Here is a 1153433-nt window from a genome sequence, read left to right as displayed (position 1 = left end):
ACAGATACCATATGGTTTCACTCTTATGTGGATCCTGAGAAACATAACAGAAACCCATGGGGGAGGGGAAGGAAAAAAAAAAAAAAAAGAGGTTAGAGTGGGAGAGAGCCAAAGCATAAGAGACTGTTAAAAACTGAGAACAAACTGAGGGTTGATGGGGGGTGGGAGGGAGAGCAGGGTGGGAGGGAGGGCAGGGTGGGTGATGGGTATTGAGGAGGGCACCTTTTGGGATGAGCACTGGGTGTTGTATGGAAACCAATTTGACAGTAAATTTCATATATTAAAAAATAAAAATAAAAAAAATAAAAAAAAAATAATAAAATATTGAAATATTAAAAAAAAAAAATCAGCAGGCTTGGTTCTAGGAGAACCAGGAGAGCAAGAGGGAACTGAGTCCCCACTCTTAAAGAGATAGCACATAGAACAGCCCTAGAGATACAGCATAGAAGCAGAAGTTGGAAAAGAGCCTGAGGTATGCCCGAGGGAGATTTGTTTACTATTCTCATAGTGTGTGCTGGAAGGGCAGGGATTATTAGGAGAATTCTGGAGGAACAAAGGAGCTGGCTGGAGCCATTTCCCTCTCCCACCCCTCGGCCTAAACACATGGCCACCTGTAGGAACCACTGTGGCATTACAAATTACTACCTAACTTGCTAACAGCATACCCCACGCACATGTTTTCCTGAGGACACACATCCTCCAGTCAGCCCTCCACTCCAGGCTTCTTCCCATAGCAGACCTGTGCAAACCTTGATAACACTGCATCCCACCACCACATGCCTCTGCAGATATTCCCCTTCAATAGGCTCTTGGCCAGAGCCCATCCAAAGTGATGCCAAAAATGTGGAAGTGTGCAAGCAGCCTCTAAAGGAGCCAGAACCACTAAAATGACTGCTGGCCCAGGGAAAGAGAAAGACGACGACACACACCAGTAAGACTGCAACCCAAGCAGTGGGCTGGGGGAAGACAGCTGGTCTGACTGTATTCCCACCCACCAACAAAAGCTTCTCAATGTATAAAAAAGGGAAAGCACTCTGAGGTTTGGTGCTACTCTATCTCCAGCAAATTCCTGGTTTGACTCAACTCAAGCCCAAGGCACTCCAGACTGACCACTAACAATGCAGAGACAAAACCCTGCCCACAACAGGCAAAGAGAGTCAATGCAGATGACTGGACTGCGGAAAAATGTGGCTCAGCCAGAATGGTAGGGTGCATGAAACACACATAGGAGACACCCCTGAAGCACTAGATTCTGGCAAACAGGAGACATGCACTGCAGGGCACTACAGGACCTCTTCTTCATAAGGCTGCTACTTCCAACAGCAGGATATGTAGCCGGCTTTCCTAACACAGAGAAACAGACACAGAGAGTTAGACAAAATGAGGAAACAGAGGGATATGTCCCAAATGAAAGAACAGGACAAAATCATGGCACAAGAGCTAAATGAGATTGTGATAAATAATATGCCTAATAGAACATTTAAAGTAATGGTCATAAAAGTACTTACTGGATTTGAGAAAAGAGTGGTGGACCTCAGTGAGGCCCTTGACAAAGACTCAGAAAACATAAAAAAGAACTAATCCATGATAAAGAACTCGATAAATGAAATTAAAATTACACTAGAGGAAATGAAGAGTAGAATAAAGGATGCAGAAGAATGGATCAGTGATCTGGAGGACAGAATAAAGGAAAGCAATCAAGCTGAACAGATGAGCAACTAAAAGTAATACAAAATGAAAATAGACTTAGAAAACTCAGCATCACTATCAAGCATAATAATATTCACATTACCGGGATCCTAGAAGAAGAGAAACAAAAGGAGGCAGAAAGCATATTTGAAGAACTAATAGCTGAAACAGAAATCCAGACCCAGGAGGCACAGAGAGCTCCCAACAAAATCAACCCAAGGAGGTCCACATAGTATGGTCCAAGACACATAGTAATTAAAATGGTAAAAAGTAGTTATAAAGAGAGAATTTTAAAAGCAGCAAAAGAAAAGAAAATAGTTATATACAAGGAAAACCCCATAAGGCTATCAGCTGATCTTTCCACAGAAACTTTGTAGGCTAGAAGGGAGTGGCATGATATATTCAAAGTGCTGAAAGGAAAAAACCTGCAGCTAAGAAGACTCTATCCAGCCAGATAGAGTTCTATCCATTCAGAACATAAGGAGAGATAAAGAGTTTCCCAGACAAACAAAAGTTAAAGGAATTCACAATTGCTAAACCAGCCTTATAAAAAAATGTTAAAGGGGACTCGTTGAGTGGAAAGGAAAGACCACACAAAGGAGTAATAAAAGTAGAAAGCACAAAAGCAGTAAAAAAAAGTATATTTGTAAAAATTAGTCAAGGGATTCATAAAATAAAAGGATGTAAAATATGACACCATATACCTAAAACGTGGGGCTGGGGAGAGCACAGAAAGGGTTCAAATTTCAGTGACCATCAACTTAATGTGGACTGCTATATGCAGAGGATGTTATATACAAACTCAGTGGTAATCACAAACCAAACACTAGTAATAGGTATGCAAAAACTAGAGGTGCCTGGATGGCTCAGTTGGTTAAATGTCTGACTCTTGATTTTGGCTCAGGTTGTGATCTCACGGTTGGTAAAATCAAGGCCCGAATCCAGCTCTGCACTGATAGTGCAGAGCCTGCTTGGGATTCTCTTCTCTCCCTCTCTCTCTGCCCCTCTCCTGCTCATGCTCTCTCCGTTTTTCTCAAAATAAATAAATAAACATTAAAAAAAAAGAGATATGCCAGACAAAGGGCTAGTATCCAAAATCTATAAAGAACTCACCAAACTCCACAACCGAAAAACAAGTAATCCAGTGAAGAAATGGGCAGAAAACATGAATAGACACTTCTCTAAAGAAGACATCCAGGGGCGCCTGGGTGGCACAGTCGGTTAAGCGTCCGACTTCAGCCAGGTCACGATCTTGCGGTCCGTGAGTTCGAGCCCCGCGTCAGGCTCTGGGCTGATGGCTCGGAGCCTGGAGCCTGTTTCCGATTCTGTGTCTCCCTCTCTCTCTGCCCCTCCCCCATTCATGCTCTGTCTCTCTCTGTCCCAAAAATAAATAAAAAACGTTGAAAAAAAAATTAAAAAAAAAGAAGACATCCAGATGGCCAACAGGCACATGAATAGATTCTCAACATCACTCCTCATCAGGGAAATACAAATCAAAACCACACTGAGATACCATGTCACGCCAGTCAGAGTGGCTAAAATGAACAAATCAGGAGACTACAGATTCTGGAGAGGCTATGGAGAAATGGGAACCCTCTTTCACTGCTGGTGGGAATGCAAACTGGTGCACCCACTCTGGAAAACAGTGTGGAGGTTCCTCAAAAAATTTAAAATAGATCTACCCTATGACCCAGCAATAGCACTGCTAGGAATTTACCCAAGGGATACAAAAGTGCTGATGCATGGTGGCACTTGTACCCCAATGCTTATAGCAGCACTTTCAACAATAGCCAAATTATGGAAAGACCCTAAATGTCCATCAACTGATAAATGGATAAAGAAGTTGTGGTTTATATACACAATGGAATACTATGTGGCAATGAGAAAGAATAAAATCTGGCCATTTGTAGCAACGTGGATGGAACTGGAGAGTGTTATGGTAAGTGAAATAAGTCATACAGAGAAAGATAGATACCATATGTTTTCACTCTTATGTGGATCCTGAGAAACTTAGCAGAAGACCTGGGGGAGGGGAAGGAAAAAAAATTAGAGGGGGAGAGAGCCAAACCATAAGAGACTCTTAAAAACTGAGAATAAACTGAGGGTTGATGGGGGGTGGGTGATGGGCATTGAGGAGGGCACCTGTTGGGATGAGCACTGGGTGTTGTATGGAAACCAATTTGACAATAAATTTCATATTTTAAAAAAGAGATATGCAAAACATAATTTGAAAGGAATCTGAATATACCACTAAATAAAGCTAACTAATTGTGAGAGAAGAGAACAAGGGAAGCATGGAACAGAGAAGAACTACAAAAACAACCACAAAACAAGTAACAAAATGGCAATAAATACACAATTATCCATAATTACTTTTAATGTAAATGGATGAAATGCTCCAATCAAAAGACATAGGGTGATGAATGGATAAAAAAAAAACCAAAATCCATCTACATCTTGCCTACAAGAGACTCATTTCAGATCTAAAGCCACATGCAGAGTGAAAGTGAAAGAATGGAGTAGTATTTATCATGCCAGTGGATGTAAAAAGAAAGCCAGGGTAGCAATACTTATATTGGGCAAAATAGCCTTTAAAACAAAGACCGTAACAAGGGACAAAGAAGGATACTAAGTAATCATAAAGGGAACAATCCACCAAGAAGATATAACAATTGTCAATATTTATGCACCCAACATGATACACCCAAATACATTTAATAACAAACATAAAGGAAATAATAGTAAAATAATAATAGTTGGGGGGCAGAGCTTTAACACTCCACTTACATCAATGGACAGATCATCCAAACAAAATCAAGGAAACCATGGCTTTGAATGATATACTGATCCAGGTGGTACTAACAGATATATTCAGAACATTCCATCCTAAAAGAGCAGAATATACATTCTTTTCAAGTGCACGTGGAACGTTCTCCAGAATAAATCACATATTAGGACAGAAGACAGGTCTCAACAAATTCAAAAAGATCAAAGTCACACTATGCATCTTTTCTGACCACAATGCTATGAAGCTAGAAATCAACCACAGGCAAAAATCTGGAAATAGCACACAAACATGGAGGTTAAATTACACGCTACTAAACAATGGGCCAACCAAGAAATCAAAAAAGAAATAAAAAAGTATGGCAACAAATGAAAATGAAAACACAAAGTCTAGAAGCTTTGGGATGCAGCAAAAACTTCTAAGAGAGGTTTATAACAATACAGACCTATACCAAGAGGCAAGAAAAATCTCAAAAAAAAATGTAATCCTATACCTAAAGGAGTTAGAAAAACAAGAAAAAACAAACCCCAGGGGTGCCTGGGTGGCTCAGTCAGTTGGGCCTCTGACTTCAGCTCAAGTCAGGGTCTTGAGTTTGAGCCCCGCGTTAGGCTCTGTGCTGACAGCTCAGAGCCTGGAGCTTGCTTCAGATTCTCGGTCTCCCTCTCCCTCTTCCCCTTCCCTGATCACACTCTGTCTCTCTCTCCTTCAAAATAAATAAACTTCCAAAAAAAAAAAAAAAAAGAAAAAAAGAAAAAAACCCCAAAGCAGTAGAAGAAAGGTGATAATAAGGATAGAGCAGAAATGAATGACTGAGGAACTAAAGAAACAATAGAACAAGCCAATGAATCCAGGAATTAGTTCTTTGAAAAGATCAACAAAACTGATAAACTTTTAGCCAGACTTATAAAAAAAAGGAAAGAGGACCCAGGTAAACAAACTCAGAAATGAAAGAGGAGAAATAACAATAATACCACAGAAATACAAACAATTGTAAGATAGTATTATGAAAACCTGTATGCCAACAAACTGGATAACCTAAAAGACATGGATAATTCCTAGAAACACACAACCTCCCAAAATTGAAGTAAGAAGAAATAGAAAATTTGACCAGACTGATTACTAGCAATGAAATTGAATCAGTAATAATAATAATAGTAATAATAATAAAATCCTAACAAAAAAAAGTCCAGGACAAGATGGCTTCATAGGCTAATTCTACCAAACATTTAAAGAAGAGCTAATACCTAGTCTTCTCATAGTATTCCAAAAATTAGAAGAGGAAGGAAAACTTCCAAATTCATTATATGAGGCCAGCATTACCCTGAGACCAAAACCAGATAAAAATACCACAGAAAAAGAGAACTATAGGCCAATAATTATCTCTGATGAACATAGATGCAAAAATCCTCAACAAAACACTATCAAACCAAATCCAACAATACATTAAAAAGTAATTCACCAAGATCAAATGGGATTTATTCCTGATGCAAGGGTGGGTCAATGTTCACAAATTAAGCAACATGATACAATCACATCAATAAGAGAAAGGATAAAAATGATATGATCATTTCAATACATACAGAAAAAGCATTTGACAAGGTACAACTTCCATTCCTGATGACAACCCTTAACAAAGTAGGTCCAGAGGGAACACATAACAACATAATAAATGAGAATAATTTTATGAAAATAAATGTAAATAAATAAATGTAAAATAAATAAAAATAAATGAAATAATTATATGAAAAACCCACAGCTAACATCATACTCATTGGTTAAAAAGTGAGAGCTTTTCCCCTAAGGTCAGGAACATGATAAGTAGGTCCACTCTCACCATTTTTATTCAACATAGTTCTGAAATTCCTAGCCACAGCATTTAGACAACAAAGAAGAATAAAAGGAATCCAAATTGGTAAGGAAGAGGTAAAACTTTCACTATTTGCATATGACATGGTATTATATGTAAAACCCCCTAAAGACTCCCCCCCCCCAAAAAAAATCACTAGAACTTATAAATGAATTCAGTAACATCTCAGGATATAAGAACTATGTACAAAAACCTGTTGCATTTCTATGCACTAATGATAAAGGAGCAGAAAGAGAAATTAAGAAAACAATTCCATTACAGCCCATGAACTTGTCAGGGTGCTGATGGGCCACATGGGGGCCAGTCTGTTATGCACTTTGAGGGGGTGTCAGAGGGGCCTCCCCTGCCTGCACTTAACCTGATGATTCAAGGGCCCAGGGGTTGACATGTGTATTGTGTTTGCAAAACTCAGGTGTCTTGAGTCTGGGCTGTACCAGGCAAGGGGAAAAAATTAAAGATTTGAGTTTTTCAGAAAGAGAGAGAGAGAGAGAGAGTGAGAGAGAAATAAAGAAGAAAGAGAGAGAGAAAGAGAGGAAGGAAGGAAGGAAGGAAGGAAGGAAGGAAGGAAGGAAGGAAACAATTCCATTTACAATTGCACCAAAAACAATAAAATATCTAGGAATAAAGTTAACTAAGAGATAAAAGACCTGTACTCTGGAATTTGCCTTTAAAGTGGTTGAAGGTTCCTTTTTCATAGGAGCTACTTTACTTTATGACTCTGATACCAGAGTAAATTCTCCATCATGGATGGGAGCTTTTTAGGCTGTGCCTGGGTTAACAGATGTTCATTAATCTGGGTAATTAAGACTAAGGGAAAGAAAGCTGACCATATGTCCAACTTGAAACATATTTCAAGTTTCTCTAAATTCTCCCGATTCTAAGCCCACTCACTGGATTTTGTCTCTTTTCCATAAACAGTAATCACAGTGGCTTAAGCCACATTCATTGTACATGGAGAGGAAAGGCACTCATATTTTTGCCCAGAGGCCCTACTCAGAAATAATGACTTTTGTAGAGACCAGAAGCCACCTCATGTGGGGAGAGATAAAGAGGACAAAACATGGATTTGGGTAGATGAACTTAATTATTTGTTTAAAGAGTTATTCTGGATTGTCTGTGTCAATTGGCTTCACTACCACTCCTAAGATAGGGGAATATATTTTCCAGAATCCTCTTTGCTGTATGATTTGGGTTAGAACTTGCTAAAGGAGAGGTACTCCTGTGACATTTGAAAGGTAGAAATGAAAGAAGTTATAATTATTAGGCTGTTGTGGATTGTAGATACCACAGTTTTGTTATATACAGTGGATTTTCCTGATTTGTTAGCTTTACAGATCTTTCCATGAGATCCCACTTTGGTGATTAGAATGGTGGTTTCTGGGATGTTCTCACTTCCTGCTTTTCAGCCCCCTTCACCAACTTCAATGTCAGTCGTTTGGCTACAATCTCTTAGAGATCTTCACTCTCTCAGAAAATCCCACATCTGTATAAATCTTGATTTCCATGTTAAATTCCCTATTCTTGTAATAAATGTGGTGCCTCTGTTTTCCTAACTAAGCTCAGACTGGTACAGGAGTTCTTGAATTTATTGAAATTTTAGGGGATTAGAAATATATTTAGTTGTTTTTGATGGGGTTCACTGGTGGGGAATGGTTAGTATTTTTCCTGTTCTCTCCCATTTTATCACTCTTCTGATAGGGCAGATATGTCACAGATTGGTTTTGTGAAGAAGTAGACTCTGAGATTGAGTTTAATGTGCAGGACATTTATTTAAGAGTGTCCTTGGAACAAATATTTGTGGAAAGGAGAGGATGGAAGCAGAATTGAGTAAAGAAGTCAACTTCAATGCAGGTACAAGAGTAGGTGTGGCCAGCTCCGTGGGGAGGTCTGCAGGGTATATGACCATTCATAGTTGTCCCTGTTTGGGTGAAGATGGCCTGACCTTAATATTTTAACACTGATTAGTCATTGGATATAGGATACTGCGAGAAGGAGCATTAATTTGTGTGAGGATGCTCTTTTCAGGTGAAGCAGTCCCTAAAGGGACTTCGAGCCGAAGGTTGTTACAAAAACATTCCCAGAAGTTGGGGCAATGAGGGCTTCCTTGAAGGGGGATTTCACCCAAGAAGTAAGCTGGGCTCTGTTATGAGTCAATATTAGAGCTATATGTAGTTAAGTATGAGGAAAGGAGATTTGTGGTAGAGGGAGCAACATGCCTAAAGGCCTAAAAGAGAATGCCTGACATTTTGAACAATAAATAGTCCGTCTGACTAAAGTATGAGGTAAAAGAGATTTGATCACATTCCAGAAAGATGAGATGACTCTTGGAAACTCAGAGTCTAGATAAACATGTTGAGCATATCTGTGGTCAACTTGCTCATGGGACACTGGAGTAAAAGTTAAGTCTTTCTGGAGGCCAGTCCAGACCCTGAGGACCATCTTTGTCAGCTCCAAGCTTTTCATATTACTCAGCTCTCTTTGCCAGGGTGTAAAGTAGGCACAAGACTACTACTTTGGGTTAATTTCTCTAAATTCAATGTGTTTCTTTATCTGTCTGATGAGCTACCTGTCTCTGACGCTGTGCTTCCCAGTAGAGAACACTCCGGGATGTGGCTCTTATGTGGCACATCACAGGGCTTCCCGGGCTACTTTTTTTCAACATGTGCAGGCTTCTTTTCTCTTTAATACACTTTGGTTTAGCTTTTGATGGCAACCACTATTACCTTTAATTATGTTTTTCCTTGATGCAATGCAAGCAGTCACACCTCCTTGCTTGCTCTAAGCCATTTCTACTTTCCCTTTACTTCATTCATTTCCTTAGACATACACGCTGTGTGATGTAGTGGAAAGAACACAGGATTTAGATTCTGGCAGAATTGAGCCAGAATCCAAGGAATCTCACTTTCTACTGATACAATATTGGGCAATTATCCTAATCTCTCTCAGCATCAGTTAATTTATTTATAAAATTGGGAGGGATGTTGCAAAGATGAAATAAAGCCATGTGTGCAGGCATTTGGCATAAGGTAGGCACAGAATATGTTACTGTCCCTTTCCTTTTCTATCTGGGGATTTAGAAATTAACTGTGAACTTCAGCTAGGTGAGGAGGGGTCCTTCTTCTTTGAGAATTATTTGCCCTGCTGGTTCTGTCTTGTTTATTTTCCTTCTCTCACTGTCCACTGGCAGAGATCACTTTTTTCCCCCCACTGAGATCATATGACTAGTTTTTTGACCTTAGCTGCATCACTGAACTGGCTTTATTCCCTAGTTCAGTTCTGCTAATAGGATTACTTTAAGCATTTCCTAATCTGGATGCCTGATCAACACCTCTAGATACAAGCAACACTAACCCTCCAAATGAGACAGGCACTACCCAAGTAGCATTTCAGGTCTCATGGAATGAGAAAGAACATGTTTGTAGTCCATGGGCAGATAATCCATGGTGGTTCTAATTGGCCCTCCTGGGTGTTCTTGCAAGCTAATGTTCTTCAGAGTGCTGCCGAATTACAGTCTAATTTAATTTCCCCTCTGATCAGTTTACAGATCTTTATGAACGCAGTCCAGACAGATCAATGTTAATAGCCGCTGGTGTTTTGAAGCTAGACAAGTTGGGAAAACAAACTGGAGCTTTACTTTTCAAGGGCATGGTTTATATTTCCCAAGTGCCTTCCAAAGGTTGCTAAAGCTCCAAATGAACCATACTTCTTGCTGCCTGTATTAATCAGGGTTTTTCAGACCAATAGGATAGATATAAAATAAGGAATTGGCTCATGTAATTATAGAGGCTGAGAAGTCCCAAGATCTGCAGTTGGCAAGCTGGAGACCCAGGAGAACTGATGGTATACATTCCAGTCTGAAAGCTGGTAGGCTCCAGACCAAAGAAGAGCCAAATTTTTAGTTCAAGATCAAAGACAGGAAGATATTGATGTTCCAGCTCAGTAGGCTGACAGGAGGAGTTCCTTCTTACTCTGCCATTTTTGTTCTATTCAGTTCTTCATTCAGTTGGATGAGATCTACCCATATTAGGGAAAGCAGTCTGCTTTACTCAGTCTACAGATTTAAATGTTAATCTTATCTAGAAATACTCTCACAGACATGCCTAGAATAACGTTTGATCAAAAGTCTGGGCAATCCATAGAGCAGTCTAGTTAACACATAAAATTAATCATCACACTGTCCCACTCCCACTCCCCAGGATTGACAATTGCTTATGGAAACTGGTCCCAGGCAAAGTCTTTCCCTTAAGTCACGAGTGGCTTAAAATTAAGCTTATATTTCATATGTTCTTTTCTAATTAGACTTGAACCAGCAATATCATTTGTATGCTAACTTATGTTAGAAGGGATGACTAATGCTTGTCAATTAGATAGACGGCTTGGACTCTCTATCAGCCAGTGTTGTTTTTCTGTTTACCTGTCTACTGTGAAGATTGCATATTGGGAGTGATTATAATTCAGTTTATTCATTCTTATCATAAACATAACCATCAATAATATATTTAAAGCCAATGGTAACCAAAAAATTCCAGGTGTAGCTATACTTTTTTCAGACAAAATATCTTTAAAGTAAATATGTTAAACAAGACCAAGAAGGTCATTATATAATGATAAAGGGGTCAATCCATCAGGATAACATTTGTAAATATTTATGCACCCAAAATCAGAGTACCTAAACATATAAAGCAAAAAATTAACAGAGCTAAAGGGAGAAATAAACAACAATGCAGTTATATTTTGGGACTTTACTATCCCACTCTCAACAATGGACAAATCATCCAGAGAATCAGTAAGGAAACACTGATGCCAAATGGACCTAGTAGACATATACAGAACATTCTATCCAACAACAGCGTAATACACATTCTTCTCAAGTGCACATGGAACATTTTCTAGGATAAATCATATGTTAGGCCACAAAACAAGTTTTAGCAAGAAGAATAAAGAATAAACCTTCTTTATTCAAGAAGGTTTAAATAATACCAAGTATCTTCTCTGACCACAATGGAATGAAAATAGAAATCAATAACAGGAGGAAAATTGGAAAATTCATTAGTTCATGGAAATGAAACAGTACTCTCCTGAACAAACCATGGATTAAAAAAGAAATTAAACGGGAAATAAAAAAGTATCTTGAGACAAATGAAAATGGAAACACAACATACCAAAACTTATAGGATGCAACAAAAGCAATAGTTCATAGCAATAAACACTTACATTAAAAAACAAAAGAGGGGTGCCTGGATAGCTCAATTGGAAGAGCATGCAACTGGATCTCCACATCATGAGTTCGAGCCCCAAGTTGGGTGTAGAGGTTCCCAAAAACAAAAACAAAAACAAAACACCCAACCCCCCAGAACAAAAACAAAAGCAAAAACCAAGAGAGATCTCAAATATACAACCTAAGTCTATGTCTTAAGGAACTAGAAAAAGAAGAACAAACTGAGCCTAAAGTTAGCAGAAGGAAGGAAATTATAAACTTAAAAGCAGAGATGAATGAAATAGAGAACAGAAAACAATGGAAAAGATGAACAAAACTAAGAGTTGGTTCTTTGAAAAGATAAATAAAATTGACAAATTTTTACCTGGGCTACGAAGGCAAAAAGAGAGAGGACCCAAATCAACAAAATTATAAACAGAAGACATTACAGCTGAAACCACTGAAATACAAAGAATCATAAGAACCTACTATGAAAAACTATATGCCAACAAACTGGACAATGTAGAAGAAATGGGGAAACTCTTAGAAACATACAACCTACCAAGACTGAATCATAAAGAAATAGAAAATCTGAACAGACCAATTACTAATATGGAGATTGAATCAGTAATAAAAAAATCTCCCAAGAAAGAAAAGCCCAGGACCAGATGGCTTTACTGATGAATTCTACCAAATATTTAAATAATTAACACCAGTCCTCTTTGAAGTTTTCCAAAAAATCAAAGAGGAAGGAACACTCCCAAACTCATTTTACAAGGCCAGCATCACCCTAAAAGCAAAGTAAGAAAATGACATATAAGAAAATAAAACTATAGGTGAATATCTCTAATGAACAAAAATGCAAAAATTTTCAATAAAATACTAGCAAACCAAATTCAGCAGCATATTAAAAGGTTTATTCGCCATGATAAAATGAGATTTATCCCTGGGATACAAGATTTGTTCAACATCTGCAAAACAATAAATGTGATACATTATGTTAACAAAATGAAAAAAAAGATCATACGATCATCTCAATAGATGAAGACAAGCATTTGACAAAATTTAACATCCACTCATGATAAAAGCTCTTAATAAGTTAGATATAGAAGGAATGTACCTCAACAAAAAAAGTACATATATGACAAGCTTATTGTACTCATGGTAAAAGACTGAAAGCTTTCTCTCTAAGATCAGGGACAAGGATTCCTACTCTTACCACTTCTATTCAACACAGTACTGGAAGTTCTAGCCAGAAAAATCAGACAAGAAAAATAAATAAAAGGTGTGAGAATTGGAAAGAAAGAAGCAAAATTGTCTCCATTTGCAAATGTCATAATTTTATATATAGGGGCACTAAGGAATCTACTCCTGAAATCATTGTTGAACTATATGCTAACTAATTTGGATGTAAATTTTAAAAAATAAAAAAGAAAAGAAAAGAAAATCCAAGACTCCACCAAAAATCTGTTAGATCTTATCAGTGAATTCAACAAAGTTGTAGGATGTCAAATTAACATACAAAAATCAGCATTGTTTCTATACACTAACAATAAATTATCTGAAAAAGAAATAAATAAAATGATCCCATGTACAATAGCATCAAGAAATTTAAGTAAAGTATTAAGGAATAAGTTTAACCAAGGAGGTGAAAGATCTCTACACTGAAAACTACAAGACATTGATGAAAGAATAGAAAACAACACAAATAAATGGAAAAGTATGCCATGTCCATGGAGTGAAAGAACTAATATTGTTAAAATACCCAGACTATCCAAAGTCATTTGTACATTCAATGCAATCACTATCAAGATTTTAATAGCATTTTTTACAGAAGTAGTAAGATAATCCTGATATTTACATGTGACTACAAAAGATCCCCAATAGCCAAAGAAATTCTAAGAAAGAGCAAATGGTAGCACACTTCCTGATTTCAAGCTATATTATAAAGCTGTAGTATATAAACCTGTAGTAGTCAAAACATTATGGTGCTGGCATAAAAACAGACACATATATCAATGGAACAGAATCAAGAGACCCAAAATAAACCCATTCATTTATGGTCACTAATATTTGACAAGGGAACAAAGAATACTCAATGGAGAAAAGACAGTCTCTTCAATAAATGGTGCTGGGAAAATTGGATATTCACACATAAAAGAATGAAATTAGATCCCTATCTTACATTACTCACAAAATTAACTTGAAGTGAATTAAAGACTTAAATATAAGACCAGAAACCAAAAGACTCCTAGAAGAAAACATACCAAAAAAAGCTCCTTGACATGGGTCTTAGCAATGATTTTTTGGATATAACAACTGAAACATAAGCAACAGAATAAAAAAATAAACAAATAGGGCTACATCAAATTAAAAAGCTTCTGCAGATCAATAGAAATCAACAAAATGGAAAGAAAATGTATAGAATGGGAAAATATTTGCAAACCATATATCTGATAAGGGATTAATATCTAAAATATATAAAGAACTCATACAACTCAGTAGCAAAGAAAAAACAAGCAAATAGTCCAGTTAAAAAAATGGTCAAAGGACTTTAATAGACATTTTTTTCCAAAGAAGGTATACAAATGGCCAACAAATACACAAAAAGGTGCTCAACATCACCAATCAGAAGGGAAATGCAAATCAAAACCACAATTTGATATCACCTAATGCCTATTGGAATAGTTATTATCAAAAATACAAGAGATAACAAATGCTAGCAAGGTTGTGGAGAAAAGAGAACACTGTTGGTAGGATTGTAAATTGGTACAACCACTATGGAAAGATGTATGCATGTTCCTCAAAAACTTAAAAATAGAATTACCATATGATTTAGCATTTCCACTTCTGGGAATATATCTGAAGGAAATGAAAACATTATGTCAAAGAGATATCTTCATTCCCATGTTCATAGCAGTGTTATTTGCAATAGCCAACATGGAAACAACCTAGGTGTCCATTGATGTATTAATGGATAAAGAAGTTACAGAATGGAATATGAAAATGGAATATTATTCAGCCATAAAAAAAGAAAAACATCCTGCTATTTATGACAACATGGGTATGCCTCGAGGGCATTATTGTAAGTGAAATAAATCAGGCAGAGAAAGACACATACTGTATAATCTCATATGTGGAATCTAAAACAAAAGAAAAGAAAACAAAACCCCCCACTAAACTCATAGAAAAAGAGATTGCATTTGTGGTTGCCAGAAGTGGGGGGGGGGGGAAGAGAATTGGTTAAAGATCAAAATGTATAAACTTCCAGTTATAAGATGAATAATTTCTAAGGATGTAATGTACATCATAATGACTACAGTTAACACTGCTGTATGGTATATATATTTGAAAACTGTTAAGAGAGTAGATCCTAAGAATTCTATCACAGGGAGAAAGTTTTTTGTATCTATATGAGATGACGCTAACTAAACTTATTGAGGTAATCATTTCACAATATATGCTAAGTCAAATCATCATTCTGTACACCTTAATTGGAAACAGTGATGTATGTTAATTATATCTCAATAAAACTGGGGCAAAAAGAAATACAACCATCAGTGTTTCCTTTGAGCTTAACTGCTGTTAGGGTAGCTTCAGGTGGAATTGGGGATGTGCTAGATGACACTGATAGTCCTATTTTTCACCCTTTTCTGTATTCATGTCCTTTGGCATGCACCTTTGCTATTCCTAACATTAGAGTCAGAATTTATTTCCCTACCCTTTGAGTTTGATCTCAGTTATGTGACTTGCTTTGGTCAGGAGAATGAAGTAGAATTGATGATGCCCTAGTTTTGAACTCAGGCCTCGAGTAGCTTTGTGTGTTCCTGGTGCCTCTCGTGCACTTATACCTTTACTGTGAGAAAGACATATTCAGGCCATCTGATAGACTCAGGAGGCAAATGATAGCCATGTAGAGCAGACATGCGGCCTAAGACGTTCAGCCTAGTGCACCCTAGTGCAGAGCTCCCAAATGACCTGTAGACAACTCAACAGGCCAGCCAACTTGCAGATGTAAATGCATGGCAAGTCCAACAAAGGTCAGATAAACCCTGGCCTACCCCTTATCATGTGAGCTGTAATAGTAAGTAAATATTGTTTTAAGATACTCAATTTTGGGGTGGTATATCATGAAGCAATAGCTAACTGATACAGGAGGACTGTTTTAGACTTTGTGCTTTAAGAGTGGGGATTTTAAGTCAGTGTGCAATGGTCAATTTTCCTTTCATTTTGCTTTTCTGGATTAGACACATGTCTATAATACTGCATCAAAAAAATCAGTTGTGGCAGAGACTGCTGCTTGATCATCAGCTTTATTCTCTCTCTTTCTCTCTTCATCCCTTTTATTAATTTTTAATTTTTGGGCACTAATACTACATTTCTGTATCCTTCTTTGTAGTTAGGTGTTGTTATGTGATGAGTTCGAGTCAGTGGAATATACTTCTCTATCAAGCCTAATCATATAAATTTCCCAAGTGTTTCCCTCCCTCCCCCACCCCCTTCTCATTCTCTCTCTCTCTTTCCTTTCTTGTCTGCATGTCTGGATATTGATACTCAGGGAGACCTTAAAAGCCATATGTAAAAGATGGGATAGTCTATATTAGCTTGCTCCTGAATGACTGCCCCCAGTTGCCTAGAAGAAATAACCACATTGATCTACTATGTCAACAAGAACTAAATTTTACGATGTTAAGCCATTGAAACTTTAGGATTTATGTGTTACCTTTACTAATTCAAACAGTTAAATAGGTACACTCAGAAAAACTTGCTTTTTCACTTTTATTTCCCTCCTCCTGCCATTAGTATTTTATACATGAATTTTGTATATTATTCAATATATTGATGTCCATACGCTGATGGGGAAGGATGGACATGAAATCTTTAGTATCAAAATCTTGAATTATAACCAGACCTTTCTCTGGTTATATACTGAATATGTTTTGGGTCCTAAATGTTATGGGGTGCTGTCTTGTTCAGTTTGGGTTGCTTTAACAAAAGCACACTGAATACCATAAACTGAACGGCTCAAACAACAGAAATTTATTTCTCACAGTTCCAAGGGCTGATAATTCTGAGATCAGGGCACCAGCATGGTCAGATTCTGGTAAAGGCTCTCTTCCTGGTTCACAGAAGGCTTTCCTTTTGCTGTGTCTTCAGATGCAGAGAAATCATTTCTCTTGTGTCTTTCCTTACAAGAACATTAATCTCATTCATGAGGGCTCTACCCTCATGACCTAAGGCACCATGTCCAAGTATCATCACATTGGGGATTATGGTTTCAACATCTGAATTTTGGGGAGAAACAACATTTGGTCCATAGCAGACATCAAGGGCTCATGAGCGGATGATGTTCCCTCAGGGAACAGGCATCTCTGAATTAGAGGGTGACACTAAGTTGACACTTTTCCTAATAATTCTGTTGTTCTGGGGTTGGAAGGAGAATGGAGCTAAGGGATTACAAAACATGGCAGCATGAGAAAAGGTTTTTTTTGTTGTTCAAGCGGTACTCCTTTGAATAAGCTTGCAAGTACTCCTAATCTTGATCCCTTAATGTGCCCAATAAGACAATTTCTAAGTTGTGCACTGCAAGCCAGACTGGATTCTCTTTTCTCTCCAGTTCTGCAAGATTTCAAGGTGCTTCTCAAAGGAGACTCTGTCTCCAGAGCTTATTGGCTTATTGGCTTATTGGCTCTGGAATGAAAACAGAAAACTTCCTCTGCCTTTAACAAAAGGCCTGTTTTCCTTGCCTTCCTCTCTTCATTAGAAAACACCAGATGTGCATGAGGCAGTGGGAGGTCCAATTCAGTTCTAGGCTGGTTGGTTATTGGAAAGAAGTGAAAAGGATTCTGAAAACCCAGCTCTTCAAAGAATCCCAAACAAAGCCTTTGTGTTATTAACTGCAAAGCTAAGTTAATTTCTTACCAGATACAGTTGTAGCAGTTTCCAATTAGAACTACAAGCTAGGACACTCAAGGCCAACTTTGGTGTGCATTTGTGGGAGATGGTGGTGGAGCCACCATAGCTTTGTTATTAAAGTAACTTTACCCTACTGGAAGTGAAAAGACACATATGCTTAGGAATAATGTATGGAAATTTGTCATATCACTGAGAAAAATTCATACTTTTACATATCAGTATAATTGCTATCACTTTCACTTTGTTATGTTCTTTTTTTAAAAATAAAAATGTTTACTCATTTTTGGGAGAGAGAGCATGAAGAGGGCAGGAGCAGAGAGAGAGAGGGGAACAGAGGATCTGAAGTGGGCTCTATGCTGACAGCAGTGAGCCCAATGCGGGGTTTCAACTCGTGAACAGTGAGATCATGACCTAAGTCTGTCGAATGCTTAACTGACTAAGTCACCCAGGTGCCCCTCATTTTGTTATGTTCTTTATGGGTAGTTGAAATTTAGTCAAATTCTAGTTATGTTTGCCCACCACTGTATGGTTTTCAAAGTGCATTCTTACACATTTTTACATAATTCTCACAACTGGAGAAAGTTTTCACCACCTGTTACATATAAGGAAACTGAGACTGGGGTGGAAAAAAACCCCTCATGGTCAGTGTTGGTAATGAGGCTGGAAATTCACATCTCCTCAAGTCTACATCTGGGGCTCAAAACACCGTGGTTCTTTTTACAGGATCAAGGATACAGCATTTAAGGTCTAGATTTCCTGTGTATGTATGTGTGTGTTATGTGATGTATCTAGAAAAATACCTTCTTGTTCCTGTTAATCAAGATATTGTCAGGGAATTATTCAGCTATTACTATCACCATTTTATAAGCTTCCTTTATCACCACTTTCATATTGAATGGTATGTAAGGGAGGGTGGTCATAAAGCCTCTTAAACTCAGGCTTTGAAGCCATGTTACTAGCTATGACGTATTTTTCTCATCAACAAAATGGGATAATGATAGTATATTAGTTTGCTATTAGTAATATTAGTGTATTAGTATATTAGTAATCAAGTATCACAAACATAGTGGCTTAAATTGCAGAAATTTATGGTCTCAAAGTTCTGGAGGCTAAAAGTCCAAGATGAATATGTTGGCATGACCACACTCCCTCTGAAGCTGCTAGAGAAAGATCTATTTTAGGCTTTTCTCGTAGCTTCTGGTAGTTCCTTGGCTTGTGGCAGCATAACTCCAATCTTTATGTGGTGTTCTCTCTGTACCTGTATATCTGTCTCTTCATATGGTGCTCTTTTTATAAGAACATGAAATCATATTGGATTAGGGGCCCACCATACTCCAGCATGACTCATCCAAACTAATTATATCTGCAACAAACCCATTTACAAATAAGGTCACGTTCTGAAGTACTGGAGGTTAGGACTTCTACATGTAAATTTTTGAAGGGGACACAACTTAACCCATGAAAAACAGTATCTATCTCATTAGGTTATTGTGAAGATTAAATGAAATGATGTCTGAAAAATCCTTATCATGGAGTTGTCAATGGAGTGCCAAAGTTCAGAAATATTTGCTGTTATTATTTTTGTTGTTGAGAGTTTGCATTTCTTTGACTGAAGGTAGCAGAAAGTACAGTTTTAGTCTTTTTAGAAAAATAAGCTAGTTGGCATCTTTCTCCTCAACCTTAACTGCCTATCCTTTCTGCTGCTCCAAGTCAGTGAGAAAAATAAGGAGCCAGGGACAGTTCTCTCTAGGTGGGAATCACCAGACATGCAAGAGGATGCACTCTTTCTGTTCATTATTTTTTGAAGGGAATAGATACAAAATGACCATTTGAGATGAAACCCACTTCAAGTTTGGCAAACTGATTTCTATTTGCCTCTCACTATACATGACCTTGAGTGAATTAACCAACCCCTAAAAGTCCTAGGAAATCATAATGACAGAAGGTAAATCAAATAATAAGTTATATTCCAATAAGTTTATGTAGGTCCACAGTCATACCACCACAGACAAATAAGAGTGTTATTTTTTACAAAGTCTAGAGAAGGAGATTTTGTAACTTTCTCATTGTCAGCAAATATTGGATTTGATCTAAATCCAACAAGCTCTAGTTTAAGCCCAGTTTTGTTTGTTCCCAGTATATAAACAGAATAACTGGCCATTGTAAATTATATTTAAAAATCCTTTAGGTATATGAGTTGTTTCTTCTGCCTTTGGAGTTCCCTCTCTTTTTCACACTGCTGACTATCAGTCACAATTTACATGTATTTATGGGTTATACATCTTCATTTCCAGGCTTGAAAATTTCTCCTTTCTTTTAGTATCATTTTCCCCTTCTGCCCACAAGCAATATCCATTTGGACATTCCTCAAGTCCTATGCAGTTCTTCTTTCTCAGATTCATAACACTGGAGCAAAAGCTTTTTATCTTCTCTTTTTTCCTTAAATTGATCTCCAGGTACTGTAGATTCTGCCTACTTTTCTTTCATTTCCTTACCTTTTTCATCATCAGTGCTGAAATCCAGGGGTTGTTTCTGCACTCAGGCAATAGTTCCTGGTTGTCTCCAAACTTCCCATCATCTTACCATACTTTCCAGGTATCTTTGTCCAGAATCCTGGCTTCTATTATTGTGAACTTGCTATAATTCCGAATTGCCATGCATAAGTAAGGCTTCCAAGGGTAAGATTACCCAACATCTGCACACCAGCAATACAATTCAATTATTGAGAGCAATAATTAAGCAAATATTTATTGATCATGTACAATGTTCCAGGTTCTGTGCTACGTGCTGGGAAGGAGGTTGATAATGGAGGACTACCCTAGTTTCCTTGTACATGTGACTCATTTGTTTTCCCATTCAAGCCTATGCAGACGCCAATGACCATACCAGAATGGCCTTCCTCCTCTCTGAGAGATTGTATCATTCATCCCTTAAATTCATTTCCTTCTCCAAGTTTTCTTGAACTAACTACACAGCTTAGATTACTCCAGCCACAGCTGGTCCCAATTACTGAAACATCTGTAGAGCTACCCTTAGTAATATGCATGTTTTATAAATACACATGGTTTCATTTATTTGTTGCATCTCCTTATTTAGAAGCCCAACTGTTAGAACTGAACAGAGTGGCCTAGTATGTCCTATTAATATGCTCCTCACCTTTTTCGAGACTAAGTTCTCTGAGTGAATCTGTCAGTTTTAGTCAGGAGACAAAAAACACATTAGCTGTTTCAACAGAAAGAGTTTAATATAACAAATTGTTAACCAAGTGTTGGAGATCCAGAAAGGCAAAAGGTTACAACTGTAATAAACTGTTCCTACCTCTAGGACTGGGAAATACAGAGAAGAGGTTGGGATTATTAAAATTTAGTAATTTGGAGGAGGGGGTACTGCTCAACTGGTGCTGATATCTTTGGGGAAACAAATGCCAGTGCCATGGTGAGGAATGCTTACATGAACGATGCTGACAGAGACAGTGAGCAAATGGGGATAAGTTCACTCTCCCTCCACCATCCTCACAGACTCTCTCATGCGCTCCCTATTGGCAGAGTCTAATAGGGCAAAGCTGACCAAGGAGAAAAGTGTCTGGCTGACTCTCAGCTCCTACCTCAGAGAAAAGAACAGAACAGGGCAGGATGGTTTGGAGCTGAGAGAGAAAAGCTTTATAACCAAGAAAGTCACTTGAGAAAATTCTTTACTGTGCAGTTGACCATGGAAATCTAAAAGTAGACATTTAAACTGAATCCCACCCTTCACCCATGACCCTAACTCATTTTCTGTACATTTTCTCCCCCAAAGAAAGCCATTGTGTTTGCATTTTAAGAGAAGGAGAGCAATATTTAAAATTAGCACACAGTAGCAAACTTTAAGAATTTGTTAATGGGGTTTTCATGTGTTTTCAGGAGCAGAGTCAGTGGGGGATATTCTGCAAAGCGTAGCCTTGCCTGCTACACTGCACCACACAGATAACGATGTCCTGGGTGAGCTTGGGAGAGGCTGGCTGGTATCACCTCGCTCCAGTGAGCCTGTGACCAGACATCTTAAGCCAAGCAACAAAGAAAAAATGTGTGCTTTCCTGCTGAGCTGAAAGTGGCTGTTGGAGAATTTCACTGAGACTTAATTTGCTGGAAGGCCTTTTCATCTTTATGCTATGTGTTGAGGGAAGGTGATGATTGTTTATTCTTTGTAATTTCTTCCATTTCTGGTTATGCTCCGCTCAGAAGACTGTAGCTTTCAATTACACAGGTAGAAGGTCTTCAGATTATTTTTTAAAAGACTTTTTTCCCCTCAGAATAAAAGGGATACATGCTCACTGTAGATAATTTATAAAACACAGTCAAGCAAAAAGAAGAGAATCTAAAAATCACCTGTAATTCTGCTTTCCATAGATAACCACTATTAATATTGTGAACGTTGTGTTACATATCGTTCTATATGTATATATATGTATGTTTTTATATATACACACATATTTTAAAATATGTACTTTAAATGTGTTTATACTTAAAGGAAGTATATGTATATTATAAAAATAGTTCTTTGCTGTTTCTTTTGGAATCTTCCATTTAACAATCAATTTACCTCTTGTAATAAAATTTCTAAATTGTTCTCTGTAGTATGTATTTTTCCTGTTCAATTCTTCTGGTTACATCCTGCTGGCTGCAAAGTGGAAACAATTTCACATGCTGGTCATGTGTATTCCCTAGTTGCTTATATATATTTGCTTCAAAAATTGTCTGCATATTCCATACATGACATGGTATCCCAGAAAATGAAGGGATATGTAGATAGACAAAAATTTTCAAAAGTACCGAAGCATAACAAGTTGGTCTTAAACCCTTTCCTACTAGTCAAGATTCTACCCACTTCTGATCTTCACAAAGATTTCTCTATTTGGGAGTGCACTTGTCTAAGCAAACAGTGAATCAGCAGGTAAGTTTCAGTTTGGGCAACTTAACTTCAAGATAACATGACTGCCTTCCTATTTCAGTTCATTATATATCTCTATATGCAGAATATTGCTCCCAGTATTTCCCTTAGCCATATAGATCATTGAAATTAATTATTACCAAGAGGAAAAGGAAAGAGGTCAAATGAACTTAAATGACATAATTTATTTAACCTAATAAATGAAAATATTATCATTTCTACATATAATCAAGATGAAAAATATATTGTTGATATGTGTTATATTATTTTTTCATATTAGTCTTTGAAAATTGGTGTATGCTTTGTACTTACAATATATCTCAATTTGTGAGCTAAATTTTTATTGGGAATAATTGAACTGGATTTAGATTTCATATAATTTTCAGTTGAAAAAGTAGATTCACATACCTAAGTTCTTCCAAACATACTCAACAGTTTTTCAATAACTTAAATCAAGCAAGTACCATAAAAAATCATGTGCCTTTACTATTTGCATCCACATTGACAAAACTGGTTTAAAGCTTTTAGAAGCAATGATTTGATTTGAATAAAAAGCATATAAATTTCAAAACTATATCTTCCCAAGTTAACTAAATTCACTAAATATTGTGTCAACTCAGTGAGATTAACAGGCTCAAAGAAATATATAAATTGAAAAACAAGTCAATTAACCAACATAAGAAAGAGTTTTTTCAATTTTTTCCTGTAGTATTTTTGTAGTCAACTTATATAATGTTATCAATTATAAGTGCATCTTCTACATATCATTTCACATTAGAAAACACAGGGAAAATGCCCTGCAGTTTGGTGCTACTGCATCTCTGACAAATGCCTGGTCTGACTCAACTCAAGCCCAAAGTGGGCCCAGACTGACCAACTAATGGCACAGGGACAAAACACTGCCCACAGCAGGCAATGAGAGTCACTGCAGATGACTGGACTGAGAAAAGCAGCTAAGACACAATAGCAGGGCATAGGAAACACAAATAGGAGACACCCCTGAAGAGTCAGGCTCTGATGAACAGTGGCATTGCACTGAAGGGCACTAGAGGACCTCTAATTCATAAAGTCATTACTTTCGAGAGCAGGAGACATAGCTGACTTTCCTGACACATAGAAACAGACACAGAGATTTAGACAAAATGAGGAAAGAAGAATATATTTTAAGTGAAAGAACAGGTCACAGCAAGAGAGCTAAATGAAATGGAGATAAGTAATATTGCTGACAGATAATTGAAAATAATGGTCATAAAGATACTCAGTGGATTTGAGAAAAGAGTGGAGGACCTCAGTGAGACCCTCAACAAGGAGACTGAAAACCTAAAAAAAGAACTAATCAGAGATGAAGAACACAATAAATGAAATTAAAAATACACTAGGATAGAACAGATAGTAGACTAGGGAATAAGAATAATGCATCAGAGTACTGGAAGACAGAGTAATGGAAAGCAATCAAGGTGAACAGGTGAGATGATAGATAGATAGATAGATAGATAGATAACTCAGCAGTACCATCAAGTGTGATAACATTCACATTATAGGGATCCCAAAAGGAAAAGAGACAAAAAGGGGGCAGAAAATTTACTTGAAGATATAATAGCTGAAAACTTCATGAATATGGGGAAGGAAACAGATACCCAGATCTAGGAGGCACAGGGAGCCCCTAACAAAATCAAGGAGATGAACATCAGGACACAGTAATTAAACTAACTAAAAGCAGTGATAAAGAGAGAATTTTAAAAGCATCAAGAAAAAAGAAAACAGTTATTTATAAGGAAAACCTAATAGGGCTATCAGCATATTTTTCAGCAGAAACTTTGCAGGCTAGAATTTTGAAAGCAGCAAGAGAAAAGAAAACAGTTACATATAAGGAAAGCCCAGTAGGGCTATCAGCAGATTTTTCACCAGAAACTTTGCAGGCTAAAAAGGAATATATATTTTAATCATGTATTCAAAATGTTGAAAGACAAAAACCTGTAGCCAAGATTATTCTATCCAGCAAGGTTATCATTCAGAATAGAAGGAGAGATAAAGAATTCCCCAAGCAAACAAAGTTAAAGGAATTAATGACCACTGAACCAGCCTTACAAGAAATGTTAAAGGGTACTCATAGAGTGGAAAGCAAAGGCCATAAGGAGTAAGAAAAGTAGGAAACATAAAAGGGATAAAATTAAAGCATGAAAGCAGTAAAATAAAGTAAAAAAAACTCTAAAAATTAGTCGAGGGATTCACAAAATAAAAGAATGTAAAGAATGACACCATATACCTCAAACATAAGGGTAGAGAGGTGTAAAAATTTAGTGCTTTTAGAATGAGTTCAAACTCATGTGACCATCAATGTAATATGATGCTATATGAAGAAGACGCTATGTATGAACCTAATGGTAACCACAAATGAAAAACTGGCAAAACTGGCAATAGATATGCAAAAAATAAAGAGAAAGGAGTCCAAGTGTATCACTAAAGAAAGCTATCAAACCACAAGAGAACAGAGAAAGAGAAGAAAGTAACAGAGAAATACACAATAATAAAGCAAGTAACAAAATGGCACTAAGTACATACCTATCAATGGTTATTTTTAATGCAAATGGACTAAATACTCCAATCAAAGGGCATAAGGTGATTGAATGGATTAAAAAGCAAGACCCACTGGGGAGCCTGGGTGGCTCAGTCCATTACGCATCTAACTTTGGCTGAGGTCATGATCTCACAGCTTGTGAGTTCAAGCCCTGCATTGGGCTCTGTTCTGAAAGCTTAGAGCCTGGAGCCTGCTTCAGATTTTGTGTCTCCCTCTCTCTCTGCCCAACCCTGCTCACATTCTGTCTCTCTCTCCTTCAAAAATAAATAAACATTAAAAAAAAAAACAAGACCATACATGCTGCCTATAAAAGACTCATTTCAGACCTATAAACACATGCATATTGAAAGTGAGTGGTTAATGAAGCATTTATCATGCAAATGGATGTGAAAAGAAACCTGAGGTAGCAAGAGACAAAGAAGGACACTACATAATCATAAAGGGGAAAATCCAACAAGAAGATATAATTATTGTCAATATTTATGCACTCATAAGGAAGCACTCAAATAAATAAAGCAGCTATTAACAAACATAAAACAAGTAACAGATAGTATGACAATATAGTAAAAGACTTTAACACCCTACTTACACCAAAAGATAGATCATCCAAACAGAAAACCAATAAGGAAACAGTGGCTTTGAATGACACACTGAATCAGATGGTATTAAGAGATGTATTCAGAACATTCCATCCAAAAAGAGCAGAATACATATTCTTTTCAAGTGCACATGGAACATTCTCCAGAATAGATCACATATTAGGCCACAAAACATGTCTCAACAAATTTGGAAAGATAGAAGTCATGCCATGCATCTTTTCTGACCACAATGCTATGAAACTAGAAATGAACCACAAAAAAATCTTGAAAGAACTATATACATAGAGGTTAAATAACACGCTACTAAACAATATATGGGTCACCAAAAATCAAAGAATAAGTAAAAAGTATACATGGAAACAAATGAAAACAAAACACTCTGAAATCTTTGGGATGCAGCAAAAGTTGTTGCAAGAGGGAAGTATATAGCAATAGAGGCCTACTCCAAGAAGCAAGGAAAATTTCAAACAACCTAACCTTAGACTTAAAGAAGTGGGAAAAAGAAGAACAAACAAAATTCAAAACCAGTAAAAGGAAGGAAATTATAAACATTACAGAAGAAATAAATGAAATAGAAACTAAAAGAACAATAGAATTCATCAATGAAACCAGGAGCTCTTTCTTTAAAAAGATCAACAAAATTTATAAACCTTTAGCCAGACTTATCAAAAAAAGGGGGAAAAGACTCAAAAAAATAAAATCAGAAATGAAAGAGGAGAAATTACAACCAACATTACAGAAACACAAAGGATTTTAAGAAAATATTATTAAAAATTATATGCCAACAAACTAGACAACCTAGGAGAAATGGATAAATTCCTAGAAACATATAATCTCCCAAAACTCAATCATGAAGAAACAGAAAATTTGAACAGACCGATTACCAGCAATGAAATTGAACTTGTAATAACAAACTCCCAACAAACCAGAGTTCAGGACTAGAAGTCATCACAAGTAAATCATACCAAACATTTAAAGAAGAGTTAATACCTATATTTCTCAAAGTATTCCAAAATGTGGAAGGGGAAGGAAAGCTTAAGAATTAATTCTATGAGGCCATCATTACTCTGAGATCAAAACCAGCTAAAAACACTACAAAAAAGAGAATATCAGGCCAATATCTCTGATGAAGATAGATGCAAAAATCTTCAACAAAATATCAGCAAACCAAATCCTACAATACATTAAAAAAATCATTCACCACGATCAAGTGGGATTTATTTATGGGATGCATAGATAGTTCAATATCTGCAAATCAATCAATATGTTAAATCATATCAATAAGAGAAAGGATAAAAACCATATAATCATTTCAGTAGATGCAGATAAAACATTTGACAAAGTACAATATCCATTCATGATAAAATCCTTCAAAAAGGTTTAGAGGGAACATATTTCAACAAAATAAAAGCCATATATGAAAATCCACAGCTAACATCATCCTCAGTGGAGAAAAACTTAGAGCTTTTCCCCTAAGATCAGGAACAAGACGAGGATGTCCACTCTCACCACTTTTATTCAAGATGGTATTGATTGTCCTAGCCACAAGAATTAGACAACAAAAAGGAATAAAAGGCATCCACATTGGTAAGAAAGAAATAAAACATTTGCTATATAGAAAACCCTAAGACTCCACCAAAAATCTACTAGAACTGATGTATTAATTCAATAAGATCACAGGATGCAAAATCAATATACAGAAATCTGTTGCATTTCTATACACTAATAATTAATTAGCAGAAAGAGAATTAAAGAAAATAGTCTCATTTAAAATTGCACACACACAAAAAATAAAATATCTAGGAATAAACTTAACCAAAAAGTGAAAAACCAGTACTCTGAAAATTATAAAACAATGATGAAAGAAATGGAAGGTGACACAAACAAAGGGAACATAATCCATGCTTGTGGATTGGAAAAACAAATGTTGTTAAAATGTCCACAAAACAACCTATGGATTTAATGCAATTCCTGTCAAAATACCAATAGCATTTTTCATGGAATTAGAACAAATAGTCTTAAAATGTGTATGGAACCACAAAGGACGCTGAAAGGCCAAAGAAATCTTGAAAAAGAAGAATAAAATTGGAGGTATCATAATCCCAGATTTCAAGATATACTACAAAGCTGTAGTAATCAAAACAGTATAATACCATCAAAAAAAAAAGACACACAGATCAATGGAACAGAATAGAGAGCCCAGAAATAAACCCACAATTATGTGGTCAGTTAATCTTCAACAAAGAAGGCAAGAATATGCAATGGGAAAAATACAGTCTCAGCAGCAAATGGTGTTGTGAAAACTGGACAGCATAATGTAAAAGAATGAAACTGGACTACTTTCTTACACCATACACAAAAAATACAGTCAAAATTGATTAAAGAGCTAAATGTGAGGCCTGAAACCATAAAAATCCTAGAGGTTAGCACAGGCAATAATTTTTATGGCATCAGCTGTAGTGACATTTTTCTAGAAATGTCTCTTGAAGCAAGGGAGACAACAGCAAAAGGAAACTACTGGGACTACATCAAAATAAAAAGTTTCTGCACAGAAAAGGAAACAGTCAATAAAACAAAAAGCCAACCCACTGAATGGGAGAAGATATTTGCAAATGACACATCCAATAAAGGGTTAGTATCCAAAATATATAAAGAATTTACACAACACCCAAAATCAAGTAATCCAATTTAAAAAAAAAGGCAGAAGAATAAACAGATATTTCTCCAAAGGTGATATAGATGGTGAACAAATACATGAAAACGTGCTCAGTATCACTTATCATTAGGGAAATGCAAATCAAAACCACAATGAGATAATCACCTCAAATCTGTCAGAATGGCTAAAATAAAATTTAAAAAAGCAAGAGACAATAAGTGTTGGTGAAGATGTGGAGAGTCAGTGAAATCTCTAACAAAATAACAATGGCATTGTTCACAGAACCAGAGCAAATAATTCTAAAACTTGTATGAAACCATAAAAGACTCTGAATAGCCAAAGAAATCTTGAGAAACAACAAAGTTGGAGGTATCACACTCCTATATTTCAAACTGTTCTACAAAACTGTAGTAATTGAAACATTTTTGTGTTGTGGCACAAAAATAGACACACAGATCAATGGAACAGAATAAAGAGCCCAGAAATAAACACATTAGTATATGGCCATTTATTTACAACAAAGGAAGCAAGAATATACAGTGATGAAAAACAATCTCTTCAATTAATGGTGTTGGGAAAACTAGACAGCTACATGCAAAATTATGAAATTGGATCACTTTCTTACACTAAACACAAAAATAAACTCAAAATGGATTAACTTTAATGAAAGATCTGAAACCATAAAACTCCATAAAAAAACATAGGCTGTCAATTCTTAGACATCAGCCTTAGCAATATTTTCTGGTGTGTCTCTCCAGGCAAGGGAAACAAAAGCAAAAATAACAATTGGGACTACACCAAACTAATGGGGATTACACTTTTGCACAGTGAAGTTTGAAATTATCAACAAAACAAAAAGATAACCTACTGAATGGGAGAAAATATTTTCAAATGACATATCTGGCAAGGGAGTATCCAAAATACATAAAGAGCTCATACAACTCAACATCCAAAAAATTAAAATAATCTGGTTTTAAAAATGTGCAGAGAACCTGGAGAGACATTTTTCAAAGAAGACATACAGATGGCCAACAGACACATGAAAAGATGCTCAAAATCACTAATCTTCCAGGAAATGCAGCTCAAAGCCACAATGAGATAACATCTCATACCATTCAGAATGACTAGTATGAAAAAGACATGAACTAACAAGTGTTGGCAAAGACGTGGAGAAAAAGAAACACCCATGAACTGTTGGTGCAGCCACTATGGAAAACATGAAGCTTTCTCAAAAAAAAATTACAAATGTAAATACCATACAACCCAGTAATCCTACATCTGGGTATTTACCTGAAGAATATTTAAAACTAATTTGAAAAGATATATGCATTCCTATGTTTATTGCAGCGTTATTTATAATAGTCAAGATACAGAAGCAATCTGTGTCATTGATAGATAAATAAAGATGTGGCATATACACAGTGTAATATTACTCAGCTATAAAAAAGAATGAAATCTTGGGGTACCTGGGTGGCTTAGTCCTTTAAGTGTCCAAATCTTGATTTTGGCTCAGATCATGATGTCATGGTTCATGAGTTTGAGCCCTGATTTGGGCTCCATGCTGACAGTGCAGCGCCTGCTTGGGATTCTCTGTCTCTCCCTCTCTCAGCCCTTCCCCTGCTCATGTGTGTGTTCCTTCTCTCTCTCTCTCCCTCTCTCTCTCTCTCTCTCTCAAAATAAATAAAAACTTTAAAGAAAAGAATGAAATCTTGATGTTTGAAACAACATAGATTGGCTAGGGGGAAATTACACTAAGTGAAATGAATCAAACAGAGAAAAACAAATATTATATGATTTCACTTATATGTAGAACCTAAAAGAAAAAACAGATGAAAAACAAAGAAACAAAAAACAGACACAGACTGATAAAAACAAAGTACAAACTGGTGGTTGCCAAAGCAGATGGGGGTGAAGGAATGGGTGAAATAGTGAAGGGAATTAATAGGTAAAATTCCTGGTTATAAAATAAATAGGTCATAAGGATGAAAAGTACAACATAGTACAAGTAGAATACAGTCAATAATATTGTAATAACTTCTTATGGTTACAGATAGTAACTATCCTTATGATGAGCATTTCGTAACATATTTAATGGTCAAATCCCAATGTTTTACACCTGAAACTAATATAACATAATTAAACATTTTTTAAAAGCTTTATCAGAGCAAGTTTTCTGTGCTTACTAGAATTAAATTAGTATTTATCTACCCCCACCCCCCAAATAATAACAGTGTGGGTGGATTTTCAAGATGGTGGCAGAGTAGGAGGACCCTAGGCTCATCTCAATCGATGAACACAACTAGATAACTATCAATTCATCCCAAATACCCCAGAAATAGCCTTGAAGACTGATGGAACAAACTCCACAACTAGAGGGAGAGAGGAGGTCACACTGAAGAAGGTAGGAAGTGCAGAGATGTGGTTTAGGAAAGAAACAGATTGTGGGTATTGTGGAGGGGGAGGGAGCAGTGGTCACAGAGAAGGGCAAGAAAGAGAGAAACAGGAATGAACACACAGGGGAGTTCACAAGGAAAACATTTTCCTAAAGCCATTGGCTTGGAAAACAAGAGGTGCTGAATTCCATGATTTCTTGAAAACAGCAGGGCTTAAAGGCTCGAGTTTTAAAGGTCAGGAGCCTTGGCTGGGATAGAGCCCAGGGGGCACTGCACTGCTCCTAGAGAGAAGGTAGGCAAATAACCTGGGGACAGACAACATGGAAATAGTGATCAGAAGTGTGCCTAGGGCACACATGGGAAGATATGTACTCTTCTCGGAGCATGTCCCTGAGAGGCAGTGTTAACAGAGATGTCTCTCTGGGAACAAAGGAACAGGCTGATGCCATTTCCCAGCCTCATCCCTCTGCATAAATGCAGAGCCACATGTGGGAAACAGCTCAGCTAGGACAATGGCTTCCTAACTTGCTTACACCAAGCAAGTGCAGAGCCTGCACTCTGGTGGAACTGCCCTCGTCAGTCAAGCTTGCCCTAGTCCCAGCACATTGGGCCCCTACCCCAGAACACCAGCACAAACCCGTGCCCGCACAACATCTCCTGACCAGAGAGTTCTACAGGGCCATAGTTCCAGTGGAGTTGGTATCAGGTCTCATGTCACAAGCAGACCAGAGCACACCTAGTTAAAACTCACCACATTCAGGCCAAGGACTAAACACTGCCCAAAGAAGACAAGGAGAGCCTATGAAAATGACTGGCCTGAAGGACAGAGCAGACCAAACACAACTACAGAGCACACCCAGTACACACCAGAGACACTCCCTGAAGTGCCAGGCCATGGGCACTACCAAATACCTCTTCTAAATAATGCCATTACTTTTAGGAGCAAACTTAGTTTGCTTTTCTAACACACAGAAGAAGGCAAAGACTTAGACAAAATGTCAAGACAGAAAATGTATCTCAAATGGAAGAACAAGATAAGACCAAGGCCAGAGATCTAAGTGAAACATATATAAACAACATGCTTGATGGAGAATTTAAAGTGAGAATCCTAGCTAGAACTAGAGTGTATTATGCTAAGCAAAATAAGCCAGTCAGAGAAAGACAAATATATGACTTCACTCATGTTTGGAATTTAAGAAACATGACAGATGAACATAGGGGAAGGGAAGGAAAAATAAGATAAAAACAGAGAGGGAGACAAACCATAAGAGACTCTTAAATATGGAACATAAAGTGAGGGTTGCTAGAGGGGTGTTGGGTGGGGGGATGGGCTAAATGGGTGATAGGCATTAAGGAGGGCACTTGTTGCGATGAGTACTGGGTGTTATATGTAAGTGATGAATCACTAAATTCTATTCCTGAAATCATTATGACACTATATATTAACTAATATGGTTTTAAATAAAAAAGAAAGAAAAGGAAAGAAAGAAAGGGGGGTACCAAGATGGCAGAACAGCATGGAAGTTTTTTGTGTGTCTCACATCCATGAAATACAGCCAGACAAACAATAAAACATCTTGCACACCTAGAAAACTGATCTGAGGATTAACACAACAATCTGCACAATCTGAACCACTGAATTCAGCAGGTGTGTGGCACGGAGAGGTGAACGTGGGGAGTGAGAAGCTGCTGCATACGGGGAACCACTTTTGTGTGTGGAGAGAGGACAGAGACAGAGGGAAAATATGGGAAGAGCATCCCTCCCCAAAAGCAGCTGGAGAGAAAGTGGAAAATTGGAAACAGCCACAGGGACTAAACTAAAAAGGGAGGAAGGATAAAGGAGAGGGTTTAAATTCCATTAAGACTGTAAACAAGGGGAACACAGAGTCTGCAACTCCACAGCTCCATACCTGGCGGTGCTCTGGTAGGAGAGGTGGATCCCCAGGAACAGAAGGGGTTCTGGGAGGTTCTTAGGCCACATGGGGAAAAAGCTGTTCCACTGCTGGAAGGACATTTGGTGGAGACTGTTGAGGCCACCTGGTCCCAGCAGACCCCAGAGAAAGCCCACATTCGCTGGTGCTGGAACAAGGTCATTAAGGGTGAAGCCTGGTGCCAGATGTGTGTTGTGATTTTTCATAATCCCTGAAATGCTGCTGCTACACTTTCTCCCACACTTTTTCTGGGGCCGGCTGGCACCTGGCCACAGACTTGGGGCACTGTCAGCAGCAGGGTCCAGCAAGCATTCCTGGGTGAAGCCGGCATTCAGCCATTGCTCAGTGAGACCCTCCTGTAGAGGGGCTGAATCGGTCAAAGCTGCAGTCCTTCAGAAGTAAGTGGCCAAGGAAAACAATCGCATCAGAGACAAAACTCGGAAGAGAGGTACTGCCTGGGGCTTGGTCACGGGCAGTGAAAAAGCAGGGAGTGGACGAAAGCTGAAGAAAGAGGACAGGTGCACAATTGCTGATCAGGGAGAACAGAGTTCCGATACTAGAGACTGGATAGCTAGGTGACGCCATTTTCACTGCTCCCGCGCATGTATATACGCACCTACAAACTCCACAACAATCAACCCAAGTAGGCTAGCAGCGCCATCTACTGGAGAACAGAGCCGTTACACTAAGCTCTGCCCAACTGGGCCAACCTCGCTCTTCAGGAACACAAGTCTCACCGGCTGCTTAGTTTATGGACTATAAAGCGCTTCATGGTCCTATTTCAATCTGTTAACAATTCCATCTATTCAATTTTCTTTTCTTTTTCTTCTCTTTTTCACTTCTTATCTTTTTCTTGAATACAAAAGGAGGAAAAATTCATATTTATTTTCAATTTTTATTAAAAATATTTTTCTTTAATTTTTTACTATATTTTTTAGTTTTATGTAAATTTTTTCAAATTCTATTTTACTTCCATCATTTTATTTTAGTCTACTACACTGTATTCACTTTTCCAAATTTTGAAACAATTTCCCCGACTTTTCTTTTTTTTAACTTTTTCATTTCTTTTTCTTGAATACACAGAGAAAAAATTCATTTTTACTTTAAATTTTTATTAAAATATTTTTCTTTATTTTTCTACTATATTCTTTACTTTTGTGTAATTTTTTCAAATTCGATTTTGCTTTCATCATTCATTTTAGTCTACTGCAGTGTATTCATTTACTTTAAATTCTCAAACAATTTCCTTTTCTCCCTTTTTTTCTCTAATCTATCAAACCACTTTCAACACCCAGACAAAAACACACCTAGAATGTAGCATCACTTATGCGATTTTCCTTGTGTGTGTGTGATTTTAATTTTTTAATTATAATATTTTTTAATTGTAATTTTTTAATTTTAATTTTTCTACCTCAATAATTCCTTTTCTCTCTTCAAAATGACAAAACGAAGGAATTTACCCCAAAAGGAAGAGCAGGAAGAAACTACAGCCAGGGACTTAACCAACACAGATACAAGCAAGATGTCTGAACCAGAATTTAGAATCACGATAATAAGAATACTAGCTGGAGTCAAAGATAGACTAGAATTCCTTACTCTGGAGATAAAAGAAGTAAAAACTAGTCAGAATAAAATAAAAATGCTATAACCGAGCTGCAATCATGGATGGATGCTGAGGCATCAAGGATGAATGAGGCAGAACAGAGAATCAGTGATATACAGGACACACTTATGGAGAATAATGAAGCAGAAAAAAAGAGGGAGATGAAGGCAAAAGAGCACGATTTAAGAATCAGAGAAATCAGTGACTCATTATAAAGGAACAACATCAGAATCATAGGGGTCCCAGAAGAGGAAGAGAGAGAAATAGGGGTCGAAGGGTTGCATGAGCAAATCATAGTGGAAAACTTTCCTAACCTGGGGAAAGACACAGACATCAAAATCCAGGAAGCACAGAGGACCCCCATTAGATTCAAAAAACCTGACCATCAACAAGGCACATCATAGTCAAATTCACAAAATATTCAGGCAAGGAGAGAATCATGAAAGCAGCAAGGGAAAAAAAGTCCCTAACTTACAAGGGAAGACAGATCAGGTTTGCAGCAGACCTATCCCCAGAAACTTGGCAGGCCAGAAAGGAATGGCAGGATATATTCAATGTGCTGAATCAGAAAAGTATGCAGCCAAGAATTCTTTACCCAGCAAGGCTGTCATTCAAAATAGAAGGAGAGAAAAAAAGTTTCCAAGACCAACACAAATTAAAGGAGTTTGTGACCACTAAACCAGACCTGCAAGAAATTTTAAGGGGGACTGATTCTCTGAGGGGAGAAAAGATGAAAATATAAATAAATAAATAAATAAATAAATAAATAGATAAATAAATACCAAAATCAACAAAGATTAAAAAGGACTAGAGAACACTAGCAGAAACTCCAACTCTATAATCCTCATAATGGCAATAAATTCATATCTTTCAGTACTCACTCTAAACGTCAATAGACTCAATGCTCCAATTAAAAGACATAGGGTAAAGAAATGGATAATAAAACAAGATCCATCTATATGCTGTTTACAAGAAACCCATTTTAGACCTAAAGACACCTTCAGACTGAAAGTAAGGGGGTGGAGAACCATCTATCATGCTAATGGTCAACAAAAGAAAGCCTGAGTAGCCATACTTATATCAGACAATCCAGACTTTAAAATAAAGACTGTAACAAGAGATGCAGAAGGGAATTATATCATAATCAAGGGGTCTATCCACCAAGAAGACCTTACAATTGTAAACATTTATGCACCAAATATGAGAGCACCCATATATATAAATCAATTAATCACAAACATAAAGAAACTCATTGATAGTAATGCCATAACTGTAGGGGATTTCAACATCCCACTCACAGCAACGGAAAGATCATCTAATCAAAAAATCAACAAGGAAACAATGGCTTTGAATGACTCACTGGGCCAGATGGACTTAAAAGATATATTCAGAACATTTCATCCTAAGCAGCAGAATATACATTCTTCTCCAGTGCACATGGAACGTTCTCCAGAATAGGCCATATACTGGGACACAAATCAGCCATCAACAAGTACAAAAAGATAGAGATAATACCGTGCATATTTACAGACCACAACGCTATGAAACTCAAAATCACCCACAATAAAAAATTTGGAAAGGTAACAAATACTTGGAGACTAAAGAATATCCTACTAAAGAATGAAGGGGCTAACCAAGAAATTAAAGAGGAAATTAAAAAGTATATGGAAGCCTATGAAAATGATAACACCACAACCCAAAACCTCTGGGATGCAGTAAAGGTGGTCATAAGAGGAAAGTATATAGCAATCCAGGCCTTCCTAAAGAAGGAAGAAAAAGATCTCAGATACACAACCTAACCTTACACCTTAAGGAGCTGGAAAAAGAAAAGCAAATAAAACCCAAAACCAGCAGAAGACAGGAAATAACAAAGATTAGAGCAGAAATTAATGCTATCGAAACCAAACCAAACCAAACCAAATGGTAGAACAGATCAATGAAACAGAAGCTAGTTCTTTGAATGAATTAACAAAATTGATAAACCACTAGCCACTTTGATAAAAAAGAAAAAGGAAAGGACCCAAATGAATAAAATCAAGAATGAAAGAGGAGAGATCACAACCAACACAGCATAAATAAAAACAATAATAAGGGAATATTATGAGCAACTTTATGCCAATAAGATGGGTAATCTGGAAGAAATGGACAAATTCCTAGAAACATATACACTACCAAAACTGAAACAGGAAGAAATAGAAAATTTGAACAGACCCATAACCAGTAAGGGAATTGAATTAGTAATCAAAACTCTGCCAAAAATCAAGAGCCCAGGGCCAGATGGCTTTCCAGGGAAATTCTACCAAATATTTAAGGAAGAGTTAACACCTATTCTCTTGAAGCTGTTCCAAAAAATAGAAATGGACGGAAAACTTCCAAACCCTTTCTGTGAAGCCAGCATTACCTTGATTCCAAAAGCAGACAGACCCACCTAAAAAGGAGAACTATAGACCAATTTTCATGATGAACATGGATGCAAAAATCCTCAACAAGGTATTAGCCAACTGGATCCAACAATACATTAAAAAAATTATTCACCATGACCAAGTGGGATTTATACCTGGGATGCAGGGCTGGTTCAATATCTGCAAAACAATTAATGTGATTCATCACATCAATAAAAGAAAGGACAGGAACCATATGATCCTCTCAATAGATGCAGAGAAAGCATTTGACAAAATACAGCATCCTTTCTTAATAAAAACCTTCAAGAAAGTAGGGCTAGAAGGATCATACCTCAAGATTATAAAAGCCATATATGAACGACCCAGTGCTAATATCATCCTCAATGGGGAAAAACTGAGAGCTTTCCCCTAAGGTCAGGAACAAGACAGGGATGTCTACTTTCACCACTGTTATTCAACATAGTATTGGAAGTCTTAGCCTCAGCAATCAGACAACACAAAGAAATAAAAGGCATCCAAATCGGCCGGGAGGAGGTCAAACTTTCACTCTTCACAGATGACATGATACTCTGTATGGAAAACCCAGAAGATTCCACCAAAAACTGCTAGAACTGATTCATGAATTCAGCAAAGTTTCAGGATATAAAATCAACGCACAGAAATCGGTTGCATTCCTATACACCAACAATGAAGAACAGAAAGAGAAATCAAGGAATAGATCCCATTTACAATTGCACCAAAAACCATAAAATACTTAGGAATAAATCTAACCAAAGAGGTGAAAAATCTATACACTGAAAACTATAGAAAGCTTATGAAATAAATTGAAGAAGGCACAAAAAACATGGAAAAAGATTCCATGCTCCTGGAAAGGAAGAACAAATATTGTTAAAATGTCGATACTACCCAAAGCAATCTACATATTCAATGCAATCCCTATCAAAATAACACCAGCATTCTTCACAGAACTAGAACAGAATAATCCTAAAGTTTTCATGGAATCTGAAAAGACCGTGAATAGACAAAGCAATGTTGAAAAAGAAAACCAAAGCAGGAGGCATCACAGTCCCAGACTTCAAGCTATTCTACAAAGCAGTAATCATCAAGACAGTATGGTACTGGCACAAGAACAGACACTCAGATCAATGGAACAAAATAGAGAACCCAGAAACGGACCCACATATGGCCAACTCATCTTTGACAAAGCAGAAAAGAATATCCAATGGAATAAAGACAGTCTCTTCAGCAAGTGTTGCTGGGAAAACTGGACAGTGACATGCAGAAGAATCAACCTGGACCACTTTCTTACATCATACACAAAAATAAACTCTAAATGGATGAAAGCCCTCAATGTAAGACAGGAAGCCATCAAAATACTTGAGGGGAAAGCAGGCAACAACCTCTTTGATCTTGGCTGCAGCCTTCTTACTCAACACATCTTCAGAGGCAAGAGAAACAAAAGCAAAAATGAACTATTGGGACTTCAAAATAAAAAGGTTCTGCACAGTGAAGGAAATAATCAGCAAATCTAAAAGGCAACCAACAGAATGGGAGAAGATATTTGCAAACAACATATTAGATAAAGGCTTAGTATCCAAAATGTATAAAGAACTTATCAAACTCAACACCCAAAAACCAAATAATCCAGTGAAGAAATGGGCAAAAGACATGAATAGACCCTTCCAAAGAAGACATCCAGATGGCCAACCGCACAGGAAAAAATCCTCAACATTGTACATCATCATGGAAATACAAATCAAAACCACAATGGGATATACCACCTTACACATTTCAGAATGGCTAACATTAACAACTCAGGTAACAACAGATGTTGGTGAGGGTGTGGAGAAAAAGGGTCTCTTTTGCATTGCTGCTGGGAATGCAAGCTGGTGCAGCCACTCTGGAAAACAGTATGGAGGTTCCTTAAAAACTTAAAAATAGGGCACCTGGGTGGCTCAGTCGGTTAAGCGTCCGACTTCAGCTCAGGTCACAATCTCACGGTCCGTGAGTTCGAGCCCCACGTCGGGCTCTCGGCCGATGGCTCAGAGCCTGGGGCCTGCTTCCGATTCTGTGTCTCCCTCTCTCTCTGCCCCTCCCCCGTTCATGCTCTGTCTCTCTCTGTCTCAAAAATAAATAAATGTTAAAAAAAAAATTAAAAATAGAACTCCCCTACTACCCAGCAATTGCACTATTAGGTATTTATCCAAGGGATACAGGTGTGCTGTTTTGAAGGCACACATGCATCCCCATGTTTATAGCAGCACTATCCACAATAGCCAAAGTATGGAAAGAGCCCACATGTCCACCAATGGATGAATGGATAAAATGTGTGTATATATATATATATATATATATATATATATATATATATGTGTGTGTGTATATATGTATATATATATATATATGTGTATATATATATACATATATACATATATATACATGTGTATATATATGTGTATATATATATGTGTATATATGTATATGTATATATATATGTATATATGTATATGTATGTGTGTATATATATATGTGTCCATATATATATATGGATTATTACTCAGCAATCAAAAAGAATGAAATCTTGCCATTTGCAACTATGTGGATGGAACTGGAGGGTATTATGCTAAGCGAAATTAGTCAGTCAGATGAAGACTAATATCATATGACTTCACCCATATGAGGACTTTAAGACACAAAACAGATGAACTTAAGGGAATGGAAACAAAAATAATATAAAAACAGGGAGGAGGACAAAACATAAGAGACTCATAAACATGGAGAACAAACTCAGGGTTACTGGAGGGGTTGTCAGAGGGGGAATGGGCTAAATGGGTAAGGGCACTAAGGAATCCACTCCTGAAATCATTGTTGCACTATATGCTAACTAATTTGGATGTAAATTATTAAAATTTTTTTAAAATAAAATAAAAAAATTAAAGAGAAAAGTAAGAAAGAGAAAGAGAGAAAGAAAGAAAGAAAGAAAGAAAGAAAGAAAGAAAGAAAGAAAGAAACCTAAGGATTCTCACTGGGCTTGAGAAAAGAATGGAAGACATCAACGAGACCCTTACTACAGAGGTAAAACAATTAAGAAAGAATCAATCAGAAACGAAGAATGCAATAAACAAATTGGAAACAGGCTTGATGCAATGAATAGCAGGCTGGAAGAAGCAGAGGAATGAATTAGTGACATAGAAGACAAAGTAATGGAAAATAACAAAACTGAACAAAAGAGAGAAAGAAGAAGTGTGCAATGCAAACCTGACTTAGGGAACTCAGTGATTCCATCAAACATAATAACGTTTGTATTATAGGAAGCCAAGGAGAAGGAGAAGAAGGAGAAGAAGAAGAAGACGAAGAAGAAGAAGAAGAAGAAGAAGAAGAAGAAGAAGAAGATGAAGAAGACAGAAAAGGGTACAGCAAACTTATTTCAAGAAATAAGAGCAGAAAAGTTCCCTAATCCAAGGAAGGAAACAGACATCCAAATCCAGGAAGCACAGAGAAATCGAATCAAAATCAACAAAAGGATACCAACACCAATACATATTGTAATTAAATTTGCAAAATATAGTGATAAAGAAAAAATATTAAAAGCAGCAAAACAAAAGAAGTCTTTAACTTGTAAGGGAAAAGCCATAATGCTAGCTGGAGATTACTCAACAGAAACTTGGAAAGCCAGAGGGCATAGCATGATACATTCAAAGTGCTGAATGGGAAAAATCTGCAACCAATAATATTCTATCCAGGAAGGCTATCATTCATAGTTGAAGGAGAGATAAAGAGTTTCATAGGCTAACAACAATGAAGGGAGTTCTTGACCACTAAATCAGCCCTGCAAGAAATATTACAGGGGACTCTGTGAATACAAAGGAGAGGCCAAAAATGACAAAGACAAGAAAGGATCAGAGAGAATCTTCAGAAACAACAAGAAAACAAGTAATAAAATGGCAATAAATACATATCTATCAATAATTACTTTGAATGTAAATGGACTAAATGCACCAACCAAAAGACATAGGGTATCAGAATGGATAAAAAAACAAGACCTATCTATTTGCTGTTTACAAGAGACTCATTTTAGACCTGAGGACATCTTCAGATTGAAAGTGAGGGGATGGAGAACTATTTATCATGCTATTGGAAGTGAAAAGAGAGCTGGAGTAGCCATACTTATATCAGACAAACTAGACTTTAAATTAAAGGCTGTAACAAGAGATGAAGAAGGGCATTATATAATAATTACAGGGTCTATCCATCAGGAAGAGCTAACAATTATACATGTCTATGCGCCGAATATGGGAGCCCCCAAATATATAAAACAATTCATCACAAACATAAGCAACTTTATTGATAAGAATGTGGTAATTGCAGGGGACTTTAATACTCCACTTACAACAATGGATAGATCAGTTAGACATAGGATCAATAAAGAAAAAGGGCCCTGAATGATACATTGGATCAGATGGACTTGACAGATATATTTAGAACTCTGCATCCCAAAGCAACAGAATATACTTTCTTCTCGAGTAGTGCACATGGAACATTCTCCAAGATAGATCACATACTGGGTCACACAACAGCCCTTCCTAAGTATAAAAGAATTGAGATCATACCATGCATACTTTCAGACCACAATGCTATGAAGCTTGAAATCAACCACAGGAAAAAGTCTGGAAAACCTCCAAAAGCATGGATGTTGAAGAACACCCTACTAAAAAATGAATGGGTCAACCAGGCAATTAGAGAAGAAATTTAAAAACACATGGAAACCAATGAAAATGAAAATACAACAATCCAAACACTTTGGGATGCAGCGAACACAGTCCTGAGAAGAAAATACATTGCCATCCAGGCCTATCTCAAGAAACAAGAAAAATCCCAAATACAAAATCTAACAGCACACCTAAAGGAAATAGAAGCAGAAGAGCAAAGACACCCCAAACCCAGCAGAAGAAGAGAAATAATAAAGTCGAGAGCAGAAATAAACAATATAGAATCTAAAAAACTGTAGGGCAGATCAAGGAAACCAAGAGTTTGTTTTTTGAAAAAATAAACACAATTGATAAGCCTCTAGCCAGGCTTCTCAAAAAGAAAAGGGAGATGACCTAAATGGATAAAATCATGAATGAAAATGGAATTATTACAACCAATCCCTCAGAAATACAAACAATTATCAGGGAATACTATAAAAAAATTATATGGCAACAAACTGGACAACCTGGAAGAAATGGACAAATTCCTAAACACCCACACACTTCCAAAACTCAAACAAGAAGAAATAGAAAGCTTGAACAGACCCATAACCAGCGAAGAAATTGAATCAGTTATCCAAAATCTCCATAGGCTCCATAGCTCCATAAGAGTCCAGGACCAGATGGCTTCCCAGGGGAATTCTACCAGAAATTTAAAGCAGAGATAATACCTATCCTTCTCAAGCTCTTCCAAAAAATAGAAAGGGAAGGAAAACTTCCAGACTCATTCTATGAAGCCAGCATTACTTTGATTCCTAAACCAGACAGAGACCCAGTAAAAAAAGAGAACTACAGGACAATATCCCTGATGAATATGGATGCAAAAATTCTCAATAAGATACTAGGAAATCAAATTCAACAGCATATAAAAAGAATTATTCACCATGATCAAGTGGGATTTATTCCTGGGCTGCAGGGCTGGTTCAACATTCCCAAATCAATCAATGTGATACATCACATTAATAAAAGAAAAGAACCATATGATCCTGTCAATCAATGCAGAAAAAGCATTTCACAAAATTCAGCATCCTTTCTTAATAAAAACCATCGAGAAAGTCGGGATAGAAGGAACATACTTAAACATCATAAAAGCCATTTATGAAAATCCCACAGCTAATATCATCCTCAATGGGGAAAAACAGAGCTTTCTCCCTGAGAACAGGAACACAACAGGGATGTCCACTCTCACCGCTGTTGTTTAACATAGTGTTGGAGGTTCTAGCATCAGCAATCAGACAACAAAAGGAAATCAAAGGCATCAAAATTGGCAAAGATGAAGTTAAGCTTTCACTTTTTTCAGATGACATGATATTATACACGGAAAACCCGATAGACTCCACCAAAAGTCTGCTAGAACTGATACATGAATTCAGCAAAGTTGCAGGATACAAAATCAATGTACAGAAATCAGTTGCATTCTTATACACTAATAATGAAGCAACAGAAAGACAAGTAAAGAAACTGATCCCATTCACAATTTCACTAAGAAGCATAAAATACCTAGGAATAAACCTGACCACAGATGTAAAGGATCTGTATGCTGAAAACTATAGAAAGCTTATGAAGGTAATTGAAGAAGATATAAAGAAATGGAAAAACACTCTGTGCTCATGAATTGGAAGAATAAATATTGTTAAACTGTCAATACTACCCAAAGCTACCTACACATTCAATGCAATCCCAATCAAAATTGCACCAGCATTCTTCTCAACGCTAAAACAACTAATCCTAAAATTTGTATGGAATCACAAAAGGCCTGAATAGCCCAAGTAATTTTGAAAAAGAAGACCAAAGCAGGAGGCATCACAATCCCAGACTTTAGCCTCTACTACAAAGCTGTCATCATCAAGACAGCATGGTATTGGCACAAAAACAGACACATAGACCAATGGAATAGAATAGAAACCCCAGAACTAGACCCACAAAAGTATGGCAAACTCATCTTTGACAAAGCAGGAAAGAATATCCAATGGAAAAAAGACAGTCTCTTTAACAAATGGTGCTGGGAGAACTGGACAGCAACATGCAGAAGGATGAAACTAGACCACTTTCTCACAAAATTCACAAAAATAAACTCAAAATGGATAAAGCACCTAAATGTGAGACAGGAAACCATCAAAACCCTAGAGGAGAAAGCAGGTAAACACCTCTCTGACCTCAGCCGCAGCAATTTCTTACTTGACACATCCCCAAAGGCAAGGGAATTAAAAGCAAAAATGAACTATTGGGACCTCATGAAGAGAAAAAGCTTCTGCACAGCAAAGGAAACAATCGACAAAACTAAAAGGCAACCAACAGAATGGGAAAAGATATTTGCAAATGACATATCAACAAAGGGCTAGTATCCAAAATCTATAAAGAGCTCACCAAACTCCACACCCAAAAAAAAACAAATAATCCAGTGAAGAAATGGGCAGAATACATGAATAGACACTTCTCTACAGAAGACATGCAGATGGCCAACAGGCACATGAAAAGATGCTCAACTTCGCTCCTCATCAGGGAAATACAAATCAAAACCACACTCAGTTATCTCCTCAGGCCAGTCAGAGTGGCCAAAATGAACAAAACAGGAGACTATAGATCTGGAGAGGATGTGGAGAAACGGGAACCCTCTTTCACTGTTGGTGGGAATGCAAACTGGTGCATACACTCTGGAAAACAGTGTGGAGGTTCCTCCAAAAATTAAAAATAGACCTACCCTATGACCCAGCAATAGCACTGCTAGGAATTTACCCAAGGGATACAGGAGTGCTGATGCACAGGGGCTCTTGTACCCCAATGTTTATAGCAGCACTCTTAACAATAGCCAAATTATGGAAAGAGCCTAAATGTGCATCAACTGATGAATGGATCAAGAAATTGTGGTTTACATACACAATGGAATACTACATGGCAATGAGAAAGAATGAAATATGGCCTTTTGTAGCAACATGGATGGAACTGGAGAGTGTTAGGCTAAGTCAAATAAGTCATACAGAGTAGGACAGATTCCATATGTTTTCACTCCTATGTGGATCCTGAGAAACTTAACAGAAGACCATGGGGGAGGGGAAGGGAAGAAAAAAAAGTTAGAGAGGGAGGGAGCCAAAACATAAGAGACTCCTAAAAACTGAGAACATACTGAAGGTTATGGGGGGGTGGGAGGGTGGGTGGGTGATGGGAATTGAGGGCACCTGTTGGGATGAGCACTGGGTGTTGTATGGAAACCAAGTTGACAATAAATTTCCTAATTAAAAAAAGAAAGATATAGGGTATCAGAATGGGTTAAAAAACTATATGCTGACTACAAGAGACTCATTTTAGGCCTGAAGTCATCTACAGATTGAAAGTGAGGGCATGGAGAAATACTTATCATGCAAATGGATGTCAAAAGAAAGCTGAAGGAGCAGCACTTATATCAGACAAATTAGGCCTTAAAACAAAGACTGTAAAAAGGGAGAAAAAAGGGCATTATATAGTCATAAAGGGAACAATACAACAAGAATATATAAAAATTGTAAGTATTTATGCCTCCATCATGAAAGCACAAAGATATATAAAAAAACAATTAATTGCAAATAGAAAGGAATTAGGAGGGGACTTTAACACCCTAACATCTAAACAGAAAATCAACAAGGAAACAATGGCTTTGAATGACATGCTGGACCGGATGTTCTTAATAGATATATTCAGAAGATTTCATCCTAAAGCAGCAGAATACAAATTGTTTTTAAGTGCACATGGAACATTCACCAGAATAGATTACTTACTGAGTCACAGATAAGGCTTCAAACAGTGCAAAAAGATTGAGATCATACCATGTATATTTTCTGACCACAATGCTATGAAACATGAAATTGACCACAAGAAAATATTTGGAAAGACCACGAATACATGGAAGTTAAACAACATGCTACTAAACAATGAATGGGACAAACAGAAAATCGAAGAAGAAATTAAAAAATACATAGAAACAAATGAAAATGAAAACACAATGATCCAAAACTTTTGGGATGCAGCAAAACAGTCCTAAGATGGAAGTATATAGCAATACAGGTCTACCTCAAGAAACAAGAAAAATCTCAAATAAACAATCTAAACTTACACCTGAAGGAGTTCAAAAAAGAACAAGAAATTAAGCCTAAACCAGCAGAAGGGAGGAAATAATAAAGATTAGAGAAGAAAAAATTATATATAAAATAAAAAAATAGGAGATCAATGAAACCAGGAGGTGGTTCTCTGAATAAATCAATAAAATTGACAAACCTCTAGCCAGACTTATCAAAAAGAAAAAAGAAAGGACTCAAATAAAATTACAAATGCAAGGATAAATAAGAACCACACTACAGAAATACAAACAATCTTAAGAGAATCTCATTAAAAACTATATGCCAACAAATTGGTCAACCTGGAAGAAGTGGACAACTTCCTAGAAACACACAAATTACCAAAACTGAAACAGGAAGCAATATACAACCTTAACACAGTGATAACCAGGAAAGAAATTTCATCAGAAAGCAAAAAACTTCCAACAGTCAATAGTCCACGACTAGATGGCTTCACTGGGGATTTCTACCAAACATTTAAAAGAAGAGATAATACCTGTTCCTCTCAAACTATTCAAAAATATAGAAAAAGAAGGTAAACTTCCTAATTAATTATATGAGGTCAGCATTACCCTGATACCAAAACAAAATGAAGACTCTACTAAAAAAGAGAAGTACAGGCCAATATCCCTGATGAACATGAATGCAAAACTTACCAATAAAATACTAGCAAACTGAATCTAACAATACATTTTAAAAAATCATTCATCACAACGAACTGGGATTTATTCCCCGGTTGCAAGGGTGGTTCAATATTTACAAATCAGTCAACGTGATACACCACATTAATAGAAGAAAGGAGAAGAACCATGTTATCATATCAATAGATGCAGAAAAAGCATTTGACAAAGTACAACATCCATTCATTATAAAAAACCCTCAACAGACCCAAGACTTAAGATGGCAGAGAAGTAGGGTGACCGGGATTTTCCTTGTCCCTCAAACATAGCTGTATTGAGGTCAAATCACTTGGAACACCCAGGAAATCGATCTGTGGAATGGCAGAAAGATCTCCACAGTTGGAAGGAGACAGCTTGGTAAGATCGAGGTGTGTGTATGTGAATTGGGAGAGATAAAATGGCATAGGCACAGAGGAGAGGGAACCCCTTCTGTGGAGAGACAGAAGGTAAAGAGTGAGGGGTTGTGAAAGTGCAGCATTGAGTTAGCACAAGAGGAAAACCTCCCTGGGCTACAGACCTGGGAACAAGAAATACAGAGAGCACCATTCATTCATGCATTCATTCACTCATTCATTTATTTATTTACAGCCTTTGGAGCTGGAACTCAGAGGTTTCAGAAGTGCATGACTTTATACAGAGCAGAGGGACCAGCCCCAGAGTGCGTAGCATGGTGTAGTGAGTTCAGGGGTGCCCTGGGAGAGAACAGTCCCCTTCCTGGAGTACTTTGAGAAGAGGGTCTATTGCCACCCCAAGGACAAAAGACCCTGCTATCTCAGCCAAGGGTCTTTCATTGGTAGGGTAGAGAGGCTGTACTCCAGAGCAGGAGAGAGGAGCTGCACCAGGCTAGATCTTTTATTTATTTATTTTTTTAAATTTTTTTTTAACATTTATTTATTTTTGAGGCAGAGAGAGACAGAGCATGAACGGGGGAGGGGCAGAGACAGAGGGAGACACAGAATCGGAAGCAGGCTCCAGGCTCCAAGCCATCAGCCCAGAGCCTGACGCAGGGCTTGAACTCACAGACCGCGAGATCGTGACCTGAGCCGAAGTCGGACGCTCAACCGACTGAGCCACCCAGGCGCCCCAGGCTAGATCTTTTAAATCATCGGGTTTTGAATCCCAGCCGAGCACCAAGAACGCTTTGGAGAACTGTGGAGCAGGGCAAGCTGACCACCCTCATTATTCTGTGAGGGCTGCTGAAGAGTGTGGCTTGAGATACCTGGTCCAGGGAGGAGAGATTGGGGTGATGCCACTTTCCCCCAACACCAACATGGTGGGACTTCAGAGAGCAGCGCAGTACCCGCCCAGTGGAGGCAGGGCACACTTATACCAAACCCCAAGCCTCTGTGCCTGGCAACTGCTTATTTATTGGAGCAAGACTGACTGACCCAAGACAGCTAGCCTCTCCTCCAGATCAGCACAGCCACCAGCCCCAGGCGCCAGCAGACAACTATTTCTTTTTTTTTCCTATTTCTTTCTTTTTTTTCTTTTTCTTTCCTCCCCCTTCTTTTTTCCTTTTGGAATCAGGCTCATAGTTTCTGATTTATTTTTTGTCAATTCTTATTATATATACATATATAATATACGTATTATATATTAATATATAATATATAAATATATATTTTTTTGATGAGTCACTTTTATTCTATTCTTTTTATGTCTTTTTTCTTTCTTCCTCTTCTATATTTTCCTTTCTCTTTCTCTGGAATTAACCTTATAGCTTTTTGATTCTCCGTTTGTTTTTCTTTTCTCCCCTTTTCTTTTTCTTTTTTTATGGGATCAGGCTTCCCCCAACCCCACCAACCTTTTTTCCCTCAGGGTTACTTCAGCAAACAAATTAAAGCACACCTAGTTAAAGGCCCAAACACTCCACCAGTACAAGCAAGGAGGAGTTCTGCAGAGGACTGACCAGTAGGATGGAGCAGCCAAAACGCAACATCAGAGTGCATGCAACACACATCAGAAACACTTCCTGGAGTGTCAGGCCCTGGAAAGTGCCTAGACTTTTTAATATAGTAGTACTCTCAGGTGCAGGACACATAACAAGCTTTTAAAACATGCAAAAGGAAGAAACTTAACCATAATGACAGGACAGAGAAATTCTCCCCAAAATAAAGGTCAAGAAGAAATCAGAGCCAGAGAATTGCTCAATACAAATATAAACAATATATCTGAACAAGAATTTAGAATAACAGTCATAAGACTAATAGCTGGGCTAGATAAAAGCATAGAAGACACCAGAGAAACCCTTGCTGCAGAGATCAAAGACCTAAGAACTAGTTAGGATGAATTTCAAAATGTTATAACTGAGATGCAAAATAAACTGTATACAGTGGCAGCAAAGACTGAATAAGCAGAGAAAAATATAAATAAATAGAAATAGAAAAATAGAAAATAAAATTATGGAAATAATGAAGCTGAAAAAAGAGAGGGAAAGGAAATGACTAGATCATGAGGGGACAATTAGAGAAATAAGCAATTCCATGAAATGAAACAATATCCATATCATAGGATTCCAAGAAGAAGAAGAGTGAGAAAAAGGGGCAGGAGGTTTATTTGAACAAATTATAGCTGAGAACTTCCCAAATTTGGGGAAGGAAACAGGCATCCCAGTCCAAGAGGTGCAGAGAACTCCCTTGAAAATCCGCAAAAAAGGTCACCATAACATGTAACAGTAAAATTGGCAAAATACAAAGATAAAGAGAGAATTCTGAAAGCACTAGGGACAAAAAGTCTTTAACCTACAAGGGTAGGCATATAAGGTTAGTACTACAACTGTCCACTGAAACTTGGCAGGCCAGAAGGGAGTGGCAGGAAATATTCAATGTGATGAATAGGAAAAATATGCAGCCAAGAATCCTTTATCCAGCAACACCATCATTCAGAATAGAAGAAGAGATAGGAACTAAAGACAAACAAGAACTAAAGAAGTTTGTGACTACTAAACCAGCCCGACAAGAGATCCTAAAGAGGACTCTGTGAGTGGAAAGCAGGAAAGACTAAAAAGGGCCATAGAACATCACCACAAAATGAAAACTACAGATAACACAATGTCACTAAATTCATATCATTCAATAATCACTTTGAATGTAAATGGACTAAATGTCCCAATCAAATGACAATGGATTTAAAAATGGATAAAAAATCAAGATCCATCTATATACTGCCTACAAGACACTCATTTTAGATCTGAGGACACCTGCAGATTGAAAGTAACGAGATGGAGAACTATATATCATGCTAATGGACATTAAAAGAAAGCCAGAGTAGCCACACTTATATCAGCCAAACTAGATTTAAAACAAATATATAAATTGATTAATCACATACATAAGCAAACTTATTGATAATAATACCATAATTGTAGGAGACTTTAATACCCCATATCCAACAATGGACAGACCATCTAATCAGAAAATCAACAAGGAAACAATGAGTCTGAATGACATATTGGACCAGATGGACTTAACAGATATATTCATAACATTTCATCCAAAAGCAGCAGAATACATATTCTTCTTGAGTTCACATGGTACATTCTCTAGAATAGATCACATATTGGGTCACAAAACAGCCCTCAACAGGTACAAAAAGAATGATACTGTACCATGCATATTTTCATATCACAACAGTAGGAAACTTGAAATCAACCACCAGAAAAAATTTGGAAAGCCCTCAAACATGGAGGTTAAACAACATCCTATTAAACAATGAATGGGTTAAGCAGGAAATTAAAGAAGAAATTTAACAATGTATGGAAGCAAATGAAAATGAAACATGACAGTCCAAAACCTTTGTGATGCAGCCAAGGCAGTCCTAAGAGGAAAATACAATGCAAATTTAGGCCCATCTCAAGAAGCAATAAAGGTCCCAAATATACAACCTAACTTTACGCCTCAAGGAGCTAGAAAAGGAGCAGCAAATAAAGCCCAAAGTCATCAGAAGAAGGGAAATAATAAAGATTAGAGAAGAAATAAACAATATAGAATTCCCCCCCAAAAAAACAAAAACAAAAACAAAAAATGGCAGAACAGATCAATGAAACTCAGAGCTGGTTTTTTGAAAGAATAAACAAAATTGATGAGCCCCTAGCCAGACTTCTCAAAAAGAATAGAGAGGACCCAAATAGATAAAATCACGAATGAAAGAGGATAGATCACAACCAACACCACAGAAATACAAACTATTAAAATAGAATACTATGAACAATTATATGCCAACAAACTGGACAATCTGGAACAAATGGACAAATTCGTAGACATAAACTATCAAAACTCAAACGGGAAGAAATAGAAAATTTGAACAGGTCCATAACCAGGAAAGAAACTGAATTGGTTATCAAAAAACTTCCAACAAATAAGAGTCCTGGGCCAGATGGCTTCCCAAGGGAATTCTACCAGACATTTAAAGCAGGGTTAATACCTATTCTTCTCAAACCGTTCCAAAAAATATGAGTGGGAAGAAAACTCTCAAGCTCATTCTATGAATCCAGCATTACCTTAATTCCAAAACCAAACAAAGACTCCACTAAAAAGAATTATAGGCCAATATCCCTAATGAAACTGGAAGCAAAAATTCTCAACAAGATACTAGCAAATAGAAATAGAAAACATAGAAATAGAAACAGTACATTAAAAAAATTATTCACAGTGATGAAGTGGGATTTATTCCTGGGCTGCAGGGCTGGCTCAATATTCTCAAATCAATCAATGTGACACACCACATTAATAAAAGAAAGGATAAGAACCATATGATCATTTCAGTAGATGCAGAAAAAGCATTTGATGAAATAAAGCATCCTTTCTTGATAAAAACCCTCAAGAAGGTAGGGATAGAAGGAACATACCTTAACATCATAAAGGCCATATATGAAAGGCCCACAGCTAATATCATCCTCAATGGGGAGAAACTTAGAGCTTTCCTCTTCAGATCAATTACATGACAAGGATGTCCACTCTCACCACTGTTGTTCAACAAAGTGTTGGAAGTCCTAGCCTCAGCAATCAGACAAAAAAAGAAATAAAATCCATTCAAATTCGCAAGGAATAAGCCAAATTTTCACTCTTTTCAGATGACAGGATACTTTACATGGAAAGCCCTAAAGAATCCACCAAAAAACTACTAGGGCTGATACATGAATTCAGCAAAATCACAGGATATAAAATCAATATACACAAATCGGTTGCATTTCTAAATACCAATAATGAAGCAGCAGAAAGAGATATCAAGGAATAAATCCCATTTATAATTGCACCAAAACTATCAACAATAGCTAAATTATGGAAAGAGCCCAAATATCCATTGACTGATGGATGAATAAAGAAGATGTGGTATATATATACACAATGGAATTTGCAACAACGTGAATGGAACTAGAGGGTATTATGCTAAGTAAATATGTCAGTCAGAGAAAGATATATATCATATGATTTAACTCACATGTGGAATTTGAGAAGATCAACAGACAAACATGGGGGAAAGGAAGTAAAAATAAGGTAAAAACACATCAGGAGGCAAACCATAAAAGACTTAAATAGAGAGAACAAACTGAGGGTTGCTGAAGGGGTAGGGGCGGGGGCATGGGTTAAATGGGTGATAGACATTAAGGAGGGCAGTTTTCAGGATGAGCACTGGGTGTCATATGTAAGAGATGAATCACTGGATCCTACTCCTGAAGCCAAGACTACACTGCATGTTAACTAACTTGAATTTAAATTTTAAAAAAGCTCAAAAAATTAGGTTCATAGGGAACATACCTCAACATAACAAAGGCCATCTATGAAAAACCCACAGCTAATATCATCCTTAATGGGGGAAAACTGAGAAATTGTCCTATGTGGTAAGGAATAAGACAAGGATATCCACTCTCACCAATGTTATATAACATACTAGTGGAAGTCCTAGCCATAGCAATCACAAAACAAAAAGAAATAAAAGGCATCAAAATTGGCAACTAGGAAATAAACCTTTCACTATTTGCAGATGACATGATAGTCTAGATGGAAAGCCTGAAAGACTCCACCCCCAAAACTGCTAGAACTGATAAATGAATTCAGTAAATTTGCAGGGTACAAAATCAACATACAGAAATCTGTTGCATTTCTCTATACTAATAATGAAGCAGCAGCAAAGGAAATTACAAAAACAATCCCATTTACCATTACACCAAAAACATTAAGATATCCAGGAATAAACATAAATGGAGAGGTAAAAGACATGTACTTTGAAAAGTAGAAAATGCTGATAAAAGAAATTGAAGATGACACAATGAAATGGAAACATATTCCATGTACATGGATTGAGAGAACACATATTTTTGAAATGTCTATACTACTGAAAGCAATCTACACATTTAATGCAATCTCTATCAAAATACCAACAAAATTTTTCACAGAGCTAGAATAAACAATCCTAAAATTTGTATGGAACCACAAAAGACCTCAAATAGCCAACCTTCAAAAAGAAAAGCAAAGCTGGAGGCATTCTGGACTTCAAATGATATTACAAAGCTGCAGTGATCAAAACATTACATTTTGATTATTACTGGAATAAAAACAGACACATAGATCAATAGAACAGACTAGAAAACCCAGAAATAAACCCACAACTATATTGTCAATTCATGTTCAAAGAGGAGGCAACTATATGCAATGGGAAAGACAGTCTCTTCAACAAATGGTGCTGGGAAAACTGGACAGCAACATGCAAAAGAGTGAAAATGGACCACTTTCTTACATCATACATAAAACAAATTTAAAATGTATTAAAGATACAAATGTGATACCTTAAATAATCAAAACCCTAGAAGAGAGCACAGGCAGTAACCTCTTTGACATTGGCCATTGCAATATCTTTCTAGATATGTCTTCTGAGGCAAAGGAAACAAAAGCAAATATAAACTATTGGAACTTCATCAAAATAAAAATCTTCTGCACAGTGAAGGAAACAGTCAACAAAACTAAAAGGCAACCTACAGAATGGGAGACTATATTTGCAAATGACATATCAGATAAAGGATTAGTATCCAAAATATATAAAGAACTTATACAACTCAAAACCTAAAAAATGAATAATCCAATTAAAAATGGGCAGAAGACACAACTAATCTTTGACAAAGCCGGAAAGAATATCCAATGGAAAAAAGACAGCCTCTTTAACAAATGGTGCTGGGAGAACTGGACAGCAACATGCAGAAGGATGAAACTAGACTACTTTCTTATACCATTCACAAAAATAAACTCAAAATGGATGATGGACCTGAATGTGAAACGGAAACCATCAAGACCCTAGAGGAGAAAGCAGGGAAACACCTCTCTGACCTCAGCCGCAGCAATTTCTTACTTGACACATCTCCAAAGGTAAGGGAATTAAAAGCAAAAATAAACTGTTGGACCTCATGAAGATAAAAAGCTTCTGCACTGCAAAGGAAACAATCAACAAAACTAAAAGGCAACTGATGGAATGGGAAAAGATATTTGCAAATGACATATCAACAAAGGGCTAGTATCCAAAATCCATAAAGAACTCACCAAACTCCACACCCAAAAGACAAATAATCCAGTGAAGAAATGGGCAGAATACATGACTAGAAACTTCTCTAAAGAACACATCCAGATGGCCAACAGGCACATGGATAGATGCTCAAAGTCACTCCTCATCAGGGAAATACAAATCAAAACCACACTCAGATATCACCTCACGCCAGTCAGAGTGGCTAAAATGAACAAGTCAGGAGACTATAGATGCTGGCGAGGATGTGGAGAAAAGAGAACCCTCTTGCACTGTTGGTGGGAATGCAAACTGGTGCATACACTCTGGAAAACAGTGTGGAGGTTCCTCCAAAAATTAAAAATAGACCTACCCTATGACCCAGCAATAGCACTGCTAGGAATTTATCCAAGGGATACAGGAGTGCTGATGCATAGGGGCACTTGTACCCCAATGTTTATAGCGGCACTCTCAACAATAGCCAAATTATGGAAAGAGCCTAAATGTGCATCAACTGATGAATGGATCAAGAAATTGTGGTTTATATACACAATGGAATACTACATGGCAATGAGACAGAATGAAATACGGCCTTTTGTAGCAACGTGGATGGAACTGGAGAGTGTTATGCTAAGTGAAATAAGTCATACAGAGAAAGACAGATATCATATGTTTTCACTCTTATGTGGATCCTGAGAAACTTAACAGAAGACCAGGGGGGAGGGGAAGGTGAAGAAAAAAAAAGTTACAGAGAGGGAAGGAGGCAAAACATAAGAGACTCTTAAATACTGAAAACAAACTGAGGGTTGATGGCGGGTGGGGGAGAGGGGAAAGTGGGTTATGGACATTGAGGAGGGCACCTGTTGGGATGAGCACTGGGTGTTGTATGGAAACCAATTTGCCAATAAATTTCATATAAAAAATAAAATAAAAATGGGCAGAAGACATAAATAGCCATTTTTCCAAAGATGTCATGGAGATGGCCAACAGATACATATAAAGATGCTCAACATCACTGATCATCAGGGAAATACAAATCAAATTACAATGAGATATCACCTCACCCCTGTGAGAATGGCTAAAATAAAAAACTCAAGAAACAACAAGTGTTGGCAAGGATGTGAAGAAAAAGGAACTTTCTTGCACTATTGGTGGGAAGGCAAAGTGGTGAAGCCACTCGGGAAAACACTATGGAGTTTCTCAAAAATTAAAAATAGAACTACCCTACAATCCATCAATTTCACTAGTAGGTATTTACCCAAAGGATACAAAAATACTGATACAAAGGGATACATGCACACTGATATTTATAACAGCAGCATCTATAATAGCCAAATTATGGAATCAGTCCAACTGATGAATGGATAAAGAAGTGGTATGTATATACAATGGAATATTACTCAGTCATAAAAAAGAATGAAATCTTGCCATTTGCAAGGACATGGATGATGCTAGAGACGATTACGCTAAGTGAGATAAGTTAGGGAAAGACAAATACAGTAAAACCTTGGATTGTGACTTACTTATTCTGCAAGTGTTCCTCAAGACAAGCAAACATTTCTAATAAATTTTAACCTGATAATCAAGCTATGTCTTGCAATATAAGTAGTACATGATGCCAAAGATCACATGATCACAACTGAGCCAATGGTTTTTCTCTCTCTCTCACTGCAGGATTGCTGGTGATCATCTCCCATGCTTGGATGCTCAGTCTCAAGGCATGGTGTTTGGCAGAAATCAGTGATTTTTCAGAACATTGAAAGGTACCCACAACTGGTATTAGTGTATTTTTTGTCACTTCAAATCACCTACGGATAGTCCTTTGCTTTTCCATACAAGAGTAAGCTTAAGAATGCTTTGTTTCATTCTAGGTTCGGCTGCCTACAGATAAAGACCCTTTCCTCTGCTGCTTTATTGCCAGTTACATTAAATAGAGTATATGACAAGAGTTTGTTAATACTGTAGTATAGTCAACATCCCATGCAATTGTATACAATGGCCCCCATGCAGAAAAAGGTTGAAAGAAGGGTGGTAAGAAGAATGGGGATGATTACAGTGGAAGTTAAGAAGGAAATCATGGAGAAGTACGAATGAGGTATGCAAGGGGCCAAAATTGCAAGATTTTATAAGAAATCTCCCTCTGCATCTCGTCTGCAGAAAAGGAGGAGAAAAAGGCAGAGGAATTCCTCACTTCAAATGAGATTAGGGAGACGTGTAAAATGTAGGAAACAGTACAAAATTTTGTAGAAAAGCAGCACCTGAATAAGGCTGTAGCAGTGCAAGTGATGAATCTCTTTAACAATAAAAATGATTACATTTCCATAAAATCTCCAAAATGAGGTAAAAGCAAGTGTCATTGGATAGGTTCCTTGTTAAAGTTGCATGAAAAGAAAGATTCCATTGAGCCAATAGATAGCAGTGATTCTGTTAGTGATAGTGAAAGATGTCCTAGACAATAACCCTCTTCTTTCTTGTCTCCCCCACACCAACCCCGAAGTTTTTCAAAGGTAACCGCAGATTTATTTTTCCTTATATTGTGTATTTTCTTTATTATTTTGTATTGTATTATAGTATTTTAATCATTTTTATATGAATCTTTTTGGGTTATGGAATGAATCATCTGAGTTTCCATTCTTTCTAATGGGAAAATTCACTTTGATATACAAGTGCTTTGGATTACTAGCATGTTTCTGGAACAAATTATGCTTGCAAACCAAGGTTTTACTGTACTCATATGTGAATTTTAAGAAACAAAACAAATGAGCAAAGGGGAAAAAAAAAGAGAAAAACCAAGAAACGGACTGTTAACTATAGAGACCAAACTGATGATTTCCAGAAAGGGAATGGGTATGGGGGATGGGTTAAATAGGAAATGAGGATTAAGAAGTGCACTTGTGATGAACACCAGGTGTATTGTATGGAAGTGTTGAATCAATATATTTTAGACCTGAAATTAATATTCCACTGTATGTTAACTAAGAGGAATCTAAATTTAAAATCTAAAAGGAAATAACGTTGGCAAGGATGTGGAAAGATGAGACCTCCACATATACTGCTAGTAAGAATTTAAAATAGTGGAACCACCTTGGAAAAGAGTTTTGTGGTTCCTTATAAAGTTATCATATGGCCTAGCAATTCCACTTTTAGGTATACATATAAGAGAAATGAAAACATACATCTACACAAAAACTTGTACACAAATATCCATTGCAGCATTATTTATAATAGCCATAATGTGTAATCAATACAAATGTTATCACTGAGGAATGGATAAATAAAATGTTGCATATTTATATGATGGAATGATATTCATCAATAAAAAGAAATGAAGTGCTGATACATGCACACCATGGATGAACATTGAAAACATTATGATGATTGAAAAATGTCATAAAAGACCACAAATTGTATGATTCCACTTATATGAAATGTCCCAAACAAGCAAATACATAAAGACAGAAAGTATACTGGTGGCTGCCAGCAGCAGATAAAAGGGAGAAAATGGGAGGGAATTGGGCAATAACTGCTAACAGATATGAGATTTCTTTTGGGGTGATGGAAATGTTCTAAAATCAGATTGTGGTGATGACTACACAATTCTGTGAGTATGCTAAAAAATCATTGAACTGTACCCTTTACATGGGTGAATTATATAGTATGCACATTATATTTCAATAAAGCCAGGATAAAAACTTTAGTGTATTCATGTGCTGTTTGATATCAGTGAAGAAATGTAAATCCCACATCCATTTTTGCCGTTGGTTATTGACTATTTGGCAAGTGTTCCTTTGGCTTTAAGAAAACCTTGAATTTTATTTAAAAGTACTGTACAATAAATCTTTTCAAAGCTCTTCTGCAACTCAGCCAATAAGTATTGGCAAAGACCAGACGATCATTGTCTTCTATTTCTGTAAACAGTTCCATAAACTGGCAATGACTCATAGCATTTGCATGTGTACCAAACAATTTTAATAACTGTATCCATGACACTTTTCTTAGGTTTGCTTCAGAAAACTGAGCACAAATATTTTCAATGTGCATTATACAGTGGAACAAAGCAATAAGGGAAACATCAGTCTTTTGTTTAAAAATTCAATAAATCTGTATTTTCTAAACTAACATAGCCAAAGCATCATCTGTTATGATAGAAATTATTTTTTTCTATTTTTTGACAGATGTAAGAGACTTAAAAATATTTACACCATAAATTTGATTTTTAGGCTGTTAATTGACATAGTTTCTTTATAAATTCATAAGTCCTTTGAAACAAAATGTACCCAAAGTATTATTGGGCAGTGCCACTCACACTGCATAATTAATCTAAAGCTACAGAAAAGTACATGCAATTTTTCAGATTTTGAATCAATTGATCTTTGAAATTGTTAGAAAATTCTTGTATGCCACAGGTAATTGTTTGCTGGTATAACTGACTTTCACTTTGTAAAATATCATTTAAAATCTTTTCCTTATAAGTTTCTAACACAATTTTCATAACTGAAATGAAAAATATTTTACTGTTTCTATAAGTATGAGTTTCTTTTTTGTTCAGGAATCCAAGCCATTCATTTTGAAGCTAGCCAAGGTTATGAATTACTTTTTAAAAATTTGTTGGACATTTTATTCTGATTTTAAGTGACCCATTTCATTGGGTTTTTTTTTGACTATTGATACAAAACTTATCAAATTCACTATGTATTTGCTGAAAGTGTCTCTTAATATTTTCCACTTAATTTTTTTCTAAAGTGTTTTACACACAGATAGCTTTTTCATTTTGTTCTGCTGTCACAAATTATGATTGCCATTCATTGTGAAGATTGTGGCATACCTTCTTCCAATTTGCTTCTTTCCTGTTCTGGTCATAGTACTAATTTCTGCTTCTCCTCTCAATTCTGAATCAGTTGTATGCCTTCATTTTAATTTAAACAAATTTGTTTATAATGATTTTTGAAACTAGAAGAGTAATTTAAATATATTATACTTAAAATACGTATTTGAATTATCAATTATGATTTTCATAGATATTACTGTAACTCGTGGTATCTCCATAAAATATTCAAATAAGTATCACCATGATACATTGGTGTGTTCAAATTCTATCAATTCATTGACACTGACTAGATCAATGATATGTTAATGGGTAAAACTAGAACTGGGACACATACCCACCATGTGCACTACATAACCATAATAGCTTATATGATGCAATGTTAAAGTGAAACAGAGTATTTTGCTTTCTCTATCTCATTGCTGGTATTATCATTCTTCATCTTTACTTGGGATACTTTTTATTCATCTGTTAACCCTCAGGCTGTGTGTGACTTCCTGTAGGATGCTTTCTTTATTTTTTCCACTAGGCTGCACCAGACTGCTTAAATATTATAAGAATAGCAAGGGTTCTAGCTTGAGTCTCAGAACGTTGTAGAAATACTTAATCATGACTTCCCAAATGGTCAAGAGGCCCTTTTGTGAGCCAGATCACCCTGAAGAAAGAAAGAGGCAGGCCCAATAAGGGTGGTTCAATAAGTAATAGCTAAGAAACTCCAAGGGCATGGGGATTTTGAGTACAGCATGGTATTTGTCATTTAGATTTGTCTCTTGAACTAGTATAAGGCCCATAGGGAGAAAAGGGCTTGCATGACAATTGAAAAATAGAATACTTAAATATCTGTAAAGATATTTGAAAACTCAGGATCCAATGTAACAGAAAGTTCCCCAAAAGGGATGCACTATTGAGCACTGCCCATAAGCACTCCCATTCCCTGGGTCAGGACATAGTGGTTCTTGGTGACAGTACCTGTCTTCACAAGTATATGTGAGATATCCCATGGGGACTTCCAGAGATCTTCAAGGTATACTTTTTTTTTTTTAAATAGTCATAAGTGTTTTATTTATTTATTTTAATATATGAAATTTATTGTCAAATTGGTTTCCATACAACACCCAGTGCTCATCCCAACAGGTGCCCTCCTCAATACCCATCACCCACCCTTCCCTCCCTCCCACCCCCATCAGCCCTCAGTTTGTTCTCAGTTGTTTTTAAGAGTCTCTTATGCTTTGGCTCTCTCCCACTCTAACCTCTTTTTTTTCTTCCCTTCCCCTCCCCCATGGGTTCCTGTTAAGTTTCTCAGGATCCACATAAGAGTGAACACATATGGTATCTGGATGGCCAACAGGCACATGAAAAGATGCTCTATGTCGCTCCTCATCAGGGAAATACAAATCAAAACCACACCAAATATCACCTCACGCCAGTCAGAGTGGCAAAAATGAACAAAACAGGAGACTATAGATGCTGGACAGGATGTGGAGAAACGGGAACCCTCTTGCACTGTTGGTGGGAATGCAAACTGGTGCAGCCGCTCTGGAAAACAGTGTGGAGGTTCCTCAAAAAATTAAAAATAGACCTACCCTATGACCCAGTAGTGGTACTGCTAGGAATTTACCCAAGGATACAGGAGTACTGATGCATAGGGGCACTTGTACCCCAATGTTTATAGCGGCACTCTCAACAATAGCCAAATTATGGAAAGAGCCTAAATGTCCATCAACTGATGAATGGACAAAGAAATTGTGGTTTATATACACAATGGAGTACTACGTGGCAATGAGAAAGAATGAAATATGGCCCTTTGTAGCAACGTGGATGGAACTGGAGAGTGTTATGCTAAGTGAAATAAGCCATACAGAGAAAGGCAGATACCATATGTGTTCAAGGTATACTTTTAAAAAGTCTGAGGTTTTCAATGAGTATGTGGGGGTAAGACCCAGTTGAATCTGTACCACTGTTACTATGGCTCCCTTTGAACACTGGCTTCACTCTTTAATAACAGATTTGCAATGTATATGTGTGATCAGACATGGGGACACCTAAGGCTCTAACTACTTATATGTATCTTCTCTACTTGACTTTTAGTTCCTTTAAAATAGGGATTCTTTTTTTTTCCTCTTTTTTCTTTTTTAAAAATTAATCTTGGTATCCTTATTGTCAAACACTGTGTCAGAAACACAGTAAGTATACAATGAATAGTTAATTGAATGAACAAATGAGAACATGTTAATTGGCACCACTTGAGTGAATATCCAGCTTTATTGTTTAATCCCGAGAAGCCACTTTCATGGTATGCAGGAAGAGAGATTATTGACATGATATACCAAGAGATGGATATATATTTCTACAAGACAGATTTGCCTCATTTCAGAAAGAATATTGTCTATATCTATAAGTTTTCTCCCTACACATATACAGCTATCCATGACTCTTAATGAACAAAGGGAAGATGGCCCTTGTGTGTATTTTATGTACCAAGTCTGTTATCTGTACCAAAATGCTTTGTTTGAAAGAAAAGGGACTCTATCTACCTTTAATTTTTTTTTATAAATTTTATAAATTTTATATTCCTCCTAGTATGAAAGAGCTTTAGAAAAGGCCAAAAGCAATAAAAAAGAGTCTTATTTTTCATTTCATAAACACTGCAACAGGGGACAGTCACAGTTCCTGTATAATTTCTTAGCCTACCTGTGAATGTGCTTGAATGACAAACTCTAAAAATTGACTCAGTAACAATCTCAATTTCAAGGAGAATTCATCTGTGTGCTTTGCATTGAGGTTGTAAGAGACTTTCATTCACAGAGATGAGTTTGGTGATAGGATTGAAAAAGGTATTTCCACAGGAAACAAGTCTGGTTCTACCAATTTGAATCCCAGGTCTTGACAGCTGCCAGATGGTAACAGCTGTGGCTTCCTCCTAACAATAAAAATGGAGAATTTCTGCAAAGCTGCTATGGATTATGAAGCAGACTCCTTTTCCACTGCTTCTGTCATTGAGGGCTTCCAAATTCTCTGTGGGTGTTAGAGCTTCTGTCTCCTAATGGTTGAGGAGAGAATGTTTTGTCTTGTCAGAATTAGATTTTGTGGGGGTTTTCAAATACTCAGCTTTGAATAGGTTAGGAAGATAAAACTCACCCACTGCACATGCTCAGAATTCTTGTGTTCTCTGGGTTTAAGTTATGGTTCCTTTGAATTCTTTGTTGGCCTCTCCCTTTCAGGTAACAGTATTCTGCCAGAACATCACCTGCCCAATTAAATCTAATTAATATTTCTTATCTTTTTATGTGACCCATCATTCATTCATCCATTCACCCACTAGATAGTTATTAATACTTATTGTGTGTAAAGTGCACTTGGATCTCAAGATGTATTATATATAGTCCCAACCTTCTACTATTTTGAACGCCAGTGGTCATATGTCTGTATGCACAATATGTATTGCAGAAAACTGAATGAAGTAGGGTAGAATTATTTCTGGTTAGGAAAACAGAAAAGCTTTGCATAAAAACTGGTATTTGAAAGGTGGAAGAATTCCAGTCAGATAGAATGGCTTGAGACATTGTTCAGGAAGGAATATGTAATGACTGGTTTGATTGATATTTAGATTTGATGCTATGCTGGAGCTGACTGGTGCTGGTTATGAGTATACTCTGTGCATCTCTTCCCAATTTCATGTTCTGTGATGCCATGTTGGTTGCTTAAAATCAACCATGGTGGGAATATTTACACCATGGAAATCAGTAAATACTATAAATCAGGGTTCTTTTTGTTTGTTTTGTTCTTGTTTGCTTTTTGAAAGCTGGTCTACCAGCACACCACTATGTATATTGCGTTATGATTCCTATTATCTCAACTCTCCCTAAATCTATGCCCTTTGTCCTGAGACTTTGAAATTCTTTCCACTAGAGGCAAGTGATATTTTACTGCCCTGCTGATCTTGGGTTTGGCCAGGTAAGGTGCTATGACCAATGGAATGTCAGCAGATGTGACATAATCAAATACTTGAAATGTACTTACCTATTTAGACTTGTGGTTTGCATCCTTTTATTTCAACATGAGAAAGATATTTTTTAGGAAACTTGCTGTTTCTGGAACAATGAGACGTAACGGAATAGAGGTGAACTGAACCAACAGTGGGCAGCCAGCAGAACCCAGCTAAGACCAGTAGAGCCTGGCTGACCTGTAGACATGTGAGCCAGAGGTAAATGCTTATGTTTGTATGCAACTGAGATTTTGTAGCTGTCATTTATGGAGCAATTGCTAATGAATTGTGTTAGATTTGTATTACTGCTACAACAAATTGCGACAATTTTAGTAGCCTAAAACAATACAAAGATCAGAAGTCCAAGATGAACCTTCCAGGACTGAAATCAAGATGTAAGCAGGGCTGGTTTCTTCTAGAAGTTCCAGGGAAGAATCTGTTCCTTGCTTTTTCCAGTTTCTACAGACTGTTGGCATTCCTTGATTCATGGCTGCATCACTTCAATCTCTGCTTCTGTTGTCAAATTGCCTTCTCCTCCCTCTGACTTCCTGTCTCCCTCTTATAAGGACTCTTGTGATTACACTGGACTCACCTGGATAATCCATGATAATCTTAGATCCTTAACATAATCATATCTGCAAAATCCCTTTTGTTATGCAAGGTAACATATTCATATGCTCTGGGGATTATGGTGTAGACATTTTTAGGGGCCATTACTCAGCCTACCACACAAATATAATCGGAGAAAAATATACATTTGGAATGGTGGAAAATATGCTGGAGAGATAAGTTGCAGTCAGCTGGCAGGTCCTCTGAATACACACTTTGTGGAGTCCATGATGGTTTTATCTAGGAGATGGATATACTCAGTGTCATGCTTGAGGAAAATTAATCTGGTGGACTTGAACAGGATGAATTGAATTGTGGAGCAACTAGAAGCAGGGAGACTAGCAAGAACATTAGTCTGGGAGGATATTAATAAGGATGTGAACCAGAGGCATGGCAGTAGAAAAGGAAGGGAGGGATGCTTAATTTTAGAAACTTAATAATAAATCTAGAATTTTAAGCTTGGGTTAATGTTGATTAACTGGAGTAGAAATAGGAAAATCAGGAAGAGGGGCTAGGGCAGGTAGGAGTTGGGAGAGATATGAGGATTAAAATACATGAATTTTTTTTAAATGTTGATTTAAGGTGCTTGTAAGATATACATTTTCCCTTAAGAGCATAAGCTGTTTCTGTTTGGTGGCCAGTATTATTAATTTTTGTGCCCTCAGTGTCTAACAAAGTAATTAACATTTGTTAAGTTCTCAGTACATATTTACTGAAGGATGGAAGGAGGCGGGGTGGGGGTGGGGAAGAAACAAAGAAGGGAAGAAGGTGTTGAATGTCAGTTCTTCTCCCACTCCTCACTCTGGCTGAGCCAACCCAATGGGTGGTTGCAGGGCAGGGGGAGCAGTCTGAAAAGCAGGACCTCCAGTTGCTCTGACGCCAGTCTGGGAAAATGCTTTTCTGTCTTTTTTTTTTTTTTTTTCCCAGACCAACATTCCTCATAGGCAGCTAGGCCAATGAGTAAAAAAAATGAATATGCAACCAGATAATACTTTACCAACACTGACTTTACCAACATAGAGGTAGAAACAGCAGGAATGTACTGGTCCCAGAAGATATAGGAGACTATAGAAGATATAGGTGTGTAGGTCCAACATGATCTTTATGTATTTAATCCATTTTTTTTTCTCTTGTGATCTGTCTCATCCTTTGTCTGAGGCACAGACCCTACCCAAACTCCTTTGAAACCACTCCTGGCTTTACCTTTAATTATCCTGTTTTTTGTATCTTTTAAAAGTCAATATGATGGCACTACTGAAAGGTAGGTAGCTCCAATGCCAGGGCATCTGGGGTTGGTACATATATATTTCAGCTTCCGCTGGGACCTGACTTTACTTGGTTACACTCCCATTCTGTTTTTCTTCTTTTAATTTGCCTATATGTCTTCGACAACTCACTCACCAAAACATATTCCCTCTAAAGGTAGTTTTGTCTCATTTTATTTCTAACAATGTTTTCCCCTTCTTCCAAATGAGAGGCCCTGATAGTTCTATACTCTGACCAGCGGTGCTGCTGATGCAATAGGATGAAGGTACCAGGATAATTTAGCAGTTTAGATGATACAGAACAATATCAATGTTAACAATGTCAAATATCGTGGGTAAATGTCAATAAGAATGACAACTGAAAACACACCAAAAGATCTTGTTAGTGGCCGAGGAAGGCCAGCCATTCATTAGTGACCTTTAGGAATGCAGTTTCAATGGAGGTAGAATTAAAAATTGACTAATAAAGAAGTGGAAGTCAAGGGGAGAAGATACTCTTCTGAGACATGTGATGTTCAAAAATAAATGAGACAAGATAGTAGTTTAAAGTTGTAGTAAGATAGCTGAAAGACTTTTGGGGGGCAGTTCAAATCAGTTTTATAAATATTACCCAATTATGTAACCAAAACCTTTAACTCATTTGATAACAAAAGAATAAGTGGAATTGATTGAGTCTCAAGATGAAGTAATTTGGGTCAACAATAATTTGTGTATTGTTTGTTATGAAATACAAATATCAGAACATTTTAAACCAGATGTGATTATTGTTATTGTTATTGTGGTTATTATTTCCCATGTAAAATAAGTTTTGAATTAAATCATATCCATCTCTTAACCTTTACATAACTCCACATCTGTTTTTCAGCAATGGAGGACTGAGGTAACACAAAAATATTTATTTGTACACACATGACAGATGTAATTCTTCTTCAAAAGCTTTAAACAAAATAAAGTACAAATTAATCTTGTTATTTTTTGTTGGCTTTATAACTTGAAAAAAGAACAAATAAATACCATGTTTATTATTCTCTACTGTTTCAAAGAGAGTTGGTTCCTCTGATTTAAATCTAATTGAAGATTAAATGAGAATGCAACATAAGATTGAATTTGTGAGGTTTTCATCAAATTAGCTGTATTCTACCACAGAAAAGTCCCTCGATACAATATAATTGCCAAAAGAAGTTATAGTTGGCTTCATGTTAAGAAAGAAGAACATTAATTAAATATTAATGTTATAAGGAATTGAATACTGATATTAGATGAATATTTTCTTTCTGGAAAATACTATTTAAATAAACCGTCAAGTCTTCTCACACTATTAGCTTGTGAGAAACTTCATGAGACTTGAAGCCCAACAAAGCTTTAGGATTATGCAATGTGGTGAAAAGAGTAGGGCCTGGGCATCAAGAAGCTAAGCTCTTATTCTGACTCTGCTGTTTGGGCAAGTAATTTTTCTGAGATTCATTTTCTACATTTTCAAAATATGGGAAAAGGAGTAGCTAATCTGTAGATTTCATCCCAGGACTAAGCCCTTAACTTTGAATTATTCATTTGTTACCTGGTAAAGACAAACTGTTAGGAAACATCACTGTCTCTTATTTTTCCCTTAGAATTCTTGGTAGAAGGAGTGAAATATCAGCCTGACACATGCAGCTGAATATAAAAATGGAGCCATTATAGAAATATCAATAACAATTAGAATTTCTGCTTATACTTGCACTGTTATGTCCACATCAAATGAGAATGAGGATTATAATTTTAGAAAGGATAACATCTCCATTTTGATTAAAGTCAATAAGAGGAATTTGAATTTGATTGAGAGCTGTTTTAAACATGGTTCACTTTGATTGGACTCAGACATAAGTAAAATTAACAACAACAACAGCAACAACAAAGATATGCTAGCTAAGAGAAGTTTATGTTCTGAGTTCACTTATCCACAAGGAAAGTAGTATGCTTTGGACACATTTCCTTGAGGGGATTCCACACCCCCATCCTCAATTGCTTGTTTCATTTGGGACGGAATCCGATGGTATTTGACAGTGGTTCAGAAAAAGAGAAAATGATTAATTTGGAAGGGAAACTACTTTGGGGTGGGCTCCTTATTTTCCACTTTTATTAATAAAAGAACTCCAAAAGTGAAATAAGTCAGTCAGAGAAGGACAAATACCACATGATTTCACTCATATGCAGAATTTCAGAAACAAAACAAATAAAAAACAAAGAAAAAAAAGAGAAAAAAACATACCCTTAAATACAGAAACCAAATCTGTGGTTGCCAGAGGTGAGGTGAGGGGGTGATGGGTGAAATAGATAAAGAGAATTAAGAACACACTTATCTTGATGAGCACTGAGAAATGTAAAGGATTGCTGAATCATTACACTGTACACCTGAAACTAGTATAACACTGTATGTTAATTATACTTGAAAAATGAAACCCAGAAGACATCCTCAAACATTAAATAACAACAATTTTGGAAAATCACTAACATACTTTTAACACACAGTCCAATTGGATTTCCTCACATGACTTTTCTTATATCTGGAATACTATTTCCTTTATAAGCCAGGTTCCTTCCCTCTCTTTCAAATTGTTTTCAAGATACATTTCCTCTCTGAAATCACATTGCCAACCTTGAACAACATCTCTCTGCTTCTGTCACTCACTTAGTTGTACATCTTTTAGATATACAGGCATTGTCTAATTGTGCGTATGTGTTCAGACAGCAAAAACTGGTTTTTATCTATGAGCCATCATGGAGAACACTGGGGCTATAAACAGTAGCCCCTAGCACTGGGATGGCAGGTTTCTTAGCCCCTTCAAATTCTTCCTAAGGAGTCAAATGGCCATATGAACCTTTTTTTTTTCAAAGTGAAAAGGTGTTTTATGAGAAAGTATTTTTTAACAAAGGTCATGATTCTTAGCTATCCATATACAAACAGAAAAAAAAAATAGAAGAAAAACTTTAATCCATAACCTGCATCATGTAAGTATATTAACTGAAAGGTTCAGGGACATGAATGTAAAACCTAAATATATAAAATTTCCAGCAGGAAACAAGAAGACAATCTGTTTGATCATTTTGTTTGATCATTTTTTTTTCGTTCTTTATTTGGCCTTTTCTTTCTCATTTCTCCCAACCTCATTAAGCAGTTTCCAGATTGCTCCTATGTCTTCCTGTATTCCTTCCTCAAATCCAATAAGCCTCCAAGTTGTGTTGAGTTTAATACTCATGATCACTAGTTTCCTTCTCTTTCTTACCATCTCCATTACTTCCACTCCGGTCTAATGTACCATCACCTGGATTATTGTTACAACATCCTTTATTTGCCCCTGCATTCACTATTGCTCTTATTTATTCTCTGTACACAGCTAAAGTGCTATTAAAAATAATCATAGTAAAATATAATTATACATTTCCCCACCCTTAATTTAAAATCATTCAAAAAAAAAAAAATCATTCAATGACTTCTTATTGTTCTTAGGCTAGAGAATGAATCCTTTATAAGGCCTTACAAATTAGTCATCTGTCCCAGTTTACCCAAATCAATACCTGTTTATGCCTGTTCTCCTGGTTGAATTATTATCAGCACACATTTCACTTTGAAAAGTATGCTGATTGGCTGAGATGTCATGTGACCCCTGCCAACCACCCCTACCTCTTTGCATGCCACTTTCCTTCTCACTCACTGTTCTCTAGCCGCACCAGCCTTCCCTCAGTGGTTTAGATTCCCTTCCCTTCCCCTTTTTCCTTCCTTCCTTCCTTCCTTCCTTCCTTCCTTCCTTCCTCCCTCCCTCCCTCCCTCCCTCCCTCCCTCTTTTCTTTTCTTTTCTTTTCCTTTCTTTTCTTTTCCTTTTCTTTTCTTTCTTACCTCAGAACATTGGCACACGCCTCCTTGAAATGAGTTTTCCTTTTCTCTTTGCCAAGGTAACTGTGACTCATCCTTCAGATCTCATTTGATCTCATTTTAAATGTCAAGTCCTCCTATTATATGCTTGGTACTTTGCTTCAAAGCACTTGCCACCTTTGTAGTCACATATAAATGTATGCCATTAGTTAAATAATATCTGACACCCCTTTCCCTCCACAAGACAGCAGAGGAAGTATCTGTTTTGCTCTCATTAAATTTCCAGTATCCTCCACAGAAACTGGCACAGAGTAGGCTATCAATTATGGAGTGAATAAGCTGCTGAATATGCTCATGGCACTCTGTACATAGCACCTCCTACAAGGTCTAGACCAAGATTGAAATGAAATGATTGCAAATATTATTCATGTCTTATATGATGTCTTTTTTGCAGACCAGAATATAAATTCCAAGACAACAGACCAATAGAGGTTAGGACTCCTTAGAAGGCAGCACATTGTAGAGTTCAAATCCCAGCTCTAGCCCTAACTATTTGTATGGCTATGGGCAAGTCTCCTAACCTCTGCTTTAATCTTTAAAAGGGGGCTGACAAGCATATGTATCTAATAGGGTATTGTGTGAATCTTGGAAAGTAGAATAGTGCCTGGTACATTGTCAGCACCATGGAAGAATGCATTCTTTTTGTTATTAAACACTATATCTTTGGTATTTATCACAGTATCCTGCTGACATATGTATATGTTCAATAAATATTTATTAAATTATTTGATGGACTAAATTCTCTGCTGTCTGATGTGGTTATAGCCACTCTTGCATTTAATCACTCATTGAGCTGCAGTGGGAGCAAGAACAGTCTCCTACTTAGGTTTTATTTTTATTATGTCTTAAGACAGCTCTGCATTGTTCTTGGAGGGTTTTAGAATCACACCAGAGAATCAACTCCCTTGTCTCATTCACTATCCTTTAAGGTGTCCTTTGCTTGGAATCCTGGTCTGGGCCCCAATGTGAGATCCAACATAGAAGGCATTTTGAGGATTATTTGGCTAGGGGGTACCCCATCTCTCTTTCCAACTGGCTACAACCACTGTTCTTGGACCAAGAACATTCCTCAACTCTCTTTCATTGTTTTTTTTTTTTTTTTTTTTTTTTTTTTTTCTGGAGACACTGGAAAACACTTAATCTTGGGATTTAAGGGATTGTTCTTGGTGTTTGGTACCTTTGCAGAAAGGGTGAGAACTGTACACCAGACTCTCCTTTTCAAACATTGCCTTGCCTTGAGGATCTCCAGGCCCTCAGACAAAGACCTACAAGTGGCCCCCTCAAGTGGTACCTCACATATTAGTGCAACTACCTACATGGTAATGATTATGTCATAGACCTATGATATTATATATTACAAATAAATATCACATTATAGGTCTTCTGAATATATATCATAATTATATTTATCTTCTATAGAGTAAGGCCAGTATTATTTCTATGATTGCTCCCACGTATGAAAAATACCAAATCCTGGTTGGTATGCAGCATGTTGCTTTGAATTGTGTGAGAGGAATATAATCTTACATTAAAAAACAAATTTTCATTGCCTCTTCTAACCTAAGACTCTTATAAAGACATAATCTTCTTTGGATATATTATATTTAGAGATCATCATCTTTGTATTGAATTTCCTTAATTGTTTACACTGTTCTGATTGGACCCATTAGACAGAAAAAGTACTTTTTCCATGGAAGAGGTGCATCTTGGGAAAAAGCTATAATTACTAACCATCCTTTGTCTGTTATCTGGACTGTCCTTGACCCTGTTGCAGTTGGCAGGAATAACACACCACAGATCAACCTTTGATGCTGACCATGTGTGAAAGTGAGTAGAAGTTTGTCTTGGTTGGGTTTTCCCCTGAGGCAGAAAATTGAATGTATGTTACAGAGGTACATTGTGGGAATGAGGAACTGATATAGGGAAGGGAAGACAGTTAATAAAAGGTGCTTTTTAAAAAAGTGGACAAATTAAGTTTATTCCCATTGGGAAACTTTGGAAATGGGATAAAACATGCATCACAGCATAACCCACCCAAGAAGCCAGATACCTAAGACATTTGTGCCTCTATAACCATCAGCCATTTGTTCAAGGCTGTCCCTGGAGGAATATTAATCTTAGGCACTGTTGTGTGTGTGGGCAAAGTTTGTTCCAGCAGCCCCAGGTCAGTTTTCTGGCAAAGGCACATGCAATGGCTATTGGAGTTCAGGCTGGTATACAATGTATGTGGTAAGTAGATCAAAGAGGACATAGGAGGAACATTGACAGCATCTACTATATAATTGAAACTATCCTCAATTGTATATCTGACTAATGAATACATTGTAGAGTGGATATAATGTGACTGTGGCAGACAAACCTCTTATTCTCAACACTATTGTAAAACCAGTCTTTTAAATTTCTAGCTTGTATTGTATAGCGTTTATTGTGCTTCTTTCCTCACTGCCAACTGTCTTTTACCCCTTTATTCCACTCTCAAATCCATATGCCCTGTTTTTTTCCCACCCCTACTGGCATACCCATCCTCCTTACATCACCTTTCTTCTCTAAGTTTTTCCCAAATGGAAACCTCAAGCCTTCTGAGTCTTCTCTCAGAATAAACACCATTATCATGGGTGATAACATGACTATTATTGCAGTGATGATAACATTTGTTGACTGAATGCTCCACTGGTCACTGCTCCCAGCTGTCAGAAAGATGGCTGAGGAGCCACTAAGTTAGGATAATGAATAATAAAACTGAAGGGCTCTTTTCAGCCCAGCTTCCCTTATGCCCAGGCAGCTATTGGCCCAGTATAACTCTGCTCTGGATCCATGCTGTTATGCCTCATCTATCTGGCATTGCCTGGGGGAAGACTGCCTCTCATGTCAGATGATTCTTAGGAAAGTAAGATTCCTGAATGATTAGGACACTGAGGCCCAAGTTCATATCTGATACTCCTTTAATCAGGCCATCTTATCCTCATTCTACTTTCAGGACTACGACTTCTGTTAAAACACCCTTGGGTTTGATTTTTATCATTTAATCATGCTTTCATAACTGTTTACTCAAGGATGCTGACATTGTTTAGAAATTACAATGCAATTTTACCAAATACACATACAAATATTCCACTAGGACCAGTACTCATGTAAGTGGAATGCTGTGATGTGATCACATGGATACTGGGCTCACCACAATTATATAGTGCTTACTTGATTCCTAATGCCTGACATTTCTTAACAAGGAATAAATCACTTCAGGTTACAACTAGGGGGTGGAAGAGAATCCAAATTGTAAAGGGATACTTCTCAGAGAAGTAATGTGTTGTTGATCTGCCTGTATTTTTATTTTTACCAATTTAATAGATGTATTTAATTTTAAAAAGTAAAATTAGCACTAAAACTTATAAGAAAATACATCTACTGCCCTACTCCTCCCTACCCCCCAAAACCACTCCTCAGAGAAAACTAGCTTCAATTCTTGTAGCTATTTATTCTATTTATGTACCTAATTATACACAAAATGTTTATACTGTGATTTCTTATTTACCTATTTTGCACATTATTTATTAACTTCCTACAGTGAAAGATTAGAATTTAGTACACTTATACACACCCATATGGTCCCTCTCTTCATCTTTCCAATATAGTTGTATCATAATTTTTGGTTAAATGAATATCTTGTGTCAAACACTATTATGACTATGTAAAACTGTTCACACTTGAGGCATGTAGTATGCAATAATTCCTTTACTGTATATTTTTTCTATAGGTAATAATTGCTTTTTCTTTATGTTTGTTTAGTTTTCTGTGAACCAATCGCTAATTATTCCCCAACTCTCCCATAGAGTTATAGATGCTTCTCAATACCATCAAACACATCTGGTAACCTATCAGCTCCATCTCCTCTCCCTTTCCCCTGGAGACATCTGTCCTAGAGTCTCCTGTTATTCTGATTCAATCCGATTTAATTGTTCTTTAGACCAGCTTCGTGGCTGTCCTGTCACAATCCTCTGTTAATAAAGGAATTCTCTTTCTCTCCTGTGTTGACTTCTCTGTCTTCTGGATCATAATCTTCCACTTTGTAGGTTCACTCCCTTAAATTAGTGAAGCACATTCTGGAGTAGCTTTCTGGAAATACATTTTAAAATTCTCTCATGCCTGAAAATGTTCTCTCACTCTTGAATGTTAGTTTGGCTGCATGTAGAATTCCAGAATGGAAATAAACTTTAATGAAAATATTATGGGCATTGTTCCAGTTTCCAGTGTTGCTGCTGGAAAGTCCAATGGAATATTGATTCTTGGTTCTTAGTGAGGAAACTTAATTTTTATTCTAGGAATTTTTAGGCTTTCTCTGTATCTCCCTGTTATCCTAACATTCAAAATGATGTATCTTGTGGACGGGTAGTTCTTACTTTCTACATTTTATTTAGCATTTAATGAGTTCTTGCATTCTGAAAACTCATTTCTGTAATTTCTAGAATATGTCCTATTGCCTCTTTTATAATTTATTCACCACCTTTTAACTATTTTTATTTTGAAATTGCTTTTTTATATTTATTTGTTATTTATTTATATTTTTGAATTCCACTTTAATTAATGTACAGTCTCATATTAGTTTCAGGTGTCCAACACAGTGATTCAACAATTCTGTGCATTACTCAGTGCTCATCATGATAAATGTACTCTTAATCCCCTGCACCTATTTCACCCAACCCCCTACCACTTCCCTTCTGGTAACCATTAGTTTGTTATCTATATTTAAGGGTCTTGTTTTTAGTTTGTCTTTTTCCCCCTTTGTTTTGTTTTCTAAATTAGACATATGAGTGAAATCATATGGCATTTGGCTTTCTCTGACTGAGTTAATACACTTAGCATAACCCACTAGATCCATCCATGTTGTGGAAAATGGCAAGATTTCATTCATTTTCATCTCTTACTAATATTTGTGTGTGTGTGTGTGTGTGTGTGTGTGTGTGTGTGTGTGCATACCACATCTTCTTTATACATTCATTTATTGATGGCCACTTGGATTGCTTCCATAAATTAGTTATTGTAAATAGTGTTGCAGTAAACACAGTGGTACATGTATCTTTTCGATTTAGTGTTTTTGTATTCTTTGGGTAACTATTCAGTAGTAGAATCACTGGATTCTATGGTAATTTTATTTTTAATTTTTTGAGGAAACTCCATACTGTTCTCCACAGTGGCTGCATCAGTTTCCATTACCACTGACAGTGCACAAATGTTCCTTTTTCTCTATATCCTTGTCAACACCTGTTGTTTCTTGTGTTTTTTTATTTTAGTCATTCTGACAGGTGTAAGGTAATAAATATTTCATTGTGGTTTTGAACTGCATTTCCCTGACAATAACTGATGCTGAGCATCTTTTCGTGTGTCTGTTAGCTATCCGTATGTCTTCTTTGGAGAAATGTCTATTCATGACTTCTCACCATTTTTAAAAATGTTTTTACTATTTTTTTTTGAGAGGAGGGGGAGAACAAGTTGGGGAGGGACAGAGAGAGAGGGAGACACAGAATCTGAAACAGGATCCAGGCTATGAGCTGTCAGCACAGAGCCTGATGCGGGGCTTGAACCCATGAACCATGAGATCATGACCTGGGCCGAAGTCGGATGCTCAGCTGACTGAGCTACCCAGGTGCCCTGACTTCTGGCCATTTTTAATTGGATTATTTGCTTTTGGGTGTGGAGTTGTATACATTCTTTATATATTTTGGATACTAACCCATTATTGGATATGTCATTTTCAAATATCTTCTCCCATTCAATATTTGTCTTTTCATTTTGTTGATTGATTCCTTCACTGTGCAGAAGTTTTACATTTTGATGTAGTCCCAATAGTTTATTTTTGCTTTTGTTTCCCTTGTATCAAGACATATACGTAGAAAATTGTTGCTATAGCTGATATCAGAAAAAACACTGCCTGTTATCTCTTCTAGGATTTTTATGGTTTCAAGTCTCACATTTAATCTTTAATCCATTTTGAGTGTATTTTTTGTATTTGGTGTAAGAAAGTGGTCCAGTGTCATTCTTTTACATGTAGCTGTCCAGTTTTCCCAATGCCATTTGTTAATAAAAATGTAGCTTTCCCATTGCAAATTCTCACCTCCTTTTTTTTTAAATTTTTTATTTTTTAAAATTAACATCCAAATTAGTTAGCATATAGTGAAACAATGATTTCAGGAGTAGATTCCTTAATGCCCCTTACCCATTTAGCCCATCCCCCCTCCCACAACCCCTCCAACAACCGTCATTGTGTGTTTTTAATTTTTAATTTTAATATTTTTTTAATTTTAAGTTTTTTTAATTTAAAATTTTCTACCTCATTAATTCCTTTCCTCGCTTCAAAATGACAAAATGAAGGAATTCATCTTGTCTCCTTTTAAAAGATTAATTGATCACATAATTATGGGTTTATTTCTGGTCTCTATTCTGTTCCATTGACCTATGTGTCTATTTTTTGACAGTATCGTACTGTTTTGATTACTACAGCTTTGTAGTATATCTTGAAATCTGGGATTGTGATACCTCAAGTTTTATCCTTTTTTCAAGATTGCTTTGGTTATTCAGGTTTTTTTTTTCTGGTTCTAGACAAATTTTAAGATTATTTGTTCTTGCTCTGTGAAAAATGCTGTTGGTATTTTGATAGGGATTGCATTAAATCTGTAGATTGTTTTGGGTAGTATGGACATTTTAACATTTGTTCTTTCAATCCATAAGCATGCATTATATTTCCCTTTGTGTCATCTTCATTTCTCTCATCAATGTTTTATAGTTTTCAGAGTACAGGTTTTTAACTTTCTTGGTTAAATATCTTCTGAGATATTTCATTATGTTTTGGTGCAATTGTAAATAGGATTGTTTTCTTAATTTCTTTTTCTGCTAGTTCATTATTAGTGTATAGAAATTCAACGGAGTTCCTTATATTGGTTTTGCATTTTGAGATCTTATTTAATTATATATTAGTTCTAGTACTTTTTTGGTGGAGTCTTTCAGGTTTTCTATATATAGTATCATGTCATCTACAAATAGTGAAAGTTTAGCTTGTTCCTTACCAATATGGATGCTTTTTATTACTTTTTTCTGTCTGATTGTTGTGGCTAGGACTTCTAGTACTATGTTGAATAAAAGTGGTGAGAGTGGACATCCTTGTCCTGTTTCTGACCATAGAGGAAGAGCTCTAAGTTTTCCCCATGGAGTATGATATTAGCTGTGGGTTTTTCATATAAGGCCTTTATTATGTTGAGGTATGCTCCCTCTAAACTCACTTTGTTGAGGGTTTTTATCACAAATAGATGTTGTACTTAGTCAAATGCTTTTTCTGCATTTATTGAAATGATCATGTTGTTTTTTATCATTCCTCCTGTTGATGTGATGTATCACATTGATCAATTTGAGAATATTGAACCACCCCTGCATCCCAGGAGTAAATTCCACTTGATCATAATGAATTATTTTTTAATGTATTGTTTGATTTGGTTTGCTAGTATTTTGTTGAGGATCTTTGCATCTATGTTAATCAGAGATATTGGTCTGTAGTTCTGTTTTTTGGCAGTGTCTTCATCTGGTTTTGGTGTCAGGGTAATGCTGGCCTCATAGAATGAATTTGGAAGCTTTTTTTCCTCTTCTATTTTTTGGAATAGTTTGAGAAGAACAGGTATTAACTCTTCTTTAAATGTTTGGTAGAATTAACCTGTGAAGCTGCCTAGTTCTGGACTTTTGTTTCTTGGGAATTTTTTGGTGACTGATTCAATTTCTTTGCTGGTAACTGGTCTGTCCAAACATTCCATTTTTTATTTTATTTTTTTTATTTATTTAAAAAAAATTTTTTTAACGTTTATTTATTTTTGAGACAGAGAGAGACAGAGCATGAATGGGGGAGGGTCAGAGAGAGGGAGACACAGAATCCGAAACAGGCTCCAGGCTCTGAGCTGTCAGCACAGAGCCCGACGCGGGGCTCGAACTCACGGACCACGAGATCATGACCTAAGCCGAAGTCAGCCGCTTAACCGACTGAGCCACCCAGGCACCCCTAAACATTCCATTTTTTAAATGAGTTTGGGACATTATAAGTTTCTAGGATTTTATCCATTTCTTCTAGGTTGTCCAGTTGGCATATAATTTTTCATTACATACTCATAATCCTTTGTATTTCTGTGGTATCAGTTTTGATTTCTTCTATTTCATTTCTTATTTTATTTGAGAACAACTTTTTCTTCTTCCCCCTTTTTTGGAGGGTCTGGCTAACAATTTATCAATTTTCTTGATATTTTCAAGGAACCAGCTCCTGGTTTCATCAATGTGTTCTTTTGCTTATTTTAGTTTCCATTTCATTTATTTTTACTCTACTCTTTATTATTTCATTCCTTCTGCTGGTTTTGGACTTTGTTCTTCTTTTCCTAGCTCTTTTATGTGTAAGATTAAGTTGTTTGATTGAGATTTTACTTGCTTCTTGAGGTAGACCCATATTGCTATAAACATCCTCTGTAGAACAGCTTTTGCTGCCTCCCAAAGATTTTGGACTGTTGTGTTTTCATTTTAATTTGTCTCCATGTATTTTTTTTGCTTTCCCCTTTGATTTCTTGGGTCACTCATTCATTGTTTAGTAGCATGTTATTTAACCCCCATGTATTTAGTTTCTTTCCAGACTTTTTCTGGTGGTTGATTTTTAGTTTTGTAGCATTGTGGTCAGAAAAGATGCATGGTATGACCTTGATCTTTTTGAATTTGATGAGACTTTTCCTGTGGCCTAACAAATGATCTATTCTGGAGAATGCTCCATGTGCACTTGAAAAGAATGTGTATTCTGCTGTTTTAGGATGGAATGTTCTGAATATATCTGTTAGTGCCATCTGCTTCCATGTGTCATTCACAGCCGCTGTTTCCTTGTTGATTTTCTGTTTGGATGATCTATCAATCGATATAAGTGGGATTTCAAAGTCACCTACTATTATTTTATTAGCATCTATTACTTCTTTTGTGTTTGTTAATAGCTGATTTATGTATTTGGGTTCTTACATGTTGGGTACATAAATATTGACAACTGTTATATCTTCTTGTTGGATTGTTTCCTTTATGATTATGTAGTGTCCTTCTTTGGTTTAACATCTATTTTGTTCTAAAAGTAATTCTACCCAGGATTTCTTTTCAAATCCATTTACATGATAAATTCTTTTTCACACTTTCACTTTCAGTCTGCATGTGTCTTTTGGTCAGAAATGAGTCTCTGGTAGGTAGCATATAGATGGCACATGCTTTTTTATCTATTAATCACCCCATGTATTTTGATTGGAATGTTTAGTTGATTTACATTAAAAGTAATTATTGACAGGTATGTATTTATTGCCATTTTGTTACTTGTTTTATGTTTGTTTTGTGATTCTTCCCTGTTTCTTTCTTCTTTTGCTCTCTTCTCTGATAATTAGTTAGCTTTCTTTAGTGATATACTTGGATTCTTTTCTCTTTAGTTTTTGCGCATCTATTACTGATTTTTCGATTTATGGTTACCTCTAGGTTTATATATAACATCTTCTGAATATAGCAATATATATTACATTGGTTGCTTAAGTTTGAACCCATTCTTTACCCCCCCCCCCCCCAACACACACACACATTTTAGGTATATGGTGTCATACTTTATATCCTTTGATTTTGTGAGTCTCTTGACTGATTTTTACAGATATACTTATTTTCACTTCTTTTGTACTTCCTACTTTTCTTACTTTTAGTTTTTCCTTCCCACTCAAAGAGTCCCCTGTAACATTTCTGGTAGGGATGGTTTAGTGGTCATGAATTCCCTTAACTTTTATCTTTCTGAGAAACTCTTTATCTCTCTTCCTAGTCTGAATGAGAGCCTTTCTGGATAGAGTATTCTTGGCTACAGATTTTTTCCTTTCATCACTTTGAATATATCATGTCACTTCCTTTTGGCCTGCAAAATTTCTGCTGAAAAACCAGCTGATAGCCTTATGGGGTTTCTCTTTATGTAACTCTTTTCTTTTCTCTTGCTGCCTTTAAAAGTCTCTCTTTATTACTACTCTTTGCCATTTTAATTACTAGGTGGCTTGGTGTGGCCCTCCTTGGGATGAGTTTGTTGGGGGCTCTCTGTGCCTCCTTGATCTGGATTTCTACTTCCTTCCCCAGATTTGAGAAGTTTTCAGCTATTATTTCTTCATAAATTATCTGCCTCCGTTTTCTCTCTTTTCCCTCTGGGATCCCTATGATGCAAATGTTATTATGCTCAGTGGTGTTTCTGAATTCCCTCAGTCAAGTTTTCTTTATTATTACTACTTTTTTCCCCCTTTCTCTTGTTCATCTTAATTGCTTTCCATTACTCTGTCATCCAGGTCACTGATTCATTCTGCTTCCTCTAGTCTGCTGGTATATTTTTAATTTAAGTTATTGAGTTCTTCATCTCTTATAGTTTCTTTTTTGTGTGTTCTATCTCTTTGTTGATGGTCCTACTGAGGTCCTCCACTCTCTCAAGTTCAGTGAATGTCTTTACAACCATTACTTTGAATTCTCTATCAGCGTTATTATTTATCTCTGTTTTGCTTAGATCTCTTGCTGTGATTTTGTTCTGTTCCTTCATTTGGGACATATTCTGCTGTCTCCTCATTTTTCTTGTTATTTTTTTAATGCTTATTTATTTATTTATTTATTTATTCATTTTGAGGGAGAGAGAGACAGAGAGAGAGAGAGAGAGAGTATGAACAGGGAGGGGCAGAGAGAGACAGAGAGAGACAGAGAATCCCAAGCAGGCTCTGCACTGTCAGCACAGAACCTGCTGTGGGGCTTGAACTCACAAACTGTGAGATCATGACCTGAGCTGAAAACAAGAGTCAGACGCCTCAGTGACTGAGCCACCCAGGTGCCCCTGTCTCCTCATTTATCTCAATGTCTGTGTCTATTTCTATGTGTTAGGAAAGTCAACTATGTATCCTGATGTTGAAATTAATGGCGTTATGAAGTAGTAATCCTGTAGTGCCCTTCAATGCAATGCTCCTGTTCATCAGAACCTGGCACCTCAGGGGTGTCTTTGATGTGTGTTGCATGTGCTCTGCGGTTGTGTCTTAGCTGTTTTTCTCAGTCCAGTTGTCTTCAGTGGCTCTCTCTGCCTGTTGTGGGTAGTGTATGGTCCCTGTGCTGTTAGTTGGCCAGTATGAGCCCACCCTGGGTTTGAGTTGAGACAGACAACACATTTACCAGAGATGTAGTAGCACCAAACTGAAGGGCACTTTCCCTGTGTTGATCTCTGATAGGCTTTCATTGGTGGGCAGGGCCTGTGGTTAGACCAGCCGTCTTCTCCCAGCCCACTGCTTGGGCTAAAGTCAGATCTTTCCCTCTCCTCAGGGCAGGAGTCACTTTGGAGTAGTGCTGGCCCCTGTAGGGCTGCTTGTACACTACCAGGCTTGTGATACACAGCAATGAAATGAAGAAATTATAACTATATGTAAAAATACATAACAGATAGGTGCAAAAAATCACACAAGTGTAATAATGAGCAAAAGAAACCAGACCCAAAAGACTACACACAGCACAATTCTATTTACATAAAGTTCAAAAACAGGCAAAACAGTCTATGGTATTTAAAGTCAGATAAGTAGTTACCTTTGCTGGTAGAGGTCAAAGGGTGGAGTGGGGTGTAAGTGAATGGAAGTTGACATGAGCAAGGTTTCTGGAAGTACTGGTAATGTTCCATCTATATGGATGTTGGTTATATTACTGGTGTTCAATTTGTGAAAATTCCTTAAGCTGTGTATTTCTTTTTGTGCTTTAATTTCTATTTTAAATTCAAAAGAAATTAACCCCTGACTCTATCCTCCCACCCTCAAAATTCAAAACCCTTTCCAAGGCTACTGATAGTACAGCTTTCTTTCATTGATTATTCTATCAATCACCTACTTAAAAATTACTTCATGAGAAACTGGGATGAAACGAGTTTTTCCACCAATAAGAATTTAGCAAAATTCCCTCTCCCTCAACCAGATGTGTATCTCCCTTCCTTCATGTTGCTCCATATGAGGACAGAAAATAAAAATTGAAAACACGAATGAGAGACTTGCACTTCACAGCATCTTTAGGGAAAAATGAATACCTCTGGCAAGTTAACCCTAAGGGGCAGGCTTGGAGAATGAGCCACTCAGTAAGTCACACGTCAGCATAAAGCAAAGAAGCAATGTGGGTATTAAAAGGTTTTTTTACACTTCAGTTTGTTTAGGAAAAACAATCACTGATCTTGGCTTGCCTCCAATGGTAAGTAGTGCTCTCCATATTGAAATACAGTTTCCAAAAACCAGCAGCGACCACAGCCATCAAAACAGTCCAAATTTTTTGATACATTGAAACCAGAGAACAGCTGCTTAAAATAATTTGAAATGTGTTGGTCTTTGAGTACATGTTTATATTCATTAATTAAGCAAGTTAAACCATAAGACAAGAGAATAGCCAGCTGAATAACCAATTTTTCTCTTTGGATGCTTTAGGCAATTATGTTTTCTTTTACTTACATGGAAAAGCAGTTCATTTTGGGATTGCAACTCACCCATCATTATTTATCATTCACTATTACTATATGCTAATTTTCATAGGTACAGCAAAAGTTGCAAAAATCTCTGATACTCCTTTGCTTATGCTTATCAGAAGAAATACATTTGTTGTCTCCTTTAGACATATATGAATTCTGCATACAATGTGAGCTATCTGATCTCAAAGCAGAGAGTAACTGGATACTAACAGAGGAATTATTTAGTGTCTGGCTAACCATAGTGTGGCTCTTGGATAGCAAAGTCGGCTTTGCCCAGGAGATTGTTAGAAAAGCAGACTAAGTCAGACTGAGAAAGACAAATACAATATGATTTTGGTCATATGTAGAATCTAAAAAATTAAACAAACAAAAGCAGAATGAGACCTATAAATGTAGAGAACAAAATAATGGTTGTCAGAGGGTAGAGGGATAAGAGATGGTCAAAATGGGTGAAGAGGAGTGGGAGATACAGGCTTCCAGTTATAGAATCAATAAGCCATGGGAATAAAAGGCACAGCATGAGGAATATAACCAATAATATTGTAATAGTGATGTATGGTGACAGATGGTAGCTACACTTATGGTGAACACAGCATAATGTATAAACTTGTTGAATCACTATGTTGTACACCTGAAATTAATGTAATGTTGTGTGTCAGCTACCAAAAAAAAAAGAAAGAAAGAAAGAAATGTAGTCACTCAGGCCCTGCCCATACCTACTGAATTAGAATCTGCATTTTAACCTTGTTTCCAGATGATACTTATACACATCCATGTTTGAGAAGCACTGCTACAGGGTGTATAGAAAGCACTAATTTTGAGTAGTAGACAGAATTTTCCCCATTTTGTATTAAACATAGAATGTTCTTTCTTATATCAGGTAAAATAAGTATCAATTTAGAGACTGTGGTCAAACTCTCTCCAAGCATAGAAAAGAGATGCTACTATAGATGTTGCTGACAGTTTATGAGTAGAAAATTACCTACGTGGCTGGAAGCCTTATCTGGTTATATCTATGTTTCTGTCAAAGGAAAAAGTGAATTTTTCACAGGGAATCTACACATTCGGGGACCATGGGTTATAATGGTCAGTATAGCCCACCCATAAGCCCAGGGCAGCAGATATTTAGAAGTGCACATGCTGCTGACCACATGTCCATCTATGGAAGACTTGGGCTTTGTGGACAGGTGAACCACTGTAAAGTGGAATGGCATGACACTATTCCTATGTGTGGCAAAGACTGCTTATCATCCTCCCTTCCCTTTCTCCTTTTCCTCCTTTTAATAAGCACCTCCCCACACACATGGGTTTTATCAGGATATATAGCTGGCTAGCTAGAGACTACATTTATCATCCTGCCTACAGGTAACTGTGGCCATGATATTGAATTATCCCAATGGAATGTGAGCAAGGATACAAAGAGGCATATGTATAAGTATATATACATATACATATACATATACATATACATATACGTATGCACTTTGTACTTAAAAGGAAACTGTTTGGCCTACCCCCCTTCTTCTCTCTCTCCTAAGGGCAGAAATGCAAATGTAGTGCTGGGAAAACAGCTTTGCCCATCTCTATAAGGGCAACTCTCTAGAATAGAAAGCTGAAACTAAGTGTCTACAAAGAGAAATGCCAACAGTAAACAAGCTAATTTGCCCTGTAGAATCCCAGAAATGGTGAAAAACAGACACAAAAATACCTCATAAGTTTTAGTGAAATATAGGAAAACTTATTGAAATTATATAGGGGAAAGTTAGCACCCCCCCTTCCCAGTTTCTCTCTATAACCCTGCCCAGCCAGCTATCACTTTGCAACTCAACAGGGGCCTGGAACAATTTAGCCCGAAAGGCTCCAGATCCTGGCAAGGTAAAGGGTATGGAAGAGAAGCAGGTGAAATTATTAAATTATTAAAGTTCCTGTCCTTTCTTGACTTCTAGAACCCTAGTAGTTAGACTTCTAATAATCCAGGCAGGAAATTGGAAGAGTCTTTTCTGAAGAAACAATTTGAAGAGGAAAACACTTGTAGATGCTAAAATTGGAGGGTTCCCCCCAAAAATGGTTGGGTCCCATCCAATCATGCAGAGCTTTTAACTAACTTTTCAACGTTTTATGCTTAAATATGAAAAAACAGTCCAAAATGATCATTCTAGATAGCCTGAAACATGACTGTCATAGACCAAAACAAATAGACCGAAAATAAATGGAACAAAAAAAAGTTAAAATAAAACAAAAATATTTTTTAAAAAACAGGAGAAAGTAAGAGAAAACCTTGCATCTGTAAATCAATAATAGGATGTTATAACAAAGGAATAATCAGAAAATACAAAAGGGCTTTTGGAGTTTAAAATTATGAAATAAAAAATATTCAACAGTTGAAAGATAAACATGAGGAAATGTCTTATAAAGGAAAACAAAAAGATATAGAAAGTGGGAGAGAGAAGATAAGAAATTTATACCATTAGCTTGGAACATCCAAAATCTGACTTATATGAATTTCAAGGACTTCTGAGGAATAAGGTGGGGTAGGAGGATCCTAAGTTCACCTGTCCCACTGATACACCTAGGCAACACCCACATCAGTGTAAACAATCCAGCAAAAATGACCCAAAGACTGGCAGAACAAAGTTTCCACAGCTTACTGTAGACAACAGGCTACACTGAAAATGGTAGGAAGGATGTAGACATGGTGGGGAACCAAACTGACCTGTGAGAATGTACAAGAGAGGGAGGATGCTGAGGGCACAGAGATGGGAGAAGAGAAGACTCTGTAAGAGGCACCCAAGGCATGGGGGACCTGCGCTGGGAAGACAAAACTGATAATATTTGGCTTTGAAAAACAGAGTGACTTAACTTTTTGAGTTCTTATAATCAGTGGAGCTTACTTACCACCTGGAACCTTAAAAATCTCTGGGCTTGGCTCTGGGACAGCCAGAGGGCGATAGGAAACCAAGTCCCTTCCTTTAAAGAAAAGCACAACAAATAGCCCAGCTGACATAAAATACAGAAGCACAAGTTTGAAAAACACCTAGGGGCATTCAGGAGGGGGATTTGTTTACTAATCTCAGAGCATTTGCTGGGGCACAGGATCTTTGGAAAACTTCTCCAGAAACAAAAGAGCTGGCAGGAACCATTGCCTCCATTGCCCGCCCAACCCCCCCACCTCCAGTCTAGATACATGGACACCTGTGGGAACCAAAATAGCACAAACACTTTCCACCTAGCTTGCTAACAGCCTACACTGCTCCCATACTCTTCTAAGGACCTTATCCCTTCAACCCACTCTCTGCAGTTCACCAAAGCTTCTCCAGGTGCCCTTCCAATAACAGACCAGAGCAAAGCTTGCTAAAACCATGTGCCTACCCTTGTGTTCTCCTGTGGACCCATTCCCTCCAAAACTTCATCAGGAGGAATCCACCCAAAGTGGTCCCACAAACATGGCAATGAGAAAGTAGCAACCACAGGGGCCAGCACCACTCCAAAGTGACCCCTGCCCCAGGAAATAGGGCAGATAACTACACATACCAGTTCCATTGTGGCACAAACAGTGGGTTGGAGGCAGAAATCTGGTCTGACTGCAGTTCAGTCACCAACATAAACCTTCCAAGGGACAACACAGGGAGAGCACTCCGTAGTTTGGTGTGACTGTAGCTTGGGAAATGCTTAGTCTGACTTAACTCAAGCCCAAGGTGGACCAGACTGGCCCAATAACAACACAGTGGCCAAACTCTGCCCACAACAGGCCAAGAACCATTGCAGATGGCTGGACTAAAGACAAACGAGGCTCAGCCACAAGAGTAGTGTACATACAACACACAAAGGAGATACCCCTGAAGCACCAAGTTCTGGTAAACAGGGAGCATTGCACTGCATGGCGGTATAGGAACTCTTTTACATAGCACCACTACTTTCAAGAGCAGGAGATGTAGTTGACTTTCCTAATTCATAGCAACAGACACTGAGAGTTAGACAAAATGAATAGGCAGCGGAATATGTTCCAAATGAAAGAACAGTAATGGCAAGTAATCAAGCTGAGCAGGAGAGCAAAAAAATAATCAAAATGAGAATAGATTTAGGAAACTCAGCGACACCTTCAGGCATAATAACATTTGCATCATAGGGATCCCAGAGGGAAAAGGAGAAAATGGAAGCAAGAATTTATGAAGAAATAATACCTGAAAACTTCCCAAATCTGGGGAAGGAAACAGAAATCCCAATCGAGGAGGCACACAGAGTCTCCAACAAAATCAACCCAATGAGGTCCACAACACGACACATAATAATTGAAGTGACATAAAGTAATAATAAAGAGAGAATTTTAAAGGCAGTGAGAGAAAACAAAACAGTTACATACAAGGAAAGCTATCCGTTGATTTTTTTTTTAATTAATTTTTTTTAACATTTATTTATTTTTGAGACAGAGAGAGACAGAGCATGAATGGGGGAGGGTCAGAGAGAGGGAGACACAGAATCTGAAACAGGCTCCAGGCTCTGAGCTGTCAGCACAGAGCCCGACGCGGGGCTCGAACTCACAGACCGCGAGATCATGACCTGAGCCGAAGTCGGCTGCTTAACCGACTGAGCCACCCAGGTGCCCCTATCCGTTGATTTTTTAGCAGAAACTTTGAAGCCCTGAAGGGAGTGACTTGATACATCCAAAGTACTGAAAGGAAAAAACCTGTAGCTCAAAATACTCTACCCAGAAAGTCTCTCATTCAGACTAGAGAGATAGAGTTTCTCATAAAAACAAAAGTTAAGAGAAATCATGACCACTAAACCATTCTTATCAGAAATGTTAAAGGGGACTCTTTGAGTACAAAGGAAAGACTGTACGTAAGAGTCAAAAAAGTAGTAAGTACAGAAGCAGTGAAAATAAGTATAGAGATAAAAATAAGTCAAGGGATTCACAAAATAAAAGTATGTAAAGTATGACACCATATACCAAAAATGTGAAGGGGGAGGGGAGTATAAAATGGACTCAAACTTACATGACCATCAACTTAATATGGACTGCTATATCCAGAGATGTTATACACAAACCTAAAGGTAACCATACATCAAAAATCAGTAATATACATGCAAAACATAAACGGAAAGGAATCCAAACATATCACTAAAGAAAGCCAACTAATTGTCAGAGAAGAAAGTAAGAGACGAAAGGAAAAGAAAAGAACTACAAAACAAACCTAAAACAAGTAACAAAATGGCAGTACGTACATACCTGTCAATATTACTTTGAGTATAAATGGACTAAATGCTCCAATAAAAAGACATAAGGTGATGGAATAGATTAAAAAGCAAGACCCATATATGCTCCTTACAAGAGACTCATTTAAGACCTAAAGACACATGCAGATTGAAAATGAAGGGATGGAGTAGTATTTATCAGGCAAATGGATGTGAAAAGAAAGCCAGAGTAGCAATATTTATAATTGGGCAAAATAGACTTAAACACTGTAACAAGAGACAAAGGACACTATATAATCATAAAGGGAACAATCCAACAAGAGATATAACATATATATAACATATAATTGTCAATATTTATTTACCCTACATGGAAGCACCCAAATACATAAAACCGTTAATAATAAATAAAGGAAGTAATCAAAAGTAATACAATAGCAGTAGGGGACTTTAACATGCCACTTCCATTAATGGATAGATTACCCAAACATAAAATCAACAAGGAAACAGTGACTGTGGATGACACATGGGAGGTATCATAATTCTAGATTTCAAGTAATACTGCAAAGTTTTAGTAGTCAAAACCACACGTTACTGGAAAAAAATAGACAAATAGATCAATCGAACAGGATAGAAAGCCCAGAAGCAAACCCACAATTATATGTCAATTAACCTTCAACAAAGGAGGCAAGAATATGCAATGGGAAAAGACAGTCTCTTCAACAAATGGTGTTGGGAAAACTGGACAACTACATGCAAAAGAATGAAACTGGATCACTTTCTTACACTATACAGAAAATAAATTCAAAATGGATTAAAGACTTAAATATGAGACCTGAAACAATAGAAATCCTAGAAGAGGGCACAGGCAGTAATTTCTCTGACATCAGCCATAATAACATTTTTCTGTACATGTCTCCTGAGGAAAAATAAACAAAAGCAAAAATAAATACTAAGACTAAATCAAAATAAACAGCTTCTGCTCAGCAAAACAAACAACAAAAAAACCTAAAAGACAACCTACTGAATGGGAGAAGATATTTGCAAGTGAGATATCCAATAGTGGGTTAGTATCAAAATATATAAAGAACTTATACAATTAATTTAAAAATGGGCAGAAGACATGAACAGACATTTCTCCAAAGAAGACATACAGATGGCCAGCAGACACATGAAATGATGTTCAACATCACTCATCCTCATGGAAATGCAAATCAAAACCAACATGAGATATCACCTCACACATGTCAGAAGGGCTAAAACAAAAACCTCAAGAAAGAACAAGTGCTGGTGAGAATGTGGAGAAAAAGGAACCCTTGTGCATTGTTGGTGGGAATGCAAACTGGTGTAGCCACTGTGGAAAACAGTATGCAGTTTCCTCAAAATATTTAAAATAGAATTATTATAGGATCCAGTAATTCTGATATTCTGTGTTTACCCAAAGAATATGAAAACACTAATTTGAAAAGATATATGCACCCCTATGTTTATTGCAGCATTATTTACAACAGCCAAATTATAGAAGCAGCCCAAGTGTCCACTGATAGGTGAATGGATAAAAGAGATGTGAGATATATATATCCAAAAAACAGACTTTTAATTATAGAGAACAAAAAGATGGTTACCAGAGGGGAGGTAGGTGAGGGGATGGGTGAAATAGGTAAAGAGGATTAAAAGTACACTCATCTTGATGAGGACTGAGTAATATATAGAATTGGTGAAACACTATATTGTACACTTAAAGCTAATATAACACTGCTAACTATACTGGAATGGAGTGTTAACTATACTGGAATAAAAATAAAAACTAAAATTAAAAAACAGGTTAAAAGCTAAGCAAAGTTTAGTATACATATATAATGAAATACTACTCAACAATAGAGAGGAATGAACTATCGATTCATGCAACAATATGATGAATTTCAAATACTTATGGTGAGTGAGAGAAGGTAGAAAAAAGAGTTACACTGTATGATTACATTTATACAAAATTCTAGGAGATGTAAACTAATAAAGAAATTTAAATTGATCTATAGTGACTGCATATTAGTGGGTGTTTGAGACTGGTGTGAAAGGAAAGATGTACTGCAAAGGTGCACAAAGAATTTCTGGGTGGAGATATGTAAATTTTCTATATCTTCATTATGTTGGTACTTTCATACATATGTATTATTGAAATTCATGAAAATATACATTTTATTTTTTTCTACTTATTTTTATTTTTTGAGAGACAGAGAGAGAATCTTAAGCAGGCTCCACACTCAGTGCAGAGCCCAACATGGGGCTCGATCTAAGGACCATGAGATCATGACCTGTCCCGATATTAAGAGTTGGATGCTTAACCAACTGAGCCACCCCAGGCACCACAAAAATATACACTTTAAATGGGTGCAGTCTATTGCATGTAAACAATAACTCAATAATGTTGTTTTTTAAAGCATCTCAGGAGCCCAGAATTAACCATGTATTCCAATGCACCATGTGGCAGAGCTATTGCTACTCTCATGCAGACTGAGGGTGCCAATTCTATTAAGGAGGCAAGCTTTTTTGCATTATGGCATTTCTTTTCAGATGCCTGCCTCAAAGAAGTCTCCAGCTTCTGATAAGGAAGCTTACCTTTCTAAGTAAACAAGAAAAGAAAAGAGGCACTTTCTGAGATATAATTCATGGTTCTGTAAAGTAGTGCCTAATGTTTGCATCTTTATATTCTTTTCTGTGAAAGAGAAAAACTGATTGCAAGTGTCCCCATGCCCATGTGTATCCTTTGACCTCTAATATTTATATATATATGCTACACATTATTATTTTCCCAAGGGTAAGCAAAATGCTAGAATTCTTCCACATATGAAATTCAAATTAGTTCATAAATATTGCATTCTGAATTAGGTACTTTACTCTAAGTAACTTGTGGTTTTTTATGGCTTACATTGAAAAAAGATGAACAGTGATGCTGGATTCCACATATAAGATAAGCATAGGGTATTTGTGCTTCAGATTCTGTGAAAAGACAGTTGAAATAATGCTTTTCTTCCCTTTATGTCCTGTCTAGAACAACTGCCATATGACTGCCATTGTAGTTTCTCCTTAAATATTGTGAAAGGAAGGGTTAAATCCACAAAAAAATGAAAGGAAAATGAAATGTATTGAGAAGCTATTAAGTACCAAGCATCAAATTATATATTTTATAAAAGTTTTTGCATTCAAGTGTTCCAACACTGTAAGGTGTGCAGTATTAGCCTCGTTTTACAGGTGAGGAAACTGTGGTTCAGAAAGGTACTTATCAAGAGCCTCTGACACATTTGCCAATTTGAGGGTAGGGGTTGAGAGGCTGAGAAACTGAACAGAGTATTTAGGAATCTCATAGGTTTGGGGAACAAACCTGGAGTACAGGGCTCTATAGTGAGGAGGGACCCTTGCAAATACTCATGAGTTTCAGCTGGAAATCTTGAAGGACTACAATTTAAGTGTAAGTATGAACTGGTACATTAACAAGATGGTAAAATAGGAAGCTCCTAATTTTCTCTCTCCCCATAGACATGCTGAATATAAAGCTATATAGCTACACATGGATCTATTCATTCTGAGAGAAATCCAGAATCTAGTTGAGTGACTCCTACACAGCAGGAAACTGAGAAAATACCCACATAAAAATGGATAGGAAAAGCTGAGACACACTTATGACATAAACCCACTCTTGGCACAATGCCTTAGAATTGGGAGAAAACTCCCAAATTCCAGCTTCTCCTTGAGGAGGGAAGAATTTTTACCACACATCTAGACCCCTAACTTTTATGGCTGCCACCTAAGGGACTAGCTCCCAAACCACCTAGCTCAAAAAGCCAAAGGGGCTTGGCATTTGCCAGTCTCTCAGGACCGTAATAAACAAAGAAGCAGTTTTTAAACAGCCTCTTTTAAACAATTAGAACAAACACTCCCACAGCTATTCCCCTGGGCACAGTGTAGAGGGAAAAGGCAAAAATGCCCAGCTTCTGGTTTCTACCTGGAAGGGATACTTTCCCAGCTGCTGACCTCAGGCTTGCATCTGGGAGCTGATGGGGCTTCTGGAACCTGGAGGGTTTGTGGGTGCTCCCTATACCTTCTTCTCCCAGCTTACTCCAACAACAAACCCAAGTCTCCAACTTCTCTCTGAAAGGAGTTCGTTGACTCTTCTAGCAGGTGTCATCTGAGGGACTGGTTTCTAAATTACCTAGCCCTGGGAACTAATAGGACTCAGCATTTGTGAGTCTACCAGGATCACAGAGAACAAAAAGCTGTTTTTTAAGGGTGCACAAGTTCTCCTAGCAGCTATTCCTTCTGGATCAGCACAAAGCAAATAGGCAATACCATGCTGCTTCTTATCTTCCCTAATATTCCTGATAGGAGCAGACTGCCTATCTAACATCCCAACCCTCCCAGAAACTACCTGAAGGTCAGACTTCCAATTAGCTCACATCTAGGACCTGACCAAGTAATTAATAGTTCTGAAGGAGCCTGAATAGGCATGTGAGTATTTCCTGCACTTTTGTGGCACTATTGGGACTTCACACATCTTAATCTCCTGGGAACACTAACAACAAAAATGGTGGTATAGACAAGCACAAATTTGACAGGCACCCAGAGTTTTGAGCCAGTTTGAGAGGTGAGTTTTACTTCCTACACAAGGTTAGTTTGTCAAGACTGGAAGAGGTGGTTGTTTTATCTAATGTGCAAAATCTAACACAGAGAATCAAGGAAATTGAAGAAATAGGGTAATATGTTCCAAGCAAAAGAACAAGATAAATCTAGACAGTGACCATAATGAAAAAGAGTTAAGTGATTTACCCAACAGAGAATTCCAAATAATAGCCATAAATATGCCCCCTGAGGTTAGAAAAACAATTCATAAACAAAATGACAACTTTAACAAAGAGATAGAAAATATTAAAAACTATCAAATATAAAAAAATAATCTGAAGAATATAATAACTGAACTGGAAATACTCAATTGAGGGGTTCAACAGCAGACTAAACCAAATTAAAGAAAGGATCATCAAACTCAAAGATAGGTCAGTGGAAATTGTCTAATTAGAGAAATAAAAAATGAGTGGAAAAAAATGGTAAGATAGTTTAAGAGACTTATGGGATATCATCAAAAGGACAATATACATATCATAGGAGTTTCAGAAAGAGAAAAGGGAGAGAAAAGGACAGAAAGCTTATTCAAAAAATAGTTTAAAAAAAGCTCCCCAAATCTATGAAAAGAAAATGACATCCAGATACAGGGGACCCAAGAACACTAAATTGGATGAATCAAAGATACTCACACCAAGACACATTGTAATAAGACACATTGTAATAAGACACATTGACAAAATTTAAAGACTGAGAATTTTCAAAGCAGCAAGAGAAAAGCAACATTTTATGTACAAAGACACTTCCATAAGACTATAAGAAAATATTTCAACAGAAACTCTGAAGACCAGAAAGGAGTGAGATGATATATTCAAAGTGCTGAAAGAAAAAAAAAATACTGCCAACCAAGAATATTTTGCACAGCAAAGTTGTGCTCCAGAAGTGAAGGAGAGATGAATATATTCTCAAACAAAAGCTTCAGGAATTCATCACTAGATCAGCCTTACAAGAAATGTTAAAGGGAGTTCTTCAAGCTAAAAAAAAAGGCCAATGAATAATAACATAAGGACACAGGAAAGCAGAAAATTCACTGGAAAAAAATGAATATATAGTCAAATTATCTAATATTGTAATGGTGGTGTGTAAATACTTTTAACTCTAGTATAAAGGTTAAAACACAAAAGTATTAAAAATAACTGTAGCTACAATAATTTTTAAATGATGTGCATTATAAAAAGATATAAATTGTTACATCAAAAACATAAAGTGTAAGAGGGAGTAAAAGCGTAGAGCTACTGTACACTATGGGAGTTAAGTTGTTATCAACCTAAAATAGACTATTGTAAGACATTTTATGTGAGCCTCGTGGTAACTACAAAGCAAAAACCTTTAGTAGATACGTGAAAGATAAGGAGAAATTAATAAAAGCAGAAAATGATCAAATAACAAAGGAATACAGCAAGAGAGGAAGAAAGAAAAAAAACCTACAAAATACCCAGAAAGCAACAAACAAAATGGCAATAGGAGGCCCTTACCAATCAATAATCACTAAATGTAATAGGATTAATTCCCAAAAGACACAGAGTGGCTGAATGGGTCTTATAAAAAAATAAGACCCAACTATAGGCTGCCAACAAGAGACTCACTTCGTCTTTAAGGACACAAGTAGAATGAAACAGAGCAATATAAAAATATATTGCATACAAATGGAAGTGAATAAAGAGGGGGCAGGTATACTTATATCAGACAAAATAGACTTTTATTCAAAAATAGTCACAAAGACAAAGAAGGTCAGTATATAATGATAAAGGGGTCAATTTATCAAGAGGATATAGGAATTACAAAAACTTATGTACTCAACATCAGAGCACCCAAACATATAAAGCAAATAAAACACCCGAAGGAAGAAATCAACAGCATTATAATAACAGTGGGGAACTGCAATACCCTGCCTTGAACAATGGATAGATCATCTAGAGAGAAAGTCAATATGGAAATATTGGTCTTGAAATACACTTTAGATCAAATGGACCTAACAAATATGTACAAAACATTCCATCAAATGGCAGCATAAGATATATTCTTGTCAAGTACACATGGAACATTATCCAGCATAGATCATATGTTAGGCCACAAAACAAGTCTTCACAAATTTAAGATTGAAATCATATTAAGTATGTTTTGTGACAACAATGGTGTGAAACTAGAAATCAATAACAGGATGAAAATTGGAAAATGTGTAAATATATGAAAATTAAACAACACACTTCTGACCTATCAATGGGTCAAAGAAAAAATCAAAACGGAAATCAAAAAATGAGATAAACTAAAATGGAAACATAACATACCAAAATTTGTGGGATATACCAAAAAGAAATTTATGGTGATAAATCCCATGTAAAGGAAAAAAAAGAAAAAGAAAAAAGAAAGATCTCAAATAAGCAATTTAACTTTATACTTAAAGGAAATAGAAAAATAACAAACTAGGGGCACCTGGGTGGCTCAGTCAGTTAAGCATCTGACTCTCGATTTTGGCCCACATTATGATCTCACAGTTTGTGAGTTCGAGCCTTGCATTGGGCTCACACTGGTGGTGCAGAGTCCGGTTGTGGTTCTCTCTCTCTCTCTGCCCCTTCAGTGCACTCTCTCTCTCCAAATGAATCAACTTAAAAAATAAAAATAACAAACTAAACCCTAAGTCAGTAGGATGGAAATAACTGATCAGAACAGAAATAAATGAAATAGAGACTAGAAAGACAATATAAAAGATCAAGGAAAATAATAATTGCTTTTTTAAAATAAGATAAACAAAATTCACAAACCTTTAGCTAGACTAAGAACAAAGGAAGACTCAAATAAATAAAATCATAAATGAAGAGTAGATATTACAAAACTGACACCATAGAAATACAAAGGATCATAAAAGATTACTATGAACAATTACATGCCAACAAATTGGATAACCTAGAAGAAATGCATAAATTCCTAGAAATAGACAACTAACTTAGGCTGAATGATGAAGAAATAGAAAATATGAACATACCAATAATGAGTAAAATTGATTAGCAACAAAAAAATTCCCAACAAAGAAAATATGGAACCAGATGACTTCACTGGTGAAATATACCAGACATTTAAAGAAGAATTAATACCAATCTTTCTTAAACTCTTCCGAAAAAATTTAAGGTAGAACTTTTTCAAAGTCATTTTACCAAGCCAGCATTAATTATTCTGGTACCAAAGTCAAACAAGGAGACTACAAGAATAGAAAACTATAGGCCAATATCATTGATGAACAAAGAAGCAAAATTCCTCAACAAAATATTAGCAAACTAAAGTCAACAGATCATTAACAGGATCATATACCATGATCAAGGGGTGTTCATCCCTGGGAAGCAAGGATGGTTCAACATACACAAATCAATCAATGTGATACACCACATTAACAAAACAAAGGATAAAGTGTATATGATTAGCTCAGATACAGACAAATTTGACAAAATTCAACACCCTTTTATGATAAAAGCTCTCAACAAATTAGGTATAGAAGGAGTGCATTTCAACATAGAAAAGGTCATATATTACAAGCTCACAGCTGAAATTATACTCAGTGTTGACAATCTGTAAGCTTTTCCTCTAAGATCAGGAGCAAGACAAGGATGCCCACTCTCATCACTTCTATTTAACATAGCACTAGAACTCCTAGACAGAACAATTAGATAAGAAAAAGAAATAAAAGGCACACATATTGGAAAGGAAGAAGTAAATTCAAGTCTTTTTGTGGATGACATGACCTGATATATAGGAAACCCTAAAGACTCCACCAAAAAACTGTTAGAATTGATAAACAATTTCAGTAAAGTTTCATAATACAAAATCAACATACAAAAATCAGTTCAATTTCCACACATTAACAATAAACTATCCAAAAAATTAGGAAAAATATCCTATTTTCAATAGCATCAGAAAGAATAAAATAGGAATAAATTTAAGGAAGGAAGTTAAAGATCTATACACAGAAAGCTATAAAACATTAATGAAATAAATTAAAGAAGACCTAAGTAAAAAGAAAAATGCCCTGTGTTCATGAGTTGGAAGAATTAATATTATCAAGATGGCCATAATATGCAAAGTGATCTACAGACTCAGTGCAATCCTTACCAAAATTCCAATGGTGTTTTACACAGAAGAAGGAAAAAAATCCTAAAAATTCATGTGGAATCAATAAAGGACCTCAAATGGCTAAAGCAATCTTGAATAAGAAGAGTAACACTGGAGACATCACACTTCCTGATTTCAAACTATATTACAAAGCTATAGTGATGAAAACAATGCCATAACAACAGACACATAGATCATACTGGAACAGAATCAAGAGTTCAGAAATAAACACACACCTATACAGTCAACCAATATTTGACAAAGGACCCCAAAATACTCAATGGGGGAAAAGATAGTCTCTTCAATAAACAGTGTTTGGGAAACTGGACAATCACATGTAGAAGAATGAAATTGGACTCCTATTTTACACCAGTCACAAAAATTAACATGAAATAGAGTAAAGATTTAAATATAAAACCTGAAACCATAACCAAAAACCACAGGAAAAAACAGGGTAAACCTCCTTGACACAGGTCTTGTCAGTAATTTTTTGGATAAGACACCAAAAGCACAAGTGACAAAAGTAAAAATAAATAAGTGGGGTTATATGAAACTAAAAAGTTTCTTCATAACAAAAGAAAAAATTAAGAAACTGAAAATTCAACCTGCAAAATGGGGAAAAATATTTGCAAGCCATGTTATGATAAAGGGGTATATCCCTAATATATAAGGAACTCATACAACTCAATAGCAAAAAACCAAACAATCCAATTTAAAAAATGGACCTGAATATACCTTTCTCCAAAGAAGACATCCAAACAACCAATGGGGACATGAAATGATGCTCAGCATCACTAATCATCAGGGAAATGAAAATCAAAACCACAATGAGATATCACCTCATACCAGTTAGGATAGCTATTACTAAAAAGTCAAAAGATAACAAGTGTTGGCTAGGATGTATCCAAAGGAAATAAAATAACTATCTTGAGATATCTACATTGCCATGTTATTGCAGCAATATTCACAATAGCCAAGATATGGAAACAACCTAAATGTCTGTCAACAGATGAATGTATAAAGAGAATGCGATACACATACATACACACATGTATGTGCACATGCATCCTTCCATTTGTGACAATATGCATGAATCTGAAAGACATTATGCTAAGTGAAATAAGACAGATACAGAAAGAAAAATATTGCATGATCACACATACATGTGAAATATACATACATGGCCAAGCTCATAGTAACGGAAAATAATAGAATAGTGGTTACCAGAGGCTGGGGCATGTGGGAAAAGGGAGATTTACAAGGGGAAAGAGGGGGGGAGGGAGATTTACAAGGGGAAAGAGGAGAGAGGGAGAAAGGGAGGGAGGAGAGAAGGAGGGAGGAAAAGAAGAAAAAAAAGGAAAAAAAAGAAAAAAAAAGAAAAAAAAAAAAGAAAAAAAAAGAAAAAAAAAAAAAAAAGGAGAACGGTTTCCAGACCTGAAGAGAAGGTGTCATGGGGTTATTGTTTAATGGGTACAGCTTCATTTCTGTAAAATGAAGAGTTCTAGAGATGGCTGGTGGTTATGGTCACACAACAATATAAATGTACTTACTACCACTGAACCATACATTTAAAAATGGTTAGGATAGTAAGTTTTATGTTGCACGACTTTTGCCACAATAAAAAAAAGTGAACTTTAATGGACCATCTCTCACAAAAATTTAAACAAAGCTTCAAATCAGCTCAATCCCAGCCAAAATAAGATAAATCTCCTGTACCCTAACTTTCTGCCAGAAGCAAAAGTAGCCCATGTCTGGAGGATGATTTAAAGCCTCACATTAACTTTTACCATTTTTTAAACACAATGTCTAGTGTTCCGTTAGTAAAACTTAAACCAATTGTTACAAAAGACACAATTAATTTAAAATGCAAATGAAATCTCAATCAAAATGTTAAAAAAAAAAAAACAACAGATGTGGAAGAGCCTGCCCAGGAAGTGAACCAAGTTAATTTGTTCACATTCACTTGGCCAGAACTCAGTCTTCCTGGCACATTTAACTGCAAAGGAGGCAGGGACATGTAATTTAGAGGGAATAGGATGGAGAACGGACTCTCCAGTGCGAAGCACAGAAAAGAGGCCTATGGAAGAGGGTAGGAAGGGCAGAGACGCAGTGCATGCTACATGGACTGGTGGGAGGGAGCTGGGGAAAAGGAGGGGCAGCCTGCTCGGCAGGGGAGAGCCCCCGAGTATGGCTTGCAAAAGCGGAGGGGCCAGACTGATTGAGTTCTGACAGCCAGGGGGACTTAACCTCTGGAATGTTAAAAGACAACAGCTCTGCTCAGAGAGCGGGAGGGCGAGAGGACCCTGGGAGGTAGAGGTGTTGAGCCCTAGAAAACAGAGCTCAGCTCAGCGGGGAACAAAGGCTCTGGCAAGTGCCATCTCCCTCTCCCATCCCCCAGATGAAATCCCAAAGGGAACCTGTTCCCATCACCATACTTGCTTCCACCACGCAAACAACCAATGCTGTGCTTCTGTGGATCCATCCCTCCAACGGATCTGCCTCCCTCCCAGTGCTGCAGGGCCCCTCCCGCAGGGGACCATTGATGGCAAAGTGAGCTAAGCCTACCCCACCCAACCCTTGTACCTTGTGGATCCAACCTGGCTAATACACCCATAAAAGCAGCACCACAAGCTTGGCAGTGTGCAAGTAGCCAAGACAGGGGCCACATCACTCCACAGTGAGTCCTGCCCCTGGGAGAGGGGAAGATAGGTACACACAAGTCTGACTGTGACCCCAGTGGTGGGCTGGGGACAGACATCAGGTCTGATTGCGGCCCCGCCCACCAACACAAGTTACTCCAGACAGCACAGGGGAAGTGCCCTGCAGTTTCAAGCCACCCCAGGGACTACCCAAAATGAAGAAATGGAAGAACACTCCTCAAAAGAAACTCCAGGAAGTAGTGACAGCTAATGAATTGATCAAAAACGACTTAAGCAATATAATGGAACAAGAATTTAGAATAATAGTCATAAAATTAATCACTGGGCTTGAAAAAGCATAGAGGACAGCAGAAAATCTATTGCTACAGACATCAAGGGACTATGAAATAGTCATGAGGAGCTAAAAAATGCTATAAAAGAGGTGCAAAATAAAATGGAGGCAGCCATAGAATGGATTGAAGAGGCAGAGGAGAGAATAGGTGAATTAGAAGATAAAATTATGGAAAAAGAGGAAGCTGAGAAAAAGAGAGATTAAAAAAAATCCAGGAGTATGAGGGGACATAGTGAAACTGGCAAAATACAAGGATAAAGAGAAAAATCTGAAAGCAGCTAGGGATAAACATGCTCTAACATATAAAGGGAGACCTATAAGACTCGTGACAGATCTCTCTACTGAAACTTGGCAGGCCAGAAAGGAATGGCAGGAAATTTTCAATGGGATGAACAGAAAAAATATGCAGCCGAGAATCCTTTATCCAGCAAGTCTGTCATTTAGAATAGAAGGAGAGATAAAGGTCTTCCCAAACAAACAAAAACTGAAGGAATTCGTCACCACTAAACCAGCCCTACAAGAGATCCTAAGGGGGATCCTGTGAGACAAAGTACCAGAGACATTGCTACAAGCATGAAACCTACAGACATCACAATGACTCTAAGCCCATATCTTTCTATAATAACACTGAATGTAAATGGACTAAATGCACCAACCAAAAGACATAGGGTATCAGAATGGATAAAAAAACAAGACCCATCTATTTGCTGTCTACAAGAGACTCATTTTAGACCTGAGGACACGTTCAGATTGAGAGTGAGGGGATGGAGAACTATTTATCATGCCACTGGAAGCCAAAAGAAAGCTGGAGTAGCCATACTTATATCAGACAAACTAGACTTTAAATTAAAGGCTGTAACAAGAGATGAAGAAGGGCATTATATAATAATTACAGGGTCTATCCATCAGGAAGAGCTAACAATTATACATGTCTATGCGCTGAATACAGGAGCCCCCAAATATATAAAACGATTCATCACAAACATAAGCAACCTTATTGATAAGAATATGGTAAATGCAGGGGACTTTAATACTCCACTTACAGAAATGGATAGATCAGTTAGACACAGGATCAATAAAGAAAAAGGGCCCTGAATGATACATTGGATCAGATGGACTTGACAGATACATTTAGAACTCTGCATCCCAAAGCAACAGAATATACTTTCTTCTCGAGTGCACATGGAACATTCTCCAAGATACATCACATACTGGGTCACACAACAGCCCTTCCTAAGTATAAAAGAATTGAGATCATACCATGCATACTTTCAGACCACAATGCTATGAAGCTTGAAATCAACCACAGGAAAAAGTCTGGAAAACCTCCAAAAGCATGGAGGTTAAAGAACACCCTACTAAAAAATGAATGGGTCAACCAGGCAATTAGAGAAGAAATGAAAAAATATATGGAAACAAACGAAAATGAAAATACAACAATCCAAACGCTTTGGGATGCAGCAAAGGCAGTCCTGAGAGGAAAATACATTGCCATCCAGGCCTATCTCAAGAAACAAGAAAAATCCCAAATACAAAATCTAACAGCACACCTAAAGGAAATAGAAGCAGAACAGCAAAGACACTCCAAACCCAGCAGAAGAAGAGAAATAATAATCAGAGCAGAAATAAACAATATAGAATCTAAAAAAAAAAAAACTGTAGAGTTTGTAAAAAAAAACTAGAGCAGATCAATGAAACCAAGAGTTGGTTTTGTGAAAAAATAAACAAAATTGATAAACCTCTAGCCAGGCTTCTCAAAAAGAAAAGGGAGATAACCCAAATAGATAAAATCATGAATGAAAATGGAATTATTACAACCAATCCCTCAGAAATACAAATAATTATCAGGGAATACTATGAAAAATTATATGCCAACAAACTGGACAACCTGGAAGAAATGGACAAGTTCCTAAGCACCCACACACTTCCAAACTCAAACAGGAAGAAATAGAAAACTTGAACAGACACATAACCAGCAAAGAAATTGAATCAGTTATCAAAAAATCTCCCAACAAATAAGAGTCCAGGACCAGATGGCTTCCCTGGGGAATTCTACCAGAGGAGTTAAAGCAGAGATAATACCTATCCTTCTCATGGGGCGCCTGGGTGGCTCAGTCAGTTGAGTGTCCGACTTCGGCTCAGGTCATGATCTCACAGTTTGTGAGTTTGAGCCCCGCGTCAGTCTCTGTGCTGACAGCTCGGAGCCTGGAGCCTGATTCGGATTCTGTGTCTCTCTCTCTGCTCCTCCCCTGCTCATGCTCTGTCTCTGTCTCTCAAAATAAATAAATGAACATTAAAAAAATTTTAAAAAAAAGATAAGACCTATCCTTCTCAAGGTTTTCCAAAAAGTAGGGAATGAAAACTTCCAGACTCATTCTATGAAGCCAGCATTACTTTGATTCCTAAACCAGACAGAGACCCAGCAAAAAAAGAGATATACAGGCAAATATTCCTGATGAATATGGATCCAAAAATTCTCAATAAGATACTAGCAAATCGAATTCAACAGCATATAAAAAGAATTATTCACCATGATCACATGGGAATCATTCCTGGGCTGCAGGGCTGGTTCAACATTCGCAAATCAATCAATGTGATACATCACATTAATGAAAGAACCATATGATCCCATCAACTGATGCAGAAAAAGCATTTGATAAAATTCAGCATCCTTTCTTAATAAAAACCCTCGAGAAAGTCGGGATAGAAGCAACATACTTAAACATCATAAAAGCCATTTATGAAAAGCCCAAAGTTAATATCATCCTCAATGGGGAAAAACTGAGAGCTTTCTCCCTGAGAACAGGAACACGACAGGGATGTCCAAACTCACCACTGTTGTTTCACATAGTGTTGGAAGTGCTAGCATCAGGAATCCGACAACAAAAGGAAATCAAAGGCATCAAAATTGGCAATGATGCAAACTTTCACTTTTTGCAGATGACATGATATTATACATGGAAAACCTGATAGACTCCACCAAAAGTATGCTAGAACTCATACATGAATTCAGCAAAGTCACAGGATACAAAATCAATATACAGAAATCAGTTGCATTCTTATACACTAATAATGAAGCAACAGAAAGACAAATAAAGAAACTGATCCCATTCACAATTGCACCAAGAAGCATAAAATACCTAGGAATAAACGTAACCAAAGATGTAAAAGATATGTATGCTGAAAACTATGAAAAGCTTATGAAGGATATTGAAGAAGATATAAAGAAGTGGAAAAACATTCCATGCTCATTGATTGGAAGAATAAATATTGTTAAACTGTCAATACTACCCAAAGCTACCTACACATTCAATGCAATCCCAATCAAAACTGCACCAGCATTCTTCTCAAAGCTACAACAAGCAATCCTAAAATTTGTATGAAACTAGAAAAGATGCCGAATAGCCAAAGTAATTTTGAAGAAGAAGACCAAAGCAGGAGGCATCATAATCCCAGACTTTAGCCTCTACTACAAAGCTGTAAACATCAAGACAGCATGGTATTGGCACAAAAACAGACACATAGACCAATGGAATAGAATAGAGACTCCAGAATTGGACCCACAAATGTATGGCCAACTAATCTTTGACATGGTGGTGGGAGACATTCGCTGGTGCTGGGGCAAGGTCGTTAAGGGTGAAGACTGGTGCCAGATATGTGTTGTGATTTTCCATAATCCCTGAGACGCTGCTGCTACCCTGTCTCATGAACATTTTCTGAGATGGGCTGGCACCTTGCCACAGCCCTGGGGAACTGGCAACAACAGGGTCCAGCAGGCATACCTGGGTGCAACCAATATTCTGCCATTGCTCACTCAGCCATTGCTTGGTGAGACCCTCACACAGAGGCGTGGAACGGGTGAAAGCCGCAGTCCTTCAGAAGTAAGGGGCCGGGGAAAACAGCTGCATCTGAGACAAAACTTGGGAGAGAGGTACTGCCTGTGGCTGGGTCACAGAGAGTGAAGAAGTGGGGAGTGGATGAGAGCTGAAGACGGAGGAAGGGGGCACAATTGTTGATCTGGGAGAACAGACTGGGTAGCTGGGTGGTGCCATGTTCAATGCTCCCGTGCATGTGCATATGCACGTAGGAGCCCAGCAACAATCCACCCCAGTAGGCTAGCAGTGCCATCTAGTGGAGAGCGGAGCTGTTACTCTGAGTCCCACCCAACTGGGCCAACTTTGCTCTTCAAGAACACAAGTCTCACTGCTGGCTTAATTTATGGACTATAAAGAACTACATAGACTGACTTATAGGGGAAAACGAAGAAATTTCAGTCGTACTTAAATCTGTTAGCAGGTTCATCTATTCAATTTTCTTCTTTTTTTTTTCTTTTTCCTTTTTCTCTTTTACAATTCTTTTCTTTTTCTTGAATACAGAAAGAAAAAATTCATTTCTATTTTCAATTTTTTAAAAAATATCTTTCAATTTTTAAATTTTTTTAATGTTTTATTTATTTTTGACAGAGAGAGAGAGCATGAATGGGGGAGGGTCAGAGAGAGAGGGAGACACAGAACCCAAATCAGGCTCCAGGCTCTGTGCAGTCAGCACAGACCCTGAAGCGGGGCTTGAACCCACAGACCACGAGATCATGACCTGAGCTGAAGTCGGATGCTCAACTGACTGAGCCACCCAGGTGCCCCCTTTAATTTTTATTACTGTATTTTTTACTTTTGTGTAAATTTTTTCAAATTCTACTTTACTTCCATCATTTTATTTTAGTCTACTTCAGTGTACTCACCTTTTCAAATTTTCAAACAATTTCTTTTTCTTCTTTCTTTTTCTTTTTTTCATTTCTTTTCTTTTTCTTGAATGCAGAAATAGAAAAACTTCATTTTTACTTTCAATTTCTAATGAAAATATTTTTATTTAATTTTTATTACTATATTTTTTGCTGTTATTTAAATTTTTTCAAATTCTATTTTACGTCCATCATTTTGTTTTAGTCTACTACAGTGTATTCACTTTTTCAAATTTTCAAACGATTTTTTTCTTTTTTTCTTTCCTTTTTTTACCGTTCTTTCTCTTTTTTGTTTCTTTTCTTTTTTATTAAATACAGAAAATGGAAAAAATACACATTTATTTTTAATTTTTATTACAAATATTTTATTTAATTTTTTCTACTATATTCTTTACTTTTGTGTATATTTTTTCAAATTCTATTTTAACCCCATCATCTCATTTTAGTCTACTTCAGTGTATTCATTTTTTCACATTCTCAAACGACTTCCTTTTCCCCTGCCCTCCTTTTTTCCCTCTCATCTACCACTTTCAAGACCCAGACCAAAACACACCTAGGATCTAGCATCATCTATTACATTTTTGTGTGTTTTTTTAATTTTTAATTTTAATATTTTTTAATTAAAAATTTTTTTAATTTCAATTTTCTACCTTATTAATTCCTTTTGTCCCTTCAAAATGACAAAACAAAGGCATTCACCCCAAAAGAAAAAGCACGAGGAAACGACAGCCAGGGATTTAACCAACACAGATACAAGCAAGATGTCTGAACCAGAATTTAGAATCACGATAATAAGAATACTAGATGGAGTCAAAAATAGATTAGAATCCCTTTCTGCAGAGATAAAAGAAGTAAAAAATAGCCAGAATTAAATTAAAAATGCTATAATTGAGCTGCAATCATGGACGGATGCAGCACCGGCAAGGATGGACCAGGCAAAACAGAGAGTCAGCAATACAGAGGACAAACTTATAGAGAATAATGAAGCAGAAAAAAAGAGGAAGATTAAGGCAAAAGAACATGATTTAAGAATTAGAGAAATTAGTGACTCATTAAAAAGGAAAATATCAGAATCACAGGAGTCCCAGAAGAGGGAGAGAAATAGGGGTAGAAGGGTTATGTGAGAAAATCATAGCAGAAAACTTTTCCCAATCTGGGGAAAGACACAGACATCAAAATCCAGGAAGTACAGAGGACCCCCATTAGATTCAACAAAATCTGACCATCAACAAGGCACATCATAGTCAAATTCACAAAATACTCAGGCAAGGAGAGAATCATGAAAGCAGCAAGGGAAAAAAAGTCCTTAACATACAAAGGAAGACAGATCAGGTTTGCAGCAGACCTATCCACAGAAACTTGGCAGGCCAGAAAGGAGTGGCGGGATATATTCAGTGTGCTGAATCAGAAAAATATGCAGCCAAGAATTCTTTATCCAGCAAGGCTGTCATTCCAAATAGAAGGAGAGATAAAAATTTCCAGGACAAACACAAATTAAAGGAGTTTGTGACCACTAAACCAGCCCTGCGAGAAATTTTAAGGGGGACTTTCTGAGGGGAGAAAAGGTAAAAATATATATATTTTCATATATATATATTTCACATATATATAAAAATATATATATTTATATATATATAAAAGATGAATATATATATATATATATATATATATATATATATATATATATACATACATACATACATACCAAAAGCAACAAAAGATTAGAAAGGACCAGAGAACATCACCAGAAACTCCAACTCTACAAGCAGCATAATGGCAATAAATTCATATCTTTCAGTACTCACTCTAAACGTCAATGGACTCAATGCTCCAATAAAAAGACATAGGGTAACAGAATGGATAAGAAAACAAGATCCATCTTTATGCTGTTTAAAAGAGACCCACTTTAGACCTAAAGACATCTTCAGATTGAAAATAAGGGGATGGAGAACCATCTGTCATGCTAATGGCCAACAAAAGAAAGCTGAAGTAGAAGGACATTATATCATAAGGGGTCTATAGACCAAGAAGACCTAACAATTGTAAATGTTTATGCCTCAAATGTGAGAGCACCCAAATATATAAATCCATTAATCACAAACATAAAGAAACTCATTGATAGTAATACCTTAATAGTAGGAGACTTCATCACCCCACTCACAGCAATGGACAGATCATCTAATCAAAAAATCAACAAGGAAACAATGGCTTTGAATAACACATTGGACCAGATGGACTTAACAGATATATTCAGAACATTTCATCCTAAAGCAGCAGAATATACATTCTTCTCCAGTGTACATGGAATGTTCTCCAGAATAGACCATATACTGGGACACAAATTAGCCCTAAGTAAGTACAAAAATATCGAGATCATACTGTGCATATTTTCAGACCACAATGCTATGAAACTTGAAATCAACCACAAGAAAAAATTGGAAAGGTAAAAAACACTTGGAGACTGAAGAACATCCTACTAAAGAATGAATGGGCTAACCAAGCAGTTAAAGAGGAAATTAAATAGTATATGGAAGTCAATGAGAGTGATAGCACCACAACCCAAAACATCTGGGATGCAGCAAAGGCAGTACTAAGAGGAAAGTATATAGCAATCCAGGCCTTACTAAACAAGGAAGAAAAATTTCAGATACACAACCTAACCTTTCGTCTTAAGGAGATGGAAAAAGAACAGTCAATAAAACCCCAAACCAGCAGAAGACAGGAAATAACAAAGATTAGAGCAGAAATTAATGGTATCAAAACCAAACCAAACAAAACCAAACAGTAGAAGAGATCAATGAAACCAGAAGCTGGTTCTTTGAAAGAATTAACAAAATTGTTAAACCACTAGCCAGTTTGATCAAGAAGAAAAAGGAAAGGACCCAAATGAATAAAATCAAGAATGAAATAGGAGAGATCACAACCAACGCAACAGAAATAAAAACAATAATAAGAGAATATTATGAGCAATTATATGCCAATAAAATGGGGAATCTGGGAGAAATGGACAAATTCCTAGAAACATATACACTACCAAAACTGAAACAGGAAGAAATAGAAAATTTGAACAGACCCATAACCAGTAAGGGAATTGAATTAGTAATCAAAAGTCTGCCAAAAAACAAGAGCCCAGGGCCAGATGGCTTTCCAGGGGAATTCTACCAAACCTTTAAGGAAGAGTTAACACCTATTCTCTTGACGGTGTTCCAAAAAATAGAAATGGACGGAAAACTTCCAAACACTTTCTATGAAGCCAGAATTACCCTGATTCCAAAACCAGACAGAGATCCCACTAAAAAGGAGAACTTTAGACCAATTTCCCTGATGAACATGGATGCAAAAATCCTCAACAAGATAGCCAACTGGATCCAACAATACATTTAAAAAATTATCCACCACGACCAAGTGGGATTTATACCTGGGATGCAGGGTTGCTTCAATATCTGCAAAACAATTAACGTGATTCATCACATCAATAAAAGAAAGGACAAGAACCATATGAACCATATGATCCTCTCAATAGATGCAGAGAAAGCATTTGACAAAATACAGCATCCTTTCTTGATAAAAACCCTCAAGAAACCAGGGATAGAAGGAGCATACCTCGAGATCATAAAAACCTCATATGAACGACCCAATGCTAATATCATCCTCAATGGGGAAAAACTGAGAGCTTTCCCACTAAGGTCAGGAACAAGACAGGGATGTCCACTCTCACCACTGTTACTCAACATAGTATTGGAAGTCTTAGCCTCTGCAATCAGACAACACAAAGAAATAAATGACATCCGAATCAGCCAGAAGGAGGTCAAACTTTCACTCTTTGCAGATGACATGATACTCTATATGGAAAACCCAAAAGATTCCACCAAAACTGCTAGAATTGATTCACGAATTCAGCAAAGTTGCAGGTATAAAATCAATGCACAGAAATCAGTTGCATTCCTATACACCAACAATGAAGCGACAGAAAGAGAAATCAAGGAATCCATTCCATTTACAGTTGCACCAAAAACCATAAAATACCCAGGAATAAATCTACCAAAGAGGTGAAAAATCTACACACTGAAAACTATAGAAAGCTGATGAAATTGGAGAAGACACAATAAAATGGAAAAAGATTCCATGCTCCTGGATAGGAAGAACAAATATTGTTAAAATGTTAATACTACCCAAAGCAATCTACATATTCAATGCAATACCTATCAAAATAACACCAGCATTCTTCACAGAGCTAGCACAAATAATCCTAAAATTTATATGGAACCAGAAAAGACCGAGAATAGCCAAAGCAGTCTTGAAAAAGAAAACCAAAGCAAGAGGCATCATAATCCCAGACTTCAAGCTATACTACAAAGCTGTAATCATCAGGACAGTATGATAATGGAACCAGAACAGACACTCAGATCAATGGAACAGAATAGAGAACTCAGAAAGGGACCCACAAATGTATGACCAATTCATCTTTGACAAAGCAGGAAAGAATATCCAATGGAATAAAGATAGTCTCTTCGGCACATGGTGTTGGGAAAACTGGACAGTGACATGCAGAAGAATCAACCAGGACCACTTTCTTTCACCATACACAAAAATAAACTCAAAATGGATGAAAGACCTCAGTGTAAGACAGGAAGCCATCAAAATCCTTGAGGAGAAAGCAGGCAAAAACCTTTTGATCTTGCCCACAGCAACTTCTTACTCAGCACATCTCCAGAGACAAGGGAAACAAAAGCAAAAATGAACTATTGGGACCTCATCAAAATAAAAAGCTTCTGCACAGTGAAGGAAACAATCAGCAAAACTAAAAGGCAACCAACAGAATGGGAGAAGATATTTGCAAATGACATATCAGATAAAGGGTTAGTGTCCAAAATCTATAAAGACCTTATCAAACTCAACACCCAAAAAACAAATAATCCAGTGAAGAAATGGGCAAAAGACATGACTAGACACTTCTCCAAGGAAGACATCCAGATGGCCAACCGACACATGAAAAAATGCTCAACATCACTCATCATCAGGGAAATACAAATCAAAACCACAATGAGATACCACCTTACACCTGTCTGAATGGCTAACATGAATAACTCTGCCAACAACAGATGTTGGCAAGGATGCGGAGAAAGAGGATCTCTTTTGCATTGTTGGTGGCAATGCAAGCTGGTGCAGCCACTCTGGGAAACACTATGGAGGTTCCTCAAAAAAAAATAGAACTACCCTATGACCTAGCAATGGCACTACTAGGCATTTATCCATGAGATACAGGTATGCTGTTTTGAAGGGACACATGCACTCCCATGTTTATAGCAGCACTATCCAAAATAGCCAAAGTATGGAAAGAGCCCAAATGTCCATTGATGGATGAATGGATAAAGAAGATGTGGTATATGTATACAATGGAGTATTATTCAGCAAACAAAAAGAATGAAATCTTGCCATTTGCAACTACGTGGATGGAACTGGTGGGTATTATGCTAAGTGAAATTAGTCAGAGAAAGACAAAAATCATATGACTTCACTCATATGAGGACTTTAAGAGACAAAACAGATGATCATAAGGGAAGGGAAACACAAAGAAACAAAAAATAAATGGTGTTGGGAGAACTGGACAGCAACATGCAGAAGAATGAAACTAGACCACTTTCTTACACCATTCATAAAAATAAACTCAAAATGGATAAAGGACCTGAATGTGAGACAGGAAACCATCAAAACCCTAGAGGAGAAAGCAGGAAAAAACCTCTCTGACTTCAGCCACAGCAATTTCTTACTTGACACATACCCAAAGGCAAGGGAATTAAAAGCAAAAATGAACTATTGGGACCTCATGAAGGTAAAAAGCTTCTGCACTGCAAAGGAAACAATCAACAAAACTAAAAGGCAATCAATGGAATGGGAAAAGATATTTTCAAATGACATATCAGACAAAGGGCTAGTATCCAAAATCTATAAAGAACTCACCAAACTCCAAACCCGAAAAAACAAATAATCCAGTGAAGAAATGGGCAGAAAACATGTTAGACACTTCTCTAAAGACATCCCGATGGCCAACAGGCAAATGAAAAGATGCTCAACATCGCTCCTCATCAGGGAAATACAAATCAAAACCACACTCAGATACCACCTCATGCCAGTCAGAGTGGCTAAACTGAACACTATGGATGCTGGAGAGGATGTGGAGAAATAGCAACCCTCTTGCACTGTTGGTGGGAATGCAAACTGGTGCAGCTGCTCTGGAAAACACTGTGGAGGTTCCTCAAAAAATTAAAAATAGATCTACCCTATGACCCAGCAATAGCACTGCTAGGAATTTACCCAAGGGATACAGGAGTACTGATGCATAGGGACACTTGTACCCCAATGTTTATAGCAACACTTTCAACAATAGCCAAATTATGGAAAGAGCCTAAGTATCCATCAACTGATGAATGGGTAAAGAAATTGTGGTTTATATACACAATGGAATACTACATGGCAATGAGAAAGAATGAAATATGGCCTTTTGTGGCAATGTGGATGGAACTGGAGAGTGTTATGCTAAGTGAAATAAGTCATACAGATAAAGACAGATACCATATGTTTTCACTCTCAGGAGGATCTTGAGAAACTTAACAGAAGACCATGGGGGAGGGGAAGGAGAAAAAAAAGTTAGAGAGGGAGGGAGCCAAACCATAAGAGACTCTTAAAAACTGAGAATACACTGAGGATTGATGGGGGTTGGGAGGGAGGGAAGGGTGGATGATGGGTATTGAGGAGGGCACCTGTTGGGCTGAGCACTGGGTGTTGTATGGAATCCAATTTGACAAAAAATTTCACATTTAAAAAAATGCATAGAGTCAGAACTGACAAAATAAAGAGGCAAAGATACAAATTCGCAATCATAGGTGGAGAATTTAATACTCTATTTTCAGGAATTAATAGACACAGTAGACAAAAAAAAAAACCAGTAGGGATATAGAAGATTTGTATGATACCATCAATAAACTTGACCTAATTAATATTTATAGAATATGTACCCCCAAAGTACAGAATACACATTATTTTCAAGTGTCTGTGAAATATTCGCAAGGTAGACCATATCCTAGGCCATAAAAATGATTCTTAATTTATTTCAAAAGACCAAAAATCCTATACTGTATATTCTCTGATCATAATAGAAGTAAACTATAAATCAATACAATATGAAAGTCATTAAATATTAGGAAATTAAAAAACAAAGTTTTAAATATAGTGTGGGTCGAAAAAAGGAATCCCAAGGGAAATTAAAAAATATTTAGAACTAAATGAAAGTTAAAATATATTATACCAAATTTTGCAGCATATTACTGAAATAGTATTCAGTGGAGAATTCATTGCTCCAAATGCTTATATTTGAAATGAGAAAGGTTTAAAACCTAATTCAAGTTTCCTCCCTAAAAAAGCTAAAGCAAGAAGAATAAATTAAATACAAAATAAATACACGAAATTAAATAATAAAGATAAGGAAAAAAGCAATAAAATAGAAAACAGATAAACATAAGAAAATTAACAAAGCCAAAAGGTGATTCTCTGAATACATAAAATTGCAAAAGTCTAAGAGGATGATCAAGGAAAAGAGAAACACAAATTATTAATACCAGGAATGAAAAAAAGGATATCACTAAAAATATTATAGATGTCAAGATGATACTATGGCAATATCATGTACAAATTCATCCCAATAAATTCAAAATTTTTGAAAAAATGGACAAATTTCTCAAAAAATGAAAACTACCAAAATTAATAAGAAATAGAAAATCTTAATTGTACTATGTATTAAAAATTAAATTCCTAATACAAACTCTTCACATAAAAAACTACAGACCCATATAGTTTTATCTGTGAATTAGATCAAACATTTAAGGATGAAATATTACCAATAGTTTGTAAATTATTTCAGAAAATAGAAGTATGGAGAACACCTTTCAACTTGGTTTTATGAGACCAGCAAAATCCCAACATCAAGACTTGACAAAGACATTAAAATAAATTTACAGATTAGCTCCACATCTGTCTCTGTGCTGTCTCTCTCTTCCTCTCTCTCTGCTCGTCTCCTGCTCTCTCTCTCTCTTTCAAAATAAATAAACTTAAAAAAGAAACTTACAGGTTGACATGTGCTATGGACTTAGATGCAAAATTCCTTAACAAACAATAGTAAATTGAATCCAACAATATATACAATGGACAATACATCATGACCAAGTAGGATTTATCTAAAATGTAAGGCTGGTTTAATGTTTAAAATCAATGTAATTAACCATTGACAGAATGGGAGAAAACCTTAATATTATCTCAATAGATGAAGAAAATAATTTGATAAAACTTGTACATCCATTCATGGTAGAAACTCTCAGAAAACTAGGAATAAAAGAGAACTTTCTCAACTTGAGTAAGAGCATCTACAAAAAAAAAAAAGCCTACTGCTATCCTCATCCCTAATGGTAATATATTGAATGTGTTCCCATAAGTTGGAACAAATCAAAGATGTTTTTTCACCACCTCTATTCAACAATGTACTAAAGATCCTGCCTAATGTCATAAGGCAAGAAAAGAAGGTGTATAAATTGGAAAGAAAAAGTAAAACTATTTTATTTGCAGATGTGATTTTTACATTGAAAATCTTAAGGGATGTAAAAACAACTACTAGAAATAATTAGTGAATGTATCAAGGGTATAGGATACGGGGTTAATATAAAAATTCAATTTGATTTTTAAATACTTGCAGCAAGTAATTGAATAATGAAATTTTAAAATTCTATTTTTAATAGTGTCAAAAACATAAATAGTTCTTAGTGCATTTAACAAATATTCCACACTGAATACAAATCGACCTCTACACTGAAAACTATAAAATATTGCTGAAAGGAATTATAAAAGGCCTAAATAAGTGGAACAATATACCATGTTTAATGGATTGTAAAACTCGATATTGTTAAGATGTTGACTGTCTTCAGTTTCATCGACAGATTTGGTACAACCCCAGTCATAACTGTACCAGGCTTTTAAAAATAGAATTTGATAAACTGATTCTAAAATTTATACAAAAATGCAAGGGACTGAGAACAGTCAAAATGATCTTGAAAAAGGCATAAAAGCTGGGCCACTTGCACCACCTAACTTAAGACTTACTATAAATCTACATTAATCAATACGATGTCATATTGGCATAAAAGTAGACAGATAGATGGAGGAGAATAACAAATGCAGAAGTAGACCTGCACTTGTAAGGTTAATTGGCTTTTAATATAGGCACTAAAGCAACTCAATAGGAAAGGACATTCCTTTCAACATATGAATATTGACCACCTGGATATTCATACAGAAAATAATGAACATTGATGCCATATGCAAATATAAACTCAAGCTGTGTAATAGGTATGAATGCAAAAGCTAAAACCATAAAACTTCTAGAAGAAAGCTACTAGAAAATATCTTTGCTATAAAGGACTAGGCAAAGATATCTTAAATGGGGCATAAAAATCAATAAACATAAAGTAAAAATTGATGAATTAGACTTCATGAAAATTTTAAACTGCTTATTAAAGTAGATGATTGAGAAAATTTGAACGCAAGCCATAGACTGGCAGAAAGTATTCGCAAAACAGATAACTGACAGATTCTTTGTAGTAAAGAAATACAAAGAATGTTTTTAATGCAATAATATAAAGGCAATAAACTCAACTTAAAATTATAAAAAATACTTGAACAGTTAAGAAAATAAGATATAGTAATGCCCAATATAAACATAGAAAAGTACTTAAATTTATTAGTAATCTAGTAAATAGAAAAGAAAACCACAATGATCTATTAAAACAAGTGCTCAACCACTAGAATGACTAAAATTAAAATGACTGGCAGCACCAAATTTTGTCAAGGATATGGAGAAAGTCATATATTTCTGGCAAAGTGGAAATGATACAATCACTTTGAACAACTGTTTAACAAACTTTTGTAGTTAACTATACAGTTACTATGTGACACAGCAATCCCACACCTGAGAAAAATGAAAGCATAATTGCACAAAACCATTTGTATAAGAATGTTTATAGTTGCTTTATCATCATGGCTCCAAACCAGAAATAACTTAAATTAGTGGTTTCATATAGTGGAATACTGCTCAGCAATAAAAAAAAAATAGTGAACAACTGGTACATAAAACAGCATGAATGAGTTTCTCAAACCATTATGTTGAGTGAAAAAACAACACATACTTTATGTTTAGAATAAGCAACATTAATCAATGATGATAAAAATCATAATAGTAATTGCTTATGGGAATGTGGGAATTGATTCAAAGGGGCATAAGCGAATTGTCTGAAGTGATGGGAATGTTCTGCATTTTGATTGAGGCATTGGTTACAGGTTTGTGTACATCTATTAAAAGTAGTCAAGTTGCATCCTTAATATCTGTGCATTTCACTGTATGTAAATTTTACCATAATTTAAAAAAGATCTAAGGAAAAATTATTTTGGGGCCATATAATGATCAAACCTGCAAGCCTGGTTAATGTTTGGAATTTATCCTGCATGCAACAGGACTTTAATAGAGATATTTAACCAGGAACTGAATATATTTATTTTTTAAGGAACACATTTCTGACAAAACTGTAAAAGACAGATTGGAGAGGGGAGTATCTGGAGGCTATTGCAAGTCCAGCCAGTATGGGATGAGGCATGAAACTAGGGCAGTGGAAGTGGGTGTGAGGGAGTTAACAGATGGGAGAAACATCAGAGAGTCAATACCAAAAGAAACGTGTGCTGGGGTTGCAGAAAGATAAGGAATTGAGGATAGTTGCTATTTGCCAAGGTAAAGACTATAGGTATGTTTTTACTGGGGAAAGGGAATGAAGGGCTAAGGGGGCAGGAAATAGGTTCAGTTATAGATGAGGTCAAGCTGCCTGCAGGACATCTGTGTGGAGTTATCTAGTCAGCCCTTGGAGGTATGGATATGGATCACTTGAAAATGACCAGAATGGGAATCAGGGCTAGATATAAAGATTAGGTAGCCTGAGAAAATAAGGAGAGTGAGAGTTAAGAGGGCTAAAAGGCAGTGCTACAATACGGATCTCAGACCTGATAGGTTACATCAACTTTGTGAGTCAGAGCAAATGTGTAGAGCTTCTGAACACCAAAATATGACCTATTCACTTTCACAAAACCCTAAATGCCCTCATGTCTTAATCCTACAGACTTCCATCATTTTTCCCCATACTGATAACACATAAAGAGAGACAAAGGTGGGTAGGTTTGATGATAACTAACTGGTGCGAATTCTCAACACCCTGTCAGGAACCTTTGCTTGAAGAATTGTAGTAGAGATCACAATACAGGGCAATACAAATAGTACATTTAAGCAACTTTGGGAGTTTGTAGCTGAGAGTTGTAGAATGCTAAATTCTAAGTAGCATTCTGTAATTCTCCTATTTTAGTGACATTTAATTAGTCATTTGACTATCAGGTGAAAACCCACATAAAAACCTTCTTGCTTCTTCTGTTGATGGTTGTGCCAGCAGGTGGTGGTAGTGAGTCCTTAAAGTGACATTCATGATGGCAATGGTTGCATATGTCCCTGAGCTCCCCAGGGCTTTCAGGCAGTCACCCTCCTCATGGCTTTAAGTTGATGAAGCATCCAACAGACAGAATATACAGAATAGCTAACTTTAAGATAAAACCAGGGAAGAGGACCTAGTGAAGCTTAGAGAGAAGGGATGGGAGGAGAATGAGGAAAGAAAAGCAGCCAAGGGCTAGGAAAGAGAATCAATAAGGAATGTGCTCAATAACATTGAATGTTGCCAAGAGGTCAGCAGGATGATTACTTGTAATTGGCGATTAGTTGAAAATTAGCTTGTCATCAGAGAGAATTTTTAAATTATTATTGAAGTATAATTGACATTCAATGCTATATTAGTTTCAGGTATGTAATATATTGAATCAATAATTCTATACATTATTCAATATTCACCATGGTAAGTGTAGTTACTACCATCTGTCAGCATACACTATTACAACATTATTGACTATATTCCCTATGCTGTACTTTTCATCTCCATGACTTATTTATTTTATAACTGGAAGCTTATACCTTTTAATCTCCTTTATTTCACTCATGCCCCCACCTACTCTCCAAGTGAATCAAGGACCATTTCCCAAAGAGTTATGAAAGCCAGATTACAGGGAGCTGAAGAGTAGAAGAATAAAGTGTAGACATCAAATACATCTCTTATTTTGCAAAAGTTACCAAAAAAAAGAATGTGTGTGAGGAGGTGGGGGCAGTAGCTTGCAGAAGAATCAGAACTCAGGAAGATTTATTTAGGCAATGAAAACTTAGGCATGCTTGATGGATAAAGGAAAGGGTCAAGTGGAAAAAGAGGCATAAGCTGAAGAAATAAAGGATAAATAGAAATGAATTAGGCAAGAAGCAGGAGAAAGAATATGAGAGGCAACATATAGTCTTCCTCAATATTCCAGGCACACCATGGATCAGCAAAGGCATACCATGGATCAGTTATACCTGTGTGGTCCACATATATACTCAAACTCAGCATACTCATAAGTCAACAACTCATTCTTTCCAAAAGTTTTTTTCTGTCATGCTTTTCATATTTCATCTAAGGACATCTTCCTCCCTGCACTGGTAAATAAGGCCCTGCATCTGTATGTGGCACACCAGGAGTAATCAAGGTTAATAAGAAAATACAGGACTTCAGTTAGATCATAAGTATCCAACAGCTCCTGGGGACCAGGCCCTCTGATTTATCCATCTGGTCTGTAACAACTCCCAAGGAGCCTGTTTCCAAAAGTCTGGAGCCTAGACTCTCTGCTATGGAGCTTCATAATCAATGAAGACCTCAGCCTAAACCTCTCCATAAGCTGGAATCTTTCCCATTGACTTGAGCTGTCTTGAAAATGCAAACCATATAGATCTTGGTTGATGCTTGAAAGGCCTGAATGCTCATCCAGTCCACCAGTGGAATGATTAAGTTGGCAGAACTATGGACAGCTGAATCCACATATCTCTTGTCTCTGATACCCTTGGTAACCTTCCAAATCTATGAAGCATCAGGTCTTCTGACCATTCTCCACCACGTTCACTTTTCCAGAATGCCCTATGCATTCTCATTCCCATTCAAAACTTTCACTGATTCTCACTCCAAAAACTGTCATGAGTCCCCAAGAACTCCCTTTTCAATGGTTACAAACTTTTCATATTCTCATCCTCTTCTTGGAGATTCCCTCCATCTCCTTGTTGAAACTAAAAGCCAGGCCTCTCCCCAAAGACTCAGCTTCACCTAAAACCCTCTTAAGTGGGGTAATACTCTTTTCCACACCTCTTTAGTTCCTCCTGCTACTTTCAGGACATTGTTCTTCAATCTTATTGGGAAAAAAACACCCCATTGATGTTCATGCCATCAGCTCATTATGGAAGATTGAAATTCAGCCTCATTTTCAGTTATTATGTATGTTCATTTAGTTATTTTACATGGAAAATAGCTTTTACACAAAAAGTCTTTAGACATGTTCTTAGTTCTAAAATAATCTTCATCATCTTTTATACTGGCTAAGTAATTAAAACTAGATCAGTGCAGTCATAGTAAGCAGGTTAATTATCCCAAGAATGATGAGTAAGTTTACCTCCAATGGTTATCAGTGTTAAATGCAACCTCCATAGATTACATAAATTCAGTCACCGTAGTTTACGATTTTAAGTCAACAAACCCTGCTTTCTATGCAAACATCTTAGCAAATGTAGTTTCTGATAATAAACATCGACAATCTCAAAGTGACAAGTGAACAGTTCTTAGAACTATTTTTAAAAAATCTCTCTATGTTAAAGAAAACTTCTCTGCCATTTTTAGTAATTAGAACTAGACAGAAATTTAACTTCATGATAAAAATATATTGCATAAATATAGATTTAACTCAGATTTTGTGCTAGCTGGTATGTAACTCTTCCCCAAACTTCATTCTTCCCTATCTAATTAAAAGCTAATGGCTAAGCTGGTGCATTGTCTGCACAAACTACTTGTATCCATAGCTTCTTTCCTTAACGTTTTCCATTAAGAGGTTCTAAGGACTTGGAGAATAATTTTCTACAGCTTTAATCAAGTTAATGCAACAATTATTCATTTTAATTCCCAGAAGTTAAACTACTCTTTCCCCTTCCTCATTGCTGTCTTCTATCAAACCCCTCCTCCTCCCCCTAATCGATTTAAAACATTACTACAAGCATCACTGATTTCTTGTGTAGCCAAACATCTGCCATAATCCTGAATACTATATTGGCCTCAAACATTCAGTGTTATGGGCTGAATTATGTCCACCTAAAATTCATATGTTGAAGTCCTAACCCTCACTACCTCAGAATGTGGCTATATTAGAAAATAGCATCTTTAAAGAGGTATGTAAGGTTAAATGAGATCATTAGGGTGAGCCCTAATCCAATGTGACTGGTGCCCTTATAAGGAGATGAGGACATAGACACATGGAAAGAAACTCATGTGAAGACACAGGGACAAGACAGCCATCTACAAGCCAAGGTGACAAGCCTCAGAAGAAGCCAACCTTGCTGACACCTTGATCTCAGACTTCTAGCCTCCAAGATCATGAGAAAATGTATTTCTGTGATTTAAGCCACCCAGTGTTTAGCATTTTGTTATGGCAGTTCTAGCAAGCTAATACACACAGTACTTACTATGTGCCAGGCATTATTCTAAGTAATTTACCTCTATTAACTCAATTAATCCTTACAGCCTCTGTATGAAATTTGTGAATGAGGAAAGTGACATGCAGGGAAATGAAATAACTTGCTAATCTTACACGGGTTAGGAGAGTCAGAAGCCAAGTGTCCAATTGAAGTCAGGTTGTTCAATTACCCACCATATTCTTCTCTACTGAGTGACATCAGTATTCATGTAGATATTTAGCCCCTCAATTTCATGACCTTGAGTCCACCTCTGGCTGCTATCCTATTATTCTTCTCCCATTCAGTGCCAAAGAACTTTAAAAGTTATTCTCACTAGAATGTCTCTATTAACTTCAGTGTTACTCTTTAATCCACTGCAATATGATTCCTATGCTTACCATGTCTCTGAAGCAGCCACTACTAAGGTTATTTGCAACCTCTTTTTTCTCAATACAGTGAAAAGCTTTCATTTTATTTGGTTTTGTAATTTTCTTTTTTTTAATGTTTACTTATTTTTGAGACAGAGAGAGACAGAACGGGAGCAGGGGGAGGGGCAGAGAGATAGGGCAGACACAGAATCTGAAGCAGGCTCCAGGCTCCGAGCTATCAGCACAGAGCCCAACACAGGGCTCGAACCCACAAACTGTGAGATTATGACCTGAGCTGAAGTCAGACGCTCAACTGACTGAGCCACCCAGGCACCCCATTGTTTTCGTAAGTTTCAATAGGGACTATATACACGTGAAATTAATGTTTTAAAAGTTCAAAAAGGTAGAGTAAAAAGAAAGTCTCTGTCTCCAACCCATATTTTCTAGCTTAGTTTCCTTCTCAAGAAGCAACAGCTATCACCAGGTTATTTTGTTTGTTTCCTTCTAGAGACATTTTATGCAAAAATGAGTAAAATAGTCTTAAAGGTATTTTTAAATCATAAATTGGAGCATATGAAAAACACTGTTCTGTTCTCCTGATGTTTTCATATAATGACAGATAGTAGATATCTTTCCATATCATTACATAGAGAGCTCACTCATTCCTTTGAACAACTGCATAGTATTGCATTAATTTTATGGCATAGATGTATCAAGGTTTATTTAACCTATTCTCTATGACACTTATTTTGTTTCAGTATTCACAATCAATGCTGCAATATGTTTCCTCTAACACATATATCAAGAATATGTTGCATAATATGTAGAGGTGGAATTGCTGAGTCAAAGCAATTTTTGATAGATGCTGCCACATTGAGCTCCATAGCTGTTGTACCAATTTACGTCCCCACCAGTAATGTTTGAGGGAACATTTCCTGATGTCCTCTCCAACATGGTGTATCAATTGTGTCTTCTTGAAGTTTTAATTTGCATTTTAAAATTTTTAAGTAAGATTAAGCATCTTTCTGTATATTTAAAAGTCATGTATGTTTCCCTTAAACTGGCAGTTGCTAGCAATGAACACTTTTTGAACTTTATCTCATATGACTCCTGTTTAGAGTTGGATGATGTTGACCACTGCTTTCTTTTCGATGTGCTCTCTTTTCTTGTCTTCCGGAACACCTCTGATGCAGCTTCTCTTCTTCCTCTCTGACACTTTCTCAGTGCCTCCTGAGGGGTTCTCTCCTTTTGCTTATGTCTTAAATGCTGTTTCTCTGGGCTCTCTACTGTACATAATGGGAAATAGGGTGAAGCAAACAAGGTGCCTAGGGCACAAACTAAGGAGGTGCTCACTCTCAGGATCATGCAAATGCAGAGTCAACGCTTGTATGATCCTGAATGTGAGTGCATGGAGGGTTAGATAATCATAACAGTATGCATGTTCTGGCAATTGTTTGAAAAATTTACCCTTCTTTTTGTTGCCTTGAATATTTCCTTAAAACTGTTTTGTTGTTGGGGTGCCTGGATGGCTCAGTCAGTTGAGCATCTGACTTCCACTCAGGTCATGATCTCGCAGTTAACGAGTTCGAGACCCGCATCGGGCTCTGTGCTGACAGCTCAGAGCCTGGAGCCTGCTTCAGATTCTATGTCTCCCTCTCTCTCTGCCCCTTCCCTGCTCATGCTCTGTCTCTCTCTGTCTCAAAAATAAATAAACATTTAAAAAAATTTAAAAAACTGTTTTTTTGTTGTTGTTTGCTTTAAGCAATAAGCACTTTTGGGATCAAGGAGAAACTGAGAAATTTGGTTTCCTGAGGACTAAGTATTATATAAATCTAGGTGAGTCACTGTTCCGTAGTAAAGGAGGCAAGTCAAAGCTTATTACAGGCTGTCAAGGGTGGCAATAGGTGAAAATGATAACACAATTCCTCTTCCTCTTTCCATTTGTGAGAAAGGGAACATATTATGATATGATATGGCACATAAATTTGAAATAATTTAATTCTTGAGTATGTATTTGCTAAAGAGCTCAGAATATACATTTACTAATTACCATATTATGTCATGTGGTTTTATAATGTCGTATGTTTATAATGTTGTATGTAGGGTATGTTTCAAATCGTAGTTTCCCTCCATTGTTTCTGAACACTACAGGTTCTATAGTTAATAGACAAAGCTGAAATAGAAGAAGAAAGTAATTGCCCTAAAATCTCTTATGGGATTTTCAGAGTAGAAGCTTACATTCAGTTTGTCTATGATTAAAACAGTATCGGATTGAAAACTATGTATGGGCTGAATACAAATCATTAAGACAGTTTCTGGAATTTGTCTTTATTTTATAGGTTTGGACTCTAAAGGATAATATTTATGCTACTGTTACATTTTCTTAGGCACCAGAATGACCAAAATTTGGACAAGTTGTCATAATTCTGCTAGGATAACAAAATTCAAAGGGTCAGATTTTCCATGACTTTGGTAACTAAATTGTCAGATTAGACCATATATTTCATATACCTGTGCCTTTTATAAAATATGGTTTCTAAAATCCAAATAGCAAGGGGTTAGTATTTAAAAATTAATTAGTATCTATCATGAAGCATTTGTTATAATTTTATAACTTGAACACCTTTCGGTATTTTTATTACTACCCATTAGCTACTAAAATCCATTGCTTAATTTTATCCTGATTCTCTCTCCAAGGCTGCAAAAACAAATAAAAAGTGAATATTTTCTTTGAGTCAGATGGCTCCCAGGTCATACACATGCCTGACTCTGCTTTTTTCAGGGTTTCCAAGATGTTTGATTTGAAATTTTTTGCAAGTGTGTTCACTTCCTTTTAAAATCTTCTCAATTCTGCAAGTTTATCTTGTATAATTTGATTTATTATAAATAATTTTCATCACATTCTTTCTTATTTCATGGGTACACTATCTTATTTCTCTAAAGATATTTACCCGATTTTGAAAATAATTTGAATATAGAAATCAGAACATCAAGTTGTACACCTTAAATATATATAGTTTTTATCTGTCATTTATACCTCAGTAGAGCTGAAAAAAATGTGCTAAAACAGTTTAATACCTATATGGAAAAATAAAATAAAATTGGATCTCCTTTCAACCAACAGTTCCAGATACCTTAAGAATTTAAAACTGAAAGGCCAAAATCTTACACTAAAAAATAAAAGATTTTTAAAAATAAAAAAGAATTTGAATATTGAAGAGATAGACCAAAACCAACAAATAAGAAAGTGCAACCAGATAAAAGCATATGCTATGCAAATAGAATATAATTCAACAAACTTGTTGAAAATAAACATTACAAAATAATAAAAAATTTAAAAACAATTCAATAGATGATTTTGTAATGTTTATTTATTTTTGAGAGAGAGAGAGAGAGAGAGAGAGAGAGAGAGAGAGAGCGCTAGTGGGGGAGGGGCAGAGAGAGAGGGAGACAGACTCCAAAGCAGGCTCCAGGCTCCAAGCTGTCAGCACAGAGCCCAATGTAGGGCTCGAACTCACAAACTAAGCTGGAGTTGGAGGCTTAACTGACTGAGCCACCCAGGTGCCCCTTAATAGATGATTTAATAGCACATTATACACAACTGAAAAGAGAAAAATAAACTGTTAGATATATGAGAAGAAAATATCCAGACTGAAGCATGGAGAACAGAAGGATAAAACATTCAGACAAAAACAGAAGAGATATATGGAACACAATGAACTAGTCTGACTTTTCACTGATTTCATTTTCAATTAATAAGGATGATTTAAGTTCCAGAAAGAGAAGAGAAAGCAGATAGAGCAGAAACAATGTCTGAAAAGATGATTTTTGAAAGCAGACAAAAGACATCAGGCTACATATTCAAAAAACTATAAAAGTCCAAAGCAGGAAAAATACAAAGTCATACGGAAGCATATAATAGTAAAACTGCTGAAAATTAAAATCCATGAGAGCATAATGTTTGATGTGACTTAAAGTATCATTAGAATTAAAATATATAACAACAAAAAAGGTGAAAAGGGGGTGAATAAAATAAAAGAGTTCCATGGTCTTTTCATTTTTTGGGAAGTGGTACCACTTTTCATTACACTTTAATAAGTCAAGGATATATGTTATAATTTCTAGGGTAAACACTACAGAGTATGAGAATAATGCATTGATAAAAAGCAGTAAAAAAAGAGAATAAAAATAATATAAAAGAAGGGGATAAAGAGAAAAAACATCAGAGACAATAAGGAGGATTAGACACTTAGGCTCATGTTGCCATCTTCTCTGGAAGCTGAGCTTGCTTTTGATGGAAACCTCTGATACAACTTTATTCTTTTATTAAAAAAGGATTTTTTTTACTTCACATTATCTCTAGAACATTTGTATAGTTACATAATTATTTGATTATAGTTATTTGATATTTATTGGTAGTTTTTCTCTGAATACTCATCATACTCAGTTTTAAAAGAAAGTAGTAGAAAATAATTTTAGTTTTTAACTATATATTTTTTGAAAACCAATTTACTTTTACTTAAAAAGGATTTTTTAGGACCCAACTGTTACCTGAAGCTGAAGGTATGCTTTTTGAGGTTTCCATGTAGGCCAAGTATTCATAAAATTATCCCTCATATGGTCTGGATCAGGTTTATTTTGTATGCTACATTCTGACATTTCCCTATCAGTATTCTATAAGCTCCAACAGAACTTATGGAAATGGTTTCTCTAATTGGAATTTATATTTTTACTGGTAACCTTGTAAGAGATGTGTTTAAAATAGTTCTTTAAGATCCAAAAAAAAATTCCTTATGGTTGTAACTTTCTAAGGAAATCAAATGTACTCAAAAGTTATACAGCTGTTTTATTATAATTACTCTGTAAAAACAGGTGTATGTAGTATGGAGTCATCTGTTTTATCCACAAAGCTACAAAACAATGAAAATTGTTATTTGTATTAATGACTCTGAAGTCATTTTGAAGAAAAAAGTTAAAACATGTTATTTTTTGTTTTAGTACTCAATGTATTTTGTTGTAGGATAATTATTTTAAAATTGATAACCCAGGATGTAACTATTATGCCAAAGACTTAATTTTCAGAGCACATTCTATACCCCAGATTGTACTGCACTATCATTTGCTGTTCTTTTTGAGGTGCTGGCAAAAAGGAGCCTTTTTTTTAAACCTTGGGAATCTCCTATTTATCCAAATACCATAAAAACCATCTCAGTAGTCTAGAATAGGATTGATATTCAGTTATCATACACTACAGGGTTGTATTGATTGTTAAAATAGTGAAACATTGCCCTACTGGTTAGTAAATGACTTTGGCTTAGAAAACCAGCTGCTGTTACCTCCACAACTGCCTTGGACCCACCATTCTTGACATCTTTCAGGATCCTACTCCAAAGTTTGCATTGTTGCAGTAGGTAAATGTTTTAGTAACTTCCCATATAAAGATACTAATGTTGCTCCAGATAGATCATAAACTAATTTTAGCCATTCAGATAAGCATATATAACAAGAGGAGGCACCTGGAGACTTCTCCCAGGGTTCTACCTCCTCTCTCAAATTATAGGTGCACATTTTAAATGTAGCTGTTTGTACTAGTCCTAAAGATTTACTTGGTCATGCAGTTCATTTGTAACTTTAGAAATGGTAATTTTGGTTAGTAAATTTGGTTAGTAATCGTAATTTTGTTTTAGTAAGCCATCATAATTTGTATTCCTCCACAAGTACAAGGATTGTGGCACAAATAGCTTATTTGGAAGGTGGCCTGGAAAAACATCAATAAAGGAGTAGGGAAGTGAGACAGGGAAGGAAAGACAGCCAACAGAGTGTTTTTTATCAAGAAAGATCCCACTGTGGGAAACTAGTGCTTCATTCTGTAGGAGAACTCTGGAAACTATAGGAGACACACCTTAGAGTCATACCACCTAAGGTATTAGATATCTGGGGAATAGATACTCCAAGTCCTGTTCATCATGGTTTGAGGACTTCTCCAAGGGGCATTAATTCTCTAGTACTTTTGATCTGCTGTACATTAGATGGAACTGTCCCAAACTGCTAGAGAAAGCTCTCTGGCAAAGAGATGCAGGAGCTGGTAATGGAATTCATTCAGGCAGGATTGCACTAAAAGAATAAGGTACAAAAACACCAGCTAATCTAGACTTTAGCCAAGAGATGCTCATAGCAAACTCCTACTGGCTCTATCATTACCAATTCACCTTAGTCTCAAGATGAAGAAGTGTGTTGAGGACTGATCAACTTCAAGGGGTGTGATTTCTCATCCAGACACATTTTCCATCGTGTGAAACCTTAGGAGGGAAGAAATAAATTAACTTGCATTGGAGTAATAGGTCCCTCATATTTTAAAATAATTTTCTTCTAGATATCTTGGCAAATGGGCTGGGGCTGCATTCCTGTTGGGGGAAATCTCAACCATCATTTTGTTTTTGGATCCCCATTTCAGCTCTTCAAAAGCATCTTCTTCCTTGGAGCAGTAGGGGTCATGGGGACTAAGGATGCTACCACTTGGGAAAAGACTTAGCCATCTCTTTCTCTCTTTGAATCCCTTTACTCCCTTATGTCTCCTTGTTGTGGGGAAGGGAGGAGGACAAGAAGCCTGCATCGCTTTGCTAGACAGCTTAGGGGCAGCAGCTCCACTCTGGAAAAGTCTGGAGTAAACTATCTATACAAACTCTTTCTAGATATTGGGGCACTCTCTTCTAGATCTATGCCCTTAAGTTTGTAATATTTTTTTTTATATTGGCCATCCAATTACTAGTTTGTGATTTGGCTATGATCTTTGTGGAAAATTTAAAAAGTGAATCATTTGACCTGCTTTGACTTTAGGCCTTTGGTTGACCTGTAGCTTAGATAAAATAATATGAATAAGAACTATTATTATTATTAGTAGTAGTAGTAGTAGTAGTAGTAATAGTAGTAGTAGCAGGAGGAGGAGGAGGAGTAATAGTGGTAGTAGCAACAGCAGTAGTATAATTTGCTGTGCCCTAACTCTGTGGTCCAGTGGTATGTGGTTTGCATAGATGAGTCATTTAATCCTTATATTAACTTTCTGATGTAGCTACTATTATTATATTTATATTATATACAACTGCTTCCTTGGGTCTACCAGATCTCTCCAATCAAAGGAAAACCTTTCTCTTTACAACTACCAAGTAATCCAAAGTGGGGGGAGGATTTCAACACCATCCAAATATTTTGTTCCCCCAATAACCCTTTACCCAGTAGCTTTAACATTCTTGTACCAACCAATTATTACATTATGGATGCAAAAGAGTGATTCATTATTTTTGTCAGTCCTTCTATATTTGTTAGCTGACATCTTTCTGTAGAAAAGAGCATTTCTTTTTTTTTCCCACTGTCTTCTTTTCCTTGAGCAACACCTGGACCCAGGGAGTTTTATGTATTTAGCATTGTAATAATTTATGGCCATTATTCCTTTTGATATTCAAATTGTCTAAATTTACCAAGTAGGAACTCCTTCAAATTGGCTTTTATGTCCTTCCAGCACTCTTTGAGTGCTTTCTTACTTTCTGGCATGGAAAAATATTTCAGGCTCACTCTCTTACTCTTCCTGCCCCTGACCTATAAGCATTTCTCTAAACATTTCTACAAGCGTTTCATTTCTCAAAGGAACTCTGTTTCCTTTCAGAGAGAAATGGTATCTAGACACCAAATCTGTGTTCACCGCTGTTCAGTGTCATTGTCTCCAGACCCCTTCATTGAACAGAACCAGAAAAGATATTTTTTCAAAAAATAATGAATTCATTTTGCTCTTCCCATTTTCATTATTCTGATGGATAACCAAAAGAAGAACTGGATTTGCAGCTGTGCCTTCTGTGATATGCCCTTTGTGAACTGTCTTCTCTCTGTTGGCTGCTGGAAGGTGTTGCTAGCTGCAATTTTACCTCTCTCTCTTCCAGACTTACTAACACCTTTGGTTCCAGAAAAGACTTTAGTGACTGTTTTCTAGGCTGGCTTTTTTGCTGCTGTTCTTTGCCCCCATTTCACAGCCAGGCTAGGGCTGAATACCAAATAACATTGTGCCATCTTACTACATTACATTCCTAGTTGCCAAGAGAACATCACATTTCAAGGACAGTTTGGCTATTTGAAAGCTGTGTAACCTTCGTTAGCTTTCAGCCAGAATTGTTTTCTGTTCAAAGGCAAGATAACACCCTATTATCCTCAAGGATTCTCTTATAAAGCTTCACCTTCTCCAGACTCACCTTATCTTGCTTTTGTTTTTTGTAGACATCTTATTTGCATTTGCAAGTTCATTACCAAAAAGGGGTAAAATTAATTTAAAAATATTGTAAAGTATCTGTCATGTTTATGGTGCTGTGTTTATTTAAACAAGGTTTATAATTTGTACAGTAGTGATAATGACAACTAGATATGCATTAGCTCATTTAGAGCACTTATTTAGATCCCATTGTCCTGGTAGCTTCTCTTCCTACCTTGTCTTTTCCCATGGTGGCAAGAAAAGGAGTTAGATAATTATGTGTTCTCTTTCCCTACATTGGTGTGTTTTTTTTCTTCTTCCATTTGTTCAAAATATCTGGAATCCTCAAGTCCAATCCACTGCTCAGAGATCTTTTTCTATCTTCTTCTCACATTTATTTCTTTGTCAACCTCTTATCTTGTATCCCATCAACTATCACCTCTTTCCCTCTTTAGCGTGGTGGTTAAGAGCACGGTTTCTGGAGATAGTTTCTAGTTATGTAGTTAAGTACCCATAGGCAGGCTACTTAATTTTTCTGTGTCTTAGGTTCCTTATTTGTAAATCAGGGATAATAATGGCACCTACCTCATAATCTTGTTGTGAAGATTAATTGAATAATATGTGTAAATCATATAAAATGGTGTTTAGCATTAAGAATAGCTTCAATAAATGTGAGCATATTTTATTATTTATTGCATACACACCATCACAAAAAAGACTTACGTCTATCCGTCTCCAGGATCAAATGCTTGTCCCTCATCTTTCCACAAATAAACTGAACAGGGTCTCACCACCTGCATCTTTCACACAGAAGGCCAAAGTGTCTGACTCAAGTAAATGAGAAGTGGGAGATATAGGTAAGGAAGGAAGAGGGGGTAATACAAGTGTACACTGTTCTCTCCTATAGAGGTTGACTTTATTGCATTTCTCTGTCATGTCTCTCTGAAGGTAAGGTTACTAGATAAAACACAAGACATCGAGTTTAATTTGAATTTTAAATAAACAACAAACCATTTGCTGTATGGACATAATATAGTACAGTGTAAACATTTTTAATTTTCTATATATTATGATGTTTTGGCATCCTAAAATAAAGACAAAACCTTTCTGGCTAGAGAGCAATTACCCTTCCCTGAGCTAGCCAATTCTTAGAGATAGCAAAGGGCCTAAGCAGAGCATGTTTTTAATGTGCAAACTAAACAATCAAGGGCTATACTTTCTTTATCTGGCCTGTACACCCCACAAGACCATATTACTCTGCTTTAATAATCCCAGCGCTAGATGCCAGGTAACTAGGGAGCATCCCTATAGTCTAAAGCCTGATAAAATTATTCAACCTAACCAGTCCTCTGCCCTGCCTTGTGGAAATCCTAGTAAAGACAGTGGCCCAAACTTTTCCCTTATTCCTGACTTCTGTTTCCTGACCATTCTGGTATCTTTGCCATATGACCCTGAACAGTGTGCCATGCTCCTGTGTCTAGGATCTGTGAGTATAATAAAATTTGCTTTTTCTGGAGCCTCTCCTCTGTCTCCTCTTGCCACATCTGACTGACAATCTCATAAAAGAATACAAACATAAACTAATAAATTATTTGTTGCTTATTTGAAATTTGCATTTAACTATGTATCCTGTATTTTATTTGTTAAATTTTTTGACCCTAACTGGAAGCCCCATGACAAAGACTAGTACAACATTCTCGGTCTGAAGATATCATGATTAGGTACAAACAGGAGCTGTAGCAGATGCTATCAGTCTGCTGCTCTTGTCCTTGGACCTGGCTGGCTAGCATGCTCCAGCCCACATCTACCTCCAATGTCTGCATCTCTGGGCCTGAGGGTTTCTTCTGAAACTTGCAAGGCAGATGAGAAATGTTGATGAAATAATTTCTACCCTTCCTCTACCTCAGTAGCCCTCAACCAATGACTGCCTGAGGTTGTGGTATAATTGCTTCAGCTCCCTTGGTCTCTGGGTGGGATAATTCTGAGGCATATATTTTATAGAATTTCCCAGAGTTTTCTCTCAGGATTAAGCTTCATTTGTCCATTGTAGTGACTGGCTTAATAACGGACCCTGTCGTTGAAAATGTTGCCTTCCCTTTCCCTTATTCTTTCCTTACTATTCCATTGGTGGTACCTGTGCTTCCCAAATACACAACTGGCAATAGAATCCTGATGACAGGGTCTGATTCTTGGAAATCCAATTAAGATAGCAGCTCTTAGTTTCTCCTTTGTTTCCAGCATCTTCTTGATGATGTCTGTATTGTGTTAGTTCATTTGCTACTAGTAGTTCATTGAACTAGTAGTTCGATGCTACTACTTGAGTGGATTAAATATACAGAGTTTCTTAAAAAAAAAAAAAAAAACAACTCTCCAGTTGCTATATTGTTTCACAAAAGTAATTCTTCTTTCATTCCTGGCTTGCATTTTAGTAATTGTCTGGTCTGCTTTTTTGACAACTAATAATCTGTTTCTTTTTCCAGGATGCCAAGAGATTGGTTTAGAATTGGGTATTAAGACCAGTTCTGGCACAACAAATGAAAAGTCTTCCATTGCTGCTTGTGAGGAACTCTAACAAAGGTAAGATAATATGTAGCAAAATTACTTGCCTCTTTGAGCTGGCAAAGAATATAATTTTTAAAAAACTGACATCTTATATGACAGAGTCTGAGTAGGAAGCATAGCATTTATCACCTCCTGTTCACCAGCTTTTCTTTGGGGAAAAAAAAGTCAGTAAGATTTTATCTTGGATGACGCCTACTCACCTGGCTTGGCTTAAACTAAAAAAACATGAAAATGGTGGAGTGTGAAATAACATGCTAGGTATACAATTTAGCCATGTTATGGCTTAAACACTAAAAACAAAATTTACTTTCCCAGAAAAGGGATGTTCAGTAAATCTACACTATATATTAAAAACTAATAAAGGTGCAATCATTGTTAAAGAAAATGGGGCATGGATATTTGTCAGTGCCTAAGTGTGGGGAGAAATAGCAATGTCTGTCCTTTAGGATTATATCAGGAAAGCCCTAAAGGCTGAAACTCAATATGTATCCAGATTCTTAGGAACAAACTTACTGCATGGAGCAGGGTATATGTGAATGATGAAGCTGGTTATATAGGTGTACTGTGTTTATCTTGTAATAAATATTTTTATCTTCAATAATTACCCTTAAAAGGAAATTTCCTGAAAACATTGACCAGACCCTCCACTGATGAGTAAGAATTAGATCTGCTGAACTCTGGAGTCTTGCAGAAGAACATGTCTAAGAATTCAAGGTCCCTCAAATCTAGGCCTCATTGCAGACCACGGCATCCTTTCTTTCCTAAATACAGTCTCTGAGTGGGAGGTTCTCAATGTAGTACTGACGTAGGTGTGAACATTTAGTATTTAAAGTCATGGGAAGCAACTTAAATTAAATTGCGTTGAAGTTTTCAAGCTTTGAAATTTCTATTTTGGATATTTTTTAAAGGAGGTGTGGGGAGAGAGAGAGAAACAGCTTGTTCACTGGGTAGCTTTGTGTCCACCCGCCTCACCCTGCCTGCAACCCTCTGGAAATCAACAATCATTTTATTGGCACCAGTACAACAAGTCTGTCAGTACTGGAGAAAATGTACTTTTTTTGTGTATGCTTTTTGTATTGGTCTTCTCTTGTACCAAGTAGAGTCACAGCCACCAACAAGAGAAGCTATATTTACAAAACCATGTTCCCTTGCAATCTTGCTTGTACAATCTGCTCCTGAACATTCCATCTGGCATGGATTGAAGAGACTCAAGACATGGGCTTACTTAAAGAAATATTTTTTTTTTTCCAATCAGAGATTCATGTTCTGAGGAGTGAAAGGAATAGATTCTACTCCTATTTCTAAAAAGTTTTCAGAATTTCTTAATTTAGGTTATTGATCTGAATTGATTTTGGTGTCCAGAAAAGCAGCAATGAAGATGTATAATAAAAAGGAAAATAGTTCTGAGCTGAAACTGGCAATCAACCCATCCATAAAGGATGTTTTTCAAAAACCATATTTGCTAAACCTCAATATTATGTGGGTTATTATTTATATTTTGATTCTGCTGGTTGCTTTTGCTTATGGTGATTGGTAGAGGCAGACTGGTTTAGTCTCCTTGAGTTAATAAGATTCATTTAAAAAGTGAATAGCACCACTATAATGTCTGGCAAGTAGTGGGTGCTAAATGAATATTTGTTGAATGAAAGAACACTTTACATTTTAGTAGCATAATGTGGTTTTTCAAGCGCTGCAATAATCGTTGTTTTATTTGATTCTCTCAAGTAGCTAGAGAGGAAACTTCAGGATCACAGATTCTATAGCCATGACTAAAGTCACCCAACTGGAAAATGGATGAGTTAGTATTTAAACTCAGATTATATAAATGAAAGATCATACCTTGACTCCTCCAGGCATGGAAGCATGGAATACAAGGGACTTTTGGGGAAGAACTAGCTCATTTTTATGCCAGTTAGGGCATGTTATTTAAGGAAATAATAGTATGGAATGGTAAATTTGGTCTACCTTCCAGAGGGTCTTGAATGGGAGGCTAATGTGTTTGGACTCTACTCCAAAGGCAGTGCGAAACCATCGGAAGTTTTTGAGCAAGGGATTAGTGTTGTCCTTTAGGCATATTATCTTTTCCCATGATGGACTGGAGCAAGACAAGAGCAGCAGAAAACAGAGATGTTTCCTCCTCGGAAACAGATAAAAATAGAAGAGGGAAAGAGGTAGAGGGAAAGTTAGGATGCTGTGCTCAAAGGTATTTGTAGGCCTTTGTAGTCTTGAGGTATGATTCCTAGTGTGGGTGGAATTAGGATAGAATTGAATCTTTATGGAGGTACTTTAGAACTTCTCATTATGAGCAGAAAATAAAAAAAGCTTCTAGACAGCAAGTAAGGCTTGCCTGAGACTAGATGCCATGAATTGTGGTGGACCCAAGTGACAAAGTGCTGAACCTTTGAGCAATAGAGCCTGTAGAATTGGAAAACCAGAAAACACAGCGATTAAAAAATAAGGCATTATACATTTGGGAATTTTGCACCTAGGACATGTTCAGTTAAAGTTGTTAACTAAAAATTAGGGTGACAAGGTAGAAGAATTGGAAAGGATAGAAGACCAGGAAATACTCATGAGGAGATTAAATATCAGGCTCATTATATGTGAGGATGTAGAACAGGGAATTGTAGAGCTAAAGGAAGAGATTTGAGGGTTTGGGTTCTTAGATATTTGTTGAGAAATGACAATTTCAGAAGTACAATGAGTGACTAAAATGCAATGAAGATGGAGGTTACTATGGTTTAGAAAATCAGTGTTAACAGAGAACAGGGTAATAGGAGAGTGATCAATGATGGTGACCTCACTGGGGAGAGTATAAAGCAAAGGGCCAGAGAAGAAATACTGTGAAGCTGAATTTGTATAGAAAGACTTTATGAGATCAAAGACAAAATTAAATTGAATCTCTTCATATCTGACTATTCATTTATCCCCCTGCCCCAACCCACCCAATTGCAACATTCATTGCCAAGTTGTAGGTCTTCCATAAATAAAAATTCACTCTTAAACATGGTCTTTAAAATAATAGGAAAGCCTTTTTACTGTTCATACGGGAGAAGAAAAGAAAACTTCCCTGTTTCCATGAATGAATAGAACCAAGTTAAAACAGGGCACTAATACAATTCTTGGCAGGGAAGAAATAGGTATAGCCAACAGCTGTGAAACTAGAGTAAGCACAAAGATAGGGAAGGTTGCCAAATGGACTGGACAAACTCATTTAGACTTTCCAAGAAAATGCCAATGGTTATTTCTACGAGTAAATGTAAACTTGCTTAAAATTCATTTGAGAGGAAATAATAGAAGTGTAGGAAAATCATAAATAATATGCCCAGGGTGGCTAGAGAAAATCTCAAAGTGTAGATAATAATTCTACTACAAATTAATGTGAGCTGCCATTGAGGTCTTTGTTTTCTAGCAGGTCTTTCACTAATATCAGTGGCAACCTCCACAGTGCCAAGTCCATTTCATTCAAGTCCTGGACTTCTCCTTCCTTGCTTCCACTGTTTCCCCAACACATCCACTCTTATCTGACTTTGTTGTGAAAGAACAGAAATAATATGCTATTATCTTCTTCAGCTTTCCTCTACTCCACTTCATATTTTCTCTGTATCTTCATCTATCTTCAACTTCTTCCCTCCCTTCCATTTCAGAGACAGATGTAATAGGGAACAAAGTAGAGGGGGCTAAGGCTCACTCTGCCATGTATGTCTTTGTTACCTCCTTTCAAGGTGCTTCCATATTCATCAGCAAGTTCCTCACTTCAGAACAGTCTCTTCTTGTGCCACTTCATTCCATTCATCCTATTAAAGTAAGTGTCTCAAGTATTCCATATATAGTAACCCTACTTCCTTTCTATCATTCACTTTCCAATTCCTATATATTGGGTTATGGCCCAAGGAATTCTGACATGCCAGTGACAACCAAATCCAACAAAGTCACAACTAACATTTGAAGGTTGTATAGTTTCCTATTAAAATATAGAGACCAACTTTGCCCAAGATAACTTTTTGCTTAGTTTGAATTTCACTTCAGCTTTGACATCTGAATCACTCTGAAGAACATTAGCCTTAAGCTGGAAAAGTCTTAATTGCTTTTGTAAAAACTTAGGTAGTCCTGACAGAATAAGCCCTCAACTCTCTGGTAATTGGAAACCAGAAGTAGTTTCCACATTGCAGTAAGAACTGTTTCCAAAAATCCTATTCCCAGAGATTGGAGGTAAGACACATTGGGGGAAGGATGGTTAGATGTGTGTTTTGTTTTTGTTTGTATATGGAGTCAGACCAACTGATATTTCACACTTAAATACCAAAAATTTTGGAGGTTTTTTTTTTGATAAGTGGTAAGCTTCCTTACCACTAAAGTTAGAATGACATGATGATGGCAAACATATTTTTGATCTGGTAGACAGTGAAAACCAGAAATAAAAGACTATATAGCAGTTTTAGGAGCAGAGGACAGTGCTTTCAAAACTTTTTGAGATTTTTCTTTGTTTTTTTTTCAAACTCATTTAATGTAACCAATTAAAATTACTAAAATCAGATGATGCAATGATAGCACTAGAGCACCTAGCAGATTGATTGTATAAATATGTGGAGTGATACTAATGTTAGATACCATTAGTTAAGACTGGATAAAGGGAAATTACATACAATTCAAATGTTTAAGTCACATTGTTCTGACTAATCTTATTTTGGCCACTCTACAATGTGTCTGTACTTATTTATCTCTTAAGGGTGTCCATTAATGTTGATGTGCCGTCTGATTTTTTTTTAACATTTTATTTTGAACTAATTTTAGATTTACAGAAAAGTTGCAAAAATAGTAGTGTTCCCATATAACCCTTGCACATCTTTCCCTAATGCTAACATCTTATATAATCATGGCACAATTATCAAAATGAGGAAGTTAACATTGGTATAATATTATAAACTAAACTGTAGATCTCATTCAAATTTCACAAATTCTTCCACTAAAGTCCTTTTTATGGTCTAGTATTCAATCCAGTATCCCACATATCATTAAATTTTTATGTCTCCTTAGTCCCCTCTAAATTGTGACAGTTCTTCAGTCTTCCCTTCTCTTTCATCATGACCTTGACACTTTTGAAGAATATTGACCAGTTATTTTATAAATGCCCTTAAATTTGTTTTTTTCTGATGCTTTTCATGGTTAGACTGAGGTTAGCATTTATGGCAAGAATGCCACAGCATGATGTGCTCTTCTCAGTGTTTCATGTAAAAACGTACATGATGTCAATATGTCCCATTACTGGTAGTGTTAACCTTGATCACCTGGTTAAAGTGGTGTCTGTTGGGTTTCTCCACTATACAGGTGCCATCATTACCTTTATAGTTAAAAAATACCTTGGGAGACCAGATTTTTAAGAACAAAATAGGAGAAGATTGTTCACACGTATCAAATGACTAAGCAACTCTGAAGGGTGGGAAGACTAGTAACATGACTTTGAACACAGACAAATTTGTTATAGAGGAAGAAGTAATTTCCACTACTCTTTGCTGCTAATTAATTTATTCAGGGAGAAAAAAAAAACCTTACATATTCAACCCCTATTTAGGGAAATGGTAAGTATCTAATTTATTTTGGTTCTACTGCTATGCATTTCAGATATGGCATCAGATAGAAGCACTTAGATGTCCTTGGGGTTAGAGATTTTGATTGTCTGTTTCTATTTCTTACTCATTGTTTCCTGAATGATCTCTTTTCCTGTGTGTGTAGGGAAAGAGAGTCTTTACAAAGTCACCAATATTTATTTTTAGATAATGGATAAATCTGATCCTAATTAATTATAACAATACTAGTCACATGACCAAATATTAAAAATCTTTTGCAATAAAAATAGTGGAATGGCATGAATCCTCCAAGTTACACTTTCAAGGTTAGCTCTGTCATTGCTTTGTCCTATTCTTTAACTTCTCCAAATAATTTGTTTGTTCATTCATCAATTTTTCACTCACTCATACATTTACTCTATTGGCTGAGTACAAACTAAGTAAAAGGCATTGCACTGAATGATTCAGGAGAAATGGAAAGGAGTAAGAGACTGTGTCCACCCACGGGAAATTTACTATTCTAGTAACATGAAGAACTATAATATACTATTATGTTATAACTATTGGGGATTCTCTGTTTCTCATGCATGGGCAGACTCCCCAAAGGGAAAAAGCTATGGATTCCATCTTTCCATCTGTTGTTCAAATTCCTTGGAACAAAAGTGATGACATATTCTTCAATGGAAATGAGTCTTTATGACTAAAAATAAAGGAACTGCATAAAAGAACAAAATAGATGACTAGGAGATCCCTTCCTTTTTTTCCCAAAGTAGTTGGGGTCTCAGCAGACAAAACTTGAGACACCATTAGAATAATCAGAGAGATTCTGTCTGTTACACCATGAGCTCCTTGAAGGAAGGGAGCTTGTCATCTGCAGCACTGTATCCTTAGTACTTGGCACCAGGCCTGGCCTGCAGAGAGGGCTCAGGAGAGGTCCCATGAATGGGCAGCTTCAAGCTTTTATAAACTTATGGGGGACTTTTATACATGCATAGTGTGGATACAGTTTTCATAGATGTTATTTGCAATTGAATAATTTGCTTTCTGAAGCCCCAAGCTGTGTGAATATGAGTGGATTCCTCTGGGATTTCCAGAACAATGCATTTTCATCTAATGGGACTCAAGACAAGTGAAGTGTAGGTCAAACCTCAAGTCATATAACTTGATCCCTGTTGACCAAGGACAGACATTACTGACCCATTAGACTAGGTTAGAGACATGACCTTTTAGGCACAACCATAATATCTTGTGTTTTCTCTTTTACAGAATTCATTATTTTTGTAATTCTTTCATTAATGTCTATATTTCCTGACAGAATAAGAGCTTCCAGGGGACACAGACCTACAGAATTATTTTAATTAATCATCCCTGGAACATGCCACCTAGCACATAGGAGACATTTAATAAATAATTGGTGCATAAATGAACAAAGAAAAGGTACAAAACACAGAATAAGATACGTATAACAAGTAAGGTGTAGTTAAAGGATTATGGGTAAATAGGGAAAGGGGAAGTTATATTTATCCAGAAAGGATATCAAGGAGGTGCATTTAAACTGACTCCAGAAGGATGAGGATGATTTAGAGCTCTGAAGATGAGAGTGCATAAAAGGAGTGGTGGCAGTAATGCAAGGAAAGCCTTTCAAATGAAGGAGCCACAGCAGCAGCAGAAATGGAGTTTGGATAGTTGGGCAGGAAAGTAGTGGATATGAAAGTGAGCAGGCAGAAATAGGATTGGAAATAAAGTAAACCAATAGATATATGTGTGATGGGTTGAGAATTTAAATAATGAAAATATAATTATGAAAATATATATGATTGTCATTATCATAGTTCAAGTATAGGATGATTCTCATTACTTTTTATTATTATTTACTGTCATATTTTGAAGGCTTCAGTGTGTAGTTCTATTCAGAAAATGTATAATAGGTTCTTTTAGAGAGGAGTGAAATTGAGGCATGATACATTTTACTGTAATATAAAATCAATTTAATAATTTTACTTGCCATAAGTATGATGAAAAACTCAGAGCAGGATGGTTAATGGTGAACAAAAGGTTGTTATACTTGTTTGAAATAACTATTTCTGATTTGACCTCATAATATTACTTCCTTAATATGACTATACACTAAAGTCTCAAAGGATAAAAGTAATTTGAGATGCTTTCTAGACTATCTCTGACTAGTGTCTCAAATTGACAGCATGGGGGCCATCTTCCCCTCCTTAGGCTCTCCAGCAAAATATCCTATTTGAGAAATCTTAACAAGTTAATGGGTTTTTAAAAAATATATGTGAATTAAATACCTCTTTCTATGCTTTATGCTACATTTTAAAATTGAGATATAATTGACATATAACATTGTGTAAGTTTAAGGTGTATAATGTGTTGGTTGATAGATTTATGTATTGTAATATGAATATCACTGTATTGTGAGGGTGGGAGGTGAGGGAATTACAGAGATGTTGGTCAAAGGTATAAACAAAGTTAGAAGATGAACAAGTTCTGGAGACGTATTGCAGAGCATTATGATTATAGTTAAATTTTTTTCCTTCACTTGTTCAGGAAGATGGAGGGTCATCATTTTACAACTGCCAATAGTGTTGTTTTCCACTTACATGTTGACTCTGTACGCAATTACCCATATCCCATCATACAACCTTCCAATGTTAAATAGCCTCTTAATTTAAGAGATTCCTGAGAGAATCAATATGACTTCCTGTTTTCATCTCTACTTGCTTCACCTCAAAAATGTGTCAAGAAGTATAAACTTTGTATAGATTCCCATCACAGCATGTAGAGTTTAATACCCACCCGCCACCCCACCCAAAAAGGTGAATAGCCATACAAGGAAATGGAATAAGCCACTTAGCATCACTCTATGAGCGGTTTAAAATGACAGCTTTGCAGAACATATGTGAGCTCAGAATAAAGACCCTTGGTAAATTCATGCAATATGCTTTGTACACTAATAAAATTCATCATAGTCTCTTGGAATGCAACAATTATTCATACTCTCCTCACTCCTTTTTTTTTTGGAGAAGAACAAACTGAAATAGTTCTTTATAGCAGCATGTTGGGATGAAAGCAAGTAGGATGTGATTTTTCTCAGGTGTGTAGTTCAGCGAGAGAGAGCAGCCTGACTATGAAGGTTGGTAGCAGTATTGCTTTTTCCCATCAAACACTGGAATTAAGTGAAATGGATTTGAAATAGAAGAACATATTGTACTGTACTTCTTATGGAAGAAAACATATCCCTATAACACTTTGTACAAGCTAACATTAGACATGGTAATTAAATTCAGTGGTTGTTCCAAGATTAATAGATGCTTTACTTCAAGTACTTTGCTAGCAGAACAGAATCAGATAGAAGCAAAATGAGAGAAAAACGAATCTTATCCTTTTCAATTCATTGAGCTACAGGAAAGCACTTCACAGCTAACCCTTCTCAGAGACCCAATATATAATCTCATGAGGTGGTCCCCTTTCCTTCTGATAAAGGTGATTCCCAAGCACATTGACTGTAAAGCAATATCCTTTGACCACCAGCTAAGTTCTATCCAGGTCTTTGACAGGATATATCATCATGCATATTAATCATCAAAGTAATCTAAATCTGAATTTGAAACTCTCAGCTTGTGTTAATAAAGGTGATATTCCATAGGTTATCTTCACTACGAATTTACTTTTTCTTTTTAAAGAAAATACTGTGTGTTTAGGTCAAATCAACTTAAATTTTTGCTTACTTATAAAAAAGCACCAAAATTGATCAGCACATTGTATTGATTTGGGTGAGATTGCTTTTACTCGATCTTTTTTCTAGTGAAGGTATTCTCTAATCACTCATAAAAGGACAAGATAACATCATATACATCCTGATTGAATGTATTGAGAAGGGCACATTACTTTTGTGGCATTCCTGTCAAAACTATATAATCTGAATATAATCATTAGAAAACATCAGACAAATCCAAATGGAGGGTCTGTAGTAATTCTTAGAGGAGACTACAACAATAAGACAACTAAATGTAATTTGAGGGGCGCCTGGGTGGCTCAGTCAGTTACGCATCCGACTTCGGCTCAGGTCATGATCTCGTGGTCAGTGAGTTCCAGCCCTGCATCGGGTTCTGTGCTGCCAGCTTGGAGCCTGGAGCCTGCTTCAGATTGTGCGTCTCCCTCTCTCTCTGCTCCTCCCCTGCTCACGCTCTGTCTCTGTCTCTCAAAAATGAATAAACATTTAAAAAAATAATATGAAATCCAGGACAGGATCTTAGACTTTAAAATAATAGTTATAAGTGGTTTTATTCAATTGGCAAAATTGAAATATGGATTACAGATTAAATAATAGTATTGTATCAATGTTAAATTTCCTTATCTTGATAATGTGATTATGTAAGAGAATATTCTTGTTCTTGGGAAATACATATTTATATGTCTAGGAGTAAATGGACATAATTTCTGAAACTTACTCTTAAATGATTCAGAAAAAAATATATCAGTGTTTGTCTGCCTATCCAGAGACAGAGTGATAAAACAAATGGGAAAGAATATTAACAACTAGTAAATCTAGGTAAAATGCACATGGAAATTTTTCATACTATTTTTTTAAAAGATTAAAGTTTAGTTATTTTGAAAAAGAGAGAGAGAGAGAGAGAGAGCAGGGGAAGTGCATAAAGAGAGTTAGAGAGAGAAAACCCCAAGCAGGCTCCACAGTCAGCATGGAGACCAACATGGAGCTCCAACCCACAAACTGTGAGATTATGACCTGAGCCAAAATGAAGAGTTGGATGCTTAACCGACTGAGCCACCCAGGTGCCCCAAAGTTTTCATACTATTTATGTAACTCTTATGTAAGGTTGAAATAAAAAGTTTTAAAATACTTTAAAAAGATATTATCTGTACTTTCCATTGAGTATGAATAGTCTCAAAAGTCTTGTCTTGCCTGGCTTTCATCTTGTATGCAGTAAAATTATTAGCAATGACACAAAAATTCTTAACTATTAAAGAACTATAAAAAATGACCTGTTTTAAATTATGTAAAACTCACTTAAAATCTGTTGAATTTGAAATAGGATTCATTCGTGTCAACTTCAGATCCATTGCTTGAATGTGAGTTTCACACAGAGACTAAATTTATGTACCTATTCAGTGGATATTACAAATATTCTTTATTATTGTTGAGTGAGAATTTTCTACTTGGTTCTGTATTTTAACTCAATGTGTCCCATTTTGAGGAACAATAAAAATGGAAATATTTCATCTAAATATCATGTTTTTAAATAACTTTTGATTTGATTATTTTTAAGTGACATCATTTGAGACAATTGCTATTTTTAAGGAAATGTGTAGGTGTAAGTATGATCCCAGTGTTTTGGGGAGGCATTATTGACATGTAGTGGGAGGAAGTCAGAATTGAGAGAGAATGAGTGGGACAAACCTAATCCATGAAAAGTTTTACTTCCTGCACTGCCTTCAAGTGTCCCACTGGACATTCATGTTGTTAAAAACCTGTTAATAATTAACAAATATAAAGCATAATTACATTTTTTAAATTAAAAAAGTATCTTGCACAATTCTAATAATCATTATATTTTCCAGGAATGTAAATGGCACTATCATATGCATTGAGGAAAGACTGAATTCATTTTGTTTAGAATTTTACTAGAAACTTTACTAATCTGGAAAATCATGTCACCAATGGCAGTGTCACTCATATTTGAATAGCTGAATCAGCCTGTATTATGTAACTATCCTCATTATGGAGATTCCAGGAATATACATATATACATAAGTGTAATTATCTACCTTTTAATTCAAAATTTAAAAAAATTAAAGTTTCAAGAATATTCAATTGTATATTGTCTTATTTCTTTTTTAAATTGAAAATTACCTGATTTGGGCCCTTGACTATTATTATTATTATTATTATTATTATTATCATCATTAACTTTATTTTTTAGAGCAGCTTTAGGTTCACAGCAAAATGAAGCAGAAAGCACAGAGCATTCTTAAATACCCCCTCCCCCAGACAGCCTCACACAGTATCAACATCTTGCACCAGTATGGTAGATTCATTATAATCAATGAACCTACACTGATGCATCATTATCACCCCAAATCCTTAGTTTACATTAGGATTCTTGGTGATGTACATTGTTCTATGGGTTGTGACAAATGTATAATGACTTGTACCCACCATTATGGGATCATACATAACAGTTTTACTGCTCTAAAATCTCTCTGTTTTCCACCTTCATTCTTTGCTCTTCCCTAACCATGGACAGCTGCTGATCTTTTTACTGTCTTCATGGTTTTGCCTTTTCCAGAATGTCATATACTTGGAGTGAGAACCCTGCTAATACACACTGTATGTAGCCTTTTCAGATTCACTTCTTTCACTTAATAATAAGCATTTTAAGTTTATTATTTCTTTTATTTATTTTTTTAACATTTATTTATTTATTTTGAGAGAGAGCATGAGCGGGGGGGGGGGGGCAGAAAGAGAGGGAGAGAGAAAAGCCCAACAGGCCCTGCTCTGTCAGCACAGAGACTGACACGGGACTCAGTCTCACGAATCTTCAGATTATGATCTGAGCGGAGAATAAGAGACGCTTAATTGAGTGAGCCATCCAGGCACCCTTATTATTTCTTTTACATCCAAATTTATTTATTATGATTAGTAGTAAGCATCTGACCCTTTCTTTTGTGATTGTGCTCAAACACATTTGAAATATAGTTTATATTAAAAATTACTTTCCTTTCATTTTTCCTTTATATCACTGGATATTATGTAGAATTGCCCACAGCAGGCAAGGAGAATATCTGCAGACCACTGGTCTGAAGGATAGAGCAGACAAAATACAACAGCAGAGTACATGTAGCACACACCAGAGACATTCCCTGAAGCACAAAGCCCTCCCTGGGTACTATATGACCTCTTCTTCATAAAGCCTTTACTTTTGGGATTAGGAGACATAACTGACTTTTCTAACACAGAGAATAAGGCAGAGGCTTAGACAAAATGCCAAGAGAGAGGAATTTCTCCCAAGTGAAAAAAAAAAAAAAAGATAAAACCACAGCCAGAGATCTAAGCAGAACAGATATAAGTAACATGCCTGATGGAGAGTTTAAAGCAACAATTCTAAGGATACTCACTGGGCTTGAGAAAAGAACAGAAGCCATCAGTGAGACCCTTACCACAGAGATAAAAGAGTTAAAAAAGTCAATCAGAGAAGAAGAATGCAATACACGAGATTGGAAATGGGCTTGATGCATTGAACAACTGGCTGGAAAACACAGAGGAATGAATCAGTGATCTAGAAGATAAAATACTGGACAGTAATGAATTTGAACAAAAGAGAGAAACAAGAATTATGCAACACGAGAATAGACTTAAAGAACTCAGTGACATCATTAAACATAATAACATTCATATTATAGGAATCCAAGAACAAGAAGAGAGAGAAATGGGGGCAGAAAATTATTTCAAGAAATAATAGCATAAAACTTCCTTAATCTGGGGAAGGAAACAGACATCCAGATACAGGAGGCACAGAGAAATCGTAGCAAAATCAACAAAAGCAGGCCAACACCAAGACATATTGTAATTAAATTTTCAAAATATAGTGATAAAGAAAAAAATCTTAAAAGCAGCAAGACAAAAGAAGTCCTTAAATTGCAAGGGAAATCCCCTAAGGCTAGCTGGAGATTTCTCTACAGAAACTTGGCAAGCCAGAAGGGAGTGGCACAATATATTCAAAGTGCTAAATGGAAAAAATCTGTAGCCAAGAATATGCTATCCAGCAAGTCTATCTTTCAGAATAGAAGGAGAGATAAAGAGTTTTTCATATAAGCAAAAACTAAGGGAGTTCATAATTACTAAAATCAGCCCTTCAAGAAATATTAAAGGGGACTCTGAGTGCAAAGGAGAGAACAAAAATGACAAAGACAAGAAAAGATCAGAGAAAATCTCCAGAAATATGACAAAAGAAGCAATAAAATGGCAATAAATACATATCTATCAATAATTACTTTGAATGTAAAAGGGCTAAATGCTCCAATCAAAAGATGTAGGTGTCAGAATGTATAAAAAACAAGATCCATCTAATACACTGCCTACAATAGACTTATTTTAGACCTAAAGAGCCTGCAGATTGAAAGTGAGGGGGTGAAGAAACATTTGTCACACAAATGGATGTCAAAAGAAAGTTGGAGCAGCAATATTTCTATTGGACAAACTAGACTTGTTATTATATATATTTTTTCATTCTGCTTTGGTATCAGGGTAGTACTGGCTTCATGGGTTGATTTTTAATGTGTTCCTTCTATTCCATTATTTGTAGGAATGTGATAAAGATTTTAATTTACTATTATTTTTAATGTTTTAATGTTCATCAATGAATCCATGTAGCCTTGGGCTTTTCTGTGCTGGGAGATTTTTGGTTCCTAATTCAACCGTCATTCTTGGTTTTGCTCTAAGATTTCCTTCTTCTTAGATTCAACAATCATGATTCAGCCTTCGTAACTTGTGCATTTTTAGGAGTTATCTGTTTTATTTCTAAGTTATCTGATTTGTTAGTATATAATTATTCATAGCAATCTGTTATCATACTATGTATTTCTGTGGTTTTTGTATTGTTTTCTCTTCCATTTCTCATTTTTTTGAGTCTTCCTATTTTTTTCTTAGTTAATATAGTTAAACCATTGCCAATTTTGTTTATTTTCTTGGAAAAACTGGTCATTACTTTCCATGTTATGTTATTGTTTATTCTGCTATTTATTTCTGACTTTTCTTTGTTACTTACTTCCGCTACTAAATTCAATTAAGTTTCTATTTATAGTTCCTTGTGGTGTAATGTTAAAGTTGTTTATTTGAACTTTTTTTCTTAATACAAGCATTTATAGCATAAATTTTACTCTAACATCTGCTTTTGCTGTACCCATAGGTTTTGGAATTCTTTTTCTTTTGTTTTGAGACATATTTTGGCTTGCCATTTGATTTCTTATTTGGCCTATTGCTTGTGCAGTAGTGTGTTGTTGAATATTTACATATTAAATATTTAATATTTACATTATAGATTCCAGATTTGTTTTATTGTTGATCTTTAGTTTTGTACCATTGTTGTTGGAAAATTTACTTGGTATGATTTCAGTCGTCTTAAATATGTAATATGTGTTATATCTGTTTTTATGCGATTTAACCAGAGGATCTTCAGTGTGTACTTGAAGAAAATGTGTATTCTATTTTTCTTGGATGGAAGGTTTTATATATCTTTTAGAGCCATGTATTATGAAGTATGCTTCCAGTAAAAAAATGTTCTTGTTGAAAAAACATAACTTTAACTGAGGATACTTGTCTAAAATAAAGCATATCAGAAGGGAGGCGGGTGGGGAGAAGAGTGAAATAAGTGAAGGAAATGAAGAGTACACTTATCATGATGAGCACTGAGTCTACTCAGAATCGTTGATTCACTGTACACCTGAAACTAATAATATAACACTGTATGTTAACTATATGGGAATTAAAAAACTCAGTAGAAAAATTTTAAAAATTAAAAAAAATTACTTGCAAAGACAGGCTATATTACCCTTGAATTTCATCTCAGTAGAGCACAGGGGATGATACAAAATATTTCTTTTCCTTTTTAAAATTTAATTTATTTAAAAATTTATATTTGAAAAAATTTCCAGCTTTATTGTGGTATAATTGACAAATAAAAATTCTATATATTTAGGTTGCACAACGTGATTTACTTTAAGGTATACAATGTTATGTGGAATCTAAAAAAGTTGAAATCATAGAACCAGAGAGATGAGAGATTAGAGAACCAGAGATTAGAATAGCTGTTGACAGGGGCTAGGGGTGGGGGACATGAGGAGATGTTGGTCACATGGTACAAATTTTCAGTTACAAGATGAATAAATTTGGGAGATCTAAAGTATGGCATGGTGATTAGAGTTAGGAACACTATAGTTTATAGTTAATATTAGTAACAGAGTACAGATCATAAGTGTCCTCACCACATACACAAAAATGATGACTATGTGAGGGGATGGATGTGTTAGTTAACTTGATTGTGAAAATCATTCACAATGTATACATACATCAAGCCATCATATTATAAAATATTTCTTTAAAAATGTAGTGTGTGTAGAACTGATACATGAATTCAGCAAAGTTGCAGGATACAAAATCAATGTACAGAAATCAGTTGCATTCTTATACACTAACAATGAAGCAACAGAAAGACAAATAAAGAAACTGATCCCATTCACAATTGCACCAAGAAGCATAAAATACCTAGGAATAAATCTAACCAAAGATGTAAAAGATCTGTATGCTGAAAACTATAGAAAGCTTATGAAGGTAATTGAAGAAGATATAAAGAAATGGAAAGACATTCCTTGCTCATGGATTGGAAGAATAAATATTGTCAAAATGTCAATACTACCCAAAGCTATCTACACATTCAATGCAATCCCAATCAAAATTGCACCAGCATTCTTCTCGAAACTAGAACAAGCAATCCTAAAATTCATATGGAACCACAAAAGGCCCCGAATAGCCAAAGTAATTTTGAAGAAGAAGACCAAAGCAGGAGGCATCACAATCCCAGACTTTAGCCTCTACTACAAAGTTGTCATCATCAAGACAGCATGATATTGGCACAAAAACAGACACATAGACCAATGGAATAGAATAGAAACCCCAGAACTAGACCCACAAACGTATGGCCAACTCATCTTTGACAAAGCAGGAAAGAACATCCAATGGAAAAAAGACAGTCTCTTTACCAAATGGTGCTGGGAGAACTGGACAGCAACATGCAGAAGATTGAAACTAGACCACTTTCTCACACCATTCACAAAAATAAACTCAAAATGGATAAAGGACCTGAATGTGAGACAGGAAACCATCAAAACCCTACAGGAGAAAGCAGGAAAAGACCTCTCTGACCTCAGTCGTAGCAATCTCTCACTCGACACATCCCCAAAGGCAAGGGAATTAAAAGCAAAAATGAATTACTGGGACCTTATGAAGATAAAAAGCTTCTGCACAGCAAAGGAAACAACCCACAAAACTAAAAGGCAACCAACGGAATGGGAAAAGATATTTGCAAATGACATATCAGACAAAGGGCTAGTATCCAAAATCTATAAAGAGCTCACCAAACTCCACACCCAAAAAACAAATAACCCAGTGAAGAAATGGGCAGAAAACATGAATAGACACTTCTCTAAAGAAGACATCCAGATGGCCAACAGGCACATGAAAAGATGCTCAACGTCGCTCCTTATCAGGGAAATACACATCAAAACCACACTCAGATATCACCTCACGCCAGTCAGAGTGGCCAAAATGAACAAATCAGGAGACTATAGATGCTGGAGAGGATGTGGAGAAACGGGAATCCTCTTGCACTGTTGGTGGGAATGCAAATTGGTGCAGCCGCTCTGGAAAGCAGTGTGGAGGTTCCTCAGAAAATTAAAAATAGACCTACCCTATGACCCAGCAATAGCACTGCTAGGAATTTACCCAAGGGATACAGGAGTACTGATGCATAGGGGCACTTGTACCCCAATGTTTATAGCGGCACTCTCAACAATAGCCAAATTATGGAAAGAGCCGAAATGTCCATCAACTGATGAATGGATAAAGAAATTGTGGTTTATATACACAATGGAATACTACGTGGCAATGAGAAAGAATGAAATATGGCCTTTTGTAGCAACGTGGATGGAACGGAGAGTGTGATGCTAAGTGAAATAAGCCATACAGAGAAAGACAGATACCATATGGTTTCACTCTTATGTGGATCCTGAGAAACTTAACAGAAACCCATGGGGGAGGGGAAGGAAAAAAAAAAAGAGGTTAGAGTGGGAGAGAGCCAAAGCATAGGAGACTGTTAAAAACTGAGAACAAATTGAGGGTTGATGGGGGGTGGGAGGGAGGGGAGGGTGGGTGATGGGTATTGAGGAGGGCACCTTTTGGGATGAGCACTGGGTGTTGTATGGAAACCAATTTGACAATAAATTTCATATATTGAAAAAAAAATGTAGTGTGTGAAGTGGTTCCTAGAAAATTTAAATATTGAATTATTATATGATCCAGCAATTTCATTTCTGGGTATATACCCAAAATAATTGAAAGTAGAGTCTCAAACAGATGGTTGTACACCCATGTTCATGGGATCATTATTCACAATAGTCAAGAGGTGGAAGCAACCCAAATGTCCATTAACAGATGAATGAATAAACAAAATGTGATATATACATACAATGGAATATTATTCACCTTTAAAAAGGAAGGAAAGTCTCACATATGCTACAATATGGATGAAATTTGAGGACATTAAGCTAACTGAAATAATCCAGTTATATAAAGACAAATACTATATGATTCCACTGATATAGGTACCTAGAGTAGTCAAATTCATAGAGACATAAAGTGGAACAATGGTTGCCAGGAGCTGGAGGGAGGATTGGGGTGTTATTTTTTAATGAGTATAGAGTTTCAGCTTTGCAAGATGAAAAGAGTTCTGAAACAAGACAAGGATGTCCACTCTCACCACTTTTATTCAACATAGTACTGGAAGTATTAACCACAGGAATCAAATAAGAAAAAGAAATAAAAGGAATCCACATTAGTAAGGAAGAGGTAAAATCGTCGCTATTTGCAGATAACATGATACTATATATAAAAAACTCTAAAGACTCCACCAAAAACCTATTAGAAACAATTAATGAATTCAGTAAAGTTGTAGAATATAAAATTAATACACAGAAATCTGTTTTGTTTCTATACACTAATAATGAGCTAGCAAAAAGAGAAATTGGGAAAATAATCCCATTTATGAGGCAATAAAAAGAATAAAATATCTAAGAATAAATTTAACCAAGGAAGTGAAAGACCTGTACTCTGAAAACTATAAAACAATGATGAAAGAGGGTAACTGGGTGGCTCAGTTGGTTAAGTGTCTGACTCTTGATTTCGGCTCAGGTCATGATCTCACAGTTAGTGAGTTTGAGCCCTGCATCAGCACAGAGCCTGCTTGGGATTCTCTCTCTTCCTCTCTCTCTCTCTCTGCTCCTCTCCTGCTCACACGTTCTATAAATAAATAAATAAATAAATAAATAAATAAATAAATAAATTTATTTAAAAATTGATGAAAGAAATTGAAGAGGACACAAACAGAAAAAATACTATGCTTATGTATTTGGAAGAATTAATATTGTTAAAAATGTCCATACTACTCAAAGCAATCTACAAATTCAATGCAATCCCTATCAAAATACTAATGGTATTTTTCACAGAACTAGAGGAAATAATCCAAAAACTGGTATGGAACCACAAAAGATCCCAAAGAGCCAAAGCAATATAGAGAAAGAACGACAAAGCTAAAGGTATCACAATTCCAGATTTCAAAATATACTACAAAGCTGTAATAATCAAAACAATATGGTACTGGCACAAAAATAGATACATAGATGAATAGAATAGAATAGAATAGAATAAAATAGAACAGAATAGCATAGCATAACATAACATAGCATAGCATAGCATAGCATAGCATAGCATAGCATAGCATAGCAAGCCTAGAAAGAAACCCACCATTATATGGTCAATTCATCTTTGACAAAGGAGGAAAGAATATATAATGGGGGAAAAGACAGACTCTTCAATAAATGTGCTGGGAAAACTGGACAGCTACATGCAAAAGAATGAAAGTAGACCACTTTCTTACATGATACAGAAAAATAAACTCAAAATGTGTTAAACATCTAAATGTAAGAAGAGAAACCATAAAACTAAAGGAAAACATAGGCAGTAAGTTCCTGGACATAGATCTTAGCAATGTGTTTTTGAATCTGCCTTCTCAGGCAAGGACAACAAAAGTAAGAATAAACAAATGGGACTACATCAAATTAAAAAGCTCTTGAACATGGAAAGAAACCATCAACAACAACAAAAAAGGCGACCTATTGAATGGGAGAATATATTTGCAAATGATATATCCAATAAGGGGTTAATAACCAAAATATATAAAGAACTCCTACAACACAGCACCAAAAACAAACAAACAAACAAACAAACAAACAATCTGTTTAAAGATGGGCAGAAAATCTGGATAGACATTTTTCCAGAGAAGACATGCTGATGGCCAACAGACATATTAAAACAATGCTTAATATCACTAATCATCAGGGAAATGAAAATCATAACCAAAATGAGATATCACCTCTCACCTGTCAGAATTGCTAGTATCAAAAAGACAAGGAGCTCCCGGGTGGCTCAGTCACTTAAGTGTCTGACTCTTGATTTTGGCTCAGGTTATGTTCTCATGGTTCATGGGTTTGAGCCCTACCTTGGGCTCTGCACTCACAGCCTGGAGTGTTTGGGATTTTCTGTTTCCCTCTCTCTCTCTGCCCCTCTCCCACTTGTTTTCTATCTCTCTCTCAAAATAAGCATTTAAAAAAAATACAAGAAATAACAAGTGTTGGCAAAGACATGAAGAAAAGGAAACCCTCATACACTGTTGGTGGAAATGTAAATTGGTGCAGTCACTATGGAAAAAATGGAGATTCCTCAAGAAATTAAAAATAGAAATACCATATGATCTAGTAATTCCACTTCTGGGTATTCACTAAAAGAAAATGAAAATACCTATTAAGATATATGCACCTTTATGTTTATTGCAGCATTATTTATAATAGCTAAGATATGGAAGCAACCCAAGTGTTCATCAATAGATGAATGGATAAAGAGAATATATATATATATATATATATATACACATATATATATATATGTATATGTATGTGTGTGTGTGTGTGTGTATATATATAATGTAATTTTTACTCAGCCATTAAAAAAGAATAAAATTTTGCCATTTGCAACAATATGGATGAACCTTGAGGATATTATGCTAGGTGAAATAAATCAGACAGAGATAAGCAAATACCACATGATTTTACTTATATATGGAATCTAAAAAACAAAACAAAACAAATGAACAGAAACAGACTCATAAATACAGAGAACTGGTATTTGCCAGAGGGGAGGAGGGTGGAGAGATGGATTGAAATAATTGGAGGGGGATAAAAGCATCCTGGAGATGGGTTGCACAACAATGTGAATGTACTTAACACTACCAAACTGTGCACTTAAAAACGGTTAAGATGGTACATTTTATGTTATGTATATTTTACCACAGTTAAATAAAAAACAGAATGGAAGGGCGCTGAATATTATCGAGTTGAGATCCACTACTCTGCAGCTTTGAAGGAAAGGCATGGTCTATGGTCTATGACCCCACTTCTTTTTCCCAGCATGTTACACATCCTCCAGTGGAGGCAAGAAACTGTGAAAGGGATAAGTCATCTCCTCATATGATCACCAATGACAAGTCGATTAAGCCCACTGTATAGTTTTTCACTGAGCACTCATCTTACCGTCAAAAGATTCAGTGTGAGTAGGTGATGATCGCTAAAGAAGGAATCACCTCTAAGCCGCTCCCCGGGAGACTTAGCACAGCTACTAGCTTACTCTCAGCTGGGTCTTTCACCACACCCACATCCATCACTTTCCTCTGAGCGAAATCCTAGAAATTTGGCAGCCTGTCTCTGGGACCTGTTGTCACAGGAGGGATTCATCTTTCCATACCCTTCAGACAGTGAAAACTGGGAACTTGAGTGAATCAGGATTTTTTTTTTTTTTTGTAAGAGATCTTGTCTTTTACATCTCCCATTTTTCTCCATTACCTATGGAGGCAAAGCAATACGTCCAATGATAAAGACATCTGCTCTCCCTTGTGGATATACCCAAGCATGGACTAGTTTTCTCAATATTGGAGGAATAACCAAGAGAGTGACTCCCTCCTGTCATCCCTCAGGAAGGTGAGGTGAAGGGATAATTTCCTTTTAGGAGTATAGGAGGAACACAGGACTACAGGAAAAATGTATTGTCATCTCTCCATTTAATGTACCCTAGGCATGCTCCCCAACATGCTGCTCTCCTCCTTTACATGCCCTTAGTTCTCTTTATAGAAAATGCCAGGAGGCATAGAATCTTTGAGTCAAGAACCAAGCCTCTTTAAATCCAGTCTGGGAAAATTTATCTTTGTTTCAAATAAGGCTTGATCTCAGTTACAATCTCTGCTTTATTCTTTAATCTCTGGAAAAGGGAAAAAGTCTCAAACAGTCCCTCATGGAACTCTGTCAGACAAGCCTTACAAACAGTGCTTTTATTGCAAACAACCACCTGCACTCTCCTAGTTATACTCCTTCATCCTATATGTGCAAATTCTTGTTAGGGCTGCCTGAATTTCATCCTCCCCCCACAGTCATGTCTTGGCTTTCACAGCTTCCTACTCCAATTCTGTAGTCTGATCTTGCTTTGGACTTTGGTTTCCAGCATTGATTCATTCATTAATTTAGTGAGAAAAAAACATTAAGCATCTTCTCTGTGCCAAGCCTTCCCAAAGCTGATGATTCTACTGCCTGTGGAAGTCATTAAGACCTCAGAGAAGAAACTCATTATTCCAACTCTGGCCCTCATAAACCTCTCCATTCAGGTTAGCACCAGTTCCTGGAACACCACTCTCCACTCCCTACTACCAGATTCGGTATCTTTGGTGGGAAAATCATTACTACCTTGCTTAGGGTTTATGAGTTTCCTAATCTGAAGGGATACTTTTGCTCTTCGAGATCTTCTGCCACTTCCTGATATTCTCCTAGCAATGGCTAGATATTTCCAAATCATGAGAAACCACTCTTTCTATATCAAGTAACTGCTGAATAACAAACTACCTCAAAACTCAGTGCAAAACACCAGTTATCATGTATTATAGGACATACATTCTTGTTTTGGATATGCTTTGCTCTAGGCTAGCCAGTCTAGGGTACATTAGTTGTAACAGCTCTGATTCACACACCTTTTATCTTGCCCTTGGGAGCAGAAGACTAAGATATGCATGTTCTTTTCACTTGGAAGGCATAAGAACAAGAGTCAGTGAGCCCATTTGTGCAAGCAGTTTTGAAGACTCTATCACATTTGCTAATTCCATTGTCCAAAGCATGCAATTGTGACTAAACCCAAGATCTCAGAATTATATCCCACCTATGTTGGAAAGGACTGAAAAGGTACATGACAAAGGATAGGGATCCAGGCAGAAATGAAGAACTGGGGTCATTGATGCAACCTTTTGCACTTCTTATGCCCCCGACTCCCACTCATCATTTTTCCCATAGTCTTTCCCTTAGATTGCATTCACATATCTTCCCAAACCACACTTCATTTTGACATGCCTTTTAGCATTATTAAAGATGCCTTTCACTGGAAAACTTTTAATTTGCATTTAGGCTGCTCAAATTCAGTTTGTTGACCTCATAGCCATATTCACATCTTTGTCCTACATAGTGACATGCCAAAATCTAGTACAAGAAAATTATTAATACACCTAAAATTATTTTTAAACCAGAAAGCAGCTTGTGAAAATATGATTATTAGAGACATATGATTATTAGAGAATATCTCAGATCTGAATTTTAAAAATTGTTTCATGTGCTATTTGATTAAGAGATGGCCTTCTGTACAAGTCTACACCATGGAGTTAGCTTTGAGGATGCAAACAAGCCCAGGAAATGCAAGGGGATGCACCAATTTAGATGATGAGGTTTAAAAGGACACATGGCTCCCCATGTATTCTTTCATTTGGTAGAAATGAAATAACTGGTAATTCTGGGATGATGTTGACATAAGCTTGAAATCTTATCTCTTGCAGGCTGGTTCAAAGAAGTTCACAGAGCAACAGGTAGTGGTTGAACCAAGTGTGACCTTAGGGCAGCATGATAAGACAGAAAGATCACTAAATTGGCAGCTTGGAACTCTGAATTCTAGACCCTAATAAGCCACCACAATAGCTAAGTATACTTGGATGAGTCTGTTAACCTCCCTGAATCAGCTTTCTCATATGCAAATGTAGGTTGATATTAGGTATTCTTAAGGCTTTGTCCAGCTCTAATATTCTATGATACTAAGAAGTAACATTACCTATTTAACAACTGGAATTCCTTTACGATTGGTTCTAAGCATATCATAGCTGCTAAAGGGAAATGTAGGGATTTGTCTGAGTTTTATCCCCCTATTTATTAACTATATATTATGAAAAGATAAACTGTACCATAGATAATGTTTCCAGCCCTGCTGTATCTTGAATCTAGGCAAAAATATATAACTTACTTAAAAAAAAAAAAAAAACAACTCATTTTAACTACTAGAGAAACAGCTCAAAATGTATGTCTTACTGATAATGGGTTAGCATTATCATGTTTATATGTAGAGAATCCTTTTCCCCATTTAACAAATTCATGCTCTAAATGATATAATGAAGGCCTTGCTGATGAATGGTGACTGGGGTGTCTTTTACCACTTCAAGAATGGATTTTAAGCAATCAGTGATGGATTATTTTTCAAATTCCCACTGCTATTATTTTAGTTACATGCAGAAAGGAATCACAAAGGTATTGTAATTGATTTGCTGTCAAGTTTACAGCCTCTATCAGTGATTTATCAAGTTTATACAGATCCCTGTGAATTTCAGCAGCTAGAGTTATCTACTTATTATTTCCAAGTGCATTAGGTTGGTGGTATGATAGGCTGTCTTCAGATGTAGGTTATGTCTTCCATCTACTTCTCTCTACCATTAGCAAGTTAGATGGTTTTAGACTATAATTACTGCCACTTGAGCTCTTGGAATCAACACGTTCACTCAATAGTTCAATAGAGCTCTATTCCCAAAAGCCAAATATTTTGGACACCTGGGAGTAAGCAGTCATTATGAAAAAAAAAAAAATAAGTTCTTTCTCACATTACTCTATAAATTGATGAGATAATTCCAGAGCACTTTGTACATTGTAAAATGCTATGCAAAAGCATGTTATAATTCTTTGTATTTTTCATCTACTTTTTGTTTTCCATAATGGTAAAATTAACAAAATATTTGTCTATAAGTGATTAATAGCTACTGTAATTTTCATCACCAGTACAAAGTCCCTAATTTCCATCTTTATTTAAAACAGGAAGTTGTGATATTTACTCTTTTACACTCCTCTCCTTCTTTATTTCATCTCTTTTTATGTGTGCATCTTTATAAACAAGTACAAGTTTCATAATGCAAAATAGCCACCATCTCCTGATCACAGCCTTTTTTTGTCCTTTAATTAAATCTCACTATATGAAGGAAACAATCAACAAAACTAAAAAAGCAACCTATGGAATTGGAGAAAATATTTGCAAATGTCATATCTGATAAAGGGTTAGTATCCAAAATATATGAAGAACTTATAAAACTCAAAACCCTGAAAACAAATAATCCAGTTACAAAATGGGCAGAAGATATGAGTACACATTTTTTCCAAAGAAGATATACAGATGGGTAACAGGCACATGAAAAACTGCTCAGCTTCACTCATCATCAGGCAAACACAAATGAAAACTGCAATGAGATACCACCTCACACCAGTCAGAATGGCTAAAATTAACAACACAGGAAACAACAGGTGTTGGTAAGGATGTGGAGAAAGTGGAACCCTCTCAGACTGTTGGTGGGAATGCAAATGGGTGCAGTCACTCTAGAAAACAGTATGGAGGTTCTTCAAAAAGTTAAAAATAGAACTACCTTATGATACAGCAATTGTACTACTAGATACACAAAGGATACAAAAATACTAATTCAAAGGGATACATGCACCCCAATGTTTATAGCAGAATTATCAACAATAGTCAAGTTATGGAAAGAGGCCAAAAGTCCATCGACTAATGAATGGATAAAGATGTGGTGTGTGTGTGTATGTGTGTGTGTGTGTGTGTGTGTGTGTGTGAGAGAGAGAGTATTACTTAGCCATGGAAAAGAATGAAATCGTGCCATTTGAAACAATATATGAAGCTAGAGAGTATTATGTTAAGCAAAATAAATCAGAGAAAGTCAGATACCATATGATTTCATTCATATTTGGAATTTAAGAAACAAAATAAATGAACTTGGGGGGGGTGGGAAAGAGAGGCAAACCAAGAGACAGACTCTTAACTATAGAGAACAAACCGATGATTACTGGAGGGGAGGTGAGAAAGGGGAATAAGTTAAAGAGGTAATAAGTATTAAGGAGGGCACTTGTGAAAAGCACTGGGTCTTGTATGTAAGTGATGAATCACTAAATTCTATACCTAAAACTAATGCACTATAAGTTAACTAGCTGGAATTTAAATACAAACTTGGACAAAATATAAAAGCATATGGGAATGAAAAACAAAAAGAAACCCAAAATGAAATAAAATAAAATAAAATAAATCTCACTCTAATCCAATCTACTGAGTTTTAAGTTCGTCTTTTCTTGTCTCTTGAATTTTAAATGATCAAAAGATACATCTGTGGAAACACTTTATTTTGTTTTATTTTATTTTTAAATTTATTTATTTGTTTATTTATAGATTTTTATTTAAAAAACATTTTTTTAACGCTTATTTATTTTTGAGACAGAGAAAGACAGAGCATGAATGGGGGAGGGTTAGAGAGAGAGGCAGACACAGAATCTGAAACAGGCTCCAGGCTCTGAGCTGTCAGCACAGAGCCTGACGCGGGGCTCGAACTCACAAACCGCCAGATCATGACCTGAGAGGAAGTCGGACGGTTAACCTACTGAGCCACCCAGGCTCCCCTATTTAATTATTTTGAGAGAGAGAAAGAGCAAGCAGGGAAGGGGCAGAGAGAGAGGAAGAAGACTGAATCCCAAGCAGGCTCCTCACTGACAGCGTGGAGCCCAATGTGGGGCTCGAACTCATGAACCATGAGATCATGACCTGAGCCAAAACCAAGAGTCAGACACTTAACCAACTGAGCCACCCAGGTTCCCCTGTGGAAACACTTTTTTAAATTTAGTCCTCATAAATGCCCAATGCAATATGACTTTATAGCCTTGCAGTCAATTCTAGAAATTGTTTAATATTTCATTAGGGTTGGTTCCTCATTCTCTATTTGGTAAAATCCTTACATTTGAATAGCTCTAAGATGATGTTCTAAAATCACTTCTAGCTTTTCATGTTTCTTTAAATTTATAAACAGACAGTGTATTAGAAAAACATACTGTGGCACCCAGTTCCTTTTATCATTTCTATGTTAAGGAAAATACACTTCTACATCTGATACCTTCAATGATTCTATTATAGAATAAGCAAAATCGATATCTTAATTTATGCCCATCAGTTTAGACTAGGATTTCTCAACCTCAGCACTATGTATATTTTTGGCCAGATAATAATCCGTTGTGGGGGGCTGACCTGCACCTTATAGGATGGTTAGAAGCATCCATGGCCTCAATCCACTAAATGCTAGTATCATCTCCCTGAAATTGTGACAACCAAAAATGTCTCCAAATGCCCCTGAGGGACATTTCCCCTAACTGAGAACCATTGGCTTAGATATACCAGTCAAGGTATTTCTCAGCTCAGTTTTTATAATTTAAAGGGTGGAAGCTTTGATTTGCTCAGTTTAATCTGCAAGTATGATCATTCTCTGTTACTAACACTACAGGAACTGTTCTATGCCTGGAGCTAATTGTTCATCCCCAGTAGAGACCACCTATTTACACTGGCATACTGTGTGCTATTTATGCTACTAAGTACTATTTGTATAGTATTTCATTTACTTCTTCTGTTTCACCTATGAAGAAACTGGGGCAGGAAGTCAAATTTCCTAGGAACTTTTTATCCAGATTCTAGATAAAGCAAATGTTCTAGTCCTTTAAAGCCTCTAAACTGTTTTTGCATTCTTGACTATGCTCATTTTGTGACCTTAAAGAACTTATTAAACCTCAAAATGTTTTCATTTTTGTCAATAGTGTTAGTTATTATCATCATTACCTGTATAAACTACAGTTTGAGAAAAACAATTATTCTTTAGTTTAGAATTCTACTTGAAATCTCCATCAAAAGAAACTGGATTTCCATGTAGCTTGTTGATTTGCTATTTTGCAATACTAGAGTTGTTCCTTTTGTTTCCCCTCTCTTTGAAGTATCAGCCATTCTGGACACATAGACACTCAATAAGTCCTTGCCAGCTGACTGCATAAACAACCATGAATAAATACAAATTGATTATCTATAGAAATTCAGAGTATTTTTCCCCTAAGATATTAACCCTTTATATCCCAGCAGTTGATGATCCACTGTGAATATTTGTGTGTATTGGTATATTCTAGTAGTGGTATGAGGCAAATGAGGTATTTCTATGTCACCGACTGGTGAATGGATGGTCACAGGAAGGCAAACAATGGCCAGCAGTATTGGATACTACTTAAGAATTGATAAATGAGATTAAGTGTTTTCTTTTCTCTGAAAGATGAAGGGTGACGTGACTAAAAGGCATTGGTAGGGCAGGTAAACATCAGGAAGCAAGGGTCTGAATGAAACCTTAGGACTAACTTATGCAGGAAATGAGTTTTGCTGCAGTGATATCCATTTTTGACAGTGCCTGCACAGCATGTGCCTCATACAGCACCTGGGGAAAGAAAACATTTTGACTGTATTTCTTTGAAGAAATGAAGGAACAAAGACCATTAGATTGCATTCTCAAAGGTAGATCTGCAATCTGTCTCCTCAGAGGGTTTAATATGTAAATGCTTTTGGTTTTACTGCATTTGAGTCTCAGCAGCCTATTTTCATGTTTTCACCTTGATTATTAAGTATTATTTCTGTTTAAATGAAGCTACCTTTTATAACTGCATTGTTAAATCTGTATTTCCAGATATGGACACTATTCATTCAGAAGAGCTATGAGGCTTTGGTCCTCAAATCAGTTCATGTTGTCCCTTAACACTCACAAGAATAAACCATGCAAAGTTAATTGAGATAGTGTCCACTTTTCTTGTACAAGCAAGCAGAGATTTTTGTAGTCAAGCAAATGAAACTTATTCTCTCTTATATTATAGCAAAGAGATAGACCAAGTCTCATTTCCAATAACTCTCCTTCAATGAATACACTTATAAATGGAAACACGAGCTCAAACATCTATTGGATGAAAAATGGTCAAGCTTTCTGGTAAGGAGATGCTCACAGATATGTTTTCATGTTAAAACCAATTGTTTGTTAAGACACCTCTTGCAAACATCTTGTAAATTAATGTTTAAAATCCTTGCAAGAAACACCATATGCCAGTCAAAGCTTCTCCTTAGGTGGCCTAAGAAGCCAGCTCTGAAAATAAAGCCAACATTGGTTAAGCCAAGAAACACTACTGGAAATGTTTAATAAAACATTAAATACAAATGCTAAGATTGATCTATAGAACAATCAAGAGCTAAAGAAATTTTTGTATCTATAAAGTGAGAGAATTTTAAAAGATAAAATATAGAATGCTGAGCACATGGAATAAGAAATGCTCAGTTACCTCAGAATCATTTTTGCTTTCTTCCCAATATATGGTACCTCATATACATTTATATAAACGTAAGTATATATGTATATATAAAAATACACACATATGCATAACTTTTGAAGTTGTTCCTGGGACTATAAATATTTATTATCTTTTAAAATTAGTGTATTTCCTTGATAGTTATTGTTTTTTGTTTTCATTTTTTAGAGAAAGAACATAAGCAGGGGAGAGGGGCAGAGGGAGAGAGAGAAGAGAGCATCTTAAGCAAGTTCTAAGCTCAGTGCAGAGCCGACGTGGGGCTCCATCTCATAACCCCGGGATGATGACTTGAGCCACAATCAAAAGTCAGACACTCAACCGACTGAGTTACCCAGGCGCTCCTATTTGATAGTTTCTTAAATTTTTTAAAATATTTATTTATTTTTGAAAGAGACAGAGACAGAGTGCAAGTGGGGGAGGGGCAGGGAAACACAGAATTTGAAACCGGCTCCAGGCTCTGAGCTGCCAGCACAGAACCCAACACAGGGCTCAAACCCATGAACCAGGAGATCATGACCTGAGCTGAAGTCCGAGACTTAACTGACTGAGCCACCCAGGCACTCCTGTTTGGTAGTTTCACTTAAGAAATTTTGGCTATTCTTTACTAAGAGATGCATTATATTTATATTGATTTAACTTTTACTAAGGGATCTGAGAGGTAGTCTATGTTACTCTAAAAGAGAAATGTTTTAAGGCAAATTTCCAAAGCAATAGTTCCCAAACCACTGGTATTCTCAAGTTATCACTATCAAGTTAGTGATAATCATGTGTCAAAAACTTGGTGTCATTTTTTTTAACTGAGGTGAAATTGGTATATAGCAATATATTGATTTCAGGTGTACAACACAAATTATTCAATCTTTGCATACACTACAGTGACTACCACAATGTCTAGTTCCTGTCACAATAAAATTGATCCCCTTCACCTTTTTCTCTCACCCTTCCAACACTCTTCCCCTCTGATAACATCAGCCTGTTATCTGCATCTAAGAATTTGGTTTTGTTTTATTTGTCTTTGTTCATTTGTTTTGTTTTGTTTACATATAAGTGAAATCATACTGTATTTGTTTTTGTCTGTTTAACTTATTTCACTTAGCATAATACCATCTAGGTCCATCTATGTTATCAAAAAGGGCATAATTTCATTCTTTTTTATGGTTGAGTAGCATCCCACCATATATGTATAAAATATATAATATATACATACATATATGCATATACATACACACAACATCTTATTTATACATTCATCTATTGATAAACACTTAGGTTGCTTCCATATCTTGGCTATTGTAAATAATTTTGCAACAAACCTAGCAGTACATAAATCTTTTTGAGTTAGTGTTTTCATTTTCTTCACCCAGAAGTGGAATAGCTGGATCATATGGTAGATCTGTTTTTTCAGGAACATCCGTATTGTTTTCCATAATGGCTGAACCTATTAGCATTCCCACCAATAGTGTATGAGGGTTCCCTTTTCTCCAAACACTAACACTTGGTATTTCTTGTCTTTTTAATACTAGCCATTCTGACTAATGTGAGGTGATATCTCATTGTGGTTTTGGTTTATATTTCCCTGATAATTAGTGATGTTGAACATCTTTTCATGTTGGCCAGCTCTATGTATTCTTTGGAAAAAATGTCGATTTAGATTCTCTGTGCATTTTGTTATCAGCTTGTTTGTTTTACTATTGAGTTGTTTGGGTTCTTTAACCATTTTGGAAATGAACTTTTTATCAGACATATGATTTGCAAATATTTTCTCCCATTCAGTAGGTTTTCTTTTCATTTTGTTGATGGTTTATTCAACTGTGCAGTAGCTTCATAGTTTTTGCTTTTGTTGTCTTTTTTTGAGTCAGATCCAAAAATTCAATGCCAAGACTGATGTCAAGGTGCTTACCACCAATGTTTTCTTCTGGGAGTTTTATGGTTTCAGATTTTGCATTCAAGTCTAATACATTTTGAGTTAATTTTTGTGTATGGTAAAAGATAGTGGTCTAGTTCAATTCTTTTGCATGCCCAGTGTTCTGAACATCTTTTATTGAAGAGATCCACTTGTTTGAGTGTTTTTTACCACAAATGAATGTTGAATTTTGTCACATATTTTGTCTGCATCTGTTAAGACGATCTTATAACTTAAATACTTTATTTTGTTAATGTGTTCTATCACATTAATTGATTTGCAGATGTTGAACACTCCTTGCATTTCTGGAATAAATCCATGGAATAAATCATGGTATATGATCCTTTTAATGTATTGTTGAATTTGTTTTGCTAATATTTTGTTGATGATTTCTGCATCCATGTTTATTAGGGATATTGGCCTGTAATATTCTTTTTTGTGGTGTCTTTGTCTGGTTTTGGTATCAGTGTAAGGCCAGCCTACAATGACTTTGGAAACATTTCTTCCTTCTATTTTTTGGAAGAATTTCAGAAAAATAGGTATTAAATCTTCTTTGAATGTTAGATAGAATTAACCAGTGAAGCCATTTTGACCTAGACTTTTGTTTGTTTGAAGGTTTTTATTACTGATTCAATATCCTTAACAGTAATTTGTCTATTCATATTTTCTATGTCTTCAAGATTCGGTCTTAGAAGACTATTTCTAGAAATTCATCCATTTCTTCTAGGTTGTCCAGTTTGTTGGCACATAATTGTTTGTACTATTCTCTTTTGATCTTTTAAATTTATTTGGTATTGATGACTCTAGCTAGAGGTTTGTCAGTTTCGTTTATCCTCTCAAAAACCAGCTCCTAGCTCCACTGATGTTTTCTATGTTTCTCTTAGTCTCTATTTTATTTATTTCTGTTCCGGTCTTTACTTTTTCCTTCCTTCAACTAACTTTGGGTTTCATTTGTTCTTTTCTATAGTTCCTTTATGTATAGATTTAGATTGCTTATTTGAGATTTTTTTTTCTTGCTATGAAATTTCCTTTAAGAATTGCTTTTGCTTGAGGCACCTGGGTGGCTTAGTTTGTTAAGTGTCTGACTTTGGCTCAGATCATGATCTCACAGTTTTTGGGTTTGAGCCCCGTGTCTTGTTCTGTGCAGACAGCTCACAGCCTGGAGCCTACTTTAGCTTCTGTGTCTCCCTCTCTCTCTGTCCCTCCCCTGCTCATGCTCTGTCTCTATCTCTCTCTCAAAAATGAACAAACATTAAGAAAAAGAATTGATTTTGCTCTATACCATAGATTTTGAATTGTTGTATTTCCATTTCCATGTGTCTAAGGTATTTTTGGATTTCTCCTTAGACCCACTGGTTCTTAAGTAGCATGTTGTTTAATCTTCACATATTTGTGATTTTTCCAGTTTCCTTTTTTTTAAAAAATAAACTTTATCCCCAACATGGGGCTCAAATTTATGACCCAGAGATCAAGAGTTGCATGACCTACTGACTGAACCAGCCAGTTGCTCCATCAGTTTCCTTCTTGTGATTGATTTCCAGTTTAATACCACTGTGGTCAGAAAAGATGCTTGACATGATTTCATTATTCTTATACTTCTTGAGACTTTTTTCATAGTGATCTGTTCTGGAGAATATTTCATGTGCACTTGAGAAGAATGTGTATTCTGCTGCTTTTGAATGGAATGTTCTGTATATATATCTATCAAGTTCATCCAGTCTAATGTGTCAGTTAAGCCCAATATTTCTTTATAGATTTTCGTCTGGATGTTCTTTTCATTAAAATTTTTTTAATGTTTATTTATTTTTGAAAGAGAAAGAGAGACAGAGTGCAAGCAGAGGAGAGGCAGAGAGAGAGGGAGACACAGAAACTGAAGTAGGCTCCAGACTCTGAGCTGTCCACACAGAGCCCGATGAGGGGCTTGAACTCACAAACCATGACATCATGACCTGAGCTTAAGTTGGACACTTAAGCAACTGAGCCACCCAGATGCCCCTTCTGTCTGGATGTTCTATCCACTCATGTAAGTGAGTATTAAAGTCCCCTATAATTATTGTAGTATTGTTAACTTCTCCCTTTAGGTCTGCTAATATTTGCTTCGTACATTTAGTTGCTCATCAGCTGGGTGCATAATCATTTGCAAATGTGACATTCTTTTGTTATATTGACCCCTGTATCATTATGTAATTCCCTTCTTTGTCTTTTATTACAGCATTAAAGTCTATTTTGTCTCATATGAATATAGGTATACGAGGTTTTTCAGTTACATTTTTTTCCATCCTTTCACTTTCAGTCTGTACTTAGATATGAAGTGGGATTTGGTAAGCAACATATAGATAAGTCTTATTTTTAAGAATCCATTCAGCCACTCTTTTGATTGGAGAATTTAGTCCATTTATATTTAAATTAATTGTTGATAGGTATGTACTTAATGCAATTTTTTCATTGTTTCCTAGCTATTTCTGTAGTTTCTCTTTCTTCTTCTCTTGTTTTCTTCCCTTGTCGTTTGATGACTTAATTTATTATTATATTTACATTTCTTTCTCATTATCTTTCGTGTATCCACTGTAGGATTTTGCTTTGTGGTTACCATGAGGTTCACATATAATGGCATATATATATATATATATATATATATCCATTTTTTATAACAATTTGAATATAAATGCACACTAAAACCTTCGCATTTTAACTTCCTTCCCCAACATTTTTCATTTTTTTTCAAATTTTTATTTAAATTCCAGTTAGTTAACATACAATGTAATATTAGTTTCAGATGTAGAACTTAGTGATTCATCTCTTATATACAACACTGGTGCTCATCACAAGTGTACTCCTTAATACCGATCACCCATTTAACCCATTCCCCCGCCAAACCCCTTCTAGCAACCTTCAGTTTGTTCTGTATCTTTAAGATAGAGATGGCTAACAGACACCTGATTTGAGTCTCTTTTGTTCCTCTATACTCATCTGTTTTTTAAATTCCACATATAAATGAAATCACATGGTATTTGACTTTATCTGACCGACTTATTTCACCTAGACTAATACTCTCTAGTTCCATTTATTTCGTTGCAAATGGCAAGATTTCTTTCTTTTTATTGCTAAGTAATACTCTATTGTATATATACGCCACATCTTTATCCACTCATCAGTTGATGGACATTGGGGCTTTTTTCATAGTTTACTGTTGTTGATAATGCTGCTGTAAACATCAGGTGCATGTATCCCTTCGAATCAATATTTTTGAACCATTTGAGTAAATACCTTGTAATGCAATTACTGGATAATACGGTAGTTCTATTTTTAATGTTGTGAGGAATCTCCATACTGTTTTCCAGAGTGGCTGCACCAGTTTGCATTCCCACCAACATTGTAAGAGGGTTCCCTTTTTTCCACATCGTCACCAACACCTACCTGTTCTTTCCTGTGTTGTTAATTTTAGCAATTCTGACTGGTGTGAGGTGATATCTCATTGTAGTTTTGATTTGTATTTGCATGATGATGAATGATATTGAGCATCTTTTCATGTGTCTGTTAGCCATCTGTATGTTTTCTTTGGAAAAATGTCTATTCATGTCTTCTTCCCATTTATTAACTGCATTTGTTTTTTGGGTGTTAAGTTTTATAAATTCTTTATATACTTTGGATACTAACTCTTTATCAGGTATGTCACTTGCAAATATTTTCTCCCATTCCGAAGGCTGTCTTTTAGTTTTGGTGACTGTTTCTTTTGCTGTGCAGAAATTTTTTATCTTGATTAAGTCCCAATAGTTTATTTTTCCTTTTGTTGCCCTTGCCTCAGGAGACATATCTAGTAGGAAGTTGCTATGGCTGATGTCAAAGACGTTATTGCCTGTGATCTCCTCTATGATTTTGATGGTTTCCATCTCACATTTAGGTCTTTCATCCATTTTGAATTTATTTTTGTGTATGGTATAAGAAAGTGGTCCAGTTTCATCCTTTTGCATGTTGATATCCAGTTTTCCCAACACCATTTGTTGAAGAGACTGTCTTTTTTTTTCCATTGGATTTTCTTTCCTGCTTTGTTGAAGATTAAATGACCATATAGTTGTGGGTTAATTTCTGGGTTTTCTATTCTGTTCCATTGATCTATGTGTCTGATTTTGTGCCAATACCATACTGTCTTGATCACTATGGCTTTGTAATATAACTTGATGTCCAGAATTGTGATGCCTCCATCTTTGCCTTTCTTTTTCAAGATTGCTTTGGCTATTCATGGTCTTGTGTGGTTTCATATAAATTTTAGGATTGCTTGTTCTAGCTCTGTGGAAAACGCTGTTGTTATTTTGATAAGGATTTCATTAAAAGTGTAGATTGCTTTGAGTAGTATAGACATTTTAACAATATTTCTTCCAATCCATGAGCATGGAATGTTTTTCCATTTCTTTGTGTCATTTTAAATTTCTTTCATCAGTGTTCTATAGTTTTCAGAGTACAGATCTTTTACCTCTTTGGTTAGGCTTATTCCTAGGTATCTTATGGTTTTTGGTCCAATTGCAAATGGGACTGATTCTTTGATTTCTCTTTATGCTTTTTCATTATTGGTGTATACAAATGCAACAGGTTTCTGCACGTTGATTTTGTATCCTGTGACTTTACTGAATTTGTGTATCAGTTTTAGCAACTTTTTGATTGTGTCTTTTGGGCTTTCCATATTGAGTATCATGTCATCTGCAAATAGTGAAGGTTTGACTTCTTCTTTGCCAATTTGGATTCCTTTTACTTCCTTTTGTTGTCTGATTGCTGAGACTAGAACTTCCTGTTATATTCAAAATAACAGGGGAGAGTGGACATCCCTGTCTTGTTCCTGAACTTAGAGGAAAAGCTCTCTGTTTTTCTGCATTGATGATATTAGCTGTGGGTTTTTCATATATGGGCTTTATGATGTTGAGGTGTGTCCCCTCTATCACTACTTTGTTCAGCATTTTTATCATGAATGGATGTTATATTTTGTCAAATGCTTTTTCTGTATCTACTGAGAATAGTGAACGATCCCTGCAATCCAGGAATAAATCCCACTTGATCATGGTGAATGATTCTTTTAATATACTCTTGGATTTGACTTGCTAGTATTATGTTGATACTTCTCACATCCACGTTCATCAGGTATATTGGCCTGTAGTTGTCATTTTTAGTGAAGTCTTTATATGGTTTTGGAATCAGTCCTCATAGAATGAATTTGGAAGTCTTTCTTCCATTTCTATTTTTTTAGAATAGTTTGAGAATGATAGGTACTAACTCTTCTTTAAATGTTTGATAGAATTCCCCTGTGAAGCCATCTGGCCTTAGACTTTAGTTTGTTAGGAGAATTTTTTATTACTGATTCAATTTCTTTGCTGGTTATCAGTCTGTTATTGTTTTCTATTTCTTCCTGTTTCAGTTTTGTTAGTTTATGTTTTGAGAAATTTATCCATTTCTTCCAGATTGTCCAATTCTTGGTATATAATTTTTTCATAATATTCTCTTCTAGTTTGTATTTATGTAGTGTTGGTTATTATTCCTCCTCTCTCATTTGTGATTTTATTTATTTGGGTCATTCCTCTTTTCTTTTTGATAAGTCTGACTAGGGGTTTATCAATTTTATTAATTTTTTTCAAAGGCCAGATGCTGGTTTCATTGATCTGTTTTACTGTTTTTTATTTGTTTGTTTTTTAGTTTCTATGTCATTTATTTATGTTCTAACCTTTATTATTTCCCTTCTTTTGCTGGATTTAGCTTTTATTTGTTGTTCTTGTTCTAGTTCCTTTAGGTGTAAGGTTAGGTTGTTGATTTGAGGTTTTTCTTGCTTCTTAAGGTAGGCCTCTATTGCTATATACTTCCCTCTTAGGACCACTTTTTTGCTGCATCCCAAAGGTTTTGGACTATTGTGTTTTCATTTTCATTTATTTCCATATATTTTTTAAAGTTTTTGTTAATTTAAATTCAAGTTAGTTAATATACAGTGAAGTATTATTTTCAGGAGTAGAACCCAGTGATTCATTACTTACATATAACACCCATTGCTCATCCCAACAAGTGCTGTCCTGAATGCTTATCGCCCATTTAGCCCATCCCTCCATCCACATCCCCTCTAGCAACCCCCAGTTTGTTCTCTGTATTTAAGAGTCTCTTATTTTTTGCCTGCCCGATTTTATCTTATTTTTCCTTGCCTTCACCGATGTTCATCTGTTGTGTTTCTTAAATTCCACATATGAGTGAAATCATATATTTGTCTTTCTCTACCTGACTTAGACCACAAATATATGGAGGTTAAAGAACATCCTACTAAAGAATGAATGGGTCAACCAGGAAATTATTTCAAATCCAGTGTTTCCTTATTGATTTTCTGTTTAGATGATCTGCCCATTAATGTAATTCGGATGTTAAAATCCTCTACTATTTTTTTATTATTATCAATGAGTTCCTTTATATTTGTTACTAATGGTTTTATATATTTGGGTGCTTCATGTTGAGGGCATAAAAATTTACAATTGTTAGATCTTGTTGGATAGTGCCCATATGATATAGTGCCCTTCTTCATCTCTTGCTACAGTCTGGTTTAAAATCTAGTTTGTCTGATATAAGTATGGCTACTCCAGCTTTCTTTTGACATCCATTTGCATGAGAAGTATTTCTCCATCCCCTCAGTTTCAATCTGCAGATGTCTTTAGGTCTAAAATGAGTCTCTTGGAGACAGTATATAGATGGGTCTTGTCTTTTTTTAATCCATTCTGACATCCTATGTCTTTTGATTGGAGCATTTAGTGATTATTGATAGATTCATTCAGAGTAATTATTGATAGATATGTATTTAGTATCATTTTATTAACTGTTTTGTTGTTGTTTCTGGAGATTTTCTCTGTTCCTGTCCAGTCTTTGTTGTTTTTGGTCTTTCTTTCCCACTCAAAGAGCCCCCTTTTATCATTTCTTGTAGGGCTGGTTTAATGGTTATGCATTTCCTTAACTTCTGTCTGAGAAATGCTTTAGCTCTTGTTATCTTCTGAATTATACCCTTGCTGGATACAGTATTCTTGGTTGCAGAGGTTTCCCATTCAGCATGTTGAGCATATCATGCCACTCCCATCTAGCTTGCCAAGTTTCTGTGGAGAGATCTGTAGCTAGCTTTATGGGTCTCCCTTGTAAGTTAGGGACTTCTTTTATCTTGCTGCTTTTAGGATTTTTTTCTTTATCACTATATTTTGCAAATTTAACTATAATATGACTTAGTAGTGGCTTTATATACCCTACATATGAGTCCTTTACCAGATATAAGGTTTGCAAATATTTTTTTACAGTCTGTAGGTCATCTTGTCATTCCCTTAACAAGGTCTTTCACAGAACAAAAATTTTAAATTTGGAAGTCCAATTTTGATTTGGTTCTTTTATGAATTATGCTTTTAGTGTCATGCCTGAGAACTTCTCACAAAGCCTTAGATCTCAAAGATTCTGTCCTGTGTTATATTCTAAAAGTTTTATAGTTTTAGATTTTATATTTAAGTCAATGAGTTAATTTGAATTAATTTTTGTATAAGGTATGAGATTTAGGTTGAGGTTCACCTTTTTGCCTATAAATATTCAATTATTTCAGTACCATTTGTGACAAGACTATTCTTCCTTCATTGAATGCCATCACAATTTTTCAAAAATTCAATTGGCTATAGTTTTGTGGCACTATTTTTGGTTTTTAAATCCTGTCCCATTGATCTCTGTGATTTATGTGTCTATCCTTTTACCAATATCAACACAGTCTTGATGACTGTAATCAGGTAATGATTCCCAAAATAGGATAGATTGATTCCTCAGTTTATTCTTCAAAATAATTTTTTTAAACTAGTCTATTCCGTCAGTTGTTCCACTTGAATTTTAGAATAATGCTGTCTATACCTACAAATAATGTTATGCTGGGATTTTGACAGGAATTGGTGTTCCACCTGTATATCAACCTGGGAAGAATTGACTTATTTTTTGTCCATTTTGAGTCAGCCATATCATGAACATGGTATGTTTGCCTCTTTATTTGGATATTTGATTTCTTTCATCAGCATTGTGTAGTTCAGCATACACAAGTCCTGTACATGTTTTGTTAGATTTACACTCATATATTTCCTTTTCTTTAGAGAAATTATAAATTGTTTTATATGTTTTATTTTGCCTTTCACAGTTCACTGCAAGTTGACAGACAGTTAATATACATTAATCTTATATTCTGTGGTTAGGATATTTCTTGTAATTCTCTGCAAATTACTATGTAGACTATCATGTCATCTACAAATAATAAGTTTTATTTCTTTCTTTCAGATATGCATGATATTTATTTCCCTTTCTTATCTTATTGTGTGGGCTAGAAATTCTAGTAACAGGTTGAACAGCAGTCGTGAGAACAGACATCCTTGCCTGTTCCTCATCTTAGAGCAAATTATTCAGTCTTTCAAAATTAAGTATCATTTTAAATGTATACTGTTTTTATTTTGTTATAGATATTTTTTATCGAGATGAGAAAGTTTTCTTCTATAATTAGCTTCCTGAGAGTTTTTATCCTGAATAGGTGTTGAATTTTGTCAAATACTTTTTCTGTGGTTGGTATGATATTTTTTCTTCTTTAGCCTGTTAGTATGGTTGATTCCATTGACTGTTTTTTGACTACTGAATTAGCCTTGCATCCCTGGAATAAACAATTTGTTATGGCATATAATTATTTTAATGTATTAATAAATGCTATTTTTAAATATTTTGTTAAGAATATTTGCATCTCTATTCATGATGGATATTAGTTTGTAATGGTTTGGGAGGTACTGTCTTTTTTGGCATCAGGTTATTTCTGGCTTCATAAAATGAATTTAGAATTGTCCTCTAGAGATTTCTTTTTAAGGAATTTTAAATTATGAATTCAATTTCCTTAATAGCTTTAATATGTCAAATGACCTATTTCATATGGGGTGAATTGTGACAGTTTAAACTGTTAAAAAATTTGGACCATTTTGTCTAAATTGTCAAATTTATATGAGTAGTGCTTTTTACAGTAGTCCTTTATTATCCTTTTGATGTACATTTCTGAGGTTATTAATTTGTATCTTCCTTCTTTCTTGATCAGTCTTGCTAAAGGTTTGTCAATTTTATTGTTCTTTTCAAAGAATTAGTTTTTTCTTTCATTGTTTTTCTTTATAACTTTTATGTTTTCAATTTCATTGATTTCTGCTCTTATCTTTATTGTCTCTTTCCTTCTACTTGCTTTGGGCTTATTTTGCTCTTATTTTTCTAGTTTCTTGAATTAGTGGCTTAGACTATTGATTTGAGGCTTTTCCTCTTTTATAATGTAAACATTTAGTGCTATAAATTTCCCTGTCAACACTACTACAGATGCATCTCACAAATTTTGTTATGTTGTATTTTTATTTTCATTTACCTCAAAATATTTTAAAAATTTGTGGTGAGATTTTCATTTTGGAAGCATGGTTTATTTAGAAGGGTGCTGTATAACTTCCAAATATTTGGAGATTTTCCTGTCCTTTCTGATTTCTAGTTTGATTCTATTGTGGTCAAAGAAGGCACTCTGAATGGTTTAATTCCTTTAAATGTTTTGAGGTTTGTTTTACAGATCAGAATATATTATATCTTGGTATATGTTCCATGGGCTCTTGTAAAGAATACACATTCAGTTGGTGTTAGATGGAGTGTCTTATAAATGGTAGTGAGATTCTGTTGGTTAATGGTGTTGCTAAGTTCTATAACCTTGATTTTTCTCACTAGTTGTTCTATTAATTTTTGAGAGAGAAGTACTGAAGTTTCTAATTGCATTTGTGGATTTATCTACTTCTTTCAATTCTGTAAGTTTTTGCCTCACATATTTTGAAGTTCTATTGTTTGCATATATATTTAGGATTACTATGTTTTCTTGGTGGATTGACCTATTATCATTTTGTAATGTATCTCTGTGTCCCTGGTAATTTTCTTTGCTCTGAAGTTTACTTTAACTGATATTAATGGCCACTTGTGCTTTCTTTTGATTTTATTTGTATGATGTATTTTTCCATCATTTTACATTCAACCTACCTATTTCATTTTATTTGAAGCAAGTTTCTTGTAGATGGCATACAGTTGGGTCATTTTTTAAAGCCCCTCCAATCTGTGTTTTTTAATTGGTATATTTAGATCATTTATAATTAATGTAATTATTGTCATTCTAGGACTTTAGTGTTCCATTTTATTTTGGAGTTTTGTTTTTTTCTTTGTTCTCTCTGTTTTACATTTCTCTGTTTTCTTTTTGCTACTTTTTTGTGGGTTACTTGACCATTTTTTATAATTCCATTTCTATCCATCTAAAGTTTTTCCAGTTTATTTAGTTTTAGTTTATCTCCTTATATAGCTTTTTTACTAGTTGCTTTAGGTATTTATGTATCTGTCTGTCTATCTATCTATCCATCTATCTATCTATGTCTATCTATAGATATATCAATCATCATATATCTATCTAAACTCAGTCTAGTGGTATTATGGACTGAATGCTTGTGTCCCTCCAAAATTCATATGGATGGTGGTGGTGACTAATTTGTCACTGAGACTCTAAAGAGACTATGGGAGCAGCTTGGAAACTGAACTTGAGGGCTGAGGCCTAAAACAGGTAGGCAGTACAGGGCTCCCTGTAATGGGACTTTAGGATTACTAGAGCTTGATAATCAGTTTTAAGTGTTCTTTTTTTCTGTATTGTAATTCATTTAGAACATCCTGAAAACTTCATTAGTTTGGAGTCAGCCTTGTGTTTTATTTGTGATACTTAGGAGACTCAGAGGAAGGTGTTATAACTACTTTTTTTTAATCATCCAAAAAGAATTTTCTGTAGCTTAATACTTCCTTACCTTTTAGTTTACCTTATTGTCCATGTTGTTGGTTACAATACAGTAAAACCTTGGATTGTGAGTAACTTGTTCAGTAAGTGTTCTGCAAGATAATCAAACATTTATAATACATTTTAACTTGATAAACAAATTATGTCTTGCAATACATCATTGCAGTAGTATGTGATGCCGAATATCACATGATCACAACTGAGCCAATGGTTCTTCTCTCTCTCACTTGCTGTGGGATTGTGGGTGATCGGCTCCCATGATCAGATGCTTGGTCTCAGGCTGCAGTGTTTGACATAAAGCAGTGATTTTTCAGAATGTTGGAAGGTGCCCACAACTGGCACTAGTATATTTTTTGTCACTTCAAAGAACCTATGGGCAGTCCTTGCTTTTCCATACAAGAGTAAGCCTAGGAATGCTTTGCTTCATTCTAGGTCAGGCTGCCTGCAGATAGAGACCCTTTCCTCTGCTGCCTTATTGCCAGTTACATAAAATAGAGTATATGACAAGAGTTTATTGCTGGTGTACCATAGTCAATATCCGTGCAAGTGTATACAGTGGCCCCCACGCAGAAAAAAATTCCATTAAGCCAACAGATAGCACGTATTCCGTTAGTGATAGTGAAAACTGTTCTACACAATAATCCTCCTCTCTCATCTCCCTCACAGCAGCCATGAAGGTTTTCAAAGGTAAGTGCAGGTTAATTTATTTTTCTTTATATTTTGTATTTTACTTATTATTTTTCATTATATTACAGTACTGTAATCATTTTATATGAATATTTTTGGGGTTACAGAAGGAATCATCTGAGTTTCCATTATGTCTTATGGGGAAATTCACTTTGATACTCAAGTGCTATGGATTACAAACATGTTTCTGGAACAAATCACAAACCAAGGTTTTACTGTACATACTTTATTCAAGAAGGCTTATGGAACTTTATAGCTGTCCATTCTTTGGAGATATATATGCACACATTTTTGGATTATTTTTATAGTCTCCATTAGTTCCTAATCATTAGTGATTTTCTTCTTGGATTATTGAAGGGGAAAATTTTCAATTTTTCCCAGACTGCTATGGTGGAGAGATCACAGGCACTGGATGTAAAAGAACCTGAATCAAATTTGGCTGACTGATCTTTGGCAAATCCATTTGACTTGACATTGACTTTATCTTCTGGCTATTCTCACCTTAAGCATCATTCTCGAACTATTCTCTAAAACATCAATTTGCTGCTTAATGGTGGGAAAATTAGATTTGCCTTTTCAAAGTACAGTTTCACTGTTTGTGGAAAAGATAAGATTCTAGAGAAAAGGCTTTGAAATAAGGAGGATGTCAGAAAATTCATTCTGTGAGCCTAGAAATCACACTTTAAAATGCTTTCAGTAAAATAGTCATCTGGTAATAATATATAAACACTCCCTCTAAAGACTTCCTTACAAAGTCTATGAGAAAGTTGAAACAAGAAAAATTCATCTGTGTTTAAAAAATATGAGCCTTAATTGCAAAACCTCTCTCTGCCCTTACTAAAATGTAACACCCTCCAAATAACAGCCATATGAAAGTAAAATGTTTGTTTGTATCAATAGGTGGTTTGGTTTAGAAGCAATATGGCTAAATAATTTCTTTAAAGGCTGCAGTGCCTGGTTTGAAATGTTGGAAATCTTATTTGGGGGGACTCTGCATGGTAATCAGCTCTAAGGATGACATGACATCGTTAATAATGAAGGTATTTAAAATAGGACTTAGGCAAGGCTGACTATTTACAGAGCTGCCTGACTGCTGTGAATCTGCACAGACCTATTTCTGGGCCTTTGTTTGCAATTCATGGTAATTTACACAGTAAATGCCTTAGGATTTGCAAAATGGAACAACAGCCTATATAGATTCAGGGGACTAAATGGAACTTTTCCTCTTTGACACAAGGAAATCGGTATATGATGAATAGCTGGTGGCTGGGTTTTCATGCTCTTGCATGAAATTCAGTTTAATTTCTTTGGGTTTTAAATCAACTCATTGATAATGTGGGAAAATGAATAAAAGAGAACTTATTTACTCTTTAGTAGATGCTATTTAATAGACAAGACTTAACTTATTTGCAATAATGAACTGTTTTCTATGACTATCATATCCACCATTACTGTAGTGCAATATAGTGGAAGCAACACTAAAGTAAGTAAATATGTGCATACAATATAAAAAGGGTACACTTATTGAGCACCACTAGGTGCCTTAGGCATTGTGCTAAGCAATTTATATTCATTATTTTTTTCACCTGTATTCCAGCTCTCTTTCCACTTACCAGCAATTCTCCCCTAAGCAAATTATTGAACATCTTTGAAAACATTTTTATTTTGTCTCATCTCTATTGTAGAAACCTTAATAAGTGTCTTGCTTTCTCATTCACTTATCTATTAATGCAACAAATATTTACAGAGTGCCTATTACATACCAGTAGTTGTATTAGGGGCTGAGGCTACAATGACAAATAAGACGTTTTCCCTGCCTAAACAGAGCTTATAGTTTAGTTTCCTACACATGATGTATGTAGAAATGTATTTTTTCCAACACTTGTTCAAAAAAAATAAAAATCTTTTAAGGTGGTACATCTAACAAAGTTGTTAATTTGGATCAAATGAAATAATGTACATGAAAAGTACTTGATAAATGATAAAAGGACATAAACCTACTTTGATTGGAAACTGGTCTTAACAGTAAGTCAATAAATTCCTTATGGATAATAAATACTTTCAGGCTGATATTTTAGATTAAACTCTGGAAGAATGTATTTTTTTATTTAATTAACTTGAACTGCAAACTATTGTTGGAATAATTAAAATATGCCTAATACTCATCAAAGACTGATTCTCAGTAAGATTATAATGTGAAGATGATGTTAAAACTGGTCCACCTTTACAAAACAAACTGGACTTGATTGTCAGGTTAGTTAAAGATACCATCCAAATGAAGAAGCTTGTGTTAATTTGAATGAAAGCATCTTTATTCAAATAAAGCTAATAATGCTGAATGTCAAATTCTTTTGAAAGGAACATTTGACTTGGAATAGGTACTACCAAAAATATAAATCGATTGATTGATTCATTCATTGCTTCATTCGATAATAAACTTCCTCACTCCACAAATAATTTGGACCCCAACTAGTGACCTTATATCTTTCACTTTTAATGGCAGGTAAAGGAAGTACATGAAAGCTGGAGGCAGTTAGAAGATATAGCAAAATGAGACCATCTTTTTTTTTCTTTTTTAACAGAAACTAGATCTTCAGTTTTCCTTTGTTTCAGACTTTATTTTGTATTGTTTTTCTTAATTATCACCAATTGGTTGTTTTTCAATTCTTAAATTTTGATTGCTTCTCCTGATGTTTGCTCTTGAGACACAATACTGGGGGAACATGAGTAACCAGTGAATTTTTCTCCAAAGTGAAGTTTTTGCAAATTAGAGCCTTCATATATTGAATTTCCCTTAAGATAAATAAGGCTGACAAGCTCCAACACAAAATAGCTATAAATTAAAGTAGGTAATGGCAAACTGGCTCAAGGGACAAATTTCGCCAATTGCCTATTTTTGTAAATAAAGTTGATTGGAATATGGCCACTCCCACTCATTCGCATAATTTCTATGGCTGCTTTCACACTACAAAGGCAGAGCTGACTAGTTGTAACTAAGATTTCATGGCCTGCAAAACCAAAAATATTTATTATTGAATTTTTACAGAAAAAGATTGTCAACACCTAAGCTAAACAGTTAACTCACTTTAGATATACATGACCGTTTTACAGATGTATACTGGGTATAGCACTTACATAACCATCGTGGTTAATTATATGTTTACATTCTTTTTTTAAAAATTTTTTAACATTTATTTATTATTGAAAGAGAGAGACAGAGCATGAGCAGGGGAGGGGCAGAGAGAGAGGGAGACACAGAATCCGAAGCAGGCTCCAGGCTCTGAGCTGTCAGCACAGAGCCCCATGCGGGGCTTGAACCCACAGACCGTGAGATCATGACCTGAGCCGAAGTTGGACACTTAACCGACTGAGCCACCCAGGCGCCCCTATATGTTTAGATTCTTAAATAAAGTTATTTGTGAGAATTATTTTTAAAATATCTAAGTGGGCATTTTTCCTTCAAAGGCAGAATTCTATCCTCTTCCCTCCCCCAACTTTTTCTACCATTACTAAAGCAGCAGGAGTGCTGGTTATTTAAACATCTTAATTATAGTGCTAAAGAAAGAAGACATGATCATTTCTCCCCCAATTGTTCAGCAAAATCATTGCCTTTTCAACAAGAATACTAAAGGAATAGCTACAGAGTGATATAAAAGAGCTGTTGCATGATATCATCAAATTAAATTATATATTTCATAATTTTAGTATAACTCAACCTAAAGTTTGATATAGAAACCATGCCTTAACTTTGAAAACCCCAAATCTTATAAGGGAAAGGATCATTTTCATTAAGAGAATGTAATTATAAAATTTCCACAATAATCACAAACTATTCTGGCTGAAAAGTACAGCTCTATTCAATGCTTTTTAAAGGAGAAATGTCAGATCTTTCTCTTCAGACTATAGCTATTCCAAAGATATTAATTTAATATGGCAAAAGCAGAGTTATTTTAAAAAGTGGGGATGTTATATTTGCCAAGTGAATCAATGAATCATAACACCACTTAGTTTAGGTAATTCACAAAGTAACTGCATCATTTGTTTACAGGGACATGAAGACTACCTTTGTTCTGAAATATTTTCTGATATATCTCTGAACCCGAGTGTGGGTACACAGGGAGTAGACATTACCCTCAACGAAATGAAACATCCCCTTGACTTTGGTCCACTATGTTTACTTAGTTATCCTTCCAAATCAATAACTTGTTCCTCTTTGCCTTCTGTACCTATTTGTTTTCCCCCTCTCTTTTCCTAAATGTAGGCATTCCCCAAAGTGCTTCCTCAGCACTTCTTCATAAACACACACACACAAACACAAACACACACACACAAACTTTTTATTTTGCTATCATCTCAAGCTTAGAGGAAAGTTACAAGAATAGTACAAGGAATTTATAGTTTGCTCTATTTGCTTTATCAGGCTCTCTCCTTGCTTCCTTCTGTCTCTCAACCTTCCTCCCCCACCACCTACCTATATATCTCTATCTCTATCTATCTATCTATCTATCTATCTTTATCTATCTATCTATCTATCTATCTATCTATCTATCTATCTATGTGTATGTATACATATGTAGGTGTGTGCATATTATTTTTTGATCCATTTAATAGCCTTGTACCCCTTTACCTCTAAAAATTTCAGTGTGTATCTTCTAAGAACAAGTACCTTCTCTTACATAACCACACTATAGCTATCAACATCAAGACCTTCAACATTAATCTACAGTCCATATCTAAATTTTATCTATTGTTCCAAAAATGTCCTTTATAGCTATTTTTTCCAGTATAGTATCCCAATCCAGGATCATGCCTTTCATTTAGCCATGGTGTCTCTAATTTCCTTTAATCTGGTATAGTTTTTCAGCATTACTTTTTGTTTCTTTACCTAGACATCTTAAAATAATGTAGGCTAGTTATTTTATAGGAGGTCCCTCAGTTTGCTTTGTCTGATGTTTTCTCAGCAGCTATCATTTTATTCTTTCCCAATCAACCTATCTTCTGGATCTCATCCAATTCCCCAGCTTCAACATCTTCCTGTCTATGTCATTAGTTCTCTTGTCTCCTCTTGTCTTAAAGATATACCATGACTTCTATTTCTGGCAATGCAGAAGAGTAGCTATTTTGGGGAAAAAATAAAGCCCTCAAATGTAAAATGTCTTGATGTGCTGGAATAACATTATTTTAAATGCATAATTGAGCCTACAAAAAAGTTTTAAATGCCCCAGGGGACAAAAATACAATGATAGCCAGAAACTAGGGTGGTAAACTATCTCTGACGATCTGCAGGGTAAGATTTGGGTCTGAACTGAGATTCCTCAAAAATACAGTATATGGGTACATAGAGAAATGGTGAAATAGAATAAAGAATCTACCAGCAAAAGAAAATTACAAAGAAATTTGTTTGCATGACAAATTGATCTGGGTTCTGGATACAAAAACAAAATAAATTTAAACCCCTCTTCCCTGAGAATTGTAGACCCTAGGCTTGCTTCTTGCAGATTTGGGGTTCAAATTTAAACAACTTCCATATTTTAAGAAGCCCTAAGTCAATGTAAGAAGTTAAAGTGGTCTTGAGTTTGTCTGGCAGAAGCAAATTCAAATCTTAACAGAAGAGTCACATTCCAGTCCTTACAGGATTCCCTTAGATAAAGACTAATCAAATATGAAGTCATAATCCAAGGTTAGAAAACACATGGAGGAGAAAACCTATCATGAATAAAAATCAGAATTCAACCCTCCAAAAATTCAGATGATAGAATTATTGGTATATACCAATAATACCAAATAGGTAGACCTGAAGTGATTAAAGAATAAGAAGATACAAGTAAGAACATGACTCAGTGTAAAATATTACCAGGCAGATTTTTAAAAAAAACTAAATAGAACTTTTAAGAATAAAAAAACATAGTCATGAAAGTAAACAAAACCAAATAAATAGATGGTTTAACAGCAGATAAGATATGAAAAAATTATGATTTCAACACAGAGATGTAAACAGCAAATATAAAAGAGATCAAGAGACATAGAGGACAGAATAAGATCTAACATATTTCTCAACAACAACGGATTAATATCTTTTGTATGCTGAGAGAAAATAACTGTGAAACTACAATTGTAATATATGATACATTATTATTCAAGAATAATGGTGAAATATTTTTCAAAACTGAGAGTTTACCTGCAAAGTTTCATTAAAAGAACTTCTAAACTAGATGCTTTAAGAAGGAAAATGATCCCAGAGAAAGGAATGAATTAAAGATAGTGAACAAAGAAATTGAAAAATATGTGGGTTTAGAAAATCATGCAATAACAGTAACCTTAATTTGAACACATCCTAACTTGCTTAAGTTTGGCATACTCATTTCCTTTTACAGTATCCTGAAATTTCACTAAAGCAAAGACAAAGAAAAATTTTTAAAGGCATGAATTCATTATGGAAGATGGAAAGCAGAGAAGAAAGTATTCACTAATTTAGCAAACCTGAGAGAACCTAGAGCAATCTGATTTGTATCAAGAACTCTGAATTGGAGGTATGAGTTACCTCTGGAGTTCAAAAAAAGAGGATTTATTGAAAGTTTGTTTAACAAGCAAACTCTCATATCCCCCTCCTCCTATTACTCAGCCAGGCAACTACCCCTCTGAAAGCAGGGTCTTTTTTTTTTTTTTTTTTTTTTTTTGAGAAAGTAAAACAGAGGTTCTGGACCTGCAAACCCAAGAGTATTGTATTTAAAAAGAAGATCAAGTCTAAATTTACATACAAAAAGACATCAGCTTTCGTCTTTCACCTAGAACCAAGAATGCTAACAAGCAGCCTTGTACCATCCAGTCAAGGGTACTGAAGTTTCTTCTCAGGATTATCTAACCAAGCTGAGAGAAAAGGCCAAAAGATAATGACACAAAGGACTCTTCAAGGAAATGGCTCAGCCAGATTATCCTAGAATGAGTTTAAGCATATTGAAAAGAAATGTATATAACAAGGGGAAAGTTTGGGCTTGAATTTGTAAGTATGTAGACAACTAGGTAAAACACAGTACAGAACAAAAAAGCAAAAACCCTATTATCTTCAGAGAAAACAAAACCTTTTCCAGGAAAGCAAATGTGACCATGGCCTGCTATCTAGCCTCAGATGAATTATTAGCATTTGTGTAGTCATAATAACATAAAGTTGAATATTGGTGTAACATCCTGTCTTTTACAGTGGAAGGACCAAAGAATCACTGAAGCCAAAGAATCAAGAAGTAGCAGTATTTCTCTATTTTTTAATGTTTATTTATTTTTGAGAGGTGGGGGTAGGGGCAGAAAGAGGGAGGCACAGAATCTTAAGCAGGCTCCAGGTTCTGAGCTGTCAGCAAGGAGCCCGACGTGGGCTTGAACTGAAGAACTGTGAGATCATGACCTGGGCCAAAGTCGAAAGCTTAACCAACTGAGCCACCCAAACGCCCCTTTATTTTTTTTTTAATGTTTATTTATTTTTGAGAGAGAGAGAGAGTGTGTGCATGTGAGTGAGCAGAGGAGGGGCAGACTGAGGGAGACACAAAATCTGAAGCAGGCTCCATCCAGGCTATGAGCTGTCAGCACAGAGCCCCAAGAAGTAGCAGTATTTTTCAATATTTATTTAGAGATACGGAGGTAAAACTGGGGCACCTGAGTGGTTCAGTGAGTTGGGCAACAGACTTTGGCTCAGTTCATGATTTCACGGTTCCCGGGTTGGAGCGGTGAGTGGGGCCCTGTGCTGACAGCTCAGAGCCTGGAGCCTGCTTCCGATTCTGTGTCTACCTCTCTCTGCCCCTCCCCGACTTGTTCTCTCTCTCTCTCTCTCAAAAAAAAATAAACACAAAAAAATAGAAAAAAAGAAATACGGAGGTAAAACCAAAAGAACAATTTTTAACAGCACTGAAAAGTAGTCGCTTTGGGGGCTCAGAAAATGATGGGGAGGGATAGGGCATGGCATCGTTTCCCAGGAACTTTATAGGTTTTTTGGACTCTAAGCCATTTTACATGGATAATGTTGATATCAAATAAGACAAATTAGAATATAATAATACAAAACCAATTAATGGCCTAATTTGGATATTAACAAGATAGAAATAAAATACTGGAGAAAATATGTAAGAAGAAGGGGTTGAGTGGAATTCAAATATTCATTATATAGTAGGAGATATTAAGTTTAGTTTTTTTGATGATGTATTTTTTTTAATGTTTATTTATTTTGAGAGAGGGAGAGAGTGAGAGAGAGAGAGAATGAGCACGTGAACAGAGGACAGGCAGAGAAAGGGAGAAAGAGAATCCCAAGCAGGCTCTGCACTGACAGTGCAGATGCACGACTCGATTCCACAAACCATGAGATCATAACCTGAGCTGAAATCAAGAGTTGGATGCTTAACTGACTCAGCCACCCAGGTGTCTCTTTAATGGTGTATTTTTAAATTTTAAGAAATTTGAGATAAAAAGTATAATCTCCATGTCAACAGAAGAGAAAAATTAAATTTACCAAGTGCATAAGTATATTAAAATACATATAAAGATATAAGTATAGATGGGTAAGATAGAGATACAGGAGATATACAAGCACTGCTATCACAAAGTAAGGACTTCTATTACAATATCCAATATTTGAGTCATCTTCCAATTTCTTATTAACCAGTTAATTCTAAATTTTTTTTTCAGCTGAGACAAAGATAGACTAAGTGGACTATTACTATAATTTTTTTATAATGATAATAATAGCTGTGAGTTGAGATATTTGTTTTAAATTTGCTTCAAAGAAGAATAAGAGACTTTTAAAATAAGTGTGTACAATATGAATATGAGTAAAAATATCCCTAAATTAAGCCATAGGCTCAATCTAGCCCCTACTGAGATTAGATTACATTTGAATAAAAAATAGATATCAGATGAACCATGCCCCATATATGCAGCCTCCAACTGAAGGAAAGCAAAGATTTTTGTTGTTATTCTGTCATTAGAAGTTACTGTACAACAAAATCCTATTGAATAGTGGGACTATTTCCAGAATAATTCATCAAATCATCTATTTTAGTTCTAAGATAAATTTTAGAATCATGATGAAAAGTATTGGAAGGGAATGTTCTATGTATTTTTAATACAGAATCCACCAAAACTGGTATATTTTATGATAGGACCTACTAGCAAGATAGGAAGCCACTTGGGAACTTTTGTTTTCTTTTCTACTTTTGTTTTAATGGATTAAATACAGAAAACAGAAGCTGAAAGAGTAGGTCAAGCAGTACAAAACAGAGAAGTGATTGCATCTGTATTTTATGCCAAGGGTAATGTGAACACAAAACAGTCTCATCATTTCTAATTTGCAAGTTGCCTAAAATATTAGACCAAATTGAACAAATTGTTAGAAGGAAAACAGGATGCATTTCGTAGCATTGTTTTATTTTTTCATTAAGATTCTGACTACATGTCACTCAGTGCTTTTTATAAGTGGTATAAGGCTTATCACATAGCAACCATTTGTCCAGTTTTACTTCAACCAGTGGTTCTTAAACCTGACTGTAACACTGGAATTGCCTGGGATACTTTAGAACCTGCTGACACCTGGGCCCCACTCCCACAGATACTGTTGTAATTGGTCTAGAGAGCAATGTGGGCATTGGTTTTTTTTTACTCCCCAGGTGATTCTAATATGTACCAAAGAAATGCTGAGAAACAATGAGTTGGAGGGTCCAACTTAGGCTTCACATAACTTCCAAACCCCTGGGTTTCTAAGTGCTTCATAAAATTAAAAGTTCATTTCTTTGGTCAAAATTATTAATGTTAAACAAAAGGTCTCCTTTTTTTCCTTCCTTTAAAGTTAATGAGGCCTGTAACTCCTCTCTCTCTCCCTCTTCTTGTTTCCCACCCACTCTACTTTCCCAACCATTTAATATTTGCCATGATCCCAGGCAGTACAAAGAGTGGACACCCAGCCCCACTTTCCACACCATGACTCATCCTAAAAGCAGTTTGCCAAATGGCTCTGGTTTTTGTTTCAGACTTCGTGCAGGGGCATCCACAACCCTGTACAACAATGCTTGTTCTTGCTCTACTCCCCCTCTGTCCCCGCCCAACCTCCTACTCTCTATTTAAAACCATACCAGAAGAAAAACAACGCATTTGTCCCCAACAGTTTGCAAACCAGTCATGCTTTTCTAACATATGCAAGGCTAGCATTCAACAATCCAGGATTCATGAAACTAGTTTCCTAAGCATCTATCAAATAAACTTGGAGATCTCTGAGGACATTCAGAATTTCCTGCCTCCAACTAAGGATGGGATAGGGCTTTCACAATGCTTATTTTAAAAGATTTATAGGACTCCTGTATATTCTCATATCTCTAGGCAGCATATAGAGGCCCCTTTTAGAGTATTTGCTGGGCATTTGCACCAAACTCTCCTATGAGAGCTCTATTTGCCTGTGTTATATATAGAGAGTTATATATTTACTGGTTAACCACAGAGGAAGGCATGATGAGGATTTGGGACAGAGAGATAGAGCTAGATCTACCCAGTGGACCACAGTGAAGATTAATAGCTATTGTAATTTTCATCATTACACTGATAGGTGAACTCTAGCAACCAGAGGGTGACTAAGACACAGTGGATGGTAGTCCCGGCCTGACATGGGAACTAAAAGGAAGAAAAAAGGCTGACAGATGTCTGAAACACAACAAAGAAGAATCCAGCCCTAACAACCTTCTGAGATCCAGGAAGGCCAGCAGTCACTATTGGGTCAATCTCTTGATGACCCTCACTCCACTCCTTGAGAATGAGATGGAGTATGAAATGGTTTAAGGTGGCAGTAGAGTAGAATAGTGTACAGTAGGGTTCTAAGTCTCTAGGGAACTGGACAGGGGCTCTGTAGGAATCATCATTAGTCTGTCTTTTTTTTAAAAATTGAAATATAGTTAACTCAAAATGTTATGTTAGTTTCAGGTATACAACATAGTGATTTGACAAGTCTATACACAATGCTATGCTCATCACAAGTGTAGTTACCATATCTCAGAATACAATGCTATTACAATACCATTCACTATATTTCCTATGTTGCACACTCTTTATTCCCATAACTTATTTATTCCATAACTAGAAACATGTATCCCCCATACCCCCTCAGTGACTTTGCTCACTTCTCCACTCCCCTCACCTCCAGAAATCATCAGTTTGTTCTGTGTATTTATAGGTTTGTTTCTGCTTTTTGTTTGTTTTGTTTTTTAGATTCCACATATAAGTGAAATCATACAGGGTTTGTCTTTTTCTGTCTGACTTATTTCACTTATATCTAAGTCCATCCATGTTGTCACAGATGGTATGATCTCATCCTTTTTATGGCTGAATGACTATTATTCCATTGTGTATACATATATGTGTATATATATATATACACACACATTATTCAATTCTGTATAAATATATGTGTGTGTGTGTATATATATATATATACACACACATATATATACACACACATATATATATACACACATATAAACACCACTTCTTTTTGTATTCATCTATCGATGGACAGTTGGGTTGCTTCCATATCCTGGTTATTGTAAATAATAGAATAAACACAGGGGTGCATATATCTTTTAGAATTAGTGTTTTCATTTTGGTGTGTGTGTGTGTGGGAATATCCAGTAGTAGAAATACTGGATCATATGGTAGATCTACTTTGAATTTTTTGAAGAACCTCCATACTGTTTTCCAGAGTGTCTGCACCAATTTACATTCTGACTAACAGTGTACAAGGGTTACTTTTTCTCTACATCCTTACCAATACTTGTTATTTCTTGTGTTTCTGATTCAGGCCATTCTGACAGGGGTGAGGTGGTATTTATTTGCATTTCGCTGATGAATAGTGATAATGAGAATCTTTTCATGGGTCTGTTGGCCATCTGTATGTCTTCTTTGGAAAAATGTCTATTCTGGTCCTCTGCCTACTTTTTAATTGGATTTTGTTTTCAGGGTGTTAACTTGTATAAGTTATTTATATATTTTACATATTAACCCCTTACCAGATATATAATTTGTGAATATCTTCTATTAACATGTCTTCTGTCTCAGTTCAAGATATAGCTATGAGAGAAAAAACATCATGTGAAGGCTCAGAAAATGGTGGAGTAAGAGAACTCAGCTCATTTCTTCCCAAAGATACAACTAGATAACACATCAGAGTAAATAACCCAGAAAATGACCCAAAGGCTGGCAGAACAAACTCCACAACTAATAGTTTTGAAGAGGCCACATCTGTTCAGCGTGCTGCATTGGAAAAATATGCAGCCAAGAATTCTTTATCCAGCAAGGCTGTCACTCAAAATGGAAGGAAAGATAAAGAGTTTCCCAGACAAACTAAAACTAAAGTTCATGACCACTAAACCAGCCCTGCAAGAAGTTTTAAGGGGGATTCTTTGAGTGGAAAAAAGATGAAACAAAACAAAACAAAAAGACCAAAAGCAACAAAGACTAGAAAGGACTAGACAACATCACCAGAAATTTGAACTATACAAGCAACACAATGGCATTACATTCATAACTTTCAGTACTCACTCTAAACGTCAATAGACTAAATGCTCCAATCAAAAGACACGAGGTATCAGAACAGATAAGAAAACAAGACCCATCTATATGCTGCTTACAAGAGACTCATTTTAGACCTAAAGACACCTGCAGATTGAAAGTAGGGGAATGGAGAACCATTTATCATGCTAATGGTCATCAAAAGAAAGCTGGAGTAACCATACTCATATCAGACAAACTATATTTTAAAATAAATACTGTAACAAGAGATAAAGAAGGGCATTATATCATAATTAAGGGATCTATACACCAAGAAGATCAAACAATTGTAAATATTTATGCCCCCAACGTGACAGAAACCAAATATATAAATCAATAATCACAAACATAAAGAAACTCATTGATAATAATACCATAATAGGAGGGAATTTCAACACCCCAGTTCCAGCAATGGAAAGATCATCTAAACAGAAAATCCACAGGGAAACAATAGCTTTGAGTGACACACTGGACCGGATGGACCTAACAGATATATTTAGGACATTTCATCCTAAAGCAGCAGAATACACATTCTTTTCGAGTGCACATGGAACATTCTCCAGAATAGATCACGTATTGGGACACAAATTGGCCCTCAACAAGTACAAACAGATAGAGATCATACCTTGCATATTTTCAGACCACAAGTTTATGAAACTCGAAATTAACCACAAGAAAAAATGTGGAAAGACCATGAATACTCAGAGATTAAAGAACATCCTACCAAAGAATGAATGGGTTAACCAAGAAATTAAAGAGAAAATTAAAAAGTACATGGAAGCCAATGAAAATGAAAACACCACAGCCCCAAACCTCTGGTATGCAGCAAAGGTGGTCATAAGAGGGAAGTATATAACAATCCAGGCCTTTCTAAAGAAGGAAGAAAGGTCTCAGATATACAACCTAACCTCCCCCCCCCCAAAAAAAAACTGAAAAAAGAACAGGAAATAAATCCCAAAACCAACAGAAGAAGGGAAATACTAAAGATTAGAGCAGAAATCAATGCTATTGAAATAAAAAACAAAACCAAAAAAAAAAAAAAAAAACAAAACAGTACAACAGATCAATGATACTGGGAGCTGGTTCTTTAAACAATTAGTAAAAGTGATAACTCCATAGCCAGATGGATCACAAAGAAAAAGGAAAGGACCCAAATAAATAAACTCACAAATGAAAGAGGAGAGATCACAATCAACACCACAGAAATACAAACAATAATAAGAGAATAGTATGAACAATTATATGCCAACAAATTGGGCAATCTGGAAGAAATGGGACAAATTCCTACAAACATATAAACGACCAAAACTGAAACAGGAAGTAACAGAAAATTTAAACAGATCCATAACCAGTTAAGAAGTTGCATCAGTAATCAAAAATCTCCCAACAAACAAGAGTCCAGGGTCAGATGGTTTTCCAGGGGAATTCTACCAAACATTTAAAAAAGAGTTAACACCTATTCTTTGAAGCTGTTCAAAACCACAGAAATGGAGAAAAACTTCCAAACTCATTCTACGAGGCCAGCATTACCTTGATTCCAAAACCAGAGAAAGACCCCACTAAAAAGAACCATAGACCAATTTCTCTGATGAACATGGATGCAAAAATTCTCAACAAGATACTAGCAAACCAGATCCAACAATACTTTAAAAGAATTATTCACCATGATCAACTGGGATTTATTCCTGGGCTGCAGGGCTGGTTCAATATCCACAATCAATCATGTGATACATCACATTAATAAAACAAAGCATAAGAACCACATAATCCTCTCAAAAGATGCAGAGAAAGCATTTGACAAAATACAGCATGATTTCTTAATAAAAACCCTCAAGAAAGTAGGGATAGAAGGATCATACCTCAAGATCATAAAAATAATATACAAAAGACCCACTGCTAATATCATCCTCAATGGGGAAAACCTGGGTGTGTTCCCCCTAAGGTCAGGAACACAACAAGGATGTCCACTCTACCACTGTTATTCAACATAGTGTTGGAAGTCCTACCTTCAGCAGTCAGAAAACACAAAGAAATAAAAGGCATCCAAATTGGCAAGAAAGAAGTCAAACTTTCACTCTTCACAGATGACATGATACTCTATGTGGAAAACTCAAAAGACTCCACCAAAAGACACTAGAACTGATACATGAATTCAACAAAGTCACAGGATGTAAAATCAATGTAAAGAAATCGTTTCCATTTCTATACACCAACAATGAAGCAGCAGAGAAATCAAGGAATCCATCCTATTTAACAAAAATGCATCGAAACCCATAAAATACCTAGGAATAAATCTAACCAAAGAGCTGAAAAATCTATACACTGAAAACTATAGAAAACTTATGAAAGAAATTGAAGAAGATATTAAAAAATGGGAAAACATCTTTTCATGTGCCTGTTGGCCATCCGGATGTCTTCTTTAGAAAAGTGTCTATTCCTGTTTTCTGCCTATTTCTTCACTGGGTTATTTGTTTTTTGGGTGTGGAGTTTGGTGAGCTCTTTATAGATTTTGGGGACTAGCCCTTTGTCCGATATGTCATTTGCAAATATCTTTTCCCATTCCGTTGGTTGCCTTTTAGTTTTGTTGGTTGTTTCCTTTGCTGTGCAGAAGCTTTTTATCTTCATAAGGTCCCAGTAATTCATTTTTGCTTTTAATTCCCTTGCCTTTGGGGATGTGTCGAGTAAGAGATTGCTCAACGTCGCTCCTTATCAGGGAAATACAAATCAAAACCACACTCAGATACCACCTCAAGCCAGTCAGAGTGGCCAAAATGAACAAATCAGGAGACTATAGATGCTGGAGAGGATGTGGAGAAACGGGAACCCTCTTGCACTGTTGGTGGGAATGCAAATTGGTGCAGCCACTCTGGAAAACAGTGTGAAGGTTCCTCAGAAAATTAAAAATAGACCTACCCTATGACCCAGCGATAGCACTGCTAGGAATTTACCCAAGGGATACAGGAGTCCTGATGCATAGGGGCACTTGTACCCCAATGTTTATAGCAGCACTCTCAACAATAGCCAAATTATGGAAAGAGCTGAAATGTCCATCAACTGATGAATGAATAAAGAAATTGTGGTTTATATACACAATGGAGTACTACGGGGCAATGAGAAAGAACGAAATATGGCCCTTTGTAGCAACGTGGATGGAACTGGAGAGTGTGATGCTAAGTGAAATAAGCCATACAGAGAAAGACAGATACCATATGGTTTCACTCTTATGTGGATCCTGAGAAACTTAACAGAAACCCATGGGGGAGGGGAAGGAAAAAAAAAAAAAGAGGTTAGAGTGGGAGACAGCCAAAGCATAAGAGACTCTTAAAAACTGAGAACAAACTGAGGGTTGATGGGGGGTGGGAGGGAGGGGAGGGTGGGTGATGGGTATTGAGGAGGGCACCTTTTGGGATGAGCACTGGGTGTTGTATGGAAACCAATTTGACAATAAAGTTCATATATTGAAAAAATAAATTAATTAATTAAAAAAATGGGAAAACATCCCATGCTTGTGGACTGGAAGAACAAATATTGTTAAAATGTCGGTACTACCCAAAGCAATCTACATACACAATGCAATCCCTATCAAAATAACACTAGCATTCTTCACAGAGCTAGAACAAACAATCTTAAAATTTGTATGGAACCAGAAAAGACCTGAATAGCGAAAGCAATCCTGAAAAATAAAACCAAAGCTGGAGGCATCATAATTCCGGACTTCAAGATGTATTACAAAGCTGTAATCATCAAGACAGTATGGTACTGGCACAAAAACAGATGCTCAGATCAATGGAACAGAATAGAGAACCCAGAATTAGACCCACAAACATATGGCCAATTAATCTTTTACAAAGCAGGAAAGAATCTCCAGTGGAAAAAGACAGTCTTTCAGTAAATGGTGTTGGGAAAACTGGAAAGCGACATGCAGAAAAATGAACCTGGAGCACTTTCTTACACCATATACAAAAATAAACTCAAAATGAATGAAAGACCTAAATGTAAGACAGAAAGGCATCAAAATCCTAGGGAAAAAACAGGCAAAAACCTCTTTGATCTTGGCCACAGCAACTTCTTACTCAACACATCTCTGGAGGCAAGGGAAACAAAAGCAAAAGTGAACTACTGGGACCTCATCAAGATAAAAAGCTTCTGCACAGCAAAACTAAAAGGCAACCCATGGGATAGGAGAAGATATTTGCAAATGACCTATCAGATAAAGGGTTAGTATCCAAAATCTATAAAGAACTTATCAAATCCAACATCCAAAAAATAAATAATCCAGTGAAGAAATAGGCAAAAGACATGAATACACACTTTTCCAAAGACATGCAGATGGCTAACAGACACATGAAAAGATGCTCAACATCACTCATCATCAGGGAAATACAAATCAAAACCACAATGAGATACCACCTCACACCTGTCAGAATGGCTAACATTAACAACTCAGCCAACAACAGATGCTGGTGAAGATTCAGAGGAAGAGGAATCTTTTTGCACTGTTGGTGGGAGTGCAAACTGGTACAGCCACTCTGGAAAACAGTATGGAGGTTCCTCAAAAAATTAAAATTGAACTACCCTATGACTCAGCAATTGGATTACTAGGTATTTATCCAAAGGAGACAGGAGTACCTTTTCAAAGGGGCACATGCACCCCAATGTTTATACCAGCACTATCGACAAGAGCCAAAGCATGGTAAGAGCCCAAATGTCCATTGACAGATGAATAGATAAAGAAGATGTGCACACACACACATACACACACACAATGGAATATTACTTGGCGATCAAAAAGAATGAAATCTTGACATTTGCAACAATGTGGATAGAACTAGGATGTAATATGCTAAGTGAAATAAGTCAGAGAAAGGCAAATATCATATGACCTCACTCATATGGAATTTAAGATACAAAACAAATGAATATAGGGGAAAGGAAGCAACAATAAGATAAAAACAGGGAGGCAGACAAGCTCTAAGAGATTATTAAATACAGAGAACAAACAGGATTGCTGGAGGGGTGTTGGGTGGGGATGGGCTAAACGGGCAAGGGACATTAAGGAGGACACTTGGTGGGATGAGCACTGGGTGTTATATGTAAGTGGTGAATCACTAAATTCTATTCCTGAAAACATTACACTATATGTTAACTAACTTGGATTTAAATTTTAAAAAATAAATAAATAAATATTTAAACAATAACAAAAAGAGAAGGGGCCACATCAAAGAGGGTAGGAAGGGTGGGGATGCAGTGGGGAGCTAAATGGACCACAGTGGGAAGGTAAATGGCCCACAGTGGTCTGTATAAGGGAGGAAGCCATAGGGGCAGAGAGGGAGGAGAAACAGACCCTCAAACTGGGGAACCTACATAGGGAAGAGGAATCCCTATAATATTTAGCTTTGAAACCGAGAGGGGCTGAATTTCATGAGTTCTTACAATCAGTGAGACTTAAAGCCTGGATTTTTAAAAATCAATGGGCTCAGTTCTGGGAGAGCCTAGAGGATGATAAGAAGCTAAGCCTCTGCCCTTTAAGAGACAGCATGACAAACAGGACGTGGAGATATAGAATAAAAGCAGCAATTTGAAAAATGCCTGGGATATATTGGGGGGAGGCTTATTTACTCATCTCAGAGCATGTTCTGGAGGGGCAGGGTTCACAGGGAGACTCCCCCAGGAACAAAGGAACTGGCAGATGCCATTCCACTCTTCCGCTCCCCTGCCAGCACAAACATATGGCCACCTGCAGGAACCAGTATAGAACATTCACTACTTAACTTGCTTATACCAAGTCCCATCCCATGCACTTGGTGAATCTGCCCTTTCTACTCACATTTGTCTCAGTGCCACCACGACTGGTCCACTCCTAGAGAAGGCCAGCACAAACCTTGCCAACACCACATCTCCCAACACGTGCATTTTGCAGGGCCTCAGTCCCCACAATGGTGGTGGTAGTTCCTGTAGGAGCCCTACATGCACCTTGTTAAAATTGCCTGTCCCTCAAAAAAATTGCCACCCTTCCACAAGTGCTTTTTGGATCTGCCTAGGCCAGCTCCAGTCCCACAAGTGGTGCATGGTCTCATTTTCCAAGCAGACCACTGTGCACCTTGTTAAAACTGGATTCCCAACCCCAGCTGGGAACTAAACACTACTCACAGCTGGCAAATAAACCTGCTTCAGATGACTCGACTGAAGGAAAAGTTGCAGGAACACAACAGCAGGGTGCATGCAACACACATAGGAGACATCCCTGAAAGGCCAGGTTCCAGTGCAGAGAGGACACTGAACTGCAGGACACTATAGGACCTCTTCTTCATAAGGCCTACTATCAAGAGAAGAAGATGTAGCTGACTCTCCTGACACACAGAAATAGACACAAAGAGTTAGACAAAATGAGAAGACAGAAGAATATGTCCCAAATGAACAGGACAAAACCAGAGCAAGAGACCTAAGTGAAACGGATATAAGTAATATGGCTGATAGAAAAGTTAGTAATGACCATAAAGATACTTACCAGACTTGAGAAAAGAGTGGAGGACATCAGTAAGACCCTTAACAAAGAGATAATAAAAAAACAACCAATCATAGATGAAGAACACAATAAGTGAAATTAAGAATACACTAGATGGAATAAACAGCAGGCTAGAGGAAGCAGATGAACGATGTAGTGACCTGGAGGACAGAATCATGGAAAGTAATCAAGCTGAGCAGGAGAGAGAGAAAAAAAATATGCAAAATGAGACTAAACTTAGGAAACTCAGCAACACCATCAAGTGTAATAACATTTGCACTATAGGGATCCCAGAAGAAAAAGAGAGAGAAAAGGGGGCAGAAAATTTACTTGGATTGCTTAAAATGTCCTTAACCTGGGGAAGAAAGCAGATATCTAGATCCAGGAGGCAAAGAGTTTCCCACAACAAAATCAACCCAAGGAGGTCCACACATAGTACTTTAAATGGCAAAAAAAGAGTGACAAAGAGAATTTTAAAAGAAGCAAGAAAAAAGAGAATAATTACATGCAAAGGAAACCCAATAAGGCTATCACCAGTTTTTTCACCAGAAACTGTAGGCCAGAAGGGAGTGGAATGATATATTAAAAGTGCTAAAAGGGAAAAACCTACAGCCAAGGATATTCTATCCAGAAAGGCTATCATTCAGAATAGAAGAGGAGATAAAGAGTTTCCCAGACAAAAGGTAAAGTAGTTCATGACCACTAAAATAGCTCTAAAAGAAATGTTAAAGGGGACTCATTAAGTGGAAAGGAAAGGCTGTAAGTAAGAGTAAGAAAAATAGGAAGCACAAAAGCAGTAAAAATAAGCATATCTATAAAAATCAGTCAAGACACTCACAAAATGAAAGGATGTAAAGTATGACACCATATACCTAAAATGTTGGGTTGGAGGGAAAGTGCAGAATGGGTTCAACTTAAAGAAATACCAAATTCATATAGACAGATGTATGCAGAAGATGTCATATACAAATTAAATGGTAGCCACAAATCAAAAACCAGTAATGGATGAGCAAAAAATAAATTGAAAGGAATCTAAGTATATCACCAAATAAAGCCAGTCAAGCATAAGAGAAGAGAGCAAGAGAAGAAAGGATAAGCGAAGAGCTACAAAAACAACCACAAAACAAGTAAAAAGATGGCAATAAATACATACCTATCAATAATTACTTTGAATGTAAATGGACTAAATTCCTCAGTCAAAAGACATAGGGTGACAGAATGGATAAAAAGCAAGACCCATCTCTATGCTGCCTATAAGAGACTAATTTGAGACCTAAAGACATATGCAGATTGAAAGTGAGGGGGTGGAAAAACATTTATCATGAAAACGGATGTGTTAAGAAAGCCAGGACAGCAATACTTATATCAGGCAAAACAGAATTTAAAATAAAGGATAACAAGAGACAAAGAAGGACACTATATAATAATAAATGGGACAGCTCAACAGGAAGATATAACAATAGTAAATATTTATGCATTCAATATGAAAGCACCCAAATATATAAAATAGTTAATAACCTCCATACAAGGATTAATCTACAGTAATACAATGATAGTATACGACTTTAACATCCCACTTAAATCAATGTATAGATCACGGAAACAGAAAATCAACAAGGAAACAGTGTATTTGACTGACACACTGGACCAGATGGATCTAATAGATATATTCAGAACATTCTATCTTAAAACAGTATAAGACACATCCTTTTCAAGTACATATGGAAAATTCTCCAGAATAGATCACGTTAGGTAACAAAACAACTCTCAACAAATTCAAAAAGACTGAAGTCATACCATGCATCTCTTCTGACCACAAAGCTATGAAACTAGAAATCAACCACAGAAAAAAATCTAAAAAGAGCACAAGTTCATGGTGGTTAAATAAAATGCTACTAAACAATGAATGGATCTACAAAGAAATCAAAGAAAAAATAAAAAAATCACAAGTAAACAAATGAAAATGAAAACATAATGGTCCAAAATTTTAAGGATGCAGGAAAAGCTGTTCTAAGAGGGAAGATCATAGCAATACAGGTCTACCTCAAGAAGCAAGGAAAATCTCAAATAAACAACCTAATCTTATACCTAAAGGGGCTAGAAAAAGAAGAACAAAAAAGCCAAAACCAACACAAGGAATAAAGATTACAGCAGAAATAAATTAGACAGAAACTAAAAAAAATATATATATATACAAAAAAACAAAAACCAGAACGTATCAATGAATCCAGGAGCTGATCCTTTGAAAAAATCAACAAAATTGATACACCTCTAGCCAAACTCATCAAAAAATAGAGAGAGAGAGAGAGAGAGAGAGAGAGAGAAGCAGGACTCAAACAAAATCACAAATGAAAGAGGAGAAATAACAACCAACACCATGTAAATTCAAATGATTGTAAGAGAATATTATGAAAAATTACATGCTAACAAATTGGACAACCTAGAAGAAATGGATAAATTCCTAGAAACATATAACCTCCCAAAACTAAATCAGGAAGAAATAGAAAATTCTAACGGACCAGCAATGAAATTGAATCAGTAATCAAAAAACTCCCAACAACAAAAAAGTCCAGGACCACAAAGCTTTACAGGTAAATTCTATCAAATATTTAAATAAGAGTTAATATATATTCTTCTCAAACTATTCCAAAAACTAGAAGAGGAAGGAAAACTTATTTATTCTATGAGGCCAGAATTATTCTGATACCAAAACCAGATAAAGACACCACTAAAAAAGAGAACTACAGGCCAATATCTCTAATGGACACAGATTCAAAGATCCTCAACAAAATACTAGCAAACCAAACTGAACAATACATAACAAAAATCATTCACCACAATCAGATGCGATTTATCCCTGGGGTGTAAGGGTGGTTCAATATTCACAAATCAATCTATGTGATATGTCACATCAATAAGAGAAAAATAAAAACCATATTATCATTTCAAAAAATGCAGAAAAAGCATTTGTTATAGTACAACATCCATTCATGATAAAAGCCCTCAACAAAGTAGGTTTAGAGGAAATATGCCTCAACATAATGAAGGCCTTATATGAAAAATCCACAGCTAAAATCATCCTTAGGGAAAAACGGAGTTTCTCCCCTAAGGTCAGGAATAAGACAAGGATGTCTACTCTCACCACTTTTATTCAACATAGTACTGCACATCCTAGCTACAGAAATTAGACAATGAAAAGAAATAAAAGGCATCCAAATTAGTAAAGAAAAAGTGAAACTTTCCTATTTGTAAATGACATAATACTATATATAGAAAACCCAAAAGACTCCACTAAAATCTACTAGAACTGATAAAGAATTAAGTAAAGTTGCAGAGTACAAAATCAATGTATAGAAATTGTTGCATTTCTATACACTAGCAATGAGGCATCAGAAAGAGAAATTTAAAAAATCCCATTTACCACTGCACCAAAAATAATAAAATAACGAGGAATAAAGTTAACCAAGGAGGTGAAAGACCTGTCCTCTGAAAACTATAAAACACTGATGAAATAAATTGAAGAAAACACAAAGATATGGAAACACATTCCCTGTTTATGGATTGGAAGAACCAATATTGTTAAAACGTCTATGCTACCCAAAACAACCTACAGATGTCGTGCAATCTCTATCAAAATACCAACAGCATTTTTCCTAGAACTGAAATAAACAATCTTAAAATTTGTATGGAACCACAAAAGACCACGAATAGCTAAAGCAATTTTGAAAAAGAAAAACAAAACCGGAGGTGTCATAATTCCAGACTGCAGATAATATTACAGAGCTGTAGTAATCAAAGCAGTGTCATACTCACACAGAAATAGACACAAAGGTCAACAGAACAGAATAGAAACCCCAGAAGAAACTCACAATTATATGGTCAATTAATCCTTAACCAAGGAGGCAAGAATACACAATGGAAAAAAGACAGTCTTTTCAAGAAATGGTACTGGGAAATCTGAACAGGTATATGCAAGAAAATGAAAATGGACCACTTTCTTACACCATACACAAAAATAGACTCAAAGTGCTTTAAGGACTTAAATGTGATATCTGAAACCACAGAACTTCTAGAAAAGGGCATAGGCAGTAATTTTTCTGATATCAACCATAACAACATCTTTCTAAAAATGTCTTCTGAGGCAAGGGAAACAAAAGCAAAAATAAACAATTGGGGTGACATCAAAATAAGAAGCTTCTGCACAGTGAAGGAAATAGGCAACAAAAGTAAAAGACAACCTACTGAATGGGAGAAGATATTTGCAAATTACACATCCAATAAAGGGTTAGTATCCAAAATACACAAAGAACTTATCAAACTCAACACCCCAAAAACAAAGAATCCAATTAAAAATGGGAATGAGACATAGATATTTTTTCAAAGAAGACATACAGATGGCCAATAGACACATGAAAAGATGCTCAACATCAGTCATCATTAGGTAAGTGCAAATCAAAATCACAAGGAGATACCACCTCACACCTGTCAGAATGGCTAAAATCAACAACACAAGTAACACAAGGTTTTGTCGAGGATGTGGAGAAACACAAGGTTTTGTTGAGGATGTGGAGAAAAGAGAACCCTGGTGCACTGTTGATGGGAATGCAAACTGGTGCAGCCACTGTGGAAGACAATATGAAGGTTCCTCAAAAAAATTAAAACTAGAACTACCCTACAATCTAGTAATCACACTACTGGGTATTTACCCAAAGCACACTAAAAACACTAATTCAAAGGGGTATATGTACCCCTATGTTTATTGAAGCATTATTTACAATAGCCAAACTATGGAAGCAGCCCAAGTGTCAGTCGATAGAGGATTGTGGTATAATATATACAATGGAATATTAGTCATAAGAAAGAATGAAACCTTGCCATTTGCGATGACATGGATAGAGCTAGAGAGTATAATGCTAAGCAAAATAAGCCAGTCAGAGAAAGAAAAATACCGTATGATTTCACATATGTGGAGTTTAAGAAATCAAACAAAGGGAAAAAAAGAGACAATCCTAAAAACAGACACTTAACTATAGAGAACAACTGATTTTTACCAGAGTGGAAGAGGTTGGGGATGAGTGAAATAGGTGAAGGAGATTAAGAATACACCTATCTTGATGAGCACTGAGTAACATATGGAACTGTAGAATCACTATATTGCACACCTGAAACTAATATAACACTGTATGTTAAGTACACTGAAATTAAAAATACACACACACACACACACACACACACACACACACACACCTAGGAGTACTTGAGAAGTGACTTAACATTTTGAGCCTCAACTTTGTCAACTTTAAATTGGGTGAAGTAATACTTCTCAGATCAAACTTCTCAAGAGCTTGATAAAGATTAAATGGCATGATCAATGTACAGCAATTAAATGGCATTTGTGGGGTGCCTGGGTGGCTCAGTTGGTTAAGTGCCTGACTCTGATTTTGGCTCAGGTCAGGATCCCAGGGATGTGGGATCAAGCCCTGTGCTGGGCTCCATGCTGGGTGTGGAGACTGTTTGGGATTCTCTCTCTATCCCTCTGCCCCTCTCTCCTGCTCACGCTTTCTCTAAAATAAAATAAAGAGATTTAAAAATATACTTAAAAATAGCATTTGTAGTAGATTTTATATAAAAATGGCCTCAACTATCCCTTTCTTTGTATCCATACCCCATTGTAATGTGACTTTGTAGTTCTTTATATTAAGAGATGAAGTCTCTCTCTTCACCCCTTGATTCTGGGATGGTCTTGTGACTTGCCTTGGACAATGGAATGTAACATTAGTGTTCTATACCTGGGCCTCAGAAGGCCCTCTTGCTCTCTTGGAATGCTGCTGCTGCCATGTAAATAAGCTCAGGCTAGCTTACTATAGGACAACAAAAATGTGGCCTCATTACCTGGAACATCTGAGAGGACAGCCAGCCAACCCCCCCCCCAGAGAATAACCACTTAGCCAACTGAAAGTTAACCTTAGATATATCAGGAAAACAGCCAAAGCCAGAAATGCCCAGCTGAGCCCAACCTCTGTTGCAAACCCAAATTTTGAAATAAATAAAAAATTTTCACTTTAAGCCATTGGGGTGGTTTTTATGCAGGAAAGGCTAACTGATATAATACCTGCAACAGATTAAGAGCCTAAAGATGATAGCTGCTGTTATTAATAATAATATTAACTGAGTACAAGATGGGAGACTTAGAGTCAAATGAAATTCACAGATGTATATTGTGTGGTCTAAACTGGTGGCTATACATTGTAAGCTTTTAAAATTCATGGTAATATTTTAAAATTGGGAGCCTTTACATCTTTACATAAAAAATTGGGTAATCTAGGTCTCCTTCCTTGGGCAACAACTGCAAGTTCTGAGTAGTTGCTGCCCCTTGAAATGGGGCAATTGTACCCTGGATGCTCCAGTTTTCACCATTTCCCATTGTTTCTAATACACAATTAGTCACTCAACAAATATTAGTTCAGTTCCTAATATGTGCCAGACATTGTTCTAGGGTCTAAGGATACATGACAAACAAGAAAACAAGCGTGCTACTTAACCATGGAGTTCATATGTGTGTAAAAGTTCATATGTGTTAAAACACAAAGAAGTCCATAAGTGCTATGGACTTGGCTGGAAGAATGGAGGTTGTATAGTGGCTTGGAAATAGATCAGAGCTAAGTCAAAATTTTTTTAATGTTTATTTATTTATTTATTTTGAGAGAGAGAGCATAAACAGGGGAGGGGCAGAGAGAGAGAGAGAGAGAGAATCGCAAGCAGGCTCTGTGCTGTCAATGCAGAACCCGACATGGGGCTCAATCCCACAAACCATGAGATCATGACCTGAGCCAAAATCAAGAGCTGGATGCTCAATTGACTGAGCCACCCAGGTATCCCTAAGTCAAGTTTTTCATTATGCCAAAAAAAAAGCCAAAAATAAATAAATTTGTTCATTATTTCTACAAGCAAGATAGCTTAGAAAAGAAAGAATAATAACAAATCATTTGCTGAACCAGAGATGGTTTGTTGAGAAGGGTATTGTGGCCTCATCCAAACTTAAAGCAGCGTTTCTCAACTGAGGCTACTGACATTTCAGACCATATAATTGTTTGGTAGGGGTGCAGTCTGTGAATTACATGATATTTAGCAATATCCCTGGCCTCTACTCACTACATGACAGTAACACTCTAGACATTGCCAAATTTCCCCTAGTGGAGAAAATTGCCCCTGATAGAGAACCACTGACATAGAATGAATGAGTAATATGATGGACAAGAGCTGAAAAAGTAAAGGTCCATGTTTTCCATCTGCATTGGTTGGGATAAAGCTAGCTGCTATAACAAATAAACTCTTAAACTTAAATATCATGGAAATCATTTCTTGCTCACAGAACAGTTCAATATGGAATTCCTGGAGAGCAGACAGTATAAATGGCTTTCATGTTCATTTGCATCAATTCAGCAAATGAAGAAAGAATATAAAAAATAGCACATGGGGTGTTTTATGGGTAATGCCAGAGGTTGTGTATATCAATTCTGCTTATATTCTATTGGCTAAGATTCAGTCACATGGTTTCACAGGAAGCTGGAATAAGTTAGTTCTAGTTATGTGCTCAGAAAGAAGAAGAAAGAATTTTGGTAAACAGTTTTCGATTTTCCCCATCATTCTTACACTAGACTATATAGGACACCATATAGAAAACACTTCTATAGAAATTATAAATAGAAATCAATAAACATTGAGTCTTTCACTGTATTCTTCATTTTAAGGAGATTTACTGACCTTCATATTAACAACACACTGCTAATCAAGGTTGTTGGTCCAAGTCAGATGAGACCAATTTAAAAGACAAAATGAAACAAATAAGAGGCACAGCATAGGGAATATAGTCAATGATACAATAGTGTTGTATAATGACAGATGGTTAGTATAGTAAAACCTATAGAGATGTTGAATGACTATGTTGTACACTTGAAACTAATGTAATATTGTGTGTCAACTATACTCAAGTTAAAAAATTAAATTAAAAACAAATATATTCATATATACAAATCTCAGAACCAAGCATAAAGACTTCCTTTCTGAAAGCAACAGCATAAAATTAAAGAAGCTAGAAAGGCTATTGACTTATTTATGGAGGGGGATGATAGCATGTTATTGTTGGCCAAGAGGATAACAATGAGATTTCTATATATTACCCTTGGATAAAACGCCTATGTGATGGTTGCATGACTACATACTTATTCTATGACACTTCTACATACAAAAAAAAAGGCTTCTTTTATCTAAGTCTTGCTGGGAAAAATGACTGTAATGTGAGTAAATTAAAATTCTAACAGCTTTCGCAACACCTTTTGTCCCTTTCTCCGGGTCTCACAGGTGTAGGCCATGCAGAACTGAGAAGCATTCTGTGCAAAAAAAGTATATCAAATGGATGTGCAATTTGAGATGTGAGTACCTGTCCTTTTGCTGTGTTTGATATGGAATCTGTCCCATTTTTATAGCATCTTATTCTCATTACTGTCATTTATATTAAGTATAGAAATGATTTCTCACATGATGATGTTTCTCTTCCTCTCCTCATTCTGGGCTGTGGGGGGGGGGGGGGTGGGAGCAATAAATATGCTTACTCATTTTCAAATCCCTTTAATTTTGTAATTCACCCATCTCACCAAACTGGAACTAGATTTTTTTAAACAGCTGCTGTGAAATCATTTTAATATCTACAAAATGAGGCTCTGTGCTTTAAAAAAATCACCTTTTCCTGGTTGAGTTGAAGATCTGTTCTTCATGTTGTTTTAATGTTGATGTGCAATCATCCCCTCTAATTTTGTCACACAGTGTGCTCTACAGGAAGCCCCCATTGCAGGAGATTTATGTGATACCTGGTGAGGGATTTATCAGAAACTGGAGAATGTAAATGAGCAGTGGAATTGGTGTTGTCTACTTTACTTGTTTATTAGAATTTTCTTGAAAGATCTCTTACTTCAAGTTTCCATATTACACAAGAAAAAAAAAAGAATCAGGGGTTTCCTGGATTTTATGATTAAGAAAAATCTATACTGCACTAACTCTTTTTAAAAACCACCCCTTTCCACTCCTAAAGTAGTTTTATAAGTTCAAATACCCTGGATAACAATTTAGCAGAAGTTTTCTTTCTAGTTATACTGCAGGAGCTTCTCTCTGCTTTACTCACCTCTCAAGAATGGCTCCGAGAGAGTCTAACCTGAAAAACTATGATGCAACATCTTAACTATAAAGCTGTAAAGGATAATGCTATCTACCTTTCACTAAGTTCCTACTATAATACACACTTTAGTAGGAACATTATATCTATGGTAATTCTTAGAACAGCCCTCTGAATTTGTTGGTATTATGTGTATTTTAGAGGAGGAAATGGAGGTTCAGTGAAATGAAGAAACTTGGCCAGAATCACACAGTGGTCATTTGGTGGCATAAATCTAGGTTGATCGCCTGCTAAGACCTATGCATTTTTCAGTTGTCCACTAATGAAGAAGCTCCTATCTTTCTTCATTTAAGGATATTTGGAAGTAAGCCATTGAGTAAACCTTGAGATGTTAATGGGTAGTGCTGAAAATGATGGTGCTTCCAACAGCAGGCTTTTCCTTAAGCAAGGGTTATCTCTAGAGGCTACTGTTGCTCTTTAGGTATTCTACAATGTTATCATTCAAAAATAGCCATCTCCCTGTTTGAATGTCTCTTTGTCTGAAGGAGTAGGGGTCAATTCCCATCCTAGGTTGACATTTTGCAGAATGCTATGAGGAGCTCTTCTACTCAATGCTTTCACCTTAGCTTGCCACTTTTTTTGTTTAAAAAAGGCTCTGAATATTAGTCACTTTATTAGTTGATTGATATCTCATTTTTATCTATCTAATGTTTATTAACACTGGACTAAAAGTTAATACCTGCTAATGCACATTCAAAAATGAAACTTTACTTTCTTACTAGCATTTTTAATTCATACAACCAGGGATACCTTATGTTGATCCTGCTATCAACATAATCCTTGTCTATTTCTTTACATTGAAGTCCACCATGGAAATACACCCTCATAATATCAACAACAGACATAATTTGTAAAGAAAAAAATTATTCAGGAGCAGCAAACAATAGTTTCTCTTGTGGGAACAATTTCTTCTTTCCCCTAAATCTTGAATGAGCTGTAGTCAAGCAAATTTCAATTAATTACTATGCAGAAGAGTTAACATAGCAGGCCTATGACTACCATACTTTAAAAGGCTTGCTTGCAAGGTTGGTCCTTGGCTGGCAACAGCGAACTTGGATTATGGGAGTGTTCCTATCACCCTAACTAATAAGAGTGCCTAGATGTGCATAAACTTTATGCAGAATACCTGCTTTCCTTCTGGGAGTCTGATATTTTGGTATGTCCTGGACATAGGGTGCTGATGTGACATTTCTCCAATAAAAACCATGGGTGCTGAGTCTCTAATGAGCTTCCTTGGTAAACAACATTTATATTAACCTGTTTTTAAGCCCATGGAGTCTGTTTTCAAATATGTCCAGTCTACTGATGGTTCCATTGAGGGAATTTTTCACTGATGTTGGTTGATCTTCGGTGGGATTTTCCTGGGCCTTCCTCAGTGGTAGGCAAACTCTGGTTGGTACTGGTGTAGGATCCCAGGCCCAAGATCGTTTTCTGCCATACTCCAGGGGGAACAGATTTTTTTTCCATATTTTCCCCAAGTTGTAAGGTTTTGAGGGCAGAGACTGTGCCTAGCTAGTCTTTGCATTTCACATTGCTTAACACACAGCAAGATCTCAGTAAGTGACTGTTGGATAATGAGTAGTTTTATCAGCTACCTATCATGTTTCTAAAATAATGTCAAGAAGAAAAACAGAGGATAATCTGAAGAAAAATAGTCCTATGATCTTAAGAAATGTGTCCTATTGATAGACAAATTAAGAGTACATTAAACATTAAGACCAATTAATTCAGTTTGCCTTGCAAAGTAAGATTTTCTCAATATGTTAGTTCATTGTTAGTGTGGTACTTTGACAAAATATCAGCTGATTATTTCTCCAAGAAGTATAATAGTTACTGATCTTTAAAATTGTGCCTGGAACAGTGGACAATATTTTATACATTACAAAGAGTTTTAGCTAGAATTGAGAGTTCTTAAAATTAGGAATACATCATATTATTGGCTCATTTTCTCAACTACTGTTTCACATTCTCCAAAGGTTTTTTAAGTGCACAAATTCATTTTGCCAAAAGGAATATATATCTCCTTTTAAAGGAGCATATTTTAACCAAATTAATTCCATAAATAGCAGGGCAATTTATAATGCTTCTTTTTATAGATAACATTTTTTCTACCACATAAAATGATTTGCATTTCCAATCTCCTCAGTTATCTTTGGCTTTGTAACAAACGACTCCAAAACTTAGTGGCTTAAAACAACAACAACAATCTATTATTTATGAAGGTTCTGTGTGTTGATTGGGCAGTTCTTTTGCTCTGTGTAGTGTTATCTGAGCTCGGTCATGTGATTGAATTCAGCTGGTACCTGATCTGATCTACAAGGGCCCTGAAGGCTTCTCTCTCATATCTGGGGCTTGCTGCTGATCATCGCCTGTGGTACTTCAGTTTTACCCCATGTGATCTCTCTCTCCACATGGCAGCTTATTCTGTAGGGCCTTGCCACACGTCTTCTATCTCCACCAGGGCAACTAGGTTCTGATGAAACAAAAGTATAAGCTGCCCCCTGGCACAGTAGCACTTTTGCTATATTCTATTGGTCAAAGAAAGTCATTGACCAGCCTGTATTCAAAAAACAACAAAACAAACAAAACAAAACAAAACAAAACAAAACAAAACAAAACGGAAAGCCTGACCCTTGATCTTTATGAGAGGAAAAGCATGTAATTACAGGGAAAGGAGAAATTTTCACAAACGTCTTTAGAGAACATCTACCATAATTCACTCTTTAGCCACAACAATTCACATCCCTTCCTCATGAAAAATACATTGAACATCCTCAAAAATGCCATACCATTGTAGCATTAGCTCAAAGTCCAGCATCTTATCATGTAAAAAATGTTTAAATATGGACCCTCATGTGTTTTGTGTGTGTGTGTGTGTGTGTGTGTGTACATGCAGATGCTTCAGTATAGTTCCTCTCAAATAAGAAAACTGCAAATTAAAAATATAATTTATTTGTCCCCCATATACTCACTACACAAAAGTGAGACAAGGATAGGAAAAATCACAATATATACCTCCATCCAAAACGGAGGAGATGAAAGGTACAGCAGTCACTGGACCATAGTAATTCTGAAATCCACCCAGCCACATGATGTCAAGGTCCCCTACTCTGGGAAACCTGTAGTTTTTATACTTAATCAAATATTAATGTATTCCATTACAATAAAGCCTACAATTTTTTGCTTAATGGGCTTTCTCTACACTGGACTATGGTTAAAGTATTATAGGACAATGCCATTATGGGTTTTAAAAGCCCCTTTGTCTAGCTGATAACAAGATTTTTGAGGTACTTGATTAAATGGTTAAGCCTCACTTTTGATTTGATCTTGACCTTGAGGCTATAGACTATTGGTAGCATTCTGATATTCATATTCTCCCTGTGTCCATTTTGAACTGTTTTCTCACTGTTTGGCAGCTCATCTACCATTTGAGAAGACTGTCTTGAGCACTCTATATTACCTTTAAATTCTTATTAAAAACTTCAACAGTTTCTTCTTTAGCTTATCTTTTTCTCACAATATATTATACAGAGCTTAGAGAAGCCAATTGTCATCATTGACATTCTTCCTGGAAATTTAGCCAAATAACACAAGTTCATTAGGTTTCATCCTATCTTCCAAGGTACTGCAGGCAAGCATCTTGCCAAATATTTTGCCAGTGAATAGCCAATTCCCTATTTTCCAGCCTCCAGTAGCAAATTCCTCACTGCTTTTCCACCCTTTACCTTCTGCCAAGTCTCAAAGCCAATGTAACATGTCAGAATTATCTTTCCTTTTTTTTTGTCTCTGCTATTTATTGATAGGTAACAAACCACCCCAAACTTAATGGATTAAAATAATAACAATTTTTTATGTATTATTATTATGTGGATTTAATGGTTCCACATTATGGAACATAAATATTATAAAATAGTGGGATCATACATGTGGTTGCATTGGCTGGGCTTGAAGGTACAAGATGGACTTGCACTTCTGAGGTCTCAATGCTGACTGTCATTTGAGTCCTACTCAGTGTGTCCTCTCTCCATATGGCAGCACATCCTCCTCATTCTGTAGGGTCTTTCCTAATGTTTTGTCTCTCCATCAGGACAGCTTGGACTTCCTTACAGAATGACAGTTGGATTCCAAGAAAGCAAAGGTGAAAGCCATTTTTAAAGGGCTAAGCCTGGAACTGGGAAATTCACCAGTCACTCTACATTTAAGGGAAGGAAAATAGATTCTATGTCTTAATGGGAGGAATAAGAAGAGTATCTACATATAGGTTGGGAAGACATTGCTGGCAACCATGTTTGGAGACTGTCTACACACATTCTTTAGCATGTAGCCAACAAGGAAAGATTTAAGATTTTCAAGTTTTAAGTTCAACTTTAAAAAAACCTGTAAACATATAATGTATTGCTTCTAAGTAGAAGCAAATATATATATTTATTTATATATTTATAATATTAAAATATAATAGATAATATATAATTATATATATTATATATAACATATATAATAGAATAATATACAATATATTATAATATATAAAATATAATATATATATATGTATATATAAATGCCTTTAGGTAAATCTTATAATATGCTTAAAATTATTCTTTCAGTTGGACATTTTATTTTATTTTATTTTATTTATTTATTTTTTTTTATTTTTGAGACAGAGAGAGACAGCGCATGAACAGGGGAGGGGCAGAGAGAGAGGGAGACACAGAATCAGAAGCAGGCTCCAGGCTCTGAGCCATCAGCCCACAGCCTGAGCGGGGCTCGAACTCAGGGACCGCGAGATCGTGACCTGAGCTGAAGTCGGACGCTTAACCAACTGAGCCACCCAGGCGCCCCAGAGATGGAGATTTTAAATACACAAAGCAGGAAGACATGAAAGTTTGACTTTGACCTTGGAATTCAGTCAATTTCTTGTTCTCAACTTGTGCTTTGACTGTGGCCTTTGGAAAGCTAAATAATCTCTTGCCTTCTCTAACATCAATTGAAGGATTGTAAATTGTCATTACATATACTTAGTGTAATAGTAATAGTAATATAAATAATAACAGTACAATAAGATAGATCATCAGGATTTATTGTTAATTTTTGATATTCACTTACATATAAGCATTCTAGGTATAACATGGAGTTAAAATCTCCTTGTGTACTTTAATTGTTGAAATCCTAACAGTCAATTGTAGCATAAATATGTATTTATTATTGTGGGATTAAAATGCTATAATAATTAAGGATAATGGTGAAAGCCATTAATTTTTATGTACAAGACAGTTATTAAGACCTTTCAAATAGTTAAATTAATAATGAAAAGATGGACAGTTTTTGTATATAGTATTAAAGTGCATGAGGAAAATAACTTAGAAATAACTTTTTTCTTTTTGACTAATAACTTTTTATATAATTTGAATAATAATAAAAGACTGAAGAATACATATTCAATTACATATTAACTCTAAATCTGTGGAATTGTTTGGTATATTAACAATTATAACATCAAATAAAATAATCTTTTAAGAATTTTATTTAAATGTAGTTATTTACTTCTATTTAGGGAGAGTACTTCAAGAAAAAAATCCTGAAATGATTCATCACATCTTTGGAGTATGATTTCAAATTTAATGTCAATTTTGCCACCTCAAATTATCACAAGCAGAAAAAACTAACAGATAAACTAAAAGTTAATTTAATAAATGACTTTTGATTCTATTATGATAAAGTATATAAAGAATATACAGAAGGAAAATGTTAGAAATAAAGTACCCCAAACCTATTTTTTTCTTACCATCAAACTTTAAAATAATAGATTTTTAAAGAATACACTTTAAGAAGACAATCCTTTATAGTTTTAAGTATTCAGAGTCTAAAACTTTTGGGTTTAAACTTTTAAACAAAAAACTTATTTACATTATCCCTATAGAGTGCCAATCACTTCTATGAGTTAAAGAGAAAGGAAATCTGAGCTCCCTAAATTTGGACATTAAAAAAATCCCAGGTACAAATTTCATCTAGAAAACACATTACTGAAAGAAATTTTTTTCTGAATTATGTTCTATCAATAAGTCTAGTGGTATTATTGAATGTGTAATGTCTGCTGTATTTTGTATCAGACAACTGGTAGTTCAGAAATCAGTAGAAGTCTCTTAAATTTAACAACTTGGTGGATCAAGGATGAATTCAACTGTGCTTCTGCTTTACTTGCTTGTCAAGGGATTTCTAGGTTTTACACAACAACTAACATAACCCATTTTACTGAAAAACTATTTGTAGGATAGAGAATCAGGGTATAAAATTATCATGTAATTGTCTTCATGAATTTAACAAATATAAGGTTATAAATCATTCAGGATCTGCAATCATACAATGTTTTGTCCACTCACTTCACTTGTGTGTTCAGAAAGAAATTATAGGACAGCAGAATAGTGAGATACCTTTAGCATTCTTCAGCAAGTGACAGATTCCTCATCATAAAAGAGATTTTGGAGTGATATGTTACATAGAGTTTCAAGCTATGTTGGAATTGTCTTGTCATGTGTTTTATGTGATGTCCAAATGTAATGGAAGGACCACTACTACGTGCCTAAAAAGGCAGCTTGAATATAAAAATGCCTTAATGCCATACTTTGGAAATAATAGCAACATTGCAGTGCTTAATAAAAACTGATGGTTGCTTGTGGGGAAAGTCATTACGTTACTGGAACCTGTTGGAGACATAACATTGTGTCTTGAGAATGAAAGTATTTCTTATATGATAGCTGATGGAAAGACACTTCTATGATTCCTCTCTAGTCAAGATGGATATCCTGGAAATGAAATCTAAAATGCAGATGAAAATTCAGGGATGACTTTATCTTGAAAGTTAACTACTTAATTCAAAAGCCAATTATTTTGCCCCATTGCAGATTTAAGGTACAGAGACTTTTTATAAGTTATTGTTTCAAGTAGCAAATGCATGGAAATATTAGAAATAAATAATATAGTGGGGACATCAACTGCATCTTTGCCTCTAAAAGTATTTAGAAAACTTCTTTAAATAGGGCACAATATTTCCATTTGTGGGATTACTTTAATGCATTAGCACCATCACCATCAACCAAACATCATGACTGGGAGTTAAAAAGGAGAAGTCTTTATCTTATCCATTTACTATTAGAGAGGAAGTAAAGTATGAAAACTTGGTGGCATCATCACCATTAGTATCTTACACTGGCAAAGCTAGCAATGATGATCTTGTTCCTTTACTACTTCAGTTGAAAGGAAGAGACTATTTATTTTTTTTTTATTTTTTTATATGAAATTTATTGTCAAATTGGTTTCCATACAACACCCAGTGCTCATCCCAAAACGTGCCCTCCTCAATACCCATCACCCATCCTCCCCTCCCTCCCACCCCCCATCAACCCTCAGTTTGTTCTCAGTTTTTAACAGTCTCTTATGCTTTGGCTCTCTCCCACTCTAACCTCTTTTTTTTTTTTCCTTCCCCTCCCCCATGGGTTTCTGTTAAGTCTCTCAGGATCCACATAAGAATGAAACCATATGGTATCTGTCTTTCTCTGTATGGCTTATTTCACTTAGCATAACACTCTCCAGTTCCATCCACGTTGCTACAAAAGGCCATATTTCATTCTTTCTCATTGCCACGTAGTATTCCATTGTGTATATAAACCACAATTTCTTGATCCATTCATCAGTTGATGGACATTTAGGCTCTTTCCATAATTTGGCTATTGTTGAGAGTGCTGCTATAAACATTGGGGTACAAGTGCCCCTATGCATCAGTACTCCTGTATCCCTTGGGTAAATTCCTAGCAGTGCTATTGCTGGGTCATAGGGTAGGTCTATTTTTAATTTTCTGAGGAACCTCCACACTGCTTTCCAAAGCGGCTGCACCCGTTTGCATTCCCACCAACAGTGCAAGAGGGTTCCCGTTTCTCCACATCCTGTCCAGCATCTATAGTCTCGTGATTTGTTCATTTTGGCCACTCTGACTGGCATGAGGTGATATCTGAGTGTGGTTTTGATGTGTATTTCCCTGATAAGGAGCGACGTTGAACATCTTTTCATGTGCCTGTTGGCCATCCGGATGTCTTCTTTAGAGAAGTGTCTATTCATGTTTTCTGCCCATTTCTTCACTGGGTTATTTGTTTTTCGGGTGTGGAGTTTGGTGAGCTCTTTATAGATTTTGGATACTAGCCCTTTGTCTGATATGTCATTTGCAAATATCTTTTCCCATTCCGTTGGTTGCCTTTTAGTTTTGTGGGTTGTTTCCTTTGCTGTGCAGAAGCTTTTTATCTTCATAAGGTCCCAGTAATTCACTTTTGCTTTTAATTCCCTTGCCTTTGGGGATGTGTCGAGTAAGAGATTGCTACGGCTGAGGTCAGAGAGGTCTTTTCCTGCTTTCTCCTGTAGGGTTTTCATGGTTTCCTGTCTCACATTCAGGTCCTTTATCCATTTTGAGTTTATTTTTGTGAATGGTGTGAGAAAGTGGTCTAGTTTCAACCTTCTGCATGTTGCTGTCCAGTTCTCCCAGCACCATTTGTTAAAGAGACTGTCTTTTTTCCATTGGATGTTCTTTCCTGCTTTGTCAAAGATGAGTTGGCCATACGTTTGTGGGTCTAGTTCTGGGGTTTCTATTCTATTCCATTGGTCTATGTGTCTGTTTTTGTGCCAATACCATGCTGTCTTGATGATGACAGCTTTGTAGTAGAGGCTAAAGTCTGGAATTGTGATGCCTCCTGCTTTGGTCTTCTTCTTCAAAATTACTTTGGCTATTCGGGGCCTTTTGTGGTTCCATATGAATTTTAGGATTGCTTGTTCTAGTTTCGAGAAGAATGCTGGTGCAATTTTGATTGGGATTGCATTGAATGTGTAGATAGCTTTGGGTAGTATTGACATTTTGACAATATTTAATTCTTCCAATCCATGAGCAGGGAATGTCTTTCCATTTCTTTAAATCTTCTTCAATTACCTTCATAAGCTTTCTATAGTTCTCAGTATACAGATCTTTTACATCTTTGGTTAGATTTATTTCTAGGTATTTTATGCTTCTTGGTGCAATTGTGAATGGGATCAGTTTCTTTATTTGTCTTTCTGTTGCTTCATTGTTAGTGTATAAGAATACAACTGATTTCTGTACATTGATTTTGTATACTGCAACTTTGCTGAATTCATGTATCAGTTCTAGCAGACTTTTGGTGGAGTCTATCGGATTTTCCATGTATAATATCATGTCATCTGCAAAAAGCGAAAGCTTGACTTCATCTTTGCCAATTTGGATGCCTTTGATTTCCTTTTGTTGTCTGATTGCTGATGCTAGAACTTCCAACACTATGTTAAACAACAGCGGTGAGAGTGGGCATCCCTGTCGTGTTCTTGATCTCAGGGAAAAAGCTCTCAGTTTTTCCCCATTGAGGATGATGTTAGCTGTGGGCTTTTCATAAATGGCTTTGATGATCTTTAAGTATGTTCCTTCTATCCCTACTTTCTCGAGGGTTTTTATTAAGAAAGGGTGCTGGATTTTGTCAAAGGCCTTTTCTGCATCGATTGACAGAATCATATGGTTCTTCTCTTTTTTTTTGTTAATGTGATGTATGACGTTGATTGATTTGCAAATGTTGAACCAGCCCTGCATCCCAGGAATGAATCCCACTTGATCATGGTGAATAATTCTTTTTATATGCTGTTGAATTCGATTTGCTAGTATCTTATTGAGAATTTTTGCATCCATATTCATCAGGGATATTGGCCTGTAGTTCTCTTTTTTTACTGGGTTTCTGTCTGTTTTAGGAATCAAAGTAATACTGGCTTCATAGAATGTTCTGGAAGTTTTCCTTCCCTTTCTATTTCTTGGAATAGCTTGAGAAGGATAGGTATTATCTCTGCTTTAAACGTCTGGTAGAACTCCCCTGGGAAGCCATCTGGTCCTGGACTCTTATTTGTTGGGAGATTTTTGATAACCGATTCAATTTCTTCACTGGTTATGGGTCTGTTCAAGCTTTCTATTTCCTCCTGATTGAGTTTTGGAAGAGTGTGGGTGTTTAGGAATTTGTCCATTTCTTCCAGGTTGTCCAATTTGTTGGCATATAATTTTTCATAGTATTCCCTGATAATTGTTTGTATCTCTGAGGGATTGGTTGTAATAATCCCATTTTCATTCATGATTTTATCTATTTGGGTCATCTCCCTTTTCTTTTTGAGAAGCCTGGCTAGAGGTTTGTCAATTTTGTTTATTTTTTCAAAAAACCAACTCTTGGTTCGTTGATCTGCTCCACAGTTTTTTTAGATTCTATATTGTTTATTTCTGCTCTGATCTTTATTATTTCTCTTCTTCTGCTGGGTTTAGGCTGCCTTTGCTGTTCTGCTTCTATTTCCTTTAGGTGTGCTGTTAGATTTTGTATTTGGGATTTTTCTTGTTTCTTGAGATAGGCCTGGATGGCAATGTATTTTCCTCTCAGGACTGCCTTCGCTGCGTCCCAAAGCGTTTGGATTGTTGTATTTTCATTTTCGTTTGTTTCCATATATTTTTTAATTTCTTCTCTAATTGCCTGGTTGACCCACTCATTCTTTAGTAAGGTGTTCTTTACCCTCCATGCTTTTGGAGGTTTTCCAGACTTTTTCCTGTGGTTGATTTCAAGCTTCATAGCATTGTGGTTTGAAAGTATGCATGGTATAATCTCAATTCTTGTAAACTTATGAAGGGCTGTTTTGTGACCCAGTATATGATGTATCTTGGAGAATGTTCCATGTGCACTCGAGAAGAAAGTATATTCTGTTGCTTTGGGATGCAGAGTTCTAAATATATCTGTCAAGTTCATCTGATCCAATGTATCATTCAGGGCCCTTGTTTCTTTATTGACCGTGTGTCTAGATGATCTATCCATTTCTGTAAGTGGGGTGTTAAAGTCCCCTGCAATGACCACATTCTTATCAATAAGGTTGCTTATGTTTATGAGTAATTGTTTTATATATCTGGGGGCTCCGGTATTCGGCGCATAGACATTTATAATTGTTAGCTCTTCCTGATGGATAGACCCTGTAATTATTATATAATGCCCTTCTTCATCTCTTGTTACAGCCTTTAATTTAAAGTCTAGTTTGTCTGATATAAGTATGGCTACTCCAGCTTTCTTTTGGCTTCCAGTAGCATGATAAATAGTTCTCCATCCCCTCACTCTCAATCTAAAGGTGTCCTCAGATCTAAAATGAGTCTCTTGTAGACAGCAAATAGATGGGTCTTGTTTTTTTATCCATTCTGATACCCTATGTCTTTTGGTTGGCGCATTTAATCCATTTACATTCAGTGTTATTATAGAAAGATGCGGGTTTAGAGTCATTGTGATGTCTGTATGTTTTATGCTTGTAGTGATGTCTCTGGTACTTTGTCTCACAGGATCCCCCTTAGGATCTCTTGTAGGGCTGGTTTCGTGGTGACAAATTCCTTCAGTTTTTGTTTGTTTGGGAAGACCTTTATCTCTCCTTCTATTCTAAATGACAGACTTGCTGGATAAAGGATTCTTGGCTGCATATTTTTTCTGTTTAGTACACTGAAGATCTCGTGCCAATCCTTTCTGGCCTGCCAAGTTTCAAAAGAGAGATCAGTCACGAGTCTTATAGGTCTCCCTTTATATGTGAGGGCACGTTTATCCCTTGCTGCTTTCAGAATTTTCTCTTTATCCTTGTATTTTGCCAGTTTCACTATGATAGGTCATGCAGAAGATCGATTCAAGTTACGTCTGAAGGGAGTTCTCTGTGCCTCTTGGATTTCAATGCCTTTTTCCTTCCCCAGTTCAGGGAAGTTCTCAGCTATAATTTCTTCAAGTACCCCTTCAGCACCTTTCCCTCTCTCTTCCTCCTCTGGGATACCAATTATGCGTATATTATTTCTTTTTAGTGTTATCACTTAGTTCTCTAATTTTCCCCTCATACTCCTGGATTTTTTTTATCTCTCTTTCTCTCAGCTTCCTCTTTTTCCATAACTTTATCTTCTAGTTCACCTATTCTCTCCTCTGCCTCTTCAATCCAAGCTGTCGTCGTTTCCATTGTTTTGCATTTCGTTTAAAGAGCTTTTCATCTCCTCGTGACTGTTCCTTAGTCTCTTGATCTCTGTAGCAAGAGATTCTCTGCTGTCCTCTATACTGTTTTCAAGCCCAGCAATTAATTTTATGACTATTATTTTAATTCACTTTCTGTTATATTATTTAAATCCTTTTTGATCAGTTCATTAGCTGTTGTTATTTCCTGGAGATTCTTCTGAGGGGAATTCTTCCGTTTGGTCATTTTGGATAGTCCCTGGAGTGGTGAGGACCTGCAGGGCACTTCCCCTGTGCTGTGGTGTATAACTGGAGTTGGTGGGTGGGGCCACAGTCAGACCTTATGTCTGCTCCCAGCCCACCGCTGGGGCCACAGTCAGACTGGTGTGTGCCTTCTCTTCCCCTCTCCTAGGGGCGGGATTCACTGTGGGGTGGCGTGGCCCGTCTGGGCTACTTGCACACTGCCAGGCTTGTGGTGCTGGGGACCTGGCGTATTAGCTGGGGTGGGTAGGCAAGGTGGACGGGGGCAGGAGGGGCAGGCTTAGCTTGCTTCTCCATAGGTGATCCACCTCAGGAGGGGCCCTGTGGCAGCGGGAGGGAGTCAGATCCGCTGCCGGAGGTTTGGCTCCGCAGAAGCACAGAGTTGGGTGTTTGCGCGGAGCGAGCAAGTTCCCTGGCAGGAACTGGTTCCCTTTGGGATTTTGGCTGGGGGATGGGCGGGGGAGATGGCGCTGGTGAGCGCCTTTGTTCCCCGCCAAGCTGAGCTCTGTCGTCTGGGGGCTCGGCAACTCTCCCTCCTTTTGTCCTCCAGCCTTCCCGCTTTCTGAGCAGAGCTGTTAACTTATGACCTCCCAGACGCTAAGTCGCGCTTGCTGTCAGAACACAGTCTGTCCGGCCCCTCAGCTCTTGCCAGCCAGACTCGGGGGCTCTGCTTGGCCGGGGAGCCACCCCTCCGCCCCGGCTCCTGGAGAGACTATTTAGTATCATGGGAACAAACCAGTAATAAGCACATTATTGTTCTTGCCCTGTATTATCAAATATTTAAAATATAACCACTAAATTTATGTGGGGGTGTAGTTTACATGTTTGCATAGCAGAGTACCAACAAGGCTGTATTGTTTTTCCTAATTACAATAGTGAAATTTATTCTAAAGATCAGACTTCACATAGTATTTGCAAACTTCTGGTTATCTTCCCACCCAGAGATAACCACTATTTACAGTTTAGTGTTTATTTATTTTTTTAATAAGGTGCCCTGTCATTGGATATAAACCACTTGCTGAACACTACCAGTTCTATGCCTAGTCCCTATTATCAAATGTGGGCAGTCAAAGATCATACTGGGGTATGAGGGTGGAAGAGGATTTGGAAGTGACCACCTAGCTGGGACTTGTTCAGTTCAATGAGAATATTTTTTACTTTTAAAAAAATCAACAAAAGTATCAGTGTGAAGCTTTCTAGTGGATGGAGACAGCCACCATGTCAACATCAGTCTGTCCTAGGATCCAACTCATATACAGAACCTGGCTCATCTCCCTTTCCTTCCACCCCTACCTACTTTTATGCTCATCTCTGCCCTGTAGTTGGTCCAAAGCATCTTGTTGCTCAGATTTCCTTCCCTTTTTTTGGACTAGACCAAAAAAGCCAGCACAGCTGCCTGCCTAGGAACCCCATTGGGGCAATACCACCTTCAGGTCTTGGATGCACAAGCTTGAACCAAGTTCTTGGAAGATTTTTTTAAAAATTTGTTTTCATTGTTTGTGGGACTTAAGAAACAAAACAAGCAAGCAAAGGCAACAAAGAGAGAGGGAGAAACCAAGAAATAGACTTAACTATAGAGAACTTACGGTTACCAGAGGGGAGTTGGTTGGGGCGGGTGGATGAAATTAGGTGATGGAAATTAAGGAGTGCACTTGAGACGAGCACCAGGTGATGTATGGAAGTATTGAATTACTGTATCATACATCTGAAACTAATATAATACTGTATGTTAACTATTCTATAATTAAAATAAAAAACTTTATGGGACGCCTGGGTGGCTCAGTTGGTTAAGCATCTGACTACGGTTTAGGTCATGATCTCACGGTTTGTTAGTTGGAGCTAGGTGTCAGGCCCTGTGCTGGCAGCTCAGAGCCTGGAGCCTGCTACATATTCTGTGTGTGTCTCTCTCTCTCTGCCTTCTCCCCATCACACACACTCTCTCTCTCCCTCTCTCTCTCTCTCTGTCTCTCAAAAATAATAAATAAATATTAAAAAAATAATAAATAAAACAAAAAACTTTATTGGGGCACCTGGGTGGCTCAGTTGGTTAAGTGTCTGATGTCGGCTCAGGTCACAATCTCACAGCTCATGGGTTTGAGACTCTCATATGGCTTTCTGCTACCAGCACAAAGCCTGATTCAGATCCCCTGTCCCCCTTTCTCTCTGCTGCTCCCCTGCCATGCTCACTTTCTCTCTCTCAAAAATAAATAAACGTTAAAATTTTTTTTTAAAAACCTACTTTATTAAAATCTGGTTTTTGGAGTGCCTGGGTAGCTCAGGCGCAGGTGCTTAAGGGTCTGACTCTTGATCTCAGCTCAGGCCATGATCTCATGGTTTGTGGGTTTGAGCCCCACATTGGGCTCTGCGCTGACAGAGTGGAGCCTGTTTGGGGTTCTCTCTCTTCCTCTCTCTGCATTTCCCCCACTCATGCTTTGTCTCTGTCTCTTTCCCTCTCAAAATAAATAAATAAACCTTAAAAAATTCTGGTTTACATCAATCTTGCAGTGATGCAACCTTCCATTTTATGGGATGGAAATTTTTTGACTCTATTTATAGCATTATGGTAGAGTTTGCTGGTAGTCCAATATTTACTAGGAAGTCATCCATTTCCTTTAGATTTTCAGTTTTGTTGCCATGGGCTTCCATATCACCTCTTATAATTTCTTCAGTATTTTCCATTTTTGTTGCTATAATATCCGTTATATTCCCAAACTGGCCTTCAAAATCTCCTTTGAGGAATTTATTAAGGACTTCTCAGTGTCCAATAAATAATTGTTTTTGTAAGTGTTATATCACAAAATAAATGAATGTGGACTTAAGTTTCTTATATTATTCTAATGTTGTGCCTTTACTTTTTGCCAATTTAATTTGCCAAAATTCTGGAAGAATATTTAATCCTTTTATCATTATTGTGCTCTTTTTATAAAGAACTTGTATTTCTGAGAGATTTTGTTGCCTGTATCTGGCTTCTGTGATATTTGGTGCATATTCTCTCATGAAGCAAAGCTGGTATTGTTATAAAATATCCTTTGTTTTCAAAGTTTAATTCTTTTTTTTTCCTGTAAAGTATTTAAAGTTGTTTATTAGTATTTAATTCTTTGTGTGACATAAGGATGTATGTCATATTTTGTAATCAAAGATGGAAAGATGATTCATGTCAGAGCTAAAGGTGTTTTAAATTTTCTCTTTCTCAAGGCCTCATCACAATTAGAAGTTTATAAATTATCTGTGTATAATTTGTTACACTCAGTGTAACGCAAAGGAGATGAGCTCATCTTTCTTTGTCAGCACTTATTATAAAACAGTATAAAGACAATGCAGCTGAACTAATATTTAACAGATATCTACAGTATTTGCCTGTTTTTGTTTTCTCTTTTTTCTTTTTACCTTTGAACTACCTTCACCTATTTCTCTAGCCTCCCACCTCCTGCTTTTGGCAGCCAACAGTCTGTTCTCTGCATCTTTAAGCTTTTTTTATTTTAGATTCCACACATATGAAAGATCATACAGTTTTTGTCTTTCTCTGACTTCTATCACTTAGCATACTGCTCTTGAAGTCTATCCACATTATCACAAATGGCAAGATTTCATTCTTTTTATGGCTGAAAATTATTCATATATATGTAAATGGAATATTATACACACACATACATGTATGTCAAGGGACACTTAGGTTGTTTTCATATATTCTCTATTATAAATAACGCTGCAATGAACATAGGGGTGCATATATCGTTTTGAGTTAGTGTTTTTGTTTTTTCTTTGGATGAATACCCAAAAGTGGAATTGCTAGATCATATGGGAATTCTATTTTTAATGTTTTGTGGAACCTCCATATTGTTTTCCATAGTGACTATACCAATTTACATTGCAACCTTCAGTGCACATGAGTTCTCTTTTCTCCAAATCCTTGTCAACACTTGTTATTTTTTTGTTTTTGTTAATAGTGATTCTAACAGGTGTGAAGTGATATCTCATCATGGCTTTGATTTGCATTTCCCTGATGATGAGTGATGTTGAGCATCTTTTCATGTATCTGTTGGTCATCTGTATGTCTTCTTTGGGAGAATGTCTATCCATTTCAGCCCATTTTTAATCAGATTATTTGATCTTTTGCTATTGAGTTGTATGAGTTCTTTACATATTTTAGATATTAGTGCCTTATCAGATTTATGATTTGCAAGTATTTTATTGCATTTAGTAGGTTGCCTTTTTATTTTGTTGATGGTTTCCTTTGTTGTGCAGAAACTTCTTAGTATGATATACTCTTGCTTATTTTTGTCTTTGTATCTTTTGCTTTTGGTGTCAGATTTAAAAAATCATCACCAAGGAGCTTACCACTAGTAAGGTCACAGGATACAAAATCAATATACAAAAATTTGTTGTATTTCTGTACACAAATAATGAACTATTAGAGAAATAAAGAAAATAATTCCATTTACAATTGTATCAAAAAGAATAAAATACCTATGAATAAATTTAACCAAGGAGGTGAAAGACCTGTATGCTGAAAACTACAGGACATTAATGAAATTGTTGAAGACACAAGTAAATGGAAAGATATTCTCCCCTCATGAATTCAAGGAGTCAATATTGTTCAAATGTCCGTACTACGCAAATCAATCTAGAGATTCAATGCAATACCTATCAAAATCCCAACGGCATTTTTCAAAGAAATAGAACAAATAATCGTAAAATTGGTATGGAACCACAGAAGATCCCAAACAGCCAAATCAGTCTTGAAGAACAAAACTGCAGGCATCATACTCCCTAATTAAAACAGTATGGTACTGGCATAAATAGAAAAACACAGAGATCAGTGGAACAGAATAGATAGCCTAGAACTAAATGCATGCACATATGGTCAATTAATTTATGACAAGAGTCAAGAATATACAGTGGGTAAAGAGCAGTCAGTCACTTCAACAAATGGTGTTGGAAAAACTGGACAGCCACATGCAAAAGCAGGAAACTTAACCATTATCTTAGACCACACACAAAAAATGAACTCAAAATGGATTAAAGAATGTATACCTGAAACCATAAAACTCCTAGAACATAGGTAGTAAGCTCCTTGATACTAAATTTTTAATGATAAAATTATAATTTTATAATTGTAATAATTAACATCTATCCCAGAAGGTAATTCTATGATGATGATATTCAGCTTTAGGTGAATGTTTATTTTAGAATTTGGCATTTGCCATTTTGCAAGATGTATATTTAGGGCATCTCTAGCAAAAGACTAATCATGAAGGTATGGTGAGTTTCTCAGCACAGAATGTAGTCACCAAAGCAGAAAGTGATAAATCAAGGATCCAATCATTGAAAATGAAAATGCAAATCAGAGTGAGCTACTGGAAAAGCTACTACATGTACATACTACACAATGTTGAACACCTGCCAAGAAGTTCCTTAATCAACCTTCCCACAGGCCCAAGTAGATTCAGAGATCAAACAGAATACACAAAGTATTTGGGGGACTGTATCAATTATCTATAGCTGCATAACAAGCCATCCAAAACATAATGGCTTAAAACAACAATCATCTGATTGACTTAACTCAAGATTCTGTGGGCCAGCAAGTTAGCTTGGGTCAGCCAGGTGACTCTGATTCTAAAGATTGTCTGTTTGTTATCTGTGTGGTCTCTCATCCTCTAGCAGTCTACCTGATTCTTGCTCACATGTTAGCTAGCTGGATTCTAGTTGGTGAACTAAATTCTTTTTCTTGATGGTAGGAGATACAAATTCACATTGTAAAGGGACTGAATACAAGGAGGGGTGAAGAATTTTGGCCATTTTTGTAATCAATCTACAACAGGTCCATTGGCTACAAATGTGAGGACTGGAGGATCTGGAGACAAGGATGGCCAGGTAGTTCTTTATAAGACATCAGCATTTAAATTTTTTCCCAAAGTAGCTGAAATGTTTTAATGAAATCTGTTCATTTTGAGTGGAAAATTACTTCAAAATCATCCTTTAGTTAATGTCTTCAATTGTGAAATTATCTTATTCATGCTTTTGAGGCTCCTCTCATAATTAGTTTATTGGAACATCACAAGTGCTCTGCTGAGAATGTGTTGTTACACTTATTTTCCCTTTGAGGAAACAGAACCCAGAATAGTGGTCCTCAAAGTTTGCATTAGAATCATTTTCACAGGCTGTTAAAAATAGAAGTTTCTGGTTTACACCCTAGACCTGTTCTATTAGTTGACATTTTGTGTTGCAAGCAACAGAAACTGTGTGATATAAGCAAATATCAGATGCATTGGTAAGTCAATAGTAGCTCACAGAGCCAGGAGGAAAGAAGAATAAGGTATAGAAAATGGGCATTCCCAAGGGAGGCTAAGGAGGTATCTGAAGAGGGCACCACTGGGGCCATTGCCAAATACTGTACTCAGGAGTCTACACCACTGCCCCTGGAAATTTTACACACTGGGTACCACCACTGACCCCTCCCTCTTACAACAGCTTCTCTGGAGATAGCGCTGCCACCACTACCAGCCAATGCCACAAGATTTAGTTTTCTATTAACCCAGCTTCATTGTGTTACTTGCTCCAGATTCAACATCTCAAGCAAGAGCATGTGATTGTTGGGAAAACTACCTTCAAAAGAGGCTTGGAAAATGAGTATCTCCTTTTCTCAGCTTCAATTCTAGAAGGTGAGCTCTGTTCCTTCCCAAATTTGTGGGTTAGGGAATTCTTCAAACATAGAAAGGTGGTCTAAATTCTAGAGAGTAAAGAAAAAAGATTAATGTCCATTCTATCTTGTGGATACAAAATTATGGTTGGAAGATATAGCACACATTATTGTGCTTCATTCTTATCCGCTCAGCTCTCCCCTTCACATATCATCAAAAGCTGCTTTACTTCAATATTCATTACTCTACCCAAGTACTGCTTGTCTGCCCAATGGCAAGCCAGAGTGCCTATAGTTTATGGCCCCAGCAGTAGTCATTCCACAGAGAATGGACAAGGAGTTAGTAGATTAATACTCCAACTAACTCACACCTCAGCTGAGATAATTCTGAGGCATATTCTTATATTAGCCCCCGAGTCCCTTAGGAGGATGCAGATACAGTTTCCCACAGTGATGGATGTTGTGGTAACATACTACGTATAGGATTTCTTCCTTTTGCTGTCTCACTTGCTGGCTTCTTTACCAACGTTTCCTTCTATCATGCTCCAATCACACCATTTGCACTTACAATTTGGTCTTAGGGTCAGTTTCTGGGGAAACTCAAACTAAAATATGGGTACATGGTATTTGAAAGTTTTAAAAAGTGATTTATATGATCCAAAATGTGTTCTGAAACCAAAACTTTGAGAACCAATTAACCTGACAGATGGAAAGGCTTGCCTAACTTTCCATTAATGGTCAGGATTCTATATCAAATCTTAAAACCAACTCTCTTCCTTTTTAGTTCTTCGGCCAGTTCTCTCATCACTAAATTATATTCATGGCAAAAAAAGTAGACTTTTATTTCCAGATGACTTTATGTGAGGAGGGATTTATGAGGCAACCAACATAACCATGCCCAGATTTCAAGAAATAGATAATGTCACTCTTGACTTATTCTTTTTAAAAATATAATAACAGTCGTTCCTCTTTGTTTCTTTTTTTTTAATGTTTCTGCCTTTGAAAATTCTTTGCATAGAATTAACCTCCAATATTATTGTTTTGATTAACAATTTTATTTCCATTTTAGAAAATCTGAAAGAGACAAATATAAAATGAAATACTCATCAAAGAATGAACCTTTATTTTTAAAAAAAGAACACTTGCTTTGTGATGTTTATAAAGAGAAATGTACTTGTTATTATTGTACCCTAATGTTAGTGGCTTGTCTTTATAAATGGTATTGTACAACAATATTTTTGAAGGGGGAAACAAAGGCAGAATGAAATACACAGTGGTGGCCCACAATGATTTATGAGTAATAGTATAAGAGGAAAAAACCCTATATATTAAATAAAATTGAGATGGAGCCAGAGATAAATAATTAGAAACCAAATGTGAGAAGAAATAACTACGATATATCCTGAGAGTATGGACAGAATATGTTTAGGGTTGTTCTTTTCATACATCAATTAAATAGGGAAAGTAAATTAAAACCTTCAGTAGGAATGAATGACTCAGTTGTTTGGCTTAGTTGTTTCTATTAGATTATATTTTTCTTAAGCTATTTTAACCAACTTCCCAGGGATTTCCATCCATTTGAACCATGTCCTCATTTGCTTATACCGAAGGTTTTCTCAAATGTTCCAGTATGGCACTGGGGCATACATTTCTAATCTTTTATGGGATTGTAACTAGTGTCAGGACCTACCAGTAAATTTGATCTTGGCCTAGAATCATACAATTTCTCAGAACTTTGGTGTTTGCCTTTTAAATGACCATATACATAATAGTTTCCATTTTGCAAAGGTATTGTATGAACCAAATGAGATAGTATCTGTTCAAATACTTCATAAAATACCATACACATATTATCATTTATTGTTTTATTATTATTAGCAGTCTTCCTTGGTTGATGTATCAAGTACATGTTTACAGCATGGACTATGGGATCTGAAAGGCCTGGAAAAACCTTGATTCTTACAAGTACTAGCTGTGTTGTCTTGGAAAAATTAAACATCTCTTAGCCTCAGCTTTCTTATCTGGAAAATGGAGATAATAATGTTTTTCTTTGAACATAGGAAGTGCTCAAATAGAAGAGCAGATCAGTGATGATGATGATGATTATGATGATGGTGATGATTTGCCATAACTTAGGGGCTTTTTATGTATTTTTCTACTCTCATTCCCCACTATTTCTTGGATCATTTTTCATAAGTAGTCATATTCAAAGTCAGATAACAATATTCAGGGCCAAAGTATGCACTTAAAGACTTATAAACTATTAGCTTAATATGTTAGCACTGGACATCAGTTTGTACTTCTGCAAGGTTATAAAAAATGGTGGTATCCTCATCTCAGAGTTCCCTATAGTTCATCATTATCAAAAGTATCAGTAAGCTACAGCCATAACAGTGCTGCATAACAAACTGCCCCCAAATCCTGAGATCTACAGTCATTGGTGTGTGTGGTGGTGGGGGGTTCTCTCTTCCAAACATCTCTCATCCACTCTGGACCAGTGGGATAGTTGGTGGCATGTACTTCTTATAGCACTGATAGAGGTGAATTATGTGAGTAGAAATATGTGTGATTTCTTAAGGTCTAATCTCAGACCTGGCACTTCATCATGCCTGTGCCATTACATTGACCAAAGCAAGTCACATGGCTGAGTCCAAAGTCAGGTGGGAAAAGGAAATATAAACTCTTTCTTTAGGGGTGCCTTGTGTGGCTCAGTTGGTTGGGCAACCAACTATTGATTTCAGCTCAGGTCATGATCTCACAGTTTGTGAGTTTGAGATCCACACTGGACTCTGCACTAATAGTGCAGAGCCTGCTTGGGATTGTCTCTCTCCCTCTCTTTATCCCCCCCTCCTCTCTATCTCTCAAAATAAATAAATAAACATTAAAAAAATTGTTCCTTTAGTGAGAGGGATAGCAACATCACATGGCAAAGGAACTGAATGCAGTGAAAAGTAAATAATCAGGGCAATAATGGCAATCAATAATAGTTATAAAAGACTAAACTAAAGTCCTTGAGAAGAGTTCAAGCCTTGTTCATCAATGAACTGGTGTTTCTAAGCATTATACTAGAGCTGAGAATATGCAGCCTAGAAGAAAGACCCCTCACCCCATATAAATGAGTTCAATGAAGAGCTATAGAAGATTGTAATTAAAGCCCATATAGGTCTTTGTAGTGAAAGAAGTGGTAGGCACATGTAATAGGTACCAAATACCTATTCATGCTACTAGGTTTTGAGAAAATAGTTTTGTAGAAATCAAGCAAGCAGGGGTACCCCTATGCAATGAGGGGTAAGAGTGGTAAAAAGCTATCATTTTTTTACTTCTTTAGAAAGGACTTGAAATTCTTTCCTATTTATGGGAAATCCCTACATATGAGGACTACCACTGAGTTTTCCTACCACTACAGAAGCCAAAAATGCTAAACACTTTTCTAACCTCCTTGGCTGGTAGAGTGTGGCCACACGATTCCCAATCATTTGTACCCTCTCCAGATTCTGAAACTAATGGACAAAGAAGCACGGCCAATAGGTAACTCATTCATGTGCAGACAAAGCTACATCTACTTTCCATGGGTAGCTGTAGTCATAGCTCCAAGCAGTAGTGTAGTGTCCAGAATTGGTGATTTTGGCTATGCAATCCATTGTGCCTGAGTCCTGTGACAGTAATAACTATATCTTCACAGGGCCAATTCTGAAATTTTATTTTGGACATTGATCTTGACTCCAAACTGGGTTCTCCAGCTCTCATGGAAAATTGCAATATCTTTAAATACATTGCTTTGCTGTCTCAATTAGTCAATTTTTTTTCTTTCTTGCAGCTAAGACTGACATATCAGAGGGCTAGAGTAGAAATTGATAGAAAAGTCGAAGTCAGTGAAAAGGTAAAGTGAGATCAATAAATGAAAGAAAGATGAGATGGTAAAACCTCAGGCAAGTAATGATTGAGTTGGAAGAACCCTAAGAAACCAATGGGAGAGGAGTTGCAAGTCTTTAGCTTCTACCACAAACCATAACTTATATCAGTTTGGCAGCCTTGGCTGAGCTTTGAATTACTAGGTAATTTTTAAAAATCCCAATGCCATCACATCCCAGATAACTTAGATCAAAATCTCATATAATAGTATTTTTTAAAGCTCTCCCAATGACTAAATGTACAGCCAATGTGCATCCAAGGCTGATATAGGATTAGAGGAAGCTAGAACCATAGATGGAGAATAAAACAGGTGCTCCTGTCTGGAGTGAGGAATGAAAAGGAGGAGGCATAACTGATAATGACACAGGATGAACACACTGATTGGATGCATTGAATCATATATGGTGTCTAATACAAATTGCTGACCTCATCATGTCCCATCGTTTTTAATTCTACAGTGTATATCCAAACCACTCTTTTCTTCAAATCCACCTTCTGCCCTCTGGTCCCCCCTCTCTCTCTCTTATCATCTCTCATGTGGCCTATTGCTACCACCGTCCAGTTGGCTTTCCTGCCTCCACTCATCCTTAACTCCCATTCATCTAATACAATACTACCAGACTATAATAATCTTTATAAAAGGCAAATCTGATTGTGTTATTATACAGGGTAACCCAGTACAAGAGATTCCCCAAATACTTCCAGATAAAACCCAAACTTTTTAGTATGGTTTAAGAATCTTTATGCTTTGTCGCTACTTAAGTTCCCAGCCTCATCTTCTGCCTCATCCTTGATCTCCAGCCATCCCAGCACTCACTTGTTCCTAAATATATCATCATCTTTCACATCTTCATGTCTCTTTGTTGATATACTTATTCTTTCATTGAATTGGGTGTGAATGTAAGATTATCTTTTATGCATTTGTGGTTTACTATTTAGATTTTTTTAATGTTTATTTATTTTTGAGAGAGAGAGAGAGAGAGACAGAGTAAGAGTGGTGGAGGGTCAGAGAGAGAGGGAGACACAGAAACCAAAGCAGGCTCCAGGCTCTGAGCCATCAGCACAGAACCCGACACAGGGCTCAAGCCCACAAGCCATGAAAACATGACATGAGCTGAAGTCGGACACTTAACCAACTGAGCCACCCAGGTGCCCCACTATTTACATATTTTGATCCATGTAACAGCATTCACTGAAAAGGTTAGAAGTTTCTAGAATGCATAAACTCTGCTTTCTGATCTATAAAAATATTTTCTGATGATTCTGATGTGTTTAACAGTGATGAATTTGATGATGAAGGAAAATGGTACAATAGATGTTACGTGTTTTAAAAAAGGTCAGGATGAGGGGAAGTTGACTAATTTTTCATGTCCCAGGGAAAATGTGAATGAACCTTTAAGGAATAGAGAAAATGAAATAATTTTTGAAGTTGTAATAATTACATTATTCACTTATTGCCATAAAATGCCAGAATGGGTGATCTTTTATGTCTTCTGAAATAGATTATTTCACCAATGTGATTATTCCACCCATGTTTTTTTCCACTACTAAAATGATGTTCTAGCTCAATGTTTTATTTATGTTAAATCTGAAAACATCAAGTTTAAATAGCTTTGACCAGCAGGCAAGAGGGTTCATATATAATAAATATCTGATTTGGAGTGATATTTTCCAGTTTAAAAGAAATTCAGAGTTTTATTTCTTATAAATCATGAAAGATCCTAGATTCAGCAATGTTGCCTCATTTCAAAATGTTTGTCTTCACCTATGCACTCAGTCTTCACTATCATTTCCATTTGGTTTCAAAGGAAATTTTTAAGTGCCTATATATGCTAATATTAATTTATGTATTAGAGTAATTAAAATAATTTCTATATGTATGGAATTGGAAAGTGTCATTCTTAACTATTAAAAGTATCTAATTTTTAATATTTAATCCCCAGATTTGTATGCAGTTTACTTGCTTAGAACTCTAAGCGCATGTAGGATACAATGACACATGGGGACCAAAAAGTGTAGGGCCACAACTGATCTCTGGTTTGCCAGCTCTATTGTCTATGCCCTAAGTGTCTTGTAATTCCATACTTATAACATTTTTTATTTTAAAGGAGGGTTTTCTCATTTTACAATTCTATTGTTCCAGTGTAGAATACCTAGCCGTAGGTTCAATTAAAACTGATCAATTTAGCACTTCCACATGTGAGGAGGCCTCAGCTGTAAAGTTCTCTCCTGAGAAATAGACCATGCTAAAACCTTGATCTTGTATTTCCCAGCCCCATAAGTGTGAGAAATAAATTTCTGTTGTTCATAAGCTCCTCAGTTTATGATAGTTTCTTACAGCAGCCTGAATGGACTAACACAAAAAGTTGGTACCAAGAAGTGGGGTTGCTATACAATAATAATGAAGCAGCAGAAAGAGAAATTAAGAAAACAATCCTATTTACAATTACACCCCAAAATAATAAGGTACCTAGGAATAAACCTAACTAAAGTGGTTAAAGAAAGAGAAAAGTATCACAATTCCAGACTTCAAGTTATATTACAAAGCTGTAGTAAACAAAACAGTATGGTACTTGCATAAAAATAGACATGTAGATCAATGGAAAGAATGAAAAACCCAGAAATGAACCTACAACTATATTGTCAATTAATCTTTGACAAAGCAGAAAAGAATATCCAATGGGAAAAGGACAATCTCTTCAACAAATGGTGTTGGGAAAACTGGACAGCAACATGCAAAATAAAGATATTGGACCACTTTCTTACATCATACACAAAACAAATTCAAAATGGATTAAAAACATAAATGTGAGACCCAAAACCATAAAAATCCTAGAAGAGAAAAGGGGCAATAACCTCTTTGACATCAGCTGTAGCAACTTTTTTCTAGACGTGCCTCCTGATGCAAGAGAAAGAGAAGCAAAAATGAACTGTTGGGACAACATCAAAATAAAAAGCTTCTGCATATCAAAAGAAACAATCAATAAAACTAAAAGGCAACATACTAAATGGGAGAAGATATTTGCAAATTATATGTCCAGTAAAGAGTTAGTATCCAAAATATATAAATACTTATAACTCAACACTCAAAAAACAAATAACCCAATTAAAAAATGGGCAGAGGACATGAACAGACTTTTCCCCAAAGAAGACATATATAGATGGCCAACAGACACATGAAAAGATGGTTAGCATCACCCATCATCAGGAAAATGAAAATAAAAACTACAATGAGATATCACCTCACACCTGTCAGAATGGTTAGAATCAAGAACAGAAGAAACAGCAAGTGTTGCTGAGGATGTAGAGAAAAGGAAGCCTGTTGCACTGTTGGTAGGAATGCAAACTGGTACAGCCACGGTGGAAAACATCAAAGAGGTTACTCAAAAACTTAAAAATAGAACTACTCTATGATCCAGCAATCATACTACTGGGTATTTACCCATAGAATACAAAAACACTAATTCAAAGGGATGCATGCACCCCAATGTTTATAGCAGCATTATTTACAATAACAAATTATGGAAGCAGCCCAAGTATGCATTGACTGATGAATGGATAAACATGATGTGATTATATATATATATATATATATATATATATATATATATATACACACACACACACACACACACACACAATGGAATATTAGTCATAAAAAAGAATGAAGTCTTGCCATTTGCAACAACATGGATAGAGGTAGAGAGTATAATGCTAAGCAAAGTCAGTAAGAGAAAGACAAATGCCATATGATTCCACTTATATGTGGCATTTAAAAAACAAAACAAGTGAGCACAAGAAGGAAAGAGGAAGAGAGAGAAACCAAGAAACAGACTCTTAACTATAGAGAACAAGCTGATGGGTTACTATAGGGGAGGTGGATGGGGGGGGTGAGTGAAATAGTTGATGGGGATAAAGGGGTGCAATTGTCATAATGAGCAATGCGTGATGTATGGAAATGTATACCTGAAACTAATATAACACTCTATGTTAACTATACTGGAATCTAAATTTTTTAAAAAAGAGTCTGCTTCTGCCAGATGCCACCTCACATGAAGGCTCCACTCCCTGAATTCTAGCACCATATACCTGACCACCTCAGGTGCAGGTTTTGCTGTGCCCAGCAAAGCCCCAGGGTATGGCTGTCTCAATCTGGATTTCAAAAGATGGAGCTACACAAGTCTGCAGTCATACAACACTGGCAGAGAGTTACTGTGGGGGCCAGGGTCACCACAGAGAGCCCCCACTAGGGCACAGTGGATCCACGCAGGTGGGGCCACCCTTGAGACCTCAAATCTGTAGAGCCACCTGTGTGATTGCTCCCTGAGAAAGCCACAGGCACCGGACTCCAACACAAGACCAGTATGTGTGCCCAGCAAAACTTGGGTGTGGGGCCAACTAAGAACCCTGGGGGGCCCAACTCCCACCTCCATATATCCAGAAGATAGGAGTGCAGCCTCAATGAACCTTAAAGTTTTGGACTTGTTCAGGACCTGTTACCCCTTTCCTCTTCCCCACTTCTCTCTTGTGTATTTTTTTTTCACTTTAAAAATTATTGAAATATATTTTACATATAATGTTGTGTGAGTTTAAGATATACAACATGTTGATTTGATACATTTATATATTTTAATACAATTGGCATTGTGGTGTTAGCATTTAAAAGCTTTCAGAATGAGCTTTCCTAAAATGTGTCACTTTGGCATGTAGATTACTTTTAGCTGAAGTCAATCAAGCCTCAAAAGAATCAACAAGAGGTTTTATTTACCCCTTACCTTTCTAAAATAATTTAAATAGCCTGGTCTAAAAAGAAAACTATCACCAGAGATATAACTACAAAAAATATGGGCTAGGTGCGGTAAGCTTTCTGTGTTCCATTGTCCCTGCTTGGCATGGCAAATATTTACCAAACATTTGTTCTTCCCATCTTCCTGTAAATTTGTCATCCTACCTACCCTTTGAAATCCCAGATCTCTACCCACTTCTTCTTAGCTCAGGATGGCATATAAACCTCAATTGCCTCACTGTGTATGGGTCCTATTCTTTTTTTATGGGGCTCTCATACATGTGTAATTCAAATGTTCTCCTATTAGTCCTTTGTCAATTAATAGAATAGCCAAAGGGACCTAAAAATGTAGATGAAAACCTTTTCCTCCACTATAATCTTTATCATATCTTATAATTATTTATTTATTTTTGTGTGTGGTGGGAATACTATTTATCCTTTTTGGAATTGGAGTCGTTATCCTACTCCTATCCCACCTTTGTATTTTGGAAGCACACAGCATGTTTGATTTCACAGGTTCACACCTGGAGAGCAATTTGACTTAAGATGAATAGTCTCAACCATATCTGATTTTGATGATATTTAGTTAAGACTTTAGACTTAGACTCCAGTTGGTGACATGTGAGAAGAACATGAATTTCAGGGGGCCATGAGTGGAGTGCTATGGTGTGAATGTATCTCCCTAAAATTCATATGTTGAAATCTTAATGCTTAATGTCATAGTATTAGGAGGTGAGGCCTTTAGAAGGTGATTAGGTAGTAAGTGTTGCCCTTATAAATGGGATTAGTACCTTTATAAAAGAGGCTTCAGGGACACCTGGGTGACTCAGTCAGTCAAACGTCCAACCTCGGCTCAGGTCATGATCTCATGGTTTGTGGGTTTGAGCCCTGCATTGGGCTCCATGCTGGTGATACAGAGTCTACTTGGGATTCTCTCTCTCTTCCTCTCTGCCCCTCCTCAACTCATTTTTTTCTTTCTCTCAAAATAAATGAATAAACTTTGAAAAAATAAGAGGCCCCAGAGCGATCCCTTGTCTTTTTTACCATGTGAAGACACAGCAGGAAGTCCCTGGCTATGAACCGGGAAAAGGGCTCTCACCAGAATGTAACCATACTGGTATCTTAATCTCAATTTTCCCAACCTCCAGAGCTATGAGAACTAAATTTCTATTGTTTATAAGGTAAAAAGGTAAAACTGACCAAAATAAGAAGTATTAATGCCAGAAAAGGTGTGTGTGTGTGTGGGGGGGGAGGTGGAATTTGACATAGGAAGAGTTTTACATGAAAGGGAATTTAATCATTGCACATTTCTTGGTTCAGATGTGAACACTCTTTACAATGTAATAATTTTTAAAATATAAAATATAAACTTAACTAAAAATTGTGATATAACTAATTGCAAGCAGGAGAGGAGACAATGCATGATGAGAAAGAGATAAAATCCTCATCTATTTCAGAAGGAAGTCAATACCTGTAGGAGGTCTTCTATTGCTACTGCAACAATTTTACCACAAATGCAATAGCTTAAAACAACAAAATTTATTATCTTACAATTCTAAGCTCAAAAGTCCAGTATGGGTCTCAATGAACTAAAATCCAGGTATTAGCAGGCTACATTTCTTTCTAGAGGTACTAGGGAAGAATCCATCTTCTGCTCATTTGAGTTATTGGCAAAATTCAGCTTCTTGGAATTACAGAAGCAAGTCTCCTGTTTTCTTACTGGTTGTGAGCTTAAGACTGTTCCCACCTTCCAGAGGTCACCACATTCCTTGGCTCATGGCTGCCTCTCTCTCTTTTCAAAACCAGCAGTGGTGTTTTGGGGAAAATAGAGGGTAGAGGTAGGGGTTCTTTCTCATATCCATCTCTCTGATACCCTCTTCTGCCTTCCTCTTACACTTTGAGAGACTCATGTAATTAGATTGGGCCTACCCAGATCATTCAGGATAATCTCCCAATCTCAAGGTCCTTAACCTTTATGACATCTGCAAAGTCCCTTTTGCCATGTAAAGTAACAAATTCACAGGTTCCAGGAATTAGGACATGATCATCTTTGTGAGTTCATTATTTTGCTTGCCATGATATCTAGTGTCTTACATGGATTAATTTTAAAAAAAATATATACATATTATTTCCAAAGGAGAAGAAATAGCAAAAAAAAAACTGTAAAAAGTTTGCTTCTATAAAATGTGACTGCCTTGTGTGCTTGTGGGTGTGGACAGGAGGTTTGAAATAAGGTAGTAGTCTTTTTTTGTTAAAAATCCTCTATATTTTCATTTTTTAATGTTTATTTTTCAGAGAGAGAGAGAGAGAAAGAGAGACACAGAGTGTGAGTGGGAGGGGCAGAGAGAGACACACACACAGAATCCAAAGTAAGCTCTAGGCTCTGAGCTGTAAGCACAGAGCCCAATGAGAGGCTCAAACCTGTTAACCACAAGATCATGACTTGAGCTGAAGTTGGACGCTTAACCGACTGAGCCACCCACATGCCCGTGTTAAAAAGCCTCTAAATGCTACTTGACTTGTTAAATCATGTGCAAGTACTACTTTGATAAAAATTAAATGCAATTTTAAAATAAAATAAAGATTTTCCAATAACTGTTTTAGAAAAAAGGAAATCAGGTTTGCAAAGAAGGATGTAGTTTAGGAAAAGGTACTCAACAGCTTCAGTTGTATATAATGTCCTTGCTAAAACTTAGGAAGGTGCAGACTTCTATATTTCTCTATGGTTTGCAGGGAAAATCTGTTTCCTGGTTGTCCGATCTTTTAAACGTAATCATACTTTTGAGTAAAATGGGGTGTTTGGGCCTACATGCCATAAACTAATGTGGATTTCAAAAGAACACACGATTCTTCACTCTTCTGGTGTCCTCAAAGTGAGATTTTTGCAGCTGTTCCTACTAAGACATAGAGTCTGTTTCCTCTCTCTCTGAACCTGTAGGCTTGGGATGACTTCCCACTGGGATGAAGTAGGAATGACAGTGTGTCAATTCTAAGCCCAGTGCCACAAAGGGTCTTGCTTCTGCTCTCCCTCTCAGGCTTAAGTCTGCAAAATAAAAACATACCTAGGCTACACTGCTGAAAGATGAGAGATTACATAGAACAGAGACAAGCCATCACAACTCAGGCCATCTTAGACCAGCAACTCAAGAAAAAAATGCCATTTTTACTCCTGAAATGTTTTTTTTTATCAATATTTTATTTCTGATAGCATTCTATTCTTTTGTGAGTTTCTAGAACAATTTTATATACTTTTATGACAGTGCTTTTTCTACCCTCTAGAATCCTGTTTGACTTCCAAAATTGGAAACTCATATTCAAGAGATAGGGATTAAGAGGACCTTTTCCTAGGATAAAGCACAGTATTATGAGGGCAGTAGAAATATAAGAAATGCTTATTTCTATAACCATATAAAGTAGCAACATTTAACTCAAAGAGAAATTGATTTTTCCTTACAATGTGAGGAAGAGTTAAAGAGAGAAAACAGAAAGGTTCTTCCAGTGTTTTTTGTAGTACTTTTTAGAAAATAATATTATTACATTCCTAGAGAAACATAAAGAACAACATAACAGTTGCTTATAATCCTGTTTCCCAGAGGTAGTTAATATTTTAGCACATTTATTTCCATGTTTTGGATATGATTTTGCATAGCTTTAAAATATTTTATAATGCTTTATATGCTTTTTTCCATAAAAATAAATTTTAAGCAGTTTCCTATTAAATTTTTTCTCTAAAATAATTTTAATACACATATAATATTCCATTGGGTCCAGTTTATAACCCAATAAAATTATTATAATTTAGGTTCCCTTGCATTGTAAATTGATATAAATACTATGTTGATGAACATTATTATGCATAACTCCTGAATATATGTTCAGAAAATATGTTTCTAATTATTTTATTAGGATATACACAGAGAAGTAGAATCATCAGGAAAAGAGGAATTAATATTTTTAAGGCTCTTGTAACATATCAAATTGTCCTCCCAAAAAGGTGGCAAAAGTCCCTACTTCTAACTGCAGTGAATGAGAGCTTCTTCACTAGTATTAAGTACATGCTTATTTAAAATTCTGGGATATTTTGAAAGAAAAAAATTACTGCTTTAGTTTACATTTTTATTACCAATACCATTAACTAGTTTTACAAAAAATTATTACTAATTTTCATTTTCATATTGGAAGAATTTCAAAGTATATTTCCTTCATTTATTGAAAGCATTTTAATTCCTGTGAGCTCTTTGTAAATTGAAAATTTTAACCTTTTTTTCTCACATTTCTTGCATATAGTACTCTGGTTTACTGTCTTATTTCTAAATTTGATGAACAGAAGACTTACATTGTTATGTAGGCATATCTATTGCAATTTCTACTTCATTTTTTTTACTTTCAAGTTAGAAAACTTTTATTTATCCCAAGATCAGATAATTATTTGGCTATTTTCTTCTATGCTTTATATGTTTTAATTGGGGAGGGGAGCTTCTGAATATTTAATCAGTGGGTAAATGATAGCTGCTAATAATTATGTGTTTAGGAAAAATGAATCACCCCAGGAGATCTGTAGTAAAGGAATCTTTCTTTCTCCTCTTTTAGGAAATATACACTTATAAAATTGTGATGAAGTTAAAAGATATTTAGTTTAACTTAGTAGAACTTTTTTGTCATACAGTTGGGCTTTTTCTCTCTAATCCAGAGAGATGACCTAGATTCATTATGTTTAACAGAAGCCAGTTGAGAAAAAAGTAAGATCTGTTTCCACATCAGTGATCAGTCTGACCAATGTGAAGAGAAATTGGGAACACACATACATTCAGGAGGATGGATGGACAATATAGTCTGTAGGAAGTTGGCCTTGATGTTTTTTGTCTTAATAAAATCACTTCCTCCTCTTAATTGCTTCCTAATGACTTCCTAATATAACAAATAATTTTATTTGCTCAAAATATCAGCTAAATCCATACTTTATTGCAATATGCTTGGATATCATTGCAATAAAATTTGAGCTAGAGTAAAATAACTTATTAGCAGCTTTGGAGGTTTTATAGAAATTATGTATCTCTACCTACTCCCATCTCTAGAACAGTTTACAGAAGTTTAGATACTATGAATTCAACAAATCTATAATTATTAAAGGGGAAGTACCAAGTAATGAGAAAAAAGGGCTGGGAAGGAGATGAAAAAGACAAGAATGTAGTAACTAAGGTAAAAAAGAGTCAAAGGAAGCTATATTTAATAAATTAAGTAACCCTAAACTTGCTGGAAGCCAAGGGAGAAAGAAAAAATATAAGGGTTACAAATATAAGGGTTATCTAACACAGGGAGACACACAAAATAACCAAGGGAGACCAATGGTAGCTCAGAACTCTGAGAGAAACTGAACACATAAATAGGGAACTAAACAGTGTAATGAACTCAACCTTCAATAGCAATTTTACAACTATAGAGACCTTCATATGCCCATTTTTACATTGGTTCTATGTAAAAAACGAAAGCATAATGTTAAAAGTGATTTTGTGAAGGCATTTCTTGAAGAATCAGTTGAGAAGATAATATTGAGCAAAGGGAGGATTTACAATGAGGATCTATAGCACAAAGAATGGTCGCAGGTATTGGGGCTAGTTAGTAGAATTGGGATTTGGGAATTCAATCAATTCAGCAGCACATGTACATGTTAGTTGAACATCATGGAAAGAGACAAAAAGCCAAGTTGGGGGAGAAGAGAAACGGTAAACTATAGGAAGCTTGTATTTTGGCTGCAGTATCCACTGTCCACCGTGTTCTTTCATGTGGTTCAAGAATCTGCATTATTAATGGGTACCTTTTTACTTCCCACACAATAAAGAGGTAGATTCTCTTTTTCTAGCCAGTGATCAGGATACAGAATTAAATTGAACTTAGATGTAAGAGAAGTTATTTATGAAAATGATCATCTTTTGACAGAGTTGACATTTTTAACTTGGGACCCTCTCTTCTAATTTCCCTGGATTCTTATATAAGCCCACTTCTATCTATTTCTCCCTTATTTTCTGGCAAAATTAGGCACATTTTTTACTAAATATATACAAGAATGAGAGAAAATACATATTCGTAGGTACATGACTTAAATACAATTCTATATTCAATTTGGATAATCTCTTCATACGAATACCTTTTAAATTTCTTTTTAGGGAAAATTTCAAACACAGAGAAAGTACAGGGAAGGGTATAATGAATCCATTAACTACCCCCTTGCTGCACCAGTTATTGACATTTTTGTCAACTTTATTTCACCTCTCCTATTTCTAACTTTCCCCAACACTATTATAAAATTTTCAAATATAGAGAAAATTAGAAAAAATTGTAAAATGAATCCTCCTATGTCCACTACCTAGAGTCTACATTTTTTCTTATACTTGTTTCATATATATCCTTCCTTTCATCTATCTGTCCACCAATCTCTCTTATAGTTTGATGTATTCCTTTTTTTTTAACATTTCTTTATTTATTTTGAAGGAGAGAGCATGTGGGAGGGGCAGAGAGAGACAGAGACAGAATCCCAAACAGGCTCTGCACTGACAGTGAACACTGACAGTGCAGAGCCCGATGTCGGGCTCGAACTCATGAACTGTGGGATTCTGACCTGAGATGAAATCAAGAATTGCACGCTTAACCAACTGCATCACCCAGGCACCCCTAGTTTGATGTATTTCTAACTAAGGTGTACACATCAGTATATCTCTCCAAAATACTTCAACTAGCATATTAGTAATAGAGCTTAGCATTTGTTCACAGTTCCTTATTTTGAGGTATATTTTACATACAGTGAAATTCACAAATCTTAAGTTTACCATTTGAAGAGTTTTGACATATGCATACACCCATGTAGCCCAAACTCCTAAGACATAGAACATAAACTTCACCCTAGAAAATTCCCTCATGCCCCCTTTCCAGTCAATTCATGTCTCCACCCTGAATCTAAGAGACAACTACTTTTCTGATGTTTTTCACCTTAGATTAATTTTCCCACTTTTACAACTTCATGTAAATGGGATCATGTAGTATGTGCTCTTTTGTGTAAGTTTTCTTTTGCTCAGCACTAGGTTTTTGGCATTTATCCGTGTTGTATGTACAAGGAACTTATTTCAATCCCCTTCCTAAAAAAATTTATTTTGATGAACTATTTTAAAGAAACCCCCAACATGATGTCCTTTTGCCCATCAATGCTTCATTTCATCTGAATTCTTGTTTGCACATAAGTGTAGTCTGCCTCCTTTTTTTTTTTTCATTATAATCTTTTCACTTACTTCCTTCTGGGAAGCCACAAGTCACCCAATAGTTTTGCCTGCATAGACTCCATGGTGCTGACATACTTAGGTTACTAGACACTTTCTGATAATAGCATGATTAAGGAAAATGTAACACTTTTTTCTTGCTGTTAACATTTTTTGCTATATTATTCTTTTAAATTTTCCAGAGAACCATTTCTTTTACTTCCCTAGATCTTTCAAAAAAACTTTCTGCCAACTTAGTTTTCCCACTCCCATCTCTGTGTGCATCACATCCAAATCACAGCATTATTGCACTCATCTGTGCTCTATAACAGGAACTCTTTTACATGAATGATTCTATTCTCATGGATCCTTTGCTTCTGTCATCCATAGATAGAAAAAAACCACAGCAGTTAGAGTACAGAATCATGGTGGGCTAAAAGTGTAATTTTTACTCTACCTGAGAGCCCCTCCTTTTCCTGAATATTTTGGTAAAACTTCTAAAGATATTGTTTTTTACTTTGTTAATTTGAAATAGTTTACTCTCAAATTTCAAGAGATAAGCTTCTGAACTGAACTACCAGCAGTTTAATTGTGGGACTGAGAATGAACAAGGTTAGTCTATGTTCCGCTTCACCACAGATGTCAAGTTAATTAGTAAAAAGCCCAGAAGGAGCAGTTTGGGGATTTGATTTTCATCACCCAATGGAGAGAAAAACATCAGCTACTGAAAGAGTGTTTTCAGTGTGTCTGCACCCTGTTATTCGTCCACTTAAAATTTGACATCCAGAATAAAATGCACCCTCTTGGGGGATAACATGTGGTGGTAAACACATTTGCTTCTTCTTTTGTGAGAAGTAGAAAAATGCAAGTGACTTACTTACTTCTAAAATATACTGGCACCTAAAATTTTAAGCAAAAATAAAATACAAAAATCAAGATTTTATATATTTTTAATGTTTATTTTTAGAGAAATAGAGAGCATGAGCAGGGAAGAGGCAGAGAGAGAGAGGGACAGAGAATCCCAAGCAGGCTCCACGCTGTCACCACAGAGCCTCACATGGGGCTCAAACCCACGAACCATGAAATCATGACCTGAACCAAAGTCAAGAGTCTGACACTTAACTGACTGAGCTACCCAAGCACCCCCAAGATTATATTTTTTAATATCTCTTGTATAATTATATAGTGTATTACATGGTACAATTAATACATACTTTAAGCAAAAAGTAAATAGTATATTCTTTGAAAAATAAAATAGCTTGAACCAACTTACCATAAAACATGTTAAAATGTCTAAACTGGAGACAATTGTAAAAATGAGTGTCCCAGGACTTGGTAGATTTTCCCATCCTTTATTTAGAAATGGCCACAACAGGGTGTGTAATAGCACAAAACTGCTATGATAATGGCATTCCACTTTGGCATAAAAAGAAATGTCTGTTGAAAATAACATTTCTCCTCCCTTTTCCCATGTTTCTATCCTCTTTTCCCACAATGTTTCTGTTCTGTACCTTAACAAATGCTTGTTGAAACAATAAGTATAAATAAGTAAAAACTGTATGGACAGAATAAAAGAATAGAATAATAAAAGCTGGCAATTAACTGGATCTATCATTGAGGGGGTCAACAGACTATGCTTAAGTTCATTATCATTTTTGATGTGTTCAAAATTCATGAAGTATACAGAGTAAATGAGGCTCAGTAATGTAGGCTCAGTAATGTTCACTGATTTGTCCAAGGTCACAGAACTGTGAGAATCAGAACTCTAACGTTGGTCAACTGAGCTTACAATCTAATTTCCTTCCTCTTATATCAGACATTTCCTTTAAAGATAGAAGACATATACACACACAAGTAATTATGATACCAGAGACAACAGATAATGTATATGCAATATAGAATTCCACACATCATGTTCAGGTAGGATTAACAGTAAGCATCTGGGATGACATTACATCAGTCCTTTCTTATTGAAGAGATAGGCTGAATTTCTCTCCCATTCCAAAACACTTATGGTTTCTACATTTCTATTTAAATGAAATGTGCAAATGTTTGTGTGTCCTTTATAAACATAACTTCCTGTTGGATTTTAGGAAGATTCTAAAATGACTTAAATGACTTCCTGTGTATTAAATAGCTCATGAAGAGCAAGATCTTGATGAATTATGTGTAATCAAAAACACAAATTCAAGACATGAATTTTAAAACTCCCCTAAGACACACATGCTTCAAAGAAGCAGAAGGGAAGATTAGCTCACTAAAAAATGTTATGGGGTTTTCCCACTTCTTAAATGGTCACAAATCCCATAAAAGTTCAAAGGTCTAACACAATATTGCCTGTTAGTACATTTTGCCCTCAAGCTCACTTTTGGACACATTTTTAATCCTTTCAAGGCTTTAAGGCAAATGATAGCTAGACATACACTAGAGAGGCTGAGAAGTCTGCATCAAGTCCTCCCTTCCACAATCCATGATCTGATGGTTATTGTGGGATATTGGCCTTCAGAAAGTGAGGTCACTGGACTTCTTCAGCCAGTGTCCCGATTTTGTACGTTTCTATATGGAATGGCAAAAGAAACAAGGACACAGTACCACTAACAGAAAAGCAATGTTGTAAGCCTGGAGTTGTGGTCAGAGGAAGTTTGCTTTTATCACCTCAGTCTCCTCAAATCACTACTCATGGTCCTTCTGTGTTCTCTACACCCTCAATGGGGCTATTAAACACCATGAGAAATTAGTTCCCTTCCTATTAGTTCAAACAGTCTTGGCGTAAAGGCCCCTGAAAAACCCTTCCTTCCTCAGCATAACAATGCCCCAGGAACAACCCAGACTTCTCAACTCTCCACATTATTTCTATCAGATGTAGCTGTGGTTCTTCTGCTTCTTCTGTGGACTTCTGTGAAGCTTGTGAGTGCTGGCAGTCACTGTCCTCAAGCCCCTAATCCAAAGCTGGTGCACCAAATATGGAAAGTAAGATCCAATAGTTAGGAAAGAGAGAAATTGGAAACAGTTAAAGTGATGTAGGAAAATGGCAAGATGAGCACAAATGTCAAGATGTGAGTGAGAGGAAAGGAAACAAAGAGGCTTATGTGGAGAGGAGGAGATGACACACTGCCTCCTGAGAAAATGTTCCTTGCTGTATGAATTCTTCAAAGCCTTTGGGGATGCTCAGGAAACATTTACTGAATCACAAACCTCAATGGAAGAATTTTAGAATATTTATTCCACTTATATTAGGAAAAAATAATCTTGGGTATGAAACTGATCAAGCTTCTTAAGTCAACAGGCCAGCTTTTTGCAACAGACAAGTATACATTGTATATAAGGAGTATGTACTAAAATACATACTTTTATGATAATCAAATTCTAGTATTAGATGTCCACCGTTTTTCTTATAATAAAAATATAATAAAGTTGGTATTTTTCAGACTCCATACTTTCCATATTTTTAATCATCTTTATCAGGTTTAATCATCTTGTGGCCAATATTATTCTCTAGTCATCGTAAAGCCAGACAAAGAGTGAAAATGATATTATATATTTGCTGATCTTTGTAACTGGTAGATTTTGTAGGTGTGAAGATGTCAGTATTTATAGGTTAATTGTTTTAAGGTTGAAGGCATCTCTCTACTTAACATTTTGTATGAGAGGAGAAAACAGGCAAAAACCTCTTTGACCTCAGCTACACAAACTTCTTACTATAGTTATCTCTGGAGGCAAGGGAAACAAAAGCAAAAATGAACTACTGGGACCTCATCAAGATAAAAATACTTCTGCATAGTGAAGGAAACAAGCAGCAAAACTAAAAGGCAACCGGTAGAATAGGAGAAGATATTTGCAAATGACATATTAGATAAAGGGTTATTATCCACAATCTACAAAGAACTTATCAAACTCAACACCCAAAAAACAAATAATCAAGTGAATAAATGGGTAAAAGACATGAATAGACACTTCTCCAAAGAAGACATCCAGATGGCTAAGAGACACATGAAAAAATGCTCAATATCACCCATCATCAGAGAAATACAAATCAAAACCACTATGAGATATTACCTCACACCTGTCAGAATGGCTAGAATTAACAACTCAGAAAACAACAGATGTTGGTGAGGATGCAGAGAAAGGGGAACCCTTTTGCACTACTGGTAGGAATGCAAAGTGGTGCAACCACTCTGGAAAACAATATAGAGACTCCTCAAAAAATTAAAAATAGAACTACCCTATGATCCGGCAATTGCACTACTACTAGGCATTTATCCAAAGAATACAAAAATGCTGTTTCAAAGAGGCACATGCACCACAATGTTTATAGCAGCACTATCAACAATAGCCAAAGTATGGAAAGGGCCCAAATGTTCACTGACTGATAAACGGATAAAGAAGACGTGGTATATATACACAATGGAATATTACTCAGAGATCAAAAAGAATGAAATCTTACCCTTTGCAACAATGTGGATGGAACTACAGTGTATTATGCTAAGTGAAATAACTTAGAGAAAGACAAATATTATGTGACTTCACTCATATGTGGAATTTAAGAAAAAAGAAACAGATGGACATAGGGAAGGGAAGCAAAAATAAGATCAAAACAGAGAGGGAGACAAACCATAAGAGACTCTTAAATACAGAGAACAAACATAGGGTTGCTGGAGGGGTGTTGGGTGGGGGGACGGACTAATGGGCAAAGAGCATTAAGGAGGGCACTTTTTGGGATGAGCACCGGGTGTTATAAGTAAGGGATGAATCACTAAATTCCATTCCTGAAATCATTATTGCACCATATGTTAACTAACTTGGATTTAAATTTAAAAATTAAAAAAAAAATAATAGCAATTAATACCAATTATAATAAAAAAATTTGTATGACCTCCTGCAATACTACAGTAGAAATTTACATTCTTGATTTTCCTCAGTATTTGCAATGAAACTATTATGGTCTTGGAGAAAACCAGTTTGGGTTTCTCATAAACCCGACTTAAATCCAATCAAGATAAGAGGTGCCTGGGTGTCTCAGTTGGTTAAATGTCTGACTTTGGCTCAGGTCATGATCTCATGGCTCATGAGTTTGAGCCCCATATAGGGCACTGTGCTGACAGCTCAGAACCTGGAACCTACTTTTTATTCTGTGTCTCCCTTTCTCTCTGCCTCTCGCCTGCTCGCTCTCTCTCTCTCTCTCTCTCAAAAACAAATAAACATTAAAAATAAAACAATGAAAATCATGTCTGTAAAGGTGAAAGGACCAGAGAGGATTGAACACTTACTTACTCTGAGCTAAGTGCTTTCATACAGATTTCCTTTAATTCATAAAGCAATCTCTTCCAGTTAGCTTTATCCTTCTTCACTTGAGAAAACGGAGCCCCACATTGCAAAACAGTCACAGAACCAGTATCTGAAGTTGTATGTCTCTAATTCCAAGATATATTCCTCTTTCACTATAACCTATGATCTTGTTCTATAAAACAGTGTACTATTGGTCTTGTTTAGAAAAGAAATTATACACTACGCCAAAATATTCCTTCTTTTGGATCTGTCCAGCAGAAGGGGAAGATGCAGTGGGTGTGTTCTGTAGCCCTTCACGAATTAACTCCTGTATATACTTCTATGGAAAGTTAAATGGCCATTTAAAGCTTTCAACCATTAACTATTACTTCTAAAATGATTTTTCTTTCATTGTATTTAACATCCCTGCATAAAACGTTAACAATTATACCGTTATTCAGAATTCACATTACAAAGTATATTTATACATAGTAAAGTATTGTGACTGAAGATTTTTATCAGTATTTTGATTTTTGGTTATGACTTGTTTTGGCCCCATGGGGTCTCCTTTTATGAGAGCACAATTTGTATTGTTACCCATATTTGGTATTAAATGGTACATAACTTTTGAGGGGTTGCCCTGCAGTAAGGTTTCCACAGAGATTTTATGGAAGAAATAAGCTGCAAGTAAACTGGAATACTTGTAATCCTGAACGTTGCAACCTTAGATTTAAATTAAGCTTGTACTTAATGTAATGACTATATTACTTAATAGTAAATTTTTAAGTAAATTTTACTTAATTTAATTTACTTAATTTAATGACTATAACGGACAACTTAATAATGATAGTGTTGCACTTTAGCTAAAAGTCCAGAAATATAAAAATAAGAAACATCAGGACTTAAGGAATAAATCTAAACTAGTTAGAGAAACTGCCCACTCTATACCATTTCACTCCTAAAATTGCCTTTATATGCATAACAAGTTGTAGATCTTTCTTCTTCTCTAGGGAAACCTACTTTTCTCTCACAACAATTCTACAAAGCTAATTACTGCCACAAAGATGTATAGTGCAGAGAAAGGTATTGATCTTGATAATCCTGAGAAAAATAAAACACTGGAAGTATTTTGTAGAAAACTATTGGTTTGGGTCAATTTTGTGTGAGAACATTGAAATATACATATATGATGCAAACAGGTAAGCATTTCTTGACTGTTTATGTATCAAATACTTTGAAATAGCCAGTTGCCCACTTTTGAGTTGGAAGACATAATATGTCCTTTATGAGACAGAGGGACATTCTGCAAATAAAAAATAATTTCTCAAGTGTTATAGGTGGACATATGGTTGCATTGATCTAAAAATGCTTAACTGAATTAGACATCTAGAAACTGGGAAAATAATTATCCTGGTCAAAGGTTAATATGTTGCACTGCAATACTTGGCACCAAGAAGTACATTCTAATCATTTTTGGTACCACAATTGAGTATCAAGTCCAGTAGTGGGTGTGCAGTTGATTGTATGCCAGTGGCAGGCTGCTGAGATGCTATTTTAGTTGGGGCCAGCTTGCAGTTATTATAATGATTTGACACCTCTGCCCAAATTTAGTGTCAGAAAAGTTGAAATCTCATTTCTGAGGAAGAGTATCTGAGGTATGGGGGTTGTGCTTTCTGAATATGACTTGTTCAATTTAATTTTAGAACAAAAGCCACATAGTTATTCCAGTTGTATCAATTTGATCCAAATGCTTATGAAGCGGTCATATTCAACACACAAAGTTTCTGGCATTTTTTTGTTGTTGTTGTTGTTGATGAGGGGCTCCTTTTGGAAAGTGATGAAGAAAAGATTATATTAGCTTGTACAGATCTTGGATTCTATCACTGGTGATTTTGGGGGGTGCCATTTCATCTTCTTACATTTTCCCTCCTATTTATAAAATAGTGACAATCCACAGTCCTGAAACTTTATAAATTTTCTAAGACACCATCTTCCAGTGTAATTTCTATAGTGTAAACTAGAACCTATCTTACTTGACAAAGTTCCTTTCCCTGAATTTGTGTGTGTGTGTGTGTGTGTGTGTGTGTGTGTGTGTGTGAGTTGACTACCAAATTAAGACTACAATGTATCTGTCCTTTTCCTCTCCTTTTGGTCCCACAGCATGCACTCTTACATTCCTCCCTGCAGCCACTTTCCACTTAACCTCTCAGGATATTCTTATAAAAATGCAAATCTGATTATATTCTCTTCCCCTACTTTCCAAGCACCAAAGCCCTCCTTCCAAGACAGAGGCTGGGGAGATGGATGGCCTTTGTCTAATAGCTAATTGGAAATTTTCAAGAGGCAATTTCAAGCTTTAACCAGGTCTTTCTGTAGCTAACTGAGTGGTCATTAAGAGGTATATGGCTTAGTAATAGGCCATTTCTTATTCTTGGCAGGCTCAAGCAGGTACAATTTGAGAGAAGGGGATAATAGAAAGGAAATAACACCGCTTTGCATAATTATGTACTGTACTAACTCCATTGTGAAAGATGTGACCTTGTAAATTATGGAAACTTAGGGAATTATATTGCCTTTTCCTTCTTATAGGGCTTGTTTGTACTGTCTCCGCCAAACAGCATTTGTCCTCTGAAGACTATAGGTGAGTGTATGTGAGTACACATAAGTATGTCTTCCAACAGTTAACCATTGAGCAATCGGAAAAGTAGAGATTTGTATGCAACTCATGCTGGTGGGAGGAGCTCAAGTTAGAACATAAGAGTGGTGCCAATGCGCACCTGGATGTTTCTATGGGATGTAGAATGTCAAAGATTACTATGGATTGTCCTGCAGGACCTTTGATCACAGTTACAGATTTAATAACTCATATTTAGGGAAACTGGTAGGAGCAGAGAGATATATCCTGAGTTGAGAATAAAACATGTGTGCAATGGAAGGCTGTCCTGAAAGGTCAGTAAAGATTTGCAAATGGATATTAGAAGGTTCTCTTGAAAAAGAAGTGAATCTGAGAACATGGGTGTGGAATTTGGACACCCTTCCCCATATACATACTAGGTGCTTTCCCTTTGGGTTATATAGGTAAACATATTTGTTGTGCTCTTTTAGATTTTTTCTTTCCTGCTCCACTATAATTCTCAACCATTAAAGAAATTCTAATATTCATATAGATTTAAGGGGTGGAACTATTGGGATAATTGGACAGAACAAAAGAGGAAAATGTGTTCTTCCTCATTTCTCTTTCACTGGGGCCATTTGAAGGTGCTGCAGCCCATCAGGGAATTCTGCCTAAAGTCCAAGCTTTAACTGCAGTGGAGTGAGCACAAGTGAGGCAGCACAGAGAAGTGGCTTGCAATTTACAACACTGAGGAAACTTGTATGTGGACCAAGTCAGAAGCCAAGTCAGAAAAGCCCTCCCCTCTCTCCAAACTGCAGAGGAAGTAAATGCTTACTAAAGATGTCAACTGCCATTTGCGTTGCTGATTTCGTTACTGTCTGATCAGACTCTTCTAATAGCTTCCTACTGCCCTTAGAAAAATGGACAAAATACTTGGTTGTCTATAAAGCTTTACAAGATGGTGCCCCCACCTTCCTTTCACTCCACCTGTTCTACATGTGCTAAGGCATCATTTTCTCTATGTTAGGACCTTCACACGGACATGCCTTATTTCTCTCCTTTCAGTAAACAAACTCCTTCTTAGTCTTTAGGCCCCAGACTAAAAATAACCTCTTCAGGAAGGTCTTTTTTATGGTCCTCAGATTCTGTTAAATCCCCTAGTTCTGAACTCCATAATTCTGCTTAATTAAGATCTATCGCAATTAGTCAATGTTTCTCATCTTTGCTAGACTCTAAGCTCCTTGAGACAGCTATTATGTCTGAAGAAATCAAAATATGGCACCCCCAAATATGCTACTTTGGCAAAAGGATTCTTTTGAACGAAGGTAATTAGCTCTCTGCCCTCCCCCTTTCTATCTAAAAGTAGGACATAAATTTTCATTTGTAAAGGTGTATCCATGTCTACCAGGAAGAGAACAACTACAGAGATAACTGGTAGCACCTGAGATAACTCTTACCTGCATAACAAACCTTAACAAACAACCCTTATTTACCATACATTTCCTCCCCAGACCTTCCCATAATTTATCTTCTGCCCTCCCACCAGGAATCCCCAAACCTCTTTTCTTTTTTCTAGCCTAAAATGGTATATAAGCCCCAAATTCTAACACCTTATTGAGCCAAATTTCTTTGTGAGCTCCCATAGATACATATGTAATTAAATATTTTTTTCTCCTGTTAATATGTCTTTCATCAGTTTAATTCATAAGGTCCACTATTCCATTCCTATTTATGTCTTGTTCACTGTCTTGTACCCATCCCTCAGTGTCTAGTCAAGTGCCTAAAATCTAGCAGGTACTCAAAATTATTTGTTAATCAACTGAATTAATCAGAACAACAAACAAAAACATATGTGAAAAATTATAGATTTTATTATTAAAATTTTTTTAATGTTTTATTTATTTTTAAGACAGAGAGAGACAGAGCATGAGTGGGGATGGGGCAGAGAGAGAGGGAGACACAGAATCGGAAGCAGGCTCCAGGCTCCGAGCTCTGTCAGCACAGAGCCTGATGCAGGGCTCAAACTCACGAACTGTGAGATCATGACCTGAGCCGAAGTCAGATGCTTAACCAACTGAGCCACCAAGGCGCCCCTATAGATTTTATTATTTAAAATAACAAAGACTTGGATATATTATACATGTTTAACATTGGATAAGTGACTAAATTATATGCATATGCTAGAATATTATTTGTTTACAAACCATTTTTAGACTATCGATAAAGATCATTTCAAAGTTTCTTATTTCTGCAAATATATTAAGAGTGTATTAAGTATTAAAAACATAACTGCTTTTCATCCCTTTTCACCATCAAGTACAAATATCAGTGTCAGACTTTTAAAAAGGTTCTGACTTTTTCACCTCCCATTCATTTCAAGATATACTACAATATGCAATCGGCCCCCATCACTTTTATCATCTGCAACGTCCTTTGAACTATTTATTCTATTTGATTTCTGCTGAAGTTGATGCCATTGGGCAGTTTTACTTTCAAAACTACCATTGTACAAACTACTACAATAATTCTGGAGGTCAAGGGAGGGGGACTAAATGGAAAGGAGCAGGAGAAAACTTTCTGTGGAGATAGAAATGTTCTTTATCTTGATTTGGGTGATCAAGATAATATTTGTACATTTTACTCTATGTTAATTATACATCAAAAAGTCTTGCCATTATTTGTTTATTTATTGTACATGAATGCTCATAGCAGCTTTATTTTATTTTATTTTTATTTTATTTTAATTCTAGCCTAGTTAACATACATTACCTAGTGCTCCTCATGATAAGGGTACTCTTAATATCTTCCATCTATTTCACTCATCCATCCTACCACCTCCCCTCTGATAACTACCAGTTTGTTCTCTAAAGTTAAGACTCTGTTTTTGGTTTGTCTCTTTTTTCTTTGTTTGTTTTTTAAATTCCACAATCCAAGTGTTGATCGAAAGATGAATGGATAAGGATAAAGAAGAAAAGGTGTGTATGTGTGTATACATTGTGTGTGTGTATGTATGTATGCACACTATTACTCAGCCATGAAAAAGAATGAATTCTTGCTATTTGAAACAATATGGATGGATCTAGAAGGAATAATGCTAAATGAAATAAGTTAGTCAGAGAAAGGCAAACACCATATAATTTCACTCACACATGGAAACAAAACAAATACAAATGAATAAAGAAAAAGTGAAACCAAAAAAAAAAAAAAACAGACACTTTTGTATAGAGAACAAACTGGTGGTTGCCAGAGGGGAAGTAGGTGGTGGTGGGGGGGGTCAGGGGTGGGGGGGTATAAAATAGGTGAAGAGAATTAAGAGTTCACTTATCTTAGGGGTGCCTGGGTAGCTCAGTCAGTTAAGCATCCAAATTCAGCTCAGGTCATGGTCTCACAGTTCATGGGTTTGAACCCTGTGTGGGGCTCTGTGCTGGCAGCTAAGAGCCTGGAGTCTGCTTTAGATTCTGTGTGTGTCTCTCTCTCTGCCCCTCCCTTGCTGGCACAGGGGCAAATGAATAAATGAATAAATGTAAAAAAAATGAATAAATGTAAAAAAAACCTTTTTTTTAATTAAAAAAAAAAGGAGTTCACTTATCTTTATGAACACTGAGTAATGTATAGAATTGTTGTTACTATATTGTACACCTAGAACTAATATAACACTGTATATTAATTATACTGAAATTTTAAAAATAAAAAAATTTTAAGAAGAAACAATAAGCAAAAATGCAGTGATAAAAAAGTTCACAAAATAGGATTTGATACTCTTGTATACTTTGGATAAATTCCTAGTAGTGCTAGGGGCACACGTACCCTAATGTTTATAGCAGCACTTTCAACAATAGCCAAATTATGGAAAGATTCTAAATGTCCATCAACTGATAAATGGATAAAGAAGATATGGTTTATGTATACAATGGAATACTACTTGGCAATGAGAAAGAACGAAATCCTGCCATTTGCAGCAATGTGGATGGAACTGGAAGGTATTGTGTTAAGTGAAATAAGTCAGTGATAGAAAGATATCATATGCTCTCACTCATATGTGGAACTTGAGAAACTTAACAGAAGACCATGGGGGAAGGGAAGGGGAAAAAGAATAGTTACAAACAGAGAGGGAGGGAGGAAAACCATAAGAGACTCTTAAATACAGAAACAATCTGGGGGTGGGGGAGAGGGGAAAATGGGTGATGGACATTCAGGAGGGCACTTGTTGGGATGAGCACTGGGTATTGTATGTAAGTGATGAACCATGGGAATCTACGCCAAAAACCAAGAGACCACTTTACATACTGTATGTGAGCTAATTTGACAATAAATTATATTAACAAAATAGGATTTGACATAATAAATAGATGTTATTTTAAGATGATATGTGATCATTTATAAACACCAAGGAAAAATAATAAAGCATTCCATTCATTCCTTAAAAATAAAATAAAATTTCCAACTCTGATTTTTTTTCCATTCTCCCTCTTAGTTCTCTAAGTTTTTTTTTTTTTTTTCGTATAGTAAAGCTCTGTTATTAGATAGAGGCACATTTAGGATTGTTAAGCCTTCTCAATATATAGACTATTTTTCTATTTCTTCTTTTCTTTTAATATTTTTTCATATTTGTTTATTTATTTTGAGAGAGAGAGAGAGAGAGCATGAGCAGGAGAGGGGCAGAGAGAGAGGGAGAGAGCCTCCCAAGCAGGTTTTGTGCTGTTAGTGTTAGAGCCCAACATAGGGCTCCATCTCACAAACTGCAAGATCATGACCTGAGCCCAAATCAGGAGTTGGAGACTTAACTGACTGAGCCATCCAGTGCACTTTTCTTCTTTTGTTTTAAAATATCCACTTTATCCCTGGTAACACTTGTAGTCTGCTTTTTCTTAGAGAAGTCTACTTTGTGTGATGTCAGTATAGCTTCATCAGCTATCCTATGCTTCCTGTCACTTTTTGTTTATTTTTATTTCTTTTCATGGCCAAAAGTCCTAGAAAAGATGCTTTGCTTATCCTATAAGATTTATTGAGCAGTATCCCCTAGTAGCTCTTGTTTTAGATGGTACCATTCAAGTCATTAGAACACCATAGGATTGTTTTTCCCCAGCATTCAATTGAGCTTTCCATTCAGTGCCTCTCTTAGGCTGTGTTGAGCCTTAACATGGTGACTACTTTACACCTGAATGATGTTTCATTTCAATAATATAATATTCTAATCAAGATTTAAAGTGAATCTAATAAAAAATGTACATACACAGAACAAACTGATGGTTGATGGGGGTGGGGAAGAGGGGAAAGTGGGTGATGGGCATTGAGGAGAGCACTTGTTGGGATGAGCACTGGGTGCTGTATGTAAGCCAATTTGACAACAAATTATATTTAAATAAATAAATAAATAAATAAATAAATAAATAAATAAAGTACATATGGTTTATGGTGAGATTCAGCACCACAAAATGCACCACAGAATAATCCTCCTTGTTCCCAGTTATTTTGAACAAACAAATGCTATTATGATTTGAGGAGATTGGTGCCCAAGAAAGTGACTCCAAGAGGTCCTAGGGGAAGAAAAGTTTCAACATGCATGCATGCTTTGAATAATGGAGAACAATGTTGTGGATGTTAGGTCACATACTTGAGCGTGGTTTCCTTCTGCTTAGGCTAAGATAGCTTAAAATCAGATCTGTTGTAACATAACTGATGATGTGGCATTATAATATAGTTTGCTCACAACTTATATACTCATTGATGCATAGACACAAGTGAAGGACTCTGAATTGTGATGGCAGCTTTTTATGTGAAAAATCTCTCAGGAATTTAAATGAGAATGCATTATATATTCACAAACTCCAATTGGTGCTAAACATCCTATAACAAACTAAATCTATAAGTCTAGTGACAAGTAAGACACAACAAGCCGTAGAAGAAATTTTTAAATATGTCCACAGTTGTACAGGTGAAAGAAGAATGGTTAGAAGCATAAGCACTGGAATAAGACAGAAATGGTTTGCAATCTGGTTGTGTGCTCTTAAGTACGTTTCTTAATCGAAGATTCAGTTTTCCTATTTGTAAAATAGAGATAATAATGGTAATCTGATAGATTTTTGGTGAGGATTAAAAGAAATAATCCATTTAAAATACTCAGCACAGTTCCTGACACATGGTAAACATGCAAAAATTTGTAATTTTTTATTATCGTCATCCCCTTATTATTATTGTTATTATTATTATTACTGTTACTAGTACTATGTTTTAATGGTCTAATCACCAATGACATCATTAAAGGAACTTTTACTTCCAGGAAAAGGAAAATGAACACAGAAGTAATGTATGAGATGAAAGAAAGAATGCTGAGCAAATAAAATGGTCCATACATAGGTAAAATTAAGCACATATTGATATCAATAGTATATAATTTTCAGAGTTAAAGACAAAAATAGAATTATGTGGTTGTAAGGTCAATAAAAGCATAGGAGTTGTGAGTAGGGAGTGATTAGCATTTAAGCTTTAATGTACTTGAATTATTCGGGAAGATAACATTATTGATTTACTTTAGACTTGATAAATAAGCATATGAAAAATTCTAGGGTAATCACAAAAAGATTAGAAAGAGTATGTTTTCCAATCTAGTAGAAGTGAAAAATTGGAATCTGAGAGAATAAAAGCAAAAACTAAAATTCAATCAATGCATAAGGAAGTAAGAAAGAATTTGAAGGCATTATGCCTATGTGTACTACTTCAGCCAGATGGACAAGATACTCAATAAAGGTTACATTTTTTTTGATAGAGTAGGAAAATACTGAATAGGTTGGCTTGTTTCTGAAGTTCAAGAATGAAATGGCTTATATAATCCAAATACCTGGTTCATTTGCAAATTAGAACATGGGCAATGATGTCCTGCTCCACAAGTTCTCCTTGACCTACCCATCTGAATTCAACACATCTTGCTTTGAAGGAATCAGACTAAAGTGAGTTGGATCCAAGTGAATCTGAAGCAGCTAAGAAAGTCTGACTAGGCTTAGACCAGAAAATCTCATACTCTTAGATCCTCTGTATATTAGGAGTTACTCTTAAGATCCTGGCTAGAACCAGCTCCTAATTCTACACTACAGAAGATCTAAATTATTTCTTGACAGATTTCCAGGTCTTTACAAGTCAGCAGACAGGTGGTAAGCTAAGATCCCCTAGTTACCCACTAGAATGTAAAACCTATGAGAATGAGAATTTTTGTTTCATTCACTGGCATATTCCCAGTCTATGGATAAGTGTCTGATACATAGTGGGTTCTCAATAAATAGTTTCCCAATTAATAATTTAATAAATGATACAGTTAGCATTCTATGAAAGGTGACACCATGGGATGCTAGAACTAAAAGGATCATAGAGAACATCTTGTCCAACACCAGTAGTTTACTTTGCCAAAAAGTTGGCCAACACAGTCTCCCTGGACAACTTCATTCTGTATAATTGTTCCGAGAGCCACATGGACAATGAAACACTTATGTGTTTCTCTAGCACAGGCCAATTTCTGGAGCATCAAACTCATGCATAGAAATATTATTGATATTTCTAGTTAGATTCCTACAAACACCTAAACACAACATTCCAGTCAGGCTCATTAACTCCTGCTTTTGAGGGTAATGATTATAAAACTGATGTATAGCAGAGTCGATCAACTATACACCAAATAATTTTTTTTCATTTTGGCTTCCAGGGTAGCAGCTGCTCATGCCCCAAAAGTTTGGTTTATTTATATCTTATTTACATTTTAGCCCATATTTCCTAATCTAATTTGTATTCTCCCTAGTCCTAGTGCTTTATTTCTTATTTATTTAACTACTTTTTTCCTGCGTATTTTCTGCAAGCCACTTCAAGTCCTTCATGGTATTCAATAAACTATGAATTAAAAAAAAACAAACTTACAATCTCTTCCTGAAAATTTGTTCCCCTTCATGTATTCTCTACTATGGATTTTCCAGGCATCTCATTTTTCTGGCTCTATCATACGAGCTTCTCCATTGGTCCTCCTGTCTCTCTTGAGTCTTTCTCATACCTGGTTTATATTCCATAAAGTTGCCAGAAAAAGCTTTCTAAAACACATCCTTGGTGATATTCCTTGCCTGTTCTAATCCTTTCATTAATGATCCTCCACTCCCTAGGAATGAAATCTAGATTCCATTGTATGAAAGTCAAGGCCAACCTTTGAAGATATGCCTCTGAATGCAAATTTCTTACATCTGCCAGGAATTCCCCATGCTGTTCTACATCCACATACCTCTACATAAGCTGTCTTCTGTGTTTAAGCACTGCTTTGACTAATCAAGTTCTACAGCCTTCAGGACTCAGTTCAAGAGTAACTAATATCTCTTGGGGAGACTTCCCTAAACCCACTTTATGCTATTTTTTATAGAACCCATGTACCTTCTATTTTCCTTTCATATAGCTCTTATCCCACAGTTGCACAATTATTTATATCCATCCTTCTCTATTGTTCTATAAGTTCCTCAACCACACTGTTTTCCATTCATAGTTTTCACCCAGAGCACTTAGGGCATTGCCTGGCACATAGGAGGTGATCCATAAATTAATACTGAACACAATAGCCAACATTTATGAAAATATACTATGGAGCAAGCCTTATTCTACTCATAATAACCACAGGAGATATTATTATTAAACCCATTTTGTAGATAAAGAAACTGAAGCAAACATATAAGTAACTTACCCAAGGTCACACAGTAAGTCCTGGGGCCAGGATTCAAACCCTACAATGTGGCTCCAGAGCCACTGTTATTAAATACAATGAGATACCCATATAGTAAATGATTCAAAATGAACAAAACAGAGCTGCAGAGAATTTAAGGGACATCTCTCAAACAAATAATAAATCAGTGGTAGGTATTCTAAGATAGACACATATTAATTTTAAAGATCAATGATGTTGTTGGATGATAGTTGATAGTAGGCTTCAAGTTCTGACTCTGCCAGAGTAATCAGTAGTTTTGACTGTTGTGTTATTAGCAGACTTCTTCAGGAACTTCACTAAAAATGAAATAAATCTTAATAGAATTTTAGTTTAGGTTTCAATGGAACCCCTAAATGACAGCCACAGGGAAAATGCTTTCTTCAGGTTCCAGGTCTGCACCTGAATTGTGGCAAGTGTGTGATTATACACATTACTTAACCTTCAATGTCTTGAACACATTACAAAATATTTGTGTTAGTTTGGGTCTTTTGAGGAATAGATGCCAAGACAAGATTAAATGCTCAAGAAATGTATTAGGGGACATGCTTCTGACAGAAAATGGAGGGGCAGCTGGGAGAGACTGGAAGAGTCACTAGACTGCAATGCAGGTCTGAACCCAAGGGAAGGACAGAGTGAAAGAAGGAAGTTTGAGTGGAAGCATCTTAGTCTGCAATGGCAGTTCTAAGAGAGTCTGGCAATACTATAAAGGAGTCCGTGAGCCTAAGTCACCCCTGAGAGGAGTCCTGCATCTTCCAGGAATGTGCTTGCTTTAGTACCCTTGCTGCACTCTGTCATTAGCTGGGGATGGCCCTGCTAAGCTGTCATTGACTGGGAAGTGTGGTTTTGGAGCAGAATGCAAACAGATTTCATAATGCAGCAGCTAGGGCAACAAGGAAATGGAGCTCCGCAGAGTAGAAGATCCAAGAGGCATTCTCATGGCCACCACACTATTTCATTAGCCTTCTGTCTTTGAAATCGGCTAAAATCTTTGTTAAGTTTTGCTCTTGAGTTACAAAAGTGACTTACCAGCCTGATTTTTGCAAGGACCACAGGTTTTTAAAATTCTGGTGAAAGGGAAGAATATTATAATACTGTTTTTATTCATAACACATTAAAATCTAAGGAACTGACTTTACAAAGGACAAAAGAACCACTATTTCAGAAATTTAATTTGTGTGTCTTTAGGTAAGTTACTTAATATATTTTATAGTATGTTGTTGGATTTCTATTTAAGTGAAATTATTAAACGCAAATTTGCTTCTAACAGTTCCTAAGGTGGAGGAAATAAGTGAAAGAATGGCTGTAGAACATTGGGAACCAGGTGCTTTCACAAACACCAAAGTAAATATTAGCACTCTTCTTCTAAACTAGACTATCTTCTGAGACTTGACTTCATCTTCCTCTCTCTAATTCCATATTTTATTTCTTCACTATATTATTATGTTCTCCACTATATAAATTTGGAGAATGTTTTTAGAAATATAGACAATCAAATCAATCAATATTAAAACAATATAAAATCCCATGATCTAAAGATAATTACTGTTGACATTTTGGTATAATCTAACATTTTCCAATGAAAATACATACATGTAAAAATTATAATCATACTATAATTAGTATTATGTAATATAATTTTCATTTCTCAATTACAAATGTTTTTCTATTGAGTAAATATGGATATGAGTCATCATTTTTGATGGCTGCATGGTATTCATGCTTTGTATTATGTACTCAAAAATATTGGGAGCAATTTCCTATTGTAAAACATTCAGACATTTAGTTTGTTTATGGTTCTTCACTATTAATAAGTAATGCAGTAAAATATCTTTATGTATGTGTCTTTTTAACTTGTCTGATTAGTACTTTAAGATTAATTCCTCAAAATAGAATTGCTGGTTCAAAGAGTATGAAATTGGGGCACCTGGGTGGCTCAGTCGGTTAAGCGTCCAACATCAGCTCAGGTCATGATCTCACAGTTCATGAATTCAAGCCCCGCATCAGGCTCTGTGCTTACAGCTCAGAGCCTGGAGCCTGCTTCAGATTCTATGTCTCTCTCTCTGCACCAGCACCACCCACCCCACATCTGCCTTGCTTGTGCGCTCTCTCTCTCTCTCAAAAATAAATAAGCATTAAAAAATTGTGTTTTTTTTTTAAAGAGTGTGAAATTATTTAAGGAAATGTGTTAGGATATAAAACACCTTAAAGTTATGTCTTGAGTGGTGGTCAATATTAGCAAGAAAAAGCTTAGTTTTAACTGTATATTTCCCATTTTTTGAGGAATCCAAAAGATTTAGGCCTGCTTCTTGTCATTCCAAATAATGGTCTCTTTTTCCTTTTTGGTGGCACCAGGGGAGGATTCTGAGAACCTCAAGCAGATATACAACCTCTTCAGGATAGAACTAGAATGCTAGGGAAGAAGAGACATGTAGGAAGTATCAAAGTGACCATAGAAAAAGGGACAAAAGATTGGGGGAACAGAGAAAGAGATGATGAGGTCTCTAAGATGCCATATGAAGTATATTCTGTATATACTGAAAGATAACCTAAAGCAAATGAACATTTTACACATCCTGGACTCTCTGTATGTGTGACCATATAATAGATAAATAGGATTTTTCTTCTAGTGATTGTTCCTAAATAAACTGCCAAACATTAATAAGCATAACAAAAGTATTACAGATTGTACAAGACACTGGTTATTTGCTCACCAATCCATGTTCTCTTCCTTCTGGTCACATGACTAAACTACTTTTCCCAGAATCCCTTGTAATTGAATTCTGGCCAAAGGAATGTGAGCAGAAGTGATGTATTTTACACCAGCCTGACTCCGAAATCTTCCCATTGTTTTCCATGTTCTCTTCTTTTGTCTGATGCTGGAGCTACATGATAGAAGAAGTCATTGGTCCATTACACTCCCTGTAGATGATGATTTAAAAGGTGTTCTCATAGCTACCATAAGAGAAAATGGGGGGACATTCTTGGCAATTCACTAGGTCAGTAGGTGTAAATGAGGGCTGTTCTAGTAGAAAAATGACATAAGGATACTTTCTTCATGGCCCACACTTTAGAAACCTAATGGTTAAGAACATGAGCTTTGTAATGATGATAAATGAGATTGAAGTAGTTTTCAAACTAGTCTCTCTAATTTAAATATCACTGGTTCCTTGGGAAACCTAGTTAACCTCACTAAAATTCAGTTTACTCAATGGTAAAATGGGAATATAACTAATATAACTATTGCAGTTTGTTGTGTGAAGAAAAAAAGCATAAAGCAATTAATATAAAAAGGGCTCAATTAATGATACTGTTAGTATTTTTCTAATTTATCTGAAGAGACCATGTACACTAAAAAATATTGTTCATGCCTTCCAGCTCCAATTTACACAATGCAACCAGCCCATGAGGTGTCAGCATTGCAGATCTCAGGACTGGATAGTGGCAGACAGACCTCTGAATCAGAAATAACTGGGTAGAAGAGTTGACATTTGAACAACAATTAGTAGAGCAACCTCACCTCTACGGGGATAGCATTGTTTAAGGAGATTGATTAGCTCTTTAACAAGACAGGGATGGATAGATTCTCCAAGTTAGGTCAGAATTTTTTCTAGCCTGATATAAAAGCCACTAACTGGCATTTTAATAAAACCCTTTCCTCTCCTTCCCATGTCTGAGCGCAAGAGACAGCAATTCTTACACCTACAGAGTATATAAAATGGTTTCAGAGAGTAGGCATTTTTAATCCTCTTGCAACAATACACAGAAACAAAATTAATGGAATTAGATATAACTCTGTACATTAAATTAAGGATACAGGTTATAAACTAGTCAGATATGTCTGAGGGAATTTTTTTTTTGCTAATATGCATCATTTCAAAGGAAACACTTAAAACTCTTAATTCTTTTAATTTACAAGTTTTCTTTTGGCAGTAATGTTATAGATAAGCCCACTCTGTAAACATATATCTACCATACTACTAAACCTGACAGATTTTTATAATCATAATTAGCTAAGAATGCCCTTTTTGAACTTGGGTTGATTCCAGCTATTAATTTACTCCCTGGAGAGTAAACCTGCCCAACATTCTCATTACCTGTCCTTGTGAACAAGTAATTTACCCACTGGCACCCCCAGCACTCTTCTCTACAAGCTTTTGGCCTCTTGTCTCTCAATGATCCAAATGTGTGTCATGATAGAGGAATTTTTTTTTCTCTAATAGATGATTTTTTATTAGTCTTTTTACAATATATATATTGAGATATAATTCACATACCACACAGTTCACCCATTTAAAGTGCACAATAAATGATATTTAGTATATTCACAGAGTTGTGCATCTATCACCGCAATCAACTTTAGAACATTTTTATCACTCTAAAAAGAAATCTTGTACCCCTTAGCTATCAGCCTCAATTTCCCCATCTCTCTCAGACCTAGGCAATTACTAATCTACTCTATATATTTATGGATTTTCTGATTATTTACATTTCATACACATGGAATCATACAATATGTGGCCTTTTGTGATTGGCTTCTTTCACTCAGTATAAGTATTTTCAAGGTCCATCCATGTGGTAACATGTACAAGTACTTCATTTCTTTTTACTGCTTAATAATAATCTATTGTGTGGATATGCCATATTTTATTTAACCATTCATCAGTTGAGGGACATCTGGGTTGTTTCCACTTTTTGGCTTTTATGAATAATGCTGCTGTGAACATTTGGGTCCAAGCTTTTATGTAAGCATGTTTTCATTTCTCCTGGGTATATATACCTAGGACTAGAATTGCTAAGTCATACGGTAACTCTAAGTTTAGCCATTGAAGGAATTGCCAGACTGTTTTCCTAAGTGGCTGAAACATTTTACATTTCAACCAGTGGTATATGAGAGTTCTAATTTCTTCACATCCTTGCCAACGCTTGCTATTAGCTGTCTTTTGGATTATAGCCAATCTAGCGTGTGTGAAGTGATATCTCATTGTGAATTTAATTTGTATTTCCCTGATGATTAGTGATGTTGAGCATTTTTCCTTGTGCTTATTGGCCATTTGTATACCTTCTTTGGAAAAATGTCTATTCAGATTATTTGCTCATTTTTAGATTGGGTTGTTTGTCTCTTATGATTAAGTTGCAAGATTTTCAAAATATATTCTAAGTTTTTTTATAAGATATATGATTTGCAAATTTTTTTTACCTACTTGTCGCCTTTTCATTTTGTTAATAGTGTCCTTTAAAGCACAAATTATTTTAATTTTGATGATGTCTAATTGTTCTGTGTTTTTCTTTTGTTGCTTGTTTTTGATATTGTACCTTGACTAATCCAAAACCACAAATATTAATACCTGTTTTCCTCTAATAACATTATAGTTTCAGTTATTACAGTTAAATCTTTGACCAATTTTGAGTTAATTTTTATATATGGTAATGAAGTAGAGATCTAACTTCATTATTTTGCATGTGGATATCCAGTTGTCTTGCAACAGGTGTTGAAAAGACTATTGCTTCCCCTAGTGAATTATCTTGACACCCTTGACAAAAATCAGTTAACTATAAGGGTTTATTTATCAACTGTAAATTCTATTCCATTGGTCTATCAGTCTATCCTTATGCCAGTACCACATTTTGTTGGTAATTGTCGCTGCATGATAAATTTTGAAATTGGGAACGTGAGTCATTCAACTTTGTTCTTCATTTTTGAGATTGTGACTATTTCGGGTCTCTTTAATTTCCACATGAATTCTGGGATAAGCTTGTCAAATTCTGCAAAGTTGGCTGGAGTTTTGATAGGGATTGCACTGAGTCTGTAGATCACTTTGGGGAGTATTGCTATCTTAACAATGTTGAGTCTTCCAATTCATGAGCATTAAATATCTTTCCATTTGTTTAGATCTTCTTTAATTGCTTTCAACAGTATTTTGTAGTTCTCAGAGTATATGTTTTGTATTCCTTTGTTAAATTTATTACTAATTATTTTATTCTTTTTGATGCTGTTATAAATCTAATATTTTGATTTGTGAAAGTTTCACAAAAAGCTATTTCTTTGAACTTCAGGTTGAAACTTTAGAAGTAAAAAATTACTACAAACAATAGAAAAATCTCAGTTCTAGCTTACCCCTTACAAAGGGATGCTCAAGCAGAGCAATATGCTGTCACATTTAAGACATGGCACACTGTTCTAGTTGCTAAGAGTATCTCTATCAATTACTGTTTGCAAGGAAGCTTCTATTAATAGGTTGTTTAAAAAACAAACAAACAAACAAAAACAACATGGGGCTCAAACTCATGACCTTGAGATCCAGAGTCTCATGCTCTAACAACTGAGCCAGGCAGGTGTCCCAAGGCAGCTTCTCTTCAGACTTAGGAAGAGATGAGGTTTGCGTTGAGCTTCTCAACTCCTCTTTCTTTAGAACCTTATCCACACTTCTCGAGAGTCTCTTAAGTCATGCCAGCTTTCTCAGTATTCCTTTGTTAACCAGTGGACACCAATGTGATCTCCTACTTAGGCTCGCTTTTGCTCACCACAATTCTGAACCCCCCACTACTCATTCTACCAGTTCCCACTTTAAGCTTTCTGTGTGATATTCTTCTTAGCATAGAAAGCAGCGTATTAGAGGGTTAATGTATTGCTTTCCAGAGGTAGCGGAAGACAATGACTAGGGGATAATAGGGGCAGGAGATGTGGCCACAAATGCAGCATCATAGGCCAAGTGATGCAGGAAGACTTCAGTGATAGATGCATTCACACACGCAGAGGGAAGATACAAGAATAAGGTCATGGAAAAATGGCCACAAATAGGAATCAAGGCAGCAATAGTCAATAGGGAAGGCTGAGATGTCATCAAGTGCAGGGGTGAGGGCAGGCTAAAAACATAAGTCTTTGAACAAAGGATAGGAGTCAGCAATGGAGCCAGACCTTGAGACACTAGCAAAAGAAATGACTATCAGGTCTAGGCTGCTTCCCTTAGTTACTATCAGTTAAGTTCCTTTCCCTTGAGGTGCTCCTCCAAGTTCTTACAGAACCCAGGCTTCTAGTATCTGTCAGGTTTTGATATGGAAAGCCTAATCAGTAGGCAATATCTATCCCTTTCTCCATCTTTATCACTCTTTTCCTATTACTATCTCTATCTATAGTTACATTTATGTATTAATATCTATATCTATGGATAGCAATATTAAGGGATTTATTATAGGAATTTTACCCTATGGACTTATGGAAGCTGTTAAACAGCCCATGTGAAGCTGTTGCTTTTGACTCTCATGCTGGAGTGCAAACTCCCAGGGCCAACATTCAAGAAGGGAAGACAAACGTGAAGGAGGAGAAACAAAGATAAATTAGAACCTGTAAGGCTGAGATGAAACCTACACAGATGAACTGGAACCATGTTGGTCTCTCACCATGACCTTTAAGCCTCCATCTTTGATGATGGGGGTGGGTTGCTTACTCCCATCTCAAGCTAAATCTCAAAGCTAAATACTCAACTGTCCCAGGAGTTGGAAAAGCCATACAAGTCAGGAGCTAGAGAATCTGTGAGCTCAGCTACTGCCTCACATCAACAGGGTGAGGCAGATAAGAGAGAACCTGTGTGGGAGTGGCTGGGTGGCTCAGTTGGTTAAGCATCCAACTTAGGCTCAGGTAATGATCTCATAGTTCATGAGTTCAAGCCCACATCAGGATCTCTGCTTTCAGTGCAGAACCACTTTGGATCCTCTGTCTCCCTCTCTCTCTGCTCCTCCTCCACTCTCTCTCTCAAAAATCATGAAACATTAAAAAGAGAGAGAGAGAACCTGTGTGACCTGCAACAACACCTTGCACACTATACTGATCTTTCAGGATAAGAAGATGGGTCTGCTTCATTTGTATTTTCCTAATCTGATATAAAATGTCTCTTGTGGCCCACCCTAATGCAGAACCACACAGGGAAGGAAATTCTGGAGAGATGTAGTTCCAGCCTAGCTAAGTTGACACTGAACAAATCTACAATTCTTGTCAACACAGATGATTTTCTCAGTGAAGAACTCCTCCTCATTCTTCCAGGAGCATTTGATGTCCCATCTTCAGAAAAGAACCCTCACTCTGTGGAGCTCATGTTCCTGGTACATGAGTAGGAACTGCCTCAAGGCCTTTTGGGGTGAGAATTGTGGTAGCTGGGATCTTAACTAAAGATCTAAGAAGCATTTTCCACTTAATGAGCTACCTTGAAAGACTGAAGAAATATAGCTAAAAGGATGGATTTTTTCAGCCAAATGATATCAAACAGGTATATAACTCATAAAGCTAGACCTTTATGTTCTCATGGATTATGGTACAGTCTCACATGCATTTTAACCACAAGCTGTCCTGTGACATTTGCTCTTAAATAATGGGGAATGAAGCAGGTGAAGAGGGAGAAGGGGTTGCTTGATATTTATAACTGGTCTTATTTAATGGATGTGACCATAGCTCTCTAAATAGGACTAAGAGTGTCTTGTTGAAGAACAAACAGATGTAGAGTGGAGACACTTCCCACACATTACGTTAGACAAATGAATTTCCTTCCTTCAGGCATTGATTTCAGATATCTTTACACTGTAAAAATAAATGCATCCAGAATCATGCATTTAATTTTCTTTATTGTTTTGTTTGTTGTCATCATTAATGAATGAAGGTAGAAAATCACAACAAAAAGAAAAAAAAACTACTGGTTTTGGATGGTTATATACAACCAGTTTAAACTTTGAAGGGATTCTAAGAATGAAAAGATTTATAGGTTAACTTTATAAATTGTCAGTTGTCCTGGGCCAAACATGACTTATGTGTACTGTAAAGGTTTCAGTTTATTTCTTGTTCTGTCTTAAGATTACATTTTCCTTCTAGTAAATATGACATCCTCCCTCCATACACATAAATATATCCCCATCCCCAGTAATTTTAAAAAATAAAAGCAGAGTTTTGCCTTGTTTGGATACTGGTAAATTTTATATGCTTATTTTCAATAAATGATCTGTATAGGTTTTTCCAGTAAACTACAAACCAAACATATTTTGTTTTCTTCAATAGGGAAAAATCTCTTCTTAAACACAACTGAACAAGATCATGATTTATTTATCTAAATTAAAAAAATACATTCTTCACCAAAATCTATAACTTGCATCTTTCTGTGGAGTAAGTAGTTATGATAACTGAATACCTGTATTTTTTCTTTACTTCTTTGCTACATAATTCTCCTTGTTAGGAACCTTTTTGGAACCAGAATGTTCTATATTCTTAATGACTTAGAGAGCCAGAATTATCCCTCTAGTTTCATCCCTGTTGAAATACCATTAGAAAACAACGGTCTATTGTTACATTTCCACTGCAAATTGCACACCTGATATTTCAGGACATTTAAAAATTAAATGAACAGCATGACTCTCAAATAACTATAAAACAATTTGACGTCAATTGACAAAGGCCTATACTTTAGATTCAACAGCTTCCAATCTAAGAGAAAAAGGTGCCAATAGCCATCAAAGAATTAGGTGGAGAAAGATACAACTGAAATTATTGTGGTTTGGGAAAAGACAGGCAATAAGAGTACAGGCCTTCCCTAAAAGTCTCTCATAATTGGGAACTGGGAATATTTTACACAGTGATTGGGATGGTTGTCCCATGCTCATGAAATGTGTCATATTTTAGTAGCCTCACCCAATACCACTTTTGATCCAATTTTGGGGGAGGGGTGTTTGTTTTATTTTGTTTTGTTTTGCAAATCCAGTGTCTGATGAGAAATAGACATGGTTCTTATCTTTAGAAAATACATAGTCTAAAAACTGGGTTAATGGACAGTCAAGGATAGTTAGAATCAGCAAACAAGTCATTAGCCTTTCTTTTTTTTTTTTTTTTTAATATATGAAATTTACTGTCAAATTGGTTTCCATACAACACCCAGTGCTCATCCCAAAAGGTTCCCTCCTCAATACCCATCACCCACCCTGCCCTCCCTCCCACCCCCCATCAACCCTCAGTTTGTTCTCAGTTTTTAACAGTCTCTTATGCTTTACTCATTAGCCTTTCTAAACTGATGCTAAATTCATACTGACTTTCCTCTATTATTCCCTCCAGGCCTGTGTATTTTCACTCTCCATTGTAAAAAATACTTCTGATTTCATTTTCTTTAGGCCTGAAATAAATGAGCCTTGGCTGGTTTGTGGGTTTTTCCCCAAGAGCAAAACTTTACTTGTCTATATTACAGTCTTGGATAATCCAAATTATGTCTGTAGGTATGAGATTTCTCATCAGGAAAATGGGGATGGTCTTTGCTTGGACTGTTTCTTTGTATTCTGATGGCCTTGTAAAGAAGAAAGTATTTTCCACATTCAGAGCATAATGTGTAGCTAAGATGTTATAATGTGAGGCTGCATGTGGATGACAAGGCCATTGGGAGTCAGGAACATCTCATGATGAACAAATCTTTGGCCATGGTTTTCTCTAGGTTGATGGTTCTCAACCCTACCTGCATATTGGGGAACTGCAAAAATTACTAATGCCTGAGTCCTACCATCAATGACTCTGATGTCATTGGTCTAGGGTGTGGCAAGGGCATCAGGATTTCTAAAAAACTCTCAGATGATTCTAATGTGTAGCCAAGGTCAAGAAATAATCGCAGAGTAAGGATTTTTAGATGACTGGTTCCTGCCTACACCTTGTGCTGCTTGTCTGGCATAAATGTAGACATGGAGAGATATCCTCCCAAGGCTTTGTTGGACTCAGCCATAGATCCATAGATGAATCACTGGGATAGGATCTGAAAATTTGCACATGAGTCCTGGATGTGTCATCTTTAAGCTGGGTGATTTGGGAAATTCATAACTTTGCCAATGATAATAACAATAAGAGAGCTAGTATTTATTGTGCAATGACTATGGACTAGTAATTAGACATTGTAAACATGTCTAGTCCCCAGTAACAACCCAAAGTGTGCATTATTATCCCATTTTACAGCAGAAGAAACTAAGGCTTAACCATATTCAGTGACTTACTCTCATTTTTCCTTATTTGCAAAGTGGATATAACAATAACCTGTCATACGTAATGATCAGATGAAATAATATACGTGGAAGTTCTTTGTAAACTAAATCATTGTACAGAAATTCAGCAGACATATAGGGATATGGATAAAACATGAGATTTAGCTTCAGATGGATATGGGCTTCTATCCCAGTTCTCTCCCTTTAATAGCATTGCAACCTTAAGCAGTTTACTTAGCATCCTTTTGACTGTGTTTTTAAAACCATACAATGGAGATAATAATACTTCTGTAGGATTGTTGCAGATTACAGATAATTTACTTAAAGAGCAATGCATAGTACCTGGCACTTCAGCTCAATAAAAGCAGCTATTGTTATTTCCAACTGTTTACACCTCTGTAAGATCAGGTGGTTCTTGTTCCCAAACCTAAGATTAATAGTTATTGAATCTGGAACTCATTTTTGTTTTTGTTGTTTGTATTATTGGAATTCTATTTTTTCTATACTCCATTCTGAAATCATTAGGGTTGGGCTTTTGTCTTTGTATATACTCTACCTAAAAACCTGGTCTATCTCTACAGTTAAACAGAGCCTACCGTTTGGTCAATGACTTATTAGTAAGAGAGGACTGATGGTGCATCTCTACCTTCATTGTGGCAGGGCCTGAGAAGTCAGTGCACCTTGGCCATAATCCTCATTGCTTTGGTCAGAGTATCCGCTAGGAGCTTCAGGATTTACATAGAAATTTTCAGACACCAAGTCTCAGCTCCATTCTGCGTGGGAGGATTCAAATTATGTCTAATAGTTATTACAAGGAAATCTGAGCCCTTTCCCCACTTCTGGCTTTAAAAAATGAAATAAACTTTTAAACTGTTTCAACTAATTGAGACAAATTACTTCACCAAAAACATTAAAAAGTTCTAGAAGCCAAAAGGTCAACACTGTAAACTATCCAGTGGATAAGCAACTGTCCCCTCATGTTGCTATGGGGTGAGGACTCATACACTTCTGCATGATTATTTAAATATTTTCTAACATATACATTAAACAAGAAGAACAAGGAGCATGATGTGTACCTACTCCTGCTTAAAGAACCACCATGAGATTCTGTTCCTAGCAAAGTGTGACATGACATTTTACACAACTCATATGCTCCTTTGGTTCCATTTCATCATCCAGTATCTCTATACTTACTATAAATGCAACATGTAAAGGATATAGATGCCATGTACAATGTAATCCTTCTCAAGAAGTATGTAATTTATTCAGAAAGACAAGATTTCACATAGAATACAATTCAAAATAGGTACATAATTAAATGATTGCTTGTTTAGTACTAATGAGGTAGAAGTGCTGTTTGAATTTTTATGAATGTGACATCAATATGGGACAGGATGACTTGAGAAGTCTGTGTGGAGATGACAAAATGTGAGATGGATCTTGAAAGAATGGAAACATTTTGGTAACAAGGACAAAACATTCTAGATGACAGGAATTCTATGTATACTACAATAACTATACGACTACTTAGTGTTCCAAGTAAGTATTTGCTCACTCTTGCTCTTTCTCCTTCCCTCCAACCTTCTCTTATTCTCCTCTCTTTTTTCCCCTCTCACAGGACAAGACCAGTTACTAAGCCAAATAAAACTCTGAAGAGAATCAAAACATTGTTAACTATTGCTTCTAAAGGGGTCTGCCCTACTCTGCAGAGATACACTGGCCTTCTAGCAGGTATCTGCCTTCCTCACAAAGATATTTATAACAAAGCAGAGGATAGATAGCTACCATGCTAGGGGTCATGTTACTGTCTATCATAAAACTACTTACCTTGAAGTCTATCATAAAACTACTCATGATGTAGGGTCTCTTAATACTGTACCTTCATATCTTGGTTGTTCCTTGTTTCCTTGTAGGTCAGATAATATGCTAGTTACTGTGCTCTTCTAAGTACTCAGACCACACCTTTAAATGTTCTTACATCAACAGCATGGAAGCTTGTATAGTGACCATTGGCCTCTGCCCTGTGTTCCATTCTGGCCTTGTGCAATCAGTGTAGTCCACTAAATGCATGCAAGCTGTTCCAGCTTGGCGTAAGCACATTGCCTATAACTCTGGCTTTGCTTCTGTGTCCAGAGAACACACACTCTCCCTTTTTACTACATTGACTTCTCTAATCTCTAGTTGTGTCTATTTTCTTGGTCATTCACTTTTCACTCAAAATTGTACCCATGGCTTTTCTGCTACCTCCATACTGGCCATTCTCAAGTTTGGGTCTCCATCCCAAATCTCTTCCTAGTTCCAGATTGTAGAGATGACTGTTGGCTTTATATCTCTATCTATATTCAATTCAACATCAACCTATCCAAATTTATAGTCTTCCCCTCTCCCAAATTTGTTATTCCTTTCATTTACTTTCTCAATCCATACTACGACCATCTGCTTGATTATCTGTATTAAAATTTATTGTGGCTATGAGTGACAGCAACCCAAAGGAATGGAGGCTTAGATAAAACAGAAGTTTATTTTTCTTGCATGTAAATGAGAGTACTTCAGGGCTGAATTGATTCCATTAAGGATTCAGCCTAGAAGTTTTACATACCACTTTCATTTACAACCACTGGTCAGAACTTGGTTACTTGGCTATAAAAAACTCCTGGGAGTGGTATTAAGCCTACTTCTCCTTAAACTTACCCTATGCTCCAGTCATAGAAAATATGCACTTTCTGGAAGACATGACATTCTGCCCTGTCCATTACCTTTTCCATGTGGTTCCTTTTGCCTAGAATATTCTTCTTTCCTTGTCTTAACAAATAAACACCTACTTCCCTGACCAGTCCCAGTGCAGACTTCACCTGCTTTGTAAGGTCTACTGACTCTCCCAGGCTAGACTGCCTGGCCTCATAGCACCTGCGCCAACCTCCATACAAGCACATTGTCTTGGAATTGTAGGCTTACATTTCTAGAATGTGAGCTCCAAGGCGGTGCCTTACTTATCTTTGAATCCTTACCCTCCAAGAACAGTGCCTGGGGTTCAATGGATGTTTACTGAATAAGTGAATAAAAAAACCAAATACCAAACTCATTAGGACTGTGTGCCAAGTTAGAGTACATAGACTTTGAATGAAGGCTTGAGGAGCTTTCCTATATATGAAGTGAATAAACAGTATATAGACTCAAAGACAGTTTTTGGAGTTTGATCCTTTTGAATTGCTTTCTGAAACTTAACTGTGCTATGGACAGTTGATACAATTATATAAGTGACTTCTCAATATGGAGTGTTATTATAACATGCTCAAAAACTCAGCATAAGGAATGCAGCACAAAAAAGAATAAAAAATGTAATTCTTGGGGCGCCTGGGTGGCGCAGTCGGTTAAGCGTCCGACTTCAGCCAGGTCACGATCTCGCGGTCAGTGAGTTCGAGCCCCGCGTCAGGCTCTGGGCTGATGGCTCGGAGCCTGGAGCCTGTTTCCGATTCTGCGTCTCCCTCTCTCTCTGCCCCTCCCCCATTCATGCTCTGTCTCTCTCTGTCCCAAAAATAAATTAAAAAACGTTGAAAAAAAAAATTAAAAAAAAAATGTAATTCTTACCTTGAAGTCTATTGATAAACATCCTGGACAGGAGTCAGACAAGCTCCCTCCTGGTACTGGGTCAGCAACTAGCTTGGACAGGTCAATTAACTTTTCTGGGTTTCAGTTGCCTGCAAATGAGAGATTTGAAAAAAGATGATGTCTAAGTTCTCCTTAAGCTCAAACATATTATAATTATATAAAGCCATGGTCTGAAAAGAAGGTTGATGTGTTTTGCATTACAGAGCATTGTCTGCCCTCGGTATTTTATTCTGACTTGGAACATAAACTCTGGATCTCTTAAAAGAAAGATTATGAATGCAGGGGAGTAATGTTCAGGTAAAGATGGTCTTAAAACAGGAGAGCAACAGAGTGGAGGTGGAAAATGAGGTTTGTGACCCAGCCACTCTTTTATCCCTCTAGCCTCACACTGTCCTATTTATTTTTTAGGGCAAGAGATAAAAAGTAGGTTGGACAGCAAGGGGGATGGGCAAAGGGGCATCCTGCAGTTGCAGTTTCCTTTCATGTTCCCCTTAAACCTGGTGACAGGGTGTAGGAAAAGCTAATTGAGGTGGGATAACTTCTGATGTGCCTGAGGGTCCTAAATCCTTTCATCTCCCCTTTCCTTATGAACCTTTCAAGTATGCATAATGACAAACACCAAGACTGCAATCCTGACAGGAGTGAGCTGAGAATTTTCAGCTAAAATATATGTACTTTCTAGACTCTGGGGCCTAGGGGGTTTTATGAAGGGAGACTGAGGATGTTGGCTGCCTCTCTCTCTTCCAGATGAAAAGGCACCTGCCTTTGGAATTTCTGTGTTGCTGACTTGACAGATATGAAGGTGGAAATACCTGTGATTGAGAAAACAAATGGAGAAGCTGATTTCTCCTAAAAGAGATGGGAACTGAACTCTCTGAGGAATGCACTGTGACGTGGGAGTGTCTGAACCAGTCCCCAGAAGGTTCTAACAGGATTCCCTCCTTCAATAATGTTTTTAAGCCCTGAGGCTCTGTCATACAAGGCTATGTTCTGCTAACTGAGTGTGCTCCTGAGGTGGTTAACAAATAGCTCTGTTCTTTGCTCTTAGCAGGCAGGAGTTTTTAGTTCAGCACTTACCCCTTAGCCTCTCTCCAGAATGTTTGGATTCTTGGTTTTGTTTTGTTTTGTTTTGTTTTGTTTTGTTTTGTTTTGTTTGTTTCTGATAGTTTAGGTGGTAGATGAATGGGGTAGTCCTTGAAAAAGACCTCCCAAGCTTCCAGTTTCCTTATGAAGTTGGGGAACTTGTCCATTGTTAAGAGGAGCCATTAGCTCTACCAAATAAGTAGCTATGTCCTTTGTAATGGGCTTTACTGTAGATAATTACCCCTGACCTCCTCACTCCAGACTGTATCAATGCCATATTGTTTGCAAGGTCTTTCTCAAGCCCTAATTTCCTTGCACATGGCACTTGGACAAATGCTGTAGTAAGTAGCAGGGCCAGTGGATATATTCTCACCCTCCCCAGTACCAGTTCTCTCTATGCGGCTCCCAAGAAGGGTGAGTTACCTTCCAAATGCCCTTTATGTTCACCTGGTCATTTTCCCTCTAAGTTTTACATTTTGCTTGATTTATGTATTTATGTATGTATTTATTTATTTATTGGATGGTTACTAAATTTCACATGGCACGAAATGAAAATGGTTTAAGAGTATTTGGTTAAAAGTTTCTCTCTTACTCTTGTTCCGCAGCCTACCTGTTCTCCCCTTTAGATGCAACTAATGTTATTAGGTTTTCTGAATCCTTCTAAAGATATTCAATACTTATACAAGCAACTATGTATACAGGCTATTTTTATTTCTTTTTTTAAATGTGTATTTATTTTTGAGAGGGGGGAAGGACGGGTACAGAAGAGCCAAAGCGGGTTCTGTGCCGACACCAGAAAGCCTGATGTGGGGCTTGAACTCATGGACTGTGAGATCATGACCTGAGCTGAAGTCAGATGCTTAATGAACTGTGAGCCACCCAGGTGACGCTATTTTTATGTCTTTATAAACCCGAATGGTAGAATGCTATCCACAGTTGGCTCCTTCTTTGACTGGCTTAAGAGCTTTTTCCATCATTAGTCCATATACACGTACCTCATTCTTTTTTTTTATGGCTCCACAGTATGACATGGCATGGATGGGACATAATGTATTTAAAAAAACACTGCTACAGCAAATAGTATTATTGCAGTTTCCTCATGCCCTGCTAGGGTAAGTTATGTGGTATCTGTCTCCTTCCAGGGGCACTAAGTTTGGTGCTAAACTTCACCATAGCCTGAAGCATGCACAGCCCCTCATCTCTCTGCCATGAGACCCTTAATACCTAGAATTGTTTTCTTTGCTCAGTGAGAAAACTGGATTTCTGACCTCTCAACCTAGACTATTTTATTAGCAATACTACTTTCATATAGTTTCTATTATTATGCTCTAGACTTGGGAAAAATTTGTTTCACCATTTCCAGGCCACTTAAGACTGCAACATGTCACTAGGATGTCATAGCAGATAATGGCCATGTTACCCTATCCCCTAGTGTTATACACATATGTCATCAGGCGACTCTACTGTAGCCAGACACATGTCACAGGTTACAGACAAATCACTGGAGCCCCCAGATTTGTTCTAGTAGTTGAATAATGACATTCTTTAAATATAACAATCTTTATATTGAAATGTGTTTATTAGTTCCTTTACACAATTTAGCAATATATACAGGGCCCAGACTGAGCTTCCTGGTATAGGAATCATCTTCCTTATTCATCTTGTTTCCCTCAGGGCCTACCACAGTGCCTGGCATCTAGTAAGTATTTACCATACACTAAAGTATTTGGGTATTTGGAAAAAATATTATGAAAGATAAATCATGTTGAGTTTTACACAAGGTCCTTGAATATTTTGGGATTTGATCAGAGAAGCAAAACCTTAAGCAATTACATAAAAAGAAAAGATTTATTATAGGAATTTGACCTCATACAATCAAAGAAGTGGATTAAATAGTTTTTGTGTGGCTGTTGCTTCTGCACCAGGCCCGGGATCTGAAGTCAGCAGGATAGGCAGTTGGAGAGAAAAGATGGATTCAAGGACAAGCTAGAACTTGTATGAGTCTAAGTGCCCCCAAGGCTCCAGTTCAGTGGTGCAGTGACAATGGAGAACCTGGCACCCTTCATTACAAAGCTAAACATGGATTTGACACAGTAGTCAGAGAAGCTGAAGATATAGTTGGAGCTCTACAGAACTGATTGCCACCTCAGAAGGCGCATGTATTGGCATAGGAGTTGGAGAAGCTGTAGAGGGTCTGGCAGGAATTAGAGCAGCTGTGGGTCCAGCTGCTGCCCCATACCAACAGGGTGAGCTAGCACATCACCAACAGCATGTGGGAATTACAACAGCATCAGTAATCCTGCACTGTCCTTCCAGGTATAAAAAAAGAATATGGATTTTGCTTCACTTCCACCACTCAGATCTTACCCAAAATGTCTCCTGTGGCCCATGTTAACCAAAAACTATGCAGAGAAGGTAATTCTAGGATATGTAGTTGCAGGTTAGCTAAGTTGACAGTACAAATCTACCACAGATCCATCGGTAGTTTTTATTATCTTCTGATATTACCACAAATCATATTCTCTAAAAAGGAACATTCACATACTATAAACTAGCTTCCCAATTTAATCTTCAATATCTATGGAGAGGCAATGAAGAATGCTATATCTTCCTACTGCTCCCTAAAGATAGTATTTTTATCCTCATGGGAAAGTCATGATTTTACTGGGAATACAATAAACACTCTGAAAGAATCTACTTTGCAAAAGCAAAGGTATTAATCTCCAGAATATATCATAGAGAGCAGTATAGGCAGGAAAAAAAGACAATCATGTTTTTTCAGTAGCTAATTCTTATTAGGTATTTTTCTCAGCCCACTCAAGGTTAAAACAATGTGCATTTGAGCCCCTTTTCTCCCTTTCTTGAGTTAATTTTTATTTTATTCTTAAATTTTCTAAAATCAGCAAAACATCCAAAGAGTAGATTTCAGAGAATCTATTTATGCTTTAAAGTTGAGATATTTTCAGGCCATTCCAAAGTTGTTCAGTTCTACTTACATGCTGTGGGAGATTGAACAATTAGTCCCAATTACTCACTCCTTGTATCACATCTTTGCTTTGTGCCTTTGGAGTTCCTCTGATTATAGGGACAAAGTGTATTTCCTCACTGCTTGACTTAAGTGACTTGCTTTGGCCAATGGCATGTTGGCAGAAACCACAGTGGCCAGTTCTGAGCCTCAACCTTGAGTGACCTTGAATCTCTTACTTGTCCTCTTATAATTCTTCCATCCCATGAAAATAGCTTGTCGGGGGGGGGGGGGGGGGGTAGAACCGCTCAGATTGGTCCCCAAAAAGAGTGAACATGAAGTGGAGCTGATCTAGGTGACCCAAAGATTTGTAAAAACAAAGGAATGCTGTTTGAAGCCCATGAGTTTTTGGGTGGTCTGTTACAAAGCATTTTAAAAAATTGTTTTTTAATGTTTATTTATTTTTTAGAGAGATAGAGACAGAGCATCTCTGCCCAGGGGAGGGGCAGAGAGAGAGGGAGACCCAGAATCTGAAGCCGGCTCCAGGCTCTGAGCTGTCAGCCAAAGCCTGATGCAGGGCTCAAACCCATGAGCCATGAGATCATGACCTGAGCTGGCTGGACACTTAACAGACTGAGCCATGCAGGCACCACTGTTACATAGCATTTTTATGGAAGTACTTGTTCTAGTTATCTTTTACTTTGTAATCCCCACTATTACTATAAAACAAAACAAAATTTAGTGGCTTGCAACAGCAACAACCATTTATTTGCTCATAGATTAGCAATTTGGGCAGAGCTCTGCAGGGAAGACTCATCTCTCCTCCATATGGAGCAGCTTGAATGGGGCTGGAACACCCACTTCCAAAAGACTTACTCACATGACTGGCAAGTTAGTACTGGCTGCCAGCTGCAGCTCATTAGGGTCTTTCCACATGTACCTCTCCTTAGGTCTGCCAGCTTCCTCACACATGGTGGCTACATTCCAAGAATGAGCATCTCAAGAAACAGAAAGTAAAAGCTGTGAGTTTTTAATGCCTAATCCAGAAATTGGCCCAAGCTATCAAGCATTCCCAGAGCCTATATTCAATGATAGGGGATTTAGACTTTGCTTCTTGAGAAGTATCAAAAAGCTTCAATATTAGTTGGAGCTCTCATGAATGGAATCAGTGCTCTTATTTAAAAAAAACACCCCACAGAATTCCCTAGCCCCTTCCACCAGGTTAGAACATGTCAAGAAGTCAGCAGTTTGCAAGCTGGAAGAAGGTCTTAACCATGTTCTAAAATTGCCATAATACATAACTGATATAGATTCCTTTAGACATAAACCCTTCAACCAACAATGGAAAACACATCTTTGAGGGTAAGAAATGAAAAGGATGAAATAAGGAAAACACAGAAAAGGTATGTGAGAAATATTACCTATCTTATACCTTTTTTTCTTAGAAGTTTCCCAGTTTTGAATCTAGCAACAGAGCAAAAGAAGAGACCAGTATTTACGTGGCCCTCTTGACAATTAGAAACATTAAAAGAATTATGGACTCAAGGAGTTACAGTAGGAATTTGAGAAAACTCCTACTTGAGTAGCCCAAATTGAGAAATTTGGGCTACTGTGAAGTTATGGATAGAAAAAGAACTTTAATCACGTGATTTGACTCTGTCTTTATTCTGCACTGCTTTAGTGTGACCTCGGGAACATTACTTAACCTCTGGGTCTCAGGTCTTTCATCGGTAAAATCAAGTGAACAGGGTGGTATTTGAGATTTCTTCCTGTTATGACAGTTTATCATTGTCATTTTCTTTATGATTCTGACATCCAGATGATGACCTAAACTTTCTATATTTAACTCCTCAGAATCTATTTTTGCTATATGTCCTCAATAATGAATGGCATTCCTTAATAAAACCAAACCTTACAAGGTCGGCACAATAATGAGCTTCAGAATAATGATGGCTGGGCTGAGTGGGGCAGTCACATTCGTGGCTGAGCACTTACTTCTCCCTACAACTGAAATAAAATGAAAATATTTATTCTTCCTCCACTTCAGCATAGAAGAGGCAGACTAATACTTTCAAAGAGAAGTTTACTAAAAAGTAGGGAAACAAAATAGAAATAATTGCCCCCCAAATAAAAGTAATGTAACAATATCCATTTCTAAATAGAGGAAACAAGCAATAAAGAGTTTTCCTGAGCTTTAAATTATTTTTTAAATTTACATCCAAGTTAGTTAACATATAGTGTAATAATGATTTCAGGAATAGAATTTAGTGATTCATCACTTACTTATAACATGCAGTACTCATCCCAACAAGTGCCCTCCTTAATGCCCCTTAGCTCATCTTCCACCGAACACCCCTCCAACAACCCTCAATTTGTTCTCTGTATTTAAGAGCCTCTTATGGTTTGTCTCCCTCTCTGTTTTGATCTTATTTTTGTTTCCCTCTGCTTATGTTCATCTGTTTTGTATCTTAAATTCCACATATGAGTGAAATCATATGGTATTTGTCTTTCTCTGACTGAATTATTTCACTTAGCATAGTGACCTCCTTTCCCTATGGATTAATTCTGATAAGACCTGGGTTCAAATCCCAGCTCTGCCATTTATATCTTTAACCTGGGCTAAATTACCTTAGCATATTAAGCCTTAATTTATTCATCTCTAAAATGAGGATAATCATACCTGCTATGGACTGAATGTTTGTATCCCCCAAAATTCATATGTTGAAATCCTAACCCCCAAGGTAATGCTATTTGGAGGGAGGGCCTTTGGGAATTATTTAACTCGTGAGGGCAGAGCTCTCATGAATAGAATTAGTACTCTTATAAAAGAGACCCCCACAAAGCTCACTAGACTCTTCCACCATGTGAGGACATAGCAAGAAATTGACAGTCTGCAATTCAAAAGAGGGCCTTCACTAGAATCTGACTATGCTGACACTTCTGACCTCTAGAACTGTGAGAAAAAAATTCTACTGTTTATAAGTCATCCAGTCTGTGATATTTTGTTATAGAAGCTCAAACTGACTAAGCAATATCTATTGCTCACAACCGTTAATATTAGATTAGATAATATAGGCAAAGCAACAGGCTCATAGGTTGACTTGGCTTGGGGTCCATGAAAAGCAGACCCAAATTAAAGTATTCCAGTGCATGTGGTTTTTTGGGGAAGTACAGGGAATATAGCAAGGGAAGTAGGGGCATGAAGGAAGAAAAGGTGGCCAATAAAGAGCATGATTTTTAAGACACATACCAGAGGGGGTGACTAAATCACACTGGGGAAGTTCTAGGAAGTGGTATAAAACACATGCTTCAGGTAACCCTGCTCAGGAATCAAGGAGGCTGGGATATTTATGCACCCACTTCTGTCAGTTATTGGTTGAGAGCTGCTCCTGGAATTGAGAATTCCCCAGCACTTATGGCTTGCTGTGAAAAAGTAGAGTGGTGCTCTGGAGAAAGCCCTCAGGCAGAAATGAAAATACTGGCAGGTGTAAGTTGTCTAGAGCACATTGATATGTAAGGTTCAGTGAGAATGAGTAGTTTGTGGATAGCATCTGCTGCAAAAGTACTCACCAAATGTTCATTCCTCCTTTTCCCCCAGTTCCTAACTCAAATTGATAGCACCAAGCTCAATTTCCTTTCCTCTAGATTCTTAATTTTATTTTATTATTAGAGAGGCATTTCTGATTCACAACTTAAAACACAACAGTGACTAACACCAATGCATTGAAGTTAGGTATAAAAGCTGCCATCATGGACTCCTTTTCCCTCTTCCCACTTCCTCAGCCCCAGCGCCATAAGCTAGAGACAGCTGAACTTCCATCTGAAGACTGATACCTATAACTTCCCAAAGAGCATTGTTAAGGGAGAGTCCTAATAAATGTCATTAACCAAGCCCAAGTGTTCCATTTTCAATACCAAGAACTGTGGAGTCCACCATGCTTCTCATATGGTCCACTTTATCACCCAGATGCAAATCTCTCTACCCTTTAATTCCCATTTATACTTCTTTAGGTATATTTGTCCTGCTCTTCCTTTGCTGCTCTAGTTGCAACCTTTCCTTCCAAATCATTTAGCTGTATCCTTTGGAGGCACCCAGTAGCCTCTAATTTATCACCTCCTTGCTTTACTAGAAACTTCATTCTTCTTGTCCTATAATTGGGAACACTGTAGTATTTCATTTCTGAATCTCTCCCCAAAATCCTCTAAGCCTGAACTGCATCATCACTGAACTTACCACGAAACCATGTAGATTGGCACGGCTCTTAATTTCTGGTTTTCAACATTAAAATATGAAGGGAAATAAATGCAAAATTAAACTATTGGGACTCTACCAAAATAAAAAGATTTTGCGTAGTGAAGGAAACCATCAACAAAACAAAAAGACAACCCACAAAATGGGAGAAGATATTTGCAAATGACATATCCAATAAAGGGGTAGTATCCAATACTCACAAAGAACTTGTACAACTCCAAAAAAACCCAAAATAAACCAATTTAAAAATCGGGAGAAGATATGAACAGGCTTCTCTTAAAAGAAGACATACACACGGCAAACAGACACATAAAAAGATGCTCAACATCATTCATCATCAGGGAAACACAAATCAAAACTACAGTGAGATATTACCTTACACCTGTCACAATGGTTAAACTCAAAAACACAAGAAACAAGTGTAGGTGAGTATGTGGAGGAAAGAGAATCCTTGTGCACTGTTGGTAGGAAAGAAAACTGGTGTAGCCACTGTGGAAAACAGTATGGAGGCTCCTCAAAAATTTAAAAATAGAATTACCATAGAATCCAGTAATTCAGCTACTGGGTATTTACCCAATGAATAAGAAAACACTAATTCAAAAAGATATATGCATCCCTATGTATCTTACAGTATTATTTACAATAGCCAACATATGGAAGCAACCCAAGTGTCCATTGATAGATGGATAGATAAAGATGTGTTATATACATGCAATGGAATATGAATCAATCATAAAAAAGAATTAAATCTTGCCATTTGCAACAAAGTAGATGGATCTAGAGGGTATAATGCTAAGTGAAAAAAGTCACAGAAAGACAAATATCAGATCATTTCACTCATATGTGGAATTTAAGAAACAAAACAGACAAACATAGAAAAAAGAGACGAACAAAAAAACAAATTCTTGTGTGTAGAGAACAAACTGATGGTGGGTGGTGGATGGTTCAAATAGGTGAAGGGGATTAAAGGTATACTTGTCATGATGAGTACTGAGTAATGTATAGCAGTGTTGAATCACTGTATTGTACACCTGAAACTAATATAACACTGTACGTTAAATATACTGGAAATGAATACATAAATACATAAATAAAATATCAAATAGATCCTTAGGTCAGGCATCCCTGGTCCATGGCCATTATTTCCAACATTGTCCATACTGCTCAGACTCCTGAGTCTCTCCTGGGCCATCATTCTCAGCAAATGATTTTGTTTCCTACTTCATAGAGAAATTAGAGACCATTAGTGAAGACTTTCTTATGTGTCCTATCATCAAATCAGTTCTCATCCTTTCATTTTTCCTTCTTTTTATGTTGGAAGAGGCTAATGCCTTTGTTCCCCTGTTGTCTGGACCCATCCCTTCCTACCCTACCTTCTCAAGAATCTTGCTATCTTAACTCTCATCCCATCTCATCTCATCTCATCTCATCTCATCTCATCTCATCTCATCTCATCTCATCTCATCTTATCTATCTAATCCAAACAAGTAAAATTCGCCCTCAACTTCATTGTATAGTAAAGAATTTGGCCTTTTCAAAGAGGATTATGGCCTTTATCCTTGGCTCCTCAGGGGTAACCTTTGAACCCTTGGAATTTCCCAAGGGATAAGAGTATCTATGCTATTCAAGGTGGGTCCCTAGGACCATGTGATTTCAGCCCAATCTCCAAGGAAGGGGGAGCTGAAGACAGAGTTCAATTACATGGAAAACCATCCAATCAATTGTATCTATATAAATAAAGTTCTAGTAAACACTCTGAACACTACAGCATGGGTGAGCTTTTCAGGTTGGCAATACTATGTATGTATTTTCACACATCAATACTGGGAGGGTAATGTATCCTGAATACAATGGAAGCTTCACATTTTTAATCCTCTCAAACTCTGCCCTACCTGTCTCTTACTTTGATTAGAATTTATGTACTTTCCTTATAATAAACCATAACCATGAGTATAATAGGTTTCAGTGAGTTCTATGTCTTTATAGTGAGTTATTGAAACTGAGGTTGACTTGGGGAAACTCCCAAACTTACAGTTGGTGTTAGAAGTGAATAGGTATAGACTCTCCCCTCTAATTTTGTAGTTAAGCCCTAACTCCTTGTATTTGGGGTCAAAAGTCTTGGACAGACTTGACAGTCTGAAGGACTATGTCCTCAACATTGCAGTTTGCTTACCTATGGCTATTCACATTCCTCTTCCAGATAGTATTGGTGTTTCTTTTCCTTTTTATAGTAAATTTTTTTAAGTTATACACAAAGCCCATCTTCATTGCCTTTCCTATTCATTCATAAACTCACTGCAATTGATTTGTGCTCATATGGTTCTAATATTACTCCCACACAGCTTACCAATGTCCACTTTGTCACTAAATACAATGGACAGTAACTTTCTCCTTTGATATGTCAGGGACATTCACCAGTCTGTCTTTGAATCACTCTTATCTCTTGGCTTCTGTGACACCACAACTCCTGATTTTTTTTAAGTTTATTTATTTACTTTGAGAGAGACATAGACAGCACAAGTTGGTGACGGGAAGAGAGAAAGGGAGAGAGAATCCCAAGTAGGCTCTGCACTGCTAGCACAGATCCTGACTCGGCACTTGAACTCACAGAACAGAGAGATCATGGCCTGAGCCAAAACCAAGAGTCAAACACTTAACCAACTGAGCCACCCAGGCACCCCTATCCTGATTTCTTTCTTACCCCTGGCCACTATTTCTCACCTTTCTTTTTTGGTAGCTTTTCCTCAACCTGCCCCACACATACTGCTATATTCTAGAGACTGCCTTGATGATTTCATGCTCTGGTGATTCCCAATCCTATATCTTAGCCTTAAATTCTCTCCTTAGCTTCATTCAAATATTGACATAATCTACTTGAATTTAAGCTACACTATATTCGTTGCTCTATTCCCAAAATATAGCATAGTGCCTGGCATGTAGTACACATTCAGTAAATAACTGTTGAATGAATGAATAAATAAATTAGTGTATTATGTCTCACAGGCACCTCAAGCTCAATATGTCCATAACTGAACTCAATAGACCCCTAAATCTACATTTCTCCTGAGTTCCCTGTCTCAAGTAAATGGTTCTGCCATCCTCTCAGTTGCCTCAGGTAGAAATCTTGGGAGTTATCCTTGACTCTTTGCTCTCATTCACCTCCATATCCCATCTATCAACAAGCTCTGTCAATTCTTACTTCCTAAAAATCTTTCAAATCCATCTACTTCTTTCTCTCTCAATGGCAATACATTAGTCAAGTCACTATCATCCAACACTAGGACTACTCCAGCAACTTCCACAGTGTTCTCCCTGTCTTAGATCTTGTTCTTCCTACTCATTCTTCACACTGCAGCCAGAGTGATGCTTCCAAATACAATGTTGATCATGCCATTCCCAAACATTTACAAGCATTTTTCTATCCTCTACAGAAAGCCCAAATCAATTAATTACAAGGGACCACCTAGATACCACCTTGGCCTTATTTTTAATCCTTCCTTTTACCTTCCCCCTCAATTTATGTTCCAGGCTTACTGAAGTTATTCAAACCCATCACACTCTCTCCACCTCTCACTCAAGGTCTTTGCATATACTGTTCTCTCTCTGGCACAGTCTGCACCCTTGAGGAATAAACAACTTTACCTTTCTGACCCCACTGACCGACTTTTACTTCCACATCCATCTTTCCCTCTTCTCATCCAGGTTTAGGCGATGAAACTCTCTCTTTCCATTCAAAGTCAGTGTCTCCACATCTACTCTTGATTTCAGTTTTTTCTATTTGCTCCAATGTCTTGTTTAATCATTTATTTTTCCTGTCCTATACCTTCAATTTCTCCCTCCCTGATGGCTTTTTCTCTCCTACCTATAAAGAAGTTTGGGTTCCTCCCAACTTAAAGAAGTTCTGCTGATCCTAGATTCCCTCTCTGACAACTGTAATAGTTTTCTGTTCCTCTGAACCAAGCTTCTTGAAAGATCACTATACACTCACTGTCTACATTTACTCACCTTCAATTCACTCCTCACCCTATTGATTCATCACTACTCCTGTGAAATGACTTATACAAAAGCCATCAATGACACCCATGTAATCAAACCAATAGACATTCCTCTATTATGTACCCCTGGACCTCTCTTCTACATTTAACCTGTTGAGCTCAGATTCCTTGCAACTCTAATTATCTTTTTCTATATGCAGTGATTTTCTCCCAATTACCCTTTAAATTCAATAAATTATCAACTCCTGCCAAACTGATACCCAGCATACTTTTGAGCCTTTCCTTTCCCCCTCCATCCCTCCATACTGCCACTGCCCTGATTTAATCTTTTACCATTTCTTACATGGACACTACAAGAGCTCTCCAATAGACTTCTTTGCTTCTAGTCTTGCCTAATTAAAAATTTATCCATTCTTCCACCATGGTCAGAAATTCTATCATAACATTTGACTGCATCACTTTTTCTCTAATACCCCAAATATTTCTCCATTTCTTATAAAGTTTAAGTTTCTCAGTATGGCATCTAAAAACTGCCATGACCTAGCCTCTGACTATTCTGCAAGCTTATCCCATCTCTTACTTCACACTTTGTCCTTTAATAGAACTTAATGACTTGTAGACACATACACACAATACTTCCAATCCATGCTGTGCACTTCACAGCTTTGATAACTCTGTTTCCTTTGTCTACAAAGCTTTCCCACCTTTATTGTTTAAAGGCTACTCGTCTGAGATCCCATAATATCCTGGAAATGTCCCATATATGATCACTTATCATTATATTATAATACCTATTGTAATATTTGTCTTTCTACTGGAATATAAGTTCTTTAAGGACAGGGACTCTATCCTCATCAGCTAGCATGTGCCTGATGTGAGCTGAGATTCCAAATTCTTGAGGAGTTGATTATTGGAAAGTCGGTTCTCTGACATTTCAGTTAACTGAATCAGTGACTCTTGCAGTTGGCAGGAACCTTTTGGGTCATTCGGTCAAGCTTCTCTTCACAGGAGACCCCTCTACAATAGGGGCCAAAATAATTAAGTTACATATGATAAAGGAATGCCAGCCTTGGACAGCTCTTATTTCCATACATATGGTCCCTTCTGGTGAGAGTGGAAATTGATACCACTTTTTAAGGAAGCAATTTAGTAACACATATAAATGTTTATATGTGTTTATATTTTTATATGTTTGTTTAAATTTTTATTCTCTTAAGTATTTCTATCTTTGTTCCTAGCAATGTTTCTTTCAAAAATTGCTTCTCAAAAAATTATGCATACATATGGGGGAAATTTATTAGATAATAATTTTCATCATGGAAATATAATAGAGAAAAATTATAGATAGGCAGAAGTTGGAGAATTATTAGGTACATTATGGTGCATTCATGAAATAGAATTTAGTTTATGATGTATTTTTAAGTGAAAATTCAAGATACAAAATATAATATTAACTATACAAAAGTGTTCAGAAAAATTCTCATTTTATCTTCCAAATTTTCTATATATGTATATATTTTTTAATTTTTTTAATGTTTATTTAGTTTTGAGAGAGAGCAACAGAGCATGAGTAGGGAGGGGCAGAGAGAGAGGAGACACAGAATATGAAGCAGGTTCCAGGCTCTGAGCTGTCAGCACAGAGCCTGACACGGGGCTCAAACCCATGAACCATGAGATCATGACCTGAGCCAAAGTTGGACACTTAACTGACTGAGCCACTCAGGTGCCCCTATCTTCCAAATGCTCTATAGTAAGCATGGATTATTTTTATTATAAGAAAAGTGGAGGGCGATCAAGATGGTGGAGCAGCATGGAGACCCTCAGCTTGTCTTGTCCCTGAAACACAGATAGATCAGCACCAAACCATTTTGCACAACTAGGAAACTGACCTGAGGATTAACACAACAATCTGCACAACTTGAGTCACAGAGCTCAGAAGGTATGAGGTGCAGAACAGTGAACTGGGGGAGAGAAAAGTCATGGAGGGTAGGGAGCTGGTTTTGTGGAGAAAGGGCAGAGAAAGGAGGACAGTGACATGCATCAGAAGAGTGCAAGAAAAACAGTACCTCAAAAGTAGCTGGAGAGAAAGAGAGAGAAAGATTGAAAACACTCACAGGGGACTGAACAAGAAATCTGTTCACCAAAACCAATGACAGGAAGAAAGGAGAGGGTTTCAATACCACCAGGATTCTATAAACAGTGGAGTGCAGAGTCTGAAATTCTGGAGCTCAGTGCCTGGTGGTGCTCTGGTGAGGAAGCAAGGTGAATCCCCAGGAGCAGGCAGCAGGGTCTAAGGGGTCTGTGTGCCACATGGGGAGAAGCAGTTCCCCTGCTTGGAGAGCATTTGGTAGAGACCATATGGCCTTCCCACAGGCAAAGGTCCCAGTGGACCCTGGAGAGCAGCCACATTTTCTGGTATTAGAAAAAAGACACCAGAGTTCAGTGAAACCTGGCACTGTCTGTGTATTGTGATTTGCCATAATTTCTGAACCTCTGCCTCTGTGTGACCACATGAATGTTTTCTGGGGCAAAGTGGCACCCGGCTATTTCTCAGTGAGACCCTCCCCACCTAGAGTCAGCATGGGTCCAAGCACAGGGGTCTCTGACATGTGGGGTTTGAAACACAACCCCATCTGAGATAAAATTCTGGAGGGAGGTGTCTTCTGGCCAGTGGACAGCTTGGACATGGACAGGGTAGAGGCAGGAAGTGAACAGAGGCCTGAGAAAAAGGAGGGATGCTTGATCACAGGTCGATGAGAGCACAAAGTTCCTGTGCCAGAGACTAGGGAACTACGTGAAGCCATTTCCACCTCTCCCATGCACGTGCATGTGTGCACACAAGCATGCATACCACACAGATCCACCCAGTAAGCTAAGCAGTGCCTCCTAGTGGAGAATGAAGCCATTACACCAAGCCCCACCAGCTGTGCCCTCCAAGCACATACTCTAGAAGACCAGCACAAGTCCTTCCACTTACTTAGTGAACAGATTATAGAGTGCTTCATAGTATCAGTTCTAAGGGAAACTGAATGTAACTTCATCTGGATTTCATTCTGTTTGCTGATTTATTTATTAGTTCATTTTTTTCCTTCTGTTTTCACTTACATTTTTTTCTTTTTTTCCTTTTCTTTTTCTTGGATACAGAAATAGAAAATTTTATTTTCATTTTCATTTTCATTTCTTTATTCTTAATTTTCAAATTATTTTTATTGTTTTTTTACTTCATTAAAAAATTTTTATTCTATTTCATTTGCTTTTTTAAATTTCATTTTATTATATACATTTTTTTAATTTTTAAAAATGTTAAACTTTTTTTCCTTTCTTTTCTTTCCTTTTTTTCTCGATTCTATCAAGCTTCTGTCAACAACAAGAAAACACACCTAGGATCTAACTTCCTTTATTTTTTCACTTTCTCCTTAATATTTTAATTTTTAATTTTATTACTTTTTTTCTTCCTCCCAAATGAGAAAACAAAGGAATTCACCCCAAAAGAAAGAACAGGAAGAAACAAGAGCCAAGAAATCAACAGAGATAAACAAGATGTCTGAACTAGAATTGAAAGCCATGATATTAAGAATACTAGCTTCAGTTGAAGAAAGCATAGAATCCCTTTCTTCAGAGATACAAGAAGTAAAATCTAGTCAGGATGAAATTAAAAATGGTATAACCGAGATGCAATCTCTAATGCCACGACAGCAAGGATGGATGAAACAAAGCAGTGAATCAGCAATACAGAAGACAAAATTATTGAGAATAATGAAACAGAAAAAGAGGAAGACAAAGGCAAAAAAGCAATACAAGACTTAAATAACTCAGTGACTTATTAAAAAGGAATAGCTTCCAAATCATTTGAGTACCAGTAGATGAAGACAGGCAGAAGATGAAAAAGGTGCAGGTTTATTTGAGCAAATTATAGCAGAAAACCTTCCTGGGGAAGGAAACAGACCTCAAAATCTAAGAAGCACAGAGAACTCCCATTAGATTCACCAAAAATCAACCATCAACAAGGCATATCATAGTCAAATTCACAAAATAAACAGGCAAGGAACAAATATGAAAGCATCAAGGGAAAAAAAGTCCTTAACTTTAAGGGAAGACAGATAAGATTTGTAGCAAACCTATCCACAGAAACTTGGCAGAACAAAAAGGAGTGGCAGGATATATTCAATGTGATGAATCAGAAAAGTATGCAGCCAATAATTCTTTATCAAGCAAGTCTGTCATTCAAAATAGAAGGAAAGATAAAGAGTTGCCCAGACAAACAAAAAATTAAGGGAGTTCATGACCACTAAACCAGCCCTGCAAGAAATTTTAAGGGGGACTCTGAGTGGAGAAAAGATCAAAGCAAACAAACAAACAAAAAAGACCAAAAACAACAAAGACTAGAAAGGATCAGAGAACAACACCAACTCTACAGGCAACACAATGGCACTAACTTTATATATTTCACTATTCACATTAAACGGCAATGGGCTAAACACTCCAATCAAAATACATAGGGTATCAGAATGGGTAAGAAAAAAAGACCCATCTATATGCTGCTTACAAGAGACCAATTTTAGACCTAAAGACAACTGCATATTGAAAGTAGGGGAATGGAGAAATATCTACCATGCTAATGGTCATCAAAAGAAAGCTGGAATAGCCATACTCATATTAGAAAAGTAGATTTTAAAGTAAAGACTGTGACAAGAGGTGAATAAGGTCATTATATCATAATTAAGGGATATATCTACCAAGAAGATCTAACAATTGTAAATATTTGTGCCCCCAATGTGAAAGAAACCAAATATATAAATCAATTAATCACAAACATAAAGAAACTCATTGATAATAATACCATAATAGTAGGGAACTTCAACACCCCAGTTCCACCAATGGACATATCTAAACAGAAAATCAACATGGAAATATGGCTTTGAATGACACACTGGAATGGATGGACTTAACAGATATATTCAGGACATTTCTTGAAGCAGCAGAATACACATTCTTCTCCAGTGCACATGGAACATTCTCCAGAATAGATCACATACTGGGACACAAATCGGCCCTCAACAAGTACAAAAAGATAGAGATCATACCTTGCATATTTTCAGACCACAAGTCTATGAAACTTGAAATCAACCACAAGAAAAAAATGTGGAAAGACCATGAATACTCGGAGATTAAAGAACATCCTACCAAAGAATGAATGGGTTAACCAAGAAATTAAAGAGGAAATTAAAAAGTACATGGAAGCCAATGAAAATGAAAATGCCACAGCCCCAAAACTCTGGAATGCAGGAAAGGTGGTCATAAGAGAGATGCAGATAGCAATCCAGGCCTTCCTAGAGAAGGAAGAAAGGTCTCAAACAAACAACCTAAACTTACACCCAACACAGCTGGAAAACGAACAGCAAATAAAGCCCAAAACCAGGATAAGGAAAATACTAAAGATCAGAACAGAAATCAGTGATATCAAAATTAAAAAAAAAAACAACAGTAGAACAGATCATTGACATTGGGAGCTGGTTCTTTGAAAGAATTAACAAAATTGATAACTCCTTATCCAGATGTATCAAAAAGAAAAAAGCAAAGGACCTAAATAAATAAAATCACAAATTAAAGAGGAGAGATCACAACCAACACTGAAGAAATACAAACAATAATAAAAGAACATTATGAGCAATTATATGCCAACAAACTGGGCAATCTGAAAGAAGTGGACAAATTCCTACACACATATAAACTACCAAAATGGAAACAGGAAGCAATAGAAAATTTGAACAGACCCATAACCAGTAAATAAATTGAATCAGTAATCAAAAATCTCCCAACAAACAAGAGTCCAGGGCCATATGGCTTTCCAGGGGAATTCTACGAAACATTTAAAAAAGAGTTAATACCTATTATTTTGAAGCTATTCCAAAAAACAGAAATGAATCAAAATTTCCAAAGTCACTGTACAAGGCCAGCATTACCTTGATTCCAAAACCAGGCAAAGACCCCACTAAAAAAGGAGAACTACAGACCACTTTCCCTGATGAACATGGATGCAAAAATTCTCAACAAGATACTAGCAAACTGGATCCAACAATACATTAAAAGAATTATTCACCATGATCAACCGGGATTTAATCCTGGGCTGCAAGGCTGGTTCAATATTCACAAATCAATCAATGTGATACATCACTTCAATAGAAGAAAGGATAAGAACCACATGATCATCTCATTAGATGCAGAGAAAGCATTTGACAAAATACAACATCCTTTCTTGATAAAAACCCTCAAGACAGTAGGGATAGAAGGAGCATACCTCGAGATCATAAAAGCTATATATGAAAGACCCACTGCTAATATCATGCTCAATGGGGAAAAACAGAGCTTTCCCCCAAGATCAGGAACACAATGAGGATGTCCACTCTCACCACTGTTATTCAACATAGTGTTGGAAGTCCTAGCCTCAGCAATCAGACAACACAAAAAATAAAAGGCATCCAAATCAGCAAGGAGGAAGTCAAATTTTCACTCTTTACAGACAACATGGTACTCTGTGTGGAAAATCCAAAAGACTCCATCAAAAAACTGCTAAAACTGATTCATGAATTCAGCAAAATCACAGGATATAAAACCAATGCACAGAAATCAGTTGCATTTCTATACACCAATAATGAAACAGCAGAAAGAGAAATCAAGGAATCAATTCCATTTACAATTGCACCAAGAAAACCATAAAATACCTTGGAATAAACCTAACCAAAGAGGTGAAAAACCTATAGAAAACTTATGAAAGAAATTGAAGAAGATACAAAAAAATGGGAAAACATTCTATGCTCATGGATTGGAAGAAAAAATATCGTTAAAATGTCAATACTACCCAAAGCAATCTACATATTCAATGCAATCCCTATCAAAATAACACCAGCATTCTTCACAGAGCTAGAACAAACAATCTAAAAATTTGTATGGAACCAGTGAAGACCCAAATAGCCAAAGCAATCTTGAAAAAGAAAAGCAAAGCTGGAGGCATTACAATTAAGGACTTCAAGATGTATTACAAACCTGTAATCATCAAGACAGTATGGTACTGGCACAAGAACAGACACATAGATCAATGGAACAGAATACAGAAACCAGAGGTCAACCTATAAACATATGGCTCACGAATCTTTGACCAAGCAGGAAAAAGTACCCAATAGAAAAAAGACAGTCTCTTCACCAAATAGGGAAAACTGGACAGAAACATGCAAAAAATGAACCTGGACCACTTTCTTACACCATACACAAAAATAAATTCAAAATGGATGAAAGGCCTAAATGTAAGACAGGAAGCCATCAAAATCCTAGAGCAGAAAACAGGCAACAACTTCTTTGGCCTTGGCCCTAGCATCTTCTTACTTGACATGTCTCCAGAGGCAAGGGAAACAAAAGCAAAAATGAAATATTGGGACCTCATCAAGATAAAAAGCTTCTGCACAGCAAAGGGAACAATTAGCAAAACTAAAAGGCAACTTAAGCAATGGGAAAAGATATTTGCAAATGGCATATAAGATAAAGGGTTAGTATCCAAAGTCTATAGGGAATTTCTCAAACTCCACACCCAAAAAACAAATAATCCAGTGAAGAAATAGGCAAAAGACATGAATAGACACTTTTTCCAAAGAAGACATCCCGATGGCTAACAGACAAATGAAAAGATGCTCAACATCACTCATTATCAGAGAAATACAAATCAAAACCACAATGAGATACCACCTCACATCGGTCAGAATAGCTAAAATTAACAACTCAGGTAACTACAGATGTTGGTGAGGATGTGTAGAAAGGGGTACCCTTTTGAACTGCTGGTGGGAAAGCAAACTGGTACAGCCACTCTGGAAAACAGTATGGAGATTCCTCAAAAAATTAAAAATAGCCCTACCCTACGACCCAGCAATTGTACTACTAAGTATTTATCCAAAGGATACAGGAATGTTGTTTTGAAGGGGAACATTCACCCCAATGTTTACAGCAACACTATGGTAATACCAAGTTATGCAAAGAGCCCAAATGTCCATTGACAGATGAATGGATAAAGAAGATGTGGTGTGTGTGTGTGTGTATTTTATATATATATTTTATATATTTTTTATAAAATACACACACACCACATCATATATATATATATTTCATATGTATATATATACACATATATACATATATATATGGAATACTACTTGGCGATTATAAAGGATGAAATCTTGCCATTTCAACACTGCTGATAGAACTAGAGTGTATTATGCTAAGCAAAATAAGTCAGTCAGAGAAAGACAAATATATAATTTCATTCATATGTGGAATTTAAGATACAAAATAATGAACATAAGGGAAGAGAAGCAAAAATAAGGTCAAAACAGAGAAGGAGACAAACCATAAGAGACTCTTAAATACAGAGAACAAACTGAGGGTTGTTGGAGGGGTGTGTTGGGTGAGGAGGATGAGCTAAACAGGTGAAGAGCATTAAGGGGGGCACTTGTTGGGATGACCACTGGGTGTTATAAGTAAGTGATGAATCACTAAATTCTATTCCTGAAATCATTATTGCACCATGTGTTAACTAACGTGGATTTAAATTTTAAAAAATAAAATAAAAAGAAATTTTAAAAAAAGAAAAATTGAAGGTTTTGTTTTATTTTAAGTTTTGATGTTATTGTTTTTTAATGAACTATTACACTTCTAAGAAAAAAGTCTCTGATCTCTGAATTCTCTGGCTTCTGCTGAGTGCTTCCTTCTTGCTACTGTGTTTCCGCAATTTATCTCCTAAGCACAGCCCAACACACCCAACACAGTTCATGTCTTAAGACCAATGTAGTAGATATGTGTGTTCCTTTTCTTATTCTTGTTTTGTTCATGCCCTTGTCACTCTCACCTCACAGCAATTGAGACTGTACCATCCCCATCCCTTCTTCCACAAATATGCGTATGGTTTTATGCTATCTCTTCCACCTCCCCAGCAGAGTTGTATAAGTTATAGTCTCTGACTTGAAGGTTTTCATATCCCTTGTAAGAAAGTTTGTTATGTATGGTAAGTAAAGCAATAAGGGTGTTCCCAAGGTAGGGGAAAAAAAAGAGACTGATACTTTCTGGGGGTATCAGAAAGGCTTCTATGGGCACAGGATGCCATTGGGACAAGATTTTCTCCCTTAAAAATCACAATTTTACAGTCAATACAGAGTTATTGAGAATTTAAGAGAACACTTTCCAACCCAACTTCTTATTTTACAAATGAGAACATTAATGGTACTCTGAATTAAAGTGATGTGGTCAAGGGTTCATAATGAATTAGTAACAGATCCTTGACTAGAACTCAGGCCTTATGGCTACCATGACCACACTTTCCAGTGTTCTGCAATTTAGTCAACTAAAGACAGGACAGCTGCTTTCTTAAGTTTTTAGAGCCCTTAGCACAAAGTAAAACAACAAAGCAAAACAAACAGCAATAAAAACAAAGTAGGATCTGCAGGAATGAAAACAAAAATACCCTAGTTTCTGTTTTGGGATAAGATTTAGGAACTCTGAGAACTATTTTGACCCTGAGGTTATTCCCAGGGGGCATATTAGAAAAACGAACAAGAGTCCATTACATTTGACTCCAATAATCTGGGGGGGGGGGGGAAAGTTTGAAAACATTGCCTCCTTTCTTTTCTTTTCTTTTTTTTTTTTAAATTTAATGATTAATTTTTATTTTTGAGAGAGAGACAGAGAGTATGAGCCAGGGAGGGGCAAAGAGAGAGGGAGACACAGAATCCGAAGCAGGCTCCAGGCTCTGAGTCTGCAGCACAGAGCCTGACATGGGGCTCCAACTCACCAACTGTGAGATCATGACCCGAGTCAAAGTCTGAGGCTCAACCTATTTGCCACCCAGGTGCCCCCTCCTTTCTTTTCTTGAATACTGTTTACTAAAGGAGTTGCTGATTAGAGCTGTTATTTGGGAATGCTGATCAGCTCCAGGCAAGGACTCTGTATTCCAAGCTGACCCTGCTCCACCAGGAACAACAGAGTGAAAAGAGGTATTGAGCACACATTCCCAACTCTTTGCTACCCTCTGGAAAACAGTGTGTTTACTGAGATTGCTATAGAAGGTATTTATCTAATTAGAGAGCATTTCCCCCCTTTTATTAGTAAGCAATTAGACCACACTTTAGTACATTAAGGAGGTTTTGTAAATCCAACTGCAAACATATAAATTCTGTAATTGTGTAATTGTATATTGGGCACAAAACCACAGAGTTTCTTCTATTTTGGCTTGACCATTTTTTAAAGCAATTTAGGGTTTTCTAAGCTAATGCTTATGTGGTGAGTGTTTTTTAAAGCCTAGGCTAATACATATAATTTAGCCATTCGTTGGTCTTAAACCCAAACCAGAAAATGACACAAAATCCACACAAACATGTATCAACTATTTGTTTGTTCTTCTTCATCTTGAAGCCTGGGAATAATTCTTTTGTTTCACAATGTTTTAAAGTACAATGGTAGCATAGAAACCACAGAATTCCAAATAATTCCAGAAACTCTCATTTAAACATCTGTAGCTCATTTATATGTGATTCAATTTATCTTAATTAAATTATGTTTGTAAGACAGGAGTGGGAAAGAAAAGTAAAGATCATATTAATTTGAATTTTTGCTTCATTAGGTTAAATATGATAATAAGTGGAACTATATTAACAATGCCAACATTTGACCATCTTTTATTTATGAAAATAGTAATTTTCTGTGGTTGAACTTCTATTAGGTATGTTGTCTCCAGTTTTCACAGGGACATAGTAAATACCAAAAATGGAAATTATAATTGATTTACACCCTTAATGAATAATTCATCTACTTATAAAAGGTGTCAAAAGAGTTTATAAGATACACAGATTAACATATATTACTACCATTTTACTACTAGATGCCTGTGGGACCTTGGGGAAAACATTAGGTTTTGGGGACCCTTTGTTTCCTTCTCTGGCAAATGAGTGGATTGTACTAGAACGAGAAAAAATTTAAATTTTCATAAAATGCATATCACTAATCAAAATTAGGACTGTAAATAACTGTAAATAATTAGGACTGTAAATAAGGCTATTATGTTAAGCAAGTTGAGATCTATGTCATTATGGAAACATATCATAGTATTACATTTTTATATGATGTAAGAAATCTTTCAGTGCACTGAATTAGATAATAAAGAACTGATTCACCTATTGATTGAATGAAAATAATTAGCAATACTAATGAGAATAACTACCATTTACTGAGTACATGAGACACACACTTAAGCACAGTTTACATATTATTTCATATTAATTCTTACATCACATACTTGAGCAGTGATGTAGAGATAAATGTTTATCAACTCTTCCAGGGGACAAAAAGCCCTGATTTGTAGTGTTTGCTGATTTACATGGTGTAAATTTCCAGCTACACCATGTAAATTTACATTGGATTTACATTGGTTGATTTCCAGCTACCAACCTGACTTCACTGAACTTGGTGGGGGTGATGGAGGGAGTGGTGGTGGTGGTAAGGGGTGTCCTAGAAGAGATGTGCAGTAGTACACTCTTATATACCATGCTGATAGAGTAGACAAAAATAATCTCAAGAACACAGACCATAATAAAATGTAGTAAGCTATTTAGGAACTGATGAGTTTGGGGTATTTATTATTTTTGTTTTAATATAATTTTAAGAGTCAGTTTATATAGTTTAATTTTTAATAATGGCTGTGTTTGATAATCAACTCACAAAATTCCTGAACATTTAGCAGTTTTTGTGAACTGAGGGCACTACTGTATGTGAGGTTGATTTCACTACCCACTTTCACTGAAAATAGGGAAGAGTAATATAAAAAGGATTAAAAAATTTGCCCAGGTTATCTATCCATTAGTAAATTCAAATCCCAATTTGCCATACAATAAGCCTTAATTTCTTAATTTTGAGGAAGCTTATACAATGGATTTTACAACATAACTTTGATATAATCCAAGAAATGTGTTTTTGATTATAAATGGAAACTAAGCAAGGCAAAAAGTGAAAGTAGAAAGCAAGATGAGTATTTAAAGCACTACCTTCTAGAAGAGGGCCTGTTGAGAGAAAAGGTGTAGGTCATTGGTGACAGGTTTCTGTTTTGTGACATTTTTTAAGGCTACTAAGAAAGAATTAGTAATTGAAAAAAGAGAAGTCAGAACAGTGAGCAACCAATCTGTTCTAAGATATCATGAAGGGGTTACTGAGGTATGAAATTCTTGTGGGAGGGGTTCACCAGTCTGAAATGTTTCAAGGAATGTGGTTTCCTTTACTTGCCTGCACTGGAGTTCCTACAGACTATGACAGATACCACCATACTTTCCCCCCAATTATTTCAGCCTATTTTCTCCAGATAAGAGAAGGAAAACTCTACATTCATATTGATAGCTTTTTGATCCCTAGGTAATTTCCACTATAGTTTATAAAACAATTTAAACAAATTTTGTTGCTATAGCATTCCATCTATTCAGAAGTTTTAAGTATTTTGATTAGGCAGTACTTCACTGGTACCATTGGCTAAGTACTCTGTGCTGAGTAGGAATGTGCCAAACTTTCACACCTTTCATGAAGACTCGGGTTTACTCCAACACTTAGTTACCAAACACTAAGATCAGGGTCTGCCCAGAGTAAGTGCTATACAATCATTAGTTATTAGCATTCTCATTCTTTTTATTATTATTCAGAACTGCTGGATTTCCGGTGAGCTCCAGGTTCAGGTTGTGGGCAGAATTTTCTCAAAATGCTTCCACCCAGATTCTCTTCATAAGCAATATATTAACCATGGGTTGCCAGAATTTGTTCTTTCCTAGGCTGGTGTGGCCAATGTTAGCAGTTGGTCTTTGGTGCACCTAGAGTTTTGGTGATAGAAATGTTTCATTTACCACTTTTGGGGGCCCTTTGTAAAAGCAACATTTTCCTCCCAAAGAGGTTCAGCTCCAGTTGTCTTATGATTTGGGCTCATAATATATCTGGATGATATTGGGTGATGTTCATTAATGTGAAAATTATGCTCTTGAAATGCAGCCAATGTATCTTTTGACCAGGACTGAGGTGAAATTAACTTCCTCATAAGAGCTGGGAAATGAGTTAGTTGATGGTCAACTCTTGCTTTGCAGTGGCTTCTAAAAGTCATTGAAGGGCTATGTGAACAAATTCATACTGCATCTTTTAGTGTTTACAGAAAACTGTAAGTTAAACTTATGAGTTTCATTACTATTGATAAATGGAAATGGTCTTTTTGTATAACGGATAGTGAGAACAGTGAGCAGTCTAAGGAAATCCTCCTTCTCAGTCTTTCTGCGTGAAAGCTAGATCCTTCAGATTTATCTCATACTTTACTATTAAGTCTTACTCTTGCTTCCTGTAATTATATTGGATTCATGCTTATTAATTACTAGATTTGTAACAGCCTTATCAGAAATATCAGCCACCTGCATAACTTTATTTCTTTGAACATCTGTAATTTTTTCACCATCACAGCAGTCACTTCAAAAGAAATCTTTTTTTTTTTTAACGTTTATTTATTTTTGAGACAGAGAGAGACAGAGCATGAACAGGGGAGGAGCAGAGAGAGAGGGAGACACAGAATCCGAAACAGGCTCCAGGCTCCGAGCTGTCAGCACAGAGCCCGACACGGAGCTCGAACTCACGGACCATGAGATCATGACCTGAGCCGAAGTCGGACGATTAACGGACCAAGCCACCCAGGCACCCCTCAAAAGAAATCTTTTAAAAGCTAGTAAAGGACTTCAGATTCATTTGTTTTAAATTTCTTATTTTACAGTTGAGGAATCAAAAGTCCAGTGAGGTTAAATGCTTTGCCCTAAAACTCAGCACATCAGCACCTTACTAGTTTTGAACTTGCAGTTTTAAATGAATTATAAGTGTTGTGTGGAATATCATCCATTTGTAAAACGAATAAATTTTCTTTAGCAATTTTAACATCCTGGAAAGATGTTTCAAAAGGACATAATACAACATCATTGGAATCAATCATGTTGTCTTGATAGTTAATAAAACTTTAGGTGGTTACCCCTGAAGACACAAGATGAGTAAGGGTGGGGCACCTAATCTGTGTTGCTCAGTACAATAGCCACTGAGCACATGTGGATAATTATAATTTTAAATTCAGTAAAAGTAAATAAAATTCAAAATTAATGTCCTCATTCCTACTAGTCACAGTTCAAGTGTTCAATAACCACTGTAACTAGTGACTACAGTATTAGCATAGAATAGAACATTTCTGTCATCCCAGAAAGTCTTATTGGATAGCACTAGAAGGAGGTTTGGACTTCCACTGAGCTAATTTTGTTGGGGGCTTCCAAAGTGGGAAGGTCCTTCCTTCTTGAAGTAGATGTCAATCTTGTCACCAGATAAATCTCTCAGGAAACAGACAAAGGCTTTCTGGAGTGATAATCTACTCAGTTCCTAAACTGTACCCCTCCTCCTTGATAAAAGAGTGAGACTCCATATCCCATGCTCCTGGCCCATCTTACCCCTGCCTGGTTTTGGGAGTGAGGGTGCAGGAATATGCATGAAGAAGAGAAGAGTGAAGATTTAGCATTTTGGAGGCATATCCAAAACTTTCTGAATCTTGTTTAACTTTTAACTTTTTTACTTCCTTTTACCAACAATTCCCAAACCCTCCAATCTCAGGAGATGACAGAGGTGTGGCTTTGATGAGGTCCAGCTACTGTCTGCCCCTTCAAAGTTAGAGGAAGTATTTAGACAGATGCATGGGAAAGAGATGAATGAAGATAGGAAACTCAATCAATCCCTTGCCAAGTTTGCAGTGGTCCTCAGCATGCGTAGCCCAGTCAGCTCCAATTATTATGTAGCATGCAATGGAAATTACTAAGAGAGCTGAAAGCTATCAGTAGAAGGGGGAAGGGAAAGGGACAGAAACAGGGAAGGAATATGTTTTGTTTTGCAGAGCCAACAGTTCCAGCCAAGGGGGTGCCCAACTAGGTCTTTCACCTGCTAGCCCCTTACCTGAGCCAGTTTGACCTGGATTAGAACTGGGGACCTGTGCAGAAGCCCCCTGAATTGTCCTAAAGTCAGTTTTACCTCACTATAATACTCAGATCTCCTCCTATAGGCAGAGTTTCCCCCATTTTTTGAATATATGATGTATGCACTAGAATGTTGACATGCTAGGCATGCACAATTGAACTGAAGTGCTTATGCAAGCTCCCTGTCTTGCCCCCTAATATACTGAATAAAAGCTTCCTGTACTAACCTTGTGGAGAGAAAGTGCATTGAGAGCTATCTCCCTATCTCTTTACTTGTAACAAGTAATAAAAATTTCTTTGCTTTCAACACTTCCTTGGGTTCTGTTGAATTTGATGCACCCCAAGGAGTGAACCTCTTGAGTTTAGTTGCATAGTGAGCATACAAAAATGGCAAAAAATCGCTTTATAGGGACTCCTTTCCCAGAGGCCCTTTTCATTTTCGGCTCCCCAAGCCTAATGGCCTGAGACTGGGACTTACTGTCAAGACCACCCCCCCCCCCCCACTGCCACACCTTGGCAGTTCCTTGGTCCAAACCAAACAATGGATCCTTCTCCATCCTAAACTGGAAACACCATAGTAGTTCACAATAAATGATTAATGACTGAAAAATGTGCCTTGCCAGAAGAATTTACACCTCCACACCCTTCTCCTTTCCCTCCTCCCACTCCTTGTTTACTGCCCAGTAAAATGAGGGGTTAGAACTAACTGATTTCTAAGTCCTTTCCAAGCTTGTAAGTTTCAAGGCCTGTTGTTTCTGGGGGATGCTCTTGCCTTATCACAAAGGAAGTCTTGCCCCTGGGATAACTCCTGGCAGTTTAAGTGTCTTCTTACCTCCATTCACATTTTTCCTCAAACTGTATTCTTATTTACTCCCTCTTTCTTCTTGTTTATGTAAATTCCCAAGTTAGAAGAAGAAAAAGCCCCCCCCAGACACTCTCATGGTTTGGATTGTTAAATATAACATACTGGGGGCACCAGGGTGGCTCAGTTGGTTAAGCGTTCAACTTTGGCTAAGGTCATGATCTCACAGTTCATGGGTTCAAGCCCCTCATCGGGCTCTGTGCTGACAGCTCAGAGCTTGAAGCTTGCTTCAGATTCTGTGTCTCCCTCTCTCTCTATTCCCCTCCTCCACTCTTGCTCTGTCTCTCTCTTTCTCTAAAAAAAAAAAGAAACAAAAAACAAAAAAACCCTGAGATCCTGAAAATACCTGACAGAAGTCATAAAAGATGGAGAAGCTGTCTCCTTGATCATCACCACGCACAAAGTAAACCATGGGTTTGAACAATGTGATTCTTTAGAAACCTCTAGCATAGAGCTTCTTCTTCAGAAAAACACTAAAACCTTAAGTGTTTCTCCTAGATAATAACAGTAGCTGCCATTTACTGAGCAACTATTATACACCAGGCATGACTCTCTATATACACTACCTCATTTATCCCAGTCCTAGTACAATCTCCATTCTGCAGATGCAAAAAAAGTTCACAGTCCTGGTAATTTACACAGAATCAAACAGCTAATATTCTGGAGCCAGAATTAGAATAAGACTTCATCAATTACTACAGTCCATCTATTGTTGAACCAACAATATGTATGGATCCAAACACAATACTCTTCAAACTTTTTCTAAACACCCTTTAAATAGGAAATTGGGAAGATATAGGAAAGTTATGGTGACAACTAAATTAATGGTAGAAACAAAAATAGGTTACAGGATTTCCTTTCCTTTGCTATTATAAGGGTTTTGTTCTAATGTTCTAATAAAACATTCACTCATTTAGCCAGGGGTAAGGAAAATAGATTCTATTATTTGGTGTTAACTTATTTAAAGTTTTATTTTAAAAATGAGATCAATAAGCACGATTTATAATGAATATTTGACTTTCAGATAATTTTTCTTTGCTTAGCCCTGGATAGAGAATCAATTTTTCCCCAGAGAAAAGGAAAAAAAAAAACACCCCAAATTAATCAAGAACTAATAGCAACTTCATTTAATGCAGTTTCCATTAGAGTATAAAAACACTCAAATTCCACACTTTTGAATTTAAATTCAGGAACAGAACATTCTTTCATAAGAACAAATAATATTATATACTTCCTTTCCTATGAAAGCTGAACCTTATGAAGTACAAGATGTGGTAAGAAAAATATTCGAAGAAAAGCAGAGCTGTTTAAGAGACACTATCTCTGACAAGCTGTGAGTGGGCTGTGAGTTCTGGGTTATTTAGCTATATGAGCCTGAACAAACTATAGAGAATTAGAAACTACAGAAAACAGAGGTTTTCTACTCTGAGAGCATCATATTACTGTTCTGTGCTTCACTCAAATAAATTCTAGGTACCTCAGTTTCCTATGCTGTAAAATGAAGGAAGATGAATAAGAAGTAACCTGATACCATGGAAGGAACACTTGACTTGAAGATTGATATCCTGGATTTGAGCTCCCTTCTCCAATACCCACCCATTGACTTTAGGCAAGTCTATATCTCTTGTTCAGTTTTCACAAATTCTAAATTTGAAATTAAAATTCTGTCCAAATTTTATCACAGAGGTGTTGAGAGAAACTAATAAAACAATGTATAGGCAAGTACTTTGAAAACAATGAAACATTTCAAGGGAGCAAAGGAATTACAATAGTGGTGATGATGATAGTGATGATAATTAAGTACTTTTGCTCTCAAATTCTAGTTGAAAGGGAGAGCTTGCATTTGGAATAAGTGGAAAAGGTTATATTGGTAGAATGAGGGCCAAATTATGGAGACTCATAAATGACAAGGTGTGAGTTTACATGGCTTTTAAAAAGTAGAGTGCAATTGGTAGGATTGCCAAATAAAATATAGAATATTAATTTTTTTACATTTTTTAATGTATATTTATTTTTAAGAGTGAGCGAGCACATGAGCAGGGGTGGGGCAGAGGGCCAGGGAGACACAGAATCCTAAGCAGGCAGTCCTATTCAGTTAAATTTGAACTTCAGATAACCAACAGAAAATTTGTCAGTATAAATATGTCCCAAATATTGCATGGGACATATTTATACTAAAAAATTATCTGTTGTTTATCTGAAATTTAAATTTGATTGGGCATCTTCTATACCTTTTCACTACATAAGGCAACCCTAACAATTGAGGGATTTCTGTGAAGGGTAGCAAGCGATGTATGAAAACAGTGGTTCAGAACTGTTGTAGAAATACGGGGTTGGGGTGGGTGTCTCCCTCTCCCTCTCTGCCCCTCTCCTACTCACGTTCTGTCTCTCTCTCAAAAATAAATAAACATGGGGGGCCTGGGTGGCTCAGTCGGTTGAGTGTCCGACTTTGGCCTAGGTCATGATCTCAAGGCTGCTGAGTTTATATCCCGTGTCAGGCTCTGTGCTGACAACTCGGAGCCTGGAGCCTGCTTTGGATTCTGTGTCTCCCTCTCTCTCTGCCCCTAACCCACTCTCATTGTGTCTCTGTCTCTCTCAAAAATAAATAAACATTAAAAAAAATTAATAAAATAAATAAATAAACATTAAAAAATTATTAAAAAAAGAAATATGGGGATCAGGAAGGAGTGGAATCAAAGAGACTGTCTTGATGTGAGTTTCGTTAAACACAGACACTTATGAAAGGAATTTATATAGGAAGTGAGGCTGTGGTAGGGTCCCCTCCCTAAGGAAAGAAAAAAATAACAAACCTCAAGGCAACCTGGCTGTATGCTTACATGACAACATCCATCATGACCTTGTAAGATGAGACCACTTAGTCAGACTACATGTTTGTGTGTTACCAAATAGGAGACAAGTAAAAAATATATTAAAAAAACTATGCCACGAGGCATTCGGGGCTCATTTTTTTGGGTATGAACCCAACTGAGTGGTGCCAGCAGGAAGAAAGTTGCTTCCTGGAAGGAAAAGCTTCGGTGTTATGACTTTGTGTGAGAATCCTGCTACAAGGCCAGGAAACTTGGTAAGGAAGAAAGGAAAGTGAGAATCACTCTAAGGGTGTATTATATAAGTCGTTGCTGAAGGCAGTGGGAGCTAGAGTCCACAGGTTTCAATGAAAAGCCTACACAATGCCTCCTAGAAGGGAGGCTAGGACATTTGTCCATTAGCTTCTAGCTCCTATTGATTAAGGGTTGCCCCTGTGGAGTGAAAGGGATCAGAATATGGTGCCCCAAAATATTCTTCTTTGGCATAAGGATTATTTTGAGCTGAAGACAACTGAAAAACAACAGACACAGAAAAAAGTGCTCTACCCTCCCCCATTTGCCCTAAAGCAGGGCATAAATTTCCCTTTGTGAAGGTATTCCCCCTCCCCTCTCTCAACAGGAGGGGCAGAACTATGCTTAATCACTGGAGATGACTCTAGACTCTTACAGTTCCAATGAAGACACCAAGAGGAATCTGTGTAATAAACCTTATTAAAGAAACCATCTTGCATTAATTTTCCCCATACATTTACCTTCCTACAATTTACTGCCCTTAGAAGCTCAAAACCCTTTTATTTACTTACTTATTTTGAGAGAGAAAGAGAGACTGCATACCTGTGTGAGTAGGGGAGGGGCAGAGAGAGAGGGAGAGAGAGAATCCCAAGCAGGCTCTTCACTGTCAGTGTAGAGTCCGATGCAGGGCTTGATCTAACGAACCATGAGATCATGACCTAAGTCAAAATCAAGAGTCAGATGCTCAACCGACTGAACCACCCAGGCAATGCTCAAAACCCTTTCCTTTTGTCACTTCTCCAAATTTATGTAACTTTGTTAAAATTGTATATAAGCCTCCAGGTCTCACTGCCTCTTTGGAGTTTTCACTTCCTGCTCTTGTGAGACCCCCACACCATGTAAAAATATTAATATTAAACAAAAATTGTATGACTTTTCTCCCATAAATTTGTCTTTTGTCAATTTAATTTGACAAATTAATTTGACAAATTAGCATCCAGCAAGGCCCTGGATGCTAAACTAAAAGGGTAGAGAAAAAAGGTTGTTTCACCAGTACACATCTGGGATGCATACACCCTTGGCATGAACAATTTCTAAAAGCTTCAGAACAATACGGAGGCATTTAGGCATGGAGAAGTTCAGGGCACCTGAGGTGGGATGTGTTGGCAGTAGTCTGATCCTACACTAACTATCCAGCACAGCTGTAACTGAAATAAGAAAAGAATAGAGGGAGTGTGATGCAGCACATCCAGAACATCTACAAAGAGGCCACTGATGCAGTGAAGAAGTGATAAAGTCTTGGACTAGGATAACTTATTCATTTGTTCCAAAAACACTTAATGAGTACCTAGTGTATGGTAAGTGTGTTCTAAACAATAGGAATCCAAAGAATAATACAGTTCCTACAAGGGATTTTCAGTCTAGTAGGGTAAAAAAGTAAAAAATAAATACAGTAGTTAGAATTTAGTGCGCTAAGTATTATCAAAGAGATATATTTAAGTATTATCAAAGTAAGAACAAGTGCCCAGAAAAAGATAGTGAAGGACAGAAATAGATTTTAAGGACTAATCAGTCAAATAAGGTAAATGAGTAACTCTCCCCTGTCTTTCACATCCAGCCTCCAAATGTGAATCCAAGATTTTGAATGAGAGTAACTGAGAAATGATAGAATCAATAGAACTAGGAAGTTAGAAAGATGAGCTTGTTTTATAATGAATGATAATGAAGTTATTTCTTCACTCTATTAAGTTGGAAGTGGTTAGGACCTGCAAAGATATCTTGGAGGTCCTTTAAGATAAAGTGCAGATGTCTGCTTTAAAGGCCAAGGCTGGAAATCATCTGAGAAATTGGTAGGCTTAGAGGACATTGAGAGCCATGGGCAGGGGATGCTCAATAAGTAAAATATTAATGAGAGAATCAGGTCAGTACCAAGGATGGTGCCTCAGAGAACATCTGTGTACTAGAGATCAAAAGAGATGACATAGAGGCTGAGACAGAGTCAGGCATGTGGCAAGCCAAGGGAGAGTTTCTTTTTTTTTTTAATTTTTATTTATTTTTGAAGGAGAGAGAGACAGAGTGTGAGTGGGGGAGGGGCAAAGAGAGAGGGAGACACAGAATCCGAAGCAGTCTCCAGGCTCTGACCTGTCAGCACAGAGTCCGATGCAGGGCTCAAACTCACAAACCACGAGATCATGACCTGAGCTGAAGTCAGACGCTCAACCGACTGAGCCACCCAGGTGCCCCTCAAGGGAGAGTTTCAAGAGGGGGACTGAACAGCAAGAAGTCAAGCAAGGTTAATTGGTCATTCAGTAAACACCAAACTGATTTGATTGTATTGACCATGAATGGACAATAGCTTACTTGCAGTGTATGAATATTTATGGACAATTCAACTATCAGCCTTTGCAAATTAAGCAGAAGGAAGTTAAATGAAAGCAAATACGGCAAAAACACATGATTGCTAACACTAGCATAAGCCATAACCTACCAGAAGTTAAGTAGGTCCAGTGAGTCTCAGGCACATTTTTTTTTTTCTGGGCCTGGGACACGTATCCGTTCTTTGAATGGTCCCAGTAATTATGTGTGGTGGGCATTCTCCTGCACCCTCCTGATTCCCCTTAGATGAAAAACTTCTTGCCCCAGCTGCTAAGGAACACTAATTGAAGAAATCTTTCAATTGCCTCCTTAGGGACTGCCTTAGCTGTAGAGAGTCCCTAGGCCCCAGGTTACAGCCTTCTGAGGGGGCATACATTCCAATGTCTAATGGAAATGGAGGTATAAAGACTTGGCTATCTAAGCCTAACTAGAACCTCTCCATGAGGTCACCCATGACTGTCACTGCCTACTTCACAGCTTTACTTAGCCCAGTTCTGTTTCTTTTTACTCCTTTCCACAAGATACTGCTTAAGAAACTTCCTGTGAAGTAAACTCCAACTCTGAATCTACTTCCATGGGAAACCACCCTGTGGCAATCTACCTTATCAGTTAAGGGCTTGCAAGTAACAGACAACTCCATTTCAACTGGTTTGAACAATACTGTTATCTCACATAACCTGAAGTCCTGAGATGGGGTTGTTCCAGTTAGTTAATCCAGTAACTCACTAAAACTTTCAATCCTTAAGGTTTTTCTCTTTCTGCTCTCTCATTCTCAATATGGTGGCTATGTACCTCAGGCTAGCATTCCTCACAGTCACAGGAATGCATGGCATCACATATAGGTGTGAAAATGCCCTAAAAAAAGGAAAAGGACTGATACTTCCCATGGGGAATATTTTTTAAGAACAAGATACCCTTTCTTAGAAGCTCTGTGGCTGACCTCCCCTCAGTCACTGGCAGAACTGGGGCTCACACATTCCTCCAAAATAATCACTGACAAAGAAATGGGATGACCAAGACTTGCAGAAACCAACAAAAACTTGCTCCTGAATCTTCTGAGGGATGGACATATCTCTGAAAAAAACCAGGGTTACTACATTGCCACATCCTTAGAATGTGTTTATTCAGCATTTTCCTTCCAAGTAACTAATTTTACATAACTTAAAATCTAGGTTAGGTAGCTGGAGGGAAATGTTATTTTTATATAAAGCACCTGGATGGGCCTTCTGTGAACCTTCTAGCAAGGACAAGGAAATTACTTTTTTTTTTTTTTTGCCAGTGGTAAGATATGTGGTAGTGTTTTCTAAACATCAGTGAGCTTTCTATGCATTAGATATACATGCATTTTTACCAGAGCCTGAGTTCAGCAAAAAGCAGCAGCACCTGACATGCTGCACCAATTTTAGAGAATTTGAAAGAAGAGTTAAGAAGCACATTTCCAAATAAGCCAGTCAAAAAAGGACAAATACTAAATGATTGTGATTACATAAGATACCTAGAATAGTCAAACTAATAAAGAAGAAATAGAATAGTGGTCGTCAGGGTTTGGGGGTTGCAGGGAACAGGAATTTATTGTTTAATGAGTATAGTTTTAGTTTTGGAAGAAGATAAAAGTTCTGGAGATGCATGGTGTTCATGGTTGCCCAACAATGTTAATGTACTTAATGTCATTGAACTGTATACTTAAAAATGGTTAAAATGGTAAATTTTATCTTATGTGTATTTTACCTCAATTAAAAAAAAAAAAGAAGCATATTTCCAGAGAACACCTGTTGGAAGAAAACCCAATAGCTGAGGTCTAGAAAAAAATGTCTTACTAGAAAAACCTTAATCACTGGAACTGCTTTAGCTTATAAACACCTATTGTAAGCATATTTTATTGTGTTGTATTTGTAAAATGGCTTTGAGGATTTTAAATGATTGTGGCTGTTAGCTCATCAGGTAGTAAAATTAAATCTAAACAGACATTTGATTCAAAATGGTTAATTATTCCTAAATAAAGTCCCATTATTTTAATAATAGACTCCAACCATCCTATTCAGAAGACAAGATGAGCGGCTACTTATTTAAATCTTATTTATGTCCACATTCATGTTATTTTCTGAATTAAGTGAATATAATAACTGTGTTGAGGAAAAAAATGATCAAAATTGGATGAACATACTAATGTATTTTAATAGCTTGACTGGGAGTTTCAGAAACCTCATCCCTAACCAAAGTATGTCACTATAAATGAATTCCAATTTATCTCCTGCTCAGAAAAAAATATTTCACAGAAATACTTTTAGCTACTTAAAGCCAAAAAGGGATGTCCATCTATTGATGTAGAGCAATTTTTTTGCACTAGGGAGAGGCTGTGTTAGATAATTTCTAAAGGCTTTTTCAACTCCATGATTCTGTGATATGATGAATCTTTGAAAATGACTCTCAGAAAGGGAGTAAGTGACTTTAACAAAATGGCAGTATAAGAATTTCCAGTGCCCACCCCCTCCCAGCAACATCAATTTAAGCAATTATCCACACACAAAAGTACCTTTACAAAAGATAAGGATTCCAGGTAAGGTATTAACACACCTAAGTGAAGCATAGACATAAAAAAAGACACATTGAAGAGGGAAGAAGAGATAGATTCCCATTATGCTATCACCCCTCTCCCAAGCACAGGCAGCTAAGCATGGAGAGAGATACCCTCCCATGGGAGAAGAGTAAAATAGATGCCCAGCTTCAACACAGACCTCAGCACCAAACCAGCCCCCATAGACCCATAGACCAGCTCCTGAAAACCAAGGTTTCCAGGTGGCCTCCATGGGCACAGCCTCCAGGCCAGCTACTAAGAAACCAGTTCTCCTCTACTGGCCCCCAGGCACCAAGATACTGGGCCTCAGTGGTCTCCAATGCCTGGTTGGCTCCTTTGGACCCAGGATTCAGGTCTACCCACACAGACTGAGATCCCAGTCATATCACTACAGACTCAGGTGTCAGGTCTCTCCCAGTGAACCCAGCTTCAGGCCCCTGACCTGCTAACCCAGGAACCAGAATGGCCCCTGTGTACCCAAGCACTAGGCCTGCTAGTCTGCTGACTCAGGCACCAGATCTGTCCACCCAGGAACTCCAGCAAGCCCATCCACAGACACCACCGGACAATTCACATAGAATCTCTGAACAGGTTGACTGGGGAAGGGTTTTGCCTGCTGAAGCCAGTGCATAAAAACTGGAAGGGGTTCCTACTTCTTCAAATGTGCAGATACCAATACAAGGTCACAATTATTGTGAATAATCAAGGAAACATGACACCACCAAAGGAAACAAACTCCAATGACTGACCCTAAAGAAATGGAGATCTATGAACTGACAAAGAATTCAGAATAATCCTTTTAAAGAAATTGAGTGAACTACAAGAACACACAGATACACAATCATATGAAATTGGGAAAACAATGCATATACAAAATGAGAAGTTCAAAAAAAGAAATAGAAACCATTAAAACAAACCAAACAGAAATCCTAGAGTTGGAGAATACAATGACCCCTATCTTAACATCATTCAAAAAAATTAACTTGAAATGGATTAAAACATTAAATGTAAGATCTTAAACTTAAATGTAAGTACTAGGAGAAAACATAGAGAAAAAACTTCTTGACATTGGTCTTGGCAATGATTTATTCTACATAATACCAAGAGCATAAGCAACAAAAGCAAAAGTCAACAAGTGGGACTAGGTCAAAGTAAAAGCTTCTTCACAGAAAAAGAAGCAATCAACAAAATGATAAGGCAACCTATGGAATGGGAGAAAATATTTGCAAACCATCTATCTGATAAGGGGTTAATATCTAAAATATATGAGAAACTCATACAACTCAATAGCAAAAAACAAACAATCAAATTTTAAAAATGGGTGGAAGACTTGAATAGACATTTTTCCAAAGAAGACATACATGTGGCCAACAGATACATGAAAATATGTTCAATATCATTATCATCATCATCAGTCATCAGGAAATGTCAATCAAAACCACAATGAGATATCACCTTACACCTGTTAGAATGGTTATCATCAAAAAGTCAAAGGATAACAAGTGTTGTCAATGAAGAGGAGAAAAGGGAACCCTTGTGCACTCTTGGTAAGAATGCACATTGGTGCAGCCACTATGGAAAACAGTATGGAAGTACTTCAAAAAATTAAAAAAAAACCAAAACTACCCTATGATCCAGTAATTCCACTCCTAGTTATATATTGAAAGGAAATGAAAACACTATGTTGAAGAGATATTTGCTCTTGTATTATTTATAATAGCCAAGACATGGAAACAACCTATGTGTCCATTGATGGATGAATAGATGAAAACATTTTGTATACATATACAATGGAATATTATTCAGTCATACAAAAGAAGGCAGTCATGCCATTTGTGACAACATGGATGGACCTTAAGGGTATTGTGCTAAGTGAAATAAATCAGACAGAGAAATACAAATACTGTATGATCTTATATGTGGAATCTAAAAAAACCTTTTTAAAAAACCCCAAGCTCATAGACAAAGAGATCAGATTTGTGGTTAGCAAAGATAGGGATGGAGGGAACGGGGAATTTGGATAAAGGTGGTGAAAAGGAAGAAAACCTTCAGTTTTAAGTACTACAGATTTAATGTACAACATGGTAACTGTAGAAACAGTGCTGTATGATATATTTGGAAGTTGTTAAGACAGTTAATCCCAAGAATACTCCTCACAAGGAGAAAACTTTTTCCCCCTTTTTTCTATCTATATGAGATGATGGATATTAACTAAATGTGTTGTGGTAATCATTTCATAATATATGTAAGTCAAATCATTATGCTGTACACCTTAAATTTGTACAGTAATGTATATCAATTATATCACAGTAAAATGGCAGAAAAAATAGAACTACCATATGACCTAAAAATTCCACTTCTTGGTATATATTAAATGGAAGTGAAATCACTAATCTCAAAGAAATATCTGCACCCCTATGTTCAGTGGCATTATTCCTAATAGCTAAGACATGGAAACAACCTGTTTATACTGATGGATGAATGAATAAATAAAATTAGTACACACAAACACACACAAACAATGGAATATTTTTCATCCATAAAAAAGGAAATCCTACCTTTCACAACAACATGGATTGACTTTGAGGGAATTATGCTAAGCGAAATAATTCAGACAACGAACAACAAATACTGTGTGCTCCCAATTATATATGGAATCTAAAAGAGCTGAACTCTTAGACAGTAGAATGGTGGTTGTCAGGGGCTGGGGCATGGGGTAAATATTGGAAATGTTGGTCGAATGGTACAAACTTCCAGCTGCATTGTCTACTTGAATGTTCTTAATCGAGTAGATCTTAAATGTTATCACTACAAAAAATGGTAATTATGTGAGGTGATAGAGGTGTATCAAATTGTCACATTACATATGTTATATGTCAATAATATCTCAGTAAATCTGGAGGAAAAGAAAAATAAAAAGAAAATAGAAAGTAAAAATGAGTGATAGGGTGGTAAATTTTTAATAACAGGCCTTTGGGAAAAAAAGAGGCCTGAATCATCATGTTTGTCAATTAAGATGGTATAAATACTCCCAGTATGGTCAATTTTATGCTACTAACGTGATGTCACTGAACAAAGAGTGGAAGGAAAAATGTGCAAAATTGGCTCTCAAAGCTCTGGCCCTAGCACATTACCAATAAACCATCCTATTTGCTCATGGATGGAGCTAACCATCTCTTGGTAATGGGCAAGATGTCTTCTAAGGTAGATTGCCAAATAGCAGAGTGGGTAGGGAGATGGAACATTTCTATATAATAAAGTGTTATGGTTCAGTTGCTTCTATAACAGTGGATGTTATAGAGTGTAGTATTCATATTATGTTGATGAGGAAATCTTTTATGGTGGGCTAAAGATAAATGAAAGTTTGAATAAAGATAGGCCTCAATGATGGACAAATTTTGTCAACCCACCCAAAAAGTGGAATTTAACAGTCCAATATTAGATTTGCAGCTAACTTGATCAGAAACCATTATCCATGTTGTGAATATACATCTCCATTTTTTTTCTTATTTTAGTTTTTAGTTACAAACAATAATGTAAGATAGTTTATTTTTCTACCATTACATATAGACAGATTTCACTGACAAAGAAAGCAAATATTCTATCCTACTTTTTTTTAAAAAAAAAGAAAATGACTCTCATCAGCACTGAACTAATAGAGATATACATTTGAAGGAAATTTCAACATCACTATGGTTCATACTAACAAACCAGTGTTTCTCACATATTCTATAAATTAAGAGGCCACTGTTGTGGGGTCAAATGCCCCTACTAAAGTGAACTGAACTAGTTATTTCCATTTTCCCAGTTAAACTCATAAAATCTGATAGTATGACAGATGCTCCTCAGTATTTTGGGAAGGCAAGAATGAAATATGTAAGTTATTGGGTGCTGTCACAGGCAATTTCTGTAGCAGTAAAGTGAAACACATTGAGACTACTTGAAACATGATCAATATAGGTTCTATCAAGGCCCATCTATATCATTTTAGCACTCAGTGTTCCTGTCAATGGTGTCTTAATTCAAGTACATGGGATTATCTGTCTCAGAATTTCCTCTGGCCACAGGAGCATGCCCAGTCCACATAAGGGGCAGGCCAGAAGTGCCAAGGAATTAACCGTCTTGGGAGCAGCCATCTACCAACAATGATTGAGAGTGGTGAATAAATATCTCAGCTTCCTTTCCCCTTGTGTTGTCCTTTACACTGTCTTCCAGGGGTCCGCAGCATGTTGAGTCCCTGTTTCCTATAGCAGTAATATTAATGCTCAAAAACATACCTCTATTGGCTTCCTTCCCTTCTCTGTCTCAATTCTCCACCCCTCTACCAGTGCTTCTTGGGATCACTTACCAAATAAACTACCTGTACTGAAATTCTTTTACTAAGATCTGCTTCTAGGGAAACTTCAACTAGGATGATCAGTAACGGACAAAGGATTTCATAGGAGTCCACGAACTGGCACTGGAATGAGACAGTCTCATGGCAGATAGGTTTGGCATTGGGATCTTATGATTATTCACTATGAGTTTCCATTATTACATAACACATGTTGCTTTTCTTTATAAGTCTTTTCTCCCCTCTCCTTCAAACTAATTTCTCACCCTCTATTTTGCAGATTTTTTCTTAACTTTGGAGCTCCTACTTATTCATAAATTTGAGTTACTCACAATGTTGACTTACCCATGGCATATCCTGACCCTCCCACTTCTCTCTACTTCATGAATTTTCAGTTTCAGGCTTCACTGTTAATCACAGGAGTCTAATTTCATTTTTCAACTCAAATGGTAGAGAGTGAAAATCTAATATACTTAATCTTTGAGCAGGGCTAATTACAATAGATTAATGATGAGGAGTTAAGTATTATCCAATCCAGAACACCAGATTGCCTCTTCCACTCTGTGAAAGAGGCACTGTTGATAATTAATCCAGGACAGTAGGTACAAACTAGGACTATTCTGGGAAAATTAGGTTGTATGGTCACCTGAGCATATGACACTAATCAATTTATACTGACTTTTCTAGGATTGGTTTCTCAGTGATTGTCACATTAGTTATGACCTTTATGTGTGTACAGGGAGTGTGGGGGGTGACTGGCACATGATCATTCATTAAAGAAACCACTAATTTTCTAAATAAATAAAAATATGGTCACTGTTAAGTTATAGAACATTCATACTATAGGACAATGAGAACTGTTATGGATTATCAATGATTCTCATACCAAGCTTCACCAAAATTATCCACTCTTTGATGCACTATCAGTGCACATTCTAAGGCTCAAAATAACTTGGCCATGAATTCAGCTATGACCTATTTTGTAGATATGTAAAGCCATTGGTAAAACATCATTCCACAACAGAACACTTAAAATAAGTATTGATGAAGTTAGAGCATGAAATCCTACTGTATCCACTCAGCATTAGGATTTATTAAAATTAATGATCTTGGTAGCCATTGATGTCTCAGATGGAAATTATCAGTTGGGATATAATTGAAATTAAAACATTCAGAACTATATTCACAGGTGTTTCAGATACAATGCATAGAAAGGTAAGTTCTTGATATTACAAAGGAAGTAAAAAGTTTCTTTCAATATCTTACCACTCTGAAAATTAAGAAGTTTGTTCAACCAATGGTTTACATCAATGTATTACAAAAGATTTATCTTTCTAGGTTGAACTTGTAAAAATAGTTTCTAAAATTATTTCAGAAAGATTTCAGAGAAGATCTATTTCTTTCTATGGAGTTTCAGATACACAAGGTACCTGACCTTTTTTTCTACTACGGGATAATAAAAAGATATAAGCTTTCAATATTCTCTTGGTATGTTGAGCAGTAACTAGATGAGATAGTAGTCAGGAGTCCTAGGTTCAAGTTTCATCTCAGCTACTTTTGTATCTAAATCTCTTTTTTCATCTGAGAAATGAGCAGAATGAGCTAAATCAGACTTTCCAACTGGGGCCTGCTGGTCTACAGAGTTCCATGTGTCACATTCTCTCTTATGTGCTTCAGCTACTTGAGTCTTCCTTTTGGGTCCTTGTACATGTCACTATCACTTCTGCCATAGGACCTTTGCATGAGTTATCATCTGCATTTGAAATGCTCTTTCTTCTACATCCCACCTCCAAACACTTTGCTTGGTGAATTCCTACTCATCATTTTGATGAAGTCAAGCGTTGGTTCCTCAGGGAAACTTTGCACAATCCTCATTTTGGGTCAGATTCCTGTTATTTGTACTTTTATAACCACATTCTATTCCTTATTCACTCAGTTCACTAATTTGTGTGATTATTTTATTAATAAATAAATTATCCAGTAGTTCTAACTCTGTAAGAACAAGTCTATCATAGATTGTATTTTGCAAAGATGGTTGCAATAATATTACCTATCCCACATGGCTTTCTACAATGTGACCTCGTGATTTTTCCATGAAGTGGAATTTAATTCCTCTCTCTGAATTGGGGCAAGCCTATGACTACTTTGTGAATAGAATACATCAGAAGTGACACTTCATGACTTCACAGGCTAAATTATAAAAGGCAATACAATTCCCTCCTTGTTCACTGGAATACTTGCACTTTGAACCATGAAGTACCATGTATAAAGTCCAACTACCCTGAAGCTCCTGTGCTTAAAGAAGCCAAGTACTCCAGTTGGCAGTTCTAATCTTCATATTATTCCAGCCATATGCCAGACATATGAATAAAAAGTCTTTGTTAATTCCAATCTCTAGCAATCAATTTGCCTCTAGCCATTGAGACTTCCTAGTTGAGGTCCCAGACATCAAGAAGCAAAGACAAACTACCCTTCTGGTGGTACTGTCATAATTACTAACCCACAGCATCCATGAGCATAATAAAATGTTTGATTTAAGCTGCTAAATTTTGAGTGATTTGTTACTCAGCAAGAGGAAATGGAACAGAGGGTTGTGTCTGCCTTTCTTACAGAGGTGTCCCAATTGCCCAACACAATGTCAATGATACCTAGTAGGTGCTCAGTATATATTTACAGAAAGAATAAATAAATGCCCATGCCTTTGAATTATTCTCCCAACACCTTACAGAAAGTTCTTTTCCCTCCTCTGTTATGAAGTCATATACAGCCTTCAGTGGCCAATCATGGAACTTTTAGTCAACAGTTTTAGTGAGTTCTGTATAAAACTATACATAATATAAAATCTCATGAAAAGCAATGAGCCAAAAACTGTTTGGTTTTTAAGAATTCTTCAATTAACTCATCTCTCTTCATTTCTATTATAATTATTGTTTCATCTTTACTAACAGCTTCTTTATCAGCTTATCCATCTCTTTATCCCTATCAAGGACTTGGAGGTTTTAAAGTGATATTGGCAAAATCACTATCTTTATGTGCTAAGAGCAATGGGAATTTGAATTTATGAATTGACTGTATCAGAAGGAAATTAAGCTGTGGAGACTGGGAGATCCTTACCGCTAATTTATTAAAGGCAAGGTCCAGTGAAGATGCAGAAGGGAGCATCTGAGAAAAAGTAGAAACAGACTTTGCCATGTGGACAGATAATCTTTTAAGCTGCTAGAAGGTGACACATTTAAGGAATTACTGGTAGCTTTCCTTGTATATTATTATATTAAAAAACAAAATAAAATATATCAGTTCTGTCTGATTACATAGTGATACTGTATGAAAAGAGGCTCTAGGACCAAAAATAGGCAACTCAACTGTGGTTTATTAAAAAAAAAAAGCCTGTTTTGCAGAAAGAAGAGAGAAAAAACTGAGCTATAACAGCTCTCCAAGAAGTTGTTTGGAGCGGACAAGCCTAACACTAAACAAAGATCTCAGTGAAAATTATCAGCTTCATGAACAGCTTTTACCAGTAAGAAAGGTGTGAAATGTGTCTGCATTTCTGGGTGCCATGTAATATAATTGTAGAGCTACCATACACGGGGAAACTATTCAAGAAAGGTTAATCTATTACTCACAAAATTAAGTTTCTGCTTTGTACTCCTTGTTTTTTCTTTCTAGATTGTACCTCCCTTTTAGATGAGACACAAAAGTGCTGGACTAGTCTGGTAATTCAGCAGCACACTCAGCATTGATGATCTAATTGTGTTTGCATGTGAGTTTCACATATATTTACATATGAAACATATATGGGCAACTATATGTATATATTATACTATATATTACATTATATATATGTGTATATATATATATGTGTGTGTGTGTATATATATATATATATATATATATATATATATATATGGTATATATATATACCATAAATACATATTGAGCACCTAGTAGGTATCATTGTCATTATGTCAGTGATACCTATTAAGTGCTCAATATATATTTCTGTAATGACTGAATAAATGCCTATGTCTTTAAGTTGCTTTCCCCAACACCTTGCAAAAAAGTACATGTATTTCTCTTTATCTTTAATCATATACACACAGACGCCACACATTTACTCCTTCCTCATTTTGGCAAACTATTCTCAAATATATAAGTTCAAAAATGCACAGATACCACTAGAGAAATTAACAGTAGGATTTTCAAAATGTAGAAGGAAGGTAAATATCAAATTCATTTCCAAAGGTGTGTGTGTGTGTGTGTGTGTGTGTATGTGTATGCGTGTGTAGGTTGCCATGCCAGTTATTTGCCTGTTTATTCTCAGATCCATTTCCTGCCCTTTTCTGCCTTTCTCTGTAGAGAAAGGAACCATGTGTCAAGAAAGGAATATGTGTAAAGGAACCACATATTCCAGACTCCATTGTTGACTGGATCCCAAGCATGATAAACCAAGTGGAAGCTCTGATGGAGGACTAGATAGTGGAAGGAAGGGAGAAGGAAGAGAATATCTCACCCTCTTTCTCTGTTTTTGTCAGTGTTTCTTCCATGGCTCCAAGTCCTGATACACAACCTCTCCCTCCCCAGTCCCAGCTTCCCCTGGTCAGACACGCCCTGATTAACTTCCCTTGAACTTCTCTGATTCCTGGGCTCTGGTAATACCACCTCCTCTGTTTTCCTTTCAAACCTTAGATGGGTAGTGGTATTGTGCTGTCACTAATCTCTGGGTTAGCTACCTGTCTCCTGTTTGGTTCCTTAGATCTTTATCATCTTTATGATAAGCTTCCTAGAGTAAGTTCCTCCTGTTTGAAATATTTAGCATAGTTTCCATCTCTTGACAGCTCTCTGATACAGTTCTTGGTATGGGGTAGTCCCAGCCCAGACCCTCAAAATGAGACTCTGTTTGGGGTTAAACACAATTATGACTTCCCTGTGGGTGAAAAATGGGATATCAATAAGCCATGATCCTAGTAGACCATGACATCATTCATAACTTGAATGAAGAAAAATCTTGCTAGTTGTAGTAATATAGGTCAGGCATGTTTATGATGACACAAATTAATATAGATACTTTGTGTTACAAGTTTTAAATGAGCCTTTAGCTTGTGCTTCATTAAAACAATTCACAGCTGCTTGCTTTTTTTCTTTTTTAACTCTTCAGTCAAATGCTTTAGGTAAGAGATGATGGCATAGTAAGGGAAAAATTATTATTCTTTTAATAATTTTTGAGGGTTGTTTTTAAGGGCTTATCTCTATTCCCACTCTAACAGAAGACCAAGCCCTTACATCACAAGCATGAGCTGCGGAAGTGCAAGGGAGTAGAAAAAACATGTACTACAGAATCATGAAAGTATTTGCTCAAAACCTCAAATTTCGAAATCATATAGTACTGAGGAAATCTTTTTAGCCCATACATGTTTTTAAAACAGGAATATAGACTGAATAGAAGATTCACAGTCTAAATCCTTTGGAACATCTACTTTTAAGAACTATATCCTATATGTGGTCCTAGAAAGATAAGATAGTTAACAAAACATTCCCTAAATACAAACACATTGATCCAATGAATATATTTGAAATGGAAGAGTTAAATATTTGGAAATCCCTAAAGTTGGCTTTCTTGATCATCTGGAAAAAATGACATCCTTTATATCAGGAATGGGGTGTTCCTATTAATCACTGGGCCTTAGAAACCATCAATTCTGAGTCATGATAAATGACTTCACTCTTACTGAAAAATGATTCACAAACAACTTAGAGCCCAAGAGATTACTTTGTAAGCTATATTAAATCATTTGGGGGCGCCTGGGTGGCTCAGTCGGTTAAGCGTCCAATTTCAGCTCAGGTCATGATCTCACGGCTTGTGGGTTCGAGCCCCGCCTCGGACTCTGTGCTGACAGCTCAGAGCCTGGAGTGTGCTTCAGATTCTGTGTCTCCCTCTCTCTCTGCCCCTCCCCTTCTCACGCTCTGTCTGCTATCTCTCTCTCTCAAAAATAAATAAACATTTAAAAAATTAAAAAAAAATCATTTGGGGGCACCTGGGTGGCTCAGTCAGTTGAACGCCTGACTCATGATTTCGGCTCAGGTCATGATCTCATGGTTCATGAGTTTAAACCTTGCACTGGACTCTGCACTGACAGTGCAGAGCCTGCTTGGGATTCTCTCTCTCCCTTTCTCTTTCTGCTCCTCCCCCACTCGTGCTCTCTCCCTCTCCCTCTCTCTCTCTCAAAATAAATAAACTTATAAAAATTCATTTGGCTACTTTTCTTATTTAAAAATCAATACATATATATGAGCCTATAGATAAATACCCTTCCAGAACAGGTGATATCAACAAGTAGTCCATGAAATTCAAATGTTTGTAAGTCACTTTAGTATTACACAGAAGATTTTGTTGTTACTGTGTGGCCTCAAATTTTGTGAAACTGTAACTGCCTCTAATTTTCTTATTCCCCCCCTTTGACACTCAGAAATTGACAGAAATTGGAAGAATAACATAAAATATTCCATGAGACCATTTTTAGATTATTCCCTAATTTAATTTAATACAGGCAAAGGATGCCATATAGAGCTTTATTTTCTGTGCTGTAATATATATTTATGTGTACAGAACTATTCCAGGTGTTAGATGAGAAGAGCAGCAGGAATTACCCATTAATCTATTGTCTTCAAGGTTAATCAGAACAGAAAAATAAAAGGAAACTATCTCCAGGTTTGCCAAAAGGTGAAAAAAACATTTTAAAGTTTAAACTTACATGATGAGATTTACAAATATGAAAAAGACTAATAGGATTCAGTGTTGCCAGAGATGGAGGGAAAAGGACAACTGCTCTTCCAAAGGGCATTTTGAATCAGCAAATCAATTTTTAGAATTTTGTCTTAAGGAAATGATCACATAGGTATAATAGGCCCAAGGATATTAATCAGAGCATTAAATAAAGGAAGGGTAATGAAAACAAAGTTAATATTTATAAATAGGGCACCAGCCAAGTAAAATATGGCAGTGTATGCCTTAGTTTGGTTTCTCTAGACTTGTGTTATCTAAACTGGTAGTCACTAGCCACATGTAACTAATAAAACTTTGATATGTGGCTAGATATACACCCAATGTCAAAGATGCAATATGAAAAAAGAATGTAAAATATCTCATTAATAACTTTTGTTTTGATTTTCTGTTGAAATGAAAATTTTTATGTATTGGGTTAAATAAAACATTGAAATTAATTCCATTTGTTCCTTTTTACCTTTTTAATGTGGCTACTAGAAAATTTTAAATCATATATATGACTCACATTTGTGGCTGAGATAATATTTCTAGGAATTGCACTGCCTAGAAGCAAGGCTTGAGAGAAGAATTTACATACAAGTAATTTATTAAGGAAGAGAATCTAGGAGAAACTAGTAAAAGATCAGGAAAAGCAAGATAGGGAATCAGAGGAAGCCGAGCCAAGATGTCATCAGATGAAGTCTCAGTCTCAGCCTATACTGCAGAGAGCTCTAGAGCATAGATTACATCTCAGAGTTTGTCCAACTTTGAGGGAAAAGAGGTGGGCTTTCATACCTTCGTATCAGTCACATCAATCCTTAGCTATGGGGGCACCATGAAGGTGTGTAAATACTCAGGAATTTCTGTCTCTCTGTGGCTTTGAAGCAGTTCCAGTAGCACAAGGGACACCCTTCTAAAGCTCACAGGTGCAAGTCACTGGAAGCAAAGCATATAGGAACTGGGGGATGGGGACACAGAATAAGTTATAGGGATCTCAAGGGTATAAAAGCAGGCCACTGACAGTATCAGTTACACTTTATACAATGGAATTCTATGCAATAATTTTGTAAATTTAGATTGTAGACATATAAAACACCAGTAACATAGAGTGGTATATTAAAAGCATGTTAGCAAACATATATAGTATGATCCTATGTATAAAATTATATACATATTCATATCTACATAAAAAGATGTTTGCAAGGATCTTCCACCAAAACATTAGTATATTTTAAGTCTGAATTGTGATGTTTCACTGTTATTTTATTTTTTATTTTTATTTGATTATTTTTAAATAACACATATGTTTCATATATTAGAAAAATAATAAAACTATTGAAGGCATTAATAACATGCAAGTGATAAGTAAAGCCTAAGATTTCAGATATAGGAACATTTGAAATTTTAATGGACTTATGCCTCGATTATCTATCAAATTTTTATACCTGGAATGCATTTGGTAATGTGATCATGGCTGACATGCATCTGGTATGTACTTGTATGGTCAAATGGCCAGCATCTATTCTGGTTGGCCAATGTGTGCTGTGCTGATCAGTAACTTGATGAAGAGAATCTATAAGACATAAGTGTATATGGTCAAATCAGCCTTGGGTTAACTAGAGGATAAAAAAGGATGCTAGATCAGAGGACTCAAGATTCAGTACAAATTAAATAATATAAACAAACATCTTGAGTGACTACAGAACAAAATATCAACATTTTAAATAAAGATAGGAAGGGCACCTGGGTGGCTCAGTCTGTTAAGTGTCTGACTTCCACTTAGGTTTCGAACTCATGGTTTGTGGGTTTGAGCATCATGTGGGGCTCTGTGCTGACAGCTCAGAGCCTGGAGCCCGCCTCAGATTCTTTGTCTCACTCTCTCTGCCCCTCCCCAACTCACACTCTATCTCTCAAAAATAAACAAACACTAAAAAAAATTTTTAATAAATAATAAATAAAGATAGGATAAATAACAGTGCCTTGCAGAGCCATATTGAAGCCTGAGGCAAAAAGAAAAATCAGTAATACTTTGCTAAAAATGTTTACATTTTGTTAATGGTGAATTGTTGCATGAATTTTGATTTTATAAGGTATTACATTAAAATATTAATTATTTTGACTACTAAGGTTTGTGATGCCCCCATAAATTCTGCACCCTAGGTAAGTGCCTCACTCAACTCATTCACTCACTAGACTCTCCCTAGTCCAGTCCTGACTTGGTATCTTGAAATAACTTTAATCTAACTAATCATTTGGTATGTAAAGCCATCTTCTGCCATGTTACTTTTGAGATTGAGCTGGCAGAATGACATCTTAAAAACTTTGCTGTAAACCTTTCCTTTCATTAATGGTAATCTAACACTGTCTTTACCTAAATTACAAGAAGAAAAGAAAAAAATATTTTATTTTTTAATGTTTATTTATTTTTGAGAGAGACAGAGTGCAAGCTGGGGAGAGGCAAGGAGCAAGGGAGACACAGAATCTGAAGCAGGCTCCAGGCTCTGAGCTGTCAGCACAAATCCCAATGTGAGACTTGAACTCACAAACCGCAAGACCATGACCTGGCCCGAAGTTGGAGGCTTAACCGACTGAGCCACCCAGACACCCCAAGGTAAAAATAGTTTAACTTAAGAAGTCTCTACAGGCATTTGAATAATTCCATGTATGTTTTGTTATGCTGCTGAGATACAAACCTTTCCAGATCTGTTTGGGAACCACTGACAAAGCAGTAAATAATTGGATTGTGATGAGGAGGTGCTAACATTTATATGTATGTTAATACAAAGAAAACAAAAGTAAAAAAGAAATACAAGGGAAAAAATTGTTCAGACAGGCACAAAAATGATTATTAAAAAGGACACTCATAGGTCAGAATTACAGAGAAATAACCTCCAGCAAAGGATCTTTGGCAGAAATTCCAAATTCATTCTTGGCTCCATGGGATCTTGCACGAAGATGAATGGAAAGATGTGCAGGATCTTGTTGCAGTGAATTTTTATATTATTTGCCATTTTGTTTGCTCCCAGATATTTAGGTTCCCTGAGTATGCAGTATGTTGAGAGCATGGAAATATTGTAAATTGGTGACCTCACTCTCTTTCTCATTTACTTTCACATATACCTTTCATAAAACCCTTCTTTAAATAGTTGGCACTATAATGGTAAAAATAGAAATGTTGATACTCAAAGTTATTTCTTGGTGGTAGTTTTCTACTTAAAGATTTGTATTAAGTTTTGTATGCATTCACATGTTTATTCTTTTCCCAATATAGGTATGCCACTATGGTGTTTAATTTTTCCTCCTAACTTTACAGAACTGCATATTTTCTAATTACATTTCTAGTGTCGATCCCAAACCTTACAAGAATCCTTGTACTAAAAAAAATAGTGATTTATACTCTTGTTTAGAAATAAAATCTCAAATAGAGCTGATTAGTCATCTATGAAGCAGTTTAGAATTAATGCTTGATAATTTTCTTAATACCACATAGTTTCTCCACAGGAGAAAATATATATGAAATGTTTGGTTACTTTTGGGATACTTGATTTGTACTGTGAAAATCAGATCTTTAAGGAAATCCTTAAGAATTAATTAGCACTCAAAACCAAAAAATACTGTATGTCTATTTAGGAAAATCAATACAATATGAGTGGTAGGTAATGCTTAAAAATAAATATGTGTGATAAAATGTACAGGATGACTGACTCTTTTACATGATCATTTTGAAATGGGCTGAAATGAAAAAGAACCTGTACAGCAGGAAATGAGCTCTGTAGCAGATGCTGTTGGAGCTCTGACCATATATCTCCTAGGCACACACTGTTCCAAAATATGTTGAGGGCACTGGAGGGAAAATAAATACCTCAGTATCCTTGCACTTTGTGGGGTAGAAAAGGGAGTAGACAGATCTTAGCTTGTTCTCCATTGTCTGCCAGATTTGCTCAGTGGAACTGAGCCCCATTTTCTAACAGTGACAACATGTTTGATAAAGCTCTCTGCATTGGCTTCCTTCCCTTCCCTGTTTCAATTCCCCCTTTCATACCAAGGCTTCCTGGGATCACCTTCCAAACAAACTACCTGCACTTGAACCCTTGGTGCAGCATCTGCTTTTGGGAGGATTCCAAAGGAAGATAATCTCCATGGAACAAATTAATGAAGAAATGAGTCTAGTAATTAATTCAGATTGATCACTCCATCAACCCCGAAATCCTTGAATTTGATGAAACTTTTCTGGTGTCTTTTACAAAAAAAAAAAAATAAATAAATAAATAAATAAATAAATAAATAAATAAATAAAGAAGTGACAAGTATCTCATTTTGTAGACTTCCTTCCTCTCTTCCCAAAGTGCATCATGCTTGAAAACAACTTTGCATGGGCAGGAGTGTACAATCTTGATGTAAAAACATTAGGCACATAATAAAAAATGAATAATTTTGAACTACTGTCCTCAAAGCCTCTGTATGACGACAGCTTTTATGGCTCAGTGTTGATAAATGACAAATTCAGGCCAACTGTGTACATCCACAGAATAAACTATTGAACAGCTTCAGGGGTAGAATGTTTTTTTACAAATGAAACAGGCCTAGCTGAACAGAATTTGTTCAAAAGTCATTAGCAACCTTTAGCATTTCATTTGGACTTCCATACGGTTGCTATTGGGGCTACATTAATATTTGAACATCACACTAACAAAACACAGATGCATCAAGGCAGTGGAAAGACAAGTATAAGAAATGTCTTCCACTCTACCCAAATAAATCAGCAGGATAATACTTAGGATCCTACATATATCTGTGTCCTTTTAGAATATACAACAGAGAGACAAATGAGGTATGTTGCCATAAAGAGCAGGGGTCTTTGCATGTCCCAAATTGAATCCTTTGTTCCCATGTTGGAATCTAAATGTCCTGCCCTTTTATAATTGTTTTGTATCATTTGCCACTGGAAAATAGTGTATTATACAGAGGTCAGTCCAGTAGTATTTTAATTCACACCTGAAAATCCCAGACATTCCATATGTGAATGCTCATAGCTATATTCATGATAGCCAAAAAAGTGTACACAACCCAAATGTCCATCAACAGATGAATGGATAAACAAATCATGTTATATACATGCAATGAAATACTATACAATAGAAAATAACAACATAGATGAATCTCAAAAACATGAATTAAGTGAAAGAAGCCAGACACAAAAGGGTATATACTACATGTTCCATTTACATGAAATTCTAGAAAAGGGGAACCCAATCTATAATAGAAAGCCAAAGAGTGGTTGCCTGGAGCTAGGAGAGGATTGACTACAAGGGGACATGAGGGAATTTTTGAGGTGACAAAAATTTTCTGTATCTTGATTGTGTGGTAGTTACATGAGTATAAAAATATGTCAAAATGCACACTTAAATTGGTACATTTTTGTATGCAAATTAATCCTCAATAAAGTTAATTTGAAACGAAACTTATCTGCATCTTCCTCTACCAGAATTTCAACTAACAAACCAATTAGTATCATGTGGATAAGAGACTGAGGACAGTTACATTTTGCCAGGGGTTCAGACAGAATTGATTATCACCTTGCATTATAGGAGCCTAGATGAGCTTGGGACAAGGAAAAAACAAAAACAAAATAAAAAAAAATACCCTGATGCCTTAAGGGCATCTCCTAGATGAATTCTAGGAGAGGTAGAAGGGAGATAGGTAGACAGAGAGGAGAAGGAAGGAGTAGAGGAAAACAAAAGCACATTTGATGTACTTCAGAATTTCGTCTGCAAACAATACTATTTCTTTATCATCATCCTGACTTCCCATGCACAAGAGTACCATTTTGGTGGTAGGGGTGTGGTATTGAGGAGGGCAAAAGGTGTTAAAGTATGGGCATGAATCTCTTGGTGATACCTTGAAGTCCAAAATTTGGGGATATGTTTTAGTGTGAACCTGACCTAGATCAATGTTTCTCAAACATTAGTGAACATCAGAATCATGTGCAGAGCTAGGAAACATGAAGATGTCTGGTTCCCCACAGAGATCCTGATGCAACAGGTCTGGAGTGGGGCTGAGATTTCAAATTTCTAGCAAGCTTCTGGGTGATGTTGATGCTGCTGGTCAAGTGACTACACTGTGAATAGACTTGATCTAAAGCCCTAGAGGGATTCCAAAGCAAGAATAAAATTCCATACTTAATTATTGCTGAAAAGTTTTTTTCATGGCTAAGGCATGTAGGATCAGAAGTTTTGTAGTATGGAGGACTTACTCCAGAGAGCTCTGAGAGCTCCTTGCTCCAAATTTGGTCAGTTTTCAGTAAGAAATCTTTTAGTTTGTTGATTAGCGGAGACAAATTAACTTTTAAAATAGATCCTGGTCACTTACCATTTCTTTCTTAGAAAATTCACAGTGCCATTTGTAGGTATGTGAAGGGCCCTCTTGTCCTGCAGTCAGGATGCAAGAGCTCATTGTCTGGGCCATTTCAGATGGAAGTTAATGGTTTTGTGGTCCCCAGAATATATAATTAGTAAGTTTCACTATACTGATATTTTTAATGTCAACATCACCAACATCAGATGGGAGATGTCTGCATTGGGTATCTGCTTCCAGTTAAGATCTTTAATATATGATAAATTAATATATTTCAATCATGTCTGCCTTGCATTCAGTGTATGCTTGGTTGATCAACTATAAAAGATGCCAGGGCTGTTTTGGCACACAATGAGAGACTGAGTCAGATCACAGAAGAAGGCTCACTATTTTTATGGCTCCTTAAATAATTATATTAAACCAGAAAATTTCAGAAAAGGGTAATAAATGAGATTTATGGTTCTTTTCCATATATGTATGCAAATATTTGGAAAATAGTGGTAAAGGTGTTTGTAGATATCACCACCCTAACACAAACCCTAATAGCATTTAGGTATTTTCTCCCAGTCTTTGGACTATGCATAGAATCATTTAGAGTGGTATAATTATATATTGATTCCTGAATTGTTTTTCACCTTATATATTCCAAGCTTTACTATCTCCGTTTTTATGTAGTCTATTCCAATTATCTACTGCTGCATAGCAAATCACTCTGAAACTTGGTGGTTTAAAACAAGAAGATTAATTTGGATAAAGCATCTTTGATTTGGGCAAGGCTTGGCAAGATAGCTCAACATGGGTTATCCTAGCATTAATGTGGGTATTTCAAACGCTGGGGCTGGAATTATCCAATGACTTGTGCACTTGCATGTCCCTTGACTGATGATGGTTGTTGGCTTAATTAGGGCTGTCAGCAGAACCATATGTGATCTCTCCAATTGCTTGGACTTCCTCAAAAGATGGTTACTAGATTTCAAGGATGAGGTACTCATGAGAGTGAACCAGGTAGAAGCTGTATCATCTTTTATGAGCCAGCTTCAGAAGTCATACAGCATGGCCTCCATCACTTCTTATTCATTAGAAATGAGTCACTAAGTCCAGCCCATATTCAAGGAGAAGGAAATTACACTCCAGCTTTTTTATGGAGCATGGAAGAATTTGCTGATCTATTTTATAAAATGATGGCATAATATTCTATCAAGTTAATATACCAAGTTTAAATATTTCTTCTATAGTTACACATTTAGGTTGTTCCCATTCTTAGACTGTGATTAACATGTTTATTCAGCAGGTCTTCTAGAAGTAATTATATATTGCACTATACCAACTAGTTTCCAAAAGAGAATTTGTGTACCCTTGCGAACACTTTTCATTTTGATTTTTAAAGGTCTAACTAGACCTTAACTAAAATAATATTGTTTTAAGAGCTAGGGCTATCTTAATAGGTGATAATCTTATAAAGAGATGAGAAAACAGACAGAGGCTCCTACCTTATAACTACCAATAAAGCTTAATACCTCCCAAACTATAAATTCACACTTCAAGTCATATCATTTTCCAATTTAAGATGGACTGTCAAGGTCAGTGTTCCAAGCTTATTTGGCATTTGCAGGTATAGGGGCTAAACTGGTATGTCCCATGAGATGGAGGTCCAAATGTTGATTGACAAACACAATGTCTCTTCTAGGGTATATGGAAACACAAGCAAATATTTTTTAGGGTCTGTGTCTATATAAACAATTTAATTTAAAAATGTATGACAAAATTCATGGGCCCATTGGATTTGATAATGAATATTTAGAATATTGGATAGAGAAGAGGCATTTACATATTTGTTTATTGTCCAGTCAAAGCACATAAAGATTCTTTTTAGTGTCTATGTACCTACAATCTCTGCTTGTTCAGATCCAGAAACCATATCCTCATGCTCTTTAATGTCAAATGTGCCATTCCTTAATAATTTCCTATCTCCTACCAGAAGAAATGGGTAATAAAACTGTTATTATTACAGCACCTTGACTCTTCATAAACCCTGTATTGAAATAATATAGATATTGTTTCTGTAGTTCCCTAATATCTTGTATTTAATGGTAGTTACATCATTACTCATGATTCTACATCTCCATCATGCTGCTTGTGAATACTGGCTTCCAGTGATTCTCTCAAGTGTTGTTACTGCGCTACATTGATGATGACCACACATACAAATCTTACCCAGAATATGCAGGAAAATATGAACAATTCATTTTCTGGTCACAATAAACTTACATTTCAGAATTTTACAGAGTAAATGTAGAATAACTCGTATTTCAGTCATGTATTTTCTTGAACCCCTCATTCCACAATTATTGCATTTCTAAAATATGATCTCTCTCAGTCTTGACTGCATCCCTTCCTACCACACATCAGCACCAATGGGGAGGATAGGGATCTTTTAGCAGAGTGAGAAGAGCAGAAATAATATTCATTCTGGGTCTGGTCCAGGAGTGGCCCTCCCAGAAAGAAACTGCTGTCCCTGCCAGTTGCAGCCACCACAAGGCATCTTGGAAATTTTCAAGGAAGGTATTATAAAGCATGAGGCCCTTTGTGTAGCCTGGACTTAGGGGCCTGGGGCAGGGTTTCAGTTTTCCCAGGTTTAAGGACAGTTTTGAACACAGCTGTAGATGACAGAAGGAAGTCCATTGTTACAGATCAATGCCTTAGGGGAGAGTTTGGTAGTGGGTGTTACATTGTAGGATAGAAGAGTAGCCAGCATCAGGGCAGTCTTCAAAAGTGATAGGGAAAAAAAAAGCAAAATTTTATTATTAGCAAAAAAAAATTTTTTCATGATGCGTCATATGGAAGTGGACTCTATGAAGAGATTCAGACTAGAAAAGACTCATTGGATTTTAGTTTCATAGTTTTAAAACAGCACCGCAAGTTCTTCTACAGAGTTTTCTTGACAGTCAATTCTCAATCTTATTCTTTCTTAACCTATCAGTAGCATTTGACACAGTTTATTATTGTTTCTACCTCAAACATTTTCTTTCCTTTGCTTCCAGGACATCAATTTCACTTATTTTTTCTCCCAACTCTCTGGATATTCTTTCTTTCTCTCCTGCTGATTATTCTTTGCCTCATGGAACTCTAATCATCAGATATTCCAGAGCTCGGTCCTTGGACTTAATCTCTTTTCTATTTATGATCACTGTTTTGGTGATCTTACCCAGTTTCATAGGTTTAAATACCACTTAAATGCTCTTGACTCTCACATTCATAATATTCATATATCCATTCCAAATGTCTTCTCTTAACTTCAGCAACACATGTCTCCACTTGGATGCCTAAGAGACATCCCTAACTAATATGTCCAAAACTGAACTCCTTGTATTTGATTCCCCCAACGTGATTTTATTTGATGATGATACCATTACTCCAGCTGCTCAAGAAATAAAAAATTGAGATCATCCTTTACTCCTCTTTTTCTCTTAATAACCAGTGTTGTCCTGGGGCTGGCTTGAGCTGACATATAAGAGCCAACTGTGGAAATCTTTGCCATCTCTGAACTTAGTACCTCCAGCACCTACAAGAGATCCTGACACATAAATATGTGCTCAATAAAAATTGTTCAAATAGACTTTATATAGCACATATGGGGAAAGGGGCAGGCCAAGTGGGCAATGTTCTGTGCTTTTGGGCTCTCAGTGAACCATTCAGCTCCACATTTTACATATTAGCCCCATTTGTTTTACATATTGGGTTGTTCATATAATTCTACTTGTGAAAAAAAAAGTTTGTTGCATAAATAATAATAATACAGTTGACCCTTGAATAAAACAGTTTGATTGTGTGGGCCCATTTATATGCAGATATTTTCCCCACAAATATAGTACAGTACTGTAAATATATTTTATATTCTTTATGATTTTAACATTTTCTTATCTCTAGCGTATTTTATTAAAAATACAGTATATAGGGAGGAGGGGCCAACATGGTAGAGAAGTAGGGGGATCTGAATTTCCCTCGTCTCTCAAAGCAGTGTTGAAGCCAAAGGACTTTGAACTCCAAGAGTCTAGGAGGCAAAGAGACAGAGTCGCTTCCAGGGACCCACCAGCACAACCTGATGGGCTATAGGTGCATGATTGCAAATTGGGAGAGATAAAATTAACAGAGGGAAGGGATCCACTTCTGCTGAGAGACAAAGGGAAGAGAAAGAGAGACTGGGGAAGCATAGGACTGTATCTGGATAAGAGAGAAAAACCACAGACCGGGACAGAGAAAGATACAATCTCTAACTGAGGAGCTTTCCCTGGACTCGGGCCAGCAGCCCTGATCACACACCTGGGGAGGAGAGGAGCCAGTCCCAGGCTTGGTGGCTACCTCAGGGGTGCAGTCCACAGTGGGAGAGAGTGATTCCCATCATGGAGTGCTGTGAGAGGAGGGTTTGTATCCACTCAAAAGACAAAGACTGCTTGCACCCACCAGCCAAAGACCATATATCAAGCGGTGTGGATATATAATAATTACAGGTATATAATAATTACAGGGCCTATCCATCAAGAAAAGCTAACAATTACAAATGTTTATTCGCCGAATTTGAAAGCACCAAAATATATAAAACAATTAATCACAAACATTAAGAATCTTATTAGTAAGAATGGGGTAATTGCAGGGGACTTTAATACCCCACTTACAGGATTAGACAGATCATTTAGACAGAAAATCAATAAAGAAACAAAGGCCCCAAATGATACACTTGACCAGATGGACTTGACAGATATATTTAGAACTTTCTATCCTAAAGCAGCAGAACACACATTCGTCTTGAGTGCACATGGAACATTCTCCAAGGTAGATCATATACTGGGTCACAAAACAGCCCTCAATACATACAAAAGAATTGAGATCATACCATGCACACTTTCAGACCACAATGCGATGAAACTTGAAATCAACCACAGGAAAAAGTTTGAAAAACCTCCAAATGCATGGAGGTTAAAGAACATCCTACTAATGAATGAATGAGTCAACCAGGCAACTAAAGAAGAAATTAAAAAATATATGGAAACAAATGAAAATGAAAACACAACAATCCAAACACTTTGGGATGCAGCGAAGGCAGTCAAGAGGAAAATACATTGCACTCCTGCCCTATCTCAAGAAACAAGAAAAATCCCAAATACAAAACCTAATGACACACCTAAAGGAACTAGAAACAGAACAACAAAGAAACCCCAAATCCAGTAGAAGAGGACAAATAATAAAGATAAGAGTAGAAATAAACAATATAGAATCCACAAAAACAGTAGGACAGATCAATGAAACTTAGAGTTGGTTTTTTGAGAAAATAAACAAAATTGATAAAACCCTAGAAAGACTTCTCAAAAAGAAAAGAGAGAGGACCCAAATCAATAAATTCAGGAATGAAAATGGATTTATCACAACCAGTCCCTCAGAAATACAAGCAATTACCAGAGAATACTATGAAAAATTATATGCCAACAAACAGGACAACCTGGAAGAAATGGACGAATTCCTAGACACCCACACACTACCAAAACTCAAACAGGAAGAAATAGAAAATTTGAACAGACCCATAATCAGTGAAGAAATTTAATCAGTTATCAAAAATCTCCCAACAAGAGTTCTGGACCAGATGGCTTCCCTGGGGAATTCTACCAGACATTTGAAGCAGAGTTAATACCTATCCTTCTCAAGTTGTTTCAAAAAATAGAAATGGAAGGAAAACTTCTGGACTAATTCTATGAAGCCAGCATTACCTTGATTCCCAAACCAGACAGAGACCTAACAAAAAAGCAGAACTAGAGGCCAATATTTCTGATGAACTTGGATGCAAAAATTTTCAATAATATAGTAGCAAATCGAATTCAACGGCATATAAAAAGAATTATTCACCGTGATCAAGTGGGATTCATTCCTGGGCTGCAGGGCTGTTTCAATGTTCACAAATCAATCAGTGTGATACATCACATTAACAGAAGAAAGGATAAGAACCATATGATCCTGTCAATAGATACAGAACAAGCATTTGACAAAATACAGCATCCTTTCTTAATAAAAACCCTCAAGATAGAAGGAACATACTTAAACATCATAAAAGCTATATATGAAAAGCCCACAGCTAATATCATCCTCAATAGGGAAAAGCTGAGAGCTTTCCCCCTGAAATCAGGAACACAAAAGGGATGTCCACTCTCACCACTGTTGTTTAACATAGTGTTGGAAGTCCTAGCATCAGTAATCAGACAACAAAATGAAATAAAAGCCATGAAAATTGGCAAAGAAGAAGTAAAACTTCCAGTTTTTGCAGACGACATGATACTCTACATGGAAAACCCAAAAGACTCCATCAAAAGACTCCCAGAACTCATGAATGAAATCAACAAAGTCACAGGGTACAAAATCAATGTACAGAAATTGGTTGCATTTCTATACGCCAATAAAGAAGCAACAGAAAGAGAAATAAAGAAACTGATCCCATTTACAATTGCACCAAGAATGATAATATATCTAGGAATAAATGTAACCAAAGATAAAAGATCTGTATGCTGGAAACTACAGAAAGCTTATGAAGGAAATTGAAGAAAACAAAAAGAAATGGAAAAACATTCCATGCTCATGGATTGGAAAAATATATATTGTTAATGTCAATACTACCCAAAGCAATCTACACATTTAATATGATCCCAATCAAAATTGAACCGGCATTCTTCTCAAAGCTAGAACAAACAATCCTAAAATTTGTATGGAACCATAAGAGACCCTGAATAGCCAAAGTAATTTTGAAGAAGATCAAAGTGGGAGGCATCACAATCCCAGACTTTAGCCTCTACTACAAAACTATAATCATCAAGACAGTATGGTATTGGCACAGAAACAGATGCATAGACCAATGGAATAGAGTAGAGAACCCAGAATTGGACCCACAAATGTATGGCCAACTAATCTTTGACAAAGCAGGAAAGAGCATCCAATGGAAAAAAGAGTCTCTTTAGCAAATGGTTCTGGGAGAACTGGACAACAACATGCAGAAGAATGAAACTAGACCACTTTCTTACATCATTCACAAAAATAACCTCAAAATGGATGAAAGACCTAAATGTGAGACAGGAAACCATCAAAACCCTAGAGGAGAAAGCAGGCAACAACTTCTCTGACCTCAGACGCAGCAATTTCTTACTCAACACATTTCCAAAAGCAAGGGAATTAAAAGCAAAAATGCACTATTGGGACCTCATCAAGATAAAAAGCTTCTGCACTGCAAAGGAAACAATCAACAAAACTAAAAGGTAACTGATGGAATGGGAAAAGATATTTGCAAATGACATATCAGATAAAGGGCTAGTATCCAAAATCTATAAAGAATTTACCAAACTCCACACCCAAAAAACAAATAATCCAGTGAAGAAATGAGCAGAAAACATAAATAGACACTTCTCTAAAGAAGACATCCAGATGGCCAACAGGCACATGAAAAGATGCTCAACATAACTCCTCATGAGGGAAATACAAATCAAAGACACAGTGAGATACCATCTCACGCTGGTCAGAGTGGCTAAAATGAACAAATCAGGAAACTACAGATGCTGGCACAGATGTGGAGAAATGGGAACTCTCTTGCACTGTTGGTAGGAATGCAAACTGGTGCAGTTGCTCTGGAAAACAGTGTGGACATTCCTGAAAAAATTAAAAATAGAACTACCCGGGGTGCCTGAGTGGCTCAGTCGGTTAAGCGTCCGACTTCGGCTCAGGACATGATCTCATGGTCCGTGAGTTCGAGCCCCGCGTCGGGCTCTGTGCTGACAGCTCAGAGCCTGGAGCCTGTTTCGGATTCTGTGTCTCCCTCTCTCTCTGACCCTCCACTGTTCATGCTCTGTCTCTTTCTGTCTCAAAAATAAATAAACGTTAAAAAAAAAATAGAACTACCCTATGACCCAGCAATAGCACTACTAGGAATTTACCCAAGGGATACAGGAGTGCTGATGCATAGGGACACATGTACCCCAATGTTTATAGCAGCACTTTCAATAATAGACAAATCATGGAAAGAGCCTAAATATCCATCAACTGAGGAACAGATAAAGAAGATGTGATTTATATATACAATGGAATACTACTTAGCAATGAGAAACAACGAAATCATGCCATTTGAGGCAATGTGGATAGAATTGGAAGGTATTATGCTGAGTGAAATAAGTGAACCAGAGAAGGAAAGATGTCCTATATTTTCACTCATATGTGGATTGAGAAACTTAACAGAAGACCATGGGGGAAGGGAAGGGGAAAAAATAGTTACAAACAGAGAGGGAGGGAGGTAACCCAAAAGAGACTCCTAAATACAGAGAACAAACTGAGGGTGGATGGGGAGGTGGGGAAGAGGGGAAAATGGGTGATAGGCATTGAGGAGGGCACCTCCTGAGATGAGCACTGGATGTTGTATGGAAGCCAATTTGACAATAAATTATATTTTTAAAAAACAAAAAAACACAGTATATAATACATATATAATGTATGTGTTAATTGACTGTTTATGTCATTGGTAGGGATTCTGGTCAACAGTAGGCTATTAATAGTCAAGTTTGGGTGGAGCCAAAAGTTATACTGAGTTTTTATACTATAAGGGTGTTGGCATCTCTAAAACCTGTATTGTTTGAAGGTCAAGTGTAACGATAAGGTTTGAAATACACTTTCTAGTCCAGTACTCTCATTTTTCCTGTGTCAGAAACTGAGAATGACAGAAGTAAAATGCTTGCCTAAGGTCTCACAATTCTACCTTTACCTCCTACGCCTACTCTTTCATACAACCAAAATGGAGTGGAAGGAAAGGATTGCATAAAGTTGTGACTTTTTCACTCCACCTGAGTGGGATGAAGAAGCATGTATGGAATGAACATCTTCAAGTAGACACAATTTAGGAATTATATTAATTACATTACTAGGAACACATAAGTACACCGATAGCTTATTGGTAATTAGATGAAGATAAGTGACTTTTCTAATTAAGAAAACAATAGTAATGGGGCACCTGGGTGGCTCAGTCAGTTAAGCGGCCGACTTCAGCTCAGGTCATGATCTCGCAGTCCGTGAGTTCAAGCCCCGCGTCGTGCTCTGTGCTGACAGCTCAGAGCCTGGAGCCTGTTTCGGATTCTGTGTCTCCCTCTCTCTGACCCTCCCCCATTCATGCTGTGTCTCCCTCTGTCTCAAAAATAAATAAACGTTACAAAAAAATTAAAAAAAAAAGAAAATAGTAACAAGACATAGGAAAAACATAACTTTATTAAAAAGTCAAGATTTAAATGAAGTAATATGTAGTATGAAGTAATATGTAGTATGGAGATAACAAATAATATGTAACAAAGTTACACATTCACTAATCAGATAACCCAGGAAGGAAGAAAGGGCCATCTGACTCTCTCAATTCTTGTATAATCTCTTTGGGGTTACATTAAATTATAGTTCTATCCATTTATGCATGGTGTACTTGTTTATCCCTGGAAGTTATTTCCATTTTATGGTTCATTTTAATTATCAGCAGTTCTTCCCCCAAATCATCTCCCAATAAAATCATCTTAAAAGTAGGTTTTGGGGAGCTCCTGGGTGGCTCAGTCACTTGAGTGTCGGACTCTTGATTTTCTCTCAGGTCATGATCCCAAGGTGGTGGGATCAAGCCCCGGGTCATGTTCCATGCTGAGTGTGGAGCCTGCTTAAGATTTTCTTTCTCTCCCTCTGCTTCTCTCTCCCTCTTGTGCATGGTCGGTCTCTCTCTCTCTCTCTCTCTCTCTCAAATAAAAAGAAAAAAAAACTGGGGTGCCTGGGTGGCTCAGTCAGTTAAGCATCTGACTTCAGCTTAGGTCATGATCTCACAGTTTGTGAGTTTGAGCCCCACACCAGGCTCTGTGCTCACAGCTCAGAGCCTGGAGCCTGCTTTGGATTCTGTGTCTCCCCTTCTCTCTCTGCCGCTCCCCTGTTCACACTCTCTCTCTTTCTCTCAAAAATGAATAAACATTAAAAAAACTAAATAAAATAAAATAAATTATAAAAGTAGGTTTCAGTAAATTCAATCTTCAAAAAAGTTATGACTTGGTTTGGTGTCATCTTGATGCTTTTTGTTACTGGTGTTTTCAAAATTTTTATAAGACAGTTGGCTTTTTAGGTTTTATAAATGTAAACTCATGCATATGAAGTTTCATGAATTTTTCTTTTTTTCAAAATCTAATAAAAATCCACTTTTTCATATTCACAATTTTTACTATTAAAGAAATCACTTAAAAGATATTGCTTTGGGTACCTATGTGGCTCAGTTGGTTGAGCATCTGACTCTTGATTTCAGTTCAGGTCATGATCTTGTGGTCATGGGATCAAGCTCCAAGTGAGGCTTCACACTAAGTGTGGAGCCTGCTTGGGAGTCTCTCTTGCTCTCGCTCTTTGCTTCCTCCCTCCCTCCCCCACTCACATGCTTTCTCGCTTGCTCAATCTCTCTCTCTCTCTCTCTCTCTCTCTCTCTGTCTCACCCTCAAAAATAAGTAAAGGGGTGCCTGGGTGGCCCAGTCAGTTAAGCGTCTGACTTTGGCCCAGGTCACGATCTCATGGTTCATGGGGTCGAGCCCCACATCAGACTCTCCGCTGTCAGCACGGAGCCTGCTTCAGATCCTCTGCCCAACCCCCTACTCCTATCCCATTCACATGCACGTGTGCATTCTCTAAAATGAATAAACATTAAAAATAAATAAACATCTTAAATTAAAAAAAGAAAAGAACAGATATTGCTTGTTTAATTCCTTTAGTTTCACTTTAGTTGACTGTCTTCTGGTTATAGTCAATTAAAATTAAAGTTCACAATTTCTATATTTCTATTTAAAATATTAGCAGTGATAGTGCTGGATGGTAGAATTGTTTTTTTTTTTAACTTGAGTATAGTTGACACACAGTGTTCTATTAGTATCAGGTGTACAACATAGTGATTCAACATCTGTATACATTATGCTGTGTTCATAAGTGTAGCTGTCAACTGTCACCATACATCGCTATTACAATACCATTAACTATATTCCCTACGCTGTGCCTTTTATTCCCGTGACTTATTCATTCCATAATTAGAAGCCTGTATCTCCTATTTCCCTTCAGAATTGGTTTAACACCTTTTCATTTCCCCAAATTGTTTTCTAATGAATACCTATTAATTTTATAATCTGACATTTACAAATTTTATAATTTTAAATAAGAAAGAACCAATTTGATTAAATCAAATATATGCTCAAATGTGCCCATACATATCAATAAGAAATTAAAATTTAATCTGTTTACCTCTTAAGATTTTTATCTAACAAAGAGGCTCTAACTTCAGCAATGACCTTTACTTCATTTAAGGATAGACAGTAACAGAAAGGGTGGTTCTTCACAGAAAAGGCTAGAACTTTCCTTTCTTGCCACAAGAGCTAATAAAAACCATAAACGGTCCTGTTTGATGTGATGAGCTCATTCACCTTAATATTAGCAAGATGGAAGAAATTGGGGGAAGTATGCAACAACAGCAGCAGCTATTGCTGCTCCCTCTAACACTGGAAGGAAGCAGTACCATTCTTTTCAGTACCCCTCCCCTCTCTCCTTTCAGTTATTAAGGCCCCAGACTCACCTCTTCTTGAGGTAAAATTATCAGGGCCTTGAACTCAGCAAATTAAGGCTAAAGTGCTACAACATTATTAATCCCAGAGGTATTTACCTCTTACCATTCCCTTCTTTATTTATAATTTACAGTCTGATGACTCCAGGAAGAGGACTTACAATGTAGCATTTCAATAGGGAATCCTTGAGGACTAGAAACTCCAGAGGCTCAAAGGAATGCATTTCCAATGAGGAAATTTCTAGTATGATGGGCTTTGGTTAAGGGGACTGTTCTGGGGAACTCATCCCATGTAGGTAGTTGTTGGCCTTCCCAATCAGCAAAACTGACCCTGGAAATATTTCATAAAAATATAAAATCTCCTAGGGGTGCGTGGGTGGCTCAGTTGGTTGGGCATCTGACTTCAGCTAAGGTCATGATCTCGCTGGTCAGAGTTCAAGCCCTGTGTCAGGCTCTGTGCTGAAAGCCCAGAGCCTGGAGACTGTTTCAGATTCATTCTCTTTCTCTCTCTCTCTCTCTCTCTCTCTGTATATATACATATACACACACACACACACACACACATATATATATATACACATATATATATAATAAACATTAAAAAAACTTTTAAATATAAAATCTTCTAGATTCATTCCTAAATCATTTTATATCCAAACCAAATATGGAAACAAAATAGTGGAAGATTAAGAGTGGGGCAGCGCTACTTGTGGATATATTGAGGAAGAAGAATGATTGCTTGGTGGATTTTGCTCTGTTTTCTTACAGTGTCTTTCCAAATATGTTTTATGTTTTTTAAAAATGTTTCCAGGGTCAGTTTTGTTGATTGGGAAGGCTAGCAACTACCCATGTGGCATGCACCCCTATGTTTATAGCAGCATTATCAACAATATGCAAATTACATAAGGAGCCCAAATTTCCATTGACTGATGGGTGGGTAAAGGAGATGTGATATATATATATATATATATATATATATATATATATATATATATACACATACACACACACACACACATACACACACACATGCACACACAATATAATATTAATCATCCATAAAAAAGAATGAAAGCTTGCCATTTGCAATGACATGGATGGAACTAGAGAGTATTATGCAAAGCAAAATAAGCCAGTCAGAGAAAGACAAATACCATATGATTTCACTTATATGTGGAATTTAAGAAACATAACAAATGAACATAGTGGGGAAAGAAAGAGAGGCAAACCAGAAAACAGACTCTTAACTACAGAGAACAAACTGAGGGTTGCTGAGGGGAGGTGCAGGGGGGCTGGGTTAAATAGATGATGGGTGTTAAAGAGGGCACTTGTGATGAGCACTGGGTGTTGTATATAAGCAATGAATCACTAAATTCTACACCTGAAACTAATATTACACTGTTAACTAACTGGAATTTAAATAAAAACTTGGGGAAAAAAGGAATGAATCCCATTTCTCTTTTTGCTCTGCTTCTAATCTGGATCCCTTGCGCTTATTTTTACGGATCATGCAGATCCATGTTTGACCCCTATGGTTATTAATAAAAATTCACCCTCAAGTGTTGGAGGCTGACAGGCAGAGGCAACATACAAATGTATGAGCCTGCAGGCCAACAGGAAACAAAACTTCTCAGTTTGTTAGAAAAGATGTTTGCCTTGTAAAAAAGTTTTGTTTACCATGTGGAATTTGCAGGACCTCAAAATTAGTTATTATTTTTGTTATTTTCTGTCCCACAAATAGCTTTGTAAAAAATTTATATTTCTTTCTGAAATTTAACATGGAATTAGTTTGCCTCTCTCAACTAGGACTGAAAAATGTTGAATTATGGGAGGAGAGGAGAAAACAGTATAAATTAGAAGGGCCCAGTGGTCCAGGAGAGATCCCAGGTCTGACTATGTAGCACAGGAATGCAAACCTCAGGTAAAGATTTATTAGCTGGTCCTGCCACAAAGAAGGCCTGAAACTGTTCTACACCAACTCTCTCTCATAAACACATATAAGATGAGATATTAACTTATAAAAAATATTTCCTTGGGGTTTAATCTAAGAAATATTTTGAATAATAAATATATCAAATTATAATTTGAACACTTATTTTAAGTTTTTAGAAATCTACCAACACTTAATCTTATATTTAATGTTCATAAATGACAATATTTTTAGTTAATATAATTTTCCATGAATTACTAAAGGCAAAGAATTTTTTTTTAATTCAGATTTCTATAGATAAGAAACTTACATGAATTGGCAACTCATTTCATAATAAGAAATGCTTTCATTAAAATGGTTCTGCGAGGCTGCAAGATTCTGAGTCTACAAGTTAAACTGTGTTCAGTACAATGTTAGTGCTATTGTAGTTGGATATTTCTAATTGTTAGATATTTTATTGTAATTTAATTCTAATCTACACACTGTTTATATATGAGATACATAGTAACTCAGAGTTAACCAAAACATCCCAAAATTCTATAATTTTGTCATTTCAAGAATGGCATCATATAGTGTTAACCTTTTGGGATTGTTTTTTTCTTCCACTCAGCCTAATTCCCTGGAAATTTCTCCACTTGTTACCGATAGCTCTCATTCTTTTTTATTGCTAATTGGTATTCCATTGTATGGATATACCAGTTTGTTTAACCATCACCTGTTGGAGGACATCTGCATTGTCTGCAGTTTGGGCTATTTTGAATGAACCTATTATAAACATTTACGTACAGGTTTTTGTGTGAAAATTATTTTTGTTTCTTTGTTATACAAGAGTGTAATTAGTGGGTCATATAGTAAGTTCATGTTTAGTTTTGTAAGAAACCACCATACTTGTTACCAGAGAGGCTGTACCATTTTACATTCCCACCAGCAGTGTATAATTGATCTAGCGTGTCAACATTCCTGTAGCATTTGATGTTATCAGTAGTATTTTAGCAATTCTGATAGGAGTGTAATGATACCTCATTATGATTTGAATTTTCATTTTCTTAATGGTTAATAATGTTAAAATTCATTGCACGTGCTTACTTTTGGCATACCTTCTTCAATGAAATGTCTGTTCCTGCCATGTGCCCATTTTCCACTTGAATTGTTTGTTTTCTCCCTGTTGAGTTTTGAGAGTTCTCTATATATTTTAGATACTTGTCCTTTTTTTTTTGGAGACAGGGTTTGAAAATATCTTCTCGAAGTCTCTGGCTTATGTTTTCATCCACTTCACCAGGTCTTTTGCAGAGAAAATGTTTTCTATTTGGATGAGGTCCAATTTATTAATTTTTCCTTTTATAGATTTTACTTTTGGTATTGATTCTAAAAATTCTCTTCCTAACCCATGGTCTCAAAGATTTTCTATGTTTATTTCTTGAAGTTTGTAGATTTATGCTTACATATAAGTCCATAACCCATTTGAGTTAATTTTTGCATAAAATATGAGGTCTAGGCTGAAGTTCTTTTTTCCTTTTTTTGCCTCTGGATAGGGGTGCCCAATTGTACCAACATCTTGTTGAAAAGGTCATCCTTCCACTGAATTGCTTTGTCAGAATCAGTAGGGTAGAATAGACATTTTTCCAAAGAAGCTATATGAAAGGCCAACAGGTACATGAAAAGACACTCAACATCACCAGTCACACGAAAAAACACAAGTTAAAACCACAATGAGATATCACCTCATACATGTGAAAATGGCCATAATCAAAAAGAGAAGAGATAACTAAAGCTGATGCAGGTGTGTAGAAAAGGGAACCCTTGTGCATTGTTGGTGGGATTCTGTACTTAGTACAGCCACTAGAGAAAACAGCATGAAGGCTCCACAAAAAAATAAAAAATAAAACTACCCTGTGATCCAGCAATTCCACTTCTGGGACTGTATCCAAAGTAAATAAAAATACTAATTTGAAAATATATCTGTACCTTCATGTTCATAGCAGCATTGTTTACAATAGCCAAGACACAGAAACAACCTAAGCGGCCATTGATGGATGAATGAATAAAGAAGGTGGGATGGATATATATATATATATATATATATATATACACACACACACGCACAATGGAATATTATTCAGCTATAAAAAATGAGAAAATTCTATTTGTGGCAACATGGATGGGCCTTGAAGGCATTATGCTAAGTGAAATAAGCGAGACACAGAAAGATAAATATTGTATGAACTCACTTATATGTGGAATCTAAAATTAACAAACTCATAGAAAAAGAGATCAGACTTGTGGCTATCAAAGGCAGAAGGTAGAGAGGGGGAAAATGGAGAAAGGTGGTCAAAAGATACAAACTTCCAGTTATAAGATAAATATTAGGAATGTAATGTACAACATGAGTAATATAGCTAACAATGCTGTACAACATATGAAAAAGTTGTTAAGACAGTAAGTCCTAAGAGTTGTCATCACAAGAAGAAAATTTTTTCACCCTTTTTCTTTTCTTCTTTCTTTTTATTGTATGTATATGAGCAGATGGATATCAGTTGAACCTATTGTGGTAATCATTTCACAATATATTTAAACCACACCCTCATGCTGCACACCTTAAAATCATGCAGTGATGTATGTGAATCATTTTTCAGTAAAACTTGAAAAAATCAGTAGAGCATATTTATATGTGTTTAGTTCTTGGCTCTTTGTTCTATTCCCTAAATCTATGTGTCCCATCATTCTATTAATGCCACATTGCTTTGATTATTGTAGCTATATAGTAAGTTTTAACATCAGGTGAAGTGACTCTTCCCACTTTGTTATTCATTTTCACAATTTTTAGCTCTTCTAGGTACAGGGATTTCCCTTATAAATTTTAGAATAAGCCCATATTTGTCTACAAAAAATGCTGTGGATATTACAGTAAAAATTGCATTAAACCTGCATATCAGTTTAAGAAAAATTGGTATCTTTCCTATGTGTAGTCTTTCAATCCATGAACACAAATGTCTCTCCATTTACTTAGGTTCTCTTTAAATTATTTCATTAGCATCTTGTAATTTTCAGGATACAGATCCTATACTGGTTTTGTTAGATTTATATCTAAATATTTTTTATTAAGCAACTGTAAGTGATATTTTGTTTTTAATTTGTTTCCAATATTTATTCTTAATGTGAAGGGGGTCCACACAGGGAAGCATCAGGTTTGGTCAAGAGGTGTGGTGGTGGAGAGGAAGATATGGGTATGAGCCTTAATTATGGTTTTTACAGAAAGGAACAGATAAGGCAGGGTAAACAGGTTTAGGATTAACTAATTTGAATAATTTCAGTGGGCTCTGGGGTAGAGGGGCTGTCCTTAGCTGACTGGCACCTGGCCCTGGGGTGATTAGGCAGGGGAAGAGTAGCTCTGAATGTGATCCCTCAATAAAGGAGGTCAATGGGTATGGGTTCCTGATTGGTTGGTTTGCACAGGAAAGTTACATTTGCAGGCAAACCATTTACTATATCTAGGAATTGGCTGGCCCTGGGGTGTGGGCAATTCCTCCACAGTCATGAAGTCCCCAAGATGTTAAAGCATCAAATACAGAACCTAGAAAATGTGATTATTACAAAAATTCTCCAGTAATATATTAAATTAAAATGGTGAAAGTGGACATCCTTCCCTTGTTCCTGTATAGAGAGAAAGCATTAAGTTTTTTTGTAGATGTTTTTTTAACAAGTTCAGTGAGTGTTGGAGCTTGTCATATACTTTTCTGCAACAATTAATATGATCATATAAATTTTAATACATTGCTTGATTAGATTTACTGATGTTTTATTGAGGACTTTTACATCTAAGTCCAGGAGAGATATTTGTTTATAGTTTTCTTTTTCTTTTTCTCTTTCTCTTTCTTTCTTTATTTTTCTGGCATGATGTTTGTACAGTTTTGATGTAAGGGTAATACTAGCCTTGTAAAATGAGTTGCAAAATGTCACCTTCTCTATTCTTTAGAATAAACTGTATAAACAACTGGTGCTAATTCTTCTTTAAATGTTTGGTAGAATTTTCCAGTGAAACCAATCTGGGTCTGGATATTTTTTGTCTTGAAAGAATTAAAATTATAAATTCAGGAAGAAGAGAAGATGGCAGTGGAGTAGAAGGACCTTGTCTCACCTTGTCCCGCAAATACAACTAGATAACTATCAAATCATTCTAAACACCCCCAGATATCAACCTGAAGACTTACAGAACAACTCCACAACTAAAGGTAGAAAAGAGGCACCATCAAAGAAGGTATGAAGTGCAGAGAGGAGATTTTGGAGAGAAACAGATCCTGGCGGCTGCAGAGGAAAGGGAGCCATAGTTGTAGAGAAAGACGAGAGAAAGACTAGCACACAGGAAAGAGCATGTGTAAAGCAAATCTCCATAGCATTTGGCTTGGAAAGTGAGAGGGGTCTAATTTCCTAACTTCCTGCAACTAGTGGGACTTAAAGCCTGGAGTTTTAAAGGTCATTGGACTTGGCTCACATAAAGCCTAAAGGACATTGGGGCTGCTCTTGGAGAGAAGGCAGGGCAAACAGGCAGCGGACATAAAGTACAGAAACAGTCATTTGAAGAGTGCCTGGGGCACACAGTAGGGAGGTTATTTGTTCATCTTGGAGCATATCCCAGACAGGCAGCATTCATGGAGAGAACCCTCTGGGAACAAAGGAACTGGCAGGCATCATTTTCTCTCCTCCATCCTTCAGCATAAGCACAGGACCACTTGCAGGAATGAGTGCATAGCAGACACTTACTACCTAACTTCCTTACACCAAGCACCATGCCCCTGAGCTCCAGTGAACCACCATTCCTAGTCATGCTTGTCTTACCCCCAGTATGGTGGCCCCTCTCCACTAAAAGATGGACCCAAACCCTGCCAACAGTGCATTTCCCAACCCAGGAGTTTTGCAGAATCGTGGTTCTGGCACTGGTGGTGACAGGTCTCATTTCATAAGCAGACCAGAGCACACCTTGTTAAAACTCACCACATTCAGGCCAGGGACCAAACACTGCCCACAATAGGCAAAGAGAGCCTCTGAAAATGACTGGCCTGAAGGATAAAGTAGCCAGGACACAACAGCAGAGCACACACAGCACACAATGAAGTCACTCCCTGAAGCTCCAGGGCCTGGGAAATAGGGAACAATACATGGCAGGGCACTACAGAACCCCTTCTTCAAAACACCATTACCCCCCAAGAACAGGAACTATAGCTGATTTTCTTAACACAGAGAAGCAAGAACAGAGACTTAGACAAAATGAGAAAACAGAAATGTGTCCCAAATGAAAGAACACGACAAGGCCACAGCCAGAGAACTAAATGAAACAGATATAATTAACATGTCTGAAAGAGAATTTAAAGTAATGATCATAAAGATGTTACCTGGACTTGGGAAAAAAGTAGAAAGTATTAGTGAGACCCTTAATACAGAGATAAGGACTAGCATAGCAAAAATAAAAGGGCTCAATAAACAAAATGAGAAACATGCTTGATGGAAAAAACAGCAGGCTAGAAGAAGCAGAAGAATGAATAACCTAGAACAAAGTAATAGAAAGTAATCAAGCTGAAAAAAGAGAGAAAGAAGAATCTCATCAACATGAAAATAGACTTAGGGAATTCAGATATAAATAGACTTAGAGACTTCCCTCTCCCTAATCTGGGGAAGGAAACAGATATCCAGATCCAGGAAACACAAAGAACCCCCCAAAAAAACTTTAAAAAAAAGGCAGATTCACACCAAGACATAATGTAATTAAAGTGGCAAAATATATTGATAAAGAAAAAAAATTAAAACACCAAGACAAAAGAAGACAATAACTTACAAGGAGACTATCAGGGGATTTTTTAGCAGAACCTTTCCAACCCAGAAAGGAGGGGCACTGAATGGGAAAAATCTACAGCCAAGAATACTCTATATAGCAAGGGTATCATTCAGGATAAAAAAAACCAGATAAACAGTTTCCAAGACAAACAAAACTAAAGGAGTTCATGACCACCAAACCAGCCCAGGAAGAAATATTAAAGGGGACTCTTTGAAAAGAAAAAAACAAAAAAGACAGTATGGAGGTAGTAAACACAAAAGCAGTAAAAATGAATATTTCTATAAAAATCAGTCAAGGAATTCAAAAAATAAAAGGACGTAAAATATGACACCATATACCTAAAACATGGGGAGGAGAGGAGTAAAGAATGGGTTCAAACTTAAAAGACCATCAACTTATTACAGACTGCTTTATGCACAAGAGGTTATATACAAACTTAATGGTAACCACAAATCAAAAACCACAAATAAACATGCAAAGAATAAAGAGAAAGAAATCCAAAGATATCACTAAAGAAAACCAGCAAAGCATGAAAGAGAGAAAGACAAGAAAGGATCAGAGGAAATCAGAAACAATCACAAAACAAATAAGAGAATGGCAATAAATAAATAAATAAATAAATAAATAAATATAAATAATTACTTGGAATGAAACTGGACTAAATGCTCCAATCAAAAGATACAGCATGACAGAATGGATAAAAAAGCAAGACTCATCTATATGCTGCCTACAAGAGACTCATTATAGACCTAAGACACCTGCAGATTGAAAATGAGGGGATGGGGAAACATCTATAATGCAAATAGATGCCAAAAGAAAGCCAGAGTAGCAATACTTATATTGAACAAAATAGACTTTAAAACAAAATCTATAATAAGAGACAAAGAGGAAAACTATGTAATAATAAAGGGGAAATTACAGCAAAAAGATATAACAATGGTAAATATTTATGCACCCAAGATGGAAGCACTGAAATGCATAAAACAGCTAATAACACACATAAAGGAAGTAACCAACAATAATACAATAATACTAGAGGACTTTAACACCCCACTTATAGCAATACACAGATCATCTAAACAGAAAATCAATGAGGAAACAATGCTTTGAATGGCACACTGGAAAAGGTGGATTTAACAGATATATTCAGAACACTTCATCCTAAAACGGCAGAGTACACAATCTTTTCAAGTGAGCATGGGACATTCTCCAGAATAGAACACATATTTAGGCCACAAAACAAGTCACGACAAATTTTAAAATCTCAAGGTCACACATGTATCTTTTCTGACCACAACACTTTGAAACTAGAAGTCAACCACAAGAAAACACCTGGAAGGAACACAAATATATGTAGGTTAAATAACATGATACTAAACAGTGACTGGCTCAACCAAGAAATCAAAGGGGAAATTAAAAAGTACATGGAAACAAATGAAAATGAAAACACAATGGTCCAAAACCTCTGGGATACAGCAAAAGGGGTTCTATGGGGAAAGTTTATAGCAATACAGGCCTTTCTCAAGAAGCAAGAAAAATCTCAAATAAACAACATAAGCTTACCCCTAAAAAAGTTAGAAAAAGAAGAACAAACAAAACTCCAAACCAGTAAAAGGAAGGAAATAATAAATATTACAGCAGAAATAAATGATACAAAAACTAAAAAAACAATATTACAGATTAAAGAAACAAGGAGCCATTTTTTTCAAAATCAATAAAATCCATAAACTTTTATCCAGGCTTATCAAGAAAAAAAACCAGAAAGGACTTCAGTAAATAAAATCACAAATGAAAGAGGAGAAATAACAACCAACACTACAGAAATACAAACAATTCTAAGAGAATATTATGAAAACCTGTATGTCAACAAATTGGACAAGCTAGAAGAAATGGATAAATTCCTATGAACATATAAACTACCAAAACTGACACAAGAAGCAAGAGAAAATCTGAACAGACCAATAACCATAAAAGAAATTGAATCAGTAATCAAAAACTCCCAATAAACAAAAGTCCATGACCAGAAAGCTTCATAGATGAAATCCACCAAACATTTAAAGAAGACTTAATACCTACTTTTCTCAAACTATTCCAAAAAAATAGAAATGGGAGGAAAACTTCCAAGTTCATTCTTTGAGACCAATATTACCTTGATACCAAAATCAGATAAAAACACCACACAAAAGAGAACTAAAGGCCAATATTTCTGATGAACATAGATGCAAAAATCCTCAACAAAATATTACCAAACCAAGGGGTGCCTAGAGGGCTCGGTTGATTTTGGCTCAGGTCATGATATCATGGTTTGTGGGTTTTAGTCCTGTTTTGGGCTCTGTGCTGACAGGGGGGCCTGCCTAAGATTCTTTCTCTCTCTCCCTCCCTGCCCCTCGTCTGCTCATGCTCTACCTCTCTCAAAATAAATAAATGAACTTAAAAAAATACTAGCAAACCAAACCCACAAATACATTAAGAAGATCACTTAGCACAATCAAGTGGGGTTTATTCCTGGGATGCAAGGGTGGTTCAATATTCACAAATTAATCAGTGTGGTACATCACATCAATAAGAGAAAAGATAAAAAGCTGAATAATCATTTCAACAGATGCAGAAAAAGCATTTGACAAAGCACAACATCTATGATAAAAATCATTAACAAAGTAGATTTAGAGGCAATATACCTCAGCACAATAAAAGCCATATATGAAAGACTCACAGCTAACAACATCCTTAAAGGGAAGACTGAGAGCTTGTCCTCTAAGGTCAGGAAGAAGACAAGGATATCCACTCTCACCACTTTTATTCAACATAGTATTAGATGTCCTAGCCAAGCAATCACACAACAAAATGAAATAAAAGGCATCCAAATCATTAAGAAGCAAAACTTTCACTATTTGCAGATGACTTAATACTCTATATAGAAAACCTGAAAGACTCTACCAAAAAATTGCTAAAACTGATAAATAAATTAAATAAAGTTGTAGGATACAAAATCATTGTACAGAAATCTGTTGCATTTCTATACACCAATAATGAAACATCAGAAAGAGAAATTAAGAAAATAACCCCATTTACAATTTCACCCAAAATAATAAAATACCTAGAAATAAACCTAACCAAAGAGATGAAAGACCTGTACTCTAAAAGCTATAAAATATTAATGAAAGAAATTGATGACACAAAGAAATGGAAAGACATACCATGCTCATGGATTGGAAGAACAAATATTGTTAAAATGTCTATACTACTGAAAGCAATCTACACATTTAATTTTTTTTTAATGTTTATTTATTTTTGAGACAGAGAGAGACAGAGCATGAACGGGGGAGGGTCAGAGAGAGGGAGACACAGAATCTGAAACAGGCTCCAGGCTCTGAGTTGCCAGCACAGAGCTCGATGCGGGGCTCGAACTCACGGACCGCGAGATCATGACCTGAGCTGAAGTCGGACGCTTAACCGACTGAGCCACCCAGGCGCCCCAGCAATCTACACATTTAAAGTAACCCCTATCAAAATACCAACAGCATTGTTCACAGAAATGAAACAAACAATCCTAAAATTTGTATGGAACCACAAAAAACACCAAATAGCAAAGCTATCTTGATAAAGAAAGGTAAAGCTGGAGGCATCACAACTCCAGACTTCAAGTTATACTGCAAAGCTGTAGTAATCAAAGCAGTAGGTTACTGGAACAAAAACAGACTCATAGACCAATAGAACAGAATAGGACATTCAGAAATAACCCCACAATTAGATGGTCAATTAATCTGCGACAAAGAAAGAAACAATATCCAATGGGAAAAAGTCTTTTCAACAACTGCTGTTGGGAAAACTGGACAGCAACATGCAAAAGAATGAAACCAGACCACTTTCTTACACCATACACAAAAATAAACTCAAAATGGATTAAAGACCTAAATGTGAGACCTGAAACCATAAAAATCCTAGAAGAGAACACAGGCAGTCACTTATCTGACATTGGATGTAGCAAATTTTTTCTAGATATGTCTCCTGAGGCAAGGGAAACAAAAGCAAAAATAAACTATTGGGACTACATCAAAATAATATTCTTCTGCACAGTCAAGGAAACAATCAACAAAACTAAAAGGCAGGGTGCCTGGGTGGCTCTGTCAGTTAAGTGTCCAACTCTTGGTTTTGGCTCAGGTCATAATTTTGCAGTTTCATGAGTTTGAGCCCCACATCAGGCTCTGTGCTGGCAGTGTGGAGCCTGCTTGGGATTCTCTCTCTTACTCTCTCTCTGCCACTCATCCACTTGCACTTTCTCTGTCTCTCTCAAAATAAATAAATAAACTTAAAAAAATGTTTTTTAAAAACTAAAGGGCAACCTACAGAATGAGAGAAGATATTTGCAAATGACATATCCAATAGTGGGTTAGTATCCAAAATATATAAAGAACTTACACAACTCAACACTCCAAAAATTAATAATTCAATTAAAAAATGGGCAGGAGACATGATCAGTCATTTTTCCAAAGAAGACATAGAGATGGCCAACAGACACATGAAAAGATATTCATCATCACTCATCATCAGGGAAATGCAAATCAAAAAAAAATACAATGAGATATCATTACCTCACACTTGTCAGAATGGCTAAAATTATAACACAAGGAACAACAGGTGCTGATGAGGATGTGGAGAAAAAGGAACCTTTGTGCACTGCTAGTGGGGATGCAAACTGGTGCAGCCACTCTGGAAAACACTATGGAGGTTTCTCAAAAAGTGAAAAATAGAACTACCCTATGATCCAGCAATCACACTACTAGGTATTCACCCAAGGAATATCAAAACACCAATTCAGAGGGATACATGCACCCTTATGTTTATAGCAGCATTATTTACAATAGCCAAATTATGCAAGCAGCCTAAGTGTCTAGCAATAGATGAATGGATAAAGAAGATGCGGTATATGTGTACAATGGAATAGTATTCCAGAATAAAAAAGAATTAAATCATGCCATTTGCAATGACATGGATGGAGCTAGAGAGTATAAGGCTAAGTGAAATAAGTCAGAGAAAGACAAATACCATATAATTTCATTCATAAATGAAATTTAAGAAACAACAAAGTTGGGGTGCCTGGGTGGCTCAGTCACTTAAGTGTCTGACTCAAGCTCAGGTCATGATCTCATGGTTTGTGAGTTTAAGCCCTGCATCGGGCTCTGTGCTAACAGCTCAGAGCCTGGAGCCTGCTTCGGATTCTGTGTCTCCCCCTCTCTCTGCCCCTCCCCCGCTTATGCTCTGTCTCTGTCTCTCTTAAAAATAAGTAAACATTAAAAAATTTTAATTATGTTAAAAAAAGAAACAAAACAAAGGAGAAAAGGGAAAAAGGAGAGAAAGACAGCCAAGGAACAGACACTGAACTATAGAGAACAAACTGATGGTTACCAGAGGAGAAAGGGATGAGGGTATGGTGATACAGGTGATGGGGATTAAGGAGTGCACTTGTCATGATGAACACTGGGAAATGTGTGGAATTGTTGAATTACTATATTGTACACCCAAAACTAACATAACACTGTATAGTAACTAACTGGAATGAAAATATAGACTTTAAAAAATAAAAATAAAATATATAACAGGTGAAAAAATAAAACTATGAATTTAGTTTATTTAATGAGTATAGAACTATTCAGATTATTTCATCTTAGTTTATTCTGGTAATTTGTAGTGATTTTTTTTTAGTGATTAACCTATTTTTCCCTAAGTTTTAGAATTTGTTTATGAGTAAAAATTTCTTTGTAGTATTCTCTGCTGAGTCAATAATGATATTAACTGTTTCATTCCTGAAATTGGTGATGTTTGTCATCTTACTTTTTGTCATTATTAATCCTCCTGGAGGTTTATCAGTTTTACAGATTTTTTTTTCTAAAAACCAGCTTTTTGTTTCATTCCTTTTTCACTATTCTTTCCCTGTTTTCAAATTCATTGATTTCTGCCTTATATTACTTACTTATGCTTGTTTTGGGTTTATGTTACTCTGTTTTGTAGGTTCATGAGATAGGAAGTTAAATTATTGATATGAGACTCTTCTTCTTTTCTGATATGTACATGCAGTGTTATAAATTTCTCTCTCAGCCCTCCTTTAATTGTGTCCCTCATTTTGATATGTTGTATATTCGTTTGCATTGAGTTCTATGTATTTTTAAATTTTACTTTAATACTTCCTTTTTGATATATGGATTATTTAGAAGTATGAACTTACACAGCCTCATTTCAAATGAATGAAGTTGAAGTCCAGCTGCTCCCTTGGCCCTGCTTACACTTATTGTCACAGGGTGAGGACAAAAGCTCAGCTCCCAGCTGGGCCTCACTGAAACTGTCAGGTGGATGTGTACAATTCCTCACTGATGTTTAGCCAGAGTAGGGCAAGTATTGCTAAGAAGTTTACTGTTGTTAGCACATTTTTTCCCAGTCCTTTGAATAAAGGGAATAGGCTTTTCTTAGAGCTTTTTTTGTCTGTGCCTATTGGTGGGCCTGGGTTGGAGGTTTCTGTATCATCTGAGATATACTTGAAGCGATATGAAAACCCAAAGAACTTCACCACTGTGTCTTTCCATCAGTCCCAAACTCCGTAAGTAGTCTGCCTTCTTTCCACTTTTCGGTGTTTTCCTATGTTTGTTTATTATGTTATATCTAGGGAATTTTTGGTCATGGAACTGGGAACTGGGAAGAATGGGGCTATTCCATCTTGACTGGAAACAGAAGACTATGGTAAATTTCTTTTTTTTATATATTAGAGAGAGAGAGAGAGAGAGAGAGAGAGAGAGAGAGAGAGAACACAAGCAGGAGAGAAGGGGAGAGGGAAAGAGACAGAATATCAAGAAGGCTCCATGCTCAGTGTGGAGCCTGATGCAAGGCTCAACCCCATGGCTCCGAGATCAGGACCTGAGCTGAAATCAAGAGCTGGACACTCAACTAACCCACTGAGCCACCCAGGTGCCCCTATGATAAGTTTTTGATACTAAGAAGAGTTCTCATGCATGGAAAGTTGGGAGCCACTGCTATAGTATATTTCTTGTCAGATATTTTTGCATGTATACATTTTTGTGTATTTCTTGAAAATTTTTATTATACTATATATACTACTTTTAAATGTGCTTTTACTCTTAATATTATACCGGGCACTTTCCCCATTCTATCATAGCCTCCTTGTGAACATAATTTTAATGGTTTATTGAACTATTCTCCTAGTGTTAGTTACATAGATTGTTTCTAGCTTTGTATCATTATAAATAATACTATAATAAACATATATGAGCATAACGCTTTTTTCTAGTTCAGATTATTTGCTTCTATTTTATAAATGAAATTACTATGTCCAAGAATAAACATTTTGAAGTCAATTAGCATAATAGATGGTTTTAATTTTTAGTATATTTTGACATGGGAGGGTACCTTTCTCACCTAAAACCCAGCATTATCTAAAGCCCAATTTAAATGGTCCTTTTGAACTGAGAAAAAAAAATATTTTATATGAACTACATTGGAAAAACTGATATGAAATGTAGAAAACTGCCTTAATCCAAGAGAATCATTATGTATTTTTAAAAAATGTGTAGATACTTGAGAACCCTAAGGAAATATGCCTGAGAAGTTCTTTGAAGTAATCCAGATCCTGTAACATATAAAACAATAGCTGGCTGTGTTATTTATGGCGGCTGTTACTGAGGAAACCGAAGCAATGCCTTGTGAAATCTGGGTTTGTTAGGATACAGAGCTAGTCTGATGCCATTTCTAGTTCCTAGTCCCCAAGACAACCAAGCATCATAGCTATACAGACATCAACATAGACAGGATTATCTCTGCCCCCAGTTACGGGTTCTGTATTGTTCTCTTGGAAGGTCTCACTACAGCTTGTTCTTTGGCACTTCAGCAGCTTAACCCTGCCTAACTAGTCAACTTTCATCTTTCTTTCAGACTTACACAATAAAAAACACAAAATATTGCTGGAAGAAATTAAAGAACAAACAAATAAATGGAAAGACATCCCATGTTCATGGGTTGAGAGACTTAACATTGTTTAAATACCATATTACCCAAAGGGCTCTATACATATTCAATGTAATCCCTATCAAAATACCAAAGGCACTTTTTTTTTGCAGAAATAGAAAAAAATAATTGTAAAATTCATACGGAACTACAAAGAATACCAAAGAGTCAAAACTATCTTGAGAAAAAAGAATCAAGCTGGAGGCATCACATACTATGTTTTCAAAACATATTATAAAGCTACAGTAATCCAAACAATATGGTACTGGCATAAAGACAGACATATTGACCAGTGGAACAGAATAGAGAGCCCCTAAATAAACCCATGCGTATATGGTTAACTGACCTTCAATGAGAATACCAGACTACACAATGGCTAAGAGATAGTCTCTTCAACAAATGGTGTTGGGGAAACTGGATATGCACATAGAAAATAATGAAATTGCACCCTTACCTTATACCTTACACAAAAATCAACTAAAAATGGATTAAAGACTTGAATGTAAGACCTGTAACTGTAAAACTCCTAGATGAAAAAATTGGGGAAAGCTTCATGAAATTGGTTTTGGCAATTATTTCTTTAACATAACACCAAAATCACAAACAACAAAAGCAAAAATAAACAAATAGGACTACATCAAACTGTAAAGCTGTGCAGAAAAGGAAAAAAAAGTTAAGAGTGAAAAGATAATCTATGGAATGGGAGAAGATAATTACAAACAATATATCTGATGAGGTCAATATCCCAAAAATACATAGAACTCTTACAAATCAACAGTAAAAAATACCAAATAACCTGATTAAAAATGGTTAAAGGACTTGATTATACATTTCTCCAAAGAGACATACAAATGGCCAACAAGTTTATGTTTAGATGCTCAACATCACTAATCATCAGGGAAATGCAAATAAAAATCACAATGAGATATCACTTCACACCTGTTTGGATGGTGATTATAAGAAAAAAAGAAAAACAGAAAAATAAGAAGTATTAGTAAGGATGTGGAGAAATGCACACTCTTTTGCACTACTGGTGGGAAAGAAAACTGGTGTAGCCACTGATGAAAACAGCATGGAAGTACCTCAAAATACTTAAAGTAAAACTACCATATGATCTAGAAATCTCACTTGTAGTATTTATCCAAAAGAATTGAAAAAAATATCTTGAAGAGACATTTGCATTCCATGTTCATTGCAGCATTATTTACAGCAGCCAAGATGTGAAAATAACTGACATGTCCATTGACAGATGAATGGATAAGTGAAATGTGCCAGTCTTAGAAGGACAAATATTGCATGATTCCATTTATATAAAGGTATCTAAAGTAGTTAAACCTGTAAAGGCAAAAAGTAGAATGGTGGTTGCCAGGGACTAGGAGAAGGGTGAAATAAGGAGTTGCTGGCTGTTCAATGGGTATAGAGTTTCAGTTAGGCAAGATGAAAAAGTTCCAGAGATCTGCTGTACAACATGCATATGGTTAGCAATACTGTACTATATACTTTAAAATATATTAAGAAGTTAGATTTCATGTTGTATGTTTTTTTACCACAATAAAAAAATCCTCACCTCTCAGCACTATAGTGCTAAAAAAAATCTTGTTTTTTGAAGCATTTCATGCTGATATATTGGCTTACCATCTTTTTACATATAAACATCAAGAGAATTACACAATATTGCTCTCCTGCTACTGAATAAAGCTAGCTCACATTGATTGAACATCTACTGCTGTGTTATTTATAAGCTGTCTTATTTAGTTCTCTAAAGGAATCCTTCAAAATCAATATTACTTATGCATTCATTGATTCATTTAACAAATATTTTTGTGTATTTGCTATTTGCCTACATTGTTTACGGCACTGGAGATGCAGCAGTGTGTAAGACAAGCAAATAACCTGACCTCATGAAACTTAGGTTCCAGGGAAGGATACAGAAAATAAATAAATAGTTACACAAATTTTTATAAGTAGATATAAAAGTATGATACAATTTAATATAAAGTAATATAATACAATATAATTCAATATTATGTCAAGCTGTTAAAAGTGTTATGAAAAATAATAAAGCAAGATGAAAAAATAGAGTTAGGAGCTTATAAAGGTCAGAGAAGCCACTCTGAGGAGGTAGCATTTATTTTATTTTATGTTATTTTAAATAATTTATTGTCAAGTTAGCTAACATACAGTGTATACAGTATAGTCTTGGTTTCAGGAGTATATTCCAATGATTCATCACTTACATATAACACCTAGTGCTCATCCCAGCAAGTGCCCTCCTTAATGCCCATCAACCGTTTTCCCCACCCCCATCAACCCTCAGTTTGTTTTCTGTATATAAGAGTCTCTTATGGTTTGCCTCCCTCTTTGTTTTTATTTTTTACTGGTTTGGAGTTTTTTTGTTCTTCTTTTTCTACCTCCTTCAGGTGTAAGGTTGGGTTGTTTATTTGAGATTTGTCTTGTTCCGTGAGGTAGGCCTGTAATTCCTATAAACTTCCCTCTTAGAACAGCTTTTGCTGTATCACAATATATTGGATTGTTGTGTTTTCATTTTCATTTGTCTCCATGTATTTTTTAATTTCCCCTTTTATTTCTTGATTGACTCATTCATTGTTTAGTAGCATGTTAGTTAACCTCCTTGTATTTGTGTTCTTTCCAGGTTTTTTCTTCTGGTTGATTTCTAGTTTCATAGCATTGTGGTCAGACAAGGTACTTAGTATGACTTCAATCTTTTTGAATTTTTTGAGACTTGTTTTGTGGCATCATATGTGACCTAGTCTGGAGAATGTTCCATGTACACTTGAGAAAAATGTGCATTTTGCTGTTTTAAGATGGAATCTTCTGAGTATATCTATTAGTGTCATCTGGTCCAGTGTATCATTCAAAGCCACTGTTTTCTTGTTAATTTTCTGATTGGATGATGTATCCATTGATGTAAGTGGGGTGTTAAAGTCCCCTGCTGTTATTATATTACTATCAATTACTTCCTTTATGTTTGTTACTCGCTTCTTTATGTATTTAGGTGCTCCCATGTCAGGCACATAAATAATATTTACAACTGTTATATCTTCTTGTTGGATTTCTCCCTTTATGATTATATAGTGCCCTTCTTTGTCTTTGTTATACTCTTTCTTTTAAAGTCTATTCTGTCCTATATTAAGTATTTCTACTCTGGCTTTCTTTTCATACCCATTTGCAAGATAAATGCTTTTCTATTCCCTCACTCTCAATCTGCATGTGAATTTAGGTCTGAAAAGAGTCTTGTATAGGCAGTATGTAGATGGGTCTTGCATTTTTATTCATTCAATCACCCTGTGACATTTGATTGTAGCATTTAGTCCATTTATATTCAAATTAATTATTGACAGGTATGTGCTTATTAACATTTTGTTATTTGTTTTCTGGTTGTTTTTGTAGCTCTCTGTTCCCTTTTTCTGCCCCCTTTCTCTCTTCTTCTTGGATCCCAATAATGTGGATATTATTATGCTTGATGATATTGCTGAATTACCTAAACCTCTTTTCATATTTTATTATTATTTTTCTCTCTTTGTTGTTCAGCTTGATGGATTTTCTTTACTCTGTCCTCCAGGTTACTGATCAGTTCTACCGCTTCCTCTAGTCTACTATTTATTCCATCTAGTGTATTTTTAATTTCAGTTACTGAGTTCTTCATCTCTGATTCTTTTTTTATCTTTTTTATCTCTTTGTTGAGGGTCTCACTGAGGTCTCCCACTCTTCTCTCAAGTCTAGTGAGTATATTTATGACCATTAGTTTAAATTCTCTATCAGGCATATTACTCACCTCCATTTTGTTTAGCTGTCTTGTTATTTATTTGGCCTATTTTTTCATTTGGGACATATTCCTCTGTCTCCTCATTTTGTCTAACTCCCTGTGTCCATTACTACATATCAGGAAAGTCAGCTATGTCTCTTGCTCTTGAAAGTACTGTCCCTATGAAGAAGAGGTCCTATAATGCCCTGCAGTGCAATGCTCCCTGCTCACCAGAACTGATGTTTTGGGGATGTCTCCTATGTGTGTTGCATACACCCTGCTCTTTTGGCTGAGTCACTTTTGCCTGCAACATCTCTCTTTGCCTGTTGTGGGCCTGGTTTGGTCCCCGTATTGTTAGTGGACCCATTTAGGCCCACCTTGGGCTTGAGTGAGTCAGACCAGGTGTTTGCCAGAGATGATGTAGCACAAAACTGCAGCCACTTTCCTTGTGTTGTCTCCTGAGAAGCTTTTGTTGGTGGCTAGGACCTCAAGTTAGATATGATGTCTGCCCCCAGCCCACTGGTGTCACAGTTCGACTGGTGTATGTGTGGTTCCCTTCCCCTCTCCCTGGGGTATAAGTCATTTTGGCTTGGTACTGGCCCCAGTCAGGGCTGCTTGCACACTTCCAGGCTTGTGGTACTTCTTTGGACGGGCTCCCGCCAAGGGTGTATTAGAGGAGGAAGTTCATAGAAGAACATGAGGGCAGGGCACTCAGTGATAGCAAGGTCCATGTTGGCTTGCTAGGGAGGGGACATGTAATTGCATGGGAAAACTGCTCAGGCTTGGATAGAGGGGGCATTTCAGCAGGATAATGGTGGGGGCAAGGTGTCTTACTAGCAAGCTAGGTGGAGAGTATTAGCACTCTGCTGTTTCCTGCAGGTGTCCATGTATCTTGGCTGGGGTGTTGGGTAGATAGATGGAACTCACCAGCTTTGTTCTTGGAGAAGTCTCCCCAAAATCTCTGCTCCTCCAGCGCATGCTCTGAGATTAGTCAACAAATCTCCCTCCTGCTTACTCCAGGCAGTTTTCAAACTGTTGCTTCTATACTGTATTTCTGTGAGCTATTTGTTGTGCTATCTCTTTAAGGGCAGGGATTCAGTTTCCTATTAACCTCCCAGCTCTCCCAGAGCAGAGCCAGTTGATTTTTAAATTCCAGGTGTTAAGCTCTGCTTATTGTAAGAACTCATGAAATTATGCCTCTCTGGTTTTCTTACAGGTTTCCCATGCCTCGGGTCCTTGGTATGAGGGTCTGGTCCTCTCCCCTCTCTGCATGAGTGGCATCCTTCCCTCCCACAGACAGTCCCATAGATCCATTTAGGTCCTGACCATGTCTCTGCCCTTCCTACCAGTTTCCATATGGTCTATAGTCTCCATTTAGCTGTAGAGAGTCTGTTCTGCCAGTCCTCAGGTCATTTTCCAGGTTATTTACACTGATGTGGGTGTTATCGAGTTATATCTGTGGGACACGTTGAGCTTAGGATCCTCTTACTCTGCCATCTTCCCTGGTAGTCTTAAGTTTTTTCTTTTTTTTAAAAAAAAAAGAAGTTTATTTATTTTGTGTATGTGTGTGAGAGAAAGAGCATGAGCACAGGAGGGGCAGAAATAAAGGGAGAGAGAGAGAGAATCCCAAGCAGGCTCTGAGCCATCAGTGCAGAGCCTAAAGCAGGGCTTGATCTCATGAATCGTCAGATGCTTAACTGAGACACCCAGGCGCCCCTTAAATTTTCTTCTTAAAAAAAAGCCAACACTATTTGCTATTCTTATTTCTAGTGTCCTCTTACTAAATGAAGGATACCCTTAGTCATGTCATGAAAAATCCATAATTTTCAATTAAGAGTGAAAGCAAAAACTGTCTACAAATTTTAGGCCTTCAAAGAGTTAGGAAAAGCTGACATGTAATATTTACTGGTGTTTTCCTACTACAAAGTTGATGAGAAAGGAAAATATTACTTGAATATTCTGGCTGTCTTATTTGAGACTCATATTTTTCACAAAATTGCCATCTGGAGTGGAGAATAAAGTTCGTAAGGTGCCTTAACCACCTCAAGATGTGTATCAATAAAAATACAACATTTATGTTTATTTAAAAATTTTCCATGCACATCACTTCATTTACATAGCAAATATGCTAATCTCTTAATGCAATCTCTACAATATCTCATGAGAGTACTATTGAAGACCTTAAGGAATTTAATGGCCTTTTAGGAAACTTAACTTTTTAAGGGACAGATTAGAAAATTAATATTTCTGACCAAGTGTACATTTCCATTTTTTAAAAGAAATATTTGAATGAAACTTAGAATCTAAGATAAATAGGGTAAAACCATTTAAAAAATATATTTCAATCATGGTGATTCATGCTAACAGCAAAAATTTTAAATATGTCTGCCCAAGAAAGATCCAGGCAGCTAAAGACTAGTACAAATATATAGATTTCCTTAATGGCAACTAGAAATGTTTCTATGTGATTTCTTTTTGAAGGAAAAATAAATAGGCAACTTTTATGGTTTTGCATATTCTATATAAATTCCCATCTATCAGTGTCAGTCTACTATTTTTACCTTCTTTTGAAGAAAGCTATCATTAAAACTCACAAATATGGACCAAGTTACAAGAGGGCTACAAAAAGACAATTTATTGTTTTCAAATTATAAGTAAAAAAAAAACAACAGAGAAAATTACCTTATAAAAAGGTGCCTATAGGGCTAGAAAAGAAAAAAAAAACAATCCACCTGAAAAGGAAACCAGGAAAATTGCATTTTCCCCATTGAGGATGATATTAGCATTGGGTCTTTCATATATGGCTTTTATAATCTCAAGGTATGCTCCTTCTATCCCTACTTTCTTGAGGGTTTTTATCAAGAAAGGATGCTGTATTTTGTCAAATGCTTTCTCTTCATCTATTGAGAGAATCATATGGTTCTTGTCCTTTCTTCTATTGATGTAATGAACCACATTAATTGTTTAGCAGATATTGAACCAGCCCTGCATCCCAGGTATAAATCCTGCTTGGTCGTGGTGAATAATATTTTTTAATGTATTGTTGGATCCAGTGAGATAATATCTTGTTGAGGATTTTTGTGTCCATGTTCATCAGGGAAATTGGTCTATAGTTCTCCTTTTTAGTGGGGTCTCTGTCTGGTTTTGCAATCAAGGTGATGCTGGCTTCATAGAAAGAATTTGGAAGTTTTCCTTCGATTTCTATTTTTTGGAACAGTTTCAAGAGAATAGGTGTTAACTCTTCCTTAAATGTTGGTAGAATTCCCCTGGAAAGCCATCTGGCCCTGGACTCTTCTTTTTTGGCAGACTTTTGATTACTAATTCGATTTCCTTACTGGTTATGGGTCTGTTCAAATTTTCTATTTCTTCCTGTTTCAGTTTTGGTAGTGTATATGTTTCTAGGAATTTGTCCATTTCTTCCAGATTACCCATTTTATTGGCATATAATTGCTCATAATATTCTCTTATTATTGTTTGTATTTCTGCTGTGATCTCTCCTCTTTCATTCTTGATTTTATTTATTTGGGTCTTTTCCTTTTTCTTCTTGATCAAATTGGCTAGTGGTTTATCAATTTTTTTAATTCTTTCAAAGAACCAGCTTCTGGTTTCATTGATCTGTTGTACTGTTTTTTTGGGTTTTGATAGCATTAATTTCCGCTCTAATCTTTGTTATTTTCCGTCTTCTGCTGGTTTTGGGTTTTATTTGCTGTTCTTTTTCTAGCTCCTTAATGCGTAAGGTTAGGTTGTGTATCTGAGATCTTTCTTCCTTCTTTAGTAAGGCTTGGATTGCTATATACTTTCCTCTTATGACTGCCTTTGCTGTGTCCCAGAGGTTTTGGGTTGTGGTGTTATCATTTTCATTGGCTTCCATATACTTTTTAATTTCCTCTTTGACTTCTTGGTTCACCCCTTCATTCTTTAGTAGGATGTTCTTCAGTCTCCAAGTATTTGTTACCTTTCCAAATTTTTTCTTGTGGTTGATTTCGAGTTTCATAGCATTGTGGTCTGAAAATATGCACGGTATGATCTCGATCTTTTTGTACTTGTTGAGGGCTGATTTGTGTCCCAGTATATGGTCTATTCTGGAGAATGTTCCATGTGCACTGGAGAAGAATGTATATTCTGCTGCTGTAGGATGACATGTTCTGAATATATCTGTTAAGCTCATCTGGTCCAGTGTGTCATTCAAAGCCATTGTTTCCTTGTTGATTTTCTAATTAGATGATCTGTCCATTGCTGTGAGTGGGGTGCTGAAGTCTCTTACTATTATGGTATTACTATTGATGAGTTTATGTTTGTGATTAATTGATTTATCTATTTGGGTGTTTCCACATTTGGCACATAAATGTTTACAAATGTTAGGTCTTCTTGGTGGATAGACCACTTAAGTGTGATATAATGCCCTTCTTCATCTCTTGATACAGTCTATTTTAAAGTCTAGATTGTCTGATAAAAGTATGGCTACTCTGGCTTTCTTTTGTTGACCATTAGCATGATAGATGGTTCTCCATCCCCTTATTTTCAATCTGAAGGTGTCTTTAGGTCTAAAGTGGGTCTCTTGTAAACAGCATAGAGATTGATCTTGTTATCTTATCCATTCTGTTACCCTATGTCTTCTGATTGGAGCATTGAGTCCATTGATATTTACAATGAGTACTGAAAGATATGAATTTATTGCCATTATGATGCTTGTAGAGTTGGAGTTTCTGGTAGTGTGCTCTGTTCCTTTCTAATCTTGTTGCTTTTGGTATATATATACATATATATTTTTTTTTCATCTTTTCTCCCCTCAGATAGTCCCCCTTAAAATTTTTTGCAGGGCTGGTTTAGTGGTCACAAACTCTTCTAATTTTTGTTTGTCTGAGAAACTTTTTATCTCTCCTTCTATTTTGAATGACAGCCTTGCTGGATAAAGAATTCTTGGCTGCAGATTTTTCTGATTCAACATAGTGAATATATCCCACCACTCCTTTCTGGCCTTCCAAGTTTCTGTGGATAGGTCTATTGCAAACCTGATCTGTCTTTCAGTAGTGGTAATTCCCCTGCAGTATGCCTGCCCCTTCGCAATGTGACCTTGCTGTTCTTTTCACCTAGAGATTCAGTCTGTTTCTTCACCCCCATGAATCTGGGCTGCACTTGGGACTTGCTTTCACCAGTCAAATGTAACAGAAGTGACATTCTGAGTTCCAAAGCCTAGGCCTCAAGAGGTCATATACCTTGCACCTCTCCATCTCAGTCACTGCCCTGAAGGAAACCACAGTTTAGCCTACTAGAAGATAAGAGTCCACATGGAGGTTAAGAGACCAGTACCAACCACCAGGCATATGACTGAAGACATCTCAGACCTTCCTGACCAGCCAATCTTCCAGCAGAGCGCCACTTCAGAAATGAGTCCAAGTAAGACCAGCAGAACAACCCAATCAACTCATGGAATCATGAAAAATAACATATCAATGCTGTTTTAAGCCAAAAATAAAAGGAAGTCTTCCATTACTTTCCCTCTTGCTGATATTTTTAGGATAAGATCCAGGATCATTAATTTGGTTTCTGAGGTCCGCCATGACATGGTACTTTATCATATGGGTCATAAAAATTTCCACTAAGAGCCTAGATTCCATATATGATCATTGGAAATGTTTGCCTATTTTCCTTAAGGAAGAGCTGGAAAACATGGGAAGCTGTTTAGGCTGCTGTCACCATTTTATATAATTACAAAACTCAACAAAATAGCTGCCAGTGTGCAAAACAGCTGCCAATGTGCAGAGTCTGAAAAGGGAGCCTATCACACACAGGCTGTTTTCTGGAGAATTCACAGAGAGCTATGCTGTGGTATGCAGGGCAGTCTGCAATTTATGTCACAGGCTATTGCCAACAGCTGTCATTGCTAGAATCCATGCCTGCAATCACACACACACACACACACACACACACACACACACACGCACGAGAGAGAGAGAGAGAGAGAGAGAGAGAGAGAGATTTTTTGTTTCCATAGAGAGAGGCTCTTTATTGAATTAATTTTGGTTTAAAGATTGTTTTAGAAAATGTCTTCAAACTAACTTCTTAAAAAAGATCACAAGGTAAAAATTCTACAAATGCCACTCTTCACACTCATAAAACCCTGTTAGCATCCATTTGGACAATTATATTTCCTTTCTGAGATTTCCTTTTCTTATAAAAGTAAGTCCCACATGAAAAGGAAAAGGATAAATTCCCCAGAGAAGAGCCAGAGACCTCATGGATTGTTGGGTGATACTGCTTTCTTCTGCCATCGTTTTCCTTCTTCTCACACAGTTAAACCCAAATCCAGATGTATGCTTGCTTTATGCCACTTCTTGCCAATTTGGGGCTATTAGAAGATAGTTTATTGAATGATGGTTGGGGATAAATACCAGTAATCAAGATCCATCACAAAACTTGGGGATTATCAATAGAGTGATTCACATGAAACAGTGTGAGGAATGAAAGAAATGTTTTTCTTCTTTGGAGGTATCTCTGTTTATCTCCCCAGCTTTGTCTCTAGCCACTCCTTCTTTCTCAAATCACTGAACTTCTAGTGCACTAGCTACAATGTACTTCATTGTTTCTTATATGGTGTTAAGAGAAATATCATGAATTGGACCAGGGCAGCTTGAAGCCATAGACAAAACCCCAACCCTGGTTTAAATCCATTGTGTCACCTTTTCATGCCCCCCACCTCACTTTCTGAATATGAATGGAAAAAAGGTATGGAGATGGACTCATTTTAGATTTATGACTATGAGCTACACATGGATCTTCAGTGCTGTCTGGCAGTGCTGTTATACTTTCCTATGATGAAATCATTCTCCCATTATCTAAGATGATTAAGTTACATGGTTGCCTCCTGCTTCAAAACTCCACTTTTTCCCACTCCTCACTTTTAGCTGATGAGTACACTTCTTGTTTCACTGAAAAATCAATTTTAAAAAGTTGTAACTTCCATATCCTTCACCATCACATCTTCCAATCTCATTGCATCTGCACCCATACACTTTGCCTTCTCTCCAATTACAACAGGTAAACTGCCTGGCTCCTATCTTTATGTATTGTCACCCATATCCTTCTCACTACCTGAAGAACAATGCCTCTGTAACTGTCCCTCTTTTCTCCTGCAGCATCTATTTTGCTATCATTTTCATTAGCACACAAGTAAGCTGTAATAGATCCAATCACTAAAAACACTCCCTTGTTCCAATATTTTCAAAACTTCATTACTCCATTTTAATAGCCAAAGTCTTTGAAAATGTTGCCTATACAAACTTCACTTCTTTCCTTCCAACTGTTCCTTGAATCCACTACAACATGATTTTTGTCATCAACACTCTATTGAAATCTGCCTCTTTAAGTCACCTCCACATTTAAATCCAATCCTCATTTTTATATTCCTTGAGCTCTTAGCATCATTTGTCAAAGTTGATCATTCTCTCCCTCATGAAACACTTTCTTCACTTGGCTTCCAGGAACTGGTTTAGGTTCCCTTGATGGCTGCCTCTTCTGAGTCTCCTTTACTATCTTCTTGTTCCATATGTCTATGTATCATAACGCCCACATGTCAGTCCTCATACACCTTCTCTTCTCTATCTACACTCTCTAAATTATTTCATTTTGCTTTAAATACAATTTAATGTCTCCAGCTCCAACCTCCCCTGAATTCCAGCCTTCTATCTCTTACTCATTCTTGGATTTCTATTAAATATCTCAAAATTAACATGTCCAAAAATGAACCCTAGATTCACCCCCTTCTTGCTCCTTCTCCAGTGTTTACCATCTCAGCACATGTTTCCCAACTCAAGAAATGGGACTTCTATAAACTCAATGTTTGTATCTGTTTCCCAAATTCATGTATTGAAATCTTAACCCCCAGTGTTATGGTATCAGAAGGTGGGACCTCTGGGAGGTAATGAAGGGATGAGAGTGGAACCTTCATGAATGAAATTGGTACCCTTATAAAAGAGACCCTGGGAATATCCTTCACCCCTTCTGTCATGTGAGGACATAGCAAGAAGACAGCTACCTATGAAATAAGAAATGGGCCATCACTATTGTTTGGAATTTGAAAAACAAACACTGAATCTGCCAGTGCCTTGATCTCAGACTTCCCAGCTTCTAGAACTATGAAAAATAAATTTTTGTTATTTATAGGCCACCAGTCTAGGGTATTCTGTTATAGCAGCCCAAACAGATTAAGACAGGCACCATTATTCATACATTTGCTCAAGTCATGAAAGTTTTAGTCATCTTTTATTCCCTCTCTTACAAACTACATTTAATCTATTAGCCAATCCTATAGATTCTACTCTCACTCATCCCACCACTTCCACCAGTACTCCAGGTCCCAGCCACCATGATCTCTCATATTTTGGATTACTACAGTAGCTTCCAACCTTGTTTTCTACTTTTCACTCTTATCTCTCTATAGTGCATTCTGCTAGAGTTTTTAGAATGACCCTCAAAAAATATGTCATTACTATGTTCAAAACTTTCCAGTGGTTTCCCATGACTTTTAGAATAAAACCTAGTCTTTATTGTGGTCTACTGAGCCCTTCACTTTGTGGCCTTTAGCTATTTCTCTGGCCTCATTTCCTACCACTAGCTCTCTTTTTAACCAAACTCAAACCACACACTGACCTCCTGCTCTTCCTCTAGCACAGCAAATATATTCCTACCTCAGGACCTTTGCACTTGACATTCTTTCCTCTCTCAGGAACTATCTTCCCTAATATCTTCACATGACTCACTCTCTCTCTTCATTTAGGTCTCTGCTCAAATATATCCTCTACATTGAGGTCTTCCCTGATCACTCTACCTTAAATGCCATCACCCATACTTCTATTCTAATGCACTGATTAATTTCCTTTTCATAACACCACTAGCATCAAAATACATATCCACTAATCAACTTTATTCTGTTTCCTGCTGCATATTCAGTATCCAGAACAGTGATTTAACCTAGTAAGGCCTCAGTAAATACTGTTGAATTTATTAATCAATAACTTCCTGAACAACCTTGAGAAAGAGGACTATCTGATCTTGTCTTAATAGGGTATCAGTCTATGGAGGAAAGGTGAATGAGAATGTCTATTTTCTTTAAATAGTAGATTCAAATCATAATGGGAAAGTCTAGGCACGAGCAAGGCTTTATTTACAAGGATCTTTGTAAATTAATTATAATATGTACACAACAAAATCTAGAATGCTTGGGCATTCCCAAGAATGCCCAAAATCAGAGAAGTTTTTCTGATTCCTGCTTGATACAACTATCTGAATGTGCCTTGTGGATATGCCATTTCAAACTTAGTTCACAGGACATTATGTATTCCAAACAGTTTCTGATTTGGATTTTAAAACAGCATTTCTTTTTCCTAAGTGAAGGAAAGTTTTACCTAGTACTTGAAAATACAGAAGTTCTCACCAATAGGCCAGAAACTTTTTAAATAAAGATTCATCATATTGATTAAGGACTGTTTAAAGATGTTTCATTCTTCTGAGTAGAGCCACTAGGAGTTTCTCTTCAATGTGCTATTTGCTTTGCACCCCAGGAATTTTTTTCCCCACCAGACTAATTGAGGGTTTTTCAACTAAACTCCAATATTGGTGCTCCTTCTTCAATTCACAGGGGGGAAAGTTAGACTAAAAAATGGGAACTTTTCAATCTTATAATTCCATCAATAAATTCTTCTCACACTGACTGCTGGAAATGATAGCAAGTGACATTATTATTAAAGTGGCAGCAAATGCAGACTAGTGGAGTAATTCAGAAATGTTTTATTTGCACATGTGATTGTGGTTATATATTTCAATCATAGGCCAAATTTACTTTGAGTAAAACTGCTCCTAGTTCATAAGATTGAGTAATATATGTCAGAATTTCATGGTGTTTCTCAAAGAGCACTATGATTCTCAGATGCTTCACCATCTAAAACAGATTGGCAAACTTCCCTTACAGATAAATAAAGTTTACCGAGAGTATGCTTTCTCTTCTTATTTAAATTTTTTAGTTTTTGAATTGCTTATGACAACCACATTTTATAGATACGGAAACTGAGGGTTTAGAAGAATAGATTATCTGTTTCAAGTCACAAAGGTGTAAGGGATAGAGAATCCACTGTGCAAACACATATAGATAAAAATCTATACTGAAATAGCAGCTACTTTGTGAGACTGGCTTATGGGTATCAGTACAATGCTGAAGTAGTATACTCAGCACTCTTTTCCTAAACTTAATATTTCAAAAATACAAAAAAGAAAATAATATAATGAATACCTGTGTATCAACTATCTAGTTTATGAAATAAAATATTATAAAAGAATGGAACTTCCTAAATATTCCTTTTCCCATTTCCCCCACCCCAGAATTTAGGTTTATTATTCCCATAGATGCCTTTTGATTGTGATTGTTTTAAATTCTTAAATTCATTTTGGGACAATTGGAATATTTATGATCATTGAATCTTCTCCATAAACATGGTACTTCTCATCATTTCCTTGAGTTTTCTTTAGTCTTGTAATAACAGTTTCTACTTTTTCTCCATTAAGACTGTACATATCTTTTGTTAGATCTATTAGTGGGTATCTTTTTAAACTGCTGTTGAAAATGGCACCTTTCAAAAATTACATTTTCTAATTTTTTTTTTACTGATGAAATACAATAGATTTTCACATATTTAACTTTTTCCCGCTTTTTAATTTAAATTCCAGTTAGTTAATATTCAGTATAATATTAGTTTCAAGTGTAGAATTTAGTGATTCAACACTTACATACAAATCCTGGTGCTCATCACAAGAAGCACACCCCTTAATCCCCATCACCTATTTAACCCATCTCCTCCTTTTGGTAACTGTCAGTTTGTTCTCTATAGTTAAGAGTCTGTTTATTGCCTTTCCTCTCTTTTTTTTTCCCCCATGTTTGTATGTTTTGATTCTTACATTCCACATATGAGTTTCACATATTAATCTTATCTTTTGTTAATTTGCTGAATTTTCTTATAACTTCTAATAATTTTCTATAGTTTTTCTTGGATCTTCTCTATAGACAATTGCATATTCCATAGATAGTGTTAGTTGAATCCCTTGCTTTACTTTTCTAATACATTTTATTCTAATTTTTTAATTCTTGTCTACCATACTGGACAGAATTTCCAGTGAATGTTGAAATGAAGTAAAACCAATGGTATCCTTGCCTTGATCCTTATTTTTTAAAATAAGGCTGCTATGATGTTTACTATGCAAGTTTTTTTTTTATAAACACTATTTTTTTTAGATAGATTGCAAGCACAAAGGGGGAGGGGCAGAGGGAGAAGGAGAGAATTTTAAACAGGCTCCATACCCAGCCCAGAGCCCGACACAGGGCTTAATCTCACAACTGTGAGATCATGACCTTAGCTGAAATAAGAGTTGGATACTTAACCAACAGAGCCACCCAGGTACCCTTAATCAGGTTAAGTAATACTTTTGTATTGTTAGTCTGTAAGAGATTTCTAAGTCATAAACATATACTGAATTCTGTCAAATAATTCTTCTTCTATTGAGATAAAATACATTTTTGTCCTTTATTTGTTTATTGTATTGAATTACATGAATGAATTTTCCTAACAGTAAGCCAACCTTGTGAAACAGGATTTTAAAATGAAACTATTTCAGTCTCAATGTTGGCTGAAGCCCAAAGACAATAAACAACACATTCCAATAGGAGGTGTGAGACCACCATGCTGGTCTTGTAAGGGAGGTAATTTCAAACTGGTTTTGTGACCTTAGCTGACCACCAATTTCCAAAACTGAAAGAAGCTGGAGAAGACAAGAAAAGGTTTGGAAATTAGGAGAGAAATTGGAAGAAAGCTGTAGGCATTCTGTGTATCTAAAGCTCTCTCAGTGAAAGGTCTTGGGAGAAGGGCTTACATTTACCTTAGGCCTAAGGAATGGAGCTTCACTGGAAGCACTTGAAGGTTTGATATGCGCCACCCAGATCCCAGGAGACACAGTATATTGGTTGTCAACTCTGCCTGAGAAATAGGAGGGACAGAAAGGTCTCAGAAAAGGCCATAAAAATATTCCATAATAAAACAAATTGTTTTCTTTAATGTTCATTTATTTATTTTGAGAGAGAGAGAGAGCATGAGTTGGGGGGGGCAGAGAGAGAGAAGAGAGAGAATCCCAAGCAGGCTCCACACTGTCACCACAAGTCCACTACATTAAGGCTCAGTCCCATGAATCATGAGATCATGACCTGGACCAAAATCAAGAGTCAAATATTTAACCAACTGAGCCTCTCAGGCACCCCGAAAACAAATTGGTTTTAACGTTTTTGTTTTTGTTTTTTTTTTATTTATTTTTGGGACAGAGAGAGACAGAGCATGAATGGGGGAGGGGCAGAGAGAGAGGGAGACACAGAATCGGAAACAGGCTCCAGGCTCCGAGCCATCAGCCCAGAGCCTGACGCGGGGCTCGAACTCACGGTCCGCGAGATCGTGACCTGGCTGAAGTCAGACGCTTAACCGACTGCGCCACCCAGGCGCCCCACAAATTGGTTTTAAACATGAGCTAGATTCAGGCAATGCTGATACTGGTTCATGGAAGTATTAATCAAGAAAAAACTTATTTTTCTTCCTCTTCTCACCTATCCCCTCCTCTGGTGCAATTCCAGAGGGATCACAAAACCTCATAAGCAATATGGAGGAAAAGGGTTAGAAGTACTCTATGGAGAAAGTTAAGAAGATACTGGCCACATCTCCTTCCTTACTTCTGCTGCCTAGCCCACAGTATGCCTAAGATGAAATGGAGGAAGATATAACTTTAAAGAAATATTGAAGCTTTAATTATGATTGATATTTTAATTAAACTGAGACTCTTCTGTGACAAAACATAACCAAAATGCTCAAGTGTCATGGAACTGCCTGAGCTTTGATCACAACAAAAGAAGATCTAATCCCACAGAGTAGACTTAAAGTGGCAATAGGGGAATCAAAGTTGTTTTCTGATTATACCCCATGAGTCCCACTTATTCAATTTACTAGTTACACTTTCTTTTTAATTCCAGTATAATTAGCATACAGTGTTATATTAGTTTCAGGTGTACAATATTGTGATTCAATAATTCTATACATTACTCAGTACTTATCACAGTGTACTCTTTAATCTCCACCACCTATTTCACCCATCCCCACACCCACCTCCCCTCTGGTAACCATTTGTTTGTTCTCTATGGTTAAGAGTCTCTTTTTTGGCTTGTCTAATTTTTTCTTTATTTGTTTTGTTCCTTAAATTCCACTTATGAGTGAAATCATATGGTATTTGTCTTTCTCTAAACTAGTTACACTTTTGTGCTTGAGTTAATCCTAACTTGGTTGTATTGCATATTTTAAGACATTAAAATGCAAACATACTAAATGAAATCTTATTGGTAATATTTTTATAATTATTGGAATACTATTGATAATATCTTATTTAGGATCTTTTGTTTGTGTTAACTACTGAGATTAGCCAGAAATTTTCCTTTCTTAAAATGCCCATGTCTATTTTTATTATATTAGCCTCAAAAAAATAATTGAGCATTTCTTCATTTTCTAATAACTGGAAAATCTACAAATTAAAATTCTATGTTCCTTGAATATTTAGTAGAATTCCTCCATTAAATTAGTTTAACCTAGTGTTTTGTGCTCATGTAGAAGTGAATCTTTGGCAACTGACTCAGATTCTTTAGTGATTATATTTATTCAAGTTCTCTGTTTAGTAAGTTTAAATGTTATATTTTTATAGGGAGTTGCTTGTTTTATCTAAGTTTTCAAGTTTATGATCATATAAGTTGATTATAGAATCTCACATTTTTAATTTCTGATGTATTTAACTTCCAATGTTTTGTGTCATTCTTATTCATAATATTGTTTAATTGTACCTAACCTTTTTTTCATTTTTGATATTTTATTCAAATAAAGTTATAAGAAATGGATATAGAAAGATACCATATACTCTTCACCCAGTCTCCTCTAATGGCAACATCTTGCATAACTATGGTACCATATCACAACCACAATATTGATATTAATAGAATCTGTTTTATTTAGATTTTATTAGTTTTTCATGCACTCACTTGTGAATATATCTATATAGAGATATATATTTGTATTTATTCAGCTCACTGCAATTTTATCACATGTGTAGATCCATGTGTGAAAGCCTTCACTCATGCACCATAAAGTATGAGGTTAGGGATTGATTTTTTTTTTTTTTGTAAATTCTGTTTATCAATTTGAGGAGGTCTTCTCTATTACTAATTTGCTGAAAGGGTTTTGTTTTTTTCATGTATGATTGTTGGATTTCTGCAAATGCTTTTTCTGCATCAACTGATATAATTTTTGTTCATTAGCTTAATGATATGGTGGATTACCTTGATTGATTTTCAGATATTAAACCAGCCTTTCATACCTGGACTATTTTTGATACCTCATCTAAGTGGAATTATGCAGTATTTTTCCATCTGTGACTGGCTAATTATACTTAGCACAGTGTTCTCAAGGTTCATTTATGTTGTTGCACATAACAATATTTTTTAAGCCTGTGTGATATTCCTTTGTATGTATAAATCATATTTTCTGATTTCCTTCATCCATTGATGGATATTTAGGTTGTTTCCACATTATGGTTCTTTTGAATAATGCTATAATAACCACAGGAGTACAAATATCTCTTCAAGATTCTGTTTTCAAATCTTTTGAATAAATACCCCAAAATGTGACAGCTGGATCATATGGTATTTCCATTCCTTTTGTGTGTGTGTGTGTGTGTGTGTGTGTGTGCAGAATCCCTATAGTGTTTTCCATAAAACCTACATCATTTTTACATTCCCACCAATAATGTATTAGCATTCCAATCTCTCCACATCCTCACTAACATTTCTTATCTTCTATTTTTATTTTTATTTTTGTTTTTGAAAGTGGCCATCCTAATAGGTATGAGATGGTTTTTCATTGTGATTTTGATTTGCATTTCCCTGAGGATTACTAATGTTGAGCAACTTTACATATAATTGTTATGGTTCTATAGAGAAATGTCTAATCAAGTTCTTTGCCCATTTTTAAAAAAAAATGTTTATTCGTTTTTGAGAGAGACAGCATTAGCAGGGGAAGGGCAGAGAGAGACAGGAATGGAGGATCTGAAGCAGACTGTGTGCTGACAGCAGCCAGCCCATGGTGGGGCTCGAACTCATGAACTATGAAATCATGACCTGAGCTGAAGTTGGATGCTCAACCAACAGAGTCACCTAGGCATCTTCTTTGCCCATTTTTTAATCAAGCTATTTGGAGTTCCTTTCCCTTCTTTTCTTTATCCTCCTTCCTTCTTTCCTTCTTCTTTCCTTCCTTCCTTCCTTCCTTCCTTCCTTCCTTCCTTCCTTCCTTCCATTGAGTTATAGGAATTCCTTATAGTTTTTGGATATTAGCGTCTTATCACATATTTGCATTATTTTCTCACATTCTATATAGGTTTCCTTTTCATTCTGTTAGTTATTTCCTTTGTTGCAAAGAAATTTGGCTTGATGTAGCCCCACTTGTCTATTTACTCTTTTGTTGCCTATATTTTTGGTATCATATTCAAGAAATCATTGTTAAGACCAATTTCATGAATCTATCCCTTACAGTTCCTTATGGGTGTTTGACAATTTCAGTTTGAGGTCTTACAATCAAATCTTTAATCCATTTTGAGTTGGATTTTGTGTATGGTGTAAGATAAGGGTTCAATTTTATTTTTTTCCATGTGGTGATCCATTTTCTCCAACACCATTTGTTGAACAGACTATCCTTTCCGCATTACATAGTCTTTGCACCCTTGTCAAAGATCAGTTCATCATATGTATGTGGGTTTGTTTCTGGGGTCTCTATTCTGTTCCATTGGTCTGTTTGCCTGTGTGTTTTGTTGATGTTTGTTTATTTTGAGAGGGAGTGTGTGTGTGTGTGTGTGTGTTCATGCAGTGGGGGAGGTGAAGAGAGAGAGGAGGACAGAGGATGTGAAGTGGGCTCTGCGCTGACAGTGTCGAGTCCGAGGTGGGGCTCAAACTCACAAACCACGGGATCATGACCTGAGCAGAAGTCAGACGCTCAACCAACTGAACTACCTAGGTGCCCCTGTATGTCTCTCTTTAGGCCAATACCATCTTGTTTGGATAACTGTAGCTTTGTAATATGAGTTGAAACCATAATGTATGATGTCTCCAACTTTGTTCTTCTTTCTCAAGATTGTTTTGGCTATTTGGTATCCTTTATGGTTCCATATTAATTTTAGGATTGTTTTCTCTATTTTTGTACAAAAATGCCACTGGTCATTTTATATAGACTTCATTGAATCTTTATATCACTCTGGGTGGTATGGACATTTAACAATATTAAGTCTTCCAATCCATGAACACAAGATATCTTCCCATTTACTTGGGTTTTCTTTAATGTCTTTAAAAAATATTCTGTAGAAATACAAAACTGAGGTTTTTATGGAGAAGAAATTCTGTCTCAAGACTGGAACATCAATTCCTGCCTGAGTTTCCAGCTTACCAGCCTGCCCTATAGATTTCAGACTTGCCAGCTCCAACAATTGGATGAGCCAATCCCTACAAAGAAATCTCAAAAACCCTAATTTTCTCTTCCCTCATTTAACAATTCATGCCATCAACTTCCTAGTCTCATAAAACCACCTCTTCTTCATCATCACTATTAGCAACTTATTTTTTACATAACTTTCCACGTATTAAAGACTGGCTCAGTCTTTACAAATCCCAGTGTCATCATGGATGACCCATCCAACAGCCTATCCATTTCTTGACCCTTCAGTTTTAGTGACTTCTATACTTCATATACACACACCCATGGTCATAACTTGAACTATTTGTATCCTCACTTCAAGGAATCTGGGTCACCATAGTAATCAACCCCAAAATTTTCAGTATTGTCAGATATGAATAGGATGGAGATATCTGGCACAATGCCAGAGTAAGCATGGGAGGGAGCAATTGCTACTTTTCAACTTATATCAAAGAAGTAGATAAGTGTTTATACCTAAGGAGGGAATTCATACTGGGCAACTTGGAGACCCGATGTTTTGGGAGACAGAAAACATTTATTTTATTTTATTCTTCCTTTTCCATCTAAACGAGTTATTGCCTCTGTCTTCTCATTTCCAAAACTAATTATTTTCATGTAAATATATTTCCTATTCTTTTTTTCTAGAGGCTTTCCCTTTCATCTGATTGTAAATTCCTGAGTGGGACTCCTCTTTCTCCTTTCTGGAAGATTTGCAATTTATATGACATAGCACCCAATTCAACATCATAAAATTACAAATATCACAAAAATTGCACTGAAACTAGGGGGAAGTTCTTTTTTAAAAGTAAGAAAATGCAAGGTCATCAACCACTCTGGGAAATTTTGTTGAAATTCATACTTTCTTGTCGATTATAGTTGACAAGAAGGAAAAGGAGAAAATAATTTGTTTGCTAAAAGGATAAGAAGAAGTAATGGGGCTTGGGACTTGTGTTAAATCCTTAGGAAGAGAAAAAATAAAGAGATAGCACATTGCTTCTAAAAAGGGCCTAGGATAGTGAATAGTCAAAGGCAACTAGACAAACTCAAACTCATTTTGCTTTAAGCAGAAACAAATAAAAGTAATCGCTTATCTTTTCCTCTTCATCCCCAGAGAGTTAGAGAACTTGCAAAGGTAACTAATTCCTCCCCTTTCTAAGAAGTAAAGTGAACATGTGTTTCTAGAAATTTCACAATGACTATTCTTCAGCACCACTTTCAGAAAGCTAAAATAAAAAATACAAGAAACAAGAAGAGCTATTGAGGATGTGGGGGGAAAAAAGGAACCCTCATGCACTGTTTGTAGGAATGCAAACTGGGAAGCAGCCACTGTAGAAAACAGTATGGAGTTCCTCAGAAAGTTAAAAATATAACTACCCTATGAGTCGGTGCTTGCAGAACTAGATATTTACCAAAAGAATATAAAAATACTAATTCAAAGAATACATGCACCCCAATGTTTATAGCACCATTCTCTACAACAGCTAAATTATGGAAATAACCTGTGTCTACTCATTGATGAAGGGATAAAGAAGATTTTGGTGTGTGTGTATGTGTATGTGTATATATATATGTACATATGTGTGTATGTATATATGTATGTATGTATGTATGTATATATATGTGTGTGTATGTATGTACATATATGTGTATGTATATATATATATATATATATATATATATGTATATATATATATATATATATATGTATATGGGAATATTACCCATAAAAAAGAAAGAAACCTTGCTATTTGCAAAGACATGGATACACCTAGAGAGTATACTGTTAGGTGAAATAAGTTAGTTAAAGACAAATACCATATGATTTCACTCATGTGGAATTTAAGAAACAAAACAAACAAGGGGAATAAAGAGAGAGAGAGAGGCAAACCAAGAAACAGACTCTTTTTTTTTGTAACTTTCATGTTTATTTATTTTTGAGAGAGAGAGAGACAGACAGACAGACACAGAGGGAGCAGGAGAGGGGCAGACAGAGAGGGAGACACAGAATCCAAAGCAGACCCCAGGCTTTTAGCTGTCAGCACAGAGCCCGACATGGGGCTCAAACCCACAAACCATGAGACCATGACCTGAGCCAAAGTCAGACGCTTAATAGACTGAGCCACCCAGGCTCTCAAAGAAACAGACTCTTAACTACAGAGAATAGAGTGAGGGTTACCAGAGGGGAGGTGGGTGGGGGGATGAGTGAAACAGGTGATGGGGAGTAAGGAGTGCACTTGAGATGAGTACTGGGTGATATTTGGGGAAGTGTTGAATCACTTTATACGTACAACTGAAACTAATATAACACTGTATGTTAACTGTACTGGAATTAAATTTAAATTAAAAAAATAAAAAAGCATATCAAGTGGATTATGATTTGGACACCAGGGAACTTAGCTCCTGAAATGGATCTATCATTCCTTGAATGTTCTAACTATACAAAACATTTTCTAAGAATGCCCTGGATAAAAGAACCACAGCACAGCTCTCTCATGGCTACAGACTAGGACACTGCACATGCCTCCAAAGCATGTTTGCTTTAAAAGTAGAGTTCAGAAGAATTAAGTTTGTCAATTTCTCCACCCCTTAGGAAATAACAAAATGCTAAGTTAACATGTTAAGCTATCCCTTCTCAGGGTCGTTTGGTGGGGGATGGATAATAATACAGTTTCCCAGGCTCTAAACTTTTAAGCTGCCTTTGATACCCTTCTCTCTTCAGCCTCTCCTCAACAAGTCCTTTTACTACTTCTTCCTTTACACCACCCCTTATAATCCTGCCCTTATTTTCCACGTTCACTGCCAGCACCCTGGCTCTATAACACACTCTCTCAAATCTCTCTAGAAATGTTGTACTAATACCTCAGCAGCCATATTCCTACATTTATTCTTTAGTATTCCTTCCAATTTATTATTCCCACAGAACAGAAATTCACATTTCTAGAAGATATCATGGCAGTCCCACATTCATAAACATTTAATGACTTCCCTTTAAATACAAGGTAAAGTTCATACAAATTGCAAAATGGTTTCTTGACTAACTTCAATAATTTACAAACAGCCTAATATTTCGATTTTCCTTAGCCATACCAGTTATTTTCAAAAGCAAAATAATTCTAATAATATTCTGCCAAAAAACTCTAATTCACACAGAAATATTGGAATTATCTGATTTTCCAATTTTAGGAAACTTAGAGAACTTTAAAAAAAATATATGTTTCAAATCTCTCTTTATCAATCTGGCCCTAACACACTTCAATTTTTTTTCACCTGGCATTCCCTCAGTATAGTTTAAATGAGCTAACATATACACAGAGCTTAGAACTGTGCCTGACACACAGAAGTCCTATCCAAGTATTTACTGTAATTACTATATAGTTAGTAACGGGAAGCATGGAGTTTCTGGATGAAGACAGACTTAGGTTTTTGATTCTATGTCTGGACTCACTAGCTAGGTGATCATGGGTTAATCATTTAGTCTTTATGGGCCTTGGTTTCTTCTTTTGCAAAATTGAGATAATAATGACTACCATGAAGAATTGTAGAATAAAAGATAATGAAGCCAAAATGCCTAGTATAGGACCTGGTACATAGCAAGCACTCCATAAGGGGAAGTTTTTACTATTATTATTCATTGCTGTACTTTGCTCTCTCCCTTACTTCTCTCTCTTCATTTGAACCCTATTCACCATTTCCTAAGAAACCAGACACAGAAGACTCATCCTTCTTTTCTCCCACTAACCATTTACCAGCACAGCTCATTTGGCTCATGCATGGCAAGCATATTCCATAGTAAGAACTTGATTCCAAATTTGCCAGATATCAAAGCCCTTTTTTCAAACAGCTTTACTGAGATATAATTCACATGCTTCAAATTTATCCACGTGAAATATGCAATTCAATGGATTTTAACATAATCATAGTTGCCCATCCATCACCACAATCTTTAGAACATTTTCATTACCCCAAAAAGAAATCCCAGCCCCCCCTTAGTCAACAAACCCCCAGATCCCCCACCCTCCAAAAAGCCTAGGCAACAACTAACCTACTTTCTGTCTCTATAGATTTCCTTATTCTACATATTTCATATAAATGAAATCATATAATATATGATTTTCTGTGACTGGCTTCTTTCATTTAGTATAATGTCTTCAAGGTTTGTCCAAGTTTTGCCATATATTTATATTTCATTTCTATTCATTGCTAAATAATATTCCAGTGTGTGATTATAACATATTTTAAATTGTGCTTCTCATTGCCATGTGCTGCCTCTCAGAAGACACTCTCCAGACCCAAAAGATTTTACATGAATGCCTATACCAGGTGGTTGTCTAGTACATGTCATGTATAAAGGCATTCAAATATTGCCACCCAGCAACACACATCTTCAGGTAAAACTCATCCACAGCCCACTAGTTTGCTGCCTACTCCAATAGGCATAAAAGGTAGTATAATAATATAATCATTAATTAATTTGAGCACTTATTGAATGCTTCATATCTTAGTTTGAGTTCCCCTAGGAATAGCCCTTGAAACAAGAATTTGAGTGAAAATGGTTTTCTTGGGAAGTGATCCCAGAAAATACAAATGGGGAATGAAGGATGGAAAGTGAACCAGGGAAGGGAAGACAGCTAATACAAGATAGGTGTTTGAAGTGAGTCGCACTGTTGGCAACTATAGCTTACCTGCACTGAGTAACTCTAGGGGATAATGTAGAACATGGAACTTAGAGTTATACCTACCAAAGGGGGAGAAAGCTGGAGTTTTAATCCATGAACTCCATCAATCAGCCATTAATTGTGGGCTCCTCCAAGAGAGTGCTAATTCTCTATTCTTTTGGCCTGTCAGGTACTGTAGAGCTGAATGGGCTCTGAAGGCCAAAAGAAATCCCTTAAGCAAAAAGATGCAAAATGCTCACAGTTGGAGGTCAGGCTTGTATTCTTGGGAGGAGTAAGGGCTGAGGGGATGTGGGGTGTGTGGACAGTGTCTGCTGTACTTCCTATCTGGACTGCCATACAAAATGAAACAAATATAACAAATACTAATTGAGTTTCTCCTATGTGCCAGACAGTGTTCTGGGCACCAGGGATACAGCTGTGAACAAAAAAGGAAAATCTCTGCCCTCTGGTAATTTATATTCAGGTGATAGAGAAACAGTAAACAACATAAATAAATTACAGAATCTATTGGTAAAGGATGAGTACTAGGGTGGGGAGCAGGATAAGGAATCTGGGGAGTGGTCTCCTAAATAAGGTGGTCACTGGAAAAGTGACATGGAGCAGAGCTCAAGGGTCTTGTTCCACCCTCTATGTTCCCCCTGAAAGATGCTTAAGGATAATCACCAAGTTTGAAGGTTTTTAATATCAATTCCAGATCCAACATTCCAGAGGAAGAGCTTTTGTTAGTACTCAAAGACTCTCAGCAATCTTGCCCTCTAAATAAGCTATGAGATGGAGACAGCTAAGAAAACACTAGAAAGGGAAAATGGAAGCCTATTGTGGTGAGTTCTGAAGTTGGAAAGCAAATTCCCCACTCCTAATACCTGCCACCATCCCATGGAGCAAAATGGGCATGTTCACTGCAGCCTCCCAATGGATACTGCGCTCATTTCCAAAGCTTTTCCTGGCACCAGCAGCAAGAACCCACTGAGAGGAAAAATGAGCAGGCACCTCCAAGAAAAGCCTCAGTTAATGGAGAAATTCTTACCACATTTAGAACCAAATAGGAAGGCAGCCTCTCTTCCTCTCTAAAGAACTCTTGCCAGCTAAGGTCATGGCATGTTTCAAATGGTGTGTTTGCTCCTGGCCCTGGGGGAAACAGTGTCATGGCTGATATATCTACTGTGCTGTAATGTATAAATCTGTACAGTGAAACAAACTCCAGGGGGCTCTTGCCTCTAACACCTAATGCAAATTCTTTACCACTCTCTTTTGCCTTCTTTTTCAGTATCATCTCTTGCTGCTCCCCAAGGGGCTGCAGGGTTTGATATGGGAGATGCTGCTGACACACAGGACCATCAACTTTTGGAATATACCACCTCTGTAAAACCTTCCAAGATTATCCTACCGTCCTCCTCCTGGATCTTCTCACACACTTCTGGAGCAAAATCATTAGCCTCTCCCATTCTTTGAAAGATTCTTTATAATAATGTTTAGCGTTTAGCTCATTGTGTTGAAATTAATTTTACACCTCTCTTATAGCAGCTAGACTGTGAATATCGCATCCTTATTATGGCAACCAGAACAGTCTATCCCCTTCCTTCTTACACCAACACTTACTTCTTTCTACCACAAGTCCTTTATTCTTTTGTCCTCTTCACTTCCACCTAACTTGAAAATGCTATGATCATTACTGCCTTATATTATGGCTCACAAGTGATAATTATTGACATTCCATCCTTCTGAATTTTGAACCAATTGATAAACAGATATAGGAATGTAATAGGGGTCAAAATACCAACTTCATTGCTACCAAAACTGCTGTAGGGGCCAATGGCAGTCTGTCCCAAAATGTGGCATTTTGGCATACTGATTATTTTAAATATAAGTTACTTAAAAGACAGCCCATGCAAACACAATCAGACCCGTGTGCACCTGAAATTAGGAAAGAAATTTCCCATGTGAAAGGTACCACACCTGTACCAGGAGGTAAAGAGACATCCTTATCATCATCAGAGATGGGAAATTTAGAGCCAAAAAGTATGTATAAAAAAAAACCTTGCTACTTTATACTAATTTACTAAGCCAGCCTAATCATTTTTAGGTCTCAATTTCATTGTTGGGCCTCCATGCCCGTGTGATAAAACTTTGAGTTATTTTCTCCTGTTAATCTGTCTCATATAAATTTAAATCTGAGTTCATTTGGAAGATATTGAGGGTAGAGAAGAATTTTTCCTTCCCTTTAGTTGGCATAGTCAGCAGGATGCTTGACACACTTGCCCTAGACAACGCTGCAACTAAGAGATTCTGGGACATCAGACATACAGTCAACAGAAGAAAAGATTTCCCACCAGGTCAGCCTCCTGTAATCTCTGCCTGCAGAGTTATATGGAGCAAGAGTGGTGGGAATCTTTCTTTCTCTCTCTGAATTTAGATTAGCAAGAGAAGATAATGTGGAACTAGTTCCTTGGGCTTGGAGACTCTTGGTAAAAATTTGGTAGAGTAATTTTTGTTTTCTGACCCATTACTCCCAGAGATGGTCTTTGTTTTTCTTTTTCTCTGTCTTTTGTGCCATTTGTCATAAAAAGGAATTACCATAGGGCAGAATTCAGGTATAGGCTCTATAAGCCTGTTGTTCAAGCCAGACTCCAGACTGGTGAGTTCATAGTTCTCATCAGACCATTGTCTGTTTAGACAAACTTTGCTGTGGGATAATGCACACATGAGGTAAAGGCTATTGCTAAGGGACATCTTGGAAGCCAAAGCTACAAAACTGGTGGGCCTGGATGAAGCATTTAAAAGCTATTAGACTGTTTGCCACCTAACTCAAAGAGTCCCATATTAGGATAAGTTGGCCACAGAACATGTTAAATTGACACTAGGTCACCTGCCAACCTCAAGAAAACTTCTGTGCAACAAGGTACACTGTAAAGCAACACACCTCCCTATCCCTGAAGCACATCCCTTCTACATATTAGTGTGGCTCCAAGAGATGCAAGACTTAGCCTAAGCTGTTAATGTGCATATAAGAAAAACTGAGTGAGGTTTTTCCTTTCATCTTGTTCTGTGTCCTAACAGCTTAGTTTTATGACTAGTGAGAACATTCTCTCTGGTCTCTGCTATTCAAAGGGTACACTTACCAGGGTGTCCTTGGTGGCCAAATAGACTGGGGATCCAAGACACACAGTTACAGATAGCACACTCCTTGTCCAGCCGTGCAAACTCTCAGGGGACTAAGTCGTAAGAGGCCTCAGCCCACAAGGGGCCTTTGTTGTCTCAACCTTCATTGCTTATCACTGCTGGAAAAAGTGCATTCCAGTAGCACATGCCCAGTGCCACAGATGAGCAGGTCTGTAAAAGAAGGTATCTCATGATTTCATGCAAGACTGGAGACACTATACTTACTATACTATCCTTACCACCTGTGCAAAAAAGGTCTACACTTTCTTAGACTAATTTTGGGAATGAACATTTGAATCATGGGGGTTCATCTATGCCCTCTGTGGATGCCTCTTCAATCTCTGGTTAAAGCATTAAAAGGCTTATTGGTTTGAGTCACTATTAATAGGTACTATTCACAAATAGCCAACAATGGCCAGACAATGGATCCTTTAAATTGGCTACATTTGAAAAAAAAGATTTTATAAAGATCTCTCAGTTGTCTTATTAGAATACTAGCTAGCCTTAGGGACTCCCTTTATAAGATAAAAGAATAAAATTAGACTTAAGACAGGGGAAACTGGGTAGCACAGTCAGTTAAGCATCTGACTCTTGATTTCGACTCTGGTCATGATCTCACCATTCGTGAGATTGAGCCCCACGTTGGGCTCTGCACTGACAGCGTGGAGGCTGCTTGGGATTCTCTCTCTGCCTTTTCTCTCTCTGTTTCTCTCAAAATAAAATAAATAAACTAAAAAATACATATTAGACTTAAGACAAATAAATGTCCACATCCACTGAAAATTCCCCTTCTTAAAATCCAGTTCCATCTGCCTGTTTTAACTTCCCTCTCCCTATAAGATTTTCAGAAAGCACTGTGGCCTAATCTTAAGGTTCAACATATCCAGGCTACACTTGTAAATACTGAAGGCCAAAACTGAATTTAGCAAAAACACCTGAGACAGGCAGTATGGCTCAATTTGCTCTCTAATCAGGCTCTGGCAACTTCAGGCATCTCTATGCAATAACTTTCACAGATGTATCCAAACCCCACCGACACTACAAAGAATTCATATCCCCTGAACAGCAGAGGATCTTTTAAATTATAAAGCCCTTTTTCCTCCACTTTCAAAAGATCTGACCAAATTTAGAGAATAATTGGAGATTAATTGCTATTCACAACCTCATTCACAGAGACCTAGACTAGCTGCTAAGGGGAGTTCTTCCAGCCCAAGATTATATTATGATTATTAGGAAGTTTAGACTGCCCCCTGAAAAACCCCCTTCACAGAGGAAACATGATCAAAATTTCTCTTAGCCTCTCCTACATATGAACTGCAAAAGGTCAGTATTCAGAGAGTAATAGAAGCCAAGGTTGAATTGTGTACCCAGAAAGAAGGCTTTTGTTAAATTCATTATACAGATTTTACAAAGGCATAAATCTTCTGATTCCCATTTTAGTTAAAAATCTCCCTGACATAAAGAAACAAATTTAGTTGAAACTGTGGGTCAGTCCCTTGATATTCAGGCTGTAATCCAGTTTGGGGGGGGTAATTAAAAACAACTGTCTTTGTCTTACAAGTATCTACAAAACTGGAGATGCAACTCTAAAATCAATTCAAAGCCCACCACCCATCTTTATAAATCTTACCTATTACTCTCAAAATGTTTGTGGATATTATAAAAGATCAAAATACTGCAACACAACTGTCTTATATTTAGAAAAAAAATCCTTTCTTCCTTTCTCTGTTCCTTTAAAGTTACAAATCTTACCATATTGTTGAAGTGTAAACACAGCACTTAGTCCACTTGAGACTAAAGAAAAAAAAGGGGGGAGGGGGAAAATACAAACTGCTTTTAAAAAATAGAAACTGCTGAAAGGGCTGTTAAGCCCAGACTCTAGCATCTCTCTGATAACAGGCAGATATGCTCCAAATCTCCACCTTAGAGAAAACTTGGATACTTTCTCAGTAAACCCTTCTACCTCTATCTTCTCTAGGACCTATGAACCGTTCTTTGAAGGCAAACTTTAAGGAAAAGTTTTTCATTAAAAGGAAGAAGAAGAAGAAGAAGAAGAAGAAGAAGAAGAAGAAGAAGAAGCAGCAGGAGGAGGAGGAGGAGGAGGAGGAGGAGGAGGAGGAGGAGGAGGAGGAAGAGGAGGAGGAGGAGGAGGAAGAGGAGGAGGAGGAGGTGGAGGAGGTGGAGGAGGAGGTGGAGGAGGTGGAGGAGGAGGTGGAGGAGGAGGAGGAGGAGAAGAAGAAGAAAAAGAAGAACCAGCAGCAGCAGCAGCAGGCATTTGGAAATTGGGCCTATAATGTACTCTGCACAAATATTAATAAAATAAAAGCTATAAGAGTTTGCTTGCCTCTTGTTTGTATATTTGTATATGTGTCCATGTCTGCTGTAAATGTGAGATATTTTATCTACCTCCAGATGCTAATGCAAAAATTAATTTGTAAAAAAGCTCTGTTTAGTTGGTTTGAAGACAAGCACTTGTAAGGATTGGGCATTCTAAAACTCACAGAAAGACAGAAACTAACCCAAATATTTTACAAGTTCATGTTATCTGGGAAAATATTCACTATTAAAGCTAATTTAAGGTTGTTGGTTTTAATTAAAATAGACATGTCTTTAAGTTATTACATTAAAATTAAAACTTTTATTCTGCCTGTGTTTACTTAAGTCAAATAAGTTATCTCTGTCACAAACTGTTTAAAATAGTAATAATTGCTTGAAAGGATGACTGACTTTGAGGTCTCTTGAAGTTTTTATGGGTAATCTAAGCATAATTTTTAAGAACAAATAAATAAATGTAAATAACATTAAAAGTTTTCAGATTGGGGCGCCTGGGTGGCTTGGTCGGTTGGGCGTCCGACTTCGGCTCAGGTCACGATCTCGCGGTCCGTGAGTTCAAGCCTCGCGTCGGGCTCTGTGCCGACAGCTCAGAGCCTGGAGCCTGTTTCAGATTCTGTGTCTCCCTCTCTCTGTGACCCTCCCCCGTTCATGCTCTGTCTCTCTCTGTCTCAAAAATAAATAAACGTTAAAAAAAAATTAAAAAAAAAAGTTTTCAGATAAACTTCTAAAAGTTTCTCCAAAATATTTCTGGTAACCTGAAACCTTAAAATTTTGCTAAATTAAATGATAAATTGGGTTGAATTCATTAAATATTTAAGTCATTTCCCAAAAAGATAAAGTTATAAACACTGAGTGTTGAGAATTTTGTCTTTTGTCTTTTTATAAAGAAATGGTTAGCAAAACATGTTTTGTGTTTTATTGGAAAATTGTACTATGAAGAAACACATGTTTCTAAATTATGAAATGTATTAATAAATTTGCCAATTTAAAAATTCTGGCATAACAGTTCACAGTTGCTTACTATTTAGTTTGGACACAAGAAAATGAAGAATTAATTAAGAATTCTAATAAATGTAATTAAGACTCCTAGAGACAATAAGAGAAACAACTCTGAATACAAGGAAAGTAAGATAAGAAAACATTTTAGAAACAGAAATACATTTTTATTGGGGCACCTGGGTGGCTCAGTCAGTTAATTGCCTGACTTGATTTCAGATCAGGTCATGATCTCATGGTTCATGTGTTTGAGCCCCTGAGTCTGGCTCTGCACTGACAGTGCAGATTTCTCTCTCTCCCTCTCCCTTTCTCTCTCTCTCTCTCTCTCTGCCCTTCCCTGGCTCATGCACATGCATGCTCTCTCTAAAAATAAATAAACTTAAAAAAAAAAATACGGGTGCCTGGATGGCTCAGTCATCTGACTTCAGCTCAGGTCATGATATTGCAGTTCATGAGTTTGAGCAATATGTTGAGCTTTGTGTTGACAGCTCAGAGCCTGGAGCCTACTTTGGATTATGTGCCTTCCTCTCTCTCTGCCCCTCCCCTGCTCTCTCTCTCTCAAAAAATAAACATTAAATAAATAAATAAATTAATTAATTAATTAATTAAATACATTTTTGTTAAGGAAAAGAATTGCCCTAAAGTGAGGCTGGTTACTTAAAGAGGAAAAATTTAGGATAAAATCTGAATGTAAAATATAGAATTATAAAACATTCATAAAAAAAAGAACCTTAAAAAATTAATTTTATGTATGGTTGGTAATGGCTAAGATTAGAATAAATTTATTTAAAATTAGTTTTAATATCAACAGCACACTGGTGCAAAATTATAGTTTGTTTTTTCTCTGTTAAAAACCAAGGTTTTCTTAGATTCTAATTTCTTTTTTTTATTTTTTTTTTAGCGTTTATTTATTTTTGAGACAGAGACAAAGCATGAACGGGGGAGGGTCAGAGAGAGGGAGACAGAATCTGAAACAGGCTCCAGGCTCTGAGCTGTCAGCACAGAGCCCGACGCGGGGCTCAAACTCACGGACCGCGAGATCATGACCTGGGCCGAAGTCGGCCGCTTAACCAACTGAGCCACCCAGGCACCCCAGATTCTAATTTCTTAATAAGAAATGGTAAACAAAGTTTTCTCTACCTTTAATGTAATCTGCCTAAAAAACAAAAATCCTATGTTTTCTCTTTATCAAAACATTCATTATTCAAGAAAACTGAAACTTCTTAATACTAAAAGATCCAAGTTTTGTTCACAACTATGTAACCTTTTATATTTGCCTTTAAAAATCTTCTATTGTCACTTTGGTTAAATAGATAAATAGTGTTTCATAATGATCTGGGATTCAATTTAATCAAATGTTCAAACCTTTTAATATTTTTTTTACATATTTCCCCAAATGAGATTCTAAAATGATATATTTTGACCACAATCTAACTGAAGTGCTCTAGAGACCTCCTGGAACATTTCAAAAATATTGTGAGAAATCAAACTAATTAGGCTTATTTGTTATGTTAAATTACATGGGAAGCATCATCAAATAAGTGATACTAAACACTCTTAAATTATATTTGGGTAGATATATGTTATTAAAATAAGTGTTCTACCTGGGGGCAGACAGTATGAAAAACGCCTGGGGCACACAACAGCGAGATTATTCACTATTCTAGGAGTGCTTCCTAGAGAGACAGCCTTCAGAGAGACATGCTCTAGAAACAAGGGAGCTGGCTAGTGCCATTCTCCTCCCCCACTCATCTGCTAAGCATAGAGCCACCTAAGGGAAGGAGCTCAGCACTGAAACTAGCAGTTTTACTTGGTTACACTAAGCCCCACCCCTTGGCACTCTGGCAGGACTGCCTTTCTCAGTCAAGTTTGCCTCAGTCCCAGCACAATGAGCCCCTCCCCAAGAAGACCAGCACAAAACCCTGTCCACATCATACCTCCTGACCAGAGTTCTTAAGGGCCTTAGTTCTGGTGGAGATGGTGACAGGTCTCATTTCAGAAGTAGACCAGAGCACACCTAATTAAGACTTGCCACATTCAGGCCAGGAACCAATCATTGCCCACAGCAGGCAAGGAGAGCCTCTGCAGACCACTGGACTGAAGGATAAAGCAGTCAAAATACTATCGTAAAGCACATGCAGCACATGCTGGAGACACTCCCTGAAGTGTGAGGCTCTGGGCACTACTTGACCTCTTCTTCATAAGGCCATTACTTGCAGGAGCAGGAGACATAACTGGCTTTTCTAACACAGAGAAGAAGGCAGACTTAGACAAATGGCAAGATGGAGGAATTTATCCCTAATGAAAGAACAAGATAAGACCAAAGCCAGATATCTAAGTGAAACAGATATAAGTAACATGCCTGCCAGAGAATTTAAAGCAACAATCCTAAGGATACTCATGGGGCTTGAGTAAAGAAGACATCAGTGAGACCCTTACCACAGAGATAAAAGAGTTTAAAAAATCAATCCGAGATGAAGAATGCAATAAGCAAAATTGGAAACAGGTTTTATGCAATGAATAGCAGGCTGGAAGAAGCAGAGGAACAAATTAGTGACCTAGAAGGCAAGATAGTGGAAAATAATGAAGCTGAACAAAAGAGATAAAGAAGCATTGTGTAACAAGAGACTAGACTTAGGGAACTCAGTGACTCCATCAAACATAGTAACATTCGTATTATAGGAGTCCCAGAAGAGAGATAAAAGGGTGCACAAAATTTATTTCAAGAAATAATAGCATAAAACTTCCCTAATCTTAAGAAGGAAACATCTATCAAGATCCAGGTGGCACAGAGAAATCCCATCAAAACCAACAAAAGCAGGCCAATACCAAGACATATAATTACATTGAAAAATATAGTGATAAAGGAAAACTCTTAAAAGCAACAAGAAAAAAGAAGTCCTTAATTTACAAGGTTAAACCCCTAAGGCTAACTGGAGATTTCTCAACAGAAACTTGGCAAACCAGAAGGGAGTGGCATGATATATTTAAAGTGCTGAATTGGAAAAATCTGCAGCCAAGTATATTCTATCCAGCAAGGCTATCATTCAGAATAGAAGGAGAGATAAAGAGTTTCTCAGACAAAAACGAAAGGAGTTCATGACCACTAAACCAGTCTTATAAGAAATATTAAAGGGAACTTTTTGAGTGCAAAGGCAAGACCAAAAGCAAGAAAGATAAGAAAGGATCAGAGAAAATCTCCAGAACAATGACAGAACAAGTAACAAAATGGCAATAAACATAAATCTATCAATAATTACTTTGAATGCAAATGGACTAAATGCTCCAGTCAAAAGACATACGGTGTCATAATGTATATAGAAAAAAGACCAATCTATATGTTGCCTGTAAGAGACTCATTTTAGATCTAAAGACACCTCCAGATTGAAAGTGAGGAGGTGGAGAATGATTTATCATGCTAATGGATGTCAAAAGAAAGTCAGAGTGTCAATACTTATGTGGAACAAACCAGACTTTTTTGTACTTATATTGTTTTTATCCTGCTTTGGTATCAAGGTAGTACTGGAATCATGGAATGATTTTGAATGCATTCCCTCTATTCTATTGTTTGTAAGACTTTGATAAAGATTGTCATTAATTCTTTTTTTTAATGTTTGGTAAAATTTACCAATGGATCCATATGGTCTTGGGCTTTTTTTGTGCTGGGAGATTTTTGCTCCCTTGTTCAACTTTCATTCTTGTTATTCTTCTAAGATTTCCTTCTTAGATTCAAGATTCATGATGCAACCTTGGTAATTTTTGAGTTTTTAGGAATTATCTGGTTTTTTTCTAAGTTATCTGATTTGTTAGTTTATCAATATTTATAGTAATCTGTTATCACACCATGTATTTCTGTGGTTGTTGTATTTTTTTCTCTACCATTCTCATTTTGGTTTTTGAGTCTTCTCTCTTTTTTTTCTTAGGTAATGTAGTTAAAGCATTGCCAATTTTGTTTATATTTTTGGTCAGAACTTTCAATGTTATGTTATTGTTTATTCTTGTCTCTTTATTTCTAATTTTTCTTTGTTATTTCCTTCCTCTACTAAATTCAGCTAAGTTTCTTCTATTTCTAGTTCCTTGTGGTGTAATGTTGTTTATTTGAAGTTCTTTTTTTTAATACAGGCATTTATAGCATAAATTTCACTCTAACATCTGCTTTTGGTGCATCCCATAGGTTTTGGAATACTGTGTTTTCTTTTTATTTTATTTTGAAACATATTTTGATTTACCATTTGTTACCTTCCTTACATTTGGGGAAGGCTTTTTCCTGTACCCCCAGGACAAAAAACTCTCCATCGTGATGTCAAAGGTGCTCCAGTATTGAGGATCTTCCTCCTGACCTAATGCGCTTTCTTTCCACAGAACTCAAGCCATCTCACAATGACTTATTCTCCAAGGAGTTAGTTTAAAGGCAATTTTTTATGTCCACCTCCTATTACCCCTGAAATTGACCCATCAAAATTGAGAAACTTTAAGAAGTTTTACCTTTGGGTTGTCTTCATTGCTCCAAAAAGGCTTCTTCCTTTCTCCCAAAGACTATGTCCATTTCATATATATATGTATGTCTATATATATATATATATATATATACACACTATATGTATATATATTTGGACACAACATACACACACACACACACACACACACACACACACACACACAATCAATGCTGAGTCTCTTTCCCAATTAGAAATTTGGTTTCAGGCTCTTTTCAAATTACATGTAAACAAAATATGTTATAAAACATAATCAAGATAAGTTAGATTTTTAAAATAAACTACCTAGTGTTACAACTCTCACTTGCATCACTGTACATAATAATATCTTGGTAGGAGAAAGTACCAAAGGTTGCTTAGAATCCAAATTTTTGTATGCAAAAACAATGTTGGTCTATATTGTATAAGTACTTTGAATTAATAATGGTCCATGTCCTTCCAGAATCTTTACCCATCAGGAGAATAGTAGTGAATACAGAACTGTTTTGCCACCTAACATGGTTATCTGGATATAGGAAGTGGCTACTTTTCATTGTCAGCTGTTGTATGGCTCTGTTAATGTGATGTTACTTATTAAATGTCTCTGCTTCACTTCCCACTGCCTTTGCCTGCTCATTCAATGGGGCCTACCAAAGCTGACCAAAAAAAAAAAAAAAAAAAAAAAGAAGCAGAAGCTACACATACAAGCACATACTCAATCTGCTACAGAGACCTTTTTTCATCATGGTTTCCCAGGAGTTCACTGTCCAATGACAGCCAGTACTACCAATGTAGATCAAGGAATACCAAATGTGTAAATAGTTCAGCAGGAGGAAAAGAGCCAGGAAGAGCTTCGGAATCATTCTTAACTAAATGTCGTGAAACGAGACAGGCTATAAATTGCTATTGGACCTGCAAAAATAATTTCCAGTTTATAAAGTTTTTGCTAGTCTTCCCCAGTTATCCATATGAACAGTAGTACCTCCTGAAGGTAAGCAATGTCAATGGGCTACAGAAACGAAAGTTTGAAGGCATTCACCTCCTACAATCTCCTGTTACTCTACACACACAGTCTCCCCAAAAGTGCTGTGGTCTTTTACTCACTATACAACATACAAAGTCCAGTTGGGGACATCCATATAAGAAGGTTGTGGTGGGCATAAAAATGTCTTTTCCTTTGCCATGGCTATGGTGAGAATTTCTTTTCCTTACCTTTTACTGTAGGGCAGGGATAAGCAAATTTTTCTCTAAAGGGCCAGAAACTAAAAATTTTAGGCTTTTCAGGCCCTATGAGACCCTTGTTGCATATTCGAAGTGTTTTTTTAAATTTTTAAACAACCTTTTAAAAATATAAAAATCTTTCCTAGCTCATGAATCTAAAAAAATAAGCCATGGGCCAGAATTGCCTCACTGGCCATGGTTGGCCAACCTCTACTCTAGATGACTAGCTACCTAGTATATTACTTTGCTATTGACACATAATGCTATATAACAAACTACTCCAAAATTCAGTGGTATATAGCAATAAGCATTATTCCTCTTACTCATAGGTCTGTAGATCAACTAGAGTTGCTCTGTTCATTTCTCAGCCTGAAATAATACATGTGTATCCTAATTTTATTTTACCCATAGTCTCTGTTTTTAAAGTAATTTTGATACAAGAGAATATGGCTCTGTTAGAAAAATGCATCCTTATTTATAAAGGAAAGTTACTAAAGTTGAGAGATTTCTGTATTGGAAAGGAAACATCATGCTGGCTGTATTTTATCTATATTTGCCATCTGATTTACTTTAAGTGATAAAGTATCTAACATTTATTAGCATATACTATGGGTTAGGGACAATTTTAGCCTTATAAACATATTAACATATTTAATCCTGCTAACTGTTATTCCCAAGCTAAGGACACTGCCCGAGATCATACTTCTAGGAAATAGAGGAGTCTGTGAATCACCAGATTATATTGGCTCCCAGAATTTCCTTAAGACCTACAATAATCTTGGCACTTCTGCTGTATAGAATAATAAGACAAATAAAAAACAGGAGCCTATATTCAGATTTTAAGTCTTAAAATTATTTTGTTCATAAAACTAACTCTCCTTGGATGCAAGATAAGTGTTCTTATGAATTAGACTTACCGTGTTCATTACACTCACATCAGTTTATAAAGCCTTTAAACTACTTGAACAAAAGAATAACTGTATAATCATCAGCCATTTTTGTTATGCCAACCAATTAAGTCTTCCAAAGGCTGACTATTTTAGACATGCACATGTGTTGAACATTGAAACACATCTGGCTTTATCCATTTGAATGTAAATGGCTTAAATAAAATTGCTTCTGTGTTTGTATGACAGTGCATGTTGGAGTTAATTTTCTCTGGGATAAACACAGAGTAAACTATGTAAAATGCACCAATCTTAAGTATGCAGCAGGTAATTTTTACTGTATGAGTACACATTCCCCCCACCCCTGCAACCTTCCTTTTCCTCTTCCTATAACTATCACCCAGATCAAGATATAGAACATTTCCATTACCCTCCTTCTTTTTCCCAGTCTACACTCCCATACACATTGACCCCCCCCCGCCCAGGTAAACAGCATTTGGTCTCCTGTCTTCGTCAAGTAGTTTGCCCCTTCGTGGATTTGATATAAACAAAATCATACATATGTACTCTTTTTATTTGGCTTTTCTCACTCAACATAATCCACATGGGGTTCATCCATGTTGTTATGTGTACTAGTAGCATGTTCTTTTTATTGCTGTGTAGTTTTCCACTGTATAACTATACTACCATTTATCCATTCTTCTGTTAACAAGCATTTGGCTTGTTTCTAGCTTTGGCTATTATGAATAAAGCTCTTATGAATATTCTTATGTATGTCTTTTCATGGACATATGCACTCATTTTTCTTGGGTATGCTGAAAAGTGGAATTGCTGGGTCATAGGATAGATGCATGTTTTGATTTATTAGAGTTTTCCAAACTGATTATGTGGAGTGACATGTTGAAATACCTAAGCAAGATGTGTAACATTGCTTAATGGTAATGCTCTCTTTAATGGTTCATTTGCAAATAAGGTTTTTACATTACACATACATACACAATCATATTAAATCTTCTGATGCAATCTTCTGATGCAAAAAAAAATTTTTTGACAGGGTGATTACTAAGTTTGGCAAATATGCTTGGGTATTCCATCTAATATCTCTTCATTCTCTAATTATGTACCTGATTTGAAACGAACCTCTCAAAAAGTAATTGCATAACACTCACTTTTCTGAGCCCAAGAGCTAAATTCTACTAGAACTTTTCTGTGTGATCCATCAGTCAGGGCACATTTCTGTTCTCTAGAGTCATTATGCAAATCTAAGAGGAGAAACACCAGGAATTTCTAGGAATAATGTATTCCATTTAGTTGGACAGCAAAACTCCTTGCTTTTGCTGAGTTAGACCTGGGTGTTCCAAACTGAGGAAAATTTTGAAATTCTCTTATTTCCCCCTGTTGTTCTTCAGAACAGGCTATTTCGATTATGGCCTGCTAGATTAGGAGAAGCAAGAAGTAGACAAAAGTCATGACCTGGGAGGAAATTCATTCTAGAGAGGAAGTGAAGGCTATAGGTGGCAGAGCAACGAGGAAGACCTGACATGATATAAAAAGTTGTGCTAAACTTAGTGGTAACAACTACTATCTAAAATTTTAGATTGTCAGACCCTACTGGAGACCACCTTTACATTTAAGCCATTTGGTTTAGCCTTGGTCCTACTCTTATTTCATCAACTTTCTGTAACTGAAGCACCAGTCTGTTTTAAAGTTAAACCCCCATAGGTCACTGTGAGCCACACATGAGTTCGTCCTGAGACAATCACATTCTAGGCTCATTTGAAGACCAGGATCCCTGAGAAACAATGTGGAGGCCTAGATCTATTTTCTTTTTCAGGTTTGGTTTACTAGATAGCTTTAATCCAAGCTTTGTCACTGCTATGAATCCCTCCCCTTCTCCACATTATGCTATGATTGACACAACTTGCAAAACTAAACTTTGCTCAAAAATCACAGGATGGGGCGATTATGAAGCTGAGGAGCGTCAGTTAATTACTCTGAGAAGCTTGGGAAGGCCAAAGATAAAGAATAGAAGAGAGATAGCAACAACTAGGAAAACATGCAGATCAGGTCTGGACACATTTCAGAAAAGCAGCTAACCAGGAAAGACACTTTAGCTCAGGTCAGGCTGAAGCTTAGTAAAGCAGGAGTCTCATTCAATAAAATTTGTAATAGTGAGAAAGATCCTGGGAATTTTTATACACAATAATGCTCCCAAAATGTATTATATATAATGGCAAAGGGTACTAAAATGTCAATGCCAAAAGAAAGCAAGGCACTGAAGAAGTATCAATGAAGTAGAAGCAAATGTCAAAGCCAAAGAAGATAAATATTCATAGCACAGAAGAACAATGACCAGCCTCTCTTGAATGTGTCTGCATATACTTCACTAATTATCTAAAAGCAAATGAAGAAACTACACTCTCTAGTGAGAAGTAAAGACTAGTTCAAGAGAATAATACTCCCTAGATACAAACACAAGTTTTTACCAACCAAGGAGAAAAGTTACTTAAAGTAGGTAAATAATTAACTCTAGGAAATAATAGAATAGTACACGGAGTTTATGTATCTGCTGATTGTTCTTTAATTCAAAGGTTATGTTGGGATGAGCACTGGGTGTTGTATGGAAACCATTTTTACAATAAATTACATATAAAGTAATAATAATAAAATAATTCAAAGGTGAGATATCTTTCTCTTTATCATATCTTATATGGCTGCATATAAGAATTTTAGGTGAGTGGGTGGGAGCGATGGTCTTTAAAAAAAGTGATGCCTAGACCCCACTGCATACCAAGTAAGTGAAACTGGGGATGAAGCCTCAACAGCATCCAATCCAAATATTTGTTTACATATAGTCTGCTTTGTTCGTTAAAGGGTTTGAAGTGCTTCACAATTCTTAAGATAGAATTTAGTCCAACACAAATTTACCTTACTTGGCTTAGTTACTTCCACAATTTAGGCTATATATGGCAGGCATTAAAGTTGAGGCTTCAAAGCACTGATTGAACACAATAAGGAATATACAAATGATTTAGATATTCTTGCTCTCATAAAACTCACATTCTAGTAGAAGGAGAAAAAAAGTGGTTAATAATCATAATCTAATAGTAAATACAACATGTAGCAATGGAAAAGGTACTCATGAAGGCAATTCAAAAGATAAAAATATCACAGATACTTCCAGAGATCAGAAAAAGCTCCATAAAAGCAGGTGACTATTCTTTCTAATGAGTGAAAATTTATTGCTTTTAACATAAACAATGTACTCTTAAGATCGACTAACAAAAACAACTAAACCAGTCAATATTTATATGATGGTTAAAGGTGTCAAACTATAAACAACAGGACTAGTTTAGCAGTTAAGACAAGCTATGAACAATATATTTGACATCTGTACATATAGTTTGCTACCCACACCAGGGGTCTCTGATATGCAATCAAATTCCCACATAATTCAAAATATTTTCCAGTAGTTTCCTAGATGATTTAAAATGTCCACCTTTACATTCATCCTTCGTTTTAAAAGCAAGGTTTTTAAAGTAATGGTCTATGAGAAACTATGTCCCACAAAATGTAGAAAATCCATTCCCAGATCTGCCCCACAAGAATATCTAAAGGTAACAAACAAGCAAACAAACAGGTGACCTATAATACAAATGTAAAAGGATAGCTAGTTCCTGACAGGCAGAGAAAGAGGGAGGAGTATTCCAGAATGCAGGAACAGCATAATCAAAAAGTGAAGACAATAAAGTGTGGGGTGTTTTCCAGAAGCAGCAAGTAATACATTCTAGGCAGGTAGAAAGAAGGAAATAATAGACAGATGATAGTAATAAGAGAAATAATTTCAAATATAGTATATGATAAAATTATGCAGGACTTCTAAAACTAAGAATAAAAATCTGAACTTCATTCTGTAGTAGGGAAGGAGATTTTTTTTTTTTTTTTTTTTTTTTTTTTTTTTGAGCAAGGGAAGCCAATCTCAAAGGAGTTCTTTGGAAAACTAATGTGGACATTGATCTATAGAATTCTTTGGAAGAGAAGGAATTTGGTGGTGGGATGAATAGCAAGGAAAAGGCTATTACAAAAACCTAGGTGACTAATAATGCCAAAAATTAGTTTAATGTCAGTAATCATGAAGGAAGAGCAATGGATTTGAGAGTAACTATAAAGGTAGATTTTGCAAAGCAAGGAAATTGTTTACATCGGTTTAGGATAAGGCTGAGGGAGAGGTCAAAACATGAGCTTGTGGTTTTGAACGAAATGAATGATATCATTTATAAGGAAGAAGAATAATAATAACACAATCCAGCATTTATTGAGCACCTATGTATATCAGTCTAAGTGTTTTATATACTCTATCTTATTTAATCCCCTAACAGTCTTTTGAGGATTAAACAAACAAACAACAAAGAGAAATAGACTCATGAATACAGAGACCAAACTAGTAGTTGTTTGGGGGTGGGGGGTGGTGGGTAATAAGCAAAATAAGTGAAGGGGATTAAGAGATACAAACATCCAGGTATAAAATAAATAATTTACAAGAATAAAAGGTACAGCATATGGAATATAGTCAATAATATTTCAGTAACTTTGTGTGGTGACAGATGGTGACTTACTTATTGTGAGCATACTGCAATTTATGTAATTGTTGAATCCCTATGTTGTACACTTGGCACTAATATAGTATTGTGTCAACTGTACTTCAATTAAAAATGTAAATAAATTGGGGTACCTGGGTGGCTCAGTCAGTTAAGCATCTGACTCTTGATTTCAGCTCAGGTCATGATCTCACAGTTTGTGAGATCGAGCCCCACATCTGTCAGCACAGAGCCTGCCTGGGATTCTCTCTTTCTCTCTCTCTCTCTCAAAATAAATAAATAGTTTTTAAAAATGTAAACAAATATATAGTGAAGATAAATCGAAGTGTAGAGAAGTTAAAAATTTGCACAAGATCACCTAGCTAGCAAGTGGTGGGAGAGAATGATATAGGAGATGTATGTAACTAGTTTAGTAAACACTCTGAACTCAAGAGAGTACAAATAGAAAATGACTTTATTTTTCCTATCCACAGACTTAAGGCATTTGTCCAATATCTCATTTTCTACCTCTTTTTGACATGTCAGGCCACTATTAAGTTTTCCAGTCCCTTTCAGTCTTAAGAACAATTCCAATAACTATAAATTGCTCTAGAAACTTAAAAGATATAAATCAAGTCTAGCTAGTATAAATGAGAACTGTAATATAATGTCCAAATCAAACTTCCTCTCTTCCTCCATTTCAGGCCTGATCCATGGTCCCACATCAAGAATTGGGAATACTTGGTCCATTCCTTTTTTCTCTGTTAGCTCTCTTCTTTTCTGCCAAATATCATAGATTACTCTAGCCATTGTCTTGCTTTTGGAAGCAACTAAGTGAGAAGAAAACTACAATCTTTTTGATAATATATTCCCTAAAATCCTACGGGCCAATACCAAACTCTCCTAAGAAATATCCACATGGGTTCCTGAGTGGTTCAGTTGGTTAAGCACCTGACTCTTTATCTCAGCTCAGGTCATGATCTCAGGGTTGTGAGCTCAAGCCCTGCATTAGGATCCATGCTGGGCATGGAGGCTACATAAAGAAAGGAAATATCCACAGAAATATTCTGTGCTATTATAGGCCTATGAGTTTTGCATCTCAGTAAGCATCCAGTTGGGAGTGATCTGCCAATCACTGCTTTTTTCCCCCGCTGACAACACCACTGTCTTTAGAGTTCTCTCAAAGAAAACCCTGAGATAAGGATTCAAGTCCAAGTAGTTTATTTGGAAGGTGATTCCAGGAAACATTGGCAGGCAAGAAGGTAAGTGAGACCAAGAAAGAAAGGAACCCAAAAAGGGTATATAATTAAGAAAACTACATCAGTGGGCAACTGGGGCTGGGGAAACTCAGGAGCTGATATAAAATATCAACTTCAAAGTTCTATATGAGATTCAAAGGAGTTGAGGTATTTAATACACAAGTGCCAGAGAGTCATTGAGGGCTGTGTCCTCAATATGTTCAGCTTGCCTTATACTGAGGTAGAGAAACTATCTTCAGCTTCAGAAAAACACATGCAGGTGAAGAGTATCAGATATGTAGTTGAAAACAATCCAGTGCACAAGACAGAGAAAATTCCTGAATGTATCTAACAAGGTCAACAATTTACTAAAATCTTATGAATAGCCTCTTTTATGGAATATCTTTCTTTAGTTTGCTCTCCTCAAATTACTAAGCTTTCTTTATGGGTTTTATGGGGTCATAGGGATGAGGGTCTACATCTGGTTAAATCTTGAGAGTATGTCTGGCATTATCTTGGCCCTGATGTTAGAATGGGGGATATTTAATACCTGTTGTCCTCAGTTTGGGAACTTCAATGGAAATTCAGACAACAGACAAATTTTCAGCCTCCTATTACAGAGCCTTTACCATATAGAAGTAGGAGGAGGACAAGCTTGACAGTGGTCCAAAAGAAGAGAGAATTAAAATACATGTGCAAGAAAGTAGCATTGTTTATCACTGTAAAAAAAAAAAAAGAAAAGAAAAAAGAAAAAAAAAACAACCTAAATGTCCACCAATAAAAGAAAGGTTAAAGAACTATTGTGTCCCTACTTTTGGGAACATATTAAGTATGTAACACTTTCAGAAAATAAGTCTGATCTATCTGTACTAACTTGGAAAGGCTGCTAAGCAAAACATCAAACATCACATTACAGAATATAGAATAGTTTTAATTATTATATCTATGTATGTATATAACACAACTCATGTACACACATATTTATACTTTGATACACCACACACACACACACACACACACACACACACACACACACACACATATATATAATGTAAATATATAATCCACCTCTGTCCCTCTCCCACAATAATTTTCCCTTTCTAAGGAGGATTTTTACTTGTTTGTGTCTCTCAAATTCTGGGTCTTGGTAGCACTGTTCAGAGATAAAAGGAGGACATACTAACTTAGCATAGATACTTTCATTTGATTCATATTCAGCAGAGTGTGATGCTACCTGGGGAAGAAATAGATGGGCTGTAGTTTCCAAGAGAAAGAGATGTCATGGTGACCTGAGGGAGAGAACTGTTTAAAGAAGAAATTTTGGAAATTTTGCTGTTTGTGTAAGTGTTGACTGGGCTGTTATATCCTAATTCCCATTCTCTATTCAAGAGGTTTTACTAAAAGCATACATTAGAGTTCAATGTTTTAGGAAGTTAAATTTGGATTCTTTTAAATATGGCGTTGCCATGAGATCAGTTTATGGTAGTAGAATAAAGGCCTTGTCTTATTTGTAGGATATATATGTTATATATATATATATATATATATATATATATATATGTATACATGTACATGACATATGTACATATATACATACATATATGTATACATATACATGACATATATATGTATATGTATAATATATAATATACATTTCATATAATACATATTTCATATATATGAAATGTACATTATATATGAAATACATGTTGTCCCATATTACATATTATAGTATATATTATATAGGGTTAGGGTTACTATAGTACTTTTTATTTATCACATGTATTTTTCTTTCTTTTTCTTATTATTTTTTTAATATGAAATTTATTGTCAAATTGGTTTCCATACAACACCCAGTGCTCATCCCAACAGGTGACCTCCTCAATGCCCATCACCCACTTTCCCCTACCTCCCACCCCCCACCAACCCTCAGTATATTCTCAGTTTTTAAGAGTCTCTTATGGTTTGGCTCCCTCCCTAACTTTTTTTTTCCTTCCCCTCCCCCATGGTCTTCTGTTAGGTTTCTCAGGATCCACATAAGAGTGAAAACATATCATACCTGTCTTTCTCTGTATGACTTATTTCACTTTAGCATAACACTGTCCAGTTCCATCCACGTTGCTACAAATGACCAGATTTCATTCTTTCTCATTGCCAAATAGTATTCCATTGTGTATATAAACCACAATTCCTTTATCCATTCATCAATTGATGGACATTTAGGCTCTTTCCATAATTTGGCTATTGTTGAAAGTGCTGCTATAAACATTGGGGTACAAGTGCCCCTATGCATCAGCACTCCTATATCCCTTGGGTAAATTGCTAGCAGTGCTATTGCTGGGTCATAGGGTAGGTCTATTTTTAATTCTGTGAGGAACCTCCACACTGTTTCCCAGAGTGGCTGCACCAATTTGCATTCCCACCAACAGTGCAAGAGGGTTCCCGTATCTCCACATCCTCGCCAGCATCTATAGTCTCTTGATTTGTTCATTTTAGCCACTCTGACTGGCATGAGGTGACATCTCAGTGTGGTTTTGATTTGTATTTTCCTGATGAGGAGTGACGTTGAGAATCATTTCATGTGCCTGTTGGCCATCTGGATGTCTTCTTTAGAGAAGTGTCTATTCATGTTTTCTGCCCATTTCTTCACTGGATTATTTGTTTTTCGGGTGTGGAGTTTGGTGAGCTCTTTATAGATTTTGTATACTAGCCCTTTGTCTGGTATGTAATTGGCAAATATCTTTTCCCATTCCATCGGTTGCCTTTTAGTTTTGTTGATTGTTTCCTTTGCAGTACAGAAGCTTTTAATCTTGATGAGGTCCCAATAGTTCATTTTTGCTTTTAATTCCCTTGCCTTTGGAGATGTGTCAAGTAAGAAATTGCTGTGGCTGAAGTCACAGAGGTTTTTTTCCTGCTTTCTCCTCTAGGGTTTTCATGGTTTCCTGTCTCACATTCAGGTCCTTTATCCATTTTGAGTTTGTTTTTGTGAATAGTGTAAGAAAGTGGTCTAGTTTCATTATTCTGCATGTTGCTGTACAGTTCTCCCAGCACCATTTGTTAAAGAGACTTTCTTTTTTCCATTGGATATTCTTTCCTGCTTTGTCAAAGATTAGTTGGCCATACATTTGTGGGTCCCTATTCTATTCCATTGGTTTATGTGTCTGTTTTTGTGCCAATACCATGCAGTCTTGATGATCACAGGTTTGTAGTAGAGGCTAAAGTCTGGGATTGTGATGCCTCCAACTTTGGTTTTCTTCTTCAATATTACTGTGGCTATTCAGGGTCTTTTGTGGTTCCATACAAATTTTAGGATTGCTTCTTCTAACTTTGAGAACAATGCTGGTGCAATTTTGATTGGAATTGCATTGAATGTGTAGGTAGCTTTGGATAGTATTGACATTTTAACAATATTTATTCTTCCAATCCATGAGCATGAAATGTTTTTCCATTTCTTTATATCTTCTTCAATTTCCTTCACAAGCTTTCTATAGTTTCCAGCATACAGATCTTTTACATTTTAGGTTAGGTTTATTACTAAGTATTTTATGATTCTTGGTGCACTTGCGAATGGGATCAGTTTCTTTGTCTTTCTGTTGTTTCATTATTAGTGTATAAGAATGCAACTTATTTTTGTACATTAATTTTGTATCCTGCGACTTTGCTGAATTCATGTATCAGTTCTAGCAGACTTTTGTTGGAGTCTATCAGGTTTTCCATGTATCATAACGTATCATCTGCAAAAAGTGAAAGCTTGAATTCATCTTTGCCAATTTTGATGCCTTTTATTTCCTTTTGGTGTCTGATTGTTGATACTAGAACTTTCAACACTACATTAAACCACAGAGGTGAGAGTGGACATCCCTGTCATTTTCCTGATCTCAGGGGGAAAGCTCTCAGCTTTTCCCCATTGAGGATGATATTAGCTGTGGGCTTTTCATAAACGGCTTTGATGATGTTTAAGTATGTTACTTCTATCCCGGCTTTCCCGAGAGTTTTTATTAAGAAAGAATGCTGAATTTTGCCAAATGCTTTTTCTGCATCTATTGACAGGATTATCTTTTCTTTCATTAATGTGATGTATCATGTTGATTGATTTGCGAATGCTGAACAAGCCCTGCAGCCCAGGCATGAATCCCACTTGATCATGGTGAATAATTCTTTTTATAGGCTGTTGAATTCGGTTTGCTAGTATCTTAAAGAGAATTTTTGCATCCATATTCATCAGGATATTGGCCTGTAGTTCTCTATTTTTGCTGGGTCTCTGGTTTGGGAATAAAAGTAATGCTGGCTTCATAGAATGAGTCTGGAAGTTTTCTTTCCCTTTCTATTTTTTGGAAAAGCTTGAGAAGGATAGGTAGTATCTCTGCTTTAAATGTCTGGTAGAACTCCCCAGGGAAGCCATCTGGTCCTGGACACTTATTTGTTGGGAGATTTTTGAAAACTGATTCAATTTCTTTGCTGGATATGGGTCTGTTCAAGTTTTCTATTTCTTCCTGTTTGAATTTTGGAAGTGTGTGGGTGCTTAGGAATTTGTCCATTTTTTCCAGGTTGTCCAGTTTGTTGGCATATGATTTTTTATAGTATTCCCTGATAATTGCTTGTATTTCTGAGGGATTGGTTGCAATAATTCCATTTTCATTCATGATTTTATCTATTTGGGTCATCTCCCTTTTCATTTTGAGAAGCCTGGCTAGAGGTTTATCAATTTTGTTTATTTTTTCAAAAAAACAACTCTTGGTTTCATTGATCTGCTCTACAGGTTTTTTAGACTCTATATTGTTTACTTCTGCTCTGATCATTATTATTTCTCTTCTTCTGCTGGGTTTGGCATGTCTTTGCTGTTCTGCTTCTGTTTCCTTTAGGTGTGCTGTTAGATTTTGTATTTGCGATTTCTCTTGTTTCTTGAGATAGGCCTGGATTGCAATGTATTTTCCTCTCAGGACTGCCTTCGCTGCATCCCAAAGCGTTTGGATTGTTGTATTTTCATTTTCGTTTGTTTCCATATATTTTTTAATTTCTTCTCTAAGTGCCTGGTTGACCCATTCATTCTTTAGTAGGGTGTTCTTTAACCTCCTTGCTTTTGGAGGTTTTCCATACTCATTCCTATGGTTGATTTCAAGTTTCATAGCATTGTGGTCTGAAACTATGCATGGTATGATCTCAATTCTTTTATACTTATGAAGGGGTGTTTTGTGACCCAGTATGTAATCTGTCTTGGAGAATGTTCCATGTGCACTACTCGAGAAGAAAGTATATTCTGTTGCTTTGGGATGCACAGTTCTACATATATCTGTCAAGTCCATCTGATCCAATGTATCATTCAGGGCCATTGTTTCTTTATTAATCCTGTGTCTAGTTGATCTATCCATTATTGTAAGTGGGGTATTAAAGTCCCCTGCACTTACCACGTTCTTATCAATAAGGCTGCTTATGTTCGTGATGAATTGTTTTATATATTTGGGGGCTCCCGTATTCGGTGCATAGACATTTATTATTGTTAGTTCTTCCTGATGGATAGACCTTGTAATTATTATATAATTCCCTTCTTCATCTCTTGTTACAGCCTTCAATTTAAATTCTAGTCTGTCTGATATAAGTACGGTACTCCAGCTTTCTTTTGACTTCCAGTAGCATGATAGATAGTTCTCCATCCCCTCACTTTCAATCTGAAGGTGTTCTCAGGTCTAAAATGAGTCTCTTGTAGACAGTGAATAGATGGGTCTTGTTTTTTTTTTATCCATTCTGATACCCTATGCCTTTTGGTTGGACATTTAATCCATTTACATTCAGTGTTATTATAGAAATATATGGGTTTAGAGTCATTGTGATGTCTGTAGGTTTCATGCTTGTAGTGATGTCTCTGGTACTTTGTGGTCCTTGAAACATTTCACTCACAGAATCTCCCTTAGGATCTCTTGCAGGGCTGGTTTAGTGGTGACGAATTCCTTCAGTTTTTGTTTGTTTGGGAAGACCTTTATCTCTCCTTCTATGCTGAATGACAGACTTGCTGAATAAAGGATTCTCGGCTGCATATTTTTTTCTGTTCATCACATTGAAGATTTCCTGCCATTCCTTTCTGGCCTGCCAAGTTTCAGTAGATAGGTCTGCTACTATTGTTATGTGTCTACCTTTGTAAGTTAGAGCCTGTTTATCCCTAGCTGCTTTCAGAATTTTCTCTTTATCTTTGTATTTTGCCAGTTTCACTATGATATGTCGTGCAGAAGATCAATTCAAGTTACATCTGAAGGGAGTTCTCTGTGCCTCTTGGATTTCAATGCCTTTTTCCTTCCCCAGATCAGGGAAGTTCTTAGCTGTGATTTGTTCAAGTACACCTTCAGCCCCTTTCTCTCCCTCTTCTTCTTCTGTAATTCCTATGATACGGATATTGTTTCATTTGATTGCATCACTTAGTTCTCTAAAACTCCTCTCATACTCCTGGATTTTTTATCTCTCTTTCTCTCAGCTTCCTCTTTTTCCATAATTTTATCTTCTAATTCACCTATTCTCTCCTCTGCCTCTTCAATTCGTGCTATGGCCGCCTCTGTTTTGTTCTGCACCTCATTTATAGCATTTTTTAGTTCCTCATGACTATTACTTAGTCCCTTGATCTCTGTAGCAATAGATTTTCTGCTGTCCTCTATGCTTTTTTCAAGCCCAGTGACTAATTTTATGACTATATTCTAAATTCCTGTTCCATTATATTGCTTAAATTGTTTTTGATCAATTTGTTAGCTGTCGCTACTTCCTGGAGTTTCTTTTGAGGAGAATTCTTCCGTTTCGTCATTTTGGGTTGTCCCTGCAGTAGCTCCAAACTGCAGGGCACTTCCCCTGTGCTGTCCGGAGTAACTTGTGTTGGTGGGCCCGGCTGCAGTCAGACCTGATATCTGCCCCCAGCCCACCATTGGGGCCACAGTCAGACTGGTGTGTACCTTATCTTCCCCTTTCCCAGGGACAGTACTCACTGTGGAGTGGTGTGGCCCCTGTGTGGGCTACTTGCACACTGCCAGGCTTGTGGTGCTGCTTCAATGGGATCTGGCCAAGGGCGTATTAACTGGGATGGATCCGCAAGGTGCACAGGGTGGTTGGGGCAGGCTTAGCTTGCTTTGCCATGGGGAGGGGCCCTGCAGCACTGGGAGGGAGGCAGGCCCATTGGAACGATGGCTCCACAGAAGCACAGAGTTGAGTGTTTGGGCGGTGCAAGCAAGTTCAGTGAAGGGAAATGGTTCCCTTTGGAATTTTGGGCTGGGGGATGGGAGAGGGAAATGGCACTTAATCAGCTGAGCTGAGTTCTGTCTTTCGGGGCTCAACAACTCTCCCTCCCTGTGTCCTCTCACCCTCCCCGCTCTCTGAGAGCAGAGCTGTTGACTTAACATTCCAGATGTTAAGTCCCGCTGGCTGTCAGAACTCAACGAGTCCGGCCCCTCTGCTTTTGCAAGCCATACTTTGGGGGCTCTGCCTTGCTGGGCAGGCTGCCCCTCCACTGCCGCAGCTCTCTTCCACCAGTCCGTGTGCATGCATCACTTCTCTGCCCTTCCTACCCTCTTCTGTGGGCCTCTTCTCTAGGCTTGGCTCCAGAGAGTCCATTCTGCTAGCCTTCTGGTGGTTTTCTGGGTTATTTAGGCAGATGTGGGTGGAATCTAAGCGATCAGCAGTACAAGGTGAGCCCAGCGTCCTCCTACACTGCCATCTTCCCAGGTCTCCCTATCACATGTATTTTATATGCATACAAAATATCTGTAAAAATCATCTAACAAACTGTTGATAGCCAGAAATAGTTATTTCTGTATAACTAGATTGGGTGGGGATGTTGGATAAGATCTGAAATTTATATTTCGAATTATAGTTTCTTCTATACAATATGAATTTTTCACAAGGCTACATTCCTTTTACAATAAAAAAAAACAGCAACAAAGAAAACAGAAAAGCATGACCTTTTCTGAGATCAACTGGTAGAGCAGTTGTGTGGCTGGATTCTAAGTTCTTGAGATGGGAGGAATGTGTTAAGAGAAGACTAAAAATGGTAAGGCGAAAAGAGATTGTGTACCTTCATCTGCCTCATGAAGGGCTGTGAGCTTAACCCTGTTGGTAATAGAGGGCTTTTAGAGGATATTTTACCCTTGTATCATTTCATCAGAGCTGTGATTTCAATAGAGGGTAAAATTTCCCTTCACAATGATTTTCTAACATCATTTTACTTACTACCTTTCCAATTCTTTACTTCTTTCCTTTGTGGCTTATTCTAGGTTTTCTAAGTAACTATCTCATAAACACATTAACTTGGGGGTCACTTGAATAAATTATGTGTAGTAAATCCTGTAAAACATATATACATGTTATTTTATTATCATTATCTATAATTATTATTACCATATCATCCAGCCTTAATTCATGTCTTATGTATTTAAATCATAGTTTCCTGATTTATTTCCAGGTTGCCAATTATGTATTCTTTTTTTGGTATCTCTCAGTTTAGTCTTTAATTCCAATGAAATTTGACAGGAAGTGTGGAGATGAGTGAAATAGGTGAAGGGGATTAAGAATTTCAAGTTTCTAACTGTAAAATATATGTGTCAGAATGTAAATTACACCATAGAGAATATAGTCAATAATATTGTAATAATGTTGTATGGTGACACGGTAGCTAGACTTATTGTGGTGATTTCGTCATGTATATAAATACTGCATCACCATGTTGTATACCTGAAACTAACATAATATTATATCTCAACTATACTTCAATAAAATTGTTTTCAGTTGTCTGGAGTTTTAAATAACATATCTATCCCCATTTGCTTATTCTTTCAAGGGCTATGCATAGCTCCCCTTTCTGCTTCATGTACTACTATTTATTATTTTTTGTTCTCATCATTTTTTATAAAACAAATGCTCACTTTGTCAGAGGAAGAGGGAATTCCCAAAGATCAGAAGGTGCCCTCTGATATATGCTATCAGAGGCTTGTGCCAGGAGAAAGAGGGGATTCAGAAGAAGAGCAGATTTGTGAGTAGAAGTGAAGTAATTGAAAGGCCTATGTAATGAAATAGGTATTTTCCAATCAACTGAATCTTAGCAAGCCTTCCAGTACCTTCCAAAACTCAGTGAAAAGAGAATATTAGGCATTAATAAATCGAATTCCTAACATATAGCAATAAGTAACCATGTATCTGAGGCCAGAGGAAACAAAAGCAGAGGTAGCTCAATCTGTTTTAAAACATGAATAAACGGGGCGCCTGGGTGGCTCAGTCGGTTGAGTGACCGACTTCAGCTCAGGTCATGATCTCGCGGTCTGTGAGTTCAAGCCACATGTCGGGCTCTGTGCTGACAGCTCAGAGCCTGGAGCCTGCTTCTGATTCTGTGTCTCCTTCTCTCCATGCCCCTACCCTGCTTATGCTCTGTCTCTCTCTGTCTCAGAAATAAATTAACATTAAAAAAATTAAAAACAACATGCATAGACTCCTTTTTTTCTATGAGAAGGGGAGACCATTTTAATAAAAACATTAATCAAACTCCCACCCTTTTAAGAAAAGAAAGATCTACAGAAGCCAAGACTTGAGCTACTTAAGAAGAAGCTGTTTTCTCCCCTCTTGAAGGGCTTAATGGGAATTCGTTTCACCTTCAAGTAAATCCGACCTCAGTGCTTACTGCAGGCCAGAGGCTTATCCTAGATAACAATTCAGAGAAGCAAACAAATTTGCTGGATTCCCCTGTTAAGAAATTTTATTATCCTGGAGAAATCATAGGTGGATTACTTCCAGAGAAACATAAATGATGGCACTGTGGTCCTCATTTGCCTTCCTAGGTAAGGTGAAGCTAGAGACTCCTTGCTGCTTTATTCTGTTGGTTGTACAAATGTTCCTGTTTGAAAGCTAGCAAAGGTTTTTCTATTCAGATTTGCCTGTCATGAAATTTGTTTATGCTCATATCAACTTATTTGAAAGTCTTTTTAGAATTGTCAGTATGGTATTTTACACATTGCTCATGGATATCCATTTCATCTTCAAATGAAATCATGTAGCTCAAGTTTTTAGGGGCACAAAATTTGAACAAGGAGAAGTTAGTATTTAAAACAAAACTGAGTAGAATAAATGCACTGCTTTGTGACTCATGAAGTTGTGTGTGTATGGGGGTGGTTTATGGTATTTTCTGGAAGGCTAGAGATTACAAAACAGATAGTTTAAAAACATATATAAGAAAACTTGTAAGACTTCCATTCTGGGCTGTAGGTGAGATTGTATATAGCATGAATTACCCTCTCTACCAAAACACTAAAATGCTGGATAAAAGAAAGTTCATCGTCATTGTTGTGTTCAAATAAAAGTAGAAAATTAAGGGAGCTCCCCCTTCAAAACAAGTTAAACCAAAATTAGAGGCAGAAGACATGGGCAGGTGGGAAGTGGAGTGCCAAAGCAGCTTTAAACCTTGGGTTTTTGTCAAACCTTGCAAATTTTGAGCTTCTTCCTTTCATAACTGCACGAGGTATGGAAGACAGAACCAGTATCATTCCAAGTGGAGTCTGCAGTAAGTCATCCCGCACATAAAAATGAGGCTACACAGGACCACACCTAACACATACACAGAATAAGGGTGAATGGAAAATCATACCCCACCACAGAAGGAGACAGAAAACTTGCTTCTCTTGATCCTAATAGAGGACAATAACATGAAATATCCTCTGAGAATTCACAATCATGAGAAAGTTCTCTCTAGAGTTTACAGTTTAAATTCATACTACTTATATGGTCCAAAAAACCTCAAGCGGAAAATTAAGTCTAACATAGTCCAGGTTTAGTACCACTCCCAGCAGACTGCAGAAGCAAATAGAAATTTGTTCTGGAAGACCATGATTTCAATCAAGACATTAAAAATTAGCAAAAATAAATTTCTAAGGAAAATGAGTATCTCAGAGGTAAAAATTACAAAATACATCAGAAATAAAGCACCATGAGCAAGAACCAGAAAAACTAACAGCAATAGAAACAGATGCATAAAACTTGAGACACTAGAATTATCAGGTACAGAAGAGAAAATACTTATGTTTATAAAAATAAAAGAATAGGGTGAAAGCAGACATGAAAATAGTCAACTAGAACTTCTGGGAAGGAAAAACATAATATGGATTTCTCGTAACTTTTCATTTTAAATAATTATATATTCAAAGGAAGTTGCAAAGGTAGTACACAGAGGTCCAACATATCCTTCACCCAATTTCACCCAATGGTACATCTTACATAACTATAGTACAAAGTAAAAAATTAGGAAATTGACCTTGGAATAAATTGTGTATACAGTTCTATGTCATTTTATCAAATTAATACATTCTGTAACCACCATGAAAATCAAAATACAGAACTATTCCATTACCACAAAGATCTCCTTTATAATTATATCCATCCATTCAACCTCCACCATCCTTAACCCTTGGAAACCACTTAATCTTCTTTCCTTCTCTATAAAATTGTCATTTCAAGAATGTCATAAAAATGGAATCATACAGTATGTGACCTTTTGAGTTTGGTTTCTTCCAGTAAGCATAATGCTTTTGAGATCCATCCAAGTTGTTGTGTACATCAATGTTTGTTCCTTTTTTATTGCTGAGTAGCATTCAATAGTATGGATATACAACAGTTTGTTAAACGATTCAGTGACTGTAGGACAATTCAGTAGTTTCCTGCTTTTGACTATTGCAAATAAGCTGCCACGAACAATCGTGTACAGGTGTATGTGTGTATGTGTGCATGTGTGTGTGTTGTGTAGATAAAGGTTTTCATTTTTCTAGTGTAAATGCACAGGTCTGTGGTTGCTGGGTCATATGGAACAAGTATGTTTAGTTTTTTTAAGAACCTGCCAAACTGTTTTCCAGAATAGCTGTATCATTTTACATACCCATATTTTCCCACATCCTCACCAATATGTGATGTCATTATTTTGTCATGAAAATGAAAAATAAGCATTTATTTTAGGTTCATTTGCAAACAAATATTATCTTCAATGTGTGTCCAAGTGTGATCAATACCCATGGGAAACAGCACAACAGCAAGATGAAATGGGAAATCCAGATTCTACAGTTAGAAAACCCGAGTTCAAATCCCAGCTCTGTCAATTAGCAGTAACTGAGTAAACTTAATATCATGAATCCACATCTGTTTCTCATCTATAAAATATAAGTTTTCTCTATGCTCAGCAAAGGGAGATTTGAATACTTTATCCTACATTTTACAACACTGTTATAAGGCAAGAATTATAGTTTCCATTTTACAGGGAGATTTCTGACTTCTTTATTTAAACAATAACTTCAATTTACACTCCACACTTCCTTTTGACCATAATCCTTCTTTATTGTTCTCCACAGCACAACTCACCATCTGATATACTATTTATCAACCTGCACGTTTAAACTGAAGTATAATTGAGATACACTATAATAGTTTCAGGTGTATAACAATCATTTGACATTTGTATACACTGCAAAATTATCATCACATTAAGTCTATTTACCATCTGTCACCATACAAATTTACAACGCTTTTCTTTTAATGAGAACCTTTAAAATTTACTTTATTAGCAACTTTCAAGTTTGCAATACAATATTACTGACTATAGTCCCCATGCTGTACATTACATCCTCATGACTTATTTATTTTATAACTGGAAGTTTGTACCTTTCAATCCCCTACATCTGTTTAACCCACTCCTGAACCTTCTTCCTCTGGCAGGCAACTAACAATCTGTTCTTTGTATCTATAAGTTTTGTTCTGTTTTGTTTGTTCATGTTTTATTTTTTAGATTCCAGAAACAAGGAACATCATACAGTATTTTTCTTCCTCTGTCTGATATCATTTAGCAAAATGTTTTTGAGGTCTATTTATGCTATTGCAAATGGCAAGATTTCATTCTTTTTTATAGCTTAGTAGTATTCCAATGTGTGTGTGTGTGTGTGTGTGTGTGTGTGTGTGTGTACATCTTCTTTATCCATTCAACCATCAAAGTCCATTTAGGTTGTTTCCATATCTTGGCTATTGTAACAATGCTGCAATGAACATGGGGGTGCATCCTTTCAAATAAGTGTTTTCATTTTCTTCAAATAAATACCCAGAAGTAGAGTTTCTGAAACATATGATAGTCCTATTTTTAATGTTTTGACGAGCATCCATTCTGTTTTACACAGTGGCTGCTCCAGTTTATATTCCCACCAACAGTACAGAAGCATTCCCTTTTCTCCACATTCTCAGATAACATTTGTTATCTCTTGTCTTTTCGATAATAGCCATCCTAACAAGTGTGAGGTGATATCTGATTGTGGTTTTGATTTGCATTTCCCTGATGATTAATGATGTTGAGCTTATCTATTGGCCATCTGTATGTCTTCTTTGGAAAAATGTCTATTCAGATCGTCTGTACTTTTATTAATCAGATTGATTTTGTTATTATTAAACTGTAGTTCTTTATGTATTTTAGATATTAAGATTTTACCAAATATATGATTTGCCAAGTTTTTCATCCATTCAGTAGGTTGCCTTTTATTTACTTTTATTTTTTAAGAAAGAAGCACAAATGTTCCAAAAGGATGGGAGGGCACAAAGAAGAGGATGTGGATGAGAGGCTTTAGGGTTAGGGGTAAGTGCAGAGTCCCCTGACATGCAGAAGTGGGAAAGATTCAGCACCTAATCAGCCAGTGCTCTCCTCTGGCCTGGGAGCTCCTCTTTCAGAGCCTTAAAATCCTGCAGTGGCCCACTGTGGGCCCATCATGGCCCAGAGCCTAGACCACAGTGGGCAGGAGGTGCCATGTTCACCCAGGGCTGCACTTTAGTAGGTTGCCTTTTAATTTTGTTGATGGTTTCCTTCACTACACAGAAGCTTTTCAGTTTGGTGTAGTCCCATTTGTTCATTTTTGCTTTTGTTGCCATTACTTCTGGAGTAAGATCTAAAAAGATATCACCAAGACCAACATTAAGGAGATTACCACCAATGTTTTCTTCTAGAAGTCTTACGGTTTCTGATCTTACATTAAGTCTTTAATTCATTTTGAGTTAACTTTTGTGTATAGTGTAAGATAGTGGTCCGGTTTCATTCTTTTATATCTGGCTGTCCAGTTTTCCCATCACCATTTATTAAAAAGATTGTCCTCTTCCTATTGTATATTCTTGCCTCATTGGTCATAAATTAATTGACCATATATGAATGGGTTTATTTATGGGCTCTCTATTCTGTTCCACTGATCTATATGTCTGTTTTTATGCCAATACCATACTGTTCTAATTACTATAGCTTTGTAATACAGTTTGAAATCAGGGAATGTGATGTCTCCAGCTTTGCTCTTCTTTCTCAGGATTGCTCTAGCTATTCAGGATCTTTCATGGTTCCATAGAAATTTTAGGATTGTTTCTTCTCTTTCTGTGAAAAATGTCATTGGTGTTTTGATAGGGATTTCAGTGAATCTGTGGATGTCTTTGAGTAATATGGACATTTTAACAGTATTAATCCTTTCAATCCATGAGCATGGAATATATTTACCTTTATCTGTGTCATCCTCCATTTCTTTCAATCAGTGTCTAATAGTTTTCAGTTTACAAGTCTTGTCAACTCCTTGGTTGTATTTATTCTTAGGTATTTCATTATTTTTGATGTAATTGTAAAGGGGATTGTTTTCTAATTTCTATTTCTGATAGTTCATTGCTAGTGCATAAAAAACACAACAGGTTTTTGTATATTGATTTCGTATCCTGTAACTTTCTGAATTCACTTTTTAGTTCTAACAGTTTTTTGGTAAAGTCTTTAGGGTTTTCTGTATATATTCTCCTCTCATCTGCAAACAGTGACAGTTTTACTTCTTCATTTTCAATGTGGATGCCTTTTATTTCTTTTTCTAGGCTAACTTCTCTGGCTAGGACTTCCAATACTATATTAAATAAAAGTGGCAAGAGTGGTCATACTTGTCTTGTTCTTGATTTTAAAGGGAAAAGTTTTCAGCTTTTTACCATTGATCAAGATGTTAGCTGTATGTTTGTCATATATGACCTTTATTATGTGAAGGTACATTCCCTCTATATGCACTTAATGGAGAGTTTTTTATCACAAATAGAAGCTGCACTTTGTCAAATGCTTTTTCTGCATCTCTTTCTTGAGGTGATCATAGAATTTCATCCTCCATTTTGTTAATGTGGTGTATCATGTTCATTGCTTTTTGGATGTTGAACCATTCTTTAACACTGGACTAAACCCCACTTGATTATGGCATATGATCCTTTTAATGTATTATTGAATTCAATTTGGTAATATTTTGTTGATGATTTTTTCATCCATGTTTATTAGGAATATTGACCTATAATTTTCTTTTCTTGTGGTGCCTTTGTCTGGTTTTGGTATCAGGGCAATGCTGCCCTTGTCAAATGAGCTTGGAAGCATTCCCTCTTCTTTAATTTGTAAATGTCTCATAAATAACCCTGAAAATACAGTAGTGGAATACCTATAAATCATGATAACAGTTCAATTAATCCTAAACTTAAAGTGTCATATTCCTCTCAGGATTTCTGAGTCTCCCTTTGACTACCATGTCAGCCTACAGTCTGGGATTAATCAGGACCTAAATGCAGAGCCAGATGATTACAACCACAGAGACCTGAACTAATTCTTTTGTAGTAATCTCTTTTAGAGAAAAGAAATCTGTATTACGATTGTGCTCAGAAGGAGAGAGCAGTAGAAGAAAGAGAGAAATATGCTTAATGAAGCCAAGAACAGGGTTAAGAGACAACAATAATCACACTTCAGCTTTGTGAATGGTACTGTGATTGGTGAAGCAATAAATAATATCTAGTCCTGATCCTCATAAAGTATATAATCTAATTAGGAAAATAAGAACTACTAAGTATTTTGAGGGGGATTAAATGATTCCCTATTACATACATAAACTAAAAATAAAAAATATAAGAAAATTCCCAATATACCATCTGATTTTTAACCAGTTGAATATAATTCAGTAAAGTCAGAGGAACTCCAAAGATGGAGCTTTTTTTTTTCATTATTGAAGTATAAATGACATACAATGTTATATTAGTTTCAGGGGTACAACATAGTGAGTCAACAATTCTATACATTACTCATTGCTCACCACATCAGGCTCTGCACTGGCAGTGGAGCCTGGTTGGGATTCTCTGTCTACCTCCCTCTCTCTCTTTCTCTCTGTCACTCCCCTGATTGCTCCCTCTCTCTTTCAAAATAAATAAATCATAATTTAAAAAAATTAACACATTTGTATTGTTCCGGTAATCTACTAATATTTGAAAGTCAGGATGTTTGGGGATTCTCAAACTCCATAAGAGTAATAAAACTGTCTCCCACTACTGCTACACACATACTTGAGGACTCTTATTATGGTTGCATTGTAACTGTTATTTTAATTTTTTAATGACTAAGGATGGAGATTATTATTTAAATGCTTCAATGTGTCACAATTAAAACTGTCGCCAAAAGCAATGGTTATAAGGGCTATCATGCTCTGTGGAGTAAACACATGGGTTAGCACATGACACTATGAAGGGTTAGATGTCAGTCAAGGTTTGTAGCCATCTGGAATATTTTCTTTTGTTGTAATTTAGTTTTCTTTAGTTAGCCAGTGCCACATTTCCAGTTTATTTTGTCTTATAAGTCAGAGTTTATTCTCAAGTCTATATCAGCTATAGTTTCAATAAAAAATACGCTGGGGCACCTGGGTGGCTCAGTCAGTTGAGCGTCTGACTCTTGATTTTGTCTCAGGTCATGATCCCAAGGTTGTGGGATTAAGCCCCACATCAGGCTCCACGCTGAGTGTGGAGACTGCTTAAGATTCCATACTCCTGCTCCTCTCCCCTTCTGACACACTTTCTCTCCAAAATAAATAAAAATAAAAATTAAATAAAAATAAAAATATGCCAAGTCATATCATATTTTGGCTCCAACTAATAACTTTGGTCCAGTGAAGTGCTCTGGAAGATGAATGGAATGACAGAAGTGTCAAGGAATGTACAGACATAAAGAAGGCAGGATGGTTACACACAGAGGTACCAAGACAGGCTCATCTTGACCAGATGGTGATTGCAATTTGGTTAGACACACAGTGGAGAGTGACATGAGAATCAATCAAGAAATCACATTTAGATGTGAGTGATCAGATCCCCTGTGCTGGGCACAAGTCAGAGACATTCAGAAGCTATCATATACAGGAAAGGAAACATAATTATGTAAGAGGAGAATCATTTATTCAAAACAGGGCAGGCCTCAAATTCTATGGCTGACAAAGTGGGGTTTAGTAAATAAATATATTACTATTACAAGGCAAAATGTACTAACTGTATTAAGAAAAATTCAGCCACATTTCCATAAGGATTTATATTTATTTGGTTAAGTCAGAAAAGGGTTCCTCCCATATGTGACCTTGAGATGGGCAGGATGGTAAGGCCTTGAAATTTCTCTTTTTAAGAAAAGTTTTGCAATACATTCCATAATCCTTTACCATTAATACTCTATTTAGAAGTCTAGTGGGAGGTCATGGTTTGAGAAGAAATGGTCAGAGAAATATTCTTTATGACAAAGTTGGTGGAAGCACATTAAGACCTGGAATTTCCAGTAGTCCAATGTTTGGGCAGGCTGTGTAATAATGTAACCATCCTCTATCCTCCCCAAGCCTTAAGTTAAAGAGTGATACAGGCAAAAACCTTCATTCACAGTTGTTTTGAGGAATCAGGAACAGGGTCAGTGGTTCATGGTAGGGTTAGCAAAGAGGGAAGAGACCTATCATTGGAAATAAGACATGAGAATATAGAGTTGTGCTATACAGTACATTAACTACTACCACATGTGGATACTGAACACTCGAATCATAGCTGGTGCCACTTGTTGAAATAATATTTGGACATACTGGGTTTTAAAAGATATTAAAATTAATTTCATTTGTTTCCATTTTGTTTTCATAACATGGCTATAAGAAAATTAAAAATTATATATGTGGCTTTCATTACATTTTTGATGGACAGTATTAGAGAATGTAGAGAAATGTAGGTATTAGAGCAATAGATGACTAGGAGAAACATATGCTTATGTAAGAATTCTTAGAGACGCCGAGAAATGCTAAGTCTCTCACAATATGGGATGTAAACTCAAGTCATTTTATTTAAGTGTTAAATTGAGACTATCCTCCCAAGATTGAGTAATATGGGACTATACAGTTAAGGGAGTACATAAATGAAAAATTTTAATCCAATGATTTATTCATATTTTAATAAATTATACCATTTAAAATTTACTAATGAAAATTATAAATAATTTAATTATTTAAAAAACTGTATATTCTCATGAAATATCATGTTGTTCACAAGAAACTTCACTGTTCTAAGTGTAAAGATGTTAAAGATGTTCCCAGTTTTCTCTTTATAGATAGCAAAATTATCCCCTCACATAATATCTCTGTAGGACAGAAATGACAAGAGGCAGTCAATAAAACAGCTTGATAGGTAGAATTGTCCCTGCCTTTCCCCCTACCTTCCTGAAGCAAGAGGTACTAGAAAAAACTGTATAGTAGAGTTAGCCCTTAGTTCTATAGAAACTAAAAAATCATATGATTGCTGCTTGTGCCTCTGCTTCCTCTCACCTGGATACAGCGGTAAGTAGCATCTGTTAAAAACAATGCCATTCTATCTGGGGAAACTCTGAGAAAGAGGTTGTGAAATGATGTTCCAATGTATCTTCCCTGCAAAATAGCACTGGTTTTTGTATACAGAGATGAGGAAAAGGGATATAGAACCAACATTGTAACTATAATGTAACTCCCCTCAGAAAAGTTAAAAGAAATGAATGTGGAATTGTGGGATTTTAAGTATGGTGCAAAAGCTACTCTTATTTACAATTAATCTATGTGAAAACTGATCACTGGATAATGCCTCCAGATTCATTTGGCCCACCTTCAGTACTTCAGATAAAACCACACCCCCTAGGCTGGACAAGTTGTTACTTACAGAAACATCCAATGTAGATTCTAAGATAACCAACTTGCACTGCTTGGGAATTCTTTCTTATATCTAACCTTATAGGAAGGTACTGTGCAAAATAATGTATTTCATTTTCTTTGAGCTGTTAGAATGAAAAATGTGCCTTTCAGTAAAAAGAAGTTACTGGAAAGCATGCTCAACACTACAATTAGAGTTCAGAATGCATAGCCCTTGTTTTTTATGGGATTATAACCAAGGTCCTACTAACATCATGCATCTCTCTATCCCTCCTTCTTGTATGATTGTCTTTGACTCTTTTATTTTTTGATCAGTTTCTCTCTCTTCCTCCTCCCAGGACCAAATACTCTCTCATAATCCTCAGTCTCACAAAAATATTTTCCTCTTCTTTGGCAATGAGTAACCATGACACCCATTAACTATCTTAAATGGCAATGATGTGTGTGTGAACTATTTAAATACCACTGGTATTTTTCCAAGAAAGTGACTGTAGCATCCAGTTTGGGTAGCCTCCCCAGGAGACTTGCCCCCTTCTTCCTTTCAAACACTATAGGACTACATGGCTCCTCCATGTGGTTCTTCAGTACTTCAGGGAAGGCTGGCTCCATCCCTAGCTTAGTGGGTGACTGGTCAGTGACTGGACAGTGAGATGTGAAAGGAAATCTTATCTTCTGGTCAGTTGTAGGGGGATACATCCAGGAAATGCTTCTTACAAGAAATAAGAAACATAAGAGCATTTTTATTTTTCTTCCTTTGAACTTAGGTATACAAAAAGGTGATGGTGGAGCTACCACAGCTATTTTACAACTATGAAGGGGAAGTACCATAAAGAACATAAAGATAGAATGATAAAATAAATTATTGAACAATTAAAATAATAAATAATAATAATAATAATAATAATAATAATAAACTGTGGAGTATCCTACCTCTGGACTTTTTTTTATGTGAAATAATAAATACCCTGTGGCTTAAGTCATACTGAGATGGCTTTTTGGGGATGTGACAATGTAGTACATAACTTTGAAAACTGATGCTGGTTAAGTAACTCTATCTTTGCTTATATGCCATAATGATATTAATAGCTCTTGCTTTCCTCTAGTTTACAAATGGCCTTAGGAAAATCTCTGACTTTGGGTTTAAAATGGATAATCCAATGAATAAATAAAAATTTAGAGACTTTTAAGGTAGGGACAACAAACTGCTCTCTTTCTCTCTCTCATCATAAGTTTTATCATTCATTTTCTCTGCCCAAACATCTTTTCTATTTCCCCCACACTACAGGATTTTAAGTCCATTCTCCTGACTGCTTAATCACTCAGAGGCCTACTTGCCTAGACCCCTGACAGCTGCACCAAATATAGGCTGACCAACATGAGTAGTTGTAGTGGCAGGAACAACTGCTGCAGATGCTTTCCAGGAAATAGAACAAAGAATCAGGGTTGACTATTGGGAAAATTGAAAGCCAAGCTTATATGTAATGTCTGAATTGTATCTATGAAGAAGTCGCTTGTGTTTATAAAGTGTGCGATTCAGAGGGTAATATTTCATTTAAAAATTATCAAGTGCAAACAGAACTCAAAGGTAACTATTTGAGACTTCTTAATTCTTCTTCAAAATTTGTCCTTAGAGGAACAAGTCACTTGGGCAAGAAAGATTTATAGTTAAGCAATTCCTTAACCTACAGATTTATTTCAATTCAACAAGCCTTAATTGAAAGCCTAGTTAGAGCTCAGCCCTGTACTAGGCAGTTGTCATGAGCATGGAAGATAAGAAAGAATTAATCTCTGCTCTCAAGATGCTTCAACTTCATCTTTAATCTAGCTAAAAATTGCTAAATTGAGGTGTAAATATGGTTCTTTATAAGCAAAAAAGGGTGCTGACTGGGGGACCAGAGAATATATGACAACAGTGGCATTGGAACTATATCATAAAGGATGAGTAAGATCAGTAGGGAAGAATAGAACCCAGGTAGGTAGATTGAGTTGTGCAAAAACCACTCCTGTAATGACAATAGAGCTGCAATTATGTTGTATGGTTTTTATGACTTCGTATTTGGAAGTTAGATAAACAATTAGACTCATTTTTTCATCTTCCTTTCCCTCACTTGCCAGCTGTTAGGATTTCTCCCATCTTTGGCTATTGTTCAGCTCCTCATTCTGAGAGCTGCAATTTCAGTCTTAATGTCTGCTCTTTGTGTGACAGTTCTTGCATAAAACACATTCTCAGTCTCTTCCATGGTATTTATTCTTGAGGTAGGCAGCAGATGGCAGAAGCCAAAGTTGTTTCTCTTTATGGACCATTCAAGATGTGTTGGACATAGATGTTGTGACATATGACTGTTACAGACATTTTACATTGTTTTTACTTCAGTTATTTTCTGGTTTTTAAGAAAAAATAGCTATTTTTCCTTATTTATATTTGAACAAAAAAGCAGAAATAACCATCTATTCTCAGTCTTTTCCTAATCAGCTTTTCTAGATTTCAAATATGATGGTATGATTTAACTTAAAAAAATTTTTTTAATGTTTATTTATTTTTGACAGACAGAGCACAAGCAGGGGAGGGGCAGAGAGAGAGAGGGAGACACAGAATCCGAAGCAGTCTCCAGGCTCTGAGCTGTCAGCATAGAGCCCGATGAAGGGCTTGAACTAACAAACTCAGATCAGGACCTAAGCTGAAGTCGGACACTTAACTGACTGGGCCACCCAGATGCCCTGGTTTAACTTTTCCTACAGATTTAATGGCTACATTAAATTGTTCTTTGGCATTTTCTCAGTCTCATCCTCACAGATACTGATTTCTTCTACATATAATATACATATGTTAGGCACTACTGTTTGTTTGGCCGACGAAATACAAAAATGACTTCAGGGAGAGAAAGGACATTAAATACACTTAAGTAATATGATGATAATAAGCACTGGTCTAGATAAGACACAAATTTGGGTTCAAATTTGAGATCCGCTACTTGATAGCAGTGTTATCTTGAGTAAGTCATTGCAACTCTCTACACCTTAATATTCTGATGTTTAAAATAGAGATATCAATACTTAGTTCCTAAAATTACTATACAAATTGCTTAATATAATGTATGTATAGGACTTAACACAATGTCAGGCACCGAATAAATGATTACTACACTTATAATACACAGGATGCTATGCTCGTAAGGTGGCCTGGTAAAATTAAGAAAAGCCTCATAGAAGAGACATTATTTATATTAAGACTAGAAGAATAAAGAGGGCTGCCTAGAGGACAGAGACATGAGTTTTCTCAGCAAAAGGAGCAGCATGTGAAAAGGCATGGGAACAAAAAAAATGGCTTCAGGCCATTTGGTGAAATAAAAGTATTTTGGTATGACTAAAACCCAGGATGAATTTAAAAGAACAGGATTCAGGAGAGGGGAGTAGGTAGATGAGGCCAAAGAAATAGGTGAAGGCCAAACACAAAAGATTTTGTATGCCATTCTAAGATATTCAACAAATGACTGATCAAGAATAACAGAAGATTTTTAAATAGGAGAGTGACATGGTCATATTTTCATTTGGGGTCAAGGTGGTAAATGTTGAGGGGAGTGTAATTATCAGGGAGGATGATAGAAGGAGCAGAATGGCCATTAGAATCTAGCTATTGCAATAATCCAGTAAAGAAACTACAAGGGACTGAACTGAGATAGTTAATAGGGATCTACAAGAGGAGAAGGTTATGAATCAGCAAGGTCATCAAAGGCAGAGTCAATAGGACCTTATGAATTGGTGAGAAGAGAGAAACATATAGAATATCTCTAATCTTTTTAATCTTGAAAACTAGGTGGTTTGGGAGGTCATTCACTTACATTACAATAAGAACTCAGTTTTGAACATGTTGAACTTGAGGGCTCTGGCACACATGCAAGTAGGAAGATCAATCTGGAAGTCAATAATTCAGAAGAGACAAGTGGACTGAATTTGTGGATTTTAGTGGTCAAATATAAATTAACTATGACTTAATCATGATGGTAATCTGTAATAAAGAGTTCAAATCCATTTTTTAATAATTTATTTTTTTTATTTACATCCAAGTTAGTTAGCATATAGTGCAACACTGATTTTGTTTGCAATCTACTCCTTGTTAAGGAGTAGATTCCTTAATGCCCCTTACCCATTTAGCCCATCCTGCTTCCCACAACCCCTCCAGCAACTCTCTGTTTTTTCTCTATATTTAAGAGTCTCTTATGTTTTGTCCCCTCCCTGTTTTTATACTATTTTTGCTTCCCTTCCCTTATGTTCATCTGTTTTGTATCTTAAAGTCCTATTATGAGTGAAGTCATATGATATTTGTGTTTCTCTGAGTGACTAATTTCACTTAGCATAATACCCTCTAGTTCCATCCACATAGTTGCAAATATCAAGATTTCATTCTTTTCGATTGCCAGGTAATACTGCATTGTATATATATACCACATACTCTTTATCCATTCATCCGTCGATGCAATTTGGGCTCTTTCCATACTTTGGCTGTTGTTGATAGTACTTTTATACACATTGGGGTGCATGTGTCCCTTCAAAACAGCACACCTGTATCCCTTGGATAAATACCTAGTAGTGCCATTGCTGGGTCATAGGGTAGTTCTATTTCTAATTTTTTGAGGAACCTCCATACTGTTTTCCAGAGTAGCAGCACCAGTTTGCATTCCCACCAGCAGTGCACAAGAGATCCTCTTTCTCTGCATCCTCACCAACATCTGTTGTTGCCTGAGTTGTTAATGTTAGCCATGCTGACAGGTGTGAGGTGGTATCTCACTGAGGTTTTGATTTGTATTTCCATGATGATGAGTGATGTTGAGCATCTTTACATGTGTCTGTTAGCCTTCTGGATGTCTTCTTTGGAGAAGTGTCTATTCATGTCTTCTGCCCATTTCTTCACTGGATTATTTGTTTTTGGGGTGTTGAGTTTGGTAAGTTCTTTATAGATTTTAGATACTAACCCTTTATCTGATATGTGATTTGCAAATATCTTCTCCCATTCCATCGGTTGCCTTTCAGTTTTGCTGATTTTTTTCCTTCGCCAGGCAGAAGCTTTTTATTTTGATGAGGTCCCAATAGTTCATTCTTGCTTTTGTTTCTCTTGTCTCCAGAGACGTGTTGAGTAAGAAGTACTGTGGCCAAGGTCAAAGAGGTTTTTGTCTGTCTAAGTCCATTTCTGATGTTTGATTGCTGACAGCTTTGAAATCCTGCCACACGCTCTTCCCTTACATCTGAACAAGTTGGTAAAAGGCCTTGATGCTCCCTACTTTGGTGCCAGGGGGAAATTCAAACTATGCAAGCCCCAGCCCATGCAAGGAAACCCTTCAACCCAGCCACACCCACTACCTTACCACAATAAATCCAAAGCCAACCACCCCTCCCTGTTCTTTCAAACCATTTTTGGATCTGCTTGGGAATCCACCTTTATTTCCCCAGAAAGTCTTATTATGTGGATGATAAATCTCTTTCATACACTCTTGGTGTATATGCGGTATCATCAGTCTCAATATCCAAACCAATTATAGGTGACAGGGGTTCCATTACATCTCTCATGTATGATAACAACAGGGCCAAACCTTGTCCATTATTTAAAAGTCCAAAATTGGTGTGTCTTTCTCATAATATGTAGCTTTGGGGTACCTAAGTGATTAAGATCATGGCAATGGAATCACCTAGAAATGGAATCACCTAGATAATGTATATATATGGTTTTATATGTATATTTATATACAGTATGTATATATATAGTTAAAAGAGAAGTGGTCAAGGCATAGAGAACCTTGGAAGAAAACCAGCAATTAAACATGAGGCAGAAGAAGAGAAGTTCATGAAGGAGCCTGAAAAAGACTTGGCTGAAAACTAAGAGAAGGAATTCAAACAAGGAAAGCATTTTCAGAAGGGAAAAGAATTCATCAATATCAAATGTTAAACAGGATTCAAATCAGTTTAGAAAAATATTATGGGTTTAATATATACCAGGAAATGACTGGTAAAAAGAAATTACTGGCTGATTTACAGAACATCTCCATATGGGAAGGAACAACCTGTCCCTTGAAGTTTGGCCATTATTAACATTGGTCCATTTTCCTTTTGGAGAATTGGGTAACTTCCATCAATACAAGCATGTAAGCTGCTCTCAGTTTAACACCCCAGATAAATACGGATATTTGGCTCTCTTCCTAAAAATGATAAAATAACTGAAGAAGTTATTTAAACCATATTTCACTTAAAACTCAAAGATAACAAAGGACAAATAAACACAAAGCATTATGAAACCAGAATATCTGGCTCAGAAGGTATGCCTTGTTGGCCAGAAATCATAGCTTCTTTCCTGTCCTAAATTCTAGTCTATTCCAAGTACTCAGTACAAGCTTAGGATCCACCTAGGTATCTTCACTTAAAAAATTCTAGAGCCAGTAGAACCAGCATAAACTTGCACCAGGTTTGAGAGTTAAGAGCTGCTGTAAGAGTGTAGTTTCATGATCTATGTAGGTCCACGAGTTCCAGTTTCATATTATCTTCCATTCTGAAATCAGTATCAGTGGTTGCCTAGAGTTCTAGGTTGAAGAGGATGCTAATGTCACAATGGAGTGTGCTGTGATTTCTGACTTTGACTTTTCCACAGTGAATAGGGATTGTTTCTATCATCTATTGAGTGACCATAACTATATCTTGCAGTACAGGTTGGCTCATAGCTCAACACTTAAAAAGCTAATCTGTTCCCTCTCCTGTTTCACAGCTATGGGATCTGTGTATCCTAGTTTATCACAAAGCTAGTATGTAGTTTCTGGTATTTACACAAAGTTCTGTTTTATACATTCTTGAACTGTGTAAGAAATAGGCAAAATTGTGATGTTAGGTTAAAGTGCAAGTTCAAAGTTGTTTGTCTTTCTTGTTATAATATATAGAAAATGTTTAGTTTTGCAGGTTAGGATCATTGTATATGGAATCAAGTAGACTTTTGTTCAAATCCAAGGTTGACCACACAAAAGCCACGTGATCCTAAGTGACATATTTAACTTACCTGAGATTCGGTCTCTACATATATAAAATAAGAATTAAAAAATACCTATCTCAGAGTTACAAGTGTGTCTCAGTATGTGTGTGTGTGTGTGTGTGTGTGCGCACATGTGCATGCGTGCACTTATGGTTAGTGCAGCACATAGCACAGAAAAACACCTTACAAATGACAAATATTATAACATGAAAAACATAGGTGATAATAGCTAACATTTATTAGACTGACTTTATGTATTAGGAGTCTAAGGTTTGGAGAACACAAGCAAACTTCCTAAGGCTATGCAGTAAACTTACTAAGGTTGTGCAGCTAGGAAGCAGTGGGGTTGAGATTCCCAATTGCATCATTTGATTCCAAGGCACAGAGAATTCCCTTCAAAATGAACAAAAACATGTCAACACCACAACATATCATAGTGAAACTGGCAAAATACAAAGATAAAGACAGAATTCTGAAAGCAGCTAAGGACAAACAGGCCTTAACCCACAAGGGTAGACACATAAAGGTACTTGCAGACCTTTCCACTGAAACTTGGCAGGCCAGAAGGGAGTGGCAGGATATATTCTATGTGCTGAATAGGAAAAGTATGCAGCCAAGAATCATTTATCCAGCAAGGCTGTTAATCAGAATAGAAGGAGAGATAAAAGACTTTCCCAGACAAACAAAAATTAAAGGAGTTCATGATCACTAAACCAGCCCTGCAAGAAATCCTAAGGGGGACTCTCTGAGTGGAAAGCAGCAAAGACTACAAAGGACCAGAGGCATCACAAGAAACATGAAATCCACAGATAACACAATGGCACCAAACTTATATCTTTCAATAATCAGTCTGAATGTAAATGGACTAAATGCCCCAATCAAAGGACATAAAGCATCAGAATGGATTAAAAAAAAATGAGATCCATCTATGTTCTGCCTACAAGAGACATATTTTAGACCTGAGGACACCTACAGATTGAAAGTGAGGGGATGGAGAACCATGTTTCATGCTAATGGATGTCAAAAGAAAGAGAAATCATACTTATATCATACAAACTAGATTTTAAAACAAAGACTGTAACAAGAGATGAAGAAGGGCATTATATCATAATTAAGGGGTTTGTCCATCAAGAAGAGCTAACAGTAGTAAATATTTACACCCCTAACGTGGAAGCACACAAATATATAAATCAATTAATCAGAAACATAATCAAACTTATTGATAATAATACTATAATTGTAAGAGACTTTAATACTCCACATACAACAATGGAAAGTTCATCTAGAAACTCAGTAAGGAAACAACAGCTCCGAATGACACATTGGAGCAGATTGATTTAGCAGATATATTCAGAACACTTCATCCTAAAGCAACAGAATACACATTCTTCTCCAGTGCACATGGAACATTCTCCAAGACAGATCACATACTGGGTCACAAAACAGCCTGCAATAGGTACAAAAAGACTGAGATCATACAATGCATATTTTAGAATACAACACTATGAAATTTGAAATCATCCACAAGAAAAAATTTGGAAAGCCCCCAAATACATGGAGGTTAAAGAACATTATACTAAAGAATGAATGGCTTAACCAGGAAATTAAAGAAGAAAATAAAAAATACATGGAAACAAATGAAAATGAAAACATGATAGTCCAAACCCTTTGGGATGCAGCAAAGGCAATCCTAAGAGGAAAATACATTGTAATTCAGGCCTATCCCAAGAAGCAAGAAAGGTCCCAAATATACAACCTAACCTTACACCTGAAGGAACTAGAAAAGGAGCAGCAAAGAAAGCCCAAAGCCAGCAGAAGAGAAATAATAAAGATTAGAGCAGAAATAAACAATACAGAACCATCCCCCCCCCCCAAAAAAAAACCTGTAGAACAGATCAATGAAACTAAGAGCTTGTTTTTTCAAAGAATAAACAAAATCGATAAATCCTAGCCAGATTTCACAAAAAGAAAAGAGAGAGGACCCAAACAGATAAAATCACAAATGAAAGAGGAGAGATCACAACCAACACCACAGAAATACAAACAATTATAAGAGAATACTATGAAAAATTATATGCCAACAAACTAGATAATCTGGAAGAAATGGAAAAATTGCTAGACAATCAATAACCAGCAAAGAAATTAAATAGGTTATCAAAAATCTCCCAAAACATAAGAGTCCTGGGCCAGATTAAGAAAATGTGGTATACATATACAATGCAATACTATTTGGTGTTGAAAAAGAATGAAATCTTGCCATTTGCAACAACTTGGATGGAACTGGAGGGTATTATGCTAAGTGAAATAAGTCAGAGAAAGACAGCTATCATATGATTTCACTCATATGTGGAATTTGAGAAACTCAATAGATAAACATAGGGGAAGGGAAGAAAAATAAAATAAAAACAGAGAGGGAGGCAAACAATAACAGACTCTTAAATACAGAGAACAAAATGAAGGTTGCTGGTGGGGGCTGGTGGTTAAATGGGTGATGGGCATCAAGGTGGGCACTTTTCAGGATAAGCACTGGGTATCATATGTAAGAGATGAATCACTGGGTTCTCTTCCTGAAACCAAGACTACACTGTATGCTAACTAACTTGAAAATAAAAAAAAAAAAAAAGAAAATAACAGAACATCCCAAACTAGTTTAAACAAAACAAACAAACAAAAAAGGAATTAAAAGAATAAACTGATTCACATAACAAATCCAGAGACAGCCTGATCCAGAGGCAGGGCTGGCTACAAGGCACAGCTGGAGTCAGTGCTCAAAAGTGTCATCAAGATTTGGTTTTTCTCCATCTCACTACCTCAGGCCCCCTATTTTATTCTCTTCAGTCTCAGGCTCCTTGTTGTAGCAGTATAAGGGTAGTAATACAGACTCTACAGCTCCTTATGTTCAAGTAAAGTAGGAAAGAATGAATGTCTTCTCCCCAGAAGCCCTGGGAAAGCCTCAGTGGGATCATGGGACCATCAGTGAACCAATCACTGTGTCCTGAGGAAATGCAATGGGTGGATTGACTTTGTTTCAGTCCCTTTGGTCTGCTATAACACAATGCGACAGACTGGGTGGCTTATAAACAACAGAAATTTATTTCTTGCATTTCTGGAAGATGGGAAGTCCAAGACCAAGAGGCCAGCATGGTCATTGTCTGGTAGGCACCATTTTCCTGGTTCATAGCTGGTGCTTTCTCAGTGTCTTCACATGGTGGAAGTGATGAGGGGTCTCTGTGAGGTCTCTTTTTAAGAACACTAACCCCTTTCATGAGGGCTCAACCTTCATGACCTAGACATCTCCCAAAGGCCTCACCTAATACCATTGCATTGGGCATTAACATTTCAACATATGAATTTTCAGGGAACACAAATACTCAGATTATATCAGGCTTAATATTGGCTATATTCTTCACCCTCGTGTTCCATTCAGATTCATGGGCTATAAACAGGAGACAGGTGAATCCCCAAATACCTTCAAAGATAGGATGAATAGATATCCAGCCACCAAAAAATTTTACCCTCACTTCTTTATGCTCTCCCATGAGTATCTTTAATGCACCTCTCCTCCTATAGGGAGGTCATGAGGTAAAGAATATTATCTCTAAATTCAATTTCTGTTAACAGGTATTCTTTAAGGGAAAAAATGCCCAAGTAGCAACTCCCAGAATACATATTGTAGGAGTTGGCTAATAAGACTCTTCTGTATTCTTCTGCCACCTGTCATCTTGGGATCTCTCACCATTCATTATCTGGTAGCAGGCTTGCAGTGTACAGATGGAAAAGTCACCCCAGAGGGAAGAGAGCTGTTATACTCTACCCCCCTTCTGGTTCCACTTCTGTGCAATGCTAATTTAATCGGACACATGATTCACTCACTCACCTTAAACTCAAGCCAGACCTCATTCTATTTTTAATGCTTTAATTTTATTATTCACCCACAAATGTATCTATCTCAGCTTAGGTATATTTTTAAACAGTCAGAAATATAAGCTAAAGGAAAAGGGCTTCTCTTGTCACTCCTATTCTGTCCTTCCCAAATCATTCCAAATACTTTGTTCTAAGCCATGTATAAGATAAATACTTTGAAAGCATTAAAAGTTACCTTGAAGCCAGTAGTGGAGTGAGTGAGTAGCATACTGATTGGAAATCCAAGTGAACCTCCAAAATGGCCCTTTACAGCAATGACACTGGAAACAAGGGCCAAACAAGAGGGGAAATGAGGAGATTCACATGGGGCCAGGTGGGCATGTTTGAGTTACCATTCAGAAACTGAAAGCCTTTGGTTCCATTATCAGATTTGTTATGATAAATCTCATAGTTTACAATGTAGGTAGAGAAGTGGTAACAAGAGAAAGGAAGGTGGTCAAAGCCCAAGAAAGTTGTAATCACTACCTTTGTCTAATACAAATTCCAAAGCAAGAACCTAGGAAAGCTTTGAAAAATAAGAGAGCTGACTTGCAGGTCTATTTGACTGAGGTCTCCCAAAGCTAATTAAAATTCCTTTAGCCACAATAGTGACTGTGGGTGGGCGAGGGGTTATAATGTACTGCTGCTAATTAACCATTAAAACTTGGTCAATATCTTATGAGTCACCCTATTTCATTTTATAATAACAAATTATATTTGATTCAGTTATAAAGAAATGCTTAGCTGCACCTGTGAAATTCACACTATATAGATAAATGCTTCAATTTTATTTTCAACTTGAAGATAAAGATATGGAAAAAATATGATAATATTATTTGCTGTCACATATTTGCATGGTAAACTGGGTTCTGGTTATCTTTACAGTATTCTGATTTATGGAAGGAAGAGAAGTGAGGCTGTGAAATATGCAAGATAATAGTCATGTCTAGCAGCAAAATTTACATGAGACACCACCATGTAAACAACATTCTGAAAACATCACTCTTCAAAGATAGTCCCCTGCATGATAAATAGTTCTATGCAGAATCAATAATTACTTGAAGCACTAAAAATCATTTTATACATATCCTAAAATTCCATTACAACCTGTGAAATATCCAATAATGAAAGTTGTATTTTAATGTGTTTTACTGTATGCATTATAAATTAGCTAATTAAGGAAGTTATTTTAGGAAGAAAAATATAGTGTGGATTTTTAAGTAACTAATAATTTTTAAACATCTCATTGTAAATTTTCACATCTGATAACAGCAGTGTTTTAGCCTTACTATCTATTCACAACGAAGATATTAAATTTTCCATTCTGTGAAGTTTTCAATAGACATGGAAAATATGATTGAAGAGTTTCAGCATTTAAAGCTGTTATCTATATATCTTCAACATAATGAGAAACATTATTATACAACATTTTTCCCCATTCAATTAAACCAACAGTTATTGAATGCCTGGTATTTGGAAAGCAAATGACTAGGGGCTGTGGGAGATATAAGAGCATTTGGGATGCTTAGAAATTAGTATGAGAAAACAGACAAATGCATAAATAACACTTAAAACAAGGCAATGCTATAATAGAAATGCCATTATTTTAAACTTAAAGCAGAGAAAATAATATTCTTGTATTTAAGTTGAAATAATTTAAATGTTTATTTTTCTAGTTTGTCATTAACACTATCAGACATCCTTCTAGATGATGGACAATATTAATGGCCAACTAGAAAAATACTCTGGAAGCCCTTAAATGAAAAGTAGTATAGTATGATCCAATGGTTCTCAAATGTGAGTATGTGTCAGAATCAAAAAGGACTTGCTAAAATACAGATTATTGGGGCCCACTCATGGTTTCTGATCCAGTAGGTCTAGGGTGGAATCCAATAATGTATATTTCTAACAAGTTTCCAGGTGATGTTCATGCTGCTGGTCTGGAGGACCACACATAAGAACCACTGGAGACCTCTAGTGCCAGATCACCCAAGTCTGAGTCCTGGCTCATTATTTATACCTGCATGATACTTGGAGTATGCCCCCATAATCTCATCCAAAAAATCTGCATAATGAAAGCACTGTGGTAGAAACTGCTAGCCAATGACCAAACCTTTGTTCTCTTCTTCCTGGGCCTACAGCTACACAACTGCTCCCAGCATCCCTTGATATAAGTTAGGTGTGGATCTGTGACTGAGATTTAGCCAAGGAATATGAGCAGAGATGATATGTATCACTTCCAGGCCTGAGTCCCACATAAGTCCTTCATGCCCTTTCCATGACTTCTGGCTTGCCCCAAATGAGCATGGAAAACTTTGAAACTATAAGCTGAACACAGCAGAACTATGAGATAGAAGAAGACTGGGTCTATGAACCAACACCTGGAAGAGAATGGCTCACCAAACAGCAACACCTATTTGGGCTTTACATGAGGGAAAATTTGAGCTATTCTTCCTGGTATCCCTGACAGCTAGCATGCCATATCAGACAGAGTTACTCAATAAATAATTGTTGAACTGATAAAGACAGAAGGAATGGATCAGTCTAACAGCAGACATGATGGGAAGTAATAAGCTCCACAACAATGGAGATATTTAAAGAAGACTAGATGGCTGCCATGAAAAGTTCTATAGAATGTGTTCCTCAATTGGTAGATGGTTATGTAAGATCACCTCCAAGGACCCTTCCAAATACAATATTCTATGATATTATGCCCTAAATTTAAATGAATAGGATGCAACTTTTGAGAGCTATATTTTTGTCTCCAGCTCCATTATGTTCCACTCCTTTTGTTTTCTTCTTTTCCAAATGTTTAATCTTTCCTTGTTAATTAATTAATCAATCAGCATTCACTCAGCATGTAAAATATGCCCAGGCCTATCCACAAGGTACTTGGCATCTAGCAGGGGAGAGTGCTTATGAAACAGCAACACATTTGAAACAATGAGTAAACAATATCAAAGAGATCATTAAATGCTACGATTAGAAGTTGTTGAGGTGTGCCTGGGTGGCTCAGTTCTTTAAGTGTCTGACTCTTGATTTTGGCTCAGGTCATGATCTCACAGTTCCTGGGTTTGAGCCCCAGGTCACAGGGCTCTACATGGACAGTGCAGAGCCTGCCTGGGATTCTCTCTGGATTCTTTCTCTCCCTCTCTCTCTCTGCCCTTTCCTCTAAAAATAAATAAGCATTTTAAAAAAAGTTGTTGAGGGAGTTGCTTCAAGTGTGTTACTATGCATGTGAAAAGCATGTCAGCCACAGACAATTAAAATGCTCAAACTCAGTTTTCTTTTTCTGTAGATAAGCTGTGCAAACGTGGGCAAATCATTTAACCTCGCTTCTCCCTTCTACAAAATAAAAATAACAATTCTGCCCAAATACTAAGGAGCAGGATGAAAAAAAAGAACTGATTAACAAATTAGAAAGTATGATCTTTTGGAATGCAGTGCTCTATTTTGGAACCTTATGTTTCAATTCATCTTTATTTGCATTACTTGTTTTCTTTCCACATGTAATCAGGATTTTTGTTGTTAGTGATGGTTCACCTAAGAGTCCTTCATTTCACCTGCCTGTAGTACCCAGAAAACTCCATCTTTGATTATGTTAGAAAAGCACAATAGGCCTTTTGTCCTCCACAGCAAGGAATGGGATTAGAGTTCTTCACTTTGAACTTATGCCCCCTTCAGCAGCCAGTTGTTATCACTGTTGTTGACCTGCCACCTGCTTGAGTTCAGCGTGGAGACAACAAACTCAAATGTTTCAGCAGGACTTGTTAGGCCAGCTGCTGCTGACCAAATTGGAGATTATATTTCATGGTTATTTCATGTTCTGGTGGATATACTAAATATCCTTTCATATATAAAGAGATGGCAAAGAAAAGTTACAAAAAGGAACATTTAATGGTTTTCTAAATGAATATAATGTAATAATAATTGAAGTAAAATTAGGCAAGTTTGCCCTAACTAAACTTCTTCCCTGCCAGCTGTAAATGCTGCCTCCAGCTGCACTCTTTTCACGGGAAAACAGTTCAGTGTTGTACATTTTACCAGACTCATTTTAAAACCATTTCCAAAATGTTTTCCTCTAGTTCTGTTTTGAAGATTTTTGCATCTGTGATATACTTCTTAGATATTTTTCTCTAATTAAACCCTTTGAAAAATAAATGAATGAAAAGCTCTATTTCAGCTTTTCCAAAGTTTGACTCTAGTTCAGATGGCCCCTTTGGCCTCTGTGAGCTGTATTTATGAGAGGTCTTTTGTCTGGTAATTGTCTTTTGTATCCCAAACTGGTTACAATGTTATTAGTACAAGAACAGAGAGTAAGAGAAGAAAATTCAGTATCTTGCTGTTCGGTGTTTTTAATCTGGCTATAGGGGAGAGACTTTCCCACAAATGCTGTAAATCAGTGCCTCCTAGATTCTATTATATGTGATTCACTTTAGGATTTTGTTAAAATGCAGACTATTACTTAGGTGTTCTGGGGTAGGGTCTGAGATTCCACATTTCTAACAAGTTCCCCGATAAGCTGATGTCGCTGGTCCAAGGTTCTAAATTTTTAGTCAACTTTCATCTTCTTATTGCCCAGCCACGATACGTTCCATCCGTGTCTCAACAGATCTTGGGAAGATCTGTGATATTCAATTAAGGAAAGAAAACAAATCTATTCTGTATGGCATTCAGAAGTAGAGTAAACAAAATATTATTAGAGGTTGTTTTGTAAAGATCTATTCTGTTAGGGTTGGTACAACTTCTGGGTGAAATCTTTTCCCCAGGATACCAAGAAATATCCTCCACTAAAGTCTGGCTTCCTATTGAATTTAATTACTTGCTCAAGAGTGTAAACATAAACACAATGGTGCCCTTAATCTTTTTAATCCAAGAAGCTGTCTGGCCTTTGTCTCCCAATTTAGGAATCTCTTTCAGCAAATCTACAGATTGCTACAAATGAAAGTACTTAGTGTTTTATAATACTGTTATAATATCTGTTATAATATCCACACTGAAAGAACAGAAGTACTTTTCTCCAATCTCTGCCACTGGTGTCATTAGATGCCCATTTTCACAGATATTATCCAGTACTTTAATAACCATCAGTCATTTCCCAAGCAGATTTAAGTTTATTAATTATGGGAGTGCATTCCACAAGACTATAACCCCAGAGGGCAAGACAGCTACCTAAAAAAAAGAAACCATAATGATAAAAGGGATGTAATAAAGAGTTGATAGAAAATGAAGTTAATGGCTATTTTTCTTATTTACCCTTATTTGCAGATACTGCTCATACCCATCTTTTTTACCAAATGGCATGTAGAAAAGGAAAATTAGAAGAATCAAATACTTCATCCTACCTATGTTTTCTATTACCTCTATTCTTTCTGCTACTCTTTTATTCTTTCCTTTTGTTTTAGCATAATTATGCAATCAGGTTCTATGTTATTACTAATTTTATAGACCCAACGGCTAGTGCAGTGCTATGACATATAATGGATGCTCAAAATATTTGCTAAGTGAATGAATGAGCATATTACACATATGGTAATTCATTATTTAAACCTTTTTGCACCTTTTCCTGACTCACTAAGAAAAAGAAAAAATACACATTGACATTTAAATACATATGTACACTGTAAAGTTGGAATGAGTAATCTATTTGGTTTTTATTCACAGTAAGGGATAATTTACTTACTCATTTATTTTTATTAATCATTTATTTTTGTTAATTTTCCTAATATTAATTTTGTTAATCAATTATTTTTATTAATTTTCTGAACAATAAGACCAGTGAAATAACTTCTCATACTTAGCAGAATCTCCTAGATATTTTCCCCAGGATGTGGTTTATAAATCAGAAAGAAGTTTTCCTAATTTAAAAATAAAAATCAAATCTCACTTATCTGACTTTGGACCTCTTGGTACTTTGAAACCCTTACTATTTGTGGTAGAAACTATGGTGTGCCATCCTGACTTCCTTTGAAAGAAGGACTTGTTGCCCCAGTTGCTGGCAGTGTTCTTAGCAGGCAACCTTCAGCTGTCAGCCCCTTTGTGGTTGCCTCAGCTGCAAAGAGCAATCTGGCCTAATATCAGTCCCCTAACCTGATGACTCACATCAAATGACCGATCAATGCAGAAATAAAAAGACCTAGCCATCTTGACCCAACTTGAAACAACTCTGAAAGGCCTTCTAATTTTCAGAGCTTTCTATGGGGTCAGCCATGGCTGTTGTTGCATCTAACTTGTACTTCAACCTATCCATATTCCCAACCCTGCTCTCTTCCCCTATTGCCCTAAGGGCACTCCCTAATAAATATTTTGCATGTTAAACTTCATCTCAAAGTCTGCTTCCTGAGGAGCTCAACCTATGATATTATTATTTCCATGCTACTTTTATACATAATACAGAAAATGTTTATAAGAATTCATTGAGAAAAAATTGCTGCATTTTATGCAGTTTATTCTCTGAAAAGACACTTATTCTAGGTCAGAGCTGTTTGACAAAAATCCACATTGTCAAGGTTACTGTTCCCTACAACTTTTTGACTTCATTATTGTGTTGATGACACAGGGGAGTAGACCAGGAGTTACAGTGCCATGGTAATTCCCCTGCAGTGAAAAGAACCAGGGTTAGAGTTGGTGCAATGGTTTCTAAACTGAGTCTCCTCCAACTAGGACATCCTGACATGAACGAAGCATTCAGAAACCTGTGACTTTTGAAGACGAAACTTAGAAATTCTCTCTGGATTGTTAAGTCATCCCATCACCAGTCATTCTGGAGCTCTAGCTTGCTTGCTTTGTAGTTGTCCCTCCCAAATTTATTTCTGTATCTGTTTATGTGATATACAGATAATTTGAGACAGAGATGGGTAAGAAGAGGTCTCCATGGTAAGAGTTTTTTCAGTTGTCTCCATGGTGATCCCTGCATAGCTAATAAATCCACAACTTAATTTCATTGCTTATCTTGAAATTACAAAGAGCTTAAGCTTTAGAATATGTGTGGGAGAAGCCATCAGGGCTCATACCACAATTTGTAAAGCAGGTAGTGCCAAGCTTCACTGGAGACTCAGTCTCTCTTTTCTATGTCTTTTTTACCTTCCTTAGGAACCCTAGGTCCTCATATGCTTTGTAGTTTGTTTCCTATTTCTTTCTTTATAAAAAGGAGACTAAGGTATAAATAAGTGATAAAGCAGCATATTACCTTCCTCTGGGAGAATGCTTTTTAAATGTAAACAAGGAGGGGTACCTGGGTGGCTCAGTCAGTTATGTGAATGAATCTTGGTTTCAGCTCAGGTCATGATCTCACGGTCATGGGATGGACCCCCACGTCAGGCTCTGTGCTGACAGTGCAGAGTCTGCTTGGGATTCTTTCTCTCCCTCTGCCCCTCCCCCACTCACTCTCCTCTCTCTCTAAATAAAGAAACATTAAAAAATAAATGTAAACAAGGAAATGAATATCTAAGAAATTTTATAAAGTGAGAACGTCTGTGAATGGGAGAAAATAGCAAGAGGTTAAGGAACAAAGTCTATGCATTGATTACTCTGGTGTTCCATTTTCCCCATCTGTAAAAGGGAAGAGTAATTCCCCATCTGTAAAAGGGAAGAGTAATATTATCTACCTCTGAGGGTCATTGTGTAGATTAAATAAGATGTGACAAGTAAAATGCTTGGAACAGTGTTTCACTTGCTCAGTTACTTCTATTTTTATAATATTGTTTTTTACTCATAAGGACAAATTAGGAAATGTTCCCTTCTGCACCTTTAACCTGAGGTATTAAATTACCAAAGTCTGACCTTTCCCTTTAGGGGGAAGCTGTAAAACCTTGCTATTCAAACAGTGGTCCAAGGACCAGAAGCATCAGCCACATCATAAAGCTTGTTAGAAATCCATAATCTCAAGCCCCACTCCAGACATACTAAAGCAAAATTTATATTTCAACAATATTTCCAGGTGATTTCTACACACATTAAAATTTGAGGGACCCTGAAGTAGATACAGGGGTCCCAAATAGGGGCTTTGAAATCAAAGAGACTCAAGCTCCAATTTGCTAGCTGTGGGACTGTGAGGAAATTATTTAATTTCTCTGAGTCTGAGGTCCCTCTTGAGTAAAATATGGGATAATCAAATCTATTTAGTAAGGCTGTTGTAAGGATTACATATGAAAATATGCAAAGAATTTACTGATGGGCATGCTGGGAAACTACCAAGTGTCTTATGAACTGTGGCTATAACTACTCTCAAAACAATTGGTAGTTTTTTGAAACATGTAGTTTCAAGCTCCCAAGGACAAAGAACTTGATTTAACTCAGGGCAGGATTGTTCATACATTTATATAATTTTTAAAATACAAAAGGAATATTAGGGATCATCTTAAATAAATAAAAAATGGTTAGGTCTATTTTGTATTTGAAGGCTTGGCTGGTGAAGAAAGGATTTTCCTTCATCTCCCTAAATCTTCCATTGCCTTGCTGTGTAAGATACCATCAGGTTAGACACAAAGGTGATCAGCTGCCCATGACAGGTAGAGAAATACCAGCATTTCTAGTCAAGCGTTTGAGTCTTTTAGACATAATTCTTCCTGCCAGTGAAGGTGACTATCTTGCTCATGTCTATGATACTAAAATGTAGTGATCCCCAAAACTCTAAAGACTGGAACCTGAAGTTGTTGAATTTGGATTGGCAAACACAGGTTCTATATTCTTAAATGCATTTCATATTCATCTTATGTTTAAGAGCAATGGCTCAAGCACCAAATCCCCAGGGTTAAAATTTTATCACTCGTAAAATAGAGATTATAGCTCCTCTCTCTAAAGATGTTTAGGAGAATTGAATGAGATAATTGATATTAGCACAGTACGTGGCTTACAGTGAACACTCAATAAAGGTAAGCTCTTGTTGTTGGAATTATCATATTTGCTGCAGCTGCTTTCCCTAGAATCCTGCATTTCATATATCTGACTCCAGCCTATTTTCTTGACCTCAACACTGATTTGGGGGCTACACCTAGCCTCTAACTAGATCTATTGTAATAATTTGGTTGGAAGAATTAGAGTTAATGTCACAACATAACAATGGAAATGTGACATTACTTTGTAGAAGATTTCCACATAGGGGCATTTCCTAGATGACTGGGCATTGGGAGAACTAATTTCAGTGTTGTTGAAATGCTAGTGTAGCCAGGCTGTAAGAGACTGTCAGCCATTTTCAGGCTTTTAATGAGTTCCCCAAGGAGAAGCAGAAGTTACCATCCCAGCAAGCCTTTCCCCATGCCCGTATTCTTTTTCATTCAGTTGTTGGTGCTCTAGAGACTAACATATTGGTACCCTTTGCTGCAGAATACTGAAACAATAAAATGTGACAAATTCTTGATCAACCAGTGCTGGAAATGCAGACTTATTTGGAAATGGAATGGAGTAGATAATGTGAAAACTTGAACTATATATCTACTGGAATTCCTGAAATACAATTCAGTAAGGATTTGAGAGACTTCAGTCACCTGAACCAATCAATTTAAACTGGGCCAAATGACAAGGTTTTGAATGAGCTTCTACAGCCTGATTGAAATATTACTTTGATTGTAATTAGTACTAGACATCAAAGGGAACGCATCAAAGGATTTCTGTGGTTTGGAAAGAAAGCTCCACCCCTCCTGCCTCCGTTTTCCATATTGCAATTCATTAATATTCCACCATACCTCCACAAAATAGTCTATGTATTCTACCTAACAAGAGAACCAACCTCATCTTGGGGGTATGAATCACAAAGATGAGAAAAAAGGAGTGAAATGTAAAACATGGACTAAAATTCTGAAGAGCTTGTTCAGTCTGGCATAACTAGATTTAATAAAGTTTATAAGTTTTTAAAAGTATTTATAAGTTTAATTTAAATGGCATTTTTTGATGACAAAAATAATATATGCTCCTTGCTGGAAAGAGAATAGTATTAAAAAATTTTAACTACTCATAATCAAATCACCTGAAGTCATCATTTTGATATATATTTTTTTTTAATGTGCATTTCCGTATCATCAGTTCTTTTTTTTTTTTTATTTTTTAATATATGAAATTTACTGTCAAATTGGTTTCCATACAACACCCAGTGCTCATCCCAAAAGGTGCCCTCCTCAATACCCATCACCCACCCTCCCCTCCCTCCCACCCCCATCAACCCTCAGTTTGTTCTCAGTTTTTAACAGTCTCTTATGCTTTGGCTCTCTCCCACTCTAACCTCTTTTTTTTTTTTTTCCTTACTCTCCCCCATGGGTTTCTGTTACGTTTCTCAGGATCCACATAAGAGTGAAACCATATGGTATCTGTCTTTCTCTGTATGGCTTATTTCACTTAGCATCACACTCTCCAGTTCCATCCACGTTGCTACAAAAGGCCATATTTCATTCTTTCTCATTGCCACGTAGTATTCCATTGTGTATATAAACCACAATTTCTTTATCCATTCATCAGTTGATGGACATTTAGGCTCTTTCCATCATTTGGCTATTGTTGAGAGTGCTGCTAGAAACATTGGGGTACAAGTGCCCCTATGCATCAGTACTCCTGTATCCCTTGGGTAAATTCCTAGCAGTGCTATTGCTGGGTCATAGGGTAGGTCTATTTTTAATTTTCTGAGGAACCTCCACACTGCTTTCCAGAGCAGCTGCACCAATTTGCATTCCCACCAACAGTGCAAGAGGGTTCCCGTTTCTCCACATCCTCTCCAGCAACTATAGTCTCCTGATTTCTTCATTTTGGCCACTCTGACTGGCGTGAGGTGATATCTGAGTGTGGTTTTGATTTGTATTTCCCTGATAAGGAGCGACGTTGAACACCTTTTCATGTGCCTGTTGGCCATCCGGATGTCTTCTTTAGAGAAGTGTCTATTCATGTTTTCTGCCCATTTCTTCACTGGGTTATTTGTTTTTCGGGTGTGGAGTTTGATGAGCTCTTTATATATTTTGGATACTAGCCCATTGTCCGATATGTCATTTGCAAATATGTTTTCCCATTCCGTTGGTTGCCTTTTAGTTTTGTTGGTTGTTTCCTTTGCTGTGCAGAAGCTTTTTATCTTCATAAGGTCCCAGTAATTCACTTTTGCTTTTAATTCCCTTGCCTTTGGGGATGTGCCGAGTAAGAGATTGCTACGGCTGAGGTCAGAGAGGTCTTTTCCTGCTTTCTCCTCTAAGGATTTGATGGTTTCCTGTCTCACATTCAGGTCCTTTATCCATTTTGAGTTTATTTTTGTGAATGGTCTGAGAAAGTGGTCTAGTTTCAATCTTCTGCATGTTGCTGTCCAGTTCTCCCAGCACCATTTGATAAAGAGACTGTCTTTTTTCCATTGGATGTTCTTTCCTGCTTTGTCAAAGATTAGTTGGCCATACGTTTGTGGGTCTAGTTCTGGGGTTTCTATTCTATTCCATTGGTCTATGTGTCTGTTTTTATGCCAATACCATGCTGTCTTGATGATGACAGCTTTGTAGTAGAGGCTAAAGTCTGGGATTGTGATGCCTCCTGCTTTGGTCTTCTTCTTCAAAATTACTTTGGCTATTCGGGGCCTTTTGTGGTTCCATATGAATTTTAGGATGGCTTCTTCTAACTTTGAGAACAATGCTGGTGCAATTTTGATTGGGATTGCATTGAATGTGTAGATAGCTTTGGGTAGTATTGACATTTTGACAATATTTATTATTCCAATCCATGAGCAGGGAATGTCTTTCCATTTCTTTATATCTTCTTCAATTACCTTCATAAGCTTTCTATAGTTTTCAGCATACAGATCTTTTACATCTTTGGTTAGATTTATTCCTAGGTATTTTATGCGTCTTGGTGCAATTGTGAATGGGATCAGTTTCTTTATTTGTCTTTCTGTTGCTTCATTGTTAGTGTATAAGAATACAACTGATTTCTGTACATTGATTTTGTATCCTGCAACTTTGCTGAATTCATGTATCCGTTCTAGCAGACTTTTGGTGGAGTCTATCGGATTTTCCATGTATAATACCATGTCATCTGCAAAAAGCAAAAGCTTGACTTCATCTTTGCCAATTTGGATGCCTTTGATTTCCTTTTGTTGTCTGATTGCTGATGCTAGAACTTCCAGCACTATGTTAAACAACAGCGGTGAGAGTGGGCATCCCTGTCGTGTTCCTGATCTCAGGGAAAAAGCTCTCAGTTTTTCCCCATTGAGGATGATGTTAGCTGTGGGCTTTTCATAAATGGCTTTTATGATCTTTAAGTATGTTCCTTCTATCCCGACTTTCTCAAGAGTTTTTATTAAGAAAGGGTGCTGGATTTTGTCAAAGGCCTTTTCTGCATCGATTGACAGGATCATATGGTTCTTCTCTTTTTTTTTGTTAATGTGATGTATCACGTTGATCAATTTGCGAATGTTGAACCAGCCCTGCATCCCAGGAATGAATCCCACTTGATCATGGTGAATAATTCTTTTTATATGCTGTTGGATTCGATTTGCTAGTATCTTATTGAGAATTTTTGCATCCATATTCATCAGGGATATTGGCCTGTAGTTCTCTTTTTTTTACTGGGTCTCTGTCTGGTTTAGGAATCAAAGTAATACTGGCTTCCTAGAATGAGTCTGGAAGTTTTCCTTCCCTTTCTATTTCTTGGAATAGCTTGAGAAGGATAGGCATTATCTCTGCTTTAAACGTCTGGTAGAACTCCCCTGGGAAGCCATCTGGTCCTGGACTCTTATTTGTTGGGAGATTTTTGATAACCGATTCAATTTCTTCGCTGGTTATGGGTCTGTTCAAGCTTTCTATTTCCTCTTGATTGAGTTTTGGAAGAGTGTGGGTGTTTAGGAATGTGTCCATTTCTTCCAGGTTGTCCAGTTTGTTGGCATATAATTTTTCATAGTATTCCCTGATAATTGTTTGTATCTCTGAGGGATTGGTTGTAATAATTCCATTTTCATTCATGATTTTATCTATTTGGGTCATCTCCCTTTTCTTTTTGAGAAGCCTGGCTAGAGGTTTGTCAATTTTGTTTATTTTTTCAAAAAACCAACTCTTGGTTTCGTTGATCTGCTCCACAGTTTTTTTAGATTCTATATTGTTTATATCAGCTCTGATCTTTATTATTTCTCTTCTTCTGCTGGGTTTAGGCTCCCTTTGCTGTTCTGCTTCTATTTCCTTTAGGTGTGCTGTTAGATTTTGTATTTGGGATTTTTCTTGTTTCTTGAGATAGGCCTGGATTGCAATGTATTTTCCTCTCAGGACTGCCTTCGCTGCGTCCCAAAGCGTTTGGATTGTTGTATTTTCATTTTCGTTTGTTTCCACATATTTTTTAATTTCTTCTCTAATTGCCTGGTTGACCCACTCATTCGTTAGTAGGGTGTACTTTAACCTCCATGCTTTTGGAGGTTTTCCAGACTTTTTCCTGCGGTTGATTTCAAGCTTCATAGCATTGTGGTCTGAAAGTATGCATGGTATAATTTCAATTCTTGTAAACTTATGAAGGGCTGTTTTGTGACCCAGTATATGATCTATCTTGGAGAATGTTCCATGTGCACTCGAGAAGAAAGTATATTCTGTTGCTTTGGGATGCAGAGTTCTAAATATATCTGTCAAGTCCATCTGATCCAATGTATCATTCAGGGCCCTTGTTTCTTTATTGTCTGTGTGTCTAGATGATCTATCCATTTCTGTAAGTGGGGTGTTAAAGTCCCCTGCAATGACCACATTCTTATCAATAAGGTTGCTTATGTTTATGAGTAATTGTTTTATATATCTGGGGGCTCCGGTATTCGGCGCATAGACATTTATAATTGTTAGCTCTTCCTGATGGATAGACCCTGTAATTATTATAGAATGCCCTTCTTCATCTCTTGTTACAGCCTTTAATTTAAAGTCTAGTTTGTCTGATATAAGTATGGCTACTCCAGCTTTCTTTTGGCTTCCAGTAGCATGATAAATAGTTCTCCATCCCCTCACTCTCAATCTAAAGGTGTCCTCAGATCTAAAATGAGTCTCTTGTAGACAGCAAATAGATGGGTCTTGTTTTTTTATCCATTCTGATACCCTATGTCTTTTCGTTGGCGCATTTAATCCATTTACATTCAGTGTTATTATGGAAAGATACGGGTTTAGAGTCATTGTGATGTCTGTATGTTTTATGCTTGTAGTGATGTCTCTGGTACTTTGTCTCACAGGGTCCCCCTTAGGATCACTTGTAGGGCTCGTTTAGTGGTGACAAATTCCTTCAGTTTTTGTTTGTTTGGGAAGACCTTTCTCTCTCCTTCTATTCGGAATGACAGACTTGCTGGATAAAGGATTCTCGGCTGCATATTTTTTCTGTTTAGCACACTGAAGATCTCGTGCCAATCCTTTCTGGCCTGCCAAGTTTCAAAAGAGAGATCAGTCACGAGTCTTATAGGTCTCCCTTTATATGTGAGGGCACGTTTATCCCTTGCTGCTTTCAGAATTTTCTCTTTATCCTTGTATTTTGCCAGTTTCACTATGATATGTCGTGCAGAAGATCGATTCAAGTTACGTCTGAAGGGAGTTCTCTGTGCCTCTTGGATTTCAATGCCTTTTTCCTTCGCCAGTTCAGGGAAGTTCTCAGCTATAATTTCTTCAAGTACCCCTTCAGCACCTTTCCCTCTCTCTTCCTCCTCTGGGATACCAATTATGCGTATATTATTTCTTTTTAGTATATCACTTAGTTCTCTAATTTTTCCCTCATACTCCTGGATTTTTTTATCTCTCTCTCAGCTTCCTCTTTTTCCATAACTTTATCTTCTAGTTCACCTATTCTCTCCTCTGCCTCTTCAATCCGAGCTGTCGTCGTTTCCATTTTGTTTTGCATTTCATTTAAAGCATTTTTCAGCTCCTCGTGACTGTTCCTTAGTCCCTTGATCTCTGTGGCAAGAGATTCTCTGCTGTCCTGTATACTGTTTTCAAGCCCAGCGATTAATTTTATGACTATTATTCTAAATTCACTTTCTGTTATATTATTTAAATCCTTTTTGATCAGTTCATTAGCTGTTGTTATTTCCTGGAGATTCTTCTGAGGGGAATTCTTCCGTTTGGTCATTTTGGAGAGTCCCTGGAGTGGTGAGGACCTGCAGGGCACTTCCCCTGTGCTGTGGTGTATAACTGGAGTTGATGGGCGGGGCCGCAGTCAGTCCTGATGTCTGCCCCCAGCCCACCGCTGGGGCCACAGTCAGACTGGTGTGTGCCTTCTCTTCCCCTCTCCTAGGGGCGGGATTCACTGTGGGGTGGCGTGGCCCATCTGGGCTACTTGCACACTGCCAGGCTTGTGGTGCTGGGGATCTGGCGTATTAGCTGGGGTGGGTAGGCAAGGTGCACGGGGGGCAGGAGGGGCAGGCTTAGCTCGCTTCTCCTTAGATGATCCACTTCTGGAGGGGCCCTGTGGCAGCGGGAGGGAGTCAGATCCGCTGCCGGAGGTTTGGCTCCGCAGAAGCACAGAGTTGGGTGTTTGCGAGGAGCGAGCAAGTTCCCTGGCAGGAACTGGTTCTCTTTGGGATTTTGGCTGGGGGATGGGCGGGGGAGATGGCGCTGGCGAGCGCCTTTGTTCCTCACCAAACTGAGCTCTGCCGTCTGGGGGCTCAGCAGCTCTCCCTCCCTTTGTCCTCCAGCCTTCCCGCTTTCCGAGCAGAGCTGTTAACTTATGACCTCCCAGACGCTAAGTCGCGCTTGCTGTCGGAACACAGTCCGTCAGGCCCCTCCGCTTTTGCCAGCCAGACTCGGGGGCTCCGCTTGGCCGGCGAGCCGCCCCTCCGCCCCGGCTCCCTCCCGCCAGTCCATGGAGCGCGCACCGCCTCGCCGCCCTTCCTACCCTCTTCCGTGGGCCTTGCCGCCCTTCCTACCCTCTTCCGTGGGCCTCTCGTCTGCGCTTGGCTCCGGAGACTCCGTTGTGCTAATCTTCTGGCGGTTTTCTGGGTTATTTAGGCAGGTGTAGGTGGAATCTAAGTGATCAGCAGGACGCGCGGTGAGCCCAGCGTCCTCCTACGCCGCCATCTTCCCTCCCTTCCCTCATTTTGATATATTTAATTCTGGACAATTTTCTCTGAATGTTGATATTAGTTCTAATTAACATAACTGGGGTTATTTGGAAATATGATTATTAATGGCTATACAATAATACATTAGGTGCTGCAATTCCAACATCCGTGGGCATTTATTTCCCAAACTTTTGCTATTATAAATAATACTACAAAAGATATCTTCTTTTGTAAAATTTTGCCTGGATGTATGAATGTTTCCTTAGATAGGTTCTTAGAAGTTAAATATTTCAGGGGCACCTGGGTGGCTCAGTTGGTTAAGTGTCTGACTTCAGCTTAGGTGACGATCTCACTGTTCGTGGGTTCAAGACCCGCGTTAAGCTCTGTGCTGACAGCTCACAGCCTGAAGCCTGCTTCAGATTCTGTGTCTTCCTCTCTCTCTGTCCCTCCCCCACTTGCACTCTGTCTCCCTCTGTCTCAAAATAAATAAACAGTAAAAAAAAAAAAATTTAAGTTTAATATTTCAGTTAAAGGTTGGGAATATATTTAAGTTTCTCAGTACATTTACTAAAGTGCTTTTCAAAAGGATTATCTCAATGTATCCTCCCATGAGCAGTGCATGAACATATCATTCTAAGGGCACCAGTGACTACTTGAGTGTTATGTTGGATCATTATTCTCTAATTTCATGTCAAAAATGCTACCTTATTACCTTACCATTTTTTAAGATGTAATTTATCATTTTACACATAAATATGTTGACCATTTTTTTTCTTTTCTTATTTGTTCATAATCATAGCCCATATCTTCTACTAGGCAGTTAGGTTTTTTTTTCTCATGGTTTCATTAGCATCTTTATATGTCAAAACATATTAATTCTCTACTATGTTTTTTGCATTTATATTTTAATTTGTGGTGAATTTTCATTGTTATTATTATACAGAAATTCGGAATTTTCATGCAGTCAAATCTATTAACCTTATCATTTATGACTTTTTTCACATTGCTTTTATTAATGTAAATCTTTCCCCATTTGGAGAACAAGTGAGTATTTACCCATATGTCCTCTTAACCAGCAAAACCAGTTTTACTAAATGTAAAAAAGCTTATTTTAAGGAAGAATGTGGTCAGAATGATTTCACTCACCACAACTAAGCAATTTATAAAGCACATGAATTTGGAAGCACTCATGAAATGAATACAGATATCATATTCGGACTTAAATGAAATTACCTCTAAGAAGATTATATAAAGTAGTTGAGAAAAAAAAAAGAGTCAAAACCATGTCAGGGAAGACTAATAACTGTTATAAAAGTGAACTTGAAACTAGATGTTTTAGAGAAGTTCCATACTTCTGATTCATTGAAGGAAACACTTTCATATTATCCTTGTTTTCATTGTTAGCTTCATTTGCAACAAATATTTAACAAGTACCCAAATACTCAGATATTGTATTACAGTAGCAACATTGTCTAATACTGATTGACTCTGCAAAGACCTTGCTTACAACAGAAAAAAAAACATACTTCAAATTAATTGCAATATTACTACTGTAAATTTGTTAACAAATTTTATACCAATAATCCATGTTTCCATAACAAATACACAAATAAAGAACACATAAACTCTTTATAAAATAAACACATAAAAGGAAGAGAGGGGTGGAGAGAGGAGCGGTGGTAAGAAGACAGCTGAGAAATCAGTTGCATTCCTATACACCAATAATGAAGAAACATAAAGAGAAATCAAGGAACCAATTCCATTTTCAATTGCACCCAAAACCACAAAAAACCTAGGAATAAACCTAACCAAAGAGGTGGAAATTCTATAAACTGAAAACTATAGAAAGCTTATGAAAGAAATTGAAGAAGACACAAAAATATAGAAAAATATTCCATGCTCCTTGATTGGAAGAACAAATATTGTTAAAATGTCAATACTACCCAAAGCAATCTACATATTCAATGCAATCTCTATCAAAACAACACAAGCATTCTTCACAGAGCTAGAACAAACAATCCTCAACTTTGTATGGAACCAAAAAAGACCCCAAATAGCAAAAAGCAATCTTGAAAAAGGAAACTAAAGCAGGAGGCATCACAATCCCGGACCTCAAGATATATTACAAAGCTGTAATCATCAAGACAGTATGGTACTGGCACAAAAAAACAGACACTCAGATCAATGGAACAAAATAGTAAACCCAGAAATGAATCCACAAACATATGGCCAACTAATCTTTGACAAAGCAGGAAAGAATATCCAATGGAATAAAGACAGTCTTTTCAGCAAATGGTGCTGGGAAAAGTGGACACCAACATGCAGAGAAATGAACCTGGACCACTTTCTTATACCGTATACAAGAATAAACTCAAGATGGATAATGGACCTAAACATAAGACAGGAAGCCATCAAAATCCTAGAGGAGAAAGCAGGCAAAAACTTCTCTGACCTCAGCCACAGCAACTGCTTATTCAACACGTCTCTGGGAGCAAGGGAAACAAAAGCAAAAATGAACTATTGGGACCTCATCAAAGTAAAAACTTCCACACAGTGAAAAAAACAATCAGAAAAACTAAAAGGCATCCTAAGGAATGGGAATATTTATTTGCAAATGACATATCAGATAAAGGGTTAGTATCCAAAATGTATAAAGAACTTATCAAACTCAACACCCAAAACACAAATAATCCAGTGAAAAAATGGGCAAAAGACATGAATAGACACTTCTCCAAAGAAGACATCCAGATGACTAACAGACACATGAAAAACTGCTCAACATTTCTCACCATCAGGGAAACACAAATTAAAACCACACTGATATTCCACCTTATACCAGTCAGAATGGCTAACATTAACAACTCAGGCAACAACAGATGTTGGCGAGGATGCAGAGAGAGAGGATCTCTTTTGCACTGCTGGTGGGAATGCAAACTGGTGCAGCCACTCTAGAAAACAGTATAGAGGTTCCTCAAAAAGTTAAAAATAGAGCTACCCTATGATCCAGCAATTGCACTACTAGGTATTTATCCAAGGGACACAGGTATGCTGTTTCTAAGGGGCACATGCACCCCAACGTTTATAGCAGCACTATTGACAACAGCCCAACTATGGAAAGAGCCCAAATATCCAGTGATGGATGAATGGATAAAGAAGATGTGGTGTATATATACAATGGAGTATTCCTCAGCAATCAAAAAGAATGAAATCTTGCCATTTGTAACAACATGGATGGAACTAGAGTGTATTATACTAAGCAAAATTAGTCAGCCAGAGAAAGACAAATATCATGACTTGACTCATATGAGGAATTTAAGATACAAAACAGAAGAACATAAGGAAAGAGAAGCAAAAATAATATAAAAATAGGGAGGGGGACAAAACATAAGAGACTCTTAAATACAGAGAATGAACTGAGGGTTGCTGGAGGGTTTGTGGGTGGAGGGATGGGCTAAATGGGTAAGGGGCATTGGGGAGGACCCTTGTTGGGATGAGCACTGGGTGTTATACATAGGGGATGAATCACAGGAATCTACTTCTGAAATCATTATTGCACTATATACTAACTTGGATCTAAATTTTAAAATTAATTAATTAATTAATTAAAAAAGAAGACAGCTGATAAAAGTCTGAAAATATTTCCACTCAAATTTATTCTTTGAAAAAGTGAAAGTGATGTGTAAGTCTGTGCCCAAATAAAGAAGTCACAACACAAAAAAGCAGAATCTACACTGGAGAGGAGGAGAGAAAAGCACAGGGTGTCAGGAAGTTGCAACAGTCTCTAAAAGTACCTTATCAGTGATAGTTGGTTTGCAAAAGGTTACCTTCAAGGAACTGTTAATCAGAGAATAATGGGGACAACAAAAGGCAATGCTTCTCAACTATTTAGCACATTACTAGCAGTAGATTCTTGTGGTATATATACTACATATATGAATAGTGTGCTGGACAATATGCTCTCAATAAATATATAGTAGACTGCAATAGACTGTACTAATAGCCCCAATTTTTCATGTACCCTTGTATCCATGCCCTATGACAGTGCCCTCTCACACTGACTCTGGGCCTGGCCATGTGACTGCTTTGGACAAAGGAATAGTAACAAACTTGACCTAAGGAGAGGTTTGAAAAGGCATTTGTGTAGTTCTTTTTAAAAAAAAATTTTTTTTAAACGTTTATTTATTATTGAGAGACAGAGAGACACAGAACATGAGCAGGGGAGGGGCAGAGAGAGGGGGAGACACAGAATCCGAAGCCAGCTCCAGGCTGTGAGCTGTAAGCACAAAGCCCAATGCAGGGCTCGAACTCACAAACTGCAAGATCATGACCTCAGCCGAAATCAGTTGCTCAACCAACTGAGCCACCCAGGCACCCCGCATTTGTGTACTTCTGATTTCATTCTTAGATCCTGTGACTATCAGGAAAACAGGTCCTACCTAGTCTGCTGAAAGATGAGATCACATGGAGCAGAACCAAGTTGTCCTAGACAAAGCCATCCTAGACTAGCCAGCACTAGCCAAACTGTCTGCTGACTACAGGTGCATGACCAAGCCCAACTTCGATCAGATGAGTTTGGCCCAGCTCATGAGAACCTCTTAGCACACCCTAGACTCATGAGAAACAATAAATGGTGGTGTTTTCAGCCTCAAAGTTTTGGTTGACTTGTTCCACATTAATGGCTAACTGATACAACAATTAATAAGAGAGTAGGGGCCTAGGATGTTAAAGGGCAAAAATGTAGTTACCAAAGGCACTTCCATAGAGAAGCGCAGAAGCAGGGTAGGGTTAAGGTAATAAGCCACCACAAGTACCTATGTAACCTCTCCCTAACCTGATTGAAAATTTCAGTTCCATGGGGAGGGCTTCAGAACCTTCTATCTTCTTTAGGACAGAAGCACAATCAAAATGCATTCAACCAAAAGCTGATTTTCAGGAACAAATTTCTTGACCGTGGGAAACTCAAGGAGGAAACAAATAACTGCTTCAACCTGCAAGTTGCACTGGGACGGTAGATTTGACCTCTGTCTCCAAGGATTTTACAGAAACTTCAGCTAGCACCAAATGAAGTGACACGAGGATCTAACATGTTCCCACAAACACTTTTGTTTTGCTTCTGTCTTCAATGCAAGTTGCTGAATTTGGTTATTAAGAACTCTCTGTGACTTGAATTATGAATGCATTATAGGTTTTCCATCTTGTTTTATATTGGTCTGTAAAGGGAGATGAGATTTCTGGAGCATCATTCCTAATAACATTTGCTATAAAGAGCAATGGCTTTGCACCAGAAGTATGGATCGAAATTATAAGTGACATTTAATAAAACACCCATGTTCCTAGGTCTCATCCCTGGTGTGGTAGATGCACTGCTCAGACTCCACCTCAAGGAAGGGCTTGCTGCCCAGCTATCAGAAGTAGGGTTGAGAGCCTCCAGCAGTCAGTTCCTTCAGGGTCTGTCTCAGCTGCAGAGAGAACTTTGACTCTAGGTCACATTGTTCCCAGGGCAGCCTTTTTCCAGTGACTGAACAAGGCAGAAGTATACAAGCCATTTCAGCTCAATGGGCACTGAAAGGCCATACTTACTCCAGAGCTCCCTGCTGTGCTGGCTAAGGTTTGCCTGACCTACATTGCAGCTGTACTTCTCCTTCTGCATAATCTCATTTCCTACCCCTTCCTTTTACAGATATCAATCTCTAATAAACATCTTGCACTCAAAACTCCATCTTAGCACCTGATTCTGGAAAACCCAACCTAACACATGGAGAATCTCATTCGGTAGGTCTGGGATGAGCAGGGCTCAAGTATGTACATTATGAAAAAACTCCTTAGGTGACTCAGATATATACTCTCTTTTAAAATTTTTGACTTAGAATGTTTCAGAAACCCTGAAGACTGAACACATCTCAGGATTTCTATATAGTCTTAACATATAATTACCTGGGAGAACTTTTCATAGACATAGATTTTTAGATACTGAAAACACTTGAAATTATCCAAACTGTAGCACTAAGAAATAATATAAATTGTTTAAAACATGCAATTTTAGAGCTAAACATGTACCTAGAAACCCAACCTAGTTATTTTGCAAAAGAGGAAACTGAGTCCTCCTTAGGGAATAATGCTGGCACCAGCGCCAAATCCCAGAGCCCTTAGCCTTTTTGCTCTATCATAGGAAGTCTAAAAAGTTCATTTTCAAATATTAGTTTTAATGTCCTCTATTATTACTTCTCCATCAACTCTATTAACTTAATTAAAATAATTTGAGATTTATCTCCTTTCATTTTCTCTTTCCACTCAGAAGTAAAGATGTTAATAAGTGTAAAATGGTACAGATGAGTGTCTTCTAGTGACAAGAAGGAGGAGCAAAAATAGGACTTAGCATTTATATGCAGCCATAAGCTACACAAAGTTTTGGGAGGAAAGGGTTTTAGACAGAGGAAACAGCATGTACAAGGCCCTGAGGCAGGACTAAGTTTGGTATGTTTGGGGAAAAAAAAAAGAGGTTTATGTGACTTGAGTGAGGTAAAAGAGGCAGAAAAATAAAGATGATAAGAGAAAGATTAACAAGCCCTGTAATATAGTTATTTGGGTTTACCTCCCTCTCCCACAAGAAATTACTTGCAAGGTCTTTGATAATCACATAGTTTTCTAGAAAGAAATTTCCAATTTCAAGTAGTGGGAGACTTGGTTATTCTCACCTCTCCAGAGGAAAACAATGAAAAATACTGAGTGAAGAGTTTTTAAAAGCCTCTTAAAAATTAAAAATAGCTGACAACAAAAAGAAAATAAATCAGGAATTCAGATGGTTAAGTGAACAAGGAAGCCAATTTTACCCCTGGGGCATTGGATATTTCCCTAAAATACAAATATTTATTCTGATGGTCTCAAAGGAATAGTGGCATAGAGATCAAAGCCCCAGGCTCAGAGAAGATGGGAAGTCTATTCAAGACTTTCCCCACAAAAAGCTATGACCCCAAAGAGATACACCTTCAAGGAAGGGGTATGTGGTGCTTCAGCCTCAAATCATGTCACTTTTGTGGTCCAGGTAACTTAAAAACTAAAAATGAATTAAGGTGAACCTAGAGTGGTAGTAATTCCAGGGATTTGGTAAAAACAAATGCAAGTTCGTTCCAAGAAAGATACATTCATCCTATGATTTCAGTTACTCTTTCCGATAATTTTCGGGCACAATGACTACCAAATGCTCAAGGGCAACCAGGCACTCAAGGTAAAAAGTACACATGGGCAAAACCCAGCAGAATCAATAAACAATAGAAATAGACCCATAATGACTTTATATATTGGAATTATCAAATATAGACTACAAACAATGTTTACTATAAAAATTTTCATAGAATATTTGACACAGGAACAACTATATTTCCATCTTTGTAATCCCCACAACAATTACTATAGTATTTTATACATAAGAGGCATTAAATGAATGGTTGTGGATTTAACTCAATAAATATCTAGCCTTTTCCATGATATCAACTATCACTTCATATTTTCATTCACTCTTATCCAACAAACATTACTCCCTATTCATGGTGGTCCATACACTGTTTTAAGTATGAAGAATACAACAGTAAAAAAATATGTACACAGAGTATTTGTTCTCAGAAATTCTCATATCTAGTATGGAAGACATATAAATAGAGAGCCAATTATAATCTGGTGAGATTAGTAATCCCTCAAGGACTACAACATGACTAGATAATTATATGTACTCACAAGGCTCCCAAGAGTCTTCCAAGTGCAGCTCTCAAAGGTCCTTCTTATTCATCCAAGGATGCAAAAGATTTGTGTAATAAGTCTTTGTTTAGGGAGAGCTCCTAAAAGTTTCCAGCAGATTCTTCTATGATCCCCTAGACACATAACCACACCAGACTCTAAATGGTTACACCAGGTGTAAGGCATGAATAAATAGCTCCTAGATCAGGAACAAGACAAGGATGCTCACTCTCACCACTCCCATTCAACATAGTACTAGAAGTCCTGGCTAGAGCAACCAGGCAAGAAAAAGAAACAAAACGGATCAGAATCAGAAAGAAGTAAAACTTTCTCTATTTACAGATGACATGATTTTATATAGAGATAATCATAAAGCTCCACCAAACTATTAGATCAACAAACTCAGTCAAGTTTCAGGATACAAAATCATCATTAAAAAGTCTGTAGTATTTCTATACACTAGCAATGAATTATCTGAAAAAGATGTAAAGAAAACAATGCCATTTATAATAGCATCAAAAGCTGAAATACTGACTTCCAGGGAATATGGTGGACTAGGAAGAACCTAAGCCACCGTGTCCCATGTATACAACTAGATAACCCCACATCAGTGTAAATAACCCAGAAAACAACTGGAAGACTGACAGAACAGACTCCCCACTGCTAAATGTAAAGAAGAGGCCACATCAAGAGGGCAGATATGCAGTCAGGAACTAAATGCACCCGTGGAACTCACCATAGGAGGGAGGGACACTGTGAGCACAGAGAGGGAAGAGAAACAGATTTTCACACCAGGGAATTCACAGGGGGAAGACACATCCCCATAACGTTTGAATTTGAAAACCAGAGGGGCCTAATTTCACAAGTTCTTACAATCAGCAGGGCTTAAAACCTGGACTTTAAAAATCAGCAATCTCATGAGAGAGCCAGGAGGGTGAGAGGCAACTAAGTCCCCACCCTTAAAGAGACAGCACAAAAAACAGACCTGCAGAGATAGAGATAGGATAGGCACTTTGAAAACCAATTGAAGTATTTGGGAAAGGGGAGATTTGTTTACTAATCACAGAGAGTGTGCTTGATGAGGAAGGATCCTTGAGAGACTTCTCCAAGAACAAAGGAGCTAGTGGGTGTATTTTCCTCCCCTGCTCCACAGCCTACTCACACCTGCAGGAACCACTGTTGTGAAACACTCACTACCTAACTTGCTAACTGCACTCTGCCCTAACTTGCTAACTGCACTCTGCCCATCCATTTTCCTGTCACCATGTCCCCTCCAGCCAGGCCACAGCTCCAGGTCCCCTCCCACAGCAAACCTGTGCAAACCTTGCTACCACCTGGCATCCCACCCCTGTGCACTTCTATTGATAAGCTGTCCTCCCACCCAAACTGTCTTGGTCCCAGGTGCTATAGGTCTCCTCCCACCAGAAGAGACCATGCTGGTACCATGTGCTGAACCCCCATGTTCTCCTGCAGTTTGGTGCTACTGAACCTCTGGAAAACACCTGGTCTGACTCAACTTAAGCCCAAGGAAGTCCCAGACTGACCCACTAACACACAGGGACAAAACACTGCTCACAACAGGCAAATAGAGTTATTGCAGATGACTGGACTAAAGGCAAATGTGGCTCAGGGACAAAAGTAGGGCACCCACAACACATATAGGAGAAACACTTGAAATGCCAGGTTCTGGTGAACAGGGGACATTCACGACAGGGCACTACAGGACCTCTTCTTCATAAGGCCACTGCTTTCAAGAGCAGGAGATGTAGCTGACTTTCCTAAAACACAGAAGTAGACACAGAGGATTAGCAAAAAATGAGAAGACAGAGGAATATGCCCCAAATGAAAGACTAGGACAAAATCATGGCAAGAGAGCTAAACAAAATGGAGAAATGTAATATGCCTTATATAACATTTAAAGTAATGATCATGGGAGGATCCAAGATGGCGGAACAGCATGGAAGTTTTTTTTGCATCTCGCATCCATGAAATACAGCTAGATCAACACTAAACCATCCTACACACCTAGAAAACTGATTTGAAGATTAACACAACAATCTGCACAACCTGAACCACAGAACTCATCAGGTAAGCAGTGCAGAGAGGTGAACTGGGGGTGAGAGAAGCCATGGAGGGCAGGGAGCTGTTTTTGCTTGCAGAGAGAGGATGGAGATGGGGGGGAGAGTACAGGAAAAACACTCTCCCAAAAAGCAGCTGCAGAGAAAGTGGAAAAGTGGAAATAGCCGCAGGGACTGAACTAAAAAGGGAGAAAGGAGAAAGGAAAGGGTTTAAATTCCATTGAGACTCTATAAACAGGGGGAGCACAGATTCTGAAACTCTGCAGCTCAATAAGTCATGGTGCTCCGGTGGGAAAGGTGAATTCCCCAGGAGCAGAGTGGGGTCTAGGAGTCCTCAGGCCACATGGGGAGAAGCAGTTTCATGGCTAGAAGGACATTTGGTAGAGGCTGTATGGCCACCCAGTCCCAGGAGACCCCAGAGAACAACTACATTCACTGATGCTAAAACAAGGTCATTAAGGGTGAAGCCTGGGGCCAGATGTGTGTCGCGATTTTCCATAATCCCTGAAACACTGCTGCTACACAATCACATGAACTTTTTCTGGGGCAGGCTGGTACCCAGCTGCAGTCTCTAAGAATCGGCAGCAGCAAAGTCCTGTGAACGTTCCTGGGTGCAGCTGGCCATTGCTCAGTGAGACTCTCCCCCATAGGATATGATTGGGTCAAAGCCGAAGTCCCTCAGAAGTGAGGGGCTGGAAAACACAGCCACATTTGAGATAAAACTCAGAAGGGAGGTGCTGTTTGGCAACCTGACAGCTTGGTCACAGACAGTATAAAAGCGGGGAGTAGACGGAAGCCACAGACAAAGGACAGGTGTGCAACTGCTGATCAGGGAGAACAGAGTTCCAATACTAGAGACTGGGTAGTTGGTTGACTCCATTTTCAGTGCTCCCGTGCGTGCGCATACACACAAGCGCCACAACAATCCACCCCAGTAAGCTAAGAAGTACCATCAGGTGGAGAATGGAGCTGTTACACTAAGCCCTGCCCAACTGGGCCAACCTCACTCTTCAGGAACACCACAAAACTCTCTGCCTGCTTAGTTTACGGACTATAAAGTACTTCATAGTTTGACTTCTAGGGGAAAAGGATGTAATTTCAAGGGTATTTCAGTCTGTTCTCTGGTCCATCTATTCAATTTCTTTTTTTTCTTTTTCACTTCTTTTCTTTTTCTTGAATACAGAAAGAGAAAAAAATATATTTTTATTTTCAATTTTTATTACAAATATTTTTTCTTTATTTTTGCTACAGTATTTTTTACTTTTTTGTAAATTTTTCAAATTCTATTTTACTTCCATCATTTCATTTTACTCTATTTCACTGTATTCATTTTCTCAAATTTTCAAACATTTTCCTTTTTTTTCTTGTTTTTCTTCCCTCCCCCTTTTTTTTCCTCCCTTTTTTCTCTAATCTATCAAACTCCTTTCAATAACCAGACCAAACCACATCTGGGATCTAGCATCCTTTATTTGATTTGTGTGTGTGTGTGTGTGTGTGTGTGTGTGCTGTTTTTAATTTTTTAATTCAAAAATTTTTAATTTATTAATTCCTTTTCTTCCTTCAAAATGACAAAACAAAGGAATTCACCCCAAAAGAAAGAGCAGGAAGAAACGACAGCCAGGGATTTAACCAACACAGATACAAGTGAAATGTGTCAACAAGAATTTAGAATCATGATAATAAGGATACTACCTTGAGTCAAAAATAGATTAGAATCCCTCTCTGTGGAGATACGAGAAGTAAAACCTAGTCAGGATGAAATAAAAAATGCTATAACTGAGCTGCAATCTCGAACAGATGCCACGGCGGCAAGGATGGATGAGGCAGAGCAGTGAACCAGCGATATAGAGGACAAACTTAGGCAGAATTATGCAGCAGAAAAAAAGAGGGAGACTAAAGCAAAAGAGCACAATTTAGAATTAGAGAAATCAGTGACTCATTAAAAAAGAACAACATCAGGGGTGCCTGGGTAGCTCAGTTGGTTAGTCGTCTGACTTTGGCTCAGGTCATGATCTCAAGGTTTGTGAGTGTGGGCCCTGCGTCAGGCTCTGTGCTGACAGTTCAGAGCCTGGAACCTGTTTCAGATTCTGTGCCTTCTTCTCCCTCTGCCCCTCCCCTGCTTGTGCTCAGTCTCTCTCTGTCTCTCATAAATAAATAAATAAATGTAAAAAAAAAAAAAAAAAGGAACAACATCAGAATCACAGGGGTCTCAAAAGATGAAGAGAGAGAGAAAGGAGCAGAAGGGTTATGTGAGAAAATCATAGTGGAAAACTTTCCTAACCTGGGGAAAGACATAGACATCAAAATCCAGGAGGCACAGAGGACTCCCATAAGATTCAACAAAAACTGACGATCAACAAGGCATATCATAGTAAAATTCACAAAATACTCAGGCAAGGAAAGAATCATGAAAGCAGCAAGGGAAAAAAAGTCCTTAACCCACAATGGAAGACAGATCACGTTTGCACCAGACCTATCCACAGACACTTGGCAGGCCAGAAAGGAGTGGCAGGATATATTCAATGTGCTGAATCAGAAAAATATGCAGCCAAGAATTTTTTATCCAGCAAGGGTGTCATTCAAAATTGAAGGAGAGATTAAAAGTTTCCCAGAAAAACACAAATTAAAGGAGTTCGTGACCCCTAAGCCAGCACTGCAAGAAATTTTAAGGGGGATTCTCTGAGGGGAGAAAAAGATGGGAAAAAAGACCAAAAGGAACAAAGAGTAGAAAAGACCAGAGAACACCATCAGAAACTCCAAATATACAAGAAACATAATGGCAATAAACTCATACCTTTCAATACTCACTCTAAACGTCAAAGGACTAAATGCTCCAATCAAAAGACTTCGAGTAACAAAATGGATAAGAAAACAAGATATATCTATATGCTGTTTACAAGAGACCACCTTTACACCTAAAGACACCTTCAGATTGAAAGTAAGGTGATGGAGAACCATCTATCATGCTAATGGTTGCCAAAAGAAAGCTGGAGTGGCCATACTTATATAAGACAATCTAGATTTTAAAATAAAGACTGTAACAAGAGATGAAGAAGGGCATTATATAATAATTAAGGACTCTATCCACCAAGAAGACATAACAATTATAAACATTTATGCTCCAAATGTGAGAGCACCCAATACATAAATCAATTAAACACAAACATAAAGAAACTCATTGATAATAATACCATAATATAAGAGGACATCAACACCCCCACTTACAACAATGGACACATCATCTAAACAGAAAACCAACAAGGAAACAATGGCTTTGAATGACACACTGGACCGGATGGACATAACAGATATATTCAGAACATTTCATCCTAAGGCAACAGAATATACATTCTTCTCCAGTGCACATGGAACGTTCTCCAGAATAGATCACATACTGGGACACAAATCAGCCCTCAACAGGTATAAAAAGACTGAGATCATACCGTGCATATTTTTAGAACACAATGCTATGAAACTCGAAATCAACCACAAGAAAAAATTTGGAAAGATAACAAATATTTGGAGACTAAAGAATATCCTACTAAAGAGTGAATAGGCTCATCAGAAATTAAAAAGGAAATTAAAAATTACATGGAAGCCAAAGAAAATGATAACACCACAGCCCAAAATGTCTGGGACAGAGCAAAGGTGGTCTTAAGAGAGAAGTATATAGCAATCCAGGTCTTCCTAAAGAAGAAATGTCTCAGATACACAACCTAACCTTACACCTCAAAGATCTGGAAAAAGAACATCAACTAAAACCCAAAATCAGAAGAAGACAGGAAATAATAAAGACTAGAGAAGAAATCAATGCTTTAAAAAAAAAAAAAGGCCAACAAAAACCAGTAGAACAGATCAATGAAAACAGGAGGTGTCTCTTTGAAAGAATTAAAATCGATAAACCCCTAGCCAGTTTTATCAAAAAGAAAAAGTAAAGGACCCAAATAAATAAAATCAAGAATTAAAGAGGAGAGATCACAACCAGCACTGCAGAAATAAAAACAATAATAAGAGAATATTTTGAGTAATTATACGCCAATAAAATGGACAATCTGGAATAAATGAACAAATTCCTAGAAACATATAAACTACCAAAACTAAACAGGAAGAAATAGAAAATCTGAACAGACACATAACCAGTAAAGAAATTGAATTACTAATCAAAAATATCCCAAAAAACAAGAGTCTAGGGCCAGATGGCTTTACAGGGGAATTCTACCAAACATTTAAAGAAGAGTTAACACCTATTCTCTTGAAGCTGTTCCAAGAAATGGAAGGAAAACTTCCAACCTCTTTCTATGAAGCCAGCATTACCATGATTCCTATCCAGACAAAGACCCCACTAAAAAAGAGAACCATAGACCAATTTCCTTGGTTAACATGGATGCAAAAATTCACAACAAGGTACTAGCCCACTGGTTCCAACAATACATTTAAAAAATTATTCACCACGATCAGTGGGATTTATACCCGTGATGCAGGGCTGGTTCAACATCTGCAAAACAATCAATGTGATTCATCACATCAATAAAATAAAGGACAATAACCACATGATCCTCTCAATAGATGAAGAGAAAGCATTTGACAAAATACAGTATCCTTTCTTGATGAAAACCCTCAAGAAAGTAGGTATAGGAGAATCATACCTCAAGATCATAAAAGCCATATATGAAAGACCCACCACTAGTATCATCCTCAATGAAGAAAAATCGAGAGTTTCTAAGGTCAGGAACATGGTAGGGATGTCAACATTCACCACTGTTATTCAACACAGTACTGGAAGTCTTAGCCTCAGCAGTCAGACAACACAAAGGAATAAAAGGCATCCAAATAGGCCAGGAGGAAGTCAAACTTTCATTCTTCACAGAGAACATGATTCTCTATATGAAAAACCCAAAAGATTCCACCAAAAAACTGCTAAAACTGATCAAGCAATCAGCAAAGTCACAGGTTATCAAATGCATGCACAGAAATCGGTTGCATTACTATACACCAGTAATGAAACAACAGAAAGATCCCATTTACAACTGCACCAAAAACCATAAAATACCTACCAATAAACCTAACTAAAGAGGTAAAAACTCTATACACTGAAAACTATAGAAACCTTATGAAAGAAATTGAAGAAAACACACAAAAAATGGGAAAAATATCCCATACTCCTGGATAGGAAGAACAAATACTGTTAAAATGTAAATACTACAAAAAGCAATCTACATATTCAATGAAATCCCTATCAAAATAACACAAGCTTTCCTCACAGAGCTAGAACAAGCAATCTAAACTTTGTATGGAACCAGAAAAGACCCTGAATAGCCAAAACAATCTTGAAAAAGAAAACCAAAGCAGGAGGCATCACAATCCCAGACTTCAAGATGTATTACAAGGCTGTAATCATCAAGACAGCATGGTACTTGCACAAAAAAGAGACACTCAGATCACTGGAACAGAATAGAGAACCCCGAAATGGACTCACAAATGTATGGCCAACTAATCTTTGACAAAGCCATAAAGACTATCCAATGGAATGAAGACAGTCTCTTCAGCAAATGATGCTGGGAAAACTGAACAGCGACCTGCAGAAAAATGAACCTGGGCCACTTTCTTACATCATACACAAGAATAAACTCAAAATGGATGAAGGACCTAAACATAAGACAGGAAGCCATCAAAATCCTAGAGGAGAAGGCAGGCAAAAACCTCTTTGACTTGGGCTGCAGCAACTTCTTACTCAACACGTCTCTGGAGGCAAGGGAAACAAAAGCAAAAATGAACTATTGGGACCTCATCAAGATAAAGAGCTTCTGCACAGTGAAGGAAACAATCAGCAAAACTAAAAGGCAACCGATGGAATGGGAGAAGGTATTTGCAAATGACATATCAGATAAAGGGTTAGTATCCAAAATCTATAAAGAACTTATCAAACTCCACACCCAAAACACAAATAACCCAGTGAAGAAATGGGCAAAAGACATGAATAGACACTTCTGCAAAGAAGACATCCAGATGGCTGACAGACACATGAAAAGATGCTCAACATCACTCATCATCAGGGAAATACAAATCAAAACCACACTGAGATACCACCTCACACCTGTCAGAATGGCTAACATTAACAACTCAGGCAACAACAGATGTTGGTGAGGATGCGGAGAAAGAGGATCTCTTGTGCACTGCTGGTGGGAATGCAAACTGGTACAGCCCCTCTGGAAAACAGTATGGAGGTTCCTCAAAAAATTAAAAATAGAACTACCCTAGGACACAGCAATGCACTACTAGGTATTTATCCAAGGGATACAGGTGTGCTGTTTTGAAGGGGCACATGCACCCAAATGTTTATAGCAGCCCTATCGACAATAGCCCAAGTATGGAAAGAGCCCAAATGTCTATCAATGGGTGAATGGATAAAGAAGATGTGGTGTGTGTGTGTGTGTGTGTGTGTGTGTGTGTGTAATGGAGTATTACTTGGCAATCAAAAAGAATGAAATCTTGCCATTTGCAACTACGTGGATGGAACTAGAGTGTAATATGCTAAGTGAAATTAGCCAGTCAGATAAAGACAAATATCATATGACTTGACTCATATGAGGAATTTAAGTTACAAAACAGATGAACATAAGGGAAGGGAAGCAAAAATAATATAAAAACAAGGAGGGGGACAAAACATAAAAGACTCTTAAATATAGAGAACCAACAGAGGGTTGCTGGATGGGTTGTGGAAGGGGAGATGGTCTAAATGGGTAAGGGGCATTAAGGAATCTACTCCTGAAATCATTGTTGCACCATATGCTAACTAACTTGGATGTAAATTAAACAGTAAATAAATTTTTTAAAAAAGGAATCTACTCCTATAATCATTGTTGCACTCTATGGTAACTTGGATGTAAATTAAAAATAAATAAATTAAGTAATTAAAAAAAGAAGATATTATATACAAACCGAACCATAGCCACAAATCAAAAACCAGTGATAGATATGCAAACAATAAAGAGAAAGGAAACCAAATGTATCACAAAGAAGCCAACCAACCATGAGAGAAGAAAATAAGAGAAGAAAGGAACAGAAGAACTACAAAAACAATCAGGCAACAATTAACAAAATGGCAATAAGTTCAAATCTATCAATAATTACTTTGTATGTAAATGGAGTAAATGCTCTAATCAGAAGACCTACGATGACATAATGAATAAAAAAGCAGGTCTTATGTATATGCTGCTTACAGGAGACTCATTTCAGATGTAAAGGTACATTCAGATTGAAACTGAAGGGATGGAGAAGCATTGATCATGCAAATCGAAGTGAAAAGAAAGCTGGCATAGCAATACATATATCCAACAAAATAAATTTTAAACAAAGAATGAAATAAGAGACAAATAATGACATATATAATCATAAAGGCAACAATCCAACAAGATGTAACTATTTATACACTCAACATGGGAGCGCCCAAATACATAAAGCAGATGTTAACAAATAAGTAACAGATATTAAAGCAGATATTAACAAACGAAGTAAATGATAGTGATACAATAATAGTAGGTAACTTTAAAACCCCACTTAAATCAATGGATAGGTCATCCAAACATGAAATCAACAAGGAAACAGTGGCTTTGAATGATGCATTGGACCAGATGGCACTAAAACTTATATTCAGAAAATTCCACCCTAAAAGAGCAGAATATACATTCTTTTCAAGTGTACATAGAACATTCTCCAGAATAGATCACTTGTTAGGCCACAGAACAAGTCTCAACAGATTCAAAAGGAGTAAAGTCATATCATGCATCCTTTCAATTCACAATGCTATGGAACTAGAAAGCAACCACATACACAAAAAAATCTGGACAGAACACAAATATATGGAGGTTATATAACATGGTACTAAACAATGAATGAGTCAACCAAGAGATAAAAGGGGAAACCAAAATACACATATAGACAAATGAAAATGAAAACACAATGTCTAAAATCTTTGGGATGCAGCAAAAGCTGTCTTAAGAGGGAACTTTATAGCAATCAAGCCTTATGGCAAGAAGTGAGAAAAAACTCAACAGCCTAACTTCACACCTAAAGGAGCTAGAAAAAGAACAAACAAAACCCCAAAGCAGTAGAAGGAAGAAATAATGATCACAGCAGCAAAAAAACAAAACAAAAGAAAAACAAAAACAAAAACAAAATGGAATCGAAACCAAAAAACCAATAGAACATATCAGTGAAACCAGGGGATACTTCATTGAAAAGATTAAAAAAAATTGATAAAACAAAATTGATAAAACTTCAGCCAGACTCATCAAAAAAAAAAAAAAAAAGAGAGAGAGAGAGAGAGAGGGCTCAAATAAATAAAATAAGAAATGAAAGAGGAGAAATAATAACTGACACCACAGAAATACAAAGGATAGTAAAAGAATATTATGAAAAATTATATGCCAACACTTTTTTTTGTACTCAACCTGGGAGCACCCAAATATATAAAGGAAGTAATTGATAGTGATAAAACAACAATAGGTGACCTTAACAACCCACTTAAATCAATGGATAGATCATCCAAACAAAAAGTGAAAAAGAAAACACATCAATCAACATGATATATCACATCAACAAGAGAAAGGATAAAAACTATAGGATCATTTTAATAGATGCAGAAAAACCATTTTACATAGTACAACATCCATTCATGATTAAAACCCTCAACAGAGGTTTAGAGGGAACATACCTAACCATAATAAAGACCTCATATTAAAAAACCCATAGCTTATATCATCCTTAATGGGGAAAACAGGAACAACACAAGGATGTCCATTCCCACCACTTTTATTCAACATAACACTGGAAGTCTTAGCCACAGCAAACAGACAAGAAAAAGGAATAAAAGGCATACAAATTGGTAAGGAAGAAGTACAACCTTCATTATTTGCAGATGACATGATACTATATATAGAAAACCCTAAGACTCAGTCAAAAGATTACTTGAACTGATAAATGAATTCAGAAAGATTGTGGGATACAAAATCAATGTACAGAAATCTGATGCATTTCTACACACTAATAATCAAGCAGAAATAGAAATTAAGAAATAATTCCATTTATAATTGCACAAAAAATAAAATTCCTAGGAATAAACCAAGTATTTTCAAAGGTTATTCCAATAAATAACCAAGGAGGTAAAAGACCTGTACTCTGAAAATATTAAAACACTGATGAAAGAAACTGAAGACTACATAAACAAATGGGATGATAGTCCATGCTCATGATTATAAGAAGAAATGATGTTAAAATGTCTACACTACCCAAATCAATCTACAGATTGAATGCAATCCCTGTCAAAATACCAACAGCATTTTTCACAGAACTAGAACAAATAATCCTAAAATTTGTATGGAACCACAAAAGACCCTGAATAGCCAAAGCAATCTTGAAAAAGGAAAACAAAGCTGGAGGTATCACAATCTAGATTTCAAGTTATACCACAAAGCTGGAGTAATCAAAACAGTATGTTACTGGCACAAAAAGAGACACATAGATCAATGGAACAGAATTGAGAACCCAAAAATAAATCCACCATTATAGGGGCACCTGAGTGGCTCAGTCGGTTAAGCATCTGACTTTGGCTCAGGTCATGATCTTGCAGTCTATGAGTTTGAGCCCCATGTCAGGCTCTGTACTGATGGCTTGGAGCCTGCTTTGGATTCTGTGCTTCCTCTCTTCCCCTCCCCCACTCATGCTCCTGTCTCTCTCTCTCTCTCTCTCTCAAAAATAAACATTAAAAATTTTTATTAAAAAAACACCATTATAAGCTCAATTAATCTTTCACAAAGTAGGAAAGAATATGCAATGGGAAAAAGACAAAGTCTCCTCAGCAAATTGTGTTGGGAAAACTGAACAGCTATATACAAAAGAATGAAACTGGACCACTTTCTTACACCATACACAAAAATAAAGTCAAAATGGATTAAGGACCTAAATGTCAGGCCTGAAACCATATAAATCCTATAAAAGAGAACAGGCAGTAAATCCTCTGTCTACATAGGCTGTAGTAACATTTTTCTAGATATGACTCCTGAGGCAAGGGAAACCAAAGCAAAAATAAACTATTGGGACTACACCAAAATAAGAAGCTTATGCACAGCAAAGGAAACTATCAATAAAACTAAAAGACAACCTACTGAATGGGAGAAGATACTTGTAAATGACATATCTGATAAAGGGTTATTATACAAAATAAATAAAGAGAGAGAGAGTGCAAGCAGGGGAGGGGCAGAGAGAGAGGGAGAGAGAGAGAATCCCAAGCAGGCTCCACGCTGTCAGTGCAGAGCCCACTGTGGAGCTTGAACTCATGAACGGTGAGATCATGACCTGAGCTGAAATCAAGGGTCGGATGCTTAACCGACTGAGCCACCCAAGTGCCCCTTATTTTATATTTTTTAAAGATTTTATTTTTAAGTAATCTCTACATCCAACGTGGAGCTCAAACTCACAACCCTGAGATCAAGAGTCATACTCTCCACTGACTGAACCAGCTAGGCACCCCAAGATTGGGCTCATTTTGGATCTGAAAGGCAAGATTTATTCTTATAATAACAAAAGTTACCTTTTAAATTTCTATGTGTTAGGTGCTTTAAGTGTGTTATTTGATTTTGACAATCGCCCTGTGAGGTACCTATGTTTTGTATGACTTGTAGACAAGTCACAGACTCAGAGAGGCTACATAAATTGTCTAATAAGAAATAAGCACCAGGGGCACCTGGGTGGCTCAGTTGGTTAAGTGTCCAACTTCAGCTCCGGTTATGATCTTGCCGTCTGTGAGTTTGAGCCCCACAGGCTCTGGGCTGACAAATCAGAGCCTGGAGCCTGCTTTCGACTCTGTCTCCCTCTCTCTCTGCCCCCACCCCCTGCTTGCCCTCTCTCTCTCTCTCTCTCTCTCTCTCTCTCTCTCTCTCTCTCTCTCTCTCTCAAAACTAATAAACATTTAAAAAAAAATTTTTAAAGAAGTAAGCACCAAATTCATATCAACCTAAGTCCACAGACACTCCTCTAAGATTACAGCAGATGTTGTCACATCCCAGTCATATCTCTTCAGCACCTGTCAACTACTCCATGCACATCAATAACATTCTACTGCAAGGACCCATGATTCTCTATCTGCACAGGGCAGACCAGGAAAGCTGGGGACTTAATGTCCCAGAGAACAGTCCCCAGCCAGAAGAGACGACAATGAAAGACAGATGCCCTTGTTTCTTTACCCCTTGGGTAGGACAATTCTGAACTGCATTCCAGAAGTTCCTAATAAGACTCCTATCACAAACCACTTGCATTTAACTCCTTGACTGCGAGTCTACTTCAGGTGCAACCCAGATTAAGACCCTTGCCTTCCCTTTCAGCCTTAGTTCAGAAGTAATCTGTAAAGTTATCTAGCTCAGTCTCCCACTCACTGTCATTTTCTACCATATCATTGACAACCATCAGACTCTGCTTATAAAATTCTAGGAAAATAGTGCTGAATATCAGCACAACAATCTATATGAAATGAGGATAGTGCTAGGTGTGAGCTAGTTCTTACATTTATTGAGTTGAGCTACTCTTGCATGTAACTTAAAACTTCTCATTGTAGGTCAGTCCTCTAGAGCTAGGGCAAGGCTATTTCCTCTTCCACTTGCCAACCTTTTGCATATTTGAAGCTATCCAGTCTTCCCCCAAATCTTACTTATTCTATATTTTCAAAGTTCAATTTTCAATTTAAATCGATTAAAAGAGAAACAAAACTCTCAAAGCAACTTTTAAGAGTTATCTGTCATAGTCCCCTTTCTTAAATCAAGGCTAGATCTAAATCATCAAAGACAGATGGTAAAACTATGTAAATCTGTGCTCAATATAAGTTTTTGCACTTTTTTTCCTGGCCACTGTCCAGAATTATGTCCCCTTTTCCCCCACCCGCAGCTCCATTTCCTACATATATAGTACAGAAAGAAGGCTAATTGGAATTCATCTATGGAATAGCAATTTGCAGTAAAATATTAAAATTCGTTTTTATAGGATTTTCAATTTTAGGGTTTGGCAATGATGAAAAGCACACAGATCCTAGGGAAAAAAAAGAATATGATTGCTATCTAATTCTATGATCTTTCTAAGAGTAGAAAATGTATTTTTTCCTTTGGAAAAAAAACTGTCCAGATTTGAAGAACTCAAAATTAACATGCAACTACTTCTTTCATAAGTGTTAGCATTAACAGCTTTCAGAAAAATGAACTACTCTCCATCATTATGTACAAATTTACATCATTATGTGAATATCATCTATCCATCTCCTAAGCTTTTTACAACAAATTCATCTTTTATTCATCCTGTGGTTGTGTGTTGGGCATTGTGTGCCATGTCCAAGATAGTCATTTTTGAGAGGAACATCTTAAGAATTTTGCTTTCTTGGCTTTCTGTTAAGGCTTTGTAAAATAGTTGGACTTACCTCATGTAACTGCAGTGTCCATTTCATTAACTTTCCAAGTATGTGTCTCTTAGGCTTATTCTAGCATTCCTCTTCTATTTAAAAATAGGTAAACTGTTAGTTTTTTATTAAACTCAACCCTTACTGGGAATGTGAAGAATGTACCAAAATGTGCCCATTCCTTCTGGGAGATGATGCCTCCTTTCCCTATCATGGACATTAGGTACCTTCTTACTCTCTCCCTTCTTACCTGTTCTTACTAAATTTTCTTCTATGAACCACTCACATCTTGGACATAATAAAAGAAAAAAAAAGCTTTTTACTTGATGTGAATTGGAAGGTCTTATCCACCTACAAATGTATTATAAAAATCAACCCAAAGTTAGTGAAGATATTTGGGAGGCACGAGTGTTCTTCTCCCTGCTCTCAAAATCACCTATGATTAGTCAGACACATACACAGAAAGAAGGTCCTGTTTTATAACCTCTGTGAACACTGGAAACCTCTAAGGATGTTCACAACACCAGTGCCAGACTGACCACATCAGTATTATGGGAATGTTTACAAAACTGAAATATTTGGGGTGCACAACTGGAGATTCTGATTCTGTAGTCTGGGTAAAGAATCAAGGGATGGAGAAAAGGAACAAGAATGTGAACAAATAATTGTGATTAACTTCAGGTCCAATCTTTAGTAAGGATATGTGTGTCAAGCTTATGAAATTTCCTCCTTCAAAGCCTGTTCTGTAAGTTCATCTGCTTCCATAAAAGGCTGTTCAGAATGCCAGAAGTCTCCTCACTGTAACAAGTATGCCTATTTGAGGGTGGAGGGAGGTAAGGATGAAAGAGAAGTGTGATAATCATCCTGCATCACAGAAAGCCAAGTATAGTGTTTCCCCAAGTCAGCTACCATTATAAGTCCAGTGGTTTCATATTTAAACCTAGAATTCATAAAATTAACATAACAATTAAGACCCTAACTATAGTTTTTAATCTTCATTCTCTCCCAAATGGACATTTGTTGAAGTTTCTCTGGAGTGTCATATCAGGTGGATTAGTTATGATGCTTTTGTTATAGGATTTCCCAGATACTCTTGGAAAATGAGCAATAATTGGAAGATTGCAAAAAGTTTTCCACTGGGGATCAAGGAAACTCTTTGCTGTAAGAGAGCTGAAGATTTAGGCCTAGAGGTCTTCAGTCCCTTTCTGTTCCTCAACTCATTCCAGCTCTGCCTGACAGTTCCAACCAGATGTACACAAAGACATCCAACTAGAACCTTCTAATTAGAGACATAGCATGATCCAAGGCCTATTTTTGTGTGTGAAGCACATGCTATCTTGTCTCTAACCCTGCAGAGAATGTTCCCCTGTACTGATGATTAAAATCCCTTTATACTCACAAATGAATTCTGTGGGTAAGCTTCATCATTACCTCCGCCTCTTGGTGCTCTTCTTCCCTTAGTGTTTTCCTCTTTGCACTTCTCTTTTTCTCTTCACCCACTTGTGACTCTGTCTTATTTTTCTGACATTCTTGCTGCCTAATGCTGTCTCCTTCTTCTTCATAGATCTCTCATTCCCCACCCCCACAAACATATCTCACATCTTCATATAACTCATTTTTTTCCCCTTGGTCTTCCAGACTTTCCAAAGGAAATCACTCTCACAGCTGGGTGCCCGGCTGTTCTCTCACCTCCAGTTTTCCCTGTGAACATCTAATATAGGAGTGTGTCATAATAATTTCGTTCTGTGTAATTTAGCCATACTATATTTTCTTTAATTAAATCAAAATGCATTTTACACCATCTTTTTATTTTCTAATATTACAAACACAGAGGCAGAAAAATAAACTGCAGTTTCCCTTCATCCAAAAAGAGTCCAGAGATGATAGCATGAAAGATTCAGTCCAATTTAAGTTCTATAGAAAGTACAGTGTAGGCTTGTGGTGTTCTATAAATAACAGTCACATTTTCCAAAGCTGTCCATCGTTTATACAGAGGACCCCAATTAAACTCAAAACAGCTAAAAAAATAAACCTGTCAAAGAAGATGCATTTATAGTGTACCAGGCAGGTTAGACTATGGAATAAGTCAAACAAGTCCTAAGTAATAAACTCAATTGATTTCACACACTCATACAAACTTTTTATTTTACAGGTGCTTTATAGTATTTTTTTAAATTAATTAATTATTTATTTCTTAATCTGCATCCAATTTAGTTAGCATATAGTGCTATAAAGATTTCAGGAGTAGATTCAAGTGATTCATCCCCTATGTATAACACCCAGTGCTCATCCCAACAAGTGTTTTCCTTAATGCACCTTACCCATTTAGACCATTCCCCCACTCACAACCCCTTCAGAAACCCTCAGTTTGTTACCTGTATTTAATAGTCTCTTATGTTTTGTCCCCCTCCTTGTTTTTATATTATTTTTGCTTCCCTTTCCTTATGTTCATCTGTTTTGTAACTTAAATTCCTCATATGAGTCAAGTCATATGATATTTGTCTTTATCTGACTGGCTAATTTCACTTAGCATATTACACTCTAGTTCCATCCACGTAGTTGCAAATGGCAAGATTTCATTCTTTTTGATTGCCAAGTAATACTCCATTACACACACACACACACACACACACACACACACACACACACACCACATCTTCTTTATCCATTCACCCATTGATAGACATTTGGGCTCTTTCCATACTTGGGCTATTGTCGATAGGGCTGCTATAAACATTTGGGTGCATGTGCCCCTTCAAAACAGCACACCTGTATCCCTTGGATAAATACCTAGTAGTGCATTGCTGTGTCCTAGGGTAGTTCTATTTTTAATTTTTTGAGGAACCTCCATACTGTTTTCCAGAGGGGCTGTACCAGTTTGCATTCCCACCAGCAGTGCACAAGAGATCCTCTTTCTCCGCATCCTCACCAACATCTGTTGTTGCCTGAGTTGTTAATGTTAGCCATTCTGACAGGTGTGAGGTGGTATCTCAGTGTGGTTTTGATTTGTATTTCCCTGATGATGAGTGATGTTGAGCATCTTTTCATGTGTCTGTCAGCCATCTGGATGTCTTCTTTGCAGAAGTGTCTATTCATGTCTTTTGCCCATTTCTTCACTGGGTTATTTGTGTTTTGGGTGTGGAGTTTGATAAGTTCTTTATAGATTTTGGATACTAACCCTTTATCTGATATGTCATTTGCAAATACCTTCTCCCATTCCATCGGTTGCCTTTTAGTTTTGCTGATTGTTTCCTTCACTGTGCAGAAGCTCTTTATCTTGATGAGGTCCCAATAGTTCATTTTTGCTTTTGTTTCCCTTGCCTCCAGAGACGTGTTGAGTAAGAAGTTGCTGCAGCCCAAGTCAAAGAGGTTTTTGCCTGCCTTCTCCTCTAGGATTTTGATGGCTTCCTGTCTTATGTTTAGGTCCTTCATCCATTTTGAGTTTATTCTTGTGTATGATGTAAGAAAGTGGCCCAGGTTCATTTTTCTGCAGGTCGCTGTTCAGTTTTCCCAGCATCATTTGCTGAAGAGACTGTCTTCATTCCATTGGATAGTCTTTATGGCTTTGTCAAAGATTAGTTGGCCATACATTTGTGAGTCCATTTCGGGGTTCTCTATTCTGTTCCAGTGATCTGAGTGTCTCTTTTTTGTGCAAGTACCATGCTGTCTTGATGATTACAGCCTTGTAATACATCTTGAAGTCTGGGATTGTGATGCCTCCTGCTTTGGTTTTCTTTTTCAAGATTGTTTTGGCTATTCAGGGTCTTTTCTGGTTCCATACAAAGTTTAGATTGCTTGTTCTAGCTCTGTGCTTGGTAGTAATTTTTTGATGAGGTCACCCATTTAGAACAATCACTATAAATAAAATCTCATCTCCCAAACCCTGAAAGTAAAAATCCAACCTATTAACTCTTATTTGATAATTAATACATGAACCTCAACTCCCTATGTTAATCTTTGTTTCTATGTTTCAAAATATTATAGTAGGACCCAGGTCAAAAATAATGTGCTAAGTTTCCAACCCCCAATTCCCTGGTATGTCTAGGTTAGAGTGTGGGGAAGAATGTGGGAGATGACAGCAATGAACACCTAGTGACTCTTGACTTCCATGAGCAAGTTTATATTCTGATTTACTGAAAGTAGGTGGTCACAAATAATGGAGAAGAAACGTGGTAGCAGTGACTGGCTGACCTCTCAATGAAATCCAGCAAAGGCCAACATTAGCCTTAGCAGGCTGGGGTGTTCCTATTTACAGAAATGCCCTGATTTGACATATCAATTCCCAAATTAGTAACCAGTTTTTTGATAAAACTATCCCTTTCTCTAGTTCTAGTATAAGGAGTTAAAAAATTCTTTTGCCTCTCAGCAGAGGCTGAATAAGAAAATTCTGTCTTTTAGTTAACAGGACAAGTTCACTGAGTGATGTTCTGTATAACAGAGTACTTGAATCATTCTTAAACTTCTGAGTATGATTCCTAACTAATATTAGGCATTTACACAAGAACTTGATCCTTCCTTCGAAACACAATCTCCTCCTCTTCCATTTGCTTTCCTGGGTTTATCACACAAGAATATTGGCAATAAAGAGGTGGAAGTATTAAAATTGAATAGTTTTGTTCCCTAGCATGATACCATCCCTGCTACACCCACTTGCATGCCATCTTTTAAACCAACACTGATATTTCAGGAAAGCATGCTGGACAACCTTCTAAATCTGGTGTTGAATTTGTTTTAAGAGCAGATTTTCCAAAACGACCTCAGAGAAGGGGCTGCCAGTCCTTCCTACCAATTAGTATTTGTGTTCAGAGTCTTGAAAAGAAATTTGCCCATTTTACCAATTAGTTCACACTCATTTGGACACATATCAGACAGGGAGAACAATGTCTTCTAATCCACTATAGTTGAAAGACCAAATGCAGTAAAATGCAATAAAATTCAAGTTGTGAATATTTTGGAACTTGCTGTGCAAATTATTTCTTAGTAGTCATTACAGCAGTTTTCCCCAAAATATTTAGTTGGCAAATATCACAGTCAGTGACACCTGGCCCTCTATGTTCATTTACATCATTTCATTAATTTGTTTCATCTAACTGTGTCTATCCCTTTCATTTTGGTTCTACTAGACTACTGAGCTTTTTCCTGCATTTTATCTAGCTTCCAGACAATCAGCATTAATCCTTTATCCATTCAATCACCTTATTAGGTTCTGGGATGATATCTCTGCCTTCAACTTCCTTTTGAAACACTTACTGCTTTTCTCACTGTTTCTGATATGCACATTTAGCCTGAGGTAGATGAATACAGTTCAGTAAAATAAAACAACAGGGTATGACAGTTCTTTGAAAAAAATAAAGTCCTTTGAAATGAGCTCTCCTAGGAATCTATTAACTCTTCATTCATATCTCTGGAATATTCTATATAAAACATAGTGCACTGCTGATAATAATCTCTGGACTGTTTCATTCTTTAATGAACAAAAATTAAAACTAAAGCTTATTTCTTTATTTTTGAGAGAGAGTGAAAGCATGCATGCTCATGCACAAGCAGGGGAGGGGCAGAGAGAGAGGGAGAAAGAGAATCCCAAGCAGGCTCCATGATGTCAGCACAGAGCCCATATGGGGGCTCGATCTCACAAACCATGAGATCATGACCTGAGCCAAAATCAAGAATGGGATGCTTAACCAACTGAGCCACTGAGGTGCCCCAAAAAACTAAAACTAAAGAAGGAGAGAGATTATCCTACAGAGGTGATATTTGAGAGCATAGCTAACACTTTAATTTCTAGGCACTGACAGGTTGCCTGTATATGGGGCAAGTGGTTTTTAATTCATTCATTTATTCATAATGTTTGAGCCCCAATCTGAGCCATGTACTGTACTAGGCACTGAGGTACACAATTATTAAAGACAACCCTTCACTTAGGTAGTGTCTGTAGCTAGTGCAGAGAGACAAGAAAATAATTATAATACCACATGTTGTTACAAGTTCAGAACAAGCTAAGGACTACGTGCCAGTTTAGGTGTTGAGGAAAGGTCTCCTCAAGACTGAAGAAGTAGGAGTAAGGTAGGTAAGAGAGGAAGAATGATATTCCTGGCAAAGGGAACAGTATTTGCAAAGGCATAGATGGTAAAGGATAAATTGTATGTATGGGAGTAAATTTTAGGATGGCCTCCATCCTCTAGGATGCTTAGAATTGCAACTGGTATGCTTGCCTCAGGTTTCCCAAATAATTTACTTATAATATGGACCAGTGTTAAAATTATGTATAACAAACTAGTATACCAAACAGGCTTTTTACTGTTGGCATATACGGATCACATTAAGCTTTATATACTTGACTACTCTCAAGTGGTACTTGTTTGTAGATGCATTTGATAGGAATAGACAAGAAGGTTATTTATCTGATAAACCAGGTTCAAATTATCAACTCAGGGGAAAAACATATATTCTTTAGAAAAATTATTCAGATAAGACCTTTGTCTTAGACCAGCAGTTCTCAAACTCAAATGTATACCAGAATTCCCTGGAGGCCTTGTTAAAATACAGACTGACAGGCCCCAACCCCAGAGTTTTGTTTTATCAGGTCTGGGTAGGGACTGAAAATCTGCATTTCTAACAAGTTCCTAGGTGATGCAGATGCTTGAGGCCCACAACTACACTTAGAGAAACACTTGTCTACAGACTTCGTTGAAGACACTTACAGTCATAGGGCTGAAAATACCAAATCACATGAACTATGTGTTAACCATAAATCAGAGTTTAAAGCTCCCAAAATAACAGATTGCACCCAAGACGTTTTCCAACTGAAGACTTTAAATCTCATTCACTCCCCAGGCCCCCACCTCCTTAGCTTTGTCCTCTGGGCTTCAGGAAGCAATGTGATTTAAATAATTTATTCCCATACTAAAAGCCTTGTTTTTAACAAGGGCTCTCTCTCCTGCACTCTGGTGCTTTCTGAAATATTCTGTTATGTAAGGAACAAATTACTCCCAAATTTAAGCAGATGTCAATGGCTATTACCCTTGTGAAAGCTGCTTGTGAAAGTGTGGAGAGTGATCTTTAATGTTTTCTCTTTCTGGTAAAGGGGAAATCAAGCAAAATAAATGTCAGTCTGAGGGTCCAGATACTTTCAGTTGAATTTAAATAATGAAATAAAATGTCAATATTTTCAGGGAACATTTGTCTTCCAAAAAAAAAAAAAAAAGGTTTTCTTCACTTCCCAAAACATATATGGCATTTTGGCTAAATGAGCTTGGGTTAATATATCCACTGAGCACATTCACAGAAACCTTCAAGCAAAACCAAGGTTCAGAGTAGCCCCAGGTTTTTTAAATGACAAAATGGCTGCGGTTAAACAAAACATAGGTGGTAAAGCTTCATTTTCACCCAGAAGAGCCTGTTTCCCACTTGCCTTGTTATGAAACCCTACTGGCTGAGGGAGCCTGTGGTACAGTGACTCTGCAGTTATTTTAAGTAGCCATGTGGGAGGAATGGGGAATGGGATGGACACAAGGTTGATAAATTCCCTTACCTACCTCTGGAGGAGAGGAACGTTGGGACCAAGGCCATCTTATTTACCAGGCAAAAAGTGTCATTGATTATATTTGGCCTAGGGAAAGGTGGGGGCAGGATAAAAAGGAAAAAGAGAACACTAAATTGAAAGTATTTATTTCCATTTGTCCATATTTTTTGAAGCAAAACCACATGGTAAGCAATAGAATATTAAAAAAAACATTTTTAATTAACATATCACCATTCATTCATCTTTTTTCCTGTTTCAGTGTTCTTGATAAATTGAGCTGAAATATCTGTGTAGCTCTTTTCATCTGTGCACAATTGGGGCTGTCAGAGGCATGATTCAACAGCAACCTAAGCCAAGCCAAGCCAGAAGCAACAGATTTCATGTTGGACAACATTTTCTTTTTACCTAGAAAACACTTACATATACTATATGTGGATCTTTTGGTGAGGTGATTTCTCCTAGGAAACTTGCTCACATCAGAACTTCCCTTAGTCTAGCCACTTGCAGAGGACATCCCTCTTCCTCTCCACTACCCTCATACCAGGTCAGGAGTCTTGAGCTTTGAGCTTTTCTCCAAGCCCCTCCCAGAACATCAGATGAGAGAGGGCAAGAAGAAATGAAAACAAGTGAAATAGCCACCTTCTTAAGTGTCAGCACCCTGACACTGAAAACATGTAATTTAAATGTAGCCTCATAAATTTCAGACCCAAGCCATAATACCTAAAGAGTACCATAATACTGTAAATGCCATAAAACTTAAAGACAATGCCTTAGATAACAGAGAAGACATTTGTCAAATGCATAACATCAAAAAGAAATGAAGCATATATATGGATTAGTATGAGTGTCCATGCTATAGAGTTTGAGAGAATCTAGCCCCAAATAATGATTTCTGTTTTTTAATATACTGCAAGTTATCCATAACTAATGGCTTTATAGAATAAATCCTATTGATATGAAACCACAATAACTGTGGCATTTCATAAATTGTAAGGTGCAGTATTTTACACATTTTCATATCTAACAAACCAGGATGCATCTTACAGCAAATAGTATATCATGATTTCACTGGCATTTAAAAAAAATTAGCGGGATCCTGGGAAGATGGTGGCATAAGAGGACGCTGGGCTCACCACGCGTCCTGCTGATCACTTAGATTCCACCTACACCTGCCTAAATAACCCAGAAAACCGCCAGAAGACTAGAGAACGGAGTCTCCGGAGCCAATTACAGACGAGAGGCCCATGGAAGAGGGTAGGAAGGGCGGCGAGGCGGTGCGTGCTCCACAGACTGGCGGGAGGGAGCTGGGGCGGAGGGGCAGCCCGCCGGCTGAGCAGAGCCCCCGAGTCTGGCTGGCAAAAGCGGAGGGGCCAGATGGAGTGTGTTCCGACAGCAAGTGGGACTTGACATCTGGAAGGTTATAAGCTAACAGCTCTGTTCTGAGAATGGGAGGGCTGGAGGACAACGGGAGGGAGAGTTGTTGAGCCCCGGATGACAGAGCTCAGCTTGGCGGGGAACAAAGGCGCTCACCAGCGCCATCTCCCTCGCCCATCCGCCAGCCAGAATCCCAAAGGGAACCAGTTCCTGCCAGGGAACTTGCTTGCACCCCGCAAACACCCAACGCTGTGCTTCTGCGGATCCATCCCTCCGCGGGTCTGACTCCCTCCCGCTGCCGCAGGGCCCCTCCCGAAGCGGATCTCTGAAGGAAAAGCGAGCTGAGCCTGCCCCTCCCGCCCCTGTGCACCTTGCCTATCCACCCCAGCTAATACGCCAGATCCCCAGCACCACAAGCCTGGCAGTGTGCAAGTAGCCCAGACGGGCCATGCCACCCCACAGTGAATCCGGCCCCTAGGAGAGGGGAAGAGAAGGCACACACCAGTCTGACTGTGACCCCAGTGGTGGGCAGGGGGCAGACAACAGGTCTGACTGCGGCCCCACCCACCAACGCAAGTTATTCAAGACAGCACAGGGGAAGTGCCCCGCAGTCCCGCACCACTCCAGGGACTAGCCAAAATGACCAAACGGAAGAATTCTCCTCAGAAAAACGTCCAGGAAATAACAACAGCTAACGAACTGATCAAAAATGATTTAAACAATATAACAGAAAGTGAATTTAGAATAATAGTCATAAAATTAATCGCTGGGCTTGAAAACAGTATAAAGGACAGCAGAAAATCTCTTGTACAGAGATCAAGGGACTGAGGAACAGCCAGGAGGAGCTAAAAAATGCTATCAATGAACTGCAAAATAAAATGGAGACAACTACAGCTCAGATTGAAGAGGCAGAGGAGAGAATAGGTGAACTAGAAGATAAAATTATGGAAAAGAAGGAAGCTGAGAAAAAGAGAGATAAAAAAAATCCAGGAGTATGAGTGGAAAATTAGAGAACTAAGTGATGCACTAAAGTGAAATAATATATGCATAATTGGTATTCCAGAGGAGGAAGAGAGAGGGAAAGGTGCTGAAGGTGTACTTGAAGAAATAATAGCTGAGAACTTCGCGGATCTGGGGAAGGAAAAAGGCATTGAAATCCAAGAGGCACAGAGAACTCCCTTCAGACGTAACTTGAATCGATCTTCTGCACAACATATCATAGTGAAACTGGCAAAATACAAGGATAAAGAGAAAATTCTGAAAGCAGCTAGAGATAAACGTGCTCTAACATATAAAGGGAGACCTATAAGACTCGTGACTGATCTCTCTACTGAAACTTGGCAGGCCAGAAAGGAATGGCAGGAGATCTTCAATGTGTTGAACAGAAAAAACATGCAGCCGAGAATCCTTTATCCAGCAAGTCTGTCATTTAGAATAGACGGAGAAATAAAAGTTTTCCCAAACAAGCAAAAACTGAAGGAATTCGTCACCACGAAACCAGCCCTACAAGAGATCCTAAGGGGGATCCTGTGAGACAAAGTACCAGAGACATCCCTACAAGCATGAAACCTAAGCACATCACAATGATTCTAAACCCATATCTTTCTATAATAACACTGAATGTAAATGGACTAAATGCGCCAACCAAAGACACAGGGTATCAGAATGGATACAAAAACAAGACCAATCTATTTCCTGTCTACAAGAGACTCATTTTAGACCTGAGGACACCTTCAGATTGAGAGTGAGGGGATGGAGAACTATTTGTCATGCCACTGGAAGTCAAAAGAAAGCTGGAGTAGCCATACTTATATCAGACAAACTAGACTTTAAATTAAAGGCTGTAACAAGAGATGAAGAAGGGCATTATATAATAATTACAGGGTCTACCCATCAGGAAGAGCTAACAATTATAAATGTCTATGCGCCGAATATGGGAGCCCCCAAATACATAAAACAATTACTCACAAACATAAGCAACCTTATTGATAAGAATGTGATAATTGCAGGGGACTTTAACACTCCACTTACAGAAATGGATAGATCATCTAGACACACGGTCAATAAAGAAACAAGGGCCCTGAATGACACATTGGATCAGATGGACTTGACAGATATATTTAGAACTCTGCATCCCAAAGCAACAGAATATACTTTCTTCTCAAGTGCACATGGAACATTCTCCAAGATAGATCACATACTGGGTCACAAAACAGCCCTTCATAAGTATACAAGAATTGAGATCATATCATGCATACTTTCAGACCACAATGCTATGAAGCTTGAAATCAACCACAGGAAAAAGTCTGGAAAACCTCCAAAAGCATGGAGGTTAAAGAATACTTTACTAAAGAATGAATGGGTCAACCAGGCAATTCGAGAAGAAATTAAAAAATATATGGAAACAAACGAAAATGAAAATACAACAATCCAAACGCTTTGGGATGTAGCGAAGGCAGTCCTGAGAGGAAAATACATTGCAATCCAGGCCTATCTCAAGAAACAAGAAAAATCCCAAATACAAAATCTAACAGCACACCTAAAGGAAATAGAAGCAGAACAGTAAAGACACCCAAAACCCAGCAGAAGAAGAGAAATAATAAAGATCAGAGCAGAAATAAACAATATAGAATCTAAAAAAAACTGTAGAGCAGATAAACGAAACCAAGAGTTGGTTTTTTGAAAAAATAAACAAAATTGACAAACCTCTAGCCAGGCTTCTCAAAAAGAAAAGGGAGATGACCCAAATAGATAAAATCATGAATGAAAATGGAATGATTACAACCAATCCATCAGAGATACAAGCAATTATCAGGGAATACTATGAAAAATTATATGCCAACAAACTGGACAACCTGGAAGAAATGGACAAATTCCTAAACACCCACACTCTTCCAAAACTCAATCAGGTGGAAATAGAAAGCTTGAACAGACCCATAACCAGCGAAGAAATTGAATCAGTCATCAAAAATCTCCCAACAAATAAAAGTCCAGGACCAGATGGCTTCCCAGGGGAGTTCTACCAGACGTTTAAAGCAGAGATAATACCTATCCTTCTCAAGCGATTCCAAAAAATAGAAAGGAAAGGAAAACTTCCAGACTCATTCTATGAAGCCAGTATTACTTTGATTCCTAAACCAGACAGAGACCCAGTAAAAAAAGAGAACTACAGGCCAATATCCCTGATGAATATCGATGCAAAAATTCTCAATAAGATACTAGCAAATCGAATTCAACAGCATATAAAAAGAATTATTCACCATGATCAAGTGGGATTAATTCTTGGGATGTAGGGCTGGTTCAACATTCGCAAATCAATCAATGTGATACATCACATTAATAAAAGAAAAGAACCATATGATCCTGCCAATGGATGCAGAAAAGGCCTTTGACAAAATCCAGCAAGTTTCTTAATAAAAACCCTCGAGAAAGTAGGGATAGAAGGAACATACTTAAAGATCTTAAAAGCCATTTATGAAAAGCCCACAGCTAACATCATCCTCAATGGGGAAAAACTGAGAGCTTTTTCCCTGAGATCAAGAACACGACAGGGATGTCCACTCTCACCACTGTTGTTTAACATAGTGTTGGAAGTTCTAGCATCAGCAATCAGACAACAAAAGGAAATCAAAGGCATCCAAATTGGCAAAGATGAAGTCAAGCTTTCACTTTTTGCAGATGACATGATATTATACATGGAAAATCCTATAGACTCCACCAGAAGTCTGCTAGAACCGATACATGAATTCAGCAAAGTTGCAGGATACAAAATCAATGTACAGAAATCAGTTGCATTCTTATACACCAATAAGGAAGCAACAGAAAGACAAATAAAAAAACTGATCTCACTCACAATTGCACCAAGACGCATAAAATACCTAGGAATAAATCTAACCAAAGATGTAAAATATCTGTATGCTGAAAAGTATAGAAAGCTTATGAAGGAAATTGAAGAAGATATAAAGAAATGGAAAAACATTCCATGCTCATGGATTGGAATAATAAATATTGTCAAAATGTCAATACTACCCAAAGCTATCTACACATTCAATGCAACCCCAATCAAAATTGCACCAGCATTCTTCTCGAAGCTAGAACAAGCCATCCTAAAATTCATATGGAACCACAAAAGGCCCCGAATAGCCAAAGTAATTTTGAAGAAGAAGACCAAAGCAGGAGGCATCACAATCCCAGACTTTAGCCTTTACTACAAAGCTGTCATCATCAAGACAGCATGGTATTGGCACAAAAACAGACACATAGACCAATGGAATAGAATAGAAACCCCAGAACTAGACCCACAAAAGTATGGCCAACTCATCTTTGACAAAGCAGGAAAGAATATCCAATGGAAAAAAGACAGTCTCTTTAACAAATGGTGCTGGGAGAACTGAACAGCAACATGCAGAAGATTGAAACTAGACCACTTTCTCACACCATTCACAAAAATAAACTCAAAATGGATAAAGGACCTGAATGTGAGACAGGAAAACATCAAAACCCCAGAGGAGAAAGCAGGAAAAGACCTCTCTGACCTCAGCCACAGCAATTTCTTACTTGACACATCCCCAAAGGCAAGGGAATTAAAAGCAAAAATGAACTACTGGGACGTTATGAAGATAAAAAGCTTCTGCACAGCAAAGGAAACAACCAACAAAATTAAAAGGCAACCAACGGAATGGGAAAAGACATTTGCAAATGACATATCGGACAAAGGGCTAGTATCCAAAATCTATAAAGAGCTCATCAAACTCCACACCCGAAAAACAAATAACCCAGTAAAGAAATGGGCAGAAAACATGAATAGACACTTCTCTAAAGAAGACATCTGAATGGTCAACAGGCACATGAAAAGATGCTCAACGTCGCTCCTTATCAGGGAAATACAAATCAAAACCACACTCAGATATCACCTCACGCCAGTCAGAGTGGCCAAAATGAACAAATCAGGAGACTATAGATGCTGGACAGGATGTGGAGAAACGGGAACCCTCTTGCACTGTTGGTGGGAATGCAAACTGGTGCAGCCGCTCTGGAAAACAGTGTGGAGGTTCCTCAGAAAATTAAAAATAGACCTACCCTATGACCCAGCAATAGCACTGCTAGGAATTTATCCAAGGGATACAGGAGTACTGATGCATAGGGGCACTTGTACCCCAATGTTTATAGCAGCACTCTCAATCATAGCCAAATTACAGAAAGAGCTGAAATGTTCATCAACTGATGAATGGATAAAGAAATTGTGGTTTATATACACAATGGAGTACTACATGGCAATGAGAAAGAATGAAATATGGCCGTTTGTAGCAACATGGATGGAACTGGAGAGTGTGATGGTAAGTGAAATAAGCCATACAGAGAAAGACAGATACCATATGGTTTCACTCTTATGTGGATCCTGAGAAACTTAACAGAAACCCATGGGGGAGGGGAAGGAAAAAAAAAGAGGTTAGAGTGGAAGAGAGCCAAAGCCTAAGGTGCATCCCAAAGCACCTTTTGGGATGAGCACTGGGTGTTGTATGGAAACCAATTTGACAATAAACTTCATATATTGGAAAAAAAAATAAAATAAAAAAATAAAAATATATTAGCAGTCCATAAGACAACAATGCAAATTATATTCAATGGTGTCTTTGCTTTGGTGATACTTGTAATTACCTATGATAGGGAAAAACTTTAGCATGAAGCATTTCAACTAACAAATCATATTCTGAGTGAGTTACTATATGTACAAGGCATTGAGTTTAGGTTATGAGAAGGCAAAATTACATAGATTGCATCCCTGGTTTCAGAGTTAACAATATAGTAAGGGAAAGCCACAAACCACTAAATAAGTGCAAAATTTAGTGCTATGAGCACAAAGGAAGGAGAAAATCATCCTAATTAAGGGATCAGAGAAGGCCCATGGAGGAGGTGATTTTTGACACGAGTCTTGAAGGAGAGAAGGCTTCTGTCATGCACATTTGATGCAGGTGAATACAGATGCAGAAAACTGAAGAAGTAGGATCTAGCCCAGAGAAGAGGAGAAAAAAAATCTGTACAGTATGGAAATTGGTCAAGAAATATCAGAGAGTTTGTGATATCAACTGACTAAGGAAACCAACTGGCAAGCCCAGTTTGGGCAGCGGTGATAGTAGAATTCAGATTGTTTGGGACATGTAAGTTTGAGGTATTTATAGGACACTGTAGAATGGAAAAGTGAATGTAAGGAATGGAATAAAGGAGTCAAAACAAATGAATTGAATAGTGTTCACCTAGAATGAGATAAAAGGAATTTCAAGAGTAATTAATCATTAGGATTACATGACTTTTGCAAACATACTTGAGAGGTTCGAAAAGGTGAGTAAATGAATAAGGGAGTGTACCCAAAGCTGCAGATTGCCCAGGCTGGTTGGATGATCAAGAGAGTAAAGAACTTTGGGGTTCTATTGAGATTTATACAGATGCACACTTGAAATCTAAGCAAGACCATTTACTTTGACATAAAATTTAGTATATTAAAATTTACATGAGCCTCTATCCCTTATTTAACACACAAAATATGTGAAATCCATACTATCATGTTGAAATCCAAAAGAATTCAATGACAGATAATGATGACTCAGAGGAAGAAGCTGTGGTTTTAAACCAAGAAATAATTAGAAGTGATTAGACTAGTGGCCAGAGGCCTAAATAATTAATTTGGTAATTCATCTTTCCTGTTTTCAGACAGACCGCATATCAGGTACTGGCCAAAACATACAAATTTGGATATAGATAAAAATAATCCCAATAAATACAGAATTCTAATTGTATCAATTATCCCTTTTCTAATTTAACAGGGAAAGGAAATTTCTCAAACATTGGTCAAGTTGATACATTCGTTCCCTTCTCCCAATTCAGATCTCTGAAGTCTCAAACTTCCCAATTATTTCTCAAACTTCATTCTAGCTACAAACTACTTCATAATAAATGTTATTCGTAACAATATTTATTTTATTTATTTTTTTAAGTAAGCTCTATGCTCAATGTGGGCTTAAACTCAAGACCCCAAGATAGAGTTGCATGTTCTACTAAATGAGCCAGGCAGGTGCCCTTATTTGTGAAATTAAAACAAAACAATGTTTCTCCAGAAAACCATGGTCTTGAGCTTTGTACTTTATGTTCTTTGAAATGTTCTCTTTTGACTTCTAGGGAAGGTGGTGGAGTAGAAGGACCCTACGCTCACCTCTTCCCATGGATACAACTAGGTAACACATCAGTGTAAATAACCCAGAAAACAATCCAAAGACTGGCAGAATAAATTCTCCACAGCTGTATGTAGAGAAAAGGCCACATCGAAGTGGGTAGGAAGGGTGGAGTTGCAGTTGGGAGCCAAACAGACCAGTAGGGTGGTCTGTCAAAAGGAGGGATGCTGCAGTTGTGAAAAGAGTTAGAGAAATGGATTATCATACTGAGGAGCCCACATGGGAAGGAAAGACGTATCCCTATAACATCTGGCTTTGAAAAACAGAGGGGTAAAATTTCATAAGTTCTTACGATCAGCAGACTTATAACCTGGAACTTGTCAAATCAGTGGACTCAGCTATGTGAGAGCCAGGAGACTGAGAGGACACTGAGTCCTCGCCCATAAAGAGACAGCACAACAAAAAGCCCACAGAGATACAGCATAGAAGCAGCAGTTTGAAAACTGCTTGGGGTATATGGCAGAGGTGGGGGGCGGGGGAATTTGTTTACTAATCTCAGAGTGTGCTGAAGAGGCAGGGATAAAATCCAGTTTTGTTTTGTTTTGTTTTGTTTTGTTTTGTTTTGTTTTGTTTTGTTTTGTTTTACATCAGCTCAATCTATATCCTGTCACGTTCTCCACTTGGGCAGGGCCTCCTCTCTGCCCACCTTGTTCTTGAGGTCCCTGGGTCCTAATTCAGTGTTTTGGATACACCAGCTAAGCTTTGTCCCTGAGGAGGCCAATAACCCAAGATTTTTCTGAAGAAAATGATTGAGTCTGTTGCCTGAGAAAGGAAGGTTACTGAGAGCCAAATGTGTGGGACCCCTATATTTGGCATTAGAAGTTTCACAGCCCATACTCTAGCAATATTTTGCCCTTTCCACCCCAACCTTTTTGTTTCTAAGACTTTCTTCTACCCTAGCCTCTGGCAGTTGCATTTATGCTCTTAGTGTCCTACTATCAGTGGAGAAGTGGTGGACCCAGGTTTTGTGGAGCCCTGAAACTTAGATATTTTAGGGACCCTCTTTAACAAAGAAGTTACAAAACCACAAATGCAAAACTAGGCACATGGCCTAAGAAAAGACCTATGTAATCAAGGTGCCCTGAAGCTTAAGTTCTTTTCAGTATATCTGTTAAGCTTATATAATAGGGACTATGGTACTACAGAAAGAGTGTTATATTTGGATTATACTTCTAGCCCCTTATCTATTACTTGCCAGCCTAGAACACTGCCATGGTAAGAGAAGCTAGGGGAAATGGAAGACCCCAGCAACCTAGGCACTCAGGTATCTCCACCAGAACACCATCTTGAGAAGGTTTGTTTGAGAATCTACTATGACAGTTGATGTGAAGGGACTTAATAAACTGAAGAGTGCTAATAAAAATATGAATTGCAATTTTATTATACTCTAAGAAGTCTGGTTCCAGAGAAGTCTCTCTTTATAGCTCCCTGGCCACGAGACAATACCTCAGAGAAGATAGTGGTAGAAGTTATGAGCATTGTCCTACCCCCTTGGCTGGACCATGATGAGAGTCAAAGTCACCACTCCTTTTTTTCTTGATTTGCACCCCGAATGATCTCTATACTAACCAAATTTTAATTAAAAGGAAGTGGAATAGTAAGATATAATTTTTCACCTATAAAATTAGCATATAGGTGGGAGTATTATAACTTTCTTGGAAGGCAATTTGAGAAGCTGTTAAGAACTGAAAAGATGAACATGGATAAAAATGTTAAGGAAATAAGTGGCCAATGAATATTTTGACAGGGTTATTTACCATTCTGAATAATTGGAAACCTAACTGCACAATGTCCAATATTAGGTGAATGAACAAATAAATTATAGTATACAAAAATAATTATAGTGTATTCAGATAATGGGCTAATATGTATCCACTTAAATAATGCTTTAAAATAATCCTTTAAATGAGTAAGTTTATAATATAATGTTATAAAAATTATGCTCAGAGTAAAATCTCAAGGTTGAAAGAAAATATGGTAAAAGGTTAACACTGGTTATCTGTAGGTATTGGGTTTTGAGTAATTGTTACTTCCTTTCTTATTTTATGTATTTTCCAAACTTTCCACAATAGATACATGTCATTATTATAATCAGGAAAAATTTAATTTAAAAACATGAAAAAACTTCACTGAAAATGGAGATACCTATTGCTCATAAGAAGCTTGGTTTCAGATGGACTTCATTACCTGTATCAGTTAACAAGACTAAGACTTTGCTGGCAAGTGCCTGGGATGGGGTTTACTAGAATTTTAAAAAGGCCTCTGTCTGAGGGCAGTAGACAGGAACAGCTTAGTTTTATGACATGGTAAAAGAATGGGCAAATGGAACCTGCTTCTACCAGCCTGTCTGCCTTTGAAATTGTGTGATATTTGTATAACTGCTCATGCTTGGTTGACAGATCAAGGGGCACCCTGCAGATCCTCACATGGCAAGAACTTAGATGGTAATTTCAGGCCACAACAGATGGGAACTGAAAGAACAGAAGGTCATTCAAAATATTAGTTGCTTTATCTCTGTAGAGCAATGAAGAGAGGGAAGAGGTTACAGACCTGCCATAAGATAGTGTACTTGGTTCATTCCAGAATGCTCCTATCAGTAGGTTCAAAGGGCATAGCACACACCAAGGCAGACATTCAATTAAGGCACTCACAAAAGGCCATTGGGACCAAGCACAGAGAATAACAGTCTGGCCAAAAGTTAGAAAAAAAACATTCAATTGTGGGTTTTCATGTAAATATAACATCAGAAATGGCTCTACAAACACAAAATGTATGTTGGAAAATGCATGTTACACTGTTGTTCTACTTAGCAGTTCGGGGCCTTAAATAATTCAGGATGAGATTTAAGTGAAAAACATTTAAAATATTGGTACATAATACTCAACGTGCTCAAATTTGCTACTGAAAATTTCTTTAGAGATGAATTTTCCTTTTTAGGATTAAGATGGTGCCAGATTTTATAGGCAACAAAAAAGTGTTTCAGTGGTGGAGTTAAAGTATGAAAAATGTTTTCCAGATCTTAATAAGATGATTGAGTCTATGAATAGGATACTTTTAAATGAGTAAAAAATGATGAAGTCATAAGATGTGAGTTAAATTTAGAATACATGAAGCCAACTGGGCTTTGAGGATCATGGCTCATATATTTCCCCCTGCCTTTAGCTGAATTTAATGAAGACCTTTGAAATTTTCATACCTCTATCATTCAAAAGGCCTTTCAAAAAATGCTCCATTATAGAAAGGTGACACCACCATAGTCATATAATTAGATTAAGGAGAATAAAAACTGACAAATAGAACTAAGAGAAAAGAGAAGTAAAAATAAATAATTTAAAAGTTTGTAGATCCTTCTTTTTAATTTAGGATAAATTTTAAAAAGTTATTAAAGAAATATAGGCCAGGCTTTTATAAATAAAAATGCTTACTTATATATTTTTAAAATTAACATCTGATGTGTTGACATTTGCTATTTGATCTTCTAAATGGACTTTTCTTTTTTTAAATATAATTTATTGTCAAGTTAGCTGACAAACAGTGTATGCAGTGTGCTCTTGGCTTCAGGAGTAGATTCCATGATACATTGCTTACATACAACACCCAGTGCTCATCCCAACAAGTGCGCTCCTCAATGCCCATAACCCATTTCAAAATGGACTTTTCTTAAGCCTTAATGTGATATATACAGAAAATCTGGACTGTGGATATATTTTTAGGACTATACTCCACAAATTTGAATGTTGGAACTTACAAACTATACAGAACACTCCCTTGAATAAAGTGATTGTAAAACATTTTTAGACTTGGCCTTGGCTTTTTTGACCACTCAAACACTTTAAGTGACATTTGTTTTAAGTGTGACACAAATACAGAATCTGGACTATGTACCTATGCTGTGAAGTTGAGTAGGGAGAGAGAGAATTTCTAAATATATTCCTTCTTTCGAAGTGTCTGTTTAACGTAGTAAATGTTTGTTTGGGTGCCTACTATGTGCCAAACACTGAAAGATGATGATAAATAAGACAGAGTCTACCCAAGCTGTTCAAAGGTCATGTTGACCTGCCTCACCCCCAAACAAGATATATAAGAAAAATGATGGTCTCCTTTGCTAATCATTGCTTTACTTGATTCTCAACTTAATATGCTCCATGACTCAAACCCATGGCCACAGATGATTAGACCACAGATAAATACATGGCTCAGGGTGGGCCAACCAAATTCTATTCTAAGCATAGGAATTAAAACTCTAATTAGGGATGGTGGGGACTTGAACAGAAAGGACATGTAAAGTTAGAACTAGAGTCAGTATCTGGGTTATGAAGCCTCTAGAATCAAGCCCAAAATTAATGACCTGACATTGCTTCCAACCAAGACATCCTGACTTCTCAAATCATGCTACTCCCATTAACAGCTATGTCCATTTATATTTATGGGTTTTTACTCACTTTTTCTCCCATTACCTTTTTCTTTCCAAGTAAATCAAAAGTTTTCCATCTTTCAAGAACAACTTTAAGCCCTATGTCTTGGCCATTCTGGACAATTTTTTTTCTCAAAAACTCCAGTACTAGTGGTAATCATAATTACAGTAACGATGGCAATAATAGCCAGCCTTTATTGATCATATACTATGTTGAGGCACTGTTTTAAGCTCTATACACATATCATGTATGTATGTATGTATGTATGTATGTATGTATGTATGTATGTATGTATTTTGAGACTGAGAGAGCATTGTGGCAGGGGCAAAGAGAGAGAGAGAGAGAGAGAGGATCCCAAGCAGGCTCCACACTCTCAACACAGAGCCTGATGTGGGGCTGGAACACACGAAACATGAGATCATGACCTGAGCTGAAATGAAGAGTTGGATGCTTAACTGACTGAGCCACCCATGTGCCCCTATTACTTAATTTATAATAACCTTGCAGGCACCCCTATTACTTAATTTATAATAACCTTGCAGGCACCCCATTACTTAATTTATAATAACCTTGTTCAACTAGTACAATTATTATCACCATATAATACATGAGGAAACTGACGCAGAGAAAGCAATTTGCCCACTAAAAGATGATGCAGTACCTAAAGGCCACACATTAGATTTTATATATTGTCTCACCTTTACATATAATCTCTCCTTTAATCTTTACATGCAACTCTACTAAATAGGTTTTACTATCCCCCTGTTGAATATGAGAAAACTGAAGCCCATAGAAGTAAATGACATTATTCAAGGTTGCACAGAGAGTATGAAGCAATTCAAAATTAAAATCTAGATTACATACCTACAATACATTCCTTTGATTCCTAAGCACTAGACTACTTGTAAGATTCTGAGGATCAGGGATACATGTTATCCTTTTGGACACAGTGCCAACAAAAGAATGCAATAAACAGAAACTAAGATACTCTAAAAACATTTGTTCTAATAAGGGACCTAAAAAGAAATACTGGATTAAGTTAGCCAAAACAATAACTGATTTTTTTGCTTATGATGAAAATGAAAATTATACCTTCTTCTGAAACCATAAAGCTCCTAAAAGTTAATTAGCTTTGTGTTAATATTTTGATGCATCTCTGCACTTGTTAATCTAACTGCAAATTATTATTACATCAGCCATTCTGTCTGTGGCAAAATGAAGAAGGATAGCACAGCCCCCAAGGTTGCTTGTCCTTGAAATATTTTCAGCTTGATAGTTTGCTTTTTGTTTCTTGGCTTATTTCAGCCAAGATAGAAAGAAAGGAATGATTATTGTGTGGGTGTTTTTGCCTCATTTCCTTGCAGTAGAACCATATTTCATCCACCTATCAAGGGGTGATAAACCTCAGCTTAGAAAAGGAGGTAAACACAACCCATTTTCAATAGAAAGAAAACAGATCAAGTTATATCTGACATTCAAAGAGCCCAAGGGAGTCTAGTATCCACCAATTAGAACAAAATTGAGTCTAGTTCTTTCTGCAGCTATTCTAAAGAAAGGTTTTGGGGTGAAGTTTTCTGAACCTTCTGTTCTGTTGATGAATGATGGGAAGCCATTGTTGATATCAAGGGATTAGTGGAAATGGAAATGAAGTACTGAGTCTCAAGTTTGAAGGGAACTTGGCAGTCATTTGAGTTTAAGTATCTTCCACAACTGGTCATTGCCTATACTTAAAATCATTCCAGAGAATGCTTGGATTCCAGAGTTGACTCATTCCATCTTTGGGTGGCTCTTGTCATATTGGAGTGAAATGTTTCTTCCTCTCCAGTCTCTCCATAGTAATAAATTATTACTCTAAGTTTTCCATAACTACATTTTATCATTATATGTATTACTGTTTTATACTTATATAAAATAATATCATAGTTGTATCTGCTAACAAGATATTTGACAAGTACTTCCCACACATAGAAAATACTATGTTTATGGAGCCATGATGATAACAGTTCATAAACATTAGTCATTTTATTGTTATTGAGCACTTAGGGGATTTTTGAGGCATAACACTAAGCACATTATAGATACTCATGAAATCCTCACAATGATATTATGAGGCAGATGTCATAATCTCTGTAATGCAGATGAGAAAGTTGAGACTCAAAGAAATTCAGTCTTTCTCAGTCATATAGCTAAATGGTTGAGCCAGGTTTTTTTAGGTCCTAAGTAGGTACTCAAAAAAAAAAGTAGTCTGTACCACCTCCCAAATCAAGATACTAACTCTATACAAACTCTATGCAAACTCTTCTGTTTATTGGAGTTACGTCTGTCCACAAGGCTTTACATAGTATCAGATAGATTAATAGCATGTGTATTAAATGCTTCTGTATGTATGTATGTCTAATGGCAGCCAAGTACTTAGAAAAAATAAAAACCTCACGTCACAAAAGCAGATTATTTTGCCAATGCTGCTAGAAATCACTAACTAGGGACATGTCCTCAGTTCACACTTGTCTGCCATATTGGCAGACAAGAATATGTCAGTATTGTATGTCAACTACACATCAATTTAAAAAAGAAAAAGTCATAGCTTTTATGGCTGTGGTGACTATCCTTTGTTTCAGCTCGAGTACATTCCAAATCCTTCTTTTCTACTTTCTCTGTGCTAAGGGGCAGAGAAACATTGATTTGACATGAAGTCAGCGCAATATATCCACCCAGAGTTGCATGTAGCCTCAGCCTTACAAACAGAGAATAATATCTTAAAGTAAAAGAAAATAAGAAAAAGCTCATGTTTCATCTTATAGCACACAAATATACTTTTTTGCTAGATTTTGAAACTCTATTAAATATGTAGTGGTTCATTTTGATGTTGCTTCAGGTATTCTTCCAGCCACTATTGTAATAATCTTGTCTCTACAGGAATCATATGTTTTAGTTTCCAATTCTACAAATCTCTAACCAGTGTCTTAAGTCAATTTTTTAAAATGTGATTACTTATTGTGTTACTGTATTGGCTCTCATCTATAAAGTTTGTTTAGTTGTCTACTATGAATGTTTGCTTGAATGAATGTTTGTACTTGAATGTTACATGTAGCCTACTGAAAACCTTGCAAGTTAAGGCCAATTCTTGGCAACAACATTACTCTCCAAGGATCTTGCACACACAAAAATACTGTCCTTTTGAGATTATAGGAAAATTCCACCAATAGTATCTTTAGAGCTAAGGATTGAGCACAGTATCCAAAAGTATGGTCCATCACCATTGTCTAGTCACATCTCACTTTCACGAGGAAGCCTGGATTAGAAAGTTGCTCTTGAGGGGTTTCTGGGTGGTTCAGTTGGTTAAGCATCTGACTCTTGATTTCAGCTCAGGTCATGATCTCACAGTTCACAAGATTAATCCCCACATGAGGCTCTGCACTGACAGTGCTTGCTCTCTCTTTGTCTCTCTCTCTCAAAATAAATAAATAAACATTAAAAGAAAAAAGAAAGTTTCTCCTGAACCACTTCACACCTATGATACTGGCTATAATAAAAACAATAGGAAATAACAAGGGTGGGAAAGGATGTGGAGAAATTGGAACCCTTGTACATTTCTGGCAGAAAAATAAAATGGTGCAGATGCTATGAAAAACAGTTTGGTAGTTCTTCAAAAACCTAAGCAAAAAATTACCATAGGACCCAGCAATTCCACTCCTGTGTATATACTCAATGGAACTGAAAGCAGGGACTAAAAGATATACTTATACACTAATGTTCAGTGCAGCATTATCAACAACAGCCAAGAGGTGGAAACAACCAAATATTCATCAACAGATCAATGGATAAACAAAATGTAGTGTATCCATACAATGGAATATTATTCAGCCTTAAAACATGAAGTACTAACGTATGTTACAGCATGGATGAACTTCAAAAAAATTATGTTCAGCGAAATAAACCAGAAACAAAAGGAAAATGCTGCATGATTCCACTGATATGAGGTATCTAGAATAGGCAAATTCATAGAGGCAGAAAATAGATTAAGATTAACAAGAGCTGGGGAAAGGGGAAAATAGGGAGTTACTGCTTAAAAATTTCAGAGTTTCTGTTTGGAGTAATAAAAAAAAAACTTTTGGAAATAGTGGCAAAGGTTGCACAACACTGTAAATACACTTAATACTATTTAATTATACATTTAGAAATGGTTAAAAATTCAAGTTTTATGTTATATAGACATTTATCCACAGTTTAAAAATATTGATAATGTAATATACCAAAAACCATTGAATGGGTGAATTATATGTTATGTGAATTATATCTCAATAAAGCTGTTGAAAAAATGCTACTGAATTAGCAATGGTAACTGTGATGACGATGACAAAGATGATAATTCTAATAAAAGCAATAACTACCATTTGGCAAGCATCATGCAAGAGCTTTACAGGATTTTGCCTTACAATAGTTCCTTAAGTTAAATATAATAATATCGTCTCACATTTCACATGAGGTGCAGGGAGCTCAGGTAGCTGATACAACTTGCTGAGGGTCAAGAGCTGATAGTGGTGTTGCTGGGATTTAAATTCAAGACTGAATCAAAAATTCCTTCTCAAACTACCTTATCAGACCCATATACCTTGAAATTTTGAGTATTTGGTAAAATATATTCCTATAACTCCATTTTTGGGAGGAATAAAAAAGGAGTCCCACTCTTTCATTCTAATAAAAGGAAGGCTAATGCCTTCATGTGGGCATTTCAAACTCCAGAATGTTGCTGATCTTAAGTCACATACATTTCTGAGACAAAATTTGAGTTGGGATGAAAGATATGGGGATGACTATAGGTATGGTAGCCTAATAGGGACTAATTAGGGTGGAAGAATGCTGTTGAAGTTAGGAACTTGGGTTCTGCTGACAAATAGACTTGGATTTCAATCATGTGTCTGCCACCTTCTAGCTGTGTAGTTTTGTGCAAGTCACTAAACCCCTCTGAGACTCAGTTATCTCATCTATAAGATGAAATTAATAACTCTACTTCTTAAGTCTGATGTGAGGATTAAGGACAGTAATTTCTATAAACCATTTGGAACAGCACCTGGCAGAGAATCAACACTCCACACAGGGCACCTCTTAACATTACAGTAGAGGATGGGATGGGAACTTTAGTAAAATGAAGAGGCAGAAAGTGTATTAGTGAAGTAAGACACAGAAATTAGAAGATGGGATAAAGTCAATATAAAAAGAAAAGAAAAGGAGTGTTTTTCTTGTAAGTGTTTTGATCTAAAGAATGGAAAGAAGTTAAAGTCATTCTCCAGAGATACACAGGACTAGAAGAATCTGAAGTTGCCTTCTGAGGATACAAATGAAAACATGGTGGGAGGGCATGGAGTTGGAGAAACTGAAAGGACATGGGGGAGGAGAAAAGGAGCAGAAGCCATAGCTGTAAGGGTAACGTTGTGTGGACACTTAGGACTTTATAGTAACAGTACAAAATTGTCTTACCCCAGCTTCTACACAATGTATATAGTGTATATTGAAAGTAATTTTATAACTTTATCTCCCCCCCAATTTTTAATTTTTAGCAATGAGCTGTAAGTACATGTCATCCCAAACATTAGAGACATAACTAAGAGATATCTGAAGGGTTACCGATATTATTAATAGTAGAGAGCACCCAGTTTCCAAAGATGATATAGGCCCTCCTCAAGTGGTTCCCATGTCTCCTAGTTATCTAGGGATGAAATGAAGGGGTTTAGGAAGGACACTGGCAAACCCTGTCCTGTCTCACTTTTTGAAATTACAAATATAACATTTACATATGGGAATAAAAATTTAAACCATACAGAGGGAAATAAAAAGAAGTTTTACACTTTTTCTCCTTCCCACCTCTGTGCCACTCCCAATCATAATTTCCAATTATATTATGGATTTTGCTATATTTTTATGTTAATCTTAATGATGTTGTTTATTTCCCTTACTATAAATCAGTGGTTCTCAAATTGTTGTGTACATAAAAACTACCTGAAAATCTTTCTGCCTGCTTAAAAAGATTACTGGGCCTCACACTCAAAAGTTCTGGAATATAGCCAAGGAATCTGAATTTATCAAAACTACCCACAGTGTATTTGATTCAGGTAGTTTATGGGATAAACTTTGAAAGAAAGTAAAAATATAAGAAGGGAAAGATTGAGAAGATTGAACCATGCTAAATTCCTGGAAATAAGAAAGGTATGAGGGGATGAACTTACGGAAAAAAATATATATTTCCAAGAACTTACGTTGTCTTTCTCCTTTATGTTACAGAAGATTTATTATTTTATTCCAGTCTTTTTATTCATTTTATAATTTGGGCAATAATATTATGAAACTCTATGTCTCTCTTCTTTGTATTCTGATTACTCTTTTATTTTAGCAGGTGAATTTTATTTTGTATATAGAACTTCTTCTCAAATGTCTCTGAGATAACTCATTAGAATTTTTTTAAAATTCTCTGAGCTGATTCTACTATAGATGTATTTGCTCTGTTTATTCATTTTTGTGCTGTTGGCTTTTTCCAAATGTAGGATAATCTTTGGTGTTCTTTAATTGTCCTCCAAAGCCACTTCTTTTTTTTTTAATTCATGTTAGCTAACATATAGTGTAGTAGTGGCTTTAGGAGTAGAATTCAGTGATTCATCACTTACATATAACACCCAGTGCTCATCCCAACAAGTGATCTCCTGAATACCCATCACACACTTAGCCCATCCCCCACCCAACTCCCCTCCATCAACTCTCATTTTGTTTTCTATGTTTAAAATTCTCTTATGGTTTGCCTCCCTCTCTGTTTTTTTTTAAATTTTTTAACATTTATTTATTATTGAAAGAGACATGCAGAGCATGAGCAGGGGAATGGTAGAGAGAGGGGGAGACACAGAATATGAAGCAGGCTCCAGGCTCTGAGCTGTCAGCACAGAGCCCAATGCGGGGCTTGAACTCACAAACTGCGAGATCATGACCTGAGCCGAAGTCGGTCACTTAAGCGATTGAGCCACCCAAGTGCCCCTTCCTCCCTCTCTGTTTTTATCTTATTTTATTTTTCCTTCTCTTCTCCTATGTTCATCTGTTTTGTTTCTTAAATTCCACTTATGAGTGAAATATGTTATTTGTCTTTCTCTCATTGACTTATTTTACTTAGCGTAATATACTCTAGTTCCACCCACATTGTTGCAAATGACAGGATTTCATTCTTTTTTATCAATGAGTAATATTCCATTATATATATAATATATATTATATATATATGTTATATGTATAATATATATTATACACACACACACACCACATCTTCTTTATCCATTCATTAGTCGATGGACATTTATACACTTTCCATAATTCAAATCCACTTATTTGAATAAGAGAGCTAACTAACAACCTTCAGTTGTGATTAGGACACCATTAAATGGCAGCCCTCACTTCAGGGTACAGAAGCAAGGTAGCAGAGAGGCAGGCTGCCTGCCAACACTTTATCAAATAAATTTAGGGGTTGACTTTCAGGTAAACTGATTAGATTGTCATTGTATTTAATTCTTAAAGAATTAATTTTCTTTTTGTTCATTTGTACTTGAATTGCTGTTGTTATTCTTCACAGAAATCTTTTAAGCTATTTGTCAATTTTGTGAGAGTCACCTTGATTATGATAGGTTAATATAGAAATTATAATTGGGGGCACCTGGGTGGTTCAGTTGGTTGAGCATCCGACTCTTGATTTTAGTTCAGGTCATGATCCCAAGGTTGTGGGATCAAGCCCCACTCAGCGTGGAGGCTGCTTGGGATTCTCTCTCTCCCTCTGCCCCTCTGCCCTGCTCATGTGCTCTCTCTCTTTCTCTCTTTCTCTCTAAAAAAAAATAAAAACAAAAATAAGGAAATTATAATTAGAGCACACTTAAAGTACAAGCTATCACAGTATGCTGAATATGAACAGATGAGTGAAGTTCTTTCTTAGTTTGGGGTCCCTCAGAAGCAGAGCCCAAGTAAAGGATTTGAATGCAAATAGTTTATTTGAGAAATGATTATAGAACACTCACTAAGAGAGAGAGGAGATAGCAAAGGGAAGAAAACCAATAAAGCATACATTATCGAGCAACTTACCACTGTGGGTGGCTGGGACATAATCCTGCTAAGTTCTTGGGGACCATGTAGGTTATCTTTTAGGGTTATATACTATACAATTTAGAGTGTCTACTCACTGATACTCTGGTTTTCCATTTCCCCTTCATTTTTGATGCTGAAGGATTTCCTTCACTTACTTGCAATCTCAGCTATGACTTGAAAGATGTTTGTAATAGTTTATCCAGATTTTCTGCTATGTTGTGGGAGAGTTTTCAGTTTATTTAATTTACCATATTGTTTAGTTGTCCCCAAATAGAAATGTTAGGAAAGATAAAAAGTCAGAAAATATGTATTAAAAGATGTAAATATCTTAGAAGAATGCCTAGCATACTGTGAGAGCTCATTAAATGTTAGCAATTGCTAATACTGGAGATAGTAGTAATATAAGTCATAGAAGTAGTGGAAGAAAAAGAGAGAGTGGAAAACTGATGGGGCTATTCTCGATGCTCCTGAGAGGAAGAACAACAAGGTTTGTCCCAATAGTGTTCTATTTCATATTATCCTCACTAAAGTCCCATTCTCTGCACATCTCAGTTTGCAACATTGAACTTGAAGAACACATATGAATTATGTGAGAAAACATTTTATCTTATTAGAAAATGGTATGAGAACATCTTTGTAGGAAAAAAAGTTATATTCAAAGAGGCTTTGATAAGCTCACTGTGAGGTAGAAATAATTCTTAGATTGCTCAAGTTTCATCAGAAATGAGAGAGGGTCACTGCATAATAAGTAAGAATAACTTTGGAAATTTTCTGTGGGAAAGATCAAGGAGATAAGGCCCCTGACTGTCAGAACGTCTAAAGAAAGATTTTTGAAAGAATGAAAGCATTAAATGGAGACTTGCTTAAATATCCACTGTGTGTTGTGAATTAAAAACCCTCTCCTAACAGTCCCCTTTGAAATCCTTAATACAACTTTCATTATTCACTAATAATTTTATGTGAATGGAGCTTCAGTTCAGAGGAGCTCAAAAAGAACTACCAAGGGATGGTTATATATCTGAGTTACAATAGCACACCCCTCCTCCTTAGGAGTGGAAACAATAAGATATTCTATGAGCTGCCCCTCCTGACTAAAAGATAAAGCAGAGGGGAAAGGGCATTCTGGGGATAAAGAACAGCATGAGCATCTTCTTGGAACTGGAAGCAGATCAGTGAAGGTACCTCCCAGGCTACAGGGTGGTGGTTCAGCAAAGAGGTATGACCAAAAGTGATGGCAGGGAACAGACTACAAAGAGCCTTTAGTGCTGTGCCAAGGGTGTAGAATTTTTAATATAGATGATGGTGATCACTGAATAGTTTTCAAGACCAAAATCTATTCCCATTTAATATTGTGGAAAGATACTTATTGACAGTTTGGGATAATGCTTTGGAGGGAAGTAAGACCAAAGGCAGGCTAGGAAGCTAATGTGGGACTACTGCAGAGCCTCAGCCTAAGGAGAGTGAGAACCTGGATAAAAGAAAGGGCAGCTGAGCTGAAGGTGAAGGGGAGAATTTGAGAGCTACCTATAAAACAGAAATGACTAACGTTGGAACAGCAATGTATTCATTAGGTAGGCTAAGCTGCAGTAAAAAATGGACCTGAATACATATAATAGTTCAAACAACATAAAAGTTAATTTCTTGCTCACATTACTGTCCAAGGAAGATGTTCCTTGACAACTGGAGGCTCTCCTTCATTTGGTGATTCAGGAATCTGGGTTCCTTCCATCTTATGGTTCCACTATCCAGTAGAACTTCATGACAGAAGGGAAGAAAGAGTATGAAGGGGGAACATGTTCATTTTAAAAGCTTTGGTCAGAAGATGGCTCATAATACTTCCACACACATTCTATTCACTAGTACTTAGTACCATGGCCACATATTACTGTAATGGAGGCTGGGAAATGTAGTATAGCTCCACACCAAAGAAGAAAAAGAAATGGATTTTGGAAAACATCTAGATGTCTCAGCACAATTAGTAAGTAAAATAAAGGATCTTGAAATAATTCCTAATATTCAGATTAGCTAACTGGATGAATGGTGGTAACATTAAAGATTATAGGTTTGCTTGGGCAATGAGTTCAGTTTGGAACATGTTGAGTCAGAGATGCCTATGAAATATCTGTGTGGAGATATCCATTGTATCTGTCTATGCATATCCTTATGGATTAGAGACATACAACATTGACAATTATGCTAATTTACTAAGTTTAATATAAGGTTTAAATGTGCATGCAACATATACATGATTTATTTGAATCAAATCTCTGAAAGCTCTGCCATTGAATCCTTTGTTGGTCTATACTCACAGGCACAGATGGGGAAAGCATAACTTAATATTATTCCAAAGCAGGAAGCAAATTGATTTCCCATGAAAGCTAAACAATATGTTCTATTCAGAACTGAATTATTACATGCTGCACAGCCATCAACAATGAAAAAAAAAGAGATTGGGAGCACTGTCCTGGTATGGCTGTGCTTGCTTTCAAATCATGGGGGACAGGCAGAGTTGGGATTCTTTGCTTGTTTATTTTTCATAGATATCTTTTTTTAAATATGCCCCATGCACCTGAGAAAGGTGAAGAGGAGCTATTAAAGTATCTGATTCTTGAGAGTAGGCTCACTTCACTTCAGTTCTGATTCCCTTAAAGTAAATTGCCTCAACGTGAAATCAACTCTCAGGTTCTATAGTAAGCATATTCTCCCTATCTGTAAGCCACCCATTAAGACAAATCTGAGTGTTCTTAGTACAACTTGGTAAATAACTAGGGTTTCAGTGTCCTTGATGATTATCTTGTGGTCTGAAAGCGCTTTATCACCTGCAAGACAGATTTTTCACTTGAATGATCCCGGTGACTGGATGAATTAAAATAAAATATTTCCATCTCTTTTTTTTTTTTTACTTTTAAGAAAATAATAACAAAATATATTTGTTATTAATAAACCTGGATAATAATACTTAAGATTTTTTATTCATTTGATGTGTCAAACTTTGTTTCGGTGTTAATTATGTGATAACAGCACAAGGTGGTGAGGTGGAGGCATTAAATGTCTCACTGAAATCATCACAAAACAGGTAGTTAAATAAGTCTATATGTTTCAACATATTCAGTCAGAGTCAGCTGGGGTATATGATTCATTAATAAATGGCTATAAAACGTGCTTAAGAACTGTCCAAAATGTTATCATGTGAAATGTAGAACAATGAGGCAAAAAAACAACTATAAAATAGAAATCCTAGGAAAACCTAGATAAAACAAAATATACCCAAGCAGTTGAGATGGGGGCAGGTGACAGGGAGCGGGAGAGGGAGAGAACATGTATATAATGCTTTTTGCCCTTGGGAGAAGAAACTCTGGCAGTATAATAGTTGGAGTGTTAGAAAAGACCTCAGCACAAACTGCCATAATGATATAAATGAAAATGCCTCTCTTGCTTTTCTTCACAGAACAAATATTTTTCTACTCGTACCAATGAAAACCCCAGACGCTACACAGTCAGCCAATCTGTGTTTACTTCTCCCTGTTATGTAACCTGTCTTTCCCCTAACTCTCATACTCCACAGGGGAGTCAGAGTTCTACAAACAGCCTAAGATGAAATCATCATTATTATGGCTTTTGCATGCCGAGCTGTGGCTTGGTCCCATAATTCCAAGGACTAAACCCATAGAGACGAAAAAGATTAGCAAAGGCTCTTTGCCACTCTAGCTGCAGGAGTCCACTTGGAGGGCTTCTCCACTGACTAACCCCCATGGAAACGCAGTGCCAGATTCTGCATCACTACAAAACACAAGGCTGCATTACATACTTCTTTATGTGGATGCCAGATGGAGCTGCCAGTAGGGGAAAATGACTAGATCTTGAATCTATATTTCTTCTATGATTCGAGGGAAAAAGGAAAACCCTTCACATATCAGTTGATAATATGCCCTCAGTCCTTGTACTTCTCCCTCATTGGGAGTTCATTGCTTCAATTAATTTCTATCTCAATTAATATTCACCAAGTATCCACAGTGAACTAGGCCCAGCTGGGGGTGGGGAACCAAATAAGGATAATCACTCCCTCTGTCCATATTTCAAGTGTGGAATGTATTCATCAATATGAAAATTTCCAGCACCCCCACTGACCTTGAATAACTGGACTTCACGAACTCTTCAGAAGTAATTATTAAGCCATCTGCCTTATGTAGACATATGTGACCCTAGAGGAATTCCAGTACAAGTAAGAAGTACATCTGTCTGATACATCTGCCTTTGTCTGTGCCAAGGACTTTTTTATACAGCTCTCTGTAATACGATGTTTAGAGGATGTCAACAAAGTACAATCCTAACTATAGAAAAAAAAGGTACATTTAATTTTTGTTTGCAAAAAAAGAAGAGTAATAATATTGATATTTAGAATGTATTCAGCCAATAGCTTCAGATGAAACTGATTCCCCACCCTCCCCCAGAAAAGGTATAAAGAGATAACCCAGTGTCTTTCCAGTTCTCTATAAAACAAAGCTAAGTTAAAGGATTTCCAAATGTGAAGGGATGACAATTTTCAGTTTCCTTTGCTCTGAAATTTACTGCTTAATATTTCTCACTGGCAGGCACAGGCAGTGGTAGTGCCACATATACTTTTCCAGATAACACAGCAAACCTGAATTAGAACCAGTATGTTAGCTTTAGTGCTATCTATGTATGCAAATAAACTTTTACCTGTATTTTCTATATTTGAAAACTTACACAATGATAGCTAGACATGAAGATTGGTATATAAGTCCACAATAAGTCTGAGGCATTTTAAGGCTATTCTGAACCATTCTAAATTATTAATTCTGGCTTAAAAGAAGTAATAAAAATTATCCAGTAACCACATGAAATTAATTTTTCTACCTTTCTTACTAATAAAAGAAAAGCTCTCTGGGATCTAGTGTTTGTCTAGTACCTTCCAAAATGTCCATTGTTTATTCTGCTTGTCTCGAATTGAAGGTAAAAGTTTGCATTACCAACAGTCCTTCTTCACAGTTAATAGGCACCTCAATTTATCTTAAATAGCATACAATAGTATTCCATACTGGAGCTGTGCCCGCCTTTGTATAATATTCCAGCCCTTCATAGCTTTGGGATAACTAAGTCATTTACTGATATCTGGGGCTTAGAAAGTCAAATGTCCATTTCTGGTAATTTAACTTGTTGATAAACATAATACAGTAAAAGGTCAATTATCTGACATACTCAGAGCCCATTATGGTGTGGTGCCAGTATGGGTTCCTGCAGAAAGAGATGACACACTCAAACAAGATAATTAAGGAGAATTTACGAGTTGAACCATTTACAAATGTGTGGGTAGAGTTTAGGAAAACTAATATGGGATACTGCAATGCCCCCAGAGCTAGCAACATTAGAAACTCTAAGGCCTGAAGAAACAAGGGAAGGGAGCCATTACTAGAAGCTGGGGAGAGTAAGCTATATAGATTCAGCTGTGGCCTTCAGTTAAAGGGAAGCAGTAAACTCCTGGTGAACAGACAGAGAGGGAGCCACAGGATAAACACCCACTCTTATTCTTAACCACCTTTCTATTTCATGCAAGTGCCTACCATTGGCTAAATGGGAAGCAAAAGGGCAAGGGAGCCTAGTGAGGTAGTCTGCAGAGGTCAGCCTCCTCAGGCAAAGAGTGATATAAAGTAATGGGATAAAAAGGGGCACATGTAAGACATTCAGCCTAGAAGCCCTGCCTCATTGTTGGATGTTTTTGGACTCTGCTCTAATGATAAACCCACAATCTTTTTATGTCACATTGTGAAAGGCAAGATTAATATTGCATGTACTGTACCATGAATATAATAATTTAAGTAAACTACATAATAAGTAGTATATTGTAAATGCAATAGTCTGTAGTTATGATGTACTAATAAACTGTTATCTGAAAATTCAGCATCCCAGAGGTATACTGGTTCAATAGCTTGAAAGTAATTACCAGTAACATATGAGAGATGCATGAACTGAAATAATATGTTGTAGGAGATTGATGTGAAGTTCTAAGTCTATACTAACATACTTTGAAAAACTTAAATATATTTGTAATGTAATCTTTAATTTCTTTTTATTTTCCCCAAAGTTTCACTGTATATGTAGTAATTACAACTTGGATTTAATGCATTGTTCATATCAACACAACTGGTTTAGTCCTGAATACAAAAATTCATAATATAACAAAAATGTTCCCTTAACTCTAGATGATGTCATTACCTGAATAATCAAATAAATACTCCACTGGAGATTTTTTTTCTCTGTAGAAATGATTACAAACACTATCTAGATGCAGTATTTCTGTTTCGTTAATGACTTTTGGATTCAACATACTCAACTAAGTCACAATGTTTGGGTTGATTTACTTTTTTTTTTACTTTTTTTTTTAGTGTTTATTTATTTTTTAAGAGAGAGAGATAAGGTGTGAGCGGGAGAGGTGTAGAAAGAGAGGGAGACACAGAATCTCAAGCAGGCTCCAGGCTCCAAGCTGTCAGCAGAGAGCCTGATGCAAGGCTTGAACCCAAAAGCTGTGATGTGAGATCATGACCTGAGCTGAAATTGGCCAACTGAGCCACCCAGGCGCCCCTGAGTTAATTTACTTTTAAACTTTTGTCTTTCTCTTCTATTTCTTGAGGCATTTCTAGGTGAATAATATTTTGAACAACTCATTCACCATTTGGCTCTTCTACTACTGTAAGGCCTTCATTAGTATCAGTTGATTCCCATTTCCTCTTGTAGAACTGAATGAGGGGTTTCCATCTATAAGAGCCCAGCCATCCCTTGAAATAATGTTTATTATAATAAATCCTTCAGTGTCCTCTGAAGAGTGCTAACTCTTCAAGTACTCCTCAAACAGAGCATTTGGCTGCTAATGTGGTTTTACCCAGGGAGTCTTTAATGGCTGGCCAGGGAACCAGCCCTCTTGACTGATTCACTCTGCCAATCCACCACTGAAATTTCTCACAGCATTCTGTTTGTGTACTGAGGCAAAGTCCAGATGCTAGGTAGCCAGGATTTTGTAGTCCTTCACAGAGTATTTCTCAGCCTTTTTTTGATTACCAACCCTCACCTATGTAGACTTTTTAGATATATTTTCCAAATAACCTCCACACACCATGAAATTTTAATACCACAGATTCACTGTATATCTGTTTATGTACTGTGTAGCCCTTTGGAGGGCCACAAATCATTATAAATCTCCAAGATTTTTTGGCCTGACCAAGAACCAATATGTACCTCCTTGAAAGTGATAATCACCTCTGTTGAGAAGGCATGCCTGACTTAGAGGACTTGGAGGACTTGAAGGACTACTTGGAGACCTCTAAATTACAAGATATTGGTTTACTGGATTTCTACTTTATCTGGAAGTGAAGGATAATGGTGGAAAGGGGATGAAAATAAAAGACTATCATGACTTCGATGTAAGGTCCTAATCAATTAATCAACAAGAGATTTACTGAGTTCTGACTGTGCTAACTATGCAGATATAAAAGATACAGGGTACAGTGCTTTTTTTCTAAAGGTCCCATTCTTTAAATATCTACTCCATATGCACAGTCCATCTTCTGATGTGCCTCATATAGTTGCCATGATTTTCAAACGTAATTGAATTACTACTTCATTCTCTGGAGGGCACTTCTGAAAAATACTTCTTTATATACAGATATGCTTACAAAGATGTGAAAAATCTCAAAAATGCAATGAAAACTCAGCCTTAGTTGTTTTGCTAGAGTCAGGGGAAGGAATGCATGATCAGCTTTCTAACAGGAGCCTCTAGGTTTGGTGCCAACCCAGGAAAAAGTAATTGCTACGCTAGTAATACAATTCCCTTCATTTCCAATTTAGTAGTATAAATATTCCTATTAATGCTTGCTCTGTCACCATAGTAACAATGAAGTCTTCCTGGACCTGAATTGAAAATGAGTAACTAATAGCACTTGGGTACAGAGATATGTTCTAGAAAAGCGATTCCCAGACACAGGTCAGTTGACCTCCCACATCTGAATCACCTGCAGAGCTTGTCAAAATTACAGATCGAAAGGTTATAGCCAGATTTAGTGGAGAAGAATTTCCAGAAGTGAGGCCCAAGGATCAGCAAAGTATTTTTCAAAAGCACTTCAGTTGATTCTAATTCACAGCCAGGTTTGGAAGGCACTGCAGGATAGTCAAAAGCATTTGCTACAGAAACAAATAAAAAAGGTTAAATAGTGCTCTGATTCAGATTTTGCTGGTCACCAAATTTGTGTTCTTGAGCTAAGCACTTAGAATTTCCTCAACTTTACCTTCTTCTCTGTATGTTTTCCAGTTCCCCCTTATTCTTAGCTTCCTCTCATTCATAAGTCCTTTCAAATTCAAGTTGCCTCAGGGCCTGTCTTAGGCACCTTCTCTTTATATATCTTTCAGCTTCTGCTGTCATTAATAATTTCCTTGCTCTTCCCTTTTGTTTCTTACTCCGAGTACCTGAAGGAAATTAAATTGATTCAATCCACCATTATCATCCCTGATGGGCAATGTTCTCATAGGCCACTGGACCACTAGACAGCCTGTAGTTTGGCTGCTTGACAGTTGGACACTCTCCCCAGTCCAGTCAGCTGTGGCCTGAGTTATTGGGATCACATGGTACAGAACAAGGTCATCTCAGTATCTGGAACCACTTAGGGCAGTTTTCCTCAAAAAACATTACATTTATGGTCATAGTTGCCAATCAGAGGCACTGACTACAATGGTTCCTTTCTTCTTTAAAATTCTATAATTTTATTAATAAATAATATCCCAGCCAAGCATGTGGATGATGACAGGTGTATACATCTTAATTCAGTGTTATATTCTAAATAAGTCATCTATTTCTTAAATGCCTTTGAGGAACCGTGAGGCACCCATGTTGGTTTTTGATTAGGGGCTGTCCTTGCTGTGTGGCAGTCTTTTTTACTTATTCCTTATTAAATAAAAGGTTATTAAGGTATCACTCATGAATATTTAAAATAATTACAATTACCTCTTTTTCTTTTGCCTCTGAAGAGGGGAATTCCTACACCATCCAAACCTAACTCTTACACATCTGTCATGGATTTCACTTCTTCCTATCAGCTTCAGGACCTGAACTCACGGATTATCCTTAACTGTCTTTATCTTCAACTTTTCTTTTCCCCTACTTCCTTCCTCTCAGTTTATTCCCATGTACACTTCACTCCCATTTTCAAAAGAAATCTTTCTTTAGACCAAAATCTCAATATGGGTGATGAGCCCCTATTTTCTTCTTCCCTGGATTCTGAAAATGAGTGGTTTGCTCTCATGATGCCCCTTCTGAATTTTACAGTCACTCTTTAACCTACTTCTGCCCTAACCATCCATCTGAAATGATTTTGTCCAAAGTGACCACTGCCTGCCTACTTTCTGAGCCCTCTCATTATATTTTTTGTCCTTTTCTTATTTGAAATTTGACACTGCTGATCACTCTTTCCTTCTGAAAACTATCTCTTACCTTGGCTTCCATGACATTATTCTTTTGTGGCTCTCAACTCTTGATATTTTCTTTTATTTTCTTAATGTTTATTTATTTTTGAGAGAGACAGAGACAGAGTGCAGGGGGAGGGGCAGAGAGAGAGGGAGACACAGAATCTGAGGCAGGCTCCAGGCTCTGAGCTGTCAGCACAGAGCCCAACACAGGGCTCGAACTCACAAACCATGAGATCATGACCTGAGCCAAAGTTGGACACTTAACTGATCCATGCAGGCACCCTTTAACTCTCCATTTCTAATGGATCATCTTTATAGACCATTCACATATGAGACACTACCCTTTGACTACCATCTCTATTCATCTCATAGTCTGAACACTGCAAACAGATATTTCAAATTGTTTTCTCTAATATTTTTTTCACTTATATCTATGTCTTGACAAGAATTTAAAGATTCCTTTTGGGACAATGTAGTTAGGGGCAGCGATTGCTTTTCTTGCTTCCTCTTTCCTCCTAAGCACTTATTCTCAGGTCAAATGCATCAACCAGATCTAGCACAAACTTGAAGACAGTTCTTTGGATCCATTCTGAGTACAGTAGATAGTGTGTTTTGCCATCTAGGTCCCTCTTCAGGACTGAAGGGCTCATTCCCCCAGCTTCCGGTAATGCAGCCAAGAAACTGTCCTCAGCTATCAGCCCTCTCCAGAAATTACCCTCAGCTGAAAAGAGCTGCTTCACATAAGGGCATGGGTATTTTCCAGGGGCAACCTGCATCCAATAAGCATAATGGAGAAGTATAAAGATATAGCCCCTATGATGCAGTAGTCTCTGTAGAGTTGGTTGAAGCCTCTTTGGGGACTGTATTTTTTTATTTTTATTTTTTACATTTATTTATTTTTGAGAGACAGAGTGAGACAGAGTACGAGTCGGGGAAGGGCAGAGAGAGAAGGAGACACAGAATGTGAAGTAGGCTCTAGGCTCTGAGCAAACATTCAGCACAGAGCTCGATGCAGGGCTCCAACCCATCAATCTTAAGATCATAACCTGAACTGATGTCGGACACTCAACCTTCAGGGACTGTATTACCACCCAACTTCTCCCTCTGCTTTGGTATGCTTCCTTCCCTGACCCTCCAGGTATTGATATGTATAGCACCCTTCCCCAGTAAATCTCCTGCATGCTAACCTCTCTCTCTGAGTCTGCCTCACAGGGAGGCCAGCCTGAAACTCTGAGTCACCTAGGTATGCAACCTGATTGTTCACTATGTCAGCTGATCACCACTACATGAATGCATGCACTTTGTATTTCAATATCCTCTATGCTGCCAGGCCTCATAGAAGCCCACCTCTCACTTGGTCCCCCACAATTAAAGCTGTGGATAATAAAATTCAGTGCAGGGGGGATTATGCATGCAGAACACTTCGAAGTCATAAAAGAAACTTGAAAATATTCTTATAACTTAATCAGGAAAACAAACATATATCAATGGCCACCATTGAAAAACACAGTCTCTGACAATATAAAACTTTTAAAAATTACATAAATGATATATATTCATTGTAGAATATTTTAAAATACATGTAAGTAATAATTACTGTTTAACATTAAACAGGACTTATAAGCACTGTCAACTTCAGGCTGTTGCATACCTATATGAAAATTCTATTTTCTAATCCCAATGTTATAATGCATTAGTGTTCTTGCTGCTTCCAGATACAAAAAGGAGTCTGAGAGATAATTTGAATGCTTAAATTTTGAGAATTTTGGACAGTTTGATGGTTAATGGAGGATCAACAAGACAAAATATATAAAGCCAGAACAGTCTTATAAAACTCACTGTGTGGTTATCCCAGTTACAGAATACTGTAGTGGACTATTCCTTTTTAAAACTTTACTTAATACAGATCTTTATTTCACTTTACCTTTCTTACCTTTGATATGTTTACTTTCCTAACGCATTTTTTTAAAATATGAAATTTATTGTCAAATTGGTTTCCATACAACACCCAGTGCTCATCCCAAAAGGTGCCCTCCTCAATACCCATCACCCACCTTTCCCTCCCTCCCACTCCCCATCAACCCTCAGTTTGTTCTCAGTTTTTAAGAGTCTCTTATGGTTTGACTCCCCCCCTCTCTAACTTTTTTTTCCCCTTCCCCTCCCCCATGGTCTTCTGTTAAGTTTCTCAGGATCCACATGAGAGTGAAAACATATGGTATCTGTCTTTCTCTGCATGACTTATTTCACTTAGCATAACACTCCCCAGTTCCATCCACGTTGCGACAAAAGGCCATATTGCATTCTTTCTCATTGCCAAGTAGTATTCCATTGTGTATATAAACCACAATTTCTTTATCCATTCATCAGTTGATGGACATTTAGTCCTAATGCACTTATAAGAATATTTTCAGAGTTGTTTTTATGCCTTTTCAAAATGGTCCACATATATTGCCTCCATGTGATCCTCTGCAGTGCCGTCAGTCATTTGTAACACCAAATAGAACAATTAAATTACAACTTTGTATTGTCATTTAAAATACCCATTTGCACAGCAGTGCCTGAGAAAATAAATATGGTAAATCAGTATCATGGCAAATCACACATAAGGCCATTAAAATGGCATCTAAGAATATGTATTATAAGGGGAAATGTGCATAATATATTAAAGAAAATGATACAAAACTGTATGTATATACAGTGTGATGACTTTCATTTTAATTGCATACATATGTAGGAAAATTGCAAGAGGGCAGTGAGATTATATGCTTCTTTACAATATTCTGTATTTTGCAAGTTTTCTATAGTGAACATATATTCTAGTTTTAACTCAAAAATAATAGTTTATACATTGTACAGCCAAGGTCAGAAGAAAATAGAAGAAACCCTCAATTGTGTACACTATCCATGGTGAGCCTTGTACACATCCTAAATTTATCTAATTTTCATTAAACTTATGGTGCATACAACCATTTAACCAATCCTGAAGAGTAAAGTATCTTCCATTTCATACCTTTTTAGAGATACATTTCAAATGACACAGTTATACCACTTGGAAAGATCTCACTGAAACACAAGAGAAAATACAAAACAAAGAGATATAAAATATTCTGCTTACAAAATTATGAATGTGGAAATGTATTACCAGTCCAAACTACTAAGACTTGGAAATTTACACTTCATTCTGCACTTGTTATATTTGTTGTAAATATGAGAGAGTGGAATGTCATTTTTTTGAGATGGCTTAACCTGTTAAATTCATATCCCCATTTCAAATGACTTATTTGGTGAGAGCAACAGTATCACATGCCAAGGTGAATAGAAAACAGGGAGTATATATAAAAATGGAGAAGATGGAAGCATTTTATAATTTATCAATATATGAACGCTTAATATTAGTTTTTATTTAAAAATAAGCACTAGAGGAATGAATGCATGCTGGGAATATGTGGTCGACTGAGGCAACAAAGAGTTAGATGGATACCTGGGCTATAATAATGAATCAACGATTTTGGTTGTGAGTCAAAGTGTGTCACATCTAACATCATGTGTAAGTAGAAACACAACTTTTGTGGGCACCTGGGTGACTCAGTCATTAAGCATGTGATTTCAGCTCAGGTCATGATCTCACGGTTCATGACTTTGAGCACGACACTGAGTGAACTCGAGCCCCGCTTTGGGTGAGCACAAGCCCCGGACTGGGTGAGCCCGAGCCCCACATCAGGTGACCATGAGCCATGCTTGGGGTAAACTCAAGCCCTGCTTTGGGTGAGCATGAGCCCTGCTTTGAGGGAGCTTGAGCCCCAGTTTGGGTGAACTGAACCCCACTTGAGATAAAAGCACAAGCCCTGGTTCAGGTAAGCCCCGCTTCTCTCTCTCTGTCTCTCTCTATCTCTCTGCCCTTCCTGGGATTCCCTCTCTCTCTCTGCCTCTCACTCACTTGTGCCTTCTCTCTCTCTCTCTCTCTCTCTCTCTCTCTCTCTCAAAAGAAAAAGAAAGAAAAGAGAAGAAAAACAACTCTTGTGTTTCACTCTTGTCTTGCATTGAACTCATTTAATATGTCTACCAAGTACTATAAAGGCATATTTATGTATTTTCCACCAAATAAATGCAAATAATTATAAATTCCAAAGGCTTGTGGGGATATTTTTTCAGTCAACAAATGTATGCATTTACTATAATTCATAGAGAAAGCACCTCTTGGTTTTCCTTGTGCTTATCTGACAAGTGTTCAAATTCCTTTACAAGTGCATTCCTTCTCTTCCTTCCCCTTTAAATTTTGCTGCTCCCACAAATCCACACTCGATCCTATTCTCCTTTCACTATGGATAATCTTTTTGGGAGGTCCCACCTTCAGCTATGGTCACCAATAACAATGACTAATGATTAATGTCTATGTCACCAGCTCAAATACCTCTCCTGTGTTTCAAACCCACAAATCCAACAGCCTCTAGACATCCCATCCAAATGTACCAGAAGAACTTCAAACTCACAGTCTAACTGATCTCATCACTTTCACAATCAAACACGCTATAACTTCAGCTTCAAGCCTTCTCTGTTTCTTGCCCTGATTATAAAGACATCTAAACTACTCTCTCCACTTCCAATCTTGCCAACTTTCAAGTATTCAATTCAACATTTATGAATTAGGAGGGAAGCGGTTCTTTGTTTTAAAATTCTTCATTGTCTCTCTATTATCTTCAAGATAGTTATCTAATTCTGCCTAGGTCTCCAGTCTTGTTTCTTACTTCAGTTTCTTACTGAACCACTTGCAATTCCTTGGACACAGGTTTGTTGAACCCTTTAGGTTATAGGAAACATACTTAATTTAGTTATCTAAGGTAGTCAGAATTTATTGCAAAACTTTATAAGTTAATTTAGGAGAAAAAAATCTCACACAAAACCAAGAATAGCTGCCACTCAGGACCCAAAGCATCAAGCCATTTGGCCAACACTTAAGCAGGATTTCTATAGAACTTGGAATAAAAATAATCTATATTTTCTTCTAGAAACTTTATTTTACCTTTCAGATTCAGACTTACAATGAACGTGGAATTGATTTTTAGTTTTGGTCTGAAATAGGGGCAGAGTTTCTTGGATATATGGTTATTTGGATATATGGATATCTAGTTGATTCGGCACCATTTACTGACAAGATGGTCCTTTCACCAGTGTTCTGAATGGCCATCTATGTTTTATATTAAGTATTCATATACATGAGTCAATTCTAGATTCTCTATTCTGTTCAAATAGTCTATATTCTGGCACTAATACCAAGCTTAATTAAGGTAGCTTTAAAATAATGCTTGATATTTTATGAAGCAAGTCCTCTAAATTTATTATTCTACAAATTGTCTTGGCTACTTCTGGCTTTTGAATATTCATGTAATATGTCAATTTCAACATAAAAAAATATTGCAGGGCACCTGGGTGGCCCAGTCAGTTAAGAGTCCAACTCTTGGTTTTGGCTCATGAGCTCACAGTTTCATGAGTTCGAGCCCCATGTTGGGCTCTGCACTGACAGGGCAGACCCTGCCTGGGGTTCTCTCTCTCTGCCCCACCTGTTTGTGCTCTGTCTCTTTCAAAATAAATAATAAATTAACTTAAAAAATATTCCAAGATGTTCATTGGAATTAAATAGAATTTTATGTCAATTTATCAATTTTGAGATCAGTGACATTTTTGTGTTTTCTTCCAATCTATGAATGGTGTTATATTCAACTTGTTTATATATTTGTTAATTTATTTATTGAGAGAACTTTTCAATATTTTGAAGTTTTCTGTGAACTGGTCTTGAACTTCATTAGACTTATGCCTACCTATTTAATTCATCTTATGTGACTATAAATTATATCATTTCCATTTTCATTTTAATTATTTATCAAATAATTAAATACAGTTCATTTTTATATGTGGACTTGTATTCAGAATCTCTAAATTTATCAATTCTAATAATGTGCTCATTTAATTTTCAAATTTATTAATATAAAGTCACTTTTAATGTTTCTAGGGTTTTTGTTGATAACCTCTTTTTCACCCCTACCTATTGGGAATTTTTTTTTTTTTTTGCCTTCTATTTTTTTACAGAATCCTGCAAGAGAGAGTATCAATTTTATTAATCTTTTCACAGAAATAAATTTGGTCTTGTTAACAAGAGTTGTTAGCAAACTCATGTTTGTTTTCTATTTTACTAATTTTTGTTCTGGCCAGCATTAATTATTTTCTTCTATTTTCTTTGTGTTTACTTTTCTGTTATTTTTCTGATTGCTTGAAATGGATGTTAGATTACTGATTATAAGACTCTTTTCTTTTAAACATATGCCATTAAGGTAATAAACTTTATTTTAAGCCTGGCTTTAGCTGCATCTCACAAATACTGATATGCAATATTTTTATTATCATTCAGTGAAAATATTTCCTAATGTCCATTTTGAGTTCTTCTTTAATGTAGTGTATAAATTATTGAGAAGTACATTGATAAATTTCTGAATGTATTAGTATTGTGCAATAATGTTTTTCATTATTAACTTCTATCTTAATTTTACAATAATAAGACAATATAATCTATGATTTCAATCCTTTAAAATTTACTGAGAGTAGCTTTATGAACTAGCATTGGCCAACACTGGCAAATATTCCATGAATGTGTCCCTGAAAATTTTTTATTTACTCTATAGTTTGGGGGTACACTGCTCAATATACAAAAATTAGGTCTAGTATATTAAGAATGTTATTTAAAACTTCTATGTCACTGCTGGCTTTTTTAACAGCTTTAGTGGTGTCTAATTAACATACAAAAATTACATATATGTAAAATATATAAATAGATAAGTTTTTATATTCATATACATATGAGAAACCATTACCACAACAAAAATAATTAATACATCCATCTGTATTAGTTTCCTGTGGCTGACATAATAAATTACCACAAACTCAGGGGCTTAAAACAACATGACAGTTCTCTCAGAGTTCTGGAAGCCTTAAATCCAAAATCAAGACATCAGAAGGGCCACACCCCTTCCAAAGAGTTTAGGAAAGAAGGCTTCCATGCCTCTTGGAGTTTGTGATGTTTCCTGGTGTTTCTGGTCTTGTGGAAGCATAGTTACAATCTATGCCTCCATCTTTACATGGCCTTCTACCTGTATGTATCCAATCACCCTCTCCTTGCACTTTTAAGGATACCAGTCATTGGATTTAGGGTCCACTCTAAATCTAGGATGACCTCTTCTCAGATTCTTAATTGCATCTATAAAAAACCTATTTCCAAATAAGATCACATTCATAAGTACTAAGGGTTAGGACTTCTATATATCTTTGTAAGGGACACAATTCAACCAACCACACCATCATACCCACCCAAAAGTTTCCCTATAGCTCTTTGTAACCCCTCCCTGTTGCCCCTCCCTACCCTATCCCTAGCTATTAGTGATCTTTTTTCTATCATTACATACTATACTAAATTTCCTAGGATTTTACATAAATGGAATCATAAAATATACACCGTCTTTTGTTCTGTATTCTTTAGCTCAGCATAATTATTTTTATATTTATTCACAGTGCAAGATATATCAATAATCAATTCCTTTTCATTGCTAAGTAGTATTCCGCTGCATGGATATACTACAGTTTATTCATTCATCTGTTGACAGACATTTGAGTTCTTCCTATTTTGAGGAATTACAAATAAACATCTATAAACATTTATTCAAAAGCCTCTGGATGGACATATGCTTTCACTTCTCTTGAGTAAATACTGAGGAGTGGAATGACTGGAAGATACAGTAAGTACATGTTTAATTTTTTTTATAATTTTTTTTAATGTTCATTTATTTTTGAGACAGAGAGAGACAGAGCATGAACAGGGGAGGGTCAGAGAGAGAGGGAGACACAGAATCTGAAACAGGATCCAGGCTCTGAGCTGTCAGCACAGAGCCCAATGCAGGGCTCAAACTCACGGACCGTGAGATCATGACCTGAGCCGAAGTCAGATGCTTAACCGACTGAGCCACCCAGGCATCCCTAATTTTTTTTTTTTAAAACAATACCTATTTTCCAAATTGTGTTACCATTTTTTCAATCATACTAGCAACGCATTACAGTTCCAATTTAATTACATCCTAGTCAACACTTGGTATGGTCAGTCTTTTTACTCTTAGTTATGAGAATGAATAGATATATAGCGGTATCTCACTATAGTTTTAATTAGCATTTATCCAATCAATTCTGATGTTAACCATCTTCTCATGCACTGATTTGCCATTGGTATGCTTTCTTTGGTGAAGAATCTCTTCAAATTTGTTCATTTTCTAATTGGGTTGTTTGCTTTTCAAGTTTTAAGAGTTCTTCATACGTTTTACATATAAATCCTTTCTCAGATATATGGTTTGTTAACATTTTGTGTAAATTTTATCCCAGTCAAGGGGTTATCTTTTCATTTTCCTTACAGTGTCTTTCAAAAAAGAAATGCTTTTATTTTTTATTAAGTCCATTTTATCAATTTGCTGCTTTATGTGTCATGCATTTGGTACTATATATAGGAAACCTTTATCTAACATAAGATCACAAAGTTTTTCCTTTATGTGCTCTTTAAAAAAATGAGTACAGGAGCCTAAGTGGCTCAGTTGGTTAAGCGTCCAACTCTTGATTTCAGCTCAGGCCATGATCTCATGATTCGTGAGATCGAGCCACACACTGGGATCTTCTCTGACAGTGCAGAGCCTTTCTCCCCCTCTCTCTCTGCCCCCTCCCACTCGCACTCACACTCTCTTTCTCAAAATAAATAAACATTAAAAAATGACTTTTTAGAGCAGTTTTAGGTTCACAGCAAAATTGAGAAGAAAACACAGAAATTTCCCATACAGAATTTCTCCCCTTACCTGTAGTTTTACTTTCTGAGGTTTAAATTACCCACAGTCAACCACAGTCCAGAAGCAGGTAATCCTCCTTCTGACATATCGTCAGATCAATAGTAGCCTAAAGCTATGTCACAATGCCCAAGTCATTCACCTCACTTCATCTCATCATGTAGGCATTTTATCATCTCACATCATCACAAGAAGGAGAGTGACTAGAGTAAAATAAGATATTTTGAGATAAAGAGAAAGAGAGAGAGAGACACCATGCTCATATAACTTTTATTACTGTACAGGCATACTTCAGAGATACTGAGGGATCATTCCAGACCACCAAAATAAAGCGAGTATCATAATAAAGTGAGTCAAATGAATTTTTGGTTTCCCAGTGCATATAAAAGTTATGTTAACACTATAATCTACTACGTGTAAAACTGTTTTATGTAAAAAACAATGCACATACCTTAACTAAAAAATAGTTTATTGCCAAAAAAATATTAACCATCATCTGAGCTTTCAATGAGTCACAATTTTTTTTGCTGGTGGAGGGTCTTGCCCAGATGCTGATGGTTGCTGACTGATAGGAGTGATGGTTGCTAAAGGTTAGTGTCGCTACAGCAATTTCTTAAGATAAAACTACAGTGAAGTTTCCCATATCAATTGACACTTCTTTTCACATACAATTTCACTGTAGTATGCAATGTTTGGTGGCATTTTGCCCACAGCAGAACTTCTTTCAAAATTAGAGTAAATCCTCTCAAACCTTGCCACTGCTTTATCAACTAAGTTTATATAATATTCTAAATCCTTGGTTGTCAGTTCGACAATCTTCACAGTGTCTTTGCCAGGAGTAGATTATATCTCAAGAAATCACTTTCTCTGCTCATCCAAAAGAAGCAACTAATCATCCATTAAAGTTTTATCATGAGATTGCAACAATTCGGTCACATCTTCAGGCTCCACTACTAATTTTAGTTCTCTTGCTGTTTCTACCACATCTGCAGTTACTCTTCCACTTAAGTCTTGAACCCCTTAAAGTCATCCATGAGGTTTGGAATCACTTTCTTTAAAACTCCTGTTCATGTTGATATTTTGACCGCTTCTCATGAATCACGAATGTACTTAATGACATCTAGAATGTGAATCCTTCCCAGAAGGTTTTTAACTTACTTTGCCCAGATCCATCAGAGGAATCACTATCTATGGCAGTTATAGGCTTAAGAAATACATTTCTTAAATAAGACTTGAAAGTAAAAATTCCTCCTTGATCCATGAGCTTCAGGATGGATGTTATGTTAGCAGGCATGAAAACAACATTAATCTCATGGTACATCTCCATCAGAGTTTTTGGGTGACCAGGTGCATTGTCAATGAGCACGAATATTTGGAAAGAAATGTGTTTTTCTGAGCAGTAGGTCTCAACAGTGAGGTTAAAACATTCAATAAACTATGTTGTAAACAGATGTGCTGTCATCCAGGCTTTGTTGTTCCATTTATACAGCACAGTCAGAGAGGATTTATAATAATTCATAAGGGTCCTAGGATTTTCAGGATGGTAAATGAGCATTGGATTCAATTTAAAGTCACCAGATACATTAGCTCTTAACCTGAGAGTCAGCTTGTCCTTTTGAAATTTTGAAGCCAGAAACTGAATTCTCTCTAGCTAAGAAAGTCCTAGATGACATCTTCTTCCAATAGAAGGCTGTCTCATCTACACTGAAAATCTGTTGTTTAGTGTAGTCACTTTCATTGATTATCTAAGCCAGATGTTATGGGTAACTTACTGCAGCTTCTACATCAGCACTTGCTGCTCCATCTTGCACTTTAATATTACAGAGATGGCTTCTTTCCTTAAATCTCAGGAACCAACCTTTGCTAGCTTCAAACTTCATCACATCTCTCAGCCTTCACAGAATTGAAGAGAGTTAGGGTCTTGCTCTGGATTAGCCTTTGGCTTAAGGGAATGTTGTGGCTGGTCTAACCTTCTATCCAGACCACTAAAACTTTCTCCATATCAGCCATAAGAACTTTTTGCTTATCATTTGTGTATTCACTGGAGTAGGATTTTTAATTTCCTTTAAGAAGTTTTCCCTTTATTCAAAATTTGTCTAACAGTTTGGCACAAGAGGCTTAGCTTTTGGCCTGTCTTGACTTTCAACATGCCTTCCTCACTAAGCTTAATCATTTCCAGCTTTTGATTTAAATGAAGGATGCACAATGTCTCCTTTCACTTGAACACTTAGAGGCCACTGCAGGGTTGTTAACTGGACTGATTTCAATATTGTTGGTCCCAGGGAATTGGGAAGCCCATGAAGAAGGAGACAGACAGGGGAGTGGCTGGTCAGGGGAGCAGTCAGAACACATACAACATTTATCAATTAAGTTCACCATCTTGCGTTTTTTTTAAAAAAAGCATTTAAGTTCACCATCTTGTATATGAGCACAGTTGGAGTAGCCCCCAAACAATTCAATAGTAACATCAAAGATTACTGATCACTGATCACCACAACAAATGTAACACTAATGAAAAGTTTGAAATATTGCAACAATTACCAAAATGTTACATACAGACATGAAATGAGCAAATGTTTGAAAAATGGTGCTGATAGACTTGTTTGACACAGAGTTGCCACAAACCTTCAATGTGTAAAGCAAAACAAAACAAAACAAAACAAAACAATATCTGTGAAGCACAATAAAACTAGGTATGCCTGCATAAGATAATACTATTGTATCAAGGATAAATGTCCCCAATTGAATAATTGTTGCAATGTAAAAGAATATCTTATTCCTGGGAGACACATGCTAAAGTATTCAGGGAGTTAAGAGATAGCACGTCTATAATTTCCTTGCAAATGATTCAGCAAGTATAACAGTTAAAATACAGATCAATTTATTCTTGCAATCTTTCTGTGGCTTTGAAATTTTTCAACATAAAAAATTAAAAATGATAAAGTAAATAAAGGGGCTAATATAGAGAAACTCTTGCACTTGTACATCAGGAGATATGTATATGTTCACAGCAGCAAATGTGCTCTCATACTACCAAAAACTTAATCCAAATGTCCTTCAATAGCAAAATGAATAAACAAAATATGGTACATATATAAAGTGGAATACTACAGAGCAGTAAAAATGAATCAGCTACAGTTACACATCACAACATAGATGAATTTCCAAAGTATAATAGAGAATGAAGGAAGTGCAAAAGACATCATGCAGTATGATTCCAGTTATTTACAGTTCAAAAGCAGACAAAACTAAACATAACTATCAGGTAAAACGTAAGAAAAGCAAGGGTAAAAAGGTCATTAGTATAATATATAATCTACCATCTGAAAAAATTTAGTAGCTTTATTTAAAATGAATATCTTGCTGCCCTTTACCAGTTTTGCTCTTCCTGTTAACTTATTATAGGACTCTACACAGGAAGCTTTATAGATCATGGTCTCAGAGGAGTTAAGATGGCAGAGAAGTAGGGGGACCTGGGCTTTCTTGTCCCCCCCACACACAGCTGGATTGAGGTCAGATCACCCAGGAAATTGATCAGTGGACTGGCAGAAGGATCTCCATGATTGGGGTACACAGAATGGCAGGTATGAGGTGCATGGGAGTGAACTGGGGGAGAGAAAAATGGTGGTGCTATGGAGGAGAAGGAACCCTCTCTGTGGAGTGAGAAAAGAGAAAGCATTGGGGGGACTGAAAGAGTGCAGAATTGGGTTCACAAAGAGGAAAACCTCTCTGGACCACAGACTAGGGAGAAGGAGGTATTGAGTGTCACAGGTTTTTTTTGCAAACAGCGTGTGGAGCTCAAACTCTGAGGTTCTGCAAGTGTGTGACTTTCTTCAGAGCTGTGACCTGCACTCCTGGGATGAAGGAGGAAGCTGGCCCTGGCATGCAAGCATGGTGTAGAGATCTCAGGTGCACTGGAAGAGAACATTCCCCTTCCTGGAATACTTTTGGGAGAGGGTTTATTGCTTCTCCAAGGACAAAAGACCCTGTAGGCACCATTGAAAGGCCTTTCATTGGCAGGGGACAGAGGTACACACAGAGCGCATATAATTTTGTTGCTTTTAGCAGTGTTGCACCAGAGATTCCACACACTGCACAAGTGTAGGACTGTTTTTCTGGGACAGAGGTCATCAGACATAGCATGGAGAAGCTCTACTCCAGAGGAGGGGGGCAGGTCCCTGTAGTGCCAGGTCCTTTAAGATTTTAAGTTTTGAGAACCAGTGACAACCAAAGAAAAAATGCAGGAGAGCTGTGGTGCAGGGCCACCTGACTGTCCTCCCTATTTTGTGAGGGTTGCCTGAACAGCAGGGGGTGAGATCCCCTGTCTGGAGTTGAGAGACTGGGGTGGCACCATTTTCCCCCCAACATCAACAGGGTGGGAGTTCTGAGAGCAACACAGCAGCCCCCAGTGGAGGCAGGACCCACTTACACCAAACCTTGCCCCTATATGCCTGGCAACTACATATTTACTGGGGCAGCTGACTCAGCTAGCGCAACAGGCATCTTCTCCAGAAGACCAGCGCTGGCAGCACTGCACCAAGTACACTGAAAAATTAAATGCTTCAAAACGACACCTGCAGTTCTGCTGGAAATAGGACCAGGCTTACTTTTTTTCTTTCTTATTCTTGTTTTCTTTTGGAATCAGGCTTATAGTTTTTTGTTTGTTTGATAATTTGTTTCATTACCTGTTCTCTTATTTTTTGGATCAGTCTTCTTTTTTTTCTTTTTGTTTTTCTTTAGAATAAGGCTTATAGTTTTTTGATTGTTTGCTTTTTTCATTTGTTTTCCTTTTTTCTCTTTTGGTGTGGGATCAAGCTTTTTTTATTCTTTATTCCAGGCTTATTTTAACAAACAAATCAAAGCACACCAGATTAAAGGCCCAAACACTCCATACAGCAAGCAAGGAGAAGCTCTGTAGAGGAATGACCAGCGGGAGATAGCAGACAAAACGCAACAGCAGAGTGCACAGAGCATACACCAGAAACACTTCCTGGAATGCCAGGCACTGGACAGTGTATGACCCCTTTCTAATATAGCATTACTCTCAGGTGCAGGAAACATAACAAGCTTTCAAAACATGCAAAGGACAGAAACTTAGCCAAAATGACAAGAGGAATTCTTCCCAAAAGAAAGGTCAAGAAGAAATCACAGCCAGGGACTTGCTCAAAACAGATATAAGCAATATATCTGAATAAGAATTTAGAACAACAGTCATAAGAGTACTAGCTGGGCTTGAAAAAGCATGAAGACACCAGATTAACCCTTGTTGCAGATATCAAAGACCTAAAAACTAGTCGGGATGAAATTTAAAAATGCTGTAACTGAGACACAAAACTGACTGGATATAGTCACAAAGAGGACTGAAGAAGCAGAATAGAGAATAGGTGACATAGAAGATAAAATAATGGAAAATAATAAAGCTGGAAAGAAGAGGGAAAGAAAACTATAAGATCACAAAGGGGAACAGCAAATAAAGCCTAAATCCAGCACTAGAAGGGAAAAAATAAAGATTACAACAGAAATAAATAATATAGAAAGAAAAAAAAACAGTAGAACAGATCAATGAAACCAAGAGCTGGCTCTTTGCAAGAATAAAGAAAATTGATAAACCCCTAACCAGATTTATCAAAAAGAAAAGAGAGAGGACCCAAATATATAAAATCATGACTGAAAGAGGAGAGATCACAACCAATACCACAAAAATACAATTATAAGAGAATACTATGCAAAATTATATGCCAACAAACTGGGCAATCTGGAAGAAACAGACAAATTCCTAGAAATTAACAAACTACCAAAACAGAAACAGGAAGAAATAGAAAATTTGAACAGACCCATAACCAGCAAAGAAATTGAAACAGTAATAAAAAATTTCCCAAAAAAACAAGAGTTATAGGCCAGATGGCTTCCCAGGAGAATTCAACCAGACATTTAAAAAAAAGTTAATACCTATTGTTCTCAAACTGTTCTAAAAAATAGAAATAGAAGGAAAACTTCCAAAATCATTCTACAAAGCCAGCATTACCTTGATTCCAAAACCAGACACATACCCCACTAAAAAGAATTACAGAGCAATATCCCTGATGAATATGGATGCAAAACTTCTCAACAAGATATTAGCCTATCCAATTCAACAGTACATCAAAAGGATTATTCACCATGATCAAGTGGGATTTATTCCTGGGCTGCAGGGCTGGTTCAATATTTGCAAATCAATCAACATGATACACCATGTTAATAAAAGAAAGGATAAGAGTCATATGATCCTGTCCATAGATGCAGAAAAAGCATTTGACAAAATACAGCATCCATTCCTGACAAAAATCCTCAACAAAGTAGGGATAGAGGGAACATATCTCAACATCATAAAGGCCATATACAAAAGACCCACAGCTAATATCATTCTCAATGGGGAAAAACTGAGAACAGTTCTTCTGGGGTCAGGAACAAGGCAAGGATGCCCACTCTCACCATTACTATTTAACATAATAATTGCTTAGCCTCAGCAATCAAACAACAAAAGGAAATAGAGGAGATACAAATTAGCAAGGAAGAAGTGAAACTTTCACTATTTGCAGATGACATGATACTTTATGTAGAAAACCCAAAGGACTCCACCAAAAAACTAGGTAGAACACATGAATTCAGCAAAGTTGCAGGAAATAAAATCAATGTGCAGAAATCTGTTGCATGTCTATACACCAATAACGAAGCAGCAGAAAAGGAAATCAAGGAATTGATCCCATTTAAAATTGCACCAAAAACAGTAGGATACCTAGAAATAAGCCTAACTAAAGAGGTAAAAGATCTTTACTCTGAAAACTATAGAAGACTTATGAAAGAAAATGAAGGGGACACAAAGAAATAGAAAAGACTCCCATCTCATGGATTAGAGGAACAAACATTGTTAAACTGTCTATATTACCAAAAGCAATCTACACATTTAATGCAATCCCTATCAAAATACCACCAGCATTCTTAATCTCTATCAAAATAACAGTGGTATTCTTGACAGAGCTAGAACAAACAATTCTAAAATTTGTATGCAACCAGAAAAGACCCCAAATAGCCAGAGTAATAAAAGAAAACCAAAGTTGGAAGCATCACAATTCCGGATTTTAAGCTGTATTACAAAATTGTAATCATCAAGATAGTATAGTAATGGAACAAAAACAGACACATAGATCAGTGGAACAGAATAGAAAACCCAGAAATGGAGTCACAAATGTAAGGCCAAACTAATCTTTGACAAAGCAGTAAAGAATATCCAATGAAATAATACAGGCTCTTTAGCAAATGGTGTTGGGAAAACTGGACAGTGACATGTAGAAAAATGAACCTGGACCACCTTCTTACACCATACACAAAAATAAACTCAAAATGGATGCAAGACTTAAATATAAGACAGGAAGCCATCAAAATCCTAGAGGAGAACACAGGCAGCAACCTCCTTTACCTCAGCCACAGCAACTTCTTACTAGACATATCTCTGGAGGCAAGGGAGACAAAAGCAAAAATGAACTATTGGGATCTCATTGTGATTAAAAAGTTTCTGCACAGTGAAGGAAACAATCAACAAAACTAAAAGACAAATGACATAATGGGAGAAGATATTTGCAAATGACATATCTGATAAAGGGTTAGCATCCAAAATCTATAAAGAGCTTATCAAAATCAACACCCTAAAGACAAATAATCCAGTGAAAAACTGGGCAGAGGACATGAATAGACACTTTCCTAAAGAATACATCCAGATGGCTGACACATGAAAAGATGCTTTCCATAGCTTATCATCAGGGAAATACAAATCAAAATCACAATTAGATACTATCTCACACCTATCAGAATGGCTAAAATTAACAACACAAGAAACAACAGGTGTTGGCAAGGATGAAGAGAAAGGAGAACCCTCTTGCACTGCTAGTGGGAATGCAAACCAGTGAAGCCAGTCTAGAGAACAGTATGGAGGTTCCTTAAACAACTAAAAATAGAACTACCCTACAATCTAGAAATGGCACTATTAGGTATCTGCCCAAAGGATACAAAAATACAGAATCGAAGGGGCACATGCACCCCATTGTTTATGGCATCAATGTCAATAATATCCAAAGTAGGGAGAGAGCCCAAATGTCCATTGACTGATGAATGGATAAAGAAGATGTGGCATACATATACATCAAATATCACTCAGCCACCAAAAAGAATGAAATCTTGCATTTGCAATGACATGGATGGAGCTGGAATGTATTATGCTAAGTGAAATAAGTCAATCAGAGAAAGAAAAATACCATATGATTTCACTCATTTGTGGAATTTAACAAGCAAAACAGATGAAGTTATGGGAATGGTAGGGGAAGAGAAGAGGGGTAATCAAACCACAAGAAACTCTTAATGATATAAAACAAACAGGGTTGATGGAGGGAGGTGAGTGAGAGATGGGCTAGATACGTGATGGGTATTAAAGAGGGCACTTATTGGGGTGATCACTGGGTGTGTACTCAAGTGATGAATCACTGAATTCTACTCCTAAAACCAACATTGCACTATATATTAATTGACTAAAATATAAATTAAAAAAGTAAAATTATTGTCTCATTACTGCCTGTGTTAGCTCAGATAGCTATAGATAGATATAGATATAGATATATATAGATATAGATACAGATATAGATATATAGATATATAGATATTCAGTCTCAGCACTGCAAATAGAATATACAAGATCATAATAGCTATTTGTCCCTAGGATGCTTACTTCTTTTTGCACTTACCTTTTCTATTCAGTGTCATTGCCTTTTCTTCTAGCACTATATAAATTATAATATGAAACATCTACCATTCACTGTCAAACAGTGCCTCCCCTCAGCAGAACAGAAATAACAGCATGCTCACAACCACAGCTAACATAGCCATTAATAAGCACCAGGAGAAACACTTCGAGCTGGGGATAGAGACAAACAGACTGGAAGTTAACATATCCAAAACGATACCATACGAGAAACTTTATTTATTTATTTATTTATTTATTTATTTATTTATTTATTTATTTTAATATGAAATTTATTGTCAAATTGGTTTCCATACAACACCCAGTGCTCATCCCAACAGGTGCCCTCCTCAATACCCATCACCCACCCACCCCTCCCTCCCACTCCCTATCAACCCTCAGTTTGTTCTCAGATTTTAAGAGTCTCTTATGTTTTGGCTCCCTCCCTCTCTAACCTTTTTTTTTCCTTCCTCACCCCCATGGTCTTCTGTTAAGTTTCTCAGGATCCACATGAGAGTGAAAACATATGGTATCTGTCTTTCTCTGTATGACTTATTTCACTTAGCATAACACTCTCCAGTTCCATCCATGTTGCCAAAAAAGGCCAGATTTCATTCTTTCTCATCGCCAGGTAGTATTCCATTGTGTATATAAACCACAATTTCTTTACCCATTCATCAGTTGATGGATACTTAGGCTCTTTCCATAATTTGGCTATTGTTGAAAGTGCTGCTCTAAACATTGGGGTACAAGTGCCCCTATGCATCAGCACTCCTGTATCCCTTGGGTAAATTGCTAGCAGTGCTATTGCTGGGTCATAGGGAGATCTATGTTTAATTTTTTGAGGAACCTCCACACTGTTTTCCAGAGCGGCTGCACCAGTTTGCATTCCCACCAACGGTGTAAGAGGGTTCCCATGAGAAACATTTTTAAAAAATATTTATTTTTGAGAGAGAGCGTGCGCACAAGTGGGGGAGGGGCATAGAGAGAGAGAGGGAGAGACAGATTCCAGAGCAGGCTCCAGACTCTGAGCTGTCAGTGCAGAGCCCAACGCAGGGCTCAAACTCAAGAACCATGAGATCATGTTCTGAGCTGAAGTCGGATGCTTAACTGCCACCCAGGCGTTCCCACATGAGAAACATTTTATAGAATTTGGCTATTAAGCTCTAGAGAAGGATGTGGAGACAAGACACATTTGATAACTAAACTGAAATATCTAAAGAGGTATTACACATGGAAGCTGGATTTGAGTTGTTCTTTATTACCCCAAGGGTTAGAACTTCAGGGGACCGGATGTGAATCAGTGTAAGGGACAGCCATGCAGTTATATAATAGCTTCACAGTCAAGTGAATAGAATATTTCAAGAAGCATTCTAAAAGAGGTTAACCAAGCAATGGGATGGGATTGTGGAGTAAAATGACTGGGTTCTGAATGTCTGGTTTCTGTGCAGATTCTAGGTATGAGGGAGGATGTTGAGCTAGTAGTTAAGAGGCCTGAGTCACTGTCCTTGCTCACCCACTAACCAGCTGTATAACCACCATTGGGGGACTTAATTTTTCCTCTTTTAATGAGGCAAGAGTATGAGGAGAAGTTGATAGTAAAGGCAATGTCTTGACAGAGTCAACAACAACCCCAAATCAGGTTAGTTTAATACTGATGTCAACCTTATGGTAGCAAATCAATTGAGGCCAACCTAATTTACTAACAATGGGACTCTTACATAGACCAACAAATTTTAGTGGATTTCTTCTCTGGGGAAACAAGAGTGAATGTATAATGCACATATCACCACCATGGAATTAAAAACAGATTTAATCAAAGAGAAAGATTACATGAGAGCTATGGTTGATGCTCAAAGAGAATCAGTTTGCCTTTGAGAGGAATTACCCTTCAAGAGTATCTTTATCTTTGGCTTCTATGTAATATCACTATATTACCTGGAACTAAATACAACAAACATTTTCTTTTTCATTAATTTATTGTATTACTAAATAGTACATAATGAGCAAAGTTAATTGGTCACATATTTCTCACATTCTGAGTCTTTATAAGAGTACAGAGGGGATGCCTGTGTGGCTCAGTCAGATGGGCATCTGACTCTTGGTTTCAGCTCAGGTCATGATCTCGTGGTTTCATGGGTTCAAGCCCCACATCGAGCTCTATGCTAGCAGCTTGGAACCTTCTTGGGATCCTCTCTCTCTCCCTCCCTCTCTCTCTGCCCCTCCCCCACTTGTGCTGTGTCTCTGTCAAAATAAATAAATAAACTTAAAAAAATAAGAGTAAAGAGGAATAGCTTATCACATACTCAACATCCCAGGAACCAGAGAAGTCAGCTGTGTTTGTATTATTATTATAAATATTACAGAAGAGGGAAAATTATTTTTCTTGGTACTTAGACCCAGGACTATGGACAGGAAAGAAGCCTCATTTCCTGTCATACTGTTTCCATCACAATATTAGGAATATAGTCACCCATATCTGCTTTTCAGCTGTTTGGCAGTTTTTAGCAATTGTAATTCAGAAGTGTATCAGGGTTCCTACAGGAAATAGAATTCTACTCAGATAATTCAATTAAGACATTTTCATAAAGGACTGCTTACAGATGTATGAGTAGGGTTGAGGGAAACAACAAGAAAGGTTGAGAAACCAAGAGATGAGTCATAGCTGGAAGCCATTACCAACCCTAGGATTAAAAGGGAAAGGGGAGTAAATAGTGTTACAAAAACCAGTAAGAGCTGGAACCATGAAGGAAGAGACATACAGTAGAAGCTGTAGTCAAGGAGAGACTCAACCACAGCCAGAACCAAGGCATGAAGCCAGGTGGAACAGGGAAGAGATATCCCAACCTCTCTCTCTCTCTTCATGTCCTATAATATTTAGCTGAGCCAATGAAGCAAACTCAGGAATTCAATACATGTTCAAAATTATTTGCTGAACATCTCCTAACTCCTATTTCAGATTTCTTCCCAATAGTAGCATACTCTCATGGGGATGTGGTCTAGAAATGTTTGGTGATGACCACCTAATCTGTAAATATGTCCATATGCCACTTGGAAGAGAAAAACGATGCATGGGGTCACATTTATTAAAATTTAATCTTCATTAGAAAATTAATTCAGCCTCTACTATATAGTGTTGGAGACAAAAATGGTCTCAGACCTCATGGGTCTGGTCTTCTACAAATATTAAAATGTCCAGAGATATGCTCAGCAAAAAGAAGAGAGGATACAGACACTACACACAGATATAAGTTTGACCATATAGACATGTGTATCTAAGGTATGGGTACATGGGCATATGTGTGTGTGCCTTTAGTGAGTATGTATATATGTATACATATATATGTATATATGTTCTGGATACCCTCCACTTCCCTTCCCCAGTTGCCTTCCAAGATTCACTCTCCAGAATTCTCCACCTGCTTTGTATCCTGGGACATGACCTATGTAAATTACATCATTGAGTTTCCTCACCCTCTGGCTTCCTGTTAGGTTCAGACAATGGGAAGAGCACCATCAGAAGATCAAAGGGCAGGAAAAGAGAAAGATATTTATCTCTTTGACTCCTTGTGGGGTCACTATGGCTGGCCACATCCTCAACTAAAAATCACAATTTCTATCATGCAGTTCATCTTTCTCTCCAGATTGCAGTTACTGTTCTCTTCCTTTATCCTTTCAGTGGTGATAGCACCTTGTTGTGACCATCTGTAAATAGTACCTTTACTAAACTCTTTACAGATTACCGAATTTGAATGCCATCTGTTTCCAGCAGAGACTCTGACTAGTACAATATGCCCTGACAACTCACAAGGATTAATAGTGTTCTTGCAGTCTAATACAACATTCTGGGCTTTAAAAAATAATATATTTTGGTAGCAGTCTAGGTCTATTAGACTGTAAGATCTTTAAGAGCAGGGATCATACCATACACATGTTATAACATTTGCAGGCCTAACTAGCTCCTGCCCCATAGCTGACACCCAACAATTATTCTGAGGAATTGAGTTGAACTAAAATACAATACAGCTATTCCTAGGCTATGATCTTGAATGAACAAGATAAACATTATCTTAATCATGACATAAAAATCACATGATCCTAAAGAATGTGGGAAATGTTAAGTTGCTGAACATAATATCCATTCTAATGTCTTCTTCATGCAGAAATAAACGGTGTTTAAGGGTATTATACAGCCTGCTGTGTAATTACATTAATCAGAGAGTGCCTGTTCTGCTGGTTCCTTTGCTGTTGCCATGGTAGCAACCGCATGTTTGCAAGTAGAGAGCACACATAGAACCCATTCTTAATTACACATGTAGCATTACATTTCAGAGAACACAATAAATATGGAGGTCAAGGAGTACGTGGAAAAGAGATATGATGAAAAAATATTTTCTCTCTGGTTTTTCTCTCGATAATTCCTAAGCCCTTTATTAGTATGACTCCCTATTACCCTTTCTCTTTCACTGCAGTAAAAAGGCCTCGGCAGCCACCCACCAAATTATAATCCTCTGCTCCTAAAATGATCCAGAACTGTCTCTAAAAAAAATGTCAGTAGGAAATTAAGTCCTATCATAACAAAACTAGAGTGGAGTGAGTGTCCGCTGACAATTTTCTAAAAAAAAAGTGACACCATCTTCTTTTTTTGTATCAGAGCAAAGCACCAAAAGCCTCCCTTTCTACAGGGCGCCTGGGCGGCTCAGTCGGTTAAGCATCAACTTTGGTTCAGGTCATGATTTGTGGGCTGGAGCCCCACTGTGCTGACAGCACAGAGCCTGGAGCCTGCTTGGGATTCTGTGTCTCCATCTTCTCTGCCCCTTCCTCACGTGCACATGTACGCATGCTCTCTCTCTCTCTCAAAAATGAATAAATGTTAATTTTTTTGTAAAAAAGCCTCCCTTTCTAAACAGTCTTTATATTACTAAGAGTTCTTAGTTGTGCTTAAACACCTTGCTTGACTGGGCAGTCTGGGTAATAACTTTTGCCTTTTACAAGGATATTGCCAAGATCAATTACCGCACATTTTACAAATAAATCAAAAAGAAAATATCAAGTCTAAAAAGAAATTTTCAATCAAAAGTTTTTTATTCAGTCAGGGTTAAATGATACTTTTTCTTTCTGTCCTACTTTTCAGACATTTCTTAAGGAAGATGACACATTCTTTGGAGGAATAAAAGGTAGTCAGTCTTTCCATAATTCTAATTAAGTCTTTGCAAAGAAGAACCATATGCTAATTCAATCTAGTTGAAAAACTTATTTATTTTAAATAGTCCCACAGTTTTTTTAATGTTTATTTATTTATTTTGAGAAAGAGCGAGAGCACATGTGTGTGAACAGGGGAGTGGCAGAGACAGAGAGGGAGAAAGAGAATCCCAAGAAGTTTCTGCACTGTCAGTGCACAGCCTGACATAGGGCTCAATCTCATGGACCATGAGATTATGACCTGAGCCAAATCAAGAGTCAGATGTCTAGCTAACTGAGCCACCCAGGTGCCCCAGTCCCACAGTTTAATCACATATTTTAGCATTACTTTTGTCCATCAAAAATTAATCTTATAGTGACAAAAAATTGTCATTGTGCAACAATGCATTTCTTTTTGTCTCCTTTTGATCTTTATCTCATCACTGTTGTTCATTTGTTCATTTATCCTTTTTATTAGCATTTTGCTAACTACTTATCATGAACTTAACATTTTCCCAGACTCAAAGGATACTGAAATGAACAGTCCCAACTCTCCAAAATCTCATGTCTAAAGAATGAGATAGATAGCAAGTCAACTTCCAGGCCAGCTGTTTATGGTCTATAAAAGTCTTAGTGGGAACCACTTAGTTCTGTTCTCTCCACTGGTTCATTTGCCAGCAGCTTAGCCTGAGATAGTTTTCATGGAAAGGGTAGAGAAAGAAAAGGACAGAAAGTACATATGTACTCCTGAGGCCTAAGCTTTAAACTGGACCACTGTATCCTGTTGGTCAAGGCAAGTCACAAGTCAAACCCAGATTTAAGGGATAATTATATAGGTTCCACCTCTTGATTAAAGGAGCAGCAAAGTAACAGTGCAAAAAGTAAGTTTGCAGAAAGGAGTAGACAAATGGGGCCATTTTTGCAATAGTACCAAATGTTTGGTAAGACAACAAATCCAACCTAGCAAGAATCAGGAAAAGCTGAATATAGTCTTTTTTTTTTAAGTTTATTTATTGAGAGAGACAGAGAAAGAGAGAGAGAGAGAGAACCAGTGGGAGAGGTGCAGAGAGAGAAATGGAGACAGAGGACCTGAAGCAAACTCTGTGCTGACAGCAGAGAGTCTGATGCAGGGTTCGAACTCATGAACCATGAGATCATGACCTGAGCCAAAGTTGGATGCTTAGCCAAATGAGTCACCCAGGTGCCCCAAAGGCTGCATATAGTCTTAAAAGATGAGTAGGACTTGTCAAAAAAATATGCATTAAAACACAAATCAATACTTAGTATAAAACAAGGAGTCCAAAACATACAATTAAGGAATATCTTGAGTGAAGTGTTTTCTTGTTACACTTCTCACTTAGCTACACTTCTAAAAAGTAAAGTAAGACATTTTCTCCCCCGAGCTTTAGCTAAACTAAACTCTGATCAAAATCAGTTCAGGTCTAAGATTCCCAGAACCACTTCAAGACATACAAATTCTTGTCTGTCAACAACTGGAGAACCACAAAATTGCAGAGACTAGCTTACAGTGAATGCCCCATAAGTATTTCTTTGCTGAATTAATTAATTAAAGAATGAAATAAATAACTTTCAAAGGCTTTAAAACCTTATTAGGCCAGCGAGGCAGAACCAACAGAGATGTTCCATAATAAGGAGCCCAACCTGAGAAAGCTCTTTATCCCCAAAAGTTTGAGACTGACTTTCCTCTCCCAAGAAAAGAAACTGGACAACCCAACCTTGGGACACTCCATCTTCTCAGGCAGCACCAGCGAATACCAGTGGGAGTCTCAGTGATCCTAGATAAATTGAACAGAACTGTAAATAACTGTAAAAGCTCTGAAAATTAAATTGTCATTAGAACCGCAGACCACAAAAGTAGACCAAGATCCGTGTGCTAAACCTAAACAGGATGAGTGCCTACTAAAATAAAAGATTTAAATAGGATTCTAGGTTTCCTACCATAATAACAAAATGTGCAGTTAGTGTGTGAAAAATCACCCATAATTCCAAGAAGCAAGAAATCACAACTTAAATGAGAAAAGATATCAACTAACACCAACATCAGAGTGAGTCAGACATTGGAATTACCAAAGAAGGATGTTAAAGTAGCCATCAAAAAAAGGCTTTAAAAATCAATTACAATTTCTCTTTTAAAAAATGAAAAAAAGGGAAAACTTCAACTTCAACTTATCAACTTCAAATTCTATTATTCTCACATGAAGAAAAACTAAAAGGATTTCTCATTAGTAAATTTACCCTTACAGAATAGCAAAAGGAATTGTTTCAAACAAAAAGGAAATCATAAAAGAAGGAATATTAGAGCATCAAGAAGAAAGAAAAGTGGAAAGAACAAAAATATGGGTATATAAAATAGATTATCCTCTGCATGCATTTTATAAATCCTCTGCATGATAATAAAAACAAGAATTATAATGCCATCTGATACTCAAGACAATAATATTAAAAAGTGGAGGAGCAAATGAAATGCTAAATGGAACAATGCATGGAAGAATGGTTTCATATTTCACTAGAAGTGATAAAATGTTAATACCAGTAGACACCATATGTATATATATACACACACACACACACACACACACACACACACACACACTAATACTCATATAAATTACTATAAAAACTAAAAATATATACATTCAAAAATGCTACAAATAAATCAAGATTAAATTCTAAGACATATTCAAGTAACCAACAGGAATGCAGGAAAGAAAAACAAATGCACAAGAACCAGTGAAAACAAATAGAAAAAAAAATAAAATGTAATACTTAAGCTCTAAAATATCAATAATAACCTTAAATGTAAATGCCCTAAATAAACTGACTGAAATACCAACTGATAGAATAGCTAAAAAGTATGACCCAACTATATGGTATATACAAGAAAATGACTTCAAATTCAACAACACAGGTGGGTTGAAAGTAAAAAGATGGGGAAAGATACACCATGCAAATATCAAAAACAAGCAGAAGTGGCTCTATACATATCAGATAAAGTGGACTTCAAATAAAACTACAAAAGACAAAGAGGGATACTACATAAAGACAAAATGATTAATATACCAGGAAGATAAAATGATACTAAATATGTACATACCAAACAAAAGAGCCTCATAATATATGACGCAAAACTAATAGAGCTGAAAAGAAAAATATACAAATCCAAAATTATAGTTGGATACACCAAAACTTCCCTTTCAACAACAGATAGAACTAGTATAGAAAATAATCAAGGATATGGAAAATCTGTACAACACATTCAACCAACAGGACCTAATTGACATATATAGAATATTCCATCCAACAACAGCAGAATACTCAATTTTTTCAAGCACCAATATAACATTCAGCAGATATACTATATCCTGGGCCATAAAACAACCCTCAACAAATTTAAAAGAAGTGAAATCATACAGACTATGTTTTTCCACCATATCAGAATCAAGCTAGATAACAGAAAGACAACAGGAAAATACTAAATATATAGAAATTAAACAATACACTTTAAAATAATCCATGGGTCCAAGAGGAAGCCTAAAAATATTTAAAAATAAATAAAATTTAATTCAAATGAAAATACAACACATCAAAATATATGTGATGCAGCTAAAACAGTGCTGTGAGGGGAATTCACAGTATGAAATGCTTAAATTGAAATGAGGAAAAATAGCAAAATAATTAATCTAAGTTCCCACTGCAAAAAACTAGAAAAGGAAGAGCAAACTAAATCCAGTGCACTCCAAAGGAATAAATAAATAAACATAAGAGCTGAAAATAATGAAGGTGAAAATGGGAAACAAAAGAGAAAATTGAGGTGCCTGGGTGGCTCAGTCGGCTCAGGTCATGATCTCGTGGCTCATGGAATGGAGCCTCATGTTGAGCCCTGACAGTGCAGAGCCTGCGTGGGATTCTCTATCTCCCTCTCTCTCTGCCCCTCCCCACTCACGTGCATACATGCATACTCTCTTTCTCTCTCTCTCAAAATAAATAAATAAACATTAAAAAAAGAAAATCAATGAAACAGAAAGCTGGTTCTTTGAAAAAAAATCAATAAAACTGATAAACCTGTAGGAAGACTTACGAAAAGAAAAAACACAATCATCAATATCAGGAATAAAATAGAGGCTACCACTAGAGATAATGAAGTCATTAGAATAATAAGAGAATAATACTGTTATGTGCTCCCCCACAAAAGATGTGTTCAAGTCTAAGCACCAAGTATCTCAGAATGAGATGTTTTTTGGAAATAGGATCTTTACAGAGTTAATCAACTAAAATAGGGTCATTAGGATGGACTCTAATCCAATATGAATGATGTCCTTATAAAAAGGACAAATTTGGACATAGAGAGAGATACACATAGAGTACAATGTGAAGAGGCACAAGGAAAATGCCATGTAAAGATAAAATCAGAGATTGGAATTATGCTGCCATAAGACAAGGAACAACTGGGGCTACTAGAAGTAGGAAGAAAGAATCAAGGAGGGATCTCTGTCAGAAGGAGCAGAGGGAGCATGGTCCTGCCCATACTTTGATTTTAGACTTATAAATTTCTGTTTTTCTAAGTCACCTAGCTTGTAATTCTTTATTATGGCAGCCCTAAGAAACTTACAAATACAAACAACAATATGCTCATAGCTGTGACAACTTAGAAGAAAGGAACCAAATCCTACCAAAACTCAATTAAGATGAAAAAGATAATCTGAACAGTCCTGTTCAGGAAACTGAATCTATAATTTAAAAGCTCCTGGGGTCACCTAGATGGCTCAGTCAGTTAAGCGTGAGATCGAGGACCCATATCAGGCTCTGTGCTGACAGAGAGGAGCCTGCTTGGTATTCTCTATCCACCCCCCTCTCTGCCCCTTCCCTGCTCTCTCTCTCTCTCTGTCTCTCTCTCAAAACACATAAATAAACCCTTAAAAATATAAAATAAAAGGTCCTGCAAAAGAAATCTCCAGGCCCAGATAGTTGCACGGGGGAATTGTGCAAAACACTGGAAAAGATTTAACATTAATTTTACACAAACTCATCCACATAACAGAAGAGGAAAGAACACTTCCCAACTTATTCTGTGACACCAGTACCACTCCTATACCAAAACAAATATAAGACAATACAAAAGAAACTTACAGAAAAACATCTCTTACAAACTTATACATAAAATTCTCAACAATACATATTAGCAAATCAAATCCAAATATGTACAAAATATTTATATACCATAACAAAGTAGAATTTGTTCCAGTTACACAAGGATGATTTAACATTTGAAAATCAATGTAATCCACTTTACAAACAGACTAAATAGGTAATATCGTATCGAATGATACAAGAAAAAAACATTTCACAAAATGCATTTCACAATACTTATGATAAAAAGTCTCAGCAGCTTAAGAATAGAGGGAAATTACCCCAACTTGAAAAAGAGCATCAACACTGGGGTGCCTGGGGTGCTTAGTTGGTTGGGCATCCAACTTCGGTTCAGGTTGTGATCTCACAGTTTGTGAGTTCGAGCTGCTTGTTGGGCTCTGTGCTAAAAGCTCAGAGCCTAGAGCCTGTTTCAGATTCAGTGTCTCCCACTCTAACCATCCCCCACTTGCGCTCTGTCTCTCTCTCTCAAAAATAAACAACAAACATTTAAAAAAATTTTTAAAGAGCATCTACACAATAACTCGCTAACATCACACTTCATGGAGAAAGATTAGGTGCTTTCTCTCTGAGTTTGGTAACAAGTGAAAAATGTCCATTCTCACCACTCTTATTCAAAATAACTTGAAGTTAGAGTCACTGTAATAGGACTACTACTAATAATAACAATAATAATAATAAACCTACAGTTTGCAAAGGAGAAAATAAAACTGTCCCTATTTGTGGACACATGATTATCTATGAATAGAGATAGGAGATAGGAGATCCCAAGAAATCACCAAAAAAACCCTAGAACTAATAAGGGACTTTGGAAAGGTCACAAAACATCAACACACAAAAAGCAATTGCATTTTTATATACTAACAGTGAACATACAGAATTAAAAACAAAATTAAAAACTTGATATTCTTTACAAACTCTCCAAAGAAAAGTAAATACTTAATTCCACATTTACCAAAACATATACAGGCTTTGTATGCTGAAGATTGCGATATCCTGATGAAAAAAAAAATCAAACATGATCTAAATAAATGGAAGACTGGGGTGCCTGAGTGGCTCAGTTGGTTAAGGGTCAGGCTCTTGACTGAGCTCAGGTCAAGATCTCACGGTTTGTGAGCCCAAGCCCTGTGTCAGGCTCCACCATGCTGCTATCACAGAGCCAGCTTGGGATTCTCTCCCTCTCTCTCTGCTCCTCCCTTGCACATGCACTCTCTCTCTCTCTCTCTCATAATTAATTAATTAATTAAATTAATTAAAAATAAATAGAAAGACATATCATGTATGTATTAGAGGAGTCACCATAGCAAATATGTCAATTCTCTTCAAATTAATTTATAGGTTTAGTATCTAATTCCTATCAAAATTCCAACAATATTTTTGTAGATATAAGATTATTATTCTAAAATTGATATAAAAAATTCAGGCTATAGAATACTTAAAACAATCTTGTAAAAGAAGAATAAAGTGGGAAGAAGCTTACTATATAGATAACATAATCAAAACAATGTGATATGAGCACAGGGATAGACACATAAATCAATGTATAGAATGGATAAACTAGAAAAAGTCCAAATCAGTATGTTTATTTAATTGTTTTTACAAAGGTGCATAAGCAAAACAATTCAAAAGAGGAAAGACACCTTTTCAACAAATGATACTGGAGCAATTGAACACAAATGAGGGGGGAAAAAAAACCCTTGACTTAATTAGTCTTAACACATAAAAATGTAATTCAAAATGGATAATGTACCTAAATGTAAAACATAAAACTATAAAACTTTCAGGAAAACACATAGGAGAAAATCTTTAGGATCTAGGGCTAGGCAGAGTTCTCATATTTGACACCAAAAAACACAATCCATAGAAGTAGAAACTTGATAAATTTATTCAAATAATCACATCACACCAAGTACATGAAAAAATATTCAACACCATTGATAATGGGGAAATGCTAATTAAAATCATAATGAGGTATTACTATACACCCATTCATATAACTAAAACCCAGCAATAACACCAAACACTGGTGAGGATGTGGAGAAAGTGGATTACTCACACACTGCTGGTGTAAATGTAAAATGATACAACCACTCTAGAAAACACTTGGCAGTTTCTTTAAAAACTAAACGTGCGGGCGCCTGAGTGGCTCAGTTGGTTAAACATCTGACTTCGGCTCAGGTCACGATCTCACGGTTTGTGAGTTCGAGCCCCACTTTTGGGCTCTGTGCTGACAGCTCAGAGCCTGGAGCCTGCTTCAGATTCTGTGTCTCCTTCTCTCTCTTCCCCACCCCCACTTGTGCTTTGTCTCTGTCTCTCAAAAAATAAATGTAAAAAAAAAAATTGAAACAAACAAACAAAAACTAAACGTCATTACCACACAAGGCAGCAATTGCACTCTTGGGTATTTATCTCAGAGAAATAAAAACTTTTGTTCACACAAAAACCTATACCCAAGTGTCCACAGCAGCTTTATTCATAATAACCAACAACTGGAAACAATGAAGATGTCTTTCAACAGATAAGTGATTAAACAAACTATTATATATCCATACAATGGACTACTACTCTGCAATAAGAAGGAATGAACTATTGATACACCAAACAACTTGGATACATTTGTAGGGAATTATGCTGAATTTAAAAAGTCAATTTTAAAAGGTTACATGCTATTCATTCAATTAATAACATTTTGAAATGACAAAATTACAGAAATGGAGAAAAGATTAGGTATCAGGATGGGGGCTGGGTGAGATCCTTGTAGTGAATAAACTGTTGTTGTTTTTTTTTTTTTCTTAACTGTAGTGGTGGTTCATGAACATGTGATAAAATTATATTGAACTAAATGCACACACACACACACGCACACAAGAATGGTGGTAAAACTGGGGAAATCTGAATTAGATTGGTAGATTATATCAATGTCAATATTTTCTGTGGTACTGTACTATACCTTTTAAAGATGTTATCACATGGGGAAATTGGGTAAAGAGTACACTGGATTCCTCTGTGCTATTCTTACAACTGCATGTGATATACACTTATCTCAATAAAAATTTTCATTAAAAAAAGGCTACCCTGAACTCACTGAGAACAAGTAAGAAGTATTCTAGGCATTCTTAATCCTCCCTTAAACAGAGATCTGTATTTTTGGTATATCTTTAGGACTTTAAAAACCTCTCCTGTGGCCACTTGTGTTTTGCCAGCACCTCCTCTATGAATTAAAATGTACAGAGGTGCCTGGGTGGCTCAGTCAGTTAAGCACCCAACGTCGGCTCAGGTCATGATCTCAGGGTTCGTGGGTTTGAGCCCTGCATCGGACTCTGTGCTGACAGCTCAGAGCCTGGAGCCTGCTTCAGATTCTGTGTCTCCCTCTATCTCTCAAAAAAAAAAAAAAATTAAAAAATTTTAAATGTACATAAGGCTTTGAAATACTACAATCTCAAAGTAATAGTAGCAGAAAGAAAAATATCTTCAAATACCACGTCAGAGTGGAAAGTAAAGGGTTTGAATCAAAAGTCCATAGTTTCTCAGCAAAATATCAAAATTTCAAGGAACAGATTAGGTAGCAGTTTTAAGAGAATTTTTTTTCCCAGGATAATTCAATTCATTGATTAGAATTTAGAATAAAAAAGACAAAGAACAAAAGATGAAAAGACTCAGGATCTTTGACTCAAGTGTCAAATCTGCTACTGCCTGTGTGACTTAGGGCACACCAACTCAATCTGTTTGCATCTCAATTTCCTGGTAAAAATTAAGCAATTAGACCAAACCCCAAGTTCCCTTCCAGCTTGAAAATATTCTATGATCCCATGAAATCTGAAATGTTGATGAAAGTTGATAATGTTTCAACCCTTTCCTTCATTAGAATTAATTTAATAAGGTTCTCCATGGTAACTCCCATTGGCAACACAAGCATTCCCTTCAGCTGTGTAAATGATGCCCTTAAGTCCGACATAACTGTTCAGGTTTCCTTACCAAGTCTCTAAGTGCTAATTAACTTTGAAGCAGCTCTCCAATACTGGCTCCATTACAATTCATACCAAACTGCTTCTAACTGCTTCAGATTTTTCTCCTTAATTTTTTTTCCAGACACATGGAGTATAATTTTACTGCTATTTCTATCCGTTTCCTTTAGAGCTCTTTTTCATTCGTTCCACTGAATGAATTTTAAAGTGTAAAGAGACTGGATGGCATATCAATCATACAGCAGCTTCAAGGCTTACCTGCTAATGTTTTGGGGAATCCTGCCCAATAGTCTTCTGGGGCTCAGATCTCACCAGTCTCAAGATAAGTTACCCTTGATACACTGCAAACTGTTTTTCTTATGCAACTCTTGCTTTAATAGACCACTCAGTTCGAGAAAATCTAGGCTAGGAAAATTCTCAGGGGTACTGATCTCTTCTTACCACCTGATACCCACCCCCTTCCAAAAACCTTAAGTACCTTACTGAATCACCAAGTCAGAGCCTATTTTTTCAAGGGACAAACCTGGCTGTTGACCGTAACTCAATGTATGGTGTCTCTATTCATAATGTTGTGAGATGCCTACTATGAAACTGTCTGCTGTATTAGTCAGTGTTTCTACATTAATTCTGCTTAATAAACAAAGACTTTTCCCTATTTCTGAAAAGGTCCTATTCCATTCTTATTTAATGTTTAATTTTTGTGATTATTTGGATTAAGATCATTGTTTTGGAAAGAAAGCATCTTTATTCTATCCGATTCATCCTATATGAGTTTCACCCCAAATTATCTTCCTCTACACCAGCCAAATGTATTATATATGGTAGGTCAAATGTTAAGTACTGGGTAGGAGGGAGGTAAAAAATTAATAATCTCCATTTGAGCTTTCAAGGACTTTAACCTCCTGATTACACCAATGTGCACTCCCTTTTCTTAACAAGAAAGAGAGAGAAGACAACAGTACTTGTACACATAGCAATGTCATTAAAAGCCCACACACCAGCACATCAGTTTCTCACACACTTTTTAGTTCTTAGTATCATGGTATGACATTTTCAGAAACTCAGTAGAACCTTAAAAAATAAAAGGAAGAGTGTCTGTTAAGTGTCCAAACCCAGCACTTTAAAAAATGGAACTATATGCCATGAAAATATTGTTGAATAGAATGAGTTGAACTGCTTGGGTCTTTTGTTCAAATTGCCATTGCTTTACTTCTCTGCCTATTTGCTGTTTAATGATTATATATAAACCCAGGCCAAAGACATAAGGTTAAAATAATAATTATTGCCTAGGGGTGGGGAGAGGTTTCAGTTTTGTAATAAAACAAATAATGGGTTTATAAAGATTACCCATATATGTCTTTGTCTGGAATTTATGCCTTAGTCCAATTTATAAGCAAAAATTCTGTCATCTTAACAGACGGCCCTATGTGTAAAAAAACAAAAGAACAGAAAGAATTGGTAGAGTATTACTAGGGTTCCTATATAATGGCATGCTCAGAAAGAAAGAATAAAGAGCAATTATATAAGCTCAGAGACTAAGAAAAGCATCACTGTATTCAGTATATATTAGAATATCTGAAGAGATTAAAAAATCTACACCAATGATTTAAATTAGCTAATCTGGGGAGTGGCTTGGGTACTGGGATTTTTTTTTTTTAAAGCTCCCCAGTTGATTCCAAGATACAGCCAAGGTTGAGACCTACTGCACTAAACAAAATGTATAGCTCAGGTCTATTACCAATCATATTTAACTGAGTATTTAAGGTAAGTTATTTGAAAGATATTTTTCTCAAAGAAAAAGGCAATTCTGTCAGTATAACAAAATATTCTTCATAGCTGTAGATAATAATATACAGTTTCTTCCTGACTATTGGTAATAACTCATTTTATCAAGATAATTTTGGTCAAAAAACTATAATTTATAACATATTTCTTTCTATCCTCATTTTTTAAAAATATGACATAGACACATTTAATTAAATGCAATAAAAACAGGTACTTCAAATTGTCAGTGAGTTGCTAAAGTTCCATTATTATGCTATAACTCTATGCATAATTCTAACTGCTAAAACTTCTATGGACATATTTTATGCTTAGAGCTTAGGCAAGGTTAGGAAGGACAGCAAATGGTATCAGGGCTTTCTTCAAACTATTTAGATGACTGACATAATAATAAAGCAATTTTTTACTTTTGTCTCATTACCCAAATTTATGCCAGTTTATTTATTTTTTTTAACGTTTATTTATTTTTGAGACAGAGACAGAGCATGAACGGGGGAGGGTCAGAGAGAGGGAGACACAGAATCTGAAACAGGCTCCGGGCTCTGAGCTGTCAGCACAGAGCCGGACGCGGGGCTCAAACTCACTGACCACGAGATCATGACCTGAGCCGAAGTCGGCCGCTTAACCGACTGAGCCACCCAGGCGCCCCTTGTCAGTTTAAAGATTAGTCATGTTAATAGCTAAGTAAAATCTTCTTCATACAGGATGTCTAAAACAAAGGCCATTCCAAGTGAGGGAATGAAATAGTTGTGATGTATGCAATTCTACTTCAGTTCACCCCTTACTGACTCACTGAAAGCTACATCACTATAAGTCTATGCTAATAATTTGAATGGTCTGAAACAAGCAGCATCAGCATTGGTTGGGAGTTTTTTAGAAATGCAGACTTTCAGGCCCCTCCCAGAGATAGAGACTCAGAATTTGCTTTAACAGGATCCCCAAATGATGCACACTAAGGTTTACATGACCACTTTGGGTGATTAGTACTCACATGAAAGTTTGCATGACCACATTGCCAAATTTTCTAAATTTATCAAGTTACCAAAAGCATGTTTTAAGGAATAGTGTTGAATTTACCTAATTAATATATTCAATACCTATATTCTTCTTAGCAGCATTTTAAGTAATGTTCAGTTAGTCAAAACCTAAGGGTCATTGAATAGCATAGTCTTCTATGAACCTATTCTTTCAAACAACACATTCATAAGGAAGATAACTATGAATAAAATGAAGTAGTTTAAATATATTCTCAAATATATCAATAAAGTATACAATCATAAAGGTATTCATTTAATGTATATTCTTAGTCTTTGAAAACAAATCATATTTTTTGGTAAATTGCTAAATTTGGTAAATTTGGAAAATTGGCCATTTGGTGAAATGGTCATTTGACAAATTAAGCTTTAGACTAAATGGCATTTGGTAAATTGATTTTCAGTGATCAGTCTGATTCCAGTGGATAATACCCAGCATGGCAAATCTATAAGTATTTTTTCACTGTGATTTTAAAACCACATGAGTAAGCTTATTGATATTCAGGCAATATTAAGTAGGATTAAGAGCAGACCTGGGTTTGAGCACTCCACCCATTCCCTGTATGATCTTGATTAAATTATTTAATTATAAATTATAACTTATTTAACTATGTAAGACTATGTTTCTCTAGTCCACAGGGCTTTTGTGTAATTAATAATAATACAGAAGTTCCTAGCGTGTATTATTCTCAAGTTTGTATTTAAATTCCAGTTAGTTAGGATACAGGGTAATATTAGTTTCAGTGTGGAATTTAGTGAATCATCACTTACATAAACACCCAGTGCTCCTCACAAAAATTGCCCTCCATAATACCCGTCACCTATTTAACCCATCCCCCCAACACCTCCTGTCCAGTAAACTTCAGTTTATTTTCTATATTTTAAGTATGTTTCCTGGTTAACCTCTCTTGTTTTTTATTCCCCTATGTTCATCTGTTTTGTTTCTTAAATTTCACATATGAAATGATATGGTATTTGCCTTTCTCTGACTGACATATTTCACTTAGCATAATACACTCTAGCTCCATCACCGTCATTGCAAATGACAAGATTACATTTTTTTTTATGCCTGAGTACTATTCCATATATACACGCATCCACAGATGCGGATCCACAGATCCTTCGAATCTGTATTTTTGTATCCTTTGGGTAAATACCTAATAGTGCAATTGCTGGATCATAGGGTAGTTCTATTTTTAATGTTATGAGGAACCTCTATACTGTTTTCCACAGTGGCTGCACAAAGTTGCATTCCCAGCAACACCTGTTTTTTTCCTGTGTTGTTGACTTTAGCCATTATGACTGGTGTAATGTGATATCTCATTGTAGTTTTGATGTGTATCTCCCTGATGATGAGTGATGCTGAACATCTTTTCATGTATCTGTTAGCCATCTGGATGTCTTCTTTGGAAAAAAATTCTATTCATGTCTTCTGCCCATTTATTAACTGGATTATTTGAAGTTCTTTATATATTTTGGATACTCTTTACCAGATATGTCACTTGCAAATATCTTCTCCCATTCCATAGGGTGCCTTTTAGTTTTGTTTCCTTCCTTGTGCAGAAGCTTTTTATTTTGATGAAGTCTCAATAGTTTATTTTTGCTTTTGTTTTTCCTGCCTCAGAAGACGTATCTAGAAAGAAATTGCTATAGCCTATGTCAAAGAGGTTACTGCTTGTGTTCTAGAATTCTCCCTAGAATTTTTATGGTTTCAGGTCCCACATTTGGGTATTTCATGCACTTTGAACTTATTTTTGTGTATGGTATAAGAAAGTGGTCCAGTTTCATTATGTTGCATGTTGCTGTCTGGTTTTCCCAACACCATTTGTTGAAGACAATGTCTTTTTTTCACTGGATATTCTTTCCTGCTTTGTCAAAGATTAATTGACCATACAGTTGTGGGTTTCTTCCTGAGTTTTCTATCCTGTTCCAATGATCTATGTGTCTGTTTTTTGCCAGTACCATACTGTCTTGATAACTACAGCTTTGTAATATAACTTGAAGTCCAGAATTCTGATGCGTCCATCTTTGCTTTGCTTTTTCAAGGTTTCTTTGGCAATGCAAAGTCTTTTGTGGTTCCATACAAATTATAGGATTGTTTGTTCTAACCTCTGTGAAAAATGATGGTGTGGGGAATAAGCTTAGGAATTCCCTGAGCCTGCACTGATGGGTTAACAAGGCATAAAGAATTAGAAAGCCATAGGATGAACACACCTAAGTTTGCGTAAACAAGATTAGGTAAATAAGATTAGATAAACGGGGCAAAAGCCCCCAGTATAGGACAAATGGGGCAAAGGCCCCCAGTATAGGACAAAAGTAAAGGACAATAGCAGAAAGCTGCTTTCACAGGAAGGAAGGACCAAATCAGACAAACAGGTAAATAGGGCTATAGACAGCAACAGGGCAAAGTTGCCCAGAGGGGAGCTAATTAGCAAAAGAAAGATGCCTTGTTGACCCTGAGGTAGCATGCTCTATATTTCTTGTCCCCTAGGACAGTTTAGGTAAAAAGAGGTGGGGCATCGTGTTTGCTGTACACAACGTTCCACCCAGCACCAGAATCTTGTTTTGTATTGACCCAAACTCCTAACACCGCCTATCTCAAAAAACCCCTTTCCCCCATGCCCATGAGTTAATGTTCCTAGTTTCATTGTCTCTCTATGCATGCCCATCACGCTTGTAATCCTTTTGATCCTAATAAAAACGGAGTAAGGACCCTTACTTGGGCCTCTCTCGCATCTTTAATCCTGCGTTCCACTCTCTTGTTGGATAAGAGAGAACATGAGACCTAGAGTCTAGGATAGATGGGTGTTCATCCTATGGTTTTCTAACTCTTTATGCCTTGTTAACCCATCAGTGCAGGCTCAGAGAATTCCTAAACTTATTCCCCACATGATGGTGGTATTTTGATAGGGATGGCATTAAAAGCATAGATTGCTTTGAGTAGTGTAGACATTTTAACAATATTTGTTCTTCCAATCCATGAGCATATGATGTTTTTCCATTTCTTTGTGTTACCTTTAGTTTCTTTCAACAGTGCTTTATGGTTTTCAGAGAATAGATCATCTACCTCTTTGGCTAGGTTTATTCCTAAGTATCTTAAGTTTTTTGGTGCAATTGTACATGAGATTGACTCTTTGATTTCTCTTTCTGCTGCTTCATTATTGATGTATAGAAATGCAATAGATTTCTGTACGTTGATTTTGTATCCTGTAACTTTACTACATTCGTATATCAGTTCTAGGAATTTTTTGGTGGAGACTTTTGAGTTTTCTATATAGAGTACCATGTCATCTGCAATTAGTGACAGTTTGACTTCTTCCTTGCCAATTTGGATGCCTTTAATTTCTTTTTGTTGTCTGATTGCTAAGGCTATGACTGTCAATACTATGTTAAATAACACTGGTGAGAGTAGACATCCTTGTCTTGTTCCTGACCATAGAGGAAAAAGCTGTAGCCTTTACAATGCTGTTATGTTTCTTCTATTCCTACTGTGTTCACAGTATTTTTTAATCATGAATGGATGTTATACTTTGTCAAATGCTTCATCTGCCTCTATTGAAAGGATAATTTGGTTCTTACCCATTTATTAATGTGGTGTATTATACTGATTGATTTGCAAATATTGAAACACAGTTTGCAGCCCAGGAATAAGTTCCACTGCATTGTGCTGAATAATTCTTTTAATGTGCTGTTGGATTCAATTTGCCAGTATTTTGTTGAGAATTTTGCACTCATGTTCATCAAAGATATTGGCCTGTAGTTCTCTTTTTTAGTGGAGTCTTTCTGGTTTTGGAATCAGGGTAATGCTAACCTCAGAGAATGGATATGGAAGACTTCCTTCCATTTCTATTTTTTGGAATAGTTTCAGAAGAATGGGTATTGACTCTTCTTTAAATGTTTGGTAAAATTCAGCTGTGAAGCCATCTGGCCCTGGACTTCCATTTGTTGGGAGATTTTTGAATATTGAGTCAGTTTCTTTGCTGGTTATCAGTATGTTCAAGTTTTCTATTTCTTCTTTTTTCAGTTATGGTAGTTTATATGTTTCTAGGAATTTATCCATTTCATCCAGATTGTCCAATTTGTTGGCATATAATTTTTCATAATATTCACTTATAAGTGTTTGTATTTCTGTGGTATTGGTTGTTATTTCTCCTCTCTCATTTGTGATTTTATTTTTGTCCTTTCTCTTTTAAAATCTGGCTGGGGTGGGGGGGGTAATTTTATTAATTTTTCCAAGGAACCAACTCCTAATTTCATTGATCTCTTCTGTTTTTTTTTTTCTTTTTGTTTCTGTATCATTTATTTCTGCTCTAATCTTCATTATTTCCCTTCTTCTGCTGGCTTTAGCTTTCATCTCTTGTTCTTTTTCTAGCTCCTTTAGGTGTAACGTTAGGTTGTTTGAGATTTTTTTGCCCCTTGAGGTAGACCTGTAGTGCTACATATTTCCCTCTTATGACCACCTTTGCTGCATCCCAAAGGTTTTGTTTTTAGTGTTTATTTGTTTATTTATTTTTGAGAGAAAGAGAGAGAGACAGAGTGTGAACAGGGGAGGGGCAAAGAGAGGGAGACATGGAATCTGAAGTAGGCTCCAGGCTCCGAACAGTCAGCACAGAGCCTGACATGGGGCTTTAACTCACAAACCGTGAGATCATGACCAAAGCAGAAGTTGGACACTTAACCAACTCAGCCATCCAGGCCCCCCATCCCAAAGATTTTAGACTGCTGTGTTTCATTTACATTTGTTTTCATGTATTTTTTATTTCTTCTTTCAATTCCTGATTTCCATTCATTCCTTAGTAGCATGTTTAACTCCATATATGTACTAACCTGATACCGAAGCAGGATAAAAACAATACAAGAAGAAAAAAGACTAGTTTCTACAAGGTAATATTGCTACTCCGACTTTTTTTGACATCCATTTGCATTACCAATGTTCCTTCACCCTCTTGCTTTCAACCTGCAGGTGTTTTTAGGTCTAAAATGAGTCTGTTGGAGGCAGCTTATAGATGGGTCTTGTCTATTTATCCATTCTGACACCCTATGTCTTTTGACTTGAGCATTTAGTCCATTTACATTCAGAGTAATTATTGATAGATATGTACTTATTGCCATTTCATTACTTGTCTTGTTGTTTCTGGAGATTTTCTGTGATTATTTCTTCTCTTTGTCACTTTTGGTTTCTCCTTTGCACTCAAAAGGTCTCCTTTAATATCTTCTACCGGGCTGGTTTATTGGTCATGAACAACTTTTGTTTTTGTTTGTCTGGGAAACTATCTCTCCTTCCATTTTTGATAGCCTTGCAAAATAGAGTATTCTTGCCTATAGAGTTTTTCCATTCAGTACCTTGAATATATCATACAACACGCTCTGGCTTGACAAGTTTCTGTGGAGACATCCACGGCTAGCCTACAGGTCTTCCCTTGTAAGTTAGGGACTTCTTTGTCTTGTTGCTTTTAGGATTTTTTCTTTATCATTGTATTTCACAAATTTAACTACAATAAGTCCTGGTGTTGGCCTGCTTTTGTTGATTTTGATGAGAGTTCTCTGTGCCTCCTGGATCTGGATGTCTGTTTCCTTCCCCAGATTAGGGAAGTTTTGTGCTATTATCTACTCAAATAAACCTTCTGCCCCCTTGTCTCTCTCTTCTTCTTCTAGGACTCCTATGATATAAATGTTATTACATTTGATGGAATCACTGAGTTCCCTAAGTTGATTCTCATAATCCATAGTTCTTTCCCCCTTTGTCCAGCTTCATTGTTTTCCATTATTTTATATCTATATCACTTATTCATTCCTTTGCTTCTTCCATCATTGTGGTCATTACATCCCGATGGTTTTAAATCTTATTTATTGCATTTTACATTTCTGTTTTTCAACTCTTTTGTCTCTACACTAAGGGTCTCTCTGATATCTTTGATGCTTTTCTCAAGACCACAGAGTATACTTGTTGCTTTAAATTCTCCATGAGGTATGTTACTTATATCTGTTTCTATTAGATCTCAGGCCAGGACCTCTTTTTGTTCTTTCTTTTGGGATGAATTACTCCATCTTGGCATTTTTTCCAGGTCTCTGTCTTCTTCTCTGCATTAGAGAAGCCTGTTATGTTTCATTTTCCTGAGAGTAATGGCTTTATGAAGAAGAGGTCATATGGTGTCCAGGGCCTGGAGCTTCAGGGACTGTCTCTGATATGTGCTGCATGCACCCTGCTACTATGTTTTGGGTGTGTTATCCCTCAGGTTAGTCTTCTGCAGAGGCTCTCTTTGCCTGCAGTGGGCAGTGTTTGAATCTTACTGAGAGTGTGGTGAATTTTAACTAGGCGTGGTACAGTCTGCTTGTTAAACAAGACCTAATGGTACTTCCACTAGAACCGAAGTCTTGCAGAACTCCATGGTTGGTAGACATGGTGCTTGTGGGGGTTTCTGATGGACTTCTGGAAAAGAGGCCCACAGCGCTGGTCCTTAGGCACACTTGCCTGAGAAAAGCAGAACCAGCAGAGTGTTGGGTGGCAGGACTTGGTGTAAGCAGGTTAGGTAGCCAGTGTTGGGGCTGTGCTATTTAATGAAGTTGATTTACAGTGAGGAGCAAGGGAGGTAAATGTGCCAGCCAGCTCATGTGTCCCCAGAGAAGGGACTCCCATGTTTGCTGCTGTCAGGGAAGCACTCCCAGAAGAGCGAACAATTTCCCCTCCCCTGACCCAGGCATTTTTGAGATTGCTGTTTTCACACTGTCTTGCCTGGAGGACAGGTTGCTTGCCTGCCTGGAGCAGCACAGTTCACTTTGGGCTCTTTCCCAGCCTAGCCTGTTGACTTTTAAAATCTCCAAACTTTAAGGACCTGGTGTGACAGGGACCTGCACTGGTCTTCTGGGGCAAGATCTCATTGTACTGGGACTGATGCAGGTTTGACTGAGAAGGGCAGTAGCCCCAGAGTGTAGGGGCATGGGATTTGGAGCAAAGCATGAAAAACAGCCAGGGTCTGGTTTAGCTGCCCTCAGAGGTGTCTCTGTGCCTATGCTGAGGAATGGGTGAGGGAAATGGTACCTGCTGGCTCTTTGTCTGCAGGGAGGCTTCTCTGAAAATTCCACATCTCACAGATGCAGGAAGAGTGAGCAGTCTCTTTCCGTGTGCTATAGGCTATCCTCAGATAATTCAGTCAGTCCTGGGGTTGCTTGCCTGCCTTCTCTTCAGGAGCAGGGCAATGTTCTCAGGGCTCTATCCCAGCCAAGCCCACAAAACCCTAAAACTCCAGTCTGTGAGCTCCTCTTGGTCACAAAAACTCATTAAAATCAGTCCCTTCATTTTCCCAGCCAATGGCTTTGGGGAAGTGATCTCCTTATGAATATCCCTGTGCACTCTGCTCTCTCACCTTTGTCCACAAACAGGGCTCCTTCCTCTCTACGGCACCCATAATCTGTTCCTCCCCCAAACCACATCTCTGTACTTCCTACCTTCTGCAATGTGGCTTCTTCTCTCCCTCTAGTTGTTCAATTTGTTGTGTCACTCCTCACATCAATTGATTGGATACTCAGAATGATTTGATAGTTATGTAGCCATGTTCAAGAGTCAAGGCAAGCCTAGGGTCCTTCTACTACGCCACCATCTTAGCTCCCCTCATGTTTATTAATAATAATAAGAAGAATAATAATAAGTCCCATATTAATCACCAATTTTTGTTTTAATCATTCTATCATCAAGATATTTTATTTGTTTTTCATATGAAGAAAATAAGCAAAAGTCACACTGTTATTTTTCATTTCCAAATATGGAAAAATGCATGAATATTTGCTTCCCCAGAAAAAAATACTGGCAAAGATGTTTGATGACCTAGGTCTTTTACCTTGTTTTTAATTTATTTGGTTTGTATCGATCCTTGCTCCAGATGAAACATCTCTTTTCAAAGAGACTGTCAGTCATTCTAGAATGCAGAAGACAGTGCTGTTTGCTTTTAGAACCCTCAGTACCCAAAAACAGAATATTCTACAGAATCTTAGCAAACAGAACAATGGGGCCAAAAGGGATAAACAGTTTGAGGCCAATAATGTGACTAAGGTATCATTGGAGTACAAAAAATTCTCAGAAAATTTCCTTTCCTAACTCAAATGTGATAATTTACCACCTCCCATGCATCTTAATAGGGAAGAATTCAAGTATATAAGACATTCAAGTTATCCATAACAGTATATACTATAACCAATTCATTACCTGTGTTTTCTTAGATGGGAAAAAAGTGAAGTGAGATTTCCCACCATGTGGAAATAAAATTGTTACCCACCTCCAGAAAGCAAATGATATGTTAAGATCAGCTCTGGTGTTAGTTGCAAATTAAAAGTAAATTATGGAGGGGCGCCTGGGTGGCTCAGTCAGTTAAGCATCTGACTTCAGCTCAGGTCATGATCTCACGGTTGGCGGGTTCGAGCCCCGCGTCAGGGTCTGTGCTTACAGCTCAGAGCTTGGAGCCTACTTCAGATTCCCTCCTCTCTGCCCCTCCCCAACTCATGCCGTGTCTCTTTCCAACTCTCTAAAATGAATAAAGGTTAAAAAAATCTTTAAAAATAAAGGTAAATTATGTAGACTCAGTGAACTGGCTGATACTCTGTGTTCACATAATACTTTATATAATATGCTACATCAAAGGCAGAGAAGTAAATTACCAAGTCATGTTTACTCTTTGCTGGGTACTTTACACAAGTTATATCATTTGCCATAGCTCTGTGAAGTAGATGTTATACCACTGATAAGAAATTAAGATTGATAATTCAGCAAAGTTGCAGGATATAAAATCAATGCACAGAAATCAGTTGCAATCCTATACACCAACAATGAAGCGACAGAAAGAGAAATCAAGGAATTGATCCCATTTACAGTTGCACAAAAAAAAAAACAAACATAAAATACCTAGGAATAAATCTAACCAAAGAGGTGGAAATCTATGCACTGAAAACTATAGAAAGCTTATGAAAGAAATTGGAGAAGACACAAAAAATGGAAAAATATTCCATGCACCTGGATAGGAAGAACAAATATTGTTAAAATGTCAATACTACCCAAACCAATCTAAATATTCAATTCAATCCTTATCAAAATAACACCAGCATTCTTCACAGAGCTAGAACAAACAATCCTAAAATTTGTATGGAACCAGAAAAGACACCGAATAGCCAAAGCAATCTTGAAAAAGAAAACCAAAGCAGGAGGCATCACAATCCCGGACTTCAGACTGTATTACAAAGCCATAATCATGAAGACAGTATGGTACTGGCACAAGAACAGACACTAAGATCAATGGAACAGAATAGAGAACCCAGAAATGGATCCACAAACGTATGGCCAACTAATCTTTGACAAACCAGGAAAGAATATCCAATGGGATAAAGACAGTCTCTTCAACAAGTGGTGCTGGGAAATTGGACAGCGACATGCAGAAAAATGAACCTGGACCAAGTTCTTACACCATACACAAGAATAAACTCAAAATGAAGGACCTAAATGTAAAACAGGAAGCCATCAAAAGCCTTGAGGAGAAAGAAGGCCAAAACCTCTTTGACCTTGGCCGCAGCAACTTCTTAGTCAACACGTATCCAGAGGCAAGAGAAGCAAAAGCAAAAATGAACTATTGGGACCTCATCAAAATAAAAAGCTTCTGCACAGCAAAGGAAACAATCAGCAAAACTAAAAGGCAACCAACCGAATGGGAGAAGATACTTGCAAATGACATATCAGATAAATGGTTAGTATCCAAAATGTATAAAGAACTTCTCAAACTCAAAACCCAAAAACCAAATAATCCAGTGAAGAAATGGGCAAAAGACATGAATAGACACTTCTCCAAAGAAGACATCCACATGAGAAACCAACACATGAAAAGATGCTCAACATCACTTGTCATCAGGGAAATACAAATCAAAACCACAATGAGATACCACCTCACACCAATCAGAATGGCTAACATGAACAACTCAGGCAACAAGAGATGCTGGAGAGGATGTGGAGAAAGAGGATCTCTTTTGCATTGTTGGTGGGAATGCAAGCTGGTGCAGCCACTCTGGAAAACAGTATGGAGGTTCCTCAAAAAACTAAAAATAGAACTACCCTATGATGCAGCAATTGCACTACTAGGTATTTATCCAAGGGATACAGGTATGCTGTTTCTAAGGGACACATGCACCCCCATGTTTACAGCAGCACTATCCACAATAGCCAAAGTATGGAAAGAGCCCAAATGTTCATTGGTGGATGAATGGATAAAGAAGATGTGGTGTATATATATATATATATATATACACATACATACATATACAATAGAGTATTACTTGGCAATCAAAAAGAATGAAACCTTGCCATTTGCAACTACGTGGATGGAACTGGAGGGTATTATGCTAAGTGAAATTAGTCAGAGAAAGACAAAAATCACATGACTTCACTCATATGAGGACTTTAAGAGACAAAACAGATGAACATAAGGGAAGGGAAACAAAAATAATATACAAACAGGGAAGGGGACAAAACAGAAGAGACTCATAAATATGGAGAACAAACTGAGGGTTACTGGAGGGGTTGTGGGAGGGGGGATGGGCTAAATGGGTAAGGGGCACTAAGGAATCTACTGAAATTGTTGCACTATATGCTAACTAATTTGGGTATAAATTTTAAAAAATAAAACATTAAAATAAAAAACTCTATTTGGCTTTATTGGCTTTTTCTCTTTTTATTTTATTTTTAAATTTCCTTTTAAGTTAACAAACCATGCAATATTGGTTTCAGGAGTAGAATTCAATGATTCATCACTTATATACAACACCCAGTCTTCATCACAACAAGTACCCTCCTTAATATCCATCATCCATCTAGCCCATCTCCCTCCTGCGTCCCTCCATCAACCCACAGTTTGTTCTCTATTAATAAGTCTCTCGTGGTTTAGTTTCCCTCTCTTCTCTTCCACCCCATCATTTGTTCATCTGTTTAGTTTCTTAAATTCCACAAATGAGTGAAATCATATAGTATCTGTCTTTCTCTGGCTTAATTATTTCACTTAGCATAATGCATCCTAGATCCATCCACGTCATTGCAAATGGCATTAATTTCATTCTTTTTATGGCTGAGTAATATTCCATTGCATACAGATACCACACCTTCTTTATCCATTCATGAGTTTGATGATGAATGATGTTGTGCATCTTTTCATGTTTCTGTCAGCCATCTGGGTGTCTTCTTTGGAAGTCTATTCATGTCCTCTGCCCATTTCTTAACTGGGTTGTTTGTTTTTTGGGTGTTGAGTTTGATAAGTTCTTTACAGATTTTGGGTATGAACCCATTATCAGATATGTAGTTTGCAAATATCTGCTCCCATTCCCTAGGCTGCCTTTTAATTTTTTTAATTGTTTCCTCACTCTGCAGAAGCTTTTATGTTGAAGAAGTCCCAATAGTTCATGTTTGCTTTTATTCCCTTACCTTCATCAATGTGTCTCATAAGAAGTTACTCCTGCCGAGGTTAAAGAGCTTGCTGCCTGTGTTCTCCTCAAGGAATTTGATGGTTTCCTGTCTCACATTTAGGTCTTTCATCCATTTTGAATTTATGTTTGTGTATGGTGTAAGGAAGTGGTCCAGTTTCATTCTTCTCCATGTCTTTGTCCAGTTTTCTCAACACCTTTTTTGAAGAGACTTTTTCCTATTGGATACTCTTTCCTGCTTTGTCAAAGATAGTTGACCACATGGCTGTGGGTCCATTTCTGTTCTTTGTTCTGTTCCATTGATCTATATGTCTTGTTTTGTGTCAGAGCCATACTGTCTTGATGACTACAGGTTTGTAATATAGCTTGAAATCTAGAATCATCATGTGTCCAGTTTTGTTTTTCTTTTTCAGGATTGCTTTGGATATTTAGGGTCTTTCGTGGTTCCATACAAATTTTAGGACTATTCGTTCTAGCTTTCCAAAAAATGCTGGTTGGTATTTTGACAGGGATTGCATTAAATGTGTAGATTTCTTTGGGTAGTATAGACATTTTAACAATGTTTCTTCTTCCAATCCATGAACATGGAATGCTTTTCCATTATGTTGTGTCCTCTTCAATTTCTTTGATAAGTGTTTTTACAGTTTTCAGAGTAGAGATCTCAAAGGATATTTTTTTAAATGTTTAAAAAAATTCCAACACAGATAGAGTCTGCCCTAACTTAGTCTCTAGCTATCAAATACACAAATAGCTATTTATAGCAAGTTGGGTTGCACCTTAATTCTATGGTACTAATGAAGCTGAAATTTCTTCTCAGAATAATAATAATAATAATAATAATAATAATAACTACCATTTATTCAAGGTCCCTTTGAGGGAAGATGCTTTGTCTTCATCATGTCATTTTAATGGCTTATACATCAAATTCTTTTTGTAATATTTTATAGATATTGATTCAGCACAAGAATTTGATAAAGGTAGTAAGATACAGAAGGTAGGAAGTTTTACAGTCTCAAAATGTGCAGCAGATTCTGTCTTGTACAGTGCCAAGTCAAGGCAGAAGTACAGCTTTATTATGAAGACAAATAATATGTCTACTTGGCAATGTTTTATGTCCACTGACAATTCTCTTCTGATTAAACTGTAAAAATTTTCATGCATTTAATAGATGGGTTTTGCCTGTGATGTATGAAAACCATTAAAAATTTACTTAATCCCTGGTTAACTGACCCTCCAAAACCATAGCCCTGAGTAAAGTCATTTCTACAGAACAGACAGTCTTGGAATCGAGTGAACAGAGTCACTCTTGTTTATGTCATAATTTTTTAAGCTTGAAGCTGCCACCACATTCCCTTGATGAAATAGCAATCAGCCAGTTCCTGCCAAAAGGAAAAGAATTAGTTGCACGCAGCAACCAACATAGCATTAAACACTGTACATGGTAGAACTGATAGATTTGCCACTCACTGAGTCAGCAAGATGAGCTGCATACCTGGGTTAACAAATTTAAGGTTTTCAAAGTAATGGTTAGAGTTCATGGAGTATAACAAAATGGATACTCTGTGAAACTGAAGGCAGCTAGAAAGATTTTTCTTTTATTCCCTTTGGAAAAAAATAATTCATAAAAAGGATGACATCGTGTAGAAAAGTTTCTTTTAAGAAAAACATTTATTTCTTTTCAATGGAAAACTTCCTATACTGTGTACTTGTGGAACTTGAATATATTTCCCTTGTGTTTATCCAATTAATGGACATATATACAGGGCCAGCTAAACAAAGCAGACAAGACCTTGTCCTGCCTCTCAAAACCACTGCTCCCACCAACCTAATGAAGGGATTGAAATTGCACTAATTCTCCCTTTGAGTTAAAAAAAAAATGTTATCTTCCATGAACTGCCTAACATAACTTTAAAAGGTTAAAATATTAAGTCATTAACAGTCTTTACTCCATAAACCCATATAAATTAATGAGTTAAATTGTTCCAGTAAGATATAGGACATAGAACAACTAATTCTGACAAGAGAAGGTCAATAAAAATATGAAGCCAAGTGCAAGGGCTGCAAGTTAGAACGGTATAATTTAATGGAGAGATTCTGGCAAACAAGGGAAAGCATGAATACCTATATTTCCACTGGCAAAAGAGAGGTATGAACAGGAAGAAAGAAGGAAGATACATGTGAGCTGTGCCTATATTTCAATTCTGCCTTAGGGAAGTACTGGTAATTTTGTTTGGATGTATCCATACCACTGTATTCTGATTTGCATTTTTTAATTTAAACTTTCTTATGTGAAAATTCTGGCCTTTCTAATTTTTCAGTATGATATGCAGAATTAATAATCCATACTTATTTTACAATATGGTTATGAAGGTACCTGGGGAGCTGAGGGTCCAGAAGAGAGATGGCATATAAAATGGTATAGCTGCTGTTTAGGAAGAATAGATGAAGATAACCATTGGCAGTAGAAATCTATTTTCTCCTGCCTTTCAAGGGCATAAATGTGAATGCCCTTAGCTCTTGAGCAAGCCTTTGGGGGTCTCTATAAGCAGTTTTTAGTGGTGAACCACTGGGAACCATGAAAGAGACATCAGATTCAGTTCTTGCTCTTAAAAAGTTGTTCCCATATGGGAATGTAAGCTGGTGCAGCCACTGTGGAAAACAGTATGGAGGTTCCTCAAAAAACTAAAAATAGAACTACCCTACGATCCAGCAATTGCACTACTAGGTATTTATCCAAGGGATACAGGTGTGCTGTTTCAAAGGGGCACATGCACTCCCATGTTTATAGCAGCACTATCCACAATAGCCAAAGTATGGAAAGAGGCCAAATGTCCATCGGTGGATGAATGGATAAAGAAGATGTGGTGTATATATACAATAGAGTATTAATCAGCAATCAAAAAGAATGAAATCTTGCCATTTGCAACTACGTGGATGGAACTGGAGGGTATTATGCTAAGTGAAATTAGTCAGAGAAAGACAATAATCACATGACTTCACTCATATGAGGACTTTAAGAGACAAAACAGATGAACATAAGGGAAGGGAAACAAAAATAATATACAAACAGGGAGGGGGACAAAACAGAAGATACTCATAAATATGGAGAACAAACTGAGGGTTACTGGAGGGATTGTGGGGGGGGATGGGCTAAATGGGTAAGGGGCACTAAGGAATCTACTGAAATTGTCGCACTATACACTAACTAATTTGGATGTAAATTTAAAAACAAAAAACAAAAAATAAAATTAAAAAAAATTTTAAAAATAAAAAATAGTTGCTCCCACAGAAGACTTGTATATGTCATTACAGATACTCACAGGGCATTTGTCAGTTGATTACAGCTATTTTAAACTCCTCTAAAGGGTCCTGTTTGATTCTTTCAGAAAGGTTTACATTCTGTGCTTGGTTTTGAGTAGCTTTCTACTATAGGTGCAATATAAACTGACCTGTTTTAGCCATGGTTGCTTTTACTAGGGCACTGGCAAAATACAATAAATTAACTGCTGGTAAAAAGTATGTATGGTGGAAAAAAGTACAAAGGGTGGAAAGCAAGGGACAATCAGCAATGTACCAAGATTAGGAGTAACTGTCTTTTCTCAAAAACCAAAAAATACACAGGTCATGAAACATGATTTTTGCAGAATATCTCCTGTACTTTAGATCAAGTCAACAACTGTTAAATCATTAATTTAAAAGTCAACTACTTAAAGTGAGTGAGGACCCCAAATTTCAAGAAGTTCATAGTGCACAGCCTGTGGCCTCCAGAACAACTGGTCCTCCACAGTAACCACCTATCCTTTGCTTTTCTTTCTAAAAATGTGGGGTTTATGTGGTGAACATGAACTAAGGGTAGAGAATTTGTGAAATATATGGAATTGATAGCTATATATTCCTTCTGTTAATTGTTTTTCAATCTTCTTGAACTAAGAATGTCAGTAAGCGTGTTTGGCCATTTCTTTGTCCCATGTAGATTGAAAATTCAGTATTTGCCAGTATAGGGGTTACTGGCCTAGAAAGTTTTGTGAGAAGGGCATTCTGGGTATATTTGTTACCATATGACATTTTTATCCATGTTTTAATTTAGATATCTTAAATCTTTCTGGAGCAAGACAGGGAAGGAAGGAAAGAAAGAAAGAAAAGAATAAAAAGAGAAAGAAGGGGAAAAGAGAAGATGGCGGCATAGGAGGATGCTGGGCTAACCGCGCATCCTGCTGATCACTTAGATTCCATCTACACCTGCCTAAATAACCCAGAAAACCACCAGAAGACTAGCAGAACGGAGTCTCCGGAGCCAAGCACAGACGAGAGGCCCACGGAAGAGGGTAGGAGGGGCGGAGAGGCATTGCGCGCTGCATGGACTGGCGGGAGGGAGCCGGGGTGGAGGGGCAGCCTGCCAGCCAAGCAGACCCCCGAGTCTGGCTTGCAAAAGCGGAGGGGCCGGACGGAGTGTGTTCCAACAGCAAGCATGACTTAGCATCTGGGAGGTCGTAAGTTAACAGCTCAGCTCGGAAAGCAGGAAGGCTGGAGGACAAAGGGAGGGAGAGTTGCTGAGGCCCTGGACAACAGAGCTCAGTTTGGCGGGGAACAAAGGCGCTCGCCAGCACCATCTCGCTCGCCCATCCCCCAGCCAAAATCACAAAGGGAACCAGTTCCTGCCAGGGAACTTGCTCGCTCTGCGCAAACACCCAACTCTGTGCTTCTGCAGAGCCAACCCTCCGGCAGCAGGTCTGACTCCTTCCTGCTGCCACAGGGCCCCTCCTGAAGTGGATCACCTAAGGAGAAGTGAGCTAAGCCTGCCCCTCCTGCCCCCGTGCACCTTGCCTACCCACCCCAGCTAATACGCCAGATCCCCAGCACCACAAGCCTGGCAGTGTGCAAGTAGCCCAGATGGGCCACGCCACCCCACAGTGAATCCCGCCCCTAGGAGAGGGGAAGAGAAGGCACACACCAGTCTGACTGTGGCCCCAGCGGTGGGCTGGGGGCAGACATCAGGTCTGACTGCGGCCCCACCCACCAACTCCAGTTATACACCACAGCACAGGGGAAGTGGCCTGCAGGTCCACACCACTCCAGGGACCATCCAAAATGACCAAACGGAAGAATTCCCCTCAAAAGAATCTCCAGGAAATAACAACAGCTAATGAACTGATCAAAACGGATTTAAATAATATAACAGAAAGTGAATTTAGAATAACAGTCATAAAAGTAATTGCTGGGCTTGAAAACAGTATAGAGGACAGCAGAGAATCTATTGCTACAGAGATCAAGGGACTAAGGAATAGTCAGGAGGAGTTGAAAAACGCTTTAAACGAGATGCAAAATAAAATGGAAATGACCACGGCTCGGATTGAAGAGGCAGAGGAGAGAATAGGTGAACTAGAAGATAAAATTATGGAAAAAGAGGAAGCTGAGAAAAAGAGAGATAAAAAAAATCCAGGATTATGAGCGGAAAATTAGAGAACTAAGTGATACACTAAAAAGAAATAATATACGCATCATTGGTATCCCAGAGGAGGAAGAGAGAGGGATAGGTGCTGAAGGTGTACTTGAAGAAATAATAGCTGAGAACTTCCCGGATCTGGGGAAGGAAAAAGGCATTGAAATCCAAGAGGCACAGAGAATTCCCTTCAGACGTAACTTGAATTGATCTTCTGCATGACATATCATAGTGAAACTTGCAAAATACAAGGATAAAGAGAAAATTCTGAAAGCAGCAAGGGATAAACGTGCCCTAACATATAAAGGGAGACCTATAAGACTCGTGACTGATCTCTCTTTTGAAACTTGGCAGGCCAGAAAGGATTGGCAGGAGATCTTCAATGTGTTGAACAGAAAAATATGCAGGAGAGAATGCTTTATCCAGCAAGTCTGTCATTTAGAATAGAAGGAGAGATAAAGGTCTTCCCAAACAAACAAAAACTGAAGGAATTCATCACCACTAAACCAGCCCTACACGAGATCCTAAGGGGGATCCTGTGAGACAAAGTACCAGAGACATCGCTACAAGCATAAAACACAGACATCACAATGACTCTAAACCCGTATCTTTCCATAATAACACTGAAGGTAAACGGATTAAATGCTCCAACCAAAAGACATAGGGTATCAGAATAGATAAAAAAAACAAGACCCATCTATTTGCTGTCTACAAGAGACTCATTTTAGACCTGAGGACACCTTCAGATTGAGAGTGAGGGGATGGAGAACTATTTATCATGCTACTGGAAGCCAAAAGAAAGCTGGAGTAGCCATACTTATATCAGACAAACTAGACTTTAAAGGCTGTAACAAGAGATGAAGAAGGGCATTATATAATAATTATAGGGTCTATCCATCAGGAAAAGCTAACATTTATAAATGTCTATGTGCCGAATACCGGAGCCCCCAATTATATAAAGCAATTACTCATAAACATAAGCAACCTTATTGATAAGAATGTGGTAATTGCAGGGGACTTTAACACTCCACTTACAGAAATGGATAGTTCAGCTAAACACACAGTCAATAAAGAAACAAGGGCCCTGAATGATACATTGGATCAGATGGACTTGACAGATATATTTAGAACTCTGCATCCCAAAGCAACAGAATATACTTTCTTCTCGAGTGCACATGGAACATTCTCCAAGATACATCATATACTGGGTCACAAAACAGCCCTTCATAAGTATACAAGAATTGAAATTATACCATGCATACTTTCAGACCACAATGCTATGAAGCTTGAAATCAACCACAGGAAAAAGTCTGGAAAGCCTCCAAAAACATGGAGGTTAAAGAACACCCTACTAACGAATGAGTGGGTCAACCAGGCAATTAGAGAAGAAATTAACAAATATATGGAAACAAATGAAAATGAAAATACAACAATCCAAATGCTTCGGGATGCAGCGAAGGCAGTCCTGAGAGGAAAATACATTGCAATCCAGGCCTATCTCAAGAAACAAGAAAAATCCCAAATACAAAATCTAACAGCACACCTAAAGGAAATAGAAGCAGAACAGCAAAGGCAGCCTAAACCCAGCAGAAGAAGAAAAATAATAAAGATCAGAGCAGAAATAAACAATATAGAATCTAAAAAAACTGTAGAGCAGATCAACGAAACCAAGAGTTGGTTTTTTGAAAAAAATAAACAAAATTGATAAACCTCTAGCCAGGCTTCTCAAAAAGAAAAGGGAGATGACCCAAATAGATAAAATCATGAATGAAAATGGAATGATTACAACCAATCCATCAGAGATACAAGCAATTATCAGGGAATACTATGAAAAATTATATGCCAACAAATTGGACAACCTGGAAGACACGGACAAATTCCTAAACACCCACATTCTTCCAAAACTCAAGCAGGAGGAAATAGAAAGCTTGAACAGACCCATAACCAGCGAAGAAATTTAATCGGTTATCAAAAATCTCCCAACAAATAAGAGTCCAGGACCAGATGGCTTCCCAGGGGAGTTCTACCAGACGTTTAAAGCAGAGATAATACCTATCCTTCTCAAGCTATTCCAAGAAATAGAAAGGGTAGGAAAACTTCCAGACTCATTCTATGAAGCCAGTATTACTTTGATTCCTAAACCAGATAGAGACCCAGTAAAAAAAGAGAACTACAGGCCAATATCCCTGATGAATATGGATGCAAAAATTCTCAATAAGATACTAGCAAATCGAATTCAACGGCATATAAAAAGAATTATTCACCATGATCAAGTGGGATTCATTCCTGAGATGCAGGGCTGGTTCAACATTCGCAAATGAAACAACGTGATACATCACATTAATAAAAGAAAAGAACCATATGATTCTGTCAATCGATGCAGAAAAGGCCTTTGACAGAATTCAGCACCCTTTCTTAATAAAAACCCTTGAGAAAGTCGGGATAGAAGGAACATACTTAAACATCATAAAAGCAATTCATGAAAAGCCCACAGCTAACATCATCCTCAATGGGGAAAAACTGAGAGCTTTTTCCCTGAGATCAAGAACACGACAGGGATGCCCACTCTCACCACTGTTGTTTAACATAGTGTTGGAAGTTCTAGCATCAGCAATCAGACAACAAAAGGAAATCAAAGGCATCCAAATTGGCAAAGATGAAGTCCAGCTTTCACTTTTTGCAGATGACATGATATTATACATGGAAAATCCGATACACTCCACCAGAAGTCTCCTCGAACTGATACATGAATTCAGCAAAGTTGCAGGATACAAAATCAATGTACAGAAATCAGTTGCATTCTTATACACTAACAATGAAGCAACAGAAAGACATATAAAGAAACTGATCCCATTCACAATTGCACCAAGAAGCATAAAATACCTAGGAATAAATCTGACCAAAGATGTAAAAGATCTGTATGCTGAAAACTATAGAAAGCTTATGAAGGTAATTGAAGAAGATATAAAGAAATGGAAAGACATTCCCTGCTCATGGATTAGAAGAATAAATATTGGTAAAATGTCAATACTACCCAAAGCTATCTACACATTCAATGCAATCCCAATCAAAATTGCACCAGCATTCTTCTCGAAACTAGAACAAGCCATCCTAAAATTCATATGGAACCACAAAAGGCCCCGAATAGCCAAAGTAATTTTGAAGAAGAAGACCAAAGCAGGAGGCATCACAATCCCAGACTTTAGCCTCTACTACAAAGCTGTAATCATCAAGACAGCATGGTATTGGCATAAAAACAGACACATAGACCAATGGAATAGAATAGAAACCCCAGAACTAGACCCACAAACGTATGGCCAACTCATCTTTGACAAAGCAGGAAAGAACATCCAATGGAAAAAAGACAGTCTCTTTAACAAATGGTGCTGGGAGAACTGGACAGCAACATGCAGAAGATTGAAACTAGACCACTTTCTCACAACATTCACAAAAATAAACTCAAAATGGATAAAGGACCTGAATGTGAGACAGGAAACCATCAAAACCCTAGAGGAGAAAGCAGGAAAAGACCTCTCTGACCTCAGCCGTAGCAATCTCTTACTCGACACATCCCCAAAGGCAAGGGAATTAAAAGCAAAAGTGAATTACTGGGACCTTATGAAGATAAAAAGCTTCTGCACAGCAAAGGAAACAACCAACAAAACTAAAAGGCAACCAACGGAATGGGAAAACATATTTGCAAATGACATATCGGACAAAGGGCTAGTATCCAAAATCTATAAAGAGCTCACCAAACTCCACACCTGAAAAGCAAATAATCCAGTGAAGAAATGGGCAGAAAACATGAATAGACACTTCTCTAAAGAAGACATCCGGATGGCCAACAGGCACATGAAAAGATGCTCAACGTCGCTCCTCATCAAGGAAATACAAATCAAAACCACACTCAGATACCACCTCACGCCAGTCAGAGTGGCCAAAATGAACAAATCAGGAGACTATAGATGCTGGAGAGGATGTGGAGAAACGGGAACCCTCTTGCACTGTTGGTGGGAATGCAAATTGGTGCAGCCGCTCTGGAAAACAGTGTGGAGGTTCCTCAGAAAATTAAAAATAGACCTACCCTATGACCCAGCAATAGCACTGCTAGGAATTTACCCAAGGGATACAGGAGTACTGATGCATAGGGGCACTTGTACCCCAATGTTTATAGCAGCACTCTCAACAATAGCCAAATGATGGAAAGAGCCTAAATGTCCATCAACTGATGAATGGATAAAGAAATTGTGGTTTATATACACAATGGAGTACTACCTGGCAATGAGAAAGAACGAAATATGGCCCTTTGTAGCAACGTGGATGGAACTGGAGAGTGTGATGCTAAGTGAAATAAGCCATACAGAGAAAGACAGATACCATATGTTTTCACTCTTATGTGGATCCTGAGAAACTTGACAGAAACCCATGGGGGAGGGGAAGGAAAAAAATAAAAGAGGTTAGAGTGGGAGAGAGCCAAAGCATAAGAAACTCTTAAAAACTGAGAACAAACTGAGGGTTGATGGGGGGGTGGGAGGGTGGGTAATGGGTATTGAGGAGGGCACCTTGGGTGGGTATTGGGATGAGCACTGGGTGTTGTATGGAAACCAATTTGACAATAAATTTCATATATTGAAAAAAAAAAGGGAGAAAGAAGAAGAGATGAAACGAAGTTGGTTTACAGGAAGGCTATGGTATTACAGTATAACCATTTTACCTATTTTTCAATAGTGTAATTTTATCTGGAAAGAGGAAGTTAAACAGAAGAGAGTATCTCCAATGAAAAATAGTGTCTTTAAAGTAAAAACGAAAGTAGATTTCTACTCTCTAATGTTAAAAAGAACTACCCAGTCTTCCATTTCATTTGCAGTTGACTCATGTCTTAGATCAGGGTCCTAGAAGCAAAGCTTATGGTAGAAATTCTTGTGGAAGTGATTTACTGAGGGACCGCTCTCAGAAAGATCCTGTAAAAGAATAAAGGAACCAAGATAGAGCAGAGGGAAAGCAAAGGGAAGATGTGGTGTCAGCTGGAGACTAGCTTCAGCTTGATCTCCTGGGGAGTTCCAAAGTTTGATTTTCCCCTCAAGACATGATGGCCAGTCTTTGGTACCTCAGTTTCAATCAGCCATTGCCTGCAGACTGTCCCATGCTCCACAGTAAGGGGTGCTAATCTCCCACACAAACCAGTTCCCCTCTCTCAAGATCAGTTGTTTCCAGAGAAGGGTGTAGCTGTGAGCCTTGAGCACCTGACATTCACAGCAGGTAGCAAATGGATGTATCAGTACAGTAAACAGAATGCGAGTGAAGCAGTATCTACTACAAGCCCTTTAACTCTAATACCAGAAAGTTAGATGGCACTAAGATTTTAGACCAATACAAACAGCCTTATCACAGGAATCCTTTTGGACTAAGGCTGTTACCTAGTTTCCAGGGCTCTTATTTGAGTCCTTATATGGAAAAACTTATGAGAAGTTTCTAGGAGTTATTATGTGCCATAATGCCATAATATGGCATTTTCTTATTAGCCATACCTCTGCAGTTCATGCTTTGGAAGAAGTTCCTTTCTTTACTTTTATAAAAGTTTTTTTCTTTATTTTATTTTATTTTTTGTTTTATCTTATGTTTGTTTTAGTTAGCTAATACACAGTACAATATTGGTTTCAGAAGAGGTTCCTAACTGCAATCCCACAGGTATAATCTTAAAAGTTATGGGGCACCTGGGTGGCTCAGTCAGTTGGGTGTCCGACTTCAGCTCAGGTCATGATCTTACACTTTGGGGGTTCGAGCCCCGCGTCAGGCTCTGTGCTGACAGCTCAGAGCCTAGAGCCTGTTTCAGATTCTGTGTCTCCCTCTTTCTCTTCCCCTTCCCTGCTTGTATTCTGTCTCTCTCTCTCTCCCAAAAATAAATAACCATTAAAAAATTATAATATAGTTTTGAATTGTTCTCCATAAGCCCTAATAGGAATACTCAATAAGGATATGAAATTATACTTTGAGATCCCTTTTAAACCAAGATATAAGAACAAAAGATTTTGTTGTTTTGTTTTGTTGTCTATCTAATAGATTTTATTCTTGAAATAAGGGCTCTGCATTTAATATCCCTGGTTTGTATCATTTCTGAAAAGCCTTTTAACGATGTTGAAACTAAGATTGCGATTTGATTTCTCTCCCTTAGCCCCTATACTGTCAATTCTGAGTCTTTCAATGAGAGAAATATTTCCCCCATTCATTCTTCCCAATGGGCAGCTGTCACTAATCTCATTCTTTCTCTACATTTGTTTTTTCTTATTTACCATATAAAATGTGAATAAGAAAATATTACATATGACTGTGAGGAAGGCATGAGTAAGACAACCTTAATTTATTGAGATGATCCTCCTCCTCAATTCCTAATAGTTTCAGATACCTGTTGCTATGTTTTACTTAATCTTTAATACATTTTAATTAAAAAAAAAAAACACTGATTTTGGTCTGAAGTGATCCCTCTCCTGAAATGTCAGGTGCTAACTGAAATTCTCTCTTTGAAACAAAACCCCTGAATGTTTAATAATAAAAATGAGAACTAGCTGCTATTTACTCCAAATCAGCTAACCTAGGGAGAGAGGCCTTTTTTCATAAAAGTGGTGTGGTAGACAAACTTCTAAGATGATCCTAAATTATCCCTGCCTCCTCCATACTCTTGTGTAATCCTTTCCTCCTTGAGAGCGGGCTGGACCTAGTGACTCACTACTAATGAAGAGAATATAACAAAAGCAACAGTATGTCACTTCTCATATCAGGTTTCATAAAGATTCTGGCTTCTGTCTAGCTTTCTTTTTCTCATTCTTTTACTTGTTTTCAGAGATGACTGCTGCAATGTTATGAAATACTCTATTGAGAAGATCATGTGACAAGGAACAAAGGGAGGCCCCTGGCCATCTACCAGTGAGGAACTAAGTCTTCAGTCCAATGGCCAGTAAGAAACTTAATCCGAGATTGTTGGGAAGATGGCAGAATAGGAGGACCCTAAGCTCACCTCATCCCACAGATACAACTAGATAACTTTCGTATCACTGTAAATAACTCAGAAAATTACCTTAAGACTGGCACAACAAACTCCCCAACTAAATGTAGAGGATAAGATGCATCTAAAAAGGTAGGAAGGGTGGAGACACAGTCTAGAGGCAGATGGACCTGTGTGGGCTGTCCACAGGAGGAAGGGATACACCAGGACAGAGAGGGGAGAGAAACAGACTGCCACAGTGGAAAGCCTGCATGGGGAAGATGAATCCCCATAACACTTGGCTTTGAAACCTAGGAAGCCAAATTTCCTGAGTTCTTACAACCAATGGGACTTAAAACCTGGAATTTTAAAAATTAGTAGGCTTGGCTCTGGGAAAGCTTGGAGGTTGAGAGGAAACTGAGCCCTACCCTTCTTAGGCAGCACAAGAAAGAGCCCATAGAGATAGAGCATAAAAGCAGCAGCTTGAAAATGCCTGAAGCATCAAGGAGGGAGAGATTATTCATCTCAGAGCATGTTCTGGAGGGAAAGAGATCCTTAGGAGACTGCTCCAGGAACAAAGGAGCTACAGGCACCATTTCTCTCCCCTGCTCCCCAGCATAAATACATGGGGCCACCTGCAGAAACCAGTGAAGCAACTATACTCCCCACCTAACTTGTTAAGCCTGGCCCCTGCGTGCTTTGGTGGATCCTGCCTGAGGCCTGGTTATAAAGGTCCCTTCCCCCAGAGGACCTGCACACAAACTTTGCAAACATTTCGCATCCCACCCCTATGCACCTTTCAAATCACCCTCCTCTAATAGGCTCTTGGCTGGAGCCCTCCATAGGGGGTACCACAAGCTGGGCACTGTGCAATCAGCCTCAACAGTGGCCAGAACCACTCCAGAGAGGCTCCTTCCTTGGAAAGAGGGAAAGATAACCACACACACACAATGGTCAAACTGTGGACCCAGCAGTGGGCTGAGGGAAGATAGCTGGTCTGCCTGCAGGACCCACCTACCAACAAAAGCTTCTCAGGGAACAACACAGGGAAAGCACACAACAGTTTGGTGCTACTGTATCTTGCACATTCCTGGTCTGACTCAACTCAAGCCTAAGGCAGCCCCAGAATGACCCACTAACAAAACAGGGACCAAACACTGCCCACAGCAGGAAAGATAGCCACTGCAGATGACTGAACTGAAAGAAAAAGCAGCTCAGCCCCAATAGCAGGGTGCACAAAACATACATAAGAAACACCTCTGACTGGCAAGTTCCATTTAACAGGGGACAATGCACTGCAGAGCACTACAGAACCTCTTCTTCATTAAGCCACTACATTCAAGAGTAGGAGATATATCTGAATTTCCTAATACAGAGAAAAAGAGACAGAGTTAGACAAAATGAGGAGACAGTGGAGTATGTCCCAAATGAAAGAGGACAAAATTACAAGATACCTAAGCAAAATGGACAAAAATAATATGCCTGGTAGAGAATTTAAAGTAATAATCATAAATATATTCATTGAAAAGAGTGGAAAACTTCAGTAAGACCCTTAACAAGGAGATAGAAAATAACCAAGAGATGAAGAACACAATAAATGAAATTAAAAATACACTAGATAGAATAAATAGTAGACTAGAGGAAACAGAAAAATGGATCAGCAGAGGACAGAATAATGGAAAGTAATCAAACTGATCAGGTGAGAGAAAAAAAATTGTGCCAAATGAGAATAGATTCAGTGAACTCAGTGGCACCATCAAGTGAAATAACATTTGTATTACAGGGATCCAAGAAGGAGAAGAGATAGAACAGAGGGCAGAGAAATTATTTGAAGAAATAATATTTGAAAACTTCCCTAATCTGGGGAAGGAAACAGAAATCCACATACATAAGTCAAAGGGAACCACCAACAAAATCAACCCAAGGAAGTCCACACCATGACACACAGTAATTAAAATGGCAAAAAGTAGTAATAAAAAAGAGATTTTTAGGAAGTAAAAGAAAACAGTTACATACAAGGGAAACTCCATAAGGCTATTAGCTGATTTATCTGCAGAAACTTTACCGGTGAAAAGGGAGTAGCATTATATATTCAAAGTACTGAAAAAAAACTGCAGCCAAGAATACTCTATCCAGCAAGGCTATCAGTCAGAATAGAAAAAGAGTTTCCCAGACCAACAAAAATTAAAGGAATTCATCACCACTAAATCAGTCCATAAGAAATTTAAAAGGGGAATCCTTGAGTGGAAAGACCATAATTAAGAGTAAGAAAAGTTGGAAGCACAAAGACAATAAAAATAAGTATATCTGCAAAAATCAGTCAAGGGATTCACAAAATAAAAGGATACAAAGGCCTTTCCAATGTAAATTTAGGCAGTTATGGGGGAGGCAGAGAGCTTTTCTTGCATCTGCTGGGTTTTTAATGCTTTTAACTCAAAATAATTTTTATGCCAAAGTGGCACATTTTGAGGTGTCTCATCCTACAACCCTTCACTTACATACATACTCAGGTTCCTTCCTATGACCTTCTTTGTACTCCCGGTTCCCCTAAATCTCCACTGCAAAGCCAAAAGTTTTTGAGCTCCTTTCCTGCAGCTGTAGAAGCACCATTTCCAACTCAGTTCTGCTAGCTCCCTGCCTCCAGTGTCCGCCTCATCCTGGACCCATCTAGGCAGAGACGCTGGGGTATGGGCAAGACCAGAAAGAGCCCAAAGGCAGGCAACAAACCAGAGCCTTCAAAGAGTTTGTTCATTTTGCACTGACATTTCTTGCTGTAGTTGGCAGCAGGAAAACAGAGCAGATCACCTGGATGTCCTCTGGAATTCAGCACTTCATCAGTACCAGTATGGGCCCTTTGTGCCCCTCTGCCTTCTCAGCCCCTCAGAGGTGTATCTGCTATAACATCACCTACACCTACTGTCATGGACAATGTTTATTCATCTCCCAAAGAAGAAAATATTCCAGATTGCTGAACCCTGGATTTTCATATTGCAGATGAATTGACCCTCTCTGAACAGACCAGGAACTCCCTTACTCTGAGCCAAGGACGCAGTGTCTTATTGTTTTGTTGTTTTAAGTTGTGGTTAAAAAGAGGTATCACCCACAATTTAATAATAATAATAATTATTATTATTATAATTATAATTATAATAATTATAAGATATATAGTATGATACCATATACCTCAGCACGGAGGGAGGAGTAAATAATGTCTTCAAATGTAAGCAACCATCAACTTCATATAGACTGCTATATGTACAATAGGTTATATACAAACTGAATTGGAACCACAAATCAAAACCAGTAATAGATATGAAAAACTAAAGAGAAAGGAATTCAAGTATATCACTAGAGAAAGCCAACTAATCATGAGAGAAGATAGCAAGGGAAGAAAGGAACAGATAATACTACAAAAACATCCATTAAAAACTGCAATAAATACATACCTATCAATAATTACTTTGATTGTAAATGGACTAAATGCTCCAGTCAGAAGACATTGGGTGACAGAACGGATAAAACTGTAAGAACCATCTATGTGCTGCCTACAAGAGACTCATTTTAGACCTAAAAACATGCAGATTGAGAATGAAGGGATGGGGAAGGATTTATCATACAAATGGAAGTGAAAAGAAAGCCAGGGTAGCATTACTTATATTCAACAAAATAGATTTTAAATAAAGATGCAATATGAGATAAAGACAGACACTATGTAATCATAAAGAGAAAAATCCAACAGGAAGATATAACAATTTATTTATGTACCCAACATGGAAGCACCCAAATACATAAAGCAAATAGTAACAAATATAAAGGAAGTAATCGATAGTGATACAATACTAGTAGGTGAATTTAACATCCCACTTAAATCAATGGATAGATCACCCAAACAGAAAATCAACAAGGAAACAGAGGCTTTGAATGAAACCCTGAACCAGATGGCACTAACAGATGTATTCAGAACATTCCATCCTAAAACCACAGAATATACATCCCTTTCAAATGCACATGGAACATTCTCCAGAACAGATCACTGGTTAGGCCCCAGAACAAGTCTCAACTGATTCAAAAAGACTGAAGTCATATCATGCATCTTTTCTGACCAAAACGCTGTGAAACTAGAAATCAATCATGAGAAAAAAATCTAGAAAGAAAACAAATATATGGAGGTTAAATAACATGCTACTAAACAATGAAAGAGTCACCCAAGATATCAAAGGGGAAATCAAAAAATACATGGAGACAAATAAAAATGAAAACACATGGTCCAAGATCTCTGGGATGCAGCAAAAGCTGTTCTATAGGGTATGTTTATAGCAATACATACCTACTTCAAAATCAAGAACAATCTCAAACAACCTAGTCTTACACATAAAGGAACTAGAAAAACAGGAACAAATAAAACTACAAACTAGTAGAAGGAAGGAAATAATAAAGATTACAGCAGAAATAAAATAGAAGATAAAAAAATAGAACAGATCAATGAAGCCAAAAGCTGGTATATTAAAAAGATCAACAAAATTGATACATCTTCAGTGAGACTCATAAAAGAAAGGAGACAGAGGACTCAAATAAACAACATCAAAAATGAAAGAGGAGAAGTAACAACTGACACCACAGAAATACAAAGGATTGTAAGAGAATATGTTTAAAAATCATATGTCAACATATTGAACAAAATAGAAGAAATAGATAAATTCCTAGAATCATATAAATTCCCAAAAGTGAATCAGGAAGACATAGAAACTTTGAACAGACCAATTGCCAGCAATGAAATGGAATCAGTCATCAAAATACTCCTAACGAACACAAGTCTGGGTTTCATAGGTGAATTCTACCAAACAGTTAATACACATTCTTCTGAAACTACTCTAAAAAAATAGAAGAGGAAGGAAAACTCCCAAATTCATTCTGCAAGGCCAGCATTAACCTGGTACCAAAACTAGAAAAGATGCAAAAAAAAGAGAACTACACGCCAATGTCTCTGATTAACATAGATGCAGAAAATCCTCAACAAAATACAATATTAGCAAATAGAATCCAAAAATACATTAAGATAATCACTCACTATGATCAAGTGGGGTTTATTCCCTGGGTGCAAGGGTGGTTCAATATTCACAAATCAATCAACATGATACATCATATCAACAAGAGAAAGGATAAAAACAATAGGATCATTTCAATAGTTGCAGGAAAAGTATTTGACAAAGTACAACATCCATCCATGATAAAAACCCTCAAAAAAGTAGGTTTAGAGGGAACATACCTCAATGTAATAAAGGCCATATATGAAATCCCACAGCTAACATCATACTCAATGAGGAAACTTAGAGATTTTTCCCTAAGGTGAGGAATAAGACAAGGATGTCCACTCTCACCACTTTTATTCAACATAGTATTGGAAGTCCTAGCCATAGCAATCAGACAACAAAAAGAAATAAAAGGCATCCAAATTGGTAAGAAAGAAGTAAAACTTTTGCTATTTGCAGAATACATGATAGTATATACAGAAAACCCAAAAGACTTCACCAAAAAACTACCAGAACTGATGAATGAATTCAGAAAAGTCACAGGATATGACCTTTGTTATACCTCTATGCTATTACCTTTCTATTTCTATTACTGTTACATTTATATATACTACTAAAGAATCAGCAGAAAGAGAAATTAAGAAAACAATCTTATTTACAACTGCACCAAAGATAATAAAATATCTAGGAATAAACTTAACCAAGGAGGTGAAGGAACTGTACTCTGAAAACTATAAGACATTGATAAAAGAAATCGAAGATGACACAAACAAATGGAAAGATCAAGGAACTGGAAGAACAAATATCATTAAAATGTCCATATTACTGAGAGTAACTTACATATTTAATACAATTCCTATCAAAATACCAGCTGCATTTTTCATAGAACTAGAACAAATAATCCTAAAATTTGTATGGAGCCACAAAAGACCCCAAATAGCCAAAGCAATCTTGAAATAGGAAAACAAAGCTGGAAGTATCACAATTCCAGACTTCAAGTTATACTACAAAGCTGTAGTAATCAAAACTGTATGCTACTGGCAAAAAAAAAATCAATACACAGATCAATAGAACAGAATACAGAGCCCAAAAATAAACCCACCATTATAAAGTCAATTCATCACAGATGAGGCAGATAAAGACAGTCTCTTTAACAAATGGTGTTGTGAAAAGTGGACAGCTACATGTAAAAGAATGAAACTGGACCACTTTCTCATATCATACACAAAAATACACTCAGAATGGATTAAAGACCTAACTGTGAGACCTAAAACCATACAAATCATAGCAGAGGGCACAGGCAGTAATTTCTCTGATACTGGCCATAACAACATTTTTCTAGCTATGTCTCCTGAGAGGAGGAAAACAAAAGGAAAGAACAAAAACAAAAACAAAAACAAAAAAACTATTGGGAATATCTCAAAATAAAAATCTTTTGCATAACGAAGGAAACAATCAATAAACAAAAAGACAATCCATTGAATGGGAGATGATATTTGCAAATGACCTATCCAATAATAGGTTAGTATCCAATATATATAAAGAACTTATATGGGCTCCTGGTTGGCTCAGTCAGTTAAGTGTCCCACTTTGGCTCAGGGCATGATCTTGTGGTTGCTGAGTTTGAGCCTCACACTGGGCTCTCTGCTGTCAACACAGAGCCTGCTTTGGATCCTCTGTCCTTCTCTCTGCCCCTTCCCCACTCATTCTCTCTCTCTTTCTCTCTCAATCTCTCTCTCACAAAATAAATAAATGAACTTTCAAAAAAAACTTATAGAACTCAACACCCAAAAAAAACCAAATCCAATTAAAAGTGGGCAGAAGACATGAACAGAGAATTCTCCAAAACAGACATACAGATGACCGACAAATGAAAAGATGCTCAACATCACTAATCATCAGGGAGATGCAAATCAAGACCATAAGGAACTATCACCTCACACCTGTCAGAATGGATGAAATAAAAAACACAAGAATCAATAAGTATTGGTGAGGATGTAGAGAAAAAGGAACCCTGGTGTACTGCTGATGGGAATGCAAACTGGTGTAGCCACTGTGGAAGATAGTATGGAGGTCCCTCAAAAAATTAAAAATGCAAGTACCATAGGATCCAGTAATTCCACTACTAGGTATTTACTGAAAGAATATAAAAACACTAATTCAAAAAGACATGTTCCTGAAACCAATATTGTACTGTATGTTAACTAAGAATCAAATAAATAAAAAAATATATGCACCCCACATATACTCATATATATATATATATCTCCATTATATATATATATATATATATATATATATATATATCTCCATTATATATAGATATATATCTCCATTATATATAGATATATATCTCCATTATATATAGATATATATCTCCATTATATATATATATATATATATATATATATATATATATATATAATATATACTCAGCCATAAAATATGGCTGAATATTACTCAGCCATAAAATAGAACGAAATCTTACCATTTGCAAGAACATGAATGGACCTAAAGGATACAATGCTAAGTAAAATAAGTCAGTCAGAGAACGACAAATACTATTATTTCAAGCGTATACAGAATTGGAGAAACAAAACAAACAGGAAAATAGAGACAAACTAAAACACAGACTCTTAACTATAGAGAAGAAAAAGATTGTTACCATAGGGGAAATAGGTGGGAGGGATGGGTGAAATAGGTGAAGGGGATTAAGAGTACACTTCCTTGATGAGCACCCAGTAATAAATAGAATTGCTGAATCACCAAATTGCACTTGAAACTAATTTAAGACTGTATGTCAACTATACTGTTATTAAAATAAAATATAAAAAAACAAAAACAAAAAGAAGTACAAGGAAAAAAAGAACTGAATTCTATCAACAACTATTTCAGCATGCTTGGAAACATGTATCCACCCCCAGTTGAGCCTTAACATAAATTCAGCCCCTGCCAAACACCCTGCTGCAGCCTTGTGAGAGACCCTGAGACAGAAAACCCAGTTATGTCCAGATTCCTGACCCACAGAAGCTATCAGATAATAAATGATGTTATCTTAAGGCATGAATTTTTGGACTAATTTGTTATGGAGCAATAGATATTTAACATTAAAGGCTTCAATAGTTTTTTTTTTTTTTCTGTTGTAAATTTGTCCCAAATCCTTCCTTCCCTTCTATCCTTAAAATGAAGTGAACAGGTACTTCACAGGTATTTTTGGCAGGTGGTAATATAAATGTTGGCAGTGATTGACTCTCTGGATTTAAATTACCATCACTATTTTCATAAGGATTACAGGAGTTTTATATAAATGTATGAAAAAAGAGCCTAAATTTGATATAGAACATTCCCAAAATGTGAATTGAGAGCTCTTTTCCCTAAAATACAGATAAAGCAGTGTTCTTTTATGCTGTCTTAAATTGTAGTGACTTTTATATTTTTACAAACTTGTGAGCATCAGTGATAATATATTCATTTTTTTCTCAAAGAAATCCTGATGAAGCCTTAAGCATTTTCACAATGGTAAAAAAATAAAAATCAAATATTGCTGAAAAAAAACCCAAAAGGAATATAAGAGGCTAAAAAGCAGAATAAGTGGAATATTTGCAAGTCTTATATACCAACTATCTTAGTGTCTATCACCATGTGTCAAATATATACGAGTCCTTGCGATATTTTAAAAATTCTTCTTGAGGGACTTTTAAATGCATGATTCATGGAAGTTAGCTTGATCCTTAATAATGCGAACAGTTTTTTTAAATTGCTTTGGAATTTCTCTAATCCTGGTTTCAGCCATTCAAGAGACAGATTTAGATATAGTCAACAATATCCTCTAGCTTCAGAACGCAGACCTAGCTTCTAGATTATTTATTCCCCTTCCTACACAGTCATTCCAAAATTAAACAAAAGAAAGTGCCTACCCTATAAGAAAAAAATTCCAGAATTGAAAGTACTCTTACATAGGCTCTCTAATCCTGTCCCCTTAGGCTATATTTTTGGTGGCTTTAAAAGGCATATACCTGGGGCACCTGCGTGGCTCAGTTGGTGAAGCATCCGACTTCAGCTCAGGTCATGATCTCGCCGTTCCAGAGTTCAAGCCCCACGTTGAGCTCTGTGCTGACAGCTCAGAGTCTGGAGCCTGTTTCAGATTCTGTGTCTCCTTTTCTCTCTCTGCCCCTCCCCCACTCACACTCTGTCTCTCAAAAATAAACATTAAAAAATTTTTTAAAAATAAATAAAAAATAAAAGGCAAATACCTTTTCTAGGGACTTTCAAATGGCAAGAAATAGGTTTTATTTGGTAACATCATGACTATTTGAGACAAAATGTCCTACCATAAAATGAAATAACTAAATGGACAGGCATTCTAGTACCATGTTGTACACAGAGTGGGTACATTTTGTTGAAGACTATTATGTCTAGGCACTGAAATTACAAAGATGAATAAGATATTTGAATAGACAGCTATAATGTTAAGTATGTGTGCAAAGGTATGCACAAGTAGTTATACAACACAGAAGAGGAAGTCTTATTAAATGAGAAATAATTATCCAAATAAATATGTGTGTGTGTTGGTTGGGGGTTTGGGGTGGCGGGTTGAGAGAATTCCAGAAAGAGTTGACTGCATGAGCTTTAAGTTTCAAAAGCAAGAAACTATATGGTATGTTCCAGGAATCTACATCAGACTAAATAACAAAAATCTCCTAGCAACACTGGCAAATAATTTTCACTCATTACCAAAGAAGGACTAAAATATTGCACCCAAATCTCCACCCTATATGCCCATACACCCATTAAAGTTGATTATTTATGGTGAAATTCATTATATGAAAAAATATACATAAACCTCATATAATTCAGAGTTTGATAATTTTCAACAACATTTTTATTATATCTATAAAGTCTTGAATTAGAAAGCATCTTCACAATTAATAGATTAATATCTAGACTGAGTCAACCCTATCTGAATGTTCTAATCATGAATAAGGAGCCCTTAGAGGTCCGAACCAGGTAAACATCAGCCACTGAAGAATACTTCAGCAAAGGTTCCTTTTTTATTTCTGGGTGTGATATAGCATTTTCCTTATTCTACCCCCAATATAGCCACTCCTCTCCAAGTACATTTTTCTAAGGCAAATTATACCCAAAAGATATTTCCTTAGCTGTTTAATTATTTCTTTGCACCATTTATTATTTATATCACAGCCTTTCAACTCTTAGGTCATACTTCATAATGTTGTGTTGGGGACAGGCTCTCCCTGGCCCTGTATCTGGCACAGACAATAATTTTATGACAAGAATGGAAGACAGAAGTGAAAGATATAAATGAAATATAATTAAAATACCCCACATTGTTTGTTTATAGTAATCTCCTTGATTATTTATGTATTTTTGTCACTGGCCAAAAATATTAATAGCCAATTTAGTTAAAGAATGGTTGAGCACATTTTTTTTATTATTCATTAACTATCCAGTAATTCATTTTTCTGCTACAGAAAGATTTTATCATTACTTTAAAACATTCTACCTATAGATAGCAACTATGTAGTATTTCAAATGCACTTTCATTAAAAGTACTATTGTAATATAGAGATTATAGTGATTCTCCAAATTGTTAATAAGACATCCATGTATACTTTAATGACTTATAGTTAATTTAATTACTAGCATATTTCATGGACTGGAAAAAAACAACAGTACTGTTTCTCTCATAAAACTCACAATATTTATTTCCCTTTAAATTGAAGGTGTCAAATGAATATTGATGATCTCTTCAATAACCTATGATGCTTAAGTTTGTAGAAAATAAACTTTGCTAGCCTTATATTTATTTTCCCTTTTGATTTTCAAGAAATTTGGAATTGAATTTATGAAAGCATTGTATCTTACCAGGCTGGAAGCAAAGTAATAATAAAGGTAATGTATTTTAAAGGGGATATTTATTCCCTGCCTGGGATGTAATACTAAAACTACCAATGAAATACTACAACAAAGTATAGTTATATTTAATCAAGTACTACTCTTAGATTTAATTTCTCATTATAAGCTCATTTTTATAGGTAGATGGGAACATTTAGATAAAAAGTGTAATTTTATTCCTTTTTCCATTTGAGTTTTTATAAAAGAGAACTTAAGAATTTACTATAATTCAAGGAAAAAATATTAACAAAATAAGAATGTTTTCTATTTAATTGCAAATTATGTGATCATAAAAATGACAGTATATAGACCAAATACACTTTGGAACTGACTAATTATGCCCTAAACAAATTAAAAATGTGGCAACACTCTGAAATCTGTACCTTCACATCAGTTTTATAAGGGGCTTCTACTGTATTTGATGGGGATTTACTCAAAAAGGAAATTATAGTTCATCCTTAAGACAAGTATCATTGATCTTACTAGTCTCAGGAGAAAGCTTTAACTTACCCTATATATTTGCATGATTAAAATTTCCAAAGTAAGCATAAATTACCATACATTTCTTGGAAGGTCAATTGTACTACTGAATTACTTGGGACTGTACCACGAGTGCATATTTGCATAATTTCTTTCTAAGAAACCTATAGAAATGAAGAAACTAAAAATGAGAAGAAAATTCCATTGAAAATAAGGCAATGAACTCCGATCCACCCTCCCACACAGTCACACAATTCCCTTGTCACTGATTTTGGAGAAATATCTGTCATATACAATAAAATTTGAATCAAATTAAAGGAGGTCTCCAAGATTCATACACTGTATAGGGTGAAGTTATCAGGTAATAAATGAAAGACTGGTGGAGAGTTATACCAAAATCCATGAAGATCTGAGGAATGTTAGCAGGCCATAGTGGAAGCATTCTAGTAGGAGCCAGTTTCCATACAGCAGTATTACGAGACAGACCTAAAGTAAAGCCCAACATGTGTTTAAATATCTTCATTTTTCCATATTCTGCCTTTGAGCTAATCAACATTCCATGGAGATGAAGTGGGAGAAAAAAAATTGTAAACAGCAATGTGCTATTCAGGTAAAATATGGTTAAGGCAGAAGGAAACGAGTGACTTTGTAGTCAAAATATACAGCTGTTTAACACAGTTCACTGAGTAAAGGTAAAAAAAAAAAAAACATCAAACAAACAACAAAAGAAAGTTTTTGAGCATAAAGTCCTTACACATGAATCAAGAGAAACAAAATTCTCTTTTTCATCCCGCACCTCCCTCAAATAATAATCTAGAACAGAGAGTAGAAGACTCCAAAAATTTGGTGGGGAACCTTTAAATCACAGCAGCCAACTGTCTGTTCCCTCAGCTCACCAGCACTGCTTTTCAAACAATTGGATGACTATAGTGAAAAATACATACCTCCCAGCTCAAGGTCTGAAAGAATGATTCAAGTAGTGCCTGGGAAACAATGGTAGGATTCAGTCGAATTATCCATTTATTTTTCAGTGACTAAAGTGTTTGGTACTATTGCACCATTATAAAAAAAATAATAAGCTAAAAAGCCATAAATCCTTTTCAAAAGTATTAATAAATACAAACTATACACCAATTAGAGGAATAATTATTCAAGGAAAGTAGAAAAACAGACCAAAATTCTTTTTCACTATTACACAAATAAAAAACTCTTTGAAAGAAGAAATCCTCCAAAAATGTACGAATTAAGATATCAAGACACTAGATTTTTTAAAAGAAACTGATAAACTCAAAGAAAGCAAAAAGAAAAATATCATCATTAAAAACTGAAAATTGCATTACAAATAAATAATCTACAAAAACAAAAATAAATTATGGACAAATGAATTTACCCCAGAAATGAAAGATTGACTTAATATTAGAAAACTGACTAGAAGACTAATATTTAACTATACATTTTCATTTCAATTGATGTAGAAGGCACAGATATTAATATTCAATATCCATTCAAGATAAAACCTCTAAGCCAAAAGTTAAAAGTTCTAAAAGAGAAAGGAACTTAATGTGTTTAAAACAACTATAGCAAATAGGGGCTTCTGGGTGGCTCAGTTGGTTAAACGAACAACTATTGATTTTGGCTCAGATCATGATCTCATGGTTAGTGGGATCAGGCCCAGCATCAGGCTCTGCAGTGACAGTGTGGAACCTGCTTTGGATTCTCTCCCTCTCTCTCTCTGCCCCTCCCCAACTTTCTCTCTCTCTCTCTCTCTCTCTCTCTCAAAAATAAACATTAAAAATAACTATATTAAGTATCATACTAAATGGAAAAACAATAAATCATTTCACACATAGTTAAAAGCAAAAGGAAAATATAAACGAATACCAGAGTAAATTGAGACCAACAACATTCATGCATCAGATAACTGAAAATTTAGAATCTTAATTCTTTTTATACTGATGATCCATAACCTTAATAAAAGTTCAATCAAAATAAAATTAAGTGTTTTTATTTGCAGAACATGACAAGTGTATTCTAAAATTGGTAATGGATAGAAAAGTACTAAGAATAGTCCAAAATCAAAAAACAAACAAAAACTTCTTGAAAACAAAAAACACACTGGAGAATTTGCCCTACCAAATATCAGTAATTTTCATAAATCTAGACTAATTTACATGTTGTAGCATTGGTTCACAGGCAGATACATAAAACAATAGAACAGATCCTCACACACATAAAAACCTATATTTGATAAACTATCATCACAGATAACCAGTAAAAGGAAGTCTTCTTCTTTTTTAATGTTTATTTTTGAGAGACAGAGAGCATAACTGGGGGAGAGTCAGAGAGAGGGACAGAGGATCTGAAGTGGGCTCTGCGCTGACAGCAGTGAGCCTGAGGCAGGGCTCAAACTCATGAACCGTGAGATCATGACCTGAGCCAAAGTTGGATGCTCAACTGACTGAGCCAGCCAGGCACCCACACAAGAATTTTCAATAACTCATGATGGGATAGTTATTCACATAAGAAAAATGAATTTAGATCTCTTATAAAACATAGCACACATAAAAATCACCTCCAGAAATAGTAAATATTTAAGTAAGAAAAAAATTTAACTTTTACAAAAAATTTGGGGATATATCATAACCTTGGGGTAAGGAAGAATTCCTTAAACAACTAAGGAAAAGTAATAAACCATAAAGGAAAAAATAATAAATTTTATTACATCAAAATGAAGGGTTTCTTGCAAATCAAAACCAAAATGAGATATCACCTCACACCTCTAAGGATATCTAGTTTCAAAAACACAATAAATAACAAATGTTGGTGTGGATGTGGAGAAAAGGGGACGCTGGTACACTGCTGATGGGAATATAAATTGGTACAGCCATTATGGGAAATAGTATGACCGTTTCTCAAAAAATTAAAAATAGAACTACTATATGTTCTAGAAATTCCGCTTCTACATAAGGAATAAAAATCTAGATTTCAAAGAGATACCTGTACTTCCATGTTCATTGCAGCATTATTTCAAGAGCCAAAATGCGTAAACAACTCAATGTCCATCAACAGAAAATCGGATAAGGAAATTATGGTATTTACATATACTGGAATGGTTTTCAGCCTTTAAATAGAAAAAAAATTCCTGCCATTTACAACAACAAGGATGGACCAGAAGTACATTATACAGACACAAAAAAATAAATACTATATAATTATATGTGAAATCACAAATATTTAAACTTACAAAAGTAGAGAGCAGAATGTTGGGTTGCCAGCCTCTCAAGTAGCAATAAATGGGGAGGTGATCATCACAGGGGACCATCAAAGGGGAACAAATTTTCAGTTATGCAAGACAAATAAGTTCTAGAGGGGCCAAGATGGTGGAGCGGCACAGAAATTCTTGGCTTCACTCGTCCCTGAAAGGCAACTAGATCAGCAAAAAAAACCCCAAAAACAAAAACAAAAAAAACATTTTGCACACCTAGAAAATTGATCTAAGGATTAACACAACAATCTGCATAACCTGAGGTGCAGAACTGGTAAGGTACTCGGCACAGAGAGATGAACTGGGGGAGAGAAGCCACGGAGGGTAGGTAGCTATTTTTCTTTGCAGAGAGAGAGAATAGAGGGGGGTAGAGTACAGGAAAAGCACTCCCCACCAGAAGCAGCTGGAGAGAAAGAGAAAGTGGAAGTACCCAGATGCATCTGGATGAGAAAGGGAGAAAGGATAAAGGACAGGGTTTCAATATCATTAGGACCCTATAAACAGGGGAGCGCAGAGTTGGAAACTCCCCAGCTTGATACGTACCAGTGCTCTGATGGGAAGGGCAAATCCCCAGGATCAGACAGAGAAGTCTGAGGGGTCCTTGGGTCACACAGGGAGGGGCAGTTCCCCTGCTGGGAGGACATTTGGTAGAGGCCGTGTGGTCTCCACATAGGAAAAGGTCCCAGTGGACACTAGAGAAGAGCAACATTTGCTGGTGTTGAAACAAAGACACTAGGGTTCAATGAAACCTGGTGCCAGTTGTGTGTTGTGATTTGCCATAGTCCCCTGAACTGCTGCTGCTACATGACCACACAAACTTTCTGGGGCAGGCTGGTACCTGGACACAGTCTCTGGGCCTCTGAAGTAGTGTGGTTGCGTGAGCATTCCCAGGGGCAAGCTGGAACCCTGCAATTGGTCAATCAGACCCTCCACCAGAGAGTCAGAGTGGGCAACAGCCATAGGGCCCTCAGAAGTGAGGGGTTTGGAAATACAGCCTCATCTGAGATAGAATTCGGGAGAGAGGTGCTGCCTGGCAGTCTGATGGCTTGGTCACAGACAGTATTGAAGGAGGGAGTGGAGGGAAGCCAGAGACAAAGGGGTGCCTGATGGCCAGCTGGTGAGAGCATAGAGTTCTGGTTTTTTTTTAATTTTTTAATTTTTTATTTTATTCTTTCTCTTCCTCCAAAACGATGAAAAGAAGGAATTCACCCCAAAAGAAAGAACAGGAAGAAGCGACGGCCAGAGCCTTAACACAGATATAAACAAGATTTTTGAACTACAATTTAGAATCATGATAATAAGAATACTAGGTGGGGTTGAAAAAAGCATAGAATCCCTTTCTGGAGAGATAACAGAAGTAAAATCTAGTCGGGACAATATTAAAAATGTTAAAACTGAGATCCAATCTTGAATGTGCCATGGTAGCAAGGATGGATGAAGCAGGGCAGCAAATCAGAGATATAGAAGAAAAATTTCTGGAGAATAATACATAAAAAAGAGGGAAACTAAGGCAAAAGAGCACGATATAAAAATTAGAGAACTCAGTGACTCATTAAAAAGGAATAACATATGAATAATAGGAGTACCAGAAGTTGAAGAGAGACAAAAAAGGATGGAAGATTTATGTGAGCAAATCATAGTGGAAAAATTTCCTAACCTGGAGAAAGACAGAGACATCAAAATCCAGGAAGCACAGAGAACTCCTTTTAGATTCAACAAAAATCGACCATCAACAAGGCATATCATAGTCAAATTTACAAAACAGACAAGTAAAGAATTATGAAAGCAGCAAGGGAAAAAAAGTCCTTACCTACAATGGAAGACAGATCAGGTTCTCAGCAGACATATCCACAGAAACTTGGCAGGCCAGAAAGGAGTGGCAGAATATATTCAATGTGCTATTTCTGGAAAATATGCAGACAAGAATTCTTTACCCAGCAAGGCTATCATTCAAAATTGAAGGAGATATTAAAAGTTTCCCAAACAAAAAGTAAAGGAGTTTGTGACCACTAAACCAGCCCTGCAAGAAATTTTAAGGGGGACTCTGATGGGAGAAAAGACGAAACAAAACAAAATAGACAAAAAGCAATAAACTCTAGAAAGGGCCATAGAACATCACAGAAACTCCAATTCTACAGGCAACATAATGGCAATAAATTCATATCTTTCAGTACTCACTCTAAATATCAATGGACTAAACCCTCCAATCAAAAGACACAGGGTAACAGAAAGGATAAGAAAACAAGATCTATCTATATGCTATTTACAACAGACACATTTTAGACCTAAAGGCACCTTCAGATGGAAAGTAAGGGGATGGAGAACCATCCATAATGGTAATGGTCACACACACACACAAAAGCCAGAGTAGCCATATTTATATGAGACAATCTAGATTTTAAAATAAACTATAACAAGAGATGAAAAAAGGCATAATACCATAATTAAGGGGTTTATCCACCAAGATATAACAATTGTAAACATTTATGACCCCAATGTGGCAAAACCAAATATATAAATCAATTAATCACAAACATAAAGAAATTCATTGACAATTATACCATTATAGTAGGGGAAATCAACACCCCACTTACAACAATGGACAGATCATCTAAGCAGAAAATCAACAAGGAAATAATTGCTTTGAATGACACACTGGACCAGATAGACTTAACAAATATATTCAAAACATTCCAACCTTAAGCAGCAGAATACACATTCTTCTCGAGTGCCCATGTAAAATTCTCAAGAAGAGATCACATACTGGGACACAAATCAGTCCTCAACAAATACAATGATCAAGATCATACCATACATATTGTCTAACGACAACATTATGAAACTCAAAATCAACCACAAGAAAAAATTTGGAAAAACAACAAATACTTGGAGATTAATGAACATCCTACTGAAGAATGAAATTATTAACCAAGAAGTTAAAGAGGAAATTAAAAAGTACATGGAAGCCAATGAAATGATAACACCACAACCAAAAATCTCTGGGATGCAGCAAAGGTGCTCATAACAGGGAAGTATATAGCAATCCAGGGTTTCCTAACAAAGGAAGAAAGGTCTCAGATACACAACCTAACCTTCCACCTTAAAAAGCTGGAAAAAGAACAGCAAATAAAGCCCCAAAACAGCAGAATATGGGAAATAAAGATTAGAGCAGAAATCAATGCTATCAAATCCAGAAAAACAGGAGAACAGATAATTGAAACCAGGAGCTGGTTCTTTCAAAGAATTAACAAAATTGATAAACCTCTAGCCAGTTTGACCAAAAAGAAAAAGGAAAGGACCCAAATAAATAAAATCACAAATGCAAGAGGAGAGATCACAAACAACAATGCAGAAATACAAACAATAATAAGAGAATATTATAAGCAATTATATGCCAATAAATTAGGTAATCTGGAAGAAATGGACAATTTCCTAGAAGCACAAACTACCAAAACTAAAACAGGAAGAAATAGAAAATTTGAACAGACCCATAACCAGTAAAGAAATTGAATTAGTAATCAAAAATCTCCCAAAAAACAAGTATCCAGGCCCAGATGGCTTTCCAGGTTAATTCTACCAACCATGTAAAGAAGAGTTAACATGTATTCTTTTGAAGCTGTGCCAAAAAATAGAAATGGAAGAAAAACTTCCAAACTCTTTCTATGAGGCCAGCATTACCTTGATTCCAAAACCAAAGGCCCCACTTAAAAGAAGAACTACAGACCAATTTCCCTGATGAACATGGATGCAAAATTTCTCAACAAGATACTGACCAAAGAGATCCAACAAAACATTAAAAGAATTATTCACAACCATCAAGTGGGATTTATACCTGGGACGCAGGGATGGTTCAATATCTGCAAATCAATCAATGTGATATATCACATTAATAAAAGAAAGGACAAGAACCACATGATTCTCTCAATGGATGGAGAGAAAGCATTTGACAAAATATAGCATTCTGGAGGTTGCCAGGGTGGCTCAGGCAATTAAGTCTCTGACTTTGGCTCAGGTTAGGATCTCATGGTTCATAGGTTCTTGCCCTATATTGGGCTCTGTGCTGACAGCTCAGAGCCTGGAGCTGCTTTGGATTCTGTGTCTCCTTCTCTCTCTGCACCTCCCCCTGTCATGCTCTGTCTCCCTCTCACTCTTTCTCAAACATAAACATTAAACAAAAATTGAAAAAAAAAAAACCAAAATACAGGATCCTTTCTTGATAAAATCCCTGAAGATGGATAGAAGGATCATATCTCAAGATCATAAAAGCTATACATGAAAGGCCCACCACTAATAACATTCTCAATGAGGAAAAACTAAGATCTTTCCCCCTAAGGTCAGGAACATGACAGGGATGTCCACTCACACCACTATTATTCAACATAGTATTGGAAGTCCTAGTCTCAGCAGTCAGACAACACAAAGAAAGAAGGCAAGGAGGAAGTCAAACATTCATTCTTTGCAAACTGCATGATATTCTATAAGGAAAACCCAAATGATTCCACCAAAAAACTGCTAGAGCTGATTCATGAATTCAGCAAAATCACAGGATATAAAACCAATGCACAGAAATCAGTTGCATTTCTATACACCAATAATAAAGCAGCAGAAAGAGAAATCAAGGAATCGATCCCATTTACAACTGCACCAAAAACCATAAAATACCTAGAAATAAACCTAACTAAAGAGGCAAAAATCCACAAACTGAAAACTATAGAAAGCTTATGAAAGAAATTGAAGAAAAAACAAAAAAATGGAAAAACATTCCATGCTCATGGATTGGAAGAAAAAATAATGCTAAAATGTCGATACTACCCAAAGCTATCTACATATTCAATGCAATCCCTATCAAAAAAAAAAAAAAAAAAAAAACACCACCATTTTTCACAGAGATAGGACAAACGATGCTAAAATTTATATGGAACCAGAAAAGACCCCAAATAGCCAAAGCAATCCTGAAAAAGAAAACTAAAGCTGGAGGCATCACAGTTTGGGACTTCAAGCTGTATTACAAAGCTGTAATCATCAAGACAATATGGTACTGGCACAAAAACAAACACTTAGATCAGTGGAAGAGAATGGGGAACCCAGAAATGGACCCACACACATATGGCCAACTAATCTTTGACAAAGCAGGAAAGACTATCCAGTGGAATAAAGACAGTCCCTTCAACAGGTGGTGCTGGGAAAACTAGAGAGCGACATGCAGAAAAATGAACCTGGACCACTTTCTTACACCATACACAAAAATAAACTGAAAGTGGATGAAGGACCTAAACGGTCCTTAATGACAGGAAGCCATTAAAATCCTATAGGAGAAAACAGGCATAAGCCTCTTTGACCTCAGCCGCAGCAACTTCTTACTTGACACATCTCCAGAGGCAAGGGGATCAAAAGCAAAAATGAACTATTGGAAACTCATCAAGATAAAAAGCTTCTGCACAGCAAAGGAAACAAGCAGCAAAAGTAAAAGGCAACTGACAGAATGGGATGACATTTGCAAACGACATATCAGATAAAGGGTTAGTATCCAAAATCTATAAAGAACTTAGCAAACTCAACACCCAATAAAAAAATAATCCAGCGAAGAAATGGGCAAACGGCATGAATAGACACTTCTCCAAAGAAGAAATCCAGATGACTAACAGACACATGAAAAATGCTCGACATCATCATCAGGGAAATACAAATAAAAACCACAATGAGATATCACCTCACACCTGTCAGAAAGGCTAAAATGAACTCAGGCAACAACAGATTTTGGCAAGGATGTGGACAAAGAGGAACCCTTTTGTACTACTGGAGAGAATGCAAACTGGTACAGCCACTCTAGAAAACAGTATGGAAGTTCCTCAAAAAAATAAAAATAGAACTATCCTATGACCCAGCAATGGCACTACTAGGATTTATCCAAAGGATACAGGTTTGCTGTTTTGAAGGGGCACATGCGCTCCAATGTTTACAGCAGAGCTATCGACAATAGCCAAATTAGGAAAGAGCCCAAATGTCCATCGACAGATGAATAAAGAAAATGTAGTGTGTGAGTGTGTGTGTGTGTGTGTGTGTGTGTGTGCGCGTATATATATATTTACGTGTGTGTATATATATATGTATATATATATATATATATATATATATATATATATATTTACAATGGAGTATTACTCGTCAGTCAGAAAGAATGAAATCTTGCCATTTGCAACAATGTGGATGGAACTAGAGTGTATTATACTAAACAAAATTAGAGAATGACAAATATCATATGACTTCACTAGTATTTGGAATTTAAGATACAAAATAGATGAACATAAGGGAAGGGAAACAAAAATAATATAAAAACAGGGATGGGGACAAAACATAAGAATGTTTTAATTTCATTTAAGACTCTTAAATATAGAAAACAAACTGAGGGTTGCTGGAGGGGTTGTGGCTGGGGGGATGGGCTAAATGGGCAAGGGGCATTAAGGAAGACACTTGATGGGATGAACACTGGGTGTTATATGTAGGGGATAAATCACTGGATTCTACTCCTGAAATCATTATTGCACTATATGCTAACTAACTTGGATGTAAATTTAAAATAAATAAATAAATAAATAAATAAATAGTCTCCCTCAAAATAAATAAATAAATACTTAAGTTCTAGAGATCTACTATAATGCACAGTGCTTATACCTATCAATACTGTATTGGATGCTTAAAATGCAATATAAAAAGTAGATTTTTTGTTAAGCATTCTTTACATACACACAAATATAATAACATAAAAATAATAAATGGGTGGGAGGAAACTTTGGGAGAGGATAGAAATATTTAAGGTCTTGATGGTGATAATGGTTTCACAACTCTACAATCTCAGAGACTTGCATACATTAAATATGTACAGTTCTTTATATGTCAATCATATCTCAAATTGGATAAAAAATAAACTATAAAAAATATATGTATGTATACACACACACACACACACACACACACACACACACAAAGAACCCTTAAAAAGCAGTAAGCCAATAGAAAAGAGGCAAACATTTTTAAGAGACATTTTACCAGAAGAAAATATGTGTAAACCAGGTCTTCCTCAATTAAACGCAAATGTAAGCCAGAATGATAAACTATTTCAGATCCAACACTGGAAAAAAATGAAATTTATAATACACCAGGGTTTGCAAGAGAAAAGGAGAAAAAACAGTTTTTATACTCTACTAGCTGAAAGGTAAATTACTGTGACCACTCTGAAAAATAACGACATTATCTGGTAAACTAGAAGATATACATACCCTATAATCCAACAATTCTATTCGTACATATATTCAAGACAAAAACTGTAATAAATTTGTATGAGGAAACATACAAAGTTCTTAATTTTATAATAGATAATTAAAATGTTTTACAGTAAAATGAACAAACTGTCGTATACTCATACAATGGAATGAACTACTACCAAGTATATGAACCTGGGTCAATCTAAAAAAAAAAATGTCATTGAATGAAGAAAAAACAAGATGTAAAAGGATACACAGTAAGTTATTATTTCTTCAAAGTTCCCAAACCAGTAAAAGTATATATATATATTTTTTTTCAGGATTTCATATATGTATGGTAAAATTACAATGAAAATTAGAATAAAAATCTCACAATTCTTGGTAGTGGTTACTTCTAGGGTGCTAGGGTTAAGAGCGACTCTGTTCAGAAAATGACACAAATAGGGCTCCTAGGTACTGGTAATGATGTTTCATAAGTTGGGAAGTCAGTATATTGATATTCACTTTACCATAATTCTTTAGGACTTATATATATATATATATATATATATATATATATATATATATATATATATATATATATATAGTATATATTATTTTACTATTGTAATACATTATGATAAACGTATATTTTAAAAATCTATGGAATTATTTAGAAATGAATTTAATAAGGACTGTCCAGGACCTATATAACAAAACTATAAAACCGTAGAGGGGAGTAAGAAGGACTCAACAAATAGAAAGTCACATTTTTTCCTAGGTAGAAAGGTTCAATAATGAAATATGTTAATTCTGACCTTAAAAATCTAAGTGTTTTATAAAACCTAATCCCAAATTCCAAAAAACTATAAAATACATCTAAAAAAATAATCTTGTGAAAAGAACCAGGAATTTTCTGATTATAAGAATGATTATAAAAAAAAACGTAAGGATGCACTTATCCTGTCAAAATGTCAAACTTAATATATACCTTGGTAATTAAAATAGCATGTTACTGATTAGGAACAGACCAAGAGAAAAAATGAATAAATTAGTTAGGCCTAATAGCTATAAGAATTTAGCACATAAAAATGGTGGAATTTCAAGCCTTTAGGGAAAACATCAATTGTCAAAAAATGGAGTTGGAACAAGTTGCCAAGTAGAAAAGAAAAATACATGCTAAAAGCAGTCCTTACACTGAAATAAACTCAACATGAATAAAATATTTTAAAGTAAAATATAAAATATAAAAATATTAGAAGAAATTATACAAGAATTTTCTGATCTTGAGGTGATACTAATATGACACAGAAGAAATAATTTTAAAAAACACTGATTGTGTGACTACACAAAAGTGTGACCACAGGTTTAAAAGAGAAATAAGGAATAGAGCAAAATATTTGTAACATGTATTTTTTAAAAAGTACTTTGGCAAAAAAATAATAATAATAATAGGAATGATAGCCATTAATAACTGGGTAAAAGACAAGAACAGGTAATTCATCAGAGAAATGGATAATAAAACCACATCAGTAATCAACAAACTAAATTAAGACTTTTATTTCATTTACCAGATTAGCCAAAATTAAAATGTGCAATAATATGCAGTAATGACAAGGGTATGGAGAATCAGGCACTCTCAGACACTGTTGTTAGGAGTATAAGTCAGTACATGTGTTTGGGCAGTAATTCAGAATTTTCTATTAAACTGTAAAATATGTATTGTTCATGACTCGGTAGCTCCACTTTTAAAAACTTACTCTATAAAACTCTTGTGCAATTGCACAAAAAAATATATAGAATACATACTGCAGCATTGTTGTGAAAGTGATGATATAATGAACCTACCTGTCCTTTAACAGAAAGGGGTAAATAAGTTATCAAACATCCATATAATGAAGTATTGTGCCACCATAAAAAAGAATGAGGTATAGTTACATATAATGATATGGAAAGCTGTCCAAGATAGATTATAAATTATACCTATATATGCATTACATGCATCTATAAGTGCTATGTAATATATACATGCATATATATATGAAGTCATGTTGTTCACATATGCAATAGCTACTTTGCCTCCACTGAGGGAAAACAGAGAGAATCTCAGGGAAACCAAGTCAGAAACAAACAAAAAAATCACTGTGATACAGAAGTTTAGAAAAATCTAACCTCCAGACTTCGGATTATATAAAGTAATAAACATCTTAATTAAGTCAGTTTTAGTCAAATCTCCTACAACTTAGCCAGAAAATGCATAACCCTATGCTCTGGTTTGTATTTGTGTATAAACACAAATGCTGCTTTGATTGACCAAAAACAATACAACAAAATTCATTCTGTAAATTCATTCTGGGTTATCAACACAACTGTAAATCAGTAACATGATAATTTAAAAGTAACTAATGGAGGGCGCCTAGGTGGCTCAGTTGGTTAAGCGTCTGACTTTGGCTCTGGGCATTATCTCAGGGTTTGTGGGTTCGAGCCGCACATCAGGCTCTGTGCTGACAGGTGAGAGCCTGGAGCCTGCTTCAGATTCTTTGTCTCCCTCTCTCTCTGCCCCTCCCCTGTTCATGTTCTGTCTCTCTCTCTCTGTCAAAGTAAATAAACATTAAAAAAATTAAAAAGTAACTAATGGGATATTTTGGTATTATATACATATGGCCTTTTGAAAGAAAGGAAGTCCATTCTGCCCGAATGAAATATGAACTCTACTTGCATTTTTCATTGTTTCTTTTCATGGGAATAAAATTAAATTAAGACTAATCTCTTAGATTCAGAGATCAGGGAACACAATATATATTATAAATATAAATTTTAAAACGTAAACAGTTATTACTTCTAAAATACATGTAAAAATTACTTGTATTATATTTTGAAAGGGATAAAAACTTTAGAAAGTATTTTTCCTTTAAATTCATTTTGCTTAATACCACATATTAGATTTATTTATATTAGTGATACTTTTAAGTCTATATGTCTTAGCTTGATTTCCCAAAAAAAGCAATCTGACACTAGGGCTTACATGCAGATGATTTATTTTGAGGAAATGGATATGCTGAAACAGAGAAGGAAAGAAAGCCAATCAAAGAGTGCTTTATTGAGCTACCTAATGCTGTTGGTAACTGGGACTCAAATCCACTGGGAACCCTACTAGGAAACATGCAGAATGCACTGTAGATTTGCATCCCCAAGGCCTTCCTGAGGCTTCACTTACTTCAACTGCAAAGTGAGAATTTTTTCTCTCTGTGAATCCTAAAATCACATACAGCTCTGGTTTGTATTTGTGTATAAACACAAATGCTACTTTGATTGACCAAAAACAATACAACAAAATTCATTCTGTAAGCATGAGTAATTTTATTCATGTATTTTGAAATATATGCCAAACTCCTAGAATATTGTTGCATATAATAATGCATAATGGGAAATGCAGTCAAAAACAAAACAAAACCTTTAACTTACCAGGGTTTTTTTTTCTATTATTAAAACATCTACTATGCCCAAACAGTGCTAGAAAATAAACCCAAATGACTGAAGTAAGAGCTAACAACAGTTGATCCTTTAGTTGAGGATGTTTGGGATGTTTTCACTCTGCCAATAAATATTTCATTATATTTTAATGTAAATTGATTCAGTCATAAAAACTATGTGGAATCAAAAGAAAAGAAAGGAAATAGAAACTGCTATGTCTAAAATAAGAGTTTGTTAGAGTGATTCCACAGAACAGGATAATTTGAAAGAAACTTTATCACAACTAGCATTAAAGTATTTGGAGTGCAGAAGCTTTTTATCTTCATGAGGTCCCAATAGTTCATTTTTGCTTTTAATTCCTTTTTCTTTGGAGATGTTTCAAGTAAGAAATTGCTGCGGCTGAGGTCAGAGAGGTTTTTTCCTGCCTTCTCCTCTAGGGTTTTGATGGTTTCCTGTCTCACTTTCAGGTCCTTTAACCATTTTGAGTTTATTTTTGTGAATGGTGTAAGAAAGTGGTCTAGAAAACAACCAATGGAATGGGAAAAAATATTTGCAAATGACATATTGGACAAAGGGCTAGTATCCAAAATCTGTAAAGAACTCACCAAACTCCACAACTGAAAAACAAATAATCCAGTGAAGAAATGGGCAGAAAACATGAATAGACACTTCTCTAAAGAACACATCCAGATGGCCAACAGGCACATGAAAAGATGCTCAACATCACCCCTCATCAGGGAAATACAAATAAAAACCACACTCAGATACGACCTCACGCCAGTCAGAGTGGCTAAAATGAACAAATCAGGAGACTATAGATGCTGGAGAGGATGTGGAGAAACGGGAACCCTCTTGCAATGTTGGTGGGAATGCAAACTGGTGCAGCCACTCTGAAAACACTGTGGAGGTTCCTCCAAAAGTTAAAAATAAATCTACCCTATGACCCAGCAATAGCACTGCTAGCAATTTACCCAAGGGATACAGGAGTACTGATGCATAGGGGCACTTGTACCCCAATGTTTATAGCAGCACTTCCAACAATAGTCAAATTATGGAAAGAGCCTAAATGTCCATCAACTGATGGATAAAGAAATTGTGGTTTATATACACAATGGAGTACTATGTGGCAATGAGAAAGAATGAAATATGGCCCTTTGTAGCAACGTGGATAGAACTGGAGAGTGTTATGCTAAGTGAAATAAGTCATACAGAGAAAGGCAGGTGCCATATGTTTTCACTCTTATGTGGAACCTGAGAAACTTAACAGAAGACCTTGGGGGAGGGGAAGGAAAAAAAAGTTAGGGAGGGAGCCAAACCATAAGAGACTCTTAAAAACTGAGAACAATCTGAGGGTTGATGGGGGGGGGTGGGAGGGAGGTAAGGGTGGGTGATGGACATTGAGGAGGGCACCTGTTGGGATGAGCACTGGGTGTTGTATGGAAACCAATTTGACAATAAATTTCATATTAAAAAAAAGTATTTGGAAGTGTTTATTACAATTGTTTACAACTGGTTTCTTTTTACATATATATGTCACACCATTGTTTATTTCAATCCAGTGTTACATGTTCATCTTAACTTACTTTAATACCACTCTAAATGGGTATTTATTATAATAATATAGGTTAGAGTAATAGTATAATGCCTTCTAAGGTGTCTGGGTGGCTCAGTCAGTTGACCATCTGACTCTTGATTTCAGTTCAGGTCATAATCTCTAGGTTCATAAGATTGAGCCCTGTGTGGGGCTCTGAGCTGACATTATGAAGCCTGCTTGGGATTCTCTCTCTCCCTCTTTCTGCCCCTCCCCCACTCACACACACTCACTCTGGCTCTCTCTCTCAAAATATATAAATAAACATTTAAAAAATAGTATAATGCTTTCTAATTTATTAATTCAATTCCTTATCTAAAAATGATAGTTTATTTATATGCTTATGAAAATTCCTTTTCTTAAGAAACAAAATAGTTGATATATTTTCTCTACATTTTTGGCCATTACCTTTATATTTGTAATTAACAATGACTTGAGGGAACATTTAAGAAAATTTTATTTTTATATTTGAATAATGAAAGAAATACACAATGCATAATATAATTTCTCTGGTCAGAATTTATCATATTATCTGATGGCTCTGACTTGGTGTTTTAGGTATGTTAAGATTCAAAAACCATGTTTTATATTTCTGAGATTTTAATTTTTTCTAATAACATTAACTACTCCTATATTTTAATTATTGAAAGAAAATCTGTTATATAATCTCTGTAAAACTACTCAAGCAGATCTGATATACACTCTGTATATGTACACTGTAACTATTCTACTTATCACCAATCATAATCAATTATTTCCCAAGTCACCTTTGAATTTAGTGGATATCTTGTATATTACAGGTAAGGCCTAAGTAGCATGGACAAAAAAGCATTTTATTCTAATATCAACAGTCTTTGCACTGTTCAGGATTTGTTAATATTGCATTAAATTCTCCAATGTGAAAATGTATACTACTGTGTAGATACTTTTGAAGGTGGGTATAAATCTTCTCTTAAGCAATGAAATGAACCAAAGATTTACATGTTCACTATGGTGAGTCTCACAATATTTTGCCCCTATCAAAGTCCTTTCCCAGTGCTAATCTTTCCTAATCCATAAGGTAACACATAGTACTCTGTGTTTTTCTGTGCTGTTCAAAGGGCCTCATAACTGAACTCACAACAAAACTCAACTATGGCAAAATTATTTTCATTTTTCTGTAGATCTGTGTTTTGGAGAAGTGTCACCTAGGAAATTTTGAAAAACAGCACAAGTGTGAAACAAGAGTTTGCATCTCATTATGAACTTGGGATTTTCTATAAATTGTTCCTGACAAATGTTTAGCAGATGAACATTATATGTGATGGTGAGGAAGACTCATGATAGGAAAACAGCTGTGCTAGAAACCTCCTAGTCTCTAAACCACTGGAAAAACATAGAAGTGTTTAGAATTTTAGCAACTCACTTTACAGCTTTATACAGATCAATACTTATACAGTCTAGGGTCTGAAAACATGGATACCCTCCCAGAGGTTTCTATTTTTATCATGTAAATTTTTCAACCAGAATAAATTTATGCAATTCTCTAATTTTCTTTTTAATTCTCCTCCCTACCTCAACCCATACTGAATTATCCAATAAACAAATTAAATGTATACTACCACACCAATACAAGAGGAACATCCAAAAATCCTTTATGAAAAAATGTGATATTTGATATGTGGACACTCTCCCCCACATTAAAGTAAAATCGGCAAAAAAAAATTTAAAAAGTAAAGCAGAATTGGCAGTTACAACTCAGATGGAATTCCTTCCTTTAGTATTAACATCATTTCTTTTTACTTATTTATGAGGATAGGGCACCATACCCTTCCTTGTTTAGAACCTCTAATTGTTGTCCTCATTTTTAATGTTTTATTATAGATATTTTCAAACATATACCAAAGTAGACACACTAGTATAATGAACCTATCACTCAGCTTCAACAGTCTATAACTCTTGATAATTATTTCATGTGTATTTCTACCCACTCTCATTGTGTATATTTAACTGTGCATATCTAAAATAGACTTTTTGAAAAATTCAAGTATTCTAAAAATTATAAAAATAATACAATGAATACCCATATTTCTTTTGCCAAGATTACCAACTGCTAATATTTTGCCAGACTTGCTTTATCCTTTTCTATATAGTATACAAATATATGTGTAAATATATTCCAATTATTCCTGCTGAGTCATATAAGAGTAAATTCAAATTGCAAATATCATGAACCTTTACCCTGAAAGAATTCAGCATGTATTTCTTGAGAATAGGGATACTTCCTTACATAACTATATTACAATGATCAAAATCAGGAAATGTAACATTGATATAATACTGGTCCACATTCAAATTTCTCCAATTTTCCCAATAATGCCCTCTATAGTAAATATTTTCCATCCTTGATCTAATCCAAGATTGTATTAGGTATCATATCCTTTTAAGCTCCTTTAATGTGAAATAATTCCTTGGTCTTTTTAATTTTTTTTTGTGACACTGACTTTTTGAAAAGTATAGATCAGAGAAAGACAGATACCATATGGTTTCACTCTTATGTGGATCCTGAGAAACATAACAGAAACCCATGGGGGAGGGGAAGGAAAAAAAAAAAAAAAAAGAGGTTAGAGTGGGAGAGAGCCAAAGCATTAGAGACTGTTAAAAACTGAGAACAAACTGAGGGTTGATGGGGGGTGGGAGGGAGGGCAGGGTGGGTGATGGATATTGAGGAGGGCACCTTTTGGGATGAGCACTGGGTGTTGTATGGAAACCAATTTGACAGTAAATTTCATATATTAAAAAATAAAAAAAAAATAATAAAAAAATAAAAAAAATAAAAAAATTAAAAAAAAAGAAAAGTATAGATCAGTTGTTCTGGGAATATATCTCAATTGTCTTACTGTAGCTCTGACATCAAACATCTTCACTCCTATTCTCTAGGCCTTTGACTTCTTCAGGGTTTGTGGATGCCATAGAGACAGGTGAAGGTGTCTTCACCTAAAATTTCTCTTAAATGTAAAGAAATGAAATGTGTTTGGATTTGTAGGGAAGCAGAAAGGCAACGTGGAAACAGAGGAAATAGGAGTGGACACTGTTAAGAATAAGCTCAAAGTCATTAAGATTCAAACTTAATGTTGTCATTATAAGCTTTTCAACTGCTTCTTTCTGTTACTATTTTTAGAACTTCAGTTGCTCCATAAAGAACATTTTAATAAGCAAGCATGTGTATCTGATGAGATTTGGTGAACAGCTGAGACCAATGCTTATAATACACTAGTTTGCTTTCTACTTGCCCTAGGCTGTCTTGGCCTTTAAAGCCATCCTCCCACTGCAGTCAGAGGAACCTGTTTAAAAATATGCTATGACTATGCCATTCCACTGCTGAAAAATCACAAGTGAGTTAAAGTTCAAGCTACATGGCATGGCATGGCATGGCATGGTATGGCACAAAAACTCTTTCATGACCTGATATATCCTAGTCACCATTACAGTTTCTCATATTTCTTTCTGAGCTTCCCAAAACATAATATGTATATGCCCAGAGATTTGAAACACTATACCACAGAGATCAGTATAGCGCAGTTTCCGAGAGCTTCAACTTTACACCATAGTAAGAAATTGTGGCAAACTACATTTTCCAAAGATGGATGCCAAAATAGATCTTATCCTACACACTCTTCTTAAATGTGAAAGTTGGCAATCCTCCCATCAAGAGATAGGCTCTATGTTACTTCCTCATGAAAGAAACTGAGTGTGTGTGTGGTGGCGGGCGGGGGGGGGGGGCAATGTCTGCATCAGTTCCAACCACAGCATAAAAATGACTTCATCTTTAGAAACTGTCATACCTACAAATTTAGTAAATCCAATACCACTATAATTCTATACCACTAGTTTTCAATGTGGGAGGTATATACCCCAGGGGATTTGCCAAGCTATTCATGAGAATATGGGGAAAAATATTAGAACTTGGAACTTCTTTCGATGTATTTTTTATTGTCATACATCTTTATGTTTTATGTTAAAAAAGTATAAAACTATACTATCAGATACTGTAGCCATTAGATGCACATAGTTATTGAACAAGTGAAATGTGGTTTGTCTGAATTAAGATACAAAAACTTTTTTTTTTCAACGTTTTTTATTTATTTTTGGGACAGAGAGAGACAGAGCATGAACGGGGGAGGGGCAGAGAGAGAGGGAGACACAGAATCGGAAACAGGCTCCAGGCTCCGAGCCATCAGCCCAGAGCCTGACGCGGGGCTCGAACTCACGGACCGCGAGATCGTGACCTGGCTGAAGTCGGACGCTCAACCGACTGCACCACCCAGGCGCCCCAAGATACAAAAACTTTAAAATATATACCAGATTTCAAAGACTTAGTATTTAAAAATGTAAAATACCTCATCATAATTTTATATTGATGTCATATTCAAATGATATTTTTGATATATTAGCTTAATTAAAACATCATTAAAATTAATTCAACTTATTTCTTTTTATTTTTTTTTTAATTTGGCTACTAGAAAATTTGAAATTACATAGGTAGCTGTCATTTTGGCTCATAGTATATTTCTATTTGACAATGCTGACATATAACATAGTTTTATAGTGTAGGGGCTCAGGGTAGGCCACCCCAAAATATGCCACTTTGGTATATTGAGTATTTTGAATTAAAGTTACTTAAGAAACAGCCAATGTGGGAAGAACACTTTGACCTTCCTTTGTCTCCAGAAAGCAGGAAATGAATCTTCCAGGTGAAAGACACTCTCCTATAACAGGAGGTAAATAGACATTTATATCACCCAAGATAGAGAATTCAAAGCCAAGAAGGCTGTATAAACAAACCTTGTTACTTTTACTAATTTACTACCCCAGCCTAAATACTGTTTATAATTCCTTACTATTTGAAGCTCCCAAAGTTAAGGTTTATTTGGCCTCTCAATTCCTCACAGATTTGTTTCTTTGTCTAACGTGTATAAAAACTACATATCTTGGTCACTTCTTGGGTTCTCAATTTCATTATTGGGCCTCCATGTGCACATAATAAAATTTTTTCCCTCTTGTTAATCTGTCACATGTCGATCTAATTCTTAGATCAGCTAGAAGAATGTTGAAGGATAGAAAAAAATTTTTCTCCCCATAATTAGTAATATGATATATATTTTTTAAACTAATAAACCTGTATTGCACAGATACATGTTTACACACTTTGACGATAGGAGTGGGCAATTAGAGATGTTTAGAAAAAGTTGATCTGGGGGAGGAGTTAAGATGGAGTAGTATTAAGAGGACCCTGAGCTTGTCTCACCCTGGAACACAGCTAGATCAACATCAAATCATTTTAAACACCTAGGAAATCAATCTGAGGATTAAGCGAACAATCTGCATAATTTGAGGGAGAGAATGTAGCAGGTATGTGGTGCAGAGAGGTGAAGCGGGGGAGAGGAGAGCCGCTGTGCCTGTTCCAGACAATAGAAATAAAAGGAAAACTTCCATACTCCTTCTATGAAGCCAGAATTACTTTGATTCCAAAACCAAAGACCCCTCTAAAAAGGAGAATTACAGGCCGATATCCCTGATGAACATGGAGCAAAAATTCTCAACAAAATACTAGCAAATGAATTCAATAGTACATCAAAAGAATTATTCACCATGATCAAATGGGCTTGGTTCTTCCTGGGCTGCAGGGATTTGCTGTTGCTTGCAAATCAATCAACATGATACACCACATTACTAAAAGAAAGAATAAGAACGATATGAACCTTCCAATAGATGCATAAAAAGCATGTGACAAAAAAACAATATCATTCTTGATTTAGAAAAAAAAAACCTCAATAAAGTAGGGATAAATGGAGCATACCTCAACATCATAAAAGCCATCTACTAAAGACCCACAACTAATATCATCCTCAATGAGGAAATCTGAGAGCCATTCCCCTATGGACAGGAACAAGGCAAGGATGCCCACTTTCACCATTATTATTTAACATAGTACTAGAAGTCTTACCCTCAGCTATCAACAAAATTAAGGACAAACAAATCAGCAAGGAAGAAATCAAACTTTCACTATCTGCAAATGACATGAGAGTCTATGCAGAAAAACCAAAAGAATCCACCAAAAAACTTGGTAGAACTAATACATGAATTCAGCAAGGGCACAGGATATAAAATCAATGTGCAGAAATCTGTTGCATTTTGATACACCAATAAAAACCAGCAGAAAAAGAAATCAAGGAATCAATCCCATTTGCAACTGGACCCAAAACAATAAGATACATAGGAATAAACACAACTAAAGAAATAAAACATATACTCTGAAAACTAGAATACTTATGAAAGAAATGGAAGAGAACAGAATGAAATAAAAAAAAAAACATTCTGTGCTCATGGACTGGAAGAAGAAACATTGTTAAAATGTCTATACTACCCAAAGCAATTTACATATTTATGCAATCTCTACCGAAATGTCACCAGCATTTTTCACAGAGCTAGAACATATAATCCTAAAACTGTTATGGAATCACAAAAGACCCTGGATAGCCAAAAGTATCCTGAAAAAGAAAAACAAAACCGGAGAGATCATGATTCCAGATTTCAAGCTATATTACAAAGCTGTAGTCATTAAGACAGTATGACACCAGCACAAAAAAGAACACATAGATCAATGGAACAGAACAGAAACCCTAGAAATGGACCCACAACTATGCAGTCAACTCATCTTCAACAAAGCAGAAAATAGAATATATAACGGGAAAAAAAAAGTCTCTTCAACAAATGGTGTGGGGAAAACTGGATAGCGACATGCAGAAGAATGAACCTGGACCACTTTCTTACACCATACACAAAAATAAATTCAAAATGGATGAAAGACCTAAATGTGAGCCAGGAAACCTTCAAAATCCTAAAGAACACAGGCAGCAACCTCTTTGATCTCGGCAGGAGCAACTTCTTACTAGACACATCACCAAAGTTAAGGGAAACAAAAGCAAAAATGAACTAGTGAAGCTTCATCAAGATAAAAATATTAATGTGGCGTGCTTCTGCACAGTGAAAGAAACAATCAACAAAAATAAAAGGCAGCTTACAGAATGTAAGAAGTAATTTGGAAATGACATATCAGATAAAGGATTTGTACCCAAAATTTATATAAAGAACTTATCAAACTCAACACCCAAAAAACAAAAACCCAGTTAAGAAATGGGCAGAAGACATGAATAGACACTTTTCCAAAGAAGACATCCAGATGGCTAACAGACACATGAAAAGATGTTCAAAATCACTCGTCATCAGGGAAATATAAATCAAAAACACAATGAGACAACACTCCACGCCTGTCAGAATGGCTAACATTAACAACTTAGGAAACAACAGGTTTTGGCAAGGATGTGGAGAAAGGGAACTCTCTTGCATTGTTGGTGGGAATGCAAACTGGTGCAGCCAGTCTAGAGAACAGTACATAGGTTCCTCAATAAACTAAAAATACAACTACACTATGATCCCGAAATGGCACTATTAGGTATTTACCAAAAAACCCAGATTCAAAGGGGTACATGCGCCCCAATGTTTATAGCAGCATTATCAACACTAGCCAAACTATGGAGAGAGCTCAAATATTCATCAACTGATGAATAGATAAAGAAGGTGTGGTATCTGTATACAATGGGACATTACTCAGCCATCAAAAAGAAAGAATTCTTGACATTTGCAATGACATGGATGGAACTAGAAGGTATTACGCTAAATGAAATAAGTGAATCAGAGAAAGAAAAATACTGTATGATTTCACTCATATGTGTAATTTAAGAAAAAAAATTGATGAACCATATGGGGAATGGGACAGGGAGAGAAGAGTAGGCAGCAAACCACAGGAGACTCTTAATGTTAGAGAACAAACTGAGGGTTGATGGAGGGAGGTGGGTGGGAAATGGACTAGATAGGTGATGGGTACACTTGTGATGAGCACGGGGTGTTGTATGTAAGTGATGATTCACTGAATTCTCCTGAAAACCAACATTATACTGTATGTTAACTAAAAATTTTAAAAACTGGTGATCTAGAAAGCCAAATGGGAAATCCATTTTAAGTAATGTAGGACATAAAGTACCAAAAGAACATCCATCTCCATCCTTTTCCCTTTCTTCCTCAAAAATCCCCACCAAAATTCATTATTCTAAAAATCAATACTCACCTCCTAGAAGGGCCCAATTTGCACTACTTTCTATGCTATAGTTTTCTCCAGGTACCTTACTGGCAAAACTGCAGCATAGGTCTTTCTCACTAACCAGCTATTTCATACAAAAGTTGCTACTCAAGCGACCTCAGCTCAGAAACTAGCTACTTATTACAGGGCTCAAAGCAAAAGGAATGTAGGGTCCCTTATTCAAAAATTAAACATTTCAGGAACATAAAAGCACAGCATTGAACAAAGTGCAAGGCCTTTCTTAGTCCTTGGCCCTGTGCATCTACACAGGTCAGATATGCGTGAAGCTGACTCTGCTTCAGGTCATACACCTTCTCAGAGCTTCCAAGTGTTCTTAGTTCTTTCATTCCCCCTAGATAATCACTGTGAGGTGCTTAGAATTCCCCACCCTAATTTAGCAGGATGATTATAGGCCTTTATAATTATAGCTCCTTAAGTAAAGACTTGGTTCTCTCATTAAGCTATGAAAACCATATGTCTTCTTATGTCTTCTCTTGATTCTCTCAGACTATCTCTGGATGAAGCATTCCTGGCCACAGCAAAGAGGGACCTTTTACTGTCTTCAGAAGAAATATATCTCATTCCTTTAGCATTCTTGGCAGTTGTTTGATTAAATTTGAAGTAGAATATTTTCCATTTTGACTAAGAGACAATGTTTTATTGATAGTTATTTTTTCACACAATATAAGGCCTAAGTGACCTAAGAAATGTTAAAAGAAATATGGAGGGCTGTCATTGTCACTATTTCAATAAAATATAAGAAATACTATCAAATTTACATATTTTATTATTGTGTGAGATTTGTATCCAATTTAAAATATCATTATTATGCCAGAATGTTGTTTAAGGATGATAAAAGGAAGGTACTAATGTTTCTGTTGAATTTAAAAAAGTGAGTTTTTATTAGAATACAAAGAATTGGTTCTAATTAACTTTGTACAAATAAATCAGAGTAATGATTTCACCACAATATACATTGATATTTTTTCTTCATAAACTGACCTGCAAGAAAGTATGCCTTCTGAAAGTAGAGGAAGGTGAAAACTATGTATCTTATTGTGGAACAGAATAGCAGCTAGTAAAGGGATTCAAAGATACAATAAGAGGGCACCATTTCTTTAAACTGAGAGCTGCCATAAATCCCATGACCTAATTTCACTCCAAAGAGAGATAGTTTACTTTTAAATAACTTATGCCCCATACCATGCTTGCTTTCATTTTAAACTTAATTGAGTATGAACTGAATACAAAATAAAATGTGAACTTCTAAGTCAATGTAAAAAACCAAAATACAGTATTATGAAATTTTCATGAAGCTATCTTGTATTTTTGTAATAAAGAATTTGTGTATCTAACAAAGTATATATTTTTCTTCACTTTTTAAAATTTAAATTCAAGATAGTTAACATACAGTGTCGTCTTGGTTTCAGTAGAATGCAGTGATTCATCTCTTACATATGACACTCAGTGCTTATCCCAAAAACTGCCTTCCTTAATGCCCATCACCCACTTAACCTATCCCCACACCGACATCTCCTCCAGCAACCCTCAGTTTGTTCTCTGTACTTGAATCTCTTATGGTTTGCCCCCTTCTGTGGTTTCATCTTATTTTTCCTTCCCTTCCCCTATGTTCATTTGTTGTGTTTCTTAAATTCCACATATGAATGAATTCATATGTCTTTCTCTGAGTTAGTTATTTTGCTTAGCATAATACCCTCCAGTTCCAGTTCCATCCACGTTGTTGCAAATGACACGGTTTCATTCTTTTTGATCGCCAAGTAGTATTCCATTGATACATATGCCACATCTTCTTTATTCATTCAACAGTTGATGGACATTTGGGCTCTTTCCATAATTTGGCTATTGTCAATAGCACTGCTATAAATACTGGGGTGCATGTGCTTCTTCGAATCAGCACTCCTGTATCCTCTGGATAAATACCTAGTAGTGCAATTGCTGGGTCATAGGGTAGTTCCACTTTTAATTTTTTGAGAAAACCTCCATACTGTTTCCCAGAGGGGCTGCACCAGTGTGCATTCCCATCAACAGTGCAAGAGGGTTCCCCTTTCTCAGCATCCTTGCTGCCATCTGTTGTAACCTGAGTTGTTAATTTTTGCCATTCTGACAGGTGTGAGGTGGTATCTCATTGTAGTTTTGATTTGTATTTCCCCAATGATGAGCGATGTTGAGCATTTTTTCATATGTCTGTTCGCCATATGGAAGTTTTCTTTGGAAAAGTGTCTACTCATGTCTTTCACCTATTTCTTCACTAGATTATTTGTTTTTTGGGTGTTGAGCTTGGTAAGTTCTTCAGAGACTTTGGATACTAACCCTTATATGTCATTTGCAAATATCTTCTCCCATTCAGTCAGTTGCCTTTTAGTTTTGCTGATTGTTTCCTTTGCTGTGCAGAAGCCTTTTATCTTGGCGAGGTCCCAATAGTTCATTTTTACTTTTATTTCCCTTGCCTCCAGAGACATGTCAAGTAATAAGTTGCTGTGGCTGAGGTCAAAGAGCTTTATGCCTGTTTTTTCCTGTAGGATTTTGATGGTTTCCTGTCTCACATTCAGGTCTTTCATCCTTCTGAATTTATTATTGTGTATGGTGTAAGAAAGTGGTCCAGGTTCATTCTTGTGCATGTTTCTGTCCAGTTTTCCCAACACCATTTGCTGTAGACTGTCTTTTTTTCTATTGGATCCTCTTTCCTGCTTGGTCAAATATTCACATGCCATACATTTATGGGTCCACTTCTTAGTTCCCTATTCTGTTCCATTGATCTAAGTGTCTGTTTTTGTGCCAATACCATATTGTCTTGATGATTACAGCACTGTAATACAGCTTAAGGTCCAGCATTGTGATGCCTCCAACTTTGGTATTCTTTTTCAACATTACTTTGGCTATTTGGGGTCTTTTCTGTTTATATACACATTTTAGGATAGTTTATTCTAGCTCTGTGAAGAATGCTGGTGGTATTCTGATAGGGTTTGTGATGAATGTCAACACAAAATTTCTAATATTATGTGTGGTCAATTATAATACCAAAAGAATAGAATTTACTTTTATAATGACATGTTACCTAGCAAATACAGTCAGTGTCAAAATTTATTTGCTTTTGGTAAGCATCCTTCTCCCCAGACATATATAAAATAAAGTAGTGGAGATCTTCTAAATTATACTGTAAGGTAAACATATACTAAACGCCCAACTGAAATGTATCCTTACTTTTAGTAACCACTGACTGCCCATTAAGAGCAAGACACTTGTTCATCTCTAAAAAATAATCATAATGCTTGCTCTGCTAACTCACCAACTAAGGACATTCAAATGAGAGAATAATTATTAAAAAAGCTTTAAAATCTATAAGTCACTGTGTAACTGTGTTATATTTGTATATCTTATAATCTAAGGATTGCTTTAGTTTGGGGTTTATCTGGAGTCTCTTTTCAGGCAATTACTTCCTTCTTGTAGTTTAGGGATTATTTTTCAACTATGCTGAGACTGTCTTCCAAATGCTACCATAGCATGTTTCTTCACACTATGGACAAGCATGTGGTGAGTATGATCTCAGGCATAACATAAAGCAATTAAGTTTTATGTTATATCTTGATTAACATGACTGCCACTTACAGAAAGCATTATAAATAAAATTCATCTGCATATGCTGCCTAAGTAAACAATCCAACCTAATCACTACAGTTGAACTTTCAAGCTAATGTGAATTAAGTAGAAGAAGAATGGGTCTTAGCAGGCTGTATTTTCTTTGGATAGATGACTCATTTTTCACATGGTGGTTGATTCCTCTGTGACACATGGAAGACAGCAGGTGAATGTGAATGAGAAAGGTCACTTTGTTCAAAGTAACAAAAATTGCTGTGATGTGATTTTTATAACGGTCAATCATATTTATCCATACAAATGTTGACAGTGACAAAGCCAATTCTAAAGTGAAACACTTCTCATTAGATATCTAAGGAAAAGGAAAAAAAAACCCTTCTTTATGAAGATCAATCCAGCATCTTCAGTGGTCATTTAGTTCTCATTCCTATAAATGTATCACAATCATCTTATTTTAGTTATGTATTACAAATGTGGTAAACATGTTTTAGGGGGGAAATCTACTTATCCAAAGGCATTCTATCACAATAGTATAGCTACAATGAAATAAGATAATAACATGGGCTTGATTCAACTACAGCACCCAAAGAATTGGTGCCTGCTACTTATTAAGCATTAGAAAAAATATGTATACAATACAGTCTCTAATTTTATTCTAAATATTCAGCTCTATTCTGAATTCTGATATTATAATTTTTCATCCTAAAATCCAGTTTTAAGGGACAAATTTTTAAAAGACAAAGATCATGGTCCTCACATTAGTACTTCATATCATAAAATCACAAAATACTAATCTGGAAAAAACCACAATGATTTTATTTATTTTATTATATATATATATATATATATACATATATAGACACTAAGGCCTAAAGAGTTAAAATGACTAATAGAACAGAGAAGAGCCTAAACCTGGGACTGTGAGATCCTAGTATACGTGTTTTTTAATATGAATTAACTTGCTTTTGTTACTTTTGAAAAAATGTTATCAAATTTTTCTTTCTAGGATTTTGGTCATGTCATATAGATACTTGATTAAATCCTAAATTATGTTTTTTTTCTGTCAGTTTCTCTCTGCCTTACACACTAGCACTATCATAACAACAACAAAAAGCTAAGTAATAAAATATTTGATATCCAAATATCACCCTCTTTCTTCCTTGAAATTGCCCTATGACCCATTTCAATTTAGATTTCCTAATATTATTATCTCTGGAGCCTCACCTGAGAAACGGTAAAAGAAAAAAGGCCTGATTAAAGAACAGTGGAGACCTACAAGCACACAAAGGCACTCTCAGTCCTCTCAATAGACTACGTTCCTGAGAAAAAGCCATGAAATGTTGCAATTTCTCCTATGGTTTATACCAGAGCTACACAGGGCATCTATTTAAACCAACTGTTTGGCTGTGTGGTTGTTGTAAGTAGACTAAAGGGTTTCACTGGCAACTATAAATGCCACAATATACCATAGAGCCTCTTTTGGCTACTGCTTCTTAGCTCATGTATCATTTCTACTCCAACAGTCTCTTTCCAACAATTAACATTTAGCAAGTATTTTTTAACATCTTTTGTGTGTCAGGAATTGTGCTGGCACTGAAGACATATGGATAAATAAGATAAACCAGGTATCATTTCCATGAAGCTGACATCCTAATCTGGCATGAGAAGAAACAAATAAAGCTAACAACTGGTTGTGATAAAACAGATTTGAGGAAATTTAAAAAGTAATATGATAGTGCCTGAATAACTTCCAAGAGGTAGCTTAAGTTAAATAAAGGGCTCAAGGGAAATCTTCCTAAAAAGGTAATGTTTGAGTTAATCCCTAAAAGGTTAGGAAGTCGAGGTGGCTGACCTGTAGAAAGTGCAGTACCATGACATAAAATGGAAGGAGATACAGGCAGGGCTGATCATGTAAAGATTTAAAGGCTGTTGAAAGAGGTTTCGATTTTATTAGTGCAATAGAAAGTCACTGACAGGGTTATGTAAGGATTGACCTTTTTATAATCTTAAAATATAATACTGGAAGAGACCGTAGTGATTATTTTAACTATTATACAGATGAGGACAGTAAAGCCTGCAGAGTTACAGTGACTAACAGAGTAAGTCAACTGCAGAGCAGAGCCTAAACTTAGGTGTCTAAGCTCTAGAGAAAGGCAAAAAAGGTAAATGTCAGGAAAAAAATAAAGAGGATATTTTTTAATCATTATATAAGAGTAACAAAAAACCATGGGATAAATATGATTTAGGTAATTTCTTCTCAATGAATAAAATGTTCAGACAAAGTAATAGCCCAAAAGCTAAATTTCAAGGTCCAAAAAAATGTATAGCACCTTTTCTGACAAACACAACATGGGACGTTTCTGTATTTTTAGGCTATCATCCTCAAAATGTAAAAAAAATACAGTCCGAAAATATCCTAGTTTCTCCCAGTAATCCATTATGACTGTAATTAATAAACTTTGTGCTGTCTACATACATTTTCAGCCATTACCATCTTTTATACCACTTCCAATGTTTGCTACCTATGATATATAACTCAAGAGTGATATTAATAAAATTCTGAAAGTTTTTTTTAAATTTCTTAATTACTCTTAAACATGTTTTCAAATACCACAACAAATTTATAAAAATAACAATTAGCAGTTAATATTTGTTGAACATTATCACTAAGTGCTGAAGAAAACATTTTTTAAATTATTGACTGTTTCACGTATTCTAAAGAAAACAAAGTTTAATTTAGTAGATACTTGTTTATTTATAAATTTATTTTTCTTTATGCTTTCAGCATGGTAGGTAATCATATTCATTAGTTATTTCTCAAATTATATTTATAACTATGTGTAATACCCTACACATATTTTATTTTGTTTTATTTTATTTTATTTTATTTTATTTTATTTTTGGTGTCAACTCTTTAAATTCAATTACCATTAACATCCAGTGTTATATTAGCTTCAAGTGTACAATATTAAAATTCAGCAATTTTATACATTTATCAGTGCTTATTCAGATAAGTAATCTTTTGGGGCAGCTGGGTGGCTCAGTCAGTTGGGTGTGTCAGACTCTAGATTTTGGCTTAGGTCATGATCTCACAATTCAGGGACTGAGCCCCGTGTCAGGATCAGTGTTGGCAACACAGGAGCCTGCTTGGGATTCTCTTTCTCTCTCCCTCTGCCCCTCTCCCCTCTCGATCTCTCTTGCTCTCAAGATAAATAAACATTTTTTTAAATAAATGGGAATATGTACAACTCATACATTTGATAATAAAGTTTATGCCATTAGGACAATGAACCAGTCATGCCATGGTTTATATGGTCTCTCTTTACCTTATTTACATACATTCTGTAGGCTCTGCAATCAATTTATAACCAATTAAGATGGTAATTATTGCAACTGCTTGTTGTTTAGTAAGAAACCAGAAGAAAGTACAATGCTGATTACAGAAGAAAAAGCACTTCTGTGACTCCTTAAATAACAATTAAAGCAGTAAAGTGACTATTAAATCATTATGAAATGCATGCTATAAACTTAAAAACAAGTATTTTATCCATTGGTCCTAGTAATGGCAATTTTAGGAAATTATCCCACAGATATAATATACACATATATAAAGATAAATGTAAATGGATTTTCAATGCATAATTTTTATATAAAGAAAAATCATAAAAAATTCAAGTAACCTTCACTATAAAGGAATAGTTAAATAAATAATGGTAGATACACAAATTGGAATATTGTGCAGTCATTTTAAGAACAGAGACTCTAAAAATGTCCAAGACATATTGTTTTTGAGTTACCAAATGATATGACTACACACACACACACACACACACACACACACAAACACACACAGACACACACATAAACAACACACACTAAAATTCTCACAGAAAAATATTAAAAGGTTTCTTACTAGATAATAGGATTTTAGGTGATACTCTCTACTATTTAGATTCCTGGCATTTTTGAAGGCTTACTTTTCCCCATAGTCTAGTATGTATTGTTTTTTTTTAATCAGAAGTAGTTAAAGGTTAAAATACAAATTATCTGAGTAAGAATTACTATGTATTTTTCCTTAAGTAAAGTCTAAGCTCAACCTGAGGCTTGAACTCACAACTCCAAGATCAAGAGTCACATGCTCTACTGAATGAGCCAGCCAGGTTCCCCTAGAGTTACTACATCTTAACAATAAAATATAAGAGTGTATATGTTGAAGGTTAACTTTGGAATGTGTGGATAAAAATCCTATTTACTTAAAAAATATAGATAAAAGAATTAAGAGATAGAATTGAGGCAATCTCAACATAGTGAATAAGAGACTCATATTAAAGCATGTGATAATGAAACTTCAAAATACTAGGCATCAAGCATAATTCCAAAAGCTTCTGGAAAGAAAATATACCACACACGTAAAAGACTAGAAATTAGAATGCCAATGCACCTCTTAAAAGAACACTAGAAGCTAGAAGAACACATTGTCTTCAAAATTCTGAAGAGAATTTATTTCCAGCTTGAAATTCTATATATAACCAATCTAATGTGACAGTTGTATAAAGACATTTTCTGACAGATAAGAACTAAAAATATATACCTTTTGTGTCCTCTTTTTCCAAAAACTACTGGAGGATGTACACCACCAAAAGATAAATAAACCAAGAAGACATGGGTTCTAAGAAAAAAAAAATCAAATCACTCCTCACAGGAGAGATTTGAAGGAAATTCCCAGGATGATGGTAAAGGGAAGATTTAGGCAGCAAACCCAGAAAGTAACCAATCAGGAAGAGAAAGGACAATGGGTTTCAAGAAGGGATCTCCAAAGGGGGAAAAAAAGCTGATGGTTATCTAATGCATTTGAATAAAGAAAGATTAACAGGTATGTTATTTTTTTAAATTTATTTACACCAATGTGACTTTAAAATTTTGCCTGACAGATTGGAGGGTGATCTGGCTGTAACATATACCACCCCACCGATTACCAGGGGTGATTCAGCTGATTTGACTGGCTAGGCTAGACGGGTGTCCTCTTCCTCTTTCAGTACTTCATGTGTGTCCCTCGCAAAGCTGTGTTCTCAAAGAGGATGGAGGACAACCATTCTTCAAAGGTCACTGCATCCCCCTAATTGAACATCCAAAGAATCTCTCAAGTCCATTTGTAAAAGAGTATAAATAAGGTAGTGAAGCTTATAAGACTTCAGATACAAGCAAATGAGGTGCTCTATGTAGCAGTCTCCCTTCAGAAAAAAAATGCCTAGTAGGGGAATTACATTGTCAACCAAGTAGCATTTACTTTCCTTCCAAAGGTATTTCTTCAAATGTTTTACTCTATGGTGAAAGATACAGGGATTGAACATGAAAAGTACTTTGGGCTTAGAGTTACCCTCTGCTTTGCTGGTTTGAAACAATGAGTCCTTCACTGACAGAGCTAAGGATCTTCCTGTGGTATTGCTAATTCATTTCTACCATTGAAAATTCAAAAGTGGGTATTTTGCCTTGCCCTTAGAACTGAATGATTATCATGTTCATTGTTTTCAAGTGTATTTGTAAGGGGCAATACTTACAAAAAGAGATGGGATGCCTGATAAACAGTTCTTACTCCACCTAGTGTTTATAAAAATGGCCCTTCAATTCTTAGTTTTAAGAATTTAATTTTAAAATATAAATAGGCATGCCTGGGTGGCTCAACTGTTGAGTGTCTGAGTCTTGATGCTGGCCCAGGTCATGATCTTATGGTTCATGAGATTGAGCCCCCATGTTGGGCTCCACACTGAGTATGGAGCCTACTTGGGATTTTCTCTCCCGCTCCCTCTGCCCTCCCTACTCATGCTCTCTCTCTCTTTCTCTCTCTCTCTCTCTCTCTCTCTCAAAATAAATAAACTTGGAACAATAAAATATAAATATATACGTGTATGTTTGTGTGTATACTTAAAACACAGCAATATGACAATCAGTGAATGACAGACACAAATAGTACCCAAATAATCTCCCCTCATAGGTTTTAATCCAAAGGAAAAGGTTATAATACATTATTATAAGCTTGGTGACTATAACAAAAACGCACATGACAAAAGGATTTAACCTAATCTAGTCACACATGCTAAACCTACTGCTATTCACAGCTCTATCTTCTTAAACATACCTACTTAAGTAAAAAATACGCTTTGAGTCAGTAAACAGAGTTAGAAGTTTTTTCCACTTTCACTGCCTCGTTTAACCATCAGTGTGTCAGAAATCAAACATACAGATCCTTCAAAAATACAATGCTTGTGCATATTCCTGAGCAATTATGTTTACTTGACATAGATATGTCCTAAGACCCACTGTTTTTCTTATGCATATTCAAAATAATTAATCCAGCCTAGAATTCTATATCTAGCCAATCAAACAAGGAGGTCAGCAAACAAAAAACTTTCTACATGTCTAATTCCCAAAATCCAGATTTGTATGTCTCTGTTGATATCTCATATTTCACAGTTCTGCTGAGTCAACATTTCAATTTGTGGCTATATATTTTGATATTCTATTCATTCAAAAAATATACAATAGAATGAACCTTTATATATAAATATATAATAGAATAACTGACTTTAGGTAGAATTAAGGTACACTGAGAGATGTGCCAATTTTGTGGTGGGTAGTATATAGTCTGATTTATGACAAACCATAAACCAAAAGACTTTAAATAAGCAATAATTAATATAAACAAATATTGATAGTACTGAGCATCTTCTCTGGTTCAGAAGATGCTCATTAAATCCACATCTTAAATCAGTTATGAAAATGAGACATATGATTTGAGAATAAACACTTGAGCTGTCTTTATTCTGAAAATTCAAAAAAAAATTGAGATTTCCTGTCTCAGGATTTTCCATTTCCATCAATGACTTTGATATCCAAGGTAGAACATAGGAAGATAAGAATAATGCTAAGGTAGTTCCCCAAATTAAAGAAATATATAGAACAGTTATTTCTTAGAACAGTTAAACATCATTCCTATAATTATATTATGATAGACACTTTATTTTCATCATAAAGCTATCATCCTACATGAATGAATGTATGGAGTTTCTAGGATAGTCAGATTAAAGACTAGTTCCCCCAATCAACCTCTTAACTAAACAAGAACATCTTTTTAAGTGCATTGGTAAGCTGATACAAAAGAATTCTGTAGAAGTAAAACAGTGAAACCTGGGGTTTAAGTTAATATTAAAGTCAACCTCATCCTGGAAGTTTCTACTGGATCCTAGACACTATATGCTTTTGCCTTGTTAGCTGCATTAACATGGAAGGGGAACAGGAGATAAAGCTAAGACATTGAAAGTGTGAAGTATAAGAAACCCCTCATAAAGATGGGACCCAAAGGTGGAAGAGTAAATGCCTAAGAAAATCAAATAAAAATTAAACTACATGTACAAGGGACAGAAAAAAAAACTTGCTAATCTTGACTGTAATACTGGGTGGAGCAGAGAAAAAGTCTGCCTTGAAAACTCATGCATAACTGTAAACTGGTTACCTCAAAAACCTATAGTCTAAATCCAAATTACCGGCATGGCCAAAAAATACCTTGAGCAAAGAATGCAATTTGAAGTGATTCAGAGATCCTCAATAAAGATGGCAGATGGCAGCATATGAGGATCCTGAGCTCACCTCATCCCAGAGACACACCAAGGCTGCAACTATTTATAGAGTAACTCTAAGAATGACCTGAAGACGACCAGAACAGCTCTTCCACACCTAACAATATAAGGAAAAAACACATCAAGAAGGGTAAGAGGCAAAGAGAAATGGTCTGATTGGGACTCATTCCCCAGCACAGTGCGGAGAAATATGGGAAGATGAGCCCCCATAATGTCTAGCTTTGAAAATAAGTGGGGCTTAACTCCAGGAGAGCCAAAGGGCTACAGGAAACCAAGACTCTGCTCTTCACAGATCCATGCACATTGACTCAATCCAAGACCAGCACACAGCAGCAGTTTGAAAAGCATCTGGGTTGGAGCACGTAGGTGGCTAAGTCAGTTAAGTATCTGACTTGTGGTTTTGGCTCAGATTATGATCTCACAGTTTCGTGAGTTCAAGCCCTGCATTGGGCTCTGCACTGACAGCGTGAGGGCTGCTTGGGATTCTTCTCTCTCCCTCCCTCTCCTTCTGTCCCTCCCCCACTTGCACTGTTTGTATCTTTCTCAAAACAAACAAACAAACTTTGAAAAGCATCCGGACCATACCTAAAGGGCATTTATTGACTAATTTTGTGGCAAGTGCTGGAGGGGAAGGAATCTTTAGGAACTTTATGTGGTAACAGAAGCACTGGCAGGTGCCATTTTACTTGCCCCCTTCTGCCTAACTGTATTGACTCTGGCAGGCACCAGATCTGACACTTTCTATCTACCACAGCACTCAATTTTCCCATCATGGCATTCCCCTGCTGACCACCCCACCAAACACACCTGCCCTGGCAGGCATCCTTACAAAGCAACTCCCACCTCATCATACCTGGTGGGCAGATTTGGCTGGGACTACCCCCCGCTCCAAAGTCATTGCTATACCACCACACCTTGTGAGTAGCCTTGGCTAGAAATAGTACCTCTCCAAAGTGGTTCCTGGGGAATTAGGAGAGGGGGAGAGGCCACCCACTAGGATATCTGCAATAGTAGCAACCAGGACTCACAGCCAGCCATACTTGGGGCTAGACCCACCAACAAGTGATCCTACAGCAGCCACAAACAGGCTTTTCAACCAACTTCACCAAGGTGCCAGACCCACTGAACAGCATATCTACACCAGTTGCATTCCACCACAAGAGGAGGGCAAACACAGCCCACACAGAGAACAACCTTGGAGGGCCTGGTTCTAGTGACAAGGGGAATGGTGCTTCCAAAGCACACAGGACACATTCTAAATAAAACCACTATTTCAAGACCAGGAGATGAAGATCATCAACTCAAAACATAAAAACAAACAGAGAGTCAGGCTAAATGAGGAGACAGAGGAATATCTCTAAATGAAAGACCAAGAAAAAACCTCAGAAAAAAAAAACTAAACAAAATGAAGATAAGCAATCTACCTGATAAAGAGTTCAAAGTAACGGTCATAAAGATGCTCACAAAATTGAGAAAAATGGATGAACAGAGTGAGAACTTCAACAAAGAGATAGAATATATCAAAAAGAAAGTTGAAAAATACAATAACTGAAATGAAAAATATACTACATGGAATCAAAAGCAGAATAAAGGATAGAAAAGAATGGATCAGTGATCTAGAAGACAGTGTAGTGGAAAACATCTAAGCTGAATAGCAAAAAGAAAAAATAATTTAAAAAATGAGGACCACTAAGACAAAATCAAGTATACTAACATTTGTATTACAGGGATTCCATAAGAAAAGAGAAAAAAAGGAGTAGAAAACTTATTTGAATAATGGCTAAAAACTTCCCTAACCTGGGGAAGGAAAGAGACATACAGGTCCAGAAAGCACAGAGAGCCCCATATAAGGTGAACCCAAAAGATAAACAAAGAATCTGAAAAGTAGCCAGAGAAAATGACTACCTATGTACAAAGAAACACGTGTAATATTGTAAGCTTATTTTTCAGCAGAAATTCTATAAGCCAGAAGGATATTCAAAGTGCTAAAGAAAAAGGAAAAAAAACTACAACCATGAATACTCTACCAAACAAAATGACCATTCAGAATTTAAGGAGAAATAAGGAGTTTCCCAGGCAAACAAAAGTTGAGTTAATCACCACTAAACTGACCTGAGAAATGTTAAATGGATATCTTTAAGCAGAAAACAAAAGGCCATAAATAAAGGTAGGATTGTGATGAAAGAAGAAAATCTCACTATTAAAAGCAAAGACACAGCTAAGATGGTATATCAACCACTTATAAAGCTAAAATAAAGATTAAAAGAAAAAAGTAGTAATATTAACTATATAATAATTAGTTAAGGAATACACAGAATAAAAAGTTGCAAAACATGAAATTAAATACATAAAATACAGGGATAGTAAAAATGTAGTGCGTCCAGTATGTGTTTGAATATAAGTGACCCTCAGTTTAAACTAGACTGCTATGCAATCTTGAAAAAACAAAAAACAAAACTGGAAAGCATCATGATCCCAGATTTCAAGATATACTACAAAGCTATAGCAATCAAAACAGTATGGCCCTGGCACAAAAAAAAAAAAGACACAAAGATTAACAGAACAGAATAGAGATCCCAAAAGAAGCTCACCATTATAGGGTTAATTTTAGACAAAGCAGGAAAAAATTATGCAATGGGATAAAGATAGTCTCTTTAACACATGGTTTTGGGAAAACAGGTCAGCCACATACAAAAGAATGAAACTGGACCATTTTTTCACACCATACACAAAAATAACTTCAAAATGGATTAAAGACTTAAACGTGAGATCTGAAATAAAATCCCAGAAGACAGCATAGGCATTAATTTCTCTGACATCAGCCACAGCAACATTTTTCTAGATATATCTCTGGAGGCAAGGGAAATAAAAGCAAAAATAAACTATTGGGACTATACCATAATTAAAAGCTTCTAAAAATCGATTGATCAATATAAAGCTTATAATTAATGAAAAATAAATTAGTCAATATATAGCTTATGCACAACAAAGGAAATGATCAACAAAATGAAAACCTACTGATTGGGAGACGATATTTGCAAGTGACATATCTAATAAAGGATTAGTGCTGAAAATATATAAATAACTTATATAACCTCACACCAAATAATCCAATTTAAAAATAGGTAGAAAGCACGAACAAACATTTCTCAAAAGAAGATATCCAGATGGCCAATAATAACATAACAAGATGCTCAACATCACTCACTGAAATACATATCAAAACCACAGTGAGATAGCACCTCACACATGTCGGAATTGCTAAAATCAACAACACAAGAAACAACAAGTGCTGGTGAGGATATGGAGAAAAAGGAACCCTTGTGCACTGTTGGTGGCAATGCGAATTGGAATAGCCACTATGGAAACCAGTATGGAGGTTCCGAAAAATGATAAAAATAGAACTACCCTCTGATCCAGTAATTGCACTACTGGGTACTTACACAAATACAAAACCACTAATTCAAAGGGTTACATGCACCCCTGTGTTTACTGCAGCATTATTTACAATAGCTAAGATACAAAAGCAACTCAGATGTTCATGGGTAGACGAATGGATAAAGAAGAATAATGGAATATTACTCAGCCATAAAAAGAAAAGAATAAATTTTGCTGTTTGCAACAACACAAATGGACCTAGAGGATATAATGCTAAGTGAAATACATCAGTCAGAAAAGCAAATACCACATGATTTCACTTATGTAGAATTTAAGAAACAAAGCAAATGAGCAATGGGAAAAAGAGATAAATCAAGAAACAGACTCTTAACTATAGAGAATAAACTGATTGTTACCAAAGGGGAAATGGGTAGGGGGATGAATGAAATAGGTGAAGGGGATTAAGAGTTCACTTATCATGATGAACATTGATTAATGTTTAGAATAGTTGAATCACTATATTTTATCACTATATTTTACACCTAAAACTAATATAACACTGTATGTTAACTATATTGGAATTAAAATTAAAAATAAGTCAATAAATGAAATGAAATAAAATAGAGTGCTATATACATGAGGTGTTATATATGAAGCTCATGATAACTGAGCCAAAAAATATGAAATACAAAATGAATGAATGAAAGAAAGAAAAGAAAAAGAAATTCAAACATAATATCAAAGAATGTCATCAAATTATAATTATTTGATAGAAGTGTAAATGAGAAGAAAGCTAAAAGTAGTAATACTTCTATCAGACAAAGCAACCTTTAAAACGAAGTTTGTAACAAAAGACAAAAGCACTCCACAATGATAAAGGGATTAATCCAATAAGAGAATATAACAATTGTAAACACCTATCCACACAACACAGGAGTATTTAAAATTTTTTAATGTTTATTTGTTTTTGAGAGAGAGAGAGAGAGTGAGAGAGAGCACAAGAGGTGGAGAGGCACAGAGAGAAGGAGACACAGAATCCGAAGCAGGCTCCAGGCTCCGAGCTGCAAGTACAGAGCCCAACATGGGGCTCAAACTCACAGAGTGCAATATCATGACCTGAGCAGAAATCAGAGGCTTAACTGACTGAGCCACCCAGGTGCCCCACGAGTATTTAAATATATAAAAAATATATTAGCAGATATAAAGGAAGAAACTGAAAGTAATACAATAATAGTAGAGGACTTTAACTTCCCACTTACATCAAGGGATAGGTCAAACACACACACACACACACACACACACACACACACACACACACACGGAAACAGTAGCCTTAAATGAAACATTAGACCAGACAGACTTAACAGATATATATATAACATTCCATCCAAAAACAGCGGAATACACATTCTTCTCAATTGAACATGTAACACTGTCCAGGACAGATCACATATTTTAGGCCATAAAACAAGTATCAATAAATTTAGGAAAACTGAAATCATATCAACATCTTTCCACACTACAATGAGATGAAACTAAAAATCAATTACAAGAAAAATGGCTTGTAAAATACAAACACGTGGAGGCTAAACAACATTTTTCTAAACAACACAATGGGTTAGGGTGCCTGGGTGGCTCAGTTGGTTAAGCATCCAATGCTTAATTTTGGCTCAGGTCATGAACTCATGGTTCATGAGTTCAAGCCCCACATGGGGTTCTGTGCTAATGGCATGGAGCCTGCTTGGGATTCTCTGTCTCCCTCTCTGTCCCACCTCTGCTCTCCCTCCCTCTTTCTCAAAATAAATAATTTTTATAATTAAAAAAATAAATTCATGGGTCCATAAAGAAATCAAAAATGAAATTAAAAAATACCGTAACACAAATGAAAATAGAGACACAATATTCCAATGTCTATGAGAAGCAGTAAAAGCAGTTCTAGGAGGGAAGTTTATAACAACACAGGCTTATCTTAAAAAAGTAAAAACAAACCAAAAAAACCCCTCAAATAATCTAATCTTATACCTAAAAGGGACATAAAACTAAAAACAAAGCCCAGTTAGTAAAAGAAAAGAAATAATAATTATTAGAGCAGAAATAAATGAAAGAGACACTAAAAAACAACAGAAAAGATCAATGAAACAAAGAGCTGTTTCTTTGAAAAGATAAATGAAATTGATAAACTTTTAACCAGATTGAGCAAGAAAATAAGAAAGAGGACTGAAATAAATAAAATTAAAATGAAGTAAAATATTTACAACTGACACCACTGAAATACAAAGTATAATAGTGACTACTGTAAAAAAATATACACTAATAGACTGGAAGAAAAGGATAAATACTTCAAAGCCATACAATCTTCTAAAACTGAATCAGGAAGAAATAGAAAATCCAAACATATCTATTTCTAGTAATGAAAATGAATGAGTAATCAAAAACCTTCCAGTAAACAAAAGTACAAAACCAGACAACTTCACTTGTGAATTCTATCAAACATTCAAAAAAATTTAAAAGCTATCCTTCTGAAATTCTTCCAAAACTCTAAAGAGCAGCTAATGATTCAAAGCTCATTTTACAAGGCCAGCATTATCCTGATACCAAAACCAGACAAGGACACCAGAAAAAAAATGCAGGCCAATATCCCTGATGAACATGGACGCAAAACTCATCAACAAAATATTAGTAAATGGAATTCACCAATACATTAAAAGGACTGCAGGCCATAATCAGGTGGGATTTATTCCAGGAATGCAAGAAAGATTCAACATCCACAAAATGAACAATGCTATATAGCACATGAATGAATTAAAGGATAAAAATCTTATGATGATTTCAACTGATGCAAAAATAGCATCTGACAAAAAGTCAACATCCATTTATGATAAAAACTCTCAACAAAGTGGGTACAGGGATAATATACCTCAAAATAAAAAAGGCCATATATGACAAACCCACAGCTAACACCATAATTAAACTGAAAAACCTTCCATAAGTTTTTCTCCAACATAGGAACGATATAAGTATGCCAACTCTTGCCACTTTTATTCAACATAGTACTGGAAATCTTTGCCACAGAAAAAAAAAGAAAAGAAAAAAAAAACAGAAACAGAAAAGGCATCAAAATTGGTAAGAAAGAAGTAAAACTGTTAGTATTCCCACATGATGTGATACTATGTATACAAAACCCAAAAGATCTATCAAAACACTATGAGAATAAATGAATTCAGTAAAGTTGCAGAATTAATATACAAAAAACTGATGTATTTCTATGCACATATAATGAACTATCAGAAAGAAAAATTAAGAAAAGATAGGAGGAGCCAAGATGGCAGAACAGCATGGAAGTTTTTTTTGTGTCTTGTGTCCATGAAATACAGCTAGACCAACACTAAACCATCCTGCACACCTAAAAAACTGACTTCAGGACGAACACAACAATCTGTACAACCTGAACCACAGAACTCAGCAGGTACACGACACAGAGAGGTGAACTGAGGGAGAGAGAAGCCACGGAGTGCAGGGAGCTCTTTTTGCTTGTGGAGAGAGGACAGAGATGGGGGGCGGGGTGAGAATGTGGGAAAAGCACCCCCAAAAGCAGCTGGAGAGAAAGTGGAGAAGTGGAAACAGCTGCAGTAAATGAACTAAAAAGGGAGAAAGGAGAAAGGAAAGGGTTTAAATTCCATTAAGAATCTATAAACAGGGGGAGCACAGAGTCTGAAATTCTGCAGCTTGATACCTGGCAGTGCTCTGGTGGGAAGGGCGAAACTCCAGGAGCACAGTGAAGTCCGGGGTTCTTTGGGCCACATGGTGAGAGTCGGTTCCCCTGCTGGGAGGACATCTGGTAGAGGCTGTGTGGCTCCCCCAAAGGCAAAGTCCCCACCCAGGAGAACAACCACATTCACTGGTGCTAGAACAAGGTGGCTGGGGGTGAAGCCTGGTGCAAGATGTGTGTTGTGATTTGCCATAATCCCTGAAACGCTGCTGCTACATGATCACGTGAACTTTTTCAGGGGAAGGCTGGCACTCAGCCACAGTCTCCGGGCATCAGCAACAGCACAGTCCTGTGAACATTCCTGGGTGCAGTTGGCACCTGGCCACTGTTTAGTGAGACCCTCCTGCAGAGGGGCAGAATGGGTCAAAGCTGCAATCCCTCAGAAGTAAGGGGTCAGGATAAACAGCCACATCTGAGATAAAACTCAGGAGGGGAGTGCTGCCGGGCGCTTGGTGATAGACAGTGTAAAAGTGGGGAGTGGATGGAAGCCAAAGACAAAGGATGGGTGCGTGATGCTGATCGGGAAGAACAGAGTTCTGATACTAGAGACTGGGTAGCTGAGTGATGCCATTTTCACCACTCCTATATATGTGCATACACACCTACAAGTACCACAACAATCCACCCCAGTAAGCTAAGCAGTGCCATATAGTGGAGAACAGAGCCGTTACACTAAGTCCCACCCAACTAGGCCAACCTCACTCTTCAGGAGCGAGTCTCTCCACCTGCTTAGTTTACAGACTATAAAGCAATTCATAGTTTGACTTCTAAGGTAAAAAGAAGTAATTTCAATCCTACGTCAGTCTGTTCACTGGTCTATCTATTCAATTTTCTTTTTTTTTTCTGTTTTTCGTTTCTTTTTTCTTGAATACAGAAAGACAAAAAATTTATTTTTATTTTCAATTTTTGTTGAAAATATTTTAATTTTTTCCTACATTATTTTTTAATTTTGTGTAAATTTTTCAATTTCTATTTAACTTCCATCATTTCATTTTATTCTATTTCAGTGCATTCATTTTTTCAAATTTTCAAAGGAATTCTTTTTTTAACCCCCTTTTTTCTCTAAACTATCAAGCCTCTTTCAACAAACTAACCAAAACACACCTAGGATCTAGCATCATTTATATTGTGTGTGTGTGTTGCTTTTATTTTCTTAATTTTAATTAAAGAAATTTTAACTCATTAATTCCTTTCTCCCTTCAAAATGAGGAAACAGAGGAATTCACCCCAAAGGAAGAGCAGGAAGAAATGAAAGCCAAGGACTTAACTAACACAGATACAAGCAATATGTCTAAACCAGAATTTAGAATCATGATTAAAAGAACACTAGCTGGAGTCGAAAATAGATTAGAATCCCTTTCTGAGGAGATAAAAGAAGTAAAAGCTAGTCAGGATGAAATAAAATATGCTATAACTGAGCTGCCAACTCGAATAGGTGCCACAATGCAAAGTATAGATGAGGCAGAGCATAGAATAAGCAATATAGAGGACAAACGTATGGAGAATAATGAAGCAGAAAAAAAGAGGGAGACTAAAGTAAAAGAGCATGATGTAAGACTTAGAGAAATCAGTGACTCATTAAAAAGGAACAACATCAGAACCATAGGGTTCCCAGAAGATGAAGAGAGGAAAAGGGGTAGAAGGGTTATGTGAGCAAATCATAGTGGAAAACTGTCCTAACTTGGGGAAAGACACAGACATCAAAATTCAGAAAGCACAGAGGACTCCAATCAGATTCAACAAAAACCGACCATCAACAAGGCATATCATAGTCAAATTAACAAAATATTCAAGCAAGGAGAGAATCATGAAAGAAGCAGGGGAAAAAAGTCTTCAACCTGCAAGGGAAGACAGATCAGGTTTGCAGTAGACCTATCCACAGAAACTTGTCAGGCCAGAAAAGAGTGGCAGGATATATTCAATGTGCTGAATCTGAAAAATATTCAGACAAGAATTCTTTATCCAGCAAGTCTGTCATTCAAAATAGAAGGAGAAATAAAAATTTTCCCAGACAAACAAAAATTAAAGGAGTTCGTGATTACTACACCAGCCCTGCAACAAATTTCAAGGAAGATTGAGGGGAGAAAAAAAAGATAGGTAGATAGATAGATAGATAGAAACAGAAAGAAAAGAAAAGAAAAAGAAAAATACCAAAAGCAAAAAAGACTAGAAAGGATCAGAGAACACCATCAGAAACTCCAACTCTATAAGCAACATAATGGCAATAAATTCATATCTTTCAATACGCACTCTAGATGTCAATTGACCAAATGCTCCAATCAAAAGACAGAGAGTAACAGAATGGATAAGAAAACAAGATCCATCTATATGCTGTTTACAAGAGACCCACTTTAGACCTAAAGACACCTTCAGATTGAAAGTAAGGATGTGGAGAACCATCTATCATGCTGATGGTCAATAAAAAAAAAAAAAAAGCCGAAATAGCCATACTTACATCAGACAATCTACAATTTAAAATAAAGACTGTAACAAGAGATGAAGAAGGGAATTATGTCATAATTAAGGGGTCTATCCACCAAAAAGACCTAACAATGGTAAACATTTATGCTCTAAATGGGGGGCATCCAAATATATACATCAATTAATCACAAACATAAAAAACTCATTGATAATAATACCATAATACTAGAGGACTTCAACACCCCACTTACATCAATGGACAGATCATCTTATCAGAAAATCAACAAGGAAACAATGGCTTTGAATGACACACTGGACCAGATGGACTTAACACATATATTCATTGATTTAGGGAAGATGGCGGCATAGGAGGATGATGGGCTTACTGTGTCCTGCTGATCACTTAGATTCCACCTACACCTGCCTAAATAACCCAGAAAACCGCCAGAAGACTACCAGAACGGAGCCTCTGGAGCCAAGTACAGACGAGAGGCCCACGGAGGAGGGTAGGGAGGGCGGAGAGGTGGTGTGCGCTACATGGAGTGGCGGGAGGGAGACGGGGCGGAGGGGCAGCCCACTGGCCAAGCAGAGCCCCCCACTCTGGCTTGCAAAAGCGGAGGGGCCGGACGGAGTATGTTCAGACAGCAAGCGGGACTTAATATCGGGAAGGTTATAAGTTAACAGCTCTGCTCGGAGAACGGGAGGGCTAGAGGACAACGGGAAGGAGAGTTGTTGAGCCACGGACCACGGAGCACACCTTGGCAGGAAAAAAGGTGCTCGCCAGCACCATCTCCCTCGCCCATCCCCCAGCCAAAACCCAAAGGGAACCAGTTCCTGCCAGGGAACTTGCTTGTGCTGCGCAAACACCCAATGCTGTGCTTCTGCGGATCCATCCCTCCAGTGGGTGTGACTCCCTCCCAGTGCCGCAGGGCTGCTCCCGAAGCATATCTCCGAAGGAAAAGTGAGCTGAGCCTACCCCTCCCGCACCCATCCACCCCAGCTAATACGCCGGATCCCCACCACCACAAGCCTGACAGTGTGCAAGTACCCAGATGGGCCACGACACCCCACAGTGAATCCCACCCCTAGGAGAGGGAAAAAGAAGGCACACACCAGTCTGACTGTGGCCCCAGCAGTGGGCTGGGGGCAGACATCAGGTCTGACTGCGGCCCCACCCACTAACGCAAGTTATTCAAGACAGCACAGGGGAAGTGCCCTGCAGTTCCGCACCACTCCAGAGACTATCCAAAATGATGAAACGGAAGAATTCCCCTCAAAAAAACGTCCAGGAAATAACGACAGCTAAGGAACTGATCAAAAACGATTAAACAATATAACAGAAAGTGAACTTAGAATAATAGTCATAAAATTAATCGCTGGGCTTGAAAACAGTATAAAGGACAGCAGAGAATCTACTGCTACAGAGATCAAGGGACTAAGGAACAGCCAGGAGGAGCAAAAAAATGCAATAAATGAGCTGCAAAATAAAATGGAGACGACCACGGCTTGGATTTAAGAGGCAGAGGAGAGAATAGGAGAACTAGAAGATAAAATTATGGAAAAAGAAGAAGCTGAGAAAAAGAGAGATTAAAAAATGCAGGAGTATAAGGGGAAAATTAGAGAACTAAGTGATGCACTAAACAGAAATAATCTATGCATAATTGGTATCCCAGAGGAGGAAGAGAGAGGGAAAGGTGCTGAAGGTGTACTTGAAGAAATAATAGCTGAGAACTTCCCTGATCTGGGGAAGGAAAAAGGCATTGAAATCCAAGAGGCACAGAGAACTCCCTTCAGACGTAACTTGAATCGATCTTCTGCATGACACATCATAGCGAAATTGGCAAAATACAAGGATAAAGAGAAAATTCTGAAAGCACCTAAGGATATATACATATCCTTATAATACATATCTCATATATATAATAATATATAACATATATTATATAATAATAGTAATTAATAATAATATATAATGTATACTATACATCTCATATATATGATAATATATCTCATATAACCTATGAGACTCATGACCGATCTCTCTACTGAAACTTGACAGGCGAGAAAGGAATGGAAGTAGATCTTCAATGTGATGAAAAGAAAAAATATGCAGCCGAGAATCCTTTATCCAGCAAGTCTGTCATTTAGAATAGAAAGAGAGATAAAGGTCTTCCCAAACAAACAAAAACTGAAAGAATTCGTCACCACTAAACCAGCCCTACAAGAGATCCTAAGGGGGATCCTGTGAGACAAAGTACCAGAGACATCACTACAAGCATGAAACGTACAGATATCACAATGACTCTAAACCCGTATCTTTCTATAATAACACTAAATGTAAATGGACTAAATGTGCCAACCAAAACACATAGGGTAACAGAATGGATAAAAAAACAAGACCCATCTATTTGCTGTCTACAAGAGACTCATTTTAGACCTGATGACACCTTCAGATTGAGAGTGAGGGGATGGAGACATATTTATCATGCCAATGGAAGTCAAGAGAAGCTGGAGTAGCCATACTTATATCAGACAAACTAGACTTTAAATTAAAGGCTGTAACAAGACATGAAGAAGGGCATTATATAATAATTGCAGGGTCTATCCATCAGGAAGAGCTAACAATTATAAATGTCTATGTGAGGAATACAGGAGCCCCCAAATATATAAAACAATTAGTCACAAACATAAGCAACCTTATTGATAAGAATGTCTATCCACTTACAGAAATGGATAGATCATTTAGACACACGGTCAATAAAGAAACAAAGGCCCTGAATGATACATTGGATCAGATGGACTTGACAGATATATTTAAAACTCTGCATCCCAAAGCAAGAGAATATACTTTCTTCTTGAGTAGTGCACATGGAACATTCTCCAAGATAGATCACATACTGGGTCACAAAACAGCCCTTCATAAGTATACAAGAATTGAGATCATACCATGCATACTTTCAGACCACAATGCTATGAAGCTTGAAATCAACCACAGGAAAAAGTCTGGAAAACCTCCAAAAGCATGGAGGGTAAAGAACACCTTACTAAAGAATGAGTGGGTCAACCAGGCAATTAGAGAAGAAATTAAAAAATATATGAAACAAACGAAAATGAAAATACAACAATCCAAACGCTTTGGGACGCAGCAAAGGCAGTCCTGAGAGGAAAATACATTGCAATCCAGGCCTATCTCCAGAAACAAGAAAAATCCCAAATACAAAATCTAACAGCACACCTAAAGGAAATAGAAGCAGAACAGCAAAGACACCCCAAACCCAGCAGCAGAAGAAAAATAATAAAGATCAAAGCAGAAACAAACAATACAGAATCTAAAAAAACTGTAGAGGAGATCAACGAAACCAAGAGTTGTTTTTTTGAAAAAATAAACAAAATTGACAAACCTCTAGCCAGGCTTCTCAAAAAGAAAAGGGAGATGACCCAAATAGATAAAATCATGAATGAAAATGGAATTATTACAACCAATCCCTCAGAGATACAAGCAATTATCAGGGAATACTATGAAACATTATATGCCAACAAATTGGACAACCTGGAAGAAATGGACAAATTCCTAAACACCCACACTCTTCTAAAACTCAATCAGGAGGAAATAGAAAGCTTGAACAGACCCATAACCAGCGAAGAAATTGAATCAGTCACCAAAAATCTCCCAACAAATAAGAGTCCAGGACCAGATGGCTTCCCAGGGGAGTTCTACCATACGTTTAAAGCAGAGATAATACCTATCCTTCTCAAGCTATTCCAATAAATAGAAAGGGAAGGAAAACTTCCAGACACATTCTATGAAGCCAGTATTACTTTGATTCCTAAACCAGACAAAGACCCAGTAAAAAAAAAAAAAAAAAAAAAAAAAAAAAAAAAAGAGAACTACAGGCCAATATCCCTGATGAATATGGATGCAAAAATTCTCAGTAAGATACTAGCAAATCAATTTCAACAGCCTATAAAAAGAATTATTCACCACGATCAAATGGGATTCATTCTTGGGATGCAGGGCTGGTTCAACATTCGCAAATCAATCAATGTGATACATCACATTAATAAAAGAAAATATAAGAACCATATGATCCCTTCAATCAATGCAGAACAGGCATCTGACAAAATTCAGCATCCTTTCTTAATAAAAACCCTTGAGAAAGTCTGGATAGAAGGAACATACTTAAAGATCATAAAAGCCATTTATGAAAAGCCCACAGCTAACATCATCCTCAATGGGGAAAAACTGAGAGCTTTTTCCCTGAGATCAGGAACACGACAGGGATGCCCACTCTCACCACTGTTGTTTAACATAGTGTTGGAAGTGCTAGCATCAGCAATCAGACAACAAAAGGAAATCAAAGGCATCAAAATTGGCAAAGATGAAGTTAAGCTTTCACTTTTTGCAGATGACATGATATTGTATGTGGAAAATCTGATAGACTCCACCAAAAGTCTGCTAGAACTGACACATCAATTTAGCAAAGTCACAGGATACACAATGTACAGAAATTAGTTGCATTCTTATACACTAATAGTGAAGCAACAGAAAGACAAATAAAGAAACGGATCCCATTCACAATTGCACCAAGAAGCATGAAATACCTAGGAATAAACCTAACCAAAGATGTAAAAGATCTGTATGCTCAAAACTATAGAAAGCTTATGAAGGAAATTGAAGAAGATATAAAGAAATGGAGATAGAGAGAGGGAAGATGGCGGCGTGGAGGACGCTGGGCTCACCGCACGTCCTGCTGATCACTTAGATTCCACCTACACCTGCCTAAATAACCCAGAAAACCGTCAGAGGATTAGCAGAACGGAGTCTCCGGAGCCAAGCGCAGACGAGACGCCCACGGAAGAGGGTAGGAAGGGCGGCGAGGCCCACGGAAGAGGGTAGGAAGGGCGGTGAGGCGGTGCGCGCTCCACGGACTGGCGGGAGGGAGCCGGGGCAGAAGGGCGGCTCGCAGGCCAAGCAGAGCCCCCGAGTCTGGCTGGCAAAAGCGGAGGGGCCTGACGGACTGTGTTCCGACAGCAAGCACGACTTAGCGTCTGGGAGGTCATAAGTTAACAGCTCTGCTCAGAAAGCGGGAAGGCTGGAGGACAAAGGGAGGGAGAGCTGCTGAGCCCCCGGACGACAGAGCTCAGTTTGGTGGGGAACAAAGGCGCTCGCCAGCGTCATCTCCCCCACCCATCCCCCAGCCAAAATCCCAAAGGGAACCAGTTCCTGCCAGGGAACTTGCTCGCTCCGCGCAAACACCCAACTCTGCTTCTGCGGAGCCAAACCTCCTCGCTGCCACAGGGCCCCTCCTGAAGGGGATCACCTAAGGAGAAGCGAGCTAAGCCTGCCCCTCCTGCCCCCGTGCACCTTGCCTACCCACCCCAGCTAATACGCCAGATTCCCAGCACCACAAGCCTGGCAGTGTGCAAGTAGCCCAGACGGGCCACGCCAACCCACAGGGAATCCCGCCCCTAGGAGAGGGGAAGAGAAGGCACACACCGGTCTGACTGTGGCCCCAGCGGTGGGCTGGGGGCAGACATCAGGTCTGACTGCGGCCCCGCCCACCAACTCCAGTTATACACCACAGCACAGGGGAAGTGCCCTGCAGGTCCTCACCACTCCAGGGACTATCCAAAATGACCAAACGGAAGAATTCCCCTCAGAAGAATCTCCAGGAAATAACAACAGCTAATGAACTGATCAAAAAGGATTTAAATAATATAACAGAAAGTGAATTTAGAATAATAGTCATAAAATTAACCGCTGGGCTTGAAAACAGTATAGAGGACAGCAGAGAATCTCTTGCTACAGAGATCAAGGGACTAAGGAACAGTCACGAGGAGCTGAAAAGCGCTTTAAACGAAATGCAAAACAAAATGGAAACGATGATGGCTCGGATTGAAGAGGCAGAGGAGAGAATAGGTGAACTAGAAGATAAAGTTATGGAAAAAGAGGAAGCTGAGAGAAAGAGAGATAAAAAAAATCCAGGAGTATGAGGGGAAAATTAGAGAACTAAGTGATACACTAAAAAGAAATAAAATACACATAATTGGTATCCCAGAGGAGGAAGAGAGAGGGAAAGGTGCTGAAGGGGTACTTGAAGAAATTATAGCTGAGAACTTCCCTGAACTGGGGAAGGAAAAAGGCATTGAAATCCAAGAGGCACAGAGAACTCCCTTCAGAAGTAACTTGAATCGATCTTCTGCACGACATACCATAGTGAAACTGGCAAAATACAAGGATAAAGAGAAAATTCTGAAAGCAGCAAGGGATAAACGTGCCCTCACATATAAAGGGAGACCTATAAGACTCGTGACTGATCTCTCTTTTGAAACTTGGCAGGCCAGAAAGGATTGGCACGAGATCTTCAGTGTGCTAAACAGAAAAAATATGCAGCCGAGAATCCTTTATCCAGCAAGTCTGTCATTGAGAATAGAAGGAGAGATAAAGGTCTTCCCAAACAAACAAAAACTGAAGGAATTTGTCACCACTAAACCAGCCCTACAAGAGATCCTAAGGGGGATCCTGTGAGACAAAGTACCAGAGACATCACTACAAGCATAAAACATACAGACATCACAAAGACTCTAAACCCGTATCTTTCTATAATAACACTGAATGTAAATGGATTAAATACGCCAACGAAAAGACATAGGGTATCAGAATGGATAAAAAAAACAAGACCCATCTATTTGCTGTCTACAAGAGACTCATTTTAGATCTGAGGACACCTTTAGATTGAGAGTGAGGGGATGGAGAACTATTTATCATGCTACTGGAAGCCAAAAGAAAGCTGGAGTAGCCATACTTATATCAGACAAACTAGACTTTAAATTAAAGGCTGTAACAAGAGATGAAGAAGGGCATTATATAATAATTACAGGGTCTATCCATCAGGAAGAGCTAACAATTATAAATGTCTATGCGCCGAATACCGGAGCCCCCAGATATATAAAACAATTACTCATAAACATAAGCAACCTTATTGATAAGAATGTGGTCATTGCAGGGGACTTTAACACCCCACTTACAGAAATGGATAGATCATCTAGACACACGGTCAATAAAGAAACAAGGGCCCTGAATGATACATTGGATCAGATGGACTTGACAGATATATTTAGAACTCTGCATCCCAAAGCAACAGAATATACTTTCTTCTCGAGTGCACATGGAACATTCTCCAAGATACATCATATACTGGGTCACAAAACAGCCCTTCATAAGTATACAAGAATTGAAATTATACCATGCATACTTTCAGACCACAATGCTATGAAGCTTGAAATCAACCACAGGAAAAAGTCTGGAAAACCTCCAAAAGCATGGAGGGTAAAGAACACCTTACTAAAGAATGAGTGGGTCAACCAGGCAATTAGAGAAGAAATTAAAAAATATATGAAACAAACGAAAATGAAAATACAACAATCCAAACGCTTTGGGACGCAGCAAAGGCAGTCCTGAGAGGAAAATACATTGCAATCCAGGCCTATCTCAAGAAACAAGAAAAATCCCAAATACAAAATCTAACAGCACACCTAAAGGAAATAGAAGCAGAACAGCAAAGGCAGCCTAAACCCAGCAGAGGAAGAGAAATAAAAAAGATCAGAGCAGAAATAAACAATATAGAATCTAAAAAAACTGTAGAGCAGATCAACGAAACCAAGAGTTGGTTTTTTGAAAAAATAAACAAAATTGACAAACCTCTAGCCAGGCTTCTCAAAAAGAAAAGGGAGATGACCCAAATAGATAAAATCATGAATGAAAATGGAATTATTACAACCAATCCCTCAGAGATACAAACAATTATCAGGGAATAGTATGAAAAATTATATGCCAACAAATTGGACAACCTGGAAGAAATGGACACATTCCTAAACACCCACACTCTTCCAAAACTCAATCAGGAGGAAATAGAAAGCTTGAACAGACCCATAACCAGCGAAGAAATTGAATCGGTTATCAAAAATCTCCCAACAAATAAGAGTCCAGGACCAGATGGCTTCCCAGGGGAGTTCTACCAGACGTTTAAAGCAGAGATAATACCTATCCTTCTCAAGCTATTCCAAGAAATAGAAAGGGAAGGAAAACTTCCAGACTCATTCTATGAAGCTAGTATTACTTTGATTCCTAAACCAGACAGAGACCCAGTAAAAAAAGAGAACTACAGGCCAATATCCCTGATGAATATGGATGCAAAAATTCTCAATAAGATACTAGCAAATCAACGGCATATAAAAAGAATTATTCACCATGATCAAGTGGGATTCATTCCTGGGATGCAGGGCTGGTTCAACATTCACAAATCAATCAACGTGATACATCACATTAACAAAAAAAAAGAGAAGAACCATATGATCCTGTCAATCGATGCAGAAAAGGCCTTTGACAAAATCTAGCACCCTTTCTTAATAAAAACGCTGGAGAAAGTCAGGATAGAAGGAACATACTTAAACATCATCAAAGCCATTTATGAAAAGCCCACAGCTAGCATCATCCTCAACGGGGAAAAACTGAGAGCTTTTTCCCTGAGATCAGGAACACGACAGGGATGCCCACTCTCACCACTGTTGTTTAACATAGTGTTGGAAGTTCTAGCATCAGCAATCAGACAACAAAAGGAAATCAAAGGCATCAAAATTGGCAAAGATGAAGTCAAGCTTTCGCTTTTTGCAGATGACATGATATTATACATGGAAAATCCGATAGACTCCACCAAAAGTCTGCTAGAACGGATACATGAATTTAGCAAAGTTGCAGGATACAAAATCAATGTACAGAAATCAGTTGCATTCTTATACACTAACAATGAAGCAACAGAAAGACAAATAAAGAAACTGATCCCATTCACAATTGCACCAAGAAGCATAAAATACCTAGGAATAAATCTGACCAAAGATGTAAAAGATCTGTATGCTGAAAACTATAGAAAGCTTATGAAGGTAATTGAAGAAGATTTAAAGAAATGGAAAGACATTCCCTGCTCATGGATTGGAATAATAAATATTGTCAAAATGTCAATACTACCCAAAGCTATCTACACATTCAATGCAATCCCAATCAAAATTGCACCAGCATTCTTCTCGAAACTAGAACAAGCAATCCTAAAATTCATATGGAACCACAAAAGGCCCCGAATAGCCAAAGTAATTTTGAAGAAGAAGACCAAAGCAGGAGGCATCACAATCCCAGACTTTAGCCTCTACTACAAAGCTGTCATCATCAAGACAGCATGGTATTGGCACAAAAACAGACACATAGACCAATGGAATAGAATAGAAACCCCAGAACTAGACCCACAAACGTATGGCCAACTCATCTTTGACAAAGCAGGAAAGAACATCCAATGGAAAAAAGACAGTCTCTTTAACAAATGGTGCTGGGAGAACTGGACAGCAACATGCAGAAAGTTGAAAGTAGACCACTTTCTCACACCATTCACAAAAATAAACTCAAAATGGATAAAGGACCTGAATGTGAGACAGGAAACCATCAAAACCCTAGAGGAGAAAGCAGGAAAAGACCTCTCTGACCTCAGCCGTAGCAATCTCTTACTCGACACATCCCCAAAGGCAAGGGAATTAAAAGCAAAAGTGAATTACTGGGACCTTATGAAGATAAAAAGCTTCTGCACAGCAAAGGAAACAACCAACAAAACTAAAAGGCAACCAACGGAATGGGAAAAGATATTTGCAAATGACATATCAGACAAAGGGCTAGTATCCAAAATCTATAAAGAGCTCACCAAACTCCACACCCAAAAAACAAATAACCCAGTGAAGAAATGGGCAGAAAACATGAATAGACACTTCCATAAAGAAGACATCCGGATGGCCAACAGGCACATGAAAAGATGTTCAACGTCGCTCCTTATCAGGGAAATACAAATCAAAACCACACTCAGATATCACCTCACGCCAGTCAGAGTGGCCAAAATGAACAAATCACGAGACTATAGATGCTGGACAGGATGTGGAGAAACGGGAACCCTCTTGCACTGTTGGTGGGAATGCAAATTGGTGCAGCCGCTCTGGAAAGCAGTGTGGAGGTTCCTCAGAAAATTAAAAATAGACCTACCCTATGACCCAGCAATAGCACTGCTAGCAATTTACCCAAGGGATACAGGAGTACTGATGCATAGGGGCACTTGTACCCCAATGTTTATAGCAGCACTCTCAACAATAGCCAAATGATGGAAAGAGCCTAAATGTCCATCAACTGATGAATGGATAAAGAAATTGTGGTTTATATACACAATGGAATACTACGTGGCAATGAGAAAAAATGAAATATGGCCTTTTGTAGCAACATGGATGGAACTGGAGAGTGTGATGCTAAGTGAAATAAGCCATACAGAGAAAGACAGATACCATATGGTTTCACTCTTATGTGGATCCTGAGAAACTTAACAGAAACCCATGGGGGAGGGGAAGAAAAAAAAAAAAAGAGGCTAGAGTGGGAGAGAGCCAAAGCATAGGAGACTGTGAAAAACTGAGAGCAAACTGAGGGTTGATGGGGGGTGGGAGGGAGGGGAGGGTGGGTGATGGGTATTGAGGAGGGCACCTTTTGGGATGAGCACTGGGTGTTGTATGGAAACCAATTTGACAATAAATTTCATATATTAATAAAAAAAATAAAATAAAATAAAAGAGAAAAAAAAGAATGATTCAGCTCACTAGCAATTAGATTAAACAAAATCTAAGATAAGGTGAAGGAAAATGTGTAAAACCTCAAGAGTGCCATTCTTTCATTACTGGATTCACATAGGCTTTCCAAGTTTAATATTCATTAAGTTTTTGAAGTAAATTCTCTCTATTCAAACTTCTTAAATCTTTACAAGAAATTGTTCAAATCTGGAGAAGAATCCACAAGAAAGATGGTAACTCTAAAGAAGTAAAAGTCAACAGAAAACTTAGTGCATCTCCATAGAAAAAAGAATGCTTCACTTATTCAAGAATATTGTTCTTTTGCTTTATAAAAACATGCTAAGGCCAGAGGAACCTACACTATTTTTAAAAATTATAATTGACTCAATTATGAGTATCTTAAGCCATGCTAGTATAGAACATACTGTGTAACTTTTGTGTATCTCAGTTTAGTGTTTGTCTTTTCTTTCTGCTACCTATATGGTTGAGTACAAAAAAAACCCCTATAAATTATAAATATACTTTGTTAACGAGAGACATTAATATTCTTGAAAAAAATCATTACAATCTCATATAATACTGGACCTTACCGACTTTTGTTTGATAGAAATGTGAACAGTTTGATTTGATGAAAGTAGACAAATGAGCATGAAGATAATACTAGAAAAGTAATTTGAAATCAAATTGGAAAAGCCTTGCTGTACAAAGGAATTTGAACTTTACACCGGTTGACAGTGGGAACCATTGGAATTAGGAGTAGGTTTATAAAGTAAGATGATTAAAGCTGTGGGTTTATAAGGATAACGTGGCTGCAGTGTATGGGGAAATTTATGGGAGAGGTAGGGGATGAAGAGAATGGAAGAAGGATGGAGAAAGGGTAGGCTGCTAGGCTACCTTACCTAAAATGTACAGTAATAAGGACCTGAAAGAGGATAACAACAGTGGGAATAGAGACGAGGAAAGAGATGACAATTATATATGCAGTCTTGTATCATCATTACATATACCATGAAGTGGGAAAATAACTTTCTTAAATTATTTGATCTCCTCAGACTTGCTGGACATTGTTTTGTCTAAATTCTCCCAATGTTAACTGAATAAATCTTTCCTATAATGGCAAAAATATATGTTCAGTAACATTAAACAGATGAGTAAGATTATTCTTTGTCTCTGAGAAGCTGGTAGTCTAATAGAAGGAATGTTCTATATGCAATTGAGTAATAAAAAAGAAATGGGAAAAGATGGTATAACAAAATATTTATTCTTTCTGAGGCATATCTTTAAAATTCCATGATGTATTTTTACACTTGTATGCTCATACATGCATTTCTATAGAAGGAAACAAATAACAAATAATGGGTATTATCCCTAAGGAAGAAAACTGGGTGGCTGGTGAAGGGTTATAGAGAGAGCTGATTTTCAACACATGGTTTTTAGTACTATTTAAATTTTGTACCATCTGAATATATTAGCTTTAATTTTTTTTAATTTTTAAAGAGGCTTTATTTGTAAGTAATCTCTACACCCACTGTGAGGCTCGAACTCATAACCCAAGATCAAGAGTCACATGCTTTACTCACTGAGCCAGCCAAGTGCCACTAAAATATTTTTTAATATATAATTTTTCAAATTCTTTGTTGTAGAAAATTATGAGTACTTGGTAAAACATAACACATTCTATAAATGAGAAGTAGTTATTAAAACAAGTGGTAAGGAGACATAGTTGATTTGGAAGGCAGGTAAGAGAGGAATATGTTATACTCTGATATACTAGCATAGATATTTAGACTTGGATATCAATCAGGGATTTAAATGCTGAATTTTTTCACATAAAAGGTAGGGGGGCTGGTAGTTACTAGAATTAAACTTTGTTCCATTTCCTAAAAATGCCATTTTAAAAAGAGATTTCTTTTTTTTTTTTTTTTTAATTTTTTTTTTCAACGTTTTTTATTTATTTTTTTTGGACAGAGAGAGACAGAGCATGAACGGGGGAGGGGCAGAGAGAGAGGGAGACACAGAATCGGAAACAGGCTCCAGGCTCCGAGCCATCAGCCCAGAGCCCGACGCGGGGCCCGAACTCACGGACCGCGAGATCGTGACCTGGCTGAAGTCGGACGCTTAACCGACTGCGCCACCCAGGCGCCCCTAAAAAGAGATTTCTTAAAAATCTTATGCATAGCATATATAGAAGAGAAGTAGGATCTTTTAAAAATCTAGTAGTTTAAAATTTTTTTTAATTCCAATATAGTGGGCATACAATGTTATATAAGTTTCAGGTGTACAATACAGTGATTCAACACTTCCATACATCACCCTGTGCTCATCACAAGTGTGCTCCTTAATCCCCATCACCTATTTCACCCATCCCCACCTTCCTCCCCTCTGGTAGCCATCATTTTGTTCTCTACAGTTGAGAGTCTGTTTCTTGGTTTGTCTCTCTCTTTTTTCTTTGCTCATTTTGTTTCTTAAATTCCACATATGAGTAAGTCATATGATATATGTCTTTCGTGGGGCGCCTGGGTAGCTCAATCGGTTAAGCGGCCGACTTTCATGATCTCTTGGTCCGTGAGTTCGAGCCCCGCGTTGGGCTCTGTGCTGACAGCTCAGAGCCTGGAGCCTGTTTCAGATTCTGTGTCTCCCTCTCTCTGACCCTTCCCCGTTCATGCTCTGTCTCTCACTGTCTCAAAAATAAATAAAACGTTAAAAAAAAATTTTTTAAAAGAAAGATATATGTCTTTCTCTGATTGACTTATTTTGCTTAGCATTACACTCCATCTCCATCAATGTCATTGCAAATGGCAATATTCCATTACACTTTATGGCTGAATAATATTCCATTGTATATGTATTACCACCTCTATATCCATTCATCTATTGATAGACACTTTGTTTGCTTTCATAATTTGGCTACTGTAAATAATGCTGCTATAAACATAGGGGTGCATGTATCCCTCTGAATTAATATTTTTGTATTCTTTGGGTGAATACCCAATAGTGTAACTGCTGGATCATAGGGTAGTTCTATTTTTAACTTTTTAAAGAACCCCCATACTGTTTTGAGCAGTTGCTGCACCAACTCGCATTCCCACCAACAGTGCACAAGGGTTCCTTTTCCTCCAAATCCTCATGAACACTTGTTTCCTGTGTTTTGATTTTAGCCATTCTGACAGATGTGAGGTGATATCTCATTGTGGTTTTGATTTGTATTTCCCTGATGATGAGTTATGTTGAGAACCTTTTCATGTGATTGTTAGCCATCTGGATGTCTTCTTTGGAGCAATGTCTGTTCATGTCTTCTGCCTATTTTTTAACTGGATTATTTGATTGTTTGGGTGTTAAGTTGTATAATTTATTTATGCATTTTGGATACTAAACTTTATCAGATGTCATTTGCAAATATCTTCTCCCTTCAGTAGTTTGTCTTTTAGTTTTCTTGATCATTTTCTTCACTATGCAGAAGCTTCTTATTTCGATATAGTCCCAATAGTTTATTTTTGCTTTTGTTTCCTTGCCTAAGGAGACATATATAGAAAAATGCTGCTATGGTCAATGTCAAGGACATTACCACCTCTGCAGTCTTTTAGGATTTTTATGGTTTCAGGTCTCACATTCAGTTTTTAATTAATGGTGAGTTTATGTTTGTGTATGGTGTGAGAAAGTGGTTCAGTTTCATTCTTTTGCATGTAGCTGTCCAGTTTTCCAAACATCATTTGTTGAAGAGACTCTTTTTCCCATTGGATGTTCTTTTATGGTTTGTAAAAGATTAACTGACCATATAATAGTGGGTTTATTTCCGAGTTTTCTATTTCACTCTATGGATCTATGTGTCGTTTTTTGTGCCAGGACTATACTGTTTTGATTACTACAGTTTTATAATATAACTTGAAGTCTGGAATTGTAGTATCTCCAGGTTTGCTATTCTTTTTCTTTTCTTTCTTTTTTTTTTTTTTTTGCTATTCTTTTTCAAAACTGCCTTGACTATTAGGGGTCTTTTGCAGTTCCATGTAATTTTCAGGTTTGTTTTAGTTCTATGAAAAATGCTGTTGGTATTTTGATAGATTTTGCAATAAATTTGTAGACTGCTTTGGGTAGTATAGATATTTAGACATTTGTTCTTCCAATCTATGAGCATGCAATGTCTTTCCATTTCTTTGTGACATCTTCAATTTCTTTCATCAGTGCTTTATAGTTTTCAGAGTACAGGTCTTTCACCTCTTTGATTAAGTTTATTTCTAGGTATCTTATTATTTTTGTTGTAATTTTAAATGGGATTCTTGTCTTAATTTCTCTTTCTTCTGCTTCATCATTAGTGTATAGAAATGTAAATACATTATTAGTGTGTATATTAGTGTATAGAAATGCAACAGATTTCTGCACATTAATTTTTTAATCCTGTGACTTTACTTAATTCATTTATCAGCTCTAATAGTTTTCTTGTAGAGTCTTTCAGGTTTTGTATATATTCCACAAATAGTGAAAGTTTTACTTCTTTTTTTTTTTACCAATTTGGATGCCTTTTATTTCTTTTTGTTGTCTTATTTCTTCAGCAAGGACATCCAGTACTATGTTAAATAAAAGTGGAGAGAGTAAAATACTGATAATTTTGAGATTAACTTTTTTTAAAACAAAGTCCAAGTTCATTGCTTAATGTCATAAAAAAAATCACATAACAAATCAAATTGCCTGTTTGATGAAGACAGATTTCTTGACTTTGCGTAAATGATATTATTTAAAGAAGTACCTTTTAACAGAAAGTTGTGATATACAATAATTTTGTTTTCTTCAAATTAAAACAGAAGAATAGAAAATGAAAAGATTCTGCAATCATTCTGCAAGTTTATTGGCAAAATGAATGAACGTGTGTTTTGGTTGCTCTACAGAGACAACCTGACCTAATTGAAAGTGAAGTGTAATGCCTGCTGACAGAACTGGATAATTATCCTTTAGAAAAAAGAGTGGAATAATTACCCATCTTCTATGTTTCTTCACATAGAATTTATGATAACTGTTTCAATCCTGGAAAATAATTTATGCCCCATGAAAGTCCAAAGTAGAGACTCATATTAGTAGTTTAATTCAGGGCCTTTATTAGTAAAACAAGCACTTCCTTACCACTACAATCATTGATGAATCTGGAACTTTACTTCATCTAGAAAGGTGATATTACTGCCTTACTATCTGTAAGACATGGACTCTAAGGTGAGTTTTGGTTTTTGGTTATTTGTTTTCATTTTTGACTTGTGCTTCTAAGTTGTTGTTTTTTTTTTTTTATTTGTTTCTGTTCTCCCAGTGGCTGTTTAAAATTTTTCTTACCTATGCACACCCCCTGGCTGTTTTCCTCCTGACCAATGAATTGATTTATTATGATGAGATTGCAGCCAGAAACAAATTGATGCTAAAGAGGGATATAAAAAAATCAATCAACTCTTCCTCCTTACCCTATAACCAAAATAAGACACTGTTCCTGATTATTAGCTCATTCCTCTTTAGTACTCAGGAAAGTTATGAGCTTTGAGAATTAATCTTGTTTATCTTTGTATTCTCAGTTCCTAGATTATGCACTCAATAAATGTTGGTTTGTATAGTGGAAAACCTAAGCTTCACAAAAATGCTATTACCAATGGAGCAATATCAGTTATTTGACCAGGCTGCTAAACCAAGCTCATGGAAAAATACAGAAGTTGAAAATACTTTCTTAATTGAGTTCTCACCCTTGCTATCATTTGGAATGACAGTTTTTCACAAGCTTAATTTCAAAACCAGTATGTGATGCTTTATACTCTAATGTCCAAGAAATGAGACCTATAACATAATAAAGTTGTTAAAATGTCAATTACGTTGATGAGTTCAGCTTCACATAAGTAAAACCAACAACCACTCATTCAATTCATTTGATAAACATTTACTGAATCGCATGTTATATACTAAATGTTGCAGATACAAAGATGAATGAGAGATAAACCCAAGTTTTAAAATACTATACAATCTAGTTGATCAAAGAGATTCCTACAATAAAAGTCTTATACAACAAGGTATTAGGGGACGGCAGAGGGAGGGCACCTATTCCAGCTCAGAGGGTTTAGGGAAGGTCTAAGTCTAAGAGAATGAGTAGGGAGTAGTCAGGCAGAAACAATGATTAAAGCAAAAACTTAAAAAACAGAAAGTACATGGGGTGTAGGGAGAAATATAAACATTTATGTGTCACAGAGGCACAGTGAAGAAAGGCGTGACAAAACATGGCAGAAAAGGCAAGCAGCAGCTGATGTAGAGAACAAAGGCAAAAGGAAGTATAGAAAAAGTTAAATTTTCTTACAACCTGCACCCCATTGACAAGTACTTAAGTAAGACAGGCAGAGTGACCTTGCTCCAGGAACTCAAATGCCTCAATATTAATACTAATACTTTGCTAGAGGCGAAGGCAATCTTAGCTTGACGTTAGCCACATCTACATGATCCTGTAAGTCTTCTTTATCATATAAAAATCCCTTTTGAAACCTCCTTTATCTCCTACCCCTCAAGATACATATTAGTAATCAACTTCCAAACATATGGCCCACTGATAGGCATCTGAAGGGTCTCATGAATACTCTTTTACTAGACAGTAGTAAATAATCTTAACAGTAGCTAGCGCCTCAAAGTCCTGAAAATCATGCTCCCAAATTCCTTAGAGATTTATGCTATCCCTAAACCCTTCCCAATTTATAAGTATATAATCAGTCATTCTTCACAACCCCAGTGCAGCTATTTCTGCCCACAGGTCCTGTCCCTGTGCTTTAATAAAACCACTTTTTTTTTTTTTGCACTGAAGACGTCTCAAGAATTCTTTCTTCACAGTTTGCTCCCAGATTCCAACATTTCACATCAGTAGCTAGATAGCAGAGGGCTGAATTTTCCATATTATGGAAAGTGGAAGTAAATGGAACCCTCAAAAAAAATTTAAGCAAAGCAATGTCAGGGTTAGGTTTGTATTTTAGAGGGATCATTTGAATTGGGATTAGGATGAAGTTGAAAAGTATACTATTGAAGATAGGGAAAGCAGTATTACAATAATACAGGTGAAAGATTGTGATGGCGTAAATTTGGGGGGAAAACGGGGGATGAGTTCCAGAAATATTTAACGGGGTTTGGTGATTGATGGAATGTGAGCTGTGAGGGAGACTTCCAGGTTTCTAATGGGGGCAAATAAGTGATTGTACTACTTGCAAAGGAGTTACAGATGAAAAAAGGAGAGATGGTTTGAGAAAAGGATGAGTATAAATATACATGGCGAATTTGAGATAATGCTAGGGCATCTGATTGGAACTGTATATCAGAAAGTTAAATATGTAATTATCCCCCCATGATCTTTTGGCAGTTGAAACCATGAAAGTAGAGTTGAAGGGTGAGCAGAGAAAGTGTTAAGAGAAGTGGTACCATGGAAGATAACAAGGGAAGAATTTCAAGGAGGAACTTACCCATATGTCAAACACAAAGAGGCCCAAATGGATAGGAACTGAAAATGCTCAGTAATATTTGATAATTACCAGGTTTTCCAGAACATAATGAGAGAATTTTCAGTGGGGATAAAGGCAGAAAACTGACTGCATTAGCTTCATTGAAAAATAATGGGTGAAGAACTAGAGCTGAGTTTAGATTTTTTAGAAGTTTGAATAAGAAAATAAAGAGATAATGGTAGCTCCATTTGTTCTTTTATGAATTGTACTTTTGATGTCATATCTAAGAACTCTGCCTAATCCAAAGTCACAAAGATTATTTTCTTATGTTTTCTTCTAGAAACTGTATAGCTCTAAGTTTTACCTTTAAGTTTATGATACAATATGAGTTCATTTTTCCATAAGGTATGAGATTTAGGTCAAGGTCTATTTTTTATATATAGATGTCCAATTGTTCCAAAACCATTTGTTGAAAGAATTATCCATCCTCAACTGAATGCTTTTACCTTTGTCAAAAATCACTCGGTTGTACCTGTGAGGGTCGAATTCTGAACTCTATTCAGTTCCATTGATTTATGTTTCTTTTTGCCAATATCATACTATCTTGATTAGCTTATAAAAGCTATCTTACTAGAAAGTAAGTCTTGAAATCAGATAGTGGTGAATCTTCCAACATTTTTTTTTTTTTTTTTTTTTGCAAAACTGTTTTTGGCTATTCTAGTTACTTTGCCTTTCAATATAAATTTTAGAATCAGCCTGTTGATGTCTGCAAAATAAATGCTGGTGTCTCATGGAGATTTTGTTGAATCTACAGATCAATTGGTAAAGAATTAACAACTTAACACTATCAAGTCTTCAAATCAATGAACATATTGTATGTCTCCATTTATTTAGGTATGATATTGTGATTTCTAATACGGAAAGTATATTTGGTCTTCATTCCCCATTTTTGGCACAGAGCTGCTAAAACCCTTGAAATTCCCTAAGTATTGAGAGTACTTACGGTGTCTTTTGTTATGTTAATGAGGTGGCTTTGGGAAAGCCCCCTAGACCAACTAAGGATGGGGGCTAGTCAGCAGAGGAACCAACCAAGTGATTAGAGGGTTGAAACTTTCTGTCCCATCTACCACTCCCAACCCTGGGAGGGGAAAGGGGCTACAGACTGAGCTCAATCATCAACAGCCATTGATTTAATCAATTGTCCACATGTAACAAAGCCTCCATAAAAACCCAAAAGGCCAGGGTTGAAGAACTTCTAGGTTGGTGACATGTGGAGATTTGGGGAGACTGGCATGCTCAGAGAGAGCATGAAAGTTCCATGTCCCGTCCCTATAACCTCCCCTATACATCCCTTCCATCTGGCTATTCTTCAATTATATCCTTTTTTATAATAAAGTGGTAATCTGTTAAGTAAAATGTGTCTCTGAGTTGTGAGGTGTTCTAGCAAATTAATTAAATCTAAGGAAGAGGTTGTTGGAACTTAAGATCTATAGCCAAGTGGTTAGAAGCACAGGTTAACACCTGTGCTTGCAACCGGCATCTGAAGCGGGAGAACAGTCTTATGAAACAGAACTCTTAATCTGTGGGATCTTATGTTATCTCTGGGTAGTAGTGTCAGAACTGCATTGAATTATGGAACACCAGCTGGTATCCTGAGAATCTCTTGATGGTGTGAGGAAAAACTCCTGTCCACATATTCCAAGTCAGGATAGAACCCAATTATAAGGTGTCCTTGATTTCATTAGGCTTTTAGTGTTCACCATACAGATTTTACATATATTCTGTGAGATTTAAACATAAGTATTTCAATATTATCGTACTGTTCATTCAATTTTGTACTCTAATTGTTCATTGCTAATGTATAAAAATATAACTGATTTTTTAATGTTTATTTAGTTTTGAGAGAAGAATAGACAGAGTTGAGCAGGGGAGGGGTAGAGAGAGGGAGACACAGAATCTAAAGCAGGCTACAGGCTCCAACTGTCAGCACAGAGCCTGATGCGAAGCTCAAACCCGTGAACCATGAGATCATGACCTGAGCCAAAGTCAGATGCTTTATCAACTGAGCCACCCAGGCCCCATAACTGATTTTTTATATTGACCTTGTATCCTTCAACCTTGGTAAAGTCACTTAATAGGTCTTTGAGTGTCTTTGTAAAGTCCTTAAGACTTTCTATATAGACAACATATCATTGGACCATAGTGTTAGCTTTGTTTATTTCCAGGCTAGAAGTCTTCTTCTTTTTTCTAGACTTACTCTATTGGGTAGGACTTCCAGTATGCTGTTGAATAAGAGTAAGGAGAATAAATGCCTTTGACCTGTTTATTCTTCACCTTATGGAGAAAGATTAGTCTTTCATCATTTAGTATGTTGACTGGGAGTAACAGCCTAAAATATATGAAGTTGACTTTTATTCTCCATCAGCTGAAATTTTTTAAATTATTAATAAACATTAAATTTCGTCAAATACTTTTTGCGGATTACTGAGACATGTTACTTTTCTTCTATAGTCTGTTTATATAGTCAATTACATTGATTTTTTTCCAGCTTTATTGAGATATAATTAATATATAACATTAGTAAGGTATACAACATGATTTTAAAAATGTATATACTAAAAAAAGATTACCACAATAAGGTTAGTTAATACATCCATCATCTTACGTAGTAACCAGTTTGTTGAAGCACCTGGGTGGCTCAGTTGGTTAAGCGTCTGACTTGATTTCGGGTCAGTTTATGATCACAGAGTTATGGGATTGAGCCCCAGGTCAAGCTCCCTGCTGGTCAGGGAGCCTGCTTAAGATTTCCTCTCTCTCTATCCCTGTACCCCTCTCCATACTCACTCTCTCTCTTTCTAAAATACAAAAGAAAGAATAAATAAAAAATAAAAACAATCACCATTTTGTGTTGTGGTGGTAGTGGCAAGAACATTTAAGATTTACTCTGACTTATTTATGTCTTTGCTCATATTGTTTGTATTCATACTTCTGACTTTCAATGTTTATTAATTTATTTTGAGAGAGAGAGACAGAGAAACAGAAAGAGAGAGAGATCACCAGCAGGGGAGGGGCAGAGAGAGAGGGAAAGACAGAATCCCAACCAGGCTCCACACTGTAAGAGCAGAACCCAATGCTGGGCTCAGTCCCACAAACAGATAATGACCTGAGCCTAAATGGAGAGTTGGAGCTCAACCGACTGAGCCACACAAGTGCTCCCATACTTTTGACTTTTTGACTTTTAGGAATGAGAGAGGTTTTTTTTTGAGAGTGTTTTATACATTCTAGATATTAGTCCTTTGTCATATATGTGCTTTGAAGATACATTCTCAGAGTCTGTAGCTTTGTCTTTTCATTCTCCTCATATTGTCTTTCACAGATCAGAAGTTTTTAATATTCATGAAACCCAGTTTATCAATTTTACCTTTTATGTATCATACTTTTGGTATCAAATCCAAGAATTCTGTACTTAACCCTGAATCCCAAAGATTTTCTCTGAATTTTTTTTTTCTAAAAAAAAAACATTGGGAGGAGTTAAGATTTCAGAGAAGTAGGGGGACGGGCATTTCCCTTGTCCCTCAAACACATCTGTACTGAAATCAGATCACTTGGGACACCCACGAAATCAATTTTCAGAGTAGCAGAAGGATCTCCACAGGTGGAGAGAAACAAGTCAGTGGTATCATGGTGCGTGTATGTGAATTGGGGGAGATAAAATGGCATAGGCATGGTGGGGAGGGAACCCCTTCTGTAAAGAGACAAAAGGGAAAGACAGAGAGGCTGTGGAATTGCAGTATTGTGTTAGTACAAGAGAAAAATCTCTCTGGATAAGGGACTGGGGAATGAAAAATACAGAGACTTCCATTTTCTAGTTTTCAAACAGCTTAAAGAGCTGAAGATTGGAATTTTCAAAAGTGGGCAACTTTCTCCAGAACAAAGCCACCGTGTGCACAACTGAGGGGGAAGAGCTGGCCCAGGGGTGTCGTAGTGATAGCAGGGGCACAATGGGAGAGAAGAGTCCCCTTCCTCGAATACTGTGGAAAGAGAGTTCATTGCCTCCCCAAGGACAAAAGACTCTGGAGGCACCAAAGGCCTTTTATTGGCAAGGCTGAGTGGTACTGCACCAGAACAGGGTCCACATGGTGCAGGACCCTTTAAGACTTCGGGTTTTCAATCCCAGCCAAGTGCTTGGAAGGCTCAGAACTGTGGAGCAGGCCAGGCCAGCCATCCTTGCTATTTTGTGAGGAATGCCTGAACAGCATGGTTTGATAGGATGAGAGACTGGGATGTTGCCATTTTTCTCCCCATAACCAACATGGTGGAGCTTCAAGGAGCAGCACAGCAGCCCCCAGGGGAGGCAAGAACTGCTTACACCAAACCCAGCCCTCTGTGCCTGGCAATGGCTTATCTAATGAAGGAAGACTGACCCAATTCTGATGGGTTATCCTCCAGATCGGCACAGCCACCTGTCCCAGGAGCCAACAGACAACCATCTTGTGTTTTTATCTGTTAGTCTGTTAGGTTGTTCAACTTTTTCTTTTCTTTTATTTACTTTTGTTCTCTTCTCTTCTCTTTTTCTTTTAATACTCTTCTTTTTTTCTTTTGGAAACAGGCTCATAGTTTCTGATTTGGTTTTTAGTCAATTTTCATTTTATATATATACATATATATTATATGTGTACATATATTATATATATCAATATATATTTCTTTTTTTGTTCAATCAGGCATTTTTACTCTATTCTTTTTATACCTTTTCTATATCTCCTTCTTTATTTTCATTTCTCTCTCTCTGGATTAAGCCTTAAAGTTCTTCTTGATTCCCTACTTGTTCTTTTCTTCACCCCTTTCATTTTTCTCTTTGTATGGGATCAGCCTCTCCCCTCTTTCCTTTTTTCCAGGGTTACTTCAACATACAAATCAAAGCATACATGGTGAAAGGTCCACTCTACAACTACAAGCAAGGAGAAGCTCTACAAGGGACTAATGAGTAGGATAGAGCAGCCAAAATACAACAGCAAAGTGTACACAACATACACCAGAAATACTTCCTGAAGTGCCAGGCCCTAGAGAGTCTATGATACCTTTTTTAATATAGTGGTACTCTCAGGTACAGGACACATAGCAAGTTTTTAAAATGCAAAAGACAGAAACTTAGCCAAAATTACAAAATGGAGGAATTCTCCCAAAAAGAAACTCCAAGAAGAAATGAAAGTCAGACAATTATTCAAAAAAGATATAAACAATATATCTGAAAAAGAATTTACAATAACAGTCATAAGACTAATAGTGGGGCTTGAAAAAAGCATAGAAGACAGCAGGGAATCTATTGCTGCAGAGATCAAAGACTTAAGAAATAGTTACGATAAATTAAGAAATGCTATAAATGAGATGAAAAATAAACCAGAATAGGGAGAGAAGGTTTATTTGAACAAATTATAGCTGAGAACTTCCGTAATCTGGGGAAGGAAACAGGTATCCAAGTCCAAGAGCAAAGAGAACCCCCTTCAAAATTAACAAAAAAGAGGTCAACACCATCATAGTGAAACTGGCAAAATACAAAGGTAAAGAGAGAATTCTGAAGGCAACTAGGAACAAATGGGGGTTAAACTACAGGGGTAGACACATACAGGTAGTAGCAGACCTGTTCATTGAAACTTGGCAGGTCAGAAGGGACTGGCAGGAAATATTCAATGTGCTAAATAGGAAAAATATCAGTCAAGGATCCTTTATCCAGCATGGGTGTCATTCAGAATAAAAGGAGAGATAAAGGCTTTCCCAGACAAACAAAAACTAAAGGAGTTCATGACTACTAAACCAGCCTGGCAGGAGATCCTAAGGGGGACTCTATAACTGGAAAGCAGCGAAGACTACAAAGGACCAGAGACATCACCACAAAAATGAAACCTATAGATAACAAATTGTACTAACTCCATATTTTTCAATAATCACTCTGAATGTAAATGGACTAAATGCCCCAATCAAAAGACATAGGGTATCAGAATGGATTAAAAAATAAGATCTATCTATATGCTGTCTACAAGAGGCTCATTTTAGACTTGAGGACACATTTAGATTGCAAGTGAGGGGGGGATGAAGAACCATCTATCATGCTAATGGGTATCAAAAGAAAGCCTAAATACCCAACTTAAATGAGACAAACTAGATTTTAAAACAAGACTATAACAAGAGATGAAGAAGGGAATTATATAAAAATTAAGGGGTATATCCATCAAGAGCTAACTGTAAATATTTATTCCCCAACATGTGGCATAAACATTACACCTAATGAAGCTAGAAATGCAGCAGCAAAGAAAGCCCAAATCCAGCAGAAGAGAAATAATAAAGACTAGAGCAGAAAAAGAAAAAAATATACAGATAAAAAAACAACAGTGGCACAGATCAAGGAATCTAAGAGCTGTTTTTTTGAAACAATACACAAAATTGGTAAACCCCTAGTCAGACTTCTCAAAAAGAAAAGAGAGAGGACCCAAATATATAAAATCACGAATGAAAGAGGAGCAATCATAATCAACACTGCAGAAATACAAACGATTATTAGAGAATACTATGAAAAATTATATGCCAGCAAACTGATCAATCTGAAAGAAATGGACAATGTACTAGACACACAGTACTAAAAATCAAACAGGGGGTGCCTGAGTGGCTCAGTTAGTTGAGCATCTGACTTTGGCTCAGGTCATGATCTCGTGTTTGTGGGTTTGAGCCCCGTGTCAGACCTGTGCTGACAGCTCAAAGCCTGGAGACCGCTTCTGATTCTGTGTCTCCCTCTCTCTATGCCCCTCCCCTGGTTGTGCTCTGTCTCTCAAAAAATTATATGTTAAAAATTAAAAAAAAAAAAACTTCAAACGGGAAGAAATAGAAAATTTGAACAGACCCGTAACCAGGAAAGAAATTGTAAGTTATCAAAAATCTCCCAACAAATAAGAGTCCTGGGCCAAATGGCTTCTTAGGGGAATTCTACTAGAGATTTAAAGCAGATTTAATATCTATTCTTCACAAACTGTTCCAAGAAATAGAAACTTCTAGAAGGAAAGCCTCCAGACTCATTCTATGAAGCCAACATTACCTTGATTCCAAAACCAAACAAAGACCCCACTAAAAAGGAGAATTACAAGACAGTATCCCTGATGAACATGGATATAAAAATTCTCAACAAGATACTGGCAAACCAAATCCAACAATATATCAAAAGAATTATTCAGCACGATCAAATGGGATTTATTCCTGGGCTGCAGGGTTGGTTCAATATTCACAAATCAATAAATGTGATACATCACATTAATAGAAGAAAAGATAAGAACCATATGATCCTGTCAATAGATGCAGAAAAAGCATCTGACAAAATACAGCATCCATTTTTTAAATTTTTTAATGTTTATTTTTGAGAGAGAGAGAGACAGAGTGCAAACAGGGGAGGGGCAGAGAGAGAGAGACAGAATTTGAAGCAGGCTCCAGGCTCTGAGCTGTCAGCAGAGAGCCCGACACGGGACTTGAACCCACGAACCATGAGATCATGACCTGAGCTGAAGTCAGACACTTAACCAACTGAGCCATATAGGCGCCCTAAAATACAGCATATTTTCTTAATAAAAACCCTGAGGAAAGTTGGGATAGAAGGAACATACCTTAACATCATAAACACCATATATGAAAGCCCCAAAGCTAAAATCATCCTCAATGGGGAAAAACTGAGAGCTTTCCCCATGAGATCAGGAACACAACAGGGATGTCCACTCTCACCACTGTTGTTCACCATAGTGTTGGAAGTCCTAGCTGCAGCAATCAGAAAACAAAATGAAATAAAAGGCATCCAAATCAGGAAAGAAGTCAAACTTTCACACTTTGCAGATGACATGATATTCTACTTGGAAAACCCAAAAGATTCCACCAAAAAACTGCTAGAGCTGATACAGGAATTCAGCAAAGTTGCAGGATATAATATCAATGTACAGAAATCGGTTGCATTTCTATATACCAATAATGAAGAAACAGAAAGAAATATCAGGGAATCAATCCCATTTATAGTTGCATCAAAAACCATAAAACAGCGGCACCTGGGTGGCTCAGTCGGTTAAGCATCTGACGTCAGCACAGGTAATGATCTCATGATTCATTAGTTCAAGCACTGCATGGCACTCTACGTTGACAGCTTGGAGACTAGAGCCTGTTTCAGATTCTGTGCCTCCCCCTCTCTCTCTCTCTCTGCCCCACCACTGCTCGCACTCTGTCTCTCTCACTTTTTCAAAAATAAACATTAAAAATTTAAAAAAAAAACATAAAATACCTAGAAATAAACCTAACCAAAGAGATAAAAGATTTGTATGCTGAAAACTATAGAAAATTTATGAAAGAAATTGAAGAAGATACACATAAATGGAAAAACATTCCATGCTTACGGATCACAAGAATATTGCTAAAATGTCGATACTATCCAAAGCAATCTACACATTCAATGCAATCCCTATCAAAATAACACCAGCATTTTTTCAAAGAGCTAAAAAAACAATCCTAAAATTTTTATGGAACCACAAAAGATCCCAAATAGACAAAGAAATGTTGAAAAAGAAAACCAAAGCTGGAGGCATCATAATCCCAGACTTTAGCCTGTATTAGAAAGCTGTAATCATCAAGACAGTATACTACTGGCACATAGAAACAGACACATAGATCAATGTAATATAATAGAGAACACCACAAATGGACCCACAAATATATGACCAACTAATCATCAACAAAGCAGGAAAGAGTATCCAATGGAAAAAGACAATCTCTTTAGCAAACGGTGCTGGGAGAACTGAACAGTGACATGCAGAAGAATGAAACTGAACCACTTTCTTACACCATACACAAAACAAATTCAAAATGGATGCAAGACCTAAATGTGAGACAGGAAACCATCAAAATCCTACAGGAGAAAACAGGCAGCAACCTCTTTGACCTAGCCCACAGGAGCTTCTTAGTTGACATGTCTCTGAAGGCAAGGGAAATAAAAGCTAAAATGAGCTATTCGGACCTCATCAAGACAAAAGGCTTCTGCACAAAAAGGAAACAATCAACAAAATAAAAGGTAACTGACAGAATGGGAGAATATATTTGCAAATGACATATTGCATAAAGGGTTAGTATCCAAAATCTATAAAGAACTTTTCAAACACCAAAAAAACAAATAATCCAGTGAAGAAATAAGCAGAAGACATGAATAGACACTTTTCCAAAGAAGACATCCAGATGTAAAAGAGACACATGAAAATAAGCTCAACATCGCTCATCATCAGGGAAATACAAATCAAAACAACATTGAGATAGCACCTTGCACCAGTCAGAGTGGCTAAAATTAACAACTCAGGAAACAACAGATGTTGGCGAGCATGTGGAGAAAGGGGAACCCTCTTGCAGTGTTGGTGGGAATGCAAACTGGCACAGCCAGTAAAACAAAGTGGAGGTTCCTCAAATAATTATAAATAGAATTATCCTATGACCCAGCAATTGCACTACTAAGAATTTATCCAAAGGATAAAAAATGCTGATTCGAAGGGGCAATGCTCCCCCATGTTTATAGCAGTGCCATAAAAAATAGCCAAATTATAGAAAGAGCCCAAATGTCCATCAACTGATGAATGGATTAAGAAAATGTGGTATATATACACAATGGAATACTACTTGGCAATGAAAATGAATGAAATCTTGCCATTTGCAACAATCTGGATGAAACTAGAGAGTATTATGCTAAGGAAATAAGTCAGAGAAAGATACATGATTTCACTCATATGTGAATTTAAGAAACTTAACAGATGATCATAGGGGAGGGGTAGGAAAAATAAGATAAAAATAGAGAGGGAGGCAAACCATAAGAGACTCTTAAATACAGAGAACAAATTGAGGGTTGATGGGGGTGGGGAAAATGGGTGATGGACATTAAGGAGCACACTTACATTTAAACACATTGTGAAATGATCACCACAATAAGTCTATTTGCCATCTTTTGTATTTGTCATATAAAAGTTAATATAGTATTATTGATTATATTCCCCATACTGTATATTGAATCCCCATGACTTATTTATTGTATAACGGGAAGTTTGCACTTGAACCCCTTTTTATGCCCCACAAGCCCCACCACCTCCCCAAGAAACCACTGTTCTCTGTATCTATGAGTCTATGCTTTGTTTTGTTTGTTTGTTAATTGCACATATAAGTGAAATCATGTGGCATTTGTCTTTCTCTGACTTATTTCACTTAGCATAATACCCTCAAGATCCATCCATGTTGTCACAAATGGCAAGATTTCATTCTTTTTTATGGCTGATTAGTATTCCATTTTATACACATACCATATCTTCTTCAACAGTACATCCATTGATGGACGCTTTGTTGTCTCCATATCTTGGTTATTGTGAATAATGTTACAATGAGCACAGGGGTGCTTATATCTTTTTGAATTAGTGATTTCATTTTCATCAAACAGATACCCAGTAGTGGAATTACAGGATCATATGGTAGTTCTATTTTTAATTTTTGAGGATCCTCCATGCATTTTTCCACAGGAGCTGCACCAACAGTGCATTCCCACCAACAGTGCATGACGGTCCCCTTTTCTCCACACACTCACCAACACTTGTTATTTCTTTTTACTTACAGCCATTCTGACAGGTGTGAGATGGTAACTCACTGTGGTTTTGATTTGCATTTTCATGATGATTACTGATGCTGAGCATCTCTTCATGTGTCTGTTGCCCATCTGTATGTCTTCTTTGAAAAAATGTCTGTTCAGATCCTCTGCCCATATTTTAATCAAATTGGGTTGTTTTTTTTTTTGTATTTCGTTTTATGGTTATTTATACATTTTGGAAATTCACCCTTTATTGAATATATGATTTGCAAATATCTTCTCCCATTCAGTAGGTTGCCTTTTTGTTTTGATGATGGTTCCCTCCACTGCAAAGAAGCTTTTTATTTTGATGTAGTCCCATTTTTTAATTTTTGCTTTTGTTTCCTTTGCATTTAAAGTCAGATCCAAAACAATCTCTAAGACTTATGTCAAGGAGCTTACTGCTTATGTTTTCTTTTAGGATGTTCATTGTTTCAGGTATCACAATCAAGTCTTTAACCTTCCTTAATTTTTATATGTGGTATAAGATGTGGTCCAGTATCATTCTTTTGCATGTAGCTGTCCAGTTTTCTCAAAATCATTTATTAAAGAAACTGTCCTTTCCCTGTTGCATATTCTTGCCTCCTTTGTTGAATATACTATATATACATGGATTTATTTCTGAGCTGTTTTGATTTATTGATCTATGTGTCTGTTTTTGTGCCACTACCACAATATTTTGATTATTATAGCTTTGTAGTATAGTTTGAAATCAGAGAGTATGATACTTCTGACTTTGTTCTTCTTTCTCAAGATTGGTTTGGCTAATCTTGTCCTTTTATGCTTCCATATAAATTTTAGAATTATTTGTTCTATTTCTGTGAAAACTGACATTGGATTTGTGATAAAGATTGCACTGAAAATGTAGATTGCTTTGCATAGTATGGACTTCTTAATATTAAGTCTTCCAATCCATGAGCATAAAATATCATTACATTTATGTATGTTTTCTTCAGTTTCTTTTACCAGTCTTACAGTTAGTGTATAAGCCTTGCTTGGTTAAATTTATTCCTAGGTATTCTGTTCTCCTTGATGAGACTGTAAATGGTATTATTTTTTTATTTATTTCTGGTAATTTGTTATTAGTGTATAGAAATGCAAAAGATTTCAGTATATGAATTTTATATCCTGAAATTTTACTTAATTCATTAGTTTTAACAGTTTTTTGTGGTCTTTTTGGTTATATATATATATATATATATATATATATATATAGTGTCATGTCATCTACAAATAGTGACAGTTATACTTCTTTCTTTCCAATTTGATTCCCTTTTATTTATTTCTTCCCTACGTTCTGTGGGTAGGACTTCTAATACTACGCTAAATAAAAGTTGAGAGAGTGGACATCCTTGTCTTATTCCCTATCTTAGATGAAAAGCTTTCACCTTTTCACCATTGAGTGTGATAATAGCTTTGAGTTTGTCACATATGGCCTTTGTTATGTTGACATGCATTTGCTCTTATACCAACTTTGTTGAGAGTTTTTATTATAAATGCATGTTGATTCTGCCAAATGCTTTTTAATTTCAATTGAGATGGTGATATGATTTTTATCTTTCAATTTATTGTGGTATGTCATGTTGATTGATTTGCAGATGTTTAATCATTCCTGCACCCCTGAAATAAATCCCACTTGGTCATGGTGTATGATGCTTTTAATGTATAGTTGAATTCGGTTTGCTAATATTTTGTTGAGGATTTCTGCATCCATATTCATCAGAAACATTAGCCTATAATTTTCTTTTTCTTTCTTTCTTTCTTTCTTTCTTTCTTTCTTTCTTTCTTTCTTCCTTGTCCTTGTCTGATTTTGTTACCTGGGTAATGCTGGCCCTATAAAATAAGCTGATATCTTTATATTTAAAATGTGTTTTTTTGTAGACAACATACTCTGTTCTTGTTTTTTGATCCTCTCTGAGAATCTTTGTCTTTTATTTGGTACAATCAGACCACTGACATTAAAGTGATTGATATAGTTGGAGTAATATCTAGCATATTCATTGTTTTCTGTTTGTTGCCCTTATTCTTTGTTTCTATTTTTGTCTTCCACCTTTTTTCTGCCTTTTGTAGTATAGTTGGGTCTTATTATTTTATTCACTTTGACAGTCTCATCCTTTAAGTTTTAGTGGTTAAAATATACATTTACAGTTAATCCCAGTACACTCTCAAATAACAGTATACACTTCTCAGGTAGTATGGGTGCCTCGGAGTATAGTATTACTAATTTCTCCCTTTTACATCCCTTATAACATTTCACTTATCCATAAGCTATAACCACCCCATATATTCAGTTTTGGAAATTTCTATTGATTCAGGTTCAAGCTCACTAACTTCTCAGCTATATTCAGTCTACTAATGAATCCACCAAAGGCATTCTTCATTTTTGTGTTTCTAGAATTCCCGTTTGATTCTTTCTTAGTTCCTGTCCATCTACTTAAATTATTTACTTGTTCTTGCATGTACCAACTTTTCTATTACAGCCTTTAGGATATTAATACTTTTCTATCTTAAATTCTCATTTTGATCATTCCAAAATCTCTGCCATATTTGGGTCTGGTTTTGAGGCTTGATTACTCAGAATAATTTTTTGGTTTGTTTTTGTTTTTGTTTCATTTTGCCTTTTTGTATGCCTTGGTGTTTTGTTCCTGTTTTTGATGAGACCCAGGCCTGACGTGTCAGGAAAGGAACTGACGTGAACAGGCTTTTAGTGTGAGGTTTTACACTTATCTGACAAGGAGTTAGGCTGTGTTTATTGTGTGCTGTACCTGTAAATATGAGAAACTAAGATGTCCTGTTGCTTCCTTCTGTCTGTCTTCTCTATTGTCTTTGGATTACCCTAGAAATTCCCTCTTAAATACAGCCTGAGCCTTGTAATTCCTTTAAGTTATAATCCCCTATTACTATAGAAGAGCAATGTTGATATTGTGGAAAGATGCAGGGGAAGGAAAAGCATTATATATCCCTATAAATAGATCATCTTTTCCTTGGCCTTTGCCCCTGGGGTGTAACCATGAGAGCTCCGCAGCTTTTTCCCCTTCTTTAAGTGAAACAGGAAGGCTAGAGGGGGGCTGGAGATGGGTATTTCCCTTCTTCCACACTGGTTAGGCTCTGATAAAATCCATGTGTGTTAGGATCTGGTAAAATAGTTTCTCTTAAGACCAAGTGTTAAAACAGAATGCTCTGGGCATATTTCAAAATAATTACTTTTCCCCTTCTTTTGCCAAAAGAGAGGATTTTTCTCCAATGTTTACCCTGTGAATCTGGTGGTGTTCCTGGAAATACAATTCACAGAAGTATGGGTGCCTCCCTAAGGATGAGTCCCTAGTAGTTTTTATCTCTCAAAGTAGTCCATTCTTAGTCTCCAGCAATTTGTCAATTACCCTTTATGCGTTCCTACCAGACTCCAATTGCAGCTTCTGATACTGGTAAGCTTTTATTCTCTATATTCTTTTGTCTCTCTAATTTGAGGGCTTATTATTTGCCCTGTGACTTCAATCTTCTGATAGATATAAGATGTATTGTTGATTTCGAGTCTCTTTAGTATTTTTATTCTAAGGATAGGAATGACAAATTCTAAGATCTATAAGTGTTGGACTTGAAACTGAAAGTGGATTATGGGAATTTTTTAAGCTATTCTGCTGATCTCTTTTAATTGAGGCATATAAACAACTTACATTTAATTATTGATATGTTATAGCTTAAGTTGGCCATTTAATTATTTGTTTTCCGTTTTACATTCCTCTTCTCTTTTCTTACTTCCTAGAGGGGTATATGAACATTTTGAAGGGTTCTTTCCTGATAAATTTATAGTGTTTTTGAATAGATTTCTCTGTATAGTTTTCTTAGCAGTTGCTCTAGGTATTATAATATATGTACATAACATCACAATGTGCTTGTTTCAACATTTTACCACTTTGAGGTAAGTATAGAAACATGACTTCCATTTATGTCCCTTTACCCTCACCACTTTAAAAATATATTTGTTTAAAGTATGTCCTGTACATATGCTAAGCATTACAGCAGCTGGTGTCATAATTTTTGCTTCATCCTTCAAATATGATTTAAGAAACTCATGAGAAGTAGGATAATATGTTATATTAACCCTATTTTTACAAATGCAATTTCTTTCTGTTCTGAAGTCCCAAGCCTTCTTCTTTTATCATTGTCTTTCTGATTAGAGAAGTTACTTTAACCATTCCTTAATGGGAGTTTTGCTACCAAATATTTATCTTACTTTTCCATTGTCCCAGAATGTGTCTGTATTGCCCCTTTACTTCTGAAGGATAATTTTTTCAGATATAACCTTGCTCTTGACAATTTTTAATTCAGTGCTTGAAAAATGTGCCACTTACTTCTGATCTCCATAATTTCATACTAGAAATCTGCCGAAATACCAATGACTGCTCCTGTTTAATGAAACATTTCTCTCTTGCTGTTTTCAAGATTTTTTTCTTTGTCTTTAGCATTCAGAAGATTAATTATTATGTGTCATAGCATGAAGTTCTTTAGGTTTATTTTATGTGGAACTTGCTCAGCTTCTTGAATCTGTAGGTTTACTTCTTTTGCCAAAGTTGGATTCATTTTCAGCCATTATTCCTTGGAATAATATTTCAGACCAGCTGTCTCTCTCCTCTCTTTTTTATAAGTTTATTTATTTGAGAGAGAGAGAAAGCATGCATGTATGAGTGGGGGAGGGGTGGAGAGAGGGGGAGAGAATGAGAATCCCAAGCAGGCTCTGTGCTATCAGCATGGAGCCCAAGGCAGGGCTCGATCCCACAACCCTGGAATCATGACCTGAGCCGAAATCAAGAGTCAGACACTTAACTGACTGAGCCACTGAGGCACACAATCTCCTTTCCTTTGCGAAGTCTGACAATACAAATGCTGTCTTTTGCTATAGCCCCATAGATCCCTGAGACTGTTCGGGTTTTTTTCTATTTTCTATTTTCTCTCTAATGTTCAGATTGGGTAAATTCTACTGACCTGTAGCCCATTTATTGTACCTGTTTTCCTTACTCCTGACCCACTGATTTGTACATTTTGATTATTATATTTGTAGTTCTATCATTTCTATTTTTTTGTTATAGCTTCTTCTTTGGTGAGCTTGTTTCAATTTTTGAAGAGAACTCATAATTGCTTGTTAACACATTTTTGTGATGCCTACTTTTTAAAATTTTGTCAGATAATTTCACCACCTGATCTGATGTGACTGATATACATCTATTTATTTTTTTCCTCATTAATATTTGATTTTCCTGGTTCTTGCAGTGGTGAATGATTTTTTTATATCCTCAACATATTGAAAATTGTATTATGAGACTATGAACACTAATCTTTATTTTTTTTTTTTAATTTTTTTTTCAACGTTTTTTATTTATTTTTGGGACAGAGAGAGACAGAGCATGAACGGGGGAGGGTCAGAGAGAGAGGGAGACACAGAATCGGAAACAGGCTCCAGGCTCCGAGCCATCAGCCCAGAGCCTGACGCGGGGTTCGAACTCACGGACCGCGAGATCGTGACCTGGCTGAAGTCGGACGCTCAACCGACTGCGCCACCCAGGCGCCCCTATTTAATCTTTATTTTAATCAGGCAGTCCACCTATTGAAGTACATCTCCCATACCTGGTGGAGTGTATGTTTTGCTTTCTGCTGGGTCCTGCCAACTCCACCCTGACAAAAGTGGGGCACTGACTCACACTGCTTCATTGCAGATAAGTGGGGTGTAAGGTCAGCTCCTCCTTCAGTCCTGCTGACACCTTTTCTGTGAAAGTAGGATACTGGAAGGTGGGTGTAGAGGCTCAACTTCCTACTGGGCCCCTTTGGCACTGTTAGTAAGAGAAGAATAGTGCTGACTAGCCTTGCTTAGTACTGTATCATTCAGTCTCTGTGCTACTGCGTGAATTTGAAAGTTCAGTTCTTCACTGGCTTTACTGATAAGAGGGGTAGGTGGAAAGTGCAGTGCTTACTAGCCCTGACTTTGACCAACTTAGTCAGTCTCATTGATCTCAGATAGGGTAGGGGCTCAGCTTTCCACTGAGCTCTGTGACGTGGAGGAGGTGGTAAACCCTAGTAGTGACAAGCCGCACACCCTGCCACCTCATTAAGCCTCAGGACTGCTAAGTATGACTAGATGATCAGCTCACCTCTGAACCACACTGAAACTAGCCTGTTGGGGAAATGTGAGCACTGCCTGCTCTGCCAGGTGGTAGATGGAAGATTCTCTCTCTACTCAGCCCCACCAATAGAATGCTGGTAGGAGAATTAGAGCACCACTCACTTCCACCAGGCAGGGGATGGAAGATCAACTGCCCAAGTGGGCCAATCATTAGTGTCTCTACAAGAAAATCATGTAACTGCTCCCTGTTTCAAATTCCCACTCAGCTTGTTAACACCACCTAGTGGAGAAATCAGAGTGCCACTTGCACCAAGTGGAATACCACTGAAACCACGGGGGACGAACCGCACTTTTTCTCTTACTGTTTCTCTGGTATAGAGGGGGTATTGCACAAAAGGTCTTCTGTTCTTAGGCCATCCATTTTCTGTACCTTTGGCTAGAGCATAAGAAATGGCTTTTCTTAAATGTTTTGCTTTGTTTTGTTTTGTTTTGTTTTGTTTTGTCTTTGCCTGTTTGGGGAGGTAACAAGGAAACCCAGGGAACTCACCACTGTGTCTTCCCTCAAGTTACAATGTACCTAAGCCGTCACCCTTCTTCTTTCTACCCTTCAGTGTCTCTGTGATTGTACTATATCCAGGTTTTTTAGGTTTAAAAGGGAAGAACCAGAAAGAATGGAGCTACATTATCTTGCTAGAACAAGAAGTCTCCCAAAAAGCTATTTTAAGAAGACAGTGTTTTCTGTTTGTATCTTACTAGAATTTTTTTTATTTAAAATTTTTTTTAATGTATATTTATTTTTGAGAGAGAGAGAGAAAAAGAGCGTGAGCAGGGGAGGGGCAGAGAGAGAGGGAGACACAGAATCTGAAGCAGGCTCCAGGCTCCGAGCTGTCAGCACAGAGCCCAATGCAGGGCTCTAACTCACAAACTGTGAGATCATGACCTGAGCCAAAGTCGGATGCCTAACTGACTGAGCCACACAGGCACCCCTAAATTTTTTTTTAAACAGGGAATCAATATTTAATTTTACCAAATTCTTTTTATATATTTAGAGGTTAATATGTGTTTCGACCTTTGATTTACTAATTAAGGTTAGGATGGATATTTAGAAAAACTACACATGATGGTATGAACTTTTTTTCTATGAAGGAGGTAAGATGGTGTACTGACAACTAATTTTTAAAATCTAAAAATGGATTTTAAGATTCACCACTTTTGTAGAGAACTTGATAGAAGTACTAAAGGCTTTAATATTTGATGTTTTTAAGATAAAAAATTGATGGCTAGAAAGTGCTAAAGAATCTATTGAAGCTAGAGTCTACCAGTGAAGCTGGAAACCTCCCAAACAGAAGTATGTACAAGTTAACTGGGAGCCATTTTAATGGTTATATGTGCAATATATTAGTATGAGAGCAGCTGCTCAGCCAAGTGTCTCCCAAAATTTGTTTCAGTTAACATCAGCATGCTCTTCCTCCATATCTCGTCTGACAACTGCTTAAAGTTTTCTTTATTTCACAATGTTTCAGAAATATATAAAAATTATGATAGAGGCAACACTCAACCGTTAATTGGTTCCTATCAAAAGTCCATCCTAATTTCTTGTATGTACAAAATTACAAAATAGAATTTCATTATTGAATATAAGTTATATACCACAAACAGATTGATATTGATCAGCTAGATAGAGTAAATTAAAACACAAATATATGACTTTAAAATCATGCATTAAATAACTAAAATTAAAAACAACATATAAAACCTTGAGGCATAATATTTCCTCTCAGGGATATTTCAGAAACAAAAAGAAATGGACTACACATCCACATCCCAATATGGACGAACCTCAAAAACATTATACTGAATAAAAGACAAGACACAAAAAATGCATACTCTATAATTTCACTTCTATGAAATTCTAGAATGGACAAAACTAACTTATGATGATAGAAATCAGATCATGGTTATTCTGAGGGACATTCACTGAGGTAGGCATAAAACAACTTTCTATGGTTAGGAGAATGTTCTGGGTCTTAATGATAGTATAGGTTATATAAATTTACGCATTTGTCAAAACTGAGCAGTACACACATAGTATTTAGCTAATGTATTTAATTGTACTTCAATAAAAAGCAAAGTCAAGATCTATATATAAGACTAAAAGACTTAGAAAGTGTACTGGCTTCATAAGTTTTCTCCTCCTCCCTGTAAAATAAAAGCATTAAATGTTGCAGGGCAAAGAAGAAAGGAAAATTTGAAGAGCAAAAACAAGACAGCCAGGTGTAGTGGAGGACTGTGTCCTTGCCTCTAAGTGCTAAAAAGAATCCTGCCTTAAGTGTGAGTATTTGAGAGAATATAAAGAATACTGTGTAGGGGCGCCTGGGTGGTTCAGTTGGTTAAGCGCCTGATTCTTGATATCAGGTCAGGTTATGTTCACGATTTTGATATTGATCCCTGCTTCCAGCTCTTGCTGACAGCACAGAGCCTGCTTGGGATTCTTTCTCTCCCTCTCTCTCTGCCCCTCCCCTGGTCACACACGCACTTGCTCTCTCTCCTTGCTCTTTCATATATTGTTGAAGCTTCCTTCCAGCTTTACATCTATCTTGGAGAGGAGAAGGTGAAACTTGTGAACTTCCTTAAGAAAAATAACAAAAGTAACCAATTTAACCTGCCTGTGACCAAATAAAACTTTCTCAGACATAATTTTTCTGTTACTAGATAAAATTTTCTGGGAACTTCATTTAGAGGTTACATTTAGTTATATAAATAGTAAAGCTTCCCTATTCATATGTATGTTAAACTTACAGAAAATTTGCAAAAGTAGTACAGAGAACTCCCTCATATCCTTTATCCATCACCTTACTTCCCCTATCACTAGCATTTTATATAACCATAGTTTGATTATCACAAACAGGAAATTAACATTGGTACAATATTATTAACTAAAGACTTTATCCAAAATTCACCAAATTTTCCACTAAAGTCTTTCTTTCTGTTCCAGGATCCTATCCAGGATCCCAAACTGCTATCACAACTGAGTTTGCAGCCTGAGAAATATATACCCATTATATAACCACAGATATTCTTCATTTCTCCAGTATCTTTAAACGGAACTGAAAATTTTGGCCAACTATCATAAACACTTTCGCTGATTATATACGTACAAATACCTCAAGTCTTTATATGATAACTATATGGGAAGGAGCAGCTTGCATGGTGATTTCTTCTGTTTCAATGAGCCCATGCATATGGTTTGATTGTGCAAACAACTTTCTAGGAGGCTTGCTTTCTACTTCAATGATTCTTATTTGTTCTGGAAAATCTTTTTTTTAGTTGTTTTAAACATGTATTTTTTTTTATTTTTGAGAGAGAGAGACTGAGCACTAGTGGGGGAGGGACAGAGAGAGAGGGAGGCAGAGAATCCTAAGCAGGCTCCAGGCTCTGAGCTGTCATGTCAGCATAGAGCCTGACACAGGGCCTGAATTCACAAACTCTGAGATCATGACCTGAGCTGAAGTCGGATGCTTAACTGACTAAGCCACCCAGGTGCCCCACATTCTGGAAAAATCTTTTATTTTTATTTTTTTTTTAATTTTTTTTAATGTTTTATTTATTTTTGAGACAGAGAGAGACAGAGCATGAGCAGGTGAGGGTCAGAGAGAGAGGGAGACACAGAACCCGAAACAAGCTCCAGGCTCTGAGCTGCCAGCCCAGAGCCTGATGCGGGGCTCGAACTCACGGACCGCAAGATCATGACCTGAGCCAAAGTCGGATGCCCAACCGACTGAGCCACCCAGGCGCCCCTAGAAAAATCTTTTATGTATCTCTATAGGTAGTTAAAAATTTTTCTTGAATGACGATGCTATGACAGCAAGATTTTCTTCTGAAATAATCAAACCTTTTGCTCATGATGCTGATGTGTCTGTACATTAACTCTCAGTTATCTTGAACAGCAAAATGTTTTGGCCACGTTTTTTGCCTGGATTTGAGGCATGCAAATTCACTGCATTTAATCACAGATCTATGCAACCGGAAGTGTCTTTACCTGATAAAGCAGCCCATCCCAATTCAAATGATCACTGATGATATTGGTACTCCTCCCAAATTACTTGATGGTAGAGCTTAGCTGCTATCTATATCTGAGGAAATCATTAGATATTGGTGAATAGGGAAACAATAGGTTTTGATTACTCATTTGGTAAAACAAAGGTCATTAAAGCAGAACAATCAAAGTCAAATTGTCATAAATCTCTTTGCTTAAGAATATTTTTCTAATCAGTTTACAGGAAAATTTTTACATAAGTTCTACTCACCTTAAGTTTTTTATTTTCTCTACCAATCTTGATAGATTTCATCAAAAGCCTTCACTGTAGGAAATATCTAAGGTGATGAAGGGTAGCAAAATATGCCACCTCAAAATATGCTGCTTGGTATATTGATTATTTTTAACCTAAAGTGATTAAAGAGGAAAATGCAGGGAAAGGTTTTCTCTGAACTCCCCTAAATTCCTATGAAGATAAATCCTCCAAAGGAACTCAATTGTCAAATCCCCTCCCCAGAAGTTTTATCAACCAGATAGGACCGACTCATCACAGGAGAAAAAACTAGAAGTCCACACTACACTCATTCAAACTCTGTCACAAATGATCATACCTCTCAACTATTCTCTTAAGGGCCTACCTTCCCTAAAAATCATTTAGTCTCCCCTAAGAAGCCTATGACCTGCCTCCTCTTTCCCTATTAAGATAGTATTTAGTCCTGATCCTAAAGCTACCTCTTTTATTAATTTGCCTTTGGTTATAGGGGTCTCAGCTAAGAGCTCAGAAGGGTAGAGGGAAAATTATTTTTCCTCCCCTACAGTGATAATGGCAGCTATATTAAATCTGCAGAAACCAACTTGTAAGAAGCATAACTAAAGTGTTACCAAATGATTTAATTTTTTAATTCAAAGTGAATGCAAAACACAATTGTATAAATGGCAGGTATCAGTTGGAGTCATCTTTGTCAAATGGATACAAGAAATCTTTGTATGAATATTTGCTTTAGTTTGCTTATTCTGTGATTTACCAAAACAGATAAATTAGTGTTAAAAGATTTTCTATTTTTATATGGCTGCTGAACCAAACTTTGGTAAGATTCCATTAGAACCCAAGTATCTTTTTAATACTAAAAATCAGGTACACTGCATGTTATTAGAATACTTTTGATTACACTAAACAGTTTTTAAAAGAGACTTAATGCCTTTCTATTTGTTACATATTTATGTTTTAATGAACAAAGAAAAATTGGGTAACCAATACTATATTAAAAAGCCATGATAAAAGAGAAATATACTGCATATCAGAAAACAATATCCCTTCCCCCAAAACAAGATCACAATGGGTACCTCATATAATTTCTGAATAGTATTTTTTAAACTAAATATTGGTTTTCATTAATTCCATCATCTTTATTACCTATCTTTCCCTACTAACTACAACTTCATATTCCTGTTCAGGAATATATTTTGTATGTGATCAGTCTTTCTTCTTCCATGAGATTATGCATACCAGAAGCTGTGCCATTAAGGAAGTGAATTTCTACATTTTCTAAGCATGGCACAATATTTTTCTGAGAAAATTACTTACAATAATTCTCTGACTTCTGTCTCCCCATGCCATGTGAGGATTCTGACAATGCTCTGTAGGAACTATAGGTACCTAGGTTGAAATGGGGAAGACTGAACCACAGTTTACTTTCAATCAGCCTGAAGAAAGTGTATTTACATATATGGAAAACAAAAGCAAGGTATACCCTTTTAAGACAATTTTGTTTTATGCTGGTATACATTTGAATATGTTCACATTGAATCAGTACTTCAGTAATTCAAACATTTTCCTTTCCACTCTCTTCCTTTCTCTTCAAATCTTTACTCATAATCCTGACAAAAGAAATAGTTTACAGGAGGTGGTCAATTATTTACCTTCCTATATACCCACACAGGATAAAATACATAATCACTGAATAATTTATATGTCTCATTTTAAACAAACATAAATTTACTTGATTATTTTGTGCTCTACCTTAAACTTCCATAGAGTAGTATCTTAAACCAAACATGTAGATTTAAGATATCTAAAATTCTACAGAGTAATATCTTAAAACAAACTTGTAGATTTAAGATAAAATAACATAGGGGGAGGAGCAAAGACAGAGGAACAACATGGAAGTTTTTTCTGTGTCTTGTGTCCATGAAATACAGCCAGACCAACACTACACCATCCTACACACCTAGAAAACGGATCTGAGGATAACACAACAATCTGCACAACCTGAACCACAGAATTCAGCATTTATGTGGCGCAGAGAGGTGAACTGGGGGAGAGAGAAGCCAGAGGAGGGCAGGGAGCTGCTTTGGTGTACAGAGACAGGACCAAGACTGGTGGGGGGAAAATACAGGAAAAGGGGGAGAACCCTATCCATGGGGAGAACCGGTTCCCCTGCTGGGAGGACACCTGGTAGAGGCTGTGTGGATCCCCCAAAGGCAAGGCACCAGTGGACCCAGGAGAACCACATTTGCTGGTGCTGAAACAAGGTAGCTAAGGGTGAAGCCTGGTACCAGATGTGTATTGTGATTTTCCATAATCCCTGAAACGCTGCTGGTACATGATCACGTGAACTTTTTCTGGGGCGGGCTGGCACCAGACCACAGTCTCTGGGCATTGGCAGCAGCATGGTCCCACGAAAGTTCCTGGGTATGGCTGGCCATTGCTTGGTGAGACCCTCCCGCAGAGATGAAGAACGGGTCAAAGCCGCAGTCCCTTGGAGGTAAGGGGTCAGGAGAAACAGCTGCATCTGAGACAAAACTCAGGAGGGAATTGCTGCCTGGGGATCGGTCACCGACCGTGTGGAAGCGGGGATGGAACAAAAGCCTAAGACAAAGGATGGGTGTGCGATTGCTGATCAGGGAGAACAGAATTCCAATACTAGAGACTGGGTAGCTGGGTGACGCCATTTTCTCCCTGCCCAAGCGCATACGCACCTAAAGCACCACAACAATCCACCCCAATAAACTAAGCAGCGTCATCCAGTGGAGAATGGAGCCCTTACACTAAGCCCTGCCCAACTGGGCCAACCTCACTCTTAAACACAAGGCTCTCCACCTACCTAGTTTACGGACTATAAAGTGCTTCATAGTTTGACTTCTAGGGGAAAATGAAGTAATTTCAGTCATATTTCAGTCTGTTAACTGGTCCATCTATTAAATTTTCTTTCTTTTTTTTTCTTTTTTCTCTTTCGTTTTTCTTTTTTTGTTCAATACAGAAAGAGAAAAAACTCATTTTTATTTTCAATTGTCATTAAAAATATTTTTCTTTAAATTTTTTCTACTATATTTTTTACTTTTGTGTAAATTCTTTCAAATTCTATTTTACTTCCATCATTTCATTTGGGTCTCCTTCAGTGTATTAATTTTTCAAATTGTCAAATGATTTCCTTTTTTTATTTTATTCTTTCTCATTTTTTCTCTAATCTACAAGCCTCTTTCAACACCCAGACCAAAAAACACCTAAGATCTAGCATCATTTATTCGATTTTGTGTGCATGTGTGTTTGATTTTTTAATTTTAATATTTTTTAATTTTAATTTTTTTACCTCATTAATACCTTTTTTCCCTTCAAAAAGACTAAACAAAGGAATTCACTTCAACAGAAAGAGCAGGAAGAAATGACAGCCAGGGACTTAAACAACACAGATATAAGCAAGATGTCTGAACCAGAATTTAGAATGACAATAATAAGAATACTAGCCAGAGTTAAAAATAGATTAGAATCCCTTTCTGCAGAAATAAAAGAAGCAAAGGCTAGTCAGGATGAAATAAAAAATGCTATAACTGAGCTGCAAACTCAAATGGATGCCACAGTGGCAAGGATGGATGAGGCAGAACAGAGAATCAGCAATATAGAGGACAAACTTATGGAGAATAACGAAGCAGAAAGAAAGAGGGAGATTAAGGCAAAGAGCACAATTTAAGAATTAGAGAAATCAGTGACTCATTAAAAAGGAACAACATCAGAATCACAGGGGTCCCTGAAGAGGAACAGAGAGAAATAAGGGTAGAAGGGTTATGTGAGCAAATCATACCAGAAAACTTTCCTAACCTGGAGAAAGACAAAGACATTAAAATTCAGGAAGCACAGAGGACTCCCATTAATACAACAAAAACCGACCATCAACAAGACATATCATAGTCAAATTCGTAAAATACTCAAGCAAGGACAGAATCATGAAAGCAGCAAGGGAAAAAAGGTCCTTAACCTACAAGGGAAGACAGATCAGGTTTGCAGCAGACCTATCCACAGAAACTTGGCAGGCCAGAAAGGAGTGGCAGGATATATTCAATGGCTGAATCAGAAAAATATGCAGCCAAGACTTCTTTATCCAGCAAGGCTGTCATTCAAAATAGAAGTAGAGATAGAGTCCCAGACAAACAAAAATTTAAAAAGTTTGTGACCACTAAACCAGCCCCGCAAGAAAAAATTTGGAAAGGTAGCAAATACTTAGAGACTAATGAACATCCTACTTCTCTGAGGGGAGAAGAGATGAATGAATGAATGAATGAATGAATGAATACATAAATAAATAAATACCAAAAGCAACAAAGGCTAGAAAGGACCAGAACACCACCAGAAACTCCAACTCTACAAGCAACATAATAACATAACGGCATATCTTTCAGTATTCACTCTAAACTTCAGTGGGCTAAATGCTCCAATCAAAAGACAAAGGGTAACAGAATAGATAAGAAAACAAGATCCATCTATATGCTGTTTACAAGAGATGCACTTTAGACCTAAAGATACCTTCAAATTGAAAGTAAGGCGAAGGAGAACCATCTATCATGCTTATGATCAACAAAAAAGAGCCAGAGTAGCCATTCTTATATCAGACAATCTAGACTTTAAAATAAAGACTGTATCAAGAGATGCAGAAGGGCATTATATCATAAATAAGGAGTCTATCCACCAAGAAGACCTAACAATTGTAAACATTTATGTGCCAAATGTGGAAACACCAAATATATAAATCAATTAATCACAAACATAAAGAACCTCATTGATAGTAATACCATAATAGTAGGAGACTTCAACACCCCACTCACAGCAATGGACAGTTCATCTAATCAAAAAATCAACAAGGAAACAATGGCTTTGAATGACACACTGGACCAGAAGGACTTAACAGATATATTCAGAACATTTCATCCTAAAGCAGCAGAATATACATCCTTCTCCAGTGCACATGGAACATTCTCCAGAACAGACCACATACTGGGACACAAATCAGCCTTCAACAAGTACAAAAAGATCACAATCATACCGTGCATATTTTGAGACCACAATGCTATGAAACTCGAAATCAACCACAAGAAAAAATTTGGAAAGGTAGCAAATACTTAGAGACTAATGAACATCCTACTAAAGAATGAATTGGCTAACCAAGAAATTAAAGAGGGAATAAAAAGTACATGGAAGCCAATTAAAATGATAACACCACAGCCCAAAACCTTTGGGATGCAGAAAAGGCGGTCATAAGAGGGGAGTATATAGCAATCAGGCCTTCTTAAAGAAGGAAGAAAGGTCTCAGATACACAACCTAACCTTACACCTTAAACAGCTGGAAAAAGAACAGCAAATAAAACCCCCAAACTAGCAGAAGACAGGTAATAATAAAGATTAGAGCAGAAATTAATGCTATCGAAACCAAAAAATAAAAAAAACAAAAAAAAAAACAAAACAGTAGAACAGATCAATGAAACCAGAAGATTGTTCTTTGAAAAAATTAACAAAAATGATAAATCACCAGCCAGTTTGATCAAAAAGAAAAAGGAAAACACCCAAATAAATAAAATCAAGAATGAAAGAGGAAAGATCACAACCAACACAGCAGAAATAAAATCAATAATAAAGGACTATTATGAGCAATTATATGCCAATAAAATGGGCAATCTGGAAGAAGTGGACAAATTTCTAGAAACATATACACTACCAAAACTGAAACAGGAAGAAATAGAAAATTTGAACAGACCATAAACAGTAAAGAAATCGAATTAGTAATCAAAAATCTGCCAAAAAACAAGAGTCCAGTGCCAGATGGCTTTCCAGGGAAATCCTACCAAATATTTAAGGAAGAGTTAACACCTATTCTCTTGAAGCTGTTCCAAAAAAATAGAAATGGAAGGAAAACTTCCAAACTCTTTCTATGAAACCAGCATTACCTTGATTCCAATCCAGACAGAGACCTCACTATAAAGGAGAACTATAGACCAATTTCCCTGATGAACATGGATGCAAAATTCCTCAGTAAGATAATAGCCAACCAGATCCGACAATACATTAAAAAAATTATTCACCACAACCAAGTGGGATTTATACCTGGGATGCAGGGCTGGTTCAGTATCTGCAAACAATCAGTGTGATTCATCACATCAATAAAAGAAAGGACAAGAGCCATATGATCCTCTCAATAGATGCAGACAAAGTATTTGACAAAATACAGCATCCTTTCTTGATAAAAACCCTCAAGAAAGTAGGGTCAGAAGGGGGATACCTCGAGATCATAACAGCCATATTTGAATGACTCAACGCTAATATCATCTTCAATGGGGAAAAACTGAGAGCTTTCCCCCTAAGGTTAGGAACAAGACAGGGATGTCCACTCTCACCGCTGTTACTCAACATAGTATTGGAAGTCTTAGCCTCTGCAATCAGACAACACAAAGAAATAAAAGGCATCCAAATCGGCCAGGAGGAAGTCAAACATTCACTCTTTGCAGATGACATGATACACTATATGGAAAACTCAAAAGATTCCACCAAAAAACTGCTAGAACACATTCATGAATTCAGCAAAGTTGCAGGATATAAAATCAATGCACAGAAATCGGCTGCATTCCTATATGCCAACAATGAAGCGACAGAAAAGAAATCAAGGAATTGATCCCATTTACAATTGCACGAAAAACCATAAAATACCTAGGGATAAATCTAACCAAAGAGGTGAAAAATCTATACACAGAAAACTATAGAAAGCTTATGAAAGAAATTGAAGAAGACACAAAAAAATGGAAAAAGATTCCATGCTCCTGCATAGGAAGAACAAATATTGTTAAAATGTCGATACTACCCAAAGTAATCTACATATTCAATGCAATACTTATCAAAATAACACCAGCACTATTCACAGAGCTATAACAAATAATCCTAAAAATTGTACATAACCAGAAAAAGCCCCAACCCCAAATAGCCAAAGCAATCTTGAAAAAGATAACCAAGGCAGGAGGCATCACAGTCCCTGACTTCAAGCTATACTACAAAGCTGTAATCATCAAGACAGTCTGGTACTGGCACAAAAACAGACACTCCAATCAATGGAACAGAATAGAGAACCCAGAAATGGACCCACAAACGTATGGCCAACTAATCTTTGACAAAGCAGGAAAGAATATCCAATGGAATAAAGACAGTCTCTTCGGCGAGCAGTGCTGGGAAAACTGGACAGCGACATGCAGAAAAATGAACCTGGACCACTTTCTTACACCATACACAAAAATAACCTCAAAATGGATGAAAGACCTAAATGTAAGACAGGAAGCCATCAACATCCTCGAGGAGAAAGCAGGCAAAAACCTCTTTGATCTTGCCTGCAGCAACTTCTTAATACATCTCTGGAGGCAAGGGAAACAAAAGAAAAAATGAACTATTGGGACCTCACCAAAATAAAAAGCTTCTGCACAGCCAAGGAAGCACTCAGCAAAACTAAAAAGCCACCAACAGAATGGAAGAAGATATTTGCAAACAACATATCAGATAAAGGGCTAGTATCCAAAGTCTATAAAGAACTTATCAAACTCAACACCCAAAAAACAAATAATCCAGTGAAGAAAATGGCAATAGACATGAATAGACACTTCTCCAAAGAAGACATCCAGATGGCCAACCGACACATGAGAAAATGCTCAACATCACTCATCATCAGGGAAATACAAATCAAAACCACAGTGAGATACCACCTCATACCTGTTGGAATAGCTAACATTAACAACTCAGGCAACAACAGATGTTGGCAAAGATGCACAGAAACAGGATCTCTTTTGCACTGTTGGTAGGAATGCAAGCTGGTGCAGCCACTCTGGAAAACAGTACGTAGGTTCCTCAAAAAATTAAAAATAGAACTACCCTATGACCCAGCAATTGCACTACTGGGTATTTATCCAAGGGATACAGGTGTACTGTTTCTACGGGACACATGCACCCCAATGTTTATAGCAACACTATCCACAATAGCCAAAGTATGCAATGAGCCCAAATGTCCATTGAGGGATGAATGGATAAAGAAAATGTGGTACATAAAAACAATGGAGTATTACTTGGCAATCAAAAAGAATGAAATCTTGCCATTTAAAACTACGTGGATGGAAGTAGAGGGTATTATGCTAAGCGAAATTAGTCACAGAAAGACAAATATCATATGATGTCACTCATATGAGGACTTTAAGACCCAGAACAGATGAGCATAAGGGAAGGGAGGCAAAAATAATTTAAAAACAGGGAGGGGGACAAAACATAAGAGACTCTTAAATATGGAGAACAAACAGAGGGTTATTAGAGGGGTTGTGGAAGGGGAGATAGGCTAAATGGGTAAGAGGCATTACGGAATCTACTCCTGAAATCACTGTTGCACAATATGCTAACTAATTTGGATGTAAATTAAAAAATAAATATTTTTTAAAAAGATAAAATAACATAGGAACTTATATGGAAACATTAGTAAAATGTAGATAAACATATTCCTTTAAGAAACATAACCAAAGAAGTATAACCTATTAGTGTTAAGCCTTGTTATCTTTTGGATGCTAATATAACTCAAAACATTTTTGGAACTTTTAAAAAATTGCCTTCAGTAATTTTATGTGGCATGCTTCTAAAAATGTCCATTTTATAGCTATTTATTTTTTCTTCCTTAACCAAAAATAGTATTAGCTAAATGCAGCATCAACTTCACTGGGTAGACATGGTTTCACATAAATTTTGATTAGTAAAGTTATCCTTAAAGAAAAAAAAAAAGGTTGCCAATTTTGAAGATATTTAGAAGACTGTGCTATGAATTCTATGCAACCTGAAAAAATATTAGCTTATATTTGTATAGTTTATAGTGATTTTGAATATATTTTCTCATTTGAGCTTTATGATAGTTCTGAGAGATGGGAATACCCATTTTGCAGATAAAAATACTGAAGGTTAGTAGAGTTATATGATTTGCCCAACATTACAGAGCATTGAACTTGAAGTTTACACAGGCGGTCCAATTCTTCTCACTCCTAATTTAGCTCTCTTTCTAAATGCATCATATTGCTTTGCAATTCTACATATCCTGGGAAGCTTATGACTATTCTCATAATTTTATATGAAATTTATTCTAATATAAGTTGTAATAAATAATTATGCAGCTGCTCTGAGATAATTTTGATGAGAACATATACTTCAATAAAAATTAACGTTTGCTACTGAAAACATACTTAACTTTGCCTTTGAATTCACATATTCAGATTAATACCTAAGCAGATGTAAAACCTCAAATTGTCATTTCCAAATTTCTGGACATCTGGTACTATAAAAGTCATTGTATTAGAATAACCAATCCTTGATACCAATTTAAAATCTGGACACATTCAAAGGACAATAAACTATAGTTCACTCTTTCTCTTAATGGTCATAATCTACCATGAAATAAACCAAAAACTAAGATTCCTTTGTAGAATATAAAAGTAGCCATTCACCAATGGAAAAAGGCTTGGTAATTATACTGTCATATAGGACTTCTGCTAAAAGTTATTTGCTTGGGAAACAAGAAAGTGCTGTCAGAATCTCATTATCAATTGATTCCAGTTTCTTCTATCACATTCCAAATCCCATGAAAATTGTGCTAACTTATAATAATGACATGGGAAAAAGTTTACCTGCTATAACTAAAAAGATGTGCTGCTTCAGTCAAGCTTAGAAATAATATATTGTTCTAAATATAAGGTTTCTGACTTAGAAGACATATGGTGAATCTTCATGAAGTCAGGGAGAGAGGACGAGTTGTCATGAAATGTGCTCCATTAGAATTGCCAGGGGGACAGACTGTACTTTACTACTAACAAACGTCCCTTTTTAATGTGGTTGTCCCCATATTTTCTTATACACAATTCCTTTACTTTTTCCCTGTGAATATGTGAAATGCTTTCTATTTTGAATTCCCAGAATTTATGTTTCTATTTACTTATTAAAACTCAAAAGGTTGTATACCCCATTGCATACAAAAGCAGAATTTGAAAAAAAACATGCTGGAAAGGAGATAACAATTCTGTCCCCGGGGATGGAGAGTGGCTGATTTAGAAAAGGCTCCAAAGAGGAAGTTACATTTCAATAGGGTCTAGATGGCTGAGAAGTGTACTTGAAGAAGAGATGATAAGACACACAAGACTATTTTTTCATGTGGTTAAAACAAAGTGTTCTAGGAAATGACCAGAAAAACTAAATTGGCTATAAACTATTTCGACCACCATGCATGGAATTTCAGTCTTTATGCTCTAGTCAGTCACAGTAGACACTTCTGGTTTTATTTAAAATATTTTTTAAATGCTTGCTACAATAATACATGCACGAGATTTAACAATCAAGTAGGATAGAAGGATTTAAATGAGAAAGCCGTAGTACTTTGCCCCACTCTCCTGTATTCCTATTTTAACTCATTTAAGCTGTTGTTACTATTAATAGATTTGCTAATTTAGGACATTATCCATGGACATTCTTCCAGGGCAAAACAGGATTTAACTAATCTATACCATACCTATACTGTTCATCCATTCCCTCCAATATGATTATTTTCAGCTCATGTGTTGCTTACCATTGTAACTTTAAAGAATATATTTACATGTTTATTTTCTTTACCATCAAATATATAAAATATCCCATCACTCTTTCCCATGTAAGATGAATAAACCAGCACCTCTACTTTTCTCCTTTAGTTTTTTTCCCTCCTTGACATCTACTTTATCTGATATTAATATAGCCACTCCTGCATTTTTTTAATTAATATTTGTTGAAAATATCTTTTTCCATCCTTTTACTTTTCAACCTGCCTGTATTGTTATCTTTGGAGTTTCTGATAGCATATAGTTGGGTTATGTTTTTTCAATCACTCCACATATCTTTTAATTGGTGTACTTAGACCATTTATTTATTTATTTATTTATTTTTATTTTCTAAGTCAGCTTTTTTTTTAAAATATGAAGTTTGTTGTCAAATTGGTTTCCATACAACACCCAGTGCTCATCCCAAAAGGTGTCCTCCTCAATACCCATCACCCACCCTCCCCTCCCTCCCACCCCCCCCCCCTCACCCCCCATCAACCCTCAGTTTGTTCTCAGTTTTTCACAGTCTCCTATGCTTAGGCTCTCTCCCACTCTAACCTCTTTTTTTTTTCCTTCCCCTCCCCCATGGGTTTCTGTTAAGTTTCTCAGGATCCACATAAGAGTGAAACCATATGGTATCTGTCTTTCTCTGTATGGCTTATTTCACTTAGCATCACACTCTCCAGTTCCATCCATGTTGCTACAAAAGGCCATATTTCATTCTTTCTCATTGCCACGTAGTATTCCATTGTGTATATAAACCACAATTTCTTTATCCATTCATCAGTTGATGGACATTTAGGCTCTTTCCATAATTTGGCTATTGTTGAGAGTGCTGCTATAAACATTGGGGTACAAGTGCCCCTATGCATCAGTACTCCTGTATCCCTTGGGTAAATTGCTAGCAGTGCTATTGCTGGGTCATAGGGTAGGTCTATTTTTAATTTTCTGAGGAACCTTCACACTGCTTTCCAGAGCGGCTGCACCAATTTGCATTCCCACCAACAGTGCAAGAGGGTTCCCGTTTCTCCACATCCTGTCCAGCATCTATAGTCTCCTGATTTGTTCATTTTGGCCACTCTGACTGGCGTGAGGTGATATCTGAGTGTGGTTTTGATTTGTATTTCCCTGATAAGGAGCGACGTTGAAATCTTTTCATGTGCCTGTTGGCCATCCGGATGTCTTCTTTAGAGAAGTGTCTATTCATGTTTTCTGCCCATTTCTTCACTGGGTTATTTGTTTTTTGGGTGTGGAGTTTGGTGAGCTCTTCATAGATTTTGGATACTAGCCCTTTGTCTGATATGTCATTTGCAAATATCTTTTCCCATTCCGTTGGTTGCCTTTTAGTTTTGTTGGTTGTTTCCTTTGCTGTGCAGAAGCTTTTTATCTTCATAAGGTCCCAGTAATTCACTTTTGCTTTTAATTCCCTTGCCTTTGGGGATGTGTCGAGTAAGAGATTGCTACGGCTGAGGTCAGAGAGGTCTTTTCCTGCTTTCTCCTGTAGGGTTTTCATGGTTTCCTGTCTCACATTCAGGTCCTTTATCCATTTTGAGTTTATTTTTGTGAATGGTGTGAGAAAGTGGTCTACTTTCAACCTTCTGCATGTTGCTGTCCAGTTCTCCCAGCACCATTTGTTAAAGAGACTGTCTTTTTTCCATTGGATGTTCTTTCCTGCTTTGTCAAAGATGAGTTGGCCATACGTTTGTGGGTCTAGTTCTGGGGTTTCTATTCTATTCCATTGGTCTATGTGTCTGTTTTTGTGCCAATACCATGCTGTCTTGATGATGACAGCTTTGTAGTAGAGGCTAAAGTCTGGGATTGTGATGCCTCCTGCTTTGGTCTTCTTCTTCAAAATTACTTTGGCTATTCGGGGCCTTTTGTGGTTCCATATGAATTTTAGGATGGCTTGTTCTAGTTTCGAGAAGAATGCTGGTGCAATTTTGATTGGGATTGCATTGAATGTGTAGATAGCTTGGGGTAGTATTGACATTTTGACAATATTTAATTCTTCCAATCCATGAGCAGGGAATGTCTTTCCATTTCTTTAAATCTTCTTCAATTACCTTCATAAGCTTTCTATAGTTTTCAGCATACAGATCTTTTACATCTTTGGTCAGATTTATTCCTAGGTATTTTATGCTTCTTGGTGCAATTGTGAATGGGATCAGTTTCTTTATTTGTCTTTCTGTTGCTTCATTGTTAGTGTATAAGAATGCAACTGATTTCTGTACATTGATTTTGTATCCTGCAACTTTGCTGAATTCATGTATCCGTTCTAGCAGACTTTTGGTGGAGTCTATCGGATTTTCCATGTATAATATCATGTCATCTGCAAAAAGCGAAAGCTTGACTTCATCTTTGCCAATTTTGATGCCTTTGATTTCCTTTTGTTGTCTGATTGCTGATGCTAGAACTTCCAACACTATGTTAAACAACAGTGGTGAGAGTGGGCATCCCTGTCGTGTTCCTGATCTCAGGGAAAAAGCTCTCAGTTTTTCCCCGTTGAGAATGATGTTAGCTGTGGGCTTTTCATAAATGGCTTTTATGATCTTTAAGTATGCTCCTTCTATCCCGACTTTCTCAAGGGTTTTTATTAAGAAAGGGTGCTAGATTTTGTCAAAGGCCTTTTCTGCATCGATTGACAGGATCATATGGTTCTTCTCTTTTTTTTTGTTAATGTGATGTATCACGTTGATTGATTTGTGAATGTTGAACCAGCCCTGCATCCCAGGAATGAATCCCACTTGATCATGGTGAATAATTCTTTTTATATGCCGTTGAATTCGATTTGCTAGTATCTTATTGAGAATTTTTGCATCCATATTCATCAGGGATATTGGCCTGTAGTTCTCTTTTTTTACTGGGTCTCTGTCTGGTTTAGGAATCAAAGTAATACTAGCTTCATAGAATGAGTCTGGAAGTTTTCCTTCCCTTTCTATTTCTTGGAATAGCTTGAGAAGGATAGGTATTATCTCTGCTTTAAATGTCTGGTAGAACTCCCCTGGGAAGCCATCTGGTCCTGGACTCTTATTTGTTGGGAGATTTTTGATAACTGATTCAATTTCTTCGCTGGTTATGGGTCTGTTCAAGCTTTCTATTTCCTCCTGATTGAGTTTTGGAAGAGTGTGGGTGTTTAGGAATGTGTCCATTTCTTCCAGGTTGTCCAATTTGTTGACATATAATTTTTCATAGTATTCCCTGATAATTGTTTGTATCTCTGAGGGATTGGTTGTAATAATTCCATTTTAATTCATGATTTTATACCATTTATATTTAAGGTAATTATTTTGTTGGAACTTAAGTTTGTCATTTTATTTTTTTTCTGTTTGTTCTCTCTGTTTTTCATTTGTTTTTTTTCCTATATTCCTGTGGGTTACGTGAATATTTTTTAGAAATTCATTTTATCAATAGTGTTTTTAAGCATATATCTTTTTTTTTTATTTTTTTCATGTTTATTTATTCTTGAGGGAGAGACACAGAGCGTGAGTGGGGGAGGGGCAGAGAGAGAGGGAGACACAGAATCCGAAGCAGGCTCCAGGCTCTGAGCTGTCAGCACACAGGCCCATGCGGGGCTCGAACCCACAGATCATGAGATCATGACCTGAGCTGAAGTTGGACGTTTAACTGCCTGAGCCACCCAGGCGCCCCTTAAGGGTATATCTTGTACAACTTTTTAGTGGTTGCTCTAGGTATTATATATACATAACTTATTACAGCGTACTAGTATCATCATTTTACCAGTTAAACTGAAGTTTAAAAACCTTACCTCTCTTTGTATGACTTCACTCTTTCATTTATACTATAATAATCATATATATATATATATATATGTATATCTCCTATACACACATTGAGAACTATATTAGACAGTGTAATAATTTTTGCTTCAACCATCAGCCATAATTTAAAAAACAAGAGAAGGAAAGTTTATATTATATTGTATTTACCCATATTTTTGCTTAGTGTGTTCTTTCTTCTATCTGGATGTTCCTTCTTTTATCATTTCCTTTCTGTTTAGAGAACTTCCTTTAGTCCTTCTTTTAGGGTGGACTTGCTGACAAAATTTCTTGTCTTTCATTTGAAGATGTATTGATCTATCCTTCATTCTTGAAGGATATTTTTGCTGAATACAGAATTCTGAATTTTGGGTTGATGGCTCTTTCAGGATGTGAAAAACGTAACATTTCTTTCTGGACTTTACAGTTTCCTCCTTTTTTTTGCCTTTTCTAAGAATTTTTTTATTGTGATAAAATAGACATAATGAAATTTACCATTTAACCATTTTTAAGTGTAAAATTCAGTGGCATTAAGTACCTTCACAATGTTGTATAACCATCACCACTACCCATTTCTAAAACATCCATTAAAAAATTGACCCCTCATACTACCCTCCCCCAGCACCTAGTAACCACCATCCTACTTCCTGTCTCTATAAATTTGCCTATTTTAGGTACCTCAAACAGGTGGAATCATAATAGTAGTCCTTTTGTGTCTGACTTATTTCACTTAGCATAGTGTTTTCAAGGTTCATCCAAGTTACAGCATGTGTCAGAACTCCAATCCATTTTTCAAAATTTTCTTTTAATTTTTTTTAAATTTTTAAATGTTTATTTATATTTAAGAGACAGGGAGAGACAGAGCGCAAATAGCAGAGGGTCAGAGAGAGAAGGAGACAAAATCCTAAGTCGGCTCCAGACTCCGAGCTATCAGCACAGAGCCCAACGCGGGGCTCAAACTCATGAACAGCAAACAGCGTGATCATGACCTGAGCCAAAGTTGTATGCTTAACCGACTGAGTCACCCAGGCGCCCCTAAAATATTTTTTTTAATTTTTATTTTTTTAGAAAGAGAGAGAGAGAGAGAGCAGGAGAGAGGGGCAGAGGGAGAGAGGCAAAACCTTAAGCAGGCTCCGTGCTCAGCACGGAGCCTGATGCGGGGCTCAATCCTACAACCTGGGGATCAAGACCTGAGCCGAAATCAAGAGAGTCAGACACTTAACCAACTGAGCCACCCAAGCACCCCAGAACTCCAATCATTTTTAAGGTTGAATAACATTCCATTGTATGTATATGCCATATTTTGTTTATATATTCATCTGTTGAACATTTGGGTTGTTTCTACCTTTTAACTATTGTGACTAATTTATCTATGAACATTGGTATACAAGTATCCGATTGAGTCTCTGCTTTAAATTCGTTTGGGTATATACCTAGAAGTAGAATTGCTAAATCATATGACAATTCTATTTTTAATATTTTGAGGAAATGCCAAACCATTTTCCACAGTGGCTGCACCATTTCATATTTGCATCAACAATGCATAAGAGTTTTAATTTCTCCACATCTTCACCAATTTTTTTTTCTTTCGTAGTAGCTCACCTAATGAGTGTAAAGTGGTATCTTATTGTGGTTTTCATGTACATTTCCTTAATAATTAATGATGGTGAGAATTTGCTCACTTTTTTAGATGGGTTATTTTGTTGTTGTTGTTTTTAACTTGTAAGAGTTCTTTTTATATTCTGGATATTTCATTATTTTTTAAGATTTTATTTTTAAGATTTTATATTTTAAGATTTTATTTTTTAATCTCCACAACCAACATGGGGCTTGGACTCACAACTTCAAGATCAAGAGTTCTACCAACCGAGCCAGCTAGGCACCCTTGGATATTAATTCCTGATCAGATACGTGATTTGTAAACATTTTTCCCATTCTATAGGTTGTCTTCTCACTATTTTTATAATGTCCTTTAGTGCACAAAAGTTCTTAATTTATCTATTTTTTCTTTCATTGCCTGTGCTTTTGTTTTCATACTTAAAAATTCACTGCCAAATTCAATGTCCTGGTGATTGTCTCCAATGTTTTCTTCTAGGAGTTTTATAGTTTCAGCTCTTACACTTATATCTTTGATGTATTTTGTGTTAGTTTTTATATATGGTATAAGGTAAGTATCCATATTCATTTTCTTGCATGTGAATTTCTGGGGTTTTTGTTGTTGTTACTGTTGTTTTTTAATGTTTCTGTGGGGGAACAAGAACTTGGAGCTTCCAGGTAGCCATTTGGCTGACATCCTTCTGGATCCTATGGTTTCTGATAAGAAATAAGCTATTAAATCATGTTCCCCCTATGAGTAAGGTACTGTTTCTGTCTGGCTGATTTTTTTCTTTGTCTTTAGTTTTCAGGAATTTGACCATGGCATGTCTTGGTGTGGGTTTGTTTGGGTATCTCGTTTGGAGTTCATTCAGCCTCTTGAATTTATAGGTTTATGTCTTTTGTTATATTTGGAAAGTTTTTAGCCATTATTTCTTTGAGTCCTTTTTCAACCCTGCCCTCTTTCCCTTCTCCTACAGGACTTCAATGACATGAATTCTGGATCTATTATTTTTGTACCACAAGTTCCTGAGGCTCTATTCTTTTTTTAAAATCTATATCCTCTTTGTTGTTCAGATTTGGTAATATTTTTTAATGTTTATTTTTAAGAGAGAAAGTACGGATGCACATGCACAAGCAGGGGAAGGACGGGGGGTCGGGGCAGAGGATCCCAGGAAGGTTCTGTGCTGACAGCACAGAGTCTGACGCGGAGCTTAAAGTCTTGAACTTGAGATCATGCCTTGAGCCGAAGTAAAACGCTTAACCAACTGAGCCACCCAGGTGCCCCTAGATTTGGTAATATCTATTATTTCAAAAAGAGAAGAAATAAAACCAGCAATGGAACTCAGACGCAAGGAATGACATGCTGGTGAGTTCTCTGGGTTTTTACATTTTTGCTCATATATTACAGAGCTGAATAACGCAGCACCCTGGAAACCTGGAAGGTGCAAACAAAAAAATCTCAGGAAGAGCCTGCTCTCTAGCTAAGTGACCAGGAAAGGGGCAGCCTAGCAAAGTAGAAAACATCAAAATAATAACCACTCTGCTCCAGCCAAATACAACAGAAAAGATCTGTGACCCTACCCCCACCTATGCCAGCAAAGGCAAAGTAGGGAGCCTACACTTCTACTTTGCTAGGATGTAGCATAGCACTCCAGTGCCCCTGTCATGGTGGTATCAGACAAGGCCAAGTGGGAACTGGAACACTCATCCTTGCCAGGCAGTAATGATCCCCCTTTTACTTCTTTCAAAGTCGTATGTTTGTTTTATACATAATGTCCAGGGTTTTTACTTGTATTTAGTGGGAATAATAGGGAAAGGTACCTCTACTTGATCCTTCTGGAAAAAGAAGTCCCCCTCCTTAATTTACAAATATAAATCAGATCATTTTTCTGACCTGCTTACAAGTCTTAATGTCTTTTTACTGCACTACAAACTAGTTACCACACACTTACAAGATCCTGTTTTCTCCAGCCCCATCCTATTTCTCTAGCCTCCTTTATGCCTTTGCTCATTCACTATGTTTCAGCCACAGTAATTTCCTTCTGTTCCTCAATCACCTCAAATTCTTTATTGCCACCTGGACTTCACACATGATTTTACTTCCCCTTGAATGAGCTATTTCTGATCTTTTCCTGCTTATATTATTACATCTTAAGACTGTGCCTAAGAAGTCACCTAGTCAGAAAAGTCTTCTCTGATCACCTTTAGGAGTTTCCTCTCTTCCTCATCTCAATAATTCTCTATCACTATACCTTGTACATATCATATCAGTACTTTTCATAATTTGCATTTGTCTACTTGTATATTGTATATTTCTCACTATGTTACAACTATGTTGTAACTCTTTAGGGTCATGAGCCATATCCATTATATTCACTAGTTTATCCACAAAGCTTAGCCTATTGTACAATGTACAAATTACATTGCCATCTTATAATCTAGAAAGATGCTTATTTATTCATTTGGTATGAATTCATATTTCCATATTATGGAATATACTCAAAATACTTTTGTATGTCTCTGTCATTTTGCTTGCTATATTATATCAAAAATATATACTGGTATGCTTTGGTTTATAGGATTTGAGGACAGCAACCATATTTTACTCATTTTTGTAATAATGCTTAGCACAAAATATATACAGAGTAGATGCTCTTGATGAAAAATCAATAAATGGTACCTTGCATTGTGCTACAAAGTATTTCAAACAGTGCTGAAGAGAAACTAAGGAAAATATTTTCATTAATTAGATCACCAAAATCACTAAGTTTCCTTTCAAAATCAAGAAAATGTCAAAAGTAGTGACAAACTTACGTCTCTCTCTCCTTCAGGATACAGTTCCTGGTCAGTGAAAATAAGTCATTTGTTCCACTTGGTATGAGCATCCTTAATATGCCAATTTTCCTAGAAGTAAATAAGACCCATTTCAGGAAAACAAAGACAAAAATCCATGGAGAAAGAAAGCAATCTTCCTTTCCCACTCCCCACCTTTATGCCTCTGTAGTCTGTCAATTATTAGATAAGGATTAAACAATTTGTCTCCTACCTTAAGTACTTTTTGCATTTAAAAAATATGATCTATAGGGATGTACCATTTACCTTATAAACAGGACCTATGAACTTATCTAGCACCAATTTTGCCAGTTCACATTTTCCACTAGAAAATAAGACTGATAAATGTTCAGAGGAAAATGGACCTAACATCTTGAATATGAAGGAATTCCCTAAAATCTAGGTGTTTTATAAAAAATAATGTCAAACCTCAGAAGAAAGGGTTTAGATCACGGTTTTGTTTTTATCATGCAATAGTAATAGAGTTTTTTTAAATTAATTATGGGGTTAACTTAGGGAACCCAAATAATTAGGGAAAATGCAGTCTTTCCCAATTTGAAATCAAGTTGCTGCTGCTGCTGCTACTTTACTAGGCCAGAGCTGGACTGCCCTACTTTATTCAGACAGAGGTTCAGCAGAGCTCACTCTTTTGGGGAGTACTTATGGACTTCCTAGATCAGATCTGTGCCAAATGGTCAAGCAGTACCTGAGCAACAGAATGGTGGCAGCTGCTAGGCTGGCTTATCACACTTCCATAGATTCGCTGGGTAAGGTGAAAACAATCCCACATGGATTTAGAAAATGTATTATTTACACAGACAGCAACGCAAGATCAGCATGTCTCAACTCCAAATGTCCCTAGTCTCAGGATGATACCAAACCAGAGGGGCCAGAGGATACAAGTGATGCAGTGTTCTGTCATCAAGGAGCCAACTCTAGGCTACAGCTGAACAGTTCTTTAGTCTGAACTGTTTATACCTGAAGCTGACGCCTCACTGGAACCAGGGTGGCAAATGAGAAATGGACTTGGGATAGCTCTGCACAAGACTCTGTTGCCACGTTCCAAGGAAGATCACCGGGCATTTTGCCAAGACATGTGTCTTACTGAGGTTGAGTCTTGCCTACATGGCCTATGTAGAGATGTGCAAGATCGCCAGGATGCCATGGCAAACATGTTCTACAATCTGATGAGGAGAGGAATTCAAACCTCGCTTAGTTTAAAAGATGCTATCATTCTATAAGTGGCAAAAATATAATCAGATAAGAGTAGAGATCATCATTAGTGTCTGGAATTTCATCAGAAAAGAGAAATGCAAGTGGTGGTGGTAAATTGAAGGATCATTAGCATTCATCGTGGAGCCATCTGAATTAGATATACACATAGGTGGCTATGAGGAAGAAGAAAAATTGACTCAAGAAAAAGTTAATGCCCTATATACCAACCCTCCCCATTTTGACATCCATTTCTTTTGCAGATCTTAATAAGGCAATGAAGGATGTCCAAACTGACAAAACCATCAGATTTTTCTCAGTTCTTACTGGAACAACATCATTTTTGCACTTCCCACAGCTTTCCATGCCTTTCTACCTGAAATTCTCTTCTCACTGGGCTATCATGACATTCAATTCTCTTGGTTCTTCTTATAATTCACTTATTTTCTTTTTCTTCTATGGGCTTCCTCCAGGGGCATCTCACACTCTTCCTGTCTCATTCATATTCTTGTTTTAGTAGTGACTCTCAAATCTTTATATTCAGCCCAAACTGAGTTTCACATTCATATATATGAATGCAGAAAATGCCCACTGGAAATCCCTTCTTGGCTGTCCATAGGAATCTCATGTTTAGAATGTCCAATACAAAACTAATTTCTCAGATTACTTCTGCCTCCCAAATCTGCTCCTTCTATTTTAAGTGGAGAAGGAATAATTTATTCAGTCACCCAGTCTAGAATCCTGGGTATCATTCTTGATACTGCTCTTTTCCAAACCTCTCATTTCTAATCAATCACCAAGTTCTGAATATTTATTAAATCCATCCCTTTCTGTCCATACCCACTTCTACTATTCTATTGCTGACCCAAGACATCTATTCACTGGTCTATTGCCACATCCTCCACATTGACCTCCCCCCTCAGTATTGTCCCTCTCAACTCTATGCTCTCCATAGCTGGCAGTCAATATAAAACATAAGTATATAAATACGAGCACTTCATTGCTTAAAATTCTTAAATGGCTCTTTTTAGGTTATATTTTAGTTTGAGTTTCTTCCCCTGATCTGCTGGTGTCTACCTCTCCCAGTCCATCTACTGTCACCTCTTTTCAAATTTAGGCTTCCAGGTATCTCTACATAGTGCTCTGTAACTTTGCTCATACTGTCCTGCCTATAAGGTCTTTTCTGCATTATTGTTTGGCTGTTATCCTTTAAGACTTACAATAGTCATTATCTCCTCTATAAAGTCTTCCTCCAAGGAGTTACACACTCCTCAGCACATAGTACTGGGCACATCTATCATTGCACTTATCACATTATCCTATTGAATTAACTGTGAATGTTTCCGTTCCCCTACCAGTCTCTGAGTATATTGGGTTATCTTTGCATGCACAAAATCAAACTAATTTTTCTGATCAAAAGATACAACTTGGGCCAGCACACTGGTAGTGTTTAAACAATTTTTGTTGAATACTTTTATATGCTCTTAATTAATGGCTGCAAAGTACACTAGAAACTTCCCTGATGGGCTAGGGCTTCGTGTGTTTAAAAAAAAAAAAAAAAAACACCTAGATTTCCTAATCTAGGTGGGCTTTGGGATTTTTATTAGACTATGATTAGTATATCAGGGAATACCTAGAAAGAATCCTTAAAAAACCCTATTGCGATAACCTGAACTCCAGCCATTTTCTCCTTACCTAGAGATGACTGCTGTGAATCTTGGTCTGCAAAGGACAAAGCTTGATTTAATAGTTTACCCTAGTGGCAGAGCAGCAAAGAAAGAATTTTACTAATTTAATTATAGTCTCTGGGTGCTTCTCCCTGATAATCTAAAGGGAGATTTGGCCCAGAGCATCAAGTTTATAGCCCCATTTACATTTCAAGGTCTCTTCCTACTCAATCTCTGACTATTGGAGGCAGGGGAGATTGTTATCTCCTCAGTTATATCAAAGGCTAGTTATTAGCTATTCATAGCTGTTAGTTGAATTGCACTGCAAGAAAATGAAAACATTGTTCCAAAAATTGTGCTAAGCCTTCTCTAAAGCAAGTTTCATATACTGTTCTTGAAAATAACTTGTATTTTGTTTTATCACTACCAGTCTTAGTAAAGTGCTTAGCTAATTTTTCTGATCAGGGTATACAACTTGTGCCAGCATAGAACACCTGCTTTTGAAATTATAGTAAAGGTCTGGGCAAAACTAAATGGAAAAAAAGGGCTCCTATCCTTTCCTGTATTTTAGGACATGGACTACCCTCATAGCTGCTCTGTGTTGTGACTTCTCACTCATCATTCAAAAATGAAAGATATAAGAGAAAAAAATTATGATAAAATATTACTTATTAAAAAAGAAGTCTAAAAATTAGACAGCTGTAGCAAAAACACAATGTAAACAAACGGGAAAAATCACCAGAAAAGTCTCTACAAGACATTTTCTCTAAATGTTAAATAACTAAAAACATTAAAATATGTCCTGCATGGCAAGTCTGAGGTCTAATGCAGAGCTAGCTTCTTAATAAAAGAAATAGGAAACGATTATTAAGGCCATTATAAGATAACCTAGGTTGGAATGTGTGGAGGTTAGAGATATTCAGCTTGCAGTTCCAGAAGAAGCATTCACATTATTTACTTCTGTCTACAGCCGCAAAGAGACAAAGGCTTGAAGGTCCTTCCAGTGGAAGACTTCCTCCCTATCTGACCCAAACCCTAAGAGTCACATCCATTAAGCACTTAGATTCCAGTCTGAGAACCTTTGTAAATTTCACATCTGAAGTACTTAGACTTATTATATATACTATAAAATCTTAACTGAAAATATTTTGGTCAAGAGATTTTAATTTTTTATTGACATCTAGAAGGAGAAGAATAAAAAGGCAAAACTAGAACAGCTGGATGAAAAGATTATTTTAAATGATTTGTTTTGATATGGTTGCAAACATCACACAAGTTTTATGTCTCCAATTAATTTAACTTAGTATATTTACCCTCTGCCTGCTTCCAAAAAGAATCCAAGTTTGTTTCCAAAGAATCAGTTTGGCTTTTATATCTACATTGTTGAAGTGTATGTGGTATCATATAATTTGGACCATTATGTTTTGATGTGTATTTTATGACAACATAGCTTTTCCCCTAATCTTTGGGATTATGTTGTGCATTAAGAGAAGGCAAAGTTAGGCTGCCAAAGTTTGTACATAATCACATTGTATTATACTTACAAACATGGGGCCAGGTATCAACATTTTAAATAATAGGCAAAAGAATATAAAACCTAGTTTATTTGAAAAGCTGTAGAAAGAAAAGTGAAGGAAAGATTTAGCTGAGTCATTTGGAGTTAGGAATAAAAGAGTGAAAGCAGTGATGACTTAATCCGTTTTCTTCTCCAAATTAAGGATATTTGACTGAAAAGCCAGTTATGCTCTGAACTAATTCAATGAAATAATTAATGCCTATTATATTGTCAAAATCAAAGGCAATTCTTTTGATTTTTTGTATGTTTTGTAGAAGTCTTGAGGAGGAGAACTTAGAACATGTAAGGCCTTGGTGAACTCTGTAAGATAGTGTAACTCCATACCAACATTTTTGCTCATTCTTAGTTCTTAGAATTATTTTAGTTATTTCAGGTAATTAGACTAAATAAATTCCTTCCTGTAACATAAATAGGAGAATATGTACAACTTAATTCTGATGTAGGGTCTTCCTTAAAATCCTCTCTTCCTGGAATCTTCTTCGGCACCAATCTTTTCATGAAATACGTATTTTTTAAATTTTACTGCATCCTGGTCTTTGGCATTTGTTTTGATTGATATTTCATTCATTATGCAAACAATATCTCACTCTAAACTTCTTTGCAATATATAGGCTGGTTGCTTGTTAAGCATACCCAATCAGAATATGCAGTTTGGAGTTTCAGTCAAATTTGGTCACTTCCTACATTCTCACAGTTGCTGGTCAGGAACACTTATGGTGACTGACAGACTCCTTTGTAGTTAACTTTCTGATGAGACATATTCAGTTAACATTCAATGGACCTTCTCCTTCCAAAGTACTGTTCCGTCTTATGATACTGACATAAATGTTCTTACTAGTTTTAAAAGCTCCTACTCTGGGGCTTCTGGGTGACTCAGTTAAGTGTCTGATTTCAGCTCAGGTCATGATATCACAGTCTGCTGTCAGCATAGAGCCTGCTTTGGATTCCTGTCTCCCTCTCTCTCTGCCCCTCACCTGTTTGTTTTCTCTCTCTCAAAAATAAATAAACATTTAAAAAAATTTTTTAAAGTTCATATTCTGGAATCACCTTAACTTAGTATTACAATCATGTACCATGACCTCAAACAAATTACTTACCCTCTTTAAGCCTTATTCATTAATTTTTTTCAACATGTATTGAACAATGTGTAATAAGCTCTGGGAATAGGAAGTGAATGTGATAGCCAAGATTTTCTCATCTGTAAAATGTGACTAATAACAGAGCTGTTTTGAGGATAAAATGTATGTAACATACTTAGCACACTGCTCAATAAAATGTTCATTGTTATTATTAGCAGTATTACTTTAATGAAATTACTTTTAACGTCTCCCTATGACTGTAACCTCTGATTCATGATGGATTTGCATCCATTCCACTTCTGAACATAAAGCTACTCCATAAATTACTGATGCTAAAAATGATCTTTTCTAGAAAATACTGATGCAATGTTGAAACTCAATTGGAACATAAGCACTCCAAAATATCTTGCACACCTGATTAGCTAAAAAAGAATTGTAAATCACAGCTATTATCTGGATTGTGAATGGAAGGTGCTATATCTCTGAACCTAGACTTGTCTAGATAATCTTCTAAATTTCTTCCCATATACTTTTAAGTTTGGATTATTAGAAAAATAAACAAGTGTACAGACAGGCCATCTTAAGTTTTACTTGGTTTATATCATTAGCCTGAAAACATCAAAATATTTTAACTACTGTGGTTTGAGTTCTTTTTGTGTATGTATGTGTGCAGGGATGGCAACTTAAGTTAGTTGAGAAAAGTGGCAGTTCTGCAGCTCATGCAATAGAACTAGAGAAAATGGGTTACTGCAGGAACTGGCAAAAACAAATGACATTATTGAAATGGTTACATAAATAAAATGAGTTTCTCTTTTACTCAATGGGGCTATTTAAGAATGACAAAGAGAAAACATCTATAATGGTGGTAGAGAGTGTGCATCTATACTTTCTAGGATTATTTGTCATTTACAGTGAAGTCTCATTAGACAAACTGTCTTTTACTAAGGGTTCATAGTAGCCTCCAAACATTTCTGAAGAACATGAGTTTCGAAGAATCATGTTTACAATTTGTTACTCATTTAAATACCAGTGTCACCCTTTGGTTCTTACATAAGATTATCTGAAAACAAAAGGACATCCTCTAAAATAGGTACTGAGCACTCTCGGCTTTGAAGGAGTTGGCCAAAAACCCAACACAGCGCCCTTCAAAAGGCACGTGGGGCCGAACCTGTCTCCGTATCACCACGACCAGCAGTTGCAGGTTCCAGGCTCCACGCCTGACTTCCCAGGCCCGGGGCACCACCAGGGGCGGTCCGACAGCACTGGCCATCCTGCCTCGTCATCGCTGCGTTTCTGGCTGGCGGAGCCGGTCACCGTCCGCAGCATTCCCCGCCTAGGTCTCCGCAGGCGTGCGCGAGGCTCGGGAATCACCTTGGAAGCCCACTCAGCAGTGGGGAGGGCGAGAGCGAGGAAAGCCCGGGCTGTCGTTGTAACCCCCGCGCTTTGGCGGTGTCCCCCACCCCTCGGCAGCGCGGCCACAGGTACCTCCTCAGCCGCCTCAGCCTTCAGCGTTCAACTGGTGGGCGGCCCGTCCCGCAGCCGCCACGTCTGCTCAGAATCCCCTCCGAGCCGCCAGCACCTGACTGACTGACCCAGGGCTGGGACTCGCGCGGACACCGCTGCGCACGCGCTCCTAGCGCGCCTCTGTCCCGGGGCGGCTCGCGGGGCGGGAACACGAAGCTGCTAGCCGCCCGCACCTGCCTGACTGACAGACCCCGGGCTCGGGCCTCGTGCTGGAGCGCGCACGCGCACACGCCTCGCGCGCCTGCCGTCGGCCCCGGGGGCGGGACCGCGCGGCAGCGAGCAGGCGGGGGGCTCGTGGTGCGCGCGCCCCGCACCCGAGGGCTGCGGAGAGATATTTTGGGTGGCAGGAGGCCCCTCGTCATTTCCGCCGGGCAGCTTGTGGTGCTCGGGGCTTCACTCCCGCGCGCGAGGCGAGCGAGCAAGTTGGTTGCGGGCGTGCGGCGGCGGCGGCTCCTTTCCTCACCGTCTCGACCCTCGGCGGTGCAAGGCATGAACTGAAGCCCAGGAAGGACGGAGACCCGAGCGGAGTCGGGGAGCAATAGCAGCAGTCGTCTCTGCGGGGACCAAGCAGAGAGTCTGCACTGAGCCGCGACCCCGGCGCGTTTCTCTCCCCGTCGCCGTTCCCACCGCGCTGTCGGCCGTTTGTTAAGAGACATTGAAGCCGCGAGACCCAACACACAAAAGCCGTCTTCTCGCCACCCGCCCAGCGAGGCAACGGCCAGCAAAGGACCCCACCTGAGGGCGGCTCGGGCTGCCGAGTTCGTTTTGTGTCTGATCTCCGCGCCCCGCGCGGTAGCGACCCCGTGCTCATGGCTCTGATCATGGAACCCGTGAGCAAATGGTCTCCGAGTCAAGTAGTGGACTGGATGAAAGGTAATGCCCGCTGTGCGGAGGGCGAGGCGATTCTAGGGCCGGTGGTCCCGGAGCGCCAGAGGGATGGGGCGCAGATCAGGGCCGAGCACGCCATCGGGGCTTCCACTGGCTGATTTGTGGTGCGCCGAGGCGACGGCGGGGTCCTCCAGGGCAGGGGGGGGCTCGGGATCTCGATCTCCTATTGTCTTCAGTGGTGGCTCCCCAGCCACAGAGGGGCGCGGAGAGCGCCGGGGTTGCCGGCGCTACCCGATAGGAGGTTAGAAGGCGGGCCGCGGAATCCCGGTGCATCTCGCCCGCTTCCCGCTGCCCACGTCGCCCATAGGCTGGGAGGACGTGGCCACCCTTGTCTCTTCCCCTCAGGGAGGAGCCCCCAGGGACCAGCTCCTGTGTTCATTCCTTCCCGGGCCCCTTTGTTCCCGGGAAACCTAACGCCCCCTCAGCGGCTGCCCCTGCCAGGTGCCTTTTCCAGCGCCAACTCTTCCTACAACTTTTAAGCCCATATAATGGGGTCAGGACGCGGCTGCCTGGGTTTGGATCCCGGTAGCTTCCCCAGATTGAGCCGAGGATGCTGGGCGGATGCGCTACTTTGGGGGAGAGGAAAACGTGCTTTCCCCTGGGACAGCATCCGCGGTGGTGTCTGTTGGCTCCCTCCTGCGCAAACCCCTGCCCACCCCCGCAAACCCTAGCGTCCTTTGCCGCCGCCTCTTCTTCTGACCCGTTGAGGCTTTGGACCTCATGGCTTTTTTATTGGGGCCTCGACGCCAGGTGTAAAGTGATACGCATTCAAGTGCCCCCCCATTTCTTCCATCTTGAAGGCTCACCCCTTTTTTTCCCTGGCAATTTCTAATAACCGGTTGTAGACACTCGCCCTCCTAGTCGCAAACGTGGGCTTTTTCTTTAGTCCCTGGGCTTTCCTGCCTCACTATCTCCCTCTGTTGTCGGAGTTAAGGGGCTTGTAGAGGATTGCCCCCTCCCCATGAGCACTTCCTCCCCTCATCACCCAGATTCCTAAATTTTGGGGAATTCTGACGGGGATGGATGGGTTGAAATAAAAGACTCTTGACCACACTTGGGAGATGTTAGAGCTTTGCTCGTGGTTATTCCTAGGCGCAAACTCTAGTCAAGGACCAAGGGATTACTATTTGTAAAAATGCACGTTGCAAAGATGAGGGAGCCCCTTCTGAGGGCTTGCTTAGCCGACTGACTTTCTAAGCTCCGGGTACTTTAGAACGAAAGGTAGGGTCATTGGAAGTGATTAAGAACGACAGAGAGAAAGTCAATTTTTTTCCCCCTTTTACGAACCTTTTCAGCCTCTTGCTTATTCTTACGGATTTTCCTTTTTACATTTGTTTTCTTTTTATTCCCTTGCTTGCCCCTTTATTCCTCATTTAGTTTTTTCTTTTCTAATATGTGAAAGTGCTTCGTAACTGCAAAGCACAGTACACTTGAGAGTCTATTGAATTAAGTGGAATTAATTATCGACTACCCCCCTGTGTGCGGTGCATTGTGCTAGGGTGCCATGGGTGCCGTGACTAAGACAAAGTCCTGCAGTGGCTCATCTTTTCTGTTTCTTCTTTTCATATTTGCTATTGAAATTCTGCTTTCCTAGATTTCCACCAACCCCCACCCCCTTTGGATTGTCAGAGACAAACATCTGCCTTCTCTGTTTTTCAGTCATGGGATAAACAGCCAGGCTAGGCGCAAGAAGCAAGAATGCTTAATTAAAACCTTTTTTTCAATTTGCCTAAAAGGTTACTTTAGTTGGAGTCTATACTGAAATACTCAACAAAAAGCTATCTTGGCTCCATGGGAGTCTGATTACCTTCAGAGACTACCTCTCACAAATTCCCATGATGCTTGTAGTGAGTGATGCATACTCCATCTTCTTTGCCTCCACTCTCCCAGTATAATCTTGCAGTTCTTCTTTATCTACAGTTTAGGTCCACTGAAACAAGTAGAACATGTGATATACATATTCTGACACGCGTTTAGTTTTCCAGAACACTACTCCTTTAAAGATCTCTCCAGCCCTTTAAAAATGTCTCCAGTCTAAAATGAGCATCTTTGAAGTTGGGCTAACATTGTTAGCTGTGATTTTAAATGATTGTCATATGTAAGTTGAATAACTTGTTTTCATACCTGTTGGTGATGCATTTTAGAGCTATTTGAAAAGATCAAGCAAGTAGCCAAGATATAATTTGTGTATTTTTGAACACATTAGACTGGAAGAAAAAACCAGTGTCATTATCTGTATATTTCAAGTCCCAAACTGCTTACTGCTGAAATTTCTATAATATTCATATAAATTTGATGTAAGATATTATCATAAGATTTTGAAGAATAGTTGGATGAAATGAACATTTCCTCAAGTTGTAATTACACTGTTACCTTAATTTTTTCTCCCTACCCTTTTCCTCAAATAAGCTTTATAAAACACATTAAAAATATTTTCCCCCTTTTCTCAGGTGCAGTAATGTTTAAAACTCAACTAATTTAGGCTGTAGCTTTGGAATGACTAAACTTCATTTGGTGTTGTATAAGATATTGTGTTACAAAAACAGTAACAAAGAATGAATAGGACTTTTAAACAACTGCAACATTGTAGGAGTTCTTCAAAGCATGTTCCTAATGTGACAGTTTCATCATCCTTAACATTTAAAATATATGGCATATGCTCTCAGCTAGTCACAATCATAAATAGTTTTTTTTTTTTTTAGTAAGGTACATGGTTTATGCTCTTTCTAGGGTATTTTTCTCTTTACTAAACAGAAAAGGAGCCATTGAGCATATAAAAATAGCATGGCCATATATTCATGCTTCTAGACAATTTATACAAATGGTATAGAAACTCAGCAGAGAGGGAAATGAAGGGGAAAAATGGGCTAATGAGATTATTAAGCTTTGGTAGCATATTTTCAAGATTATTCATGAAGGACCATTTCTACATTGCAATTCATTTTGATATTTTTTATTAAAATATATTTGAGGGAGACAAATATTAAATTTATATATTATGATTAAAGATATAAGGAAACACTTGCATTATTTTTTGCTCACCCCCAACTCCACTATTTGTAAAATCCAATACTCACTGAATTTTCTCCTGATAATAAAAATTTGATGTGGCACACTGTCAATGTTAGTTACTGTAAATATATGAACTCCTCATAAGTCAGTAAAATAAGCAGTTATATTCCAGAAATCTTGATAGTACTTCAGGGAATTTGGAAATAAATAGCCTCAAAATTAATTTTGAAAATTAATTTTAGGGGTGCCTAGGTGGCTCAGGCGGTTAAGCATCCGACTTCAGCTTGGGTCATGATCTCACAGTCCGTGAGTTTGAGCCCTGCGTCAGGCTCTGTGCTGACAGCTCAGAGCCTGGAGCTGGCTTTGGATTCTGTGTCTCTCTCTCTGCCCCTCCCCTACTCATGCTCTATCTCTCTCTGTCTCTCAAAAATGAATAAATGTTAAAAAAAAATTTTAATTCATTTTATAAAAGTATTTTTTGAGAAAATCAAATGTTCATCATTTAGCATTTGAAACAGCCCTTTTTTGTCAATAGGAAATTGCATTTGATCCTCTTATAGTTTTGACAAAATTGTGAAATGTAAGCTTTTTTAGAGTAAAGGCAAAACCTTTATTGGAAGAAGGTATAGGTTAAAAAGTAGGCCAATAATGGTTTCTAATTTTTGCTCAGTGTTTTACTCTAAAATACATCATATCTCAGTTCTTATCTGTTCACTTGCAGGACCTGTAGAAATACTTCATAATCTGTAGTTGTTTGATTTACTTTTTTGCCAACTGAAATATAGCAAAAATGTCTGAACACTTCAGGCCCCTATTATTAATTTCATTATTAATTTTCCTTGTCTATGTCACACCCAATAATTCAATTTTCTTCTTCTCACACTTTTTCCAACTTTGAAACTCCTTCAGAATATCCATATGACTAAGATATTTTCTGTGACCAGCTCCCTTCATGGCATTTTTTTTCCAGTGCTCTTTAATCCCTTTTCTGATCAAACAAAATGCATTATTGTTTTTAGAGTCAATCAACAGGCCCTGCTTTGCTGGTCTCCTCTTATGGTCTCTGTGACTTAACTCTTTCTACTCTTGTAATATGATTCCTAAAATTTTAAATTTTAAGATAGCTTTTTGCAAACCATCCCACAGTTAACTGCTCTGCTCTTTCCTGTTTACCATAAACCATTTTCTTTAAAAACCATTCCCTAACTTCTACTTTCTGTCCTGATGACTCAGCCATCTTGAGGATAGAAAATGAAACACATTATTTTAGGTATAACAAACAAAGATAAAACCAACACTTTGCATACAACCCTACAAAAGAGGAAAATGCAGTGATGAAGTAAGGCCTATTTATTATTATTAAAGTTAAATGCTACAAGGAGAATGTATCTGATAAAGAAATTTTGACAGGCACAATGCTCTCGAGTAGTTCCCCCACCATAGGACCTAGAGCTGAGGTTGAAATTTATTTTAATTAGATAAAGAAAAATGTCAAATTTTTGAGTTAAACTGTATTGAGAGAGAGGAAAAAAATTTCTGGCAGGAACTTGAGAAGTTCATACTGTGCATACAGTGCATATGTAAGAAGAAAATATGTTAAATGATCAAACTGGTCGTATCACTTTTGAAAAATTAGGTTTTTTTTTTCTCAATTGCAGGATGACTACATAGTCAACAACAATCACCTGCTTTGGATTTGACATTTTTTGAAACTGAATACTTGTCATTTCACACAAAGAAGAAACTTACCTTTTCTGTACATAGAGTTTAGTTCACAGGGAACATCATTTTATTTATACTATCTTTAACATTTGTTCTTTAAGGTAACATTCATGATTTAGTGCAGATTAGGAAAAAAAAGAGTATATTTATGTAGGTATATTCTGCTGCTTAGAGATTATTTACTCAGTACGTCTGCATGGAAGGGGCTTTAATGGATTGTTTTAAATAAATTATTCTCTGCTTTGGTGAAATTAGTCTCTTGTAAGGGAAGGCAGTGACATTGACAAGCCTAAGCCAAGACAGAGACCGGTGCCAACTAGAACATTTGCTAAATTTAAAAAACATTTGCATTATGTATACAAGCACCAATGGAAAGACAAGATGATGCTTTTAGTAAGTCGGAGGAATCCATGGGGAAGGTGGGGTTTTAACAACCTTTTACACAATTTATTTAACTAATTTATATTCTTAGATGGATTTAGTCCATATGCAGAGGCACAGCAGGAGACTCTAGAGTTGAAATGAGGTTATTAACCAGAAGGGTTATGTCTAAGTTTGTCTGCTTGAAGGAGAGAGGTGGGCAGTAGAGGGAAAGTGAGGGTGGAGCCATGAGTAGGTGGCACAAAAGTACAAGAACAAATCTGCATTTTACAAAGACAATAAAACTCTCATCATGTCCTGAGTTTAAATAAATACCACATTATAAAACTTTGGCTGCCAAAAATAAGCCCACAAAGAGTGTGTATTGAATTAGTACAGCTGTTTCAAATCTGTTTCTTAGGAATAATTTGGAAATAATGTTTAAGTGAGTTATTTTGAAAATTACATCATTAACATGTTGTTGGATATTTAGAATTTTACTCATCCAAATTCTGATATGAAAAATGAATATAGACTTAAATATTGCTGTTGTTCTTAAAGCAATGATAAATTTTCATTTTCATGTATAACAGAGTGATCTCAGATTAGGACTTAAATTTGTTCTTAATAACTTTTAGATTTCTATGTGACTTCACTACAGCACCTCAAAACATAAGGTTTATTGTGAAAGATGAAGGATTAGCTTTTATGAAGAGTGCTAGAAGAATAGATCATCTGTAGTAATTTAAGAAAGGGAAGTGAGAGTAAGTAATTTGAAAAAAAATACAGTCTAAAGATTTTTATTTTTTTTATTTTTGTAAATGTTACCCCCTTTTAAAATATTTTATTTACTTTTGAGAGAGAGAGGGAGGGAGAGAGAGACACACAAGTCGGCGAAGGGCCGAGACAGAGAGAGAGAGAGAGAGAGAGGGATGGAGAGAGAGGGAGGGAGGCAGAGGATCTAAGGCAAGCTCTGTGCTGACAGCAAAGAGCCCAACGTGGGGTTCAAATTCACAAACTGTGAGATCATGATGTGAGCTGAAGTCGGACGCTCAACAGACTGAGCCACCCAGGCACCCCAAAAGCTTTTTATTTTTTAAGACTTTGCCATAGTTTAGTGTCCGCTAAAGAAAAGCAAATAGTCTTCACTACAGGATCTTTGTGTTGAAGAACACTCATTGAGTGAATTCAGTTTTCATGCATATCATAGCTTTCTGTTCCCCAAAATGGAACATTTCTGTTGTTGTGGGAACTAAATGATCAAAAGAAGACAAAGAGTTGATTTTTGCTAAGTATTTTAAAACATTGTTTTTGTATTAAAACAAACATAGATATTATATTCATGGTGTAGGGGGTGCCTGGGTAGCTCAATTGGTTGAGCATCTGACTTCTGCTCAGGTCATGATCTAACGGTTGATGAGGTCGAGCCCCGTGTTGGGCTCTGTGCTGACAGCTCAGAGCCTGGAGCCTGCTTCAGATTCTGTCTCCCTCTTTCTCTGCCTCTCCCCCACTTATGCTCTGTCTCTCTCTGTCTCAAAAATAAATAAACATTAAAAATTTTTTAAAAAATATATTCATGGTGTAGAAAGCAAAGTTGGCATGATTTTAAAGATGAGACCAGAGGCTTTACAGGAATTTAAGCTTTCAGCAAGCTGTTTCAAACCACATTTCCCAGACCTTCCAGGGTTATGAGTATACTTCATTCAGCAATTATGGATACATCAGTGGAAAAGTTTGAGAAGTGCTGGTTTGGGTTTAAGAAAGGTAAAATTAATGTCCTTACTCTTTTTCTCCTATTGCAAGGTACCAAACTCAGTCAAGGTCATGATAATTATAGCATCTTTTTTGTTTGTTTATTTGTGTGTGTGTGTGTGTGTGTGTGTGTGTGTGTGTGTGTGTGTGTGTGTGTGTTTGATCCATAAACCTGTAGTCAGAATAAACTTCTTGGGAATGTTTTCATCTTATCCAATCCTCTCACTTCTCACCCCATCAGCTTAAAAATTTTAATGGCTTCTCGCTGTTTTTAGGATAAAGATCAGAATCCTTAATATGGCATGTAAGACCATTGAAGGTTGGCTATTGCCTTTGAAGTAAGCCTTATTCCTGGTACTAGTTATACTGGCTTTCAATTTTGTTTGCCTACCACTGAGACTTTGCACTTAATACAGTTTCTCTTGCCTCTTTTCTTCATCCATTTAAATCCTACTCATCCATCAGATACATCTCAAGCCTCCCCTACTACACCACAGAAAAGCTTTCTCCATTGCCACAGTCACATCAAATCCTCAATTGTGTGCTCTCCTGGTACCATTTGTATCTTTGTCCCATATGCCAGTTTTATTTTTACATTAATTTCTATGGTTATTTGTTGAGGGCAGGGACATCATCTTATTTGCATAACAATTCATAAGAAAGTATCTGGTGAAAAGCAGGCACTCAGGAAATGTTTGTTGAGTGAAGAAATACATACGTATTCACAAATTACTGGTCTGTCAGCAAATCTGCTCTCCTAAATGACAATGCATGTAAAGTCCCTTATAATAAGTACTCTAATGAGTACTTCAGTGCCAAGTTGTATACTGTGTTCCAGAATAGAGTGGAAGGGTTGCTTTAATTCATAGTTATATCACTCTAGCCAATTCATAGTTTAGATTCATTATGGCCTAAATCATAGTTTAGATTCATTTTGTTAAGAAATGTTAATAATTTCAATGAATCTACGACACTTCTGTTTTTAAGCTGTAAATATTATTTGCTGATGTCACTTAATTGGCCAACACAATAGGCAAACATTGCTTAAAAAATTAAAACATACCCCTTAAGAATTTAAATTTAATTTTTATGCAGATTTTCTAACTGTTTCTTCATTTTGGTGTTTTTAAAAGAACTCTATGCATTTCGGAATGCATGGTAGAGTGAAATTGATAAATGCTTTAAGTTTCTCTTATGAGAAGAAAAAATTCATGTAACAAATTAAAATGTATTTTTCTCTTGTGAGAAGAAAATGTCTTTTATTTGTTAATTTGGAGGATAAAAATGGAAAAATTGCTTTTAATTTAATAAGAACCATTATGTTTATTATATTTAATGTTGAATTTATATTATTTATTAATAGGAATAAAACTCAGATATTTAAAAATGCATCTTAAATCAGAATTTTTTATATAATTTTCCTTCCCTCCTGATTTTGGTAGATGAATTTTAACTTTTTAAAGTAAATACAAATTTTGGCTAATTTTTGAAGGTCACTTGTTAAGAACCTATGTAGAGTTATTGTGAAGCGTAACTTTTTGAATATATGTGCCTCATTTGGATTTTTTTGTTAATTACATCTTACTGGATAATCAAATAGAAAGTAATAGGAGATTCTTCTAATAAAGCAAGCCCTTACCTACAAATTTACAATGGTTACTGTATAAATCAGAGTAAATGAAAAAATTCTTAAACTTTTTTAAATGTTTATTTTTGAGAAACAGAAAGAGAGAAAAGGAGAGAGCATGAGTGGGGGAGGGACAGAGAGACAGGGAGACAGAGGATCCTAAGTGGGTTCTGTGATGACAGCAGAAAGCCCAATGTGGGACTGGAACTCACTAATCATGAGATCATGACCTGAGCCAAAGTTGGATGCTTAACCAACTGAGCCACCCAGCCACTCCAGAATAAGTGAAAATTTTAAGACTTTAACATAGCTTTTTGTATATCTGTTAACTCTTAAGAAACACCACCTTCAGACTTAACCTTTCTAGTTAGCAGTATAAAACAATGTTTTGCAATTGTGCCCTGATTTAAATTGCAAGTAATGTACAATACACTAAATACAAATAAATTGCAAATACAAATTACAATATGATAGAATTTTTTAAACTTTAAAGATCTATTTAATTTCTGATTGGTTTTAATTTACATTACAGTCATTAATTTTTTTATTTAAAAAAATTTTTTTAACCTTTATTATTTTTGAGAGACAGAGAAAGACAAAGTGTGAGTGGGGGAGGGGCCAAGAGAGAAGGAGACACAGAATCCGAAGCAGGTTCCAGGCTCTGAGATCATGACCTGAGACAAAGTCGGACACTCAGTCGACTGAGCCACTCAGGCACCCCCAGTAATTAATTTCTAATAAAAGTTTTCATTAATCTTACTCTTGCAATTTCAGGAAAGAAAGGGTAGTGGGTATTTGCATAAATTTATTGAATTTTAAAATTTACTGAGTACAATAACTGCTATTTTAGTTTTCTGTGTTCATCTACTGAATACTTTGTCACAACATAAAATTGTTTTAAAAACTATTAAATAAGCCAAATTCAAAATGGCATTAAGGTATTATAGTTTGCCAAGATGAAAAGATTGTTATATCTACTACTTTTTATCCAGCGAAAACAAAAATACTTCTTTGAAAAGATATATGTGCCCCAATGTTTTTTGCAGCATTATTTACAATAGCTAAGGTATGGAAACAACCTAAGTGTCCATCAATAGGTGAATGGATAAAGAAGAAGTGATACACACACACACACACATACACAAACACACAGATGAATATTACTCAGCCTTAAAAAAGAATGAGATCTTGTCATTTATGATAACATGAATGGACCCAGAGGGTATTATGCTAAGTGGAATAAATCAGAGAAAGACAAATATTATATGAATTCACTTATATATGGAATCTAGAAGACAAAAGAACTGACAAAAAACACAAACAGACTCATAAATACAGAGAACAAACTGGTAATTGTTGGAGGGAAGAGTTGGGGGATGAGTAAAACAGGTGAAGGGGATTAAGAGGTACAAACTTTCAGTTATAAAATAAGTAAGTCATGGAGATGAAAAGTACAGCATAAAGAATAAAGTCAATAATACTGTAATAACATTGTATGGTGACACACAATGACTATACTTATAGTGGTGAACATTACATAATATACAGAATTGTTGTATAACTATGTTGTACACCTGAAATTAATATAACATGTCAATTATACTTCAATAATAAAAACTTTTAAAACACATAAAAGCATTACATAACTAATATCAAGTATAACACAATCTCTTTTATATTTACTTGACATTAATGTTCTTGGAAATTAGTTTCATTAGGTGGGTTACAAAGTCTTCTGATAAGGTGATAGATAAGAAGAAACCACATTGTTAGTTGTTTTTAAAGTGTTTCCCAATACCCTTTTTTTGTTTGTTTGGATTTTTTATTTTATGTCAGCTACATCTGCTATTTTTAAAATGGGCTTGCAACATGTTTTCTCAAATAATATCTACAACAAATCAGTTGAAGACTGGCTTTGATCCTGGATTTTACTTTTTTCAACTTGTTTACCAAAAATTATGAAAATCTATTTTCTAGCAAGTCATTAGATTTATAATGTGATTTATTTTTTAAGTTAAAGAGAGAATCTTTTAGTGTTTATTTATTTTATTTTTGAGAGAGAGAGAGAGAGAGAGAGAGAGAGAGAGAGAGAGAGAATCTGAAGCAGGCTCCAGCTGACAGCTCAGAGCCCGACACAGAACTCGAAACCATGAACTGTGAGATCATGATCTGTGCCAAAGCTGAATGCTTAACTGACAGAACCACCCAGGTGCTCCTATAATGTGATTTATTAATAAAAACCTTTAAAATACTGATCTTAAATAATTACACTGAATGATTAATTTCAACATTAGCTGAATTCTTATTATAATTTTAGTATATACTATATATACTATAAATTTAGTATGTTATATATATATACATATATATATGAGTTTATTTCATGTACTTTTTTTTGCTTTCAACCATATACATTGTTTTCAAAATGTTTGATAGTCCTGGGATGTTGTGATTTTTTTTCCCTTGGCTGAACAGAAAATTCATATTTTAATTTCATGTAATTCATTTATATATTAACTCTCAAAGCAAACCACTGAGCTGTTAAAAACATATAAAAGAGAAAGTGTTATAGAGTTTTTGTTAATGGTGCTCAAAACAGACATGTAGTTCAGTTGCTGGTTTTCCTTCCCACTTGCCAGAACCTACGTGGATGCTGAGTTCAATGTGGTAAATATCCATTGTGCATGACAGGGCTTAGCTGCTCCTTCCCAGTTTCCCTCCATAGTAGCCTCCATGGTGAGTCTTGTGGCAGTCTCTGTTGACATCACTGTTGTATTAAATCAGTGGCAGAGGTTTTCTTATCTAAAAGACTGTTCTTTTCCTTCCAGCTGTCAGATCCAGGGTTTTCAGTTTGATGTTGAATTGTCACACACAGAGAAGCTTGATCTATTAAATATTTAGGAGTAGATAATTTTTCTTTCTACTTTGTCTCTAGACATAATGCTGTAAGTATATTTATGGTAAAAATATGTTAATTCAGATCTCATCTATTTGGGATTTGTGATAATTGTAGTAGGTTCTTATTGAAATTTAGTCTTAATATGTGAAGGAAGGGTTTGCTGATCAATCCAATAATGCAAACAAGATTAGAAAAAATTTGACGCTGGGGGATACAGTGTTTTCAAGTACTGTACTTTGCCAGGAGCCATTTCCATACTGGAAATCTGCTAACTAGAAGTGAGTTGTATTTTTAATTAGAATTTCTGCATATTTGGAGTCATGATTTTTAATTTTTTCAGAATATTTTTGTAAACATTCTGTGATACAGCTTGTTTCTTCCTCTCATTCTCCAAAGTTAGGAAGATTTCATGTCTATTTTTAGTAGTAGTCCTTAAAACAAAGAACCATTATTGACACCTTTTTACAGGTAAGGTACAGAGAAGTTAAGGAGCTCAACAGGGATTGTACAACCATTCAGTGATGGAATGAGGTTGGACATCAATTTTTTTCCCCTGTTGGATTGGATTTACACTTTAATAGCTCAAGGACACAATTCAGGTTTGTACATGATTATCTTCAGACTTGACTTTTATTTTTTTTAAGTTTTTGTTTAAATTCCAGTTCATTGGGGTGCCTGGGTAGCTTAGTTGGGTAAGCATCTGACTCTTGATTTCAGTTCAGGTCATGATCTTGTGCTTCATGAGACTGAGCCCCACATGGGGCTCTGCACTGACAACATGAAGCCTCCTTGGGTTCTCTCTCTCTCTCTCTCTGTCCCTCCCCTGCTCTCATGCTCTCTAAAATAAATAAATAAATAAATAAATACATGCATATATACATACATAAATACATAAATAATAAATAAATAAAATTCCAGTTAAAATGCAGTATAATATTAGTTTCAGGTGTACAATATAGTGATTGAACACTTCCATACCAGACTTGATTTCTAAAAAATTTCCTAAATTTTCCACCCTGTAAAAATTGGTACCATATAGTATACAGTAAAGATCACTTTGGAATCAGATGCCTGGGTTAGATATATCCAGACTCTATTACTTCCTGGCTGTGTGATTTTTGAGGGAGAATTTAATTGCCAGATTCTCTCATTTTTGTAAAATAGGGGTGATAATATTACCTACCTTGTAAGGTTTGTGGTATACTTAAAATAATGCCTGGTACATAGTAAGTTCATGATAAATGTCAGCTTTTTTTTTTTTTTTTGCATTCTGTTGGTAGTCTTCAGAGGCACAACTAATAATAGATAGTATTTATTCAGTACTTACTACATACCATTTACTGTGCTAGATGCTTTCTCTGCATTATTTTATCCCTATTCTAGCCCTGAAAGGTTGGAATTATCCCCGTTTTACAAATGAAGACACTTTAGCTTAGAAACATTGAATGACTTGTTCTATATACTCAATTACTTAGTGTGCACGTGTTCAATAAATATTTTAAAGAATGAATAAATAATAAGTGGAAGAAACAGAATTTGAATTTGAATAGGTTTCTAACTGGTTCCAAAACATATGTTTCCACCTTGGCTTTCTACCAGAGATAGATGTGAAATGAGAGGACTCCTGGGAATACTTTCAAAAATGTGCATGTCCTCTCCATCAGACCTACCTTCTATTGTGTGTGGTAAGATAGACTATGGTCCTTGGGTCCTTTTGGCCTCTAGAGGTAGGTGGGTGTGTGTTGAGGTATTTCTGCTTCAAGTAGGACTTTAGCCAGTGACAAAGATAACACATATAATTGTAGTCTTGGTGACATTTTCCTGATTTGACATAAACCTCAGGAGTTTGATTCTCACCTCTGCTTAGTCTAGACCTAGGCAAAAGATCTACTTAAGACCACTGCTACTACCCACCCAGTGCTAGATGCTTTGTTCTATATTGCACTGTTAGGTTATAATATGTAAAGTAATTAAAATTTAAATAAAAAATTAAAGTATTGTTAATAAAAATACATGGTGCCTTATAATAGACGTTCATAACAGCTTTACATTATACCAGAAGTAATGGCTTCTGTTATATTCTTTTGTTCAGCTTTACTTAGCAGTGGTTAGCAATTGCTATCTGCATTTCATTAGTGTGTCTTTGAACAGAAGACTTTAATCACTGCATTCCTATAGCTTTGAAACCCTTACCTGCCTATCAGATAGTAGGTTTTCCCCCCAAATTGTTTTGTTTTGTTTGGAAACTCTTTATCATCAACGAAATTGTGATATGATATGCTAGCATAGTTAATCGCATATTAATCGTAATTGGTCAAAAGCTACTGTGAAATCAATGTAAAATATGGAGTGGTCAAGTTGAGGTAGAGATGTTTGATCAGTTGAGTACTTATAAAATGGTGGTGAAAGGTAAAATTCCATATACATTATATTTTAAAATGATACAAAGGGAAACAAAACAGATCAACATATGGGAAGGAAAAACCAAAGAGGGAAGCAAACCATGAGACTCTTAACCATAGAGAACAAATTGAGGGTTGATGGAGGGGAGATGGGTGGGGGATGGGCTAAACAGGTGATGGGCATTAAGGAGAGCACTTAATAACTGGGTGTTATATGTAAGTGATGAATCACTAAATTCTATTCCTGAAACCAATATTGCACTATATGTTAAGTAGAATTGAAATAAAATTTTGGAAAAATAAAATAAAATGATACACATCGCATGTGTGCGATGTGTGTGTGTGTATATATATATACACATACACCTATATATACACACATATACATATATATACACATATATATACATATGTATATATATATATTCATTCTAGCATGTATTTAGGAACATAAAGTTGGATTTGTTCAGAGCAAAAACACAAAGATAATATTTCTTATTTTTCTTTGTTTTTCTTTAATGGAATTGAGGTGAGTTTGCTTTAGACTGGAAGTATTAAAATAAGGGAAAACAACTTAAATTGTTCTTTGCTTGTGGAGAGAATAATTTAAAGTTTCTCACTATGAAAGTTACGACAGTACCCAGGACAATAAGCAAAAAAAAGAAAAAAAAAAAAAACTCTGGTAATTACCAGCTGTTTTGAAGTTGCCTTAGTATTATTGTCCATTGGGTATGTAAAGCACCTTTTCTCTTCTAAAGTGCTCATTATCTTTTAAAATACATATGAATTAAGATTAATTTTCTTTGGGGATGTTTGAGAATTTCATTACTTTCCTTGAAATAATTATTGACATTCCATGTTAATAAGCATTCTGGCAGAGATAGACTTTTAAATATGCTAACACCATGAATGTCCATCTGCACTAATTTTAAGATGTTTCTTATTTAATGTTCAAAGGAAATAGTTTCTAAGTTGGGGATTTTCTTTCACATGAGGCTGCTTTGCCACCTTATTCTTATATTTGTCACCAATACACAAAGAAGTTAAATATATAAGAATAATAGCTATGGATCTAATAACCTTTCTCTCCTAAGTGACACACCAGTAATTAGAAAACAAAAAATTAAAGCTGGTATATATTTCTAAAAAGTAAGGACTTAAAAATATATACATCACACCCATTTACCCCTATAACACGATTATCACACCAAAATTTATTTCTTTATATCATTAAATATCTAGTGGTTCAAATTTCTAGTTTCAGCAATGTTATAAACATTTTTACAGTGTTTTTCTTAAATCAGGAAGAAAATAAAGCGTACACATTGTAGTCTACCTTATTTTTTCCCTACATCAATTCTTTAGGACCCAATACCCTCTGTAGGTACCTTATGTAATGTCTCCTGAAGCAAAACTCATAAATAATATAGCCTAACTATTAGTATAATATTTAAAAATTACTGTAATGACCATATTGTGATAATAATTTGTAAAAATAAAATAGATTTCTATGTGTAGGTGCTCAATGTAACTATATTAGGAGAAATTAACTGATATATTTCCCTACTTATAATGAGCATTTCTGGATTTAAGAGAAGTAGTAAGTTCAGAAGTCATTCCATATAAATACAAGAACATGGAAGAGCAGATGACATGATAGACACTGGACTAAAAGTGATTATTAGGAGAAGTAGTACAAGCTAGGCTTGTTTGATATGTCATCCTATTAATTCCCATTGAGCATTTAAAAGTCATGTGGGAAGGAACCACAGCTTTTGGGAGGAATGGCAGACTCTGGGGTTGGACAGAATATTTAAGGTGAGCCTGGAGCATCTTTCAGTGCCAGAAAATAAGGAAGTGCTCAAAAACACAATGAGAGCATGTCGAAGACTTGGGATCCATTCTGAAGGAGGTCTCACTGGTTAAAACTGTAACAATTTGAGCAAGAAAGTAGTATTGAATTATAAGTCCGTATATAAAACAAATATCCATGAATCCATACTGATGTAAATAAACATCTGAATAAATAAAGAAATGAGGGAAAAGAGAAAAATCTCCCATACAGAGAATTCCTTGGACATAAGAGTGTGCTATTTCTAAACTTGTTAACAAAACCTGATTCCCAATACTCCTTTTAATTGTAGTTTCTGAGTCTTGCAAACACTATCTAGGAATGTTAAACAAGGCATGAAAATTTTTGAGCAAATAAATGTTGTAGGTTATAATAATGGATTTTAAGCTGAATATATAAATGCGAGTGTAAATACGTGTACATATTTACTTAGGGCATATATTTGCCTGGGGCAGATATACTGAAATTGAATATAGCTAAATGACCTTTTCTCACTGCTTTTCTGGAAAGAAGTCAACATTTTTCTTTTTGTCATTAAATATTACACCTTGTTTTCATTGTATTATGGGATCGTGTAGTGTGTTAGTAGCTAGGCTTGGAAATGAGGGTGGTTGTAACTTAAGGCCTCCTTTGGTCACATATCTAAGAAATTATATTTCAAAATAGAACTACTTTAAAATTTATTTTTGCGAGAGAGAGAGAGAGAGAGCTAAGCAGGGTAGAGACAGGGAGAGGGAGAATCCCAAGCAGGCTCCGAGCTCTCAGTGCAGAGCCTGGTGTGGGGCTCCATCCCACGAACCGTGAGATCATGACCTAAGCTGAAATCAAGAGTTGGACACTTAACCGACTGAGCCACCCAGGAGCCCCCAAGACAGAACTACTTTAATACTTGCACTTTATTCCTGTATCTTTTTGATTAAGCTCTTCCATGTTTCTTAGCTTACTAGTGTGAACATTCTAAAAGGAGCAAGCTCTGGTAATAAGTAGATAAAACTGACCAGGAATTTAATGCATTAACCTGATAACTTTTCTTGCCACAATAATATCGAAATGTTATAATTATCACAGTTTCAACTTACTTGATTCTTTGCTATTAATCCACATCTGCTATTAATCCGCTCTGTAAAAGCGTGAAGTTCTGCTGATGTTGATGTGAATGTATTAGAATTGTCTTCCTGGATTGCTACTGAATGTCTTCTTCTTGTTCCGACTTTATGCTCTATGATTACGAGCCAAGATAAACCTTAATGTGTTCTCTGTGAAATGCTTCTGCTTTTTGTACAAAGTGGTGTTTCTTAAGCTCCATGCACAGGAATGAAGAGGAGTTTGCTTTGTTTGTCTGCTTTGTTTTAGTAAGGTAAGAATGCTTTGCGTGAAAAAAAAAAATCTTAAAAAAACCAGCCTGTGTAGTTTATACACTAAGTATCAAGGGTTTGAAGCTATCTTTTTTTTTCCAATATATGAAGTTTATTGTCAAATTGGTTTCCATACAACACTCAGTGCTCATCCCAAAAGGTGCCCTCCTCAATACCCATCACCCACCCTCCCCTCCCTCCCACTCCCCATCAACCCTCAGTTTGTTCTCAGTTTTTAAGAGTCTCTTATGCTTTGGCTCTCTTCCACTCTAACCTCTTTTTTTTCCTTCCCCTCCCCCATGGGTTTCTGTTAAGTTTCTCAGGATCCACATAAGAGTGAAACCATATGGTATCTGTCTTTCTCTGTATGACTTATTTCACTTAGCATAACACTCTCCAGTTCCATCCACGTTGCTACAAAGGGCCAGATTTCATTCTTTCTCATTGCCACGTAGTACTCCATTGTGTATATAAACCACAATTTTTTTCCCATTTTATTTATTTTTTTTTTATTTTTTTTTATTATTATTATTTTTTTTAATATATGAAATTTACTGTCAAATTGGTTTCCATACAACACCCAGTGCTCATCCCAAAAGGTGCCCTCCTCAATATCCATCACCCACCCTGCCCTCCCTCCCACCCCCCATCAACCCTCAGTTTGTTCTCAGTTTTTAACAGTCTCTAATGCTTTGGCTCTCTCCCACTCTAACCTCTTTTTTTTTTTTTTTTCCTTCCCCTCCCCCATGGGTTTCTGTTATGTTTCTCAGGATCCACATAAGAGTGAAACCATATGGTATCTGTCTTTCTCTGTATGGCTTATTTCACTTAGCATCACACTCTCCAGTTCCATCCATGTTGCTACAAAAGGCCATATTTCATTTTTTCTCATTGCCACGTAGTATTCCATTGTGTATATAAACCACAATTTCTTTATCCATTCATCAGTTGATGGACATTTAGGCTCTTTCCCTAATTTGGCTATTGTTGAGAGTGCCGCTATAAACATTGGGGTACAGGTGCCCCTATGCATCAGTACTCCTGTATCCCTTGGATAAATTCCTAGCAGTGCTATTGCTGGGTCATAGGGTAGGTCTATTTTTAATTTTCTGAGGAACCTCCACACTGCTTTCCAGAGCGGCTGCACCAATTTGCATTCCCACTAACAGTGCAAGAGGGTTCCTGTTTCTCCACATCCTCTCCAGCATCTATAGTCTCCTGATTTCTTCATTTTGGCCACTCTGACTGGCGTGAGGTGGTATCTGAGTGTGGTTTTGATTTGTATTTCCCTGATAAGGAGCGACTTTGAACATCTTTTCATGTGCCTGTTGGCCATCCGGATGTCTTCTTTAGAGAAGTGTCTATTCATGTTTTCTGCCCATTTCTTCACTGGGTTATTTGTTTTTCGGGTGTGGAGTTTGATGAGCTCTTTATAGATTTTGGATACTAGCCCTTTGTCCGATGTGTCCTTTGCAAATATCTTTTCCCATTCCGTTGGTTGCCTTTTAGTTTTGTTGGTTGTTTCCTTTGCTGTAAACCACAATTTCTTGATCCATTCATCAGTTGATGGACATTTAGGCTCTTTCCATAATTTGGCTATTGTTGAGAGTGCTGCTATAAACATTGGGGTACAAGTGAAGCTGTCTTTAAATATGTGACTGGAAAGGATGTTTTAACTTTCCAAGATTCTTCAATATATATTCCAGGATAGAATCTGTCTCAAGATAGGTGAGCAATATTTGCATTGAAATTATTTTCACAACCTTTCAATGATACTTTTCATAACAAAATGTATAGATTTAGGATGACTACCTATTTCAATAATACAGTCTTATAATAATTAAAACCAATGTTAGAAGCAACTTGTGTCATTTGCATGACTTATGAAATACAGATGGCTTAGAAGTAGACTTGGAAACTTTTTTCAGAGTGCAGATGGACATGAGGTCTTCAGTGAAGTTAATTAAAAATAATCATTGTATAGTAACCATTGTCTTGTAGGTTGCCATGAATTTAGTATTCTATTGTCCCAAATAAAAATGCCAAATGATGCTTTTCAGGGCTGCTGAAAACCTCTTTATCACCTTTATCTTTATCACCTGTACCCATATCAAAAGACTTAGTCTCCTACCTACAATCTTCTCTTCATCTATATTTCATACCCATGGGTAAAAAAAGATTAAAGAGACAAGTATCTAGCAGGAAGCACTTTATGTAAAAGACAATACAAATTGTCTGTAGAATTGAGTTGGAACTGAAAGTCTCTCCAGTTGTAGCCCAGCCTCAGTTCTGTCCTTTATTTGCCTTATGTGTTTTATTCATTTCTTCTCAAGCCCTCAATTTCCTTATTTAAAAATGGGGATAAGGAAAATGTGCTTCATAGGGTATTGTAAAGAACAGTCAGTATGCAGTCCACATAGAAATGGAGTTAGCATGTTGATACTGGCAAATAATAGTTTATTAATAACTGAACATGATTTTAAAATGACCTTTCTGTAAAGGTTATTTTAAGAATTAAATTTCAGTTTAGAAATAAATTACTGGATATAGCTCACATATGTTTGCTTTAAGACATGACATAACAGGGGCGCCTGGGTGGCTCAGTCGGTTAAGCATCTGACTTTAGCTCAGGTCATGATCTTGTGGTTCATGAGTTCAAGCCCCGTGTCGGACTCTGTGCTGATAGCTCAGAGCCTGGAGCCTGCTTCGGATTCTGTGTCCCCCTCTCTTTCTGCCCCTCCCGTGCTCACTCTCTGTCTCTGTGTCTCAAAAATAAATAACAAAAAGAAAAAAGTATTAAAAAAAAAGATTTGGCATAACAAAGAAGATTATACTGATTAAAAAATGTATGTGGGGTATGGATTCAGGTAGCTAGTTCTCTAACAGCTTTATTGGAGCATTTCTAACCAGACGAGTTTTTTCTTGAGTCAAATGGTTACTTAGGTAATTCATCCTAATTATTGGAATGGTATATCTTCACTATTCCTGTGAGGGAAGGCAGTACGAAGGCCCCCTAAGGTGTTGCTATTGATTACTGCCATTCCTGCCTAAGTCTGAACCAGTGTAAGCCTCATCTCAGTAGTAGGCTCTGCATGTCATAGTTCCTCATACTTCTCAGCATTATTTAATCAGAAGGTTCCCGATCATTGAAATCTCATTTCACTGACTTTGTCAGAAGATTGGAATATAAGAGTTTTGTCATCACAGGCATATAAATGGTGATCAGTATTATTAAACACTGACTTGTGCAATGAAAATTACAGGCACTTCTGAGCACTAGAGCTCTATTTAAGTGATAAGAATACATTGACTTTTCATAGGAGAAACAGTCAATTGTAAGAAACAAATGAACCAATTCATTTGAGCTTGGATCACTGAAAACTAGAGAGAATCACTGGCAAAACAATGCCTTTTCTTATTCATGTGTCACAAGTAGTATTTGGATTGAGGACAATTGAAAAGCATTAAGAGAACAAATTAGTTCCCATGTTGTATAGAATGGTTGTTGGAAAATGTACTTTCCTGAAGCTAGTATGCTGGCTTTTTTTTTTTTTCATTACCAGTAGTTTTTTTTTTTTTCTCTTTAGCATTTACATTTTGGCCTGCATTTGTGTTTTTCTTGGAAAAATGCTCTATATATCCAACATTGGTGCACTTTGTGTAAATGATGTCAACTCACACATAAAATTTAGTTTAAAGGAATACCAAAAACTATTACTGTTGCAAATTAGCAAGCAGGCCATTGAGCAGATACCTTCTAAGACTTGGATAAGTCTTTCTTTGCCTGCCTTTGGTAATATTTTTTAAAAATATTTCAGTTGGCTCTAAAGCCCTACATAAAAATAAAAATATGAATTATAAACGCACTCACAAGAGCAAGGAAAACAGAGTAGTAAATGTAAGTTGTAGAGAATCTGTGAAAAACCAGTACATTTTGTTCTTGATGTTCATTTTTAAATCATACTTGTAGGACACCTGAGTGGTTCAGCTGGTTGAGAATCCAACATTGGCTCAAGTCGTGATCTCATGGCTCGTTAGTTCAAGCCCCACGTTGGGCTCTGCACTGACAGTGAGGCTCCTGCTTGGGATTCTCTCTCTCTCCCTCTTTTTCTGCCCCTCCCCTGCTCATGCTGTCTGTCTCAAAATAAATAAATAAACTTTGAAAAAAATCATACTTGCTAAAATCATGGTTTGTGTAATATAGCAGTGTTTACAGTTAATTGGCATTGAATTTATAGGCTAAAATAAAAGTATACCTTTTAAAAATTCAGAAGGTCCAAGTATCTCTAGGGGTAATTAAAATGGATATAAGAAAATAAGGCTCATCATTCATTGCTTCTAAAACAAATATGAGAATGCATTAAAAATTTAAAACCACAGAAATGCAAGAGTTTTAAAGGAGAACATATCACCCAACTTTCTTTTATAGTAAAGAAAACCAGATATTCAAATTATTTTCCGTAGGTAACTGATAGAAGTGGAGCTGTCTCATGATACCATTTTTAAGGCACTCATTTAGTTAAAAACTTACATGGTTTTTTAAAAGTGAGTTATATATAGCTCAGGGCCAACTAAAAACAATCCAAATGATCTTCAAAATTTGAATGAAACAAAAAATGTGGCATATTGTTGACCCGTCATTCAGAAACATCAACATCAAAAGGATGGAAGAAGCAATAACAACAAAATCATAGTGAAAGATACTTCTCAAAAGCTTTAAAGTCGAATACTGTTACACTGTTATTCTGATTAATATATATATATATATATATATATATATATATATATATACGTATATATATGTTTGAAAGATCAGGTCATTGAATTATTTTAATATTTGTTCATAGAGCTTGCTTACTATGATATCCTCCTTTGGACTGTTTTAAATATTGCTTTCTTCCTCTATATAATAGATACTGCATCATTGATGCTGTTCTTTTTTTTTTTATTGATGCTGTTCTTATCTCCTTCCAGCATCCCTATGTTTCAGAGTTAAAATCTTAACAGTTAGAATCTCTGATTTCAATGAATATTTATTTATTTAAAATCTAGAGTAGGGGCACCTAGGTGGCTTAGGCAGTTAAGCGTTTGACTTCAGCTCAGGTCATGATCTCAAGGTTCCTGAGTTCAAGCCCCACATCCTGCTGTGTGCTGACAGCTCAGAGCCTGGAGCCTGCTTTGAATTCTGTGTCTCCATCTCTCTCTGCCCCTCCCCCATGCACACTTTGTCTCTCAAAAATGAATAAACGTTAAAAAAATTTTAATATTAAAAAAAATAAAATAAAATGTAGAGTATAGCAGTGTGATATAAGCATTTATCAGTGATTTGATATGGTATGTAAATTACATGACCATAGTGAGATTTCTGGTAATTATTTGTTAATAAATATATGGATGTCAAATAGGGAGAGGTGACTAAATAAAAGTATTTAACAAAATGGAAGCAAACATATTAATGGATATTTTAAAAACAGTTTAATGGATTTTTCCAAGTTTAATATGTGTGTGGGTTTTATGTGTGCTGTCAAGTATTCAATAAGTAGATAAAAATGGAAAGTACTTTTCCTTTACTGAAATATCATTGTATGTTTTCTATTGTAAATTTCTTTTTTTTAATGTAAATTTCTTTATAATGGCATTTACTGTCCTTCAGGAATTACTTTCTTTTACATGTTATTTTTTAGGTATTTGTTGAGATTTGTCTCCTTTAAGAAAGGCAAAATTATATTACTTAATTACTTGAGAATGAAATGTAGCATTATGTACTTTTTCTGATAGCTGGTGTCAAAGATGGAGTAATAATACTTTTCTTGCCACTATAAGAAGTGTGGTCAACTCAGGACAAGCACTGAGTCATACTTCTGGGGTCAGTAGGAAAAGTTTGCTTCATTGGCAGCCACCTGGGCTCTTCATGTTCCATGACAAATGGCAAACTGGCACATGGTGTAACTGAAAAGTTTCTCAAATGTCTGATTCCCCCCAAAAAAAATAATGTTAAGGAGTATAGAAACAGAAGCCTATAACTTACTTTGAACCAGTAGAGTTTAATTCTTAATTTAGGTATGTTAGTTGCAAAAATTTGTAATTGTGTTTTAACTTAGCTAAATTTATATTATAGCTTGATATGGTAAAACTTAAAGCACCTTGTACAGTAAAAAGCTAAAGAATTGAGTCTTGTTTTTATAGTTCTTAATGTGTTAACCAGTCTTATTTTTTTAATTTTTCATTTTCTGGGGTTTTTTTTTACTAGTCTTAATAACCTAGACAACACTGCACTGTGACACTTAACATTTTTTATATTTTATATCTAGACTGTTAATATAGCCTAGATAATTGCTGGACTTCTGAAGTATTTATACAAGTATGAAGAATAGTAATACAATATTAGAAAACATAGTTGATTGCCCTGATAAATATCAATAAAATTTTGAATCACAGAAAGTGTCCACCTCCACCTACTCAAACAACCTTAAAGCACAAAAGCTTTTTTGGAGTATATGATTGTCAATATCAGTATGATGAAAATAAGCACCCTATAAGACCAAAACCTTTAAAGGAATGGCTTCTTTTTGAAGGTATATCCTAAAGTTTTACATTGTATTTTTGTTTGTGAAAGTTAATTATATATGCTTCAAATGAAAGGAAATTTGTTTTAGAGACATTTTCCCGTCTATCTTTATAGTCGTACTTGAAATTTGTACTTTGCTAATTGTAACAGGGTTCTTTCTGTATGTTTGGGTAATATTTATATTTATATGTGGATTGTTTAGTATTTCATAGTAAAATATAATGTGTTGCTATATAATTAGGTAGTGTTAAAAAATGTTTTTGATGTTTATTTTTGAGAGACAGAGACAGAGCACCAGCGGGGGAGGAGCAGAGAGAGAGAGAGTAACAAAATCCAAAGCAGGCTCCAGGCTCCAGGCTCCGAACTGTCAGCGCAGAGCCCAAACCAGAGCTCAAACTCAGGAACCATTAGATCATGACCTGAGCCGAAGTTGGACACTCAACCACCTGAGCCACCCAGGCATCCCCATAGTTAGGTATTTTTAAAAGTTGCCCTCCACATTGGAGCCTACACAACCTTTTGACAGTTTGGTAGGGGCACTTAGCTGACTCAGTCAGTGGAGCATGCAACTCTTGATCTCAGGGTTTTGAGTTTGAGCCTCACTTTAGGTGTAGAGTTTACTTAAAAAAAAAGGGATAGTGCAGTTATTCTTTTCTTTAGGTGATCAGAATGTGCATATTCTAATTCTGAACTTTGTGAGAATTTCTATATTGTTTAATCACATCAATTTGAACTGTCAGGCCTGAACACCATGACAGTTGTATAACTAACCACCTCTAGTTATCTACTTGAGTGGTCATTCTTTTACAGAAACCACTCTGGTAGTCACTACATTACAGTGGGGAAAATTTGGGCTTTGAAGCCAAATACACTAGGCCAGCTATACCTAGCTTTAAATTTCAGCTTTGCTGCTTACTTGTTGTATGAATTTGGACATGTAATAACCTCTTGAGTTTCAGTTTTCTCCTTTTTTTTAAAGTTTATTTATTTACTTGTTAACTTATTTATTTATTTATTTTGAGAGAGTGAGCAAGGGAGCATGAACAGGGGAGGAGCAGAGAGAGGAGAGGAAGGATCCCAAACAGGCTCTGTGCTGATAGCACAGGCGCTGACAAGGCAGATGTGGGGCTTGATCCCATGAACCACAAGATCATGACCTGAGCCAAATTCAAAAGTCGCTTAGCCCAGGCGCCCCTCCTTTATAAAATGAGTGAATAACAGCACCTACCTCTTAAAGACTGTTGAGGTTTAAATGAAGTGATCTATATAAAAGCCATATACCTCAGTCATTGGTACTTGGTAAATTCTAAATAAACACTGACTATTGTTATTATCACCACCAACAGCACCTATAAAAGAGGGTTGTAGTTGGCCTGATAATGTATGCAAAGGTCATAGTAGGTACTGAAAGGTACTGGTTATTATTTGTTACTGCCAGGTGTCATGCCAGTGGCCTACAAACAATTACTGTAATTGATGATAAATGTAAAGAGATTGTTTTTGAGCCACTCTGATTTAACTTCATTGAAATTACAGAATGAAACTGGAGAAAAATAAAAGACTACCATAGACCTAAAGATTCCATAAGTACTTTTATATTGGAGTCAGAATCAAGAGTCTTCAAAGAATGGACCACCAACTCAGCATGACTTCATATAAAAATTTCTCATTAGGTGGCTCATGTCTTGATATATTGGATAACCCTGTTCTAACCACTTAAAAAGCCATACTTCTGAAATGGAGAACTCTACATATTTTCATTTGGCTATAGGAAATATTTTGTTCAGACTTACCAATATCTGAGTTTTAGAAGACTTTAATAATAGCATCTAGCATATCTGTGTAATAAATACGTGTCAAATGAAGGAGGAATTAATGAAATCAACCTACCTATTATAACCCAATTGAAGATAACGATAACGTCTACTCTTAAATTTCAGTTTCATATGTAAATTTAGGGACAGGACCAGGAATATTTTTTTCATCTCTTTTTAAGATCTAAGAAAGGGGCACCTGGGTGGCTCTGGAAGTTGAGCGTCTGACTTTGGCTCAGGTCATGATCTCACAGTTCATGGGTTTGAGTCCTGCATGGGGCTCTGTGCTAACAGCTCAGAGCCTAGAGCCTGCTTCAGATTCTGTGTCCTCCCTCTCTCTGCTCCTCTCCCACTCGTGCTCTCTCTCTGTCTCTCAACAATAAATAAATGCTAAAAAAAAAAAAAGATCTAAGAAAGATTTTTTTTATTTCAAAAGCAGATATTTCCCCTTTTTATGTTTGTGTAGATTAAACGTTTTATTGAGAGCTTTTCTTCTATGAACTAAAAGTTCAAAGTTTGTTGTCTGAATGAAAAATCAGATCAAAATATATAAAGAAAACATTTTTATTTTTTTAAGTTTTATTTAAGTAATCTCTCCACCCGACATGGGGCTTGAACTCACAAACCATGAAATCATGACCTGAGCGGAAGTCAGACACTTAACCGCCTTAGCTACCCAGGCACCCCAGAAAACATTTTTAAATGAATACATTTTCTTAATTAATTTTGGGCAGATACCTAAATTTGGAAAATTCATTGAAAAGAAAGAGTAGATGAAAGAAACATTTTAAAACTAATATATATTTTGTCATTCCTTTCTTCCTTAGGTCTTTACAAGTATTTTGCAGCAGTACAAGAATGCAAATAAGTTTTTAAATCTTTTAGTTCTGCTTTTTAAGAACACCCTAGAATTGAAACATACAGCTATACCTGTTCAAGCTTGTTCCTTTTGGCAAGATGTATCTTTTATGAGCAGTGATTAGTTAAGTTAGGAATTCCATTACAAGCCTGGATGTTATCAATACTAATAGTATTAGAATGAGTATGTTTGGAAAACTTGGTTAAATGATCAGGAAACAGTCAGAAGGCCAGACAGTCCACTAAAAGGATAGTCTTAGAATAGCTGAAATTTATAAAAGCAGATAGTAAGTAACCTTTTGAGGTTCTATGTGTATGGTCAGAAACATAGGGTTTTAAAACTGGAAATAATATATGTTCCTGTTTATTGATATTTATCTAACTGCAAACATTTAATCAAAATGGTGATGGTATGAGCTCCTAATATCTGGCTCAGAGATAATTCATTTTGACTTTTTTCAAAGCCAGACAAATCACTTGTGGGTTCAGAAAGTGTGTTACAGTTAGAAATCTGTATTCGCTCTTCCTTTATTTTAGTACCTAGAGCTCCTAAAACCCTTGTAATTTCCTAAGCCATGAGAGTGTTAAAGGTGTCTTGTTATGTTAATGAGCTGAATTGGTCCACACCTAAGGATGGGAGCTGGTTGCCAGTGGACCCCCAACCATGTGATTGGAGAGTTGGAACTTTCAGACCCACCCCCCAACTTCTTGGAAGGGGAGAGGGTTTGAGATGAGTTCAACCAATAGTGGCCAGTGTTTTGATCAACCCTGCCTATGTAATGAAGCTTCCATAAAAATCTGAACGGACAGAGTTTGGAGAACTTTTTTGGGGTTTTAAATTCGTGGAGGTTTGGGAAAAGTGGCCAGCTCAGGGATAAGAAGGAAGCTCCGTGCCCTTTCCCCATACTCTGTCCTAGGCGTTTTTTCCATCTGGCTTTTCCTGAGTTGTAATAAAGCAGTAATCTAGTAAGTAAAATGTCTCTATAGTTCTGTGAACCACTGTAGAAAATCAAACCCAAGGATAATGGGGGTCATGGGAATCTCCAATTTATAGACAGTTGATCAGAAGTAGAGGTAACAACCTGGATTTGGGATTGGCATCCTGATTTACAGGGGATTTTTGGAACATCCAATTTGTAACTGCTCAGCCAGAAGCAACGCTAACAACAAACTGGGTTTGCAGTTAGCCTCTGAAGTAGAAAGTGGTCTTGTGAGACTAAGCCCTTTACATGTGGAAACTGATGCTATCTCTTACACACTCTGGGTAGTGTCAGAATTGAGTTGAATTCTCTGACACCCTGCTGCATTTGAAGAAGTGCTTTTTTTACTCTGATAACAGAAAAAAGGCAAACACATGGCTGCTGCATTCAGTTGTGTAGCTTTTTACTATACTGTATATGGTTGTGCAGGTTTTGCACTGCACAACTGCACAATTTGAATGTCTTCGGCTAAGTAAAGGAAACTTCATAAAATTATTGATTTTGCTTTTCCAGTAAAATTGAGAAAATACAAATAAATCATTTATATTTTAGAATGATTTTGCATAAGTCCATACTTAAATTAGGTAAATGCTTATGCCAAAGGCTATATTTGAATTTTAATGATACTTAACAGATTTAATATTTTTAAAGAAAACAATGTTGGTGTAATTTTGTTTTTAATCTAGCAACTAATCTGAAATTTTAATGGAAAATGAACATATAGATTATACTATAACATTTTACAAATAAAAGTACATTTTTTGGTATCCCAGAACATGAAAATAATTGACAGTTAGTTAGCTCTTAAATACTAGAAGATCATGCTAATATAGTAGACAGTGAAATTTTCATATTTATTTAACAATTTAATTTTTTGTGCTTAGTTTATGTTTAGTTTATGATTAGGGCATAATTCTTTTTTTTCTTCTTTTTTAAATGTTTGTTTTTGAGAGAGACAGAGTATGATCAAGGGAAGGGCAGAGAGAGAAGGAGCACAGAATCAGAAGCAGGTTCCAGGCTCTGAGCTGTCAACACAGATCCCAGTGTAGGGCTTGAACCCACGAACCGTGTGATCATGACCTGAGCCAAAATTGGACACTTAACTGACTGAACCACACAGGCGCCCCTAGGACATAATTCTTAAATTAATCTGTTGAATCCTTAAGCTTATAATTGAGTATATCAATCATCAAACCTATAAACCTCTCAAACCTATAAAGAAAAAGGAGAGGTAGGAAAACACTGAAAAAGAAAAACTGTAAGGGGATTAGTTTTACCAGACATTAAAACATTATAAAGCTCCTATAATAAAAATAGCAGGGTGCTGCCACACGAGTAAACAAATATACCAGTGGAATAGAATGGAAAACCTAAACTAGACCCAAACACACAGAAATTTACTATATGTTAAAGGTAAAATTAGATTCATACCTCATACCATTCACAATAATAACTTCCAAATGAATGAAGAATCTAAATGTAAAAGAGGAAAGCACGAAAGTACTAGAAAAAAACCAAGATTTTACCTCAGTCTTCATTTTTAATGAAAATTTCCATATATTAGGAAAATTTTCTCTTAAAATTGGACATTTTCCCCCTCATTTTGCAGATGTCATCCTTGTCAGGTAACAGACATAGTGGAAATCTGTTCTCCTTCAGTATTCTGAATCTTATAGCCCAGTACATGTATTTTATTTTTTTAAACATCACTACCAAAACTGAATTCATACTGGTACTAATTTAAAATTAGACTCACTCCCAATGACCAACATAGGTTTGCATACATTAGCAATTCTACACTGTTTTTTTTTTTTACATGAACTTTGGTGTCAGCTTTTCTAAAATTTTTTTGAATGTTTATTCATTTCTGAAAAACAGAGAGAGACAGAGCACAAGCAGGGGTGGGGCAGAGAGAGAGGGGGACACAGAATCTGAAGCAGGCTCCAGGCTCTGAGCTATCAGCACAGAGCCCAATGTGGGGCTTGAACTCAGGAACAAGATCATGACCTGGGCTGAAGTGGGACACTTAGCCGAATGAGCCACCCAGGTGCCCCTGGTGTCAGCTTTTCTAACATAAAATATCAAAGGCAACTCAGAACTCATATTCCATGATGGTGAGACAGGGAATGTATGTTAAATTATGGGACTGTGGCTAATGAGTGTAAAGTTGAATTCTAAAAAGGAGTTAACTGGTGATTGTTCAGTACATAAAGGTTTCAGAAGGAGAAAATCGTAGATAAAATTTAGTTGAAATCTGTGTTGAATTTTAAAATAAAGCAGAAGAAATATTCATTATGCAAATATGTATTAAGTGCCTTCTGTGAGCTAAATTCTGCTCTAGAAATACAAAAATGGTATATGTAGTCCCATAGCTTGTCTTATTAAATATCTAAAATTAAATGTAGAATCATATCCTAAGTAAGGGTCATTATATTGACTCCAGTATTTGACTTTCCATTCTTTATGCTGTAAAGAATAAAGCTGCTTAGTTGCTATATTTTACTTAAACCACATGCTGCTTGTCATAACAAAGGTTAAACTGTGGTACATTTTCACTGCCTGTAGAAAATAGCATTATGTAACATACTATTCCACATAGGGTCTGTCTTTTTTTTTTTTTAGACTATTTTTTTTAAGTACTCTCTCCACCCAATGTGACACTCAAACTTACAACCCCAAGATTAAGAGTCACTTGCTCCACCAACTGAGCCAGCCAGGCACCCCCCATGTAGGGTCCTTCTTGGTAGCTTCTATATTCATAAATAGAAAACATACAGCAACATGTTCGTAAAGTCAACTAGATTGCAAGATTAGCTTAATTAGTTAAAGAATCCGTGCACTTAATCACTAACCTTTCACAGAGTCTGCTTTGAAAGAAAAAAAAAAAAAAGACTGATTCTGGGATCAAAATGCAACATGCAACAGTTCTAAAAAAAAAAAAAACAGTTCTCGCTGAAGCTTAGCTTCTTAAAGGACTAAAGGGAGAAAGGAAAGATGAGATTTTTGTCCAAAGCTAGGGCTCATGTGTGTAGTTGAAAAAGTCCCCTAAGTATCTTTCATTAGAAAAATACTAAATTTTAACGTAGCTGTATCTGTCATTATTTTCCCCTTTTTATGACAGCTCGGTCTTGTATCTTGCTTAGGAAGACCTTTTCCATTCCACTATTCTTAAATCTTTTTCTATATATTATTCCACTACATTCATTTTTTTGAACCTTAATTTAGCTTTTCAATATGAAAAAAATTTAAAAAGTACAATACATAAAGTAGGGGGTCTGACTTTATATTTTTACCAAATGGATAGCCCTTTGTTCAAACACAACTTGATAGGATAGTCTTTCTTTTCCTCCCATTTATTTTAATTGCCAACTTTATAAGAAATTAAAATGATAAATCTCAATCATGTGAACTAAAATTCATATGGATAGGTCTGTTTATGGGTTCTCATTTTGTTTCATTTATCTGTTTTCTTTCAGTGCAGTTAATGTTGCTTTATAGAACATTTGCTGTCTGAATGGTAGGCTTCCCCCCAACCCATATTTTGGTTAATTTGGGGAAAATTCATATCCCATTTGCTATTGAGTTTTCACATCCAGGAATTTATGTGTTCTCTGTTTACTTGGATCTTATTTTATAGTCTTCAGTGAAATTTGATAGCTTTTTAAAAAATAAATGTCTCCTGCATTGCCTGGGTGTCTCAGTCGATTAAGTGTCAACTTTGGCTCAGGTCATGGCTCAGGTCATCATCTTGCAGTTTGAACCCCGTATTAGGCTCTCTGCTGTCAGCGCAGAGCCTGCTTCTGGTCCTCTGTCCCCCTCCATCACTGCCCCTCCCTTGCCTGTTCTCTCTCTCTCTCTCTCTCTCTCTCTCTCAATAAATAAACTTAGAAAATGTCTTCTACATTTCTTCTTAAGTTTATTCTTATGTAGCTTATTTTTATTTCTATTGTCAATGGAATTTTTTTCATTATATTTTCTAATTGGTTTTGCTGTGGGTTAGGAAAATTATTGTATACTGGTCTTATATTTGGTCACTTTAATAAACTTGTTGATTAGTCTAATAGTTTTGCAGTTGATTTTCTTGAATTTTCTAAGTAGTTGATAGTTTTTTCTCATACTGTCTGTAACTCTTATTTTTTTTCCTTTTTGTGTTTGGCTAGGGCCACTGCTCAATGTTGAATATTCTTGTCCTTAGAATACTTTTTGAGTTTCATTTTTATATTGATTGTATGATTCTGAATTGTTCTAATTGTGCCTCTGATTTGACAAGGTCTGGTTAATTGATATGTTAAATTTAAGTTTATAAATAAGTTTTCTAATTAAAAAGTATCCCATATATAAATCCTAACAATTGATTTAGAAAAGTTTAAGGAAATGATCATTAATGGTCTCTGACAGTTAAGGAATTTGCTTCCTATCTCCTAGGAAGCAAATTTACGTTGAGGGTGATTTATACATATTTTCACTTAGTTTATCAAGTAACTGGCTTTCAGATTTTATGATAAAAATGCAATTTTAGCTGTAAAACAATTCTATTTTGAGTTGATTTCAGTTTATATGTATTGATGGTATCATTAATATTTAAATAATTGAACCATTAGGGCCCCTAACTATGTGCCCCCATTATTATGTGCAAAGTTTCTGAAAACTGTTTTTTGTATTCCTCTGGAAATTCATAAAGCAAGCTTCTGAGAGTAAGGGCAGAACTGAGACCATTGGACCCCTCTCTCTATTCTTTTGTTTCAAGGCAAGAAGAAAGAAGACATGGGAGTAGAAGAGTCAGTATTATGTCTTTCTTCAGTTTATAGAATTGGTGATTTCAAGTCCAAGCTTGCAATCTTCTTGAGGTCTTCTAAATATGTGAGGAATATTAATCTTATTGCTAACGTAAGACCTGCTTTTAAAAAAGAAAAGTGAGGGGCACCTGGGTGGCTCAGTCGGTTAAGCATCCGACTTCGGCTCAGATCATGATCTCACAGTTCATGGGTTCAAGCCCCGCATCGGCTCTGTGCTGACAGCTCAGAGCCTGGAACCTGCTTCTGTGTCTCCCTCTCTCTTTGCCCCTGCTCATGCTCTGTGTCTCTGTCTCTCAAAAATAAGTAAACATTAAAAAAGATTTTAAATAAAAATAAGAAAAGCGAAGTGTTGTCTGTATTATCCTCCATTTTTTCCCTAATAATCACACTGTGTAAGAACCATAAATTGAAAAGTGTCATTGCTTCTGCTCCTCATTGTAACCCTTTTAGATTTTGTAACTTTACTAGATCATGGTCATAGAGTAACAGTACTCTTTTTCCGTTTGATGGACTCTGCTGAGACTTTTAGTTGTGAAATATGGTTTAGAACTTTATTATTTCTAAAATAAATTTAAGACTTGTAAGATATTTTGAAACAAATGTAAAATTGTAGTTAACATTGTGCTCTTAAAAATGATTAGAAGCTTGAAATGTATGATAAATAAATAAATCTTACTTCAGAAGAAATGCCCCTAATTTAGCACCAATATTTAGGTGTTAGTATCTGCCTAAGTTTGAACTAGTTAACCTCAAGGCTGGAGTACAGTGTATGTATTGGAGAAAAGATGTCATAGTAAAGCATTGGAGTAGTTGTGATAGACTCACAGTATAAACCATATTTTGCTGCAGAAGACCAATTTCTCCAGATTAGTTCCACTCTGTTTCCTATGGTAGGCTTTTATAATTTTTAGTTTCTTTTTTTCACCACTGCTGTGTTCTTGCAAGATATCACCAACTACATGCCCCTGCTATTCAAGCAGAAATAATTTTGGTTGGTTTTCCTCCTTTTTGACAAAGTTAAAGATTGCCATGAAAAGTAATGAAATCAGCTCTTTTTCTATATAATGCTTTGCTGGGATGACATGACTCAGTTTTGAATAGAAATGCACATTTTCATTTTGAATTTTTTACCCTTTTTTTGACTTACAGCTCTGGGAGGTCAGGATCAGTGTGCTTTGTTCATAAATAGAGGTGTCCAAAATTTTCACAAGAATTTAAAGTTGTCTTTATCATTATTGAATGAATCACACTCTTCCTAAATGACTTCTAATCTCTGATGCTGTAACTAAAGAGAACATGTTTCCTAGGAGACTGCTGACAATAAAAATTAATTGTAGGTTTTCTTGCGTTGTTATATATTTTAATATATTTCATATTTTCTTTATTCAAATGTGAAATTCTTATTCACTCTAGGTTCCTTCCAAAAACTTTCCATTTCTGGAAAAATACCTTCAATTCAGTAGCCTGCTGTTAAAGGTTATGAATAGTGAACTATTGCCTTTGGGAAAGGAGCAGTTTTGACTCAACTGTAAAATTAAAATAGACAATATTAATCCTACACACTTAGAAATATCTACCAATATTTTCATGTCTTTCACTTGGATTATTTGTAGTGCTTATTACACTTTTACTTTTTATATTTATAACATTTGTGAAACAGTGCAGGAAATAGCTCTTAGTTTGTGGCTACTCTAGATGACTTGGTAAGTGCTTAGCTCCTTTCACAGGTTGACATACAGCTGTTGAGAATATAGGCCTGTGATGCAGTCAATGGTAGTATATTTATATACGTGCAAATCTTGAATCCCTCAGGATCTTTCCATTGAAATTCACCAATGGAGAGACTTGAGACTGAATTGAAATACAAGCTTGATGAAAGATTGTTTGCACAGCTGCTTTCAGGCATACACCAGAGTCTCATTGGAGTGTGAGTGAATATGATCTTGTTGGTCCTAGCTCAGAAGTTTTGGGGTAGCACTTTGCATAATATGAAGTCATTACATGTATTGGGTTTTTTGCCCTTGCCCAAACTTCCCCAACCCCCACACTCCTTTTTTTTTTCTTTCTTAGTTGTCTTTCCCTTGAAGAGATAATTGTTTATGCTTTGTGTCTTGTGGAGGTAATTTTTTAAAAACTGTCTTCTCCTATCTAGTGATCTTAAATTACATTGCATGTTAGACAGTTTTTAAATTCTCAGAACTGAGTGAAGATGATGTCCATGTATTTCTTTTTTTATAAACCGCTGTCTATGAAACTAGGCTTTTGAACAGTAATTTAATGAAGAGAATCACAAGGACATTAAACTCCATTAACTGTTAGATTGACAACAATATGGATCTAGGATTAAATTATGACTTGGAACTTTGCAAATGTCACCTAAAAGTTAATTCTTAAATTCCTGGCAAGGTCTTGCAATCTGCTAAGAAACAGATGTTATGGAGGTTAATTTGTGACTAGAGAAGCAATGTTGTCTCTTCAGTAAGGAGTGAGTGCAAAATTTTTTTAAAAGTGCGCCTGTCAAATGATTTGACACAGTTTTAGTCAAGGCCCTGGAGCCCTCCCTTGCCCACTTTTTTTCTGATTCATATGCGTGTCTTTAGAACTTTTTTCTCCTTTCTACTTTTCCAGTACTTCTGATTCTGACCCACACAAAGGAATTTGACATCTGGAGGGAACACAGAGAAAGCAATGCCTGCTCATACCCTTTTCCAGTTTGGTGACAGCTATCATAGTGAAGGAGGATTTTACTGAGCAGAGAGGAATTATGAACAATATTAGAAGATTCTCCCATTTTAGGAGCTCTTTGAGAAATGCTTAATGATAAGGAACATGAGTTTGTATTGTTTGTGGTTTCTTTTCCTTTATTTTTGAAGTACTTCCACCACACACTCTTTTCTAATTGATAACAGTTGTTATGGATGAGACTAATTGTGCTCTTTTAAGCTGATGAATTTTTCCATGGGCTTCACATTTTGGAAAATTAGGAAGTTTTCTAAATGTATATCCTGAAAACTTGCAATTAAGGGTTTATTTAAATAAGTATAATTACAATTAGTTTGGAATAGCCTTTTTTCTTTCCACTTAGTTAACATAATATGCCTAGTTTATGGTTTGACAAATTTGTTTTTCTGTGGTTTATAAATTTATAATGAATATTTGTTGATCCTTGGGTATCTTTATAAATGTGTATCCAAATTGGGACTGGTAAGCCCATAATGAATTTGGCTAGATATTTAGCAACATAAACCTACTTGTGTCTATGTGTATTATCAATCATCATAATTGTTTTGTTTCATCATGACCTCATCACTTGTAGGAAAAAATTAAGTTTCTTTTTGTTTCTGACAAGCATTGCTCTCTGGTAATGCCCATTGTTACTTGGGAGCTTGTTGGAAACACAAATCTCAGGCCCCATGCCAGACCAACTGAATCAAATCTACATTTTAATCAGATCCTCAGGTGTTTCGTGTGCACATGAAACTTGAGAAGCAGTGGAAAACTGGTGTTGTTTTGAATTATAATTATTAGAAACATTTTGAAAACATCTTAGGAATTTTGGGGGAAAAGTCAGCCCCTCCATATAGCCTATTTTCCTAGGTCAAATAAAATTTACATCATAGGCTAATAAAAATTATTTGGCTTTTAATATAACTATATGCTATTACATATTGATTCTGACACGTGAAGAAAAATGAATATAAAATTCAATATCACCACTTAATGTTTTTATTAGACAACCTAGAAATGGCTATGGAATAAATGTAGGATTCCTTTTATCTTGAAAATAAATCCTTATGAAAACATCTTAACTTTGTGTTAGAAGGCCAAAATTCATAGCTTTTAATTTTAATATTAAGTAAAACTAAGCGATACAAAAATATTAGGTGGAAAATACATGTTGACTGAAAATTAAATTGGGCCTAGTATTTTAGAACCAGTTTTAGGAGACATAAAGATTTTAAAACGCCAAAGGTTTCTTTTTTGCTTGATCCTGTGAAATTATTGGTTAATAATGCTGACATTGTTTTATAGTGGGAAAGTGTGTGTGTGTGTGTGTGTGTGTGTGTGTGTGTGTGTGTGTGTAACAGGAGGCTCCAAACAATGGATATGAAATGCTGAAAAAGATTTGTCTTGTATTAAGGAACAGTCATAGGAGATGTATTGAAATTAGGTTTAATAGTGGATAGTACCCTTTGTTTTTATAGTCACTTTTATGCTAGTTTTCTTTTGTGGAAGTTATTTCAGTCAGAATTCATGAGTTGCCTGTGTCTGAGTTAAAATTATCTAGTGCAACTTCTAAAAGCAGTTTTTAGCTATTGCCATACCGTTTTTCTAAAATCACCAGTTTAAAAGATGTTTCAACCTTCTTATCACATTTTTCTTTTTTTTAATTAAAAATTATTTAGGTCTATTTATTTATTTTGAGAGAGAGAGAGAACATGAGCAGGGGAGAAGCAGAGAGAGAGTGAGAGAAAGAGAAAATCCAAAGTAGACGGTACGGAGCCCGTGCAGAGTTTGAACCCACGAACCTCAAGCTCATTACCTGAGACGAAACCAAAAGTCAGACACTTAACCGACTGAGGCACCAACATGCCCCATCTTCTTACCACATTTTTCTGTTGATTTTGATTTGTTTTTAAGGAGACCATGGATTTAGCTCAACATAACATATGGAATAGGTTCTACTTGTAGGTCTCTTCCTTATCTTCTTTTACCAAGAAAAGAGTAAGAGTGATATAGATTGGCACAGAGGAATAACATGGCCAAAGAAAGTACATGTTTGGGAAATCTTTATGCTTCAGCTCACATAGCTGAAATAGCATACAAAGTGAAGATGCTAAGCAGGAAGATGAGTTCTTACCAAGGATGATCCTTTCTTTTTATTTTACTTTATTATTATTATTTTTTATATAATTCATTGTCAAGTTAGGTAACATAGAGTGTATACAGTGTCTACCTGGCTTCAGGACTACATTCCCATGATTCCTCGCTTACATACAACACCCAGTGCTCATCCCAACAGCTGCCCTTCTCAATGCCCATCACCCATTTTTCCCTCTCCCCCACCCCCCCATCAACCTTCAGTTTGTTCTCTGTATTTAAGAGTCTCTTATGGTTTGCCACCCTCTCTATTTGAAACTGTCTTTCACCTTCCCCCCAGTGCCATGATGTTCTGTTAAGTTTCTCAAGTTCCACATAAGAGTGAAAACATACGATATCTTTCTTTGACTTATTTCACTTAGCATAATGCCGTCCAGTTCCATTCACATTGTTGCAAATGGCAAAATTTCATTCGTTCCAATTGGCAAGTAGTATTCCATTGTATATATAAACCACATCTTCTTTATTAATCAGTTGATGGAGATTTGAACTCTTTCCATAATTTGGCTATTGTTGATAGTGCTATGAACATGGGGTACAGGTGCTCCTTGAATGCACACTCCTGTATCCTTCAGATAAATTCCTAGTAGTGCTATTGCTGCATCATAGGTTAATTCTCTTTTTAATTTTTGGAGGAACCTCCACACTTTTCTTGAGCCGCTGCACCAGTTTGCATTTCCACCAACAGTGCAAGAGGGTTCCCGTTTCTCCATATCCTTGCCAACATCTGATGTTTCCTAAGTTGTTAGTTTTAGCCACTGTGACTGGTGTGAGGTGGTATCTCAATGTGGTTTTGATTTGTATTTCCCTGATGATGTGAGCGATGCTGAGCATCTTTTCATATGTCTGTTGGTCATCTGGATGTCCCCTTTGAAAAAAGTGTCTATTCATGTCTTCTGCCCATTTCTTCACTGGATTATTTGTTTTTCAGGTGTTGAGTTTGGTAAGTTCTTTATAGATTTTGGATACTAACCCTTTATCAGATATGTCATTTGCAAATATCTTCTCCCATTCCATCAGTTGCCTTTTAGTTTTGTTGATTGTTTGCTTTGCAGTACAGAAGTTTTTTTCTATCTTGATGAGGTTCCAATAGTTCATTTTTGCTTTTATTTCCCTTCTATCCAGAGACATGTCAAATAAGAAGTTGCTGCAGCTGAGGTCAAAGAGGTTTATGCCTCTTTTCTCCTATAGGATTTTGATGGTTTCCTGTCTCACATTTAGGTCTTTTTGAGTTTATTTTTCTGTATGGTGTAAAAAAGTGGTCCAGGTTCATTCTTCTGCATGTTGCTGTACAGTTCTCCCAGTACCATTTGCTAAAGAGACTGTCTTTTTTTCCATTGATAACTCTTTCTTGGTTTGTCAGATATTAATTGGCTATACATTTGTGAGTCCAGTTCTCAGTTCTGTATCCTATTTTATTGGTCTTTGTGTCTGTTTTTGTGCCAGTGCCATACTGTCTTGATGATTACAGCTTTGTAGTAGAGATTAAAGTCCGGCATTGTGATATCTCCTGCTTTGGGTTTCTTTTTCAACATTACTTTGTTATTTGGGGTCTTTTGTGGTTCCATACAAATTTTTTGTTGGAATACAAAACATATAAACAAACAAACAAACAAACATCCATCCAAACAAATTGTTTGTTCTAGCTCTGTGAAGAATGCAAGTGCGATTTTGATTGGGATTGCATTGAATGTGTAGATTGCCATGAGTAGTATTAACATTTTCACAATATTTTTTCTTCCAGTTGATGAGCATGGAATGTTTTTCCATTTCTTTGTGTCTTCTTCTATTTCTGTCATAAGTTTTCTATAGTTTTCAGCATACAGATCTTTTACATATTTGGTTAGGTTTATTCCTAGGTATTTTATGGTTCTTGGTGCAGTTGTAAATGGTATCGATTTCTTAACTTCTCTTTCTGTTGCTTCATTATTGGTGTGTAGAAATGCCACCAATTTCTGTACATTGATTTGTATCCTGAGACTTTGCTGAATTCATTTATCAGTTCTCGCAGCTTTTTGGTGGAGTCTTTCAGGTTTTCCATGTCATGTCATCTGCAAAAAGTGAAAGTTTGGTTTCTTTTTTCCCAATTTGGATGCATTTTATTTCATTTTGTTGTCTGATTACTGAGGCTAGGATTTCCAACACCATATTAACCAACAATGGTGAGAGCGGACATGCCTGTCATGTTCCTGATGTCAGGGGGAAGGCTCTCAGTTTTTCCCCATTGAGGATGATACTAGCTGTGGGCTTTTCATAAATGGCTTTTATGATGTTTAAGTATGTTCCTTCTATCCTGACTTTCTTGAGGGTTTTATTAAGAAAGGATGCTGTATTTTGTCAAATGCTTTTTCTGCATCTATTGACAGGATCATATGGTTCTTATCCTTTCTTCTGTTAATGTGATGTATCACATTGATTGATTTGTGAATATTGAACCAGCCCTGCAGCCCAGGAATGAATGCCACTTGGTCGTGCTGAATAATTCTTTTAATATACTGTTAAATTCTATTTTCTAGTATCTTGTTGAGAAATTTATATCCATGTTCATCAGGGATATTGGCCTGTAATTCTCCTTTTTGGTGGGGTCTCTGGCTTGGGAATCAAGGTAATGCTGGCTTCATAGAATGAGTCCAGAAGCTTTCCTTATGCTTCTATTTTTTGGAACAGCTTTAAAAGGATACATATTAACTCTGCTTTAAATGTCTGGTAGAATTCCCCTGGGAAGCCATCTAGCCCAGGACTCTTATTTGTTGGGAGACTTTTGATAACTGATTCAATATCTTGGCTGGCTATAGGTCTGTTCAAATTTTCTGTTTCTTCCCATTTGAGTTTTGGTAGTGTGTGGAATCTGTCCATTTCTTCTAGGCTGTCCAGTTTGTTGGCATATCATTTCAAATAGTATTCTCTAATAATTGTTTGTATCTCTGTGGTGTTGGTTGTGATCACTCTTCTTTTATTCATGATTTTATCTCTTTGGGTTCTCTTCTTTTTGAGAAGTCTGGCTAGGGGTTTATCAATTTTGTTTATTTTTTCAAAACACCAGCTCTTAGATTCATTGATCTGTTCTACTATGTTTTTAATTCTGTATTGTTTATTTATGCTCTAATCTTTATTATTTCTCTTCTTCTGCTGGCTTTGTGTTTTCTTTACTGTACTGCTTCTAATTCCTTTAGGTGTGCAGTTAGGTTTTGTATTTAGGATTTTTCTTGTTTCTTGAGATAGTCTGGATTGCAATGTATTTTCCTCTTAGGACTGTCTTTGCTGCATCCCAAAGGGTTTGGGCTGTTGTGTTTTTATTTTCATATACTTCCATATATTTTTTAATTTTTTTCTTTAATTGCCTGGTTAACCCATTCTTTCTTTAGTAGGATTCTTTAACCTCCATGCGTTTGGAGGCTTCCCAAGTTTTTTCTTGTGGTTGATGTCAAGTTTTATAGTGGTGTGATCTGAAAATATGTATAGTATGATCTCAGTTTTTTATGTTTATTGAAGGCTGTTTTGTGACCCACTATGTGATCTATCTTGGAGAATGTTCCATGTACACTCGAGAAGAATGTGTATTCTGCTGCTTTTGGATAAAAAGTTCTGAATATATCTGTCAAGTCCATCTGGTCCAGTATATCATTCAAGGCCATTGTTTGTTTATTGATTTTCTGCCTAGATGATCCATCCATTGTTGTAAGTGGAGTATTAAAGTCCCCTGCAATTACCATATTCTTTTCAGTAAGATTGCTTATGTTTGTGATTGATTGATGTGTATATTTCGTTGTTCCAAGTTGGGGTCATCAACATTTACAATTGTTAGCTCTTCTTGATGAATAGACCCCATAATTATGATATAGTGTCCTCCTGCATGTCTTGTTACAGCCTTTAGTTCAAAATCTAGTTTGTCTGATATAAGTATGGCTACTTTTAAATTTTTTTTCAACATTTTTTATTTATTTTTGGGACAGAGAGAGACAGAGCATGAACGGGGGAGGGGCAGAGAGAGATGGAGACACAGAATCGGAAACAGGCTCCAGGCTCCGAGCCATCAGCTCAGAGCCTGACGCGGGGCTCGAACTCACAGACCGCGAGATCGTGACCTGGCTGAAGTCGGACGCTTAACCGACTGCGCCACCCAGGCGCCCCAAGTATGGCTACTTTTGACTTCCATAACATGATAGATGGTTCTCCATCCCCCCCTCACTTTTAATCTGAAGGTGTCCTCAAGTCTAAAACGAAGTCTCTTGTAGACAGCATATAGATGGATCTTGTTTTTTTATGCATTCTGATACTCTGTATCTTTTGATTGGAGCATTTAGTCCATTTACATTCAGAGTGATTATTGAAAGATATGGAGTCAGTGTCATTGTATTATCTGTAGGTTTCGTTTTTGTGCTGATGTCTCTGGTCCTTTGTAGTCTTTGCAGCATTCCACTCACAGTGCCCCTTAGGATCTCTTGCAGGGCTGGTTTGGTAGTCATGAACTCCTTCACTTTTTGTTTGCCTGGGAAAGCCTTTATCTCTCCTTCTATTCTGAATGACAGCTTTGCTGGATAAAGGATTCTTGGCTGCATTTTTGTCCTATTCAGCATATTGAATCTGTCCTGCCACTCCCTTATGGCCTGCCAAGTTTCAGTGGGCAGGTCTGCTACTACCCTTTGTGTCTCCCCTTGTAGATTAAGGCCCGTTTGTCCTTAGCTTCCTTCAGAATTCTCTCTTTATCTTTGTATTTTGGCAGTTTCAATATGATATGCTGTGGTGAAGATCTATTCTTGTTGAATCTGAAGGGAGTTCTCTGTACCTCCTGGATTTGGATGTCTGCTTCCTTCCCTAGATTATGGAACTTCTCAGCTATAATTTGTTCAAGTAAATCTTCTGCCCCTTTTTCTCTCTCTTCTTCTGGAACTCCTATGATACAGATATCATTACATTCCATTGAATCACTTAGTTCTCTAATTCTCCCTCGTAGTCTAGTATTTTTACTAAATAAAATACTAAATTCTAGTATTTTCTTATCTCTCTTTTTCTCAGCTTCATCATTTTCCCTAAGTTTATCTTCTCTTTCACTTATTCTCCTGTCTGCTTCCTCCATCCTTGCTGTCACTGCATCTAGTTTATTTTGTACCTCATTTACAACATTTCTTAATTCGTTGTGACTATTTCTTAGTTCCTTTATCTCTGCAGCAATCGTTTCTCTGTCTTCTACGCTTTTTTCAAGCCAGCTATTAATATTATGTCTATTATTCTAAATTCTTGACCAGATATATTGTTTATATCTGTTTTGAGCAATTTTCTAGCTGTCATTTTTTCCTGGAATTTCTTTTGAGAATTCTTCAATTCCGTCATTTTGGCTAGTTTTCTGTCCTTTACATGTTTTAATAGCTTGTTATGTGTCCTGCACCTGTGAGCGCTACTATATTAAAAAGGGATCATAGGGATCAAAGAGCCAGGGCCTGACTCTTCAACATGTGTTTTTGGAGTGTGTTGTGTGCTGTGTTGTGACTCTGGTTGCTTTATCTCCCTACTCATAGTTGTGGTTTGGATCTTCCACCAGGTGTGCTTTGATTTGTTCATTGGAGTAACCCTGGAAAAAATTTAAAAGGTGGTGGTGGTGGTGATGGTGGTGGTGGAAGCCTTATCCCATACAAAGACAGAAATGATAGGGACAGGGAAAAAGAAAAGAAAAAAAATTGGCAGGGCAGAGAATCAGGGAAACTATATGGCTTAATCGAGGAAGAGAGAGGAAAATAAAGAAGGAAATATAGAAGAGGTATAAACGAATAGATTAAAAATGTCCGCTTAACCAAACCAACAACCAGAATAGAGAAGGGAAGAAATAAGAGGAAGAAAAGGAAGAAAAGAAATTATATATATATGTATACATATATGTGTGTATATATATATGTATATACATATATATATATATTTACTATATATGGTATAGTATATATGTATACTATACTATAGAATTACATATATATGTATACTATAAAATTACATAGTATACATATATATGTATAGTATGTAAAATGACATATATATAGTGTATACTATGTATAGTATAGTATATATGTATACTATATATATATATATATACACACTATATATATGTAAGTATATATGTACGTATATGTGTATATATGTAAATATATATATATGTGTGTGTGTGTGTGTGTGTGTGTAAGAACTGTTCAATAGTAAGAACTGTTCAAGAACCAAATCAGAAAATGCAAAACTGCTGGACCGATATCTGGTGTTGCCTTGGAACTAGTGGCTACACTGGTCTGGAGGAGGGGCCATCTGGTTTGGTCACTGTCAATCTTGCTCTGGTAGATATGCATTTACCAGGCACAGAGGGGTGTGTTTTGGTGTAGGTAGGTCCTGCCTCTACTGTGGGTCTGCTATCCATTCTTTGAAGCCCCGCCTTGTTGGTGATTGGGATAAAAATGGGTCACCCCAGTCCCTCCTTCCTGACCGGGTGTCCCAAACCGCTCTGTTCGGGTCACCCACACAGTGCCTTGGAGGTGCAAGCAGGCTAGTTTGTCCTTTCCACAGTCGCCTGCACCTTCCAGGCACTCAGCTGGGATTCAAACCCCGATGTCTTAAAGGATCTTACTCCACATGCTACAGATCCGGGATAGAGCCACTCCACCCAGCCGACAGAGAGCCTCTGGCTGGTGGGCATCTGTAGGGATTTTGTCCTTGGAGAGGTTGTATACCTTCTTCCCACAGCACTCAAGGAAGGGGACTGTTCTCTCCAACCTCGCCTCTGAGCTCACTACTGAGCTGGGGCTGGCTCCCCCTCCCCCGCCCCCGGTGCGCGTACAGAGAGGCAGGCCCCAGTTTGGAAAAAGACCTGGGTCTTTCTGGATCGTGTTAGAAATTGATTCTTTCTTGGGGCGCCTGGGTTGCTCAGTCGGTTGAGCGTCCGACTTCGGCTCAGGTCACGATCTCGCGGTCTGTGGGTTCCAGCCCCGTGTCAGGCTCTGTGCTGACAGCTCAGATCCTGGAGCCTGCTTCAGATTCTGTGTCTCCCTCTCTCTCCGCCCCTTCCCTGCTCAGGCTTTGTCTCTCTGTCAAAAATAAATAAACATTAAAAAAAATTAAAAAAAAAATTGGTTCTTTCTCCATTTTTTCTGTTTTGTGGTCCATGCTTTTTCTCTTGTCCAAATACAATCCTACACTTCCACAGCCTCTCTTTCTCTTCCTTTTATTTCTCCACAGAAGGGGATCCCTCCCATCTGGGCTTATGCTGCCCTTTTTATCTCTCCCAATTTGCAATCATGTACCTATGGCCCTGTTTTCCCCATGGGCCCCTGCAGATGTTTCTGTGACTCTGTAGCCTGGATTCCTGGAATTCCTAGTCTTCTGGCCTCAATGCTTCTGTGTTTGAGAGATGAGGTAACTTTGGATCCCCCTAATTCTCCACCATATTAACTCTTCCTCCAAAGATGATCCTTTCTATGGAAGAAAGCAAACTGGCCACAAGTGACTGTTCTACACATCAAAACCAGAGGGCTTTTTAGAACACATTTCTGAACACAACCTTTAGTCTTCCTGGCTTTCTTTCAGTGTCTCACACTCTATCTTGTCTCCTACCCCTGTGTCTTTGCTGTTTCTGGAGTCTAATGCTCTTCCCTCCCTCTTTGCCTTATTGACTCCCTCTTTTCTAGACCTCAGTTCTTGCCATACTTCTCCCAGAACACCTACTCTTAATCAGTCCTATTTGGTCAAATCCTCCCATTACAGGCTTTTGGAGCACTATGCACAGGCATCTTTCCTTCCCTTCAGATTACTTGCTTTGGTTACTTGTGTGATTCTTTACTAATTGTACTTTTTTCCCAGTAAACTACTAGCTCATAGAAGGAAGAGACTACATCTGTTTCTGCTCGCCATTTTATTCATACTTCCTAGAATAATGCTTACCTCATAACTAAGCATTTGATAGATATTTGTTGAATGAATGAATAGAAGTTGGTATCAGGAATTGTAAAATCAGTGGTGTAGATATCTTGAATAGGGGACAGGAAGGGAGGGCTTCTGTAGCTCAGCAAGCTAGCTGGTAAGACCTAAGTCACATGGAGGTGTGTACTATGGTAAAAGTATAAGGAATGGACAGTTGCTGATTTAGGAAGAAATCACGGGGCACCCAGCTGGCTCAATTGTTGGAGCATGTGACTTGATCTCAGGGTCGTGAGTTCAAACCCCACATTGTGTGTGGAGCCCACTTAATTTTTTTTTTTTAATTTAAAAATCTGAAGAAATTAAGGGTACTAAGGGATGACAGGGACTGAATAAGCCAGGATTAGATGTGTCTCCAGAAGAAAGGTTGAATCATAAAGTTTTGCTCTTTTCAATTACATGACTCAAGAGTTATCCCCATCACCCAACTCTACCGCCCCTTATCACTCCCCATGAGAGACAACCTCCTTCTACCCATGGGCATTTCCTCCCTGGAGGAAGGGACTCTGTCCTAGCATTCAGACAAAGATGACTGATTAATCCTTTGTGCTACTGTTCCTTCACAATTTTTCTAGATGACATTTGGATACAAAATTTCTTTTTTTTTTCCCTCTTGGTATATCTGATTTACAGTTTTTTATAAGTTTTAAAATTCCCACCTTGCTGACAAGTTTTTGGCATGTCTTAACGCTCAACAATGTTGTTTAGACATTAGATGAAAAAAATTAAAAAGATGGCAGCTTTACTAATAAGTCCCACTGTGATTAGGCAAAGTATTATTTGTTTTAAGTAGGTTCTATGCCTAATATGGGTCTTGAACTCACTACCCTAAGATCAAGAATTGCATTCTCTACAAACTGAGCCAGACAGACACCCTTAGGCAAATTATTTTTTCATGATGAATTTGTTTGGGTGAGATGTCCTATTCATAAGTTCTGTGTAAGATTTTTTTTTTGGTTCCATGTAAGATGTACTGAATTTAGTAAATCATTGCCTTTGATGATTTCTTTGTAGTCAGTAAAAAGGAAAGTTGTGTTTCTGTCAGAGAAATTTGTTTACCCTTGAACATAGCATTTATAATCATGTATAAAATACTAATTTACATTTGTGATGTTCATATACCCATATACTTCCCCAGATGCCTAAGTCTAAGTAAAATTTGAAAGTAGCAAATTTAGGCTATTAGGTAACTTGTACTTTTCTCATTGTGGTATAATATGTATAATTTACTATTTTTACCATTAAAATTTTAATTATAAAGTACACATAACATCATACTTATTATCAATAATTTTTAAATGTACAATTCAATGATGTTTAAGTGTTTTCACATTGCTGTGCTGCCATCACCATCATCTATCCACAGAACTCTCTTCATGTTCCAAAACTAAAACTCTTTACCCATTAAACAATACCTCCTCATTCCCCCTCGCAACCACCATTCTGCTTTCTGTAGTTGTGAATTCCAGGTACCTCATATAAGGTATTATATAAACTAATTATTATTAGTTTATTTCACTTAGCACAATGACTTCGCAGTTCGTCTATGTTATAGCATATGTCAGAATTTCCTAATTTTTTAAGACTGAATAATATTTCATTATATATGTACACACACACATACACACTGTATGTTGTTTGTCCATTCGTCTGTCTGTGGACACTTGGGGTGCTTCTTTTTGGCAGTTGTGAATAATGTTACTGTGAACACAGGTGTGCAGGTATCTTTTCAAGACCTTGCTTTTATTTCTTTTGTATATACATCGAGAAGTGAAATTGGTGGTTCATATGGTCATTCTGTTGCAACTTTTTTGTTTTGAGTAACTACCATACTGTTTACCTGGTGGCTGCACCATTTTATATTCCCACTAACACTGTACAAGTGTTCCTTCCAGTCTAGTCACATCTTTGCAAATGCTTGTAATTTTCTGGGTTTGTGTACGTGTGTGTGTTTGCTGTTGTCGTTATTGCTTAGATAGTAGCCATCCTAATGGATGTGAGATGGTATCTTATTGTGATTTAGACTTGTATTTCCCTAGTGATTGGTGGCTTTGAGCATCTTTTCATGTGCTTATTTGTCATCTGTATCTTCTTTGAAGAAGTAACTATTTAATATTTTTGCCATTTTTAGTTGAGTTGCTTGTTTTCATTGCTATTGAAATGAAATTACATGCATTCTTTGTATTTTCTCAATATTAATACCTTATCAAATTAATGATTTGCACATATTTTCTCCTATTCTGTATATTCCCTTTTTCTCTGTTTATAGTGTCCTTAGCTAGACAAAAGTTTTTAATTTTGATAAAATCCATTTTATCTATTTTTTGTTACCTGTGACTTGTACTTTTTATCTTTTAATTTTTAAAAATTATTTTAATATTCATTTAGTTTAGAGAGAGACAGAGTGCAAATGGGGGAGGGACAGAGAGAGGAAGATACAGAAGCATGCTTAGGTTCTGAGGTGTCAGCACAGATCCCAGTGTGGGTCTCAAACTCACGAACTGTGAGATTGTGACCTGAACTGAAGTCAGATGCTTAACCAACTGAGCCACCCAGGCACCCCTAACTTGTACTTTTTAAATTCAAAATCTTTAAACATGCCTTTCAAGATAAGAAGTATGACAATAGGACTCTTTAATTTTATTTTATTATTTTTTTAAGTAGACTTAACACCCATTGTGGGGCTTGAACCGATGACCCTGAAATCAAAAGTCACATGCTCCACTGACCAGGCTAGCTGGGCGCCCCAGGAATATTTCATTTCAAATTGCCATTGTATTAAATAAACATATAGTATGTATCGTCAAAACATTTTAGGCACCTTTTGACAAACTACCAATTTTCCAAATATGATTCAAATACACTGTGCCTCTTTGTTTCTTACCCTTATAAAAGAGAAACACTGCTAGCTATTTTCTCTATAGAATTATAACCTCTGTTGATAAATTGAAACCTCTTTAAAGCCAGTAAACTGTAAATATTTTTGATGATAACGAGTTGTTATTTGGTATACAATACAATATAATTATTGGAAAAAATATTTCAGCATCACTGTAGGAAGTCCAGTATGTGTGTGTTGGGGTGGGGGGGCGGGGTGCCTGGGTGGTTCAGTTGGTTAAACATCAGGTCGTGATCTCATGGTCCTGAGATTGAACTCTGCGCTAAGTGTGGTGCCTGCTTAAGAGTCTCTCTCTCTGCCCCTCTCCCCTGCTTGTGTGCATTTCCTCTCTCTTTCTCAAAGAAAAACAGAACAACAACAACAAAAAAAGTAGTCCAATGGGAACATATATTTATTGAAACTGTTTATTGAAGGTAGTGTTCGTTATGTTACACAAGAATTTCTTAAGAAATCTTTCTCTTTTTTTTTTTTTTTTTGGTTTCAGTATAGGAATGGATGAGTTTCTCTGAGAAACTGGCTTACTTTTATCTAATGAATGTTATTAACTATGTATCTACTGCTGTTTTCCTCTTTATCAGCCTCTAGCTAACTCACAACCAGTGTTCTAGCACTTCCCACACTTTCACAAGTGTAATATTTTTCATTGGTATGAATTTCTTGTATTACCATTATTTCTGGCTTCCGGTTTATTACTAATTGTATTTTCCTTTAACCATATTTTTCTCATCTACTTTTAGTTTGTGTTACCTTGGTGAATTGTGTGTGGGTGTTTGTGTAAACAACATACTTAAATCCATTTTGAAGCAAAGTGTAATTTAAATAAGTGTTTTGTAAAACATTGTATTTAAAGTTGTAAATGGAAAATGAAAACAATATTTTTGGCATAACATCTTTTGGTATGGTACAGATGATTAGTTTAAGAACAATTCTGAGGTTTGGAAACAACCCTTTTCACCCTTCACCAACTTCCTCTAATTTAGTGTAGGCTGTAAGGGCAGGGATTTGGAGTCAGAAGGACTTGGGTTTAGACCCTGCCTCACTATTTAATAAGCTGTGGGATTCTGGATATGGTCTCTAAAACTGTAAAATCAAGATAACAATATGTAATTCATAAGATTGTTCTAAGGATTAAATGAGAATATTTATACAGTGCTTAAAAAGTTTTTGGCACATGGTGAGCCCAAAAAATAAATGAAAGGTATTACTGTTAATCAGCATCAATTCTTCCATTTGGAAATAATGGAAGATTATTGCCAGCTTAACATTATCTAAAAGAAATTAGGACAGAGTAAATGAGAACACGCCCAGAAGAAAATTGTCCTTCTTTTCTCTTATATTTGGTTTTATTGGGCACCCTCATCAAAAAATTCATACACTATTTGTTATAGAGCAACTGTTTGCTTGTAGGAGGTGGGTGATTTGCGTTGAAGAACGTGGGAAGATGGAAAGAAGAGTTCTCAAGTCAGCATGTATTTCATCGACTTCAGTGACATCTAAAAACTGTTATTCATTGTCTCTCCTTTCATTCATTTGAATGCAACTTCGTATCAGATGTCATCCGGGTATTGTACATTGTGTTCAGTCCATCAGTGTATAGTAGCATGGTTTTCAGTCCTTGGTAGTTTTTGTTTGTTTGTTTTGTTCTTTGATTTTTTTTATTTTTATGAAATCCAAGTTAGTTAAGATATAGTGTAATAATGGTTTCAGGAGTAGAATTTAGTGATTCTTAACTTACATATAACACCCAGTGCTCATGCCAACAAGTGCCTTCCTTAATGCCCATCAGCATTTAGCCCATCCCCCCACCCACTTTTCTCCAGCAACCCTCAGTTTGTTCTCTGTATTTTGTTTGTTCTCTGTGAGAGTCTCTTATGGTTTGTCTCCCTCTCTATTTTTATCTTATTTTTCCTTCCCTTCCCCTATGTTCATATGTGGTGTTTCTTAAATTCCACATATGAGTGAAATCATATGGTATTTTTCTTTCTCTGACTGACTTATTTCGCTTAGCATAATACATTCTAATTCCATCCATGTTGTTGCAAATAGTGAGATTTGATTATTTTTGATCACTGAGTAATATTCCATTATGTATGTGTGTATATATACACTACATCTTTCTTATCCATTTATCAGCAATGGACACTGGGGCTCTTTCCATACTTTGGCTATTGTTGAAAGTCTGCTATAGACATTGGGGTGAATGTGCCCCTTCGAAACAGCACACTCCTTTGGATAAATATCTAGTAGTGGCATTGCTGGGTCATAGGGTAGTTCTATTTTTAATTTTTTGAGGAACCTCCATCCTGTTTTCCAGAGCGGCTGTACCAGTTTGCATTCCCACCAACAGTGCAAGAGGGTTCCCCTTTTCCTGCATCCTCACCAACATCTGTTGTTTCCTGAGTTGTTCATTTTAGCCATTCTGACAAGTGTGAGGCGGTATCTCATTGTGGTTTTGATTTGTATTTCCCTGATGATGAGTTATGTTGAGCATTTTTTGATGGGTCTGGATAGCCATCTGGATGTCTGCTTTGGAAAAGTGTTCATATCTTTTGGCAGTTTCTTCACTGAATTATTTTTTTGGGTGTTGAGTTTGATACTTCCTTTATAGATCTGAGATACTAACCTTTTGTCCAACAGTGTCATTTGCAAATATCTTCTCCTAGTCCATCGATTGCCTCTTAGTATTGTTGATTGTTTCCTTTGCTTTGCAGAAGCTTTTTATCTTGATGAGGTCCCAGCAGTTTCTTTCTGTTTTTATTTCCCTTGCCTCTGGAGACATGTCTACTAAGAAGTTGCTGTAGCCGAGGTCAAAGAGGTTGTCACCTGTTTTCTCCTGTCAGATTTTCATGGTTTCCTGTTTCACATCATTAGGTCTTTAATCCATTTCAAATTTATTTTTGTGTATTGTTTAAAAAAAATGGTACACTTTCATTCTTCTGTATGTCACTGTCCAGTTCTCCCAGCACACTTTGCTGACGAGACTGTCTTTTTTCCATTGGATACTCTTTCCTGTTTTATCACTGATTAGTTGGGCATATGTTTGTGGGTCCATTTCTGGGTTCTCTATTCTGTTTCATTGATCTGTGTTTCTGTTTTTGTGCCAATACCACACTGTCTTGATGATTACAGCTTTGTAATACAGCTTGAAGTTCCAAACTGTGATGCCTCCAGCTTTCGTTTTTTTCAACATTACTTTGGCTATTTGGGGTCTTTTCTGGTTCCATACAAATTTTAGAATTGTTTGTACTACCTCTGTGAAAAATGCTGCTGTTATTACGCTAAGCATTGCATTGAATGTGTAGATTGCTTTGGGTACTATCAACTTTTTAACATTTGGTCTTCTAATCCATGAGCATGTAATATTTTTCCATTTCTTTGTGTCTTCTTCAGTTTCTTTCATAAGCTTTCTATAGTTTTCAGCATACAGACCTTTTATCTTTTGGTTAGGTTTATTCCTAAGTATTTTATGGATTTCTGTGTAATTATAAATGGGATCTATTCCTTGATTTCTCTTTCTGCTGCTTCATTATTGGTGTATAGAAATGCAACCGATTTCTGTATTAATTTTATATTCTGAGACCTTTCCGGGGTGCCTGGGTGGCTCAGTCGGTTGAGCGTCCGACTTCAGCTCAGGTTATGATTTCACTGTCTATGAGTTTGAGCCCCACGTCGGTCTCTGTGCTGACAGCTCAGAGCCTGGAGCCTGCTTCAGATTCTGTATCTCCTTCTCTCTCTGCCCTTCCCCTGCTCATGCTCTGTCTCTCTCTCTCTCTCTGTCAAAAATAAATAAACATTAAAAAAATTCTATTCTGAGACTTTTCTGAATTCATGTACCAGTTCTAGCAGCTTTTTGGTGGAGTTTCTGGTTTTACACATAGAATATCTGTCATCTGCAAAGAGTGAAAGTTTCCCTTCTTTCTTGCCATTTTGGATGCCTTTTATTTTTTTGTTGTTGTTGTTGTCTGATTCCTGAGGCTAGGACTTCCATCGCTATGTGGAACAACAGTGGTGAGATTGGACATCCCTGTTGTGTTCCTGACCTTAGGAAGAATGCTCTCAGTTTTTCCCCATTGAGGCTGATATTACCGGTGGGCCTTTCATATATGGCCTGTATGATATTGGGGTATGTTCCTTCTATCCCTACTTTCTTGACGGTTTTTGTCAAGAAAGGATGCTATATTTTGTCAGATGCTTTTTCAGCATCTATTGAGAGGATCATGTGGTTCTTATCCTTTCTTTTATTAATGTGATGTATTACTTTGGTGTATCATGATTGATTTGTAGATACTGAACCAGCCCTGCAGCCCAGGAATAAATCCCACTTGATCACGGTGAATAATTCTTGTGATGTATTGTTGGATTCAGTTTGCTAGTATCTTGATGAGAATTTTTGCATACATGTTCATCAGGGAGATTGTAATTCTCCTTTTTTAGTGGGGTCTTTATCTGGTTTATGAGGTTATCTGGCCTCATAGAATGAGTTTGGAAGTTTTCTTCATTTCTATTTTTGGAACAGCTTCAAAAGAATAGGTATTAACTCTTCTTTAAATGTTTAGTAGAATTCCCCTTGGAAGCAATCCAGCTGTTGATTCTTCTTTTTTGGGAGATTTTTCATTACTGATGCAGTTTCTTTATTGGTTATGGAGCTGTTCAAATTTTCTATTTCTTTTTCTTTCAGTTTTGGTAGTTTATATGTTTCTAGGAATTTATCTTTTCTTTCAGATTGCCCAATTTGTTGCCATATAATTGCTCATAATATTCTTATTATTGATTGTATTTCTGTGGTGTTGGTTGTGATCTCTGTTTCATAAGTGATTTTATTTATTTGGGTCCTTTCCTTTTTCTTTTTGGTAAACCTGGCTAGGGGGTTATCATCAGTTTTGTGTATTCTTTCAAAGAACCAGCTCCTGGTTTTGTTGGTCTGTTCCACTGTTTTTTTTTATATCATTGATTTCACTCTAATCTTTATTATTTCCCTTCTTCTGGTTTTGGGCTTTATTTGGTGTTCTTTTTCCAGCTCTTTGAGGTGCAAGGTTAAGTTGGGTATTTGAGACTTTCTTCCTTCTTTAGGAATGCGTACCTTACTATATACTTGCCTCTTACAACTGCCTTTGCTGCATCCAGAGGTTTTGGATTGTCATCTTTTCAGTTTCGTTGGCCCCATGTACTTTTTAATTTCCTCTTTAATTTCTTGGTTAACCCATTTATTCTTTAGTAGGCTGTTCTTGAAACTCCAAGTATTTGTGGTCTTTCCAAATTTTTTCTTGTAGTTGATTTCAAGCTTCATGGTGTTGTGGTCTGAAAATATGCATGGTATGATCTTGATCATTTGTACCTGTTAAAGGCTGATTTGTGACCCAATATGTGACCTATTCTGGAGAATGTTCCATGTGCACTGGAGAAGAATGTGTATTCTGCTGCTTTAGGATGAAATGTTCTAAATATGTCGGTTAAGTCCATCCAGTCCAGTGTGTCATTCAAAGCCATTGCTTCTTTGTTGATCTTCTGCTTAGATGTTCTCTCCATTGGTATAAGTGGTGTGTTTAACTCCCATACTAATATCTTATTATTATCAATGAGTTTCTTTATGTTTGTGATTAATTGATTTATATATTTTAGTTCTTTCATGTTGGGGGCATAAATATTTACAATTTTTAGGTCTTCTTGGGAGGATAGAGCCCTTAATTATGATATGATGCCCTTCTTCATCTCTTGTTATAGTCTTTGTTTTAAAGTATAGTTGTCTGGGCAGCAAGACGTAATAGTTTTTAGCCAGTGGTGCTACAGCCAGATTTTACTGCAATATCTAAAGGGTCAAGTAGTGATTTTGTACCACTATTATTTCAAATTTGAGTATTCTGCCATGGAACCATCCATACCAGGCTGGAACATGACCTATGAAATCTTCAATATTAAGATTTCTTTCTGCTCGGCAGCTTCTTAGGGGAATAATGACAGTTGAGATTTTGACTCTTGTGTTTTTAGAATTCAAATGGCATATCTTTCTGAAATGAATTTTTCAAGATTAATAGTTCATAGTAGGAGTTTTGTGACTTTAATTTTAGTGTTCTTGTTTTGTAAAAAAAGAAAAAAATATATATCTATCTATATATATATGACTTTATGCCAGTTTCCCAGTAAGGCTCATATTCTTTTATTCACTACTCAATGATAATGTGTTGTTACAAATACTGTCACATGAGTAAATAAAAGTGAATACTTACTTAGAAGATGGAGAATGTTAAATTATATTTGTGTGATAGGAAGCTTATATATATTCTTTTGGTTATTAGCTTCCATTGCCAATTGTATTTCAAATACATAGGGTTTTCTTCCCCCCACTTCCCAAATTAACTTTTTTAGCTAGTTAGCACCTGAGGAAAAAATACACATTTGTACTACTTCACTATTGTAAATAATTTTATAATAATTAAAAAATAAATCCAATGGCCATATTAGAATATAATTTCAACATATAGCTTATCTAGATAGCTTCCCAGAGGATTTTGAAATTAGATGTAGCTGGGAGGGTAACTTTGCTCAGCACAAAATTGAAACATAACCATTGACACCATGCATTTATTTGAACTTAACTGAGAATCTTTTTTTTTCTTCCTATGCCTTATTACTTTTGTGCACTTGAACTTGTGTTAATGCTTTGGGCTATCCAGGCTATCTGATTTCAGTTTGGATCTGATTGTCCATCCTAAATTCAATGTTATTTACCTGGTCTCTTAAAAAATCTTGCTGTTCCTAGTTTGCAAAACAAGATGTAAAAAAAATCTTTATTTTTGCCAAGTTGTCTTTAGCAAAACCTTGCTGAAGTTGGTTGTTTTACAAATTATAAAATGTGAAGAAACAACTAATACAGTTGATTTGTATATTAATAGGAAAATGAAAGTATTTTATGGATACTTTTGGGCAGAATGTGAAAAGGAACTTGGCATGGTGGCCTTTTTGGTGAGGCATTCATTTATTGTCTTCTAAAGTGAGTCTGTGCTTAGCTTGTACATAGTTTTTTGAAAGAAATCCCATAATCTTTATTCATTCTCTTACCTTTATATCTCATATGGCACAAGTAAAGGCGGAAGCTAAGGAGGAAGTTTATCACCTTGCTATGCTTGAGTGCCTAAAATGTGGTGACCGGCACCTGAAATAACCTTTTGAATTCCTGATGTCATTTTTATCCCCCTTCAACTTGTCAACCAGCAACTTATTTTTCCTTACAAAACCCAGTAATGTTATGATTGTTGAGAGCAAACTTCATTGTTGTTAGTGCAAAGTGTCACTGCGGTGGTGTATATTTATTTTGTCCAAGTTTGAGTACCTGATTGTACAGTGTAATTTAAGCTGGTGGTTGACACATATTGATTTGCTGTGTGCAAACAATAGTACTATTTTCCTGAAAACTATTCAATAAAAATGCAAAAAAAAAAAAGAGAGAGAGAGAGAGAGAGATAGTTGTCTGATATAAGTATGGCTACTCTGGCTTTCTCTTGACATACATTAGCATGATAGATGGCGCTCCATCTCCTCAGTCTGCAAACCTTCAATCTGCAGGTGTCTTAGGTCTAAAATGAGTGTCTTGCAAGTAGCATATAGATGGGTCTTATTTTTTATACATTCTGATACCTTATGTCTTTTGATTGGAGCATTTAGTTCATTTACATTTAGCGTGATTATTGAAAGATACAAAGGAATTTAGTGTCATTGTGTTGCCTGTATAGTTGGTGTTTCCTGTGATATTCTGTGGTCCTTTCTAGTCTTTGTTGCTTTTGGTCCTTTTTGTTTTGTTTTGTTTTGTTTTGTTTTCTCCACTGAAAGAGTCCCCCATAAATTTTCTTGCAGTGCTGGTTTAGTGTTTACAAACTCCTTTAGTTTTTGTTTGTCTGGGAAACTCTTTATCTCTCGTTCTGATTTGAATGATAGCCTTGCTGGATAAAGAATTCTTGGCTGCATATTTTTCCTATTCAGCACGTTGAATATATCCTGCCCCTCCTTTCTGGCCTGCCAAATTTCTGTGGACAGATCTGCTGTGAACATGATCTGTCTTCCCTTGTATATGAAAGACTTTTTTCCATTGCTGTTTCTATAATTCTTTCCTTACCTTTGTATTTTGTGCATCTGACTATGATAGGTTTTGGTGATTGTTGGTTTTTGTTGAATCCATTGGGAGTTCTCTGTGCTTCTTGTGTTTTGATGTCTTTGTCCTTCCCCAGATTAGGTATGTTTTCAGTCATAATTTGCTCACATAAACTTTCTGCCCCATTTTCTCTCCATCTTCTGGAACTCCTGTGATTTGAATGTTACTCCTTTTTAATAAGTCACTGAGTTCTCTAAGTCTTTTATCATGATCTTTTGCCTTTGTGTCCCTTTTTTTCTGCTTCATTATTTTCCATAATTTTATCTTCTTTCTCACTGAGTTGCTGCTCTGCTTTGTCCACCTTTGCTGTCATGGCATCCGTTCAAGATTGCATCTCAGTTATAGCATTTTTTTTATTTTGGACTGACTAGACTGTAGTTCTTTTATCTATGCAGAAAGGGGTTCTCTGGTGTCTTCTATGCTTTTTTCAACCCCAGCTTGTATCCTTATAATCATTTTAAATTCTAGTTCTGACATCTTAATTATATTTGTGTTGATTAAATTTCTGGCTGTCATTTCTTACTGATCTTTATTTTGGTGTGAATTCCTCCATCTTTTAATTTTGAAGGAAGACAAAGATTAATAAAATAAAATATTAAAATTGAAAAATTAAAAACAAAACAAAGTAAAGGAAGCCAGATCCTAGGTGTGTTTCAGTCTACTTGTTGAGAAATGCTTGATAGAATAGAGAAAAAAGAGAAAGGAAAGGAAAAAAAAAGGTTAAAAATGTTTTTAATAAAGAATTTTAAATAATAAAGTAGAATAAAATAAAATATAGTAAAAAAATAAAAATAAGTAAAAAAGAATTTGCTCTTTCTGTATCCAAGAAAGAGAAAGAAAAGAAAGAAAAAGAAAAAAACAACTTAAGCAAAAACAAAAGCAAAGAAAATGAACAAATCAATCAGCAAACAGAATGAAACTCAAATGAAGTTACATCCAGTTTCCCCTCGAACTGAAACTTTGAAGCACTCTATAGTCCATAGACTAATAAGCAGGTGGAAAGGGTTTGTACCCATCTTCTGGGGGATGTGCCTGGAGGTCACAAGTGGGCAGGGCTTGGCATAACTGCTCCATTCTCCACTTGGTAGCCCTGCTTGGCTTACTGGGTATGATTTCTGTGTGGGGACACATGTGCATGCTACAAGTGAAAATGACTTCACCCTACTTCCTAGTTTCTGGCGCAGGAAGGAACCCTGCACCTTCACAGACCTGCGATCAAGCACCCCTCCCTTGTTTCAGGCCCTCATCCACTCCCTGCCTCGACCCTGTCCTTGTCCAAGCTGTCTGCCTTCCAGGTGGCACCTCACTCCAGGGTTTTATCTCAGATGGAACTATCTTTCAAAACCCCACACTTCAGAGACCCCTGCAGCTGGGGAAGTGTCTCACCGAGCAATGGCTGGGTGTCAGCTTGTCCCAGAAAACATTTGTGTGATTGCACAGTGGCAGAGGCCCAGAGTTTATGGCAAATCACAACACAGAGCCAGTGTCAGGGTTTGTTGTCCTTTGGCATCATTGTTCCATTATCAGTAAACGTGGCTGCTCTCTGGGGTCCGCTGAGCTTTTGCCCTCAGGGAAGCCATATGGTCTCTACCACATGCACTGTAATCAGGGGATCCACTTCTCCTTGTGTGGCACACAGACCCCTCATACCTCACTGCCTGCTCTTGGGGATTTGACCTATTTCCTCGCCAGAGCACCACTAGACACTGAGCTCCAAACCTTCAGACTCTGCGCTCCACTGTTTATAGAATCCTGGTGGTATTGAAACCCTCTCCTTTCTCCTCATCAATGGTTCTGGGAAATAGATATTTTGTCCAGTCCCCTGCGAGTGTTTTCACTCTTTCTCTCCAGCTACTTTTTTTTTTTGGGGGGGGGGGTGCTTTTCTTGTGCGATCCTGATGTACTGCATTCTCCCCCTTTCTCTTTTCTTTCTCTGTCCTCTCTCTGCAAAAATGGCTCCCTACCCTCTACATCTTTTCTCTCCCCCAATTCACCTTTCCACACCACATACCTGCCAAGTTCTCTGGCTCCAGTTATACAGATTGTTGTGTTAATCCTCATATCTATTTCTTAGGTGTTCAGAATGGTTTGATGCTGGTCTAGCTGTGTTTCAGGGATGAAACAAGCTCAGGGTCCCCGTACTATTCTGCCATCTTAACACCTCAATCCTTGGTAATTTTAAATACTTTTTCATGTAGGTCTGGAATATTATGATTTTACTAGCCACTGTCCTGTGTTATCCCTTCTTTGTTTTGATAACTGTATGTTTCAGTCGAGCTCAATTTACTCTTTTTTGCAAGCATATAAATCCACTTGATTGTTAAGATATATTTTTTTAGTCTTGAAAAAGTCTGATATAGTCAAAACAGATTGGATTTAAGAATCCTCTGGGACTAGGTTTTCATCCTTGCTCTGCCAGTCGGTTACGTACTGTGTAGATTTAGGGAGCTACTTAATCTCACAAAGGTTTTTTTCCTTCATGTCTCAAATTGTTACAACAATAGTCTCTTTGACCCAACGTGACACATTTCTATGCACTCTATTTGTGTCATTACAATACTTTCTGGTTAAAGTCACTGATAATCTCCTAATTGTCAAATTCTTGGTAGGCTTTGAATTCTAGTAATCTGACCCATAAGATTTGTTTGTTTGTTTGTTTGTTTGTTTGTTTGTTGTGTTTTTACCATTGTCCTTTACTGCCAATCTTGAAACATTTTCTTCCATTGGATTCCATGACACTACTTTTCTTCATGTCTTTTTTTCATTCCTCTCTGGCTGCACTTCCTTAGTTTTCTTTGTAGGTTTCTCTGTAACAAGTGTTTCCATTTTGGAGTCTTCTGGTTCAATTCTAAATCCTCTTTTCACTCTATTCCTTTTTCCTATTTAGTCTCAGTAATACTCATGGCTTCCATTTTATACTTGTATACCCATAACTTTTAAATATACTTCTCCAGAGCAGACCTTTATTTTTGACTGACTCCTCAACATTGATACCTGCCTGTCTCAAAAGAACTGTAATCCCAAATGTCCAGAAGAGAGCCAGCTACCCTAAACTACTTCTGTGGTATTTCCATTGTCTGTGAATAATGTCACCATTAATCCATTTCTGTAATTCAGAAATGTAGATGTCATCTTCCTTCCCATGGTCTCCCCTCCATCACATCTAATCCAGCACCAATTCCTGCATGATTTTATCTTCTTTTCAGTCTTCTCTTCCTTTCCTGCCATCATCCTTGGACGAACAACTACTTTTTGATAATTAGATTATTTCAAATGTCACCCAACCTGGGGTGCCTGGATGGCTCAGTCAGTTAAGCCTCGGACTTCAGCTCAGGTCACAATCTCACGGTTTGTGTGTTAAAGCCCTGCATTGAGTTCTGAGCTGACAGTGTGGAGCCTGTTTGGGATTCTCTCTCTCCCTTTCCATGCCCCTCTCCTGCTTGTGTTCTCCCTAAGTAAAAAAATTAACATTTTTAAAAATTTTAAATTAACAAAAAAATGTCATCCAACCTGCCTCTCTCTCTTGGCAGCCTACAATTCATTTACTATACTACAGCTGGAGTAATGCTCACAAAACACTTTTAATGCTGTCTCTTTCAAATCCTTCAGTTCCTTCTCATTGCTTTTAGGGTCATGGTTAGGATTCTGACCATGGACTACAAGATCCTGCATCATGTTGCCTCTGGCCCATCTCTCTAACCCCCTCTTGCTTCATTGTCTTATCTCTGCATTTCAGACACAGAAACTTCTTTCAGTTTTTCAAATGTATGGTGTTTCTTTTTGTAGCACACAATCTTTGCATATGTTGTTTCTGTTGGTTGAATTTTCCACTCCTCCTCCTTTAACCATTTTTAAGCTTGTGGATCATAATATAGTCATCGATCTCTCAAGTAAGCCTTCCATTCTTGACTTGCCACCTCAGTATATGGTTAAGTGTACTTTTTTCTTTCTCATAGCACTGTGTATTTTTTTTCCTTCATGACGATTATCATAGCTTGTGTTTATACATCTATTTTGTCAATCAAATAATTAATGTTTAATGGTCACCTTCAGTATTATATCAACTCCATAAAGTCAATGGCCATGTTAGTTTTTGTTCGGCATTTGATTCCCAGTGCCTAGCACATAGTAATTACCTCTGTAAATATTAATTAAATAAAGGAATGACTGAATATGTATCAGATGCTTGCTCTGCCCATTGCTGTATGGAGGGAGTCAGTGATGCTATCCTTCGGGGTTCTATAATCTGTTGGGGGTAATAAGATACTAATACAAACATTATAACAAACAGCGTGAGTAATAAATAAATGCCATAAGTGTAAAATCCATAGATATAAAGAGAAGAGAGATCCACCTGATTCAGTGATCAAAACCTGGCATGATTTCAACAATTAAGTATGTAGAATATGTAAATATTATTCTGGGTAATAGGAATAATCACATTAAGGAAATAGTTGAGTTGTTGACTTTGGCTGCAGCATAGGATATATAAATGTGTTAGAGATAATGTTAGAAAAATAGGTTGGGGCCTGAACTTGGAGGTTCTTGAATGTTAGAATGAAAGATGTAAGGCTTAGATACCCTTAAGCTTCCTTAAACAAACAAACAAATAAAAAATGATTACCTATTCAGTTGTAAAATGAAAGAGTTCACTAATCTCTAGATTTGCAACTAATTCCTTATGCTTGGTCTACCTTTTTTATTAAAGTCACTTTTCTGTTAATAAATTATTATTAGCAAAGACTGTGAAGACTTGCAAAGAAACAAATAGTTTCAGTGTTAGTTACAACCATCTCTGTAGTGGACTTTTTTTTTTTTTTTTTTTTTTTTTTTTTTTTTAGAGCACAAGCTGGGAACAGGGGCTGAAGGAGAGAGAGAGAGAGAGAGAGAGAGAGAGAGAGAGAGAGAGAGAATCTCAAGTAGGCTTGCTCCACATTTAGCACAGAGCCAGACCTAGGGCTCAATTTCATGACCATGGGATCATGACCCGAGCCGAAATCAAGAGTCAGATGCTCAACCAACGGAATCACCCAGGCACCCCTGAAATGGACTATTAATTTGAGGGGGAAAGTGTGATCTTTGAAAAATATTCTATGTGAATTCTTAGGTATCTAATAGCTTTAAGCCTCACTATAAAAGCAGTCAGTCTTTGTGTACTGAACATGTCATCAAAATCATTTTAGACTTTGTTTTTAAAATTAAAATATGAAAGTGCAGAATAATTGTATAAGATTTAGAGTTTATTACTTAAAGAGCATTTAAAAGTTTGTTTGCAAGCTGTCCTGAAAATCACTTTGAGAAAAACTGCTTGTCCAGCTCCTTTACCACGTTTGGGGTACACAACTTTAAAAATTACAAAATTATAAAACCATTCAGACATTGTTTTGTGTGGCACACGTTTTCAGGTTGCAATCTCAGATTACCGTATATCAGTATTTTAAAACTGAGAAGTTTTAAGCAGCTTGATAGTATGTCCATGGGTTACGTTGTCCTCTTTAGTTGGCCTTCATGTAGTGTATCACTGGATATATTTTAAGTACTTTTTTTGTGAATATTCTGATTTGATATGTCATAACAAAAACTTAATTTTTATGTAGTCAAACATATCTGTCTTTTTTCTTCACTGTTTTTTGCTCTGGTTTGATACAGAACCTAGATTTCTTCTAGTACCTTTTTTATTTTGTAACATTGCATCTTTAGTCTGTCTTTTAGGTGGTTAGCAATGTCTCCTGGTTTCAGTGCTGATAAAGTTTTCTTCTTTATTTTTGCTTTCTGTTGGTCTTTTCTAAAGAGGGGAATTTTCAACCAGATATTTCTTTGAAATTCATTTTAAAGTTGCCTGGCATTAAAAATCTACTCTGGTTTAAAATGAAGAACCAGAAACAGATTGCAAGGAGGCTGAATTATTTTTGCAAAATGGAACAATTTCATATTGTTTCCCAGTCTTGATTTTTTTTAGTTTGTATCTTAAAGACAGCATTATATTGTTAGAGAAAAAAATTAGGTCTGAGAAGAGTAGAAATGGCAATGATCAGCAGAGTGGGGCCTGGCCTTATAAGACGTCTTTAGAGACAACAGGCAGTGATTGGTTTTCTAATGCATCAGTCTGCATACCCTGCGTCATATACAGCTTCTCAGAATTCTGTTTATAGCTTTCAGCTCTGCCAGACAGCAGAGCAAAGCAGTCTTTTCAAAGGTAGTTAAATGCATTAATATGCACGGCCCTAATCTTAGTAGGTGCTTAATATATAGTTGCTGAATACACTGCCAGAAACATTGTTCCCTGGTCTGGGTCTTTTATATCAAATACCATGATAAAATGCCAGAAGGAAAAATTTTTAACTAAATTTTGAGTTTAATAGTATTTTCCAAATGTTTGATAGCCTGTAATTCATTTGTAATTTAATTTTTTTTTAATTTACAGAGTAAAATTGAGTTTTTTGGTGTTAGGGTTGTATGAGTTTAAACATATTTATAGAATTATGTAACCAGTACCACAGTCAGGATACAAAACAGTTTCCTCACCCCCAAAAAACTCCCTCCTGCTGCTTCATAGTCATAGCCTCTTTACATTCCCAATCCCTGGCAACTACTGATTTCCTTTCTGTTGCTATAGTTTTGCCTTTTTCAGTATGTACTATAAATGAAATCATTGAGTAACTTCTTTAAGATTTGCAATTTTCACTCAGTGAGATCCTTGAGATCCATCCAAGTATATATCATTTTTTTATTGCTGGGTAGTATTTCAAAGTATGGTTGCCCACATTTTTTATTCTTATTCATGTTGTTTCTCACTTGTTAAAATAGTTACTGCCTTTTTTTATTGGAATTTAGAATTGTTTAGTGGCATAGGTGTTTTTGAGGAAAATTTTTTCTTATTTTCTTTTTGAGTGAACAAAATATAAACTGGAGTATAATTAAAAGAATATCAAGGAGTAAATATACTTCTATTTACTAAGTAAAAGTAATGGGCTGCTCATCTCTGAATTAAATCAAGAATTTATAAGGCTGTATCATCCCAGAACTGTATGGGAATTATTAAACAGATTTTTAACTTTATAGGTTCTAGAGCAAAATTTCATTTTTCTAGAATACTTCAGGAATTTGATTTATTAAATATTCTGGGTATCTTTTAAGTAGTTTGTATATTACATACATAGGTTAGCGAGTTTTCCAATAATTAGAATACAGTAAAGTCATTTAGTGCCAACATGCTGTTGAATATAATTTCATCCTTTTCAGTTGGTTTAGGGAGTACTACAAGATCTTATTTTTTTAATTTTTAAAATTTTTTTAGTTTATTTTTGAGAGAGAGAGACACACACAGAGACAGAGATACAGAGTACAAGTGGGGGAAGGACAGACAGAGAGGAAAACACAGAATCCCAAGCAGGCTCCAGGCTCTGAGCTGTCAGCACAGAGCCTGATGCGGGGCTCGAACTCATGAACCACGAGATCATGACCTGAGCGAAGTCAGAACTTGAAGTATCACAAAATCTTAAATGGGAATTGTCTTTTGCTGGATCAATTATCATTATATACTACTTGTGCATAGAATAAAAACATGGTAATATGAACTTTCTGGCTGTTTATAATGTATAAAACGCTTTTATTGTCTTGTAGTAGTTCTTGCAATTAATACATGAATGCTAAGTGATAATGATATCCAAGACCTCTCCCTTAAAAAAGCCTTAAAAATTAAACATTTTTGAATTTTAACCTTTTGGCAGGAATAGTCCTTGATATTTTTGAATCGGGAAATGGCTTGATCAAAGAGTGTTTTTAGAGATCTGACAGTGATATACTGAACAGACTGGTGCCAGGGGGAGTAGATGGGCATCAGGGCAGGCTGTACAGCATGAGTAATCTGGTGACAATGAAATCAGAAATGAAAGGGCAGAGCAAGAGCTATTTTGAATGAAGAAATTATGTTTCTCACTAACTGACAAGATAAGAGATTAAATTGGGGAATCTTCTAAGATGGTTCTAAGACTGTAAAAATGGTTGTAGAAATAGATAAATAACTTGCTTATGGAGAATGAGATTGTAAATGAGGCAATTGAGTCTGGTGTGATTTTGGTCATTGGTGATCTTGGGAAAAAAGCAGTGTCAAGTAAAATAAGGGGACTGAAAAGTAGACTAAAGCTAGATGGATCTTCTGCCTCGAATTATCATTCATGTATTTGAGTAAGCAAAAGGAAATCGGACTGATATGTGTTTGTTTTAATTTCCTAACCTTATTTTGCAGAAGGGACAGAATCCTCACAAATCTTCATATGTCAATCTTTATTCTTCACAGTAAATAGTGGCAACAGAACTCTAACAAATGAATTTACATTTTTATTTTTTGCTGTAAATATTAGAGAGTGTTCAGTTTATAGATACGAGCACATATATTACGTATAAAATGGTGTATAAAGTAAAATTTCCTGTAGTAGGAATAGAGTCATCCTCTTAATACCATTTTAAGTGGGTTTTTAATATTTTGAACACTAAATGTAATAATTTACACCTCCCGTATCTACTTCCACAGTATACTGGATTAATTTATTTTACTCAATCTTTTGGAATATCGTTGATTTAGTGGAAATGTGTACATCCTTAAGACATCTCTCAAATGTCATCATTTTGTAAATGTTTCATTATTTTTGGAACATGTTTCTAGATCCATGATTATGTTCATTCCTCTTCCCTAAAGATGATGGAAAGCAGTGTAATTCATTGAAAAAGTCAGAGACACATGTCATAGTAACGATTTCAAGCATTCTTTTTAATGGTTTTAGGGTGTCATTTTAGACACAGTAATGCATGTAGTTTAATGTTTCAGTTGACAAAAGTGCACAATTTTCTTCACGGTACACTTGTGTGGTTTAGAGTATGGATCAAAATTTATTTTCTGTATGTTTTCTTAAGAAGAATAGGAATTTTTAAGTAGAGGTTATAAATTTTACTTATAATTATTTTGAAATATGTCAACAAGAAAGAGTAAGTTTGATGGAAAGTGAGTAAATAATTCATGCAACATTAGAGCTTTAAAAAAAGGGTAGATAATATTTTTAAAATTTGGTATATAGTCTCATTTTATCTAGTGAATAAATATTAGAGTATTGAAGACTAGTCATATGATCACTAAAGAATTTCTCATTCTTGAAAATGGGACAGTTCCACTTTAAATAAAATTGTGTATGAGTGAGTGAGGTTTAATTATTGCATGTATGCTGTATAGATTCTGGAATCATGACATTCAGGCCTGTAGCCCAATATTATAATGTATTGATTTTTGTGGTTTTTGTAGATGGCTTTTGGGGCCATATTTTCTTTCTTTTTTTTTTCACATATTTTTGTTTGTTTTTACTTTTATTTTTATTTTTTATTTTAATATAATTTATTATCAAATGGGTTTCCATACAACACCCAGTGCTCATCCCAACAAGTGCCCTCCTCCCTGTTTGGGCCATATTTTCTGCATATACAGATTTCAGATGTTGATTTTGGCCTTTCAGTCAAAACAACTCTAAAATTATAAGGTCATTAATTATTTGTAATTCAAGTAAGAAAAAGTGTACATAAAAGTACCTTTTGGTTTATAAATATGCATATTATCACAGAGTGGGATTACTATAATTGTATTATAATATCCTAGCTGTATATTTGTCATATATTTTACATTTTAAATATGGGAGCCAAAATGCTATATTATGGAGTAGTATGCCTTGATAGTTAACTTAGGCACCAGTTAATGAGATGTAAGATAAGCCTCTCTCCCTTATTTCTACACTGCCACATATTATGTGACTTGGTCTGTAACCTTAATGATGATGTTGGTGGCATTGGTGCTCTAGGAGGTCTTTTATCATTCCTTTACATAGAAGAATCTAGAAAAATCAACTCAAAATAATAACATTTTGTCTCATATTATTCTGCAATGTATCAAGACATGAGTGCCTCAAAATGCCATGTACCAAATGTTCTTTCTCTCCACTCTTAATTTTAGATTTAGCTCTTATTTAAAATGTTCCGGAGGAAGGCAAACCATAAGAGACTCTTAAAAACTGAGAGTAAACTGAAGGTTGATGGGGGGTGGGAGGGAGGGGAAAGTGGGTGATGGGCATTGAGGAGGGCACCTGTTGGGATGAGCACTGGGTGTTATATGGAAACCAATTTGGCAATAAATTTCATATTTAAAAAAAGTAAAATAAAATGTTCCTGATTTTCCCCAACCAGGTGATATAGCATAAAATTACACATCTGATTTGTTCGTTTTACACTTATTGAGCCCTACTCTGTGGTAGTCACTGTGCTCAGTCCTGGGTTTTCATTTAGAAGATACACTGCCAAACTTCAAGGAATTTCCAGGCTATGTATTGGGCACACAGAGATGAGAACAAAATTTAATACAATGTTGACATTTTTGTAATGGAGGTCTGTAGAGTGGGAGATTGGGAAGTATGGAGTCTGTATAGGAAGGCAAGGTCCAGATCAGAAAGGGCCTTGAACACTATATACAGGAGTTCAGATATTATTCCGTCATAAATATGAGGAAACTGAAAAGTTTTGAGGAAAAAAAGTGACAAAAATTTTTAGGGGCACCTGGGTTGTTTAATTGGTTAAGAGTCTGACTCTTGGTTTTAGCTCAGCTCCTGGTTTGTGAATTTGAGCCCTGCTGTTAGCACAGAGCCTGCTTGGTATACTCTCTCTCTGCCTCTTTGTGTGCCCCTCCCCTGCTCACACTTCCTCTCTCTCTCTCTCTCTCTCTCTTACTCTCTCTCTCTCTGTCTCTCAAAATAAATAAATAAACTTAAAATTTTTTTAAAGAATTTTTATGTTGGGGAAAATGAATTGGAGGGGATAGTGAGTGACTCAGCAGAAAAACCATAAAACTGGTTTAATCTAGATGGCCGATATTTAATCTAGATGGCCTGATTTAAAATCAAGACCTGTTAGTTTTGCTAGTTGCCTCATTTTCTTGGTATCTCTTACTTAAAAATCTAGAGAGAAGTAATCTTGTTACTCCAGTTCATCATTTGTTCATCATTTGTATCATATGTATGAAATTCATAGGCGATTGATGCTGACCCAATCTGTAGCCAAGCTAATCACTTATGAAGTGCCCTGAGTAATCCTGAAAAATGTATCCACTCTGGATTCCACTTTTGGATTTGGATGAAATCCAATTGTTAGTGGATTAGGGAGTTTATTGCAGGTGTAGGAGGGGAGGTAAGGGGCTTGGCTGTGTAGGGAAGAACAAACTAGTGGGGAACACAGGATCAAAGAAAACAAGGAAAAGTTTTTGTTTTGTTTATTTTGTTTTTTAAGATAGCAGAGGTTTGAATATAGGAGTCATTGGCTAGGAAATGGTTGAAATAAAGAGTGTTTAATTTTTTAATTGTTGAAGTAATGTTAATGTGGCAGAAGATGGGATTTCAGAGCACAGGAAGATCAATCAGTCTTATATAGGAAGAAAGTTACCTCTCCCTCTGCAGTGGAGTTGAAGAAGAAAGGGGGAGTGAGGTGCAGATAAGTTTAGAAGTGGGCACAATCTGCTTACTAGCACACTTTATGAAATAAGCAACAAAAAGAGCTGCTTAAGAAGTGACTTAAAGATTTCCAGTAATTACTGAGTAAAATTCAAATAGGAGCCTAACAACTAGGGATATGATGAAGTGGTTTTTTTTTTTTCCTCCTGCAGCCAAGATGTAGGTTGGAAAAAAGTGGACTAGTCCAGAGTTGAAATGGAGTTAACTTGTGACTTGGTAGGAGTTAATGCTTATTATATTTTTTCTATTTGTTTGGCTAAACTGTTTGTTTCATTCTTGTCTTCCATATTTTTTCTTTTGCAGGTCTTGATGATTGTTTGCAGCAGTATATTAAGAACTTCGAGAGGGAGAAGATCAGTGGAGACCAGCTGCTGCGCATTACACATCAGGAACTAGAAGATCTGGGGGTCAGCCGCATTGGCCATCAGGAATTGATCTTGGAAGCAGTTGATCTTCTGTGTGCACTGGTAAGGACATTAACTGGTGGAAAGTGAAACTTGTTTTATTTCATTTAAAATTTTTTCCCTTTTTTTGTTTCTTCCCTTCTTTTTTCTTCTCTATTTAAAAATAATTTAATTTTTTAAAAATTTATAACTCTCCTAATTCTCAACTGACTAGAAGTGGTATTTTCCTCCTTCATTAAATTTGGCATATTATATAGTGCCAAATTACAAATTAAAGAGGTTTATAACCCAACTAGTGACATTACATTTAGTTACTTCAAAACCATATGTTAGAGCTCACCAAGGAAGTGTTGACAGCATCATTTGGGGTATGCAGGTGAATATGATCAGTTATAAAGTCCATTCCCCTCTGAAAGTTTTGATTTAGTGTCACAAATATTAAGAAATCCTATTAGAAACATCATTGTTAAAATAATCAAATTATTTGAATGTTCTAAATGTATACATCCAATAAAAATTGAATATTGTACATTATATGGTTTATTTTGTCAAATTACAAGAGAAATCAATGTCAAAATAATCCTTCAGGAGTCTGATAACACATTATATATTCTGAAATGAACATTTTTTTTCCATGTTGGGTAAGGTGACACCGGATTTAATTTTAAATTTTTGTAGATAGTTGCAAGGGGTCTAGAGCTACAGTGAGAAAGAAAACGTGAGTCTTGTAATATAATCATCTGTGATTGACATTTGGCTCAGTTACTGACACTTGTGGGCAAGTAATTTCATCACAACCTTAGTTTTTTATTTAAAATGTTGATAATAACAACTGCCTTTTGGATGTGTTGTGAAAAGCAAATGAGATAGTGTTTATATAGTGCCTAATTCAGTGCCTGGCCCACAGTAGGCATTCAATAAGTAGTTAACTATTAAGATGATAATTAATAAGAAATGAGTAGATAATTCTTAAAAATTCAATTGTCAGTTAATACTCCCAGGACTTGTATGTCAGATGTAAGTTCCTGCCCTCTTGAAGAGCCTTAGGGGTGGAGAGTAGCACACAATCACAATACTATAGTATAATTACCAAAATAAAAGTATAAGCTAAGTATTATGAGGGCACAGAAGAGAAAATAGCTAGCTTTGACTATGATAGATGGGTTCATATTGCAAAAGCATCCTAGAGTAAGATGAGCATGTGTTTGGAAGAATAAGAACAAAGGGCTTTCCATGTAGGTAAAACAACACCTACACAGGCACACACAATAAAGAGCATACCTGGTAGGTTTGAACTGTGGTTAACTTTTTGAGAGGACAAAAATACGTGGGAAACATTGGCAGAAGATTAGGCTATAAAATATAGAATAGGCCCAGACTATAAAGTACCTAAACATCATGGTAAGAGATTTGTACTTTCTTTTGTGGATATTGGAAAACCATGTAGGAATGATCAAATACTTATTTTAAAAAGGTAACTGATGGTAGTGAAAAGGATGGGATGGAGTGGGCATAATCTGAAGACCAGGTGAACTGTTTGGTAATGTGTAAAATACTCTACTTAGGCTACCAGTAGGGCTTAAACTAAGGATGTGGAACAGGAATAGAGAAGATGTGGTGAATATGAGGGATGAGATAAAGGGAGTTGAGAAAGATTCCATGCTCTCTGGCTGCAGAGATAGAGTAGGTGATTTTGCAATAATGAAGATGGACAGTAGTATCAAGAATAGTTTTAGCTGGGAATATAAATTGAGTTTTAGATTTGTTGAATTTGAGACATCTCTGAGTTATCCATGAAGAAATACTTATCATATAGTTGAACAAATGAATTTGGAGGTTGAGAAGTGGCTGAAGATAGAGATTTAGGAGTCTCTAGGATATAAGGATTGAATCCATAGAGATAGAGCAGATCTACCCAAGGAGGACCTGTAGAATATAATGAACAAAGGACTCAGCTCCACATTTGGGCTGGGAAGGAAGAAGAGGAAACTGCAGGGGAGGCTTATGGAGTGGTCAGAAAAGCGGGAAGATAACTTCAAAAGAATTGTCAGAAAAACAATGGGGAGTACTTTTCATTAAGAAACATCAATAATATCGAATTTCACTAAAAGCCATTAGAATAAGCAAGTAAAAACGTGATTGAGGGGTGCCTGGCTGTCTCAGTTGGTAGAGCATGTGACTCTTGATCCTCAGGGTCATGAGTTAAAGCCCCACATTGGGTGTGGAGCCTACTTAAAAAAAAAAAAAAAAAAAGACCTGACTGAAAACAGTTTCTAAAAAAGATTACAATGTGAAACCAGATTGATTGAATATTACCTTCCACTTAGACATCTCAATCTTAACCTTAATTGTCATTTCCTCAAAAAGACATTCTAATTGTTCTCTCACCATTGACTGTTCTAAAATTAGCCCCTTACTGTTATTATTTTAACCTTCATCTCATTTTGTAATTCCATATTTGTCAGTTTAATGTCTGTTTCATCTGCTAGATTGTAAGCTATGTGGCAAAAGTAACTATGCTTATTAAACACCTCGTGTATACCACAGATCCCTGGCAATAGTGGATACTGAATAAATATTTTTTGAAAGTGGCATTGTAAAAGTCTTGAGACATTTTTCACATGATAGTTTGGGGATCTTCTTATTTTCCTATTGCTGAGATCAGAGAAATCAGTTTGGACTCGAGCATGCACTTGCACTCTATCCCTTATCAGAATCAGATCACAGAAATCATGCTGGATATAAAAGATGGTACTCAAGGTAAGGTAAGAGTCCTCCATGGTTTTGCATACTAGTCTCCAAATATGAGTCAGTGTGGCCATGAAGGTGCACTGGAAGTGGCTTGGACATGAGCACACCATCTAACAGTCCTCTATCTGCCATGTCTTTTATAACAGTAAGTAATTGGGTGTGTCAGAGTTCAGGGTGTTACGTCTCATAAGCAGAACTCTACAGATGAACCACTCACGTGCTGAACTTTGCACTGTCAGTTTGAAGAAGGAAATAAGATTGATGATTACAGTTCTACCCACAAATAGTCTGAACCTACAGGCTTTGGAGTTTGGGTCATTAACAATCTCTGTTGACCTAAACTTACTTAGAAAGATGACATCAGAGGGGCACCTAGGTGGCTCAGTCGGTTTGGCATCTGACTTCGGCTCAAGGTCATGATCTCACGGTCTGTGAGTTTGAGCCCCGCGTCAGGCTCTGTGCTGTCAGTTCAGAGCCTGGATCCTGCTTCGGATTCTGTGTCTCCCTCTCTCTCTGCCCCTCCCCCACTCATGCTCTGTCTCTATCAAAAAATGAATAAACGTTAAAAAAAATTTAAAAAAAGAAAGATGGCATCAGAGATATATGTTTAGACTATTTCAATGTTCTCACCATGGAGCTGTGGTAAATCTCTTCATATGCTGAGTTTTAATTCCTCCACAATTCTGGGTTTAAGCACTACAGTGTTGCATCATATTCTTGGGGAAAAAACACATTAAATTCATTCTTTCTGTGTTTATTCAGCAATAAATTGGTTACATTCCCCAAGGAGGTCAAATATCAAACTTCCCTTCTGCCACTTCCTAATGACTATACATCAGGAAGTTAGAAGTGCAGATACCTTCTAATTTATGCAAACGGATATTTTCCAGTGAATTTAAAGTAAATTTCTAGGCAGTGAATTCTGATTTACTTCTACATACCATTATAAAATTAGGGGATGAGATCCCTCATCAGCAAGCTGAGTTGACTAGACCAGGAGGTGTGCTGTTGGGAATGGGGTATTGTGAAATATCTCTTTGAAACTTTAATGTCTGTACTGGCTTTCTACTTTTTCCTTACATCTACTGGTTTTATTTCTTATTTTAACAATTATATATTCATGATCAAACAGTGATACCATGGGAATTACAAAGATGAAAAAGGCACAGTCCATGCTCCTAAGATGTATACAGTCCAGTAAATAAGACAATAGTCATTAAAAGATAATACAGATTTTTTAAAATCCCAGAGGATTGCAGAAGGAAATAATGAATCCAGGGATCCAGGAAATGTAGGTGGGATTTGCTTTGGGACTTGCAGGATGAGTAGATGTTTGCCAGACAAAAAGTCGGGGAAAAGTTATCTAGGCAGAAGAAATATCATGTAAATACAGAAATGTGAAAGAGTATGAAGTATTCAGAGAAAAATGAGAATTTTGATTTGGCTGGTGCAGAGAGGGAAGTGAAAGGAAGAAAGGCAACTTACATTTTGTATCACATTATAATTTTTCACTTAGTCGGGTTTTTTTGGTTCTTCAGTATGCTTTCTGCCCGGTGCTTACATGCAGAAGATATTAAATTAATGTTATCTTACTGAATGAAGTTCTCTGCCGTTTTCCAGAGAACTGTACATTTTTCTCTTGCCTCTGACTCTGAAGTTTCTGTTCCTAATACAACGAAGACACAAAAAATTCACCAAATTTCTTTGTTTCTTTCAAGCTATGGAGTATTTTCATCTGTCTTATTTTAAAGTTAGTACTGATGGGGAATAAATGTTATGGCAGTTGATGAAAATCAAAGGTTTCTTTAGTAACATGTTCATCCATGCAGCATGTATTTATTTAAACACCAGCTATATTGTTTGTACCATGTTATTCTAGAAAGAAGTAAGCTGTTCATGATTTGGAGGTATGTTAACTCTTTCCTGCTGTTATGCTCTCATTTAGTATGCCTCAATAGAGAGCATTGTATATTAACTGCAAGAGTAAGCATAAATAAAATATATAGCTTAATGTATAGCCCTTAATTTATGCTCTGACAATACACCTTGTTATTGGGAAGTGTAAGTGGATCATTTATGACAGGATAAGAACAGCTTTCATTTCATTCTTCATTTACTTTTCATATAATAGGTATTTTGCCTGAAAATTTAGATGGCTGCAATTGCTAGGATTTGTTTCTTTGCAACATAATTGCTTGATTCATTCATCTCAAAATAATTCATTTCTAAAAAATATTCATTAAAGCAATCTTTTTACTACTCACTCATATTTATAAAGCAAAGTATTATAAAACCTAAACACCTGCTATGTGATGCAATCAAATTAAGAGCGCTGAATAAAATAGCATTGACATTGTAAAATATGTGGTGCCAATATTGAATATTTTGTTAAGTGTTTAGAGAATTTGCTACTAGTGAGGATATAGCAAATGTGATCTTCTAAAATGTTAAATATATCCTTCATTTCTTTCTTTCCTGTGCTTTCACATGCATATAATTAAAAGGAAGAACAGTACAAATAGACTGGCTGTGTTAAATCAGTGTAGCCACAATTGTTTCCTGGCAGACTACAAATAAACAAATAGGTAACATATAGGACAAAGAAAATAGCTAACTACATTTCAGGGCTAAGCTTTTGTTTTCGTGATGTAGTCCTTTCTATATCAGTAATAATACATAATTTCCCCATGCATATCCAGTAAAAAGCAAGTCTGTAATGAATAAATCTGCACTTTTTAAAAGTTGAGACAATAGGCAGGAGAGGAAGATGGTGGCAGAGTAGGAGGTTCCTAGCCTGTCTTGTCCCAAGAACACAACTAGATAACTATTAAATCATCCTAAATACCTCAGAAATTGACCTGAAGATGGACAGAACAAACTCCACAACTAAAGGGAGAGAAGAGACTATTACATCAAAGAATGTAGGAAGTGTGGAGATGTGGTTTAGGTGAGAAACAAATGGCAGTGCTGTAGAGGGGCAGGAGCCCTGGTCATGGAGAAAGGCTGGAGAGAGAGAAGCACATGGGAACACACAAGAAAAACATTTTCCCAAAGGCATTGTCTTGGAAAATAAGAGGGGCTGAATTTCATGACTTCTTGAAAACAGCAGGGCTTAAATCCTGGAGTTTTAAAGGTCAGAAGGCTTGGCTGTGATAGGGTCCAGAGGGCACTCTACTGCTCCTGAAGAAAAGGTAGGCAAACAACCTAGGGGTAGACAGCATGGAAACAATGATCTGAGGAACACCTGGGGTAGACAGGGGAGAAAGTATTCACTCAGAGTGTATCCCTGAGAGGCAGCTTTCACAGAGCTGTCTCCCCAGAAACAAAGGAGCTGGCTGGTACCATTTCCCTTGCCCATCCCTCAATATAAACCCAGAACTACTTGCAGGAAGTAGTGAAGAATGAACATTGGCCGCCTAACTTGCTTATACCAAGCCCTACCCACCCCCTGCATCCTAGTGGGGCTGCCCTCCTCAGTCAAGCTTGCCTCAGTCCCTACACAGTGGGCTCCTACACCAGAAGACCAGCATAAAACCCTGCCCCCACCATGTTGCCCAACCAGAGAGCCTTGCCAGGCCTCAGTTCTGGTGGAGCTAGTGTCAGGTCTCATTTCACAAGCAGACTAGAGCACACCTAGTTAAAATTTGTCACATTTAGGCCAGGGACCAAACACTGCCCACAGTAGGCAAGAAGAGCCTATGCAGATGACTGGCCTGAGGATAGAGCAGCCAAAACACAACAGCAGAGTACATGCACCACACACCAGACACCCCCAGAAGCACCAAGATATGGACACTACTTGACCTCTTCTTCATAAGGCCATTACTTTCAAGGGCAGGAGACATATTGGCTTTTCTAACACAGAGAAGACAGAGACTGAGACAAAAGGCTAAGATGGAGGAATTGATCCCAAAAGAAAGAACAAGATAAGTCCACTGCCAGATATCTAAGTGAAACCAATAAAAGTAACATGCCTGTTGGAGAATTTAAAATAATAATCCTAAGGTGACTCCCTGGGCTTGAGAATAGAAGACATCAGTGAGACCCTTAACATAAAGATAAAAGAGTTAAAAAGAATCAGAGATGAAGAATGCAGTAAACAGGATTGGAAAGAGGCCTGATGAAATGAACAGCAGGCTGGAAGAAGCAGAGGAATGAATTAGTGACCGAGACCACAAAATAATAGGAAAGAATGAAACTGAACAAAAGAGAGAAGGATTATGCAACACAAGAATAGATTTAGGGAATCAGTGATTCCATCAAATTTAATAACATTCATATTATAGGAGTCCTAGAAGAAGAAGAGAGAAAAGGGGGCAGAAAATTTACTTGAAGAAATAATAACTGAAAACTTCCCTAATCTGGATAAGGAAATGGACATCCAGATACAGGAGGCACAGAGAACTCTCATCAAAATCAACAAAAGGAGGCCAACACCAAGATGTATTGTAATTAAATTGCAAAATATAGTGATAAAGAAAAAAATCTTAAAAGTAGCAAGTAAGTCCCTAACTTACAAGGAAACACCCATAAAGGTAGCTGGAAATTTCCTAACAGAAACTTAGGAGGCCAGAAGGCAATGGCATGATGTATTCAAAGTGCTGAATAGGGAAAATCTGCAGCCAAGAATACTCTATCCAGCAAGGCTATCAGAGTAGAAAGAAAAATGAAGAGTTTCCCAGACAAACAAAAACTAAAGGCATTCATGACCACTAAACCAGCCATGCAAGAAATATTAGAGGGGACTCTTTGAGTGAAAAGGAGAGACCAAAAATGACAAAGAAAGGATCAGAGAAAATCTCCAAAAACAATGAGAAAACAGGTAATAAAATGGCACTAAATAGATTTGTATCTACCACTTATTACTTTGAATGTAAGTGAACTGCTCCAATCAAAAGACATAAGGTGTCAAAATGGATAAAAAAACAAGACCTACCTATATGCTGCCTACAAGAGACTCATTTTAGACCTAAAGAAACTTGTAAATTGACATTGAGGGGGCAGAGAACAATTTATTGTACAAATGGATCTCAAAAGAAAGCTGGAGTAGCAATACTTGTATTGAACAAACTAGACTTTAAAACAAGACTGTTAAAAGAGACAAAGAAGGGCACTATATAGTCATCAAGGGGACAAGCCAACAAAAAGATATAATAACAATGTGAGTATGTATGCATCCAAATGGGACCACCTACATATATAAAACAATTAATAACAAACATAAAACAACCTAGTAGATAACACAATAATACTAGGTGATGTTAGCAGCCCATTTATACCAATGGAGAGATCTTCTGAACAGAAAAACAAGGAAACAGTGGCTTTGAATGACACACTGGACTACATAGACTTAATAGATATATTCAGAGCATTCCATCCTAAACCAGCAGAATATACATTCATCTTAATAGGGAACATTCTCCAGAATAGATCACATATAAGATCACAAAATGGATCTCAACAAGTACAAAGAGATTGAAATTATACCATGCACCTGTTCTGACCACAACACTGTAAAACTAAAAGTCAACTAGAAAAAAATTTGAAAAGACCACAAATACATGCAGGTTAAACAACATGCTACCAAACAGCAAATGGGTTAACCAGAAAACCAAAGAAAAAAATTAAAACTACATGGAAACATGAAAATGAAAACAAAGGAGTCCAACAAAGCAGTCCTAAGAGGGAAGTATATAGCAATACAAGTGTAGCTCAAGAGGCATGAAAAATCTCAAAGAAACAATCTAACCTTGCACCTAAAGGAGCTAGAAAAAGAACAAAAGATGAAGCCTAAAGCCAGAAGAAGGAAGGAAATCATACAGAATAGAGCCAAAATAAATGACACAGAAACTAAAAAAACAACAGATCAATGAAACCAGGAGCTGGTTCTCTGAAAAACATCAATACAAATGATAAACCTCTATCCAGACGTATCAAAAAGAAAAAAGACACAAATAAAATCACAAATGAGAGGAGAAATAACAACCAACACCACAGAAATACAATTATAAGAGAATATGATGAGAAACTATATGCCAACAAATTGGACAACTTGGAACAAATGGAAAAATTCCTAGAAACATATAACTACCAAAACTGAAACAGGAAGAAATAGAAAACTTGAACAGACCGATAACCAGCAAGGACACTGTATCAGCAATCAAGAAACTCCTAACAAACAGAAGTCCAGGGCCCGATGCTTTACATGTGAAATCTATCAAACATTAAAAGAATAGCTAATACCTTTTCTTCTCAAACTATTCCAAAAGCTAGAAAAGAAAGAAAACTTCCAAATTCATTATATGAGGCCAGCGTTACCCTGATACCAAAACCACACAAGGACTCCACTAAAAAAAGAAACCTATAGGCCAATATCTTTCATGAACATAGTTGCGAAAATTCTCAATAAAATGCTAGCAAATAGAATCCAGCAGTACAATTTAAAAAATCATTCACCATGGTCAAGTGGAATTTATTCTTGGGTTTCTAGGGTGGTTTAATATTTGCAAATCAATCAACCTAATACAGCACATTAATAGAAGAAAGGATAAGAACCCTATGATCATTTCAATAGTTGCAGAAAAAGCATCTGACAAAGTACAACATCCATTCAAGATAAAAATTCAACAATTTCCCTTAGGTTTCAGTTAAGGAGTTCTCTCAGGGTATCCTTCCAGGTTTTGTCCAGAAGATTTTTTATTCTCTAATTCTTGAGTTGCATTTAAAAAGTAATTTGAATATTATCTTAAATTTTGAAGGCTTCAAAGTATTTTTACTTTGCCTTCATATAACAACTGTATTATCCTTTTTAAATTATTCTGACTTTTTCTAAAAAACTATTTGAAATGTGAGTATTATATATAAAGCGACAAATTAATGTTTTATAGGTGCTAATGGCTATAGAGTGAATGTTACATTACAGGTTGATTGATTAGGTTCCTCTCTTTTTTTTAAATGGACTCTAACTTTATTTTTTTTTGTTTTTTTTTGTTTTGTTTTTAATTTTAATTTTAATTTTTTAATATGAAATTTATTCTCAAATTGGTTTCCATACAACACCCAGTGCTCATCCCAACAGGTGCCCTACTCAATACCCATCACCCACTTTCCCCTCCCTCCTACCTCCCATCAACCCTCAGTTTATTCTCAGTTTTTAACAGTCTTTTATGCTTTGGCTCCCTCCCTCTCAAACTTTTTTTTCCTTCCCCTTCCCCATGGTCTACTGTTAAGCTACTAGGGTCCACATAAGACTGAAAACATATAGTATCTGTCTTTCTCTGTATGACTTATTTCACTTTAGCATAACACTCTCCAATTCCATCCACTTTGCTACAGATGGCCAGATTTCATTCTTACTCATTGCCAAGTAGTATTCCATTGTGTATATAAACCACAATTTCTTTATCCATTCATCAGTTGATGGACATTTAGGTTCTTTCCATAATTTGGCTATCGTTGAAAGTGCTGCTATAAGCATTGGGGTACAAGTGCCCCTGTGCATCAGCCCTCCTGTATCCCTTAGGTAAATTCCTAGCAGTGCTATTGCTGGGTCGTAGGGTAGATCTATTTTTAATTTTTTGAGGAACCTCCACACTGTTTTCCAGAGTGGATGCACCAGTTTGCATTCCCACCAACAGTGCAAGAGGGTTCCCGTTTCTCCACATCCTCTCCAGCATCTATAGTCTCCTGATTTGTTCATTTTAGCCACTCTGACTGGCATGATGTGGTATCTGAGTGTGGTTTTGATTTCTATTTCCCTGATGAGGAAGCGACGTTGAGCATCTTTTCATGTGCCTGTTGGCCATCTGGATGTCTTCTTTAGAGAAGTGTCTATTCATGTTTTCTGCCCATTTCTTCACTGGATTATTTGTATTTTGGGTGTGGAGTTTGGTGACTTCTTTACAGATTTTGGATACTAGCCCTTTGTCTGATATGTCATTTGCAAATATCTTTTCCCATTCTGTAGGTTGCCTTTTAGTTTTGTTGATTGTTTCCTTTGCAGTGCAGAAGCTTTTTATCTTGATGAGATCCCCATAGTTCATTTTTTCTTTTAATTCCCTTGCATTTGGGGATGTGTCAAGTAAGAAATTTCTGCAGCTAAGGTCAGAAAGGCTTTTTTCCTGCTTTCCCCTCTAGGGTTTTGATGGTTTCCTGTCTCACATTCAGATCCTTTATCCATTTTGAGTTCATTTTTGTGAATGGTGTAAGAAAGTGGTCTAGTTTCATTCTTCTGCATGTTGCTGTCCAGTTCTCTCAGCACCATTTGTTAAAGAGACTTTTTTTCCATTGGATATTCTTTCCTGCTTTGTCAAAGATTAGTTGCCATACTTTTGTGGGTCCAATTCTCGAGTCTCTATTCTATTCCATTGGTCCATGTGTCTGTTTTTGTGCCAATACCATGCTGTCTTGATGATTACAGCTATGTAGTAGAGGCTAAAGTCTGGGATTGTGATGCCTCCTGCTTTGGTCTTCTTTAATATTACTTTGGCTATTCGGTGCCTTTTGTGGTTCCATATGAATTTTAGGATTGCTTGTTCTAGCTTCGAGAAGAATGCTGGTGCAATTTTGATTGGGGTTGCATTGAATGTGAAGATTGCTTTGGGTAGTATTGACATTTTAACAATATTTATTCTTCCAATCCATGAACAAGGAATGTTCTTGCATTTCTTTGTATCTTCTTCAATTTCCTTCATAAGCTTTCTGTAGTTTTCAGCATACAGATCTTTTATATATTTGGTTAGATTTATTCCTAGGTATTTTATGCTTCTTGGTGCAATTGTGAATGAGATCATTTTCTTTATTTGTCTTTCTGTTGCTTCATTATTAGTGTATAAGAATGCAACTGATTTCTGTATGTTAATTTTGTATCCTGTGACTTTGCTAAATTGATGTATCAGTTCTAGCAGACTTTTGGTGGAGTCTGTCGGGTTTTACATGTATAGTATCATATCATCTTGAAAAAGTGAAAGCTTGACTTCATCATTGCCAATTTTGATGCCTTTGATTTCCTTTTGTTGTCTGATTGCTGATACTAGAACTTTCAACACTACATTAAACAACAGCGGTGAGAGTGGACATCCCTGTCGTGTTCCTGATCTCGGGGAAAGCTCTCAGCTTTTCCCCATTGAGGATGATATTCGCTGTGGGCTTTTCATAAATGGTTTTTATGATCTTTAAGTATGTTACTTCTATACCAACTTTCTTGAGGGTTTTTATTAAGAAAGGATGCTGAATTTTGTGAAATGCTTTTTCTGCATCAATTGACAGGATCATATGGTTCTTATCTTTTCTTTCATTAATGTAATGTATCACATTGACTGATTTGTGAATGTTGAACCAGCCCTGCAGCCCAGGAATGAATCCCACTTGATCATTGTGAATAATTCTTTATATATGCTGTTGAATTCGATTTGCTATTATGTTATTGAGACTTTTTGCATCCATATTCATCAGGGATATTGGCCTATAGTTCTCTTTTATGCTGGGTCTCTGTCTGGTTTAGGAATCAAAGTAATGCTGGCTTCATAGAATGAGTCTGGAAGTTTTCTTTCCCTTTCTATTTTTTGGAACAGCTTGAGAAGGATGGGTATTATCTCTGCTTTAAATGTCTGGTAGAATTCCCCTGGGAAGCTATCTGGTCCTGGACTCTTATTTGTTGGGAGATTTTTGATAACTGATTCAATTTCTCAGCTGGTTATGGGTCTGTTCAAGTTTTCTATTTCTTCCTGTTCGAGTTCCTAGTGTGGGTGCTTAGGAATTTGTTCATTTCTTCCAGGTCATCCAGTTTGTTGGCATATAATTTTTCATAGTATTCCCTGATAATTGCTTGTATTTCTGAGGGATTTATTGTAATAATTCCATTTTCATTCATGATTTTATCTATTTGGGTCATCTCCCTTTTGTTTTTGAGAAGCCTGGCTAGAGGTTTATCAATTTTATTTTTTAAACAATCAACTTTTTGTTTCATTGATCTGCTCTACAGTTTTTTTAGATTCTATATTGTTTATTTCTGCTCTGAACTTTATTATTTCTCTTCTTCTGCTGGGTTTAGGCTGCCTTTGCTGTTCTGCTTCTAGTTCCTTTAGGTGTGCTGTTAGATTTTGTATTTGGGATTTTTCTTGTTTCTTGAGATAGGCCTGGATTGCAATGTATTTTCCTCTCAGGACTGCCTTCGCTGCATCCCAAAGCATTTGGATTGTTGTATTTTCATTTTCGTTTGTTTCCATATATTTTTAAAATTCTTCTCTAATTACCTGGTTGACCCATTCATTCTTTAGTAGGGTGTTCTTTAACTTCCATGCTTTTGGAGGTTTTCCGGACTTTTTCCTGTGGTTGATTTCAAGCTTCATAACATTGTGGTCTGAAAGTATGCATTGTATGATCTCAATTCTTGTATACTTATGAAGAGCTGTTTTGTGACCCAGTATGTGATCTATCTTGGAGAATGTTCCATGTGCACTTGAGAAGAAAGTATATTCTGTTGCTTTGGGATGCACAGTTCTAAATATATCTGTCAAGTCCATCTGATCCAATGTATCATTCAGGGCCCTTATTTCTTTATTGATCCTGTGTCTAGCTGATCTATCCATTGTTGTAAGTGGGGTATTAAAGTCCCCTGCAATTACCACATTCTTGTCAATAAAGTTGCTTATGTTTGTGATGAATTGTTTTATATATTTGGGGGCTCCCATATTCAGTGCATAGACATTTATTATTGTTAGCTCTTCCTGATGGATAGACCCTGTAATTCTTATATAATGCCCTTCTTCATCTCTTGTTACAGCCTTTAAAATCTAGTTTGTCTGATATAAGTATGGCTACTCCAGCTTCCTTTTGACTTCCAGTAGCATGATAGATAGTTCTCCATCCCCTCACTTTCAATCTGAAGGTGTCCTCAGGTCTAAAATGAGTCTCTTGTAGACAGCAAATAGATGGGTCTTGTTTTTTTTATCCATTCTGATACCCTATGTCTTTTGGTTGGAGCATTTAGTCCATTTACATTCAGTGTTATTACGGAAAGATATGGGTTTAGAGTCATTGTGATGTCTGTAGGTTTCATGCTTGTGGTGATGTCTCTGGTACTTTCTGGTCCTTGAAACATTTCACTCACAGAATCCCCTTTAGGATCTTTTGTAAGGATGGTTTACTGACGATGAATTCCTTCAGTTTTTGTTCGTTCGGAAAACCTTTATCTCTCGTTCTATTCTGAATGACAGACTTGCTGAATAAAGGATTCTCAGCTGCTTTTTTTTTCTGTTCGTCACATTGAAGATTTCCTGCCATTCCTTTCTGGCCTTCCAAGTTTCAGTAAATAGGTCTGCTACTATTGTTATGTGTCTACCTTTGTAAGTTAGAGCCTGTTTACCCCTAGCTACTTTCAGAATTCTCTCTTTATCCTTGTATTTTGCCAGTTTCACTATGATGTGTCGTGCAGAAGATCGATTCAAGTTATGTCTGAAGGGAGTTCTCTGTGCCTCTTGGATTTCATTGCCTTTTTCTTTCCCCAGATCAGGGAAGTTGTCAACTATGATTTGTTCAAGTACACCTTCAGCCCCTTTCTCTCTTCTTCTTCTTCTGGAATTCCTATGATACAGATATTGTTCCATTTGATTGCATCACTTAGTTCTCTAATTCTCCCCTCATACTCCTGGATTTTTTATTTCTCTTTTTCTCAGCTTCCTCTTTTTCCATAATTTTATCTTCTAATTCACCTATTCTCTCTTCTGCCTCTTCAATCTGTGCTATGGCCACCTCCATTTTATTTTGCCCCTCATTTATAGCATTGTTTAGCTCCTCACAAGTATTTCTTAGTCCCTTGATCTCTGTAGCAATAGATTCTCTGCTGTCCTCTATGCTTTTTTCAAGCCCAGTGATTAATTTTATGACTATTATTCTAAATTCTTGTTCCATTATATTGCTTAAGTCGTTTTTGATCAATTCATTAGCTGTCGCTACTTCCTGGAGTTTCTTTTGAGGAGAATTCTTCTGTTTAGTCATTTTGGGTAGTCCCTGCGGTAGTTCCAAACTGCAGGGTACTTCCCCTGTGCTGTTGGGAGTAACTTGTGTTGGTGGGCGGGGCTGCAGTCAGACCCAGTGTCTGCCCCTAGCCCACTGCTGGGGCCACAGTCAGACTGGTGTGTACCTTATCTTCCCCTCTCCCAGCGGCAGGACTCACTGTGGAGTGGTGTGGCCCCTTTCTGGGCTGCTTGCTCACTGCCAGGCTTGTGGTGCTGCTTCCATGAGATCTGGCCAATGGTGTATTAGCTGGAGTGGATAGGCAAGGTGCACAGGGGTGGTCAGGGCTGGCTTAGCTTGCTTTGCCAAGGGTGGTCCCCTGTGGGAGGGGCCCTGCAGCTCTGAGAGGGAGGCAGGCTCATCGGGGGGATGGCTCCACAGAAGCACAGCATTGGGCATTTGCACAGTGCAAGCAAGTTCAGTGAAGGGAACTGGTTGCCTTTGGAATTTTGGCTGGGTAATGGGAGAGGGACATGGTGCTTGCCAGCTCCTTTGTTCCCCTGCTGAGCTGAGTTCTGTCTTCCGGGGCTCAACACTCTCCCTCCTGGCATCCTCTCACCTTTCCCGCTTTCTGAGAGCAGAGCTATTGACTTTTAACATTCCAGATGTTAAGCCCTGCTGGCTGTCGGAACTCATGGAGTCCAGCCCCTCTGCTTTTGCAAGCCAGACTTCAGGGGCTCTGCCCTGCCGGGCGGGCTGCCCCTCCACCACCCCAGCTGGCCTCTGCCAGTCTGTGTAGTGCACACTGCCTCTCTGCCCTTCCTACCCTCTTCCGTGGGCCTCTTGTCTACGCTTGGCTCCCAAGGGTGCATTTTGCTAGTCTTCTGGCTTTTTTCTGGGTTATTTAGGCAGATGTGGGTGGAATCTAAGCGATCAGCAGGACGCGGTGAGTCCAGCGTCTTCCTACACCGCCATCTTCCCAGGTCTGGACTCTCTTAGACCGTTGGGAGGTGAACTGAGAGCTTGGAAGACCCCCTACCACAGTCCCTGGAGCACAGGCAGGGCCTGATTAGGTTCCTCTCTAATGAACTATTACTATCATTGAGCTTCTCTAAAAAATTATTATAATGTGTTTGTAAACAAATATTTCTTCATGAAAATCATTAATACACAAAAATTAAAAATGAAAATACTTTTCTACTTCAAGGAAAATGCTTTAATACAGGGGAAAACTTCCAAAAATACGTCAGGAAAGCACTTCAGATATATCATTTAAGTTTAATTCATATAGTCTCCAAAGGGCAGCTGGGAATGAGCTTTGAAGGGGACCGGCACATGTCCTTCAACTTGCAGAAGGCCTTATCCTTCCTCCAAAGAGTGAGCAATGTGCATATTCAGATGTGATTAAAGATCTTTACAAGGGGAGATTATTTGTGATTATCCCTGTGGGCTCTAAATCCAAAATCAAGTGTCCTAATGAGGGAGAGGCAGAGGGATTTGGCACACACAGAAGAGGTGGCCATGTGATCTCAGGAGCAGAGACAGGAGTTATAATGGCCACAAATCAAGGAATGACAACAACTACCAGATGCTGTCAGAGACAAGATTAGAGCCTCCGGAAGAAGCATGGACCTGCCAACATTGTGACTTCAGCCCAGTGATAGTGATTTTGGATTTCTGATCTCCAAATTTCAAGAAAATAAATTTTTGTTGTCTTAAGCCAAATAAGTGAATAAATAATTCGATATAATTATAAGTTGTTCTTATCTAGCCACTAGAGAATATCCTTAATAACCTTATAAAAAGATTTCCTACTTAATATACTGACACACTGGACAAAATCTCCCAAATGCTTCACAGATAATCCATACTCAGATGCAAGAGAATCTGAAGAGAATGTTGTTTTATTTGTGCAAACAAAACCTTTTTACTTGAGAGAATATTGCAATTCATATTTAGTGGTGAATGTTGAATAGACTATTTTTTTAAAAAACAAGCCCATGACTCCAAAAAGAATGTTCTTAAATTCTTAGCAAAGAACATTCAGACGTGTATCACTATTAAATCTTCACTGGTAACATACATAACTTGGTATTTAATGTTTAAGTGTGCAAACTCCTCTGATACCTCTTTTTTCTCCTCTAAGTTTCTTTTCTTAAATTACTATAGAAGAAATAAATCGAAATTTCATATCAAGTAGGTACCCAGTGCTTGTTGACTTAATAATACAGCTAAATTTATTCTGCCATTTGCTTCCCTTTTTCATACCCCTAGTATTTTATCTCCCATTTTGCTTATGCATCCCCTCACATATAGCCTGGTGACTTGTAGTTCCATTCTGAACTCTGTCTACCCTAAGCTCTATAAACACAGGGGAGAATCTCTTTGTGCCATATTGTTCTCAACTGTAAGAGGAGCATAAGTCAAACTTAGAATTTATTTGGGCCTCAGAGGCTATCTAAAATTCTTTGGGTCTTATGATTTTCTATAAGGTAATAAATAACATTTTTTATTTATACGTGACAATAATGTACATGCTGCTGAATAGTTTGATCAAGGTCATCCTTTGGGCAGGTTAACAAGCTATTTTTGGAGATGTTTTACAAGTCACAATTAGCTGTTTTAAAATTTAATTGTAACTGGGGCACCTGGGTGGCTCAGTCGGTTGAGCATCCAACTTTGGCTCAGGTCATGATCTCACAGTTTGTGGGTTCAAGCCCTGTGTCAGGCTCTGTGCTGACAGCTCGGAGCCTGGAGCCTGCTTCGGATTCTGTGTCTCTGTCTCTCTCTGCCCCTCCCCCACTTGTGCTCTGTCTCTATCAAAAATAAATAAAATGTAAAAAAAAAATTAATTGTAATTCATGAAATCTTTCCCTAAAGTTTATTTGTGGAGGTCTTATAGTATATCCTATTGAATGCAGTAAAAAGAAAAAAATGCTTATTTATAAATATTTATTCATATAACTTCTTTCCACATTAATATATAGGCAATATTTATGGTGAAATAATAAATATTACTAGAAATTCAAAGTGAGACCGAGGAAAGTAAGAAAACATACTTAGCAAAAAATCAGTATGACTGCTTTAGATATGCTTCATATTTGTGAGCTAATGTAACCATGACAAAAATAAAAATAAGTTTAGTTTCATAATTTCTGTTATAAAAAGGAGAAAGTTTATTGGTTTCACTAAGGAATCATTTTTTTCTTGTACCATATTATAGAAGAAATTTTTTATGTGAGTCATGGAGAGGACACAGAATAAAGCTATATTGGATATGATTTATTTCTTGCTTTTTCATTTTATAGTTGAGTTGTGCTTTCTTTACTCACTTTGAGACTACAGAATTTTTAATAGCATCTACATTCATGACTATACATGTGCTAATAGAATAGATACTAAAGATAATTATTGATAAAAATGAATTTCACAATTAAATGGACTTCGTTTAAAAGAAAAACATTTATGTGTCTTAATGATCTTTCTTTCTTGCATGGCAGAATTCCAAGATATAATGCCCTCATCTTTGCTTGTTCTTATTAGCACCTAACACATTTTATTGTGATTTGTTTATCTGACATTTCCCCAGATCCTCACTTAACTGTGGGTTCTGCTAGGCCAGGAATACTATCTTAGTCATTTGTAATTCTAAATACTAATTTTGTTACCTGTACATAGTAATGTACTCAGTAAATATTTTAGTGAATGAATGTAATACTGAATTTAAGTTTATTTGTTTTCTCTCTTTTTATAATTCAGAATTATGGCTTGGAAACAGAGAATCTAAAAACCCTTTCTCACAAGTTGAATGCATCTGCCAAAAATCTACAGAATTTTATAACAGGGAGGAGAAGGAGTGGCCATTATGATGGGAGAACCAGCCGAAAGTTGCCAAATGACTTTTTGACTTCAGTTGTGGACCTGATAGGAGCAGCCAAGAGTCTGCTTGCCTGGTTGGACAGGTAAAATCTTCCACATGTTTCATAAGTAATCCTCCTCAGGTACTAGCCTGAATATAACATTATTTCATGTATTCTTGTGAAAGGATTGGACAGGTAGAGGAATATCAAGTGACGAGTGTCTAATTATGATTCACCACAATATAAGGGTATCATCAAATAGACATTAATTGTTTGTAAAGTTTTATATCTACGTAGCCAATTAATAATTAGTCCCTGACACTTTCAGAATACCTTAACTGCTTTATAAGCAAAGTCATTTTCGCCTGTCATAACAAGATTTATAGAACTGTTTTTTCTCCTAATTTTCTTTATTCTTTGAATTAATTGGTCATATTTAAGGAAGTGACCATTAGGATTCTATTTGCTGTTTTAAATAGGTAATTAGACACTGACACTTTCATAGATTGCATTGCATGTCTTCTTACCCTTGCTTTATTCATTCTTTGTTATTACTCACATTGCACAATCTTAGATATCATAAACATAGTTTTAGATTTTTTTTCTAGTTTAGTTTTTATTTGTCTTGGAACACATAAAATAACAAAAGTTTTCATGTTATAAAATGAAAAAGATTAAAATTGAATATGTGATTAAACATTGTAATGGTAAAACAAATTATAATTTAAAAAATTAAGCTCTTTATTTTCATTTTTAGAATTTTGGTGTAAGAGGTATGTACTATGTTATAATGGTTACATAACCAAATTTTAAAATACATTTTATCTCTCATAAGAAACTCCAGCAATATAAAATTTTACCAGAATTCTTTCTTGAGTAAATGTCAGTAAGATATATATTATATATAACATTTTGGCTTTTTAAAAGTATGAGGCCTTATTTTATAAATAAAGTATTTGTATTTTTAAAGTAAAAGTTAAGATAATTTAACTTTATTCTATATTATCTAAATTTATATATATTAATAATAACATACAGCATGATGATAACAAATCCAGATCTTAATACTAAGCTCTGTGTTATTAGCTTTTTGACAATTAATTGGTGGACAGCGTGTTTCTTTTGCATTATGACATGATTAAAATTTAATTCTCATCATTGTCTAAACTACATTTATCAACTGATTAAATTGGTTACATTTTAAATATATAAATTCTACAAGTTTCATAATGATCTGTAGGTAAAATATATTTAACATATGGCTCAGTCCTTAAGCAGTGTAATATATTTGTTTCAGAAGGCTTCTCACTAATTAGAAAGTGTAAAGAACACATACTCAATTTTTGTTATATCTTCTTAAACTATCATCTGCTCTATAATTGTGAATTTGCTCGGTCTCAATATTTGTATTTAGTAAATTTCATTATATATATTTTTTACACTGGTACTTGTGAAATATATTAATAAAAAGAATAATTAGAGAATGTTGTTACTTTTTGTGGCAGATATGGCTGTTTATAAAAACATACAAAAAGCTTCTTAAACACTACGATAGTTTCTCACATTTTATTGTATTACATAATTTTTTATGGTAACGTTATTTTTATCATGTAAGAAGATGCTTTTAGTAAATGCCAGTTAAGCTACAAACACATATGAGTGCATACACACATACAAAAAACACATACAAACACATGCATAAAAATCCATGAAGTCAATCAATGGTGTTTTGTGTTTGTTTCATAGAAAGAGAAAACATGATAAAAAGCCTGAAGGAAATAATTTAAATCATCTGTTTGGCTTTCATCGCTGCAAAGGTTTTCACAATGCTTATTTTGTATTCCATCATACCACGATGATTGATTAAATCAAAGACCATTTAACATTTTGACCGTAAAAATGAAATATTAACTTGGAAGGAAAAAAAGACAATATTATGATAACTTTAAAATCATCTGCTAAGACTGTAAATTGAAAAAGGAAACTGAAGTTTATATTTTGAAGATCTTTCACAGAAAAGTTCAGGTCCAGGCTGGCTTGACTATAATGATGATCCTTTAACAAGCTTAAGTTTTAAAGAGGAAAGAAGGAGAAAAAAATTTTTTTGCCATGCTAAGGCACTTGGACTTATGCTGAAGGCCTTGGGAGCCTGTTTAGGGTCATTGTGTTTAGACCTGTGGATTTTGATAATTACTAGAACTGTAGTTTTAGGAAAAATTAAAGAAGAGTAAGGGTGGAAGAAGGAAAACTAACTTAAGAGGCTATTTTAGGAATTAATCATGCTGCTGCTACATCAGTTAATCATGTTGATGATTCTGATGCTAATACCTCCAGCCACACTCATTTAATCAAAGCAATCCTAGGAGCGTTGTCTTCATTTCATAGATAGGACAACTAGCACTTATAGAAGTTAAATTCAAAACCAAATGGCAAGTAAGTGGTGGAACCATGATTCAGTCCAGGCATCTGACTACAGAGTTGATCCTGCTCTTTACTGAAGTTTTTAATTAGAGGAACAGCAGTGAAGATGGAATAATGTCAGAGATATTTATGCAGACAAATAAGACTCCTGGACAGGTAAGATCTAGAGACTATGGGAGGCATCTAGGTATCTGGCTTGGCTGGCCCAGTTGATGTTGATGCCATTATCAATGTAGGAGGAACAGGTTATGGTGGAAGATGAATGTTGAATTGAGTGTCAGGCATGATAAATTGTGCAAAGGTCTTTAGAGTATTGCCGCTCAGAAAAGATATATGATCAATAGAGATTTGGGAATAGTTAAAATAGAGATGATAAAGTCATGGATATATTAATATGGTGGTTTAAGGAGATTTTTAGAATGGATTCCTTTTATCCTGCTCCATTTGTGTTCCATAACACTTATACCCTTCTAAGACTATATAATTTACTTATATATTATTGTTTCTGTCTGATTATATGATGTATGCTTCAAGAGAGCAGGGATATTCATCTGATTTGTTCACTGCTGTCAGAATTATCTAGAAGAGTTCCTGGCCTGTAGTGGGTGCTCAATAAATATTTTGAGTAAAAGAAGAGAACTGGGATAGGGAGTGATAGGGTGGTTCAACTTTGTGAACCACCAACAACTAAAGGTTGAGTAGAAATGCTGCTTGTGGAAAAAAATGAGAAGGCATAACCGAAAAGGTAGGAGAGAATTAAACAAGAGTGGGGTCATGGAAGCCAAGGGAACAAAGAGGTTTTCTTAAATTTTTGTGGGTTTTTTTTTTTTGAGATTTCAGTATTGGTTTTTTTTTTCCAACTTTATTGAGCTGTAATTGACATATAACTGTGTAAGTTTAAGGTGTACAACATGGTGATTTGATACACATATATATTGTGAAATGATTACTGCAGTAGGATTAGTTAATACATCCATCACCTTTTTTTGTGTGAGTAGTGAGAACATTTAAGATGGAAGTAAAGAGTTTTATGGGGAAAAGGAAGAGGTCTGTAAGATCAAATGCTGCTAAGTGATTAGGTAGGGTAAGGACTGAAAGTGTGTGCTGCATGAGGGAATCAGGATATATGTGTTGTCCAGTTTAGTGGTTTTATTTAGAAGTCATGAAAACTGGAATACGTGAGTTGGTTATGAGTTAAAAGTGAGAACTCTTCTATGGGGCACCTGGGTGGGTCAGTTGTTTAAGCTTCAGACTTCAGCTCAAGTCATGATCTCAAGGTTCCTGAGTTTGAGCCCCTCATCAGGCTCTGTGCTGACAGCTCAGAGCCTGCAGCCTGCTTCCGATTCTGTCTCCCTGTCTCTGCCCCTTGCTCACTCACATTCTATTTCTCTCTCTTTCAAAAATAAATAAACGTTAATTTTGTTTTAAAAAAAAGTGAGATCTCCTCTTTGAAGAAATTTTTCTTTGAAATGGTATGTAGTTTGGAATAGTTTTGTGTAATATTAACTTCCCCTTTTCATAAATTCTTAATCCCTTAGTGGTGCTAGGAAAGAGGAAAGGTAAATGATGAATGGTTACTTCTTTATTTGGGAGCTTAACTTTGCTTCCTCCTCTGCCATGGATTGTATGAATATCTTAACTGTTCCTTGGCTAAATTTCAGAAGGTCCTGAAATCAATTTAAATGTAATAGAACTTTATCTGTAACTATGCCAGGTGAAATGTTTAGGCTGTTTGTTTTCCTGACAAGTAACCCAGACTTTTGTCAGAGATTATTAGTGGGTTTGTATTTAAATTATATTTTTATTCCTTTCAAAGAAAAAAAATGTTTTCTAGGTAGCAACAAGAACACAAGACAACACTTCACATGTCCTCTTGTTTCATTATGTCCTACAAGCTACACAGGAAACAAAACACATATCATTGCTAGAATAGCCACAAGAGCAGTGTTCTAAATTACCATTATTTTGAGTCCCAGCCAAAATGTATCATGAAATAGTGCAGAGGAGTAGAAGGCTGAGAAAGAGTTGAATTTCAGCTCTCCCTCTAGTCCTGGGTAATCTTGAACATTAACTTCTGTTTTTATTTTCTTTCTAGAATAGGATGTAAAACCTGCAGAATTTGAAGTTCTCTTCTAAGCACTAATATTCTATAATTCATTGACCTTGTTCACCAAAGCTATGTGAGCAATATATCCAACTTATTTTCTTCTAAATAATATCAAAGAATGAACACTAACAACATTTGTTAATTACTTATAGAATCATGATTTAACTCCCTGCCTCTTCTCTAAATAAATTTAGTTAATATTTTTGAGTTCTAGAACAAAACTAATCTCTTTATGCTTTCTTTATAAAATGTAAGACTGTGCCTTGTTTATTTTTGTTTGCTTTTGAAGAACATAAAACTTAGGTATTTAATTATAAAATTCCATAGAAATGATGTTGACCAAAAATTCTTAATATTTTGATCTGTTGATGTAGATTTATTTTAATTTAAAGAAACAGTGATATATATTTTTTCATCAAAAATTTTTTTGCATTTGGGGAGAACTTGCATGCACAGCAATATGATATGGGTTTATTACAATTTTTTTTGTATCACTTTAAGGGGGAAAAAGGAAAAGAAACAATAGGTGAAAATCTTTAATATATTTGTAGATACTGAACTAGATGCTTTCTATATATCAACTCATTGAATTCTCATAAGGCAGGTATCATTATCTCCATTTTACATATGAAACAGTAAGTAATTTGCCTAAAGTCATTCATCTAGCATGAAAATTAAAATTTGAATCTATTTTTGTCTGATACCAAAGTGCTTCTTGTTTCTCATTTGTGATTTTCCTTTGTCATGCTACATCTTCTTTCGAATGTTGACTAATTCTCAGAAACTTTGAGGAAGTTATTCTTAGAAATGCTGCATAAATAAACATTTATTTTCATTTTGGTGTTGCTCTTCAAGTGCTGAACAAGAGTGCAATTTTTCTCTTTTTTTTGCCTAGATACTTAAAAATCACTATATAGAATTTTTATTTGTATAAAGTGTAGTTCACATTCTACTTTGAAGTCCTCAGTGAGATATCTTTTAAATCGTTGAAAACCTTTTGAATGTTTAAGAATTAAAAGTTACAGAAAAAAATGTTTGCAATTCACAAAAACTTCAATTTCAGTGGAGCTTTCATTCAAATAAAATTCATTTTTAAAAACCAGGTCCTTACATTTCTTCTTAAAAATTTTTCTTTAATGTTTCTTTATTTTTGAGAGAGAGAGAGAGAGACAGAGCACAAGTATGGCAGGGGCAGACACACACACACACACACACACACACACACACACACACACACGGAATCCCAAGCAGGCTCCAGGCTCTGAGCTGTCAGCACAGAGCCCAAAGTGGGACTCGAGCTCAGAACCATGAGATCATGACCTGGGCCGAAGTCTGACACTTAACCTACTGAGCCACCCACGCACCCCTACATTTGTTAAATCATATAAAATCGAATGGTGACAAAATTGCTTTTTTTCTCCCATTTTAAATATTAACTTGAATGAAGCATCAGGCTTTTCCAGAGGAAAAGCTTCAGACATGAATCACATTTGGTAGCTTTACTGTTTATTTTCAATGCATGGTTTACTTGTCTATTTTTAACCTGAATCCCACTGTTCTTCACACCTCATCTTTCCTACAGTTTTATATGGCTTTGCCAAGTCAATCTATACTTGCGGGTTTATGGATTACTGTATGTATCACGATGTACAGTAACATCATTAACAGTATTCTAAGTATTATTTATAGAAAAAGTTTATTTTGCTATTTATATTGAAAGTTTATTATTTTCTCTCATTTTTAGTATTAATATATAATTCTAATGTTTCTAAAATACCTTTCAAGACCATTCTGTTTTGAAGTGATCAATGAGATATCTTTTTATATCATTGAAAACTTTTTAAATGTTTAAAGCGTAAGAGTAGGGTGATAAGGAAAAAATATTTTCTTTGAAATCTTTAGCCTTATCTAAAAAAATAGTTGAACTGATTTCTTTCATGATGGGAAACTATAGGACAAAAATGAATTCTATACCAGGAAAAAAATTATAAAAACCGAACTACCACAAACAGTACCACATACTGTGGCCCATTGTTTGGTCTTCTTTCCTCTCCTGTGCTCACTGCTCTCACTTGGTACTTGTTCCAGAGAGAAGCACTAATGTTAGCACTGCTGCTGTTCACGGACTGCCCCTCAGGCTCAGCAGTGCCAGCCTGAGAAATAGTAAGGCATTCCAGATGTCCTTTTTAACTTCTTAGCTTATTAACTTTCCTTATTGGCTTCTAATTTGCTTAGCATTTCTGAACCATTAATAACTTTTCCATAAATGTAATACTTTTGTTTGAAAAGAACATATAAAGAATACTGTCTTAGAGGGTCATCAACGTTTGCATTTGCAAGAGGTATAAGCATTGTATTATCTATATGATGATTTAAGAGGAACAGTTGTTTAACTTTTAAGTTCTAAATAGGATAGTTCCTGTAGTGGCCATTTATTAATGAGCCAAGAATTTCTTTTTAACTTTCTGGCCTCAAGAAGCTTTCCTGCCAGGAATTTAATTTCCTTTACTTGGAGTCACTATGTTCTTTTTTTAAGTAGGCTGAGCTCTAGCTTGTTTTTTTTTTTCCAGACTGAAGAATAAATTTCTCTCTTTTTTTTTATGTTTTGTTTATGAACTCATCATGCTCATTTACTCTACAAAGATCTGTTTCTGTATCTCAGATGATCTTTAAGTCATGATGGAGTAATCATCTTTGGTAACTCACAAAGATTGGAACCCTGTCTGTCATTCTTCATTTATTTATGTATGTGTATAGCCAAAAATCATCATACCAAACATTAATATCTTCACAATAAGAATAGTTCTTTAGTATGGTTGTACATGATTTGCCTTTGAAATAAAAACTTTAGGGGAATTCACTAAAAGAGAAAATCAGTGTTTTCTTTGGTTTATGTTTAGAGTTTTTCCCCCAGATTTTTTGACATTTAATCTTGAGCAAGAAGCTTGTGTTACATGAAATGTGAGTGGTCAAGAAAGCGGAAAACGCCTTAGAATTCAGTTTGCTACAGGCATTCTGCCATCAAATAGATTCTTCGTTTTATATATTTTGAAGATCACATTTATGGGAAAAACCATGCTGTATTTCATCTTATCACTTTTGAATGAAGTTTTAAAATTTTATTAACAGACTTTGACCTTTTCAAACCTAGGAACCCAAACTCTTTGTACTCATGCCAGAGCATTTTGAATTCTTAATTAAAATGCCAATTTGTATGCTTCAGTGCAGTAAAAATGGCCTTTAGTTATTTTTTAATGATTTTGTCTTAGAAGTGTTATATTTTACATATTTTTTAAAAAATGGTTTTAATGAGGCCTAATTTACATTCTGTAAAATTCACCTGTTTTAGGTGTACAGTTTAATGAGTTGTAGTAAATTTAGATACACCTATGCAATAAATATCTCTACAATCCATTTTAGAAAACTATCATGAGAATAGATTTTTTAAAGTTGGTTCCTCACAAAGAGGTTAATTTGTTTTTAACTGAGAACATAGATTAATCAATTACATACATTTTTTCCAATTGAATTCTTAATGTCTCTTTCTGTTTTAGTAAATTATGATGAAAAATATACTGAGTTTTGGAATATAGATTAGTGGAAGACAGCCCATATTAGGCTGTGCTATATAGAATCACTTAGAAAACAATATGTTAAAACCACTGACAAAAGAAAGACTCATTTAACAAATAGTATTGGGACACTAGGTAAAGTCTTTGGAAAATAATAATAAAACACTACCTTTTGTTTACTAAAGCATTTTAAGTATATAATTTATTTAAGTGGAAAACAAATCCATAAGAAAATTATAGAAAATATAGACAAAAAATAATTGCTAGATGTACAAAGACTTAAGTGTTTTAAATATGGAATAAAATACAAATGAACATACTAATTAACTTCTACATAAAACTGAAAAATGTGTCAAAGTATAAGACAGATGACAAACTGGAAAAAATAAATACTTGCAGCAAACATATGAGAGAAGCAGAGTATTGATGTGTACTATGTGAATATTACATGCATATTTTTAATATCAAAATGGAAGAGATGAGCATATAGACATTTGAAAAAAGAGGAAACAGAAATTGCTGATAAGATGTATGTACCAAACAACAGAGTTTCAGAGTACATGAAGTAAAAATTGATAGAACAAGAAGAAAAAGGCAAATCCACAGGTATAATCGGATACTTCCTATCCACTCTCTCAAAATTAATAAAACTACCAGACATAAAGTCAGTAAGAATTAGAAGAACTGAATATCATCACCAAACAACATTATATAATTGACATCTTTAGAGTAATCCAACAAGAGCAGAATACAAATTATTTTTACGTGCCCATTGGCATATTCTCCAAGATAGACAATATCTGCCTCATAAAGCATACTTAAACACAATTTAAGAGAATTAAAATCCAGTTAGAGTGTATTCTATAACTATAATGGAATCAAACTAGAAATCAAACTACACACTTCTAAGTAATCCATGGATAAAAGACGAAGTCTCAAGGGAAGTAAAAAAAATATGTTAAACAATGAGAAGAGAACAAATCATAATTTTTGTGGCACACAGATAAAGCAGTGATGAAAGAGATGTGCATAGGACTGAATGCTTATATCAGAAAAGAGATCTCATCAATCAGCTAAGTTTCCATCTTAAGAGAATAGGAAAGTAATTGCTAATCATTGTGTGTAAATTTTCAGTTAAGCAAGATGAAAAAGTCCTAGAGGTCTTCTATAAAATATTACACCTGTAGTTAACCCGTAGTTTTTATTGTACTTGTAGTTACAATATTTTCTTGTACATTTAAGGTTTTGTAAAGAGGGTAATCTTGTGTTAAGTATTCTTACAATAAAATAAAAGAAAATGGAAAAATAAGAAAAAAAATAAGCCCAAAGCAAGCAGTAGAGGGTGAGTAATAATGACAAAAGATCAAAAATCATTGAAACTGAAAACAGAAACACAATGGAGAAGTCAGTCAAAATAAAAGGATCATAAAGGAATACTACAAATAATTCTTTATACATAAATTTGACAGCTTAGATTAAATCGACCAATTACAATTCCTTGAAAAACACCAACTATCAAAACTTACCTAAGATCAGATAGATACTCTGAATAATCCTGTAAGTATTAAAGACATTGAATTATACTTAGAAACCTTGTGTGGTGGGGTATAAAAGGTCCAGGCCCAGATGATTTCCATGGTGAACTCTATATATTTAAAGAGGCAATAACACCAATTCTACACAGTCTGTTCCAGAAAAAGGATAAGTAGGTAATCTTCCATCTCAGTTTATGAGATGATCATGATCCTGATCCCAATACTCGATGAAGACCATAAAAAAAAGAAAACTACAGACCAACGTTTCTCATGAATTTACATGTTAACTTGTTAACGTACAAGTTAAAATCCTCCACAAAATATTGGTAAACCAAAGCCAACCATATATAAATAAAATTATACACTGTGACAAAGTGGGATTTATTCCAGGTATACAAGGCTCCTTTAACACTTAAAAATAAATCACTATGGGGATGCTTGGTTGGCTCAGGTAAACACCTGACTCTTGATTTTGGCTCAGGTCATGATCCAAGGGTCGTGGGGTAGAGTCCTGCATTAGAGCCTGCTTAAGATTCTCTCTCTTCTACCTCCCTCGCTCATTCTCTCTCTAAAAATAAATACATAAATGGATTTAAAATTATATCAGTGTAGTCCACCTCATAAGTGGGTTAAAGAATGAAAATCATATGATTGTAACCGTTAATGTATAAAGAGCATTTGGTAATGGTAATTGGTAATTTGGTAATTGGTAATGAATGGGTATCCTGTACCCATTCATTAGAAAACTTCTCAGAAGTGTAGCAACAGATTGGTAATACCTGAACGTGATATAAAGCATATATAAAAAGGAACAGCTAAACTTCTACTTCCCTTAAGAAACTGAATGGTTTTCTCCTAAGACTGGGAATACGGTAATGCTATCTGCTCTCACCTCTCCTATTTAATAATCTTTTGGAAGTCACATCCAGTGCAGTAGGCAAGAAAAGAAATAAAAGGACTAGAGATTGGAATGAAAAAGCGAAACTTCCCCTATTTGCAGATCATATATATCCCTGTGTAGAAAATTCCAAGCTATCTACAAAACATGTTAGAACTAGTAAGTAAATAGTAAGGTTGTAGGATACAAAGTCCACACACAAAAGTTAATTGTATTCCTACATACTAACAATGAATAACTGGAAACCAAAATTAAAAATGTACAATTTACAGTTGCTCCAAAAGTAGTGAGTTGCCTACATATAAATTTAGCAAAATATCTATGGGATCAGTATGTGAAAACTATAAAACACTGATGTGGAAAATCAAATGACATAAATGAGACACATACTGTATACTGTATTCATAGGTTGGAAGTCTCAGTAAAAATGTCAATTCTCAAGACTCCCTACATATATAAGGAAATTCATATAGAAATTCCCACAGGGGTTTTTTAATAGCCACAGGCTATATGATTCTAAATTTATATTAAAGAGCAAAGAAACAAGAATAGATCATCAATTTTGAAAAATAAATTACTCAATTTTAAGTATTATATAACCATTGTAATCAAAATTGGTATTGGTGACAGGATCAACACCTAGATTTTTGATTGTGGAGAATGGATAGCCTTTCAGTAAATGGTTTTGGAACAGTTGGATAGGCATCGGGGCAAAAAGTGAAACTCGAGCCAGACCTCACACATTATATAAAAGTTGACACTAAAATGAATTACAGAGCTAAAGGTAAAACATATAACTATAAAAATTTTGTTGCAAAATATGACTTTGGGTCAGGTGAAGATTTTCTCAGATATAGCCCTAAAGTTCTAATCCAGAAAAATTATCAAGTTTGACCTCAAATTAAAAACCTGGTGTGCTAAAGTTCCTGTTAAGGGGTTGGAAAGATAAGCTATGGCTCATTCTAGGGACTGAGAAGAAATATTACAGGTCACCTATTCAACAAAGAATTTGTATACAAAATGAGTTAGGAACTCTAAACTCAATAGTAAGAATACCAAAAATCCAAATAGAAAATTGGCAAAGGGCTTAAGGAGACATTTCACTAAAGAGTGACATATATATATGTATATGTATATGTATATGTATATGTATATATATATATACATATACATATATATATATGCACAAATATGCACATGAAGATGTTCATCGCCGATTAGGAAACCATTCAGGAAATACAGATAACTCTTAGATATAAATTAGATATAAATATAATGTAAATAGATTTCTAAATAAATATAGAAAAAAACACCTTGGGGGATTAAAGACCTGAATGTAAGACCTTAAACCATAAAAATCCTAGAAAAGAGCAGAGGCACTAATTTCTGTGACATTGGCCATAGCAAGTTCTTTCTAGCTATGCCCCCTGAGGTAAGGGGAAAAAAAGCAAAAATGAACTATTGGGACTACATCAAAATAAAAGGCTTCTACACAGTGAAGGAAACAACAAAACTAAAAGGCAACCTACTGAATGGGAGAAGATATTTGCCAATGACATATCCAACAAAAGGTTAGTATCCAAAATATATAAAGAACTTATAAAACTCAACACCAAAAAAAAAAAACAATTAAAAAAAATGAGAAGACATGAACAGACATTTTTCCAAAGATGTCCAGATGGCCAATGATCACATGAAAAATGCTCATCATCACTTACCATCAAGGAAATGCAAATCAAAATTACAATGAGATATCACCTTACATCTCTCAGAATGGCTAAGATCAACAACAGAAGAAACAAAAGGTGTTGGTGAGGATGTGGGAAAAAAGGAACACTCCCACACCCTTGGTGGGAATGCAAACTGGTGCAGCCACAGTGGAAAACAGTATAGAGGTTTCTCAAAAAATTAAAAATACAATTACCATAGGATCCAGTAATTCCACTACTGAGTATTTACACAAAGAATATGAAAACACTAATTCATAAAGATAAAGGCACCCCTATGTTTATTGCAGCATTATTTACAATAGCTAAAACATGGAAGCAACCCAAGTGTTCATGGATTTATCCATTCATGGATAAATTTATCCATTTATCTAATGGATAAAGAAGTGGTATATATACACAATGGGATATTATTCAGCCATAAAAAAGAATGAAATTTTGTCATTTGCAACAACATGAATAAACCTGGAGGATATAATGCTAAGTGAAATAAGTCAATCAGAGAAAGACAAATACCATATGATTTCACTTGTATGAAATTTAAGAGTCAAAAAGAAATGAGCAAAGGGGAAAAAAAGACAAAGCAAGAAAAGGACTCTTTTTAAATATTTTTTTAATGTTTATTTTTGAGAGAGAGAGAAGGAGAGAGAAAGAGAGGGAGAGACAGAGGATGAGCGGGGGATGGGGAGGGGCAGAGAGAGAGACACACACGCACACAGAATCTGAAGCGGGCTCCAGGCTCTGAGCTGTCAGCACAAAGCCTGATGCTGGGCTCGAACTTACTGCAAGATCATCACCTGAGCCAAAGTCGGTAGCTTAACTGACTGAGCCACCCAGGTACCCCCAGCAGACTCTTCACTATAGAGAACAAACTGATGGTTACCAAAGGGGAGGTGGGTGGGAGGATTAAGGAGTGCACTTGTCATGATGAGTGGGTGATTAAAATAAAACCAGAAAAAAATGTCTTGGGAAAATAATTACATAGCTAATAGAATGGCCAATATCAAAAATACATGAGTGAAATATAAGCTTAAAAATAACCAATAAAGGACTTCTCTCTTATATGAACCCATGTGAGAGTGGGAGGTGCTTGAGTTGTAGTTTCCTAGAAGAAACAAATTTTTTGTAACCAGGAAGTGGTTCCATATAAGCCTTCCCAGTAAATTGCCTGAAGAGATATCAAAGAGTAGGCCTAAAGCACTAAGGATTCAATAATTTTACTAAATTTTCACCTCCATACCTTCTTTTATATTACTGACTTATTTTCTTTTCATTAAACTGGGCCTCCTAAATCCTGTAAGCTTTGGCCTTACAAAACCTCATTGTCATTCACAGATGAGAGAGGTTAAGAAGTAATGGAAAGTCATTGTGAATTCATTTGGTGGCAAAACGCTTGCTTGCTTGCTGCTATTTGTTCATAACAGCCTTGTAAATATAAACCTTATATCAGAATATATTTATTATATATGTACCAAGTTGTTTTAAAAAGGCTATGAAGTGACATAAATGATTGGTTTAGTACAAGATAAAACCTAGGTAAGTCGATAGAGGCAGTATATTAGTGTTTAACTCTGTTGACTTGTGGGCTCAGACTTCCTTGGTTTGAATAGCAGTCCTACAACTTACTAGTTGTTACCCTTTTTGTCAGCGTTCTCATCTGTAAAATGGGAATAATAATAGTGCCTATTGATGTAAGAGTTTTTGTGAAAATAACTTAGTACATGTAAAGCATTCAGAACAGTAACTGGCACATAGGTCTTCAGTGCTGGCTGTCAGTGTTAGCCCTGAATCGTGAGTATTTCAAGAAGGTAATGTATTGAAAATCTTCATTTGAAAGTAAACTAAAATGTTGTCTTTGCCTAAAGTACTCCTTTATTTGGTGTTTTATTGTAGAGGTAGTGTAGAGACCTTCGATATACCGAAGAACCAATAAATATTAAGAACTAAAAAAAGAAATTTGATGGAAAGCAAACATTATGTTTCTTGAATTTAATTGTTCTAAGCCATTTCCTCAATTTTTTTTCTTAAATATGTCTTGAATATTGTTTTTCACTACGTAAACTTCAGAACAACTCATTTCCTATTATTCAAGATCTTAACTTTAGGCATTGCATTTTAGGACTTTTCAAAATCTGTTCCTATTAATCACTATTTTTTTTTCCTTTTCCCTTTATAGGTCACCATTTGCTGCTGTCACAGACTATTCAGTTACAAGGAATAATGTCATACAGCTCTGCTTGGAATTAACAACAATTGTGCAACAGGTATTAGCTGGCAACCTTTCCTTCTCTTAATTTATTATCTGTTTCATATTCAAACAATGAATAGTATTCCTTTTAACCAAGAGTTTGTAAGATACTGGTTTGGGAGTTTCTACTTAAAGGCAAATGGTTCTAAATAAACCAAATATGTGGTTTGGGAAACTGTTCATATATCCCAATAAACAAGCATTTTATTTACCAGAAGATGTAAAAATGTAAAAGTATACTGAACTTCTAGAGAAATCATTATAAGATCATAAGTCTGGTAATCTCACATTTTAGTGGGGAGGACTGTACTGCCTTTCACAAAATTAAATTTCCCCATTTAGATAACAGTCTAAGACTTTTGCTCTAAGACCCTGTTCTTTATTAGTACAATTATTAGTTTCATTTATATGTTGCACATATGAAAAAAATACTCATAATAGCTTTTAACAGTGATCCCTTTATGTGACCTGATTTTATTTTTACTTTGAATATTATCCAAACCAGGGATCCCCAAATCAAATGCCTTTAGGAGTACCGCCACTAATATAAATCAAGCCAGGCATGAGATATGGAGAAATCATAGAGTGATGAATTGACTAGTACATAGTTTATAAAATTTAATTAAATCTAATAATGAAACACATCTGAGAAGTCTGAAGCCTGCAGCCACCATTCTGTGTAAGCCCTGATGGCAGCCTCTTGCTGACGCTGCTTTCTTGGGTGCTGGTATCTGTTAACCTACCCAGTGTTTCAGAAAGAAAGCAGACAATAAAATAAGATGATACAGGAGATTTGGGGGAAAACTGATGATTTAATTTTTTATTCTACTCCCTGTCTTTTATTACCAGGGATAATTATAGGAAGGAGGGTAACTTTGTGACTTTTAATTGTGGAACACATCAGACATTCATCAATGTTATATCATGGCATTGATAAAGTCAACAACCCTTTGTTACTCAGAGACATGCATGGAGAGAGTGAATATTTTTATGAGCTTTGAGATACCCTAACAGTCTCACTGCATGTCTTTATATTTGATATCAGTAAATGTAATTTCTGAATTTACAAGGTCTCAACTGGATGATGGGGAGAAGAGTGGCATTTTAGGACAAGACTCAGCAAACATTTTGTAGAAGATAGATATTAAGTATTTAAGGTTTTGTAGGCTGTGTAGTGTAGGCAAAAGGGCCTTTTGAAACTACTCAACTCTGCTGTTTTAGTGTAAAAGCAGCGTTAGACAATGTGTAAATGAATGGGTGTGGCTATGTGCCTATAAAACTTGTTTTGCAAAAAAAAAAAAAAAAAAAAAGCTGCAGATTGAATTTGCCCCTTGGGCCATCTTTTGCTGACAAGTGTTCTAGGGCATTGTTAGTCCAGTGTGGTCTGCGGACCAGCAGCATTATGATCCCAGGGGTAAAAAAGCAATAATATAACCTATGGGTTATTATTCTTACCCATGACATTTTTTTAAAATGTATTTTTTAAAACTCGATTTCTTTTAAAGGCATTAAACTTAACCAAAGATTTGAGATATGGACAACAGTGTGTTAGTTTCTTTCTTTTACTATGAGAGAGAAATTCTCTCTGATTTAGAGATGCATATTACACAGTATTTTTATAGTACTCTTCATAGCCTTTTAATATAGATAGTGCTCATTAGCAATCTATATTAAACAATAATAATAATAATATAAGAATTATTAACTGCTACATGAGAAGATCTGTGATAACTGTATTATGTGTGTTATTTAAGCTTTTTATTTATACATGAGACCCAAAACAATGAACAGATGGTGAAGTTGAATGTGAGAATTAAGTTTATTTTTCAAGTTTTTATACATGAGAAACTCCTATTGTCAATTCTATGAGAATGCCATCCATCTCATATCATCTTGCCAAGTAACTTCATTTCCAAGCATAATTATGACAGAAAGTGGGAATTTTTCAGTTCTTGTGTCTCCTCCAAACATCTGGACCTGGATAGCCTATTTAAAAGTTTACTTTTGAGTAATTGGCTGACTCTCTGTTGCCTTAAAAACGAAGACTGCAAATCTAAATGACAATTATGATGTTTTCTTGAAAATCTTGAGGAAGAGTACTCAGGTGTATTCATTTTCCCTTAATTAATGCATAATGTTTTCTCACATCAAAAAGGGATCAACAAAGTGATCTTGAAAAAAATTACCTTTAAGTGTACAGTGAGATCATATATGGAGAGTTTTCTATGTTTAGAACTCACAGGTTCCAAAACATACCTTTGTCATTCTAACCTTCAGATGTTACATTGAGAAGAATGGCTGAAATGATTTTCAGTGAATTAAGATTTCCTGTAGAGAAATTGTCCAGTGGTGGAAGTGCGATTTCTGTCAGATATGACTAACTCCCACCTATTCTGCTATTTTTAAGAACATACCATCTAAATAACAAGTGATTCAGCTTTTGTTCCAGAATGTATGAATACCTGCTATTGACAACTACTTCATAACAAACATATGCCATTCTGATATTACCCTCAAAGGCTTATTTGTGCTGTCAACGCAACCTTTAACAGATGTACTATGTGGCTCAACATTCTCCTTAGGAATTTACTTTAAGACACTAATGGGTTTAAGTTTTGCTGTTTATAGGTCAGGAAACATGGTAGAGTATAGAGACGTGCTTTCAGAAGTTGAACTTGATGTACATTCTGTCTTGCCCAAATACAGAATTATTGAAAACACTCCAAATAATTGAAATATTCCAAATATACTCAGATGTAGAAGGACCTTCTGTACTTTCCACCCACTGTACACTCTGGTTTAAAGAGGATGCCTTGCCGTTCTTAGGACATTTTGTTCTAACATTACCTGTTTCTATTTTTTAAAGTTCAGTAGCTCTTTTGCCACAGTTCCTTCTACCTCACTCTCATTTTCCTATCACATGTCCTGTTCCACTCATCACCTTTAAGATGCTTCTGAACAAAAACCTCTATACATAGGTAGTTTTGGTTCTTGCCTTGCCCACTCCTTCCCAACTTGTACCTGACCAGATTACTTAATTCATCTACTTTAACTACATCTTTTCTGTTGTATCTTAAGGGAAATGTTAAGATACCAATTTCTCTTCATAAAATACATCTTCCTGACATCCTGATGTAATTTACTTATAAGTATAGAATCGATCACTTTCAGACTAGTCATCCCAAAGCCCAGCTTTAATTTTGTCACTTTTAGCAATTTTCCTCTAGTTTCCAAATTGATTACAAACTCCTTTCTTTGGAATTCAAGGGCATTCCAAGTATGGTACTACCATAATTTCAGTTTTACCTTCCAGTACTACCATATATCTTAATTGTAGTCTACTTCATGTGGATGACTTACTGTTAGTAAAATAGATTTTGTGTCTCATCTTTTTATGGTGTGTGGTCTCCTCAGAACATATCCTATATATCTTTATCTCAGCCTGGTAAAATCATGTTCTATTCTTTAAGGCCTCTAGGAAGTGCCTCATTCATGAAACTTTCACTATATCCCACAGCTCTTTGTACCTTCTTCCTACTTGACCATTTTTATTTAATGTAACTATTGATATGGTTGGGATCGTAACTGCCACCTTGCTGTTTGTCTTCTATGTTTACCATATGTTCTTTATTCTTTTTCTTTTCTGTATATGTTTTCATTAATTATTTTTTATGATTCCATTTTGTCCTGTTTGATGACTCATTAGCTATAATTCTTTGTTGTATGTTGTGTGTGTGTGTGTGTATACATGCAATGGAATATTGCTAAGCCATAAAAAAAGAATGAAATCTTGCCATTTGCAACAAATGGATGGATCTGGAGGGTATAATGCTAAGTGAAATAAATCAGTCAGAGAAAGACAAATACCGTATGATTTCACTCATATGTGAAATTTAAGAAACAAAATTAACAACAAAAAAAGGGAGACAAACACTCTTAAACAGAGAACAAACTGGTGGTTACCAGAGGGGAGGTGACTGGCAGGGGGAGGGGAGGATGGGTGAAATAGATAATGGGGATTAGAAGTACACTTAGCATGAAAAGAACTGAGTAACATATAGAATTGGTCAATCACTGTATTGTACACCTGAAAATAACATAATGCTGTATGTTAATTATACTGGATTTTTTAAAAGTCCTAATATGAACAACACAATAAAATTTTAAAAACTATGGCATAATACTAAATACTACTTTACATACCATTTCACATCTTACCTATGAAAGTTATATTCTGCTTTGAATAATAATTATCTGACTTCCATTAGATTATGAACTTCTTAAAGACAAGAATGGTGTCTTGCTGATTTTCATATATAGTAGGTGCGCATTACATACTTGGTAAAATAAATTGACCTGAGATCCAGTTATCCCCTCTGGTTAGCACATGCTCATTTGTACTCTTCCAAGAAAAATTTGGTATTAGATCCTTGAATTGGTACTCATTTTATTTCATCTCCTGTGTAAAAGCTGTCATTCTTTCTCTGCTAGTTATGTAAAGAACCCCAGAGAGGGGTGCCTGGGTGGCTCAGTCACTTAAGTGTCCAACTCTTGCTTTTGGCTCAGGTCATGATCTCACTGTTCTGAGATCCAGCCCTGCAACCGGCTCTGTGCACTGACAGTGCAGAGCCTGCTAGGGATTCTCTCCCTCCCTCTCTCTCCTCTCTGCCCCTCCCTTGCTTGTGCTATCTCTCTCTCAAAATAAATAAACTTAGGGGCGCCTGGGGTGGCTCAGGTGGTTAAAGCATCTGACTTTAGCTCAGGTTATGATCTTGGAGTTCATGAGTTCAAGCCCACATTGGGTTATGTGCTGACAGCTCAGAGCCTGGAGCCTGCTTTGGATTCTTTGTCTCCCTCTCTCTGTCCCTCCCCTGCTCGCTTGCTCTCTCTCTCTCTCTCTCTCAAAAATAAAATAAACATTAAAAAAATAAAATAAACTTAAAAAATATTTTTAAAAAAGAACCCCAGAGATATCTAAAGATACCCATCACTTTACATCTTAGTTTATTCACTGAGTTAAAATAAGAGTATTGATCCTCATAACTACTTTCCAAGGTAGAATGAGAGCGAACAAGACTTCTGAAACACTATGTAAATATAGAATGCTAACAAAAAATATCTTTTGAGGAAACAGTTACAAGCATGATATATTAGTGTTTGTAAATCATCTCTTAAAATAATCTATTATTTTTCTACTGTTAGGTGATGTCATATCTTTGGTACCAAGTTTTTCTGGGCTCTAGTCTGTTACTACCTCTCATAGCAATAGGAATGAGGTTGATAAAATAATGAAATAAAATAGCTAAGTGTTTGTTTCTTGATAATGAAACTATAAGTGGTTTTATTTCATTTTGACTCTACTTTTCTGTATTTTCCAAATTTTCTAAAATGAATTCAAGTTGTCAGAAGAAAAAAAATGTTATATAAAGTAATACTGCTTTGTTTGATAAAAGAGCACAACATAGACAAATACTTATATTTTAAATGACATAGTTTACAGTCAGTGTCCATCAATGGTCTCATTCAGCCATTGTATACACACTAATCACTGCATTCACTTGGAATTGTATGCAGTATCTGAAGATAGGTATTAAACTTAAGCTACCAGTAAAAGAGGCCAATTTGAATAAGCAAAGTGTAGATTTAAAAGAATATATATATCTAGGGCATGCATTTATTGCCAGGCTTTCAAGAAATCTCATCTGAACAGTTATGATGATAGTTATACTTTGAAATATGCTGTACTTCAAATTATTTTTCACTCAACTTTAATTATTTTTATTCCCATTGCAACAAGAGGAGATGATCAATATCTAAAAATAAACTGTCACAAATAGCTTTTTTCCCTTCTTAACACAAAGGGGGTGGTACTATGAAGTAAGTGGAAAGTGCTTCTTGGTATTGGCTACTTATATTTAAAGTGATACTAACATTAGAGGTGAAAAAAATATAAATTTCTTTTAACAAGCTCTATTTGGAGTGATTTATTTAATCCTTTATATCTATTTTACTTATTTACAGTTGTGATGGGGTTAGATAGTTATATTTGAAGTCTTTTAAAGAGATCCCTCCCCCAGTACTTTCCTTTCCACATAAGATTGGTTATCATACCACATTTGAGAAAAAGGGGAAAATAGTTTAAAATCTTAAATAGAAAGAATTCTCAAAGAACTGAAGCCTCATTTAGAGCACTGTCAGCAGAAAAATGAGGCAGGTACCCACACACTTCATGCCAGTACTGAAATAATTGCCATGATGCCTGCCCTAATGGGTCACAGCTTGACCTAAAATTATTCTATTATAACAGTTTTTTATTTTCTACCTCAAACACAAAAATGATTAGATTGTCACTAGTTAAGAAACTGACACAAAAGTATCAGTTTGCAAAGTGAAGCTTTGGTGGAATTCAGAATACTTAAGACAAGAGACAGAGGGTAGGGATAGTGACTATTGGGAGAATTGAGAATTAGGCCTATCGCTTCATGAGCATTTCACCTTGGACAAACCATGTACATTTACTTGTGCCATCTATAAACAGAAATAATTCTATTGTGAGTATCAAATTAGATGTGTTAAAAATTGTTCAAAAATGTGAAGTGCAAAACAAAAGTAATGTTTATAAAATTGGTAAGAAATACAGACTTGATAAAAGGAATTTATTTTAAATAATGAATATACACAGATATTTTTTCTCATTTTAGTGTTCATTTTCTTCAGCTGCAGTGAAATTCAGTGAAATCTGAATTATATGCTGAGAGAAAATTTTCAACATGATGTGAAACATTTTAGATCAGATTTTGAAATGATAATATACCAGAGTGAAAACTTCCTTTTAAAATTCAAGTTCCGGTAATATACTTTTACCTGAAATGTCTCCTCTAAATTGTATATATTAAAATGTCTTGCTGTTTTCTTATGGGTTTACTCATTTCTCAGCCTTTTTAGATCCATTTTCCCTGTCCTTAGATATCACTGGTTTTTTTAATAGTATTTGAAATGTTACTTTAGCTTCCCATTCCCAGCTAAAAGTTGGGTAAAAAAGAGAAAAGATTAGTAGTCTTTCACATGAGATTGTTTAAATTAACTTTTGAAAAGAAAAGAAATGCAGAGTAGAAGGAAATTTTAGAAAAAGTTCTTAAAACATCGTATTTTAAGTATGTAATTGTTACCTACTGCTTAGTCCACACTTTCCTTCCCCACCCTCTAAAATCTGAAGAAATGTCATGTACTGTTCAAAATCTTAACTGAGAGAATCATCACCAAGAACTGAAAGTTCATTTAGATATTGAAAGAGTTTATTGAAAGAGATTATGATCTTTGCTTCCATTCATCCCACTGATGTTGTATGCCATAAATATAAACATTTGTATGTAGTATATCCTGCAGTATATTTTTCTACATTTTTTAAAGTAGTATCTTCTTCATAGAAAAATTTGGAGTAATGAAAAGAAAAGCATTGCTTTTAATCCTTCCATCCAAAGAAAATCCTCTTATTTTCCCTTTTTATTTCAGCCTCTTTTCATGTATATACACCTATATATTTTGAATATAGTTTTTTTCATTTAGTATTATTCCATAATTTTTTTTAATTTTACTGCATTGTCCATATTAGGACTCTAAAAAAAATCCAGTATAATTAACATACAGCATTACGTTATTTTCAGGTGTACAATACAGTGATTGACCAATTCTATATGTTACTCAGTTCTTTTCATGCTGAGTGTACTTCTAATCCCCATTATCTATTTCACTTATCCCTCCCTCCCCCTGCCAATCACCTCCCCTCTGGTAACCACCAGTTTGTTCTCTGTTTAAGAGTGTTTGTCTCTCTTTTTTTTGTTGTTGTTAATTTTGTTTCTTAAATTTCACGTATGAGTGAAATCATACGGTATTTGTCTTTCTCTGACTGATTTATTTCACTTAGCATTATACCCTGTAGATCCATCCATGTTGTTGCAAATGGCAAGATTTCATTCTTTTTTATGGCTTAGCAATATTCCATTGCATGTGCACACACACACACACACACACACACACACACACCACCTCCTTATGCATTCATCTATCAGTGGGTACTTGGGTTGCTTCCATATCTTGGCTATTGTAAATAATGCTGAAATAAACATAGGGACATAGGGGCACATATATCTTTTTGAATTCATGTTTTTGTATTCCTTAGAACTTTGTTTTTTAAAAAAGTTTATAACATGACAATATTCATTAATTTTTAAAAATACAGAAAACCATAAAGAAAAGTGATTTGACATTTCTATACATGATTAAATGAGCCCCATGGTAAGTCTAGTTGCTATCTGTCACCGTGCAAAGTTGTTACAATATTATTGACTGTATTTCCTATGCTATACACTATATCCCCATGACTTACTGATTTTATAATTGGGAGTTTGTCCTTCAAAATCCCCTTCACTTATTTTGCTTGTGTTCCCAACTTTTCCCTGCTCTGGTAACCAACAGTTTGTTTCCTATATCTGTGAGTCTGTTTCTGTTTTGTTTGTTTGCTTCTGTTTTTAGTTTTTATTTTAAGTTTATTTATTTATTTTGAGAGAGAGAGAGAGCATATGCGTGTGTGAGAGGGGCACAGAGAGGGAGAGACAGAATCCCAAATAGGCTTGGTGCTCTCAGTGTATAGCTCAATGCAGGACTTGAACCCATGAACCATGAGATCATGACCCTAGCTGATACCAAGTCGGACACTCAACTGACTGGGCCACCCAGACACCCCTGTTTGTTTGCTTTTTTAGATTCTACATATAAGAGAAATCATACAGTATTTATCTTTTTCTCTCTGACTTATTTCACTTAACATAATGCCCTCTAGGTCTCTCCATGTTGTTGCAAATGGCAAGATTTCATTCTTTATTATGGCTGAATAATATTTCATTGTATATATACAAAATCCTTATCCACTCATCCATCAATAGACACTTAGTTTGCTTCCTTATCTTAGCTATTGTAAATAATGCTACAATGAAAATAGGGGTACATATATCTCTTTGAATCAGTGTTACCATTTTCTTGGGATAAATACCCAAGAGTGAAGTGGAATTGCTGGATCATATGGTAGTTCTATTTTTAATTTTTTGAGGAACCTCCATAGAGTTTTCCATAGTGGCTGTACCAATTTACATTCCTACCAAAAGTGTATGAGTGTTCCCTTTTCTTCACATCCTCACCAATACTTGTTATTTTTTGTCTTCTCAGTAATAGCCAAATTGACCAGTGTTATTTTATTTTTAAATCTTTATTGAAGAAAATGGAGAAAATATTCTTCAAAGATCAATATTGAAAGTGTTTATTTTTTAATGTTTATTTATCTTGAGAGAGAGAGAGAGAGAGCTGGGGAGAGGCAGAGAGATAGGGGAGAGAATACCAAGCAGGCTCCATAGTGTCAGTGCAGAGCCCAATGTGGGGTCAGTCTCAGGAATTGTGAATCATGACCTGAACCAAAATCAAGAGTCAGATGCTTAACCAACTGAGCCAACCAGGTGCCCTGAAACTGTTTATTTTTGATGGACAATTCCCTCTAAATTATGTATGTTTGTTTTCTAATCATTTTTCTTACCTGTATACTATTTTATTTTTTTAATGTTCATTTATTTTGAGAGAGAGTACACACATGCAAGCAGGTAGGAGCAGAAAGAGAGCGAAAGAGAGAGTCCCAAGTAGGCTCTGCTCAGCGTGGAGCCCAATGCAGGGCTCATTCTCACAAACCTGAGATCATGAACTGAGCCAAAATCAAGTTTGGATGCTTACCCAACTGACCTACCCAGGCACCTATCCGTTATACTTTTTTCAATACAAATCAATAAAAATAAATTATTTATGAAGTATTTTCTAAATACATTTTTAAATAAAAATTTTCATAACATTGTCTCTCTCTCCCTCTGCTCATCTCCCCTGCTCATGCTCTCTCTCTCTCAAAAATAAAATGTATTAATAAGCATATTTTTTTAATATTTACTTTGGGGAGAATGCAAGTAGGGGAGGGGTGGAGAGCGGGGTACAGAGGCTCCGAAACAGGCTCTGCACTGACAGTCTGACAGTAGCAAGACCAATGTGGGGTTTGAACTCACAAACCACAAGATCATGACCTGAGCCGAAGTTGGATGCTCAGCTGACTGAGCCACCCAGGTGCCCCTGTATAAATAAGCATATTTATATTGAGTGTATTGCCCTTTTTAAAATGTATTACTGCTGGGGCGCCTGGGTGGCTCAGTTGGTTAAGCATCTGACTTCAGCTCAGGTCACGATCTTGCGGTCCGTGAGTTCGAGCCCTTCGTCGGGCTCTGGGCTGATGGCTCAGGGCCTGGAGCCTGCTTCCGATTCTGTGTCTCCCTCTCTCTCTGCCCCTCCCCTGTTCATGCTCTGTCTCTCTCTGTCCCAAAAATAAATAAACGTTAAAAAAAAAATTAAAAAAAATGTATTACTGCTGTTTAATCCAACCTGTTTTATCTTAATCAGGTTGTTATTTACTCAAGGTAAATGCTTGAGAGAAAAGAAGAGCTTTTCTAGGATTTATTGAATTGGTATTTGTGGTTTAAATTCTTAGACCATATTATCTGTGAATACTAAAAAATTAAAAATAAAGATTGCAGAATTTTGTAAAAATAAATATCCTAGAAGTGATTTTTTTCTTTTGAGAGGTGGGGAGTGGGGACAGTCAGAGAGATAGAGAGAATCTTAAGCAGGCTCCACGCCCAGCACAGAGCCTGACATGGAGCTCCAGCTCACAACTGTGAGATCATGACCTGAGCCGAAACCAAGAGTCAGACGCTTAACCAACTGAGCCACTCAAGCACCCCGATAGCCTAGAAGTGATTTTTAAAATTTCATTAAGGAGAGGTGCCTGGGTGGCTCAGTCGGTTAAGCATCTGACTCTTATAACTCAGGTCATGATCTCAAGGTCTATGAGATTGAGCCCTGAATTAGGCTCTGTGCTGGCAGTGCAGAGCCTGCTTGGGATTCTCTCTCCCCTCTCTCTCTGCCCCTCCTCCCTGTTCACTCTCTCTCTCTCTTTCAAAATAAATAAACATTTGGGGCGCCTGGGTGAGTCAGTTGAGCATCTGACTGTTGATTTCAGCTCAGGTCATGATCTCACACTCATGGGATCAAGCCCTGTGTCAGGTTCTGTGCTGACAGTGCAGAGCCTGCTTGAGATTCTCTCTTCCCTCTCTACCCCTTCCCTGCTCATGTTTTTTCTCTCTCAAAATAAATAAATGAAAAATTAAAAATAAACATTAAAAATAATAAAATACAATTTAATTAAAGATTTTTTTAATATTTATTTTTGAGAGAGAGCACGGGCAGGGGAGGGGCAGAGAGAGATGGGGACAGAGTATCTGAAGCAGGCTCTGAGCTGACAACAGCAAGCCCAATGCAGGGCTCAGACTCACGAACAGCGAAGTCATGACCTGAGCTGAAGTCGGACACTTAACCGACTGGGCCACCCAGTCTCCCTTCATTAAGTATTTACGCAAGGAAACGTGCCCTATAAGTTTTCTGACAATAGCTATTATATTTTGCTTCATTACATTTTATCTGTGTGAATGGTACATCCTTTACCTTCTTGGTGGACGTTTTATATCATTTACATTTTATGACAAAATAGGGTAGTGGGCTTTGATACAAAGTATACCTGAGTTCATCATCTTGGCTCTGCTTTTTGACAGGCTATATGAACTTGGACAAATTGCTTCACATCTCCGATACTCTTTATATGTAAAAGTGCATCATACCTTGTTGGATAATTTTAGGGTTGCAGTGAATTAGTAGAAGATCTAGCCCATCATCTGGCATTTAGTGGAAACTTAATAAATGGCCATTTTACTTACCCTACATGCAAAAGAGCCTTTGGAAACTCTAAACTTAGCTAGTTTTTGCTTTGCAGATACTTAAAGGAGTGTTGCCCTGCTTACTTTTGGTATTGAGTAGCAGTGAAGAAAGACCTATTTCTAGAAGGAGTGCTTTTTTAAAAAGGACTTTGCTTTAATTTAGGATGTTCTTTAGAGTTTAATGCAAATTGATTACTGTGCTTCATATTCTGGAAGATATTTTTACGCAAACTGGAACAAATTTTGATCACCTGTGAACCTGCCATCCCTGTCCAACACATTCAAATTACCTAGAGTTGAAAATGGAGAACTCAAAACATGTAAAGGTAAAATGCCAGTGTGTAATACTCAGTCCTACAGAATGCGTGTTGTAGAAGGGATATTAAGATTCAGGTAGTAAATATATGTAAAGTTCTAAAGTGGGGGGTATAAATTACTGGGGTAGGCACTATATATATATTCTATGGTTCATATAGTCAGTATTAAAACCTATAAAAGCCCAACTAGGAGAGTCTCTCATTCATCTCAGACACAACTTTAAATAATATATTTGCTATATTAGGGTTAGTGTTTAAGCCTTCCTGAATGAGACATTCTAGGTGACCTGAAAATTGGACTGGGGCTTTTGAGATTAAAACTGGGACATTTCAGATCAAAAACCAGGACAGATTTTATATGCAAATTTTAAACAGTATGTATTATATTACTTAGTATACTTGTTGATGGAAACATAAAAGGTGATTCTGTTTTATTTTGTGTTTAAACAGCGTATTTAATTCAGTGTAATTATACTTAATCCTTTGCTTTAGCTGTTTTAGTTGATCATGAAGAAGCAAAACTAGTGTTTTTTTTTTTTTAAACTTCTGTATATAATCCTAATACAGTGAATCATAAGTTATAGCTAGAACTATTAGGCATAGTAGCCAGATAACTTGAGGACTTTTATTCTAAAGACAAATACAAAACTAAAAAAATATAGAATTTGCAAAGCCGAGATTATATTATATATGTATGCCTGTATCTCTTAAAAGACCTAGAAGGTAGTCTTAAAACAAATATAAACACACACCGAAATCCTCATTCTTGATATAAAATATAAAATGTTTATTGGTAGCTGTAAATTTTCTGAAGGCTCAGAACGAAAAGGTAATTAAGAGTGATGAAATTACCACATGCTAAGACTTTAGCAAAGCACTATTTAGAACATTGGGACATAATCATTTATTATTCTTCCAGCTTTCTGACATTGGCCTGACTTATGAACAAAAACTTAAAAACTTATGTAAATTATATGAAAATGAATTCTGAAATTGATTCTTTTCAAAGCTTTATTTTTTTAAAATACCTAGACTATATTATGTGAGCATCCTGCCAAAACACTTTTAAAGATGTAGACCGTATCACTATCACCAATAACAGAAGACGAACTAGGGTTGTGTACTAATCAAATTCTTTTATATGGCAAATAGCAGGCTACTATTTCTCAGACATCTTTTTTCTTCTGTGTATTATATTTTTAAAGTTTATTTATTCATTCTGGGAGAGTGCATGCACGGGAGGAGGGGCAGAGAGAGGGCATTCCAAGCAGACACCATGCTGTGCTGCTAGTGCAGAGCCCAGTGCAGGGCTCCAACCCACAAACCATGAGATCATGATCTGAGCAAAAATCAAGAGTCAAATGCTTAATCCATTGAGCCCTCCTCACCCTACTAAATATCTCACTAGGCTTTCTGTTTCTTCACATTTAAACTTTCTGCACAAAGGATTATATTTTTAAATTTATGTAGTATTTTATACATATACAAAAGAATGCATGTCATATATGTGTGTGTTTGTGTATGTTATGAAGCATAACAATGAATACTCATGAATCTGTCATATAATAAATAGGACATTACCAATATTATTTTAGTTACATTTGTGCTCCTCCCCAATCTCCTCATGCTGCCTCTTCTCAGAGTGTTTGGTTTTTCTCCTTAAAATAGTTTTAGATACTTTTCTAAAACCCTTTTTAATTATACTTGTCTTTGTAAAAATGGTATCACTGTGCATAATACCTTTTTCACTTGATTTGTGTTTCTGAATTCATTCATGTTTTGCCCAGTTACTGTAGTTCATTCACTTTTACTTCATATAATACTTAATTGTGTCTATATACTCCAATATGTTTATCGCTTTTTGTGACAATGAATGTTTGGACATATACCTACTTTTAAGTATATTACATGGGAGGGTAATTGCTGTGTTGTACAGTATGTACGTGCTCATCTTTATAATTGTACCACATCCTGTTCTGAAAGTTTTATTGCTCATTTATGTAATGTACTTTCATTGTCTTTCATTGTCTGAAGTACTGTCTGTTCATCATGCTGTCTTATGATGGAGTTCACCTTTCAAGAAGCTATTAAAATTTTCTCACAAAGACCCTATAAAGATAGAACTTTTACCATTATTGCTATGTTGTGTACATGGAAACGTGTAGAAAGGTGGGTTAGGTGATTCTTAACCCTATAGGTGATAAAATAAACTTCAGAAGAGAGTCCTGATATGTTACCATTTGTATTGTACTGTGATTATTCTCTTTAAAGAATAAAGCCAAAAGTAATACCAATCCATTTAAGAAAATATTTGCTGTGGGAGACTTAGTGAAGGCAGGTATCTGTATCATGCATCTCTGTGTCTCTAGTGCCTCGAAAATAAATGATTGTTGAAATCATTCATTTTCCCCTTAAAATTTCACCAAAAAGGGGCTACAGATTTTTGATTTAGCTGCTGTAACTCTCTGTGATACTGGTGAAGATCTAAAGAGAGCCAAACAGAAAAAAGAAATGATCCTTCAAAATTGATGAAATCCAGGTATATTGTAAGTATTACAAATATACAATTAGTGCTTTACATTTTAAGGTTGCTCGTTCCTATTTCTTCTATTAATTCTTACAACTACAGGGAGATGAATGGGGGTGGGAAGGAAGAGTGGTGACAGTATCAGTCTTCTCCATGAGACAGGTAATGCCCTAGTGAATTTGAGGAGGGAGAGGTGGGCTGAGGGGTTACTTTGGAGAGGACCAAAGCCTAGGAGGAAAGGGCTGGTGTTGGAACTAGAAAAGGGTACCATTACTGTCTAGTCTGCAAACCCTCCCCAAATAAACCCATGTGTGCATTTCTGACTATCATTAAGCATGCTTTTGTAGCTTAAAAATTCCAATTTTGATTTGATACCAAATATGGAAACCTGAGCCATAAAGGAATATATAATATAATGCTGTGAGACTATGTAATGCTAGAGTGGGAGTTATAAAAGTACCTAAGCTGGAAAAATCAAAAGGTTCGATTAGATACCTTTATGGGTTCTGGTTCTGTAACTATTTTATGAATCTGGCTCCAATTTAGGTGCCATCCCCAAACTTTTTCAATGCCTTTTTGTCTACAGTTGGGCTATTTAGCAGTTACTAATAATATAACTGTGAATTTTTGTTTTAATATCTCACTGTTTTCTATAGCCCTCCTTACCCTACTAAATATGTCACTAGGCTTTCTGTTTCTTCACATTTAAACTTTCTACACAAATATTTTACTGCTGTCTCTCCCCACAAGAATTCTGAACAGCCTTTTAGAAATGAAATGTATACTGCCCTGGGCTCTTCTGTTCACTTTTGTAACCTCTCCCTTAAACCATATCATCTAAATGCTATTCCTTATGATGTTTAAAAATTATTAGCAAGAACAAAGGGTCTATATAAAATTTAATGGGCAGGGAATATTAACATTGATATTTTGAGGTTGGCCAAGTGCTTTTACAACATATTATCAGATTTGTTTCTTACAATAATCCAGTGAAGTAGGTAGACCAGATGTCATTATCTCAATTTTGTAAGTGAGTAAATGGAATTTAAGATAGGGAGAGTGACATTAAGTGTCATGGCCAGGACTTAGATCCATGCTTTGACATTGTAATACTTTCTGCTCATTGCTCTTCAAATTGGCTTTACCTTAGAATGAAGTAATGAGCATTTTGGGGCACCTGGGTGCTTAGTTGGTTGAGTGTCCAGCTTTGACTCAGGTCACAATCTCGCAGTTCGTGAGTTCGGGCCCCGCGTCGGGCTCTGTGCTGACTGCTCAGAGACCAGAGCCTGCTTCGGATTCTGTGTTTCCTTCTCTCTCGCTCCTTCCTTACTTGTGCTCGGTCTCTCTCTCTGTCAAAAATAAACAAACATATAAAAAAAAGAATGAAGTAAGGAGCCTTTTAAACGTACTGATATCTGTGCCCTATAAGACCTACTAAATTAGATTCTTGATGGTGGGGCTTGGCATCAGGAGTTTTTAAATGATGGCTCCATTGATTCTAAAATGGAGCCACTGTATTCATACTTAACTAGTTTATTATGAGATGAGTATGATGTGAGAAGAAAATGTATGTGTTCAAGAACAGTGTTTTCTCAAAAGCAGGGCCATGGACTATGATTCATCTGGGGAAGCTTGTTAAGATGCAGATTGTTCAGACTCCACCACAGGTTGAATGACTGAGTCCTATGGATCAGCAGGTTCAACTATTTATAGGTGATATCAGCCCAGAGGCCACACATTTACAAAGGAAGCTAGTTAAAGTTTTGAATATGTAACTCTAGTTATCAGTTGTTCATAGTCAATCTGTGCCATAAATGCTTATCCAAAAGGATTAAACGTGTTCTTTAAAACATCAAATGTAAGATATTAATGAAAATGGTCATTGACCATTTGTCATAAGGGGAGAATTGGTATTAGAAACTAATGTGTTGGAAACTAGGGTTAATAAAATAAGGAGGAATAATAATAACATTTTAGCATGTTATGAATCATTCTGCCTTACATGGATTATGTTATCTAATCATCACAAATATAGATTTTCATACTTATAAAAGGTTAAAGCATACCAAAAAAAATAGAGCTACTAGTTGTCGACACTGATTTTTTAAGGCATTTGTCTCTGCTGACAAAATAGTTTTTTTTTTCCAAAGCAGTTTTTAATAACCCAGTCCCCTTGGATTGGGTCAGCATGACCAGCAACATCAGATAGGTAATTCAGATGAAATTAGGCCTTAACACAAGTGAAATAATGGATTGAAATTATAACTGGAAGTGGAAGATTGAAGAACTGATCAGAATTAAGTAATTAGGATAAGTAAGCATGAATAAGACTTATAAAATTAGGCAAAAATTATATATAAATTCAAGATGGTAAAAGACTAGGTTTGCATAAAGGTGACAGAATGTTATCTGAGGCTGACTGGCGAATTATATTGTGTGAGGAGTGACATAGCACCTCTGAAAAGTAGCACATTTCCTGAAATGAAGTACAGGATATAAAATTCATGGACTTGGGGAGAGGCACTCAGTCTAGAGCATGAGACTCTTGATCTCAGGGTCATGAGTTCAAGCCCAACGTTGAGCATAGAGCTTACATAAAAAAATTTCATGTAATAGTTATTGCATTAAAGTCTGCTTTGGTTAGGTCTTCATTTGCATGTGTGTTCTATTTTTGCCCCTTGCATTTAGTGGAAGATTGTATCAGTCAAGTTAAGCTAGATTATGCTGCAATAATCAACAACCTGGAAATATTTGTGCTTTTAGTATCATTCATGACCAGTGCTCATGCTCCATGTCAATTCTGGGTTACTATAGCTCTACTCCACATCCTCTTCACTTCAAAGCCCAGAGTAGCCTCTTCTTGAACACTGCTGGTCATCACAGCAGAAAGGAAAGAGAGCATGGTGAACTATGCACTAGTTCTTAATGTTTCTGCATGCCAATGGGACACATCACTTCTGCTTGCATTTCATTGGACAAAGTAAGTCATATAGCCATGGCTGACTTCGGTGGCTCCAGGATGTTTATTTTTTCTTTAAAAAAAAAAAAAGGGAATGTATATTTAGAAATCATAATACAAATCTGGCACAGTAATGAATCTATAAAGAATTCCAGGATAGCATTATACTAGAATTTTAAGGAGAGTACTTTTTTATGTGAACATAAGGAAAGCACAATAAAATTAAATTATGTGGAAAACATTTTTAAAGATCCAAAAAAATATCTTAGTAAAGGTTGAGTTTGAAGAGTTTCTTCTCTCTCCTCAGTGGTGTGTTTATATGCATTGGTTTGTCTCTTAGTATTTTAACTATATTCTACTGCAATAGTGGTGGGAGGGGAAGACCTTTTGAAGTTTTCCAAAGCATAAAATTTTCTTTATAAATCACGCAGTGCTACTACCAGGAAACCCTAAATGGATACTCATTATTTATGATAATGACTTTTGAGGATATACAAAACTAAGCCTAGATGTGGGCTGGTACTGTTGCTCGGACAATTTAGTATTCATTAGGATTTAAATAATTTATTATCGTCAGTGATCTAAAAGTATTTATTGAGTGCCTGAGTACAAATGTTATTTTTTCAGATGTTGCATATAATGAAAAGAAATGTTTCCATTTTGTCCAAGTAAATGCATTGTAAATAGATAAAAAGGACAAAAGTATGTAGGCTAAGGAACTTTTAAAATTAATACTTGGAATTTGTTTCAAATATACCATAATTTCCATTTATTTTCTGGCAGCCAAGTGGATGATCTTGAACTGATGAATTAATGTTTAATTTATATTTTCATTTATGATGTGGCATGGTATTTATCTTTGCTTGAACTCCTTAGTTGAATTTGTCATGGGGGGAAAAATTGTCTCTTGTCATTTAGACCCTATAGATTTTCTTTCCCTTGTGATATATTAGATGGTCATTATTGCAAGTAACTTGAACATCTGGAATCTATTGTAGCTTTTTATTACAACAAAATGTTAGCTTTATTGTATGAATATAAATTCTTGATATCTTTTACATAATATGAGTCTGTATGCAGAGAAAATCTAATTATTTTTGTTGAAAATATCTGCTGAGATCATGCAGATTAATGTTTAAAACTAAACTCATATTTAAAATTATTTTGAAACTGAAACTCAGTCTATTTTTGTACAAAATGAGAGTGTAAAGAAACTAAATGTACTGTGCTAGTTTGGCAGTTAGAAATTCTGTTTTTGAAAAAATGGCTTTAAATGTTTCATTTGTGTATTTAATCTGTAGAGCCAATGTGAAATGTGTATTATGGAATGTGAAAATAGATAATCAATGGAATAAAGTATTCATAACTGATAAATTCAGACAATCTTTATAGAGTGTACAGAACACCTTCAGAAATTAAGGAGACAGTTCCTTTCCTGACAGTCTAATGGGAGAGACTAAGACTAACAAATAAATAACTGGTGGAAACATTAAAAAATGTACAGTTAGTAGTTATCAGATAGGCCTTTCAAAAATATTTGGGTCTTGACTCAAGACATGCAGAATAAACAAACTTAGCTCATAATAGGGATTAGCTCACTGCCTTTTCAGGTTGTCAAAACAAAGTGATTAAAGTTACAGGGATCACAGTCTAACCCTAATGACTTTTCTGGTCATTTATACCTTGAATTGACATTTTTACTTTTTATTCCTTTTGACACTTGAATCTTTGCAAGCCTCAGTGGTTTTTGGATTTGTTAAAGAGCCATTTGGATGCTGAAAAAACAGCCTTACTTCTGCCTGCGTTTCCAAGTCCCTGAATGCTAAAAGATTAGTTTCTACACCCATTCAACTATTGGGACAGTAGTATTTCATTGTCAAGTGAAAGGCTAGAATAATTAAAGCCAGATGGGGCTTCATTTTAGATGACCTCTTGGGGCAGAACTGGAGCAGAATTTTGAAGAGCAATATGGTGCAAGGTGCAGAAGAATATGGCTATATTCACTGACAGAAAGACTATAGACAACCTCTAAGGTCATACCCACTCACATTCTCCTCCCATCCCTTGCTTATTGCTCTTTTTATGTTACAACTCGATACCTTATTTGACCTAATGAAAATCTTAGCCAATTCTTTTCAAATGGGTCATTTTAAAATTTCAGTAGATACCATCCTTCATGAATTCTCCTCTTCTCATTCCCAAAACAACAGCAAGAAGACTGTTCCAACAAGTTTGTGGTCATTAAGCCAGTCAAAATGTTGAAGGGTTTGCCAGGGATGTACTTGTGGGATGATTATGCTTCTGTCTACCTTGTTTGCCAAGGACATTTATAGCTCTGAAATTAAACAGTAGCATTTTGAAAACACATTTAAGAAGACCAGTGACTCTCTATTCACTATGGATATTCTTTTCACTCAGAGCACCCAGTCAGCTTTTGGTCTTTGATGAATCCAAATTTAGTTTGGACTTTCATCTTCCATCCATTGCAAATCTTTTATCCCTAGCACTGCTTCTCTGTGTCCACAAAGCTAGGTGATGACTACTTTGAATTCCTTTCAATAGCTCTATTCTGTGTATCATCCTACAAAGAGAATTGCTTTCATGATACTATGCTGCTACTGTAAATGTCACAATAGACTGGAATCTGCTCTTGCAAAAGGGAAAAAAGAAAGCGAATCATCTGGTCAATAACTGGGAACTAAATTTCTTCATGTTTTTCTTTTCAGATATTGCTTTTATTGTTATTTCATTGAAATTCTTGTTAAATGGCTTCCCATTTTGTTACTGTTGGATGGACCATAGTATATTTCTCTAGACCTGACCTTCTGACTAGCATGATGACCACTAAACTGCATGTGACAATTGAAATATAAATTTACATTAATTAAAACTAAATAAAATTATAAATCCACTTTCTCCTTTGCACATTTTAATTGCTCAATAGCCACATATGCCTAGAAACTACTAAATTTTAGGCAGCACAGACATAGAACATAATTAGGATAATTCTATTATCACTGTAAGTTTTAATAAATATGTCTCTGTAACATCACTTTCTCCATGTACTCCTGGCTATGCAACTAACCCTTCCTTACTGCTCCTAAATACTAGCATTGTCTGAGCAGTCTTCAGTTATCTTCTCACTATACATTTTCTTTTTTAATGGATTTGTTGTTGTTTTCTTGTACCTTTAACTATCACTTCAGTGTAAATACTCCCAGATCTGACTCTATTTTAGATCCAATTCAGCTTTTTACTTGCTTACTGGACAACTTTGTATAAAATGACCTTTCAGCCACTTCTAATTTCACATGCCCCAAATATAATTATTTTATTCTCCTTAAATATTCTTCTACCATCTCTACTCGGCCATTCATCCATTTGCTCAGGTTTGAGCCCCTGGAGTAATGTTTAACTTTCCTCTCCACATTATTTTCTGTGTCTAATGTATCAGTCACCCAATTCTCATTCCTGGCTACATGTATGATATCCACCTCTCCTCATCTCCCCTTCCACCATCATAACCTCCGTTCAAGCTTTGATTATATATTATATTTTCTATTGAAAGAGCATTCCAACTGATCTTGCTGCCTTCAGTTTTTTTTTCTCTTCCAAATCCACAATTTCTTCCCCATTGTTTTCATAAAGCATGTATTTGATCACATAGTTCCCATGCTCAGACATCTTTGAGCGCTTCCTTGTATCAGAGTAAAGTACATACTCCTCCATCTTCCCTAGAGATGAAATGTCTACTTGGTATATTTAGGAAGATACACAGCTTTGCAGAGATTCCTTATCTGAGACATGACGTGAAAGTGTCCTCCACGGGAATGGAAAAAGAACTGTTAGAAAATGAATAAGAAGAGATACCTATTAGAGTTGTTAGCTAGACCATAGAGTTTGGACTTCACTTCTCCACCCCCTACCCTGATACACTCACTCACCATTTTATCATTGCTCTTTAACACCAGGCATGGCACTATGTAAGCTACCCTGACTTCAGCCCCTCCCAAAATAAAATCACAAGAAATTATCAGTTGATCAAGTTAAGTGCAATCCTGGTGGAATGGGACTTCAAAATAAATTATTACAGAATAATAAAAATTTTATTCCCTTCAAAACAAAACTTCTCCAGGTTAGCATTAGTAGCTCTCCACAATATGACCTCGTGTTATTTTCTAGGCTTTCTTTCCTGTTGCATTCATTCCACATATCTTATGCTATAGCCTGGTATGCTTACTTCTGATTATGCCTTGTTAATCATGTTTGCACAAAGTGAAATGGTCTTTCCCTGTGATCCCCTAATAAATTTACAGATTTAAAAGCTATTTAAAGTCAGTAAAATATCTCCTCTAGAAGGTCATTCCAGAGTGAACAAGTTAGAATTTATCTCCTTTTTTATGGGATCTTCTGTTAGCATTTGTCATGTACCTTATATTATTATTTGAATGTTTTCTCCACTAAATAATTAAGTGATGATGGCCAAGGACCAAGTTTAATTTATCTTTGATCACCTTAATAGTGCCTGATAGTGAATTGCATTTAGAAGATGTGCAAAAAAAAAACCTTTTTTGGTGAATGGAATTGTGACTTGAGTAAATGAATGAGTGAATGAATAAAAGTAACAGTAACTCATGAATTAGTTACTTAAGCATTGAAGACATTTTGATAGTTTAGCAATAGAATATGTGAAGTATTTGGTACGATGGTACCATTATTAAAATTTTGCATAGATGAATCATTTAAATACTACATGTAAGCAAAACAATATTCTTAAATTATTTGTACAAGTATACTATAATATACCAAAAAGAGACATATGAAAATTTATGGCATTTATAGTTCCAAAGTTTTGTGAAATATAATTATATACAGCATTTGAGACATACACTATTTCCCTTCACTCTCTTGCTTTATGTATTCAGTATTAATAACCTGTGACCTGTTCCTATGACTCTAATACACAGTTGATGAGAAATATTACTTTTACTGAACATCTTGACCCCAGGTTGCTTAAAATTGTCTACAAAGTATGGAGTATCAATGATAACATACAGGATAGAAGTGTTTCTTTGTATTTTGTTCAGTATGGCAATTGCATCACTGTTTCACAAAAACTATAACTGATTATGATCCTGTGTGAGTACATAGCTCATCTGTGGGAGACAGTTTCTGTGCACACTTATACTTTTCAAAAAGAAAAAATGATGAAAACTGAATAAACACTCATTATTTTTATGAATATTGTCTTGTTAGGAATTTGATGCATTTAAATGTGCATCACATGGTTTGTAGAAGCATTATGTATAAAAGGATAAAGAAGAAATTGCAAGTGTCATTTTGCATGCATAGTAAAAGACAGCATGAGCTTCTGAAGAGAATTCCTGGGAGTATATAGTGGCATAGCTCTAAATCCAGGTTTGAAAATCTAAATTTAATCCTAACCTAAAAATAAGTGGAACGTCAGAGGTGTACCTTTCCTTAGCATGAATAGGTTGTCAAAAATGTGGATTTCTCCATATTCAGTGCTATTTTCTTTGTAAAACGTGGGGTATGATCTTTTGGGAAAATATTTGGCCCTAAGTGTTAATAAAACCATACTTGAGAAGCAAATATTTTAATTCACATCTGGATGGAAATAAAATAACTTATTAATAAAATTAATCCCCTAAGGTACCTAGGGCTATTTAAATACTTAGCATGATAAAATGAACTCCTTAACATGATAGCTTAACTAAATAAAACACAGTCATTTAGTTTCTATTCTTCTCCCTAATATAAAATAGCAGGTTAATATATACTTTTTTTGTATTGTTCTGTTTTGTTTTTATTATGCTGTGTCCAGCCTTTGTGAAAGCCTTTGGCTTTCAGTAATGAACAGGCCAGTCTGGCTGAAAGAAGGCAGAGATATAAACAAGTAGAAGCAGTTATTCAGAGTAGTAAGTGATTAAAGAAAGAAATAAGTTTAATAGGAGGGAAAAAAGAGAAACCAACCAATAAATTGGGGGAATGTGTAACAAAAGCACAAAGCTGTGAGGAATTGAAAATTGGAATGAGCCAGCAGATACTATTTTTGAATCAGTCTACTGTCTTACAGATTTTATATTTTTGATCATTTTTGGTTTGGCATTCTTCTATCACAGTATTTCCCATAAAATAGATTGTTTTTCACAGTACCATCTTTATCAAAATCATGCTAGGACCCCCACTCCAGGTCTACCCTATCTGTGTATCTGGGGCTGAACCTGGGAATACGCATTTTAACCCACTTTCCAAGTGATTGTTACATGTATACAGAGTAAAATCTGAAAACTACTGCAGTAGTTTAACAGTGTTTGAGTGCAGTTTTATTGCTTTTGCAGTAATGCCTTTATTTTCTTTGCCTAAAAACATACTTTTTCCAAAACCCAATTAAAGCTGCCTTTACTAATTCTTTTTAAGGCAGAGTTAGTTGTTTTCTCCTCTGCTTGCCCAGCCCTATGATCCTGCCTTTATTATAGTAATTGTGAGTGTCCCAAATATGTTCGTACAGATTTAAGCTTTAATAGGTTCACATGTGTGAATATGCTATAAATGTAACACACACATCCTTTGAAAATTTAATTATTTCAATTTCTTTTATAGTCCTTTAGTATTGTTTATTTCAAATAGTTTTTGATTTTAATATTTTTGACAGTTTTTCGACTGATGTAAAACCTTGGCCGCCTCAGTCACCTGATGTATCTCTTTTAGACTTTGTCTTTTGGAGTCATGTCAGAATTATCACGTATGGATCGGTACTTCATTCTTTGAATAATCTTAAAGCTTGGATTATAGATGTATTTCTTTTAGTCACTGAGGAGCAGCAGCTGATGAAAAATTCTACAAAGTTTGAAATTTGACTTGAGCAGTGTATAGCACAACACAGTGGTCACTTTGCATTTTAATGAGAAATATGTCAATATTTTAAAATTTTAAATAATTGACCTTTGACATGTGGATTTGTATATTTTTGTCACATTTATACTTATAAAGTTATTGAAACAAACTTCATGAAGACTTTGGAATTCTACATATTTTAACTTACTTATGTGAATGCCTGTCTCCTTAAACTGTGTTTTTCCAAGTCAGGGGACATGTTTTATTTATCTCTGTATCATGAAGACAGTTGATTAATATTCGCCGAAACAAGAGGAAAAGTACATCTATTATGCATTGTCCAATTTGCTTAATATATTCAGTATTACACAAGCATTAGTAAATATATTTGGATGTACTTTATATATTTAATGTTTATTTTTGAGAGAGAGAGAGAGAGAGAGACTGAGCATGAGCAGGGGAGGGGCAGAGAGAGAGGAAGATACAGAATCTGAAGCAGGCTCGAGGCCCTGAGCTGCCAGCAGAGATCCCGACACAGGGCTTGAACCCACAAACCGTGAGATCATGACCTGAGCCAAAGTCAGATGTTTAACCAACTCTTGATTTTGGCTCAGACTATGTTTTCATGGTTAATGGGATCAAGCCCCGCATCAGGCTCTGCACTGACAACACCGAGTCTGCTTAGGATTCTGTCTTTCTATGTCTCTGCCCCTCCCCTACTCATGCACACACACACTCTCTCTCTCTCAAAATAAAATTTAAAAAGGACTTTGTAAAGCTAATAAGTGATTTTTTAATTTAGTATCAAATGTATTAATATAAATAAAACTAATATTTAGTTTACTGTTTCCATCCATTGCAACTATTATTTTTTTTAGATTCCCAAATTGCTCCATCTTTGGCCAGTGAAAATCTCTTCATGTTGACTTCTGAGTCCTACTGACACAAACAATCCTTGTATAGTTTGATAGCTTCTTTCTATGTGTGTCACAGTATAATCCAGGCTCATCTTATACATTCATATCCCAGATCTGGAATCCACTATTTTCCTTAACCAAAGGCCCAAGAAATGGTATTTGAAAATCACTAACTGTGAGGAGTTTATTTATTACTCAGTTATGTCTTTTCAGTGGGCCTAAGAAGTACATACACACGTGTGTGCATGATGCATCAAGAGACTCTAGGTTTTACTGACCTTCTTATATATGTATCTGCTTTGTCTCATGCTAAAATTATTTAGGAAACCAAAAATGATAGAATGATAGTAGTATCACATAATTGTTCATTTGCTTTATCCTATGAAATGCAGTAGTTTCAGCAAAACATTAACAGACTAACAATAACTAACCAACAATATGATTGCTGACGATAGTGTAAGATTTTGTTTAATAGTTCTTTTGTTATGTCATACTAGAGATATGCAAGTAAAGTATTATATTTTAAAGAACTTGAAATAGTTATTCTCTGTGTGATTATTGCTGTGTGATCACTGGCAGGATATACATTTAGATCATATTTACTTTTCTCCTTGAGGAAAATTCCTTTGAAGTCTGAACATTTAATCATATTCTCTGTTTCTGGGAAGGTAGGTAAATAATCAAACTTGTATCCATTATAGCTGAAGCAAGTTGTAGAGGCAGTTTGGGGAAACTGGTCAACTTTCCAACTTTTCCCAAATCATCTCTTACCAATGTAATTGTGTCTGAAATTAATTCTATAAAATTGCAGTCTTCCAAATTCTGATGTAAGTACAGTGCACTTTTCCAACATAAATGCTTTATCTATACCTTTCTTCCTCTGTACACATAATTCATACTTAATTTGTAAAGACATAGATATGGCTATATTTGTAACAAACTTCTTCTTTGGCACAGAAGCCCTGCAGAATTGCAAGACCCAATCCTTAAGTATTTCATTTAGTTTATGAAATGAATCAGACCTATATTTAACCTTAAAACTTTTACGCCTGATAAGAATATGTACTACTTCTGACAAGGTATTGTGGTGAAATGGCATTATCAAAAACTATGTTCAACAGTATTCCTTTTTGTTAAAATTAAATTCAGGGAAAGAGATGAAATGGGCTATCATTCCTTAAAATATGCAGTACTGTGAAACATGGATATTTTTTCAAAATTAGATAGCCAAATAATAATTAGTTAACTTTCTATTTTGAAGTAAAGGTAATTAGTTTACATTTTAAAAATAAAGACACAGAACAACAGTAATTCATAGTTAAAATGTATTTATCACTGTATGCCAGATACTGTGCTAAGCCATTCATCCATCTTCTCACTTAATCCTCACAACACCCTTATTGTGTTACTACTAATGTCATGCCCATTTTATGAATTTCTTCAGGAAACTAAGCCATAGAAACAGAAGTTTCTAAGCAAAGATCACTTTGCTATATGTTTGCTCATTGTAAGTCTAGCAATTGCAGGTAAAAAAACAATGGTGATTTTTTAAAATAATTTTTTTACAATTTCAAGGATTCAAATTTATGTTAAGAACTATGAACTTGATATGTACCAATTTTATAATATTAAGGATATTTAATAGCTGGAAATAATTGAAAATATAAAAGCATTTTTGAGATTAAGATATGACTATAGAAGTAAATATTGGTATTTTTCCTAATGTTCCAATCTATAATAAATTAGTATTTGAAATGTTGGAAATATTTCAACGAAATGTATTTATCAGATGTAAAAGTTTAGATAGAAAATGGTTACAATATTTTTTCTGATGTATATTATTCTGTATTGTATTCTGTGTAAAATTAGAAAATATAGTTAAGCAAATATAAGAATACCTGTGTAACTGACCATCAGAGCTAACCACTATGAATATTTTGGTATATAGCTTTCCAGATTTTATTCACATTCTTATTGCTGGTTTTGCTTGAATTGTCAAGATTTTTTCAAATTGTCGTACATTTCCTAAGAAAGTATTTTAAAAGGAATGCTTGATTTGTTTTGAAAACTAATGCATATGTTTCTTTTTTTAAAGGATTGTACTGTGTATGAAACAGAGAATAAAATTCTTCATGTGGTAAGTTTATTTGGGTTTATTTTCATCTTCCTTAGAAAACGGTTCTTTGTTTAACTAGTAATTAAATATAAAGCTGTAGCCTATAAAAAATGAGACCTGTATATTTTATAGGAAAATTACAAAAGAACATAAAAAGTATAAAAGAACAGGTTATATTAGTTAAAATAATTCTTTTGTATCCTAATAGGAAAATATCATATAATATGATAAAAATTTTGAGATTGTAGTATGTAGAAAGGTTGGAATATAATGAAGAATCTAGAAAAAGAGAGAACTTGAAATCAGAATTTTTTACCATTCATTTGAGAAAGATACCAGAGAAAAGTATTTGGTTGTATAATGGGGTAAACAACCTATCATCATTTGGGTGAAATAATTAATAAAATAATCAATCTGCCTTTGATCAGATTCTATACTCCCCAAACCTCCTTCCAAATTTTAATTTGGCAATATTTGTTGAATCAGTTAATCATTTTGTAGATATTACTAGAAACGGAGTATGAATATACTTTTATAGAAAAGTATCTCCTTTTTTGTTAATGAACAGTTTACTGCTTTTCTTTGTAAATCCGTATCTTGGTTGATGCTCATCTGTCCTGATAACTTCTTCATCTCTGTTAGAAATGAGTGACAACATAAGTAACATTAAAGAAGTTTAGAAATGAATGCTATATATTTACTTCGGCAATTTTGCATTCAAGCTAGTGACAATTTAAAGATCCTGTTTGACGATGATTGAGACTGTGGATGGCATTAACCAAATAGTTCAGCTCAGAAAGCACTTGTATTTTCTTTCTTTTTTTTTTTTACAGTTCTCCTATTCTTTTATTTATTTTTTTTGTTAACATTGTTTTAAGGTTTTTTTTGAATTCCAGTAGTTAGCATACAGTGTAGTATTAGTTTCAGGTATTATAAAATAGTGATTCAACACTTCCACACATCACCCGCTGCTCATCACAAGTGCACTTCTTAATCCCTATCACCTATTTCACCCATCCCCCTCACCCCTCCCCTCTGGTAACCATCAGTTTGTTCTGTGTAGTTAAGACTCTGTTTCATGGTTTGACTCTCTCTCTTTTTTCCCCTTTGCTGTTTGTTTGGTTTCTTAAATTCCACATATGAGTGAAATCACATGGTATTTGTCTCTTTCCACTTCTCCCTTCCCAGCCTTTTAATGTAAAGATGGGCTAGCCTTTAGTAGAAGGTTATATTCTTGTGTGCTACTTTTCTCACAATAAGAATTCTTTTTTAAAAATAATAAAATAGTATACTATACCACTTGGTATATATGATGCTAGAATACTTTCTTGAAAACAAAATATTCATAAAGTATCTTTCCAGGTTTCCTGTAATGTAGAGGAAATCATGTTAAGTCTAAAGGACTGTCTGAACCCTAATTCTTTTTTTGAAAGTTTTTAATGTTTACTTTTGAGAGAGAGAGAGAAACAGAGTGCAAGTGGAGGAAGGGCAGAGAGAGAGACACACACAGAATCCAAAGCAGGCTCCAGGCTCTGAGCTGTCAGCACAGAGCTGGACATGGGGCTTGAACTCAAGAACTGCGAGATCATGACCTGAGCCACCCAGGCATCCCTGCACCCTAATTCTAACAGTTTGTATCTCAGTGACCTTAGTCAAGTAGTTTGTCTTTGATATTTTTAAGGTAAATTTTAACCATTAAAAAATTTTATTGTTGATTTACACATAACATTATATTAGTTTCAGGTATATAACATAATGATTAGATATTTGTAGGTGACTTTGTTCTTAATGTGTAAAATGAAAATATTAATTTCTTCTAAGTACAATTGTTTATAGTCTCATTACCTTCTTTCCAATATTTATTTATGTTTTTTTTATTTTCCCTTTTTCTTATTTATGTGTACCAGAAAATAAAAAGCCTGAGTTTTGATATAACTTGTTTAGAATCAAATTGTTACTGACTCTGAATGTTCTCCTTGTTCCTATGAGACTTGAGTCAGAGTGCTCATACAAATGAGTAGAGATTACAGTAACTTGAGATAGGCACTAGAACATCAACTGTCTCAGCCCAGACCCATTCCCTATATCTATATTTTGTCTGGAGGCTAGGGGAGGCATTTATAAAGAGGAAGGATAACTTATCATTTATGAAAATCTGCTCTATCTTGGGAGTTACATAGGCAACACAAGTATCAGAGTATTCTTCAACAGCTGCGCAAACTGAGATAGTTAGGAAAGTTGTGAGGTGTATCTTTTCCTGAAATAGATCTTTATTTAGGGATGAGTGAAGAAAAAGAATGGGAAGGAGAAGGGGAACTGTCCCTCATATGTCAGAAGAAAATCTTTTTCCATGAAATAAGTTTATTAAGAACATCTATTTAATGATCTCAGTAAGAATCAAAAGAATACTGTTTGCATTAAAATAGAATACCATACTATAAAGAAAGTAAGGCCACTATAAACTGAACACAAAATAAACAAAAAAAAAGTCTTTAAAACTGAGAACATGGAAATAGAAATTAAACCATGCTGAAAGCAGTAAAAAGCATACTAATTATTACAGAAAATTGAAACAGTAAGACACAAAATAAACTTTTTTATTGCTCAGATTATTAGTAAATTAATAAAAAGACAAAAAATGAGAGAAGATAATGGCTATAGAGGATAGATTATGGTTAGCCCACCTTCAACTAATTATTAGTTTCTAAAGAAGAAAACAATAGGAAATAATTAAGGATATAATAGAATAATTTAGGAATACAAATTGGGAAAATTGAATTTCTCAACAAATTAAGAAAGTGAATTGGAAAAATCACGATTTCAAGATATTTTCGTTAATATATTACAGTTTCTATGTCAAGAAGCAAGTACATTTAACTAGTAAGAAGAGATACATGGGAAGTTTTCACTTCAAAGAAATTAAACTTATATTATATTCAAATGTCTACTCTGAAACCATAACTTCCAGAAGACAATGAAACAAAATCCACAAATCGTTTTTTTCTGTTTACTTTATTTTTTATTTAAATCCAAGGTAGTTAACATATAGTATAATAATGGTTTCAGGAGTGGAATTTAGTGATTCATCACTTAATATAACACCTGGTGCTTACCCTAACAAGTGTCCTCTTTAATGCATGTCACCCATTTAGCCCATCCCCCCACCCAACACTCCTCCAGCAACCCTTAGTTTGTTCTCTGTATTTAAGAGTCTCTTATGGTTTGCCTCCATCTCCGTTTGTATTTTAATTTTCCTTCCCTTCCTGTGTTCATGTGTTTTGTTTCTTAAATTCTACATATGAGTGAAATCATAAATATTTATCTGACTTATTTCACTTAGTGTAATGTATTGTAGTTCCATCCACGATACTGCAAATGGTAAGATTTCATTCTTTTTCATCACCAAGTAATATTCCAGTGTGTGTGTGTGTGTGTGTGTGTGTCTGGGTGTGTATACACACACACACAGATACCACATCTTCTTTACCTATTTGTCAGTCGATGGACATTGGGCTCTTTCCATAATCTGGCTATTGTCAATAGTGCTGCTGTAAACACTGGGGTGTATGTGCCCCTTCAAATCAGCATTTTTGTATCCTTTGGGTAAATACCTAGTAGTGCAATTGCTGGGTCGTAGGGTAGTTCTATTTTTAATTTTTTGAGGAAACTCCATACTGTTTTCCAGAGTGGCTGTGCCAGTTTGCATTCCCACCAGCAGTGCAAAAGTGTTCCCCTTTCCCTGCATCCTCACCAACATCTGTTGTTTCCTGAGTTTTTAATTTTAGCCATTCTGACAGGTTTGAGATGGTATCTCCTTGTGGTTTTGATTTGTATTTCCCTGATGATGAGTGATGTTGAGCATCTTTTCATGTGTCCATTAACCATCTGGATGTCTTCTTAGGAGAAGTGTCTGTTCATGTCTTTTGCCCATTTCTTCACTGGATTATTTTGTTTTTGGGTGCTGAGATTGATAAGTTCTTTATAGATTTTGGATACTAACCCCTTATCTGATATGTCATTTGCAAATATCATCTCCCATTCTGTTGGTTGCCTTTTAGTTTTGTTGATTGTTTGCTTTGCAGTGCAGAAGCTTTTTATCTTGATGAGGTCCCAAAGGTTTGTGTTTACTTTTGTTTCCCTTGCCTCTGGAGACACATCAAGAAGTTGCTGCAACCTAGGTCAAAGAGTTTACTTCCTGTTTTCTCCTCTAGGATTTTGATCATTTCCTGCCCCACATTCAGGTCTTTCATCCATTTTGAGTTTATTTTTGTGTATGATGTAAGAAAGTGGTCCAGGTTCATTTTTCTGCATGTCGCTGTCCAGTTTTTCCAGCACCGTTTGCTGAAGAGACTGTCTTTATTCCATTGGATATTCTTTCCTGCTTTGTCGAAGATGAGTTAGCCATATGTTTGTGGGTCCATTTCTGGGTTCTGTATTCTGTTCCATTGATCTATATATCTGTTTTTGTGCCAATACCATGCTGTCTTGATGATTACAGCTTTGTAATACAGCTTGAAGTCCCAAACTGTGATGCCTCCAGCTTTGGTTTTCTTTTTCAACATTACTTTGGCTATTTGGGGTCTTTTCTGGTTCCATACAAATTTCAGAACTGTTTGTTCTAGCTCTGTGAAGAATGCTGGTGTTATTTTGATAGGCATTGCATTGAATGTGTAGATTGCTTTATGTAGTATCTACATTTTAGCAATATTCCGATCCATGTGCATGGAATGTTTTTTCCATTTTGTTTGTGTCTTCTTCAATATCTTTCATAAGCTTGCTATAGTTTTCAGCATACAGATCATTTACCTCTGTGGTTATGTTTATTCCTAGGTATTTTATGGTTTGGGGTCCTATTGTAAATGGGATCGATTCCTTGATCTCTCTTTTTGCTGTTTCATTATTGGTGTATAGAAATGTAACCAGTTTCTGTATGTTGATTTTATACCCTGCTCCTTTGCTGAATTCATGTATCGGTTCTAGCATTTTTGGGGGGGAAGTCTTTCGGGTTTTCCCCATAGAGTATCATGTCATCTGAAGAGTGAAAGTTTGACTTCTTCCTTGCTGATTTGGATTCCTTTTTTTTTTTCTTTTTGTTGTCTGATTGAAAATCCATAAGAAGAGTAATGCCCCAAAATGTTTATACCTAAATTATCATTCATGTGTGAGAGCAACAAAAAGATATTTCTAAATCAGCAAGGTCACTAAAGTACCTTGTTGAAAAATGGATTTGAGTAAGTTTACTAAATAAATGAAGCAAAAGTTTCAAATTCTAGAATAGGAAACTTGTGGTAGCAAAGGGCTGGAGATGAAGAACAAAACCAGATGCTATGGTGTCTTAGTCCATTCACAGTACTATAACAAAAATACCCTAGTCTGGGGGGCTTAAACAACACACCTTTCTCACATTTCTGCAGGCTGGGCAGTCCAAGATAAGGGCACCTGCAGATTCGGTGTCTAGTGAGAGCCTGTTTCCTGATTTATAGAGGGTCTTCACATTGATGGAAGGGGTCAGGGAGTCTTCTGGGATCTCTTATAAGGACATTAATCCAATTTAAGAGGGCTCTGCCCTTATGGACCTAGTCATCTCTCAAAAAGGCTCCACTCCCAAAAACCATCACAGTGGGGGTTAGGTTTCAACATAAGAATTTAGGGGGAAGCACAAACACTGAACCTGTCCCAGATAGTGAAGAATAAAAAAATATGAGTGCTGTTTTTTAAATGAGGGTTGTTAAATAAATCAAATAGATAAATATCATTGGATAAATCAGAAAGATAATGCAAATATCATTGCATTTATATATTTCTTAAAGAGACAAGCTCAGTATCCCTAAATTAAATCACAAAGACTACCATTACTTTCCAGTGGCAGTTTTCCTCAGAAAACAAGGAATCCCTGTAACACAGTAATGAAATTCAAACTTTCACCTATCAATTAATAAACACAAATACACACACACACACACAAATACAGACTAAAAATACTCAAATGCTGGCAAAAATCTAATGAAATTGAATGGACGTACCTTACTGCTAATCATGTGCACTCATTAAACCTTTTTAAGTTTTAGGCAATTTCAAGACTCAAAAACATTAATGCTAATATTTTTGTAGTATTTATAGTATGCTGCAGGTACTATTTCAAGTGCTAAATATAAGCTAATCATTTGGTCCTCATAACAACCTTGGAAAATACGTATTGATACCATCATGTCCATTTTACAGATGAGGAAACTAAAGCCTAAAGAGGTTAGTTGACTTTCCCAAAGTGACACAGATGGAAAGATTTAAGGTAGGATTTAACTCAAGCAGTCTGGCTCTAGAGTCTATATTCCTAAACTATCTTGGGAATCTGGTCTAAAATAAATTATAAAATACAACAGAAAGTATTTAGAGTAGCATTATGTATAATAGTGAAAAACAGAAAATAATAGGGTGATGCTTCAGTAAATTATGGTGCAATTACAGGATGAAATATTTATTATTCATAGTTACTGTTTCAAATTATATCTGATTATATAATTTAGAAATAAGTGATATTTATAAATATACATAAAATATGTTCCAATGTTAAAAGTAAGATTCTAAATAATAATGTTAAGTAAAAACCAGATTAAAAATATTATAAACATAACAAATCATCACTGTTGAAACTTTGAAAAAAAATATTCTATATGAATATTTATTGTGTTTGCTTGGTAAGGTAACAGCTGATTTTTTTTAATTTCAAATATCTTCCCAATTTTCTTCAATTAGTTTGTATTGCTTTTATAATGGAAAATTATACAAGTATATATTCTATTATATTCATAATTCTGATAGTTTTAAATGGATAATTTTATGATACACCTGCTAGATTTCTTGATGTTCACTGTTTTTATCTTTGAAACAGGATTTTTTTAATGCTTAAAATTCAAAAGCAGTAGACTCTGAAGACCAAAAGACTTGTTAGAAAAAAGTTGGTTGGTTGGTTGGTTGCAGTGGTATACGGAGATGTCTGTTAATATGAAACGTGAGAAGGAGCAAAAGGAAATGACAACTTGGGTTTCCTTTAATTTGTCATTAAGTATAATGGAACTGATGGCACAGTGCAGCCATAAAGGACAGAAAGGAAATGCAGATCATATGTGCACTATGTATCTGCGTGATTGTTGTCTAATGATAAGCAGTAAGGTATTTCCCCTTTGTTGATCTGGTATTTCCCTCTCAGTTAGGCCTTGGCCCTGATTACACATTCTCTGATAGGTTGAAGCCCATCTGTTTTTGCTCTGCACAGATGCTTGTTTTGTACACAGTAAATCAGTTATAAGGAATCTGGAGTTCTCTTGAGTTCCATACCCTACTTTCTCCTCACTCCCACCTTTCACTACAGTGTTTGAATGTGGAGAGAGGAGCATTCCTGAGAAGCTATTTTAGACCCTGTGCTTCAGCAGACTTAAACTGTGCTTGTCATAGCCCTGCTGCTCTTGTTGATGAGCCTGGAACACTTGCCAGCTTTGATAAACTCATGGAAATCTCAGACCAGGCAAGATCATTAAGTTACATTGTTTAAATCAGATTATACTGAGCTCAAATGCACCTTTTACATTGACCAACTGTGTGGTCTTGTGTATGGCACTTGCTTTGTAGTGGCATTTTATCCCCTATTGCTTTCATAAAAATAATGGGAAGAATAAACACAGTGAATGCCTACTTTATTATGTTAGTGTTAAGATTATCTTTTTTTTATACAGTACTTTACAGTTTATAGGAAGGAAATTCTCATGAATGCTCTCTTCTCTCTTTTCTCTTTTCCCTCTAAGCTATTTTTTTTCTTTACTAATTTAGGTTTGATCATGAATTAGGCTTATTTTGGCATGTTAACTAATTGTTTTATTTCATAAATATTCTGTGTAATTTTTTTCTGTCTTTGCATGTATGAGTTCTTCACTCCTAAACTCCATCTGAACTGAAAGTATTATGCCTTCTCTGATATCTAGTCTTGAGATGGCTAAAACTACACAGAAGCAACAGATCCAAGGGAAGAGCTTGGAGGGGAAAATAAAGAGCTCATTTGAGATTTTTCCCCACTATCTATGTCATATCATTTTTGTAAGCATAGCTTTCTTAAGATTTTGTCAAACCTTGAGGATATAGGTACCAGGTAGCAGAATGCCCTATAATAAAATAAAAATGATATTAATATTTTATCTTTAGAGATTTCTTGAAAATAGTGGCACTCAAATGACACCATAAAAATAATTTTACATTGGTTTTCAAAAGGTCCCTAATGCTTTGAAAAGGCAGCTTTGGTAATTATAGCTAGAATCTTCTCTTAAAGCTGTGGTTTGGAGCCATTGCAAATGGAGGGGGTTTTGTTTTGTTTTGTTTTGTTTTTTTGCATGGTTGACATTTTGGTTATAACGGTAGCATTTGGACATGCAAATTTTGAGCCATCTCATTAAAACATGAATTCTAACAGTTTTATAGATGAAAAGAATTAAGATATTTCTTTGTTGTCACAGTTAATGTGACCCTTCTGTCTTGGCCCCCTTCACTGTCATTTTTGTGGTCACCCTGAAGATACATGCTAACACTATTACTGAAATAGGCATTGATTTCTTGAGTGTTCTATTAGATTATCTTCAGGTTTTGACATTTTGATGGTTAATTTCCTTATAAATTATTTTAACTGTAACTTCCACATTCAATGTTTTAAGGAGGAAAGAAGAAATCAGATAGAATATCATGGAGGTAAAAAAAATCTTTGTCTTTTCTGAAACAAAAAGAAAATATGTGTATACACTAAAGGGAATGTGGCCATACATAACAAATTAAGATAATCTGTTTTTAATATGTTTTATTATGATCTGCGTAGACAGTATGTACATCAGTATATTTATATGGTTGTTCTTGCTAACAATACATTTGCTGATCACATTATACATTATAAAATGCTTACACAGACTGGGTGTGCAATTGTTCTCAGAGAATATTTGTTTTTGTTGAGGAGTCAAGTGAAACAAGAGTTATGTAGTAGAAAGAGTATCAATTTGAGAGTTAAAGAGATTTGGTGTCCTGACCTCATTCTGGCACTTACTAGCTGTGAAGAAACTAAATTAGCCTTTCTCATTAAGTTGGGTTATAGGAGTAAGATCTAAATGCCATAATTCTTTGGTGATAATTCAGAAAATCAGTAGAAAACATTATGGTCACATGAAGTGATAAATTGAAGGGCTATCTTCATCTGAGACCATTCTTTTTATGATCAAAGACACTATGGATGTTTTTGACACTATGAATTTTTTTTAACTACAGTTACAGTCACTGTAAATATCAAGATATCTTCATCAAGGCAATGGGATCAGTCTGGAGGCAGAAATCAAACTATAACTTAAACAACAGAAGCTTAATCTAAATAATTATTAAGCTATCATAGAAAAGTACCTATGTAAAGACACTGTAAAGCTTTCCCTAGAATGAAGGAAGGTGGTATATACAATGAAGGACAGCTGATAGGCAAACACCCTCCCACCAGGCTGAGGTGGATCAGAACTCATTAGAGCCAGAGGGTTGCCTAAGCCAGAGCTGGCCCACAGTTTCCAGGCAAGCAAGAAACAGCCTTCTAGGATATAGGCAACTGTTGCTGGTAGGAGACTCATAGAGAGAGTGGAGTGCTGCTGTGGGTATGAGGCTGAGAGGGCCCCAGGATGATGGTCACTGAGCCCAGGCTGAGACTTTGAGTTCACTGAGGGACTGCATGATCATGGCACCACTGGGTGTTGTCACACACATCCATCACTGATGGACCATGCCGCAGGAACAAGACCAAGCAAAAATGCAGCACAAGGGAACCTGAAAGAGAAGCCTCATTCCCCTTGTCACATTTCTTTGGTGCCCTCTACTGATAAAAGCTTAACATAATGCTTGGTGTAAAGCAGAAATTCTTGACAAGTCCCAGCCATTATCACAGAGCAAGCACTGAAGGGTGAATTTGGAACTGAGAGCCAGTAAAGTCATAACTGGCACAGTGCAATTAGTTCTTCCCTCCAAAAAAAACCACATATGGCAATTTTGAATTTCTCAGCTGTAAGTGAAGACATTACCCTCCAAGTCTCTGCTATTTTTCAATATTTGCCCATAAACTAACACTCTCTCTCTCTCTCTCTCTTTCTCTCTTTCTCTCTTTCTCTCTCTGTGTGTGTATGTATACCTATACCATATGTGTGTCTATATATATATATATGTATATATATATATATATACACACACATACATACACACACACACACACACACACACACACACACACACACACAGTGCCTGGATTTTCCAGCATTTCATTTAATTATAATGAACTCCTTCAGTCTTGCTATTTGACTCTAAAGTAAAAGGGCATCCTCTTCCTAATAACCCACTTCTTAGTTGAGCCACTTGCATGTCCAGACCCTTGTTAATTTTGAGCCTGGAAATTTTCACCCTAATGAGTGTTCTCTCAACTATCTGGGGACCCACTGCAAGCCTGTCTGGCTCTATTTCTCGCCCCTGAGAGAGCAGGCAAATACAATGGAGATTTTCCTAGATTAAATACTGGTTTCCAGCTGACTGTTTTCCTGTCAGAAACCAGAGGAGAGTGGAGTGTCTTGTGTCAACTTTAATTCAGACCAGGATGCTTCAGAGATGCAGTTGGAAATAATTTGGAAGTGTCATGGGTCTACTTCTTGCTCATCAAAGCAGGTACACATTTGGGACTGATGTTCTCTCACTGTTTGGTACTGACCTCATCCTTCATAGCCTCATCATTCATGAATGATGGTTGTTTTAAAGTGTTATTGCCTCTTTTCCATTATCAGGAACACAAGGACAACATGTTTAATGTAAGTGACATTAAGGACAAAGCCAAATAGATTACCTGAAACACCAGGTTGTGAAATCCTTGAATGTAATAGTGGGCATTTGAATCATTAGCAGATACTCAGTGATTGTTGAATGAATGAATGGCTGTATGAAGAGTGGTGGTGGTTTCTTTTCATTCTGTTAGTTGTTTTGTTGTGTTTTTCTCCCCACCATCAGAATTTGAAACCTAAAGGAATTGCAGAGCTTTCTAGGCCTTGTTGGAACAAAGTTCATATTACCTTTATTTATTTGCTCCTACAGTTGTATTCTGAAGCTATTTGAAACTCTTAATCTTCACTGTATATAGGTATGATTTTTTACATTGGGTTAAAATTGAAATTTCATTCTATTTGTTTTTTAGGGTTAAAAGATTGTTTCTCATTCAATTCTGTTTACTCATATGAGCAAGAAATTCTTCCTGGGTTGGGGAATATTTACATAGAATAATGCTTTTGAATATCAATTTAAATTCTGTTTGTGGATTTTACTCTTTCAAAGTTACCTCTGATTCTTTACTCCTTGTATCTTATTAGGGAGCCATCATAATTAGAACTACAAAATTGTTAGCTCAACAGAGATATAGGAAGTATTAAGATACTTAGAATACTATATTTCTGAATGAGGCTTATATCATTTAGAGTTCTCACTATTAATATTAGAATAAATGTATACTATTTTGTAAAAACAAAACCTCTCATTCACAAAATACAATGCAGATGTCATCCTAAATTGTCACAGGATTACATGATTTGTAATACTGAATTATACTAATAGACAAACCAAAGTAAAAACATGTTCTGTCCTCCAGACTATTTTAATTACAATATCAGTTATATTAATACTTTTACTGTGTATACACTATCAAAATAAAACTTTTGTTGGGACACCTGGGTGGCTCAGTCAGTTAAGCATCTGACTTTTAATTTCAGCTCAGGTCATGATCTCATGGTTCCTGAAATCGAGTCCCTCACTAGGCTCAGTGCTAACAGTGTGAAACCTGCTTGAGATTCTCTCTCTTCCTCTCTCTCTGCTCCTCCCCTGCTCGTGGTCTCTCTATGTCTCAAAATAAATAAAATAAAAAGTTCATAAAAAATAAAAAATAAAAATTTTGCTACTATTTTCCATTTTATTGATAATAAACCTGAATCATTTAAGCTATTCTTAAATCGTAGCTTTTACATCAATGTTGCCATTTTAAAATGTATATGCATCTGTTTGTTGTTTCCTCATTTTATCTTTGTTTTATATTCTTGTCCCTTGTATATATGTATATACCTGAAAAGTTTCTAGAAATGTCCTTTTGTAAAATATTTTTTTGGGGGGTGGTAGAATCTCTTGTTAAGCTCATGAGCCTGAAGTTCTTTCTTAATTGAAATGAATTTCTGATTTTTTAACCTAAAGATAGTTCCATTCATTTCCTCCAATACATTCAGAATAACTGACTCCAGCACTTCACTTATCTAGAAAAACAAATAAAAATACTTGAAATAGTTCAATCATGTCTGAGTATGTTCTGATGGTAACTAATATAGGAAAGACTTCTTTCCTTTCCCTTAGCTTTTCACTATTGTTTGTACTTAGAATACTTTTTGTGTTCCCTTTGTAAAACATAATCACTGAAACTTTACATAGTAATCTAAAAACTATTTGATAAATTCAGTGATAATGAAATAATGCTGTTATTATTAGTTAATATGTTAATGTAAGGGTGCTGTTTTTTTCAATCTCCACAGTGACTAAAATGTTGCTTTTACAACTATTTTAAAACCATTAATTTTATACTAAACCTGCTGTGTTCAGGTGTTTTTTCCATTTTGAACTTTTAGATTTGGGTGAACCAGATGTGTGTGTGTGTGTGTGTGTGTGTGTGTGTGTGTGTGTGTGTGTAAATGTATATAAAATATAGGATGTATATAGAACGGAATATGAAAACTTCCCATTTCACTCTGAGAACATGCTCTATTAATTCATAGTTGAAATTAATATGAACAGTTGGAGAGAAAAAAGTCACAGCACCATTACTTCTAGCCCATGACCCTCTTTTGTTTTAAAAGGTTCTTAAGTCCTAGCTAGCCCTGTCACCTGCTATTTAGTCACTATTTTTTGTTACCATCATGGGTAGCTCATAACAGAATCCACAAGGTCAGTTATAATATTCATTGCTATCTTAAGTTTCCCTTTAACTTTATTAAAGGCATATTATTTACTAGGTTTAATTTTAGGTTCAAATTTTCTTTCTGTTTTTAGAACTAAAGATAAATAGAATTAAAAATTCTTTGGTATGAATGTTGCAGAAATACCAGAAGAATCCCCTTTATACAGGTGGTTACCAAGTCTTCTTCTAGCTAGGATAGAGTTGTTCTGCTGCTGCAAATATGGCTTTACATTTTCCCAGAGAGCTGTGTCTTTCACACTCTCAGATCTACTATTCCTTATCTAAATGGCATTCTAGATTGCAAGAATGTTTGCAGAATTGCCTTGTATTTCATTATAGTATATAGTTTAAAGGTACTATATAACATCCATTTAATACAGACATAGGATTAAGCAATATAAAAAGAAATTGATCAAAAACAAGTTCCAACTTAGGGATTGAAATGAGAGATGTTAAGCATAACGGTTAAGAATTCAAGTCCTTTTTCTTCCAAGGCAATGGACCTTGATCTGTTTATTTAGCCTTGCTTTCTCCTCTGCTATGCTGGCTATAATAATATCTACTTCAGGAAGTTGTTATAAGGATAAATGAGATAATGAATATGAAGTATAATTGACCCTTGGACAATTCACCAAACTGCTATGCAGTTAAAAAAAAATCCATGTATAACTTTTGACTCCACAAAACCTTAAGTACTTAATAGCCTACTGTTGACCAGAAGCCTTACCTATAAGACAGTTGATTAACACATATTTCGTATGTTTTATGTATTTATAGTATATTCTTATAATAAATTAAGCTAGAGAAAAGAACATGTCATTAAGGAAATCCTAAGGAAGAGAGAATACATTTACAGGACTGTACTATAAAAATTCTGTGTATAAGTGGGCCCACGCAGTTCAAACCCATGTCATTCAAATGTCATCTATTTAGCATTGTGCCAGATATGCTATAGGTGCTCTGTAATATTGATGTTCACTTATAATAATAAAAGATGTATTTTTCTTGCTATCTTATAATTTTCTTTTTCTAGAAATTAGGTAACAGTAGATAATGCTGTGTTTTAAAATGTTAACAACATAATATCTCGTGATTTTACTGAATGAGCAAATTTGCTTTTTACAAGAATGTGTCAAATAACTTCCCTGGAACTTTGCCTAGTACTTTTAATGTGGTTTCCCGCAGTGGCTTGATGTATGATGTAGTAATGAGTGTAGAATTAGCATATAAAACCAGGCTTTATACCCCTTCTAATTGGCTTATTAAGTCAAGTGCCAAATACTATAATATAAAGGTTCTAGTACATTATCTCTAAAACAGGCAGCAAGGTTCTAGTGGAGTTTCTTTTCTAAGTCTTTTTATTATTTTTTTCAGGATCTTTAATCTGTTAAATCCTGATGGCTTTTCTGGTAAAGTCATTGTTTTACTCATCTTTTGTATTCCAGCAGACCTTGCACATAGCAAGTATTTGGCAAACAAAATTACTCAAGAAGAGGAATCTGAGAAAATGATTTGCAACTTAATACGGTGGATTTAATTGGTATTTTCTTTTTTGTAAACATGTCTACAGTCTAGTATTTCTGCCTTTCCTTCTTCTACCCCACTTCTAAGTGCTTCCAGTGCCTGAATTGGAGAGCTGCTATTGCTCATTACCAGTGTGTCGTATGAGACCCTGAATGTTGTCATGTACACGTTGAGCCATTTAAATATGTCCATTACTTTCCTATTTATTTATGCATTGGACTTTTAAAATAATTCAATTTGTAGAAACGACAAAGGTTTCTTTTTAGTGTACTGATTTAGTACTGATTTAGATTATATCTCCTTTACATTATCATGCAATCCAAGTATCCTATTTAGAAATGCTTAAGAATTAACAATATTATCAACCCCTTCAGATAAAGAGAAAATAAGAATGAAAATGTAGCCATACATAGGAGGAAAGGAATAGCTAAAAGATATAAATCTGCCCAAAAGTGTTTTCTTTCCTGTAAACATCAACAATTTGAAATGCAGCCAGTTTTTGTATGTTGAGTGCTGCCATTCTGTCCTTTCCCCCATGGCTGCTGATGAGTATTTTCAAGAGGAATTAAAACGCGCACGCACACACACAACTAGGGTGCCAAGATGTGCTACAAACATGTGAGATCTAGTGCAAAATGAAAATGTCAAGTCCCTTGTTCAGGAACAATGGAGAATTCCAAGACCTCAACAGCAGAGCATAATGCTAAGTACAGGCCCCTATGCAATTGCACAGATCAAATACATCAGGCCCTGTAGAATTCCCAATTTCTAAGAAGTGGTCTTCCTCTTGGCACTATGCTTAGCAGCTTTTCAGGGTAAATACCTTCATTGTATCTGAGCATTGAGATTTGAACATCAGAAAGAGTAAAGAGATGTGAACTCTCCCATTATGGCCATGCAGTGTGATCATTGGTCATTGTAAAATGGTCAACAAGGCCATGTAATGAAGAATAATGAGATTATTCATCTCATGAGTAAAGATTAAGCCCTCTGAGGGTAGAGAAAGCAACAGGGGAAAAATAAGCATTTATATAGTGTCTTGTTTGGATTGGAGCCATATTAGGCTCTTTCTTTATACCTTAATCTGATTTGTCATATAGAGCAATTTTTATCACCCCATTTTCTACATGAGGAAATTGAGCCTCAAGGATATAAAATAACTTGCTCACAGTTACACAGCAAGTAACTGGCACTGTGATGATCACCCACATCTATCTTTATATCAAGCCCATGTTCTTTCCATGGGTATTGGTATCTTACCAGCTAATGTCTCACTTTGGAGGCTGATAGCTTCAATAAAAGTGCAACCTTGAGAAGTAGATGGAAAAAGGAGTGAAATTACACGGGAAATTTAGTTTGGCAGTTTGTTTGGTGTGAGGAAGCTGAACCCAGTGCAGAATGAGAGGCCACGGGCCATGTACAAAGAGTGTAGCAAATAAGAAGAGAGTCATTATTATCTTGACCAGACAAAGAGAACTGTCTCCCTTACAATTGAGTAATGTAGTGGTCACAGAACAAATGTAACATGTTGGAAATGGACAGAAAATGACACCTTGATTGCTGAAAAATAATAGCTCTTCCTACAATAAAGGTAAATAATAATAATAATAATAATAATAATAATAAACCAAATGATGGACACCTGGTTCCAGTAAGCACAGTGAGAGTCTGAAGCTTCTAAGGGCTAGCATATTTGAGGAAGTATACTCCAAGCGTCATTCACTTATGTTCCACTCTTCATGATTTTACCATGTCTCACTCTAACATATTTATATCTGTTCTATAGCAGCATGAATAGATTTATCCTAACCTAAAGTATTAGCTCTCTGTCCTCAGTCAAGCCACTCTACTAAGTGCTAAAACTCCTTTGTTCCTCAGTTTATTCAGCTCGTATTTACTGAGTACCTTATATGTTGTAAGATCTCTCTACCTGTTGTGGAGGTGTGGGGAAGGGGGAGGAAGAGAAGTCAGAGATGAGTAGGACATGGCTTCTGCCTCAAAGGATTCAGAATGAAGCAATTTTAGAATTTATGCAATTTTAGACTTCATAGAATGCTGAGAAACCAGTATTGAAGAAGTGGCAAACTTTACCTGAACGACATAGGAAATTTATAGAAAGGTAACCTTGAACAGTAAAGTATGTACAAATAAGTAGGAGAAGTTCACTGAGCAGACTTGGAACATTCATCTTCTTGGTCGTTTACTGGATTGTTTTTAAACTTTTCTGATCATATCATGGGTGGTTTTGAAATTATTGAGTTTAGTTACATCCAGAGGTTGTTATCAAGAAGTTGTGTGGTTATTAAGATTATTTAGGAATAATGATTTGATTTTAGGTCTGATGAATCAAACAAGAGAAACAAAACCATAACTTTCTTGTATTTTGATCTTTAGTTCTTGTATCCATAATTTAGAATATAGGTGTGTTGTGTATGTATTATGTTTTTTTCACCTGAATACCTATTTTATGCAGATTTTATAGAAAAAAAAGTCACCTGCTTATGCTTCTTTAATTTTTTCTTGTAAGAAAGTTATAACAAAAAGTGATTCACGTGTTACATACAACATGTGTTCATCCTAATTTTTTTTTCAGTGTAAAACTCTTTCTGGAGTCTGTGACCACATCATATCCCTGTCATCAGATCCTCTGGTTTCACAGTCTGCCCACCTAGAAGTGATTCAGCTGGCAAACATCAAACCAAGTGAAGGGCTGGTAAGAGCTACCATGTTTATCAAAGCCACCATCCATCATTGGATAGCTAATGATGTAGGCAAAGTAGCCTCCAAATATGGGAATCCATAAATTCTAACAAACTTAGAATATTTTGGTATTTTTTTTTCCAGAGGTAAATTAAAGTAGTGGGAGTTTGTTGTGAAAAGAAGTTTTATGAAGATAAGTGAAAATGAAAAGGAATTTAAAATGGCAATTTCGGGGCGCCTGGATGGCGCAGTCGGTTAAGCGTCCGACTTCAGCCAGGTCACGATCTCGCGGTCCGTGAGTTCGAGCCCCGCGTCAGGCTCTGGGCTGATGGCTCGGAGCCTGGAGCCTGTTTCCGATTCTGTGTCTCCCTCTCTCTCTGCCCCTCCCCCGTTCATGCTCTGTCTCTCTCTGTCCCAAAAATAAATAAAAAAAAAAAAAAAGTTGAAAAAAAAAATTTAAAAAAAATAAATAAAATAAAATGGCAATTTCTAAATTATCCTGTGATAAATTATTTTTTATTACATTCTTTCACTCCCCCCCACCAAAGTTCCTTAGGTTTAAAGGAAGTTTAACAGTTTTATACTAAGAACTACATTGTTACCTGCCCATGCCAGTAGGTGTTTTGTTTGTTTTGCTTTGTTTTGTTCTGGTTTTAATAGGACTCTTTTCTCTTAGGTTGTATAAGCTAAGCAAACCCAATATTGTTTATAACTCACATCCATTCTTTCTTAAAAGAGTGAGTAAGCAGGTGGATTTTGCCAAAACTAGGCTGACATCTAGAGATATATTTTTTTATTATGAAATAATAATCATCTTCTATATTTTATTCACTTGATTAAAAATTATATTGGTTCTAAATTTAACCCAGAGGTTAAATTTCTTTAATGGGCCTCTAGAAATAAAGCATATAAAATTAATATTAATGAGAGAGACAAAAAACAGGAAACTGACTGGAGAACATCTTACCCCCTACACAATTGTAAATTATTAGTTTGGTGCTCCAGTGTTTCTCCTTTCTCCTTGCAGATGAATTTTCATAGGATATAATTATTGATATTTAGAAAATAGAAGTCTTGGAAATAATATAATTCAAGTAATATATTCTTAAAGATCCATAAGCAAGTTTAACTTTTTATGTGGCTTTTATTTAATGCATAATAGTGATTTTTCACTGTGAAGCCATCTATATTATAGAGTGACTTTCCTCCTGATATTTGGCAAATTACTTTTTGATAACTATAGTTTCTCCTGCTTTTGTACCTTTTATCAGTGTTTTCCTAGGAAGATGGAAATCAGTATATCAGAAAGCCAGCAAGTATACCATCATCATAGCCTATAAGTATAGTATCTAAATTTAATTAGTTTTAAGAGTTTATTTTTAATATTTATAAATTTATTTGAAGTAATATTTATGATTTTAAATTCTTACTGTTCCCTTTGGCTATCTTTACACAGTCCAGTTTCATTTAAAGCATCTTTCAACCTGTAGTATTGAAGATTTTCCTTTTTATGTTTCCCTTTTTAGTAGTTATATTTCTTTAAGTTTATTTATTTTGAAAGAGAGAGAGAGAGAGCAGGGAAGGGGCAGCGAGAAAGAATTCCAAGCAGGCTCTGCACTGTCAGCACAGGGCCCGATGTAAGGCTCAAACTCACAAGCTGTGAGATCACCACCTGAGCCAAAACCAAGAGTTGGACGCTAAACCAACTGAGCCACCCAGGCAGCCCGTTTTTCAGTAGTTATAAAGAAAGGAAGCTCTCTCAGCATGATTTGTGGAGTGGGAGATTAGGAATTAGTATATATTCTTTTAGACTAGGAGTCAGGACACCTAGTTACAAATCACTTACATAAAATATAGCCGTGAGTGTTATCTTGAGGAGGTGGAGGAGTAAATTTAACCTCCTTGGCCTTGCTATTTTCATGCATAGAATGTTGGAGGAAGAAAGGGAGGGTGGACTAGATCATCTTTAAAGCTCCCTTTAGCTCTATGAGCCTGTGGTTCTAAGGACAGTATTTGGAGAAAAGAGCCTGATTTTTCCCCCCACCAATTTCCCCTGAAATCATGGGGGAAAGTAACCTTGTGAAGTGAGTCAACACAGTGCTAATTAATGGACGTTATGAAATCTTGATTTTTTAAAAATTTTTTAATGTTTATTTTTTTCCGAGAGAGAGAGCGAGCGAGTGAGCAAACAGGTGAGGATCAGAGAGAGAAGGAGACACAGAATCTGAAGCAGGCTCCAGGCTCTGAGCCATCCACCCAGAGCCTAATGTGAGGTCGAACTCACTAACCATGAGATCATGACCTGAGCTGAAGTCGGACGCTTAACTGACTGAGCCACCCAGGTGCCCCAAAATCTTGATTTGTTTTAATGGAAGGTATAGCCCTGGACAGGTCTTTTATTTTTTAAATTTGAAAGAGGTAGATATGGGTCTCCTCTTTGGAACAGTCATAAACTTAAAATGCTAACAACCAGATTCAGTTAGTCTGAGAAAGACTGGAAGAGAAAAAAAAAACGAGTGTTTACCATTTGCCAAGTATTTTCTCACAACTCTGTAGAGTAGGTACTTTCTTATTTTCCAAATGAGAAAATGGAATCACAGATCTTCACCAATTTGCCCTATATCACATAGGTAATAGAGCCAGGGTTTAAGTCCAGGTAAATCTCAATGAAGTACATGTTAGCAAAGCTTGTTCCATTATCCCACATTTAAAGCTGGAATTGCTTAACAGAAGTGTGAGAGAATTAGGAGGGTGACTTTATTTTTTTAAGTTTATTTATTTATTTTGAAAGCCAGATGGCAGGGCAAGGGGAGCGCCAGTAGGGGAGGGACAGAGAGAGGGAGAGGGACACACAAACCCTAAGATCATGACCTGAGCCAGAGTCAAGAGTCAGAGTCAGACGCTTAACCAACTGAGCCACCCAGGTGCCCCTCAGAGGGTGATTTTAAAACTGGAACCACCTAGGGAAATCATTATTAAAGGACAATTGGCAGCATTTCATTGGGAAAATATTTCCAAAGGAGGAAAAGAAAACCCCAAAATGTTGAATATTAGTAAAAAGTTAAGTAAAAACTATTTCTTGTGGTTCATATTAAAGAGATGCCTAAATATAAATTTTATATGATTCATTCAAGGTATCATTTTAAAAATCATTCACTGGGGCGCCTGGGTGGCTCAGTAGATTGAGCATCTGACTTTGGCTCAGGTCATGATCTCATGGTACATGGGTTTGAGTCACGTGTCGGGTTCTGTGCTGACAGCTCAGAGCCTAGAGCCCGGCCCGCTAAAGATTCTGTCTCCCTCTCTCTCTTTGCCCCTCCCCTGCTCGTACTCTCTCTCTCTCTCTCTCAAAACTAAATAAACATTAAAAATATTTTTTTTAATTTTTAAAAAAATCATTCACCACATAAACAAGTTTAGTCAGTTACATTTGAAATAAATAGATTTAAGAATTTTGGTAACATTTAGCATGTGCTTAGCCATAAGAAATGTCTAAAAGGTACATGAAGGAGAGAAATAGAAAGAGGTGGGAGAATACCAAGATTTAAAGAAGCTTAATTAGCTTACAACATCTGCAGAAGGTCTTCTGCCAGTTTCAAAACAACATCTTTCATAGGCAAAGGGTAACTGGTTGGTTCTTCCACTGATGAACTAGATAAATTGTTCATCAACTTTACACCTAATTAGTCAAATCCCCTAGGATTTCTTAGTTTTGAGCATCATAAGCATTATAAGAAATGATGGGAAACATACTTAGTTACGATTAAAACGTGAAACTAGCTTCTAAAATGTTTTTAAACAACGATTAGCAGAAAATTAAAGGAGGCAAAATGAGAACTATTGCAACATATCAAGACTAGATCAGAACCAAGAGAACTATTGCAACATATCAAGACTAGATCAGAACCAAGAGATGAGTTGAACAGAGAAGAAAGGGCTTGGGGGAGCCATCCTTGGGGAAACCATTTGGCCTCAGAGTGTCCTTTTGCTATTAGACACTTGGATTATCCTCAAATATGCCCTACTCCATTGACTTGACTGTGAGGTTGCTCTGGCTCCCATTGGTTGACATTTGGAGACCAAGTGAAGCCAATGTCACTTTGGCAAACTAAGCAGGAGAGAGGGAACTGTTCAAGTCAGCTCTGGAATTAATTAATTGGTTTTAAAAAAAGAAAAAAAGAATAAGGAAGAATGAAGGTTTTGATGAAATGAAAGACCAGATTTGTCTCTGTTCCAGAAATAGAGCCATTTGAATTACATGTCCTCCTACTGTTTGACCCTTAATGAAAGGTGAACAAATGATCAGATGTATTTCTGTGGACTCTTCATTATTTGGAAGATGATTAACTTGAAACTCATCCAAGCAACTTGCTTCTTTTACTTTCTTTGGGCACCTGACTTTTTTGGCCATTTTTCTCATTAATACTACCAAAGGGAGATAAAAACTATGAAGTCAGTTTTTATTATTAAAAGATGTTACAACAAATGGCGTATTAGGTTTGAAATGAAAATATTGCATAAAACAATATCTTCGTTCTTTGTGGCAGTTTTAAAATGTGCTTTATTTGTATCCTATTGCTTCCATGAAGTTGCTAGAATTAAACTCTGTATACATAACTAGATCCTTCTGTATTTAAGCATTTTAAAAATATTTTGGGGGGCACCTGGGTGGCTCAGTTAGTTAAGCTTCCATCTTCGGCTCAGGTCATGATCTCATGGTTCATGAGTTCAAACCCCGCACTTGGCTCTCTGCTGTCAACACAGAGCCTGCTTCAGATCCTATGTCCCCCTCTCTCTCTGCCCTTCCCCTGATTGTGTGCATTCTCTTTCTCTCAAAAATAAGGAAACATTGAAAAAATCATTAAAAATGAAAAATATATATTTTTATCCTTCTGAACAAATTAACTTTAATATAAACCGTGTAACAGTTATATATAATTAATGGTGAGATTTTCTTCCTATAAATAACAGATACCTGCTTTAGCTTATAATTGCCAGTTTTGAAGTTCCTAGTTTGTGTAATAATTGCTCAAAATTTTGTTTCCAGAGGCACAACTAGAGTATGTCCATGAATTTTTATTATCTGCATGACTGTACTGCCTTTTCTAAACATTTATCTTAGAATATTAGACTTTCTCTATGCCCTAACCATTAATGAAACTATTTAGAGCTCTTGTCAGACACCTTAATTTGTAATCAGTAATGAACAATATTGAAAGAAGTGTAGAGATAAATATAGTCAACTTCTGCTTACCATTTTCAGAAGAAAAGATGAATAAAATAAGTTTGTAAAATGCCCGTTAGTCTTTATAACCACATTGCACATTGTGCAGGTGGGCTAAAGAGGTCTTCAGAATACATGTTAAACAGTCAGTGGTTGAATTGAATATCTACAATTGCCAAATATTATGTTATAATAAAAGTGAAGGTGCACAACTCTTCTGTTAATAAATCGGTAAGTCAGGAGCCTACTGGTTGAGAATGTCGTCTGGAGTCAGACTGCCTAGGCTTGAAACCTGGCTTCATCACCTTGGACAGACTCCCTAGCTTCTCTGTACCTCAGTTTCCTTATCTCTAAAACAGAAATAATGATAGTTTATACCACATAGGCTATTGAGAAATGAATAGAAAACAATTAAAACAGTCCCTGGCACATGCTAACAAGTAGGTATTTGTGATGATTGTGATAGAGAATGATAAGTTATGACTGTTGTATGTCCAAGTAATATATATTATTTCTTTCACTGTCTTTTCCCACTTTATTCTATCACAATACTTCTATGTAAAAAACCTAAAACAAAATTTAGTGTTTAGCTCTTACAAATATACTTCAGATCCTTTATTAATCTGATGTAATTTTGTTAATGCCTAGAGAAAAATGATGGCAAGGATCTTGTCCTCTTTTAACTTCTATAATAACACCATTAGATATACCTTCCCATAAATAATGAGATAAATATTAACTTAAAAAGTGAGTATGGTATACACTTGCCACCAGTGTAAGGTTGAATATTACCATATGGTCATAGGCAACAACTACTAGCCAATTTCTTAATTAATTTCTAATTGCACTTCTGTTGAGGTTAGTTATTTATTTTAGATGAAGTAATGAACTTTCATTTAAGGAACTAGAGTTCACAGGTAAATACATACCTTTTAAATTATATTCATTTTGTTTCACATTAGTGATCCAGGCTCAGCCATTTTTGGAACAGATATCAACATTTTATTTTTTTTATTTTCTTAATGTTTATTTATTTTTGAGACAGAGAAAGACAGAGTGTGAGCAGGAGAGGGGCAGAGAGAAAGGGAGACACAGAATCTGAAGCAGGCTTCAGGCTCTGTGCTGACAGCTCAGAGCCTGACGCAGGGCTCAAACTTACAAACCGCAAGATCATGACCTGAGCTGAAGTTGGACACATAACTGACTGAGCCACACAGGCGCCCCTGAACATTTTAGGCAGAAGACATTACTGAAATGACTTCTTAATTCAAACCTACTCAGTGTTTTTTTAATGTTTGTTTATTTTGAGAGAGAGAGAGCACATGGAGTAAAGGGAGACAGAGAATCCCAAGCAGGCTTCCGCTGTCATTGCAGAGCCTGACATGGGGCTCAATCTCACAAATTGTGACATCATGGCCTGAGCCTAAATCAGGAGTCAGGCGCCTAACCAACTGAGCTACCCAGGCACCCCCAAACCTACCCAGTTTTTAATAGTACTATCCCATGAACTTTTCTTCTTCTTGTTTTTATTTCTTACTTATTTTCAATGGCAGTACATGTACATTCAGTTATCTAAATATACAATTAACCTAAAGGTATGAGAAATTAACATTATAGTAACTGTCTACATAAGTGCTAGAATAAGTGCTTTTCTGAAAAGATCTTGTTGGTTCTTTTTTTTTAATGTTTATTTATTTTTGAGAGAGGGAGAGACAGAGTGCAAGCTGGGGAGGGGCAGAGAGAGAGAGGGAGACACAGAATCCGAAGCAGGCTCCAGGTTCTGAGCTATCCACCCAGAGCCTGACTCAGGGCTCGAATTCACGAACCATGAGATCATGACCTGAGCCAAAGTCGGACACTCAACCAACTGAGCCATCCAGATGCCCCTATTGGTTCTTTTTAAGTCCATTATATTTTAGACTTCAAGTTCATTAAAACTCGTATTTTTTTTATTTTTGAAATCAATATTTTGAAATGTAAAGCACTTGTATTAGTAAAACTTCATGTAATTATTTTCCCAAAGAGAAAAGTAACAGAATCTTCATTAGAGAGGAAAAAAGGCCATTCACTGAATCATCTTTTTTTTATTTGCTTAAATAAAAATATTTTAATATTTAATTTTGTTTTAAGTGTATTTATTTATTTTGAGAGAGGGAGCAGCGGAGGGGCAGAGAGAGAGAGAGGGAGAGAATCCCAAGCAGGCTCTGCACCATCAGCACGGAGCTGGACATGGGGCTCAAACCCACCAACCATGAGATTATGACCCGAGCCAAAACCAAAAGGTGGGCATTTAACTGACTGAGCCACCCAGGTGCCCCCATTTATAATGTGAATATTTTCTTGTGATATTTTTTTCCCTTCAAGTCTATCACTATCCATAATTTAAAGTTTTTGTTTGCTTTTACAGTTTATACAATTTCAAGATACCTAGATAACTTTAAATTGTAATAGAGTGTTTCCATATTTAATGTGGTTTTTTTTTTTTTGAGAGAGAGAAAGAGAGTGAGAGAGCATGTGTAAATGAGGGGAGGGGCCGAGAGAGAGGAGAGAGAGAATTCCAAGCAGGCTCTACACAGGGCTTAGTCCCACCAACCATGAGACCATGACCCAAACCAAAATCAAGAGTTTGACACTTAATAGATTGAGCTACCCAGACATCCCTAAAATGGACTTATTTACATGGAAAATGGAGGGCTGCTTGGGTGGCTCAGTCCCTTAAGCATCTGACTTTGGCTCAGGTCATGATCTCGTGGTTCCTGAGTTCAAGCCCCACATCGGGCCATCGGGCTCTGTGCTGACAGCTCAGATTCTATGTCTCCCTCTCTCTCTGTACCTCCCCACCTCACGCTCTCTCTCTCTCTCTCAAAAATAAACAAACATTAAAAACAATTTTTAATGGAAAATGTAATCTCACCCTCTTTATTTGGAGGAGGATGTGCCACACATTACCTCTTAATTATTGATATAGAAGTGATTGGATATAATTGTTAAAATTTCATCAATAAAAATGAAGGCAGGAAATACAGGGTTCCACAAAAGAGCTGGAGAAAAAAGTTTACATTAACAGTATTCTATTACTCATCTGTCTCTAGTTAGTTGTACTTGAAGTGGCTCTGTAGAAACCTATTTTTTATTGTGTAATTTGTTTCAAGTACAATATGCTAATAACCAGTATTTGAATTTCCCATTATAACTTTTATTTTGCCACAGAACAAATAGTAAGAATCGTTGGGGGAGTGAGCTGTGTTCTTTCTTCAGGATATTGAATTACCATGCTACATTTTATAAGTTTTACAGGCAGTTTACTTAACAAGTAGTTACTTGATTAAGTTGAGTACAGGCTTCTTCAGCCAAACTTTAGAAACCAGAACATTCAGTTAGGAATTTTTTACTACTTTAAAGACATCATTATTGAATAGGGATTCATTGGGCCTGTAGCATTTTGATAGGATAAGTTTTTTTGTGTGTAAATGAGGTTATAATATACTTGAATATTCCAATATTCTAGTCACTTCACTTCTTTTTATGATGCTGTCTTTTTCTTAGGGTATGTATATTAAATCAACATATGATGGGCTCCATGTAATTACTGGAACTACAGAAAATGTAAGTATTGTAACATTTCAGATTTTGGTGTGTGTATTTCTTTTTATTGTTAAACAACTTACTTACCACACATAATTGAGGTTGACTTCTGAGGACATGAACAGATTAGGAGAAAAAACTAAGTAAGACACATTGAGTTAGTAAGTGCTGGTTTGGAGAGAATTTCAGTCATTTCATTTAGTTTAGAATAATTGGTTACTTAGAGTAAATCAGATGTTTTCTGTTTACAGCCAGGTATTTGCCTTTTTTAAGTATTTTCTGGTTTATGACAAGTTATTGTGACATCTGAAAGAATCCACTTCCATCTGTCAAATAGGTTAGTTATGTTAAAAAAATTTTATATAAGAAAGAAGCATCAGATAATTCAGGCTTTCTGAATACTGCATTATAATTCAGCTTAATTCATTGGAGAGACAGCATGGTATAGCTCACCAGTTTTCACAGTGAGGTCCCTCTCTGGATCAGCAGCATCACTCTCCCTTGGCAACTTGTTAGAGATACAAATTCTCACACCCCACCCTAGAACTACTGAATCACAAATTCTGCAGACCACCCTGTTTCTTATTAAAAGAGAGTATGTTTTAACAGGTGATTCTGAGACATGCTCAAATTTGAGAACCTCTGCAAGCCATGGGTCAGAGTCCCTAGACCTAAGTCCCACAATTAGTTCTACATCTTAATGGCAGTGTAATTTTTGGCAAGTCACTTACCCTATCATTGCTTTAGTTTCTTCAGCTGTAAATTGGAAATATTATCTGCACTACATACCTCACTAAGTTGATATGAAAATCAAATAAGCTAATAAATGTGTAAGGCTATGCTGTAAAGAGCTACAGAAATATGAAATGATCGTGTTGAGCCTGAACACTATCAGTATAATAGATTTGAATAGTGTAATAAATCATTATTCCCATATTTGTTTGTCCCAGATTTCCATCTTACTCTTAAGTAGGTGCTGAGCTATGAATTGTTTTTCTTTTAGAAATTCTGACTAACTGCATATTAATGCTGTGTTCCTTCAAAGACTGAGGCGGAGTTAGTTAATCTCTAATTATTATAGATCTCAATATCTTCCCAGCATTTTCTTTTTTTAAAAAAATCAACATTCTCTTCATCTAATTCACTTATTAATCATTTATTGTTTTTTTTTTTCTACTCATTTCTCTTGGTTTCTTGAGAATAGTGAAACACATTATATAGATTGCAGTTGGATTCCTGTACTGGTTTCACATTTGGTATTAAATATAAGTTATATGGGATCAGAAATATCAGTTATATGCTTATTGTCAACCATTTAAAAAATTTAAATGCAGTGATATACTGTAAACTATACTCCTGTCACTGATTGATCATTCTCATTTTTTTGTACATCCCTCTGACCCTTCATTTATTCATTTGTTCTTATAACAAACTTTTGCTTCATGTCTGCTGTGTTCCAGGCAAGGGGCTAAGTATTGAATTTTTAAACTAAACTAGCTTGCTGTTCCTAAAGAATGCAACTAGGGGTTTATGTGTGTAAACAGGTAGTGAAATTTGCATAGACAGACAAAGGAAAGAATCATAAATGCTGCCAAGTAAAACCAGAGAGGGAATCACAGAAATGTTGATGTGGAACTATATCTTGAAGAAATTGATAGGAATTCATCTCTATATTGTCTGAAGTCTATAAAAAAGTTAAACACTATGTACAGCTCATATTAATTACTCAGTAATATTTGGTAAATGGGTGAGTGATCACAGAAAGATTGATTTTGTGAGTAGTTCAGATATGAACCATATGTTAATGGCTCATCACTTAATTCTTTATTCTTGAAAGTATTTCATACTTTTTGGTATCCTTAGTCATTTATCATTAGGAGATCTGTGTTGAGTGTTAGTAAAGAGCTGCTCACTAAAGTGGTTAAGTTACTTTGCTTTGCTCTGCCCTAGTTTCTTAATTTTCTCATAGGTAAAATGAGAAGCTTGCACAAAATGATCTCTAGAGTCCCATTTAACACTGAAAGTCTATAATTTATATTATTCCCTTTTTTACTTATCTGTGAAAGAGGTTGGTTCAGTTTCTTTCAATTTTATATACCAACTATCATTTTCTTTTTACACCATGACTAGAGCCATTGGCTTGATGTGTTTCTTCTATACTCTCCTTTAAAAAGATCAGTTATGAGTCAGATAGCACAGGAACTGAGTATAGTTACAACTCTGTTACAGTAATGATTTACAAACTTGTCAGAATTACTGCATCATACTTGTCTGATTTGGTAATAAGCCTACCTTCTAAAGGTGCTATGAAAAAATACATTTTTTTCTTGTTACAATACCATTCTTAGGGTTGAGTTAATATCCTAGATGAACTACCCTTTTAAGAGTTTACTTGTATTATAACTTGAGTAACTGGATTTGTCTGAGATATCATCTTACCTTGAATTCTGGCCTATGACAGATAATTCTTTAGTGAATTTCAAAATTTGTTGAATTGAAGTTAATATTACTTCAAGACTTCTTTGTTTTGAAATAATTGGAAATTGGAAATGAATAAGAAATAAACTGCATATCACTTTTCAAGTAAATTTTAACTTTCAATTATTTTAGTTATCTATAGAATACAAACAATATATTAAACACTTGTAGTCATTTGTATTAGCTTAATTTTTTAAAGAAGATAATTGAAGTCTTGATCTAATTTAAAGATGTGGACTTACTGTAGTATTTTCAGGGAAAGGAAATGACTGATAAAATTTGTGTTTTTTATCATTTCCATTATGTTAAATTTAGTCACCTGCAGATCGGTGCAAGAAAATCCATGCTGGCGATGAAGTGATTCAAGTTAACCATCAGACTGTGGTATGTATAATTACCTTATGAGTCAATGGGAGGAACTAATATAAATATTTGCTAAAGCTTTAAAAGAATACCAATTGAAATAAAACACCTGTTGTGTACAAAATGACTGAACAGCCTTTCTTAAGATAGCTGAATGAATATTCATATTTGATACAAGGTAAGGCATAGTTTTTTTAAAAACATGGTTTTAATATAAGGCTTGGAAATATTGGTGTTGACTGAGGTTACATATGCATTTCTACATGGGCAGGTATGGGATAACGTTATACACCCCATGAACTGAGATAATAATTTTGGGATAGAAATTAATATAAATGCATACAAATTCAACCTTTTCTTGATAAAACTTTTTAACTTTTACTTTACAAACTATTGAATTACCTAGTAGGTATGTTTTGTAACAGCATACATTCATTCAACTACTTTAACATTGATTTGTTCACTGAAGTGTCTGGTAGAATGGTTTATTTTAAATGTCAATTTTTTTTTTAATTTTAACATTAATAGCTAAATTGGCTCTTCATTTCCCAGAAGGAGACTACAGTTTTTGTTTTAAAACTGTTGCACTTAACTAAATAAGTTCCTAAAATTTTCTTGCTCTGTGAACCTCATGAATCCATTTCTAGGCTAAGATCTTGACAGCGGCACTTTTGTGTCAGTGTTAGACTTTCAAGGGCCATTTTTCTTAATGTTAGGTTTAGAAAATGAACATCGTGATTTTTCACTTTGGTTTGTTTTCTGCCTCAGTTGATTTACTTACTTCTTCTATATCTGCCAAAATAAAGTGTATTGTTTAAAACAAATGAAGTTAAAATAATAATTATTAATACAATAAGCTTCACTTGGAAAAAAAATGTGTTTTTGTGGTAAATATTTACTTATAGCTCACTAATCCTTTAGAATTAATAATTATTTCTTATTGTACCCTTTAACCAAATTTTTTTTGCCTATTCTAGTCATAGAAGAAACTTTTAAAAAGAAAGGCTATATTTTGGGGATAAGACTGGCGTGAAAAACTCCAATCTTTCTAATTGATACTAATGTCGAGGCAGAAGCCATTTCATTTTTGGCTTTGAGTGAACTGAGAACTTTGTGATATTGTAGAGAGGCTCCTGAACACTGATAATTAAACTTATACTGTTTCTTCAATGAATTCACTAAGTGAATAAAAGTTAATAAAAGTTTAAAAAATTAAACGTATAGGTGTAAGGTTAATACTAATTAATGCAGAATTTTGGTAATCAGCAAACCTTTCCACACTATGACAATTTTGATAATGAGAAAGTTGTCATTACTAGAAACTATACAAAGTGGTCGTCCTAACTAAAGTTTCTTGTCCCCTCGACTGAGGATTTGGGCAGTGGGATAAAGCAGGTACTCCAGTAGACAGGCAACTTCTTCCTCTTATAATGTTCATGCTGCCTCCATTCTTGCAATGTGACCTTAACAAACATGACATCTTTTCAATAGTTGGACCAGTATCAAGTTGGTCAATCCTAAAAGAGTAGAAATTAGTCTCTAATGAAAAATAAAATTGTTCAAAGGATACTCTTTGTGGAGCAAAGATTCTGATGTTTACAAATGAATATGAAAGTCTTTAAAGGACTACAAGTGAACTAATAAAATCTATATGGATTGGTAATACGTAAATACTGTGAAAATGTATAAATACATCTTTGCATCACAGGAATATTCTAGAATATTGAAAATGACAGAGAATGATGGTTGGGGAAACTTGCTTCTAGTTTTTGCTCTGAAATTGACTTATGGCTTTAAGCGAATCATAGTAACTAGTTAAGCATCACCTTACCATTTCATAATAATAATAACCATAGCCAACACTTACTGAGTTCTTACAGAGTACCAAGCATCATGCTAAGTACTTCATGTATTTTATGTCACTTACTACTTAAAATAATTATATGAAGAAAGTATTTGTGGAAATTGAGACTCAGAATGTTTAACTCACCTGCAACTCAAAGCTCTCTGACTCCAGGGCCTTCAATTTTGTTACATTCCCTCCCCAAACTCAAATTATAAAAGTATTAAACAAAGGGGAAGAATTCTAAGGATCATGTAAGTAAAACTCAGGATTCAGTGAGAGATTAAGCAGGGGTGAAAGGTAAGAAATTTAACTTTATTGTTACTTCCTCACTCCTTTCTTTCAGATAGATATGTAAACACGTGTCACAATGCCAGGCACACATTAAGAACTCAATAAAAATTAACTTTCCGGCCTCCCTTCCTCCCTTTTACCTACAACAGCTGTTGGACCAATTGGAGTCATATTTCTTGGCAAACTGCTACTAGAGCCTACAAATTGATTCTTGGGGGTAACAGAGACATTCCCTGACAGGAGAATACATTGAATTCCCTGAAAGTAGACTTCCTTAATAACGTGATCAATTACCAGATTTTCTTCTTTACGTTCAAATGAGAAGCATATTTATGTAAGAATGGTGCATTGTATTAAAGGCAGCCTAGTCTGCCCTCTCTTGCTGTTGCCTCCTTTGTGGTCTATACAATGCTTTTAACTTCTTACTAGATAATATACAGAGGTGATAAAATGGAAGTTATCTTGTTTTTGTTACTATAAAATGTTTGGTAGGTAGATAAATTAGTTGAAATAGATATAAATTATTTGTAGTCTACAAAGTCCCCTTCTATCCCTACATTAATTAACAGAGATATTCGGGGTTGGTTATGATTTAATAATTATGTTAAGGTATGACCTAAAACATTGGAAATACTTATTTAATATTATTTTTTAATCCAGTGATTAATTGACCAGTATAGTGAGATATTGCCAATATTGTTCCAAACCAATTTAGACCTAATAATGAAGAGTAATGTTCAATCTTATATTTTGAATGTTATTACCTCAGTTAGTATTTTTATGTAATTCTAAAATTTTCTACTGCTAAAGTTAGTAATGTACAATATAAAATCAGACAACTTTTCTTATTTTAAAACCCATAGAAAAGCAATTTGAAATTTTTCCCTAAGGATCTGAGAAAGTTGAATAACTCACAGATGAATTCAAATACTATTTTTTGAAATTGCTAGTATGGTATATCTTCAAGATGTCCAATTAGGTGTATGTGTTTTCTAGTTTGCTCTTTTTTTAAAAAGTATATTTTCTTATTTGAAATGAAACTGGAAGTTTTATGTCCTTTTTCATATTGCTATATTCTTTATTATAAATGGCTTTTAAGCTTTTCAAATCAACACACTTCTGTGGCTGAGAAACTGTGGCTGCCAGGTAGAAAGAAGAAAAAATCATGAACATCCAAGCAAAGCAGACTGAGTCCTATTGCATGTCTTGCCCGCCAGTGAAGATCCAACTCCTCACAGCTGCTGGAATCTCCCAAGATTTTTTCCACTTCATCTGCCACTACATCCCTCTCTCTGGGAGATACCTCGGCATAGTTTGAACCAGCAACTCTGCCCTCATGATGCACTTTTAACACGTTTTTTTAGCTGATGAGACTATAGTTATTAAATCTATTTGGGCATATTCCTAATGAATCTGTTAAATTTTATGTTAATACTGTTTTTGGTGTGTAAGTGTTTTAAAGATTCTATCCATACTAAAAACAAGTATTTTCTTCTTACAAATATCAGTTAAAAGGAGTGGGGTATGTGGTGGTTGAATCCAGCCTTTGGAAAATTTCCTTTCATTTTGTGTAAATATTCAAACATATTCACTATTATTTTGAAAGGTCTTCTGGAACCTGACTACCTTCTGGCAAGAAATGGTTTAATATATGTGGCTTATAAAGGCTACTGGGATGGAAAATAACTAGGTTGGGATAGTAAAAAAGATAGACATTAGTAAATAGCTGGGATGTTGGACACTGATTAGTGAGAAATGGAAGATGAATTCTATGAGCTAGTGGTCTTTGTTACCCCCTAAATGGTAAATAATTGCTCAACAAGATTTGCAGATGGTGGCAGTGGGGGCTGGGGGAAGGAGAACATATTAAAGAACTATTGAATCATCTGGAAAGGTCATTCTAACTTCATTTATATAATTCTCAAAGGTGTCTCCCTTATTCTATCTTATTCTCACCTCTAGTCTCTCCTTTTTGACTCTGTCCTCACCCTTTTGTTCCTTCAACCCCATAACAACAGGAGAGTATTGTTTAAAAGGGAAGCCAGCATATTCAGAATGGATGCAGAATGTGGTGGCCCATTAAAGCCAAGCTTTCCCTTCTCCTCCCTCTCACCCTACCACCCAGCCCCTGGACTTCCACAAGGAGTGGCTTAGTCAGTGAAATCAATACCGTGGTATTGACTAACACCAGATGTGCTTTCTTTCTCTCTCTCTCTCTCTCTCTCTCTCTCTCTCTCTTTTAATTTACCAAATTATTGTCTTTATTTTTTAAGGTTTTTTTTTTCTAATTCCATTTTCTTCTCCTTTCCTTTGCCATCCTCATCACTTCTCACTTGACTGTTTCTCCTCCAGTCTTCACATTGTTCATTTTTTTTATTCTTGCCTATTTTCTTCTATTCTTCCTTCTAAGATGAGAAGGTATTTACCTTATAATTCCTTATGCCCAATATATTAAAAACTGAGACCTCAAATGGTAGTATTTCTGGTGCACCTCATGTCTTATCCCTGTAAACACAAGATGTTGCTGGAATACAGAGATTGAATATATTAGCATGGTTTTTCACATATTGCTAAATGAATGATTATGATAATACCATAAAATAACTCTGTTAGGATTTTAAGGAATTGGTATTCTAAAACAGGACGTGAATGTTATCTTTTCTAAGGGAAAAAAAATCATGAAGAGTCATTTACCAAAAATTAAAGGAAACAGTGCATCATGGATTTTAGTTACTCATAGTAATATTTAATTTCAGATCACCTTATATAATAAGTAGTTTATGAGGTTATAATAGATTTTTTCTTCTTTTTGGCATTAAACATTGTAGATTTGATGAGAATGTGTGGAAACTGGTTTCAAAGTTCCACATATTGATTTAAGCTATATATTTTATTTTGCCTAGAGAAATTAATTCATTACTTTATTATCCAACATAATACTTTATGTGTTTTCTATTACCAACTGAAATTTATTATATTAAGTTTTATATAAAGGAGATAATTTGTATGATGCCTTAGTAATGATAACTTCCTGTTAACCAATTTATTTTTTCTGCAGATTTCTACATCCTGACATTTTTTTCTTAGCTTCACCAGGAAAACATAATTGCTTTTGAAAATGGTTACTCCAGTTTGTTTTTATTAGTAGTATACATCTTTGGTTTCAACATACAGTTAATATGATCTCATTATTTTTACATGCAATTTTAAGAGATTTTTTTATAAGTGATTATTTTGTGTTTCAAATGTATCTATTGGCTGATGTTCTTACTTACTAAGCTTACTAAGTGCGCAGCTCACTTGCAAATCAGTATCAATACCTGCAGCCCTTTTCCTACCCCTAGCAAAAAGGCAAAAGTCAGCCAGTCACAATTGCCTCATTCACTGTCTGTCTATAATAGAGGTGGGCAATTAGTAGATAACATTTAAGTGCCTGATAAAGGACAAAATTATCGCATGAAAGGGAAACACATTAGAGTATCACAAAATAGGGAATTCAAGAGATAATGATAATAATCTTAAATTCTTTTTTAGGTTACTTAGCCTTAGGATTCAAATGTAGACTTCATCCACTAAATTAATATTCTGGTCAGCCTGGTGGCTGAAATTTTAGGTAATGTAACAACTGATTACTTTTACACTTCACTCATCTTACTATCCTAATACTGGGCAATAAAGAGTTTTTTTTTAATTGGAACAAATGGCTTAGAGAGTTCACTCTGGCCCCATTTGGAGCTGACATTGAGTTACCTTTTTTGTCTGAGTTATTAGGTTTCTGAAAAAATTATTTCTAAAGATAACTACAGCAGTGAAAGTATTTATAGCCATTATGGAAGTTTTTAAACTATATTTTTTATTAATAAAGATTTAAAATGCTGTTTATTTACTTATATCTGCATATATACACATGCTTTGGGTTTTTTTTGCTACATATAGATAACTATTGCACTGTTTGCTTATATTTTCAAGTAAATGTGTCTTTGTTAAATGTCTAACAGTAAATGATATTATAAACATTATTCATAGCAAAAGTTGTACATTTATAAGCATGTTATTTTTTGAATAGTAGGGGTTTGGTTACTTTTAATTATATTTTCCATTTGGATTCCTAAATGAAATTTAAGCATGATTTTTCATAAATACACATGTTTTCTTCATTCCTTCTCAAAATTCTTATAAATAGGAGCTGTAGATTTTTAGATAACAATGCTCTGTTTCATTCCTTAGTTTCCTTGACTAAGACTCTTTGTTTTAAAAAGCCTATTTCCAACATCTTTACAAGAAGAACAGAAATGGAATATAGGAAGGAATGGCTGATATAATAATTTCTTAATATGTAAACAAAAAATTGTTTAAAATTTAACTCATGTAAATATCTTTTAAAATTTTAGTTAAAAACCTATATTATTCTGGTTCTTTTAAAATATGTTATTGATTTTGGGGAGAATGAGGTTCTGTGGTATTATTCACCCCCAAAGTGAATGTGATTTGCCTTCTTCCTCCATCTTTCCCTAGCAGAGGCTTTCAGATTCACTCAATTTTATGTTAGAATGAAATAAAAATAACATTGGCTTTTATTGAATTTTCTATAGCATATATGAATGTAAACCATTAATCCCCCAAAATAAACCTTTGGCCTTCAGAAACCACAATATTACCAAACACCATATGGAAATGGAAAAGGGGAAAGAGAGCTTTATGCTCAAGATGCTAAACTGTACCCACAGTTTTTAAATAAGCCTGCCACAGAAGCAAAGACACCAGTGACAGAAAGGTTGCAGTTAGTATATGTAATAGATAACAGGAAATTATGCAAGTAACAGGATATGTAAATCAGTCACTCTTGGTGAAAACTATGTGGGTGATTCGTAAAACTTACAGGAAAAAAATGACTGTTTTCTTCCTCCCGCGATCTTCCCCATGAGCCAACCAAGAAATTTTGATGTAGCCCTCAGAACTTGTTGGTTATGGAGAAAAAGCCTCCAGGAAGGTGGTGTGCAGTAGGTAAAACTACTAGTTTATTGTAGTCTTCAAGTTGGCTTTGTGTCTTGGACTACTTGTTCATTTTGTAGCAGTGAGAAATTGTGTTCTCTGTGCTTTCTCCTTAAATATACTACACACATTGTATATATGACTATCTGTGAAATTCACATGAAAATATTAGGTACTAAAACATACATGTAAATCAAATTGTGAGCAACTCAATATGGTCCAAGTTTCACACTAAAATTAAGCCACATAAAAAACAAATGCCTTGACATCATCTTATTTCACTGGATAAGTGACTTGTAAAGTTAAGGAGGACATGAGATGAAGCATGGTTCAATGAATAAAGATGCAAAATTGTGGAATTTTTTCCCCTAATAAAAGTCAAACTTTTAATTCCCATATTCCTTCTTTTCAAATGCTTGTTCCCTTTATCTTTTCTCTATATTACCTTTCCTAAACTAATGTTTGTAAAAATAACAATACTAAGGTTTTGTTTAAAGTTACTTCATGGGGCGCCTAGGTGGCTCAGTTGGTTAAGCATCCGACTTCGGCTCAGGTCATGATCTCGCACTTTGTGAGTTCGAGCCCCGCGTTGGGCTCTGTGCTGACAGCTCAGAGCCTGGAGCTTGCTTCAGATTTTGTGTCTCCCTCTCTCTCTGCCCCTCCCCTGCTCATGCTCTCTCTCTCTCTCTCCCAAAAATAAATAAACATTAAAAACATTTTTTAAGTTACTTCAGTAACTTTTAGTAATGCAAAGGAATAGAACATTATAATAAATATCTCAGCAACAAAATATTTGGTAAAAATAGAGTGTCATCAGTCACAGCATGGTGGATTGTGTATTGAATTAAGTCTATTCAGTGCTTTTAAAAAGAGCAGAACATTTGGTCAGGGGTGCCTGGGTGGCTCAGTGGGTTAAAAAGAGCAGAACATTTGGGTATAGCATGGCTGATGTCATCAGACATTCATATAGGCACACCTCAAATCTCTTCGAAATATCCCTTGTGAAGAGGTATAATTTATACATTTTATACATTACAACTTGTGAGTAAGAGTGTGTGTATACACAAGAGCATGTGTAAATGTTAATGAATCTATTACTTTGTCTTGTGAAGGATAATAACTTTAAAAATAGTTTAAGAAATGTCCTATCTCCCTGTCTAGGTATAGAGATGCTTTCTTGTAACTTCAAATACAGCTGTGACAAAGGTAAAGAAGTTCTGGGTTGATAGGCCTAAATTATTCCTTTATGCTTATTTTAACTTTGGCTTCTTGGTATAGAGATTATTTTCATGTGTTGGTCAAATAATTCACCAGGTGTTTGGGAATCAGATAGGCTAGGTCATGTACTAAAGGGATCAGAGACTACTTCTTCCCTCTATGTACCAAGAGGAAAGGAAGCCACTCATCTCTTCAGCACCAAATCCCAAAACCTCTTATACACCTAATCTGGGCAACCCATTGTCCAAGGACCTGCCACTTATGGTGCCCTTCACCCAAGGAACCCCTGGTGTCTGCTAAAGCCTGATCAAAGCAATCACAAGCCCCATCTACAAGAAAGCAGAACCTCTGGCTTTTAACACTTGGGATACCTTAAAGACTCTCTTGGGAAATTTAATCCTGTTTGTGTTGCATGTAAAATACATTTCAGTGTGCAAGTTGGAGATTACATCTAAACTAGTAAGTGGTAGGACTTGCCATTGCTTAGAGACACTGGCTTGTGCTACCTTGGACAGTCAGGAAGATAATATTAGTAGTTCAACATATGAAAAATATACTATCTATAACTTATAATAATACATAATTTGTATAACATGCATATGGTGTTTTTTAAAAGATTCATTCCAGCCCATAATTAATATGAATGAAATATTCTAATGTTGAGAAAGAGAAACTTGGACTACTTACAACCACTATAAACATTTTACTGATTAAAAAAAAACCTTCTTGAAAGTGTTTCTATAATGTGTATGATAAAGCAGAGCCTTTTTATGACAAATACATACTTTATTCACTTTTACATTTCTTGTCATAATCACATCACTATGACTTTAGGTCTGGAGTATCCAAGATGCAAATGCCATTTTTTTTCAAATGTTCATTTATAAGAAAATTTATTTGGTAATTTGGTGTAAAGAAAGTCTCTTATAACTTAAGTATCATCAAGTATATTCATTTACAGAAAAATTCAATACATCTTGGTTTTACACACAAAACTAAACTCCCATTGGAGTTTCAAGGCACCTTATTGTCTCTGAAACACATTCTCCTGTTACTATATCATGTCACTAGTCTAGTTTTTAACATATATTAAGTGTCTGCCATTTGTAAAGCACCTTATTGATTGCATGTATATCCAGACAAATAAGACTCCAGTTTTATTTAGAAATGTTTAGAATCCAGGTGACTTTAACACATGATGAAGTCTGAGAACCACATGAAAGGGAAATAATAGACAACTATGGCCATATTGACAAAGGAACTATTTGAGGAGTTGATTCTTTGGTTGGGCCTTCAGAGAAGGGAAGAATACTTTTTCACTGTAGCAGTATTTTGGAGCTGCAAAACTATAGAGACAGAAAGACCAGTTAGGACCCTATTTTAAGTCTAGCAGGCAAAGCAAACCAGAACTAAGGCAGTAAGAAAAGACATTAGTTGCTATGATCTATTCGTTAGGACACATGGATTAAAAAAGGGGGAAGTGGTCATAGGTAACGCCATACTCCAAATTTGAGAGGATGAGGAGGAACTTTTTATTGATGTTGAATGAGGGCAGGGAGATACTGAGTTTGATTTTCAAAATGTTGCATTCTTGAACTACCAGTGGGATATTTAGGGAGTGGGGCATGCTTGCTCTCATAATGCTTTGTGCTTTCGAATCAAACCCACTTGAATATGAATTCGGGCTTTGCCACTTAACCATATTTGTAATAGTAGCTGAGAAAACTTAATCTCTTTTTGCTTCATATTTTTCACATGTGAAATGGGTTTAATAGTTCACCTCATAGAGCTGTTAAGAATTAAAATATAAAAAAGCAATGTAATATAGATATGAAGAATATAGCATAGTGAATTATTGTTGCTTGATTAGTAAGTAGCTATTAGAATGGATGAACTGAACTCTTGCAAGTATGTCACTAGAGTTCTTCGAGGAAGCAGAGATGATTAGATTTGAGAATCATATACACAAAGTTGTTAATGGAATCTCTGGGAAGAGAAGAGATCATTGTAAGAAGACAGCATGCAGTATTAGGGGTCTAACAGCCTAGGGTAAATACCTACATTTATTGGTTGTGAGGAGGAAGAAAAGATGGAGAATGAGCAATCAGAGAATATACCAGCACCTGATCTGTTGTTTCATTTATTTCCATTTTCCTACCCATTCTGTGCATTAGAGTTGGAATGTATCGTGGCTTTAGAAATCTGTTGTAATCATTTAGCCTCTGCAAGAATATTGAAACATTTCTGGTGGTGTTGAGCTCACTATTTCACGAGTTAGCTGATTGTGTTTTGGATGTCTTTGATTATTAGAATGTTTTTCTTCATATGTATCCTTAACCCATTATCTCTTAAAATTTAATACCTTATTTAATTCCTTTCCATATTAGTGGATTAGTCTCTTGTGTTAGCCACCACTAGGATCCCTTCTTCCTTCTTTCAAAGCTCCCTCTATCTCCTGGTACAAAAAGGCTTTCATTGCAGCCAATGTAAAGAATACAATCATTCTTTAAAATTACTTTTATATCTTTACATGGTTTCTTGGGTCTGTCACACAATATGTTAAAACTATAGCCATAAACAAATGTGAAAATGAAAAACTAATCTTGAAAAATGAATAGTTTACTTATTTTCACATGTGTGTACCATTACCTTTAGATCCCAACATGGAGGCTCCAAATTTCTTGAAGTTGTAACTCACATACTTGCCTCTTTTTATCATACCAACTATAATCTGTCAACCATAAGTATCTCAATAACAGTTAAAGAGAAATAAGTTAATTTCAAGAAATCACTACACTTAACTATATGGCTAAAGATATGTTAGGATATCATAGAACCAAAGCTGGGAATCATTTTCCCCAGAACTGTAGTACCATGTCATCTTTGCCCTTCAATAGAACATGGTACAATGCAATAAATGGGTACAATTGTTAAGAATTGTATGTAGTAGGGGCGCCTGGGTGGCTCAGTTGGTTGAGCGTCCGACTTCAGCCCAGGTCATGATCTCGCGGTCCGTGGGTTCGAGCCCCACGTCGGGCTCTGTGCTGACAGCTCGGTGCCCAGAGCCTGTTTCAGATTCTGTGTCTCCCTCTCTCTCTGACCCTCCCCTGTTCATGCTCTGTCTCTCTCTGTCTCAAAAATAAATAAACATAAAATTAAAAAAAAAAAAGAATTGTATGTAGTAGACAAGATAGAAACTAATGAAGAAATGAACCAAATTAGAGAGTTCCAGGTAGGACTAAGGAAAAGGACTATTTGAATGAGAGATGAAAGATCTAGTTGCAACTAGCAAGCACTGGATGGGACTGATACAGCTATAGCCTACCCGTGTTCATAGAAAAAAATGTCACACATAGGCTGTGAATTACTTAGCCAGCTTCATTCCCATTCAGTAAATAACGTATGAACCTGACTTAACACTTAAGTTTATCTACTGAAATCATTTATTGAATCAAAAATCAACAGATAATATAATTCTTGACTTAGTAAGCACTGCTAATAATCTTTTTTGCTAATCATCTGAAAGGATAATTAACAGCAGACGTGATTACCCCATTGCCACCTTTCATTTTTTTAAATAGTGTTGTCTTTCTAGTTCTATACTTTTTGTGGAAATTGTTCCTCCATAATAAACAGTCCTCATTAAGTAATTAATAAAATTCATGATTATATAACTGGAATATTATATTCATGGACTAAGCCCATTTATTTTGTTGATTTTGTTGTTTATAATAATTTGTGTTTATCACTAAAAGTTCAGAAAATAAAAGTATAAAGAAGAAAATGTATATTGCAGTCCTTACTTCCATTTAGCATAACCACTGTTAGCAGTGTTGTATATCTATGTTTTCTATATTTATATAAAATTTTTTTACAAAATAGAGTTGAGTTACATTTGCTATTTTGGAACTTCTTCCCACACAAAAATTTTTATTTCCCTTACTAATGGACATTTACATAATGTACAAATTTTGGTTGGTTTTAACAGTACTGTGACACACATGTTGCACATTTATCTCTGCTTTTATTCAAATCATTTCCTTGTGGTAGTGGAAGTAGAATTGGGAAGCCAGAGATACATACTTTAATGAGTCTTCATGGATATTTGTTTACTTTTGTTTAAAGTACTACTAATGTTATGTCAGTGAGAATGGGAAGGCTGATTAAAACATAGAAAATTTGTGTTGTATGTAAGTGATTAATCACTGAATTCTACACCTGAAACTAATATTGCTCTGTATGTTAACTAACTGGAATTTAAATAAAAAGTTGGAAAAACACTGAAAAAAATACTAAAATTATATACTTTTCTGCCATTAAATAACATTCAGCTATAAAATTAAACTCTAACCAAGTTATTACTTTCTCATCAATAAACAATTCCAATTTCTCATGGAAAAGCAATTCTGTTTTGGAGAATTGCATATTCAAAAAGAGCATAGAGAAAGTTTAAAAGAACAGGATGAATCAAATTACAGTGAATATTATACAGGAAAACACCATCTAGCCTTAGAAATTTTCAACTAGTCACCATGATCATATCAGAATAAAATGGAAAGAAATTGGTGGATAGAAATGTGTAATTTGTTGTTGAGAATACATATGCTGAAAGGAAAATATGGCCATCATATTCAATGCTTTAGTATAGTTAGTAATTCTTTGAAAAAAATAAATGATAAAATGTGGTTATTATTAAAAAGTTGCTCATAAATTCTTTGTATAAACAGTATGTTTTCTCCATCCAAACTTTGAACTCAAAAATCTGTTCACATATTTTTTGACAAGCAAAATGAACACTTGGATTTGAATTCACTTTGCTTTGACTCTTGGCTTATCAAAATGGCTTATAGAGACACTAGTTGGCTATCAGAGAAATCAAATTCAATGTAATATACCTTTGGGCACATAATAATCCTCACTTATATGTAATGGGAGATATTTGACCAGTTTCATTACTTTAGTTATCTGCATTAATGTGATTTTTTAACTGGCAGCCTCTTATTCGTGTTAGGCAAGTATCATAATGACCATTTTGATTCATATCTGAGACCCCTGAGTTTTTAAGCATTGTAACATCTCACTTCTTTTCTGTCCTTTTTCTCTTCACCATCACTCCATTCAGCTGCAAAAGAGGTTATAATTTAAATGAATGCCCACTCATTAGATAAGCCAGAGTCACCCATTATCCTACAGTGGCTGCCGTCCAGAGTACCTCTTCATCATAGTCTCAGGATCTGTGATTCTTTTGGTGGAAGTGCTTATTCTTTTCAGCTTGATCATTATCTTCCTAGCAAAAAACATGATGAATAACAGGCAAAGGCACCCATTCCCTTACACTTGGGTGCCTAGGAAAAACAACAGTACTGTTCAGACGATTTGCTAAATCCCACTTGTAATCCAGGATAAATTTTGATCCAATGTATTTGTATAACATCCTGGAAATTTCTAATCCATTAAAGTTAGGATAAAAGGTTCTCTCTTTTAAGTGTGAAGTGTGTGTTTTTTTTAATCTTGGAATCATAGCTATTTTTAATATGTTTCTTTAAAGCATAGTTAGAGGATTTCAGTTACCTGATAACTGCGTAACTAGTCCATCTTGAAGCAAACTAAAATTATTCTATGTTTAAAAGCTTAAAAGGATGACGAGTGAAGTAATTTAACATGGATAACAGTTGAGCCAGGTTTCAGGACATTTATCAAATACTTCCGTTTAATTATACATTATGTTTTGAGGTGATATTCAAGTAGAATGGCTTCATTAAATTCAGCACATTTTAAGTTTATAGGGTTGTTTGGAACACATGTCCAATAGCCGCAGCATGGGAGTAGTGTTACGTTGTCATTTTTTTTTATTTTATCCTTATAGCATGGGAAAGGGTTGATTTTACTGATGCTGTCTTCCATGCATCAGAATGTTGCCTTGGTTTGTCAGTACCAGCTAATGGTAGTATAAAGTCACTCTAATTTAGAGACACTTGTACCACATATCTCTAAAAGATGGTGATGAGAAAGCATGTGGTATAGGTTGTAAGCTCAGGACATTGCCAAGTCTTTGTGGATTTTTAAATTGTACTTATCAGCAGAGCTTGGATCTAGACCTTGCACAGCATTGATAATGACATAATTTCTTTAAACTCTAAATTACTCCGTTGGTAGAATACCGTTTTAGTCTCTCCTTTGACATGGTAAATGTCCATTATGTTATCTCATAATAAATAACATGGACTCTAATGCAATAACATGGTTGGTTAACCAATACAGAGATAAAATTTCTTTTGAGTATATATCTCCTTAAAATTGATAGGATGGTACACCAATTATGTGATTTTCTTTTTCTTTTTTTTTTTTACTAATCTTATTAAAGGGGGAGAACATTAAATCTTTGAATACTGTACCTCAATTTTATTGTAATGATTTTGCTGGTTACCAGGTGGGGTGGCAGTTGAAAAATTTGGTGAATGCACTACGAGAGGACCCGAGTGGTGTTATCTTAACTTTGAAAAAGCGACCTCAGAGCATGCTTACCTCAGCACCAGCTTTACTGAAAAATATGAGATGGAAGCCCCTTGCTCTGCAGGTAATGAAGCTTAATCATAAGTCATACACCATCATTTTAGCCATAGATTATCTCCGTAATGCTTCTTTATTGTGCCTCATCTCAGCAGCATATGGATTAATCTTGTATGCTTTTGAAAATTTGTTTGTGAAATTATCTCTTCACAGCTTATCCTAATAGGCTTAATGTGATGAAACCTGTAAGTTACTCTAACTAAAACCCAAATGATAAAGAACTCTGCCTTAATTTGTAAACATTTAAAGCATAATTACAAAAGAACACAAGTTATTTCAAACCAAAATGTGAATAGAGATGAAAAGAGACGTTTCATTTGTAGATGTAATCTTCTATTTCAAAGTTACACTCGTACACTTTGAAGAAACTAGATGACAGTTTGTAGAATTCTTTTAAATCAGGTCATAAGATAGTAATAGTTATTTCTAAACAGTAGGTAAAGAAAGTTTTATTTAGTAATTAAAATGTACCTACTACATTCCTTCTGACTGATCTTTTTTTTTTTCTTTTCCACCCTATAGGGTGGCAAAATAGGGAAATTATTGCTTTAGAATTTCTGCATTTTTCTTCAGCATGAAACCACTCTAAAATATTACTCTGGATGTTGGTAAATGACATTCATTAAGAAGCAGAGTATCTAGGAAGTTATAAAAATATGATTCTGATTAATGAAAGACAAGGAAGTAGTACGTTTCCTTCTGTTTCAGTCAATATAATCTTTAAACACATCATAAAAGAAATTGTCTTTCACAAAACATGCATTTTTAAAATAGGAAACTATTAGCTTTCTTAGAAGTCTAATTTTTTAACAACTTAATTGCCTGTTGAACTAGAACATTGCCAATTGTTCAGACTAAAAAGAAAAGCAATATATGTAAGTGCCATTGCTATCACTGCTTTGTAAATTATTTCTAAGTCCTGTATTAGTGCCTTATACCATTCTTAGATTTTTTTCCCCTAAAATCCTAAATTCTCCATTACACATGAATGGCCTTATAGATTATAATGATTTCTCATTGTTTAAAACTTTACTACTTATTGGCCTCAGTGTTGCATTATATTTAAATAACATAAAATGTTATTAACATTAAACGTTAAAATATTCTAACATTAAGGTGTTTAAATTGTTAATGTTAATATTTAATTTTTCAAATACATACATGTACACTGTATTAATATGTCCAAATATATTTGACTTGCAGTATATGTCTATTATCAAAGATTTTTAATGTCATTAAAGTTCAGAGTTTAATGTTTTTTGACTCATTAAATCATAGATAAGCAGAACAGACTTTACCATCATATCATTTTATTTTCTTGCTGTATTATAAGTTGCTTTGTTGTTCCACCTGTAGTTTTCCTATTGACATGTCTTCTTCAAAGATCCTGAGAAGTGGGAACACTGAAGAAGAGTCCCACAATTTCAGCCATTAGGTTTTTTCTCTGTATATGTGTAGTTAAAGTTAACAACTTCTCTCTAATCCCTTCTATTTCACCTTGAACACCAAAAAAGACACTGTTTTCTTGTTGATCCATGGACACTGAGGGACTATCTCTAGGAAACAAATTGATAATTTGGTCCCTTTTTAGATTCTTTTCCACAAACACAAACTGGAGAATTAAGGTAATGACAGTATCCAGTTAGTCACTTTTATATAAAATGCTGAAATAATTGAAAGACCAACATTTCTTTTTTGCTACACATTTGATGTGCATATTCAGTGCTGGAGAACAAAGACTTTAATTTTTTAAATTATCTCACATCATTTTAAAATTATAATTATAATGGGTTATTAGCACACTGTTTCTAGGTCCATTCCTAATTGCCAAGAAATATGCCTCACCAGATCACTAATTATATTTATTCCTCATTGTCTGTTCAGTTACTCTCAGTATAAATTTACTGTTTCAGATTGCTGAAGTCAGAAAAAAAGAAAATCAGCATTTCCATAAATGCTTATATGTATCAACATTTTTGTAAATTTGTTATTTCAGCTGAACTTAGTTCAACTGAAATGTATTGTCAAAGCTCAACTCCTTAACGATAAACAATGCTGTTGGGAAAGTGGGGGATTTACTTTCTGTTTCCTTACAAATTGCTTCAGTGGTTGACCTTTTACAGAGCAGAAGGAAGAGTATTAGTTTTAAATACTTCGTAGTAGTGGTAACACAACATCTTGGTGTTAAAGAGCAATAGATAAGTCCTCTAACATACTCTACCACCACCACCACCAAATATCCCTGAAATTTTGAAGACCTGAAATTGTACCAATACAGAGTCGTTTCTTGATCGTACAGTTTTGGCCTACTCTAAAATACTAAGACACTGGAAGCATAATGGGACCTATCTGGTCAGAATTTTTAAACTGTAGATTAACCAAAGATGGACAAAACCGGATGGTACCAGAATCTGTAGATTAAAAGTAGACTGCCTCCAGAGGAGGAAACGTCAAAGAAATCATGAGATAAGAAGGTCTTACAGGCAGTTTGTGATTCCTTTGTGACTTTGCCTGAGGCCACATATTTTTTCCTAGTGGCTGAGAAAGGACCTGAGGTGAAATAAAATGCTTAATGTAGGAATAACCCTCTATGCAGACATAAGTACCAGTCTTACTGTATTCTTGCTTCTGGTATGTGTACAAATACGTTGGTACTAAAATGCCCATTAACTCACTTAAGTATAAATCTTCAGTGTTCACACCTGAAGAATTGGACCTTAGGTTATTTCTTTTTTCATTGGGCATACTAACATTCTACTAAGAATTATTTAGATATTACAAAAAGAAATAATTTATGTAATTTGTTTAATTTGATATGTCTATTTCAACTTTTTCTTCTCTACCAGGCTTACCTACTAGCATTTTCAAATAAAATATGGCAAAACTTATGTAGTGTGGAAATAGACACTAATACATGTACCTTAAAAAAGAACAACTTTATTCTAATGTAAGGAATAATTATTTTTTAAACTAACAAGGAAATAATTTGTACCTACACAAAATTTAACCTTATCTACCCTAAGGTAGAAGATTGTTATGGAATACTACATTTTAATGAAAGAAGTTTTATTCCTAAAAAATATTTTGAAAGGATAGTAACGTCTATTAATAATCAACTGCAATGATGAATTTAGATTTGGATTTTCTTTTGAAAATTATTTATGAAATAATAGCAAAATAAACAAATAAAAATAAACAAAAGCATACAACTAAACTTCATGCTCACAGAGCAATTTCATGAGTACATTTCATGAAATTTGGCAGCTCTTTTAAAATTCCTGATTTGTCAAACATTTTACAATGGAATTGAAAGACTTAAAGATACCTTAGTCAAATACTATGAACAGATTTAATCTGGAGTTGAATTCTGTTGTCATCTGCACCCATTTATAAATAGTAGAGATGTTTTACCTGAGATAAAATCTTTTATTCTATGAGAGCAAATGAGGGATTCCCTGCTTTCCAATAACTTGTTTTTAAAAACATGTTCTTAGTAGCACTTCTCATGTCCTGGATTTTGGTGAGCTTGGTGATTGCTTATGGTCAAGTTCTTAACAATTTAATGAAAAAAAAATCCCAGGGAACTCTGGATAAATCTCAAGGTATATTTTTGGTGTTTGTGGTTTCACGTTAGTGTGCATAGGTCACAAGCATGTGTAGGTGGTGTCATTTTCTTCTTAAAAGAGATGCATGGGAGAATTAGCTGGACACTACCAAGAATGTTGATTGAAATCATCACTGAGAATCAGCATTTTTAAAACCATTAAAGAACCCAGCTTTTTTGGTAGGAATGCATCTCAAATGATCACTATAATTAGTGTTGGAATTCAACATACTGATAAAGGTTTCATTAAACACATTTTTATAAGAAATAATATCAAGCTGTATTATTAGAATTATGTTCCTAAACTGCATTCTTATCCATAAATCTCATATATCCATGTGGTAGTTTTCTTGTGTGGTTTTGTGCTTTTCATTTAAAATTTTATTGCTTAGCATTACCTTGATGCCATTTTTACAGGATATTTAACTTTGAGCAGAAAAAGAAATGGAAAGCAAATAGTCATAACAGTCGATTTTGTCTATCAACTTGTGTAACACCTGAAGAACACTTAATTGATTGTGTTACATTTCAAATACCTACAGATATGAATAGTTAAACTCATTCTGTAAAAACTGAAACATGAGAAATAATAAAATTTATTTTAATATCAAAGTTATGGGTCAGGGTGACTGAAAAAGCCATTACTAACAAAATTTATGTTTCTGAGAGTTTTATTTTAAAAGCATGTTTTGAAGAGGAAGATAACCAATATTAGGTATGACACTAAAGAAGAAAATAAATCTTAACTGAAAATGTAATTGTGTTGACTGAGAGGCAGAAACAATTATATGTTTTACATGCTCAAATTAGTAAATAGCTGCAAGCAATTGTCACATCAAATTTTTGGTCAGCAGTGTTTAAGCAAATTAATTAAAGTATCTAAATGACATTTGTGTTTTTCAGCCAAATGGTTTCAAGTGTTACACTGACTACAAATGATCACCTAAAATGCAAAAATTATTTTTTATTTTCTTTATTCTTTACTTAATATTCTAAAAACGATGTTTACTGTATTTTGAAAAAATTGGAAGTCCAGTTTTAATGTTGCAGTATTAACTATGCCAATAAGTCTGGACAGCATAAGAGTAAATACAGTCGTAGTAGTCTCAGTAGAATGTGCAAAATATGATGACTCAGTGGATAAAGCCATTTTGTAGTGTGACTGTGAAGTCTATATTTCTTGTATATCTTGTATTTTTAAACCTATACAGATATGGTTTCCTGATCACATTAATGGTCAGGAAAAAATGTTTGTTTTTTTGGTGGTCTTATAGGAAAGGAAAGATTACATGCTTATAAAAGAAGACTCAAATCTTTTGTATTTATGAATTTAGATCCTAGAAAAAACTGTGAAAACACAGAGTGGGAGAATTTAAATACATGCATTTCCTTTGCTTAGACTTCCTTCAGATAAGTTACTACTTAAAAAAATTTTCCCAGGGAAAAGTATGCCCCAAATTTTCCAAATTATATCTAACATTTTTTATATGGTCAAGAAACATGTATGCATTGTCTTGCCTCCCAAAATCCAGCATACATTTTCTCTGGAGTGTTTAGATGATTAAGAACAGAGTTGCTAACATAAAACAATATTCTGGTACTTATGTTGGTAATTATAATAAAAATGTGTTTGAACTGAGTAAGGACTTGTGTGAATGTTCTGTGCTAGAATAATGGGGTATTGTGATCCCTCTGAGTCTGTGCTTATTCCCAAGAGTGAATAAAATAAATGGCCAGGTTTTATACTTGATGTAATCATGCATATTTCAATGGGTATGTTCCCCCTGAAAGGCAAAGCAAGCTCTTTGTGATCTTTGCAGTAGTGAATTTTAGAAGTAACCACATAATGTGTAACACACTGTTTTAATCTTTAATGCTGGGGCTGTCTTTATGTCACTGGTATCATTCAAGACTTTCTATAGCTCTATGAAAGCCAGGTAGGTCACTTACCAGACAGAAGGACAAGTAAATTAAGATAAGCTTGCCACAAGTTGTTAAAATGAAAAATGTTTCAAGTAAAACCTCAATGTAAAATGTAGTTTAAGTATGGAAGTTCTTTTCTCATAATCTTTAAGACCGTAGGGGTTTCAGAGGTATACCTTCCAGATGTGCTCACTTACCTTACACGTGTTAGAACTGGGGACACAAGGGAAAGACCTGAGCCATCAGAGGATTTAAAATGAGATCTCAGTGATCCCTTACAAAGGCTGAAAACTTTATTTTACATTAATCACAATCTTTCATATGCTTTTTAAACTGAATGAGTAGGGTATTATTACTAAAGTCATCACACATGATTCAGAGGAAGATTTGTGCCGTACCATATTGTAGGATACAATTTGAAAGTATTTTATGTAGTTCAAACTGACAATATGAAAAAATGTATGTATGTCTTACCTAGTAGATTTCTAGTAGTAGTCCTGTTGATGTAGCAAGTTATCAGTAATTGACTTAAGTTTATCAATGTATATTTAAAGAGATGCATATGATCATTTTATTTAGAACCTGGATATTTTAAGAGATGCATGCCTGTGCCCCCACATATCTATCAGAGTTGTTTTAGCAGAGTAATGACGTACATGCAAATGCCTCTTCCCTTCTGGAGCCTCACTGGATCTGTGAAAGGAGAGCTTTAGGTCAGTAGGACCATTTACATATGAAAACTAAATATTTTGGCAAGGCTCTTCCAGGAAATAAACCTGTTTGCATAGAATCCAAAATGGATCCATATCATACTTGATTACATACTGTAGTTGACCAAGTTATACAGAAGCTTCATGCTTACTTGAGTAACAAGATGCAGCCTTAAAATAACCTTGTATTTAAATGATGATAATTCTTAATTCTCTTTCCATATTTTGCCAATATAGATAAAGTAGCAAAGTAGCAAAATGGTAAGATAAAAAATATTACCCTTTATTTCTACTTTTTGCCTTAAATTGGAAATTCTTCTTAGTGCAGTGGTAACTACTCTTCTTTTACAATGTTATGAACAAATTATTGAAAGGAAATTTTGTCAAGATGGGAGAAGCTATCTTTCTGCATTTTCATGCTAACATATTTGGATATTTTTCCTGAAACTAAGAAATATGTATATTAAAATTTGAATTGGATGCCGAGAGAAGTCCTTTTTTGATCTGAGGGAAGCTGTATTTGTCACTTTTTGGGTATTTTCACACACTTAAATTGTTATTGGTGGTGGTTGTAATTTTAATGCCACTTGTTACAACTAGGAATTTCTTGCTGGTGATTTCAGCTAATAGCATCATTTATTCTGCGCTTGGTTTAGTCAAATTTTGCCTATCTTTCTAATGCTCTTTAATGCATTTTTTTCATTCTTTTAGTCATTTAATTTTGTATTCTTTCAGTTCTTGTTCAAAGGTAGAAAATTTTTAAGAGATTATAATTTTAAATTATCACAAAGACGTCCTCTTCGGTTAAGTAGCTATTGCCATTTTCCCATGAAGTTTCTATTTTACCATGCTTTATTTTCTCACTGCTTAATGTGTATTTTTAAAATAAGATTCTCAAAAACAATGTTTACTTTTTTAGTGTGGATTAGCTTGACAGAAGTAATACAATGAATAGACAAAAATATGCCAAATATATTTAATCTTTACTGTGTGTTTCATTTGGTACAAAGCATTCTGATTATCCAGATGATATCTGCATGATAAACCATTTGAAATGTTTTCTATGATTTATCAGTTAATACAATAACTAGCCAATTGAATTGAACAATAGGATTAACTAATTTCCATTTTCTTTGAAAGAATAAGTTGTGTTTTTTTAACCAATTCAATTTATTGAACCAGCTGGCACAATCAAACCTGTTATCCATTTAAACTTATTTAAGAGTCTTTCTTCTGTGTATTTGCTAATTTAGCTAATCATGCTAACTGATGATATTAATAGCGACTCCTTCCTGAAAATAGAAACCTAGACAAAATAGCAATTTGAAGGAAGCTGACAAGGCTAATATTTAAGTTTACTGGAAGGGGAAAGGCACAAGTACCCTAAATAATCCTGGTAATAATTTGAATAGAATCCTAGTAGTAGTCTAGGCAAAATAAAATATTCTGTTCATATTTACCTCACACTTCACGGCTATTTAAAATATACTTGTAACCACTATTGTTTCTCCTTTGTTCCTTCCATTTTTCCTTTCTTCCTCTTTGTTTGGGGAAGGCAGAGATAGATACTAACCAAGAAAGATTATCTTTAGTTCTATTGATGGTAAAATAAAAGGAGAGAGAGAAGTCTTCAGAATAGAAATAGTGACCCTAAAACAAAAGAAAAAGAATAAAAATTTGTTAGATTATTTTTTGTTTGTGTTTTTAGAACTTGTTTTTAATTTCACTTGCAGTATTAGAATATTTTAAAATAAAAGATACTAGAGCATTTAAAAAGCATACTGAATATACGTTTTTCTCTCACAGTACATCTGTTAGACAGTTTTGGAAAGTAATGCACTGAATAATGGGTTTTTCTTTATATTTCTATAATATGAAATTTAGTCAGACTTTTTTTATGTCATCTGTATTTAATACCAAGATGTCCTGACGAAAAGCAATTATAGTCATATCACAGTGACTATATATATAGTGTGTCTAAAGACTTATCTAAAGAACCTATCATTAATTCAAAGATCTATTGTAGAGGTATCACTAGAAACAATACAATTCTTCATTTTCTCAGGCTTCATGGTGTTCATCCATACAAATGATTCTTGATTGCCTATATAATCTAATAATTTCCCACTGCCAAGATTTTTTTTCTAAAAGACACATATAATTTAAGTGGACACTATTTCAAAATCAGCATAGTTAAACATAAGTCTACTGCATACTTTCAAAACATTTCAAAATTCCTTAACATGTAAAATATCTGACTTTTTTTACATCATAGAAGATAGAATATTGTAGAGTCCCCAAATAAGTTATCAATTTTTTTCCCTTCTCTCTCTCTTTAATTTCTATTTCACATAGATTAAAACTTAACCATCATTTTGGCAGGATGTGTGATTTCAACCTGTTAAGGTGAGCTGTGTAATAAGGAAGGTCAAAAACTGTGAACTGAATCATAAACTATGTAGCCTTCCCCAGTGGCCTACATTGTACATTGTATTTATGCTTGGTTTTTTGAACATTTTGCTTATCTGTACAAAAGCATTGTCACAATATTAAATAGTTGTAATATGCCATTTTGTCCAACAATACATGTTAAAGTAATAGAACTGCGGGTCTATATAGATTTGCTAAAAGTGTTTTCATATTGGCTAAAATGGCAACATCTTGTCATGTGAAGATACAGTTCATTTGTGATCATTACGTTTGTGTTTGCAATTGCACCAAAATTCTTATTTTTACTGTTATTGTATACACAGATAATCAGTAAGATCTGTAAGATAAACATGAAAATTTGTGAATTTTAGTCTCACTTTAGAATAATTTTTTGATCCACAAGATCATTTGCAAATGCTGTGAAGCTTAGAATTGGAAGTGGTCTTAAATTAATGCATCCTGATGTATCACTTTATTCAGTATACATGATATCTTAATTTTTAAAAGTATTTAATACTTAAGCAGGCATGAAAATGGAATCTATAGATCTGTATCTAAACATTATTTAAACAGTGACAAATGTGTGTACCTCTGAAGGATGAAACGATTGTGTTCCACTAGTCACCATACTTTTGAAGATGTACCATAAATGACCTTGAGAGGACAGTTCATTGTGTTTATATTTAAAAAAACAAAATACAAAAAAAGAAAGTATTTTCTTGTATTGGCCTTTCATCCTCCATTTTTGTAACCTTTTCTGAGAATGTGTGACATCCTGCTAACTAAAGAGTATGGTGTATCTTTTTGGGAAAAAAAATGAAATATCTTTCTTGTATATCAGTCAGGATGTGAGTGAGTTAATTCTTTTGAAAGTTCCTCTTTATTATCTTTCTTTCAAAGGTGGGATTCCAACAAAGCAAATTTGATTTAATAAGTTTCTGACTGTAAAACAAATCTTACCATTATGAAACCCTGCATGGTGCTTTTACCTTATAAATACCTTTTACATTGTTATGCCGTAGAATAAGGTGAGTTGAGAACTAAGCGAAGCCTCTAAAATAATAAATTACTTGTTTTTGGACATTCAGAGGAATATCGATGTGCTAAATAACGTGCTTCTTGATTTCAGCCAAGTTCAGAAACTTTGCAGAAATAGATAATTTTAAAATGATAACTATATGTCGTTGTTGTTGTTGTTGTTGTTTTGTGTGTTGTTTGTGTGTGTATGTATTTTCTTTTTCATTTTAACCAGCCTCTTATACCTAGAAGTCCCACAAGCAGCGTTGCCACGCCTTCCAGCACCATCAGTACACCAACTAAAAGAGACAGTTCTGCTCTCCAGGATCTCTACATCCCCCCTCCTCCTGCAGAACCATATATTCCCAGGTACAGTACCAACCATCATGTTGCTGTGGGCAACTTCTATCCAGAGACTAACCTAACCGTATGTAAACTGTGAAGTAAATTCTCAGGGAACACCTTGAATATTTTCTTAGATAGGAATTCTGAACACATTCTGGAAAATTGTTGCATTGTAGAGAATGCGTTTTGGTTAATAATAATAATAACAATAACTAATCTGTATTAAACACTATGCATTAACTATCTCATAAACATGTCATATGATAGAAAACAATAGGAAAGTAATGTTAAATAACAATTAGGATTATTTTAATAAGGAAGGAATAAGCGAGGGTCTTTAGCTAAGAAGCCCCAGGAAATCTCAAGTTATTTTGAAGCATTTCATACATTTTTTTTTCTAAAAGAGAAAGTTACAGATAACTTTTATGCCCTCTTAAATGTATGCAGTGAGGGAACTTTTGGTGGGGGGAAATAGATGATGAGAAGGGAGAATATTGTTTCCCCTAATACTTATGTATCTACAGTTTCTACCTGATCAGTTCATTAATGTTTCTGTCAGGAAGTAGAGACAATTTGCAAGAGAATGAGTTGCCTTTAAAGTCTGTTTTCTAGATTTCTTGAGGCTATATCTCCATTTCATTTCCAGATTTCTATTTGAAATTCCTGGCGGGTGTGAAAGAATACAACTTTGTGCCATAATGCATTCTGTCCAAAAGCGTTCTGATACCCAGCCTCATGGAATACAAAAATTATGGAAAGAGGCCCGCACTAAATGGGGATAATTAGTACCAATCACAAAGAATTTGATTCCATTTTTAAATTAGTTGTGCAGTCATTCAAAAACAGTAGATTAAGGTCTCTTATTTTCAAGCCACACTTAATATTAAATTTCTTCAGTATATAAAAGAACTGAAATCCCTTGTGTTAATTAATTTTCATCATTCTTTAGGGCACCTAATGTTTCATTCTCTAAGATATGATGGCACTGACATTTTATGATTTAAATGCTACATGACAACATGGTGTGTCTGCAAATACTATATCGTCTGGTAATAAAACTGTAGTCCATTTTATAAACATTTTAGTTTTTAATTTTGAGAATTAAATGTAGCTGTGGGAACATGGTTTATGAGAAGATTTAACTTACTGAGCTGTCATTTCACAAATCTTTCAAGTATATAATTTATAGTCCTATGTTAAATTTATAATCAGATGTACAGATTCATTTGATATCCTAGTCAAACGCAAGTTGCATTTTAATTGTATTAAGATAGTGTCAGACTTTCTGAATATTCTTGCATGAGGAGCAATAAAAATATGTGTTTTGAATAGTGACTTTTTTGGTTTGTTTTCATTTTAATTGGAAAAACTTTTAATTTCAGTGCAAATGATTATTTAAGAGACCTTATTCCAAGGGCTACATGTACAGATAAACATCAGAAAATTATTTTTATCAAATCTCTGCAGTTTTTTCATGCTTTTTCCTTTTATCTTGAGTAGGGAGGAACTTATGATAAAGAAAATATTTCCTAGACGTAAAATATTTAAAATACGCTTCAGAAGACAAGAATAAAGTAATTGGGTTCTGTCCTCTCAGTGTGGTGGCCTTATGATTACGGCAATGTATTGAGACCAATGAAAAGTTTGAACATGCTATTTAAAAATACTTGAAAATATAAGAAGTTCAAGTATCAACATGGTGGTATTTGTTTTATCAGTATTGCTTCATATTTTTCAGGAAAATTCGTAATTAGAGGTGTTATCTCACTTTAATTGATTCTTAGTCTAGTGTATAATTTAATGGAATAGTCTAACTATATTTTGAGTCAAATTATTAGTTATCCAAGTTACACAATAGTTTGATATAGCACAGACAGAACAATGCATGCATCAGAGTCCCTTTTTACACCAGCCTGTATAAATTATCTGCATTTTCTGGTTTGACTTGAAGTTATGGCCATAAAACTGTTGCAGTTGTCATTCTTTCCATAGATACAGCCGCAGAACTTTTGTCCCATTTTCTCATTTTGATGTTTAATGTAACTCATCTGAACATTCGTTTCTTCATATAGTAAAAAATTTTGTTTATGTAGGATAGGCATTTTAGTGTTAATTTAATTGTAAATAATAAAAGCTTTCTCATCTTAAAACCAAAAAATACATAAAAATGTCAGGGCTAGCTGTCAAGTTACATAGAATTTTTTTCATGTAATTACCATTCTTTAAACACATTTATTCCAGAAGAAGTACCTTTTTCTCTGAAAGACACTCATGTATGTAGAGTGAGTGAAAATTCATCAGTTTTTTATTATATGTCTTGTGACTATATGCAGTTTCATTATCATAGTATATACTGCATTACATACTTAACCAAATTTCTTTTTCTATGATAAAAATCAAGAATTTGTAGGTCTTTGCACAACTCTGAAGTTTAAGCACTAATTTCTCTCATTAATTTTACTCTGAGCCATTAAATGTAAAGAAAGTCCACTAAAGGAGTGTTCTGACTTTTCACCCATTTCCTTAAATCCTTTTCAGAGTAAAAGTGTAGATTTATTACATACATAACATTAAGAAAAGTTTTCCTTCAATCTGTACAGCAGAACGAATTAATACATTGAGTTATTCAGGGACTCACAATGTAAGTACATACATACAAGCACACATACAGAGATACACACACAAATGGGCACATACTTTATATACGCAATGCATGTATTACTTCATTCTACTGCAAAAATTGTTTTTGGTGCGTACATTTCTTAACTCAGCTTTATTTGTATTTGTTTCATATATATGTGCTTCATAAATCTTCCTTGTTGGTATGAGTCCCTCCTTTCATATCATTACAGAGTAAGTAATACCAGCCCTTCCAATTTTCTGCCACAGGAATATCCATATAAATAGATCATGGTGAGTTAACTAGGGCTGAATCACCTTCTGATCTCAGCTGCATTAACATTCACATCACAGGCCTGATAGAAATGTCTGCCCATTTATAGATAGGCAAAACCTTAATCCAGTGCCACGAGTTCGTTAGGGCTATTTTCAAGCTAATTGCAGTGTCAATAAAATTCTACCTGCATTTTTTTAATATGCTTTCTTCATGTTGCCTAAGACCTAGCTATCCAGTTACAACTTAGCAATAAGCAATACTTTTATTTTTAAAAGTAGAAGAGTGAATCAGCAATGTTAATGACAATCACAACTTCAGATGAGTTAAATACATGGGACAGCTTGCTGATTCAGTTAGTCTTGACAATAATATTATTCTACTTTTGATATATTTCAAATACTGGGAATGTAGTTCTCATTTGGAGAGACCTAATCTAGACATTTCCATATACCTACGGAAGTGTACTGTACCATAGTATGAAAGTATGAAAGTATAGTGTTCTTGCTGAAACATAACTCATATTTTTGAATTGACATTAGATTTATAAGCTCATCACCATTTTATAAGACATAGTGTAAATTAAAATTTTGTTCTTTTTATCTTTCTTGTTATAATTTACTTTATTGATTTAAGATTTCAGTCTTGGTACTTAACATAACATTAAAGTTTTTTATCATTCATGGCACTGTTCAGTGTAGAACTGGAAACAATTAAGAAGTAGTAGGAAATAAAATTAATGACCTTCAAGAGAAGAAAATATTGCATTTACATTCATAGCTGTGTTCTAGAAGACAGGCTTTTCTAACAAAGAGTTCATAGCTAGTCAGTGAAACATCATAAAATAAACAAGGTTCAATTTAGCCCTTCCTAATGGAGTATTTCTACCAAAATACCACTCATAAGGGACCCAATTGCCTGGACTGTGTAATACTGTATGTCAGTAACAGTTTTAGGGATCCCATAAATTATTATATTTTTCTATTTTAGAATACTATAGAAAAAAATCACCTTGCCATCATCTTAAATTCCATATTTTATCAGGTTTCTCTACTCTCTCTTCACAAGAAATGTTGCTGATGTGTGATGAAATTTTGATGTATCCATTTAGAATTAGTTCTGTGAATTTATATTTTTACTATTAAATGAGATGCATAGAGTTTAAATACTCTAAGTAATTCTTTTCAGTAAGGTTTATTTTAAATTAATAACAAGCTGTTTGAAATTCTTACAGTATCAGTTTATATCATGTTAATTTGGTTCTTAAGGCTGCAAATATTGTTACAGAGGTGGTAGTTCTTAAACACGTCTTTGTTTTTAAGCAGTGCTAATGTTACTATGAATCAATTAGTTACAGTGGCAGAAGAAAACTATATTGTTAGCAATGTTTACCTTATACCTACTGTCTTGAGCCCTAAAAGTAATTTATGTGCCAAGATGATTTTCTTTATATGACATAGTACAGTGAAAATGGACGAGAGCACAAGTTAGAAGATCCATGACCCATGTCTAGCATTGTCCTTTATTAGCTGTGTGACCTTTAGGCAAGTCATTTAACCTCTCTGATCCTCAGCATTTATTTTCTTGCAATATAGCAATAATTAAAAACTGCCCTAGAAGCCTCAAAGAAAGTTTGGAAAGATTAGAGGACACATTGTATGGAAAGGATATGACTACTTTTTTAGACCCTCTCTGCCATTTTACCACCCTAACACTTCCCTACATTCTTATCCTTTACATTTCCCTATTTTTAGGGATGAAAAAGGAAACCTTCCTTGTGAAGACCTCAGAGGACATATGGTTGGCAAGCCGGTGCATAAGGGATCTGAATCACCAAATTCATTTCTGGATCAGGAATATCGAAAGAGGTTTAATATTGTTGAGGAAGATACTGTCTTATATTGCTATGAATATGAAAAAGGAAGATCCAGTAGTCAAGGAAGACGAGAAAGCACCCCAACTTATGGTAAGAGTTCTTTTCTTACACTGACATAAGAACATATGTCTCATATGAGAACTTCTACTTCTTTTCATAGACTTTTGGGTTATGAAAATTACTTGATTTACTTGATAGCTTTTGAATCTTTATAATTGATCTGTGCCTGTCATGTGCTTCTAATGGAATTACATTGATGTGCTTCTAATGTGCTTCTAATGCAACAATACGAAGCATGACATTAAACAGTATTCTAAAATTTCCAAAGATAGGTAAGAGCAATAAGTAGCATCTTAGCTCTTTAATGATTTATGGAAACCCTTTTGAATCACATGTAATTTTTATCATGTCAGATTTTGCCAAATTGGAATCATTCAAGGATTAATTTTTTTCGATGAATGCTTCCTACTAACATTACTTACATAATAGCTTGCTATGTGTTCTGCACCTGTGAGCACTACTATATTAAAAAGGGGTCATACACTGTCCAGGGCCTGGCCCTTCAAGAGGTGTTTTCAGAATGTGTTGTGTACTCTCTGTTGTGACTGTGGTTGCTTTAGCTCCCTACTTGTAGTGGTGGTTGGGACCTTCCAGGAGGTGTGCTCTGACTTGTTCATTGAAGTAACCCTGGAAAAAATTTTAACATGACTTATATAAAATAAACTCCTTATTCCTCAGGGATTAAAAACTCTTTAGATATACATTCTGGGGAAAATCTCACCTCAATTTTTGTTTTTTCTAAGAAGTTAGAAAATTTGAATGAAGTGGATTCTAACTAGGAAGTACACACCATATTTAAATCAGAGATGGCCTCACAGTTACAATATACCTAGCATTTTTCATCTTTGACTTCTGTTTTTCCATGCATGACCAAGAAAGCAACCTGGTCACACATGCTTTCACTTGATACATTGTATCTGAAAGATTGCGGATAAGGCTGCCTAAAGTTAAAATAGTAAAGGTATGATCCTATTCCAAGAAAGAATGGACTTATTTGGAACTCTGTGCTCCTCATTTTCTAGTTTTCAAACTAATCAGTTTTAGTGAGGAGCATAGAGAAAGGGAAAGATAGGATCCTTGATGATTAATACAGATGAATAATGGGAGCTGAGCAGAAGGAAGGTTGTTTTAACTTTTTTTTCCACTGGCCCTCCTTACTTGCCCAGCATGGCCATATGCCTCCCTCCTGTGGTCCCAAATGATTAGTCATCATGTACCTTACTACACATGCCTTATTTCCTTACAGCTCTTTGGTAATAATTATACATGAGAAATTTTACTCAAAATGGTCCTAAAAAATAGGAACCATACTTACCTTACTTTGTGTTATTCTGTGTACATGTGCTTTTTTATCATAATAATAAGTAATGATATTTTTTAGCATAGCTCCTCAATTATACCATTCTGGTGGCAATTATTTTGAACTGTCATAATTTGAAGGTATTTGCACCGTTGCTTTCCTCCCCTATTATACTATAAACCTCTGCAGTAGAGAGCAGTGTAGAGGCCTGCCATCTTTGTTATCCCTACCCCTGCTTTATAACATAAGATCTTTATTTTTATTCATTCATACTGCATATTTATTCATTACTGCTTATTGGATAAGCAGTAATGTATATCAACTCTTTTTTTCTGTCTTAGAATTCTCTGGCTATTTTCTGCTTATTTTGAAGTATGACTAGAATGTTTAAAGGGGAAATTATAGTCACCAGATGAAGCTGATTACTGATAGCTTTATAAATAATTGGTTACTTGGTTCTTGAATGGCTATGAATTGTTAGTCTCTTCAGGCTACAATTTAAACCACCTAGTGTCATCATGTTCCACAAATCCTCTCTCTCCCAATAAAATAAAATACTGTTTAAATTTTAGAAAATTTCGATATCTTACAGATATTTGATATATTTTTATAAACAACTTAGGAGAAAAGAAATGTATATATGCCCAAAAGATAGATACAAAGTAAAAAAAAAAAAAGTTCTTTTACTTTTGATCCAGAATTTTTTTTAACTTTCCAACATGAAATATAATCTGAACCCTCAGTGGAGATTCTTACAGATATATATCAGTGAAGATATTCTAGCACAGCCTGTAGGTTGCTCCAGATCACTAGCGGTTTAATGTATGAAAACATTTTTAAAATCAGATTGTAAATAATAAATTCTACCTGTCACACACATGAATTTGTGTCCTTAATTTTTCCAAAGATCAATTTTTTTCTTAACTCATTCAGCTAATATTTGTTGTGTACATAAAGTCATCTAGTCACTGGGGATTCAAAGGTGAATAAAACATAAATTTTCCCTGGAAGGCATTCGTAACCTAGAGGGAAGAAACAAATAAGGAGATGTGTTAGAATCACTTTAGGAAAGTAGGAAAATGTGAGCAAAGTAATACCTATAGCCCAGGAGCTGAAAAGTGACACGCTGTTTTAAATGATGAATGGTCATCCTCTATGGTTTCTAAATGTTAGTTATCCCCACCAAATACCTGGCAGCTTCTCAAACATAGGTCTGAGATCTGAGGGTTCATATAAATCTCTCAGCCCAGACCCTGATGTTTCCAGTACAAATTACTCCAAAACTTTATAAGCAATTATCAATAACTTCTTTATTTAACCTATAAGGTGGTCCCATTGCATACACTCCCAAGTGTGACAGTATTTCCTTAGATTTAAAAAATAATGATAATAAAAATACATGATTCTGCTGAAGTACATTGCAAAAAAACATAGAGTACAAGAAAGTTCATATTTTATATTTTCTGGAAATGACCATAATTTCATGTGTTAGCACTTGTATGATACCTTCAAATGTAATGAATAAGTCCTTCAGGCTTACAGTGCTCAACTTAGTTCTTAGTCGCAAATACCCTTATCTTGAAGTATGTGAGCTTAGCCACCATTCTTTCCTATTAACTCCCCAGATTACCTGTTTATTCAAGGAGGTTTAGAGTTAACGTTATAAGAGTATAGATAGGATTTTGAGAAGCAAAGAAGAAACATGATTCAGTTACTATTATGTGCTTGTGGTTAAATATGTATATACTTGTCATATTCTCTTAGTGCATTCATATTTTAAAGTTAGATATATAAGGGGCCCCTGGGTGGCTCAGGTTGGTTAAGTGTCTGACTCTTGATTTCCACTCAGGTCATGATCTCATATTTTCTGAAATTCGGGCTCCACCTTGGGCTCTGCTTGCTTGCTCGCTGTCTCTCACACACAAAGTAAATAAATAAACTTTAAAAAATAAGTAATAAAGTTAGATATATAAGACAAAAATATTTAGGGAAACTCTCTTTTTGGACAGTGACAAAGAAAAGATGTAAAGAAAAATGCCTGAAAATATCCTAATTGTGGGCTTTAAAAGACATTTTTAATGAAGGTTCTCATTTTATATCATAGACCTACTAGTTATTGCTAAGAGTGAGTTAAAAAAAAGAACAATTATTTGCTCTAAGCTATCAGACAAGTATAATATGGATAGAAAGTGGATGGCCCTTCTGGAAATAATTAAATAATATTTATATATGCCAGGCACTGTTCTAGACATTTAAAAGGCATTGACCCATTTAATCCTTACAATAACCCAATGAGGTAGTTGCTAATAGAATCTTTATTTTACTGATGGGTTAAGTAACTTACCTAACTAGTAAGTGGTAGAGCCTGGATGAAGTACCCATGGATATTTGTGGACTCTGTTAGTGATACTAGCTAACTAAATGTGATGAAAGTAATTTCCTAAATTATAGAGAAATAATTTTCACAAATTGTATTATTCCTTCCAAATCCAAGCATTTGATTTCAGGCAAGCAGAAGTAGGTCTGATTTTGTATGTGCTGTTTATGCTTGTGTATGCTGTTTCATATTTAGTGGCAGTAAAGTAAACATGTTTTTACAAAGACATGGCCCTGACAGACCTTAGGAAAAGGTAGCTAAATTGAGGGGTAAAATTAGTAACAATATGTTATGTCCTTTTTAAATCAGAGAAAATAAAATAGGTTTTACTTTGCTAAAAAGATAGATGAGAATAATTTCTGGAAACATGGAGACAGTAGGGGAAGCAGCCTAGATAAGTGGTTACTAGCCTTGGCTGTATCATCAGCCCTACTTGGTAATGCTGTCTTTTATCTAATTAGTGTGAGCTTGGGGATGTTGGTCTCAATTTTCTCCTTGGTTAAATGAAGATGATAATACCTGCCTCATAGACTTTTTGTGAGAATTTAATGACAGTGCATTGTAAGTTGCCTAGAAAGTGCCTAGCATGTGCTAAGAAGCTTTAGTATTGTGAAGAGAATAGATGTTAAGTATTCTCACCCCACAGAAAAAAAAAAAAAGAGTAACTATGTGAAGTGATAGATGTGTTAAAATAGCTTGATTGTGGTAATCATTTCAAAATTCTATGTATATCAAATCATCATGTTGTATACCTTAAATATATACTATTTTTATTTGCCAATTATACCTCAATAAAGGTGGAGAAAAAAACAAAATAACTTAAAGATCCCAACAAGTAAATAATAATATCAGACATTTGAAATTATTTGAAGAATAAGATGGGGTGAATAAACAGTTCAATTTTAAAAAGAAACTTTAATGTGAAAATTAAAAGAAGGGAAAAGAGGACAGCATTAAATCACTTTAACTGTTTGGTCTCATCTGCTCATGCTTCAAAGGCAAAGGTTCAAAATTGATGAGATCATTTGCTTGGCAACTTTTCAGAATGGTAATAATCCCCATCAGCTTTCCCTTTCACTCTTCAAGACTCTTTGCCCTTGCTATTCCATCATACCACATTCCTATGCTTAGAAATCTGCTGAAAGGTAGTCACAGTTGGCTGAGGCTCTTTGTGGCTGTGAGTAGTCATATTTTTTAATAATAGGAGGAAAACATATTTTTTACAATAACATCACATAATAGTATTGGCTTGAAGGAATCTAGACCTTTTCTGACTTACTGATAATCCAGGACCTCACTAAAAAAAACACATGAATGAGTGCAAAGCTGTTATTTTAGAAATGCTCCTCATAAATGTTATTTGTACACATTGTGCATTGAGGAAAATTAATTTCTGTAACATACCTGCACGTTTTCCATTCAAGTAGTTGGGACAAGAGAAAACTAACTACCATGTCCCTCTTATCCACATAAATAGCAAATGGCTTGAAATGACTTACAATAGCATTGTGAAGGACCTATGGGAAATAACACTATAAACTATTTTATCAGTGTGAGGAAAAGAAATTATTTGTAGGCTCCAGGGTCTTTTATCATACTTCAACATCATCTTTCTCTTTGTCGTACAACATCATTCCAACTTTTGGCCATTTCAATTATAATTAATAGCACTATTTAAAACATTTCTTAGGCGCCTGGGTGGCTCAGTCGGTTGAGTGTCTGACTCTTGATTTCAGCTCAGATCATGATCTCACGGTCCTGAAATCTAGCCCTGCATCAGGCTCTGGGCTCAGCATGGAGCCTGCTTGGGATTCTGTCTCTCCTCTCTCTGCCCTTCACACGCTCACACAATCTCTCTCTTTCTCTCCCTCTCTCTCTCTCTCTCTCTCTGTCTCTCTCTCTCTGTCTCTCTCTCTCTCAAAAATAAACAAATATTAAAAAATAATAATGATAAAATAAATAAAAAATTCCTTAAAGGATCATGTAATACACAATACATTCATACTTGTTTATTTCTGAATACAAGTCTGCTCTTTCCTGTGATTCTCAAATGTAAATTGTCTTTCTAATCAGATAAAAGTTCAGCTGTCATTCATCAGCTATGCTAGAAAGAAAAGAAATTGAGATTCTCACCACAGGAAATGTTTGTGTTTAAGTAAAATGTACCACTTCCAAGGTAGAACTAACCAAAGAAATAGAAATTAGTGGATCAAAAATGTAGAAATATGAGATGTATACTCTACTCATAGGAATTCTTACTCCTTTGGACTTAATATAATTCATAAAGACTGCATGTTGATCAGTTTCACAAAATAATTTTCAGTATCATGCTGATGGTGATAAAGGACCATGTAATGGATAGAAAAGTAGTTCAGCAGTATTTTGAGAGAAATAGAAAATTGTCTGTTCCTAATGTAAAAATCAGAGTAATCTGCAAGGAAAGGCACTCTTCCTTAATTTGTGTAATTTTACAAATAGAAATACCAGAGCATGAGTTTTGATGTCATATAGATCTGAATTTGGTGGTACAGATTGGCCTTTTAATAACTGATTGACCTTGAACTTGAGTCTTAGCTTCACTATGTTTTTTCTTTATCTGTAAAATGGGATAGCAACACTACCTGTGGTATTTTTATGAGGATTAAATGAGATAATGTATGTCTAGTACTTAGTACTCTTCTTGCCACGTGGAAAATGCTCAAGAAATAGTATTTAATGCCATAATATATTACTCCTGCTCATAAATAAAAGTATCCCAAAGATTGTCAAGTGCCTTTGGATCAAATTAGCACTTCTTCTTCTCCCTGTGGAGGGATTTAATAAAGGACAACAGGGCTAGAAGTATTTCCTTGGTTTGGTTCCTCTAGCTACCCAATAACTAGCCACTTAAATCCTAGCAATTAAAAGAAATATGAATATGGGGCACCTGGGTGGCTCATTTGGTTAAGCATACGACTCTTGATTTCAGCCAGGTCATGATTTCACCATTCGTGAGATCCAGCCCCGCATCAGGCTCTGCACTGATAGCATAGAGCCTGCTTGGGATTCTCTTTCTCCCTTTCTCTCTGCCTCTCCCCTGCTTGTGCACTCTCTCTCTCTCTCTCTCTCTCTCTCTCTCCCTCTCTCTCTCTCTCTCTCTCTCTCTCTCTGTCCCGCACACCTCTCTCAAAATAAATAAAACAAACTTTTGAAAATTTTTTTCAAACTAAATATGAAAAGAGTTCGTCTGTTTCTTTTGGTTTGGTTTTGAAAAGCAGAAGGAAGAGTGTTCAAATAGGTAATAACACTAGAAACTGCCCTGATCCAAGCCTTCTTTTAAGTTCCATTATGGAAACCACTAGCTCATACTCTGGGCAGAAGAGCCTGAATATAACCTTACAGCATCAGAATTCTGAAAACAGTTCTGACCCCATACCTTTTTTAAAATTTAAGATTAATTGCTAGGGGGAAAAAGGAGAGCAAAAATAATATATAAAATAGTTGGAGACTCTTTAAAAAAATGAAACCAGGCAAGAAAAAAAAAAGCCTGAACAAATTAAATCACTAGGTAATGGATAAAATAGTAAGATTAAGAAAAAGGAACTCTTAACCAAGTTCGAGAGTATCCATATGTGGATAAAATGGAAAGATTAACAAACCAAGTTCACAAAGCCGATGCAACAACTATCAGAGGAAAAAACTAACTCTTCAAATGAATTAATTGACAAAAAGATATGAAGGTGAAATAGTGCTTCCCTTAAAGACAAAATGGGAAGCCAAGAATAGGAACCATCTAACTCAGTGATTTTCAGTTGGGTCAGTATTGCCCTCCAGGGGACATTTGGTAATTTGGGGGGGGGGTCATTTGTAGTTGTCATAACTGGGTGTGGAAATGCTACTGGCATCTAGTGGGTAGAGGCCCAGGATGCTAGTTCACATCCTACAAAGAGCAGGACAGCTCTCAACAATAAAGAATGATCCAGTCCACAATGTCAACAGTGATGCTCTTAAGAAACTCTTAGCAAAAAAATAAAATAAAATAAAAAGAAACCCTTAGCTATTTTAAGAATCAACTGTAGACAGATTTAATACAGAAGCAAGTATATAAGACTAGAAAATCAAAGAGCCCTTGTATGACACAGGGCCAATTGCCTTTTTTTTTTTAATTCAAAAAATCAATGAAATTATTGCCCTGGAAAGATAGACCTACATTTATTCACAATTAGCATATTCTCTGAGCAGAAGCAGTATAATGTTGTGAGTGTCTGGGATGACCTACCCTGCTGTACCATAGAATACCTAATCATGACATTCCCTGGAGCAGGAGGAGTCCCATTGTCCCTAGTTGAAATCGGAATGCATTTTCCCCTATGGAAAAAAAAGTTAATAAATGGCAGCAAGGTAAAATTAAATAGAGTGGTTAGTGTTAGCTTTCACATCACAGTGTGGCTTAAGGATCCATCATTTTCCCAAATATGTTCTTTACATCTCTAGTTCTGAAAGAGGATGTTTGTAAAAGAAAGAGGTTATCTGGTTAAATATAATTGAGAAACTCTGAATATTTTATCCCTTTCTTGGCAACTAATAAGTCCACATTAGCATACTAAAGGCTTTGAAGGTCTTCTTGAATTTGGATTAGCTTATTGTTTCCCAAATGTATTTGTACATTGAATCTTTTTTGGTTTGGGTCACAAAATACTCATTAACCTCCCAATGAACTAATGTTTGATAGAGTATATTTTGGAAAATGCTGGAATAGACTTTTATAGCTCCTCTTAAAGACCCATATACTGGGGAACCTGGGTGGCTCAGGCAGTTAGGCGTCTCATGTTATGTTAGGCTCAGGTCATGATCTCCCAGTTTGTGGGTTCAAGCCCGGCATCGGGCTCTGTGCTGACAGCTCAGAGCCTGGAGCCTACTTCAGGTTCTGTGTCTCCCTTTCTCTCTGTTCCTCCTCCACTTGTGTTCTGTCTCTCATTCTCTCTTTCTCTCTCTCAAAAATAAACATTAAAAAAAATTTTTAAGGGGCGCATAGGTGGCTCAGTTGGTTAAGCGTCTGACTTTGGCTCAGGTCATGATCTCACAGTTCATGAGTTCAAGTCCCATATCAGGCTCTGTGCTGACAGCTCAGAGCCTGGAGCCTGCTTCCGATTCTGTGTCTCCCTCTCTCTGTCCCCCTCCCCCGTTCGTGCTCTGTCTCTCTCTGTCTCTCAAAAATAAATAAACATTGAAAAACATTTAAAAAAAATTTTAAGACCCATACACCAATGATAAAAATCTCTTTGTGTTTTAAGTTCCAAACAGCTGACTTAATAGATAAGCATTTGGAAAAGCCTCTATTCTTCAGTTGAAGCCTACCCCAGCAGACAAATTGTTGAATGCCATCTTCATTTTTATCTTCCAGAAAAGCCATTTTCTAGAGTAAATCTTATTTTTGATAAAAGTCCGAACTCAAGTAATAAATACTAACTGAAAAGATCAGTGCATGGTGTTCTGTACTCCAGGCTCCTTGTAGAATTACTGGTATCACTGCAAAACAATTTACCAGAAATCATAGAGGAAATAGGTCCTCGGGGGTGGGGGGTGGGGGTAGAAAATGTCAACTGTTACATTGAATCTTCTTAAAAAAGAGATAACTAAAAATTGTACATTGATCACCTTAATGACTAGAGACATTAGAGCAAATAATTACGACAATATACAACCACTTATAAGTATACATATGGTAACATAGCATTGTTTTATAAGTCTCTAAGCTTATAAGTTGACACACCTTTTCACAGCAATGTATTTTCCATCTTCGTTTAAGGCAATGGACAGCAAATACAAAGTTACATCCACAGTTCAGTTTATGTTCTTATCCTCCATTAGCTCTTCACATAGCTTTTAAGAATTTTTTACAAGACTTACAAACTGGCAGAGAGGACACTTAAACAAAAGCAGTAATCATACATCTCATTAAATTATTTTTGAAGAAAAATGAATCGGATTTTTGTGTAATGAAATGTTCTTGAATTCATCACCAAGGCAATCTCATGTAGTGAAGAGAACACTGATCGGAAGTTAAAAGTATACTCAGTCGGTTAAGCGTCCGACTTCGGCTCAGGTCATGATCTCAGAGCCCCACATCAGGCTCTCTGCGCTGACAGCTCAGAGCCTGGAGCCTGCTTTGGATTCTGTATCTCCCTCTCTCTCTGCACCTCCCCTGCTCACATTCTCTCTCTCACTCTCTCTCTCTCTCTCTCTCTCAAAAAGAATAAATATTAAAAAAAATTTTAAGTATATTCATGGGCTGACTCTAATACAGACTACCAGTGAAATCTTGAGAAATTAACTTCGGTGTGTCTTATGATTTTCATTTTTCCCGTTCTTGCTAGTTTCACTGAGTAATATAATCCCAAAGAGAAATATCTTTGAAAGGAATTATAAAGTTATTACAAGATGTCATTCTGGTTTATTTCAAAAGAGAGTCTTCATGTGACGAGTCTTAATCATTGTCTTTTTTACTCTTCATGAAAAAAGTTGACTCTTTTCCATATGTTGATAAAGATTTTCAAGATACTGCTTTACTAAGATTTTTTTTTAAGTAGAGTGACTAATATTACACTGTATGTTAACTAACTGGAATTTAAATAGAAACTTGAAACTACAAAAATAAAATAAATGGAATAGTTTTTAATTTGTAGTTGTTTAACTTCAAAATGAATTGTTTTAAACCAAATAATATTTACATACTCATGTCATCTTTCTTATCCACTACTATATTAATTCTGAGCACAGCACAGAGCAAGAAGAGTTTAGCATAGCTCATTTTTTTTTACCCACCAGAGGCTTCAGAGGAGGATGCAGAATTCTTTTGCCACTTAAACTATATTTAAACCATCTGAATCCTTCCTAGTCTTCACATACCCTTCTATTGTAGAAGAATTGATTCTATGCACAGTGGCAAACATTTCAACTTAGTACAACCTATCTTTCCAAACTCCAATGTGTATTCCACATGTGCTTTCTTGGTAGAATATTTACAAAAGGTGATTTGGTTCAAAATATAATTAGCCTTGGAATCAAGTGTTAAAAGTTCCATATAATTTTTGAAACACTTCACAATTTTCTCCTTCAACAGTTTTTATGTTAATCCCCATTTAAAGCCTAGATCACTTTTAGAAAGCAATAGGAAAATTTACAAATAAGATGTAGCTTATTCTTTGAAATGAGATTTTAATTGTTTTTGTCCTCCATTAATGAAACTGAAAAGGCTTGAAGTTAATAATAATTGGGTTTTATTTGATTTAGATTGTTAGAAGGCTTTAAAGCCAATACTTAAATCATCACATTGCAATGTTTACAATCCAACTTTTTCTCAAGCTCTTTTATCCAAAAATGAAACTTAAAAAATATGGCCCTAAAGATCAAAGTGCCTGTTTTTACTTATTTTATTAGATCCAGATATATTGCCTTTATTCTTAAAAAAAATTACTGACTTTCCATTCAATTCCTTTTATTCCTCTTTAAATGTGTGATTGTCTACCTTAAATTACCTCGGGATGTTTTCATAGAAATGCAGTCAACCATCTGAAAGTAATTTTTCTGTCTGGTATGTAGGGAGTTTGATGGGTGTATGTGGCATGCTTGTAGCTTAACATTCCTTACTACTCTCATTCTCATCAAAATATTGGCTAAAATAGTCAAAACAGATGTGTTTATGTGTGTATGTATGTATATATATTTTTTCTCCTTAGACTCTAGAGAAAACTTTTTTTGTGAGTGTTAAAGGGTATGTCAGACTTAAGGAGAAATTTCTGTTGAGTCTTTTCTTAAACTCTTTGGTAACTGTTAGAGAGAAGATTGCTTCTAAGGTGCTATTTATCACCCTGAAATTTAATGATTTTAGCATGTTTGAAGAGAGAGTTTAAAAGATGGGGGGATAAATACAATTGAAAAAGGCAGCAATTCAATAGTATTTCAACAGACATGATGGGTAGCCTAAAATGGGAATGCTTCTACATATCCAGAGGCAGGACTTCTCTAGTTCTGACATGATTACCAAACAGCTCTCTAAGGTTTAATATGTTAAAAATGAAGGAGGTTGGTCAGGTTGACATCCCTGGTTAGAAGGAAGCAAGGGAGGGAGGAAGGGAAAAGGAAGGAAAAATGACGGAGGGGAATGGAAAGTTGACAAAGAGAGAAGAGAAGGGAACTATGAAAATAAAAATTGATGATACAGCTCCCACCCTTTTCAGTCCAGTTTGTGCGGAATGTCCCATTTCCCTTTTAACAAGTTATCAGTCAGTAAATATTGAACAGTTACTATGTTTAAGGCACTGTGCTATGGGCTGGAGATACCACAGTAAACAACAGAGAAATTTTCCTTATGAAATTTACATTCTAGAAGAGGGGCAGAATTCAAGCAACTGATTTAATAAATACTTATTGGACTATAAATGGCATGCTATGAAGAAAAACTACAACAGAAAATGAGAACAAATACAAAGAAACCCAACCAATAGTAAAGTCAAGGAGAGTATCCCTGAAGAAATAACATTTTTGCTTAGCTCTGAAGGGTGTGGGTGTGAATTTTTAGCAAGAGGAAAGGAACACCAGAGGAGGACAGAGTCCTGGGTGCCATATGAAGATAATTTTACAAAGAAGGGAGTAGTCCTCTGTGTTAAACCTAAGATAGATCAGAAGAGTCAAGGGTCCTAAGAATTGTCTACTGGATTTTGCAACATGAAGGTGCTAGTGACCTTGACAAAATAGCAGTTTTGGTATAGTTTGGGGGGCAAGAGCTTAATCAGAGTAGGTTCAAGAAAGACAGAGGAGGAAATTCCACATAAAAGTGAGATCCTACACTATTTGTCTTTCTGTGTCTGGCTTATTTCACTTAGCATAATGTCCTTTGGATTCATTCATGTTATCACAGATTGAAGATTTCCATCTTTTTTATGGCTGAATGATACCCTGTTGAATACATATACCACATTTTCTGTATCCATTCATCCATTAATGGACACTTAGATTGTTTCCATATCTTAGCTATTATGAATAATGCTACAATGAATATGGGAGTTGATATATTTCTTCAAGATACTAATTTCATTTCCTTTGAATATATTCCCAGAAGTAGGGTTGCTGGATCACAAGATAGTTCTGTGTTTTTTTTGAGGAACCTCAATACTGTTTTCCATTTTAAAGTTGAAATTTGAGAGTAGTCCTCACGTGTTCTCACCACACATATACTACACATATAAATGGTAACCATGTGAGGTGAAGGATGTGTTACCTAGATTTTGGTCATCATTTCATATCATATATGTATATTATATAATCACGTTGCACACCTTAAAAATCATTTTGTATGTATGGCCTTAATATATAACATTTTTATTTGTCAGTCATACCTCAATAAAGCTACGGAAGAAAGAAGGAGAGGAATTAGAGACTGAAAATATAAACAAGGCTTTTAGGAGTTTTTTTCTGTAAAGGGGAACAGAGAAATGAGGTGGTAGAGTGGTAGTTTGTGGGTGAAGAGAGGTGGCATTTTGGTTTTTCAAAATTGGAGAATTACAGCATGTTTCTTTGCTAATTGGAATCATTGGGTAGAAAGGGAAAAATTGATGCTGCAGGAGAAAGAAACGAACATTGTTCAAGAGATACCTTTGAGTAAATAAGAGAGACTAGGATCCAGTGAACAGTTCAGTAATTTGGAATACCCATAATGTCTAGTATCCTTCCATTCAAGCATTCAAAATACCTGCTCTGGGTCAAAGTAATTGCCAGGAGCACTTATAACAAAGATACCTAAGACCTAGTTTCTGCAAAAAAAGTAGAAAAACCTCTAACAGACAGATATATATTATACAGTTTAATAATATATAATAATACAAATATACCAAAAGCACTAGGAAGGAGCCCAGGACAGTGGGCAATTAGCTCTGCCAAAGGGCATTGTGGCATTTGCAACAGCACCAAATACGCTTTATTATCTAAGGAAGAAGTTAGTTTATTTTCAAGCAATTCTGTACAGTAGTATTAAAACATAGCAATTCCATTTTAAAACAAGTACTTTAGATCATTATAAAGTACTTCATCCTTGTCAGTGTTCTTAAAATTATATTTAGTGTTCTATTTGTGTTTAATTACAGCTAAATATAGTTCATAATAAAAAAGACTGCTTACCTTTAATTTCAGAATAAAATTCAAACAAAATCCAAAAATAATGACTTTTCAACTCTACTACATTTATTAGAATACAGATACACAGTGCACAATTCTCACCTGTCTGTAAATCCAAGTTAAAAAGGTCCAGATGTGCAATAGATATGAAAGCCAAGTAACAAAGTAGTTTAACTGTGTGACACTAGCACAGAGATATCACAAGGCTTATGATAGGGTACCAAATGTACTCTACAGTTAATAAATGTTTTATGCTTAGAGGAGTAAAAAAATTATGAGGAAGTGGTCAGCAAAATTCTTAGATGGGCTCTTTTTTTTTACTATGTTCTTGGCTATAATTATTAATTTTCATCATTAATTAGTAAATGTAAGTGTCATTACCTAAAGAGATGTCTTAAAATTTTTCAGATTATTTTTAGAGATATTATTAATTTATGTACAGTTACATAAAGAATGAGTCAAATGTGTTTAATAAGCCTTTACAAACCATACAAACCTAAAAATACTTTGCATATATTAATAATAGTGTACATTTGATTTAAATCTAACAATGATGTTTATAGTACTCTTTTATTTTTAGCCAGTAGTACTACAGCAACAAGCCGTAAAGTTCTTTTTCCATTTGAACTTTGCTGTCTTGTGAAATTAAAATACTGCTATACGTGCAGTAGCAAACATTTCTAAGCTGCACTCAAAGATCTCTGTATTTGGAATTAGAAATAATTTAAGCTATTGTCTCTTTTTCAATTTGCCAAGGACTGATGTTTATGTAAGAATGTTACTTCATTCTCTTATTAAGTCTGTTTCAATACTGCAGCACAATAAAAAAAATTATAAAAGGAGCAATAGTTATAAGAATATGATTTCTTAATTATTAACTAATACTTCTAAAAATGGTTATTTTTACTTGCATTGCTAAATTCATAGCTTTATAATCAGTAAAAGCAAAAGCCTGATGTCTTACAAAAGTACATTTTAATTAAGATTTTGATGTTTTTTATTTAATTCAATACCTTTTTCTCAATTTTATGTTAGCAATATATAGTATACTTCTATTTAAAAATCACCAAAAAGTGTTTAATCTTCTGCAAAATTTCTCCTGTGGTTAATAATAGAACCAGACATATCAAAGGTTTAATTACATACCTCAATGACTTAGCTTATTGAGAATCTCAGAAGATGACCCAAAATACAACAAATACAATTATGTATTTCATATTCTGTGTGTGAAGTATGTTTCTTCTTGTTTTTGTACATATATATTTGACTTTAAACAACCAATCAATTCTTTGAAAAGTATCAAACTACTTTCAAATAAGATATAGAGCACATAAAACAACTGCTTATTTATTGCATTATTCACATTCTGAAAGATTTTCTTGGTGACATGTAGAAACAGTGTTAGACCTGTTAATTGCTTCAGTTTCAGTGCACATGATGAAATTGAGTTTATTTTAAAAACCAAATTCTGAAGAAATAAGTTGTAGTTTTGAAAACACAGAATTCAGAACATTGAAAATCTGGATAACTGAATATGCCAAGCAGTTGAATAGACATGACAAAGGAGACCTTTCCTAAAACCTTTACACCACGCTGGAAGGACAGAATATATTGACCTGCATCAGCTCTCCCTAAGCTTTCCCTTTGTAAAGAGATCTACTCCATGAGAATTTTGGAATCTTAGATGACTGTCTATAAATTCATTTGCATACTTTGAAAAGAAGCCATTAAATAAACACTACATTTTTTTGGCTCATTTATAATTTTATCATATCTAGTTCATTTTCAGATTTTCCAGGAGCTTAGCAAAATATACTACGTAAACTCTATCATTCATTGTACATAATATAAATCCATAAGGTTACATTTTCTGTAGGAACAGAATTAGAAGTCTCCTAATGGAATTTTTTTAAATACATAGACTGATCATAGTAATTGATCATGAAATGTAGCTGGGCAAGGAGGGAAATGAAGAGGATATACAGTGACCCAGAGGTGTCGCAAGGTGAGAAGATCAGTAGACTAAGGGGGAGGATATTTGGACTTGGAGTGCTGTAGGGATGCACTAGAAATACAGAAGGTGGTAGTGAAAAGTGGGATACTTGAAGGGATTACAGCCTTGGGAGAGGACAGGATTAAGCCTATGACTACAGGAAAGGGAGAAGGAGAGAACCTCGAGAAACTCAGTGACCAGAGTATTGGAGGGTGAATATTGAAGTCCCCAAGAATCATGGCACAAGTTTCAACCCTGGTACTACATACTTCCCAACTGTGTGTCCTTGGACCAGTTACATAACCTGTCTCAATTTCTTCATCTGGTAAAATGAGGGTAAGGATAATATATTTCTCATAAGTATGAGGATTAAACAATTTAATACTTATAAAAGCACCTTAGTATTGATATATGACTTAGTACTGTTGTCATGATCATCAAAATCATTGTTATGATCCAGTCCTGTGTGTGTGTTTGCTTTTCATTTAAAGTGTATTTAGCAATTATTTTATGCCAGGCATTGTGCTCGGTATCCTTTTTAAAGTTTTGTATGATTTTCTTTGGCCCTTTTGTGCTTCAGGAATTTCAAGTTGGTCAAAAATAATACACTGAAGCCTCACCAAAAAGTTATCCTTGAAGTCTGTGCCATGAGTTCTGCTTGCTTAAAGTAAAATGCTGTTTAGTAAGAATATAGACCTAGAGGGGAAGCAGAATAGGCCAAAGCAGTGATTACTTGAATCTGGAAACTAGACTTGTTCACAATAGCAAAAGAGATGCTTGGGGAGAGAGCCAGCTATAGGCCATAAAAGGGAATCTAACCATATTGCTGAAGCATGGTGGTATATCCAGAATGTATTGTGACAGGAGTTGGGGGGCAGACAAGATGGGAAGTTAGCATTGTAGTGTTTCAACATGAAACAGTGGATTAATGTCCTTGCAGGCAGGTTAAACGCAAGGGGCTAGTATCTTGGAGATTGTCTATCAAGATGTAGGCACTTGGGCATTGGAGAACAAGACAGAAGATGAAGTAAAATCTCTAAAATAATGATACTCTTTGTAAAGGACCATGCACTTAAAGTCAAGGGCTCCTAAGAAAGTAAACCTAGGCTATTCTTAATTATTTATAAAAGAATGCCTTAAGATTGCATTATCATCTGGCCAATTACTACAGGCAGTTTCACCTTCTGGCTCAAAACACACATTTTTCATCTACACAAATGCCAACCATAACGTTGCATATGGGTGAGTGTGTTTTGCAGACTGTAGCTAAAAATCAGCGTTAAGTTTGAGCGGACATGGGGAAGAAAAACAATGTGATGTGAATTTTGTTCTCTGTGTTTAGGCAAGCTACGACCTATATCTATGCCAGTGGAATATAATTGGGTGGGGGACTATGAAGATCCAAATAAGATGAAGAGAGATAGTAGAAGAGGTAAGTGTTCTAGAATTTCAGTGTAGGCTGGGTTGTTGGAACAAAAAGCAAATTTAAATGTTCTTTAAATAGGATGTTATGGCTTCAGTGGAAAACTTCATTCTGTCATTGACTTTATGATACACCCAAACCAACTCAGACCAGCATTTGACTATCTTGATATGGTATTAAATAGATATCTTCTCTGAATGTCTCTTAAGGGATTCAGGGTAGATAAGAACACTGTTAAAAAATAAATATCTGATTGTTATTTGAAAGTTACTATTTGGAAAACAAGGTCAGAAGTGTGAAACTGCATAAAAGAGTTAAGTTCAGTGAATAGGAAGAGATTGTAATCAGTCCCCATTGGTCCGCAATGCAAACTCATTACTTTTGTATTAGTAAAATCTTAAAATGAGCATTGACATACATGAGTAAAGCTAATGGAAACTGGGCCAGTGACTCTAATGAAAACCATATAGAAATGGAAAAAAAATGCTTTGCTTTTTTTTCTCTTCTGTTTGCTGTTCAGGGTTATCTTCTTACTTGGGGGTGGGCTACACTTGAAGTATCTACCAAAAGTAAGTTTTTATGTTCACTTGTCCTGCTATTGAGGTGAGCCGTAAAGAGAGCCACTGAAAGTCTCACTACTAAGTGGGATTTGACCAACTGTGGATATGGTAGGCTACTTCTGCTTTCAAAAATAGAGAGTCATAAAGTTGTAGATAAAAAATAAAACAAAACAAAAAAGTATTCATAGAACCTCAGCTCACTAAGCTTCCTTCATAAATATTGAACCCATTTGCCTGTTATTTCTAGCCACTGTACAGAATTTGCCATACAGGGATAACCAAGCACGAATATTTGCTTTATTAGTCTATTCAACACTGGTTTCACGGAGTGAGCGTTTCAGAAATGTTAGTGAATACAGGAACATTGACAGATTCCTTTACATCTATGTATTCATTCCATTTTCCAAACTTTAGTTTCTAACTTCATTTGTTTTATAGAATTAATCAAGAAAAAATAAAAAGAGAAACGCTTATCATACGCCATTTCTGAGTCACTGTTTTGGGAGTTCATATGATAGTGCTTTCTTGGGGGGAAAATGCCTTATGAAGTTCTAAGTGCTGGCTATCAGTGTAAGTATAGATTTTATGAACTGAGTTTCCTGATTCAGAATGTGGGCCTTAAGTTGTCCAAAAATGCTACCTAGTCAGTTAGAAGTCAGTGTTTGTCATCAATTTTAGCAGAATCCCACTGGGGGAACTTGTTAAAAATTGTATGAGCCACACACCCAGAACTACTGATTCAAGCTTCAGTGATTCTCATATAGTTGGTCCAGAGATAAAATCTGGAGAAATAATCTATAGGGTATTTCTGATTGCCCTATGATCCCAAATAATTAAGGTTCTCTATATTCTCACTACGTAGGTATTTTATAAATAATCCAGTTACATTTCTGAAATGACATCTAATAGCACAATTAGGAGAGAATGGTAAATTTGGAATATTTGCATATTTATATTGGTGTATTTATCTGTTTTTATATAGAAAACTCTCTACTCCGATATATGAGCAATGAAAAAATTGCTCAAGAAGAATACATGTTTCAGAGAAACAGCAAGAAGGACACAGGGAAGAAGTCTAAAAAGAAGAGTGATAAGAGTAATAGCCCGACTCACTATTCACTGCTACCTAGTTTGCAAATGGATGCACTGAGACAGGACATCATGGGCACGCCTGTGCCAGAGACCACACTATACCACGTAAGTAAAATTTCAAAGACTCTGTGCTACAGCTTTTATTGGGAGCCTGGCAAATGACTCTTTGGGGGTAAATTCCAGATATTGTGTCTTTATCTCATTGCCAGATTTCCACAAAAGATCCTAAGTTTAGAAAATTTTTAAAAAACCTTGATGGCTTGATTTGTTCTTTAGTTCATCTGTTCGGTGAGTTCATATGTTGTACCAGGTTCAATTTTTTAATATAATCATAGGCTCAAAGTGAAGGAGAATTATAATTAATTAGTTGATTAATCACCTAAAATAATAAATAGTAAATGGATGGCTATCAAGTTCAAATTAAAGATAGGATTTTTAATATATTCATGATTTCTGGGGCGTCTGGGTGGCTCAGTCGGTTAAGCGTCCGACTTCGGCTCAGGTCACAATCTTGTGGTCTGTGAGTTCGAGCCCCGCGTCGGGCTCTGGGCTGATGGCTCAGAGCCTGGAGCCTGCTTCCGATTCTGTGTCTCCCTCTCTCTCTGCCCCTCCCCCGTTCATGCTCTGTCTCTCTCTGTCTCAAAAATAAATAAAAAACATTAAAAAATAAAAAAAATAATAAAAATATATATATATATTCATGATTTAATTTAAAAATGAGCATCACGGGATGCCTGGGTGGCTCAGTCGGTTAAAGCATCGACTTCAGCTCAGGTCATGATCTTGCATTTCGTGGGTTCGTGCCCCACATCGGGTTCTGTGCTGACAGCTCAGAGCCTGGAGCCTGCTTCCGATTCTGTGTCTCCCTCTCTCTCTCTGCCCCTCCCCTGCTTGTGCTCTGTCTCTCTCTGTCCCTCAAAAATAAATAAATGTTAAAAAAAATTTTTTTAATGAGCATCTCTTGGGGCACCTGGGTGGCTCAGTCAGTTGAGTCCGACTTCAGCTCAGGTTGTGATCTCATGGTTCGTGGGTTTGAGCCCCGTGTCAGGCTCTGTGCTGACAGCTCATACATAGGCTGCTCATACATAGGCTGCTCAGGATCCTGTGTCTCCCTCTCTCTCTGACCCTCCCCTGCTCATGCTCTCTCTCTGTCTCTCTCTCTCAAAAATAAATAAACATTTAAAATTTTCAAAAACTAAAAAAATAAAAATGAGCATCTCTTACCTATTAGTCTTGGAGCATGGCGCTCAAGGCAAAACTGAGAACACATAGATAGCTCATTATTACATGGAGAGAAAGAAACACCAAGAGTTCTGATGTAAATTGATTGTTGTAATGGGTGGGTACAAGAAGTGTAGGAGGGTTAGGGGAGGGGGGCAGCCTTAGCTTTCTGGGACAGTGAGAAAAGATTTAGAATGGGGAGTGTTTGTGTGAAGAGTGAAAGATAAGTAGCAGTACTATGGGGAGAAGTATATGGAGGTGCACCACATTCTCTTGTGTGAGAATATGGTATGTTCCAGGGACTTCATGATGCTCAGAATTACCAGTTCACTAAAAACAGAGGGAAAGCACATGAGGAGGGGGCAGTAGATGGGCCTAGAGAGGTAGGCAGGACTTAGATCAGGAATTTCAAGATAAAGTACTGAGGCTCTTTCTTGCAGTGAAAAAAAAAATTATTGAAGAATTTTGAACTGGGGACTGAAATGATGAGACTGGCTTGTTGGATCCCTCTGTTGCATAGCACTAATGAAGAGGTAGGAGGCCAAAGTCAAAGCCATTATACCCAGGCTAGGTGGATGATGAGAAAGTAGGACAGTAGCAGTGTGGAGACTGAGAATCTTGTTAGCCAGAACATTTAGTTAACAAGATCAACCCATTGTATGCCATTTTCATTAAAACGGAATTTGTTGTGCCAATGTAACTGTAGCTTCTTACTAGGAGCCCTTAAAAAACATGGATTACAAGTTTTTAAGTAATTTCAACAACTCTTCTTGGTGATCAGAATATTAAAAATTTTTAATCTGTCACATGGTAAAAGGTATACCATCTAAGTATATAAAGTGTGAAAGATTTAATCATTTATACTTGAATTACTTTTCTCAGCAAATCTTTTAAATCATCTTCTTATTCTATAGCTCTCTCATAAAACTAGAGTGTAGAAAAATATCTCCATTCATTTGGGTTGAAGTAGGAGAGCAGTTAGCACTCCTAGGTATTCATTCTGTACCCTCTCCAAGCGTCTTCCCCTCTAAGAGAATAGTGCCTGTCTCAAAACCTGCTCCCCTAAGTGACTGACAAATCAAATGATTATATTTGCCACAACCATTCGTAGTCAGTCTGAATCTTAGCTGCATGAAGGGGACCACTTTCGCTCTCACTGTCAGAAATGCTGTCTGAACACCAGGCTCCCTCTAGAATCTAGTGCTCTCGTCAAAAATCCTAAACATGAGAGACAGCTGATCTATTCAAGAAGGAAGTTGGTAGTGAGAGATGAGACTCAAAAAGGAAGAAGAGGCCACTTCACCCTGAGCATGTAAACTATTGAAGAGGTTGGATTTATCCTAAAAGCAGCAGTAAGCCATTGAAGGCACATTTAAACACTCCGCCTGTGCCATCCTGTCGTGCACATCTGGACAGTAGTATACTGTGAGGGAAGAAAATAGATGAATGTTGTGGATTGTGGTTTTACCTTATGGAATATAGTAAAAAGTGAATCAAACTGGTAATCAGGAATATCCCTGAGTATTGAGTATTGTAAAGGAGTATAAACTGTTACCACTTTTCTGAAGGGCATTATTTAGTTACATGTTATCAAGAGCTAGGTCTAGTAACTTCACCTCTAGAAGATTATTCCAAGAAAGAAATCAGTCTCCTTTTTGCCTCCTACTTTTATTATGTGACCTGAGTCTGTAAGAAGGTATTTCCAAGACAGGTGATATTTATCCCAACTAACTTTTGACAGAGGGATAGCATGTAAGGAATATTGTTAATTATGTCAGGGGGGTGGGGAGCAGGGGAGTCCTGCATTGTAACACTGACCCACTAATCCCGTAGTAGAAGTATTGACACTTTCTAACTCTATTCCTTGTTTTAAAATAATTGCTAGCCCCAAAATGTATGCCTAACCAATGTTCAAATGCCTATAACCAACATTCAAAGGAGAAAACATTTATTAGTGAGGTTTTCACTAGGCTCTGAGTTCCCTTGAGGACAGTTATCAAGGGAGCTTCCACATTTATTGTCTTTCAAATCTCATAACAACCGCATTTGTAAATGACAAAACTCAAACTCAGAAGGATTATATGATTTACCCAAAACTGTGTTGCAAAAAGTGTGAGCGTAAGGACTGGAACCCAGATCACCTACTCCAGTGATCTTTGCACACTCTACCTTGCTTCTCTGTGCATGGTAGGATTCCTTACACAAATGAATTTATGCTTTAACAACTAATTGAATGAATTTTCAAAAAGTTTAAGAAACATGTGCCTTCATATGTTGATTTTGATAACATTTTCAGTACCTGGATTGATGTGTACTCAGATTTCTCTTTTGCTCTGTGTTCCTATTTTTTATTAACTTCAGAAAAAACATACAGAGGCACTGCTGTTATAAAGCACAAGTAGTTATTTGGCATGATCTATTGCTGAGACTGTGGAGGATTGTAATTAAAATTCCCTGGACCTTGGAGACAAAACAACATACACTTAAATGATTGCTTTTTATATTTCGCAGGAATATTTGGTTGTTTTTGTTTATACACACCTATTTAAAAATTAAAGTATTTTTCCTTATGTTAAATTGTCCTAAAACAGAAGATCAATATCAGTATTTCATCACCTTCATGATGAACCACTGATCTTCATTCTTACAGTTATTCATTTGGATAGCACAGCCATTTTGAATGGAATGGGGCTGAAGTGGAAGCGGACTATGAAACCTGAGTACTGAGTTTCATAGACTACGATCTCTGTTGTAATATAGAACTCCCTGTGCTCTGGGTTCAAATTTAGAGAAAATTTTATTGAATTTAATGGCAGGATTATATCAATTTTAAATACCCTTTAAACAGTTTAAGAAAAGAATGGTGTGTGTGTGTGGCGGAGAGGGAAGACGGGGTTCCCTCTAAGAAGAACAAGATTAAAATCCCCAGTGGTCTGTTTTGGAAGGCAGCTCAATAAAAATACACAAAACAAGGCAAATACAGTTTGGTTTTACTGTTTGACTCATTGCGCTTTGCAATTATAGCAGAAATGTTTATTTCATAATAGAGAAGATTGAGACATCTGTGGTATTGTAAAATACACAGATTTTTATTAATTCCATATATTTGTTATTCCAGTTTATATATTTTTCTTAAACTTACTTAAAAGGAAATCACTCACTATGCTCTAACCACCCTGATCATCCACTTTTTGACATGCTGTGCCCTATACTGAAACTGTTTTTACCCCTTTTTCCCCCTCGGCTGACTTCTATCTAAATGTGAAATTACAGAGAGGCTTTGCACGATTACTACTACCCTAAACTAAATCAGCTTCTTCTATTATAATCTCTTAGCACTCTCTATATTTTCTTCAAAACCTTTTTTATGATTTGTAAGTATATGCCTAGTTATGTGATTGTCTGCCAAGTGTCTTTCTCCCTTGTACATAGTAGGGAGGAAATGTCCACATGCATGACAGAAAAGGATAGCTTTCCCATTTTGTTCAGCATTATATTTCAACACCTAATATAGGTATAGTAACTTATAAATGCTCAGTAAGCATGTGATGAATAAATGAATGAATGATTAAATGTGACAATAACTTCATTGCCTGTCTCAGGATATCTCCATTGTTGTCCTCAGCCTGCAAACAGCTACCTCCATGTCCTAGGCCAGCCCTGCTCAGCACAAACAGGCCTTCAGTTGGAATGTATGCATAATGGGAATTCCCAGGAACTTATTACCATAGGCTCAGTGTCCCATGTGCCAGGGGAAAGTCCTAGGACTCTGAATATCCTCTGTCATGTTTATCTAGTCCACATTACTAAATTCTGCTTTGGTTCTTGCTTCTTATTCATCACTACCATCTTATTATGGAGGTCGCAATATACCTTTCTGCCAAGCATGTTACAGTATTTTTGAAAAGAGTGTAATTTTATTTTACCTACTCACTGATTCTCTGTCTGAAAATGTGGGAGTTGTTAGCTACCAAAGCCCTCATCTGATCTTGAGAGCACAGGAAGAAAAGCCAGACAGCAGTGTGTGTGTGTGTGTGTGTGTGTGTGTGTGTGTGTGTGTGTGTGTGAGAGAGAGAGAGAGAGAGAGACAGAGACAGAGACAGAGACAGAGACAGAGGGACAGAGACAGGGAGTGGGAGAGGGAGAGAGAGAGAGAAATTGAAATGTAGTGATAAAACCCTTTAGATAAAGAATGATTAGATTCAGGTCTTTTTTTTCCTTAATAAGATATCCATGTGACAACTTGTTCTCACATTAAAGCTGCTGTACTAAATCCATAAACAAAATAATAATTTATTTTAAATCTACATGTTGACATGCCAGAACAAGTAAAATTTGATTATGGATCCAGACAACGTGCAGGTATACTTTCATAAACTGATTAATTTAAAATAGATTTAGAGTAGGTGTTCAAAAATCTGGATAATCTCTTCATAACATTCCAACATTTATATGGTTTGTCTTAGGATATAACAGCAAACTTTCATTTGTTGTTTTACTTCTGATAATTACTTTTATCCATCCTCTTCAACTTGTGAAGGTATTTTTGGTGGAACTCCTGGAGGAAGGAGGTGGAGAACTGTCAAAAGACTTTTTTTAACTTAACATTATGAAACAGACACTATTCTAAGTAGTTTATAAATCTTAACTTATTTAATCTTCATAACAGCCTTATGAGGAAGGTGCTGGTGTTATTCTCATTTTACAGATTAGGAAACTGAGGCACATGGATTAAATAAATAGCAAGTGGTACAGCTGGAATTTGAACATTAGTACTGTGCCTCTTACCATTCTATATTGTCCCTCAAAAAAAATAAATAACGTAATTTAGCAGAAACTCTACAGCAATTCTAGTAGTATCAACCATGTGTAAAGCTCAATGTAAATACTGTAGAATATGTATTAACTAATAATAATATTGCAACTGCTGCTATTATGAGGGCTAACATTTATTGATTGCTTTCTCAGTTCCTATCTTAAGAATTTATACACATTATCTCATTGAATCCTCAAATTGACCTTGTGAGGTTGCTACTATTTTTATATCTATTTTGCAGAACTGAAACACAGAGTTTACCTTACTTACAGTCACACAGCTAGAAAGTAGCAGACTTAAGATGTGAGTTCAAGTAGTGTGGCTCCAAATTCCACATTTTTAGGTGAATAACGCCATTTCTACTCATAAGTGTCTTACTATCTTTTAGAGAAGACAGACCTATTATCACAATGATGCAAACTATGCTATATTGTCAAGATATAAACATTTATAATGAAATTTATCTGTATTCATAAAGGTTAGTTTGTCTGATCACTACCTGACTTGGCTGCATTGTTTCAGGATCAATGAAACTGAAATAAATTTTGGTGGCTAAAAAGCCATCTCTGACCTAACAGTTGTTTATAACAACCACTTTCTTTGCATTTTTACTTTACTCACTTGGACAGCAGCCATAGTACAGTGTTACATGATGTTTTCTTCACCAGGGTGCATGCAGGCATGTTAGATATGCATTATAAACATTAGTGTATTCCCATTTGTATGTTTTCTTTGATTCCCTATGGATGACTTGATTATTTATAGAGTGTTAATGTCATATTAAGAGTAGTTTAGGGCGCCTGGGTGGCTTGGTCGGTTAAGCGTCCGACTTCAGCTCAGGTCATGATCTTACAGCTCCTGGGTTCAAGGTCCACATCAGGCTCGGTGTTGACAGCTCAGAGCCTGCTGCCTGCTTGGGATGCTGTCTCCCTCTCTCTCTTTCCTTCCCGCACTCACGCTCTGTCTCTGTCTCTCAAAATTGAATAAACGTTAAAAAAATTGTTTTTAAAGAGTAGTTTTAGCAAAGCCCTGCACAGGAACAACCTGGACTGTGAAAAGCCTTTCCTGTTGGGCCATTTTACCAGAGCAGTGATTCTTCAAGTATAGGCAATCCTTGGCAAAGGGCTCCTACTGGCTGAGGCTTGATGCAGTGATTCTTATGGGCAAATAACACATTTCACAGACTTTCATTTTCACATGTGACTGGATATTGCTTACTAGTAACCTACGATATAATTGTAAAAAGTTACAAATTAAATAATCTTAAATAATGTATTGATAGAGTTTGCCGAATATTCTAACTCACTGTTTCTCCAAGAAGCCTGGTATCCATGCAGCTGAGGGTGCAATTGAGCTATTATTGTACAAGCATGAACAAATGTAGACAGTTCAGGTTCCTGCCATTTTCAGGTGGAATGCTATATTGATAATATCATTAGGATTTGTTTTAAGTTATCTGTAGTTTTTGGTTGCTGTTTCCTTTTCATTATAAACTATCATTAGATTTCATCACTTTTGGTTTTAGTTTGTTTTAGGTTGCTTGCTCTTTTACCTTCTAGCATATGATTCACATTACACACGATTTTCTAAAAATGATACTATGAATCATCCAGACCACATGGTACTTATACAGTCATAAAGTGGGGACAAATGGACCATCGAGTCTGTTGGCCTGTCTTAGGGGGCCACAGTCAAAAACTGTTAAGACCCACTACTTTAGATGGAAGCCAGTCTTTTAGGTTTCATGTTTGAACAAATGTAGGTTTCCTTCTGCTAATTCCTGGTTAGATAATGGCTGTCAGGAAGCACAACACCAAATCTGGCTTAATTAGTGAGGCATCATGCAAAACAGGACACAAAACAAATGAATTAGGAATTATTGAGTTGAAATTTATTAAATTTGAATCTTATTACAAATTCCTTGTTGCCTTTGGAAAAATAAAACCTAAATTCTGAGGCGAAGTCTCTGACTTGTTGTTGAGGTCAATGTTTGGAGATATACCTGCCTTGATCAGAGAGGTTAAAGAAGCCCCATTCTCTCATGTTGTAGACCTATGTCGTCCAGCTTTCTAGCCGCAGAAAAATTTCCTCAAATTTTGTTGGCAGTAGGCCTTTTTCGCTCCGATAATCATCTCACCCACATTACTTCACCACCATAACTCCTTTAATCAAACATGTCAAGTCTAATAAAATGCCAGGTAAAATTATTTTACCCCTAGAACTCTTTAAAGCCTCTCCTGGTTGAAGGACCATAATCTATATCAAATTATTTTCTTCACTCAGCTCCTAAAATCTATTACCCCCTTGATGGTTTTAGCATCCTCCAATTCCACAAAACTATAGGCCTAGTGATTCGCTGTGTATACACAAATCTCATCCAAAGATTCCTCTTTTGTTTTTAAATATGAAACTTATTGTCATATTGGTTTCCATACAATACCCAGTGCTCATCCCAACAGGTACCCTCCTCAATACCCATCACCCACCCTCCCCTCCGTCCCACCCCCATCAACCCTCAAGTTTGTTCTCAGTTTTTAAGAGTATCTTATGTTTTGGCTCCCTCCCTCTCTAACCTTTTTTTTTTTTCTTCCCCTCCCCCATGGTCTTCTGGTAAGTTTCTCAGGATCCACATAAGAGTGAAAACATATGGTATCTGTCTTTCTCTGTATGACTTATTTCACTTAGCGTAACACTCTCCATTTCCATCCATGTTGCTACAAAAGGCCATATTTCATTCTTTCTCATTGCCACGTAGTATTCCATTGTGTATATAAACCACAATTTCTTTATCCGTTCATCAGTTGATGGACATTTTGGCTCTTTCCATAATTTGGCTATTGTTGAAAGTGCTGCTGTAAACATTGGGGTACAAGTGCCCCTATGCATCAGCACTCCTGTATCCCTTGGGTAAATTCCTAGCAGTTCTATTGCTGGGTCATAGGGTAGATCTATTTTTAATTTTTGGAGAAACCTCCACACTGTTTTCCAGAGTGGCTTTACCAGTTTGCATTCCCACCAACAGTGCAAGAGGATTCCCGTTTCTCCACATCCTCTCTGGCATCTATAGTCTCCTGATTTGTTCATTTGAGCCACTCTGGCGTGAGGTGATATCTGAGTGTGGTTTTGATTTCTATTTCCCTGATGAGGAGCGACGTTGAGCATCTTTTCATGTGCCTGTTGGCCATCTGGATGTGTTCTTTAGAGAAGTGCCTATTCATGCTTTGTGCCCATTTCTTCACTGGATTATTTGTTTTTCGGTTGTGGAGTTTGGTGAGCTGTTTATAGATTTTGGACACTAGCCCTTTGTCCGATATCCCAGACTACATGTCTGCATCTCTTGGCCCATACCTGGTATGACAATGAAGTTTAAGGCACAGTTGTTGACTACTGTTCCGTTCTAGTTTCTTGAAGGTAACTTTTTGAAAAACAGTGTTAAATTGTTTGCAGCCTTCATGGACTCTTCATTGGCTTTTGGCTCAGGCAGCAACTGGCAGTGGGCCAAAGGTCACTGACTCAACCTAGAATCTCAGTTGTAAACGATATTGCTAAATCTGTTTTTTAACATCTCTGCAAATATCAGACTAAGCCAAGAACGGGATCCTAATAGGCTTGAACCCAAAACCATGTTGAGAAATATATCAGTGTTTCAGTTCCTTTTCTTTTTTTTTTTATTTTTTTATTTTTTATTTTTTATTTTTTTTAATATATGAAATTTACTGTCAAATTGGTTTCCATACAACACCCAGTGCTCATCCCAAAAGGTGCCCTCCTCAATACCCATCACCCACCCTGCCCTCCCTCCCACCCTGCCCTCCCTCCCCCCCCCCATCAACCCTCAGTTTGTTCTCAGTTTTTAACAGTCTCTAATGCTTTGGCTCTCTCCCACTCTAACCTCTTTTTTTTTTTTTTTTTCCTTCCCCTCCCCCATGGGTTTCTGTTATGTTTCTCAGGATCCACATAAGAGTGAAACCATATGGTATCTGTCTTTCTCTGTATGGCTTATTTCACTTAGCATCACACTCTCCAGTTCCATCCATGTTGCTACAAAAGGCCATATTTCATTTTTTCTCATTGCCACGTAGTATTCCATTGTGTATATAAACCACAATTTCTTTATCCATTCATCAGTTGATGGACATTTAGGCTCTTTCCATAATTTGGCTATTGTTGAGAGTGCCGCTATAAACATTGGGGTACAGGTGCCCCTATGCATCAGTACTCCTGTATCCCTTGGATAAATTCCTAGCAGTGCTATTGCTGGGTCATAGGGTAGGTCTATTTTTAATTTTCTGAGGAACCTCCACACTGCTTTCCAGAGCGGCTGCACCAATTTGCATTCCCACCAACAGTGCAAGAGGGTTCCTGTTTCTCCACATCCTCTCCAGCATCTATAGTCTCCTGATTTCTTCATTTTGGCCACTCTGACTGGCGTGAGGTGGTATCTGAGTGTGGTTTTGATTTGTATTTCCCTGATAAGGAGCGACGTTGAACATCTTTTCATGTGCCTGTTGGCCATCCGGATGTCTTCTTTAGAGAAGTGTCTATTCATGTTTTCTGCCCATTTCTTCACTGGGTTATTTGTTTTTCGGGTGTGGAGTTTGATGAGCTCTTTATAGATTTTGGATACTAGCCCTTTGTCCGATGTGTCATTTGCAAATATCTTTTCCCATTCCGTTGGTTGCCTTTTAGTTTTGTTGGTTGTTTCCTTTGCTGTGCAGAAGCTTTTTATCTTCATAAGGTCCCAGTAATTCACTTTTGCTTTTAATTCCCTTGCCTTTGGGGATGTGCCGAGTAAGAGATTGCTACGGCTGAGGTCAGAGAGGTCTTTTCCTGCTTTCTCCTCTAAGGTTTTGATGGTTTCCTGTCTCACATTCAGGTCCTTTATCCATTTTGAGTTTATTTTTGTGAATGGTGTGAGAAAGTGGTCTAGTTTCAACCTTCTGCATGTTGCTGTCCAGTTCTCCCAGCACCATTTGTTAAAGAGACTGTCTTTTTTCCATTGGATGTTCTTTCCTGCTTTGTCAAAGATGAGTTGGCCATACGTTTGTGGGTCTAGTTCTGGGGTTTCTATTCTATTCCATTGGTCTATGTGTCTGTTTTTATGCCAATACCATGCTGTCTTGATGATGACAGCTTTGTAGTAGAGGCTAAAGTCTGGGATTGTGATGCCTCCTGCTTTGGTCTTCTTCTTCAAAATTACTTTGGCTATTCGGGGCCTTTTGTGGTTCCATATGAATTTTAGGATTGCTTGTTCTAGTTTCGAGAAGAATGCTGGTGCAATTTTGATTGGGATTGCATTGAATGTGTAGATAGCTTTGGGTAGTATTGACATTTTGACAATATTTATTCTTCCAATCCATGAGCAGGGAATGTCTTTCCATTTCTTTATATCTTCTTCAATTACCTGCATAAGCTTTCTATAGTTTTCAGCATACAGATCTTTTACATCTTTGGTTAGATTTATTCCTAGGTATTTTATGCTTCTTGGTGCAATTGTGAATGGGATCAGTTTCTTCATTTGTCTTTCTGTTGCTTCATTGTTAGTGTATAAGAATGCAACTGATTTCTGCACATTGATTTTGTATCCTGCAACTTTGCTGAATTCCTGTATCAGTTCTAGCAGACTTTTGGTGGAGTCTATCGGATTTTCCATGTATAATATCATGTCATCTGCAAAAAGCGAAAGCTTGACTTCATCTTTGCCAATTTTGATGCCTTTGATTTCCTTTTGTTGTCTGATTGCTGATGCTAGAACTTCCAGCACTATATTAAAGAGCAGCGGTGACAGTGGGCATCCCTGTCGTGTTCCTGATCTCAGGGAGAAAGCTCTCAGTTTTTCCCCGTTGAGGATGATGTTAGCTGTGGGCTTTTCATAAATGGCCTTTATGATCTTTAAGTATGTTCCTTCTATCCCGACTTTCTCAAGGGTTTTTATTAAGAAAGGGTGCTGGATTTTGTCAAAGGCCTTTTCTGCATCGATTGACAGGATCATATGGTTCTTCTCTTTTTTTTTGTTAATGTGATGTATCACGTTGATCGATTTGCGAATGTTGAACCAGCCCTGCATCCCAGGAATGAATCCCACTTGATCATGGTGAATAATTCTTTTTATATGCTGTTGAATTCGATTTGCTAGTATCTTATTAAGAATTTTTGCATCCGTATTCATCAGGGATATTGGCCTGTAGTTCTCTTTTTTTACTGGGTCTCTGTCTGGTTTAGGAATCAAAGTAATACTGGCTTCATAGAATGAGTCTGGAAGTTTTCCTTCCCTTTCTATTTCTTGGAATAGCTTGAGAAGGATAGGTATTATCTCTGCTTTAAATGTCTGGTAGAACTCCCCTGGGAAGCCATCTGGTCCTGGACTCTTATTTGTTGGGAGATTTTTGATAACCGATTCAATTTCTTCGCTGGTTATGGGTCTGTTCAAGCTTTCTATTTCCTCCTGATTGAGTTTTGGAAGAGTGTGGGTGTTTAGAAATTTGTCCATTTCTTCCAGGTTGTCCAATTTGCTGGCATATAATTTTTCATAGTATTCCCTGATAATTGTTTGTATCTCTGAGGGATTGGTTGTAATCATTCCATTTTCATTCATGATTTTATCTATTTGGGTCATCTCCCTTTTCTTTTTGAGAAGCCTGGCTAGAGGTTTGTCAATTTTGTTTATTTTTTCAAAAAACCAACTCTTGGTTTCGTTGATCTGCTCTACAGTTTTTTTAGATTCTATATTGTTTATTTCTGCTCTGATCTTTATTATTTCTCTTCTTCTGCTGGGTTTAGGCTGCCTTTGCTGTTCTGCTTCTATTTCCTTTAGGTGTGCTGTTAGATTTTGTATTTGGGATTTTTCTTGTTTCTTGAGATAGGCCTGGATTGCAATGTATTTTCCTCTCAGGACTGCCTTCGCTGCATCCCAAAGCGTTTGGATTGTTGTATTTTCATTTTCGTTTGTTTCCATATATGTTTTAATTTCTTCTCTAATTGCCTGGTTGACCCACTCATTCGTTAGTAGGGTGTTCTTTAACCTCCATGCTTTTGGAGGTTTTCCAGACTTTTTCCTGTGGTTGATTTCAAGCTTCATAGCATTGTGGTCTGAAAGTATGCATGGTATAATTTCAATTCTTGTAAACTTATGAAGGGCTGTTTTGTGACCCAGTATATGATCTATCTTGGAGAATGTTCCATGTGCACTCGAGAAGAAAGTATATTCTGTTGCTTTGGGATGCAGAGTTCTAAATATATCTGTCAAGTCCATCTGATCCAATGTATCATTCAGGGCCCTTGTTTCTTTATTCACTGTGTGTCTAGATGATCTATCCATTTCTGTAAGTGGGGTGTTAAAGTCCCCTGCAATGACCACATTATTATCAATAAAGTTGCTTATGTTTATGAGTAATTGTTTTATATATTTGGGGGCTCCGGTATTCGGCGCATAGACATTTATAATTGTTAGCTCTTCCTGATGGATAGACCCTGTGATTATTATATAATGCCCTTCTTCATCTCTTGTTACAGCCTTTAATTTAAAGTCTACTTTGTCTGATATAAGTATGGCTACTCCAGCTTTCTTTTGGCTTCCAGTAGCATGATAAATAGTTCTCCATCCCCTCACTCTCAATCTAAAGGTGTCCTCAGATCTAAAATGAGTCTCTTGTAGACAGCAAATAGATGGGTCTTGTTTTTTTATCCATTCTGATACCCTATGTCTTTTGGTTGGCGCATTTAATCCATTTACATTCAGTGTTATTATAGAAAGATATGGGTTTAGAGTCATTGTGATGTCTGTATGTTTTATGCTTGTAGTGATGTCTCTGGTACTTTGTCTCACAGGATCCCCCTTAGGATCTCTTGTAGGGCTGGTTTCGTGGTGACAAATTCCTTCAGTTTTTGTTTGTTTGGGAAGACCTTTATCTCTCCTTCTATTCTAAATGACAGACTTGCTGGATAAAGGATTCTCGGCTGCATATTTTTTCTGTTTAGCACACTGTAGATATCGTGCCAAGCCTTTCTGGCCTGCCAAGTTTCAAAGGAGAGATCAGTCACGAGTCTTATAGGTCTCCCTTTATATGTGAGGGCACGTTTATCCCTTGCTGCTTTCAGAATTTTCTCTTTATCCTTGTATTTTGCCAGTTTCACTATGATGTGTCGTGCAGAAGATCGATTCAAGTTACGTCTGAAGGGAGTTCTCTGTGCCTCTTGGATTTCAATGTCTTTTTCCTTCCCCAGTTCAGGGAAGTTCTCAGCTATAATTTGTTCAAGTACCCCTTCAGCACCCTTCCCTCTCTCTTCCTCCTCTGGGATACCAATTATGTGTATATTATTTTTTTTTAGTGTATCACTTAGTTCTCTAATTTTCCCCTCATACTCCTGGATTTTTTTATCTCTCTTTCTTTCAGCTTCCTCTTTCTCCATAACTTTATCTTCTAGTTCACCTATTCTCTCCTCTGCCTCTTCAAGCCGAGCCATCGTGGATTCCATTTTGTTTTGCAATTCGTTTAAAGCGTTTTTCAACTCCTCGTGACTGTTCCTTAGTCCCTCGATCTTTGTGGCAAGAGATTCTCTGCTGTCCTGTATACTGTTTTCAAGCCCAGCGATTAATTTTATGACTATTATTCTAAATTCACTTTCTGTTATATTATTTAAATCCTTTTTGATCAGTTCATTAGCTGTTGTTATTTCCTGGAGATTCTTCTGAGGGGAATTCTTCCGTTTGGTCATTTTGGAGAGTCCCTGGCGTGGTGAGGACCTGCAGTGCACTTCCCCTGTGCTGTGGTGTATAACTGGAGTTAGTGGGCGGGGCCGCAGTCCGACCCGATGTCTGCCCCCAGCCCACTGCTGGGGCCACAGTCAGACTGGTGTGTGCCTTCTCTTCCCCTCTCCTAGGGGCGGGATTCACTGTGGGGTGGCGTGTCCCGTCTGGGCTACTTGCACACTGCCAGGCTTGTGTTGCTGGGGATCTGGCGTATTAGCTGGGGTGGGTAGGCAAGGTGCACGGGGGCTGGAGGGGCAGGCTTAGCTTGCTTCTCCTTAGGTGATCCGCTTCAGGAGGAGCCCTGTGGCAGCGGGAGGGAGTCAGATCCGCTGCCGGAGGTTTGGCTCCGCAGAAGCACAGAGTTGGGTGTTTGCGCGGAGCGAGCAAGTTCCCTGGCAGGAACTGGTTCCCTTTGGGATTTTGGCTGGGGGATGGGCGGGGGAGATGGCGCTGGCGCCTTTGTTCCCCGCCAAGCTGAGCTCTGCCGTCCGGGGGCTCAGCAGCTCTCCCTCCCTTTGTCCTCCAGCCTTCCCGCTTTCCGAGCAGAGCTGTTAACTTATGACCTCCCAGACGCTAAGTCGCGCTTGCTGTTGGAACACAGTCTGTCCGGCCCCTCCGCTTTTGCCAGCCAGACTCGGGGGCTCTGCTTGGCCGGCGAGCCGCCCCTCCGCCCCGGCTCCCTCCCGCCAGTCCGTGGAGCGCGCACCGCCTCGCCGCCCTTCCTACCCTCTTCCGTGGGCCTCTAGTCTGCGCTTGACTCCGGAGACTCCCTTCTGCTAATCCTCTGGCGGTTTTCTGGGTTCTTTAGGCAGGTGTAGGTGGAATCTAAGTGATCGGCAGGACGTGCTGTGAGCCCCGCGTCCTCCTACGCCGCCATCTTCCGGAACCTCCTCAGTTCCTTTTCTTAATGTGAAAATAATTTTAAATTAACTAGATACAAACTTTCCTCCTATAAGAAAGAGTAGATTAAGTTATCTTCTCATATTTCCTTTTATTATAAATTTGGAGTGGCCTCAAGAGAGGGTGGTTCTAGTATTTAACCTCCTCCGGATAAAAGAAGAGAATTGTTTTTTCTGAGATTCAGATGGCCAAGAATAATGCTGTACATATATAACATGAGCTTGAAGTCAGCTGTATGAACCTAGACACATTTCTGAACCTCAGTTTCTCATCAGTAAAAAGAGGATAATACTTACCTAACATGACTATTTCACAATTAAATCATATGTTGTGTATAAAGTTTTTTTCACTGCACTGGGTACATAGTAACTATTTTAATGCCATATGGAACAGAAATTAATCTGTATACATTGGAAGGGAATTAACTTCCTGTCAAGCAAATCAGAAAGCTTTCTAGGACTAAAACATGTGTTTTCTTTGGACATTAATGAGTGTAGCAGTTAGGGTTAAATCAGGGAAGAAGCACTAAGTGACATGGAATAAAGGACTAGATCTTACTCATTTGAGGAGCTGGTTAAGATGCCTCGGCACAGCCAGTGATCATGAAGAAAATCTGGATGTGAAGCCAGGGAGAGCAAGATAAACTAGAACCCATGAGCACAAACTTGAGCCTTGCCTCCAACTTCAACAACAAAGCTGATGCCTTCCACCATGGAGATTCACAGGCTCCCAGTCCAGCACTTCAAGGAGCTGAAGTTGTGGGCTCAGCTGCTGACTCATGCATACGAACAAGCAGCTGAACAGTGACAATGTATGTGAGCCACAGCAGTGACTGACATCCTACACCAACCTTCAGAGCATAAGGGCTGCTGCCTCACTTGTGTTCTCCAAAGTTCACACAAATGTATTTGTGGCCAACCCAAACTAGAACCATATAGAGAAGGGAATTTTGAAAGACATACTTCCAGCTTTGCTAAGGTGGCACAGGAGGAAGCCAGCACACCGAGGTTTCCTTTTCTGTGGCCACTGTATGTGCCTACCAGGTTAAATCTTTGAAAATTGTCTAAGGACAGCCTGTATGAACATCAGTGGTAAAGTGAAAAATTCTAAATTATCATAAATCTGGAATGAACTCAAGGGACAGCCCACCTCTCTGAAGGTATCATCCCTATAGCCCACTGACTTAATCTTCCAAAGCATATACTGGAAAATCCAACTTCAAATTGTCATTTATCTATCTTCAATCAAGAAATTGACTAATAGAAGTAGTAATTAGGATAACATGTCTAATCTACCTGAAGGGGTTTGTACTTAATACAATATGTCTAACAGTTCCTTAAAGAATCTCTTTGCATACTCTGAGGAGGAGTACCACAAGGCTGATACCTGGACCACGTTACCTTAGCCACTTGGCGAATCTCCTTCACATAGTTGCATTGCATCCTGTCCTCATTTTGTAATCAGATGACTACCCTAAGAAACAACCATATGAAATCCAATTCTTTGTTTACTATGAAAATATTTTTAAGGATACTGTGTTTTCTACTCCTTTGTGTCCTCCCCCATATATGTTTTTATAATTGGCTAAAAGCATTGGCTCCCTGTGATAACAATGTATGGAAAATATCTGATACAGTATCTGGCACTGCAATAGTACACAAATATTCTTAGTATCTTTCCTTCAACCATACTCCCAAAATTTCCTCACCAGTGGGATGAGAACAAGCCAAACCTAGTCTAGGTACATTTAAGGCAACCAGTCTAGAGAAGTGGCAGCAAACATCAGGCCCTGTAGAAATCTAATTTTTCATATCTGAGCTTGCATAAATTGCTTTCTTTCTCTTACTCAGTCTTCTCATTTACAAGATGAGTGTAACACTGCAGAGAGGACTCTGGAAAATGCCATCTAAATTGATACCATAATGATGATTTGATTCCTGCTGCAAACACAGAATTAAAAAAAATTCCCATCAAGTCTTTCTTTCCCTTCTGTTAGATAAAAACAGTTTTGCTTTCTTAGTCTCAAAATTGTGTCCTACTAGATGGCCTACTAGATGGTTCAGTATGGAAGAGAAGAAACAGTATGATTTACCTTTTCAACTATTTTATTATCATATAGAATGACTTATAAAACTTTCTAAATTTAATTTTTATTTTTACCCAGTAGTCTCTTTGAAAGATTTTCTGATACAAAAAAAAAACCTCCAGATCAAGGAAACTGCAGCAAAAGTAGCAGATGTAGAAACACTTGAAGTGGTTGTCTTGGAGAGTTTGTCTAGTCTATAAAAGCAACAATCTCAGAATAAGAGCTCAATAAAAACATACTCTTAGCCATAAAGGTATTTAGATAAAAGCTAGCATTCTTGGAACCCATTACACTGACATGGCAAAAATTTCATGTTGGGAAAATCTTACAATATATCAGAGCAACAAACCTAAAAATAACAGTATCCAGAAAAAACTGGTTAGTTTCATGTTCTTCTAAGCCAGTAAGTCAATAGCCAGGAAAATTTTTCAATAATTATGATTCAGTAATATCATTGCTGACATCATTATCATGCCGTATACAGTGTCTTCATTTGAGATTCTTAGGCTTTGTGCATCTTCATAGAGGTGACTATTTTTATATTATTTATTTCTCTTTTCTTTTACATATAATTTATTTCCTTGTCACTAAGTAGTCTTCAGAAGGAAAATCTGGTTCTCTCAGTTTTTTCTGATCATAAAGGTTTCTTTGTCACAAAAGATGGGTGAACGTACCCTGATTTCTCTGACACCTAGATGTTTACAGTTTGTTAAATGGAAGTGTCAGGAGCAAGAACTGCCCTAGCTCTGCTTTTCACCTGTTTAGACTATCTGCCTCCATCTTGTGCAAAATCTGTGTTCATTATACACATTAATCAAGCACCCCAAAATAGCTGTATGTAATATGGCTGGCAAGAAGTTATTTCCATACATAGTGGAGCTTTAGCGTAAACTTAAGTGCCTTTCAACATTTTTTATTTATTTTTGGGACAGAGAGAGACAGAGCATGAACGGGGGAGGGGCAGAGAGAGAGGGAGACACAGAATCGGAAACAGGCTCCAAGCTCCGAGCCATCAGCCCAGAGCCTGACGCGGGGCTCGAACTCACAGACCGCGAGATCGTGACCTGGCTGAAGTCGGACGCTTAACCGACTGCGCCACCCAGGCGCCCCACTTAAGTGCCTTTCAATGAATAATCTAGCATTAAGTATTAAGAATGACACTGATTATGGGTATACATGATTCCTAAAACATCAGTTATTGGATATACATTAGTGACTAAGGAAAAATGGCTATTTTTCCCTTCATTTTAAAGTCAGAATCATGTACAGTTAGTGATCTAAGAGATATTCTAAGAGCATTTGGTCCAAATCCCTAACACTGCAGATGAAGAAATAGAGGTCAAGAATAGTTCAGTGACTTGACTGCAATCATAGAGCTGGAATATGGGCTAGAATATGAAGAACTAGAAGTCAGGTCTCCTGATTCCTACCACATTGTTGCTCCAGTGGTACAAAGCATTCCATTCTTGGTGAAGTATAAATGTTCCAAGTGTGTCACTCCAGCTGGTGTGTTGAGAATAAACTGAAGGGGCTGAGGCAAGTGTGGGCACAGAGAGTGAAGATGTGATCTGGTTGATTCCAGTGAGAGATGACAGTGGCTTACCCCTGGGCTCTGAAGTCGAAGTGCTGAGAAGAGGTTGCACTCTGGATATGTTGTGAAGGGAGACTGGACAGAATGTGCTGTCAGATTACATATGAAATGCCATAATGCATAGCCTCAGTGTCCTGCACACATAGGTGACTAGTAACTGTTTGATTTCATGCTTTCAACAGATAATTGTATGTCACGTCCTGTGCTAGGAGCTGAGTATAGCATGGTGAGCTAAAGCAGATGGTTTCTGCCTTCATAGAAACTAATGCAGTAGTTAAAAACCACATCTTGAGAAAGTAAACCAAGTAATTTTTAGGCATTGCATAATAATCAGCAGTGTATCAGGTGAAAAATTGCATAACACAATGAATCAGCTGCAAGAGATTTCTCCTGGGTAAAGAATTAGTGGAGAGGCAGGCTTGCCTTATTTGGATCACTGATTTCCTCATCAGTATTGACATAGGGTTTTTTAATTGCACTGAGCTCAATTAACACTGTTAATAGGTTTGAATAAAATGTGATTGCAGTCCCATCCTTGTCTAACTTGGCTGAGCCTTATTACCTTTCTGTACCTTAGTTTCTATCTCGTTTGCAAAATTAAAATGTTAACATGAGCCTTCCTCTCATGAAAATATTATTAATGGTCGCCAGAAAAAAAAGAAAAAGCCTGCAAATCTTTATTTTAATCCACAGAGCAATATAACTTGCTAATTAAAATTGACAAAAGCATGAAAATTAGAAATTGATAAAATGTTTCCAGTTTGAATTATCTCCATTAATTTAAAGGTGTTACCCTTAATATCTTTCTGTTATGTAGAATCCTTTCGTTCACATAGCAGTGTATTTATATCACATGTCATGAGAGGTTTTCTTAAGTGAAAGTCATCGTGTCAGAATCAGTTTTTCTTTACTCTCACATTGTTACTATGACTACAGAATACTTACTTGGGAGGCAGTATTGCACAGAGTGCTTAGGAGAACAGGTTTGGGGATTGACAGACCTGGGTTTGAATTTTAACTGCACTATCTCTATGGTCCTGAGCTAGTTGTTTACACAATCTGTGTCTCAATTTTCTCTCCTTTAAAATGAGGTTAATGATAACAACTGTAAAGATTTATTGTAAGGATTAAGATCAATAACTGATGTAGAGTCCCTAATACTATGCCTGACACAGAAGCCTTCAGTAAATGATAATTATTGTGATCCAAGAATGACAGTTCCTGTTTCCCAAGGGCGGTGATTCTTGTTACCCTTCTTAGCTCCTCACCATTAATCACTCTTCTTCCCACCTTACCACCCCATAGGAAAAGTGGAATCACCTTATGGGATCCTGTATAAGATCCTGTATAAGACTCCCTTCACAGTCTGATGTACAGGGTATTCTTTTGATGAAACATAGATTCTGCCCAACCTAATGAGTTTGACCTCTAGATTCCCCTTGCCAATTACTGCCTTTTTATTGTTACTTGACTAATAATTTATTAGCATGCTTAATATTTTTAAAAACACTCTTATTTTTTTTTGAGTGCCTGTGGAATCATTTTGAGTCAACGTAAGTCGGGTTGGCTTTATTGACGGAACCGAGAGCAACCTCACCCCACTGTACTCAGAGACCTCGTGTGTGAGCAGTGTCTCTTACCCTTTCTGCTCACTTCACAGTTTCCCTCTCAAGCACCAGAATGCGAGGCTACCACCAACAGGAAACGTGTTCAATTCTATGCTGTTATTTCTTGTAAGTGGAAGATTTCTTGATTTAATATTCAGTCCGATTAAAATCTCACCCCACTTCCTTATATTTAGGTCTTTTTTCTGCCAACGGACACTAATGAGAAAGTAAGGCAAAATACTTTTCTTTGTGAAATATTTAAATCTCAAAGGCTTTGTTATTTAAAAATTAAATAGGTGAAAGTAGCTATCATTTATTCCAAGTGTTTCAAATTGCTAAGCACCTTCTTTTCTTATGTATAAGAAAATAAGCTATTGGTTTGACTAGTCACTGCAGAAATGTTGGAACTTTGCAGAAAATTACAGTAAGAGGAAGTTGCTATATTGCAACAAGAGAGTATTTTGATTGCAAATTTTTCCATAAGTGTGGCAATTTGCAACTTGAGAAGAATTTAATAGTAGCTGAGCTTTCAAAATGTAACACAGAAACTGTCATTTTCTTCCACAATTAAAATAAGTGCTTCTGAAAGTTTCAGGATAAGAATGACCCAAATTACCCTCCCCCACATTTCCTCATCCAAAAGAGGGGGGAATGGAGTTTGAACAGAACATCTGTGGACAAAATGAAAGATAAATGGTCTTTTCAGGCAAATGTCTGAAAAAGGGATCTTTTATAGCCAAACAGAATACTATTGCATGCATCGCCATGGTTAAGTAGAGGATCAACAATACTTTCATAATGGCCTTTTATTTTAGCACATTCTATTTTTATGGGTAGAATTATGATTTCAACATGTCCATTCATAATTCATCATATAATTATTCGCATATATATCTTTTGACACAGATTTAATGTCTTTTTGCCAGCCACATCTTGAATTCAAATTTAAACTGTTAAGTGCACTAAGACTGTCTCGGTGCAAGTAATGCTAAAGGAGAGTGGATAAAAAGGAATATTTCTTAACCTACCAAAAGAAAGCCTAGTAAAGAATAGACCTATACATGGATTACTGAAGAAAGGATACTTAGCTTGTTTATATCCCCTGCTGAAGGACTTCTTCAGGTTGAAACAATCACTTTAAGACTTTAATTAAGACTACATGGAGGCAGAGGGGGCAACTGACTGGCTCAGTTGAGCGTCTGACTTCAGCTCATGTCATGATCTCGTGGTACATGAGTTCGAGCCCCACATGGGCCTGCTTCAGATTCTCTGTCCCTCTCTCTCTCTGTCCCTCCCCTGCTCACGCTCTCTCAAAACTAAATAAGGCTTAAAAAAAAAAGACTACATCCAGGGCACTTGGGTGGCTCAGTTGGTTAAGCATCGGACTCTGGATTTCCACCCAGGTCATGACTCATGGGTTCATGAATTCAAGTCCCGCATTGGGCTTTGCACTGGTAGCACAGAGCCTGCTTGGGATTCTCTCTCTTTCATTCCCCTGCTTGTGCTCTCTCTCTCTCTCTCAAAATAAATAAATAAGCTTTAAAATAAATACTACATCCTTGCTCTTTACTGATGGTTTGCTCAGCTTCCATTCACTCAACCAGTATTTATTGAGCACTTTCTCTGTACTAGGCCCTGTCCTAGGCAAAAGATAAACAGTGCATAAAATAGAATTCCTCTTTCATTCCATTTACATTTGGAGGGAAGGCTGAGTAATAAACAAGAAATATAAGTATACTTTATCTTTTTAAGTTTATTCATTTATTTTGAGAGAGAGAGAGAGAGAGAACATTAGTACGGGAGGAGCAGAGAGAGAGAGGGAGAGAAAGAATCCCAAGCAAGCTCCATGCTGTCAGCAAAGAGCCTGATGCAGGGCAGGGCTCAAACTTCTGAAGCAGTGCAGGATCATGACCTGAGTCGAAATCAGGAGTCAGTCGGTTAAGCCACCCAGGTGCCCCTAAGTACTTTAATAATGCTGAGTGCTAAGGAGAAAAATAAAGCAAGGATGGAAAACAGGAAGTATTGAGGGCAATGAGAATAACAATTTTAGATAGGGAAGCATAGGAAGAATTTACTAAAAAGGAAACTTTTGAGTAATGATTTGAAGAAATTAAGAGAATAAGCCACAACAACATCTGGGCAAAGAACATCTCAGACAAAGGCAACAACAAGAGTTAAGGCCCTGAGATGGGATTTTACTTGGCATGCTCTAGGTACAGCAAGTGTGGCTGGAGCAAAGTTAGCAAGAGTAGGGGTAGGAGGCAAAGGGGCCAGGCCATACAGGGTCTTCAAGTTCTTTGCAAGGATTTTGGCATTTGTTCAGAATGGGATGAGAAGCCATTTGAGTTTTGTGTAGAGGAATGACATGACTCAAATCATATTTTAACAGAATCACTCTGGCTCTTTTGTTAAAAATAGAGGGAGAGCAGTAAGGAGATATTTCAATAATCCAGGTAAGGGATGATGGTGGCTTAGACCAGGATGCTACTAGTAGAGGTAGTAAGAAGAAGTCATATTATAAACACATTTAAGACAGAGTTGATATAGCTTGCTGGTGGATTGGCCATGTGATGTAAGAGTTAAGGTGACTTCAAGATTCTGGATGTCAGCCCCCATGAGGGTAGGGGGTATGGAATTGCTGTTTACTAAGGTATAGAAGACTGAGAGAGAAGCAGATTGGTTGACAGATAGTGGATATCATAAAGTCCATTTTGTATACATCAAATCTATTGAGTTAGGACACCTGCAGCTCAGCCAAGAAGTCCCAGCTAATGATATGAAGTCGTAAATTACTAAAGATCAGAGTTTGTAGACATTCTTAGGGAGAAAGTTGAAAGAACTTTCACCCAGATGCTCACTACAATAAACAGAAAGTATTAGCAAGGGCATTAAAAAGACTGAATAATAACTTAGGAAATAAGATTAAAAATACATTTTTAAGGCAAATAATCTTCACATATGCTTACAGAAGGAATCTATTTTTGGTGGTCAATAAGCATTAATGAGTTTATGCTTTAAATACACACACACACTGTCACACACTCACCCTACTCCAAGCATAAAAAGATATGATCATAGTCAAAAACGAGCTAGTCTCCAAGGACCAGAAAAAAGAACAAAATTGTTCAGTGATAAATGGGAACTAAGGCACATACTTGATAGCCTCTGCGTCCTGAAAGAGGTAGAGATGGCTGTGAGTCTAACATAATGGGTAACAGAGAACAAATGAACTACAACTATTTCAGGAAATGGAATTGACTCACTAAGTGAAACCAACTGGAAAAGCAAGCAGAACTTCCTCACCCATGAGTAAGGAGGTTGAATAAAAAAACAGCCACTGACCAGAGCTATGACTTGTACATGGGTGATACTTTCCTAATTATATACAACTTGTGGAAAATCCACAAAAGCCCTTAAAATAAATTTTGAAATAATAACAGGATGATTAAGAACAGTGGATATTCGGGGGACCTGGGTGACTCAGTGAGTTAACCATCTGACTTCAGCTCAGGTCATGATCTTGTGTTTCATGAATTCGAGCCCCACATCAGGCTCTCTGCTGTTGGCATGGAGCCTGTTTCAGATCCTCTGTCCCCCTCTCTCTCTGCCCCTCCTCTGCTTGTTCTCTCCCTCTCAAAATAAATAAAGAAACTTAAAAAAAAAAATAGTGGATATTCAAAAGAGCCAAACTGGGGCGTCTTGGTGGCTCAGTCTATTAAGCATCCGACTTAGCTCAAGTCATGATCTCGCAGTCCGTGAGTTCAAGCTCCACGTTGGGCTCTGTGCTGACAGCTCAGAGCCTGGAACCTGCTTCAGATTCTGTGTCTCCCTCTCTCTCTCTGCCCCTCCCCCACTCACACTCTGTCTCTCAAAAATGAATAAATGTTAAAAAAAAATTTTTTAGAGAGCCAGTACCAACTAGACATCCTGGATATATAAAATATAGCCTGTAAAATAAACACCCTATAAGTGGAATAAACTTTGAATTGGATACAGTAAGTGAGAGAATTGGGAAGTTAGAAGACATCAGAATGAATTTACCTAAAAATCATTGCAGAAATATAAAAGGATAAAAAATATGAAAGATACAAGGATGATAATTGAGAGGTGGCAATATATGTCTTCAGGGGAAAAAAAGACTGGTAAAAAAGACCATTTGAAGACCTAAGACATGAGAATTTTGAGAATTAAAGAAATAATATCTTCAAGTACAATACAATGAATGTGAAATAGGATTAATTAAAAGAAATTATAACATATACACTTCATAGTACAATTGCAGATTATCAGAGAGAAAGAGAAAAATATTTTAAAAGCTACAGAGAGACTAAAGACAAATTGTAACAAATGAGAGAGTAGCTACAGTTGTCCTAAGAGTAGCAATAAATGCTAAAATAAATCAAATATATTCAAAGTGGTGATGAAAATTAATTTCAACCCAGCATTCTATGCCCAGCTAAACTATTATTCAAGAGGGAAGGATTTTTATATTTTCAGACATAAAAATCTCCAAGAGTTTCGTACTCACAGTCTGTTATGAAAGAACTTCTAAAGGATATACTTAAGCATGAACCTGGAAGAAGGATGATCTGAAGCTAATAAGAAAAATACAGGGGCGCCCGGGTGGCTCAGTCGGTTGAGCGTCCGACTTCAGCTCAGGTCATGATCTCACGGTCTGTGAGTTCGAGCCCCGTGTCGGGCTCTGTGCTGACAGCTCAGAGCCTGGAGCCTGTTTCGGATTCTGTGTCTCCCCCTCTCTCTGCCCCTCCCCCACTCGCGCTCTGTCTCTGTCTCAAAAATAAATAAAAACATTTAAAAAAATTTAAAAAAAAGAAAAATACAAAAATAAAATATATTATAAATTTTCACTGTCAGGAGAAAAGCATTCATCATCATGAAAGCAAAGATTCCAGGCCTCTCTCACTCTCCCTCTCTTTTTTTAGTTATAGCATCTTATATGATCTGCTGTATTAGGCATTATAGTTATGTGTCTGTTCTTAATGTCATGCTTATTTTAAATTTCTCATGATGTCATTAGAAACAAAAAAAGTGATACCAGTGAAATATTTGTCACTCAGAATGAATATTTCCATCAGTTTTACTAGAAAAGACTACACAGGATTATAAATTTGCACCTCAGGAGTGCTTAATCACACTGTTGCTGATAATATGATAAAACCTTCACTGTCAGGAACTTATTTATGCATATGAACAATGAACAGTTTTTAATATAAGTTTGTAAAGACTCTTTTGATTATGAGACTGTTTCAGGGGTCCCCAAGATCACACACATGTTAAGTTATTCACTAGAAAGACTCATGAGAGTCAACATGTAGTTCTGCCCACAGCGAAGATTTACAGCAGTGACACAGCAAGGATGTATAGTCAGAGCAGCAAAGAAAAAAGACACCTATGAAATCTGGAGAAATCTATGTGCAGGCTTCCTATGCTCTCTCCTTGTGACAGATCATGCAGAGGGCATTCTCACCCAGGCAGCAAAAATGCGGTCACACGTATAGTGTCTCTGCTGAGGGAAGCACATTAAAGACTCAGCACTGAGGGATTGTATTGGGTTGGTCACGTACACATCCTCTGTCTAGCAACTACAAAACTATAGATTCCTGAAAGGAAAACAGGTGCTTAGTCCATGGGTGGGCAAAACCGTCTTATTGCTTAGTGAATCTCATGTCATTTTAGGGAACTGTTTACCAGCCAAGTTCCCAGATGGCACCTGAGTGTCAACCTTGCAAGCAAGCTCTTCTAAGATAGCAGCCTCAAACCTGCTGTATTAACTCTTTTCTGCAGAGACCTATTTCCTTAGCTGTAGTTTTCATTGTTTTTCTTATGACTTTCAAGAGCATATACAGTTGACCCTTGAACAACACGTGTTCACTTATATGTGAGCTGCGTGGGTCCACTTATATGTAGATTTTTTTTCAATAAATAGGAAAAAAATTTAGAGATTTGTGACAATTTGAATAAACTCACAGGCAAACCACATTGCTTAGAAATACTGGAAAAAATAAGAAAAAGGTATTATTGTAAGAATGTAATATATAATACATATACCATACAAACTATGTGTTATTTGTCTATTCACATTATTGATGAGACTTCTGGTCAAGAGTAGGCTATTAGTTAAGTTTGGGGGGAGTCCATAGTTATAGTGCCCCTAACCCCACATTGTTTAAGGGTCTACTGTACTTCAGTTAATTTTTTTACTTTAGAAAATGTCTAATCACTTGGACAAATAATAAAATCTCTCTTAAGATAATTTCATTGTTATATATATATAATATATACAAAAGACATCTATGGCTTTGTTTATTTGAATGTTGCATAAATCTATATTGTGTACGTATGAGTTCTTGGGTTTCAACAATATGTACACTGACTGTAATCACAATCAGTATGCAAATATATTTATGGGGAAAGAAAAGATAATATTATTAAAAAGAAATCCTAGAAAGCATAAAATATGTTTTTGTATAGATTTTAAAATAGACCTCTATGGGGCGCCTGGGTGACTCAGTGGTTTGAGCGTCCAACTTCGGCTCAGGTCATGATCTCATGGTTCGGGGGTTCGAGCCCCGCATTGGGCTCTGTGCTGGCAGCTCAGAGCCTGGAGCCTGCTTCCGATTCTGTGTCTCCCTCTCTCTCTGCTCCTCCGCCACTCATGTTCTGTCCTTCTCTCAAAAATAAATAAACATTAAAAAAATAATAATAAAATAGACCTCCAGGATCTAAGGAATAGCATGCAAAAGGCATAGGAGGTACCTTCTATAACTCAGTTCTTTCAAGCTGTCTTTTGTCCATGTAGCTTCCTAAAAACAAACCATCCCATCTTTGTCATTTTTAAAAATTATCAGCCATAAGATTATAAGGACCACTTGTGGAAACACAAAAAGAAAATAACCAATCAGTAATTTTACAGCTTAACAATTTAGGGGAAATCATGATATGTAAGTTACCTTTACTTAAGCACACTACCCTGAGTTATTATTTTGGAGCAAAGTGCACTCAGGAAAATCAACACAGCATAATGAGTTTTATTTTTTATGTTTTCTCTGAAAAAATTGATTATGAATTTACATAGCCATGTATCCTGCAAAGTTTTTATAAACACTTGCACACACATACCACGTGCATACATGTTTCTATTGCTTTGACACTTGGGTGATTATTTCAGGGTTATGCTGTACATCAGCAAATTATATGCTACTTACCTTTAGGACTGGTATCCACCCATAATACCATATTCATGAGAATTAAGTAAACCATACGCAAAACAAGAAAATTGCTATTGTAAGTAGAATGTTATCTTATGGACAAAGATACCAAACAAGAAAGTATGTCACAGAATACAAATGTGTTGTATAAAACCAAGACAAGTGAATTTTATGTAAGCAAAATCCAGTTACCCCTTACAGGCATACCTTTGTAAAGAAAAGAAGATTCTAGGTACCTAAAATTCATTTCAAAGGAGTATCTATGAATTGAAATTACACATGTTATCTCTATACTCAGCTAGCTAATCATATAAACACAATTAACCTTATTATACCAGTGAACAACAATGTAGCTTAGCATCTGACTTAGTATCTGACTGGAACCAGTGATTTATAGTCATTGAAAGCTAGACCAGTCAATACAGCTGTGGGTTTTTCTATTAAGACATTAAGCTTTTCTTGTAGTTAGCATGGAGTAGACAGGCAGATTTAACTGATTTAACAGGCAGCTAAACTGACTATTTAGCTAGGCAAGTATGATGGAGAGAGCATGGCTCAAGGGAATGATTGTAATGGTATCTCATGATAACTGAGAAAAAAGAAATAATAAAGTCACAAAAGGGTGGCAAGGTTAATGAAATGGATGCCTCAATGAAAATTTGCTAAAAATTACTGGGTTGGAAATATTGGGCTACATAAAATGTAGGTAATAGAAGCAGTGGTTGGAGTCTGCTTAAGATAACAAACATTGTCAGAAGGATGGGTAGCTGAGGAGAGAAGTAAAGATCATTGGAGATGAGGGACTGAGGAGCCAGGGTACTGACATCACTTACATGAAGATTAGTTACCAGTAATAGCGACAGAAGTAGGTGTGAGAAGAAAATATTGATTCAAGTGCTGCAGTATTTAGCAATTGAGGGGGAGTGCCTAGGAGGATCAGTAGGTGCTGGTGGCTTATGGAAGAGAATGAACTTCAAAATAACAAGTGGTAGTCATATTTGCCTGACTATTTCATAAGACTTTCTGAGAACCAATTGAGATATTGCCTGAGAAAGCACAATAAATCCCTTAAAAAGGGGTAAAAAGTAGTACTGTGTTTATATAAGAGCCCTGAGTTTCACCACTGCTTTATGCCCTGATTTCTCTACCTACAAAAGAAAGACAATGATAATAACCTGTCCTGCTTCATGTGAGATTAGAAAGTTAATTGCCATGATATATATGAATTTGTTTTGAGTCTTTGGAAACAGAAAGTGCTTTCTCTGACCTGGGTTCAGAGTCATTGTTCAACTCTTGAGAGTTCTTAGCAGCATGTTAGCACTGTGGATGGCATCCTGAGTATCAAATAACATTCTTCCATATCTTGGATTTCAGACATTTCAGCAGTCCTCTCTGCAGCACAAATCAAAGAAGAAAAACAAAGGTAAGGAAAGGAAGTGAAATGAAATATATAGCTGCTTATTTTGCACCGTGATAGTCACCAGCATACTTTGCCCATCCTCTCTTGCCTGAGCCCATTGTGGTTTGCAAGAGCACAGCTCCCTAGTAAGAGCTGCCAAGACCAGCTTCTCCTTCAATTGTGATGCTAGGGGTACCTTTTACAATAAATGGTCTCAACAGGGTTTGACACTGGGATTACACAATTCTGATTACATTGCATGTCACTTATCTGGGGGGAGGAAGGTATTAAAGATTCCCATAGTTTTCTCTTCTGATACGATGTAAAAATAAGAATTTTTAAGGTTGTTAAATACCCAGACTTATTTTAATGAGCTATAGATTAATCTTCTACCTTCACACTTGTATAAAATGAAAAGAGCACTTTTACCTACTATTATTTTTAGGTCCTATAGCTGGCAAGAGCAAAAGACGAATTTCTTGCAAAGATCTTGGACGAGGTGACTGTGAAGGTTGGCTTTGGAAAAAGAAAGATGCAAAGAGTTATTTTTCACAGAAATGGAAGAAATATTGGTTTGTCCTTAAGGATGCATCTCTATATTGGTATATTAATGAGGAGGTAAGAGAAAATATATTTTTTCTGATCCACTTTCTATCTTTAACCCAAAGAATCACCATTTTGAGACTTAGATTTTAAAATCATATAACCACCTTAATGCTAATTCAGGAGAGTACCACTAGTTATTTTTTAATCTGCCTTCTTAAAATGATTGCATTTTGGGAGTTCTGGAAAGATAGTTATCTCAATTATTCTAATGTGGCAGCATATATGAAACAGACAAAATTCTGTGTATCTAATTAGAAATATCAAACTAATTCCAACAATAGCTTAACTAAAAGGATTATACATGGAAATTTGAAATAGATTTTTAAATATCTCACTTTTGTTCAAAGTTTTCTATTTTTTTCTCTTTGTTTTTGGAAGATGTCCTCTAGTAATTTAAGTAAATTAATATTGCATGAACTTATTTGTTTTTCTTAAAGAATATGTGAACTAGAAGACTAGTTGAAAATCTGCAAGTATTCATTTGAACCAATTGAGGGATGGGGATGAGGATGGGGAGATATATAATATATTTAAATTGTTCTTATGAGTTCCTGTTTCATTTATAGTAAACAGATCTTTATTCAGAGTAGTTATATTATAACCTACCACCTATCACAACAGAGGCACAAGAGTATACCTTATTCCTTGATATTTTCTTTGACTCTGCATTCATTTTCACTCTTTTGCCATAGCCATCTGTCAGTTCACCTTATTAAGGTTTTTTTAACAATAATTTCTATTGTTAACTTGTTTTCTCAAAAAATGTACATAGTTTAATATAGTGTGCTGACTAGTCTTACAGAAATACTATTATGTTAAGGTATTCATCAGTTTGCATTTGAATATTAATTTTTGAAATATAATTTAACAATATAATTATGCTTACGATTATAACATAAAATATGTAGAGAAGTTATGTTTGTTATGGTTTAGAGAATAGAATTAACCCACCTGAATTACTATGCATCAACTTCCTCATTTGCAAAGAGGGAGAGTAATAATGGAGCTGAGCTCACTGGGCTATCATATGGATGAAAAGAATCAATTCATGTAAAGCCCAATTAGAACAATGCTTGGCATACATTCAATCCTCACTAAACATATGCTATTAGTAATACTTTTCAAAATGATCTCTAATTTCATTTGTAAAATCTCAAATTAATCTTTCGCTGTTTAATACAAATGCCTATATTATATAAAAGGATTTGGTTATTTTCTGCACTTTTGATATTATTTGTGCCAATCACATAATTACCTAAAAAATCTTCTATTTCACTAAGTGTATCTTATTTTAGATATAGAAAACAATTTTACCAACATTTTCATGTAACATATATCAAATACTTTTTATATGCCAATCAAGTATTATCCAAATATAGCCTTTGTTTCCCTTTATTTTAAGGTCACTTGTAGATTTCTCTGCTGTATGCTATATCATATTCTTTCAAAGTTTAAGTGATTAAAAACTGAGGCCCTTTTTTATTGAACAGTTGCTAAGTTTCGATCAGAGGTATTACTGTGTTAGCCTTGTAAGAAATGAGTGAATAATCTCCTAGTATACACTGTAAGAATAACTTAGTGTGATTTTTTAGGAGAAATCTCTCATCACATCATTATGGGAAGATTGTATCTATCCCCCGAAATATTTTAAATTGTTTGAAATATAGAATTTTTAAGTTAAAAGACATCAAGGTTGACATAACAGAAATCAGAAATCAAAGTTGAAAGAGATTTGAGACTATTGTGTTTATTTACCAAGATTGGAAGAAAAAAATACTCAAATACTAAAAAAATATTGAAAAAGTTATAATACTCTCTTTTTTATAACACATTTCAGTCACTATCAGTAATATCATATTTTTATTAAGTTTTACATTTATACATACACGCACACGAAAAGAATGAGAATTTGTATTTTTTTTTCTTTAAGGTTAGCAAATGGGGGTGTAACCTCACTTGAACTTGTTATATAAGGGGCCATTAACTGATACAGCACAGATCAAAAAGTTTGGGAGAATAAAAGTCTGAGGAGTTTGGTCATGAGCATGAAAAGGACAACAATGAAAGGATTTAGCCAAGGGTAGTCTTAGCCTATTTGGAATAATTTGTATCTAACATAAGATTTTGGATAATTCTCCTATCTTATTTTTCCATCCCACGTTAGAGAGAGGAAGATTTTAAGGATTTCATTCAATTTTCCAAGTGGAAAATGATCTTTATATATATAGCATGTATACCAAGCTAGATATTTGAAGATAAAATCAACTTATTTCATTTATAAAATCTGGACTATACAACATATTTAATTCAGGTTTGATAAAAGATTTTTTTGGAGACAGAAAAGGAATTGAATTAGTAAACATCCATATATTTTACATCTGAACATTAAAAGTGACAGAAAATTGTGAATGGTGAATGTGGACTGAAGTTATTTTTATACGTTATAAAAGTATATATACATTCTGGTGAGAAAATTACTCATAAATCATGTTTCATTTTGAGAATTTAAATAGTTTTCTATCTTCATTCTAATATAAAAAGGATTTTTCAGAATTTCTGTGTGTATCTTAATTTGTACTATTCTAAATGTTCAAAATATATCTTCAGTTTAATGGAATATAACAAGTAAGAGTGGAACTCTAATCTCTAAAATGTCAAATTTGAGACATTAAGTAAAAAGATTTATTAGTTTATATTTTTAAGGTGTAGGTCTATAGTATTATCAGCTTCAAACCTATGTGTATAACACCCTAAACAAGATTGTTGCCTCTTTAGGATGAAAAAGCAGAAGGATTCATCAGTCTGCCCGAATTTAAAATTGACAGAGCCAGTGAATGCCGCAAGAAATAGTGAGTTGATTTTATTTGGGGAGAGGGAGAGAAGGGAAGGGTGTTTGTTGTTTTTTTTTTATTTCTAGCTTTTAAATCATAGGTCACTTCTCTAATGCTTTCAAATTGAGGTAAAAACAAAGCAGTTTTATGGGCAGTAAAAATTTTTTACTGATTTCTGTCATCATGGCATAAGCATTATATATGTGAATTCAGGTTAGATGTTGAGGTAATTTTACCTATAAAAATTATTTGGTTCTAACTTATTTTCCAATTTGAAATAAAATAAATATACTTTGTTTCCTTTTGCAGTGCATTCAAAGCGTGTCATCCTAAAATCAAAAGCTTTTATTTTGCTGCTGAGCATCTTGATGATATGAACAGGTAAAGTGTTACTAAAATTTCAAAGTACTTAGAAAGTCAGTTAGGCTTATAATTCTAAGTTTTCCATATTAATGCTTAGAGAATAATGTCACTGTGGTACATCAGTTTAAAATAAAATGGACTCAGGGCGTTGCTGCATGTAGCCATACCTAACTTCAGAGAACAGCATTTTAAAAGTCAAAATAAACTTGTTGACTGTTTACCAGGTTTACCAAAAATATGCCTGAATCCATATACAGACCAAAAAAATCCACTGTAAAAAATAGAAGATTTTTTTAAAAGTCCATTTCAAGATATGTCTTCAGGGGCGCCTGGGTGGCTCAGTTGGTTGAGCATCTGGCTTCAGCTCAGGTCATGACCTCACAGTTTGTGAGTTCCAGCCCCACGTTGGGCTCTTGCTGACAGCTTAGAGCCTGGAGCTTGTTTCAAATTCTGTGTCTCCCTCTCTCTCTCTCTGCTCCTCTCCCGCTCATGCTCTGTCTCTCTCTCTCCTTCAAAAATAAATAAAAACAGTAAAAAAAAATTTTTAAAGATATGTCTTAAAATGTGTTCCCAGGTGGGGGGAAAAAAAGATACTCACCAAAAAACCTGACTCTTCCAAGTGCTGGGTATTCATGACATAACATCCATCTCAATTATTTAGTCCTAAACAAAGTTAGTATTTCTTTCTGTAACCTTCCTTCTATCACTGAACAAGGTTATACAGCCAAGTGATTAGATGGCTACATGGTTGGGGCGCCTGAGTGTCTCAGTCGGTTAAGTGTCGAACTCTTGATTTCAGCTCAGGTGATGCATGATCTCATGGTTTGTAGGTTCATGCCCTGTGTCAGGCTCCGCACCAGCAGGACAGAGCCTACTTGGGATTCTCTCTCTCTTTCAAAATGAATGAATAAACTTTAGATGGTTGGCTACATGGTCATTTGGAGCTGTGGGGGGAAAAATATATATATGTGTATATATAAATTTCCATCATCTACAACATTCTGCTTCAGATTTCCCACTTTAGCATTTATGAATTTGATTCTTCCTTTTCCTTCCTTTCCCCTCTCTCTTTTCTAGATTTATAGAAATTAGGTTTAAGATTCAGATGTTTCCTTTTTACAGGTCTTTAGCAGGCAGTACATATTACATACATAACTTGCCAACAGTTAGGGAGAGGCAGCACAGCATAGTGATTTAGAGAATAGACTTTGGAACCAGACTGTCCAAATCCCAGATCTCACACTTACTAGCTGTGTGATCCTGGATATAGAACTGGACCTCTTTATGACAGGTATTGACCCCTTGAAAAATGGACATAATAATAACCTCTACCCAAATGACTTTTGTCAGGAGCAAATGAGCACACATAAAGGGCTTACAACAGTCCCTGCTCAATTATAAGTGCTATGTAAATGTTTGCTAGCAATGTATATCCCTTTCATATATTTTGGGCTTTTGCCCCCATTTACCTTTCTTTATGTGTCTCAAAAAAATTAGTATCCAGATATTTTTAAGCACAAAATCGAGCAACTTTATAAATGTACTTGAGCACACTAAATGAACACTTAATATGCTTTTATAAATGATCTTGGTGTTTTGACACTTGGGAGTACAGGCATGGTTTGTCCTAAAGCAAGGATATGAATACAAGGAAATGGCAAACAAAAGTGTTGAGAACACTTGATAAAATGTTTATTATTAATAAGGGAACTGAGTCTTTCTTGTACTTCCCAAAATCTTCTTTTGATGTACATTACCATTCTTGAAATTTCACACTAGGCAATTGGAATTTGGAGAGCTTTTTCTCCTTAATTTGTTCTCAAAATGAAAATGTTTATTCACATGTTCATGGGGTAAAGAGAGGTTGTGATACTCTATTTTTTGTTTTAATAATTTTATAATTCTACTGTTCTAGTTATTCACTATTTTATCACATGTTGAGCACAGTGCCTTTGGGATGAATATGAGGGGTTTACATCATGACCAAGCAGAAAATAAGTGGTAAAAATGAGCATTATCCTATTTTACAAGATGGATACACTAGAATACAACCACCTCTATCTAAGAATTAACATGATTTAATTATTCATGAAACATGCTAATCATGGTCTTTTTATGAAGTACGAAACCATGCCTGGTCTCTATTCCCTGCCCTGTGTTAGCAATAACTTCAAAAGTGTGTCATGTCACTGCTCTTCCCTAATAATCCTATAGATGTATCTGATTCAGGATATCATAGAAGAAGCTAAAGCAGGGGCGCCTGGGTGGCTCAGTCGGTTAAGCGTCCGACTTCAGCTCAGGTCACGATCTCGCGGTCTGCGAGTTCAAGCCCCGCATCGGGCTCTGGGCTGATGGCTCAGAGCCTGGAGCTTGCTTCCGATTCTGTGTCTCCCTCTCTCTGCCCCTCCCCCGTTCATGCTGTGTCTCTCTCTGTCTCAAAAATAAATAAACGTTAAAAAAAAAATTAAAAAAAAAAAAGAAGCTAAAGCAAACCCATTTTGTTGTTTTTGTTGTTTTTTCTAAGCAATGAGTCAAAGTGAAAATGTGAAACTGATCAAATATGTCATCTCCACATCATACATTTAAAAGTGCTGTTTTATGTAAGCCTTGCTATGGTACACTAGAAACTTCAGAATTAAATTGTCCTGAAATACTGAATTTTTTTAAAACTTTAAGTATAATGGACTTTTATATTTTTCTTTTTCTTTTTTTTTATAATCATATTCTCAATGTCTACTTTCAATAGGCAAGTTCTTAAAAATTACTTGTTAATAGACGGGAGGAACATCAGTGCTGTAAATAAATAGAGGATTAGAGGTTGGGAGAGATCCCCTCCAAAGATTTTGTTCAGGAACCTGATTGTTACTTAACAGCAAGATAATCTGGGTGTTGGTTCATGCTATATATAATATTTTAAAGGAATGTACCTAAGTCTTCAGAGATTTTATATTTATGATATTATAATTATGCTAATCATAGCTATAAGCTTTATCTGGTTATTTCTTAATTTCCAAAAAACTATCATATACATTTTAAAAATATAGTGCAAGTTTTGACAAGAGCTATAAAGTAAATTTAATTACATGTACCTGTATATACCCAAATATATGTATGTATATACATATACCCAGATATATGCATATATATATACATATATATGTATACATATACACACGCGTGAAATATTTAAATCTCACCTTCCATTTTTTGACCAACTGTAAGTTTGATTGTGAGGTAATTTGCAAAAATACTTTGGAGGCCCCCCCCCACCATCCATCTGTTTCCTCCTCAGAAATGAGCATTAAAACATGAAAAAAAATTTTTTGCCAGTCTTTGTGAAATCTGTGGGAAGAAAACAAAATATCATGTTTCTCAAGTATTCTGAGACTTATTTACTGAATTCATTTGGCCTATATATTCCTTATTATGTCAGCACTTAGGTCTTTATAATTGTGAGGATTCACTCATTTCTATTTGGTAATTACTTTTTGGACATTTTTCCCATAGTTCTTACTCATTTTTTTCCTCTCAATACTTTGTTAGTATTACTTCCTCTCAATTCTTTGTTAGTTATTGATAGCTTCATGGGAAGGCTCAATATCCCCTTACCTATATTGTCTTGTTTTAAAACATCAGTGACAGAGTAAGGTGCTGAATGTGGACCTCATATCAAAGCCCTTCCCCATCACTAAATTCAGTGCTTGTATCCCTAACCACCTTTTCTTTTTTTTTTTTTTTAATTTTTTTTTCAACGTTTTTTATTTATTTTTGGGACAGAGAGAGACAGAGCATGAACGGGGGAGGGGCAGAGAGAGAGGGAGACACAGAATCGGAAACAGGCTCCAGGCTCCGAGCCATCAGCCCAGAGCCTGACGCGGGGCTCAAACTCACGGACCGCGAGATCGTGACCTGGCTGAAGTCGGACGCTTAACCGACTGCGCCACCCAGGCGCCCCCTAACCACCTTTTCTTAAATTAACCGCCCCCCCCATCCTTAGCACCTTTGACTTTCTAATTTTTTACGTTGCTATTTTTGTAAATGGCACTTGACACTACTTGACATATGTTTATTTGTATCCCTGTTTATTATCTGTTGCCCTAAGATGTAGTCTCCTGAGAAGGCAGGCACTTTGTTTGGTTTCTCTCTATCCTTGGAGCTTAGAATAACAGTACCTTGCAGACATAGGTTCTCAATAAATATTACTTGACTCAGTTAATGCATATGTATCTGCTGTTTATAATGGCCTATAAATACCAAATTATACTGCAGCAAGTATATAGGTAAGCCTCTTCTAGTTGAGGCCTTGAAGACAAGTTTACCGAAGACAGCACCAACGATTGTGTAGTGTTCAGCCTTTTGTGCCTATGCACGCTGACCTGAGTTTATCCACATACTTTCTGCAGAGTTTTTATCATGAACAGAATTTTTCTTCCTAAAAGTAGGCTAATTTTTCAATTGTTTTATGACATTTAGCAATTCTGGAACTCATTGAAGGCAGGAATTATGTCTTATTCATTTTTGTGCCCCCAAAACATAGCTCATTGTTCAGCATATAGCAGGCACTTAGTAAATTTGTTGAACTGAAAAATCAAAGAAGCCTTTTTTTTAGTTTCCTAATTCATCTCATAAAGACCTCATTGTTCTTTAAACTTCTGACAAAATGAAATTTCAGTGATATTTTTTATAATAGTCAATATGAGGGGTTCTCATCGTTAAGCATTTGCCTTCGGCTCACAGTTGGTGAGTTCAAGTCCCACATTGGGTGAGCTTGAGCCCCGCTTCAGGTGAACACGAGCCCCACTTCAGGTGAGCATGATCCCCGCTTCATGTGAGCTCATGCCCCGTTTCAGATGAGCTCCAGTCCCGCTTAGGGTAAAAAAAAAAAAAAAAAAAAAAAAAAAAAAAAAGACAAAAAACAAAAAAAACACAAGCCCCAGGTGAGTCCCACTTCTCTCTCTCTCTCTCTCTCTCTCTCTCTCTCTCTCTCTCTCTCAGAAAAAAGGAGGGGTTGGGGCACCTGAGTGGCTCAGTCAGTTAAGCATCAGACTCTTGATCTCAGCTCAGGTCATGATCTCACAGTTACTGGGATCGAGGCCCACATCCTGCTTTGTGCTGACAGTGCAGAGCCTGCTTGGAATTCTCTCCCTCTCTTTCTTCCCTTCTCCCCTGCTCACGCTTTCTTTCTCTTTCAAAATAAATGAATCAACATTAAAAAAAGAAGCACTGGGTGTTGTATGTAAGCCAATTTGACAATAAATTATAATAAAAAAATAAAAAATAAATAAAACAATGTCTAGGTTTATCTATATTAAAAAATAATAGTCAATTTGAGGTACTTCATTAAAATTCACTAATATATGTTCCTGTAGTACTGTTATCATCATTTTCACCCCAAAAGCGCCAGGCACATCTTTCCTAAGAGTGCTAAGATTTGTCTTGTAGTACAAATTCAACCCCATTCTCACTACAAATGACCTATAGACTAAATTTCAATTTTGACCTTTTAACTAAGATTAGAGTCATTTTTTAAAGGTTACTCATCATGAAGTTCACTTATTAACTTATAATTTGTAATTTTTTTTGGAGTGGGTGTACACTATGCTACTGAATTTATTTGTTCAATCTTTATTTTATTTCGTTTATGTCCACTCCCTTCTTCACTTCCCCAAAATACTTGAGGTGATAATTACATTGTAGGCTTTCTCAAAATAAAGTTGGGTTTTAGGTGACTTATTCTTAACATTGAAGTTTAAATTTCCATGGATGTGATTTTGTCAATTAGAGACACAACTTTCCTCCCTTTCCAAGATATTCTAACTATTTGTTGCCCAGTTAATACTACTGGGCATAAATGATGAAATATATGAGTCACTGAAAAAAGCATCATCTTTCATTTGACACAGTAGATAAGCTCTTGGGAGAAAAAATTCTCAAACAATTTTTTCTTAAAAATATATCTTGATCAGATTATTCCACAGTTTAATGATGTTAACTATACTATTGATTCCAAACTTGAGGTAGTTTAGAAGAGGGGTTTTTCCTCAATTTCTGATTTGGGAAATTATATGTGGATCATACCTCAGAATAAGCTAATGGGAAATTGTCAGGTTAATTTTATTTGATCATCTGGTACAGTATAAAGAGCTGGAATAACTAACACAGGGAGAGACCTGGTGGAACAAAAGATAGAGATTAAAACACTGGAAATAGCATCACTACTGAGAGAGGAAAGAACTAAGATTTATTTTGAAGTTACTATTGTTCATGGAAATAAGTTTTTAAGATCTAAATAGAGGTTAAAATTGTATTTGCTCATTTGGTCTTTAGAAAACAAATTGTATTTAGAGACAAATTTCCAAAGTACTCCCAAGATGTGTTTCCCCCTGGAACATTAAACTTAAATAACTTTCATCAAAACTAATACTTCATAGTGAAATTTCTTTTGACCGGCAAGGTCCATAACTTTTTTTCTCATCAGTATATATTATATTAAAAGAGCATTTGTTCTGAAGAAACAAACAGCAGAAATATTTGGACTGCTTCTAAATTTGGAGCAATAGAATTGATAGGGCTCTGATCATCTTAAAACCCTCTATATTACATATATTTACAGGTTTGCTTAAGACTTTTCTATCAAAATATCATCTGTACTGTGGCAGCAATTTATACCACAGCAAATTATACAGCTCATTGAAAGCTCGATGTGTCTAAGAGACTGTTAAAAACTGAGAACAAACTGAGGGTTGATGGGGGTGGGAGGGAGGGGAGGGTGGGTGATGGGTATTGAGGAGGGCACCTTTTGGGATGAGCACTGGGTGTTGTATGGAAACCAATTTGACAATAAACTTCATATATTGAAAAAAAAATAAAAGTCTCAAAGAGACTGTCTTGATAAATGTAAAAAAAAAAAAGAAAGCTCGATGTGTCAAGAATAGCAAAGAACACATCTTTTATGTAGAATTATCTCATATATTCTTAAACATTTTAAAATAAACATTTTTATTAAGTTTTAAATTTTAATTCCAGTATAGTTAGCATACAGTGTTACTTTCAGGCATACAGTATAGTGATTCAACAATTCGGCACATTACTCAGGAATCATCACAACAAGTGCCCTCCTTAATCCCCATTACCTATTTTACCCATCCTCCCACTCACCTCCCCTTTGGTAACCATCAGTTTGTTCTCTACAGTTAAGAGTCTGTTCCTTGGTTTGTCTTTCTTTTTACCCACTTCATTCCTTTTGTTTCTTCATTTCCACATAAGAGTGAAATTATATGGTATTTGTCTTTCTCTGACTGACTTACTTCATTTAGCATAATGTACTTTAGCTCCATCCATGCCGTTGCACATAGCAAGATTTCATTCTTTTTTATGGCCGAATAATATTCTGTTGTATATATACCACATCTTCTTTATCCTTAAAATAAATATTTTTTAAAAGTAAAATATACGAAATTCAATTGCAGTGTTACTGATTTTAATAGTTGTTTTTTCAGGTGGCTTAACAGAATCAATATGCTGACTGCAGGATATGCAGAAAGAGAGAGGATTAAGCAAGAACAAGGTAAAGGAATTTTTTTTTTACAGTTCTGGGGTTTTTGTTTTGTTTTGTTCTGCTGTTATCCTATACAGTGATTCACTACTATCAGTTGAGTGAAAATGCACATATCAGGCTGTGGTTATTTTTCTTTTTTGCACTTTGAATCCAAACCATACCATCTTAAAGGTGAGGTTTAGTAAATCAAACAGATGGGGAATAAATTCTAAAATTTTTGGAGCTGCTGATGTGGAGTTTGTTGCTGTCTCTCTCAGTCTGTTTCCAATGGAGGACAAAAATCTTACAAATTTAAAAATCTGTAATTGGTCCTAAATATCGACTAGAGTCCAGGTCCTTGTTGGTGAGGTTTTTTTTTTTTTTTCTGTTTAGTGGTGTCATAGACATTTAAGTGGACTTTTATGCAAAGAGTTCAGATGGATGATTCCTCCTTCCATAAATTATCTCAATTGGTTATGTTCTTCAGTTCTGTTACTCTGTAATTCTGTGATCTTATGGATCTTGCCTCAGTATTGACCTCAGATATACAAAACACAACGTCGTTATACAGATTTAAATTTTAATGAAAGCTGTGGTCACCATTCTGAAGTTGCTTTACATTTCCAAAAAGTGTTTATTATATATCCCTTGGAAGCATCAACAGTTTTTGGAAATCTTTTGAGGCTTCCTAAAGCTAAAAGAATTCTACAGATTGATATATATATATATATACAAACTTATTTCTAGTTGTGTCTCCAGTGGGCATAGACTATTTGTTTATGTGGAAATTCTAAAAACCTTGTGTTCCCTCTCAAAGTAAAACCTCAGCCAAAACTTTTCTAAACATGTAAAAGCTGAAGGTTAGAGATATCTAAAGTAGATATCCAGATCCCAAAACCAATCTGTCAGCAAATGTTTAGGGCAGGGGTTGGGAAACTTTCTGTGAAAAGCCAAATAGTTAATATTTTAGGCTTTGCAGGCCCATAAGATTTCTGTCTAAACTACTCAAATCTGCTGTTACAGTATGAAAGCAGCTGTACACACATGAGGATTCTGACTGGGCTGTAATAAAGCTTTACTTATGGACAGTGAAATGAAATTTCATATCATTTTTTACATTTCAAAAAATTATTCTTCCTTTGATTTTTTTACCATTTAAAAATGTAAAAACTGTTCTTGATCTACAGACCATATAAAAATAGGCAGAGAGCCTCATTTGGCCTGCAGGCCACAGAATGGGGATGAGTAAGGCAGTGAAGGGTGAGGACTTAGGGCAGGAAGATTTCAAAGAAATAGCAAACCATGATTCCTGCCAATAGGAATATATCATCTTGTTGAGGATATCAAAGATACACACTTGAGGGGCACCTGGGTGTCTCAGTTGGTTGAGCCTCCAACTCTTGATTTCGGCTTAAGTCATGTTCTCGTGTTCGTGGGTTCGCACCTGGCATCTGGCTCTGCGCTGACAGTTCAGATCCTGCTTGGGATTCTCTCTCTCCCTCTCTGCTCCTCCCCACTCAAGTGCTCTTGTGCACACATGCTCTCTGAAAATAAATGGGTAAACATTTAAAAAAAGATACACACTTGAAATTGCTTAAGAAAAATTGAAGAACAGCAGAAAAAAATTAAAGAACAACATAAAATCGATCAGTACTAATGGTTGCACAATGTGAAACTGATTTTTTAAAAATTTGCTAAGTGGATGCAAAATTTAAAAAAAAACCTGGGAAAGAGGCAGAATTAATGAGGAAATAACTTGCTAGAGAAGTTGATCAGTGAGGCTGATGTAAAGTCAGCAGTAGAGAGAAAGAGAAGATATTTTATTCAGTATGAAGTGTTTCTGTGTAAGGCCTTCAACTAGCACACTGATTGACTTAAGGTGAAATAGGCGCCCATCCTGCCTGAAATTACACTGAATTCTAGTAGAAAAGATCCTCTTAATATAATACAGAAAATGAAATGTAAGAAAGTACAAATCAAGTTCTGTGGAAATTAAGCTGGAGAGATTGCTTCCAGGAAGGGAGTGGGGAAAGGCTTTATGTTGACTCCATTATTTGAACCTATTCTCACGGGATGAGAATGAAGTAGATAGGAAGTAACAAAAAGGGGCGCCTGGGTGGCTCAGTTGGTTAGGCATCCGACTTCATCTCAGGTCATGATCTCACAGTTCATGGTTCAAGCTCTGCATCAAACCATGAACTCTGCTGTCAGCAGAGCCTGGAGCCTGCTTTGGATTCTGCGTGTCCTCTCTCTGCCCCTCCCCTGCTCGTACTCTCTTTCTGTGTTTCAAAAATAATAATAAATGTCTAAAAAATAGAAAGTGACAAAATAAAACATTCCTGGGAGTGGAAGCAGCATGGATACTTCCACAAATAATGAGGAAACAATCTCCATCAAATCAGGGTGCACAGGTGAATCCCAGCCAGGACTATGGGGTGTCAGTCCAGTTATTAAGCCACATTTGTTCATTGTTAACAGTTTACTTAAGTTTATTTAAACTTTTCGTACTTCAACTTAATTTATAGGCCTAAAATTGTGTTAAGACTACTAAAAAATCTCTTAGCCTTCCTTCTCACATTTTTTAAAGGCATAAAACTGTATTTTATAGGTGCATATAGGTTTGTTTCTGATTTTTTTAAGATGCAAAAATTAAAAGTATAGACAGTATACTGATAGGAAATGAATCTTTGAAAAACTCGGTTTGCATAAAGAAGGAATCTTGAATTCTCAAGCTTAACTTTCTTATTTTGAAGTTTAGCATGGTCTTGATTTTAGTTAATTTTCTTTGTACGTGGTATTATATAGCCATATATCATTATGGATTAAGGAACTGGTAAGTTATACTGTACATACAGGTTCCAATAACTATTCAATGCATGGATTCATGATGCCCTGGTCTGGCATGTGAGTGCATATTTTAGTACCTTCTGCAGTAGTAGACCGTAATTGGCAGAAGCTTGTAATAGTTAACAAGTCACGTCTCCCTTGCTAGCACGCAACCAGAATATCTGAAATAATTTGGTTTTCCACGTAGAGTGTATATTTCTCAGGCACTCTAACATAGGTCAGAAACATAATAGACTTCCTACCTTCTGCATTAGGTCTCATGGTATTCTATATAGAAAACAACTGTATGCATGTGTCTACTCCACACTTCTGTAGAATTATTTGACATCTTCCGAGTACTGTTCTCAGTACTGAAGTTAAGCTTCATACAAAATATAGGTGGTTGAAGGTTGGGAATATTTCACAAACATGCAAAGGAGTAACTCCAAAACACTGTTTTTATTTAAATATCCATTGCAGCTTCAAAGTGACTCTTTCATTGATTTAAATAAAAGTTTAATGAATTAGTATCTTTAGCTACAGAAGTGTAAAGGATGTGGGCTTCTCTTTCATTATTTGTTGTTGTACTTAGAGAAAATAGGGTTACACTAAATTACATGAAGATCAAAATTTGGCTAATTGCCTGTTAATAATTTTTCTATATTTTTCCACGTGCAAGTCAGACATTCATGACACATATTTTCAGTCACACAATGTCTTCCTAAAGCTTTAATCACATAAAAATGAATGAAATATATTGTATTTTTTGGTAGTTCTAGATGAAAAAGTAATTTTTCTCAAATTATCCTTTTGTTTTTAAATATGAAATTTATTGTCAAATTGGTTTCCATACAACACCCATTGCTCATCCCAACAGGTGCCCTGCTCAATACCCATCACCCACCCTCCCCTCCCCCCCCCATCAACCCTCAGTTTGTTCTCAGTTTTTAAGAGTCTCTTATGTTTTGGCTCCCTCCCTCTCTAACCTCTTTTTTTCTTCCCCTCCCGCATGGTCTTCTGTTAAGTTTCTCAAATTATCCTTTTGTATCAACATGAGAAGAAAGTGGAAATCTTCCTGTTCTATTGATGGCACTATTTATTCATGATTAGTTACATATAAAATTGAATATCACTGCAAGACATTAAAAGTATCCATTTATTTTTGCTAAATGGAAAGCTAAGAAAAATAATTTGCTCATAGAATGAAAATCAAACTCATTTCAGCCTCCTGAGCAAACAATGTGCTTATAATTTTCCACACAAACCCAAAAGAAGCCTGACTGAGTTTTCTATGTAGGTTCTTCTTTGTCATTGCTCTCTCAAAGACCTACAACTTACTGTGAGAAATGAAGTTAATTTACAAAGGGGAATTTCAGTCTTTTATTTGGCAACCCAAATAAGCTATAGATTGATGGTACTTTTTAGTAAACCAAAAATTACATCAAGTAGTGGACTAGAATTCTCCCTAATTTAACTGAGGTGGAAAAGCAGATTCTCCCACATCTGTCACTTGTAGTGATAGCTATAGAGATCTTGATAAAATGGTGACCATCTCCTTCTCAGCATGCTGTTAAGGACCCCTTGAGGTGCTAATTCCTTGAGACCCCCAAGGAATCAGTACAGAGGTCAAGGAGAAATTCAACACAGGTGCCATAGTTTTCAGGAAATAGTGGGAAAGGTAAGAGCAAAGTGATCTTGGCAAACCACTGCTTAGGGTTGGGATGGGGTGGTGCTTATTCCATTTACCTCCAGCAATGACTTCCTTATAGTATTTCAAACTCCCACGAAACTGCCTAACCCAGATCCCAGAGCTACAGAATTCACTTTTCATTGCTGGAACTTGCTACGAGGAAAAAAAAAAAAACTGATGTCCAAGAAGATAAACACAAGGCATTTACCTCCTCTGTGATCTGGGTCAGACTGTCCTAGCATGCTACCTATAAATCCACCAAAGAAAATCAGGGGTCCTAATATCGAGTGCTTTCAAGGTGCAAAGCACTTGAATATGTATTACCTTATTTAGTACCCATCCCCACACACACATATACACGACTCTGAAAGTCAGTTATTATTAGCCCCCTTTTACAGATGACAAAACAGACTCTGGTTTAGTAACCATCACAAGAGCACAGAGATGGTAAGTAGTACACCAAGAATTGAACCTCCATCTGCCCAAGTATATAGTTCATGCTTTTCCCACCATTGTTTGTTGTGTATATCGCTGGGCAACTATATCAATTCATATTTGAGAGGAAGCTTAGTATACTAGCTGTCACCAGCATGATCCATTATAAATACCAGACACAAATTTAGATTAAGTAGTTTCTGCTTATCTTTTAGTCAAAGGGAATAATTAAAATAGGAATAGCATTTTCAAGGTTTTTGTATTTTGAGGCCTGAATGTAATAATCTCCACTGCTAAAGAATTTCTTTTCATGATAGCCAGAGTTACAGAACAGCAGGAGGAGGAGGGCTCAAAGCATCATGAATATATGTCAAATTAAACTCTCCCAGTGTGTCATTCAAAAGAGTCCCAGTGATAGCCCTCCAAGGTTTAGGGCAAGGCTACTTCTTAGCTCAAATCCCAGCTCTACTACTTTCTATTCAGCATATAGTAAGTACTCAATAAATATTAGCTATACTTATTCATAAACACCACAAGGAAAATATATATAATTATTATATAATTTTTATATATAAGAATATATATAATTCCTGGGTGGAGAGAGGCTCCTATAAAAGTATGTGCAGCATATAGTAAGTACTCAATAAATATTAGCTATACTTATTCATAAGCACCACAAGGAAAATATGTATAAATATTACAGTAAAAGATTCCTGGGTGGAAAGAGGTTCCTGTAAAAGTATGTGCCATAGTTTTTTCACCTAAATCTGATTATCAGTTAAGCCTAATGATGGTTCTTTTGATTTAGATTTTTTAAGAATAAAAATGGGTAATACTTACAGGTTTTTCCTCATAAATCTTATAAAGAATTAACCCAGAGTTAAGAGTGGTTGCGTTATTAGTGGAACAGGTTCTGATTATTGGTCTTTGTGCTGTATTTTACTTACTCAACTAATTTATGTCTCAAAATTTTTTCCTTTCCCTCTTGCCTGAGCTCTGCCAAGTCTAGCGGCTTACATTTTCTACCCTTTTAAGTAGTTCTAGAAGTTTGGAACTTGCAGCCCACATCAGCAAATTTGCCCTTTTGCATTTGGCAAGAATCAAGGTTTGCCATGTGTTTCCAAGTAGAGGTGGGAGTATCGTGTTATAGAGAGTCATGTCAGCATGACTCTGGAAACAGTGATTGTTAGATAACCAGTGAATTGGAGCCAGAAAAGAGAATTGAGAACATTATTTTTGGAGCTGTTTATATCTGTAGAGATCTACAGTTGTATATATATTGCTTTTCTTTGAGTATTCATCTTTAGGGTAAAATGATACACCTTTAAGAGGCATCATGTGTTATTATTCACTAATTCAAGCATCAGAATAACTTGGCCTGGAATCTAAAGCACCCTAAACCTGATTTGACTTCTGCAGTGTCTTTTTCTTAACTCCTTAAAATTATAGCTATGTATAATTGCATGCTTTATTGGAATTAAGTGATTGCACTCTTCCTTCTTCTTGAACACCCAGCTGAAAATAAAAGTTTGTGGGCCTGGAGTAGTGGGTGCTGTGGAGCAGGGTATAGGAGTGGAATTTAAATGTCTTTGTGTTAGCTGGTAGTGTGTGTTCTTGAAAATATGGCTAGAAATATTTAATAGAATGAAAGTATGGCTAGAAATATTTAATAGAATGAAAATATGGCTAGAAATATTTAATAGAATGTTGTATCTGTGTGTGTGAATTTACAGATTACTGGAGTGAGAGTGACAAGGAAGAAGCAGATACTCCATCAACACCCAAACAGGACAGCCCTCCGCCCCCTTACGACACATACCCACGACCTCCCTCTGTAAGTTGCCAACAGGAATGGGCATTATTTAGCATCAGATTCTTTGACCCAAAATATCCCCATGTAGTGAATTGCACGTCAGACCTCAGGTTCCCTAAGAGGAAAGAACATAAGGAGTCTAAAAACAATAAGGGGAAAAATTTAGTATGCAAAGACTATTTAATCAGGAGAAACAGTCACCACAGATTCCAGGCATAATATCTGCCCAGTTTTATTTTAAAAAATCCTGTTTGTGTCAGAGTAGCCTTCCTGGAAATATTAGCAACAAAAATAAGTTTTCTTAGAAAAAGATATATAAATGGACTTTATGTATCCCACACTAATAAAGTTCATTCCTATATCCTTCAGAAATGACTCATAAAAATTAATATTATATATATATGAAACATATTTTGACAGATAGCTCTTCAGATAGTCATGGGGTCTGGTTTAATGTATGTGTTTATATGGTGCTCCAGACTTCTTAAACCTGTGTAAATGATTCTGTGTATAGCCTGTAGTTTATAATCTTTTAATGGGGTAAACAACTGTCCTAGTTTGCTTGAGACTATCCCACTTTATGCCCATGGCCCATCAGAACTACTAAGAGCATCTCAGTAGTCTCCCAGTTTTGACAATACATTGCATGGTTACAGCGTCATAAGAGTTAATTCTGGCTATCTTGGGACTGAGTCTTCCACATAGGAAATGGAAGCTGAATTTAGGTGACAACAGCACTCAACCTAATTACACCTCCATATTACTCTAGAGGATTTTAAATAAGACGCTACACAAGATGTTGATAAAATTCTAGGCCATTTCTCAACCTTGGCTGTGCATAAGAATCACTTCTGTAACATTTTAGAAATGCAGATGTTCAGACCCTATCCAGACATTAAATCAGAATATCTGAGACTACAAACAGCTCACTAGACTAGACTGTGGGCCTGCTGTATTCATCTACACATCCCCATGGCTTAGCACAGCACTGGCACTTATTTATTAAGTGCTTAATAAATATTTCTGAAATGAATAAATAAATATTTCTGAAATAAATGAATGGGTCCTTTTGACTAATAACTAAAATGGAAGCCACATTTTTAATAACAGTGTTTGATGTCAATGTCTCTTAGCTAAGAATTGTTCCTAATATGTATGCACATTTCTTTAATAAATGCTGAGTGTAACAGAATGCGAGGATGAGCTATAGAAATGAAATCATGAAGTCAGTGACAAGATACAGTTTATTTCATATTTTCCCTCTTTGCCTAAAACATCAGGGCCTGAATAATTCCTTTTAAATATTTATAAAAGAGGAAGAAAGGGAAACTGCAGCTTCAGGGAACAGCTCTTTAATCATAGCAACTTGTGAATTTCAAGAAGGAAGCTATTTACATTGTTATTAACATGTGGGAAGATAAACTGCCCCCAGAAGATGCCATTTAACTTCTCCTTTACCCAGAGGGGTAGCATGTGCTTTTACCTCAGCCAGGCTTGTCCTGGCCACCACCTGAGCCCCATTTGCCTTGATCACATTTGACAAATTCAACTCCTCCTGCCAGAAAGGAGCCAGGGCTGATCTGTTAGCCCCGAGAGCTAAAGTAAGCCTTGTCCCCAGTAGGGGCACCTGCAAGTCTTTTACAGCATTCACTTGATGCCAGTCCATTTTCTTGGTTGTACTTTGTACTATAATATATACTCCCAAACTTTAAATTCCAAGAATAGAAATATTCCATTTTTCTTTTGTGTTTATGTACCCTGAGGTGCCCATGCCCAAGGCAGATGCTTATCCCCATCAGAGTATAATCTCACCTTGCCTATATGTTTAACTCTACAAAGTGCCACAAATTGAAAAGACCACAAGAACACCTTTCATTGGGGCCCATAGGAGGATTCATTCACCTATGAAGAAGAGGAGGGGTTCTGTCCGATTATAGGCACCTTCTTTTCACATCCAAAAGCCTCTCTCCTTGCTCTCACCCCCAAACTCCACAAAATCCAGAAATATGAATTTGGCAGCAATTATTCAGGGTTTTAAATTCCTAGAGATTTTTTAAACTTCAGATTTTTCTTAGTTGCTGAATATTTCTTACATAAGCACTCAAATTTTCTTATGCTTCACTGTTGTGCAACTTTGCATGTTAATATGTCAGACTTTTCACGAGAGTCTGGTATAGGTGCATTTCAACACTCCACATCTCAGTCTCTTAAAATATCAGCTGGGCCTAACTTTGAGATGTCTGTAAACTTGACTAGTCATTAACTTGACTGGTAAATGTTAACTGTTAGAAATCTAATGTGTTCCTTGGTAACAGAAGTAGTCTGTTATTTTCTGTGGAGACTGATCAGAGGCTCCTTTCCACAGATGAGTTGTGCCAGTCCTTACGTGGAAGCAAAACACAGCCGGCTCTCTTCCACAGAGACCTCTCAGTCACAGTCCTCCCATGAAGAGTTTCGCCAGGAAGTGACTGGGAGCAGTGCTGTGTCCCCCATTCGCAAGACAGCCAGTCAGCGCCGCTCCTGGCAGGATTTAATCGAGACGCCCCTGACAAGCTCAGGATTACACTATCTTCAGACTCTGCCCCTGGAGGATTCTGTCTTCTCTGACTCCGCGGCCATCTCCCCAGAGCACAGGCGGCAGTCCACCCTTCCAACTCAGAAGTGCCACCTACAGGATCACTATGGGCCGTACCCCTTGGCTGAGAGCGAGAGGATGCAAGTGTTAAATGGAAATGGGGGCAAACCTCGAAGTTTTACTCTGCCTCGAGATAGCGGGTTCAACCACTGCTGTCTGAACGCACCCGTTAGTGCCTGTGACCCGCAGGATGACGTGCAGCCCACAGAGGTGGAGGAAGAGGAGGAGGAGGAGGAGGAGGAGGAGGAAGGGGAGGCAGCAGGGGAAAACATAGGAGACAAAAGTAAGTATGTTGGAGATCCTTAGCCTGTGTACACAGAGTCCTAACCTTTTCAAACTTCTTATTTTAAGAAAATAGAATTTTGTTTCCTTTTTTTCTTAAAATAATAGTCTTGCTGCACAGGACATTAGGTATCCTTTGCTGTTTTACTTTCAGAAATTGAGTAACATGGGGGGGAGAAAGGTGGATAATGAAGCCTATATCCCAGGACACCCAAAGCTAGAGCAAATGCTTTTCTCCAATTACCCATTTTCCTTGTAAGGTTAATGATAGTCATTTCTTTTTCTCCTACCTCTTATCCACTTTCTTCTCCCTTGTATATATCATCCCTTTGGTCCACAGTCATTGCCCCCTGAGTTTGGGTTAAAAAACTAAATGCTTCAAGCACGGTGTTAGCAGAACCTTGGTTGAATACGTAAGTGAACACAGAAACACACACATACGCACACATACATATACAACTTCCCTTTTCAGTATTAAAAGATTTAAAGGAAAAATTCAAAAGAGTTTTCCAAGAAGAAATTTCAAATAGCATTTCTGTCAACTCCAAATGGCCAAAATTGTTTCTAGAAACCAGTTTGCCAAAAGCATTTATTTATTTTCTTGGTATATATGTTAATTGCAAAACTCAATTGATGTGAATCAACTTTGAAGAGAGACAAAGTCAATTAAGTAATCCTCTGACTTTTTGGCATTAAGAATATGTTTACTAATTCTCAAGTTCTTTATCCAACATGCCTTACCAAGCATCTGTTTATAATTAATGTGATACACCAGTCCAGAAAGCCAGGCTGGTTTAAGGGAAAGGCTAGAACTCAGTTACCTTACTTAGAAAGAAAATCTAGGTTTGGCTGTAAGTCCTAAATGTAAAAATTCCCTCCCCCCTCCAATAAAAAAAAAGTACAGTATTAAAGAAGTAGTATAAAACTGTTTGCATGTCTTTATTCAAAATGAAGTTTGGGCCAGTTAGTGCAGCTGACCCAAGCTAGTGTTGATGAAACCACAGTTTCTGATTTGTTCCCACCAGGGCATTAGACTTCCCTTTTTAAAGGATATAAGCAGACTATAGCCATCCACCCATTTTGTGAGTATACGAGACTTTGATTATGGGATATATTACTGTAAGTTCTTCTTCACAATTGGAAAAACAGTTCAAAGCTCACAGAGGGCCAGCAGGTCAGTATCCTCATGCCCATGTTAAACTTGGCTCATTTAAAATGAGAGTCACTTTGGAGATTATTAGCAAGAAAATACAATAGAATTCCTTTTATGGTCTTCATTGCCTTATTTAAGGGGAATTATATCTTATACCATGAAAATATGAGTTGCTGGTAATAAAAATCATATGTTAAAGCAGTTTCCATGTGAAGTGTATGTTGGCCATAATCTCCATAAGCAGCATTACAAAAGGTATACTGTTGGTGCAGGAAAAGGTAATTACCATCTACTACCTGCCAAGCCCTCCCAACATTCACATTTATCAGAGATTATGGAAGAGACTGGTAAAGAAATATCTAGGAGCCATGTGAAGTCTCCGTAGGACTTCTGGCAAGCATGATAATACATTTTTTAATGTTATGATGATTACCAAAATCAGGATACTGTTTTCTAAAATTTAACTAAAGATGAGTTAGAAACTTCATTTTGACTGTCATCTATGTGCTGCACAACTGCTGTAACTAAGTATGTGAAGTTTGTTCAGTATTCTGCAAACATATTGGGGAAAATACTTTATCTCTGCCATTTTAAGATAAATTGTGTTGAAATTTGCACAGCCCTCTGAAATAGAGAATTCTGTTCAGAAAACATATCATCATGGCCACAGGTAGAAGTCATCGATGATATCTTTTTCGCTTAAGCCAGTTACTTCCCAGTTCCCTCTGGCCATCGCAGGAGGGAGTCCCGGAAAGGAGAAGGCGCGTCCTAGGGCCTGAAAGGAAAACCCGGGCCCACAGAGCATCTATAGTTAGATGGCTTTTGAGTTTGTTCTTCTACTGTCTCTTTGCTGTTTTCTTGATTGAATTTATTTTTACCTTGTACATGCACTACTAAATTGGTGGGGTTTTCCTTCAGGTTCCCAAATGAGTCAAGTGGGCAATTTTTCGGTACTTTCCATCTCTTTCAGTGGCTCTTTTCTTGTGGAATAACTGTGATAAGGCAGAACAGTCTTAGCAAGTGTGTCTATAAATCTAATATTGCACATGTTGTCTTCACAGTTCAATATTTTGGGGCATTTCATGCTGTTTCAGTCAGATCTGCTTCACTAAATGTGGCCATGCACTATATTTCAGGGCCCCATTTCTTTCTGGGCATTTTTCCCCAGATCTTTCGCTTGATGTGTCAATGTTCGTCAAACCATTCTCAGCAGAGCACTGCGTTTCATGGTTGTCTACTAGAAGATGCTTTCTATTTAATAGAATGTCTGCCTTCCTAATGATGGTTTTTCTGCATTACTGTTTTTAATATTTAGGAGTGTACGATTTGATAAACACTTCACTTGAGAAACACCAGCTTTAAAATCCATGTTTTCAAAAGAATCTTTAAGGTCTAGTTAAGGGGTGTCATGTTCATGGCTGCCCTGGGTTGGCCATTAGGACCTAGTATTCCAGGCTTATTATTCAAATCAAGCTGCTGGGTATTATGTCAACAGAGCAAAAATTATATACACGAAAGAAGCTGTGGCCATCCCACCAGTCTCAGGCTTACGGCATGCCTTCCAGCACGGAGCATTCACTATGCTGCCCACAGGTTGGCAGGCACCTGTGCTTGTTAGAGTCCAGCAGGGATGTATTACTAACTGTCATGCTCTAGGCCAGCATTTGCTTTGACCTACAATAGTGAATTTGCGCTTATCCAGCACAGACCTGCAGAGGACATAAGTTTTGTGTCTCTAGCTACACACGTTTTTTCTCAGCTTACCAAGAAATTAAAGCTAGAAAGTATCAGGCAAGTGGGCAGAAGGAGTAATGGAAGAAAATGTGAAAATATAGCCTATCTTCTGCTTTAAGGATGAAGAATTATGTCATCACCCAAACCCCTGTCTTATCATTTATGTTTACCTTAACTTTATATAATGTGATCTATATTATACAATGCTTACAAGTTTACAAAGCAATCTAAAAAGCAAAATGTACCTAAATCGGTGATCTAGATGTGTTTTTTTTTTTTTCAATTTCCCTGCTTATGAGGTATAAATGTAGCCTTCTTTAGAGCAGTCTTCAATCTGTGTCTTCTCATGGTTGGACTACTTTTTCTCTTATTTTGAAATTCATTTATTTAACTGAATCATACTATGATTTTTCACAGGCAGAACTCATTTTGGTGTAAAATGGATGGTATTAAAATTACACACATGAGACCTGTCTTGTTTTCCTTTGACTTAAAAGTCAGCTTACATATAAATTATCCTGACCTACTTCACTGGCATTTGGGAGAAGACAAGTAATTTCCTATTATCCCAATTAGCAGTTTCGAAGCTTACTGAGATGTGGGCCTTATAATACCTCAGTTATATCAAATTATAAATTATGTCAGCCTGTGCAACTTCCAAGGAGTATAAATCATTAAAGTGTGGGACAAAATATAAAGATATACTTCATTCTGAAATCAACTGCTGTAACACTAAAATACTGTTTTGGTTAATACAGCTTGAAGTCTACTTGGGATAGATCTCTTTTCTTTGCCATACTAGGCAGTTTAGATGAGGTTTTCAAAAGCTTTATCCTTTAATCCTGCTGATTTCCCTCTTGGCAGTTGTAAGAATACTCTTTACTAGCTATACATTCTTGGTGCCTCCATGCACTCAATTAAGTTATAATGTGCTCTTTTTCATTGTCTTAGAGATAACTTACCAGTATTCTCCCTTAATTTACACATGTATTAGCTTGGTCTTAGGAATGTATAGCAAAACCTACAGCTGTGGGGGATGGGGTTTGTGGGGGTGGAGGTGGAGGGTGGATAAAACCTTGTAGCTACAAGTTTTTATCAGGTTATCTGGCCAAGATATTTACTGATGCTCTCAAAATGAGATTTGCTGAGAAATGGTTTTTAAAGTTATTTTTTTAAATCTAACCTCCTTTGCATAGCATTGGTAAGTTAAGAGTTGTGCAAAGTATGCAGCTCAGTGGCCTAATATCTTAAATTATCTAAGCAGAGAGGATAGATAATGACTGCCAATATAGTGTAGAAGAATATAGATTAATCCTCTTCAATCATTTTAAGGGTCCTAGAGTAATTTCCTGAAGAGTTTCTAAAAGCTATGAATTTTATTTTTTTAAGAACATTCAGGTACAAAGTATGTGGGCAAGGCGAAAATATTCCTAGAATATGAAGTTGTGTTAAAGGATAAAAAGGAGCAAGTTGAAAATAAAGAAAAGTGTTACAGCACTTTTTTACTATTTTATTGATTGTCAAGATAAATTATGCACAAAGAATTTAGAAGGGCATAATCATCAATATTATCTTAAATTATAATTCAGGCCTAAAAGAACAGATGGAAAAGATATATAAGCAATGTGAATAAAAAATATGCATTAAAGTCAGAAAAAATAGCAGAGAACCTTAACTTTGTCACTTTTGTGAAGTTTAAGGGCATTATTCTTGGCTGGTTGTGTAACAAGTATATAGAGAGAACACAAAAAATTCTAGAAAGTAGTAAACAAATGTTCTCTTAATACCATATTTTCTGATTTTGAAGAAATACTGTTACAGAGACATAAAACCCTAAAGACTAGATAGAAAGTAGGGTCTAGCTATAATGCTGATACTGATCATAGGTTGGATTTGTAATCATACCTCCCCTCAGTTTTGGCTTAAATGATGAGGAAAAATTATTACCTTAACTTACAGGATGTTCAGAGGTGGGGTTGTTCCAGAGTGAATTTTGTGGCTCTGCAGTGTAAGTCTGTCACTTAACTTTTCTGTGATGCCAGTAGCTCTAAGCATCTCTTCTTATAAGACAGCATCCAGAGAGCCAAAGACCAATATCTAAAGAACCCTATCTGTAGTCCTTTTTCTGTAAGAACAAGGAAAGTCTTTCCTAGATCCTTCCAGCAGACTTAGCTCCATATTTCATTGTCCAAGATTTCATCATATGCCCAAGTAGCAAGTGAAATGATTATGAATAGTTGAGACTAACCTTGATTTAAGATCATAAAAAACTGTACCAAACTGCTTATCGTTACTATCCACATGAGCCTGTCCACTATTATGTATGTTATATCCTCAAATATATTTGTTCAAGCAGTGTGGCACTCTTTTAATATATATATATATGTATACATATATATTATATACATATTATATACATATATATACATATTATATACATATATATGTATGCAAACATATACCCCATATCACATCACATCATTTAAGTCTTGGCACTAACGAAATGTTAGATCTATAAAAGGGGATAAATACTATGTAACCGTTGCGGTGCCTGGGTGACTCAGTAGGTTAAGCATCTCTTTTTTTAAATTTTTTAATGTTTATTTATTTTTGAGAGAGAAAGAGCATGAGCAGGTGAGAGGCAGAGACAGAGGGAAACACAGAATCCGAAACAGGCTCCAGGCTCTGAGCTGTCAGCACAGAGCCCGATGCAGGGCTCGAACTCACAAACTGTGAGATCATGACCCAAACCGAAGTCACACGCTTAACTGACTGAACCACCCAGGTGCCCTGTAAGTGTCTGACTCCTGATTTCAGCTCAGGTCATGATCTCTCAGTTCATGAGATCAAGCCCCTGCGTCGGGCTCTGTGCTGACAGCGAAGAACCTCCCTGGGATTCTTCTCTTCCTCTCTCTCTGCCCCTCTTCCACTCGTGTTCACTCTCTCATGCTCGCTTGCTCTCTCTCTCTCAAAATAAATAAACATTAAAAAAATAATAAAATATGGAGGTTCCTCAGAAAACTAAAAATAGACCTACCCTATGACCCAGCAATAGCACTGCTAGGAATATACCCAAGGGATACAGGAGTACTGATGCATAGGGGCACTTGTACCCCAATGTTTCTAGCAGCACTCTCAACAATAGCCAAATTATGGAAAGAGCCTAAATGTCCATCAACTGATGAATGGATCAAGAAATTGTGGTTTGTATACACAATGGAGTACTACATGGCAGTGAGAAAGAACGAAATATGGCCCTTTGTAGCAACGTGGATGGAACTGGAGAGTGTGATGCTAAGTGAAATAAGCCATACAGAGAAAGACAGATACCATATGGTTTCACTCTCATGTGGATCCTGAGAAACTTAACAGAAACCCATGGGGGAGGGGAAGGAAAAAAAAAAAAGAGGTTAGAGTGGGAGAGGGCCAAAGCATAGGAGACTGTTAAAAACTGAGAACAAACTGAGTGTTGATGGGGGGTGGGAGGGAGGGGAGGGTGGGTGATGGGTATTGAGGAGGGCACCTTTTGGGATGAGCACTGGGTGTTGTATGGAAACCAATTTGACAATAAATTTCATATATTGAAAAAGAAATAATTAAAAAATAAATAAATAATAAAGTAAAATAAATATTATGTAGCCCTGAAAATATAGCAAGTTAGATATAATAATTATTGACATTTGAAATGAATAAGCATATTTTCCTCTAAACACTAAGTGATCGGAACTTAGAATATATTCTCTGGAGATATTCCTCCTCAGTTTAAATCCTTGCTTTGTGACTCTACCACTTGCAAATGACATGATTTTTTTTTGCTTCTTTTCTTTTTTTTTTTCTTTTTTTTTTAATATGAAATTTTTTGTCAAATTGGTTTCCATACAACACCCAGTGCTCATCCCAACAGGTGCCCTCCTCAATGCCCATCACCCACTTTCCCCTCCCCCCCAACCCCCATCAACCCTCAGTTTGTACTCACTATTTAAGAGTCCCTTATGGTTTGCCTCCTTCCCTCTCTGTAACTTTTTTTCCCCTTCCCCTCCCTCCTGGTCTTCTGTTGAGTTTCTCAGGATCCACATATGAGTGAAAACATATGGTATCTGTCTTTCTCTGCCTGACTTATTTCACTTAGCATAACACTCACCAGTTCCATCCACGTTGCTACAAATGGCCAGATTTCATTCTTTCTAATTGCCAAGTAGTATTCCATTGGCAAGCGGTATGATTGATGAAGCTATTTAACACTTCTGGTCCTCAATGTCTTCATTGTTACATCAGGTGATAGCAGTACTTGAAGTTAGGTAAGAGTCAAATGAGGTAATAACAGAAAGCACTTAGTTTCCATATCTGACACACTGTAGGTCTTCCAATAAATTTTTTGTAACTATATAATTTATGTAGGTTTTATGCATATTTGGATTTAGGCAGTGAGAGCAATTATAATACTTAAATAGTGAATTAATCCTGGCAAACCTCAATAAATAACATTTACCTGACTACATGCCCTAACTTTGTTCAGTTCTAGCTATTGAGTTGAATCATATGAATTGCTGTTTTTATAGGTCAAAATGATGAAATAGCAGCAATTTTGTACATTTCAACATAATATATTAACTGTATCCTAGGAGCTAAAATAGAAATGTCCCTCACTTTACATTCTTTTTTTTTTTTTTCAACGTTTTTTATTTATTTTTGGGACAGAGAGAGACAGAGCATGAACGGGGGAGGGGCAGAGAGAGAGGGAGACACAGAATCGGAAACAGGCTCCAGGCTCCGAGCCATCGGCCCAGAGCCTGACGCGGGGCTCGAACTCACGGACCGCGAGATCGTGACCTGGCTGAAGTCGGAGGCTTAACCGACTGCGCCACCCAGGCGCCCCCCCTCACTTTACATTCTTATCACTCACTCACTACTCCTTTCATTTTTGACTTTGGACATTTGAGAATTCCAAATAGCAACAGCCTTCTATATGTTTACTGAAATATGTATTTATAGACCTTGCCAATAAGGTCTCATTTCAAATATTTTCCCCTCAGAGTCCTCCCCTAACAACCCAGTCTGACCCAGATGCCGCTTCACTACCATAGCCACCACCATTCTTTCTCTGCTATGTTACCCCATTTTATATTCTTCACAGCTTTATCACTATGAGTACAATACCAAATATTGCTCACTGATTTATTTTCCATCTCTGCCTAGCAGAATGTAAGTTTGTGAAGAGCAGGGATTTTATTCCTGTTTTGTACACCCAGTGCCTAAAATGATATATGGCCATGGTAGGCTAGACACTATTGGATGAGTGAATGAATAAGTGAATGAATAAATAATAGCTAACCCCTTTTGTCACCAATGCCTTTCCATTTTAGTATATAACGGTTAAAGCTAAAGTTAATGTTCTATCCATCATGTGACTTAAGACATGAATAAAACCATCGAAAAATTCATTTTGGGTATTTTATAGAGAAGGACAAGACTGCATGTTCAGCATACCCTCTTCATGCTGGACATCACAAAGCTGAGATGCAAATAACTGTAATTACTGCTCTTTTTAGTATGGCTCATTTACAGTCACCTTCTCTCCTACTGAAACCATACTCTTCCTGATTTAGTTGCATTTCAAAGACGAAAGCCATGAGAAAATGACATGAGAGATAACCAGTTCATTGTTGGAAACCAGATCTTCCAGCACCCCTAGGCAATTGTTTTTCCTACCAAAATCTGCTGTCTGTGGAAAGAAGGCTGGCCCCCTTGGTAGATGAAGCCGCCTAGCTTCATCCTGATTCATTTGTAAAATGTGTTGAAATTGCAACTTGTACTTGAGTTAATAACCAATAGCCCTGCATTGGCCAGGAAAATAAACTCAGGAATGTTAATAAGCAATGAAGCCAGATTTAAATGGCAAAAGAATGAATTCTAGATGCTACAGAGTCACACCAGTAGAAGATGTGGCCAGATAAGAGTTGAAGTTCACATAAAAGGATGACGAGCCCTCACCAGTATAGTTAGGACAAGTTATGATTTACACTTTGTTTTACCAAGAAACTTGATTAGGTTCAGCCACTGTTTTACTTGCTAATATTTTCACACATCAGAAAAGCAAACCACGTTTCTTCAGGTCATTATTAGCGTATTGTCAGTTTCTCAGTGGAATAATTTTCTATTTTATTTCATGAGAACCTGTCCTAAGTTCAGTCTCCTTTTACCTTGCCAGAGAAAGCTGAAGATCATCAATGCTTCCCCTTTTTCCTCTCTACATATGAAATCTACCTCATATGGTCACCAACTACTAGAAGATGGTAAATTAATACATAACAGGATTGTTTCATAAAACATAGCTTGGAAGTTTTTAAATTTCCCATGTTTTTCTTTTATTGTTTTAATTGAAAACTAATAACTTTCTTATTGCTAAATAAATAAAACAATGGTGAAAGCAAAAAGCTACCCTCTCTCCTTATTCTACAGAATTTCTGTTCAAAGTTAAGGTTTTAAAAATTAATTCTCATATGACTTTGTTTTCTTCATGTATCTTTTTCCTGTCACTCAGTGTGAGTAGGGAGGTAAGGTATGGTTTAGTTGGTTTTCAGTTAGTTTTTCCTCAGAAATTTTTTTGATATGATCATAGTTTACAATATAAGCAACAGTCTTGTGAGACAACTTACCACCTGAGAACCCAGCCCCAACCCCAGCATATATCACCCTAGAAAATGCAGCAATTACCTGTTGACCTTTTCAGAAACAATAGGAGGAGAAGTGTGAGAAGCAAGAAATGATAGTGCCTGTTCATGCACAATTACACCCTCTTATACACACCCACACACTCACTGATCAGAAGCTCCTTGCCTACCTGCCTCATGCCTTGGTGCCATGTGACTTTTGCCCACCCTTCTTTATGAAGGTCTTCCAATAATGTCATCTTATCCCAAAGCTCTGTGCTGAAAACAGCTAAGCCAGAGACAGCTAGCTAAAAATCGTAGCAAGTCTAGCCTCTAAAAGCTAGAATGTAGAACTCAGAGATTGGCTTCAGAACCACTGTGTCTGATGGTCAGAGTTTACCTGTAGCTTTTGGCTTTAAGTTATAAAATGTTAACCCTTCTACTAAACTATCTTCCTTATTTTTTCCAGTGTTCTCATTAGCTGCATTCTTCTGGTGTTTCTTATGTTAGGACATAGGCACATGTTAGTTGGGCTTTAATAGCTCAATCTATTTTATTCTAAAACTTTTCCTTTAATGGAAGAATACTCTTATTGTGTCATTCATAAGAAAACAGTGCTTATTACTATATATTTTAAGTGCAACAGTGACACCTTGTCATAAAAAAGTATTTTAATATTTAAACCTCATACTTGAGGACTCCTAGAAGGTTTTTACCTCAGGAATGTAATATGACAATTTTATATGCATGTTTTTCTATTACAAGCACAAAGTATGCCAATAAAATGAACCTTCTGAGTTATTTCACAGAATTTCTGAGAAATTGCAGAATACTTGAAAGTAAGAATGACAGTTATTAAACTCGTGGATTAAGTTCAGAGCTACAAATTCTTTAACTTTCTTAGTCATGGATTCTCTAACATTTCAATATCTATATGTAGCTTACTAAAATGTAAACTAAACCTCTATACTGTACTTTTGGTTTGCTGTATCAATGTATAGTCTAATTAGTTCTCAGCATGTATTCATTTATTCATATTCATATATTTGACAGACATTTTTTATTGTTTATTTACTACATACCAGGTACTATGTTAAGAGTCTTTCTTCCATAGCCCTTCCATAAGTGTACTTACAACAAAAATTTATAAATTCTCTTAAAGAAATAAGAAAGATATTCCTTTCTGATAACATGGAACAGAACAAAGAATTTAAAGTATGCAGCATCATTGTTATCTTGTACCAGTCATTTTCCCAAGTAACCAATTAATAATATTATAAAAATGATTCTTTGAGAGATGGCACATCATATCTGTGCTCATTTTAAGGTACTTATCACTTATGCAAAATTGATAAAACTTGTTAGAATAGATAAAACAGATCACTTTTAGAGCTATTTCTGCTTTGGCTCATTCCTTAAACATTATGGTTGGGGGAAAATGTATTCTGGTTACTCAGCTAGTAATGATCAATTTGTACTATCATCAAAGCTATATTAATCTATGGTCAGTATTATACTATACTGACCCTAATACTATACTGGCATAGTATTATACTGACCATAGATTAATATGTCTTTGATAATTGATAAGATGCTTCCTAATTTTACAGCACAACTAACATGGAGTTTAATTTTCGGAAAAATCTAATATTAGCAGAGTGCCTAATACAGAAAATTATGTTGTACTTTTTTTTAATTTTTTTAACGTTTTATTTATTTTTGAGACAGGGAGAGACAGAGCATGAACAGGGGAGGGTCAGAGAGAGGGAGACACAGAATCTGAAACAGGCTCCAGGCTCCGAGCTGTCAGCACAGAGCCCGACGCGGGGCTTGAACTCACAGACCGCGAGATCATGACCTGAGCCGAAGTCGGCCGCTTAACCAACTGAGCCACCCAGGCGCCTCCTTATGTTGTACTTTTATTGTCCGTTTTAGGGAAATATCAACCTTAGCTTTTTAAACAGTTTTTCACTTAATTCCACATTTATAATCGCTAATCTTCCGTGATGTTGAATCTGATATTTTTATTGTGCTGTTTTCTTGTTTGGTAAATCATTCATAGAATATATTGACTTAATGCCTAAGATCTATTCAATGACCTCCAAACTTTCTCACCCATGACTTTAATGGCTTCTTTAGCTATATTTTTTTCCTTAAATTATTATTGTGGTTGTTCTTGGCCTAATTTAGAGTCTATTCTAACATTATAAAATGGGTATTTTAAAGCAGTCATTCACTTCAGGATTCTCAGTGACAGAAAATAGCCCACAACTTGGTATCCCTGAACTTAAACTTCATACCTTTTTCCTTGAGCATCTCTGCTGTTTTTTCCTTGTTTTTTAACAATGCCAACACACAGGGGTTTTTTCATGCCTTTTCTAAAAAGAACAGGGAGGAGAGCAACTTGGAATCAGTGTGGCTTTAATACAACCCTCTGCCAACTCTGACAGTAAGTCCCACCCCTCACTTTGTACTCTATTGTCTTCTTACACCACATGGAGTTGCTGGGCAGCCATCTCTTGATTTAGCATCCTGGGTTCTAAGACTCTTTTATTAACCTAATTAGAAGGATTTTTGCCCCAGCACTGGAGGTAGGAAAGATGTTTACCATTCCAAAAATAATTCTATACAAATACTAAATATATTTGCTGAATAATTAAGTGAAAAGTTAGGCTTTACTTTAAATGCTTCTTTAAATGTGTAACACCTTTTCTGGGTTGTTGTTGTTTTCTTTTTTTTTATTTTTGGTATATATTACAGCGAACAGTATCTCTCTGGTTAATACTGTAGAACCCATTTTAAATGCTTTATATTAAGGTAAATAATTCATTTAATGGAGTTTTTTTTTTTACTGGCATAGGCATATAATATGTGCCATGCTGTATGTAAATATGCATAATAATTAGCCATCTCACCCTAGAACTTAGAGTTTTAAATATTCATTTTCCCACCTAATAGAGAAATACTCTTTATACACTTGAAAAATTATTATTGAGACTCTGCTTGCATATTTTAGGCACTCAGAGCCTACTGCCCCCAGGCAGGGCAATTCATATTGAACAGTTCTAGTTAAAAATTCTCCCTTGTACTGACACAAAAGCTGACTTCCTGTAAGTTTTCCACTCTTGGACCTTGACATTGCAATTTAGAAAACTACACAAGTATTTGAATGGCTGATATGTGGAAGAGGGCTAAGATAGTCTTTGAAGTTTCAGAGGACATAATAGGTGGAAGCTACGGGCGGGGGGGGGCTTTTCGATTGATATGAGGTGGAAATTTTCCAATGGTTGCATTTGCCCATGAATGGAATATCTCTTCTAGTCAGTTTAGTGGGTTCCCCATTACTCATTGCTTAAGAGGAGGGTCAGTAACCAACTACCAGTCAGGGCTTCCCAAGCTAGTTGGACACTTGAACCTGATGGCTTCTTCCATCTCTAAAGTTTTATGGTTCTCTTCAACATAGTGGCCTTGCTTTTACTCTCACTATAGTGCTGTGTACATTGTACATGTCCAAAACTATACAGTGGAATTTTGTTATCTAACATAGTTGGTGTGTCTCATCTCTGAACTGAATGCACATAATCACCTTAACTTTCTGACACGAGTTCTAGATAACTCACCATTCTGGTTACCTTCATCTGTATACCTTGTTTCCTTTTAGAGTCCCCATGCCAAGTGTATGGGAACTAGTACAGTACTTTATTCAAAAAGATATCATACAAAATTTCATCATATGCAAGGCATGCTGCCCTTGGCTTTCCTCTTATCTCCCAAACTATAGATACCGTCCAGAAAGAAAAGGCCAGCTTAAAATGCTTCATTTTTATTGAAACCATGTTGGTCCTTCTGTTGAAATTAAAAAATGAAACTCCTCCCAATAATACTCTATTCTAGAACTTTTCTATGTGTCTATAACAGATTTATCATTTTGTTCTCTGTAGAACCCATGCGGAGTATTGTTTGTTTGGATAAGAGACTCTCTTCAAGCCATAAGTCTCGAGGGATTCTGACAGTGACCCTAAGATAATTTCCAGAAAGTTTGTTCAGTTCCTAAAATCATTCTGCTGGTTCAAAGAGACCACAAGGTGGGTCTTAGTCATCCCTTACGTCAAACACTTCTTTTTAAATTTCCCAGTTTGAAGACTTACTCCATACAGGAAAAACCTAAAATATTTTTGAAGCTGTATGTTTCTACTTTCTTATGTTATTTTTTTTAAAGAAGCTCTATCTTCAGGTTTTTCATAAGCCTCAACGGAACATTTGCCTTCCTGACACTCTTTTTATAAGGAATCAGATTATTTTCTGTTTGTTCATTTCTAGTAGCCTCTTCTTCCATCTTTTATAGAAATCCTCCTTCAACTAAAGCTTAGAAAAATCTCCTTGTAACTATCTTGACTTCAGCTGCATCTCCTTTCCCTATCTTATAGGGACAATTTACATTTGTAGTACTGGAGTTTAATTTTTTTAAACTACTGACTATCAAAAACTAGTATTTGTCTGAAGTTTTAAAATAGTATTTCTTATCATCTAGGATTTATATTTGACTGTGTGTTTTCTCTCTTCACCACTAGAAAAACAAAAAGAAAACCCAAACTGATAGGGCTTCTTCTAGTCCCCTTCACATCTAGAGTGATGCTTACTTCTTCCCTGTGGTTCAGTGTTAGATCCCAAATAGATTTTACTAGTGTCTTTATATTTTTGATTCATGAAATTATCAGAATTTTAATGCATACAGCAATTACTTACATTTATTAATCTCATTTTTAATGCAGTACTCTTGTACTTAGTATATTGGTGACAAGCAAAAAAATATTAGAGCTTAAATTATATCATTTTATATTTTGTCATCTTTGGAAGGTTTCATAGATACTGATCCACCAGCTTTTATTCTGCAAATAAAGGGGAAAGTGGATATAAAAATCAGGTGACTTAATTATGACATTTTGCAAGATTTTTAATCCTTTTTTCTTACATCCCTCAATCAGTACCAGAATGTGTCAAGATAGAGTGTTAAAATCATACAGACCCTGGCTGTCTACAAAAGTCAGTAGGAATAAGGAAAGAAGAATGGAGATTTCTACTAACTTATTATTTTAGACCAGTGTCCTATCCCTGGTGAGCCATAGTTCTTGGTCAATTGCATTCACTTTTCCTAAGAATACCATTTCTATACATAACCCAACTCACATCCACTATGAGTTATAGCCTCAAATTAAAGAAACAAGTTGCATTCACACCTCTTCATCTTAAGCCCTTTTTATAAAATAATAATGGTGGTAAAAATCTATACTATCAGTTTCTGCTCTAAAAAGCCTATGGGGTAAAATTTGAATATTTTTGTTTATTAGATTACTTGCTATAATGTATCCAGTGCTAGATATTTGCTGCCTATATATAAAGGATAAGGCTATTTCTTGAAGGTGATCTTTTATTACAGTTTTTAGGGAATACATGGTAAGATTTTATAACATATGATTTAATGAAAAGTAATGTTGACTTCCATTGTCCATGTTCCTTGAGCTTTTCACAAAAGCCAGTGATACACCTCTCTCAAATGAATAATTAATATAGCTCATGATAAAAATAAAAATAAGCAAACAAACTAGATTTGGCCCTTCAAAAACTGCATGCCTATAGTTCATTGAGCATGCGTGTGTTAAACAAGGTTTATAGCCTGTACCTCATTGTCATGGAACCAAGACTAAACAAATACTGATTAAAACTATTTGCGGGATTTATGGCTTACAAAATACTGTATACTGTTGGAGGAAGAAAGACATGGGTGTCCAAAAATTGATTTCTGATCAACTATAATAAGGAGAATGAAAAAGAGAATGGAATAACTATTCTTCTATAATTCCAGCCAAAATTTAGTAATTCCACCTATTCATTTGAGCTGTGAGTTTATAAATCACTTTCAGGTTTTTAGAGTTTTTTTAAAGAAAGTTTTATTTTTCAAAGGTTTAATTATTTTGAGAGAGAGAGAGAAAGTGAATGCAAGCAGGGGAGGGGCAGAGAGACAAGGAGACAGAGGATCCAAAGCAGGCTTTGTGCTGACAGCAGAGAGCCCGATGCAGGGCTTGAACTCAGGAGCCATTAGATCATGACCTGAACTGAAGTCTGTCGCTTAACCAACTGAGCCACCGGCACCCCAGGTTTTTAGAGTTTAATAAATACACTCCAGCAGTGATAATGAGAGAGCCAAATAACACGAGTGACGCACTATTTAAACATCAGTAATATTTCCGCTGGTGACATCATATCACAGTCTTCAACTTGTGAAATGTGTGAGGAAGTTCTACGCATTACTGATATTCAGAAATATCTTTTTAGTATACTGAGATGATTAACACCAAACCAGGAGCTTTAAGCCAGTTACACTATTTTTACAAAATGCAAAGCTCTTCTATTTTACTCTGTGTCTTAAGTTTAAAAAAGAAAAAGAAAAAAAAAGAAGGAAAAAAGACAATGCAGTTTGTTTTTTTACAGTCAGTCATCAAAAGCCTAATAAAGAGGGCTGGTTAATATCCCAAAGGTGAATCATAAAAGCAGTCATAAACCACATGTTTTTAACACATCATATATCTGACCAATGAGTAAAAACTCAAGAACAGGGGCGCCTGGGTGGCTCAGTCGGTTGGGCGGCCGACTTCGGCTCAGGTCACGATCTCACGGTCCGTGAGTTCGAGCCCCGCATTGGGCTCTGGGCTGATGGCTCAGGGCCTGGAGCCTGCTTCCGATTCTGTGTCTCCCTCTCTCTCTGCCCCTCCCCCGTTCATGCTCTGTCTCTCTGTCTCAAAAATAAATAAACGTTAAAAAAAATTAAAAAAAAAACTCAAGAACACTTTATTATATTTGCAGTTGACTTTCACAGAGTTAAAATGATGAGTATTGTGCCTATAAAGTTATAATTCTTAAGGATAAAGAATGGGAGCAATCTGGAAAAGGATTCATATCAGAAAAGGAATAGGTTGCCCTTGAGTTTGCAATCGTGACTTGTTCCATTGGTTTCCAAGTTAAGTACAATTATGATGTATTAATTTATTTGCCTAACCAAGCTTTTATTCTATCCATTGCTCAATTTCTAAAATCAGAGGTTGTTTGTATCTGACATGCTTGGATATTACCCCCAATAGCTCATATTGGGTAGCTCATATTCAGGTAGTTATTGCCCAATTAAATGAAAGTGTGAATGATATAAGCCATTAGGTTTGTGAAACTATGTTATAATTATCTCTAATAAGTGACTGAATCTTTAGAAAAGCCTCTTGAGTGATCCAGTGATATAAGAAATCAGATATTTTTAGTGATTGGAGAATGCTTATTTAGAATTAAGATGATCTCAATCCAGCTTTCAAAGATTATTAAAATAAAAGTACGTTATATTCTAAAAGTTAAAAAGGAATGAACAAATGGGTAAATCACTCAAATCTTTGGGTAAATTTTGGCTACTCTTTTTCTGTTAAATTCTCAATATTTTATGGAAATACTGAGATGAATAGATGTGTAATATGGCATTTTAAAATAGTAACTAATGGTTATGTCATAATTGTATCTATTGTACCTGATCCATGTGGTACCGAAATCTAGTCATTCAAAAAATCTTCTTAAAGAGTAAATTTTAGACATGGCAATAAACCCTTTTCAGGCAGTTTGGCTACAAGCCCTTATAATATCTCTTTAGTGTAGCAAAGTGATAAGACTTTTTTTGGCAGTAGTTCCTTCTAATCAGCCTCTGTCAACAGAGGACCTTTAGAGAGTGTAGTTGTAGCTATATTTATAATTAAAAATTCATCCTCAGTGAGATTCTGACTCACCTCATCTACTTCTAGTATGAATGACATGTGAATAACTTGACAATCTAGGTCATTCAAAGAAAACACCCTTTGGCAGTGGTTAGACTATCACTTCATATAAGGTCTAGATCATTCTTTCTTGACATAACAGTGCCATAAATAGCAGTCTTTAACCTCAGTGACCTATCTTCCTAAGGTTCTCTCCTCTGCCACATAGTTCACATCAAAGACTTGATGTAGATCTTTTTACTAGAATTGAAAATCTAGTGAGGTAAAGCTTCTTACCAAGTTGTTCAGTACAGCTCTTTATTTAGTGTTCAGCTTACATTTCATATTCTTAGACATTAAATTAAAATGTATTTTAATTATTTAATTCAATTCAAGTGGTATTTATGGAGCAGCCACAATGTTTTGAGTACCCACTCTGCCAAGTGCTGGAAAAACAAAGATTTTTTTGAAATCACGTAATCAATGTTTGTCATCTAATGGGAGAGAAAAACATCCATATGTAACAGTATAGCATATTAAGTGTTTTCAAAGATAAACATGTTAAGTTCCACAAAAGCCCTTAAGAAGTCTTGATTATTTCTATCTTGTGAAATCAGACAAGGCTTCAAGGAGGATATAACATCAGAGCTGGATCAGTAAAATTTAACCAAGAGGGAAAAAAAGGGAGGGGTGCATTCTATGTGGTAAAAAAAAAGCATCAACAAGGGCAGAAATGGAAAAAAAGAATAATTTATTTTTTTTAATTCATTTATTTTGAGAGAGAGAGAGCATAAGCGGGGGAAGGCAGACAGAGAGGGAGAGGGGGGAGAAAAGTAATTTAGAGAATATGTTTCTCAAAAAAACATGATGGAGAGCCTGTGGAGATCTCCTTAGGAAGATGACAAAATCAGATATCAGTTTCAGCAAGGTCACTCTGATGGCAGTGTGGAAGATGTATTGATGTGAGAGAATGCAAGTGATAGGGAGACCAGTTAGAAAATTATTTCAGCAGTTCAGATGAGAGAGACAAATGTGGAGGCAAAAAGGTATCTGCTACTGACTGGAAGATCAACAGGTAGACAGTAAGGCTTGAAGAGTCTAATGGAAGTTTGGAGCACCCCCAATGGGGAATTGGAAATTGAGCTAACCAACCACTAACAACTGATCTGCCAAGTAGTCCTGAATGACCAAAAGTCAGAAATCAAATTTAGAATGGTGCCAGTCAGCTTGGATATACTGTTTTCTCTAGCATTGTTTAGTGGCCAGGCAGGAATAGGAAAGAAGATGGTTGATTTCTGTAAAGTGTATGTATAGTACATTTTCAAGAGGATGAAGAAATTGAAGGGTCTAGTCAGAGCAGTCCAGATTGGATAAGGAAGTGAATTCAGGAGAGGGCTGTGTTCTTGAGATCAAAGATTAGACATAATAGAAAAGATAGAAGGAGAGGAAACTGGAATCAAGAAAAACTGTAATACTTCAGAGGTGACGTGATTCACCATGACGACAAGTTGAAATGTGTGGTGTTTTAGGATTTTACAGCAAGAACCAACAAAGAGGGCACTTATTTCAAAACAGTCTTCAATATCTCACTTTTATGTTTGCATCTTGAAGAAAAAAAAATACTTAGAATACTTTGCCACATTAGTATCTAAAGTAAGCTATCTAATTGCAAGAGGAAAATACCCATTGATATAGGAAATAAATCCCATTTAATTATTATGATTCATTATGTATTTCAGTTGTTAAGTGAAATATATTCGATGAACATAACTTCTATTATAAGGAAGTGAAAATTGAAGATGTTTTAACTTGCTACCTCAGCTCTAAAGTAAGTCTTGAATTAACCTGCTTCATTCAGGTTTACAGCATCATTAACTGATCAGTCTTTGAATAAAATAATTTTAAAGATGATATCAAGGGCATTCTGAATGGAATGACTGAATTACATGTATTTGCCCTCTACTTTCAATGGTGTCTCAGGAGAACTCTTTTTTCCTTCGTGTGAACTATACTTGTCTGTTGAATGAAAGACATTTTAGGGATTTATCTTTTCTATAAAGGTATGCTACATAGTCTGGACTTGAAATGCAATCTGCAAAGCTAGGCTTGCTCATAAATCTGAATCTTTCATTATTTTCCCATGTAGAGAGAGAAGATATCTTTCCACATGGAAGAAACACTAAAATACAATTGCCTTCCCTGAGGTAAAGCCAATACATCTATAGTGTGGTGCATTTTGTTTAAATCTCCTATGTTTAGTGAACAGTAATCTATCCAAATAATAGCTGATTTAAATGAGAGCTAACTAGTAGCTGATGTCCTTATATAATATAGCTCATTTAATCCTCACAACAACCCTAAGAAGTAAATATTGTCACTGTCATCTTCTAGATGAGGACACAGTTTAAAGAACATGATCCAGGACTCCCAGCTAGTTAATAGCAGATCTGAGATTCAGACTAAGACATCCTGACAGCAGAGTGAATGCTCTCAACCACTTATTGCCTCCTCAGATTTATCACTTTAATTCAGGTTAAAACTTAGCAAAATGTGTCATGTTTGATCTATATAAAAGAAACTAAATTTTTACATTTTATTACAGCAGGTCAAAATCATTATTAATATGCTCTATCAAGTAAGGCAAAACCTGTGTACCACTTTACATTTTATTACTAAAAGTTGTAATTAGTGTACTTTCCATTTTTAACTTATGAGTATCCCAAAATCATGTACCATGACATATGTAATCAGTGAAACAACTTGACTACATCACTTGAGTCAAAAGTCTTTTTTCATATATCCAAGTTTGACAGGATTCCTTTTACAGCTAATTTGTGCCAAGTTAATATTGGGATATTAGAAGAAAATTGCTACTTGTGAAGAATTAAGTCTTGAGACCAATTTGAAAAGTATTTCATATGGTAGCCAAAGTTTTTATTGCAGTTTTTCCTTCCAGGTTCCTCTTTATCCATCTTCCTTGAAACAATCCAAATATTTCTGCCTTTTTTTAAATCAGCTAATGGATCTTTTTATTTATTTTTGAATCTTTTGGTGGAAGTAGGGAGTGGAAGGAAAGCCACAGATTCAGGGGTACAGTCAGGAGATGCCACTGATTTTCCCAGTTCCTCTTCACAGATGCCAAGTCCGAGGTTTTGTGGGTTGGTCTTCTCTCGTGATAAAACATTACTTCCTATTCGCTTACGAACCCAGAAAGTCAGCCAAGGAACTATTAACACATGCAATATTCACACTTACATATGTTTCCAACGTCTAATTTCTCACTTTTCCTATACAGTAAGTAGTATCAAATTACCAAATTACCAAATTTGGAAATTACCAAAGCGAACTCTAGTGAAAATCTCACAGTTTCTGCATTTTCTTTTACAATATTGTATGTAGAAGCACTTTACGAAGTGAAAAGCAAACCAGAAATGTGTTAGTATCACAATCCTTGTTATTACTAAGCTAACAAGCTAAATTGATTTGCCTTCAGAATGTTTACACTAAACTGAAGAAGAGTAAAAGTTGTTCAGGGATATTTCTTAGAATTTTTTAAAAAGGAGTTCTAATTAGATTATATGACTTTTTTAAAAACAACAAGGTCTCTATCAAACTCCTAGATGCTATTTAAGAAAACCAAATTCAGAAACTAATGAATAAATTACTACCTGAGAATTGGCTTTTGATTTGACATTTCAGTAGTAACTGATGTGGGTATCTGTAACCCACCTTCCTTAGAAGATTGCCATGGCAACTCCTGAGGTACAGTACCAGTACACTGAAGCTTCAGGCTTTGTCAGTGCTACATACAGAAGCTGCATTTGATTTCAGCTTGTCTGTTTCTATGGGGAGCAATGTACCACAGTTCTTTACACTTCCCAGGTTTACTTTTTCATTACCATGGAGACCAGATCTGCCCACACAACTAAGATCTGAAACCATTCCTAGTATGGCTAAAACTAAGGCCTTGGAAACCAAGGCCTTCTACAATTAAAGTGCATTGTTTTGTTAAAGAAGAGTTCCTGCTTCTGCCTTTGAAGTATATTGATTTTCCACAAAGAGAAAACAGGCCTTCTAGTCCTGTGCTGAAGATTTACAATAAAGAGAAAGAAAATGTCATCATGACACTTTCCTTGGTCAAGTTCTGGTTTTGTGTTTATTTATGGCGTATATTCTGCATAGTCAATTACTAGAGAGTAATGTTTCATTTCAAATTATGTGACAGTTTTACCTAATAGTAGACACACTTAACGTGTACTTTTATGGTGGTCTTAAAATGCTGCTTTTAATTTGAGTGTGGAATTGTGCAAATTTGTTTCTAAATCCAGTGTTGGTGTCTTTTAAATTAGTTTTTCACTTGCTCACAATAAAATATGTGTGAGAAGTCATTCTAGAAATTTGATCATAACTATACATGGATTTAACAAGAAAGGATTGGTGTCATTTATCACTATAAATCCAGTATAACACAGCCAGATAGATCTGGTGAATTATTTCTGGCAGATCATATACACCAGTACAACTGTATTGTAATGTATCCTTTTTTTCAATTTTTCAATTTTGTCTTATTGTGGTAGTAATGTGGTCCTGTGTGTGTGTATGTGTGTTATATACACACCAGTATCACAAAAAGGGCCAAAGTTCTACAGAGTTTTTTGATAATCATATTTGTTAAGGAGATACTAATTACACCATAGCTGCTCCATGCCCTCCACCCAGTGGCACCAGTCAAAAGAGATGGTAAGGAAATCTTAAGTGGAACTTGAGAATCCCAAATTCACCCCTTGATTTGCACATCCTTACAAATTCTTATCCTTTGTTTGATTTTTTTTTTACCCTAGAGAAGGTAGCATGGTCCTTGTTTTCATGTAAATACACTAAATAGGAATTTTTTTAAAGCCTGGCTTCAGTGAAATATGGAATTGTCCTTAATTTTTTCAGGATATTATAAATAAGCTAACATCACAAAGTTGCTATGAATTCATTAATTTATAAATGGAAAACAAATGTATTAGTATAATTAGATTTTTTGTTTTGTTCACTAGCAGGAAGTTAGCAATTTATTCCTATATTTGAATACAAATTAAGTTGTATGATACAGAGAACCTTCTGACATTTCAAACATTTGTATCTTGCAAAATGAGCTATCATCCTAATGAAGTCCCTGTATGATTCTAGTTTTCTGTAATTACACTGATGAGTGTGGAATTCAACATGAGATGCTAAATGTTAAACACAGATATAGCTGGAAACCTTTTGCAGTAGCTATAAAGTCATTTGTATTTGTCCATAAGAATGCTGAGAGTCAGCATATCTCTAACTCTTTAGTAAAACTTACTTTCTTTAAAAGGAAAGTGCTATACAATTTTTTCAGGAGGGAAAAAAATGCAATTCCTATATAATAGGGAATTTTCAGTTGTTTTTTTTTTTTTTTTTTTTTTTTTTTTTGAGAGAGAGAGAGAGAAAGAGGGAGAGAATGAGCAGGGGAGGGGCAGAGAGAGAGGGGACAGAGAATCCGAAGCAGGCTCTGTGCTAACAGCAGAGAGCCTGATGTGGGGCTCGAACTCATGGTTGTAAGATCATGACCTGAGCCAAAGTCGGATGCTTAACCGACTGAGCCACCCAGGTGTTTGCTTCTTTAAGTTTTGTTTTGTCTTGTTTTGTTTTTTGAGAGAGAGAGAGAGAGAGAGAGAGAGAACATAATAGGGCATTTTTGAAAAGTATTCTTCATATGTTCTTAGATTCTATAGTTTTCCATCCCAAATGCACGATGAGTTTGCTGATCCAAAATAATTTCAAGACAACTAAGGTTGAGTTTGAATACTCATTCTAACTTCTGATTTTTTTGCTAAGATGGATGTTTGTGTTTATTTCTTTACATCCACGCTACATTTCTTTCTTTAATTTTTTTAACACTTTTTTTGAGAGACAGAGAGGAACAGAGCATGAGTGGGGGAGGGGCAGAGAAAGAAGGAGACACAGAATCCGAAGCAGGCTCCAGGCTCTGAGCTGTCAGCACAGAGCCCGATGTGGGGCTCGAACCCACACTGTGAGATCATGACCTGAGCCAAAGTCGGGCGCTTAACCAGGAGTCACCCCCGCGCCCCCTATCCATGCTATATTTCTAAGAAACATGATTTGATAGTGATTTTTACCAAAATAATGTTTCTTCTTACCATTTATGCAGTACATTTTGAGTACTTAAATGTCATAATTTCAATATCATAATATGCAGAAGACTTTAACAATGGGGATTTATGATAATAGTTTATGGTGTAATAACTATGGAATGAAAAATAAGAGAGAATATGAAACTATTATTGATTAAGGTGGGAAATTAGATTTGTAATAGATTTGAGGTAAAGAAAAATAGGAATTATGATAAGTAACTGTTAAGATACATTTTTTTTTAATGTTTTTGATGTTTATTTTTGAGAGCGGGGTGGTAGGGGCAGAGAGAGAGGGAGACACAGAATCCGAAGCAGGCTCCAGGCTCCAAGCTATCAGCACAGAGCCCAATGCGGGGCTCAAACCCACAAGCCGTGAGATCATGACGTGAGCTGAAGTCAGACACTTAACCGACTGAGCCACCCAGGCACCCCAAGATACAATTTTCGGTTCTTATCTACGTCCCTTGAATTTTCTCTTTGACCTTTTTTGTCACTTGTTTTGCTGGGAAAGGTATTTTTGGTTATCGTTATTGCTACAAAATTTAGTTGGCAAGGCCCCTAGAGCAGTTTCTTCTTGCCAGTGTTGTTAATAAGGAAATAATCCCAAGTATCAGGTTGGCATGCCAAGGAGGTCAGTAACAAGCCATTTTGAAGTTATTAAAGAGGGAAAGTGAATATTGTAAATGTTGTAATATTGTAAGCTCACCCAGAAAAAGTAAGTAGAAGTCTATTTCAAGCTTCTACAATCATAAACAATGTTATAGCATGAAAGGAGATAAGGTCTTTAAATATTTATAAATGTTTTTTTTAATGTTTATTTATTTTTGAGAGAGAGACAGAGACAGACAGAGCGTGAGAGGCGGAGGGGCAGAGAGAGAAGGAGTCACAGAATCCAGGTTATTTAGGCAGTTGTGGGTGGAATCTAAGCGTCCCGCAGGACGCGGTGAGCCCAGCGTCCTACTACGCCGCCATCTTCCTCCCTAGAATCCAGGGGTCACAGAATCCGAAGCAGTCTCCAGGCTCTGAGCTGTCAGCACAGAGTCCCACGCGGCTTGAACTCACGGACTGTGAGATCATGACCTGAGCTGAAGTAGGACGCTTAACTGACTGAGCCACCCAGGCGCCCCAGGTCTTTAAATTTTTAACATAAGAATTACTTTTTCTTCCTCTACTCCAAAACGTGCACACAGGCGCCCCCACAACTCTACACATGCTTTGATGTACTCTGGTTGAAAAGAATTTATTTTTTTAATGTTTATTTATATTTGAGAGAGAGAGAGAGAGAGACTGTGAGCACAAAAGCTGGAGAGGGGCGGGGGGGGGGGGGTGCTGTGGACAGAGAACCTGGTGCGTGGCTCAAACACATGAACCGTGAGATCACGACCTGAGCCAAAGTTGGAAGCTTAACCAAATAAGCCACCCAGGTTACCCCCCCAAAAATTAATATTTTACTCACCTTGGCAGATCAGTACCTCTTTTTCCCCTCACTTAGTCTCAAGGGATGTCATGATACTGGAACTGATAATGATATTTTTTAATAGAAGTAATCCCACCAATATCAAGATGGCAGTACTTTGGGGCACCTGAGTGGCTCAGTCACTTGAGTGTCCCACTCTTGATTTCGGCTCAGGTCATGATCCCAAGGTGGTGGGATGGAGCCCCACGTTGAACTCTGCACTGAGCATGGAGCATGCTTGGGATTCTCTCTCTTTCTCCTTCTACCCCTCTCCCCTGTTCACGTTCTGCCTCTCTAAAATAAAACAAAGTAAGATAAGATAAAATGAAATATTTTTTAAAACATGGCAACACTTTGAGGATAGTAAATTAGTTTAGTATTAGAATAAGAATAGGGCAGACTCCATAAAGCAAAACTTCACAAAGATCTTTGTTACTACTAATTTAAAAATATATATGTCTTCATTTATTTTGGATCAAATCTTTAAGAATAAAGTTCTGCCATTGATTGCCTACTTACTAAAGAAGCTTAGGCAACAGTACAATTTGCATAGCATCAAAATTTATCTATCACAATCATGTGTGCTGATCAGAAACTTGGCAGAAGCCATAGAGCAAAGTCCTTTGTTTACTTTGATTAGATTCTGATGGAGTGAACATGCTAAATGTATCTTTATAACCCCGACTCCCCAGGTACAGATACCCTTAATACCCTTACCTTTTATTCCAAAATGTCCAATTTGGAACATTCAAGTCAAATGTGATGGGCAAATCAAATAGGTTGGGTCACAGAAGTATAACTAGTGTTCTGAAGACATTTTTTACTATCTAGTCACATAAGTGGTTCAGGTTTAGATAAGATTGGAACTGCTTTTTAGCGTGTTTATCAGGTAGCAAAGAGAATTTCCTAAAAGGGTTATAAGTACTACAGAAAAACCCACTGAAAGAAATAGACAAGAAACCAACTGAGATATAGTTGGCCCCAGTTTGCCTTTTCATTTTGGCAGACCAGATATAGTAACAGATGAAGTGTTGTCAGTATCATTTACCTGTTCACCCCATTGGCAGTTCTTACCACTGAGCGATTTCATACAAGTTATCATCTGGAGTGAATATGACCTATTTAATTATATCCTTTTACTATAATCATGTAAGGTGGTAGTAGAGGTTGAAAATTCTCATAAATTAGGGCACCTGCCTGGCTCAGTCAGAAGAGCATATGACTCTCGATCTCTGGGTCGTTGAGTTCAAGACCCACATTGGATGTAGAGCTTACTGAAATAAACCATTAAAAAAATTCTCAAATTAAAAATATTTGGTATAAAAAAGTCTATTTCCTATAGTGGGTTCATGTCTCAGACTTCAACTATGTTACCTCTGTAGCTATTACATCTGGAAATGAGAATTTTAGAGATTATTCTAAAATAAATAATTATTTGTTTATTTTTTTGATGTTTATTTATTTTTGAGACAGAGCATGAATGGGGGAAGGTCAGAGAGAGAGGGAGACACAGAATCCGAAGCAGGCTCCAGGCTCTGAGCTGTCAGCACAGAGCCCGACGCGGGGCTCAAACTCACGGACCGTGAGATCGTGACCTGAGCCGAAGTTGGACGTTTAACCGACTGAGCCACCCATGAGTCCCAAAAATAAATAATTATTAATCATAAGATAGGTTGCAATAGCAACCCATTCTGCCAATAAGCTGCCGTCCACCCACGTTGCTGTAAAGAAAAATTTGCTAGGAATGGGTGTCTTTTTATTAAGGTTATCTCATGGGAGTTTAACATGATTTTTAAATAATCTCAAAATAATTTTATCTAGGAAATATTTTAAAATATGGGTGAATTAGTATAGAATGGTTAAAGAATGACCTCAATATTTTATAGAGTAGGAAAAAAACTTTTCCTCCTCTGTCCTGTTAGATTCTTTTGCCTGGGGCCTGCAAATTAAACTGACTAATGACAGATTAACAGAAGAAAATATACATTTTATTCTATGTTAGCATTTTAATTTTTATCTGCACAGAGGCCTTCAAAGAAAAGAAGTGAAGACAAGACCCAAAGAGGTAGTTAGACGTGGAAGCTTATATACCATTTTAACAAAGGACAGTAAATAGTAGAGAAGTGACAAGATAAAGGAAAGGGGTTGGGGCTTCTAGGCTGTGAATTGTGGAAAAGTAAACATATGGGGGAAAATAATGGAAGATAAAGGTTATTTTAGTAAGGTGTGTTTGTGCAAACCATCTTAATGTCAGTTTTCTTTTTTCTCCAGTGATAAGGGTGTTCTTCTCCTGGTATGGAAGAGGAGATGAAGAACACCTTTACAAAGGGAAGTTTATGTCCTGCTTTTAGGCAGATCAGGGAATAGCCAAAGGTCTTTCTGTGTTTACTCCTTCTTAGTTACCTTCAGCTCAAAATAATCCTTATGCCAAAGTGGCATATTTTGGGTTGGCATTTTATGATCCCCTTCATTTTTGAAGTCTATTGTAAGCATCAGAACTCAGCACATACATATATACAGTTATGTTTTAATTGTCTTCTTTAAATGTGCCCTAAATTTTGAGTATTTTTATTTTCTATGTATTCCAATTGTATTTATCAATTAAAATTAATATATCCGTACAATGTTATTAATGTAATTATATATATTATGATTACATATAATATACATTATTAGGACAATTGTATAATTATAGTCATATAATTGAGTCTGTATACATGTATGTGTGTGTATGTATGTATATAACATATATGTGTGTGTGTGTGTATATATATATATATATATAATAAAGTAGAACTTTATTTTATTGATAATTCTTAACTATAAAATTTTAAGACAAATGGAGAAAGGTCATACAACTACACCATGAACTTTTTGAAATCAGACTCTCATGTTTGTTTATTTATCCCTAACATTTGATATAGTATACATACCCATACATTTGATAGAGTATACATACCCATAGGCATCCATTAAATCCTCATTAACTAATACGTATCTATAAAAATGAATTCCTCCCATTTTCTATTTTAAAGTCTGATTGGTGATATTTAGGATGACAATATAATGTGGTAAAATTCCAGAGTACATTCTTCTGAACTATCTATGGACACTTCATTGAAAATAAACTGGTGGCAAACTAAATTAACATATTAGGTACTTTTGTGACTATTAAATATAAAAGACCTTTTCAGTGATTGCTAATATATGTTACATTTAAAGGGTAGTTTAGATGTGCCTCTATTTCAGATAGTGGTTTTTAATGCAGGTAGAAAAAGCCAAAATAAGTGGTATACTCATAATAACTAATTAAGCCTAAGTGCACTCTAATGTCATAGTATAGTAATAGGTACATTACAATGAGATACTACTTTCATAAGGAAATACTGTCTCCGATGAATTATACACAGAGAGAACTGTGATTTGGCAATTTAGAGGAACATTCTAATTATATGGAAACAGTATTTCCTTATCTGTTTTGCCTGTGGCTAGGTTTATCAAATATTTTATTTTACCTGGAATTGCTATTTAAAGATCTCCATAAGTGCTTTAAGTATAAGAACAAACTGTATTACTTTTTACTACTTATCACTTTATTTTTTTAAAAAAAGAATACTTTGTTGTGAAAATTTTATTTCTCAATCATAAAATAAAGACTTTCCAGTTCCTTTCCCCTATGGTATTAAATAAAAAATAAGCAAAGAAATTTTTTAAAAATCTGATATTCTGTCTTTTTGAACTTAAACCTTTACAAGAAAATAGGCCCTCAAAATTTGGACAGATACTACTTACTCAAGCCACAATGAACAAGTCTCTTGGTTCGAACATTCTGAACCAAGGTGTCAGCCCATTCTTTCCAATACTGACACTGAGAAAAGTATCACTGATTATCAATTCATGGTGTTAGATATTCCTGTTTTTCAAAAAGAAAAACCTAAATCTGAACACACATTTAAAAGGTGAGGCTCCAGATAATAATGTTAAACAAATTTTTTTAAAGCACACAAACCGGTTCTACTCTCCTGAGAACTCTACAGTGTTGTTTGGATGTCTGCACTTGGTGACCTTTGTTATCTGCTAGCAGTTTAAAACCAGTAGTCAGTAGCTTTGCCCTTAAATTTCCCCTCAATCTCAATGATAATGGAATAGATGGAACCAAATTTTCCCGTAGAACCCAGAAGTAGAAAAGTACTGGGAAGCTGGGAAGCTTAAGCGCTTCTTATTTCCATTTTCACATATTTTCTTCTCTTTCATTCATTAAGGAAACGATTTTTGTCACCTATTTTGAATTCAAACTTAATCATTCTCTCGCAAATGTTTGTGCCTATGTCCTTACCCTATAATCTAATTCTCAGGCATTTGATTCAGGGATCATCTGCTATTCCTAGCAGGTACACTATTAGAAGCCTGATTACGTTTCTGAAACTTATGTTTCTAGAATCTCTATTTCTGCTAATTATCTGAATAATCCTTAGGAGATTTTTAAATTTATGAAACAAAAAGGAAAGAAAATATCCTCCTCAGTAATTTCTACATAGATACAATCTGTGAAGAGCTTTGCATAGGAGGTGGATCCAGACTGGAATAAGTCATTTTATACATGACTCAACATGGTATCGCATCTGAGTTCACCTTTCTGATCTCTCAAGGGGTTTAGTAACAGTAAAACAGAATCTGTTTCTTTTTATACAGCTAGGCTGGTGGCCTCACAATTGAAGGTTTCAGTGATGAGTGGAAGTTCAATAAATATTTGTTAAGTAATATATCAAAAAGAGATATTACTGATGTGCTTGAAGCAGCATAGTTGCAGGTGTGTTGCTGTTGTTTCAAAGTATAATTGTTTAAAAGCTTGCTAAATAGTGAAGTTTATTTTAAGAGCAGGAAGTAGGGAATATTTTCTAAATTTGTCTAATGTTTATTCATTTTGAGAGAGAGAGAGAGAGAGAGAGAGAGAGAGAGAGAGCAGGGGAGGGGCAGAGAGAGAGGGAGACACAGAATCTGAAGCAGGCTCCAGGCTCAGAGCTGTCAGCACAGAGCCTTACCCGGGGCTCAAACCCATAGACCGCGAGATCATGACCTGAGCTGAAGTTAGACATTTAACTGGCTGAGCCCTCCCAAGAGCCCTGGGGATATTTTTATAGTTAGGATACTGGCCAAAAACAAACAAACAAACAAAAACCAATCAAGAACCATGTAATTTAAGGTTTGTTTGTTTTTTTTACAAGAACATGCAACTTCCACCTACTCTTTAAAAAACAAGAATAAAACTAGTCTCATTGTAGTAAATTAGTTTTAACTGGTTTGAATATTTTGACTATTTGGGGATAAATGAAGTTGTCAGCTGCAAAGAAGAGTAGAAATAGGGAGAGAGAGAAAGCCCCACAAAAGTACAAAGGGAAAGAAAAGGAAATACTGTTGAGAATCAGAAAGGGACTTGAAAAAGTTAAAGTATGAGATTTACAGAAGTCCAAGATAGGCCTTTGTGGAGCAGTATCATTTATGAAGCGGGTTCATTTTGTATTTTAGAGATTTCATGTAGATTAACCATGTACTAGTCCATCATAACTGATCTGCCTGCCGTTGCTTCTTATACTGGAGATTCAGAATGCACAGATGTACAGTTAATTCAGTGGGCTGGAGTCTGGAAGTATCTTTATAGTTGTTCTGTTTGCCTCAAAAATTAAAATAAGCTATTTGACACTACATAAAATTTAAGTTTTAAAGAATTTATTCAAGCCGTTTTCCAAATCTTCCTGTATTCTCTGTAGACCAAGACATTTGCATCCAGTTCCTCAGCAAAAACCTTAAAATTGTTTGAGCTTTGATATGCAGTGTTATAGTTGTAGAACTTATGACTTACAGACTACTTGTATATGCAGTACAAAATTGCCATTACTCAAACAGCCCTACCAACAGTATAGCCCATCTCTCTGTGCCTGTCCTGAAGCAGGAGGTCACAAACTACACTGGGTACAAGAATCACCAGGGTTGCTTCCTTAAAACACAGATTCTTGAGTTCCATAGTTCCATACCCAGAAATTCTGATACAGTAGATTAGGGGTAGGGCCCAGAAATCTGTGTTTAATAAGCAAATCTCCACCCCTGAGATTTGGTAGCCAATGGTCCTGACCACTGCTAGTTGAATAAACATCTTGCCCTAAGGAGTTATCTTTTATGCTAATATATACTGACTGGGAACTAGCTGTAGCCATTTGTTTTTGTTTTGTTTTGTTTTGTTTTGTTTTGTTTTGTTTTGTTTTGTTTTGTTTTAGAGAAGGGAGGGCAGAAGAAAGAAAGAATCCCAAGCCAAGCCCAACATGGGGGCTTGATCCCAACCCTGGGATCATGACTTGAGCCAAAATCAACCGAGTCAGCCAGGTGGTCCTGTAGCCATTTGAAGTAGCCATCCTTCTTCCCCCACCATCCTGCACTGTGGCAAGGTGCTCCCATGAGGTGTTTCCAGTGTCTCCGAGTAGATTTCAGCAATCCTATAAAAACAATGTCACAAATGTAACCAAATGTGACTTAATTACCAGGACTCTGCTTCAGATTTAGTGTGAACTAAATTTAACTATTAGTTAGGTGCACAAGGAAATTGAACCTGTCATGTAACATTGTTTCTGAGGGGGAAAGAAGGATGTGTTCAAAACAACAACTTAGAAACTGTTTGAATTGCATAGACAAATTAAGAACAGTTTAAATTTGGAAATGACCTTGTGCTCAAGGTTAGATTGCCTCTGATTTTGCTGTTTGCAATTCCATGACCTAACGTAATAAAGTGAAACAAGCCAAAGTTAGTGTTCCAGTACTATAATTTCTACAAATTGCAGTATTGTCTTTTCTTTCATTTGACCTACATGATTACTTAGTTCCAAGGCCCTTTTCTGCAAAAGAAGGGTATGATATGATAAAATAAAAATTAGTTCTTCTGGGGCGCCTGGGTGGCTCAGTCAGTTAAGCATCTGACTCTTGATCTCAGCTCACGTCTTGACCTCAGAGTCATGAGTTCAGGCTCATAAGTAGTGTGAAGCCTACTTAAAAAAAAATAGCTGTATTCTGTTATCTAGATACTGTGCTATGGGCAACATGTCCCCTTCCCATTCTAAGGGAGGTAATAATGAGCAACATGCTTTATCTGTTCCCTCTCCCACTTTGTTCCTTCTTCTTAATATAACTCAAAAAAAGGATGCTATAGGATTCTGGAGATAAAAATCTGCCTCAGGCTAGAAAGAAAAAATATTGCTGATTTGTGCCTGATGATAATATTTGGATTCCCCAAAACCCAAAATAAAATGAACTAAAAAAGACTACAGTTTATGTTATCCTTATTGTTCTTATTTTCCCAGGTCACTTAGAAATTTTGGTCTTTTGTTGTTTCTTAATTCCTTGGCATGTGGCTAATGCTCAGGTGTAAAGTCACCATTTCATCGTGTTTACCCTGTTAGAGCTTTTCATTTCTCTCCACTTTGTATTGGTCAGCATGCAGCCTCCTCATTGGAGCCATACTGATGAACACATGTAGCATATATATGAGGGCAGTTAGGTAGAAGGCAGACCAGAAAATTTTTCCTCATGCTTCTTGATTGGATGAATTCGAGGAAAGATCTCATACAGAAATACAGTTGAATTTTCTTGAAAGACTGATCATCTTAAATGTGTATGGAGCATACTTTTACCCTAAACTTTTCTGATTACAATTATATATGTGCATATACAAGTATAGAAGTGGGAAAAGATGTATCTGCGCTGTGTATTATTTTGTATACATAAGATTGGCATTTCCAAATAACCAAACGTAAAAACAAAAATTGTCCCATTTATGGCCAAGTAGACGTGCATGCCAACAGAAAGACATGATAGTATTAAAACCATATGCAATTCTAGCCATTTTTTTTCCCTTTTCTCTTCATGGGTATTGCATGATGGTATTTCTAATACAAATACTAATGTGCTTTGGAAATAATAATGGCACTCGCAGGTCTTTCATCATATTGTATCACTGCTTTATCATATTAGGCTAATACACTGCGAGAGTTGGTAGAACCTCTCCATGCCAAATCGGATCCACTTCTGTTGGCACTCAACCCATTGGACTCACAGATTGATAAGCTAATGTTTAGAGAATTTAGATCGGAGAGAGTCGGCACGGCGCAGACTCAACATCAACCTCTTGCAAGCAACTAAAATGGCCTCGTCCTTGCTGTTTATAACAGAAAAATGACTTTTAAAAAAGGTTAGATCATCAAGTGTTTTGGATTGGGGGCCTCCCTAAAGGGATATTAAGAGGGGCAGGCCACTCTTAAGAAGAATGCAAGCTTCCTACACTGGGACTAGCGTAAGATCAAAGCCTATCAAGATGGAGCACAGTGACAGAAAACTGCCGTTTCTATGGGAGAACAGAAGGGGAAGGGTACTGACCGGGGAAGGGCTGTGTGTCGTGACACCTCAGTTGTGTTCTCCTGACACCAAGAAAGGAGAGGGATCAGCTCCGATAACTAGACAACCCTGGCTATTTAACGGACTCTTTGGTGGCCTCTTTAAGACAAAGCGAGGAAGCAAATTCTGTGTATTAAGTGTATTTTGCATTTTTAAAACTTGACGTGCTGTATTGTACTAAATTAAGTGTAATCTATTAAGGCAAGGTATACACAACCTGCTCTGAAATTTACTATGTTTATTCTATTATAAAGTGTATTCAGGTGCAACACAGAGACTGCTTTCGGTGACACTAATGAAGAAAATTCCTCATGCCAGGCTTTATTAGATTCCTCAGCTAAAATCCTAACTTTCTCCTTATTTCTTGGCACTTGTATACAAATGGTGTTGCCTCATAGGACAGGCATGAGCTATTCTTTTTCTGTAAAATTTTCCAAATCTATAGGCTGTGGTTCTCACTTTTGAAAAAGTATTTTGTCTGGATGTCTTTCGAACTAGCTTCAGATATTATTTAATACTATGTAACTGGGTCCCCTATGGCTCAATAATGCTTATTTTTCTTCTGTAGTGGATGTGAAATTTCCTTAATTTAGTTGGATTAAGACACTCTGTAATAATTTCAATGCTAATTAATGGATATTTCATACTGTGCAATGAACAAATAATTTAACATTGTATTTGGAAATGTTTTTTTCCTTCCTGTCACCGCAGTGTGTGGTATTGCATAATGTGAATACCTGTAAAAATATAAATTACTTAAAAATAAAAATATGACCAATTGGTATCAAATCTTTTTAGATAGCTAAATAATTTGCTAAGTATGCTTGATAGTAAATATCTTTCCAAAGAGGAGTAATCTATGCTTCTTTTCCACAAATGGAATTTGTGTTGTGAATAAAATCACATTGATCTGCCTTACACTTGCCTCTGTGCTCTAACCATTTTAATGTGTTTTTTAAGTATATATAAAAATGATGGTTGTGGTATGAAGAAATCCATTGAAAAGCTTTTTGTTGGCATCTAATATTAGTGGGATTTTCTTGGGTTATTCTCTCTGTTTAAGTCATGGTAAATTGTTATGATAAGAAAAATTTTAGTTTTTTCTTGTTAAGGAATATGGTGACTCCACATTGATTTTTTAATATAATCATCTCTTAGCTTTGGTTTTAAACTGTCCCCTTTATGAATTCCCATCTGAGAGCAAGGTACTTTGACCTACATGTCTCTACTAGTTAAATTTTCTATATCCTATGGGCAAATCTATAATCTGTCATTTATGTTTGTGATTGTCCTTCAAAGAACCTTCCTTTTGGATCAATATATCAATGCCAAGGACACCAAGATTTTGCCATCTGTACTATTGATCATAAAAACTACTGTAGTGCCCTGAAAATTTGACCACTGTCATATTTGGCAGTAAACCACACAATTTGGCAGAAATTACATGCTTAGAGAATGAAGTGTAGAATAAACTTCAGTTCTGTCTCTTTTGTCACATCTTTTAGGAAGTAAGCTTTCATGTTGTGCAGAAGGGATTGACTGACACTAATATGGGCTATACTTAATTCTGATGAAGCACAAGGTCATTCTTGCAGGAATAGGCTTCACATGTTCTTTAAAAAGAGGATTCACTCAAGCTGTTCTTTTAAAAGAAAGTTTTTTCTCACTTGAAATCATTTTTTTCATCATTATTATTTTGCCTAAAAGAATATAAATTACTTCTAATTATGAAAAGGATGGTGGGGTACAGAGCAACAAGTAAAAGCCAGCTTTTAATATCTTCTGCCTTTTTTTTTCTGATATAACAAACTGCCCTCCCTCCAGTTTTACAATGCTAGACATAACTAGTGGACTTATATAAAAACATGAATTAAGAGATCTAATATTTAATTATAAGACAATTCAAATTACAGTGCAAACTCCTGAATACATAATCATCTTTAGCATAAAACCTAGAAGCATTAAACCTGTCTACATTGAACCCATTAAACGTTTAATTGTCACCTACATATAAATAAGTTGTTTATTATGGCATGGTAGTAAATTAGTATTCACAGAAAATATTCCCGAGTCTCAATGCAAATATTAATTGCCCTTCTTGACAAGAATAGTACTCCACATACGTGACGCCCTCAGCCTGGAAGCCTCAGAGCACTCTGCGGCTGTACAAGAACGAATGCCTCTCACATCTGACTGGTGACTAATGCTGCTATGTCCAGCCTTCTCTCTCACTTGTGACTTAGCTTTTCCCAGCTTTCTGCATTACCCTGCTGTGTTGCGGAAGGAACAACTGTTTCCACGAGGACATCATTGTCCAATTTTAAAAGAGCACGGTTCCCTTCCAAAACATGTACCAGAACTGATTATCTGTTGTTGGCTTGGTTCTTCAAGAGCCCAGTTGGTATATGCATTTCGTTTTGTTTTATTTTTATTTTTTACTCTCTTACAACATTGCCATTGCACGGTCAGGGAAACGGGGAGAACACCAGCATGAAATTTTAGGTCTCCAAGTCTATATTATGCTCTCCTTAACGTTCACCAAAGAAACATGAAGGAAATTATACAATACACTGTCAGAAAAATTACACAGTCACCTGATAGGGAGTCCTCTTTGGAGTACTTCACTTTAAACGTTGGGTGCAAAAGGCACTATGCCAGGTAGAAGAATGGGGAACGCAAATGAGAAGGAGGTGTATTCTGCTCCGGGAAAGTCACAGTCTGTCTCTGAAGGAGAGTACATGCAGTGCCATTAAGGTTCAGGAAGAAAAAACATTGGAATTTCTCCTCAGGTTTTATAATTCGTCCTTTCGAATTTATTTTCTGTGTCTTTTTTATAACATGCATATCTATTAATATACAGTAATACATATATGTAGGTTATCAACAATAGAAGTGTTTTAACTGGTAAAGATGCACACTGAAAAAAGTTTGGAAACCACTGAGCATGAATGTAGGGAAATACGTCGACCCCAAGACCTTTCAGTGTATGAGAAATGCATTATCATCTGCTAATAAGCCACTCGCAAGAAAGCTCCAACAACGTATTATTTTGCGTTAGCTAATATTTTTCCTTGAACTTTTCTTTATCACCACCTGGAAGTCATGTGCCACCTGAGACCGCCGGACAGTGAGCTGTTGTGATACCACATTCCTAGAGTCACCATATTTCATAGTGTAGTTAGAGTATAAATGAGACAATAGGGGGTCTTCTTTCAACCCTGCCAAGTAGGACACAGCCAGAAATGACCTCCCCAAACACAGAATACAAGTTTAATCCATCAGTGACTTTATTGTGATCCTCAAATCTATCAATGAAATTTTATATCGGAAAGAGGAAATTTATATGTTCACTTTGCTTTTAATAAAAGTGGAAGAGTATGTCATCTGACACAGGATCAATTTGCATATTGTAAAATAACCACAAATAAAATTTGGGAGGGAATTTATTCCTGCCGTAGACCCAGAATTCCTGAGTAATTGGATACAAATTAAAATTCCATTGTAGCAGCTGATACACTTCCTCATTAGGAATTGCAGAAGGTTCCTATGCGCATCCTGTGGTTTGCATGCGGTCTTCTGCACTCTGCCAACTTTCAGAAAACATTCTGTCAAATTGCAAAAGAGCTGCTTTTCCGCCAGTGCTCCAAATGGCTGAACTGGTACACTGAAGGGAAGTCCATTGGGAAGCCGAACTCAACAACTTCTTGCCTCATCTTCGAAAGCAAGCCTCTTCTAGAATAAGAAAAGCCAAAGTTGAAAAAAGAGAAACCAGAAGAGAAGTGAGGAGATGAAGAAGAGGGCAAAACGAGAAGAAAATAAAGGTGCTTTCATATTTTCAGCTGCAACAGTAGCTCCAATTGACTTAATTGCTATTCATCTGAGAAAAAAAAATCAAGGAAACCAATTGAAAATTATAAAAGAAAATAAAGGTCTGTTTTTGTCTTGAATGTTGAGTTCTGTGTTGTTTTGACTGTTGAGCACAGTGAATCAGATTTATAATGTGACTTTGCTCCTCACCCCCGTCCTTTAACAATAAAAGGACTCTTTGTCTGGTCTTAAAATGTTAAGTAATTGGTGGCATTTTGTGGTAGCCTGGCATCTCAATCCCTCATCCTTTCTCATCCCACTGCTCTGTCTTGTGGTGTTGCATATGTGTATGACGTGTATGGACTGGGGGGGAGGGGAGCCTTACTTATCTCTAATAGGAGCCGCACTATTCCCTTAATATACTTGGAAATGTTTCTGTGTTCCGTCTCATTGTGATTCCTTGTTCAAATGTGCTGCCCAAAGATAAATCTATATTCAATTCTTCTTAACAGCTGTCAAACCAGATTCTTCGCAAAATTATGTTGTCCTTTGCTTAAATGCTTTTTCCCCCTTAACAGCAAGAAGGGGGAAAAAAACTTTCCATTTTTATTTATTTAATAGCTGTGTTTGTCACTTTTTAATATGAAATCTTTATTTACCCTTCTTAAAGTAAAACCACATTGAAATTTTACCAAAAAAAATCAGTTCCCTAGCCCAGTATTCCACAAACTTTAAGAACTGGGGAGAAAGAATGCTGGGTAAGAATGTTTTTAAACAAAATATATACGTGCTACAGTATTAGCTACTATGGAAGGTTATTGTATAATAAAAATTTACTCTATAAAATGTAAAAATACTTCTGCCTCCCTTAAATCCTGAAACTCTCATCTGAATCCCTTTTTTTCTTCATATTCTTTCAAAAACTGAAAAACTAATAATACAGTAGGCCACCTGATACATTGACTACTGTAATTCACATAAGTCAGGCCTTCCATCCCCCTTCACTCCAGCTCTACGAAATTACATCTGGCTTTAGATGCAGTCTTGCCCTGAGGCAAAAAGAATGAGGACTACTAATTCCTTAGGGTCCTTTCCTGGCCTGTGATTTTATGAAATGGAATTATGCTGTTCAAATATATCCTGTTTTTACAACTCCCATTTAGTTACTCTGAATGACCTTATGATTTTGTGCCTTCCTGGCTCCAAACCATTCTCAGTCATAATTCCCCATATTACTTTCATCTTGCTCTTAACCCACAAAGCAATTCCCTCCTTTTCACAGTCCTCCACTCACCCATCCCTCGAAATCCTCTAGGTGTTGCAGACATTCAAGGATGAGCCAACAGAGAATTGAAAAGCTGTTGTTTAAAGGGGTGTTTGTATTTTCATAGTTTTAATTTAGGTACATGATTAGGAAGTTAAAAATTCGTTATAGAGGAATTAATGATAGCATGTGCTGATGATAACGAGGAACTTTCTAATGGAAAGACTCAATAACCATACCTACCATTAGTTGCTAACCTCAGCAGTAGCGCCAAAATTTGAGTACAAAACTGAAATGAAGCTATTTTTTAACCCTAAAGGTGATCCTTTCAAGTTAAGGTACTGTGTTTATGGACTTTGGGGGCACTTTAGGTACACTCTCAAACATTTTTTTAGAATGCTCCTTTTTAAGGAATCCTCACAAATTCATCAACACCTACTGTTAAATACACAGTTGAAATGAACACTGGCAAAATTGGCAGTGTAGAATTCTTGTTAAAATCATGGATTCTGGAGCCAGACTACCCAGTTGCAATTCTGGCTCCACCATTTACACTTCCTAAGTATGTCCTTGAGCAAGGTGCTTCCCTGCTGTAAAATGAAAACCAAATACATCTACCTTCAATATTGTGAAAATTAAAAGAGATCATGAATGTTAATCATTTACCCTTCTGCCCGGCACATACAAGTGTTAACTAGTATTGTTATCAATTAGCGATTACAGAGTCCATTTTTTTTTAACTAGGTCAGCAAACCTAAAATATTCATATGGACCATGGTAGAATGAACAACATTCCATATTTACTCCTTGAGCCAATATAATTAGTATTCCTCAAATAGGATTCTTTGGCTCTCTATTAAAGGAAATGTGATATAGCCCTAATCCTATCTACCACTCAAAGCAAAATCCGAGTTTATCTTTATCATTGTTGAGAAAGATATGACATCAATATTCAGGCAATTAAAGAAGAAGATGGGAGTTTGATTTATTCAGATAGATCTAAGTTCCTTTCCTGAACCAGTCTCTAATTTTTTTTCTCAAAAATATTTAATTGCAGTATTGTCCTCCCAGATCTTACAAATGCTATGTAGCTTCTCTTAGTATGTGCCAGATTTTTCCTTACATTTGCACATAAACATATTCTCATATTTCATTTTAATTAAAGCAATATTTTTAATGATAATATATGATAATTTACTGTATTTACAATGTGGCAGGCATTACTATGGCAGTCACATGAAACCTAATGATCTTCTATGGTACATTATTGGAAGATTTTTATAATCAAATATACTCCAGTGAATGCCATTCCATCTTATGCAGTCTGGAAAAATGTAAAAACCAGCTCATTCAGTATTGCTAAACCAGGAGAGCTCTATTAATCAGCACTTCTGTGCTTCTCAGTATAATGATAAGGGATATTCACTAATGTGTTAAAATATTAAATTATGTGCAGGATTGTTTCTGTGTTGTGTACCTTTTGTACTCTATCTTTGAACTTAATGGACTCAAGATATGTATGGTGATTTGCTATTAAGAGATATTTTGTTAATCAAACATCTTATTATTTGACCATTTTAAAAATTTTACCCAATATAACTAGCAGCTGTGGGTTTTGTTTTTTTTTTTTTTTTAATGTAATAGAGTGTTTTCCCAATCATTCATTATTCTGTTTCTCAAATGGTTTGGATTTTTTTTAGTAGATTTTTGGAGTATCCGATAAGTGTTCATTACACCAGATTCATTTCTCTCTTTTTTTTGCACATTGCAGGTGAAAGTAGGGAAGAAAAGTTAGGAGATTCATTGCAAGATTTATACAGGGCATTGGAGCAAGCCAGTCTGTCACCACTGGGAGAACATCGCATTTCAACCAAGATGGAATACAAGCTATCATTTATAAAGAGATGTAATGACCCTGTGATGAATGAAAAACTACACAGGCTGAGAATTCTCAAAAGCACTTTAAAGGTAAGATATGAAATGGAAAGAGAAATTCCTTTCAAGATATTCATTCTTGAAGTCAGTGGATTACCAGATACTCTAAATGAAGAAATACTAAATGGGGAGGTGGAGTGGACAGCAAGTACACAGGAAGAACCTGAAACTGAGCTGTTCCTATAGGGTAATAAGTGCATAAAGAGGAAGTAACCTTAACTTTTCATTATCATATCAAAGCATTGGCTAAATGTTATTTGACTTAATTCTCAGAGAAAACAGGATGTAATTAAATTTTTTTCAAAAATGTGAGGCTGGTGTTATTCCTCAATCTTTCATTTTCCTAAGATAAATATGCCATGTAGTTATTAATATAGTTATTAAAAGAACACAGTAAGCATGCAGAGTAAAATAGTGGGCACTAAAAGGCTTTGAGATATTTGGTGCCTATCTCCTGCAGCACATTTGGAGTGCAGCCACAGTGATTCATGTTCCATATAGAAATTTTATAATTGTTCTGTTTACGCTATCGATTCCAAGCTCACATGTTACTTTCTTATTCTGCATTTCCATAAGTGCTTACATTATCTCCAGTCTCTTTATTATACCACCCCCATAGTGGGGAGGAGGTAGTGGAGAGAGAGGAGCAGAGAGGCAGGAAATTGAAGGAGGCAGAAAACAGAGCCCCCTCATTGTGAGTGTATATGAGGGGACAGGGCCTGCTGTACAAAAACTCTCCATAAGCAGGCCTTGCGCCCTTGAAAAATCAAAAACAGAAAAGAACTACCATACAAAGTATGTAGTACAGTAATCTCAGGAAACAAAAGGTCAGAGGGCTCCTTTGGGAAATATTTCAGATCCATAGTATACTGCTGAGGTTTTGTGATTTTAAATCATAGATGAGTACGAAAGAAACAAAATAGAAAATGCATGATTTGAAAAAGTTTCCAGAAGCAAGCAGCCAAGTTTTCAGAGTAAATTAGCTTTCAGTTGGTATTCATGCAAACACTACTGGAAATCCAGTATTTCCAGTATAGCCTTATACTTAATAGCCTTTTGGTAACTAAGAGCAGAATTTTAAAAAGAGCTATAATATTCATAAGAATAATTCTGCTAACCAGCCCTACTCCAAAGAGTAGTACCCCACCTTCCCACCTTATAGAGCACCCCACCCCATTCAGATCCAAACTGTCTAGTTGCGGAAGCAGAGAGGCATTTTGAAGCAGTTCGGGCTGACATATTTTAAAGACCTGCTTCTGTCTTTCTTTCTAAGCACCTCACCCCTGTCTTTTACACTCTGGATTCCCTAAAAACATTTACTTCCAGTAGCAAAGAGTTTGAGTTCCTGCCAGTGTTCAGTTCATTGAGTATTGGTGCATCACTAGGTATGTGACGCTGTGCTCCACTCTCTGGGGTAAAGATGATGAAAAGTCAGTGTAAAGAAATGCCCCTCATTGATAAAACCAAACTAGGAAGCCCTATACTTTTCAGTGTGGGAAATTAACAGAGAATGCAAATCTCCCATTAGGGAAGGATAACTGCCCAAGCAACCTTGGATGTGTGTAGTCCCTGGAATTGTCTCCCATCCAACTACTAACCAGGCCCGACCCTGCTTAGCTTCCGAGATCAGACGAGATCGGGCGCGTTCAGGGTGGTATGGCCATAGACTGTGTAGTCCCTGGAATTGTAACAGACCTGCCTCCCCAAGCACAGGACAACTCCCAACATCCTCGGCTGCAGCCCCATTGTCCCCACCTGGAACTAGAACAACTACTTAGGCACCTTGCTATCTTTCCTTCCCAGCTCTCCCTACCCACCTCCTGAAGAACATTCCCTAGACTTCCCTATCTCTTCCTTGAGCCCTTAAAAGACAGGCCTTACGGGGTGCCTGGGGGACTTATGGGATGCCTGGCAGGTGCCTGGGTGACTCAGTCGGTTGAGCTTCTGACTTCGGCTCAAATCATGATCTCATGGTTTGTGGGATAGAGCCCCCGGTCCAGCTTTGTGCTGACAGCGTGGAGCCTGCTTCGGATTCTCTGTCCCCCTCTCTCTCTGTCCCTACCCTGCTTGTGCTCTCTCCCTCTCTAAAATAAACATTTTCCACACTATATTTCAAACTAGAATGTAAATTTTAAAAATAAATAAAATTTAAAACAAATTAGAAAAATATAAATAAATATAAACATTTTATTTTAAATTTTTTAATGTTTATTTTTGAGAAAGAGAGTTGGGGGGAGCAGAGAGAGAGGGAGACACAGAATCTGAAGCAGCCTCCAGGCTCTGAGCTGTCAGTACAGAGTCCAACCCAGGGCTCGAACTCACTAACCTCAAGATCATGACCTGAGCCAAAGTCCAATGCTTTAACCAACTGAGCCACCCAGGTGTTCCAATAAATGCTTGAAAAAAAATTTTTTTAAAGACAAGTCTCAGCTTCTCAGACTGTCTCACTCCCTCATCTTCCATCCCCCTTCCCACCTGGAAGACTCACTTCTCCCACAGGTGATAGCTGTGCTGTACTGAGTTCTCTCATAATGGAGCTCATTCTTCAGCTGAGAACCAGCCCCAGCTGAGAAGGGAGGGCTACTTTGCATCGCAGACCCCCATTGCTACAGGAAAGCAGTCATGATGTTCATACAACAAGAATTATGTATTTGTAGTGAAAGAAGGGCCATGCCTTCTCTCATGCAAGGATGCGGAGCTAACCATCTGGCAGGAGAGACAGAACAGTGCAAGACTAACTCAAGACAGAATGTGAGAGAAGTCCACTCAGTGGCACTGATAAAGTGTCAGGAGGACATAAATGAGGAAGAAAACCTTTTTTTCCCATTGTTGAAGGAAAGCTTTAAGAAATGAGAGGCATTTGAACCGGCTCTCAAAGAATGAGGAAGGTTTCCATAGGCAGAGACAGGAAACAAGACTGGCCAAGAGTAAAAATTAACCACACACAGTGGGCAATACAGGCATACCTTGGGTGTAGAAAAAAGTACACTAGAATTTGATTATAAATAGCTGGGTTTGAGCAAACCAGAACTGTGTCATATGGGCTTCTTAATATTTACATATTAACTTTTTATTTTAAACTTGAACAAAAGTCTGTACCCAACTTAACTGTTGAATCCTTTTGCTTTTCAGGCCAGAGAAGGGGAAGTAGCCATTATTGATAAAGTCCTAGACAATCCAGACTTGACATCTAAAGAATTCCAACAATGGAAGCAGATGTACCTCGATCTTTTCTTGGATATCTGTCAAAACACCACCTCAAATGACCCATTAAGTATTTCTTCTGAAGTAGATGTAATCACTTCCTCTCTCGCACACACTCACTCATACATTGAAACGCATGTGTAAGTGTATTCTGCCCTCTGGCCATCTGGTACCTTTTGGTACTTTGAATAAGTATATGAGGTAGTTTTATATCAGTGTGTGGGACACTTGACAAGCTATACTTTAATGTTACCAAACTACATGAAACAAACCATATATGGTCATTATACCACTGTCTTTAATGAGCATTTGTATATTTTATATGCAATTAGTGCTCAGCTTATGTTTACCATGTGCAAAATCAACTGTCTTCAATGACTTAAAATTAACTTTTGCAAATAACTCTGAAGACAGGTGGTCTTCAAGTAGTAAAACCACAAAAAGGCAGTTTTCTATATAAGGTCATCTTTTCTCCCTTTAAGTTAATTTTATATAAACAAGACTTCAAAAGTAAATCACATTTTTTCAGGTGCAGACATCCTTGTGGGTGGGAAAGAATTTAAACCTTTTTTATATTTATTAAAATGTTCTAAGAATTTTCTTAAACATTGCACAAAGTTTAATGCTGTAGTTTTATTTTTGTGAAATGTAGATGTGCATACAAGAGTTAAGCAAAATAGAAGAGCATCAACATAAGAAAAGTTCAGGTATCTAATATTCGTCTTAATAGTCTATTAACTTGTGAAAGCTGGTTAATGGAAGTATTATTCCAAATCTATGGGGACACTTAATGGTGTATCAGGGCAAAGCTTTGTAAGATGTTTTTGTAACTAAGACCAAAATTGAAGATAGAGCTGCTTTATTTTCTTGGTTTAAATCTTCCTTTATTTTTGTAGTGATGAAATGCTGATTGTGTACAGAGGAATTTGAGAGTGGATTTTTTTAAAACACAGCTAATTCACCCAGAAAGGCAGCTAAGATAGATATATATATGTGTGTGTATATATATATATATATATATATATATATATATATATATATATATATATAATTTTAGCCCAAACTCATGTTTTTAAACTCCAGCTCCTAAAACACAAGGTATAAACTGAAATGACTCAACTTTCCAGTTATTTTTCCAATTTTCCCCCTAGTCCATTAATTAAGCTTACATAATTATACTTCAAGCAGGGGAGTAAAATATGTTTAGTTACAGGCTGGTGTGTGTTCTAATATGAAAACAATGTTGAAAAATAAAAATGTGCCTCTCTCCTGAGGAGCAAGAGGATGATGGTTCATTCAGAGATATATTACAATGAATTACATGAAAGAAAGAATTTATAGAGGTTCTTCCTAGCTTCATGAATTGTTCTGTAGAGTGGATGAAGTCTACGAAAAAGTACTCTTCACATATTTCCATTTATAAGTATCTCATTTTTGAAAGTGATCACAGCATGATAATGACTGTGCTGCTTTTTAGTGTCTGGCTGCATAACGTACAAGTCACAAGTTGCTGTTTTTTTTAGGAGGAGGAAGGGGCCCTCCTTTACTATTCTATATCCTAAATCTACTTCTAATCAGCTTTATACTATTGCCTGTACAGCTCAGTGAATGTACTTTCATCTCTAAGAGTTCAGATATATGCCAGTGAATATTTTTTGCTGTAGGGGAGGAAGTAAAAACTCCACAGCAGGGATCATTTTCTTTGCTTTTGAAATCAACATTGAATCACTATCGTTTTGCAGACTTTGCACTGTACAGGAGAGTGGCCTTTCTACAGCACATTTTCAGTAATCCTATATTTAGTCAAAATGGATGAGAAATCATGTATTAATGTTTGTATGGAATTTGGGGTCTAGTGTAATATTTTTATCATTTAAAAAACTATTTGTAAAAACATTTATTTACTGCATGGATATTGACGTACATTAAATTTGTGGAATTTTGTATATGTAAAAAAACAAAAACCTCTTGTCCTAAAATGAAGTGTGTTTGTTACAGGTGTTTAGACTTGTTGATGTTTACTAGACCAAATGTGTACATTCACTTAAAAATATCTGTACCTGATGGATGTGTCATGGATACAGCAGCAAGGTTGTACCCTGTAAACAACGAGTTGATGGAAAGACTAGCTGTGTTGCTACTAAGCAGCTTTTACCTTTGTAAAGTCAGCTCTGTTGTTTTAAATGGTAAAAATTAAACTAATGAATTTTAAAAGACTCGTGACTAGCTTAGCATGAAAGAGACCTTTTAACACTATATTTATCTGTACACTTTATTGCATTAGTTTCAAATCTAGGAGAGAGGCAGCACTGTAAACTGAAGTGAAATAAATTTAGCTCTTAATGAATCCTTACAAAGCACCTACTTTATTCATGCAGAGTTCCTCACCACATTTCTTTGAGACCTAATCACAGAGCCATCTTCCCCCTACCCCCTTCCCTAGTTATCAGTTCTAACTTTGCCACTCCACTGGTGGTATAAGCCAGAAGCAGCAGCTGTTCAGGGTATGCAAGTATGTTTTCTGAGACCCTGCAAAATCAAGCTGGTTTCCCACTTAACTGCCACAAATTGAAAATTTCACATACTCCTCTTTCCTCCTCTGTTGATTCTTGGGAAGTTGGGGGGGGGTGCACCACCAAAAATAAGTTATTGTTTTTTGGGGTTGTTTTTTTACAAATATAACCTATGGTATGTCTGCAGAATGAACATTTAAAGATGAAAGAAACAGGTTTGGGTTTTGCTAGATGTGCCGCTTAACCAAAAGAGCCTGATTATTATGGCTCAGGACTGCTGAGATAAAACCAATGAATGGCCTAAAGCCAAGGCAAAAGCAGGCTAGGGATTAAGGATGAGGGACACAAAAACTTAACCTAGTATACTTTTTCCAAAAACAAGTGCTTTCTTAGAGATTTTTTTTTCTCTCTCAGTTCTACATTTATATTAAACCATCAGAACTATAAACATGGTTCTGGATCATAAAATCATAGCTCTCCTTACAGTGATTTCATGCTATTTAATGAAGGCACTTTCCCTTCACTATTTATTCAGATAATGCCATATTTTCGTACTATTTATTACAGCTTTTATAGCTAACAATTTTCTAGGTTTTGTATATAATTTCTTGTACATTTTTGGCCTTGTTTGGCACAAGTAATCAGTCTAGCACCTAAGGAAACACTTTAAGAGGGAAAACAGGGTCATATCTTCTTTGCAAAAGTCCATCTCTAGTCCAGCGTGAGTCTTCCTAGACTTCCAGCTCACTGAAGCCGATTCATATATCCTTCTGTTTTGACTCATCCTGTCTCCCATTCTCAGCTTAAGGGGAAATGTTCCTGTTGGGCCAAGCCCTTGTTTGCATATTTAAACTTCAGAAGCCGCCCTGCTCCCAGAGTCCCATTCTTAGGAAAAGCCCACGTATTACTCTGTAAACCTGCTCAAGCGCGACTTTTTCTCTCCTGTCTCCCGGAGACTGCACTAACCCATTAAGCCCAGCATTAAATCTGGCGTTTCTCCGAACCCTCCCTCCCTCTCCTCATCCCCACTCTCAGCCAGCTGCAGCACTGCACACTGGAGGCCGTTCCAGGCCCAGGGTAGCGCGCAGCCAATGTCCTCCCAGCGGTCCAGGTCGAGGTCGTAGCCCACCACGTTGCGGGTAGACACCTGCCGCGAATCCCGCCACTTGAGGCCGCCCAGCAGCAGCGCCGTCTCCTCCACAACGGCCAGCCCATAGCAGAAGCGATCATAAGGTAGCGGCCGCAGTCGAGTCCACTGGTCCGTGCCGGGCTCGTAGCGTTCTATCTCAGAGAAGGGCTCATAGCGCCCCAGAAAGGCGAACACCGCGCCTCGCAGCACAGCCATGTGGTGCCCGAAGCGGGCAGTGCTCATGGGCGCCCTCTTGCTCCACGGTCGCTCCCCAGGGCCCAGGGTGTACATGTCCCGGAGGCTGCTCGAGCTGCCCTCGCCTCTCCCCGCCTTACCCCCAGAGATGTACACGATGCCGCGGTCCCCGATGGCCCCCGCGTGGCCATACAACGCCCGCGGCAGCGCCCCAGCAGCCGTCCAGCGGTCCCGGCGAAGGTCGTACATCTCTACCGACGCCAGCGCCTCGCCGTCGGCGCCCAGACCCCCGACGGCCAGGAGCGCCTCGCCCACCGCGCCGCACCAGAAGTGGGCCCGCGCTTCTCGCATAGCGGGCACCGCCGTCCAAGCGTGGAAGCGCGGGTCATAACGGTGCACTTGGGCCGTGACGGCCCGCTGTCCGCCTGCCAGGGGTGAGGAAGCGCCGTCCGAAGGGCTCTCCCCGCCCAGGACGAACAGGAAATTGCCTGCGGTGCACACGCTGTGCCCCAGTAGCGGTGCAGGCAGCCGCGTGAGACTGCGCCAGCGGTGGTTGTACACGTCGAAGGCCACCACGTCTTGGGTGAGCTCCCAATCCTCCTCCTCCTCTTCCAACTCACCTTCCTCCTCCTCCCCCTCCTCCTCCTCGGGCTCCGCCATGGCGCCCCTGCCCCTGGCTACCGGCGGTGGGGCCGCGACCTCCTCGGTCACCGCCTCCCGCGCCCTGCGCCCTCCGACCAACAAGATGCGAGTTTGGGGGCTCCGCACGCTGGTCTGCTCGCCCTGCACGAGCGGCTGGCGGGAGGGCGCAGTGTGGTAGTTGAGGGCCTGGATAATGAGGCCCTTAACCCGGGCGGGCAGCACGAGGCCAGAGCCCGAGTACACGCGCCGCAGCACGTCTGCAGGTACTAGGCCGAAGCGAACGCGCTCAAGCAGCGAGGTGCAGTAGGCCAGGCGTTCGGCCTCAGGCTCCTGCCGCAGCCAGGCCAACGCCAGACCCAGCAGCCAGGTCTCAGGCACCCGCGCCACGTCGGGGGCACCCAACACAGCCTTCAGCGACGTGGGGTTCAGTTCCAGCAGCCCCGCGGGGCCCGCGCCCCGCACCAGCAGCTCCCGCAGGTGGCGCACGATGCAGCGCTCGGCCTCGCCTAACGTGTGCGCCAGGCCGAAGCGCGCAGCCACGTTGGCGGCGAAGCAAGAATTCTCTGGAGCCAGCTGGCGCTCCAGGTAGCGACCGCACAGCCCCAATGCTTCGGTGACTTGCAGATAGCTGGCGGCCTCGAGCGTGTCCTCCACCGTGTCCATGGAGAGCGGCAGCCAGGCGGTGTAGATGAAGTCCAGCAGGCGCTGCAGGCCAGCCGCCGACGGCACGTGCAGGTGGATCACGCGCGCCCTGGATTCCCGGGTGTGGCTCTTGAACAGGGCCCTGAAGTAGTCGCTGGAACACGCGAGAAGCGACCTATGGGCCGGGAACTCGCTGCCCTCGGCCTCCAGCGTCACATCGCACAGGAAGCCCTCCGCGCGCAGGGCCTGGTAGCCGGTGAGCAGTGCACCGCCATGAGCTTTACAGTAAGATAGAAAGTAACTCATGATGTCCAGGGTGGAAAGCGGCCTGGCCGGGGCTGGGGGCCGTTGGGCACGGCCAGAGTCATCTCGGGGCACCGCTCCCCTGGGTCCCCCACGCGAGCCGCAGAGCCCCTAGCAGGGGCCCATTTTTGCCTGCTCAGCTTAAAGCCCAGGGCTCCTTCATCCAGGCCTGCAGATAGCCCTGTATCCCTCTCAGAGCAAACCCGGTCGGGGAACGGTTTCCATAAGCTCCTAGTAGCAAAGGGCACGGAGTTTGGATTCTTCCGGAGGGTGCCGGATTTGGTTCCGGCGTCTGCCGAGGCTGCCAGCACGTTGCCCAAAGCCCCCTCCCCGGCCCAGTTTGGGAAGCCCACACCTGCGCGCCAGGGGCCGCAGTGGCCACACACCATCACCTGGAAGGGCCGAGCTGAGGGTGGACTGACTCGGGGTGGGGGTTGCTGGATCTCCGACGGCGCAGATGCAAGGATGTGGCCCGCCTTGGGCGTCCCGGGAGTGCGGAACGAGGGCTCTGGCCTCCCGCGGGTGGACGAGGAGGACGGATTCTGCGGGCACCCGCGAGGGCCGGGGACAACTGGGTACGGGGCGGAGAGGGGGGTGAACTTGTTCCGCGCGGAGGATCAAATCAAAGCCTGGGGGATTAAGAAGGGGGGGCGCAGGTCAGCGCGGCGCGTCGGAGGCATGATTGGGCGCCGTACATAACATGCCGGTAGCTCACAGCGACAGGAATAGCGCGCGGCCTCGGCCTCCCCGGCGTGCCCCGCCCCGCGCCCCGGGCTGCTGGCGGCGAACCCAGGGCCGGGGCGCTGGAGGAAGCGGCCCGGGCCTGGGACTTGACTCCGGTGACCCGACCAGCCGCCGGTCACCAGGGGGTCTCGGGAACTCGGCTAGGGCTGTGGGAAGCGCTCACTGGAAGTGCGCCAGTCTCCCGGGACGCTGTACCCGGTGGTGTCTGGGGGAGAGGCGGACGGCTGGGTCGGAGGAGTGTCGACCCCCTGGTGCCTTTGCGCCTGGGAAAGAAGCCCCCTGGCTCGAAACTTTCTGCTTTGGGAAGATCCTAATTAATCTGGCAGGGGCGGGGATTAAGCGGCGATTTTGCGCGCTGACACCCAGGAGGCCGCTGAGTTGAGAGCTACTAGCGGGAACCACGCCCGGGGGAATCTGGGGCTCCCTGCCAGGGGCGCTTCGTTACACGCCCCTCACCTGGACTCACCCTTTCGAGATGCTGGGCCTACTCTGCGCCCTTCCCGAGGCGGCCCGCGTCTTCCGGGCTGCTTCGTCTCACATTCTGCGCTGCGGGATTTGCTCCTACCCCCGCTCCCTGACCCCAGCTGAGTTCTCCCTTCCTGTTCTTGGACCCAACACAACCCATCCCTTGGCAAAGTGGACAAGAAGATTGCAGGTGACTTGGATTTTCTGCCTTTGAATGACCACTTCCTTTAAGAAAGTAATTCATTCCAGTTTCTCTCCCTGACTTTCCAGACTCTGATCTGATTACTGCCTGCTACATCTTCAACGCTGTGACGAGATAATGGGCAGTAAGGAAGGTCACAAAGTTCCATAGAGGCTAGAGTTTCATAGGGCCCCATTTCATGAAGTTATTTATAAGATGCACCCAGCACAGAAATGGTGACTAAAACCACCCAATCTTGAGACATTAGGAAGCATTTCTCCATCTCCTCCATCCTCCTCTTAAATAACTAAATGATTAATATAACTGTTCTTTCTTGCCAATTTGGAGCTTCTGTGTTTTGCTTTCATCTAGAATTGATTTTTCTGTTTTCTAATGCAACCCCTCTGGCAATCTGTTCTAAGTGAACCTTTTGAGAGCATCTGAAATAACTTGCATTTCTGACAGTTGGGATTGTGTTTCATAAAAAAGAAAAAAAATGTCGAATGAAGGATTAAAATGAATCATTTTCTTCCTCTTATGCCATTGTACTTACAACGTCTCCAATTAGAATTCTTGAAGTGCAAAAAAAATATTAGTAAAATGATCCTGCTTTCTTTGTCAGAGATGGAACTGCATTATGACTTAAATTAGCCAAATTATAAAATGCAGGCAGAGGCTCAAGTTAAGGGCTTACTTAAACTCCAGAGGCTAAAAATACTCCAATTTGAATTCCTAATGTTAAAACTACAGATGGATTCAGGCGGGGTGCTGGGTGTTTTGGGTTTTTTTTTTTTTTTAAGTACTAAAATTTCTTAGTTCAAAAATAAGATACCAGTTTGGTTCAGTGTGCACAAATGTGAATGGTGAAATTAAATGGACTTAATAGAAATTTGCTAGAAGGGATATTATAGATCATTTAACCAAACTCTCCTTTTCCTCTGCAACTTCCTTGTTTTTCTTTTCAAACAAATGTAGCAAATGAGCCCCAGAGAGAGTACAGTTTGTCTGGGTGACTTGGATATTGAGTTACAGAGTCTGGACGAGAATCCAGGGCTCTCTCCCCACTATATTATGTGACCTCTGTATGATAAAAATAAAATAGTGCAACACAAAGATTACTGAAACCAAATTTCAGAATAGTAAAGTTTAAATACAATTTTTAAACACGTTTTTTTACCCCAGACTCAATCACATCTTGTCAGGTCTGTCCATCATCATGCATTTAGATTGAATCCAAAATGTCACACTTACTTGAAAATAGAGATGCTGTGGAAGACTCTATCTACATCTTGACATCAAAAAGTCAATTGTGCACAATAAGCTTGTGTTCATTGCCGGCCCAATATGCCAACTTAATGTGTTTTGCCATTGGGGATATAAATGAATTGTGTTAATTGAAGAAATTTTCATATTGGGTGTGTTTCCTAGGTTTTCTCTAGAAAATATAACTATCAGTCCATCCAAGAACATTTTTTTCCTTTGAGTAACGTTTGCAGAAAGGGTCAAAATTTTAATTTTTGTGCAATATTAAGTATACTAAAAAACATTTCAGTGTCCTTTTTTTAGTTGTGTTAGATGTGTGTCTTAAGTTGGGTCCCCTAGAAGCAGGCTCTGCAACCCAACCTGAATGCTTGGTGATGAGCACATGTGATAGGATATGATCATCATGTTAAAAATGATCTGCTATGAGTGGCCTTCCCCATTTAGACTATAAGCTCCTTGAGGGCAAGGACCGTTTCTTGGTCTTTTTATTTCTAGCCCCTGTCACAGTCTTTGGCATAATTAATGTTGGGTTGAACAGATCTAGGTACCTGGTGGTACCATCAGTGGGAGGAGCAACAGGTTATTAAGAGGAACTTGACAAGAACAATTAGTTCCTTCTCTCTGGCTCTCTTTCTTGAATTCACACAGCTAGGGTTGAAGACACATCCTGGTCAGGCTGTGAGCTAACAACACTAAGAATCAAACGGGTAACCATGGGTGGCCCCTGACTGGACCCGACTCTTCAGAAAAGGCCAGACCACCTCATCCAGCCCCCACTGCAAGCCAGCACTGTCCTGCAGCCTGACTCCTTTACCCAGATCAGTCCCACATGGCTCTTGGCATCTAGTCAGACCTGCTGCTGCTACTCCTCCCTGGAGGAGGGGCCCCACGTGCCCCAGTAGCTCCGCTGGGTCCCAGTTCACGTGGCTGGGCTTCTACTGAAGGCCCAGATATGCACCCCAGCATGCCTGGTGGGATCCTGCAATTTGCTCTGAACCCTTCACCCCTTGTCAGAACTGTGACCTCCTGTCAGCATTCCCTTCCATACACCTGAACCTCCTGTGAGAGAACCTAGAACCGCAGTCCTCCATGCATACACCTTACTTGCCACGTCAGGGTGGCACTGCTGTCAGCCATGGAGCCCCACTTGGCCTGAATCAGTCTTGTCTAGCTCAACCTACATTTCGTAGTCCTTGTTTCTAAAAGAATTGTGTATGTTTTAAAAAAAATCAAAAATTGCAAATATCCACATATAACAGACACAGCATTTCTTTGCAAATGTAATGTGCTTTCTTTGGTAACAGCTTTATTGAGATATGATCCACATACCATATAACTCACTAATTTAAAGTGTACAGTTCGGTGGTTCTTAGCATATTTACAGCTAGGCAACAACACTGGAGTCTAATTTGGGGGCATTTTCATCCCCTCATACAGAAACCCTGTACCCTTTCTGCTGGTAGGAATGCAAACTGGTGCAGCCACTCTGGAAAACAGTATGTAGGTTCCTCAAAAATCAAAACTAGAGTTACTCTACAGCCCAGCAATTGCACTACTAGGTATTTATCCAAAGGATACAGGAGTCCTGTTTGAAAGGGGCACATGCACCCCAATGTTTATAGCAGCTCTTATCGACAGTGGCCTAAGTATGGAAAGAGTCCAAATGTCCATCGACAGATGAATGGATAAAGAATATGTGGTATTTATATATAATAGAGTATTGCTTGGCAACCAGAAAGAATGAAATCTTGCCATTTGCAACAATGTGGATGGAACTAGGGTGTATTATGCTAAGTGAAATTAGTCAGAGAAGGACAAATATCATATGACTTCACTCATATGTGGAGTTTAAGATACAAAACAGATGTACATAAGGGAAGGGAAGCAAAAATAATATAAAAACAAGGAGGGGGACAAAACAGAAGAGACTCTTTTTTTATTTTTTTTAATGTTTTTATTTACTTTTGAGAGAGAAACAGAGTGCCAGCAGGGGAGGGGCAGAGAGAGGGAAACACAGAATGGGAAGCAGGCTCCAGGCTCTGAGGTGCCAGCATAGAGCTCGACACAAACGATGACACCATGACCTGAGTCCAAGTCATATTGCTTAACTGACTGAGCCACCCAGGTGCCCCAGAGACTCTTAAATACAGAGAACAAACTGAGAGTTGCTAGAGGGGTTATAGGTGGGGGAATGGGCTAAATGGGCAAGGGGCATTAAGGAGGACACTTGTTGAGACGAGCACTAGGTGTTATACATAGGGGATGAAGCACTGGATTCTACTCCTGAAATCATTATTGCACTATATGCTAACGAACTTGGATGTAAATTTTTAAAAAAATGAAAGGAGGGAAGGAGGAAGGAAGGAAGGAAGGAAGGAAGGAAGGAAGGAAGGAAGGAAGGAAGGACCAACCCCTGTGCCCTTTAAACTATCACTTCTCTATGCCACCAAGCAGCCCTGGCCTCAGCCCGAGGGAACCACTTATCTACTTTCTATCTCTGGATATTTCATATAAATGCAGTCGTACAACACCTGGTCTTTTGTGACCCACTTCTGTGACTTACCATGTTTTCAAGCTTCATCCGTTGTAGTGCACTTTTGAGGAAGAAAATGATTATGTATAGTAATAACATTGGGAACCTTTTCTCAAAACCACAAAACTCTAAACTGTGCTTGTTTGGTATTTAGGATACTGTTTTTGGCAGGTTAACTCTTTATCATCTATCTTCAGTTCTCCTTTAAGTCCCAATATACTTCCTTCTTACGTAGGGCTTCTGGCAGCCTCCATAGAGAGCCTGTTACTAGAAATAGGCACATTTAAGTTAGCTATCTGTGAAAACATGATCACAAACAATAAAGACATACAGTAGAAAAACACTCCCGTGTCATCTTCCCCCTGTTCCAAGACCACTTTTTGTGCACAGGAAATGTATTTTATCTTTGTGACATGCAGTTCAAGCAAAAGAATTTCAAGGGACAGGGTGTGTGTGTTAATCACATGTGATTTTGGCATTCTGGCCCAGCGGACAGTTTAAGAAGCAGCCTGGCAATGGGGAAGGACTGGGCTTTGGGGTCAGACAGACCTGGGCTTCATTTCCAGATCTGCCCCATGTGACTTTAAGCAAGTGACTTAAATTCTATGAGTGTTGTTTTATTGTTTTTAAAAAGAGGATGATAACTGTACACTCACAGGTCTGTTAAAATTAGATTATGACTGCTCATGATGTAAGTACACACAATAAATGTGCGTTTTTCCTTCTTTTTTCTTCCTTGACTAAAGCTTTCTGAAAACTCCTAATACCAGAGTCTAAGCACACTGGAAGTGTAACTGAGTAGTGGTTCTCAGTGATCTTCCTGCAGTATCACCTAGAAACCTATTAAGAAGTGTAAATTCTCAGCCCCCCCCTCAAACCTACTGCATCAGAAGCTCCACTAGTGGGGAGCCCAGTAATATGCTTCTCCAAACCCTTCTTCAAAAAGTGTGAGAAGCACTGGAATCGAGCATTGTTCTGCTACATCCTGAATTCACCATACTCTGTAACAACTTGTTCTGGGTATGATGTCAGCATTTTCCAAAGAAGAGAAGAGGCACTAGCTCCAAAAGGTCAGAGGTCAGAGACCCAGATGGGAAAAATTAGTGCCCCCGTGTCATATGACTGGTCATATTAACAAAAATAGATTGTGGGCTTATTTGCCTTTCATACTTTACATGATGATAACATTAACAGCAGATCACTGAAGCATGAGATGATGACTTGGTAAGCAATCCAGTTTCTCAAACTCTTGACTGAATACTCAAATGAGAAGCCCTGAGTTCCCATCTGGAGCCACATTTTAAGATGCCTCAGATGGATCAGGTAATGTCCAAAGAGGCCAGCTAGAAGGAGGGGAGGGTCTGGAAACATTCTTTCTCTCAAACAGGGATCAGGTAAAGGAGGTGAAGATTTTAGGCTAAAACAAAAGAATCTTTTGGAGGTTAAATGATCTTTGTTGTCAACTTTCTCAAAGGAAGGAGGGACATAGGTGGTGGTCTTGTGGCTACAGACCTAGGACCAGTAAGAAGAAGTTACAAAGAGATATTGGGCCACACAGCATAAATGGGAACCTTCTAGCAATTTAGAACTTTGAAAGAAAATGTAGAAGTAGAAGTAGAACATACCAGGCCATTAGAAGAGTTACCTGAGCCTTGGAGAAGATAGGGAACTCGTCCAAAGTGACACAGCAGACCTTGTCAGAGCCCCACCCATGCACATCCATCCCAGTCACTTTTGCTCCCCAGCAACCAGCACCTGGGTCCCTGGGTGGGCAGCACCCCCCACCCCAGGCTGCTGGAGCCCACCTTGCCACTGCACCTGAACAAAAGAAAAAGTACCGAAAAATTTACACCTCCTGAGGGCCACCCTTGACAGCTCCCTTTCCAGGTGTGACCCACAGTTTCTAGAGATCCCGCATGGGATTGAGCCAAAGCCACCTTCTGTGAGATCCTGCGTGGTGACTTCCTTCTCTTCCCAGTCTCGCCTGCCTACCTATTTTTTCCAGGAATACCTCCTAATAAATGACTTTCACAGGAGTCCTCATCTCAGAACGAACCCCTGCCTCTGGGAAACCCAACGCAAGATATATAAGTGGGAAATTTCTCAGAAGGTGGTGGCACATATTATATCCACAAAGAGCCATCTGTCATCCACTTGCAGCCATGTACAGAGCACGACAGATGTGCTGTGTGAATAGATGTGTGTCCGGTGGCACAGAAGACCTGGGAGTCAGGACAGCCTGATGCTGGGGCTGGGCACCTCCACCTCTACCCAGGTGGGCTTTTAGGGATCTTGTGGGGAACTGAGTGAACTCCAGGGTCCTTTCAAAGCCAGCACACCACACTTCGGAATCACTGGGCCCTGAAGTTTCATCTGCAGGTGCCATTTAAATGTGAGCTTTACCTGACATCTTTATTCTGTAGGATTGATTCGGTTCTTCCGTATCATGCCCCCCCTCCTCAGGCCAGCTGCTGCCTACAAGCCTCACCACCTCCAGCTTCCATCTGCATCGCATGTACCTTAAAGCTATGCCCAGCTTTTTCCTTCTAATACTTCTCTCTCTCCTTCCTACATGGGATGGCCTCATGTCTATTCTTTCACTCTACAACAGCTCACACCTGAGGTCCCACTTTCATCCATGTTTGTGCATGTGGCTTGCCACACTTGGCTGCCACTGAGCTTTGCAACTGACTTGGTTTCCAAAGGGGCAGTTGATGACTCTGGTAACTCTCAGTAAGAGAGATACAAACCATCCGCGGTTCTGACCATGTGGTTGCAGACCATCAGAATCTCAGAGCTTGTTAAAATGCAGGCTTCTGGACTACATGCCAGACCAACTGGATCATAATCCCCAGGCACAGAGCAAGGGTGTCAGCCTTGTAATAAGCTTCCTGGGTGTTTCTCACACACTCTGAGGCAGCACTACTCACAGTGTGGTCAGCCAACCCGCAGCACAGCCTCACCTGGAAACCTGTCAAAGATGCATATTCTCAGGCCTTGTCCCAGACCCCCAGAATCAGAAATTTGGGAGGTGGAGTCCAGCCATGTGTTTTTTATCAAGACCTCCAGGACATTCCAGTGCACACTAAGATTTGAGAAGCATTGCTCTCAAGTTCAAGAACCATGTAGAATTTTCAATTCGTTTATTCAAAGATATTGGGGCACCTGAGTGGCTCAGTCGGGTAAGCGTCCGACTCTTGATTTAGGCTCAGGTCATGATCTCACGGTCATGAGATCAAGCCCCACGATGGGCTCCACACTGAGAGGGATCCTGCTTAAGATTCTCTCCTTCCCACTGTGGGGCACCTGGGTGGCTCAGTCAGTTAAGCATCTGACTTCGGCTCAGGTCATGATCTCCCAGTTCACGAGTTCGAACCCCACATCCGGCTGTGTGCTGACAGCTCAGAGCTTGGAGTCTGCTTCAGGTGGTATCTGTCTCTCTCTCTGTCTCTCTCTCTGTCTCTCTCTCTCTCTCTCTGTTCCTCCCCTGCTCGTGCTCTGTCTCTGTCTCTCAAAGATAAACATTAAAAAAATTATTTAAAAAAAGATTCTCTTCTTCCCTTTCCCTTTACTCCTCCCTTGCTTGTGCTCTCTTTCTCTCTCAAAAAAAAATAAATAAATAAATAAAAATAAATTCAAAAAAAAGAAAACATTTAAAAAATATCTATTATGTTCCAGATATGCTAGGCACTGATGGCACAATGATGAGAGAATGAGTCAGAAGTCCTGCCCTAGAAAAACTTAAGCCTTAATGGATTCCATGTCATGTTGGTGCTTCAATATGTCTTCTAGATTGCCAAGAATATTCAGCCTTCTTTGTCCCTTTCACTAGGTCTTTGCCTGTCCTACTTCATTTGGCAATAAGCCGTCTAAGTAGGAGAATCTAGTGCCAGCTCCCAAATGACTGTTGCTGAGGTGCAGACTTGGGCTGGCTGAGGGGTTTCCCAGAAGAAGATGGAACATCCTGTGTCAGCTGATCGCACCCTGCACCAGGTCTGCAATCGGCCCACAATGAAGTGGGTTGGCTTTTAGCATCTGACCCCAGAGAGCCAGCTGTCAACCACTTACAGCTGTGTACAGATACCCAAGCCCATGACTTTTGATGGACCTTCTTCAGAAAGATGAAACAACATTCTTTCTTTGTTTGTTTGTTTTTTAATATTTTTGAGAGAGCACAAGTGGGGTAGGGATGGAGAAAGGGGGACAGAGGATTCGAAGTAGGTTCTGCACTGACAGTAGCGAGCCTGACATGGGGCTTGAACTCACAAACCGAGAAATCGTGACCTGAGCCCACAAAACGAGAAATCGTGACCTGAGCTCAACCGACTGAGCCACCCAGGTACCCCTAAACCACATTTTGACATTAACATCAGGGTCTCTTATGCATCTTTCAAAATGGCTGCATGGTTCAAGGCGCCTAGGTGGCCCAGTTGGTTAAGCGTCCAACTTCTGTTCAGGTCTTGATCCCACGGCTCATGAGTTCAAGCCCTGCATCAGGCTCTGTGTTGACAGCTCACAGATTCTGTCTTGCTTCAGATTCTGTCTTGCTCTCTCTCTGCCCCTCTCCCATTCATGCTCTGTCTCTCTCTCTCAACAATAAATAAACATTAACAAAAATTTTTAAATGGCTGCAGAGTACAAACCAAGTCATATAATGGAAAGTGGCTCAGATATGTCATTTGAGCATAACCAGAAATAAAATCATGGAATACCTTTGGGGTGTTAGTAAGTTTCTCCAATCACCCATGCCTGTTAAAGGAGTTGCAAAGCTTGGAACATCAGATGCTTTTTTGTTAACTAACACTCCTCTATAGAGGTATTGTACTCTTTCCTGAACTTTTCCTGTATCTGACACATGGCCAACATGTCAGCTGCACCAATTACTTCTGCTATTTTCAGAACCTTTTTCTAATGATGCTGGTCAGTGACTAATACAGAAAAATTCTGCACAAGATCTTGCCAACAAGAGGGAGTTTACCAGATAGTTTGCTCTCAAGTGCTTATAAACTTCTTAAAGGTATTCATAATCTTAACAGCCTCAAAATCTTGTGGCATTTGTCCATTTGTTAAGGAAAATTTAGGGGGCGCATGGGTGGCTCAGTTGGTTAAGCGGCCGACTTCGGCTCTGGTCATGATCTTGCAATTCGTGGGTTTGAGCCCCCTGTAGGGCTCTGTGTTGACAGCTCGGAGCCTGGAGCCTGCTTCAGATTCTGTGTCTCCTTCTCTCTCTGCCCCTCCCCTACTCATTCTCATTCTCTCTCTCTCTCTCTCTCTCTCTCTCTCTCTCTCTCTCTCTCTCTCAAAAATAAACAAAAACACTTTTTAAATTTTTGAAAAAAGAAAAATTCTGCAAAAGTATCTACTAAGAGTTACCTATACAATCATGGGCATTAAACAGTAACTAAACAAGTGACTGTTCTCTGAGCAATGTTCAATTCTTTCACTCAGGAAGTTTCAGTTTGAATTCCAAGCAGGAGACATTTCCCACTAGAGCAATCAGATCTGCCCTGCCCTCTCACCCTAGAAAGGGCATATTACCATCAGAATTATGAGGGCACAGGGTAAGAGCAGTGTTTCCAGAACCTGCCCACTGTAGAAGGTCCATGCACCACCATATGCAACTAATGTAACCCTGCCCTCAGCCTCCTTCAGGAGTTCAGTAAAAATGGCACCAGCCTTCTCCCTGCAAATGGCAGAAAACCCAGTATTGCCCCAGTAATTCTGAAGAAACTCAAAGGACTTACATCTCTCCTAGTAACTCTTTGCTCCAATTCCTGCTTCTGCTGATGCCTCCATATCATTCATGTTTTGCCTCTTGGGGTTGTTCCCTGTTCTCTACTCTGTGCTCACCCACCAATGGAACACAGTCACTAAGCCTTTATTCTCCCCCTTTACTTCTCATACAACCTGTGAGAGTCTATAAAAACTTTTACTGAAGACTTGAGTATGACAGGCACAGAGAAACAGCAAAGCATAGAGTAGCAGATAAAATCCATACTTAGTCCAGTTTTTAAAATTTCCCACCTGTCAGTTCATCCTCTCCAGGGGCCATTACGCTGTGTAGGGCCCGGTCTCCTTCCCTTCTCCTCTTCTTCCCTGCCCCCACCACACCCCTGTCTCCCAGACTTGTTTTAGAAATCCAAAATGCGTGTCATTTCATTGTTGAGAACACTTCAGATTTCTGTTTTCTCTAGGCACTTTGTCCTGGCCAGACCTGATTATGGGGTGTGTGTGTGTGTGTGTGTGTGTGTGTGTGTGTGTGTGTGTGTGTGTGTTTATTAAAGTATACATAATGCAAAATTTACCATTTTAACCATTTTTAAGTATACAGTTCAGTGGCATTAAGTACATTCACATTGTTGTGCAATTATCACCACTGTCCATCTCCAGAACTTTTTCATCATGTCACACAAACTCTGTATACATTAAACACTGACTCCCCAATTGCCTTTCCCCCTACCCCCTTCCAACCACTATTCTACCTTCCATCTCTACAAGTGTGACTATTCCAGGTACCTCATATAAGCAGAGTCATAAAATATTTTATGTCATACATACATACATAAAAGTCATAAAAACTTTTATGTCTGACTTAGGATAATGTCATCAAGGTTCATCAATTGTGTAGAGTGTGTCAGAATTCCCTTCCTTTGTATGGATGAATAGTTTTCTACTGTATGTATAGAGCACATTTTGTTTGTCCGTTCATCTGTTCATGGACATTTGGGTTGTTTCCCCCTTTTGGCTTTTATGAATATGCTGCTGTAAACACAGGTGTATAAATATCTCTCACAGTCTCTGCTTTTAATTCTTTTGTGTATATATCCAGAAGAGGGATTGCTGGATCATATGGTTATTCTGTTTAATTTTTTAAGGAACTGCCATACTGTTTTCCACAGCAACTATATACCATTTTACATTTCCACCAGCAGTGCATGAGTTTCTCCACGTGCTTGCCAACACTTGTTTTTTTTGTTTTTTGTTTGTGTTTTTGTTTTTCTAGCCACCATCCTAATGGGTGTGAGGCAGTATCTCATTGTAGTTTTGATTTGCATTTTTCTAATGATTAGTGTTGTTGAGCATCTTTTCACATGCTTATTGGGCCTCTGCATATCTTCTTTGGAGAGATGTCTTTCCAAGTCCTTTGCCTATTTTTGAATTGGTTTGTTTGGGTTTTTGTTGTTAAATTGTAGGAGCTATTTATATTTTCTAGATATTAATCCCTCTTCAGATAAATTATTAGCAAATATTCCCTTCCATTCTGTGGATTGCTTTTTCACTCTGTTAACAGTGTCCTTTGATGCATACAAGTTTTCAATTTTGATGAAGTCCAGTTTATTTTTTCTTCTGTTGCTTGTGCTTTTGGTGTCATATCCAAGAAATCACTGCCAAATCTAAATTCATTAAGACTTTCCCCTATGTTTTCTTCTAAGAGTTTTATAGTTTTAGCTCTTACATTTAGGTCTTTGATCTATTTTGAGTTAATTTTTATATATAAGGTAAGAGTCCAACTTCATTCTTTTGCATGTGCACATCCAGCTTTCCCAGAACCATGTGTTGGAAATACTGTCTATTCTCCATTGGATAGTTTTGGCACCCTTGTCAAAAATCATTTGACCATATATACATGCAAGGGTGTATTTCTGGGCTCTCTATTCTATTCTGATTGTCTATATGACTGTTTTATGTTTTTATTACTAGTACGTTTTAGAGTCAAGAATTGCAAGTCCTCCCAACTTTGTTCTTTTTCAAGATTATTTTGGCTATTTGGGGTCCCTTGAAATTTTATGTGAATAATAGGATGAAGTTTTCTGTGTCTACAAGAAACATCATTGGGATTTTGGTAGGGATTGCACTGAATCCGTAGATGGCTTTGGGTAGTATAGCCATTTTAACAATATTAAGTCTTCTAATCCATGAACACGGTATGTCTTTCCATATACTTGTGTCTTCTTTAAATTCCTTTTGGCAGTGTTTTCTAGTTTTTTCAGTGTACATGTCTTTCTCCATCTTGGTTAAGTTAGTTCCTAAGTATTTTATTATATGTGAGGCTATTGTAAATGAAAATGCTTTTTTAACTCCCTTTTTTTGGACTGTTTGTTGTTAGTGTATAGAAAAGCAACTGATTTTGGCCTGTTAATTTTGTATTCTAAAACTTTGCTGTACGCATTTATTGGTTCTGTGTGTGTGTGTGTGTGTGTGTGTGTGTGTGTGTGTAATCTTTGGGCTTTCCACGCATAAGATCATGTCATCTTTGAGCAGAGACAATTTTGCTTCATTTTCTTTTTCTTGCCTAATTGCTCTGACTATAACTTCCAATTTCATGTTGAATAGTGAATTCAGGAGTCCCTGTTTTTTTCCATGACTATGTCTTCAGCCTTCCCTTTCATATGCAGAGAAATCTTTAAGGCATTTTTATACACATGTCCCTGACTGACAGAACCTGCACTGTGCAGAGGAGATGTGACAGTCTGGCAGAAAGTAAACACCAGGGAAATTTTGGAAATGGTCTAAATTTTGAATACACTCCTGTGCTTAGAAGTGATTTTGTAGGAAGTGTGCCCAGAAAAAATTACTAAAGTAGAGGTGAAGAGGGCCTGGGAATGGAAGGACACCAAACAAGGATGCAGCAGCCAGCAAATCCCTCAAAGGATAACTTGGGTTTGATCCTGAGGAATCCCTGGGACAATAGAGGTCATACCTCAGAATTGTCCCCATTGAAAGCACAGGAACTGGAGTGTTGATACTTCTGGATATCAGTCATTGGTCAAGGACCAAGTGCTCCTGGGGACACTTCCAGCTCTCTCTTTGCACAGGCAAAGCAAGGGCCAGCAGCCAAAGACAGGCCTCCAGCAAGGAGATGCAGTTGCTACTGTTGGGAATGAAACACAAAAATGGTGAAGGAAGGCAAGTGATATGCATGGAGCACTGACTGCATCTACTATGCCCATGTTAAACTAACAGGTCAGCAACATCTACTAATATATAGGGAGGCTCTGAGAACTCAGCATTCCCATCCCAGGAGAGCACTGGATGGATGGTGTATCCATGGTCCCAGCAATACCAGCTATTGATGACATTGCGAGGATCAGACACACCTTACCCAGATAATGCTTAATGTCAAATACTGGGAAGACTGGTTGCCCATTAAGCAATGAACAGATTTGTCCTCAGGGGCTGCATGGCTAAGCACTGGTGGCCCAAAGACACTGCTTGATGCCCAAAGATCAGTAAAGCGACACATCACAGGCCCAAATTGACAGGTGTTGTGAGGGAGGTTGGAACACACTCACTTTTGCTCCCTCTCTGTCCACCTACTAGTGCAGTGGTCAGCCAGCATCCCCCATCCCCTACTCTTCAGGAGGACATTATAGAGCAATGTTACTGAAGGATGATGGCAAACTCTTGGCACACTCCTCTCCAAATAAGATTTCTGAGGGTGACTGCGTAAATCTGCCCTTCTCCTTTTGTCTCACCCCCATCTGTCCCTATTTCCCTCATTGATATTTCTTATTCCTCTGAGTCTAGCAACCAGTTGTGACTCCATAAGCAACTCACCTCTCTGTGCTTTTTTACCTACAAATAGAGACAACATTTAATGTAGTGTTAAAAGGGTGCTCTGGAGCCATTGTGCTCAGGTTCAAATCGTGGCTCTACCTTTCTCAAGTCATTTAGTATGAGACAATTTATGAGGCTTCCCAGTTTCAGCTTTCTCATTCTGGAAGTGTGGAAGTACACAGAACAGGGATAAGGAGTGTGTTAATTCATAGCAGCACTTGGTACATTATAAATAATAAACATAGATACTCTCCCTAAATACATTACGGAAATACACATAGCTCTAGAAAAATGACTCACTCAGGAATTTTCATATATATTGTTCATGCAACCTCAGTGTAAATATACAAACATCTTACCGAAAAGCATAGAGTGACTCTTGTACTAAGGTATTTTAATAGCCAGGATTGATGGTACAATATATTAACTTACTAAGCAACCATTCATTAGTAATATATGCTTCTGTAGGAAGGAAAAATCACTAAATGGGAGGGATCAGTAAGTTCATGTCCTGTAATGAGATTTTGCCCAGGATCCCTCCATAACACTCCAAGGCACTCAAGCTTACATAGGCACAGAGTCAGACCTGGAACCCAGGTTTCCAGAGCCCCCTAGAATAATATTCTGCAATGTGATGGGAAGTGCTGCAACACAAAAACAGCAGCATGTGAGGTCTTCCTTGTAGTCATGTTCTCAGATCAAAATAAACAGCACGAAGGGATTTCACAAAATATTTCTTTCAGCTGCAAACCTCGAAGGAATGAGCTTGTGTGACATAGATGTTTAATAGTAAATAAACATTGAATAGTTTCACAAATTGACATTGTAAACAGAGTACATCATATAAGCCTGTGACCGTTAATTGGAGGGTGCACCCCAAGCCATGGTGGCCTGGTAATGACACTCTGAGTCAGTGTTCAGATTAAGGGTTGTGCAGATCAGCCATCTTCCTATGCTTAAGGTTATGAAGCCACGTGTCTTAAAATTGACCCATTGCATAATAATATAAATACTGTTAGCATTTTTCTAACTTACACACATTTTCCCCTTAAATAAACTATGTTGTTAATTTTCCCCATCTCTGTTCAAAGATATAGAAATTTCAAATTTTTTGCCAAAACAAAGGAAGCAAAAGTACCTCAAGTCCTTCCATTCAGTAACAACCACTGCTGTCATTGGGGGTTATTACTGAATGGAACATATTCATATTCATGTAGGCTTAGGATAAATAATTTTGCATGAGTGAGATCACACCATGTGCTATTTTGAGGCCAGCTTTTTCACTTAATTACATGTTGTGGGGATATTCTCAAGCAAATGTATATGGGTCTACATACGCTTTCTAATATTTGTGTAGTATTGTTCATATGAATGTAGCAGTTTAACAAATTCTCTTCTAATAGATATTTACGTTACCTCCTTGTTTTCATTCTTATAAACTAAGCTGTAGGGAACGTCCTTATACAAAACTCTTTGAATTGCTGTGTGATTACTTCCTTGGGATAAAGTCCACAAATGTAATTCCTAGATTAGAAAGAATGCATTTTTTTAAATACAATTTATTATCAAGTTCGCTAAAATACAGTCTATACAGTGTGATCTTCTTGGTTTGGGGGGTAGATTCCGATGATTCATCGCTTACATACAACACCCAGTGCTCATCCCAGAAAGTGCCCTCCTCAGTGCCCATCACCCATTTTGCCTTCTCTCCCACTCCCCCCAATCAACCTTCAGTTTGTTCTCTGTATTTAAGAGTCTCTTATGGTTTGCCTCCTTCCCTCTCTATTTATAACTATTTTTCCCCTTCCCTTCCCCCATGGTCTTCTGTTAAGTTTCTCAAGTTCCACATATGAGTGAACATATATGATATCTGTCTTTCTCTGACTGACTTATTTCACTTAGCATAATACCCTCCAGTTCCATCCACATTGCTGCAAATGGCAGGGTTTCAAAAAGAATGCATTTTTTAAAAGGAGGCATGTATATAAGTACTTGCATATGCAAATATAAGTCTGGGAGGGTGTGAGCCAGAATACGATCAGTAATCATAACTGAGTGAACTAGGTAATTTTGTTCTCATCTATATATTTAATTTTATAGGGCTATAGATATTTTTTCTCCTCTGTTTTTAATATTCATAGAGCTGTCAGCTAAAACCTAGGTAAGGCTATAGAGAAGTACTTGGGATAATCACAGGAATATAGATGATATATGGATAGATAGATAGATAGATAGATCACAGGAATATGGATGACATATGGATGGATGGATGGATGGATGGATGGATGGATGGATGGATGGATAAATAGATAGATAGATAGATGTGGAAGACGGGTAATGATGAGCCAACATAAGAATAATTGATGTTCTAGAAATAGAGAAGCCCGCTAATGAAAGAAGGTATGCTCATCAGTATTATACAAGAAAATCTCCCTAAAATAAAGAAATAAATGAACTTGCTGATTGAAAGGTAACATTTCATTCCAGCAAAATGTGTTGCAGAACATTCAACAATAAGACATTTCCTTTTTAAGCTTTTGAACTTTGAAATTAAAAAAAATTCAAGTGTCCAGGAAGAAAATGAAAATAGCTACAAGGGGTAAATAATAATCAGGCTGCCTCAGACTTACTCATACCCACTACTCAATAATTCTATATCTAGGAACTTAGTCTAAGGAAGTAATTAGATGAGTTTCAAGATCTATGGGGTGTCTGGGTGGCTCAGTCAGTTAAACATCCGACTTTGGCTCAGGTCATGATCTCACAGTTCATGAGTTGGAGCCCCATGTTGGGCTCTGTGCTGACAGCTCGGAGCCTGGGGCCTGCTTTGGATTCTGTGTCTCCCTCTCTCTCTGCCCCTCCCCACTCACACTCTGTCTCTCTTTCTCTCAAAAATAAACATTTAAAATAAATTCAAGATCTACATAAAAGGATATTTAATACATTATTTATAAACATTTTTTCAAATATATGAAATTCAAGAAAGATTTAAATGCTAGAATACTAGGCAACCTTTGAAGACTACTTAATGACATGGGGAAATGCCCGTAATATGATTGTCAAGTGAAAGAATCATGTTACAAAAGAGTAATCACAGTATTACTCTAAATCTGTGCACATGTGGAGGAAAAAAAAATGCTGGAAGGATGTACATGAAAACGAGAAGAGCAGTTATATCTAGCAGAGTATTACAGGGATATTTTTTCTCTTTATCCTTTTCTACATTTACGAAGCAATACAAGTATTGCTTTTATACTGGGGAGAAAATGATAAATTTTATTTAATAAATTATACAAAAGATGTTACTGGTAACAAATCAGCAAGATTTATAATGTAGTATAGAGTTATAAGATTTGGGGCCAGTTTCTCTGACTAGACTTTTGGAAAACTCAGCCAATCCTATTCGTGAGCAATTAGCCTGGGGATGTGTTGATAAAAGAAATAAAGTTTTGAGCACTTCAAGTCCTGAACCTGCTCATGGTCACCATTTACCATCTTTACTTGGATTACAAATCAGAAGAAATGTCAGTCGGGCTATAAATTTAAGCAGGCTACATTAGATGGGAACATAGAGCATCTCTGTATGCTTTGATAGGCACCATTTGCTTCATGGTATGAATATATCTGTAAAATGGGCCTCTGAAAAAAATCTAGTATCTGACTGTTGTCAGAACACACATCAATGGTGACGCACGGTATGCATAAAAAAAGCATTTATTGAGAGACAATGTATAAAAGAGTAGAAAGCATGTGCAGTCCTCCCAAAGTGGCATTATCCCACTGCTACCATGGCCAACGTTCCAATAGAGAGGGCCCTCCTCTCCCTGTGATGCTCTACATGTAGGGTCAGGAACTGTGTAACATCGTGAACATTTCCTCTGGCCTTGGTAGAAAAAGGAAGCCTCCAAACCCAGTAACTGGTAGCAGCCTGTCCTTTCCTTGAGCTCACTAGACCTGCTGAGCCAGATTGTCCCTCAACTCCCATTAGTAGGGAGGAAATTAGGCCCCAGAGCCACCCAGATGAGTCTTACATCACTGCTGTTTGATGCATTTAGAGCTAAGACCAAGTTCCTCAAAACTGCTAGATACCTGGATTGCCACAACAAATTTCCTCCACCAAATAGGAAATAAGAGCTATTCCTCTATTTGGACACTCGTCATCCATCACGTGGAAACCCAAGATTTCGAACAAGGCCTTGCCCAAATGACAGCCTGTCCAAAGTCCACCATTCCATTCACAGCTGGAAATGATTTTTTGTCCCAACATTCTGGTTGGATGACACCAGTGATGGCTTCTGAGACTCGTTACAGCTCCTTGGTGGCCTCTCCTGGTGATATTTTAAATTTCAGAACAGTTTTAGTCATTTAGTCAGTCCTTGGTCTGTTATGAATCTACTGTTTCTTTTATTTGAGTCTTAGGAATTTCTTCCATAGTGCAGCAACATGTTAAACTGGAAGTAAGCAAAAGGGGCTCTCTCTCAACATTGTTATGCCCTAAAATCTATTGAAGACAAAAGCCCTTCCTCAGCTCTTAGTGACCTTCCAAAAATACTGCAGAGTTGGGTTTTTTCTTCTCACAAATTTCCTTTTATGATAAGCTTAACATTTCTGCAAAGAAAATGTTACAATACCAGAAACTTGTAAGTTGACATTTAGTTAGTTTTTACAAGAGGAATATTTAAAATTTACACAAGGCTTACATCTGAACATCTTCAAGTTTTGTAGGTATAAATCTCAAAGGGTAACTCTAAAACAAAACTTAAGGCCACTGCATTTGCACAGGTAAACAGAAACGTATCCACATGACTGTTTCTAGATCAATATGCTTAAATCCTTGGAACTTTGCTGGGTTATGACCCCAGGTAGCCATCTGCTTGCTAGGGGAAGCCTATGGAGTGAGCTATGTACTCAGAGTGATTCACCGATGAGAAGCAACACGTATGAGCAGTTAATTATTTATATCCCCATGCCATAAAACATACCCATAGACTCCCTCTGGAATTTCGCATGAATACTTTAAAGGAGGCTGAACTATGGATTCATTCCCAGCCTTTCATCATGAGGATCATTTTGCAAAGTAACAACATTTTACAACCCCTCAGTTAATAGTGGCCCAGCTCTTCACAGTTGTCCTTTGGGAGAAAAAGAGACCAAAAGCTCCCCTGTTCTCAGCCAGAAACAACTGTTTTTGAAAATCTAAAAACAGAATGAGAAAGTATAATGGAGAAAATTGTTCACATTTACACATCCAGAATAAAATGTTAATATCGTGGCATGTTTGGCTTCCACAGTTTCCTCCTCTCTTACCTCCTGCCACAACCTTCTTTCTCTGTGTCTTATTTTCTCTTTTTTAAAGAAAAACCAGCCTTTTTTTTAATTAAAAGATTTTTTTAACATTTATTAATGTTTTTGAGAGAGAGACACACACACACAGAGTATAAGGGGAGAGGGGCAGAGAGAGAGAGAGGGAGACACAGAATCCGAAGCAGGCTCCGAGCTGTCAGCACAGAGCCTGACATGGGGCTCAAACACATGAACCGTGAGATCATGACCTGAGCCGAAGTCAGATGTTTAACCAACTGAGCCACCCAGGTGCCCCAAAAAACTAGCCTTCTTTTGTCAACACGAAACATACTTATTTTGAGGTTCACAGTCCCCCACAAAACACCATCCAAAAGCAGTTATCACTGATACTAAGAAGGTTCCAGGTGACTACTAGCCTCATGCAAAAAGATAGATAAGTAGATAGACACAGAGAGCCTTTTTTTTATTTTACTTTTTTTTACTTTTTATTTTTTAAAATTTACATCCAAATTAGCATATAGTGAAACAATGATTTCAGGAGTAGATTCCTTAATGCCCCTTACCCATTTAGCCCATCCCCCCTCCCACAACCCCTCCAGCAACCCTCAGTTTGTTCTCCATATTTATGGGTCTCTTCTGTTTTGTCCCCCTCCCTATTTTTATATTATTTTTGTTTCCCTTCCCTTATGTTCATCTGTTTCGTCTCTTAAAGTCCTCATATGATTTTTGTCTTTCTCTGACTAATTTCACTTAGCATAATACCCTCCAGTTCCATCCACATTGTTGCAAATGGCAAAATTTCATTCCTTTTGATTGCTGAGTAATACTCCATAGTATAGGTATATCATATCTTCTTTATCCAGTCATCCATCAGTGGACATTGAGGCTCTTTCCATACTTGGGCTATTGTGGATAGTGCTGCTATAAACATGCGGGTGCATGTATCCCTTCGAAACAGCACACCTGTATCCCATGGATAAATGCCTAGTAGTGCAATTGCTGGGTCGTAGGGTAGTTCTATTTTTAGTTTTTTAAAATTTTTTTTAACATTTATTTATTTTTGACACAGAGAGAGACAGAGTATGAACAGGGGAGGGGCAGAGAGAGAGGGAGACACAGAATCTGAAATGGGCTCCAGGCTCTGAGCTGTCAGCACAGAGCCCAACGCGGGGCTCGAACCCACGGACCGTGAGATCATGACCTGAGCCGAAGTCGGACGCTTAACCGACTGAGCCACCCAGGTGCCCCTCTATTTTTAGTTTTTTGAGGAACCTCCCATACTGTTTTCCAGAGTGGCTGCACCAGCTTGCACTGCCACCAACAGTGCAAAAGAGATCCTCTTTCTCCGCATCCTTACCAACATCTGTTGTTGCCTGAGTTGTTAATGTTAACCATTCTGACAGGTGTGAGGTGGTATCTCATTGTGGTTTTGATTTCTATTTCCCTGATGATGAGTGATGTTGAGCATTTTTTCATGTGTCGGTTAGCCATCTGGATGTCTTCCTTGGAGAAGTGTCTATTCATGTCTTTCACCCATTTCTTCACTGTATTATTTGTTTTTTGGGTGTTGAGTTTGAGAAGTTCTTTATAAATTCTGGATACTAACCCTTCATCTGATATGTCATTTGCAGATATTTCCTCCCATTCTGTCAGTTGCCTTTTTGCTGATTGTTTCCTTTGCTGTGCAGAAGATTTTGATTTTGATGAGGTCCCAGTAGTTCATTTTTGCTTTTGTTTCCCTTGCCTCTGGAGACTTGTTGAGTAAGAAGTTGCTGCAGGCAAGATCAAAGAGGTTTTTGCCTGATTTCTCCTCGAGGATGTTGATGGCTTTCTGTCTTACATTGAGGTCTTTCATCCATTTCGAGTTTATTTTTGTGTATGGTGTAAGAAAGTGGTCCAGGTTCATTCTTCTGCATGTCGTTGTCCAGTTTTCCCAGCACCATTTGGTGAAGAGACTGTCTTTATTCCATTGGATATTCTTTCCTGCTTTGTCAAAGATTAGTTGCCCATATGTTTGTGGGTCCATTTCTGGGTTCTCTATTCTGTTCCATTGATCTGAGTGTCTGTTCTTGTGCCAGCACCATACTGTCTTGATGATTACAGCTTTGTAGTATAGCTTGAAGTCTGGGATTGTGATACCTCCTGCTTTGGTTTTCTTTCTCAAGATTGCTTTGGCTATTCAGGGTCTTTTCTGGTTCCATACAAATTTTAGGATTATTTGTTCTAGCTCTGTGAAGAATGCTGGTGTTACTTTGATAGGGATTACATTGAATATGTAGATTGCTTTGGGTAGTATCAACATTTTAACATTTGTTCTTCCTATCCAGGAGCATGGAATCTTTTTCCATTTTTTTGTGTCTTCTTCAATTTCTTTCATAAGCTTTCTGTAGTTTTCAGTGTAGATTTTTCACCTCTTTGGTTAGATTTATTCCTAGGTATTTTATGGGTTTTGGTGCAACTGTAAATGGGATCGATTCCTTGATTTCTCTTTCCGTTGCTTCATTGTTGGTGTATAGGAATGCAACCGATTTCTGTGCATTGATTTTATATCCTGCAACTTTGCTGAATTCATGAATCAGTTCTAGCAGTTTTTTGGTGGAATCTTTTGGGTTTTCCATACAGAGTATCATGTCATCTGCGAAGAGTGAAAGTTTGACCTCCTCTTGGCCGATTTGGATGCCTTTTATTTCTTTGTGTTGTCTGATTGCAGAGGCTAAGACTTCCAATACTATGTTGAATAACAGTGGTGAGAGTGGACATCCCTGTCTTGTTCCTGACCTTAGGGGGAAACCTCTCAGTTTTTCCCCATTGAGGATGATATTAGCGTTGGGTCATTCATATATGGCTTTTATGATCTCAAGGTATGTTCCTTCTATCCCTACTTTCTTGAGGGTTTATATCAAGAAAGGATGCTGGTATTTTGTCAAATGCTTTCTCTGCATCTATTGAGAGGATCATATGGTTCTTGTCCTTTCTTTTACTGATGTGATGAATCATGTTGTTTTGCGGATATTGAACCAGCCCTGCATCCCAGGTATAAATCCCACTTGGTCGTGGTGAATAATTTTTTTAATGTGTTGTTGGATCCGGTTGGCTAATATCTTGTTGAGGATTTTTGCATCTATGGTCATCAGGGAAATTGGTCTATAGTTCTACTTTTTAGTGGGGTCTCTGTCTAGTTTTGGAATCAAGGTAATGCTGGCTTCATAGAAAGAGTTTGGAAGTTTTCCTTCCATTTCTATTTCTTGGAACAGTTTCAAGAGAATAGGTGTTAACTCTTCCTTAAATGTTTAGTAGAATTCCCCTGGAAAGCAATCTGGCCCTGGACTCTTGTTTTTTGGCATATTTTTTATTACAAATTCGATTTCCTTACTGGTTATGGGTCTGTTCAAATTTTCTATTTCTTCCTGTTTCAGTTTTGGTAGTGTATATGTTTCTAGGACTTTGTCCATTTCTTCCAGATTACCCATTTTATTGGCATATAATTGCTCATAATATTCTTTTATTATTTGTATTTCTGCAGTGTTGGTTGTGATTCATTCTTGATTTTATTTATTTGGGTCCTTTCCTTTTTCTTCTTGATCAAACTGGCTAGTGGTTTATCAATTTTGTTAATTCTTTTAAAGAACCAGCTTATGGTTTCATTGATCTGTTCTGCTGTTTTTTTGGTTTCGACAGCATTAATTTCTGCTCTAATCTTTATTATTTCCTGTCTTCTGCTGGTTTGGGGTTTTATTTGCTGTTCTTTTTCCAGCTCCTTAAGGTGTAAGGTTAGGTTGTGTATCTGAGATCTTTCTTCCTTCTTCAGGAAGGCCTGGATTGCTATATACTTTCCTCTTATGACCACCTTTGCTGCGTCCCAGAGGTTTTTGGGTTGTGGTGCTTTCATGTTCATTGACTTCCATATACTTTTTAATTTCCTCTTTAAGTGCTTGGTTAGCCCATTCATTCCTTAGTAGGATGTTCTTCAGTCTCCAAGTATTTGTTACCTTTCCAAATTTTTTCTTGTGGTTGATTTCGAGTTTCATAGCGTTGTGGTCTGAAAATATGTACGGTATGATCTCGATCTTTCCGTACTTACTTAGGGCTGATTAGTGTCCCAGTATATGGTCTATTCTGGAGAATGTAACATGTGCACTGGAGAAGAATGTATATTCTGCTGCTTTACGATGAAATGTTCTGAATATATCTGTTAAGTCCATCTGGTCCAGTGTGTCATTCAAAGCCATTGTTTCTGACACAGAGGCTTTTTAAGAGAATGCTGTTATTTAAAATAAGAGTAAAATAGTTAAATGCTATTTTAATTTCTTATTTTTTTTTTGTTAAAGAAAAACTAGCTTTCTTTTGTGAACACAATACATACTTTGCTTGAAGAATTCAAACAGTTTAGGAAAGCACATTCCATCATATAATGGCATATGCACACAAAACATTAGGTAGCCAGTGTTTTAAATGTTTAAAGGTTCTAACATTTACATCGTTGGTCCATGGTTCCAGAGAGCTTTAAGAGTGTTCCGGTGATATTTGAGAAAATTGGTTGCAGCTTTTGGATGGGCTGTGAATACATTGTTCTTGCCATTTAAAATAATAGAGTATAAGCTTCCTTTATCTGAACATTTGCTATCCCACGTGTTTTCAGGAATGGATTAGATGCGGATAGCAAGAGAGGTCTGCATTCACAAAATTAATGTAGAGAGACTGAGAGGCATCTGCCAAGAATTCCTTCACAGCAGTAAAGAGTCTGTCTGGTTGAAAAACTGCCCCTTTCTTGCCTCATTTGTAACTGCCTCGTGACAGAACATGTACATGAGCCAAAGGGGGAAATCGTGGGGTGGTGGTATGAAATACTTTGGGAAATACGTGAAGATTTTTTAGGATTATAAGAAAAAAACAGTTCAAGGAAACCCCAAGGGAAAACTCAAGGCTGTATGGAATAGCAGCTCAGATTCTCACTCCAAAAAATAACAATGCAGAGAGAATGACAGTCTGCAACCAGAACTGATGTGAACCAGATTCTTCAAATAACCTATTTTTGCAGGTTACCACCAGCCACAGCCAGTTAAGGACAGGTCTAAAGAAAACTCCTGTCCTGGTGGAGCACACTTGGCTTCGTTCAAGTGAAGACTCCATTAACCAAGTCTGTACTCAAGCCTTGACATTTCTCACAACAGTCATGAAGAATTCCACTGATTATGTAAAGTTCAAAAGGAGTCAAACAGCATACAGTGATCCAAGAGAAAATTTCTTGTGGAGATAGGTGATCCAGAAAATCAGCTTTACCCTTCTGCTTCAAATATAAACATAGGTCAAAACACACACATTTTCCTTAACTCTGAGAAAATCTCTGTAAGAATAACTTACAAATGCCTATCCAGTACAGGTAAATTACATCTGGCTTGAAATACTCACAAAAGGACCCCAGGCATGTAACACCAAACAGAATCAAAGAATTTCAGCAAGAATAATGCTTTTGATTAGGCATTTATATACCATGGTCAGGGCATTTATTCCGTGACCACATTTGTAAGCCTAAATGATTTCAGAATTCATTCAGCATGTATTGAGTTACTAGAGGGAACCAGTGGTAACTTTAAAGTGGAAATTATACTGTTCAGCAAACCTTGATTGCATCGATAGCTATAAGGAATGAGGTAATATGATGCAATACTCATTTTATCTCTGCCTGAAAAGTTTGTCTGTTCTAGGAATTCTGGAAGTGGGCCAAGATTAGTCCTGTTGTAACAATTGAGGCCATATGTTTTCATATTGATAGATTGCTATATTTTCACTAGATATCTACAATGGAAGCACTTGATTCTGTAAAATTAACATGTGAAAGTATATATTCTATAAAGCAACTTCTCATTTCTTGATACAGTATGCAATCACCATTTTGTTCTATTTAAATAAACCTAACTCTATTCATAGGCACAGAATTTTTCTGTCTGCAGACTTAATCCTCCAATTATTTACTTTATTTAGAATATCTTCTATTTTGGGGGCACCTGAGTAGCTCAGGTTAAGCGTCCAACTTTGGCTCAGGTCATGATACCACAGTTTGTGAGTTCGAACCCCGCATTGGGCTCTCTGCTGTCAACACAGAGCTGCTTCAGATCCTCTGTACCCCCTCTCTCTCTTCCCCTCCCCCACTCACACAAGTGCTCTATCTCTCTCCAGAAAAATAAATAAAACATTTTAAGAAAAGAATATGTTCTATTTTTTTTTCTTTTGAAAACAGGTACATCTCTTTCAAGTCCTTTTAAGTTTTATATCTTAAAACCTTCCCACACTAAAGTTAGCTCTCCTGGTTTGTTGACAAAAACTTACTGAGCTCTCACCATGTGGTAGACACTGAGTTGTTCTCCCAGATGGGCCAGAAAATCCCAAGATTGGCTAGATCAGAGGGAGAGAGATAGTTTAGCAAGCAAGAGCCACAGAATGTAATGGTCCCCAGATCCAAGCAGCATAGGGTCTCTGCAAGCCCTTGCAAAAGGCACTTATCTCTGTAAAGTCCAGGATTTTTTTCTGATGTCCCAGAGTGTTACTAGTATCCTTTTTTTTTTTTTTTTGATAGAGAACACACAAGTGAGCACAAGCAGGGGAGAGGGGGCAAAGGAATAGAGAGAGAAGTGAAAATCTTAAGTACTCTCCACACTCAGCACTGAGTCTCATGCAGAGCTTGATCCCACAACCCTGGGATCATGACCTGAGCCAAAATCAAGACTCAGATGCTAAACTGGGCTACCCAGGAACCCCGCTAGTATCCATTCTAAAGACAAGACATCAAATACCCAACATTCTGAGGTCAAGGAATTTTCATAGGTTAGGGAAAGCCATCTTAGGGCTTGCCAATGGGGAATTAGTTCAGACCCATCCTATCCCCCAAGTCTGCATAATTCTACCAAGAGTGGAACATGTTGAAGGCCTTTGGGTTAGTGCAGCATTCCATAAAAGAGGCTATTTTCTCTTCTCTGAATCTGTTGAAGCAAAAAGAATCACTAGTACACAAGTGTTGGCAGGAAAGGTCAACTGACATTTCATCTCCAGTTGGATACTGGCTTAGCCATTGGACTTGTCATTTAGTCCCTGGCTTCCTTGAACAATGGCAAAGAGAACAGGCAAAAGGTGACAGGGCTAAGAAAGGAGCCGGCAACATACTTGCTTGCCTACCCACCATTTCAGAGGGGAGGATTTGGGAGCTTCCTATGGATTTAGTGGACACCTTGCAAGGTATCTGGGCTTGAGCAGTGTTGCTGGTCTCTTCCACCAAAGGGGTATGCTGCAGAAAGAGGCCAAAGGGTAGACTGTCTTTGTTGTGGTAAAGGGTGGGAATCAAAGTGGTCCTGGTGAAGGCTGGTTTCCCAGGACAGGAAAGAATGCAGTGGGGAAGACTTACCCAGGTGTTGTGAAGGAGCCATATATGTGCTCCATGAGACTCAGGTAGCAAGGAGTCTGCTGAAACAGGTGTCTATTGTTGTGTGTTAGTGTTGGTCAGAGGAGGGGAGAAAAACAAAGAAGAGTAGTGTCAACTTAATCAGTACAGAAAGGGATATTTAGCTCTTTTCTTTTGCCTTTCCTCTGCCCTAACGCATGCAGAAGTTAGTCTTTGTAACAGGGAGGAAAGGAATGTATGTAAACAGACCATGCATCATCCCCCACTTCAAGCCTGACATAAGGGTAGAAGAATCAGATGAATGTTCAGTTGACCTTGAGATTGAAATTTCAGAGTGAAGAGGACTGAATATTTGAGCTGAATGGGAATTGTTCCAATAAGCAAAAGCGACTGGTCAAGATGTTTTCAAGGACCTGCTACCTGGTGGAGAAGGGGGAGGTAGTAATTGGACAAAAACCAAGCACACAGACTGAGAGTCCTCAACAAACCAGTTGCATCTGTTTAGAGGGCAAGGGAAGGCTTATCAGTGGAAGTGGTACCTTGTGATAAATGTTAGTGCTGCTTATGGATAATTACGCTTTTCATCATTCTTGGCACCTGGAAAGATTTTACATTTCTGTCCCCTTAATGTTAGGCAGGGCCTTGGCTTTGTGACTGTTCTGCCAGTGGGTTGTTAATGCAAGTGACATGTGTCACTTCTAGGCCAGAGAAATCCTTTGTTGGTGTGAGACCAGCTCTTCTTTCTCCCTGTTATGGTGAGTGTGGAAACCTATGCTGATATGAGGGTACAGTCCTCAGCCAGCCTGAGGAGGAAAGCTGTCCTGGAGAGGGGGCTAGGCCTGCAAAGGACCTTGTGTGAGAGAAAAACAAACACTTGTTATCTTAAGCAACTGAGATTGAGTGTTTCTCACTGTGGCACAAGATAGCCTATCCTGGCCAATACACAAGTTAACTGAGACCTAACAGACAAAAAGTAGTCAGCCATTGGAAGGAGGACGTGGGCAAAGTGTTGCCAGCAGTGAGAATAGTATGTGTGAAGTCTAGGAAGGGAGAGAAACAATGGTACATTCTGTGACCTGAAGGAAGTACAGAAAGGTAACGGATGGTGGGATGAGTAGTTTGGAGAGATGAGGTGCCAGGAACCAGATTGTGAAGGACCTTGTCAGGCATATGTAAGAGTTTGTGCAATTTTAAGATCATGATTTCTGTAAGGACCAGGCTATAATCTATCTTCTCCAATGAACCCACTGTGGAGTTAAGTGCTATAGAAGGCTTTGCTTCCAAATTGAATCCTAACTTTCAGTTCTTTCCTAGATGAAATTTTACTCCCCTTAGAAGTAAAATTTTCTTTAGGGTTCAGAAAGGGTATCAGATATTTGCAAACTGGACATTAATTTGAAAAATAAAGTGGTTGGCCTACACAGGGACTTTTTTTTTTTAGTTTATTATTTATTTTGAGAGAGAGAGTGCAAGCAGGGGAGGGGCAGAGAGAGAGGGAGAGAGAGAAAATCCCAAGCAGGCTTCATATTGTCAGCAGCGCAGGTCATGACCTGAGCCCAAATCAAGAGTCAGATGTTTAAATGACTGAGCCACCCAGGTGCCCCAGGCCTACTTAGAGACTTTATGAACATTTATCAAATGAATGAAAGCACGAATAAATAGAAGGCTGTTTTGATACAGCCACTAAATTGAATGCATCTCCTGGTTTCACAAATATAAGTAGAGAAATCTCCATTATTTTGATATTGATTAATGCCTCCAACAGTGTGCTTATTAAAACATAGCCCACATGCTATATACATGCTCCAATAATTCATGCAGTTTATAAAAGATTAATAAAGTCTATCATATCAATGTACCCATAATTTTGCATAATTCTGTTGAGTCATGCTTCTCACAAGAGTTGATATTCATAGTTTCACCAAATTCTATACACTGTTGGTCTTCATAGCTTGGTTTGTGAAATTGCCTCATCTTCTAAACAGATATCAATGAGCAATCTTTATCCCTTGACCTTGGAAGTACTGCTCAAACCCACAAAAGTTAAAAGTAGAGAACTGGCCTTTTAAGTACCACGAGCACCAGATGCAGGGGGAAAAACATTAGGCCCGTGGCTGAGAAATTTTGTATACATTTAAAACTAAAAACTGGAAAGGATAAAATGTCAAAAGAGTGATTATTATACAAAGTTCTACTATGCAAGTTATTTATGGTGTTTTTTCTAAAACTCCTGACCCTGGAATCAATTTGTAAATCAGTTGGAAACCAAGTTTATCCTGAATGCAACCCATATATCCTCATTCAGAGCCAGCTGGGACTTTTCCATTGTTGTGCAGTCATCCTCCCATGGGTTTCTTAGCTGGGTGTGGAAAAGGGAAGAAGGGAATTGTTCCTTCTCATTTGCCTCCTGCCCAGGACAGATTTTAAGAGACATTATCTCCATGGTTCAAACCAGTTAGTTATCCATACCAATTTGTTGTGCTTTTTTTAAAATTATTATGGAAGAATTTAAATTATGTACCAGACAGAATAGAGTAATAAACACCCACGTACCCAACCACCTTAGCTTCACTCATTACCAAATCATGGCTGATCTTGTCTCATCTGTATACCCATTCAGATCTTCTTTCCCATAAAATTTTGAACTTCCACTTTGTAAGTATTTCAGAAAGGTAAGACCTTATCTTTGGATAAGAAATCACTACTCTTCCTCCCAGTTCTCTCAGATGGTCACAACAGAAAGTTACCCAACGGAGCTACCTAGAGTCCACTCTTTTCTTGCTGCCCCGAGGCATATATCTTGTCATACTGCCCATGTATCCATCTCAGGAACTCTCCTCTTACTGGCAGGCAGGAAAATGATAGCCCACATGCATCATTCAGCCAGCCACAGCTCTTTTCGGGTCCGTGGCAGAATCATCAGGGACCCAAATGCTTTTCATAAACTGGAAGTTTTTGCTTATTTCTTTCCCTAAGTATATTTCTTTTATTGATTTTTGGTTTAATCCACTTTGGTCTGAGAGCTTACTTTATACAATTTCAGTCTTTGACTTAATTGAGACTCATTTATGCTCCAGAACGTTGGTCTGTTTTGGTTAATGTTTCATGAGATTTCTCTAGGCATGCTACAAATGTCAATTAGATCATGGGGATTGATAGTATGTTTAAATTTTTTATGTCTCTACTGATTTTTTTTTCCTACTTGTTCTAGCAATTAATGAGAAAGTTTAAGTTCATACAAATAAGATTGTTGATCTGGGTGTACTTTTAGTTCTGTGAAGTTTTTCTTTTTATATTTTGGAACTATGTTATTAGAAGTACATTCACATTTAGGATCACTGTGCCTTCCTGTTGAGCTGACTCTTTTTCATTATGGTCATCCTCTTTATCTCTAGTAATACTTCTTTCCCTAAAGTCTACTTCAGCATTAATATAGTTAGAGAGTTTTCTTTTCAGTATGTCTTTCCCATATTTTTTTTTATTTTTTCTGTGCCCTGATATTTTGTTTGTCTTTGTCTTGTCATTAAAGTGTTTATTCCATTTACATTTAATGTAATTATGATATAGTTCGGTTTAAGTCTACCAAGTTGCCTCTATTCCCAACCTCTCTTATTGCCCCAGTTCTTGGCAAAAGGCCTGTTGGAGAAAACTGTCTAGATGTTTGGGGCTTCTCTTGATTTCAGTCAGTTGTGCCAGCCCACACAACTGTTAGAAATTTCCCTGGTTTCTTTTAACCCCATGATGTCTCTCTTCATATGGTAAGTTTGTTCCTCAGTACTTGCCCACATTTGGTAAATGGCTCTGGAGGGGATGGCAGTTGCATTTTTCTGCTTACTTAGGAATGGTTCTTTCCTCTTTGGAAATTTATTTAATGAAGAAAAAAAAAAAACAAAAGGAACAGAGAATAAGTGAAATGTGAGGCCCTGTAAAGTAGTCCAAAATTCCATATATCCTATATCTATAGTCACAAATTGTTTAACATCCTGCCACATTTGCTTAATCTTTTTCCAGAACACTCAAGTAATTGAAGATATCATAGTATGTTACCTCTAAATGCTTCAGCATTCATCTACTAAATACATTCTCCTGCATACTGACAACCAATTGTCACATCAAAGAAATGTAATGTTGCTACTATAATATTATCTAGTATACATTTCATAACTTCTCCAATTGTCTCCAAAATATTATTTGTACTTTTTTTTTCAGACTGTGTGTGTGGGTGCATGCACAAGCAGAGGAGGGGCAGAAAGAGAGGGGGAGAGAGAGAATCTTAAGCAGGCACCATACCCAGTGAGGAGCCCAATGCGGGGCTCAGTCTCACAACCATGAGATCATGACCTGAACTGAAATCAAGAGTCAGACACTTAACCCACTGAGCCACCCAGGTGCTCCATTTGTATTTTTTTTAATAAAAAAATTGTATATGGCTGTTATGCATGTGGCTGTTGTGGATTTTTTTAGTCTCCTTTAATCCAGAACAGTCTCTCCATGTTTATTTATCTTTCATGACTACTGACATTCTGGATTTGTCTAATTATTTCCTCACTCTTAGGTATAGATCATGTTTTTGGTCAGAATACTACATAAGTGATACTGTGTCCTTCCCACTGCATCATATCAGGAGGAACATGGTATCAGTTTGTCCCATTACTGGAGGTGCTAGATTTGATCATTTGTTTTAAGGTGGGGTCTACCAGATCTCTCAACTGTAAAGATATCTTTTGTACCTTTGAAATTAATCAGTCATCTGTAAGGTGACATTTTGAGATTATATGAATATCTTGTTATCCAACAGCATCTCACTCATTGGTTTTAGTATCCACTGATGATTTGCATAAATCAATAACTACATTGTTGATTGTGAAATGGAGATTTTTGAATTCTATCATTTCTTCTACATGTCTAAGCTGACATTCTCTTGAAGAGCTATTCCTCCTCCCACCTTTTATATATAGTATTACTGCAGAATCATTGATTTCCTTGTTATAATCCATTACTATCATTAGTCTTTGTGGTCCTTAAATTATCCCAAATTTGGCTTTCCAGCCAATGCCTGTGCCCCTTTGATGCATCCCCACTGTTCCTTGAGCACTTCCTTGCTTTCTGCACCACAGGATGCTCCAGGCTCACATTGTACCTTCCCTGCCCGGAATGCCTGGAATCAGCCATTTCTCCAAGGAGGGTGGTGGTCTTCATGTGGTGTCCAACAGTCAGTGATACATAGGATGTCCAAATGCAGTGGCAGTTCTAATGATGTTTATGTGGTTTCAGTACTGGGGTGTGATTTGTGCATCTTTCTTGGCTACATAGCCTCCTAAGCCTTATTTTCTGTCCCTACTGAGGATGTTATGAGCCACTTGATACCATTTTATCATTCCTTGTTCATTTAAATGAGCCAGAGTGTCTGTTGCTTATAGCCAAGAACCTTGATTGATACAAGCACCAAATGATTCACATAATAAGACTGAATTCCCTGTTCTCTGGGTGGCAGTAGATAATCCGGAGCCTGTGAAAAAGTGTGATGTTGTAAGGGCTCATAAGAGTAGATTGGATAAAAATGAATTTAATAGCACTTTTCAGTTCCATAGCACTTTAAGCATCATCTTTAATACCCTTGACATGTTTGAGAGCTGTATTATTTTCCTCATTTGAAAGATGGGAATTTGAAGTAAATGTTGTAAGAACATGTATTAAAACTGAACTGTTTGAAGATAAAAGGTGTGCTGAAAACTCAAGCAAAAAAAAAAAAATAGAAAAATATACCCAAATATGGGGGTTTTTTTGGTAGTCACTTCAAGAAGCCAAATCAACAAAAGCATCCAAATGCTACTATCTAAAGCTAGGATCTCTTAATTGTCCCTGAGGGGCCATTTATCTGCAAAGAATTTTATAGTAAATTCATGAAGATATACCAGTAATCATTAAAAGGGACTATACTGAGAATACAGTAAGACCCTGGAATAAAAAGAAATGGGATGTAAATTACTGAGATAGAACATGAATTTTAAATGGTGGTTGTTTTTCACAGCCAATTGAATTAAAAATCTTATCTACATTAACTTCACTCTCTCTTTGTAAATCCCCCATAACTACTCTTGACATCCTCATATGCTTTTTCTTGACTCAGTGATTCTCCATGAGGGTGAACTGACTGGAGGAAGCATGTAGTAGTATATACTATTCCAGGTGTATTAGTTATTGCTTGCTGTGTAGCAAATTACCCCATGTCTTGGTGTCTTAAAACAGTAGCAAATTGCCCCATGTCTTGGTGTCTTAAAACAATACATGTTTATAAAGTCTCAGTTTCTGTAAATCAGGAATCTAGGCATGGCTTAGTTGGGTCCTTTGCTTCATGGTCTTTGATGAGGCTTTGATCAAGGTATTGGCCAAGGGTCCTCAGTCTCATCCGAATTTTCACCCTCTTTACAAGCTCTTCATGTGGTGTCCAACAGTCAGTGATACATTCTGTTAGCAATATTCTGTTATCTGCTGGCTATTGGATGAGGTTTCTCTCAGCTTCTCCCACATGACCACTTACTTCATCAAAACATATAAACTGAGAAGTCAGTAGACAGAGTCTGTTGCAAGACAGAAGTCACAATCATTTGTAACCTAATCATGGAAGAGACATCCTATCACCTTTGCCATATTTTTTTGGTAGAAGCAGGTGACAGGTCCCATCCTCACTCATGGAGAGAGAATTGCACAAAGGAGGGCGGGGATCATTGGGGGCCATCGTAGAAGGCAGACTCCCACACCAGGGACACTGTTCTGAATGTAGTATTGGGGCAGCCCTTCAAAAATGGCCATCCCCAGTGAGATGGAAAACAAATCTTGGGCTTACTGTGATCCATGGTATCCCTGAACCATTCTTTCCTGACTTTCTAAAACATAAGCACTTTGGGGAAACTGTGATTGCTGAACATTCTTGTTTATTTTTTAGCATAGATAGTTCTTAAAACATACATTTTAACAAGTTAATCATCATTTAACAAGGACTTTAGGGACTAAATTTTATTCAACCCAAGACCATATGTGCAGGGAGGCAGGGGAAGGATAGAGGGATGCCCTGTATTTTTGCTGCATGTAAATATAAAATACTCATCAGTGTAAAAATATTGTTACTCATCCTCCTGGGATTCCTTCCCACTATCCCACCACCCCTGCTGTGCTTTCTACTTACATATTTTCCTGTTACCTAGCACTTGCCTATAATTTCCTCTGATGAAGGGCTTTGTACCTCACTCATCAGGAATCTCCTTTGTTAAGCAAATTGCTTGCTTTTACCCTTTGAAATATTCCACACACTTTTCCTAAGCTGTATTTTTCTTCTTATGATCCTATTTTTCCTTAAAAAGATAAGCCCCACAGTTGTGAGTAATGGAAGGTGCCAGAAGAAAAGGACGCTGGGACCTCCAAAATCTGGAAGGATGCTTTATCTGGTTGGTTGAGAAACACAAGATACAGGAGAGAATTGGAAGGGGAATAAGTTCCCCTTCATCCTAAGGAAATTGTTCCCACTCGACCACCAGCCTATGAGGGGCTAGTGGTAGTGGTGCTGAGGTGACTGATACTGGTGACTTTAGTGACACACTGAAGATGTAGGAAGCACAGGACTTGGTGCAGGAGCACCAGGAACATCGAAAACCCTCAAAGGAGGAGTTTGGGAAGGGTCAGGTGCAGGACTTCCCAACTATTCTTCCATGACAGGGTAGGATGTGAAGGCTCTAAACTGCCAATGAGAAAAGAATAATATACCTGCTTTTGTACCACGAATGAAGCCATCAGCAAAATGAAAAGGCAACCTGCTGAATGGGAGAAGATGCTTGCAAACAGTATGTCCAATAAGGGATTGATATCCAAAATATATAAAGAATTCCTACAACTCAATAAAAAAACCCTAAACAGCCTGTTTTAAAAATGGGCAAAGGACCTGAATAGATATTTTTCCAAAGAAGTCATAGAGATGGCCAACAGACACATGAAAAAGATGCTCAACATCACTAATCACCAGGGAAATACAAATCAAAACCACAATGAGATACCACCTCACACCCATCAAATGGCTTTTATCAAAATGAAAAGAAATAAGTGTTGGTGAGGATGTAGGCAAAAGGGTATCCTTGTGCACTGTTGGTAGGAATGTAAATTGGTGTAACCACCATGGAAAACAGTATGGAGGTTTCTCAAAAAATTAAAAATAGAACCTGCATACAATCCAGTAATACCACTACTTGGTATGTATCTAAAGGAAATGAAAACACCATTCTGGAGAGATATATGCACCCCTATGTTTATTGCAGCATTATTCCCAATAGCTAAGACATGGAAGCAACCTAAGCATCCATCAAAAATGAATGGATACAGGGGCGCCTGGGTGGCTCAGTCGGTTAAGCTGCCGACTTCGGCTCAGGTCATGATCTCGCGGTCCGTGAGTTCGAGCCCCGCGTCGGGCTCTGTGCTGACAGCTCAGAGCCTGGAGCCGGTTTCGGATTCTGTGTCTCCCTCTCTCTGACCCTCCCCTGTTCATGCTCTGTCTCTCTCTGTCTCAAAAATAAATAAACATTTAAAAAATTTTAAAAAAAATGAATGGATACAGAAGTTGTGATACATATATTCAATGGAATATTAGCCATAAAAAAGAATAAGATCTTGCCATTGGTGACAACATGGATGGACCTAGAGGATACAGTGCTGAGTGAAATAAGTCAGAGAAAGACAGATACAATATGATTTCACTTACATGTAGAACCTAAAAAACAAAACAAATGAACAAACAAAACAGATCCAGACTCAGATACAGAGAACAAACTGGCAGTTGCTAGAGGGGAAGGTGGTGGCGGGACTGATGAAATAGGTGAAAGGAATTAAAAGGTACAAACTTCCAGTTACAGAATAAGTCAAGGGGATGTAGTGTACAGCATAGGGAATATACTCAATACTGTATTCCAAAGTACTGGAATAACTTTGGTAATAGTAACTAGTAACTATTGATGTGATCATTTTGTGATGTATAAAAATTTTGAATCAATATATTGTACACCTGAAACTAATATGTGCTTGGCCCTTGAACAACGTGGGTATGAACTGCATGGGTCCACTTATATACAGATTTTTTTGATAAAGGGTAGTACTGTAAATGTATTGTCTCTTACTTTGTCATAAAAATATAGTGTATAATGCATATAACATAAAAATATGCATTAATTAACTGTTAGTCTTTTCACTAAGACTTCCAGTCAGTTGTAAGCCATTAGTAGTTAGGTTTTGGGGAGTGAAAAGTTATATGCAGATTTTCAACTGCACAAGGGTCAGCACCCTGCATTGTTCAAGGATCAACTGTATATTGTATGTCAATTATAATTCAGTTTAAAAATGTTTTTAAGGGACACCTGGGTGGTTCAGTCAAACATCTGACTCTTGATCTCAGCTTAGGTCTTGATCTCAGAGTCATGAGTTCAAGCCCCACATTGGGCTCTATGCTGGGCATGAAGACTACTTAAAATAAAATAAAATAAATGTTTTTTTTAAAAAAGAATACAATGTCCCAACACTGGAAAGTGGGGGGAGAGAGGTGTGAGGTGGTGTGAAAACATGAGCATCCTCATTGTTCATAGCAGGAAGTCTAAAATTGGAACAGGTAGTTAAAAATTTCCAACTTCAGGGGCACCTGGGTGGCTCAGTCGGTTAAGCATCTGGCTTCAGCTCAAGTCATGATCTCGTGATTCATGAGTTCGAGCCCCTCATCAGGCTCTGTGCTGACAGCTCAGAGCCCAGAGCCTGCTTTGAATTGTGTCTCCTCTCTCTGCCCCTCCCCCACTCGCACTGTGTCTCTCAAAAATAAATAAACCTTAAAAAAAATTCCAGGTTCAACCGCTTAATATTTTAGAATCTTCTTTCTTAAACTCAGGAGTCTGTTAGGAAATAATATCTGGTGAGGAAGAGATATTGATTAGGAATTCTTTAGTTTCGCTTCAGTTGCTTTTTTTCTGTGATATTCAAGTAAAACTAAAAGTAACATTTTAATTAAAATACGATTTAACTATTTCATTCTTATTTTAATTAAGAAATAGCATCCTCTTTAAAGCCTCCGTGTCTGTGTCTATCTATATACTTCTGTATCTTTTTGCATGAGCCTAAGCGCTTATCTGGAATCTTCCTAATATCAGTGATAATTGGTTTTGGATAGTGTTTTGTGGGAACTGTCAACTTCCCTAACTTTGTGCTTTTCTAAACTTTTTGAATTCTCTAAGCATGTATTGGGGCACCTGGGTGGCTCAGTCGGTTAAGCATCCAACTTTAGCTCAGGTCATGATTTCATGGTCCGTAAGTTTGGGCCTCACATCGGGCTCTGTGCTGACAGTTCAGAGCCTGGGACCTGCTTGGTATTCTGTGTTTCCTTCTCTCTCTGGCCCTCCTCCACTTGTTCTCTCTCTCTCTCTCAAAAATAAATAAACATTAAAAAATAATAAATAAATGACGAATAAATAAAATAAGCACATATTGTGTTGACAAAAGAAGGCTAGTTTTTCTTTTGAAAAAAGAAAAAATAGGGGTGCCTGGGTGGCTCAGCTGGTTAAGCATCCCACTTCGACTCAAGTCATGATCTCACGGTTCGTGGGTTTGAGCCCCATGCCGGGCTCTGTGCTGACAGCTTGGAGTCTAGAGCTTGCTTTGGATTGTGTGTGTCCCTCTCTCTCTACCCCTCCCCACTTGTGTTCCGTCTGTCTCTCAAAGGTGAATAAATGTTAAAAAAAATTTTAAAGAAAAACTAAGGACAGAAAGAGGGTAGGAAGGAAGAGGCAGAGAGAGAAGAGAGAGGGGAGGAAATTCTGAGAGCAAACATGCCAAGATATTAGCAGTATATTCTGGATGCGTAAATGTGGACATTTTTTATTTTCTCTGTTATGCTTTCTGGTTTGTTTTTTTTTTACATTTTCTCATAATTGACATACAGTATTACTGTTGAACAACATGGGGATTAGAGGTGCCGACCCCTTGCACAGTCAAAAATCCTCATATAGCGTTTGGCTCCCCAAAAACCTTACTGATAGACTCCTATTGACTGGAACCCTTACCAATCACATAAATAGTTTATCACATATTTTGCATGTCGTATATATTATATCCTGTATTCTAACAACAAAGTAAGGTAGAGGGAAAAATGCATTTTTCGTTTGATTTTCAAACAAAACAAATGAACAGAAGAACAGAAACAGGCTCATATTTTTTCAACTTTTGGTGTATGTCAGAATCATCTGGGGAGTTTGCTGAAGCACACAATCGTGTGACCCAGAATTTCAGATTCAGGAGACTGAGTTGGGACCCAAGAATTAGCACTTGTAACAAGATTTCTGGTGATACTGTTGCAGCCTGCATGTAGAGTATATATGAATTTCATCCTTCTTCCACATTCAGTGAACATTGCTGAAATATAGATAACCAGGGTGGAAATAATATCTTTAAGATGCTTTAAATAACCAATGAAAATTACACTTAGTAAAATGAAATAAAAGGGCAATTTTCTAATGATGGTTATTGGCCAATGGAAGAGTTGCCTCAGCAGAGTCTGGTGGCCAGAGGAAGGAAATGGACGCTTCAGTCAGGTTGGCATTTGGGGGTTAGTAAAAGAGTCAGCGGAGCTGTAGAGGCCTCACATCTTAGAAGTCCAAATACAAGGAACTCAGGGTTAGCTTTCTCTGGCATGTGAGACTCCTGAAGTGGGTGTGACTTTAAGCCGTAGTCTGAAGCTGTAGATGTAACAACGTGAAGGGAAAAAAATGTTCTCCAAGTGGCCATCTGTTCATATTCTCTTTGCTTAAGGTTATGTAGCTCTAGACAGCATGAGACGGGACTCTCATTGCATTTTTGGAGCACGGTGCTTACTTTGGTATCGTGCACACACTCACTGCAGCATTGGTTTTGTGGATGTGAGCTACAATTTCTTTTGAAGATTCAGCATTTGGATCCTCTTTTTCCCTTTCCTCTGATTGCTGATGAACATGAAGCTGAATGAATACTACTTTGTGAGAAAACATTTTTCATTTAATGATTGGGAACGCTCACCCTCTGGATGTTGATGGTACACATTTAAACAACATCTATCAGGCGGTGGCCGAGATAGGACTGCAACACATTCTACAGCCTCTTACCTGGACTCACTTGCAAGGTAAACAGGCTTTCTGGAACTTGCTTACTGATTTGCAATAGCAAGTTTTTGATTCAGACAATAAATCTGGAATAAACATTTTTGTAAGTCATTTTAGTGAGTAGTTGGATAGTGAGAGTTCAGATAATGAGGGATACCTGGGTGAATCAAACCTTTACATGTGGCAGGCATAAGCCTGGGTGCTGGGTATATAGTAATCAACACAATAAATATGGTACTGCCCTCGTGGTCTTATAGCTAGTGAGAGAGCGAGACAATAAAGCAGCAAAGGAATAAAATGTATACCCCTGCAAAGCGTGATAAAGACCAAGAGGAAAATAACAGGATGCTATTAGAGATAATAATGTAGGGATGGGGAAGGGGTGGGGTGCCCTTCTGAGAAGGTAATATTTTTTGTTTTGTTTTTATGGAACATTTTGTTTTGAGTTTTCTATGGAAATGTTTAAAGTGCAAAAAAGTACCAAGAAGAAAATAACAGCCACCCACATTTCCACCATCCAGAAATAACCTCGTAGCACTTCAGCATTGTTACTTGCAATTAAAGCTTGTGAAAGATCTCCTTTGCTGCTGGGGGGAGAGCAGTGGATTCAGTGGAGAACTCGGGGTGGCCTGGCTTGAGCTCCTGACTGTGGCTAAGGAGAAAGGGGGCTTGGGGATGAATGAGTAAGTGGCTGAGGAAGATGGAAGCAAATAGGATGGACCTCACGTGTTTGGTGTAGTCAAATGGGCGATAATGACGTCATGAAGGATCCAGGAATAGGGTGTGTGAAATAGGCTGGAGGTGGGTAAAGGAAACCAAAAATGCAGTAATTTTGAAGTTTCACATGAAACGCCTAAATGGAGCTGTCAAGTAGGCCACTGGAGAAAAGATTCTGGGGCACAGAAGAGAGAAGATATTTATTAGAGATGTTGTATACAGATGCTATTTAAAGCAGGGGGGATGGAAGAGATGACCTGGGAAGAAAGTTTAGAGAGAAAAGAAACAGGGTCAGGACTGAACCTCAAGAAAAACCAACATGAAAATGGAAGCAAGGAATAGCAACTGGGCTAAAAGAATGAAAATGACTAACCACGAGGGTAGGAGGAAAACCTGATGAGTTCTATGGTAGGTAGAACAGTGGCCACAAAACATCCATGTCCTAACCCCTGCAGCCTGTGAAGCTTTACCTCAAATCGCCAAAGGGACTTTGAAGATGGAATTAAGGTTCTGGACCTTAGATGGGAGCACATCCTGGATTCCCAATGTCATCACACAGGTCCTTGAAGTGGAAGAGGGAGATGATGGTGGAGGAAGAGGCTAGAGACAGTCAAAGTGTAGAGAGACTTGATCCACCATTGCTGGCTTGGAAGATGGAGGAAGGGGCCATGAGCCAAGGTACTTGGGCAGCCTCTAGAAGCTGGAAGCTGCCCTCAGCTGCCAGCCCATGAGGATGTGGCACCCTTGGTCCTATAGCCACCGGGAACTGAATTCTTCAGATTCTTCCCCAGAGCTTCTGGAAAGGAACCAAGCCAACACCTCAGTTTTAGCCTGAAGGAACCTGTGCCAGACTCCTGACCTCCAAAACTGTAAGATAATACATCGTGTTGTTTTAAGCCTCTAAGTTTGTGGTAAATTGTTACAGCATTTCATGCTCAAACAGTATTATCTATTATTATTATACTCTTTGAGACTGTCTTTTTAACTCATGAAAGTAGTGATTCTATTTCAGTAGGTGTGGGTAAGGTGAGAATTGCTTCTCTCATCTGTGGCCTGGGGGAGCCCTTAGAAAGTTCAACAAAGTATCCATACCAGAGGGCATCAGAGGCAGTGGCTGGTGAGTCTCCCATTAGGTCAGCCTGTCTTAATTGGTCTCTCAGTTCCCAGCCAATGGCACAGGGATGCCACGTGCACACTGCACAAGGTATGATGGTGTCTCACTCCCTCAGTTCTATTCAGGCCATCTGTAGTTTGCCATCAGAGTCCCTACCCTGTGCCCCCACTAATGCTGCCTCCTCAGAGAAGCAGAGAGGACTTGCATACAAAGTAACACAAGTGTCAAGACACTTTGTGCTCCCTGCCTAAATGTCAGGCTTTGAGAACTGTGCCTTCCCTATTGTTCTCCCAATGTGGGTAATGTCCTATTTCCTGACAGCTGGAATCTGCTCATCTGTTACAGCCACCCAGGGACAACCTGCAGCCCGCTGTCTTAGAGCAGTGCTTCTCAATGTTGGCTGCACATTAAAAGCAGCTGGGAAGTTTTTTGAAAATACTGATTTTTGGGCCCCGTTCCTTTTTTTTTTTAATGTTTTTTGTTTGTTTGTTTGTTTTGACAAAGAGAGACATTGTGTACCTAAGCAGGGTAGGGGCAGAGAGAGGAGGACAGAGGACCAGAAGTGGGCTCTGTGCTGACAGCAATGAGCCTGATGGGGGGCTCCAACTCACAAACTGCAAGATCATGACCTGAGCCGAAGTTGGATGTTCAACCGACTGAGCCAGGTGTTGGGCCCCATTCTAAATCAAGTGAACCAGGATCTTTGGGTGTGGTGCCTGGGCATAGGTACTTTTTGAAAGCTCTCTGGGTGATTCCAAAGCCAAGTGCTGTTGGAGAAGCACTGCCGTATAGCATTTCCCTTTGGCTGCTGAGAGAGGGAGGCACTCCTTATACCCAGGCATCTGTTAAAGTCTGAGGTCCACAGAGCTGATGGACAGAGTACCCACATTGCAGAGATCTTCCGTAGAAGCCAGGAAGAGACATTCAAAGACAGACGTCTCCAAGTCAGAGTGGAGAACTCAGGTACAGCTACCTTGACTGGTGATACTGTGCTCTGGGTCATCTGGGAGATTGGAAGGGGCTAAGGCTTGAGAGACAAAGATATTTCACTCTTTTTCATAAGCTTTATTCAGGATGCTCTTTTTTTTTTTTTTTTTTTTTGGCTAAGCCATAAAATTTCCATCAGTTCTAGTTTCACAGTGTGGCAGACAAAATGATCTCCATAGGTCTTAGTCAGCTTGGGCTGCTGTAACAAAACACCACAGACTGGATGGCTTAAACAACAGACATTTATTTCTCATAGTTCTGGAGGTTGGGGAGCCCAAGATCAAGGTGCCAGCCAATTTAGTCCCTGGTGAGAACTCTCTTCCAAGCTTACAGATGGCTGTGTTTTTGCTGTGTCCTCATATGACCAAGAGAGTAAGCTCTGGGGCCTCCTCTCCATCTGTAAGCACTAATCCCATCATGGGGGCTCTACCCTCATGACCTCATCTCAACCTATTTACCTCCCAAAAGCCTCCCTTCCTAATACTGTCACAGTAGGCCTTAAGGGCTTGAACACATTAACTCTGAGGGAACACATTCAGTCCATAGCACCATATTTCCATACAATTTCTTGACAGTCTATAAATTAAAATGATCAGTGTCCTGTAGATATTTCCAGCAACCCAAGTAGCCAGAGCTTAATAAAAGTGGTAGGAAGCTATATATTTAGAATCTTTGGCTAAGACTGACAGAGGATTGCTGTGGTAGGCAGAATGACTCACCCCTCCCAAAGATGTCCACGCCCTCATCTCTGGAAGCCATGACTACCATCACCTTACCTGGCAAAAGGGGCTGTACAAGTGTAGTTGAGGCTACAGGCCTTAAAATAGATTATCCTGGGTTATTGAGGCAGTTCCAATCTCATCACATAAATCCTTAAAAGCAGAGAACCTTCTCTGGCTGGTGGCAGAAAAGACACTGCAAGAGGGGAAGTAGGAGAGACCTGAAGCAGGAGAGAGACTCTGTGCCCCATCAACACAATGAAAATGGAAGAGGCAACATGATAAGGATGTGATGGCCTACAGGAGCCAAGAGAGGTTCTCAGGTGACAGCCAGCAAGGACATGGAGACCTCAATACTCTAACTACAAGCAACTGAATTCTGCCAACAGCATATTCTTCTCCAGAACTTCCAAAAAAGAGCTCAGGCTACCTGGCCCTTTGACCTCAGCCTTGACACCTAGAACAGGGGAAGCAGGGGAGCCCACCCAGATTTCTGACCTACAGAATTATGAGGTGATAAATTCATATGGTTTCAAACTACTAATTTGCAGTGATTCTTTAAAAAGCAACAACAGAAACCTAATGTAACTGCAAGACACATTTTGAACTATTGCCCTGCCAATAAACAACCTAAGTGAGTGTGGAGTACAAACTGCACGCTGACAGATGCAAAACCGGGCAAGCTTTGGTGGTCAATTTACCCCTTGAACATTTAGCCTGACTGTTGATTAGCCAAAGATGAGTTGTGATGATGGCAACTTGGATGAGGTTCCTATCTACAAAGTCCTCAGAACATAGTAAAGGGAAATGCTGATAGGTGTCGGAACTTATTATGCTCAGCCAGGCCTCTTGTGAAAATAAGATGCAGAGGTGTGAAGATTGCAAAAAAAAAAAAATGTTCAAAATGCATGATTTGGAAAAGAGGTTTGACTATCGTCAAGACAATTTTCCCCTGTAATAGACCTAGGAGAAAGGTAGGGACTTCTGAGCAATCTATCTTGGTCATTTTCCATGGATGTTATGTTAAGCAGCCAAATGCACCTGCAGCCTTTATGTTTTTCTCAATTTCCCAGCAACAGATTTCTAGCACCTAGCCAAGGGTGTCATTAGGAAATGCCTGTATTTTAGAATCATAGCATGATCCTTTAAAAGGCTTCCTTCTGGGCATATTTTATTAACTCCAACAACAAAAACCAACTCTACTTACCTTAAGCAGAAAATTAATTTATTGCAGTAATTTATTGAATAGCTCACAGAATTAACAGGAAGGTTGGAGAATTGGCTCTGAAAATGGGCCGGAAACAAAGGAAGCCAGGCAGTTGGATCCACTGCTAAAATTATATCATGGCAAGAGTGGATTAACAAAACCACCTCTGAGCCACCAATGCTGTTACCCCTAACTCTGTCACCTCTGGATACTGGCAACTGTGACTGTAGCTGCTAAGAATTCTAAACTGTTCCCTGTTTCTGCTTCCATATCTGAAATCCCAAGTGGAAGGATTTAATTTTTCTCAGCTTAGATAATAGGGAAAAATAAAACTTTCCAGCTACCAAGGGTCAGTACAAGCACATATTTTAGTTTCCTTAGTAGGAGGCAGGACTGTTCTTCCCTCTAAAATTTAGACTGTGTGCCATTCCTCACCCATAAAAAAGGAGCAAGGTGGAGACTCATCTACACATTCGTCTAAAAAATACACACACACACACACACACACACACACACACACACACACACATTCCCCCTTCAAATAATGCAAGCTACTCTATTCCCAAAGAATTTCCTAGTATTTCCTCGGTTACTTCTTCTGTACCCCTGCCCACGGCATCCAAGGGATATCTATTTCTGATATAATCCCTTGTCAGCCACCAGCCCACTCTATGTGCAGTAGCAGAGCAAAGGAAGAGGAAAGAAAGTGCAGTCACTTAAAATGTGTAAATATATACTTGGCGCAGTGATGAAAAGAATCTGGAAGAGGCTCTTGTCCTTGTTTCTGATCATGAGGTATTTAGGTATTTAGGACTTCCCTCCTCCATTACTCCCTCATATTCCCATAACCCTCAACCCCACTACAGCTGACTGCAGCAGTATGCTGGTAAGCGTTTAACAATCAGCTCTCCATTATAAATTGTACTGACACGAAGGATGTTTAGCACAATAATAAAATAATAATAAAATACACAATGCTCTTTATTGAAAATTCCATATTGGCAGTTGATTGTCAAAGCTTAGGTTTTTTGGAGTGTCTCATTGGGGTTCTTTTGCCAACCTGTGATTGCAGTTCAACCATGATTAGACAAAACTAGACTACAAATAAAGGCATGATGACTACTCCAACTCGGCCAAGAAGTTGCTCAAGTCATTAATAAGTGTATTTCTGACATGGATATTGGTTGATAATTCTGTTTGCATTAACAGGGAAGATGGCAGGGAAAAATAAAGATATATGACAGAATTGTATTTGTTCATCAGTGACATGAGCAACTGCTTTACTGAATCAAGTAACTTTTGAAATATTAGATGACTGTTTCCTCAGATTTTTGTGATATGATATATATCAGTCATCAGGGATTTTAAATTATGTTTCTAAGAGTTAAAAAATATTTTTTAGATTGGGGCACCTGGGTGGCTCAGTCGGTTAAGCGTCTGACTTCAGCTCAGCTCATGATCTCACGGTTCATGGGTTCGAGCCCCGCATCTGGCTCTGTGCTGTCAGAGTCTGGAGTCTGCTTTGATTCTGTCTCTCCCCCCTCTCTGCTCCTCCCCTGCTCACATTCTGCTCTCTCTCAAAAATAAATAAACATAATTTTTTAATGTTTTTTAGATTATCATTAGTTATTTGTACACAATTGATCAAAATGACATAAATATAAATATTGATAATCATAAAACACAAAAAAGCAAATTTTAATGGAAATTACATTTCTCAGTAATATGGGAGGGGATGATTTTTAGAACCTAGTTCATGTATCTGTGGATAAATATGAATGAGGCAGGGCTCAGCAGCAATTGAACAGTTTATTTCTGTTTTTCATTGTTAGAGATGTAAGTCCTGAGAAGTCTTGCTCATATAAATAAGTATACAAGAATGGAATAGTTTGCCCCTCAATTTGTTGAACTCTTTCCAAGTATGTGCTAAAGTGACATAGTAATCTTGCAACATATATTATTTTCAGTGAGGTATCAGCTCCTAGCTCGTAGGTTTTTCAGTTTTGTTGAAAGCAAAGAATTAGAACTGTATGATTTAGGAAATAAATTGTCATCTACTCTTTGCATCATTTACATTCTCCATTTCAGAGAGTGTACTAAAAATACATTACTGTGACTTACAACACAACTCTTAACATTACTTGTTGCCCTTTCTCCAACAGTCATCTTGCTTAGCCTTTATACTCAGAAAAGTTTAGCAAATCCTTTTAGCTATTTGTTGTTACAGTATTATTTATAAAGTATTTTTATATTGCCACATGCCTTATTTTATTTTTTAATATATTTTTTCATTTTCTTAATTAATTTTTTAAACATTTACATCCAAGTTAGCATACAGTGCAATAATGATTTCAGGAGTAGATTCCAGTGATTCATCACCTACGTATAACCCCCAGTGCTCATCCCAACAAGTGTCCTCCTTAATGCCTGTTGTCCAATTAGCCCATCCTCCCACCCACAACCCCTCCAGCAACCCTGTTTTCTGTATTTAAGAGTTTCTTATGTTTGTCCCCCTCCCTGTTTTTGTATTAATTTTGCTTCCCCTCCCTTATGTTCATCTGTTTTGTATCTTAAATTCCACATATGAGTGAAGTCATATGATATTTCTCTTTCTCTGACTGACTGATTTTGCCTAGCATAATATACTCTGGTTCGAGCCACATTGTTGGAAATGGCAAGACTTTATTCTTTTTGATTCCCAAGTAATATTCCATTGTATAAATATACCACATCTTCTTTTTCCATTCATCAGTAGATGGACATTTGGACTCTTTCCATACTTTAGCTATTGTCAATAACACTGCTATAAACATTGGGGTGCACGTGCCCCTTCAAAACAGCACTCTTGTATCCTTTGGATAAATACCTACTAGTGCAATTGTTGGGTCACAGGATAGTTCTTTTTTTTAATTTTTTGAGGAACCACCATACTGTTTTCCAGAGTGGCTGTACCAGTTTGCATTCCCACCAGCAGTGCAGAAGGCTTCCTCTTTTGCTGCATCCTCGCCAACATCTGTTGTTGCCTGAGTTGTCTGTTTTAGCCATTCTAACAGGTGGGAGGTGGTATCTCATTGTGGTTTTGATTTCTATTTCCCTGATGATGAGTGATGTCGAGCATTTTTTTCATGTCTCTGTTAGCATCTGGAAGTTTTCTTTGGATCATTGTCTATTCATGTCTTTTGCCCATTTCTTCACTGGATTATTTGGTTTTTGGGTGTTGAGTTTGTTAAGTTCTTTATAGATTTTGGATACTAACTCTTTATCTGATATGTCATTTGCAAATGTCTTCTCCCACTCCGTTGGTTGCCTTTTAGTTTTGCTGATTGTTTTCTTTGCTGTGCAGAAGCTTTTTATTTTGATGAGGTCTCAGTAGTTCATTTATGCTTTTATTTCCCTTCCTCTCCAGAGACATATCAAGTAAGAAGTTGCTGTGGTCAAGGTCAAAAATATTTTTGCCTGCTTTCTCCTCTAGGATTTTGATGGCTTCCTGTCTTATATTTAGGTCTTTCATCCATTTTGAGCTTATTTTTGTGTATGATGTAAGAAAGTGGTACAGGTTCATTTTTCTGCATGTCACTGTCCAGTTTTCCCAACACCATTTGTTGAAGAGACTGTCTTTTTTCCATTGGATATTCCTTCCTGCTTTGTCAAAGATTAGTTGGCCATACATTTGTGGGTCCATTTTTAGATTCTCTATTCTGTTCCATTGATCTATTTGTCTGTTTTTGTGCCAGTACCATACTGTCTTAATCATTACAGCTTTGAATACAGCTTGAAGTCCAAAATTGTGATGTATATTGCCATGTGCTTTAATTATATTTTCATTCAGGGGCGCCTGGGTGGCTCAGCCAGTTAAGTGTCCGACTTCGGCTCAGGTCATGAGCTCACGGTCTGTGAGTTCAAGTCCCACATAGGGCTCTGTACTGACATCTCAGAGCCTGGAACCTGCTTCAGATCTCTGTCTCCCTCTCTACCCCTCCCCTGCTCATGCTCTGTCTTGGTCTGTCTCTCTCTCAAAAATAAATAAACATTAAATTTTTTTTAAAAAAATTATATTTTCATCCAAAGCTTGGAACCACAGCTTTAGATTGAATCATTCAAGGTTTGGAAAATGTCTTCCATTTCATCTGTATGGGAAAGCCCATTTTCATTGTCAGACCAGTTCATCAAGTCATATTTGCCTCTTTTTCCATGTGACATCTCACACTGACTTTGGCTTCTCACAGTGTGGTGGTCTCAAGGTAGTTGGTCTTCTTCCAGGGAGGCTGTCTTCCAAGAAGTGGGAAGCAGGAAGTGTGCAGCCAGTTAAGGGTTACACATAAGACTGGTATGGCATCACTCCTGCCCTGTTCTATTGATCATAACAGCCTCAGACCCCACCCAGATTCAAGAGGGTAGAGAAATAGACTCTATCTCTCATTGGGGAAGTATCAAGGCCACATTTCAGAAGGCTGTTGGATGGGAGATTCTGTATCCATCCTTGGAAAAAACAGTCTGCCACAGCCTGTTTCTGAGAATGTATTTCATCCATACTTAGGAACTAAGGAAATAACCTGGGGATGGATTCCTATAGGCATTACCATGAGGTGGACTCCTGTCCAACATCCATTTATATTCTGACTATTCTGACTAATGGGCCACAGTAACTTCCAGGGTCCTCAGGAATTAGGGCTGTCTTAGAGCCAATGTCCAATAATCCATTAGACATATATGTGTTTCCCTTTTTCCAGTGCACATTTACTATGGTAAACAATACAGTTTCTCTGATGAGGGCCAGAAGAAAGACCCAAGAGGTTCTGGGGAGGTCTCTGCAGGTTCCTTGCTTCATTCAAGGAGCTCTATTCTGGGAGTTGAGTGGCTCAAGTTTTAGAATTAGATGAGAGGGGGCACCTGGGTGGCTCAGTCAGGTAGGTGTCCAACTCTTGATTTTGGTTCAGGTCATGATCTCAGGGTTCCTGAGTTCGAGCCCCATGTCAGGCTCTGTGCTGACAGTGCGGAACCTGCTTGGGATTCTCTCTCCTCTCTCTCTGCCCCTCCCCTGCTCTCTCTCTCTCTCTCTCTCTCTCACTCTCAAAATAAATAAATAAGCATTTAAACAAAGAATTGGATGAGACGCCTCAACCAGATATTTTTAGTTTTTGGCACATGCCTAACTCCTTATCTGGTTTTGTTGTTGTTTTAAAAGTTAAATAGGGCCTTAGACTACCCAGGATCTTCATATCTGGAAATCCCATGATCAGTCCTTTACTGCCAAAGATCCTCGTGGCTCATAATCTTCTGCTTCCCACTCTGGTAGCCATGATCATCTTGATTCTGGTGGTGAAGAAGTGTCCCCTGGCCTTTGTTACTCTGATGTATTTCTAACACATTGATATCAGGAAGCCCATTTCTACATTATCATATCCTGTCAGTAATTCTGGCCTACAGAGAAGAAGCTCTACCATCACAAATTTATTTCTTAAAGCCATGGGGGGGGGATCTTCTGGGGGTTCTCAAGTGACATCATTAGTGGAAGCACATAAATGAATCAATGTAAACATTACTATGTCTGTAAGTCTTTAGAATCCTTGCAAATGAATTTCTTGGATCTGTATCATTTAAGGTAAGCCACAACTGACTACAGGTTTCAGTGAAGCAGCCAAGTCAACTCTTAGAAATATTTTCAGCCTCTCAAGCTAGCCTACTAGATCCAAAATCTCTGGGAAGTGGACCCATGTTGATTAATTCAGCCCAATATAAAGTTGTGCTTTTCCATTTTTGGTCTAATACCCTCATTTCTACATTTTCCCCAGATTTTTGCTGATTATAAGTGAACATCCTGCAATTATTTTGGTGTATAAGCCTTCTTGTTCTGGAGTGACTTGATGATTGGCTACCAGAACTTGCTGGTCTGACTCTAGTGGTGGGGGGCATAGAGAGTAAGAATTGGCTTTCTATTGAATTGCTTCCTTTAGGAAGTTAGGAGACAGATACCACATAGTAATTTTGGGTAAAGTTTAAAGTATTACTAACTAGTAATAGGAGATTAGGTACTAAATACTTTGGACAACTGTAAAGAATACAGGAATAGTTGATATAGGGAGCAGCCACTACGTCTAGGCTAAGGCAGAACACCTAAGGAAGGAACAAATATGAAAGAAGCCTTATCAACCAAGGCTGAGATTCAGACCTTGGTAGAGAGAGTAAGGCAGTAGTCCTGGAATGCAGATGAGTTCGCTGTGGTGCCACAGAATAGCTATGGCAAGCTGGAAACCAACTCCTGGAGCATCAATGAAACTCATCAGGAAGCTCCCTGTTGAGATGCTGGTAGCACTTGCCAGGAAACCACCAGTGGGGGTGCACAGACGCTTACTGGATGGCGAGTCCCCTGCGCATCTTGCACCTCCCTGGTTGCCACATGCTGAAGATGCAAGGGAAAGCACACCAGCATCAGGAGAGGCCCCTTCCTCCTACTGTGCCCTTGTAGGTCGTGTCTACTGCCAACACTTAACATCATGCAAGAGGGCAAAGGAGAAATGTCTCCCAGGTCTGGCTCTGGTAGGCAATGAGTGGATAAATGGATAGCTGGCATAGGAATGACCTCACCAAACAAAGGACTGCCCTCAACAATCCCTTGATGTTCACTGGACCTACAGCCAATGATCCTGCCATCTTTCATATTTTCATATTTTCCCTTCTGATCCTCATTGCCCCCCCTTTTTTAGCTTTATTTCTTTGGTCAACTGTTTCATTTCCCTGCCCTGGTTAAACCCAACTCTATGAAAGATGGAAGTAAAAATAAAAACAGCCACCATTTGTGAGGGATGAACAGGAAGTAATGTCCTCTGGAGAAAGGCAGGTTTTCCTTACAACATGCCCAGTGCTCTGGGTTTGTTCAAAGAAGAGATTGAAGACAGAGTGGGTTTTGATGATTACCAGCTAGGGGTTGCAGAGAGTACTTTAAAGGAGGTAGGGAGGGCTGGGAGGTGGAAACTGAATGGGGATATACAGAGCCCTGTGGGACTCTAGCAGAGAATAGAAGGGTAACATGTTAGTCTGGGCTTCTTGTAATGAAGGAAAGGAATTTAGGACACAATGAGACTAGTCCTGGTGGTCTTAAGGAGGCTGATGGTGAAGGGGTGAGTATTAGGGGAAGGTGGGAGAGATGAGAACCTACAGCTGCTTGCCTCTTCTCTCCTGCCAGGAGGAAAATGATCCCACCTCTTGGGCGAGGGTTTCACTTGTGATGCTGCCAGTGGTGATGTGGCTGTTCAAGGGGGAATAAGTCTTCAATGAAGACATTATTCCAAGTGACCATGCATGTTTAATTTGCTGGTTTTCCAAAGTTCTACCCCTTAACACTGTCTTTAGAGCCAACTGGGACAAATAACTCATTCCCAATAGCTTCTGTTTCTCTAAGGCTATTTGTCACATCTCATGCCCAGATAGAGATTTCTGTATGAGTCAAGGTTTATGACTGCACATAGTAGATGCTGACCCATCACTGGCAGGATATCGGATAATTCACATATTCAGTGGGAGTGCTGGAGAAACTTGATTGGAAGGAGAATAGGAGAGAAAAGAGTGAGTGTGTCACCAAATTATGCCACAGAAAAGTTTGGTTAGGACACCAGTGTACCTTACTGAGCCATGCCTCAGGCACTGCTGCCATCAGACTGGGGAGGCCACTTCCATCAATCTGGAATGAAATCTAAATAAATTCTGAACTGTCCGCTGCTCCTTTTGCCATTCTAAAATGGCCTGCCTACCTTAATGCATGTGCCCAAGCTCTGGCTCTCCATGGAGACAAGTATCTGTCCTTTCTGTACAGGCAGGCAGGGAAAGATACAGAATGACAGAACCTCTGAATGTTAAGAAGTGAGCACATTGGCTGGTCAAACAGGAAATCTACTCCAGCAAATAACTCACACGTTCCCATATTCATCTCCATGGAAGAATCGTCATTATGCTTGTCAAAATAAGGATCAACGCGAGTAACAAAAAGCTCAAAGTACAAGTAAGTGGTTCTGTTTCTTTCCCTCAGAAATGGAGGCAGTCCAAGAGGAGTGTGGTGGCTCTATGGGCCCCTGCCCACACAGCTTCCAGCACCTAGCCCGGGAGAGCTGCTCCCACTCCCACCATTACATCTGCATCTCAGCTACAAGGAAGGAGGAGCAGGGAAGAAAGAAGTAGCTGACCTCTCCCTTCAGGGATACTTACGAGGAATTATAAACACTGCTTTTGCTTAATGACCCTTAGCCAGAATTTCATCTCGGGGCTCCTGTGAGCTGCAAAAGTGATGGCTGTGCAGGTGAAGTTCAGAGGTTTTATTGCTGAGGAAGACAGGGAAGAATGAATCTTGAGGGACACCTACCGCTCTCAGCCACTCTCAAGGCATTTTTACATTAGGCAGCTGGGAAACTGCCCTCTTGCTCTTTTGGACTCCCATCACCCTGACTCACCGTGGCATGGAAGCCACTGGGTGGAAAGGACTTGCTTGCCACCCTTCAACCTCAAGGCTTTTCAGAACCTCATCTGATCTGCTCAGCCACATTTCCACCACCAGTGCTTTCACTTACTATTCCTCCTGGATGCTGTTATCTCATTTGCCATTTTCACTGCAAAGCCTAGCAGCCCACTAGATCATCAATACCGATTACACATTATGTTCAAGTCATCTTTCTCTCTCTAGCTCTTTTTATTACTTTATTCAAGGGTGCTTTCCTATTGAACTGACACCTAAGCCCCAAGTCGTGTACAGTTTTGCAATGACACATAAACAAGAATGACAAAAAGTCAAGGGTGCTTTGGGGCCATGGGGTTTAACCATGAGGATATTTTTTTGCAGCGTTCAAAAAATTCTAGGAGATGAAACTGTTTTTACAGAAAAGAGAAATCTGGGTCTGATTAACTATTTTTCTAGGGACACATCTATCTATTTTAAAAAACATGCCTTCACAGTTATAGTAATTTTGTATGTTAATTGTATATGGAGAGCAAATAAGATTAATTATGTAGTAATTATCTATATTTATATAGATATACTTACTTACATATGTATTTATATAGATATATGCCTTCCTGGCTTTATCTCTAGATCCTTATGATGAAAATGTAGTTTGGCAAATATGCAGGAGGGGGGAGGGGGATAGTTGTGAAATTGAGATAAGATGTCCTATAGAATTTCTATTTTTAAAATTATTTGCATCATCAATACTGTTTCAAAATGGTTACCCTTGTAGGAAAAAAAAAAGAGAAAAGGATCCCTATCCATGTGTTTGACCCTTCACTCATCTGTAGTGGGAAAATAGCAGGAATGATTCACTTTCTGAATTAATCTGAATTAAAGTAATGTTGTATATTTTAGCCAGTCACATCTTCAGTAGAAAATGTGTCTGTGATCTTCAATAATATTTTTTTAAATTTTTTCCATTTGTACGTAGAAGTTGTAACCGGCCCTGTGCCTCACCTCTTGGCTTGTACATTTCAGCACACATGACTCAGCTTCCAACCTGCCAATCACCGCATTCCTTTGTCTGGGGCTTTCCCTGACCTGCCGCGTGCGCTTTGCCTGCTGGTGGGGCAGGCAGCCCTCAATTAACAATGGATGGGGGTTGGTGCATAAATACCCCAGCTCCCTCATTTGAACTGGAGCGAATATTCTCTTCAGACTTCCAGAGCTTCCCCTGTAGAAGTAGGCTTCAGTTACTCATAGTTATAACTGCCTTCCCAGCCTCCCTCTTGAGCTGCCTTCCCGGCCTTATCTCACCTCACCAGAGCGCTATTGGCATCCCCTTCCCTATCGAAACAAGTTACCTTCACTTGAATCCTTGTCTCAGAGTCTGCTACTAAGGAAAGAAACAAAGAGCAAACCAAAAAAAAAAAAAATGCTTATTTATGTGCTTACTACCCTGAACATTTGCCTAAATCATAACTTCTGATTTAGGTAAAGGAATCTGGATTATGGGGGGTTTAAATTAAATCCAAATGTTTGGATCATGACTTAAATCACTAGTTATATAGATTCATTTTAAATCATTGTTGGTAATTTCTCCCTGTAATTTAGCTCTCCATTTGCTCATCAGATACGGCCCTCACTGTCACCCTCAAACAGAGTCTTTGCAACTCTTCTTTGTAAGTGTCTGGGTGAGGGACTCCACAATACAGCGTTCTTTCCTCCAGTAGTGCCTGGCTCTGTGCTGGATTAAGACACATTGCCTATTGATTTGGCCGTAGTTTTAGTTTTGAAAACACATGCAGCATTGTAAGTGACCATTACCCTAATAGAGCAACCAGGATTTCAGTGCAAATCGATATGAGTTCAGAGACCATGCTCCTGTGTGCAGAACTGTGGAGCTGGTCCAGGAAAGCAGGAGTGCTGCTCAGAGCTGCTCTGTGGGCTGTGGCTGTGTTAATCTCACTGGAGGAAGGAGAGCAAATAAGGGATTAAGAAAGGGCCAGTGCCTGAGTCACCCCAGGGCAGTTCCAGGTCACATGTACAAGACTATGTGACATTTAGATGTCTCGGGTCACCTCAAGCCAGATTATCTTTTAGTCCTTGCTTGGCTCCCCACACGCACTTGGAAGCTCTCATGCATCCTCCTTGCCCTTCAGAAAAAAAATAGATGATGAGTGTTCGATTGTGTACAAAACAGATAGGCTTCCCCAGCTCAGCCAGACCCCTGGGAAGCCACAGAATCTTCTTCAGTGACCTGACTACCAGGCTCTAGAAGCAAATGCTCTCTCTCTTGGTCTCTCATGTCCTTTTTCTCATTCTCTGTCTCTCCCTCCTTCCCTCCTACACACCTTTCTCTTTACTACTTCTTAAGCAGCAAGAAAGCTCTGAAGTTTAAAAGCACATCCTTTGGACATGTCTTTGGGTAAAGTCATGTGACTCCAGGCTGCCCCTCAGACATTCTTTGCAGCTCCCAGCTCTCTCACCCACCCTCCTTGCATTTGGGTCTCTCAGTACATCAGTTATCAGGTTGAATGGGTCAAGTCTCCTGAGGAAGAATCAGTTGTCCTAAAAATCTGATTCCCAGAACCATAGCAAGTGATTTCAGCTTATTTACTGGGATCAAAAGTTGGCAAATAACCATGATGTCTGAGGACAAGAGACTGTTACATAATCATCCTTTGGCAGAGACAATGAGGTCACATGTTTGCCTGTCTAATCACTGATCGGGGACATGTTTGATTGCAGATAATGTGCTCGCTGGCCCACAACTTAATTACTGAGTGTCTGAATCAACGAAGCTTTCAGATGTAGGTCTTGCCTAATGGTGCATCTGTTAGAGATCATTGCCTTTGCTCAGCCTCTAAACAAAAGGTCTGGGGGATACAATGGGTCATTGCCAGCACTGTTCTCGATGACCTCTCATTGAAAAGTATGCCAGTTCCCACAGTTTATTTTCCAAGCCAGCAATAGGCATTATTGTTTATACCCAGGGCCAAATGGAAGGAATGACTCCGGGGTGGCAGATATTGGTAAAGCCTCTGGTGGAAGCACACTCTCCAAGGAAATTAATGCCACAGTCATTTCAGTATATCTGCAGGCAGAGTCCACTTATCTAGATGGGAAGTTTCCAGAGCACAGAGAGGAGAGAGTTCCTTTCCCAGCTGGTAAAGAAAATATATTGGGAAAAGTCTGGGGAAATAAGCAATAAGCAAAGTAGGGCCAAAATGTTGACTCTGTGGTTTGGTGTCCCAGCAGTTGACCAGGATCTAACTGCAGAGTTTGGAGACCAGTAGGTCTCACTAAGGGACATCCCTCCTGGCTTTTTCCTCCTTCTAGATTTCCCACTCCATGTGTGTAGGGTTTACCTGGATTACAAATGGCGCCCCCTTCCCCCTCCTTGGCCATCATTATCATAACCACAATGCCTGGCAATGACTTAAAGATTTGGAAAAAAATAAATTTGGGGTGGGGGGGGGTTTGGTGTTTTTTGTTTGTTTGCAATTTAAGGAGTCTTGGTCTGTGCACAATTATGTAATCACTAGGCCCATTTCCTTGCCTGCAAATGTAAGTAAATGCAGCATGCCATGTTAAAGAGATTATAATAAAGTTGGATTCACTCAGATTTTAGAATGCCAACCAAACTCCTAATTTCCAATACTGAGCAGAAATATCCATGCCCTCATGGGTGTTGAGCCCCCTAGGAGTTGAGATCTTTTCTTTAGTTTTTTCAAATGTTTATCACCTCCCACTTAATTCAGGAAAGCTCATCTCAGGCTGGGTGAGGAGGGTGAGGATTGCCTGAACCCAGGAATCTTTCTCTGTGTGGTCAGAGCCAGAAGGCACAGTATAAAATAAAACCAAAAACAAAAAAAGAAAAAAATGGGGCACCTGGGTGGCTCAGTCGGTTAAGCGTCTGACTTGGGCTCAGGACATGATCTCATGGTAGGTTTGAGCCCCGTGTCCAGCTCTGTGCTGAGAGCTCAGACCCAGGAGCCCGCTTCGGATTCTGTGTCTCCCCCTCTCTCTGCCCCTCCCTGACTCACGCTCTCTCTCTCTCAAAAATAAATAAAAAGATTAAAAAAAAGTTTTAAACCCCTGTAAGTACAAAACCTCCCCTGCCTTTTAAAAAATGTTTTAATGTTTATTTATGAGAGACAGAGACATAGCACAAGTGGGAGAGAGGCAGAGAGAGACACAGAATCCAAAGCAGGCTCCAGGCTCTGAGCTGTCAGTGCAGAGTCTGACGTGGGGTTCGAACTCATAAGCAGAGTGATCATGACCTGAGCCAAAGTTGGATGCTTAACTGACTGAGCCACCCAGGCACCCCTTTTTTCCCACTTGACTAAAGCCTGCCATGAGCTGTAAGGCAGTGTGGCTTGTGTGAGTGCATGGATTGAACTGTGTGTTTCAGAATGTTTCTGAACAAATTCCTCCAGGACCCTGTTTTGTCTAGTGCACCATAGATGCATGAGCAATATTTAAAAGGAGGAATAGTTTCCGGAGAAGCCTAGAATTCTCATTTTGTATGTCTAGAGACTATAAGCAACCCATACTGGGATAAATTCCTGCCTGCATATCCCCCTTCACCCCAGGCACCATTGTTCCACCCAACTCAAGATCACATATGAAAATTAGATTTTAGAGTGCAGACCTTCTTTTGCTTTGCAACTCATCTGCAGGCATCTGAAGCCCAAGAGGAAAGCCCCCTTACCCTGTGGAATCCATGTCTTGAATGTATCCTCACCGAACCAGGGAAAGAGCTGGTCATAAAAAAGAGCCTTGTTATCTAATGGTGCAGTCTCTCCTAGTCAAGGGTGGAACTGAATTATTTTGCACAGAAGTCAAATGTTATGAGAGTGATTTTTCTCCTTTAATAAACAAGTATGGGGTTGAGGGATATGAGGCCAAGTGCATCCCAGAATCTGAAAATGATTACTTAATTGAGGTTGTTTTTCTTTCTCTGAAGAACACCTTTAGGTGATTGTGTTGTTACCACTGTATTCTTATTTTACAGCTGAATTCCCTCTTTTATAATCAGTGTATATATATTTTTTGACAGTATGATTTGCCTTCAGTGCAGAATCTAATCAGATTTGGTCATTTGCTTTGAGCAGAAAATGAACTCAGTGCATAAACTTGAAGGGTTTTGTTCACCTAGCAACATGCTGGTAGAGGTCATGTTCTCCCCAAGTGGTTGTTCTGTGTGGGGCTTGTTGACTGAATACACAGTTGTGTCTGAATGGGATGTTAATATATCCTCTCCTTTAGAGAAATTTCATTAATGGTATATGAGGCAAGGAACTAGCTGTGGACCACATCGATGCCTACATTCAGAGAGAGGTTAAAATCCCAAAGGAACATCAATTACCAGGTTAAATGCTGTTTCTATCTCAAGTTGATTACAAAGCCCTGGGATAATGCCACACACCCTCCAGGGGAACCAGTTGTAATTGATCAACCTGTGGTCCTTGAATCCAGATGAGCCCTCTTCTCATTCCTCATGAAACCTTCCCATGTCTTATCTCAGAGCGGGGAGCCCTGATTCTAGGTCAGCCCAAGAATGTAAGTGTGGTAGCTTCATGGGATGGTACATCCAGATTAGTACTGTTCCTTATCAAAAATGAGAGGCTTTTTGTAAATCCTCTGTTCTAGTTAGAAATAAGGGATTCATTTGAGTCATTATCATCCCCCATACCCTGGGCCTAACTTTTAAAATTCTACTACTGTCATTCATCTATTCAGGAAGTAACCTTGGAAGCAAAGCTAATTACCTTCCAATCTGTGCTCTTAAAATATAAAGATCCTAAAAAATGATTTGTTGAGAGGATTTTGGAGAGCCTTGCGTGTCCCAGATGGCTTCTGCTCCAAAGGAGATGGTTTTCAGGTGTCTCACACAGTCCTGAACCCTGTGGGGTTTTCTCTTTCATCACTCAAACACAGTATTGAAGTATCAGAAAATCCCATATGGGGATGGAGTGGGGAGAGGGGATGTGAGAGAGGGTTTCTAGCAAGGTGATATTCTGGGATAATGTGTGCTCCTCCCAGCACTTAGCTTAGAGCCTGCCACCAAGAGTAGGCAGCCAGGCAGTGTGGGCAGGGCTGCCGAGATCACACTGGGGCATCCCCACCTATTAGCAGAACACCTGACATTTGTACCATGTAGAGTGCTGGCACTGAAAATGCTATTCTACCTTATGCTTTACTTTAATTGCTCAAACTGATGTCATGTCTGGTTTTGTTCTCTCTCCTAATGAACCTTCAACTACTTGTATCTTGTTTCTTCCACATGGAAAAGTTGCATAATAATTGGTTGTTTACAAACAAGATATATAAGGCTCTTCCAAATATGAATTGTTAAAGAGCCATTTAGCATGAGGCTTGTGAATATTTTTAAATACCTTCATTGAAAGTAAATGCTGTCTTTTCTTATATGTGCTGTCCAATGAATGATAGAATGTGGAACTTGCTAAATCCCAAATACAGTGAATTTGAGCCTTAACAAAATAAAACACATAGTAAATTAAAAGCTGTCAACAAATCCATTGAATTTGATGACTCTGGTCTGTATTATGCTACACATTTGACTTGGGAGACTGCAGGAAAGTATGAAGACAATTTTTATAACATACAACCAGAATGTAATTTTGAAACAAACATGGATCATTTATATATAAACAAAGGGAATACTGAGGCTAAAAAAAAAAAAAAACCCTTCCCAACTACCCTAATTAGGAAGGAGTGGAATTGCCCAAGGCAACACAATGCCACATTATTTAGGACCTGTTCTGCTAACAGGATTAAGCTGGCAGGTTTTGTTCTGACTGATAGTCTCCTCCTATGCATCTATATTAGACTTAGATCACCAGGCTAAACCACAGCCCAGGGACGGGTGCCTTTTCAGGAAAACCTAAACTCATCAGGCCCTCCTGAATCTATAGCCAGTCACGTGTTTGTGCACAATTGTCCTGCTTTTAGAAACTGATCTCTAAGAAACAGGAAAGCTAAAGACTAATTTTTGCTTGGGATGTTTAGAAGAACGTCTGATTTTTTTTTTTTTTAATGGGAGGCACTGAAGCGAGGAAAATTTCATGATGCTGGGGTCTCTGTATACCCGGTAGGTGACACACTTGCCTTTAAAACATTGTGGTTTCCAGAACCTGGTTCCTCAAACCTTCACACTGTGATGTTGCCCTGGTATCTGTGAAGATCAGAAGGCTCTGGAGGGACATGAGTAACTCTTTGGTTTATGATGGTGTTGACCACTGATTAAGTTTCATAGGGACTATCTTAGCAGCAGGAGATAGGTTTCATCTTTCTTTGGACAACTAAGATATGACCTGCCCCTTCTCTTTTGTTCTGATCCTTCTGCTTTATTTTGTTGTGCCTTTTAATGAACTCTTTCCCTCCTGAACAAAGGGAATTTCTGAGCCTCTATGGAAGTAAAATGCATTCAACATAAAGGTCATCCTTGGAGGAGGAATATCAACAATGCCCAGTTCCTAGGGCAGTATTTAACTTCATTTGCAGTGATCAGTCAGCCATAATTTTACCCATGGTACCTGGTTACTCAGAAGAAGAAACCCCCTCTTAAGCAATGTGGGATTTGGTTGGTTCTTATATCTCATTTCTCTCCATGTGGCAGAATATGTAGCTATCTGAAAGTATGAAAATTAATTTAGTCTAGATTCACATTTTACATTTACTCAAGTATTTGAACTCATAAAAAGTTTATTGATATAACTGAGGACGTGAAGAACTAAAATACATTCCCCAAACTGACCAAAATAGTGTGTGAAGTAGTTTAGAGAACTTCCAATGGAAATCATTGTTATTCATATTGCCCTATCCCTCTCAGTAAATCCTGCTCTTCCTTAAAACCACACCATCCAGTTGGTGAATTCTTGAGCTGATTTGCTCTGCAAGGTGCCAAACATGAAGATAAAGTAAGAAGTGCAGCCAACTAGAAGGAAGAGATATAAATGTACAAAGAAGACATTTCTGCTAGAGTCTCAGGCATTCAGGAGGTTCATAATCTTCATACAAATATATAAAATCTTTTCATGAGCTATTTTCATTTGAATCCATTCTCTTTCTCTTCAATTCTTCACATCAAACCTGCAAAATAAAAACCAAAGGAAGAGTTAGTTTTGTTTTCATGGTTATATTTAGGGATAACTTGAAAATCAATATGTTAGGTACAAGTCAAGATTGAAGACCTTATTTTCACTTGGAAACTTCATCTCTTGATTCCATGAATGTAAAATGAACTATGAGTAGAAGCTGTGACGATCAACGTTAGCTCTAGTGATTTAAGTAATTCCAAACTAAATTAGGATGGCTTACCTCTGAAATGATTAGAATATAAGGCTAACCTTACATTTATGACTTGAAGACCTTTGGTCTCTGTGGTAAATTTGCAATCGTGTATCCAATTTTACACCCCTGCCTACTTCCATTGCCATGTAACTTTTTTGTTTCCTACTATTGTGGGTGGGGTATAATTCCTCATGTCTGAGTTTGGCTGTGAGACTTGCTTCAACCAACAGAATGAGGCAGAATGGTCTGCCAGTTATGACCTTGGGCCTCAAGAGGTATCACATGTTTTTGTTAACTCTCTTGCATGTCTGCCATTGGCCTGCCTACTTATCCCAGGAAAAGGATAAGAAACATGTGCAGTTGAGACACCCCAACTAACATGCCCCAACAAAGCCCCATCTAGCACAGAGCCCCAGCTAATAGAGGTGCATAAGTGATCCCAACCTAAATGAGCCACAAACATATGAGCCAGTATAATGAATGATTTTGTTCTAACCCATTGGATTTTGGTGGGTGCAGCAATAGATCATGGATGTGGTGCCATTTCTTTTAAAATCTCTTGTAATGTAGAGATCTTTGGACATTATTTACACATTTGTTTTTCATTATTCCTGGGTGTCATACCTTGTGATTTTATGTGAATAGGTTGCATCTTTTTTAACAAATAAAATGCTACTTTTTTTTTTTAATTGTCAATGGCTGGAGAAAGAAAACTCCACAAACAAGGCTCTGCCACTGCTGTGACAGACACTATGGCTTGGTGCTCTCGCTTTCTCTCTCTCTTTCTCTTTCTCTTTTTTTTTAATTTTTAAAAATGTTTTATTTATCTTTGAGAGAGTGTGTGTGAGCAGGGGAGGGAAATAAAGAGGTGGGGACAGAGGATCTGAAGGAGGCTCTGTGCTGACAGCAGAGAACCCGATACTGGGCTCAGACTCACAAACTATGAGATCATGACCTGAGTCAAAGTCGGAAGCTCAACCAACTGAGCCACCCAGTCACCCACCGGCTTGTCTCTCTCTGTATCCATTCTCAACTACCTTCACCCTTGTTTTTTCTCTACTACAAAGGCTGATAGGCAAATACTCTACCTCCCAGTCTCTCTTAAAACTAGAGGCAGCTGTGGGACCCAGTCATGGACAATGAGCCCTGAGGAGAATTCTATAGCAGAGGTCTATTTTTTTTCTTTTCAAATTTTTATTTAAATTCTAGTTAGCTAACATACAGTGGAATGGATTCAATGATGAATTCAATGATGCATCACTTACATACAATACCCAGTGCTCATCACAAGTGCCCTCCTTAGTATGCATCACCCATATAACCCATCTCCCCCCCCCCAACCTCTCTCCATCAACCCTCAATTTGTTCTCTATCATTAAGAGACTCTTAGGGTTTGTTTCCCTCTGTCTTTCCCCCCCCCCACCCATACATTCATCTGTTTTGTTTCTTAAATTCCACATATGAGTGAAATCATATGGCTGACTTATTTTGCTTAGCATAATACTCTCTAGCTCCATCCATGTCGTTGCAAATGGCAAGATTTCATTGTTTTTAATGGCTGAGTAATATGCCATTTTATATATATATAAATCACGCACGCACACACCCCACATCTTCTTTATCCATTCATCAGTCAGTGGACATTTGGGCTTTCTGCACAGTTCGGCTATTGTTGAAAATGCTGCTATAAACATCAGGGTTCATGTACCCCTTCGAATCTGTAGTTTTGTATCCTTTGGATAAATACCTAGTAGTGCAATTGCTGGATTGTAGGGTAGATCTACTTTAACTTTTTGAGGACCCTCCACACTGTTCTCCAGAGTGGCTGTACCAGTTTGCATTCCCACCAGCAGTGCAAGAGGGTATCTCTTTCTCCTGTAGCAGAGGCCTTTTAGAAAGCTTTGCTTTCTGGTGTTTTTTCTTAGAGCCTGTCATGTCATTTAACGCTTATAGCATCACCGTGATGCACTCTCTGTTTACATGGGCACCCCTTGTTCTATTGTGCTTCACTTTATTGCACTTTGCTGATACTGCATTGTTTACAAATTGAAGGTTTGTGGCAACCCTACGCTGAGCAGGTCTATCAGCACCATTTTTCCAACAGTGTTTGCTCACTTCGTGTCTCTGTCTCACTTTGGTAATTCTCACAATACTTCGGGCTTTTTCATTATTATATTTGTTACGGTGATCTGTGACCAATGACCTTTGATGATACTATCGTAACTGTTTTGGGGTGCCACATACTGTTCCCATGTAGGATGGCAAACTTAATGTTGGGTGTGTTCTGATTGCTGCACTGACTGGTTGTTCCCCCATCTCTCTCCTCGGGCCTCCCTATTCCCTAAGACATGGCAATATTGAAATTAGGCCAGTTAATAACCCTACAGTGGCCTCTAACTGTTAAAGGGAAGGGAAGAGTCATGTGATGCAGCAGTCTTCACTGTTGTCTTACTTTAAGAAATTGCCACAGCCACCCCAACCTTCGGTAGCCCTGCCCTGATCCGTCAGCAGCCCTCAACACGGAGGCAAGACCAGCAAAAAGATGGTGACGCTGAAAGTTCAGATGATGGTTAGCAGTTTTTTAGTAATAATGTGTTTTATTTAAGGCAGGTATGTCATTTTTTATATATATAACATTGCTCACTTAATAGACTACAGAATAGTGTAAACATTACTTTTATAAGCACTGGGAAACCAAAAAATTCATTTCAGTCGCTTTATTGCAGTGGTCTGGAACCAAAGCCACAATGTCTCCAAGGTATGCCTATACTCGTTGTCCAGATGAAATACAGAGAGGTCAGAAGTCAAAAGTAGCTCAAAGTCTCATAGCTGGTGAATAGAAAAGCTGGGATTCGAACTCAGGTGTTTTGACCCCAGAGCTGTTTCCACTCCACTAACAGGGAAGGTTTGGATAATTCTCAGACCAGAGGGAAAGATGGGAAAAGATGAATAATTATAAAACAGAAAACATTATCAATAGCAGTTGGCATAGGCTCTCATATTTCTTTAGCATTTTTTTTTAGAAACTCCTGTCTTCTGTCCAAGCCAGTCACCAAGAGGAAGCAAGATACCAACCCCTTCCCAACCCAGGAGTTCTAGCTGAAATTCATTTTGTTGGCCAGCAAAACTCCCAGCCTCATCTGGGCCTTCCAGCCAGTCTGTATCTAACCCCTTTCCCTCACACGCCCCACACTCTGAGTTTGCTGGACCCTCACTGCTTCTGTAATGTGAGAAGAGCTGTCAGGCCTCACCCTCTGTGCTTATAACTTTTGACTAAAGTCCCTCCCCGTGACTCTCCGCATTAACACGCTGCACTGTAATTATCTGTTATATGCGCCCTCTCTCCTCTCATGTCGTTCCCACGTAGCTGTCCTGCCACTAGGCTGTGACCTCTAGGAGCGTATGAACATGTCCTATTCATTTTTACATCCCACTGCCTATCATGGCCCCTGACACAGAGCAGGGGGCCTGCTGACTGACCAGTGGGACCACTGGGGAAGTGAGAGCAGGAAGAGAACTGGAGTTGGAGTTACAGCCAAAGCCACCTTCTTCAGTGCGAGGCAGCAGGAAAGAGTGAGGGGGGACACACTAAACCAGAAGTGTTGATTTGATGTGCTACATCCCCATGGTGCTGTCACATCTGCCCTCAGCCCCAATGTGGTACACTCAAGCCATGTGATTACTGTGGTGACCGTGCTGGGTGACATATGGCCAGTCTTTCTGGCTAAGTGAGAGGCCCATGACAATCTGCCCTTGAAGCTGAGACATTCCTCCAGCTTCTCTGAGCAGCATGGAAGGGGTGATGAGTCATAGCAAATTGTCACTGACGCATGTTCCATGAGGTGTGATTTCTCTCCAAGAAGTGTCCAGACCGTGAAGTGCCATCTGCAACCCAGAAATGGGAACCATTTCTGTAACAGACTCGATATGGACTTTGACCATCACATACATGTCCCAGGTGCCTGAAATTATGGCTGTACTTCTCAGTATAGGATGAGCCATTTGCAATGATCCTTCAGTGAGTATTTAAAAGCCCTAAGGCACCCCTCATGACTGGGTTCAGCTGGTAGACCTCTGTCTTTGGGACAGTTTTGGAAACATAGGGAAATGTTGACCCAGTTTTCCCAAATAACACTTGGCCCTGTAAGATGGCCATATGATATAGAGAAACAAATGTCTGGAGTTCTTTATGCAACACTATTCTCAGGTGAACTGTGCTCTTCCCCTTCACTTAGTGTGCCTGCAAGCCATGGGAAGCATGGGGAACCTGGTAGAAGAAGGGCCCCTATGCCCAAACCATCGGCCTGTGCTTCATAGGGGAATGGAGAAGGAGCTGATGGCGGTGGTGTCCTTTTTGACCTCCTATTATGTGCCACTTTACACAATTAGTTCATTTAATCTACAGTGTGAACTTGATTCTTCCTTGTAGAAGGAGCCAGGCAGGAGGCAGCAGATAGAGCAGAGAGCAGTTATGGCAGCTGTCCTTCTGCAGACCACCCTGTCCTCTCCCACCCCCCAGCTTTCCCTCTCCCTCCCAGGTCCCAGTGGAATCCAAGAGGACCCAGCAATCCTGGACACAGGACACTGCTCATAGCTGAGGTCACATATGGTTCTGCCAGCACTGCAAAGCCTCCAAAGGACCAGAGTCTCCATCCTTAGCCTTCTGGGCCTCAGTGTGTTCTTGGGGTACCTGTCGGTTACCAGAATACAAGAATGCAGGAATTCAGAGACCTGGGGTCAGGGCTCAATTTTAGAAATGGGAACAATGGGAAAGGATCCAGAGCTAAAATTGCCCATGCTGCAAAGCACACTTGTTTGTCGAGTTGTTGGAATGCAAGTGTGTTGGGTGGTATCCCAGGCCACACTGCTTTGCTGCCTAGACAACAGCTGTCAGCTATTCTCCTGTGTCCTGTTCTCCTATAGGGGACACTTGTGAGAATGATGGGGAATATGAGGCATTCTGCTGAACAGTCACTCGCCAGGTATCCCACACTCCTTTTGTACTTAAATCAAAAAGACACAGAGTCACCACTTCTAGTTTATATTTGGGAAAGACATACCTTGGCTGGTACAGGGGTGCTACACCAAATACCTTCCTTGTGTCACCTTAAGTCTGGGCTGAGGAGCATGTGATGTTTACACGTTGCCATGACCCATTTATAGCTCTGTTAGTCATAGTGGCTGTGGCCCCTCATACATCATTTATGAAACGGAGTCCACTCAACACTTGTCTGCATTTAGTCCTTTAACCACACACTCAGTGCCTGTGCAATGATTACTTCCTCCTGCGTGGTGCTAAATCATAGAGCCATAAACACAGTGACACTCAAAAGTAGTCAAGAGAAAGGTGTATCTCACATTCTGTCTGGTTCCATGTGCAGGGGGTAGCCATGCACCCAGAGAAAACTAGCTGAAGCTTTGGAATTGGTCAGAGGGCATTGGCAGGGCCCTCCAGAGTTAATGAAGCACATTCACACACACTGTATCATGTAAATGACAGCACGGAGAGGAGGCAGTGCAAGCTATAATCATGGCTCCTACAGAACCTCCCACACCAGGGTCAGGGAAACAAGAGGAAGTGCACAGCCTGGAATTGCACTCAAGTGAACTCCAAACCCACAGTTCTCATTAAAAGAAACAAAACTCTAAATAAAAACTTTAAAAACTTTTTTTCTTAAACCATGAAACATCCACCCAAATTGGCTTTTGTGTATCATGAAGCTTTTGGTGGATAAAGTGAAATTTGAAATCTTTCTACCAATAGCTATTGGAAGCAGGGAATATGAGAAAAAGCACCAAGAGTAGGACATTTTTTTTTTTAATTCTGCACCTAAAATCCAGATACAAATAGTGTTCTGTGCTTGACGTGGAAAGTTTGAGTAAGGAAAAGGCAAATTGCATGTCCAGGTCAAATCTCATTAAAACAAGCTCAGAAGGTTTTATTTTAATCCTATTGTACTGCGAATTTGTTGTATTAGGTAATCAAGCCAGAGTCGAGGGCCTGGGACAGCAGCTGAGACAACAATGAATTTGGGGAGATCTTAGTGGAGAAAAGGGCATCATCCAAGACTAGTCACCACTGACAGCTCCTGGTTTTGTGGTCAATTTCTCTCCATCTACCAGAGCACAGACCTCCCTATTTCAAAAGGAGCCAGTGACTTCACTGGAGAAAGCTGACCCAAGACTTCCCACACAAAACAGAACTCACAAACATCAAAGGTAGACAAAGTGATAAAACAAAATGGAGTAGACTACTGTCTCATCCAAGAGATTCTCCAAGTTTCCAAAGATGGCGAAACCCTTCTGTGTTGTTCAGGCCTGAGCATTCAAGGCCTATAGACAATGGTGCTTACATCAGAAATATCCAGCATCCTCTTAGAAGTATCTGGCAACTGTCTGTAGCAGTCACAGGTTCTGCAACATCCAAATGGTAAACCAATTTCTTGACATAAAGTTAACAGAATCTGTAAAATAAATATAGGCCTCTCTGTCTCTCACCCATAAGGCATCCTGGAAAACACATTGCCATTGAGATCACCTTAGAGCTGACTGACTTTGTTTTTACAGTAACAATGATGGTACCAAGAGGTCCAAAGATTCAGTATTCAAATAAAAATATGGCTTTTGATGTACCATCAGGCAAAGAGAGAACTACAAAGCTTTAAAACTATTTTTGAAGATGAACAGAACTAGAATTTTAGTATTGCTTCTCATTTTAGAAATTAGGACGTTAAAATCCAGATACATTGACTTGCTTGTCTAAGGTCACACAACTAGTTAATGGCCAGTCCAGGATTTAAAACCTTTCTGGAGCTCTTTCCCCTATGCTAGCTAACCCCTTTTTCAAAACCTGTATAAAATGGGCACAAGTAATCTGTACATATTGACAGTATCCGAGTCGCCTTGCCTGTCTGTGGTGTATCAGTAATTTGACTTAAACATTCTTGTACTTGTTCTAATGGACACCAAAATTTAACTTAAAAATATTTCTTGCCTTCTCAGAATTTAGCAGGATTTCTTTCTAATATTTTTTGTAGAGTAAACGCACAAATCTTAAGTGAACAACTTGATGAATTTTTTAATTTATGTACATAGCATGTATGGCTTTTATTTTTACATAGATTTTATTTTTTTAATTTAAATTTAAGTTAATAATATATAGTATATATAGCTTTTAAATACTACTGTATATGCCAGCATATCCTCAAGGGTTGGTTGGTTGGTTGGTTGGTTGGTTGGTGGGTTTGAGAAATAGCAGCTCCAAGAGACAATGAAGTTTCACTTTTGAAAGAAAAGGAGGGGAGGGGGAAAAAAAAGAAACTTTCCATGGTCAGATAAATGGAGAAATACTGGGTTAAACAAAGATAAACCATTTTCTAAGTTTTAGGGCTCCTTGGAGCTTTATTTTTTTAATGTTTGTTTATCTCTGAGACAGAGACAGAGCACGAACGGGGGAGGGGCAGAGAGAGAGGGATACACAGAGTCAGAAGCAGGGTCCAGGCTCTGAGCTGTCAGCACAGAGCCCGACATGGAGCTTGAACCCACAAACAGTGAGATTATGACCTGAGCCAAAGTTGAAGGCTTAACCACCTGAGCCACCCAGGCACCCCTAGGGCTCCTCAGAGCTCTAAATATACAGATGCATATTGTGTGTTTTGGATTATGGGGATGACACCATGTAGCATTTTCAAAATTTACCTTATTACTGAACCATTTTTCCAGTTTCTACTATTTGTATTCTTTTTTCATTAATTATTCATTATATAACAAATAGTGTCTGTAGTATTTCATCAGGTGGATTCACCAAAGTTTACTTAATCATAATCCTGTTAATGGGCATTTGTGTTTTTAATCAATTTGCTATTGTAAATGAATAAAACTTTTCCCACATGAACATCTTCTTTAGGATGCCTTCCATCAAGGCCCAACTGGGTTGGGGGAGATAGAAATTCAGTGGCTGGAACTTTTCCATTTAGTAAGCCCCACACCCTGTGTAGGCTAGCGGAGTGCCTTCTCTACAGAAGACACTATCTATTGAGGGAATGAGCAAGGGCCTGTTCCATGATCATTTTCCCATTCATCTTTGTGAATATTGTAAAAAGAAAATTGGTAACTCTTTCCATTGAGCATCCCTTTGATTACTAGTCAGGCTGCACATTTTCTCATGCTTCTCTAATTATACATCCACTTTTGTGAATTGTGAGTTCATTTCCTTTATCTATTAAGGTGTTAGTGTTTTGCTTCCCAATTTTCACGGGCTCTTTATATAATTGCACATTTCATGCAAAACAATTTTCCTGATAGAGTTTGCTGTTTAATGTTTGGAACTTTTTCAAGTACAGACATTTTTTTTAAATTAGCAAGAGTTTGAGATATGATTCTGATGGCTCTTCTTTTTTTAATTAAAGGGGTTTAAAAAAATTTTTTTAGTATACTTGACATGCAATGTTACAGTAGCCTCAGGTGTACAACATGTGATTTGATAAGTTTACACATTATGCTGTGCTCACCGCAAGTGTACCTGCCATCTGTCACCATACAACACCATTACAATATCACTGACTATAAGGCTTTTACGTCTTTAAAAAGCTATCTGGGGAAGCTTAAGCCAATGCCTTCATTTTTCCTCCAAATCATTCCAACCATGATTTCAAGTTAGTTACGGCCAAATCCTACATTTTTAATGTTTATTTTTGAGAGAGAGAGAGAGAGAGAGAGAGACAAAGCGTGAGCAGGTCAGGGGCAGAGAGAGAGGGAGACACAGAATCGGAAGCAGACTCCAGGCTCTGAGCTTTCAGCACAGAGCCCAATATGGGGCTCGAATCCACGAACCACAAGATCATGACCTGAGCTGAAGTTGGACGCTTAACCGACAGAGCCACCCAGATGCCGCAAATTGACCTTTCAAAACTATCATCAAAGGACCTTCATTTTATCATCTGAAAAGTGATAATAAGTCAAAAAAGAAGGATGTTCATGGAAAGGAAAGAAGCATCACTCTGGAGATGTGAGGACTTGCTTACAGGCTTTTTACAGGAGTAATTTACAGGAGTAATTTTACTCCCAAAATTGTAGGGCAGGTTGTTCTTAAACTATCCACAACAAGAAACATAAACTTGGCTGCACATTAGAATCACCTGGAGAGTTTTAAAAAATCCCAAGGCCCAGGCTGCCCCAGACCAATGACTTCAGAGTCTCTGAGGGTGAGATCAGTATTTTTTAAAGCTCCCCAAGGCCTCTTACGTGCAGGTAGGGTTGACAACCACTGGCCTAGAAGGGCTTCTCAGACTTTAATGCCCATAGGAAGCACCTAGGGATCTTGTTAAACTGCAGATTCTGACTCAGGAGCTCTGGGGTAGAGCCTAGGTTGTGCATTTCTAGCAACCTTCCAAGAGATGCTATTGCATTTGGTCCGTGGACCACACTTTGAGAATCAAGGGCCTAAAGGAGTCATTCACAGTGTGTGGGGTGGTATTTTGCTCCTCCCCATGGACATTTGGCAATATTTAGAGACATTTTGGTTATTACAACCAGGAGGAGGGGATGCCACTGGTATTTGGTGGGTAGAGGCCAGGGATGCTGTAAGCATCCTATAGGGCCTGGGACAGCCCACACCCCCAAAGAATTATCCAGCCCAAATGTGAATATTGCTGAGGTTGAGAAATGCTTCTGTGAAAGAAAATGATCCCAAACTGAGCTGGGACAGCTGTGTGCTCTAGTGTGATGAACGGTCCCTTCTGGGGCATTTGTGATAAAACATATGAATGATTTTCTGATCAACTTTGATTAGATTAATGGCCCCTTCTTGGAAATTAGATTTACCTGCCTCACTAAATTAGCCTTGTAGCAGAGTTTAATGACAACATCTACCTTGTCTAACAATGTTACCTAACCACATTTTTTTCCTATTCCAAGTTTTTGAACTCACTTTTTGAAGCCTCTTTTAGCAACTTTTTGTTGTTTTATTGAATCATAGTTGACACCCAGCATTACATTAGTTTCAGGTGTACAACATAGTGATTCAGCAAGTCTGTATGATATGCTGTGCTCACAAGTATAGCTACTGTCTTTCACCACGTATTACTATTACAGTACCATTGAATGTGTTCCCTTGTGCTGCACCTTTCGTCTCCATGACTTATACATTCCATAATTGGAAGCCTGTATCTCTCATTCCCCCTTTTTAAAAGCAACTTTGAAATAAAGTGTTCACGTATACTTGCAATCAATTCACCAGAGAAAATGCTTTAACAGCCTTTGCCTTGCCAGCCTCCAAACTGGTTCCCAGGTGGGACCCTGTCTATATGTTCAACTAATGTTTACTGAGCGCCTAGTGTGGAAACATTTTAACGCAGACTCTGCCTTCAGATCCCGGCTCTCCTGCTTCCCAGCTGTGCTACCTTGGGCAAGTGTTCTTTTGAAGTACAGGAAACTAACAGTATGAAGCTTGTAGGGTTGTTGGGAGCATTACTTAATAAAGCATTTACCAGAGTGCCTCCCATATAGCAAAAAACAAAAACAAAAACAAAAACAAAAACAAAACACAACTTACAAGTCCCACAAAAAGCTTATGTCAACACATCCCTTCCTCCACCTCTGCCTTCCAAGCAAGATTCAGTATTTGTCATCTTGGCTTGAACCTGTTTGTGGTGTTGACAGCTGGTGGAGGTCTAAAGGGCTGGAGTGTAGAATTGAAAGGAGTAAACTGACTCAAAATTATACGAAAAAAAGAAGGGCTGGGGCAACCAGTGGATAGCTGGGTTTTAGGTAAATAATGAGATATTTGGGGTAAGAAGTCTCCGGGGTGAAGGAATCTTGGGCTGATAATGAATCAAGAGACTTTTGGGGTAGTGTTACTATGTGTTTTACAATGTAAATCTTTCTTAGATGAAGATTTGCATTCATTTTTGAGGCCGTTTTTGGAAATCAATTTAGGTTTCTTTTGGATGTGGCTTGGTGGTTAAATGGTCTTAAATGCCTGGCTTAAGTTTGGTTACATCATATGTCAGAAAATGTATTAGGCACTGTGGGCACACTAGTGGACAAGTGACAAGTTACCCCCTTCAAGGAATTGAACATCTAGAACGAAAGTCAGACAATAAAATAAATGACAGCTGCTGTGGGTGCTGTTGTGGGTGCTATCCCGTTAAGAGGCCATGGACATTCCAGAAAGTGTATTTAAACTGAGACTGCATGAGGGGTGGGAGTGAACCAGCTAATGGGTAGGGGAGGAGAGAAAGACTTGCAAAGAAAATTCTCAGCATGTGTAAAAGACCTCGTGTCAGCGTGGCACCTCCATGGACTGGGAGAAGTTCACTAGGGTTAGAGAAGGAATGCCCTGAAGGGGCAGAAATGCAAGATGGGGAAAAATTGGTGAGTGTGAGCCAGTTAATGCAGGCTCCTGGGGTAATGGGGAGCCACTGAAGGATGTTCAGCAGGGCAGTGACATTATCACTTTTGTTTTTGAAAGGTCTTGACTGCAGGGCTCTGGCAACTACAAACAAGTGAGAAAAGGCTTTGAGAAGGGAAGTGCACAGGTCGCTTTGACAGCTGTGGGCCATTAATGCTCCAATTGTTCAGTGAGGTCACCTGTGTGACAGCAACAAGCATAGTGGATGAATGGAGTTTGCATACCTTCTTTCAAGGTGAAGAGAGGGATCAAACATATCAGAACCTCCTACCAATTGTCCAAGGGCTCTCGCCTGAGAATTGATAAAGGAGGTCCTTCAGTATGCGCAAATGCCCAAGAGCTCCTCAGTAAAGCACTTCAGCTCCAGATATCAGACTTCCATCAAGGGCTTAGGAAAATTCCCATGGGCCACACAAGCATTTCTTAGAGAACTAAATAGGAAGCAAATAGCAAGTGACCACAGACTGCTGGGCGGGCAGTGGGAACTCATACTGAGCTCTCACCTGTCGGTTCACAGTATTTTGTGGGCAAGGAAGAATCTGAACTTAAATAGAGCAGAAATGGACAGTCTCTCCAATCCCATGGCTTAATTTATTGAATAGGGGAAATAAGCCTTGGGAGGGAGACAGATCCGCTTCTAACGATTTAACCATTAATACACCCTGCTATAAATGGAACTCAGGAGAGAAGGTAGCGTGGCAGAGGGCAAACGAGTGGGCCCCATTAGACAAAATAGGTCAAGCAGGGAGAAAGCCGTCGTGTCTCCTGACAATTACATTGATCAGAGATGACAGGCCTTGTCGGTTTTTAACTGACTGAAAAGGGATAGAGAATAAGGAAGAGGTTTCTTTCTTATTGCTGCCTTTCTTAGCAGATGGCTATTTCAAAGAGGATCCTGAAGAGAAAAGAACTGATAATATTGATCAGTTCTGAGTCTTGCGGTTAAAAATCTTTGTGTGTGTATGTGTGTTTTCAGAAACATAAGTTTTTACAGAAAAAAATTCTGTGATTTTCCTAGGGAGTCCTTGTGGCCAGATCACTGTCTTTTATCTGGGATTAGTGAAACCCAAACTCCTAAGGAGGGTGGCCTTGCCAATGCTTTGATTTTTGGTGATACTCTGATTTTTTTTCTTATTTATTGTCTTCTTTTTTCTTGTTTTCACCCTCAGAAATCAAAAGAAAGGGCAGGAAAACCATCACAATATGGGAACAAGCTGAGGAGAGAGAAGAGCATGCAAAAAGGTAAAATTTATCCCTCAAACACTGGATTCTCTTCTGGATTTGTCTTCCCTTAGAGGTTCTGCTTTTTTCTCCCTCCTTCTGTAGCACTTCCTCCCTCCTTCTGTAGCACTTCCTCCCTAATGACCCAACAAAATGAAGAAAAACCTTTCCTGAGTGCTCAGAGTATGCACTTTGCTTACACGTTGTCTGGTTTCTGAAGGCTTCTTCTGTTAAAAAAAACATCAGGGAAACTGGCTTCACATTTGGAAATAATCTTTCTAATCTTCCCAAAGATAAACAACATTTGGTGTTTTAAATAAATACAAGAAAGTGTGGGTGGTGAAGATCACCGGGGTTGAAAGAAAAACAAATATTGAAATGTTTAGGCTATGTGACTTTGGGCAAACCTCACTTCTCTGGACCTCAGTGTTCTGTTTTTTTTTTTTTTTTAAGGTGATATTGTAGGCATCCTCCCAGATGGCTCCCAGTGAGTCTTGCCTTCTGGTATTCATACCCGTGTATAGTCCCCTTCACACCAAATAGGGCTAACTTGGGTAATCAGGAGAACATTACAGAAATTACAGAATGTAACTTCTAAGGCTAGCTCATAAAAGCCACTGCATGTTGTACTTTTGCTCCCTCTTGGATCACTTGCTCTGGGAGAAGCCAGCCACCATATTGTGAGGGCACCCAAGTAGCCTAGTGGTGAGGTCCACATGGGAAGGCACCAATGCCTCCTGATAACAGTCAGCACCCATTAACCAGTGGCATGAATGCACTGTCTTGAAAGTGGATCTTTCAGCCTTAGTCAAGGCTTTAGATGACTGTAGTCCCAGCTGACGTCTTGACTGTAACTGCACAAGGGACCCCAGGCTGGAACCACCCAGCTCAATCACTGCTGAATTCTTGACCCACAGAAACTCTGAGATAATATTTATTATTGTTTTAAGCTGCTGGGTTTGGGGAAATTTGTTACACAGCAATAGGTAAGACAGTTGTTCAACAGCCAAATGATGGAAAGAGCCAAAATGTCCATCAACTGATGAATGGATAAAGAAGATGTGGTATATAGATACAATAGAATCTTACTCAGCTATAAAGAAGGAATGAAATCTTGCCATTTGCAATGATGTGGGTGGAACTAGAGAGGATTGTGCTAAGTGAAAAAAGCCAGAAAAAGACAAATACCATATGGTTTCACTCATATGTGGAATTTAAGAAACAAGACAAACAAACATGGGAAAAAAGAGAGGCAAACCAAGAAATACTCTCTTAATTATAAGGAACAAACTGATGGCTACCAGAGGGGAGGTGGGTGGGGGGATGGGTGAAATAGGTGATGTGGATTAAGGAGGGCACTTGTCGAGATGAGCGCTGGATGTTGTATATAAGTGTTGAATCACTAAATTCTACACCTGAAACTATTACACTGTATGTTCATGAACTTGAATTTAAATAAAAACTTTATATAAAATTTAAATTAAAAACTGGAATTTAAATAAAAAATATATATATACGTATATATACACACATATATACATATATATATATACACACACATATATATATATACATATATGTATATATATATACGTATATATGTATGTGTGTGTATATATGTATATATGTGTGTATATATATATGTGTGTGTGTATATATATGTGTGTGTATATATATATATATATATATATATATTTTTTTTTTTTTTTTTTTTTTTTTACAATTGCTGTAAGCCAAGCCCAGCTCTTATATTTTATGTGTCAATAAATAGGTGTTACTGGTCGGAATCATGAAAAAAATGGCATTTATGTCAAAAACCAGTTCCTTAGCCACAGGGTAGGAACATATTGCTTTGGGCATTTCTGAAATGGTGGATAGCCAGACATTAGAGATCTGGCATCCTGAGAACTCATGGATTCAACTTTGCAGGAGCAGGCCAACATAGTTGACTGATCTTGAACCAAAGCTTACAGTGCAACACTTCAGCACTCAGCAGTTAGTACTTTGCATATCATACTAAAAATATAACCCACTTATATTATGTTTATACCCAAAGGTAGAACTAGTTAAAAGAAACTCCAATGGAATGGGACTTACTTGGACTCTCAATGAGTCACTCCAAAGGGTGCGACTGGAATTATTTGGAGGGGACAACAGCCCTGACAGTTTTTAGAGTGAGTGGGATTGGGATAGAGATAAAAAGTTGCTGAGTTCGTTGTTAAACCCAAGTCACTCTCCAGGGTAGGGGACATATCTGGAAAACAGGGAGTATAGAGAGGACCTACTAGACTTGGTTGGACTAAGTGACACGGATGGTCCCCTACCTATTAGAGTATGACTTTACGTATTGCTAGCTAAATACATCACAACACTGACAAGGCACAGCATACTCACTAGTGGGGACCAGAGAGTCTTCAGCCCCTACTAAGCTCAATATGGCTATTGTTCTGGACTCCTCTGGCATTCTGGATAACAATATCTCTTCCCCATGTGCTATCCCAAACAGAGGCTGTGGCTCACTATTGGACCACCCTATGAATAAGTGTATATCTATGCTACATGGCTTTTCAAGAATGCTTAGCTATTTCCCACATTTAGGGACTTTCATACCAGCAACCTTGACATTCAACCAAAGGAACACTTTTCTAAGCAAGAAACATGTCAGTTTGGTTTGTCCTGGGAGGAATGATAAACATTCTCTAACTCAGTCCTTCTGACCCAAACTGCGTGTTATACTCATCTTAGGATCTTGTGAAACATACCCCTCCCTCAAAGAATTATTTGGTCAGAGGTGGGTCTCAGGTAAGTCCTGGTGATCCGAGTGTGCAGTCTGCACCTACAACCACAGGTCTAGCTGTATCCAGCAATTCACTGCTGCCTGACTCCAAGACTATGATAACTAGAATAAAAACAAAGTGATTCCCACCGAAAGCTCAAGGCTGGACAACTCCGTTGTTCAGAAACTGGCTTCAGTTCTTATGCCACAATATTTGGGAAAAGCTATGCAACTGCCAATCAATCAGCCAAGTAGCTGTGATCCTGGTCCTGTCTTGTATTAGACTTGAAAAATGTTCAAATTTAGAACCTCTTTTGTGTTTTCCTTCCAATCCCTAGATATCCATAACAGTATGCTTGAATAAAGAGTATCAAATCCGGCTTTTTTGTCTCTGCATATATTTGAAACATGGCAAGGCCTTCCTGAGAAATATTTCTACAGAGATTAGAAAAATGATTTTTCTTCTTTCTTCCAAATCATTGCATCCAGGGATCTCTTTGTGTATTTCTTACAACTGTGTGTGAATCTAGAATGATTTCAAAATAAAAAGTTTAAAAAGAAAACCAGGTGGTAAAGTGTATTTGGCCTATGGGCCCTAGTTTGCCAACGCTTGGATTGTAACAGTGTCAGAACTTAATAAACAATTACATAAATTAATGTTGAATCAGTAAGGTTAAGTGACTAGCAGGTAAGTTGATGCCACTGGCAGAATTCCTCATCTGTTATATTAGGAATGTCCTTCTTAAGTTACACAGCACATTTCACCTCTATGGAGCTTACCCTATCTGCCACATGGAGAGTTAGCATGGGGTAATGGGTTGAGATTCAGACATCCTGGGGTGCCTGGGTGGCTCAGTTGGTTAAGCCTCCAACTTCGGCTAAGGTCATGATCTCACTGTTTGTGGGTTCAAGCCCCATGTCGGGCTCTGTGCTGACAGCTCAGAGCCTGGAGCCTGCTTCGGAATCTGTGTCTCCCTCTCTCTCTCTACTACTCCCCTGCTTGCACTCTCTCTCTCAAAAGTAAATTCTTAAAAAATAAAAAAAAAAGTCAGACGACCTGGATTTGAATCCTGTATGCCCCATTGTGTAGTTGTGCCACCTTGGGGGAAGTCACATAACCTGTCTGTGCCTCAGGTTTGTCACCTGTAAAATGGAGCTCTTATGTGTACTAACTCATACTAGAATCACAAGGTAAAATACTTGGCACAGTGCCTGACCCTTGGAAGCACTTTTCTAAGCATGAATGATTGTTGCTTCATTGATGCTTTGTGTATCTGAATTTCGGGAAGGACGTTTGACCAAATTGCTCACTATACGTTTGGATACTAGCTGTAAAACTGTGGACCAGATGATAGGTTAGTTAGGGGATTTTGAATGTCCAGACCTAAACAATCTAGATTGATGCCTCTATGTCAGTGGTTCACAAAGTATGGTCCCCAAACCAGCAGCAGCAGCCCTTGGAAACTTGTCAGAAATGCAGATTCTCAGGAAGCCCTCCACCTGATGCCGATGTGCGAGAAAGTTTGAGAACCACTGCTATAGGCCAATCTCAACGGTTTCTATTGCCACAGTCCACAGAATGCTGTCCTTGGTGCTGCCTCATCCCCACTCTCCTCAGGATCTCAGTTAAAGATAGGGACAGGCTTGCCTCTGCAGTTGGCACATCAGACATGCGAAACCAGCCTGGAGGAATAGCTGCACTCTGGCTGCTAGAATATGGACCTGAAATGACATCATTCGGCTGGCAGTGCCAGCCAAAATTCACAAAGTTGTTTTGATTTTTAATAGAGATAGCTTTATTTTTACTTGACACAAGTTTCTAACTCAAGTTTCTTGGCATTTTAACTCCTTCATGTTCAATGAAGTTGCCAGTGGATGTGGGTATCCAGGCACTGTGTTTCTTGTTAGCACTGTGGCCAGGGCTGCAAGACTGTAGCAGGCTGACCCTGGGTACAAGAGCAAAGTCCCACCTGCCACCTCTTGACATGTCATAATTTGATCACCTCATTAGAAAGGGTGCCGCCCAGGAGGGAAAAGTGAGTCTGACGTCAGTTGTGAAAGAATGGTAGTGAGATGGTGAGGAGGTTCAGGGGTCATACTATAATGCAGTTGCATTTCCCATCTGTGCTGGTCTCCAAACACTGCCTCAGCTATTTTGTCTTATCTGGGCCATGATCTCTTCTACCCCTGTACAGGGAGTTCCTGCCAGCCAGGGGCTTTGAAACCAGCTGGGTTGGTGGTATGGCCCGTTCCTGGCAATGGAAGCAGGTCTATAATTGGCCCATAATTGAATTGGATTTGGCTCAGAATGACTCCCAGGCTTTCTCCCCTGACAGATAACTAGCAGTAAACTTCATCTGTGATTCTACAGGGAATCCATTATGCCATTTCTTGGCTGTTGGTGACAATGAAGAGGTTTCCAGGAGAGTTTACCTTCAGGGTGATGATTTGGCGGTTTCTTAAAGGGAGGTCTTTCCCTGGGGCATTTGTTTGCCACCCAGTCTTCCTGAAATGAAGACATTTCAACCCAATTTTCAAATCTGGGATCGTGTGTGTGTGTGTGTGTGTGTGTGTGTGTGTGTGCTGTATGTTTATATGTGTATAAAGGATACAATTTGGGGTGCCTGACTGGCTCAGTCAGTAGAGCATGTGACTCTTGATTTCAGGGTCGTGAGTTCAAGTCCCACACTGGACATGCAGCCTACTTAAAATAAATAAAATAAAGGATTAAAATACGATTTTCTAAAATTAGGCAGCAAGAAAACAGTAAATAGAGATGAAAGTTGAGATAGTACATTTCCTTTGACATATAGCTATAGATAGAAGTGGGTAGATTAATCCTGGCTTTCTTTTTGTGTCAGTGAGAAAAATCCTCCTGTTCAGTTGTGGCCCATGCATGGGTCTTTGGTGCCTGCTACAGACTATGTCATGATCCTACTTTTCTAATTAAAAGAGGTCACACCCATTTTCTACAGATGCACTTATCTAGGCTTAATTTAATAATTAGTCTTAAAATGAACTTTCTCTGGAAGGAGATGATGATATATTCCACAATCTTCTATGCTGTATGAAGTTGGAAGTCACATAAGAATGAACTGCAAATTTGGGGCACCTGGGTGGCTCAGTCGCTAAGTGTCTGACTCTTGATTTTGCTTTAGGTCATGACCTCACAGTTCATGAGTTCGAGCCCCACATCAGGCTCTGTGCTGAGAATGCGGAGACTGCTTGGGATTCTCTCTCTCTGCCCTGACCCTGCGCATGCTCTTGCTCTCACTGTCTCTCTATTTCTATCTCTCATAATAAATAAATAAACTAAAAAAAAATGAACTGCAAATTCAATGCCCTGCCTGTCTTATGGAACTGTTGTGAGCCTCAAAAGACAACACAGAAGTAATTTGGAATTCTTAAAATCAGGTGCAAGGGCTTGTTAATATTATTGCTACTATTAGCCTCTCGTTAAAAGATGTGAGTTAGTTTTTGTCTTAAAACTCCAAATAAGCCTCTGTTTCCTCATTGCCTGGCTCATGATACCCCCTTAAGCGGCCACTCACAGTGTCTAAGCTGCCATGTTGTTTGGCGCCTGTGTGTATTAATGACTGCCTACCCGTTTCACTCTTATTGCAAAGTAGACATTACTTAATGATCAAGTTAGGTAACATCAGAAAGAGGGAGAGAACACTCCTGGAGAGTAATAATAGGTGTAAGTTGGATATGAATGGGGCATGAGCCAGGACAGAATGTCATAGAGAAGACACCTCTGGGTATTCAGATTGACATGGATCTTGTTTTAGTTTCTAGACCAGACTCCAATAGTACATAGTCTGTGCACAGAAGATTACTAAAAAGATGATATGCCTCTTTTTGCCATCAAGCCCATTCTAAATGCTCAGTAAAATGGTGTCTCAAATGCATTGTTTCGCTTTTCCTTGATAGTAGTGTGGCAGCTTGACCTTCTAAATATTTCTTAAACGATTGCCTTCAGAGAAAAGTCTGAAATTACAAACCGGATGTATCTGCTACTTAAAAATGGTCAGGGGTGGAAATCCCTTGAAGTCTCCCTAACAAAATGAAAGTGCTCAAATGAAATGTTTGTAATGTTGCTGTCGAGACAAGGGCTCTGGATACTGGAGCGGCTGCCAGTTTTGAAAAATGGGACCGCAGTGCCTCCTCCAGGAGAATGAGCATACTTACACCTTAGAAATCAGCTCACGAACTGGCTCAAGCTCAAATGATGTAAGGTGGGTGGCAACTGAGAAAGAGATCCTTTCAGATGCTTACAAGTGCTGCAGTGAGCTCATCTTAGTCACAGACAGTTAATGGGGTTTCATTTTCAGTGATATTTTTCATATTCCCCAGGCAAAAGATGCAGAGCTATTCTTTAGAGATTATTTCATTTAAAAACCAACCAACTGACCCCCGCCTTTGGTAGAAAGGGTCAGAGGATGGAGGGCATAAGCAAGACATGGAGACCACAAAGGGAATGAACACTTTCTGGATGCTGTTTCATGCCAGGTCACCATCTGAGTCAATTCAGTGTCTTTATGGTTCCCTCTCAAGATAGGTATTACCACTCCTATTTATAGATGTGGCTCACAGTGACCAGGAACTTGCCCAAAGTAACAGAATTACTACGCGATATGGCTGGAAGCGGAGCGCAGATGTACCTACTCTAGCACAGCCAGTGCCTTCAATTAAGTTCTTTCTGATGCTAACATGCTATCATCAGTAATAATAGCTACCACTATGCTGAGGACTGTATACACACTGTGGAGTTCAGTGTTCCTCAGCCTCGGCATTAATGACATTTCCTGTGGGGAGCTGTCCTATGCACTGTGACAAATTCAGTGGCATCACTGGGCTCTACCCACTAGATGCCAACAGTATCTACCCTGAGGGGTGACAACCAAAAATTTCTCCAAACATTGCTAAATATCCCGTAGGGTAGGGAGCAAAATCGCCCCTCTGAGCTAGGTATTTTTGTCATTTTTCAGAAAAAGAAACAGAGCAATTATGCCAAATCACAGACCAAGGGAATTGCAAAGCCAGGGCATGAACCTACACCTGAATCACCTCTAAAGTGTACGCCCTTCCACCTTCTTTCAGTAGAATATCTGTTTTCCAGCATCCTGTCTAGAATCTTCGTCACCTATATTCAAAGGCTGTGTCTTGTCTCATCCTTCCTGCTGTAGCCATTATGTGCTAATGTCGCCTCTCACATCCTAACCTGACTGGACTGGGAGTGCCTGGAGGGGTACCTTCCTATATCACCTGCCTCTAACATAGTGCCCAGCATGTAGTAGGTGTGCAGATGTTCACTAACTCACTGAGTAAATTATTCCAGTGCTTTAATCCTTCGCATTCAAATCCAGTTGATGCTACTACCTTGCATTATGAAGAAAAAGGTTCATTCAGCTGAATCAAATTCCAAGTAGCTCATGTACAAAATGATTAGAAGATGAAAAATAATGAAGTCTGAATAAATGGATGTGTGAACACTCAGAATTTAATAAACCTGTTTGGTAAGTTCACAGAATTTAATAAACCTGTTTGGTAAGTTTACCTGTTGGTAAAGTTACCTGTTTGGTAAGTGAACCTGCCAAGTTCACAGGAATTAATCACTGCATCTGAACCTCAAAGGCAGTCGTGATACCTGTCATCTGTGTCCAAAATTGAGGGTGAAGCAAGAGCTAGGCAGTGCAACATGTGTATTACTTGTTAAGGATTAGGCCGTGCCTCCTACGTGTCAGGGCAGGTCTTCTGGGATGACAGGAAGTGCCACTGTCCTTTCTGCAGAAGGCATCCAATGACTTTTGAGCAAGAGGACATGCTTGCTTTCTGCTATTTTTCCAGCAGTCGAGATGAATTATTCTGAGCACCCTTTCTGCCACCTGCCTGGACAAAAGCAACTCCAATCTGTCGACTGCTTAATAGAAATCTCCCTCAGTGAGAAGCCAGTTGACCGACCCTGCCTGGGATTAAAGCAGCGACAACCTCGCCATCTGCATAAAGCCCTAAACCAGAGAGTGTGGAGTGATCCACAGGGAGCGGTGGCAAGGGACTATGAGTTCAATGTGCAAGTCTTGATTCACTCCTCATGATTCCTTCTCCTTCTCAAATGCCACAATGTGTGGAGGGAGTTAAAATGAGCAGTGTTGTTACAATACAGCCAAGCCCAATTAGACAGCCTGGAATTCACTTCCCCAGTTTTCTGTGTGGGCTGCACACAGCATGAGAGGGAACGAGAGAAAAGACTTCACGGGTAGGAGCCGGCTGCCTCATGATGACACGGAGATGCCTGCCAAGCCCTCTCTCATCTCCGTGGCAAAGGCGTCCTCTGCAGAGGCCTCATGCTCCTTCTTCTGGTGCAGCTTTGTCAGCACTGAGCCCTGTCCACATTGTCCCCAGCCGCTATCAACTGCTCGTCCACCCCCTTCTTTCCTTCCTTCCCTTCTCTTCCTTTGCCTTTCTTTCAGTCCTTTTCTCTGTTATGCTCTCTCTGATATTTACCCTTCCTCTTTTTCAAGACCTTTAAAAAAAGCCAATTATTTATGCTTCATGCATTGTTCTCCCCATTCAACTGAACCCATCTAGACACTGATTCGTGTTGGAGTCTACAACACTGATATCCTCAGCACCAGGCACATGCTTGATGCTTAATGAATGCACACATGAAGGAAGTAAGGAATTAGGAAACGAAAGAATGAATGAACAAACCAACATGTCACAATTATAGTGTCACCTCTTTGTGAAGGTGACAGTTTCTGCAGTCTCTTTAGCCTTTGCTTGTTTTACTCCAAACTAACACAGTGAAAGATTTGCAAAGCCCGGAAGATAGGACTGAGAACATTTTAAAACAATGCAGTGGGTGATAGTGATTAGAAGGAGTGGCTGTGAGTATGGCAGATAACAGTTTACATCTCACCTCTGTGACTTACAACCAGGGTGACCCTGGTCAAATTTGTAAAGTCTCTTAGCCTTCTTTCCCCCATAAGGGAACGGGCATGATAGTATATACCCCATGTAGTCAGCACGAGGAGTGAATGAAATATGTGAAGCATAAGACATGCCATTGGGCATCTCCTGAACACATACTAAATGGTAGTGCTAACAAGGACAATACAAATGATGACATTGATGTTGGTGCTGACGATTGCAAATGCTTAACATTAATATTTTAAAAGACTTGATGAACTGCTAAGATAACCTACTGCTTTCTGATACATTTAAGATAAAAACCTACAAAAAGTAGTTGTGTTTAAGGCCCAATATTACAACTCAGGAATATTCCATATATACCATATATCATAAATATATTTAGTGTAGCAGCTGACAAAATAATCCTACTTAAGAGGGTTTTATCCCTAAGTCCCTGATTAATGTAAAGAGATTATAAATATTAGGCAATTAATTATTTTTATTAATGTTTTAATTTCTTTAAAATACAATGCACTGATTGTTCGAAAGGTATGTTTGCAAAAAGTTGGTCCTGGCATCAACCTTTAAACTAGGTAAATCAGGGTTACTTACTCTCAGCACTCCTAACATTTGGGACTAGATAATTCTTTGTTTTGTAGGGGGAGGGCTGTCCTTGACCTTATGAGACATTTCCTAGCATCCCTGGGGTCTTCCCACTAGATGACAGTACCAGCCATACCTCCCTCCAGTTGTGGCAACTCAAGCTGTCTGCAGACCCTGCTGCCCTGCACCAGTCCCCAAACTACTGAGACAGGGTAATGAGTTCCATTGTGTTGCAAAGAGGGCAAGTGGTGTCAGTTGTAACTGTCCTTTATCCCATGGAAATCTACATGCCAGTGTCCAGGGTTCTACAGATCTGGGTCCTGAGTCACCTCCATCTTCTACCAAGCTGACTGGAGCATTTGTGCTTCTCTGGTCTCAGGTCTAGTCCCTGAACACTCCATCGCCAGTTCCAACTCCCTCCCACCAGCTCACCTGCTCAGCCCTCCAGATCTCTGTTTTAATAGAAACCATCCAGGGGCGCCTGGGTGGCTCAGTTGGCTAAGTGTCCGACTTCAGCTCAGGTCACGATCTTGCAGTTCGTGGGTTTGAGCCCCGTGTCGGGCTCTGTGCTGACAGCTCAGAGCCTGGAGCCTGTTTCAGATTCTGTGTCTCCCTCTCTCTCTGGCCCTCCCCCGTTCATGCTCTCTCTCTGTCTCAAAAATAAATAAACGTTAAAAAAATTTTTTTATATAAAAAAAAATAGAAACCGTCCAGATAGCTTCTGTGTGTTTGCTGTGGAGAGGCTCTTAAAGCAACTGCCACAATCAGCTCAAAGCCTCCTTACTTTCACCCTCAAGAGCACTTTACACCCACACAAGTTGTACCAGGGCCTAGAACAATAGCTCTGCTGGTCAGAAAAACAAATGAATAAAACCTTGAGGCAGTTCAGAACCATGGCAAAACTCATCTTTATCCTAACCAAGTGGGGAGAAAAAAAAGAGCATCACAAATCAAAAGAAACATGACTTCACTGGGGAGTGAAAAATCTCAGGATAAAGCCATTTTCTTAAAAAAAAAAAGTGATAGAGTTTCTGTAACTGAGTTGAAGTGGGGAACATTTTAAAATTGAAGACAAAAATTTCTGGCAAACAACAGAAAAGATATTTGGATAAGTCTTTTTTCTTTTTTTAAATTTAGTTATCTGGAAAACAATAAACCAATCCTTTGTCTTCTGGAAAAGGGAAAAGGTTATGAATCATGATAAGCCAAACAGTGTGAGAAATAAATCATCTTAATTCTGAAGGCCACAAAGCAACATAAAGAATACTCTTCCAAGAAAATGTAGAGTGGAAAAAGTAAAAGGAGAACCAGTTGTATTGTATTGTATCCAATATGTAAACTCAGAGGAAAAGACTGGAAGGGTAGCTATCCAAATGAGTCTTATGGTAAAATGGTGATCTTATGAGTGATTATTTTTTATTTCCCACCTTCTATTTTGTTGTTATGGTATCTATACAAATTGATTTTTAACACTTACAATTATATCTTACCATTTGAAAGGAAGGATATTTCCATTTACATATCAGTTTAATCATCTGCCATGATTGATATCAATTAAGTTTAAGAGAATAAAGGGCATATTTCCCAAATATGGAACTGCTAATATTGATTTGATTGGTTGCTAAGTGATTTAAGATCTTCTTTAATGTGTTTACAACTATAAATTTCCCTCTAAGCACTGCTTTTCCTGCATCCCACAAGTTTGGTTTATTGTATTTTTTGTTTGTTTTTCTCCAAGTATTTTCTAATTTCCCTTGTGATTTCTTCTTTGACTCATTGGTTATTCAGGAGTGCTTATTTAAGTTCCACACATATGAATTTCCCAAACTTCTTCTGTTACCAATTTCTAATTTCATCCCATTTCTAATTTCAACATATTTGACATGATTTCAATCCTTTTAAACTTATTGAGACTTGCTTTATGGCCTAACTTGTGGCCAGTCCTAGACAATGTGCCATGTGCACTGGAGAAGAATGTATTTTTCTGTTGTTGGGTGGAGTGTTCTATAGATGTCAATTAGATCTAGTTGGTTATAGTATCATTCAAGTCTTCTATTTCTGCTGTTTGGAGGTAGGGCCTTTTAGAGGTGAGTAGGTCATGAGGGCAGTGGAGCCCTCCTGAATGAGATTAGTGCCTTTATAAAAGATACCCCAGGATAGCATGGGTTAAACACTGGACTTACTGTGAAATTACCCAGCATACTAAGTACTTGATATCTTTTTGTATTATAGGAAGGAGTAACTTATGGATCATGTGAGAGTGGTTGGATATCATACAGAAAAGTATGATTAGCAACACCAAAAAATGGCCTATTTCACCACTGAGATGATTCCTGTCAATGTGGAAAAAAAGTAATTGGTCCATATTGTTAGATAATTCAAACACAGAGAAAATTGTAAGATGAAAAATAAAAGGTTTCCTCCTTCTCAAAAAAAAAAAAAAAAAAAGATACCCCAGAGATCTCCCTGATCCCTTCCACTATGCAAGGATACAGTGAGAAAATAGCCATCTATAAACCAGGAAGCAGGGTCTCACCCGACAATGAATCTGTCGGCATCTCAATCTTAGACTTCCCCACCTCCAGAGCTCTGAAAAATAAATCCCTGTTTATGAGCCCCCCCCCAAGTCTATGGTATTCTGTTACAGCAGCCCCAGAAGACTAAAACAATTTCCTTGTTATTTTTCTGTCTCTTTCTTCCATCCATTGTTGAAAATAGGGTCTTGGTCTCCTTTTATTATTGTTGAATTATCCATTTCTCCCTTCAATTTTGTCAGTTTTTGTGCCATGTATTTTGGGGGTCTAGTGCTAAATGTACTCTTCATCAAATGTCTACATACGTCAATTTGCCCTCCTGCCAGCAGTCTCAAAATTAGCCCTTGAATCAGCATGATCAACGGTGATGCATAATACTTAACATTTAAGAGTAATGAACACCTTATGCTCTCTTCTAGCAGAAATGGCATCTCATAAATATGTCTTATCTGGACCTAGATGGTCTTAGAAAAGTAAAACCAAATAACTCTTGATAATTAAATGATTTTCTTCTGGTTTTACAAGGTTTTCTCCCCTTTGAAGACTATGAACCAAAACTGATGTCTTCCTTCATTTTTCAGTTTCCCAGAGGAATAATGTTATAATCTGAATTAAAGTCAAATTTCTGAGCCCTTAAGTGATCGTGGTCAACACTGTTGCTTTCAGACCTTGGAAGGAAGGCTAGTCTTACTTTTAAGTAGTAATCTCCCTGATAATAAAAGGATGTGGGAAGTTTACAAGAACGCATTTCTAGGGACCCGCAGACTTGCTATGGTCAGAGCACCTGTGACATTCTACAGACATGCCTTGTGTGTGCATGATCTATCAGGTGCCCCCTAGCCTTTGAGAAGCTATAAACAAGAAAACCAATACATCATTTTGGTAACTATTGTGACCACACAAACAGAAGATGCCAGGGGTGGGACAGAGTGCTGGAAGAAGGCACATCTCCTCTATCAGGCATCATAATAGTTCTTTTCACATACACAAAATCCAGAAGCAAGGCTGGTTGACTGATGTGGGGTATGGGATTGAGGCTAACTTGAGATCATGGTGGTATGTATGGCTACGTAGGCATTGCAGATCATTTGAACTCACTCTCACAGCCCTACCACAGTGTTTCTCAGAGTACGGTCCAGTGCCCACTGGTTGACCTCAGAAGTCTTCCTGATGCAAAAGCACAAGTGCTTTCCTCAGTCCTTAACAGCAAATGGGGATTTGGCCCTTAGATTTTCACTTATATGCATGTCCAAAAGATATTAAGTGGGTTATCAAGAATCACTAAAATGTTGCCTCTTTCTGAAACCCTGGTTTAGTACCTAATCATGAAGTCTGCTGCCACACAACATGTGGCCATGCTGCACTGTCCAACACAGAGAAGAATTCCTGCAGCTTCTTCAGAACGACAGTTTCTTTCTAGTGCTTCATCGGTCCCAGGACTTTCAATTGCTGCCCTTTGTGTTCATTAACATAATTGTAGACCCAAGGCTTTACCTTTATTAATCATTTTTATTTGATATTTATTTTGTTCCTCTCCAATTCTTTGTTATCACTGAGTTCTTTTATTGCTGGAAAAAGAGAAGAGATGGTATGGGCTGGTTGTGGGATCTTATTTTGCTCTGCTCCAGAAGTTTAAGAATATTGCCCTAGAGGAACTGTTTGCTTTCACTAGATTTATCTATTAATGGTGTTCTGGGCATTCCATATGTCCAGAGGCTAATTCTGAGCCTCTGTTAAACTATTCCATTTTCAGCACCTCCTTCAAATTGTCCCTGACCCAAAATCATCATGAGTTCTCCCTCTCATAAATCATAACATAACTGCCTACTTAGGGGGTCATAAACAGCTGTTGGATATCTTGAATCACTGAACTGTTGTCTAATTCTTTAATTGCTGCCTTTTACCTTTTAGAGTATTTTATTTTATCTTTCCACCAAGACTGAAGTATCCTGAGACCAGGGGACCAAGGTTGCTATCTATATATCTTAGCACAGAATGAAGAAAATGGCCATGGTACAGAGGTTCTTTACTGGGCATCTGTGGTCTGATCTGAGGATTGAGAGGGAGCAGAAATGGACACAGAGCGTTGGACACCAGCCCTAAGCCATCCTCCAGGTGGTGGCTTCTGACTATGGACATGGGGGATTCCTGATCAAGCAGCAAACAACAAGCATGGGAGTATTGGAGGGCTCTTGGTTTTCAGACATTGCCGCTGGTCCTGTCTCTTCCTCTGGCTCCTGGGCTTGCTTAAATTACCATCTGGCCACCTTAACTCACAGCCAGGAGAATCCTGAGAGGTACGTGACTGAACACCCTACCCTGCCCCATACCCCACGACTATACCAACCTGGATTGGGGTCCCATTTGGGACAGTACTGTGTCTCTTGGTCTTGACTCAGTACATACTGTCCCTGTGTTGCCTGGCTCTGGTTCCTGATTGGGTCCAGGCCCTAAGTCCTTTGCCAAAAGCCATTCCTGGTCCTCAACTGGCTAGTTACCAGCCTTTCTGGTTCCTATCCTGTAATGTTTTTGACCAATTTCTGTGAAAAATTCTAGCCATGACATAGGACATGGAAAGAATCTGAAATCCTACTTAAAAGGAGGCATTGATCTCAGCTGGAGGAGATGCCAGTCTATCTTACATGTCTAAAATATTGTAATAGTTATAACCTGGACTTTGAGCCTTGAGTCTCGTGGTGTTCACAGTGTTTGATGCTATGGACTTATTCACTCAAACTTCAAACAACAATCTGTTTGATCGAATCATTGAATTGGACATGGTGAGGATAGGTAACAAAATGGTGGCCCAAGAAGGAGGAAATCAATCCAACCAGTGAGGGGCTAAATGATGGCTGGTCCAGGATATTTACTCCTTATAAGTCCACTGAATCAATCAATATTAAAAAAAAATGCTCTCCCTCTGTGACCACAAACCATGACCATGGAAGTCTCAAAATCTGACGTATTTACAGGAGAAGAATTGATAAGTCAAAAGCAAACCAACTTAATACCTCTCCTACAAGAAATAAAGATCATTCCTTGGCAATGTCCTCATTTAGAATTCAGATCAATTATTCTGACAATGTAGGTTCTCACATTCCTGTAAGAATAAGGAAAAATAGGCCTCTCTGAGTGGTTTTGCATTATTAGAATTGCTTCGTGAGAGAATAATCATTAAAGTCTTCTCTAGGAAAAATGAAGTAACAAAAATTTGTCCTGGATGTTTGGGTAACTTCTTGATATTTGATTGAGTTGATATTGTTCCCTATTACAGTACCCACAGATGCAAGGCTGCAGAATCATTGCCAGATAATAGTACAAGATCGTCTCTGAGCTAATTTTATTTTATGTTATTTTTATTTCTAATTTTTTTAATATTTATTTATTTTTGAGAGAGAGAGCGCACGCGCGCAAGTGGGGGAGGGTCAGAGAGAGAGGGAGACACAGAATCCAAAGCAGGCTCCAGGCCCTGAGCTGTCAGCACAGAGCCTGATGTGGGGCTCAAACTCATGAACCATGCGATCATGACCTGAGCCGAAGTTGGACACTCAACCGACTCAGCCACCCAGGCGCCCCTTCTCTGAGCTAATTTTAAAACAGCATTCTTTTGAATCTTTGAAACCAGGTTCTTCTGAAACTGTAACTGGGGTTAAATTTAGGTCTACATGGATTTCATAAAACCAAAACCCTTTAAAGTTTACATTAAAGATTCATGTATGTAACTGGCCTTGGTTGGATGATGATGATAAATATTACAAAACATTAGTTTCCCTTCCCCGGGCTTTCTTACAAGAAGGTCCTGCAGCTTTGTCCCAAGCATATTGGAGTATTTCATCTCCGCCTGGCTATATAAGCAGGACTGAGTGTAATGATGTTCGCCATCAACTTGTGTCATTCTGTCATAAATAATGACAAGTGTGTGTAGCCACACTTTGGGTCAAATCTGCTCATGTAACTTTGTTCCCAACCAGGTTCCTGGGATTCATTCTAGAGTCATAGAGTCCACTGTATTTTATTTTTACTCCTTTGTTCTTTTATGTAAGCATGCTGAAAACACTAGATAGTGTTCTTTTATTTTAACTCAAAACAACTCCTCCTTCTCTGTACTATAAAGTAATCGTTTCCCCAGAACTAACTTGCAAATGTCATTGTAAGTCAGCATAAACATGACACAAGTAACATTGCCATTACACATGGGATTACCCCAGAGAACATTCTGTTCTCTGTTATGTCTACAGGAGAAGACACAGCAGGGCCCCAGTGCTGTGCCTGTACCTACATGGTCAGAGGACCTCACCCTGACACCCACAGGGAGTATGCCGTCCTTCATAAGGTGCAGTGGGAGGAAGAGGTGAGGCAGGATAACAAGTAAGTGACAGCACTAACTTTGAAGTCACACCTCTTCTTTACGGTGCATTAAAGAGGGGGAAAATCAGTCTTTCTAGAAGATCCATCTCAAGAATGAGGGCAGTAAGTGGGTATCAATAAGGCTCAACAGAAACAATGGATATGATGCTCTTCACACAGTAAATGGCACATGGTATGTGATTAATAAATGTTTCTAGTGCTCAGGACATGATAGCTGCTCAGTAAATATTGGTTGAATAAATGAGTGACTTGATAAACAAACAAATGAATGAATGGGCAGTCAGCCAGAAAAATACCTGTTTTATCATACCTGAAACTAATACAACATGGTATATTAATTATACTTGAATTAGAAAAAAATAAAATAAAAATAAATTTCTCTGTAGAAGTAAAAAAAAATACCTGTTTTATGTTATCAATATAGATTCCTCTCTTCTAAACTTAAACTTCTGCTTAAGGAATGGAACAAACTGTGCACGGCAGGACTCAGTAATGTTAGACAAAGTAGATTTGCTCTCAGGCTTTCACAGGAGAGTTGGAAAGGAAGGCCAGGCCAGTTCCATACGCCCCCTGGTGGCAGAATTCGCAGGCGGGTCCGCATGTGTCGGGTCTGCAGATGGAGGGCAGGGCGGAGCCCTCACCAGAGGGTCATCATTGAGCAGATCCAGTTAAAATGAAAATAAGGTCACAGGCCCTGCCTGCACTGCCTCTTCTGGAGGATGGCAGGTACAGTTTTGCGCCTACCCTTCCCTCATGCACATTTTGAGTCATCACTGGGTCCTCTTGGTCCGCTTTGCACACATCTGTGTTACTGGTTTCAAGGCCTAAACTGGTCTCTGCCCCCTTTACACTTCCAGACCTCCTCAGCACCTTGCTCTTCTTATCCCCTCCTCAGGACTTGCTCGTTACGCTTTGTGGCATCTGGGTGGGGAAACTGAGGCATGGAATGAGGGAAGGCTACCTGGACTCCACAATCAAAAGCTCCTCAAGGCCTCCTCCCAAGCATCCCTCCTCCCCCAACCTTGTCCTCCCCCAACTAAGAAAGGGGTTAGCAGGGAGACATCGTCAATGGCCACAAAGCTTTGCTTTCCCAGAAAACCTCTGCACAATAAAAACCACTCTAAACTGAAGGACCTGACGCTTAATCAATGCTTCTGGAATTCCAGACTCCTGTGGAAAACTTCCTTCATCCATTTTACAGTGGTCTTTTTAAGAGGAAGGAAATAATTTTTCACTCACCTTCTTTCAACTACTGCTCAGCTTTGGGGACATACTTCAGTTCACTTTTAATATTCTGGATCTCTGATAGGTTGACCGCAGGTCCTGGAAATTTCTTCACTCCTGGAATTGGCTTCTTCTCCTCATCCAAGGTGGGAGGAGCACCCTGAAGAGAAAAAAAGAGAAAGAGATCAGCTCACTGAAAAAGGCATTTGGTCTCTCTGTCAAAGGGTAATTCTAGCCGCATTCCTGTGCTGTTGAGACACCCTCAGAGTCCCAAGAAGATCTCCTGAAGTCTGTGGAGGAATATGGAATAAAGTTAGAAGAAGAAAACAAGTAACTTCCACATGACTTAGAAAACACAAGAGTACTGTTCAATGTCTGGTAACTAACAAAAATTATGACTAGTTAGGATTTGTGTTTCCAAGAGAAGCACCTTACGAGATCAAATTTAATTTCGTATCTTAGGATCCTAATATGCCTGAACAGCAGAGATTTGTAGAACGTTTGTGCATGGTTGGCTCTAGCAATGACTTCGTCCAGGAGTTTAACATTTTTTTTGTTTGGGGTGCAGTAGCTGTCAGCCTTTGTTCCAACAACGTCTCCTGGAAGCATAAACAAACTGACACTGACATAAGCAAAACCTTCTCGAATGTGGGTGGGACAGTATGGGGCAAGAGGAGGCCCACTTCTCTCTTCCTGCTTTGGGAACTATTTTAAATTCCTTATTATTTGATGTTTTTATATTGTTGCAGCTTTAAGGCAGGACCACATTCTATACTTTTCTTTGTGGCTCCTCCAGAGCCTGGTATAGACGACATGCTTGCCGATTTTTGTTTAGTTCGTTAATCCCAAGAATGTACCATAATGACAAATATATGCCTCTGTGTACATACACCAAACATACATATTAACAGTGACTAAAACAATAAGATCAGTTGCTGTGTGTGGCTCCTAGAACTCCAAAGTCATTACTGCAGTAGAAATTGCTTGTTAGCTAGACGCCTATGCTAGACATGGGGAGCATATTCTCCAGCCCTGGAAGGAAGGTGTTGGAGGAACATTTGATCACTGTGGCAGCCATGAGAGCATGCCTGTCGGATCAGCTTTCTGCCAGGAGGGTAATTCAATAACAGTCCCAGCTGCCTCACCCTGCAACCCGCCTGCTGCACCACGCTGAGGTCACACTTCCCACGGCTGCTCGTGGCCAATGACTGAGTGCCACAGGATCCTAAGGCCAGCCCATTCCTGGGAGACAAGACTCTTGAGGAGGAACTTCGGCTATAGAATTTTCCTTAGAACAGCAGTGAGATCTAAGAGGTTTCGCTCCAACTCTCTGTCCCACTCTTCTTCACCCACATCATGGTCTAACCACCTTCCCATTTTTCCTTACAAATGGTTTCCCTAGTAAATATTTTCCACATCTCAGCCCACCATTGTCTGCTCCTTGGAGGACCCACTGTTACATGGTCACAATGTGGGACTGGCAGGGCTTCATCTGCTCAGCCAACAACTGAATGAATGATACAGTTCTAGGGAAAAGGAGTAAAAAAATGCACATTTGCCTCTGGTTCAAGCCCTAAGCCCATACTTGTTGCCAACCTAATCAGGCAGCAATGTGACTTGGGTATTAAAGCTAATGCTGTTCTTTGCCCCCATCTGGCTCCTACATCTAGTTCTCAAATTGTCTAGAACCTAAAGGGAAAGGGAAGAGACTGTTTAAGATTCCCAACCTCAAACCAATTATTTTGTAGGCATATCCTTTATAGAATTGCCTATTTGAGGGGTAAGTACAAATATAAAACATTGTACATCTACTGTTCTTCTAGGAAGGGCTGAGGGTTTTTTTCCTATAGTCATTTTCTTTGAACCTTGGCACAGTACTGATGAAATAGCTAAGATGTAACCACACAAAATGATAAAGTAATTCAGTGTAGACTGTGCCTGTTGTAAATATCTGGCAAATAGTGTTTCCTCAGGCTGATGTACACAGTCATAGAATCAGCTTCCTTTTGTCATGCGCACACATTCACCATTTATAAATGGCGATTTAGAAGCAATAATCAAAGCTATTAAACATCCACCTGGAGGACCATGTATTCCAAAATGTTCTTTCCTAGACTTTTGGAAAGAGATTTTAAACAAGGCTATAAAATGGGGTTTTTTAATATGTGCAGCAGTGAAATGAAAAATGTTTCCTCACTTATGAATGTTCTGATGGTGGTTAGGTGGGTAGATCTTAATAAAGAAGCATGAAGAAGAAAACTGTTTCCAATTCTTTCTGTTAAGTTCCTGGGTATGTCACCTTCACTGTGTTTGTAATATCAAAATGTGCTCTGTTGGCACATTTAATATGTAAAGCCAATGTGTATAGTTATGTCTATGTGCAAAGACTTATGTGAACATACACAGAAAAAAAGGATGATAATATTTAATATTAGTCACTTTCAAGTTATTAAAACCTCAGTGCACTGTGTTTTTTTAATAAGGTAAGACTTTCGGCACTTGATTTGGTATGGTCACATATAATAGAAATTATAAGTGGATATATTCAATAAGTAGATATGACATTGACTCAGGAAGGGGTTAATGGTGGTACATATTCTTAACTGAATCTTCTCTCATCTTTTAAAAAATTGGGAATCGATTCCATTTCTTCTATAAATTTATTGTAAGAATTATAATAAATAAAGACATGAACAAGCAGGGTTCCAGATGGCTCCATCTGGCTAATATGTGGTACTTTTTTTTCTTCTGTACGTAGATATTTGAACTGAGAAGGGACATGAAAGATATTCTTTGACTGAGATAAAGAGAGCTTGAGAGAAGGTTTATCAGCCCCTGCACCTTTACCAGTGTCAGGAATGGCTGTTGTCAAGGGAAATGTTCCCCTGGGGTGGGGGGGTTATAGAGTATTTGTAAAATTTGGCAAAATGGTGAACCATTTTCCAGCTATCTTGCCTTCATCTCCCTCTTTACTACCACTCTATTGAGTTTTCCCCTAACCTCATCTCTGTGGGGCAATACAGTCTGATGTGCTCATTCATGCTTAGACACTGAGGACTTAGTAATAACAGCAAACACAATGATAGCTATTCTAAGTTACATATGCTAACTCATTTAATCCTCACACCAACCCTATACATTTGCTATTACTATTATCCCTGTTTTATAGTTGAGGAAACTGAGGCCTAAGGCCGGGAGGGAAGGAGTAAGAAAATTGCCCATAGTCTCATGGCTAGGAAGTGTGAGACCAGAATTAAGTAGTGTGTTTGCATCTTGTAAAGGGACAAGATGGAGAGGGAAATAATTAACAGAAAGTCACAACATGCTATTTTCTGGCTTAATAATGATGGAATTACAGTCAAAAGAGAGATTTGGGAAGCAGAGTGGAGGCTTGTCAGTACCCTTCAAATCGCTTTAAATAAGCAGCTGCCTTGTCTTATCCAAAAGATTGGCCTTGTTTATTAGGATTTGGCTGCAAGGCCTCTGTGTCAGGCACATGCCAAACTCTGGCTGGGCTGGGCAGACGGAGGGTGTACTCCAGCTCTGTGAGCAAAGCAAAGGGCTCCCAGAGACCATAGGTGGGCTGGAGACCCAGCCAGCACTCGCAGGCCTTGTCAGAGGGCCAAAGGCTGGTCCTGGCTTCCTACTGGGATACAACCTCTTCACGCATGAGATGGGGGAGCTACTGGCTGTGATAGAGGTGGCCTGTTGTGTTCAGGGATGGTATGTTATGATCTCCATTTTATACAGTGCTTATCTTAATGCAAGGCTAGGCAACAAATCCCAAAACTAGGTAAGTAAGCATTTTCAGGTTTGCAAATTAGGTAATTTTTTAAAAGTGTGGTTGTTTATTTATTTATCTATTTATCTGTGTATGTATGTATGTATGTATGTATGTATGTATTTATTTATTTATTTATTTATTTATTTATTAAGAGAGAGAACACATGTGTATGCACAGGGCAGTTAGAGAATCCCAAGCAGGCTCCATGCTGTCAGCGTGGAGCGTAACTCGGGATTCCATCCCATGAACCATGAGATCGTGACCTGAGCTGAAATCAAGAGTGGGACACTCAACCAACTGAACCACCAGGCGCCCCTGTATAGGTTATTTTTAATTCAGATTCCATTTTTGCCTTCAAACTATATGACAAAAGGTGGCAAACCCACAAAATCCTACTTAACTCACCTTGTAGCCAAGCCAAGCTGCCTAACTGCTCCCCTTGCAATGTTGTTTCCATGAGAAACTTACTCTAAGGTGCAGCCCAGGCCTTGAGTCATCAGATCCTCCCCTTACCTAAGATCCCACAGGTCCTGAGAGCTCATTTCTGCTCATACAGTAATGGAATACCATTCTCAGCTCCACCCTCCCAGCCCATGAGCTGGGATATAGCCCATGAGAAAGATATACCTCAGTTCCAGAAACACTTCTGGAGTCTCTGGATCTCTGTGGATACCTCACTCCCTCCATCCTGTGAAGAATATTGATTAGCCATTTGTACATGTGGCTGGTCATAAAGTAAGTGTTCACAAACAGGCTGTATCAGTTCTTGTCTATTTTAGAATGTGCTGGAACCATCAGACTGGGGACAAGAGTGAGAGCAAAATGTTTTCCCAACCCCCTAACTGGGACACTTGTGAGGAGGAAAGTACCAATTGTACAGAGAACTGAAGGTCATCTGTACCATAGGGGAAGATGAGATGCAAACCTCCAAAACCACTGTTATATACATCAATTTGGTGAGGAAAAGGGTCAAGCCACCTTCTGAATGACTGCCATGGTAGTGACAGACACGGTTTAGGGAAACACAGGAAGAAAACCTAATTACAGATACATGCAAGTGTGGGAAGAGTTCCGCTGCCCTCTCTTCAACCTCTCCATGCCTTTTTCTTACAATATGCAAAAGAATAGGCCTAGGAGTCCTTCAGGAAAATTGGATAATTAGATCAAATGATGAACAATCATTTATTGAATGGTTGGTAGGCTGTGCTGTGTCCATTATGTCACCGACTCCTCTCAGCAACCCTCTGAGGAAAAGAGTGGATCGTATTTGGCAGACATAGGCTCAGAAATACTTGACCAAAGTCCCAGAGGGAGAGCCCATGATTATGAGTTAACTGGATAGCCGAGTCAGTAGCATCAGAGTTTGAGATTATGTACCATAAGAACAGGGTAGTGCTGGGTTTTTTTCAACTTGTAGTTCAAACTTTTTATTCATCAAAGGTGACCTAGTGGCTGAAATTCCAGAACTTGGTGATATCACTCAAATACTCCCATCTCCTTCTTTGAAAACTTACCTTTCTAATGATAGGAGGCTGGAGCTACTAACTCGGGACCATATCAGGAATTATTTACGGGGGGCGGGGGGAGGGGGAGGAGAAAGGTTAGATGAGGGACAACCAAAGTTTTATTAGGAAACTTTGAAATGGTGATAGGTGTTCTTTGGGGGCAAATACCAAAAAGGTCACCTACAAAAGTTCAAAAATAAGTCTTTTTAGAAAGATAAAATACAGTTGGGTATGCCCTATGGCTTTGTTGAATTCCACTTTCCTTGTCTTCTGCTAAGACATGCTCCAAAACCTGCATTTTTTTTTTCAGAATTAGGCCTTCCAAATTTCATCAGAAAAGTCACAGTTGGAGAAGAAATACAGACCTTGAGGAAGGTACCCTTCTCTATTTAATGCACTTGTTATGAATTTTAGCCTTCGTTTCAGCCAAGTGGGCATGTAAATTCAGAGGAAAGGTAAAGAATTAGAGGGAGGAAAAAAAGACAAATTGATAGACTCCCTTGCAAAGTCCTCTTTTCAAAGGAAATACACAGAGATTGGGGCTTTTTGTTTGAATCACAAGTAATTTAATGTGCTTATTACCTACGCTCCCACTGGGGTTTGTCACTCATCAGAAGCTGTACTAAATACATCTTGCTCGGTTCAGAATAAGTTCCAAGTGAGACCTTACCGACCTAGTGACTGTTGCCAGACCAAAAGCATGTGAGAGGCTATGCTCCACCCACCACACACACACACACACACAATCAACAAACAACATGTTAAATTCAGCATCTTCAAGTAACTGTGCCAAGCCCTTAAAGGGCTAAAGAGAAGTAAGGAGCAGTGTGTTCCATGGCTAAGTGAGCAAGAGGCTCAAAGAAATGTATGTACTTTGTGATGACTCCTTGACCCACATCCATTCATGCCTCCCTTGTCCTGGAGAGCTGACACTCGCCTTGCCTTTGCCCCACTCTAGTCAGGAGTCTGGAGGAGAAAGACAGGGCTGAGCTCTGCCACTAAGTTTTCCTCACCTCCTCCGTTTCTGGAGTACACTCTTTTCTTCTGGGGGGTTGCCCAGCTCCCGGCCGAAAGGCTCCCATGGGGATGTTGATATTTGCCTAAAAGAAAAAAGCAGGGAAGATTTAACTCAAAAAAAAAAAAGTAGGAACTTGCATTGACACTTGGAGACCGTAATCACTGTGATAAAAACGCATCCAAAAAGTACATCTTTAAATCTTTTTTCCTCAAGAAAATTGTAATAATGACAGTACAAAAATATGCAAAGGGAAATTTGACTTCCATTTATTACAGATTTCTGGTACTCATCTTTAGGTCTGTGCAGTGATTTCACAATTCCCTAATGGATAGAATTTCAAGACAGTTTGTTCTGGCTGTTGCCCTCCTGTGGCACTTCACATTTTCCTCTCCCTCATATGAAAAAGGAACACATAATGATAGGAAAGGAGGAAACAGCATCCTCAGAAGCCATCCCACCTTAGCCCCTCCTTAAGGTTCCTTCAGATTCACCCTAGGAGGGGTGCACTCACACCTCCTAAACTCCTTCCTCCTTTCTGTAATGTCCTATGGCTTTCCTGGCACTTCGGTGGTCTCTGTGATTGACACTCCTCTACCTTCTCCCCAGCACACCACTGTGTGGGTCAGCACATAAGGAGAGTGCTGGAAAGCCAAGTTCCCTGGTATCACACTTCAGAGATTCTTGTCCTTCATTAAGATAACACGCTAATCTCCATCCCCAGTAAACATAAAACATCTTCTAGTAAACATGAAATAGGCTAAATGTTAAATTATGTGAGGAATGTATACTGACACAGTAATTTGAATCTGGGGTAAAGAATTTGTAAATTTGAATTTTATCCATATTTCATCTGATATCAAAAGGCAAGAATGTTTAATGCAGACCAACCAGGAGCATCACTCACATAAAACAAGCATTAAAACTTCTTTTTTAAGGTAGAACCTAATTTTTTCCACTTAAGATAAAGTGTTGCCTTACGAATAACTGGATACGTGGACTTGAGAAGTTGAAATTGCACTTTGATGTTATGCATCAAAGTGATGCCTGAGCGAAGGAAACAAAATATTTTACTACCTTATGATACAGTTTGGACAATTTGGGTACCATATCCAACAAAATTACTAGAAAGTGTGGCAAGGTCCATTTGGAAATGCCTGATGTGAGCTCTGTTACTAGGGGAATGTTCAACTCAAGACACAGGAAATATACAGGGTCCATGTTCAGGGAACATGGCAGATCTGTGTTCTCCCAAGAGAAGGAAGTGACGTTTTCCCCCTAGGGTCTTTAAAACTTCCTTTTGTACTAGAATAATGCTGATCCCACAGAAAGGAAACAGATCCAAAGGTTTGTGGTGGGTATCAAGAGAGGTAAATCACCATTCCTAGGGCCACCAAGCCAAGAAGTATTTTTGATCAGTGTGTACTATATATGTCAAAATATAAGTGCAACACAATCTTAGAGGAAGCCATTTTGGAAAGCCTAAGGCTGAAACTTCTATGCTATTCCTCTGTTTATTGGAAATATCAGTGGCCTAGAGTGGGAGGAGGGAGGGGCATATGACAAGGGGGAAAATATGTCTTATGCAGTGGCAAATGTGGTAGCATACTTCATGAATTCCAAGATGCACCTCTTTTAATACCTCCAAAATCAAAATGTGTCTTATAACCAATGGTTTCTTAAATATCTAATTGGCATATTTGTTTTCTTTTTTAGCAGGACATAAAATAATGGTATTTTACAATTGATAGTGTCTTAGATCGGATGAAATATCATTAGGGTCCTGAAATAATATCTAAACAATTTAAGACCTGAAGAAGTTTATCCACATTGAACCAATATCTATCTCCGTTTCTACAGTTTGAATGAAAAAAGGGAAAAGTCAATATAGGGACTTTTGGGGAGAAGGTTAACCGGTTAAAAGTTTTATTATATCATCACTACCCTCACCCATTTATTGAGTATCTACAGAGGGTGTCTTCCTAATAGTGAGTTGAAGTTAACATAGTTTCTGAAAGGCTTGATTGCTGAACTAACCTATTTAATGAAGTGCGTATACTCTACAGTAGGTTGTAGTTTTCACTAAAGGAACACATAAAGGTCATCCAGGGTAATGTATTTGGTAAAGCACATGCTATGGGAAACCACCTTTTCCTGCTTAGAGTTTAATTTTAGCAACGCATGTAGCCTCTCCATGGTAAACAGGTGGCTTATGCTAGTGAAAAGAGCCCACTGCAAGGAGTTGTTACAGATTCTCTGTACTTGAAAAAGTGACAACTGTTCTGGGTCTCATCTTTCCCATTCGTAATATGAACATTAGGCTTCATCAGTGGTTTTCAAACCTTTCAGCTATGGAACCCTTCCTTCAAGTAAAGTATTGTGAGAACATCTAAAATGCAAACTAGGTGGAGGTAGAGCTGCTCTGGCTAAGGTAGTAGGGAGCCCAGAACCCGATCTGATTCCCCCAAACTCTGGGCCATGACAGGTTCTTTCAAACGTGTTGGGCCCAATCTGACAACCCTTGAAAGAGATCATCCCTAAGTGGATGAGTACTGACATGTATTTCAAACGTTTGCTCTTCCCATTGTTAAGTCGTCTGTCATTTACTTTAAACTAGCATAGACCATGTGATATTTTATATGTTCAGTTTGGTTTAAACTACAGCTCTAGAGAGTTCTATTGCTCTGAGAGTTCATCCTCATAGGGTGGTGGTTGGATGGTAAAATATCACTAAGACCACATTCCCATGATTGCTACCCCAAGTCTTTCTGTTAGTCATATGTCCACCAACACCTGAGGTTTTGATGTTTGAAGAAATGTCAGAAATAAGTGGCATGAGCTTTACAAATGGCTCTTACTGATGAAATTAGAGGTTAGGGTATGTAGATTGGTTAAAATATTTTAGAGACAGTCCCCACCCTGCTGAACAGAATGTAAGAACCTGATAGCCTGTAGATTGCATCTTTAGAGACAGAGCTCAACGAGTGATCCCTAAATGGCTTGTCTCAAGCCATCAATAATGAGGATTTCCAACATGAGTCTTTTATGTGAGGTGACAGTCACTTGGAGTACGTAAAGCGAAAAGAGCTAAGGCTTCGTGGAGCTCACAGACAGCCTGCCTGGATGGTTTCATGCCTGCTTGCTAATGAATGTGTGTTTAACAAATGCCCATACATGTGGCAGAGTTGGGCCTGAGACTGGCCTTCACCTTAACCTGGTGTGATGTTGGGGACAGTAACCCCTCCCCGCATGCACCGTTCACTACACGCTATTTTAGCCACCCCCAAGCCCCGATTCAGCCTAGGTCCTACATCCTCACAACAAACTTCTGAGGTTCAGACTATCACCTTTGTTTCACTGATGAAGAAACTGAGCCTCAAAGACGTTAGAGGATTTGCTCAAGGTCACACAAACAGTCTGAGGAAAAGTCAGAGCCACCTCACCTTAGGGACAGACAGTTTCACTCTCTCAACCCCTGTCTGAAGAGTTCTTTTTACTTGGCCAGAATGAGCTCTAACCACTCTAAAATTCTCTAAACTGGTACAAAAATTGCAGGCTTCCACTTTGAAAATGGCCATGGAAAACGGGCGTGCAAAATGGATAATTCAAAAATAGGTGTCAAAGAAAGGCCACATTGAAAAATGAGCCATTAACTTGCTGACTTGATGCTTTTTAATCTTTAAGGCATCACTCAAAAAACCAGGAACCTAAATGGGTTTTTTGACAGAAGATATAGACAGCATCCAAAGCAGCCCAAGAATGCGTCAATTATCCAGTCATGAACATACACCTGAAGGGAGTGTCAGAAGAGTGCTTTGTAAATGATTAGAGATGTTTCATTAATGTAATTGTAGGGTGGTGATATTTGAGTGACAAATTATACACTGAATTATAGCCATAAGAAAAATTCCTTGTAACTTGAATTTGATAGAAATATGTAGACCTTAGCTCTCTTTTTCATTTCATCAGCCAGAGAATTGTGTGATATTCTTGTTTTTCACCGACTCATTCTGTTTCAACACAAATAAAATACTTTCTCAAGGATTAATTTTTCCATCTGCAAGTTGGGTATGGTATTTGCTATTCAAAATGGATTTCTAATATGGGGTACATTTTTGTGAAAGCAAATGGAGTTTGTCCAAGTCATTGATGTTAGACTTTCTGTATGTTGAGTTGACTCCATATCATTGATGTTACTAGACTTTGTTTATTCTATAAGGGTTGGACTTCCTTCTCTATACAGATTCTGTATAAATGCAAAGGAAGCAGGCCTTTGTTTTTCCTTTTGTAACACATTCTCTTGCATTTCTTTTCCCTCATTAACGTTTGTTCATCCTACACATTTTTAAATATGCCCCCCGATACAGCAAGCCTAGCGCATCGCTTTCCCAAACTATACATAATTTGTTACATCCTTGAAGTTTGGAATGGAAAAAAATCTACTAGATCATCTCTTGCCAGAACAGGATACAGTTCCCTGATAATAGACCTATCTGATGTGAAATGAATACTACACTTGATCTCACCAGGTGAAGAAAAGTAGAAAGAATTCCCTGTAAGTTAATTCCACTACTCCCTTAATTATTTGTACTGTTTTCCTGCTTGGCTCCAGGTTTTGAGCCTGAGGATTCTGGAAACAGTATTCCTTCCACAGCCACTCATATGTGACTTACAATGGAGTGACATCTTCTTTCCTCAGAGGGTTGGATTTTGATAGCTGCCTGACACTGGGTATTGACAATCCCTATCCACTTTGCTTTCCATAGCCATTGTTCTGCTATCTACCCCTCTCTGTTGGTCCCCACTCTGTTTCTCCTTTTAGTGCTGAAGCTTTTGGAGTTTCCTCTCACTGCATATTTGTTTCAGATGACCACTACTGATTCTATCTTTAGTTTTCAAAGGTCTCTAGCCACTCCTGCCAGAATCTATAGCCACCCCACCACGTCATCCTCCCAGGGCACAGGCAGAGGAAACCCCACAGGGCTGCATTTTGCAGTATTTCTTTCTGCACTTTCCTATTCTTAGTGTCCTGGGCCTCTCTGAATGGAGCAGGATATGACATTTTGAGATTTCTAGCATGTTCATAGAATCAAAAAGAATGAAATCTTGCCATTTGCAACTATGTGGATGGAACTGGAGGGTATTATGCTAAATGAAATGAGTCAGTCCGAGAAAGACAAAAATCATATGACTTCACTCATATGAGGACTTTAAGAGACAAAACAGATGAACATAAGGGAAGGAAAACAAAAATAATATAAAAACAGGGAGGGGGGACAAAACAGAAGAGACTCATAAATATGGACAACAAACAGAGGGTTACTGGAGGGGGTATGGGAGGGGTGATGGGCTAAATGGGTAAGGGGCATTAAGGAATCTACTCCTGAAATCAATGTTGCACTATATGCTAGCTAATTTGGATATAAATTTTAAAAAATAAAATTAAAAAAATAATAAAATCTAAAAAATAAAAGCAAAAAAAAAAAAAAGAAAGAAATAGTAGATCCATGATCAAAGAAAAGGCCTTGATTATACATTAGAACAAGTGGCAAATGAAGGTTCATTTTTACTTTTAAATTTAAATAAAATATTAAAGGAAGATATGTATCATTATATTATTTGTATCTTTAACCACTGTATTTGATTAATGGACAAAATATGGGTGGTTATAGTTTACTCCCTTGTGCCAAGGACACATACTTTTTAATACTAGAAATACTTTTTGGTATTTAGTATTTAGAAATACCGTAATACTTTTTAAACTAGAAATCCTAGTCAGGAAACAGAGTCCCTGACACCTGTCTGTAAAGACTTTTGTTGGGTTGTTTTTTTCTTCCATGAAGCCTTTATTCCCTGGGAAATGAGGAGTGAAAGATCAATGATAACCAGTGGTGAAGGTAAAAAAATATTAAAGCTTGGGGCATCATGATATTCTGTTCTACACATGGGTTGGGTAGCAACAGACAAGTTCCCATAAGAAGCCACACACTCACTAATGATGCAGCATTCATATAATCATTCCTTTAAAATATATAATAAAAGAGTTAGGTTTTGTTTCACAAGCAGCTTAGTTAAGTCAATTAAGCAGAGAGGTGGTAATGCAGTGGCCATGACTGTTTTTACTTTGAGACCATGTGTGTCACCGAGTCACTTTGTACTTTTCACTCCTAGCCAACTAATGTTTAAGATGACTTTAATCAGGGTATGCTATTAGCTTCTTCCCTAAAATGCTGACACTATTTCTGAATGTCACTTGAGCTCTTTAAAAGGCAGGACCTGGCATCCATAAAATGGCAATTGTCCCCTGAGGTAGCCTTGGTACTTATGATTACCCTTTAGATGGTCCCACCCACCCCTCCATTCTCACTCTCTGTGCCAGGGTTGGGGTGGTAAGTAATGAGACAAGAGCATGTTGCAGAGAGCTTCCACACATGGGCTTTGGGATCACATGACTTGAGTTCAGGTCCTGACTCTCCTACTTACAAGCTGCGTGATCCTGTGTGAGTTCTTTCACTTCTCTAAACCTTCCATGATAATCCATGGGGATCTCACTGTACTATGCCAAGTATATAGTAAACCCTTAATAAACTGTGACTATTATTATCATCCTAATAAGAAACCTTAGAAGTTATTCTCAGGAAGTTCATAGACTATTAGAAGCTGCACAGAGGCTGGGAGTCCATATAATGCAACACCCTCCTTTTGCATATCATGAGGACCGGGGTGGGGGGGTGAAGTCACAGAGCAGAGCTACAAGTAGGGCACAGGACTCTTTTCCATTCAACCATGAAGCTCTCTGATCTCATGAGAAAGGACACATAAAACTCAGCTCACTTTGATCAATGGTGGAGATAAAAGCCAGTGACGACCCAGAGAACATTGGCTCTGGGTGAGCTGAGGCCCATGGTGATTTCCAAAGGGAGTGTGTTCAGGAGGAAGGGGAAGGACGGGCAGGTGCTGCCAGTGGCCAGTGTCACTTGGTCTCATTAGAGAGACTTGCTGAGCAGATCACCGATAGGACTGGATTTCCCACCAGCTCTAGCTTTCCCCACCTGTCATCTCAAATTCTTTCATCTGAAGGGACCAGACCCACTATGCTGAGTGTGCTGATGTTACCTTGGTTGCAACTCCATCCCCATCAACAATGGGGTTTAACAAGCAGCCTGGAGAGTAAATAACCAAGGTCAGCAAACTATGGCCCATGGACCAAATCCAACCTGCCACCTGTTTTTATAAATAAAGTTGCATTGGCACACAGCCACACTCAATTCATTTATGTAATGCCTATATCTGCTTTTGTGCTATAATGGCAGAGTTGGGTAGTCAGAACAGAGACCCAATGATGTGCAAATCCTGAAGTATTTACTAGTTTGCCCTTTATAGAAAACATTTGCCAACATCTGGGATACAGCCTTATAGCTGCTTAGGAGACAAAGGCCCTGTCCAGGCAAAGGAAGGATCAACTGACTCCTGCAGGATATTTTTATGTCCCTGGCATAAATGTGATTGCATTAATACAACTGAAAAGAAATGCAGACTTATATAGAATCCCCTTATAATTCAAAGCCACCTTTTCAATGTGGATATGGAAAGACAACTGTCCATGTCCTCAGAGGTTAGGCCTAGTTCTGGCCTCCCTTATTAATCTGGGGCATGGGGGAGATGGAACCAGCTGAAAAGAAACCAAGGCTATTCCATGCACTACTTGGAGAGTTAAAAGAGACTTTTCTTGGGGCACCTGGGTAGCTCCATCGGTTGAACATCCAACTTCAGCTCAGGTCCTGATTTCATGGTTCATGGGTTCAAGCCCCACATTGGGCTTTGCACTGACAATGCAGAGCCTGCTTCAGATTCTCTGTCTCCCTCGCTCTCTGACCCTCCCCCCCTCTCAAAAATAAACATTAAAAAAAATTAAAAGGAGAGATATCTTTTAAGGAATTGTGTGCTATAAACCAGGGCCTTGCTATTCATTATTTTATTCATTATAACAATCCATAACATGTCTGATGCACACAGATGCAATAGTTCAACTATCTAAATGCCCACCTGTTGTAAGTATAGCTGACAGTGGCTTAAATTGCTCAATCCAGACAAAATAGAGATCTAAGACATTATTTTTTAGAAGTTTGTGCTGCAAAATACTATCCTGCAAAATACTCATTTAAAAGGTCCAGTATATTTAGGGATTCCTGGGTGGCTCAGTTGGTTGAGCATCGGACTCTTGATTTTGGCTCAGGTCATGATTTCATGGTTCATGAGATTGAGCCCCACATTAGGCTTTGCACTGACAGCATGGAGCCTGCTTGGGATTCTCTCTCTCCCTCTCTCTCTGCCTCTCCCCCACTCATGCTTTTTCTCTAAATAAATAAACATTTTAAAAATATAATAAAAAATTAAAGGTCCAATATGTAGAAAACTTTGCATACATCATCATTTTCTTGGAAATACATGAAGCCATTACCAAGTTATGGACTCTGAAAAATTCTGCAGCAAAGATCCTATTCAACTTTGCTTAATGTAGTATTTCCCAAACATTTTATCATGGAATCCTTTAATTAACAAAAAGCATCCCATAAAACTAGTATTCTAAGAGACAGACTTTGGGAACTGTTGAACTAGATGATGGTGGTGATATGATGATGATAATGATGATGATGATGATTGATGATAATGGCTAATATTGATTAAGCAATTATAATAAGCCAGATACTGGCCTGAGTATTTACATGTATTAATTCACTTAACTCTCTGAGCAAACTATGAGACCAGTACTGTTATTAATTCCCCACTTGATAGATAAGGAAACCAAGGCACAAAGAGGATGAACAACTTGCCCAAAGTCACACAGCTAGTAAGGCCTGGAGATTATGAGCTCCTCAAAGAGAGGAATCGGATATCAGTTCATCTCTGCATGGCCTGCACTTTGCACAGTGCCTGTCACAAATTGTATACCCAGGAAATGACAGTTGAATTGGAAATAAGATCCTGATAAAAAGGAGAAGCAGAGCACCTGGGTGGCTCAGTCGGTTGAGTGTCTTACTCTTGATTTCAATTCAGGTCATGATCCCAGGGTTGTAGGATCAAGCCCCACATTGGGCTCCACACTGAGCATGGAGCCTGCTTAAGATTCTCTCTCTCTCTCTCTCTCTCTCTCTCTCTCTCTCTCTCTCTCTCTGTCTCTCTCCCCCACTCGCACTGTCTCTCCCTCTAAAATTAAAAAAAAAAAAACAACTTCAAGGGGTGCCTGGGTGCCTCAGTTGGTTAAGTATCCAACTTCAGCTTGGTCATGATCTTGAGGTTTGTGAGTTCAAGCCCTACATCAGGCTCTGCACTGACAGCTCAGAGCCAGGAGCCTTCTTCACATTCTGTGTCTCCCTCTCTCTCTCTCTCTGCCCCTCCCCTGCTCGCACTCTCTTTCTGTCTCTCAAAAATAATAAATAAGTGTTAAAATTTTTTTAAATTTAAAATAAAAAAGAAGAAGCAACTAGAATGTGTTGATTAGAACATTTAAGATCTTTAAGTGGTATTTAAACAATAAAAGCATTCCCTCATCATTTGGGGTTTCTATTTGTTCCAGACAGGACTGTACCCTAAATAATGTTACTATAAACTGTTTTACATAGTGTAACCATTTTCGTATTTTATTTAATAGACCCTACTTTAGGTTAATGCAGAAATTATAGAAAAGTATCAGATAGTGCAGATCCTATTTAGCCACAAGAAATAATATTTCATTTGAAGGTGCCTTAAATTAGTCTTTTTGAGTGGCATAAAGTATATTGAAAGAGGCAATATCACATCCATAAGAAATCACTCTATTGCCTTTGTTGGTAGAGTGGATGGAATTTTTTAAATGCAGTAAAATAACAGCTACTGAGAATAGTCAATAGCAGCTTTTTAAATATTACAGACCTAAAAATATATCAAGGTCAAAATTAGTAGATAAAATACTGGTGAATTTTCAGTGTAGATGTGAGGGAAGCTAGAAAGCACTAAGGAAGAAAAATCAACACACTTTTAGCTTTAAAAGGAAGAGAAGCAAAGACAGCCTGAGAGAAGACTATGTTTTTCTGTCCTGCAAAATAAAAAGGAAATTTTTTTTAGCACTTTGGGAGCTTTAAATGTGCTGTTTAGCACTTTGGGAGCTTTAAATGCAGTGGTTAAATGGTATTATTTCTCATCACGTTAACATAGAGCATTCCTGAATGATAATTATTATGATAATTGTCACTTAATGAGGGCTTACTATGCTGTTTTAAGCAACTTGTATGTGTAGCTCTAGGACATGAGGACATGATAATAACAATTATCCCCATTTTACAGATGTGGAAACAAAGGCAGAGAGATGAAGTAGTTTTCCCATGATTCCACACTGGTATGGATTAAGGATTCAAACTCCTGTAAAGAAGATTCAAAGGCTCCAGGATGCCCACAGATCTGGGAGGCAAAATAAATTCAAGGTATGTCAGACACTCGCTAGGTGGACACAACAGGGCTAAACGTGGCAATGCGGAGTCGGATCCTTGCCAATAGGCTCTTTCTTGGTAGTCTGTTCTATGACTGGTTTTCCAGAGGTTGTAATACATCTTTCCACTTAAGAAGCCCATCCACTTAAGACTGTGCATTAGTCATGACAGGTGAAGATTTGTCCCCCCACCCACCTCATGTACCACCAGTGTGTGCTAGGATTTCTAACCCCACAATCTGGCCACATGCACACCCTTCCACAATATGGTCAATTGCTTATGTTTATGCTGTGACAGTGCATCAGACCCCAAATATTCAGGAACTATGCCTCATGTCCTGTGGGATTCAGAAAAGTCCAGGGAAAAAAAAAGTTTAAAAGCTCCTTTAGAGAAAGCACAGATGACTCCATGTTGATGGAAGAGAAAGATGGAAATTTATACTAAAGCAGTGTGCCCAGCATCACAGTGTGGGAGCCATTTGGGAGTTAAACCCAGAAACCTCAAAAAAATAAAAAATTAAGTATTGAGTAAAAACAATATTGAAAGTTACCTTCGTAATTGTATTTGTGTTCCAAAATGCCTATTTCCCCCTCCCCTTTTTGGGGTGACTCTTAAGTCAGTGGAAACAACCAAAGAATTTGTTTGCTGGGAAGACAGGAGGAGACATAATAGCATACAGACTTTACAAGATAAATACCCAAACCTTGGGAATAACACTTGACAGGAAAGGATATATTCTAAACACATGGGTCAGCAAATTTAATTGGATATAAAAATGGAAATTGATTTTTGTTAATGGCTATCATGAGCATGTCAAAAACATATAGATTGAAAAACGTCCAAAAAATAAACACTGCATTTTTTTGTAGGCAATTATTTGATTCTTAGTTATAACTTTGATTGTCTTACAATTGAGCACAATTGAGCAAAAATAGCTTCTCCCTCCTCAGTCGTACCTTACCAGCCTTATATCCTGTCTCATTTGTGCCCTATGAGTCGCGCTTTTCTTGAAGTTAATTACCAAGTTAGGGGTGAACAATCACAAAAGGTCTGAGTTATTAAGCAAACAGGCTAGGCGTCACAGAGCTGATGTTAAAACAGAAATATGCCTACTTACCTGGATGGCTCTGACATTGGAAACTGGCTGTTTCGACATATTCACGGGGTCTTATCCCTAAAAAAACAAGTGAGAAACTGTTAAAGGTGGCGGCATTGAGATTCTCAGTCTTGATAAATTAGAACTTAACTCATGATTCAACTGGGCAGTCACCCCTTTCACTGGCCATATATTCTTTCCGTCTCAGTTTCCGAAGTTACTGAGAGACTCTCCTTCCTAATGCCTCGGGGAGAGGGAACACTAGAGCGCCCGGATAAATCATTCAGGAGGAGAAATGCTGAGACGCCTTGCCCCTGATCGAATGATAGGCAATGAGAAACTTGAAAGGCGCTATCATCTCCTTCCCTGCCCTCCTGCCCCCACTGCCAAGAGCAGCAAAGCAAAGAGGTTGTGGGAAAAAAACACCTTTGTTTGGGGCCTCAGAAGCTCTCCGCCTGAAACTGAACTTGTGATCTGAATGAGCTGTTGCCGGGGCTGTGTGTCAGTCCACTGGGAGCTCCTCCTCTCCACGAACACCCAAATAGAAATGGCTTCAACTATGTTCTCACTCCTGTGATGCCCTCGGCTCACTGTGCACATTGTCTGTGTTCACTGTGCACAGCCCTGGGAGACGCTGTGAGGATGGGGCCACCTCTCCCCACACAGTGTGTAGACCCCAGGCTCTGTAAACACAGGCAGCCATAAGCCTCACCTGTCTTCTTTTTTTTTTTAATGTTTTTTCATGTTAATTTACTTATATTGGGGGGGCGGAGAGAGCACGAGCAGAGTAGGGGAAGAGAGAGGGGGAGAGAGAGGATCCCAAGCAGACTCCGCACTGACAGGGCAGAGCCCGATGGAAGGCTCAGTCCCATGAACCTCGAGATCATGACCAATGCCGAAATTAAGAGTCAGACTGAGCCACCCAGGTGGCCGTGTCGTCTCTTCTCTTTCGAAATAGCCTCAGAAGGCAAATAGGACTTACATGACTATGTCATTTCCCCAAGATGTAGCAGTGCTTCCTTCCCAAAGGACTTGTGCTTTCTTTCAGATCAGGAGACCTGGCTTAGAGCACAGTGACTAGTGGCCAAGGTTTTCCTGGCGCTAGGGGGACAGAGAACAGCCCAGCTCTGGCATGTTATCACAAGTCTAAGTAGTGTCATAGCTAGGTCTATTAAATGTTGACAGGCCCAGTGGAAAAAGGTGAAAATTGAGTGAATGAAAAACATACTGCTACTTAAACCCAAAGTATAAAATGGGTTGAGTGACATTCCTCTACTGACTGGTGTAAATGCATGTGCTAACCTGTGAATAAATGAACACAGACAGCAGCGTGGGCATTTGCTACAAGTTCTGTGCAACCTGGCCTGTGTCACTCAACATTTATAGGCCCCTATCCTCTTCCTCAAATTTTACCTGATTCACAGGCTGTGGTGAGAATCAAAATGACATAATGTTCCCCAAACTACCGCGTGAACACTTAAGCTTGATGCAAATATTTATTGTTTTATTGCCACTGTCCACAGCTAGTGACTTTTCTGTACTTTCCTGATCTACAGCTTCAAGTATGGAGAAAGAATTGGTGGGGGTGCCTCGGTGGCTCAGTCGGTTGAGTGTTCGACTCTTGATCTCAGTTCAGGTCCTGATCTCACAGTTGGTGAGATTGAGCCCTACGTCGGGCTCTGCACTGACAGTGTGGAGCCTGCTTGGGATTCTCTCTCCTCTCTGTCTGCCCCTCCTCCACTCATGCTCTCTCTCTCCCTCTCAACATAAGTAAACATTTTTAAAAAAGAATTGTGGGGCGCCTGGCTGGCTCAGTCGGTTGGGCGTGCGACTTCAGCTCAGGTCACGATCTCGCGGTCCGTGAGTTCGAGCCCCGCGTCAGGCTCTGGCTGATGGCTCAGAGCCTGGAGCCTGCTTCCGATTCTGTGTCTCCCTCTCTCTCTGCCCCTCCCCCGTTCATGCTCTGTCTCTCTCTGTCTCAAAAATAAATAAACGTTAAAAAAAATTAAAAAAAAATTGATGTGGGGCGCCTGGGTGGTTCAGTCGGTTGAGCATCCAACTTCAGCTCAGGTCATGATCTCACACTCCATGAGTTTGAGCCCCACATCGGGCTCTGTGCTGACAGCTCAGAGCCTGGAGCCTGCCTCAGATTCTGTGTCCCTCTCTCTCTCTCTCTGCCCCTCCCCCGCTCATGCTCTCTCTCTGTCTCAAAAATAAATAATAAAAACATTTTTAAAAAATTTTAAAAAAAGGAATTGATGTAGTGACGCCTCCACCACTTGTAAAGAAAAAAGAGCTGAGAACTCTGAAAAACATGTTCTTTTAGATTTTCAAAGTCTTAGGTTCTATTATACGAAGTCAAACAGTTACATAATTTTTAAAATCTCGAATCCAAATATAAGTCTTTGGAGTCACATACATGAAAACAATGAGATTTTTTAAAGTTTCACCTGAATGTTTTGGTAATACATAGATATATGGCCTCTATCCGGAAGAGTCTAGTTAGAATCATTTTCATTTTGGTTAAAAAATTAAAAAGTAACAAGAAATTGAACAATTAGGAATGCATTTTTCTCTATGACATGTTTCATATAGATTTCTGTCTTTCCTACAGTGTCAAAGATTCAATGAAGGCTTTTTAATTTTTGGATCTAGGATACATAGTTCAATTTCAAAAGGAAAAGCTTAGTAGTTTAATATTTAATGTCTCTATTCCTCAAAAGCTATTAGAAGTCATGCAAAGCAATAGTTCTCACAGGACTTTAAACATCTCCGTATATAGTTTTCTCTGTGTGTACAGCTACAGTCTAACCAATATCACTTGAAACTTTTAAAAAGTTACTGTACATTGATTTGAAACATGAGAAGTAGGAAATTTCTTTTGTTATTACAATAGCATGTTGAAATGTAAAAAAAAATTAGGCAATGAATGATTGTATTATTTATATGACATTGATTTTTTTTTAATTAGGCTGATTTTGTTTTTTTTTTTTTTCACTAAACTATCAGATTGCTTTGTTTCTTGTGGACCTCTGAGGCTAAAAGATAGATCTACCTTGGGCTTTGTCTCCTATATAGCCTCTGTATAATCTCATTTACATATGAATTCCTTCTTAACATATATGTCAATCTGCAATAGAAACATCTTTAGAAAATTGGTCAGATCCCAGCTCTCATTCCTTGGAAACAGGCTATATAACATTTGTGTAAATCAGTCCTGCAAGCCGTTCCCGCTGTCCTCATTATTTGCAGAGAAATCAGGGCAAAGCACGCTGATGAATAAAAATAGACAGTGTTCCCTGGCTGTTTCCCTGGCCCTGCATTCACCTCCGTTAGGGATGCAGTGTAGAATGCACCTTCCTTCTTTATCTGCACGCCTCGTCTCACCAACAAAAAAGAAAGCTATGCCTTAGACACACAACTCTACTCACAGCTGGCCCCAGCTTTTCATCCAAAGAGGTACTCTTTAAAGCACTCTATTACTGTGTCTCCTGGTTCTGGCTAAAATTTGGGAACACGGAAAGTTTGACAAGACATATTGACTTTTACAAAGCCTATACTATAATGGAAATGCTTGCCAGCTTAGCACAGTTGGGTTTTCCTGGAAGATCTGCAAGTCAGTGGGGGAACTTTAACGGTCTGTATGCTGAGTCATATACAATATACCTCTGCTGATGTTTTGATTGGGCAGCACCTAATATCTGACTTCTAAATAAGACTCTTACACTTACTAAAAATTTATCAACATTAATATCACTGATTTAATAAAAAGGGATTCAGAGTAAAATAAATCAATATCTGGATAGAAGGGGCTTTGTTCTTTTTCAAGGTCTACTAAATGGCTGAAGCTCACTCTCACAGGGAATTATCTTCTGTCCCGCAGCTAAAAATAATCCCTGAGAAGAGTGTAGAAAGATGTTCAGCTGTATGAACTGACTAACTCCTTATTCACTTTGCCTGAAATATGCCGAGAGGCAAGAGACACTCTCATCGTTGCCATGTCTCAGAACCTGGTGCCCACAGAGACAGACAAGTGCTGCCCTCCACCCTGCTGGGCATCGGGAACACCTGACCAAAGTGGTGCTTTCAAAAAGATGCCTTTGGAATGTTAATAGATCCGTACGTTGATAGAACTTTATCATTGGGGCCAAGCCCGGTGCTTAGGGAGAGGGGCAAAGCATTTTAAACTTGTACTGTGCGACAACTCCGGCAATCATTTGCATTTAGGTAAATCAGAGAGCTAGCATTACAGGTTTCCTCTGCTGCAAATTCTCTTGATTATTTCTAGGCTTACAGCCTGAATCACTCTGCAGCTGACTGACTGTAACCCTGGCCATAAGAATGAAAATGACATGATGTTCAGGATCACAGTCATCCTATCTGAACCGTGGAAATTTTTGTAATGGCACCACCAGTGAAAACTAGTTTTAGTTCAATATTCTTTCAAATAGCTCCCTCCCACACACACACACACACACACACCTTATAAAACAGGATCAGCAACAATACCACTGAACGGTGAATTTATATAGAAGCTACATCCACTAGTCACAAGCCTACAAAGTTCTAAGTAGTCACTTCAAGTTAGGTATCAAGGAAATCTTCTTCAGAAATCCCCAGCTCCCTGAGCTGGGTCCTCTTGCTTACCTGCTTTATGTATTTGTTTACTGCCTAAGGAAAGTCCCAAGCAGCCAGATGCAAGAATACAAGGCTCCTCAGAAGGTGGAAGGGACGCCTGGTGTCCTCTGAGCTGTGATCTCAATTCCGATGCTTTGCATGTGGCTGAAATAGCTCAAGTGTTCGGTGCCTCACTCAGTACTGAGAGCTGCTCCCCGCTCGGGGCTAGAGGGAAACTCGGTTTCAGGCTAAGTGTTAAAGAGAATTCCTGTCATAGCTCACAGTTGTTCTTCCTAAATATAGAGTTTGATACAAACCATATACTGGCTTCCTCCGAAAGGCTTGACCGTGCTGAAAGCAGGGCTCAAATGTCAGCCGGAAGGTGGCTACGGAATCTTACTGCCCTCCTAATCTTCCAGAAGATGCTGGCAGCACTTTCTCACATGTTCTGAGGGGACACAGTGAAGTTCAAAAAGTAGGAAAAGTTTCTATCTTTAGCATTATCACCCAGAGGCCAGAAGATGAGGGGTGTTCAATAAAAATAAAAATTAGAGAGAAGCAGCATGGCACCAAGCTGCCTATCAGGGGCACAGACATGCAGCAGTGTTTAAGTCCTAGCTTGGTCACTGAGGAGCTGTTAAATTTCTTTCATGATCAGTACTCAATAAATGGCCACTAAATGATGATAATTATAATATTATGTTGAACTATAAGACATCACCCTTTCTGGGGTGCCTGGGTGGCTCAGTCCGTTAAGATTCCAACTTTGGCTCAGGTCATGATCTCACAGTCTGTGAGTTCGAGCCCTGTGTCAGGATCTGTGCTGACAGCTCAGAGCCTGGAACCTACTTCAAATTCTGTGTCTTCCTGTCTGCCCCTCCCCTGCTCATGTTCTCTCTCTCTCTCTCCCTCTCTCTCTCTCTCTCTCTCAAAAATAAATAAGCATTAAAAATTAAAAAAAAAAAAGACATCACCCTTTCTGTAGGTCATAAATGGTCCCAGATCAATCAACTCAGATTTGGTGCCAAGGCTGAGTCCTTGCCTTCTGTGCTCTACAGCCTCTACTGGTGACAATGACTTTGACCACAGACCATACGAGACAACAGCACAAAACAAAACAAAGAGGAAATATCTGTTTTAAATATGACAGGGGACAGGACCAGGTAGGAGGCAAAATACATTTTAAACAGAACACTGCCAAATCCTAAGACACATGCTCATTATTTTCATTTTGTATGGTTTTGGGGGTTGAGAGGGATTGGATTTTCTTTCTCGTGCTCATCATTTTAACGCTTTTTTTCATTTTTAAATGTTTTTTATTTATTTTTGGAGAGAGAGTAAGCAGGGGAGGGGCAGAGAGAGAGAGGAGGACAGAGGATCTGAAGCAGTCTCCTCGCCAACAGCTGACAGCAGGGATGCCAATGCAGGGCTTGAACCCACGAACCACAAGACCATGACCTGAGCCAAAGTCTAAAGTTCAACTGACTGAGCCACTCAGGCGCCCCAACACTACTTTTATTAATCCATTGATTTACTTTGTTTCTTCAGTCTCTGGAACTTTACACAGAGGCTCCCTTCAGTAGAAGGATCAAACAGAGCAAGCACACTTATAATTCATCCACTATATGAAGGTATGAGTCCCTGGCAGTGTAGTCAGCCAATGAGCTACCGCCAGCCACCATCCCCGCCCAGTTCTCTCATTATGTGAGGAAAAGAAGGTCCTGTTCATATGAGCCCCTGAAGTCACATTTCTGTTCCCTGCAGCTGAATGCATTCCACACGGAAGAAACTAGCTTGTTTTCAGGTTGGTAAAAAGAAAACAAACTTTCTGTAGCTGGAAGGCCAGCAGATAATTGCAGTTCATGTCAGTTTGCAGCTCACCTTTCCATTCCATTCATGTGCTGTTTAAAAGAATCTTTAAACTTCAGTTTAAGCACCATGCTTTGAGATCATGTGGCACAAAAAGTGAGTTATTTATCACTGGAGAACAGAATACACTCAGCACCTTACTATTTCTCTACATGTTTGGCTACTCTTATGTGTCTAGAGCTCTTCACCAAACAGTAGGTTGCATCACTCCTTGGACAAACAAAACAGTGAGCCATTCTTGACCCCTTGCCTTGCAGTTGGTACATCAATTCTGCCACAGTCCTTTTGCCTTCAGTGACCCCTCAGTAGCCAGTGGTGTTATATATTTCAAGGAAAGTTCTCTCAGCAGCAGTGTCCTGTACACAGGCCTGGCCCGACTTGGGCATGGCTGCTTCTGTGGAAGAACTGAAGCGAGCTGCATTATCAGGACTCCTTTGGTCATAAGTGACAGAAACCCAAAGTGAACCAGTTTCAGCCAAGAGGGGGTGTGGCAGATACTGCTGATGCCTTTCTCAATATCACCTGTGCCCTCCTGAACTTCCCTATAGCTGTAGACATTTCCCAGTACGCTGTCAGCTTCACACCTCAAAAGCCTGAATCTCTCTGCCTCTCTGCATTAGGGCTCTCTCTGTTTCCAAGACAGGTTTCCTGGGTGTGCTGCAGGCATGACCTATAGTGCCAGGGAGCAGACACCCTAGGGACAAACCTCAAGTAATGGGGATGGTGGTAAATGCTCCACCTCCCTGTCTTCCGATGGAATGATTCCTCAGTGTGATCTACAGTTTCCCAGAGGTCCCCAGCAGAATTACCCGTACTTAAAGACTGTTTCTTTTCTCTCTCCTTTCATTTGTATCTTCCCAGTAAGAAATAGACTCATGTTGTGCCCATCCACTTGGTAATTGTCACTCACCAATCCAGTTACGTGTTACTGTGTGCCTGGGGCTTCTTCTGTTATATAGGTTCCTTAAACTGACAAAGTGACAACAGTAGTAGAAATTTCAAGGGGCTGTGGTAAGAGGTCAAAGATAAGTATTTGGCTTCTTGGTGCTTCTGGGAGACCACACCTGGGAGGGCTCTTTAGTTCACTGCTATACCCCCTTCGGGAAAGAACCTCATCCACAGGTGTGAACCCCAATGATAGGTGACCTTGCCCCTGGCCAGAAGTTGAGTGACTCAGGGTGGGGGCAATTAGAACCCTGGGATTTTAAAGGTTCTTTTTAATGCTTATTTATTTTTGAAAGAGAATGCAATCAGGGGAGGTGCAGAGAAAGAAGGAGACAGAGTATCTGAAGCAGACTCGGATACTGACAGCAGGGAGTCTAACATGGGGCTCGAACCCATGAAGTGTGACATCATGACCTGAGCTGAAGTTAGACACTCAACTGATTGAGCCCCCCAGGAACCCCAGAACCCTGACATTTTAAAAACTAGAGTTGGAGAAATAGATTTGGCACTCTCTAAGGAGGTCTGAATTCTTGGTTCTGGTTATTTCTGAGGGTCCCCTCCACCCCTGCCACAATATGAAACTCCAGTGAACCTCTCTGTCTTGATTTGAATTGTCTCAAATCCAGACACAGAGACAAGGCTGCAAGTAATGGAATACCTGAGTAGCAGTGGTTCAATCAGTAAAGTCATTTAGTCATCTCACAAGTCTAGAAACCTGAAGGGAGGTAGTTCCAGATTGGTTCAGAAATTTTATGAAGTTGAAAAACCCCAGGCAATTTCTAGTTCTTTAATCTGCCACTCTCAACAAGTCAGCTTTTCATCTTCATGCTTCTTACCTCATGTTCTCAAAATGGCTGCCACAGCTCCAAGAATCAGGATCTTCCACTAACATCCAAACAAGAAGGAAAAGCAGGGATGGTGGAAAAAAAGAGCTTTCCTCTTCTCAAGAAACTCTCCCAGAAGCCCCAGCAGATTTCCCCTTAAATTTGGTTAGCTGTAATTATATCTCATGGTTGCAAAGGACAAATAAGAAAATCTCCATTTTATAAATGACACCTTTATAAAAAACACCTTGAAAAAGGTAAAGTCATATGACTAAGAAGTGTCTGAGTCAGAACCGTAATCTAGGTCTTCAGCCTCCAAATTCCAGAGGTTTTTTCATGTTCCTCTATGCAAGCCAACAGAAAGAGCCAGGGTGCTCATACCATTGCCCCATCCCTGAATGTCCTCATGGATAAGACTCTTATCGTGTGCCCCAAATTACAGGCTTCTTTCGGGGTCCTCTTTCCTCAGTTCTGCTCTATTGTAGGTCTGCCTATAGTTTGGGCAAAGAGTAAAATAAATCATATTATGAAATTTTTAAATGAGTTAGTTAATAAATATTTGTACCATTATGTATAAAGATGTGACCCCAAAAAACTTTGTATGCTGACAGAAAGAAGAAAAATTGATAAATGAAAAATGATTAACTGGGAAGAATTATGAAAAAGAAAGTAGCTGTGATCTATGAAAACACTTTATTTTCCCATAACATTTACTTCTATGTTAAATTTTAATTTTTGACACTGTAACTATGAACAAAGCAATGCTTGGCTTTTTTAATATTTATTTATTTATTCATTCATTCATTCATTCATTCATTCATTCATTTATTTTGAGTGAGAGAGAGAGAGAGCGAGCAGGGGAGGGCCAGAGAGAGAGGGAGACAGAGGATCCCAAGCAGGCTCCACACTGTTAGCAAAGAGCCTCCTACAGGGCTCGAACTCACAATCCATGAGATCATGACCTAAGCCTAAACCAAGAGTCAGATGCTTAACTGACTGAGCCACCCTCGATGCTTGTTTTTAATCCAGGAGAGCAGGTGACAAGGTTTGTCCCCTGGGGTGCATACTATGTGATAACTTCTTCCCTCTATGATTTCTTGAGCCACTTGTCTCCTTAACCCCGGTCCTTCACAGTGACACAGCAGCCATGTTTATGACTCTTCCCTTGGAATGTAGCTTACTTCCGTGAGTAGCCACAGAGAGGAAAAACAGTTTTTCCAAAAAGAAGTAATGTGCAGAGTTATAACTCTACCCACATGAAAAAATCTTTTACATAATATGCAGAACAGTTTAGCATCTCCTTGTCTGCAAACTCCTCATTTCAAAAAGGGACCTTCATTTCATCTTTGTATAGCTCAACAGCTTTTTCCCCCCAAAGTATTTTCCTTGCAGATATAAAAGAGCTATCTAGCCTTGGAAGTGAAATTCAGACCCCCAACTCCAAAAACATGGTGCCTGTTTCTCTGTCCTCAGAGAAAATGCTGGCATCCACCTCTCAGTCACTCCCAGCTGGGAGAATAAGATTTCATTCATTTATTCATACATTCATCCATCACTTATTTTATTAAGTGCTTACTATGATTAGGGCACTGTGCTAGATGTTGAGGGTTTAAAAATGAGTAAGATATAGTTCTGTTCACTATGGTCTGGTGGAGGAGACAATAAATAACAAGGTGGTTATTGGATTTGTGTGCTGTATTCAAACTGCTATGGGAATTCACAGGACGGTGCCCCTAACTCTCCCATGGTGCTGAGGGCTTCACAGAGAAGGATATGTTTCAGCCCAATATCCAGAGCTTATACTAAATGCCAGCACCGTTCTTTCCCCACTGTCACTGGGGAGAAAAGAGTGAATAAGCCTATGTTCCTGCCATCAGTACTTACACTGGGGAAAAGAGGGTACAGACCAAGCTAAGTAAACAAATAACAAAGTAATTATATATCCTATTAAGTGATATGAAAACAGACAAAAGGCTGAGTTAGAGAATAAGTTGGGGGAGGTGTGGCAAGAGCAGCATCTCTCCAAGAAGTCAGATTTATAGAGCAAGAAAAGAACATTTCAGACAGAGGGAACTGCATGTGCAAAGGTCCTGGGATGGGAAAAGACATTCTCAGGACTCAAAAACAAAAACAAAAACAAAAACAATGCAGCCCCAACACAGTGAAGAAAAGCATGAGACAAGGTGAGAAAGAGAGGCAGAAGCTAGCAGGGACTTCATTGGCTGTTTTGGCAAGAAATGCTGATCTTCTTCTAAATGTAGTAGGAACATTTAGAAGGTTTTAAGCAGTGGAGTTGCCTGATTTCAGCTTTGATGCGCTCCCTCTCACTGTCATGTGGAAAGTGGACTGTACTAAAACGAGCAGAGAAGAAGGGAGAACCATTAAAAGGCTAGAGATGATGGTGCCTGAACAAAGGCATTGACAGTGAAGATAAAGACCAGAAGAGAGGTTTGAAATGTAGTTTACTAATAGAGTCAAAAGTAATCTTGCTAACTGATTGGATGTGGGAGGACAAAAAAGCGAAATGTGGTGCTTTGGGGGTGGGAGTGAAGTAATGAGACACATCTGAAGTGCTGGACGTAGAGTCTGACACATAGTAAGCTCTTAGATGGGCCATGAAGAATTAGAAATCCAGTGGTGGCATCAGAGGGAAGCGTTTCCACAGACTGTGGGGGCTGGTTCCAAACCCAGATCACTGCAGGTTGTGGCACCAATGAAGAGTTGAGGCTGCGAGTGGACCCATCTCTTCTAGATCTGTGACTAAGAATGGAGAAAAAGGATCGTAGTTGGGTTTGGAGATTTCCAATATGGAGAGAATTTGAGGCAGCCTGTATCTTATAACAGTCAGAACAACATTTAAACATATTTAGAAGCCAGAGTGACAGGGATGATAAAGGTCAAAAGGAGGTCACTGATGAGTGAAGTCCAGAGGAGAAGATGAAATCTTGCCCATAGAGGCAGGAACACATGTTCTTTCCTCTGAGGAGGAAATAAGCTGATCCCAAAAAAGGTGGTAAGAGGGTCTGTGGGGTTGAGAAGGAGGAACGGGGAAAACGGAGGCCACCTGACAGCCTGCCTCACCTTTCTAAAAGTCTTGAACAAGAAACCAGTCATAGAGAACAGGGAAGAGCTGAAAGTAGCACCCAGCAGTGTTGAGGATCCAGCTGAGGTTGGAAACCTTGCTGCCTTGGACATGGCTACTTTGTCAACAAGGTGACTGCTCTGTGGGGGTATTAGTTCTAAAGGACACATGTCTTCAGTTGGGTTCCTCCAGAAGCAAATCTGGATGTGAGGATTTGTGTACAAGTGATTAATGAAGAAAATGTTTCCAGGAAAAACTGGGAAACAAAGATGAGATCTCAGTTCCCATAGAAGGTATCGTCCTTTTGATCTGGAGTGTAAGAACTTATTCCATAGAGTTGTTCTAACCCAGGCAAAGGAGTGGGGCTGTCATACTCCTGTACCTGTCTGTCATTGCTTCAGGGCTGCCCAGGGGAACAAATTTCCAGGGCTTTTGGCTCTCCTTACCAGCTGTAGAGGCCTGCTCCATAGGCCGGAGGGCAGGCCTCAAAAAGAGCATTGAGGTGTTGGAAGCAAATGCCTGGTGAAGCCAAGAGCAGACAACAAATGGGGAAACAGGATCTGAGGGGGTCTGGGCTGGGTTCCATCATTATCTGCCCAACACAGCCGTCCTTTATGGCACATAGGCCTCAGCAAAGTTGAGCAAAGTCTGACTACATTGGCATCTTGTATCTAAAAAGCCAAGTTTATTTAAAACAATCTTACAGGGGGGCCTGGGTGACTGAGTCAGTTGAGCGTCCAACACTTGATTTCGGCTCAGGTCATGATCTCACGGTTTGTGTGATCAGGCCCCCTGTCAGGCTCTGTGCTGATGGCGTGAGCCTTCTTGGGATTCTGTCTCCCCCTCTCTGTCCCTCCCCTTCTTGTGTTCTCTCTCTCAAAATAAATAAAAACTTTAAAAGAAACCATCGTACAAAGTTATATTATTGCAATGTTGAACACTTCTGTTTCTTAGCGGTCATGTTCTATGAGTGTTAAAATAGACTATTTTTGCAGAGCTTTGGCTGCCCATAAATGTATTTAGAAATGTATTTTCTGGAATTGTCATATGAGACCTCTATAACCTAGCTCTTTTTCAAATATGAGGTAACTCTACTCCCTTTGGTGTTACATGGTAGATGGAGGAGGGTCCTCCTCCAGGGTCTGAGGCAGTAACAGTAGTCACCTGACACAGTACCAGAGATCTGGAATGTAACAGAAACTTCACTGCAGCCTGTGTGCCCTTGAACAAAATTTTTATCCAACTGGAATTGCACCCAAGGTCATGATCTTTAAAACTGGGGAGAATCACAGTTGCACCATATACTGTTCAGGGCAGTTTCCCAGTCTCCTTTCCTTCCTGTCCTACAAAACTGGGCTTTTCTAACCTAGATCTTGGAACATAAATAAGACAATATACTTGTAAACAACTGGGTCCTCCTAGAAAGAAAAAGGAGTAAACCCCTGACTTACTGCATGTTGCAGAGGCAGTGCTGTGAATTCAGCACTCTGTCTTCTCTTCCCGGCACATAGGACACTATATTTTCCAGGCCCACTCATTTGGATGGGGCCATGTAACTGAGTTCTGGCCAATAGGATGTGGGCCCAATTACTACAAGCCCACAGTACTCAATGGTCTGTGCACCAGTGCCCATTTGCAGATTGTTGCAAGTTTGCAATAAGCTAATACAGAAATTTTAAAGTAAGTAATTAGGGACTTTTATAGCAATTTGACATTACCACTATATCTAATCAGCATTTCTTTTTCCTATTAATTCATTTTTGTTGCATTTTTATAAAAGCATTGGTCTGTGATTGATTTAAAAATTTCATCCTGAGAAGGTTTAAGAAGCACTACTCTAAGCCATTCCAAGCCTGGCCTTTATTTTTTTTATTTTTTAACATTTATTTATTATTGAGAGACAGAGAGACACAGAGCATGAGCAGGGGAGGGGTAGAGAGAGGGGGAGACACAGAATCTGAAGGAGGCTGTCAGCACAGAGCCCGATGTGGGGCTCGAACCCACAAACCATGAGATCATGATCTGAGCCGAAGTCTGTTGCTCAACCAACTGAGCCACCCAGGCGCCCCCCAAGCCTGGCCTTTAAAAGCATCCTGTGCAATCCAGACCTGTCTCCCCCATCTATAGCAATCTTAGAAGCCACTGCTCCTGGATGTCATAGCTGCAAACTGCAGAAGGATCACTAGACCCACATGAGACTCTGACATGAATGACAAATGAATGTTCACCATGTAAGTCTACAGACATTCAGGCTTGTAACTGGCATGGCCTAGGGTCATTTAACTTATACAAGGGATTATTGCCATCTTTCTGGGAGTTGGGCCAGCTGGGGCTGGAGGCCCTATTTCCAGAATGGGTGTTTGGCTCCCATGTCTGGCGCCCTTCAGCAGGGATGGCTAGAAGGTAAGTCAGCTGGGGCTGACACCCAGAATGCCTACATGTGGCCTCTCTAGGATGGTGCCCTCAGGGTACTTGTCTTCTTACGTGGAGATTCAGAGTTCCAAGAGCAAGTGATCTAGTTAAAAGAACAGAGGCCACATGACCTTTTACGTCTTGCCTTGGAAGTCACATAGCATCACTCCTGCTGTACTCTGTGGCCGAAGTAGTCACAAGCCTGCACAGATTCAAGGGAAGAGGACATGGACCTCCCTTGCTATGGGAGGAATGCCGTAAAATTTCTGGCCATATTTTAGTTATTTTTTTAAGGCTGAAATCCTTTTATTTTTTTAAATATAATTTATTGTCAAGTTAGCTAATATACAATGTATACAGTGTGCTCTTAGCTTCAGGAGTAGATTCCCATGATTCATCGCTTATATACAACATCCAGTGCTCATCCCAACAAGTGCCCCCGTCAGTACCCATCTGGCCATATTTTAAAACCACCTCACCAGGATTATGATTTGTGGTTCTGGCTCCATATTATCTTATATTCCTTTCAAGCCATCTGATCCAGAGCCTTACCCATAGCAGGCATCCACTAGGTGTATATTGATGATAGGAGAGGGGGAAGCCAGGAGTATTGCTACTGTTTTGAGGATAACTGAGTATGTGGTTGTGGGAATTTGAGTTTGCAATAATTCATGGATTCAAAGAGTCACATTTTTTACATTTTAACATCTCTAAAATTGACACTTGTTACAAGTTATGACATCTTAAAAATAATTTTCAGCACTTCTTTTTCTTTCTTAGGGTACATTAGATGACTGTGTACCATCCACCCAGTAGCTTATCAGTTGAAATACAATAAATGCCAGGGACTCAATATCTACAAGATGGAGCCTTAGCTAATAAGAAGCAATGAAAGGAAAGTAAATGATGGGAAAATGCCTGCTGCCGCTGAGCTAAAACTGATAAGCTGACAAAAGAGGCCTGATGGACAGCTTGCGGTCAGTGCAATAAGACATTCCTAACATAGTAAGGAACCCAGAAGGACATCATGTCCAAACTCTTGCCCAATAGCTGCCCCCCCACCACAGTTGCTCCAAATGTCCTCAGTGTCTAGACATCCCCCCCACACACATACCCCATGCCATAACAGAAAATGCCATAAGCCTTGGAAAGGGGCAGTTGAAGTTCATATCTGGGCTCTGCCATTTCCTCTCTCTGAATTTCTATTTCTTCATCTGAAAAATGGGTATCTATAATAACACCTACCACCAAGTGAGCCAGTAGAAATAAAGCACAGGGCCAGGCACATAGTACATGACCCATCAATGTTATTTTCCTTCTCTTTTCCTTCACTAAACTCTCCCATTGTTTCAAACTTGTCTATTTTCTTGAAGCCTTGAGATAATCCTCTTTGTTACTTTGTAGGCCTTGAGTCTCTGCTTTCTTAAACAAAATTATTGAGAATGTTCTCAGACTATTTCATATTCCAAGGTCCTAATCCCAAGTCTGAAGAATCTGACACAATGGCCCCATTTTAACTTTAGGAATATTGCCACCCATGTCTCGACCTCCCACTCTTTCTGAAGGTTTTCCCAGCTGTTTCACTAAGCCATTCATTCTTTTTTTTTTTCCAATATATGAAATTTATTGTCAAATTAGTTTCCATACAACACCCAGTGCTCATCTCAAAAGGTGCCCTCCTCAATACCCATCACCCACCCTCCCCTCCCTCCCACCTCCCATCAACCCTCAGTTTGTTCTCAGTTTTTAAGAGTCTCTTATGCTTTGGCTCTCTCCCACTCTAACCTCTTTTTTTTTTCCTTCCCCTCCCCCATGGGTTTCTGTTAAGTTTCTCAGGATCCTCATAAGAGTGAAAACATATGGTATCTGTCTTTCTCTGTATGGCTTATTTCACTTAGCATTACACTCTCCAGTTCCATCCACGTTGCTACAAACGGCCATGCTTCGTTCTTTCTCATTGCCATGTAGTACTCCATTGTGTATATAAACCACAATTTCTTTATCCATTCATCAGTTGATGGACATTTAGGCTCTTTCCATCATTTGGCTATTGTTGAGAATGCTGCTATAAACATTGGGGTACAAGTGCCCCTATGCATCAGTACTCCTGTATCCCTTGGGTAAATTCCTAGCAGTGCTATTGCTGGGTCATAGGGTAGGTCTATTCTTAATTTTCTGAGGAACCTCCACACTGTTTTCCAGAGTGGCTGCACCAATCTGCATTCCCACCAACAGTGCAAGAGGGTTCCCGTTTCTCCACATCCTCTCCAGCATCTATAGTCTCCTGATTTGTACATTTTGGCCACTGACTGGCGTGAGGTGATATCTGAGTGTGGTTTTGATTTGTATTTCCCTGATAAGGAGCGACGTTGAGCATCTTTTCATGTGCCTGTTGGCCATCCAGATGTCTTCTTTAGAGAAGTGTCTATTCATGTTTTCTGCCCATTTCTTCACTGGGTTATTTGTTTTTCGGGTGTTGTTGGTTGTTTCCTTTGCTGTGCAGAAGCTTTTTATCTTCATAAGGTCCCAGTAATTCATTTTTGCTTTTAATTCCGTTGCCTTTGGGGATGTGTCGAGTAAGACATTGCTAAGGCTGAGGTCAGATTACTAAGCCATTCAAACCAGGGGGAAAGAAGGCACATGGGTGGCTCAGTTGGTTAAGCATCCAACTTCAGCTCAGGTCATGATCTCATAGTTCATGAGTTCGAGCCCCACATCAGGCTCTGTGCTGACAGCTCAGAGCCTGGAGCCTGCTTCAGATTCTGTGTCTCCCTGTCTCTCTGCTCCTCCCCATCTCTCTCTCTCTCTCTCTTTCTCTCTCTCTCTCTCACTCACTTACTCTTGCTTTCAAAAATAAATAAACATTTTTTTTAAAAGCAGGGGGGAAAGAACATATAAAAGAGGCTCCCAATTCAGAGGAAGAAAACAGGCTAAATTCACTCATTTGTTCATTCAGTCATTCAACAAATATCTTTTGAGCATCTACCATGTGCCATAAACTGCACTAAGCCATGAAAATAAAGCGCTGAACAAGACAGGCATCCTTATAGTGTTCACAGTCTATGAAAAAGACAATAAATACAAAGTCACTACAAAGAGGGGTGGCTTCACTCAAGGCAGAGAAACCTAATCTAACTGGAGAATCAGAAAAGGAATCTGTATTAAAAGCAGACCCTGGGAGAAATTGGGTGCAGGTAGTTGCTTTGGGAAGCCATCCCTAGGAACAGGAACAAGGGAGCAGGGAGAATGAGATGAAAAGATTTTTGTAAAATCCAATGAAAGGTACCATAATGAGCAACTTGCCTTTGTGGGCAACTGAGGCTCAGTCCTGGTGGGGACCCTTTAAGAAACCCGTGGGGAACACACCTCAGGGTTACCCCACCAGAGGACAGGAAGCTACAGGTATTTACCCACTGGCTCTGTCTCCCATTCCTTGAGGGCTGCCCCCAGGAGCATTAATGCAAATACTTCTGAGTTGTATCAACATCAGTGTTTCTTGGCCAGGCACTACTGACATTTGTTCTTTGTTGTGTGTGCAGGGGGTGGGTCCTAGACACTGTAGGTTGTTCAGCAGCATCCCTGGCCTCTACCCACTGGATGCCAGTAGCATTCATACACACACACCAAAGTGTGACAACCAAAAATCTCTCCAGATACTTCCAAGTGTCCCCTGGTCTACATGCAGCTGAGCGAAGCTCCAGTGCCAGAACATTCCCTTAGTTCGAGGAAGAAAAGGATGCTGGAGATGAGGGGTAAGCTGTGGGGACATGGGGCTGAGTATCAACAGTAGCCACTGCAACTTCCCCCAGGAAGTGACAGTGGTTAAGCTGTGACTTGGAAGAATGAGTAGGAATTCCCCCTCAAAACTGGAAAACAAGACTGGAAGCACACTTGTTTTGTTGATGATGGAACCCCCAGTGACATGTAGTAGGAGCTCAATTCAAACTTAGGCTGCTTCACATGAAAAGAAGTGTGAAGAAACATAACCTAGGTGAGCAAAGGGACAGAGTTCCATGAAAACCTTCTGTCTTAAATATACCACCCTCACTCGCAGAGGGCACAGCCGCATAGGCACAGGGCTTAGCAAATGGAACATGCTTGGCTGACTTTCAGTCCCACTTGCCCCCTTGTTTACCCCCGTGTATATCCAGGAGCCCTGCCATAGGCCCCACCCTGCACCCACCCCTCCTTCCTTCATACCTCCAAATCAGCATGTACAAAAGTCTGTGGTGTGTGGGGAAGAGGCTGTAGTGTATAATGGAGGAGGGTTGTCACAACACACAGCTTAATAAACAACTTTAAGCTATTGTCCTGATTTCTTTGGCTCCTCCTGCTGTGAGCATCACTAGCTACCTTTCTCCCCAGGCCTGCATTCTGCCATGTTGCTCTCTCTGACCTGCTCTCAAGTCTCTTTGTAGTTGTCTCTACCTGTGGCTCTGTCTGCACTTGTCTCTCTTCGCTTTTTGTCTCTCAGTCAGTCTCTGTCTCCCCCTCCCCAACTTTTGATCATTCCTTCCAATTTTTTGTCTCCCCCTTTATTATGTTCTCCCTCCATCATGGCATCCCACCCAGGGCCATTTGTCCTGCATTAAAAGGTTTGGAGGGGGGCACCTGGGTGGCTCAGTTGGTTAAGCATTGGACTTCAGCTCAGGTCATGATCTCATGGTTCATGAGTTTGAGCCCCTTGTTGAGCCCCGCGTTGGGCTCCACACTGGCAGTGCAGAGCCTGCTTGGGATTCTCACTCTCTCCTCTCTCACTGCCCTTCCTCTCCTCATGTTTTCTCTCTCCCTCTGAAAATAAATAACCTTTTAAAAATATTTTTTTAAAAAGGGTTGGGTTAGAGGGGTGCCTGGATGGCTCAGTCAGTTGAGCGTCTGACTCTTGGTTTCGGCTCAGGTCATGATCTCATGGTTTTGTGGGTTCAAGCCCCACATCAGGCTCTGTGCTAGCAGCGTGGAGCTTTCTTGGGATTCTCTCTCTCTCCCTTCTCTCTCTGCCCCTCCCCCACTTGTGCTATCTCTGTCTCTCTCAAAATAAATAAACTTAAAAAAATATTTTTAAAGGTTTGGAGAGGCAACTCTAATCCCTGAAACAAACATGCTCATTTGCTGTGTCCCTCTCACCCCATTTCCTACTCCACAGGTGGAAAGGTGTGGCCTTCTGCATTTAGAAGGGCCAAGAGTCAATGTAGGTCTAGGCTTTGAAAAGAAGGCTGGCTTTTTAGGTGAACCTGGATGAGGTGAAGGAAGTTTCTGTGATGCCCATGAGTTGGCAGTTTGGTTGGAAGCCACAACTCCATGATGTAATAGAGCCTAGTTTGCCTCCTGTGTGCATCTGTTTCCTTGAGGACCATATCAGGAGGTGGGGTGGGGGAGATAACGACTAGTAAAAGATTAATCTGGATATTCCTAAGTTCCATGTAAGAACTTTCTTTTAAGTTTGTATTTTTAAAATCACCTCAGAACTAGGCAGAAGAAGAATAACTGTAAAGTTTCTAAGGGAGGCATCTGCTTGTCATGCTAAACCAAATGGTTTTAGAGCAGTAAGCCAGAGGGTTAGAAAAAAACATCCACAGTTAGATCATGCCAAGCCTTAGAGAATCTGCTATGCACCAAATACAATTCTAGGTGCTGTAGGTACCTCAGCAGACAAAACAGGAATCCCTGCCCTCTTGGATCTTATATTCTAGGAAGAACCTCCAGCTCCAAGCCTGGGCAAGTCAGTGAATAATGAGGTAGGGAATTCTGGGTTGGGGCCACTATGGAAAAAGCATGTTTGGGGGCAGAAAACAAAGTTTGGCTTGGACAATGTTAAGTTTGTGATGCCTATTAAATCTCTAAATGGAGACATAAAAGAAGTTGGACATCCAAATACAGAGTTCAGGAAAGAAGTCCAGGCTGTGATCCAAATCTGGGGATCACCATTGCAGAGGTAGTATTTAACACCAGGTGGTTAGATGAGATTTCCCAGAGAAGGAGTGTAACTAGAGCAGAGATAGGGTCAAAGTGCTGAACCCTGGAGCATGACAACATTTAGAAGTGCAGGGGAGACTGAGGATTGGGGAAGGGATGGGGGCTAGTGTTTCATAGGCCCAGCACTTCCATTTTGCAAGGTGGAAAGAGTTCTGTGGATGGAGGGAAGTGATGGCAGCACAAAAATGTGAATGTACTTAATGTTACTGAGGTATAGCCTTAACAATGGTTCATATGGGGGGGCATGTGACTGGCTCAGTCAGTGGAGCATCTGACTCTTGATCCCAAGGTCATGAGTTCAAGCCCCACGTTAGGTGTAGAGATCACTTAAATAAATTTTTAAAAAGTTTTGAAAACTTTAAAAAATGGTTAATGTGGTAAATTTTATGTCATATCTATTTTACTACAACTTTTAAAAAAGGAAGAGAGAGAGAGAGAGAAACGGGTACAAAAGCCCAAATGAAAGAAGTGTTTCCAGAAGGCAGGAGGAGTCAATCAAGTCAAATACTGCTGAGAAATCAACAAAGAGTTAACCCTTGGTTTTGGCAATGTGGAGAGTGGCAGTGACTTTGAGAACAAAGCAGGTGGAGGTAAATGCTTGCTTGAAGTAGGCTCAAAGGCATCAGGAGGATGAGTTAGGCAACATGGAGAAGGTGGCTAACTCTTCAGGCAGCAGAAAAATGGGGACAGTGGCCATAGAAGGAGTCTTATTTTAACACAAAAGATAACACATCAGAGTTCAAGGCTGAGGTTGAAATGGTCCCACAGAGAGAGAAAGACTGATGAAACAGGAAAGAGAGGGGACACTTTTTGCAGTGGGGCTAAGCCCTGAGCAGCTCCAAACTGTGGGGACCTGATTTACAAGGTGGTGGCGCTGGCCTCTGTAGGCGCAAAGACAGCTGACTGGTTTGACAAGAGGGGATGAGGCATGGGATTCGGAGGCAAGCAGGTTGCTTTGCTTGCCAGGGGGATGTGCTTTTCTGATGGAGAATAACTTTGCACTGAAATAAGAAACAGGTTGGCAGCTAAGAGTGAGGACTAAGGAAGAAGTATGGGAATTTCAAGAAGGTTTAAAATAGCCCTCTTAGAAAGAGAGAGGGAATTGCCCTGGAAAACATAGTTGGGCTGTGAGGTAGCTCTTGGGGCCCAATTAAGGTCATAAATTTCAAGTGAGACCAGGATCACTTTTCGTCTGAAGATATATTATTTTCATTAATATTTTCTTACTAGTGTGTAATTTCAGTTTTGATTTCCTCTTTTATTCATGTATTATATACATGAATTTTAAAAATTTGTTTAATGTTTATTCACTTTTGAGGGAGAGAGAGAGAGCATAAGCAGAGGAGAGGCAGAGAGAGAGAGAGAGAGAGAGAAACATAGAATGTGAATCAGGCTCCAGGCTCTGAGCGGTCAGCACAGAGCCCAATGTGGGGCTGGAAGTCATGAACCACAAGATATGACCTGAGCCAAAGTAGACGCTTAACCGACTGAGCTACCCAGGTGCCCCATACACGTGCATTTTTTACATATTTCTAAGAAGTTAAGAGTATTTTTAATACAAATATAAGCCACTAAAGTATATCAATCATGAATCTCTAAGTACTGACAACATTTTATCAAAATATAGAAAGCAGAGACTATTTTAAATACACAAAAGTTCTGACAAAACACCTCTTTGGAATTGGAGAAAATGTTAAAATGGATTAAAAAAGACTTTAAAAATGTTAAAAATGGATACAAAAGACTGTAGTATTACAGTTATTAAACCCAACTGTCTGTATATCTATACTATATATACTATATCTATATCTATACTATATAAACTACATATACTATATCTATATATCTATACTATATATAGTATAGATATGTAGACAGACTAGAGAGAGAGCGACGTACATGATTATACATGTTACACACACACATACATTTTTTTAAATTTTTTTAATGTTTATTTATTTTTGAGAGACAGAGTGATTGGGGAGGGGCAGAGAGAGAGAGAGACGCCGAATCCGAAGCAGGGTCTAGGCTCCAAGCCGTCAGCACAGAGCCCGATGCAGGGCCCAAACCCACGAACTGCGAGATCATGACCTGAGGCAAAGTCAGACGCTTAACCAACTGAGCCACCCAGGTGCCCTCACACACATAAATTTTTGTAAATTCTATATTCATTTCTTACTGCAATGAAATATTTTAAAAAGTGTTAAGGTACACGAGACCAATAAAACCTGAAATCCCCACATTTAGTACTTGCATATTCCAAGTATGACCCAGATGCTAAAAAAACAGAAGTTAACAACAACAAGAAAACGCTAAAACTATTAGGAAAACTCTGAAATACTCTGCAAATAACTCAGGGGCTGAAGAATAAATGAAAATTACAAGTACAACCCATTTATAAATTAACCACATTGAAAGCAATGCACATTCACAGGAAAATTCATAGCCCTAAAGCTCTGCTTCTTGATGCAAGAAGCTACAAAATAATGTGGCTGTATTTTTCAATCACCATGAAGGCAAAAAATAATAAGGCTTACTGAAGTAATGAGGAAACTTCTGCAGGGTATATCTTCTTATTTGGATGATACTTTTGAGAGCCAATTTAGTAAGCTCAAATACTTCTTGCTTAGGAACAAATGACTCAAAGTGGAGGCCAGTAGCAGTCAACACTTGGTCCAAAACCATCACCATAACATCTCATCCTGTCCAGTCTCTTGTATCTCAAGGACATGGCCAGACTAAGAGAGCATCCTGCCTTGTTTCCAAGGTCTGGAGAATAACAAAATAAGGGATTCTGTCTTTCCCTTCTTTGTCTATGCCCATATGAATAGTCCTTCTTTCATTTTTAACTGTCTGGTGATGGATGCTCAATTAGGTTCATCCACACAGGCAGGTTAGATATGAGGAAGAAAAGCCTCTGACTCCACCCTAATTCTTTGGATCAACTGAAATATCTTTAGGAATACAAATAGCACAAATATGGAAGATTGCAAATGTACAAGAGTCACAGGAACAGTTGCCTTGAAGGGTAAAATGCATCACTGAGTCAGAGAAAATGAAGTAAGTAGAGAAGTACAATACATGCATTGAGTTCACAGGAAATGCACCGAGTTGATTCAACACATACTGCCAGGCACTGGAGAACAAGATCTGACACCTGTCTTCAAGGATCTCACAACTGATAGAGGCTCTCATACAATGTTGATCAAAGCTGTCCTCCTTAGTGGTGAGAAAAGAATTGACATCTAGAGTGATCTAGTGAAAAATGTATGTGGAATTATTTGAAAAGTTATAAAGCACCAAATTCTATAGTATTATTTCTACTATTTATTACCTAATCATAATGGTCTCCTTAATAGATAAATAGGAGAAGTTGGCAAAGTAAGTCCTGCTGGCTGTGTTTGTAAACAAAGGTTTATTGGACCACAGCCACACCCATTCATTTACATACTGCCTATGGATGCTTTCCCCTACAAAGGCAGAGTAGAGTAGTTGTAACAGAAATGACATGGCCCAACAGGAGTCCCAATGTTTACAGCAGTAATATCATTGCTACTCAGCAATGAAAAAAGAATGAAATCTTGTGTTTGCAACAATGTGGATGGAACTAGAGGGTATTATGCTAAGCAAAATAAGTCAGTCAGAGAAACACAAATATATTATTTCATTCATAGGTGGAATTTGAGAAATTCAACAGATGAACCTAAGGGAAGTGAAGGAAAAATAAGATAAAAACAGAGAGGGAGGCAAACCATAAGAATCTATTCTGATACAGAGAACAAACTGAGGGATGCTGGAGGGGAGGTAGTTGGGGACATGGGTTAAATGGGTGATGGGCATTAAGGAGGGCATTTTTGGGGATGAGCACTGGGTGTCATATGTAAGAGATGAATTACTGGGTTCTACTCCGAAAGCCAAGACTACACTGTATGTTAACTAACTTGAATTTAAATTTAAAAAATGGTGCATCCCACAAAGCCTAAAATATTTACTATCTGCCTTTTACAGCATACGTTTGCTGACTTCTGATACATAGTGTCAATCACATGTTCCCTGGGTTACTCATTTCTTCTAAATCTTCTTTCTTTTCCCTGTGGGGAATAACTGTATTTGCTTTCTTATGTGAAAATGACCACCTTCATTCATACAAATTCTTTATAATCATGTGAAAAACATGGGATGGTATGTTCTCAACTGTTCCAAAAATACATACAATTATATTTATGTAGTAATACATTTAACACAGAATTATAATTGTTTGTTTCTATCTTAATTATTAGAAATAAAATTTTGCTTTTACAAATGAAAAAATGTATTCTACAATGTGGTAACTTGCTTTTTTCTGGTTTTTTTAAATGAGAGCTTTTTTCCCCCTTAAATTGTGACAGTCTGTCTTGTAAAAGAAATAATTGCTTTGTGTTAAGGTGACTTGCTTTATTCTGTTTTATTATTGCCAAGCAACCTCATCTTAAATCCCAAAGTTCTAATTTCTTTTAATAGACATAGAGGTGTTAGATAATACCAATAGTTCCAAGAATTTATATTAAGCTCTTACAAAGCGTATTATGAATGTAGCCCACACGAACACTGAAATATAACTCTGGGACAGCTGCATTAACCCAAGGTTGGTTTCAGTTACCACTTAATCTTTGAATGTAGAAAATATCCAGCAGTGAAAAACTCTTTGGGAAACTAACATATCAGGGGAGCCTGGGTGGCTCAGTCAGCTGAGCGTCTGACTCTTGGTTTCAGCCCAGGTCATGATCTTGTGGTTCGTGAGATCAAGGCCTGTGTTGGACTCCTTGCTGGTGGTGTGGAGCCTGCTTGGGATTCTTCCTCTCCCTCTCTCTCTGCCCCTCCCCTGCTCATGCTTAGTCAGTCAGTCTCTCTCTCTCTCTTTCTCTCTCTCTCTCTCTCTCTCTCTCTCAGAATAGATAAATAAACTTAAAAAAAAAAGAAACTAACATATCAGTTGGCATTGGATTAGTCCCACATAGGCCTTGGTGATCATCAAAACCCTGCAGCCACAGCCATGTGACCTAACGAAGATAGCATCATGAACTTTCTTCTTCCCTGCCGAGTAGTACTTTTTATGTATTCTAAAAACTATCACTCCACCTAGAATCAACAGGTTTTCTTTCTGTCCCTTGACATTTGAAGTAGTTTTAGGAAAAAAACCTTCAGCTTATTTTTGAACTAGAACTTAGGCCCTGAAAAAAGTAAGAACTAGGTAAATTTTAGTTTTGAAAACCTCAACGATAGTGATACTTAATATTCACAGTCTTCTTCATTACTGCCATTTGGACATATCACTCCTGTAGTCTATGACTTCTCTTCCAATAGTTTGTTCTACTCACCATCCATTGAGTGTTTTGGGGAGTGTTAGATCACCTGCTGCAATGGCTGATATTGTCCCAAAATAGAAGCGAAAAGCAGCCTAGGCCAAGAAGGCCTTAGACAGAAACATATGCATTAACATGAGAATATTTTGGAAAGAAGATAAGGGGAATGTCCTCAGGATAAAGGAAGGAAAAATCCTGCTTATTTAGAGAAAGATGCTAGAAATATTCTTGCTAATTTTGAATATATTTTATGTCCACACTTTCTTTATCTGAAGATTTACCCTTTAGCAATCTACTTCTGGGGCATAGCCAAGCTTTAAAACCATGATTGGTGCTTTTCCCATTAATAGATGTTATGCATTGATTTGTGTCCCCTCAAAATTCATATGTTGAACTATTAACTCAGAATGTGACTTAATTTAGAAAGAGAATCATTGAAAATGTAATCAGTTAAGATGAGGTCTTACTACAAGAGTATAGTGAGCCCCAAATCCAATATGACTGGTGTCCTTATTAAAAGGAGAGATTTGGACACAAACACGCACACAGGGAGAACACCATGTGAAAATGAAGGCAGAGATCTGGGTAATGTATCTACCAGCCAAAAAAAAAAAAAAAAACCAAAACACAAAGGTTGCCACCCAACCAGCAGAAGCTAGAGGAGAGGCACAGAACAGAGTCTCCCTCACAGCCCTCAGAAGGAACCACCCTGCCAACACCTTGATCTCCAACTTCTAGCCTCCAGAACTAGAAGACAATAAATCCCTGTTGTTTAAGCCCCCGGGTTTGTGTACATTGTTCTGGCAGCTCTAGCAAATGAACGGAGTCCCCATCAGATTCTCAGACAGCATCTACGTATCTGTAACAGCATGGCTCCGAGATCACGGGGCACTCCCTCTCACTTTATTTCTTCTGTAGACCACTTTGGAGAAAACTCAAGTCAACTGTACATAAGTTAGTGTTACTATATATGGTAATGGTTAGTTCACTTTTCCATTCCTCTATTAAAGAAGCCATTTCCCAGCTTACTAATTTTTTACTCCTGGTTTCCAAACTAAAGTTCTTTGGCAAATTAAAAACAATGCATACATTCTTCCCTTGTCCCTCATTGGATTAGAACGAATGTAATATCAGAAAAAAAGACACTAGTTTTAAAACACAAATAGCCAGAATACTCACTGAATGCTTTTCTAAATCAGTTTATGCATAATCACCTCTGGTACATGATCTTAATTTCCTTCATTATTTTTCTCCTGATGAACAGTAACTATACAAGGCCCCACCAACTCTCTACATTTAAAGAGTTACGTTTCACTGAGCCAAACAAATCTCAAATATGAATTATTCAAATTCTCTCTTTAAAAGTAAAATTAAGGTAATAAAAGAATCCTCACAAAAGCATAATAGTCAACTTTGTGAGAAAAAATGGTTTGCAGACTTCAGCTATGATCAAGTTCGTAAGACATGAATAAAGTGGAAAAGAATGTACACATAATAAGGCTAAAACATATCTAATGTTTCTATATTGAATGTGGTTAAGTGTTTTATTCCACTGCATAATCTTTAAGGTAGGTAGTACTGTTATTTTTCCCATTTTAGAATTGTAGAAACTGAGATACCAAGAAATTAAGTTAATTGCCTGAGCTAGCTTGGTGGCGCAGCAGTGATGCTCTGGCAGCCTGACTCCCCAGTGCACACACCAACCTCTCTGTGACACAGCCTCCCAACATTCTGGCACATACACATTTATATTTTGTCTCTCTGTTTCTGCACGTGGGAAGTTGGAGGCAATATTTGTTTCCAAGACAAAAGCCTGTAGTCATTTAAAGACACTGGGGGTCCAGAATTGGGGGAATTGATTTTTAATGCTCTTAGAAGCAATTAATTATCATATGTTCTAATTGTAGGTCCACCACCTTTTTTAATTCTTGCTATAATTCTGAGAGGTAGGAGTTATTTGCTTTTTAAAAAAAGACGAGGAATCCATAAGGAAAGATTTTGTACATATGTCACATTAATAAGATCAGGTACCAAGGAAATCTATGGCATAAGTAGGAGAGACTCATTGCTTTTCAAAGCGACTGATAAGCTTTTAGGCAAAGGCACTGATTATATAAAAATAGAGTAATCCTTGTCCCAAATCCGAGGCAAAATTATGAAGCCCGTGAAACTGAGGTTCTGTGTCCTGATGCCTCTTGTTTTTTGTTCCTGTCTTCAATAAAACTGGCCTTAGGAAGGAAGAGAGGGAGAGAGGGGGAGAAGACGAATTCAGGTCTTAATTTGTGTTCCCTGGAGGCAGAGCCTGTGATGGGACTCCTGGTCTCAGGGTTGTGGTGCGGGTGCTGTGGGAGAGAAGGGCTGGGAGGGAAACAGGATAGGAAAGGTAGATGTTTTGCAAGAATGTGGTCTCAGCTGGAGACCAACTTTAGCCTGATGCAGTAAAGGGCTGTGGAGCTAAAAATGGCAAAACAGCAATAAGGGGCAGCATTGGCACCCCCATGTCTTTCCTGGGGGATTTGAGATGGGAGAATCTACATTGAACCAAGGGCAACTCTGGAGAAGGAGCACCCAAACTCACAGGAGCTGGAGGGCTAATGCACTGACTAGTAAAAGAGATCTGGGTAGAACACCAACAGCATACACTAGACTTAAAGAACTTGTCCTCCAAGTTCCTTTTCAGATGTCATTTCCACCAAGAAGCCACCCTGAACCTCCAGTGTGGGTCTGAGAGAATACCCCATTTTTTAAGTCTGCCTTCATACAGCAAGACCAGACTTTCATGCATTTTCCTTGGACTCTAGCAAGCCAACAGGCTTGTCATAATAAAAGTACTGGATTTCTACAACTACACCCAAATAACATGGGGGTTAAGGGCACCTGCCCCTCACGCAGTCAAAACTCCAAGTATAACTTTTGACTCCTCAAAAACATAACTACTAGGAGTGTACCGTTCACCAAAAGCCTTACTGATAATATAAGCAGTCAATTAACACATATTTTGTTATATGTAGTATATACTGTATTCTTACGTTACAGTAAGCAAGAGAGAAGAAAATGTCAAAATCATAAGGAAGAGAAAATACATTTACAGTAGTGTACTGTAAAAAAATTCACATATAAGTGGGCCCACGGAGTTCAAATCCATGTTGTTCAAGGGTCAACTGTAATACAAAATCGGAAGGAGGTCTAGCTGTATCTGGTACATCAAAGATATCCTCCCCAGTGGCATGAAGATTTGTCTCCCTGTCTTTCCCCTATCTTTTGTTAGTCTGCTTTCTACAGTGGCCTTCCTCAACCTCCATTACTTTTTTCTCTTCTGTTCTTTATTTACTCCTGTGACTCCATCCAAGGCTACAAGTAGAGTATATCATGGACTTCATTTTCTGACATTGTGCAGGGCCAACTTCAAAATGACAGACCACAAGATGGGGCTGTGGGCTAAGGGTCCCACGTCAAACAAGGCAGCCATGCTTTGATCTACTGTATATAATTGGCCTTCCACATGAGCTATTGTTCGAAGATAGGGCTTAATAGCTTTACAGAGATTCAAAACCACTGGTCTACACCATAGCTGGAATTTATAGTGTTTCATTTGCGCAAGTTGAATCCTTCTGGAGACCCTGGATTCTTACTTTTCTGCCATGGACCCTTGTGCGTCTAGTAAAGCCTACGGGTCCCTTCTCAGAATAATGCTTTTAATGCATAAAATAAAACACATAGTACTACAAAGCTAATCAATTATATCAAAATATTAAAGATAAATCTGTGATATACATGCTGATTTATTAATGCGTTCACTGATAAAATCTAGAGGTAGTTCCATTAACTATCATAATTTCCAATTGATGAGCATAAAGTGTTTCAACAACTGCAATAATTATAATGTCCTTGGAAAATACCTGTTCCACTGGTGATAAAGTTACAGATCAATGCCTAATATTGCTGCGGTTCATTGCCTATATTCGTAATAGAGATAAATACTAAATTTCAGTTAGAAGATCATGAAAAGAAAGAAGTCTTAAGCCCCTAAATTAACTCCAGGTTAAGAAGCGCTGGCATAGGTAGAATTTAGAAGATGAGTATCATGTCAGTCTTACAAACTGCTAGGTAGCTTGTACAAACACACATATACACAGAACGTAGACATTTCTGTGCTGCATTTCGTCAAGTTGAATGCCATGACCAGTGACTTGGCTCCCAGGAAGCCCCAAGGTCATCTTTCAGGGTCTAGTTCATCTTACAGCCCTTGGAAACAAGGTCAGACACTAGACAGATGCCCAGAATGTCCTTGAAAATTAAAAGTAAAGCATTTTCATGAACATGTACATTTATAAAATCCCCACAAATTTGGAATATGAAAATTTAGTGATAGAAAATCACTTGCCAACACAGTGTGAACTACGTGGTTTGCGAAATGTTAATTGCAATTGGCACTTGGGGGCCTGGTGTAAGATGTGTTGTTATTTATCTCCAGAGTTGTTTCTGACCTGCTTTCTCCCTGACCACCCCACAAGAAAAAAAGGAAGAAAAAAACTTTGAATTTGTTCTAAGTGTTTTCCTGAGTACTTTTAATTAAACCATTTTGAAGGATAATGTGCTTTCATAAAAATTGTAATGGCACTTTATGTCAGCGAGCAATTATGACCTAGATTGAACAAATTTGGACTTGACTCATTTTTCTATTAATATAGTAATAATCCCTCATGAATATTCATAATTCCTTCATTCTTACTGTTTTTACACATCTCCCTTAGATGAAATAGCTTAAAATTTGCACTTTATCATGGAGAAAATAAGCATAGTTAATTTCAAACAGGTAATGTAAATTTTTACCACACTTGGGTTAGTTTTCTTCATTGATTTTTGTGTAAACATATTTAATTCTCAAATGAACCTCAAGTCAAACAAGTCTCAATTTTTTTTATTTTTAGGGTTTTTTTAAGTTTATTTTTTTATTTATTTTGAGAGAGAGAGAGAGAAAGCCGGGGAGGGACAGAGAAGAGAGAGAGAGAGAGAGAGAGAGAGAGAGAGAGAGAGAGAGAGAGAATCCCAAGCAGGCTCCACACTCTTAGTGCAGAGCCCAGTGCAGGGCTCAAACCCACAAACCGCGAGATCATAACCTGAGCCAAAATCAAGAGTCAGACACTTAACTGACTGAGCCACTCAAGCACCCCAAATGAGTCTTAATTCTTGAAGACTATCTAACACATCATGTTCTTTTTTCCCACTCCCATACTATCTCTCTTCTCTAATAAAAGAATTGTTTATTCATTCCTTAGCTACTCATATGTTCTAAACTTCAATTTATTTGTTCAACAAATATTTACTGAGATTCTCCTCTCTGACAGGCAGTGAATTAGACCTGGGAATGCAACAATAAATCAGACATGTTCTGATCCCCGAGGGTTTCACAGTGAGAAAGACAGATAAACCTAACCAGACTGCTAGTACAATAGAAACAGGAACTGAATGCTGTGGAGATACTGAGGAACTCACCATTAATCTGCATAAGGGATTAAGGTAAGACTTCAAAGAGATAATGACTTTTGGATTGGGTTCTGAAGGATGAGTAGGAGTTTTCCAGGTGGAGAAGCCTGGAAAGACACTCCAGTTCTGAGATATAGAATGTTTAGAAAACAAAATTTTGTTAAAAATTTAAAAAGCAAACCTAAATATATCAAACCAAAAATTGAATGATAAGGATACATATGAACTGCATGAAAACAGTTGACTCTAAGAATGGGAGAAAAAAAATGGGGAAAGAGATTTCAAGTTTAGCTATAATACCTCTTCTATATAAAACCTAAATTTGGGGCACCTGGGTGGCTCAGTCAGTTAAGCCTCCAACTCATGATTTCAGCTCAGGTCATGATCTCACAGTTGTGAGATTGAGCCTCACATCAGGTTCTGTGCTGGTCATGGAGCCTGCTTAAGATTCTCTCTCTCCCCCTCCCTCTGCTCCTCCCCTGCTCACATACAAATGCTGTCTCTCTTAATTAATTAATTAATTTGATGGGATGTTAGTAATTAGCAAATTTTTGTTCGTGGGTACAAAAGTATTCATTATATTGGTCTCCATACTCTTCCATATTTCTAAAAAACTGTCAAAATTAAAAATAAGTAAATAATGAAAAAATACAAAAGACATTAATTTAAAATGGAGAAGGTTAAGGTAGCTAATAAATTCAAATAGAAGAAAGACAGAGATAATCTTTTATCCATTCCTTATAAGGAAATATTCCCCAACTCATAAATTGCAGATCTGCCAGGAGTTCCTAACATTTTACTTGGTCCACCTCCAAACCATTTGCCAACACAATGCCTCCCCTCTCTGAACCCCCACCCCTACACCTCCAATTTCCACCTCCAGAATCAAGAATGTTAAAATTAAAATGTATAAAAATAGATACCAACGTAAATACAATGACATATCAGGGAGGTAAAGTATTATATTAAATTGCTAATGAGCTGGTGATTAAATCAGGGAGGTCATATTACACAGGTAAAATTACAGAACAAGACTGAAATGAAAATAATTTCATTTCAGTGGATAATCTGATTCAAATTCTTTTCTAGGGTTCTTTTATGCCATTCTTTCAGTCAAAGACTGCCCGATACTTCTCTCCATCATCTCTAACTTGTGCTGTAGAAAGCTATTATGACTCATATACCCAGTGATACTTCATGTACCTTTGATTGATATTCTGTTTTTTATCATGCAAGTAAGATTTCACCCTTACAACGATTCAAACACAATGAATATTCTCATAATTTGTCCTCCAGGGTGTAGTTTGGCTATAAATAATTGTATTTCCTCAAATTCCAGTCACTTCCTAACTTTTATTGTCACTCTCCCAGTGTCAGAACAATTCCCAAACTCATTTTTGATGAAAGTTTCTCTGGCTAGATCCATTAGGTATGTCTTCCATGAATGTGTTTGTTATATACCTATAAAACAATGTTCATATTTCAAAACCAATATCAAATCAATATGAATTTGGTATAAATCTATAAACATTTTTCAAACACATAATTTCACAGAACACTCCACCTGTGGAAGGAATACAAAGAGAAATAACTTCTGTCCTCCTAAAAATCATGTTCCATATGAGGAAACCAACATGTAAATAAATACTTAGGATGTTTTGGGATGAGCACTATACTGTTACTGAGGTTTACACAAAGCATTGTGACAGCAATAAGGAAAGGGGGATTAATTTGGCTCTGCAAGGTGTCTTTACAGAGGAGGTGATATTTGAGCTAGGTATTGAAGGAAAGTCAGCCACATGTAAAATATGATAAAGGTATGAGGAGAATAAAGGCTAGAGCTTGAGGACAAACAGTTGGGAAAGTGACATGATCAAGTATGTGTTTTGCAAACACACTAGTGTTTAGACCACCAGTATGTACTTCATATTTGCCCAGGAGGGAGACTCTCATCGCCTTAAATGTCAAATGAGAATGCCAGAGAGAAAAGAAGAAATATGAGGAAAGAGAAAATATGAGGTATCCTGGTACGAAGTAAGACATTGAGAAAAAAAAAAAAAGAAAGCTGAGAAAGAACAGACTAGATGCAGACACTAAAGAAGTTGTAAACGTGCTAAACCTGAAGCTGATTACCAGTGGTTGTGAGCAAGAGTATGGTGTGGCTTAACTCTGCTGTGTACTAGCCAGATGGCCAACTCTCAGTACCTGTAGTCCTTGGCTTCAGAGACTTGTCTGGTTACTACTGCCCATTTTGCCTAGAGGCTAGAAGTGGCAGGGAACTAAGGCCCCCCTGGGAGAAGTCCTCAACCAAAGACTGGCAATAATTGGTAGATACAGTCCCTAGCTCCCCTCCTCCATGGATGGCATAACTCTGAGGTATGTGTTTACCTTTTTAACCAAATGAAGCTCTAGTTGCCCAGAGCTGACACCCTTGATAATGCATCCTTTATTGTCTGCCTTCCCCATTCCCAAAGTGAAATTTCCTAGGATCACCTCCCAAAGAAATGACTTGTATTTTAATTGTCATTCCATATGTTGATTAGAAATAAAGTACATGTGAGAGCACAAATGAGAATGGAAAAGTGAAAGGTTGAAAAGTGAACATGAAAAATAAAATAAAAGGAAGGAAAGACAAAAAGGAAACTTGTTAAGTCCTAGAATAGATGAAACAGAAGAATCCAACCACAGATCCCTTAAAATCAGAGGATTTAAATTTTGGCTGCATGTTAAAATCACCTGAGATCAAAAACAAAGAAACCATTCTTTTTTATGGCTGAGTAATATTCCATTGTGTATATATACCACATCTTTATCCATTCATCTATTCATGGACACTTAGGTTGTTTCCATTCCTTGACTATTGTAAATAATGCTGTACTAAACAGAGGGGTGTGTATATCTTTTCAAATTAGTGTTTTCATTTTCTTTGGGTAAATATTCAGAAGTGGAATTATTATATTGTATGGTACTTCTATTTTTCATTTTTTGAGGAACCTCCATATTATTTACCATAGTAGCTGTATCAATTTACATTGTCACCAACAGTCACAAGGTTTCCCTTTTCTCCACATCCTTGCCAACACCTGTTGTTTCTTGTGTCATTAATTTTAGCCATTCTGACCAGTGTGACATGATATCTCATTGTAGTTTTGATTTGTATTTCCCTATGATTAGTGAGGTAGAGCATCTTTTCATGTGCCTTTTGGTCATCTGGATGTCTTCTTTGGAAAAATGTCTGTTCAGCTCCTCTGCCCATGTTTTAATCAAATTATTTTGTTTTGTTTTTTTTTTTTTTTGGGTGTTGTATCAGTTCTTTATATATTTTGAATATTAACCCCTTATCAGATACATAATTTGTAAATATTTTCCTCCATTTAGTATGTTGTCTTGTTTTTTTGATTGTTTCCTTTGCTGTGTCAAAGCTTTTTAGTTTGAAGTAGTACCAATTGTTTATTTTGGTTTTGTTTCTTTTGCCTGATACAGAATCATACAGCTAAGGTTGATGTATAAGAGATTACTGCCTATGTTTTCTTTTAGGAGTTTTGTGGTTCAGGTCTTTCATTTAGGTCTTTAATCCATTTTGAGTTTATTTTTGTGTATGATATAAGAAAGTGGTCCTCTTTTATGCTTTTGTGTGTACCTGTCTAGTTTTCCCAGAACGATTTATTGAAGACAGTCTTTTCCCCATTGTATATTCTTGCCTCTTTTGCCATAGACTGATTGACCATATAAGCATATGTTTATGTCTGGGCTCTCTATTCTGTTCCATTGTTCCATATGTCTGGTTTTTTTTGTTTGTTTGTTTTTTGGTGTTTTTTTTTTTTTTTTTGCCAGTACCATATTGTTTTGATTACTACAGCTTTGTAGTATGTCCTGAAATCTTGGGTTGTGATACTTCCAGCTTTGCCATTTGCCACAATATGAATGGACCTAGAGAGTAGTATGCTAAGTGCAATAAGCCAGACAAAGACAAATACCATATGATCTCACTTATATGTGGAATCTAAACAGCAAAACAAACAACAACAACAAAAGAGAGAGAAACAGACTCATAAATATAGAGAACTAACTGGTGGTTGCCAAAGGATGGGAGGGGGGATGGGCCAAATGGGTGAAGGGGATTAAGAGGTTCAAACTTCATTGTAAAATAAATAAGTCACAGGGATGAAAAGTACAGCATAAGGAATATAGTCGATAATACTGTAATATACTTACCGTGGTGAGCATTTCTTAATGTGTATAATTGTTGAATCACTATTTGTACACCTGAAACTAGTCTAATATGCTTAAATTATGCTTCAATTGCTTCAATTAATATGCTTCAACTATGCTTCAATTTAAAATTAAAAAAAAAAAAAACAGTACCGAGTTTCCACACAGAAATTCTGATTTAACTGATCTGGATTTGGTTTGAGGTATCTGATTTTTATAAAAATTTCCCATATGATTCAAATGGGCCGTAGGCTGAGAACCACCACCTTGAAGGGACAAAGACACTGTTGAAGAGGTAATAGGGACACAATCATTGTAAATATACAAAGTCAATCTCATGACTCTTATGCCCCTCCAACCCCTACTTTGTGCTACTCTGATAATTGGTATCCTTGTGATCAGGGGAATAGGTAGAAATGCATACTTGTAAGAGCAAGTGACTGAAAATGAATGGAAAAGGAAGAAGAAACAAAAGGAAATCTAGCTGAGTACTGAACAAAGATCTGGAGGGGTACCTGGCTGGCTCAGTCAGTTAAGTGTCTGACTTTGGCTCAGGTCATGATCTCACTGTTCATGAGTTCAAGCTCCATGTCCAGCTCTGTGCTGATGGCTTGGAGCCTGGACCTGCTTCAGATTCTGTGTCTCCCTGTCTCTCTGTCCCTCCCCCACTCGTTCTCTCTCTCTCTCTCTCTCTCTCTCTCTCTCTCTCTCTCTCTCTCACACACACACACAAATAAATAAATAAAAATGTAAAAAAATTTAATAAAAAAATGTAAAAAAAGATCTGAATTGCTCTTGAAGTCTTTGGAATTAGACTCAACACTTTTTTAATGAGCATTTGGTCGATAAGGTCTGCAAGAGGAAGGAACAGAACAAATGTGCCTAAGAGAGAACATATGGCTGGATCTGGGAATTCCTTTTACCTCATTGGGGATAAACCCAACAGACTAGATGACACTTATTCATGATCTCTATTGCCCTGACTTGGGGTGGAATATAATTTTCTATTTGATTTTGGACAAGCTCTTAAGGAAAATAACGACACTGCTCCATGTTTGTTGAGGACTGGGTTGGCATGGAGACTCAGTATGGGAATAGATTGAGGATCCGCTCCAAGAATCATCATTGAGTGAGCCAAAGGTTCTTACTTCAATGAATGGGATGAAAATAAACACTGCAATAAATGGAAGTCCCCTAAATTTCATCTTCTCAAGGAAAACAAAAATTAGTGGTATAGATGACATATTAGCAACCCCCCTTAAAGAAACCTATAGCAAATTTAGAACTAGAAAAAAAATTAAGTTTACCTTCATTCATCAGCTGTTCTTCATTTATATCATTTAATTACCATTTTAAAAAATAACTGGTCGTGAATGACACTGTATGGTGCAATGGTAAGAGTTGGACTTTGAAGTCAAACACACCTGCATATAAATTTCAGGTTACTAGGTGTGTATTCTGATGTTGACTTCATTGGGTTGTTGCCAGGATTAAATGAGATAAAGATATACAGATATTGTGCCTGGTGCATAGCTAGTGCTCAATAAAATTAATCAGCAGTTACAGTAGTAGCACTAGTAATAGAAGTATTAATACTAATTAATAACCTTTCTGAACATCACTTTCTTCATCTGTAAAGTGAGAAAAAAAAGACTCACCTTGTAAGGGTTTTGAAAATAAACATGCAAATGAAATAATTTATTTAAAATACCCAGGCCAGCATCTGGCTCAAAGTAGATATTCAATTAATATTGTCATTGGTGAGCTATTCTTTGCCCAAGACTTCATGATGTTTCCTTACTGATCCCTGCCTCCACTCATCAGACATGTCCTCAGAATCTCTGCATGTCAGATATTTGACCAATGGGCCATAGTTATTTTTCTACCATGCGGCATGTGACATGCAATTAGAAATGTATATCATCCTAATAATACAGCAGATAAGAAAGTCAGTTTGGTTTGGTCTGCACTCTGAGTTCTCTGTCCCTGATTCCTTTGGTACTCTTTCCCCTCACTGGCACTCTTTAGCTGTTGCCAACCCCCTTTAAGTCACTGCTTAAACATAAGTATTTTTATCTGAGGAAAGGAAGCAGGATTATTTCTTAAGACAAAGTCCCCAGCAAAATACAGCACCATTTCTTAATAAAAACCCTCAAGAAAGTTGGGATAGAAGGAACATACCTTAACATCATAAAAGCCATATATGAAAAGCCCACAGCTAATATCACCCTCAATGGGGAAAAACTGAGAGCTTTCCCCCTGAGATCAGGAACACGACAGGGATGTCCACTCTCACCACTGTTGTTTAACATAGTGTTGGAAGTGCTAGCACCAGCAATCAGACAACAAAAGGAAATCAAAGGCATCAAAATTGGCAATGATTAAGTCAAGCTTTCAGTTTTTGTAGATGACATGACATTATACAGGGAAAACCTGATAGACTCCACCAAAAGTCTGCTAAAACTGATACATGAATTTAGCAAAGTCTCAGGATATAAAATCAATATACAGAAATCAGTTGCATTTCTATACACCAATAATGAAGCAACAGAAAGAGAAATCAAGAAATCGATCCCATTTACGATTGCACCAAGAACCATAAAATACCTAGGAATAAACCTAACCAAGATGTAATAGATCTGTATGCTGAAAACTATAGAAAACTTATGAAAGAAGTTGAATAAGACACAAAGAAATGGAAATACACTCCATGCTCATGGATTGGAAGAATAAATATTGCTAAAATGTCAATACTATCCAAAGCAATCTACACATCCAATGCAATCCCAATCAAAATTGCACCAGCATTCTTCTCAGAGCTAGAACAAACAATCATAAAATTTGAATGGAACCACAAAAGACCCTGAATAGCCAAAGTGATGCTGAAAAAGAAAACCAAAGCGGGAGGCATCACAATCCCGGACTTTAGCCTCTACTATAAAGCTGTAATCAGCAAGACAGTATGGTATTGGCACAAAAACAGGCCAATGGAATAAAATAGACCAATTGGAATTGGACCAATGGAATAAAATAGAGAACCCAGAATTGGATCCACAAATGTATGGACAATTAATCTTTGACAAAGCAGGAAAGAGTATCCAATGGAAAAAAGACAGTATCTTTAACAAATGGTGCTGAGAGAACTGGACAGCAACATGCAGAAGAATGAACCTGGGCCACTTTTTTACACTGTACACAAAAATAAACTCAAAATGGATGAAAGACCTAAACGTGAGACAGGAAACCATCAAAACCCTAGAGGAGAAAACAGGCAACAACCTCTTTGACCTGAGCTGCAGCAAACTCTTACTTGCTACATGTCTGAAGGCAAAGGAAATAAAAGCAAAAATGAAGTATTGGAACCTCATCAAGATAAAAAGTTTCTGCACTGCAAAGGAAACAATCAACAAACTGAAAGGCAACTGATGGAATGGAAGAATATATTTGCAAATGACAGATTAGATAAAGGCTTAGTATCCAAAATCTATAAAGAACTTACCAAACTCCACACCCAAAAAACAAATAATCCTGTAAAGAGATGGGCAGAAGACATGAGTAGACACTCTGCCACAGAAGACATCCAGATGGCCAACAGACACATGAAAAGATGCTCAGCATCACTCACATCATCAGGGAAATACAAATTAAAACCGCATTGAGGTACCATCTCACACCAGTCAGAGTAGGTAAAATTAACAACTCAGGAAACAACAGATGTTGGTGAGGATATGGAGAAATGGGAACCCTCTTGCACTGTTGGTGGGAATGCAAACTGGTGCAGCCACTCTAGAAAACAGTCTGGAGGTTCCTCAAAAAATTAAAAATAGAATTATCCTATGACACAGCAATAGCACTACTAGGAATTTATCAAAAGGACACAGGAGTGCTGATTCATAGGGGCACATGTATCCCAATGTCCATAGTAGCACCATCATGGAAAGATTCACTAATTATGGAAAGAGCCCAAATGTTCGTCAACTGATGAATGGATAAAGATGTGGTTTATATATACAATGGAATACTACTTGGCAATGAGAAAGAATGAAATCTTGCCATTTGCAACAGTGTGGATGGAACTGGAGGGTATTATGCTAAGTGAAATAAGTCAGGCAAAGTAAGATATCATATGTTTTCACTCATATGTGGAATTTGAGAAACTTAACAGAAGACCATGGGGGAAGGAAACAGGGAAAAATAGTTTCAAACAGAGAGGAAGGCAAACCGTAAGAGACTCTTAAATACAGAGAACACACTGATGGTTGATTGGATGGGAGAGAGGGGAAAATGGGTGATGAGCATTGAGGAGGGCACTTGTTGGGATGAGTACTGGGTGTTGTATGTAAGCGATAAATCATGTGGATCTACTCCTGAACCCAAGAGCACACTGTATACACTGTATGTTAGCTAACTTGACAAAAAAATGTATGTAATAAATAAATACATAAATTAATTTAAAAAGACAAAATCCTTAGGGTAGTCACATTAGGAGACCTAGTTAGTCTTTTTGCTTGGACATGGAAGTAACAGCCCAAAAAACAGGTACAACAGGGAAGAACCAAACTCCTGGTCCCCTGAAACACAGGATGAGCCACGTGGTATCAGGCAGCTGGTGAAAAATGGAGACCGCTTCTTGTTTTGTAGCTTATTTATAAAGCCCAAGTAACCTCCATCTTGTTGAAGGGGACCTTGAATCTTTGTAATAGAACTGATCCCAGCTTTGATTAAATACCTTTACTGTGAATTTATAAAGCACCTGAATTTATAAAATGTGGCTGTTGCAAAGCCAAATTGTGCAGAGAAATCTGACTCATGATGACAAACCCAACCAAGCACAGAAGAAACAATCATTTCCTATTCCACTCAGGTTGCTGAGGTTGCTATCTTTTTCATTTATCTTAAATTTCTTTTGGCTTTAATGCTAATTGTTTCAAATAAGGAGTGAATATAGAATAAACATGGCCTTTTTTTAAATTAGCTATTAAATCCTATAGGACTAACGTTTCCATTTTCCATTTTCTGTCTTCTGTCCCAGTTAAACACAATTATGAAATGATGTACAGCTTGATTCAATCAGCTCACTCAAAAGATATATATATATATATATATATATATATATATATATATATATATATCTTTTTTTCTGGATAGTAAACTAAAATATATTCATTGTGAAGGAAATGTAGAAACTCCACAAAGGCCAAAGAAGAAAGAAAAGTCTCTCACTGCCCCACCAGAGAAATAAACAGTATTAATATGTTGGTGAAGACTACTCCTACACTTTCATATGCATTTGTATGTTTTATCCAATCAGGACGATAATATACATATTGCTTTTATGATCACACTGTAAAGTCATTCAATTTCTTTCTCCATATGATTTTTAATGACTGTATAGTTTTTTCCAAGTGGTTAATTTAGATAACCAATCTCTAATTGTTGACCATTTGGGTTGTTTTGAGGTATTTTCACTATTTTAACACTTCAGGGAACATTCCTGTACACACATTTGGACACAACCATGATTATTTCTCAAGGATAAATTCCTAGGAGGAAAGTTTCTGTACAAATGGCATGTTTATTTTAAAAGGTAATTTTTTTTTTACTTTGTAGAACCATCACAACTACAACAAAATGACGATTCTGGTAATTATTTTTCAAATGACTGATTTGCCAAGTAGTCAGTAAGTTCTAACATTTTAGCTTCCAGTCTCTACCTCTCTCACTGTCTTTCATGTCTGAAGGAAATGTAAAAATCTTTTGTCAAGAACATGTGTCTATGTTTTTAGTTTGGGAAACATGGTGGCCATAACCACATGCCATGAAAGTAAAATGTTCAGTAAAGTCCCATATATTTGCACATCTAACACAGAGTCAAAGCTCAAAAACTTCTTCTTGAATAAATGAATGAAGGAATGGTTATCTGGTAAGGATTACATCAATTTGCATCCCCACCAATGAGAGGAACTTACACCTTATAACTTCAGTCAGCCAACTTTTGGGCAAAAATTCTATGTATTCCATGTATGCTCAATTGTTTAAGAAAATATATTTTAATTAAGCAATAAAGCTATCTAAAGGAATCACTCAGTCTCACCAAAGTTAAAAAGCATGTGATGTTAATTTATATACTCTATGTTTCATTCTAGAACAGCACTGACCAACAGAAATATGATGTAAGCCACTTATATAATTTTAAAATTTTTAGTAGCCACATTAAAAACAAATAAAAAGAGCTGATTGGAATTAATTTTAATAATATATTTTATTTGATCCAGTATGTCTAAAATATTATCACTTCAACATGTAGTAAATAAATATAGAAAATGTTAAAATTTTACATTCTCTTCTTCATACTAAGTCTTCAAAATCTAGCGTTTTATACTTATAGCACACCACAACTCAGACACTAAATTTTCATCATAAATACTTGACCCATGTTTAGATTTCATAACATTTACAGTTGTTCCATACCCAAAGTGTTCCAAATACTCACAACTCAAGTTGTTCCAAATATACTACAAAGTTTTCCAAAAACTAAATCAAGTATCAGTTTTTTTATTTTAATTTAAATAAAACAAAAATCAGTTCCTCAGTAGTCATTTTTCAAATGCTCAGTAGCCAAACATGGCTACTGGCTGCTATACTGGACAGCATTGCAGAGGCCAGCCCTTTAAATGAGTATGGCCTATTAGCATTTAACAAGTTATCATATAAATTAGATCTTATTATCCCTGTTTTCAGATAAGGACATGGAGGCTCTGAGAAGTTATCTTTTGTGTAAGATCACGCAGCTAGGAATTCGTTAAGATTCAAATCTAGGCATGCAGACCCCAGAGGCTGAATCCTTTCCCCCATCCCACCAGCTGGAAAAATAGCAAAATGGAACATCTGTGTTAGGTGTGCAAATATCTAGGACTTTCCAAGACACTTTGCTTTCATGGCATATGGTTATGGCTACCATGTTACCCAAATTAAAAACAGAGACACATGGTTCTGACAAAAGATTTTTGCACCTCTTTCAGGTATGAAGACAGTGAGAGAGACATAGTTTGGAAATGAAAATATTGGAATTTGATGACATTTCAATAGTTTGTGGCAGTTGTTTCCAACTTCTTTTAAGCAGAAGAACCCTTTTGTCCCTGAGATCTTAGATAGAACCCCAATATATAAAATCAACAAATGTGAAGCTGCCCTATGAAATCATAGGTAAGGGCCCCCAGAGGATCAACAGCCACTCCACATGCCCCCTGTCACTCCCTCCCCTTACCATAGCAGCCCCTGAGGCAACACCCCAGAACCTTAGGACCCCATGAAATGGCATTTATAAACAACTTTCAGAAAGGACTTCTGCTTTCAGAAAGATAGAGTGGGTGTACTTTGCCCTATTTCACCCACTAAGTAAAGCTTAAAACTGTTGGACATTATATATAAAACAAATATAAGGAGACTCAGAAAAGTAGAGAAGAAGGTGGACAAGCTAGTGATCTTGAGGCCTGAAAAACAACATGGTGGTGAGTTCCTGGTTTTTTGCTTTTGGTTTTTGCTTCAACTATATCAATTTAGGTACTGGGGAATCTGGCAAACTGGAACTCCAATGGGCATGAACCAAAAGAAGCCCCCAAGGAAAGCCTACCTTCTCTAACCAAAGAAAGGATCCCAAAATGGACAACCAAGAAGGACAGAAAACTTTTAGACAATAACCACTCTACCCCAGATAAACACCAGAGAAAACACTGCAGCCTCCATGCCCATCTTCATCAGCAAAGGCCAAGTGGGAAATCCATACTTCTACACTCGCCAGGCTGTAAACAAGGACCACAAGTCCCCCAACAGGCTGTTATCAGAGAAGGCCAAATGAGGAGCCAGGACTTTCATCTCTGCTGGGCAGTAAAAAGGCTCACCAAACTTCTGGTGTCAGTGGAGACCATGTGGGGAACCTGGACTTCCACTTCTACCTGTCAGTAATGAGGCACCACCCCTTCCCCATTGGAGTTGTGTCAAAGCGGGCCTAGCAAAGAGTTAAGGCTTTTACCACCACCCAGTGGTAATGAGGCCTCCCACCCATGATGTCAGTGGAATGTATGCGGGGAGCAGTAAAGAGGCATTCTTGTTCCTCCCAGCCAGGGTGGTATTGGCAGAGGCCCGGTGGGAAAGGAACATAACTCCCACCTCAACCTAGCAGTAATGAGGAGGCCTCTCCACCCAGGTGTGAATGGAAGACAAAGGAGAAACTGGATCTCTACCCCCACCTAGCAGTAACAAGGCAGCACACCTCTCTTCTCCCTGCCAGAGTGATATCAAAAGAGGTCAGCTAAAACAGAAACTTCAAATAAGATCCACCATTTCATTACATAATACCAAACATATCCAAGTTTCAACAGAGAATCACCTGTCACACCAAGAACCAGAAAATCTCAACTTGAAAAAGACAGTCAACAGACACCATCACTGAAATGACACAGATGTTAGGATTATCTGACAAGGATTTTTTTTTAAGTTTATTTATTTATTTTGAGTAGGGGCAAAGAGAGAGGGCAAGAGAGAGAATCTCAAGCAGGCTCCGCACTGACAGCACAGAGTCTGATACGGGGCTCAAACCCACAAAGCCATGAGATCATGACCTGAGCCTAAACCAAGAGTCGAACGCTTCACCAACTGAGCCACCCAGGCACCCCTGACAAGGATTTTAAGCCAGCCATAATAAAAATCATTAAATGAACAATTATGAACATGCTTTAAATGAATGAAAAATTAGAAAGTGTCAGCAAAGTAAGAGAAGACATAAAGAAGAAACAAATGGAAATTTTAGAAGTGAAAATACACTAACCAATATTAAAAATTCACTGGATGAGCTCAACAGCAGAATGTAAAAGATGTACAAGAGAACTGGTGAACTGGAAGACAGAATGGTAAAAAAATTACTCAATCTGAACAGCAGAGAGAAAGTCTACTAAAAAAAATTAATGATAGAACCCGAGGAACCTGTGGGACTATAACAAATAATCTAATATTCATATCATCAGAGTCTAAAAAGGGAGGAGAAAAGTCAGGCTTAAGAAATATTTGAAGAAATAATGGCTAAAACTTTTCCAAATTTAGCAAGACACAAGCAGATTCAAGAAGCTGAGCAAACCCCAAATGGGAATTTCACACAAAGACACATCATAGTCAAACTTCTGAAAATAAAAGACAATGGAAAAATCATGAAAATAGCCAAGAAAGAAATGACACATTACCTACAGGGGTAAAACAATTCAAATGACAGAAAATTTCTCATAAAAAACTGGGCAGGTCAAAAGATTTCTCAAGTGCTGGAGAAAAAAATGAACTGCCAATCCAGAATTCTACATCCAATGAAAATAAACTTCAAGAATAAAGGAAGAAATAAAGATATTCTCAGATCAAGGAAAACAAAAGAGAATGTGTCACTAGCAGACCCATGCTAAAATAACGATGAAAGGAAATTCTCTAAACAGAAAGGAAATGATAAAATGAATCTTGGAACATCAGGGAGGAAGTAAGAATAATTGAAAGGATAAAAATATGGGTAAATAAAATAGACCTTTCTTCTTCTCTTGAGTTTTCCAAGCTTTGTGTGACAGTTGAACCAAAAATTATAATGCTGTCTGGTGCAGTTCTCAATGTGTGTAGAAGAAATATTTAAGACAATTATATTATAAATGGAAGAGGGTAAAGGGAGTTAAAGAGAAGTAAGATTTCTATACTTCACACAGACTGGTGAAATGTTGATACTAGCAGACTATAATAAGTTATGTATATGTAATGTACACATTAAAGCAACCATTTAAAAAGTTATTCAGAGAGATATACTATGAAACACAATACATCAAACACAAATAAATCACAAAAACATAAATAACTCAAAATGGAATTCTAAAGAATATTCAAGTAACCCACAGGAAAACAGGAAAAAACAAAACAGAGTAAACAGAACAAAAAATAGTGACAATACCAACTTCTTTCAAGGGTGTAGAGTAAGTGGATCTCTCTTACACTGCTGGTACGAATGAAAAACTGTACAGCCCTGCTAGAAAATACTTCCACAGTTTCTTAAAAAACTAAACATATATTTACCTTATGACCCAGCAATCTCACTCCTGGGCATTTATCATAGAGAAATGGAGACTTAAAACTACACAAAAACCTGTGTATGATTTTTCATAGCAGCTTTATTTGTAATAACCAAAACCCAGAAACAATTAAAATGTTCTAAATAGGTGACTGGTTAAACTGTGGTACCTCCATACCATGGAATACTACTTAGCAATAAAAAGAAACAAACTCTCAATATACACAACAATTTGGGGCGCCTGGGTGGCTCAGTTGGTTAAGCATCCGACTTCGGCTCAGGTTATGATCTCACGGTTTATGAGTTTGAGCCCCGTATTGGGCTCTGTGCTGACAGCTCAGACCTTGGAACCTGCTTCAGATTCTGTGTCTCCCTCTCTCTCTTCCCCTCCCCTGCTCATGTTCTGTCTTTCAAAAATAAATAAATGTTAATACACACACACACACACACACACACACACACACACCAGTTTGGATGGATCTCAAGGGCACTATGCTGAGTGAAAAAGGCGATCTCAAAAGGTCACAGTCTGTATGATTCCATTTATGTAACATTCTCAAGATGACAAAAGGATAGAGATGGGAAACAGCTTAGTGATTGCCAAGGGTTAGGATGGGGTGGGGAGCGTGGTGAGTAGAACCATATAGGGATAGTATGGGGGAAATCTTTGAGGTGATGGAACAGTTCTGTATCTTGATTGTGGTTCTTCCAGTTGATCATTATTTCAAAATAAAAAGTAGAAAAAAAACAGAAGTCAGACTGAACCATTATCAAATGGTGGAAAGAATGTGGAGTAACTGTAACTTTCATGTGCCTTGTAGAGGAGTATAAATTGATATAATCACTTTGGTAAACAGTTTGGCCATTCCTACTAAAGCTAAGTGTGTGTGTGTGTGTGTGTGTGTGTGTGTGTGTGTGTGTGTGTTTACTCTCAGAGTAAACCTTTTGGCTTGAGATAAACACACACACACACACACACACACACAGATACCTTTTAGTTTGACAACTCCACCCCTCAATATATATTCAAGTGAAATGAGATCATATGTCCACCAAAAGATGTGTAAAAGAATGCTCATGGTACTTTTATTCATAATATCCCCAAATTAGAAATAATTCAAATATCCATGAACATTAAAATGGATGAGCAAACTGAATTATATTCATACAATGGAAATGAGACAGTCATAAAAAGAACAGACTACTGTTACACACAACCACATAGAGGAATGTTAGAGACATTTTGCTATGAAAAGAAGCCAGACACAAAAGAACACACATTGTATGATTCTATTCAGCTGAAATTCAAGAACTAACAGAACACAACTGATACAGATGGTAGAGGTCAGAACATTGATTATCTCAGGAGATGGGTATGATTATTGACTTAGAGAGGGCATGAAGGAACCTTCTCAGGCTATGGAAATGATCTATATCTTATTCTGGGTGGGGTCTACATGGGTGTATACCTTTGTAGAAATTCATCAAGCTGTACACTTAAGATCGTAGCACTTTAGTTTATGCAAGGAAAACCTCAATAAAAAGTAGCAAACAAACAAGAAATGACAAACCAAATCACTAGTATTGGGAGACTGTTCTGCAGTGTCCAGGCTATTGAGTCACTGTGAATGGGGCCTAAAGCGAGGAGCTGTGTGTGATGGACACAGACACACCTTCCTGTGCTTTGGGGCCTGTAGCATGGAATGCCCTTCCCACCTCTGCCACCTCCCCTAGTGGAATCACATAAGCCCCAAATCTGGTGTCTCTGACTCTTCAACCCAAGCAGTGGTTATGTTTTAGTACATTTACGTACCTTTTTAAAAATGTTTATTTATTCTGAGAGATAGAGCATTGTGTGGTGGGGAGAGGCAGAGAGAGAGGGAGAGAGAGAATCCCAGGCAGGCTCCACACTGTCAGCACAGAGCCTGACACAGGGCTCAGCCTCATGAACCATGAGATCATGATCTGAGCCAAAACCAAGTCAGACACTTGACCAACTGAGCCACCCAGGTGCCCCAATTTACTTACCTTTACTAAAGAAGTTATCATACCTTGAGTAAAAATCTGCAAATATTTGCAGAGAGATATGTGGCACAGTGCTTAGCCATGTGGGCTGTGGAATCAGATTATATTGCCTGGGTTTGAATTCTTATTCTGTCACCTACTAACCTTACTGTGGGCAAGACTTAAATTCTGTAGCTTTTCACTTTCCACCTTACAGTGGGTATGATATCCAGTAAACTCCAAATTAAAGATAGGTGAAATAGGTGTAATATGCCAGTCTCTCACTCTTAGGGACAAGAAGCAAATCTGATTCATTCCTGTGTCCCTAACAATCCAATGCTTGCCACACAGCAAATGACCAGGATAGCCTAATGGTTAAAAGAAAAGACCTGGAGCCACAGAGACTTGGGCTAACATAGTACTAGAAGTCTTAGCCTCAGCAATTAGACAACAAAGAGAAATAAAAGGCATCCAAATCAGCAAGGAAGAAATAAAACTTTCCGTATTAAAAGATGACATGATAGTCTATATAGAAAACCCAAAGGCTCCACCAAAAAATTGCTAGAACTGATACACAAATTCTGCAAAGTCGCAGGATACAAAATCAATGTACAGAAATCTCTTGCATTTCTATACACCAATAATGAAGCAGCAGAAAGAGAAATCAAGGAATTGATCCCATTCACAATTAGACCAAAACCACAGGATCCCTAGGAATAAACCTAACCAAAGAGGCAGAAGATCTGTACTTTGAAAACTCTAGAACACGTAGGAAAGAAATTGAAGAGGACACAAAGAAATGGAAAGACATTCCATGCTCACAGATTGGAAGAACAAACAATGTTAAAATGTCTATACTACCCAAAGCAATCTACACATATAATGCAATCCCTATCAAAATACCACCAGCATTTTTCACAGACCTCAAACAAATAATCCTAAAAGTGGTATGGAACCACAAAAGACCCCAAATATCCAAAGTAATCCTAAAAAAAAAAGAAAGAAAATCAAGAAGCATCATGATTCCAGACTTCAAGCTATATTACAAAGTCAACAAGAGAGTATGGTCCTGGCACAAAAACAGACACACAGATCAATGGAACAGAATAGAAAACACAGAAATGGACCCATAACTGTATGACCAACTCATCTTTGACAAAGCAGGAAAGAATATCCAATGGAAAAAAGATAGTCTCTTCAACAAATGGTGATGGGAGTGGGGGCTCCTGGGTGGCTCAGTTAGTTGAGCACTGATTTTGGCTCAGGTCATAATCTCACAATTGGTGAGTTTGAGCCCTGCGTCAAGCTCTGTGCTGACAGCTCAGAGCCTGGAGCGTACTTTGGATCCTGTGTCTCCCTCTTTCCCTGCCCCTCTCCCTGTTCATGCTTTGTCTCTCTCTATCTCAAAAATAAAATAAACATAAAAAATTTTTTAAAATGTTGTTGGAAAAACTGGATGGCAAAATGCAGTAAAATGAAACTGGACCACTTTCTTACACCATACACAAAAATAAATTCAAAATGGATGAAATACCTAGATGTGAGACAGGAAGCCATCAAATCCTAGAGGAGAACACAGGCAGCAACCTCTTTGACCTCGGCCATAGCAACTTCTTACTAGACACATTGCCAAAGGCAAGAGAAACAAAAGCAAATATGAACTGTTGGGACTTCATGAAGATAAAAAGCTTCTGCACAGTGAAAGAAACAATCAACAAAACTAAAAGGTAGCCTACAGAATGAGAGAAGACACCTACAAATGATATATCTGATAAAGAGCTAGTATCCAAAATCTATAAAGAACTGATCAAACTCAACACCCAAATAACAAATAATCCAGTAGAGAGGGGCAGAAAACATGAATAGACATTTTTACAAAGAAGACATTCACATAGCTAATGGACACATTAAAGGTGCTCAACATCACTCATCATCAGGGAAATACAAATCAAAACCACAGTGAGATACCACCTCACACCTGTCAGAATGACTAAAATTAACACAAGAAACAACAGGTGTTGGTGAGGATGCGGAGAAAGCATCTGTTGGTGGGAATGCAAAGTGGTGCAGCCAATCTGTAGAACAGTTTGGAGGTTCCTCGAAAAGCTAAAAATAAAACTACCCTACAATCCAGAAACTGTACTACTAGGTATTTACCCAAAGGAAACAAAAATACAGATTTGAAGGGACACATGCACCTCGATGTTTACAGCAGCATTATCAACAATAGACAACCTATGGAAAGAGCCCATATTTCCATCGATTGATGAATGGATAAAGAATATGTGGTGTGTGTGTGTGTGTGTGTGTGTGTGTGTGTGTGTGTGTATAATATATATGTGTGTATAATATACACACACACAATGGCATATTACTTAGCTATCAAAAAAATGAAATCTTGCCACTTTCAACGACGTGGATAGAGCTAGAGTGTATTATGCTAAGCAAAATAAGATACATACCACATGATTTCACTCATATGTGGAATTTAAGAAACAAAACAGACGAACATATGGGAAGGGAAAAAAAAGAGAGAGGAAAACAAACCATAAGAGAGTCTTAATGATAGAGAACAAACTGAGGGTTGATGGAGGGATGTGGGAGGAGGGGGATAGGCTGGATGGGTGATGGATATTAAGGAGGGCACTTGTGATGAGCACTGGGTGCTGTAGGTAAGTGATGAATCACTGCTGAATTCTACTCCTGAAACCAACATTGCACCATATGTTAACTAACTAGAATTTAAATAAAAATTCGAAAAGAAAAAAAAGCCAGCTCTACCACTTACCAGCTGTGTGGCTTTGGGCATATAACTAAACCTGTCCTTTTTTAAAGCTTTTTTTAATGTTTATTTATTTTTGAGATAGAGAGAGAGAGCTAACACAAGTCGGGGAGGGGCAGAAAGAGGGAGACAGAGGATCTGAAGCAGGCCTCACGCTGTGAGCAGAGAGCCCCATGCGGGGCTCGAACCCACAAACTGTGAGATCATGAACTGAGCTGAAACCAAGAGTTGGATGCTTAACTAAGACACCCAGGTGCCCATAAACCTCTCTGATATCAATCTCCTTCTCATTGATTATAAAATAAGAGAACAAAATGACAATTCATAGAAAATGCTCAGCACAGTATCTAGTGCATAGTAGAAGCTCAAAAATATTAACCTTAAAATAAATATTTAACTGAATTGAACCATCACGAGATTGTAGTTGAATCTACAGTATGAACAACTATACTTCTCTGAGTAATCTGAACCTAAAGTCTGTGTGGGTTTAGAAGAAAATATTTGCCCGCAGAGTATCCATCATAGCTGAAATGGATAATGTATTATTAAGGGGAGAGAAACTTCTTTTACTTCAGACTCGGCCTCTGTGGGGAGAGGAGATGTAAAGTGTCCCTTCCACTGGAGCAAGATGGGTGGGCCAGAAGGAGGGGGACAAAGAGCTGTCCTTTCCATCCCCTCCTTGTGGATACAGGCAAACTACTGGAGGCTAGTGTGTGGCACTGGGCCCACTGAGGGGTATTGATCTGTTCTTTCCAGGAAGAAATCCACATTAGTCATTTTTTAATAGGCTGTCTTGTTCTGGAAGGCAACTCCTGTGACTTTGAAATAATGCACTTGTGTGGTTTAGGTATTGCTTGCTTTGGAAGGAAGGTATGCTGTTTTGATTAAGTGGGTACACAGGAGACCTCTGTTCTCGGTCCCATGATTAATGGAGGAAATGTCCTTAGTCCTGTTCTCTGCCTGTTCCTTGCTTGACTCTTATGTATCCCATCTCCCCAGAGCTCGCTATGACAAATAACTTGTTCTATGGTGCTCTCTTCTCCCATTCAGTCAAGTGTGTCTTTCTACATGCGGAGTTGAAAAGTTCCTAGTCCAGTATCACTTGCCTGGCACTGGTCACTTTCCTAAACACTTCTGCATCACCATATTATTTTGTCCTCACGACAAAAACCCAGTGAGGTCACATACTGACCTGTTCCACTGCCAAGGAAAGTAAGGCACAGGCAGTAGAAAATGGAGGACAGAAAGAATGAGAGATAGCCACCCTGAAGAAGGAGGAGCCATGGAGACATTTAGGACCTAATTGATCATTTATTACATAGTCATACTGTATAGCAGATGGTGCTTTTTCTACTAAGAAAAATAGATATATTGAACACTAGGAATGTCAGATACTTAAAAACACTTTTCCCAAAATGCACTGGCACAACTTTATAGAATAGGGATTCCAAAAAATTGTACTACATATAATTTCCTATATCTGTGAGTTTATTCATTAAGTATCTCTATAAATACCTACTGCATGCCTCTTCAGTATAAGACACACTGGAGAAATGGACAAATGAAGAAAACCATGTGACCTCAAGAAGATTATCATACACAGTAGAGGAGATTTTAAGGTACATAAATAAAACCAAGTATGGCAAGTGACTTTAGGTTTTCAGAGGAGGGAGAGGCCTATGAAAGTAGCAAGCAGTCCTGGGGAGCTTTTCATAAAAGGCAGTGTGAGCCTTTATGAAAGGCTGTGAGGAGTTCAGAATTGCATGCATGAAGAGGGTATGAGACCCCACCAGAGAAAGGAGCTGCCATAAATGAACGCATCAGAAGCCGGAAAGCACAGGCCTTTCTCCAAGTGTCAGAATGACTACAGCTGGGCCTGTTACTAGTGAGGCGTATTTTAGAATGCTTCAGAGAAGGAACATGAAGTAACTTCTCTCATAATGTGGGTTCTGCCCACTTGGTTTATGCGTTGTGCAAATTCAGAGCAGCGTTTGTGTGCTTTCTGAAAGCACTGGTGCAATTCTCTGCAGCAGGGATGTGGCAGAGGAAACTCTCCTAATCATATATGGATGCTAGTTTTAGTATAAATTAGTCCCAGTGAAGCTCACAAATAGGGCCTGATTGGACTTTGCACCTTCTGACTCTAGAAATTATTTGGTCTAGAAGGCTGCTTTGAAAACCACCTGGGGTTTCCAGCCAAGCAGGTTTTGTACCCTCCAAGATGTGTGTTGCCTTGTTTGGTGAGCCTGAATGTGGATAGCTGTACAGTTCTGGGCTGACAGCTCACCTACTCTGGATTTGTCCCAGGCAGCTGTTCTCCTGGCTGTCTTTGCTAGATGACCTTTTCTATTGTTGCTTCTACTCGAAGGATAAACCTGGAAATGAGGTGTAAACTCCCTTCCCAGCAGGCTGTAGGACCGGGGGATTAGGATGCCACCTGGTCTATGCCCTCACAGAATTACTGACCTCAGTGGCCTGGAATGACCTCTGCAGTTATTTTTAAGCCAAGTAGTTGAAAATTAGTCATCACCTAGAATTTAGTATGTGTTTCTTGGCTTCCTAACAGAACACTGTGCTCAGTACATATGTAATATATTTACCCTTGGATGCAACATATAATAAAATAGTGCTGTTTTGTAATAGTTACTCATATTATAGTCCAGGATGATGGATCATCTTGAGCTTTAGATGCTCACTTTGGTCTCAAAAGGAAATTGATTCAAAGATCTTTTCCCACAGGTGTGCTTGGGTCAGGATGGGCCCTTATCTAGATGCCCTCCGTCACAAACCAAGATCCAACAGGGTTTTATCCTATATCAGCAAGAGGGATACAAGAGGTCTTCTAGCTTAGGGGGAGTGTCCACAGGATCAAGACTTGTTAATTTCCAGGTCCTATATTGCCTTCAGGATGACTAGTTTGGCCCCCGACCCCTACTCTGCCCAGCTACTTGGCTCCTGTGGATTCTTTGGTTCTTTACTACAAAGTCACTATTTGACACTCTGTCTCTTGCCTTCCTGGCTAGTCAGTCTCTCTGGTTGTCAGCTCTGTTATACCTTCCCTGGAGCTCCTACAGTCTTTCCACAAAGGGACCATTTACCCAGCTCCCGACCCCTGGTTCTGTCTTCACCATGGACCTAACTAAATCTCAGCATCTTATAGGAGAACCACATGGCCCATTTCTTCCCAACCTTTTTTTCTCCTTCATATGGTTCTGATCCTTGCCTCAGCCCTGTAGACATGGCTACATGTCTTATCTTTGCAAACCTCCACTGCCTGTGTTGGTAAATGACACCATGTCTACATGTAAAATCTTTATGACTCAGCATCCCCACTCCTAGGTATCTATCTAAAAGAACTGATGGGGGGTGGCACCTGGGTGGCTCAGTCAGTTAAGTGTCCAACTCTTGATTTCAGCTTGGGTCATGATCTCATGGATCATGAGTTCAAGCCCTACATTGGGCTCTGCACTAACAGCGTAGAACTTGCTTGGGATTCTCTGTCTCCCTTTCTCTCTCTGCCCCTTCTCTCTCTCTCTCTCTCTCTCTCTCTCTCTGTCTCTCTCTGTCTCTCAAAAATAAATAAAAACATTTTATAAAAATAATAAATAAATAAATAAATAAATAAATAAATAAATAAATAACTGATGGGGCGCCTGGTGACTCACTCAGTTAAGCATCCAAGTCTTGATTTCAGCTCAGGTCATGATCTTGCATGCAGTTCGTGTGTTCCAGCCCTGCATTGGGCTGTGCTCTGACAGCACGGAGCCTACTTGGGATTCCCTGCCTCCCTCTCTCTTTGCACCTCCCCCACTTGTGCACATGCATGTATGCATGTACACATACTCTCTCTCTCAAAATAAATAAACATTAAAAAATCAAAAAATAGAAGAACTGAAAGTAGGGACTTCAACAGATTTCTATACGTGAATGATCATAGCAGCACTATTCACAACAACCAAAAAGTAGGAACAACTCAAGTGTCCATGGACAGATGAATGAATAAACAAAATGTAGTCTATACATACAATGTAATATTATTCACCCATAAAAAAGAAAGAAGTTCTGACGTGTTATAACATGGATGAACTTTGAAAACACTATGGTGAGTGAAAGAAGCCAGACACAAAGGAAAAATATATTGTATGATCGCACCTATATGAAATATCTAGAATAGGCATATTCATAGATATAGGAAGTAGAGGGGTGCCTGGGTGTAGTTCAGTCAGTTAAACATCCAACTCTTGTTCTCGGCTCTGGTCCTGATCTCATGGTTTGTGAGTTCAAGCCCTATGTCACCCTCTGCACTAATAGTGTGGAACCTGCTTGGTATTCTATCTCTCCCTCTCTCTACCCCTCCTCTGCTAACTCACACACACACATGTTTTTTTTCTCTCTCTCTCTTTCTCTCTCTCTCTCTCAAATAAATAAACTTTAAAAAAAAAAAGAAAGAAAGAAAGAGCGGGGCACCCAGGTGTTGGGTTAAGCACCTGACTTCGGCTCGGGTCATGATCTCATGGTTCATGACTTAAAGCCCCACATCAGGCTCCATGCTGTTAGCACAGAGCCCACATTGGATCCTCCATCCCCCTCTCTCTCTCTGTCCATCTCTCTCTCTCTTTCTCTCTGTCTCTCAAAAATAAATAAATAAATAAACTTTAAAAATAAAAGAAAAAGAAATAGGAAGCATAATAGAGGTTACCAGGGTTGGGGGAAGAGGGAATGAGGAGCTGTTGTTTAATGGGTATAGTTTATACTGGGGATGATGAAAAGTTTTGGTGATGGGTCACAGGATTGTGAATGTTATTAATGCCAATGAAATGTACACTTAAAAATGATTAACATGACAAATACTATGCACATTTTACCACAACTTTAAAAACTATTTTTAAAAAAGTCTCTATTAGCAGCCCAGTATGAGTTACCCCAAAAGGGCTTTCTTCTTTTGGTGCCCTGCACCCACTTTGCCTCTCAGTACATTTGTGGAGAGTAGTTGGCACATAGAAGTGCACAGATATGAAAAACAGATGAGCTTAACTAAGGATAGAATTGACCATATACTAAAGGCCTCGCCATTTCCAGCAGAGTTTATTCAGCAGGACTGCCACAGCCTTGCAGAGTTACAAAGACAAATGTACTCATAAGGGAAAGAGTCAAGGCCTACATCTCTTAAGAGAGCAGAGAAGAGCGGCAGAGTAAATTTAAAAGGAGAGGAGGTACCTTGCATATCCCAGAAAGCAGGAACACAGAGTTCACAGCCCCACTCTCATTCTTCAAGCTTCCTTCTGTATCAGCACAATCATAGGAGAAACCTTGTCCCTGAACAGCCATTCTGTTCCTGGCACCATTGCTTCCCCAAGAGGGCAGTGTCTCTGGAATTTGTCCAAGAGCAAAATGGATTTTTAGGGATCAAAGACTTAATTCACATAAAAAGCAAGGTTTACAGCTGGGAAGAATTACTATGTAGTGCTTTTTTCCTCTCCTTTCTGTAATTTATTTCTGGCGTGTTAGAAAGCCCTAGGGGAAAATTAATGTGATTTGTTCAAAATTAAGACTGGCTCCAGTGAAATTTTCATTATACTCCCCAAACCTCAAAATTAAAAAGACACCATGAGTACTTATAGAAATGTCCCTCAGTGCTCTAAATAATTTCTTTAAGGTGTACTCTGTAATTTTTATTGTGTCCCTGAGTTTAAAATTCACTTCCTAAAATATGTGAATGACAGCATCAGGCAAAGGATGGACACTCCATTTTGTACACAGAAAACAGAAACCTAGGAATGAACAGTAGCAGCCTGCTTTGATTTGTTTGTGGGAGAGGCGGGACTAGAGCCAAAACCTCCTAATTCTTAAAATCCAGGCCTCTTTTCAGAAATACTGTTCTGAACAGATATAATGCAGGGATTAAGATCAGGTTTCTTGGCTAAGGTCAAAATGACAAGTCAGCAGCATGAAAAATTCTGAGGAGTGAGGGATAAAGCACCCTGAACTCAAAATCTTCAGGATGGAGAGGAGCAGTTTCTAGACCTTAACTTTCCAAGCTGTGTGGGTCCCAGCCAGTGTGGGCCTAGCTACAAGACATGATGGGATATTGCCTCAGCCAAAGGCCTATCAGGGAAGCATGAGTAAGGCAGAACTGGGCAGGACTGGGACTAAGGGATCTGACCTTGCCTTGGGTGGCCTGTAGTTTAAATCAAAATGTTCTAAATAATAGGGAAGCCTTAGGTCTAGAAGGGCATCAACACAGTGAATGGGACACCATGGCAGGAATATCTGAGTAGATTCTGCATGTGAGAACAGGTAAGCAGGGCATCCTTGGGTCTCAGCCAGTGGCTGAAGATAGTCAACTCCAGCACCTTGGAGAGAGAGATAAATGTAAAAGCTGGTAAAGCTATCAAAGCCTGGTCAAACAAGGGCCTGCCTCCTGGCCAAAGGGTACACAAATCAGGAGAAAAGACAGCAGTTCAGGTACACAAACTAGACACACAGGGTGAGAGTTAAAGCATAATTTGGAAATACTTCTAGCTATAAGTAACAGAAAAACAGCTAACAGTGGCTTAAACCTTAAGAGCATTTATTGTTTAAGCAGTCCCAAAATTCGTTCAGGAGCTCAACAAGGACATAGAGATTTCAGGTTTTTTCCATCCTTCCCTTCTACCATTCCTCAGCAGATTGGCCTTTCTGCCCTTGGCCTTGCTACCCAATGGTCACAAAATGGTTGCCACAGCTATAAGCATTATGTCCTCAAATAACTGTCCCCAGAGGCAGAAAGTAGGGGAATATATTTCTCAGAAGAGTTCTCCTTATGTCTCATTGGCCAGAGCTGTATCACATGACTACCTACAAAACCATGTAGTATTTGAGTATGCACTTCTACAGTGTGAGGTAGGAAAAGGAAAAAGAGGAACAGTTATAGGATAACCAGCCAACAGTACCTGCCACAGTGTGGCAGAGAGGCTTCAGGTTGATGGGATATGCTGGGGCCCAGGGTCTCCCCACCAAGCATCCCAGACACCAGACCCCGATTTCCTAGTAAGGATGGGGCTACTAATACTCTTGTTCAGATGGCACAGGGCCTGTATGAGACTAAATCTTTGGTTCAAGGTCTTTAGCACAGACATATGTTTTGGAACAATCCCCTTAACCTAAAACTGTGTGTGTAAAATACCCTCTTCATATAAGATATAATGGCAAAGTCCATCATTTATGCCCTTCCAGGAGCCTGGCTGCTGCCACCAATTCTCTGTCCATCTTTACACCCATGTCAGGAACTGCCAAGCCTGCCCTGCCCCCACCCGGTGACAAAGTGTAGTGAAACTGCCCCCTAAGACTCTGGCCTCCTTGGGTGGCCTTTGGGAAGCCAGGACCTCAAATTAGTGCCTATAATAGGCTTTCTAGATGTCTTGGCAACTGAGTGTTCTTTTATTTTATTTATTTATTTATTTTTAATATATGAAATTTATGTCAAATTGGTTTCCATACAACGATGCCCTCTTCAATACCCATCACCCACCCTCCCCTCCCTCCCACCCCCCATCAACCCTCGGCAACTGAGTGTTCTGATAAACCAGATGGACCCTCTCCTGGCAGATGTAATTCCAAATCACAGCAACTGTAACCAGAGGCAATGATGGCTAATTAGTGACAGCTAACACTTATGTAGCATTTACTATGAGCCAGGAACAGTATGTTCTATCCCCTTTATATGCCCAAACTCATTTAACCCTCATAACAACCCTGTGAGTAGGTAGTTATCATCATACCCATTTTATACATGAGGAAACTGAGGCACAGAGAGGTTAAGGAACTCACTCAAGGTCACACAGTTAATAAATGGCAGAGCCAGGATTTGCAGTAGCACAGCCTAGCCCCAGAATCCATGCTCTTAACCACTACACTGCCTCTTATCCAAGTAAACTTTGCAGTGCTTTGAACCAAACATTGCAAAAATGCAGCTCACAGAGACAGTAGGAAGCATATGGATGAAGAAAGAATGCTGGGCACTGTCATTCATTCATTCATTTTCCCCCAGGGTCTGGTGACTTTACCCAGTACTATTGTGGTAGGTTGTGGTGGCACCCACTGGGCAGTGAGGGCCACTCCATCTCGACAGTGGCACACTATGTTAGTGAGAAACCTAAGTGGGGGTGCCTGGGTGGCTCAGTTTAAGCGTCCAGCTCTTGATTTTGGCTCAGGTCATGATCTCACAGTTTGTGAATTCGAGCCCTGTGTCGAGCTCTGTGCTGACAGCATGGAGCCTGCTTGGGATTCTCCCTCTCTCCCTCTCTCTGTCCCTCTCCTGCTCGTGCACTGTCTCTCTAAATAAATAAATAAATAAATAAATAAATAAATAAATAAATAAATAAATAAACTTAAAAAAGAAAACAAGAAACCTAAATGGAGAGTATCTAATCCAAATATTTGTGTAAAGAGCAGTCTCTGTAGCTAGGCTACTCTGGGCCAGGCAAGATCAGACACAGCCTCTGTTAGAATGTAGTTGTCACTTGGGTTATACTTAACATTCCCACATAATAGAGTCTTTGTGAACTTTTTATGATACATAAACAAAACATCTTGTTTCTCATGCAGTTACTTCAAAGAGATTTTATGGCTGCCTGCCTAATGCTGACATGAAATTGCTTTTGTCTTAACTGCCAGAGTCATGAGGTAACAATATTTGAAACACAAAGCTTGCTCCTGTTTTAATTGCTTTGTGACTTTTTTTATCCATGAAGTACCAAATGTAAAATTCATTTTAAAAAGGTTTGTTTATATATACAGATTTCCTCCAGGGCTCCTTTTTAAAGGGCACTCACAACTTTATAAAATATATAAAATTTGAGTTAAAATATGCAGACTGTTTCATGACCTTGGGTTTGGGGGTTGCAATGATGAAAGTCAATCACCCTCTGACTTTGGCAGAACCTTTAGGTAACTCGGCCTCTGTTGAAGGGAATACCAAAATTCTAAATGCTCCAAAATAATATTTCACCTAAATCGGGTGTTTGGGATTTGCTTCTAGATAATGTGTTAATTATAGGGCAAGTATATAATATTTTCAACCAAAGTGTGACTCCCTAATGACATCATCTACTTCTGGAGCCACCATTACCTCATCTTAAGCTGATTCACTTTAATTACACAATGGGTGACATTAATGACATAATGTGAGAAATAATCACCAATGAATACCCTAATTCAGCCTCTTCATTTAAACATTGGTTATGAAAAAATAAGCTATATAGAATGAGGACTTTGTTTTGCACTGCTAAAGTGGAAACTGAAATTTAATATTTAGGATACAGTCCAAAAGCCACCATCTTAAAAGTTCCTTCTGCCTCTGATTAGGGATCTTCTTGTGAGAGGGTCGGCCACATGGAATGGTACCAAGTAAGAACCTTCTAAGGGTCAGTTACAGAGCTAACTCTTAGGATTGGCCCTAAGCAAATGTATGAAGGTCAGGAAATTTTGCCTGTCTGCAGCCCCTTTTCTTGGCTTGGCCCCCTTCCCCTCACTCTCCCACATCTCTCTCTTGCTTTCTCTCTAGTGGAGGAAGGGATAATCAGGGAAGGCCTCAACATCACTGTCTTGACTAAACTCTTGGCTCTTATGTTCCAGTTATCCAGGTTGATTAGATCTATGTTCCAGTTATCCATGTTGCTCAGGCAACCCAGACTCAGAGGAAACGAATTTGTAGCAGCATTCTAAATTAATAGCTTTCAGGAGAAAGGCAGTTTTCAGGCTGACCAGTGGATAATACATTCCCTCACTTGCAAGACAGCCTGCTTACAAGGCAGAAGAAAACTGCAATAGTCAGAATAGCTAAGTTAGCCTGTGGTAACAAACAGCTCCAAAACTCAGTGGCTTACAACCAGCAAAAAATATTGCTCACTCACACCAGATGTCTAGCACAGCTCTGCTCCTTGCCATATTCACGCAGACTGTTGAGGCAGAAGGAAAAGAGAAATCATGAGCCACAGGGAAGGGGTACTGAAGAGAAAGAAAAAAAGGGACTATTTGGGGGAACAGTAATACAATCTGCCACAAGTACATGAAATATCTCAGAAGACCCCTAAGCTTAGAGTCAAAAAATGGGGTTCCCCTTCCAGCTCTGCTGCCTAACAAACTCTTGACCTTGGACAACTCACTTCACCCCTCTGAGCTTCATTTTACAATTAGGAAAATAAGGAGACTGAATTCCATAACTCTCAAGGCTCAAGGTAGCTTCCAGCTTGGAGACTTGAGGTTCCTGATTGCTAAAATAGGGATCCTTTTACCAGCCAGAGCCTTCAGTACTCTGCCAGAGTTTTTCTCTAAAAACTCTAAACTTTTCTGACTCTATCAGAAGGTACCTTATTTGGGCTATAAAAAGCCTGATGTCCCAACTGGGAGTCCATTTCTGAACCCCAGAACACAGAAAATGATTCATGTGATCTGTTCTCAATTCTCCCAAGGAGAACTAAGAACAAGTACCATTCTAGATGTACACGAAAGAAGTTAATTCATTACATACAATGGATGCAAATGTACCAGGGTCTAATTCCCTCTTGGAACTCTCTTCTGATTATCACCTGGGTCTGTTCTTTGGATTTGAAGGAGCTCAGCTCAAGCTTCCCCAAATCTTGTGCAAAATTCAATGCTGTCCCCAAATGTCTGCAAATAGCTAGGAGCTCATGACTTCCTGACTTCTTCTTAGTAGAAAGTCTAGGTCTTGCGGAGTCTCACTCATACATTTCTCCCTATTCTGTCATCTCATCTCTGTCCAGGTGAGAAAGGCCTTTTCCTTCATCTAGTTGAGGGAAATTAGCTACCCCCAAAGCAAAAGAACTCTATGTTACATGTCCCAACAGTTAAAAACCCAACAAACAAAATAGATCCTTAATGCTTCATTCCCTCAACGTTAAATCTCTTGGTTCTTAGTGAATACTGCAGTTCTCTTTTTTTTAAGATTTTACATTTTAAGCAATCTCTATGCCCCAATGTGGGGCTCGAACTAATAACCCCAGATCAAGAGTCACATGCTGTATCAACAGAGCCAAAAAGACATCGCTGCAATTCTCTTTCTTTTTTAAGTAGTCACCTGAATCTTTTCCCCAGTGAACGCTCATTCTGTTTACTTTGACTCCCTTTTCAAAATGTGTACTTGAATTGCTTTTCAAAATTGCATAAATTTTTTTATGAATACAAGAGTCTCCATTCCCTGTGGATCCCAACACAGTTGCTGGAAGGGTAGGGGCATTGTCTTGGACACACACATAAATAAGGGAAGTGGTAGAGCTGATGTATTGAGAACCGAGGCAAAGTGACACGTGACTCTGGCTTGTAGGTGCTCTCCTCCTTTCTCCTTACATGAGTATTTTTAGTAAATGTCAGGT

General features: G+C 37.1%; 4 protein-coding genes and 1 pseudogene across 13 annotated transcripts; 1 reads left to right on the top strand and 4 right to left on the bottom strand.

Annotated features, from left to right (window-relative positions):
• Positions 1-265047: 265047 nt before the first annotated feature.
• LOC109256384 (uncharacterized) lies at positions 265048-676549 on the bottom strand. Of its 3 annotated transcripts, none has more exons than XM_053891767.1 (4): positions 675855-676549; positions 668818-668907; positions 374252-374462; positions 265048-265157 (listed from the first exon to the last, which is right to left on the bottom strand). In XM_053891767.1, exon 1 carries the CDS (start codon positions 676547-676549, stop codon positions 675875-675877), a length of 675 nt encoding a protein of 224 aa, XP_053747742.1. In that variant the 3' UTR covers positions 265048-265157; positions 374252-374462; positions 668818-668907; positions 675855-675874. The 3 variants fall into 3 exon arrangements, with proteins under 3 accessions (XP_053747742.1, XP_019287153.2, XP_053747743.1); XM_019431608.2 differs by lacking the exon at positions 265048-265157 and adding an exon at positions 320356-320694; XM_053891768.1 differs by lacking the exons at positions 265048-265157; positions 374252-374462 and adding an exon at positions 403828-403938.
• A 111-nt stretch (positions 676550-676660) lies between these two features.
• CNKSR2 (connector enhancer of kinase suppressor of Ras 2) lies at positions 676661-979338 on the top strand. 6 transcript variants are annotated; one of them, XM_053891761.1, is made up of 22 exons: positions 676661-676766; positions 744489-744652; positions 763055-763257; positions 777592-777679; positions 805189-805230; positions 822354-822473; positions 831231-831290; positions 834063-834131; positions 848888-849034; positions 858947-859080; positions 863704-863915; positions 881050-881139; positions 882673-882887; positions 912356-912404; positions 912826-912998; positions 915762-915835; positions 916127-916198; positions 923680-923747; positions 930402-930502; positions 932847-933399; positions 973624-973820; positions 976920-979338. In XM_053891761.1, the coding sequence occupies exons 1-22, from the start codon at positions 676703-676705 to the stop codon at positions 977133-977135; spliced, it is 3111 nt and encodes a 1036-aa protein (XP_053747736.1). In that variant the 5' UTR covers positions 676661-676702; the 3' UTR covers positions 977136-979338. The 6 variants fall into 6 exon arrangements, with proteins under 6 accessions (XP_053747736.1, XP_053747737.1, XP_053747739.1 ...); XM_053891762.1 differs by lacking the exon at positions 805189-805230; XM_053891764.1 differs by lacking the exon at positions 848888-849034.
• On the bottom strand, positions 970045-983736 carry KLHL34 (kelch like family member 34). Of its 2 annotated transcripts, none has more exons than XR_008418315.1 (2): positions 983626-983736; positions 970045-970513 (listed from the first exon to the last, which is right to left on the bottom strand). XR_008418315.1 is itself a non-coding variant. In XM_019433548.2 (2 exons), exon 2 carries the CDS (start codon positions 982416-982418, stop codon positions 980466-980468), a length of 1953 nt encoding a protein of 650 aa, XP_019289093.1. In that variant the 5' UTR covers positions 982419-983044; positions 983626-983736; the 3' UTR covers positions 979248-980465. The 2 variants fall into 2 exon arrangements, 1 of the variants encoding a protein (XP_019289093.1); XM_019433548.2 differs by lacking the exon at positions 970045-970513 and adding an exon at positions 979248-983044.
• On the bottom strand, positions 975345-975455 carry LOC128773935 (5S ribosomal RNA; annotated as a pseudogene).
• A 59163-nt stretch (positions 983737-1042899) lies between the features above and the next one.
• On the bottom strand, positions 1042900-1097281 carry SMPX (small muscle protein X-linked). Of its 2 annotated transcripts, none has more exons than XM_019433559.2 (5): positions 1097070-1097281; positions 1092444-1092500; positions 1080859-1080945; positions 1074572-1074716; positions 1042900-1043304 (listed from the first exon to the last, which is right to left on the bottom strand). In XM_019433559.2, exons 2-4 carry the CDS (start codon positions 1092480-1092482, stop codon positions 1074582-1074584), a joined length of 261 nt encoding a protein of 86 aa, XP_019289104.1. In that variant the 5' UTR covers positions 1092483-1092500; positions 1097070-1097281; the 3' UTR covers positions 1042900-1043304; positions 1074572-1074581. The 2 variants fall into 2 exon arrangements, with proteins under 2 accessions (XP_019289104.1, XP_019289105.1); XM_019433560.2 differs by lacking the exon at positions 1097070-1097281 and adding an exon at positions 1092849-1092888.
• Positions 1097282-1153433: the final 56152 nt, after the last annotated feature.

The sequence above is a fragment of the Panthera pardus genome, unplaced genomic scaffold (genome assembly GCF_024362965.1).
Source record: "Panthera pardus isolate Hobbes unplaced genomic scaffold, ASM2436296v1 HiC_scaffold_27, whole genome shotgun sequence".
Lineage (NCBI taxonomy): Eukaryota > Metazoa > Chordata > Mammalia > Carnivora > Felidae > Panthera > Panthera pardus.
This window is presented reverse-complemented; position numbering and strand designations above follow the sequence as displayed.

Coding starts and splice junctions, on each gene's coding strand:
- LOC109256384 (XM_053891767.1), bottom strand. CDS start 676,549: ATGTCTCTTAACAAACGGCCGACAGCGCGGTGGGAACGGCGACGGGGA.
- KLHL34 (XM_019433548.2), bottom strand. CDS start 982,418: ATGAGTTACTTTCTATCTTACTGTAAAGCTCATGGCGGTGCACTGCTC.
- CNKSR2 (XM_053891761.1), top strand. CDS start 676,703: ATGGCTCTGATCATGGAACCCGTGAGCAAATGGTCTCCGAGTCAAGTA. Junction 676,767..744,488: donor AGTAGTGGACTGGATGAAAG/GTAATGCCCGCT, acceptor TTTCTTTTGCAG/GTCTTGATGATTGTTTGCAG. Junction 859,081..863,703: donor GCAGAACCATATATTCCCAG/GTACAGTACCAA, acceptor CCCTATTTTTAG/GGATGAAAAAGGAAACCTTC.
- SMPX (XM_019433559.2), bottom strand. CDS start 1,092,482: ATGTCGAAACAGCCAGTTTCCAATGTCAGAGCCATCCAG. Junction 1,080,946..1,092,443: donor CCAATGTCAGAGCCATCCAG/GTAAGTAGGCAT, acceptor TTTTTCTTTTAG/GCAAATATCAACATCCCCAT. Junction 1,074,717..1,080,858: donor GTACTCCAGAAACGGAGGAG/GTGAGGAAAACT, acceptor TTTTCTCTTCAG/GGTGCTCCTCCCACCTTGGA.